The 1,057,701-nt window shown below is 37.3% G+C and overlaps 30 protein-coding genes, 5 long non-coding RNA genes and 2 other non-coding genes across 70 annotated transcripts; 25 read left to right on the top strand and 12 right to left on the bottom strand.

Moving 5' to 3' along the window:
• Window positions 1-31,040: 31,040 nt before the first annotated feature.
• Window positions 31,041-37,420, bottom strand: gtf3c4 (general transcription factor IIIC, polypeptide 4). The gene is made up of 5 exons (XM_052588641.1): window positions 37,053-37,420; window positions 34,204-35,937; window positions 32,840-32,970; window positions 32,100-32,188; window positions 31,041-31,365 (listed from the first exon to the last, which is right to left on the bottom strand). The coding sequence occupies exons 1-5, from the start codon at window positions 37,356-37,358 to the stop codon at window positions 31,301-31,303; spliced, it is 2,325 nt and encodes a 774-aa protein (XP_052444601.1). The 5' UTR covers window positions 37,359-37,420; the 3' UTR covers window positions 31,041-31,300.
• On the top strand, window positions 37,184-40,936 carry LOC127986401 (uncharacterized). Its single transcript, XR_008160848.1, has 2 exons — window positions 37,184-37,332; window positions 39,274-40,936. It is a non-coding gene; the product is annotated as an uncharacterized LOC127986401 (long non-coding RNA).
• A 33,958-nt stretch (window positions 40,937-74,894) lies between these two features.
• LOC127985517 (barH-like 1 homeobox protein) lies at window positions 74,895-80,485 on the bottom strand. The gene is made up of 3 exons (XM_052587538.1): window positions 79,212-80,485; window positions 77,434-77,656; window positions 74,895-76,337 (listed from the first exon to the last, which is right to left on the bottom strand). The coding sequence occupies exons 1-3, from the start codon at window positions 79,675-79,677 to the stop codon at window positions 76,043-76,045; spliced, it is 984 nt and encodes a 327-aa protein (XP_052443498.1). The 5' UTR covers window positions 79,678-80,485; the 3' UTR covers window positions 74,895-76,042.
• Window positions 80,486-110,867: 30,382 nt separating this feature from the next.
• On the top strand, window positions 110,868-121,181 carry LOC127985773 (stomatin-like). 3 transcript variants are annotated; one of them, XM_052587920.1, is made up of 8 exons: window positions 110,869-111,079; window positions 112,114-112,172; window positions 112,468-112,577; window positions 114,101-114,173; window positions 116,917-116,999; window positions 117,154-117,357; window positions 117,717-117,851; window positions 119,381-121,181. In XM_052587920.1, exons 1-8 carry the CDS (start codon window positions 111,015-111,017, stop codon window positions 119,567-119,569), a joined length of 918 nt encoding a protein of 305 aa, XP_052443880.1. In that variant the 5' UTR covers window positions 110,869-111,014; the 3' UTR covers window positions 119,570-121,181. The 3 variants fall into 3 exon arrangements, with proteins under 3 accessions (XP_052443879.1, XP_052443880.1, XP_052443878.1); XM_052587919.1 differs by lacking the exon at window positions 112,114-112,172 and having other exon boundaries at window positions 110,868-111,075; XM_052587918.1 differs by lacking the exon at window positions 110,869-111,079 and having other exon boundaries at window positions 111,965-112,172.
• A 99-nt stretch (window positions 121,182-121,280) lies between these two features.
• Window positions 121,281-136,267, bottom strand: LOC127985772 (gelsolin). Of its 2 annotated transcripts, XM_052587916.1 has the most exons (17): window positions 136,108-136,229; window positions 131,785-131,939; window positions 130,201-130,398; window positions 129,897-130,051; window positions 129,209-129,370; window positions 128,974-129,123; window positions 128,809-128,898; window positions 128,586-128,718; window positions 127,924-128,228; window positions 127,670-127,803; window positions 127,460-127,550; window positions 125,123-125,293; window positions 124,861-125,035; window positions 124,457-124,578; window positions 124,278-124,355; window positions 123,818-123,878; window positions 121,281-123,254 (listed from the first exon to the last, which is right to left on the bottom strand). In XM_052587916.1, exons 3-17 carry the CDS (start codon window positions 130,391-130,393, stop codon window positions 123,085-123,087), a joined length of 2,190 nt encoding a protein of 729 aa, XP_052443876.1. In that variant the 5' UTR covers window positions 130,394-130,398; window positions 131,785-131,939; window positions 136,108-136,229; the 3' UTR covers window positions 121,281-123,084. The 2 variants fall into 2 exon arrangements, with proteins under 2 accessions (XP_052443876.1, XP_052443877.1); XM_052587917.1 differs by lacking the exon at window positions 131,785-131,939 and having other exon boundaries at window positions 136,108-136,267.
• Window positions 136,268-168,889: 32,622 nt separating this feature from the next.
• LOC127985863 (retinoic acid receptor RXR-alpha-A) lies at window positions 168,890-312,320 on the top strand. 9 transcript variants are annotated; one of them, XM_052588056.1, is made up of 12 exons: window positions 168,926-169,102; window positions 239,710-239,820; window positions 263,447-263,515; window positions 278,446-278,684; window positions 293,426-293,576; window positions 294,420-294,599; window positions 297,933-298,117; window positions 304,428-304,557; window positions 307,001-307,133; window positions 308,834-308,925; window positions 309,083-309,188; window positions 309,335-312,320. In XM_052588056.1, exons 1-12 carry the CDS (start codon window positions 169,072-169,074, stop codon window positions 309,480-309,482), a joined length of 1,575 nt encoding a protein of 524 aa, XP_052444016.1. In that variant the 5' UTR covers window positions 168,926-169,071; the 3' UTR covers window positions 309,483-312,320. The 9 variants fall into 9 exon arrangements, with proteins under 9 accessions (XP_052444020.1, XP_052444022.1, XP_052444016.1 ...); XM_052588058.1 differs by having other exon boundaries at window positions 168,938-169,102; window positions 297,948-298,117; XM_052588057.1 differs by lacking the exon at window positions 168,926-169,102 and adding an exon at window positions 214,996-215,248.
• Window positions 312,321-329,655: 17,335 nt separating this feature from the next.
• Window positions 329,656-330,995, top strand: LOC127986550 (uncharacterized). The gene is made up of 4 exons (XR_008160893.1): window positions 329,656-329,735; window positions 329,824-329,889; window positions 330,563-330,699; window positions 330,796-330,995. It is a non-coding gene; the product is annotated as an uncharacterized LOC127986550 (long non-coding RNA).
• Window positions 330,996-354,453: 23,458 nt separating this feature from the next.
• dnai1.2 (dynein, axonemal, intermediate chain 1, paralog 2) lies at window positions 354,454-584,859 on the bottom strand. 2 transcript variants are annotated; one of them, XM_052588382.1, is made up of 18 exons: window positions 584,693-584,859; window positions 584,307-584,375; window positions 584,117-584,212; window positions 583,928-584,008; window positions 583,582-583,830; window positions 583,318-583,377; window positions 583,075-583,203; window positions 582,863-582,947; window positions 582,637-582,754; window positions 582,497-582,540; window positions 582,169-582,416; window positions 581,774-581,863; window positions 581,608-581,689; window positions 581,037-581,113; window positions 578,892-579,040; window positions 577,785-577,884; window positions 572,903-573,085; window positions 354,454-354,759 (listed from the first exon to the last, which is right to left on the bottom strand). In XM_052588382.1, exons 1-18 carry the CDS (start codon window positions 584,732-584,734, stop codon window positions 354,679-354,681), a joined length of 1,983 nt encoding a protein of 660 aa, XP_052444342.1. In that variant the 5' UTR covers window positions 584,735-584,859; the 3' UTR covers window positions 354,454-354,678. The 2 variants fall into 2 exon arrangements, with proteins under 2 accessions (XP_052444342.1, XP_052444341.1); XM_052588381.1 differs by lacking the exon at window positions 354,454-354,759 and adding an exon at window positions 565,004-566,064.
• On the top strand, window positions 366,124-367,863 carry LOC127985544 (serine/threonine-protein kinase pim-2-like). Its single transcript, XM_052587598.1, has 5 exons — window positions 366,124-366,259; window positions 366,551-366,645; window positions 366,832-366,882; window positions 367,105-367,486; window positions 367,673-367,863. Exons 1-5 carry the CDS (start codon window positions 366,124-366,126, stop codon window positions 367,861-367,863), a joined length of 855 nt encoding a protein of 284 aa, XP_052443558.1.
• wdr5 (WD repeat domain 5) lies at window positions 370,078-376,844 on the bottom strand. 2 transcript variants are annotated; one of them, XM_052588385.1, is made up of 14 exons: window positions 376,613-376,844; window positions 375,259-375,437; window positions 374,956-375,064; window positions 373,797-373,870; window positions 373,630-373,719; window positions 373,431-373,520; window positions 373,264-373,347; window positions 373,090-373,145; window positions 372,961-373,007; window positions 372,673-372,748; window positions 372,502-372,535; window positions 372,328-372,402; window positions 372,090-372,177; window positions 370,078-370,941 (listed from the first exon to the last, which is right to left on the bottom strand). In XM_052588385.1, the coding sequence occupies exons 2-14, from the start codon at window positions 375,337-375,339 to the stop codon at window positions 370,841-370,843; spliced, it is 1,005 nt and encodes a 334-aa protein (XP_052444345.1). In that variant the 5' UTR covers window positions 375,340-375,437; window positions 376,613-376,844; the 3' UTR covers window positions 370,078-370,840. The 2 variants fall into 2 exon arrangements, with proteins under 2 accessions (XP_052444345.1, XP_052444344.1); XM_052588384.1 differs by having other exon boundaries at window positions 375,259-375,411; window positions 376,613-376,841.
• Window positions 377,507-386,349, top strand: brd3a (bromodomain containing 3a). Of its 6 annotated transcripts, XM_052588376.1 has the most exons (13): window positions 377,583-377,653; window positions 379,419-379,496; window positions 379,623-379,997; window positions 380,220-380,357; window positions 380,440-380,575; window positions 380,675-380,865; window positions 380,972-381,343; window positions 381,465-381,593; window positions 381,699-381,905; window positions 382,292-382,360; window positions 383,445-383,662; window positions 383,783-384,066; window positions 384,245-386,349. In XM_052588376.1, exons 3-13 carry the CDS (start codon window positions 379,797-379,799, stop codon window positions 384,349-384,351), a joined length of 2,052 nt encoding a protein of 683 aa, XP_052444336.1. In that variant the 5' UTR covers window positions 377,583-377,653; window positions 379,419-379,496; window positions 379,623-379,796; the 3' UTR covers window positions 384,352-386,349. The 6 variants fall into 6 exon arrangements, with proteins under 6 accessions (XP_052444337.1, XP_052444338.1, XP_052444335.1 ...); XM_052588377.1 differs by lacking the exon at window positions 379,419-379,496 and having other exon boundaries at window positions 377,507-377,653; window positions 380,975-381,343; XM_052588378.1 differs by lacking the exon at window positions 379,419-379,496 and having other exon boundaries at window positions 377,507-377,653; window positions 381,699-381,890.
• On the top strand, window positions 387,514-565,605 carry vav2 (vav 2 guanine nucleotide exchange factor). Of its 5 annotated transcripts, XM_052588370.1 has the most exons (31): window positions 387,514-387,957; window positions 388,078-388,688; window positions 450,227-450,343; window positions 501,732-501,790; window positions 513,749-513,817; window positions 527,764-527,869; window positions 531,987-532,085; window positions 533,559-533,627; window positions 533,912-534,012; window positions 540,375-540,474; window positions 542,659-542,754; window positions 543,459-543,527; window positions 543,712-543,798; window positions 545,107-545,192; window positions 545,272-545,404; window positions 545,817-545,831; window positions 547,209-547,318; window positions 547,409-547,510; window positions 548,805-548,893; window positions 549,045-549,058; window positions 549,286-549,307; window positions 549,600-549,727; window positions 550,056-550,124; window positions 550,305-550,366; window positions 550,698-550,814; window positions 550,918-551,005; window positions 551,933-552,056; window positions 553,671-553,757; window positions 554,027-554,181; window positions 554,273-557,842; window positions 562,770-565,605. In XM_052588370.1, the coding sequence occupies exons 2-30, from the start codon at window positions 388,485-388,487 to the stop codon at window positions 554,318-554,320; spliced, it is 2,625 nt and encodes an 874-aa protein (XP_052444330.1). In that variant the 5' UTR covers window positions 387,514-387,957; window positions 388,078-388,484; the 3' UTR covers window positions 554,321-557,842; window positions 562,770-565,605. The 5 variants fall into 5 exon arrangements, with proteins under 5 accessions (XP_052444330.1, XP_052444332.1, XP_052444331.1 ...); XM_052588371.1 differs by having other exon boundaries at window positions 387,515-388,688; window positions 553,674-553,757; XM_052588372.1 differs by lacking the exon at window positions 545,817-545,831 and having other exon boundaries at window positions 387,514-388,688.
• LOC127986145 (E3 SUMO-protein ligase ZBED1-like) lies at window positions 421,675-427,933 on the top strand. Its single transcript, XM_052588383.1, has 2 exons — window positions 421,675-426,721; window positions 426,931-427,933. Exons 1-2 carry the CDS (start codon window positions 425,747-425,749, stop codon window positions 427,828-427,830), a joined length of 1,875 nt encoding a protein of 624 aa, XP_052444343.1. The 5' UTR covers window positions 421,675-425,746; the 3' UTR covers window positions 427,831-427,933.
• Window positions 584,860-585,743: 884 nt separating the features above from the next.
• Window positions 585,744-589,140, top strand: stx2a (syntaxin 2a). The gene is made up of 9 exons (XM_052588324.1): window positions 585,744-585,845; window positions 586,122-586,187; window positions 586,316-586,415; window positions 586,586-586,660; window positions 587,057-587,130; window positions 587,225-587,333; window positions 587,565-587,638; window positions 587,727-587,864; window positions 588,083-589,140. Exons 1-9 carry the CDS (start codon window positions 585,816-585,818, stop codon window positions 588,245-588,247), a joined length of 831 nt encoding a protein of 276 aa, XP_052444284.1. The 5' UTR covers window positions 585,744-585,815; the 3' UTR covers window positions 588,248-589,140.
• A 597-nt stretch (window positions 589,141-589,737) lies between these two features.
• Window positions 589,738-639,659, top strand: LOC127986489 (RIMS-binding protein 2). 3 transcript variants are annotated; one of them, XM_052588757.1, is made up of 24 exons: window positions 589,738-590,035; window positions 592,303-592,439; window positions 597,213-597,356; window positions 608,790-608,873; window positions 614,708-614,797; window positions 616,179-616,301; window positions 618,072-618,176; window positions 620,083-620,133; window positions 621,872-622,049; window positions 622,919-623,046; window positions 623,867-623,946; window positions 624,537-624,646; window positions 624,931-625,731; window positions 627,590-627,741; window positions 628,140-628,982; window positions 630,230-630,358; window positions 630,486-630,632; window positions 630,722-630,830; window positions 633,038-633,207; window positions 633,288-633,456; window positions 634,141-634,238; window positions 634,339-634,410; window positions 634,494-634,643; window positions 636,918-639,659. In XM_052588757.1, exons 2-24 carry the CDS (start codon window positions 592,314-592,316, stop codon window positions 637,104-637,106), a joined length of 4,248 nt encoding a protein of 1,415 aa, XP_052444717.1. In that variant the 5' UTR covers window positions 589,738-590,035; window positions 592,303-592,313; the 3' UTR covers window positions 637,107-639,659. The 3 variants fall into 3 exon arrangements, with proteins under 3 accessions (XP_052444717.1, XP_052444718.1, XP_052444719.1); XM_052588758.1 differs by lacking the exon at window positions 630,230-630,358; XM_052588759.1 differs by lacking the exons at window positions 589,738-590,035; window positions 592,303-592,439; window positions 597,213-597,356; ... (1 more) ...; window positions 614,708-614,797; window positions 616,179-616,301 and adding an exon at window positions 620,624-620,642 and having other exon boundaries at window positions 618,083-618,176.
• A 4,975-nt stretch (window positions 639,660-644,634) lies between these two features.
• Window positions 644,635-665,362, top strand: LOC127985537 (transmembrane protein 132D-like). Its single transcript, XM_052587574.1, has 9 exons — window positions 644,635-644,779; window positions 647,406-648,279; window positions 652,964-653,110; window positions 655,669-655,843; window positions 657,903-658,046; window positions 659,339-659,544; window positions 661,671-661,941; window positions 662,145-662,336; window positions 663,554-665,362. The coding sequence occupies exons 1-9, from the start codon at window positions 644,737-644,739 to the stop codon at window positions 664,976-664,978; spliced, it is 3,477 nt and encodes a 1,158-aa protein (XP_052443534.1). The 5' UTR covers window positions 644,635-644,736; the 3' UTR covers window positions 664,979-665,362.
• A 13,761-nt stretch (window positions 665,363-679,123) lies between these two features.
• LOC127986179 (60S ribosomal protein L17) lies at window positions 679,124-911,492 on the top strand. Of its 2 annotated transcripts, none has more exons than XM_052588432.1 (7): window positions 679,124-679,133; window positions 909,098-909,147; window positions 909,237-909,277; window positions 910,396-910,530; window positions 910,794-910,892; window positions 911,037-911,228; window positions 911,412-911,492. In XM_052588432.1, the coding sequence occupies exons 2-7, from the start codon at window positions 909,108-909,110 to the stop codon at window positions 911,457-911,459; spliced, it is 555 nt and encodes a 184-aa protein (XP_052444392.1). In that variant the 5' UTR covers window positions 679,124-679,133; window positions 909,098-909,107; the 3' UTR covers window positions 911,460-911,492. The 2 variants fall into 2 exon arrangements, with proteins under 2 accessions (XP_052444392.1, XP_052444391.1); XM_052588431.1 differs by lacking the exon at window positions 679,124-679,133 and adding an exon at window positions 908,590-908,649.
• On the bottom strand, window positions 688,238-809,828 carry LOC127986168 (transmembrane protein 132C-like). Its single transcript, XM_052588415.1, has 9 exons — window positions 808,935-809,828; window positions 775,982-776,888; window positions 739,792-739,935; window positions 715,276-715,462; window positions 702,062-702,205; window positions 697,221-697,429; window positions 693,746-694,013; window positions 691,912-692,103; window positions 688,238-691,199 (listed from the first exon to the last, which is right to left on the bottom strand). Exons 1-9 carry the CDS (start codon window positions 808,981-808,983, stop codon window positions 690,081-690,083), a joined length of 3,219 nt encoding a protein of 1,072 aa, XP_052444375.1. The 5' UTR covers window positions 808,984-809,828; the 3' UTR covers window positions 688,238-690,080.
• Window positions 826,899-836,699, top strand: LOC127986170 (sphingomyelin phosphodiesterase 4). Of its 3 annotated transcripts, none has more exons than XM_052588417.1 (20): window positions 826,899-827,047; window positions 827,397-827,465; window positions 827,540-827,626; window positions 828,109-828,245; window positions 828,785-828,860; window positions 828,955-829,051; window positions 829,189-829,241; window positions 829,381-829,532; window positions 829,614-829,746; window positions 829,837-829,908; window positions 832,061-832,150; window positions 832,803-832,951; window positions 833,141-833,231; window positions 833,371-833,471; window positions 833,657-833,820; window positions 833,886-834,091; window positions 834,215-834,445; window positions 835,588-835,719; window positions 835,810-835,938; window positions 836,058-836,699. In XM_052588417.1, exons 2-20 carry the CDS (start codon window positions 827,427-827,429, stop codon window positions 836,379-836,381), a joined length of 2,463 nt encoding a protein of 820 aa, XP_052444377.1. In that variant the 5' UTR covers window positions 826,899-827,047; window positions 827,397-827,426; the 3' UTR covers window positions 836,382-836,699. The 3 variants fall into 3 exon arrangements, with proteins under 3 accessions (XP_052444377.1, XP_052444379.1, XP_052444378.1); XM_052588418.1 differs by lacking the exon at window positions 826,899-827,047 and adding an exon at window positions 827,084-827,204; XM_052588419.1 differs by lacking the exon at window positions 832,061-832,150 and having other exon boundaries at window positions 826,900-827,047.
• On the top strand, window positions 836,830-840,796 carry LOC127986176 (coiled-coil domain-containing protein 74B-like). The gene is made up of 7 exons (XM_052588429.1): window positions 836,830-837,167; window positions 839,462-839,509; window positions 839,611-839,725; window positions 839,850-840,057; window positions 840,127-840,242; window positions 840,504-840,560; window positions 840,648-840,796. The coding sequence occupies exons 1-7, from the start codon at window positions 837,023-837,025 to the stop codon at window positions 840,778-840,780; spliced, it is 822 nt and encodes a 273-aa protein (XP_052444389.1). The 5' UTR covers window positions 836,830-837,022; the 3' UTR covers window positions 840,781-840,796.
• On the bottom strand, window positions 840,835-852,183 carry LOC127986171 (mediator of RNA polymerase II transcription subunit 15). Of its 6 annotated transcripts, none has more exons than XM_052588420.1 (18): window positions 852,018-852,183; window positions 850,122-850,209; window positions 849,968-850,019; window positions 849,856-849,870; window positions 849,600-849,749; window positions 849,293-849,504; window positions 847,991-848,491; window positions 847,651-847,818; window positions 844,762-844,869; window positions 844,198-844,316; window positions 843,988-844,121; window positions 843,411-843,545; window positions 843,263-843,326; window positions 843,109-843,175; window positions 842,860-843,020; window positions 841,498-841,664; window positions 841,310-841,408; window positions 840,835-841,152 (listed from the first exon to the last, which is right to left on the bottom strand). In XM_052588420.1, the coding sequence occupies exons 1-18, from the start codon at window positions 852,083-852,085 to the stop codon at window positions 841,016-841,018; spliced, it is 2,445 nt and encodes an 814-aa protein (XP_052444380.1). In that variant the 5' UTR covers window positions 852,086-852,183; the 3' UTR covers window positions 840,835-841,015. The 6 variants fall into 6 exon arrangements, with proteins under 6 accessions (XP_052444380.1, XP_052444381.1, XP_052444383.1 ...); XM_052588421.1 differs by having other exon boundaries at window positions 847,651-847,815; XM_052588423.1 differs by having other exon boundaries at window positions 848,000-848,491.
• LOC127986175 (crk-like protein) lies at window positions 854,821-867,059 on the top strand. Its single transcript, XM_052588428.1, has 3 exons — window positions 854,821-855,942; window positions 862,960-863,422; window positions 865,320-867,059. Exons 1-3 carry the CDS (start codon window positions 855,632-855,634, stop codon window positions 865,452-865,454), a joined length of 909 nt encoding a protein of 302 aa, XP_052444388.1. The 5' UTR covers window positions 854,821-855,631; the 3' UTR covers window positions 865,455-867,059.
• On the bottom strand, window positions 875,135-877,346 carry LOC127986178 (phosphoglycerate mutase 2-like). Its single transcript, XM_052588430.1, has 3 exons — window positions 876,791-877,346; window positions 875,902-876,082; window positions 875,135-875,541 (listed from the first exon to the last, which is right to left on the bottom strand). Exons 1-3 carry the CDS (start codon window positions 877,205-877,207, stop codon window positions 875,372-875,374), a joined length of 768 nt encoding a protein of 255 aa, XP_052444390.1. The 5' UTR covers window positions 877,208-877,346; the 3' UTR covers window positions 875,135-875,371.
• Window positions 878,549-881,241, top strand: LOC127986173 (neurofilament light polypeptide-like). Its single transcript, XM_052588426.1, has 4 exons — window positions 878,549-879,650; window positions 879,726-879,850; window positions 879,933-880,249; window positions 880,325-881,241. The coding sequence occupies exons 1-4, from the start codon at window positions 878,607-878,609 to the stop codon at window positions 880,978-880,980; spliced, it is 2,142 nt and encodes a 713-aa protein (XP_052444386.1). The 5' UTR covers window positions 878,549-878,606; the 3' UTR covers window positions 880,981-881,241.
• On the bottom strand, window positions 887,106-891,649 carry LOC127986169 (neurofilament medium polypeptide-like). The gene is made up of 3 exons (XM_052588416.1): window positions 890,542-891,649; window positions 889,627-889,751; window positions 887,106-889,272 (listed from the first exon to the last, which is right to left on the bottom strand). Exons 1-3 carry the CDS (start codon window positions 891,568-891,570, stop codon window positions 887,919-887,921), a joined length of 2,508 nt encoding a protein of 835 aa, XP_052444376.1. The 5' UTR covers window positions 891,571-891,649; the 3' UTR covers window positions 887,106-887,918.
• LOC127986756 (small nucleolar RNA SNORD58) lies at window positions 910,582-910,648 on the top strand. Its single transcript, XR_008160959.1, has one exon. It is a non-coding gene; the product is annotated as a small nucleolar RNA SNORD58 (small nucleolar RNA).
• Window positions 911,283-911,346, top strand: LOC127986755 (small nucleolar RNA SNORD58). The gene has a single exon (XR_008160958.1). It is a non-coding gene; the product is annotated as a small nucleolar RNA SNORD58 (small nucleolar RNA).
• A 1,788-nt stretch (window positions 911,493-913,280) lies between the features above and the next one.
• Window positions 913,281-916,524, top strand: LOC127986174 (homeobox protein Nkx-6.1-like). The gene is made up of 3 exons (XM_052588427.1): window positions 913,281-914,587; window positions 914,711-914,883; window positions 915,525-916,524. Exons 1-3 carry the CDS (start codon window positions 914,041-914,043, stop codon window positions 915,768-915,770), a joined length of 966 nt encoding a protein of 321 aa, XP_052444387.1. The 5' UTR covers window positions 913,281-914,040; the 3' UTR covers window positions 915,771-916,524.
• A 22,470-nt stretch (window positions 916,525-938,994) lies between these two features.
• LOC127986699 (uncharacterized) lies at window positions 938,995-941,794 on the bottom strand. The gene is made up of 3 exons (XR_008160914.1): window positions 941,646-941,794; window positions 939,373-939,470; window positions 938,995-939,295 (listed from the first exon to the last, which is right to left on the bottom strand). It is a non-coding gene; the product is annotated as an uncharacterized LOC127986699 (long non-coding RNA).
• Window positions 941,699-959,244, top strand: LOC127986700 (uncharacterized). Its single transcript, XR_008160915.1, has 3 exons — window positions 941,699-941,828; window positions 957,853-957,912; window positions 958,933-959,244. It is a non-coding gene; the product is annotated as an uncharacterized LOC127986700 (long non-coding RNA).
• Window positions 959,245-1,020,087: 60,843 nt separating this feature from the next.
• Window positions 1,020,088-1,026,731, bottom strand: gpat3 (glycerol-3-phosphate acyltransferase 3). The gene is made up of 13 exons (XM_052588995.1): window positions 1,026,519-1,026,731; window positions 1,024,882-1,025,079; window positions 1,024,485-1,024,551; window positions 1,023,619-1,023,913; window positions 1,023,043-1,023,117; window positions 1,022,763-1,022,852; window positions 1,022,419-1,022,512; window positions 1,022,216-1,022,331; window positions 1,022,075-1,022,130; window positions 1,021,579-1,021,664; window positions 1,021,360-1,021,488; window positions 1,020,983-1,021,062; window positions 1,020,088-1,020,670 (listed from the first exon to the last, which is right to left on the bottom strand). The coding sequence occupies exons 2-13, from the start codon at window positions 1,025,023-1,025,025 to the stop codon at window positions 1,020,553-1,020,555; spliced, it is 1,350 nt and encodes a 449-aa protein (XP_052444955.1). The 5' UTR covers window positions 1,025,026-1,025,079; window positions 1,026,519-1,026,731; the 3' UTR covers window positions 1,020,088-1,020,552.
• Window positions 1,026,732-1,026,932: 201 nt separating this feature from the next.
• On the top strand, window positions 1,026,933-1,029,773 carry LOC127986671 (BRCA1-A complex subunit Abraxas 1). Its single transcript, XM_052589000.1, has 9 exons — window positions 1,026,933-1,027,312; window positions 1,027,432-1,027,522; window positions 1,027,615-1,027,651; window positions 1,027,980-1,028,046; window positions 1,028,145-1,028,341; window positions 1,028,424-1,028,543; window positions 1,028,754-1,028,838; window positions 1,028,939-1,029,053; window positions 1,029,206-1,029,773. The coding sequence occupies exons 1-9, from the start codon at window positions 1,027,226-1,027,228 to the stop codon at window positions 1,029,580-1,029,582; spliced, it is 1,176 nt and encodes a 391-aa protein (XP_052444960.1). The 5' UTR covers window positions 1,026,933-1,027,225; the 3' UTR covers window positions 1,029,583-1,029,773.
• On the bottom strand, window positions 1,029,768-1,030,993 carry LOC127986691 (28S ribosomal protein S18c, mitochondrial). Its single transcript, XM_052589024.1, has 6 exons — window positions 1,030,825-1,030,993; window positions 1,030,541-1,030,599; window positions 1,030,351-1,030,434; window positions 1,030,223-1,030,280; window positions 1,030,078-1,030,137; window positions 1,029,768-1,029,987 (listed from the first exon to the last, which is right to left on the bottom strand). Exons 1-6 carry the CDS (start codon window positions 1,030,895-1,030,897, stop codon window positions 1,029,911-1,029,913), a joined length of 411 nt encoding a protein of 136 aa, XP_052444984.1. The 5' UTR covers window positions 1,030,898-1,030,993; the 3' UTR covers window positions 1,029,768-1,029,910.
• A 913-nt stretch (window positions 1,030,994-1,031,906) lies between these two features.
• helq (helicase, POLQ like) lies at window positions 1,031,907-1,039,098 on the top strand. The gene is made up of 19 exons (XM_052588970.1): window positions 1,031,907-1,031,964; window positions 1,032,089-1,032,405; window positions 1,032,485-1,033,064; window positions 1,033,185-1,033,363; window positions 1,033,837-1,034,037; window positions 1,034,525-1,034,597; window positions 1,034,690-1,034,787; window positions 1,034,869-1,034,967; window positions 1,035,077-1,035,222; window positions 1,035,456-1,035,695; window positions 1,036,085-1,036,226; window positions 1,036,300-1,036,404; window positions 1,036,492-1,036,702; window positions 1,036,882-1,037,039; window positions 1,037,262-1,037,360; window positions 1,037,688-1,037,861; window positions 1,037,967-1,038,080; window positions 1,038,187-1,038,321; window positions 1,038,894-1,039,098. The coding sequence occupies exons 2-19, from the start codon at window positions 1,032,211-1,032,213 to the stop codon at window positions 1,038,975-1,038,977; spliced, it is 3,033 nt and encodes a 1,010-aa protein (XP_052444930.1). The 5' UTR covers window positions 1,031,907-1,031,964; window positions 1,032,089-1,032,210; the 3' UTR covers window positions 1,038,978-1,039,098.
• Window positions 1,039,099-1,039,311: 213 nt separating this feature from the next.
• Window positions 1,039,312-1,043,845, top strand: LOC127986662 (heparanase). The gene is made up of 12 exons (XM_052588992.1): window positions 1,039,312-1,039,677; window positions 1,039,755-1,039,894; window positions 1,040,455-1,040,583; window positions 1,040,885-1,041,058; window positions 1,041,199-1,041,370; window positions 1,041,500-1,041,547; window positions 1,041,649-1,041,742; window positions 1,041,869-1,041,975; window positions 1,042,642-1,042,756; window positions 1,042,861-1,042,985; window positions 1,043,086-1,043,238; window positions 1,043,437-1,043,845. The coding sequence occupies exons 1-12, from the start codon at window positions 1,039,460-1,039,462 to the stop codon at window positions 1,043,594-1,043,596; spliced, it is 1,635 nt and encodes a 544-aa protein (XP_052444952.1). The 5' UTR covers window positions 1,039,312-1,039,459; the 3' UTR covers window positions 1,043,597-1,043,845.
• A 2,473-nt stretch (window positions 1,043,846-1,046,318) lies between these two features.
• Window positions 1,046,319-1,051,124, top strand: LOC127986688 (probetacellulin). The gene is made up of 6 exons (XM_052589021.1): window positions 1,046,319-1,046,560; window positions 1,046,978-1,047,073; window positions 1,048,348-1,048,465; window positions 1,048,543-1,048,689; window positions 1,048,807-1,048,940; window positions 1,049,927-1,051,124. Exons 1-5 carry the CDS (start codon window positions 1,046,524-1,046,526, stop codon window positions 1,048,937-1,048,939), a joined length of 531 nt encoding a protein of 176 aa, XP_052444981.1. The 5' UTR covers window positions 1,046,319-1,046,523; the 3' UTR covers window position 1,048,940; window positions 1,049,927-1,051,124.
• A 556-nt stretch (window positions 1,051,125-1,051,680) lies between these two features.
• LOC127986696 (uncharacterized) lies at window positions 1,051,681-1,056,040 on the top strand. 2 transcript variants are annotated; one of them, XR_008160910.1, is made up of 6 exons: window positions 1,051,681-1,051,999; window positions 1,052,776-1,052,824; window positions 1,053,301-1,053,448; window positions 1,053,537-1,053,672; window positions 1,053,965-1,054,092; window positions 1,054,901-1,056,040. It is a non-coding gene; the product is annotated as an uncharacterized LOC127986696 (long non-coding RNA). The 2 variants fall into 2 exon arrangements; XR_008160911.1 differs by lacking the exon at window positions 1,053,537-1,053,672 and having other exon boundaries at window positions 1,051,683-1,051,999.
• Window positions 1,056,041-1,057,701: the final 1,661 nt, after the last annotated feature.

The following is a 1,057,701-nucleotide window of genomic DNA, read 5'->3' as shown; positions in this document are numbered from 1 at the left end:
ATCTGAAAAAAAATGAAAGATATTTTTGATGGAATTTGAGAGCTCTCTGACCCTCCCATAGACAGGAAGGGTACTACTATACAATGATCAAGGTCCAGAAAGATAGCAAGGACATCCTTAAAGTAATCCATGTGACATCAGTGGTTCAACCTTAATTTTACGAAGCTACGAGCATCATTTTGGAGAATATCCACTGAACACAAACAGCGTATGCTGTTCTGTGTCAGCTGCATCACACAGATACGTTGTTTGCACTTTCATCTGAACTATAACAACGTATCCACCAATGCCATGAGAATAGACTTTATGCCATTTAGTCAAATGTCTAGCCATACAAGGACAATGACAACTTTTATATTATATACTTACTTTTTGCATGAATATAGCATCCTAGATTTTGTCTGCTTTTTTAGTAGACAAAGAGATCCCATCTTTGTGGAGATGGCTAGGGTGTGAGGTGGGTTGATTGATTCATGGCCTGCCGTTGATCAGAGGGAAGCCATAGATTTATTAGTAGGCTTGACGACAAAGGGAGGAAGAGAGTCTGCATATGTTAATCCGCTGGCTGAACGATGATCAAAGCTGAAACATGCTGGGCCCCACTGAACGCCCCAGGGCAAACCATGCTCTCCAGCAGTCTACTCAAAAGTGCAGGAGAGGAGTAAACAGATTAGAAAAATCAATACACCTTGTTTGGTGCTTGGCTAGATGTATGGCTCCAAGGGAGCTGGCCTTTAAATGCATAGTATAAAATTATATCAGGAAAGTCAAGTTCAAGCTCTAACCAGTCTAAGACTGTTATGTCTGTTACAAATAGATAAACTGTAAAAAATAACAACTTGATACAACTTAAAATAATTTGTAACCCGGCTGCCTTAAAATGTTGTTAAATAAGCTAAAACTTTTGTCTAAACATATGTTTGAGTTCCTTAAACCTATAATTTATAGTTGGGTTAACAAAGGTGAAGCTGAATCAACTTAATACTTTGTCTAAGCTTTTAGTTATCACAACAAGACAAAGTTGTGCTAACCTAAATCCAAGCTGAAACATAACATACCCCCCCCCCCAGAAAAAAAATGCTTATCTGTCCAAATTAAGCATTTTGTTGAACTAATTGACTATATATTATTTATTTATTTATTTACTATATATACAACCACAGATAACCAAAATTTCTTATTCTGTTACCAGGACCACATCACTGCAGATTGATGGTGCTCATTTTGGTCACCCACAACTGTAATGCCAACAGACATGTCCTTGATGAAATCCTCTTGAGAACCTGTGTGCTTTATTAAAAACAAAGGGAAGCATTAAAATATGCCTTGCAATATTAACAGTTACAGAATCCAATAAATATGTGCATTTATAAAGTAAATATATTTCTCTAAAATTTTATGCGAACAGCACTCTCTGCATTTAAATCACAGACTAGCCCCTCCGGCACTGCAGGGTTGTTTTATTGAAAACACCTGCTCAAAGAGTCCCCCGATAACTATGTCATCACACACTTTTGTTCACACAGGGCACCTTCCAGGACTGAACCTGGCAATGCTACTAGGGCTACATCCACACCAAAACCAGAGCTTTCTCTATCCAATCTTTCTTTTTTCCTCGTCTCAAGAAATTTCCGCGCTCACATGAAACCACAAACTATGTAGTATACATGCCAGACCAGCATGTGGTGCTGTAATTCTGCCACAGAGATACACTAAAAATGGAGAAGACATTGACTATGTGCATAAACCTTGCGCAAATTAACATGGAACAATACATTTATTAATCTGTGTTAATGTTAGTTAATAAAAAGACAATCGTTTAGTGTGTGTTCGTGTTTTTGTTGCTGTTATATGATGTAGAGGTGTTGGACTAGGGGCGAGATGTGGGCTGATGATGTCATTGTTTCAGAAAATATACAGATTTCCTGTCCACACGAAAACGCAAAGGCGCGGTTTTCAAATGTATCCACTCTGGGACCCGACTTTAAAAAAATATCGTTTTCACTCTCCCAAAACGTTGGATCCATGTGGACAAAATGCCTGCATACGATACAAAATTTATGCATATACAGCAAAACGTGTCTCCGTGTGGATGGGGCCTAGGTCCCCAACCAGGGATCGATCCCAGAATCAATCCCAAAAATGTAAAATAATACGTTGGATGAACAAATTCATGCAAGTTGAGTCAACTTTTTGCTTTTTTTGCAAAAATAATTAATGCTTTTAGTTAGCAAGAACACCTCAAACTGATGAAAAGTGACAGTAAAGACAATAATGTTACAACATATTTTTGTTTTAAACCAATGCTGATCTTTTGAACATTTTATTCATTAAAAAACAACTGTTTTTAAAATTGATAATATGGTAGTGTGTGTCATATGTTTGACTCACATGATGCTGCTGATGTATGTAGGTTGGACACCGTTGTTGAGTGTCAAAAGCTCATCTCGTAGTTGCTGTACTCATGACTGTGCAGTAAAATCTTTAGCTTTCTCAGGTTTCATTCTCTGAATGTGAAGCATTTCTTTGATAGCAACTGGTCTGGATTTCAAAACACAAGTGAATGATGTGTCTACTCGCACTGTCAGACCCTGAATCCATGATATGTTCTTCACCACCAGTTCTTCAACCAGTTGTGTGCGCACACCTGTATTCTCTATGGCCCTTACTCTCTGGAGTTATGGCTCCCAGAGGATCAGCTGTCACTTTCAGCTTCTACCTGCTCGCCACACTTAAACTTCCTCTTTGTCATGCTTGCTAGGTCTCCTTAACAGCTCTGTTGTCTGAGACTATTCTTTCCATAAATATGTAATTAATTACTCTCAATTAAGGATGTTCTGCAGATTATCAAGGGTGGTTAACGTCTCTCTTAAGTGTTTTTTTATTATGTAAAAAAAAAAGCTGCAGCTAAATAATGAAAATGTTGATTTTCTTTTCTCTTTTATGAAAAATTCTGTTAATTGTTTTGAAAGATATTTGAAATGACTTATCCCCCTTAGCTTGATGTCTTTTAACTTCCTACTTTTTAAGATGAGTGAATTGCGGTTATTATTTTTGTTTAATCTGCTAATAGATGTTTATCCCCTCAGGCTAATGTCTGAAAGTAGCTATCGGTTTTACTTATTTATTATGCACTTAATCTACATAAACGGCATGGAACTCCAGCAGGACGTTCATTTGTGCTCTTTCTGTTCCTTTTCCAGCTGTGGGTTTGAAGCAAAGCAGGTCCATATTTTAAGAAAGAGGTTTTGCAGGCACCTGTCATGAACTCAGAATTGCGTGATTGGCAGCTAACAGGATGTGATGCGTTCCTGGAGGATGATTGGCAGATCACTTCAGAGCTACTGAGTGGAGACGATGTTTAATTAGAGGGCTTTTAGTATGCTGTTGAATCACAGTGTGCAAGATCTTTCTGATCACCCCCTCCACATCTTCGTGAAAATACAGGTTTGTTCTGCTTTATCTGTGATCATCTTTTGCTTAAAGGGATAGTTAAACAAAAAAAATAAAAAATTCTGTCATCACTTACTCGCCCTCATGTTTTTCTAAACCGGTATGATTTTCTTTCTTCTGCAGATCAGAAGAAAGATTTTTTATTTTTCATTTTGTCTATACAATGAAAGTCAGTGGGGTCCAGTGTTGTTTTGAATCCCACTGACTTTCACTGCATGGACAAAAATTGTTGAAACTTTCTTTAAAATATCATCTTTCGTGTTCTTCATAAGAAAGAAAAAAAGTAATGCAAGTTTGGAAATACACAAGGGTGAGAAAATGATGACAAGAGTTTTAATTTTGTAGGAACTATCCTGTTTAATGACACAACTCAAGTTGTAAAAAATAATTTAACAAAAAACAAAGATTTTTATTACAAATACTTTATTAAGAAGTGTTATGTCACAAAGCCCAAAGAAATAAGGTGCATACAAGTTGCTGGAAAAATATTCTCAAACAGAATTGAAGCACAGTTAATCATAAGAGTTATCCATCTTTTTCTTATATTAAATAACCAAGAAGTTTCACTTGCATTACTGAGTGTTAAAAGGGTAGAAATTGATGAGAAATATCAACAGAAATGAGTAATTGCAGTTGATAAATAATGTATGGGGTTGCTGGGATTGCCATTACTAGGGTGAAGTTATCCCTCATTACTGGCCTGTGATAAAAGTGCTATTGCATTTGTACACCCGTACCACTGGTACCCACAATGCTTTGATGTAGTGAAGGCCTGTTACCCCTCAGTGATACTCCTGACTCCATTTATTTATTAATATGTTTCTGGAAAAGAAGTGTAGAGACATTTCAGCTGCCAAGCTCAACTTCAGCTTCAAGCAGTAAGTTGGATGGGGCCATCACAGCTGAAAATAGCTAAAACCATGCTTATGCTCAGCGTTAGTATTCAAATCTCTTCTAAACATCCTGACTGAATAGTCAACAGCGTAATATGTTATCTGTTGCATGGCTATTGAGGTTATAATAAGAATATTTTACCTGCTAAAAAGACTCCGTGGTATCCTTTCTCCTTTTCCCGATGTTGCCTGTTCAGAGCTTGCCTTTTCTACCCCATCTATCTCTCTCCCTCTTTCCCCCTTCATGTCAGAACAAATGCTTATTTATACTGCCAGGGAAAACAGCTGTTTGGAGGCACTAGTCGACTGGGTGACAAAAACAGTCTGAATGTGTAATGAGAAGAACACGGCAGCTTGTCTCCACGCTCTGCGGGACGCTTCACTCTGCAAAACAAATAAAGGCAACAAAACGAACGGAAACGATGTTGGAAAGTGCTGTGGCAAATTTTAATGTGCTCTCTAATTACATTTAGCCACAGTAGCAGATAGAGTACATGGACGCAGAGCGAAAGGGTTGGGGGTGAATCAGCGGTTGTTCGGCTGCTGCCACATTCGGCGGTGAAGGTCAGTGAAAGGTATTTGTTTCCAATTGAGGCCCATTGCAGCAGAAGATATCCGACAACAGCATAGGGAATCAGTTTAGTCGAGCGTATGCCTAGCTTGATTGTTCTACGCAGGCTTTGCCGTATTTGCTGGTAATTGGGAATGCAACCGGTCCGCTGCTGTAATTAGTGTGAGTGCTGCCTGATTACACTGTGATCACATTTGGACCACTCTGGTTTCAGAGGATCTGTCAGTTATTTTCCTCTTTCTAATGTCATCCTTGTTTAATTTGTAACATGAACACAAGTGGATCTTAGAGGGAAACGTTTCTGTCCTCATGTGAAACTGTAGAAATGAGCCTACTTCATCTGTCTTCATGCGGAACTCCCAATTACAAATATTCCTATGAAATGATTGGATTTCACCCATTAAATTTTGCCGTGCAACTGTAAATATGACTGTACCTTTAGGCATAGAGTTAATTGTTTTTGCAATGTAATATTTATTTGCTCCTGACAAAATGGTGCTAATGTAAGTGATGCTACAGACAGTTTGATTTTCCCCTCAAGAGATTTTATTAAAGTGATCTTTTGTGGCTGGTCCATGACGCATGGCTTTCTGTGCCAGAGGGCCTGTTGAAACAAAGGCCTGGAGCATGTCTTCTCCCAGCCGGACCCACCCCGGTGTCTTCAGCATCTCCTGCTTAGCACAAGAAGCCCTCGGGGAGCACCCTGTGATGACATGACTTCAATAATGAAAAAAAGCACACAGACCATGAATAGCTTATTTGGGAGAGGGTAACTAATTACCTAATTTTATTGTCAAAGGGGGCAGAAGTGGGCAACATCAGAGAAAGGTCTGAATCATATGGTCCCTGTGCAGGAACAGGAACAGTGGGATGCCACAATGCTGGAACGGTCTCTCTCTCTCAACCTGTTGCAGTGTGCCTCACGGCATCCCTCCTCATCCTGCTGTTCGGGTTCATGTGACATCTGCTCCGAGAAACTGCATGTCCCCCCGTGAGACACGCCTCCCCTCCGCCCACCTCATGCAGATGTTGCGGTCCCTTGGTCTGGTGTAGGCCTGTGGAGTGTGTCAGGCCCGTTTGAAGTGTGATGAAACGGAATGGAGCGAGCCGCTCAGGGACCTTGGGAGCTGGATGAGGTGTGTGTGTGTGTGTGTGTGTGTTTTGGGGGGGGGGGGGGTGGTTGTTGAAGGGCCAGTGAAACTGGCTCATTACAATATCACTCAGAACTGGAGCCGAGGTTTGAGTTGTTCCCCTTCTGCTGGTGCACGTCCCTATGGGATGGGATAGAGAGTTGTCTGGTGCCCACTACTAGTGTTGCTCTCTCTGCCTGTCTCCCCCAATTTTGTGTTCATTGTCTGTCTTGTCTCTTGCCCCATTTTCTTCAGATTTATTTTGCTGTGTTTTTCTGTCTAGACTGTCAGTAACACTGTCCAGGCCTGCACCGAGCACCCTACAATGCTGAGTAAGAGTTTGAACCAGTTTTAGTGAAATAAGCTCTGATGTAGCTGTTAAAACTAAATCATAAAAAATGAAGAAAGATGAAATTGCAAATTTAAATAAAAGGGCACCTTTTATGCAAAGTCCATTTCTACATGGTGTTTGGACATAAATGTGCCTTGGCAGTGTGTGAAAACAACCAACCAATGATAAAAATCCACCCACTCCATATTTTTGAATCCCCATTAAACCAAAGCACTCTTATAGGCATGCCATTTTGATTCTCTAAGCAATGCGACATCACATTGCCTAGGCACCACCCATGGGGGCTGATTGACAGTCCTGAACAGCCATAGTTTCCGCTTTCAGCACTTGTACACTGTCTTCCATTTTCTACGTGGTTGAGTCGCTGTAATTTCAACAATGTCTCGTAAACAACCATATATTTTTTCATGTTATCGAAGTACTTTAATTGATCAGCACCAAACTTGCGAGATTAGATTGTGCTACCCTGTTAGTTTGTTGGTGGTAGCATAAACGTACTCTCCACACTGATGAGTCGTCGCATGGCTCAGTCCATTGAGCCGCCCCAATGACTGGTCACTGTGACATGCGCTCTGTAACACTGCTGTTTCGCCCCACTTTCAGTGTGTTTGGCTTCCTATATGTATTTTGAGCTGAAACTTCACAGACACATTCTGGGGACAGCCAAAACCAATATTACATCTTGTTAAAAGGGACATAATAGGTGCCCTTTAATATAATATAATGTAAAATTTGATTCGTGCTTCCCTCTGCAAAATTGGCCATCTTAAAGTTCACCTGAAATGAAAATTTACTCACTCTCAGTTGATTCAAAATGTATATAAGTTTGTTTCTTCGTCGTAACGGATTTAGAGAAATCTAGCATTACATCACTTGTTCACCAATGGTTTTCTGGGTGGTTGTTAGTTGGAGGTCAGAAGAGGCAAATTTATATGATCTTATATGATATGACAGTGATAATTAACTCAAAACACCTGCAAAGGCCTTTAAATGGTCTCTCAGTATAGTTCTGTAGGCTACACAATCATGGGGAAGACTGCTGAATTGACAGTTGTCCAAAAGACAACCATTGATACCTTGCACAAGGAGGGCAAGACACAAAAAGTCATTGCAAAAGAGGCTGGCTGTTCACAGAGCTCTGTGCTCAAAGTACATTTTGCATTTCCTTTGGAAATTAGGGTCCCAGAGTCTGGTGGAAGAGAAGAGAGGCACACAATCCATATTGTTTGAAGTCTAGTGTAAAGTTTCCACAGTCAGTGATGGTTTGGAGTGCCATGTCATCTGCTGGTGTTGGTCCACTGTGTTTTCTGAGGTCCAAGGTCAACGCAGCCATATAACAGGAAGTTTTAGAGCACGTCATGCTTCCTGCTGCTGACCAACTTCATGGAGATGCAGATTAATTTTCCAACAGGACATGGCACCTGCACACAGTGCCAAAGCTACCAGTACCTGGTTTAAGGACCATGTTATCCCTGTTCTTAATTGTCCAGCAAACTCGCCTGACCTTAACCCCATAGAAATCTATGGGGTATTGTGAAGGGGAAGATGCGATATGCCAGACCCAAGAATACAGAAGAGCTGAAGGCCACTATCAGAGCAACCTGGGCTCTCATAACACCTGAGCAGTGCCACAGATTGATCAACTCCATACCACGCCGCATTGCTGCAGTAATTTAGGCAAAAGGAGCCCCAACCAAATATTGAGTGCTGTACATGCTCATACTTTTCTTGTTCATGCTTTTCAGTTGGCCAAGATTTCTAAAAATCCTTTTGTAATGCAATTACAAACTTCATAATCATCAGGAAGAAGGAGGCGGGAACTGGTGGAAAATCAAACAATACTTTAATAATAAAATAAACACAAATCAGCATGCAGCCCCTCACAGACGACTGCCGTGCACAAACAAAATCAAAACACAAAATAAAGTCCAGACCTGGTCCTCTCTCGTCCTTCACTGTCGTCGATTCTGTTTTATATCCTTCCATCTCCTCCATGGGACTCGAGACCGGTGGGTTGAGCAGATGTCGCTTGTTTCCAATCACTTCACCGGCCTCGCACCATTCCCACGGCTCTCGGCCCCGCCCCCACTCGTCACACCTTTCTTTGTATTGGTCTTAAGTAATAGTCTAATTTTCTGAGGTAATTTGGGAATTTCCTTAGTTGTCAGTTATAATCATGAAAATTAAAATAAATAAACATTTGAAATCAGTCTGTGTGTAACGAATGAGTATAATATACTTTAAATTGTGCCTCAGCTCAGGCAGCACGTGAACCAATCTTCGCTTCCACTATATTAGTTCTAGCATGCAATAAATATGAATTTACATCAGAAGTTATCTTGTTTTAAATGCCAAAAGATGTCCATATACACAATTTTTCTAGCTCAATCCCACTGACATTAATCTGTCTCTGTCGTTATGATTGGTCAAATCACCTGTCAATCAAACTCCCTGCGAAGGGTTAATTGAAGGGTATCATTTGATTTTGTAGCACAAACTATGCAAAAAATTACAGCGGTTCAATGTTTTTTTGTTTCAAATTTGCTATTTATTTCATTTATTTATTTATTTGTATGTATGTATGTATGTATGTATGTGTATGGTGCTCTGTTATGCTGGAAAATGTACGGACCATCATCAAATTGCTCATCGATCAATCAGTCACTCTTGCAGGACATTTTGATACCGTTCTTCATTCATGGCAGTGTTTTGGGCAGAATTATTGCAGAATTTCAGTCTATCCTTGACTTTTCTTGGAGAGAAGTGGCTTCTTAGGTGCCCTTCTTGATATCATGCTGTTGTCCAAAAGTCTTGGCCTCATTGAGCGTGCAGGTGCTCTCACACCAACATGCTGCTCTTCGTGAGCAAGCTCTCTGCCCTGGTGGTGACACGATTGTAGCTGCACTTGCTGGACACTCTGGGACGTCCTGAAAACTTCTTCATTGCAGTGGTTCTTTCAGGTAGAATATTCTTTGTAGCAGTTTCCTTGCATGTGAGGCCTTTTAGATGCAAAGCAGTGATTGCTGAATTGGTTTCTTTGGAGGAAAAGAAATTGCTAACAAAACACAATGATAAAAAGTGCTTCTTCCCTCCTTTTATAGCAGTAAGTCTGCTCTTACAATCCAATTAGTATGACAATAATTTTACCTGATTAGTACTCATTCAAACTTTCACATGTGCTCCTGATATGACAGTGAAATTTTTGTTTTTTTTGTGAAAAGTTAATTTTTTTTGGCCAACAAAGCTTTTAGCTATTATTTAAAATACATCGGATCACTCTAACCCAATAATATAGAAACAATTTGAATGAATGCCACAAAAGCTTAAGCAGTAAACTTTGCAAAGCACAAAATTGCTGCCAAAACACACACAGATTAGCATATATATATATATATAGATAGATATTTTATTAATGTCATTATTATATAAGTTATGTCATGCATTAGTGTCTGACCTGCTAAGGTTTGCATTACAGATGCCGCATTAGTGGGAAGGTAGGTGAAGTGCTGGAGGAGAGGTAAACTGTTAAAGATCAAAGTGAAAAACAAAAGCAAATTTCAAACGAGCCTCTGGAGCTTGGCAACAAACTTTTCGGTCCTCTGATAATACTTAGATCTATAAATGTTTCCTTTATTTATTGACTTATTTATTTTTAAAATTATTCATTGCAATAATAATTTGGTCCTAACAAGCACTTGTGGGAGACGGCTTTCTTTTGCATCTTTCTTTCGCTGTACTATAGTGCGGGGAGCTATGGGATTTAGGGAACTATTAGAGAGAGTTTTTTTTTTTTGTAGCTAATGAATGCTATGCCTGCTATTTTTGCTCTTTTTGAATACTTGTCTGTGGTAACTGGAGATGGAATGTAGTGTCAGAGAATTACAAGCTATATTTTTTTATTAAAGGTTCTTTTGATTTAACCCCTTCTCTGTCCTTTTTCTAACACACTATATCTCAATGCTTTTGATGTGTATCTGTCATTTGATTAGTGTGTGTGTGTGTGTGTGTGTGTGTGTGTGTGTGTGTGTGTGTGTGTCTATATATATATATATATATATATATATATATATATATATATATATATATATATATATATATATATATATATATATATATATATATATAATTTTTTTAATTAAAAAATTTAAGGTACAATTTGTAAGATATGCAGTAAAATATCCAAAAACCACTAGGCTAGTGACTATATAATGTCCAGCTGATTGCTAACAATATCTCTGTTTTCAAATGCGGAAGTAGTGTCTAGCGTCCAGCAAACCACTAGCTTTCTTCAAGTAATTCTTTATTTACTTCTACTTGCACATTATATGGTGGATTGCGTTACTTATTTATGGAACATAATTACCGTTTACCATCTGCCGCTGGTTCTGTTGACAAGGACAGCTCCTATAAACGTAAGCGTATGGGTCAACCAAACAACCCAAGAAGAGTTTGGGACGAGAGGAGAGAAACAGCGAGGATCAATATCGGTGTTGCCTTTTCTAGATGGAGAGATATTCGCCACCAAACTAGAAAGAGATGCCGATTTCGCTTGTGTTTTACTCGTTAGGTGAGTTGTTTTCGTATCTTTACAGAAAATGTATGCTATTATAATGATAAACAAGATTAGTATTATGGGGAATACACGCCATACGTGGGGCATCACATCTCTAGACCCGCGTGAGGATGCATCTGATCCATAGTCCGATCCCGTCTTTGACTTTGTATGTAATCTACTCGTGCAAGTAGTTGAACTCGTGTTTGCTATGTGTGCCCAATTATTGTGTTTGAATGTACATGAGTATATATATTTGTTGAACAAGTGGTAATCGTTTTCATATCATCTGGTTGATGGCCATCATCAGTTGGGTAGAAGACAACAAATCCCATCATTCCACGCTCCTCCTTAGCATCATCCAACCACGCGATTGTTATTGTTTTGGTAGTGTGCCCTCTAGTGGCAGGTCCTACAACCTGTACCTTTAATGTCTCTATTTCTTTTTTTCATTTTTTTATGACTTCCTTTGGGAATTTCATGCCCCTGCATTATTCACACTCTGGTTTCAAAACACATCAAACTAATAACTTATATGGAAGTTCACGCAGTTTCTAGTTTGTGAGTGTTGAATAGAGATTCCACTTGTAGCATTTTACCTCATGTCATCTGAATAGTTGAGCACTGCCCCAGTCATTTGTGCTTTTTGAGAAGTTTGGCAGTGACTGGAGTCCACCCACAACAATATGGTCAGACTGATGTTTCAGCTGTAACTTTCAGGCAGTAAAAAGACTCGCGCATGAACACAACTCTGTGAACGTGGGCTGATAATGACCTCCCTGCTGAATCCGGAGCAGCGTTCCCCAGATGTCCCACTGAGCAGTGCTCAGAGACTTTGATGTGTGCAACGATGCATCTCTCTTTGTAAATATGTACGCTATTGACAGAAGGAATGCTGTTGTTATCCATTCCTACTGTATACAGGCCTAAGCATGCTGAATGTTTGAATATTAGCTAGTGAACAGATGGTATGGTTTTCCCATTTTTAGACATGCCAGAGGCTTCGATCTCCAGTCTGGTCAAGTATAGGAAGTCTCATCTCATCTACTATGATTGCCCTTGGCTGGTAAGAGGAGAAGTGAAAACAAAGATGTCACATTGAATCTACAGTGACAGCCCAGCTGTCATCAAAAGCATCAATTTCTGTATGCAAACAGTTTGGTAACCATTTCAAAATGCTACTAGTTGTCAACCCAATGCATTTCCTCATGTTTTCAGATAAAAATACCCATAGTATTTGATTTTTATAGAGTAAATTACTCCAGTCTAATGACTTTTAAAAGTTATTGCATTGTGTTCAAGGTTCCTGTGTTTGTTATCACAAATGATTGTTTACCAGGTCCAGGTTGCTTCTTTTCAGGAGTTGCTGTGTGAAGGTTAAGGCTTTTGGGAGCCCCTCCTCTCAACCCCAAGTGTTTGACAGCCCACTTGAGCACTGTGCATGGCCTGCCCAAGGCAAGACCACAGGCGACGTATCTCTCCTGTGGGCCTCCTTCAGGATCCTCCATACCTCACATAGCCCATTATAGCACCCCTGCACCCCTTTCTCCTCCCCAACGTCTGCTTGTAGAATGGATGGAGAAGATTTATTTGGGGGTGTCCTCAGGCATCCAGGTTTTCAGATGCCACCCCGTGCCATCAACACAATGGTAAATGACTATTTTTGGAGTGCAAATCTCAACTATGTGACTTTCCGCTCACTGCACTAATGCACCATGACTGCTGGGCTTTCTAAGGGAGGTATGAGGGAGGAAGACGGGGAGGGAGGGTGTATCTTTGGTTAACTGCAAGACACGTATACCAGACTGCCGCTTTACCACCATCCACCCCACTACATTTCTTGCTGTGTTTTTTCCCTCTGTCTTTGTGTCTGAGTCTTGGCTATCAACATTAATGAGACATTCTTCAGCTGGCCGGATTCACAAAGGAAAGGTGAGGAGGAAACGATATGGTATTCTGGAAGCTCTCTGACTTTCTGCCTATTTGAGTCTTTTTGATATAAATGAAACCCGGAGAGCGGGACGGACGCTGCATATGAAACAGGCCCCTACATCGTTTGCCCAGTAGAAATATCAGGAGAGAGCAAAACTGTGTATGAATCGTGTTGTGCATGCACTTTGCTAATGCAAGGTTCCAGAGTTGGCGGAACTGCGGTAATAGTTTCATTCATAATTAATCATGTCTGATTTGCCTGATTGCCTTTTAGCAGTAAGGGATTAACTATATCTGCGAAGATATTTAAAAAAGACTGTTAAGTATTTATGATCCTTGATAGAACTATAAATGGCAAAAAAGCCATCTCCTTGAATATTGATTATTGCTAATTAAAAATTAATCTTGATGAGGAAGTAGTCAGTCTCTCAATATTTTTGCCTACTTAAAGTTGTGTCTTCGCTTGCGGTTCAGGCTAGCAATTGCCAGCAGAGAGCTTAACAAGGCACTCATTAGTTGCCCTTGTTAAAGAAGGGCAGCTTTTTCAATTCTTCAAAGAATTATGATGCAAACAAAAGTGTAAGATGGAGAAAAAGGTAACATTATAAGTATCATTGTTTCTCTCAGATTGTTCTAGGTAACATTTAACTTAAAATCTATGGACAGGATCTGTGCTGTTGATAACCTCTGAAAATTTTGACTTGTCCTTCAGTTAAAAAAAAAAAAAACACAAATGAAAAACATGTTTACAGTAATACTTAATATGGATGCCTAGCGGGCAAGTGTGCAGCAGTGCGAATAAATAAAATATGCAACTATAACACTGTTTTGAAAGAGTAACCAAAGCACTTTAGCACATTACACATGTTAGCATTAGACTGGTGTGAAAGAACGGCATACCGACCTTGCCTGTGCGAAGCTATATAAAATATTTACGCTCAGAAAAAGTAAACCCGGTTGTTTTCATTTGGTATCATGGAAGTGACGAAACTATCCATAAAGCACTGTTTACATGGAGCATCTAAATTCATGCAAATAGAAAAGTAGGCCCACTTAAAAATAAAGATTTAGACAACTTTATGACTCAAATAACAAACATTTTAGCTGCAGAATTCATGTAAGTGCCTTTTTAAAATTGGAGTTACACATTTTTGAGGTTAAATCCCACAAAACACTGGTCTGCTAGAATGGAGGATTTTTTTTAATTGTATTTAATCCTGAAATATTCCTTTAGATTAATTCCTGTGATCGATCATAGAGATTAAGTGATGATAACTGCTAATGATCAATCTTCCATATTTAAAAGCTATTATATCAACATTTTCTCACTACTTGCACCCATAGATAAAGACGTTTTCTAATGTAATCCTTAAAGTGATAGTAAAAGAAAATTCTATCATCATTTACTCACTGTGTCATTCCAAACCCATTTGACTGACTTTTCCTTTGTGCATAAAAGAAGAAATCCATACAATGAATCCAAGTCAATGGGGTCCAAACAACACTTTTATTGTATAGACCAAAAAAAAAAAAAAAAAGAGAAAAATATTTTGCAAAATATTAACAGGATAAAGTGTATGCTAGGATGTTGGAACTGTGGCATAGTCAGTGGTGTAGTCACTATCAATAAAAGTTGCAAAAGACCCCCCCCCCCCCCCAAACACACACAAAAAAAACAAAAACTATAAAATTAAAAATAAATAAAAAACATAGAAAAATTGCTGCTGTGTAAAGTCGAAAGTGGTAAACTGGAACATAGGGAACTTTTCCTCAGAGCTTTGCCCTTTAGAAGACAGAGATTAGTCACCACACTCTTCACGACTCTGGATAAGTCAGCAAGCTTTATCGTAGACTGTGAATTTATCCAGCAGTGCTTAAAGTCAAGTTGTTTACATGCAGTTTATATTATAGATTTACTATACCTGTCATAAAACCAGTGTAAGCTGGACCATTACAGAAGTTTCTGTTAGATATACCTCTCTGAATAAAAAGTGATTTTTCTTTTCACGATGATGGTGAAGACTGCACTACATTATCAAATACAATCAAGAGAATTTTTTTTATCCATAATATGGTTGACCTAGTGTTATTTCATTGTGGGCAGGGCTACCCACCGAGTCATGTGAAGCATCGAAGTGATTGGGTAAAATAAAACAAATTATTTTTTTATTGTCTTAACTCAGTAATCATTTGTTCAGATATATTATGGCATGGAACCTAAGTTTCTTCCTAATATAGCACAGCATCATGGGACTTTCTGCCTTCTTGTCACCTTAGATTACTCAATCTGTCCCAGTGATTTGGAAATGTTTTGTTCTGCCGTTTTAACTGAGCTGAAAACTTCTGCTCACATATGGGCAGCACCTTTTCAACCCTTCAAAATCATGTAACACAAAAAATAGTAATGGCTACTGAAAATTCTGATTTGCCATCACATGAATAAATAACACTTGGTACATTACAAAATGGTAACTGTTTTAGTAGCTACAAATTAGACGAAATAATAAATGTAATATATGTATATATATATATATAATACATTTTACATTTATGCTTTCTCTATTTTGAAAATAGCATCCCCATTGATCACATATAGCATTGGCAACACAGTAATTCGTAGCCTGTGAAAAAGTGTGTTTGGAAGAGTATAGTCAATCTGGATGCATGTATTCACTTTTATCAGAGCCTCTTTGTTTGGCTCATTGCTCTCGCTTTCTGTATTAATGAGTGTATTTTGCACTGTGCATTTGCTGCTGTTTGGATTTGTTTGTCTCAGTTTGTTAGGGGTTTAAAAGGCTCAAAATAGCTACCCCATCACCCCCCACCCAACCAAATATGGCCAAACATGCTGCCAACCAGGATATTGTTTTTCCTCATGACTGTTCTAGTTTATGAGAACTTGTTCCCACACCTCAAAGCATTTGCTAAGGCCGGCTAATTGACTGTAATGCCTGATGTTGTCTTGAGAGCCAGCAAGTGTCAACTTGGACAGTGTACATGCAATTATAGTGGCTAACACTGGTCACAACTGGTGTCTTAGCATTTAATTAGTTCTCTCTTTGCAAAATTGTGGCCCGCTTAGTGTCTTCAACCAAGAGTAAAAACAGTTAAGAGGTCCTAAAGGAGGCCAGAGACTTTATGCTTCCACAGGGATGCAGGAATAACGTACCGCAAAAACCCAAGAGGGCTGCTGATGAAATAATAATGTGTCGGGTATGAACATGCAGCTGAAATTTGCACATGAAAATCTTTGTGTCTTATACAACGCCTATGACGATTCTTTGTGAAAAGTTAACATGCAAATACACCCCCCTTGTCTTCTCTCCTTTGAGAGCAGTAGGCCCATTGTCTGGATTATGTTATAGTTTATTTTGTTTGCTTCTAAAACAATTAAAGCAGTTGATTTTGCATTTCATAATTTGTCTTTCAGGAGAATTACTCTAATGTAGTCTGTTTGAAAATGCTCCAAAGATGCGATCCCAAGTGAAAGAAAGGTACACACTTTGTGCACCAAAAGGATAGTAGTAAAAAACCATAGTGTGACTAATTGCAATTCTAATCAGGAATTCTGTGCATGTCAGTGTTTATGTTTTATTAAAATCATTTAATGCTGTTTTTCTTGCAGGATTTTAAGGACAAATGCAAGAAAACGTACTGTATATGGCCCTATTCTGACCTCAACCCAATGTTTTGGACTTACATATACTAAAACTATGCCAAAAATTGAACGTTTTATTATTAATATTATTATTATATTTACTCACCCTCAAGTTGTTGCAAATCAGACTTTCTTTCTTCTTTGGAACACAAAAATGCAATGTTTAAAATCACTTTCATACAAAGAAATCCAGCAGGGTCTTGTTGTTGTTGTTCCACAAAAGAAAAAAACATCTCATAGATTTGGAGTGATATGAGGATAAGTAAACAGTGACACTTTACATTTTTACCTGAACTATCATTTAATTAGGCTTTCAATTGTTTTGACTCTTTATGACTAAAATCCTAGCAAATTCAAAGGGTTTACATACTTTTCACCCCAACCGTATATGGGCCCCGCATTGCAGTTATTTCTAACGAGACATAATTCAGGTTATAGAGTTTTGTTCTACACTGACTTGAGGTGGAAATAATGTTCTATTGAAACGAGAAACCCAGTTCCTGTGGTTGGCTGTTTTTGACCAATCAGCATCTTCTATTCACACTCAAAGTTCCTGTTCACCCTTTTGCTTTTTTTTTTAGCGCTCTCTCACCCAACACAGGCCACTCTCTGTTCTTTTTCTTTCCCTTGAATGTCACTGCGCCTTCCCAGTGCATTCTGAGGCCTTTCACAATGAAAGCGGTATGAGAACGAAAGCGCAAGAGAGAGAGATATGTCAGCTTGCGCCCTTAGTCACGGCCGGTTAGTTAAAGCAAATGCCGTTGGCCTCCTGAGAGAGCGCGGGCTGGCCGAGGGTGCCAATCACAGCTATACCCGGGGCTTTCCTGTGTTCCGTTTGCCGCAAGCTACTTTTTATTAATTTAATAAACATCCCGCAGAGAGCGGTGAGCTTCAGCCACCGACGGCAGTGCTGCTCAAGTCCTAATGAGAGGAGCTTACTTTAACCTGACACATATAAAGGAGACGAAGGCAACAAACATACCCACACAACCTTTGACAGACACAAACAGACTCTTTAACATCTCGTATAGCTGAAAGATGTGGGCCGGGACACACTCAGTCTTATTTATTTATCTAATACCTCACTCATTAGTATTCTGAGATTGGCAGGCACTTTGCAGAGGCCAACGGAGAACACCTTGCAGTCGAAAAATAATGATGAGCTTACTTTAAAAGCAGCTTCTTCCGGCCCAGCGTGGACTGTAGCGGCAACAGGAGTCATTAAACGTGCCTTCTTCCTCTCAGCTCATGAGTATACACACAGCAACATGGTTAAAAACACTCGAACCATTACCATAATGCCTGGATAACGGGGACAAGAGAGTCTAGATGTCAAACATTGGAAAGTGTAAATTCCCCGTAATAGAAATTTCAGTTCGTTTGCCTTCATTTCGTTCCCTCCTGTTCCCTACCCTCTTTATTCTGTACCGCTACATATATTCATGAATTCATGTTTGTGATGAAAACTTATGCGGATTGAGGGGAAAAAAACAAACATAAAGTGTATTTTGACGAGGATCTGCCTCGTTTCAGTGCCAGAGTGCTTCACCAGCTTCAGTCCTGGGGGACGCGCCAGGACGGTAGACCCTCATTCCGTATTTCTCTTTCTCCTTTCTCCTACCCCCTCCATACTGTGCGCTCTCTCTCTTTCTCCATCCTCTACCTTGGCCCTCCCTCGTTTTTTTCCCCCTCTGTCAAAGTCAGTTACAGACGGAAGATCTCTCCTTCTTAAATAATTCACAGGTTGATTAATAGACTCACAAGGGTATAATTAGACAGGGGAGAGACAGTGGCTAGTGTAACCAGTACAGTGCTTAGGGGAATTAGAGAGTGGGATTAATAAGGAAACTGAGAATACTGCGAGTGTTCAGAAAATGTGTTGGTGGTTCAGGTTGGAAAGCGGAGCGTGTTGGAGATGGGGGGAATGGGGGGGAGGGATGTGTGCTGCATGAAGCACTTTCTCCAGGAGCAGAGAGCCAACGTTTGTTTGATGTGGAAATTGGACAGTTTGAATCCGTCTCTTTTAATTTTTCACAAGTTACAGGGACCCCCTTGGAATATCACACTTTTCTAAAGGAAATAAAATTAATTTGGTTTCCTTTTTACAGTCTTACTTTTTTGTGGCCCCTTTCTGAAATGTCTTATCCAGCTTTTTCCCCCCTTCTCTTTTCCTTTTTATTTGCACTCGTAGATCTATAGGAGGAAGCTGAGCTGCTATCATCAGCATGTAACTAAAATGGGATTGGGCTACTTTTGCATTCTGAAAGGGATGAGTTTTGTTGTGCGAGATTGGCGTTCGTTGCGAAAATCCGCCAGACAGATCTCTGCTTCAAATGTAAACAGCTGCTTATCCCTTCGCCTGCACAAACCAAATCATAAAATGAAACAAAATGCATCAACGCAGAATCCAAAAACACATTTGAGAGATGTTTCTGTTCAACCTTCAGTGAATAGATGAGGAGACTTGTGGGACTTAACTTATGATGCTGCAGATTATTTAGTCGTCTTACTTCTTGTCTTTTGTTTTTCATTTGAAATATGCGTTTGTGAAATATTCTCTGTCCTTTCCCATGTGTGCGTTTTGAATGGAAGACAGCAGAATCCTTAGCGTGGTCTGAATGGGTCCGCCAAACAGAGCTGGTTGTATTTATCTTCTTTTTTTTTCTCTCGTTTCTTCCATCTGTCTCCTCCAGATGTTTTCTTCCGTTCTCACAGTGCATCTGATCTGTCGGTGAAGAAAAGGCAACATGACAGTGCTGTTTGCACAAGTTCATCCTGTGCCATTTCATTTCATCCTGCGCTGCAAGACATGCATGCAATGAGCATCCAGTTGATTCGAGTGGGAGATTCGTTTAATTCAGTGCAACTCTTAACAATAGAATAGCTTTTGGATTTGGATTTTGTTTTTTTCTGTTCTTCTCTTTGAAGCATAGTTATATAAAAACAAAGGACGCCGTGTTAGGAAAGTGTGTCTTGCTTTACAAGCTTCTCAAAAATTTAAGTAGTAAAAAATGTAAGTAGCTTTACCTTGACTGGAAAAAGTAGTTTGCTACACTACAAGCTACAAAAAAAACTACTTTGAAATTTTTTATATTTTTAAAATACATTTAAAATTGATGATATCATTTATTAAGAGAGATTTTCTGGCATATGAATGGACAGGGTGACAGAATATGCGTATAAATGGACCCTAAATGAAACTAAAAGGCAACAATACCCCTTATTTATAAAACTATGAAAACATAGAGATTAATAGCAAAATTTTGTTCTATTGCAGTCAAGTTGAATAATTTTTTGATTAGTTTATTTACATATAACATCAGAACAAACCGATTATCTAAAATGATTCAGAATTTAACTGATAGAAAAAGAGTCCTTAAGGACGAAACCGATTCACTAAAATGAATCGAACGAATCCCATGCTGTGTTTCAAAGTGAGGACTGTGTAGTAAGAACTGATTCAATAGAATTAATTATTATTTTCCTATGCTACATTCATTTGATTAGGCCTATAATGTCAGTTAGCACCAATAAAGGCATGTCAAATGTAAAACAGTGATGTAGTGTTTGGTGGCACTAAATGTTGAAAAATGGTACAATATATACTGATATAGTTAGTTGATTCTTTTAGTAGCCTAAAGGGGGCACCAGTGTTCCCAGCAGTGTTGGTTTATTTATCTAGGATGGCATTAAAGCACTGTACACCTGATAAAGGGGGTGTCAAGAGGCCTCTGACAGCCTCAGAGGCTGCAGAGTTTTTGCAATTTGGTTTCTACGCCGCCAGAACAAGGAGAGCCTGTGGCAACTTTGAAGTTTTGACAGACGAAGGTCTCTGAACATCCCTTAATCTTGCCTTTCCTCAGACAGTACACATGGCAAGTTCACGCTGTTTGCTTTCTGCTTCTTAATGACACAAACCATTCACCCACCACACATCATAACATTTCATCTACCTTAATGCAAGCTGGCTGATTTTTTTCAGACGCAAAAGCCCCTTAACTCTCTCAGAAACTAGCCGTCTCCAAAGAGCGTACGAGCGGGCGTGTGGGAAGACGCTTTCTGCTGTGTGGCGATGAGCTCTTGCGTGTCGTGTGGGGCTTTTTGATCGTACCTGAGTGTTTTTGTTAGCATGCTGCAGGAAACTGCCTGGTGTGATGTGTTGAAAATCAGATCAATAGCTAGCAACTGTAAACGGATGGCTCTGTCAGAACATATTGTCCTGAAGCAGACATTGACGAGAGACAGGCTGTGCGCTTAACATGCCTTCATCAAACTTCATTTGCCTTACAAAACTCAAGTAGAATGAAAAGAGAAATAAACAACATTTAATTTTACTTTGCTTATTATTTATCATATTTAGGGTTAGGAATTTGAACAAACTCTAACTTAATAAGTATTAAACTTTGCTCTGTAGTTAACACAACCATCTTAATAATCTAAGTAAGTCTAAAGAAAGGAAGTTATGCAAGTTTGGAGCGATATAAAGGTGTTTATGTCCTTGGATGATGGATAATTTCTGGTAATTATACAAAATATTTAGTATTTTTGTCTGATAATCTGATATACACTACCATTCAAAAGTGTGGGGTTAGTGATTTAAAAAGTAATCATGAAATCAATAAATGAATGCTTTTATTTAGCGAGGACACATTAAACTGATCAAATTGATTTGACTCATTGCAACAACAACAAACAAAAAAAATCTTCATTTGTGTTCCACAGAAACGAGCCACACAGGTTTGGGGATTAATGACAACATTTTCATTTTTGGGTGAATTTTCACTTTCATATCATAGGTTTTATACTTATGGACCCAGTAGCTTTGCCAACTTGCCAACTGTTTGAGCGGTTTCCTCACTTATTGAGTAACTTCCAGACGATCACGTTGTGTTGTCTTGTTCTAGTCATATTTTCTTGCCCTCTCATCTTTTGTTCTCCATCTCCCTCTCCCCCTTTTTTTGTTTGTGGCAATTGGAGGGCCAAATGGAAAGGATGGATTGCCTGCCGTAGTAAGTAAAGTGGAGTGTAGTGGCACAGTGCAGGTGGGCAGGAGAGGGCGCAGAGGTTAATTACTCTATTACTGGGTGGCTCAGGCAGGAGCTGTTTAAACAGGACCCAGTCAGCGGGGGATTAGGCCTCATTACTCCAGCTAAAGCTATGCCGTGGACCCTTCCCCCGGCCCTGCACCGCCTCTGGTTTAGACGTGCCAGAGAATATTCATACTTACCCCAGGGGAGAGAGTTAGGGAGGCTTGAAAGGGCTGACACAAACATGGAGAGTGGATGAAAGTCAGAAGGAAAGAGAGGTTGAAAGCAGGAAGTGGAGAGAATCAAAGGAAGAGTGAGCAACAGAGAGAGAGAGAGAGTGAAGGCAGAGCATCATGATTGTAAATCTTAGCTTGACTTCTCCAGATCTGTGGCATCAACCACCTGAGCTGAGCAATGCAACAATTATCCTTCCAGTACCCACACGGGCAGATTAACATCTCCACTCCGATTACACCCTGACCTGCTCCCTCTCCTCTCGGCTCACGGGTGTCTGATGGCACGGGCTGATAGTTGTGCTCCTCTACCTGAAGAACGTAGTGCGAACTGAAATGGGGTCGAGATTGTGTGCGTGAACTGGACTTGTTGGTCAGTGCGTCAGTGAACCGGGTTTGTGAGACATTGGATCAAGCTGGATTGCTAAGTGGGCTGGTTTGTCTGATAGCAAGAGGTCTTGGTGTGCCAGTTTGCTCCAGATGAGACCAATAATTGTTTTTGGTCACTTTTGAAAAGTTTTGTCCTTTGTGGCATTCATGAAATAGGAATAAACTTTCCACTGCATCTGCATTTGTATCACAAACCATCAGCTAAATGTGAACTTTAGATTCTCTTCAGCACTGTATCGACTCGCCTTACATGTGCCTTATAGCTCACGTGCATTTGTACGTACACATCGGCCCATATACAGTTGCCACACTTAATGTGACTAGAATGACTCTATACCCTCCTTTTATGTGCCTGCACTGTACAGGAAGACACGGTATACAGAATTAACAGTATGCATAATGAGTGGCTGGTGTACGTCCAGATGGCACATAAGAACTGTACTGTATTCAGGTGTAAGTTGGCTTGTATCATCTCCTACATATTTCACATCTCTCTGTCCAACAACTTCTTTGCTTTATTTGCTTTACTATTTATTGATAACATCCCTAGTAAAAAATACAATAAATACATTTACATATTTTATGTTTAAAACAGTCTTTTTATTTGTGGTGGTGGTGGTGGTGTTTTTTTATATATGACAAAAAAAAATCAAATACAACGTTTAACAAATAAATAAATAAATAAATACACAGTTATACAGTAATAATGTCATAAATCAATTAACATGCTTTTGATAGAAAATGGTAGTTTTTTTTTCATATTCTTACTGATGTCTTTGTTTTACCAGTTTTTAAATACCTTGTTGTCTCAGATACATGAGCAGCATAATACATTTTTGTCTGAAATTTCAGATGGTGAGGGCTTGACTAGAGCAAGCTCACTCATTTGTATTTTATGAAGTTTTAGGGACATGCAGTTATGCACATACACACTCCCATAGTATTATGGAGAAATTGTCAAACATTGCCAATAAAATACTATTTGATATGAGGAAAAAAAATGCTTCATTTTGAGAGACGCCAGCCCTTCAATATGTGTGATTTAGCTCAAATCCTGGACAGAGCCACCATTATATAATTGAGGAAAAAATCAATGTAAGCAGCTAGACGTGGCCGCTGTGAGCAGGGTTGCATCCATATTGAAAGTGTTGGGGATCGATCAGTGTCTGGGATCGGCTTAGCTTCACTACCCTAATCACACACCGTGCTGGTCGATGCCGGAGCCTGAGCTATTGCCACTCACAGCATATGTTAACATTAGTTTTTCTCTGCCTGTTTAAAAGCCACACCTGAGATCTTGGCCTTTTACTGAAAAAAAAAAAAAAAGGATTATATTAAAGATTGCCTGAGGTGTGAGTGAGATTCTCTGCCCCGCTGGTTAAGGACGTTTGGGTGGGCATTGAGGAGAGAAAAGAAACACACAGGATATTTATTTTATCGACGTTCTGCTGTAAAAACAGGAAGATTTAGCGGGGCTCGACTGTTAAAATTCCCACAGAGCTTTTCGCTTGCACATACACACATAAACACAGCCGGTTTCTCTAAGAAGGATGAAAAAGCAGTCAGTCAATACGTGGGCTGATTTGCACTGGAATAAAACTTAAATAGGAAGTCAGATAAATCTGTAGGCTTAATCTAAATACATTCAGAGTTCATGTACAATAAGATTCTGATGTCCTGAGGTGTTTATTACAGTTCAGATTACTAATGTACCATCTCATATCTTAAATATTAAGGAATTTCAGGCACGCTATGAAATTATTCATTTAGTCAACAGAAAATCGTTTTTGCAACCCATTTTGCTTCTGGATGTGACATATTTGAGGATATTCAGTGAGAACAAAATATAGGAGTTGATTTTATGCTTTATGAATAGATTATATTGTGAAAAGTTGCTCTGATTGATTTTCTCTTTGGATGAATCAAATGCAAAAAAAAGTAATGCTTGTTAGGAAAGTAAATAGGGATGACTTTATATTTAGTCTTAAACGCAGCATCATTAAATCTGAATAGCCTTAATTAATTCAGTATCATTTAATTAAATACTACTCTTACATTTCATGCAGAGACACACTGGATTTGTAGAAAATGTGGTTGCATTTTGTGTTCTTTAACTTACTCGTTATTCTTGATTAGTCAAGGCCAGTGGGAAACCATGCATCTAGAGCCACAACTTCCTGCAGATCCTCATATCTGCAGTTGTGCATATTTGGAGTATTTTAAGCTTCCGATGGTGAAGAGATCATAGCGTTTCTTCCATATTAATTGCCCTTTAGAATGGCCCAATTATGCTATTAATGGGCCCTGGTGTGAGAACTAATGGCTGGAGACCTTTTTTGCATAGCATTAGCTTAATTGAGCTGCAGATAGAGGCCTAGTGTGACTAGCAGGTCAAGCTAATGTTACCACTAGTCCAGCAGAAGACCTTTTACTGACAGCTATATTAATTAACAGCTATCCAGTTACACAGGCTTTAACAGAGATGAATTAGTAACATGTTTGGTGAAGCAGCAGAAAAATAAGGTTTAGGTTTTTTAACATTGGACGGAAAGTCTTTCTATACTGTAAAGCTGCTGAAATATGTGGGGGGGAAATGTGCAAAATATAGTTTTGGTGGGTTCTTACAGTACTGTGTGTGGTTGGTGATGGATTTTATGTGTTTAAATTGCACAAAACAGGAATAGTTTATATAAACTGTGGACGTCAGTACAGCTATCAGGCCTGAATCGAAAAATAAACAAGTTCCTGTTTTTAGAATAAGTCAGCATTTTACAGTAGAAAAGTCTTCCTACTTATGGAAAGTCCAGCTGCATCAGAAAGTAGGCTGAACGAAGCAGGTCAGGCAGGAAGCTCTTTTGTTATGTAAAGAGCTGCTATTTGATCCTCACGCAGGAAAAAAAGGAAAAGAAAAGGGAGCCGTTCAGATAAACTTGCCTCATCAGATAATTGAAGATGCCTTCGCTCCAGTTTCTCTCTTTTGCATAAATGTCTGATCAGTTTTCAGAGGCTGATAACGGCACGCCTGTCCCTCCGCTCACTCCTCTGGAGCTCTGCAGGATCTCTGAAGAGCTCCGGCATGGTGGCTGGGCTAAGAAAACATTTGCAGGATGATCTTTCTGATCTAGATCATGTATAGATAACACATTCCTTTGTGTGTTTTGTGTTCTGTCATTGGAAGTCTCCAGTCTTGCTTAGCGCTCATGATTCTTAAGCTTTTGATGCATGTGTGGAAAATGTATTTTAAAAGTGTAACAGCTAAGGATTGTTTAGAAGTAATTCTTTCCTTTAAGTTCCATGAATGTGTCTTGTTCTCTTATGCTTATTTAATCAACAGTGGGGACTCAGTTGACTGTAAGCAATGAAAAAAAAATGAAGAAAAAATAATCTGTCTTATTACATTTGTTTATTCAAGTTTTAAGTAAGCAATATAAATTTCATTCATTATTAAGACAGATATGTTAAAGTTGAGTTCAGTTAAAGTTCTGGAGGAAAAAAAAATAGTTTGCTAATAAAGCATAAAAGTAAACTTTGAAAAAAGGTCATCTAACACAATTTTCCTTCTCAATAAATGTATCTTGTTGCAATATTTTTTACTGGAAAACAAGACAAAACCACTGATTAAAATGTGTATTTTTTTTCTTTCTCTGTCAGACTTTTCAAACAAAAGTGCATTTTGGCTACAAAGCAAACGACTGTTCCTAAGTTTGCTGTAATTATACTACACCAGACGCTTCTTCTGTTTGCATTAATCTTTCTGGTGGTGCTCTGCTCCGTTCGCTCTCCAGTAATATTCATCTGTCAGTTTTAGTCTCAACTCTTCCCTTCGCTTCCCTCCTCCCTCTTCCACCTCTTCCTGGTGCCAGTCTTTAACTACTCTCCACGTTGGCCACTGCTCTGCTTGTTACAGGCCCAACACGAGTGCAAACAATCAAAGTCTTTGGGAACACTGAAATATGCATGGCTATCCGTGACAGACAGATAAAGCAGGGCAATTAGCCACGTAATCCTAGAGTGGCGCAAGGACTCGTCAGCCTCAGCTGTCCTCCCTCCCTCTCCCCAGATCTCTTTCCGCACCCTACTCTCTTGCTCTCTATTAGTTAAATGTACTTTGTGTGTCGGCTCCCCATCAAATCAAGTAACACTTCCTCTAATTGGCTTATGAATTATACAGCTGAGGCGGCATTATAATTTCATCAGTGGTAAACATTGCAGGGGCAGTTGGTAAAGAATCTATCCCTCATTAATTTCTTAATTTGGGTAGATGGAACCAAGAGGAAGAGAGAGAGAGAGGTTGGGGATGATGAGTGAGAGAACCAGAGCGACGGAAAGGGGAGGATCGGATGAACGAAAGAAACTCGCATCACCTCGGTGATGAAGGGACGCATGGTTAAAAAACCAGGAGGATGTTGCTGGCGCTTTTGTTAATAAATGTCAGATATACGATCCGCAGGTTTTGTCGGCCGCTCTTCCTGTGAATTCCAGGCAGTTGCTCCCTTCTCGTGACTTTTCTCACTCACACACGGTTTCCCCCCGTTTTCTCTCTTTGTGTTCTTTTTTTACTCCGACTTTATGAATATTTCATAGCAAAGGTCATAAATATTCATTCCGATAGCTTTGCATAGTAGTTATTACCGGTATTTCTTTTTAAAAAACAAAAATACTCATTATAAATTCTTCATACTCCTTCCCCTGAAATAATTACAAGTGCAGATATACCGAAACACACACGCTCCCTCGCAGCGAGTGCTTTATTCCGTGGCTTTATGAAGTGGAGACAAATGAATTTACAGTTCAGTCGTAAGTTACTGACTTCTTCGAGCCGCTGTGCCTCTTTAGAGATATTCTCAAGAAAAGTGATTAACTTTTAGCATATTATCATATTTAAGGCCTTTTCAGGTGCATACAATGCTGCATTCACATCTAAAGGGCTGTGTGAATTTACTATCTGCAGGTCGCCAAAAATTCAGGTAATTTATGCGGAAACTGTCCTGATGACATATGCTTTGAGTTGGAGTTGAATGCATCCGCGTGAGTTGTATCCTGACTGGGTCCCATCTGTCTCCGCTCCTCTCATGCTGTAGTTTTGGACTGGCTGCTTCCACCTCCTGTCAGATTAAACACGGAAACATATGAATGACTGACCGCGAAACGCTTCCATTGTCATGTCACGTTAAGTCTCAAGTCCCCGTCATTCTGATTGCTCATTTCGACCATTTCTGGGCTTTCTGTGCGGGGCAGGTTAATCTTGACATTGTCTGATCTTTGGGAGGCATATTTTTAAGCAATCTTCAAAATGAGGGCTTCCTTGTGTCTCTGTGGTGAAAGCCAACATGAAAGGATTGGGAAAGAGTGGGAGAATCTTCAGAGGGGAAGTGCGCCGGCGAAATGGTGTGAAATGCAAACGCCCAATGGCTTTTTCTTTCATGGCTTTTATTCAATAAAACAGAGCTCTTTTTATGTAAGCCTTCCGAGTCTGACTTATAACACCCACACTCAGACAGGATCAGAAATGGTTTTGCCATTGGATGATGATTATTATTAGACATTTCTAATTGGATTTGACACAATCATCGGTGTAGATTTAAACTATTATATTAGTTTCAGTGTAGATCTGTGCAGGTGCATGATGCAAGTGCCATGTGCTTAAACATTGTCTGCTTTGCTGGAATCTGGCATGAGATGATTATATTTCTTTAAAGTTGTTTGAGGTTAAATTCAGTGGAATTATGGGTTTTGTATGCATATTTGAAAATCTGTTTACCAATATGGTAACTTTTATCCTTTTATATATATATATATATATATATATATATATATATATATATATATATATCATTTATTTATTTATTTATTTTATTATTATTATTATTACATTACAGGAACATATATATGTAGTCCCAGACATACACTCTTCTGGCGCTTCCTCTTGTCCATGGTTGTGTGTTCAGTGTGTAGTGAACAACTTTAATTAATGTTGCAGTAAAGCAGAGCTCTGGTCACGGCCTTCCTGAGGTTCTGCATTAGTTCCACCTGAGCTGCTCTTCACCGCAGAACAAGCAGAAAGACTGACTATTGACATCTCACACTCCCTCATACGCTCATATCAGCCAGTCACGGGTCACTGACTCCATCTCAGCGGGTCCATGTACCCGTTAAAGGGCCATGTTAACAGCCTGATTCAGAGTCGGCAGGAAAAATCTGGGTCCCTAGACAGCCCCCAGACAGACTTAATTACTGATGAATTACTGAAGTCTGAGGGAACACTTCTACAAAGCATACTCGAGCCCAAATGTATTCAGCAGGGAAAATGGATGTATATACACTACGGAGTGAAACCACATCAGAAAATCAAGAGCTTTAGAAGCTGTTTTCTCTTTTTTCCCAGTATGACTCGTAATCACATACATATACACGTATATGCATATTTTCATGCAGATTATACTGTGAGAGTTATTTTTGGTGTCAGAAAACTAATGAAAGCAATTTATATAAAATTTCTAAGAGGACAGAACTGAACAGACTTATAAATAATTATAAGGCCTCTTTAGACCTAAATAGGCCATTATACTATACATACATTATTTTAAATCTATTTAACCCTGTGTGGTACATATTATGTTCTAGTTTGTTTTTTGTTTGACTTTATATATATATAAAAAAGGGGAACCATCATGATCCACTTGCTAGTTTTTCTTGAAAATGAATATTAATATTTAAAGTGATAACTAATGTCTTACACTTTGAATGAATTATTATAAGGGGTTATTCATTATTGTTACTAAAAGGATAAAATGAAGAAATGAGAAATAAAACAAATACGGATAATAACTTTTATGTTTGTACAGTATAAATGCAAATACAGTAATTTCTAAATAATTAATAAATTTATACTAATATTTATAAAAGTTTCTAATGAGAAAATGCAATTCTGCGGTACTGTGTTTTCATATGGCAGCTTGCATATTGTCTGTAAATATTTATTAGTTAAATCAGATAAAAACATTAACATTATTGAACATTTATTCTGAAACAAATTTAGAAAAACATACAAATCTGAAAAGTTTATTTATAAATATGTACATAGGAAACAGAAACAAGGATTTGTACTGTAAACAAAACTAATGTATGTTCATGAACATATAAATGAACTCTGAAATACTGTACATTAGTCACAAGTTAAATCAACATTATACAGACTTTTTATGATTGTAAAATCCAGGATATCTTTCATGAGCACAAAACATCCAACAAATAAAACTGAGAAATTGTAGCACAAAAATAAAAACTTGACTAAATATGTTGTTAAGAGAGAATGAGGTACGATTATGATATTGTTTGGGCTCAACAAATTAGGTGCTTAACGGAAGGTGATGTATATCACAATATGTTAACTAACAAAAGAATATAAGATTAAAGAATCTAAAAAATCTGTCTGTTATCTGTTTAAAGCACAAAGCCACGAACACAGAAGTTATGAATATTTCATACAGAGAAAAGAACGAAACCTCCTTTTGAAGTCTTGAAAGAGCACACACAAAGAGGAAAGAGGAGGGGGCCGTAATTATTGTCGAAATGTTTTTTGACAGATTGTTTTATTAAAGAAGTAGGAGGTACCGCCAAACAGAGCTAACCTCTTCAACAGGAGAAGTCTCCACCTATCAACAAAGCTAGCACTCAAACCAAAAGGCCAAGATCCATTTGACAATCTAATATCTAGGAGAGGAAATACGAGGCAGGCGGAAAAAAAAGTTGGAATTTCAGTCACGTTTGCAGTTATAATCTAATCTGTGACATTTAACACCTGCGACTATTAATATGCACTCTGTATTATGTCCACAAATGAAATCCAAATAGCTTTTCATTTTCTCTTAATGCGTCATCCTATTACATCGTTTAAAAACAGCTTTCAAATTCATGTTATTAGATGCTTATCGCAATATGTCAGTGAACAAATTTGCTGTGACATGCAGCAGACGGCATTTGAGGTTCTGAGCACTGCCTTTGTGTTCTAGTCGCTCTTTGATTAATACATAATGCACATTATTACCTCATAATCAAACACCCCTTCCATGTTGCATTACCAATTGTAATGATATGGCAACATTTCAGAACGCATTGTAATGAAGGCCCTCTCTATGAATAATAAACCCAAGAAAAGCTACATAAACAAGCTCTTTGATGGTATGGAATGCTTTCTTTGATGCCGAACGAGAGATGGGAGCAGAATCGTGTGTCATTTAGGGGCCATTTTTATCTCGGGATACCATCCGAAACCTAAGACAGGGCTGCCGACTAGCCCTGAGGCGAGCTATCATCTTCAGTGACACTAGAGAGAGCACAGGGCAAGGCGACAAGATGTACCGGAGATAAGAACGGATATGGAGGAGAGCATTCTGGGGGTCCAACCAGCCTGCATGCATCTTCCCTGCAACCCACAAAAAAAGGGCTAACTATATTTAACAATATGCACCCAAGCTCACTATCTTAATTAAAATGGGTATTACATATGCGACTGGGATCCATTCCTCATTACTGTTGTATCTCATTAGAGTTCGGCCCTTTGGAGGGGCTGGACCAGTTTTAAAACAGTTTTCTCTTGGTCTCGCTGTTTTTCATTTCCTTGTACAGTCATCTTCTTTTGCTTTAGGGCCAAGGAAAAGTCATTATTTGGAGATGGGGGAGTTGGTGTTTGCAGATCCATAGAAATGTTCCCAAAGCCAATTAGGAAATGGATTTATTTAAAGCAATTAAAATCAGCCACGGGAAGAGCGTGCGTTTTTTATGCAAAAGTAGGATGTTGTGGCAGCATGGTATTAACAAATCAAAAATATACAGCATGAACAGAAAAATTTGTTTTTGAATAGAATAATTTATTAACAGATACAGTCATAGTTATGATATAAAAAGTTATACATCACTTTTTAGCTCAAGCTTGGCTTTAAAATAAAGATCTGTTGAGAAGAACATTTCCCACGTCTTATATTACAAAACAATTAGTGAATACTTTATAGACTTTCAAAGGCTTCTCTTTCAAGCAATAAAAGGCATTTATGTGGCATGTAATTCAGTAGTCAGCCGTGGAGATTTTGTCATCTTTCACCCCACTGCTTTAGAAGAGAGGGGAGTCACAAAAGATGCAGGGACCTTGGAGTATTTTCTTGATCCAGTCTGAATCTGAAAAGGAGATAAGTATGTTGTTATTATGCATAATCATTTACATGTACTGAAGATGAAATCAAGGTTGTTGGTCTAAATTTGTCCATAATGACTTGACTGTCTTTCCCCATTTTCTGCAACATGATGCATTTGGTAAATGTTTTCTTGCCTGTACTTGATGCAAATAATGGGGGGAAAACAAAACAAAAAAAATGTGCATGCAAGAGTTATTTATAAAAAAATTATACAAATTTATATAATAATAATAATAATAATAATATTATATACATTTTATTTTTTTATGAATGCATAAATACATTTTTTGAAATCAAAGATTTTTTAAAATAATACAGTTGCTTTATTTACACTATTAGGCCAAAGGCATAAATCTATTACTCAGACATATTTGTCAACCCCGTTTAAATTCACTTGTTTACAATAATGAACTGCCAAGACGGGTGTTTTGACTGAAAAGTGCACATAAATGTTGAACCCGTCTGCCTGCTAGTTATAATTTAGTTGGTACAACACCCACCCACCCACACACACACAAAAAAAAACATAATTTAATTTTCATATTGTCTTGGCACTGGAGTATCAGCATATTTGACATCCTAAGCTTGCACTGCTGTGGGGCAGCAGAGTTTTTGTTTTGCGTGTGTGTGTGCAATGTTCCTGTTGCATTACAGAAAGTGTAAGTGTGTGGTGCAATGTGGTTCTGAATGGAGATATGATACAGCATTATGGCTCACCCTCGGGCTCTGCTACTGAGGCAATACTGTCCTGCAATAGACAGCGGCGGTATGTCACACCCTGACAGGCCTGATATGACAGCGCACACCTTAGGGAGGGAGAAGGAAAGAGACGGCAAGACACATGAACAGAAACGACAGGGGAAGGTTTAGATCAGTACTTGGCAGAGATCAGAATGACAGCAATGAAGCAACTATTTCCCTGATACACCATTAGGGGCAGTAATCACCTTTCAGTCAGGCGGATGGATAAAATGTCAAGCCAGGGGTTTGAAAGTGGGTCAAATCTACTCAAAATCTAGTCAACACCTACATATATTCCAGTGGAATAAAAGCGATTTTATAGGTTAAAATTTCCACTTTTCATGTTTGATAATTATGAAGACATAATACTGGCACATAAATTCAAAGAGCCTAGCAAACTACATTCTAGTATTCATAAGGATTAAGTACAGAAACACTGCAAAACATAGCCAAAATTAAATCACATTTGTATGTAAAATAACCACAAAGTATTCCAGATTACTATGCAAGTTAATGTTTTTATGACAGAGTTGGAACATGATCTTTACTTAATAACCTAATGATTTTTGGCATAAATAAGTAAAATCAATTATTTTGACCCATATAATGTATTTTTGGCTATTGCTACAAATATACCCATGCTACTTATGACTAGTTCTGTGGTCCAGGGTCACATATTTGGATTTTATAATGACATATATCATATTTTGTCCTACCTGAGCCATCTGTGCCCATTCTTGCACTCTGCTCGTTTGCAGTCTGTGAACGGCAGAACTTCTTTACAGAGGCTGCAATACTCCGGAAATGTCTGTTTGTTCATCTTATTCATGATATGACCTATCAGCACCTGTGAAGGTCAAACATAAAAAAATTGACATGCAGGGTAATGTACACTTCTTTCACATTTCTAAAAATGTGAGTTAATAATTCGCTGCATGAATCATTTTATTTGCCAGTTAAAACAAGCATAAAACACCTACATGTTATGCCTCTATCATCCAGTTTCGACCTTACAATCTTAAAATGCTTATAAGCGGGGCCATAGCTGGGGTTAGCGGGGCCCCGGTGCAGGTTGTACCAGTGGGCCCTGTTGGAAATGGTTTAATTTGTATGTTCATTCTATTATTTATGTTTACGTTTTTTCAAGTTTGTAGGTGTCCAGGTAACAGAAACCGAATAATTAAATGTAAAATAGCACTGAACAGTCTTCACTGTAAAAATTAAATATACAGGCAAACCAAAATTTATATAGATATAGTGCCATTTTCTATAGTTTAGAAAATGGTAATAAAATATGACAAGAACTAAGTTATACTGTCAGAACAAATTTATATTGATAATGTCAGATAACTTTGACAGAAAGATACGTAATGAGTTACAATCAACCAAAACTTCAGACAGCCGTTATTATGACACCATTTACACAACTATCAATACTTTGTTGACCAATTACCAACCAATGCTTAATTTTATTCAGTCAGTGGTGTGAAAAAGTGGCATTAGTAATTCAGTAAAAATATGGAAACAAAACATGGTGAGGTCAAAGTGTCTGAATAATTTTTGGTCCCAATTTTATTTTATTTTTTTCCGGAGCAGGTGTATTGACAAGAATGTCTCCGACACAATTGATGTGTTTTGTTGTTGGATGTAATAATAAACAGCAGTCGTCATTTACTCCCGACATCTGAGGTGAGGTGACATCTAAGATGCAGTGGATTAGTGGTTTTTTTGTTACGGGAATGTGTCCTTTTCTAATAATGTGCTAGTTAGCAAGTTTCACAATGAATGCGGCTAAAATTTACAGTATCTCAGAGAACTGCGCATCACCCCACTGAAGAGAGGGGTGGGGTAGCAGAGCTCATTAGCATTTAAAGGGAAATGTGTTATGTTTTTTGTTAATGTAGTGTTTTACACTACCATTGAGAAATTTTAAACAAACTTTGCTATAGACTTTTCATTAAGAACCTAAAGAATCATCAAACTCTAGAAAATGGGCATCCAGAGACCCCTTTAAAATTTGCAAAGCAATTGAAAAGCAAAACTAAATTTGTTTTCAGGAGACTGTGAGAAGGAGGCTCACCTTTGCTGCCCTGTCTTCATTAGCAGGGTCATTTGTGAGGAAGTCACACACACCTTTGGTAGGAACACATGTGTTTTGAGTGACGCAGGTGTGCAGGTACACCTCACCCAACACCTTCTTCATGTTCTCGCGGATCAATTGGGACTCCACCTCTTCAATCCTACTGCTGATCTCCCTCATTTGTTCCTCACTGGACTGCTTTTCGGCATCGCCTTGCCTGAACTCTTCTTGAGTGGAGATCTCTGCCATCTCATCTTCACCTCCACCCGCCTCCTCATCCACAACTTTATCTTCCCTGTGAGTCGGCTGCCAAAGGTGCTCTGAAGGGCTTTTCTGCATGGACTTGTAGAGCGTCCGGAGGAGGAAAAGCTTGAGACGCCATAAGTAGGTGGATCCTGAGGTTTGGAGCTTCTCATCTAGATTGTTCTGCAGAACCGAAGGGATGCTTTTGTCCTTCAGTATCCGCCAACGTTGCAAGTCCAGCAAGTCGGTCTTTCTGAAGAGATTGTGCATTTGAGACTCAAGCAGCTCAGCAGCCGTTTCATCTGTAGTCTTAAGGGTGATAAACTGCACCTGGTAAGTGCGATTGACTGGATGGAGCCCATTGATCATGCCCTCATTGGAGATAAGGGCCAAGTAGGCACCATTTGGACTGACAGATATGCCATGTATTCGTCGTCCCGCAACTCCCTCTGGCAGAGCAATCTCCTCCTGTTTAAACTCAACAGCAATATCTGTAAAAACCGGCGTGAGCCTTTTCACCTTTCCATCTAGTGAGCAGGTGAAAATAGTCCCACTGTTATGACAGACTGTCATTGATATGATAGGGGTGGAATGAAGGCCTGTGACGTGGGAGTTGTGGACATTGAGACCAGCTTTGGAGATCAGCAACAAGCACCAGAACACATAAGGACCACGTGCAGCAACCACTAAGCTGCAGTTGCATTTCTGGTGCGGATGGAAGAGCGTAATGCATCTGATGTTGTGGACTGGTATCTGGTCCTTATCCTGCCACAAAACCACAGGCTGCCTGAGGGTGAAGTAACCCTTCACTGCCTTGAGGTTGACTGGAAGGATCTTTACAGGTCCATCTGAGCTGCCCACAATCAGTCCACTCATTTTCCGTCCACCGTGCTCATACTCCCACCAGGTGAGCATACTTGGCGATGACACGCCAGATTTTATGGTGTTGCAAGACATTACTGAATCCTTTCCTTGTGGGGGCAAGCTGAACTGCCACACCACTACGTCTCCATTCTCCATAAGTACAGCCAGAAGTACAGTGTTAACGTCTTTACATGCATTATTGGTCTGAACTTGCTGCATGCTGCACAGACCAGACCACTCCATGCACACTGGCATCTGCATACGATACCGCCGTTGCAGTTCATCCAAGTCTTTAATAGAGTTCGGCGGTGTGCCGTCATTCTGAGCAGAATAGTTCCTGGATTTTAACATTTCTCCATAAAGTTCTGTAAGGTCCAGGAGTGTTGTCCACTGCAATTGCAAATGACTGCTGTGGATTGTGAGACGATTGTCCAGTGTTAAGAAAGCAAGAAGACAGCGGCCATATTTGTCGCAGCCTAATGGTGACCAGCTGGTGTACTTCACGCCATGGAGACATCCACTTTGAGGATGGATGGCTCTGTCCAGCAATATCATTTGGCTTACTACAGGATCTTTACTCTTTGCAAAGCTTTCTTTAACAGTCTGCACTTCCTTTTCAGGGCCCACCTGTAACAATTTGTAAAAACACATTAATGAACTTCAGAAAAATATTTCATGCTTCATGAGACCTAATAAGTTTAAAATTATAATTAATAAGACTTAATTAAATTTAATTTTGCACAAAGACGCAGCTTGCAAATTGCATCAACTGTTTACTTTTATTTTTTAAACAATTTATTTTATAACTTAACCCAAATCATAATTATTGATTCCCAACTTATTCCTCACTTTTTTTAATTTATATAATTTATTCAACCAGATAAAAAAAAAAAAAGTGATGCTCAAAAAACTAACCCACCACTAACATCTAATAACAAAATACAAATCATTTCAACAGAACCAAAATCAAACCTCACTAGAAAACCTACTATATTTTTCCCATGTCTTGTATAAATAGTAACATGACTAGAGCTATTTAATTCTAATTTGCCATCTGAAAGATGATGTCTGTGTCAAAGTTCCATAAAAAATAAGCATTTCAAATATATAATAATGCAGATTCAACTACCACACATGGTACATATATTTAAAACGTCTATTATTAATTAAGATCGCTCTGTCTCATAAATCATGATCACAGGAAACATAAATATGTCAGTGGTCACAACTGTGACCAGTGGGAAAACACAGTGCCCCATTTAAAAAAAATAAAATAAAATAACTGTTTTCCTCACATTGTAAAACATCAGATTTCCAGTATTGTTATACTGAATTAAAAAGTAGATGTAAAAAGAAATGTGAATTTATTCTTGGATTATCACTCCCCACAACTGACTGGGGGGGGGGGGATGCTACTATTAATGCTCATGTTAATATTTGCTTATTTTTATTGCGTCTAACTGTTCAACGAGCGATTTTTTATTAGTTTCCCACAGATTAGCAATAAAATACATAGCTAAACAAAAATGTGCCATATTAAAAGGAATTCAGTTTGCGCTTGAAAAAAAATGATGGATTAAATAGGATAATTCCTCGAAGATACTTCACACTTATTTTGAACATCTTGAGAAAGACAAACGTCATGTCGTGTCACGTCAAAACATGGCTTAAGCTTGGCAACATAGCTGCAACAGAGCACGTGAGTTGGTACCATAAAGCAGCGAGCAGGAGCGCAGATTTACCTTGAGATGAAAAGGGCTGTCCGGAACGGGGATGTGACTGCGATGCAGCACCAGATTTTGACTGAGACTGTGTATGTCACACACCAGCTCCATGATGGACACGCTGTTAGCGCTGGAGGCCGCCAGTCTGTGATCCTCTGCCCACGACAGAGGCTCAACCCCGCTAACAGGACTCAGCAATTTAATCGCTGGATCCCGCAGAACCACTGGACCCTGTACCGCCCAAAAATCATTATCCGGTCCCGACTGGGCTTCAGACGCGTTCCCTGATTTTTCCGAGGTACTATTTGAGCCTAATGCCGCCATTGTTTCTGTATAAAAATAAAGCCCGCGTCTACAGGAAGTTACGGTGCCGGAGGAGGAGGGATTTCACGAGCGCGGCAGGAGCTGGGTTGCCAGATTGACAATAGTCATGCTGAAAACAATAGTGGTTCGTTGTTTGCCTAATTAATAATTATAATAAATGAGTATATACATAATACTATCATAATGCACTATATTATTATTATGTACAATTTAATTGTTCTTAACTAAATTTAGAAGGCTATTTTGTATATTGATCGGCCCAGTAAGTGTAAATATATGTATCAGTGTTCACTCAATTCTAGTTCATAATTTGATTTGAGGTTTTGTATCTGAATCATGCTTTGTTGTTTAATTTGATATAACCGCATGCTTTTATCTTCATGTTTAAAAATAATAAATAAATAAAAACACCATTGCTAACCAGAGAAGGTACATCTGTGCATCCAATTTTAGTTGCTTTCTAATGAAAGTATTTTGTATTACAGTTTTGCCACAATATGTGCTATATGTTTATCATTTCGAAATTAAAATGAAGAGAGGGAAGGCAGTGGTGATGCGTGCAAATTATAAAATGCAGTTAAATATTTCTATCTGATAAATATTAAACAAACATTTGAGGTGAAAATCATGAAAATTACTAGAGGTTGCCTATAGGAGTTATAACACCATCAGTATATCCTACTGCATAGTATGGGCTGATATATTTTGGGTATCTCTATATAATCACAATATATCATCATCCTATTTTTGTATTTTTTTCAATTTAACGTTCATAATATTGGGCAGAGAGCCAGTCTTTGCTGTGCTAAGTGCTTAAATTACAGATGTCATTCTAAACTGTAAAGCATTTGTCATTTGATAAACTGACATAATCCATCAGCTAAAAACTCAAACACTATTCATCTGATGTCAGGGGAACAGGAGAAAGATCATTAATTGGTGGCAGCATATGAGAACGGTCAGGAGCCCTAACTGTGTGACCAAGTTGCAGGATATGTGTAATTAACAACCACATGCTTTGATCTGTCTAGTATTCCCACCAAAAGGTTGAAAAGAAGCAGTGTGTCCTGTTTCCTTTCTGAATGCAGTCTTTGGCAGACTCCACTCACAAGATGAGTTGTCAAAAGCATTTAGCAATATGGAGGTTTCCTCTCTAAAAAAACAAATCGGTACAAATCTATGAAACAAACATGTAATTGTGGCACTAATATTATACTCTTCCCTCCCTCCATCTATCTGTCATTTGTTTCAATAATAATTTGAATGTGGAGCCTTTTTGTATTTCAGTCTTAATGAAGCATGTATAGTATGAATATTTCAGTGACCTTCTGTGCACAATTTTCTAGGTTTTGACACGGCGGTTTCAACATCAGTTTGTGGGATTGTTGGATTAAACATTCATTCATACTTGTCTCTTAGAGTCACTTCACGCATTTAACCAGGTCTTGTTCTACAGGGTTGCTTGGCATATCAAAACGCAATGTGCCTCATCTTGTTTGTGCTTGTCTGATTGGGTGTGCTGTGCTGTTTTGTTATTGAAAATAGTGTTTTTAGATTTGCTTTCTCCAAAAACAAACTTGGTAAATTGCTGTAATATGATTACAATTTACAAATATGAGTTGCATTATATTTATAACAAACAGTATATATAATTTTTTTTAGAGTGTACATAAAGTACCTGATTATTAATGTTATGTCATTATCATCTAATAATCAAAATAAAAATTTTCAGAGTGTAATTCTCTTAATTTATTTTCTAAAATGAAAAAAATGACCAATGCATTATCACTCAGTGCTGCTAAAATATATTGCAACGCTCTGCTTTCATCATCATTTTGTTTAACTGCTTGTCCTGAATTATTTGCAATCAGAGCTGCATTAGTAAATACTAACCTGAGCGTTTTTATAGTTTCAGTTGCAGACCTCTCCTCAGCTGAGCCATTTGCACATATCCTGCCCGAACTCTTATGGGAAACTGTGACGGATGGTTCATCATACTTGTTTTAATTATTCAGCTGTGCAGACAGCACCCTGGGGAGACGTGCTGCAGCGCATTACAAAAAACACACATTCAGTGATATAATCATAATGATGATAATGAAATGTATTTAGAGCACATCAGTGCCTCCCTCTCTCTCTTTGCCTCTGCCTCTCGCAGCTCTGGTGTGAGGATGTGAGTGCTGTCTGATGCAGAAGAGGCAAGTTTGCTGCGCTCTGGCCCCCGGTGGCTCCTTGTGGAGGCCTGTGGTGCCCCGCACGATGGCTCACCGGAGATTAGCCGTCAGAGCGGAGGGCTTTGCATACCTCATGTGCCGTCAACTGCGAAGGCTTACCTGACAGGTGTTGCTCTCGTTCAGATCTGTTGTGTCCTCCTGAGCTGAAGCTTCGGTGGGGCGCCTGTAGGTAGGAGAAACCTTCCTTCCTACTGTCACTCATCACGGGCCACGCAGCCAGACCAAAGCCAAATCTCTCCTCAATGAGAGCCCAATGATGTCTGATCAGTGTGGCACAAAAACACTCCGGGCGCTGCTTGAATAGTCCTTGCTTAAATATGTCATTGAGCATTGCAAACTTTTTGTGGAAAAAATATTTGGGAGTGCTGCGCATGGTTGCTTATCATTTCAAATCTAAGTATTGTGCAACTGTAAATGTTTTTTCAAATGTGATATTTGGGTTTATTGGGAGTCTCCGAGAGATGTATTCAAACTCTCCTGGCTTCCCATACTTCCAACAATGCTGTTCACTCCTTAGTGCATCTACAGTATGAGTTGACCTGTTTGTTATGTTTGTATACACTCTCACTGGAGAATTTGTGAAATAAAAAACATCTAAGTAGTTTTGTATCCTGTCCTGTATTAAAGTTTGCTGTCAGGTTAATCTACCCTTAGTTCTCCCCAGAATTGCGGCATAAAAACAGAAACCGGGACTTAAGGGTGCTAAAAACAGCAGAAGAGACAAATGAATGATCACATGTATGCGCAGTGATAATAGATTAATAATTCATAGTGCTTTATGATTAATTAAAACAGGCCTCGGGTCCTGTGGCAGGTACAGGCTGAAACACAGTCTGACATTCCCATGCGATCCTCTGAACATCTGAACATCTGAACTCTCTCCTTTCTTCTGTCCCCAGTCCAGGTGGAAGACCTGTTCAAATATCTCCAGTGGCATCCAATTCATGCTTTGGGGACCATAAGTGCTTGTTTTTTTCTTTCCTAGGCTTGCTGGTGTGGGGAAGTGCTGTATATAGTACAATCAAGAGCCTATTTATAGAGAACAGGACACATTGACTTATGAACAAATTGTGTAATTTATTGACCTCACCTTCGCTCTTTTGTATAGTAGCATTCCTGGCTGCTATGCACAAATAATGTTATTTACGGCTGCTGCTCTATAATGCAATTTTTACTGTTTTATATTGTATATTGTTTTACTTCAATGTGAAACACTGTTTTAGCAGTTTTTGAACTTTGTAAATCAGCACTTCTCTCATCGTTTTTTCAGGATGAATCGCTTATGCTTATAAGTTGCTTTAGATGAAAGTGTGAGCAAAGGAATAAATGTCTGTAACCTCTAAATCATCATCTATAACACTGTTTTCTCTGTCCTCACAAAATGGCTAAAAAAAAGAGCAAAGTTGTAAAGTGTTACTGACTGTTCGACTGTCGGGACAGTGAACTGTGGTTGTCCCTTTGCCTGGTCCTGGCAGCTGGTGGTGGGCAGGGCATGCCCTGTGGCAGTGCTAGGGGAGGGCCGGCAGGACCAGGGCCTCGGCCTGCTCTCACCCTTGTCTCGCCCGTGCTAATGGAAGAAAGCCGGGCCGCCCATATGGCACTTGTGGGAACAGTGGGACTCTGGAGGCTGGCACAGGGAGCCTCCACTCTGCTGTTAGATATTAAAAAGGACAGGTCCTCACCGGGCTCTGCCCACAGCCGGACAGTGTAATGGATGGCTTTGGTGATTGGACAGCACTTGGAGCGGCCTGTGTGAACCCGCCAATGAGCATAGCCAAATAGTTGCAGCTGTGAAAATTCAGGCCTGGAGAGTGTCCTTGACAAGTTTTATTGACACCTTTTGCATTGGCTACATGTGCTAAAACATTTAAGTCTAATTAGAATAGATTTTCAGAACTAGATCTAACATCCCAAAGAATTGGTGGTGCCCAACATGTCTTTGTGCACCACTTTTCGAAGGTGTAGTCTAATCAACAAGTGACTCTAAAGTTCAATAAACCACCTTCTTCATTCTGAATCAAGGTGGTGATGATGTATAGGCTGTTGTGGTTTGAAGGTGGTAGTACATGCCCAGCAGGACAACAGAATGTCCTTCAAGGGGAGCTCAAGGAAAAGTTCCCTGCCAGAATCCATCAATGTGGCTAATGGAGAGAATGTGGATCAGGGCCGGAAAAGAGAGTGGACTGCAGTAGGGCGAATCAGTACACTTGGCACAAATTGTGGCTTGCTGTACGATTTTCTTCGTTTTAATGGATAAAACTTGGCTGGGTGGAGCATTGTGAGATTGGGCTTCAGCAAGTTCACATAACCAGAGCAAATGCTCAAGCTCACTTCTTTTATATATTATACCACACACGCTGTGCACAAATGGAACTTGTAGCAATTTGTAACAGCCCCTAAAAAAAGAAAGTAGATCATTATGAGAAAGTCAGCAAAAATTTGCTTTTGACATAATGGTGCCTCGTTTTCCTGTATGAATATTCCCGTGCATGCTCATGCCAGACTGCTAAACAGGTCACTCTCCTTCCTCTCCTGCCACCCACCTCCCTGGATCTGGAACAAAAGCCAACCTCCCCCATCTCTCCCCCTCTTCTCTCCCGTCTCTCTGTTTTATTGGTGACAGCTGCCGCGAAACAAACTCGCGGAGTGAGAGAAATGATGTGTCAGTGGAAGGTCCTTTAGCCTGTGCCGCTAATCTGTCACACGCAGTTTGTTGTTTACCGTTCCTCCGGCTCGCTGACCGGCCGTCGTCGAGCGTAGTGCCGTAATGGCGACAGATGCTGACCCGCAGAAGTGTGAATCTTGCCGATTTCCCCCTGCTGCCAACCTGTAAATTACAGCTATCGGGAGTAATTAGACCCGATAAAACCCTTCCAAGCTTCACCCCCCGTGTACCACCCTGACTCACTCGCTCTTTCTCTCACTCGTACTCTCTCTCTCTTGGCCTGCCAGTGACACGAGATAGGGGGATTTGAGAGGCACAAGGTTGCTGGCATTGACCGATCCCACCGTTAACCTGTCTCTGACACCTTCTCCCCTTATTACTCTGGCATTGCCATCCTCAACAGGCTGTAAGGGGCAGACAGTAGACCAGACACAAGAAAAATACAGTTACACATCCAAGAAACCTGCACCTGCAACTCTTTGCAGATACATTTAATACAGCAAAGGAAGTACAATTTTGCAATCTTTTATCAAAATGTTTGTGCACAGTTTTTTTTTAAGAGCACTTGAAGTGATGCCATTTGGCAAGTCAAGCTGTGTCGTTTTTGGCAAACTGACTGAGCGGAATACGGTGAATGTCACATTGCACTCGTACTGTCTGTGCTAATAAAATATTGTCCCCCAAAGTGTTCAACTCACTTACAACCTGTTCCAAATACCAGCCTAAGCCTTTTCAGTTCTTTTCTGAGTCTACAATTTAAATGTGCACTTGACAACCATCTCAACTCCTCAAATGCACATTAAGTATGCCATCTCCGACTGAATTTCAGAGACTGGTACCACTTATTACTGGTAAGAGCCTTATAATACTTTGAGGAAGTATTGCTGACAAGCTCAGATAACCAGTAGTTTTTGCATGCAGAAAAACTGAAGAAAAGAAAAACAATAATGTGATGCCCTGAGAAAATTCCTAGCTGTGGGTTGGCAGCCAGCTTTTGCCCTCTCCATGTCCTCCTCATAAGTCCTGATGCACGTCACTGCCTTCTGCTGCCAGGCCCAGCCATAAAGAAAACAGAGTTCATGGCCCTTTAAGTAACTCACCTAGTGCTAAAGGTCACACAGCCAGGTCTTGTCATCCCCACCCTCTCTGTCTCCCTGCTCCCTCTTCCTCCTCCTGCTCTGCCATCCCTCAGTGCCCACTTCCTGACCATCAGAGCCAATCGCCAACCGCCCTTGCCTCCTCCGCCACCAATGCGGAGCAGCAATCTGTCACCCAAGCACTGGAGGACGCCACCCTGCTGGCCCCCTTCCGTACACTGCTGTAATGGGTTCTGGCATCCCACAAAAGAAAAGTAATGGACAAAAAAGAAGAGAGAGTTGTGGGGATCGAAATAGATCGAGAAGTCTAAAGGGGCAGTTAGTTTAGAATAACTCTTCACATTCGAGCTGCCCCTGGCCGCACTCCCATGCACCTCCTCTCCATAAAGCTCTTGCTCATCCACTCCACGCCACCCTGCTTTGGCCCCGTCACTTTGCACGATACTTCAGTGAATAAATGAGTCGTTTTAATCCGACTGACAAGCTGGCATTACCCAACCCTGCCCTCCATCTGTACTGGCCGCCAGCTCAGCGGCAGGCCCTGGGCAGCTCCATGTGCCAATCCAACACACACACAGCTTATCCTGGCGGCCGCTTCAGGGACAGAAGGGATAGAGCTCCATGCAGCTACTACCCATCCATACCAAAGAGCTATTTATATAAGAAAAGGATTAACTGTCACAGTCTTTGATGGACAGCAACATGGATTGAAAAGGGGCTTGTTAATTATTCATTGATTTCTGGTGGTTCGGCATGTGGAATCTTTCTTGCTTCCTGCGTAGTCATATTGTGTTGAGTTTAAGCAGACACATTTCAGGGAACTTGTTTAAGGAAGGGGCATCCTATGGCGTTCATAGGGTTAAAATATGGGTATGTGTTTACTTTGTTTGACTCATTAGACAAGGTTTAACAGGCTTTTACCATGGCATTCTTGTTGCTCAGTTGTTGGAGAACATTGCTAGCAACAGTAAGATTGTAGGTTTGATTCTTAAGGAACACACAAAGTAATTAATTTTGTTTCTCAAATGGTACAGTAAACCTGTAATGTACAGCTATTAGGGTATACTAAATGTAGCACGTTACTCAGGATAGTGAATTACTAAGTACTTTAATCAGTAGTAAAACTACAAACTTTGATGTTATTAATGGGATAGTTCTGTCAATAATTACTCACTCTCATGTTGTTCTAAACCTGTATGACCTTCGTTCATCTTCGGAACACAAATTAAGATATTTTTGATGAAATCCGAAAGCTATCTGACCCTGCCTAAACAGCAACACAACTGACAGGTTCGAGGCCCAGAAAGGTAGTAGGGACATCGTTAAAATAGTCCATGTGACGTTAGTCGATTAACCATAATTTTATGAAGCTACGTAAATACTTTTTTTGTGCAAAGAAAACAAATAACTTCTTTCAACAATTTTTTCTTGTCTGTATCAGTCTTTGCTGTGCATTCAGAAGACCATAATGCATGCTTGTGATGCTGCTGACGCAGAAGCTGCCATGAAAACACACAAAATAATGTTTGTCTGTCAATTAGAATCGAGTTTTTAACAGTGCGCACATACTTCTCTCGCAGGTCTAACATACTTGAGGTAAGTAAGTTACCATGCTTTTTTAAGTCTTGATACCAGAAGCTTTGAAATGAGAATTAAGCATTCAAGGTCCTGTTTCAGATATTATACAGTATAGACCACCATCCTTATATTACATAGTATTTAGCAGTCCAAGCTTGATCCAAGTGAAAAAGAGTGTAACCCAGATTTTAGAGAATCACACATTCTCTTGCCTCCACTCAGGGGTTAATTCTACTCTGTTGTCCTTGGCACACTGCGGGCATACTGCAGCATGGCATAGTTCTCTCGCTCGCTCTCTGCCTCCATCCTCTCTATCCTCTCCCAGCAGTGGGGGGTGGACAGAAACACTGGCAAATGAAGGCACTGAAACCCTCTGCTCCATTTCCTCTCTGCTCTCCACTTGTCTCTCTGTTTGCTCCCTCTTCTCTCTTGGCCAGGTGGCACCTCTTAAACATTGCCCAGGAACGTTTGAGTGGCCGATTAAGCATGGGGCTTTTCTCCCATGTAGCTGTAATGAGTCAGGTGAGAAAGGGTGTAATTAGTGTCAACCATCACATCATCAAATTACTGTTTTTACACAGATCTAAGACCAGTGTCAGAGATGAAAGAGAAACCTCTGTGGTCATTTACTCACTCTCATGTTGGTTCCCAACCTACGACTTACTTTCTTCCATTTGAATATGAAAAGTTTAACTGTATCTTAAAGTGCTTTTTTCCATACAACAAAATATAGTGCAAAATATATTAGTACAATATTCTCTTCCACCTTTCAAATCTCATTTATTTTCTGGTTACACAAATATGATATGTCACACTTACAATGGAAAGAACCTGGAACAACAAACAACGTCTTAAATTTAGTTTTCTTCCTTAATCCTTACCCAAAATTGTACAGGCACACGAAAATGAGATTGTAAATGATGACAGAATCTTCTTTTTTTTCTGAAAACTATTTCCTCAATGAGGGAGCACAAAACTGTGGATCAGTGCCATTTCCAGCATTACCACTTCAATGTGAGACTTCCTGCCAAGCCAATGATGGCTTAGCGTCACAACAGGAGATCATGACTGTTTGAGTAGCCAGTGCTAAACCGCAGCTGGTGACTTTCTGCCTTTTGATGATGGGAGTTCACATCACAAGAGCTTGTAAACAGAAGGGAGTATTTAACAGCCTTTTGTTGAAAAGCTGATCTATCCTTATTTGCATGGCTGTAACAGTACTGTGCTGCAAACTGTTGTTTGTTCTTCTGCGAGGCGCTCATAATAAATCTCAGTAGGGGTTGACAACACTCATATTTAACAGCTATGGTGTGGGGAAGCTTCTGGGGCTTGAAGTTTTTTTTTTTTTTTTGAAGTTCTGCTATAGAAGCTGTTTTCCTTTATAGTGGCATCCAATCAACTCCCAGAGACCAAAAAACGCATCAATTGATTATTTAGGTTATGGCCTGACCATGACAGCTGTGCAGCAACGGAGCCCAAATAGAACTAAATCATTGACTTTTTTTCCCCAATTAAGTAGGTTAATAACTGAAAATGGCATGTAATGTTTTATTTAACTTTGGGGCAGGGACAGTGAAAAGGGCCAGCACATGTTGTGGAGGGCTGAGGGAGGCGCAGCGAGCTTCATTCGCTCTGGGGTGCGAGCGGAGATAAGGACTCTGAGAATGATACCCGCCCCTTAGGCCATTCCATATTAAACAAGTGCTTTGTAAGTGTGCCGTCATTACTATTCATCACAAATAAATACTTAAGCACAGAGAGCTTAGTGCCCCGCTGTTATACAGTTCTCCATTATTACTGCGGCCTGGCCGTCTGGCTGCCTGCTCGGCTGCACTGTGCCCAGACTCTTCCTGTGTCCTTCAGCCTTCTGGAGCGAGAGAGAGACAGCACAAGCAAGAGAGAGGGTGACATATATGCCTGTCCAGCCTGCCTGCCAGTGCCCTTTAAGCAGGTAAGCTGCCAAGTTATGTGTCTCATGGGCTTTGCTGTCCACAAACTGCTCTCTCATACTCCCTTCTCTCTTTTTCTTTCACTCGCTCTCTGTCTTTCCTGCTTGCTTTCTCTCATGCAAACACATCTGAAATCTCCTTTTCCTTCCTCTTTTTTCATCTCCCTGTCATAGTCGGGCAAATACAAACTCTGTAGAAGAAAATGCACAAGCACCGTTGGGGGTGGGGGTGGGGGGAATGTCACCTGCAACATTGAGATTATTGGACAATTACTGAATTTTCTATGGATAGTGGGTTTAGTGTTCTAAAGCCCACTTAAACGTTAAATTCATCCAAAAATGATATTGTATTTTACTCAGCCCAGAGGCATCGTAGGTGTATATGACTTTCTTCTTTCAGATGAATCCAGTCAGAGTTATAATAAAAATTTACTTTGATCATTTCAAGCTGTTTAATGCCACTCAGCGGGTGTTGCATGCATCAGTCCAAAAGAAGTTAAATAAAAAAGCACCCATCCATAAAAAAAAAAGTGTGTCACATGGATCCGGGGGGTGAATAAAGGCCTCCTGTGGCAAATCGGTGTATTTTTGTAAGAAAAATATCCATATTCAAAATGTAATATTCACTTTAATATTGCCTGCGCCAACAGTTGTACTCGGAAGCAGCTTGGGGAGGATGACGTATGAGGTCGGCGTTGCGCATGTTGCACATGATGTTTATTTTCTGTGTCCAAAACTTAAGACATCTGCCTTGCTCCCTATTCAGGTAAAGTTGTAATTAAACAGAAGTATGACGGACATACAAGTGAAATGGATTAGCAAAAAATGGCCTTCTTCTAAACATGGGTTGTTGATTGGATGGAGACAAATCTGAATGCAGACTTGCAGTAAATTCTAAGAAAGGGCCAGGATTAAAAGGACTAAATGATTGAGGAAATCCAGCATACGTACATAACCAGAGAGAAGTTGTTTAACTCTATCAAGTTTTTAATGAGCGATTAAACATTAGGTCATGAATGTTGTTTTTTTTTCCTAAATTAAGTATGCATAGATAAATTGTTCACAATAAGATCAACAACATGAATTTAGAAAATATAATTTTTATTTCATGTCTACTATAATAATTGTTTGTATGAAATGTTTTTATATGAAGAAACTTAAAAACAGGCTTTCAAGGCACCATAATTGCTAATGATATTAAAACAAATTCTAATGATCTTTAAAGATATCCAAGCAAAGAGTGATTTCAGTGCTTATTTCCCAGTAGAAAATGAGCTGCAAGTTGAAAAAAGGACATTTATCAATGAATAGATGCAAGCACCATTTTCATTTTCATTTTCAACTGCTGAGCTGCATAGGATCATGGATAGTGAAGAATGTTCTCTTCAAAATCCAACCAGATGAAGACATCTTAGTAGACAAGATGTTAAGCAAACATTGCATTGGGACATGACTTGGTGCCTTCCTACCTCTATAAACTGCCTCCAAATGCAGCATGTTTTAGCTTTTGGACACATTCATATATTTAGCAGTCAATATTATCCAGTTATAGTCAGTTTACAATTACTTTGAAAGCAGCTCATTCAATAACAATGCATCCATTTTATAATAATCATAACTTTTACATTCTGTCCCCACCAAATCTTGAACATTTGGTTACATCTTTGACAAGCATGCACACAAAGACTAGGCACTGTGCCGGAGTAGGACAAACTCCAATCCCTCTTTGCTATGGGTTTTTTGGAAGGTGATTTAGCTCATTCTCTTTGCATCCGTCCCAGGCAGCAGTACGCTGGGTTGGGTTGGCCGTGCTGCCGGCTGGCTGGCAGAGTTTGGCACGCGGACTGCACTCTGGATGTGTGCTGATGAATTGCAGGCACGATACGGGCCGGCAGCCGGCGAGGAGAACCACCAAGCGGCCGTCAGGCCCCATCAGCGTCTACCTCTGTGATGAGGAAATTGTGGAGACAGCGCTGACAACTTAATTTAACACCGAGCTAGAGTGAGAGTGCACACTGGATAATTGATAATGCTGACACACACACACAAATAGACGCAAACACTGCAAAGCATCCTGTCAGAGTGACAGTGAAGAGAACCAATCCTTTGCTAAAACCAACCAGTGATTTGTAATCTGTATTTCGGCCATCCAAATAATTGAATAGATCATTTAACAGGCAAAACAGAAATTATAACAGAAAATCTAGTTACTTTGCTACTTAATGTTTCAGATAAAATACTATTAAGCTTTCAGATCTTTATTATTTCATCCTCAAACTTGCATTTATCAGCAGACTACTTTGTAAACATGACTTTGACTCATGGCACAGTGATAAAAAAAACATGCATGCCCTTCTCCCAGAAGTTCATAAGGTCAGCCAATCTGATTGGAACTGCTGATTTTGACCATCTCTTGCCATTTTTGTGTCCAGTTTGCATCAGATGGTCATCGAACAGACTGCGTGAGGTTCATAGCTGGGAAACAGAAACAGTTTATATTTTATTTGTTTAACAGTCGATTTGATCTAAAGTTACAGCACATTCAAGGTAGGCTGTGTGTCTTATCAAAAGAGTAAAAAAAAAACATGCTTCAGTTTAATTCTTCAGCGGTAGTGCTTTAAACACACATCATGTTTACGTCTGTATTCGTCAATGAAATCAAAATTCAGAAGCCTGTATTCATATACGTATGTTTTTTAAAACAGCAATTTCTTTTCTCTTGTGTGTGATGGATTCGATAAATTCGCAGGTGGAGATGGAGTGCAAGCATTTCCCGTGGGCCTAACACATATATACCGTTCTGAAATATTACATCAGTTTTTGTAGATAAGCAGAGCGGAGTGTGAAGGCTTTGAACAGACCTACTCTGGTCCCTCCTCACACTTCAGGCAGCGCACAGCACCGAGAACTAAATAAAACCCGGGCCTAGTGAATCCCTTCAGTGAGTCAGGCAGCCATAATCCCCTTTTAATTTCCTTTTGGAGCCTTCGCCAGGGCTCCGTCTAAAGCTGGCTGTCCGTGATGACACAGTGGCCCTGGTGACAGTGCAGGGCTATGGGGGTCTTTACAGGGATCCGGGCGAGGAATATACAATAACCAAGCGAGGTCTTTTCAGCCTTTATACGGCCTGCTTTCTGTTTGCCCAGCACTCCGAGGGGGATTTTCTATGTCATACACACATACAAATGCTCTCTCTCTTCTACCCCTCTTACACACACACACAAACGCACACTGTTGTCTGTGCACAAGGCCTTGCACACACACTCCTTCGGAAAAAAGACCCAATGTAAAGTTTCTCTGTATAAACCTACTGTATTTATATCTTAATTTATACAGGTTGGCTGTGATATATGGGTTGCACGGCCCGCTCCGCTCAATCCCTCTCAATCCCACAATGCCCAGTGTAATATTTCCTCTTGAACAGCAATTTATTTTTCTCCTGTAGAGGAGTTATTTAAAAGAAAAGGTCTCATCATTAAAATGTATGCTTTTGCACCACGGCTGAGCTAAAGGGCAGCCAGTGAATGCGACACACTCCCTCTTCGTCAACTGAAACGAGACGGGAAGAGTCCGCGTAGACTAACACACTCAGAAAAAAGAACGAGAGAAGAGAGGGAGAACACATCTTTGTAACATATTTGCCCAAAAGGTGGGTTCAGACCAACAAAATGGAGAGGGTTACCATTATCCCGGGAGATGAATGGATTTCTTCTGACATTTACCATTGTATGGGGTACCGTATATCTCCCACATGTAATATTACTGAATGTGAAGTTATGTGGTATAGTCAGATATACCATCTTTTTTTAAGTGTATAGTTGCAGTGCTTTATAATAAAGAGAGTACTTTCCATAAAATGTCATTGGAGGCTCTGTGTCGTATGTAACCCTCTCATCACCTGAAGACGTTCTCCTGCTTGAGTCTGGCATTTTTATCCCATCCACCAGCTGAAGTAATTAAAGGGTTATTAGTAAACAGATACTCGTGCTCTCTTACCACTGCCAACTGTCTCATACCATCTGCTGCTGGTGTGTGTGTGTGTGTGTGTGTGTGCACTTGACTTTAAGAAGAGCTGAGGAGCAGGCATCTGTGTTCACTGTGTAGGTATCACACCGTACTAATACACTAATATCTATCTAACTCTTGTTCTATCATTCTATCTTCTGTCATTCATGTATTATCTGTTGTTCATTAATTTGTTAGTTCCATCCATCTATCCATCCGTTATATATTTACTCTGTCAGATCCATCGATTCATTTATCTGTTGTTCATTCGTTAGCTTCATCCATCCATCCACCCACCTATCCATTCATTCTTTTTTTATCTGTCTCCACCACCATCTATCTATCTATCTATCTATCTGTCTGTCTGTCTGTCTGTCTATCTAATATATCTATCCATCTATCTATCTATCTATCTATCTATCTATCTATCTATCTATCTATCTATCTATCTATCTATCTATCATTTCTGCCATTCTATCATTGTTCTTTCATTCCATCTATTTCTCAAAATTGTGTATCTATCATTCTATCTTCTGTCATTCATGTATTTTCTATTTACTATCTGTTGTTCATTCATTTGTTAGTTCCTTCCATCCATCATCCTATCTTTCTGTAATTCTATCATTCTATCACTGTCGTTCTATCTTCTTTCATTCATGTTTTATCTGTTTACTATCTTGTTCATTAGTTGTTAATTCCATCCATCCATCTGTCGTTCTATCATTCTGTCATTCTTTCATTCTATCTCATTCTATCATTCATTCTATCCATCATTCTCTCTATCGTTCTATCTTCTATCATTAATTCATGTATTATCTTTCTATTTATGTCAGACCCATCCATCTATGTTTATATGTATGTGTGTGTTTGTGTTTATATATGTGTGTGTGTGTGTGTGTTTACTTATGCTTTGGTTCTGGCACTGTGTTGATTCCAAGGCAACCATTACTTTTTTATTGCATTTTCAGGCAACCGCATTTTTTCTTGCTTTGCCTGTATCCTCCACCTTGCTTCTCCAACCCCCTCCCCTCTCCCCTCTCCATCCTCGCTGTTTTTTTTTTCTGTAATATTGAAGGGATTAACCCTGCTGGCCCCTTGGTGGTTACTGTTTCATTTTATTCTTATTAAAATCTTAAGAGCCTTCTTTAATATTCCTGTATGCTACTACCTCAATAATCTAGCTCTCTTCCTCTTTCCCTTTGTGTGTTTTTGTGCGTGTGTGTACTGGTGAGTGTGTGTGTGTTTCTTTTTCTCCCTGATATATATGTTCACAAGTGCACAGCTGTCGATAACCAGTGAGCAGCATATAATAGATATGATGATTATGAAGATGTGCTTGAATTTGTCCACATTTATATGCATGACAGTGATTGTATTTCATAGTAATCATAATTAACTTAATTCACAATCCTTCCCATTCTCTGTGCCTGACACATGTAATGAGTGGTTTGAAGAATGTTTTTTTTTTTTTTTTTGCAGGCCTTTAGCTCACGCGTAATACTTTAATACTCCTGCTGAGCAGCAAACAGCTAGCTACAGAAAGCTGCATTGATTTTGTGACTCCTCAGGTTTGAGTATTGTAGCGGACATGAATACTGTTGTCACAGCAAAGCTTGCTGGATCCTTCTCTCATTTCTGCATCAGTTTCCATGACCTGAGGCAGTTTATGTAGCAATGTGTGTTCTTCTAGCACAAATCATAGAGAGTCTGAAGGTGCGCTGAGAGATTTTGTCATCTGTCAGTTACTGATAAATTTTTCCTCTATTTAAAAAAAAATGGCTGAAGTTTAAAATTACATGGAATTTATCACATGTCCAATTTTAGATTATTTTACATAAGTAAAATTGTATCTTATTTATTTATTATTTTATTATTATTATTATATTGCTTTCTCAGACATGGAGACTATTCCTTAGAAAATAAAGTTAGTTTAATTTTGGTTTTCTTTCAAGTGTTTATTTTTTATTTTTTTGTAACCTTTTCTTGCATTTATCATACACTTGTAACGATAAATGCGAAAAAAACTAGTTTTTTTATGTGCTAATTTTTATTCCAGGTTAGTTTACATGACTTCTGAGTGTTGTATTTAAAAATTAGAGAAACTCCTTTTATTTAAATTAGTTCAACAGCTCAAAAAGAACAAGGTAATGTACAGTTCTCCCACCCTCACATATTTTAGGGCTTGTAAAAGACAATAATATTTCTCCTCTCTATTCACTGGCAAACAGAAACCAATTCCTCCACCCCCTCTGCATCCTCCGCACAGAGGTCGAATTGTCAAAATGACTCTTTTTATTACAGTTCATAAACACAGATTCCCCCAGTGGCCTTGGGAAATTTCACATAAACTTTGATCAAACAGACGTCAGCTTTCTTGGTTTTAAGCACCTGTCATAACGTGCGAAAATAGGCCCGCTCAATCACAAGCAAAGAAAACAGTGGGAAAATAGAGCAAATGCCACAGCGTCACCGTTATATCAAGTCATTATTGTCCAGAATACCCAGGGAATGGATCTCATATGATACAATAAGTTTCTCTTTCATTGATTTTTTTTCTTTCTGAATCTCTTGTATGAATTCTTCCTCCCTGGTAAACTTTGTGGCTTAAAGTTAATGAGTCAGAATTCACTGGTGCATTTATGAGCCTTGAAAATTGCCTGAAAATAGACAGTGGAGAGGCGTGTGAGTAAAAAGGTCTCATGTATGTCCCTTAAATCCCTGTGGCTGTATCTCTCATATTTAATGTTTCAACCCTTCAATTTAAATACTGTAAGGAGCCATTATTGGTCATAGGTCAATGCAGAATCTGCAAAATTTTTCTGTGCTTTTTAGTGCTTTTGTTATGGGAAATGGTTTTTAATATTTTATAATGTAAATAATAATTAGTATCTGAATTAGTTTACCAGAAAGTTTGCCAAAAAATGTTGGAGGTCATGAGAGCTCAACAGAGAGTCATTAGTCAGAGTCGTGCGCCTTTTAGAATTGAGTCTTTTAAAATCCAATCTGCTTCCCGAATTAAAATTTTGAAATTGAGGTAGAAAAGAGAATGCAGAATTGAAAAATTCTAATTTGAATGTAATGAAATAGAAAGAAAGTGACATACAGCCAAGTATGGTGACCCATACTCAGAATTCATGCATTTAACCCATCCAAAGTGCACACACACAGCAGTGAACACACGCCTGGAATAGTGGGCAGCCATTTTTGCTGCAGCACCCAGGGAGCAGTTGGGGTTTGGTGCTTTGCTCAAAGGCACCTGAGTCATGGTACTGCCAGCCCGAGACTCAAACCCACAACCCTAGGGTTAGGAGTCAAACTCTTTAACCACTAGGCCACAACTTCCCCAAGTCTTGAAGTGAATTACATTTTTTTTGACAAGACTAAAAAAAAAACTTTTTAAAATGTATTTCTCCAATTGTGAATTGTGATTCATTTAACTCCCTCTCCTGGCTTTCCTTTCCAACTTCCTGTGGGGTGTGGTCAGTTTCCTTCAAATTCCAACTCAAATTTCCAAATTATTCAGTTGTAAGTTTTTAACATTTTTGAATTGCAAATGGTCCAATACATGAATTCAACTTTCTTTTGAAAATGAATCAGTTTCACAAAATTGAATGATTGCTTCATGAATCAGGATCTGGTTCATGATCCTGTTACTGCAGTTGACTGGAGAGGAAACTTATCACTGATGACCCTGTTGAAAAAAACAGCAAACGCAGTTTAGATATGTTTTGAAGCATGGCTGCTGGTTTGAGCTGGTGTAAGCTGGTCCTTTGCTGGTTTAAGCTGGTTCTTAGGTGGTCCTAAGATGGTCCTAAGCAACTAGCTCCTGTCCAGGACTAGCTTAGGACCAGCACATGGCAATCTTAAACCAGCCCAAACCAGCAGCCATGCTTCAAAACATACAGCATATGCTGTTTTTTTCAACAGGGAAAAATTCAAACATTCAAACATTTCTGGTTTGGTGTTTTGGGTCAAGTTTCTCTATAATTAGAGATGTTTGGGTGAGAAAGAATATCAGAATGAATAACATTGGATACAAATTATTCGCACTTCTAATAGTCTTGAAAAGCATTACTTTAGGACTGTCCTAGTCTGCATTATACAGACAATGCCGAAACTGACACACTGATAACTGCAAACAATGAGTGTATGTGTGGGTAACCTTAGAGTCATAGAGATAGTGATGTGGCTGGCAGCTGTAGGTAGGGATATCAGAGAGCACCCTGCTCTCCTTTCGGCCTTTTTGTCTGAAAGTCGGGTCTATTCTCTCACTCAGAGGCCTCATGGGCGTCCTCAGTGGCTCCTTAAGATAGCAGTAATTACGGAGGACCCACAGCAGTGCTTTTGCTGTGTATTGTTCAAGTGTTGGTTTGCCTCTTCATATAAGTAAAGGAACAGGCGTGGGGTTTTTCCTAACCTATCATACTGCTCAGTCTTGTCTCATTAGATCTTCTATCTTGTGGTCTATCTTACCCCTACTCTCCTTTGCGTGCTCCTTACTTTTGTGTCTCGAGTCTTTCTTTCACTGCTCTTCTATTGTTTTCACTATCTGTTGCCATTCTATTCTTTCTGGCCCTCATCACTGGCTTTCTTTCATTCATGTCTCTGCTTGTCTCTTAATCCGGTGCTTTTTCTAGATTGTCATCGCTAACATGACGAGATGTGGGAATACTGGATGTGAGCAGGGATCTGGCGATATCATATTATTTTCATGTCAGGGTTAAATTATGACAGTATTGTGGTTTTGTTTAGTTTGTAGTTAAAGTAAACTGATATATTCTGATCTTATATTTACATATTGCAAATTTTCTCTTGTGCTCACTAAGGATTACAAATACAGTAAAACTACATAAATTACCATATATCAATTTCTATTTTATTATATATTGAAAGGTAATTTGTTTCTGAGACTGAGATTTTTGGCATCATTACTCAAGTCTTTAGTGTCATGATCCTTCAGAAAATATTCTTCTATGCTCATTTACTGCTCAAGAAACATTTCTTATTATTATCAATGTTGAAAACATTTAAGAAGTGTAATATTTTAAAAGAAACTATGATAATTTTTTCCCCCAGAATTCAAAAGAATAGCATTTTTTTTAAATAGAAATATTTTGTAACAATGTAAACATTTTTGCTCACTATTGATCAATTTAATGGCTCTCTTTTGAAAAAAAAAAAAATAATAATATATATATATATATATATATATATATTATATACAAATCTTTCTAATCCCAGACTTTCAAAAAATGTGAAAATGTATATATTCTTAGCTTGATAATACTGATTTTAAAATATTGTTCTTTTTTCATGACCCTTAGTATCTACACTGGAAGAACTTGAGATTGAAAGTTGATGCTCTGAAATACACATCACCTCAGAATGATTGCTAAACACAGACCAGCTCAAGACTGATCTTCAGAAACGGTAAAACTGATGAATGCATTTGTATTCATACTTTGTTATGAATGCAAATCCATGCAAATGAATGCAACATATTTAGAAAATATAATAGTAAATATTGATATATGTTAACTGCTTAAAAACTGCTTGAAAATGCATAAGGAAATCAAAAGATGATTTAAATAAGAAGGCCAGATATTGTACCAGATATCGAGAGAATAAAATACAAATCCATCAAGATATAAATATGGATATTTGTAAATAAAATCATTTTATTTCAGACAGATGGGGACAATAAAGTGGGTGAAATAGCTGTGCAGTGCGTCAAAAATAGAAACTGGGCGTCCGTCAACTGTCGCAATGCACTGCAACGTCCGCATCCAGTGTAGACAGCTTCGAGAGCTGATCTAGTTGTGTATACACAGTGTAGACATTGTGTCAGCCAATTAACTATTTATTCTTGTGTATATTTTATAAAGCTTTCACAGGATTTAAATTCAAGAATGAATGACAGTCGTATAAGTGACAGGTTTTTGTGTTGTGTTTATGTGTGCATTCTAATATGTTTGTATTGTGGGTGTTAAAGTGTGTGTGTGTCGGCATGAATAGGTGTGTTGGTGTGAATTATAAAGGATGCTCAGCACACCCTCAGTGTTGTGGGAGGTTGAACACTCAGTCTTGGCACGCTCAGGTCAGTGGAGATCTGCCTCTGTGCTGGATCAAAGAGAGCTGAGCCTGTGTCACACTCTCCAGCCATGATACTAATGCCACAGTCCTGGCAAACACAATGCTCCTCTCCCATCTCATACTGTTTCTCTGTTTATTCTCTCTATCTCTCTCTCTCTCTCTCTCTCTCTCTCTCTCTCTGCCTCTCTCTGCCTCAGCACCTGACATATAATAAATAGACCAGAGTTCTCCATTGTTACTAGAAGGAAATAATACTAAGAAAATTTGTTATTCACTGAATTTGCATAATGCACTCATTGATTTTTGTCTAAATATCTAGTTGGCCTTTTCATGACTAATACAGATTCAGCTTTTTATTGTTTTTGTCATATTGTCTTTTATTATTATATACTTTACAAACATAGTATATATTATTATTTATCTTTTTTTTTTCAATAATGATACAAATAAAATAATATATAAAATATATTAGATTTTAAACAATATAATTTTGTCGTTATATATATGATGAAACACAAATAGTAAAATATATGTGTGTGTGTATTGTAACAAATATTACAAATAGATTTTGTTTGTTTGATGTATCTTGTCAATGTATTTAATATAGTGCATATATATATATATATATATATATATATATATATATATATATATTTAATGAATATAATATAAGAAAGTATATATATATATATATACTGTTATTATATACAGTTATATATTATATACAGTTATTTTTACTGTTTGATGCACTATACAGTTCTCTTTTGACAATGGATATTTATCATCTTAAATAATTGTCTGAATTATTATCTGAATTATTACATACCTGATTAATTTGAAAGTCTGAATGGACTATAGCTTAAAGGAGTGGTTCACTGTTTTTGTTTTTTTCAAGGCTTGATTGTGTTTATGGGGTGCAGTCTAACGTGTTAATGCTTTGTTTTTTTAAAGAAAAAAAACGTCTCAGGTTACAAATGTAACCTTGGTTCCCTGAGAACAGGGAACGAGACAATACGTCAACGACGCTATGGGGAACGCCTCAGGTGTGACAGGTGTCTGAAATCAAATATCAACTCACAGCAATCATGCTGACCGGCGACAGCCGTGAATCATCAGCTTGAATGATGAGCGTGCGACCTGGATATAAAAAGGGCGCCTTGAAACCATGACAATATCCTTTCGTCTGAAGGGACTGTTTGGCAGGCAGACCCTGAGGCATGGCTGGGAGACGTATTGTCTCGTTCCCTGTTCTCAGGGAACCAAGGTTACATTTGTAACCTGAGACGTTCCCTTTCGAAGGGAACTTCGACAATACGTCAACGACGCTATGGGGAACGAAATACCCACGCCGCCATGCTAAAGGGAGTGCATGCCCAATGGCAGTGACAACTGTCAGAACCAGCAATTCAATGAACGCTAGAACCACTCACCCTCAGGTCACACAGGGCTGTCAGTGACAGCACTCCCTACGGTCATAGCCCAAGCTATATGATACCACAGAAAACCTCCATAAACATAGTTTAGTGAAAGGTCTACCTGGGCCTGCTCAAGGGCCTAGGACCACAACTTCAACTTCTTAGAAGGGGTCCCTTCTAGGGAATGTGGCTAGGGAACCCGAGGGAACCCCAGCCAGTCACTATTCAGGGGAATGTACCACCTGAAATGCCACCAGGCAGGCCTGACCTGGTGTCACTACATAAGACACTACAGACTGGCCACTTCCTGTCTGTCCGAAGACAGAGCCTCTGGACACTTGCCTTTAGGAAGGCATCCAGCCCGAGGAACTGCGGAGCAGGCAGTGAACCACTCGGCCCGGATCTCAGAGACGGGATATCCTGGAGAGTATGACTCAGCATAGTGCTTTACAACCCTTGCCAGCGAGGGGAGTTTCTCTACTCGATCCACTGATCTACCCAGTGTTTGTGTTTCAAAAAACACTGAGGAGGCCTGTGAGGGCCTAAGGACTGATCTAACTGGGAGGCCTCATGAGAGGCCTACGACCGACTGACCAGACTCAGGAGACCACATACTCACATTGACCCTCAGTGAGGGGAGCATAAGATCTACCTGGTAGGCAACCAGGCTGTAGCAGGATAAAAAGGTTCCAGGAGGGAACCCGTAGCAGAGAATAAAAACTTGAGCCGAGCCAGGGCGCAAACTCACCTCCGGTAGCTGCCTGATAAGGACTGCTAAACTGAAAGTAAGTGGCCACTAGCTTACAAAACCCAGCATCACCGTGAAACTACTCCCAGGGAGACCTGGAGAGGCCTACTACCTGACCACCACAGTATGTGGGAGCTCACCTTCGGAGAGGCCTGGTGAAGCCTACTACCTAATAACCACAATATGTGGGAGTTCACCTACAGAGAGGCCTAGAGAGGCCTACTACCTGTTACCAGATAACCACCTTAAGTGGAAACTGAAAGTCATTTGGAACTCAACTCCAGGGAGGCCTGGTGAGGCCTACTACCTGACAACCACAGTATGTGGGAGCTCACCTTCAGAGAGGCCTGGTGAAGCCTACTATCTGATAACCACAATATGTGGGAGTTCACCTACAGAGAGGCCTAGAGAGGCCTACTACCTGTTACCAGATAACCACCTTAAGTGGAAACTGAAAGTCATTTGGAACTCAACTCCAGGGAGGCCTGGTGAGGCCTACTACCTGACAACCACAGTATGTGGGAGCTCAACTTCAGGGAGGCCTAGTGAGGCCTACTACCTGATAAACACAGTGCAGGAAAGCTTACTTTCAGGGAGGCCTGGAGAGGCCTACTACCTGAAAACCATAGCTGATAGTGAGCCAGACTGGCAGTCCAGTTGACTGTCTTTGGGGCTTTGCCTTCAGGGAGGCCTTATGAGGCCTACTACCTGACAGTTCAAAGAAGCGGGAATTCAACTCCAGGGAGGCCTGTGGGGCCTGCCACCTAGTAACCACAGTATGTGGGATTAACCCCTCAGGGAGGCCTAGTAAAGCCTACAACCTGACCACCACAAAATGTGGGAGCCCACCTTCAGGGAGGCCTGAAGAGGCCTACTACCTGAAACAGTCTAATCAGCTGGATGTAACTGCTGCTGGGGACTCGCCTAACAGGGAGGCCTGGTCGAGCCTGCTAGCTGATAGCGAGTCTATTCTGCTACTTTAACGAACACTGCTGGAACCATACTATTAAAAACTTTCCCTATAGTTTTGTCCAAGTGTATGTTCCACAATGTTGCGACCCACCTCAGAGGAGGCCTGTTAAGGCCTACTAATCAGCAGTGAGCCTTCTGCCCGAACTACCAGGTCCAACCACCGAAGGTGAGCTGGCCTAGGAGCCCTATTGGGGGCTATTCCGTCAAGGAGGCCTGCTGGGGCCTACTACCCAACTGTGCAGCCTTCGCGGCAGAAATCTGTTTGCTACAGCATCCTGGTACCTAATCACATTGCCAGAGGCAGTGTACTCAGCAAATAGCAATACCCTTATAACAGGGGAGTACAACATACGCCACTCTGCCTAGTGGAGGCCCCATTAGGGGCCTACCTACTAAATGCATAGGCGTCAGCCCATGGCAATGCTCTGGCTTCAAAGGGAGCGGAGTTCAAAAACCGGAATGAAATGTAGTTTAGAACTCCCTGCTCAACCGGAGCCATCGTGGTGTGAGGTAGATACATACAGAGCTGAGAATGGACTACTCAAAACTACCCTGAGTTAGCGGGGGAGTAACAACCATATGCCCCTGCAATGTTAGACAGGGAGCAGGCCTGCAAGTGGCTCCAAAGGGTGACAGGGATTTGTCCTGCGCCCAGCCTAGGGGAGCGGGGGGGCTAAATTGCAAGCCAACCCACTTCAACCCATCGGTCGAGCGATTAGCTCAACGGGCTGAGTGGAGCCAGCTCTAGAGGCCCAAAAACATCTCTGTTCGGCAGGGTCTGACAAACTCTCACTTCGCAGAGCGAAAGCTGGCCTAACCCTGCCAGACTGATCCTACCTCAGCTACCACCCTGCATTACTCTATCACCCCTGAATGCAGAGAAAGGGGCGGGCCTTGGCCAACAACTCCCATTTAAGGGAGGAGGCTGAAATCAAGGGGAGGAAGCCTAACACATAATGAATGTGGCAGCTATACTTAGCAACACGCCTCCAACATCCCTAGCATAGCCTAGGCCAGCTACAGAGGCGGCCCGGATGAGGGCCGACCTAAAAGCATAGATCTACCTGAGGGCTCGGAGGAGCCACAGCCTACTTGATTGAGAGGCCGTGAAAACACTCAACCTACTGAAACCCAACAGAGCTCAGGGGAGCGAGTACTCAGGATACCAATGTCACAAACCGATAGGCAGGACATCTATCTGAAGATCTATCTGAAGCGCCAGCGTCAGTCTAAACCTAAAGCAAAAAAGTTTTTTTTTTTTTTTCTAGGAAGACCAACTACTCTACCCTCTGGGTGGCTAATAGCCCTGAGGCTAACAGAAATGAGCGGTGGCCCACCACGCATATAAAATGTTATGACAGGAAGGCCATCACATACTCAGCACAGAAGCCAAATCATCTTTGAGCTTCTTCCTAATTCGTTCTAGCCACCAACTGGGGGAGGCTTCAGGGCCCTAAAGTCCACACTTTAATTGCTCCTCTAAGAATGACCCCCTAGGTCTATACAGGGAACAGGGTCTGTAGAGAAATACAATCAGTGTTAGTTATACACACAGAATTTTACAAACCAAAAGTTCACCTGCGGCGTGCGGAGTGAAGACTCGCCAGAGAGTTCTCAATGAATCTGGGGTCCACCACTTTTACATGCCTAAAAGAGGCGCTCACATCAACCAGTTGCTACGGCGGCCCACCAGAACATAGTTCTCATCATAAGGCCCATCCCCAGGGCTGGTGTAACGTAAACGCCTGGGGAGTCAAGAAGAGGGAGGGGGCTGGTAGAAAAAGCCCTCCAGGGAGATCAGACCCTACTTCCGCTGAGCGTTGCAGCGCTTGTGCTGAATGACCTCCCTTAAGTCCCTCTTTTTGCGGGAGGCTCGCCTCCTCTGTGTCCTACTCCTCCATGGAGGGGGGGCACGAGAGGCGACACTAGACCTCTGGTCCTGTCTACGGTCCTCAGACCAAGACGGACCAGGTCCTCCCGCCTGCCTGGGCTGGGGCCCGGATCTCAGCGGTATACAGGTCTTAAATGCAGCCGAGCGCGCCTTCGCCTCCCTAAACTTCCCAACCACCGCCTCAACGGAGGTGCCAAAAAGTTTAGCAGGCGAAACTGGTGAATCAAGGAGAAGGGACTTTTCTTTCTCCCCGATATCAGCCAAGTTGAGCCACAGATGCCTCTCTGTGGCCACCATCGCCGCCATCGATCGGCCGATCGCGGCAGCAGTCTGTTTAGTGGCCCGGAGGGACAAATCTGTGGTCCGGCGCAACTCAGCGACCGCCTCAGGGGACAGCCCTGCCCCCTGGTCGAGATCCTGCAGCAGGTCAGCTTGGTAGGCTTGGAGCACTGCCATGGTATGAAGGGCAGCACCAGCCTGACCTGCTGCCGTGTACGCTCTGCCATTCAAGCGAGCCGTGGTTTTAAGGGGCTTGGATGGCAGAGTCGGAGCTTTTAGTGTCGACACCCGCCCAGAAACGAGATAGTTCGCAAACGTCTCGTCAACGGGCGGCATCGACACATAACCGTACTCACCGATCCCCTCAACATCAGCGAAGTTACCCCGCTGATGTTGATGAATACGGGCAGAGTACGGTTTCTTCCATGCCCTCTCGATCTCTGAATGGAGATCAGGAAGGAATGGAAGGCTCTGCTGAGCTGGTGGTCTATGTTCAGGGAGAAACCGATCATCCAAACGACCGCGAACGATCTCTCCCTGAGCGCGCCGCCATGGCAACTGAAGTTTGTCAGTGGCGCGCTCCACAACTTCCACCAACTCTGCGTACACGGGGCAGGATGGCTGACGAGGTTGAGGATCTAAATCATCCTCCTCAGCCATCTCTTGCCCGGCCTGAAGAGCACTCGCTGCAGTATTAGTAGGAGAAAAGTCTCCGTCATCCCCCTGCAGCTCACTCTCGTCAGCCGATGACGCGTCCGAGAGGTTAACGCCCCCCTCGAGACTGTCAGCGAGCTCCACCTGGGAGCCCCATGAAGCGCGTCGCCGCTCTGCCTCGGCACGAGCGGGACCCGATCCGCGAGGACCAGACGCTGAACTCTCTTCCCTCGAGAAGAGAGCCAGACGAGAGCGGAGCGTTCTCATGGGAAAACGCTCACAATTTGCACAGGACGCTCCCTCAAGAGCATCCCGTGCGTGCTCTTCACCCAAACAGTACACACACATCTCGTGAGTGTCACCCGGCGACAAATATCTTGGGCACGGGTCAGCACATTTCACGAAATTTTTAGGACTTGCCTTAGATGTGCGTTTCATTTTCGCTGTAAGCAGACGTTTAAATCAGACAAAACAGTCCCTGAAGACGAAAAGGATATTGTCATGGTTTCAAGGCGCCCTTTTTATATCCAGGTCGCACGCTCATCATTCAAGCTGATGATTCACGGCTGTCGCCGGTCAGCATGATTGCTGTGAGTTGATATTTGATTTCAGACACCTGTCACACCTGAGGCGTTCCCCATAGCGTCGTTGACGTATTGTCGAAGTTCCCTTCGAAAGGGAACCCCACATAATTTACCTTTATGGCTCTGATTGGTTAGTTAGCCCAGTGTGTTGTGATTGGATAAACTGCTTCTTGTGAGCGTCTAAATGTCCGGCCCCTCACCTCAGCAGCATGTGCTCCGGTTGTATTGTAAACAATGCCGTCGTTAATATTACTCATCAGTTTGAGCCCAACTGAGAAGCAGAGGATATTATTGAAGCGGATCGTGCAGAAACTGTACAAGCACAGCTCTTAATGGTATGTTTTTTGTTTGTTGTTGTCTCATACTTTCAGATTCGCTGTTATTTGTAAATCCTACTGCTTATGTTAGCTTTTAATATACGTTTTTCTGCTGATTAAAGCTTTAATACAGTACGGCAACTGCACACGCGTCTGAATCCTTCCTATTGTGAAAATAAGTATATAATTGGAACTGTTCATTGTTGGAGCTGAGCTGAATGAGAGAGAGAGAGATAGAGAGAGAGAGAGAGAGAGAGAGAGAGAGAGAGTTTGCAGAGCAGGGGGGGGTGCAAGGAACAGGAACCACTGCTTTAGAACATTGATTTTGAACCTTTTGAATCTATTAGAATTGTAGAAGACAGAATCAGAATTTCATAAATGAATAGATTTTTGCGTGCACCTCTAGTTTTCTCATCCTGTTCTCTAAAGCAGAGCCCTTCCCCTGAGGGTGGGGTTTTTCTGGGTTTCTTACGTCACAAACCCGGGAAGTAACTTGTTGTAGTCCCTACGAGCCGTATGTTTTAGGCATTAAACTACCAGAATTTTAAAAGTCCATATCTCCATTTGCATTGAACTTTCAGCTTCGTAACTTTGCAGATATTGTTTATGTTCAAACAGCAACATTACACACTAACTAACATTCAATCAACCACCCCTTTATCTCTATTCTTATTAAAAAAAAGAAAAAGATCTCAGTTGTTTTGAATTGCATAGATGCAAGTTTCTGAAATGTACAACTGTGATGACAAGTTTCTCTATATGATATCTCTTTGTACCCATAATCGATGAGGAATGTGAAACACATTGGATGCATCGGCTGTTGTTCTGTGTTCTCGATACAGAATAAATCAATAACAAGGCTATAGTCAGAGAGTCAGTCTCTGCCCCTTTCAAGTGTCTGTTTTTCTTCTGCTGGGGTGTGAGAGGCTCTTGTTTTATGTCATGTCTTGTGCAGAAGTCTGTGGGACTCCAAAGGGACTTTCACCTGTGTGAGGAGAAGCTGTGAACCCATCAAATCGACAGGGAGCTTTGTGAAGACAGGCATGAAGCAGACTGCACCCACAGCACACGTCACAGCCCGTTAGGAGAAGTCGAATGCACTAAAGAGGTTAAACTGCTGCGCCTGGCAGAGGCAATTTTATTGATAACCATTTGAAGCCTTTTTTCCTGCCCGTCTCCGAGCCTTTCTTGCCATCACGCTTTTGCGTCTTTATTCCGTTTGCCACTCTCAACTGACTTCAAATGTGGGAAGCCTCTCCATCCAAAAGAAAAGAATCTGCAGTTGCCTCTTTCCCGCTGTCTCAGCCGTTAAGATCTGCATTCTGATCTAGCAGACAATCGTCTGCAAATTCCCACATCTCTCTGATGTATGTAAATATTTATAATATCAGGTTCTCTGATGATCAAATGCACGTTGGTTAATAGTGAACTCACGCTAGTGGCTTCCCCCAATTGTCAGACAGAATGTTACTACTGTTTTTTTGTAACCGTTTTTTACTTGTTGGAAAGAGGGAGTCATTGTCAGTGTTTGCTGGGTTAATCTGCTTTCTTTTCCATCTTTTATTCTTCCAGCTGCTGGGGCGCTCCATCATTTCCTTGTCAGGGCCTGGTCCCTGCCCTGGCCAGAAGTCATCGCTCAGTTAGGCAGCTGGCAGTCCGGCCCTGAGGGTCCCCAGTGGTGAGGGAGAAGTCAAGGGTTGGTCACTGGATGTACTGTCCATTCCTTTTACTCTTCTGTCCAATTAGGAGCTATTTGAAACAAATAAATAACAATCAGTGTTTCCTTCTTGTGCACCACTGCTCTTCCTCTTATTAAAAGTCTTTGTGTTGTCATCAAAGTAATTTGCTATGAAATACATGCAATTATTTTATTATTAGCATTATTGTTTTTGTAAGAAGAAGTAAATGAATGGTAATTTACTGGAAGAGCAGATGCAGTGCCGGTGAGAATCTTCCCTGTGGGCTTTCCAGCAGACTGCCAGTGGTAGCTCTGCTAAAGTCCCTGAACAGGTATTATACAACCCCTGACACAACATCTTCATCACACCTTTCACTGCATTTCTGCATTCCTATTCTTTCATTTTAAACAGATGAATATATTATATAATTTATTATTAATTATCTAATTTAATACTTGATATACTGTAAATATATATATATATATATATATATATATATATATATATATATATATATATATATATATAGACAAAAAAATAGAAACTGTACAAATTGTGAGTAAAAAAGGAATGGAATAATTTACAAATCTCATAAACTTATATTTTATTCACAATAGATATAGATGAATATTGGCTCATTTTGGATTTCATGAAAGCTACACATTCCAAAAAAGTTGGGACAGGTAGCGATAAGAGGCCAGAAAAGTTAAACATACATATAAGGAACAGCTGGAGGACCAATTTGCAACTTATTTGGTCAATTGGCAACATGATTGGGTATTAAAAGAGCCTCTCAGAGTGGCAGTGTCTCTCAGATAGGCAGAGGATCACCAATTCCCCCAATGCTACTGCGAAAAATAATGAAGCAATATAAGAAAGGAGTTTCTCAGAGAAAAATTGAAAAGAGTTTGAAGTTATCATCATATACAGTGCAAAATATCACCCAAAGACTCAGAGAATCTGGAACAATCTCTGTGTGTAAGGGTCAAGGCTGAAAAACCATACTGGATGCTCGTGATCTTTGGGCCCTTAGAAGGCACTGCATCACATACAGGAATGCCACTGTAATGGAAATCAAAACATGGGCTCAGGAATACTTCCAGAAAACATTGTCGGTAGGGGTGTCCCTAAATAAGGATTTTCCTAGTAGAATCTGAATTTTCGAATCTTGCCGATATTCGACTGATATTCGATCATATGTTTGTGGGCACATGATGTTAACACACAGGGAAAATGTGTAATGAACACCTTGAAGATATAAACGGGATAAATAATGTTTTATTTATGTTTTGATTAAAAGATAGCTAACACTTAACGTCAGCAAAACCATAACAATTAACTATTTTATATATATATATTATATTTATTTTATATATAATTTTTTTTACAATAGTGCTCTGATTGTAACGCTAGCCTAACGTTAAACGTTAGCAGTTAATGTTCTGCATTTCTACTTTGAGCTGTTCACGCTGAAGATGGCCAGTAGGGTGATGCCTTTGATAGCAAGTTTTTAATCAATGGGATTCAACTCATAATTTCATATAGAATACGCTTTGCTTTTTATACAACATAACGTTAAAATTAAGACTTATAAGCTATTTGCAAAAAGGACCCGAATGCACATGAACATATCTGCGGGGCTCTGAATGCAAACTCTTTTTGTGGACACGTTATTCACGAAACAATGTGTAGAAACACGGCAGCTAAACTCAAAAAATTCATAGCATTTTAGTATAATGGTATTCTCATCATAATAGTCTATATAACAGTCCCAGTCATAGTTATAAATATTCTGCATTGTAGTATGACCACACGATACATACACGGCAGAAAAGTTTTGAAATCACTTGTACCCTACCTGTTTGAAAAAATCCAGTCTCTGCCTGTGCCAGTTTGAGTCTTGGTAAAGTTTTAAATACCTGCTGCCAAGATGCTCCTCTGTCAGTCACGGATTATGGAAAGTGAAACATAAATCGTAGGGCTGGTTGGATTTATTCACTCACTTTAAAATATTAATTTGAGGCTTCTTTCTTTTCATATTCTTACAGCTTTATCATAGTAGGCTGTATATTAACTTATTGGGAGAAAACCGGTAGTTCTATGTGAAATCAGACATTTGAGCTCCCCCATAGAGTCAAAATGGCATAATCAATAACACCCGCGAATACTCGACTGTTAGATTTGTAGTCGAATCAGGCACCTCAAATCAAAGCATTGATTCGTCGACTATTCGGGGTGACCCCTAATTGTCAGTGAACATAATCCACCATGCCATTCGCTGTTGCCGGCTAAAACTCTATAGAAGCCATATCTAAACATGATCCAGAAGCGCAGGCGTTTTCTCTGGGTCAAGGCTCATTTAAAATGAACTGTGGAAAAGTGGAAAACTTTTCTGTGGTCAGACAAATCAAAATTTGAAATTCTTTTTGGAAACCTGGGACGCCATGTCATCTAAAGAGAACAAGGACAACCCAAGTTGTTATCAGCGCTTAGTTCAAAAGCCTGCATCTCTGATGGTATGGGGTTGCATGAGTGCGTGTGGCATGGGCAGCTTACATATCTGGAAAGGCACCATCAATACTGAAAGGTATATCCAAGTTCTAGAACAACATATGCTCCCATCCAGACGTCGTCTCTTTCAGGGAAGACCTTGCACTTTCCAACATGGCAATGCCAGACCACATGCTACATCAATTACAACATCATGGCTGAGTAGAAGAAGGATCCGGGTACTGAAATGCACTCCAGATCTTTCACCCATAGAAAACATTTGACGCATCATAAAGAGGAAGATGCAACAGAGAAGACCTAAGACAGTTGAGCAACAAGAAGCATGTATTAGACAAGAATGGGCAACCTTCCCATTTCTAAACTTGAGCAACTTCTCTTCTCAGTCTGTTATAAAAAGAAGAGGGGATGCCACACAGTGGTAAACATGACCTTGTCCCAACTTTTTTGAGATGTGTTAATGCCATGAAATTTTAAATTAACTTATTTTCCCCTTAAAATTATACATTTTGTCAATTTAAACATTTGATATGTCATCTATGAAATTTGAATCTTCCACATCATTGCATTCTGTTTTTATTCACAATCTGTACAGTGTCCCCACTTTTTTGTAATTGGGTTTGTATACATACATATAGACAGTTCTTGTTATTAGCTCACATCACCAGCTACGACGTGCTCTGTGCTTTCTATGATGCAAGCATGAACTCTGAGTGCAGAGCGTTGTCGTCCGAAGATGGTCCTCAGGAGAAATTCGCCGCCTTTGTGGAGTGGACTCTGGCAAGAAACGTGTCCCCTCTTACCATCTGCCCCGTGGAGGATCTTGCCGAATCCACTCCCGACCCAGAGCCCAGCCCACCATCTCCCCACGGAACGGAGCATAAGCCTGAGCCCACCAATGACGGAGAGCCAGAGCCCAATCTGTCAGACCAGGTGCGAGAGCCGGCTACAGTTCCCACCTCCAGGGAGAGAGCCGCAGACGGTGTGAGAGTGGAATGGACCTCCGCCCCCTGCATTGCGGCTGAGCTGAATATGGAACTACAAAATGGCCAAAATGCAGAGGATCTTATAGATCCCACCCGCTCCAGCTTTCTCCACCACTGTCATCTGGAAGCCCCTCTGCTTGCCCTCAGCCCACCATCTATGCGCTATGAGCCCCACGGGACTGCCATGCTCCAGCTTTGCTGAGATCGGAGTCTCCCTCACCTCCGCCTCCAGCGTTAGAGGCCCTGACTCTGCCTTGGCCCATAGTCCCAGCGGCTCCATCTCAGCTTCTAGCTCCCTCGCCTCCACCATCAACCATCGATCCATCAGCTCAACCGGGCTCCCTCATCCCTCCGGCTCCACCTTGGTCGGGCGTTGACCCGCAATCGACCTCTGCACTCTTCTCCACTGGCTGCGCCTAGTCACTCCATCCCACCAGCTCCATTGGGCCCCTTCATCCCGCCAACTCCACCTTGGTTGCTCTGGCTACGATGTGGATCTCTGGATCTCCGCCTCGGTCACCGGAGCCCTCGGCTCCACTCTGGCCCCCTGGATCCATGGCATCCCCCTGGCTCGGTGGCTCTCTGTTTCCGCCTCGGGCTCCTCCTCCACCTACTCCGGCGCCGTTGGTCAGCCCTCTGGAATCGGTACTCATTCCTCCTCCATGGCTCCTCACACTTTCAGCTCCACCTTGGGCAGTCATTATGGCTGTGGCCTGGGTCCAGCTGGACTCCTTCTGCTCCAAGGTCTTCTTGTGCCCTCCTTGGCTCCTCCCTCCATCGTCTCCTTCCTGACTCCTCCCTCCTAGGTCTCTGTCTGCCGGTGGGCAAAATGTCATGATTATGGCCCAGTCTGTGAGATTTCGCCCCTGTGACCCAATTTCTGTCTCCCGGTGTGTCTATAGTTTCTTTCCCATGTGTTCAATGTCCCCGTTAATTTAGCCATTCCATACACCTGTGTTTCCCCATTATCCTGCCTTTAAAAACCTTGTCCTTTCAGTTCAGTTTTGTCGGGTCTACCAGTAACATACCTGTGTCTTCCTCCTATTTCCCATGTTGGTTTTCCCCCTGTGTAGGATTAATAAAGACTTTTCTGATTATCCTCAGCTCCATGTTCCCTTCGGCAGTATTGTGTGACAATATCAGTCAAGATTAATATATTCAATTATTTATCATTAATGATCTAATTTCATAATATTTATTTAAACAATATGAATAATTATATATAATATTTGTTAATTACTCCTGTATATAATGTTACGTGTATGATATAATATATAACATTATCTATTTAAATTACATATTAATGTATCTTATTATTAATATATATTATTAAATTAATTGTAATTTTCTATAAAATTTAAATAGCATGTTTCACATATTTAAAACAAAGACAACCATTCAAATTTCAGCTTCATCACCCCAGGAAGTGATTATCTCAGTCATTACAGCCATATTCTACACAATAACACAAAAGACAAAAAAAAAAAACACATTGCCCACCCCTCCCTTTGCCCGCTTTCCCCCTCACAAACCCAAAATGCATTCTCCTGCTAGTCTTCACATGGAAGTGTGTTAAAAATACATGTATACCCTTCCTCATCCTTTATTCATGCCTATTCCTTCCTTTATTTTTATGAGACTCAGGGGCTCGCGGGGTCCAGCGTTCTGACCCAGGGGTGCGCAGAGGTTCTCCATAAAGTTCCTCTTTCTCAAACCTAATCCACTTTAAATGAGCCCAAACACTGAAGAACTACTTCATATTTACATACTGTAGGTTATGATTGTTAGTGACCGCATTGCAGCAGTCGAAAGTCCACAAGGATTCATTAGTAAAGAAAACAACAATATTCATTACTATTATAATTAATATTCTTGTCCATAACATATTTTTTGACAAATGCAAACAAAATGACTGAAATATGGAAAAAAAAAGTTCTGCTTGTGCAGTTTATATAAGTCCAGAGGGTTGTTTTTCTCCCAGCCATTGGGTGTCAGTATAGATAGGGATGTTATTAGTGCCCCTCTGTGAGGCTTGGGGTGGAAGGGGTGGATGTTGTTAGTGCTGTCTACATCCTCAGGGGTAGCAATGCTCCCATGGGACAGATCTCTGCTTGTTCACTCAACTGTGTGATGGAACAGTGTGAGCAGGGGGTTACCGACGGCTCTATGTCAGTTCGCCCTTATTGATTAGATAATCAGCCTGTCACCTAATACCAGTGTTCTTTACATTGTCCCCTGCTGGGACTAACATGACTGTTATTGCTGACTGGAGGGGATTCCTGCAACACGCACCTTTTATGTCCACTATTCTTTTCCACATGTACTGTTCGCTATTTTTCCCACTTCTTCCTCTGCTGGACTGTGAGAAGAGTGTTTTTATCATTTGTCAAGATTGGTATGTCAATCCTTTTGCCCCCGACCCAAGTTTAGAAATGCTTTGGGTTTTATTGGAGGAATGATTACGGCGTTATCTCGCTACCTCACTCTGAGGCCTTTATACCTCCACCCTTTGTATACCTTCAGGCAAGGATTGGATTTGATACCCAGGACAGTATCTTGGGATCCACTTGCTGTCTACTTTCTGTCTCTTTCTATTGTTTCGCTGTACCCCGCATTTCCTAAATGTGTCTGTGTGTGTTGCTGATTCAGATCTTTTTTACACTTTGTTTTTTTTTTTTATTCCAACAGTGTTTTCCAGCATTTCCCCTTGTCTCTCTGGCCAACCAAGTTTATGCAGAGGACAAATGTGAGTAGGGTAACAAAGCAACAGCGTCCCAACCACCTTCCCCTGGGGGTCGCAGGTGTAGTGACCCTGCAGCAGGTGCCACTGATCTTGTTGACCAATCACTGTCCCAGTTCCCCAGATTTCTATCCACATCTGCGCTAGGATGAAGATTTCCCATTTAGTGTGATTTTTAGGAAACTGATTATTTTGATTAATAGTACAAGTGATTTAGAATTTTAAAATGTAAATGAATGAAAATAAAATGTATTTGCTTTATATAGGTAGGTTACAATTGTAACACCATACACCTTAATATTATTAACTTCGTAATAATGCTAATACCTTTTCCACATTTCTGTATCTTACTATTTAATATTAATAGTCTAATTTAAAGCTTTAAATCTATAAATATCCAAATATTTATCTGCTCAAATAATATATATTTATGTTTTATATCTGTTTTGGTAAATAATTATTTAACCCACACCAAAGCGTATGTTGTTTTATTAATATTATTATTATTATTATTATTATTATTATTATTATTATATATATATATATATATATATATATATATATATATATACATTTAAATACATTTAAATGAATTGTGAAGCAGGTTTCGAAACAGAGAAAGGACAAAATGAACGTGCAGATGTTTCTGTTCCTTGCGCTGAATTTCATTGAAAGCAAGGTGACAAAAAATGGCAATCGTCAGAAAAACATGGAAAAAGCCAGTCGTCCAAATCACGATGCAAATTGCACTTTGATTGACTCTTAATTTCATCTGAGGGCTGTTTTGTTTGGTTTTTTATTCTGAGTCCATGAGCTTAATCAGAGTCACTGATCCTGCGGCTCTAAGCTCTCCGTGTTGTGTTTTTGTTTGTCGGGAGATCAGCGAGACTCTATCCGCACTTCATTAACCCTGAGCCGGGGACAATCCTCGGTAAGAGCCTAGGGATTTACCACTATCCTTTCACATGCAAAAATCACCGCGTCTATTAACAAGACCGAGGAGCTTTTCTTGCAGTCAGCTGCGCACTTCGCAAGAATAACCCTTTTCATAAATATTGAGGGGGGTCATCAGCCTCCTTTGGATAATGTGCAGATCTATGTGATAACTTAAATGTTTGATCTGAATTGATATGTCATTTTTATTTTATTTTATTTTTTTACGTGCGCATCTGTTTCTTAAATTGCTCTCAATGTCTTGTTTAACATTTTATGTATTTTATTATGCAATTGTTATTTGATATGCATTATTGCCAAACGTATTACTAGCTTATATATATATATATATATATTATTTTATTATACATATTCCCACATCAATAACAAGTCAAAAATGTAGCCTATGAAACGTTCTTAAAATGTTTTCTCGCTAGTTATTCATGGATTCATGGACAGGAGCCCAAGGATGAGACGCAGGATGACATGTGCTATGCGAAAGTTTGCAGCAGGAGCCCGACTGATCACACGTTATCGACGTTCAATTAAAAGCTATTAAGGTCTTTTGTCTGCTCGTTAATATCCCATTCAGTCGCCCTGTCAGAGCAGTCCCTAAACCCTGAGCTTCACGGACCGGTCTCATGGTTGGGTTAAAGTCAGTCTTAGGCTCACGGAGGGGGGATGAAGGGGGGTCCCATCATGCCGCTGACCAGATGTCCCCTTGTTGATCCGAGCCGCAGTCAGTACTGCCCGGTGACCAGCTGTTGGGGCCGTTTGGCAAAGAGCAGCAAACCAACACTCTCAAGAAAGGGCATGGAAACAATCCATTTCCAAATGGGATCATTTAGGGCACTTAAACAATTACACACTTAGGTGACCATTAATATTTCATCCATATATTGTTTATGAAAACTAAATGAAATGACTCCGCTTGCGTAGTGATGCATGATGCTGTTTTAAGGGTGTAAAAAAGTCTGTCACTTTACTCTTAGACACGAGACAATGGAAGCTGACAAGTGTTGAGTGTGTGTGTGCGCGTGAGAGAGAACGGGATCACGTACCAACATCCAATCTCTCAGTATTTCCCTTTTGTCATGCTGCCAATAAAATGAACATAGTTATCATTTGTATTGAGACAGGCTCATATGATTCATGATCAAAATTATATTTAAAGTGTGACCTATTAATAAGAGGTGGTCGCGTTAAACTTTAAAATATGAAGGTAGAATTAAGTTCCCAAATCTCCAGGCGTTTCTGAAAGGTTAGGCAGGTGAATGTTCTCTTCATTGGGTGCGACATTCTTATTAACTTTTTTTTTCGTAGGTTCGACAAATTAAATCCACGATGCTAACCAAATAGTGTGGGGTTTGAGCAAAGTGTCTGACAGTCATGTTTAAAATTATTCAAACACATTTGGCAGTTATAGAGTTCTGTGAGCTCGATTTTTATGATATTGCTATCACAGCGTTTGTTTACGTTTATTTTCATAAGCAAACTTTTACTTTTCATTAAATTTCTGGATACATTTTAAAAGCAATGATTTGGCGGAACCAGTGTAGCCTGACTATTATGTGTATTTTATTGGTTTACTTTTTTTCCCACGTTGAAACTTAGTCCTTCGTAACTTTTAAGACAATTTAGACTGGGTTTCAATTATGGAGAATAGGGCTAAACCATTAAGCTCGTTTACTCGTTTTTTTTCCTCACACTGTGTTGACCTATTTATTTTACAAAATAAATAAAATATAACATTTATCTTTTCAATTATAAATCTTTTCAAGTATAAAATAATACTTTAGGGTTGACACACTTATCGCTTTACCAGAAATTCACAGTGTGGATTACTTTATCGTGAAATTACTGCTGAATTATAATTATCATCCAGGCAGTTATAGGAAATAAACATGTTTATAGTAGCTACATGTACATTTGTCAAAAGGTAAAATTGTCTCATTGGTCGCAGAAAGTAACACATCATGTATTGGTTGCATGAAGTTCTGGTTCTTGTAGAGGATTGGCAAGTTTTGCAATAGCAATTTTCTCAGTTCATACATTTATAATGTGTCAGTGTTCAGGTCTGGCACGCGCATTATGCACCTGCATACCTTTTATATTGGCTATTGGTTTAGTGTAATTGAATTGTCTATGAGAACACGAGTGTGTATTTACCCAGCATTTGTATAGGCTACCTCCACATTCTCAGTCAGTGGTAAATTAATGAAAGATCTTTATTAGCACATTTATAAAAGTAATTGTCCTTGCTTAAAGACCACCCTCCCCCGCACAACCAGCAGTTTTAAGAGTTTTCAAGAAGTTCACACCACACGGGGGCACGAACAAAAATCATTTGGAATTACGAGAATCATTACTTCACAAATCATTATTCTCAATATACAGCTTCACCAGAAAGAATGACAAGATATTTCAACGGCTTTATACAGAGTTATTGCACAATGCCTGGGCGAACACTTTACATGTCATCTCCTTTCAGACGTCTTATTGATCACAAGTGATCTGAAACGAGGACTTGGCCTTTTCCCGTCAACATCAAAGTGATGCTACTGGCAGTTGTGCAGGAATATAGAAACGAAAAAAGAAAAGCAGCACAAAAATAATCGATTGATAATCGATTAATAATCCATCTCGTCCAATCCACCTGCTCGTACTCCGTACCATTCAACTGTTTGTCAAACAGAAAAGTGACACTTCTTCATTTAAGCTGCTTTTTCATTTTGTAGAGACGTGTCGGGTTTTAATGTGCTGCTCACGTCAGTCTCACCTGTTAATAAGGCTTGGAAATATGATACAAAATATTCTTATTTACACCCCTTTCCCTTTACATTTTAGAGGGTCACTACAAAGCCCACGATTTATGACCTGGATTTCATCTCAGGATAATTAAATATGAATCTACCATTTAAATATTCTTTGCGTCAGGGATGCACCAACAATTCACATTTGTTATATGGACTAGTTATAATAATAATAATAATAATAATAATAATAATAATAATAATGATAATGATAATAATACATTTGTGAAACGAAATGTCCCTGTAGTATCATGTCCCGTTATTATTGCGCTCAGTAGCCTATATAACGGTCTGTATTTGTTTTCTCCAGATTTAACATTTAGGGTAAACAAAAAATATATATATATATATATAACCACAAGTTAAAAAACATAAGTCAAATAAATAATTAAATAAAGTTTAAAAATGTCTCTAACCACTTTTTGTGTGTCAGTTTGTTTTTGTGGCTTCGTAAAATTTCTCGAATATTTTGTCACCAGTAAAATAGTTTTTTGATGGTTGAGATCAAAGCTGCCATGTATTGCAACGAGTTCGAGTCGTGCCGTTCATCGTGGTGGTGTCGGTCTGGGTAACACACCGGAGAGGGGGGGCAAAGGCGGCGGTGGCTCGTTGGCGCCCTGGAGCCCGTGCAGGAGAATCCGGGGAACGAGAGGACGCTGCAGCGCCGGCGGGGGCGCCGAAGGTCCCCTGTATAAGTAGAGCGCTGCTCCAGGGTCCAGATTCGACATCAGACTTTGAGGGTAGAAGTACGGCGAAGGGAACATCCTTTGCAGCGCGGAATAATTTCCAGCCTCCGCTAACAATTCCAGTCCGACCGCCGTTTGCCTCTTCCACTTTGTCCTTTTTTCAAGACAAAAAAGAATGATGTTAGTATATAAAAATAAAATTGAAATTATTTAACGACTGGTGATTTATCTTCTGATCGTAAAAGCGGTGACAAAAAGAAAACAGAAATTCGCAGAGTAGGCTACTTATATTGGCTTGCATGCTTATTCCCAAGCGAAACATAACACCCAAAGAGTTCAGAGAAATAAAAACGGAATCCTCTGTTTCTTTATCTTCTGTTTCTAAGTATCTGTATGAATATCTGTTTTCAACCACACAATTCAATAATAATATTATTTACGTTTAAATAGAACATCTTTAAACCTTCGTCACATAGCCTACATATAAAAACTTAATTCGCCTAAATGTAGGCTACTATTGCAATATGAGGGGAACGAGCGATGGAAAAGTATTTTGATATTTATTTCACATTAACTGCGTAAATAATATAAACAATATATAACGTAAAAAGCAGGCACCAATGTCACAAATATCTCAGTAATTCATTTTATTTAATCGAGGATCGACGCATGCAGCATTCGTGGATTTAATAGCTACTGTATATATTAATTTCAAATCTTTAACTTGGCACACAATTAGATGCTACGAATACAACTGGAAATATGCAAATAAAACACTTGTAGAAGTAGCCTAAAACAGGTTTTAATTTTTGCTAATTTTCTTAACATAGAGCATCTTCCTTTTTGTCTTATTTTTGTTCCATTTAATAGTTAAAAAAAATAAGAATCATGTGAATTTTTGATCCCCTTTAAAAATTAAAAGCTAAATAATTTATTTTTAAACTACATTTAACTAAACGATATGTATTCCTTAGCATTTCCTTCACTTTTAGTGCAATCATTAAATAACCTGGCAGGTATTATTGTCCTTGGCATGAGACTTATAAATCAAAGGAAAATAATATGACAGGCCTACAGACCCAAGTACGTTTACTTTTAAACAGTAAAAAGAAACGAACGAAAATGAACTTAAATAAAATGAAATTGATATATAAAATAATTAGCCTACAATTTAATTTCTGCAATCCCCCCCTTATTTAATGTTGCTGGGATGTAGTCAAGCATTTGTTTCCAGCTGACCACATGCTCACCTCCTGTTCTGGTACCAGGTTTTGACCTGCGTGTCGGTCAGGTTGAGAGAGGCTGCCAGCTCCATCCTGTCCTGCACGCTCAGATACTTCTGACGCTCAAAACTGCGCTCCAGCTGGGCGAGCTGATGGTCAGTGAAGGCGGTCCGCGCTTTCCGTGGCTTCTTCAGGCGAACATGCGGGCTATCTCTGCTGCTCGAGATCTCCCTGTCGCCCTCCTCTTTCACTGAAACATCACATTGAACGAAAGGGCACTGGTTAGCATGAGTTAGTTAGCCCAAGTGTTTCAGTAGACCCTGCTTTGGCAAGTTATCACATGTTCTGGTGTCAAAGGTTTCCACACATCCTCTGATGGTCCCGCGCGTGCTTGTAATTCTGTCATGCATTTTTCAGATTTTATTTTCAGAATGTGAATACACGAGGTTTGTGATATTTAATTCACCCCTCTCTCCCTATCTAAACCAAACTCTTTTCTCTCTGAAGACAGAAAGAGAGGGACACGACGCGAGAGACCTTGCCAGTCGAGTAGTTGAGTCGTCTCTCAAGGAGCACAATAATCCGGCTAATTGAGCCACAAGGGATGGAAACCTTTCAACCGAGACCGGAGAAACTTCACAGGGCCGGGGATAAGAGCGAAATAAAGAGCGGACCGACCCCGTGCGTTACAAATCTGATTAGCACTGGGACAAATTGCATCAAATCCCTGAATTATAAGGGGCTAGAAAGGCAAAAATCAAAGAGGCACACACACTCTTTACAAGCGCTCTGGAGATGGAATGGCTTTGATTTGGAGAGCATTAATTTTGATCACCGCGCCTATAGACTTGCCAAGCTAATAATGTCATGATGTGAGAGTAGAAACATATTTGGATTCATAGCTGAAGGTAGGCGAATTGTTGAGAGCAAGATTTTCGTGATAAGACTTTTACAAAACTATCAGAATCAGCAACGACGATAGCAGTCTTCAGTAGGCCCAACACATGGACACCATCAACCATAAACACGTGCATATAATACTACTATTTCTTAATTTGTAATAATAATAATAATAATAACAAAAAAGTTATAAAACTAGCATTAATTGACTTATTTAATAAGGGCATATTCCTATTTATCAATAGTCATTGACCTGAAATCAGCCTAAATGTTATGTCACAGGAAGCGATCTTTCACTCTTTTTCCTCCCTCAGATGTAATTTCACCCTGTCAAATCCTTAATGAATCTTGCTGATGATGTTTATCTGTTCAACTTCCTTTGCCCTGGACCTAACAGTAAGTTCTGAATTAATAAGCACTTTAAAATGTACGATAGTGAAACAAAACTAAGCAATATTTCTTGCACTGAAGTCACAAAGTGTTTCACGATTTTTGCACTAATGTCAAATGCCTTAATTGATTTATCATTTACATTTTAACATGTATTTAGCAAGAGTTGATTTTAAAATGTTTTGGATTATAAAATGATTATGCCATGTGCATTAGTCTATTTCTATCTATCTATCTATCTATCTATCTATCTATCTATCTATCTATCTATCTATCTTAGTCAAATTCATATAAGCTGTTGTGCTTTATATAAACAACGCCTATAAATTAACGAAATGAATGAACAATAAATAATTTTTAAGTTTCATTATAATTCTTGTTTAAGATTTTTGTTTTCTATCCCAAATGATAGGGTAGTCAAAGAGCAAACCTGCTTAAACTAGCTATATGCTATATAAATGTGTCAAGTTCTAGTTCATGTGCAATTATTTTAAAATATCAAGTGATATTTTTACCTTTGTATTCACTGTCTGACGATGAGTTACTGTGGATCTTTTCGATGAAGTCGTCTGCGATTTTAGACACCAGTCTCCCTGCCTCCTGAGTCGGCTGGCCGTTACTGGAGTAAGGAGCACACGCTGCTAAGGGTTTACAGTCAGCAAGAATATCTCTTATTAAGAAGGATGAAGTGACAGTCCGAGGTTGCGATCCAGCGGACATCGGCCCGTGTTGCAAATGGGACGGGAGCCCGAGCCCGAGCCCGAGTGGGTGACCCTGTCTCTGCGCCGCATCCTCAGCGCACTCCCTCCGCGGGGACGGAGGAGAAGAACAACCGCTCTCTAAGTCTGATCTGGGGCTGAACTCCAGCGGGGACCGGCATTCTCCAACCAAACTGTCCCCCTTCGCGATGACTGGGCTTCCGGGCCTGTGGGATAGCAGGGAGTCGATTCCAAAACTGGAGCCGTTGGTGGACGCTTCCATCTCCACACTGCTGCTTGCGTGAAGCCTCTGTTCAGATTATCATCTGTATTCAAGCAAGTTCTGCGTGAATGGCGCTCGATTTAATAGCGATCTATCCAGGAGGAAAATCCAAAGCAGAATCGGAAATGAGAAATATTCATCCCCTGTCTGGAAGAAGAAGAAAAAAACTTTCTTCTTCCTTGAGGACTTTTAGTGTGAGTTTAAAAAGGAAAAGGAGGTTTCTTGAGGATGTTCTGTATGAAGTAGCATACACACAGACCCAGCCTCCAAAAAAAAAGAGTTTTTTTCCCCCTGCTTTAGCTCCTCACTAAAAAAAAATCGATACAGCCTAAATATACTCTCGGCTGGCAAATTTAATTAATTTTTTCAATCCCGGTATTTCTCGGAGACGCGAGACGCATCGATAGTAGCTTTGAATTATTAATCAAATTATTTCAAAAAGCTGTTCTGAAGTAACGGTGTTAGTGTGAAACCACAAGGTAGCCTACTTAGAGGGCGCGCGCATTTCAGCACCACGGACAGAAGCAAAGCGGCGTCAACTCGAGCCTCGCGTCTGTTGAGCAGCTGAAATTTTCATCAGTTCAAAGGTTGTTCGCTGTGGCGAATAGAATCGAATCCGGATGGAAAAGGCAAGTGTATTCTTTGCCGGCGTAGGTGATGCAATGCGAAAGCGTTGGACGGTAGAGCGCTGAAAAAATGCTGTGAGAAGACAGAAGCGCATATGAGGTAATGCAGGTTAAATAGACACATTGGGTAACGGAAAGTCAGATAAAACCTAACAAATGAACTTGTGCTCAACTCAGTGTGGCTAGGTTTTTAAGGGCACCCCTTCCACGTGAGTCCCCAGCGACTCGCTTCCATTGGTTAAGAGGTGTTTTGGGGTGTTGACTGGCTAGCTAAGAGGAAATCGGACCCCCCCACGCCCAATAAACCCCTCCCCACAGGTCGCCCACTTTGATTAAAAGAGACACTGAATTCATTAGGAGACTCGGATCCAACTGTTTACAGGCAATTTTCACACTGTTTGCTTTCATTACATCATTGATGAGCCTTATAATAGGGTTATTATGAGGAGTGGGGAGGTCTTTTAGCTGCTCTCCTCCTAGCGCGCGCTCTGTTACGTCTTGACCACTTTCTCACAATTCGAGCATTTTTCTCAAATAATTCCCTTATAGTTTCTCCCGTTTAATTTAAGCATTGGTTTTGATAGATTTGATTTCAATTACAACATTTTTAAGGCGTGCAGTTAGCCACACTTCTAGTAGGCTATAAAGTTCTGTCATTTATATTATATAAAGGGTCAATGGGGCTATTTTTAATTATAATATATTAGTTATTTAATTCATACTCAAATTGACACACACTTTTGCTATAATTAACATTTTAAGTTTCTGCATTTAAGTCGTTTGTTTATTTATTTATTTACTTTTTGAGGGACTTTAAGTATCATATTTTATTAATGTACGCATATTTTATTAGTGTACACATTTAAGAATAAAAAATTAAAGTCTCATAAAAAAATGTTTACACGCAGTTTTGCATGGAAAAAAAACAGTGAAGCAATACATATATGTTGTAATATAATCATAATCAACATACAGGAAGCCATTTTGGTGTCATGTGACATGTGACCTTCATGGCAGTTTCATTAAATTTTTTTAAGTTTACAAATTTACTTTTATAATGAAAATAAACGTTTTTTTTCTGGATTTAAATCTTGAAATTTATAATTTAAAACTGCATAATATGGAAATGTTTTTTTAAACATGCGTATTAAAGGAATGATTACGTTGTTTACACTCAAGTATACTGAAGATGCAAGAAAAGTATTTTAGTATTTTTATAGTATACTCACATATATCCCCTCTTCTTTTTAAAAACTCTTATTATCATATCAACAATATACAAACCAAAGAAACAACGATAATTCTAGTAATGATAATGACTGGTAATGTAAAAAAAAAAAAAAAAAAAAGAAAAAGAAAAGAAAAGAAAAAAAGCTAATAAGACATTATTACTTCTATGATTAATCATCAAGATCAGAAAAGTTTTACTTGTGGTTATATATCTTAAATTACAAGGCAGTCTATTGCATTGATGCTTGATACTTCTTTTCTTTTTCCAAAGCATAAAACGCGATCATCGAACAACCATGTCGTTTAGTTCATAACAAGTATCTAATCGTAATGTATGCAATGTTAATGAGCAATAATGAGGGCGACTGCTCTTTCTGAAAGCCCAGCGTGACAGAAAACTCTAACATGCATGAAAAACTATTGTTCTGCCTTTCACGTCTTTCTCTCAAACAGTTAGCCCCTCGTGTTTTTTCGACAGGTCCCAATAATCGAGCCCCCCATCAGAACAGCAGATTGGAAGCGCTACTGGGCCGCAGACAACGGCAGGTTAGTGAATCCGCTCTCCGCTCCCAAGGGGTGTCAACGCGGCTGCAAGCTGTCACGATGAGGCGGGGTGCAAGCGCACTCACTTTAGTTTAGAGGCACATGAGGATGCCCACTGCGTGTGATGGGGATTTTTCTTTTCTTAGTCTCTGTGGCAGGCCGTGACAGGGGTTATCTATCTATGGCATGTTTTGAGCTGTATTTGTAAGATAAACAAAAATCAGAGCTCTTAGTATGGTGACAACAAGTGCACTAAAGCTTAATGATTTAAAAACAATCTGTAATGTTAACTCAAATTCATTTATTATCAAATAAACCATATAAATAACAATTGCTTAATGGCAGGTTTTTTTTAGGTTACTGCACTGCATTGGGTTTTCTTCAATTGTCCAAATAGTCAAAATCCTTAATGGCTCAATCCATCTTTTCATTTAAAGACAGAACATTGAACAGAACACAGAACAACTGTCCTCGGATTTACTTGCAAAGTCAAACTAATATAATTAATTTATTATATGTCATTAAATCAAAATGAGACTGAAATTACTTTTTATGGTCTGGCCATGTAAGCCTGTATAAGAAATGGGTATAATTATAAAGTAAATACATAAAATATAATAGTAATAACATAAATACACTCTTAAAAATAAAGGTGCTTCACGATGCCATAAAATAACCTTTCTTGTCTAAATGGTTCCATAAAGAACCTTTAACATCTGAAGAACCTTTTTGTTTCACAAAAGGTTCTTTGTGGTGAATATATATATATGTATATGTATATATATATATATATATATATATATATATATATATATATTTATATATATATATATATATATATATATATATATATATACATTTTTAAAAGCTTCACGATTGTGCAGAAAGTTGTACCGACACTTGCATTTATTTCTTTTATATTTTTATGACTTAAAACACTGATTAAGCTTTAGTGCTTGATACTGGCCACACAAAATTCTAGAATGCTTCAGCCACAGTAAATGTTACACAAGTTGGACAGTGCATAGAATGAACAATTAATGCAGAGGACAGAAAATCCGGATCTTGACAGACCAAATGGAGATGCACAGAAACACCCTCTAAAAATCTGTCTCTGAAACACTTGCATTTAACGTACATCCTCTGATTGTTTGAAGATTTGACGGAGAGGCAGAAGAGATGAGTGGCAAGAGGCTTCAAAGTCGTTTGATCTCGCCTCACCTCGGGTGAAAACAATGTTTTGAATTTCATTTATTTATTCTGTTCCATGTTTGTTAAATATATATTTGGATATGTTCAGGAAAGTGGTACGACGTTCCTGGATAAACTTTGGCGTCGCTGTCATTTCGAAACATTGAGTAAAACATGCCTTGCGATAAAAAAAAGAGACATGTAGAAGGAAAGAAATGTTGACTTAAGTCAACAAACAAACATTGTTGTGAAAAAAGCGGGCACACCCTGGACCAGTCAGCGATGCAAATGATGCACCTTAAAGCCATCAGGTGCGAGATTTGACAGAAAATAATGAGAACCGCTGAATCTTTTATAAGGTTAACACTCACATTTCCCAGTCAGCTGTCACACAAGAAAGACTTTAGCGCATTCACGCTGGAGAGATATACCTTTATTGGCTCATTAAAGCTGACAGGGGGCTCGGGACCGCCAGCACTCAGGCTCGGGACCGCCGGTGCGCCACCCCGTTTTGTGTCAGTAATTTGCAGAGGAGATATACCTACCTTGAAAAAAGCGAAGGGGAAGATTATGAAGGAAGCAAGAATGAGAGAGCGAAATGGCAGAAGCTGGTGGGGCGAGTGCCGAAAGATGGGGGTGCCAGAGGGTGGGGGGTTTAAGGAAGGGCCTTGGGGGAGGGTGGAAAGATTGCTAGCACGCTAGGAGTCTGATTCTCTCCTAATTGGAAGCATTGGGCATTGTCAACTGAGGATTTTCAGTCGCTCACTGACAGGTAGAGTCGTCAGGATGATAGCCCACTTGTCAGCGCAAAATACCAATAAAAACAAACCACTTTTGATTTAATTGGAGGCCTAGCCGTAGTGGGCTAGGACTGAACGGGATGGGGGTTGCGGATCGCTTCAGGGAAAAACCGGTGTGTGTGTGTGTGTATCGAAGGGATGTTTGACAAAGAAATCATCACTTTGTGTAAAACCACCCGGAGCAGTGGCTCACATCGTCGGACAGAGGAGAGCAGGTCGTCGTTATTCTGTGTGTGTGTGCTGTAGTGCGGGTGGTCACTTCCCATGGTGCTGAGGTTACAGGAAACACAGAGTTTGATTTGGTCTCTGGAGGCCTACAGGCTGTTCAGCACTCATCACTTCGAGTGTTTCTTCTCAAAAATGCACGCTCAGAGAGATATTGATATGGTGATTCCTCAGAGAACCAAGCAGAAGAAGAGCTGACCCTACCTGACTTCTGCTACAACCACCTCACCGAGTACAAAACAGCCCTTTCTGCCTCTCATCTCTGCTGGTGGAATCACATTCTACACCACCAGACCTGAAATCACTGTATTCAGCAATCTGATAGATTTTTAATGTGAAAATGTTGTATTTGTCTGCTATACAAACAATTGGATATTTTGAATGCTGTTTTCTTTTAATGGAGTGGATATTTTGCAGCTATTTAATTTATGCTGAAACAAACAGATGGGTGAATATGGAAAAGGCTAAACTTAGCTGACAGTAAAATATTAAAATATCACCATTAAAGTGTACAATATCTAAAAACTCAATTAGTTAAGACCAAAGAAAGAACTACTTACAAATTGACCCCTGACCTCTGACTCCTCTCACTCACTATTCTCCCTCCATGTCCAAGATTATCATCAGCCCAGCGACTTATGACTCCAGACAATGTTCAAGGAAAACATCTGCCAAAACAGAGAAAGTGAAATTGTGGTGAGCAAACAGATAGTCACGTATATGCATGAGCATTGTAATTCTCCTTTTTTACATGTCACAAATGATTATGCTTATGCATTGTTTTAAAAGACTTTCCAGAAAAAAGTTCTTTAAAGGAATAGTTTACCCAAAAATGAAAATTCTGTCATTAATTAATCACCCTCATTGGTTCCAACCTCGCAAGAACATAGGGAGAAGAAATGGTTGAATAAAGTCATTATTTGTTATCTTTGTGAAAAAAGTATTCTCGTAGCCAAATAAAATTAGGGTACCACTGATGTCACATGGACTATTTTAATGATGTCCTTACTACCTTTCTTCAGGGTTCAGAAAGCTCACGGATTTCATCAAAAATATCTTAATTTGTGTTCCAAATGTACAACATGAGGCTGAGTAATTAATGACAGAATTTTTGGGAGAACTATCTCTTTAAAGAACCACAAACTCTTTTTCAAGAAAATTTAAATGAATAAAAAATTGCATAAGCATAAGCTTTCTCAATGAGCCAGAACAAAACAAACAATGTTACAAAAGTTTGGAGTTAGTAAGATTTTTTTATGTTTTTGAAACACCAAGGCTGCATTTATTTGATAAAAAAAAAAAAACAGTTAAAACAGCAATATTATAAAATATGATTAAATTTTAAATCATTTTAATATATTTTGAAACAAAATGTATTCCTGCGATGGCAAAGCTGAATTTTCAGCAGCCATTGCTCTAGTTTTCTGGTTCACATGATCCTTTTCAAATTATTCTAATATATTAATTTGGTGCGCAAGAGAGATTTCTTATTATCCTATTACAGTTGTGCTGTTGTTTTTGGAAACAATGATACTTTTTTCTAGAATTTTTTATGAATAGAAAGTTTAAAAGAACAGCATTTATTTGAAACAGAATTCTTTGGTATCTTTTACTTCTACATTTGATAATTTTAAGGCACTCTTGCTAATTTTTATTTTTTAAACTTAGTGTAACAATCATATAAAGCATTAGAATAGTCCGCAAATGCTTAAGCTTAACTTTTTGCTTTTTCCTTGGGAAAATCATAATCATAATTACTCATAATCGCTATGCATATTTGCCATTGTGGCCAGTACGTTTTTAAAGGCCAAGTAAATGTAGAGTAGGGACAGAGTCAAGGTGGTTTTTCATTAAGGGTTCAGAGTTCAATGTTAGCCCATTGCAGAGCCATTACAGAATAATGGGGTGGGTGGGCATTTCTGTGGCTGGTGGTCCCATCCAGCTGCCACTGGGAGACACACACAAGCTGTTGGACAGAGGTAAAGATGCCCTATATCCCCCGGCCTCCAGGGGGTGTCAGAGTGCACTGCCCCTCATCCTTATCCCCTCTGTCAGGGCATTTGGGAGGGTTTTCACAAGACGATAAATCATTGTTAAATGTTATCATGAAACCATTGGGGAAACTGGAAGGAAACAGGAGTGACACAGGGAATGTAGGAGTTCATAAAGGTGGTCTGGTCAGCCTGCCAAAGACACGGGGAAGTGGTCGGAGTTAGTGCATACACATTTAACATTCATATGGAGCTCATTTCCAGTCAGCAGTGGGTTTGCGTGTAATTGTGACTTTGACAATCCCTCGGTCATTGAACATGACACATGTTCATGAAGATGACATGATGGTTATATGAATGGCCTGTCTTGTTATCATGATGTATTTCGGTACTAATGCACAGTGCATCATCCACACGCCAGAGTCCTCAACTCTGGTTTATATCTTATCTGATGTGCAGGTAATATGCGAGGTCAGAACATCATAATTATCACACCTGTCATTGTTAGGACTGGTTCCCAGAGCCCCCCTCGCCAGTACACCCACCACCAGCCGTGACTTTTATTGCTTCATTAGTGCACGCCACATGTTTTAGAGCACACTCGCCTTTCACTCACCAAGAAGAGATGATCACTGTGATCTAGAGAGTGGGAACAGAGACCATAAAGAAGCATCCAGAGTCACTCCTCAGCAGCATCCAAGAACGACTTCTTTACCTTGAAATAAAGAAAAGCACTTAATTAAAATGGCATTGCTAATTATGTGGATAATGTTAAAGGACTTCCATCTAATTACATGCAAATGTATGAAACAGGAAAATCACATATATAATGTGTGTGTCAACATAAAAAAGTGCAATTCTTTTGAACTTACTATTTATTTTCTATTCACCATTAATCCCTAAAAGATAATGTCATTGGCCACAAAAATATTAAGCAGCTGTTTTAGGCGTAACTGTTTTCAACTGTGATATTATTAATAATAATAATAATAATAATCAGCATATTATAATGATTTTTGAAGTGTCATAGGCCAAGTCTGGAGTAATGGATGCTGAAAATCAGCTTTGCCATCACAGGAATAAATCATATTTTAAAATGTTATAAAATAGAAAAAAAAGTATAATTTTAAATTCTAATAATATTTAGGAATGCTGTTTTTATTATATTTTTCTCTGCATAAATGCAACCTTGGTGTGCATAAGCAATGGCTTTTCAAAAAAAAGGAATGCATCAACAATTATAGCTGCTAAAATATTTATAATTTACACCATAACTGAGCTCAAAACTCATTCCACATACATATACAAAAAAAAAGCTCAGTACATATTCACCAAAATAATTTACAAAAACAGTACCAACTATTTATGTTTGCATTTGCTTATACAACAATTCAAAGCAACAGACCATCGACGGGGTAAAATGTGACTGTTTTTCTGAACTGTACAGGTATTTGTAGATTTTCACACACTCTATATGTGTGTGTGCATACATGTGAAAAAAAAGAGCACAAGACAGAGGTAGAGGGGTGTGGGGTGCTGAGAATAAGACCCCAGCAAATGCTCATTAGAGTTGACCTTGGCACCAGGAGCATGCGTTTGATGGATCGGGTACAGGGCCAAACAAGCCCCCGGGGAGCCATGATCTTATCTCTTATTGTACACACACCTCCCTCCTACTGACCCTATCCCTGAGCACTCGCACTGCTCTCCTCTCCACGCATCACAGGCAGAATAAATCTGTGCTTGACAGAGAGAGAGAAAGAGAGGAACAGTGTCAAGGCATGGAGGGGAAAAGAAGATGGAGGCGAGACAGAGAGAAAAACACACAGAGGCCCTGAAAAACCAATAGCTCGCTGAGGTGTCATTAACCACACAAGTCAGCTGTACTTCTTCAGTCGAGACATCGCTTCCCAGAGCCGAGGAGATGGTAGGCCGCGAGACAGAGATTGGGAAGAGGGTGGAGGAGAATTGGGGAACAGAACAAAATATGGAGAAAGAGCTGATGAGTCTTTAGTCCTGTGGGACATGAAGGGGAGTTTGTTCCCAGAGCTTCAGCCATCCCTCTGTTCTTCTTCTCCTGTCGCAGCGCTCAAAATCTTCCCCTGTAACTTGTAGGCAGGGGACAGGCATGAGGCAATCAATACCTGCAAGAAGGAAAAATCTAGCAAGCACTATTCACATGGGCTTCTCCCACAGCCCCTCACAGAGATCTTTTATTCCTTTTTACTGTACCTGAAAGAGATGGAGCTCCTATGGGTTTCTGATGGAACAGGAGAGGAAAACGACTCTTTTAAGCATTTCATCTCAGATGAGCCACAACCTGAGAGTGTGAGCTTAAAAAAGAAATCAGTAATGGTCCGTGGTGGACTGCGGAGACCAGAATGGAAGAGGAGGCTTATGATGGCTGTAAGCATTCATAACGTGATGCTTTCAGTGCTTCTTTGATGAAAGTGGATTCTTTTGAAAAAAAAAACAAAGTTTGATACTATTACCTTCAACAAACACTGTGATGATCACTGTGAAGCTCGCTATCGCTAAAAAGTTTTTGAAAAGAAAATGAATACTTTTTATTCACCAGAAATCAGCATATTAGAATGATTTCTGAAGCATCATGTGGCACTGAAGACTGGAGTAAAGATGAAACTCAGTTTTTCCATCACAGAAATAAATAAAATCTTAAAATATATCAAAATAGAAAACAGTTATATTTTACAATATCTCAGTTTTTACTTTGTTTAAAAAATAAATGCAAACCCCAAACTTTTAAATGATTGTGTACAGTCAAACATAAAAAAAAAAATTGCTTTGAGGATGATTCAATCCATTCTTGAATCCTTTATCAAATACATTATGAAATATTTTGCCACAATGCACTATAATTAAGTGAAATTTGGAGTGAGTACTTATTTTTAAACACATGCTAATAAAATACGGGTTTCCTGTAAAATATCTAGGAGGATCTACTTGAAAGAGAATATTTCCAGGGAATTTATCTTGAAAATATATATTTTATTGTTTTAGGCACAAACCTAATACATCTTTTTATGCTTAAAGTAAGTAAGTAAATAAATAAATATATTTATTATTAATCATGTAGCATAACTAATAAAACACTGAATAAGTATATGATTTATTGCTGTGTGTAACTGGATTGGAAATTTACACGATTTTACATCATGACCAGCTGCTCCACTGAGCATGTATGCACTGAACATAAATCGGAGATCTGGTCTGACAGATTTACTTTTTAAATAGCTATGCTGCAATACATTTATATCTCTTGACAAATGTTTATTATGAATACATGTCTGAGGTTATTATTTTAGAGTTATTTATCTAACATACAGAATGCTTTTTAGTTCAGGGCAGGTCGGATGGGTGAGCTGGACCAATAAAGCAGTTCTCTGAGCAGACGGAGAGAGACACACAGATGCCAAGCCCAGGTTATCACACTGATGGAGTGAGCCAGCTGCTGGCCTGAGGTCAGTGACTCCTCTGAGAGCTGTGTGAACGTCATTGAAAAATGTATTTTCTTTGTTTATGTGACACTGACCATTTTACAGATGGGCTATATCACCATTTAGTCTTAAACGCCTTTTCAAGTCGAGCAAATGACCAAAAATACGCAAATATTTTGACACATGCTGTGAAAAGGACAAAATTGGCTTCCCAGAGGGAAGATGAGTCCACCCCCCTGTCCTAAGTCGCTGTCTCTCAGTCTTCTCCTGTCTGCTTCTTAACAACTGGGTGGGCTTGATGTCTTATCTCTGATATTTCTCCACTCTGGGCTCATTTCTGACAGTTGGGGATGGATACACAGCAAGAATGTTGCTGTAATTGCATCTGGTTGCGTCATGAAAAAGTAATAATGCACTGTCAAGGACGTCAAGGTGTCAGCGTTCAGCGGAACTGATAAGTTGTCGACGGACGTGAAAGTAAAGCCCCTTTCCAGAGGCAAGCCACCAGTGGGCTGCGGCAAGTTACGAGGATGGAATTTAGCCTGAAGGACATTTGCCAATTACCCATCTCTTTGTTTAATTGGAGGAGAGGTGGCACCGATGCAGAAATGCTTGTTTAAAAAAAAGCATTGTGAATCATAATGCCAGAATTCCTGCAGGCTGCTACGAAACTGTATGGTTTCCTTCAGCGGGGCTACATTTAGTCAGATTCAAAAAGCAGAGAAGAAGTGAAATTACACATAAAAACCCACTGATCAATAAAAACAAGTTAGGCAGTAGTGTACCAGTCACAAAAACACCTATAAAGGTGAAGATATTTCTGATTGCAGTACTGATTTGTGTATAGACCCTAGTCAGGATGGAGCTATATTGAATTTTTTTAAGGAATGAAAATGAGGCTGTGAGGGATAGAAGTACAGTGCATTCAGTGGATTGTACTGTGGTTTAACAACATCCCAACTGTTCATCTGATGAAACATCTCTCCAAAAACTTTCAGTAGACAAAACCTCCATGAAAGAATTTTGAAAGTTGTGAGTTTTATAAAAATGGCATGTGGTCTAGAAGAGTACATACACAGTTCACGCAATACATGCAAAGTCTGTTAGTTGAACCCTCACAGACTCACTTTCATCTTTCCAAAATTCAATAAGGCGTCAATTTTTTGTGGTCAACACTGTGCATGTCAAAACACTGCAAGTACATTGTTCTTTATAAACAAGGTCAAATAGCATCATAGAAGAAAAAAAAACAAACAGAAGTGTATCTAGTTTACTACAAAATGAAAACTGTCAGATGTCAGTGCATCATTTTGGAGCTTGACATCTTCAGTCTTATTTACTTTCACAATACTGAAATAAGTAGTCAGTGTGTTCTTCACAAACTCATGGTCTGTGCCCTCTGTCAGTTTAAAAACAGACAAAAAATAAATGTAAAAAATTGGGCTGACTGTCCCTTTAATATGCTGGTAGCCTAGTTCCTGTGCCACTTCATTTGATAAATCTATTCTACTCCACAGAGCTGCATTTAGACTAGAGCAAAGCCATTTTGTGTATTTTAGGATTCTTCCTGTACTGCTAAAAAGACCAGCTCAGCCTTCCACCATGAAGTTCTAACCAGGTTTACACTGGTCTAAAGAAATGACCAGCATGTACACTGCTATTCAAAAATCTGGGGTCAGTACAATGTTTTGGTCCAGCTTCACCTCCAAAAGAAGTGAGTATTAAGGTTTTTTATGAATCTTTGCAAATCGCCTTTCTTAATAACGTGCTATTTAGCAAGTTTCACGATGAATGCAGCTAAAGTTTACCATCTCTCATAAAGCGGCTCAGAAGAGATTGGAAGGGTTAGCAGAGCTCATTTGCATTTAAAGCGGCATGCAAGAAAACAGCTTTCGCAATCCGTTCCCTCTGGTTTGTAAACTGTACTCACGGATTAATGCAGCAAGCTCCAGGTACTAGGCTCCAGGCCTACGTGTTAACGAACCATATTGAATATTGTTTTATTGCTTATTATTAATTGAAATCAGGGCCATCCTTGGGGGTGCAGCTGATGTGGTCGCACCAGGCTCCGCGACAAACAGACCAAGGAAAGCAATCACGAACAGACTGAAGTTGAATCTGCCAGTGGGGGCAGGGCCACACATCCTTAAGTTTACAAACCCAAGGGAACGGATTGAGAACGCATGCGCACAGATTGTGAATTTGTGGGTTCGAATTAAAAACTGAAGGTACGGTTTACAAAATCTGAGCGCACGGATTGGAAATTCATGGGTACGGTTTATTAATCCATGGGCACGAACAGTTTAAGAATTCGTTAGTACAGTTTGGGGGCAGAATGCAAAACCGTCAACACAGATTTTTTTATTTATTTTTTCTTCTACAGGTAACTTCCTGGGCTCCGTAGTTTTTGACAGGTTAAAAAGGGTGTTGTTTTACACCACTGAGAAATTCTAACCAAATTATGTCATAGACTTTTCATTAAGACCCTAAAGAATCATATCAACTTGTGAAAAATGGGCATCCGATGACCCCTTTAATCAGCAATGATGCATTAAAAGATTTCTGAAAAATGCTGTTCTTTTGACCTTTCTATTTATCACATTATATATAAAAATATCAAGCAGCATTGTAATAATATTTACAACATTACAGTTTTACTAAATTTTTGTAAAAAATAAATGCAGTCTCGGTGAGAATAAGACTTTTTAACAGCAATGGAGTTTTGTTGATTTAATAAAAGGAAAACTTTAGGCAGGATACCAGCACACTAGCATCCAAAACATGTGCGTTCCATCCCAAAGTTAAACAGATTCTGCAAAAAGAAGTAAAGAGATAAGGGCAAACAGACTGCAGGCTTTAAAAAAAGTGATTATTTGGGCCAAAAGCCCATAGATTGATCCTATTGTATTTTAATAATGTGTCTATGGACTCACTTAGACATGCAAAGAGAGAGAGGGAGTCACCAGGATTGACTCCTCAGAAGGAATCAGTGTTTGGAGAGTGAAAGCCAGGGGGCAAAGTTCCCTTTAGTTCCCAGCGTTGTAAAAGAAAGCGTTAATCAATTCTCACATCATTATCATGTCGACTGCTCATCTCTCTTCTCTCTTAACCCATCACACAATCTTCTCGCCACCTTCTTTCCTTTCTTCCGCTTGTGTGCATTTCGGATTGTTGGGGCGTTTGAGATTAGCTGACCTTATGGTCACTAGGGTGGTTTCAGATGCACACACTGGCAAACAAAAGCGTACACTTTTTCTCCCACTTTCTTTCTCCCTTTGGATGCTCCCAAGCAAACAGTAACGTGACCCTGATGGTTTTCACTTCAGGGCTTTCTGCTGCCCCTGTGTGGCAGAGTTCATCCCGGATTCTCGCAATAAACTCACAAAGGCCTCAGTGTCCCATGAAACACACTGCCACTCCCCCCCCGGTGGCTCGGTCCCCAGAAGGCCATGTGTAATTAAGTGCATATGCTTGTTAGCAACCCGTCCTTCTCTGTATTCCTTCAACTTTGCATATACCTCTCTCTATATATCCCCCATCCCTCCTCCTTTCCCTGTGGTTTGTCAGATGAAGTGATTGCTTCTCTCTCCCACCCCCTCAGTGGTATTTAGCTATTCTCATTTGCATGTACATGCCCTTGCTGTGCGGCCGGCGAGCCGCTGAGATTGATCAACAACACAGCGGCATGTTTTATTACATGTCAGTCGGAGGCAGGAACCAGACGCATTGGGCACATACACACGCACATACACACACTCATGCATGTGCATAACTAGGTACACCTGCAATGTAGACAGTCCATCTTCATGAACATGTACACACAGAGACACAAGTGCACATGTAAATCTGATGTGTGCATCCGTTTGAAGGGATATTATTGGAAAAATTTAATTCTGTATTCATTTACTCACCCTCATGCTGTTCCGAATATGTAGGCTTTTTTATACAAATTTTTGTTCTTTTGTAGAACACAAAAGAATCTCATAATGATGTTTTGGACGCCACTGACTTTCAATGAACAGACAAAACCTGTTTGATCAAATATCATGAAATATGTTCAACAGAATTTTTGAGTGAACTGTCAATTTAAAATGATTCAATTTTAGGCCTTTTGTTTATTTTGCCCATCTACACACTGAATATATCTATCAAAAATGCAGTCAAGGTCATAAAAACCTGTCTTTTAGGTTTGCATTGTCTGGATGTGAATGTACGCATCCTTCCACATCCACTCTAAGGATCCTCATCCAATTCAGTGTAGCTGACTCAATAATTTGCAATCTGCCCGGATAAACCATTGAATAAACCCACAAATGGTGCCCTGAGATTCTTATCGAGTTTCTTTTCCTGAAGAAACTGTTTTTTAAGACTTTGGCAGAGCCGACTCTGCCGTTTCCTCGGCTTGCATGCCTGATAGATATTAATATGCACAAATGGTGGATGCAGTACAAAACGCTGGTAATGAAGTGAAGAGCTCTGGGCTCTTGTGGAGCTTAAGAGCAGGCGTGGGGGAGCCAGCACATGCTTAGCCATATGCCTCTGAGCAGTTAGCAGCCTCCTCTGGGAGGCCTTGGGGAGCGCTTGCTTGCTTTCCTTTCCTCTTATATTTTTAGAGTCATGCTTTTGCTCTGATTCAGTCCCCTTAAATGTATGAGCTGCCCTTCAACCTGATTTTACACCATGGTTTGGATCTGATTAGTGAGTTCTGGAAAGCAGGTATATAAGTGGTTAAAGTAGCCTCCAGTAGTGAGGGGTTAGCAGCTCTGTCAGCTTTCTAGACTAGAAGTGGGATAAAATGGAGCAAGAGTTCATGATCAGGAGATGTTTTTTTGTTCTGCCTACAGCAGGTGCTCTTTATCACTCGGTGTGGTCTACAGAACTGGTTTTGTTTCGGGACACAGGTTTTACATTTGGCATTATTTAGAGACCCAACACAATATCACATTACTAATGTAAAAAATCAATATGATCTTTTCTTTAGGTTTCATTATTTTGTTAATGGAGAGCAGGTTACACAATCTGTCCTGCTCAGCCAAAAAAATGCAATCGTGCCCAAATAATGCAAAATGTGCCAAAATGTTCAGCATATACAGGTGCTGGTCATATAATCAGAATATCATCAAAAAGTTGATTTATTTCTCTAATTCCATTCAAAAGGTGAAACTTGTATATTATATTTATTCATTACACACAGACTGATATATTTCAAATGTTTATTTCTTTTCATTTTGATTTTTATAACTGATAACTAAGGAAAATCCCAAATTCAGTATCTCAGAAAATTTGAATATTATGAAAAGGTTCAATATTGAATACACATGGCGCCACACTCTAATAAGCTAATTAACTCAAAACACCTGCAAAGGAATTTAAATGGTCTCTCAGTCTAGTTCTGTAGGCACAATCATGAGGAAGACTGCTGACTTGACAGTTGTCCAAAAATACGACCATTGAAAACTTGCACAAGGAGGGCAAGACACAAAAGGTCATTGCAAAAGAGGCTGGCTGTTCACAGAGCTCTGTGTCCAAGCACACTAATAGAGAGGTGAAGGGAAGGAAAAGATGTGGTAGAAAAAAGTGTTCAAGCAATAGGGATAACCGTATCCTGGAGAGAATTGTGAAACAAAACCCATTCAAAAATGTGGTGGAGATTCACAAAGAGTGGACTGCAGCTGGTGTCAGTACTTCAAGATCCACCACATACAGATGTATGCAAGACATGGGTTTTAGCTGCCGCATTCCTTGTGTCAGGCTACTCTTGAACAACAGACAGCGTCAGAAGCGTCTCACTTCAAAAAGGACTGGACTGCTGCTGAGTGGTCCATAGTTATGTGCTCTGATAAAAGTAAATTTTGTGTGTGTGTGTGTGTGTGTGTGTGATCTTGTTTTTGTGACATATCAGGACACAACTCTGTATAATGACATGGGTATGACACAGGTATTACAAGGAGAGGGTGACTTATGAGGACATAACCCATGTCACCAATTTTCTAAACGCTTATAAATCATACAGAATGAGTTTTTTTGAGAAAGTAAAAATGCACAAAGTTTCCTGTGAGGGTTAGGTGTAGGGTTGGTGTAGGGCCATAGAATATACAGTTTGTACAGTATTAAAACCATTATGCCTATGGGATGTCCCCACTTTTCACAAAAACAAACGTGTGTGTTTGTATATATATATATATATATATATATATATATATATATATATATATATATATATATATATATATATATATATATGATGCAAAAGATTAATTAGCCATTTAGTAATTTCCAATGCATTCTAACTGATGATGACAAAACAAACCACAACAATTTATACAATTACACAACAAAACAAATAAATCAAGGCATAAATGCACATGTATATCAACTGACCCAACTGATCAAGATCCACAAACTGGCCCAAAAGTGTCTCAGATTGGTTCCGGGTCACTGGGTCATCCTTACTGCGTAGCCCTGCCAGAATCAGACCTGTGACACATTTTTGGGTCACAACCCACCACTGCTTTATAAAGTACAGTACATGATTGACAGTGAAACAGAGAAAGCAACTGAGTCTCTCACTGAAGACTTGTCACTAAGACATCTAGATGGAGAGATCTGTTGTTCTTTAGAGAGAGAAAGAAAGGAAGGAGGAAGCGAGAGGGATTGTTCTCTTTTAGATCTCATTGTAGCCCACCAGACTGGCTGAATCTCTGCAGTCCCAGAGGATAGAGTGCGAGTAATCCGGGCTCTGCCTTCTCCTTACACAAACGCCAGGATCAGCGCTCCTCGCACAAGTAATTAGAAGATAATGGGCAGTAATGCGCCCGATCTGTCCCCATTATCTCCTGGCACTGCCAGCACAGCGCCATCTGGTGCCTGATCTAGACACAGCAGATCTTGAAAATAGAGCCGGCATTAACTTAATCCAACCACACCTTTCGTTTATTTATAACCCCCTTGAGGTCTGTGTGTGCGTGAGTAGACAAAACATAATTAAAGAATATGGTCCTGCTGGCTGCAAATGTGTATGTGTGTGTTTACCAGAGAACATTAATTAAAGGATATCCTTTTTAGATGCATTCTATGTGTGGGTGCCACTAAGTATGTTTTGCGTCATTGCGCCAAGCAAGGTTTAGGTTTCTTGAGATTGATTTAAAATAGTTGGCAGTATATGAGTGGCAATAATGTATCCCATGTCCCGATTAACAGTCTGGCCAGTGCCAAGCTCAATAATTCCCTGTATTTAATAAATCACTGTGTCGATTAATGTCAGACTGCCTTTGTTTTGGAAACATCCAATCCATGCTTAAAACCAACAATGAAGTCTCTTAAAGATTTACAAAATATCACATGAATAAGAATCCTCCTTTAATCAATTATACAAAATCTAAATATTCACTTCAACATTGTACAAATATATATTTCAATATACAAAAAAATGCTCTATGAGTTCATCTATGAAAATGGTGCTTATTCCAAATTATAAAGAAAATAAATGTGTTTAAGTGTTAATTAACTGAATATTGGTATGCTTTCAGCAAATGGTTAACGGTAACATGGTTAACAGGGCTAAAATTAATTATACAAAATGATTACAGGGCTGATATTTTAATATCATCCCTTACTGACAGATAATAATAATAATAAAAGAGATATATGATAGAAGAGAATAAATGATAATAATAAAAAGTAATCCTTAATTATCCCTGAAGAGTTTTTGTTTTTGATGATGCCAGGTATTATTATTTTTAATAATAAATACGTATAGTTATTTATTTTAAAAGGGGGAAAATATAATGATGCACATTTAAGGAAACAACTTCAACTAAACTCTAAAAGAAAAGCTAAAATTTTAACTTTAATTTCAAAACATTTTGTTTTTGTCACATATATTACATTCAAACACATTCTATACAGCATATACTATATATAGAGAGAAGATGACATTGGAAACAGAGTTGAGGACAGTTCAAAAAAGGCTTCATGTCAAAAGAGAAAAAAAACAACAACAAACAAATTATGCTATGTTGAAAAAATCTATATGACACATACTAAAAGCTGGCATCACCAATTACTTTCTAAGCTTTTACACACATATATAAAATAGACCAATAGCACCCATTTAGTAGAATGACCCAGCATTTGGCATTGTATATCCGAGTTTACTCTGAGATAAATATATCTGTGTGTGGTTCTCCAGTAGCTGTTCTGGGCACTGATGTTTAGCCCACACCTGAAGCACCCCTCTCCCCTTACTGCCAGGTCTGGTGTCCGTCTGCACCCAGAGTTGCTGAATGCCAACACGCGTGTCTACGCTTACACGAAAACTGGCAGCACATTTAAAACCGGATACACAGATCCTTATCCTTTAGCTGCTCCTTCCTAGACATGTTTATTCATTCATCATGTTTGGTCTTTCAGTGTTTTCTAGGTATTACAGGGCTAATGACATTGTTCATTTGTTTAGTATATCTCACGCGCATGAATGAAATACCACAGGCAGACTAAACTTCAACTTCACGGGGCACCCTCCCGTTACTGATCTATAATAAAACAGATGATATGCAAATATAAACATAAACACCACAAATCAACACACACTCGCACTGTTTTCCGCCGCATCTCCCTCCCACCCTCTGTCTCTCCATTCCACTAATTTGCTCTTGCAGCAAACCTGTCTCTTTATTGAGATGCTAACTCCCTTTATGAGCACCTAATCCTGTAGCACGGGGGATAATTTATAGGGCATTTACATGAGGAAGGCCAGCTAATTGGGAGCATGTGTCTGAGTAAGCCCGTACGACGCCCCTGCACTACAAATGAGCTTCTGCCTGCTCTGACATCATCTCTCTGCATCTTAATATCATTTACCTTCTTAAACTTCCCTCTGTGCTATCATATATTTCACCTGCCACCATAAACTGCATTGTTAGCGCTTTACATGCCATGGCAAGGTTGAAACCCGAGCGTATCTGCTGGAGTCGGTTAGTTTGGTCCTTCTAGACCGCACTGACGAAGCGGACAGGTTGCCAGCTGACCTAGTTGCGAAGTGCGCATTTGTTTATGCCGGCGTGCTTATTTTCTCTCTCTGACCCCAAAAGGTGGTCCGAAATGATTCACCGCTGGACAAAAGAAGAGGGCGAGGGGGCGAATGCTGCGTTCAAGATTGAATAATCTTCAGGTAGCAGCCGAAGTCATGATTAGCCGTGATATGTGGCCACTTTAACCGAATGGCGCGAGGCTCGGAAGCCCCCTCCCATTTGATTGAACACGTCCCCACTCCTCACGCAGCTGTCACCTTTGGCTAAGTGCCACACGCGAGGCTGGAAAAGTCCGTCTGAGAGATGCGCTGGTACACCTCTCAAGGGTTGACCCCTGACCTCTGCGACCGGCTGGGGAAGTGTCCGGGGTCGCCCTCCGCCAGCTAAGTGGCCCTTTATGTGCCGGCGATTTCACCTGACCTGTGACTCTCCTCTTCAGTCTCAACAGCGGCCTGCTCTGCTCTGAGAACCGGCCCAACCTCCTCCCTCATTTACATCAGCTCGTTTTTTATAGCTTCACGGTTATATATTGGGCTTTGTCTGGCTGTGCGTGTACCTGCACTGGTCCCAGCTGCTGCTCATTAATAACCTGGCCTGCCGCAGATGCGGAGAGAGAAATGGACGAGCTACTTACCATCCCGATAAAACACTCAGACACTGTAAGCACAACGGAGCAGATAGTCTGTAACACAAAGAGAAAGGAAGGTGGTTATTGTGATGTATGTATTAAACAGAAAGTCCTTCTCTGTGTTTTGACCTGTCTTATGGACAGTATAGGTGAAACCGAGTGTCCTAATGAGATGACTTCTATTATAGGACGAGGAGAACGGCAGAGGGCCTGAAATCTGTTACCCCGATCGCTGCTTAGAGAGCCAGAGGGGAATTAAAAGCATGGAAAAAGGATTTCTTTAGCACGCCTCATCAAAAGGGAATTAGCTCGCTCCAGGAGGGGTGGCAGGAGAAGGCGACACAATGAAGGGATAAAGGGGGAAACAGCAGGATGAGCTGGTGTTCCACCTCTCAAGATTAGGCCAGCTTAAAGATCGAAAACACTGAGCCTGAACACCTCTGACATTGTAGTTTCTGTAAACTTTGCACAGTTTTGGCTAGATTCAATTAGAGTATGGGCCACATATTTTGTTTTTTTAACTAGCAAAGGCCGGGCTATAAGTTATAAGACTTTTTGCCACACTGACTAAGGGCAGCTAAATTGAGAGAATTTATTTGGCATAAATATTTCATTCTTGCCATTAAACTTTTCTTTTGAGATATTCAAATTAAAATATTTAAGTAAAGTGAATCAATTAAATTTTTTCCTAATATTTCTGGCAGTCAGCGCAGATGATCACAGTGTCTTGCGTGACATAAATCAGTCTCACTTTCTCGGTAAAACCCCAGATTTTTTATTTCGATTTTGTACCTCATATTTTCATCTGAATGAGTCAATGGGAGCAATATTGGACATAGGGGTCAAGTACTACAAAAATGAAAGGTATTTTAGAACTTTACTTATCTGAAATCGTGGAGGCTTTAGTTATTTGCTTTAGTTTCTGTTTTTGACTTCTTGAACTTCTTGAAATTACCAACCAGGGAGTGTCACTTTTTACCAATTTGACGATTGGCCAGTATCTATTTTGGACCTTGTGCACAGGCATATGATTGTTTAAAAATTAAATATCCATTGCATCACATTCCATGATGTAATCTAACTTTTAGGCATGTTTACACCAGTGAAAGAATATTTCACTTTAAAACAGAATTGTATCATCATAAAAAAAAGCTTTGAGCTAATAATTTTTTCATAATCGTCACTCGTCAATTCGACTAAACATCAGCGACAATGCTTAAAATGTATGAAGTTGTCAAGCTAAGCGATCCCTTTGGCAGCAGGAGCCTAATTTCAGGGCTTAATTTCTCTCACAAATAAAGTTTTCTCTTTAAGTGCTGAGAGAGTTGAACCCTTCAGTGTAACGGGAGTGGGAATCGAAAACCAGAAGTTTAAAGCTGCTCCTGAGATCTGCCTCAGGCATCTCAATTCGACCTGAGGTGTTACATCACCAACAAAACCTTCGATTTCTCTCCCCACACACCTCTCCCTCTTTATTTTCTTCTCTTTTTGTAACTCAACGTGGCGCCTCTGTCTGATTTGATGAAGTGAGCTTTGAGGCATCCGGCGCAAGACGTGCAACAAGCAGCAAACAGCGTGTAAACTAATGTCAACAGAAGCCCTCGCCGCCACTCCTCACCTTCACACTGATGAAACACGCTGAAACTGCACCTAGACTAAACAGACAAGCTCTGCTATGTTTTGTGGTTCGTCTTCTTCTTCATGAGGTTACGGTCATGGTTTTGGTGGTGTTTTCAGGACTAAAGAGGAGTTATATTGAGACATTATTGCATTCGAAGCGTATGACTTGAGTTGTTTTTTTTTATTATTTGTTGTGTGTAGTGACACATCACAAAGGTCTTTGGTGTGTCAAAGAAATCCACTCAAGAGTCAGCTCAGTGTGCTATATTTTCGCTTGCTCATTCAGAGTTTCAGACTACAAGAAAGTGACTAGGGAGACAGTGGCTGCAAAAAAATTAACTTTTAGGAGCCAAATGACTTTACTTTACAGAATCACTCTGTGAAGATGGTTGTTCAGAAGTGCTTTAATTCAATGACTGCAATTCAAGACAACAGTCACTATTTTTATAAATCTATTTAGAATACATTTACTCTTGTGATCCTAATTTTTACATGTTGTCATGAACAGTCATTAAACAGATTTCTATTATGACAACTCTTAGAGGGATTGGCATGGTAATGTACATGACTGTGTTTATGTGTTTGGTCTTGGCGGAATAGATCTGCTATACTACTGCTGTACTGAGACTTGCTACTGCCAATACAGCCACAACATGCTGCTGTGAGCATGTAAGAAATACTGCTGCTGCACATATAACATATATGTAATAACCCCCAAACATCGTATACACGAATCACCCTGTAGCAGATCTATACAGGTGGAGCTGGGGGAGGTGGAGGGTTCCTGAAGCGCGCTGCAACTGCTACAGAGAGCACTAGTCAAGTATTTAAATGTTGAGCAGCAAGCTCATTGGATGGTGATACAAAAAATGTCAGATTGTGTCACCCTTTAGAGTTCCATGACAGATCATTGTCCCTGATCAGTGTTCCTGTAGCTCAATTGGTAGAGCACTGAGCTATCAAGCGCAAGGTTAGGGGTTCGATTACCTGGGAACACATGATATGCAAAAATTGATAGCCTGAATGCACTGTAAGTCGCTTTGGATAAAAGCATCTGCTAAATGCATAAATTTAATTTATTTAATCATTGGATTAAACAGATTTAATTCTATGCTAAAAATGCTTGTGAATCAGATCCTTGTTAATTTCAAATTAGACATTACCTACCCCTTTTAAACAAATCGCAGTTTAGTAACAGCTTTTTCACACTACACACAAGTTTGAGGCAGTTTCATGTATCTTTTAATTAAAAAAGAACCAGTTAATATGAATAATTTGTTCATGCATCAGACTACACTGCTCATTTTGTTCGTTATTGCATACGGGGGAACACTGGCGCGAACTTTAAGGATGCAAATAATTAGGTAATTTATTAAATAATAACCCACCAATATATCTGATGAAAATTGATTTGCTACATAAGGTTTTGCAGACTAATTACATCTTTAGAACACGTGCCAATGTTTCTGTGTGAACAATGAATACAGTGCAATGCCCGTTTTAAGAACAAACGACTCTTTAATGACTAGATTTATAATGATCATCACAAATGTTTTTTTGTTTTTTTTTTGTCGCATTTGCATTTGCTACCATTTATTCACAATCTGGAGCCCTGTTATCCGAACCGAAGCTTCTGCTCAGGCTAAAATGAGGCTAAAATCCTGCTATTGATGTAAATGTGTTTTTAATTGTTTGTACTTGCAGAATGTTACTTGCATGCTGCATTAGTTATTCCCACTGGATATATTTGCAGTTTATATTTTTTTCCCCTCTACCACCCTTTTCTGTACTCCAGTAGAGCAGTATATCTTCCTCTTGTCCCCTGCTTTGCCCGGACCAGAACATGAAGTATTGTGTCTTAATCAGTGTTAGGCTAATTCCGACCTAGCAAAGTCGCATTCCTCAACTTGTCCGGCTACGTGTCCCCATGCACCCTTTCCCAATCCATGTCCCCCAACTACACACACAAACTGTGAGCATCTTGTTGCTGTACTTAATACCCAGGGGCCTCCACCCCTGCCAAGATACCACAGTGTGAAACAACAAACCCCATCAGTAACCAGCAAACTCTACTGTACAGTCACCCTACCCTGCTCGTGTAGATTCATCTCATCTCCTCGCGCCCAGCACTGATCATCAGCGGTCTGCATTCCAGTGATTTATCGCTTCCCATGCTGTGGAACGGCAATAGATCATGCAAGCGGCGGGGGGCCTGGGGAGGTAGAGTGGGAACATGGGACGCAGGGGCCTACAGAAAAACCCACCTATGATGAAGTGCTCTGTAACAAACAGCAGCACCCGATAGTCACTCTATCAGAGCAGCCATTCCACGCACCCTTAATGCTGCTTCATTACGCACGCCTCCGTTTTGTATGCCACTATGTTTTGTTGACCCGTGGTTTCTCGCACACTGTAAAATTTTTATATGCATACAAAATAAAGTAATGCAAGACGATGTTTGTTTTCCAGTTTTTTTCAATTTTTTTCTGTTTATTCAGAATATATATATATATTTTTTTAATGCACATTATTGTGTTAATAGACTATAGGAAAACTAGTGTTGTCCATTTAGACTTTCTGTACTGCATTTATTGACGACTTGCGTTCAGTTACTCAGATATGAAAACTCTGTGGGACTCTTGTGCCATTGTTCTGATGTTTTCTTTGGCCTTTGGCATCTAAAGGCAAGTTTAAACAAAGCATGATGCAATTAAACCACATAAAAGTATGTGCTAACATTTTTTGGACACTAGTAGTCACACAGGGTACAAGGCTATGGAAGCTTTTTCTCTGCCTTAAGATGTGTTCACATTCGCGAGTTTTCTGAAGAAAATCATTATTTGAAAGTGTCTCGTGTGTGAGCTGTGCTTCATATTTCAGTATTGACAACAGACAATGGACCTTTCAATAAATTTTGCCTAATTTGGCCGTACCAAATTAAAAAAAGGTACTCTATAGATCATGTTGTGAGATCAGCAGGTGAGAATTGTGTGTTAATAGCAACCACTTGCATTATTCAGTAAAGAAGTTGTTCACCCGGAAATACTTATTCTGTAATTATTTACTGAACCACATCTTATTCCATATACCCTCGCTACGTGTACTGTGTTAGGCTAACTGAGACTTGTCATACCACTTGCATATCATTTCTCTTTTGTTTATTTTAATTGCTTCCATTGTCCTCATTTGTAAGTCGCCTTGGATAAAAGTGTCTGCTAAATGACTAAATGTAAATAAAGTCCAATAAAATTCCAATTGAGAATACTATATATAATATATATATATATATATATATATATATATATATATATATATATATATATATATATATATATATATATATATATATAATTTGTTTTTTTTTAAACTCACATTCTTGAGACAGAAATGGGCTTCTATACAAAGCTGATTCTTGTTAATCTCTGAAAAATGTCTGGCATCTGAACAAAAAATTCATAAATATTGGTACTCACTACTTCTCTAGTAAACACACTTTCTAGTAGGTCACTTTGTTAAAGCACCTGCAAAAACACAAATATAATAAAAAAAAAAAACATAAAATTCAAGACAAAAGTTGAATGTTTTTAAAATATAGTTTTAAGGAAGGAAAGTTCAACAAAACAATCATTAAAATCTTGGAAATTTAAAAGCATTACAAATACTTTATAAGAACAATAACAGGTTCAGATTTGTTAAATAATAAATCGTACCAATTTATAACAGGACGATGTTTTGTTTATTCAAGTGTTTGAATGCCGTAGGAGGATCCATAAAAAATGTTTTGGTTAAGAACAATATAACATTTAAATACAAAATCAGTTTGCAAAGCCAGCATTTATAAGAAAATATAAACTTGTATAGCTGCTGGTAGACAGAAACCTCAATGCCGCTCTCAGTAGACACCTGTTCTCTTACACTGAGATGGAGGAGTCTTCAGCCTTTTGACAAGCCGTAAACTCTGATTACAGATGGGATTAGGGTATTTAAAATGTAATATGCGTATCCCATCACCGTATGGCCTGGCGAGCAAATCATCCACCTTGTGCAGAGACTGTAAATCGAGAATAAAGAGGGGACCCCACATCTGTGTCTCACAGGGACGGGATAAAAAAAGATCACGAGAGGCGAAAGATGGTAGAGACCTGTATGTATGACATCGCCATTGTTAGTATGTGCAGATGAGGCGGCTTGGCTAAATTGCCAACAATGAGTGGAGCAGAAATCCCCCTCTTACTTGGGGCCAAAGGCACACAACACTATTATCATAGTTATTTAAATAAAGTAATCTCATTTTCTGCATCAGCTAGAGGGGGCGAGCAAATTCACCGATGTGAACGTGTGCGGTGGCAGATGAAGTGGTAACGGTGATAGGAAGGGAGGGTGGAGGTTTGGGGTTGAGGGTTATGTGGGATTAGTACTCGCAAACCATTCTGTAGACACTTCCATCTTGTGATACTGTTAAGGGGTGTTTCAATGTGTGTGTGTGTGTGTGTGTGTGTGTTTGTGTCTGTGAGTGAGTGGCGCTGGGGTGCGAAGGCACAGATCTGACAACAAAAGGATAGTGGAGGTGGAAAAAAAAAACCTAGACGCAAGCTGTTTCTATTCTTCTCGTCTTCCGGTCCAGTGGAAAAGTTGATGAAGTTTAAATGAAGCAGAATTAGGAGATCAAGCGGGCAGGCGCGTGCTGATACTATCCGTAAGCCCTCTCCCACAGGATTCCACGGAGCCAGGAATTGAGCGCAGGCCAGCTGACTTGGATGGAACGGAGAGAAAGAGTTGGGAAAGATGGCAACGGAGGCAGAGCGAGGGTGATGGAAGGATGAAGCATTCTCTAAATGTGATAATCTCCAATCACCTCTAACATCAGTTCTGTCAAGGCCTCGGTTAATGAGCTCACGGCTGCTCGAGCGTCACGCCGCCCTCCCTCGTCTCTCTGATTCCCCCACCCTTGCTATCATCACTGTTATTCTTTTCATTTAATCCTCTTCTCTTCAGCTGATTTGAGCAGGAGGGATGGGAGAAGCCTATTACGCAGGCCTTGCTGCACTCGTCTATCTAAATGCTAACGATGCAAGCACCTTACGGAGGGAGAGAAATGCGTTCGGAAGAACGGGGGCTAATCTGATGATGACTTGAGCACTCTTCCGTTGCGTTTTAGCAAATTATTTGCGGGCACGGAGGGAAGGCGGCATGTTTTCTGACACTTCCTCTCGGAGGTCACTGGCCCTCATCAACACGCTTGTTTCCACTCGAGATACTCCAACCCTTCTGCGACGGTCGAATCGAGCGGCTTCGTTTTTCAACCAGTTCTCACCCTCTCATGTTCGGCTCTCTTTTAATATCCACTGCTTAGATATTGATGGAAAAATCACGAGTGTCTTTTATGCCTCTCGTTGTTTCTGCATGGACTTAGATGGGTTGAACTGATTGGCTGTGGCTGGTGTAGTTTATTGGAAAGCTTGGGGTAAAAGCTCTAGGTCACCTTGCAACCAAAGCAGTATTTTTATTTTTATTTTTCATTCAGGAGCCATTATTTTGGGATACAGCATACATATGCTGTTATTAAGGTTTTAAAAACACTTCTTGACTCAACTTTTTATTGAATCATACACTTTGAAGGATTACGAGTGGGTAGATGACATGAGAACTGTATATCACGGAATAAAAAGTACACAAACAGCCTTCCATGTTACTTGAATACTTAAAACGCAAAAGAATCAAGGCCTCTGTCTGATCCTAAAAATGTAATCTTTTCAAGCCTGAGGGCAATAAATGCATCTAAAACCCATTGAAAATTAAGTCTCCTCCCTCATAGCCTCGTGGGATAGTAAAGTGTCCATTGGGTGCACACTTTAGTGTGTTGGCAGAAACCTTTTTTTTGCACAACTTTTGGCATTAATCTATCTAGTGAAGCAGGTACATATAACAAAAGTTATAGGGCTATATTACCATGGATTATGTAAAAAAAATAATAATAATAAACATACACACAAATGGTAGATTTGAAGTGTAAATTATATAGCCATAACCAGTGAATGCCATATTATTAATCTCTAAAGCAGTTAATATTCTAGAAACAAATACACAAAATAAAGCTGTCAGGAAACTGATTTTTGTAGCAAAAATATTGTCATTACAATTTTATTATATTAATGGAATTGTGATTTTTACAAACATCAATCTTGTTTTATTCATAATAAATAATTTACTAACCTCGCTGCATATAGACATTAAAGCATAAAAATATATATTTTCTGCTTTGATTACATTTTTTGCTTTTATTTGAGACCAGAATTGAATGAAAACGGGAGACTGTCAGTTATTTTCTGTCCTCTCATGGCATAGTGATTATGACTGTTATTTTGTCCATTTTTCCAGCACACCACAACAAAGGCCTGTAGAGGAAAACGCATGTCCTTTGCCATCCTTTATTGCTTTATTGCAAGTTCGGCTGTCCCCAGTGCACAATTCCTCCTCTCCACTGATTCTCCTGTATCAAGGCTGCGTTTGATTTCACTCAGGCCAATGAAACAGCAGTCGGTAAGATAGCGACTGAACTATCAATCTTTGCAATGCAATCGGTGGATGGTGCACCGTGTGTAAATGTTTGCACAGGCATTCATCCAGACCTGGCGTCAAACCCATTCCATTGAAAAGAGGATCTGTTCGGGGCAGCCAGGTCCCTCTCTCTCTTTCTCTATCATTTTCTCCTTCTCTCTCTATCTCTTTTTCACCAGCAGCATGGTATTGAGCCTGATGAGCGTATTGTCTTTTACAGCTCCGTGCATTTTTCATATAGGCTTTGCTTTTATGTTTCATCTACGCCAGCTCAAGGGAGAACAGCTGTGTGGGCCCTAGATCTTCTGCAACTGACAGAGAACTCATTTCACTGGAAGAGACGGGTCAGAATGTAGGGTGTTTTTTTTTTGTTTTTTTTATGTGCTACCTGCGGGATCTGATACAATCGGATCCTTCTGCCTTCGAAAAACCTCAACCACTATGCACACAGCCAGATAACTGGAATAATAAACAGAAAAGCTGATCTATGTCAACATAGACTATGGATTTGTGCAATATTTTACAGCGTGCTGGGCCCAGATTCAGAGAGCACACATTTTGAGCAGGGCAATTTAGAAGATATCTAGAAAAAAATGCATCTATCTAAAGTATGTACCAAGGCATGGAAAAAGAACAGTGAGCAAATAAAAAAAAAGAATAAACTTAACTGTTTAAACTACAATGATGAATGCTTTAAATGCCCTGTTTTCCTATTTTTACACGCCATTCTAATGTTAGTGACTATTATAATGCTACAGCAAAAATAAATCGAATACTAATATTCTTAAAATACAAAATAAATACATCTTAAATAATTGTAAATTTATACAATTGTAATATATATATATATATATATATATATATATATATATATATATATATATATATATATATATACACACACACACACACACACACACACACACACACATACACACACACACACAGACGCACACAATAGGCTAAGTGTACGTTCTTTTATGACACTTTCCTTTTACTTCAACTGCAATCAAACACACAGGAGCATTTACATATTTCAGTAAAGCTGCATATTTAAGTAATTATAAAACGGCAATAGTTGCAGATCAGCTTTACTATCTAGTGCTCTAGTGCCATCAATGGAAGTCACAAATGACCGAAAGATCAAACAAGTCTCATTGGTTTGAGGAGTAATACCTCCCTCTTGTGTGTTAACAGTGCAATTGCAGTTTGAATGGTGTAGGCCTATTTGTGATGCTTGCTCAATCATGTTAGTTTATCTGTCCATCCATTGGCGAATATTCGGTGTTGCAGAACACATGAAGAGTGTTGTTGCAACCAGGCTTTGTTTACATCAACATCATGGGCCTGAATAAATTTCATGCTTTATGGAAAAAAACCCCCAAAAAAACATGAAAAAAGTATTTAAGAAACAACACATTTTGTATGCTACAACATAGGAACAATGTGAATTGTGTAGTACATCTATAGAAAGCGTGATTCGGCATGGTGCTTCTGTTGTCTCCAGCGACCTGTGTTCAGAAACCTGTGAACAGCAGAGGATGATTTTTTATGCACCGGAATTGATTCGCACACTTTTATAGACCTCAGAACCTTGGAGGGATTCTGTCAGCAATCATTAAAGTGGTACAAGACAAAAACAGAGAAGATCGCATGAGAGACTGTGCGATTTACTGAATAAGAAAGAGAAAGAGAGAGCTCGAGTGAGAAACTGAGAGCAGTAATGCATCAGGCCTGTTTTGTAACTCATCCTCTGTGACTACACGGAGCTCAAGAAAAATCTTTAGCTCTGAAGGAAAAGGTCAAATCCGAGGTAGCCACTGGTGAGGGAAGAGCATTTTTTCACACATGAGAAGGCAGCGTTAGGCCCTAACAGGCTGCTAGCAGTCAGTGATGTGCACTTCTCCCAGCTTGGTGCTTTGTCAATGTGCTGTGACTAAGCCAGGGGGGTCCCATATCCTCTCTCCTTAGCCTAATTAAAAGAGGATTAGCCGCCATGGAGGCCCAGACCACTCCAGCAAGCAGCGCATCCGTTCCCCTTACTTTCTCAGGATAATCGCACCTCTAGGAATGACGGGTATGGTGAGAGGGGCTGTCTGGATTGATGCCCAGAAAACGAAGGGCGTGAGAGGAATGACTGTACGCTTCGGTCACTTTGACCATGAGAACAGGAGCTTTGATCAAATAAACGCAGTCCAGGTGAACATAACAGACTTTTTAATTTTTTTAATTATTTTTAAATTCTGTTAGGAAAAATTATAAATATTTAAGCAAATAGCAAAACACAGTATGAAAATGGAAAATTAATCATCTTAATATGCGATTATGAAGTGATGCATACTTGTATTTTGATTTATTCGCCTTTTCTATTATCAACTGCCCTAATATAGATTTTGCAGTTGATTTAATTATTTTTGTAACATTTACTTTGGAAAATTAAACCCCAATACCTCCTTTACCGTCTGATAAATATAAGGACAATGTGCAACACCACTCCATTGCACTAGAGGGCGACAATAATACTGTCTCAGTTTAAATCCGTTTGACAAGTATTTGTTTCCTACACAAAGTCCTTTCCACCATGGGGCGCAATGAGGCTCAGAATAAACCGCCTTTTGAGCTCTGACTGATCCACATAACAATCTCATTTGATTTCTTTGTGTTATTGAAATCATTTGTAAGTTACATGGAATCAATATACTGAGGATTGCAAATCATATCTGACTCAGGTATTCCTCGGCTGCTTTTATAATAATTGAATCTATCACAACACAAATCTATAGCATCATCCGAATTAAATTAAATGCAGGACTTGTTAAATTAATCCCAGTCAGCTTTGTCAAACACCCACCTACTTTTTTTTTTTTTTCTTATTTTGTTTTTAGGAATCTCCATTCTTATAGTACAATGTATTGGACAATAATCACTCCCTAATGTTGAGTGATCTGACGCTTCCTATTTAGCTCCAGGAACTGCTGTCAGATCTAAACAATAGGTTAATAAATCCCTTATATAGACTCTAGTTCCTTTACATCATTTATATTTACTAAACCTTTTTCCAACCCACTCCATTAATATCTGTACATAAACTTCCCCAAAGTGAATAAAGTGCATTAAAATCCCCACAACATATCAAATCCACAGCTTTAGCTTTTACTATATTCAATTTCTCCAGTGTTAACTGATGCACGGTTTATAAATGATAAATTATTGGAAAAATGGGCTTCCGCTTTCTTACCCACTTCCGTTTTATGGTCACAGACAGTAAAGCCCGCCCACCAACACTGCAAGCCAAACAGCGAGAGTGGGGTGAGCCTCACGCAGAATCTGAACCGTCCCGTGCAGAAAACACTAGAGGCGAGATATCCTGCTGGAATTGCTTATTAAAAGATCTGCTCCATATCAGCCCTGAATAATTCAAAGATATCGCCTACAATGGAAGATGGCAGGGAAACCGCTGCGATGAAAGAGCAAAAACGGAAGGATCGACAAATAGGTTGGCTACTACTGAATTATTATTATTTAATATCACGTGTTTGCACCGTTATATGCGTTGGATATACGCTGCATTCAGTTGCCGTGTAATACAAATAAGACATACTTAATGTCTCTGTATGTTGTCTTTAAAATGATTAAAAATGCATTAGAAAATATATAAACATTGGAAGCACGTCCATGCTCCCTTTTTTTCCTTCTTCTTCAGGGTCTGTTATTGAGAGTGCAGCCTGGGTGTGTCTTTATGGACACTGGGCAACAACAGATGTTCATACCCCAAAAATATTAAAATAGTCCTGTAACCTTAACATTATACAATCCAATCCAAGCGCTTGTGTTTTCATCAGAACATAACCTGTGTTTTGTATTTTTTTTTTAAGGCTCTGAATTGATCTCACAAAATTACATAAAAATTATGCACAAAAGGTATAATAATAAAAAAAATATATGATGTAGTATAGTATGGTGTGATATAGTATAGTGTGGTGCAGTAGCCTATAGTGTATTACTGCATGGTATAAAGTATTATTGGAGCCTACAGTATGGTGTGGTTTAGTAAAAGCAGTAAAAAAAAAAAAAAAAAAAAGAATTGCATGTCTACATTTATTCAGATTGTTTGCACTGAAAAACATTTGCAGTTTTTTTTTTGTCATCTTTACACAAAAACAAAGTCTTTATTAAGGAATAACCAACATGTACCGTGATTTATAGTGTATTAAGCAAAAAAATAACATTTGAATAGATCTACATTTAAAGCCTGTGTAAATGCATGGAGTTTTGTGGCTGGTGGTCAAAGATCTCGGCTGTAATGTAAAGGTTGCGAGGTCGTTACCCTCAGGCAGGGATGATTTAATCATTCTACAATTACTGTAATCATTGTCCTGCTCATTAATCATATCCAGCATTCAATTTTACTTTGCTCTGACTGTCGCAGTAGTTTATGTAATTTACTCTGGATGGATCTGCTTAAGGAAATGTCTTATCTATATTAGGGCTGATGGGCTTGTAGACTGATGGTTTTATTCCATGCATACAGTAGCCTCTTACAGTTACATTTCTCTATAGATCGGTGGTGTTACACAAATGATGATACTCAAGGTAGGTAAGGTTTGAAAGTAAAACAATGGCAGCTTTGTTTGTTCATTTTAGTTTTTACCTTTAGGGAAGTGTTCATTTGCTATGTGTTTGAATGGCTCTGGAATGTTGTTAATGTACTGATGATGTTCCTTGGTTCATAAGCAAACTAGTGCTACAGTGCATGTTCTTCAGTGTTTTTGCATCTTTGACCTCATTTAACCCATATTTTTTATGCGCTGTGTTACCGTAGGTTAATCTTTTTGTTATTAGTATATAATAAAAGTTTATGCATATGCACATTTGCTTTGCCATACAGCCTTGGAGAGTGGAGACAGTGACATTGGCGTGTGTGGTTGGATCCTGGTTCTTTTCTCCATCCTGCTCACATTGCTGACTCTGCCTCTCTCCATATGGATGTGCATTAAGGTAATTTGTGCTGGTCCTTTCATCAGTGTGATGTCATACATCTGCATACACCTTTTCCTTTAAATATTTGTATATCAGGGTTCCTATTGTCATGGGAAAACAGATTGTAAAATCAGAAGATTGGAGGGGGTGCACCTATCCTATAAAAAAAAAAAAAAAAAAAAAAATATATATATATATATATATATATATATATATATATATATATATATATATATATATATATATATATATATATATATATATATATATATATATATATATATATATATATATGTTTCAGCATTAAATGACCTATAATATAATATAATATAATATAATATAATACAGGTGCATCACAGTAAATTAGAATGTCATGGAAAAGTTCATTTAATTCAACTCAAATTGTGAAACTCATGTATTAAATAAATTTGATGCACACAGACTAAAGTAGTTTAAGTCTTCGGTTCTTTTAATTCTGATGATTTTGGCTCACATTTCACAAAAGCCCACCAATTCTCTATCTCAACAAATTAGAATATAGTGACATGCCAATCAGCAAATCAACTCAAAACTGGGCAAGTTTTCTGGACAACTGTCAGATCAGTAGTCTTCCCCATGATTGTGTAGTCTAGTGAACCAAACTGAGAGACCATTATGAACTTTCAGGAATCCTGTGAAGGTATTATAATTTGTTTAGATAGTGAGTTGGTAGGTTGTTGTTAAATGTGAGCCAAAATCATCACAAAAGACTTAATTAAACTACTTGAAGTCTGTGTGCATTGAATTTATTTTTCATAATTACATAATTTGTGTTGAATAACTGAGCTACTCTACTGAACAAATTAACTTTTCCATGAAGTTCTAATTTATTAAGATGCACCTGTATAATACAATATAAATAAAAAAAAATAACACTAATCAGACATTTTAAATGCCACAAGTGAATTTAGACATCACATCATTATAATATACTGTGTACCGGTATTAATTTTGAGATTTGCAAAAGATAACAAGATATTTGTTATAATTGCAGTGTAATTAAATTATTAGCATTATTAAAAAATAATATAAGTGAGCGTTTAATCACAGCAAAGGTAATCTAAATGTAGTTAAGCATGTCATTTCCAGTCCTGTACCTATAAATTGTGCATCCCTGAAGATTTTAGTTATGTTCAGCTCTAAAATGATTTATTAGCTTGAAATTGCATTATATGAGGGCAAACTCTATACAGTGATTTTACAATCCTTGTTGGAAATCATAAACAGTTGTGAAAATTCATAGCTCAAAAGGTGTGAGTATATTTCATGTTGATCATTCCCATATCCCATATCATACACCAGTGCCACATTTTTTCACACCAGATTGGAGTGGTTTTTTTTCATATGAAGTGAGAAGTCCTATAATCTTTATCATCTTTATCTTTATAAGAAAGATGATGAATTCATGATAAAGGTTACCAATCAACATCTAAATTACATAATTGGGGGGCGTTTTACCTTCTGCTGTAGTTTTGAGATAAAAATACTTCTTGTTCCTACAGATAGTGAAGGAATATGAAAGGGCTATTATCTTTCGTCTGGGACGCATTCTACGAGGAGGAGCCAAAGGACCAGGTAAAAGAAAAAAAAGAAATATGATTTGATCATTGTGATTTAATCACTACCAGTGGTTTAGGCATCTCACTTGATAATGCTCCTGCTCCTGCAGTCTGTAATGTGATCACACTTGTGTTGTTTTCATTGTGTGTGTGGTTTAATGTGACACTTTTTGCTGTCTACATGTTTGCATTTGTGCTGTGGCTGTCCACCACAATCATGGTTTGTTACAAGGGGAGAAAGATAAAACCACTTGTGTTGCAGAGAAACAGAAGTGATCTGTTTTGCATTACCGCTGGCCTGAATAAACCAATTTTTTTTTCAGGATCACTCTAGCACTCATTTGAGCATGCTGTAAAGGCACACCTTACTCAGTCATATGCAAATGTAATATAGAAATTGATTATATTCAGGAAATATTTTCCACTAAGCACATGTGATTTCCCGAGGCGTCTATAAAAGATCATATTACAGGCAAAGCATCACGTTTTATTTCAGTTGTTTATTTCAAGGGCACATTATGGTCTTGCATTACTTTTCATAGTCTTTAAAGTTATATTGTAACAGCTGTATAAAAAGGTATTAACGTCTGAGATTGTAATGTCAGGTTATGCGTGCTCTGTACTCTAGACTTCTAAGCCATAAAAGTCATTTGACCAGATTTCTAATTACCATCCTTTCTGTTTGTGGCCCTGTTGCCATGATGAGGTTGATCTTGGTGTCTGGTTATATTTCTGTTTCCATTTCTTTGTCTTCTCCTCCTTCTCTTTCTATTCATTCTATTCAGCAAATTTCATTTAGACCACTTAACAGATGGATTTAATATCAAAGTTTGAAGATGTCCTATCAGCTTGCAATGTTAAAACGTTTTGCATTCAATGAGTAACCAACAATGATTGACAGAAATATTTGCACACTGTGGTCGCAGTTCTTTTTCATGCTTTTCTTGCTTACTGAATTTTGACGGATCTTTAATGAAAAAGGTGGCACAATGCTGAATTTTGTGAATCCTTTGTAACAGAGAAAAAAAAAGACGAAGTGTATGATTCATTCCAAACCTAAGGTCACCTAAAACAAAAGAATTATTTTGCTGCTTTAGTGAACACAGACATTTTCTTTAGTAAATTCAAATCTATATAGCTGAAGTTATTGAGTTTGAGTTAATGACACTGCGCAGTGTTGGTGTCTCTGGTGTGTATTGGTTTGTGCTGTGTTTGGGAATATGAATCCGCAGGGCTTTTCCCTCCAGGAAGGAACTTATGAAGGTAGTGCCTATTTTTAGTGTTAGTCCACCGACTTAATCCCTCTTGCACAATGAAAGTCAACAGAGGCTTTTCACTGTGAGCTTTCTATATTAAACTCTTTTCTATAGTATGTTTGGGGCAATGCATCTGGCTAGATGCCATTTATACTATAGTTTCTGAAAAGAAAGCTTGATTTCTTGGTCCTCTTTGAGGCCACAGAGGTCTGCAAACAAACTGCTGTTGGCTCCTCCCCCACAGCTTTATTTAAGGGTGGAATGTGAGTGGAATTTTCCACAGGAGACAAACCTCTGAACAGACTAACAAATCCTGATGATCACTCTCTAGAAAACCTCCCAGTTCTGTTTAGAAACTGCAGGGATGACAAATTAAACACTAAACCACTAAAGCGCAAGCACACACACGCACACACAGACACACACCTACTTGTTTTCCTTGTCACATATTGCCAAACCGTTCTCATTGGCCTGTTTTTTCTTCAAGCCTTTTTTTTATTTTGTTTTATTATTGCCCAGGCCTGCCTTTTATATATACAGCAATAAATAAATGTATAAATATATAATATGAATTCTTTAAAAGATTTATTATATTAAATATTTGTTTATTAGCTATACTGTACATAGATATATAGAGGGTTTTTTTTTATTAAGAAATTAAAAAAGCAACCGTTTTTTCATTGATGCAAAAAAGGTTATCTCAGATAAATTTTGAGGTTTTGAACTTTCTATATAAAAATCAGCATATGGGACCCTGGAGCAAAAAAAAAAAAAAGTCGCTGGGATATATTTGTAGCAATTGCCAAAAATACATTGTGTAGCTCAAAGTTATAGATTTTTCTTTTATGCCAAAAATCATTAGGATATAAGGTAAAGATCATGTTCCATGAAGATATTTAGAAAATTTCCTACTGTAAATATATGCTTATAATAATATGCATTGCTAAGAACTTACAGGCGATTTTCTCAATATTTTAATTTATTTTGCACCTTCAAATTCAAGATTTTTAAATAGATGTTGTCAGATCCTAACAAACCATACATTAATGGAAAGTTTATTTATTCAGCTTTTAGATGATGTATACATCTTTTCGATAAAATTGACCCTTATGACTGGTTTTGTTGTCCACGGTCATGATTTCTGAAGGATCACTGAAGACTGCAGTAATGGTTGCTGAAAATTCAGCTTTGCCATCTGTAAATTACTAATAAATCCCTGTTAATAGATTACATTTTAAAATCATTCACAGAAAAACTAATCCTATAAACTGATGTACGGTAACTGCTGCACTGTGAAGCATCAAAGCAGTTGTCAGTGCGCTCATTCATTATACTCATGAATGCAGTCAGCTGAGTCTAGTTGGCGGTGAGAATGGAATTTGGTAGATTGCCAGTTGTGCACCCATTGAAGATCAGCCCTGTTTCTGAGGGTTACTGATTATGATGCTCTGAGCGTCTGCTGCTGTTAAATCTTTTATCACATGTGTGTGTTGTCTTACACAGGTCTTTTCTTCATCTTGCCGTGCACAGACAGCTTTATCAATGTGGATATGCGCACCATCACCTTTGATATCCCCCCTCAGGAGGTGAGATCACACACACAAACACTGATCCTCAACTTCAGCCTCTGTTTTAACACAGGAACAGCATCAATACAAAGGTGAAGCATGCCATCTTTACAACGTTAATATCACCCAGATGATGTTTTCCATTAAATAGTCTGTGTATTCGTCCTGATAGGTGCTGACAAAGGACTCTGTGACAGTGAGTGTAGATGGTGTAGTCTACTACCGTGTGCAAAACGCAACGCTGGCAGTCGCCAACATCACCAATGCTGATGCAGCCACTCGTCTGTTGGCACAGACCACCCTGAGGAACGTGCTGGGTACAAAGAACCTGGCAGAGATCCTGTCTGACCGGGAGGAAATCGCCCACAGTATGCAGGTAACACATGAAACCACACATACAGAACAAGAATTGTACTTTTAAAGGAATAGGTCACCCAAAAATAAAACTTGGTTTGGGCTTGACCTGATTCAAGCAGACATTGTATATCTTTAGGCAGTGCATTCACCGCAGCTCAGCCGAGACCCTGACTTATCCAGCTCGACTGCACTGCTAGCGCCTTGCTCAGTTCGCACGTGGCCTGCCATTCGCTCATTCCATCTGACATCCTTTAAAAAACTGGGGAACATTGTTCACGACAGGCACATTTGGCACAGTGCTTCAAACATGAGGAGCATGAGCCATGAGGAATCTCTGAGAAGAAGTGTTTAGACTTGACTCTTTGTTGTCTTCTTTAGTCCACACTAGATGATGCCACAGATGACTGGGGTATTAAAGTAGAACGTGTGGAGATTAAGGACGTCAAATTGCCCCTGCAGCTCCAGAGGGCCATGGCGGCAGAAGCTGAAGCAACCAGAGAGGCCAGAGCTAAGGTAACATGATTTTGGTATTTCGAAAGGGCTGCTGTTACTCATTTCACATTTTTTATTTGGAAAACACATATTAATCATCCTCTCATGTTAATGCATGTACATATTGTAGACCAAATTATTGTGTGTGTGTGGGAGCTGAATGCAATCGTTCATTGCTCTGAGGCAAGACACCGCAATACTCTCATAGGAAGATGGAAGTGACAACTCCTTTTCTGTTTCTGGGTGTATTTCCCACTAATTTGTCTATTGATTTATGTGAGAGCCTGTATTTTGACATTTCCTGCTGTTTGCCTGGTTGATTTGCCCTCCTTAGAAATGTTCTCAGAAGAACATGGGAAAGGAAGTTTAATGAGATTATTTTTGGTGCACAATTATTCTTGCATGCTTAGCTCAGATACAACAAGTATGTTTTCTTCAAGTCTATGCCCCAGCCTACATCAGCCACACAGTGAGAAGTGGGAAACCACTGTCCTGGTTAGTATAAGTGGAAACAGTACCCCTCTGCATCAATTAATAAGTGGGTGTTTAGCAGACACTTTAAAAAAAAGTAATGTACAGCATTGGTTCTCAGCTGATGCCAAAGGCTGTTCGTTTAGTCAAACCCTTCGATATTTTGGCACAAATTCATCTGCCACTTGGTAAAAATATTCAGACAATTTAAATATGGTGTGTTCTGACTCTCAGGAATTAAGCAAAACCTTAAGTTGCTTAAAGGAATAGTAGTCCCAAAAATGTCAATTTGATGATAATGTACTCATCCTCAGGCCAACCAAGATGAAGATGAGTTTGTTTTGAGAAATGTAGACGTTATATCCCTAACTGACTGTTTGCAGTGAATGGGTACCGTCAGAATGAGAGTCCAAACAGCTGAAAAAAGCATCACAATAATCCATTAGCAATCCACACGACTTCAGTGCGTGTTTGTAAGAAACAAATCCATCATTAAGGCGTTTGAACTTTAAAATGTCGTTTCTGGCCAAACTACCAGTCCATAATCTTTAATAATGCTTATTTATCTATAATAAAAGTCAACTTCCTGTTTTTCTCTCACATCAAAATCCACCAACATATTTGTTTAGAACTGGTTTACTTGTAAACTGTGATTGATCTGAGCATATTTTACTCCTGATTCAGAAAAGATGACTGGAGAAAGCATTTTTATGGATAGAGAAATGAAATGATGGACTGGAGTTGTGTGGATTATTGTGAAGTTTTGATCAGCCTTTTAAACTCTCACTCTGACGGCACCCATTCATTCATTCATCTAGTGGTGAGCAAGTAATGCAAGGCAAAATTGTTCAAAATCTGTTCCAATGAAGAAACAAACACATCTACATCTTGGATGGCCTGAGGGTGATCATATTTAGGTGAACTATTGCTTCAAAGGAACAATGAGATCGGGTAAAGAGTGGGAGTCAAATTGAAACTGGGTTAAGGGGTGGAAGTTTTGTGTGGTTACAAGGTTTGCTAAATTTAAGACATGCATGCATGTTTTTTTTTTTTTTTTAAACCACCTCTGCTTTTTGTAGGTGATAGCTGCTGAGGGAGAAATGAATGCGTCACGGGCACTGAAGGAGGCATCTCTGGTGATCGCAGAGTCCCCCTCTGCTTTGCAGCTGCGCTACCTCCAGACCCTCAACACCATCGCAGCGGAGAAGAACTCCACCATCATTTTCCCTCTGCCCATTGACATGATGCAGTCCTTTATGAAGCACTGAACTAAGAGCCACATAAAGCTACCCACACACACACACACACACACCTACAGATGCATCCATGCAGAAATGAACAGACTGATGTTATATAACATGCGCTCATGTGAGTATGATGTACAGTCGGGTCCAGAAGTCTGAGACCATATTGAATTCTGGTATTCCGTTTTTGAAAACTTAAAACTAAGAAACATCATTACATGAATAAGAAATATATGAGGTTATATTTACAAGTCACTAATCAAATAAGTGTAAATTGTTCATCAATTTGGTAATCATGTGATTCTGAACATATAGTCAGATCTCGAATAATTCTGAAGTGTACTTTCATCAAGTTTTACACAAATTTGTCGAGGTCGTGCAGCTTGAGTGCTGCTGTTGTTGAAATGCATGTGCATTCTGAAGCCCATGCACATTTTTAAATTTGAACCACTCAAATTGTTATTCTGATAATGTACTATATTAGAAAAATGCAAAATGGATAGATTTTCACTAGTAGTCTCTTTTTTGGACCCTACTGTACATACATCACATAAGCACAGCCTGATGCGTGATCTGTAGATGTTCCTAGTAAAGACCTGTTCACTCTGTCTGAAGGAAATCTGATAACAGCCAAACAATATGAAAGTCATTCAATATTTGCTAAATATTTTCTTCTTCTTTTTTTTTTTTTAAATCACATCATTGCTTTGTTTTAAACCTTTTTTAATTAATATCTAGAATTTGGATTTGAATAGGTCTTACAAAATTAAATTGTGTAAAATATCTCACAGACCAGAGCTGGTTGATCTTTTAGTTACTGAATACTGTAATGTGATGTTTGGCTTTTTGGTTGATGGATTATGGAACATCTCCTGGTCACACGAGTGCATGTGTGTGTTTTAGGCATATGTAACCTAACCTCCTTGATTGCCAAACAGATAATAAACCGTCTCTAAGGAAAGTCTGGATAGTATCAGGTGTCAAACATGAAACTGACAGCAGTGCTTATTGTGCCTACCAGTTTTTCTCCCTTTCCTGAACCTTTATTAACGCTGACTGTCAATATAAAAGCCTTAAGCCATATCCATTTCAACTACTAAATATGTACAGGTTTACATGATGTTGGTTGATTTTAAAAACCACAATGCATTTATACATCCATTTCCAGTCATATTAATATTTTATCGCTTGGTTTATGAAATCTTTATCTTACTGTTTTATCTACCATACATTTACATACATGTAATATGATATTTTTTTACATCACACTGCAGCTGAAAACAAATTAAGCCTAGAGAGGTCAATGTTTGCTTTTAATGACTGTATTTGCTGCTTCAGATATCAGAGGATGGAATTACGAAGACTTGTCAAAGATGGGAAATTAGTGTCAGTGCTGCTTAGGACTGTTTAAGGTTTCGACAATATTTGGGAATATTTGTATCATCATGTATCAGTCTATCACAATTCTATATGTAATTGTTTATTCTGTCAGCTAACTGATGTATGCTGAATATCCCATCTGGTGTTTTGTCCATCTCACTTTCATGTACACTGTATAATATTGAATGTTTTTGTTTGCATATTTCTGATGTGTGATTTCCCCATTCCCCTCAGTAAATCATAATGTGTAATCTTTCTCATGACTTGTTAGTACATCAACTCTATACCTCGTTGTTTTCCCAGACTGCTATTAATATGATGCATATATCAGTATTTGAAGAACACTCTGGAAACATTTTGGGGTTGTGGTTCTTTATTGTATTTATTGAATTATCAACAGATTTTTGAAAGGATTTGCAAAAGCAGGAGTATCTGGAATAAGTTGCTATACGAGTCTATAGCAAATATCAAAGGCAGCCAATCTCTGCCCTATGAGGTTTACAATTTGATCTGGTCTTTAGGCAGATAACCTACCCATATGTTAACAAATCAGACCCTAGAAATGAGCGGCAGACCTTTATCCATTCATTCTCATGATCACATATCAGGAATAAGTTGGTTCTCTAGGCCTCTTACGAGACATGCTCTTTTAAAACTCTAGCATTATTGTCATGGATTTAACAGTCTTAAATTAAAAAGCACGCCAAGAAATTGCTATTTTAAAATCTAAAACCATGGGAATAGGCTTTTATAGACTTGAATAAAAAAGCAGTAATTAGGTTCTTTGAAAAGTTTGTCAGCGCCCTCTGCCTGTAGAGGGATGTCATTGCTCAGGTGGACCATGGCTGTGTTTGGAGTGAATACTAGCGTATTACTTACTGAATACTGCTCAGTATGTACTGCATACTGCCTACTTAAAAATAGCAAGTGAAAAAGGTTTTACTCCACAGTAAGCGTCTGAAACAATAATATGCTACTTTGTTGTCACATACACAGCAAATAATGGTCAATGAAAATGAAACATCTTAAATGTATTATGCTTTGCATTTTTTAGGCAGTTTTGTGTTAACTTTTGGCAGTTTGATGAAGCAGTCATTCATTTAAAAAATAAATTAATAACATAACTCAATAAACTCCGGAATGCTCAAGTATGTTAGTATTTTTTATATTCTACTATAGTTCTTTATTAATATCTTGAATTATCTTTTATATTTCCAGTTTTCATTTTATTTTTATTTTAATTGTAGTCATTTAGTAATTTTTCTTTTTTGATTGATAATTTTTATTTTTAGTTGTTTAGTAATTTTACCTATTGTTCTTTCTTTTGTTTTTTCTTTTTTTACATTTATTTCAAGTTTTTTGTCCAACATTCATTTTTATTTTATTTTATTTTTATTTTTAACTGTATCATTTACAGTAATTTAGTCAGTGGGATACAATGTTTAACACAGCATGCTTTGTCTTACTTACCAAATGTAGTAAGTTAACAAGGGGATTTCATACATATAAAATATGCATACTGTACACACACTTACAGAACAGTATGAGTAGTATGCTAGTATGCTATTCTGAACACAGCCAAGCAATGAACTCCTGAGTGTCAGATGGAAGAGAGACAAGGTGGAAACGCCTCTTATCTAGACTACAATTAGGTCAGCATTTTGGTGGCATCATAAACACTGTTTATCTTTAAAAAATATAAATTCAGGACACACGTACTTTTACAAATCTCTGGGCACAAAAAAAAGGTTTTATGGAAAAGGAATGCCAAAAGATGTCTGACAGATTTTGACGATGATATATTCCTGTATATTTTCTTATATAAGCTCATGCACTTCAGCATCATAAGGTGTGCAGACCAAACATAATCTAAAAGCTTTAAAAGTCTTCAAAACATTTTTGAGAACAGGAAGAAAACACTTAAACACAGAAGCAACGAGGTGAAGGCCTAATGGAATTGCCTTATGTTTGGTGACTGAAGCTCAGAGCAGTAAAGTGCTCTTATTAATAATTGCCTTTTGATACCAACTCATGAAAAGCTTTTGTTTTTGAATCCATGATTAAACCCTGATAAGCATCAAATTGGCATCTTATATTTATCTAAGGGCAATTTGCAGTAAGGCAGTGGGGTTTAAAGGTCAGGGGTGACAGCTCAAAGTTCAGATCTCCAGCTCCGCCATGGCCCGCTCCAGGGGGTCAGTGCTCCAGTAGTCATGGTCCCAGCCCAGGAACCAGCCTGTGAAAGTGGGCGGCTCAAAGCCCTGTTTAATCTTCACGATAGGTGTGCGCGGGTCACGGTTGGCTGGGTCCGTCTCGATGTATCGGGCAGCTGGAGAAAGAGAAAAAGTTTCATATGGGATTCATAAAAGGACACGTTATAAAGTGTTTTTGGATTTCAAAATAAGCTGATGTTTCTATCTTCCTTTCTAGCGTGTACACATTATATATATATATATTTATATTTCAAATAAATGCTGTTCTTTTTAATTTTCTATACAACAAAGAATTATGAAGTGCATTTTAAACTGTTTTCAGCTGATAGTATTAAAAGTTCCTTGAGCACCAAAACAGCATATTAGAATAATATTGAATGAATGAATTCATAATTCATAAATATTGCTGTTTTATCCAAAATAAATATTGTCAGTTTTTATCAAAATTAAATATAAAAAATCACTTGGATAAACAAGAGTTGCATTGTGGGATACAGTATTCCCTACGATTTTCTGTTTTCTACGTCACATGAGGAATGTAGTATGTCATTTGAGTATTCTACATAAATATGTGCATACTGAGCACACTATACATACTAGTGTAGCAGAAGTAGTATGGTAAAATGCTATTTATTTTTTATACTTTATGCAGTGAAATTATGATTATAAGGAGTCTTACCTGAAGCCATCGCCTCAGTCTTCTCCTCGTCATGAGCTTCATTACCAATCCAAACAAACACCTGCAAAACACATCCAGATTCATTTAATATGTTATTAATTTATTAAACGCCAGTTGCATGTCATTGCATTAATAAGAAAGTTGTTCTTCAATAAAAGACAAGCATGATACAAAATTCAGCTGAACTGCCGGACATCTAATGATTAGCCATCTATTTGGAAATTGTATTGAATCCAGAGGGGTTCTAGGTTTGGCCGATTAGACTCTGTCGGTCAATGCCATAACTACACACATGGCCATTCAAAACTATGTATTTCTGATATAATAACATTTGCAAGCAATATAAAACTGTTCCCTGGCCACATGCTTCTATTGATATAATTGAGAATATGTAGCACTCCCTTTATCCCTTCTGAGATCTCTTTGGTTTCAACACAAGTAACTAAAGTAGCCAGTTTACCTGATCCCAGGTGTCCAGGATCATGACATCATCTGTAGCCAGGTCCTCTTGAGTCATCTCTCCAGGAACCTCTTCAATCTGCATGGATATCAATGCATCCATAAGGAATGGCTCTTTATTTTACTTCACTGACAACATACTTAAATCAGGGCGGGAAAAAATCTGGGCGTGTTGCTCACAATGAAGTTCCCAGTTTTGTTTGAGCAGGCGAACAGTCGAGGCGGGTGGGCATTCATCTTGTCCTTTAGCCTGGAGGACGTGCGGTAATCTGCCTTTCCTCCCAGAGCATCCCAGAAACTACCTGCATTGTGATGCATGCATGTAGATTTACATTTATGACAATCATCAAGAAAAAGGAAAAACATTCCTAGCAAAATAATTTATGGTAATAATAGTAATAAAAATAGTAATTAATTTCTTTAGTTTAATTCATGCATCTTAAAAGCAGTAGTTCACTAAAAAATTACAATTCTGTCACATAAGCCATAGGGAACACTATTATGATGCTTCTGTTTTTTTGTTTTTTTTTACTTTGAAAGCTGAAGTTTTCATTTCTGGGTGACAGTTTCAGATGAGTTCTCACCATCCTCTCCTCCTTCACCCAGCTCGGAGGCCGACACTCCAAGGATATCACAGAGCTGCTGTGCCCCACGTTTCTCCGTATCACTGGCTCCTCGTCCCACCCATATGAACGACGCAGCTGGGGTCACCAGGACGAAGGCATCATTGGAATTCAGATTGGAGGACAAAGCATCAACCTGGATAAAACAACGGTTAAGATCAGAAATTATCGTGGAAGGATACTTAAAAGCTCCCAGCAATACAAGTAAACATTAGATGCTGACCTCCACCGCTCGTGTGCACCCTGCCGAGTTTGAGCGCACTTGGAAAAGCCGAGTCTCGGCAGGCGCAGTCTGACCGCCTTCCCTGGAGGTGCCACCCTTGTGCACCACCATGGGCTGCCCTCCGAAAAGACTCATGAGGTGAGCAGGTTCCTTACCCTGAACCACCCGCACCTGGAAAATACACAGCAAGTATGCATTAAACAGAGACAACAGGAAGTCCTGCTTTCGTGAAACTATTAAAATCCAGGAATTCTGCTATTTAGTATCTCAAACACAATACAACATGTCATCTGCTTTTCAAAAGACTTTGGTTGAGGATGCATTTAATTCCACAGGGTGGCAGTATGGAGCTCACTGTGTGGAATGTGGAGATAAAGAAAACATTCCCAGCATCCTTTGTGGTCGGAATGATGACAGTGGGCTGTTCAGGAAGCAGATTTATCAGTGGTCACAGCTAAAGTGGTTCTTTTTCTCCTCTTGCCCCAAAAACATTCATTTAGTCTTCCTCCCATGCTGCTCTCTCTTGAATTATACATTGTAATTACTGCAATGTTACATTTTTTTTTTTCTTTATGCTTTCATTAACCCTTTGCTTTTTCCCTACAGTACACATAAGTCAAAAAGATATACATTAAAAAATGTAAAAATAGAAATATTATGACAAATTACATTGTACTAATATGCTAATTTGTAGGTGTGCCGTTTAACATTTATATATTTTTTCTTTGATGAATAGAAAATTCAAAAGAACAGCATTTATTAGATTTTTTTTATATATATAAATGTCTTTACTGTCTTTTGATCAATTTAATGAATTCTTACTTAATAAAAGTATGTAAAAAATATCTTAATGACCCCAAACAATAGTGCACAATGGACCAAAACAGAGTGATTCTCTGGATGTTGTTTACTGCATTGTACTCATTGCCTACTTTAACATGCTGAATGTGTTTTTGAGTCCCAGTTTAATGTGCATGACTGCATGCATAAAACCAGACTGCAAATCAATTAAAAAAATAACTCTGAATGCATGATGGAGCATTTCTGTTAATGTTCATTCACATGCTCATTCACAAAGGTGATCTGTAAATGTAGAAGACAGTTATTTATTGTGCACAAAATGAAGACACATGGATGGACACAAGGATACTATGAGGGGTATACAGCGATAATACATATCAGTGTACAGAGCCTTTAGAAAAAGCTTAATAATCTTTGTACTTATTGATCATGCATACTGATTATGTAGACACCAATGAAATCATGATTTTAAAAACCCTCTGCTGAAGTCTTGTTTTTATTGTATATTTTTTTTGTGGTACAGATTCAGTTAGATAATGGCCATTATGCTGCTACACTGTGGAAAATAAGAAAGCATTAGGGGAACATTAGTAGGAATTTCCAAAAAGCAGAGTAATTTCCTTTCAGAGATGTATCCGTTGTTAATCTAATGTTGTGTAAGATCATTTTTAATTTTTTATAAATGTGGTGGGAGAAACGTTCAGGCTCTGTACAGCGATGTGCAATCCTGAGAAATGGATACCTGAGTGGTGAGGCGAGCACCAGCCATCTACAGCAGGATGTAAAATATGAATAAAGGACAGGAAGGAAAGACACAGAGGTGGAAGCTGGTTTAACAGATGGAAAAATAAAATTCCAGGAAGGCCAACGCGACCAGCAATGATGACATAATGTAGCTAAGACATGACAGGATACAGTAGGAACCAGAGGCACCAGGAAGCTTGAACTTACTCAACATGAAATCACAATCAGCCCTAATTACTTTATTTACCATGAGTCATGATTACACCCAATTCAACAACAACAACAAATCTTTTGTAATCTTACATCTAAATTGTGTGGGCAAATTAATTTATAGTTCTGGCCGATGTTAATAATTTGATTACTATAATAATCTGATACACTTTTTTTTATTATGGCTAATAACTGATAAATTGACAATATAAAAATTTTATACTATTTTGTTTAAATAAATTTAATATATATATATATATATATATATATATATATATATATATATATATATATATATATATATATATATATATATATATATACACACATTTACACAATAAATGAATTGAATATAAAATTGTACAAGCTAATTTAATCAACAATAGATTTTTACAGCGTTATTAAATTATTAGTGTTTTTAAAAATGAAATTTAGTGAGCATTAGGTGACAGCACAATTAAATGAAGAGAAACACAACTGCACTTTTAATGGAGGGGCCCAAATGATGAATTCAGTATTATACAGTACGTATGGATATTATTGTGATCAAGTGATACACTGAGATTTATTGATTGGCATTACCTGCACAGGTCCACCTCCAAGCTCGTCGTCCAGCTGGGCAGCCAAGATGGCAGATGCCCCAATCTCATCTTGTGAGGAGTCCTTACCCTGCCTGTAACAAACATCATAAGCAAGTCAGAATACTGAATTGTTAGAAGAAAACACATACCATGTCCTCCTGGGATGATGTCAGATGACACTTTTGATACACTGTTCAAGATCAAGTCATACCAGATGTAGATGATGTGACCCTGTCTGCCTCCATGGCGGTAATTGTACAGGATAATGTAACTGTCTCCTCCATAGAACTGGCCATAAGTAGAGGGATCAACTGGAGCCTTGTCTGATCCTTCTATACGCCAGATCTAAAGTATCAGGTAACATGAAAATAAAAATATCAGTACAGTACCACCATTGTATTTGTATACACAACATATTGTGTGACCTCAGGTCAAGTTACATGTGGTGTGTGCTCACTCACTGACCTGTTTCTCTCCGTTTCCGTCATCAATCATTCCATGTTGGGCAGCCATGGCCGGTGAATCATGGAGAGTTGAAGCATCGAATGGCACCTTCTCGATCTTAGCAATGCTGTTTGAGACGTAAGCCACACCCAGACCCTCCGTCTGGTCCAAATCACGCCAGTTTTTGAAGAATTGTTTGAATAGAGGCGTCTCGCCCATGTCTGGGAGAATCTGAACCTGTGTGTGTTTTGGGTAACCCATTTTCTTAATGAACTCTTCTGCTGTCTTCATGGCAGCCTTTCTCTCTTCCACATTGGCTTCTTTACCTATAAAATAAACACTGATGTGTCAAAAAAAGAACTCTAAATAAAATAAAATAAAAAGCTTGGTAACACTTTAGTATAGGGTACAATTCTCACTAATAACTAGTTGCTTATTAGCATGCCTATTATTAACATATTGGCTGTTTATTAGTGCTTATAAAGTACATATAATGCATGACATCCAAAATCCTACCCAATACCCTAAACTTAACAACTACCTTATAAACTATTAATAAGTTGCAAATTAGGAGTTTATTAAGGCAATAAGTCATAGTTGATGATTAGTTAATAGTGAGAATTGGACCTTAAAATAAATTGTGACCAAAAGCTCTTTTGGTGTTGGCTGTCAATACCATTTACCTTTCCAGACAAAGATTTTGCCATCCGAGCCGTGATCCAAAATGAAACAGTCGCTTGATTCCAGTGCACTCTGAGAGAAAGGGTTCTCAGCGGCCACCAGAGCAATCGTCATGTCTCCACTGGCATCAGACACCTGAGGTACAGGAAAACATCAACAAATTTATTGTACTTATGGTCAACAAGGGCTATTTACATATTTGCATGGTTTAAATCCAGTGGCTACCTTATAGAGTTTGGCCATCTTCCTGTTGGAGGCATCAGCCTTGATATCATCAGACGCTCCTTCAGGCAGGTCTGGTTTTTCTCCAAGAACCTGCCAGAAGATAATTGGATCATGCATTTAGTGAATCTCTTGTCTGTTTTGAAGTTCGGTTTCGGTCTTTCTTACCTCCAACATCTTCTCACGTTCCACCCCTTCATTACACACATACACTCGAGCGCGTCCACTGCGCTCATTGTCACGAATGCCCTTTGCAAGCTGAGTAGCTTTTAGCTTTTCAAAGCGGTTACTCTTTGAGCCACACCACTGGTAGATCTCCTGTAAAAATACAGAGCAAACAGGGTTATTTGTAATTGGGTTTTTTTCAATATCAAACCCCTCACTCTCTTCGCATGATACTCACGTTGCCCAAGTCCAGGATGAAGCAGTCTCCCTGATTAAAGCTTTCCCAACTGACTGGCACTTCTGTTGCTCTGACAACACGACGACCTTTGACCTGTAGCACCCGTTGCACTGTAACTTCATTGGTTACCACATGCTTGAATCCAGATGCAACTCCACCTTTCTGGAAAACAAAACAAAACCAAAACAAAACAATCAAAGCAAAAGAAAACCAAAACAAAACAAAAAAAGCAAAAGAAATTAAAAAACAAAACAAGTCAAATCAAAATGAAATGAAATACACACAAAACAACAAAACAATAAAAGCAAACGAAACCAAAACAAAACAATCAAAGCAAAAGAAAACCAAAACAAAACAATAAAAGCAAAATAAATAAAAAAACAAAACAAGTCAAATCAAAGTCAAAATGAAATGAAATACACACAAAACAACAAAAAAACAAGAAAACCAAAAAAAAAAAAAAAAACAATTTCTGAAGTTTCATGTCTAGCAATATTACTATTCCATTTCAACATTTTTTAACATTAACATTTAGTGGAAAAACATCATGAAGTTTATTTAACATTATGAATGTAATTCACACAGTCAATGAAATATTTGTTTCATCTTGGACATCCTTATTTGGATTACAGGATTAGTCACTCTTTTGTCGCTTTCCATTTGTCCTGTACACAACTGGGCCACTCACCATGTACTGCAGACCTTTTTTAAAATATCCCAGGAATTCTTTGGACTCATGGCCTTGAACTTCACGGTACTGGATGGGCTTTCCACCCAAATAGTCATCCATCTGCACTGTGAAAATGGCAGCAGCCCCACTTTCATCTTGCGTGCAGTGGTCACCTGTCAGTTGAGGGAAGAGCATCTATAAGAAATGTAGCTGATGCATCTCATAACTGAACCATCTAGCTGGTCTTGAAAATTAGGCCAAACATATACTTCAGTACTAAAATAAATGTCAGAATCTCTTTAACACAGCATTGTCCTCTTACCTAGCCAGAAGTGGAGGTCATACTGTAGGTAGCCAGAGCGTTGCTTGATAGTATTGAGGACCACGTAAGCATCACCAGTGTAAAACCCTCCATAGAGGTTCTCAGGAATTGCCACCAAATCAAAATTCTCAATTCTCCACACTTGGAGCCCAGGTTCCTTGCCTGCTCGTTCAAACTCAGGGTGGTGCACCATGCTGTCTAGAGAAAAAAATACAACTAACCCATTGCTTATTCAAACTGATGCAAATGGTAAAAAGCATTTTACGAACTTTTGAAAGAGATTTATGAAATTGTTTACTGTGTGATTTTGCACACTAAAGATCTTAAATCCACAAAATAAACCCAGTGAACTGGACTATAAAAAATCCAGCGGCTGGGAGTTTCCTTCTGTGGTGAATTGACAATTGGGCTGGATGCAGGAAAATGGAAGCACTGTGACTAATGCTGTTGGAGTGACAGAGCCAACCATGGACACTCAGCCTGACCGTAAAATTCAGAACACCAGCCCTCGCATTGCTTACCAGCACTTAATGTGGCAAGGGCCTCTGAGTGGGTGACCATGTCAGCTGACCCAACCGCCCACTTTTTGGGTGGAGTTATGGTGAAGTTTGGGATGTTTTAGACATGAGTCATTCAGAAATGAGACGGTAGCTTTGTAATTCTTTGTACTGACCACAAGACATTCCTCAGAGAAAAAACAAGTATCCATCCAAGAAGGGTGCAGTGTTTACCAAGGATCAATATTTACCAAACACCCATCACAATTAACTCAGAAGTTGTGATATAGGATTTATTAACATTATGAAACACTAAACCACAAGGGGACAAACAATGTTTGGCATTGGAGCCAATGACTACCAAAAAAAGAGGGATGAGGAAGACATGCAATTCCAAATATGGTGTTTCATGTTCCTGATCCAGTTTAATGAACTGCCTTATAATGCATCAACAAAACTGTGACTGCTTCTTTGCGAAAGAAAAAAACATAATAACAAGTATTTTCTTCTTGAAAAATATTACTTTAATTATTACTTTTAAACAAATGTGACAGTAAGACATTTATAACATTACAAAAGTTTTAATTCAACAAAATTAGCCAAAAAATAAATACAAATAAAATAAATAAATAATTTTGGTTCATGGTAGTGTTGTCACGGTACCAAAATGTCAGTATTCGGTACCGATACCAGTGAAAATCCACGGTTCTCGGTACAAATTTCGGTACCCAAAAAAAAAAAAAAAGCCAGAATAAAATAAAACCAATGCCATTATTTATACTTATTTACAATTGTGTTTAAAGTTTTTCTACAAGTAATATAATTATGAAAAACTGTTAACAAGTTTCACCCGAATTCTATTTGTCTTTTAATGAATTTAAACACATTTTATTTTTTGGTAAATAAAGGGGATTTGCTATTAAAATTAAAACATGGAAGAAATATTGTGTGATTTATTTTTTATTTTTTAAATAAAGTTTTATTAATTTATCAGTATCACATACATTCTACTAAATAATAGTAATATTTCTAGCACAATGACTTTATGTGAAAATGAACTTTTATTTTGACGGGTTGACATAAATACCTTTGAATTGACACTGGTTTTACTCAAATGAAAGGGTCAAATGCTTGTGAAGTGACTCAGAACAGTTCTGGTGATGTTGTTTATGTATTTATGTCCTCATTGAGACGGCAGATGCTGAAATTACTGCAAGCGTCACGCCTCACGCGCTTCAGTCTCTGTAGTAAACAAACCATTCATTCATTCACACAGAACATGCAGGATTCATATTTCCACCAACATTTGCAGATACTGGTCCATATGGAGATTTGATTTGATTAATTTATGCTTACTTTTACAAATTCGGTGACTGTCCATATTAAAATGTAAGTTTCATTTTCATGACTGGATTTTGAGATTCGTCCGGGTTTTCTGCTTCGTGGAAATCATACCGCTGTATGCGCCGAGAACCGGGTTGACCGGGTACTCGGTACCACCGGTACTTAAAGAAACCTGGTACCGTCACATTTTCATTTTTTAGGACCAACTTGGTACCGAAGTACCGGGTCTTTTGACAACACTAGTTCAAGGTGCAAATATCCCCATGAATAAGCAGCACGACTGTTGTCAACACTTAAAATAAAAATAAATGCTTCTTGTGTACCATTTTCTGAAGGATCATTTGACACAGAAGACTAAAGTAATAGATACTAGAAAACATACCTTTGCCATTACATTTAAAATAAAATTTAAATAGAAAACAGTTATTTCAAATTGTTATAATTCTTCACATCAATTCTTCGCATTTTTCAGGCAAAAATTTTAAGTTGATAAAAGTATCAAAAAAGAAGTAAAAAAATTATCTGCAATATAGCCTACGAAATTATACCTACACGATAATTAAAAGTGAATAAATTAATAAAAAACAGCTGATAACCAATATGATACCAGTTTATTTACAATAATGATAGCCATTAAGCACATTGTCTCTCATCATCTCTTAGCACATTACATCAGAAATCAACCATATATTCTAATATCATGATGATAAGGTCTTTTTTGTTTCTCTACACTCATGAAAGACTGATAAAGTGCCAGGCGCAGCAATTAAGCACTGCAGTAGAACTGCATTCAATTTCACACCTCCTGTATTAAATCAAACCGCAATCAGGCAACACATGCTTCACAATCAAGCATCTATTTTTAGCCAGACATAGGCATGCTGCAAAGAAACTTCTTTATAATAAACTTCAATAGACCACCATTTGCTCAATTTCAGCTGTTGTCGTGTCAGCCAGTATACCAAAGTCTATGCCGTGTGATCTGGAACAGATCTCCACACTTTTTATGTGCCCAAGTACATAAAGGGACATTTTAACTTCTGAAAAGTCTTCTGAACACAAAACATCAGTGTGACAGAAAGCTTAATTAAACAAAACATTGTTTCATGAAAATGACTGATCTCAGTCTCTAATATACTGCTCCGGGTTACTCTTTTGAGACATGCATGAAATATTTAGCATACAACAGGCTATTCTGAATTAAACACATATTGTATGATATAGCTGATGAGGATGCTGCGAGTCTGCTAGTCCACAGAAGACTATAAACAGACAAGGTCATGTGACATTTGCTTACGGGTCTAAATGGGAGGGAGATGTTTCTGGGAAGTGCCTGTATACATTCTCAGTTGGCCTTAATAAAAAAGCAGGATGTCCGAATACCAAGAATACCATGAAATGAAAGTTCACCTTATGTATGCACCCTCTTAATACATGTTGTTGGATCTTATTGTGAATGATTCATCCATGCATGTTTAAATCTTATTTCCATGTCCGGAACTTCAGATCTGCCTCCATCTAATCTATAACTGATGGATAAAAACAAGTCCCCACCCAAAATTTCTTTTTCTCTTTTTTGATAACATGAGATTCTGTCAGAAAGACGAATTATGAGTGGGCTGGTACCAAAACAACTTGAAAAATGGTGTTTCTTGTGGATTACTTTTTATATTTCTTGGTGGATGTAGCATGTCTGGGAATATATTAATACTATACGCCTTAATACCTAAAGTACATCAATAGTTAAGCAATAAAATAGTCACTAAATTCAGAAATGTGCTAAACTAGACAAGCCCTCCCTTCCTCACAGTTCTAGTAAATTCAGAATGCAGTCTGAACAAGTTCAGACACTGTGGCCCTCTGAAGATTTTGACTTAAATCTGCAGTGGAAATGAATAGTGGTCCTAAACCTGTTAAACTACCAGGATATACTTCCAACTGGATCTTAAACTAACTTCTGTGTATTCTAAAGTAATTCAAGTATTTTTAAATAATCCTCAGTCTGGAAGAACTGACTAAATCATCTTCCTTTTTCCTGGAGAAATGCCTAAAAGAGAGGAACTCTTGGGATGACTCGAGTTTTCCATCTTGATATTTCTTCCTACACCTTTTACAAGCACCAAAGTTCCTTAGATAACATCTTAGCATGATTCAAGGTCCTGACTGCACCCTGTGTTTACCCCAAGAGAAAACAGCCTAACCAGTGACTGCACTGACTGTCTTTTATAGCCAGGCCCCATATTAAAGTATAAGACTCAGAATTGGAAGTTTGTATACAAATGAACATGCAAGCGTTCAAAGTCTGAGCTATAAAGGGTGTCAGAGTGTTTCTATCAGATTGGTGTGGCATACTTCTTTGTCCACTGATTTATTGTTAAACAGCTAACAGAACACCTTTCATTGGGGAAATCGAAGAAAGCAGACACATGCAATGCAGCACAAAGGCAATACTGTGAATGTGTTATGAATCTGATGGGCATGACAATGTTAGTTTTGATATGCTATATTACATAGTAAAACATAATTTGATACAATCCATTATGTGTTACTGTTCATACAGTAAGTATATTCTTGAAGACATGCGTTTCTGAGTTGCAGGAGATGATGAGGTAAATCAAATATGTGGCATCAATTAGTTTAAAGAGACTATCCCTCTCGCCTTTCTGTGGAAGCACAGTATGATCTACTCTCAGTCCTCTCTTATTCTTGTAATAACTAGGTCTGTGTCAATATAGGTGTGTTTGGATTAGAACACCCATGTAGAAATGATTATATGTTATCAGTCTTTGTGCTAGTTATATAGGCTACCTGGCTACAGACTGCATGAAACAAAATGAACCGTTTTTATGTTTTTACTTCAAACTAGTGTTTTGGACAGGTTTCTGTGATGCTTATATTTAAGGATGGAGGCAGGGTTATGCAACAGAATATATAATTAATCTGATGCAAAAATAATTGAAATCTGTGAGATATTCACACTAATATAGTGAAACAAAAGTGTGTGTGTGTGTGTATTTTCCATGAAGAACATTTAACATCCATGGTAACTTTCCATTCTATAAAATGTTCTTTAAATCTTTAATATGCTCTCCACACTATGAAGAGCTCACTCAAAGGTTCTATGGGGAACCACAAAGGTTCTTATATTGCTGCAGAAAAATCCCTTTTTGTAACCTTTATTTGCAAGCGTGTAGAAATATTCGACAGATTTGTTAGGTAGCATCTGTTGCCCGGTAAACTGTAATAAACATGACTTCTGCTGGACGTGTGCAGCTGTTTTTGACAAACGTGTTTCCTGAGGTGATGTGGAGCTACTTCCTCTTTAGCTTCAGCATCTTTACCACATAGTTAATGTTTGTCTCAGTTGGGTGTGTTTCTATGGTAACAGATGATAAATGCACACAAGGGTTTGATGATGAGTAATCAAAAGTGGAAGTTGGAACTATTAGAGCGCATGACATGCAATTCAAATCTTTAAAATCCAATATTGGCCATAGCCCTTTTTTCACATAGCAACAAATTTACACTAAAACTAGTCCAATATGTTTGTTTTACATATTTAGTCAGGTTATTGCTGGTTTCAACCATTTTTCTACTGAGCCCAGGTTGAAGCAAATGATAAATCGACCCAAATATCAATAAAGTGAGCCTACTCTTCTTAATGGATATGTGGCAGCAGGTCAGAGCCGTTCTGCAGACTGCGCATTTCCAAAGACCGCATGATAAAAAAGCGCATCCCGGAATTCAGAAGTTCTCCATATATGGTGTTGTTTAACGAGCACTTTCAGCGTTCAATACGAAAACAGACGTTTTGTAAAGACAATGCGATATACAGTAGTGCACGGCCTACACGTGCAGAAACGATTTAAACAGCAATGTGTTGGAGTTCTTGGCATGTCCCGTAAGAAAGTGTCACTCCGGTGGAAACATTACGCACACAGAGACGTCTGTGTGGAAAGTAACAGTTCAGCGTTGTTTGCAGTGAATTAAATCGTCACATTTCAGATGACGTCAATACTTTGTGGCTGAGGAGGTTGGATAAAGGTAAAATAGATGTAAGGCTTACCTGTAGTTGAGAGACAGGAGTCTGTCTATCGCGGAGATAAAGTAAATGATATTGCAGAATATTGTGTCTGGGCAGGGCAACACCCCTCTGATTCAGACAGACTGCTTAAATAATCCCCATCGGGGGGTGATCCTGGCATTTAAACCACACCCCTCTGTCTACGGGACAAGGGAAATCACTGCCATCTACTGCGCCACGTGGTTATTACGCTCAGTATTTTATACACAGTTTATCACTGTAACCCTAGTTACCTCCAAAATACCACAGTTACTAATGTCTTATTGCTCACTTGTCTCTGTGTGTTACTTTCCGGTCTTTTTTTAAAATAGCATTTTTAGTGACTGAATGCTATAGTGCGTTAATGGTTAAATAACATGTTACTATTATACTCTTCAAATGCTAAACATTGTCTTCATTTTGTAAACTACAAATTAAATAAATTAATACAACAGCCTACAAAATAGAACAGATGTTCAGTGCATACAGTAATTACTAAGTTTATTTGTGTGTCTAAAAGGTTAAAGACAAAAAAAATGTTAATATATATAAATATATAATAATAATTCAATACATTTAATATTAACATTTAATAGTCTGTAAATATAGCAACATGCCAGGCTTTTTTTTTTTAAGAGCATGTAAGGATGGAACTATTTCAGTCATTTAAAATATGAATGTAGTCTCCCTTTGGGGATGGTTGGGGGGAGTAAATACAGCAAATATTCAAGTATATTTTTGAGGTTGTAGCAATATTATAGAACACATTTTTAATCAATTGTGTGAGAATGACATATGTAATACTACTAGCCTCTAATCCAAGAGTGTTGATTGGGCCGTTAAACACGTCTTGTTGTTTTGTTTCCAGCCGCTAGATGGAGACATTCTCCAACATGTAGGATTTTTCTGTGAAAACTGAATTTGCCTGAACTTTTGATCCCCGACCTCGACAATGACCCCGACTAGCATAAATGCCTCTCTTTCTTGTTTAATGATGAATGGGGCATCAAAACTACATCGAAATAAACCAGCTGTCTCAACAACAGTCTCTATTAGTCGTTACAACCCAGAAGAAAAAGTACAAGTCACAGTGAATCACATGGGTAAGTCGGATCCTGCGATGAACAGCCTCATGATTCATTGAACCGAGAACTGACTCTTTTGAACATGCTAGATTCGTAATGAGGAGAACCGTCGAGTGAGCGATGGCAGCTGAAGAGAATGTGGTTACTAAAATAGCCAACTAACAGAAATATTAACAAATAAATGGAAACCTACATATTCCTTGAATTTATTCAATTACATTTATATATATATATATATATATATATATATATATATATATATATATATATATATATATATATATATATATATATATATATATTTATAAGCCTAAATTTGGTGATTAAATGCAATAGTAATTTATTTCGTATTGTTGAATGTAAATGTGAAATATATTTAGGTTCTAACAATTGCATTTTTTAAGCTGAATCATGTCCACAACAAATAAGCAGTGACATTAAATTACAATAAATACAATATATCAATTAAAATAAATCTTACTGATGAAACTTAATTGGAATGCATAATTGCACAAATGCATGATTACATGCAGAATTAACAGTTTGAGAACATTTCAGTGGAGATGAGGCCATGATCAGGGCCGGTCCAGGCTCTGTTGGTGCCCTTGTTGAGATTTTTAGATTCCGACCCAAGATAGCCACCCCCCAAATAACACCCCCCCTCCCACTCCACATACTAAAAAAGTCTGACAATGCTGATTTTTCAAATCTCTACTATAATATAACATAACATAAATACTGATAAGTATTAAAATAAATTAGCAAATAAATTGTAATAATAAATAAATGGAGATGTTGAAGCGCCTTGTAGGTATTTTTTGAGTGAATCTGTTAAAATGGCCCATCAAAGAGACCAGATACGAACTATTCTCACAACTATTTGTAACAGGTGTTCCGAATGGATCTTGAACCCAGGTCTCCGGTGTGGGAGGCAGATGCACGAACAAGGAGGCTGAAGTCACTTGTCTTTCTTTTTGGATTGTTATATACGTACATTGACAAGTAGCCTACTTATTACAACAAAATAAAGGCTACATTTTGTAATGTATTTGTAGATGTTAGCCTTTCATTTCATTTTTGTGCATACATTGGAAAATAACATTATTATACATTAATTTGTTTCATTTTATGAATGCTAGATTATAGAAATTTTGACATTTTTGGTGAATTAAAAGCAAGCAGTAATGTAACTGGAATTAAAACAACATTACAGAAGCTTAAATATATTGCACATTTTTTTTATTTGAAAATAAGCAGTTAACTCAAGCAAAAACATTGCACGGTGTCAGGGTTGCCAGATATGATCTTAAAAGGATATTTCAAAATACTACATAAACATCACGGCCTAATACACAGTCCTTAAATTGTGATTTTTACCTCTACATTTATATATTTATTTCCTACCTTGTGCCCCTGATAACTTTCTTTTTTCACAATTTTTAAAAAAAATGTATACTTATGAGAACATAAATGGCAAAACTATTTTAACTGGGTGTGCCATGCATAATTAATGCATTATGATGATGTATTATAGGTCATGATGAAGAAAGTGTTTAAACTGACTTGATGTCAGTTTTATTTTTTTTCTAAAATTATTTTAATCAGTCCGATGATCGATCAATACTAAAATTATGTTAACTGTCAGAAATTATTTTGCTTAATATATGGGTATACTGTAGCAACATATATTAACGCACGATGGTCACAAGACTTCTGTGCCTGGCCCTTATCTGAGGTTCTCTCCAGAGATGTCTTGACACATTTCCGCAATTAAGGATGATTGCTGCGTATGGGTGTTTCCTTTTGCCTGAACATCTTTAAGTGAGTGGCTGGACAAACCGAATGTTGATGCCGAAAGTCCAGCACTCTTCACTGCTGATACTGCAACTATTGTTGTTTATATGTGTTTCTTTGCTAGCATTTTCCACATTTAGTTTTTCTCCCTTCATAACAAATTTGTCCATTCTGATGCTCAACTTTACTGAACTAGTAAAAAAAAAAAAAAAAAAAAAAAGCTAGCTCATTGTTAGGAAAGGCGATTTGCGAAGATTTGTGCCCACACTGCTAAAAATTATTTTGTGGTGAAGTAAATAATGCAGTAAAAAAAAAATTTCTACATTAAGTAATATAGTTCAAGAAATAATAATAAAAAAAGAGTAAATTTAATATTAGTACTCAAACTTAAAGTCTGAACTTATAAATATATTTCACTTGGAATTGTTTGTTATTTTTACAAAGATTGTTTAAGTAAATATCAAAGTCAGGATTCCGTTGTTCCCATCATGCACTTGGGCATTAATAAGTAATAAGGTATGAATTTTTTTTGCGGTTTTCCAGATGTATTTACACTATTTTATGTTTGCTGTTTTTTCAGGTTTAGAAACTTGCTTTTTTGTGACATATAGAGTTCATTTCTTCTGATTGTTAATGTTATTGTGTAGCCTATCATGTGCCAAGTATTGAGCTTCAGTTGGTTAATAACTACATTGAGTCAACATACTATCTCAAAAAGAATAAGGAGCTGTCTACTTATTTATGCACATGTTTGTAAGTGAACCACATGCTTTAATGGTATTAGTGCTATGTTGATTGAGTAAATTATATAAAACTTAGTTAAGTAGATTTAACTTAATTCCATATGTTAATTTTACCTTAAAAATATGCGTGCAAAAACGCAAAACAAAAATTAAGTAAATTTGCTTGTTTTTTTCAGTGCGCGGGTCGCGAGTTAAGAACCACTGCTTTAATGGATAGCGGCCAGCCCAACTTGAGCCAGCAAAGTAAAACCTAAGGACATGTGGGTAAACTATTTATGGAAGTAACTATAAAAGATTATAGACGCGCATTATCGTAAACTTCTAAGTCCTGGTAAATTCATTATGTCCTTTAGTACGGTATAATTATTTAGACGTTCTGCTCTTTCCTTGCGTTAGTGGGAACGGAGCTCTGGCTCCAGTAACCGGGCTGCGGCGCCAAAGTCATGACAGACAGCATCAAAACTGCTGTTGAAAACCGCGGGAAAATGAAGGGGATCTGAAAGAGGCTCTTTGTGAAATCCTCCACTGCTGTCGCCTTATTGTCTGTCAGATTTGCCGATCTAGCGACGATGTCTGAAACGTTTCATTCTTGGGAGCAGGGAAATATGATGTGATTTAATCTTTGAGCCTCCTCCCACTGTTTTCAGTACTCAAAGGAGCAGTAACGCTTCACTGAGGTCTCTTAATATACAGTATGTGGCGAGAAGACCAAACCAGACTTACCAGAAGAGCATTATAGATTTGTACGCTTTAGAAAAGTGACTAGAGAGTCTTCCAAAATACTGTTTTTAAAATGTTTCATGTTCTTGTACAGTAGTCTCTTTCATTGCATAAGTATGGTGTTCTTTCACTAAAAACCCTTTTAATGGAGTTTCTCAGTCAGCTAGATCAGACTGCTTTATATCATCATGCTCTGTCTTTTTCAACACAGCACAGACCAGTCTTATCTTGTGTATAAGGATATCTTACATAAGACAGGAAATCAGAGGACAGGTATGGCTTCCACACCAAAATATTGCTTTTGGCACTAGAGGTTACACAGAAAGCTCTTTGTTGCGCTCCAAGAAATGCCTCACAGAGGCAGGCTGTGTTTATGTAGAGGAACAGATAACTTCAGGTTTGTGTTATTCAAAAACAATTGCTTCAAGTGTGGTCTGTCAGCTGAAATTATAAGTGTTTGGAGCCTTATGTGGTTTGCTTAAGAACATCATATATTAGTTTTACACATGATTCTTAATGCTGATTGGACTGTGAATGTGCCCACTTGTTTTCTGTCGCTCTGGCACACTTTACAGAACATCATAAGAATGCATTATTTTTGTGAACAGTGTGAGTTTTAATAAAATGTTCACAAAGTTATCAAACTGTGGATCATTCATTGATGCATATTTTTTTTTCCTTTAAATGAATTCAATGTGCAAATCCTAACTGAGACATGCTTATCATTGTCAATAGAAAATATAGTCCTGTTTACTTGTACTTACAAACCAATACAGCCATTGTAATTTTAGTAATTCTTTTTTCATTGAGATACTATTAGTTTTTATGAATGTATATTATGAATATTTTTTTTATTTTTTTATTTTTCTGTTTTCATCTTAGTTTTAGGTAAAGTTGTAGTAATTTTGTATTTGTTTATTTTATTTGATAGCTTTGTACTTTTTTTTTTTTTTAAAACATATTTATTTCAGTTTTAGTTTTAGTTATTTTTAGTACATCAAGTTAAAATAAATGAAAATTAGATATAAAACAGAGCTGAAATATAATTCGATTGCATTTTTCCATTATTGTTTATTTCAAAAAACAAAAAAAATTTTCATTCAGCTACGCATAGTTCTACGCGTTTACCTTTTCCCCCTGCAGTTTCAAAGCAAAACTTTGCTGAATGTGAGGTAATTTATTTTATGGCTTATACAAAACCTTTGAGATAATATTTTCATCACTTGTTACTTTTCCAACATTTCCTCAGACATCTTACTGCTAAATTAAGACAGATGACTCGAAAAACGGAGGCTTATCTCTGCTGGCCAGATCAGTTATTGGCAGAACAGTCTACTTTAACCTTTACAGCACATGTCCACATGACCATAATGAAATATCGTCTGGATGTCGCAGGAGCATTTAATCAATTAAACATGTTTATGAAATTAGGAAAACCAACTGCGTAGAAAGGAACTCATTATCTCCTGTCCTGTGGGATGGAGAGTATCCTTTCCATCCCTCTGATTCCTTGCCCAGCTCTCTCTCCCTTTGTCTTGAACTCGGCCACTGTCTCTGGTACAGTTGAGAAAGGCAGTTCATGACTGAAACGTTTCTGTTTATTATTACTGTTGAGACAGTTCCTTCAAGTCACACATACTTTAAAACAAAAGCCAGCTTTATTCTTGATGTATCGTTTTTCCCTGTAATCACAAACGTCGGTGATGTATGGGTTCTTATGGCAGTGCATGCAGAGAGATGTGCAGAAAACTCTCGGTTTTTCCAGAAAGGATTGTGTGTGTGTGTGTGTGTGTGTGTGTGTGTGTGTGTGTGTTTAAAGTTCTCTTTCAACAAGCTCATCTCTGTTTGGATCTCCAGCGTGTTAGAACAAATGTCCACACTGACACGTATTTAGCGTTTCAACACAGATCAAAAGAAAACGCTTTCACTCCACTTCAAAGCCTTTTCTTTCAGTCAGAAATCTCTCAATAGCTGGTTTGACTTTGACTTTTTAGGGAGGGCAAAGAAGAAAGTTGGCGAACTGCGAAACTCTCAATGCCGCTCCTCCAGTTTTTCAATAGGTTAGCTGTGCTGAAGCAAAGCCAACACAAACTGTTGCAGAGCTGCATAAAAACTTGTTCACATCTTTAATAAATGAAAAGACATAGCTGTGACTGAAACTGCATATGTGGGAGTGTAATGTGTGTTGATGAAGTGTGCAGACACTTCCTTGACTTTCTTGCAACTAAACAGACTCAGCAGTTTAGAAGTCATAGTCTGAATGAACATGTGTACTTTGTGATTTGGCTTCTGGTGTTGAAGGACCCTGGATCAGGTCTGAGCAACAAGCTTAAATGTTTAGGTTATGGAGAGTGGTCGGCAAGTGGTGTGTTAGTGACATTTGTATGAGGCAACTTGGAAAGTGTGTGCAATTGTGTCCATTTCATTTATGAAGCACATTTATGAAAATGTCTTTGTACAGTACATGTATATACAACCATCCATCCATAGGGGATAGGGTCGTTTGGATGCTGGAGCCTATCCCAGTGCCTTCTGTGTGTAGAGTAGAGTATACACACTGCTGTTCAGACATTTGTGGTTTGTAATATTTTTTTTTAATGTTTTTGTAAGAAGTCTCCATGCTCACTAAAGCTTTTGCATTTATTTGATCAAGAATACAGTAAAAAAAAAAAATCAAATATTGTCACAACTTTAAATAACTGTCAATGTAATTTATTACTCTGAAAGCAAAGCTGATCTATTCCAGTCCTCAGTGTCACATGATCCATCAGAAACCATTCTAAAATGCTGATTTGGTGCGGAAGAAACATGATCACAATGGAAAATAGACTACTTAATAACCTTGTGGAAAATATGTTTCTTTTTGTCTGTTTAGCAAGTCTTTACAGTCACTTTTGATAAACTGAATGCATCCTGGCTGCATAAAATCCTAATAACCTCAAACTTTTAAATGTGGATTGCCATTAGATTTACACACTATTTTTTTAAATTGTTATTATTTTAATAATTTTGGTCAATGTCACCATAAATAAGGAAGCCTCCTTATAGTATAGAGAACATGTATTAAAATGATTAATTGCTTGCCCTTGAGTTTTTCTTCATTCCATTGTCTTGACAAACTGGTCCGCAATGATTTAACAACATATGTGAGGATTAAGCAATTCATCTGTGCAAGTTTTTCAAGCATCAGGGCAATCTGAGTTCACCATGACAGAAAACAGACTCAAAGAAGCAGTTACATTTCCTTTATAATGCATCTTTTGTGGCCAATTCTTCCAAACCACTTTACTGTATGCGCTCAAAAACAATAGGATCTTTTGAAATCTACCTAAATGTGCTTGTCCTCCCTCCATCTCTCTTTGTCTAACAGTCTTGATGCCAACCCTAGGGTTTGCTGCTAGACTTGGCTCCCATTTTGAAGTGGTTTTGTGGTTGAGTTTGAAGTTCTTTGAGTTTCATGATGTTTTTGCCGTAATGCCATTTCCGGATGGGCTCAGAAGTGAAGCACAGATTAACTCGAAATTCAACAGTCTTTTTCCTAATCTCGATCAGGACTCCCAAGGGATCAAGTCATCAATATAAATAAGGTTATTATAAAGTTATTTGTTCATTCACAATGTGTAAACGAAAAAAAATAAAAAATAAATTGCCTAACTGGTTTCTCAACTTGGCTCCAATTTGATGAGGGACATGCTTGCTTCAGAGTCTCAGAAGTTTCCCAATGTTTGTTTCATGAATGTTCAGTTTATGGTTTCATAAATGGGCAGGGTTGTGTGGAGTCATTGTGTAGGCCGGTCGCATTTCTTCACTTGGCATCATAAAGAATATATTATGGTAGACTGCATCTCCACCGAGGGCTCTGTTCCCCCTCAAAGTGCAGTAAGACATATTATTTGCGTCCCACATAACTGGTTGTGTTGATGCATTCAGACGGTGCAATTTTCATGCAGCTAATTTGTTCTCTGTAATGAATGCTCAAGCAGTACACAACATTCAAACCTGTTTATACAAATTTCGGTTGCCAGTGCCTTTTCTAGACACCACTGTGGGTTTTTTCCGCCAAAGATTAAGCTTGATCATAGTCATTTTGTGGCCATACTGTAGTAACTGTTCAATCTGCTTGTATGTTGGCTTTTTAAACAAATGAAGACGTCTGCAAAGCATGTTAGGCAAATACTAAAGCAAATTAAAAATGCATGTTGAATGTATTTCCAAACCACAAAATATAATGGACAAGCTCAGCTGGGCTAAAAATGGACAGGCTAATCATAGAGAGACAACATGGCTCTGATTGTTTTTTCAGTAGATGCTGAATGTTTACTATGTTGGAAAACCTCTGCTTGTTCATGCCTCTTTAAGTCTTACAGGGTCTGATTTAATCACATCCCCATGGCATGGAGCTTCGCACACAGAATGACCACTAATGATGGGACCTGCTCCACTTCATCAAAGAAACTGTTTCTTTCTCTCTTTCTTTCTCCCTGTCTGTCTCGCTCCACTCTCAGAGGAGTAAAGATTCAATCCATTAAATATAGACAAGAGCAGTCACACAATGGAGAACCTTTTCTGACACTCGCCATTCGACGTTGGATTATAAAATCAGTCTGAAATCTACATCTGGCAACTCAGTGTTCAGATCATTGATGGGAAAAGACCATCTGCTCACACGGGCCGCAACTATAAAGCAAATTTCATTGGGTTTTCTGGCCCTATTACCACTCAGATCCTTCTGAATCTGTTATCCACCAGAGGAGGTGGGGAGGATCAGATCAAAGCCCCCGTGGAAGGAGAGAACCTTCTTTGTGAAAATCTGTCTCAGCATTGCAAAGCCAAAGAGATGAAAGGAAGATTAATAGAGGTTGACGATAGCCACTGACACATTCAGAGATGACGCAATCAAATAAACAACGGCTTAACATTCAATACAACCAGCTTAGAGAAGATCTGTGCCGTATAGTCCTGAAGAATAAACAGACGAGTCCAAACACAAGCTAAGTGTGAGGCATAAACATGCATCACTGTTCACAATGAATTAATAATCACTTCCCACTGGATCTCCTTCCTTCCATATCTTCATCCCTTCCTCCCTCCTTCTTTTCCGCAGCCATAATCGTGTCAGCATAACGAAAGGCCCTGTGGATGGCGTTTCAGTTTAGCGGTGTCAGACAATCCCAGCACTTAGCACTGCGGAATGACAGCTTGTTCTGTTTCATCACAGCGCCTTCATTGAGAATTCAAGGCCGCCTTGTTATAGGCATTTGCTGTGAGTCAGCACATACATGACTGCTTCTGAGAACTCAGAACTAGTCCACTAGCTTAGGCTGGGACATTAGCATAAATCAGTTAAAGTGCCCTTATTATGCAATTTTTAAGATTCCTACTAATGTTTTGGGAGTCTCCTACAAAATGTTTACATGCATACAAGATCAAACAATGGTTTTCCTTTCTCAAAATATGTGTTTATGTCAGTGGTGATATTCTTGTGCAGTGCACCTATATTAAGTGCTTTAGTGCTATGGGTGTCCCGAGTTTGAATCCCAACTCAAGGACCTCTCTCCCACTACTGCATACAGTGCATGTCGTAAACGATATGGCCATTGCTGTAGTTCTGTATTTTGAACACTCGATAGAAAATAAAAACATTGTTTATCATACTTTCAGTTTGAGATTCATTGGTTCCAGTTGATCTAAATAAACTGGGCACTGAGCCATCTTTCAAGAGCAAGTGTTTGGTGAATCCCTTGAAGAACGCCCTGAGATTAGAGAAGTAGTCGTCAGTAAATTGATGTGAGGATGGGTCAAGTTGTTCGTGGCCAGTCAATGTTGAACAAAGGAGCGCATTATGCAAATGTGTTACCCCATGACATGTAGCCATCATGGAAGTTGGATTGCTACATTTATGCTGTTTGGAGTCTATTCTTTTTATTTTTTTTTATTTTTTTTGGAGACAATAACTTTGCAGACTGTTTGCATTAACATACAGCTACATTAAACATACCGTATGGGATTTTTAGCCACCAGGGGTCACTCAATCAAAATAATAACATAAGTCATACTTTGATGACGTCAGGAAAGAGCGTAAGGCTCATGGGAATTGTTGTTCATTGGAACACGCGCTCGGTCGCTCCCTATCATTCCTCACTCATTCTAACTTAGTATTTTGACAATCACGTCTTTTTGAACGGAGAGATATATTAATTATGAGACCCCTATCAAATCAATATTTCATCTAGCTAGTAGTAATATATGTTAAAAAACATGATCGCCTTTTGTTAATAATTATAATTACGTTATATAATGATATCGAACAAGTTAGTGAACTGCATTTGAAGCTACTTTATCCAGCTAGATATAGAACAAATGTAGATTTACATGAGAGCTAGTCCGTCTGCGTTTTACACAAGACATCATTGTTTCACAAAATATACGGATAGATAAAGTTAGCTGAATGGATGCATACCTGTTTATCAGAATGCAAGCGAGTTCGGCATCTCTCTGTAATTTCAGCTTGTCACGAAGCTCTCTCTATCTTGGAAATGCAACTCCAATATTTACCCGTGTCTTGTTGCTTCTCTTGTCCCAAAACCATCTCGGGTCATTTATTTCACCCGTACGTTTGCGCTTCGCAGAACGTGCAGGCAAAGCATAATCATGATCCATAACTAAGTTATTGATTGAGGTTTAAATAAGATATAAACAATATAAATATAAAATATAATAGTATCGATCAAGGCTACTACTTTTTCTTCTTCGTCTCGTCTTCGCTTCTGTTCACCTTTGTATTTGGCAGTTCCGCAGGAAGTTAGATAAACTAGAGGGGTCAAAGTTTATATGACGCCATAGACGGGCGACAAAACGGAAATAAAGAAACATGCCGTGTCTTCTAATTAAACTATAATTTTCTCCGGATTTGAAAGTTCGTGGAAACTGTCGGGATGATGTAAGAACACAACTAAAAAAATATATTTAACATAGATATAGTGTTTTCTGCTATTTTTAAAGCAGAAAAATTACATATTGCGCCTTTAAAGGGATTTACTTGGCAGTCTATGGGACAGTCACAAGCCTCCTGGTTTTCATCCAAAATAACTTAAATTGTGTTCCAAAGATGAACAAAGCTTTTACGAGTTTGGAGCGACATGGGGGTAAGTGATTAATGACAAAAAAAATTATTTTGAGGTGGAGTATCCCTTTAAACACTGCATGAAGCAATATTCGAAATGGCATATTAGGGGCACTTTAATGCTGCAATGTAATGGATGTAGCAAAAGATCTATTTTTTATATTGTCACATACATCCATGTAAAGTAAAGTAAAGTAGGGCGGGACTTGGTAGTCCATTGTTTTACCGAAAGATCAAGTTGACATTTTTTATTTTACTTTTTAAATGAATCATACAGTATGAATGATCTTTTCACAGTAAGATGAATTTCCATTTCATGCCAACTTCAAGACCAGCAAACGAGTTGAGTTGTTGAGGGTTTTTAGATCCTTTTTTTTTTAACTCCCGCAATTGTAGATTCTTGAAGATTTTATACCAATAATGCATATAAAAGGAGATTAATGGCCTTTCATTTCATTACTAGAAATGCATTCTGATGTCTATCTGTAAATGTTTATTCAATGATGTAAAAATTGAGTTGCTTTGAGAATAGGAGATTATTGTTCTCCTGAACAGTTCCATATGTCTGAGAGGGAACCAAGAGTAGACTTTTGTCTTCCTTTTGTTAGGATCCAAATGCTTGGGCAAATCTTAAACACATTTGCTTGAATTAGAAGACTTGAATTGCAGAGATAGCATTTATTTGACATCAGTTCAATTAACACACAAATGAGCCTTTTCTTGCAAACTGCAAGGTTTTACTTGAGTCGTTTTCCTGCTTTTGAGTGCTCGAGTTCAGGGATTTGTCAACCTGATCTCAAAAGAAAACGAATCACAGTTTCTCGATGCTTGTATTTTAGAAGGGGCTGACTAAATAGATAAGGCTATCTGATTTTTTGTTACCATGGTTGTTATAGCTATACAAGAGCAACCTTCTAAATGTGGGTGGCATTTTGTCTTGGCCCGGGCTCTTTGGTAATGCTGTTTTGAAAGCCCTCACTAAATGTTGTGTTTCTTGTCAGTACACACAAACATTGCCCCAGTCCGAAACCACAGAGTATAATAAATCACTGTGTTCTTTCCAGACTGAGAGCATGTGGATGGCCGCTCTAGTGTTTTTCTACTTGGCTAATAGCACACAGGATAAGTGTTTTTATTTTATGGATCTACATCAATTAACTAAGAGATGCTATATGGACATGGGTCCTTAAAGCCCATCATGTTCCCTCAGAGCCTTCAGACCTATTTCTTTTATATTAATTGTCCATACTTATCTAGGCAGTTATTTTCCCCATAATAGGTCTAGTAAACACTAGTGCACAACATTCAGTGAAGATGACCATTCTGAGAAATGGAGTAATGGAAGTCCAGCAGAAGACGTAGATGCAAGAGAGAGTTCAATAAAAGGTACTTGGAAGTTGGTTGTGAGTACACTGAGGCTATTTCAAAACCTAGTGAGCTGCCTAGTACTCTAATCCAGTATCCTAGCTGAAATTTAAGTTAATAAATTACATTTATTCTTTAGCATATGGCTAACAGTGTAGTTCTCTGATTAAAGCATAAATATACATATCATTTTTAACATTTTAAGAAATATATATGCGCTTGAATGTTGGTCTGAGGAGGGTTAATGGTGCAGAACTTGTAGTCTTGTCACAGCTGGACTTGGTTTAGAGCTTTTTCTCCCTCTCCGAGGCAAACTTCAGGGTGAAACAGAGGTGGCTGTATGCCAAGTGACATTTGGTGGAGGTCAAGTTTAGGCTTTGTGACCCCAGAATGATAAGGTGAGGGTTTATGGAGAAGTCAGGGAGTCATTGTTTTCAAAAAGTCCTGTTATTTGGTTATTCAATCCAGCCATGAGTGCAGTGCAAGCTCCCCTGTAGCTGCACAGAGAGGCCAATCCAGAATCAGATTCAGTGGGCTCCACTAGTGAAAAATGTTCCATTATTACTACAAAATGTGTTGCAGGCATAGAAATTTTAATGAAAAGTTTATTTTATGTTGAAATTTAAGTTCAGAATGTCTTAGTTTTGATTGTGTCTTAGTCTTGAAGTGTTTAACCGATATGGAAAAAAGAAAACTGTTATTTTAAATTAATATTCCACTATATCATTTTTTTATATATATATATAAAATTTTACCTAGCTCAAATTTTAAATCAGAAAATTAATGCTCATAATTTTTCTTTGTTTTTGAATCCCAGATTTTCAGTATTGTCTCAGTCCTTTATACCCCTTTTGTACTACATCTGTGCTGCCCAACACTAATCTACTTTTGAGAGAGACCGAATGTATAAGTTTTACTCTGCATTTGTAGCTGTAATTTATAGTTCTGAAAGTTCTCTTGGCAAGAACCACAAGCCATCTATCAGTCAGGCACATCAGAGAGAGCTGACGTCATGCTTTTTTGTGTATTGTACATGCAAGTGAGAGCAGATCCTGCAACATTATGTAAATTCTGATTTTTTCTTGCACTAATAACATAAATAGTGCATGCAGCTTCTCTGCAAAGACTTTAACGTTTAAACAACACAAATTTAGAGGCACTAAAAACTTTTACCAGCATTGGCTGAGGCTGAACACATTCTTAATGAGCCTTTGTAGTATGTAACCTCTCTTGCCTTTTTTCTCATATTCTCTCTCCATCTCTCTCGTTCTCTTTAAGTAACAGCAGAGTGCTGGATCACAAATTATTAATACTAGCAAGCCTTCATACTCGGCAATTATAAGCTGCATGACTGTGTGAAACACAAACTTCTGTACAGAAAAAAATTCTTAGTATCTTAGTACAGCTGATCTGGATTCAAGCCACAAAACTCTAACCGAGTATTAGCAAGCATTCTTGGAAAAATGTCAAGGTAGTATACAGACTCATACACATATTGGCATGTCCCAGCAGCCCCCTCCAGAGTAGAGCAGTGTCTGTACATCATCTGAACTGATCACCCTGCGGGCAGATGGGAGGGTCGTCTGGGTGCAGGTTTGAGTAGATGAGGATGGGGATGATTAGCGTAAGGGGCTCTGCTGAATATGTAGCATCACATTATAGATGCTGATGTGCTTCGATTGCATGGTGTTTTCTGTGTCAACAAGGTCTCTCTCCTTCCCCTCTTTATGTCTTTCTCTTTCAGCAGGTTGGTGACAGCACCATAAGGAGTCTGTGTTCTTGCACAAAGATTAAGTGTGTGACAGTGTCTGTCGAGTTCATATTTCAAACCGTGATACATCCTCAGTTACTGAGAATAAACTCAGTAGATTGTTTCATCTAGAGTTAGGTAAAGTGTGTACTTTCTGTGCTATTAGCAGGACCAAATGGAACAGCTAAAATAAGGTTGTGTATTGCATCAGCTTTACCAAATTTGCTATCATTACAGTTTAATTTTGCTTTTTTTTAAACTGGTCAGAAGTCATTTAGATTGAGATTAATTACAAATCAGGATTTTTTTTTTCACATTAAAAATTGGTCTTTATTTATGAAGAATGTGTAATGTATACTTGTGTGGTGTTGTGAGTAAACAGGTTTTCTCAACATTCCCCCGTCTTCCATTGTTTGGACAAACAGATGTCTGGCTCATGCAATGCTTAAGCCAGAAAACGCCACAGTATTAACACTTCCCATGGAAATCAGCCTACGAAAAACGGTTTTATTTTACACACGCATCAGCTGTAATAAAATCATGTTGCTAATGCGCTGGTAATTATGGGAAGAAATGAATAGTCTGATTGAAATAGCTTTAAAATAGTGTTTAAGCCACAATATATTTAGGCTGTCAGTTGAAAAAAAGCAGATGCATTCAAAATAGCCAATTACTCTTTTGGAGCTCTTTGAAACTGGCAGAGAAGTTTCTTCCACAAACCTTTTTTGGACTGTTTCTATGGAGGAGCAGTGCCACTTGAAAATTAAATGAAGGAATCAATTATCACTTTCATAATTCAACAATAAAATTGTGAATAAATCACTAAAGCTTTTTGTTGTAGTTATGTGTAGCAATAAATCTTTTGTTTTAGTTAAGTGTAAAATACATTTGTAAAAATATATTAAATGTTTAAAAAATGACAAAAATACATGAATAATTATTTTAAATGGCATTTTATCTAAAAAGGATATTTTTTAGAATATTTTGGTCAGTTGCTTTTTAAGGCAATTTTACAGTTGCATTTAACAATAACACATCAAATATCTATTTTTGTATTTTAGCAATATATAAAGTCAATGTAATTAGGTTTTTCTTTTTTTTTTTTTTTTTGTAAATGTATTTTTGTATTTTTATTTATTATTTAATTGTTTTCAATATGTTGATGATGTGCAGATAGGTTTTAATTAGAACTTAAAGTTCATTCCAAATTATAAATTTTATTCAAAAAGAGAAAAAAAAGCTTGATGGGTAGATTTGACCTCTTCCAGCAAGGAGATTTATTGTTCAGATATGATATTCTGCAGAGATTTGTTGTTTCTCCGTCTGTCCTGTATTAGGGAGTCACGAGCCGAGCACATTTATCAAAGGACCAAAGGAGGTGAATGTGACACCTGCAGTTAAATGAATAAAAATCAAACATTTCGAGTGTGGTGGGGATGGGGATGGCGAAGCAGCATGCTGTTGTGGTGCAGGCTGCTGGATGTCGGAGAACTGAATGACAAAGTAACTTCTTCAAAGCCTGCTGGGTGGATGGAGCAATGAGAGCGAGAGATGCTGATTTAGAAGGCAGACGTGTTGTTCGTGTGCCACACCATGCTGCGGTAAAGGCCTGAGGGATTTGCTCTGTCTCTCCGTCTCCTTGACATCTCTCTTTCTTTTTCTCTCTCTCTATCAGCTCTTTTGATCTGCTCTGTGCGGATGTTTCACACCAGCTGTTTGCTTCCCTTTGAGAATAACTCACAGCATGCTTTCTAAATTAGGAAATGAGGAGAGATAAGCTTAACAAAACTGACGTTATATTGCTTAGTGTTTGTTCTGCTTTTTAATCAATGAGCAAATAAAAAAAAAAATTAAAAAAAAAAAATTATAAAGAGGTAGAAATGCAGTAGTCTGTTGCCTCTGACAAGTCATCAGCCACACTTTACATCATACACTACACTTCACCAAGGCTGCGTTTATTTGATGTCATATAATCAATATAATTTAAAAAGACATTTTGTAATTTTCAGCAACCATTACTCAAGTCTTCAGTGTAAACTGATCTTTCAGAAATTGGGTACTCAAGAAATATTTCTTATTGTTATCAAAGTTAAAACAATTGTGCTGCTTAAAGGGATTGTTTACCCCCAAATTTTTATTTTGTCATTCATTACTCACCCTCCTCTGCGAAACACAAATTAAGATAAAAATAATGACATTGTTAAAATAGTTCACATGACACCAGTGGTTCAACTTGAATTTTATTTCGCTACAAGAAAACTTTTTGTGTGCAAAGAAAACAAAAACAAGTTTATTCAGCAATTTCTTCTCTTCAGCTTCAGTCTCTGCTGTGTGTAGAATCCGGATGCGATGCGCCTTGTGTACAAGCAGATGAAGATCTTCGTAAACATTGATGAACTTGCATGCATGTCTTACTTATTGAGGCCCTGCTTTACTTATTTTAATCAAAATATACAGGCGAAAAACTAGAAGAGATGGATGTTCTACATCAGAACACTTACTGACCCTGAACCATCGAATGGTATTTTGGTATTTTATATGGTTTTCACAATATAGCAGTTTGTCATAGCTTATTATGCATTATGCTTTCATTATAGATCTTTTTGGATTCTGGGAACTGTTCCTTTTCCTCTAGGGATGTCTTTGCAGTCATCACTCATAGCATGAGGAAAGATATAACAGTCATTGGTGTGGAATCTCATTGATTAAATGTATATTCTTTACAAATTCACAGTAAAACCATGTTACTGTAAGGAATCAATATGCAAATTGTCCACTATACAGTAAATACCCTGAAACAAAGGCATTTTAAGCTGCCTTTACGTTGCCTAACCTGATTTTACCAAGTGAGACATGTTCCTGGGACAACATCGTTGTTGACCCTGGAACAACATTGTGATTAACCAATCAGATTTGAAGAACCAGTTTATAGATTTTGTGAAGTTTATGCTTAAAATCAGTGTTTGGTGCTTGCACATCAGTGTCATTCATCTATCATTTCCTCTGATTTTAGGGATTACTCATGGTTAAGGTTAGGTTTAGGTGTAGGGATATGGTTAAGAATATATTTTTGGAGTAAAATGTTGTTCCAGGGTCAACAAAATATGTTGACATAGGAACACATCGGACTTGGCAAAATCAGGACGTGCCTTTACGTTATCGCCAATAAACCACAGAACGGAAGTCATTCATTTCCAATAAAGAGCTCAGTGAAGTGTACATTTAACAGGCGCGTTTATCCTAAGCAACTTCAACACATACATTTTTTATTAAGTGTTCCCTGGGAATTGAACCCATAACCTTTTGTGCTGCTAATGCAATGCTCTACCACTAAGCCACGGGAACTAATATACTGGTGAGCCACGGTAACACATGGTCCAGTGTCTGGACCATGTGTGACATTTCTGTAAAATGGGCTATTATGAATAATTATGTCTGAAATAATTATTTTGTAATTGTTAAATAATAATTTACATTGATTAGCACTAATTTCTTAGATGTATTGGTGATCATTTATTGGTGAATAAGCAGAAGATAACAAGTGCTTCACGACCAGGTTAAAAGTTCCGTCACTAGGGGTGAAATGCAAAGTCTTTGAGCCTGACAACCCTTTTCATTTTCAAACAGAAAAAAAATGGCCATTTCATTTATCGATATTTCATCTTTTGTGTCCACTGAGGAAAGTAAATAACACATTTTGGAATGACTTGAGTTTGAGTAAATAACGATTTATTTTAAAGTCATATCTGTCAGTGATTCTCACTTCTAAACTGAACTTTAACAAGCTTCATATGTTTTTAATACTCACCTGGCGTGTTTTTTCTATACATGCAAGTGGGACGATATGAAATTATTAGTGCTTGTACAGACAGATTCTCTCTCTTTTTTTCAGTTTTTGGTCTGATGACACTGCAGAGTGTGGAAAGATGGAAATGGGTGGGTGAATCAATAGGGGATAGAGAAGAAAATAAGAAAGAGAGGGAGCGCTGGCACCCATGTGATTTCTTTTTAAGCCCCTAAGGCGTTTCTCTCGCTCTTTCCCTACTCTCTTTCGCTCCCTGTGCCTCTCTTGAATGGCTTCATGACAGCAAAGAAGGTTATTCTTGGCAAGTTCTGTCCTCCCTTTCAGCAAAAACAGCCTTTCCTGCTCTGGCTTGCTCCAGCCTGCCTGGGGCCCCTCTCCCTCCATTTCTCTCCCCTTCTACAGTTTTTTTTTTTTTTAGCATTCTCTCATTCTTATTGTGTACCCACTCACAATTTCTAATTTTTAACATCTCTTTTTGCAATTTATATTTAATTCTTCCCACAATTTTCCCCATATTTCATTATTCTAAAGTTCGCTTTTCTCATTTCCCTTTTCTCACCAGTGAAAGCCTTTCCCTTTCCACACAAAATAAAATGAAGAAGTAGTTAGGTTTTTCAGTCCGCTGTTGTCCTCATCTTCAGACTAATTTGGATTCCTGACGTGCTCAGTTTGCTCAGTGTGCGTTCTGCTCACTTCAGAAGGACTGTACATTTCTGGGCAATAATTTAATGCAATGGAAACATACCAGTGATAGATGTGTTTTCATCAATATAATTCAAAAACAGATGAGCAAAATGAGGAAAACTTCAGACCTTTGCTTAAGGGAGACCCTTTAAATTCAGACCCATACTCAGACCCTGCTGTTTTCCATCAGGGAGAATGGCTCAATCATTCAAGGCAAAAGGTGGGAATTTGACAGTATGAGTCATGTTACTTTCCATCATTTTGTGAAAGTTGGTTGATTTACAACCACATTATAAATAGCAGAGAATTATGTCATATTACATTAGGAGATCTCTACATTCATAAAATTGTGATGAAATGCCTTAAGAAATAAGTACCATGTGCATGTTTAATATTAATAATTAATAAAACTAATACTAAATAAAAATACTGGTCTTATATTTACATTGAATTTTTATCCAAAGCAACATACAAATGAGAACAATAGAAGCAATCAGACCAACGAGAGAACAACAACAATATACAAATGCCATGACAAGTCTCAGTTAGTCTAGCACAGGACACATAGCTATGTGTTTTTTTTGTTGTTGTTTGTGTGTGTGTGTTTTTTTTTAATTTTTTTAATAGAATATAATAAACAAGAAAAGGTAAGTGCTAGTATTAATTGGTCAAGTTCTGGTGAAAAAGATGAGTCTTTAGATGTTTTTTGAAAATGAGTAAAAACTCAGCTGTTCGAATTGAGATTGGGAGGTCATTCCACCAGCTGGACATAGTCCAGGAAAAGGTTTGTGAGAGTGATTTTGAACCTCTTTGGGATGGCACCACAAGGCGTCATTCACTTGCAGAATGCAAGCTTCTGGAGGGCGCATAAGTTTGAACTAGTGAGTTTAGGTATATTGGTGCTGTGTCAGTGGTCATCCTGTAGGCAAACATCAGTGCCTTGAATATGATGCGAGCGGCTACTTGTAGCCAGAGTAACCTGATGAGGAGAGGAGTAACATGAGCTTTTTCTTGAGACTTGCATGCCCCCAGAATGTGTCTGTGACGTTTCAGCTCAAAATACCCCACAGATCATTTATTATAACAGCTGGAAAATGTCATTTTTGATCTAAAAAAAAGAGCTGTTTTTGGTATGTATCACTTTAAATGCAAATGAGCTACATATTCCCGTCCCATCTCCATAAGAGGGCGTGCATATACATCTCTCTGCATTGCATACCTACTGGAATAAACAGCCGGTAGAAGCAATATGACTGAGAGCGATGGGAAGACCAATGCACTGAAAGTGAGACGAAACAGCGCGATGTTACAGAGCTTGCACCACACTATCAAACGAACAGCACCCGCAAACTAATCTCATAAGCGCAGCCCTGATCAATTAAAATACTTCGATAAGGAATGCAAACAAATCCGGTTGAAACGCTAAGCACTATATAATGACATGATATTCACAAAGGAGTCTGGAGTGAAATGATATGCACAGACATAGATGTACTTTTCATAGATGATTTTGAGGCGCATTACCTTGAAAAATTGAAGTAATCTACTGCGTCCTCAGCAGCTCAAATGTTGAGAGAAAATGAAGACTCCTATGTCCAGTCTGACATCTAAACAGAAAACGAATTGCTTATGAGACATTGTTGATGTTACAGCTACTTGAGTTCAAAGAAAAAATGGAGCACAACAACCACAGAAGTGGAAACTATAGCAAATGCAGTGCTGTCAATAAACCCCCGTGGCCAGACCGTATGCAGTGTGATGTCACATTGCATATAAAGAATCAAAACTGCTTGCCTAGTGAGACTGATTTGTTTTAAAGAGAATTAAAAAATGAAGAGTGGGTGGATTTTTATCATTGTAGAGTGGTTGTGTTCACACACTGCCAACACACATTTATGTCCACCATGTAAAAGTGGATTTTGCCCTTTAAAACCATATGGAGAACTGATGAAGAATTTTGCATCTATCTATCTCTCTGTCTATCGTTCTATGTCTGTCTAATATACAGATAGAATTTACAGTATATTGTTTGTCTATATACCCATGCTTAAGTCTTAGACCATTAAATAAAACCGAGGAAGGAGAGTTTGTATCTCATTATATCTTTTCTAAAGCAGATGTACGATAGGATGTTGGTAATGTCCCTCTAAGAGAAATGAAAGATTAACTACACTTTGTCAGCTGTTACAGTTTTACAACAACAACAAAAAAAAGAGGCTCTAGACATCCATTAACCATGGCATCAGAGAGAGAGAGAGAGAGTAAAGTCTGCTTTACAGCTACTGCACTGAGGTTAGATCAGGACCCAAGCAAATGGACTATATGGCCTCAAAAGTCCTGAGTGTTTATTAATATATGTAGCAGATAGTTAGAAAATGTGCTCTTTGCACTGTATGCAGTAATATTTCACTTAGTCAGTATTCGGTTGTCTCACATTTATTAATCTTTGGTTCTATTTTGTTTTGTTTTTTAAGATGTGCACCTTCATTTAGTAACTCCCCCCAAAGAGAAAAAAGTGAGTGAAGGAAAGAAAAAACATGATATATATATGTGTGTGTGTGTATATATAAAGAAAACTCTTTGAATGAGAAGGTGTGTCCAAACTTTTGGTCTGTACTGTGTGTGTGTATATATAATATATATATATATATATATATATATATATATATATACTGTATAGTAAAACTAAATTTCATTTCTACAGTTAAATTAAATATTCAGAAAAGTAGAAGTCATAAATATTTAAATATTGTTATTGCTCTTTCAGGCAGTACTTTTTTTTAAAAGAGTACTTTCATTTCTTGCGCTTAATAAACTGTGACTAAGCAGCAAATAGCCCATTACTCTAATAGAAGCCATGATGTAGAGAAAAGACATGTCAGATTTTGGCAGACTAGAATCCAAGATGGTAAGATAAGCAAGAGAATGCTATTGAGGAGTAGAACTGATAAGAAACCATCCTAATAAAACCACCCTCTTCCAAACAGATCTTCTGATTCTTTCTTTTCTTTTTTGTTTTCTTGCTTGCCTGCTTACTATTTTCTTTCTTTCAGGAGTCACCCGTAATAATTCCTTTTTATTATGAATGCCATGCTGTTTAATCTTTTTTTTTATAGAAAGTATTGTATTTTCATGATTCCTTGATGAATAGAAAGTTCAAAAGAACAAAATTTACTTGACAGAAATCTACAAGGTAATATAATTATTAAAGCATGCTATAAGGCAGCTGTTACAGGCATTATACGGCAAAGCAGTTTGAGGCTTTGAAACAGAGCTGCAGGACACTAAACTCTTTATTGAAAATACTTTCAATAGTACATTTAAATCTTGATAGTTATTGAATGCATTTTAAATAACTACCAGAATGTGCTGGAGATTTTGTGTCTTTAAAAGAATAAATACACCTTCTCTGTTTGTTGTAGGTAATCAAAGACTTGAAGGCACCTTCCAGTGTGAAGAAGAGTGAAAAACATATGGCTTTTACCGTCAAATATCAGGCATGATGAATGGCCCACTCAAGGTTCGTTACTGTACACAGCAGCCTTTAAGTGCTGTCCACTGTCCACATCACTCAAACTGTGAATTTGATGTGTCAGAGTGGGACAGAAGAGGTGGTGGTTGGGTTTTCATTGTTATTAGAAGTCCGTCCTTGGGTCTGAGACATCCGTCACTACGTTGCTCGGCCAGCAGGAGACAGTTTTGAGGTATCATGGCAGTGCAAGGTAGCGCAATTAGTCTCAAGCAAAATGATTTTCATATGGTGTGTAGATGGTATTGATAAAGGAATGCATAATGTTGTTCCAAACCTGTAAGGTCTTTGTTCATCTTCAGTACACAAATTAAGATATTTTTGATGAAATCCGAGAACTTTCTGCTCCTCAATAGACAGCAATGCAACTGACATGTTCAAGGGCCAGAAAGGTAGTAAGGACATGGTTAAATGTGACATCAGTGGTTCAACCTTAATTTTATTAAGCTACGAGAATACTTTTTTTGCACAAAGCAAACAAAAATAATACCTCTCTTTAACAGTCACCACGGACCATATGTGAGAAAAAAAAGGTCAGATTTGCAATAAACAAATTTATTTTAAAGTATAAAAAAAAAAAAAAACACAAAGTATTTAAATAATATTTTTCTAAATAAAAAAGAATGCAGTTTTCTGGCAGATAAGAAATAATGGTAAAACTTCACATGAAGGTTCCGTTTGTTAACATTAGTTAAGTTATTTAACATTTATTAAAGTTATGTTTTTTTACATTTTCTAATACATTATTAAAATAAAAATTGCATATGTTAATATTATCTAATAGACCTAAGCTAACATGAAATAACAATGAATATTTGTTTTATTTATTAACAGATTAATACATATTGTATAGCTCATTGTGCATTATAATGTTAGTTATTATGCTAATGTTCCTTTAGCTCAAGTGGTAGAGCATTGTTCTTTGAAGCGCAAGGTTAGGGGTTCGATTCCCCGGGAACACATGATAGGTAAAAATTGATAGCCTGAATGCACTGTAAGTTGCTTTGGATAAAAGCGTCTGCTAAATGCATAGTTTAAATTTAGTTATTTCATTAACAAATATAAGTAATGAGACCTTATCATAAAATGTAAACCGAAATATTTATAGCCAGCACTTTTTCACTCGCCATTGACTTTGGCCCATTGGACCCACACTGTGAATCCCACTCTCTGTGTATGTTTCTAATAAAAAAATATGACATACCAATTGTGAAAAGTGATTTGTACAAGGCAATGACTAGTAACAAATTATCATCACCTGCAATTGGGAGCGACAGTAAATATGGAAATTCTTCACTGGACGTTTTCGCTTCGAGTTTGCAGTTGCTGGTGTGATTAAAGTGAAAAATGAAAATGATAATGGCTCAGACTGGTTCAGCTGTCTCATAGATTTGCTGTAAAATTGAAAACAGAACAGATGAGCAAATTCCTAATCAATTGCAAGAAATGATGTGTGAAAGAATGTGTTTGCAGTCTTCTCTCACAGACACTCGTCCCATTTCAATTTCCACCTCATTCCCTCTGTTTGGTCTTCACCTCTTTTCTCCTATGTGGGAGGAGAGCGAGGGAACAGGGCCTTGTGGAAAATATGAATCCTATTTTACTGAGATGCCTTACAGTAAAGTGGATTTCAGTTCCACAGCCAGGGTGCCTTTGATCTGTTCTGTCCATTCGTCTCATTGGCTTTTCTGCCGGCGGAGCTGAGCGGTGCTAAACTAGCCATGCTACAGTGACAGGATGCTCTCAGCAGGGGCTAAAGTGTCCTCATGCTCCCCGTACACACGTTCTTTCATTCACATGCCAGATACTTAGCAAATGAGAAAAACATGCACCTATTTGTTAGGCTTAATCTGGCACTGACTTTCATTCGCCTTCATGGGCACAAACTGAGTTGAAGGTGGATGGTAAGGCTATGGTTTGATTAGCTCTGTTCAGAAACCTAGTGAGATCCCTTTATAGGCAGCATTTTAAGACAACACCAATAGGGAAAACATGCCAAATTCTAATGCGGCACTTATGTATCCCATACTGAGAGCAAAATCCCATAATGGATTGTAGAAGTTTATTAAAAAATCAATCTGAGAAAAATTGTAAACAGTTTCTGCACAAAACCCAAATACTGTATCTGTTTGGAAGCATTTTATTTGAGATATTTGTTTTTATATTTTGAATAGCACATGCATGAATGTAAGAACTTCATTTTGATAATATTTTAAAAAGATACAATATATTTAATTTTAAGTATTGATTTATACATACACACACACAAAGGCATAGTTTCTGTCTCTATTTAAACATATTTTCTAAATAAATGTATTGCTAAAAATCAACATAAATCTGTTGATTGTGAAAACCGTTACATTTAATAAGACAAAAAATCATAATAATATGGCTTGCAGGGGAACGATTATGATTCAGTTAGTTTCTGTATGAAATCAAAAATAATTAAATGTATTGATGAAATTCATTTATTTTGTATTTAAGTAAATTCAGTTTATTAGTACAGAAATTTTACTATTCATCTAGCATACTTATGTATGACTGTCAAACAGGCATCTCTAAGTGTATTAGTTTCTTTGTGCAAAATGACTCATTTTTGACTAATGACTAGTTTATTTGATATATATAGCATATTTAAAATAGTATTAAATTGTATTGTAAAATATTCTGTAATATAGTAATTTATACAATAATATTGAAATAATTTTAAAAGTATTTTGTAATATTGAAATTTCATTTGTAAGAGTCTATAAATGATATTAATTGTAATAATCAATCAAAGATAAATCCATTTTGACTGAAGTTGAGTATTCCATCTCATTTATCACCCAACAGGTGCTGTTTTCAGGAAACAGACCAATCTTCATGGTCAGCTCTGGATCTCTGTCATCACCACGAAGGCCACTGGGCCCAGACACGTGCACCGGCTGACAAGTGTTCCACCTCTACATAAGGACAGCCAGCTCTCATTCCTTTTGGAACACGAGCCCAGGGCTGACTTAATTGAAGTGGGCAGTGTTAGGACTGAATTCAACACACACTCACATTCATGAAGGTCCATGGAATCAGCCGACTAAGGGAAGACCAGCTGGCTAGATTCTTCATAAAAAAAGAGGTAAATAATTCAGCTTTAAAGAGAGAGTGTTCCTCAAATAATTTAAAAGGCTGTGGCTCAGCAGACTTCCAGTAGTATTTACTTTATTTGATTCCACATTACAAGTCACAATTCATTAGGAATCAACTGTTTTGAATGATCCAACAGAATAAAGCAAATCGACACACTCTCTCACATACACACACACACTCACACGCACCTAAGTTTACACAGGGGTGGATTTAGTGATTTGGGGGCCCCAAGCAAAATACAGGAATGGGGCCCTAGACAATTTCACACAATTACAACCTTGAGGTTCCTTTTGATTAAAACATTTTTAATTCCATGGTTTAATCATAAACATATCTAATTAATTGAATTCATAAAAACAACTTCATTTATTCATTTGTTTACAATAAAACAATACATTTTTGTACATTCAAAGTGCTACACAAAAGAAGTTTACTGTGTAATGAGTAATGTCACAGGATTTGTCAAATATTGAATGAATAAATCAAATGCAATACAGTACACTTCAATCAAACCGTGATATGGACTAGTGTAAATATTAAATGCAAGAATACCATTTAAGCTACTACAGACAACAACCCAAAGTGTTACGTGTGCTTCAATAGCAAATGAAAATCGCGTCTGCTCATTGTAATTCCATCGCTTTCCATGTTACACAATAAATTCCATTTTTATGAATCGATTCCCAGGATTCTGTCGCCATTTTCTAAATCGCGGTAATCATACGGCCCTACTTTTGCTAAGAACCACGTAGTAAACGCAGATGCACAGATGGTTGTCGTAGTAATGAACTACACAGCTACCACTTGTTCATCCGCACAGAAAACACATCACGCATCATGCATATGAAATGCACTTTTGCCCAATGCGGTTTGCTTACCTTTGCCCAATAGTTAAGTCCACCTCTGAGTTTACATACCCATCGCAGAATGTGCAAAATGTTAATGTTTGAAACAAAATAAGAGATATCCTTTAAAAATGGATGTTATTTTTTTATTTAGTACTGTAATAAGCTATTTCACATGACAGATGTTTACATATACTCCACAAGAAATAATAATACCAAATCGTAATATTCGGTGTCATTTACTGAATGATCCATGACTGTTTTTATATTTTGTGATGTTCATGAATCCCTTGTTGGTCTTGAGCAGTTCAACTGCCTGTTGTTCTTCGGAAAAATCCTCCAGTTCCTGTACATTCTTTGGTGTTCCAGCATCTTCTGCATATTTGGACCCTTACCAAAAGTGATTGTATGAATTTGAGATCCATATTTCTACACTGAGGACAACTGAGGCACTCATACACAGCTATTCCAAAAAGTGGAAACATTAACTGATGCTCAAGAAGGTAACACAATGCATTAAGAGCTGGGGGATATAAACTTTTGAACAGGATGATGATGTGGCAATTGTTCTCATTTTGTTTAACGATCATATTTTTTCATTTAGTACTGGACTTCAGAAGCTACTTAAATATTTAATACTTGTACAAAATGAACACAATTTAACCTGATCATCCGATTTAAAAAGTTTACTCCCACTGTTTCTTAATGCACTGTGTGGAAATCCAGGAATTATCCAGGAAATTATGCAAAGTATTAAGATTCAAGGGTATGTAAACTTTTTAATGGGGTCATTTTTATAAATTCAGTTATTATTTTGTTTTGTGGGATATATGTAAACATCTGTTATGTGAAATAGCTTATTCAGGACAGTACTAAATAAAAAATAACATGCAATTTCCATGATCTCTCTTATTTCGTTTCAATTATTAAAATATTTAATTATTTCAATATTTGCACAACTCTCTCTCTCTCTCTACACACACACACACACACACACACACACACACACACATATGTATATATATATATATATATATATATATATATATATATATACATATATATATATATATAGAGTATATAAATCCAGATTTATCAGTTTTGGACCAGATTTTCCATTTTATCGCCAGGATTTTCCTGTTCTAGAAAGTGATCCAGTTGCTAAATCCAGAGTGAAAAATTAAATCCTCATCTTCTCATCCATCAAGCTGGGCTTCATTCATATTAATGTGTCCCACAGGGAGATCTACTCAACAGCCTCCTTCAGTTTGGGCATCTTGGCTGATTGGGATTCCATGTCCATATGCATTACATCCAATCTGTGTTGAAACTCAAGCATAGAACGTCTAAATTTGCTGGTCTGAGCCATCCCTCCACAGGCTTTAGAAAGCTGCTTGCACTGTTGATGCTGATTGTTTTGAGTGAAAACAGATGTGGTTTCTTCATTTCTCTCTTTCTTTTTCTCTCTCTGATGAGGCAGGCTTCGATCACAGGGCTCACAATATTGTCTTTCTCAAACATCCGGCTCTCCAGGAGGCCACATCTAACCAGGCCTCCTCTTCTGTCACCGCTCTATGTTGTAGAAAACATATGAAGTATAAACATAAAATAATGTTTTTGTTTTTCTCTCCAGTCCAATGAAGCAAGATTTCCAGAGTGACAAGGTTGACATGTTTGCCCCGTTGCAAAAACTAAATGCAACACCAAAGCAACCCCCCCGAACCCCCTCCTCAATTACTGGCCAAGATTTTCACGTCTGATTATCTTCAGTTAGATCTGTTCAAATATGCTTGACGGATATCCAAACATTTATCACAAAGTCAAAAACTTACTTTGAACGCTGGACCACCATGCACCAGCTTAGGCTTTGGCAATCAGTTACATTTTCCCATTTAGTTGGATGAAAAATCCAAAAGCATTGTTAAAAAACAAGCTTTACTGGTCATTTATTTCCCCATAGCAGTGTCAAAGGTTCTAAATGGGAAAAATGTTTGTACAGCAGGTAAGAACAAAGTTATATGTAAAGTTATGCTTTTTTAAAAGTTCAAAAGTTTAAAAGTTTCAGTGTTTTTTTTTTAAACAAAAAGCATTAGATTTTTTTTCAAAAAACATTAAAGTCTTTGCAGTTACTTTTAATTTAATGTATGCTTTTATAAATTGAGTGCAACCTTTTAGTGGGGAGCGGCAGTGGCTCAGTGGTTCATGTAGGTTGTCTACAAACCGGAAGGTTGGTGGTTTGATCCCCGGCTCCACCTGACCAAGTGTCGAGGTGTCCTTGAGCAAGACACCTAACCCCAGCTGCTCCCGACGAGCTGCATGGCGCCTTGTATGGCAGACACCGCAGTAGGTGTGTGAATGTGAGGCAAGTTGTAAATTGCTTTGGATGGCCATGTGGTCTGTTGAAAGTGCTATATAAATGCAGTCCATTTACCATTTTATTCAAACAGGCAGGGTACAACACCAGCAAACAGTAATTTCCAGGGCAAAGCAGAAGAGTAATCCAAAATGAGCAATGGTCAGGTCAGGCAGCAAGGAATCACAATAGACAGAGAAACAGTCCAAGGTCAAAAACAAGTTAAGGCAATGGCAATGGCAATGGCAATAGAAACAAATGTTTAGTAGTGTCCGCTACCAGTTAAACAAGACTTCACAATGTATGAGTGTTTGTGTGCATCTTTTAAAGGGGTCATATGATGCCATTTAAAGTTTTCCTTTCTCTTTGAAGTGCTACAAGATGTTTGTGCATAGATAAGATCCCTGAAGCTGCAAAGACTAAAGTCTCCTAAATGCCTCCTAAAATGGCTCGTTTAAACATGCCCCCATATGTCAACGACACTGCGTGGGAAGATTTGCATAACACCGCCCAAATGTCTACACAAAAAATGAAGGCATAACTTTTATTCTCACTGTAGTATTGTAGTTGCTGCAATGTTGTAGAGACTGTTTTGTTGTGAAAGTGAAACTACTTTGTTTAGCCTTCCAAAAGAGAACGACATCTGCTTTGTCATGCCTCATCACATGTGGTTGCCACAAGCCTGCCAGCCACGCCATTCTCAAGTACGCCGTCCGTTCTTCATTCAAGCCCGTCGTGTGACACTTTGTTTGGCCTTCCAAAAGAGGACACAACTAGAAATCAATGGTTAAGTTATATTTAGACGCACTGTTCCAGAACAGTTCAACCCAAATATTCATATGTGTGCTGCGCATTTTATGGAGGACTGTTTCCTGATCCTGGGAGAGTAGACTACAATGCTGTATACACACAAAGCCTGTTTCTATAAAGTGGGGCAGTTACAACTTTGCAAGGACAGTCTGGCACTTCTGACTCACAACCTGTAAGTATGTTTTTTATATTTAAAGAATTTGCCACTGACAATTCAGACGGGAGTTTTGAGCAGTGTAGAGTATTGCTTGTTGTTTGACATTTCTCAGATCACAAATACAGACATGGATTTATGTCTACTTGGCACGATATGAAACACAACACATTAAAATACAGTATAAGTCATTATAATCGGTAATTATGTCCCCACTGGATGCAACAAATACCTCATTTATAATGGGTTTTATTGGTTTTGTCTCATTGTGCCAGAACCGGCCGAGACACGGCATCACAGTATGGTAAGGGGAGGTATTCGGCCAATCACAACACACTGGATAGCTGGCCAATAAGTGTACACCTCGCTTTTCAGAACGATGAGATTTGAAAAAATCTGTATGTTTCAAAAAGTCGGGGCATAGAGGAGCAACAATAATATACATGATTTGGTAAATAATGTGTTTTTTTTTTTTTTTTTTTTTTTACCTTAAACCGCATGAACACATTATTACAATTATTACAATGTTCTTTTTAGCAACATCATATGACCATTTAAAGTCCTCCTGAATGCACTCAGCTGTGAGTGCAATCAGTTCCTAGGTGTGGTAAAACTATTTTTAATTGTAAAGGTACTGTATGGGGTGCCCTCTAGAAGAGCTCATTGGCACTCCAGCTGGACATTGTGACAGTATTACTTAAAAAAAAAAACACTGGTACAGTATAGCTTTAAACAAAAACAACAATTACAATTGAGCTGTCTTTTTTTTAAATGCCTTGTACATGTTTTAGTCTGGCCTGGCTAAAATTTTAATTTTTGTGAAGTTGGACTTGGATCTAAATAATGTGATTGTAGTTCGACTGTATTTGAACGTGTCAACTAGACTACAACTGGTCAAAACACCCTGACAATAAGAAATACAAAATGTAGGCCTTGCACTGGCACACAACCCTTACTTTAGCTTACTTTAGTTCTGCTCAAACATCATCATTTTCATTCTGTGTGGCTGCACTCAGAGAATCTTGTGTAATTTTGTCCATTTTCAACCCTCTTAAAATTCTTAAGATGAAAAATAATGTAATTTCAGGGGGTATCGAGAGTGATGACAAATAGCGGTCAACAATGCAACTTGGGTTGTTTTTCCTTTACTTTAGGGTACAAACTGTACAGAAAATGCCGGAGCATTGACTCTTTAATTAAATCCTTACATGATGTGGGTCATTCATGAAAGGTCAAAACGGCTAATGATGTCAACAAACCTCTTTAGATACTGAAATATCTCTAATGGACATTTCTGAAGAAAGACTGGAACGTGACAAGCCAAGAAATAAATATAATAATGCCAAAGTAAAAGAAGTTTGAAATCATACAGTATACATGAAGCAACAGAATGGTCATTTGTGATTGTTTACTGACCCTCTTTCTTTTGTCATGTTATGCAAACAGCAGATGGCACTGATGGATACTGTACCTACACAACCTTCAGGTGACATACGAGCACCCCTGCAGCCCTTGCTCATGGACATCTAAGAAACACCCATCTGGACACACAGGAAGTGAATTATTGACACAGTTTTTCTCTTTCAAAATCAGAGCAGAAAATGCCCAAAAATCCTTCTGGACCTAAAGATAAGCTGCAAGGTCAATCATGCACAATAACAAATGTGCTGAATGCTGAGTCATGTGATAACTAACACAAAACCTAATTCCCTCCTCCATTTTCCTCTGCTGATGATGGATTGTTGAATGTGTCTTTTTACTCTCTAACTGTCACGTTAAGCCTTTTTCCTGAATCATTTCTGGTTATTAAAGTGGCCCATTTGTCCTCTCCATTGGTGAGTGCGGTTACACGGCCAGTGACTGAAGTGCTCTTATGAACGGAGCGATGACTGGTCTGGGGTCAAGCCGGCCGTAAGCATCTCTGCTGGGCCGCTCCTCCCACTTGCCTTATTACGTTGTCAAGACAAGGCGATTTAGTTAATTGCCTCATTTGGAGGTTGAAATATTATGCAGCAAATGTACTCTGTTATGGCCATTTTTGAGTGCTTTTCCGGATTCATGGTTTCATGCGCAGGATTGATTTTCTTCTCTTTCATCTAACTTTTGCATAGGCCAGCTTGATTTTTGATGCACGTGTCTATTTAGATATTAGGTTTTTTTTTTTCATTCTTTTATTAAGAGTACTTCATAGCAGAGTATTTATATCCTGTTTTTGTGTTAAAGAAGAAATGCATTATGTTGTCTTTGTCCAAAATGACAAAAAAACATACTATGTCTATAAATCTGGTTCATTCTTGTATATTCTAAGTCATATGTCTTAATATGTCTTTGCTTAAGGTACAGACCAAACTTCAGTATTATGAGTAATATATGGAAACTTCACCCAGTATGTACATTTATATAATAATACTTGCTGCCTGTTTTGGTGCATGTTAGACCCAGTTCCCATTCATGTTATTGACAAGGTAAATATACATTTACTTCCACAGGCTTCACATCACTGTAGTTTATCATATATATATATATATATATATATATATATATATATATATATATATATATATATATATATATATATTTCTTCTTAGTAATTAAAAAGCAGCTTGAATGGCACAAGCATGTCTGATTTAATCATATCTTGAAATCTTCGGTTGCAAGGTGTAGACATGCAATTGCATTGCATGGACCTAAAACAAACAGAGAAACAGACATTACTGGAATTCAATTGTACACAAAGGTGCCACTTGGCATGAGAAAGTCTTGTTTTGGAAATCCATCCTGCAGTGCTCACTCTCGATAGCGTTCCAGTGGAAGAAAGCCAGGATTTCCTAATTCAAAGAGAATGGAGAGTTCTTAACAGATTGATCGGCAGCAGGGGACAGTCTATTCTTTAAATGACTGCTCGGAAGGGGGGGAAAGGTACTTCATGGATGTGTGTTTCTGAGAGGAGCCTCAAAGAAACCTTTTGTTTTGTCCTAGGTACATGTCAGGAGGAGAGAAGCTCTCTAAAGAGATCACGGCAGGCTGGCACAGCTCCCGTCATCATTCAGACAAACCATCTATCAGCTGTAGCTGTTCCTCATGGATCCCTTCTGCCTTGATATGCACATGGGTGAGTCTGAAAGGCTGCAATGTGTTAGACTGTTTTCCGATGGGCTTTTTATTGCACTTAATTATCCTGCCTACAGCATTCAGGGCTTTAAGGAATTTTCTCGGTTCGGTAGTTAAGCTCAATTGACAGCATTTTGTGGTGTGATGTTGGTTACCACAGAAATTAATTGTGACTTATTTGAAAAAAAAAGCAGAAATTTGGGTTACAGTGAGGCACTTATAATGAAAGTAATTGGGCCAAATCAGTAAACAATAAAAAGACTATGTGTTCACATGATTTCAGTGTGGGGGAAAAAGCACAAAATTGTACAACTATATTGCTATGACAATGGATTGCTGCAAACCCTAAAACTACTATGTCTGCAACTTAACAAAGAAATTATAATTTTAGATTTCTGATCCTATTCACTTCCATTGTATGTTCCTTGCTGTAAACTTGGTTTTTGATATATTTTTTTATACATTTTTTATTAATAAGGAAAATAAGGTAGCTGAAATTACCAACTTTATGCCACAAATGCTTATGTTTGAACTTAATGTGTATGTAACGCAGAATATTTCCTTATTAGTAAGTTGCTTTATGCAACACTTATATTTATCCATTATAATCATAACATCTGCATTTAATTAAGTACTTTGTTGCACTCTAAATGTTTGGATGTTTGTGATAATTGCAGCTGGATTAAAGTGCTTCTTGGAAACCTTTTAAACCATTTGATAAACTGTACAGTACTCAAGCATTCAAGCGTAAAGCTGTGTCACAAGGCGATGATGTATTTTCCAGCAAGTGATTGTTGGCATATAAAGTTGGTTTATGCCACTGGATGGTGACTGAGCTGGTTTTTACTTGGACTTTAAAAAGGTCATTCTTCTGGCATACTAAATATTTCTGTGCAGGTTTCACTCCTGGCAGGAGCCCTGAATGCAATATCTTGGACTCGGCTGAGTAGCAAATATTAGTTGGCGAACCGCTGCTGCTCTTTTGAGCAATAAATGTATACTCTTATACATTTATGTGCCCTGGTTTGTCCTAATATAGCGTGTTTTGTGTGTAGCCACCTAAATAACCACAGGTTTAACATTTCAAGCATGGACAGGCTGATCCTCACTGTTTTTTGTAATGGCTGGACCGCAGGCCAGGCTGTTTGGCTCTGCTACCACTCTAAGGCCACGGATTTCATCCATTAGCACAAACAGAAAGAGAAAATAGAGAGAAAGGAAAATGCTGAATTCTATCTTAACACAAAAATATGAGTCTGACAGAGGTTTGGCAGGCTGTGGCTCTCATACTACTGGGAAGAGCCAGAGTGTTTGTTAAGAGAGGCTGTTGAGTATTGATTTTGCAACAGGCCTGGCACAGCGCTTTGGAATGTAGGCCACTGCTGTTGCTAAAGCCAGAGATTGTTTTCTGTGAGGCGATAGTAGCTTCACACTTCACACTGAACTGCTGTATGTCGGATGGACATAGCATTTGGACCTTTAAGAGGGAATGGTATGAATTGTGCATTGCAACGTAGAGATTCAAAACACAAGACAAGACAAAATGGTAATCTATTTCTATATTCCTGCTTACTTTCAAACTCACCCTGTTCTTTTCACACCCTCCAAATGCATCTTACTCATTCTAGCACCATTAGTGGTGTCACAAGGCACCCTTTGAGAGAGGAATGCTTCCTAACCTACCACTTTTTTCTGTTTTAACCATTACATTCAATTATCAATCAACATTTAGTTGAGTAGTATTTTTAGCATGGAGGGGAAATTGTTGGAGGGGCTAAATTGTATAGTGAGATGTGGACTGAAGTCTGTGTCAGATTACTGAAGCAGATAGATTTGGGTCGTCTTGCAACATTTCAGGTGCAAAAAACAACCACAAGTCCTTAGCTGAATAATTGACCAGACATGCATGTTGTGGGTGCAGTGATCCAATAAGAAAAACTATTATTTGTGGCCTATAGATACACATGTCAGTATATGCCAAAGTTCAGATGGATAGTGTGGGTGTGTGGGGGTTTGTTTATCTATATTTTGGTGACAAAATCATTCTGACATAAAAATAAACACAATACAGATACTATAATATTTAAAGAAGAAGCTAATTGCTGTACACTATCATACGAAAGACACAAGATTTAAGAAAAAAAGTTAAATAATTGTAAGTATTTAATAATATTATATATATTGCAAGAGTGCATTACATTGATCAAGTGATTACTGATCAGATAATTAAATGTATCATGGTTTCCATTGGTGCTTATAGTTTTCAAAACTGATGATAAGAAGATCCATTACAAATAATTTAACACCAATAGTAAATACTAATATTTATAATAATACAATAATAATATTTACAGTGCATGATTTCTAAAGGACCATTTGACACTGGACATTTTTGAAAATTCAGTTTTGACTTCACAGGAATAAATCACACTTCATTAATAAATAAAACTGGACATTATAATATACACACTATATTACTGGTTTTATACTGTACATGTATTATAAAGCATATAAAATATTGTAAAGGTAAAATCAATTTTCCTTTGGTTCAGTCTATTATTGACAACAGAACTCCGTGGCATACCCTCGTTTAGACAGCAGGGCAATATAATTCATTCATATAATTATCAGCTCTTTTCATCATCCTCATTGGCTATCACATGTCGTGTGCTAAAGAATTAGCTGGCTATAATTTCACAAAGATTTCTTGATTGCAGTCTAGACCGGGCTTGACTTCGGTGTGCTTTGTCAGCTCATTTTCCTGTTTAGCAGCTCTCTAAATCTCTCCATCTGCCTCATAGCCACACAAATCCTGCTGTCTCATAAGTGACACAGTCGTCTGCCAACAGTATCAGATTGGCAACTACACAAAACCCCAGATGAAGGCCTGTGGAAGCTTTGCCACACCCTTGGACCTTTTCATGGCTTAGAAAGCAAGAAAGGTTGTCTCTCTGCCAGAGCTTGCAGAAAAGAATAGCTTCAAAAGCTTACCGTTTTTGTCGTAAATGCAGAGCAGATTTCGGCCTTATGTTTATGCCGTCGGGTGTAATCTAGGCCCTTTCTTTAAAAAAAAATCATTTAGGGGCTCCCTTGCCAGATCCAACATTAACCAGTTGATTTGTCTGCAGCATATTAGAACGATGTTCTTAATGGTTCCTTATAACGTCTCTATGAAATTCAGACAGTGTGCATTTCTATAGACTCAGAGATTGGATGTCTTGAAATGCATGCTGCAAAAGATGCATGAACAAATTATCACTACATCCTCTACCCTTGATCTCTCTGCCCCATGTGTCCCTTTTCAGTGCCATTCTCTTCCTCTCTCACCATCCTTCCTTCTCCCTGCATGTCTCAGGACGAGGCTCTATTGATCGTGGAAGTGTGTGACTGTAATAAACTTTGACAGCTCACCATGCAGGCTTTCACTGAGTGGGAGGAGAGAGTCATGCGGCCAATCCATGGGGCAGAAGATCACGCCAGCAAAGTCCAAACCATCCTTCATGCATGGGTGCTCAACCTCCACGCAGTCTAACTATACTGCAGAATGCATACTCTGATATCACCCAAACTTGGGCTATGAGTAGGTGACTATTACATAGTAAAGATCTTACAAGTTTGATATATGTTAATTTGATTTGTTGGATATTCAGAGATAGACGCTTTAGAATGTTATCTGCAAAGCTGCATTAGTTTTCTTAGCTATTCGCTTTGAGAACTTGAAGTATTTCTGTATGCCATGTGTAGATATTTAGAAATATTTAAAATGTATTGTATCAGTTGAAATTAGATAGTTATGTGTACAATTTAGATTACTGGTGTCATCTAACATTTAACACACTAAACTGACTCTACTGTTAAATTGTAGTTCACCCAAAAGTGAAATAAATTTCATCATTTACTTACCCTCACATCATTCCAAACCTGTATGAGTTTCTTTCTCATGTTGAACATACAAGAAGATACTTTGACTAATGCTGGTTATCAAACAGTTGATGGTCCCCATTGACTTCCATAGTATTTCTTTCCTTACTATTGAAGTCAGTGGGGACCAACAAATGTTTGGTTCTTAAAAATTCTCTCTTCAAAAGAGAGGTTTGGTATGACATGAGGGTCAGTAAATGATGACAACATTTTCATTTTTGCTTGAACTATTCAACTGTTTGTTCTTCATACTGTACATTAACATTTTCCAATTCCTCGAATGACACTACTGTTTAAAAGTTTGGGAAAGAAGGGGTTTTAAGTCATTATTAATTTTATTTAGCAATTATATATTCATTTAAAGTGACAGTAATATATTTATATATATATATATATTTTAAATAGCCAAACTGTAATAAAATGTAACAATATTGCTGTTTTTGCTAAAAAAAATGCAGCCGAGAAAGAAGAAAATTAGACTTCTTTCAAAAACATTAAAATATCTTACTGACCCCAAACTTTTAAACAGTAGAGTATTTTAATCAATGTAATAAATTTTGGACATTTTTTGTCTTTATTTTGATAAGGCATTTGGTTGACAGGAAGTGAAGGGGGGCAGGATAGGTTCACAAGCTTAGCCTTTGGCTAGCTTAATGCTTAGGCTGGTTGCTTAGCACAGAGCTAACTGCTGTTTTGATTAGAAAGTAAGAAAAGTGCTGTTCGTTCATCATGCACGACCCTAACAACTTCCAGCACCTGAACTAACCAACCAAACCTTGATCCCATAGTTCAAAAACACGTTTTCGTTGTACAAGCTTTATTCCCACTTCAGATGTGGCTTTTGTCCCCCTCAAGCTGTAAGTAAAACTCCTCCTGTGTGTGTACACTGCGGTTGTCTTTACTATCATCAGAACATGCTTTAAATTCAGTGAGGTGGTGTTTAGCACTCTGTAGATTGCTCTTTTAAGGTTGTGTAAACTCTCTGGTTTGGCTTGGTACACCACACTCAGTGAGCACTTTTGCACCATGATTGCACGAGTGTGCTTGCTGCTTTCAGCCAAGACTAATGAACTGACTTCTTTGAGTATGTTCATCAGCCTCCCTATAAACCCCCTAAACCCTGTTTCCCATCCATTAGCTCCATTCAGCAACTAAATCATAATGATTTCCAAATGTGCTTTGTTTGAACGCATTCACTGGGTCTTCCAGAGTGGAATAGAAACTGTGGTATACCGCACAAAAATGTCCTATTTAAAGACAAGACGTAATATTATTCAAGGAGAATTGAAGACTGGCTTTTAACCACAGTGGTTGAAAATTTACTAATTTGAAACCAAACCAATCGACTGAAAATGTATATTTTTTTGTTTTTAATTCAGAGCGTACGCTGTTTAATCAAATAAATCACAGTTATTCTTTGAATAATTAGACTGTGCGGCTAGCAGGGAAGGGAAACAGGAAGGGAAGGAGCAGTGCTTTCACCACATCAAAGTCGTCTGAGAGTGATTACTGTCTATGAAACAATAAATAATGAAACAGGATCTATCTACAGTTTACTTTAATGTTCCTGCATGATGTAATTTGAAATGAAGACAGTAAAATTATTATATTTTCTTTTTCTTTTTTTTTTTTTTGGTAGTGCAGACATCTTTGTATTGATCACAGTGAACTAATGCAGCAGTGCTGCCAAATTTGAAAGGAAATTAAATTAGAGGCCAGTGCTTAATTCCAAATATATTATGTGGCCTGGTTTGAAATACATGCAGACTGAAGAAGAGGCCATTAAATTTGAATTCAGTAATATATTTAAGAATAATCTTTTCAAGGGTTACTTGCTGAACTATGTAGCTTATTTTATTCAAATTACTTGAAACACAAACATTAAACAAATATTTTGCATTCAATATAACTTAAAGGAAAACGCCATAGTTTTTCCATATTCCACTATGTTCTTCCCTCAACTTAGATGAGTTGATCCCGTCTCAGTGCGTGCTTTTAATCGCTGTTGCGCGTGACGCTACTATGCTAGCATTTAGCACCATTAATTCCTTAGGATCCAAACAGGGATGAATTTTATAAGTTAGCAAACACTTCAGTGCTTTCCCTATTTAAAGACAGTAACACAGTTACATGAGTAAGTATGGTGACACAAACTATACAGTGGTGATTTCCTAAGCGGAAAAAAATGGTGACTATGATGTATGGCGGAAGAGCACTTCGCAGCACTTCAACCTCGACGCAGTAATCATCACTGCTGGTGGTCGAAGGGCTGTCAAACAAATATATACTGTTTATATATTACACATCCATGTAAATATTTAATATATGCAATATATATTTTATTGCTGACAAATGATTAATCGCATTAAATAAATGTGTTTACATAATATATGTGTGTATGCTGTGTATACTTATTATGTATATATAAATAGAAACAATTGCATGCATATATATATATATAACGCATTTTAAAATGTTATGTTTATATATTAAATATATTTATATATAATATAAGAATATGAATATATTCGATTAATCGTTTGACTGCACCTGTGTGTGTGTGTGTGTGCTGTCATCAACACAATATATGGCTTTTGTTTTGGCTGGTTTTTTGCATCAAAACATTATGAATATATAGAAACAACAGGAAGCGACTCATTGATGTACAAATTGACATTTGTGTTTATGCTTGTGTCCAATTGTATTCTGTAGTCTGGCTCTTCTCTCTTGAGGATTAAGACTCTGGGAGGCAGTGACCCTGTCATGTCTAATTCACACTCAGCTCTTGCCAAGTGCCATGACAGCAAGGACTGCTGGTCTCTGGGAAGGTTAGCTGGCTCAGTATTGCTGAGAATGGATATGGGAAGGAGGGAAACCACTGTAAGGGAAGAATGTAATGGCACATTCAGTGTTCTACAGTCAGAAAAGGGCATTTCAGACACTCGGCTCGTCCTGTCCAGTGGATGCAGTGGCTGCCCTTGAAATAGCATACTACTAAACAATACACATACAAATTTTGCAAGTATGTATATTAAACTTAAAGAAAAAAAGCAGATGTCTTAAGGTAATTTGTTAGTCTTAGCTGGTTAAAAAAAGAAATCTTAACCAATCTTAAGATGGCTTGCTAGTCATAGACAATCTCCCAAACTGACCAAGCTGATCTTTAATTAGACAAAGCTGGACTATCTGGAAGCTAGCTGGGTTAAAACTAGCTTACAATTTTAGGCGTCATGTTGCATAGTCTTCAGTGCCTCCAGTAGTTTTCAGCTGCTTGTTTGTCCACAAGTATACAGCTTTTACATTTGCTGATATATCGATCTGTAATTTTCCCTTGTAAATGTCTGAATGTGTGTCGGTTCTCCTCTACCATAAAGCAATGCCAGTCCAAAAGTGGTTCAAATTACATTCGGACTCTTTGTTGACTTTACTTAAAGCACAGTGGAAAATAGTGAGTTTTAGGTTATGCTGGTGTCTTTATTTTCATTTAGGGGTGTTTATTTCCAAAGCAAAGTTCTAGACAGCCAAGTCTTACACTGTTTCAGTAGCCTTTTGGTCTGACGGCTTTGAAATTCATAATGACGTGCATTTCTACTTTGTGACCTCTCATTTGTATTGTGCTTAAATTTGTTGAAAGATTTTATCTACTGTGAAGAAATGTGTGTAGCTAAAATGGGCTGGTAAGCCTTGCCTCGTTAATGTTAAATCCAGTGTCTGTTAGCCCTGCAGGCACCCAGTGAAGACCACAGAGTGATTCTTCCCAAACTTGAATAAGCACATAGAGAGATATTGCCAAACAGAGCTCATGTGGTAAATTTGTGGCTCACTTATCACTTCATTACTTAGTGAGATTCAGGCATAAAGTTCTATATTAATCCCACTTTGTGAACAGAATCTTAACACTGAGTCTGGAGACTGTGCATGGCATCATGGGAAACTACAAGCTCTGACAAGATCAGTGGCAGCTACTGCCTTTCAAGAGTGGACAGATGTCAGTTATCAATGACAATGTATGTATGAAGATTAATTCAGTTTCTCGAGGAAAATAATCAACCAAGCTCAGAACTTTACTATGCAATATACTGTATACAAATGGTAATTTGCATGAAACAAGATTATGAACGTCAAACTAAATCAACATTGTCAGTGAGTTTGTTACTGGCTGTTTGTGGCAAAGCCATTTATAAGCATGTCCAATCATTGTATAAAGAATATACAAAAATGCATTCATTGAAAGAGACTGCTTATAGACTTCCAGAGAAGCATAATGTATTTATGTATGTATATGTATTTGTACATTAGTTTTTTTTTATTTTATATGCATTTCTGTAGAATTAATATATGAAAAAAAATGTATATATATACAGGCATCCAGGCCCCTTGACCCACAAAAATGACAGAAGATGACGGGTTAGAGAAAATCGATCATAACTACCTCAGATCAATATTAATAATGGCGATGCTGTTGTCTGGCCCTGACCTAACAGAGACAAATGAGTAAAGACAAGGAATGGAAACAGAAGGAGGTTTGTTTTGAAGGGCCATCTCTTCACTTCCAGCCCTGCTGAATCGAAACTGAACAGATCAGAGCATCATGAAATGTGTATACACAACAAATATTTAGCCAAAAAGTCAGCTTCAAGTTTCTTGTATATTTTATTTAAATCTTTTAGAATTGTTATAGACTATGGCCTGCTAAGATAAGCCATGTAATGCCTTTTTTCTCCACTGGAGGTGAGCTTTGACCACTGGGACTTATTCACAGAGAGATTGATCTGTTTTAAGGGCACTGTGTGCACAAAAATATAAGTATGAGAGAAAGCGTGTATTTTATGAGCTGTCTAGTCCTCATTTCACCATCTGCTTTCACTAAAGCAAGCACTTTTAACAAAAGTGAAATTGATCTTATTGTCTTCACTTTAGGTTTACATGTGACATGAAATCAGTATCAACACTTTTCTTTTTCTTGTTAATTTCTGATCTTTTTGTGCAATGCTTGTTGTTACAATATAAAACAATACATTGACTTGATTTTTATTAAAAGCAGTAACTTGATGCTTCTCTATAACTATTAACATTTTCATCTTTTTTACATCCCCTCCCTTTGACAACATTCAGTTCCTGATGAATAAAATCAAATCCGGTACTATTTTTAACAGCACTACAACAGAATGTGGAAGTCAAATGGGTTTATATACACATATACAGTATGTGTGTCTGTTTATACTGTTCATGTCTATTTATGACTACTTTAGTCATATATGCAAACTTGTAGCTTTTTGTAGATTTCTGCCTTGCAACTTTATTATCATTCTAAAAAAGATCAAACAAGAATAATTTAAAAGTGAAAAGAATGTGCTAGCTTGGAATTGTTGAGTGGAGAGACTTTGTGCTTCCAAATGAAGTTTCCCACTCAAAGCTGAACAGGAATGATTAGTCACCAAAAGGTAATTAATCCCAAGACTCCCTTGTGTATGGGCCCAGACGGATCCCAGCCTCTCATTGTTTGTTTTGATATTATGCTTCAAGAAGTAGTGTGATCTCCTCCCTATGCAAGGCATATGTTATTGGTTTTTGTGAATCATTGGACTTATATTTGTCATCTACTTCATATGCAAAGAGAACCTGAGTTAGTTTCACGGCATTTAATGAATGAAACTATATCACTATGCTGCCTGACTGCTGAGAGGATTTACTACGTTTGATTGGGTATCACCATGATCACTCTCCGCATGCCCTCAAAGCCTTGCCCGAGTGGCAGTGGAAAAGGCTGGACATCCGAGAAGACCTGATAGGGTTCCGCATTAGCTCTCTAAGGTGAGCTGCCCATTGGATCTGTTTACTGCCTGGGCAGCGACCACAGGGAAGTGATCCCCAGCTTTAAAGTTTGGCCCCGTATGAGGCTATGATTACTCGAAAAAGTGTGTGTGTGTGTGTTTGAGTGTGTATGTCTTGGAGGGAAGCATTGTTCAACCCCCAGCTGGGGGTTCAAACAGAGGTCCCACAGCTGTGCATCTCTGGGGAGGTAAGGAGGGGCTTATGGGAAACCAGAGAGGATGCGGACATATGGCACACCAGCATTCTTAGTCTAAGCAATTCAACAAGCTCAGTTTTCTCTCCACCTTCTGTTTTTTGTGCTGCAACAACTTTTTCCAGTTGCAAATATCAGATCATATCTTAATTCAGAGCTCGTGTGTTTGACCCCAGAGATCTGCAGAAGTGTTTTAGTTTTTTTCTGGTGTTTTGATGTGATCCTGTGTGGAATGAACATTCGAGATGACATCATCACATCATCTCAAGCGTTCTGTTGCACTGAGGAAAGAGTAAAAGGAGGGAACATGAGTAGAGAGGAGGAAACCAAATCACAGCCTGGGATCATAACCTCAAGATGGTTTTGAGTAGCAAAAGAGTTTAGATTTTTCCTCAGAAAGTGTGATTAGGGCTATGAAAGTTGAGGGTGACCTTGCGTTTTGCACTATGTAGTCTCTTTCTGACTGCTAAGTGTTTGGAAAAATCTCTCTGGACTGTGTATGCAATATATTGCTCAAGTCTGAAGAACATGCCATGCATTCAGCATCTTTAATGTTCATCCTCAAGCTTGTGATGTCCGATTCACATATGAATGACTCTTGAGTTAGTTATTTTTAATGAATCGGAAAGACAAACAGCATTGATGGATGTGATTCCTGATTGAATGATTGTTTGAGTCTGTTCATTTAATGACCGATAAACACAACATGACTGATGTAGTCTGATTCCTGAATGAATGACTCTTCTGAGCCATTTCTTTTTAATGAATCAAGAACGTATAGCATGATCAGTAAGAAGCTTATATGTTAACATTCTTATGGGATATTTAATGCAAGTTAAGGCTAATTATTGGGTCATATTTATGTCACCAAATGTATTAAAGGTCCCCTTCTTTGTGATCCCATGTTTTAAACATTAGTTAGTGTATAATGTTGTTGTTAGAGTAGAAATAATATCTGTAAAATTCTAAAGCTCAAAGTTCAATGCCAAGCGAGATATTTTATTTAACAGAATTCGCCTACAAAAAACGACCCGTTTGGACTACACCCCTCTAGTTCCTGCAGTAATGACGTCACTAAAACAGTTTTTTGACCAACCTCCGCCCACATTAATTCACAAAAAGGGGGCGTGGTCTTGTTGCGCTCAGACAGAGAAGAGGAAGAGCTGCCTTTGTGTTCGACATGTCGTTGAAACGCTGTTATTTTCATCTCGGAGTCCAATCATCTTTGTTTGGGCTTCCCAGGGACACTGTACTTGGAGATTAATGGTTACAATTTATGTTTAATTCAGTTCCCGAACATTATAATGCACATGTAAAACTATGTGCAGCACATTTTGCTGAGGACACCTTGCTGAGGACAACTTTCTCAATCTCAATCAGTTTAATGCCGGATTTGCACAAAGATTATTCTTGAAAGATGGAGCAGTTCCCTCTTTGTCTGGAGAAGGCATTGTTTATGGACCACAACCGGTAAGTGTATTTTATTATTTAAGTTGGTGCGTTTAACAGTTTCTGTAACTTACTACACAAAGGGCAACGCTGTTTAGCTTTGTTAACTAAATGTTAGGGCTGTGCAAAAAAACAAATGCTATTTTCATGCGCATCTTGTTAGTAAAAACACTCCTGTGACTATAAGTACATCTCCAGCACATGCTCCTGCCCACTTGCTTCTCAAAACTAGCCCAATCACGTTTCCAGGAGGGCAGCGCGCGCTAAGCTGGTGTCGAATCACAACATAGGAACCGCTGGCCCAATCAGAACTCGTTACGTATTTCTGAAGGAGGGACTTTAAAAAACAAGGAAGTCATCAGCCTGTTTTTGTGACAGTGAAAACAGCAATATACAGATAGGTGAATTGTGTGAAAAATACTGTGTTTTTTTACATGCATAACATGAACACATGTTATATTGCACACTGTAGACACAATCAAAGCTTCAAAAAAGCACGAAAAACAGGACCTTTAAAATCTATTTATTTAAATCTCATGATTAGGCTATTCAACTGTATTTCTATTTTTTTTTTTCTTTTTACATTTCTTGTAATTAATGGAACTGCTAAATAATAAAAATCTGAACCATTAACTATTCTCATTCCTAATCTTCAAGCTGATTCTTACAATCGTATCATTACTGTTTTGCTTTGAGATCTTTAGATTAGATAATAATGTTGGACATGTGTATTTGACTTCTCAATCACCCTGACTATTCTTGTGTTCTCTCGTTAGGATGTTCCAGGTAACCCGACACTGCATAAATATTTGTCCAACATAACCGTGTCCCTTCAGAACATAATAGCGCTGAAACCCGACGACTCTCCCCACCAGCGAAGTAATTTTACCCAAGCTTGCATGGCCATTATTGATGGCCAAGTAAGTGTTACTGTTACAAACCAATTACTCAGTCATTCAACTTTGATGAGGGACTCTACAAATAAGCCTAGATGCTTATAGCTTTCCAACTCTCACTTTCACCGACACCGGCCCTTCCTGAGGCTCACTTTTTCTCTCTTTCCTATTAAGTAGAGAAAATGACAGCTGGCAGTCACGACTTGTATCAAGGGAAAATTCCTGCCAGTTCAAGAGGTAAAGAAGTCAAGAGGTGAGCAATGTGTCCCCACAATGACACAAAGAAAGCCGGTGACACGGTAAAGTGATACATCGCCACGGAGGTAGACGAAGGCGTTCACCACCTCTTCATGTGGCTAAACTGGTAAAAGATGGGAAGGTGTGTGTCAGCGTTGCAGTGAAGGACGGGGGACTTCCTTTCCAGTGTTTGCACATATGAGTACGAGGTGTGCATTCATGAGGCAACAGTGGCAGACACCCTCAAGCTACACAAAACTTAAGTCTCACATGTCATATGTCTGGAATTTGTGACAGGTTGAGGATGGCATTCTATTTAATGAATATAATGACCTTTAACCTCCATTTGTCATTGTGATTTGCATTTCAGATGTATCTAGAACTTGGTAATCACTTGAAGGTGCCCGCAAACAAGTTGTTTGTCCAGAAATGTTCTTTTAGTTCTTGTCAAGCTGACAGAGGCATTTGTGTTATTTAACATCTGATAAAAAAGGAAACAGGCGTTTCCTCAATAGGAAGGATGTGCCTGGTGAACGTTCCCTGTGATGTGTGAGAAAGGGGAACCAGGCCCACAGCCAAACGACGCCGGTAGCAGTTTAGCTAAAGAGGTCGTGAGATTCATTCATGGAAGTGGTGGTCATAACGAAAGATGTGGCCACAGGCGATGCACGCTTGCTGCTCGATCCGACATGGTCAGGCTGAAGAAACCTGTTTGAATGGAGAGTCCGATGCCACAATCGCTGTTTGGTCAAGGACTAATCCTATTCCATCTCAGTGCTAACACACTAGAGAGATCAGCTTTGGTTCTTCAGGCACAGTAACTCTTTTTGTAAACCATGAGGAAGTTTCTCCTCTCTTTGAGGTTTCTTAATCTGTTCTCTCCAGGAGTTTTAACCCCAATCCGACTCTTTCTAGCAGGATTTGTGATAAAAGGCAAGTTTTCCTTGTAGTGCTGCATGTTCCCTAGAGAGCAGAGCAGGGAAGCCGTTGTGCATTAACTCAGTACTGAGGCAGAGCATCTGGGTGATGTTTATGGAGATTTATTGGTCTCCCCCAGGCCCTAATTGCCTCCTCCCCAGTGGGTAGTCCTGTTAAGGCAGATGATATCGTCAGCCCTCTTTGGGCCTGTTAATGGCTAGAGCAGGTGGACCAACGTATTGTTTACGTCTGTAGGTTATGGAGACAAATGGTGCCCCCGGACTCCTTTTGGCCTGGAGGACACACGCATATCAGAGGGAAACTTCCCCTCTTGGGTCATAAACCGAGCTGTTGCACCTCAACTTGGCCTTCATATTTGAGAGGCAGGAGCCACATCGCTGCTCCCAAGTTGAAGAATATAATCGAGTTTAATGTGAACAAGATGTCATTATCTGTCCAGTTCACAAGACAGTGGTGAGCTCTGTTGAGGAATACATGTACCACTGTTTCATCTTTTCTTGGACGTTGTTACAGACTTTTTCGCTTTGAGCGATGCACTTTGTAACTCATTTGGTTACTGGAATGAAAAGGCCCGAAAAAGTTTTTCACTTCACAGTTTTCTGTGAAGACCACAGAAGGTGGAGTCACAAAATGATCAGAAAAAACTGCTTCAGGCTGGGAAAATTTCAGGGTAGAGAGAGAAAGAGAAAGAGAAAGAGAAAGAGAAAGAGAAAGAAATTGAGCGTCCCAACCCGCCTATCTTTCAAGGTTATTACAAATCATCTATCCAGGTTGGAAAAACCTTACTTTTTAGAAACTGAATTTGATTTATGTAACACATTTTAAAGATGATGTGTGTTATTTATGTGTTTGATATTTATTTTGATATGATGAAATGTTCTCCTTTTCAAGAAGATTATGCAGAAAAAACTTGATTTAGGTTGTTTGAGTGTTAAAATTGCTTTGTTAAATATAGTATCCTGAGGAGCAGAGCAACAATGGCTCAACCAATGGCATGAGTTTGGGGCGGGGCTGTCTACTTGGCTGACCAATGATAGGCAGGAAGAATGTCTGGGAAACGTGTTTGAAAACAGTTATTAGTGAGGCTAGTGACGCACAAATTAGATGCTTCACATTAATTCTACATTTCTAGTTAATTTGTGATCTTGTTTTTTCAGTCTTTTAAAATTATTTTAATTTTATGTATTCTGTGTTGTTCAAAACATTAAATAAGACATTGGAAAGAAGTGTTTTGGTTGTCCAGTAAATAAAAAGCTATCACAATAAGACTAACATTTGATTTTTTTTTTTCTTTCTGGTTTATTCCGTTATTCTTAATTGATTAAGATTTCTGGCCATATTAATTGTTATCTAACATATACAAGCTAAAAGAGTCTTGGGAGAGTTATTAAACTGTATTCCTGTGATCTTTACTATACAACTGTAAACTTGTATGTAACTGATGGAATGAGATGGTTTTAGAAGATATTTTGTGCATAATTAATTATATCTTCCAATGAGTGAGTTTTTTTTTAATGATTTACATTTCCTTTTTACAGTTATGGCACTTTAGGTGGGCTGCACACTACAAAAAAAAAAGGAAATATCCTTGAAACAAGATCAAATTACTCGACAAACACTTTTGCCACTGGGGGAGTTTTTTTCCATCTGTTTATTCTTAAAATAAGTGGAAAAAGTCTGCCATTGACAGTTACTTAGCCTTAATATCTTAAGTTGTTTTGTTTTATTCCCAGTGAACAAATCAAAAAACAAGACAAAAAAAGAACATAAAGTGACTGCATCTGCATTATTGAGTAATGATTTATGCACTTTAAACACTATATTGATATGTATACAATGAAACCCAGTTTAGACTCCAGTATTATATCCGTATAAAGTAAAAACACTTGCTTAGCTTAGAGACCAAACCTAATATTTTATTCAATCATTTATTTATTCATGATAGAATAATATCATCTGTCTGTTAACATCATGTTTACCTTGGTGGACTTTCATATTTCGAATATGGTTACAGTCATAACCAATAGAGACAGAGCGAGAGAGAGAAAGAGAAAGAGAAGAAAATGCAGAAGAAATGGAGACATTTCTATGTGTAAGAGGCAGGCGGCTGGTGACAGGCTCATGATTTTTGCAGAGGAACATGACTTCAGAAGGCCTGTCTGATGAGTCTGAGACAGGCCTGTCAGAGAGAGTGTAAGTGTACTAATGACTGCGAGCAGCCTCTCCACTCAGGGCATGAATATTGGATATATGTGTAAGTGCATATTTTCTCTTCTCCCATCTGATGCTTAGTCCCAGATCCACATGTACCGAGAGGACCGTCACAGAAAATCAGTGGCCAAAGTCTGCGAGGCACAGGCCTGACGAATATCTCAAGGACCTTAATTCAAATTCTAAATTTACCAGACACTCGGGATCTCATGTTTTTGTGAAGGGGATAGATTTAGATCCAGTCATTGAAATTCCTGCTACAGAAATAAATGATTAAAGACACTGTGCTTGAGACTGACTTTTTTTGTTGTTGACATTTTCATTTGTGTGAAATCAAATTAATTGGTGCATGTTATCCAAATAAATAAATAAATAAATATTTTTAAAAGATCATATATTTTTTGCCATGTTTTATAAAAATTTAATAACCACCTGCCCATAGGGCAAAAATTATGAAACTATATTATAATTTATAAAATATTTTTTATTTAAGATTTTAACAAATATTTAAATAAACAAACAAAACAAAAAACTGAAAATATTTTTCAAATATATATTTTAAAATGTAGTTGCAATAAATGATCTATAGATTAAAATCTGTTTTGTGATGACTTTAAATTTATAACAGTGAGTCAAAAGCATAAGGCCACGTGCAGGAGTCTGTAGGTGGACCAGACATGTGGGTGGCAGATGTTTAGGGGCTAGTCTGAGGGTTATATCTGGTTGAACCAGGTATGACTCACACAGACACACAGTCATTTCACACCAGCAACAGGTACGAGCAAAACACATACTTTGCATTATTGTAGGACTTTTCTGTGCTTCCAGAACCAGGGCACAAGCAGAGTGTGGAAAGAGTTTGCAATGCATTTGTCTTTGTGCAAAACTGATGCACATCTATTTTAGTTACAGCTCCCTGTTTTGCCCCTTGTAACTTGTTTTGAATCTGCTAGACGGACCAAATCGAATACTGAAATGAGTTCAAAGCCCCATCTGCCCAGCTTGTGCTTCTGCATGTGATCTGAGGCAGATAAGAGCGTCTGTTCCTGTTTCCTATTGAATACACAAACCCCAAGACCAATTTACTAAATGCCAATTTTCCATTGTAGGCCTTGCTGACGAGTGATTTTTTTTAAAGCCATACTGATTAAAAATAAGCACTATACAGTCTTTCTTTCTTTCGAAGGGATTTATAGCAAGTGGATTTCTTTCTTTTTTCTTTCTGCTTTGCATTATTCTAATTTTATGTTATTAGGAACTATAAAATCAACATAATTATAGTGAAAAGTTGAATTGAAAGTCCAAAACATTTGAAAGCAAATCACTAAACTAATGCTACAAGTGAATTTAAGCATCAAGTATAAACCAGAATGAATCACTAAAAGCTAAAGCCTGAGACCAATATAATTAACAAATTATACCTAAAATTATTATACTATTTATGCTTCACATAGTTTTAGCGTACATTATGAAATAATTATAATCATTTTGAGATTTTACCGTGTTTTTTACAGGATTATTAAATTATTGTTTTTTTTTAAAGAATAAATCATCTTGAGTGTTAGATGATGGCAAGGGTAGTTTTCCTATTCAGCCTTTTGTTTAAAATCTTAAAACTTTATTTTCATCTCCAGGCTTCAATGAAAAAAATTTATGGATTTTCAATGCGTTTCAGTCTTTGTTCTCCACTATGAATATATATATATATATATATATATATATATATATATATATATATATATATATATATATATATGTATGTTTCTGTGGCCTTTCTACTTTGTATGCTTTGTAAATCCACACTGTATTGAACAGCAGGGAGCTGTTATTCAGTTACAGAAAAGATCCTTAGTCATGAATGCATCGAGTTAGTGTCTGGGAGCTGAGTGGGGACTGACTTTCTACAATAATCTGGCTGTCATGTTGTCACCAGGCTGTGACATCCTTATTGACTGTGATGGCGCTGAGCTCTGCTTCTAGTTCATTCTCTTTAGCACCTGTCACTTTCCATGCACTCCATCACATCTGCTATGATAAATTCATTCCTTTTTTTTGTGTGTCCCAAAGGCAGTTGCTCTAATATATTTTCTATCTTGGTCTCCTGTATGGGTTTTGGTGTGCTCAGATGCATATGGCTTTATATTTTATGAAGATACGTTTGTAACACATTGGTAGCAGCAGGAGTGTGGTTGGTAAACCACTCATAGCGAACCCTGTTAAAAAAAAAAAGCGAACAAAAGAGCATCTATTATTGCTGTAGATGTTTGCGCTTGCCATCTATTTCTGTTGCTATAATTACTTCTTATCAGGATGTGGCATAACTTCTTGTAAAGTTCAATGGAAAAACCAGCATTCGTATACTGTACCACAACAGAGCTGACAACTAAAGTGAAAGGTCTGAACTTATTCTGTGGTATTTTGAACATTTGCAAAATAGTATAAAAGATGGTCTCAGAAATTTAGTATGGATGTACAGTGGCATCCAAATAATATTTAAAAAGTGTAACCACACTTTATTAAAGTTTCTCTGGATACCTCTAATATATATATATATATATATATTAGAGGTGGGCATAGATTAATTTTTTTTAATCTAGATTAATCTCACTGTGATCTTGAAATTAATCTAGATTAATCTTGATTAAAATGGCTAATTCGAATTGTGCTGATGGTATTCAGAATATGTGTGTTACCCAAATAAAATTGACAAACAGTAAGTCTTTGAGAAGGGGTTTATCAAGCTAGATGGTGCATTAGAAATGCACATCTCCTGTTTCCAAAATGCATCACAAACTGCTTGAAAAAGCTGTAAACCAATTCCACACTGCACAAGCGGGGACCCGGTGAAGGTTGTACCAGTGGGCCCTGTTTGAAATTGTCTAATTTGTATGTTCGTTTATTTTTATTTATTTGTGCTATTTACACAATATTTAATGTTTTTTCAAGTTTGTAGGTGTCAAGGTACAGAAACCAAATAATTAAATGTAAAAAAGCACTGGATAGTCTTCAATGTAAAAATGAAATATACAATGAAACCTACATTTATTCAGACACCTTCAACATTTCTCACATTGTTACAGTTTTGCTATATGTATCAAAAAATATATCTGGTGTCTGAATAATTTTTGGTTTGACTGTTAAAACTACAAAGTAATTCAGTCAAGAGCAGTGAGTGATTTTCATTTTCATTTTCTTGGATTACTGCAGCCAGTAGCTAAATTAGACGCGGTCACTTTAAGAGATGATGAACGCATCCAATATAATACACATCCCATTTTTTTCCTCTACTGATTACTTTCACTTAAGAAATAACTGACAGTTTTTTCGACCATAATTTCCAAGGTGGATATTTTGACATATTTCGTATGTATTCGTCGGCACTAGAGCAAAAATAATCAAATTCGATGTTCAAGTGTTTTGATCAAAACACTTGAAAACGCTTATTTTTAGCGTCTCGAGACGCCTTTCTCTGCGTGAGCCCTGAACACCAGAACACCGCGAGTAATGAATCGGGCTCTTTCACATCTTTTTGTTTGTTTCAAACTGCGATTTGTATTTGTTCGTTCCGGTGCAGGAGGGACTTTGAGGAGAACTTCAGAAGAGAGCTCGGTTCAGTGTCGCTGTCTGTTAGGCTGGCCTCAACCAGTCGGTTATATAAAATATCAAGCTGAAAGTCATCATAGCTTGCTTAGAATAGACCCAGCTCCCAACCCAACTTTGAGAATAGATTAATGGCGATATTTTTTTATCGCCCGATAAGAGTCTCGCGTTAACGCAGCACGTTAACGGCCCACCACTAATATATATATATATATATATATATATATATATATATATATATATATATATATATATATATATATATATATATATATATATATATATATATATATATAATTAAAACTGAAGCATTTTTCATTTATTTCTAAAACAGCATTCAAGCATTTATTTCACATACTGTAAATTAGTTTGTTAGATTTCGAAGTGTGGCTTAAAGGAATAGTTTAACCAAAAATGTAAATATTTACTTGCCCTCATGCCAAACAAAATGTAAAAGAGCTTGTTTCTTTATTGGAATAGATAACTCCTTGTGAAGTGAAAAGCAGCATGTTTGTAAAAATGTTTGTGTGCTTTTGGCCAAAATACATAATCCATAATTCATTGTAATGCTTCCTTCATTGAAAAAGTCCATTCCCTGTTGTCCTCTCACATCAAAATCCACCAACATATTTGTTTAGAAGTGTTTTTGACTGTTTTGGCTTGTAAATGCGTATCTCTCTTCTGATTCAGACAAGATAACTTTAATTTTTTTATTTATTTTTTTTACTGGAGAAAGCAATATTATGGATAGAGGACTACTTTATTTTAGCCTGAAACAGCAGTTAAATGTCATAATGATGGATCTGTTTATTGCAGACAAACAGCTTTTTTGTTTCACCAGACATTAAATGATTGGCTGGAGTCATGTGGATTACTTGTGGATTATTGTTGTGTTTTTATCATCGTTCTGACACTGCAGAGGATCAATTGGTGAGCAATTCTCAAAATATGTTCTGATGAAAAAACTAATTCATTTTGGGGCCACTGTGTTTTGGTTGTTTACATGGATAATGTGAAATGGAAATGTATGTCTATGAATTTACAAAAACTGTAGCTAATTTTCCTTCTGGTGTAGATTTTAAGCATAAATCATGGTTTTTCATGTTTACACAGGATACTGGTAAATTATTTACGTTTCTTTGTCAGGAAATGTTTGATAGCTTGTCATTCAATATCATAAATATTCCAGCATGTTGCATAGATATAGTATTGAGGTAGAAAGTTCGAGAAAACTATACATAGATACAGCTGTAGGTTCTGTGGCAGTCTGAAGGGTGTGTAGACAAGGAAATACATTAAATAGAAAGTGAGCGAGGCTGCCGAGAATTGTCACTGGCACAACCGAATGTGACTGTGCATAGAAAGAAGAATTTTTCATGTCTCTGCTCCTTTGATTCACATGCAGCAGGCTAAGACTCTCGCTGTCTCTGTCCAACCGAATCTTGTATCTGGCTCAGAGGGTGGTAAATAAAAAAGCAGAGTGTATTGATTGAAGAGAGAGTGTGAATAGATGGTATATGAGGGGGAAAAAGATTCGTTTTACCACAGGTTGCCCCATGTTTGTGCAAACCACCTGCTTGCTTTTAAACTTTCTTGATGTTGCTTGTTGCATTGTTGTGTGCCTGTGCCAAAGCCCCTTCTGTTCACCTTTGCTTCTACTAAGCTTTCAAGTAAGTCGTAAAAAAAAATCACCTACCTGCCTGTGATACCCAGCCCTTGAAGTGCCTCACCGCAGAGCACAGGAAGTTGGCCAGCCGACTGGGTAGGGTGTTGTTTCTGTTACTGTCTACTTCATGCAAAAATAAGGGCATGGAAAAACAGCCAATACATACAGATTATGAATGGGTAAAGGCATCATTTTTATCTCACTTTTTACATTTTGATACAACTGACATCATTTTGAGATTCAGGGCTATCGATAAATCGATTAATCGTGATAAAATCATATCCAAAATAATATAAGTGTGTGTGTACAGAATATATTTATATGGATATATAAATAAACATACATACATGTATATATTTACATATATTCATATTTATGTATGGTTTTTATGATATATAAATATGCTGTGTTTGTATTTATATATACGTAATAAATGTACACTGTATGCACACATATAGTATGTAAACAAAACTTATACTTTGGAGGCAATTTATCATGATAAAAATTTTTACAGCTCTAATATATATACATATTTTCACATATATTTCATTGACAATAGTTGCTTATATATATTTTTAATATTTCAACTGTGAAAATAAGTAATTTTTCTTGAGCGTTAATTCAGCATGTTAAAATGATTTTTGACACTAAAGACAGGAGTAATGACAGCTTAAAATTGAACTTCGCTAGCACAGAATTAAATAACACTTTTATATTTCACTATAATTTTTGTTTTTTTAATTTTCAAATTGTTACGTTTTAGTGTGTTTTTGATCAAATAAATGCAGCTATTGTGAGTATGTATGTATATATATATTTATTATTATTATTATTATTATTATTATTATTATTATTGTTGTTGTTTAACAAAAATCTTACTGACCCCAAACCTTTGAACAAACATCTTTTGTCAGATTGGTTAAATTAACATGTTAAATTAATTCTCAAAACTTAGTCTCGGAAGACTTCAAATTGAGCTTAGAGTGAGCAAAAGTGGATCTGATATCTTTTTTTTTTTTTGCCACTCATAATGCAGTCATGTGAGAAACCCCATTTAAAGTGATGATAATGCAGATTACAGATAATTTGAGTACATTTTGGAGAATCATCACCGTGTAAATCTTTGAATTAGCAGTAGTATGAGTCAACCTCTCTCTGTTTCTTCTCACTGTAGGGTTGAAGTGAAACCACCAACATCAGCGGTTTGACCACTCTTTTGCAATAATACCGTTCATTTTCTCTTCACTTCATTTCACTGCCGACCTATAAAAACTCTCGGCACATCCAGCCCGCCCAGCTGACTCCACACTTGTTGAAAGCGCGGATCGTTTCGGAAGAGTACAGCATAATTAAGAAAGGAAGAAAAAGTTAGCGACTCTCGAGGAAAGAGAAAATAAATATTGCTGCTTCAAGCAAGATTTTATCTGCTGAGATTGTTGATACAGTTGTCATGAACTTATGAAAGAAAAAGGGCTGATTTTGTAAGATGCAGAGGAACATTTGGGGCCATGGTTCTGCTGAGGGCATGTCATCTGTGCTTCCAAGAAAGGAAAAGATAAAGAGCATCTGTCAACAAACTCCCATTTAACACTAAACACTCTTGAGACTCACTCGTCTCAATTCGGTGACATTAAATCCTTTTAATAAAAATAGCTGGGGACAATAAAACTAGAACAGCTGTAAAGTTTGGATTCCGAACAATAAGAAAATAAATAAAATGGGACGCTGGCCTAAGACAACAGTCGCTGCTGAAACCGTCAAGCTGCAAGATCAACAATTGTCAGTTGCGCTTCCTCTGGAAATACATGACCCTGAGATTTTATCAGGGGATCATTCCCGATCCAGTGTTTGTTTCATAGATGGCTGTTTATTTTCTTGCGCTTTTGATTAGTGGAGCCCTCTTCATTGAAGCCTGGTTGTTTCTGGACCGTATCCCAACACAATAGGGAATATTCAGCTCTTGATTTACTACATCACGCTGTGACCGAACAATATAGAGTGTCAGCGTTTGTTTGAAGCTCCTTTGGGTATACTGTTGCTTTACATAGCAAAAGTCAATATGCCAAGTTAAAACCTCGGCCGTGCTGTGATGTTTATTTCTTGTTGTTTTATGCTAAGTCACTTTTACTGTTCCCACACCCACTGCGGTGGTGTAATGTCACTGGCTGAGGTGAGCGGGCCTGGAAACAAATGTCTACAGAATCTGGGCATTCTTTCAAGACGAGAACTCTTTGTGTTCCCTGAATTGCACTCATAAAGACACACCAGGGTTATAAACCTGTTTCCGCTTCACATTGCATGCATTGCATTTGGTTTCACACTCACAAGCGTTGGAAAAGCTGTTTTGAAACTGCTGTCCACCAAACTAAATGCTACTTTTAGGTTAGTTTGGTTTAAGCTAGTTCAAAATAGTTCAGATTCAGTTTTGTATAAGAATAAATAGTTAAAATGAATTTTTATTTTTTTTACATTTTTAATGCCAACAACTGCTTCCTAAAATGGAACTGCTATATATATATATATATATATATATATATATATATATATATATATATATATATATATATATATATATATATATATATATATATATATATATATGCACAAAATTAAATCATTTTATATACTGGTTTTATATACATTTTATAAACATTTTATTTAAATAACTGTATAGTATTAGTTTATGTTTATGTATTTTATATATTTGTGTTTTCTAATATGTTGTTATTGTTCAGATATTACCCTGTTAAATATTTACCAGGGAAAATATAGATTTTATATATATATATATATATATATATATATATAGGTTTTTTTTTTTTTACTTTAATATATTTTTATATACATTGCCTTTATACAATTACACACATATATATATATTTGTATTTTATATTATCACACCCCAAATTATTTGCCTTTACATATATATATATATATATATATATATATATATATATATATATGTGTGTGTGTGTGTGTGTGTGTGTGTGTGTGTGTATATATATATCTATATATATCTATATATATATATATATATATATATATATATATATATATATATATATATATATATATATATATATATATGTTGTCTTTATAATATCACAATTAATATTAATATGCAGATAGTTTAGAATATTTCTGGAGAATAGTCTCAGTGTATTAACAATTTGAGATTTTATTTTATTTTATTTTCCAAACAAAAGCAACTGAAAACCGTTAAATACTTTGTATCACAAATGTATAATACTACAATCTACAATGTGTTTAAAAATATATGGCCTCCTTAAATACATAAGTAGCTTCAGTGTAGTTTCCTTCTTTTGCCAGTAACTTGTTTTTGCATATATATTAATATTGTTCTCTTGACTGGAAAGGCTGCACTATTTTAGCTAAGCTACTGTCACATTACTACTTTTAGTCAGTCCAAACACTGGCAGGAGTCATGGTCATGATGTCCTTGGTGAGACAAGAGACTTGAATATGGAATAGAGATGTTTTTGCAGTGCTTTGTGTGGTGAAGTCCACCATTGACCCCATTCAGGGCTTTTTCACAAGGTGTGGTTGTGTATTTTCTGAACTGCAGGAATATCCGGAGGAAAGGTGAAGGAGGAAAGGCTCCTGCTTTTATGAATGAGGCGGTGAAAAGCTATTTATCCTTGCTGTAAAAGGCTGTACGAGGTTGTTTTTGTATGTGGTAGATGTGTAAGAGAATGAGGTGAGTGCAGGGGTCAAAGGTTAAACAGAAGTGAGGCAGGAATACTTAGCAGTGCTGGCTTCTTTCAGGAACTTATCCTCCTTTATGTGGTTGAAAACCTCCTCAGTGATTATAGAGTGCTTAAGAGCTAAATATAGACCGGCTGGAAGTTCTCTATACAAAATAAGTGAATTGTCACCATGCGGTTTTTCCGTCTCCTCTAACCCAGCGGCATTTCTAAACCCTCATTTTCTCTCCCTGTGTGTCAGAAGAAAAAGAGAAAATTCTATTTTTCAATAAATATTGTTCGCTCTCTTGAACCGCTACTCCTTTTTTCTACTGCTATGGCTTTTGGGGAGGTAAAAAATAATATGCGTAATTTATATTTCATAAACAGTGCGTGCAAAAAAACAGCACTTTTGAATATTTCCCTAGAGGGCTTGTGTTCGAATCAAAACAATGAAAACACAGTCACAACACTGTTGTGTTGTTGAAGAGGTTATAATGGAGAGCCGTTCCAGTGCAGCTCTGGCCGCTGTCCAGTGATTGTCAGATGTGATCAGAGGGAGGTCTTCACTCTTGATATGATCAGCCTGGAGGAGTCAGAGGAGACGGTGAAAAAAATACACGAGGCTTCTCACGTCGCTCGCTCTGTTTGTCAGCTTGAACTCTCAGGCTATTCAAAACTGGCATGGTACCATGAGCAAGCAAATGATCATATGAGCACTGTAATGCTCAGAGACAAGGGGCTCTTAGACACGTTCACATGCACTCAGCTGCTAAATACAGTTGTCACTTCACTTCTGAGTGCTTAGTCCTATTCACACAGAATTCAGTTATGCAAAGGAGTGACAATGCTCCTGGAAAATGCAGGTACTGTAGTTGCAAATGAGTTTTTATTAGCTATATATAGTGTGAACAGAACCAGACTTTGTTGACTATCCATTTCTGGTTCAAATATCGCACTGAACTATTTGTTCATGATTCAGTGATCCAGACAAGATCCAGGTTAACAGTTAATTGATAATAAAAAATTATGTTAAATAAAAGTAACCGATACAATGTTGACAAGTCTGCTGTTTTCCTGCGGGTTTAAGCAACCCAAATAATGTGATATTTACCCCCTCAAAAGCTAATTTTACCAGGGGAATCCCACCAGAAATATGTATTTAATTTTAGCCCACCAGAATGCGATTTTTACTGGGAGATGCCCCTCAAAATGTGATTGGGTTAGTTTTGAGTAACAATTGGGACAGATAACCTGAACAGATAACCAGTAAACACAAAGTAATATGTTATCTAGTTTGATTTTTATTTGTTTATTGATTGCATGTCCATGTTCAATAGACATAACATGAGTTTACCTGCATGCATTGTGTCCATTAACCAACGTCAGAGAACTGTGGACATACAAATGTGATATTTAATTATTAAAATATTTATTTTAAAAAATCAGGGGTACTTCAAGTAAATATATCAGGCGAAATATGTTCAGATAACAAAAATAAAAGTTTGGAAATGCCTGCAATTACATGTAAATAAGAAATAATGTGAAACTGCATTAAAAAAAATCTGTAATTAAGTAATCACAATATGTAGTCATGTTATCATAGAAAAAAGGACTTTAGTCTGAGTATTTTAAATTGTAATTTAAATTAATTGCAAGTACTTCATTTTTGGAATCTGATTACGTAATCCAGATTACATGTAATCGGTTACTACCCAGCTCTGTACACTGATCATTATCTCTCATTAACTAATAAAAGATGCATAGAAAAGTTGCAACAAATTTTGTGTACATGGTTAGAGAATTAAAAAAATTTTTTAAATCCCATTTATCATCTTGGAAAGGATTTTTATGTGAAGTGTCTGAATTCATTTCTGTGTAGTCCTATAGATCAGCCTGGATAATGACTTCAGGATCTCCTGCTCTTCAAAGCAAATATAATGTTTAATCCAAAACAAAACCTACGACACCATAAGCTGCTGTTTCAGTGTCTCCGTCTTGGCTTGAAACCTTGAACAATGGCCGCTTTGTGTTTCATGTTTGGGGATCAGATCTGGTAGATATAATTAGATGTTATTTTATTAAGGTAGATCCCCACAAGAAGCCAATAAAAGTGGTTTCCGCTTGGAAATCCATACAGCAGACAGGGCTAAAATTACAGCCACAGATAAGGTTAAACAAACAGCTCCCATCTGTCCCGCAGTAGCCGCGGGGCTGTGGATCGACCCGGCTACGGTTTTCATCCAGACGTGTGCTGCCATGCCTACCCAATCCAACCCAACCCATCATTTTTACAGCATTTTTCAAACATTTGCATACACGTGTGAATAAACAAACATTGATTGGGCGTGCAGTAAGCCCACCCCCATCCCTATATACCAGTGCATTTTTTTTTTCCTCCATTTCAGAGAATTTAGAGGGCATGAGCGGTAATGTATAGATGCACACACACATATGCGGTTGCCAGCTCTTCACACGTTGCATACCTCCCATCAGGCAGAAATAAGGGGGTGGTGGGCGAGCGAGGCTTCCTCCCAGAGCCTGAAGCTGAGAAAAAGAGAAGCGTTACGCTTGCTTTCATTGCCAAGGGCCCAGCGAGGGTTTTATCTCAGTCCTCTGGGACTGCGCAAGGGTGATTTCTTAAGAAATGAAGCGGAGTAAGATTGGAGGAGATGAGATGGGAGGGAAGAAGGAATAGGGCTTTAGGGAAGGGAGGGTGGTTTTCTGTACCTTCAGATCTACAGAACATCCACAGGAAAGAGCATTGTACCGACAACATAATAACAACAACACCCCTTCCCATGTCTACGCCTTCTGAACATAATCTCCAGTCATAATCTCAGGACACCAGCAAAATAAGAATTAAAATAAGAGGCAGATTTTTCGTAAAAAGTAGATTGACTGGTTCATGAAAGAATTGTTCTTTTCTAAGGACCATTTGATTAAGTTCATAAAACTGGTCTGGCATGCATTTCTGAAAAAGCATTGTAAGCCAAAGTAGATTGTAGAAACAATGACACCAGTGGTTTCTACAATCTATTAAGGCAAACTGAGCTTTTGGAAAACACAGCCCTGAATGATTCTTTCATGAATAAAGCTGTTTTGGTACTTGTGAAATTCAATTCACTCAATGACCATATTCGCATTCCAGCTGTTTCTGGCATGTAAGACCAACTCCTACTACTTACCTGAATGGGGGAAATTCTTAAAACTGAATGTCAAATTTGCATTTCAACTGCATTCTGTAACTATTTTGGTTAAAATAATCCAAGAACAATCATTTAGCAAATACATAACCAATTTGAGAGGTTCATTTGGTGGATCATTTTCTTACAGCAGCTGGAATAATTCATCTTGTCATTTTAGAATGAGTTCTAAGGAACATTTAATAGCTTTTTGAGGTTAAAATAACTATTTCTTTCAGTGACATTCAAATGGTATGACAATTCGAGAATAAGACTGTACAGAAACTGAAATCTACAGGTAACGCTAAATACACGTACAGTAGTCACGCAATGTTGAACTTGTTGACATGAACAATTTGAGAACAAAGTATAACAATAATTATAATTTTGAAGATTTGACGTGATCTGAGCTAACTTCGCGATCTTAAGATTTAATTACCATTGATAGCGCAATAAATAGTAAAAAAAACTAAAATTCAGTTGATCAGAACAAAAGTGGCAGGCATGATACTTACTTGTTCAGATAACATTTTCCAGTGAAACATTTTTACTTTGGACAATTCCAATACGTAGTGTCTTTATTTATGATGAACAGTGAATATCCACACTGATGCGTTGACTGACAGCCCACACATACACCTCAAAACATTTGATTCATCCACACTGAGGAGCAGTGGGGATTTACAACCCGTGTAAATTCCACAAATAACTATAATTGCAGGTTTCATAAAGAGATGGCAACAAAGAGTCCAAACTTGTTTCTTATGCCTAAATAGCTTTATAAGACCATATTTCAAGTTGGTGCAGCCAATGTGCATGTGCACTCCCAAGTGCTTTAAGTATTTTAGGACTCTCTCTATTTGTGATGACTTTACAAATTGGTGATATTAAGAAGGCAGTGGATATTCTGTCATATTGTGCATTTCGGTTTCTCTCATTCATAGTAATATGAGTGAACCATCTTGTTTTTTACAGTTTTTGGTTCAGCTTTCTCAGTGATTGGGTCCCTAACAATTAATGAGACGATTAACACAGTATAACACCGTAAATTGTTGTGTATTAGTCACACAAACCAATTTTATGACTTCAAATAACTAGGAAAATAGTTCAAGTTGTATCGACCATGCTTTTGTGTTCTTTTTTGAAGCTTGAAGGTATTTCATTGAATGTAATTACATGGAAAATAGTGACCAGTACATTATGCAAAACTTTTCTTTTTGTGTTCCACAGAAGATGACATATGAGTTTGGGATGACAGAGCTGAGGCAGAGCTTATGGTTAGGAGTGATATTGAAAAAAAAATCTAGCACGGTTATAGGAAAGGGGCATTGGGAATAGTTATCGATCAGTTAGTGTGAAGTTCTTAACTCATTAAATGAACAGAAGAGCCATTCGGACAGCTGTCTCTTGTTTTGTGCTTTTAATAATATCTGACAAGCTCTGCAATTTGCAGATGTCTCTAATCCCTTAGTGATAAAGGAAATAGGTTCTTCCTAATTGCAGGACTGGTAGACGTGTCCTGAAGCTTTCTGGGAGTGCCAGGACTAGCCTGTATCGTGCATCGGAGGGTGACTTTGAGCAAGAGATTTACAGCCCCTGTCCTTAGGCATACCGGTGATGACAGGGTGCCATCGCAACCGTCGTTCATCACCAAGAAAAATTGATCTGGGCATTACGGTGTAGACGTGAGTAAACCATTAATCTTGGAGGTAATTATGCACAGAACCACTGACAAACCAAGTTGCTGTCATTCTTCCTGCTGAGCAAGGTTGGAGGGGCCAGAGTCTGGTGAATTATGGACGCCTCACATCTCCTCTTCCACAACAAGTTGTGCTTGTGTAATTCACAGTGGAGGATGGTAAATGGACATGGTCATTAAGGAGCACTCTGCAGTACTAAAACTGACGACACTGACTCTTTTTCAGGCTGTGGGATGGGTGAGAGAAGGAAACTATGAATGATCTATTGCTTGTGATATTGCCAGGTCTGTAAACCAACTGATGTGATGTAATTCAGTAAATGCAGTGTTAGAAAATCAACAGAGCAGGACTTATAGCTCCACAAAATGTTTTTACCAGCATTTACCTGTCAGTGGCTGTGGGGTGAGTTTTATGTATTCAGAAATAGGACATTCTACACCAAAAATAATACAATTATTACAAAAGCATTCGAAATATTGAGTTTGGTGAGATTTTTTTGCCCAAATGTTTTTGAAAGGCTCCTCTTATATAGGCTCCATTTGTATTTGTTTAAAAATACAATAGAAACAATAATATTGTGAAATATTACAACAGTTGAATTTCTATTTTAATATATTTTTAATTGTAATTTACTCCTATGATGGCAAATCCAAATGTTCAGCAGCCATTACTCCAGTCCTCAGTGTCAACCGGACCTTTAGAAATCAATCTAATTTGCTGAGAAATGTTGAAAAAAGTTGTTTTGCTTAAAAAAAATGTATGGAAGCCATTTATTGATTTGTTTATACATCATAACACGTGTTTTAATATGTCACACCAGTTTTGATGCCATTGACAGATTTGAGTGAGACAGAAACGGGAAAACTCAGCAAGTAACTATTAATAAAATGTTACCCTTTTCCGCTACAGTGGATTTTGTATATGGACTACATTTATGGTACTTTTTTGTTGCTTATTATTGTCAGTTTTGGAGCTCAATTGCCATCAGCCATAAAAGCCCACCATGGAACAATCTCATCCCTCAGACCCACACATACAGGGGTTGTAATAACTGAAAAATTTAGTAAGTGGTGATTTTTTTTTTCATAAATTACTCATATGGCTGTGTAGATGGCCAGTATTTTGGCTTAGATTTGCTTTACCACACCTATGTATGTCTTGCTTTTTTAGTGTAAATTTTCTCACACTTAAGTGATGTGGCTGTAAGCCGTCTGAGTCTGGCTGATCTGTTTCTCCCACTGTGATGAGCCCACTGTACATGCAGAACTCCTTCATATGATCCAGACTTTCTGTGGACTTTGTAACACCAGGATGGAATATTCTGTGTGTACGTGTGATTTTGCACTGTGGCAACTGATCCCTGAGGATATACTGTATGTCTTAAACAGAAAAAAACATCTCCTCTACTCCAAAAATCACATGGAATTATTTCTCCTCCATGCTTGATAATTTGTCTGCCCGCAACTCGGCCAGAAACAATAGACCGATTGAAAACAAAAAACCCAAGTGACAGTGAGAGTGAATGTAAATGGAACAGCTCTATATGGTTTGCCCTTCAAACAGCCCCACGTTCAATTGAGTCCTGGACAAAGCGAGAGGGATACTGGATAGAAATTCCTCCAGTCTGCTGTTCAGCCCAACTGTGGTAAATGTGATTACTTTTGTCCTAAAATCCCACAGCATACATTATCGTCCCTTTGTATAATGGCTAAGCCTCTGCATGTATCACGTTTCCATTTCGTCCTATTTATTTATTTGCTTTGAGGGTGAATGAACAGAAAATCGTGTTACAAAGATTCTTTATGATATTATACGGTATATTAAACAAAGAAGTGGTAGAGCTGCATTCAACAATTAAGAAGGCTATAGTTTGAAACTGTGTTAAATGATCAAGAGGAACCAGGAGAAAAATTTTCATTTTTACATAAAGTGAAATTTTGTGTAATTTTTATGCTAGAGTCTGATGGGAATGCACAGCATTTTTTATTTAGCCTAATCATCATTTCAACCCATAAAACTTCAGATATTGTGAAATACTAGAACTTTGATTTTGCATTATTGTTGTGCATTACTTATTGTTAAATAAAAACATCCCTGATGACTGTTATCTATCTATTATTAGTATTATTTCAGAGAGTTTTATGATTTGAGAAAAGGTTAGTGTGTAAATTTAATAGGTATACTTAGCTTTATACAAAACAAAAGAACAAGTTAATGTCTGTGTCTGTGAAAAAAAGTAAATATTTTGAAGCCCCTGGTATACTGGCCAATTTGAACATTAATCCTAAAATCCATTGGTTTCAAAACACCTTCAGTGTTCACCTAAACTGTTCCTGAAAATAATACTCCTACATTCTGCGTTTTATCATTATGCATCTATTAGCCTGGTTCTGCTACTTTGATTTCCATTGCTGCAGGGCAAATCCTATTTGTTTGATGACTGGAGTCCAATTTTTTCTCATGAGTGGTAAAACATAGTTATTCAGGATAAATTATACCCATTTCTCACCTGTAATATCTTAGATTTAGGTCTCTGTGCACAAGTTTTAACAAGTTTAGATGAAAGCGTAGCTTCGTTTTAATGAGTTTCAGTCTATTTGATTCTCAATTCCATATATTTCAGCCTGTACATTTCTTTTCCAGTTAGACATGTAACAATTTTCCCCTTATTTCTCCCCTGACTTTTCCTGTAAATAGATGCCCACATCCACAAGTCATCTGCTGCCTGCTTACTCTATATAGCCATTCATTGAATGAACAGCGAGTGGCCCTGCTGCCTCTTTTAGTCGCGTAGTGTGGGAATGTCTTTGGTGTCAGAGCTCAGTAGTTATTGAAATCCCTGTAGGCTTGTCTTAAAGATTAATTGATGGTTGGATCGATCCTGATCACTGTGCCTTTGAGAGAACAAAATCCCCCCTCAGCAGGACCGCCAGTCTTGTTAATGTTTTATCAGGGGAAGTTCTGCCCATTCACCATGTGTCTTTTTGTTCATACATCCAGCCACGGTGAGTAATGGGAATCTTTGCTGGGCATGGCGGGAGTTGAGGTATTTCAAAAGACGAGCAAGCGCTTCACTAAAACGACCTGCCCCTTTTTATCAGTGAGTGTTTATGCTAATGCCCTAGTGATTTTTCTTACATCTTGGGTCAGAATTGTTTCACCTGAAGCCTTGACGGAGGCAGCTCACTCTCCTGAAATGACATTACGGAACTGGAGAGCGAGTCAGAGCGAGTCTTATTAGATCAGCTGTGGAATCCGGCCTTGGGGGCGCCCATCAGTTCTTGTCAGTAAGGTCGGCCTATTAGTCACTCGGCCCATGACAAGACTCCTTGTAAAGGATAGCTGACCCCCTGCAGTGGGCCAAGTGTCTCCCCCAATAGAGACATGACCCCCAGCACCGAGAGGGCAGAAAGGCCAGCTCTTTGTGAAGGGATGGCAGCACAGAAGTGGCTTTGGGTGTAGGGGGGGGGGGACTGAAGGGGTTCTCCTGCCCCTAGAAGATCATCATGGGGGTTTCTACAGGCTGACCTACCCCTGACCTGCTATGTTAAGAGGTTAGCCTGCCAATGACTCCCTCTACAAGGCTGACAAAATGGCAGGATACCAGAAAAAGAGAAGAAGAGAGTGAATGAGTGAGAGAGAGGGAGGAAAAAAGCACAGGGGCCCCTCCAAAGGAAAATCAGATAGCCAACGATGCCACCGATTCAAAATCTGTTAAGTAGGCAGGAGTTTGAGGGGACAGATAGACAGACAAGGATCAAAAGAATCATTGGCAGCTTTTTTGAAGTCTTTTGTCTTTTGAATTTCAGCTGTGTGCTGTTATGTAAGACAGCCACTGTCCATGAGTGCAGGTATGTGTCGACACCAGGAAGGCTGACGGATGAGCTCTCTTTGAAGCCGTGGCTCTTCCTCTCCCTCTGGAGCTAAAGAGAGTCATACTATACCAGGCTTCTTTAAAAAATAATAAATGTTATGAGTTCAAAGACATTGTTAACTCATCACATGAATTTGGCTGCACTGAAATGTTTATTTTTCTTGTTAAACTATTTGATCACTATTAGTGCTATGAGGTCTGTTAAACATTTTTGCTATCTATTTTTATTTTGTAGTCTAAATATTTAGGGTTTTAATGATTTGTTTTGCCATCTACCAAATGGTTTATGTTTTTGATGACGATTCACATTCTCCTGTCTGTTTTGCTGTTTTTAAAACATTTAGTGTTTTATGTCTACCAAGCGAGGTTGTTTTTGCTTGCGTTTTGTGTTTTGTCTGGGATTTATTTTTTTCATATCAGTCAAGCTTTGCAATTTATTTATTTATTTTTTGCCCATTTTTGTTTGCAGTCTGTAAAACATGTAATGTTTTGCAGGCAATTTGTGTTTTGCCATTTCAAAGACATTTTTTGTTTTAGTGATAAGCTATCTTGAAAAAAAAAATTGGCATCAGTTTTCATGGTGCCATATCTATACTGTGTGTTTTTTCTGCCTATTTGTGTTGCCTGAAATTTCCTTTGCTATCCGTCAAAAATTTATCGTTTTTGCAAGCAGTTGGTGTTATAATGTTTTTGAAACATTTTGTGTTTTTGCAGGGGCTTTCATTTTGCAGTTTTTAAAACATTTTGTGATTTAGACATCTGCTGTCTGTTAAATATTTTGTGGTTTATCAGTGTTTCCATTTTGACATTTTGTGAACATTTTATTATGCATCTACCAAACTGTATGTCTTTTTCATCTTCTGATCTAAAATCTTTCTCTTTTTTTCTTTTTTTTTTTCAGGCAGTTTGTGTTTCTCAAAGTATATTTATGTTTTTGCAGTTTGCTGTCTGTTAAATATTTAGTGTTTTTGTCAGTGATTTTCATTTCACCATCTGTTAAACATTTTGTGTTAGCACATTTTTTGTTTGCCGTTTTTAAAACATTTCATGTTTTGCGTCTGTCAAACATTTTCCAAACAGGTTTGAGTTTCTTTAGTTTCATTTTACATTTCGTGTATTTTATATCTCTTGTTTTGCCATCTGTTAAACATTTTATTTAACACTGTTTTTTTGTTCTAATTCAAATAAAGTATTGATATGGAGTAGACATTGTATTCGTTAATGCGATAAAGGCATTAGCAATTAATCGCAACATGAAAATTTGATACCGGCATATCCCTGATATGGAGTAGATTTCCTGGAGGAATGTGTTTGTATTTATATTCATGCATTTCACCATCCTCAAATCTTGTGTAGGCAGTTGGAGCTCAGGGAGATGCTAATGTTGAGCAGATGCAGTGCTCTGCAGTGACAGGTGGAGTGGCTGTGTCACTCTTATCTATTCCACTCATCAATCTTCACCATCTAACCATCAGAGATACACTCTTGTAATACACCTGCTTTAAAATGCACACAGTCGGCTGCATCTGTTGACATGGGCTCCACAGATTGGCACAACTCATTGAGACAACACCCCTGTCGGCAAACAAATTACACATACATGGGAATTCAAGTAAACACACAGTGTTAAAGAGATAGTTCACCCAAAACCTGTATGACTTTTCCTTCTGTGGAACAACAAATAAGAAGATATTTTGAAGATCTTTTTTTTTTTTTTTGGACCCCATTGACTTTCAGTGCATAGACAAAAACTGTTTTTAAAAGTTATAAAGAATGACAATTTTCATTTTGCAGTGAACTTTTCTTTGCCATGGCTCCTCATTCCTCAACTGTGGTCATCGTTTTGGCAGCTCGATGAATAGCCAAACTAGCTCGTGATCGGCGTGAGGGGAACTCTACATTGCCTTAGCATTTTCACTCTTGCTTTTGTGTTTGCTGGCAAGCCAGAGCCGAATCACATTAACACAACAGAGGGAATCAGTCATATTAAGCCATCTCGCTGTCACTTGCTTTAGAAGCTCCGCTCCTCTCTGCTAAGCAAGCGTGTCAAAACATAAGATCCATGTAAAATATGATTTGAATGAGGAGCTTTGTTTTGTCTTTTTTTCCCTGCTTGTCATTTTTTTTTCTGTGGGCTTGTTTATCTTACTCTTTTTCTGGGTTGTGGTCCCACAGGGCTCAGGCTGAGATATTAAACCGCATTTTCAGGTGCCACCACCAGTTATGTTTTGATTTCAAGTCTGTTTGTGTGACGTAATGACCGCAGGCACCTCTGAACGCAGATTTGGGTGAGAGGAATGCTGGGTGCCGAAAGGGAAATGATGAAGTCAGGCGAGTTTTTCCCAAACAGTGAGAAAAAACATGACATCATTGTTTTAGTTTGAGCAAACGCAAGTGACAGAGACAACTTCACAGGCAATGCTTAATGTCACCTGATTGAATTCTCAGACGAGATGACAGTGTAACTGCTGCCAAGACCTTAACTATGTCGATTTTCAGCTATTCGGCGGGCGTTATTTGCTTCAGGATCCAAAACCACTGAGTAGAAGCTAAAAAGCATCTGTCAGAGCATGTCTTGAGGGAGAATATTTATGTAGTACAATTTATCATATATTAAAACTGGCAGCCACAGTATACGAGCTCAGATGGGCATATTTTAGGTGATATGCTTCTCTCATTATAGATGGAGACATTTCAGTATGCAATAACTATTTATTCCTTTTGGTGACTTACTATTTTCTATCCATTGGCTTTATTCTCCACTGAGATGTTTACCTCAGAAAACCCTTTCCGGCTGCATGAATTCTTAAATGGCCCAAATGAGATCAAGAACACGCATATGCTCTTAAACCGAGAGGTTGAAGGCTGGGTTTTCTGAGGAGCTGTGCTCAAGTTCATGGCAGGACTGGGGAGTGATTGACAGCCTCTCTTTTCTTTCATCTCAGATTTCATAGATGCATTTGGCCGTTTCAATGACAACACATCTTTATTCCGAGCCTCTCAGGCACACACCTCCTCCCCATCTAAATATGCTCCTCAAGCTGCAAATTGGCATTCTGGGACAGTTATTTCACTCAGCCAGGAGTGTGCATGGAAAGCCTTTGAAAAGTTTTCCCTCTGCCATTGTAAAGAAAGACACGTTTGTTTCAGAAGAAACACGCAATTTCGGGCCAATGCCTTATGGAGTTGCTGTGTAATGTCACCCATTTTGATTCGGCCAACAGAAGTCTTTAGAGATGTTCTTTTGATAATATTACAAAGGAGGTTTTGTGACACTTCTAACTGCGATTATGATTCAATCACTACTTACATTCATTTAGAAATTTTGTGTAATCATTGTATAAATATAAATCAATATAGCAGTATACTGTTTCCAAACAGGCATCGTGAAAACCTCCGTCTACCATTAGTTGAACAAACAGAAAGTTCAGTTGTTCATTTTCTCTTTCTCTAGGTTACATCATTACACCATTTGGTGGCAACAGTGAGTGTCATTTGGAATGAATCATTTATTCAACTATTTTATCCCAAAACACTGTTTCATTACTGAATGTAATGCCACAGTAGTTACAGTTTATGTGAAAATCGTGAATCTATGAATAACTAATCTTTGCTCTTTAAACAGGGATAGGGGAACATATGTAACACAAGTTCGCCCGCCCATCCAGTCCTGATGGTTAATGGTAAACAAACTTGGCTTGCTGTCTTTAATGGAGACTCGAACCCGTGGCTCAGTTTGAGCACCGAGTTCAACCTCCGATTCCATTACTACCTAGAGGGAGAAAAACAGAAACAGAAACTAACTTACTTTAGTTTCCATGTACTGTAGGTGATGAAGGGGTGTGTAAGTTCACATTCTTAAAGAATTATGTCATTTGTGGTATTTAGGAAACAGAATATGGGGAATTATCAGGAGGCCTGCTGCTCTTGGATATGAAGTTTTTTTTTTACTATGGAAAGAACCGGTGGGAGGGGTTCAAGAAAACTTCTGTTTCTTTTTTCCTCACTCTTATACTGTCTTTCCAGCCCTCCCCTTCATTTGAGTTCTTCAGCAGCGTGTTTTTCAAGTGGTGGATAGGGCATTGGCTTGCGGATGGAGAGGAAAAGGGTTAATGATGTTTGCAACAGTTCAGGCTTCCCCTTGAAGTGGGAGACAGTGAAAGGAAGTGTTCAGATTTATGGTTGCAAGATTTGGCCAAGGCAGCTGCTTTCACCGTGGCAGTTGACCAGAAGCAGAGAACGGAAGCAAGAGAGACTGTGGCTGAGGCTGTGAAGAGTTATAAATCACAATAGGAAAGTGGCATGAGACGTACAGATATATACACATATACAGTAAATGACAACTGTTTTATTGCATAGACTGGTTAAAGTATACACAATTGCTCACTATTAGTTCATGATGTTAGGATTAATCTGGAATTGGGCACTGACATGTACTTAGATGAACAGATTTGTTTTAATTATTATGAGGTAATAATATGTCCTTTGGCAAGAGCTGCTTAATACCAAAAGTGGACTGTGATAGTCTGGTCTTACGAGAGAATAATTATGTCTGCTTAACCCTGCACAATTGTATTTTTATGTACATCAAATGTTTCTTTTTTCATATGATTAGTTGCATCACATTTTCTAAAGGGATTTTTTAAATAGTATTTAGAGTGCAAAGTATCTCAGACTTGGACTTTTTAGCATTGTAATGACAAATAAGAATCTGGGGTAAACAAATCAAGGATCTTGATTATTTGTAATGAAACACTTCTTGAGCATTCAGAGGGTTGGTTGAGAATCCTTTAATTACATCATCACTCTCCAGATCTGTCGCCCAGGGAAGCCCATTAGCAGCGAGCCCCATAGTGATTCAATGATGTGACCGTTGTGTACTCAAGAGCGCCTCTCTCTGTGGTTTGTGTTTTTCCAGCTGAAGTCCAGCAGTGCTCAGCTCTCCCCCAGCTGAGATGAAAATAAATCATTCAGGGAAAACGTATGTGTTGCCTGCATCCCCTCGAAAGGGTCTTATAGAGTCCCAAAGTATATTTATGCACAGTTCTATGATATTTTTTTAGTCTGTCATACACAAAATGCAGTGAAATGTGTGCTATAATTACCCAAATGATGCAGTTGTAAAAGTTTGCAAAGTTTGAGACACTTTGTACTTTGTTATAGCCATAACTTTCACTTTTGAGGGCGATTATTAGGCTGTGATACAAAAACTAAAATAGAGGACATCACATGGAAATTACCTTCTCTTCTTTGGAGGAAACGGAAATATAAAAATGTGAGTTGAATGCACCTCCATCACCCTACATTGTGTTTGAATATTTATTTACTGTATATTAGTATATATAGTGTGTAAAAAGCCAATTTGGAGCACATATGTTGACTTAGACTAAGGTTAGCTAACATGCTAATGCTAGTAGTGCCACCAAATGAGAGCATTTTAAACATTACTCCTCAATGGAAAATTTTTACTGTTGCTAGTCTTTGAGATTTCATTCACCTGACTACTAAATGCAACCAAGAAAATCATAAATTTGTCTTAAACTGGAGCATTCCCAGCTAACAGGACAAGTTAACAAGTTTCCTTCTTTCTGAGTGAAAACAGCATCTATTCAGGTTGGAGAGTATCTGACTCTGAGGAGAAAATGATTCCCATTTCTTTTGCCTTGGCAATAAACCGAGATGTCAGATATTTATCACGTTGCCAATTTAAATGTAGCCAATATCTGTGTAATGGGATTTAAACCTTGATGTATGCCAGAGTTGTGGTGGATCCCTGCAGTGGAGTCCTCACTTGCTCCAGCAGAGCGATTGTGATGTAATGCTTCAATATTGATAACTGCCCTCAGAGCAGTGGACTCTAATTGCCTATGAAAATATTGAGCTGTAGGGCCGTCATTTAATCTCTTCTCCTCTCAATTCAGCTGCTCTCCATCGTCTTGTCATCTCCGCTGCACGATCACGAGATAAATCCACCGTTTCAAACGGATTCCAGTTTGAATGAAAGCCCCCATCGCAGTGATGCTGTCTAAACAGTCTCTTCGCATTCAGTGGTATTAGAGCGATCTGGGTATTTTTTCGGCATGCAAAATCTTCTAATCTGCTTATTGTTTTTCTGACCACACATTAAAAGCTGCATGTGGTTGTCAGTCATTCTGATCTACTTTAATGTGTGATTTAGGCTAATATAAAAATGTGAAATTTGAGATTATCCTCCAGTTTTAAATCTACTACAGTTTATGCCAGACTTCTGTTGCACATTTTTGTTTACTTCATTAGTAACTTTGTACAGAAAAGTATTTTTGTGCTGTACATGTGTACATTGACCACAACAGATTAGTATATTTATATAATTCATACTTAAAAAATGTATGAATTACACTGTGTCAGATAAAACATGTTGAGTCAAAGTGCCATCTGCAAACAAACCTAGAGCTAATTTTATATTTTATATATATATATATATATATATATATATATATATATATATATATATATATATATATATATATATATATATATATATGTGTGTGTGTATATATATATATATATATATATATATATATGTGTGTGTGTGTGTGTGTGTGTATATATATATATATATATATAAAATCCCACTTTTTTAATATTTCATACTCTTAAACAGCAAACGACAAACAAAGAAAGGGACAAAAATATGATCTTTTGAGCTTTCAGTTCATTAAAGAGTTTTGGAAAATTGCATCACCTTTCTAGCAGAACATCAGCATATAAGAATGATTTCTGAGAAATCATGTGACACTGGAGTAATGATGATGAAAATTCAGCTTTGCCATCACAGAAAAAAATATATATTATAAAATATATTATGTTAGAATCCAGTTACTTTAAATTGCAATAAAACTTCACAATATTACGGTTTTAACTGTTTTATTGATAAAATAAATGCAACTTTTCTTAGCATAAGAGATCTTTCAAAAACATTAAAAAATTCAAAAACTTTTATATGTATGTATGTATGTATGCACTGTATGTAGATTCTGATATCTAATGCAATAACATTCACACATTATTTTTTTTATTTTTTATCTTCTATTGTCCAGATACTTCTTATGCATGTCAAGTTCCCTGTTCCTTGGCATAAGCCAATTTGAAAAGGAAGTCAGTGTCTTCAGAAAGCACTCTGACCCCTGTATGTGAGGAATTTGACCCATTCTGCTTCGCTGCTGACCACAGAGCATCCCTCAGGCCGAAAAAGAGGAGAAGTTATTCACCCTTCTTCTTTCTTATCAAGGCCTCTAGGCTCTTCCTCGACCCATTCTTTGCTAAGGTTTTGTGTATGTCTGCGCACATTGGTTAGCCTCGCCGGTATGTGTGTGTGATCAACCTTGGATTGAATTTCTCGATATCTGGAATCCGTGCAAATCAGTTTCGTTCCAGATAGAAAAAAGGATTTAGAGTTATAATCCAACATCTCCAGGCTTCATCTTGTCCCTTTTACGTAGGTTGGAAAAAGATTTATATTTCCTTATGAATCTCATGCTGTGAAGAACCAGGTCCCCATAGTAACGGCAGAATGGCATCAGTGCAAACAGCCATTATGGATGAGCGTGTTGTAAACGCTGGAGCACAATGACGACCGAAAGGGCCGTGTTCCATTTATCACCATGTTTGAGACCTGAAAGAGAAACTGTCACTATTACCTCGGCGGAGGTCGTCACGGCGATGTCCCCCCAGGGCCTGGACGCATTATTCAAATGTGAAGAATCTAATAGAGATGCCCCTCTATAAACACTTGCATGTGAAGATGGTGAGAGAGAATCGGTCTTGAAGTGAGAAGCACTGAGAGACCCAAAACACCCTTCGGAGATTTATATGCGGGAAGGTCAGGGGTCAATCAGCCATTAATCAAGGCCAAAGAAAAGGATTAAATAGCCAGGTCTCGCGGGCAGATGAGAGAGCGGCTGATTGAGGCGTTTAAAAGAGTGTGTTGTGTCTGTCTTAGATTACAGAGTGCGAGCCGTAGGCTAAACATCCATCTGAACCACGGCAGAGTGCTTACACTATAATCAGCAGGCCAGAGGACCTCTACAGTGGTCAGTCATACATCAAACAAAGCCAACATTGAGCGCACAGGGAAAGTTGGTGGTATTGCAATTTAGGAAATCTCTTTAATAATGGATTATTATTACTATTTTTGTTGTAGGCTATATTAAACTACATCGGCCTAACAAAACATTTTTGCACACTTAATCCATACTTCAAAAGTAGCATCTACAGACAAATTATCTTTTCTTTTGTGGTCTATATATACATACATGCATACAGGTGCATCTAAAAAATTGTGAATATCATTAAAAAGGAAAACAACTTATTTCAAAAAGTGAAACTTTCATGTATTCTTGATTCATTACATATGAAGTAAAACATTTAAAAAACAACAACAATTAGCTTTAAATTGGATGATGATTAGTTTATAGCTCATGAAAGTCAAAAAATCCAGTTTCTCAAAATATTAGAATATTTACATTTGAGATTCATCAAATAATCCCATATAAAGTATAAATTCTGGTTATCTATTGTTCTTTGAAACCACAATAAGGATAATCTAAGGGGAAGACTGCTGACTTGGCAGTGGTCCAGAAGACGATCACTGACACCCTCCACAAAGAGAGTAAGTCACAGAAGGTCATTACCGAAAGGGGTGGCTGTTCAAAGAGTGCTTTATCAAAGCATATTAAATGCAAAGTTGATTTAAAGTTGATTTAAAGTTGAAGGAAGAAATTGGGAAGGACTAGGTACACAAGCAACAGGGATGACAACAAGCTTGAGAATACTGTCAAACAAAGCCATTTTAAACATTTGGGAGAACTTCACGAGGAGTGGACTGAAGCTGGAGTCAGTGCATCAAGAGTCACCATGCTTAGACTTCAGAAAAAGGGCTACCAAGCCTCTTCTGAAACAGAAACAACATCAGAAGCATTTTACCTGCTTGAAGTCCAGTGTGAAGTTTCTGAAGTCAGAGATGATTTGGGGTGCTGTGATGTCTGCTGTTGCTGGTCCTTGTATTTTATTAAGTCCTAAGTCAATGCTGCTCTCTACCAGGAGATCTTGAAGCACTTTATGCTTACATCTGCTAACAAGCTTTATGGAAATGCTGATTTCATTTTCCAGCAGGACTTTGGCACCTGCCAACAGTGCCAAAATCACTTCCAAAAGGTTTGCTGACCATGATATTACTGTGCTTGACTGGCCATCCAACATGCCTGACCTGAACCCCATATGGAATCTATGGGAAATTTTCAAGAGAAAGATGAGAAACAGTCAATTCAACAAAACAAACGAGCCGAAGGCAGCTATTAAAGAAACCTGTGCTTCAATAGTGCTTCAGCAGTGCCACAGGATGATCGCTTCCATGCCACACCTTAAGCTGAGTTCAGACTGCACGATTTTAGCCCAGTTTTTGGCTTGCCGACAGGTTTTGAGAAATCGCTGACAAATGGCCGAAATCACAGGCAAATCTGTGCTCGTTCACGTGAGTGACAATCAAGAAGTGTGAATGAGCAAATACACTATCTGAGAGAATCGCTGATGAGAATCGCCAGTGAGAATCGCTGATTCAAAATCATGCTGTCTGAAAAGTGTTCTGACTGAAAACTACATCGGCGATGACCGACAGCCAATGAGAGAGCAAGATACAGAGCAGCGGGGAGTTCGGGGAGGAGTTATAGACCACAATATCAGCAAGCATGGCTTCATTTCAGAAAAAGGCTTTCTTCTCTGTCTATTTGGACCCATGAAATGGAAGATAAATTTGTATAAATTTAGCACGAGAACCCGTGTTTATTTGACGTTTCATCTGAGCTATCGCAGTCTCACGTGAAAACTTCGGTTTCACGTGCGATATCGTGTTGTTTCCTTGTCACATCTCGCGGGTGTTTGGTTGTGAAACGTAGTTTGCTTAACAGAGTTTTCGCCGATTCTTCCTATTGTAAAGTCATGCAGTGTGAAACCTTCTGTCGCCGATCCATCGTGCAGTGTGAACACAGCAGTGACTGAATGCTGGCTAAGATAGTCATGCAGTGTGAAAAGAACAGTGACCCGACTACTTTGAAAAACGTGAAGTCTGAACTCGGCTTTACTGATGCTGGAATTTTTGCTTAAGGAGCCCAGACCAAGTATTCAGTGCATAAATGAACACACTTTAATGAACTTTAGCTTTCTGTTTGGCAAATCCTTCTTTTTTTTTCTTTTCTTTTTTTTTTTTTGATTGATGTTAGGAAATATTCTAATATTTTGAAATACTGGATTTTTGACTTCCATGAGCTAAACTCTAATCATCAAAATTAATATAAACAAAAAAACTTATGAAATGTTATACTTTACATGTAACGAATCTAGAGTATAAGAAAGTGTTTGATATTATATATATATATATATATATATATATATATATATATATATATATATATATATATATATATATGAAAACAGTAGATTCATGAATGAGGAATTACACAAAAAATGTCACATTTCTTAGACTTATTCATTTTTATTGACAAGTCAATTATTTATTAGTGGCAATGTGTGTGTGTACATTTAAAAAATAAATATATATTTAAATTTAACATTTCCCTCAGTCAGCTGTGCATGTGTATGTGCTCTTTCTTTTAAAATAAATGTCACTTGTTTTGACATTTTGTTATCCATCACAGTGACATTCATACATTTTTAAGCAAAGCTTAAGTGTGCAAACATTTTTTGTGGCTACTGTATGTGTCATCACCAGAGCTGTGTGATGCACGGAGGTGCAGTGTCGTCATTGATTTATAGGTTCAGCTGGTGTCCAGAAGCGTCCATGGCCCTCGTGTCATAACATACATCAACAGACACTAACATGCCTCATTTATACAGTACACAGAGTGACCATAACTACAACCACATTGCGCTTTCCTATTATAGATCGAGCTGTGCAGACCGTAAACACTTGTCACAATCTGAGAATCTTGATTGTGTCATTTTGAAGTCCATGGTGAATGTGAAAGTCTGCTCTAAACAAAATTGACTGATCTTGCTATTACTGATCAGACTGCTCAGTGGTGAGACTGTTAGTCTGTGTGACACCCGGAGGGTGTGAAGGGAGAAAACACACACCAGTGTCCCTCATATCCACGCACACTCATCTGAGCCCAGTCACGGCTGCTTTAGGTTTATTGCACAGCATAGACAAACGGCTTTGATCTCTAATGCGCAGTGCGCTGCATTAATTATGAATCATTCCCCCAGCTGAACTGCAGCGAACACCTTCAAACGCTCAGTGAGTGATGCAGTGTTTTCGTAGGCCCCCAGGATGGCTCCGGGACTGCATGTATATATACATTTATCTGCATGAGCAAAATAAGAGAGCTTTGCAAAAAAACTTCTGCCATGCCTCCGAAGTATTCTGCTTCTGGATGACCTCCAACATTTCTTCTAAGCCCACGGTTACTCGCACTGCTAGAAATTCTCATATACATCACCAAAAGCCTCTACCATGTGTGCACTATTCCCAACTCAGTGGACACATCCCTGGCAAGCTAAGACAGCCGTGTGAGGTAATGATAAAGCTGCGCGACGGTATCCAGTTGACCAGGGTGTAATATTGGAGAAATGACCTAGTTCTATTTGGGCTCATATGGATCCTGTAGTGGCGCATGCTGTTGTAGAAAACTGGCTGCAAGGCCTGTTCCCCAGCAGCAGTCTGATTCGTTTGGAACAGACACATTGATTAGTTTTTTTAGTTATTGGTATAACATATTGCATGGATTTGAATGACATGGTGATGTTGTGCACGAAGTGTACTTGAAATGCATGGAAACAGAGCAAAATTTGTACAGCATTATTTTATCAGTTCATTCATCCTCAAGAAAACAAAGGCAGCACAACATGTTTTGAAGGTAAAACAAAAAACAAAAAAACATTTTGTATGATATCCATAACCTATTTACATATTATAACAGAGCTTCTAATGTGTCTCCTAGTGTGAACAGCTAAAATAATCGAAGATTACAGATTAAAGAGCAAAGATTTAAATAATAGCCATGGGATAAATGTAAATAATGCATCTGAAGGATTATCCCTGATAGAAAACATTTGTTGTCATAAATTATCAACATAGCCTACATTAAGTCATAAATGTGAAATAAAATCAACTAAAAAGTAAAAAAAAAACAAGTTGTTGATAATAGGTTTTGTATTTTTTATCTATCTATCTATCTATCTATCTATCTTCGTATTTCTTTAATTTCTTAGTCACTATTAATAATGACATATTGTTAATTAATTAATCGCAGCATGGTCTCACTTTAGAGGATCTTTGTTAAACCACATGGGCAGGCAATGCTCTTTATTCAAGGAAACGCTGTTACTTTTTCTTCCGAACTCTCATGTCCGTGGGCAGAGCGGCGCAGGAGGGGTTAATGTTCCCCTCACGCGTCGCTGCTAAATGTGCCCGCGTGAGCGTCAGTGGGAGTCCCCTTCACTGGGTCCCTTTGCAGTAGTGTGGACTGGAGAGTTGTAGAGAGAGCCGAGCAGAAGCGTGAACAAACAGAAGTAGTGCCATAAAGTGAACATTTGACACTAGCGCAAAGGTTTTTACTTTTACCGCGTGGATCCGTCTTGTACTGCCATCAGAGAGGGACGCCGACAGCTTACAACGCGCGCGCGTCAGCTGGCATGAGCTAACCCACCAGACATGGAAACCAAACCTTTCTTGTCATTGGGTAAGTTTACCCTCAGACTACTAAAAGATGTTTATTTTTCCACTCGAGTTTCTTTGGTATGCAAGATAGAGTTTTATAGTTCACTTTTTAGTCCAGCACGACGAGAAAAAAAGAAGAAGAATTTAAAAAAACCCCACGAAGGCTAAAAAGAGACAAAACTGCTTTAGATCGCTCATTATCGACTCTGGCTAACGTTATATTTGAGGATACGTTCGTGGCGAATGGAACCTAATGCAATCGAAATCAATGATGTACAGCAGTCAAGTGCACGGCGTGGAGCAGGACATTTGTTTTTAAATCAAACTCAAGGTAAACAAAAGTTGGGCGTGCAGAAGCGGTGGCACGCGCGCGGATAATGACACCTCATTCAGCCTCGCGCTTACTCATAAGATGTTTTATTATTGATATGCGGTATCATTTGACACGTTGATAGCGCTTTGACTGCTGTGTTGCAGAGTTGAAGCTCTTGCTGTATTATACGTGCAGGTATTGGATCCAGGCGCATCATTCCTGTCACTTTCCTGGCTGGAACGCAGAGAAATTCAGACGAGTGTGTGGATGTGTGATGATGATTTTTCGTATTTGTAAACGCATAGCAACATCGCGCAACGGCCTGAAATTCAGCGCAAAATGAAATGCGTCGGATGTCAGTCTGTAAACCGCTTAATCATGTCTTTGGGGGGAATAAACGTTATTAACTACAGCTAATATTTTTTTTCTCGTCTGTAATTTAATCTTTACATACAGAAATTACTCATTTTATCATTTTCCCTTGTACGTTGGTGTCAAATGATGCCGCGAGCACCGTTTGTGTACGAGATAACAGTTCAGTTGAGAAGTGAACTTGGACAAACTTTGGCGTTTACTGTGAAGCGGAGTTCACTGTTGAAAGCGACGCAAACCATTGCAGAGCATTAAGGTTCAATTTGAAATCTATTTACAGCGTCTAGATTTAATAATAAAGTAACTTTGTGTTCGAGGAACGGACGCTGCGCGTGTTTCAAAAATGTCCTTTTTAATCGACGGCTGGCTGAGGCGAAATGTAGGTGTGGTTTCCATATGATGTTATTCCATCATATTAAAGGAGTAGTTCACCAAAAATGAAACGTTTTTATTTACTCATCCAAGCCTGTATGACTTTATGTCGATCTAACACGAAAGCTAAATTTGTGTAGAATATTCTGGCTGTTCTTTTCAATATAAGTGAATGGCATCTGAGACTGACAGGATTAATCAAGGATAGAAAAGCACCATAAACCAAAGTTTAAATGAATCATATGCTGTTTAAGGCGGCATTTATATGATTCTAATGACTTTTTGTTGTTGTTGTTGTTTTTGGAAAAAAATAGACTAATAGGCAGGAGATTTAGATATATAACTTCACAAAATAATTAATAACCTGGATGTGTCTTATATGTCACAAACATGGCTATTACTCATGCAAGAATGTGGTTGGGTAAATCAACATGTTCGTCAATAAATGATGCACATTACTCTCTTATGCATATGAGCTTACTTGCCATGCATGGAGATAAGTTGAGCAGTCACACATGATTTAGTTCACACACAGAGCCCCGCATACTGTAAGAATAACCAGCATGCTCTGCGCTTTCACTCAGTAATATAGGCAGGACTGGTATTGTGTCTTTAGCTCTTTCATGCGGGAGTCGTGTTACACCTTGACATACATCATCACCGCACCGGTTCACTGAGATGAGAGACAGCAGGAATGCCGGGTTTCCCGAAACCCCCCGATGTTCCCAGAACAGTACTAGAAAAACCACAGAGCTAAGCGACATAATAGACTATTTGTGAAGGTGTGTTTGGGCTTTGCATGTGGCTTTTTATGTTGGGACATCCAAGACAGATTTAATATGTGGATTTGTGATTATTATATTGGTAAAACACTTTATTTTATGGTGTCCTTGTTACATGTTCTTACTATTAGAATAACAATAAATTATGGGTAGCACTTTATTTTACAGTCCTGTTCCTCGTGTACATACTATGTACTTATTATAGTAATTACAATTACTTTGTAATAACTAGGTACTAATCTTGAACCTACCCCTAAACCTAACCCTAGCCCATGTAGTTACCTTGTATAACCAGAACTTTCTTAGATTAATACACTGTAAGTACATGTAAGTACACATACTGTAAATTAAAGTGCAACCAAATTATGCATAATTAAATGTGAGAAACCCTTAGCCAAACCCTAATTTTAACCCTAACCATATCGTAAGTACATGTAGTTAGTTAATATTACTCCGTACTTACATGTATAACTACACTGTAACAAGGACACCTTAAAATAAAGTGTAACCATTATATTTTTTATAGGAATGTATTTTAATAGTAACAGATGAAGGTTTATTTGTATATAGTTCTTATTGGCGCAGTATGCTTTACCCTACATATAATCTGCACTTTAGGATAACATGGTAATTGTTGTAAGTCCTTGTCTTTAAAAAGATTTGGTGAATTTTTTTCATTTGATTAACCATAATAAAACATATGAACCTTTTTTTAATAATAAAGAATATTTAAGAAACCCTGAATAATTATTAAATAAAATAATTACATATTTAAAAAAATATATCTCTTTAAATATAATTATGAAAACATTTAGCCATTTTGAATATGAATGTAGTATTGTTTAATAACATTTAACCCTGAATGATAATAATAAAAAAATCATCTAAATATTTAAATATATATATATATATATATATATATATATATATATATATATATATATATATATATATATATATATATATGTATTTTATAAGGAAAAAATTTAAATAACATTTAACCCTGAATTTTTTTTATGTATTTATTTTGTATATCGTTTTCTATTTTAATAAGCAAATTTTGTCATAACTTATCTTATAAGAAAAAAAAATATTTAACTCAAGATTTCCAACACATAAAGCATGTTGCTGCTTGCAAGCGGGGTGCTATTTCCTGAGGTTTGCTGTATGTGTTGAGTGTCATGGAGCAGACCCACTGCTCCGGCCTGTTAAATTCAGACACGCAATCATTTAAACAGGAATGACATTACATTTACAAATGCTTTTGTGTAGGTAATTTAGCAGAGTTTCAAATTGCAGTGCTAGATATACTCGTGATGTTTTTGGTCTTTGCACAGCATGCAGAACAGGTTGGGTTTATTAACTTTTTTTCCAGCCCTAGGCACAGGTGCTAAATACCTCATATTTGTCTGTTTTTTTTTTTTATGGAAATCACAGAAGAACATACTAGGGACTAAAAGCTTGTGTATCATCATAATAACACAAGTTATGGAATTATTCTGAAATCACTCTGTTTATCGGTAGATCATTAAGTGAGCAGATCCACAGCATGGAGATGGTTTTGTCCTTGATTTTTAAGGACAGTTTGTTCTAGAAAATTAAACCAAATTTTATTTACCCAAATGTCTTTTTTTATTTTTTATTTTTTTTGGGTCGGGAGGAGGTGCTTTTGAGTGATGGGGGGTGTTTTTTTTTCTCCGCCCATTTAAGTGAAGTTCATGGTCTTGATGAGCAAGTGGCATTCATAGTTAAGGGGGTGTATTCCTCTGTCAGCCGTAATTCAGTAACAAAGGTGGTCCTGGGACGTTTAGACAGCTTTGATTGGGGGGCTGGGTGGGTTTTGTTTACTACTTAAACCCATAAACTTTTTTTTTTTATTTTTGTTTTATTGCAGGGCAGTTTTAGGTTTCTCACCGGATGCTTTCTGCCCCCTTTTGTGAGCAGGCTGCAGCTGTCATTTTTACTAGAGAAGTTTTATAGAGAATGTTAATGGCTTAAAGGGATAGTGCTCTCCCAAGGCCATTTACCAGCAGATCTTTTGTTGATGTCCTCCAACTTCATAGGGAAGAGCAAATCCACAGTCATTTCGAATTATTATCCTAGAAGTTCATGATTTCGAAACATGTCAGTGAGCTGTTTTGGGGTACTTGGGTAATGTTACGGCTCTATACCATGTCCACGAATGAGATTTAATTCAACAATAATACAGAGTTTCACAATCAGGTTACTGCTGTGTGCAGAAACGGAGCTTTAAAACGGTTGTTTATGATAGCCATGCATCAAACCCTTGTTAATAATTTGTGAGTTTTCAATCCCCGACCGTGGCGAGTGTTTTATCTTTAAGGGGAGCGGTGGACTATGAACCGCAGACCTTGACCTTCGCTCTGCATATGTTTTATCAGCCGGAGGATTTGCTTTGGACTTCTAGAATTGAGTTTTCACAACGTTACGACAGATGATAAACGACAGCGGACGCTATACTGTGAACCTTGCTTTTACGTTTAGCACAGTCTGATAGAACTGATATTGTGCGCTTCAGGGATTATGTAAAAGTAGCTGATGAAAGAGATAAGCATTTTTTAAGTTTTGTCGAATCAGCTCTGGGTAAGTGAAGTTCATTCAGATTTCTCTAAGAAGCTCCATATGACTGGTTTGATTGAAGCTTATTATTTAAAGCTTTTAAAATGTAACTTTTGCTGCTTATTAAAATGGATTATGAGAAAGAAATCAAACTTGCATCCTTCGCATAAGCATACAGTTTAATTAATCACTTGTGCATTACACTTCCATTCAAAAGTTTGGGGTTTAATTAATTAATACTTTAATTGTGCAAGAAAGCTAAAATTAATCAAAAGTGACTGTAAAGGCATTTATGAAATTGCTAAATATTTCTGTTTTAAATAAATGCGATTATTTTAAACTCTGTTCATCAAAAATGATCATGGCTCCAAAAAAGTACAATAACTGTAATCCGCTTTGATAATAATAAGCAATGTTTCTTGAGCTTCAAATCAAATCAAATTCAAATGATTTCTGAAGGATCATGTGACACTGAATAAATTTCCATCACAGAAATAAACTGCATTTGAAAAGATGCTCAAATAAAAATCTAGTTGTTTGTAATATTTTACACTATTACTATTTTTACTGTATTTTGATCAAATAAATGAACAAAAAATAAATAAATCGTACAGACTCATGTTTTGAACGGTTGTGCATGTAGCAAAAAAAAAAAAAAACACAGGCTTGCTGATCTTTTGGAATAAAAATCTGCATTTACCTGTCAAATTCCTGAAAATTAGCATGCAAATAAGCGTCAGATCCAGTGCTTCTTGATGTGCGGTTTTGTTTGAGGTGGTCCAAAAGCAGAGTTTTTATCAGACATGAGCTTTAAAGTAGAGTGCTGTTTGACACCTCTCTAGGTGCTAGCCATTAATGGCCAGTGCCAAATAAGTGCTGCGGCTACACAGGAAGTCTTTTTTTATATTTATTCACTGCAAACTTGTGTGAGGTTTTGCATGCACACGCTGTAGGCAAGGTTTCAGCGAATGAATCAATATTGCATCTGGCAACCCTCTGTTCCCTTATTCAGTTTCTTGCTATTTACCAGACACTTTTTAATCCTAAACAGGCACGACTTGATACGTTTCAAGCAACAAACTAATCTCTGTCCACACTGTGAGTGTAAACGCTGTGTGAGGAAGCACAGTCAGACCCAGTCTGAATGTATAGGTCGCTATGTGAAGTGGGATTTTAGATCCTTGGTGTCAGAACTGCAAGCCATTAACCATCAGCAACTCTACAGTGTAGAATTCATATTCCAGAACAGTGACATTAGCCTTTAACACACAGGCGTTAATTAAAATTCACTGACGGAAATGTGAAGTAGTCTTCTATCTCTTTCTGCAGGTGGAGCAAGTAGCGACACATGGTTTAAATCGCTTTAAATCACAGTAATGACTTTATAGGTTTCCTTGTGTGAACCGAGGCGTCTGTGACTGTTCTCGGGACGTGGCATGGTGCCTTCTGAGCACTATATGGGTTTATTTTCATCATAAGTGCAGAATGGTCTGTTTTTCATTGTTTAATGTCTGTATGAAATCCAAATCCTCCCTTTCTGTCTTCTAAATACATGTTATCAATGATTTATCCATGCATTTTTAATCAAAGTAGCAGTGGGATGGATCTGTGTGTATGTATGTGTGTATATGTGTGTGTGTATGTATGTATGTATATGTACAGTTATTATTAAGTGGCTATAATACACACAGTAGTGCATGCAAGTGTTAAAAAAAAGTCCCCACCCTTTCTCAATAATTTGTTACACTTGAATTTACATCACAATATGAAGAAACGGTCTACTGCTACTTTTCATTGACAGCAGATTATTTCTTTGCAGCAGATTTTACTTTCTGACAGGCTGCTTCTGATAACTTAGGCAGCTGACTTCAGCCTCGCTGCCTTATCAGGCATTGACTTTGCAGACCGCGTTTGTGCATGAAGGTACCTCACAAGACTGATTTTGGACAGACTTCTTAGGCAGCATAATGGTTTTATGCTCTTCAGCCAAACATAGAGAGCTTTGGTGATAACTAAATTAAAAAAAAAATTTCACTAGAAATGACATCGAATATGGACAAAGCTGGTCAGAAACGTACATTTGAATACACAAATTGACTACCAACTGCAACTTTAAGACAGCATTTTTATTTTTTAACTTCATCATGAAATTGAATGCACAGATTTGTGGCATGTCAAGGGTAGCGAAGGATCTATGCTGCCTTCAAAAATCCATCAGATGAATGCATCTCAGGAGAGAGAAGGTGACGCTAACATTGGATTTGGATGTTGATTTCTTCCTACCTTGAAATGCATTCTCCAAAGGCAGCATTATTCAGCTTTTGGAATATAGCCACAATGTCTAAAAATTGCATTGGTTGGTCCTTCAGTTTTCTTTTCTTTTTCTTTCACAATTAAATAACCTAAGTTTTGCCATTATCATACATGTCTGACGGATTCCAGACTATTTCATTTTCATGTTCCATGCAAAACATTGTCAACATTATCCCATTGGCTTGCTTAGATGAGTTTTGCATGTTAATGAGCGTGATTGATTGCCCAGTTGAACTCTGTAAATTGTGTCCAAAGTCCTAAAATGAACATCCTACGGTCTGCTTTAGTTCACGCAAGATTCCTGGGCTCATATCATGCTTTGTGACAAGTATCAGTAGTAACGGGTGATAAAAATCACTGGGCTTTAGTGTTCTGGACTGTGTGTTAAAGCGTGTGTGAGGGGCTCTGTCCACTAATGCCACAGTTTACACTGGAGAGCTTAAATCAACCCAGCAGATCAAAAACCATGATTGCAATTATGATAATCCACATCTGTAACCCTAATCAAAATATGACGACCACGATAAGATGAAAGGATTTGAATGCAAGTAAAAGGCAGCTCTTTTTTTCCATTTCAGCCTTTTTTTTTTGCTTATCCAGGTGTGCTATTACCCTGGATAGTCCACGGTTTGCCCAAACAAGGCCTCTGTTTTTTTTTTGTTAACCAGTGGGTCTGCAGAGTGATTTACAGTTTGTTCACGTCAACTTCAGACTTTCATCTGGGCTTCAAATGTACTTGGAGGCACGTCAGAGATCTCCCTTCCCTCCCTGCTACGGCTGAGTACGTCTCCATGAGGTATACGATGATGGCAGAGAGAGTGTGGGTGCATTTCTAACTGTTTACATAAGTCATGGGACGTGTCAGAGATGGTGTCTTTTCCAGATCCGGCCGTTTCTTGCGAGAAAGGTGTTCTGGTGCCTTCTGACCTCGCTGCCTTCCTCTCGCTCGAGCGGCAGAAGAGCGTGCCTCTTAGTACCCATTTGCTGCGAGCACCACTGCTATTTGTCAAGTGGCTGTTGAGCTGCTGCTCACTCCAGCTGAGAGCTCTTTTAATCATGGAGGTGTGTGAGCCAGTTACTTCCTATCACTTCAGGGAGTGTGTGTGTAAGTGATTCTAGTACTGGGACAAAGCTAAGCTACTGAGGAATTATTTTGGTTCGTTCTATCCAACATGGTTAGGTTTCATCTATTTTTGGCAAATTGTGTGGACTTGTTGGACTACTTTTTTTAGGATGAAGAATGACTTTGAATTTGCTTGACGTTTTTAAATCATATCTGACTGCGTCACTGCTATGGCAGCTTGTTAAAAAGAGGTGAACTTATTATCATTATTTATTATAAATAAGTAAAAAATATTATAATATGTTATTTTGTAACTGTTTTGTAATATTTGTTTTCTTTTGCCATGTAACTATTTTGTAATTGTATTTTGTAATTATTAATGTAACAAAATGTTAACATGAGGTATTGAGTTATGCTTTTATATAAATAGTAAAAGAACACTGTAAAAAATATTTTTTGGAGTTGTAAATAAAACAAAAAGAAAGGTTTTCAGAGTATGTTTTCAAGAACATGTTATTTCTTTTTTCTGCTTCAAAATTTCAGATTTAATTCAGTGTGTTATTTGCCATTTCTTTGTAATAGTTTTTTTTTCAAATTCTGAGTGAAAATTTAGACAATTTTTTTTTTCCAAGATGAAAATCAAATTAAATAGTCTGTGTTAAGCAATCCACTATAATTACTATCAAAGTGGAATTGCTGCTATTTTTAAAACTGATGTGAGATAGAATTCATAAGAATCATGTGTGATGTTCTGTTTTATACTGGAGTATTTTAGCCCTCGCTGCGTTGTGGGAGGTAATTGTGGTTTGGCAGTCATCCCTGTTTAGTTGTTTGCATTGGAAATGCAAGTTCAACTTCCAAGCAGTGTTTGTAAGGCAGCGGTTTGGGCTGGGAAACGTGTTTACGGTGGAGTTTGAGAACGCCTGTGGCAAAATCTTCTGCGGGGAGTTAGGCAATACAGACAGGAAGACAGCCGGACAGATAGGCAGACGGGCAGGCGCTGGCAGATACTTTCACGTCAATTTGTTGCATACCAGAAGGCTTACATTCCAGCGCCTGCAGAAACGGCACCCGGCAAGTTCAAGTGTCACATTTAGGATGGTTTCTTCTGTTTCAGACTGGAACAAGTAACACGAGACCGCTTCACATTATAAAAACCAGATCAGAGCCTGAGCACCGCTGGAGGCTCGGTTAGTCCTACTCAGGTGTGAGCGTGTGACGTTCTGGCACCGTTTGAATGAGACGGCTCATTTTAAAAGCAGAACAACTAAGCACAGAGTTTGTGTGAGGCAAAGACACAAGGTCATGGGTCACAGCCAGGTCGTAGCCTGTGGGGAGTGCGCAGCGCTGGCACAAGGAGCATGTATCGAACATTACACTATCAGAAAAATGTTTTGAGACTCAAAGCAACATCACATATTTTTCGGTTCCAGTGTTTTTTTCTCATCTATTATGTAGTGTTGTTGTTCAGAGCTTGCTGTGAGCTTCTTTGCAGTTAAAAAAGCCACAAAAGAAAGTGAAAACGTGGTTCGCTAAGGGGAACTGATAGGTGGCACATCTGGAATGCTTCAGCAAATATTTTTCAAAACATCTGGAGGAATCTCATGGAATTTAAGGGTCCCTCCTTTGATTTTAGCCTTTACCCCCCTTCGCTCGGTTTTCGGCATCTTCAAAGTCCCAGGAAAGTCTCTGGCACGTAAATGAAGGGGGTTGGGACTCCTATTACAGTGCGGGTCGAGTCATTCCAGACTTTATTGTGGTCTAAATTGGGCTCCTGTGCCTGGTTTCCCTTTGTGCAGGCGGGCTAATTAAATGACACTGAGGTGAGAGACGGAGAGGGAGCACCAGTGAAACTCAACTCCCCATAAACCTCCAGCGAGACGGCCGTCTGTAACAGTATCAACCACAACAACAGCCGCTAAACCTCGCTGGAAAAGCCAAACCTCATTGGGGTTTTTAATGTTGTGGGACATGTCACATGTCTAGAACTTTTTTGACTTATTTCAAAATAAATAAATAAATTACGTAATATATAAATATAACTTGATTGTGTTACCAGATTCCAAAAATGAAGTACTTGTAATTAGATGAAAGTACATTTTAAGATGCTTGTAATCAGACTACAGTTACTTTTTTTATGGATTGCATTACATTTTCCTTTGTGTGTGTGTGTGTGTGTATATGTATATGTAGCAAGAGAAATAGATAAAATGGATAAAGAAATCACTCTTGGGAAATTCTGCAGGGTGGATTCGAACACATATGAGCACCATAACTCATAACACATGCACAAACCACAAGGCCATGATTCTAGGAAATAACACTGTTTTCCCACCGAGTTGCAAGATGTAAAATTTGTCTTCAACTTCTTTTAACAATAGTAGTCTGTCCTACATGAGGTACTTGCGACATGACATAACCCCTGTCTCGCAGAACCATGTGGCATTGCGTCTTAACTCCCACAATTAGTAGAGTTCCTTTTGAAAGATGAATGTAAACCTGAGTGTAAATCAAATCCCGAACATAAACCCAAGCCTTAATTGTCAGCTTTTTATGTTGAAAGCAGCTTTGATGTGTGATGGTAACCTTGCCTGAGCTGAACCTCTCTTGGGTCGGGGAATTAAAATTCTGTTTTAAAAGAGTTCAGTGGATTGAGTGTGCGTTCAGATCCACATGAAGCAGCGGATTACACTTTAGTTTTGACATCTCAGCAGAGACTTCCATCCCAGACTGACAGACATCAGGTTATTTCATCTTTCTATACATAGAATGACATTGAATGGTATTATATTCCCTTGTATAGTACATGTTATCGGTGAGGATTTATACTCTTTAAGAAAGATTTTTATGAATTGCGGTATTTGATCACCATCTTGAATGGGTGATAAAAGGATTAACACAATCAGATGGTCTTTATTACAACATAAACAGGGTTTATTTTGGGATTATTCTGTCTGGCAAACAGCTTTTTATAACGAACAAACATAAATTATTGATTTGAGGCAGATTATTTCATTATATGAAGGGGAAAAGGGTAGCAGAGTGAACTGATAGACAAGCATATAGCTACTAGTAAACCAGTGTCCCGGGACAATGATCGATCAGGTTATAGGTCATCATTATTATTGATCACTACATTCAAATTAAAGTATTCCAGATAGACTGCAATAATTGCTGCTAATGAAATAAAGTTTATTAAATTGTTCCTTGTTAATTTCTGTGCTGTGATTTTTGAACAGTATAAACCTTTGCAATGTTAATTTTTTTCTAATATCTTAGCTTTTTTTAATATAATATATTGTAAACATTGCAGTAATATGTATTATTATTATATTTTTTTATTTAATGCCATAAACGTTATTTAATTTTGTCCCTCCGCAAATGTTTTATTTATTTATATATATATATATATATATATATATATTTCTTTAAATTAATTTAAAGAACCAGGATTCCCATTGCAATGAATATCTGGATATATGTCAAATCCTAATTGGATATCTAGACCTAGAAAATTAATCAAAATGAATAAAGTCTTATTTTAATAATTATTCTATATATTTTTTTTCCTAGTTAAAATATTTTGTGATTTAATTTATCTGGTAGAAATTTTGAGTAAAGTTTTTTTTTTTTTTTATCTTTATCCAATAAATTAGAAAGAATATGTGGGGTCTTCACAAATTGATAAGGGATAAAAATAATAAAAATGAATTCTAGTGGACAAAAAGGTTGGAACCAGTTCTGCAGGTCTAGTTATGAATACTATCGCACATAAGGGGCTTTAAAGCGATATATTTTCCTTTACCTTTCCGACTCGGGACTGTCATACCTCATTAGGTGGGAACTTTTCCTCTGCCATTCCGATTCCTTGCACTGTCACTCTCTCCATTGCCTGCTTATGACGGACGTCTAAAGAGGTGTGTTTATATTTCTAAAAGCCCGTTTCAATTTTAGCGCTCTCTGTCTCTCACTCCGAGAGATAGGCAAAATGCAGCCAGTTGGTTAATCGTGTCCCCCTCTGTCTGCGCGCAGAGCTATTTTCTCTGTGTTGCTGTGCAGATGGCCTAGATCTTTCTGCCTGACTGCATCGGGAACAGCAGGGAGAGGCTGATGCACATCATCATCGAGTGTGCGAAAATGTGTGTGTCTGTGTGTGTGTGTTGCCTCTCTACATTATTTAATTCCCAGTCCTCGCTGCACACACCCCACCACGTCCTCCAACGCAGCACAAATCAGGATTTTTTATTTATTTTTTTACAGCGTTCCTAGAACACGATGGGCATGGTGTGTATCAACAATCACTGCCCTGAACTGAACCAAACACACACTTCCCCACCCGCCAACACAACGCTTTTGGGTGAAGTGGGTTGTTCTCAAACAGAGTTTTCATACATTATCAATGGATAAGGAAGGGGCCAAATGTGTTGTATTCATTCAGATTTGAATACGCCCCTTTGTTCCTAAACCCAAATGACATTCTGTCACTCTTGTTTAGTATCTTATATTGGGGTTTTTGTGTTCTTCAAGGCTATTTGTATACAGTATATTTTCTTTGGCACTTCATACTTGCTTGAATGCTGGCTTGGCTTTACCAATCTTGCAAAAAAGATTTTCATTGTGTCATGTGATTGACAGATCTGAGAGTAAACATTGACCCTGACTTTGTTTGACTTCATACATTGGCCTTTAAGTACCCTGAGGTTTTAGTAGAAATCACCAGTCGCATTTGTGACTCTGATTGGGTGATTGGTGCCCTGTAGGCGGAGTTTCTAGGGTGTAGCCAAACGTATGATTGGATCAATCTGTAGTGTGTGTTTGATTGACAGTCTCGCACATTTTTTTCTTCGTGTTGTCAGCTTAGACCCATGACATTTGCTTCTCGTAAGATGTCACCCTGCATTAGCTACACTAGACACAGCTACAGTTTTTTCAGGTTTTTTGCAACACATTCTGTCACCTCGTCTCGATTTATGGCTAAAGCATGAACGACACATATATTTTACATTTATTTTGTGGATCATCTTAGGTCAGTAATTCTATTCATTTTCTACTAATTTGTAATAAAAAATATTATTATGCATTTTTAAGTCATGTTAAATGACGTCATTAATGTAGTGTCTGAATATGTTCATTTTTTACATGTATCTTTAAATTATTATTAGATACTTTTATTAATTCCGTCGCAGGATATTAAATTATTACAGCAGCAACCACAATTCAATCCTTGCACACAGACGACACCTAAAAGGGAATCTTACACACACACAAAAATAGTAATAATAATTTATTCTCCATTATCTCCTCTACAGCAAGAGTGATCAAAGAGTGATTTAAAATTAAAAAAGTACCAAAGCTTTACATTTTAAATTTACATATATTTCAGATTAATCCAATCATAAGCCAGTTACTGTCTAGAAACTCCGCCTACAGAGATCCTGTCGAGAAATCAGAGTGACAATTGACTGATCTCTTTAGTAGCCAAAGTTCATTCTGACAGTTTTTCTGACTGTTAATCCACAGTGAAAATGGCAGGTGATGTATATTTGGAAAAGTTTAAAGCAGAATTGTGCCGTTCTGTTTTGACAGCATCTTCCTGTCCACTCAGACAACAGTCTCTCTCTTCTGTCTGAGAGGATGCTGCCGTTTCTGGCCCGGTTTGTTTAACTTGCTGTACACACAGTACACACGTCTCTCGCACCTCGCCGATCTGGAGCCGCCCCCTTCCCCTCATTCCCAGGCTCAGTCCTTCACAAAACGCAGATAAAGCTGCAGTCAACATTTGTTTTGTAAAGTGCACATGCTGTAGAAATGTAATCCTGCCTACAGTTGATCGCTCAGTCATGTGACTTGACCTAGTTTTCCTTCTCTCCCTCTCTCAGAATTCAATCCTCCTTCTATTCTCCCTTCAAACCACTCTTTCCTTTTGCATTTCATTTAACCTCCAAGAAACCATACATATTCTATGTATCTGCTAGAGTAAAAGCTCTTTGATTTTACCCATCATGAAATGTTTCTTGTGTGACGAGTTGGTCATGAGACACCCTTTATGGGCCATCAGTTAGGACTGAACCAACTAATATTAATTTTCACTAACAAGGGGGAGGATTGCTTTATAATTACTGATAGATTTCAGCTGGTGTCTTGGCTTTCCTTGCCTTTCTGTACCTCCCTTTCTTCATGTGTTCAATATTTTTCCCCTGGGTCATTCCATTTCATTACACAGAACTCAGTTTTTGAACTTATTTGTATTAGTTTCTTTATATGTGTGGATTACTTCGGTTGTTACTGACATCAGGTGAAAATTTAATTTCAACAGCACCTTTAGAGATATATTTACTGAGAAAAATGATGTGATGTGTTTAATACTTATTTTACCTGATATATATATACCGTATTTTCCGGACTATAAGTCGCAATTTTTTTCATAGTTTGGTTGGTCCTGCGACTTATAGTCAGGTGCGACTTATTTATCAAAATTAATTTGACATGAACCGAGAGTAATGAACCAAGGGAAAACATTACCGTCTACAGCCACGAGAGGGCGCTCTATGCTGCTCAGTGCTCCTGTAGTATACACTGAAAACATAGAGCGGTACTGTATGTAGACTGAAAACTATAGAGGGTAATGTTTTCTCTTGGTTCTTGGTTCTAAATAAATGCGACTTATAGTCCAGTGCGACTTATATATGTTTTTTTCCTCATCATGACGTATTTTTGGACTGATGCGACTTATACTCAGGTGCGACTTATAGTAAATAATAACGAAAAAATACGGTATATATAACTGTAATTGTTTTTAAAATAGTGATATTTTTATAGTGTATACTATAATTATACAAAAAAAAAATGAACTTATTAACCTTTTTTTTATATTTTAATGTTAACTATATTATAAACAAAACCTGTTGTTTTCAGAATTATGTAACTGACTTTTATCTGATTATTTTATCTTTGTTTTATTTATTTAGTTTTTACGTAGTTTCTCTCTGAAAATTAAACATTTTTCCTAGACTGCCGTTTGAAAATCTCTCTATTTACATCTTGACCCAGCCATAGCATCTGCGTGTTTTCTGTCTCCAGTTCTTATTGTGTGTCCATTCAGTCATTGTTTTGTTGTGCTTCAGGTTACAAGGAGCTATGATAACTTTATTTTACAAGAAAATGGATTTGATGTCATTACCACATACATTAACACAGCATGCGCTTCATTTATCATCGATATGCATTGAATTCAATAACAGGCAGCCACTCTAGTAGTGGCAACCTGCATGGTTTTGCAATCACAACTCTATTTACATTGCCAGCTAATGTTCCTGTTTTCAGATGCCTGCGAGATGCAGATGGAGAAAAACAATAAAGACTGCAGACTTGTGTCAGCTTTTTCACACAGACTTGCACATCTGGTTGGTATCTAAACTAAAAAACATGCTATTTTAATATAACTCTAATAGACCTTGAAAGCCCTCACTGATTCCAAAGCACGTTTTATTCCATTTTACAGTTAAGATGTTCACATTCAAGTTCACTGTTTGATTAGCCACTGCAGGAAGTGATTCACATGAACATCATCACTTATGAGGTCCTCTCTTCATCTGTCATTTCAAAGCACATGCTCGTAGGCTGGAGTGTTTGCTCAGCAAACTGTTTGCAGTCCTTGTCTGGATTGTAATCTTGCCTCGTGCCGCCCCACAAACCTGCCGGGTTAGTTTCGCTCTCATTGTGAGTGCAGTGACTCAATGCAGGCAATGCACATGCAGTGCAAATGCTCAGATTTCTTTATCTTTGCATAATTGTGTGTTTGCCATCATATGAGAGATGTGGACACAGGTGCCCTGTTGATATACTGAGATTTAAGCATTGAGTATTTTGAATGTGTTTTATTTATTTATTTTTTTTTTTTTAAGATCTAGTTGGTGCACCAAAGCATAGGCCTACTTATCAGACTTGAACATTTTTAGAAAAATACCACATCTTTATCAGTCCATATAAGGCAAGGGAACACACACCAAAATGTTGAAGTTCTAAAAAGCACATAAAGGCATACAAAAGTACTTATAACTTGAAGTTTGAAGTTTAAAATGATTCATTAAAAGAACCCACTCATAAGAGTAATTCCTTTGTGAATCAGACTATACTGGTCGCACTCTGTTTATGCATGCAGCCCTCAACTATTATTGAATTATTTATATTGAATAGATTTTTTTTTCAGTATGCATCTTCCTGGTGAAACATAGATTATGAGTTAGTGTTAATCATATGCTATATTCTCAGTAAATTTATGCATTTAGCAGACGCTTTTATACAAAGCGACTTACAGTGCATTCAGGCTATCAGTTTTTACCTATCATATGTTCCCTTGCGCTTGACACAATGCAATGCTCTACCACTTGAGCTACAGGAACACAAAAATTAGAAAAAAAAAATCAGAACAATGTGTTTTTTTATTTCATTTTAATTTTGCAGACTTAAGGCAACAAGCCCAAGTTTAGTGTTTTTTGATTACTCTGTGGAGAACCTACTGACATTTCCTGTTTCATACCATAGTTTTTATCAGTTTGAGACATTTTTAAAGACTCGTTGGAATAACAGAAAAGTATCACTTAATTCAAAAGTTTGGGTTGGTAAATTTTAATATATTTGCTAGAAGTCTCTTATGTTCACCAAGGCTGCATTTATTTGAACAAAAGTAAAACAGCAGTAGTGATATATTATCAAGGTTTAAAATAATTGTTTAATAATATCAAATAGTAAAATGCAATTGAAGCTGGATTTTCGGCATGCTTTACGTCAGTGTCGCATGATCCTTCAGAAATCATATGTTGATTTGGTGCTCGAAGCATTTCTTCTCATCAATTTTCTAAACATTTAACAGACATTTTGTGAAAAGTGAGATACAAAAGAACAGTGTTTATTTGAAACGGAAGTCTTTGATCAATTAATGCATTCTTGCTTAAAAAACAAACAAACAAAAAAAAAAACACACTTACTGACCCCAAACTTTTATCAGTTGTTGTATAAGTTGCACAAAGTGAATGTTTCCTATGTTACTTTTTTAACCAAGCAAAATACCGGATGGGTAGTGATAGCATGGGGTTAATATTCTGTCCAATGATGCTGCTTGCATTTAGACGTAGAACAGGATGTACTTGTGGAGCACAGGTCATCTTCTGTAACCTCAGCCCACTCCTCTTAAAACTAGCTGTTTTCCATCGTTGTTCATTTGGAATCAATTTATGGTCAGTTTCGACTTGATGTAAATATCAAAATAAATGCATTTTTCTGGATTTAGTGTCTCTCACTCTCTTTTCTCCAGATCTGACTCTATCATGTGTTCAGTAACGGTACAGATGTGAGCCGGCCGGCAGGATTTTAAACGCTTCCTTGTCTCAGCTCTCATCAAAGAAAGCTCTCTGTTCACTGAGTCCAATCACACAAATTTGATTATGCTGTTTGCCCAAGGAACTTTTCAAGCGTTGGGCAGAAAGTAAAGCCCTTGTTTCCAGCATGTGCCCTGAGCAGGCCTGGCCCTGACAAACAGAAGCCATCTTTAACATTTCCCCCTTAACCTCATTACCACTGCCTACTTCTTCCTTCCTGGCCCCTCCTCTCTCTTTCCGCTTTTTTTTTTTTTTTGCTTTCTGTCTTTCTTTCTCAAATTCTGTCCCTCCACCCTACTATAATGACATAATTTGACTTCTATTTAAAATATTATTATTAGTCGTGCCAGTGCCATGATCACGTTATAATACAGTGATCGGCTCGCTAATTAATGTATCACTGCAAAAATGTAAACAATTGTGAAACATGTATAACAATGCAAATATACAGATACCAAATAAACAGCGAGACACTGCACCATGACAAACAGTAGTCAGACGCAGCATGTGTGTCTTTGGTCTTGAGGGTGTCTTGCTGAGTCTGTGCCATGTTCAGAATGAACATTCATTGTGAGACAGAGAGTAACATCTGTGGTTAAAACTGTTAGTGGCACAACCCTTTCACACCTACACAGAACCACACTCAAACACACACTTTGTCATCTAGAGAAAACGCATCATTTCAGCCAACTGAAGACATCCTCTAGTGTTAAGCCCTTTTTTTGAAGCCCTGTGTTGCTAGGTTGTGGACACAAAGCTAGAAAGGGTTAAATAGTGATGCAAAACTAGGAATTTTTAAAATCACTTAGCTGGTGGGTTTCCTGAATAACCAGTTGTAGTGTTAAGCAGGTTTTGAGTTCACCTGATATTCAATATTATTTGCAAAATGCATTTAAGAGTGTTGAGGTGAGATATGTATTAAAAACAGAATGGCACAGATCACAGTCCATGTTTACTAAAAGTAAGACCATTTATCACGTCACCTGTCTTAGTGCTCAATAATGTCTGTCTTATGTATTGCTGTGGTACTTTGAAGGGGTACAATGACAGCAAATATTGTTGATCTAACCGTTTTATCTTTTATCATTAAAAACAATATATTGTTGTATATATTGGACTTTGTGATCATATTGTGATTGATTTTGATTACCAGTGCCATGCACTTTTAGCATTAGAAAATAAATTATTGTTATATAAATCATTATAATAATAATTAATATATACAAAATAATAATAATAATAATAATAATAATAATAATAATAATAATAATAATTATTATTATTATTATATTGTATAATATTATAATAATAGTAGTACTACTACTACTACTACTACTAATAATAATAATTAATATTATTTTTATTATTATTATTTTATTGTATATAATATAAACCTTATATAACTTATTTATCTGTCGACAAAATTGAGTAGCATTTTAGTATTAGCCATTTATGAGCTGTGAAATACATTTTCATTAATTAGACTAATTCTCATAGCTAGTTTATTCAGTCCTGTGTCAAATGTCTGTTCTGCTTAATATATTTGATTGTGATACTCAGCTGTTCTGTAGAGGGATGTGGCTTAGTAAGCAGTCTAAAAAGGCTGGCACAGGAAGGTCGGTGGTTATGGGTTCATGGGCAGTTAGTGTGGCAGGGGGTGACTGTGGTATTTAGTTTAAAACTGCAAGCACCTGATGATATCAGCTTAGTGTGGTCTGAAAATGGCCTTTGACTTGACACCTAAAACCACTGCGCTCAGTGTGGGGCCGGCAGGCAAACCTGGTGTCAGGCCATGTGACCTGTCCCGTCTTTTTTTTATTATTTTTTTTATTCTTTGATTGTTCAAGCCAGAACACCTGTGGTCTCTGCAGTGGCCTTGTTAAGGCTGGAATTTCAGAGCGAGGTAGGGTTACGCCTCCTGTGGGGACCTTCACTGGGAGAAAAAGCCTGAATGTGTTACAGCTTCACGTAAAATGTAAAGCTATTCAAGTCCTCCTTGTGTTTTATGTCTTTCGCTTTTATCTTGACCTCTGGACACTGTCCCCTTTTTTCAATCCCCTTGGAAACAAAGTTTCGCTGACTAAACATGAAGTCAAAATTCGTTACGGTCTGCAACGTCACATTGGGTTATTTTCGAGGAGAGAACAAAGGCTTGACAGAAAGGTACAGGGAGAAGGTTTCCAGTCGAAACAGACAGTTTGCTGAGCAAAAGTTCCTTCATGCTGATCAGCTTCCAATGCATGCGTTCTCCAGTGAAAGAGCAAAGTGTATATGCGTCATTGATTTCCAGATACATCGGAGTTAGTAGCTTTTGGGGTTTAACCAGGAGACCCAACAAAGTCAGGCTGTCATCCTTGATGGGCTTTGATTAAAGCACTGTGGAGGTTATGTCCGTCAGATGGTAGCGTAACTGTCAGTGTGGTAATTGAATCTAATGAGAGGCTTCTCTGCCTGATTATTTCTGTAAGTGGAAAGCAAACATCTGAAGTTCATTTTTGGACACCACAGTGGAATACACTCATAGGCCAAGAGAGAACAAGGAAACATGGTTAAGACAACCGCATTTGGCATGTGTGTCCACAGCGAGAGTGTTTAAATATAATAACTCTTGAAACACAACAACTGGAATTCAGGTTGTTTTAAGCAGTTCCCATCTCTGGGTGTGTGTTCACGGTGTATGCGTGTTCACTACTCAGTGCTGTGTGTGTGCACTTTGATGGGTTAAATGCAGAGCACAGATTTTAAGTATGGGACACCATACTTGGCCACATGTCATGTCCTTTCCTTTCCTTTATCATTATTTGATTCTGATTGACCAGATGTTTTTGTAGCCATCCCAGACTGGTTATAACTGTGCTAGTCTCTTGTATGGCTCCTCTATCTCTTTCTTTTCACTCAATAAAACAACGTCAGCTCCTCCTCATTGTGCTGGATTTCATATTACAAGCCGGCATTTATTTTGTTATAATGACAGCCTGACTGTACATTATCATGCACTTAAATGACAGCGTGCCTAAGCATTATATTTCATAATGTGAAAAATTATAGGGTCTATTTTTATAAGCACAATATTCTTTGTCTTAATGAGCCAGTCTACTGTATATTTACTCAGTGCAGATTGGCTACTGATTCAGGATGCTGAATCAAGAGAGCTACATTAAACTTGACTAATCAGGGGTTTTTGCGCCTAGACATAAAGGTTGAGTCCAGAGGAACTGTTAAAAGAAAGATTACTTGATCTTAATATTCATCAAGACTGTTTAAGATACAATCACACGTTCACACCGTGGGTTGTTTACTCACGTCTCTGATTAAAACCCATGAATAAAAGGTAGAATAGCTTGTCTGTCACTGGCATCTAATTCAGAAATTAAACTGTGAGTGCTGTAATATTACAGGAAATATGATTTTAATTGAATCCATTATGAAGTCGAGCATATTTGGCAAAATTCAAGCTTGTCTGTAGCATTTCCTTTTTTCTTCGGGATTGTGATTGAGAACTTCCTTTTCCCCCTCTCCTTTTCCTTTTTTTTTGGTGGTTCCTGTCCTTCCGCATTACCCGTGTTTTTGGAAAAGCTGAGGTCGACTGGGAGTCTTAGCTCATGTGTTAACGCAGTAATTTTCAGTGACATCGCTCAGAGCGAGCGGGGATGTGTCATTGTCTGCCCTTCACTGGTTACACAATATGGAATCTGTTGTGCTGAAATGAAGGTGATTCACTCCGTCTGGGATTTAGGCAAGAGCTAATGGGCCCTGCTGACCAGTCGAGCCAGGGAACAAGGGATACGCCACAGGGAAACGTGTCCCCAATGGCCTAAATTCATTTTGATGACCGTCGTTGATTACAGCCTATTTATTTCAGCCATGTTCAAGCCTTGTATTACATGCTTAATTTGGTTTACGCTTGCTGGATTTAACACGATAGATGAAGTGTGTCCTAGAAAGCAGAAGTGTGAAAACATAATATCTTTTATGTGCTGTTCTTTTTACTGCATCTACCAGACTCCTGCTGCATTTATGAATAGGCTTACACTTTAATCTGTGCAAATTCTCCAATAAGCAATGACTAATCACCTGATATATAATCAGACTTATGTTCATATGTTTAACAGTTTCCTTTAATCTCTTGTGGTTTTCACATGATGCTGATTGTTCATTGATGCATACTTCAGCTATTTTTTTTTTTCAAACCACACTGAACAAAAATGAACAAAAACTAGTCAGATCTAAGACTTAAATGCTTTTTTTTTAATTTGATTTGTTTGAGGAGATCTGAGTTGCTGATACTCTTCCCCTCCAGTAAACTGTTAACATGGAAATCGCATCAGATCAGCTAGCTCAATAATGATCCATTCATGACATTGAACAGATTCAGATCATAAGTTCAACTCACTGACTCGATGAACCAGTTGCAATGATTTTCAAGTTAACAGCTCATTGAAGGGGGAAGTTATCTGCTGAAGGGGGAAGTTATCTGGGAAGTTTATCTTGCCTCGATGCATCTTCTTCGTTTACTTACTTCCTCTTCATCGATAGACATCAATGTGTTCTCGGTAAGACCGTTTTGGGCTAGGCCAGTTTTTAAAACGGCGCATCAAACCAAAAATAAATGAGACTGAGGCATTTTTTTAATTACGCTTTTACGCCTGTCATTTTGCGCGTCGGTGTGCCAACTAATATTGGTGCCCTTTGTTTAGCCATTAAATGTCAGTAATAATTGCACTTGATCATTATCCCGGTGTGAACAATCCTTTAGAAATATGGAACACAAGTCTACTATTTATTTAGTTATTTATGTATTTGTTTGTTTGTAAATTGTAGTTTACTAGCTATGAGTTTTGGGGGGGGGGGGGGGTGTTATTTTTGGGCTAAGTAAAAGTTTGGTTGTTGCTGTTCATGACTTTCTTCATCTGTTTTCAGAGATCTTTTCTCTCACATTGTATGTATTAACTTGCCTTGGTATAATTTTTTAAGGTTTATCGCCTCTCTCTGACATTTCCACGTTTTTGTCATTTTAATCAAACAGCTGCAGCAGGCACCTAACAGGCAGTCCGTCCGTCCGTTTCCTGTCCCTTCCCCCCCTTTTAGACCAGAGCATCAGCATCCCAGCCAGCTTATCATGGGGAACTAATTCAATATCCCTGTGCCTGTTTTAAATGTCATTGGCTGAGCTCATCTGGAATGACATGTTTTTCATGGTGGAAGTAAAGGCGCTTTATTGAGCAGGGACCAGAGTGGGGGGATGCGGCTGCCCTTCGCTCTTCACGTTCACTTCGATTCGAAAGGTCTACAAGCTTTTTAAGATCATTCGGTGCACATTCAGCGCAAGATCGCTCATCCTGTCTCTTATTGGCTCTGTGAGTCATCAAGCATCCTCAGTTGACTTGTGAAAGTAGACTATAGCAGAAGTTAGATCTTCAAATGTCAGTCTATCTGCTAGCATGGAGTGGTCTTATTTTGCTCTCTTAGTTTTATGATTGGTTTAAACATTATTTAAAAAATTATGTTGACTTTTTATGGTTTGTTCACATTTTTTAAAAAGGTTTTAAAGTATTTAAAGTAACTCCAAGCCATTTCTGAAACCGCAGAATTGAGTCAGTGGCTACGTTTACATGCACCGAAATAATCCGTTTGTAATCGGATTGACAGCTCAATCGGATTGAAAAACATTCATATAAACACTTTAATTGATCTGATTGAGCTCGATCCGAATGAAATTTTGATCGGATTGAAGGGGGTGGTTTATTCCTCTTCTAATACATGTAATGTAAACACTCGATCGTATTGAACCATGAACCTGAAAGGACCACGAATGTGCACTGACGCAGAAATAACGCAATGACATATTATGCAGAAATAACATAATGACGTCTGACGCACGGAACGAGCGGCTCTTCCGTTTGAATAAAGTGTTGTGTAAATGCGTGTCTTCTCATTATAAATTTTACTCGGCAACTGTGAAGTGAGCAGGACAACCTTGTTTTTTATCACGTGATAAATATGAGTAGCACAGCACAGCGGGATGTTTATTCATCCATAATATCATAAATATCTATATAATAATTCTGCTGTTAAAAACAAATAAAGAAACCATGTAGGAGAGTGGTTATTATGTGGTTATAAACACGTGCATGTATATATGAAAAAAAAATTGTGTGTGTATGTGTGTATATATATATATATATATATATATATATATATATATATATATATATATATATATATATAATTTTTTTTTTACGAATATGAATATATGTGTACTGTATATACATGTAAATATGATCAAAGTATATACTGCATGTGTGTGTGTGTGTGTAAACAGTACACATACATATATAAACAAAAACTTTTATTTTGGATGCAATTTAATTAAATATAGGAAATCTGGAATATTTCTCAAATTTAACTTTTGTGTTTTACAGAAGAAGGTAAGTCAACAAAATGAGAGTGAGTAATATTTAGTTGTGGGTAAACCTGTCCGTTCAAGATTGTCTTCAATATTGATTGAAAGCAAAGCCCTTGCGGATACCATCCTATGATCTCTCGCCCACATGGGTGATGATATCTGTTAACCCATTGTACCAGAGAAAAGGTCCTAGTGTGAGGAATGGCCTAAAGCCGCTGAGATGCACAGCATGGCTTCTTACCCTGTATCATCTGGCCTTTTGCTAATACTGAGTCATCCGCCTCTGATCTCACCCCTTTACCACCCCCCCCCCAGCATTTTTTGTAGCCCCGACTCGCATGTCCGGCTGCCACTAGGGTTGTGGGTTAGAGAATAGGGCCAGCCTGGAAATGTGAGGGGTCGGCCAGGGCTAGCTGTGGCAGATAGAGGGTCAATACACGACGCAGGACGAGTCAAATAATGTTGGTGCTTTAAAAGATCCATTTCAAATATAAAGGGCAAACAAGCATCTGCTCTGACAGGTCTGCCAGTCTGGTATTGAAGTGGCCAATCAGAAGTGCATCTTTTACATTAGAGTAAAATGTACATTATTTATTTATTTATTTGCAAAAAAAGAAAAATGTGTGTGTGTTTTGTTCATATATACAGTATACACACACTAATATATATATATATAATTTTTTTTTTTTTTTTTTTTTTTTAATTTTATATAATATTGTGAATTTGTTATGCTCTAGTTATTTCATGTTGCATTGGTTTGGTGCAGATTAAAGTTATTTATTAATATTAACATTACATTAATTACAACATTACAGTTATGTTGATGAATTAATGAATTAACTTTGTCATTATGAATCATCATGATGCATGTAGTAAAAGTCCATTCTCATTTGTTTTTCCCATAGGGTTCCTGAAACCCCAGTGCTCGATACCACCGCCACCTCAGAGAGGACGAGCAGAAGCATGCACGTGTTTCAGCGGAATGTGTGCCCTTCATCAACGCAGGCTTTCTACAGGTAACATATGCATACTGAGAACTGCACAATCGCTTATGCTCTCCACAGCGCATAAACTTTCAGCAATAACTCGTCTTTTGGCAGGCTGTGTATCCCCACAATAAAATAATCCTGCTTTTTTTGTGTGCGTCAACCGTTCCCATGAAACCTCATGGTTCTTACTTTGAAGAACACTAAAGATACATGCATATATCAATGCATTGAAGTCATATTTAGAGCTCTTAATGGATTTCCACTGTACTCGGCTGTAACTCATGCCAAATATGTCTGGTCTTGTAATATGTCTGCGTTTGCAAGAAACAAGACGTATCTTGTGTGCACATTCAAACTACCCTCTAATCTGAATTAGTGTCTGGTCCCCTTCATATGTTTTGGTCTTACAGTGTTTGATTTACAGTTTGTTATTTTAGTTTAAAGAGCTGATGGACATGTTAGCAACTTGCCTCCTCTGAGGGATCCTTATGGGGCACATTCCAGCTGTGACTCTGTGGTATGTGGGGAATGGATTGCTGTTGGCTTGGGTGTAAACATGTTTTGTTACATGTCTTTTTATTGCCTTGGCTTTGCAAACATATAGCGCAGCATGTTTAGTTGGTGATCAAATGATTCTTATGAACTGGATCTTTTTAAAGAATCAATCCAAGAGGTTCAACAAAAATCAATTCAGTGCTGAAGTTTACAAGTAGGACAGCGGTTCTCATCTGGTTTGTTTTCTTCCAAAAATTATTAATCGTACAAATGCAAATGTCCTCACATTAAAACACTGAAATGAATTAATTTGACCGTTTTGGATAAAGACATGACAAGCAACCTGTATATGATCATGATGTATGCTCAGTTAACTGACAAATCAATTTGTAGCTAAATAATTTAGTTTGATTGGACAGATGACCTTTAACATCATCAACATGTAAAATGTTTACTTTTAAAAACTGATAAGCCAATTTGTTTTTCTATTCTATATATGCACAATTATATGGCTGGCTGCTTGCATTTAATTAGTTGCATTTAGCATAACTTTTTCCCCATCAGAGCATATATGCAACCTTTTTACAACACCAAATAAGAGCCATTTCTGTATATTTATAAAAGTGGCCCCACATATGTGCCAGGTGCTTTTTGGGAGACCTCATTCATATGCCATTAAAGGTAAATACCATTTCGATTCATCTATTTGTTTTTGTTTTTAAAGAAGGATTGGTTTTACCATTCACATCTTGGCGTATTTTAATAAATCCATTTTTACAAAAGTCCCATAGGGTTAAATGTTAGCTTAGAAGCTCAAGTTTAAGACTCTTTTATCCCTCACGTACCCATGTGTTTGAATGCATGTTTTATACTCTCTCAACCCTGAAAGGCATGGCAAGAATCTTTTTAATAGCTACTACAGACAGTCTGCACACATAACTCACAACAAAGGGCTACTTTTATAGATCGTATACAGAGAGGATTCTTCAGCGTAGTTGCTTTACTCCGAGCCATTCGCTCGGAAGTTGTTCTGTTTGTAAAAACTGTTAAATATTTCCGCAAGCTGGCGTGGTGGTCTTAAGACGCTCCAGAGAGCTTTGGCAACACAAATGGGTTTGCCTATAAAAATGATTTCTGTCTACATATTGTCTTTTCCAAAGCCCATAATAGAGCTTGTGGAGAACCAGTCTTTAAAACCCTGCGTGGTGCTCAGCAGTCTGTTCACAGTTACTGTGGAAACCCTGCGGTCTGGTGTGGTGGCTAGCTTAACTGGAGTTGCTCATTTATAGAAGTAATAATAGCTGTGTTTCTGATTAGGAAATGCGTCTCTTCAGAACGCGAGCATGTGTTCCAGTCTTAGCATGTTGCTTGTACCGTGGTGACCAAAATCACACATTGGAGCAAGGAAGATGACATGGGTTCATTGGCAAACGAAACAGGAGAACGAACGTCACCCAGGGAGATTTGAATCCCTGATGTGGCATTATTACTTTGGCTTCTAGTGGTTTTTACATTGTTTTAGTTTTTTTTTTTACAAAACATAGTCTTACTGGAAAGGGGCTGTGAGAAACACGGCGTCGTCTTTCAATTCCAACTTCATTTCAAATGCGCTAAATGTTTTATTAATATTATTTTTTAAAGAAAAGCGCTCAAATGAAGTGTGCAAGAGGGAGCACTTAAAAAATGGCTGTGCAGGGGCCTCACAATGCCGTCCTTGTACTGCGATCTGGGCTCTTCTTGCTGCAGCGAGGTGAGGAATGGAAAAGATTATCCACAGGAATGTCTGGGGTGCCCTCAAACGCAGCACTCCGCGTGGCCGGCCAATGGGAGAGCTCGACCGAGTGGCGGGCTAATTTTTTCCTGATGAACTCAACCGCCTGCTTCATAATGGAGTCTGATTGCCAGCACTGGAATCACATATGGTCCATGTTTGGAGAGCCCCAATGACAGGACCACTTCATTGGCGAACAGAGGGAGACGATCGCTGGCTCTGTCTTTTGTTGTTTCATTAGGTTTGAGGGTTTAGTCAGGCTCATTTCAGGTGTGTGTTTTGTTTTCTTTAACTATTCACTTTTTATTGACATCACTTTACTAGAGCTCCAGTTACGCCTCAAAACCGAGCTTTATTACTTCTGGCCACGCTTAATTATATCGGTTGGGTCGTGGTGCATCCCATGGCTTCATAAATTCTCCCAATTAATTGGGAGGCTATTTATTGTCCAGAGTTCTTGGAAACAACTTTTGCGGCCCCATTACGGCAAGTGGCGGTCAAATTAACCCAATAAATTACCGAAATGTTTTACTTGTGGTGGGTGTGTTTTAGCTTGGTGGAACATTGCCATCGGCCTACAGAGAGACAAAAAGGGAATATGGTCAGGTTTCCGAAACCAAAGCATGTGTTTGTAGACCTTGTGGTCACACGGGAAGGGGAAGGGGTACTGTGGGGTCAAAAGGTGAGCGAGGTCAAGGAAAGGAGCTCGTTAACTACAACTACTGCTCAGCACTCCCTGTTTTTTAATTGGCTTTGGTTGCTGTCCACGCACATCCTCGCCACTTCCTGTTGGCCTGGGGCCGCCAGAGAGGGGCCTGGAAACTCCAGCTTGTTGATTATAGAGTTGGGTGCTTTATTCACTCTCAAATTCATCACTACCTGGCTATTTTAATGGTCTTATTTATTTAAACTGGGCTTCAAAGGTAACCCAGTGGAGAAATAACAATTCGGAGGCTATTTTTTATGTGTCTATGTCATGCGTACTCATGTTGGTTTATATTCTCACGGTGGGCCTGCAGTCTGTCATTATTTGGGTCGTGGCTGCCAAAAGTGTTTGAGCTAATTGGATTTCGGAGTTCATTTTCATCAGCTATTTGATAAAGACCTGGCAGCAGTCCTAAAAACTCCAGCCACCCTCGGTATCCGCACCATTGAGTGCATTCCATACATTGGGACTGTAATAAGGAGAAGTGGAAATAAGTTTGATCGGAGTGATCTCATCCAGGGGAGACGTTTTACTTTATCCCCTCATCAGCCCTGTGTAAACACTGGAAGCAAAGTGGGAGTTATGCGGCTCGATGTGATGGATTTTTCCCTGTGACACCGTCAAGTAAATTTTGTGCTAATCTGCCAGCTAATTGAGAGTAGCTGGCTTTCATGTCCAGTGTTACAATACCCATGCCTCTTGAAATGAAAATGATGAAGGATGTGTCTGTGATATTGGCTTTAAATAGATACTTTTGGATCAGGGACGTCAGGCGCTGTGATCTATTAGCACAGAGTGTAGTGTGTCTGTCATAGGATAATTCAGCCCATTGAACATGCATTTGTGGCGCTATTATCATTGATATGGTGAAGTAATCTTTAGCTGAGAGAAGAACACTGAACATTAGAATTTTTTTGTGTTCTAAACTATTAAAAATCAGTCTTAAATACTGAAGTGTGAAGTAGAGATCAGTTTGACCTATATATATATATATATATATATATATATATATATATATATTTTGTTGCTCTATTTATTATTAGTAGTAGTAGTAATAGTAGTATATACTAGGGCTGTGCTATATGAAAAAAAAAAAAAACCTATCGCGATTTCTTTGATCAATTTTGCGATTGCGATTTTAATCATGATTTTGACACACACCGACATAAATGCATTCAGTATGAATTTGAAACGTATTCCCAAAAGAAAATCAATTAGAGTTTTATCAAAAAGTTGCAACATGTCTCTGGAACAGACCTAGCTCAAAATAATCACTAAGTAAAGGTGTGACAAAATGTCTAGACATATGGCAATAATAATAATAATAAATAAATCCTGTGTCAAGGGATTTTTTTTTTTATTTTTTTTTTTTGGAATGCCTTGTTCGTAGAAAACAGACGTGCGTGCTCAGATATACGCTGCACTCGCCCGGAAAGAGTATGCGCACTTAAAACGTCTCCTCTCGCTCAAACTGCGTCCTTTGCACTCACAACAATCTCTATTCTCATGCGCTAGATATTTATTATTTTTGCACCTTTCTATTTCTAACCTTTCCTGTTCACATTTTTCACATCTTTCACATCTGCAGTGTGGACGCTCTGATCCGTTAACATGGGCTCGGAAAAAATGCGCATCGCAGACAGTGTGTGTGAACCTGGAGTTACATAGGCATATGCCCAGTCTGTTCTGTTCTCGCGCTCCATTTAGCTGTGCTGCATTCTGATTGGTTAGGATAGCATACTGCGGGAGGTCGGGCTGCAGAAAATCATGCTATAAAGCGATTTAGAAATCATGCACGCTCAAATTGTGATTTTATGACGATTTCAATTGATCGCACAGCCCTAGTATATATATATAATATGCAACTGGATGTGTAATAATTTATTAGTAGTATTAATAATAGTAGTAATCATTTAAATAACAGTAACTTCATTATTATTATTACTATAGATAGATATATAGATGTTCTATAATAAATTTAATTTATTTTTTAATAATTATTAAACACAAAACACACAGCCACACTTTTCCCTCAGCTAACTGCAGGACAACACACACAACGTGGCCTAAAAAGCTTAGAGCTTAGAATATTTGGATTGGTCAGGTTTTTTTTGTTTAGTTTTTTTTTTTTTGGAGTGTGTCTGATTTATACAGGGATCTGTGATGTGTGAGGGCATTATCATTTAGTTGATTCGCCATCCCCATCTGAAGGTGAGCCTAGCTGACATTCAATGATGTGTGCTGATCAGAGCCAGATAGACAGTAAGAGTCTGGATAGTGTGAAACAAAAGTGTGTGAGACAGAAGTTTTTTGTGAGATAGCTCCAAAACTGGAGGAGGACACAAAAGAAACCAAAAAAAAGGGAAAGAGTTAGAAACGGAGGAAGTAGTGCTCACATTGGCACAGTGTGATAGAAGCCGCTCGTTGCGTCTGGGTCAGGGAAAAAATCGGAGCGACTAAGCTTTTGATAAATCTTTGAGCTCTTAATCTCTCTGTGCCACCATCACAGTGAAATCCTATCTCATTGTCAAAAGCTGACCGAGGGGGGAGGGTGGGCGACAACGGCGTGTTTCGCCCTGCATCTCACTGCCCTCTGGGATGCACAGACTTTGCCTGGCTCTCTCAGACTGTTTCTTCATTAACCGTTAATTTATGCTGATCACAGCTTGAGGTCACTTTTGAAGTCAACATGAAATCATAATTTACCCTGCCTGCTTACTTATTGGACTTATTTGTTTAAATGCATTTTACTGGTTTTATTGTGAAAGATTAAGTGACACATGCAATAAAAAATTTTTTAATAGATTTATTGATTCCTCTCATTTAACTAGCTTTAATATAGAAAACTTCAAAATCCAATCACTGCCTAATAGACAAACCTTCTTCTAAACTACAGTGTTTTATTCAAAGAATATCCTGTTTCTCTCTAAAACTGTACAGATGATAAAGTTATCAAAAAACACCAACAAAGAAAACAAAAATAATGACAAAGAAAACCGAAATAACGGCTTTGTTCAACAAGTTATTATTTTCATTTTCTTTGTGCGCAAAAAAAGTATTCTCGTAGTTTCATAAAATTACGGTTGAACCACTGTTGTCAAATGGACTATTTTAATGATGTCCTTACTACCTTTTTTGGCCCTTGAATATGTCAGTTGCTTTGCTGTCTATGGAGGTTCAGAAAGCTTTCGGATTTCACCAAAAATAACTTAATTTCTGTTCTGTTTATGGGTTTGGAACGACATGAGGGTCAGTAATTAATGACAGAATTTATATTTTTGGGTGAACTATCCCTTTAATCGGCACAGAAATTGCAAGGTTTTTCCTCTAAACGTGAGTAATTCATACACCAAAAGACATTTCCATCTCTTTTGTTGTGTTTTTCCGCTAGATGCCAGAATGTGAACTTAAATGAAAACAAAAGGCTGGCGTTCTTGGAAAAACTGTATATGAAGTTTTGTATAAACCTCTCTAAGTTTAGATGTGTTTATAGTTCAGTTGACCGCTGGAAATTGAGTGAGATTATATGGTCTTTCCAACTGCAGTAAAATATTACACATAAATAGACTGTATTATTTGTTTGCACCAAGCATTGTTTTAGGATCACACTTTGGGTGACACATAAAAACAATTGAAAATTTGATATATTGCGACATCAGAACCTTTCTTTTTTTCTGTTTGCGCCATGATATATTGTTGCATATTTGGAGTCTTACAACAGCAAGATATTCACTGAGCCCTTCCAAAGGAACAGGATAATCTGGGTGATTTATTTGTTGATCCCGGTTTTCTTCCGGACGATTGCGTGCGGCTGTCCACACATAAATTACAGTAGTTATGCCCAGAGCTTCTCACTTATCTGTGACTGAAAGATCCAGACCCTTCAGAGTGCAGTACACTGGCTGTTTGTGTGTGATTTGCTTGTTTATATGTGCGTATGTTTATGGAAGATGAGCTCCAAGTGTTGTTTGGATGGATGCCTCCACTGAAGTCATCTGATTCCAATATGTATGAGCCCCATCCTGCCAGGGACAACAGGATGCTCTGGATCAGACACACATAGGTTCACTGTGCATGCTGATTCTACAAAAATAAAGTAATGATGTTCTTAAGTGCTGATATTTCATGCTCCTTTGGGATGTATGGGGAAAATGTCAAAGGTCTTTGGGAATCCTATGCATAAATTGGCTTGGGCAAATTATGCACTTCCATCATTTTGAGCGATTTTGACCCAGAAATACTGCATTTTTTTCAGCAGCCAATACGCCAGTGTCACATGATCCTTCAGAAATCTTTCTAATATGCTGATTTGCTGCTCAGGAAATATTTCTTACTATTATTATCTATTATTATTGTTGAAAACAGTTGTGTTGCATAACAGTTTTGTGTAAACTGTAATACTTTCTAGGATTCTTTAATAAATAGATAAATAGAATAATGTGACCCCAAACATTTGATATATGAATATATAATGATATATAAACTAAAATCATATAAATTGTTACTGTAATTTAGTGTACCTTGACGTACTAAAATAACTAAAACTAAATCTGAAATAATTATAAAAACCCTAGACATAATAGACATTGACAAAAAAAAATACATTAATAAATGACACAAACACAATTACTAAAGCTTATGAAAAAAAACTACAATTTTAAACATTCAAAATAATGTTAAATCTGTAATGGCGTTCTAAAGTAACACAGGTTTAAACAGCTAAATCCTTTTGCTTATGACGTTTCCCCATATGTCTGCGGAGCGTCTGTTTGTTAACTGGACCGTGCTGTAGTTTTAGCAGTTGTCGTAAAGCTCAGGTGTCCTTTGGAAAGAGCATTGGTCAGTTAGCTTCATCCACAAGGGCACAAGGAAGCCGATTTCCCTTAGGGTGGCCGCTAAGAGCTTGAGAGGGCAGCGGGGCTCGTAGGGGAGGTCGTGGATGGGGTTCTGTCAGTAATTTGATGATAAAGTGTTTAGACACACTTGGCATTATACCCGGTGCTACGGCGGAGGGGGCTGCAGGCAACTGGAGCAATTGTTTGATCCGAATGGCACAGAAGCTGATCTCATGAAGGGCAAGGTCAACGTTCAAACACCTGCCATCCTTGCCAACTTTTGAGGGCAAAGAGGGCAAGAGATCACTGAAAGAAAGCTTGCGAGCTTACAATGTCATACAGTTAGAAGCAGGACCTGGCAAGTGTGCTAATTTGTTGCAAAGCATGCTGGGATACAGTCGGAATGGGATGAAGGTGTTACTTGTTGGGGATGTTTGTACTGAAAGTGAATGTTTGGTACTTCTACAGCTAATGGAAATGTCTTGTTTTGGAGCGCTGCTGTTCAGGGACACACATCTGTGACTTAAAAAAAAAAAAGACTTGTTATTTTCTGAAAGACTTTTTAAATGAGATTCTCAGTTTTTGGCACTGATAGATACTTCCTAGAGTTGTAAAAAATGTACTCTCCTTTTTTTTTTTTTTTTTTTTACTAATTTTATTTCATATCAACCATTCGTTCTGTGGATTTGGCTACACTTGGGGCTGTTCTGGAGGAATTCTTGCAGAAAGCTGACCTTTTACCGTACACAAACACACACACACACACACGTACGCTCCTGGTTTAGTCAAGACTGCTGTGCGTATGGGAGGTAGAGATCAGAGCATGTGTGACCGAGCGTAACAAACGCCACAGGGGCATCATGTCCAAAAGTCCATTATAGCCTTTGACATTGAGCTAATTGACTGATGTGGCCATGTAATAACAAATATGAAACAAAAAATCAAACGAGATGCCATCAGGAATGACAGAAGCATTTTACAGCTGTTGTGAGGGGAAGGGGAAACACAACACTCTAGAATTTTACATATTTTCGATGCTATCGCTGTGGTTGAGTGGTTTACTAAATGTATTTCAGTTTAAATTAATCACACTTTCATCTTTAACCCTCTGGAGTCGACAAATGCAAATACCCGTTTGGGGGATCTTCTCCTGGTAACACCGAAAAAAACCTAAATTACAATTTAATTACAAATTACAGTTTTGATCGTACAGATAAGAGCAATACATCAATCAAATCTGTAAAGGGTCTAATATTATTTGTATAAACGCATAATAACAACAAAACTTTTGCATTCAAAATAAAGAAAACAAACAAGGTGTGCTGTCTGCTGCCTTGGTCTGCTGTGATCTTAATTTAGACACGCTTCATTAAAATTAACTGTAACTCAGCAAATACTCTAAAAAGAGACATGAGAAATATATCCATAGAAAGCTTGACATATCTACTTTTAAACAAAGGAAGTCTTACAATCTCTCAAATATTCTGTGATAAAGTAATCCATATGAAAACAACACAATGTCAGTTTTTCACGTCTCCCTTCATTATATCTAATGTGACCAAGCACCGCGCTGAACGCGCTTTTGAGATTAGGTTTTTTTCCAAACTAAACTGTAATTCCTGATTAAATGTATAATCAAGTGAAACATTATGAAGTTTCATTCACATCATCTAAATGTTCTACTTTACTACTAGTATCATTGACCATCACAATAATGTTAAGAATGTAGTTTGTCATTTAGTTTATTTGAGAGCACATAAACAATATACACTTTGGAAATGCTAGTAATGTGAAATTCATTTATATATTTCTACATGACACAATAGCAGTCAATACCAGTTTGCTAAAGCAGTAATATTGTGAAATATTTGGACTCTGTTCTAAATATATTCTATTTGAATATATTTTACAATTTAATTTATTCCTGTGATCAAAGCAAAATTTTCAGCATCATAACTCGTTTTGCTCCAAGTGTAACACTATACCAGTAAAAATAGAAATTAAGGAGCCAGTAAGATGAAAATTCTAAGCTTCCTATCACTGTTTATAAGTCCTGTACATTAGGTTTAAATCCATCCAAGGTTAAAAAACATTGTCATTTTGTCAAAATATCATTTTAAACTTACCTCAGTTCTCAGAGATCCCCTAACGGTTCACGCGAAGCTGTACAAAAGATTCAGTTTCCTTAAACCCCACCTTTCGGTAGCATACTGTGTTCTGATTGGTCAACTAACATAGTCAGGTTTGATTGGTTGTTCCGCACACACCTCCACGGTAAACTATGCGTTAGCATCTGTTTGGGTTGAATTATGTCTTATTCCTCTCACCGCGAAGCAAACAGTAAAATAAAAAAACTTGAACAGTCTCGCTGCTTTTTCTTCTGTGTGGGTGTATTCAAGCTGCGCGCTTCAGTTTGAATCTGTTCAGCGCGGGTGCGTGGTCACATTACATATAACGAAGGGAGACATGAAAAACAGACATCGCGTTGTTTTCATATGGATTACTTTATCACAGAATATCTGTTTTCGGCAGCATTTGTTTAGTTTTAAAGTAGACATGTCAAGCTTTCTATAGCATTCTAAAGCATCTCTCTCATGTCTCTTCGTTGAGTATTCACGGAGTTACACTTCATTTTAATGACGTGTTTGTACATGACGATCAGCGCAGACAGGCTGCAGACAGCACACATACTGATAAGACGCTCGGGAGAAAACAGACACATAACTTCATAATCATACTTCGCGTTGTGATTCGGAGATGCTCGTTGTTCTAAATAAAGTTGGTAATGAACCTTCTTTTATGGCCAAACGCTTTGAAAATCCCGCTCTACTTAGAAAAGCAGTCATCAGTGAAATGTTGTGAACACAACAAAAGGGATTTGTTGTACTGCTCTGGTATTGTGGTGAAAATGAATTTTAGCCATTGGTTCTTCTGATCTTCATTCTTTGGCAGTGAACGTTCTCCTCGACATGATGCTCTCACACCAAACACAGCGTCTGTGTGGGGGTGGGGGGGGGCAGGTCAGAGTTCCGTTTCTCCCAACACGGTAGGTGAAGATTATTATGCAAAGTGCTCCTAGTGACGTACATAGAGATGGGCAAAAGATTTGAAATCTATAACGACTCGTTTCAGCGATTCAGAGTCAACTCCTAACTTTAGAAGCCAATAACTTTATAAATCTTGTACTTTTTGGTTTAATTACTTTGCACTTTGTTTACACTGATGGACAGCTACATCATACACTGTAATACAGGTAATTTTTGATTTCCCATATGTGTGGCTCTTTAAAAAATTTAGCACACACTTGATGATAAATACAATAATCATGTTACAAATTATGCAGTTTTTTTCAATTCATCAAAAAAATAAAATTCTCAGCACCTTTCAACATTAATAATAATAATAAAACAATAAATGTTTTTTTTTTTTTTTTTTTTTTTTTTAGAAAATCAGAATATTAGAAGGATTTCTGAAGGATCATGTGACTGAACTAATGATGCTAAAAATTCAGCTTTGAAAGTCAGCTTTGATTGTTCCTAATAAACTGTTTAACTGCACTCAAAAGTGAATCTCAAGTTATTTTGTGGGATAATTCAATAAATTCTAAATAAACTACAAACATAAAAATATAATCATTTATTTTGCCCTCACATTCTTTCTTGTAACTCTTCCCTCTCAGTCACAAACCTGACTGAACGGCTCATTATGCAGCTCATTATGCAGGTCTTTGTCTGGTGTAAATCACAGTGATGTTCATGGTCAGTTACACCTACTCGCATATGACCTTTCGAAACAAAACGTATCTTAGAAAATTTGAATCAATCTATTGTTTTCTGAGAGTGAGTAAACAAGATGATTTTCACACCATTTGGAAGCAAAAATTCTAGGCTACAAGCTAGTCATTTACTTACTGATTTGCTATTTACTTACATGCTATTTACATATTATTGGACCCCAATTTGTACTGAATACAGTGTTTTCAGACTTTAGCCATGTATATGTTTATAAGCAACTGAAAAAATCACAAAAGTAAGGGCATGTCAAAACTTCTCCAGGCCCCCAAAACCCCCTAGAACTCAGAGGGTTAAAACCGATGCAAGTAAGTGATGGGGAAGTCTGATGATCATTTTCGTTTTGAGCAGTTAGTTTCACAGAATATTTCAAAAGAATTCCAAAAATTTCATGCGTTTTAGATAAATTTGTTGAAGTAATGATTAAGCTCGGAAGTCATTTGGAACCAAAATATAATTTACGTTTTCATTTAAATGATACTAAAATTAATTTACATTGCTTTTCATTTGCATCTATATGCTGGAAAATGGGTGAATCATGCCTAGTTTCTAGTTTCTAGGTAAGTGTTGAGTGCCAAAATTAACTTCCAAATTAAAAGAAATAAATCATATTTTTAGTTTTTAAATCCTTTAAGATATTTTTGCATTTCAAATGTTTTTCCTTAAAATCAAATGGAAAAAAAAGAAGCACAATAAATGTTTAATATTTATATTCTTATTTTTCCTGTTGGTCTTAGGAAAAGAGTCACCAAAAAATCTTAAAGGATGCTCTTTTAGGATGCCATTTCTTAACATGGTGAACCTGTTTAGGTTACTGAAATCCTGCTTACCCTTGAAGAATGACTTTTCCTTTTCTTTAATGACCAACAGGGAGGAATTGTGGGTAACTGTTGTTCATATCTCATTCTAAGAAAGGTGCCTTCCTGTTGTCTCATCTGGGTGGATGGTTCAAATTTTCAGCTACTCATCTAACTCTCATTTACTCCTCTTCATTTCTTTCCCTACCACTCTTCAGGAGAAGACCCCGATCCCAGGAAAGGGTTAACCATGAGTACGTGACTGTAGCGAGTGCTGTTTTAGTGCTTATGAAAGCTGCCTGAGCGTCTCAGAACACTGTGTCCCTGTCTGCTTTAAGCAAACACGTCTGAATGCAGAGGAAACAATCAGGATTTAAAGCAGAGATTCATGTAAATAGACACCTATAAAACGTTTTCCATTTACACTTCTTCATGTATATTTGTGTGTACATGCAGCCTTGATTGCGTCTTTAATCTCCATCTGAGAGTGGACAACTGTTACTCCAGCTGTGCAGACAATGTTTCTGCAGTTTTACTGAGCGTCGACCCGCATCTGATTACAGTATTGCCCTCTGGGCCATTGTGGCCTCGACAGGGAGCCATGTGGCTCGCACACATCATGGGTATTCAATCTCTCCGCCATGTAGATTATCAGTGCTCACACAGCTCCTGCTCTTCCAATAATACCCGATCAGAAGTGGCAAATAAGGCAGCTGTTTGTAACCCAAGCCGCTAATGTGCGCCCGCCGCTGTTTATTAACACCTCTCTCGCCATCTGGCCTATTATATTGCTATGTGCAGCGGACACGTGTGTGGAAGATCAGCATGATTACACAATAGCAAAAAGCCATGTGGCTGGCTATATATAGCACTGAGATTCACCCAACGCTCTCGCTTGCTCACAGCTCAATTATTCAAAACCCTTGCGCTCATATGATCTGGTAAGGGATGCCAACCATCCGGGTTTAACCACTTTCCAATTCAGAGCAGATTGATAACAGGTCCAACATCTGGATTGGACGCCTGGCTTGTCATCAACAGCTATGAAACGTAAAATGTGCTCTAGGTTTGCACTCCACACTATCACAGGTAAATCTTTGCCCAGTAGCAGCAGGGCTGGCTTTTCCCATCCATCTGCGGTGATTGAAGGTCTGTCGGGTTTCAAGTACTCTCGGTGTGTTTATGCCGAGAGGAATAACTGAGTTATGGGACTTTTTTGCGAGTCAATTTCTCTTTCATTCCTGTCAGTGTTGCTTATCTGTGCCGGACAGGTTTCAAACGTCATAAGTGGAAGAATTTTCAATCTTTAACAGGTGATCAAATAAGGCAGAATTCACAAAAGAATGACGGTATCCTGAAGGTTGCGATGATTGAGGACTTGCAGCCGGTGTCCTTTTGTTTCTTCTGCTTGTAATCCGTCATAGTCATTCTTAGTTCCTCCTCGCATTGATTCAAATGAAGATTACAACTCTAAAGTAAAAATCCTAAACCTCAGGTCTTCTCTTTTTTTTTTAATATCAGATCCTGTTTGTCTTTCAGCTTGTATTAAAAGCTTGTTTTAAATAATGTCACCTGTCGGAGGTAAAGCAGTGCATCAAAGCGAAATAAACCCTGTGTAATCTGTGACTTATCGCCTAACACGCATGTAACCAGATTACATGCTTTTTAGCTAATTGTGGGTCAGAGTTGGAAACAACATTGTCGTCTCCTGATTGAACTGATAAGGCTAAACTCGTAAATTATAGATCACGGAACGTTTTCACCCAACATTGCACCTTTTTTCCCCGCCAGTTACGGAACTGTGTCCTGTTGGAACATCCATTATGAACTGGTAACTGTGTATTGGAGCGGAGATTGTTATCTCTGATTAAATCATCTTAAACTAGCAGCAGACTCTTCACCAGCAGCACATAGGGTGGCTTGTTTTTTGACTGTGGTGGTTGGATGATTATTAGTTTTTTTTAGCTGGTTCAAGGTGATCATTAATTGATCCAGAATGTTTTTTATCTGGTTCAAGCTAGTCATTTACTGGTGCAAGCTGGTCTAAGATGGTTATTAGCAAGCTGGTTGACCGTCTTAGACTAAACAAACCAGCAATAATCTGTACTAGTGGTCAAGCTGGTTTTTATAATGGGTTGTAGACCAGCTTGGACCATCTGATAACTGGAGTGAAAGAGCAAATGGCGTGCTTGGGCTAGCTAGAAACCAGCCCCCATGTTAAACTGGATTTTCTAGCAGGGTATTGAGTAAAGATGCTGTTTTAGGGGTGTTAGTTAAAGTTGGCATGTAAACATGGCCAGGATTTGTACCTAGAGTGACAAACACCTCAGAGCAAAAGTGAATTTTGAACATTTCACTTCTCTGCTCAGTGTTGTGTTTAGAATTTAATCTCACTAGACAACAACGACAGCTGCAGTTTGCAGTTTTAATGCTATTTGAAATCTGTGTTTTATGTGCAGAGAATTGAAAGTGGTCACAAATGTGTTTTACAACTCCCCTCAGACAGAACTGTATTTGTAAAAACTCCATTTTGAGCACGTGTTTTGTCTCTGTGCAGGAATACACCGGAACATTTTCATTTTCATTAGCTCCGTTGCCTTTTTGAGCACAGTGGTCTTCTTTTATTCATTTTCTTGCTGTGGACATCCGGTCTCTCTATTAAACTTAACAAGGCGTTTGAACAAGAGTTTATATAAACTGTTTATGCATGTGTGTGTGTGCGCACATGATCTGTCAAGATCTGTGCATGAACGAGTGTTCTCATAATACCTGCATCTACAAGTGTGTGTGTGTGTGTGTGTGTGTGCATATCCCACTGCGCTTCTCTCCAGGAAGAGAGCCTAGAGACTTCCTGTTTGTGCTAAGAGCAAAAGGAAGAGCCCGAGAAGTTAAAGCAGACACAAATGTGATAAAAACACACCCACATGCATACACAACTTCATAATGTGCAATACTAACACACAAAAAGAGTTTACTGGTATTCAGCTTATGTCTCACTTATCTACATAATTTTATTATATTCTTGAATATTATTTACTTCTTTAAATGTAGCATACAGTTTTTTTACAGATTTTTTTTTTAGAAATGTTCAGAGGGTATTCATTTTATCAACAATAATGGGAATAATTTTTTTTTTTTTGTAATTTAAATATTTTTATAATTAATGTTGGTGGAATGTGTGTGTTTGTGTAAATGCTAATTTCCCTCCGAACAGAGCTCAAATAGTTTATTTGAAATAAAAGTTTATCTTTGTGATGATTTTTTTCTTCTTTAGAGATTCTTCTTAACAATAATAAAAATAGCAAAAAATTAAATAAAAGTCATTGTGATAATTAGTTTTTATCTGTAATTTAAACAAACATTTTTGTTGGTATGCATCACATGCCCCTAAAACAAACACACCATTTATTTCAAGTAAAGTGTAGTTGTCTTTGTAATGCATATTCTTCTTTTGCAGAGTTTTTATTTTTATTTTTGTCATCAGTAACAAAACGGAGAATAAAAAGAAGGTGTTGTCTGTGAATAATTTAAACATCTCGTATAGTTATTTTAGTAAAAAAAAAATAATCTTTGTGATGTCTTTTATCTTCAAAGGTAATTTTTTCAACGATAATGAAAGTGGCCACAGCATGATAATAATTAAATGTTTTTAAACAAACATTTTTATCAGTGATGTTGTTGACAAGATTAACACTGATTTTTGAGTCCTCTACATATACACACTTTCATACGTCACACGAACAAACCTATATTTTGCCAACAAATGCATAAAAATGCTTTCATTTCCCCAGATAATCGCTTCAGTCATTGGGCCTTTTTACAGTCAAACTAATATTCGTTCATAGCCATTTCCACATCTGTTTCCAAATACATGTGAATACAGCAAGCCATTAAACCTTCACTTTTCTTCTGTACCACAAAGGAGCTCTGCAGGCTGTCATTTATCAGGACTCTGGGCTCTTTGTTGTAATTGACATGTAATCCGTCGGGCCTTTTCAGCAGAACAGATGTCACAATTGTTGGTGCCGTTGCTCATTGCTTGAGCTCATTGCTTGGAGGGAGAGTTTGCAGAAAAAGCAAAAGTGGTTTAAAGCCTATCCCTTTGTACATTTCCAATCACAGGCAAACAGCAACAGAGGCTTTCGCAAGCTTCAGATAACGCACTTCATCGCAGACACCGAGTCGCTCTGGACCACTGAGTCAATAGAGATGCTGCGGGCTTTTTGATCTCCTCCTTTTGTTGATAGAATGAGTGCCGATCGGTTCGAAAGACATTAACCTTTGCCTTGTGGGTAATTCCCATTTATCTTGCCTCATTGTGCAGTTGATTGGCTGAACACAGTATTAATACGGACGCAGGAGAGGAGAGACTGACTCACGTCTCCAAGCAAGCAGCCGAACACCAGCTGATTCCTTCTGTTTTCAAGCCTTCATCGTTTCATTCCTCTTGGCTGATATCTTTCTATTTAAAGGGTGCAGTTGTGAGTCCCAAATTGTTTTAAGTACACTTCTAGGTGGTTTGGTTACTGGCCCAAATCGATTATATTTATTCACTTTGATTCTTCTTCCAGTGTAATTCCATGAGAATGTTTTATCGTCCATTAAACGAAAATGTGTTAGTCTGATCGCTTGTAGTTGACGTTCTTCATATTTCAACCTACGAATGGCTTACTTACAGTTCTCGCTGCACATTAAACTGAGAGAAAGTGTTTTAGCATTAAAATATGACACTTCATCTTTAAAGGCAGGTTTTTTGATCATTCGTTAATGGCTTTTTTTGTGACAGGTGGTTTAGTTCCCTCGCAACACTGAGAGATGTTTGTTTTGTGTTCTGTGAGGCACTTTTTTCCCTTCACCTGCTTTTAACGCTGTCAATTAAAAATGATTTGTGAGACTCAAGTCGCCATGACAGCGCTCTGGATCAACAAATTATTTTCACTTAGACAAGTAATCCGTCAAGTTAAATAGGACGCATTACCGATTTAAGATTCCACTGTCACTGCACGTATCCGTGTATTTGTGCACATGTACTTGAGCTCGTTTGTCAGAGCTGCCAATTGAATTCAGATGCCAGGGATAAATATTTAAAAGGCACAATGTCTTCTGCCTAACACTAGAACTATCTTATATATATTATCCAAAAATATAATATAATATAATATAATATAATATAATATAATATAATATAATATAATATAATATAATATAATAAATTCACTTATTAATATGTCTATTTACGAATTTGTGTAAAATTTAAAATTATGTCTTCTATATATATATATATATATATATATATATATATATATATATATATATATATATATATATATAATATTTTGTTACTTTGATACAATGATTTATTACATAAATTGGATTTAATCTATATTTAACTCAGGAGCTGCATACAGTGAAATTACTTAGTCACTAATGATGACATTTCCCACTCTGAGGTCTCGCTGCTTGGCCCCGTCAACACGGAGGTCTCCTGCTGCATGCCTGACTCAATGACTCAACGTTTAGCCCTCTCAACCCTCCTGAGACATCAGATGAGGGTCGCTGAGGGGCCGTGACCCTTAAACCTCAGTCGCTCTGTTAGCCTCTGTCAGTGTGAAGTCATACACTCCTCGCTGTTTGGAGAAGCTATGACCTGGGTCTCTCAGCTTAACGCCTTGGCTGTCTCATCTTCCTTTCTAAGGTGGAAAGAGCAGGAAAAGAAGGTAGAAGAGAGGTGAGGGGGGCTTGGGAGGAGACTCCGATAGTCTACCGAGGATTGTGGGAACTCGGCAATAAAGGCTGAAGCTTAATCCCGCGTAAAGCTGTGTGTGTGATTGCAGTGCTCACACAAACCTTTCGTGATCATTAGGAATGAGTTGCATGCCTGAGTTTGTTTCGTTAAAGGTTATTTCTGAATAGTTTTGCGTTTTAATTTTTTTTTTACATTTCTAAATCATAGTTATTTACTCTTATTTAGCATTCATTTGCGTTTGAACTGTGTGTGGTCTGATGTATTCTGAGCGTTGTTGTCACTAAACACTCCCAATGAAGGCCTGCATCTGTTTGTGTGTGTGTGTGTGTGTGTGTGTAAGCTTTTTTTTCTTTTGTGCCAAGCCTTTACTGGAATTTGGAGCAGGAGTTGATCTTGTTTTGCTGCTTTATGAGTCTGAGTGGATGTCTGTAATTGAGGTTATGGGTGATTAAACTCTCCGTGCCCCACACAAACCTCTAACCAGCCATCAGTCATTGTCACCCGTCGTGCTCTGCGCTCAGCCTGGGACTGACTGACTCACCGTGGACCCCCTTCCACATCGGATGCTTTGTAGAGTCAGATTGGCTTCAAATCGAAACAGTTTAGTCTAACATTACGACCTTATGTGTGTGTATATAGGGATTGTTTGTGGTGTTTGCCTTCTCTGTGCATTTGCATGTATTATTCCAGAGGGTTAAAAGAATAACAATATTAGGCTTTTAAACAGTGCACATTCGTATACATGCGAGTTGCATTTATGTGTTTATTTAAAATGTAATATAAATTTTCTGATAATCTTATTTTAAGTACTTTTCTTTTAAAGACTTTTTTGAAACTATTTTTTTTATGACATTATGTAGCACTTGAATTCAAATCAAGACTCAAAACAATAAAACTATATATATGTGTGTGTGTGTGTGTGTGTTTGTGAGATAGAGATGCATGTATAATAAGGGTGCATACTGTTTCTATATTGTGCATGAAATATGTTTTGTCTTCTGCAAGTTCTCTGGTGTTTTGTTTGTGTTTTTGCATGTGCATGCACGTGGTATTTTTGGTATTGCGATTGCCAGAGGCATGATGATGTTTGCTGGCCTAATTGGCATGTTAACGCAGACGCTGTGGGTGGGAAGGGATATGCTGGAAGCTAATGTGTCTTATCAGGACAGGCGGTGAGTGACCGCAGTGGGAGACCTGTCCTCCTCGGCTCCAGAACCTCAGCTGCGTCTGCAAGGCCTGGGATTTATACACACACACACACACACACACACGTGTCTGCGCATACATGCCTGTTTGTGTAGGGGCAGAGGGGGGTCTCTATGCTTTGATAAGAGTTTGTTTATGATGTGTCGGTTGGAGTGTAGCTGTCTTCATTAGCCTTGTGTGAAAAAGAGGGGTGAGTTCATTGAGTCTGGCAATATGGAGTCACTGCTTATAGTGTGTGTGTATAGTGTGTGTGTGTGTGTGTGTGTGTGTGTGGATTGTTGGGTTAAGATGTGTGTTGTTATTATATATTTGTTATTATAATCATGTTAATAATGTTATTAGTATTAATTGTTATATTTCTTTTATGTATATATATATATATATATATATGAGAATGAATAATATAAATATTTTTTATGTATTTTATTTGTAAAAATATAGTGGATTAAATCATACAAACTGAACAAACAATGCCATTAAAAACCACCAGTAAAATTATTTTATTATTATGAATTTTTTTTTTTTTTTTTTTTTAGATATTTATTGACTTGGACAAATAGTCATGAGGGTCTCCAGGGATGCATTATTTTATATTTATATTACATTAATAAATAAAAAAATTATATGTTTTTTAGTCACTTGTTTTTGTGAATCAAAACAGCCTTTAAAGTGTTCATCTGTAACCATGTGAGCTCTTCAAGTGAAGCTTTAGCACAGTGCCGCTGGATTTCCCATCTTTTCTTTTAATGGTATTTTTGGCTCTTGAATATTGGAGTTGATGTTCTGCCTTTCACATCACAGAAGCGTGTAATTTTCTATAATACAATGTCACGTCGCTCGTTTCAGCTACAAGAGAAGGCATGTAATGTGAAGTTCATCCTTTTCTTCTGAGTCATATGTCAGAATCGTTCTTTTAATCTGCCGTCTTACTGTAAGCCAGAGCGGTAAAAGCCCTTACAACTTGTGGAAAAACCCTGGCGAAAGCTACACTTTAATGTCCTTTTCAGCTGCTTTTTGTGTTTTTTGGCCTCTGTCCAAAAAAAATGGAGGGAGAAGGGAGGAACAAAGCCCAGGTTTGCCGAGTGCCGGTCGACGGCCCCTCGGTTTTGCTCAAGCCGAAGTGTTTGAGAAGCTTTAGGTGGTCTGATGTTGAGAGTTTGTGAAGGTGTGTGTTTTCAGACCACTCCATGCCTGGCATGAACGTCTCTCGCCCCACAGCCCAACTGTAGCCAATCAAGACTCAGAATTTATGGGCATATTCCAGCGAGCCAATGAAAAACACATGCCTGCTCAAGCATTTCCCCAGGTGCCAATCACAACACCTCGTACTGTTGGTTTACATGAGTTAGCCAGTTATAAATTGGGCACAGTGGGCCCTGAGGAAGCATGAAATATGAATTAAATAAAATAAAAAAAACGGTTCAGAAAAACGAACAGCTCCGCGTTACATCATGAAACGCTAATGTTCCTGTTTGGAAAAACAGCCGTCAATAACACTGAGAAGTCATTGTTCTGTAGAGAGAAATGAAAATGTGACTCATTGAATTCAAAAGCATTTACAGTGTTAAAAAAAAAAATATTTTAAGGACGGCTGGTTTTAAAGTGTGTCCCTGAGAGAAAAAGTGACACAATCTTCTAGTTGAAATAAAAACAGTTATTTTAGCCCTGCCGTGGGCCAAAAACACGCCAACAGTAAGCCAAAATGTGCTTCTGTATGCAGCTGACTCTTGTTGTCTCTCGTATCTCCTGTCCTTTAGGAATAAAGAGGACATCTGACATCCCTCTTGGGCAGATGACGAGTGTAATTCACTTGGACAGGTTGAGCTTTTAGGCACATGTACTTCTTTTGACATGGCGCGGACCGAGCTATCCGTTTTCCTGCCTCCACTTGATCAAAAGTGCATTTGGTTTCATACGTCCCTGTGCTACAAAAGCTGGCATTTATTGCTCTCATGGTCTATGTCCAGTTGAACCAACAGAGCCCTCTTTTAAGTCGCCCTGAGGATGATTAGCCATAAGAGGGGCGAATCGTTTGAAGTGGTGATTTTTTTGGTGCAGTCTGACTGGAGTTATGAAAACAGTGGTTTGTTTGCGTCCACGGCACGGCTGTGAAAGGTGTCAAGAGACAAAGATAATTGGACATGAAGTGTTTTACAATGAAAAATGCATAGGAACCAGAGTCAGCATTCACCTCACATCGCTCGGAATAAAAGACTCTTTCTGAACCCAGTTTATCCCGGGCCCCAGGGGACTCCCTCAGATGAGAACTAGAGAGAGACAGAGAGCGAATCCCTGATAGTGAAGTCAAAACTCTCATTTATTTTGAGAAGAATGGGCCCCACAAAAATGGCTATGATGGTGCCAATTTCTGTGATTTGGTTACTTTTAGAAAAAAAATTCCACAGTGGGTGTTTTTCTACATTTTTGATGTTTTTAGGTATTTGACAACCTTTTCTGAAATAAAAAATAACCTAGTCACAAGGTCTTAAATATATAACATGTAACATTGTTTTAGTACATTTGCCATTTATAGCAGTCATTTGTTTATTTTTTTTAAATTCCATTATCAGAAATGTATATAATAACTTATACATAATTCGATTTATTTATCATATTATATTAGATAGATAGATAGATAGATAGATAGATAGATAGATAAATATAAGAAATAGATGTATAAAATTTGAACAACAAAAGAAATATATCAGCATCTCTGAAATTTCATCAGTTTTTTTTATTTTTATGAGGTGTACAGCATGTGCATGTGTTTGTTTGCTTGTTTTGGAGAGGATGTGTTTTTGGGAAGGAATCTCATTATTCATAAAGAACATACTTTCCTCGCTAATGTCGGTCGTTTGTCTTGGAAGTGCAGCCCGCTGGGTTCCATGTTGTTGTTTGTTTGTTTGTTGCAGGCAGACGGGAGGATGGTGGGAGAGGATTGCAACCGCACTTTCCCCATGAGACATATAGCACACTTCCATATACACACACAAACACGCTTGCACGCATACACGCTCTGCCCCCTCCGGTGCGGCGCACGCATTCCCCTCGGCCTGCAAAGCTTCTTCCTGTCTCACGTAGACGCATAGTTTCCCAGAGCAGACCCTCCTCCCTGCTCTCACCCCAGGGGTCCGCACAACTGTTCTCCACTTTTCCGGGGGGAGGAAAAGGATGACTGGTGTGGCCCACCCCCGCGGTCTCCGCAGTTCTTTTAGCAGCTCGCCAAAACCCAATCACTCCCCATTTGGGTTTCATTAACGGGACCCGAGCAGAACAGAGGACAAAAGAAAAAAATAATCATAAAATGGAAAGAGAAAAAGATTTCAAAGGCTTGTTACGCGGTCAATAAATTCAGGCCTTTCCAAAAAAGTGCGTCCTTTGTGTTTTTCCAGAGCGAAAACCAAAAACGAACCACGTTTAAACATGTCTGGCTGTGTGCGATAAAAAGAACTTGCGCTTTTATATAGAGCATGATATTATCTTCCCAAAGCAACCTTATATGTGGATGGACATTTGTCAAGGACATGCATTACAAACAAACACTGCAAATGTTTTTACTCGCACATTCATGCCACTGAAATGGGCCTCGGTGCCAACTGTAACACTCTTGCACATAACTCCCGCGCTGGCGGCACTCGGAAAGATTTACATGAATTAGCAAGACCTGTTCTCCCGATACACTGCAGAACAGAAAGTGAATATGGTTTCTGTCTTGAAATAGCTGTCCACGCACATAGAGAGAGAGAGAGGAAGTGACAAATTCCACAGTGTACTGCCATCAGCTCAGCAGCCTCACTTCATGTAATAACCATCAAATTGAATCACAGCCATCTGATTGGTTGACACCCCCCTCAAATCCAGACTTTAGAAGCAGTAAGTTGCATATTACGCTTTATTGTTCCTTCCGCCGTTGTCTGGTTTTGTTTCCCTTTTTTAATTGCCACGAGTTTATGTATCAACACGTGTGCTGAAAAGAGCTGGTGTTGTAGCAGCGAGGGCTTCTGGGATGTGTAAAATTCAAGCGCCAGACCACCAGACTCCCCTCAAGCCCCATAAAGACGACCCACTGCTCCCAGCTAAGGAAACGCTGGAAAACCAAGCCGCACAGCCATGGCTGCAGTCCATCTCAGTTAGTTTTTATGGAGTCCTTTTACCTTTAGTATGATACTGTCATACTTTAGAAGACATTTAATGTTATTGTATTGAGCATGTTCACAGAAACCAGAGAAGTGCATGATGGATGTTGTGTATGAAGTAGGGCTTCCATGATTACTCATTTTTGCTCAACTTTTACTCAACTTTTCAGACTTGTTAATACCAAGGACCCCCCAATGTGATGATCCCTTTAGACGGACTCCCTTCCTAAAATATAAAGGTAAGTATGAAGTGAAATAGTAAGTGTAATTTATTATAAAGACAGCATTTTGTAAAAATAAATGTATTTACTGCCATGTTATATTGTACAAAAGCCACAATAAGATCTGCAAAATTGTATTATTTTTATTAAATTATTCATTAAAATGTATTTGTTGCACCATTCACAGTATATAAAGATCTTCTTTTTATTTGTAAGTTTTTATAAATTTTTAACAGTTTTTGTCATATTTTACACTGAAATGTTTTATTGACATGAATAAAAAAAGAATAAACAAACTGATTAATTAATAAATATTCTGCCTTCTTAATGCAGAATTAATATTTTCATCTTCATCTTAACATCTTAAGTTTTACAGTCTGAAAATGTTCCCTTATTTAAATAAAATATTAATAAAAATATTTAATATAATATAAACATTACCTGTAAAAAAGAAAATGAATACATTTGATAAAATAAAACATTTCTCATTTTCATTGTTTTAAATTGATGTACTAAAATAACTAAATCAACTACAATGAAAAATATATGCTTAATATAGTCAAATAGAAAACACTTATTAAAAAATAAATATTAAAATTAAAATAGAAAGTCAGAATATAGTTAAAAATATTTACAAAAATATAATAGTATACAAGTATCTCTTAAATAACACTGACCTTAATACAAAGTAAATATTTTTCAGATATCTTATTAATAATTTACTAGGGATGCACAATATTGATATTATTGTACAATATTTTTAAAGTAATTTTGGCCGAAAGCCAATATAGGCATTTCATGGGTTTCTTCGGGACATATTTGTTTCAGCGCAAGAGCGCCCTCTGGTCTTTGGATGGAGATTTACTGCTGATCACAGAACCGTGCTTCACTGAAACAAACGCATGACAATTGCAGCTTCTGTCGAATCGCGATGACCTTTAAATCAAAACATACTAATTATTTTATTACCTCAATTACTGCTTTATTTAATCAGAAACAGTCTAAATGTTATTTGAGTAAGCTATTTTACTTTTAATGTAGTAAGAAGTTGGCCAACAGCGCCACCTACAGATTAAAACTCTTTACCAACTGGGCATTAGGACCCAGGGGAGGCTGACATTCCAGCTGCTGTTGCTGTACCTGCACCTGCACCTGCTTACTCTTTACTCTATCATACACGAACACGTAATTCTGTACATGCTTTCACAGATTAAATGCAGCTATCCAAAATAGTGAATCTAATCGTCATTCAAACAAAACTTTGCTTCAAGAATGAGCCACACTGGAGAGGTGATCTAATCATTAGCACACCCCGAGTACATGAGTTAAACGGATACTCCACCAAAAATATACATACATAATACAATTTTGTCATTAATCACTTACCCCCGTGTCATTCCAAACCCGCAAAAGCTTTGTTCATCCTCGGAACACAATTTAAGATATTTTGGATGAAAACCGGGAGGCTTGTGGCTGTCCCATAGGCTGCCAAGTAAAATACTCTGTCAGGGTTCAGAAAAGTATGAAAAGCATTATCAGAATAGTCCATCTGCCATCAATGATTCAATCGCAAGGTTACGAAGTGACGACAATACTTTTTGTAAGCAAATAGATAAAAAATAACGACTTTATTCAACAATTTGTCTCCCCTGTGTCTCTCCACATCACCGTGGCGCCATTTTGGAAAATATGAGCTGAACGCATGCAGCTTACGCTCTTCTGTGTCAGCCGCGCTACAAGGATACGTTTTCTACTTCTATTTACGCTTTGATTTGAAAGAAAACAACATATCCTTGTGGTGCTAAGCTGATGTGGAGAGACAAAAAGGAGACAAATTGTTGAATAAAGCCTTTTTTTTTTTTCGTACAAAAAGTATTCTTGTCAGCATTTTTCTCATTGCGTCGTTGCCAATATTTACACTTAAAGCCATTATCTGCTGATTCCGATGTCAGTCCAATAATATTGTGCATCCCTATAATTTACGTTAGGACATAATGTCAATGTGAAGCAATTTATATAATTTAGTAAACAATATGTTGTCTTTATAATATCATGATAGTGTTTTCTCACATAAAAAATGAGTCTTTAAATTTATAGCTGCTTTTATATATTCGCAAAGAGGAAGCTAATCATTGTATTTGGTTGTCCTTGATATTAAAGTCTGAAAACCGCTTAACTTTTCGGTGTAACCCCAAGCGTAAAGTTCCTCTCTGTATGTGGTTTTGCCAGATAATATCATCCGAGCGCATGCCTGCTTTGATTCAATCTCCTCAATTTGCACAATCCCATGAGAAAGTGGAAAAACTGAGTTAAACCTACACTTCCTGTTTGTCTGTGGTGACGAGGAGTCAGATCTTCCCCTAGAGAACTCTGACCAGGAAAGCCAAAGCAGCGCAGTTCTCTAATAAATCTCTAATGCCCTCCATTTGAATAAAACCCTTCATTTACCTCAGCGGGCCATTCTGTTAGCATTAAAGCCAGCACCACGGGACCCATTCATATTCGCGCATTATTGCGAATTCATTTGTGTATTTCAAATGAATGCTTTTTGTTAGCGTCTCATGCTGGGACCCCAGCTGCCTGTCTTTTTTGTGTGACATGAGTGTTTTGTGTAGATTTTGCTGTCAGAGAGCAGAGGGATCGCAGAACCCCTCTGAGGAGTGATGGGAGTCTCGCTCCGGCTCTCCGGGGAGGGATGCCACAGGAGGCAGCGCGTAATTATCCTCCCTGTCATGTCCCGCTCCCACTCTAATCATGTCCTCGACTGTCAGAGCGCTCTCCTGAGGAGATCCCACTCTTGCTGCGCAGGCCACCACTGGCACCACTTCGCTGGGTCTTAAATAAGCCCGCACCCTCCTGCTAAACTCATTTGATTACTTTCAGCATTATGCAAGGACTTGAAATATGCCAGAGCTGCGCCACAAAGGCTACAAAGGGAAGCAGATCTCTGGGGGATGAATGGAGTTGTAATGATGGAGGTTTTCTGAGAAAGTCTTAGACAGTTTGAATCAGATCGAGGACCTGTGTGTGTGTGTGTGTGTGTGTGTGTGTGTGTGTGTTAATGTAGTTATTAGTGGTGCTTGCTATTCCTAATGCCAAGTATTAAACTTTTGTATAACTTGTCTCGTACATGTGCTACACAGATGAGTGATGGCATCTAATCATACACCTTGTTGAGAAGGGGACTATTATAAGTGTTGAGTGATTGGACTACTTTTGTTTCATTGACAGGCAGAAATTTTATATATTTTTATATGTACTATTGTTCAAAAGTTTGGATCGGTGAGATTTAAGCACAGAAGAAAATAGTATTATGACATTTTCTCTCTTATGATGGTTTCAAATGCAAATTATTCCAATCGTCAGTGTCACATGATCCTTCAAAAATAATTTTAATATGCTAATTTGGTGCTTAAACTTTTTTTAAACAGCGGTTTAATATAATATATATATATATATATATATATATATATATATTTTTTTTTTTTGGTGATTGTGATTGATAAAGTTTCCTGACCCCAAAAGTCTATTTTAATACCTAATTTTACTGTTATCATATTTTTAAGTCATATAATATAATATGGAAAATAAATACATAAGTTATCCTTAGTTTTATATAATAATGGATCTTTCATTTTTATTTTTTATTTTACAGTAAAAAAAAAAAAAAAAAAATATATATATATATATATATATATATATATATATATATATATATATATATATGTATGACACAGACGAATGAATGAGTCATTAAAAAAAACATATTCTGAGTCATTTGCTTGTGAATCAGACTATATAAATCATGCTATATGGATGGCATATTTGAACTATGTTTTCATGAAGTGGTCAGGTCTTAGATGGTATCTGTGAAATCAGAATAGCATAAACTGTAAGTCATCCAGAGGTACACTGTGTAGGGGAATGACGAGACACTTATCCCATGAAATGAGACACTTATTCCACGAGATGAAATGATAAACATTATTCAGTAATAAACCTCATGTAAACACTGCAGAAGGTTTTTCCACAAACTCAACTGACAAGTTATTGCACAAAAATTTTAAATAGTATAAATAAAAATAAACAACACATATCTCTTTAATGTGGAAGTGCAGCAGTCAGTGAAATTTATCATTTAGTAAACTGATTTCCACTTGAGTAAAAAAGTATATATAATAAACACAATTAATGTATTAATTTAAAAGAATAAAGCAGTGGTTCCCAAACTGGGAGGTGCAGCCAGGCTGAGGGATAGTTAGGGCCTGATGAAATCCCATTTTATTTTTTCATAAAGTCTGTTTATTTATATTTTTAATTTTTTTTAATTGTTGTGTATTGCTTTTTTTTCAGTTAAAATTTTTCGCAACTCCTTTTTAATATTTCAATAACATTTTATCAATTATACAATTGATAAAAGCATGTCTAATTAATCAAAATAATCAAAATTTTCACAATTTTACATCAGTGTATTAAAATCTTAACACAAATGACAAGTTTAGGGACCTGTGAATTTTTAAACTTTTTCTCACTATATTATTTATATTTTTTATTGTTACCTAATTCTGTTTTAGCATGTCTAATTATTTGAATGTATTAACAACTTCATTTATTAATATTTATTTTTCTTAAAGTAGCCTTATTAATTTTTTTCCCCTCAAAATGTTGTGTATTTACATTTTTATGGTTATCACAATGCAGGCATAAAAAGATTATTTCATTTATCATTTATCTTTTAATTACTGAAAATTAAGAAAACTTATATAAACTTATTTTTTGGCAAACAAAGGGGATTTACTATTAATATTAACACATGGAAGAAATGTTGTCTGATTAATCCTTAAAAAATAATGTTTGTTTAATTTTTGTAGTAGTAGAAGTAGTAGTAGGCTGTGTACATTCTACTGAAAAATAGCACCAGACTTTTATTTTGACGGGTTGAAATGAATAGCTTTACAGTTAGTGATATGACGCTAGTTTTACTCAAATCAAATGATAAAGTGCTCATGAAGTGACTCTCAGAGCAGTTCTCGAGATGATGTTGTTCATGTGTTTCCGTCCTCATTTAGTGAGATGGCAGACGCTGAAATCACAGCGAGCGTACTAAATTTTTTGTGTAGTAAATGAAACAACTTCTGCGCCATTCATTAACGGAGACACATGCAGGATTCATATTTAAATCGACTTTTGCGGCTTTATATTTACAGATACATATCGGCATTTGATTTAAGTCTAAGGACCTACTTTTGATTAATTTATTCAACGTTTGACAAATTCTGTGAAATTCCACGTAAAACCTTGAATTCTGTTTTTATGACTGGATAAAGACTTAACTGCGTAATTTTCCCACTTATCATGCGTCCACTTGTCTGATGTCAACATAAAATATCTTATTTACCACCTCTGGTGAAAGGACCAGTGTAATGCAAATATATTTGAAAGGTCTGGGCGAGGATATCGCCACGTTCTCGTGATACCAGTTAGATGCCACGAGATCTCGTCACACCCCTAACTCTGTGTTTGAGGTGCATTTTATGTGTTTTTTTAAACATTGTGGCTGCATTGTTTTGCAAATGAATTGTACATTCCCCACCCTCCCAAAATTATTACTTCTAAAGGAAGCAGGGACAGAGCTACATCAAAGTTTCTGATGTTTTGTGTGTGTGTGTGTGTGTGTTTGAACCCCCCCCCCCCCCCCCTTGCACAGTTGGCTTCCTTCCACAGTGGACCATTAAATCAAAGCAGCTTTAGTGAAAAGTAAAAATAACATTCTATGAGAATTGGCTTTGTGTTCATAAAGACAAGGCCATAAGCAGAATGTTTAGTTGTTTAGACAAAGTGTGTGCGCACAGGGTTGCATGTTCTGGATTAAGTTAAAGAGAACAATTAGGCCGTATCAGAGCGGCGTGATGTTTGCAGCGGGGCGAGAGGAGCGATAGCAACTGCAATCTCCTCTTATCTGCCCTCATACTCAGCCAAGTGCGTCTCCTCCACTTTCTCTCCTCTCCTTTAGGTAAACAACATCCCTCGCTTGTACTGTACACCACAAAAAAACTGACAGCTGAGTTGAGCTCTTAATGATGGCAGTTCTAGAAGCAGACTCGTGAAAATAAGACGTTAGATCCATCAAACTGTGGGTGGCAATTTACCACACTCAGCGAAATCCTCGTGGGCAGTCTAGGGCTTTTTCCCGTGAATACTCATCCAACATTCATTATTTTGTTTTTCTTTTCACTTGTGTGCTGTTGTTCTGTGTGTCTTAATGCGTGTTGATTTAGAGGCCCTGGCAAATTCATCATTTGGAGTAGAAACAGAGGAATCGCTGTTTAAACTGCTCTTGGGTCCCGGTACGCTTGCGGTTCCGCTGTCAACTTGCATCTTGTCCGGTAAAGATGCTTACGACGAAACTTAAAGGCTCTCTGTCTGTGGTTGTTTCTTCAACTATGGCCACTTTTAGTTCTGTAGACTCTTGAAAAATAAACTTTTAAAACTCACTTTTTCCCCTTTCGCTTGTTTAATTTATCCAATACAAATGTAAATGATAGGGCAAAAGGAAAAAATGTTTATATATATATATATATATACATATACAATTTTATTATTTTTTACAGCAATAAAATAGCTGAATCTGCGGTCTTGCTAAGGCAATCTTTATATCTACAATTATATATTAGCTTGATTAATCTACATATATTACTTTATATATCCTAAGCACACATTTAAATATTTTTTTATAATATTTCACACTTATCTGCATAATTTCCCCAATTATAGCTTATTACAGTTTTATTAGAAATATATGTATATTTTACAAGAAAAAACATGCATACACACACGTACACAATATATGTTATATAGATTAAAGTATTATAGAGAAAAAAATGGATATTTCTCCAAGACAAATGCTAATTTTGTCTATTATTTTTACTAAAATGACAAGTTGATATATTGTCATTTACACAATAAAATGTATAATTTACAGTAAATAATATCATATTTTATCTCATGCTTAGTGTTATTTCCTTGGTAAGCAAGTATAAAATTTACAAATAATTGTATTTATTATTTATTTATTTGGACAGGTTTCTGGGAAAGGGATAATTGTTTTGGAAAAAAAAAATGTAAATATATTTTTTCACATAATGAAAATATGAAGTCATATTAATAATACAATCGATTTTGATTTCTTCACTTTTTTATCATAATTGTATTTTTTTATAGGTAAAGATTGAAAGCTGAAATATATGTGTCTGGCACCATGTTAAAAATTTTTTTTATAAAAAAGTACCCAGAGTTGTAGCAAAGAAAACCACCCTCTACACAATATTCTTTTCATTTATGTCCTGCAGAATCATTGCTTTGTGCCCCATTTGAGATTGTCTCCTTCTGGGTGGAAAACATTTAAAAGGTCACCCAGCATGCCTTTTTGATTAGACACTCTTGTGGTGGCTTCACATTGTCCTTCGTCACAGTATGCTGACAGGGGAGCATATCTCCAGGGTGGGGTGTGAAGGAGCCCCCCACTACAGGAACAGGGGCCTCCTTCACCGGTTGCTTTGTGTTCTTCTTGGCTCCGGTCTGCACCCACTCCCAGAGTCCGAGTAAACACATCAGCCGGCTCTACTTACTTCCAGTGCTTACACAGCGCGCAGCAGATTAACCTGTTTATACAAACATGTACAGAAAAAAAATAGTTGATTAATGCCCGTGCCAGGCCTTGTGTCTTTACGTTCACACGCTGAAATCTTCCACACACCAAACATGGTCTATTTTGCATCCACAACAATAAACAACAGCTGCAGTTTAAGCGGCAATAATAAGAATAACACTAATGATGACTGTCAGAGAGGCGCAATATACAGTAAATACTGTATGTTGCTTGTTAGTCAGCGAGTCTTTTCTTCCCTCACAGAGGCGAGGCAACATCACTCCTCTGCTGTTTTTCACTAGCGAAAGTCAAACTATCCAGAATAGAATCTCAATTTTCTCCGGTTGCCAGTTCTTGTTTTAGTCCTTGCATTAATTCAAGCGCCGGCTTATAAGTTCCTCAGGAAGTTGCTGTGTTTCCCCCGCCTCTCCCTCGTCCTTACCTACGAATAGACCTGAGCATTTTCAGAGAGATGCAAATGATATCTGTTTCATCTTGCCGTCAGAGCGCCCACAATCTGTGGGCTTCAAAAAAGCACGACAGCCAGTGCCAAACATCTTTATGAATAATAGATTGTGTGTGTCACTTCAGTTTTTTTTTTTTTTCTCTTCTCAAAGGCACTAAAACTTCAACATATTTCAGTGTATTAGTTGAAAGTGTCTGTTCGGCAGACGTCTTGCGAGGGGCTTATTTTGCGCCTTTTGTCGTTGTTGTCAAGGGAGACGTGCACTGACCGGGATTTTCCTGGAAAAGTGCTGGAGATTGGCTGCGGAGAGCTCCCTGAAGTATAGTATGGAAAAGCTAAGATGGGATCAGTGCTGTGCCTGTTGGGTTTATAAATCTATTGGGCATTGTTTTAACGTCAGCCTAGGATTGTAGGACCCTACGATGAACTAATAAAATTTGAGGATATTATAACGTTGGGGGGAAAAATTGATCTAAGTTGGAGGTTTAAGCCACGATTTAATATTTAATTTAATTGTTTCATACAATGAAAATCAATGAGACATAGTGTTTTTTTGTTTTGTTTTGTATTTGCTGTTCAAAACATCTTTGTGTTCCGCAGAAGAAAGAAAGTCATACATGTAACCCTAACCCTAACCCTAACTTTGTTGACTAGTTTCTGCAAGTGAACGTCACATTATTGTGCCATCACAAGGACGCACAAAATCACTTTCACGGACTTTAAATTTAAATGTTCCCTCCTGGTGGAAAGATCTGCCTGACTCAATCTGAGCAGTTGAATCCTTAGCCATCTTCAAGAATCGGCTAAAAACACTCTCTTCCATCTTTATTTGACTCTCCAGCTCCAGCACTCATGTGTGTACAAAACCACAAGTTTTGGGTTCTTTATCTGCTGTTCACTATCGCCTAATAAAATAGTCTGCTCATGAGTGCCACCAATCTAATCTAAATTATTGTTGTTAATTCAAATTCACATTTTTTGCACCAGATATTCATCCTGGTCTGAACATCCTGGCGTAATTGTTTTTGGAGAATCCCAATGAACATTGAGATTTTAAGATGTTCAAATCAAAAATAATCTAAATAAGTGTGTTAAACCCCTTTATTAGCTGATAGCCACCTGTGGAGAATGATCAGACCTGGCGTTTTTCCTCTCAGGATCTCCATCCTCCTCTCTGGCAATAGAAGATGAATTATAGAGATGAACAGCTGTTGCATACTCTCAGCCCTGTGCAGCTCTGCTCCTGTTTTTCATTCATAATGCAGACGCTGCTGTTGCAGATGCCCACTAGCTCTTAGCACCAACAGGACATGCCAGGACCAGTTGGATTCAGAAAGTGAGGAAAGGAGAGGATTGTTTTGTCCATGCACACATTAAAGGGATAGTTCACCCCAAAATCTCATAATTTACTCATGACTCATGACTGACTTTCTTCTGCGGAATGTAAAAGACAATTTGAAGATATTTTTTTTTGTTCATTTAATGAAAGGGAGAAGGAGATGTTTTTCAAAATATATTATTTTCTTCGTCAAAACACATTTTTACATGTGTATCTCCTGAGGCATCCACCTGTTAAGGGTCTTTTCCCACCCGTATGTTTTCCAGACAAATTACGGCTAGCCGTGGCAGTCATATATGGACTACGTTTATCTTGCTGCAGGAATGCACGCTCACTTTGTTCTTCAGCAGTGATGTAACCGGCCCAGAGCAATAAGTGGAATGAATATGAAACTGTGGTTAAAGCGCCTGTCACAGCAAACCTGTGAAGCGGAGATCAGAAGAATACAAGAGAGGCTCTCCCAACCAATCACACCCATTCAGCTCCTTTCAAGTGCAAACATTAGTCATGCAGTCATCACACCAGCGGGCCCAACATGATAGTGAGCAGGCGTGTGTTTGTGTGTCTGCGTTTGTGTGTGGTCTTTGGGTATCATGTGACAGAGAACAGGAGATCACTTTCTTTCCTTTCACCTTTACTCTGTCCTTTCGTTTCTTTGTAATGGCGTGTAGAGTGCCACCATGGAGCTATAGGGTGCCAGTTATTGGTGTTGTAACGTGAGGTCTCACAAGAATTCACTTTTTTTTACTTGTTCATAAATATGTAAGTAAATAGCTAAAAACCTATAAATTCAAATAACATAGTGAATAGTGGATCTTAACACCACACATCTTGGTTTGCTGTGTTGCAAGGTCCAACGGTGATTATTCCTGCAAAATGTGGAATATTATTATTTTTTTCTTCAGGCCTTAAAAAGCCATAGACATTAGAAAACCTTTGGAAAAGTCTGATTAAAACCATGGAATTGTATCTAGTCAAAGAATTATTTTAATTATGTTTAGATCTAAAGTGTTTCTATGGATACATTAAAATCTTTATTATTATTATTATTATTCTTATGTAATCATCAAGAATGGCCGATTATTGTAAAATAATGGAAACTGGATGTTGAAAATTATGGAAATAACATGTCAAATCAACTGTGAATTTTGGTGTGACATTATTTAGCATTTATTTACATACATTTTGTACATTTCTATGAATTTGTACATTTGTTTGAGAAATTTCTTATATGCCATTTAAGTCTGTTTCAAACCCATGTAGCCTAGTTGAATTTCCATTAATTAATTTATTTGTATTTATTTATTTATTACTTGCTTTTTATGCAAATTAATGGAAAAAATAGATTGCAAACCCTTGTCTGACCTCCCTCAACCTCTTCTAAAAGGCTGGGAATCCTTTTGTGCATTAAGCAGGGCATCTTTCTCCAATATGTCCTGAAGCTGATGTAGCAAGATAATGATCCTGATTCCTGCTGATTTATTTGCTGGTTTGTACCTGTCAGATGCCTTTGAGGTGATCAGCAGCAGATGACAGCTGTGTTTTGGCATAAGGTGAAGCTTGGAGGGCTGCCACTCTTCTTTAGACGATGCCAGCGCTGTGTTTTCTGTCTTTCCTGCTTTTATCTAATCTAGCTAGCATATTTATCCGGTGAGCTTCAGGTAGCACGGCACCCTGATGGTTTTACAGACGCTTTCTCAGAATGCTTGTAAAACATGTTTCTCTTCCCAACCAAACGGGTTAAGACACAAAATGACATCGGGAAAATAAAAAGATGTACGAGAGATGGGAAAAACATATTCCCTTTATGCATTTAACATTACATTTCCTCAGAATCCAAGAAATCAGAAAGCTGAAATTTGGGCGAGTCATGACACTCTTTGTTAGCTACATTATTTTCAGTGTTTTTGCTTTAATTCCCATGCATACTACTATTTTCTAATGCCAGACTGAGTCTTTTATAAGTGTTCCCAAAGAAACGTATCTAGTTGAGTCAGCCGAACCTGAAACCAGCCTAATAATACAGTGCTAGTCATTCAGGCAATCCTGACTAATCTTTTCACATCCCTAAATCTAAATCAACAAGTCTTCTTTTGAACTAAAGTTTTTGAATGAAACAAATCTCACAGCAATATCAACGTGAAAGTCTTTTCTTCTCTTTTCTCTGTCCTTTTTTTCCCTTTTCTCTCTCTCTCTCTATTCTGTTTTCCACCAGCTGTGCCCCTCTCTAGGGCGGATTAACTAAGAGCCGTCTGTAATCCTGATCTGGCAACCCTAGCCCTCACAGAGTAACACACCACCAACTGGCAGCACAGTATACGTATAATGTGCGCACACACATGAATAGTACTGAACATATGCTGTATATTATAAAACATAGGATGAGCACACAACATAGGCCTAATGCTTTATAGATTTTAATAAAAAAAAATATATAAAAATTTGGTCATTGTAGTGTTTAAAAAAGCAGCTTGATGTTTGATGTATCACACCTGGTTAGAATATGGCATCACACTTGCGAACTGACCCTGGATCAGCTGTGTCCCCAGTGTGTTGCAGCTGTCCACTGACAGATTGGCATCAAAGTGTTTCTGAAGCAGACCACCATCTCAGGGGGTCTTATCACCGCAAAATAAGACCCTCATTAGACTGTATAATGATTGCGTTACACTTCCATGTGCCAGGAAACCATGTTTTCCTGTTTATGTGACACCGTGACATTAGAGAATTAATTAATCGCTCTTTTTTGGCTATCAGCGGGTGTGAATGTGTATATGAATGCACCGACAGAAGCGTCTCTCTTCGCTGCAGCTGATTTCGGGGTGTTTGCAGGAAGTGCTCCGGAGGAGGCCAGGATGTAGGGGAAGTGTTTGGCGTGGCGGATCTGGCAGGCAGGCAGCCACTAGCATACCCACTGACAAGCTCCCTCTCTTATATACTTCATCCGCCCTCTCGAGTGCCTTTTGGCCTGGAATCCATCACAAGACACTGTGAAGTGACATCAGGCAAGTGGAGACCGAGAGCTCCTGGAAAACACAGACTGGACATGCTGTTTTTCTCAACTGTCACCTAATTGAGTAATACATCATCCATATTTTGTGCAGCCCCCTTATGAAACTAGCCTGTTGTTAGTCTGCGCTTGCATAATGGAATTAAGTCACAGAACTCATGAAACATTTGTATGCATTTTGGTGTTTCGATGTCCTGTGCCTAGTTTTAATTACAATTTTTTATTTAGAAAAATATTTGGTAGCGCCTCAAGATTTACTGCAATGAAATATAGAAGATTCGTGGAAGCCTGCGGGTTTGAAATGAAAGAGAGAGATAAAGGGAGGAAGAAAGGAGGTGTATAAAGGAAGTGTGAGCTAGATGAAAGTGAGCCAAGAACAAGGCAAGGTTAGAGAGAGGGAAATTTACAGTCATGGACTCAGGAAATATGGCCTTGTCACCCAGGCAAGACTGACAGATGTTCCTCCCTCGTGTCTTGATGACAGCTGACAGCATGACGAACAGGTTCAAGGAGATCGGAGGAGTGGAGAATGGGGTGAGAAGGGAAGCAGAAAATGAGTCTGCGTCTAATCAGATGGCATCCTTAGGGCCTTGACCTTGTATCTCGCTCGCAGTCTCTTTCTTGCTCTCTGATTTCGGAAGTGTTCCCAAAGCCCATAAACACGTACTAGATTAGGTGTGTATAGTTAAACTTCCAAGAAGTCCAGTCTCTGCATTTCCTTCCTTGCAATGTTCTGAACAATCAAAGGTGCCAAAATAATCTCTGTTCCAGAAATTGGTGAAATGTCTATGAAGGCATTGTTTCGAAGCATCAATTTTGTGCTCCCAGTGTAAAGACTGTACCAAAATTTTAATTCACTAGTTAATTAAAATGCTGTTTCTTTGTGTTTAGGTCTGTTTAGGCTTATTAGAGTATTGTTCTGTTAGTTACTCTCCATTTCACTTCTTATGATTTGGTCACTAATAGATTTCTATGATTGTTATTATGCTGCCGTACAAGGTGCAATAGTGGCACAATACACAATAGATAGTTAGTGTATTTAAGAGTCAGCTCACTAGATTTGTGAACAAATTTTGTATAGCCCTGAAACTTCAGGAAAATTTAGTGTAAATATTTACCATGACAGCCAAAACACCATATAGGAGGAATATGAAATCCTAAATAGTGACGATAGCCTCTCTCTGTGCTGATTTAGCCAGTATAAAAATGCTTAAAAATGAATTGCACTTTTACAGTAGTTTTCACATTATAAATAGCTCCAAATCATCTTTGCAGTGAATATAATGTTTTATAAGACCACAAGTGTGCAAGCAAATATAAAACAATTAGTGTAAAAGTATAATATAAATAGATCAATCAAGCAACTAGTGTAAAATAAATAAGTGTAATGTTGCTGTTTGAGCATAAACAATATCTGGAGTTACGAAGCTGAAAGTTCAATGCAAACAGAGATATCATATTTTCAAATTCTGTCAGTTTAATTGTATAGCGCTTTTTATAATACAAATCGTTACAAAGCAACAAACCCTGATAAACCACGCCCCCGGGAACATGCAACAAAGAGATGTACGTTAGCTAACCAATCAGAGCTCATCACATATTTCTGAGGGAGGGGCTTCATAAAAGCAGGAAATGATCAGTGTATTAACACGAGAAGGGACAGAGTGGTGTGGAATTATGTAAAAATAAAAAAAATAAAAAATTGTATTTTTTTTTTTTTAAACAATTATTCATTAAAACATGTTAGACTGCATCCCATAAACACAATAAAGCCTAGAAAAAAAGTCCACCACCCCTTTAAAGTTTATTTTCAAAATTGTGTAAATTATATTCAATTGCTGAAAAAAAAAATATATAAAAAAAATTCTGTAAATGTATTCAAAATTGTTCATTTATTTTTAGCAATTTTATACATTGATTTTTCCCCCTTATAGACATGGCTCTGAATCAGCTTTGCAGTTGATATAAAGGTTTTACAAACTGCCAATGAGCAAATAAAAACAACAAAAACAGTCTTTTTTTTTTTTTAAGGGAAAAAGTATTAGATTATAATAACTAGCATCTCCTTTCACTTGAAACCTGCCTGATATGCTCTCTTCAGAAGCTCAGTTTTGCCATGTGGAGGAAAAATTGCTTCTAATTATATCAATTTATGGTAAATGATTCACAATCTACTAATTGGTGACCTCCGCGCTAGATGATAAAGAAGTGCAGTGCATCCATGTGACTGTCTGTCTTTTGTTACTTTCTCAGAATAATCATGCAATGTAAGGTTCAGCAAGCATGTGAAAAGGTCCCAACAGGGCTTTCTCTCTCTCTCTCTCTGTCTGTCTGTCTCTCTGGCATGTAGGCTTGTAGCTGCCTGTCTCACGTCTTTATACTTACCAAGAGGAAATAGTCTTCTTTCTGATGTTTTTTAGCGAATAGCTGCAGACTAAAGCTTTGGTAAATGTTCTAATCACTTCCTTCCACTTTCCTCCCACAGACTCCTCGGGACAGGTGACAGCCTCTCCTCTTAGCTCACCCACGTCCCACCGGGGGATGCATCCGTCACTGCTGAGCCCGACTTCATTGGGCCCCTCGGGGTCTCTGCACTCCCCCATCAGCTCTCTGAACTCACCCATGAACGGCCTTGGCTCTCCCTTTTCTGTCATCAGCTCGCCCATGGGGCCACATTCCATGGCGTCACCCGGGATGGGCTACGGCCCCAGCATCAGCCCACAGGTAGACCCTCCATTAGAGCTGTATTTAAAGAAGCGCTCGAATCCAGATATCGTATTTTTGCTTCATAATTAAACATTGTTACGAATCGTTCTGTTTAACTCGTCCATTCTGTCTCGCTCATCTCTCTTTCCAGTACTCTCGCTCAGTCTGTCTATTGTTCCATAAATAGGCCTGCACATCTCTTTGTCATTTAAAAAAAGGCTCACAATTAAGACATCAAAGCTGGCAGCGTCCTAGTTTTCTTTGAAAGCCTGATCCACAAGAGTGAAATGGTTTTTAAATTCACGTGCATGTGGGGGGAAAAGTGGGAGTGTTTTTTTCTCATTGATAACTGTACTGGGCTTTTTCGCCAGGCTTTTCACTCATTGTAAATTATAACATTGTCCTTTTCTAGGAAGTTATAGGGGATACAAACTGAAAAAATAAAAAACATTTTGAGCTATGTATGAGGTTTATTCATCACATAATCCAGTTTAAGACCCTTGAAGTACATGTTTGATAGCTTTGAGGTCTATAGTGTGTTTCTGCAAAATACTGTAAAATTCATTCAAAGGTTCTTTTCTCTAATATGAGGTAAGTTAAGGTTAAAATAGCAATGAAAGATACCTCTTGTTAATGTTAATTTCTACTTTAATACAGTCGTATAGTATTAAATATTTGTGTTGTGGGGGTTTACCGGTAAATATAAATTAAAATTAGTTGAACTTTTATGAATAAACATGAATTAACAATATACTATACTATACTATAAAAATGACATTTTTAACAGATATTTCACACAAAAATGTTTTAGTTTAATTTGAATTGACCCAGGACAAAAAACATTGATAAACAATTTCTTTGAACTTGCTGTTATTTGGTAGGTAACAGTTGTCAGAGTCCAGCCAGCCATCCAAATAACAAATCTATCGGTTCAATACATTAGTTTCCATCCTAGACAGTTTTCAGTGAGCCATTCATGATCAATCACATCAGTATGTGAAGCTTCAATGGTCTGTACTGTACAAATGCTGACATTTTGAGTGCAGATTTGGTTATTGCATTGACTTACAGTAATGAGAGGTGTCTAGAGAAACCAGTTTCCTCTTTACACATCAGTGTTCATCTCTCTCTCTCTCTCTCTCTCTCTGGGTGGGAGGTAGTCATGGGGCCTGATTGAAGGTGATTTGAGTCAGACGGCATTTGTCACTTGTGTTTAGCACTTGGCTGACTGGCTGTTTTCAGGCCCAGCCGGGTGGAACGAGGTTGCGACTCGGTCCCTCTGTATTTAACCTCAGAGGATCTGGAACAGGCACCCCACTGACACCAACCACCCGGCAACACGCTATGCAGTTCCACAACATTCAACATACACATGGCAAGAGTCAAGATCACTCATCGTTTTGGTCCCTAAATATGGGTTCCAGATTTTTAACACCAGCAAATTTAACCACTTCCAAATTTCATTTTTACGTTGGAGTCCTTAAAGTTTGCCAACAATGGGCGAGAAAGTTTAATTCACTTATTTAATTTTCACTTTCATAAAGACCACATTTCCATAAATAACCATAAAGGACAATTTTTACAAAATTAAACCATTAATTATTTTATTTGTATTATAGCTGTCAAATCTATAAATTTTTATGAATCGTATCCAAAATAAACGTTTTACACAATATGTGTAATGTGTACTGTGTATATTTATATGTATATATAAATACACACATACATGCAAATATTGGAATACTTAAATGTTTGTATATTTTTTCATATTTAGATATGATTTATATTATATGTAAATATATTACATATATTTATTAAATATATATATATATATATATATATATATATATATATATATATATATATATGTATATATATATATGCATATAAATATACACAGTACACACACAAATAATGTATATTCATTGTTGTAGTTAGTACTTGTAGTTTTTTTTTTTATTATTAATATTATTCTTTTTTTTTTTTTCTGTGCCATATAAATGCTTAAATGCTCTCGTTAATTTCATTTATTTTTATTTTTATATATATATACATTTTGGAATATGCCAGCACCTCAGGGTTTTGTCTCAGATTTCAAGTGTTCTGCTGGCAGTGTCATGGTACCTACTGAGTGTAAAACAATAGGTTTTTGTTTTGTCTGGTTTGGTGTGTCTGTATTTAGTCTGTGTACAGTTTCACATCATAACAGCGTCCACCTCTCTAAAACAGCATTCAGCTGGAACGCATTTACAATGCACATTTGTTTGAGCTGGATTGTGGCTTTCAGGGATAACTCTTTTCTTTTGAAATGTTCGGATTGGCCACACTTGGGGAGGTTGGATTGACAGAGACGACCGACAGTGGTAGCTTCAGTGACTCAGTCTTGCACACACAATCACAAACGCTGTCAGCCGCCTGTAGACCTCAATCCCACCAGCCCTGGCACAGCACAGACTCTGCCGTCTCCCAGCAGCTGGCACACATTAGGTTAGAACGTGGTTCGGTTTACACTTCCAGTGACAGTCACAGCAGAGACACTGCTCTGTCTGCACAGAAGATTCCCAGAACCTTTGCTAGCTCTAAATTCAGCCTAAATGGCTTCTATTTGTTCAGTGTGTACTGTACGGGAAGTTGTTACTGGAAAGTATTTAAAGTGTATTCAGATTATACTTTTGGAAAAGTAGTTAGCTATACTACGATAATAACAAACGATAATTACAGTAAGCTACTTTAAGTGGGCAGTATTTTTATGTATTTTTGTATGTATATTTATACAAATCATTTAATAAGAATATTTTAAATCAGTCAGAGCAAATGTAAGATAGTAACGTCTCTGCTTTCAGTTATATATACATTGGGGTACTGTCCTAAAGGTGCATCAAAGACTGAAACATGAGAGAAGATAAAATCTTTTTTTTGTTTTTTTTCGGACAAAAAGTATTCTCCATTTCATAACATTACAGTTGAACCATTGATGTCAGATGGACTATTTCAAAGGGGTCCTATTATGCTTTTTAACTTTTAGAATTTTAGTCATTGTATGTTGGGGCATAAAAAAGATCTACAAAGTTACAAATCTTAAAGTCCACTCCAAAGGGAGATATTTTCGTTTAAAAAAAAAATCCCTTTTCAAGAACTACAACGAACAGCTCGTTTGGACTACAGCATTGTTTTCCGGGGTTTATTTGATTTCACAAAGTGGCCCATTAGAATATCATTCAAATAAATCCCACCTACAGAAATTTTAATGTTTGGTAGGGAGGGGCGAGGTAGTGGTTAGAACGCTTGGTTGATTGCATCAGACAAGACGACGATGACGACGAAGTGCTGCTGTAGCGTGAAGTTTTCACAAGTTATTACACATGCACCTGAATAATTATGTATATAAATATGTGTTACAATTATGAAAACGTTTATATAAATTGCTAACAGTACAATACTGGACAATGATGTAATCTGCAGAATTTAAACTTCTATGAAATTTATGGTATAAATAAATTAAATTGTATAACAGTTTCACTGCAATTCATGTTATAATGTTAGAATTAAACACTATAAACATGATACATATTACAATTGCACTTATCTGCACATAGTAAATGCAGTTACTTTTAAGTAGTTGTTGACATCCTATCTAAAAAGTGATTTAGAACAAAAAACAACAACATTACTACTCTTAATAGTCTTGCAATATCCATGCATGCAAAGGTTCTGCGCGATCCTCTTGTTCAATATTTTCGGGGTCTAAATCCGGCTCAAATTGATATGGCAGTATTGACGCCATCCTTAACTATACCAGAGCAGATGGAACTTGCTGCTTTGGCAAGGTGTGGGGCAGTGCTGAAACACCATCTGAGCTGTTCACCAATCACAATGCACTGGGAGAGCTAACCAATCACAACACGTTTCTTTTTTTCAGAAGGCAGGCCTTCATCAAACCCTGAACTAATCGATCCATTTGTGCCAGGCTGGGGTGAAAAGTATTGAAATAATGTAAACTATGCGAAAAATAATGCATTTTAAGAACCACCAAGCGTGAGAAAATGTTCTATCTAGTACACCCCCAAAACAAACAGAGCGTAATGGGACCCCTTTAACGATGTCCTTACTACCTTTCTGGGCCTTGAACGTGTCAGTTATGTTCCAGTCTATTCAGGGTCAAAAGTGTTCAGATTTCATAAAAAATATCTTCATTTGTGTTCCGAAGATAAACAAAGGTCTCATGGTTTTGGAATGACATGAGGGCGAGTGATTAATGACAGAATTGTCATTTTTGGATGAACTATCCCTTTAAGGCTCCTGCAGCTGCAGTCTGTGTTAGGTACACATATTTTTGGTTTTGGGATGCAGCCGTTGTGGTCCTGGACGCAGGTTTGGGGATCGTCTAGTTAGGAAGAGCTGTCGTCGTGTCTTCACTGTCATCCTGTGATTCATTAAATAGCAGCAAGTACTTGATCCCGTGGCCCCTGTGGTGCCACCCGTCAATCTGGGCTGGAGGTCGTGACCCATGACCCCATGGACAGACATCTACTGGTTTACAAGTTTGGGCTGCAATGAGTAAAAAAGGTGTTTTGAGAGTGGTGTGTGTGTGTGCTTTTTATGTTTACATTGTTTTATATAATTTTTCACAACAGTTCTTAAGTATTAGCCTGATAAGTATAGCTTAACTTCTATTTAACCTGAAATATTCCTTGAAATATTGGCGTGATGATGTGAATTTGATACAATACATATGCAGCCAATAGTTAACTTTGAGAACATATGGAAAAAAAAAAGAACTCATGAATTCAGCCAAAGCGAGCACCCCTTCAGGAAAGTATTTGCTCAGCTCTGTGAAGCCTGTGGGGGGAGTAGGATAGAATACAAACTCTGGCCTTGACTGCGATGCTTTCACAGGGCCTCTAATGAGGAAAATATGTCTCTTTTGTTATTTCGCATTCAGATGTGATCCCAAGGTTTGTGGGAAGAGGGTAAAGAGAGAACAAAAATATAAAAGCGACTGATCACGTTTCAAGTTTCAGCTTTATTCACTTTCAGACTTTGTCTGTTAACTCCTTCAGTGCCAGTGTGAAAATCTTAGCCAAAAATCACTGCTTTGATGCTCGGATGCATTAGCATTTGAATTTTAATTGGTTGCTAACATGTTTTAGGCCAAAGCCAATAGTCTCTGATATTCTCTTCTCTAGATATTATCACTGGTCTTGTCTTAAGCATTTTTCTTTTTTCAAAAGCATTAAATCTCTATGATAGTCTTACCTATTACCTATGCCTTTATTTTGTTATTTTCAAAGAAAGTTAGTCTGTTATTCTGATTTATAGATATTACTAGAATGTTAATTTTACTTTCAATTTTTATTGAACAATATATATATATATACAGAAAAAAAATTGAAAGTAAAATTAACATTCTAGTAATATCTATAAATCAAAACTGTCAAAAATGTCTAAAGATCATATATATATATATATATATATATATATATATATATATATATATATATAATGATCTTTAGACATTTTTTTTTTATTCTGATCTTTTTTTTTTTCTTTTTCTTGTTTTATTTTATTTATTTATTTATTTTTATTAATGTTTTAAATTGGTAAACAAGCATGAACTTTTATTTTTAACTGAATGTGGGACTTCTGTTCCAAAAGACAGCAGATTTAAGCATCGTGCTTCGTGCCGTCTCTGGTCTGAGCGAATGGTTGGTTTGGCACTTAAGTGCGTTTACAGTATAGCTCAGTCTCTAAAACAATTAGCCCCTATTAAAGAAAGTTCAAGCAAAGTTTAGATTCAAACTGATATATTTATGAAATATGAAGCACAAACATCACATTAGCAAAAGAAACTCTTATCTTGGCGACTGTTGTTAATAGGCTTTGTGCGCCAAACTGTATGCTTGCTAAGAAAGACAGAGAGCTCCCTTGAAACTTCTAACCCAAACCTGGATGCACAGTTACTCTGTTCTTTCTAACTTTTAGACTTCTATTGAGAAAAGCACAAGTGAACTGCTCTTAAGGGCAAAACACACTGAGAGTGTGTGATTGGAGGAGAGAGCACTTTTAATAACAGTTGTTTCAAATGTTCTCAAAGGGGCTCAGCTTGCAGGGGATTTTCTAAAGAGGCAGAAAAGGGGATTTTGATGTTGTGCACAAAAGAATTGTTTGCTGAGTGTGGAGAGATACACAATGCACATTTACTTTTTTACTTCACCAAAAAAAAAAAAAACTCACAGTCTCTTCTCGCTTTCTACCTCTATCTGTGTCCTCAGACGATGTGCAGAGTCCATGCGGTAGAAGCTGCAGATTTTACATGCTAATTGCTTCCTTGCAACCTTGATACTTGTACACAAAAGCCCTTGAACACAAAGCTGATGATATATTTTTTCAGCTTTTATGGTTTATTTCTCAAGTAAAACCTTGAAATTAGTGGAGGCATTATCTGGTGAGCTCAAGGACAGCTTCTTTGCTTTGCATTTTGTTTGCTCTGCGTGCTTGTGTTTTGTTCTTGTGAAAGTGCCTCATCCCAAGGTCCAGACTGATGATTTTTTTTAAATGCATTTTATTTTATTTTATTTACCTCTGTTAAAAGCGTCAGAGCATTCACTTATTTTTTTAATAATCAGCATTTACAAATCTCCATGTTTCGTTTTGGGTTTAACAATGCAGGCACATGGCAATTTTTGCAAACACTGCGCTCCAGTGTTGATTATCCACACTCAGAGATTAGCTCTGGATGCTGACAGCTGTTTCAGCTCTAGGCAATTATTCCACCATACAACATTTCTTCAGAGGAAACGGCTCTACAGTTATAATCTGTCTTGGCCCAGCACAGTCTACCAAAGCACAGACATCACGCACAGCAGGAGCCAGACAGAACGGAGCAGCGGGTAGCAGATCTGCCTCTCTTTCTCTGACTTCCCCCAGTGCTGGAGTTGCATGAGGCTGCAGGATAGTGGTTGGCCACTAGTGTTGTCTTGATTGCTGTGCAGATCATTTACATTTGGCCTTGGAGAGGATGATGCAGCTTGCTTGGCTTCAGCAGAAAGGAACAAACTCTGTTATCCAGATATGACATCAGTTTTATCCATGCATATGGAAAGTTTTCTGGAGTGTTCCTGTGTGTACATGCATGTGCGCCTGTGTGAACATAAAACACTTAGCTGTCAGCTATATAAAGGCAATATAATCTGGCTGAATGGGATTCATGCATGGGGTAAGAAGAAATAAAATATTTCGACTTAGTTTTAGATTGATAATAGCAAACCTACAATTAAATTATCATCTCGCAAACAAATGGAAATAGTCTATAAACTCACGATATATATATATATAAAATTTTGTAAGATAATTCAATTCAATTTCTATTGTTTATGATATATTATGCAATTCCTATTGTTATTATCTAATTGCTAATTGGTCGATAAACAGAATTTCAACAATATTCTGTTAAAAAATATTAAAAAATTATATATATTATGTATATGATATATGTGATGTATATTTACTTGTATCACTTTATTTTTTTTTTTTTTTTGAGAATTAAAAAAATGGTCTGCATTTTTTGCATCAATCATTTCTGTAGTGTTTGTATTATGATACGGTTCTAATGGCTGTCAGGCTTCCAAAACTGCCTTAAGATCCGCCTAAATGATGCATGCTTAGGAGCTGAACACCCTGTCGAGAAACATTTCACTGCAAGAACCCAAATGACACCGACACTCGCCTTTAGGGCTGATACAAAACAGGGCTAACTTACTGCCGCTGACAGCCGTATCCACAGGGACGGCTCCAAATGTGTCTCCCACATCGCTACTGACAGCAGCCTCTGTGAGGTCACACTCGGAGCGAGTAATGGGTGTGAAAGATCGGAGGTCAGATGTTGAGTGGGTTATCAGGCAGAGGGGATCGGCCCGGTGCCCTACAGTGGTTAGAGATCAGGATAAGGTCGCCGTTATCAGCAGAGCTTTTCCATGTGCTGATGTACACATCCCAGTCAAGCGTGGATTGGGGTTGGAGTTTGTTGTGATGACAGGATGACGTAAAATTCAGGCTCTGAATGTTAAATAAATGTGTCATTTATAAAATCAGATGCTTAGATGTTTAATAATGCCTTAAAATAGCCATTATGAAACATCTGAGAGACAAGCATGCATAATTGCTTTTGTTGATTGGTTTTCTATTTTGTTTTTGTGGTTTGGTTATTTATTAGGTTTTTTTGTTTTGTTTTGTTTTTTTCCTGAAAAGAGAATATTTAAAATATTTAAATATTTAAATAATTATCATTTAGGTAAAAGTTTTCAAAATCTTCAAAGAAATCAGATTTACATAATTTACCTTGAGGAATAAATAACTTGATGTTTAAATTTTAAGTGACTTGAACAAAACAATAAATGAAATCATTTATCACAATTATTCATATTATAGTCTGTTTATATTAATGAGAGCTGTGCAGCTTTATTTTATTCTCACCAGCTAAAAAATGGTTTTAAGTCAGTTATTTCTATCTTTTGATGTAGTGTGTGTCAGTAGGAAAAATGTAGAAACTGAGACAGACTAAATCCAGGTTAATATTATGAATGTATGTAATTATTAATTTAACATAAGTGGATTTTACTCCATTTTACTTTGGTAAAATCACTGCATTTTATAGCTTTGAGACCTTGATTTATACATACAAGGCAAATAGACTTTTGCCACTGTTAAGTAGGCATCAGATGTTCAATATTGCTTTTATTTGAAGTTCACTCCTCTCGAATGCTCTCCAGGTTGCCTCAGTGTGAAGCTTCTTTCTGGTTTTGAGAGGTGAGCATGTGTTAAAGGTTGCTGCTGCAGGATTTGGTTTGCCCTTTGGAGGGAAGTCTGTTTTTCGGCTTGGTAAGATCAGCTAATCTACTCTAAGGTCTCGTATAAAATGTATCCGTTCGTGGGAGCATATATGACTCCTTAAGCACCGTTCAAGTCTGAATCTTGAAACAAGAGCAGATTGATGTGATGAGAGTTTTGAACCAAGGCTAAAGTTGCAGATTGAACTTGATGTCCATGGAGGCGAAACTTGAGCTTTCCACTAAGAAAGAAATGGTCAAACATTCAGCTGAACCATTATGTTGAATGGAAATGTATGAAAAATAGAAGGTCGTTCTCTTGCCATACTTGCATACTTTTATGTTGTTATGCACTATGCTTTTATGCATTAGACAGATGTTTTTGACTGGTTTTGATTGTTTCAATGCAAGTGGCCGTCTTGCACAGTAAGTGTAGCGTTTTTGAAATGCAGTGTCAAGTTAAAAACACTTATACGCTTTAAATACCTGCATTCCATTTTGTTACTTAAATGTAAGAACATCCTGCATGAACGGCTCTGAGTTTATATCTTTGTGAGTGACAGATTACTGGTAAAATAGAGACAAAATTTGTGACAGCACAGCTCTTTTCTGTCTCTAGCTTATGCTTGACAACCAAGTGTCAACATCTGTAGCGTACTTGCACAAATGATGGATGGATACATGGTCTTGTTGATTTGACTGGTATCTAACACTTAGATCTGCCATGACTTCCCTTTGTTAGTGAGTTTTTAAGGTCAAGGCTACTGTTCTTTCTCCCGAGTCAACACTCTCTGACTCTGTCATGTGTTTCACCACAGATATACAGATCTAGAGGTGCTGACAACTTGTCTCTCTCTTCTGCTCAGCAGCTTTGACACATAGGATAAAATAAACCATGACATACCTGTAAAAAAAAATTAAAAGCATAGTTTGCTTAAAATTCACTAGAAGAAATATTTCCTAACGCGGTTACTCCAAACCTATGCGACTTCCTTTTCTATATTTCAAAGTTTAGATTTTTTTTATCCAATTCACAAATCAGACTTAAATTGTATTTATTAATTCTTTTTTTTTTTTTTTTTACTGATTCTTTGTTGTTGTTGTTGTTGTTGTTGTTGTTGTTGTTGTTGTTGTTATTATTATTATTATTATTATTATTATAGTTAAACTTACTGACTCTGTTTACAGTGGTTAATAGCTTTTTTAAAACAATTTGATCTTAAATCTTAAATACTTAGAAAAATATTTTTTCTAATATAATTTATTTTTACTGTATTTTTTCTCATTTAATTAATATTTTTCCCAATTTATTAATTTAGTTGTGTTTTTTTTTTTTTTTTAGTTTAACTGACTCAGTGATCCATTTACAATGGTTAATAGTTTTTAAGAAACCTTTGATACAATACACAAATCAGAATCATTTTGTTTTGTTTCTTTTTTTCCTAAAATATTTCACAAATGATCTGTTTTTGATTTATTTAGTTAACAGCAAATTAGACGAGATTATTGTAAGTGCTTTGGACCAAGATTTGGAATATAGAATATAAAAGTCATGTGTCCTTTGAACATGTGACCCCTTTGTGTCCCCTAGGTTAAAACAACAGGTTTGGAGTGACATGAGAGTAAATAATTACAGTATTGATTTTTGAATTATTCAAATGACTTTTCAAATATTCAAGTGAACATCCCATTCTAAATTAGACCTGTAGAACGATCTCTTGACTCCTATGTATTTGTCTGTCTTTGTGAATGTTGTGTCTAAACTTTTGGGATGCCCCCTCCTCTCCGTACAGCTTAAGTATCACAGCACGGCTGGCTGATCATGCTGTTCTTACTCGGGGCACTTGACTGACACCCTACCCCTCAAAGAAGAGTGCGTGATCATGTATGGGAGGGAGGATTATTCTATTTACAGTCACAGAACTGAGACCCTTTAATCCTTCTGTAACACACACACACACACAAATACAGCATTGAGAGGGAGTTTGGGCAGATTGAGTTGCATGTTGAAAATAGCCATACTCTGATAGTGAGTCCTCTGATAGTGCAGCTCTACATCTCATATAGACAAACTACAGAGGTCCAGCAAAATAGACAAATAAAGGTATGACGTGAAGAGATGGGCTAATTTTAACGACTGCTTTTGCATGTGAAACTAACACAGCGTGTGCAAATGTGTGCATGAGCTGAGTGTGAGAAAAATTACAGATGAATTCGTACAGTTGCATGCAGTATTTCACATTAAAACCTGCATCTAACTGGCAGCCTGCAGTTCATTGTCATGGTCATTATATTCAGCTCTTCTCGCATCCCTTCTTGATTTCTGCAAAACTCTAAATGCTACACTATATTTATACACCATTAACATTTATGCATTTTGCAGACACTTTTATATAAAGCGACGAGCGTTGCATATAGGCTGTGCATTTTATCAGTTCATGCATTCCATGAGAATCGAACCCATGTCTTTGACGTAGCTAATGCCACACCCTTTCATTTTAATTTTATTATTTATTTTTCTCTTTTATTGGATTATTTTATTTGATCATTTAGATTATTTTAAGAGACATTTGTTTTATTTCCTCTTGAAAGATAGAGTGATACTATATTATCCGATTAAAGTACACCAGATTGCAATAGTCTGCTGCTTATTTCACAACCTAAACCAAAAAATGAAGAAGCGTGCTGTGCAGAAATTTTGCGGCCACATTTGCACCGTTACCTGATTTGCATAATTCCTTTAGTGAATCGGACCCTTAATGCAGACAGCGGGTGCAAATAAATGGCTCCATCAGCGGGGAATTCATTCTTGGTGAATTCTCCCCTTGAGTATTTGTAGGTGCGTAACATGAGAGTGTTTAAGGTTCTCATTGGAGTCAGAAATTCATAACAAAAGGCACTTTATTTCTCTGAAACTGACAGCCTCAGAATAAAGTATGGCATGTGTAATTCACTGCCGCCCATCCTTTCTCTTTGCTCACTCATCATTAACACCTCTCTCCATCAGAACGGGCCGCACTGTTACGGCCCCTGCAGCCTTGACTGCCTTCAGCGTTTTTCAAGGACAATGACCATTTCTGACATCATAAATCAAGCAGAGTGGAAGTACAGGGGCTTTTGTTCGCAGCGTTTTCCTTGTTAGTTTTTTGACGGATGGAATTAATCATCATACTGAGTGAAAGAGGAGCAGTTTTCAAAAGTGTTAATCATGTTCTTGACAAAGATTCATAAGCTGCGAGTGTTTTTTGTTTGCTTGGGCTGTCATTTCTGAGCATTTGATCTGTTTGCTTCAGCATTCTGTCTCTGTATTCAGGGCATGTTGTGGTCATGAGTGTAATATCATGGGCCGTGTCATTACTGTGTGTGTCCATGCATTGAGTTTAAGTGTGTGTGCAGGCACGGGTGAACACACGCACGTGTTCTTAGGATGATGCAATCATGTACATGGATAAAGGTGGTTAACGTAAGTCTTTCCACATGTGGGCGTTTCTTAAATCTGGACATTTCTATTACTACAAAGATAAATCTGAGCACTTTTTATTACTAAAACTGAAAGAAAAAAGTATATTTTTGTATATAACTAACTTCGTACCTTACATCATCAACAAAAGACAAAATGAATGGGATTAGTGTACAAACTACAAGCTGAATGAAATAAACCCTAATGTGGCTAAAAGTTGCGTCTTTATTGTCAATAATCAGTGGGATCAAATCATATACTGAAAAGGACATACCAGAATCACACACAGATTCGTAATACCAGAGTCTAGTATCCTTTAAACATACATGGCTCTGTGGATTCTGATTGGTCAGTCACAACATTCAGAAGTATATTATTCCTCAATAACAACCGGTAAAGGCTGATAACACAGGGTCATCCCTGCATCCCTTAAATGTCCATCTAGTTTGAACTTGCCATTTTCTATCAGCTGCTTTCTTCACAGAAGCGTTACGTTGAAGTATTTCAACTCTAATCAATATTTCATACCTGATTATTATTATTCACGTCAGGGTCCTAATCACCCTGTCGGGTTATTTTGCGATAACAACCCACTGGATGTACATTATCCTTAACCTTATTAAATGGTGCTTACGTTATCTTAGGAAATTATATTACTTTGCAAACGCTTGAAGAAACTTTTAACAGTCAAACTTGAATTAGTTATAAATTGCTTGTTCATAGTTCTTCAACTTGGAAGCTGTAAAACTTGCCAACCCAACTGACCAACTTTTTATTACATTTTTTTTTCTTTAATGTAGATTTTAAAATATTTTGAATATAAAACATGAAAATCAGTCTTTTTTAAAATGCTAACCTAAACAAAAGTGAAATCACAAACTATTTCTGTATTTATTTTATGATTTGTTTTATTTTATTTTTTTTACACAAACTATGATTACCCCTCAGCATGCATAAATGCATAAGTTCATAAATGTATCCATAAATGCATAAAGCTTACTGTAAGAAATTTCATAATTGTACCTAGGAGAAAGCTTAAGATGAAATATGAAACGTGTGTGATTGAAAAAAAAAAATCAAGGCAAATATCATTTGGGCAGTATTTTTTGTTGTTGTTGTTGTCATTTGTATAAAATAATTGTGAGTATTAAAGTTAAGCAAAATACTAACTGAGAAATTAGCTTTAGCGAAACAAAGGAGGTTTCCATGCTATTTGAGAGATGTTGAAATGTAATTTTCATTGCAGAATGCTCTTAAACACAATATATTTTGTACCTTGTGGTAGGGCTACAGTAGTCTGTCTGTGTCCAGTGTCCTCTGGTTACATGGCACTCCACAGGTCTAGCAAGTCTGCATGTCTCTTGCAGTCACGTCAACACATAGCTGTGGTGTGAAGTGGGAAGTGACGATGCTCCTTTTGGTCTAAATGGGGTCTTTATCAAGCCCCTCTGCGAACTGTGTTCTGGCTAAAGCATGAGAACAAGACTTTGGAGGCTCTCACATGAGTGTTTCTGTCTCGTGGCCAAGAACATGCACAGTCCCAAGGCCTTTACCAAGTCTGTGTCACGCTTTTAAAAGCCTTCCAACAAATATGCTGTTGGTAAAACATCTACTATAATATAAATTAAAGAGAAGAAAAGTCAAATGCGTCCAAACATCACTGTTACCAATGCAGAGTGACCACGCTCTTTATCACAAGACTTTTCACTCCCTAAAGGCAAGATAGCATGGGCATTTTTTTTTTTTTTAATTTAGAACAGGCTTCTGGACCCTTAGGCACAGTGTCTACCCTTCTGCAACTTTCATTTAAACAAAACTCTTGTGTCTCTGATCAAATTAAATTGTGTAACTGAATATGAACTCGTGTTGGGTGAAAAAGTGTTACGGTTACTATGATTGCTTCTTGTTGCGTCATCACCTTGGAATGGTAGAAATGTGCAATAACATTGGCTCACATTGATTAATAAACATTTGAGATCAATTTAGATTGTTTTAGCTGTCATTTCCACTAAAATTTAACTTTAATGTGCTTCTCATTCAAAATACACATGTGTGAGCGAAAGAATGTCTGGACGATGGCCGGCAGATTCATTTTAGCTTGGAGAGAAAGAGTGAGAAACAGAACCACGTCTTTATTCCACTGTCCCACTAAATATTTTATTGCCGCCATTCTAGCATAGAACATGTTGCACTGCTGGTGCTGGATATGAAAAAATTAGGCTAGGGACACACTCAGCATCCATTTCTTGTACTTGCATTCAGAGGAAGTAGGAGAGAGCGTGTAATCAGATGAGAGAAACCTCGTTCTTACGGCACAAAATCAATCTGAAATCTCAACGCTGGCCCCGTATTGAAGAAATTGACAGAAAAGTCAGGGCCTTCTGCAACTCAGGCTTTCTTTCAGTCAGGTCCGTAGAGCTGAAACATTGACATGTGTCTAAATGATATGTTGTTTGTTTACTTATGTTTTGCAGTTGAATTCGCCCATGAACTCTGTCAGCAGCTCAGAAGATATCAAGCCGCCCCTGGGCATCAACGGTGTGATGAAGGTGCCAGCCCAGCCCTCGGGCACCCCTCTTTCCCTCACCAAACACATCTGTGCCATCTGTGGCGACCGCTCCTCAGGTACCAAAACACACTATACATGTAAACCAATATCCCAGCTCCAAACAACATTTTGCTACTGGTGCTTGTTCTAGGCTGGTTGGGGTGGAAAAAAAACTGGGTTTCTGGTCTTGGACAGTCTTTTAGCCTAGTCTAGACCTTTTAGAGGGGTTTTGGGGTCTTCTCAGCTGGTCGCCCAGCTAAACATGCCTAATCAGGCTTGGAGACCAGCTTAAGTTGGTTTAGTTCAGCTTCAAACGGACACTGTTAGGCCAGTGTTGATGTACAGGGCTGGTTGGAATGAAAAATCAGCTTAAACACCAGTCTATGCTGGTTTTCTGGACTTTAGCCTGGACAAGATCATCTTTTGGGTGGTTTTATAAGGGTTTCGGGCACTCTTTAACTGGTTAGTTAGCTAAATAAGCTAATTCAGCCTGTCCTGCTTAGGCTAGTGTTTACATGCAAACAAAAAATCTAGCCCCAAATGCAAACTGTTGTTCTAGTGTTGCAATGCAGGGCTGGTTGGGATGGGCAAAAGAGCTTAAAACAGTCTGGAAGATGGTTTTCTGATCTTAGCTAGTTTTCCACTCCATTTAAGATCCTCGTTTGGGTGGTGTTAGATGGATTTTGGGAACTGGTTTGCTAGTTAAGCGAACTCAGTCAGACTGGGAAATTGAAAGAAAGTGTTTACACTGTAAGAAGACACTTATAGTTGTCTTGGAAAATTAAGCTGGGATAGAAGACGGTATTGTAATACACTTCATTTGAAAAGTTGTAGGTTCAAATCCCACGATCCATGAATTATTACCAGTGTAGACCTGAACATAACTCCTTAGGCTTCTATGTTTGCATCTTTTTCAACAGGTAAACACTACGGTGTGTACAGCTGCGAGGGGTGCAAGGGTTTCTTCAAGAGGACTGTGCGTAAGGACCTGACCTACACTTGTCGAGACAGCAAGGACTGTATTATCGACAAACGCCAGCGCAACCGCTGCCAGTACTGCCGCTATCAGAAGTGTTTGGCCATGGGCATGAAGAGAGAAGGTACAGCACATAAAGTTGAGGATAAAAGATTTAGCTTTTTCCCTCTGAAATGTTAGAGCAGTGTTCACTCCACCGGCTCTCATTAAAATAAATGACTTCCAGTGCTATGTAAATGCCCCTTTAGCATCCATTTGTGTTAGCTGAAGAACTTAAGGACTTGGTTGAAGGAGTCCATCGTTCTTTGCACTGAATGACCTGAGCTTTCCATCGTGAGACGAGATGTTTTTTGTACTCGCTATTAGACACAATCTCACCTCTGTGTGACTCTAGAAGAAACATTCATATTACTCCAATCAGCCATTAAATAGTCAGACTGCAGGCCAGTGCTTAATTAGCGCTCGCTAGACGTTTAGTCTGCCGATCAGCTCATGGTGAGACAATGGTCAGCGAGTTTATTCTGCACATTATGAGCAATGTCTGTACTTAAGATTCCAGGTAGTGTACTCGCAAATTACTGAGAGAAAACAGAGAATGGCTCGTTGATGCAAGGTGGTGTGTGTGTGTGTTTTTTTTTTCTTAGATAGGCTTTTTGTTGCTAAATATAGAAGACCATAGTTTTTCCCAAATCATCACCTGAGGCAGAGAGAAATGAAAGAGAGGAAGAGGTGAGGTATGGGTTGTCACACTGCTAAAAATGGGGCATTAGCACTTTTTGCACACTTGTCCCCAAGAAAAAGAGACGTGAAAGTGCTTAAGCATGCTAATAGAAGATTTTAGCACACAGCTGGTGCAATATTGATCTGAGAGACTATATTTTGCCCCTCAGTCAAAGAGAATCATTTTGGATTTATGAGATATCAGAGTTTTTCAATGTTGTTTTTAGAATCATTTTGTCTGCAGAGACTGTTTTCAACTTTGAACCGATGAATGCCTTTTACAGCGTGCGTTGCATGCCTGATTATAGACATATAGACATGTTTACATGCATTATTGTTGCTAATGTGTGCTTTTTTTTTGTCTTATCTTAGTGTGTCTAAAACCACTAAACCCTCTGCTACAATTCCACATTCAGACAAACATAAAGACATTAAATTAAATTAAATTAAATTAAATTAAATTAAATTAAATTAAATTAAATTAAATTAAATTAAATTAAATTAAATTAAATTCATTTCATTTCATTTCATTTCATTTCATTTCATTTATGAATTTAGCAAACGCTTTTATCCAAAGCAACTTACAGTACATTTAGGCTATACATTTTTATCTATCATGTGTTCCCTGGGAATCGAACCCCCAACCTTGCGCTTGTCAACGCAATGCTCTACCACTTGAGCTACAGAATATATTATACTTTTCCATATACAGTTACATAAAAATAATTTGAAATAGATTCTTCTAATTTTACTAAGCTAACTATTATTTACATTATTCATTCATGACATACCTGGGAACAAATGAATTATATATGTTATCTAGACCTATCTATCAATATCTGTTGTGTTAGTGTGTGTATGTGGTTATAGATTTTTTATTTATTTTCTATCAGTTTTCTTTACATATGTATCAACTTGATGATAAATTTCAATTTCTTTTGATATATATTACAGTTCATTCATCATCCGTCTCAAAGCTTAAACAGTTAAACAAAGTTTAAAACAATACTAAGCTGAACTCAGGTCAGCGTCTTTGCAAGCAGTCAGACAAGTTTGGCTTCATAAATTATTTATTATGACTATAGATTTTATAGCCAACATCCAGTCCCTTTCCCAGATCTCTAGCTCTTGTTTCATGTGAGAGTAAATTCTTTCCCTGTAGACGAAGAGTGAGCATTGCGATCATACATACATGACGTTTCGCTCTCACACCCACTGTCTATGACCTTAGAGCAACCTTTCGTCCCCCTTATTTATATCATCGCGGCTTCTTTCAAGGATATGATCATTTGCTTGCGTTCGCCTGTTTCTGTATCCCATAAGCTCACGCCGTACCCTGAGGCACAGGAGAGCTGGGCCACGCTCATCCCAAAAAGAGCTGAGCGAATCTGCAGAAAAACAGGATTAAATGAATTTATGCTCTCCTTCTCTCCAGGGGAAATAAAGCTAACGTGATTTCAGCCACTCTCACCTCTCTCTGACTCCTGGAGAAGTATTTTACCCTTGGGCTGACCTCCAGACAGCTCTTTCCGTAAAGCAGAAATCCCCCCCTTTTCGGAACCCCTCCACCACCGCGATGCCTATTTTATTCACTGTTGAGGAAAAAAGTTGAAGGGTTAGGGAAAAGAGAACATTTAGTGTTTGTGTGTTTGAATGTGCTGTGAATAGGGACTGGGTTTGGAGTCTTTTGGATGAACTGTGCCCGGCATATACGCACTCTTAACCACAGGGGCTTGGATTGTGGTTAATACAGCTCTGGCCACAGTCAGACTGAGTGACTGTTCAGCACTAACCACTTCCTGTTTCTCTGAGCTGATCAAATTTCTGATCTGTTAAAGCCTGTTGGAGAAAACCACAGAGACCAGAAACATATTACAAAACATCTAATTTTGTCTAGCAACCAAGTTGTATATAAAATCATTAGCAGTAATTGGTGGTATAAATATACTTATAGGGACAGTTCACCCAAAAATGAAAATTATGTCAGTAATTACTCACCCTCATGTCGTTCCAAACCTGTAAGACCTTACGGAACACAAATTAAGATATCTCTGAGCCTCCCATAGACAGCAAGAAATGTAGCAAGGAGACCGTTAAAATAATCCATGTGACATCAGTAGCTCAATCGTTATATTACAAGGCTACAAGAATACTTCTTGTGCACAAAGAAAACAAAAATAACAACTTTATTCCACAATTTATCTCCTCTGCATCACACAATTGCGCCATTTTGGTGAGTATCACATATGTACGTAAACAACGTATGAAACGTATGTACATGGATACCTAGTTTACGTTCAGATCAAAGCGTAAAAACAACTTAACAGTGTCTCTGCATACGGTGCTGCTGACACGGAACAGCATACGTTGTTTACAGAAGTGATACTCTCCAAAATAGTGCTCTAGGTTGACGCAGAACAGGCAAATTGTTGAATAAAGTTATTTTGTTTTCTTTGTGCACAAAAAGTTTTGTTCGTAGCTTCGTAAAATTATGGTTGAACCACTGATGTCTCATGGATTATTTTAACGATCGCCTTGCTACGTTTCTGGACCTTGATTGTGAAGGATACTTGCTGTCTGTTGGAGAGTCAGAGAACTCTCGGAATGCATCAAAATATCTTAATTTGTGTTTCGAAGATGAACAACGGTCTTACAGGTTTGGAACAACATGAGGGTGAGTAATGAGTGTTTATGTGTGTTGACTTCTTGATTGACCAACTGTAGTGACCGTGACTAGTATTATTACATACAGCCGTCCAGGAGGAGCGCCAGCGAGCCAAGGAACGCAACGAGAACGAGGTGGAGTCGACCAGCAGTGCGAACGAAGACATGCCTGTGGAGAAGATCCTGGAGGCGGAGCTTGCTGTGGAGCCCAAAACGGAGACTTACATTGAAACCAATGTACCGATGCCCTCAAATTCAGTAAGTAACATCCCTTCCTCTTAGTGCTCTGAAAAGCCTGGGAAACCAACCCCAGGTTTACTGTACAAGCCAAAACCCCCCTTGTAAATAGGCGTGAGATAAATTGAAGAACCGTTTTGTGTGTTGGAGATTTGAAATAGTGTTTGGCTCTTGCTGCTTATGCAAGAAACTCTCTCTGTCCCCAAATAGTTGTCTTTTCTCTTTTGTTCTGTCAATAAAGAGTAGCAAAACATTTAATAATCAAACAATCAAGAAGTGAGGGATATGAAGAACATCGAATGCTGAGCTTCTATCTTAATCTGCAGGGTTACAAAAACAACTTAGGACATTTAAGAAAAAAAAAACTTTGTATAGATAGGTTGTACTTTTATTATGCACAAAAATAGTTTTGTTTTCAGACTGTTAAATGTAACTTTTTAAAAAAGTCCAGTACAAAAATTACTGCCGCTTGTCAGTAGCTGCCTTTGAACTGGGACAAAGCTACTGTAGTTGTTTGGCTACTTCTGTCGTGTCATGTCAGAGAGTGGATGCTCCACCCACAACTCCAATAAATTTAGCTCATCACTTGGGAGTGTTTTTGTATTCCGAAAAAAAAAAAAAAACAAGGTTGGATATTAGACACCCCAGCCTGCGGGAGGTTCCCAACAATCAGTATGTGGTTTTTTTTTGTACACTTTTGTAACGTCATGATTACAAACTATTTCCCCCTTCAGTAAGGTGAATTTGACAATCACCTTGATATTGCAAAATTGTATTTCTTATATTTTTTGATTTACCATAATTATAAACACTATGGTGTATAGCGCAAATAGTTTCACCATTTACTGCATGTTGTTCTTTTTTATTTTTCTATAGTAACTAATGAATCAGAAGTTTCACACTTTCTCATTCTGCACTGGAAAATAATGTGGATGTCATTATTGTTATTAATAATTCTTCTTACCACATTAATGTGTAGTGATAATCTAATATCATGAGATATCATCACTAAACATCGCCGAGTCCACCTCCTTAAAGTTCTGTATATTGGTGCATGTGTCTATCATTTAGTCTTGAACTGTTTAAATGTGTGCTAACCGCTAGGCTATAATTCCAACTTTGAGGCTCAGTGTGTCAGAGCACGTATGTTAACCACTAGGCTACGCATCCAACTTCTTAATCTGTTTTAATGGAGTTTTGGTTGGTTATTCCCTGAGAGAAGCAGAGCAAGATAAAGTTGTTGAATTTACCTGTGTGCTGTGAAGTCTCCCTCCCTCGTCTAGTCACCATGACAAATCAGCACCACTAAAGTGATCATTGGCTCCACTTTCCAGCATTGTTTGAATAATGAAATACTCTTGACAGTCCCCGGGAGCTTTCAGCCTGCCGTCAGCCTCTGAGGAGAGTTTTCTCGTACAAGAAGAGTGGTAGAACTAGAGGAGGAAAGAGAAGGAGAGAGAGAGAGAGTTTGGGTGGTTGAGTGCGTCTTTTGGGACTGCTCTTTACCGAAGCGAAAATGTTCTGGAAGCTGTTATGTGAGTAAATGGGGGTTATTTCAGGAAGATGAAGATGTGTGGGAACAGAGGACCGACGTTTGGGGAAAGGTAGCGAGATGAGGGAGAACATACGGCCTGTCATGAGACAGAAGCTGCCAGGCTTTACATCGGAAAGCACTCAGTCTTTGATTGGCTATCTTGGTTGGGTTTCTCACTCTGTATCTCCAGTAGGGGGCTCGTTTTTGTGTGTCCAACTAAAACTTTGACCTTTTGCAACATTTTGATTTAAGTACCCTATTATTAAAATGATTCAGATATCACAAGCCCTTGCGATATGCATATAGCGATATTTACATTTGCAATATTTCTATAATTTTGATATATCGTGCAGCCCTACTGTGGTTATATATATATATATATATATATATATATATATATGCTGTCAAGCGATTAATCGCATCCAAAATAAATGTTTTTGTTTGCGTATTATATGCGTGTGTGTGTATATATATATATATATATATATATATATATATATATATATATATATATATATATAAAACCACAGTACTTCTTTACTCAAAGATCTTGGTTATTTTACATGTCAATCTACTAGCATACAAAAATTTTGACTTATGCATTAAATATGAAATAGTTCAATTATTCCATTTTATTTGGTTTTCTGTTTTCTTTATTTCACTTCATTTATGAAATCTTTTAAATTGGCTTTTTAAATGATTATCTATTTTACTTTTACTTTATTTTTCTTTGACACTTATTTTATTATATCCCTGAGGTTAATTGTTTGTCCCGTCTGAGTTTTATTTATGATTTTAAATTCAGCAAGGAGGAACTAGATTGCTGAATCCTCCTTGCTGAATTTCAAATGCACAAATTTGAGCGTGTCAAAATATATCATAAATATCACTTTAAGTATCATTGGTTTTACCCTTCACTCTAGCTCCCAGGCAGAAATGGTTTAAACACAACTTACATTTAAAAAATGTGTCCGATACTGATATACAAAAATGATTTTCATGTTAATAAATGTCATCAATATCACCACATTAAGTGTCATTAGTGTCATTCGCCATAGCTCCCAGGCAAAGTCAGTAACGTTGTGTCTTAAACATGCTAAAATTCTCAGCTTGTGCACTAACAGTTATTTTCACAGTTTTAACATTACAGTCTAACTCATCCTGCTGGCTGTAGATCATGGTTTAATACAGTATATTAAAGAAAATAATGATGCAGTCTAGAGTTGGACAGCAGGGAGATGCTTTCTTGGCCGGCAGTCAGAGGGATCGTCTCCCCCGCTCACCCGGCTCCCTCCCGCTGTCCCCGGAGCTCCCCTTCTGTCTGTGCTCTTTTGGAAGCCACTGCCCCGTGTGCTAATTAATCAGAGGACCTCGGCCCAGGAGTGCAGCTCATGAATGGGCCGCCACTGCTGCTTAATGGTTGGGGTTAGGCCAAGCTGAATGAAGTGTTTATCTCATGGTGACCTAGAACAGGAGTTAAACAGGCGTTAGTAACATGCCTCCAGTAAGGCAGGCAAGGGCTGCCTTTAAAGAAGGAGAATATGGTCCCGTTTTACCTCTGTGTATTTTTAATAGTCTACATAACATTGAGCGTGTTTACATTCACAGATTCTGCTAAATAACCTGACAACAAGGTCATGGGAATGCTTTATTGGCCATTAGCCAGTATTCTATTTCAAAAAGAATTTCTTGCATTTTTAAAACCTCTAATAGAGTTTTGTTGTACATGTAAACGCACTCATTGTGGCCGTTTAGGTACTTGGAAACTCTTTGTTTTGTGTTTGTTTTACTATTTCGATTCCTCTGGCACACAGGAAGTGTTTCTGCGACAGGGATATGTCGCGTGAGCTTGCAGACGTCTGTAAATCCAGCTGTAAATCCAGACTGCTCTTTCCCTCTCTGTCACGCAACAATAATATAGTTTAACCAGACAATTAAAAATTGAAACGTCTCTCATCTCTCCTCAAGTCATAAAAATTTCATAGTGCGATATGCAAGCGTTTCTGCAGGAACCCGGGACCAGGATCTGCTGTGAATAATGCAGACTGAATGCTTTCCATTCAGCGCGAACAAAAACAGCCGTTGTTTTGTGATGGTCATGAAGAGAATGTTATCAAAGCGTCTCCTCGATTCTGAAAAAGTCGTCATCACTCGTGCCCTGGGGCTAGCATTCGCCCCGCTCCGCCGAATCTCACAAGCAAATCATATGGCTGGCTGTATTCACACTAAAGAATCATTCATGCTGGTTTTTACCTCCTCTATCAACCACTTGTTTTCTGATACTTGGATACAGTATATTTTAATCTAGATCAGGGCTCTTCAACTTTAGATATGGATAGGATGGATGTACTGTATAACCCCAATTTACATATTAAGGAGGCATAAAAAGCAATTAAAAAAATCATTATTAACATTTATGTATTTATTCATGTATTTGTACATTTATAATACATTTAGCTGAGCTTTAAAGTTCATTTAAATATTGTATTTTAACACATTTTATATTTTTTTCCCACAAATATTTGTTAAAAATGAAACAATAATAGGCAGACCCCTGTTAAAGACTTCAATTACAAAAATGCTTCAATTTATGTTTATTGTGCTATATTTAGATTTGTGGATCTTTTTGTTTTTTAATCAAGTCGGATATTTTGTGGCCTCTGATTTTGGGTGAATTTTGGTTGTTTTGTTGAAGAAATGAGGTCAGTGTAAACAGCCAAGATAGCTATTCATCATTCATGAGTATTACAGTGTTTAACGAGAACTCAGGGAGTTGTATTCTTTTGAGGAGCGTCAGAGTCTCTTCACCACTTCGCTTTCCTTTATATTGTTGCTTTGTGAATTAATTATCTGTTTGTTTATATATTTGTTAAACTGTTGCACCGAGGAGGATCGTCTGCAGAAATATTCATAAGCTGCGTCTGTTTTCTGAGAGATGGCTTTGCGTCTGGCTAACAGTTTGCCATCTCCAACTTCTGCTTTGATCTGTTTCTGTTGTCAGTGTGAGTTTTAAACAGCCGCTTTAATACTATAGAGGGGAAACATTCAGCAATTTCACAGGATTCTCCTGGGAGTTCCCATGTTCTGATGCGGAATCACGGAAGAGCACATTGTTTATCTGTCATCAGTCATTTCACAAAAACTGGGGGGATGTTTCTTTCCTCTAATGGCCACAAAGTGGTCTCACCAAGTATTCTGACTCGTTATGTTATAATGTCTGAATGACACTGCATCACATACACATCTGCAAATCTAGTGATTTTACAGATGTTTTCAGAACTGAATTTATATTTCTAAATGCATTTTTAGAAAGTTCATTTCATTTTCTTTATTTTATTCAAAAATTTGACCTTTGTGGGTACAGTATATTGTCAATGGGGCAGAACCCTTAAAGGGACAAATTGGCATATTAGCATATTACCTACTCCTAAAAAGGTGCATATTAGTACCTTACAGTAGCAATATGTTCCCCTAATTTTTTTGTGTATGTGTCTTTTTTTTTTTTTTTTTTTTTCTTACTGAGCCATTTATTTTATTTTTTTTACGGGGCGTTAGATGAGGCTGTTAGTTTCAGTGACAGTGGCTGATATATTGACCCTTTCAGAAGCTCTTGACTCTTAATTGTGGTGTCACTGTGTAGAACCTATTTATAAACTTCCTGCCCTGCACCCGAGTGAATCTAGCAGGCTGCCAAAAGTGAGGTCAGGATTTTCCAGGAATTCTCCCTCCCACTAATAATTTGGATAAATACAAATATAATTTTTAATCCCCCTCTGTTTGTTTTCTTAAAAACTATTTGTCCTTTTGCCCGCCGCAATGTCCTGTTGATGTTTTCTAACGCCTTCCCTTCTGACACTTAAGTTGAAAAACGGCTCTCGACGTCTATTTGTTCTCGTCCTCTCAGAAAACCCTCTCCTGCTGCTTTCCTCTCTCCTGCGCTCGTTCGCTCTCTCCATTGACACACTCTTTCATCTTATAAAACAAAGCAGCGTATCTATCCCTCCCTTGGCTTCACGCAACGTGAAGCTGGAATCATATAGGCCATTTTTCATATCTCTCATTTGTCCTCTCTCTTTGATGGAGCCGGGGCGTTCCGCATCGAGACGTGCTAATAGACTCAAATCTGCAGGAGGCATTAAAGGCAACTTGCGTACTCATGTGACGTCCCCCACAAAGGCGTTTTCAGGAACAATGCAAGAATTTTACCACACATGTTGTTTGACAGTTCATTGCATGTCCTTTAAATGTTTAGTAGCATTCCGTAAATGTTTGGGAATGAGCAAATATGTCAAAGTGAATTTAATTTTAGGGACCTTCCTGCAGGAAAGGCTTGCTTAGAAAGGGAGGCATTTTTTAGCACCAGCTCTCGCAGGTATTTCCTGAGCAGGCCGGGGCGAAAGCACTGTTTGTTTTTCCTTCCTGTTCACTTCTGCTCCGAGACGATTAGTTCTCATGTGTGGGGTCGAGTAGAGCAGTAGCAATCTTCAGTAAAATTTACCCTCTAATGCCTGTGCCATTTAAACGGATGGGTTATTATTTCGATAGCTTGCTATAAACATATCAACAGTTTGAGTAACTTCAACTAACCTTGCCTCACTGTGAAAGCAGTTGAACTAAAAGAGAAAATTAACTGAAAATTAACTATAGCGCCCCTTGTGTCAACAGTGTTTACTTGGATTGTAGTTTAACATATTTCAAAACAAGCGAGTGTGTGAAACCAGACATATGTAGCTTGAAGTGTTCGGACATTTGGACAGACCAGTGTTTTGACACCTGTTTTCTTGTTTCTTCCACCAGCCCAATGATCCAGTCACGAACATCTGTCAGGCTGCAGACAAGCAGCTCTTCACTCTCGTGGAATGGGCCAAGAGGATCCCGCATTTTTCCGAGCTCCCGCTGGACGACCAGGTCATTCTTCTACGAGCAGGTGAGTTTGAGTGCAAGCAGACAGATGCACACTTAAAAGAAAGAAACAGGATGAAGTTAAGCTGCCTTTATGGTTGTGTTTCAAAATCTAGGTTGGTGCCTTCCTAGACTGCTTTGTAGCGTTCTTGCTTAGAGGACATGTTCGGTTTCAAAGGTGAACTAGAAAGTCTAAAAATGCCTGAAATTGCAAAAACCTCCCTGAATCAGGGCTTTTGTTGATCTATTATTCACTCTTTTTTTTAACTGTGTGCTGTTTACAGGTGCTGGTCATATAATTAGAATATCATCAAAAAGTTAATTTATTTCACTAATTCCATTCAAAAAGTTAAACTTTTATATTATATTCATTCATTACACACAGACTGATATATTTCAAATGTTTATTTCTTTTAATTTTGATTATTATAACTGACAACTAAGGCAAATCCCAAATTCAGTATCTAAGAAGATTAGGATATTGTGAAAAGGTTCAATATTGAATACACATGGTGCCACACTCCAATCAGCTAATTAACTCAAAACACCTGCAAAGCCTTTAAATGGTCTCTCAGTCTAGTTCTGTAGGCTACACAATCATGGGGAAGACTGCCGAATTGACAGTTGTTCAAAATACCACCATTGACACCTTGCCCAAGGAGGGTAAGACACAAAAGGTCATTGCAAAAGAGGCTGGCTGTTCACAGAGCTCTGTGTCCAAACACACTAATAGAGAGGCAAAAGGAACGAAAAGATGTGGTAGAAAAAAGTGTACAAGCAATAGGGATAACCGTATCCTGAAGATAATTGTGAAACAAAACCCATTAAAAAATGTGGGGGAGATTCACAAAGAGTGGACTGCAGCTGGAGTCAGTGATTCAAGAACCACTACGCACAGACGTATGCAAGAAATGGGTTTCAGCTGTCGCATTCCTTAGTTTCAAGCGTCAGAAGCGTCTCGCTTCAAAAAGGATTGGACTGCTGCTGAGTTGTCCAAGGTTACGTGCTCTGATGAAAGTAAATTTCCCATTTCCTTTGGAAATCAGGGTCCCAGAGTCTGGAGGAAGAGAGGAGAGGCACACAATCCATGTTGCTTGAGGTCCAGTGTAAAGTTTCCACAGTCAGTGATGGTTTGGGGTGGGTGCCATGTCATCTGCTGGTGTTGGTCCACTGTGTTTTCTGATGCCAGACCCAAGGATGCAGAAGAGCTGAAGGCCAAATCAACTTTTTGATGATATTCTAATTGTATGACCAGCACCTGTATATGGCTTTTTCAAACACTATGACTTGCCTTTTTTAGACAGAATTCTAGTGTTCTGCCTACACAGATGACGTGCTGGGTTCAAAATGTGCATGTTATCAAAAATGCTTACACTTCTCCTTGAAAATATCATTTTTTATTGCATTAGATACACACACATAATAAAAAGAGATGCTAATTTAATTTTTGTAAATATTTTTTTTTCATGCGCTTTTTCATTTTACTTAATTTTAAACGTTCAACATTTGACAGTTCAAAAGAAAAAAATTTTTTTTAAAATGAGTTTGTCATAGTTTTGAACAACTTATCCATGATTTAGTTTTTAAAAAATTCCAGTTATATTTGGAAAATGTATAGGCATTAGGAAAATTCTGTTTATGTGTTACTGCTGTTTCTACTATTGTATTTTAAAGCTAGACTCTAGGTACTAAATATACTTTTGATACAAAAACAAAATGCTGTCTGAGTTGGAAGTTAATATGGTTTTGAAAAAAGTAGGGAAACGTGACAGTTTCATTTACATTTAGTCATTTAGCAGACACATTTATCCAAAGCAATCAGACCAACGAGAGAGCATCAATATACAAGTGCGATGATATGTCAGTTATTCTAGCACAGTGCACATAGCCATGTGTTTTCAGAAAAGTGCTTTCATATAAAAATATATGTAAAATATTAAAAAGCGGGAAATGAAGTCTCCATGGCTAATATAGTGGTAACTTAAAGGGGCAGGTGTCCTCACTTAGTTAAAGGACAGCATTGATGTGTGAAAAGTCAGTTGTTCTGTCACAACAGTTTGTGTACAGCATCAGATTTATGAGTGAGTTTCTAAGAAGTTGACAAAGTAGACAACTAAATGCTCTGTAAACCACTATTCTACAAATAAACTGCTTCGCTTTTAATTTTCTTTATGGCCATTGTATCAGTGAGTCATGCTTATCTTCCCAGAACAAGCTGAAGAGCATGTTGAGAGGGTCTTCTCTCGTTCTCTCTCTGAGCTCTCAGGTTTTCTATAAATAACCCCTTTAGTTCTGCTGTCTCACAGATGAAAGCATCTCAGCTTTTCCCAAGCTCAACTCTGGGGAAATAAGGGGGAGTTGGGGAGTTGCTAGGCAGACTAGTTAAAGGAGCCCTGTCACTCAGACGCTTGCTTAATTCCCTCTAACTGTGTGGAATGTTTTCTCATGGTTTCGTCTGTCTCTCTCAGGATGGAATGAGCTCCTCATTGCGTCATTTTCACACCGTTCAATAGCAGTGAAAGATGGGATACTGTTGGCCACAGGACTGCACGTGCACCGGAACAGCGCCCACAGTGCCGGAGTAGGGGCCATATTTGACAGGTTAGAATGATACTTACAGTGTTGGTCCACTGAATGTTTGTGGGGGGAGTTAAGAATAAAAAAACAAAACATTTTTTAATTTCTGTAATATATACTAGTTTATGTGTTCATGTTTTTAATATTATTTTATTAAAAAAAATGTGTAAACCATATTGAGTGAATTCGTAATATGTGAGATTTTGGCTATATTGAATATATTCAAACGTGATGGCACAAGCAGATGATCACACTAGAAGTTTTCATGAGAAGGGCAGAAGAAGAACCTTGACATTTCTGCCAGAGGAACACTGAGACAGAAGGGCAGGGAGGAGCGAGCTCTCTATCGATTTACATCGATATTCATTAAATATGCATCCGCGCTGGCAACAGAGGTCATGCACAAATGGTTGAGTGCTCAGACAGAAAATGTTAAAGGAAATCCATTTGTGTGTCATTTATGATGAAATCAAAAAATATGGAGGGATACATACCCCGAGTCGCCAGGGGCTCTGCTCTGTATCTGTACCCACAAAAACCTGAACAGTGCTTTGTTATAAAGCTACCAGCTACATTTTTTTGTTGTTGCGCAGATCTCAAACTAAATATGGTTCGAAGAGAGTACAAAGCATCATTTGTTGACAGTGAAATGCATTGTTCAGCATCCCTATTAATAAAGAAAGTTTAAATAGAAATAAATGATATAAGAATAGCAATGATAAAAAGTAAACCTTAAGGGAAATGTATATTTTGTGCTAATTTTTATATAAATATATGTATATTTTGTGCATACAGTGTGATATATATATATATATATATATATATATATATATATATATATATATACACGCACCAATAAATATTAAGTTTACATTTGTATTATACAATTTTAATTTCAAAAATGTACTTTTTAAAAAGTTAATGAGAGTATTTGTAAATCCATAAACCTAGCCTATTTATGGTTAAAATCGTATGGAAAACATGTCTTATAAACACTTTATTTGGAGGATATAGTAGTTACTGAGAAACCAAACAGAAATGCTGATAAAGAAAGTCATGACTGTAAGAAAAAAGCTGTATTAGCAGTAATTGGACATGAGGATCTCCTGCAGCCGTGTCACCTGCCTCTGTCTTCAGCGCCCAGAGGCTGCTTTAGCGATTAGAATACCCCCGACTCCTCTGGAAGAATGGATCTCAGTGTTAATGCTGCTCGCATTAAGATGCGCAGCCCTGATAATGTTTCTTTATCAGGTCCCCTGCAAGTGACAGCCCTGGCACAAATGAAGTGGATGGTCGACTTAAACACTGGGCTGAAGTTCCCCACCCCTCCACTGATTGTTCCAGGAGGCCAATTCAATTAGAGTGTGTTAAGAGTGGGAACGAGGATGCCTCGCACCAGTGTGTGTGTGTGCCGTCACCCGGTCACACAAAGGCCAAGACTGTCAGAGGAGAGACGTCACCCTCTGGATCAGAGGAAGTGATGCCAATCTTGACATTTGATAAGAAATTTTCTGGGTTTAATTTTTTTGTTTAAACCTTAATAGGACGTGCAGAGTTGGCAAAGTATCTTATTTTATGATGTATTCTCAATTAGGACGATAAATGGGACCCCGTGTTCTCAGATACTGACCATGACTTCCTGAAACTCTAATTATAACAGGTCCATACTTGCCATTATTCAAACTGTTTTCAGTCATAACCTGTATGTTCTCCCCTATATTCAGGGTGCTGACGGAGTTGGTGTCAAAGATGAGAGACATGCAGATGGATAAAACAGAGCTAGGATGCCTTCGAGCCATCGTCCTCTTCAATCCAGGTACTACTCTATATGTGAAAATGAATATAATTTCCAAAATGTGTTTCTAATGATACAAATCTTAGCGGCTGCATTGTTCTTCTGGGAGGATGCGCTGGAGCACTACAGTACAGTTCCTACTGGGAAACCTTACATTGTTATGCATCTCCTATTTCAGACTCCAAAGGCCTGTCAAACCCAGGTGAGGTGGAGGCGCTGAGAGAGAAGGTCTATGCCTCTCTGGAAGCCTACTGCAAACAGAAATACCCTGAACAACCTGGAAGGTACAAGAACCACTTACCTCCAGGACCTGGATGATATATACTGAGAAAAGATAATTTTTGAAGAACAGCTTCATACTTCTCAGCTCTTGTCAAATTGTCAGAGTCTTGTTCTTTCATCGTTTGATTGTGTGTGTGTGTGTGTGCAGGTTTGCTAAGCTGTTGCTGCGGCTCCCTGCCCTGCGTTCAATTGGACTGAAGTGTTTGGAGCATCTGTTCTTCTTCAAGCTCATAGGGGACACTCCCATCGATACCTTCCTCATGGAGATGCTAGAGGCGCCCCACCAAATGACATAATGACATAACGCCCTCCTGTCGCCGGGGGACACACACAAAAGGGTCTGCCACCCCAAAGGCCCCTTAGAAACTGAACACGTGACACCATTTGCCAGAGCAAAGGAACTTTTAGAACCATTACACAGTCATGACGTCCGTGGGTCTGTTTTATACTTTGTATAAAGATATAAATATATATACAACACATAAGAAAAAAAATGACAATGGACTTCAAGCCCACAGACAACAGTGGACACGGGTTTACCAAACTATTCTTCAATGTGTACATAAGAAAAAAAAAAAAAAAAGGATAGATTTAGTGGAGGTGTAGTAATTGCAGGAATGTCTTACGCAGGGTCATGTACGTTGGGATACAATGGGTTTTATAGGAAGGGATCAAGGGGGCGTAACCAGCCTCATTCAGGATTGGATAGGGCCATCCTGGCCTGGCATGTCAGAGCACATGAAGACTTATGGGAGATGATGATGATGATGATGATGGTAATGCGGGTTATAATCCAGGTTTCTAACACAAACATTGTGTTTTCAGCTCCTGATGGGAGTTTTTGCGATTACAATCCTGCTCAAATTGCCGTTTTCCCCTCAAGCGGGCTGTCCCTGATAGAACGTTCTTGTAATTACTGTCATTTAAGAAGCGAGTTTGCTCTGAACCAAGTGAGCGATCACAGTTCACCCGAGCATCATCAGTGGTGTGTGGGAGACGCAATAAGGACGTGACTTCAGGATCAGACAGGAAGGGACGCCTGAGGTCGCCCTAATGAGCCACCCTGAGTTTTGGATTATGATCATTCACACTTATGCATTTGAAACATGAGTTTTTAAAAATCCAATCTGCCTGTTCTCACAGAGACCATGATGCTGAACGGCGTAAACTAAGGACGCTTATAGTGGACATCCTGCCAACTGTAATCCGCCCACATGTCCCACTGTGTCTCGTCTGCATAACAATTCACCTCAAGCGGTTTTCCAAACGAGCTCGACACTTGTACAGTTTATTACAGCCAATTCAGTATTGGTATCCTGTATTTTTTTGGATGCTTTTTCAAAATGTGTGCCGTTACCTCTCTTTCAGTCACTTTTACTCTGGTATATCGAGTCTTTTCTTGTGTCCCGTGTCCACTCCTGCGTCAGCCGTTCGCACGAGCTGCCTCATGCATTCAGGTCTTGCAAATCTGTGTTATCATTAGGATGTTTCTAAGCACTTAACCTCATGTTCAGTCTCATTGTTGTGTTTTCGGAGCTGCCTTTTTTATGAGGTATCATCTGTTTCCTGGGTCTGTAATTTGCCATCTTCAGCATTTTCTTTATTTCTGTATGCTGCTGCTACTGCTGCTGCTGAACTATGCATTTAGCTTCTTTTTTTCCCCCCCAAGATTGTCCGTAGTGAGGTTGATTTTCAAACTCTGGCAACGAAAGACCACATGTGAACAAGGTTACACCGCTAGGACCAAGATCCGGGTCTCCAGCAGTTTCGGAGTGGAGCAGTAGAGAATAATACTGAGGCAATGGGAGAGCTGAGACTTCCACCTAGTGGTGGAGATGCAGCACTGCAACATTACTTGAATTTTTTACAAGTATTTAATTGGATAAAAAAAAATGGCACTTTTATGTGATATTATCCGTGTTTGTTTTTGTTTGAGTGCAGTCTCACAAGGGTCTTCAGCAATAGTTTGATTTAGATCACTCGAAATGGTTTATCCAGAGTGAAGCCCAACCAACTCCAGTCGATGCTGTTTATTAGGATGCGGCTCTATAATTACATTTCTAAAAATCAGCTTTTCGTCCCCTTAACTCTTTTCCTTTGCGTGGCAGGTGATTTTGAATGGCTTCACTAGAATTTGTAATGAATTAATATTTTGGATCACCGGTATCTTGAAGCCATATTCAGGTTTGAGATTTAAAAAAAAAAAAAAAAAAAAAAAAAAACGTTCTCCTGTTGGAAATGGAGTAATGCAGAAATGATAACCTAGATAGAATTAATACATACGCAAATGCTTTATAACATAAAGCTCTATTTTGTCTATATGTAAATGTGTGTATATTTCTAAATATGAAAGTATATAAATCCATTCTTTAAATGTTTCCAAACAATGTTATTAAGGGAGCCAAGCGTTTTTCTTAAATTGACTAAAACCAGGCCTAATTGCACTGTTGTATTCTTAGATACTAGAAATGTTTTTAATTGCTGAAGCTTTTGTGTTCAGCCTTGAATCACACACACACACACACACACACACAAAGTCAAATTTGAAACTAATACCAGCAGTTCAGAGCCCTAAGAAAAGATCATACACCAGCTCCTTGACTTATGAATCATTTTCTGTTCACAAAACCTCAGACAAATGTCTTGTTTGTGAAAAAATCTGTTGCTTAGCCACTTTTTCGCCATTTAAACTAGCGAGGATAAACTTTGACCCTGACACAGTCACAGCTTCAGTCGTCACCGAGACACAACCTTTTAAAAACATTGAGAAAACTATAGGAAAAAAAATCTATTTTTGTACAAATGTAATTTTAACCCTTGCTTCTATCCTCCCTTCCTTCCTCTTTCTGTGGGCTGTTGTATACATTGTGTAAATGTTGATTTGAAGTGGGAAAATTCAAATCTGAGCATTGAGAGTGGAATTTTGTGGGGGATGATGTCAATTCCGACACCTTCCCTCTTTTCATCTCCACTTTGCCTTTTGGTTTCCTTCTTTCACCGTCTCAGAGAGAAGGATTGTCCTCTCATCATATTTTGTCTTATTTTTAAGGAATTTAAAAAGTCATCTGTTCTACTTTGTGGGTTGTTCTTTGATGTTTTGTCTTTCAATCAAATTAAACGTCTAATTAAAAATATTAGGTGTTATGTCTTCATTAACTTGTTGGACCTACACATTTTCTATCAATTCCAATATAGTAAGGAGATCCTTGCCTCGTTGGATACAAATAATGCAGAAATGTTTTTAGATTATGTTTTTAATGCAAATCATTTATGAGTGCTTCTTATTCTTACCCAAAAATACAAAATGGAAGAAAGTAAAAAAACGTTAGTACAATAAATGTCATGACTTTCACTTAAATATCGCATACTTTAAGACTTTTACTCAAGTAATATTCTAAACGGCAACTTCAACTTCTGCCAAAGTCATATTCTGTTAGATATTTGTGCTTTTACTTGAGTATGAGAATTCACAATCACAAATGCAAGCTTCATTACACTGGTTATCACTGGAGTCTTCTGCATCACCTTAAAGCCGTCTTTAGGTCATTCTTGTGGCTGAAAGGTTTTGGTTCCTATTCGCTTGAATTGTATGAGGGTCAAAGACTATTAGTGAATGTGTCATTTAAAATGCAGTCATGGAAAAACAGACAGTATAACACCTATTATAAATATAGCATTTTAATCTTCTTAACCTCCTATCACCTGAATGCGACAGTAAGGCATAAAGGTATAAATCTTCTCTAAACATTAACATCATGATTTCCTGTAAAGCTGCTCAGAAATGTTGCTGATTTCAGCCGACCTTTATGGCTATGTCAGATTACAAAATTGTGACAGTGTTAATAATATTTACATTTACATATATTTTTATATTTACGTTTTTACGTTTAAAACAATATATATTGTGTATTATATATATAAATGTATATAAAAGACAGTAAAAGAAGAATTAAAAGTACTCAAATTAAAATAAAGTAACTGCAGAGGAATAAAATACATATTACATGCAAATATGTCTAGCAAAAAAAAAATCTAAATAAACTTTAAAACATAGAATAAACAACATTGAAATGTTTATTTAAAGGGAATCCCACAGCTGTCAATTCCGAAATGGAAAAACTGGGCTTGTTTTAATTCCTTATTGAGTTGGCTTCGGGCTGGAATTATTTCTGAGACCTGACAACCCAAAGCCATTCTTCCAAAATGACAGCATGAATGTCTGTGTGTATTAATTTATTATTTATTTTAGTAGGGGGGAAAAAGGAAGCAAAACAGAGTACTTTGTAGTTGGTACATTAAGCCTTACATTTGCTTGTAGTTTCTGGCAAAAAAATAATAGAATTACTCATATTGTGAAATATGATACCTTCAACCTGCATTTAATATGTTTGTTAGTTTGGAGTCGTGAGTTTGTTGTTGGTTCTTTCTCCGGGACTAGCCTTGACTTCTGAAATATGTTGGTAATTTCTAACTCTTCTGTTTCTCTATGTATAAGGAAAAATGCAGCAGAAAAAAAGCATCAGTGTATTCTTCAAGAGAACGTTGCAGACTGTAAAACATGCAACAATACAAAACAAAAAGCTCAACAAAGTGGGCTTTGTTTCTTCACCACAGCCTGGCACAGATTCAACTGATCCTCAACCAGATCCATCTGTTCTGCAGGACCCAGCTGATCCTCAACCGGATTCCTTCATGTTTAAATCAACAGCACAGGATCCAGCTGATCCTGAACCGGGTCCATCTGTCCTCGAGACAGCAGCTCTGCAGGATCCTCACCTGTGCTTAGTTAAGTCTGTGTTTTTATACATGCATATGTGACCTCATACCTTATTTCAGATCTAAATGGTTAATTTATCAATTGAAGTAGCATTCATTTTATATATATATATATATATATATATATATATATATATATATATATATATATATATATATAGGTCTGGCCATTCACACCCAGTACTTGTATTGCCAGAAGGTGCGATCACTCTTGCTATATTCTCCATACATAATGTATAGACCAGTGCTTTATTTAACACGTTTGGGAAAAAAAGGTGTCAATAAGAATATGCAGCCTTTAATATTTGATAATTAAAATGATTAATCGACCCATGCTTTTTAACATCTCTTTATTTGATTTGATTCCTTTTGCAGGTTGCCATCAAATTTATCCTGAAGAGGTCAGTGGACTTCCTTTTGGAAATTAAGTTGTAAATATATCTAATTGAATCAAATTTATGTACAATTAAATGTAGAATTTATGAGAAAAAAATCAAACATACCTATAATGAACCTTTTATTGAATTGTATTGTAGTCTGGATGTTTAGAGGCAGTATATTCTGAACAGCTTCTGCTAGTCTCTAGTGTATATGCTGGAATGGTTTGAAGAGGTGAAGATGATTATGTCCTCATTCTGGAGTATCCATTTCCCTGCAAGCGTCCTCAATGACAACAGGCCACGACTAAATGAATCACTGGCTCGTGGACTTGATGTTCCAAGCGGTCCTCAGAGCAAAGCACGGTCTTGACCGAGAGGTCATCGGCAAGGAACACAGTTCCCATTTGTCCACAACAATGATTAGATACCTGACAACTGTCAGGGGGTGTGCTATTGGGATAATGGGGCCTAAAGTGTCCCAAGGAAACATTGGCACAGTTTAACACTGCCGCCAGCGCAGTACACCCAGGTGCCAAAAATAATAATACACATTAAGCATACGTAAGATTTAGCGTATGCATGTGTTGCGTTGGTCTTCACATGTGTCATGCGGATGTCATGAACGAATTAGTCATTAACCTTGCAGTGTCCAACTTTTGCATTGAGATCACCCATCACCACGAGGAAGGTGGAGCGCATGTTCATTGCTTCCTCAAGGTCTTCATGAAATAGCTCTACCTCTTCATTTTCTGCTGCTGTGGTAGAGCGTGAACTTGTTCTGTTTGGGAACAGTAAGGCTGAGGATGCCAAATATATATATATATATATATATATATATATATATATATATATATATATATATATATATATATATATATATATACACACACATCTTCATCCACCAATCCAGTTATAATAAACCAACACAATTGATCATGTGAGGCAACTGCAGGTGATGCATGCAGACAGAGGGTGTGGTTGCACTGCAGTGTCCTATCAAGATCATCTTGATCAAGGTCCAGGCCCTTAAGAATAGACATGCCATCTTATGCCATTTATACTTTGTATGAGTGGCTCTACACTTCACTGCTCTCCGTGTGTGCAAGTGTAGGGATACAGAGAGAAACTGTACTGTATGAAAGCAAGAGAGAGTATGTCAAGGAACATGCGCAATTCTCTATTATTGTGTGTGTGTGTGTGTGACAGAGAGAGAAAGAGAGCAAGAAAGGGAACGTATTGTTCTGTTGCACCACTCCTAAAGAGCCTGGAGACGCTCTCACACTGTCTGACTCCTGTTCCAGCTCAGGCTTCTGCAGGGACATATGGGAGGCCCTTTCAGCATAAAAACGTCCCAGCGTTACTCGTCGTAATTATATTTTTACTAGTAACAATTCAATTAAAGAGCTCTATAATTTAATTTTTACTAGTAACAATTACAATTATAGAGCTCTATAATTCAATTGTAGAGCTCTCTAATTGAATTATAGAGCTCTGCAATTGTATTCTTACTAGTAACAACTGAATTAAAGAGCTCTATAATTCAATTTTTACTAGTAACAATTCCAATTAGAGAGCTCTACAATTCATTTATTACTTGTAAGAATATGGGAGGCCCTTTCAGCATAAAAACGTCCCAGCGTTACTCGTCGTAATTATATTTTTACTAGTAACAATTCAATTAAAGAGCTCTATAATTTAATTTCTACTAGTAACAATTACAATTATAGAGCTCTATAATTAAATTTTTACTAGTAACAATTATGATTGTAGAGCTCTCTAATTGAATTATAGAGCTCTGCAATTGTATTCTTACTAGTAACAACTGAATTAAAGAGCTCTATAATTCAATTTTTACTAGTAACAATTCCAATTAGAGAGCTCTACAATTCATTTATTACTAGTAAGAATACAATTGCAGAGCTCTGTAATTCAGTTGTTACTAGTAATAATCCAATTGCAGAGCTCTACAATTCCACTAGAGAGCTCTCTAATTCAATTGTTACTAGTAAAAACTGAATTATAGAGCTCTCTAATTGTAATTGTTACTAGTAAAAACTGAATTAGAGAGCTCTTTAATTCAATTCTTACTAGTAACAATTCCAATTACAGAGCTCTATAATTGTATTATTACTAGTAGAAACTCCTATTCATGAGATGCAAAACAGATTGCAGATATCCCGCCTACAACAGTGCGTTTCAAAATAAAAGCCCTGTAGCGTGGTTCTAAAGTATCCTGAAATATTTTACAGACTTAGGTAACATTAATCATGTTCACATTAAAGCAAAATTAAGATGATGCCTGAGATGAATATTTACAGTGTTTAGAATTGATATGCAATAATAGAATGATTGTGTTTGTTGTTTAGTAAAATAGAAAACATTAGGCCAAATAGTCTTAAACTTTTTTATAAATTGTGACTCGAGGTTAAATCTAGCCTAAAGTTTTTTTTCAAGTTTTTTTTTTTTTTTTTCTTCTTTTTTTCTCCAGGTTGCAATATTGTTTTATATTTTGCCTTCAAATAAGCTTATGCCTGTTGTGGTTGCATGTGTTTGTTGTTAAGTAAAATGAACAAGAGAATACTGAGGAATTCTGACTGTGCATTTAACTCTTTTGTATATATAAAAATATATATTATTGTTAGTCTCCTATCATAATTGAGAAAAGTTATATTTCAATGTTTTTGGTAAACAAGAAACATTTTTTTTTTAGAAATCACATTGTTATTTTTTATTGATATTATAACAGTACATTCAACCAGATGTGTGAACAAGTATGCAAAAAGAAAAAGATCCATCATTAAATTGCCTAACCATAAAAGTGACTTAGGCAGAATATGCCATGACTTTCTCTTACATATAAAATGCAAACATAACAAAAGTTGTTTTACTCTCCTAATTGTAACCAAGATGTGTAACTTGTGAACCCTAACCAAGTTGTTTCTTATTAATGTCTAACCTTAACCACTGTTTTCCTTTTCTACCCTTAATCGAAGTTCCACTTAGGTGCTGTGCAAACATAACCAAAGTTTTTTTATTCTCCTAAATATTACCAAGATGTGTAATTTGTCCTGACGGCAGTAATGGAATGGGACTGTAGGCAGTCCAGAGAGCCATTCTTTCAGGAAGGTCTGGTCAACATCTGATATGGGCACACATGGGCCAGTCTTGTTGATCTCGGGTTTACACGGATCAGTTTTGGATTTTAACCATGATCCGATGGTTCTGGGGGCGATGCAAAGTGTTGAACAGAAAAGATTCTTACACACAGGTAGTTTACGTCTATCTGCCAGTTGCAGGTGGTATAATAGGGACTTTGTTCTCCTAGATGCAACACCACCTTTCTTCTGTTTTATGGGCACATTTTGGACTAGAGTCTGGATATACAGCTTGCGTGTCTCTCAGAAAGGCATGGACCAGAAATTGTTGAAGATATCTGTTCCATGCTATTCAGTCAGTTTCTCTGACTTTAAGCAGTGATGTGATGTGTAGGGTGGGCCCATGGTCTTTGGTGGTCTCTCCTGTCCCATTGGATTCTTCTAATTCTCCCCCTTAAGACGCTTCTCCTTTATCAGCTCTCTCGTCCACATATCTGGCCTTGGGCGCCTATGACGTTGAACAGCAGAAGTTTCAAGTACATCTCCTGCATCTCCTTCACTGACAGCTCCTTGAGCTGTGTCTGTATCACTACCATTATCTGGGCTGTCATCTTTCTCAGGTGTATAGTCCTCATCCAAGACAGTGTCATCGATTTCACTATTTGACGATAAATCAGGATCTGATTCTGCTCTGGAGGCTTTACTGGCCGTTTCCTCTTCTATTTGTTGCCCCATGTCTACGCCATTACCTTCTTTCTCAGATCTGCTCTCATCTAAATCCTCCAACTCCACTACATGGGTATCAACTTTATTTCCTGACATTAAAACAGAAAATGGAGTGCTGTTGAGTATTTTAACTCATTAAATCATGTTAAATTCATAGGTCCACTGCAAAAAAAAAAAAAAAAAAAAAAAAAAAAAAAAAATCTAAATCTTACCAAATACTTCTTATGTCTAGTCAAAATGTCTAATTTATATAAAAAACTATTTTACTTTTTTATTTTACTATTTTTACTTTTATTTGCATTTAAAATAAAAAGTAAATGCTTGAAAAATTACTTCACTTTATTTTTTCCAGCATCTTTGCATATCTGAACCCTTTCCAGCAGTGACTGTATGATTTTGAGATACATCCTTTCACATTGAGGACATTTGAGGGACTCAAACACAACTATTTAAAAAGATTCAAACATTCACTGATGCTCCAGAAGGAAACAAGATGCATTAAGAATTTGAAGATCAAGGTAAATTGTACTTAATTTGTGTACCGGGAAACATACAAGTATCTTCTGTTGCTTACGAAGGGCAGAACTAAATGGAAAACAATTATATTTCAACAAAATAAGAAAAATTTGGCCATCTTCATTGTGTTCAAAAGTTTTCACCCCCCAGCTCTTAATGCATCTTGTTTCCTTCTGGAGCATCAGTGAATGTTTGAATCTTTTTAAATAGTTGTGTTTGAGTCCCTCAAATGTCCTCAGTCTGAAAAGATGCATCTCAAAATCATACAGTCACTGCTGGAAAGGGTTCAAATATGCAAAGATACTGGAAAACTGAAGAATCTGCAGGACCTTAAAGATTTTTCTGAAGAACGCTGCTCAGTTTAACTGTTCAGAACAAACAAGGGACTCATGCACAACCATCACAAAACAGAAAGACAGTCGTGGATCATCAGGTAACAGAACACAGTATTAAGAACCAAGGGTTCCCAAACTTTTGAGTGGGGTTATTTTAATAATTTCAGCAATTTTTTTGTCTCGTGGACTAAATGTTAATATCTTTTATGTACAATATCTTACTCAGGACAGTACTAAATAAAAAATAACATGCATTTAGTATGATCTCTCTTATTTTTTGAAAATTACTCATATTTTCACAGATTCTGCAAGGGGTGCCCAAACTTTCGATCCCCACTGTAAATGCATAAAAACTATCATATTGTATTATTTGTCTGATGATGTTCAATTATCAATCAATCCATCCATAACCAAGATAATTACTAGACGATTTTCATTATAGTTATTATTACTATCATCATTATCATAGATTTTGGCCTTTATCATAGACTTTGGCCTTTTCAGAACTTTTACTATTATGATCATTATTATTATCAATATCATTATTATTATTATCATTACTATTACTATCATCATTATCATAGATTTTGGACTTTTATCATAGACCTTTCAGTGTCTCACATTATCACTAAAGAATAATGAAATGTTGGGTTTAATTAAAAATATTATGTCAACAGGTTCCACACAATTTGTTTAACTAACCTCAACAAACAATAATTTAGTTCATTTTACAAAAGATGTTAAAGTAAATTAAATTAACAACCCTTAGTAGAATCAACAAACAACAATTCAGTTCATTGTACGTAAAAGTTATAATTAATGATTCCACTTCAGAAACACCGCCCTCTAAAATAAGGATTTAATAAGACTATAACACTGACTCCATTAATAATAGTGCAGTCGGTCAGTGCAATTAAACACCGCTTCTCAATTAAGGTTCATCAAAGAGACCACAAACACATGTTTGAAATGCAATATTACATTTCAAACAACTTATTTGTGTGATTTGTTCTAAATTACATTAGAACAAGTTCATTAACTCAAATGTCATCTGATATTACTCAAGTACCTATCTAATGGTGCTACACTTCTGCAAGAGGGTGACAAAACAACAATTACCCATAATACACTGCAAAATCCTCAGCCAATGAGATTCAAGTCTGTATTGGTTTTATTAATCTGTTACTTTTATGCAACAGTTATGTTGGCTGAACAAATCATTTTTAAGTAAAGCTGACAATACACACTTTTTTGTTGAATGAACTAGACTAAATTCAGTTCACATTGTTAAAGTAAATTGGCAAAAGTGAAAGTACATTTTTTTGAGTGTAGGAAGCACCAGATTGTTTTTAGACAACTTGCACTAAAAGCACTAATATGTCTATAATTTCTTTTATGAATGTGTTATCTGCATTTTCTCTTTTATTTTGTTAGGAGACGTCCTGGGGGTTTTAAAATGGTATTGTGTACAAATCGCAGATATTGCAGACTGCTCAGCCCTGCCTCTCCACCGTGTACTTCGTCCATGTCAGCTGGGGGCGCCAAAATTTCCCGCCTGCCTGTTTATATACCCCAGTTGAATATGCATAAGGCACGATTAGCATAATGATATGTCGCCGATTACAGAGCTCTGTAATGCAATTGTTACTAGTAAGAATTGCTATTGTAGAGCTCTGTAATTCAATTTGAACTAGTAAGATTGCAATTACAGAGCTCTCTAATTCTAATTGTTACTAGTAAGAACTGAATTATGGAGCTCTGTAACTTAATTCTTACTAGTAACAATTCAATTAGAGAGCTCTGTAATTTAATTATAGAGCTCTATAATCAAATTGTTACTAGTAAAAATTGAATTAGAGAGCTCTATAATTAAATTATTACTAGTAAGAATTGCAATTAGAGAGCTCTGCAATTGAATTCTTACTAGTAATAATTTGATTATAGAGCTCTATAAATGAATTACAGAGCTCTCTAATTGAATTGTTACTAGTAACAATTATGATTACAGAGCTCTGTAATTCAATTGTTACTAGTAACAATTACGATTAGAGAGCTCTCTAATTCAATTGTTACTAGTAACAATTCAATTAGAGAGCTCTGTAATTCAATTAGAGAGCTCTGCAATTACACATATCTTTAATGTGTATTTTTACTAGTAATAAATCAATTGAAGAGCTCTGTAATTCAATTGTTACTAGTAAGAATTCAATTAAAGAGCTCTATAATGGTAATTGTTACTAGTAATAATTCAATTAGAGAGCTCTATAATTGTAATTGTTACTAGTAAGAATTCAATTAGAGAGCTCTATAATTGTAATTGTTACTAGTAAGAATTCAATTAGAGAGCTCTATAATCATAATTGTTACTAGTAACAATTGAATTAGAGAGCTCTATAATTGTAATTGTTACTAGTAACAATTCAATTAGAGAGCTCTATAATCCGAATTGTTACTAGTAACAATTGAATTGCAGAGCTCTATAATTAAAAATGAATGGAAGTCAATGGAGACATATGACTAGTAATAAATGAATTGTAGAGCTCTCTAATTGGAATTGTTACTAGTAACAATTGAATTAGAGAGCTCTATAATCATAATTGTTACTAGTAATAATTCAATTAGAGAGCTCTATAATTGTAATTGTTACTAGTAAAAATTCAATTAGAGAGCTCTATAATTGTAATTGTTACTAGTAAGAATTCAATTAGAGAGCTCTATAATCATAATTGTTACTAGTAACAATTGAATTATAGAGCTCTATAATTGTAATTGTTACTAGTAGAAATTAAATTATAGAGCTCTTTAATTGAATTGTTACTAGTAAAAATATAATTACGACGAGTAACGCTGGAACGTTTTTTTGCTGAAACGGCCTCCCATAGTAACAATTCAATTAGAGAGCTCTGTAATTTAATTATAGAGCTCTATAATCAAATTGTTACTAGTAACAATTGAATTAGAGAGCTCTATAATTAAATTATTACTAGTAAGAATTGCAATTAGAGAGCTCTGCAATTGAATTCTTACTAGTAATAATTTGATTATAGAGCTCTATAAATGGATTACAGAGCTCTCTAATTGAATTGTTACTAGTAACAATTATGATTAGAGAGCTCTGTAATTCAATTGTTACTAGTAACAATTACGATTAGAGAGCTCTCTAATTCAATTGTTACTAGTAACAACTGAATTAGAGAGCTCTGTAATTCAATTAGAGAGCTCTGCAATTACACATATCTTTAATTTGTATTTTTACTAGTAATAAATCAATTGAAGAGCTCTGTAATTCAATTGTTACTAGTAAGAATTCAATTAGAGAGCTCTATAATGGTAATTGTTACTAGTAATAATTCAATTAGAGAGCTCTATAATTGTAATTGTTACTAGTAAGAATTCAATTAGAGAGCTCTATAATTGTAATTGTTACTAGTAAGAATTCAATTAGAGAGCTCTATAATCATAATTGTTACTAGTAACAATTCAATTAGAGAGCTCTATAATTGTAATTGTTACTAGTAACAATTGAATTAGAGAGCTCTATAATCCGAATTGTTACTAGTAACAATTGAATTGCAGAGCTCTATAATTAAAAATGAATGGAAGTCAATGGAGACATATGACTAGTAATAAATGAATTGTAGAGCTCTCTAATTGGAATTGTTACTAGTAACAATTGAATTAGAGAGCTCTATAATCATAATTGTTACTAGTAAAAATTCAATTAGAGAGCTCTATAATTGTAATTGTTACTAGTAAGAATTCAATTAGAGAGCTCTATAATTGTAATTGTTACTAGTAAGAATTCAATTAGAGAGCTCTATAATCATAATTGTTACTAGTAAAAATTGAATTATAGAGCTCTATAATTGTAATTGTTACTAGTAAAAATTAAATTATAGAGCTCTTTAATTGAATTGTTACTAGTAAAAATATAATTACGACGAGTAACGCTGGGACGTTTTTATGCTGAAACGGCCTCCCATAATCTTACTAGTTCAAATTGAATTACAGAGCTCTACAATAGCAATTCTTACTAGTAACAATTGCATTACAGAGCTCTGTAATCGGCGACATATCATTATGCTAATCGTGCCTTATGCATATTCAACTGGGGTATATAAACAGGCAGGCGGGAAATTTTGGCGCCCCCAGCTGACGAAGTACACGGTGGAGAGGCAGGGCTGAGCAGTCTGCAATATCTGCGATTTGTAGCCAAAACATTAAATTCAAACACAATACCATTTTAAAAACCCCAGGACATCTCCTAACAAAATAAAAAGAGAAAATGCAGATAACACATTCATAAAATAAATTATAGACATATTAGTCCTCTTAGTGCAAGTTGTCTAAAAACAATCTGGTGCTTCCTACACTCAAAAAAATGTACTTTCACTTTTGCCAATTTACTTTAACAATGTGAACTTACTTTAGTCTAGTTCATTCAACAAAAAAGTGTGTATTGTCAGCTTTACTTAAAAATGATTTGTTCAGCCAACATAACTGTTGCATAAAAGTAACAGATTAATAAAACCAATACAGACTTGAATCTCATTGGCTGAGGATTTTGCAGTGTATTATGGGTAATTGTTGTTCTGTCACCCTCTTGCAGAAGTGTAGCACCATTAGATAGGTACCTGAGTAATAACAGATCACAGTTGAGTAAATGAACTTGTTCTAATGTAAATTAGAACAAATCACACAAATAAGTTGTTGGAAATGTAATATTGCATTTCAAACGTTTGTTTGTGATATGTTTGAATAACTTTAATTGAGAAGCGGTGTTGAATTGTATTGAACGACTGCACTCTTATTTATGGATTTGGTGTTTAGTCTTATTAAGTCCTTATTGTAGAGGCCGGTGTTTCTGAAGTGGAATAATTAATTATAAGTTTCATGTACAATGAACTGAATTGTTGTTTGTTGATTCTACTAAGGCTTGTTAATTTAGTTTACTTTATCATCTTTTGTAAAATGAACTAAATTATTGTTTGTTGAGATTAGTTAAACAAATTGTGTAGAACCTGTTGACATAATATTTTTAATTAAACCCAACATTTCATTTTTCTTTAGTGATAATGTGGGACACTGAAAGGTCTATGATAAAAGTCCAAAATCTATGATAATGATGATAGTAATAGTAATGATAATAATAATAAAGATATTGATAATAATAATGATCATAATAGTAAAAGTTCTGAAAAGGCCAAAGTCTATGATAATGATGATAGTAATAATAACTATAATGAAAATCGTCTAGTAATATCTTGGTTATGGATGGATTGATTGATAATTGAACATCATCAGACAAATAATACAATATGATAGTTTTTATGCATTTACAGTGGGGATCGAAAGTTTGGGCACCCCTTGCAGAATCTGTGAAAATATGAGTAATTTTCAAAAAATAAGAGAGATCATACTAAATGCATGTTATTTTTTATTTAGTACTGTCCTGAGTAAGATATTGTACATAAAAGATATTAACATTTAGTCCACAAGACAAAAGAATTGCTGAAATTGTTAAAAAAACTTTTCCCACTCAAAAGTTTGGGAACCCTTGGTTCTTAGTACTGTGTTCTGTTACCTGATGATCCTCGGCTGTGTTTCTGTTTTGTGATGGTTGTGCATGAGTCCCTTGTTTGTTCTGAACAGTTAAACTGACCAGCGTTCTTCAGAAAAATCTTTAAAGTCCTGCAGATTCTTCAGTTTTCCAGTATCTTTACATATTTGAACCCTTTCCAGCAGTGACTGTATGATTTTGAGATGCACCTTATCACACTGAGGACATTTGAGGGACTCAAACAAAACTATTAAAAAAGATTCAAACATTCACTGATGCTCCAGAAGGAAACAAGATGCATTAAGAGCTGGGGGGTGAAAACTTTTGAACACAATGAAGATGGCCAAATTTTTCTTATTTTGTTGAAATATAATTGTTTTCCATTTAGTTCTGCCCTTCGTAAGCAACAGAAGATACTTGTATGTTTCCCGGTACACAAATTAAGTACAATTTACATTGATCTTCAAATTCCAAAAGTTTTCACCCCCCAGCTCTTAATGCATCTTGTTTCCTTCTGGAGCATCAGTGAATGTTTGAATCTTTTTAAATAGTTGTGTTTGAGTCCCTCAAATGTCCTCAATGTGAAAGGATGTATCTCAAAATCATACAGTCACTGCTGGAAAGGGTTCAGATATGCAAAGATGCTGGAAAAAATAAAGTGAAGTAATTTTTCAAGCATTTACTTTTTATTTTAAATGCAAATAAAAGTAAAAATAGTAAAATAAAAAAGTAAAATAGTTTTTTATATAAATTAGACATTTTGGCTAGACATAAGAAGTATTTGGTAAGATTTAGATTTTAGATTTTTTTTTTTTTTTTTGCAGTGGACCTATGAATTTAACATGATTTACTGAGTTAAAATACTCAACAGCACTCCATTTTCTGTTTTAATGTCAGGAAATAAAGTTGATACCCATGTAGTGGAGTTGGAGGATTTAGATGAGAGCAGATCTGAGAAAGAAGGTAATGGCGTAGACATGGGGCAACAGATAGAAGAGAAAACAGCCAGTAAAGCCTCCAGAGCAGAATCAGATCCTGATTTATCGTCAAATAGTGAAATCGATGACACTGTTTTGAATGAGGACGATACACCTGAGAAAGATGACAGCCCAGATAATGGTAGTGATACAGACACAGCTCAAGGAGCTGTCAGTGAAGGAGATGCAGGAGATGTACTTGAAACTTCTGCTGTTCAACGTCATAGGCGCCCAAGGCCAGATATGTGAAGCGAGAGCTGATAAAGGAGAAGCGTCTTAAGGGGGAGAATTAGAAGAATCCAATGGGACAGGAGAGACCACCAAAGACCATGGGCCCACCCTACACATCACATCACTGCTTAAAGTCAGAGAAACTGACTGAATAGCATGGAACAGATATCTTCAACAATTTCTGGTCCATGCCTTTCTGGGAGACACGCAAGCTGTATATCCAGACTGTAGTCCAAAATGTGCCCATAAAACAGAAGAAAGGTGGTGTTGCATCTTGGAGAACAACGTCCCTATTATACCACCTGCAACTGGCAGATAGACGTAAACTACCTGTGTGTAAGAATCTTTTCTGTTCAACACTTTGCATCGCCCCCAGAACCATCGGATCATGGTTAAAATCCAAAACTGATCCGTGTAAACCCGAGATCAACAAGACTGGCCCATGTGTGCCCATATCAGATGTTGACCAGACCTTCCTGAAAGAATGGCTCTCTGGACTGCCTACAGTCCCATCCCATTACTGCCGTCAGGACAAATTACACATCTTGGTTATATTTAGGAGAATAAAAAAAACTTTGGTTATGTTTGCACAGCACCTAAGTGGAACTTTGATTAAGGGTAGAAAAGGAAAACAGTGGTTAAGGTTAGACATTAATAAGAAACAACTTGGTTAGGGTTCACAAGTTACACATCTTGGTTACATTTAGGAGAGTAAAACAAGTTTTGTTATGTTTGCATTTTATATGTAAGAGAAAGTCATGGCATATTCTGCCTAAGTCACTTTTATTGGTTAGGCAATTGATGATGGATCTTTTTCTTTTTGCATACTTGTTCACACATCTGGTTGAATGTACTGTTATAATATCAATAAAAAATAACAATGTGATTTCTAAAAAATTTGTTTTTTCTTGTCTACCAAAAACATTGAAATATAACTTTTATCAATTATGATATGAGACTAACGATAATATATATATTTATATATACAAAAGAGTTAAATGCACAGTCAGAATTCCTCAGTGTTCTCTTGTTCATTTTACTTAACAACAAACACATGCAACCACAACAGGCATAAGCTTATTTGAAGGCAAAATATAAAACAATATTGCAACCTGGAGAAAAAAAGAAGAAAAAAAAAAAAAAAACTTGAAAAAAACTTTAGGCTAGATTTAACCCCGAGTCACAATTTATAAAAAAGTTTAAGACTATTTGGCCTAATGTTTTCTATTTTACTAAACAACAAACACAATCATTCTATTATTGCATATCAATTCTAAACACTGTAAATATTCATCTCAGGCATCATCTTATTTTTGCTTTAATGTGAACATGATTAATGTTACCTAAGTCTGTAAAATATTTCTGGATACTTTAGAACCACGCTACAGGGCTTTTATTTTGAAACGCACTGTTGTAGGCGGGATACCTGCAATCTGTTTTGCATCTCATGAATAGGAGTTTCTACTAGTAATAATACAATTATAGAGCTCTGTAATTGGAATTGTTACTAGTAAGAATTGAATTAAAGAGCTCTCTAATTCAGTTTTTACTAGTAACAATTACAATTAGAGAGCTCTATAATTCAGTTTTTACTAGTAACAATTGAATTAGAGAGCTCTCTAGTGGAATTGCAGAGCTCTGCAATTGGATTATTACTAGTAACAACTGAATTACAGAGCTCTGCAATTGTATTCTTACTAGTAATAAATGAATTGTAGAGCTCTCTAATTGGAATTGTTACTAGTAAAAATTGAATTATAGAGCTCTTTAATTCAGTTGTTACTAGTAAGAATACAATTGCAGAGCTCTATAATTCATAACTCATAACTATAACTCCCATAGGCCCTTTCAGCATAAAAACGTCCCAGCGTTACTCGTCGTAATTATATTTTTACTAGTAACAATTCAATTAAAGAGCTCTATAATTTAATGTCTACTAGTAACAATTACAATTATAGAGCTCTATAATTCAATTTTTACTAGTAACAATTATGATTGTAGTATGGGAGGCCCTTTCAGCATAAAAACGTCCCAGCCTTACTCGTCGTAATTATATTTTTACTAGTAACAATTCAATTAAAGAGCTCTATAATTTAATTTCTACTAGTAACAATTACAATTATAGAGCTCTATAATTCAATTTTTACTAGTAACAATTATGATTGTAGAGCTCTCTAATTGAATTCTTACTAGTAACAATTACAATTATAGAGCTCTCTAATTGAATTCTTACTAGTAACAATTACAATTATAGAGCTCTCTAATTGAATTTTTACTAGTAACAATTATGATTATAGAGCTCTCTAATTCAATTGTTACTAGTAACAATTCCAATTAGAGAGCTCTACAATTCATTTATTACTAGTCATATGTCTCCATTGACTTCCATTCATTTTTAATTATAGAGCTCTGCAATTCAATTGTTACTAGTAACAATTCGGATTATAGAGCTCTCTAATTGAATTGTTACTAGTAACAATTACAATTATAGAGCTCTCTAATTCAATTGTTACTAGTAACAATTACGATTATAGAGCTCTCTAATTGAATTCTTACTAGTAACAATTACAATTATAGAGCTCTCTAATTGAATTCTTACTAGTAACAATTACAATTATAGAGCTCTCTAATTGAATTATTACTAGTAACAATTACCATTATAGAGCTCTCTAATTGAATTCTTACTAGTAACAATTGAATTACAGAGCTCTTCAATTGATTTATTACTAGTAAAAATACACATTAAAGATATGTGTAATTGCAGAGCTCTCTAATTGAATTACAGAGCTCTCTAATTGAATTGTTACTAGTAACAATTGAATTAGAGAGCTCTCTAATCGTAATTGTTACTAGTAACAATTGAATTACAGAGCTCTCTAATCATAATTGTTACTAGTAACAATTCAATTAGAGAGCTCTGTAATTCATTTATAGAGCTCTATAATCAAATTATTACTAGTAAGAATTCAATTGCAGAGCTCTCTAATTGCAATTCTTACTAGTAATAATTTAATTATAGAGCTCTCTAATTCAATTTTTACTAGTAACAATTTGATTATAGAGCTCTGTAATTAAATTACAGAGCTCTCTAATTGAATTGTTACTAGTAAGAATTAAGTTACAGAGCTCCATAATTCAGTTCTTACTAGTAACAATTAGAATTAGAGAGCTCTGTAATTGCAATCTTACTAGTTCAAATTGAATTACAGAGCTCTACAATAGCAATTCTTACTAGTAACAATTGCATTACAGAGCTCTGTAATCGGCGACATATCATTATGCTAATCGTGCCTTATGCATATTCAACTGGGGTATATAAACAGGCAGGCGGGAAACTTTGGCGCCTCCAGCTGACATGGACGAAGTACACGGTGGAGAGGCAGGGCTGAGCAGTCGAGTAACCCCAGAGTGCAGTCTGGACGATGGGGCGGGGCGACACTTCGAGGCGGAGCGACACGTGTCGCCCCGCCCATATTTGTTTTCCCCGCCTTTGACATGTTCCTCCGAGCCAGCAGGGAGCAGTTTGCGTTGAAACAAACAGAACGGTGGCAACTACAGCAGCAGAGTAATAACGCTATTCCGTTGATTGCTTGAGGTGAGTAAAAGCATAGACATCATGTCTATGAGTAAAAGTGGTTGTGTAAACATCTTATAATATGAAACGTGATGTTCGATCATTTATTTATCCATGGTACGTTCAATTTGAATAGTTATTGTTAATAATTGTTATAAATTGCTCATTTTATTGTTCTTTGTGGATAGTAACAGTACACTCTGTACATGGCTTTAGTTCATAGGTTCGATTTTACAGAGGTATGGCATCACATTTGTCAAGTTATTTGAACAGACATGCATGATTTTTGTGTGTATACTATTATTCTTATTATTTTTCAGGATGACAGGATCAGGAGGTGGTGGTGTTCTGTTCTCCTGGACAGCTTTACTCTGCAAATGTATGTAGCTGTTTGAATGTTGCTACATGAAACATTACTCTGTACTATATCTAGCAATATACCTACCTCTTGACATTTGTTCTTTTAGAGCTCAACCTCTGAGGGGAGGAACTTCACCATTCACCATGTCTTCAGGCAGAGTCCAGCAAAGCAGGTTATTTGTGCACATACATTCATTAAGAACTAATAATTACAAATGTGTGTACATGCAGAGGTATTTTAGTTATTACAGCTACATAGTTGTTCAGATGTGAAATTGGTATTATGTACAAGTACTATATTGGTCAGCACTGTGGATTATTTCATATATAGCTATCAGTTAACATCAGCATCAAATTCATTTAAAAACATTTCAGCTTAATTCATTTTCAGCAAGTTTTTTAAATAACTTCTGTTTGCGATCTAATGTGGTTTTGTTCACCATATAAGACAGAAATATTTATATTCAATGTAAAAGATCTTCATGTGGATCATGCATACAAATATATCTCACTGGATTATTACAATTAATGGCAAAATGAATGTGTGGAAATGTAAACTAATATATCCTACTGACACACAACAGCAAAATATATAAATAATTGTCTTAAAACAGTTTTTTTTTCAATGTGAAAATACTAACATGCCTAATACTTCTGCACAGTACTGTATATATTAACATTTTATTAGTGTTATTATAAAAGAATGAGTATGCAGTTGTGACAACAATCTATAGAGTTTTTAATGAGAGTTTTAAAGCAAGGTTGTCTGTATTCAGTGTTTATATAATGTTTAATAACTTTTATATACATGTATAAATAAACCTATGTATGTTTTTGATTCAACAGCTTCCACTGGAAATCCTCAGGGAAGTTATTTTGTCGGCGGGTGACTCTGCATATTTGACACTTACTCTGGTTTGCAGATGGTTTAGGGATGTGCTCCGAAGTTTTTCGGAAAGCGGCACAGTTTGCCTGGCTAGACAGTAAGATTTCCCCGTTTAATTTTGTAGTAGAAGGCTGTTAAACTTTTTTTGTATTATTATTATTATCTTTCATGTATTTTGTCTTTACACTATAAGTTGTGGCCAACTGGAAGAATTGTCCTCCTGTCTCCTGACCGGAACGAGTTCAGACGGATGTACAGCATCAGGGAACGCTTGCAGTGCAGAGCGTTTTTCAAGTTTAACCCACCAGGGTACAGAGAAGAGGCCGGCTTGGTGATCTTCTGGGCTTTTGTTTACACAGGATTTTGTTCCAAGGACTGTTTTTTTTTTTTTTTTATTTTTTTTTTTTAGTTTTTTGTGGCATGAAACACATTTGTGTGTTAAGTTCATTGAAGGGAAATAGAGAATGGACTGAGATCAACTGGTTTTGATGTATTAATTGATGTCATTTAAAGTTAAACTTTGCAATGTATAATGTTTTAATAAAAAAGCTATGGAAAACACGTGCATGACAACAGATTTCAGTCATTTACATCAGTCTATCATTCTTTAAGGTTTCTCATATTTGATGATAACATCATTTGCTATGCATTGCTCATAATGGATTCTTAATTTAGTTGTGACAGGATTGTGAGGATTAATGAGGTTTTCAGTAGTGCAGTTCAGAAAACAAATAACAGAAAGTAACAAGTGTTTTTGGGCAAGTTCTTTAGAACCTGTATAGTTCCTATAGTTCCTAACCATGGATGTATTGTAGTAAAAATATTTGTTGGCATATTAATTACTGTGAGCTGTAATTATAAAAACACCATAGTTTTACTATAGTTACTGTAGCAGAACCATGGTAAATTTTCGTAGGGGCCAAGGGAATGTTCAGAATATTATTGGTGACGTTCAGAGACTGGTGACAATTTGTTACACACACACACACACACACACACACACACACACACACACACACACACACACATATATATATATATATATATATATATATATATATATATATATATATAGATATATATGTATGTATGTATATATAATTTGAATATATAAATCAAGGTACTCCATGACTATCTACATAATCATACTTCGCATAATATTGCCGTGTCATTTTCAAACCAGCGAGTAATGCCGAGGTAGCGTCTACACTACAGCCATTGAGGGAGTAGACCATTTATTTTTATTCTGTTCGTCGTAATCCAAAACACTTTGTATTTATAAGGGATGTTGTGGAAATGCAACAATAAATGCAAAAACACAACATTTATATTCACTTTTTAACTTATATTAAAAGTTTATTCATCTGAGTGTCTACTTCCGCATTCCAATCCTGCTAATAGCGTCATAATTCTCTATACCAATAAGCTGTAAAATCGTAACTCATCTGTACACCAATAAGCTCATCTTAATCATAAACCAATAACCGCTGAGGTGGGCGGGGTGACACGTGTCGCTCCGCCCCAACGTGTCGCCCCGCCCCATCGTCCAGACTGCACTCTGGGATACTTGGAGCAGTCTGCAATATCTGCGATTTGTAGCAAAAACATTAAATTCAAACACAATACCATTTAAAAACCCCCAGGACGTCTCCTAACAAAATAAAAATAGAAAATGCAGATAACACATTCATAAAAGAAATTATAGACATATTAGTGCTCTTAGTGCAAGTTGTCTAAAAACAATCTGGTGCTTCCTACACTCAAAAAATTTACTTTCACTTTTGCCAATTTACTTTAACAATGTGAACTTAATTTAGTCTAGTTCATTCAACAAAAAAGTGTGTATTGTCAGCTTAAAAATGATTTGTTCAGTCAACATAACTGTTGCATAAAAGTAACAGATTAATAAAACCAATACAGACTTGAATCTCATTGGCTGAGGATTTTGCAGTGTATTATGGGTAATTGTTGTTCTGTCACCCTCTTGCAGAAGTGTAGCACCATTAGATAGGTACCTGAGTAATAACAGATCACAGTTGAGTCAATGAATTTGTTCTAACATAATTTAGAACACATTACACAAATAAGTTGTTTGAAATGTAATATTGCATTTCAAACGTATGTTTATGGTCTGTTTGATGAACCTTAATTAAAAAGCAATGTTGGTGTTGAGTTGTATTGGGTGATTGCACTGTAGTTTACTGATTCAGTATTAAAGTCTTACAAAATCCTTATTGCAGGGGGCGGTGTTTCTGAAGTGGAATCAGTAATTTTTCTTTGTCATCATTAAGCACAATTTTCATGTACAATGAATTGAATTGTTGTTTGTTGATTCTACTAAGGTTTGTTAATTTAAGTTTACTTTAACATCTTTTGTAAAATTAACTAAATTATTGTTTGTTGAGATTAGTTAAACAAATTATGTTGAGCCTGGTGACATAATATTTTTAATTAAACCCAACATTTATTTTTTTTTGATGTGGGACACTGAAAGGTCTATGATAAAGGCCAAAATCTATGATAATGATGATAGTAATAATAATGATAATGAAAATCATCTAGTAATTCTCTTGGTTATGGATGAATTGATTGATAATTGAACATCATCAGACAAATAATACAATATGATAGTTTTTATGTTTTTACAGTGGGGATCGAAAGTTTGGGCACCCCTTGCAGAATCTGTGAAAATATGAGTAATTTTCAAAAAATAAGAGAGATCATACTAAATGCATGTTATTTTTTATTTAGTACTGTCCTGAGTAAGATATTGTGCATAAAAGATATTAACATTTAGTCCACAAGACAAAAGAATTCCTGAAATTATTAAAATAACCCCACTCAAAAGTTTGGGAACCCTTGGTTCTTAATACTGTGTTCTGTTACCTGATGATCCTCGACTGTCTTTCTGTTTTGTGATGGTTGTGCATGAGTCCCTTGTTTGTTCTGAACAGTTAAACTGAGCAGCGTTCTTCAGAAAAATCTTTAAGGTCCTGCAGATTCTTCAGTTTTCCAGCATCTTTGCATATTTGAACCCTTTCCAGCAGTGACTTTATGATTTTGAGATGCATCTTTTCAGACTGAGGACATTTGAGGGACTCAAACACAACTATTTAAAAAGATTCAAACATTCACTGATGCTCCAGAAGGAAACAAGATGCATTAAGAGCTGGGGGGTGAAAACTTTTGAACACAATGAAGATGGCCAAATTTTTCTTATTTTGTTGAAATATAATTGTTTTCCATTTAGTTCTGCCCTTCTTAAGCAACAGAAGATACTTGTATGTTTCCCGGTACACAAATTAAGTACAATTTACCTTGATCTTCAAATTCCAAAAGTTTTTACCCCCCAGCTCTTAATGCATCTTGTTTCCTTCTGAAGCATCAGTGAATGTTGGAATCTTTTTAAATATTTGGGTTTGAGTCCCTCAAATGTCCTCAATGTGAAAGGATGTATCTCAAAATCATACAGTCACTGCTGGAAAGGGTTCAGATATGCAAAGATGCTGTAAAAAATAAAGTGAAGTAATTTTTCAAGCATTTACTTTTTATTTGAAATGCAAATAAAAGTAAAAATAGTAAAATAAAAAAAGTAAAATAGTTTTTTATATAAATTAGACATTTTGACTAGACATAAGAAGTATTTGGTAAGATTTAGATTTTTTTTTTTTTTTTTTTTGCAGTGGACCTATGAATTTAACATGATTTACTGAGTTAAAATACTCAACAGCACTCCATTTTCTATTTTAATGTCAGGAAATAAAGTTGATACCACTGTAGTGGAGTTGGAGGATTTAGATGAGAGCAGACCTGAGAAAGAAGGTAATGGCGTAGACATGGGGCAACAAATAGAAGAGGAAACGGCCAGTAAAGCCTCCAGAGCAGAATCAGATCCTGATTTATCGTCAAATAGTGAAATCGATGACACTGTCTTGGATGAGGACTATACACCTGAGAAAGATGACAGCCCAGATAATGGTAGTGATACAGACACAGCTCAAGGAGCTGTCAGTGAAGGAGATGCAGGAGATGTACTTGAAACTTCTGCTGTTCAACGTCATAGGCGCCCAAGGCCAGATATGTGGACGAGAGAGCTGATAAAGGAGAAGCGTCTTAAGGGGGAGAATTAGAAGAATCCAATGGGACAGGAGAGACCACCAAAGACCATGGGCCCACCCTGCACATCACATCACTGCTTAAAGTCAGAGAAACTGACTGAATAGCATGGAACAGATATCTTCAACAATTTCTGGTCCATGCCTTTCTGGGAGACACGCAAGCTGTATATCCAGACTCTAGTCCAAAATGTGCCCATAAAACAGAAGAAAGGTGTTGTTGCATCTTGGAGAACAACGTCCCTATTATACTACCTGCAACTGGCAGATAGACGTAAACTACCTGTGTGTAAGAATCTTTTCTGTTCAACACTTTGCATCGCCCCCCAGAACCATCGGATCATGGTTAAAATCCAAAACTGATCCGTGTAAACCCGAGATCAACAAGACTGGCCCATGTGTGCCCATATCAGATGTTGACCAGACCTTCCTGAAAAAATGGCACTCTGGACTGCCTACAGTCCCATCCCATTACTGCCGTCAGGACAAATTACACATCTTGGTTATATTTAGGAGAATAAAAAAACTTTGGTTATGTTTGCACAGCACCTAAGTGGAACTTTGATTAAGGGTAGAAAAGGAAAACAGTGGTTAAGGTTAGACATTAATAAGAAACAACTTGGTTAGGGTTCACAAGTTACACATCTTGGTTACATTTAGGAGAGTAAAACAAGTTTTGTTATGTTTGCATTTTATATGTAAGAGAAAGTCATGGCATATTCTGCCTAAGTCACTTTTATTGGTTAGGCAATTGATGATGGATCTTTTTCTTTTTGCATACTTGTTCACACATCTGGTTGAATGTACTGTTATAATATCAATAAAAAATAACATTGTGATTTCTAAAAAAATTTTTTTTCTTGTTTACCAAAAACATTGAAATATAACTTTTATCAATTATGATATGAGACTAACGATAATATATATATTTATATATACAAAAGAGTTAAATGCACAGTCAGAATTCCTCAGTGTTCTCTTGTTCATTTTACTTAACAACAAACACATGCAACCACAACAGGCATAAGCTTATTTGAAGGCAAAATATAAAACAATATTGCAACCTGGAGAAAAAAGAAGAAGAAAAAAAAAAAAAACTTGAAAAAAACTTTAGGCTAGATTTAACCCCGAGTCACAATTTATAAAAAAGTTTAAGACTATTTGGCCTAATGTTTTCTATTTTACTAAACAACAAACACAATCATTCTATTATTGCATATCAATTCTAAACACTGTAAATATTAATCTCAGGCATCATCTTAATTTTGCTTTAATGTGAACATGATTAATGTTACCTAAGTCTGTAAAATATTTCAGGATACTTTAGAACCACGCTACAGGGCTTTTATTTTGAAATGCACTGTTGTAGGCGGGATATCTGCAATCTGTTTTGCATCTCATGAATAGGAGTTTCTACTAGTAATAATACAATTATAGAGCTCTGTAATTGGAATTGTTACTAGTAAGAATTGAATTAAAGAGCTCTCTAATTCAGTTTTTACTAGTAACAATTACAATTAGAGAGCTCTATAATTCAGTTTTTACTAGTAACAATTGAATTAGAGAGCTCTCTAGTGGAATTGTAGAGCTCTGCAATTGGATTATTACTAGTAACAACTGAATTACAGAGCTCTGCAATTGTATTCTTACTAGTAATAAATGAATTGTAGAGCTCTCTAATTGGAATTGTTACTAGTAAAAATTGAATTATAGAGCTCTTTAATTCAGTTGTTACTAGTAAGAATACAATTGCAGAGCTCTATAATTCAATTAGAGTATGGGAGGCCCTTTCAGCATAAAAACGTCCCAGCGTTACTCGTCGTAATTATATTTTTACTAGTAACAATTCAATTAAAGAGCTCTATAATTTAATTTCTACTAGTAACAATTACAATTATAGAGCTCTATAATTCAATTGTTACTAGTAACAATTATGATTATAGAGCTCTCTAATTGAATTCTTACTAGTCACAATTACAATTATAGAGCTCTCTAATTGAATTCTTACTAGTAACAATTACAATTATAGAGCTCTCTAATTGAATTTTTACTAGTAACAATTATGATTATAGAGCTCTCTAATTCAATTGTTACTAGTAACAATTCCAATTAGAGAGCTCTACAATTCATTTATTACTAGTCATATGTCTCCATTGACTTCCATTCATTTTTAATTATAGAGCTCTGCAATTCAATTGTTACTAGTAACAATTCGGATTATAGAGCTCTCTAATTGAATTGTTACTAGTAACAATTACAATTATAGAGCTCTCTAATTCAATTGTTACTAGTAACAATTACAATTATAGAGCTCTCTAATTGAATTGTTACTAGTAACAATTACAATTATAGAGCTCTCTAATTGAATTGTTACTAGTAACAATTACAATTATAGAGCTCTCTAATTGAATTATTACTAGTAACAATTACCATTATAGAGCTCTCTAATTGAATTCTTACTAGTAACAATTGAATTACAGAGCTCTTCAATTGATTTATTACTAGTAAAAATACACATTAAAGATATGTGTAATTGCAGAGCTCTCTAATTGAATTACAGAGCTCTCTAATTGAATTGTTACTAGTAACAATTGAATTAGAGAGCTCTCTAATCGTAATTGTTACTAGTAACAATTGAATTACAGAGCTCTCTAATCATAATTGTTACTAGTAACAATTCAATTAGAGAGCTCTGTAATTCATTTATAGAGCTCTATAATCAAATTATTACTAGTAAGAATTCAATTGCAGAGCTCTCTAATTGCAATTCTTACTAGTAGTAATTTAATTATAGAGCTCTCTAATTCAATTTTTACTAGTAACAATTTGATTACAGAGCTCTATAATTAAATTACAGAGCTCTCTAATTGAATTGTTACTAGTAAGAATTAAGTTACAGAGCTCCATAATTCAGTTCTTACTAGTAACAATTAGAATTAGAGAGCTCTGTAATTGCAATCTTACTAGTTCAAATTGAATTACAGAGCTCTACAATAGCAATTCTTACTAGTAACAATTGCATTACAGAGCTCTGTAATCGGTGACATATCATTATGCTAATCGTGCCTTATGCATATTCAACTGGGGTATATAAACAGGAAGGCGGGAAATTTTGGCGCCCCCAGCTGACATGGACGAAGTACACGGTGGAGAGGCAGGGCTGAGCAGTCTGCAATATCTGCGATTTGTAGGCAAAACATTAAATTCAAACACAATACCATTTTAAAAACCCCAGGACGTCTCCTAACAAAATAAAAATAGAAAATGCAGATAACACATTCATAAAAGAAATTATAGACATATTAGTGCTCTTAGTGCAAGTTGTCTAAAAACAATCTGGTGCTTCCTACACTCAAAAAAATGTACTTTCACTTTTGCCAATTTACTTTAACAATGTGAACTTAATTTAGTCTAGTTCATTCAACAAAAAAGTGTGTATTGTCAGCTTTACTTAAAAATGATTTGTTCAGCCAACATAACTGTTGCATAAAAGTAACAGATTAATAAAACCAATACAGACTTGAATCTCATTGGCTGAGGATTTTGCAGTGTATTATGGGTAATTGTTGTTCTGTCACCCTCTTGCAGAAGTGTAGCACCATTAGATAGGTACCTGAGTAATAACAGATCACAGTTGTGTTAATGAACTTGTTCTAATGTAATTTAGAACAAATCACACAAATAAGGTGTTGGAAATGTAACATTGCATTTCAAACCGTGTGTTTGTGGTCTGTTTGATGAACTTTAATTGAGAGGCGATGTTGAATTGTATTGAACTGTATTGAACGACAGCACTCTTATTTATGGATTCGGTGTTATAGTCTTATTAAATCGTTATTGTAGAGGGCGGTGTTTCTGAATTGGAATCATTAATTATAACTTTTATGGACATTGAACCGTAATGTTGATTCTACTAAGGCTTGTAAATTTAGTTTACTTTAACATCTTTTGTAAAATGAACTAAATTATTGTTTGTTGAGATTAGTTAAACAAATTGTGTGGAACCTGTTGACATAATATTTTTAATTAAACCCAACATTTCATTTTTCTTTAGTGATAATGTGGGACACTGAAAGGTCTATGATAAAAGTCCAAAATCTATGATAATGATGATAGTAATAGTAATGATAATAATAATAAAGATATTGATAATAATAATGATCATAATAGTAAAAGTTCTGAAAAGGCCAAAGTCTATGATAAAGGCCAAAATCTATGATAATGATGATAGTAATAATAACTATAATGAAAATCATCTAGTAATTATCTTGGTTATGGATGGATTGATTGATAATTGAACATCATCAGACAAATAATACAATATGATAGTTTTTATGCATTTACAGTGGGGATCGAAAGTTTGGGCACCCCTTGCAGAATCTGTGAAAATATGAGTAATTTTCAAAAAATAAGAGAGATCATACTAAATGCATGTTATTTTTTATTTAGTACTGTCCTGAGTAAGATATTGTGCATAAAAGATATTAACATTTAGTCCACAAGACAAAAGAATTGCTGAAATTATTAAAATAACCCCACTCAAAAGTTTGGGAACCCTTGGTTCTTAGTACTGTGTTCTGTTACCTGATGATCCTCGGCTGTGTTTCTGTTTTGTGATGGTTGTGCATGAGTCCCTTGTTTGTTCTGAACAGTTAAACTGAGCAGCGTTCTTCAGAAAAATCTTTAAAGTCCTGCAGATTCTTCAGTTTTCCAGTATCTTTGCATATTTGAACCCTTTCCAGCAGTGACTGTATGATTTTGAGATGCATCTTTTCAGACTAAGGACATTTGAGGGACTCAAACACAACTATTTAAAAAGATTCAAACATTCACTGATGCTCCAGAAGGAAACAAGATGCATTAAGAGCTGGGGGGTGAAAACTTTTGAACACAATGAAGATGGCCAAATTTTTCTTATTTTGTTGAAATATAATTGTTTTCCATTTAGTTCTGCCCTTCTTAAGCAACAGAAGATACTTGTATGTTTCCCGGTACACAAATTAAGTACAATTTACCTTGATCTTCAAATTCCAAAAGTTTTTACCCCCCAGCTCTTAATGCATCTTGTTTCCTTCTGAAGCATCAGTGAATGTTGGAATCTTTTTAAATATTTGGGTTTGAGTTCCTTCAAATGTCCTCAATGTGAAAGGATGTATCTCAAAATCATACAGTCACTGCTGGAAAGGGTTCAGATATGCAAAGATGCTGTAAAAAATAAAGTGAAGTAATTTTTCAAGCATTTACTTTTTATTTTAAATGCAAATAAAAGTAAAAATAGTAAAATAAAAAAAGTAAAATTGTTTTTTATATAAATTAGACATTTTGACTAGACATAAGAAGTATTTGGTAAGATTTAGATTTTTTTTTTTTTTTTTTTTTTTTCAGTGGACCTATGAATTTAACATGATTTACTGAGTTAAAATACTCAACAGCACTCCATTTTCTGTTTTAATGTCAGGAAATAAAGTTGATACCCATGTAGTGGAGTTGGAGGATTTAGATGAGAGCAGATCTGAGAAAGAAGGTAATGGCGTAGACATGTGGCAACAAATAGAAGAGGAAACGGCCAGTAAAGCCTCCAGAGCAGAATCAGATCCTGATTTATCGTCAAATAGTGAAATCGACGACACTGTCTTGAATGAGGACTATACACCTGAGAAAGATGACAGCCCAGATAATGGTAGTGATACAGACACAGCTCAAGGAGCTGTCAGTGAAGGAGATGCAGGAGATGTACTTGAAACTTCTGCTGTTCAACGTCATAGGCGCCCAAGGCCAGATATGTGGACGAGAGAGCTGATAAAGGAGAAGCGTCTTAAGGGGGAGAATTAGAAGAATCCAATGGGACAGGAGAGACCACCAAAGACCATGGGCCCACCCTACACATCACATCACTGCTTAAAGTCAGAGAAACTGACTGAAGAGCATGGAACAGATATCTTCAACAATTTCTGGTCCATGCCTTTCTGGGAGACACACAAGCTGTATATCCAGACTCTAGTCCAAAATGTGCCCATAAAACAGAAGAAAGGTGTTGTTGCATCTTGGAGAACAACGTCCCTATTATACTACCTGCAACTGGCAGATAGACGTAAACTACCTGTGTGTAAGAATCTTTTCTGTTCAACACTTTGCTTTGCCCCCAGAACCATCGGATCATGGTTAAAATCCAAAACTGATCCGTGTAAACCCGAGATCAACAAGACTGGCCCATGTGTGCCCATATCAGATGTTGACCAGACCTTCCTGAAAGAATGGCTCTCTGGACTGCCTACAGTCCCATCCCATTACTGCCGTCAGGACAAATTATACATCTTGGTTATATTTAGGAGAATAAAAAAACTTTGGTTATGTTTGCACAGCACCTAAGTGGAACTTTGATTAAGGGTAGAAAAGGAAAACAGTGGTTAAGGTTAGACATTAATAAGAAACAACTTGGTTAGGGTTCACAAGTTACACATCTTGGTTACATTTAGGAGAGTAAAACAAGTTTTGTTATGTTTGCATTTTATATGTAAGAGAAAGTCATGGCATATTCTGCCTAAGTCACTTTTATTGGTTAGGCAATTGATGATGGATCTTTTTCTTTTTGCATACTTGTTCACACATCTGGTTGAATGTACTGTTATAATATCAATAAAAAATAACAATGTGATTTCTAAAAAAAAATTTTTTCTTGTTTACCAAAAACATTGAAATATAACTTTTATCAATTATGATATGAGACTAACGATAATATATATATATTTATATATAGAAAAGAGTTAAATGCACAGTCAGAATTCCTCAGTGTTCTCTTGTTCATTTTACTTAACAACAAACACATGCAACCACAACAGGCATAAGCTTATTTGAAGGCAAAATATAAAACAATATTGCAACCTGGAGAAAAAAAGAAGAAGAAAAAAAAAAAAAACTTGAAAAAAACTTTAGGCTAGATTTAACCCTGAGTCACAATTTATAAAAAAGTTTAAGACTATTTGGCCTAATGTTTTCTATTTTACTAAACAACAAACACAATCATTCTATTATTGCATATCAATTCTAAACACTGTAAATATTCATCTCAGGCATCATCTTAATTTTGCTTTAATGTGAACATGATTAATGTTACCTAAGTCTTTAAAATATTTCAGGATACTTTAGAACCACGCTACAGGGCTTTTATTTTGAAATGCACTTTTGTAGGCGGGATATCTGCAATCTGTTTTGCATCTCATGAATAGGAGTTTCTACTAGTAATAATACAATTATAGAGCTCTGTAATTGGAATTGTTACTAGTAAGAATTGAATTAAAGAGCTCTCTAATTCAGTTTTTACTAGTAACAATTACAATTAGAGAGCTCTATAATTCAGTTTTTACTAGTAACAATTGAATTAGAGAGCTCTCTAGTGGAATTGCAGAGCTCTGCAATTGGATTATTACTAGTAACAACTGAATTACAGAGCTCTGCAATTGTATTCTTACTAGTAATAAATGAATTGTAGAGCTCTCTAATTGGAATTGTTACTAGTAAAAATTGAATTATAGAGCTCTTTAATTCAGTTGTTACTAGTAAGAATACAATTGCAGAGCTCTATAATTCAATTAGAGAGCTCTACAATCATAATTGTTACTAGTAAAAATTGAATTATAGAGCTCTATAATTGTAATTGTTACTAGTAAAAATTAAATTATAGAGCTCTTTAATTGAATTGTTACTAGTAAAAATATAATTACGACGAGTAACGCTGGGACGTTTTTATGCTGAAAGGGCCTCCCATATTAGAGAGCTCTACAATCATAATTGTTACTAGTAAAAATTTAATTATAGAGCTCTATAATTGTAATTGTTACTAGTAGAAATTAAATTATAGAGCTCTTTAATTGAATTGTTACTAGTAAAAATATAATTACGACGAGTAACGCTGGGACGTTTTTATGCTGAAAGGGCCTCCCATATTGTTACTAGTAAGAATTAAGTTACAGAGCTCCATAATTCAGTTCTTACTAGTTACAATTAGAATTAGAGAGCTCTGTAATTGCAATCTTACTAGTTCAAATTGAATTACAGAGCTCTACAATAGCAATTCTTACTAGTAACAATTGCATTACAGAGCTCTGTAATCGGTGACATATCATTATGCTAATCGTGCCTTATGCATATTCAACTGGGGTATATAAACAGGCAGGCGGGAAACTTTGGCGCCCCCAGCTGACATGGACGAAGTACACGGTGGAGAGGCAGGGCTGAGCAGTCTGCAATATCTGCGATTTGTAGCCAAAACATTAAATTCAAACACAATACCATTTTAAAAAACCCAGGACGTCTCCTAACAAAATAAAAAGAGAAAATGCAGGTAACACATTCATAAAAGAAATTATAGACATATTAGTGCTCTTAGTGCAACAATCTGGTGCTTCCTACACTCAAAAAAATTTACTTTCACTTTTGCCAATTTACTTTAACAATGTGAACTTAATTTAGTCTAGTTCATTCAACAAAAAAGTGTGTATTGTCAGCTTTACTTAAAAATGATTTGTTCAGCCAACATAACTGTTGCATAAAAGTAACAGATTAATAAAACCAATACAGACTTGAATCTCATTGGCTGAGGATTTTGCAGTGTATTATGGGTAATTGTTGTTCTGTCACCCTCTTGCAGAAGTGTAGCACCATTAGATAGGTACCTGAGTAATAACAGATCATGGCTGAGTTAATGAAATTGTTCTAATATTATTTAGAACAAATCACACAAATAAGTTGTGGGAAATGTAACATTGCATTTCAAACGTGTGTTTGTGGTCTGTTTGATGAATCTTAATTGAGAAGAGATATTGTATTGGATGACTGCTGCACTTTAATTTATGGATTCGGTGTTATAGTCTTATTAAATCCTTATTGAAGGGGGCAGTGATTCTGAAGTGGAATCATTAATTTTTCTTTGACATTATCAATTATAACTTTCATGTACAATGAACTGAATTATTGTTTGTTGATTCTACTAAGGGTTGTTAATTTAGTATACTTTAACATATTTTGTAAAATTAACTAAATTATTGTTTGTTGAGATTAGTTAAACAAATTGTGTGGAACCTGTTGACATAATATTTTTAATTAAACCCAACATTTCATTTTTCTTTAGTGATAATGTGGGACACTGAAAGGTCTATGATAAAATTCCAAAATCTATGATAATGATGATAGTAATAGTAATGATAATAATAATAATGATATTGATAATAATAATGATCATAATAGTACAAGATAGTTTTTATGCATTTACAGTGGGGATCGAAAGTTTGGGCACCCCTTGCAGAATCTGTGAAAATATGAGTAATTTTCAAAAAATAAGAGAGATCATAGTAAATGCATGTTATTTTTTATTTAGTACTGTCCTGAGTAAGATATTGTACATAAAAGATATTAACATTTGGTCCACAAGACAAAAAAATTGCTGAAATTATTAAAATAACCCCACTCAAAAGTTATATATACTGTGTTCTGTTACCTGATGATCCTCGACTGTCTTTCTGTTTTGTGATGGTTGTGCATGAGTCCCTTGTTTGTTCTGAACAGTTAAACTGAGCAGCGTTCTTCAGAAAAATCTTTAAGGTCCTGCAGATTCTTCAGTTTTCCAGCATCTTTGCATATTTGAACCCTTTCCAGCAGTGACTGTATGATTTTGAAATGCATCTTATCACACTGAGGACATTTGAGGCACTCAAACACAACTATTTAAAAAGATTCAAACATTCACTGATGCTCCAGAAGGAAACAAGATGCATTAAGAGCTGGGGGTCGAAAACTTTTGAACACAATGAAGATGGCCAAATTTTTCTTATTTTGTTGAAATATAATTGTTTTCCATTTAGTTCTGCCCTTCTTAAGCAACAGAAGATACTTGTATGTTTCCCGGTACACAAATTAAGTACAATTTACCTTGATCTTCAAATTCCAAAAGTTTTTACCCCCCAGCTCTTAATGCATCTTGTTTCCTTCTGGAGCATCAGTGAATGTTTGAATCTTTTTAAATAGTTGTGTTTGAGTCCCTCAAATGTCCTCAATGTGAAAGGATGTATCTCAAAATCATAAAGTCACTGCTGGAAAGGGTTCAGATATGCAAAGATGCTGGAAAAAATAAAGTGAAGTAATTTTTCAAGCATTTACTTTTTATTTTAAATGCAAATAAAAGTAAAAATAGTCAAATAAAAAAGTAAAATAGTTTTTTTATATAAATTAGACATTTTGACTAGACATAAGAAGTATTTGGTAAGATTTAGATTTTTTTTTTTTTTTTTTTTTTTTTTTTTTTTTGCAGTGGACCTATGAATTTAACATGATTTAATGAGTTAAAATACTCAACAGCACTCCATTTTCTGTTTTAATGTCAGGAAATAAAGTTGATACCCATGTAGTGGAGTTGGAGGATTTAGATGAGAGCAGATCTGAGAAAGAAGGTAATGGCGTAGACATGGGGCAACAAATAGAAGAGGAAACGGCCAGTAAAGCCTCCAGAGCAGAATCAGATCCTGATTTATCGTCAAATAGTGAAATCGATGACACTGTCTTGGATGAGGACTATACACCTGAGAAAGATGACAGCCCAGATAATGGTAGTGATACAGACACAGCTCAAGGAGCTGTCAGTGAAGGAGATGCAGGAGATGTACTTGAAACTTCTGCTGTTCAACGTCATAGGCGCCCAAGGCCAGATATGTGAAGCGAGAGCTGATAAAGGAGAAGCGTCTTAAGGGGGAGAATTAGAAGAATCCAATGGGACAGGAGAGACCACCAAAGACCATGGGCCCACCCTACACATCACATCACTGCTTAAAGTCAGAGAAACTGACTGAATAGCATGGAACAGATATCTTCAACAATTTCTGGTCCATGCCTTTCTGGGAGACACGCAAGCTGTATATCCAGACTCTAGTCCAAAATGTGCCCATAAAACAGAAGAAAGGTGTTGTTGCATCTTGGAGAACAACGTCCCTATTATACCACCTGCAACTGGCAGATAGACGTAAACTACCTGTGTGTAAGAATCTTTTCTGTTCAACACTTTGCATCGCCCCCAGAACCATCGGATCATGGTTAAAATCCAAAACTGATCCGTGTAAACCCGAGATCAACAAGACTGGCCCATGTGTGCCCATATTAAATGTTGACCAGACCTTCCTGAAAAAATGGCTCTCTGGACTGCCTACAGTCCCATCCCATTACTGCCGTCAGGACAAATTACACATCTTGGTTATATTTAGGAGAATAAAAAAACTTTGGTTATGTTTGCACAGCACCTAAGTGGAACTTTGATTAAGGGTAGAAAAGGAAAACAGTGGTTAAGGTTAGACATTAATAAGAAACAACTTGGTTAGGGTTCACAAGTTACACATCTTGGTTACATTTAGGAGAGTAAAACAACTTTTGTTATGTTTGCATTTTATATGTAAGAGAAAGTCATGGCATATTCTGCCTAAGTCACTTTTATTGGTTAGGCAATTTAATGATGGATCTTTTTCTTTTTGCATACTTGTTCACACATCTGGTTGAATGTACTGTTATAATATCAATAAAAAATAACATAATTTTTTTTCTTGTTTACCAAAAACATTGAAATATAACTTTTATCAATTATGATATGAGACTAACGATAATATATATTTTTATATATACAAAAGAGTTAAATGCACAGTCAGAATTCCTCAGTGTTCTCTTGTTCATTTTACTTAACAACAAACACATGCAACCACAACAGGCATAAGCTTATTTGAAGGCAAAATATAAAACAATATTGCAACCTGGAGAAAAAAAGAAGAAGAAGAAAAAAAAAACTTTGTAAAAACTTTAGGCTAGATTTAACCTCGAGTCACAATTTATAACAAAGTTTAAGACTATTTGGCCTAATGTTTTCTATTTTACTAAACAACAAACACAATCATTCTATTATTGCATATCAATTCTAAACACTGTAAATATTCATCTCAGGCATCATCTTAATTTCGCTTTAATGTGAACATGATTAATGTTACCCAAGTCTGTAAAATATTTCAGGATACTTTAGAACCACGCTACAGGGCTTTTATTTTGAAACGCACTGTTGTAGGCGGGATATCTGCAATCTGTTTTGCATCTCATGAATAGGAGTTTCTACTAGTAATAATACAATTATAGAGCTCTGTAATTGGAATTGTTACTAGTAAGAATTGAATTAAAGAGCTCTCTAATTCAGTTTTTACTAGTAACAATTACAATTAGAGAGCTCTATAATTCAGTTTTTACTAGTAACAATTGAATTAGAGAGCTCTCTAGTGGAATTGTAGAGCTCTGCAATTGGATTATTACTAGTAACAACTGAATTACAGAGCTCTGCAATTGTATTCTTACTAGTAATAAATGAATTGTAGAGCTCTCTAATTGGAATTGTTACTAGTAAAAATTGAATTATAGAGCTCTTTAATTCAGTTGTTACTAGTAAGAATACAATTGCAGAGCTCTATAATTCAATTAGAGAGCTCTACAATCATAATTGTTACTAGTAAAAATTTAATTATAGAGCTCTATAATTGTAATTGTTACTAGTAGAAATTAAATTATAGAGCTCTTTAATTGAATTGTTACTAGTAAAAATATAATTACGACGAGTAACGCTGGGACGTTTTTATGCTGAAAGGGCCTCCCATATTGTTACTAGTAAGAATTAAGTTACAGAGCTCCATAATTCAGTTCTTACTAGTTACAATTAGAATTAGAGAGCTCTGTAATTGCAATCTTACTAGTTCAAATTGAATTACAGAGCTCTACAATAGCAATTCTTACTAGTAACAATTGCATTACAGAGCTCTGTAATCGGTGACATATCATTATGCTAATCGTGCCTTATGCATATTCAACTGGGGTATATAAACAGGCAGGCGGGAAACTTTGGCGCCCCCAGCTGACATGGACGAAGTACACGGTGGAGAGGCAGGGCTGAGCAGTCTGCAATATCTGCGATTTGTAGCCAAAACATTAAATTCAAACACAATACCATTTTAAAAAACCCAGGACGTCTCCTAACAAAATAAAAAGAGAAAATGCAGGTAACACATTCATAAAAGAAATTATAGACATATTAGTGCTCTTAGTGCAACAATCTGGTGCTTCCTACACTCAAAAAAATTTACTTTCACTTTTGCCAATTTACTTTAACAATGTGAACTTAATTTAGTCTAGTTCATTCAACAAAAAAGTGTGTATTGTCAGCTTTACTTAAAAATGATTTGTTCAGCCAACATAACTGTTGCATAAAAGTAACAGATTAATAAAACCAATACAGACTTGAATCTCATTGGCTGAGGATTTTGCAGTGTATTATGGGTAATTGTTGTTCTGTCACCCTCTTGCAGAAGTGTAGCACCATTAGATAGGTACCTGAGTAATAACAGATCATGGCTGAGTTAATGAAATTGTTCTAATATTATTTAGAACAAATCACACAAATAAGTTGTGGGAAATGTAACATTGCATTTCAAACGTGTGTTTGTGGTCTGTTTGATGAATCTTAATTGAGAAGAGATATTGTATTGGATGACTGCTGCACTTTAATTTATGGATTCGGTGTTATAGTCTTATTAAATCCTTATTGAAGGGGGCAGTGATTCTGAAGTGGAATCATTAATTTTTCTTTGACATTATCAATTATAACTTTCATGTACAATGAACTGAATTATTGTTTGTTGATTCTACTAAGGGTTGTTAATTTAGTATACTTTAACATATTTTGTAAAATTAACTAAATTATTGTTTGTTGAGATTAGTTAAACAAATTGTGTGGAACCTGTTGACATAATATTTTTAATTAAACCCAACATTTCATTTTTCTTTAGTGATAATGTGGGACACTGAAAGGTCTATGATAAAATTCCAAAATCTATGATAATGATGATAGTAATAGTAATGATAATAATAATAATGATATTGATAATAATAATGATCATAATAGTACAAGATAGTTTTTATGCATTTACAGTGGGGATCGAAAGTTTGGGCACCCCTTGCAGAATCTGTGAAAATATGAGTAATTTTCAAAAAATAAGAGAGATCATAGTAAATGCATGTTATTTTTTATTTAGTACTGTCCTGAGTAAGATATTGTACATAAAAGATATTAACATTTGGTCCACAAGACAAAAAAATTGCTGAAATTATTAAAATAACCCCACTCAAAAGTTATATATACTGTGTTCTGTTACCTGATGATCCTCGACTGTCTTTCTGTTTTGTGATGGTTGTGCATGAGTCCCTTGTTTGTTCTGAACAGTTAAACTGAGCAGCGTTCTTCAGAAAAATCTTTAAGGTCCTGCAGATTCTTCAGTTTTCCAGCATCTTTGCATATTTGAACCCTTTCCAGCAGTGACTGTATGATTTTGAAATGCATCTTATCACACTGAGGACATTTGAGGCACTCAAACACAACTATTTAAAAAGATTCAAACATTCACTGATGCTCCAGAAGGAAACAAGATGCATTAAGAGCTGGGGGTCGAAAACTTTTGAACACAATGAAGATGGCCAAATTTTTCTTATTTTGTTGAAATATAATTGTTTTCCATTTAGTTCTGCCCTTCTTAAGCAACAGAAGATACTTGTATGTTTCCCGGTACACAAATTAAGTACAATTTACCTTGATCTTCAAATTCCAAAAGTTTTTACCCCCCAGCTCTTAATGCATCTTGTTTCCTTCTGGAGCATCAGTGAATGTTTGAATCTTTTTAAATAGTTGTGTTTGAGTCCCTCAAATGTCCTCAATGTGAAAGGATGTATCTCAAAATCATAAAGTCACTGCTGGAAAGGGTTCAGATATGCAAAGATGCTGGAAAAAATAAAGTGAAGTAATTTTTCAAGCATTTACTTTTTATTTTAAATGCAAATAAAAGTAAAAATAGTCAAATAAAAAAGTAAAATAGTTTTTTTATATAAATTAGACATTTTGACTAGACATAAGAAGTATTTGGTAAGATTTAGATTTTTTTTTTTTTTTTTTTTTTTTTTTTTTTTTGCAGTGGACCTATGAATTTAACATGATTTAATGAGTTAAAATACTCAACAGCACTCCATTTTCTGTTTTAATGTCAGGAAATAAAGTTGATACCCATGTAGTGGAGTTGGAGGATTTAGATGAGAGCAGATCTGAGAAAGAAGGTAATGGCGTAGACATGGGGCAACAAATAGAAGAGGAAACGGCCAGTAAAGCCTCCAGAGCAGAATCAGATCCTGATTTATCGTCAAATAGTGAAATCGATGACACTGTCTTGGATGAGGACTATACACCTGAGAAAGATGACAGCCCAGATAATGGTAGTGATACAGACACAGCTCAAGGAGCTGTCAGTGAAGGAGATGCAGGAGATGTACTTGAAACTTCTGCTGTTCAACGTCATAGGCGCCCAAGGCCAGATATGTGAAGCGAGAGCTGATAAAGGAGAAGCGTCTTAAGGGGGAGAATTAGAAGAATCCAATGGGACAGGAGAGACCACCAAAGACCATGGGCCCACCCTACACATCACATCACTGCTTAAAGTCAGAGAAACTGACTGAATAGCATGGAACAGATATCTTCAACAATTTCTGGTCCATGCCTTTCTGGGAGACACGCAAGCTGTATATCCAGACTCTAGTCCAAAATGTGCCCATAAAACAGAAGAAAGGTGTTGTTGCATCTTGGAGAACAACGTCCCTATTATACCACCTGCAACTGGCAGATAGACGTAAACTACCTGTGTGTAAGAATCTTTTCTGTTCAACACTTTGCATCGCCCCCAGAACCATCGGATCATGGTTAAAATCCAAAACTGATCCGTGTAAACCCGAGATCAACAAGACTGGCCCATGTGTGCCCATATTAAATGTTGACCAGACCTTCCTGAAAAAATGGCTCTCTGGACTGCCTACAGTCCCATCCCATTACTGCCGTCAGGACAAATTACACATCTTGGTTATATTTAGGAGAATAAAAAAACTTTGGTTATGTTTGCACAGCACCTAAGTGGAACTTTGATTAAGGGTAGAAAAGGAAAACAGTGGTTAAGGTTAGACATTAATAAGAAACAACTTGGTTAGGGTTCACAAGTTACACATCTTGGTTACATTTAGGAGAGTAAAACAACTTTTGTTATGTTTGCATTTTATATGTAAGAGAAAGTCATGGCATATTCTGCCTAAGTCACTTTTATTGGTTAGGCAATTTAATGATGGATCTTTTTCTTTTTGCATACTTGTTCACACATCTGGTTGAATGTACTGTTATAATATCAATAAAAAATAACATAATTTTTTTTCTTGTTTACCAAAAACATTGAAATATAACTTTTATCAATTATGATATGAGACTAACGATAATATATATTTTTATATATACAAAAGAGTTAAATGCACAGTCAGAATTCCTCAGTGTTCTCTTGTTCATTTTACTTAACAACAAACACATGCAACCACAACAGGCATAAGCTTATTTGAAGGCAAAATATAAAACAATATTGCAACCTGGAGAAAAAAAGAAGAAGAAGAAAAAAAAAACTTTGTAAAAACTTTAGGCTAGATTTAACCTCGAGTCACAATTTATAACAAAGTTTAAGACTATTTGGCCTAATGTTTTCTATTTTACTAAACAACAAACACAATCATTCTATTATTGCATATCAATTCTAAACACTGTAAATATTCATCTCAGGCATCATCTTAATTTCGCTTTAATGTGAACATGATTAATGTTACCCAAGTCTGTAAAATATTTCAGGATACTTTAGAACCACGCTACAGGGCTTTTATTTTGAAACGCACTGTTGTAGGCGGGATATCTGCAATCTGTTTTGCATCTCATGAATAGGAGTTTCTACTAGTAATAATACAATTATAGAGCTCTGTAATTGGAATTGTTACTAGTAAGAATTGAATTAAAGAGCTCTCTAATTCAGTTTTTACTAGTAACAATTACAATTAGAGAGCTCTATAATTCAGTTTTTACTAGTAACAATTGAATTAGAGAGCTCTCTAGTGGAATTGTAGAGCTCTGCAATTGGATTCTTACTAGTAACAACTGAATTACAGAGCTCTGCAATTGTATTCTTACAAGTAATAAATGAATTGTAGAGCTCTCTAATTGGAATTGTTACTAGTAAAAATTGAATTATAGAGCTCTTTAATTCAGTTGTTACTAGTAAGAATACAATTGCAGAGCTCTATAATTCAATTAGAGAGCTCTACAATCATAATTGTTACTAGTAAAAATTTAATTATAGAGCTCTATAATTGTAATTGTTACTAGTAGAAATTAAATTATAGAGCTCTTTAATTGAATTGTTACTAGTAAAAATATAATTACGACGAGTAACGCTGGGACGTTTTTTTGCTGAAACGGCCTCCCATAATTGTTACTAGTAGAAATTAAATTATAGAGCTCTTTAATTGAATTGTTACTAGTAAAAATATAATTACGACGAGTAACGCTGGGACGTTTTTTTGCTGAAACGGCCTCCCATAAATGGAGACATATGACTAGTAATAAATGAATTGTAGAGCTCTCTAATTGGAATTGTTACTAGTAACAATTGAATTAGAGAGCTCTATAATCATAATTGTTACTAGTAAAAATTCAATTAGAGAGCTCTATAATTGTAATTGTTACTAGTAAGAATTCAATTAGAGAGCTCTATAATTGTAATTGTTACTAGTAAGAATTGAATTAGAGAGCTCTATAATCATAATTGTTACTAGTAACAATTGAATTATAGAGCTCTATAATTGTAATTGTTACTAGTAGAAATTAAATTATAGAGCTCTTTAATTGAATTGTTACTAGTAAAAATATAATTACGACGAGTAACGCTGGGACGTTTTTATGCTGAAAGGGCCTCCCATAGGGACACACTCTTGCCAGACAAGAGAGCATCCTACAGGATATGGCATGATCCAGATGTGCAGGGAGACATTTGACTTCTGGAGTCATGTGGTGATTGTGAGGATGTCTTGTTGCTTAGTCTTCTGCAGAAAGTTCAGAGGATACAAACACACACACAAATAACATGAGGATTGGACTTGATCCGTGAGGAGTTTATGTGCTTATTTGTGGACATCTGATGCTTCAGCTGGTTAAGGTCATGGTTAGGTGTAAACCACTTTTTTTCACCCTAACGCAGTCGTCATGGTCCCCAGTCAGTCGACAGATTTTTATCCCACCTAATTGATTTTCAAAACAAATCCTGTCACTATTGTGCTCTATTTGTAAATGGATGTTTCTCTTTTTTTAGTTGGGTTGGTACTGATGTTGCAGTAGGTTGACTGGCTGTGACAGAGTCTGCTAAAGTAATGTAGCATGCAAACCAGCTGGAGACCTGGCACACACACCACAGTGTGATTGGTAGTATTACTATTCTAATACAGCAGACTGTTTACTGAGATTATGTAAGATCTCTCAGTTCAATCCACACAGACACACAAAACAGACGCGAGAGCTTTGAAACACACATAATGTGATTGGCAACTGTTGTGTTTCTGGCAACGATACTGCAGACCAAAAGGCTGCCAGTTGATTTGAGTTTATATTAAATTAATGATGCTATATTTGATCTACCAACTGTAACCAATACTGATGAACACACAAAAAGTTTAGTAATCCCTTTTATTTTGCATTATACTTTCTACTGCTTTCTGTCGATCAACACAGCAAATCTGCATGACCAACTTGAAGAAATCTGCATGGGGAAATCTTGAGCCCCTCATTTACAGGCCCAACAAATCTCTTGTATGATATTTTACCTGAGAAATCAAACATATTAGCAAAATCAAAAACCTGACAACATCAGTGTGCAACGTGCAATGCAGTTTCATCCTGCAGATGTTTTGGATTACAGTCTTATGATAAATGTCCTCGTTCTATCTGTCAAATAGGAAAGAGGGCCTAAGATGAATGACAGCGAAGGCATTCAAGACCTGCCTTCCACCTCCATCTATCTCTCAGAACAAAGTCAAACCAATGAAAATAGCACAAAAACACAAAGTGTCAAAAAAATCCTTAGGCTTTGCACTTGATCCATCATCAGACCAGTTTCAAAGTCTTCCTCCAACACCAGAACACAGTGTGTCCTTGATCTGTGAACATAAGAGATGTGAAAAGTAAGACGCACTTGTTCACACAGGATCAGACGATCAGGAGGACCCCTGGGTGACAAATAATGACAGCAGAGTGATGGTGTCTTCAGCAAGCCGGGCTTCACAGGTCACAGATCAGAGCGGTGTCTTCTGGGGCTGACAGCTGGTCTGAGGGAGGGAGGCCGTCTCTGTGTCAGCGATGCAGCTATGTGACCGTGAAGACTCCATCTCCACTACGGGACTGTCCACCGCCGCAGTGGTGGCCATAGCATGTAACATCTTAGTAGCTCTGCTCATACTGGTTCTGATATTTCTTTCCAATATGACTCTAGAGAACGCACATCAGAGGAACGAGCAGAGGTGCTTGCTGACGCCGTGAAAGAAAAAATTAGCGACGGAATGCTGTTTATATTTTGTACTGCCTGCAGCAATCAATTGCAGACTGGGTGACATGGTTTGTCATGAATTAATATTCTTTTAAGAGTCATTCAGTTGTTCCTGACCTATCAGCGCAACCCTGTACTTGCAACTAACCAGCTAGCAATCAGCACTACGCTAATTAGCAGGTGAAAACAAATAAAAGTTGACGTGCAAGAACAGAACTGTGTCTGAAAGAGGAATTTTAATGTTTTATTGTGTTTTTTTTTTGGGGGGGGGGCTAATAAACAATAGATAAATACAGTGAAATAGCCATACAAATCTAGAGTTATTTTAATATAAAAAAGTTATCTCAATCATTACAGGTGTGCTGTAAATTTATTTTTGGCTACTCTCGCATTTCTAGGCAATAGATAGTTCAGATGTTTATATTTCGTTTTTGCTGTGCCTCAGTTCTTCTGGTTGTTCCCAGGCTATCTCAGTAAACTCAACAGTTGCTCCAGCTTTGCTTTTTCCACCTCCGGACTCATCGGCAATTCCTGACCTTTCTTGTCCTGAGGAGCCAAAGAGAGAAATGAAGAGGACGAGATGAGTCAGCTGCTGGCAGTGAGAGGACTGACCCAGGGGTGCCACAAACACTTCTCAGTGTGAAGCTCCCATTTAAACGTGTTCATCTCGACCGGCGGAGGTAATGAGGGAGGTGTTAGTGCAATGTTATTTCCTCTGTGTGTGCTGTGGTGGAACAAAACCGTCAGAGATTCACTCTAATCTCACATGACATTTGTCTGATATGATTACAGTGACACATTGCTTCCTCACGGGAGAATAATCAAAGATCATGTGGTTACTGACCATGCCAGGGTCGCAATTAATTAAACCAGACCAGATGAACTTCTCGGCAGAGATGTTGCTTTAATGCTCTTGCTCTAATTAAACACTATCCTGTTCCTGTCAATCATTAGGCATCGTTTTACGGGATCATGAGTCTAGCAATCATTCTGAGAACATCTGACAAATGTGCTCAGCAGAATGCTAATGTTCAGATATTCATAAAGATGCGGTGGAAGAATCTTCATTGTGCTCTAATAAGCAGTCTAATAAGTTACAGCTATTAATATAATCAGCCAAATCCTAACCAGGGAGGGCCATTAAGTGATATAAATTAGCTAAAATTACTATGTTTGACTTTGAAGCTGGCACAAAGATGCAGATAGAGTAATTCAGCACAAGTAGCATAGCACTGATCGATTAAGAATGTGATTTGATTTTCATCTCCTACCTTAGGTTTCTTGCGGAGGTTGGGAGAGAGCTTGAGGCTGGTGACATGGCCGCGGTCATCGCCCACGATGATGATGGGATGGACAGGGTTGAATTCGATCTTGAAGAGCTTGGTCTTCTTGGACACCACTTTTTGCTGGCAGAGAGCCTCATATTTGTTGATGTTGAGGTCGAACACATGGACCTGAGAGAAATGGAGGAGGAGGAGCAGGCAGTTTTAGTCTTTGCATTAATATTTATGGTTTGATTATGGTTTGATATTTTCAGTGTTATTAGCACCTCTATAATGTATTCTCTTGCAATCATCAAGCATAAGATAATGGATTTTAAATTGAATAGTAAACCCATCATCCTCATTGTTATTCATGTATCATACTGCCCACCTAAGAATAGTCTCTGCTCTAGCAGAAGCCAGAGACGGGAGATGTGGGACACAGGATACAGGCTTAGATACTCATTAGTAAATTTTAGGAAATGGAATGTATGTATGATTCTTTCTGATTATTGATTATTTTTGTTGTTATTATTATCAAAACAGAATTTGTCTTAGCCTAAGAATGCAGAAATTGTGGATTTTACTATTATGTATGAGTCGGTTGTGCTGTTTACCTTTCCTTCAGTGGTGACAGCAGCAAAGACAGTGGAGGAGTATGGAGCCCAGGCCACATCTGTCACTGCAGCTCCAATTTCCAATTCAAAGGTGAACATGGGAGACCTGTGAAAGACATGTATTGTTACTTTTATAAACTACTATTCAGTTCATATTGAGCTCTTACAGAAACTACAGTGCTCCCGTTCTGAATTCATGTAATGTAGGCATTCAGATAGAGAGAGAGAGATCCAGAGCCTTTGTTCAAATGTGGCCTGTCGCAGTAACTTATGTTTAATTGTGTGATTGTGAAAAATAACAGAGGCATGTCTGGGCCAAGCTTTAAAAGCATCAACAAGACTGTCACAATCAGTAAGAATAAGAGAAAATCAGTAGTACCACATAATCCCAATTAAAGTGCAGTGCTTGACACTTTTGAGTTGACAGAGGAATTTATCCGCTGGCATTTGTATGTTCACCATTCTCTGTATATCACTGCCTGCATCTGTACATGAGCTGCCTGCCTCTCTCGATCCGTTTTCAACTTTAAAGCAACACACATTTTTAGTACGGGAAGATTAATATACACTGCTATATAAAAGTTTCTAACATTCACCGAGGCTGCATTTATTTGATGAAAAATACAGTAAAAGGTATAATATTGCAATTTAAAAATGACTCTTTTCTATTTTAATATATTTGAAAATGTAGTTTATTCCTAAGATGGCAAAGCTGAATTTTCAGCTGCCAATACTTTAGTTTTTAGGGTCACATTATGAATCATCAGCTTAGCCACACAGATTTTGATACTTGGACACCTTTATAAAACAGGCTGTGTGGAATAGTAGAGTAAAGATTAGTTGTTTGGTGCAAATATGAGCTACATTTCTATTCTTGAAATAAACACCTAATATTTATTTGGCACACGTAGTCAACATAACCAAAAGTTGTTAATATTTGTTAATTTTATTTGAGGTACTGTATGGTGGAGGAGCTTGTGCACTCTCTCACAGATTTAGAACTTAATTGGATCTGTCGGTTACACGCTTAAATGACAATTGATGCCATGGGCCTAATTTAAATAAAGAAAATTACAAAATGTCAGGGCCAAAAGGTCAGAGGCCGAAAAGGCAGGTGCCTGCCAGTTATACTCGCTACATGGAATGATCTATTGGTGCAAAGTTTCATATCAGAAAAAAAAAACTATATATCAACAACTACAAACTGTGTATAAGAACAATACTTAAACAGCCTTAAACAATGTACAGTGGCCTAATAAAGAGTTAAGAGGCAGAGTTTTTATCAAGGTATCAATATTACACAGGCAGTGCAGCGCTTGATTAGCCTTCCCAGAAAGACTGAGAAGATGTTTGACCTGTTGGTGAGACAGTTGGTGCTGTCAAATTTCACAATATCACAATATCAAAATGACTCAGCGCATAATTGCATCAATTGTAAAAACATAAATAGATTGACTGATTAAACATTTAAGTAAGATAATTGTAAATGTTAAAAAAATCATTTAAAATAATTATTTAAATTGAAAAAGGCTGCATGTAGACAGCGATGTAGGCAATGGTGCTCATACTTCATAGTTTGATCCCAAATTTTGACCATCCAGTCCCAGCCACAAGAGATGAAGACATCAGGATGGAAGGGATTCCACTTCACACAAGTGACAGTCATGAAGTGGGCATCATATGTCTCCGCAAACTTATTATAGAATTTGGAACCCTGTGAAACACAAACTCATTATTTGTTAAATGAATGTTACAAAACTACTGTTTTATACACAGCACTCTTGCTCCTGTTATACTGCTTAACTATCCACTGGTGGTTATGAATAGCATTTGCAGAAATAATAGTGACATTTAAAACATTCCTTGAAAAAGATCGACACCATTTTTTTTTTTGTTAATTAATTAATCCTGCAGCATCTGCTAAACTTTAAAGGATGTTCCCTTAACATGATGCATATATGCTTATTTCTAAAATACATGTGAGTGGCAAATACCTTTGTTTTGATATGTGGAATGAACAGCATCGTGAGTGTGTGTGTGATGAAGTGGAAAGATGTTGGAGTCAGTAGGAGTAAGTAGTTTTTGCATGTGATGTTTGTAATTTAGAAGAAAAAAAAGTCATACAGAGCAAATCAAAGCACACCGATGAGAAACAAAACTGTCTGGTTTGTCAAAATAAATAGTGTGAACGCTTGTCTACCCCTGAAATATATAAATATAGAAGGAGAGACAGAGACGGAATGTTATTAGCTGATGCTTCCCTGTGCTGCTGTAATAACAATACAGAGACATAATAACCACACAATCTCTATAAATCACACTTAAGAGAGTGTACAGTTATAATGTTTCCTCATTTACTCTCCCCAAACAGTGTGCTTTTGTTTTACTACTTCATTTAGCAGTGCAGAGACAGGCAGCTAATAAGAATACTTCCTTGTTTGATGACAGGGATATAATAAACAGAGACAACCACCACAAACACAACAAGCTCCTTCTCTCAGATTCTAACACAGAGCAATGAGATGACTCAAGACTGCAGGTCTTCAGAGAGAACGATTTTTACAGGGTATTTGTTAATGTAAAATATAAGGTTAGTGGATTAACTGTATGATTGGCCTTGGTGTAAATGATCATCTTGCCTGTGATGTTGTATGACTGACCTTGTGAATCTTTCCATACTCAGTGCCAACAAGAAAATTGTCCTTTTGTTTGTGGAAGTCCAGATTTGTTCCAACTAGTCCCATAGAGAAAATGACTTCAGTGAGTAATATAATAATGAATCCATGCAATTAATTATTATTTTTTTAATTTTTTTTTTATCATTAGCACATATATCATGACATTATCCTTCTGTTCTGTGATTTCTAAAAAATGTGACCATGGACCACAAAACCAGTCATAAGGATACATTTTTTAAATTGAGATTTATGTATGATCTGAAAGTCGAATAAATAAAATAAACTTTCCATTGATTGGTTTGTTAGGATAGGACAATATTTGGCTGAGATACAACTATTTAAAAAATCTGAGGGTGAAAAAAAAAATCTAAATATTGAGAAAATCTCCTTTAAAGCTGTCCAAATAAAGTCCTTAGGAATGCATATTACTAATCAAAAATTAAGTTTTGATATATTTATTGTAGGAAATTTACAAAATATCCTCATGGAACATGATCTTTTCTTTATATCCTAATGATTTTTGGCATAAAAGAAATATCAATAATTTTGACCCATACCATTTATTATTGGCTATTGCTACAAATATACCTGTGCTACTTGAGATGGGTGGTCCAGGGTTGAGGTTTTGTAGTTCAGGGTCACAAATAATCTGTGTTGCGTTTCCCAAAAGCATCAAAAGCCTAAGTTGAACGTAGCTCCATTGGTTTGGGAAACGCAGCCCTGAACATATTTGGAACTGATAAGAAGCTCCTTTGAGGTCAGTCATCTGAACTATCATCAAACCTTGGTATCACCCATGAATATAATACATTCATAAAAAGCTAAAAGCAAAAACCAGCTGCGGCAAGATCATATTTACATCTGTATTACATGCAGGAAGGATGGGTAAAGTTTTTATGATTGTGCATGTGATTACATTTCCTGTTCTAGATTGTGAATATACAGTAGTCACAGCTGAAGGGTCCCTGTCCTTATACTGAGAGAAACCCCCACTCACATCATCACTGCATGTTTTTATAAATATAATTTTGTTCATATCGGTTGTGCAATGAAAGCTGCTAATAATGGAGCATTATTAAATACTTGTATTACATACTTATAATTACTGACCAGTGTGGTAAGATGGTTTATACCTGTGGAAAAGACATCCTTAAGGTTTTCAGGAATTGTGTCTGGGACTGGCAGCTTGATCATGTCTGTGAAGACTAGTTCATGCTAAAATCCAAATGACTGGGATCAGACAACCTCATTCAATAATGACTTGCTTTAGAATCAAGCTTTAGATATTTCCTTCTGTACCTTCACCAGAGTCCAAGACACCAGTCGTCCATCAGCAGACACAGAGATGAAGTTGTGATTACTGTCCAAATCATCTTTCTGCCACTTCACCTGTAATGAAGCCAATGAAACATAAAACACAGTACAGCCAAGACTTTCTGATCAACCAAGCGTCACAGGAGTGTATATTTATGTAAGTATTTTAAAACTATAGTATATCATATAGCATAGTTGCACTGTATTGTGGGATCACAACACACTACAGAGCATGCTCTGGTTGTGTACTGCACATTTCGGTAAATATGTTGATATTAGACATAGTAAACAGTACTACAATTACTCCAAATTTCAGAACTAGTACAAGTAGAATGGTACTGTTCTGAACATTGTATTAAACATACAGGTCCACTGTCATATCATAGTAAAGGTTGTAGTAAAGGTTTACCAGAATTGTTTTAAATGACTTCATTGTCACATCCTCATCCATACCTGTGTCACAGCACCTTTATGTCTGCCAGGGTTGGCTCTGCTGTTCCAAAAGGGCTCATCACTCTTTTTCCTTAGGTTATATATCGCAACACAGCCATCATACAAACCTACAGCCACCAGGTGCGACAGATCCTCATGAACATCTACACACATTATGCCTGAGACAGTGTTAAAGATGAATTCTGGGTAATTGGGGTTCCTCAGTGTGTACAAGACAAGCATGCCATCCCCCTGCTGAGTAAATTCATCTGAAAGGGACAGATGAAAAACATTTCAGAGCTATTTAAATTAGAAATGATTCCTTGTATATGTCGGTAAATAGTAAACGTACGTGACCCAAGACCAACAGCAAACAAATCGTTGTGTTTTTGATCCCTAGAAATAAAAAAATCCAAATGCCACTCAAGGAAGTGATTTTTGTTTAACTTATGACTGCATTTTTTTAATACAGTGTGAAACTCACCAGCAGAGGGCAGTCACAGACAGACTTTTGGCTTTATCATACTCGAATTTCCACAAAGGGAGCAGAGTGCCCTTCTCTCCTCTGAATTCATCAGATGCATCCTCAAAATGCTTGAAATCTGGGGTTTGAATATAAAGACATTTTACATAAGAAAAAGACATGCTCTTTTTAATATCTGTCCATCTGTCTGTAATCTAAAATTATGGGTGTAGCAGTAAAAATAAATAATTTCTTATAATTACCGTATAAAATGTCTGCATATGCCCTGTGAAACACCTTACCCTCCATGTACCTGGCCAGCCCAGCCAGATGGGCTATATCATAGGTCTATAAGCACAAGAAGGGATTTGTTATAAAAGATAAGTCATTTTCTTGATGAAAGTGTATGCAGTTTGTTACCACATAACCTTAATTAGTGAATCTTCAAATTCTTCCTCCTTTATGGACTGAAGACTTGATTGGTCCCGCCTCTTAATTTCCTCTTGGTAAAAATCATAGATTTCCCACTGCAGAAAGAGCAGGACATATTAACATTGTATGTGTCCATACTCAAACGTAATAAATAGTTCTGTTTTGCTGCAGGTCTAACACAAAATTTTGATCAAAATAATACACCAGCAAATAAAAGGTTTTCTCACCTGGCTGGCTGTTGCACTGAAGTTGGCGAACTTGGTGGAATTTGGTGGACTGGTTTGAGTTGCTTTGTCCTGCAAAACATTGTTTTTTATAAAAGCAAATAGTGTTTAATGTAATAGTAATAACTAATAGTAATAGCAGTAATGTTACCCATAGGATCAAGACTCTTCCACTGCTATAGAATATCTGAAATCCCAACTTCCAGATTTAACTATCAGATATATAAGGGATAATCAATGGTTTGCCGTGCATTAAATGATTTTAAATGCACAATGTGGAGGCCTCCACGAAGAGTATTTAAAATCCTTTAATGCATGGCAAGTTGTTGATTATCCGGCTTATCCCATGGTCATTTGTCAAGTCATAGACAAGTTAAAACTAGTATTGCTCTTTGCAGAGCAATATTTGAACGGAAGGGTAAAAATCGTAAGTTATGGTTCGTTAGCTCTAGCATTCTGCCCACATCAGATCAGACACAGAGATGAAATCATGCGGTAAGATTACATTTATTTGAATTATAGCATTTATTTCAATTAATTGTCGATCAAGAGAGAGAAATAGAGAGCAAGAGAGAGAGAGAGATGACATTTGTGCTTTACCTGTGTCTCCGCATCTCTTTACAAAAAATGTATTAGTTCAAAAACAGAGATTTTACCACATCGCTGTTGAGGAATATAATGGAGCAATCTAGTTTCTAGGCTATTTTATTAAAGGTTAATATGATGTTGCTAAATTACTTGGTGATCATTATTTGGTATATTGAAATGTGTTTATGAAGTTTAATGTTCAAAAAAACACATTTTCCACATAATGTATATTACTGTTTCTCTTCTATGCCCCGTCTTTCTGAAACATGTTGATTTTTACAAAGCTCATTGGTCTGAAAAGTGAGGTGTGCCTTGATTGGCCAGTTATCCAGTGCATTGTGATTGGCTGAATACCTCAGTGAGATGGAAATGTTACTCCCCTTACCATACTGTGATGCGGTCTCCTGGCGCAACGAGACAAAAACATTAAAACCCATTATAAACGAGGCATTTGTTGCATCCAGTGGGGACAATATTACGGATTATAATGACTTATACTGTCGTGTTGCATCACGCTGCGTAAATGTAAAACGATATCTGCATTTGTGATCAGAGAAAGGACCAACAATAAGCGCTACTCGCTTTTGTATCATCCATGGCAAATTCATGGGGTATGTAAACGTACTTACAGACTGTGAGTCAGAATAGCCGGCATTGTAGTCTACTTTCCCAGGTTCAGGAAAGTCCTCCAGAAAATGTGCTGCACACATCTGAATATTTGGGTTGAACTGTTCTGATTTCTAGTCGTGTGATGATTTCAACGAAACACACAGCGTCTTCACAACATGTGTAACCCCTCTCCCCCAGATCTTCACTGCCACAACTCATCCTTGTTCCGAGTGGGTCTTGAACCCAGGTCTCAGGCATGGGAGGGGCGGACGCACTAACAAGGAGGCTAAATGACTGCTGCCACTAATGCGCCTCTTAAGATCAGGTGAGTGAGGATTAAGTGCACAGCACTTACTCGCTGGCCTCCATTACACTCAGCCCCCTAAACCTCACTCCCATCCGGGTCACGGCACCAATGTAACCCCTCTCCTCCAATTCCTCACCACCACACCTTTTAATTGTTCTGAGTGGGTCTCAAACCTTTTTTTGTGACTACACGTAACTTAGCACCATTAGAGATGCACAGGCTGTGTCGAACCTGTAAAATCCGTCAATAAAACAATATAAAGACAGTCGGATGTGCAATAATTTTGGGCAATTGTTAGTTCACGTTTGTTGCAGAGCGTACCATCAGTGTATGTTTTCGTTAGTATAAATACAAGTAGTCCACGTCATTCCATTCATTCAGTCAGTCAGTCCATTGCTCATGCGGAAAGTATAACACATGCTTTACAAGGAGGCTAAATGACTGCAGCCACCATTGTCAGTCGCTAGTGCACCTCTTGAGATAAGGGGAATGAGGTTTACCTGCACAGCACTTACTCGCTGGCCTCCGTTACAGTCACAGCAACAATATTACAGCAAGAATCAAAGTAATGCCTTGTTTCTTTGTGTGATCATTTGGGCAGCGTTATGAAAATCTTCCCACAGTGACTTAGACATGTGGGGGCGTGTTTAACTGGCCATTTTAGGAGGGTGTGAACTATTCTTAACTTTTATAAAGAATATCTCTTTGGGTTTGGGACTTTAGTCTTTGCAACTTTAGGGTTCTTATCTATTCACAAATAGATTGTAACACTCCAAAGATAAATGAAAACATGAAATCACATCATATGACTCCTGTAATAAAAATCGCGGGGAAACATTGACAACAAGTTTGTGTGTGTGTGTGTGTGTGCAGCGCAATCTGTGCTTTCTGAACTCTCTCTCCCTCTGTGAGTGTGTGTGTGTGTGTGTGTGCGCGCGTGAAATCTTGTTTAAAAGTTTTAGGCTATAACGCAGAAAGAGTCTCAGAATAATAATAAACAAGTTAATAGTCGATCAGAATGATGAACAAAGTTCAAGCCAAAAAAGTTATGGTGGCTTGAGAGAGAGTGACGATTTAGACTCCAACTGTCAAAAATTACAATCAAAACAGACACACTTCTATCTATTCTCAAGCCAACAAAAGGTCGGTTTATAAAATGTACTTCTCTAGTTTGTTTTTTCTATGAGCGTTATCATACCTCTTCAGATTTGACCGTCCCAACTTTGCTTTCATCTTTTGCAGACATTTTTGCTTTCAACCGCTCAATTCTTGGAAACTGCGTTGTCATGACAGCGGCATCTGGCTGACGTGACATTAATTAATGCGCATGCGCACAATGAGATCTCACTCAATCATTTTGTGTTGTGACAAAATCCCTTTACTGCCTATGCAAAATCCTCTGCTTAGGCTACTTTAAGTGCTGTTGTATTTATCTTGGTATACGGAATTAAAGGAGCTTTGTTGTGAATCAACTGTCTTTGATTTTTGGGAAGTCCGACTCATCTCTGAGAATCGGTTCTTTTGAATAGTTCGTATGAATGCACGTGTAGAGTCGGATGAGTTTCAGAATCAGCAATTCTTCGGAGTAGTACGAGAGATTTTCCATCTGAATGGGAGAACTGCAGCTGAGACATTTGAACTTCAATTCATGTCATGTTTATTTTAATTCATAGCGCTTTTCACTATACATTTAAAACATGGACCTTAAAAAAAGAGGTTTCAATGTAGCAAGAGATGAATGAATTCAGTGGCCAATTAGAGGCGTCCTGATTAGCCATCTCTGAAATGGCAGTTTTGTTGAGTGCCTCTGCAAATTCTCATCATAAACAATAAAGCGCAGAAATGTATACGATGTAAGAATGAAATTTATTTAACAGTTTAGCTTCATTATAAGGTGAGTTTTTGTGTGCTTAAATCATATAAATGTTATTTGCTTGCTTTCTGTATGTAATTTACTCGTGTCTGAATAACTGTGGTAATTTTAGCCTTTCCCTAGGGTTGGTTCACTGCGGTCAAGCCAGCCGCACTTCAGAAAAACACCGTCAAGCCAGCCGCGAGTGAAATTTATATGCGCGTGTATTACTATAATTACGGCAATAGCTGGAACAACAGAGAGGGAACGCGCTTTCAGAGCGCGTTTCATCTATACGTTCAGATTTGATCTATGACGACCTTTTTCGCCCATCTGCTCTAATATTCGTGTAACTTATTGTTTTCCTTGACTGCTCTGTATTACTATAATTTTCAGCCTTTCAAAGCATTACAATTATTAGTAGAAAACGAGATTGTGTGTTGTATCGACAAAAAATATTCTTCTTCGATGCTTTGTGTCCCTTTAACTTAAATAACTAAATATAAGCATAACATATTTATGCTTATAAATATAATGCATTGTTTAAAAGACGCTTTGTAAAAAAAAAGGAAGAAACATTCAATGACGTCACAGTGCCAGGAGTTCGTAGATTGATGGATCACCATTCGATTCAGTTGCATTCGGAGCAGAAGCGAAAAAGAAGCGAGAGCCCATTTAGCAGTAGTAACGTTATCTGTAACATTAACAGCCCAATTGTTTGCGTACATATACCATGAAAAGACTACATCGGCAAAGAAGAGTAGTGGGTGAAAACTGACCATCAAGAAGGTTTGTGTCCAAATGGCTGTGGTTTAAATCATGTTCTGGGGGAGCCCTCCTTTCTCCCTGCTTGCATGGGTGTTAGTTTTGGTGTTTAAAAATATATGTATATTTTCTTGAAATATAGCTTCAATATTTGACTTCTGAAATCTGTTGGTAATTTCTTGTGTTTCTCTGTTTTATTTTTTTCTTTAAAAAAGAAGGCAGAAGAAGAAAGGCATCATTGGGTTTATTTAAAAGAATGTGGCAGACTGTAAAACGTGAAACACAAAACAATGAAGTAGGGCCTCTTCTGCCACAGCCTAACACAAATTTAGTGGACCCTCTGCCAGATCCATCAGTTCTAGAGCCAATGGCTCTACAGGTTCCAACTGATGCTCAACCAGATCCATCTGTCCTTGAGACAGCAGTTCTGCAGGATCCAGATGATCCTCAGCCGGACCTATCTGTCCTCAGGCCCATGGCTCTGCAGAATCCAGTTGTTCCTCGTACATTGCCACCTTGGCCTGTCCAAAGTGTTTTCAGGAGAAGACGACGCATTGGAGATCCAGTTCCATACATTCCTCCAGTGACTCGTAAATGTTTTTCTGTTTGCCAGCCATTTCTTGTTTTTGCTCATATACGTTTTTTCACCTGTGTCTAGTAAAATGTTTTTTTTTTTTTATTTGTTGTATGTCAGATACCTCATACCTCATTCCAGTTTATTTTGTCTGCCAATTCACACCCACTTCTTCCACTGAAGTCCATGTAAATTAATATGCTCTTTTTTATTTTTGCAGTTCCATTTGGTGAACTTTATGAATGGGGAAGGTTAATTGGAAAAGGAGGCAATGGCTCTGTGTATGAGGGGATCCGGAAATCTGATGGCCAGAAGGTAGAATCACTTTTGCTCTATTCACGAAATATATCAGTTTGATCAGTGCTTTAATCAAAACATTTTAATTTATTTAAAAAAAAAATTGTTTTAATGAGAATATTCAGTCATTAATAGTAATTAATTAATTAATTAATATGATTGATTAAGGCATTTTTGTTTATCCTTTTTTATTTTATTTTGCAGGTCGCCATCAAATTTATTCCAAAGAGGACAAGCGACAATAATATAAAAATTGCAAGTTGGCAAAACTTTATAAATATATCTGAATTAATCAAATTTATCTAAATACAAGTTTGTGAGAATTTCAAAATCTGCTTTTCTACCACTGGACCGACTTCAAGTGGAAACATTACTGGAACTGTTCCTTACTGTTCTTAGAACTGTTCACTCCGCTGGTAGAAAAACAACTAAACATACCTATAGTGAACTACCTTTCTATGGATTTTGTTTTTGTAGCTTGGATGTTTTGAGCCAGTGTTTGAAGAAGTGGCTATAAATCTGGTGATGAAACAGCCCCCGCTAAGTCCATACATAGTGTATATGTTGGAATGGTTTGAAGAGGAAGATGATTACATCCTCATTCTGGAGTATCCATGTCCCTGCAAGAGTTTGCGCAGATTCCTCATTGACAAAAGGCCACGACTAAATGAATCACTGGCTCGTGGCTTGATGATCCAAGCGGTCCTCGGAGCAAAGCACTGTCTTGACCGGGAGGTCTTCCATTGCAGCATTAAAGAAGACAACATGCTGGTCAATACATCAACGATGGAACTCAAATTAATAGACTTTGGCGGCAGTTGCCTCGTCAATCCTTCTGGCTTTGAAAATGGACATTTAGGTGAGATGGCTTTTTGTCTTAATGCTTACAATAAGCTCTAGTAAGATTTCAGTCTCCTGTGTACTGATTCAATGATCATATGATATATTTACTAATTATAAGAGTAGATATGTAAAAAAATGTTAAAATTTTTTTTAGAAAAATTTAATGTTTGTTTGATGTAAAATCTCTTGCTTCCGTGAACAGGGGGTTGCCACCCACCAGAGTACCCTAGTGAATATCACGCAGGACCAACAACAGTCTGGAGTCTGGGCGCTGTGCTTTACTCAATGGTCACTGGAAATAAGCCTTTTAAGACTGCATTTGACAGAATGATAGCCAATGTGACGATCGACCACACATTATCCAGAGGTAACAGAACTGATAACTACCAATAACACAAAGATTATGTTAAACAAATTTTCAAACATCACTACTTTAGCGTCACACACATGACTAACCAGCTCTCTTGTGAAAACTTGCACAGAATGCCAGGATTTGATAAACCGGTGCCTGACTCGTGATCCTGCAGAGAGAGCAACTTTAGAGGAGATCTCACAGCATTTATGGTTTATACAGGGACAGATGTCAGGAGTAACTCAGGAGTCAGGTAGTGTAACCTAGGGAAGGCAGAAGAGAAATCAGAAAATCAAGCAGTGCTTCAGTTTTTCTTTACATTTATTAAATCAGAAGATGGTCCAAATCAGTCCCAGTGAGGAAAAACAGCACAAACCATTCAGCACAAAGTCTTCAGATGGTTGAGTTTAGTTAAACAATAAGCAAGCTTGGCGCACAAAAAATAAGAAAACTCTTTGTGGAAGTCTGAAATCTTAAATATAGTTCAACTATTTGGTGGGATTTCCTAAATAAATCATTCAAAAAAGATTTTGTGCTTGTTTCTCGATAAGAAGGGAAGAGACATGAGTGGTTTTACAATTAAGATCGACCAAAAGGTAATAGAAATAGTTAGTGATGTTATATTTTCAGGTATTATTTTGGATTCTTAATTAATATTCAGTGTACATGTAAAGAGGCTTTGTAAAACCATCCAAACAAACCTGAATTGTTTATTTTAAAAGCCTAACCAGGGCTGTTGCTGCACACTAGCTTTAAGCCTAGTAGAGCATCTGCAGTGTTATTCTGCATTGTCCCTGCTAAAATAAATAAATAAAATAAATCATTGAATAAAGTGTATAATTTGTGATAAAATAAGAACAATTTATAAAAGTAAGGTCTAACAAGAATATTCCGATATAGAAATGTAATAAAGTGTGGAGTAAGTTAACACTGCAAATTGTTTACTGTATAAATTAAATATACCGGTAGGTTTATCTTTGCTAAAGCTGTTTTGTTGTCAGATTTGTATAGGCTGCTGTTACTTTAAGACTTACTTTAAGCACAGATATAATAATATGCATTAGATTTCTTTTCTAATTACATTTTCTTCAAGACATTACCGATTGTGTTCATGAGAAAAATTGATTAGAATTTTGAGGTAATTTAGTACGTGTCCGTTCAAGCGCAAGGAGAAATTCTGTTCACATGCTTTCTGAAGCATGACTCTGTGTTCTCATCAATTAACATCTTACAGCTTAAATTCACTGATTTAAATCCCTAAGGAGATCTTGTGTAGCAGGATATGTATTTCATCAGTATGTTTAATTATATAAATTGGGGAAAAAATTAGATCCACCTTATTTCACCAGTTTCCTTACTTCCTGTGGAATGATGTACATTCAAGCAGTTGTTACTGCAAAATAAACCCTTTTTAAAAACCCAGATACCAATGTGTCAAAACAACGTTTCACACCTTAAGCACGGTACATTTTTAACTTTATCGATTGTATCAATTCATGAATGACATTGTGCTGGATACATGTATAAAAAAAAAAAAAATCTTTATTGACCAAATGCAATACAGATAGAATTCCTCATGCAGCCCATGTCATCACTGCAGTGCACTTGCAATCCGGTCAAGAACAAAGGAACATAGAGAATCCAGAGGCATAGGATGGGTTAATACCATCATCGAGCAGGAAAAATATATCTTTTTTTAAAATACTATCACCTACTTGGGACACCATTAATAAGACCACAAAACAGAGGTAAACGTATCAAACAGAGAAGCTGCAAGTATGTACAAAGTGTCCAAGGCTCTAAATACATCCAGACTGCTTTTGGTCACAAGATAAAAGGTTATGGCATATCCACTTCACAGCAACATTCCTCCTTGCATAAGTTGTGCAATAAAAACCACATCATAACTTGAAACTGAATGCGTTTTACCAGATTGTGCTGGTAAGAATAGTTTTTTGTTGCTTGTGTAATCCAAGTCTACTGGAAACTTTTTAAGTGATATTTCTCTGAAAGCTCTGACCAAGATGCTGTTCCATCCAGATATATTGTAGTTTTATCTTTCATAAGCACCAAAACTGATACGAACAGAAGTGTTACAGGTAGTTTCAGCTGTAGGAATAAAGTGAAGTTTTGGCATACTATATGTCTGCGACCGCTATAGGGTTATATAACAAAAGCTTTATTGTTAGCACTGCCTAGACAACACGGAGTCACTGAAAGTCACTGAAAACCATAAAAAAAGTCTGACAACTAGCTTAGCAACTAACACAATGAATTGTTTTAATTGCTGATACAACAGTTGCATTTTTTTTACTGTACAGAAATAAACATGAAGTGGATGTTCAAAACACCCTTCTGCCAGAAAACACATTTCATACACAGAGGTTTGATTTGACATTGGTAAGTCTTTGAGGCGTTTGTGAAACTCTGAGAAGTTTGTGAAACCTCTTTTCTGCCAAATAATGGAGTGAAGCTGCAAACTGCTCATATAAATGCCACAAACACAGGCAGAGAAATTGTAATACTCCAAACATTTGTTAAAATGGCCACTTAAAATGTGCCCAAGGCATTCTGCTGGCATCAGGAAGTGTGCAAACCACAGATAGACAGATAGATGTCATTCTACAAAACTTACAGGAAAAAAAAACTAAACAAAGACAGGAACACTCTCTTTGTCCTAATACGTCTGTGAAGTTCAAACAAAGCTGCCTAATTTACAGACTGGTTAAAAGTTTTGCAGGATGCTTAAACTGATGAATGAGAGCTGGCGGAAAGGCAGAGAGAAAGTGACGGCTTTAGTTCACATGAGCAGAGAGAGGGATGTGCTGTTATTAGAAGCTACTGTATGTTGGGCTAGTGCACTTTAGCCAGTCCCTTGCTGAGCCTTGATGTCAGTGTGAATGCTCAAGTGTGACCTTTCAAATGAAAGACAACCCCCCCCCCCAACAAAATGAAAAGTAGAAAATTAAAAAAAAAAAAAAAAATTCACAAAATAATTAAGTAAAATAAGCTTGAGGCTTAGCAGTCGCTCTTCCAAAGTTTGATGGTTTTGTCATTTTCTAGTGCTGCTGATGCGATGATGTTTTCTGTGGGGTGACATGCGGTTGAGATCACCACATCTACAAAAAAGAAAAAGAACAACAATTTTCACACAACATTAGAAGTGCGCACACACATAAACGTATGCAAGTGTGTATAAATTAAACTGCAACAATCACATCAACTATGATGGAAAATAGAATAAATTACCAAAAGTATGACCGAAATTTCGTACTGCTCAGCTAGGACGATTCGCAGGAAGTGTTCAAACTGTAGGGCTTAAAATAGTCTAACACTGCACGTCAGACCCGGCATATTGCCGGAACATTGCCGGGTCGCCTTCTGTGTGAAAGCAACCACGTCCCGGGATTGATTCCGGCATTGAACCCGGGTCGGGGACCTAGTAACATTGCCGGGTTCAACCCGGGACGAGCGCTGTGTGAACAAAAGCCAGATCTAATGCCGTGTCGAAGTGATGACGCACGTTATCGCGCGACTCTTTTACCAGCTGTTTTGAAGACAGCTCATCGTTCGCGACAAAAAAAATGTGCAAACTGTAATGAAGCAGAGATCAGTTAGTTCCTCACTTTCCGTGCTGATGCTGAGATCCTTTGCTTCCTTCAGTGAAATTATAACGTGCCTAACGTAACGTTTACATTACACGTTACACCCTAATGTCACGTGTCGTTACGGGATCTTTACTGGTTGTGTGTGAAAGCACACACATATCCCGGGTAATCACTGGCAGTGTGAAAGTACAAAATCTTGCGACCCGGGAACAATTTTTTTCTGAACACTTTACCCGTGTATTTCCCAGAATGGCAGTGTGAAAGGGGCTTAAGTGACATCAGTAGTTCAACCATAATTTTATGAGGCTGCATGAATACTTACGGGCAACGAATAATGGCAGCAGACTTTCCTAGGAGAGAGGACTAATTTTTTTATTCACACTAAAAGTAGCTTCACAAAATTATGGCTGGACCACTAATGTCATATGAGCTATAGGTTGTTTAATGATATACCTACTACAATTCTGTGCTTTGACCGTGGTAATACCCTTGCTGTCTATGGAGGGTCAGAGAGCTCACGGATTTCATCAAAATGATCTTAATTTGTGTTCCGAAGATCAACAAAGGTCTTATGGGTATGGACCGACATGAGGGTGATTTTTGGGTGAACTATCCCCCTTTAAGCTTCCAGAGTTAAAATTCCAACTTCTTGTTCCTACCTGTGTGCCCCTGTAGTTTCTGTACGATCTCCTTGGTCTGAAGGTTCCAAATATACACCATGTTGTCCTCTGAGCCGGAGACAATCCACTTAAGACAAAAGCAAAATCTTAAAAACCTTTACCACCAAAATGTGGAAATTTCAGTAAACAAAACAAAAACAGTAAATGAGTATGCACAATGGCAGTGTTTAGTGTGATGTGCTTAGCAGCTGATTAGTATAGTATAGTTCCAACGTACCTTTCCACCAGTAACAGAGAAATTAGCAAATATGCAGTACTTCTCATTTTTATGACCGGTATATGTTTTCAAACACTAAACAAGAAAAAATTATATTGGTACACACAGACAAAGTATAATTGTTTTTTTTATGAATTACAACAATGTCCCAACTAAACAGAAAAAAAACCTTACCTTTCCTTTGCTGTAGTCCCAAAGCTTCAAAGTGCTAAAACACAAAGAGAACGCAAATGTCTTTTCAAAGGCCATGGATAAATAGAAATTATTTCATTACTACGTTTTTTTCTTTATTTTTAAGAATGAGCAGCATATAAGGCTTAAGATAATAAGAAGGCTCTGACTCACTTATCCAGAGTCGCAGCCAGGATGTATTTGCCATTGGGGGAGAACTTCACAAATGAGACTGGTGGGTTGTCATCATCTAATACAAATTTGCACATGTATTAATTTTAATCCCCGTTTATTCTTTAAATCTCTTTTTTTTTATTTAAGATGTCATACGTTTCGTTGTTTCACTAGTTTTTTCTTGGATAAATGTTATGCATGCTTGATAAGAACAAGTTTCATAAACACTTAAGAGGTACAAACTGCTGCTTTTGAAACTGGTCTTGTGTACAACACTAGTCAACTTACCGATGAGTGTTTTAAGGCACTGCCCCGATGCTGTGTCCCATATACGGCTGTTTAAAAGTCACATATCAGTTGGTACGCTTGTTAGTTGACATTTATCCAAACAAATTCTCACAGCCAAAGTTCACTCACCAAAGTCCATCATAACTGCTGGAAACAATCAATGAGCCGTCTCTGTTGAAATGTACCTAAAACAAAGCAACAAATAAACATTAACAATTCGAAAAGGAAAAGATCATTTAAAATAGATCACCCATTATGAACGTGATTATTTGATCTTCACAGGTCCAGTATAAAAGCACTCACCGCAGAGACAGGGTCTGAGTGCGCTGGCAGTGTCTTCAGACATTTTCCCGTTTTAACATCCCAAATCCTCACGCTCTCGTCAAACTGCCACAGAGATAATAATTAGCACATTTGCTTGCCTGAGTTAACAAGACAGTGAAATTACAAATGATTGTCAATGGACTTACAGATCCAGATACGATGAGGTTGGACTGGGGGTTGAAGTTACAGCAAAATACATAGTTGCTGTGACCTTTCAGTGTCTTTAAACACTTCCCCTGGTGATATAAAGAAACAGAATGAGAAAAGGCCCTGAATATCATAAATTGTGCTTATATAAATTTAATATATAGAGAAGTTAAGCTTTGGCTTGTGCTGTTGACTTACAGAGCTCACATCCCAAATTTTCAGTGTCTTGTCATCGGAAGCTGAGACCAGGAGGTTTGAGTCAGAGGACCAGGCCACATCCGAGATGCCCTGCAGGCGAGGGAAAACCAGGTCCCATTAGACACCTCGTAAAGTCTAAGCAATGATGGATCTGTTCAGGTACTCACCAGTTTGTGTCCAGATATCGTCTTTTCAAACTTGCCATCATATGCACCCCATATTTTGATCAGCTTGTCAGCGGCTGGATGAAAGAAAACAAAAAGCAAAACGTACAGCTTTTCTTTCACAACAAAACCATTGATTTATATAGGTGTTTCTCAAAGGGGGGCTTCGTGAGTTCATTAAAAAACAATGAATCATAAAAATGTAAATAAAATAAACAGGGCTGCCATCAAAATAAAATTGAAATTGCCATATGGCAAGTGTGATTGTCAAATAGCAAAAGACTGGCGTTTTTGTGTCACAGTGCAGCAGTGTTCATTTATAATGCAGAGTGGTGGTTTGCAGTAAATGCTGCCCCATAAAAATCCCATTGCTGAATGTTAGTAACATCAATAACATGCATTTTGGACAACTTAATTTTCACATTTTCATAATTTCTGTGCACATATTACAATTATCAAATATAATTTTATAATCAAGTGCAATTGTGTTATTACTATACATAATACAAAAACATAAACACTGAAAGAGGTTTTAGTTTCCAAATGCATCAGAGTGGGGTCTCTTGTTATTTCTGCCCAAATTCTGCAGCCCTGTATATATAGAAGTCAATAGCTACTAGCAACTGTTTGGTTACAACAAAATATCTTCTGTGTTCAACAGAAGAAAAATTCATACATGTTTGGAACATCATGAGTTAGTAAATGATATTTAAAGTGATAGTTTTCCCAAATATGAAATGTTAATTTTCAAAACACAAATGATTATATTTTTTAATAAAGCCTGAGAGATTTCTGTCCCTCCACTGAAAGACCAATTAATCAATCCACGTCTTATGAAAAGATACAAATACTTTATGCAATGAACAGATTTAATTCAGGCTTTTAATTTACATCTAAACATAAAGCAAATGTGATGTGCTTCAGATGTAAATAAAAAACTCAAATAAATCAAGTCAGGTTTCCTTCCTGTCAGGATTCATTAAAATAATCTTTGTGTTTCGAAGAATAAAGTCTTATGGGTTTAGAACAACTTGCGGGTGAGTAAATACTTTCATTTTTTTTCCCTTTAAAATCTCAAAAGGTATTTTGTGTTTTGGAAACCCCTGTTCTATAACACATAACTTTATAAAGGTATTAGTGCTGTACTAGTACAAGTACTTACATGAGCTCGCGAGCCACTCCCCACTTGGACTGAACTTGACAGAAGAGACTGCTTTTGTATGGCCAGCCAATGTGAATTTTAAGGTATAGTTTGGCTTCACAGGTGCTGACTGAGTTAGAGCAGAACTCACATCATTAATGACACAGTCAAAAGAGAAATTATATTGTCATAGTATATATTAGGAACATTTCTTTAGTAAGGCTGCTATCCCACTTATAATACAAACATATCCACTGCACGATACAAAAATCATCCTAAACCAACCAAAAACAATTCCAAACGGTGTTGCAGATGACGTTTTACCTTGCTCTGGCTGGCGGAGGCAGATGATGCCGGCTGTGTTTTAGTAGCCTCTGTGTCTGGTTTCTTCTCCTCAGTTGCCATGACGACCAAGTTGAAGAAAATGGGTTTACAGAAGCAAGTTCGACGTCAACCCGACAGTCCAAAAGAGAAGCACTGATGAGTAGTTGTAAGATGTTAGTCTTCAGATGACATAGAAAGGATATGTAAAATTATTAAGCACATGTTGCCAGTCATCATCCTAATAGAGTTCTGCACTATGTATACATTTTTATTTACATTTTAAAATGTACTCATTTCCTCTCTCTCTCCATATATAACATTGTTTTTATATAATAATATATATAAATATTTAATAGCATTTTTTCCACTTGTACTTGTCTCAATAAAGCTATTTAATGTGGAGCATATGTAAAGGTCATACAAATAATAATTTTTAAAGGTTTATATATTTAATATTATCCTCTTTTGGCATCACTGACTGTTTTGTAGCCTTTTGTGTGATAGTGAGTCCCTGGTTTGTTAAGGACTGTTAATCTACCCTCGGATAAAAGCATCCAGGTGCTAGGTATTTTGTTTTCCCGTCATGCTCTGTACTTATAACTTCTTCCCGACTATATTATGTTAAGATCCCAGCTTTACCACTCAGGACTCATAGTCACTGATGCTGAAGGAAGCAACACACAATATAAAGCACCAAGGGTATGTAAAGAGATAAAGAAGGTAATAAGTGTAAAAACAAACAAACAAATAATTTGTTTAATTTCACAATCTTTCAAATTCTGGATAAACTGATAACCCACACCAGTAACTTACGTAAGAAAAAAAACATACTTTGAATACGCCACCTAAAGCATATGATACTAGACTAGTATAAACATAAAATAACAAAACAGTTATATAAAGAATAATCCAAGTCTGATAAAACAATGTTTCTTGTGCACGACATTTAATGATAAAACTAACTTAATGGCATTGGGAAACTGACAAATGTCTAAAACCACCTGGATAAATAGCAACGCTAAAATCTAGATATAATTTCCAGAGCTCGTGTCCGTGTCAGGAAGATCTGTATTAACACCATTACTGTTAGCAGCTATGCTATTCGAGAGACGCAGGGCCTCAGACAAAACGATAGATCATCTGTAACGCATTTAAGCAGTAATTTATGAGTAAAATATTAATTTACACATCTTCGTGTCTAAAGTCAATGTTTAACGCTATCGTTTCAGTCATCCGTCCCATCCACAATACATTAAAATACAGTGAAGATTGATGATCTTTTCTCTGCACACATGCCTCTCTCACTCTCTGCCCATACATTCAGAAAACAAAAGCAGCTAGTAAACTCACTCACCGGCGGCTGCTGAGGTGTTGATAAAAGCTGTTCTTGGCTTGTGAGGTGACTCCACTACTGGCTTTGGATAAAGATTTGTTCATGAATTGCACGACGGGCCGTTTTGATCATGCAATGAGTTAGTGATCGTTCTGAATACGACGCTGGACGAGCGCCTCTCCACCACAGGCTCAGGCGGTAATGTGGCAGTAACAGCTACTGCGCATGCGCAAATATCAACGGCGGCACAAGAGGGACATTTTTTCAAACGCCGAGATGATAAACTGACATAATACCGCTATTTATATGTGTACCGTGCACCATGTGGCAGTATCAGTTTTTATAACGAGCTAGAGGCTTTAATAAGCACTTTTATATTTTATTTACTTGTAAGCAGATCTACCAGATATTTTTGACAGTGTAATTATTTTCCTAAACACGTAGCTGTATCATCACACTATAAACAACAAAGAGGCATCAAAATATATAAATTTCCATTATAGTAAACAGAGAGTTGTATAAAGAAATTAATATATAATTCTGATATAATTTGTTCCAAGCAGGAAGTTGACAACAGGCCTGGCTCTGAGTCTGACTCCATGTCAAGATGTAAATCGTGACTTTTACAGAACCATGGTATAAAAATAAATAAAAAAGAACAAATAAACAACACCACTTATTATTATTATTTGTATTTATTTATTATTATTATTATTATTATTATTATTTTAGATATATGGATTTCAAACCGGGAGCCGCGATAACCTCCAAAGTGCCACAAGAGGGTGGTAGGAAAAAATAAATGAATGTAAAACTTTCAATGAAATAATGAATTGAAATGAAAGAAATAAAAAATAAATAAGTATAAAATTCTTAAGATTAATAAAATATAATAAGGTCGGACTAGTACTAAAAAAGAACAGAAGGTTTGACGTTGGACATAGCGCCAATGCGCATGCGCAGAGACTGCGCGTACCTCATCTCTGTGCTGCTGCCCAGCCTCCAAACAAGCGACGAGCCACTGGGATCTCCACACGCTAGCCCTTCTCTTGAAGCCACCGAGTAAGTAATGTGGTACATTTTTATTTAAACAACGCATTTTAGCATACTAATATGCATTTTATTTCAATATTTTAAGAGATTTCGCGTTCAATTAGTGAATCTCATAAGAAGCCGTTAGCTAGTGGCTAGTTGTTTTCAACAAAGCGACAGTACAACAAAGCCTCGCTGAAATAACATGGGCAAATTCACTTGTTTCCCCGCTAAGCCGTTGTATGCCTCTTTATTTATTTATAATCTCTATTTCTGTATATTACGCTTGGGTGTGAGTGAATTACAGGGCCTCTGGAATGTGTTGAGGCGGTCAGTGTGGATGCTAACTCGGTTAGCCAGCTACAGATGCGCGCCATCTTTGGCGAGTGACTGTCTGTGTGCTAAAGCTAATCAGCTGCTCACTTCAGCGCGCCCGCTCTATTTCCCTCCATCACATGCATAAATACAACAGGAGACATTTATTTCGTAAATATGCTATCTTATGGCTTTATTTGTGATCGGAGTCTAGAAGAATATGAGGACTGTGTTGGAAACAATTCAGTTTGATTAATTGCTCTCATAGTTGGGGTAACATATTTGTGCAGCAATTAGATGAGAATAAATCTAGTGTTCGCTATAGCCGTCTAAATTGGACTATTTTAGCTGTTATGTATTTTAGTTATTTTTAAAATATAAATATTTATAATAATATTTATAAAAGAGCTCATTTTATCTGGAAATAGTGAGTGGACCTAGTCCTGTGGGGAGGTATGAGTGTTTACGCGGTAATTCTGCGACTGCTGTAATGGTTTCAAACTAACCGTGCGTTTATTAAGATTAGCTGATGAAAATGTGTAGTCTAGATTTGTAGTTCCCACTATTGTCATCACTTATTCGTACCCAAGGTCTTCTAAACCCCTATGATTAAACTGTTCTTTTGTATTTTACAAATAAATGTAAGTTATGCAGGCTTGGAACAACAAAAAGACAGAATTACTTAAGTAAATGCTTTCAGGGAAGTATTTGAAAATAGGGTGTTATTTGACGTCAGCCGCAGAAGATATGGATATATGTTTACAGCTCAGAATGAATGGATATTATTACCTGTGAGAAAATTAATAGTGAAGTGATATACAGCCAAGTATGGTGACCCATACTCAGAATTTGTGCTCTGCATTTAACCCATCCAAAGTGTGTACACACACACCTGGAGCAGTGGGCAGGCATTTATGCTGCGGAGCCCAGGGTGCAGTTGGGGTTTCGGTTCCCCAATAGCTCCGTTTTACAAACATATGGGATTGTTTACAAATTGAGACCCTGTTGGTTGTTTTGGGAAAGAGTGCTCTGACATGAGAATACCAAATTTCTCTCTAAATAGTCTCATCCATGCATGTTTCTTTAAAAAAATATTTTTTTATTCAAAATGTCATAAGCTGATCTTCAGGTGTGAGGGCATACTTCACTGTGGTGATGTCTTGTTTTTCATTCTTTAATATTATAACATTGACAACAGTCTTGTACAATATGGAATCTCTGTTCCTCTTAAAACTTGTTTTGATATGTGTTTATTTTGATATGTGACAGCCAGTTATGTATTAGTATAATGTGTTTATTAGATTTGTACTTGTTTTGTTCAGATTTATTGATGGCATTGTACATTACTGGCTGCAAGCCAATTTTTGAAAAGCTCTGACAGTAAAATTTAAATTGAAAATGAGATGTCAGACTCTTCCAGTCATTTATTCTGCTTAAACCCCCATCCCTTTCATATAATCGGCTGCAAGCTCACATTTAGATATGTCTTCATCCAATCAACCTGTGGATTTTGCCTTTTCTGATAATGTAAATATTGAATGCACCTTCAACTCATGAGGTACACAAATATGTCAATGCTCTCAAGTGACTTCTAAAGTGATTTTTTTTAATGCAGTTGCAGCATTGTTTGTCATCAGTTTGAAAATCTTAATGCTTTTATGACTTGTCCTGTTTCTTGTTTTAGGTCAAAGGTCGGGTCCTGCAATGGGATGTGGTCCCTCTCAGATGACTGAAGAGCTTAAAGAGAGAGAAACCGAAAAACATAAAGAAAAAGCACATTGAGAATTAAAAAAAGTCTGCCTGTGCAGAGTAATAAAGATCCCTTCCCCATTAAGCTGTTTTCCCCCCTTTCACCAAAATGTCAACGGTCTCTTCAGCAAACCCAGAAGCTCCTGCTGTCACAAACCCTCCTCCCCCTGAGGTGACCAACCCTACCAAACCTGGTCGCAAGACTAACCAGCTGCAGTACATGCAAAATGTAGTTGTCAAGACACTGTGGAAGCACCAGTTTGCATGGCCTTTCTACCAGCCTGTTGATGCCATTAAACTTGGTCTTCCGGTGAGTGGATGTAATAGAGAAAATCAATGTGTATTAATACATGTAGTTATTTTGAATAAAATTATTAGTGATTTTGAAAATCTAGGTTCTGTTAATTGAGTTTTCTTTTGTGAACGAGAGCTTGTCACTTAGTTAATCCTGTTTGGTTTTATATTAGTATGTTACGATGAAGCTTTATTTTGAAGTTTGTTTTAAAGCTCTTTTTTTGTTTTTGGTGTGTAGGACTATCACACAATCATAAAGAATCCTATGGACATGGGCACCATCAAGAAAAGACTGGAGAATGTGTACTACTGGAGTGCAAGCGAGTGTATGCAGGATTTCAACACTATGTTCACAAACTGTTATATTTACAACAAGGTATGGATTGGCATAATCTTGTTTGGAGGAGAGGCTGCTTTGGCAAATGCAATCCATGTTTACTCCTTGTTTGTTTTCCCAGCCTACAGATGACATTGTGTTGATGGCACAAGCGTTAGAGAAGATCTTCCTTCAGAAGGTGGCCCTGATGCCTCAGGAGGAGGTTGAGCTTCTTCCTCCTGCCCCGAAGGGCAAAGGCCGCAAACCAGCAGGGCCTGGTAAAATATAAATAGTCTGCATGATGAATCGATCATAACATTCTACATTCAGGCATTAGCAGAAAACAAATCATTATTTTTCTAATGATATAAATGCAGGTCAGCAGGATGGGGCAGTCTCTTCTGGCTCACCCACTTCTGTTTTCCCTGGTGCCACCTCTCCGAGTTCACAGACAGCAGTCGTATCTCCAGCTCCAGTGCCCACCATCACTCCTAGCTTACCAGCTTTACAGAATACAACCACTGCCGCCGTGATACCTGGCATGCCTCCTTCTCAACCCACGATCAAAGTAAGTTGCAGGACCTCTCAGAATATCACTCAATATAAATACACTGACATTGCCTCACCTTTGGCTTTGTCTCCCCTGTGTTTTTTTCCTTCTTTTTTTTCCCTAGAAGAAGGGGGTAAAGAGGAAAGCAGACACAACCACCCCTACTACCTCTGCCATCACCGCCAGCAGGAGCCAGTCGCCCACCCCTCTTTTAGAGAGCAAACAGGGCAAGGTGGCATCCAGGCGAGAGAGCACCGGTCGCCCCATCAAACCCCCTAAAAAAGATTTTGAGGATGGAGAACTAGGCATACAAGGAAGCAAAAAGGGCAGGCTTTCAGAGCAGCTCAAGTACTGCGAGGTCATCCTTAAAGAAATGCTTTCAAAAAAGCATGCTGCATATGCCTGGCCTTTTTACAAGCCTGTTGATGCAGAGGCTCTCGAGCTACATGACTACCATGAAATAATCAAACACCCCATGGACTTGAGCACAGTGAAGGTACATCCAGTTTGCACACAAAGTTGTAATGCCCTGATTTTTACTTTTGTTAGGAAATAAAAGGAATTTTTAGTTCAGCTAGGTGTTGAATCTAATCTAATCTTTTTTTTTTTGCTTGCAGAAAAAAATAGACAGTCGAGAGTACCAAGATGCACAGTGTTTTGCTACAGATGTCAGATTAATGTTCTCAAATTGTTACAAGTATAACCCACCTGATCATGAGGTGGTTGCTATGGCCAGAAAGTTGCAGGTATGTGCCCGCCCCCCACCACCCCGCCCCATCTCATTTGGCAATATCTTTGTTTCTTTATTTAAAATTGAATTGTTTAATGAAATATTTTTTTTTGTCTTTCAGGATGTGTTTGAAATGCGTTTTGCAAAAATGCCTGATGAGCCGGTGGAGGTGGCCGGGGCGGGCGGTGTAGGCGGGGCCGGTGTGGTCAGTAAGAGTACTGTCAGCAGTGAGAGCAGTGGCGACTCCTCCACCTCTGACAGCTCCGACTCTGAGGAGGAGAGGGCCACCCGGCTCGCTGAGCTGCAGGAACAGGTGGGTGCGGAACAGGTGGGTTTCAAAACAAGGATCAAGTACCTTTAATCTCTCCAGGCTCAGAGATGTTCTCTCAGGCCTCCCGATATGTGTCAGCCCTTCTGATTATCCTTTTCACCCCATACCCACATATGACTGCTTCAATCACTGTTCGTGCTCTGAAGGACCTGGAGGGGCTCCCACTTAAATTAACCCCTCCTCTTCTTTCACAGCAAGCACCTTTCTGTTTACTCGTATGTAGAGCTGCATTTTAGCCCTCTACCGCAACCAGCTGCATAAACTGCTTTGCATTACATCCCAGAATGCCTAAACGTAGATCTAGTAGCATTTTGTTTGTGGCTTTGTTTGTCTTATTGGAGCTCTATTATCATATTTTCTTCCCTTGCCATTTTCTTTACCAGTGTATCTCTTTGGAGCACCCCATTGGTAGCAGACAGGGGATAAAAAACGGGTGCACCAAGAATAATCAGGTGATTTAACTTTTCATTTACCTGTCCTTCCTATGAATATTGTGTAATAGCTTTGCAGTTGCTTTCATTATTTGTATTAGATGAACAAGCGTATGATATGGATAGTGAGATCGGCGGTAGAGGGTTAAAAGCAGCAGAACAATATTGATTTTGTTGGGTAGTGTTGGGAATCCAGCAGTGTATGTGTAGGAAGGAAGTGCTGAAAGTTTTGGAAATGAATAGATAAGTGTGTGTGTTTGTGGACTGTGTATGTGAACTTCTTTGTTCATGTTGGCTTGCTTTGCGTTTAGAAAAACTCTTGCTAGTTCCAGAAAACAGTGCAACGCTATAAATGCCCTTTGTCTACATTTATTCCATTAATATGTATTTATAAGGACTGTTTTCATAGCATGAGTCCCTAGTCTGGTGGTATTCTTTGATTCTTACTATGGCTTTGTAGTTAATTGGGGTGTAACGGTCTGGTATTTTCACTGTTATGGTTTGTTCTGTAAATATCATTTATGCAGCTATGCATCAGAACAGATAAACTGATAATGCTGTTATGATATCCGTTTAATTGGTTGTGATTTGTTTTTCATTGAGCCATATTTAGTAAACAGCAGAGGCATTGCTAGGCACAAATGGTTTGTGTAGTTTATTTTAAATCTATAAATGTAACTGTTTTACTTAGTTGTAAAGGGCAGAATTGCTTCTAAAACTGATAATTGCTGTCCTATTCTTTATATTCTTTTCATTCTGTTCCATTCTGACATGCAGTCTATTCTTGGAATCACAGATAATAACAGGCATAAATGATTTTTAGTTTTTAGAATTTTGGAAGGAACTGTATTTAATTAATAATAATGATAAGAATAATAATATTACTGTTACTATTGTTTTAACTTAATTATTATTTTTACTGTATTTTAGTAAGGGCAGCTGTATTACTGTTTTGTTTTATAATTTAATACATTTGTTTCTTTGGTGTTGAAATACAGAAATGTATGAAGTCTTTAGTTCTCTTTGATAATCAAATGTAAATGTCATGTACAGTAAGTGATGACTTGGAGCAGATCACTAACTCCTCTTCCTTGGCTCTCCCCAGCTGAAAGCCGTCCATGAACAGTTAGCTGCTCTTTCTCAGGCCCCCGTAAGTAAACCAAAGAAAAAGAAAGAGAAGAAAGAAAAAGACAAGAAAAAGAATGAAAACAAACACAACCAATCCAAACCAGAGGAGAAAGGCAAGCCAGGACAGCCACCGAAACCAGCCCAGCAGAAAAAGGGTCCTGCCAGAAAGGTTAACAGCACTGTACCAAGCAACAGGTTAGGTTTTTTTTTATTTTTTTCTCCTCTGAAGATGTTCTGGATATTTTTTATGGATTCAATCTAAAATAATAAATTAAGGTCTAAAGAGTTTCTTCTCTATTGATGGAACCTTTACAGGCAACCAAAGAAGGGTGGCAGAGGGCCAGGCTACGAGTCTGATGAAGAGATGTCGCTCCCCATGACGTACGATGAAAAACGGCAACTGAGCCTCGACATCAACCGGCTGCCTGGAGAGAAGTTGGGCAGGGTGGTCCACATCATTCAGTCCAGAGAACCTTCGCTGCGGGATTCCAACCCTGACGAAATCGAAATAGATTTTGAGACGCTCAAACCTTCCACTTTGCGTGAGCTGGAGCGATATGTCAAGTCGTGTTTACAGAAGAAACAGAGGAAACCTCCACGTAAGTGCGCACTCTTGGCCTACACACGTAGCTAGATGCCAGATAGCATAAATAAATTAGCACAAGTAAATGTATTGCTAATCAGTGTGCATTTTCTTCATTTCGCAAATGTTTCCTGTTTTTGGTTTGGTATGTATTTGAAGACAATTCTGTAACCACTGTCTCTCTTTGGTCTCAGAGAAAGGAGGCTCAGGCCCGTCTCGACTCAGCGGCAGCAGCAGTTCCTCAGACTCGGGCAGCAGCACCTCCAGTGGTTCCACTTCAGACAGCAGTGACTCTGACTGAACACTTTTTATTTACTTTTTTATTTTTTTAAAAACATTGTATGCAGTCAAGGTCGTTTCCCCTCTGAGACTTTTTATAAGAAAGAGAAAGAAAAGAGACAATAAAAATGCATCATGTCAGAACATTTTTTTTTTTCTTTTGGAGCGCTAAAAAGCCTATTTCCACTGACTCTGAAAGGAATGTCCACACTTAAAACTGCAAGGAGAGGAAGTCTTTATGCATACTTTACAGTTCAAATTCTCTTCCTGGGTGTCCTGGTAATGTTGGACGTTACCATTGCAGACATATGCTATCCCTACTCAACAGAGAAAGCTGAAAGCTCACTCTTCTCTTCAGATTTGACTTCTGTACCAGTCTGTTGTATTTTAATTTTGTTTTTGCTGTAGCCTCATTTTCCCCATTGGGCACTGTGCCATTATTGATTTCTATTCTTTGTATTATTGTTCTCTCATAAACCGTGAGAGATTTTCATGCTTGTCTATGAAAACAATGCCTTTCCCAATAATGTCACAACACTTAGGTAGTCTGGGGAACAAATGGCTTTAATTAGGAATAAGCTCTCTAAATTTAATTTGGCCATTATTATAGCTGTAGGACAATATTAAAATGGAATCCTATACTCTTCAGCTAATGTATGGTTTAGGAAAATAGTTTGATGGGAATCAAGTAGATTTGCTGGTTTTGTACAGATGCTTTGCAATGACATGAACGTGAATCAGTAAGCTGGATCACATGCAGACTTCCTGTCTTATTAAATGCCTTGGTGAGCAATAAATGTACAGATTTTTAAATAGTCACATCAATGACTGACATTTGTACATCAGATATCTTTAGATAAGGCTAGAAGTGTTGGTGATGTGGATGCTGAGATATGGAAGCAGTAAATGTCAGTTGTATCTTGATCTATACTGCCATGTTTTAATAATGCTAATTATGATACATTTCTTAATTTTTTTATTTCAAGTGTTTGGACAATGGTAGTTAAATCACAGCGTCTTCCTCTTCTCACTTTTGCAAAATTGATTCATGAATGTAAGTCTCCAATAGATCTTATGAATAGTAAGCAGTTCCAGTTAGTTGGGTTTCATCTTTTCCTTTATGAAGTTTCCCAGCCATTCCTTCTGTGGATTGATTTACTATCCAATATCTCTTAGAATAACTATGCGTTTGATTATTTTCTTAAGTATTTGTAAGATATTGTAATGTCATTTTTAATTACTTTTTTTGAGTGAAAAACACAAAACCGTTGTAAGTAATGTAAAGGGAACTAAATTTTGTTTCATTTACTGATGCATTTGGTTTTGAAGACTTTTTGGATATAATTGCAGGAACACTTAATTTTGTAATAATTTAGAAAAAGCTAAAATTTATGAGGGACATGCATCTTTCAGACTAAATAAAACACTAATAGACATAGTCAAAACATAACTATTTTCAGGTTAATCATGTTAATGATTTTGTTGTCTGTCTTTGGGTGCACATAACTTTCAAAGCTTTCTTAAGTCATTTCTGAGTGTCTGATACAAATATTGATCAAGTTCGTTCTTTTTAAAGGTTTTTAAAATTGATTTCTTTTAGAGACGGACTGAAAAGAAGAAAAAGTATTTGACTATATAGATAAATTATATATATAGATATACAACTTAATTTCATTTTAGGCCCTGATTTGAAAAAGTTCCTTTTGTATTTAAGACAAAAAGTTAACTTTTTATTTTGACATGCATGCTGATTTATTGTATTTTTCTTAAAAAAAACAACAACAACAACAAAAAAAAAACATTTTGAGCTGTTTATAGTTATACTGTAAATGTCAGTCATGGAAACAACAAAATCAAGAATACAGTGTGAGTAGATTTAGGCTTGTTTATTGCGATACGGGCCAGAGGGTTGGGTCGGAGGCAATGGTAGAGGCGAACATTTGATGTATTTGCTTACCTGGAATGTCTTGTACACCGGGTACTTTTTTTTTTCATAAAATAAATGACAAATTGCCTTTTATTTTGTGTTTACTTTTCATCTTTTGCTCAATTGTTTAAGTGGACATACCTTTTCCTCATTGGAGTTCACTTCATGACCACCGAAATACCACCACTGACCACTAGATGGTAACGGTGTCCCATTTCTGCTAGAGTTCATTATGCCTGGTATGATTGCTAGTTTAAATGTTACCAAATTAGTCCAATAATCCTCCAAAAAGAAAAATAACTAGTGTTAGAGTCTTTTGTCCTTGGGTGTTATATAGCCTAACCCCAGAAGAATGTCACATACATCTCAGTTCCTGTAAGGGTATTTCACTACCTCAAAGTGCAGATAATAATTAATAGGGAATAGCAGAAGTGATACTGTCCCAATCATTTATTAAGTTACACATGTAAACTGTACATCCTTGAGGTTTATAATAACACTTTCTGATGGGAGGAACACGTGAGCTTCTTGTTGCGGTGGTCCCCACTAACACAATACTGCAGAGTCCAAGATGGATCAATGCTTTGAGTCTTGTGACAGCTACTCGCATCCGTCTCAAAAAGCCATCTTTCATCCTAAATGTGCTTTAACCAGTTTTCATATTGGTCCCAGGGCAAATAGTCACTCTAGAACAAATTTTCCATCAAGAAAAGCAAAACATGTTTGATCTGTGTAAATACTTTTACTGAGGTAAATTGAGTCCCCACAAACATGGAGTGAGATTTTTTACCGTTACTATGTCTTACGAATAAAAAGTGTATTTGGATTGCACATGTATAATATAAATTACTATATAAATTACATGGCACACATGATGATGAAGACTATATTACATGATTGAAGGCTCCCAAGAAATCTTATCAAACCTATTCATATAAAAAGCAGCCTGGATTACAAAGCAATAACAAAATAATATGTAAATCATTAGTTGTAACGATCATTTAAGTATAATTTAATATTCTAAACAGTTTAATCTAAAAGAAAGATGACAAAAATCACGAGTCCATGTATTTTTGAATGTTCAGTCAGAGAGTAATTTTTACCAGTCATGTAAAAACATTGGAAAAACATATGACATTTTCCTCACATATTCGTATTTACTGTGATGTCTCCAGAATTGACTAAAAACTACTAATATCAAAGGCATTCGGGTAGTTATTTTAGTGAGAACGACCCCTCTCCTCATCACACGTGGACGAGCGCGACCGGAACCCAGATGCTATTTCTCCGCCGCGCGCCCTTTCTCCCGCTCCGTGCGCGCTCACGCTTGCTCGCACTCACGGCTCACGAGAGCGGAGAAATCAAAACACTCAAACCATCTAACGTTACACGGAAACGAACTGAGAAAGAACCGAGAAACCATCGCGACTCAAGAAACGGCTGTCCAGAACTGAGACCTCGCGGCGTTTCTTTTTCTGTGGAAGCGAAAGGAGCGGGACGAACGACAGTTTTCGCGTTAAATACGCCAGAGTTTGTGCGTTTCACTGAAAGCTGCGATATTTCCCTCAATAAGTTTTTAAAACAAGTTTGGACCGGATTCTGTTTGGAGTTGGACATTTTATATCCCGCCTGGTGCGCTAGCGCTTGTGAGGAGCTTTCTACTGAAGACTACAAAACATGGATTTATTCTTTATTTTTAAGGTAAAACTTTAACAAACCGTCCGAAATTGCGTGTAACGGCTGCTTTGCAGTCCTTCCCAGCATTTATTGTTGAGGAACATATCTATTGTAGTCCTGAGAGACATTTTTTTGCTCTGACAGGACGCGTTTACAGAGCCAAATATGTCAGTCCATGATGATGAAGAGGACACTCATCTGATTCTCTAAGGGGAAACACATCTAAACCATATTTTTACATCATACTTTGCGATATTTCCTCGGCTTCTCCTTTAATTTAGCTCACTAATTGGATTATTTCGTTATACAAAGTCTTGTATAGGTCTGTAGTGGATAGCACTCAGCTGGATCTAACTTGTTAAAAAAGTTGTAAAGCCTCACGTTATATCCTTTTGAAGATCGTTCTCACGCAATTGACCTTAGGTACTTTAGTGCCCTTTGGACTAAAGAGGAACTGGGATCATTTCACATCAGCATTATCTTGGTACGTGCGCCTGGCTGCCAGACATATAGTTTTATTTTTGCCAGTTTTCTGCATCATTTCTGTCAATATGGAGGAGTGGAGACAGTGCGGTCGCTGGTTGATAGACTGTAAGGTTTTGCCTCCCAACCACCGGGTCGTTTGGCCCTCAGCGGTGGTGTTTGACCTGGCCCAGGCGCTCAGAGATGGGGTGCTCCTGTGCCAGATGCTGCACAATCTGTCTCCTGGATCCGTGGACCTAAAGCAGATCAACTTCCGGCCTCAGATGTCACAGGTAAGTTAATGTTCACTACTGTCCTTTTAATGGCTGTATTTGAATGCTTGGCACATATTCAGGAATGATTGATGATAGCATTGACAGCCGGAGAATGTGCAGTGTTGTTCTAATTAGGTTGCCACTCTAATTCATATCAACAGGGGTCGTTGTCGAGCATTAAAGGCTGAGCAAATAGAACTGTCATAATCGATTAATCGAAAATGTTATCTGATCTAAACCTTTAGATGTTTTATAGAGTAATTCTCATTGTTTAAGATGTTGAAATATTTATCTTAAAAGCTTAAGTAAAATTTTAGGGTTTCATGAACAGCAAGCAGTTGAATGCAAAGCACACAGGTGTCTTTTAAACTTTCCTTAGATAAAAGCATGCAAGTATACATCCTTTTGTATCATTGTGCATACTGCACAGAGTATAAGCCTGATCATCTGAAAGTAAGTATATGAGGCTGTGCAGGGTTTAAAGGTGAATGTTAAGAAAGGGCCAAGGCTCTTATCGCTGTAAACATAAACCAGGAAAAGCAGCAAGATCTTTGTGTGTTTCTGGAATGTGGTTTTCAGCCAGTGCTCTTTGTGAAGGAATGTGTGGCAAAGGCAGTTCCTACCCGTAAATATGATGTGGCTGAGAAGCATGATGTAGCCATTTGACTTGTGTTGACTGTTTTGAGAGGTTTTAAACACACGTGCCACTGTGTCTCACTCCCCTTCTGCATGTCTTGTATTGAATTGGGTTTCTGTCCAGAAATTAAACCCTTATGTTATGTAGTCTACATAACTATGCTGCGTAGATTGAAATTCGCATTGGTATCTTCTCTTAAAAACATGCAAATGCTAAGATAAACATTTATCCTTATTTTGTGCATCAGTTTTTACGTCCAAATCTTTAGCACCATGGTCCTTCAGCTTTTAAATTACTGCAGTGATTTGCTGATTTATGGGAAGTTGGCAAATACTTTTGAAAGTTTGATGTCATGCAGTATGACAGGAATTTTGACATGTAATGCAGTATGACAAGATATACTTGCTTTAAAAGAGTTTTAAACCTCATATTGCTAATTATTTTTTAATTAAGTCTGTGTGACAGTATAGTATTAATAATAATAATACATAATACATATGTTTTTATTAAATATTAAGATAATGATAATTTTATTTATAATTTCAATACTAATTAGATTTATGGGCTCTTATCATAAAAAAAGTTTGGGAAAATGGACGGCACATGTTATATTTAACTCAAACTCTGATGCAGAGATGAGTTTGCAGGGAGTAGCATTTGCATCATTCTGAGACACTGAAAAAAACAGGTCATGAGCTGATCGAGTGTAAATGAACAGTGCTGCACTTCACTCTGAAACTTGCAGCACTTATTTATTAAATTATAGCCTTTGTGATTTGATAATTACACTTAGGGATTATTCACACAGAACATGTTTTTGATTTGAAAAAAGACGTTCATGTGCGAGACACTGTAAAACACACAAGACTAGTGCAGTGGACAAATACATCCATCTAGCATGTATTTGCATAGAAAAACAATGTAAAAGTAGCACGGTGGAATGGAAAAATTTGTGCTTTTTGAAAAGTATATCACAATTTTTGAAGCCCTAGGAGTGTTTAATAAAATGATTTAAATGGTTACAGAACTCCTATACACTCATCACTTACAGATTATTGTAAATTTTGACCTAAAATCTTGTTGATTTTAAATGATAAATGTTGATTTAAAAAAAGTTGATGCACACAGCCCCTTTGCAGATAAAAACCTTTCTTTTAACAGCAAACTTGGACCAGATATATATGCTGAGTAAAAACATAAAGAGTTTTATGGCCTTCTTTTACTGTAACCATGGTGTGATTTATACCTGTATAGATTTTGTCATATGACTGAATAGCTGTTTCACCCAGGACTTATAGGTTTTTGTTTTAGCTGTTATTTCTAAGGCAGTCATAGCAACATTTGATCCTCCCACAACAGTAGCTTCCTCAGCATGGAAGGGTTTTGTGTGGTATTACGTTGTGACAAATTGGTTGAAAGGGAGATCTGGCAGCACAATGTAAGCTGTGATTTATACGCAGCAAAGGTCACTGTGTGCTTTGATACACAGTGGTTGTTAATTTACTACCTCCATTAAATCAGGATGAAGTGATTATGTGGGTTGTTTGTGGTGGATGTTCATCGATACTGAAGCTTCTGTTCTGTATGCTTCACATGTTCCTCGTTTTAGTCCAGTAGGCCTTTTTAATAATCACATTCTAGTGATCAAGCCTGCTGATTGGCTGTCACTTGTAACACCTAGACTATTACATTGGTAAAATCTGGAAGGGCAGCCTCAGGTGTTAGTATACTGACGAGTGTTTCCCAAAATAATTTTAGTGAGCAAACACTTACAACATGTAAAGAATGTTGTAATAACAAGCAAGTCAAAGCCCATGTGGCAGTACTGTTGGTATCAGTCACACCGAGAGATGCTTTTCCTCTCTCACAGAAAATAATTGATTACGTCACATGTCCATGAATGTTTTATTTGTCTTTGAAGTGCAAGGGATTTCACAAAAAGGAAATCAGTGCTTGTGTATTTCGAATAGATGAATTCTGTTGTCTGATCGAAAGCTTGTTTTAATAGATTAGCTCACCTAAAAATGAAAATGCTGTCATTATATATATATATTTTTTTTTTTTACCATTCATGTAGTTCCAAACATGTATGAGCTTTTTTTTTTTTTTTTTTTTTTTGCAGAAAACCAGGAAAATTGTTATAAAAATATTCCATATTATGCTAAATTTCATGCTGAAGCTATATGTGAGAACAAGCAATTGTGTGAGAGACAGACCTTAGTCACATCTAACTCAAGCTCCAACTTCCAAAATAGCATGTCACATTTAATTATTATTCACCCGTTACCCATCTAGCCTTCAATGACAGTGATTTCAATGACAGCGTATAATCACTACAAACAGTCGCTGTACGGAAATAGCTATTTAAAGATTCTTCAGGAGTTTCTTATTTTTGGAATCTGGTTTTGAATGACATGAAGATGAGTAAATAATGAAAACCTTTAAAAATGATTGTGCGGTATTTATATGGGCACATTACATACTGGTATTATATGGGTTGTTTATTTTACTCTGTGTATTTTGCTATTTAGGCTGTATTATTTGTTAATAATACTGTAGTGTTAAATAATTCTGCCTTGTGATAAAGTATAGGCATCAACACAATGCATTAAGGTAGATCTGAGGTCTCAAAAAGAGGGGCAGTTCATTTCCTCTGGCTCTGTCTGACAGACGTAGCTTGGTGGGTTTTGAATTTTTGAAGTCTGCATTGTTCTTATATTTTTCCCCACTTTTATTTACCTCTAACTAATTCCTTAGAGATAGTTCAGCCCCCAGTAGTGAGAATGCGTGTGTGTGTGTGTGTACTTGCATGCAATACCTGTGTGTTTAGTTTCCATCACCTCCGGCTCGGCCCGGGGACTGTCTTGGGACTTCAGTTTAAAGAGTGAGGTCTGGCCCCTCTCTCTTTAGGGCTTTGGGGAAATTGCAGTGTCTGTTGTTTCGTCTTAGAAAATGCAGCCTGTCTTACAGCACGTACGCAGGGCAGAGAGAAAGAGAGATGAGTCATTGCTCACTGTAGCACTTTTATGCATTTTATTGTACTCCCCATTTGCCTTTAACAGCCTATTCATTTTAGCTCTGTTTTTAGATACGTTCATTCTCATAACTCTTGTATTTCTGCAGCAAGGATAATGGGTTTCATCTTTGAGATTTCTCTCTGATTTATTACACAGAACCCCCCCCCCCGCCTCTCTCTCTCATACTTTTGTTTGCATTTTCAGCCACAATCTCATACAAGTTTTCAGACATTTACCACACTTCCTGGCCTCTGGCATCTGTTGGAGATCTCTTAATGCTGATTTTTTTTTTTTGTCGATTTGAGTGGTTATTTAAACAAGCTTAAAGAGCAGCATGAAGATTAAATACACTAGCAGAAACTAGGGGTGGTTAATCTGTCTGATTTCCCGATTCGATTCGATTACGATTATTGAAGTCCCGATTCGATTACAGTCGATTTTCGATTATTAACGATTCTCGATTAACGATTATTGATTTTCCATTTCACAACAGTAAGTAGTAAACAAACTGTGTAAATCATTACTAATAAATGGTAGAAACAAACCGAATGCATGTAGCGGTTGGGATTTTCAGTTTACTACATGCAGCAGGCACTCTGATTCCATGTATGGGGCACATATATATTATTCATATGACACACAAACACAAGTAGACAAGACCTTTTTAGTTCAAAATCTATGCCCCGTGTCACATCGCCTCTGCTTCTGCTATGAGCAGCGCGGCCAGATCTGCCTCGCGCACGCGCCGAGTGTGCACAGCTCGAACTACTGTCAGTGTCATTGCGACTCACCACCTTTCCTCCTAACTGTCCTATGAATACTTCGACCTCGTCTAACATACCCAGTGGCATTAGACAAAGTCTCCACTACAATACTGTCACCGCGATTGCGGAGAGGTGCGGTCAGAAGACAAATATACATGTCTAGCGCGGAAAAAATCTCCCGCTTCGTCCCCGCAACACTAACACGCCTGCTAATTTCGCAATGAACACTCCGACCCCTGCAAACATTGTTCACACCTCTGACATTTGGCAAAGGACCATTTACATTGGGCAAAGGATTCACCGTTTGTGCTTGGTGTACTTTCACTTTCAATATCACCGTCATCTTCTGGATACAGATATTCCCCTTCAGAATCAGTGTCCGCGAATAGAAGTCCCAACACTTCATTGCGGGTTTATTGAAGCTTTATTGATGCCATTAGATAATAATAAAAATAATAATGATAATAATAATAATCTAATGCCAATACTCGCTGACGTTGACAACATTGGTCAGAAAAAATGGCTCACTCTCACAGTAGCTCCGCTTTTTTTCGCACTGATTCAATGCGCTCTCGAATATTTTGTTAAGGAGCATTACGTTTTTTTGAGTCAGAGATTAAGTATTACATGTCTAATATCTGGTGCAGGGGAGGTCGCGTGAAATTTGACACCCTATTTGACAAAATCGGCCGTTTTATTCAGTGCCGCATCTTGTCGAGTAAACTCGACCATGGTGCCAAGAGGGTTAGAGCTCCTGCCATGAAAACCAAAATAAATCCACACGCTTGCTTTGAGCCCAGATGGAGCTGGGTGGTTCGGTTGGTTGCTCGCTCCTGGTTTTTCCATTTTACACACCTGTTCTGGCTGCTTGCTAACTGGAACTGGGCGCGTTCGTGACGTTCAACTCCCGGTATAATTTTTTTTTACAAAATAAAATAATGCAAAAAAAAAAAAAAAAAAAAAAAAAATCGATTTTTGAAAATTTAATAATCGATTCATACTCGTCCATAACATACTCGCGATTAATCAATAATCGATTTTTTTCACCACCCCTAGCAGAAACCATCATCACAATAATCATGCATTCTTAACAGAGAATATGGGCTTTGATGATTAAAAGTGAATTGAGTTGTGGCATATTGGTATGGTGAGTGACTAGAGTGTTTGGGAGGCAGGCGTCATTGCTGTTAGCTCTTTAAATGAAAGCCGAAAAGACCATCAGTCTGTCAGGATTAATTTGGAGGCATTTAATTGTGATACTCAATTCAAAAAACTGTATTACACTGATCAGAACCTAGCATTTCAGAAGGGAAGCTCCTTAATTCAGTATCAGTACCAGCCTTTCTAAAGCAGAGAGGTGGATGTGATGTGAGGTCAGCCTTTCTCTCTCACTAGGCTAGGTTAATTTAATCTATAAGCATGGCCTTTCTCTGAACTTTGACCCCTGGCAGCTGGGCGCAGGTAATTTCATCAATAGAGCTTGTTAAGGACACTTCCTGCTCCGTGCAGCTGTGACCAGCTGCATCAGAGAAAGTGAATAGGATTGTAAAAGGGACTGAAATATGAGACTCAATTAAATTACAATATACTCAAATCCACTTTATTTACACACAAAAAATGGGAGGTTAGACAAGTACAGTGCTGGTCTGTGGTTGCCAGGGCTTGATCTTTCATGTCTGTGTGCTTTTGTGATCTGTCGGGTCTGGTGGAATGTTTGCAATGCTTTGCTTACTGATTCCTGTTCGTTCTTTAGAGAGACCCATTATTAAGCAACCGAGAAAGCAGTAAGTTCACAAGGATGAAGCAAGACCTCACTCCATGACCAGACATGTTTAGGAGTCCAGGCTTCACTGTATGTTTCAGCTTGATAGATTGATCTCATGGCGACCGGGCTCATGAGAGGATATTATTGCTATTTGCGGTAGCTCTGCTAGGCCAAATCACTGTTGTTTAGAGGGCGGATTATGTTGAAAGTGCAAGACATATGAAACCTTTCTGAGGAATTCATATCCAGTAGCACAGTGGGAGGAAATCCAAGAGCATGGCATGCAATCAACAGGATGTCTGCAGAAGATTTATTTGTTTTGTGTTGGACCAGTTGTGATATTGCTGTAATAAAAATCCATAACAATGTTATATGTAAACAATGGGTTATCTTAAGAGTGATTCTTAATAGCTATTAAATTGGGACCCATAGAAGAGAAATGATGAATAATTGCATTATGTTTCAAATTGTTTCTCATTTTAATGCCCAGATCATTCGCTGGCATTCGGACTCAACACAGCCAGGAGATCTGCAGGGATTTGAGACTGCAACTCCATCACAAGTGACATTCCATTCCCAAAATGAGATATGAACTAAAGAAACCCACACAGGGAGCTTATGTTTGTAAATGAGACCCTGTCTGTGAAGAGTTTGTTGTGGAATATTAACACTGATGAGATGGGGAGTCAGACCTGACTTTCAGAGTGCATTGAACCGGGCATGAGTAGTGCCCAGAGGCTTAGAAGGGTGGTAAGGTTTTTTTCTTCTGACAGACAGCATCTTCATACATCATAGTCATCTGTATATACTTCTTGAAAACGTCTTTTCTCATTGTCTCATCTTCTGGTGAAGTCTCAAGCTCCTAAGAAATCTTGATTCCTGCCTCAGGATGTTTAAGACATAGAAACTGTAGCTGTCAATGCTCAAAAAACACTCCCACTCCCACATTTCTCTCTTATGTTCTGTTTATTTATTTAATTTTATTTGATCCAGCCTACTGTGGTATTTGCTGAGGATTTGATTTTAGCTTCTGACTGGGTTGGAGATGATAACCATCAGTATGGTGTGGAGAGGAGAAGAAAATAGTCTTCTCCTTCTTCTCCAAGCACACTTCCTCCGAGCACAGCCCCTCGGTGGTTATGACAATAAGCTTCTTAATATTTTCTACTATCTATACCAACAACGTCAGAGATACGATTGTCTTTAGAGACACGGTTACTTTGCAGTGCTTGTTTAGTAACATTTTAGGTTGCACTGATTTTTCCCCACCAACATAATGCAAACCAATATCCCATTACTTTCTAGATTTGATCATATCTCATAAATGGCTTTGGAACAGGAGGAGCCATACAGAGGTAGAAATTGCAACATTAGAGAGTTCTGTAAAAGGATGCTGTGCATTAGTGCTGCAACGACGCGTTGATGTCATCGATTACGTCGATTACGAAAATACCTCGACATGCTTGAAATGTCACACTGTTTACACACAGGTTCCAGTCCAACACAAAAAGCTAGACCATGATTATCAAAAGTATGGGAATACTTTAAACAGAGGCCAAATAAAATGGTCCTTTGTTCTAGGGGTGGGCGATATCTCGATATTTAAAATATATCGAGATATTTTTTAAACACGATATGGATTTTGACATATCGTATATATCGATATATTGTTTATATTCTGATTCCGCCACTTTGCTTGTTTGCCTTCCCTGTGCTGTGCTCGCCCCCCGCCTCCTTGCTTTTGTCCCCTCTCACCTCGCGTGTAGAGAACTAGTCAAAAAAAAAAAAAGACAACTGGCTCCATTATATGGAGATACTTCAGTTTTAAGGCGTAGGGCGAACGGCAGGCAGATGTCTACTGTAGGGCCCAATGAAACGCGGACGGAATCGCGGAATCCAGTCATAAAAATGGAATTTACAGTTTAACGCGGAATGTCACGGAATTGGGCAAATTTTAAATGAATTAATCAAAAGTCGGCCATGCACTTACATCAAATCGCGAAATGGACTAATATCTGCAAATATTAACCCGGAAAAGTCTATTTAAATATGAATCCTGCATGTTCTGCGTGTCTGTGTCAACGAATGGAGCAGAAGCGCGTCTTCATTCATTAAACACGGAAGCTCGGATAACGCTTGCGCTGATTTCATTGTCTTTCCTCTCTCTGAATAAAGACGTGAACACATGAGGAACATCTCCAGAACTGCACTGAGAGTCACTTCATGAGCATCTGACCGTTTGATTTGAGTAAGACTAGCTCATATCACATCACAGACTGTGTTTTTTTTTTTTTTTTTTTTTATTGTTTTTTTTCTTATCACAATAAACAATGCAAATATCTCACAAAAAATAAAGAATATTACAATCCTCAAAATGTACAATATAAATCTTATTGTATCATAAACTAAGAATCACACCTCCAGCAAATCATCTGAGAAAACATTTTCTGCTTTTCACATGACAAGGGAGAACAAACTATATTGAAAAACAAAAACAATAAAAAATAAGCTAAAATAAATAAAATAAGACAAACAATATAAAAAGGACTCAGCATATCTGAAGTGTTATTAAATGTTTATGCAATTTTTTAGCATGGGCATTCTCAACCTTTATGAGACAGTTTTGGAACAGCAAAAGTTCATTTTTAAGTGCAGACCATGTGGGGGAGGACTTAGCAAATCGACATTTATGTATATAATATTTTGTTGCTATAATTAGATTATTGACCAAAAATTCATACATCACAGACTGTGGTATCACATACACAGAACTGTAAAGGTAAACCCGTCAAAATAAAAGTATTTGACAGAAATCTATTACTATTGTACAGCAGAATATAGATAGCCCACTACTACTACTATTAAAATGAAACGAAAATAATTTTATAAGGAATAATCACACAACATTTCTCCCATGTTTTATTTTTAATAGTAAATCCCCTTTGTTTACCAAAAAATAAAGTTTGCTTAATTTTAAATAATTAAAAGATAAATTAAATGAATGTTTTATGCCTTCATTTGATAATCAGTAAAATGTAAATACACAGAATTTCTGAAGGGAAAAAAACATTTCACATAAGGCTATTTTAAGAATTGTTTTTAACTAATTAAGTTGTTTTTATGCATTTATGCACACAGAATTAGGTAACAATAAAACATATGGTGAAGAAAAAAATAAAATGTTTCATAGGCCCCTTAACATGTAATATTTGCCATATTTATTTTTGCAGTAGTTTTTGGGGGTTATTTTTCCTGTAAAGATATCGAGATATATATCGTATATCGAGATATAGCAAAGTATATCGAGATATATTTTTTGCTCCATATCGCCCAGCCCTACTTTGTTCCCTTTGCAAAACTGAAATGGCGTACTACAGCAGCACAACTGCGATGCACGAGCACCTCAGAAGAATACATCCTGACACTCTCTGACCTCAAAAAGACGAGTATTAGTATAAGTATAAGTATTTATTATTACAATTAGTTTTGGGAGCCATTGTTGCGTTCTTACCTGCTGTGTTTTGGTCAAGAATTAATTAATTGTATTTCGGAGAGTGTAGTGAATTTGCCATTTTATTATGAAATACAGAAAGCATTTTAAACTCTTTTTAACTAATGAGATGATTTGTTATTAATCATGTACATATGATTATGATTTATTTAACTGGCTTGTGCCAAAAGTAAACAAAAATGCACTAGTAGTCTATTTTTCTATATGTTCACATACACTACTAGATTACAGTGTACTGTTAATGTAAATCTAGTAGTTAATTTTAAGTCTACGTGTGCATAACAACCAGTAAGAAATGTGATTAAAAGTGAAAGATAATAAAATAAACCTGCGAAATTAGAGGGTTAGACTGAAGATTTAAGAAAAGAAACAGTGCCTAGTTGTTATTGAATTTGTGGAAATTCGTGACCAACCGGCAAACCAGAACAAGCCACATAAATGAAGGCTGTATCTCGAACAGCATCCAGAGGCATGATCACGATCTAACATTTTCCTTACCCTATAAGTGCACAAATCTTCTGTTTTTATTTTGTGTGCGCACAAATGAAAGTAAACACTTTCGTGAAAAAGTTTGTTTATTTTTTATTTCTCAGCTGTTTCGATCGCGCTGGAGCCTGGCGCACACTTAGGCTATATTCTAGCGATCGCAGCAAACTTCTAGCAAACTTACATCGCAGTCTGTTCATTATCAAAAAAAAAATAGTCAACTAAACATTTAAAGAATACACTGGTCAGTTTAAATAGACCAGCTATACTGGTCTACTCTGCTGTTATGCCAAGGACGTTTTTGCTCATATGAAGAGGATCATCTTTTCCGTCTTTGCGCAAATGTGTAAGTAGTTTACATTATAAATAATGGTTTAACATTCAAATACATTGCGAATATGGAAACATTTGGATTTGTGCCGAATGAGACATGAGCAATAACATCCAAATAAATTCAGCCAAAGCCGCACTCACTCATCCTCGTATGCAGGCACGCATGACACGATTTAATGCACTAGATGCTTGTTTTTTTTTAAAACAAATAGGCTAGGCCTACCGGAACACAAAAAATCTAAATCTGACATTTTCTAGAACAGAATCCAGCAGGATCAAATTAATGTGAGCAACAGTGTTTTGCTGCAGCAGTGCCGATGGATGCGGTTCACTTACTGCTTAGCGCAGTCACACGCGCCCCACAGTTACGTTTGGGATAAATTTATTTTATATGCCATAATGTCAGTTGAAAACATTGCAATTGTGTTTTAACTTGGTGTGATTGAACAGCGGAGGCATTAAAAAAATAAATAAATAAATATATATATATATATATATATATATATATATATATATATATATATATATATATATATATATCAAAATTAATTAGACATGAACCAAGAGAAATTAACTAAGAGAAATGAACCAAGAGAAAACATTACCGTCTACAGCCGCGAGAGGGCGCTCTATGCTGCTCAGTGCTCCTGTAGCCTACCACTGAGCAGCATAGAGCGCCCTCTCGCGGCTGTAGATGGTCATGTTTTCTCTTGGTTCTTGGTTCTAAATAAATGCTATTTATAGTCCAGTGCGACTTATATTTTTTCCTCATCATGGCGTATTTTTGGACTGATGCGACTTATACTCAGGTGCGACGTATAGTCCGTAAAATACGGTAATTTATCAATTCACAGTTTGACAAATTCCAAGACATTCCGCATTAAACTGAATTCTGTTTTTTTTGACTGGATAAAGCCTACACTGCATAATTTTTTTGCTTATCATGCGTCCACTTGCCTGATGTGAACATAAAATGTCTTACATACCACCACTGGTGAAAGGGCAAGTATAATGCAAATATATTTGAAAGTTCTGGGTGAGGATATCGTCACGTTCTCACGAGACAAGTCACATCTCACAAGATACATTGGATCTCGCGAGATCTCATGCCACGAGATCTCGTCACACCCTTACTCCTGTTATAAACAGTGAAGCTCAGAATAAATTGTGTATCAGTAATGTGTAACTCTGGAACTAAAATGACTTTGTAAATGGCAATTTTTGACGCTGTGGGAGTAAATAAAATTACGCCTTATTGTGGCTTACATAATCAGAATTATAATTTTTTGAATAACTGGGCAGCCCTCGTTTCACGGTTATGTCATGTATGATTGTAACAATGGGTGTTTTCTTTTCCAAACTAAGCATGAATGGAACCATTCTGGATCAGGAATGAAAAAGTTTGTTGCGTGTCACCATCTGTTTGATTATAAATATGGAAATACAGTATGATTTTCATCTCTGCTGTCAGTCTGGTGTGTGTCAGTAGGCAAATGTTCCCTGGTTTCTGTGCAAGGCCAGCTGGCAAAGGGAAAAGACCATAAGATGCAAACACTTCTGTCAATGAGGTTATTTATGTATATGAATAAGAATTTAGGATAATATGTTTATGAAAAAGTTTCCTAAACAGGTTTTTTTTTTTATATATTGTTGAATCACGGATTGCACATTAGGGATGAAGCGAATGTTCCGTAACTGAAAATATTTGGCCAAAAATAGCAAAAAAAAAGCTAAGTGAAAAGACCTAATAAACTTTATCGAACAATGATGTGATGCGATCCAATAGCAACCAGCATAGAGTGAGAGGCACAATGCAACAAACATGTCAGCAGTGTGGAAGCATTTGAAACTGTCAGAGAAAGACGCAGAAATCCTTACATGCATCGACAGCGAGAGACTGTTTAGTGCTGCATTAAGTCTTCGACGAGAAGAGGAAGGGGTGATTGTTGCTAGATACTGTATGATGATTGGAGTCGCGAAATGGCCTTAAACAGCTAGCAAATAAACTGCAGAATGTTATGTTTTTTAATACATGCACGAATTGCATGTATTCTGCCAATCTGCTTTGTTAACCAGTGAAAATGACATGAATATGACAGTGGGCAAATGCATAAAGCACAGCATAATTTTTAAGTTAAAATTTTGTAGATCGTGCATCTCCAGTGATGCTGAACTCTCTCCTCTTGTCCGCATTCAATTCACATGGAACGATCATCATGCAGAGAACATGCGATCATGCAGGATACAAATGAACACTTCACAAAATCTCAAATAGATTTGAAATTTGCAAGGTTTGTGAAATTAAATGTTCATTAATAGACATTCAGAGATTTGTTAAAATGATTTAAATGCATATTTACTGAATGCCGATGACAAACGAGACTGTATTTATAATGTACTAATATTTTTTTTTATAAATTTTTAATTCCTTTGTTTAACCGTTATATCTGATTATAAGACCGACTTCTATCTATATTAGATGGAGCTGTTAACAACGACAGTGAACAAGCGGGAGAGTGTGAGCACTGTGTGCACATCCGCTGCCGCTAAGTGACGTCAAAATAAAAGTCCTGCCTCGAACGCATTGGCCAAACAGGAAAACTTATCATAAAAATGCCAAATATCAGCCGATATATCGACCTTGGTGTCAAATTGGTCGACCACTAGTTTAAAGTCCTAAGCACGGGGAAAATCTGTGCTGAAACGGTGTTACTCTTCAGTTTCTTGGTCACATTTCTTGGTCACACAAAGGCACGTATTCATAATGAGACTCATAAATCTGCTTTTGTCAACAAAAAGAAGCACTGAGGTCTTCCTGCTCATTTCCACCTAGATAAACATTCAGCATTCATAAATGATAGTATTGTAATTTTAATGTTGTTCTTCTGTAAAATAAAATAAAAAGCATTGTTAATACATTTATTATAACATTCACACACAGTGTTCAAATTGGGATCTGTAATACTTTCTAATGTTTTAAAAGAAGACTCTTCTGCTCCGCAAGGCTGCTTTTATTTGTATAGTTCTAAGAAAGCATAACCTTCTTAGTTTTGATAGTTTCATTGATTTTAATTATCTCAAATTGGTTTTTAAATGTCTAATGAATCATGTTTCACCACTGTTTTCTGAATTGGTCAGTAGGCGTCAGAACTCTCATAGGGCAAACGCACTATTAGTGGTGACTGTCTTGTTCCAAAGTATAAGACCTCCTTTGGCCAATCTGCTTTCCCTGGAAAGGGGCCAAAACTTTGGAATGCCTTACCAACTAATTTAAAACTAGAGACCAATGGTGATGCTTTTAACAGAGGACTTAAACAATGGTTAAAAAACAAACAACAGTGCTCACATGAATAGTTATTTACATCATATTACTGTTGCGATATTGTCTGCTTATGTTGTCTTTGCTTTGTAGCTTCTGTATAAATGATTTTTTCCCCTCTTAATTAGTATCATTATTATTAGTTTTATTGTAACGTTATTGTTATTTATTATTATTAGCATTGTTTTGTTTTTGTTTTCTCAGAAAAATCTCCTGTGGACTTAAACAAGTGCATATAGTTTGTCCAATGTAACTGTGATGTCCATGTTAAATAATAATAATATATAATTATAATAATTAATAATAAAAAAAATAAAATAGTAAAAAAAATAATTGCCTGGTTTAAAGGCCGTGTTGCAAGGTTAATTTTTTAACGAATTTGTGCAGTTTGCTTGTTGGTAATACAAATTTAAACTGTTATCCATTGTATTTTATGTTGTTGGGTATCACAAAACGGAATATAATATGAAAAAGGAGGTACTATCTTGCAGCGGTCTCCTTTCCCCCACAATGCATTGCATCACGTCACGTTGGGGAGAGAATTTACCAAAGCCCGCCTTGAGAGCATTGAGAGCTAGAGAGAGGTGAGTAGTAGACGAGAGTATTCAGATAGCACAGATTGTAGATAAATAGATAAATACATAGATATTAGGGATGTCAACGATTAATCGATGATCGATTAATTGTCGATAAGAGATGCAATCGATTAAGGCTATCGATGGTCGGTTAACCGATTCAATGTTGGGCTGCGTGCGGCTCATGCGCACTCAACACGTGCGAGCGGCTGTGAGTGACGGTGACGATATATAAAAGCATCATCATTCATTCACAATGTACAAATTAAGCTTTTAATGTGATTTAAACTTTAAAGTACATTAAAATAGAAACAACATAAAAGTTATTCAACATTAAATGCAATAGAAATGTAGTTACTAATCATTTCATCAGATAACTGTTTTATATCGTGCGCTTTGCAGGGCTGCGGGACACAGTGACAGGACAGGTAGTCTATTCATTCCTACAACTTGTTAATTCATTCCTACGAATTATTAATGTGGCAATTGTCCATGTTTCATTAATTTTGTTCCCTAAATAACCCATGATTTAAGTGAAATAAGGGAACAAATTAATAAATCGAACGAATTCTTAATTCATGAAATCTTTAATTTCCCTTCCCATGTTTACCACAGTAAGAGATGCGAAAACAGTTATTAAAAGCGAAAGATAATAAAATAAACCTGGGAAATTGAGAGGGTTAGACTATGAAGATTTAGGAAAAGAAACGATGCCTAAATATACTGAATTTGTGGAAATTCGTGACCAACCGGCAAACCAGAACAAAGCCGCGTAAATGAAGACTATGGGGTCCAAAAGCATGGTCGCGAGCTAACATTTTCCAGTTAACCTATTATTCCTCTAATAAACAAAGCTTTTATACCACACTTGTCATAATCAGATCTTATCATTTCTAAATAAATAATTGCTGGATTCAAAACAGCGATTAATAGGCGCTGTGACCGACACATTCCTGGAGCTATCACTGCTGTCACTTAACGGTGACGCCGAGCATCGTTCACAAGTTTCTGCATGGACCTGACTAGGGCACAGGTTCTAAGCCCTGGGACAAAATGGGATGCTTTAAGGAAAATTTATAGCCTACTAAGTAATAGGCCCAACATAAAAATAACAATTTGTTTTCATGTTTTTTTTTTTTTTGTTTTTTTTTTTTAAATAGGCTATGCGAAATATATCCGACTTAAATAGGCTAATTAAGATAAACGGATTTAAAACAGAAGTGTGGGCGCTCCATAAGTTCACAAAAAAAAAAAAAAAAAAAAGGATGACAACGCATTCTGTTTGTTTGCTTTATTTTACAAGAGCACAAATCTTCTGTTTTTATTGTGAGTGTGCACAAATGAAAGTAAACACTTTTGCGGAAAATATATATATTTTTTAATGTCACAGCTGTTTCGATCGCCCCGGAGCCTGCTGCACACGTATATTCTAGCGATTCAAACTTACATCGCAGTCTGTTCATTATCAAAATAAAATGTCAACTAAACATTAAAAGGTTACACTGGTCAGTTTAAATAGACCGTAGTATACCGGTCCACTCTGCTGTTATGCCAAGGACGTTTTTGCTCATATGAAGAGGATCATCTTTTCCGTCTATATGCGAATGCGTGTTAAGTACAAGCCTAGTTTACATTATAAATAATAGTTTAACATTCAAATACATTGCGAATATGGAAACATTTCGATTTGTGCCGAATGAGACATGAGCAATAACCTCCAAATAAATCTAGCCAAAGCCGCGCTCGCTCATCCTCGTCTGCACGCATGCACTGTCACGATCTAATGCGCTGTATGCCGGATTTTTAAAAATCTGACATTTTCTAGGACGGAATCCAGCAGGATCAAATTAATGTGAGCAACTGTGTTTTGGTGCAGCAGCGCCGATGTAGTTTACTTAATGTGCAGAGCAGTCACACGCGCTCCACATTTCGGATAATTTTATACAATAATGTCAGTTGAAAACATTGCAATTGTGCTTTAAAATACAACAACGAGCACCACAAAACCATTTAAAGAGGCGCGTTCAGCGTTCTCCGTGCGGGATTGGAAACTGTCAACAAAGTAAAATGACCTCAAAAGTATGGCGCGCTCTCTTCATTTTATCAAATGATCATAATCGCATCTATTCATTTTATAATCCTGCTACTAGCATTTTATTCAGACTAAAACCTCTTTAATTCAAGTGAGAAAGCGTTTTGTGTGTGTGTGTGGCTTTTGCACATCCTGTCATACCGCTGACTGCGAGCCTACAATAGACGCATTTTGCAGTATTATGGTTAACGATTAATCGATTAATTGATCGTTAATTTAAACGACGATCGATCATGGAAATAATCGAAATTTGACATCCCTAATAGATATATATAGATAGATAGACTACATATATAGATAGATAGACAGACAGATAGATGGAGAGATATCGACCAACAGCGACCTAAACGCACTCACTTCCCTACAGCACAAGCTTTCCAACGCAGTTTACATGGGACGGCACCCACACAAGCTCCTGTCAAACACAGCGACACACACACGGCTACTTTTGCAACAACATTTTCACCGGAGGAAGAGATAAATGCTTAGAAATGTCCATATAGCTAGCATGATGCCTTCTATTTCTGACAAAGACAAGGTTTACCAGTACTACGACACTATGACAAAGCCGATCCTTATCTGAACTAACGTCATGATCACTGCCACTAGATATAAAGAAACATAGATTTTTTTTTCACTCGTTGCTACTCAATGACAGTAAAAAAAAAAATAATAAAAAAAAAAAAAAAAAAAAAAAATATATATATATATATATATATATATATATATATATATATATATATATATGTATATATATATATATATGTGTGTGTGTGTGTGTCGTTATTGTGCACTGTTGCTCGTAGACTAGCTCCAGTGCTCATTGCTGCGATGCTAAATGATAGCAACTCACCAGGGCACTTCACCAACTCTCCACTCATTCTCCTCGAACCATGCATTACAGGCTTTGACGGACATCAGTTCTTGGCAATTCCTCATTTGCCCTCTCACGGCTGGCTCGATCGAAATTACACGGCTGCGGGCCATCATACATGTTTGCTCTCGCCACCTCTTCCTCATCCCAGTCAGTCGCATTCTGATGCTGCGTTCCACTACTAATGATTTTGTACCGTTCCAGGCAAGTTACGCCAAACTTTCTGAGCGCAAGGAATTGTAACTAGATAATTTATTTTATTGCAATGTTGCATTGACCTAAAACCGTTTTTTCAATGTGTACCACTTGCATAAACACTGCATCCGTAGGCTGTATTATTTGTAGGGGCTGTCATCGTTGTTTCGCGTGCTGTGTGACCTCGGAACTCGGAGTACATCGATCTAGTACGAGACACGAGTTCACGGGTGGGAAGTCACGGGTTTGATTGCCGTTCCAGTGCACTTTTACAGGTTTAAGGTTGGAAAAACACAGGTTACGGGTTGCCTGGAACACGGCATCATACTAGGCTGAGGCTACCTTTCCTCGACCTCTCCCCAACATGACGTCATCACAGAGTTGCGTAAAAAAAAACGTTAATACCAAAAACGTAAAAAATAGGTCTTTAAGCCTATTTTTGAGAAATTTTAAAAATGATATACATATCTTGAGTGATTTATGTACCCATTAATCAAAAGTGGTGGTTAACCTGCAACATGGCCTTTAAGTGGGTCTGATGGGCAAATAAATATTATTTTACTTCATTATTAATTTTAAGTTAAATTGTGCTTTGTTGGTATAATGTCTGCTAGACTGTTAAAATATTTCAGTGTTAAATATTTTTTAATTGTTTTTATTGGATTTTTTTTTCTTTGAAAAGCAAGAAAAAACTGTAAAAAGCACATCGTGGCTATTTACTTTGTGCAATGGTGAAAAAAAAAAGCCAAATTACATGGGGGGGGGAAACGTGTTTGGTTCGGCCCAGTGTTTCATTTTGTTCGGCTTTGGCCAAGAATTTTTCATTTTGGTGCATCCCTATTGCACATAATAAAAAACATCTTTATTTTGTGCAAAGATGCACAGTGTCTGTAATAAACTACACTGTACTTTTCAACTGCTTGCATGTGATCACTGTACTTTCTGCTTACAGTTACCTCACTTGTGTTCCTCAGCATGCTCTGTTCAAAACAGTCATCATGGATGCTAGTGCCTAGATTCATTTTCTTTCCCAGAAAAGGCCACATAGCCCTGCACGAGATAATCACCTCTCTCCACAGTGCATGATGGGTTATCTGATCATGTAATCATGAACAGCATCCGGTTTGATAGGAACAGCGTTCATTTCACTCACAAATTGGATTCCCTGTAGACAAATGAAGGGAACGCCTCACTGCACAGAGCATGTTTAGTCACAATTGTTCAATACTGATGTCTATCATTTTATAGCATTTTGTGATGAATTAATAATGATTGAAAGAAGTTTTCCCAAGCATGCTTTTGTTGTTAAAGGGGACCATATGTCCAATCTTGATGGATCGCACCTGCAAAAGCAATTTCCTGGTTGCTGGAAGAAGACATTGTAACAGCAGGTATGATTATGGAGAGGCTGTTTCCATTAGGGAGGAGAAAATTTGAGAAATGTGGCAGCAATAAGGCAGGCTGGTAATGAAACCGATCGGCTGTGAAGGGATTAGAGCTGAAACAATTGAGAATCCTACTGGAAGCAACTTCGATGGAAAAAACAACAATAAAAAAAAAAAAAAAAGAGCTGGTGAAGATCTATTGTGATCTGAGGTGAAGCTGTCTCAGAGCATTCAGAATGAAACGGACCCTTCCTCCGCGATCAGTATTGTGGAGGGGGTTTTCCAGGGATGTCATTGGTTTAGTAAAAAACACAAATCAGTAGGACGACCTCTGCTGACTTCCTCTGGTCTTCCGGCTTTTCTCTGCACTCATGGAGAGGAGCTAGGGTTGTATAACCTCTCCTCCCTCCTCTCATCTAGACAACAAGAAACATCTGGAAGAAGAACAGAGAGTTCAGAACACACCCATCCCCAACCCTGAGGAGCTCCAAGATGAAGAATGCTCTGAAAATCTGGACACTATTGTGTCTGGAGGCTGCTCTCCCTTCTCTTTTTGGTTGAATCTATCATAATAACTTTTTGTAGCCAGGAGGATTTAATCTTCTTGTTCAAGCTTAGATCTTTCTACCACAGTCTCTTTCTCTCTCTTTCATATTCGTCTGATTTCCAGACAGAAGTTTCATGTCGGCAGTGCTTGGTGCAAGAACATATGTTTGAAAAGGACTTTTAAAGCATTCAGTGATTTTTGCTCCGTATTATGGTCTTTAAAGGAGATATATTATGCCCCTTTTCACAATATGTAATATAAAGCGGTCGCACACCAGACGAGAAGCGCCGCGTCGCGTCGCTCCACATGTAGGACAACTCGAGGTATTGCACACCGGACGCACACATTCTATAAGCTGGAACTCAATATCGAAACAAGTTCTGAGCAGCAAGATGAATGAGTTTTAATTAATTTATTATTATTATTTTAAATATATTATTTTAATTGATAATTCCTGCGTTTTGAACGTTAATGAAAATAATCTGTTATAATTTAGTCTAAATTATCACTAGAATTCTAGATTGCCATTCATCATTTTGTATTATTAAGAGCAATTTAAAAATTTCTAATTCTGTAGCTGCTAATATTGATTTGTTTGCTCAATAAAAACAAAAAAGCTAAAGCATTTATATATAGGTATGCTTATTTCTTAACGTTTCTAAGGACTGTCACTGAACATTTTACCTCCGATCGTAAATTGGACATTCCTACCTGAAAAACCGATGACAAACGCTATCTTTCTCCACGTTTATGACTTCCTCATGTTATCTTTGAATAATCTATGGTTGGTTGCATATAATTCTGGGTATTTCCCTAAGTCGTTGATTAGTTTTTCGTCTTTTGTGGCCCACTACTGGCTGCCGACGACATTGAATGTAATCACAACAAAATATTAAAAGGACTATGTTTATTATACATTTAATTATATATGTTTACATTTTATTCAAGCTGTACAACTAATGTAAGTAATATTTTGCAGCAGTGGTATCTTGGTGTAAAGTATGAACAACGGTTTGAAACAAATATGATGTTATTTAATATAAAACTATGCAGATGGCGCTCTGTGGCGTGGCAGGAATTTTAAAAGTGTTCTGAGTTATAGCTGGGCGCTATAGGCCATGTACACTCATAGAGAATAATGTGTTCAAAGTCTCTGGTGTCCCCAGAATGTGTCTGTGAATATCATGTTTATCGCACTGAAATCATGCGTTTTAAACCATATTAGTTTAAACTTCTGATATACAGTTTTCTGAGTGCTCACATGAGTAGTAAACTAAGTTCTCATTCACACACAAGTTTACGCTAAAAATGTATGAACAGTAGGTTATGTCTGTGAAAGTAGACAGCTGGGAAATACATTGTATGTTTATTTTAGATCTGTGTGGCAGCATCAATATACAGTAAATAAATCCAAACAGTTTTCTGTTCTCATCTGTGTAGCCAAAGACAGAACAGTTAGCATGTTTTCCTCAAACTTTTGCCATGGCATTAGAGCTGGTACACCGTTATCACTTACAAAATCAAATGACAGTGCCGTGGGTGGAAACTTATAGATTAAGGGGTGGTAAAATTATGAGAACCCTTTGCAATGTCACTAGGGGAGCAAAATCAGATGTGCTAGTTTTTTCAGATGCTTGCAGAAAAAGGCTTACCAAAACAAAGTTACTGGGTTAATCTTTTTTCATGTTTTCTTGTTTGGTAGATGCTCTGGGGACCCGATTATAGCACATAAAACCTGGAAAAGTCAGGTTTTCATTATATATATCACCTTTTAAATGTTAATGCATTGGTTCACAAACTCTACACATACCATATTTCCATTTCATAAAATCTGTGTACCATCTTTATCTTGTTTAAATGTTTACAAATTTTGCTGTGTAATTCAAACAGTCCTACATTTGAGCAATGTGAGATTCAGTTAATTTGCATAGCATTCATTTGCATTGTTTACATTTGTAGGGCACTATGAAATCTTTTTTTTTTTTTTTTCATATTTCGTTTTTTTTTTCCGTTTACATTTTTCTGGATTCCTTTCAAATGGTTAAATTAAATTGTATTAATCAAATAGCTTGTGTAATTAAACTTAAACAATTTAACATCAGTTTATTATAAGTAAAAAAAAAAAAAAAGACGTTTAGGGCCCTATGAAATATTTTATTTTTTCCCAACTAATGTTTTATTATTATTGTTAAAAAATAAGGTTTTAATATTTATGTTAGTAGTATCACATACATTCCACTGCACAATAGCACTGTATTTCTGCCACAATGTCCTCAAGTTATTTTGACGGGGTGCCTTGAATACTTGTTTCTGTGTGTATTTTATGACGCTAACTTTTCTCAAATGAAACAGAAAAATGCTCAAGAAGTATTCTTAAGAAGTATTCTCAATTTTTGAGATGGTTATGTATTTATGTCCTCATTTAGTGAGATGGTAGATGCTGAAATCACCAGGAGCATCACGTGTGCTTCAGTACGAGTAGTTAACAAAACTGCATGTCTGCGCCATTCATTATAGAGGCACACAGAACATGCAGGATTCATATTTGAACAGTCTTTTTGCTGCGTAATATTTACAAATACTAGTCAATATCATGATTTGATTGGAGTGTAATGACCTACTTTTGATCAATTCATGTAAACTTTGACAAATTCCGTGACATTTTGCATTAAACTCGCATTCCATCGCATAAATCATAGGGCCCTACATTTGCAACAAGCAAAATGATATATAACGATATATAAATGTAATGATAAAAACTTCCTAGTCATCGGGAAGAAGGAGGCGGGAACCGGCGCACAATCCAAATGAAACTTTAATAATCACAAAATAAACAAAACAGCGCATCAGCCCCTCACAGACGACTGATGCGTGGAAATAAAAACCAAAACACAACTAAACGCCCAGGCCTGGTCCTCTCTCGTCCTTCACGGTCGTCGCTCCAGTTTTATATCCTTCCATCTCCTACGTGGGACTCAAGACCGGTGGTGGGTCGCAGGTGTAGCTCATCTCCATTTACTACACCTGGCCTCACTCCTCGTTCCCACGTCTCTCGGCCCCGCCCCACTCGCCACAATAAATTAATGTGAAAAAAAAAAATCAAGCTCAATGTCATTGAGTGCATTGCATTATGGAATATTCTGTGCAATGTTTTGGCAAGTCTAGTATATACAGTATGTAAATCTAGATAACTGTACATACAGAAAATGGATGTACTGAGTGCAACATATTGAACACATCCACTATAAAATTCATATAAGAAACTTTCAAAACTTTAAATACTGTCTTTGGGTTTTCATGGCATTTTGGCATGGCAAGTTTTTTTGTTTATGCCAAGTACACATTTCTGCAGGTGCAACATCTTAAAATACTTTTCTGAGAGTAAGATGAGCACTTCTGCTTTTAGTCTGTAAGACTAATGTTTCCATCATCAGTCATGTTTTGCCTTCTTGTCCTTTTTCCTGAGGAGATTTCACTGCTGACTCTCTGGGTTAGACATTCATTATTCAGAAACTGCAGCACAGTGTAGTTCGGTGCCTTCATTTTATGACAAAATTATAAAGGTTTTGTTTTGGACAGAAAGCACTCATCAGGGAGACTGGAGATTTAAACTTAGTGTATTTCTCCAAGTGAGAACAAAAGCATTTTATTTGCCTCATTTTATTAGTGCTGGATAGCACCCAGTGGAGTATATTCCTGGTGAGTTTCTTCTGTACTATGTGTCGTCCTTGGCAATACAGACCAATCTTTTCCCCATAAAGATTTTCTGTGCCAAGGAAAATCTGTTTTCATTTCGTAGGATTAGGTTGTCTTTGTGGTTTGTCAGCCCCCTATTATGTTACACCAAGTCGTATTTTTATATGGATTATATTCAGCTCTTATTGTCCAAAGCAAGAGTTTGACACCCACATAAATAGTCAAAATAACAAGATAAGTCTCTTGTCTTCTTTCTGCAGCTAGACTGTAGACAGATTTTACTGAATTACAGTTATTTGATTTGTGTGCTTCTGTGTGTTCATACAATGGAGTTGTTCATTTAAACGGAAAGGAATTTTGATCAGTTGACTGGAATGCAAATTTTGGAAACGCTGAATGAAAACAGTGACTCCTGATTTGCTTGTAACAGCTCAATTTGTGTGTCCCACCTATGCATGTTGTTTTTAGGAAATACAGTAGGCTATTTTAAGCAAAATGAAGCATTCGAGTTTGCCCTTTGAGCATTTGTTTCTTTTATTTGCCCCATGGCAGCGGAACTTTCGTCATATATATATATATATATATATATATATATATATATATATATTAGGGATGTCAACGATTAATCGATGATCGATTAATTGTCGATAAGAGATGCAATCGATTAAGGCTGTCGATGGTCGGTTAACCGATTCAATGTTGGGCTGCGTGCGGCTCATGCGCACTCAACACGTGCGAGCGGCTGTGAGTGACGGTGACGATGTATAAAAGCATCATCATTCATTCACAATGTACAAATTAAGCTTTTAATGTGATTTAAACTTTTATTACATTAAAATAGAAACAACATAAAAGTTCTTCAACATTAAAAGCAATAGAAATGTAGTTACTAATCATTTCATCAGATAACTGTTTTATATCGTGCGCTTTGCAGGGCTGCGGGACACAGTGACAGGACAGGTAGTCTATTCATTCCTACAACTTGTTAATTCATTCCTACGAATTATTAATGTGGCAATTGTCCATGTTTCATTAATTTTGTTCCCTAAATAACCCATGATTTAAGTGAAATAAGGGAACAAATTAATAAATCGAACGAATTCTTAATTCATGAAATCTTTAATTTCCCTTCCCATGTTTACCACAGTAAGAGATGCGAAAACAGTTATTAAAAGCGAAAGATAATAAAATAAACCTGGGAAATTAGAGGGTTAGACTATGAAGATTTAGGAAAAGAAACAATGCCTAAATATACTGAATTTGTGGAAATTCGTGACCAACCGGCAAACCAGAACAAAGCCGCGTAAATGAAGACTATGGGGTCCAAAAGCATGGTCGCGATCTAACATTTTCCAGTTAACCTATTATTCCTCTAATAAACAAAGCTTTTATACCACACTCGTCGTAATCAGATCTTATAATTTCTAAATAAATAATTGCTGGATTCAAAACAGCGATTAATAGCCGCTGTGACCGATACATTCCTGGAGCATTCACTGCTGTCACTAAACGGTGACGCCGAGCATCGTTCACAAGTTTCTGCATGGAGCTGACTCGGGCACAGGTTCTAAGCCCTGGGACAAAATGGGATGCTTTAAGGAAAATGTATAGCCTACTAAGTAATAGGCCCAACATAAAAATAACAATTTGTTTTCATGTTTTTTTTTTTTTTTTTTTTTTATAAATAGGCTGCGAAATATATCCGACTTAAATAATTAAGATTAACGGATTTAAAACAGAAGTGTGGGCGCTCCATAAGTTCACAAAAAAAAAAAAAAGGATGACAACGCATTCTGTTTGTTTGCTTTATTTTACAAGAGCACAAATCTTCTGTTTTTATTGTGAGTGTGCACAAATGAAAGTAAACACTTTTGCGGAAAATATATATATATTTTTTTAATGTCTCAGCTGTTTCGATCGCGCCGGAGCCTGCTGCACACGTATATTCTAGCGATTCAAACTTACATCGCAGTCTGTTCATTATCAAAATAAAATAGTCAACTAAACATTAAAATGTTACACTGGTCAGTTTAAATAGACCGTAGTATACCGGTCCACTCTGCTGTTATGCCAAGGACGTTTTTGCTCATATGAAGAGGATCATCTTTTCCGTCTATATGCTAATGCGTGTTAAGTACAAGCCTAGTTTACATTATAAATAATAGTTTAACATTCAAATACATTGCGAATATGGAAACATTTCGATTTGTGCCGAATGAGACATGAGCAATAACCTCCAAATAAATCTAGCCAAAGCCGCGCTCGCTCATCCTCGTCTGCACGCATGCACTGTCACGATCTAATGCGCTGTATGCCGGATTTTTAAAAATCTGACATTTTCTAGGACAGAATCCAGCAGGATCAAATTAATGTGAGCAACAGTGTGTTTTGGTGCAGCAGCGCCGATGTAGTTCACTTAATGTGCAGCGCAGTCACACGCGCTCCAAATTTGGATAATTTTATTTTAAATACAATAATGTCAGTTGAAAACATTGCAATTGTGCTTTAAAATACAACAACGGGCACCACAAAACCATTTAAAGAGGCGCGTTCAGCGTTCTCCGTGCGGGATTGGAAACTGTCAACAAATTAAAATGACCTCAAAAGTATGGCGCGCTCTCTTCATTTTATCAAATGATCATAATCGCATCTATTCATTTTATAATCCTGCAACTAGCATCATTTTATTCAGACTAAAACCTCTTTAATTCAAGTGAGAAAGCGTTTTGTGTGTGTGTGGCTTTTGCACATCCTGTCATACCGCTGACTGCGAGCCTACAATAGACGCATTTTGCAGTATTATGGTTAACGATTAATCGATTAATTGATCGTTAATTTAAACGACGATCGATCATGGAAATAATCGAAATTTGACATCCCTAATATATATATAATTTTATTTATTTATTTATTAAGACAAACCAGTTTTTAGCTCTATAACTGGCCCATCATCATAATCTTAACATTTCTTTGTCAACCAAAAGCTGCTTTACTAAAGTAACTAAAATGATTCTAATCTTAATCCATTAGTTCTGTTGAGCAAATCTAAACATTTGTGTTTGTACATGATTGCCCTTGTCCCTCCGTCTGTTTTTATTTCACTTCTCTGGTCAGATTTCACACTATCATCTGTACTCTTATCTTCTGTGACCTTGACGGCGTTGCATTGCTGGAGTCTGGAATAGCGTTTAGCTCGACCAGTACTTCCAGATGGACTCCCGAGATGATGAACTGCAGAGCCTAGGCACATTAATCTTCCTCCCAATGCTTCATCTTTCTGGTAGACCTCACCCAGGCCTGCTGCCGCATGGCATTACAAACAGACACACTTGACTAAACCAACATACGTCACCCTTATCCTGTATAGCTCATCTCAGCCCAGCCAGATCACTTCTGTAGTGCTCTCTTGATTATTCACCACAGTGTGATTAGTCCCTTTCATACAGTGCCCTCTGGGGTTTCTAAAGAATGTGGAAGTATAGGCTAAATCAGTACATGTTCAATTATTTTTTTTATCACTACTTTAAAGGAGTATGATTTATTTATAATCAGCGTTTCTCTCATTGTGTCTGCCATCTTGGAATTAATTGTTTTCAGAGAAGTACAAAGGACAGGTATAATATTGTCTTAGAATTTGGCTTAAATGCGGTTTTATAAGGCAGAGTAATTACATTGTTCTGTATCCGGTGTTGACTTAAAATGCTGCTTTGTTGGGCTGGGTATCGCTTCAGATGTACCGATTTGATTCGATTTCAATTTTCAAGCTCTCGTTTTTAATTTTTTATTACATTGAGTGAATATAGTAAAACAAATGCTATTTGATATTTCTAAAAAATGAACAGTTAACATCAATTTACAAATGGTGAATTGATAAAAAGAAATTATGAACTAAAGGCCTGTGTTTTAAACCTATTATTTTTTTTTTTATATGGTCTTTTTTTTAACAAAAATATAGGGCCCAATAAAATTTTCTTATTTTTTCTGGTAATCAGAACAGATCAATCAAATGAAAATTAATCCCTTTTATTTTTTGGCAAACAAAATACTGCCCACAACAGAGGTTTACTGATAAAATTAAAAAAGAAAACAAATGTGATTATTCATTTAAAAATAAAGATTTATTAATATGTATTAGCAATAGTAGCATTAAATCTTAAGACTGCTGAATAGTAATATATTCTGATGTTTCTTAACAATTAAACTATACTTTTATTTTGACGGGTTGCCGTGAAGAACTTGCAGCTGCTGTGTATGTGATATCAGTGTTTCCCCACACCTGTATTCATGGTGGCACTTCCCCGCCCCCATACATATATGTGCAAATTCATTTTCTGCCAGCAGGAGGAAATTTAAAGCGATCCCTGAGTATTAAGACTTGTATAGCTTAATATAACAAATAATGTCCTTACTAAAAATATCTAGTGGGAAAACCCATTAAAGATTTGTTATTTAAAAAATCACATAGTTTTATACATATTTTGGGTGCCATTATTCTGATGTCGTAAAATGGTTTCACTTGGTGAGCAACTGCCGTTACCTGTTGCTGTTTTTACGACAAAACAAGTTGGAATAGACTCTGAAAATAAAATACTGATATGATGACTACAGCTACTGAAAGAGTTTACAGATTGTGATGGATGTAAGTATATGCTTAAACCAAATGCCGTACCATCGATTTTTCCATAAAAGGAGTCTAAACGCCCCGGATCTCAAGGGAAATCTGAGCTGAGAAACTCCTCCAGCGGCCGCAGCATCATGATTAACTTCGGCATGTTTACATTTTAATGGGATGGCATAGCCTTTCTTGTATCAGCCTTTTGTAAGCTGTTTCAGTAGCTGTAGTTAACTAAAAAACTCAAAGTCATCAGGGCTAAAGTTGAAAGAAAAAAGCAGGTCTTTAGGAAGTTTTATTCGTCCACATGCATCTTCCCATTCTTTACTCTTCTTCTTATAGCTAGGAAATCAGTGAAGTCTTATATTGCTTCTCTTGTTGCCCTTCGACAGAAAATTACAACCAAAAGCCACACAATGTGGCATTGTATCAGTGTTTTATTATTTTATAGTCACAGTGAAAAGTGCCAGTTGCTCACCGAGTGCAATCATTTGACGTCATCAATGCAGAATGTACTGTGCACATTAGTGTTGTCACGGTACCAAAATTTCAGTATTTGGTACCGTTACCAGTGAAAATCCATGGTTCTCGGTACCAGTTTCGGTACCAAAGCAAAACACAAAAATATGCTAATAAAAAAATAAAAAAATAAATAAAACCAATGCCATTCTTTATAATTATTTACAATTGTGTTTACAGTTTTTCTACAAGTTATATAATTATGAAAAACAGTAAACAAGTTTCACCCAAATTTAACTTTTGGTAAATAAAGGGGATTTGCTATTAAAATTAAAACATGGAAGAAATTGGCGCCTTATGCGTGATGTCAAATGCTTCTGAAGATTTATAGTATTCCTATAGCATTTCACCTGAGCATTGCGAAAAATACAGTACTTAAGGCTTTGTTCTTGGTTTTCATTAATAGTATCTCCACCATGATAAGTGCTGAATGAATGACAGGCTTTCCATTGTAGCATTGCACAAGGTAAATAAGGGTGACATCTAATGGAGAAGTGTAATAAGATGTACATTAATCAGATCTTGTTTTAAATGTGTGCTGAAATAAATACCGTAAAAGATTGATTTGTGGCTTTTGAGAATCCGTATCGAATCGACGTCATAAAAAAAAATGGTGTTTTAAAAAACGGTGCAATTGTGGCTGCCTACAGGGCCGTTCACATATCCCATTTTTTGTGCGCTCAAGTTAGTTATTGCCAATGTAGGCGCACGGTATGCACGCTCATTATGGAAGTGACGTGGTCGCGACACGCACCGCATCGAGTTAAAAACATCTAAACTTTTCAGAATGCTCCAAGCGCACCGCAGGTCAGGTGACAACAACCAACCAATCAGCTTCATCCTTTCCGATAACAACCCTGAAAGCTCAGCCAAGATGAAGGAACAGCTGACCAAAGCTATATATGGATTACCATTTTGAAATAAATTTAGTAGCAGAGCTACTGCAAGCGATTTTTAGTGCTGCAAATCCATTTATTCTTTGCTGAAATTTCTGCGTCTTCATGGAGAGAGCATGTCATGGTTGCTTAGCACCTGCAGACGCCTCAGGAGCGCAACTGCTCGAGCGCTTTGGAAAGGAGGAGAAAGCGGAGTGCCTAGGGTCTTCGCGTGTTTTTAGGCGCGATATGTGAACGGCCCCTAACAGTACATAAAATTCATATCCATCACAGCTCAGGGAGTCATCAGCAGTGGCGTAATGTGATGGTTTCCCTTTGTTCAAATACCTTTCCTGCATTTGTATGCATGTTATTGCACACATGGAAATGAGGATTTGACATTCTCCAACACTAATGCCACATTGTGCCATTGCTTCACAGGGACGTTTGCCAAATCTTACCGATGTTTGATATGTTTGTTTAAATGTCAAGCACAAATGCCATGATGAGGTGACTATTGACTGTTTCACATTACATGCAAAGGCCAAATTTAGGCCCCAAATTAAACCCGAACTTCCTGTTTGAGCCTGAAACAGAGCACGTTGATTAACTTTTGCTGCTTAAATTAGTCTGTAATCAACAAAACCTTCACAGGTCATTTAGCATCACCTGTGCTTAACTCCAGAGAAAAAAGGAAAAGCGTCCATATTCAAATCCCTCCTCACCTGGTTTAATGAAATTCATTTGGCCTGTAATGCATATCTCTCTAGTGAGGCCTCCTATTAAGAGTTCATTTCCCTACTGTGTGCATGCCCTTATTAATGGCTAGAATGAATCTAGTCCCTAGGCTAGAATTAGTCTTGTCGGTTCATTAAATCAGTGTGTTCTTTGTTAGCACGCCATTTTGGCTGATTATGGATTTGTGTTTTATTTTATGTAGGCAGACATGCCTGATACCGTGCAGGTGGTTTTGTCTGCAGGGTGGTGGGATTTTTGGGGCTCTGGTTGTCGCCAAGTGTCTTGGCAAGTTAATGTAATGGAGTGGGCACATTGTCTGACAGACACAGAGCCTCCATGCAAGCTGACATCCAGATGTTAGAATTGCCTGACCCCCAAACCTTTGCCGACACCTGTCTCTTTCACTTGCACTATCGGTAATTAGACAGGCCAGACTGAACCTGCAAGGTTTCCACAGATTTGGGAGAAAATGTTCAGAAGTCCTGGGTTGATTTGTTGTAATGTGTTAAACAAACCCGAGAGTTTTAGACTAATTGATAGCTGAAAGCATAAACTTGCAAGAACTTTTGAGAATGAGAGGCATTCTAATTCTGCAGAGCTTTCTGGGCATCACATTATTTGACATTAGTGACAAAGTCTTTATTAGTGTGAGCTGGGAGAGTGGGAACATCATCAGTTCTTTAGCAGATCTGCCTGCTGATAAGGGCTGGGCAATCAGAGCTTTGCTGTTACATAAATACATTTTATCCCTGATGTTTTGCTTATTTTAAGCAAATCTGGCAACCATGCTCACGAAAACGCTCATTCCTCATTATGGAAACGCAGATGATCTGAAAAACAAACAAGCTGGAGTTTAGCAATCTAAATGAAAGCATCATTCTGCTGGTCTGTGTTCTGTCATGAGATCTCGACTGTATTGTTTGTGATTGTGGTCGCTGTATGACTCAATCGCTGAGAAACATAGCTATGGCAATGTGGAATAACTAATAGGAATTTATTTGACCAGTTTTCATAATATAGACAGAAAGAGTGTATCATTCTTTGGTGTGTATATATATATATATATATATATATATATATATATATATATATAGTAAAGTTAATTTGTTACACTTCATTGGAAATTAACAAAATCCAGAATCTTCTTAGAATAAAAAAGACAAACAATGGTGGGAAAAAATATATCTTTCAGTACCGTTTTAACCTTAAAAATCAGTCTCAGAGAACCTGCAGTATATGATCACAGTGAAGCAAATTTCCTAAAGGCAACTCTGTTTTAGACACACCTAGTTTATTAATCATAGAAATGTATTGGTTTGACTAAGAGTCCAGAAGTTTTTCTCCCAGTTAAAGCAAGTAAGTGAGTGAGTGAATTAGAAAGACAGCCAGTGGAAGAACAAACAAGTTTACATGACTTTGCTCTTCACTTCATGGCACAAGCTTATGAATATTTTAATGAGCCAAATCATGGCAGCACATGCGTCTGTCCCTAATATTGAGCATATATGCCTTATTTCTTGCCAGACAAACATCCCTTAGGTTTAACCTAAGTCTTATTATTGAGGTGTTGGGGAAAACCCAGAAGTGAGAGTATAATTACAACTTCCCATGTTAATATGTGCCTTGCTCTTCATACGGGTAGAGAAGTGAGACTTTTTATCTAAAAAAAAAGGGGGGATAGCTGAAATAAAAGAAGTGACATGAGAAAGTTTGGTTTGATCAATATGAGTCAGGTTAAATTATGCTCACAAGCTCTGATTATTATTTTAACATGTATTTAGATTCAAGTAAACTAAATCATTATTACTCATCTTGCATTTATAGCAACTCTGATTAGCTAGAGTTTTGACCACTCTCACACATACACACACACAAAGGTCTGTTTGCACTTGCACAAGGGATTGGGGTTTTCATTTGGTGAGAATTAAACCCATCTGTTAGTCTATGTATCCCTCAGGAAGCATCAGTGCTTTGTCTTGTTCATTGTGTTGTTTGTTTTCCAGTCATTAAAAACCATGTTAAGCAGCAAAGAGCCTTATTAGATTAATGCTGGAGGCACACATGAAAACACGCATTAAAACAGCCTCCGTACATACAGTGAAGCCAGAGTAGGTGGACTCTATTACTCTTCATCATCACCATCCTCATCTAATTTAAAACCATGCTACATGTACATAAGTCCTTGGAGATTTACAAGTCATATTATTAAAGTGCAAGGTGAAGTCACGTTCTTGTAAGACTATTTACTCCTTAAGAATCTTTCACACAAGTGCTTCAGTGCACATCGGTGTCGAAAAAAAAACATTGCAGATAGCATCACGGAAGAGTTCTTCCACAAGCTTGCTTGGTGGAAATAAAGTGGTATTTTATGTATACAACATGATATCCTTCTGTATTATGCATATGTGTCTTTCTCTTTCACTGTTACTCTCTTTATCAATTAGTCTTGTTTAAGTCACCTTTATTTATATAGCGCTTTAAACAAAATACATTGCGTCAAAGCAACTGAACAACATTCATTAGGAAAACAGTGTGTCAATAATGTAAAATGATAGTTAAAGGCAGTTCATCATTGAATTCAGTTAAATAGTGTCTGTGCATATATATGCAATCAAGTCAACGATATCGCTGTAGATGAAGTGACCCCAACTAAGCAAGCCAGAGGCGACAGCGGCAAGGAACCGAAACTCCATCGGTGACAGAATGGAGAAAAAACCTTGGGAGAAACCAGACTCAGTTGGTGGGGCCAGTTCTCCTCTGACCAGACGAAACCAGTAGTTAAATTCCAGGCTGCAGCAAAGTCAGATTGTGCAGAAGAATCATCTGTTTCCTGTGGTCTTGTCCTGGTGGTCCGCTGAGACAAGGTCTTTACAGGGGATCTGAATCTGGGGCTCTAGTTGTCCTGGTCTCCGCTCTCTTTCAGGGCTGTAGAGGTCCTTTCTAGGTGCCGATCCACCATCTGGTCTGGATACGTACTGGATCCGGGCGACTGCAGTGACCCTCTGATCTGGATACAGACTGGATCTGGTGGCAATGGTGACCTCGGAACAAGAGAGAAACAGACAAATATTAGCGTAGATGCCATTCTTCTAATGATGTAACAAGTACATAGGGTGTTATGGGAAGTGTTCCCGGTTCCGGTTTACCTAATTAATGCAGCCTAAAAATCCTTTAACTGATTTGGATATTAAAAGCATATTAGTATGTTACGTGTAAGCCAGGTTAAAGAGATGGGTCTTTAATCTAGATTTAAACTGCAAGGATTATAATGTAAAAGGAGCTCATTCAAATACTGAGGTGCAAAACCATTCAGGGCTTTATAAGTAATAAGCAATATTTTAAAATCTATACAATGTTTGATAGGGAGCCAGTGCAGCGATGACAGGACCGGGCTAATATGGTCATACTTCCAGGTTCTAGTAAGAACTCTTGCTGCTGCTTTTTGGACTAACTGTAGTTTGTTTACTAAGCGTGCAGAACAACCACCCAATAAACATTACAATAATTTAACCTTGAGGTCATAAATGCATGGATTAACATTTCTGCATTTGACATTGAGAGCATAGGCCGTAATTTAGATATATTTTTGAGATGGAAAAATGCAGTTTTACAAATGCTAGAAACGTGGATTTCTAAGGAAAGATTGCTATCAAATATCACACCTAGGTTCCTAACTGATGACGAAGAATTGACAGAGCAACCATCAAGTCTTAGACAGTGTACACAAGCTGTAATACTGTGGCTTGAAATGTCTATAGACTTCAGTGCATTGAGGAATGTTCACATGAATCATGTGAAAATACCTTACATAAGTTGATCTTTTTGGTATTGAAAGATTTTCAAGACTGTACACCGTATAGAGTAATCATTTACATGAAAATAAGTAATATCACAAACTTTCAGCTTTCCATGCTGTAAACATTTTGGTTGGTTGTCTAGTAATGACTGATGGCTTCTATACAGTGGATTGTGATTGGTTGCTGCTACAGGGAAGGAATGTTAGGAGGCTGATAATACAGTAATTATGGTGAGGGATTGATCGGGAATTGTCAGTTTGGCAGATGGGTTGTTGAATATAAGACCCTAAAAATATATAATACATTATTTATGAGTAGGTGATGATTCAGCACAAAGCACTGCTTCCAGCTTGAATGATTTGCTTTCAAAAAATGAGAAATTATGTAAAATTGACTCCTCCTTTAGATCGAACTGTCTATGTCTATATGTTGTGTAACTTAATACTTTTCTTAGAAATCAGACAATAATTTGCAAATACTTTTGTTCAGATAGAGCTCACAGTGGTTTGATTGAACTGGTATGCTTAGGCTGTGACATTTTGTGGCATGATTTCATTGCATCCTTTTAAAGACAACAGCTTATGCAAAGTCTGTTGTTTTTTTTTTAACTGTCCCTTCCCTACAAAAATCAGAAGTCTCCACATTCCTTAAATCTTGCTTAACAAGCTAGGCCCTCATTCCTGACTCACAATGACTGAGCTTTAAAACACATTTAGAAAGCCTAACTGTTCCTCTCAGACTTATAAATGCTCTGAAGCCATGGAATTGAGGACGAGGGGCAAATAATGAGAGTAAAGGTGGCTATTCTCCTACCCCTCTCAATAGTTTCTCCCTCATTATAAGACAAATCATTTGCCACAGACTACAATGCTGGCCTAGGTCTCTAACTTTTATATTAGCTTATTCTTACATATTCTATTAAGCACAATAAATTATGGATCCCCACAATTCCTGTTTTTTGCGGAACTGACTGTTAGCACTTTCCCCTCTCTCTCTACTGCCGGTTCAAGCATTAATGGATGCGGCAAGGCTTGCACCAGGTCCTGTTAATGGTCCAGCACTCCTAATTTAAGGCTAAAAATACTCCGAGATATAAAGAGAAAGAAATTGGTGGGGGAAGGCAGGGTGGAGAGCAGTGGACAGCAGGACTCTGGTTCAGGGCAGTTGTTGCAAAGAACTAACAGCTGAGCCCAATAGAAGACTTGAGTCCACTGGGAAGGAAGGAAGTGCACTGATTGGGATGATTGCCAAAAATTCTTGTGTCTACATTCTTTATGAAATGCAGGATGTTGAAAAGGTTTATTCTATTTAATACAGGGGAAGTTTTTTATCTTCTTTTTTTTATCTGTGCCCTAGATTGGAGGATGCAGTCCTTATAGACAATCCAAATCTGTCCCTGTATCTTTGAATAAAGTGTATAGTCTTTAAGCATTCATTACATCATCTTTTGAAGGGCTTAACAATAAGGATGACTCACTGGGCAGTGCTCAAATTCTTGAACATGTGTTTTTATGTCTTGTTACAAATTGAGTATTGTTGCAAGTTTTGCTGATTTAAATGAAGCGTAAGATAACATTCTATAGCTGGCTAACAGATAACGATTTGTTGCAAATGACAAAACTATCTTGGGTTCACATGTTAATTCTTTTCTTTTGTGCTATATGGTATTGTTTTTCAGCAAGTGATTTTATAAATTTAGCAGATACGCTTAGCTTATGAGATGAGACTACATCATAATGGGTTCATGAGAACCAGATGAGATGATATTTTAAGACTGTATTCTATTAATTGTCCTTTCAAACCACCTGTTACCTGGTAACACGTGTTCTCATTTAAAATCTTAATATTTAATATCTTTTGCTGGCTTTTAAGGGACACACATACATTCTGAATGTTGCCACGTCCATCTTTACGCAATCAAATAAACTGGACATGGTGTCGTAAACGTTGGCAGATTAAAAACAGCAAATGCTGCGAAAGAGGTTCATACAGTCAGCCAGTGATGGAAAAGCTCATTGTTTGTTTGTGCACTAAGATGGAAGCCAGATCAGTAAGCATCATTCAGAATCCATTACTGCTACCATTTCCTCCCTATTAAGGCCTATTTTCTCTGGATTATATGGCATTTGCATGCAATTTTAGAGTAACATGGCTTATTCTGCAGTGGTTTGAAGAATAGTTCTTGGCAGGTTGTACCTGCGTTTGCTGGGGAAGTGCTTAGGTGAGCAGTCATTGGTCATATCCTAGTCTACATTTACTATTAACATGATGTAAGCATGGTGCAGTTAAAGTTCCTTAGTTACAAAGCCTGTCAAAAAGGACTCTTGGGATGGGGGAAATCTGTTGGCAGTTTAGGATTAAAACAGAAAACCCCTCCCCCTGCCAGTTTTAATCCCATCAATGCCTTGTATTGATGTAGGTCTCTCAGGGAAGAACCAGACTGCAATGCCTCATGTGGTATAAAGCAACAGATGTAAAGGACATTGCTGCTTGTTATTTTGAGACCATAATAGTGTTTAAGATTTGGATTTACGTCAGAGATCAGTTTAGAATAAAGTTTTCAGTCAAGCTCGGCTGCCACATGGAGAAACTATTATTTAAAAACCTATAGAACCGCTTCTGACTTACCCCACCAGGTTCAGACTTAAGAACTTATGGCCTGTTTCCACTGAACAGTACAGTTCGTTACAGTACAGTACGGTACGCAATTATTTCTGTTTCCTCTGTCAGAAGTTGTGAATGGAACCAAAATAGCGAACCGTACCGTACCACTTTTTTGGTGCACTTCCATTAAGGGAACCTAGCACAGCAAAGGGTACTAAAAGGGCGTAGCTAAACTCACCGCAGAAGGTTGATTGGTTGATTATAATCGCTACTTTTCCCTGATTCAAGGGGATAAAGCTTCACTTTCACTCATTCTGCTCTACTGTGAGTGTTGTTGTTTTTTTTACATCAGAGTCCGCAAACACAAAAAAAATTATTTCATATTTTCACACAGACAATAGCCGTTCCTCAGTATGCATCAATAAACCTGCATCATTTTCAAAATATTTCTGTTATTGTGTCATGAAATGAAGTTTTAAGAGTTTTTCAGGAGATAATGTAATTGTTTAAAATGCAAATCTGCGGTTTATTTATAAAGATTTCGGAGCTCCAGACGATCACAGGGCGCTAAGTGCTCCTATATCTGCCTAAAGCAGCTTTAGCTCGGCTACTCCTTCTGACATTTGCCGCTGGCTAATGTCTCTGTAGTGATTAAACATGAGATACAATTTGTTTTGGGTTGGTTATATTTAACAGGCATTCGAGTAGCGTCCTTCCACTTAAAGAGTTGATACAATGGCGTTGGTATTGGTTGCTAAAAAAGGTACTACTTCGCCTATATGGCATTTTTTTGGATTTAGACCTGATGAGAGAGGGCAGCCAAGGGACCTGACTGAAGCTGTGTGCAAGATCTGCTCATGTGTCATCCGCGCAAAAGATGGGCAGACGACCAATCTTCATGACCACTTGCGTGTTCGCCATCCAGCAGAATATGCCACTTTGCCTGCACGTGCTGGACCTAGCAAAAAAGCTAGCCAGGGTCAGCAGACGATAACTGGGGCTTTTGCAAAAGGCACTAAATATAAAACCGACAGTGACAGATGGAGGCAGTTGACAGATGCGGTAACTCGCTTCCTGGCCAAAGAAATGGTTTCGTTCAATACAGTAGAGAAGCCGTCCTTCAAGGCCATGCTGCATACCTTTGATAAACAGTATGAGCTGCCAGGTCGGAAATATTTCTCAAAGACGGCTATCCCAAACCTTTTCAACGAGGTTAGAAGTAACATCATGAAAGAGCTGGGTGATGTAGAATATTTGGCCCTGACAACGGACATGTGGTCCAGCTGTAATATGATGCCCTACATGTCAGTGACAGCGCATTATATAAATAAAGAGTGGACACTGCAGTCCAAATGCTTACAAACTTGTTTCATGCCCGAGAGCCATACAGCAGATAATTTGGAAGAAGCACTGCGCGAGGCAATAAATGACTGGAAACTACAAGAGAAACAAATTGCCTGTATAACTACCGACAATGGGGCGAATATTGTTGCAGCCATCCGGCAGTTGAAATGGCCATGGTTAAGTTGCTTTGGGCACAACTTGAACCTGGCCATAAACAACTCGCTTGCGCAACAGAGGGCCAGCACAGACCGAGCTTTCGGGGTTTGCCGGGCAGTCAACACTGCGTTTTCGCACAGCTGGCTAAGGCGACGTGAACTGCAGAAAGCACAAGTGGAAATGAAACTCCCTGAGCACTCACTGATCACGGTAATTTTTTTAAAACCGTTATCTAACAACGAACAAATTATTTAAAAACTATTTAAAAAATGTAAAAAACAATATATATATATATATATATATATATATATATATATATATATATATATATATATATATATATATATAAAACAAAAAAAAACATGATCGTTTAAATTATTTATTATTTATTTTATTATTTACTGCGTCTTTACTGAGAGGACTGTGCAACACGATGGGGCTCAAAACAGCAAATGGTGGAGAGAATTCTGGAGCAGGAGCAAGCCATCAAACGTGTGTTTGCCCAAGACAAAAGCCGCCGCCCACTCCCCCAGCTGACATGGCAAGACATGACTGTTCTGGAATCTGTGAACAACGCGCTGAAGCCAGTAGCGGACTTCACGGACATTCTCTCTGGAGAAAATTACGTAACGGTGTCCTCACTGCTGCCCATGTTGGCCCATTTAGAAGGTGTGCTGGAGGAGTCAGTTGATGATTCCAGCCAACTGACAGCCGACCTGAAGCGTGTCATCCTGGAGCAGATGGAAGGCAGATATGGTGATGACACCATCCAGAGGATGATGCGTAAAGCAACGCTGCTTGACCCAAGGTACCGAGGGGACCATATGAAACCTCCAGAACTTCATTCTACAAAATCTGAAATAATGGAAGAGACTGTGAGAGAGATTGATCTGTCGCTGCCAAGGCCAACACCAGGTCCCTCACATGCTGGAGAAGATGTAGAGGAACCAGATGCCGGCGTCGCCACCGTGCCTAAGAAAAAAAAGTGGTCTTTAGGCAGCCTTCTTGCGAAGAGAGCAGCCACAGCAGCTGCAGCCAAGCTCACTGATGAGCAAAAGGTCGAGTCAGAAATGACCATTTACCTGCAGGAAATGGCCATCGATGGGGAAGAGGACCCACTGACTTGGTGGAAAACGAACGAAAAAAGGTTTCCGTTCATGGCCAGATTAGCACGGAAATATCTGTGCATATGTGCTACCAGTACTCCTTCAGAGCGGGTCTTCAGCACAGCGGGGAGTGTAGTTACTCCAATTCGCAGCTTATTGAAACCAGACAAAGTGAACATGTTGGTATTTCTGGCCAGAAACATCGAAATTTAAACATGGTATATGTATGTAAATCCCGCGTTTCGGTCTGATTGTCGTTCCCGTTTTCTTGTTCTTTGTTGTTCTTCTGTGTTTTAATAAATTTGTGTTATCTGAATTACCTTCATTCTTTCGTTTGATTTGACATCATGGCCAAGGAAAATTGTCTTTAAAGGTATTTATTAACCAGACAAAAGTTAATTGACGTTCGCTGAATTCTGTGTTTAAACTGCCGCTTCAGTGCAGTAAAGCCACACATCTATGTAACAATGAGCACGATCTCCCGAGAACACTACAATAGGATACTTATAATTCATTAATAAGGCCTGTTTTCTTGTACAAAATACAAATTTAAAATAAATGTACGGTGTTTAACATGCAAAAAAAGACAAGATTCTAACAATGTCAAGATCAAATGCCTCACATTTTCACATACTAACACACGTCACGTCTATGGCATAGACTACAGTGAGTATTTAAAATAGCATATATGCATTAGTAATATTCTCAATTTAATTTACAGAGCAATTCCTGCAAAGATTTTAGATTAACTATAGTCTATAGATGAAACTAGGATTAGTGTGTGTATTTTTTACAGTCTATGGTGTCGACTCGCAGCGGGGCGGGGGTGGGGGCGTGGCATCACGATGGTGTCTCTCCATCGTGATGTCAGTCAGCCATCACGATGGACGATGATATCGTCCATCGGCACAACCCTACTGTCAAGCAATGGATCCGAGGTTTGATTATTATCGTTTCATATCAAGGAAAAGTTCCATGTTTCCCACAGCACAGCTCGCCTGGAGCATTTATGTCAGTTCTATATGCTGTAAAACTTCAATTAATATAAATAATATTTGTTTCAGTCACTGAATGAAGCCTGCTATATTTGGGACAACAGTCGCGACCTTAAATTGCTTGCAAAAAAAATGTGTTTGTTCCTTTAACTGTTCATTAACTGTTGCATGTAGCTCACATATGCAAGAGACATGCTTGTGTAACATTGAATTCCATAAAAACAGTTGAACACATTTTAGTAACAACATGGCATTGATAATGGGAGTATGTGGAGCCAGGTGACATTAAAATTGTGCAAGTATGGCCACTAGGCAATAGGGTTTGGTATGGATTGGGTTTTTTACGATACCGGTGCCATTTGAATACTTTTAAAATGGTACCAGTGCCTAAATGGTGCCTGAATCGATACTTAAAAAAAAGAGCCACAAAAAACTATGGATAACATTTAAAGAACATAAAAAATATTTAAAATAAATCCATAGCTTTCACACGCTCCTTGGATGCTCTTATTTCACAAGTTGTGCTTCTCTTACGCTAAGGCTTATAAATATATTTCATGATCAGGGTCATTGTTTAATACAAAACCACACATAATGTGTCTACTGTATCTCTGTCAATCACTCTGATATTTAGTTCAAATAAGTGCTGTCTGTCACTGTCTTTAAACAGTTCTGTGAATGACTATATGGTCATTCTTTATAAAGCAGCAACAATGTCATTTGTAAAGTACAGTACTGTGAGGTGAACTCAGGGCGTGTCCGAATCCACTTTTGCTAGTTTAATGATGGGAAAAAGGTCACGCACCTCTTTTTGGACCAGCACGCCCATGGGAGCACAAATGGGTGCAAATGCATTTGCCATGTAAACTACATGGTACAGGATGGGAAGTACTTCAAGCACTTCATTATGTGCACGGGATGCGCATAAGCGCTTTGGCACCCTTTATTGGAGCCATAAGCTTTTGTATTATACTTTTGTGCAGTCTTGTTCTGCCCTATTTATCATATGTTGCTGCCTTAATTACTGTGCTATACATTTAAAGATGTCTTTTAGTTTATAGTATATACTTATATAGAAATATATTTACTTGTTTTTCATGAATTATTTTACAATAATACAAAGAGCAATGTGTAACATTCTACCAGATTTAGTCCTACACTTGTTAACTTTTATTTATTCACCACTAAATATAGTTTTTTCCCTTCATGTTTAAATTTTATAAAATTATTATGTGAACCTGTGATTCTTCTAGACTAGAGAATCTTTTGCTGTTGAAATATCTACTTACCTAGTTTATAATAGTATTTTTTGTCATGGATTATGATAAAATAATACATTTTTTATTTGTTATTTTTCATTAAAATTATGTTGTCTATGTTTAGTATATTGTGTTTAACAGAAAAAAAGAGTGATGATCAGGGCAACACACAGAGGTATAGAAATTTTTCATTGATTTAAAGAAAACTGCTTGTATCGAATCGGATCGGTTCTAAAAAAATGTGGTATAGTTGCATCCCTAGATTTTAGAGCAAACTTGACTTAACCTCCCTCAGCTGGCTGGCCTTCAGAAGAGTCTCCTGCACTCTTTGTATCCTGCTGGTGTGCTGTAGTATTCTCCCAGACATCAGTATTGGATGAGAAGCAAGTGTAATGTGTGTTTAATGACTGGGGTAAGGAAAAAATTAGGTTGAGTATGCAAAAAAAACAAGTTTAGGCCTGAAACAACTCCAAATACTTCTAGAGTCAATCAATGGACTATTGATCATGGAGGGACTGGCTCTATTCCTAGAGTCTTTGGGTGAGTTATTGATATCAGATTCTAAGCAGAACATTCCAGCTGTGTTTAAAACGATCCTTTAATTGTTGGTTGAATACTTAAGTGGACTGGTGGTTAGCCTGTCCTCTGTTACTTTTGCATTTAATCCCTTATGTGTTTAAGACTCCCCGTTGATTGTGAAAGCATTTTGCTAGCATGTTTAATGCTGACTCCAGCCTTAAAGGGTTAGTTCACCCAAAAATTAAATTAGGCTGCTTTTTACTCACCCCCAAGGAATCCTAGGTGTATATGACTGACTTCTTTCAGATGAATCCTTTCGGAGTTATATTAAAAATGGACTTTGACCAAGCCTTATAAATATCAGTAGTATGTAAATATTTATTCTATATAGAGAACAGGTGAGAATAAATCTGTTCTCAAATACCAACGATAGCAAGAACTCAGCATCCCCGCTCTTCTCTTATCCAGGCTACTCTTCTTCTGTGTTTGTTTACACTGGTTTTTGAAACAGCGCCACCACTCTTGCCTTTTTGTGCCAGTCATGTGATCCTATTTCAAATCTTATTAGACAGATAACTGCATAATTGAAAAGATTATTTGGACTGGTTCGAAAAAAAAAAAAATAATAATAATAATTCTGATTTTTGGTGTGCAAATGTTTGCGGTCTGTGTGAAAATATCCATAGAAATCTATTGTTTTATTCCAGTGCTTTTTTGTACTCACGGTGGAAAGGCCTTTAAGAGTGGGTGCAGTTGAGTCCTCTCTCTCCCTCCGGGATGTTCTAAGAGCATAGTAATGTAGTCTGTAATATTTCTGTCAAGATATTTAAGCTACTAATAGACATTAAGATGTGTCTGGACAAAACAAGTTAATTTAACGCCAGAACTCAGGTCATTTTTTTTTATTAGTGCTCAGACACATAGACATGGGGCAGGGGCTGTGGTGGGGCTGATGGGGCTCTTTGTGCGACCACAATGACTCATTTCCTCCAATGCTGAGCACATATACATACCTGCATTAGAAACCAGACTATCTGAAAGAGAGAGAGATGGGGAGAGGAAAGAAGGAGAGAGAGGTTGGTAAAAATTGTGAGTGTCACGGCCATGCACACTGCAATTTAAATTTTAATTGCCTAGATTTATCTTCCCCGCGCAGTGTGACGGACTGATAACTGAAGCTGATAAGTCTCAAACTGTTTGTAAAGCGCTGCCACCAATCAGATATATGAGCTCCGAGAAGGAGGAAAGCACATATTGTTACTGTGCTCTGCTGGCAGCCCACAGCTGCAGTACGCAACTCCCAAACCTGCTATCTGCATTGTAAAGCTTATAACTATACACAACTGAACTTGACAAATATAAATATCTTGGGTAGCTGTTCAAGAAAACTTTGCATTTTATATGTTTCCACATGCTAAGTGAACTTACTCATGTTTCGGTGGTACGGCTTTGTTTTTTGGCCACGATTTGCAACGGATCAACAATAAGGATTTTTTTCTACTGGCCCAGTCAGGCCAGTGGTTTAAAATTTTTACTTGACCTGGCAACATTTTCACTGGCCCTGCAAAAAAAAAAAAAAAAAAAAAAAAAGAGAGAGAGAAAGATAGACGCTGTGACTTGATGTCATCCCTGAATCTCGTTCAAACAAAAAACAGGGAAAATCGAAATGTTCTGAAGTGTGGCTACATTTCTAGGCCCATATAGTTTCTGCAAAAATGTGGATGGGGTCACGGAGTCCATTTATATAAACTTAATTTACTCTATATTGCGAAATCAACACAATTTGTAAATGTTTGGACGAATAAATCAAAAGTAGGTCTGCCACAATTCGAATTGCAATATGAACTATTGTCTTTGAATATTAAAATCAAAAAGTCGCTATGTCACATTCAGTATAGACAGACTTGTGCGGTGCAGGGTGGCACGACACAACAGACGTTGCATCCGGTGACATGGTGTCTGTGTGTGCAAAGAAAACGGTCAGTTTAACGGTCTGTATACTAAACATTGCACATCCTGGATCGATACCGATGCTTAAACTACATATCATGTAGCCCTAGGCCCTGTTGTGTATATATATATATATATATATATTTTTTTTTTATGTTTTTTTAATTACACAGAGAGTAAAGTACAGAAAGGTTAGCAAATCTCAGGTACAGGTTAAAAAGTGAACAGTACCCAACCCTATTATCTATTTATCTGTCTATCTATCTATCTTTCAATATATATCTATCTTGGAGAGTGTTTTTCTGTCAAACTGTCATATTAATGGCAAAAATTATGAGATCTCATTTGTGACCTACTTAAACCTCACACTGCAGATTTTCACTTATTAAAGATTAAAATGGGCAAGTTTTAAAGTGTTGCGAATGTCTCCTGTCTTAAATGACTGTGCCTTTCAACTTCATGGTTGCCAAGCTAATATTTTAGTAATTATGCTGTCCGCTTGTTTCCCGTGAACACATTGACTGCTCTGGACTGCTATCAGTTTAACACTGTGATAAGCTGAAATGAACACTAAGTGTGACAAAGCCCTAGCCAGTGCATTCACTCTCCTCTCCTTGTTCATCTTGTGATAGCTGTCACTAGATCACTTTCTTTCACTCACTCCCTCACCCTTCACCTGCCAGTCAATACAATAGTACAGGATCCAGAATAGATTTTTCTCTTTCAAAGTCTGGGCTGTGTTCCCACACTTCCTTTTTAATTCACATAACTTCACACACCACGCATTGAACCTCACAGGCCTCTAATGAGAAAACCACAACGCAGCTTCCCAAACTTGCTTCTAAAGTGCTAATTGAACGGTACACTTTTGGGATGCAACCTGGAATGTCAGCACTGGAATAGACAGAATTTCCCATTTCCTTTCCCCGTAGTGTTGCACATCAGCCATTGTCTCCCTCAGATACCAGCATGTTCCCTCCCTGCCTCATTAGTGCAATATACACCGGCATGAGTGTTGATGATGAATAGTTACAGTGAGATTCAGTGGTCACCCCCCGCCCCCCATCTAATTTTTTGGCTTGCCACACGAATAGCAATTAATCTAGAAAAATGTACTTAATTAACCAGTACAATAAGAGCTTAACTATCTGTTATTGGACAGTAAATGAAGCATGCTCAGATGCCAAAACCCAACAAAAACTGACTACTGCATCAATTATCTTCACCCTCTGCTCATGAGAAGCATAGATATGGGTGGGAAATTATATTTAATGATAGAAGCCTTCCCATTCTGCTCCTAATTTCTGCTTTTTTCTTTTTTTGATGGTTAATGATATATATAACAGTATGGTGCCTTTGTGTGATTATTCAGATCACTGTGAGTAATAAATGGATTGAGAGTAATGTTTTCCACTTGTCAGACTCTAATTAGATAGTTATGTAATGTATTTTTATAAGTTATAGTTATGTCTTTATCTTTTTACATGCATTTTTACTAATCAGATTTTTTCTGACCCCAGCTGAATGCACAGACCTTGAGACAAATGTTTTTGCATTTCATTTAGTCTTGCTTTGCAAAACATGTTGTTTGTATTTCTTCTGCATCATAAAAATTACTAATGTTCGCATAGACAATAATTATAATTCAAGCCCTTGCAAGTCTATGACATCAGTGCTACTGCAGGTTTTTCTCTAATGAAAGGAAATATGATGTTTTAGTTGCTTGGAAGTGCTTCTATATGTATGCTCACGTCCGACACCACTATGAATTAATTGATTGTACAGACAGACGGATGGATTGATGGGCATTCTGCTCGTAGCCGTTACCCTCCATCTGAGTCCACATAATTATCTCTATATTAATGGCCATATAATACAGCCTCTGCTGCCGTTTCTGTCTCTTTGAAATGCAGACCAGCAAAAAGTCACTTGGATAGCCTTTGAAATGGTATACAGCTTTACTGAAAGTCACTCACTGTATTATTCATGTCCTGTAAATGTCAGGACACTTCAGAGGGGTTGTCTATGCTCTTGTCACCTAGCAATGCCATGGACCCATTTCAAGTGTGTATAGTGCTGAGATTTGAGTAAGCAGTGCAAGGTGTGGGTTGGTTGTTGTATTAAGAGTTTGGCAGGGGCTGGTGGAATAGTTAGTGGGATAGTTGGGATGCACGGAATGTTCAGCAACCAAAATTATTTGGCCAAAAATAGCAACAAAAGCCCTATCAGATAGTGATCCATTTGATGGACTCTTAGTGCTAATATGACTGCAAGTCAGCAAGGTGCCAGTTTTGGACTATTTGTCTTCAACTTGATCTTTTCTCCAGCGTGGAGCAAAGGAAAGTATGAAAACGCTGCACATTTTGTTCAAAGTAGGAAGTGCAGCTATTTTTATTGTCAGTGTATAGATAAATGATATAGAAAAAAAAATCCCTTCATGCCTGAAGATAAGATTTGTTTTGTGCCATGTAGGCTGGGATGATGTCATTAGATGGGGACAGCCATAAAAAATCACAGCCCTTTGTTTGGTTAAGACTTAGAAGTGTCTTATTACCATGGTGACACGTGGTAAATCATCAGATGTTTTGTGAGTCATGCAAAATGCAGATAAATATCACATAGTATTTATATTTCAACTCAGAGGAAAGACCGCAAACCAGTGGAGGTGAGTTTTCCAGCTCAGCCCAGAGTATTTATAGGCTCTCCCGGGGCATTCCCACATACACTGCAATAAAACAGGTCAATTATATGATGAGCGATTCCAGTTCCTTTCACTTGCTAGATGGCAGGGAGAGAAACCTTTTTTTTTTTTGTTTGATAATTTAAAGGGAAACAAAACTGTATTTGCTGTCAGCTATATTGTTTGGTCTTAAATGGATGGGGTTTCCTTGCAATAGAAATACCTCAGGGTGTGAATCCTTCATAGTTTACTGTCAGTTCTGAAGGGCGAGGAATGGATATAGTGGTATACAAGATTAGATCATCCAAGAGTCTGGATAATGCTGCACCATGCAGTGATTTTATTGGTGGAAGCATGTGTTTGCTTTGTTTGAAGATTCTCCACAAGTTCAGGCTGAAAAAATATAGGAAGAGGTCTGTGGATTGTTGAGATTTTCAGCTAATAAATTCTTTCTTCAATTTTGGTCAGCTCCTTTCTTTATTGTTTAGCTTCAGAAGACTTTAGATATAACACCCTTTTCCCTTTTTTGTCATTTTTGAAAGTGACGTCACGTGACATACAGCTAAGTATGGTGACACATACTCTGCATTTAACCCATCCGAAGTGCGCGCACAGACACAGCAGTTAACACACACATTGTGAACACTCACCCGGAGCAATGGGCAGCCATTTACGCTGCGGCGCCCAGGAAGCAGTTGGGGGTTCAGTGCTTTGCTCAAGGGCACCTCAATCATGGTATTGCCAGCCTGAGACTCGAACCCACAACCCTAGGGTTAGGAGTCAATCTCTCTAACCACTAGGCTTAAAAACTTTCTGAACATTCTGCCAAATGCCTTCCTTTGTCTTCCACAGAAGAAAGTAAGTCACTCAGTTTTGGATGCACGTAAGGTTAAATGATGACAGATTTTTCGTTTTTGGATGAATTAACCCTTTAAGTACCCCACAGTGTAAGAAACAGACTTGAAAATATTAACTGTTCCCTTCAATTTGCCTAAAACTTGAAAGGCTTGTTTGCTATTTTGTTCAGCATTTTGTCTCATTAGGGTCATTTCCAGCAATCCCTGAGAGGCAGCCTGAAATGCACAAGTTGTGGCATAAAGTGAGCTGCATTTAGGCAATGACAAAACACATAAAGTGGAAACGCTCAGCAGATGTTAAAAACCTTTCTGCTGTTACGAGTTAAAGGATATGTAGATGGTATAAGATTTCCTTCATCTCGAATGTCATAGTACCAGGGGAGCTCACTTGGCATGTTTGGACTGGTTGAAGTGTGCCAGTATTCTTCTGTTTTCCCCTCTCATCCTCTTGCTCTTCCCTTTCTTTGCCTTTCTGGCCTGTGAGGTTCCTTCCAGGAACCTCCATTCCCTGTAATCAGACCTATTAGTAAGGTGTAAAAATACATAACAAATTTAATTAATTCATGCATTTACTTGATTTAATTCCAAACTGGTAACATGTAATCTCTACTGATCAGTAACAATGTAACCTTGGTTGTGGTCATCATAAAATGATTTAGCTTTAAATTGTATCTGTAGAACTAAAATCCATTCAGCACTGATCACATTTTTTTCTCTCTTTTCATCTATAAAGCTTGCGCTTGTGCTTGCTTGTTTGGCGCTTCAGCTCTGGCTTACTCTGGCTTAGGCAAAGCTTTTTTTTTCCTCCTCTCTGCTTTTTTTTACCATCTGCTTTGAAATTAATGGGCATGTTGGAAACTAGGCTAAATCTAGAGTGACATCTTTCACAACCCCCCCCCCCCCTCCCATGCCCTTCCTCTTTCTTTTTTAAAGGCACCCAAATGTGCTGCTGGCTCTTTCTGTCTAGTGACTGTGTGACTGCTCATTGCAGATAAATTCACACGCACCATCTCAAAGCACAATCCCTTGGACTTAGACTTACCCGGCACGCATGTGCCCTCAGAGTCATCGTAAGATCAACACCGATCTGCTTTACCAAGGCTAGCATATTCTTCTCATCTCATTTTGAGTTTATGTGTTTTGATACCATGTTGCAAGTTTTTTGCAGGGTGGATGCCAATTTTAGGTGTGGCACTTTGATTGGATTCAACATGTGCTGCGCTGTCTGTCGTCTCTGTTGTAGGATCACAACTTCAGGATTTGCACTTCAGTTTAACATTAGTTCTCCTAAGGGCTTCGAATCATTAGCATTTCCAACCCTACCATCACAGCCTTTCACATTAAAACATTCTCTTTTAGTCTGGCTGCTTGTCCTAATTGAGCTTCAGTGTTAGAAGAGCAAAACACTCTTCTCTCGGGATCCAGGCTCTCTGTCTGGGTCTGTATGTGTGGCTGCAGCTCTGATCCTCCTCACCAGCCCCTGGCTGGATCTGCTGCCATCTGATGAAAGCACGAACGCATCCGGTGAGCAGAAGCCAAAGCGAGACTGTGATCCCTACTCTCTCCCCCATCTCCTGTCTTTCTCAAGTGAGATCAGTGATAAGGAGCACCTTTTTGATCCTGCTAGCTCATGCTCCTCTCTTCCATATCCCCCTGACAAAGCTTTCTCTCTCTTCTACACTCATTTTCTTTCCAGCATCAAGCACTTTCAGCTGCAGCATGTGGCTTTGGTCCAGACTCGTCGGATTTGCTTGTTCTTACTGAAGAATGTCAAAGATTTATCGGGAGTTAATTAAATTACACTGTGCTGTAATGAAAATGAGTGGAGGAGAGACAATAGGTTTTGTTTTTGGCAGCTTTTTAGGAGAGATTGTTTGTTGTTGTCACATAGAGAAAAGATAAACCTGCACTGCTGAGAGGTGTCGCAGGGCCGCACAGCCTATTGTGAAGTCTTTCCCTCTGCTGCTGTTATCTCCTACTGTTAATTCCAGAGGCTGCTGCCAAAAATCTCTCAAACCAAATTCCACTGCATGTGTAAACAGGAAGTGTGTCTTAAACAGGAAAGTAGGACCCTGTATTTTGAGTGAGGATAATGAATAACAATGATAATAAAATTCTGTATTATATAATCTTTAATTATAATAAATATTATAGTGTAATATTAAAAATATATTTATTATTTTGTGTGATTACTTATTGGCTTATAGATGAAATGTAAATGGGTCACACATGCACTTTTAAAATGGTGTCCACTGAATGAGCCAAGATGACTCAGTACTGAAAAGAACGTCCAAGAACTTGTTCTACAAGTGCTTCAAAGTTCAGCTGCCCACACATGTGCCTGAATTCATGCTTAAAAGAGTGTTTTTAGGATATAAATAGACTGTTCTAGATTTGAGAGTTTGCATTGAAATATTCATTAGGATCATATGAAGATACATAATAAGGATAAGGATTATCTTTCCTCTAGGAACCTTTGCTTCACAATTGGGAATATATTTTTGCAGTGTTTTAAATGAAGTGTTTTAGGCTTTCATGCCTAAAACACAATCCGAGATTCATTTTCAAAAGAGTTAAAGGAAATAGGTCGCTCAGTTTTTTTTTTTCCATTTACTCAAGCCAAACCTATACAGCTTTTCTGTGAAACACAAAAGATGATATTTAGAAGACGTCAGAATTATTATTAGTATTTTTTTAATAAAAATAAATTGATACTGGGTGATATTGCCAAAAAAATAATAATAATGAATGCCCCGATATACTATACTTTACCTGTTAACCTGACCCCCCATTATGGTACTCACAGCTTAAAGTGCTCTACCTAACTTAAAATTAGAGCAGTTTCCTACTTCAGTGTGTTACAAACATAATTTTGGTGTCTTTTGGAAAGAAGACCCTTTGGGCTTTACTTTTATCAACCAGATTTGATAATGCTCAAAAATATTAAAAGTTATAGACACTGAAGTTCCTTGAATTTTTTTTTTTTTACCACACTTAAATATTTTTTTTATTTTATATAAAAATACAGGAAATCAGTATTGGAACAATCTAGAAAAGTAATGGGTTGAAAGTAGGGATGTCAACGATTAATCGATGATCGATTAATTGTCGATAAGAGATGCAATCGATTAAGGCTATCGATGGTCGGTTAACCGATTCAATGTTGGGCTGCGTGCGGCTCATGCGCACTCAACACGTGCGAGCAGCTGTGAGTGACGGTGACGATATATAAAAGCATCATCATTCATTCACAATGTACAAATTAAGCTTTTAATGTGATTTAAACTTTAAAGTACATTAAAATAGAAACAACATAAAAGTTCTTCAACATTAAATGCAATAGAAATGTAGTTACTAATCATTTCATCAGATAACTGTTTTATATCGTGCGCTTTGCAGGGCTGCGGGACACAGTGACAGGACAGGTAGTCTATTCATTCCTACAACTTGTTAATTCATTCCTACGAATTATTAATGTGGCAATTGTCCATGTTTCATTAATTTTGTTCCCTAAATAACCCATGATTTAAGTGAAATAAGGGAACAAATTAATAAATCGAACGAATTCTTAATTCATGAAATCTTTAATTTCCCTTTCGCATCCAGTAAGAGATGCGAAAACAGTTATTAAAAGCGAAAGATAATAAAATAAACCTGGGAAATAAGAGGGTTAGACTATGAAGATTTAGGAAAAGAAACAATGCCTAAATATACTGAATTTGTGGAAATTCGTGACCAACCGGCAAACCAGAACAAAGCCGCGTAAATGAAGACTATGGGGTCCAAAAGCATGGTCGCGATCTAGCATTTTCCAGTTAACCTATTATTCCTCTAATAAACAAAGCTTTTATACCACACTTGTCATAATCAGATCTTATCATTTCTAAATAAATAATTGCTGGATTCAAAACAGCGATTAATAGGCGCTGTGACCGACACATTCCTGGAGCATTCACTGCTGTCACTAAACGGTGACGCCGAGCATCGTTTACAAGTTTCTGCATTAACCTGACTAGGGCACAGGTTCTAAGCCCTGGGACAAAATGGGATGCTTTAAGGAAAATGTATAGCCTACTAAGCAATAGGCCCAACATAAAAATAACAATTTGTTTTCATGTTTTTTTTTTTGTTTTTTTTTTAAATAGGCTATGCGAAACATATCCGACTTAAATAGGCTAAGATAAACGGATTTAAAACAGAAGTGTGGGCGCTCCATAAGTTCACAAAAAAAAAAAAAAAGGATGACAACGCATTCTGTTTGTTTGCTTTATTTTACAAGAGCACAAATCTTCTGTTTGTATTGTGAGTGTGCACAAATGAAAGTAAACACTTTTGCGGAAAACATATATTTTTTTAATGTCTCAGCTGTTTCGATCGCACGGAGCCTGCTGCACACGTATATTCTAGCGATTCAAACTTACATCGCAGTCTGTTCATTATCAAAATAAAATGTCAACTAAACATTAAAAGGTTACACTGGTCAGTTTAAATAGACCGTAGTATACCGGTCCTCTCTGCTGTTATGCCAAGGACGTTTTTGCTCATGTGAAGAGGATCATATTTTCCGTCTATATGCGAATGCGTGTTAAGTACAAGCCTAGTTTACATTATAAATAATAGTTTAACATTCAAATACATTGCGAATATGGAAACATTTCGATTTGTGCCAAATGAGACATGAGCAATAACCTCCAAATAAATCTAGCCAAAGCCGCGCTCGCTCATCCTCCTCTGCACGCATGCACTGTCACGATCTAATGCGCTGTATGCCGGATTTTTAAAATCTGACATTTTCTAGGACAGAATCCAGCAGGATCAAATTAATGTGAGCAACTGTGTTTTGGTGCAGCAGCGCCGATGTAGTTCACTTAATGTGCAGCGCAGTCACACGCGCTCCACATTTCGGATAATTTTATACAATAATGTCAGTTGAAAACATTGCAATTGTGCTTTAAAATACAACAACGAGCACCACAAAACCATTTAAAGAGGCGCGTTCAGCGTTCTCCGTGCGGGATTGGAAACTGTCAACAAAGTAAAATGACCTCAAAAGTATGGCGCGCTCTCTTCATTTTATCAAATGATCATAATCGCATCTATTCATTTTATAATCCTGCTACTAGCATTTTATTCAGACTAAAACCTCTTTAATTCAAGTGAGAAAGCGTTTTGTGTGTGTGTGTGGCTTTTGCACATCCTGTCATACCGCTGACTGCGTGCCTGCAATAGACGCATTTTGCAGTATTATGGTTAACGATTAATCGATTAATTGATCGTTAATTTAAACAACGATCGATCATGGAAATAATCGAAATTTGACATCCCTAGTTGAAAGCCACGTCTCATAATTTTTTATTTCAAATCTGAATAAGATGTCATGAAAAATGAGACTCCTGCAAATATTTTTATGAGACTGTCTACACCCCCCACCCCCCAAATATACAAACATATTTTCCCAATAGTATTGAAGGCTTCTACAAACTGTTTAGTCATTAAACATACCACTGCATAGTTTTTTTTTCAATTATAATACACTACACAGAAACTTAGACATCATATAAGTGATTTATTTGTGCACTAGAAAAATACAATAAGAATAATTTAAGTAAGAAAAATAAGAATAGTAAGAAAAATAAAAAAAGATTTAACTTTGTATGCCAATACAAAATCCTGAGATTGCTAGAAATGCAGCATTTACAATGAATTACGATGCAAATAAGTGCTGATGGCCACTTATACAGATGGTATAACACAAATGCGCCATACAGTAAATAATCCACTCTCTCTATTCATATAGACACGTTCACTTTGATAGCGGTGATCATGCAGTAATAACGAGTTGATTTGGGCTGATTTGCACTCAAACAGATGGTAATCATGCAGATACATTCACATTCAACATAAAACACTCACTCACATATATAAAAACTGTTGAAAAATAAAACAAACAAAGAAAAAGGCCATCTCTATAAGTTCCGCCTCCATCAGCTGACAGGTGTGTCAGAGCGTGTCACGAGGGAGCGCCAAAATTCAAATAAACTATCTTTCGCTTATCTTTCATTCATTCTTTTCTTCCGGTGGATCATCTCATTCTGTTTGTGACACTGTACGCTGCAAAACCATGTCGTTTTCTTACTACCAAGACGGAGTTTCTTAGCGTGAGTTATTCCATAACGGTCACAAACAGTTCTGTTGCTGAAGAACTGATATGTAAACAAAGGAATTATGATCCATATTACAACGTTATTGCTTCGTAGGACTAACTTTCAAACTTTCACTGAGTTTCAATAATGGATTTATTGTGTTTGAGGAATAATTGCGCTTTTCCTACCTGTGACAATACAATGGGGAAAATTTTACATGAATTGGAATTGTTGGAATTTATATTAATAGTTTCTAAAGTTTTTACCAGTTTTCATGTTGGAAATGGCACGGCAATGTTAGATTTCAGTGTGCATTAATGATCTTTGAGCAAATTTATTGTGCGATCTGAGTGGCTTTTTCCCATTTGCAAACAAATTGTCACTTAGAAAATGTAATGTGAATACAGATGACAAAACACTAAAACCCAAACCATGAGTTTTGTATTATCGTAATTGGTTAAATTAAGTCAGTGTATAGTCAGTGGAGGTTGTTTAAAGGACACATGAAATGTGAAAAAAAAACAAACAAACAAAAAACCTTAAACCCAGCCTGACTGATTTTAGTTGGTCATTGGCTGAATCTTTGCTGGCCAAAACTGGTCAGAAGGCTGATTTAAGAGGGTTTTTGACCACTTCTTTAGCTGGTCAAGCTGGGTGACCAGCTGGAACAAGCAGCTAAAACCAGCTTGACCAAGCTGAGAGACCAGCTTAAACCAGCTAAATTTAGGCTGGTTTTAGCAGTTTTTTCCCCAGCAGGACAGAATAATCGTTATTAATAATCATGATTATAATTTTAATCAAAATAATTGTGATTATCTGTTTAACCATTATCGTGCAGCCCTACTAAAACTTTTAATATTTTTGAACATTATCAAATCTGGTTGATAAAAAGTAAAGCACAAAAGGTCTACTTTCCAAAGACACCAAAATTATGTGTGTAACTGTTTAGTCATTAAACATACCACTCATTTAAATAATAATCTTTAAATGAGTGGTAAAAAACATACCACTCATTTAAACTGGTGGGAAAATTTCCTCAGCATCACAGCCCTAGTACTGACTTCAGTACCAGTCGGTACTGCAATTTTAAAAATGTCCATTTCCCGCTAACATTTAAGCGCTGTTGAGCGGATTATTGAACACACTCAACGGATATGACTGTGATTGGCTTCAACGATCATTGCTTCATGCTCTTTACCGAGCACTCCCAAATATATTTGCACATAGACGGTTGATAGATGCTGCTTTCAAATGCTCCTATGTGCCTCTGTGTGAGCGCTCAGTAAAGAGTGTGAAGCGATGATTATTGAAGCCAATCACGTATATGTTGAGCGCGTAAACACTATGGCTAATCAGCGGTGTTTAAGAATCCGCTCAACAGCACTCAATTGTTAGTGGGAAATGGACATTTTTAAAATGGCAGTATAGACTGTTTTGACAACAATAGTCGAAAATAATGTTGTATAAATGCACAAAAGCTATAGCTTTATCACACACACAAAAAAAAAATACTGTGAATTATATTCCATTACTTTTTTAAATACATTTAATACATGTCTACACTAATAATATAGTAAAATTAAAACATTTTAAAACATTTCCACATTTCTACCAAAATACCATGGTATAATCTACAAATGGCGATTTGTATATTGAAAAGCCTTCTAACTGTATTGTACTGTTTCTTCTGGCTAGTTTAAATCACCAAGTAATTTGTGTTCTTCGCTGAATTCATGTGCTTCACACTGGATATCACAGCGTTGTTTAGTGATCACGTGACTGAGTCTTATCAGCGAGTAAACGCATCTGCTCTACTGAGCTCACACTGCACTGCCGTTTGAACTTTGAGCTGAATAAATGGTCCGAGCGGCACAGTTCAAATGAGTAGAGTGGTTTTGTTCCACTTTTGGCATGTAAATGCTATATCGAGCATCAATCAAACTCATGTTATCATTTTATCAAGGAAAATGATATTGTGATAATTTCTGTTATAGTTTTATTGCTCAGCCCTGCGACTGAAGGTTAACAACAACAAAAATATAGGTAAAATTTGCTACAATGCATCTTTATGGATCACATTAGAATAAAGATAAAAAGTTGCTTTGGAACAACATAGTTTTAATTTTTGGGTGAACAATTTCTGTAAGATTACAATAAAAAAATGACTCTGTCCAAAATTAATCAGTATGTTCTTCACTTTGTTTGTCTGGGTAAATGTTCACATCTATGGCTCTCGTTTTGCTTTTGTCTGATCTATAAACAGGCAGTTTGTCAGGTTGTATTGATGTTGTCTCTGGTGTTAGAGTGATGGCTTAGCCTGGGTGTGAAGATTATTATTTAAATGATGACATGCACAGAAGCCATGGAATCAACTGAGTGATTAAGAGGCCATTTTCTATGTTAATGATATTAGCTAGCTCTGAGATAATGGCAGCTAAGTGCTGAGAGCCAGCAGCTGCTCTCAGAACCAGACATGAGCGGTGTCAAGCACTCCTCATATTGCTCTGCTGAACTACTGCTTTTATTCGTGTTACAAAAATCTAGTTGCAGTTATACTTGCAGTACATTTCTTGTTAGAAATGCAATAAAAATGTTGCAATTGTGTGTGGCGTTTAAGGTCCAAGTACTACCTTATGAGTTAGTCTCAGCCTCAAACTTCATGCCCAATGACCGCTGGCTGAATGTCTGATGCATATGGCACTCTTAACTGGAAACACTTCAGTAGATTTTAAGTCGTACTCTGACTGATTGAATTCCACAGGATGGTCTGCCAAGAAACAACACCAAGCTATCTGATTGAAGAAGAAAGCTGTCGTGTTTACACCATTTGTTCAGCATTGAGCATTCATCAAGATTGACTAAAAACTGGATTCTTAAAAGTATATGAGGTTGATGGCATAAACTCTTTATAAGACATTCGAAAATTGTGAAACATTCATGAATGAATGATTTACTGGTTGCACTGGTCTGTTATTGTGGGGACATTTCCACAGCCCTAAACATTATGCATTAACTCTTATTATAACTATTCATGAGATGATAGAACATATTATACGATTTTTATAATCCATTATGCATTCATTATAATGCCTTAAGCATACCCTTATAATGTATTATAAATACAGGCTTCAAAGAAATTGTTAGCGCAACTTGCTAGATTTTAGACCATAGCATTATATTTGTAAATCTAGAATAAGGACCGATTGTTGTTTGTTACTGTCAATACAGATAATCTATATTTTTAGCTTACATCATCCTTGACACGCCCAATCAAACCATTTCATGGATGTAGAGTGATTTTGCAGCTGTAATTGGATTGGCTGTTTCTACAGAGGCTTCTGTCGCTGATGGCACAGATGCGGTGGAGTGATGCATTCTCTTTATGCGTGCCCTTCGGTTATGCATTTTTAAGGCGTGTAATAGGCAGCGGGCTGCACAGCAAGGGAGGTACAAGATGATGTTTACAGAACACTTGCTCCGTTAAAAACATTTGGCCGTGCTACTTTGTATGATTATCTCAAATAAGCGTGTCCACTGCTAATGTCACTTTGCATTTGTATAAACAGAAGCATCCATCCCCAAAGTAGAAAACACAAGAAATAGAGCCTAGCTTCTTAGCATGTGTTCAAGATTTCTTCTGGAAGAAGAATGAGAACCTACAGCAGGGTCTAAATCACAGATATGAGGAACCACTGCCCAAAGAGAGAAATGGACTGCGGAAAATGGATGTGGCTCCCAGCTCCCCGCCCTAGCATCATAAATAACCTCACCATTGATCGGCTGTAGTCTGTGATTCTCCGCAGCCCTTCTCTCCACATTCATCTGCCTTGTGTCTGATGTGTTTGCCGGCTACTTAATCCTCCGATTACTCAGTTGGCCTTTGCCCAGTGTCTACAGCTATACCTCTCTGTGATTTGCTGGGTACCCATAATAGAGCATGTTATGTTGCTGATCTGTAATTAATCTAAAGTTGTTCTAAAGTGGACAGCCCTGAAGTCATTCAGGGTTTATGCAGCACTGTCTACTTCCTAATATTCCTCCCTTCTCCAATTCAGGGATCAAATTAAAGTTCTGAAAGATGCTCATGCTTCAAAAGAACAAAAGTGCTGAAAAAAAAAAAAAAAAAAAAGAGTTGAGATCCTCTGGCGAGACGGATTCATCCTAGTCATCCTGAGTGTAATTGTTGTATTTCTACATTGTGAGAATTGAACTGATTTAAACAGACTTCTCAGGCAGTAAAACTAGTAAAACGCTCTCTCTGGTGCTTAAACATGCATTTTTTTTATTTTTTATAAATGCTTGAGAGACTTTAAAATAAAATGGATTTATGATTCTGAAATTTCGGGTCAAGGTTTAACAGAAATGGGAAATCAGGTCAGATTGTAATAAGAAAAGATTTTGACTTCCTTTGTTTTTGTGTCCCTGTCTTCCACCAGATCAGACTGTCGGGCATACATTCATTCTCTTGACTCAGTTGAAGGGAATCTGGACGGATGAGTCCAGATAGTGCTCTGGGGCACTAAAGAGCTCCCATTGTCTTCACACAGTGATGTACCAGAGCTCTGACAGTCGACATGTTGATACACAGTTCCCTTTATTTTGCCAGGTCGGGCCATTTATTTTGGGAATGCTTCTGAATGTAAAGGGCTTGCCATTTTCCTGTGAGAAGCGTTATCTCTTGTTCCTCTGTGGAGGATTCCTCTGGTTCAGCTGGAAAAGGATCTTTTCAGAAAGCCTGCCATGGTGAGGGACATGCCCCTCAGTAGGAGTTTTGTGAATTGTTCTGGTTCCTGGCTATTTTCAGTGGACCGATTAAAAAGGCGTATTTGTTTTAAAATAGATTTTCACCTTTATCACAAATTTAAATGTATATTCGTATAAGAGTAATCCATGCAGAACATTTTTGAAAGTAGTAGTCTTGTGTTTTGAAGACAACTCAGCAGTTTTCTGCAATCTTGTTTGCTTTTTGTTTATACAGCAGATGGGATTCCTGTGAGGTACACTGTATTTGATTTGATCTCGATTTAGAGCGGTTTCTGTGATAAATTGGGCCTTTTGGATAATCCTATAAGATTATTATCATTTGCATATCAGCATACATTATTAATTTAGGGTCTGTCTCTCCAATTAGTCAAAGTCAGGTTTTTCTCTGGAGAGGTTTTAACATCTGTGTGACCCTGGAAATCCTGCAGGAGATTTAAGCTTATCAGCCACAGCCTAATCAGCTCTTCAGAGGTGTGTTTGCCGGTGTGTTTAGTCTCTTTGCTTTTCATTCCCTCGCTCTTTCTTGCTCTGTCTTGACCTGTCTTGGGCACCATGCTCCAGTGGGAGTTTCCTTTCTGTGAGCGAGACAAAGGATCAGAGTGCTTGACAAAATGCCACTGCTATGCCTGTCAATGAGGCCAGCGCCCCCTCATATCCCCACTCAGCTCGGGATTGACCCTTTGCCAGTTTCCTTTTAAAAACATTTTTGCTACCCTTGCACCTTGATTCCACTCCCTTAACATCTAAGCCGGTGCTCAATGTCATCTATTGAAAACCATCCGGCTATTTATGTGGTTTGATGTTTTGACTGTTTGCTCCTATCTTTTATGTTTTTTTTCTCCACGGCTCTCTGAAGACTTGTGCCGATTCATACCATAGATACAGAAGATTCTCTAACGGCTGTCTGACTATGTCTTGCCACAGTCTAGACTCCAGTGCTTCACCCGCTGACTCGCTGTCTGCTTCTGTGCCTGTCTTCTTCCTGACTGACTGTCTTTTTGAGTCACTGCTTTAAGGCTTAAAGCACTTGACTGCTTGACACATTGTTTGGCTATTTGACTTTTTCACTCATGTTTTTGAAGCGAATCATTGGCTGGATTGATCTGTGCTCCTCATGCCCCTATGGGGAGTGATATTCCCTTGCCCTGGTCTCACTTTCTTTTTCTGCTTCTCAGACACAACAATCTACCCCTAGGACTTCATTGTTGCATTTAAACTTGTCTTGCTTTTATCTGATTTATTTTCTGCGCATCCTTCTCTTCTCTTCATGAAAGGCTTAATTTTTGTTGATTTAGTTTAATAGTGGATGCTCTTGCAGAAAGGAAGACACATCCTGTGCAATTGGTGCACCCGAGGCGGTGAGGGCAATTCCTTATTCCCTGAGTGTGTACCCATTCCTGAGAGATGAGTGTTAGAGAATGACAGCTCTTTGTAACCTGGTTTCTTCCTCTAGCTGTTTATCCAGGAGCTGTCTTTCCTGTTTTTTATTGAGGAAAAAAAAGCAGAATTTGAATTCTTGTGCTGGATGAAACGGTTGGTACTCTGATCTTTCCATGTACTAGTGCTCACTATAATCTTAATGCAAAGAGAGCAACAGCCACATAAACATAGCCTGGGGTTGAGCCAAAGCACAGCCAAAAGTGATACCTTGGCACAAAGAAACAGTAGCCTTTTCTTTTGAGCTGGATGCAGTCAAACAGGGTGGAAAATTCATACTTTAAAAGCCAGAGTGTGTTTTTAATGGTTAGTGGGTTCAGAACAGACTGAACTTATGGTCTCAGAGAAAGAAAAAATAGTGGAGAGAAATAAATTACTGAAGCATCCCTTTTAAGAGACCACTGTCTGCTCCAAAAGCAAATTACTGCACACCTAAATGTGTAATATTGTGTCTTATAGGGGGACGTTTTCCATATCACCTGGGAGTACAAAATGAGAACAATAAACTTCCCAAATTTTTGGGGGGTATGCTATTTTAGTGGTGCTTGCTAGGCACTTTTACCCAGTGGTAATTTTTTTTTGTAAGACGTGGGTTTCCAGTGTTTTGGCATTTGTATATATTATATATTAATGCATTTTGGTTAATTTTACTTAAACTAAAGTGACATCTGGTTTTAAGCAACAAATATGTAATTTTAGTGAACTAAAGTGCAAATGTATATTTTATATAATGCTAAATTAGATTTTATGTAGTTATTGTGGTATTTTTTTTTCTTGTGATTCTTTGTCCCCTTATCTTGACGTCACATTCTCAGTCATCCTTAGCTATCTTTATCTGTTCTGATAAAATGAACTGGTTTTCTCTTGTGCATCACGTACAATGCATAGTTACCCTCTTGTGTTTCCAGCATAATGCTGATCCTGACACGCTTGGGGTTGTCTTACAGCCCTCATTAAGGGCTAGTTTTACAAGTGGCATCATGGCTGTGAGAATTTAATCCGGCTGGTGTTCTAAGGGTGGTTATCTCCATTGTACTGGCTTTAATGTGACAAATAGGCCTCCTCTGTCCTGCTTTGCATGAGAAACAGAGCTGTTAGTGGTGTGTTCACAATAGGGGTTGTGATTCCTGCTGAATAATGGTGGCATGCTTGTAATATCTCTAGTTTACTGCCCCCTTCGCTCCTGAATCATTACTAGTATGGAATGCACTATTCGCCTTAAGTGTACTGTTGCGAACACAGTTACCAGTATTTGTGGAGTTTGTTTCCACCTCTGTCTCCATAGAAATGCGAACCCATGCACATAATTGAATTATATTCAATTATAATATATGAATTTAACATGAGACATGATTCATTGACATTTGGTGGGTGGAAATAAACAATGACAACGTTGTTATTGTTTTGTCCCTGTTTGTGTGGTTGTATTGGTTTCACTCAGCTCAAGTCAATTATATTAGACAAATTCTCATTACAAGAAACGTTTATGCATGAGTTCTCTGAAACAAATAAGGAGCAGGAGCCAGCGTTGTGTCATACTGGCATCAGTGTTACAAACAGTAATGACTGCAGTGAAAGAATGATCAGGTAAGAAGGTGTGCTTTAGAGACCCTAATGACAGAAGGAGTGGTAGGTTTGTAGGTTGGTAAGTGAACCGTGCCTGGGATATCATGCCAGAGGCGATCCGTCAGACACTCGCCTGGGCTTGGGGATCCAAATCATAGTGTGTGATAACTGCTTAATCACTGATACAGAAAGAAGGAAATGAGCTGACTGTCAATAGACTCCAGGAAATTAAATATGCTCCACACGCTGCAGAAATGAGATGGTGTCAGAGTTCTCCATGCCTGTGAAGTGACAGTGATTTAACACTGTAGAATATGGAAATATTTCCATAGGTTTGCAGTTATTTTCCAAAAAACGATTTTCCATTTGTGTTTTTTCTAAACATTCAGGTTAAAATCAAAATTTTCTGACATTCTTTATTTGTCTCCTTCTTTTCCAGTTTCTGTGTCTGAAGAACATCCGAACATTCCTGAAAGTGTGCCATGATAAGTTTGGCCTGAGGAACAGCGAGCTGTTTGACCCCTTCGATCTCTTTGACGTGAGGGACTTTGGGAAGGTGAGAAACAGCGGTTTTGCTGAGCACTGGGTTTATCTTAACACTATTAATCATTTTGCACCATCATGTTTAAGTCTCTGCAGCTGAATGACATTAATGTTCTGTGCACTTTTATGGGAGATTAACCCATAATTGAGGCTATTGTGCATAAGCTTTGCTCAAACACAATCCTTTAATGCTGGGTATAATATAAAAGTGTGGCGCTATGTTTAATCGGCCCTGTGTGGATTTTTTTCTTGTCTTCTTCACTGCACGTTTGAATATTCACATGCACATTTGATCACACACCTCGGGGTCACAAGCATACCTGTGTGTGCCAGTGCACATCTGTGTCAGTATACATATGGTTTTTGTGTGTGTTTATGTATGTTTCCAAAGGATTCCAACAGTACTTGTTTTAGGTGACTGATGATCCGCTCTTAGTGTGATTTAGGGGCGAGTTGTGTGGATAAGATCTCGTAACTATTCACAGTACCATTTAGCCCAGGGTTTTCAAACTTTGGTGTCTGGGATCCTGAATATGCTCCCCTTACAGATGAGAATTTTTTTTTTTAAATTTCTGCTCGGTCAGATTGTCCCAGCTTTTTCCACACCATTAAAAGGCACATTTCTATCTGTTGAATGTCAGTTTTCTCTAGTGTGTAAGCACCATTATGCTGACTTTGCTCTGACAATTGTCCAAGTATTGGAGAAAACCTGATGTCTTTAAGTACAACTGAACCCTGATCCTTATGTAACTAAAGCCCCTTTCACACTGCGATTCGGCAAATACACGGGTAATGTGTCCCATCAATTGTTCCCGGGTCACTAGATTTTGCACTTTCACACTGCCAGTGATTACCCGGAATATGTGCATGCTTTCACACACAACCCGTAAAGGTAATGACATGTGACATCAGGGCCTCAAAACACCTCATAAAAGAGTCACGCGATAACGTGCGTCATCACTTTGACACTGCATTAGATCTGGCTTTTGTTCACACAGCGCTTGTCCCGGGACTGAGCCCATCAATGTTATTAGGTCCCCGACATGGGATCAGTCCAGGAATCATTCCCGGGACGTGTTTGCTATCACACAGAAGCCGAACCGGCAATGCTCCGGCAATTTGCCAGGTCCGACGTGCAGTGTGAAAGGGGCTTATGACAGTTTAGTCAATGCACTGACCTCCATGATAGAAGCTCATTGTTAATTCTGTTTCTTAGTGCTAATTCAGCTTGATGTCTAACGTTTATATTGGATAAGGGTTCTTCATCATTATCTGTATAGTTTTAATAGTTATTAGTGGGGGAAAAGTGCTGTAAAGATTAGTAGAATTAAAGAGAAAACAACTTCCTTGGTATTGATTGTTCTGGTTGCTTGAATTGATTGGACTTCATGAAGTATTTACAGGTGCAAAGCACTTGTTCGACCATTGAAACGTTTCCAATCCAATAGTTACGGTTAACTACAGCTCAGCAAGCATGTCTGGACATTTCCAATGCCTCGGTCAGGAAAGAAAGGAGCGGCAAGATGATGAGAACATTTTAAAGTCACAAAGGGAGGAGCGTAGACCGTGAGATTAAGCCTTTGCCAGACGGTGAGATTTAAAGGATAATGTGGAGGACGGTGAGTGAGAGTCAATGAGCACACGGAAAACAATATTAAAACCCTCAAGCAGTCAGAATCAGTCACACACACCCTCCACATGTCAATGTGTAAATTGCGTTTGCGTTGACTTGAAGGTGACGGGCTTGTCCCTTCATCGATTCTCCATTAAGGGCAAGCAGCGCATTATAATATATTGAAGTAGGCAGTTCGATATCAGTACGCCATACATGCAAATCGTCCACCTCCTTTTAAATGAAGAGAGATGGATGCTTCTGAAGCTTTAGAGCTGAAGGATACAGAAAGCATTTTTAATCTTTCAATAGCACATACATCGTTGAACTTTAACCTCGGGCAGTAATATATCTCTCTCTCGCCTGTCAAGCTCAGGGTGCCTTTAATTGGAATGGACAGTCTTAGTCCTTTGTGTCCTTGCAGTTGGTCTGATGGTTGATGTGTCTTTGGCCATTTTAGGGATGGTGTCTGTTTTAAGTGTTGTCACTCTCATGTTTGAGCCCACCTAACCCTAACAGTGACATAAATTGCTTGTTTCCTGCTTTGTTTGAGAAGAGAGCACAAATCTGTCCGTTTAGTGTGAATATTTAGTCTCTGCATGCTCTCCATTCATCAGCACTTCATTACTCTTTGCTTGGTGGAGCATCTACGAGGCACCTGTCCCTCCTGATGCTTCAGGTAATTGGCTCTCATTCCTTTCTCCATCTCGCTGCTTTTAGGTCTTTTAAACAGATGGCTCACCCCCACATCTTTCACTAAATTCGCCAGAGTCAGTGCTCTGATGTTTCATGCCCTCCTCTATCCCATCAGCCTGCGGGACACATCCTCACGACAATCACAGATGGACCCAGATTCTCCTTACTGTTCCATTTTCATCATTACTCATAAACACACAGCTCTCTGGGGTTCGATCTTGGTTTAACGTGGCATTCAATCTGAACTGCTCCTGTTTTTTCCCTCTCTAATTGGATCTGGATATGCAGTTGTTATCATTTAAATGAACATCACAATCACTTTGGTTCACGTCTTTGTGACAGTTAGCAAGATGACACTCCACCTGTTCACAGACTGTATATAGGTTTGTGATTAGCAATGTGTGAATCAGAATGGTAGAAGATGATTTTGATTATCACGGGGTATATCGCACTCAATTGACATCTGCAGGCCAGTATTTGACATGGCTGTTCTATAAAATCTTATTGACCTGGTCTCTTTTGTTTATTGTTGTCATAATTATTCTTCGTCTTTATTCAGAGTAAGAGCAACATCTCAGTGGACTCATTTGGGCATGCTCTAAATTAACAGTCAGTTCATCTGGGGGCATGATCAGTAAAATAGCTTCTTGACTGACACCACTGAGGCCTTTTGTAGACCACTGGGAGTCAAATGATATTTTCATAAGATTAAATAAGAACAAAAAGTGAGAATTGTATGCACACATGCACAGATTCAGTTGTTTTTATAGCAAAGTAATTTGTTTGGCCTGAAATTGAAAAATCTGATTTCCTGTTAATATTTACATAACTTGTCAGATCAGAAATAATTACATATACAAAATCTTGTATTGATTTAAAAATTTAATATATATAATTGTATATATTTTATTATTTATATATAATATTTTTTGTTATGTTAATATAACAAGACCCATAGTAGCATATAAGGCTAAAAATAGAAAGTTACACTTTCCCTTTTTTATGCACAAAAGTTATTTGGAGTTATTTGTCAACTGCCCCTCCCTTGCAGGCTTCCTCTTTAGTTTCTCAGTATTGTGCTAAAACTGCTGCAGCAGGAGTGCTATTCTTTTGAATTCACAATTACAGTTCAGTCACATATTGTGTTTGCACTCACCACGTGCATACATTTCTCTGCTCAAGTATACTTAAGCCTCACACCTCTCCTCTTTAAACGTTGTCTCAAAATAGCTGGTTGCCAGGCGCTCTTTACTTCAGCAGAGGACTGCTCAAATACCTGTAAAACACTGCTTTGAGAAAGTTGCTAAGGAACAATGGTGACATTAAAGAATAGATTCTCTGTAAAGGTTATTGCGGTGGTTTTAACAGCGTGGAGCTAAGCTGAGCCAGTACTGATGCATTCAAGAGTTGGCTGAGGTTTTATATCAGACTGGTCTGCTTTTATTTTTGTCAGTGGTGAGGTCAGATTGATCAAACAAAACATCTACTGTATCTCCTGATGGTAAATGGTTAGAGAATTGTAAGGAGGTGCTTTTTGGTTCCTAGCTTAAAAAATGATTCCTTTGCATCCATACAGAAAGGATCATTTAGAAGATTTAAACAGTGAGAAGATTTTGTCTCTTCAGACAAACTGCTTCAGCTTAGTTTGGGATTAACCCTAGGCCATAAAGTACTTTCAGTAGCAAATTGCTTTTTTGAAATCAATCTTGTTTTGTAAGTTTCTCCTCCATCTCTGAAGGCATCCTGTTGTGAATTAAACGATACTGAGACAATAAAATTTATAGGCTATATTTGTTGTGGAAAGCCTTTTTGCCCTGCTTGGCTCATTAAAGCTAATGTTCTTGAATGCAAGGAGCTGTCCTCCTCCTCAAAGCAAGTGACATGTGCCTCTGTATCCCCGTCACATGCCATTCCCCAGTGACTCCTGTCCATCAGAAACAAGGCTGCATGTTTTAACATAAAGCTGCCAACACAATCAATTATTCATTCAAAACGCCTCACTCTTGATGATAATTCTCCTGCTATGAATAATTGAAGGGAAGTACCTGCTTCACTTTGGACCTTCCCCTTGCCAATCTCTCACTTAAAATGCCTCATTAGCTCTTACCTCATTATTGAGGTACCTGCCAAAACAGGTGGCTGTCAGGCGTCATCTGTGAACTGAGACAGCCATAATAATCAACTGTGGCATTCATTCTCTTGTTCGGTCTCATAACAATTTACATTCCTGTCATCTGTTTAGCTTAAGTTTAACAACTTAGTTTAATTATTTATTTATTTTTAAGATTTAAGTAAGGAAAGTATAGAAGTCTTTCTTTTTACGAATGGCTTTGTATTTATAATTGAATTATATTATTTATAATAATTTTTGCAGTTAATTTAAATAATATTTCAAATTTATTTATATATTTTTATTAATATTTTTTATATTATTGTTAATTTGCTAATCTGTCTGTCAGATTTGCAGTGTCTTTGAGCTTGTGTTCTCTTGTTCACATGCTCTTTTTCTTTTTCTCTACAGTACGATAAAAACCTAAACCCCCGACCCCCACAACTACATTTGTGTTGTACAGCTAGCTATTAGGTCAACAATAAGTACAACATCAAATTTTAGTCAGCACCTGAGCTGCACACATGTAATAAGTTCTGCTGTGTTTCCAGCACAAAAGCAAAACGGGAGCAATATTTCATAAATCTGCCGAGACTGTTTTTCCAGAATCAGCTCTTTGTTTTTCTGGCGATTCTCTTCTCTGACAGGAGGTGATGACAGGCAGCAGCATTTAATTCTGCAGGAAGGAAAGTGATGAACTGCTGAACACATTACACGCAGAACACATTACACGCAGAGACCGAAAGCGCCCTGCACAATAAAATCTACATTGTGGAAATAATTGCTGCTCTTTTGTCTTCCCTTTGAGAGCGTAACACTGTGGCAGAACTACACGATTGCATCTGCCGGGTTTCTGTTTGAACATTCTCTGCACATTGTCTTGCCGCAGAGTCCAAAACACACTCAGTTGTAGTGTAAAGAGTGACAGAAAAAAAAGAAAGTGAGGGAGTTTTTAATGTGCTTGCTTGTCTGTGGCATGCAGTTTGTTCTGTCTCCGGCGTGCCATGGCAGTAAAGAGGAGTGATTCAGGAAGAGCAGCTCTCTTCCAGGAAGTACTTCCACATTCAGCTCCAGCCGTGAGCAGCATGCAGAACACTCTCATTATTTTTCTTTCTCTTTCTGCCCTGCTCGGTTTCTCTTGCCCTTTAGTTTGCTGCAAACCTAAAGGAATTCCTCTGATAGACAGTACATTTTTTGGAGTTCATGAGCATGAATAAGTAAACCTTGAAAGTGCATATAGCGCTTTTGTCCTTCTCCATAAGCCTGAGCTGAGATTCTGTAGCCTATAGGTGTATGTGCATGCTAAGTTTTGCTTTTGGTGACCTTTCTGCCCTAAAGCTCAACAAAGGTGTAAACAGGAACACTGCAATCCATGTTAATCCTTTAAAAAGGACTCTGGAAGTGTATAGCCTGGCAATGACCCTATCTCATAGGGATTTCAGAGAAGAGGATGCTCCATATTAAATTCTCAGAGGTCAGGGGCAACATTCAAGGTGAAATCTACTTTAGCCTTATCCAAACTTGCTGCTAAATCATCAAAAAGTGCACCATGATTCAAGCTGTGATTGGCGGAGCAACCTCAAGGTCATGAAAAGTGTCTGATCATACGGTGCATCATCTAATTCTGTTAATCCAACCAAAGCCAAGGCCAGATTTGAAGAGAAAATAACAAATACAGAGCACTGAATCTGACTATTAAGTAGTTGACTTTCAATACTTTCTTTGGAGAAACTCTGTAAAGCAACCCAAGGAGTTGTGCTTGAAAAATAATCAACTTGTGTAAATGTCAGTGGGTGTACATTAATTCCTCTGGTCCCCATTAAAAGCCACTATCTGCTCCTCACTCTCTCTTTCTCTCTTGCAGTCGGACAAATCAGAAACTCTGCTGTATAAAACCTGCAATGCCACTCTGGGTTTCAGGCTACTAAAAGCCATAAAAGTTGACCACAAGTGGATCTAATCTGCTTACATATTTCCTATCAAGGACTTGTGTTATGTAAATTGGAACCAATGCATTACGTGTATATCTATTACGCCTTTGCATGTTTATTACAGGACGAAGACCGAAGCCTGGGCTTCTTTTTGCAGGAGTCATAGTGCCTCTTAATGTAGAGAATTCATTAATCTGACATTATGCTGAAGTGTGTCAGCAAGGGCTTCTAACCATGAACTTTTCTTAGTTTATTACAGCGTAAGAGATCAACAGTGAACACACACTCCCATAAAGGATTTCATAAAGTTCCACACTCTCAAACCACATGTAGTGCATTAGTGTTCTTCCGTTTTTTCAATGGCTTTAGTTTCTGGAAGTCTTTTCTTCATTCAGGGATTTTAAAAAAAGGAATAAACCAAATCAACCAACTATAAGGTAAATCACACCTTTTTGCTTCAAAGCTAAGATTTGAAAGTTAATTTAAAATCGGAAAAAAGTCAAATGGTTTCAGTGATCCCATGAAGATTTGCAAATATACGACTATATATTATATTTTATACTTGATCAGTTTTATAATGTAGCATAAATTCTCATTCGATTATAGCATTCTCAGTTCTTAATGGGATAGGTCATTGTTGTGCTGTATTCCGGGGAATTTCTTTGATTTTTCTCAAGCTTTTCTCTACATGGCAAGTTAATTTGATATGGATGATAAATGTTAGTCCACTCCTTTTCTGTCTCTTTCTCTGCCTCTTTCTCTTTGACTTATTGAATCTTGAAGATGCCCTGCCAGGTGGTGTGAGATCTCATGCTGTGGGTGCTAAACTGTGTCCCACCCTCCTCTATCGCTGTTCATTTCTCACCCGTAGGTTTGCTGCTGCTAGGTAGCAATAATAACCACCAACTGTTATGCTGTGTTAGCAAAAGATGGCACAAAGCACCGTATAAGCACCTGTGTCCCACAGTGCTCCTCTCTAACTCTTTCAACTGCAGCCTTGAGCCCTGTTGGTTGACAGCAACGATTCACAAGCTCACAGAAAAGTGGTGATGTTTGTTTTTAATGAAATTAACTTAATCAGTTGAGTTTTGGATTATTAATATAGATTCACAGATACCAATAAGATGATAATGTTCAAGTTATTTGTTTATAATAATTCCAATAAATGCCCAATATTCTACACTATATTTTCTAAATTAATAAATTCGGTTTAAATTATACAGATGATTTAGGAGTTATAAAATAACAAATGATTACATCATATAATGATCAGTATTAAAAATGGGTATTTATTTAGAGATTTGATTATATTTCACAGTGTTATAATTTTTTTGTGTTTTTACATTTTAGATATATCCAGTATGGACATATTGATAAAAGAAATATATAATCATAAAATCTAATACTGGCATATAACCAATGTGATATGAAAACATTGTGTATCCCTAATTACAATAATTATCTATTAAGGTTTTAATAGATTATCACAGGCGGATAATAAATATTGGCACAAACTAAAAAAGGTATCTCCTGTGCTATTATCAGAATCCATGGGCAGTGTGTTGACAGGAAGTTGATCACTTTATGACTGGAAAGGCAAAATTATAGTTTGTTCTGTTCATTTCTTTCTGCTTTCAGTCTATCAGAGATCCAGGATAATTGGTTGTTAGCAGGCTAAATCTTGATCACTGCTGTTATGTTGTCGCACTGATTTCTTTTAGTTTTGTTCCTTGGTTGTAGATTGCAGGAAATGGAGAGAGCTGTGATACCAGAGGAGAAAATAATAATACTCGAAGAAAGATTAGAAGGACTTTCACAGCTTCAGTTTTGGACATGTTATGACTCCCTACTCTTTCATCAAAGAGAGTGGTCTTGGCCAAGGATGTATGTGTGCGTTGATGCCAGTGTATTGAGTAGTGAGGGCCTGATGGTTTGTCTCTGAACTCTCAATTACCTCAGCATGAGAATGAATGGACTGCCTCTTTTTTTACAGTGTGTGAGCAACATCAAAGACCATTGGAGAGTGGCGGGTGGCCATTGTGCCGCGTGAGAGGTTTGTTGTCTGTCAGAATGCTGGTGTAGCCACAGGCACTGCAGAGTTTCTTTTCGATGCTGGATGATTCTTTTCTATTTTTGTGGATGTTAACCCTTCACAGGGCCCCTGAGACCAGTCGCCGCTTTGTGATACCATGCCTAGTCAAGCATACAGACGCCAACACCCTGTCCAGATGGTCAGGCCAGACTGTTTGCTTTTAAATGATTTGAATCTTGCACAGTCATAGCTGAATCCCGTAATTAAATAATTATTTTTGGAAGGTTCCAATTTTGTATAAATGAAATGAGACCATTATCCTAAAAAAAAAAAACCTTTATTGCAAATTAGTTCACTCAACTGCTGTCTTGGCAATGCCTCTGGACAGCTGATGTCCTTGAGAGCAAGTGCAGCCGTCCTCTGATTGAATAGAGAGAGGCTGAAAATTCAGATGTTTCTGCCAAGTGTTCGATTTAAATATCAGATCTTAGGGCTGGGTAAAAATATATTGATCTCTTAATTAATTTTTAGTGAATCATACAGTACAACCAACATAGTCCTTTAATGATTTATTTAAAAAGACTTAACTGAGTGATTGAATTTTAATAAATTACAGGATGAATGAGTAGTATATTTTATATACACAGTGTAATGTTTTAATAAGAACATTCTCCATCTTGAGCTCTCCTCAACAGCAGTTTTTTGCAGCTCAGGTGGATTCGGTACCTCTGAAATGTCATTCATGTACACATTGTGGTGGTATGGTTTATTGTTCTGCTTTCAGCCTCCAGCCATGTGTTCTTGTATTTCTGCAGTGATGTAGAATAATATGTATTTGCTTTCTGACAGACCTCACTTGTGTATCTGTTTTCTTTTTGCACTTTCTTACCTTTCTTTTTCTTTACAATGTCTTTAGTAATTATTTTTTTATTTGCCCTAATTAAGTTAGTATCCCTCAGCCAAACATTTTCTGGTTGGTGAGCACATCCCTAAGATCAGCTTTCTTGTGTGGGTGGATTGGAATTAGATATGTGGTGTGGGATTTAATAACCCATTTCTGGATTGCATTATTAGTATTTAGTCTAGTCCAAATTCTGCTGTGGAGGCATTATTTCCTGTGTTTACGCTGCATGCTATGCTCTGTCCCACAGATGTATGTATTCACACCATCTTGTTCATGTCTGCTCAAGGGATGCATTCTCCTTTCTCAGATTTCCCCACTTCTTTGACCTTCCTGGGCAGACGAGGCCTCGAATGCAAGTGGTGTTATGCAAACTCTGTGGCGGTCTTTGCTCAAACTTTGTCCCTGTTTGACTCTCCAGAGCCGCGGGAAGAGAGAAAGTTCAGCTAGTTTGAGAAACATCCAAAAAGTCTTCCAGAAAGAAGATTAAAATGCTCTCTGCAAATGTATTATTATTTTTTTTTATTTTGGAGTGGGAAACTAACATGTATAAAAGGTAGGATAAATCGACCATCAGAAATGCAGATGGTAAACTCCTCCTTTCACCAAAAGAACCACACTGAGATCTTGGGGTTCTTTAAGTTACCGCTAAAGACTATCAGAGATGGTGAGCTGGAAACAAAATCAAGGCAAGCTCTTATTCAAAGCTTGCTGGTGTTCAGCGGGCTGTTTATACCAAAGCACAGTAATAACAGCCTCACTTCACTAGCATTACTCAGCTCTCTGATCTGAGAGCCATCTTGTTTTTGTTTTGGCTCTTGCCAGAGAGACACTGGGGAGGGAAAGTAAAGAGATTTCTACAGCCAGAGGCAACAGAAAGCTTTTAGGTACAGTACATCTAAAAGTTAATGTCTTGTTTAAAACGGATACCCGTCCTGTCAAAATATTCCCTTTTTTCTCTCTCTTAGATTTCTTTCGAAGGTGAAAATTAATCATTAATTAAATTAATCAAGTCTATTCATAATAGATTTATTAAAACCTTTTTTGAGTCCCATCATTCAGCTACCTCACATTCACTGGCATCTCCCGCAAAAAAAGTCAGTTTTATTTATTTTTCCTCATGTGGCACAGTTGGAAATTGTGCATTGTTTGACCCAGACGCCAGCCCTTGTGTGTTTGTTCAGCCGTCAGCTCACAAACTGGTATCTCGCTGCCATTAATGCTGGCATCAGAACGATTCATTATGCAGTTTGATTGCAGCTGCCAGACCTCAGCCACTAATGCTACATAATCTGCAGTCTCCTCCCAAGAATCAGCCCCTGCGCACCTGCTGAAGGTCAACTCTGGATGGGGTCTGGAAAGTGTGGATGTGAGCACCTGGCTGAGGCCCTCACCTGTGGTGATGCAAACAGCTCTGGTGGCTGCTTGCTTCTGTCACTCAACATTAATGTCACCCGAGGAGGGTCTCTTCACAGAAAGTTTTCCAAACCATACATTTTTACATGCATGTAATTCTTGTAAAACAGCTTTACACTGACTTGTGCACAGGACCACTCTAAACGCTCTGATGCTCTCAGGTGGACGCTGAGCACATTTATTTAGATCCCAAGAGTGTAAGTGTGTGTGTATAGATTAATAGAAGTAATAATAATACAATAATGTTATAATATACTATTACTTAGAATTATTTATTATTTGTAGTTATTTATTCTATGCAGTTCTTTAAAGGAGTTTCCCATTATGGCAGAGGCTTTTCCAGCACCTTAGCATCAGGGACCCAATCTCTTGCCTCTCTCTACTCTATATGCATTTGTGAATCGTTGCTTTGCAGACATGCATTTCCTCCCTTTATCTTTACTCAGCTCACTGGAAGTGAATTAACGGTTAATCTCTCCAAATGTGACTTATTGCAGACATACTATTATTTGAAATGGAAATTCAGTCACAGTCTGGGTGTTCCTCTTTGTGTGTTTGGGGGTGTAAAGAATTGTTACTTATCTTCTACACCCCCCCCCCCAACACACACACACACACACACACACAAAGCTCTTAAAACCCACTAGAGCTCTCCCAATTTCAGATAGAGCCTCTCTGGTTTTGTAAGTGACACAAATATATGCAAAGTCAACTACTAATACTGAAAGGGTGTTTTCTAGTAACGATGCTGCTCTTGACATGTGTATTTTAGCATGGTTTAAGTTTTGTTTTACAGTTTTTTCTACTCGTTGACAGTTCCGTCTGCAGAATTCTCATTATGTTTGTGTAGAACGATAGATATAATGTAGACAATTTGTTTTGTTTACCCTTTTAGTTGAATCTGTGGGTCATCTCTCCAAAATCCTGTCTGTAAGCCACTAAAAAAAACAGTCCACAATGATGTTTGTGGTTTTGCCAAATCAGTGGGACACATCTGAAAAACCCTCCACTCAGAGGCAGGCACGACCGACTCTCAGCTAATAGACATCACAAATTTTATGTTTACGGCCCTCCAATCATCTTACACATGATTTACCCAATTGGCCCTAATCTGCTGTGAATGGAGCCTTTCCTCTTGGGAGCTGAAGCAGGCAGACTGTGATGCCTGGTTGTAAATTGCAATGCTAATAAAAGGACTCTAAGCGGCCTGTGTCCCCGATAGAGGCCCGTAATGGAGATATTCGGGGGATGAGCATTTATCAGACTTTGACAGACAGACGGCTCTGCTCCAGATGAAAGAGGGGTGAGGACCCACCCCCACCAGCTCAGAGGAAGTGAGGCGTGTCTACAGGATCTGTTCAGAGCAGACCTAAACAATCACATGCAATATGCTACAGAATTGGCCATAGAAGGATGAGTATGGCAACGTTTCCTCAAGATAACTGAATTCATTTGCATGTGCTGCCAGCCATGGCAACTCCACCTTTACATCTGTTAGCATTCATCTCTCACTTCTCCTTTATGTCTGAGATTCACTGTAGGATGTCAGTTTGTATATCAGAAAGCAAAGCTTAAATAGAGGGAGGTTTTGTTGACACGTCGTCTTTATGCTCAAAACAAATGTCTATTTTGTCCTCCTTGTTGTACTTTGACCCAGCTCGATCCAAAAGAGAATGTTTGCCTCCTCTCGTCCGTCTTTCATTTTACAGCCGTCCCTCGAGGCTCCATATTCACATCCGTCTTTCCTCTCCCCCTCTTTCTCTCTTCCAGGAACTGCTGATTTAATGAAGGCCCCTGTGGTCAACATTACAGTCATTGGTAATAGGAGCCCCTGGCTCCATTCAGAGCCTGTTTGTGTGTTCTCATCTAAAAAACACATAATTATGATCCATGTTTTCTTTGCATCTGTGTTCATGTTATGTACAAGTGTGCTGATTTATTCCAGTCTGTTGTCTTTTTGACCACAATTTTATTACAAAACTTCTCGACATGATTGCTTAAGTCTGAGCTTCCTCTCACCGGACAAATACTAAGAAACAGAAGCTGTGGGAGCATTTTTATAGGCCTGAGCTGAGCTGCCTGTGGTGCATCTCATTAAAAAAGAAAACTGCTCTTTTTCTGTCGGATCAATCTATATCTGTACTATTCTTTGTCTCTATGGGATAAAAAGAAACAAAGCATATCATATTTCCTCATAACTGTTGATGTTTTTGCTTTTAAAATAATTTCAGGAAATCCGACAATTGATTTATAATCAGTGACTTTCTTCAAAGACTAAGGGTTTTCTCAGCGGAGCAGATGTTGTCACTACAGATCTGGGTTGTCATGGCACCAGTGGCCAATTTTGGTCTCTGAACATTACCCACAGAAACATCTCTGCTCTATTGTTTTATTGTAATAATGTCCTGCTTTGATTTTCTCTAGCTGGTTCAGTCCTGCTGTTTGGATAATGCTGTAATTATTGGAGCAATGCAACAGGGTAATGAGGTTCTCAGTGTTCAGAGAGGCAGGGCAGAGCAGATGCATTTACCTTTGTGCCCATTTGACTCCGCATATTAATTACCACACACTGGTGCATCAGACGCTCCTTGTTATGGCTGGTTGCAGAGGCCCTGCCCTGCAGAGGAGCATATGAAGGGGTTTTGCAACTGGATCTCATTAGCATTAGCTTTCTGATATTGACCTTTCATCAAAGCTGTTATGTAAACAGGAGTTGTTTTGACAGATTGCTTTTGTATCACATTGAACTTCTTTTATAGAACTTGGGATGCACAATGTGGTTGATAAATGGAACTATCGTGTATGTGTGTGTGTGTTTTCAGTATTGATCCAATAATTAAAATAGGCTGATAAATTAGGGCCAAAAGATCATGGAATGTATGTTTAAACAGAAAGAAAATAACTTTTTTTCAATCGCACAAGGGCATTCTGTTTCTTCAGGTGTTATGTGAAGCACGCAGATCTGTGTAATTGTTTTGATTCTGCTTAAAAATATACATAATTACTGTATTAACCTAAATTTCTCACTATTTTTTGAGCTTGACATTCGGTTGTTACCACCTGTGTACCATTGATTATTTTTGATTTGTCAACATGTTACCCCTGTCCACCCATTAAATCTGAAATGTCATGTCCTACAGTCTATAAGTGTTAAGATATGCTGACACCTGTCCCAGCATGCACATCATAGGCTATATGTCCTTTGACCTGTCATATTTGGCCCATTCTTGTGGAAAGCAACATTTTCTGTGAGAAATCAGCAATGCTTGGTCATCATCATGAAGGCTTCAGGTTCTTCCCAGCAGGCTCACACCACTTTTTATGTCATCCTAACCCTCTGGCAATCCCCGTTTTAAAACATCCCAGGTTTGCCTGTTCTTCTCATTGGCCTGTCTGATTGACAACACCCTTTAGAAGGTTTAAAGCCTGTGCCCATTATTTTGCCCCATCAGTGTCTAGTGCCTTGACTTCTTTGCAGACAGACTGGGTGACGAGGCAGTCTCGTCAGCCAGAAATCATTGCTAATGCCCACAGGCAGAGACCGCAGCCATTGGCCCCTGTGCTCCAGTCGCAGCTTTCAGACAGGAAGTGTCTTTCCAGCCAAAATCGTAGGTCAGCACTCTAGCCAGATGTATACAGCTGTGAATGTCACCAATCCGGTATACTATCCATCCCGCATACAATCTCCCACGTACACAAAATCACGCCTATAAGAGTTTAGATTTTGTGACCATGTGATAATATAACCATAACAGCATGTCTCAAGAACATGTTTTCATGCTTCCTGAACATGCTTACAGCATGTCACATGGTCAAAGTCATGAATTTTCTAATTAAATGAGATTCTTTTTTTTAAGAAGTGAGTCCATGTTGTGGCATTAGTGCCGTGTGATGTATGTGCGCCCATGTCGGGTCAGATCACGTCAAGCATATTGACTCTTGTGTTTCTGTATTCCCAGCCTCTCACAAGCAGGATTCTAACATAACCTTGTATGTGTAACTGCACACTGCGCATTAAATCCATAATTTAAATGCTGATTAGATTAGACACCCAGAATTGCACCGACTGAGGCACTGCGGTAGGAATTGATGGGGAGAAGGGAAAAAATTGGTTAAAAGAATGAGATACTAATACCCGTCAGCTGCGTTTTTCCTCACACTGAACAGAAGGCCAGATTGTTACACCTCAAAAAAGGAAGCAATTGTTTCCACAGTGACTATTGAGCGGAAATCAATATCAGCTTCTAATTTGTTGCGTTTAGCAAAGATACGCATGAAATTGATTTCTCCTGTCGTCAAGAGCTGTGGTTAAACCAGTGGCCAATTGTGTGTGACCAGGCATAGCAGTCTGCCACTTTCACAGGCTCAGCTGAGACCAATAAAACATTATGCACACATCCCATTTCAGCACTGCATTGTCGTAGGTATTGTTAAAATTACTAGTTGGGTCTCAAACCCACGTCCCGGATGTTTCCATGCTCATCCAGATGATGCTTTCAGTGTGATTCTTATTTTTCTTTGGGTTGTTGTGTGGCTCAGGTGGGTCTGTTGAACAGCTGGTGTTTGGTGAACCAGAAGCCTCCTGGCATCTTTAGGACAGGTCTGTGGACAGGGAGCTCTCTAACTCAAACTGTTTTAAAGCTTTTACTGTCTTTCTCCTACTGAGAAAGGATCAGGCCATGGCTCTCATATGTCATACCACAATCCCAGTACAGTGATACAAACGCATGCACAATGAGGCTTTTTGAGTCCTGAGGCTTTATAAATGTTTTCTCTTTTCATAGTCTAAACAAATGGTTTTATTGGCTTACATAAACCTTTAATTCAACATTGAGGTCTGGGCTGCATCAGCTAGTCTCATAGAATCACAGTAGAGTTTACTGTTGTCTTGGAATGCTCACTTTGTAAGGTCTCGTGTTGCCATTAGTTCAAGACTGATGGATGCTTTTCCCAACTAAGATCAGTAAAGTACGTCTATCAATCAATCTGCTAATCACCTTTATGCATGAATCGAAAATGATCAGTGGGAAGAGTGTGTTTAGACCAATTAAAGGGTGGTTCAGAGTGCGGCAACATTGCAACCACGGCAAGAACTTAAGTTTGATTTATAATTAGGCTATTTATCTCAGCTGATAATCAGTATTTAATTGTACATGTTTATTTCTGTCTATTTTACATTTAAATTATTCAAATTACAATTAGATTCTTCAAATTACAATAATCAGTTTCAAATATCATTATTCAACGTTTTATGTTTAATAGGACTATATCAAAACCAGGGCTTGAAAACGAAAAAATTCAGTCGGTTCACTCCAAGCAGAATGAATTACTCCGGGATATTGGTTTATTTTAACTCAGTAGTGTCAGCCACGTTAAAAAAGTTAACTGCTTAAGTCATTTGTGGACTAATGCTTATTGGAGACACGAACCGTTTTAAACGGTTCAGTTCGATTTGGTGAACTGGTTCAAGAAGATCCGGTTACATCGAATGATTCATTCACGAACCGGATATCACTAAACTGCAGTATTTTGAAATCTCAACAGACCCGGAAGAGAAGACAATTCTGAATAAAGTTGTAGTTTTTGCTATTTTTTGGACCAAAATGTATTTTCGATGCTTAAAAAAATTCTAACTGACCCTCTGATGTCACATGGACTTCTTTGATGATGTTTTTCTTACCTTTCTGGACATGGACAGTATACCGTACACACAGCTTCAATGGAGGGACTGAGAGCTCTCGGACTAAATCTAAAATATCTTAAACTGTGTTCCGAAGATGAACGGAGGTTTTACTGGTTTGGAATGACATGAGGGTGAGTTATTAATGACATACCGTAATTCCTCAAATAATAACCAGTAGTCAAATAAACGCAGGGCCTCTTATAGTGGCCGGGGGCATAGTCAACACGGACAAATAAAGGCCAGTCTTCAATAAAGGCCGGGGGGAAATTTGTGCAGCAGAGCCAGATAACGAACACACACGCCCACTGCCGGAGTGTTTCCCGTTCTCTAATCAAGAACTGGTTGCATCGTTTTTCGGATCACCAGTACACTGAACCGAGAACCGTTTCTGTCGGACGCGTCCGATTCGAGAACAGAGGAGCTGATGATACTGCGCATGTGTGATTCAGTGTGAAGCTGACTGACACAGAGCGCGTCTGAACCGAACTGATTCTTTTGGTGATTGATTCTGAACTGATTCTGTGCTAATGTTATGATCTCTGTCCACTGGAACGCTATAGATTTTAATTTAAAACGGGATATTTAAAACAATTACTTATCAAACAGATCGAATTAGAAATAAAGGCCTGGAGAAGAATATCAAAAACTTTAGGAGTCAGCTGTCCATGGCAGTCCTTAAGATACCAGCAAAGTAACACATAGCAAAATATAATCTAATAATCATTATAGATAAAGTCCAATGAAATATTGAGAGAGCTTTTTTTTTGTCGCTAACGGACACCCCTACTCTCAACCTGAAATCAGAGACATTGACATGTCCCGACACAAATATCCCTTTAATTTCTTGTCAGTATGACACAGTCAATGAGTCTCTCCATACTGCTACATTAATAGATCTTCTGAATGTGACAACATGCTCACATTTAATGAGGGAGTAAGAGAGAGATGGGGGGTGGCCATCTATAGTTGGGCAGATGGTTTGGTAAGAGGGAAAATACAAGGGGGTCTGGCACTTCAAAGCTATTAAGTCTAAGGCTGCAACCATTGGCTGTTCTTGGATTAAATTATGTGATTATTATGAGTAAAAAAGACAAAGTATTTTTATTTTTTGTAGATTGCTGTGTGGCCAGCACCATTTTCATTTTCATTTTTTTTTTTATATAAATCTGTAGAATTAAAATTTACTTTTACATGTTGTATGAACATAAATGTGTTTGGCAGTGTTTGTACACATACACCCTTTAACGATAATAATAAAAAAAAAAATCCCTATAAATAATATCCCCTTTTTTTTAAATCAAGCCATTCTCAGCTTCTTGGCTGTGACATCACACAAACCCAGGCCCCTCCCATGACTATTGATTGACACTGGTGACCTTAGACATGCCGTGAGAGAGCTGTAACAGTCTGCCATTGTTTTGACGCTGCAGCAGAAATGTCACAGGATTGAGGTGTTTTATTGTTGGATGTAATAATGAACATAGCAGTTGTCATTTACTCCTGACATCTGAGTTGCTAAAGATGCATTCCCATTGGTTTCTGAAGGGAATGTGCCAATCCTTAGTCTACCTAAATGCGTCTATGTTCGTGTGAATCATTCGTGATCCAACTTCACTTCCAGTGGAAGTGAGTATAAGGTTATTTTATGAATCTTTGCAAATCACCTTTAATGATTTGGTAGTTAGCAAGTTCTGCGGCTAAAGCAAAGTCTCATGAGAACAGATCGTCACCCCATGAAAGAGAGGGGCAGCTGAGCAGAGCTCATTAGCATTTAAAGCGACTTGCAACAAAATGGGTTCCTGTGTGCAGAGCTGCTTTTGACAGGGTGAAAAGGGTGTTGTTTTATACTACCATTGAGAAAATGTTAACCAAAGTATGTTATAGACTTTTCATCAAGATCCTACAGAATTATTTTAACTTGTGAAAAATGGGCATCTGACCCCTTTAAGTTAAGTTTTCATTCATAGTTGCACACATAAGCGTTTGTTTAATCTGTCTTTATATTTTTTTATAGAAATTTTGTCAACCATTTTATTAATTTTCACATTACTTTTTAGTTTTCTGCCTCCCTGTCTCTCTCTCTCTCTCAAGTGAGGTTTATTGTAGATCAAGTACTCTCAAGTATAATATCTCTTTCTTGCCCTCTATGTGTAATTAGCTGTGAGGTTAATTGGACAAATTGTACTTTCTTTTGTTCTGGATCAACGACTCCGCTGGAGACGAGTGCATTCGCTGGTGTTGGCACTAGAACACTAGTGTGTGGGCAGACATCCTCCTGTGTTTGCCTTCAAGCGGAAAGCTGAAGTTCTTTGTGGCATTTTACTATGTTTTAGGGTGTATGTGCTAGTGTTTGTGCACAAAAATATAATTATTTCTATGTTTATGTGAAATCTAGCATCAGGCTTCATTATAGTAATCTGCAGGATCACTCAAACTTCACGTTGCCCTCAGCAGCTCCAGCATCAGCAAGTCTTCTGGACACCTGTGATGACCCTCCCATGAAAGTAGATGAGTTTACTGTGCCTTCTGGAACCAATACATTACTGCACATAAATGAGCTGTTATAATCAAGAGTGTGTGTCTGCTTTAGTCTGTTATCGAATGCACTTGCTTTCTTTCCGTTTGCTGTGTGCTTAGACCAGTTTTCTGTAGGCAGCCAGGGTGAGCTCATTCATCTTTACCTCCCTCTCAGGTGAGAGAAAAGATAACAGAATGAGGCAGAGGGTTGTAGAGACAGCTGGGATGTGTAGAGTGAGAATAAGGTTAGCAGAAGAAGGAATGAAGGAGAACTTTGAGGTGAGATTGAGAGAACTTGAGCTGCACCACACGCCGCTGCTCGCACATGCTGGGGGTTTGTCCTCTGCTGCCTCCACCTGTGACGACCTTCAATTCTTCATTCCAGCTAACAGCTAAAGTGCCAGTATTTGAAAAAAAAATGCAGAATTTAAAAGGATAGGCCTAGTTCACCAAAAATAATAATAATAATAATTTGCTGTTATCTTATACAGAAAAATGTGGATATTTATCTTTTTAATTTAGAAAGATGTGTTTAGTTTAGTTTTTAGTTCATGCTTTATTTCTCTTTTAAACAAGCTCGCTTTATTAATTAGGTTTAAGTAGTCATGCTATATTTTGAATACACTACAGTTCACAAGTTTAGAAGACACTGATGTTACAAAAAAAACTGCTACAAATAAATGCTTATCTTTTCTGTTCCTCAAAAAATCCTGAAAAACATGTATCAAAATACTAACCAGCACAACTGTTTTCATCAATAGTAATAAGGAATGTTTCTTGAACACAATATTAGCATATTAAAATAATTTCTTAAGGATCATGTGACACTGAAGTCTGAAGTAATGATGTTCATTGATATTTCATGTTAGCTGTTGCACTAACAGATGTTAATATATAGAACCTTAATAAATAATGTTTAAGTATATAAGATGAAAATGTAAAACTGAGCTCTCTGTATTCTTTTCCTCCCACTATCTTTTTATTTTTTGCCTCTTTATCTCTTTGTCTCTCGCCTTGTTCTCTAACACCTACTGTAGATGCATCGATCCATGTGAATGTGTGAGGTGCAGTGAGTGCAGTCCTGTCAGTCTATGTTTGAGAGATGAATGTAAACCAATATAATCTGTGGTCAGGGGACACGTTAGAACCCGCTGTGTCATCCACATTTATTAGCCATGCAGGATCGCACTCCTTCTCCGACAGTCCGTGAAACCCTCTGCTCTCCACACTGAGCAGTGACCAACGATTTGTCACTGTGGCTCTGGTGGTTTGAGCTAATAGGATCGGATTAGCAATGCTGGATTTTATTTCGATACAGTTCTATCAATTTGATCAAGGCTTCAGATCTTGATTTCCCATGACTAACTGGATTTCTGACAAGGCTAGGTCTGATTAAAAGTAAAAAAAGCAACAACTTGGATAGTGCAGCCCCCAGGTGTCTCAACAGTGTAGCCCACCTGGAGGACCACTGTTGATGTCAAGGATGCCAAATTCAGTTTTACTCACTGCACATTTCCATCTGATTCACTTATGGTTTGCCAAAGCAATGTTCCACACCAGAGAAAGTTAAATTATTTGGCATGATCTGTGTGGACAGTGCGAAAATGACCAAAAGGCTTTCCCAAGATATTCTTTTGAAAGATTCCAGCTCGTCAGCTTCCACTGTTTCAGTATTTAATCTTAAGAACAGTTGATTTAAATTTAGGAGTGATCTGATTTCAATGGAGAGATGAAATGGAGAGACACGTGAAAGTCATTACACAAATTGAACCAAGCTCCTCGCTTCACAGCCAGTGCCTCACTCATATTTTTCTTATTAAAGCAATTAATGGGAAATGAAGGGCATTTAATGAAATCATTTCAACGGATGATTTAACATCTGAAAAATTGGGGCTTGTGAAATCTTACATCATCCCTCACTCCTGTCTTTGTCATCAAGGCTTGAAATGTGTGCTCTTCACCTTAACTCCCATTTTAATATTGGCGAAGCTCTTTACAATGTCATTAGAAGATTAGTTTGGCATCTCATACAACATTTGTAGCAGAAATCTGTCTTTCAGTCCTGGTTTAATGTCTCATGCGTTTAATTCAAAGTTTTTTTTTGTTATTTTAAAAATCAATTTATCATTCTGTCTGCCGTTGTAACATTCATCTGTTGTGCTGTCCGTCAGTCATTCAGTCTATCATTATGGCCTTCTGTCTGACATCCAAAAATTCTATCATTTTTCTTCTGCAAGTCTGCCATTCTGTTTTTTTGTTCTGTCACACTATCTGTCATTTTCTGTCTATCTTTCAATGATTCTAGCTTTAAATTCAAATTCAGCTATTGATTGGAATTTTAAAAGGCATTTTCAATTATAAATGGCACATAACCTTTTTTCTGTTTAATTTTTGTGATCACTTTCTTTCATCTATTATATTCTGTACTGCTTTTCAACATCTTTATTAACTTCACTTTGTTGTAGTCCACATAAGTCACGTAAATACATTTTCATTTGATTTCATTATTTGAACTGTTGTGTGCTTTCTGATTTCCTACAAAGAAACCTTTTGAATCTGTGACGTACACAATTCTTTTCACATGCAGGTCAAAATGGCATGTGATGCTATTTTTGGAAAGTGCATTCACTGAGCTGTGCCACTGTCAATGACATCAGGGAGGTTATGTTATAGATGGTCAGTCTGTACAATCTGTACTATTCTTTCTCTCTTTCCCCCACCCCCATTGTTTATCTGATTATACAAAGGTCATGTCCCACTTTTCAGCTGGGATAGAGTGGCGGGACAGACATGAGAGGCTTGTGGGTAAGTGGCTGCTACACAGGGCTGCTATGCCAAACAGAATCATCTGGGAACTGGTTAGGATTATTTTTTTGTTTCAGATGGCTGTAATATCACATCAGATGACTGGATTGGCATCCCAGTGGTTGCTTGAAGAATGGGCATTTACAGAAAAAGGGAGAAAGTTGCAGATGGCTGACTGAGATAACATGTAATTTCGCGTACCCAGGCACCTGTCTCTGTCAGGCACCATGATTGTCCTTGAATGTTTTCCAGGTTTGTCTTGAAAAAAAGTTGTCTTTTAAGGTCCATTTTGTGGAATTTCTCTGACTTTTGCAAAATTACAGTTATCCAGTGTGACTCATAAGAGAAAAATATTATTTTGATCAATAATATACCATATATCCAACAGATTTCCCTCTGAATTTCCTTTCCCAAAACTCCTAGAACATTGGTACTATATATATATATATATATATATCTGAGAGTGCACTCTTACATAATTCAGTCAAGCATCATGTAAGGAATAATTGATGATGGGCCATTGAATTATTAGAAAAATAATGCATACCCGAGGTGGTGATGCGGCCATGGTGGGTGTGCATTATTTTTCGAATAATTCAACTTCCCGGAGTCAATTATTTCTGTTATACTTTGGTTACCACACCTCAAGACATCGATCAGATGATATATTTAAAGGGATTTGTCTGTTTTTTTTTTTTTTTTTTACTTAAATCGCTATTGTGAGTAGGATTATTTCTTTCACATCTTATCCAATGCCTCTTTTGCTGGTTCCAAAATGTCAATTTAAAGTTTGTAATGGAGGCATGAGCCATTGATAGCATTCTAATGCAGTTATTAATGAAGTTATTAGAAAGAGAGCGAAAGAAACGGAGACACAGAGAGAGAGAGAGAGAAAGTGAAACTCTAAAACACTCAGTCAGAGAGTGTTCGCTAGTGAAAATATATCTGAAAATAAAACTTATACTTAGCCTCCGACTAACACACTGGTGAGTAAAATCTTAGAATTTTATTTGTCATTGGCTAATATTAGACCTCATTTAGCCACCAGAATGAAGATTTAGTCGCATATGTGAGTGATTTCCTCACAGCGGAGAGGGTTATGCCCTTTTTACTGGAATGTATTTACTAAATTACAATTTAGTAGATACCTCTTCCTGTCATTTCAATTCAAATTATAATTCAGCTTCCTGTAAATTGTTGCATGATCGCTCATGTGTCTGTCATCTGTTTGGATTAGGAAGGGCTCCAAAGGCTCTCACAGTGAAGATGCACAGATGTTAACACACCAGCATCACAAATCTAGCTCATTTACCATCTTCACCACATCTACACCATTTGAATCACATGGGTGTTGTGGCATGGGGGGGTATGTGGCTCTTATGGGTTGGAGTCATATGTTTTGCTAGTAAAAAGGCTTTCTGCTTCTCTAGTGAAGAGGTTAATGTGATGGAGCCATGAGAGAAGCTGCTTCTGGCTTTTCCTCTTGGTTTCTTTGATTGGAATATGAAGAACAACTTTAACATGTTCATTTCCCTTGTTAACTTTTTGATTTGATTCCGTTTGATTGGTTTATATTTCAGTTATACTGCTCCCGTATGTAATAAATTCTCTGTTTGCTGATGCTATAAATTATACAGAGTATCAGACTGATTTTTTGCCATTCAGTGATTGTTAATGCCTTTTACTGCCACTCAATAAAAAATGAACTTGTTGATTAAACAAACTAAGAGCCATTTGGTGGTGAATTCAGTCATTTTTTGTGACTAGAACTATACAATTGGGTAAGTTCAGCAGAGTGACATGTGCCACTGAAAACAGGAAGACAGTAAATGATCCACCTTGATTGTTCAAATGGAGATCAATCAAAAAAATCTGTATTTTTATCCAGCCTAAGAGGAAATGTCTGAAGTGAGATATTCTTTTAGGACTAGGATACATACAGTTCCTCAGAGATACAGGCTGTGCAGACTACTACGCTAAGTACCTAACTGATCCTTGAAGTAGCTTCAAATCTTCAGGAGGACTGACATAAAGGCACAAGTGAGTTCTTCATAATCAGAGAAGATGTTTTTTTTTTCCTCAGGTAGCGAATGTAGTATATCTGTTCTATGCCATCCTTTTGGGATTTTATGTTCCACAGGAAATTAAAAAGGTGCTATGTCTATGTTCTTTGTAATTATACAAAGCACACAAACCCTTCTGCCGCTGCTGTGATGACAGTTTGAGAGATGGGAGCGGCTAAACTTGTAGAGGGACTGCATTAGCATTCACCACAGGTTTGGAGAAAGCTCTCGCCCCAGGGCTACACTTTTTCTGCCATGTGGAGCAGAGGCAGAGAGAGGGAGATGAAGAGAGATATGCTCGGCAGGGTGGAGTCCTCGAAAAGAGCCTCTAATCATTGCTCTGAACCCGCTTAGGGCCTGCCGGTTCTCTCCGAGCAGATCTGTGGAGAGAGTTCAAGGGTTGAAAGCCTTTGGGCAAATGACAGTTCCAAATGGAGATCTGTAGATTCAGCTTAGGCTTAAAGGCCTCTGGCCTCTTTAACTGTGTTCTGTCCCCTACAGACTGCTTGCTTGGTTACTATATGTATACAGTTTAAATTTACACACATACACGTTTAGGATCACAGTCTGTCTGCTGTTTCTCTCTCCATTTGTCTCACTACCTTTGTTTTATTAATGTTTGCTAAGGTTGCTAAGGATTAAAGGTTAATCCTTTACCCTTTATTCTCTAGTTATGAATGATACCTAATGCATTTCTAGCCTAGCAAACGAGATGTTTTTTCACCTGGCAAGACATTTTATTTTATTTGATTTGATTTTATATAAGTAGGATGTATTATATTAGTATTAAATATTTTTTCATGAATGCCAATTTCTGCCTGGTTTTCTTTTAGTTTTTGCCATCATCTACTGCTTACTCAAAAACTTTTTTAAAGGGCTCTATTTCTTAAAAGAGTGTTTCTTTATAATACAGGTCCCAGCTTTATTATAGGGAGATCTCAAGTTTTCAACTTTCTCATCAAAATTAATTGCTACCCATGACTCATACTGAGGGATATATTGTTTTTGTGCCACTCTAGCATCACAGCATGAAATTGACATTGACAAAAAATATATAAGTTTTAGTTTTAAATGTTTTTTTTGTGTAAGGAAGGATTAGTGTTCTTTAAATGTTCTTTAGAAGTATTTGTTATTTCCGAAATGTGTATATATAGATATAATGTGTGTGTGTATATATATATATATATATATATATATATATATATATATATATATATATATATATATATATATATATATATATATATATATATATATATTAGGGGTGTAACGGTTCACAAAATTCACGGTTCGGTTCGATACGATACACTGATGTCACGGTTCGGTTCGGTTCGATACGTTTTAGATACAGCAAAATGTAAAAACATCTCAACTTTTCAGAATGCCGCAAGCGCACCGCGGGTCATGTGACAAGAACCAACCAATCAGCTTCATCCTTTCCCGTAACAACGTTGAGAGCTCAGCCAAGATGAAGGAACAGCTGATCATAGTTGTATATGGATTGCAATTTTGAAATAAATTTAGTAGCAGAGCTACTGCAAGCGATTTTTAGAGCTGCAAATCCATTTATCCTTCGCTGAAATTTCCGCGTCTCATGGAGAGAGCACGTCATTGTTGCTTAGCAAAGACAGACGCCTCATGAGCGCTTCTGCCCGAGCGCTTTGGAAAGGAGGAGAAAGACGCGCTTAGCGTTTTCCATGCGTTTTTAGGCACGATATGTGAACAGCCCCTAAGGCGCTCGCTCACTCAGCACGCGCTGAAGGCTCGTTGCAAAATGTCGAATGCATTTAACAGACCAGAAATATAAGATCCTAAAATAACCAACAGGTCTGGTGTTTGGGTTGGATTCCCTGTAAGCTATAGTGTCTAAATGCTGCAGGGATAGTTTGCTGCGTGCATGTTTCTCCTTTTTTTTCGTCTTTTCCCAGATAGTACTGACGCATATATCCCAGATATTCCCGCTGGTGTTTTTTTTTTTTTTTTGTATTCCCGCTGGTGTACCCTGTCATGTTGCAGATGCGACATACCGTTGTTTTTTTATCCACCACTCTCTTGCCATCACCATTATAGCTTAAAGGGAATCCAAAGTGCACCCAAACGCCAGACCTGTTGGTTATTGGAGGATCTTCTCATTTCTAGTCTGTTAAACGCATTGGCTATTTTGCAACGAGCCTTCAGCGCGTACTGAGTGAGCGAGCGCCTGCTGAGTAGCCTAACATAAACATATAAGATGGTGTTTTTTTCTTCTTCGGGAGTGTCAGGGGCGTTGCCTGTTACGTTGTTTGGGTTATTGGGCTACCTTGTTGAACGCATATCATTATATTTCTCTCTCTCTTTTTTTTTTTTTTTTTCAAATATAATTAAATACTCCAACGAACCGTTCGGTATACATAATGCGTACCGCGTACCGAACCGAAAGCGTCGTACCGAACGGTTCAATACGAATACACGTATCGTTACACCCCTAATATATATATAATCTAATGTGGGTTAGGATTAATATTTATTTTAATTTTGTTTATTTATTAATGTGTTGATGGCTAGAAGAGTAGAGATTAGGACGTGTTCAAATCATACAAGACATTGAAGCTATTGGCATTTATTGGTGGATGGAGACAGTAGCGCGGTACACCAATCAATCAGCTCTCCAGTTGAAAGCCCAGCGGTTCCAAGACACATTGTTGGCTCAAACCGAGATCATAATACATTGCCATGGGATCATATTTAATCAAATTGACCCCTTCAGATTAAATTGCTTTTTCCTGTGCATGCCATAGAGTTTGGGTCAATCGATGAGATTATGGATGAATTGACTGATGTCTTTATGCGTTAAATCTGTAATTTCTGTGAATACTGTGCCCTTGAGCAAAGGCAGTGCTGTGGTTCATGGCTATGTGCCATGCTGCTGTAAACACATCCGTAATGAAATGCTGACCTTCTCTCACAGAGGGTGAGTTAGAAGACCTCTCAATCTTCTAAGTACTGTTGTGATATTAAGTATTTAAATTGTTGTATATATACTTTTTTTTTTCTTTTTAATGAGCTTTTTTTGCTTTCATTTTCCAACCTTTTCATCACCTTAGAATTGAATGGCTGTGCCTTTAAGACCTGTTGTAAGACCATTTGATGTCATTTTTATATGTGAAATTATTTAGTGTAGGGATGTGGGTTTGTTTTTTGAGTTCATCTAATATGGACTTTCTTTTCACACATTTTATGGATTTTTTTTTTTTTTTTATGTTAAATGAATATTTTTTTGTAATTAAGAGTGATAGTATGTATTCTTGTTCCTTAATATTACATAATCAGTCTGGATTGGCAGAATTTATGGACAACAGTGTTGCTGATGTACGTTATCTGTCAAAGGTTTGGGCTTAGTAAGATGAGTTAGTGAGCATATGAGTAAGTTAGTTAGTGAGCATAAGAGACTTCTTTCAGAAAGATTTGAATGGTATTACGTGGAAATCCATCCCATCCCAGGATGACGTACAGAATTTATTTTTTCTCAACCAAAACACATCAAGCCAGGTGAAATTTACATCACAACATTTCAAAGGGTATTCTATTCCTGCCTAATGTTGTGTTCTTTTTCTCTGTCTACCACAATACATCACAATATCTTTCTCTTTCTTTTCCACTCAACCCTCTTTGATTGTAGTATCTTTGTATATATGACCTGTAAAGTCACCTAAACTCACCCAAAAAATGACGGCCTTACATTGTTCTTCTTGTTGTTCTGGAAACTGCCTCATTGATCCATTCACTTCCTTCCAAGTCCCAACCCAGTGCCTCCCCTTCATAATGAAATACCCAGTCTTTGTTATCAGAGACGGAGCAGATCCACAGAATCAATGAGCTCCAGTCCTCCACACTGGCTAATCACTGTTCCGCACAACGGAAGGAGCCCGGCTGTACGTTCAACCACAATCGATCAGGGCCTGATCTGAGCCCACCAGCACTCCGAGCCCATCGCCACAGATACTGCCCTCCCACGGGCTGTCCCTCTCCAACTCCTCATCGCCTAATGAGGAAGCTCATTTAAATCAGTGAAGCTGTGAATACATAATGAGGTGCTTTCAGCTGACTGTAGCACTGATACCAGAGTGGCATATTGATCTGTTTACTCTGTTCTCTGCATCCCGTCTTTAAATATCAGCGTTCAGGAGGAGGGCTGAGCTCTGAAGTAAACACCTGCAACAGGGAGTCGAGTCTATTGGATCACTGCAGTAATTGAGTGCCTCAACCAATGTTGCTCCAGAACTATGTTCTCCGATTTGAGAATGCCATCCAACCAGTGTTTTAGCCATCATCTAAAGGGTTTTAAACAAAACGGTCAACTTTGTTTAGTTTTTCTTTCGTTTTGCGGTTATTAGTCCATGTTGCTTCTCTTTTAAAACCCCCAAAAGATGTAATGATTCCTCAGACAAACACTTTCATATTATCTTCCTGTTACAATAAAAAATAATGTCAAAAAGTGCTTGGCAAACATTTCTCCATAAAAGTAAACTAGATTAGGAGACGGTATAAAAAAGAAAAAAGAAAAAAAAGATTTAAAAATCAGAATGTGATTGTGCATTATTTTATAAGATTTAAATATCTGCCATTTACAGATTACATAGTTAATCTCCCTGAATCCTTTTCATTCATCATTTTAATGTTATGTAATGCAATTGATGTTTCTGTCTGTGTCAGCTTTAGTGATCTCAAAAGGCTGAGCTTTTGAATGTTTACAGTGTCACAGCTGTGTGGGTTTGAGCGCTAGAGGAGCAGCCTTGCTAATGAAGTTTGTTGCGTTAATGTAATTAATTAGAGTAGTTAACTTGCCAAACAAAAGCTCGCCTAATGGATCGAAATTCAAATGCTACATCCTCGTCCCTTGTGGGGGCACACTAAATCAGTCGTCACTTACATGCATGGAAATACACAGCTTCAAGATTTAAACCTTGCCTGCATTCTTTTAGCTACAGTTAGATATCGCATGTATTGTTTGTTTGCCTTAAATTTTAATAAATACTTTAACTGTCATCTGATGTTTGATCGCCTCAGCACATCTAGTTTGTTTTATAATATTTGCGGTAAACGTATGCTGCATGTGGTGACAGATGGTTTTTTGAAAGGCTTATTGAAATGCTCACTCTGGCCAGCACTGTGCAGTCCATCTAGACTGCAGATGAGCTTCTGTCACACCTAGCCATCCCATAATTCCTCTCTCTGCCCTAGAGTGTAGAAAGGGAAGCGTCTTTATCTTCCCCACAGCCTACGCTCACTGTATTTCTTCACTAAATTACTTTTTCTGTGTCTGTGATGGAAGAGGGAAAAAAAATGATTCCAACGAGTGAAATGTAGAAATGATAGGTCCACAGGAAGTCTTTTCTCAAAGGAGACTTCAGAGAAAAAGAGGCGGCCCTATAGAAAGTCTGAGTGTTATGAGATTGATTGGACTGGATAAAGATTTTATTTAGTCTGTAATTCAGTCATTCATTTCTAAACCTGACCTTTTTCTCTGAAGCAACTTTTCGATCGATCCTGGTTTCATTCACACAAGCATGAGCAAATGTCACAGATTCACAATGGCTCGAAACTGGTTTAACTGATTTAATGTTACTTGGTTTTATTTATTTTAGACAGACAAGTTTCCATTAACTGCAGCTCTACTGCAACTTGGGATAGAATGGGCTCTTTTTGATTCATTACAGCGTTTATTTTGGGTAAAAATTCAAAATGGAAATGTGCAGAGGAGTTTATGCCAGATTAAATTCAATCATGGATGCTTGTTTGTGTTTTGTCCTGTTTATGATGTTGTTATCAGTAGAATATTGCTTTGGAGAGTGAATAGAGAGGCACATTAAGGTTCAAACTGAACAGAAATAGCATTATAAACATGATTGTTGTGTCTGCAGCTTGCCTTGCAATATTTGAGGAAGATGAATTAACCAAGCAGAAAGCACTTGGGATGCCAAAGGGTCCCAAAACTCTAACTTTGAGCACCCCTCATGTTAAATACTTACATTTTTTATTTTATTTTTTGCTGGGAAAAGTGACACTTCTTCTACACTCAAATGCAAAAACCAACATGCTTTGAACCCCTGAGGTGAAAGTGAAACGTAACAGCTGTCTTCCTACGTTCTCTTGAGCTCTGCTGTTGTCTGAGCCGGTTAGGGGGTGATTATGGCCTCCCACATTCAGGTGGGATGTGGGAGAAGAGAAGCTGGGTCTCAAATAAATGCCAGCAGATACATCTCGACAAGCTCACCTCTGCCATCTGGGCCAAAGCAGAATCAGATACCAGTCCTTGTGTATAGTCTATGCAAGATTTAGATTTTTTCTTTTTTTCTAAAAACATGTTATATTAAGATTAACATATTGTTTATTGGAATTCAAAAATTTGAAAATGTCATATATGTGACCCTGGACCACAAAAAATCTTGTTCCATTAAGATTTATATTTATTTATTTTTTTATTCCTACTGTAAATATATAAAAACTTAATTAGTAATATGCATTGCTAAAAACTTTATTTGGACAATTATCAGATTCCAGACTTTTAAATAGTCATATAACGGCCAAATATTGTCCTATCCTTACAAACCATACATCAATGGAAAGCTTATTTATCCAGAAAAATAAAATTTATTTTACCTTATGACTGGTTTTGTGGTCCAGGGTCATACGTTTTCATATATTCACATTTACATTATAAAACACTGACAATGAACAAGATGAATGAAGACTGAAGATTTAACCAACATTTCAATAATTCACGTTTTAACCATATGACAGATTTATCATAAAATCTACAGTGAAAGCCTGAGCTTATAGAGTTATATTTTTGATGACAGTTTTGTTAGTGATGGTCAGCATGTAAGCTGTCTGATTTCCTCATGGGCTGGCAAGCTGAATGCTGTATTCACAGAGAAGACGATGAACAAACAAATGGCAGATGTGTGATTTTGTTTAGTCCTGTTGTGAGTTTATTTTGTGGCCTTTATGACTGCTCTTTACAAGTCCCAGAGTCTCTTGGCAGTGTGCATGTGGAGCAAGTAAGCTCTTTCCCCTATACCATGAAGCCATTGTGTTCAAGCAGAGCTCAGGGCTGTTTTAGATTAACAGCTCCAACTCAGCCCCGGGCTAATTCTGCTCAGTTATCTGGCTTAATTGCATTTTGACCTGCAAAGAGAGATGATGTCCTTTTCGTGTTACACCAAGACACTTAGTGTGGCATATTTCATCCACATTGCTTCACAATCTGCTTCTCGGTTCCTATATGCGCATTTATTGTGATTTCAGAAGATTCAACTGCAAGAAGATGAAATAGAACTTGCTTCTTCACTCCCACGCTGTTTTCTGTGCTGCGCACACACAAACACTGGGCTGAGCTCTCTTTCTTGCACTCTTACACATTCTAATGGACAAATAAAACACAAAATCAAAACATCCCATAAATACAATCGGTTATGTTTTAAAGTAAAAGTGTTGAGAAAGAAAACAATAGCCACTGTTGCCAGTCAAAAAAAAAGAAAAGAAAAGAAAATCCCTCAATGATCTTAGCTGAAGTTTTTTTTTTTATTTTTTTTTTTTTTTTATTTTAAACTTAGTTTATATTTTATTTGCCTGTTGTTCGGCTCTGACTATTGTAATGGCAATGTGCTGTATGTGAGATTATTGTTTCATTATAATATAATTATCCTTATTTAGGGTATAGTCCTATTCTATTTTGACCTGCAGTTTAATAAAAGTTAAACAGAAGAAAGACAAAGTAGTTTCTGAATATTTATTTAAATATGTATAATGATGAAAAACCACGAACATGACCATTATAATTAAAATACACAAATATACCTTTCACAGCCTATTCACACATAGCACCCAGTTTTTTTTACTGCTTTTTTAAAACAATTTATACAGTATAAATGTTTTATTATGCTGAGATTTAGCACTATACATTCTTTCATTTGCAACAAAACTATAAAGTTAAACTTTACCATTCTGAAATGTGTCTACAGAGGCAATAATGCCAAAAAGAAAGCGAAACATTGTAAAATAGGCATATGTTATTCAAGACATTATTATGACATCAACATGCATTTATCATTCTTACAATCAATGCCAGAATGTCCAACTTCACCATGATTAACTTAAAATTGGGTTCTTTTTCCTCAAGTAAAACCAAACTTTAATGTAGCAATAATTAAGACCAAACTGAAAATGGTGTGTGTTTATGGTGCATGTTGTCAATGTTGTCTTGGCGTGGGTGGGGCATGATTGAGGTGGGGCTTGGGTAGACTATATTATTGGATATCTCAGTATTTCTGAGGCGATTATCGATATTTACTATAATACTATTCAAACCTTTGGGGGTCAGTAAAATATCTTTCTTGCTTGCTTGCTGAAATTTATTCAATTAAACAGTTCTTTTTAAACTGAAATAATATTTCACAATATTAATGTATTTTTTTTAAATAATACTTTAAAATAAATGCAACCTTGGTGAGCATAAGATAGAAGCAATCTTAGCCAATTTTAAACTGTGTATTTATTATTTAATCTTGTAATTGACTTTATAATTCATAATGCAACTTTATATTCATAATATGGCTGATAATTTGCCATGGTCTCACAATCTGACTTTATTTTGAAACTTTAAACTATAAACCGCACACCCTGTGACTTCCTGTTAGTGGAGGATAATCTTGAATTGAGAGATAATAGTTGTAAACATTTGTGCTACTGAATCCAATACAGATGAGAGGTCGTTCCAAGGTACATTTCAAACTTTTAGCAATGTTGTGGGTGCTATTTTTAGCAGCAGATAAACCCAAGGGCTGCTCTACTCTGCAGTCAAGCTGGCTTATTGTCATAATGTTGACACCCAGCCCCACTGTCCCTGTGTATAGAGAGGAAGATGAGACGTGTCAGTGGCCAAACTGAGGTCGGATCCATTACTGCTCATCAGTGCTCTAGAGATGTTTGATCAATTTGATTTGTTCAAACAGCATAACGATTTTTGTGTTTTCCGTGTCTCCCCTTTCGCCTCCTCTTAGAGCACTGTTCATTTATATTTAATGGAGCCCCACTGCGGTGATGGCCACAAAACACTTCTTGCTACAGTTATGCAGGCCAGAATATGAGGAAGAGGTTTAACATTGGCCTCTTTAGAGCTTATTAACCGGCCGGTTGAACCACGATAAGTGTGGTTACTGTCAAACCAAAGAGGCTCATGTCAGTGAACTAGACGGAAGGTCTGGAAAGAAACTGGACACACACTCCTCTGTCATCTGTTCCAGAGAACTGCTCTTGCCACTGCTGCCCACTCACTGTAGACAAAGCAGCTTCTGTGTTTGATTGAAAATGAAAGGGAGAAGGAGGGAGAACGTTACAGCTCTATTAAAGACTCAGAACGTCTGAGTCACTCAGTTCAGCACAACACAGCTCAACTTTATTCGCTCCAACTTTTAGGATGTGCCCATTGACACAAACATATAGTGAAAACTCCCTTCCTGCTTTAATATTTCTTTACTATGTTGGCACTCAGTAACTGGAGACCTGAGGTTCTGTGGGTTTGGTGCTCTGAACTCATCAGCAGAACTAAAAAAGCAGCCTGATTCAGGCAGAGCAAACCTGTTTGTTGGTGCAACACTGACTGACTTCCAGTTATACGTAGCCACTTGATCCTGTAGCACAAATCCTGTCTCATGTTTAATTTATTATAATGGCAAACACAACATAACTGGAGCACATGAAGTTGCATGGTTGCAAGTTTGCCTATTGTGTTTCTTTTTAAGTTTTTATAGAAACTCATAAAAAAGTGTGTGTGTGTGTGTATGTATATATATATATATATATATATATATATATATATATATATATATATATATATATATATTCGCGTGTGTGTGTTACTACTGTGCAAATAAATTGCACACTGCAGCTTTAATGATTCTTGTTATTGATTTAAAAAGGTCCACAGCTTAATAATCAAGCGTTATTTTCCAACGACATCAGATCTGAGCGAATGTCTGTAGAAGTTACATTTTATGACTTCTGATTATATAGCCATATTTAGCATTTCTCTTCCCCACAGCTTCTGTATAGAGATCTTTATTATCTGTGAACCTTTGCTTGCAATGTGTCAGTTAGACAACCTCAGATTCATCTCAGAGTAACTGCATTCGGCCAGTTTCAGAACTATGTAAACTCCAGTGACCTTTTAAGTAGGTAATCACAGTTTTAACATTTCATCAAAATTATTGAGTGTTCAAGCGCTATTGTTTGAGTCCATCATTTCTGAGCTGTTATGCTTCCAGTTCTAATAAATTTCTTAGAGCAGTTGAAAGAGAGGAAGGGAGGGGGAAATGGCCTCATAAATGAATAAACCGTCTGCAACAGATTAATGTGGTAATAAAATATGGGGTGTCTCATCTTTGCAGAGAAATCTGAACATTAGATTCAGTGCCATTGGTGTGCTCTTTCACAGAGATTAAACTTTCCCTCTTCTGTAATCCTCTGCAGATGGAGATGAGGTCCGTTTGACCTGGTCACTGTCAACACTCTAGTCTGGAGAGGCTGACGGTGATCAGAACATATTACATTCAGTCGTGTGTCCCAATCAAACCCTTTTTTAGAGGAATAAAATATTAATACATGCAACCTGTATACCTGTTGGCATTTGACTTGACTGTCAGGTTTGTAAAACAAACAGATTATTTTCATGAGTCATTTTCTAGTGAGAATTTATTTGGAAACATTTTTATCTCAAATACAAAAAGCTATGGACATCTCTGACATTCCAGAGCAAAAGGTGAGTAAGAGGAAACTTGCCCAACTCTGAACAGGCTGGCAGGCGCTAAAAGATCGTCACTAGGAAAGAAATGTCAGTATGAATAAAATGAGGAGACATAAAAGTAAAAGGCCAGAGGGTAAAGCTGAGCACTGATGGAGTGTGTCAAATGTTTTTTTTTTTTTTTTTTTGGACTCAAGGCTATTTTTTATAGACCGTGGCGAAACTCTGTCTCTCTGTAGTCATGGTTACAAAACAGTGGACAAATTTTGTTCCGGCAATTGGCACTGCAGTTTACATTCTTGTAATGTCATTTAAAGCAGCGATCTGATATTTTTGCCTCCAGCACTTATGCAGTAATCTAGTTGCTTAATGTAATAGTTATATGGTTGTTTTGGCAGTAGCCTTAATCTAGAGAGCTGAGAGTGCTATGCATGACTGTAACCCTCCCATGCAGATGTTGATGATCTCCAAACGTTTCAGAGCAACGTTTCAGTTTTCCACTGACAGTTCACACAGGCATATGTATTCATAACTAGTTTGTTTTCAAAACAGAGATCTTTTTAGTTTGGATGTTTAATTAGTTTTTATTTTTTTTATTTTTTTTCATTTGTCCTGTAAGTTTAATTTAGTTTTCATCAGTTTGCTAGGTTTGTTTTTTTAGCTTATATTTTAGTTGTATTGTTCGCATACTAACTGGAATCATTACAAAATGTTGAACAGCATTACATCTTGCAGCACAGAGCGTTCTAGTGGCATTTTCATGTTTAATTCATGTTTAACACTTTGTCTCGAACACTACTGTTATTTTTTGGTATGTTGTTTTATTTTAATTTTGAAGCCATGAAAATCCATTCATTTATTAATTTATTTTCTTTTTAATTCAGTTTTTGTTTTAGTTTCCATTAAAAAATAATAACACTGGTTCTGACCTCCAGTATGTTTGCTAGAACCTCCAGCATTATCTCGGTGAACTGAAGGAGGAGGATGTGGTTATATCCATGTAGTTAAATGCACAGCCTTGTGCCTAAACAATGTGTGCCTGTCATCCAGCCACACACTCCTCAAATACCTCCTTCACCCCAGCGTGTTTGTCAAATCCCATTTCCTCGAGTGGATTTAGGCTGATCTGGATGCAGGGGCTCAATTTCCAGAGATGTATGAAAAACAAGCACCAACCAACTTTATTTTCTTTTCCGGCAAAAAAAGGAAATGGAGAAAGAGAGGGGTGAAGGGGAAAAAAAGTAATTTAACCAGCAGGTAGGTTAGTGATCTAGAAACTGTAATATTGCTTTTATGTTCGGCCCCATCTGCCGTGTCTCCTATGGTGGTGTCTTCCTCCCATTCTCTCCCTCGCTACTTCTCTTCTCTTTCTCTCTCTCTGTTCCCATTCTCTCAATTGCATTTAGGCAAATGTAGCACTATATGGACCAGAAACCAAGCCCGTTTCAATGCAAGAATTTGTACTGCATGTTAGCCTCTGCTCTTCATTCAAAAGGCAGTTTGTGAGGGTTAAGTTACCTTTGTCGCATGAAACCTGAGATGGCAGTCTGTGTGTGTGTGTGTGTCACCAGTCTGAGATGAGATCTTCAGAGTGGAGAGAAGCAATGCCAGAGGCACACAGAAAGTCAGTTTCCCCACGTAGCCAAACACAGCACTGCAGGTCTGGTGGAACAAAAGAGTGAAGGGATGCATTATCTTAATGGCCTTTTCTGCTTCACAGTGAGGCATTAAACAAATTACTACTCCATCTCTCTAATGTGAAGTTGCAAACAACAGGTAGATGCTTTTGAAAAGGGCAAGTTCAGACATTTTTCCTCCAAAGGAAGCTCCAGATTTTTTTGGATCCACGCAGCAATGTTACTACTTAAACATTGCGCAAGCTTGATTACATTTACTCCGTTCCCATTTAATGATGTAATGTCTTGTTCGGAAAAGTGATTGATCAACTAGTTAAGTGTTGTGACAAGCACAGTGGAATGAGAGATGAGGTTGAGCCGAGAGCTTTTACTCCGTCGGAAGTGATGAGGCTCAAATCCTCTTTATGAATCAGATATGTTTGGATTAGTGAGCATCCAGAGATGCTGAGGTCAGCGAGGTGCTGACAGGGAGCAGGCACACAACTTCCATCCCAAACACCAGCTCTGTGGTGTGTCAGGATGCGCCTTTGCCTTAAGGATCTGTGTTTTGTTCCCGTCACTGTGGTGGTAGCAATAGAGGGGGACTTCTGGCAAGAATTTAGGGGTCTTGAACGTGATCATACAATAGAGAGGATAAAATGAGGAAAAACGCTGTACTGGTTTGTGGTATCTGTCTATCCGCTCTTATTTTAGCTGTGGCTTTGGAGACAGTCCGCCCATGTTCCTGTGTTCCCAGGCGGTTTTACGTCAAGCGAATGTTGGTTGTGGTTGACTAGCGCCAAAAATGCTCCTTCAATCAGCCTGATTCGGGCCCAGAGAGTTCTAGCACACAGCGTCACAGCTTGGCACGCAAAACTGCAGCACGTAAACATTAATGAGCTGGAACTTCCCTGCCGCATGCGGCATGCTTCCATTTTCACACTCCATGGTCAGAAAGTTCACATCTCACTTTCTTGGGTCTTTTTGATTAGCTTGTTCAGATTGTTACGCTTCAGGAATGGATTATTAAGAATCCTGTACATTGTGCATGATCAGGAAAGGAAGTTTTCTTCTAGTAGACAGATGGTAAATAGCAGCTATAAACCAGTGACTCTCTCCTCAGATGTCCAGCTGATGAGCTGAACTTGACCTCAGCTTGAAATGCCAGCCACTGTGTGCCGTCCCAGCTTGGCATCGATTCAGGCCTCCCAGCTGAGATTGGCATGGTCTCTTTCTTTGTGGAGGTTGAGCTGCATTTCCTCTGGGCTCGCAGAGGTTTGCGTGTCTGGCTTCTTTTCCGGCAAATGAACAGCAGGCTGAGCTAAAAGTGCTGCATTCAGAGATGTGAATGTATCACATCAGGCATGCAACATGCCGTCTCAGTTATCTGAACAAACAATCTCCTACAATGCCTCTCAGGTTTTCAATTAAAACATGGCATTTATGCACAGTAATAACCACCACAGTGCTTACTGGCTGATATTAGTGTTTTGTGTGGTTGATATTGGATATATATCGCTCTTTTCCCCTATTTTCACATGTAAACTACCATTCAAAATTTGTGGGATCTTTAAAAAACAAAACAATTAAGTAATCTTTAATGCTAACCAAGGCTGCATTTATTTGATCACAAATACAGTAAAACATAAGATTGTGAAATATATTTAGAAATTTAAATAACTTGTTTCTTTTTTAATTTATTTAAAAATGTATCTAATTCATGTGATGGCAAAGCTGAATTTTCAGCAGCTAATAATCCAGTCTTCAATGTTACATGGTCCTTCAAAAACATTCTAATATGCTGATATATATTTTAATATTTTGTTCTTATTATTGTCAATACTGAATATAGTTGTGGTGATATTTTTATTTTAATTTTTTTACGATTTATTCATAAATAGAAAGTAAAAAAAAAGAGTTCGAATTTAACTAAAATGTATTTAAAGTAGAAATATTTTGTAACAATAAATATCTTTACTTCACTTTTAGCATTTAAAAAGACAGATTTATAGCTTTTAGATTTTAGCTTTATTTTTTGTAAATACTATATATATAATTTTGTATTTATTTAAATAAAATATGGTAGAATTATTCAGTTATAAGCTATAACATGAACATGATAAACAATTAAAGTAAAGCAAATCTTTGTAATTGTCTTATTGCCATCAGCTAGAATTGTTTTGTTGGTGCATCAGTGCATGTCATGTTTATGTTATTTTGTGTACTTTTTAATGAGTTATTTGTATATGTTTTTTTTCCCACCTTGAAATGCATGCAGTTTGTTAAGGGCACTTAAAGTTGAAAGTTGCTGAAGAAGTGGTAATTTTAAATTGATATGACTTGCCCTCAGACTGTGGCCATTTTTTGTGTATATGTGTGTCTCTGTGGTGTGTCTCTTCTCTAGGTTGCTGTTAGTTCTGTTAGCATAGAGTGATCGAGGTCAATGTTGTCCTAGGAGGAAGAAGACATCACACTGATATTAAAAGCGCCCGTCAAATTGCATTGAATCAGAGGGAACAGAGTCTTGCTCTAGTGAGAGGACAAAGGCTTGCGTCTCCAACAGGACCACTGAGCTGGGTTTGCCTTTTTGGGGATGGATGTGATTGTTTTGAGTGTTTGACGGTCTCATTCTAAATTGGTCTTACTGTGGGTAGTTGTTTCACTAAAAATGTTTTCGATTCACTTAAAAAGAATCCCTTTGATTCCCTTAAGAGTCATTTGTTCAGGAGTTAAAGTATACAAGACATGCATGTTTTTGATTCACTAGAAAGTGCCACTCATAAGAATCATTTGTTAGCCTTGTCCCTTTTCTTTCTTCAGCTATTGACATCTTAATGGATTGGTTGTGGGTTGACTAAAAAGACCTAACGGTGCAGAGAGGAAAGAGGGAAAGAGAATTGGTGTCAGAGGCATAACATTTTTCCCCCATTGAATGATTTTTGCAGTGTCATGGTGTTTTATTCTCCTGTCTCTAATGGAAGCGCCGATGTTTCCATCTGCTGCCACATCAGGTCAATTCAGCCCGCAAGCCAATATCCCTAAAACACCACCAGTTTCCCATTAAACACTGCGACGATGAATCCACATGAATAGTTTGATAGCTGCTCTGACTAGAAATCTGGCTGGCTGGAATGTACATTCATAGCCACAAGTGCTGCATTAGTTTACGAAATCATTCAAGACTGACTAATATTGCAGCACTTTTATTAGTGTTAATACTTAAAATAAATATTGCATAATTATTATTTTTTCTTTTACTATCAAAACCGTTATATTATAATACCATTTGTAAGTAGTAGTTAGTATTACTGTGGCATCTGCTGTATGTTGCCACTGACTATTAAAGGAATATTTTATGTTTTCATGTCAATGTTAATAGTTGATCACAGTTCAGACAAGAGCAGTATTGAAGTTCTGAAGTCTGATAGGCTTGAACATGTCCATTGCTCTGGCTGTATGCTGTGCAGCACACTTTCATAAGCAAGGTTTGAGAGGTTTCCCTAAAGACTGCATAATCATTCCAGCCAGCTCATTAGGCCCCGGAGCAGTCCAGTGGCCCTGCTGGGTGTGTGCGTCGAACTGGCACTCAGCCCACGTATTCAAAGCCAATCAACCTTCTCCAGAAGGAAAGACGGGAGAGATAAGAAGATACAGAGAAGGAAGGATTGAGATCTACACAGAGGGGGGTCATTACGTTCATTCCCACCCCCTCGAGGTGCAGAGGAATTGAATAATCAAGCGCGATCGAGCTGGATTTCCGAGTACCTCTGATAGTGCGGCTGTGACGTCTTCATTCAGTGCAAACAGGATCTAGTCCTTGTCCAGAGAGGGGACATGCAAGAATAACTGAGATGAAGTCACTACTCCTATGTGATGTAGTCAGTTGCTGTTCACTACCACCAGACTAATTGTGGAGATCAATTCTAGCTCAGTGTGTGAGCATCAAGGCTTCTTTCTTTTTAATATTGTACATTTATTGGCTATTGCTGATAATTTTCAGCTTTCCATTATCATAGGGGATTTTATACTTTTGTCCCTAAAGGATTCAGATATGTAGACATAAGCCTGTTAAACTAATCTACTTGTTTTCGTTGATACAGATCAGGAGTGTCAAAGTGTGCTGAGATTTTGTGATTAATATGGCAGTATCTGCTTCCTGTCCCAGTCTTTTCCTCTTCCTGTTGATTCAACCACAGAGCTGTGCAAATGGAGTAGATCAAAACCACCATAGATGGATAGATGGATACATTCTAATCTTTTTTATTACATTTTTTATTTTGTTTGACCTTTTTTTGGTCTGATTTTTGTAATGTGACAAAAAAGCTGAAACTGAAAGTAATGTGTGTTGACGGCCAGAACTGTGGATGTCTCTGATAGTTATTCCCTTGCTGAAGAATGTGCAAGCCTCTCACAGGGCATTTGAGCTGGGACAGGTGAATCGTGATAGCCCAACAATAAAGACTGTGCATAGCAGAGCCCTGAATCACTACCGAGAAATGAGAGTGAATGATCTTCTTTGTTGTATGATCTCCATTACAAAAGAACTGGATGGATACAATACTGTATCCACAGACAGAATAGACTCCACATGCACAGGGTGCTTCCTTGGATGGGTCCGTCTGGACGTGTTCCTAGCCAGGGGCTCATTCATCAGAGTCTCCGGAGTGAATAAGCGACTGTGTGTGTGTGTGTGTGTGTGTGAGGCTCTAGCAGACTCTTGTGACAGGCTGAAGAGATGAGTACAGGAGATTTATGACCCTGATCTAAGATCCATGATGGACTGAATGTGGAGCTCAAACCCTTTTGATAAACTCTTTCTCCACCACTTCCTCATTCAGTGTTTGACTTCAGAGAAGCTGAGATTGATTTACAGACATGTTCTGTTTCATAGTCTTTTTCTCTTTTCTCTGGACTACAAAATATGTAAGCCCATTTTTGGTGAATTTTTTATTTTTATTTTGCAAATGTGATTTTGTTCTTTGTAACTTTATATCTCACAATGTGCCAAATAAGATTTGGTAAGATTTTATTTTATTTAATGTTTTTGAAAGAAGTCTAATGCTCAACCACAGCTGCATTTGTTCGATCGAAAATACAGTAAAAACTACTGTATTGTGGAATATTATTACAGAATTACATTTATTTAAAATAACATAATATTTTAAAATGTGATTTATTTCTGTGATGGTTAAGCTAAATTTTTAGCTTCCATTAGTTACAAATCTTTATAGCCATGTTTTATCAATTTAACAATTCCTAGCTAAATATAAGTGCTATTTTTATACTTACTGAATTTCAAAATTTTAATTTAATTTTAATTTTAAAGCTTTTTAAAAAAGAAACTGGCTTTCTCCAACATTATTCATGCTTTGTAACTGTTCTAAACCACTGAAATTCAGTGTACAAATTTCACATTTCACCACCCAGAAACAGATGTGCAGGCAAATCCATTAGACAGCTTGTACCTTCCACAGCAATGCTCATGACAGAGAATGTTATTTGTGTGGAATGGTTGATTGACACATCTAAGCAATGAGAAGCCTATTTGCACTTGTCATAAGAGAGAATTATTAACCATCTACGCCTCGGCCACCAAACTTTGATTCTCGCTCTCATTAGCATTATTCCGCAGTTGGTGTGTCGTTTTGAGGTAGTAAGCCTGCCTGCGGGAGAAACCATCATGGCATGCAAGCCTGAATTTGTACTTTCAAACAAACCAAAAAAAATGGGGAAATGCCATCTCGCCCCACATCAGGGTGTGTCTGTTGCCTGGGAAGCATGCTAACACCCTGTGATGTGTCTGGCTATCTCCAAAGGTTAACCGCTGAAGAAGTCACCAGCCCAATTTGACATGACATCTCCCCCCAAGAGTTTTTGGAGGGTGTCTGGTAATAAAGCACCCTCAGATTCCCTCAAACGGTTTTGTAATTTTGTAATGCCTACATTACTTGTAGCATTTAAAATGCAACATTTTTGTTGTTAGTGCTTTATTTATTTAGTGTTCATTTTTGTTATATTCATAGGCGCATTTTAGTCTAGTGTTCGCTTTCATTATTGAGTTGTTTGACATGTTTGCTGACTCCACAGACAGAAACCAGCGTATGTATTTGGTGAACTCTGCAGAAGAGGTCATGACCTGTTGAAAACTGTCACAGCGAAACATCTCTGTGAAGTCAGGCTCTTTTTAATGAAGACGTAAGCCTGTGCTTTTGATCTCATGCCTGAAAAGGTTGGCACCTCTTTCTTCAGTCACATCTGAGTGAGTTACGGGATGATGTCTCATTGGGGTGATTCCAAATCTTTTTAGATTTTTTTTTTTTTTATTGTTCTCCCCACAGGCTTCAAACTCACCTTGTTATTTTGAGTCCCCCCAGCTGCGAGAGAATAATGCAACCTGACAATCTTGTCACAATCCCTTCCACCACCTCCGTCACCCCCCCCCCCCCCCCACACACACACACACACACACACACTCACACACACACTCATTTTTATACGCCCCTTTCCCTTCGTACTGAAGATCAGAGACGAGAGTGAATTTATCAGTCAGTGAGTAACATGACTATCTTTCTGTCAGAATTGAGTGTCAGCTTTGATAAGAAACTACTAGTGTCGATTCTTTGTTTAATCACCATCATCATTAGAATGCTCAGTGGCATTATGTTTTGAACATCTTGACAGCGCTCATGGCAAATTTCTAAATTAGTAGTTTAAACGACAGAGAGCTGTAAAGGCATTCTCTAGAAAGCTGCTCTAAATTGGATTGGTACAGCACTATTCTGTGAATGTGAGCATTTTCAAATCTGTTAATTGTGTACAAATACCACATACATTTCTTTTATTAGCCCATTAGGAACCAAATTCAGCAACCAGTTGTTAAAGATCTGGTTTGGTAGCTGAGACCGGCTCCTTTACATCTTGTTTTTCAGTCCCACAGTTTTATCCTCCTCCTCTGTGGGTTTTTCTGTCAAAGAAACCTCTTTATTCTTGTCCACCGGGGCATTTCTCCACTTTTGTCACAGTGCATGCTCGGAAGTTGTTATGATTATACAGTTCTGTCTTCAATCCTCAAAGGCACAAATGTAATTTCATCCCTAAGCAAATTAACTTTATTTTAAGAAGAATCTATTTTTTTAGAGTCTTTATACTATTTTTAATGATTTGTGTCCTGTGAAATGGTATTTTATTTCATATACAGTGTGATTTTATATTAACACTGTTTCATTATGAGATGGTGTATAAAGTTGCAGTTGTTAGATATTAAGTTATAAATACAAGAACCAAAGTTACAAGTACCTTTTTTTTTATACTTTCCATAGATGCACCAGGTAAAGTAGCTGATGGTTATTTTATTATTTTATTTTGATTAGAGATGATGCGATCATCCATCGGCGATGTGTCAGCTGCGTGACTGAGAGGGAGGAGTTACAAGAAAGAATGTGAGGAAAAAATAAATGCTGATTTATTCATCAATGTGTAAAAATTAATTAATACATTTTTTTATTTTTTTTAATGAGCTCTAAAATATTTTTAGAATGTTCATTACTCTTGCTTAGACCATCTACAAATGTTAAATCTTAAAATAAACGTTAAATTTACTATTGCATTTTTTTTAATGCAGCGATTGATATAGTTTATTTATAGTAATTTTCAAAGCTTCAATGTACTGTCATTATAAAAGAAATTCATTATTGTTTAATTCTAGAAAATGAATTCTTGTTAAAAAATAATTTGCTTGTAATTTCCACATAGGAGAGACTTGGTGTTGTATCCAAACAAAAAGGAAATATATCAGCTATCGGCCAAAATGAATTGAAAAATATCGCCATATCAAATATCGTTATATGTTACAGGTAATGCCCAATGTTATGGGCGATAATACAATAAAGTAAACAATCTATATGCTGGAGCAGTAATTAAAAATACTATTATTACCAATATTGTTCAGTATTGTGCATCCTTGAATATAAACAGATTTTTGATTTCAGTGGTTTAAAAAAAAAAAAAAAAAAATCTCAATGTGTGTGTGTGGGGGGGGGGGGGGTAGCTTTGTGGCCTCTGCATCCAATGACCTTATTGACAGAATCTGCAGCAGCAGTATCATGTGACTCTGCCCTCAGGTGTCTATCATGGATGTCGCAGTAACACAGAGTGGTGTCGCCAATTAGGCCAGTGCTCCAAATGGAAGCCCTTTGTCCTGCTGTCACGTCAACTGCCACTGGAGAGACCTTCTGTGGGCCTTCATTTGACTCCCACAGACACTCCTGTACCGTAACAGAGAAAGCAGCAAGATCAGAATAAGATAATTCATTATGTTTATCCTCTTTTTCTTTTCTCACTGTTCTTCCCTTTAGCTTACAAGAGAGGGTCACTTCTCACAGCAAGAGCAGGTCAGCATGAACGTCTGAATTCTCTGTAAAGCAGTAGTTGCTCAGTTCTGCTTACCAAGGCTGCATTTATTTGGTCAAAATATAGTAAATGATAATATTGTGTAAAATTATTACATCTTAAAATAACTGTTATTTTAATACGTTTTAAAATGTACTTTATTCTTGTGATGGCAGGAGTGGTGGTGAAGTAAGATGATCCTTCGGTAATACGCTGTTTTGGTGTATTTAAATAATAAATAAGTAAATGTATTTTTTTTTTATATAAATGCCTTTTTGCATTGATGCCATAGACATCACAATGAAGTAGTTTTATTAGTATTCAGAACCACACTCATCATACTAACAGACATGATGATCTCTTGTGGTATAATTTTGATGAATACAAGGTAAATGCATAGAGCTGTGATTTATTTTAATGGATTTTCAGTGCCTGGACCCGTGGGTGCTTAGCTTAAGTAGGCACTCTGTACTTGACCACTGTGGGCCTTGTTTGAACGTGATAGAGAAGCTCTGCATGGCTGACCTGCCACATTAGAGCACTCTGACCCTGTGACTGTGAGATTGGATATGGATATGACAGAGAGAAAGTATCAGAACTCTCCCTCTGACTGAGATGGATGAAGCAACACCGCTTCTCTAAGGCTCTGGATTTGCTTTGGCTCACTATAAAGAGAGTCCTGGGTTCGATTCAGGGAAAAGGATCTGTGCATCCTCGCCAGACACAACAGTAGATGTCCTGGGACAGTCTGGAAGAAAGAGTCACAGGGTACATCCGGCCATTTATTCTTCCCAGTTTACCTTTATCTCCTCCAGCGCAGATCTCCAACCCTGGCCTTGCTCACCCACCCTTGGGCACTCAGATTAAACCCAAACTAATCCCATCCACTCAAGCACGCTCCGAGGCATGAGAGCCTGCCCAACAGCTGCCTCAATCTACCCAGCATCCCCTGATGTGTGTCCCTGTGGGTGCCCTGCTGATAAAACCGGTTGTGGAGGAATTTGTTTTTACTTCAAAAAACACGGGGCTCCCTGAAGACACGCCCTCCACCCTACAACCTAAACCTGCAGAGGAGGTAGAGAAAGAAGAATGCATGGATACAGTTTCTAGGGAGTGAAAGGACACTAAGCTCATATCATTGTCTCATAATCCCTTTGTGTTCCCGGATTCCTTGGATTCCAAGAGTGAAATCCCTCCTTCGGTCTGTCTTACACAATCCATTGTTGTCGTAACAGACACACTCACCGTGATCTTTTACAGCTGAATATTTCACTGACCTTGTGCTTTTCACTAAACCCATCATGACCTTAACCCATATTTTTTCATCAATATAACATTATTACAATGGTTCCAATGCAATATTGTGTTGAGTTCTTTCTTTTTGATTTTTAAGACACCCATCACTACTGATGTTGCCTTTGTGTGGGGTTAAGCATATTATACTGTATATTTAAACAATTAATATTAAAGCATTTGGTCAAACCCACTTAAGGTCACATCCACAACCTTTGTGTTGCTAGCAATGTGCATTACTAAAGAAAAGCCTTTTTTTTTGCGTTAAATGAATAATACACCCTAAAATAAAAATTCTGTCATCTGTCTGTCAATTCTGTCATAGTGTTTTATTTTCACATATCCGTTTTTGTGTCAACCGTTTTCTTTCAGAACCAACTGATTCTGTATGTCAAGCTTTTGTGTTTTGACAGTATTTGTGAAAAAGATAACTTAGTTCAGTAATCGGGTGCTGTTTGACAGGCTTTTTTAGTGTGCATGTTTCCGGTTGTACATGCTCTGAAAAAGTGCACGTAAGACAGGCGAGTGAATGAAACATTTAATCAGAAAGGCTTTAAAGCACATGCAAAGAATGTACTTCTGTGATTGCGAATAAGTACGGTGTCCTGTGAGAGCAACTTTACCGCCGAGTTAACACTGATGAGATGTGAATGCATGTGGCGTTGTACAGTGAGACGGAGGGGCCAGAACTGCAACTGATCGAATGTGTGCTGTAGCAGTTATTTCTTTAAAAGCAGATCTTATAAGCATTTTTATCATCCATGATCAAAAATCATCATGTTGCACACGCCTAAGTTCTACCTTATGCTGTATTTTCAGAACAGGACGAGCATTTCAGTCACATTTCACATTGGACCAATCAGCTTAAACCGCTCTAGCAATTTACCCACTTTATAAACAAGCATCACATGTGGTTTTGACTGTGGCGTCTGGCACTGAGAGCGAGAGATGATAGGGTATACTTGGCAGAACACACCTCTCATTTCCTTTGTTAACTTACGAAACAAACTGTAGGCCTTTTGTCTGTTTCTGGACTTACTCGGTACGAGTCAAATAGCGTAGAAAGTCTCAGTCTTCTCATTAAGATTAGGATTTAAAGCTGTGTGTGTGGCATGCACAGTTTTTCTACATTGTGCTTTCTGTGTGTTTTCCCTTCCTTTTAAGCAGAATGCATTACAGCATGTTTTGTCTGTAATCACAGATATTATGGCTCTGTTAAACTTTTCAGAGAGCAAGGCCTATGCAGAAACGGTTCACTTTGTGGTATTTTGGCAGTGTTTTCCCAGTGGAAAGGCAGGTACGAGACAGGTGGTGTTCACAAGTGACTGCAGTTTAAGTAAATAGCCTTTTGCTTGGCTAGCACCATTGCTTGGTGGATTTGTAAACACAGGGAGCCAAGCCAAGACCACAAGAGCCCTCCATCTGATAAGAGCCGTATAATGATTTTCAAATGGGAATTTATACTCCGAATTATTTGAGTGACCACTTTTGTCTGGTTATGCATCCATAATTCACCAATTACACAATGTTTAAAAAAGTTTATCTGATTATCTGACTTTATTAAATTAGTTGACTTAATTATTGAAATTAATAAAAAATAGTTAATCTGGACTCTGGAGTCTTGACATACAGTATATGTATTCATTTGTATTATTTATTATTATTGCAGTTCATTTAAAGAAGAAACAAGTTTTCTAAAGTTTTCATACTAGAATTTTTCAGTGAATTCTCCCTGCCCCACTCTTCACAGACATAAATGTCTCTTTTTTTTTTTTTTTTTGGCAGACACGGCATGAAAATAAATACTTAACCCGCTGATGTGTCAGTGTGGTTAGTTTGTAATATTATTAGATATTGTAGTAGATCTGTTTGTTGGCATTTCTCTTGAGTACAGGCACAAGTCTTTCAAATCTTCCTTTGTGTTCATACTGAAGTATGTCATCCTTTCATGCTCAGGAGCCGGAGTGGGTCTTTGGGGCAGCGCCATAGACATTTGGGTCACGGCCCAAGCCCCCCTCCCTCGTGCAGTAGGGTTGACTGTGGAAAATCCCTGCTAAACACGCAGCAGCTGGAGTCCTGAGAGAGGATTCAGCTCCGGCTCAAACTTTACTGCCAGCATGTTCGTCATGTCACCACGTCAGCTGATACCCCATGCCACGGCACATGCACATGGAGTGGTGACATCACTCCTCAGCTGATGTGAAACAGAAGGCTGTGTTGGTGATGGTGTTTGTTTGTCCTTTGTTTTGTTGGTTAAGCCTGTTTCTGACTTCTGGACAGACTAGACTGACAAACAAATCATGCCCAAATCAAAAAATACCCACCACCAAACAAAAATCAAATCTAGAGACATTTAGACATATTGTATTGTGACATCTAGGTGTGTCATATCATAAGGTTAGTCTTAGCCTAGTTAAACAGAGAGAACCAGGAGACTTTTAGTGGTGGGTCTGGTGTTTGTGTGTCTGTTGCCAAGTTTATTTTGAATAGTGTGAGTTTGTGCTGGTTGGTGTCCTGTGCTGCTGGGTCCATTTGAGACGAGTGCCAGGACTCAATCTTACTCAGTGCCATCTGTTCACACATCTCCTACCATTCTCAGTTCCCCGCTGAAACTCCAAGACTTGCTCAAACTTTCATTTAGAGTACATTACTTTTTAATAGTAAATCCCCTTTGTTTACCAAAAAATAAATTTTGCTTAATTTTCAATAATTAAAAGAAAAATTAAATTAATGTTTTATGCCTTCAACCAGAAAAACGTAAATACATAACAGAATTTCCAAGGGGGAAAAAACTTTTCATAAGGCTATTTTAAGATATATATATTTATTATATATATTATATTATATATATATATATATATATTATATATATATATATTATATATATATATATATATATATATATATATATATATATATATATATATATTTTTTTTTTTAACAAATTAAGTTGTTTTTATGTTTTCATGTTGTCATCTATCTTTGCATCATCTTCTTTTTTGTCTTCACTGTTCTCTCCTCTTGGGTATTCTTATACTTTGCTTCCCTTCTGTCTCTTCTCTTCTTGTCTCGTACTACTTCTGTACTTTTGTACTGATTATTCCTTCTACCACTTTCTGTCTTGTCTTGCCTCATCTCGTCTTGGCCCATCACTCACCTCGTCATGTCTATTCTTTTGTCTTCGTCTCTTGTCTCCTACTTCACCTCTTCTAGTTTTATCTCACTTCATCTTGCCTTTATTTTTTTACTTGTCTCTTCTCTCCTGTCCTCTCCTCTAAGTCATGCTTTGATATGTTGTTCTGTTGGACAGGTGGATTTGCCACATGTTTGTAAACCCTGCACATATAGACAATGCTGGCATGTCTTCACCTCTGATAAGCGACTGTATAACATTAGTGAACAATCTACGAATCTTTCTCTCTCTCACTGCTATTGTGGCTGATGGACAGTATTGTGCTGGTTTGGTGAGGTGATGCATGTTGTGTCCTGACTCTGATCTGACGCTTCTCATATACACCGAAGCACTGAGATGAGGGAAAAATCAATATTATGAGAAAACAGAGCGAGAGCTGTTGACCTGACCTGAGGGAGAGATGAATGATGAAAGTGACTGAGTACAAGAACGAAACGCCGCATTAGAAACACAATCCAGAGAAGAAAAAGCCACAGCTTTGATGGATGAGTCACATATCGTCCCTGCAGGTGATGTTGTGTTGAAGCTCCATGAATATTTAGACACATTAGCAGATGAACACAAGAGCAATACGCCTAACAGCCTAACACATAGACTCATTTAGCTGTATTGATCCCTCAATCATCTGTTCTCCTGCCTGGACGGAGTGTGCTTGATGCAAGTTGGAAAATAGGTGGTAGAATATCTGATCTAATGCATTATGGTCTGTCATTATGTCATTTATCCAGTCTTGTCAGCATTAAGAGAGATGTCCCTTTGAACAGATATACACAGGCCTACAGCCAATTCTGCTCTCATTTAGGGGAGAAATTCTGTGGATTAGATTTGAGAACAAGATGTAAGTAATACAAATTTTGTTAGTAGCTGAAAACATGATCAAATTAGCCATGATTTTTTTCATAAACAAACACTCAGGGGCTGGGCAAAAAGTATAATTTTGTGAATGACAGACATTGCAATTCTGCAGAAAAGAGTTGTTTGTGGAGCCACAGATTTTGTGTGGGTACATGTAATACATGTAAAGGATTTAAGCATTAAATGACAAAAGTGCTACTATAGACTGGCTGTTTGTTGTTAGAGAGCTTCTACATCCTTTACTAAAGCTGATTTATTGATTGTTTCCATGCTATATTTTCTCATATATATCGCCTATTACCTATAGTAAAAACCTTAAGCTCCACACACATCTGTACAAAGTGTTGTGCTCTGACTGAGGAGCAACTAGTGTCACCATGGCAGCAGGCAAGGCAAGCTGAAAACATGTCCATGAGTGTGTAATGAAGCGACACGGCACCATCTTCACTTCTGCACATGCACATGTGCTTTCCTGTTTGTGTGTGTGTGTGTGTGTGTGTGTGGCTTTTGCATTACACATTGGAGACCCTCTAGCACACCATCTGGAAGCCTCTAGAAGGGCCACCAATAAGCTTACTCGCATGTGACTCTCGACTGGCATTAAATCAGTGTAAATACCGCACACGTTTAACCCTGTTACCCGGCACTAATGCAGCTGGGGAGAGGAGGGGCCTTCACAGATCTGTGAAAGCAATTCACGTCTGTGATTTCAATGGAGCGTTTCATGCCAAATGTCCGTTAATATCGGTATTAATGGAGTAGCATGATCCGTGAGTGCACACAAGCTGTGCCACCACAGCCCATCATAACAACACAAGATTCTCTGTATTGTTTCAAATTATTGTTAGTGGCATCACTTGTTTTTTTGGTTTTTTTACAATTCTTAAGCATTACACTTATACTGTGTAGTTGTCTTACATAATGCATATTATAAACCAAAAAAAGCCCTGTTGTACAAATTTTTTTTGTGGATGTTTTTTTTTTTTTTTTTTTTGATTTCTTGCAATTCGATACAATACAATTGACATTACTTTTTATATTTCATTGTTGTAAATGCAAACAGTATTTTTTCTTTTTTTGTTCTACCACATGCTTACAGAATTAAAAATATCCAAAACTTCTCAATTAAAATAAATTGAACATTGAAAGTGATTTTTTTTTTTCATTATGTAAAATTTGTATATTATTTACAAATATTGGGGAGCTATGAAAAAATATGTTTAAATCAGGTTATTATTTTTTTTGGATAAAATAAATAACAAGTAATAATAAAATCTAGGAGCTGGACTTTTTTTTGTTAGTTTTTTTAGATAATTCTAGTGAATGTAGAACTATTAAAAACACCTGGCAGCTACAAAACACCTTTTTGTGAAACAGAAAATCTGAAAATGTTAAAATCGAATTGAAATTGATTTATGTTGATATTGACGTTAAAACCTAGTAGATTTTTCTGTAATTAGCTTTGAGTGACATTTCTCTGGCTAACCCAAACCTTCTCTTGTTCCCACAGGTGATCTCTGCGCTGTCCAGAATCTCCCACAACAGCATTGCACAGATCAAAGGCATCAGGTAACTGCCTTCCTCCACACAAGCTGATTGTGTTTCCTTTCAGTCGTGGTGTATCTCGAGTCTTTAGGGATCTTTCACAGTACTCTCTCGGGCTGCACCTTTTATGTGGCTCCATTCAAAGTGCCTGGAAGGGAGAAGCAGTTGGCACAGACTGCTGCATATGTGTGAAAGCTGTGGGCCAAAACCCGTGAAGTGTGTGGTTGTCGCTCCCCTCAGGTCTTTTCAGCGAGGAGGGAAACTGCCTCCCTGCTTTACAGGCGACTAGGATCACTTCCTGTCTCATTATTTGTGCAGTCCATTCGCCCCGCTCCACAAATAAAGCCTTTTATCCAGCGGGGTAATGAGCTGATGGAGCAAACCATTAGGCATTTTGCCAGAGCGGGGCGGAGGCAAGACAGGTCTGCCATTAGTCGGTGCAGCGTAACCGACTGAGGGGTGCCTAAATCACTTCCTGTCCTCACTGGGCACACTGCCGCAGAGAGATGGCCTGTTGATTTGTCAAAGTCAGAACTCAGTCATTGGAAGTGGAAGAATAAAATGATTTTCCATCGTAAATGTTGTTTGAAGTAATTAGAGGGAAGATCTGAAGATGGATCCTGGCGGCAGACACATCTGCTGTGAGTCAAATTTGCACCCCGAGCAAGTCTTCTGTACAAGCCATTTTAAGTGCACTGACTTGTGAGTTCGCATAATTTCTTGACTGTATACAGGAAGCAGTGAAAGGCGGCTTTGTTTTCATCGACACCGTGGCATGCGTCTCAGCTTTGATGGGGGAAACAGAATGCCTCTTTAGTGGTTATAACCCATATTTCTTTAAAAATTATTTTATTTCAGTCTGATGTTGGTGGTGTGTTTTATAGCATAGAATGAAGGATGCATAAAAAATGCTGTCTGTTTTATTTCCTCACAAAGCAAAAAAAAAAAATGTCTCAGTCTTGTTTGAGAACATTCCTCGCACACCCTTTTGGATTTGGTTTAAAGCTGCACGCGGATGTTTTTCTAGACAGATCTTAACATTCAGCCAAATTCCAGCACGCAAAATGCTAAATCAATGTTCACAAGACTGGATTTCAGAGTTAAAGTTTGGCTGCATTGTTTTATTAATGAAAAACTCTAAAGAGGGATGGCTCTCTAGCATCTGTTTACCTTTTGACCTCTCGGCTAGATTGGTTAATGGTTATTCTCAATGCCTGTTAATTAATTAGCCATCAAAAGACAGAGTGTCGTTTCACAGAAGGGAACTGTGACATTACACACAAAAAAAAATCTTGTTACTATTGCAGTTTTTTTTCTCTGTGCCGCTGCTTTTACATATGGAGGTCCTGCTACTATAATAAGTTCTTTCACTGAGTAGCAGGAACAAGGAAGGGTAAAGTGTAAGTCATTCATCATGTTTTCGCTCTGTAGTGCAGCACCTGTTGACGTGAGCTCTGGTTTCTCCTTTCTCAGCATAGTGTGTATCTAAACCACCGCTCTTTCTGATTCTGCATAGATTGTGTGGTTTGTTACATGGAAGTGAGCGTAGTTATGTTTCTCCACGATCTGTGAGTTCAAATAATCCTCCTTTTACTGTATTACTAAAAACATCAATGTTTACATTCAATTCATATTGTAGTTCTTTGTTCAGCACCAGGAACATAGTAGTTATACTGTCTGTTAACCCCCCAGCTTTCTCTAACTGAAATTAAACTTCATAAGTGACTTATTTTGGAACTCTGTGCATCATGCAAATAACACACAAGAGACTTGACTCTTCTCACAAGAAACTTGGATGCTTCAGTAAGCATATATAAATATATATAGTAAATACTAGTTTAAATTCTGCCTGCAGAATCAGCTTTCTAAGTTTTGGACCAGAGCTATTGTGTCCTCATTGCATAGGTCAGATTGTGGGTTGTATGTATGTATGTATTGTTTTGAATGAATGAGAGTTTGACCTACAGTATGTGTGAGATGTGAAACAGATGCCTATAGCCAACTTAACAGAGCAAATGTCATGATGCTCTTTTTTCTTGCTGTTTTATTGTGCGATGTTATGTTTTTTGATCGTGGACGATAAAAAAGTCTCCACTATCTACATTTGAAGAAGTATCGTATTATCTTCTATCAGCTGCAGTTCTGGCGCCACCGTCATATACTGTACAACCCCACATGCATTCACAGCAGTGTTAACTCCGCAGTAGAGTTACTCTCTCATTATTTGCATGTGCTTCTAATGTGCCCTAAAGCCTGTCAAACACTGCCTGATTACTGAACTAAGTTATCTTTTGTGCTAATACTGTCAAAACACACAAGGTTTACATGTAGACTCAGTTGGCTATGTCTAAAATGAAAGTAAACAGTTGAGATAAAAATGTATACGTGCCTGTATATTAGATGCGTGCAGGTCTTAAAGGGACAGTAGGCCTATTAAACATGCAGCCTACTGTCATTACTGTCAAGGAATAGATCACCCAAAAATTTAATTTCTGTCATTATTTACTCACTGTTACGTTGTCCCAAACCTGTATTAATTTATTTCTTGTGCTAAACACAAAAGAAGATATTTAGAAAATGTGGGTAACCATACAGTTGCTGGTCCACATTGAATTTGATAGTAGCAAAAAGTACTGTGGAAGTCACTGTGGACCAGCAACTGTTTGGTTTTCCACGTTCCTCAAAATAGCATTTATGTTCAGAAGAAGAAAGAAACTGATTCAGGTTTAAAACCACTTTTTAGTGAGTAAATGGTGGTATAAAAATAAAACACTATGACAGATTTGACAGACAGCTGACAGAATTTATTTTTGGGTAACTATTCCTTTAACGTTAATAAAACAACAAAACAGAAAGAGAAAAATTACTCCCTGCTCTTGACTGAAGAAATGTAATACAGTTGCTTTAGGAAACTAGTTTATATAATGTTTTATTCTATGTTTGTTCATTCAGTTTCTTGAATTCTCCTGCTAAATACACCTATTGTACCTGAAAGTAAAGCACTGTTTGTTTTATTTGTATATTATGTGTAGTTGTAATGTGTGTGTATGTATGTATATATACTTAGACGTGCACATCTACAGAATGTCACTCACTCACATGCATAATGCCAAACTGTACACTTTAAATATGCAGTAGCTACATCGACTTATGTACATAACAGCCAGTCATGCCCAATTCACCTTGACCTATTTACACATGTTAGATGATTGCTGTGCATTATGAATGCATAAATGCACACACTGTGCGAAAGATGATGTTGTCATGTCTTATACAAAGACAAGCAAAACAGAGGAATGACAGAACACAAATGGTTAAGCTCCTGGTGTTTGATAGAAGATAAAGATTTCAGTTTGAAGCTGCTGGAAAGCATCAGATAATCCTCTGCATCCACTCAGCGTTCTGCTTTATTGATTTCTCTGGTCATACACACTGCTCTTCTATGCATCGTGGAAGTGCTGTATCTCACTCAGTCTTTATCAAGTCCTGAGAGAAAACCAGAGTCTGCTGATGGAGTGATCAGATGGATGCTCTCTTCTGATCATCCCTCCAGTGATATTCCAGTATGAGCCGGACGGGATCAGGTGATCTGGGCTGCTTTGGATACAGAGGGATAAATGAGCTCCTGTGTTTTGTAGAATATCAGTATACTCAACTACTGCATGCAGTTTTTTTCAGGTGATGAAAAATCAAAGTTATTACTAATGAGAAAAAAATAGGAGATATTATGGAGGAATTAGAATTAAATTTAGCAGAATTTAAAATTTAGTATTAATTTTTTTTTTAATGAAATTAAAATTTAGCATATTTTAAATGCATATTTCTGGTCCTCCTGTTCATAAAAGTGCATGTTATTTAAAAAACGTTAACATCTATACATCATAATACAGCAAGACTAAAAATATAAACAAAGCATTTTTGAACAAATAGGTTATGATTCAGTGACTCCTTCATAAAAAAGTAATTTGTTGTCACTAGGCCTGGACCAGAATATTCAATTATTCAAATATCCATTCGGTGGGTTGGCTTTCACTTTTACATTTTGAGATTCAAATATTTTATTTTAGTTTATTTTTTTCTTGAACACTTGGCATCCCCCGCAAAATGATTTGTCATAAGCTCTTGAATATGAATCACCCATGAGTGAACGTCATGAACAAAAATGCAGAAGACCTCAGATGTGGGAGCACTTTAAATTGAGTGAGGACAAGAAAAAGGCAGTGTGCCAAATATGCGATTTGAAACTGGTCTACCACAACATCACATTGAGTTTAAAGTAGTTTTTAGTAGTTCGCCTATAGTACAGTATATGGTTGGTTTAAAAAAACAAGCTGCTTTTATCCATCATGTTTGTCAGTAATTTTACACAATGATAAAAATGTGCACTTAATTTGCTTGGAAAATACTTGGGAATACGGCAGTCATAAAAAATGTACAGTACTACTAATGATAATTTGTCTATATTAGAAGTATTGCTCTTAACAGACCTGTTTGTTTTGTATCACTAGTGCAGTGTCCGTTCTCGGAACATATAAGCGCTCCCTGCATGAGGTGCACTGCTTCTGGCTCGTGCTATTCTGTAGTTTATTCAAAGTTATTCATTCGAACGTGTCGCATGTACATATTGCACCAAAATGTGACACTGCACACCCTTGGGTCCGCAGAAACACACCTGCCAAGGGTGAAGACGATTGAATGAAAGGTTCTCGACATAATAATAATGCAAACAGACAGACACACACACACAGAGATTCCTGCTTTTATTACACCATGTCTCGGAATTTGTGTCAGTACATCATAAATAGAACACAGCAGCAGTTTACGGTCAGAAATTTGTCATGCCATGGCGTCCGGTGTAGACACGGTGTTGAGAGAAAAATATGTTCAACCCCCTCCCTCTGAAGCTTCGAATATTCAGTGTCGATTACTACTGAATCCTTGAAGCACAAAAACTGATATTCAGACCAGCCCTAGTTGCTACCCAAAGGAGTAACAATGTAACCTGCATTATTTTTTTTTAAAACTTATTTATTTATTTGTTAGACAGAAATCGTGTAAAATAAATAATTTAATTAATGAGATATAAATGTTTATTTCATGAAATATTAATCACTGAAAATCTAATTTAATTGAACACTAAGGCTTATTGTATAATGTTTAAAAAAAAACACTCAAATTATCTTAACAACACATTTTCATATAAACAGTAATGTTACACTCCATAAATGTGATGTATAGTTGTATAGACTCTTTCAGCATGAATGAGGAGCTTTAGCTGGTTTTGTAATCACACTGCAGTATGTTTTCTAATCTTGTGAAATCTAATAGAAAATGAATCAGTTTCACACCCCCCCGTGCATCTTTTGTTCACTTCATGGAACCAACTGCTGAATGCTTCAGATGTTTCAATATTCTTCAAGCTCTTCTGAGCCGCCACTCTCGGAATAGAGAGCAAATATCTGTTTCTGTGAGATAAAAACCCAGGGATACTGTTTGCTTGGACATAATCGAAATTGGAAAGAGACTGATGTGTCTGCCAAATCCAATTAAAGCGAGTATTGGCCTGATGTGTTTCAGGCTGTAATCATTGAGGGATGGTAGCAGCTTTCATATTATTCTGATTTCTAATGATCAAGTTTGTCAGAGCTCCTGACTTTGTGTGTGGGTGAGTTTTCCTGTGTCTGCGCATAATTGTTTGGGTTTTTTTTTTTGATTGTCAATGCACAGTGTCTATGTTTGTGCTGTTAATGATGCCTGCGGGTTTAGGAAGTGAATGGTTTTGGCTAAAAACAATGACAAAAAGCGAATGTTTAATGTCAACTAATTAAGCACACCACAGTAGGGTATTGTAACGTGATCTCTATTTAGCACAGCACCTGTGCCAAAAGTTGGATTATGATGGAAGGATGGATGGATAGAATGATTTTTGTCCTTCTCTCTTTTTGAAACTAAATATATTATATACTCACTGATCAGTATACAGCATATAGGTTCATATGATTTCCACGATGTGGAAAACACGGATGGAATCGTGAAATCCAGTCATAAAAACTAAATTTACTGTATAATGCAGAATGTCACAGAATTGACCAAATTTACCTTCACAGCAACACGTCAAAAGAAAAGTTTGGTTTAACTTGAAGGAATCGTGACAGAAATATTACTTAATGAAATGATAATAATACTACTATTCATAATAGTAGTAATACAGTTATTATTAAAACATTATTTTAAAGGAATACTTACCAGATTATTTGCAAAAAAATAAATAAAAATTATAATACCCAACACAGCATTTCTGTAAAAAAAAAAAAAAGAAAGAAAGAAAGAAAAGAATAATAAATTAGCATTTTTCCCTTAAAATCAATTAATTAGAGATGCTTTTGATTATTAATATTTAATGAAACTATTAAAATAGAATCTATTAAATACATGTAAAACAGAATTTGGTTAAAAAAAGTTACACTTGCTTTGTGATTAATAAATGTAGGACTGTCAGTTTACCGCTTTAATTAATTAGTTATGAAAAATAACGCAATTAAAATATTTTAAGCTAACGCACTGGCCCCGCCTCCAGACCTGTACATCATCCTACATTTCATATAGTTGACTGTTCAGAAAAATATGCAGTACCATAAATGCAGTTATGCAATAACATTTAATATATTGGTGCAAAAATGGCCATGTATGTGTTTTTGCCTCATATTTACATCATATGATAAGCGATATTAACGTTACAGGAGCAACAAGAGAAATAGGCCTGTCACATGAGTGCTTTTTGTAAAATATCACGAGTAAAACAGTTCAGTAAATAAGAAGTTGATATTGTGTTATATTTTAAGCATAATATTATGTTTTTGCTGAGAACACATTACCTTTAAAGCCAATTGGAGAGTTGTTGTGCATCTCAGAGCAACAGCAGTGTTTAGTTTCTGAATGAATCCAGGTTTTGAACTAATCGAGTGAATCAATGATTCACAGGCCCACAGAGAGAGCCATTTACATCATTCCTGAATGAATCAGCCATTTGAATGAACCATAAAGGCATTTACCGCCGCCTGCTGGCAGACTTAGTTTCTTATTTAGAGTATATCATAAAAAAACAATAAACATTAAAGGGGTTAGTTCACCCAAAAAAAAAAAAAAAACATTAACTAATTGTGACAGAAACAAAGGTGTTTAAGTTACCAGTGACTTTCATTGTATGAAAAAAAATACTGAGATGTTTTTTCAAATGATCTTCTTTTATGTTCCATAGTTTATGTTATAGCCAGAATAGTCTAGCAGTCTAACATTTTGTTATAGCCTAAATGCTTATGTGTAATTAATTTTATGTTGAATCAAATCAGATATTTATTTCTAAAGCTACAATTTGTAATGTTTTCTTGATTTCTCATTTATTACAAAAACAAATTCTGTAAATAATCTTTTATGGGTATTTTCACAGTCAGATTCATTTTGCGATTAATTAGAATAATTAATCAAGACATATTTTTAATCGACTGACAGCCCTAATAAAATGTAATTTATGCATTAAAGCAGAGCATAGAAAAAATGGAATCTAGAAAAATGTAAATGCGAAAAAAAGGAATTTGGGGAAAAATATAAAATGGATTACATAGGGCCCTAGACATTTAACAGTTTAGATGAGCAAACAGTGGTAATTAATTATATCTCAAAATGCTCATAAATGCTGGAAAATCCCACAGAGATATGGTAACTAAACTGTTGGTTTACAGTTGCTTTGACAGGAGATGTGGAAAACAGTGTTTAATTCACGATTAATTAGTGTGACATTTGTGAGCAGGTTTAACCTTCTTTTATTATAAATGCATCTGTAGCAGATGAGGAGGAAGTCGTTTTGAACCAAGATGTTTAATTAGCGATTCATTTGATGAAGCCTTGTAAGCAGGCTAATTATTTTGCTATCAGCAATTATTCCATCACGCGATACAAAATCTTTGTGTTATGAGTTCAGCATGGTGATAGTCGCTCATCAAAATACATCTGAGTGGAACATTTATTCTTTCACCTCAAAGACAAAATGCATCCATTTGGAGGTTGTTTTACTGCCAACAATGACTTGTGATGCATTGTAATAAGGAAATAAAAGATGTGGCCACTATCTACATTTGAGCTTGTAATGGTGATGTTTTGACATCTTTTTAACCTTGATTGCATGTCCTTAGTCGGTGCTTGAACTAGAGTTGTTCCGATTCCGATACTAGTATCGGAAATATCTCCGATACCACAACAAATTCTGGCATCGGCATCGGCGAGTACATGAACCCATATACCGATCCGATACCATTTTCTTAAAAAAGACCTAGTTATGACCGCAAGCTTTGCCTAACCGCTGCACGGTTCTTCTTCGCTGCTCAAAATGCATTGAAAACACAGGAAGTTGTGCTGTGTTGCCACAAGCAACCCCTGTTTAGAGCAGCGAAGAAGAAATGAAAACGCGTTAGCAGCCCTTATCTATATATGACTGGATCACTCATCACATTCTAAACTGCCAAAAGACAGTGAAACCGCTACTATATTATAGATCAGTGGTTAGCAGTATGTCTCTGTAGTACCGGTAGTTACAGACTCTCGAGTATATTCAGTACCGGCAACTGCGTTCAGTCGCTTCCGTGTAAGTCAAAACGCAGGGCTCCAGACAGTAGCCGAATATATACTAGTGTCTGTGAATATTAAACTGCAAAATACTATTTAAATATTACTCCCGCAAAATCTACATCTCTGTGGGTGACTGGCACAGATGCGCGAGAGCTCGCTGTTTTGTAGTCTCTGCTGTGTGTCATGAGGACACGAACGCATAAACCGTCACTTCATGAGAATTTACCGTTTCATTTGAGAATACTGTCATATCATAAACACAGACACTCAAAGATCTTCATGGCAGCCCATTAAAATAAATGTTTGGTTTACATGAGTAAATTGACAATATATAAAGCTACTGTTGTAGCCTACAGTAATAATAATACATCTCTATAATAATAATAATTATGCCTAGATGGTTGCTTGTTTTTTACTTGTTTTTTACTTTATCTGATTATCTGATTAATAGATCTTTTTTTATATTCCTAGACTTATTTGTTGCAGTTTTTTTATACAGTTATATTGTAAAACTTAAATACCTTTTTTAGTTTGCGGTGTTAGATTTTTGGCTGCATTTGAAGTTCTTTTTTGCATAAGAAAATAAATAATACTGTCAAATTCATGTTAGATAATAAAAATACTGTAATAAATACAGTAGTTCACCATGTATTTGTTCATGTTTTATTGAGGGATCTGTCTGAAGCACACCATAAAAAAATTCTAGCAATTTACACAGGGCTAGTAGTATATACAGCTGTATATACAGATATACACCCAGGTATCGGATCAGTACTCGGTATCGGCCGATACCCTGAGCCCAGGTATCGGAATCGGTATCGGGAAGAGAAAAAGGGTATCGGAACATCTCTAGCTTGAACGCAACCCACAGAGTAAAGCATACCACTCTATTCATATCTTCTTTTTATATTCACATGCATGTGAATTTATTTGACATATATACATCCAAATGGCGTGCATTTGTCTATAGGGCTGACTGGCAGCAGCTTTAATGTTAAATGTTATAGTGATGTGCTCTGTAATCTGTCAGAGAGCATCTCTCTCTCTCTCTTCTCTGTCCATCAGAAGGCAGCGCATCCTTGAGTGTCGTGTTGTCGGGAGGTGTGAGGTGAGGAGTTGGTCACATTGTCAGGGTGTATGTATGTTTATTAGTCTGCTGTTGTGTGGGTGGGGATGTCCGATGTCAGCATTGGTTAAGTAAGGGGGCTCTTTGTGTGCCTGACCTAAAAAAAATGTAAAATTATAAAAAGCACAAGTGACAGTTTGCTTAGATCATGTGTTAAAGCCTGCTAGTAATATGACTCAAGGTCACAGCCTTTCCTACCCTATAGCTCTATATTTCTCTCTCTCTCTCCTTTTCTCCCTCCATCACTGCTGTTTGACAGGTCTGTAGGGACTGAAACACAGTGTAGTTATGATTGAAGAGATGGCCTTCTGTCAACATGAGGTTGAACTTGATTTTTACAATTTCTGAAGAAAAATGTCAAAAGTCCATGCCTGTGCATAACTCACTGGGAGTGTCAGTGATCCTCCAGGGGGGCTCAAGATAACTTAAAATATAATAAATTAACAAATTATATGATTAATATGTGAAATCATTTAAATGTATATAAATAAACAGCCACTCTGTTGTAGGTCTATGTATTCTGTGATATTATGTGTTTCGGAGCAGCTCAAGCTGTTTTGCGCAGTGTAAAATAACCTAAAAAAACTAAATGGTGGCTCAAAAACTGTATGACGCACATTTACAAACTACAGCTCAAAGCCAGTGTTGCGCAATGGATGACGATTGTTATCAAGGTAAAGACGATTACAGAGACATACAGGAGCAACATTAAGTGAGCGTGTGTCTGTTATTATTGATGCTCAAATGAATGTGTGCTCTCGCCATACTGATCACTATAACATATTTCTGCTTGAACACAGTTCAGTATATTCACGGTTTGCCTCCATTAGTCACAACGAGAAAGCTGACGTTCCTTTTTATAGCTGTTTAATTTACTCATGGACAGGGACATCAACAACGACACCGTAGAACTAAATAAACAGGACGAATACATAACAAACATCAGTCACACATTCATTTACATGGAAAACATGCGTACGGCTTTAAACTCGTAAATGAACAAAAAATACATCCACATATCACTTTTGCCTACTTGTGAACTGAGAGAAAGGTTCACATTTTTCTTGAATGGTTTATATTCACAAAGAGAAATATCTTAATCCTTGTGATAATGCCATTGCATATTGGTGACAAAACAATGACATACAAAGCAAGATGAGAATAATTTAGTAAATTTTGTAAATCATCTGCCAGCATCTTGTCTTTCTCACCTCACTCTTCTTGTCAGTCAGCTCCACTCACTCTCCTCACGTGATAAATGAAATCCGATCTGTGATGGACTGTCGTTCGTAACGCTGCATTGATGGGTTGGTTGCTAGACTATTCTGGATAGTTGTTTGGAGGATGCTTGGGATTCTGGTTTATTTTAATCTCTAATAATCAGCCATAGTAGGAAATGCATTTTTATGGAAGTGAAGCCGCATAAAAGCCTGTGTCGTGCCATTTACGGCCTGACGAATGTAGCGTATTAAAAGCATATATAGCTCATTTCATTTCACACAACAGCAGCTAAGTTAAGAATTGGCTCTTTCCAGTCATGATGTGAATAGCTCCATAAAGCCGTGATGTTTTGTGTTGGGTGGAAACTCTGCATTATTCAAAGGTGTGAATCACGCCTATTAAATTGTAGTGACTTTGAGGCATACCTTATACACACTAAAGTGAAAGTGACAAGGCTTGCCTCAAAATCACTTTATTTTCCATGCCTCATGTTTTCTGCATGCCGCACAGCACCTTTTGCCCCTCATAATATGTGAGATTAAGTGATTTGATGAGATCTCTGGAGGAAGAGCCATGCCATTAATCGAATAATTGATCGGTCCTCCATTTGCAGCTTTCTAATTGGCCGGTGAATGTTCTTGAGCCCCTTTTTTAAAACCCCAGTGGGTCGGCTCTCTGAGGAGTCTAGAGTCTAACCCATAGTTATTAAGAAAAAGGCTGAAGTGTTTGCGTTTAGGTGTCTCTGTCAAACTGCAATAGCCTCTGTCATTCAGTCCTGCCACCGCCTTTTCACTGTGCCTGCTGTATTCTGTCAGAAATCAGATAAATGTCTTTGAAACATCTGTCATATTGTTACAAACGTCAATCACAGAGGAGGTGGAAGGCTCATGAATAAACCCACCTGTTGAATTATGGATGTTATAGCAGTCAATTGTGCTGTATTCTTTCCTTTCTCTGTGTGCGGTGGCTAATGCTCTCTTTCTCATCTCTTCTCTCTCTCTCTCTCTCCCCAGGCCCTTTCCATCAGAGGACACAGCGTTGAATGAAGATGATGTGTACCGGAGCTTGGAGGAGCTGGCAGAGTAAGTGTTTTAAATCATAGAAACAGAATATAATGGTAATGAATAAATAGTCTCTCATTTTTACTCTTCACTGTGTATTTTCAGTTCACTGGCTATTAAGGTTCCTGAAGGTGTGGTCACATTTCAATGAAATTTTGTGGACAAAAAAGATTAATTGTTTATTATCAGTAATCTAGAGAGGTAAGATGTCACTTTCAAACCAAGAAGCTTTCTGTTGGTCAGCACAGCAAATTTGTTGCCAATGTGAATGAGCAATATCTGCGTGGGGAATTTTTTTGCAAAACTGTACTCTTTAATTTCTATTGAAATTACTACAAAATTTCACCAAGAAACTATAAATGAGACCACACCTTTTTAAAATGTATTCTCCTAAGGTCACACATACCGTTTTTTCCGGACTATAAGTCACACTTTTTTTCATAGTTTGGCTGGTTCTGCGACTTCTAGTCAGGTGCGACTTACTTATCAAAATTAATTTGACATGAACCAAGAGAAATGAACCAAGAGAAAACTTTACCGTCTATCACTGCGAGAGGGCGCTCTATGCTGCTCAGTGCTCCTGTAGTCTACACTGAGCAGTTCAGTTCAGTTTATTTATATAGCACATTTAAAAACAACCATGGTTGACCAAAGTGCTTAACAATGTCTAGAAAAGAAAACTAGAGAGTCACATACAAATAAAACAAATACAGTAAAAACATACCAATGTCACAGCTCAGCTTGATATAAAAGCCAAGGATTACAAGTGTGTCTTAAGAAATGACTTAAAAATTCGAACAGAATGAGCAGTTCTTATTTGTACAGGTAAACTATTCCACAAATTAGGTGCCACCACTGAAAAAGCCCGGTCACCTTTATTTTTTAACTTAGTTCTTGGAACACTGAGGAGCACCTGACTGGATGACTTCAATGCTTTAAAGGGGGCATGGACATTTAAAAGCTCTGATAAATACGCAGGTGCCAACCCATTTAAAATCTTAAAAACAAACAATAAAATCTTGAAATCAATCCTGAAGCGGACAGGAAGCCAGTGTAGTGAAGCTAGGACAGGGCTAATGTGCTCATACTTTTTAGTCCCAGTCAAAAGCCGAGCTGCTGCATTTTGGACTAACTGTAAGCGTTGAAGAGATGACTTATCCAGACCAACATATAAGGAGTTAAAGTAGTCTAGTCTAGATGTTATAAAAGCATGAATTACACTTTCAAACTCCTTACGTGGCAGGTAGGGCTTGACTTTAGCTAACAGTCTTAGTTGAAAGAAACTGGCTTTTACAACAGAACTAATCTGTTTTTCAAATTTAAAAGCACTGTCAAAAATCACACCGAGATTCTTGGTAAATGGACGAACATATAACCCTAAATTACCAAGTGCATCTACACAAGCACTTAAATCCCCAGGACGACCAAACACAACAATCTCAGTATTATTTTCATTAAGACAAAGAAAGTTCTGATCCAACCATATTTTTAAATCTTTCAGGCAATTCAGTAATGAAAGAAATGAAGCTTTGTTATTAGTATTGACAGGCAAATAAATCTGTACATCATCTGCATAACAGTGAAAAGTGATATTGTGCTTTCTAAAAATATACCCCAAGGGCAGCATATACCAAGAAAACAACATAGGGCCCAATACTGACCCTTGAGGGACGCCACAAAAAAGAGGGTGGGCAGATGATGAAAATTCACCAAGGTGAACAGAAATACTTCTGTGAGAGCAGTATAGAGCGCCCTCTCGCGGCTGTAGACGGTAATGTTTTCTCTTGGTTCTTGGTTCTAAATAAATGCGACTTATATTCCAGTGCGACTTATAAATGTTTTTTTCCTCGTCATGACGTATTTTTTGACTGATGCGACTTATACTTAGGTGGGACTTATGGTCCGAAAAATACGGTATGTGCCATTGTCATATAGTATTTTATATTTTTGTCAGCTGTGATTGGCATGAACCAGCAGCATTAGTTTGTGATCTCTAGATATGCATTACGATTGTTTTTTGTGATTTCTGGGAAGTATTTCCATTGGTATATCAGTATAATCCTTGGAATTAATTAGATTTTAAGACTATACTTTATAATATGACAATGCCATGTCAGAAGTAGCTATACTCAAGTTCAAATTTCGCGCTTCCTACCTCTAAGCATTAGAGTCATGCCATCGTCAAATTATGAAGTCACTGAATTTGCCCAGAAGGCTGTTCCAGTGGTTATTTTAGGTGACTAGGATGTGGTAGAATTCCATGTTCAGTATTTATGGAGTGCAGCATTTATTAGTTAACTAACTGAATGCAACTGGAATGGAATTACATGATTTATTAGTCACATCTGCACCCCTCCCTCCCAGTTTCTGACTGGTCCAGTAACCCTGGTACAAATAGGCAGGCAGTAAAAGCTCTTCCAGTTACCAAGGCTATGGCATGCCATGCTTGGAGCGTGGCAGGATGACAGTGTGGGCGTTAAGAGGAGTGAGGGAGAATGAGGCTGGGGGTTGTGACAGTGGTGACAGGCCTGATTCCTCGCTGATTAATTGTGAATAATTAGGCAGCTGGGTGGATAGGTGTCATTTATCAGAGGAGGACGGCGTGACACAAGCGTGTTAGTGCAGACTGCAGACATTAAACCTCTCACAAGGCCTGTTACAAACTTCTGTGGAGCTGTAAATGGAGATGAGTTTATGTCAGACCTCAACAGTCTCCATTAAATAGCAGCCCAAAGAAACATAGCCCCTGTGCTTCTTGTTTTGAGCCATTATAAAGTGATGGAAGACAATTAGTGCAAATAAAAAGTGTGATCTGTCCTCGTGGTCAACACCTTATTGTCACAAACTTGTTTTGTTGAAAGATTTTTATTGGGCATTACAAAGAGACATGACATTGAGGGGGGGCAGGATCAGGCTGGATTTGAACCTAGGATCTGGACTAGAGGTTTTGCTTCAGTGTATCCTTCTGTAAACAGAAGGGATTAACAGAACAGCTTTATGCTACATGTGAGAGCAACAAAGAAACATGAAGTAATGCAAAAAGATAAGAAAACACTTTAAGGATAACAGTAATGTCTGCACCATGACCCTAGGCCAGGGCTTTAATACTGAAAAAAACAACAACAACAAGACTACATGTACATGACCACAGAAAAACATTGATTGATTTGTTTTTAATGACTGTCAAACATATATATGTTTATACATGTATATAGTTTTTTTTAGATTTATTCTACAATATTGCTGCAAACTGCAGCAAATCAGTATTATTTTGCATTTTATGCCATTTTCTTTTGTACAGTAGTTCTTTTTTATGATATATACATATATATATATATATATATATATATATATATATATATATATATATATATATAAATCTTTCGATCCGGTGCCAATTTCGATACCTCAGTTTCGATACTGGTTCCTAACGATACTTTTTTCGATACCATATGTTTTAAAATCCATTTCAACATCAACACAAATACATGAAACACAAAACTTTTATTTTTCACCTTAATTAAAACAATTTCTGGTAACACTTCACACTCAGGATAACATTATTAATACAACTGGTTGTGCTTTTTGGATAGGAGTGCGCCATTCAGGGGCAGACTGGGACCAAAAAGTGGCCCTGGACTTTATGGCCCACAGAAGCCCACCACATCATAACGCAAACGCTCCTGTTTTGATTTAATTTATTAATTTAATATTTAAGTAAACAGTTTGGGGATTTTAACCAATATGGCAACTGATCCTCCGTAAAAAAAAAAAAAAAAAAAGAACAACAGCTGTTCATTTAGCGACTCCTAGTGAGCTATACATGCTCATCAAGACACAAACATTATTCTAGAACTCACACTTTGCATTCAGTTATCAGGTCCATACAAATCATGCATGAAGTTTATAAACTCAAACGATAGCTTTATGTGCTTTACAGATGAACTTGAAGTCTTTATTCATTCGAGATGTTCAATAATAGATAATCTTTGGCAAGTTCATGATCCGTTAGTGAACCGATGATTCTTTTGAGTCAATCTTTTAAAAGAATTATTTATTTTGTTTAACGAAACCAGTGTGGAAACCAGTATTTCACAAACTGGATAGATCTGAGGTGCAGGGCTCGCAAAATCTCTAGCCCCACGTCCCGAGGCTGTTGTGTTTTCCAGTCTGATGGGCTATCGTGAATAGTGATGTAAAATTCCTAACTTGATTCCCGTTGTTCACTCGCTTGAAGGGGTGAAACGGATCGTAGCTGATCGTTTGCATTCGTTTCTAAATATTGCTGATTCAAGCGTTTTAAACAATTCGCGCGCGTTGAGCTTGCACTCACTCATTCAAAGCATTTCAGACAATGCGCGTACAGATAATGAATTCATCTTTCGCGTTTCGTAGCTTCTGAGTGAACACATACACACAATTATATCAAAATAATTGTCTCTGCAAGTATTCTCGTAAACACAGTCGGTTATGTTTTAAGTGAACGTATACAGTGGCCTGCTGCTTAGAGAAATTCGCTGTACCGGATAAATCTGTCTCTCTCTCTGTTTTTTAGACAACGTGATGGGGGCGTGTTTCAAGATACGTAATGGAGTAGACCAAACTAAACAGGGAGGGAGGGCAAGCCGGCTTTGGTTGCAATACTCTTATCGCATATGTTGCACTTTGCTAAGAGTGCATATGTTGCACTCTTATCGCATATGTTGCACTTTTATAAAGTGTAGCCACACTTTAGACCTTTTGATACTGTAAAACGGAAACGTTTTGAGAAAAAACAACTACACTTGTGTTGTGTGACTACGAGTATCTTCAAAAATCCTCCCCGTCAAGTCACGTGGTGGTCGACAGCCATTCACGGCGAATCTAGGTCCTTACATGCACGTATGCTACAAGCTCACACAGACACAGCCGCTTGGCAAAAAAAAAAAAAAAACACGGCCGCTTGGTTTTTGGAACCGAAATTTGGCACCGAAAGATAAATAATTTTTCAATACTCATAGTATCGAAGTTTTTCGTTCGATACCTTAAAGGTATCGAAGTTCGGTACCTAGCCCTAGATATATATATATATATATATATATATATATATATATATATATATATATATATATATATATATATATATATATATATATATATATATATATATATATATATGTAGTAGGGCTGGGATAAACGATTATTTTTTAAATGATTAATCTAGCGATTAATTTTTCAAACCGAATCGATTTTGATTATCTCCCCATTAATTGACTACTAACAATTTATACATGTTGATTTACATATCTGAATGAAAAAAACATGAATTCCTTAACATTGCAATATATGTTTATTGCTCTTAAAATTACAAAATAAAAGACTGACTAAGAATGCATTACTTTGCACTTGTATAGAGATAGCATTCAATAAAACCTTGAAGCCTTGAAAACACATAGCTTACCTAAACAAGCTTACTGAACACATAGGGCCTAGCTTAAAAAAGTTCTTCTTTCAGATGAAAATAACAACAACTTGATGTCTAGCATTCAATAAAAAAGGTCACCCAAAATACTTGTTTAGAGCAATTGAAAGAATACAGCAACCAATGTAAACTTGAGGGCTTTAAGCTAATACAGAGAGTGCTTTTCCAAAAAATAAATAAATAAAAATTAACAGTGGGAGCCAGCAGCCTGTCATGGAGAAAAAAAAATCTCTGAATGCTCCACGTGAAACTTTGGCGTTCTGCCCTTTTTCTATAGTGTCTAATGATTTTGGTTAATATGCACAAGAGAGAGAGAGAGAGCAAGACAGCGCTCGTGTAGTTTGAAGACTGTGAGTGCGCGAGTGTGCATGTAACTTTGGTGTTTCGCCCTTTTTCTATCGTGTTTAATGATTTTGATTAATATGCACAAGGGAGAGAGAGAGCAAGAAGCGCTCGTGTTGTTTGAAGACTGTGAGTGCGCGCGCAGCCGGGGCTCTCTCTCGTACGCGCCCTGTCAGGTGCAGCAGTCATTCTATTCTACATCACTCACCGATCAAATAAGACTTTGACAGCCGCCAAAAAAAGAATAGATCAATGCAGAATTACCCCTGGATTGGTTATATAACGTTGGACAGAATGTTGATCCGGCCATCGTGTATATTCAGCGCACATAAGGTAAACGTTTTGCAAACGCATATTTTGCGTCGACGTATTTTTTGCATCAACGTCATCGATGACCTCGACGCGTTGTCCCAGCCCTAATATATAGTTATCTTCTCTTTGCATAAAATGTACATTTAATACCTTTTAAGAAGTATTTTATTCAGCGGATCCCAAATAGTCAACATTTTTGTTATAAAAACTATTTATAATTTTTGTTCATTCATTTACCAATTAAAAGCACTGGAAATCTGTAAACAAATGTCTTTTATGTTTTCATTATTATTTTATTTTTTACTGGAGGAGCATAATCCCAGGTACACAACAGTATGAAATACTGTATTGACCAGACTCTTACTCCATCTCTTACTGCTACTTTTCTAATTGTGTCAAATGAATTATGAAAAAAAGGCCATTCCAACTAATTCTTCCAAGACAAGCTAGCTATATACCTTCACTTTATTGATATATTTACTGTTAACATACCAGAATTCATAAAACAGCAATTTTTTATTCATCACTAAAAGTTTTGGGTCAGTTAACAGAACAAATGTTACATTTGTTTATAATGTTTTTATGCTTTGCATCCTTGCAAAGCATAAAAACATTATAAACAAATGTAACATTTGTTCTGTTAACTGACCCAAAACGTTCTCCCTGGCCACAGAACTTAGAGCCACCTTTACTGTTGAGTCCTGGTATATGTGAGGCCATACTGTATGTGGACCTTTGCCATTTCCGCTGTCGACGGCCTCTTGCACTGATCCGTATCGACTTTAGACGCTGCCTGATATAGCCTGAAGTGATTGCTGACCTCTTTCGATGTTCTTGATATCTCTTTGTCATCTGACCCCTCTTTACATGCAGATTCATATTGAAACACATTTTAGTGCCTAATCTAATAGAGGTTAAACCCACACTCAACGCTCAAGCACTCACTGCACCTCAGATGATGGAACAGTGAATTTGAGCGAATTAATGAAACTACCCATTCATGTGGACCCATGACCTTTTAAAGCCGTAAATATGGTTCAATTCCACCACAATGTTGCCGTCTGATTAATGGAAAGGTCCCCAATATGATGCGCTAGGACACAGTTTAACAAGCACTTTCATCAGGCTGCTCGGAGCACTTTTAATTGGACTTGATATCATTGTCAGGTTTAATGGAAATGTGCATGAAAGGGTGTGCTGCAGTGCTACTGAACCTCAGTAGGTTTATTCACATAAGCCCCGTGTCTATTAGATTGGAGATGTTTTTCAACATTGTGCCGTAAATGGGGCTAAATGCAGTGCGAATGTGAAGACTGCTGATTGTACTCAATAATAGTGTTGTATCTTTCGGTTATTGGAGTAAAGAGCGTGGTTCACTTCAGGAGATAAAGGGTAGAAAGTGCTAATCAAGGCGCTTTTGTGAAAGGTTAATGGTGTTGAAGAAGCTCTTTGGTCGGGCTTACTTGGGGACACTCCTCTTCAAAAGAACATTAAAAGACAGACAGCATTCACTCATACTGCTTACAGCCTGCAGATTTAAACTTTATGAGATTTATGTGACTGTGAGGGATGAAAGTACTGACTGTCAGTGGTGAATAAATTACCTGAAAGGCATACTCAAGTAAAAGTACACATATCTTACCAGAAAATTACTCTGATAGAAGTTGAAGTCACCATTTAGAATATTACTTGATTAAAAGTCTTAAAGTATGTGATATTTATTGTACTTAAGTACAAAAAGTATTTTTTAAATCTTAAACACACTTAAATATTTAAAGTAAAAGTACAAGTAAATGCAAAATGGAAAAAAAAACAAATAAATGCATATAAAATTGTTATAAAAAAAGATGCATAAATTGTTTTGTTTTAACATAAAATGTTGAATACTGAAAAATAGAAATGTGAAATTAAAAGCGACAGTTGGTGGCAGCAAGTGATTTAATGAGTGAGTCATTGAGATTCAACCGATTTATTCAAATGGTTGATTCATTCAGGAAAAAAGCATTTGACTGTGCTAATGAATGAATCACTGCATCATTTTTTTCAACCGATTCGTTCAAAAAGCTGATTCGTTCAATAAGTTAACACAGTCTATAGCTCAGAGATGCAAAACAGTGTTATGTGGTCTTTGGAAATATTTTCGTTGGCAAAATTGAGCAAATATAAATAAGCAATATTATGTCTATAATGGAAGTCACCTTTGCTTGTAGTGTAGTGAACTTGAATAAAATGATTATTAAATGTGTTCATGCTATCTGTAGAAAAACGGTACTCTTTGCGTGATATAGATTAAATTAACTATAACTTAAATTACTTAAAGGGTTAGTTAACCCAAAAATGAAAATTATGTCATTAATAACACCCTCATGTCGTTCCAAACCCATAAGACCTCCGTTCATCTTCGGAACACAGTTTAAGATATTTTAAATTTGGCCTGAGAGCTTTAAATGAAATTTACCCTCTGATGTCACATGGACTACTTTGATGATGTTTTTCTTACCTTTCTGGACATGGAGAGTATACCGTACACACAGCTTCAATGGAGGGACTGAGAGCTCTCAGACTAAATCTAAAATATCTTAAACTGTGTTCCGAAGATGAACAGAGGTCTTACGTGTTTGGAACGACATGAGGGTGAGTTATTAATGACATAATTTATATTTTTGGGTGAACTAACCCTTTAAATATAAAAAGCATACAGAATCATTTTGGACATCTACAATTTAGAATGCCTGGAATTTTGAGTGTAATAGACTAATAAATAAACGCCTGTGTACTCTGTGTGTGATTTTGTGATATAAACTACTTGATAATGTCAGATCTCACATCATTAAAATTCACAACAGCACTTACTTATCATATTATCACAGACGGTGCTGTATCTGAAAAATGAATCATCCACGGTTGTGCGTGCACTTGTTTGCACGTGAACAAAGGTGTTTTTAGGAGTCTTACTTGCAAGTGCCAGACTACTGATTCATCAAACCTGCTTTCCTATAGTCTGTGTTCTTCTGACTATTTTGTAATAAGTAAAGAATATGCTTCAGGGAGATGTATTGGAGTAAAAGTTAACATTTTAATTAGGAAATGTAGTGGGGTTAAAGTAAAAGTTAGCTGAAATATAAAAACTCAAGTGAAGTCCAGATACTCCCAAAAGAATACTTAAGTACTGTAACGAAGTTTTATTATTTCGTTACATTACACCACTGCAGTCAGTTTAGTATGTCAGACTTTCCGAAGGTCCTTGGTCACATCTAATTTTTTCCAAACTGAAAGTTTCAGAAAGCTGTATTTTTAGTTTTTATTTATCCTTTATTTCTTCCCATTTAATGTAAGCATAAGGGATTGACAGACTCTGTATGATCATCTGAAACATTACATAGAAGTTTATGAATTAAATATATTTAATAACTTTTTAAAAATATAAATGCAAGTTTTTTTTTCTTTCTTGCTTTCTCTAGCCTGTAAATTTTCCAACATTGGCCAGTGTGTTCAAAAGGGGAGCTCCATCACAAACTATTGCATTTTTTTCCCCACACACCACTGTTTTTTTCATTTTGACATGTTAATAGGTGTTAAACCAGGGACTGTGGTCTTGAGTGCTGTGTATTCAGGTATGCACTCATCCGAACTGACTGCTGTTGGTAATTCAGTGGTATAAATATGGCAGAGTGGTTAATTCTGATTTATTATCTGTGAGTAATCTGCGAGTTCACATCCAATCCAGCGCTATTAGATTTCCCAGCATCATCGTCTCTTTGCACTATATTAAATGTGTTCATCCAAAAACTGACAAAGCATGAAATTGTTCCATTTTAGCAAGCAGACTGTGTCCCTTTCTCCATCAAATAGTAATCATATGTCCGGATGTACATCATGTCAGCAATGATTTAATTCATCCTAACTGGTTGCTGCTATGTTACATTCTCACCTGAGGCATTGTGGGTAATGGAGCCTAAGGCTAAAGCACTCTGAGCTTCCAGGAGGGACAAACGACTGCCATTGGCACCTGTCTCTCCTGGCACCTCAGACTGAACTGAACTCAACAACTATTCAGGCAAGATGATGGATGTGTTTGGAAATTTGACAAACATTCAGTAGAATCCTCAAATAATGTACAGAACATCTTAACCAAGTAGTTTTAGCCCACATGGCTTGATTTTTTTTTCACAGATATGTATATAATTTAAGTAGGAAAGCAGTTTAAGTATATATGTACATTCAAGAAATAATATACTTATCCCCCCCCCCCCCCCCCCAAAAAAAAAAAATGCAAACGCATTTAGTTTCTTTTTATTTTGTTTATCATCTTTGTATTTGATTCAAGTCCCAATTTAGACTAATGGGGTATTTTTTTGCCCAGAACTGCAGTTTGTTGTATTCAGAGAGAGGCTTTGAGACTCGAGGTCACATCTTTGAGAGATATGCAAAATGCTGCCTGTCTGATAACATATGTACAGATGTTTACACCATGTTGGCCTCTTCTAGTACACAGGGTCAGTGTGCCAGTCATGCAGAAACAGCATGTGGTCCTCTTTTCTTGCCATGCCCTGATTCCATATGTAGCGGGTTCTGCCAGTGTTGTGAACTGTTCCCCTTATCTTCCCTCTCATTACCTCATCCCGGGTAACTGGGATCAGTTCTAGTATGACAGTGTGCGGTGAAGTTAACTTTTATTGACATACTACAATGAGTTTTGGATGGATCCTTTGCTCTGCTCTAAACATGGTTTTCCCTTTCTGGGTTTGTGGTTGGCTAAGCGAAGGAAACAGTCAAGAATGCTGTTACACAAGTGAAATCAGCACTTGTGAGTGGTCTCGGAGCAACCTCTGTGGTCCTGATGGTTTAGACAGCATGAAACCACAAAATATTTGTAATTTCAATTAATTCTTGGTTGTGTCCCAAATGGAGCTGTCTGAGAAAGAATCTTTCCACACTTTCAATATACAGATTATGACTACTTGCACCATATTGAATCATAAACCAGTCAGGAGTTTTCCATTGGCACTCATAGATGTATATGTACTTTATAATGCCCACCCACCAGAACCACAAGTTGGATCAGCCTTAATAACATTCATTTGACAGCAGAGCTGATCTTTAGTTTTGTGAATTCTTATATAAAGAAGCATTTTGTGATCTTTCCATGTGCTCATGCTGATTATGGCCGAAAAAGTTAAAAATTTTTACATATTAATACCTAGTGGGGTCATGTCATTGCATGCAGAAATGGACAACCTATTTTTGCCACACATATTTAAACAATAATGAGGAAAAATAACCACTTTTTTTGACAGTCTGTCTTCTTTCATCCAACACGATACGCACAGAACCCCTGTTATCTCTGCGTCTATCTCTGCACATAATGCAGCTAATGCCTGTCCTCCGGGATTTGAGGTCACACGATAGAGCCTTCAGAATTCTTTTAGCCTCAGTTCCTTTGCAGTTTGGGACTAGTGTGATTCAGAGGGACATTGTGTTTTTTCCTTTAGTCCACTGTGCTGTGACAGAAAGCAGCTCTGCGAGTGGGGAAAATCAACTCAGCTAATGAGGGAGGACAGCAAGCCATCCGTCCTTCAGGGTGAACTGTACAACCTCAATTAATACTTCAAACAATCCCTTCTCCGTGTGGACACAGTGCTGAATGTTAGATTGAGGCCAACACCTTTCTTTTTATTAGCTTGTCCGTCTCTACCTACTGTTCAAACATGCATGTCATGTTTTGTCATTTTGAAAAAGGAACACCATTTAAATCATGTTCAAAAAGGTAATTATTTTGAATTCTGTAATTTCACAGTTCTCTCAAAAGATTTTTTTAAAGTGAAGGTAGTCATATCCATGTACCGGTCCCACTGTAAAACACAGTTTTAATGAAAAACAGTTCAATAAACATTGAGCTTTTCACCCTTTTTTGTAATGATTGACAGAACAGTTTTCCCCAGAAGCTTCTAGTGGCTTTACAGGAATTACAGTAGTTATATTATATTACTTTGCTTTTGTTACAAATGATTAATATTTAATTTATATAGAATAGCACATCAATTAATTTTACTCTTATTCTGAAAAGCAATTTAAGGTGTAAAGAAATACACAGCAGTCTTTGTACAGTATAAACAAACTCTCTAATAAGACCTTCTAACGATACATCAAATTACCCACAATGCCCCAGGAGATCTAATATCAAAGAATTCCTGAATCCACACATTGTTCACAGAAGGTAGCAGTGGATTTGCTCTTATTCAGCAGCCACAGGCACGAACCAAAGAATTTCAGTCACTCAAATAAATAAAACATTAAACAGTTATACTCTTGAGTATTATTTGTTCTGAACGCCAATGTGAGAGACTGAAGATGATGAAGTTCCATGTAAAATTGTGCAGCTGTTTTCACTAATTTATATTTCAGGCAGCTGTTCTAGATGTGCAGGTATAGAAGGTCACACAGATGGAATAACACCCAGCAGCTCTTGCCAGAACGACTATCCTCCAACTATTGGCGTCCCACTCTGGCTGGCTTCCATCCATCTATGCCACTCTCGTTTCAAATTCCATTGATTCAGTAAAACAGTTTTGGATATAACTGGATATAACATGGTGATGGCTTAGATATTTGTGTAGTCTACCAACTACACAATTGACCAATTGACCACATTGACCAACCTGGTGTGCTAGTTATAGCAGGTTTAAGCTGGTGGTTTTTATCTAGTTTTACCTGGTTTAAAAGATGCACGACCACCTGAAAAATTCCCTAAATCCCTCTAAAACCAACCAAAAGATCAGCAAACCAGGTTTGGCTTGGGTTTTTTTCCAGCAGGGAAATGTTGTGCTCTGTGAAACAAATTTACCACATTAACTTTCAGTTTGTTGGAAATAAATTGTTTGGCAAGGGATTGCTGCAGCAAATCAAATCACACAAACCCCATAAAGCCAGCAGGATGTGGACCAGTAATTTCTTATCTTTGTTGTTCCCTTAGCAAAATATTTCCTCAGTATTAATCTATATTTGCAATGAAATAAACGTGTTACATAATAGCAAATCCATGGTATATAAAAGCATAATGATCTTACTGGCTAATTAAAAAGCTTTAAAGTGGGAACATGGCTTTCCAGAGTATCCTAGCACACACACGCATGTTGTTAAATGCTAATTAGGATTTCTATGGCACACTTCTTTGTTATCTGCTAGATATATATGCAAATATACAGCAAATGTTAGTCTATCATCACTTGTTTAGGAAGGGAGGGCTGAAAGAAGGATGGAGGGATGCGTTTGTACAGTATGTCTGTTCTCCATGAGCCGATGAGGCAGAGAACTAATCTCCTGGCAGGCGTTTGATTCGAGCCGAATTAGCTTTCCACACGTGTTTTAGTCTGCAATTAGACACATCAGCAGAAGTGAGGAAGGAACTTGTTGCTGTCTGGTTGCAAGCTGTCTGGTGTGTGAGAGTGTGTGTGTTAGAGAGAATGAGGTCTTCTCTTAGGGAGGGATGGATGACTGATTTGTTTGTTGCTGTGAGACACAGCTGGGACCAGGACACCTTCTGTGATGGCAAACTGCTTTATTTCGGCAGTTCCTTTTCTCCCCTGAGAGAACAACGGCAGAGTGTGCAGTGATGAATGGCAGCGCTGTGGTTTCAGGGCTCTTTTAATGTGTGATAAACACATACACAAGCTAATCAGGGCCACACACTGTATATGATGATGCTGACTATGTTCCAGGTATTTCAGAATTCAGTGTTTTGCATCAAATTATGACATAAAGATGACTGCAGACCTGGTACTTTACTAATTTATTTGATCAAAATACAGTAAAAGTAGTAGTAACAGAAAATGTTTTTCTTTTACTTGCACAGTGAGCATGATGTGGGAGAGGATGACATATATGACTGCGTCCCCTGCGAGGATGACGGGGACGACATCTACGAGGACATCATCAAGGTGGAGGTTAGACAGCCTATGGTGAGTGAGACACCATACGGACAACGCTCACTGGTGCGTGTGTGAGAGAGGATATAGATGGATTGTTTTCCTGTCATTTTCCCTCGGCTGTGCGCAAGTTCACTTGCTCTGCTTACATTTACTGCTTTGCCTCCTTAATGCTGCAGATCAGATACATGCAGGTAAGTGTCACGGTGAACCGCACATGATTCTCTTATGCTCCTTTAGTGATCCTCTTTCCTTTCCTTTAAATGTATGTCGACACAAGCCCTAGAACCCTTTATTTATATATATATATATATATATATATATATATATATATATATATATATATATATATATATATATGAAGATGAACTTGATGAGCAGGTCTAGACTCTCACTCTCATTGACAATTCACTGAATTTCTACAGTTTTATTTATTAAAGGAATAGGTGACCCAAAAACAGATAAATATATAAATATTTTGTCAATGAATATTTAACCCTCAGATGTTTTAATTAATGTTTACACTGCTATTTTCCATGCAGTGAAAGCACATGATGTCCAGGGACCTAAAAGACCTTGACAACACCTAAAATCTTATTTGTGCACCAACTTGCGATTTGAAAATACTTCACGCCAGACCATTTTTTTGCCAGACAGTTTTGCATGCGTTTTGTAACTAATCAGGACAGACCAGTTTGCTTATGCAGAAACATAGGGCCCCATTCCTAAAATATGCATTTGATCGGATTTGATCCTGAATACCATAGATTCTATCCTACATGAAAAGTGAGGAACAAATTTGCATTTATGAAGGCAGAAGCTGACATGAAAATTGTCTAATGTGTACAGTACACCAACTGTAGAGCATGTGTACTAATGTTTCGACTCCCATATACCTTTAATTCAGTTAATTCAACATTTGTTTATGAAAATAAACTTGCAATTGCAATATGCATTAACTGTTTTTAATAATTACATTGACAAAATTAATTTGTATTAATGATTTATTGAAAATAATAATAATTTATGCCCACCTCACACAATGTACAGAAACTATAAACTATAGTTGACTTCAGAAGACTTGAGATTCAGAACCCCACTTGTTTGCACTACTTGCTATTATGGTATTTTTTTTTTTCGGAACTCCTCTGTGGGACTTGAGACCAGTGAGTGGCCCAGGTGTCGCTCATTATCACTTTCACTTCACTTGCCCCACTCGTCTCAATGAGAAAACGATGACTTTAATTTTTATATATATATATATATATATATATATAAATCCAATTCCAAAAAAGTTGGGACACTGTACAAATTGTGAATAAAAACAAAATGCAACAATGTGGAAGTTTCAAATTTCAATATTTTATTCAGAATACAACATAGATGAAATTTCAAATGTTTAAACTGAGAAAATGTATAATTTTCAGGGAAAAATAAGTTGATTTTAACCCTCTGGAGTCTAAGGGTATTTTTAATGGCTTCAACACATCTCAAAAAAGTTGGGACAAGGTCATGTTTACCACTGTGTGGCATCCCTTCTTCTTTTGATAACAGTCTGCAAACCTCTGGGGACTGAGAAGAGAAGTTGCTCAAGTTTAGAAATAGGAATGTTTTCCCATTCTTGTCTAATACATGCTTCTTGTTGCTCAACTGTCTTAGGTCTTCTTTGTCGCATCTTCCTCTTTATGATGCAATAAATGTTTTCTATGGGTAAAAGATCTGGACTGAATTTCAGTACCCGGATCCTTCTTCTGCGCAGTATGTGCCATGATGTTGTAATTGATGCAGTATGTCGTCTGGCATTGTCGTGTTGGAAAGTGCAAGGTCTTCCCTGAAAGAGACGACGTCTGGATGGGAGCATATGTTGTTCTAGAACTTGGATATACCTTTCAGTATTGATGGTGCCTTTCCAGATGTAAGCTGCCCATGCCACACGCACTCATGCAACCCCATACCATCAGAGATCCAGGCTTTTGAACTAAGCGCTGATAACAACTTGGGTTGTCATTGTTCTCTTTAGATGACATGGCGTCTCAGTTTTCCAAAAATAACTTCAAATTTTGATTCGTCTAACCACAGAACAGTTTTCCACTTTTCCACCGTTCATTTTAAATGAGCCTTGGCCCAGAGAAAACTCCTGCGCTTCTGGATCATGTTTAAGATATGGCTTCTTTTTTGACCTATAGAATTCTGGATTGTGTTCAACGAAAATGTTTTCTGGAAGTATTCCTGAGCCCATGTTGTGATTTCCATTACAGTAGCATTCCTGTATGTGATGCAGTGCCCTCTAAGGGCCCAAAGATCACGGGCATCTAGTATAGTTTTCCAGCCTTGACCCTTACGAACAGAGATTGTTCCAGATTCTCTGAGTATTTGGATGATATTATGCACTGTAGATGATGATAACTTCAAACTCATTGCATTTTTTCTCTGAGAAACTCCTTTCTGATATTGCTCCACTGATTTTCTCCACAGAATTGGGGGAATTGGTGATCCTCTGGCCACCTTGACTTCTGAGAGACACTGCCACTCTGAGAGGCTCTTTTAATACCCAATCATGTTCCCAATTGACCTAATAAGTTGTAAATTGTTCCTCCAGCTGTTCCTTAGATGTACATTTCTGGCCTCTTATTGCTACCTGTCCCAACTTTTTTGGAATGTGTAGATCTCATGAAATCTAAAATAAGCCAATGTTTGGCATGACATTTCAAAATGTCTCAGTTTCAACATTTGATATGTTATCTATATTCCATTTATTGTGAATAAAATATAAGTTTATGAGATTTGTATATTATTCCATTCCTTTTTTACTCACAATGTGTACAGTGTCACAACTATTCTGGAATCGGGTTTGTACATTTTATATACGTAAAAAAAACAATTATTTTTTATTTTGGGGTTATTTTATACTTCTTAATATTTGAGATGTACTGCATTTATTATCCTTTATATTTAATTCCACTGTGCAAAATAAATAAAAATGCTAGCAGTTATTTTATTGCAGGAGCTTCTTCCTTTTGCTAGAAATTAGAAAGGAGGGGAGGCTGATTCAGTGCTAATGTCTGCCTGAGTTTAAAGTGTGTGCAGTCACACCGAGTGAGCTAATGTTAAGTTATTTTTAACTCACAAGGGAGGAAATCCCTTCTGCAGACTGAGAAAACTGATGCTGCCTTTATAGAGATACACACACGCACAATCAGACAGATGCTACAACAAGGCCACATTAGATTCTCACTGGGACAAATACAGGAGAGAAATAAACATGTCAGAGACCAAGACAGAGGTGTTTCAAAAGTGTTGTTGTTTCGCATATTAAATCTTCTCGATCTTCTATATGTCAGACAATTTACCACATGAGATTTACCACAATAACCACTGGAGTTTCACATATGCCCCATTATTCAGTGAAAGTCACTGATGTATTTGCCGTTCCCTATTCTGGCTGCTTTCTGTGTTGCTAGGCGGACCTTTGGAAGGATCCCCCCAACTCCTTTTTTGTCCAGCTTGCTGTCTAACGAAACAATTGTTTGTGATCTTGAATTTCTTTGAATGTGGGCAGGTTTGCTTTGGCTTTGTGCAACGCCAGGGCCAGATGTTTAAATGTGTGTTGTGATGTTCATTCCAGCTCTGGCCTTCAGCTGGCGTGCACCTTCCCCCTGCTCCAGCATTATCGCCAGTTTCTTAAACAAGCTTGCAAACCCGCTCGCATTACACCAAGAGCCAGTGATTACTCTTAATCAAATGCATCATGTTCTATTAGATCATTTTCTGTTGTTATTGTTTTGTGAATTGACCTCATTTAGTTACTCAACCCTCATCAAAACCACATTTATGGCTTTCCTACAGTTGTTCTTTGTGCTTTAGACCTAGACATGTATGTTGTTTTCAATGAATGAAAGACTGAATTCTTGCTTGAACCTCAGTGTTTTAACCTATAGTCCTTGTCAACGTTTCCCTTGAGATTTTGTTGTGAAATATTCTCTGTCCACCTCTGTCTTTTACTGTAGTGTGCTTTGGCCATCCTTATTGTGACCTGAATTCCCTTAAATTACAGTTCGGTACCTTGTACAGGTGTTTAAAGGTGCTGAGCTGACGTTCTGCAGGATGATACCAACATGGTTTGTGTGTCTTTTTCTTCTTCCCATAACAGAAAATGGGCATGACGGAAGATGATAAGAGAAATTGCTGCTTGGTGGAGATTCAGGAGACAGAGGCAAAGTACTACAAGACACTGGAGGACATTGAGAAGGTGAGTGGAGAGCATAGAAAGATTTAGAGCTGAAGAGAGAGGAAACGAAGGCCTGGAATTGGGTCAAGGTCTTGATAGGGTTCTCTGCGGATAGTGCGGTAACTCAAAATAGATGGAGGGAGAGGACAAAAGTTGACAACTGAGCTCTAGGTAACAATTGTTCTTAAGTCAACTTGAAATTTAAACTGAACTTTACTTTTACTTTCATAATATAGTGTGTGAATAATTATTAGGCAAGTGGATATTCTGATATTTTTTGTCCAAGCACATTTTACCAATTCCAAACCACATCAATCTTAATAACTACTAGTAAAGTTTGAATTTATTAATTTATAATTTTGATATATAATTGTAAATGAAGGCTGGAAGTAAAATATTCAGGTGTGCATAATTATTAAGAAGGTTTTCTTTTACAGATAAAATGAGCCAAAAAAGAGATTTAACTCGAAAGTAAGAAATTATTAAATGCCCATGAGAGAGATGTAATACTAATGCAATACTAGAATTTGCACAGTTAACGCAAGACCATTGAACAACAAAATGCTTATTGGGTCAGAATGAAGATGCACATTAATTTTATAGGTTTTGTGACAGATAAGTTGAGAGTGACTCTTGAAGGATCATATCCTCTTGTTCCACTCTTTCAAGAATTTATCTTCCAGAATCTGTCAATTAAGTTTTGGAGGTTCATTTTTGGTCCATCTCCTATCATGAAAAGTCTGTCTTGCAGAGATGGACTAAAAATTAACTCCTTTGTCTACAGCAAAAAAGTACTTCCTTTGCCTACAGGGCAGAAATGCCATGCACTGTCCACAAAGTGAGAAATCATGTTTGTTTTGTAAATCAGTGCTGTTTGCATGACATTGAATCTCGCCCTGGAGCTATTGCATATTGCACTCATGCTTGCATGTACAAACTGTACAAACTTGAATGTGTGATGTTTTCTTTTGCACTGTTTCCAATTGTGCTGTCACACACTATAGTACACACAGAATGTGAAGTGTGACAAAATAAGCCATTGTACTGTAATTAGAGGTGATGAATCCCTGCCAAAACAGTGAGAGATCATGCAAGTTTCATATTCCATACAGAGGTTTTGTTTACTGATTATCGCTTGATTAATTTCTTCCTAATTAAGTCAAACGTGTCAGTGTTGCTCTGAAATCCTTTTCTGCTTTGCAACTGAAAAAAAATAGATGCATTTGCCAGGATTTCTTGGGGTTTATTATCTTTGAACAGCCTGCCCGCAGCCATGCTAGACAAATATTATTTGACTTTTGTTTGTCAGAGACAATTGCCAAACCACAAAAAGGTGTACACAGTCTTATTACCGGTGTTTGATTGTATGCTTTGACTTTTAGTACATTTAATAAATGAATTTAATTACATGTGCCATTTCTGGAATTCAGTTCAGATTTTTTTGCTAAATATTATAGGACATTTATGGGAATTTCTTGTCTTTTACCTTTTTAGAATTATATGAGCCCCCTAAAGCAAGTGTTAACACAGCAGGATATGGAGGCCATATTTGTGAATTTAGAGGTGAGTTATCATTTACTGTATACATTTACCTTATTTTTGTAGTAACTTAAATATTGACTTATGTAGGTTTTGCTTTAAAAAAAATTGGGTTTCATTTTTTTTTTTTTTATGATAAATGTTAAAATATACATATCTTAAAACAATTTAAAGGTTTACATTTTGGCAACGCAGACAGATGGTCAAAAGCTTGTGTCTGACAGCAAATGAATTATTCTGATAGGGCAAAAGTATGATACAACAAATAGATAAGGCTGGGCTGACAATTCTTGGCATCTCTTATACAGGACATCATCAAGGTCCATTTTGCTCTGTTGAGGGCCATTGACATGACCATGGTGAGCGGGGGTAATGGCTTGGGAAAGATCTTTCTGGACTTCAAGGAGAGGTCAGTACCTTATTGGAGTATTTTGGTTTATCACAGTCAGTACTGTTACAACATATCTCCCTTTTGTCAACACCTTAAGCCTCTGTTGAGCTGAAATGACCTCAAGTGAAGGAGGCAAATTCTTGCTGTTGTCACCCTAAGAAAATCCAAGACACCAGCAGCCCAGCTATTTTAAAATAAATCCTCATCAGCGCCCAGAACCCAGAGGGCTTAGAAAGAAAATAGACCTGGCTGCGAGAGTCTGCTGCTTTAGAGCTGAACGCTTCCTGTTTTGAGTGCTCTTTTTTGTCTCCTGTAGCTGCTGTATCAAAAATCAATAACCAGATAATAGAGAATGTTTTAGCTACTTTATCCACATTGGATGACAGATACCCAGGGGCTCTAGTAAAATCATAACACCATTTAATCTACCAAAGGATTTAGCCAGCTGCCATACAGTCTCTTTCTTTTTACAGGTCATTTTTTTACATTTGTCTTTCTAAAAACATCATAAAAGGGCATGACCTTAAAATAACATTTACCCCAAAATTTAAATTGTAATTTACACAACATTGAACCCCACTGACTTTTGCTGAAGAAAAAAAACATTGAGACACTTTTCAAAATATCTTCTTTTGTGTGTGCGCCTTTAAAACTGCACTCTTATTCACACAGCGGACAATATTAAGATGCAGAGGAATCAGTCATATTCTGTCTGATGTTTGAATGAGAGTGGCTATACCTGGTGTACTCCAGGTCACTGGTCTGGGACCGCTGCTGATTCAGCTCAGTAATGTGCAATTTCCCTGCATTTCCCTTTGGATTGAGAAACACTGGAGCCTGACTAAGTGACAGGCCCTGTAACAGTCAGCTTATTCTAGTAATGCTACACTGCATTAAACTCTGTCAGGCATTACTGAGACCCTCTGAATCCATATTTCTGTATAAGAGTTCTCCTCTTGCTGTGCTCAGCACAATTGCTGTTTTTTATCCCAAATGGGACCTACTTAATAAAACCAAGTAGGTGTAACACAAAATTATGACCGCACTGCAATTAGAGTTCATGCATCCTCAGAGATGAGAACTTTGGTCTAGTGTTCTGGTTTATTAAGCAGCCAGATGACCTTGCAGTAGAATCTTAGGAATTGCTGCAATTCTTGGATCATGATCTCCAGGGACGCAGTGTTTTCAGACACGAAGGTTATAAACATCATCTTTGTTATACTCGCAGATTTTGAGGAAGTAAGTGTTCTAGACTTGGAGCAACTTTACTTCAGAGGGCATTTTTGAGCTTTTTAATATCACAAAAATTATTTTAGACTTGCATCAGATGTAATTCAAGCCTGATATTAGTGTATATCTATGATCTGAAATGGACATTGGATAAAAGTAAATATAGTAAACTCAGCAAGCTTCCAAAATGTCCTTGTATTTGAACTATTGTTCACTTAAAAATGAAAATTCTGTCATTGTTTATTCATCATCTTGTGTGAGACACAATTCAAAATATATTAAGTAATGCAGACATGTTTGGAATGATATATAAGGGTAAGCTGAGTACTGTAAATGATGAAAACATTTGAATTTTTGGCTCAACTATTGCTTTAAGGCTACTAAGTGTGGTTTGTTTCTAGTTTTCAGTTTTTCTAATAGTCAAATCTGTCATTATTTGCTTTTATATCAATAACTTGCATTGTTATAATGTGCAAGATACTTAAGTGTTTATTTTGTGTTGACTTTAAAGTCCTCAATATGCCCTTTACAGCAGCCACTTGTTCTAATGCACATTAAAGACTCTGTTTCTCTTTTATCTTCCACTCTGCTTTATACATCTAATTTATCCTCCACTTGAGTGCTTCCATAGATATCTTATCTCTCTGGTGGGTAAATGACTTCTCCCAATGAGAATTACAGTATAGGCTCTTGCGAGAGGAACTGAGACTTTGTTCTGCATCAGATTTATTGAATACTGCAGCTGCAGAGAGCATTTACATTCTCACAGGGAGAGGCTGATCTCTACATTATCATTACCTACATCTCTGTGATGAAGGTAATGATAATCACAGGTTCGTTTTCAGTAATGACAGCCCGCTCTGACGAAAATCTCTCAAAATGTTCTGTAAGATCTAAATGTTTTCTTTAAACTCCTGTTAACTGAAGCAAACCCACTCAGAATGTTTAATGCTATTTACAGTTGTTTAAGTTGGTGACAGGGATAGATTGCTTCCAAAAAAAAGCACGGAAGAGAATAGAAATTGAGGAGACAGCCCTATTGTTTCCATTTGTCAGTTTGCATAGACAATTGGCCCATTACAAGGCTCTTCCTCGAGCCCAACGGGCAGCATCACGCAGAGTCGGCATGACAGGAACGCCTCTCTTGCCTGCACTCTTTTGTTTATGTAATTCTGAGCCTGTCATCTCATTGAGCCAGTCTTCCGTGGGTGCCCTCACTAACATGCACTTTGGCACGACATTACAGTGGTACGTCCCTGTTCTGACACGCATGGCCATTTCTCTGTCCTATCACTGAACATTTTTTCTTTCTCCTTGATTTTATTTCTTTCCTCACCTCTTTGCCTGTCTGTATTGTGCATCACCATCAATAATTTTATCTCATGCTCACTTACTCACTTACTGTTCTCTTTGAATTAGCTAATTCTCAGTCTCAAAATGTGGTTGACACTATGCAGGAAATAGCAGTCTAATAAGAAAAAACAATTGTGCAAGAGAATCCTGCATTGGTTTTTATAAATGTTTTCCTCAATGAAATCTGACAGGACATATTTACATTTGGTGACATTAAGCATTAAATAATGCTGAGTATTTTTGGCAAATTATTCATTTCATTAAAGCAGGGTTGCGTCATTCGCCTTTGCAATTATTCATCTGATTGGCATGTTTCTGTTTTTCATTATGGGATGCACGGTCCCTCTCTCTTTCCTTTCAACAAAGAGAGAAATGGCCAAGGGATTTGGCCGTTGTGCGGCTGCTATCTTCCACACCTCCGTCCATTGCTCCAAAAGCCCAGCTGCCTTTAATTAATTTTGTTATCTCCACTTGTAAGTCCCTGTGACCTTTTGCGGCGCTGCGTTCCATAGAATGAAATAATTGAGAAGCTTTTCATGAGCCGTTGACACTGTGAAGGGCATATTAAAGAGTGAAATTCCCAAAAAAATCATCAGGCTGTTTTCTAAGACGCCACCTCGAGTGCAAAGCAAATCACAGCTTTTAAACTGTGATAGAGGTCGTTAAAGTCTCAAATGGGAATTTTTTTGGAGTGTTATTTCCGAACTAATTTATGTTATATTGGCAGATTGAGCTCAGAGTTGCTAGGAACATTATGAGTTGGTTTGCGTTGAAATCGAGCCACTATTCACTTCGTGCGTGCTGTGTTAGAGTGAAGGTGAGGGGTCTTCAATGCCTCATGTCAGAGACTATTACATCTTTCACCAGCCTGTCACTTCCACTTTGCTTTGCATTTTCCTTTGCTGTCCTGGGTCTTTTCCAATGGACAGATAGAAGCTGGAAGGAGAGCGTCTATACCAAATTGTATTTTCTGTGAAATAACATGCATGACAGCTTTGCCATAATGAGAAAGCTGGTGCGGCGGGTGATAGCACCGGAAGAGAGTTGAATTCAAAGAGCACATGTTTACACGCCAATGGCACAGGCTTTCACCCTGGGGAATATTCACACTTAAGAAACCCAGGGCTCTCTCTCTCTCTCTCCTTTCCAATCACATCCCACCCTCATAGTCTGAAGTGCCAAAAGAGGAGGAAACCAGGATGAACTTTTAGAGAAGAGACTGAATAGCCTTGACTGTTTTGCCATTGCAGTTGTCAGTATGTTGCATGTCTAAGGTTGGCTGGCGTCATAAAGCTAAGAAGACAGTGGCAACACAAATTGCAACATTTCTTTTCATTTCCACACCTTCCTCTTACAACTCGTATGCCTTGGGGAGGTGGAGGCCAAGTGTTTAGCACTCCGAGCTGGATCAGTCAACAGAATTGTCTTCATGAAAAAGCGCATTCCTTGAGGCTGCACTGCTTAATGTGCGTTGCTTCTGGTTGTTAACATGTTTCACTTCTACTCTGATTGCATTTAAACACATAATTAATGGGTCATTAAAGAGCGATCTCCGTTGCACACTGATGTATGTCCTAAATATACAACCCAGAATGAAAGAGCATTTGCAGACTTCCTAATCAAATATGTTCGATGGATGTGTATGCCACACTTCACAACATTATTTCTAGTACTTGTAAGTTTTTTTCTTTGTTAATGGGATGTTAGCCAATTTAATACCATTAGATGCTTAGCACAGATGAACAATGCATGGTCTTGAGTGCATGCATGAAGGAACATCCATTTGAGCACCATGAATGGATAATGGAGATGGAAGGGAAAAATCATAGCTATCCATAAACCTTTCAAGTACAGGTAGGCACAAATGAAAGCCTGGTTTGTATCCGTGCTCTGTTTTCTTGTCACAATCTCAAAGCACACACAGAGGGCCTCATCTCATACAGCATACAAACACCCAGTTGAGTTCTCTTTCACATATTCTTGCACTTGAATGGACAGATGCACACAAAATTATATCAAAATATATGTTTCTCTATGAGTATCCTTGTGCGCATAATCTGTTATGTCTAAAGTGAACATGTACAACGGAGGAAAAGAATTATAGATGTGTGCCATGATATTCAGTTAGTGCATTCAGTCTAATAGTGACAGCAGCCTAATAACCTGCTGCTGTCGGTGTCATTAATGTTAAGATTCATATCAAGAAAGATTCATATTTAATTGATACAGTGAGGTCTATGCAGTGTAATTGTACATTACAGTTTCTGTATCTGAATACTTCTGTTAGAATGTTTTTTGGTCATCCAAAACATTTTTGTGATATGTTGCATCCCTAGTACAACAATTTACAATTTTCTGGTTTAAAATATTTTTGTTATGCAAAAGCTTTGTTAAAGTTTTTTTTTTAATTATTAAAATGTTAAAAAAAGTAAAACAATACGTTATTTTTAAACGATGTGATTTTAAAATGTAAACGTTTGATGCATATAATACCTTTTAAAGCCATATAAAGACACTTTATGTGAAGATTCTCATTCCATTATTCTTGCATTGTTTCAAGTGTCCTACAATAAAACACCCTCTCTCCCTCGCAGTCCATTTTACGAGGCACCTGAAACATTTAATCTGGAAATTGCCTTGTAAAGAAGACCTTCATGTTCAATTATGCCTGTGACATCTGTTATTACAGCTAATTCCCGGCACCTGCTCCCAGATTTTCAATATGCTGTTGAATGTGCGTTTTGGCTCATAATTGAGCAGGGCCACCATTAATCTCCATCAGTCTATTTCCATGAGGAACCAAGCTGCCTCTCTTGTTCCAGATTAGCCTTTAATCAGGCCTGCTTAGTCCAAGGGCACGGAGGCCCAGACATTGAGCAGAGCAGCAGGGGAACACCCTTTTCAGCTCAAGAGTTTCAGTTAGTTTCGCACTCATTACAGTAGCAGATCTTAACGGGTGGCTTGGATGTCAACATATAGAGGTGTGACACTTGGAGGCTGAATTGCAGACCAGATTGTAACACTTCAGAGACCACACTTAATGAGCTGGATTTGAGTTGATCTTCATCCTTTGATTCATTCAACCTCATCCAGATGTATTTTGCCTTAAAGGATAATCCAGTTCGGATTTAGATAAAATGTATCTTGCTTTGATCTGACCACTTTTCTTCTAGATTTCATCTTTTTTCTTTGGGGTTCTATAGGATTACAGGCAATTTCATTCTTCTGATCAAGGATAACTAAGTAATGAGTATTATAAAGTGAAATTGGTTTAACCAAGAACACAGTTAAGAGGCAGGCAAGCTGAGAGCATCCAAGGGATTGAGCTTGCCAACTGTGCCGGTGTCCTACTTAAATCAGAGGCAGAAATCTGTGCCACACGTGGGACCATCATCTAGACGAGATGACTTTGAGCTGCTTCCAGAATGTGCTGATCACTATCAGGAGTCCATTGTGAAATCTAATAAATGTGTCTTGATGTTCTCAGGGGCCCAAATTAACTTATAAAGAGAGCACAGCAGATATAGGTCTATAATGAAATTATGTAACACTAACTATCTGTTTATCACATGTAGCACAGATTTATTTTTAATTTTTTTTAATGGTTTCAAAGATTTAGGTAAAACTGAAAATAAACCTAAAAATTCTATAATTTTTGTCTTATTTACTGACCAAACCCAAATTACAGTACATCTGTTGTTTTCTATTTAATGAAATCTGTTACTTTTGTATGTTGAGTCTGAGTATTGAATGTCATTGCAAAGTCTTTGTATCGATCTGTGATCTTTCTTTTGTAGACTGCTGATCTACGGCCAGTACTGCAGTCATATGGAGAACGCTCAGAAGACACTGGATGAGCTGATTGCCACACGGGAAGATGTCAAATGTAAAGTGGAGGTATGCTCTTCACTTTTCTCTTGTACATTCTTAGTGTCTGTGGCATATTGATGTTTCAGGTATGCAGTGTTGTACATATACACAAGCATTAATTATTTGAAATATTATTTTGTTTAAAGAAGTTTCTTATGCTCACCAAGGCTGCATTTATTTAATGAAAACACATTAGAATAGTTATATTGTGAAATATTATTAAAATTTAATATAATTGTTTTCAATTTAATATATATTTGTTTTTCTGTCCATTCTATTTCTTTGTTGGCAAAGACAAATTTTCAGCAGCAGCAACTCTTTACAATTGTCAGTTTGTTAACTTTCTTTTAATAAAATAAAGTAATAATAACACACACACACACATGTATATATATTCAGTGTGCTTTTTACTGCTGGGACTGGATCACTGAGTCAGTGTGAACCGACGGCTGAAGGTCTTGAATCTATGGCAGCTTTCATTGGCCAAGGCCCGCCCATGAGGCCATTTGTCCGACATGTCAAACAAACAATCATAGTTTGTTTCGTTTAGCGTCATATTTCGGGGTGTGGAAATGTCACACAAAAACAGACCGGTGAGTAAAACTCTCGGACGTATTTTAAATATTCTGTGCAGCGAACTTTAAATATTTGACATTTTTGAAAATCCAGCGTTTAGGTGATCCTTATAAGCATTCGTCGTCACAGTTGTCAACTCGACGGCTTTGTTCTTTCATGAGGTGGTTTAGTGCCACAGCACTTTTGTTTCTAGGCAGAACGTTAAAGAACGTGACACAAACATCTCCCGGAAATCCTGTAGAATTCAACCAATCCGATGACGACTTTGACACTCCTGAAGCGTTTCCAATTTTGTGTCCCATATGCATCAGACGTTTAGCCACCGGTCCATGAGTGGGACGTCTGAGGCTGAGACTAGTGTGAACTGAATCAATCTAATTAAAAAATAATAATAATTATGATTCAAGCATGTTTTTGTGAACTGGATTAATTAAATGTCTTTAAAATTTGAAAGCTCCAGGACACATTTAATGTTTTTGCAGTAAAACAATGTGTGTTCCAAGGCAGTAGTGTGCATTTGAAACATGAGGTGATGTAATTTTTTATCCTTAAGTGAATTAATAATGCTCAAAATCTACTAAACAACATGCAGGTCTCTCTGACTAAAACTGTACTTCTCATCAGCGACACCGCCTCAAAGAGACTCTTTTAACAGCTCTTTCTCCCAGAGGCCGCTCCAGTGGTCAGCCCCGGCACTGCGTTCCCTCAACAGACTGCTGTTGACAGTTTTGGGACATGAACTAATTTTGCTCTCCTAATGCTGCTCAGGACTGCAAAGACTACAGTGCTGTTTTTGTGCCTGCCAGTCTGAGGCAGTGTGGCTTACTTGAATGACTCCAAAAATAAAGACTGGCAAAAGAAGCCATTATTACCACATGGGAGTGAAGGAGATTACAGATGAAATCACAGCAACCGAAATTCTAGGCATGCTTGTTGACAAATTCACCAAATTATCGTCCTTTTATCTCACACACAAGAAGGGCCCTGTAATTGGGTTCAGTCCATTCAGTGCGTGGTTATGAGACCTCTTGGAAAGAGACGAGTGGCTCTTGTAGTGGATTAGTCAGATATCCTTCATAAGGAGGGACGTGGAGTCACTGTTAGTCATAGAGATGATGAACCTCTCCCTCTGTCTACTCTGACTGTCAAGCGTGACCTTTGAGAAGTCTGTCCTCATTGCCTGCTTGTCATTTGAGAACAGGGAGGATAAAAATGAAGAGATTAACACATAAAGTGACGACCACTAATCATGCGGAGGAAAAGAAAACATTTGTTTATATACAGTTCTAAATAAATGTTCTATTTACCTAATAAATATTTCTGGTCTTATTGTGTGTGATTAGGAACAATCAAAGCCCGTTTCCATCTCAGAGTTAAAAAAAAAAAAAGATAATTGTAATAATTTGGAGAATAATATCACTAACCAATAATATCACAAATCCAGTCAAATCTTAATGGATAAAATCAAGTTCCCTTTTATTATTTAATTATTTTTAATCTTACAAAATATGTCACGTTCCAGAAAGCCTTGTCATCTTGAACAATTATGTCTTGTTAAATTCCACTTGGTTTTTATTTGTTCTGAGATTTTCCTTTTTAAAACTGCTGACCTGTTGAAATAATCTTCCCCTGCAGGAGTGTACCATGAAGGTCCAGGAGGGGAAGTTTAAACTTCAGGATCTCCTGGTGGTCCCTATGCAGAGGGTCCTCAAATACCACCTTCTGCTTAAGGTGAGAGCCACCATCAGCATTACTATAAGCTCATTAAGCAACCTGTTCAACTTCCATTTATTCCAATTTAAAGTTTGAAGACAGCAGTACCTTGCAAACCCCCAAACCCTATAAAACATTCAGATCATTTTACCTCATCCAACAAGACCCATGTGGCTCTCTACTCTGCCCAGCCACTGCTAATAGAGATCATGTATAAAACAGGACGCCCTGCATGATACAAACCATCATTAATTCACAACACGCATTAATTATGTATACGGAGAGAAAGACTGTGACGTGTGACAGACGGCCAGGATACATCGGTGAGGGAAGTGAGCATTGGGAGGTGGATACAGTGACACTGTTGAAATCAGCCATGCTTAAATCATATTATCCGCAGCCCATTTCATACACTCAAACCCTGGGTTGCTGTGTAGCCTGTGTGTGAGTTGTTCTTGAGATTGCTTGTGCTTGTTTATTCAAAAGTTTGCTAATTCTAACTAGACCTCCTTATTTTAGGGACATCCACATGTGATGTCCTCAGTTAAAAAAAATATATTTTAATATTTTTTAGAATTGTAACTACATGCATTCAATCAAGCATTTCACGTTCAAATATATGTAATTTCTTTACCCGTTATAATAATGTATTTTTAGAGTGAAATACCACCATAAACAGGCACAAGTCTTGCATGACTTATCATTATGTTATCTGTCCACAGGAGTTAGTAAGTCACTCTATGGACCGCCCAGAGAGACAGCAGCTTAAAGAGGCACTAGAAGCCATGCAGGTTTGAACTCTTTTATGACCATCATATACACATAATAGCCTAATAGAGTGTACGATGTCAATAAATGGGATGTAATATAATTATCTCGAGCATAATGTTTAATGTGCAATTATCTCTGGGACTTTTGGGGGATGAGTGGCTTGGATTTTTATTGTTGCCTTTGTCTGTCTGTCTGACTTTGAAGGACCTGGCAATGTACATCAATGAGGTGAAGAGAGACAATGAAACCCTGAAGAAAATAAGTGAATTTCAGAGCTCAATAGAAAATCTAGTAAGTGTTCATGAAGTTGTGCGATACACTGGCATGATGTGAAAAATGCAGAAAGAGGTCCTACATTAAAGGCCATTAATAATGATTATGTCGCTGTTTGTTAGATATTTGCCTGTACATGAAATGATATCCAAACATTTAATTCATATTCAGTGGCCTACCCCTTTCTGTTGAGGTATCCATATCATTTTCAATTCAGAGAACATGGACTCAATATTTAAGCATTTTTATATAGACTCTAATTCATGGTGGCTTCACAAAAAGCTTCTATGAGGTTTGCAAAAATATAGTTGGTCCCCTCGACTGTGTGAATTGAAAGACTTATGATGTCTGAGAATGTGCACATTTCAGCATTCTGGCCAATACCTCTTTATCCCCAAACATTTAGTTTTTTTACAAGCCTCCACCTGCCCCCCCGTCTGTCACTTCTGTTCCATAAATAAATCCTGAAAGCCTCCAGGCCACGAGCACTGGCAGGATGTATTTAGGATTGTGTTTAAAAAGGAATGAAATCAGTGTATCCTCTCCCGGTAGCTAATGTAGGAATAAGTGTATCAGCTCTGGTTTATTTATGTGAGGGTCTGTGGTGCAGATGACGCCCGCGGCTAAACATCAATGAGCCAATGAGGCATTGCACTTACGGACAAAAGACATACACTGTGGACTTTGCCTTTAATAGCTCCTAATATAGCAGCAACTGTAGCATAATAGCCTCTATATACAGTTGCTTGTATGTATGGTAGTATGTACCTTTTATTTGACAGTAGCATCAAAGAATATTGCGTAAAGACATATTCTGTTTCTACAATATGCTGTTTTTCTCCCATTTTAAAGCAACAGTTGATATATAAACTAATGTTAAATAAATATTACAGAAATGTTCTTACAATAACAAAAACAGTATGGAGCTGTATTGAAATATTTTGCAATAAAGAACTCTTTTGACATTTTTTTCATACAAACAAATGATCAGAAAACAACACTGACTCACAAGGCAAGAAAATCTAAACCAAAACCTTTAATGTGCTTGAAAAAAAGCTTTTGGACCAAACTTTGAGGAAAATAATCATTGGTTTTGCTTGCAGAATTTTTCTTGGGATGCAAACTAAAGATAAAAAATTATCCCTATAGCTATCCATATTTTTGCAATTCCATTTGATGCATTTAAATTGTACTTATATTTTCCTGTAATATATTCCATATTGCAAACAGGGACAAGTGACACTTAAATGTATGTCACGAAGTAATTTATATGTCAGTAGAAGTGCATTAACTGCGTGTGTGTGTGTGTGATTGCGTCATTCACAGCAGGTGAAGTTAGAGGAGTACGGCAGGCCGAAGATTGATGGAGAGATTAAAGTGTGCTCTATAGTTAACCGAACCAAACAAGACAGGTACGACTGCACATTTATTACGTTTTCATATGCAACAAAAACAAATTGTGTTATCTTTTTTTCTGTTTTCTGTACCTAGATACATCTTCCTGTTTGATAAAGTTGTTATTGTTTGCAAGAGGAAAGGATATAACTACGAGTTAAAAGAGATCATCGAACTTCACCTCTACAAGATGTCCGATGACCCTATGAATAACCGTGACATGAAGAAGGTGAGAGGCCTTTGATCCGCCAGCCATCAGGCCTGTTTCAGAATAAATATACCTGATTATATTGCTTCTTTCAAATTGATTCAGTCAATTACATTTATGTATTGTGTGTCAATGATGCAAAGGCAAATGGGACAATCTGATCGTTTGCTTGGTGAATAGCACAGATGGATTGCTTTCATTATACTTTTGTCCTTGAGTGGTAAAGCATGATGCTCATAATTTCAGCCAATCAGAGGTGATGCACTGCTCTCTTTGGTGCTCTAGCATGTGTATGTAAATGCAGAGAAGCCAATGCATTCTCCATAAATCTAACAATCAGGAATTTTTGCATGTATATGAGAATGCATGTGTAACTGGGTCTCTCTCTCTCTCTTTCTCTCCTTTTCTCTCAATCTCTATGCATGCCCACCAGTCGAGTGGAAAAATGGTAAGCTGAATGCTCATGTTCTCTAAGCATTGAGGTGCTGTGATTGTGCCGTACACTGATCTGTTTTCTATCATTTCAAGAGTTCCACAGCAGCTTTACACTGCCAGAATGTAATCATCATGTTTACAAATTGACGATTTAAGATTTTCCAAAGATGTCCTGTAGAATCCACTTCACATTTCAAGATGTTTTTTTTAGGGTTAGTTCCAAGACTCAGCCCCCTGCTTTCTCTCGTAAAACCAACGCAGAAGTGACTTAAACTGTAATTTGTCAACTGGCCGCTTGAGGCTGGCTGTAGAAGGGAGTCAATCCCATAGACTCCCCATGTTAAAATGGCAAACTTTACAGCAAGAAAAAACATGTTTACAGCCTTGTTCAAATAATGATATTGGTCATTATAGCTCATTTTGCCCTTGATGACAACTGTGAGGGGGTGAAGTTTTTTATAACACATCCGTTTAAATTACATTAAGCCTTAAAGTTCTGCATAATTGAGGGCTTGGCCACTCAAGTGACAGGTGGATTGCCGCTGCTCACACTGTCGTTGAGTTAGGTGAGCATGGCTTCACAACCAGCTCCTGCCTTTTGGCTCATTTTCGATTATCCAGGAGTGACACGCTGCCAAGATGGCGACAGCCCGCTCCGCCCTTCAGAAAACTGCGGGTGACATCACGGACACTACATTCATATTTTTATACAGTCTATGGTTACTTCAACCATAAATGAAAATTGTCTTCATTTACTCACCCTCACATTAATCCAAACCTTAAATGATTTTTTTTTTCTGTTGAACACAAAAGAAGATATTTTGAAGAATGTTGCTAGTAGACATTGACTTCCATATCATTTTTGTCCTACAATGGAAGTCAATGGCTGCATTCTTAAAAGTATCTGTTTTTGTGTTCGGCAGAAGAAAGAAACTCATACAGGTTTGGAACAACTTGAGGGTGAATAAATGAAAAGAGAATTTTCACTTTTGGGTGACCTATCCCTCTAAAGACCCCATGTCCAAGTCAAATTAGAGTTTTGTGACCTTTTAGTTCACATCCAAAGCTTTAAGGGTCTGTGTTAGTATAGCAATGACAAAATGAAATTCATATTTAGCAAATATACAATACCATGGAAAAGTTTGGAGTCAAAAGTTTGGAGTCAAAAAACAAATGCTTTTTAGAAATGAGAGTGATCCTCTGACTAATGCTGTAGATTAGGAGTTAGTAAATTGTTGTTAACAGTATGACGTAGCTAAAACCTTTTGGCTGTTTTCAAAAAGTGAGGACAATAAAAATGCCCCATCAAAACAACCTGTTTCAATAGCAAATTCTGTCTATTTCCGTCCACCTCCCCTTCCTTAATCAACCATCTTCTCTCCACCCACAGTGGTCCTATGGCTTTTACCTGATCCATCTGCAGGGGAAACAGGGCTTCCAGTTTTTCTGCAAGACAGAAGACACCAAGCGGAAGTGGATGGAGCAGTTTGAGATGGCCATGTATGTTAGAACCGCATCACTGTCAGAATTACACAGTGCTTTGATTTTTTGATTGCCATATAACACTGATTTGATTATTAATCCACACAGGTCAAACATCAAACCCGAAAGAGCTACCGCCAACCAGCATAACTTCCAAATGCACACGTTTGAAAAGAACACCAACTGCAGAGCCTGTAAAATGCTGCTGAGGTGAGGGCTCACACACACAAATGCCACTTCTCTCTGAAATTACAGAGGCAGCTCAAGAGACGGGCTTCAACCCATGTTACTAGGCTACTGGTCTGACCTCTATTACATGAACTGCTTCACTGATTGGTTGTATTGACTGTGAACTCGTAGTGCACTGACCTAAATTTTCCACTCTGCAACACAGGTCAGTGTGCACAATGGCTGCTAATTATAACAGCTCTGCATTTCAATCTGTGTGCAAACTGGCCTGGGATTAGTTTGGATGTTGAATGTTGCCGCTTAGTTGTGCTGACACACGGAGTCACATGGGGTGATTGTTGTGGTTGTGTTAATGCATGAAATGTTGGCTTCCAAAGCAAGCATCACTGTTACAGTAGCTGATGCCTAGCATCTGAACAAGCCTCTAAATAATAGGGACAACCTTAGTTCTGTGAACATTATTCATGCCTGAAATTGTGTCTTGTTGAATTGTAAGCAATAAAATGCATGATTTTGGATCCACCTATGGCAAAAAAAATAAATTTGAGGTCAGGACCAGAACATAATTGGTTTAAGATGTTGTGCACATTACAATTGGTTTTCAAATACAGTATTTTTAGAACTGACTGTCCATACTATCAAGTGATAAAATCAGTTTCAGGCAGTGTTATCAATATCTAATGTATCTGTTATAATAATGATGTTAAGTTTAAGTGCAAAGCCAACAGAAAACAGCTTGGAGTCATCATTGACCAAGAGGATATAAAACTGGAAATGTAGTTGTGTTCAAAATCTCTGATTTGTTCACTATACACTACATAGAGAGTCACAGTTCACTATAAGAAAGACTAAGTAAAAATGAGTAAATTAGTTAAAACAGGCATCTAAACATCAGCATTCAGTATGTTCTTGCTGTTCAGACTACCAAAAAAAAAAGGATTGCAAAAGAAATCTGTTTTTTTGTCCCATGTCTGAACATACAGTAGATATGCAGCAAAAAACAGAGACTTGTTGGAGGGCTCTTTAGATATGGACCAGCAAACAATAACCCAAAAACACCTTAGTAACTGCTTAGCAAATTCTTTGGCAACAGTTTACTGTACAACGCCCTAGCAACATAGTGCTGTTATGCATGGGCAAACATCATTCAAAGCCATAATAAAATCTAGTTGTTTGGATGAATTTGATCTTCAGTAGGACCTCAGGAAATGAAGACAATGACATTTTTCATTGGTCGTTCCCCTACAGTAGCTGCCTTAAGATTCAGACAATTTATCATCAGCATGCGTCTCTCACTCTATCATTTTTTCTCTAGGGGTATTTTCTACCAGGGATACTACTGTGCACACTGTGGGACTGGTGCCCATAAGGAGTGTCTGGAGGTCATTACCATCTGCAAAATAAGTGAGTCTTTAAATAGAAAGCTGCTTCTCTAAGAACTACATGTATATTACATCTGCCCTAATTAAAGAGGTCAGACCACTGACCATGCGCTCTCTTTCTCTCTCTCTCTCTCTCTCTCTCTCTCTCTCTCTCTCTTTCATTATTATTTCAGGTCCTCATGATTCGGTGAGTTTTTAGTACCCTGTACTAATAAACTTCCAGCTCTCAGATAAATGAATAATACTCTCTCATTGACTTGAACCAAACTTTACTTCTCGATTTAATCTTAAAGTTTGTCGTTAACTTTGAAAAACACTTTAGGGATGTCTTAAATGAAGCCTGATCTGCTTATATAACAACTATGTTACACTTTGAAGTGAATTAAATCATAAATTCCCCTCTGTCTTTGACAGGAGCCAGGGCTTGCACAATCAGGTAAAAATATGAGTAAAATGTGATTTTTCTTTGATGCTAATGTGGTTATGTCAATATGAAAAATTTTGATACTGTGCACAGCTTCAGGCTGTTAAACGGAAATGGACCTCATTCAGAGCATATGCGTTTAAGAAATTATACATCAGCTATCTGCTGCCATCTAGTGTATAGACTAGTTAACGCATGCAGAAAACGCAGACTGTGGGTGTGTTATAAGAATATGAATTATAAGCATCCATGTACTTTATTCTTTGTGCAGTTATAAGCTTTTTCCCCCTAATGCGTTCTAAAGGTCCAAAGATGGTGGCCATAAGAAATTACCATGGTACCCCTGCCCCACCAGGAAAGATGCCTCTCTGCTTTCAGACAGGCGAAGTCATTGAGCTCCTGAAGGGAGATCCAGACACATCATGGTGGGAGGTATGATATTATAAAATTAACATTTGCCATGTTTACATATATAACCTGTTGCAAATTTTACCCTTTCTATGTGCTATATTATAGTAAAAATAGCTGTAATCTTTAAATGAAGTGGAGTAATTAGTCAGTTTGGCCTGTCTTAGAAATGATAGCATGGTTTTAAATTGTTGAAATTGATGTTTGTTTTTTATTCACACGCCATTAACAGGTTGCCTTTGAACTCTGGTCATACTTAATGCAGTTTGTGAACCAGATGTCTTGGTTCTTTTGGGCTTGATTTTCTTACTTCATTAATCTTTACCTTTCAATCATTGCATTTTCGTCTCAGGGCAAACTCAAAACCCAAAAGACTGGCTTCTTCCCCAGTTCCAGTGTGAAACCATGTCTAGACCCAAAGGTACAGGTTCATAAAAGTAAATTCAAATCATTTTAACATACATTTTTCTTAAAATATTCCTAATATTTTCTTTCTCCCAAATATATACATACTTAAATATTAGGCTGTGTTCTTCACTATTAGATATTAAACCAGCCCTTGTTGTCTCAAATCTTTTTTTGATGGTTTTCTTCTCTACAGCCTTTCCAGACATTTTCTAGCCGTCAGTCCTCCAGAGAGACAGATTACTTCGTTTACCCCTGGTATTTCATCCATTGATTTTTCCATTCTTACCCTTTACATTACCAAGATACTATAAGATCTTCGTTGTTTATAATACACTGTTCAGTCTCATATTATATGTTAATAATACAATTAACTATACTACTGTCATTTTATCTAGTGAAATTTGCATTGAATTACATGTGTCATAAGTAGAATCGATGATGATTGATTAGCTTTTGTCTAATTGTGAGGCATGTTAAACCTTTATTGTCTTTTAATGAGGTAACGACCTCTGTGAGAGTTGCTATAATGATGTACAGGGTATTGAACGGTCTCATGAATGAGGTGTGTTTTCCCTCTGGGCTTCAGGTTTGCAGGAAACATGGAGCGACAGCAGGCCGACAACCTGCTTAAGTCTCACATCAGCGGCACCTATCTGATCCGAGAGAGGACGGCGGAGGCAGAGAAATTCGCAATCAGCATTAAGTGAGTATTACAGGGAAGGCATGTATTCACGTCAATAATAGAGCATTCTGTCTTTCGTCTTTTAGTATTTTGTCAATCACCATTGCTATGCATCTTTTAACAGATTTAACGATGAAGTGAAGCATATTAAAGTTATTGAGAAAGACAACTGGATTCACATCACAGAGGCAAAGAAGTTTGATAGCCTCCTGGTAAGAGAAATACTTGTTAATGTAAGTTAAAGGTATAGTGAGATTTGATTATGCTTGCAGGGTGAAGACTGCACAATTAACTCCCTTTATACATACATCTAAAGTACTGATTTCTTTGCAAGGTTTACGTTGTACATATTTTCTTATACGGAATAAAAATATCATTCTTATTTAATACGTATTGTATTAAATATACACACTACCATTCAAAAGCTTTAGGGTCTATAAGATATTTTTTTGTAAAGAACATTTATTCAGCAAGCACATATTCATTTGTTTAAAAAATGTGTTTTCGGTTTCGAATAAATGCTGTATTTTTTAACTTTCAATTCATCAAAGAATCCTGGAAATAATACCTTTATCCTTATTTCCACAAAACAGTTAAGCAGCACAACAGTTTTATAACGTTAATAACAGTTAGAAATGTTTCTTGAGCACTAAATCTGCATACAAAAAGGATTTCTGAAAGATCAAGTGGGACTGGCTGCTGGAAATGATTAATAAATGCAGCATTGGTGAGCATAAGTGACTGAAAAATTCTTTTTAAAAACCACACTGACCAAACTTTTGAACAGTAATGAATTTGTGTATGAATCTAAATCTAAAAAGAGTGTTAATGTCATTTGAATATGTGAATACTAAATTGTTAATGTGAAATTTTTTTTTTTTTTTTTTTTTTTGTCTGTCTATAGCCATATGCTGCACATCTGTGTCATGCTAATTTAGCTCTGATGTTGCATTTCACATACACGGAACCAAAGCCTAATCTAAAACTTCATAAAACTATAACTTTTTAGTTACACATTGTAGTTTACCAAACACTGGTATTTCTTCTAGAAATGCAGTTTCACAATATGTTTCTATGGATGAAAACACATTGAACATCAAAGTGCTGTAAGTAACTTTAGACATGTTACTGTGTTACAGGAGCTTGTGGAGTATTATCAGAGTCATTCACTGAAAGAGAGCTTTAAGCTGTTGGACACGACATTACGGTACCCTTACAAATCCAGGGAACGCTCAAGTTCTCGCACCAATACCCGTTCACCAGGTAAAGCAGCTTTTTATCTCTCTCTTTCTTCCGCTCCCTTTCCCTCTTCCTTTTTTTATTCTCACTCTTCTTGCTTGTTCTTGCACACATTTTTTTATTGAGCCCCTACCAGTCTGGCGAGCAGCCTTGCACAATCTTTGGACACGCTCTGGAAGCCTGAACAAACAAACGCTGCCAGCTGGTCCCGCCCTCACATTCTGTATGCCCCGCCTCCTGGTATTTCAAATGTCAGTCATCTTAGGCATGGTTGTCAAGGAGCCGCCCACTCTGGCTGAAGCTGGGGCCTGACTGAGACTTCTGGCTCCTGAGGCCAAATTTTCCTCAGCCAGTTGAATAGGTTCAAATAAACAGATGCTTCATTAGATGTATTATAAATGATGTGCCTTTGTTCATTTTCCAGTCAAGCTTAACTGGTGTTCAATGATATTTTTATGCAAGTGCGTAAAGACAATGTCTGTTTGTGAGGGGCTGAAAATATGCCTTGAAGATCTCCATATGCAACATGAGAGCTGCTTAAAGGAGCCATTCAGCCAAATTTTGTTATTCACTCGCGCTGATGTTGTTTTAAACCCATGTTACTTGCTTTTTCCATTGAACGGAAAAGGACACTGAATGTTCACTGTGTTCTTTTTCGTACATTGAAAGTAAATGATACACATACACTAGCGTTCAAAAGTTTGGGAACGGCAAGATTTATTTTTTCATGTTTTTTAAGACTCTTTTGCTCATCAAGGCTGCATTTTTTGCAAGTCTCTTTTTGCTCATCGGAGCAGCTGTGGCCTAATGGTTAGAGACTTGGACTAGTTACCCGAAGGTCGCCGGTTTGAGTCTTTGTGCTGGTAGGAGTTGTAGGTGGGAGGGAGTGAATGTACAGCATTCTCTTCCACCCTCAATACCCATGGCTGAAGTGCCCTTGAGCTAGGCACTGAACCCCCAGTTGCTCCCCGGGCGCTGGATCTATAGCTGCCCACTGCTCCGGGTGTGTGTTCACTTCTCACTGCTGTGTATGTGGTCACGACTTTCCTTTTTCACTTTCATTAATTTAATCACATTTTTACAATTTTAAATAACTATATTATTTTTTTTTTATATTATTTATTCTAATAAATACTCCAATCTTCAGAGTCACATGATCCTTTTAATATGCTGATCTACTAATAATATTTTCCTTGAACCAGTGATACAATTTACCATTGATTTTCCATTTAAAAAAACTGTTTTTGTTGTTGTTTAATTAAAAGTACAAAAGAACTAATTTGATTTGAAATATACAGGTCTTTACTGATACTGATGTCCTTGATAAATAAATGTATTAATCTCTTTAGAAAAGAAAATTACTAACGCCAACCTAGGTAGTATGTAGTTTACCTAAAGTATTTTTTTTCCTGTTGAAAAAAATGTGTGTGAATGTCAGAATTCTAGTATCTTTTCACAGAACACAACTACTCTCTCTCTCACACACACACACACTCATACAAACACCTTGCTGATTTTGAAACCATGTCCTTGAATTTTTTTTCTGTTGTGCCCTTCCTCTTTTGTTTGCGCTCTCTCTCACTTTCTGTATGTCTGTCTGTCTCTCTCTCTCTCTCTCTCCCGCACATACTGTCTCAGCAGCCACCTGTGCTTCCTACAACTTCTCCTTCCTCAGTCCTCAGGGCCTCAACTTCTCCTCTCAAAGCTCTGCTCCCTTCTGGTCAGGTATTGCGCTTCTTGCTTGTTTGTGTTCTTGCATCATCCTTGACGCCTTCCCCAATCCCTCTACACACTCATCCCTTCATCTTTCCATGTCTTCCTGTTTGTGTTTTTATCTTCATCTCATTAGTGCTCCAGACATTCATTAAGACTAGCATTAGTCACAGGCTTTCATTCTTTCACATCTCACTCACAGTGTCCTAAAGTGTAAATAAATCTGCTGCTCTTCATCATTTTACATGCACTAATCTTGGGATGTTGCTGGCTTTGTACAGTATTCACACCCAGGGTAGTCAGCACAGCTGTGGCGAGATACAACTTTGCTGCTCGGGACATGAGAGAGCTGTCCCTGCGAGAGGGGGACATCGTCAAGATCTACAGCAAGATTGGTGGAGACCAAGGCTGGTGGAAAGGAGAGGCCAACGGCAGGGTAATAAAGCAAGCAATTGATTCGAAATTAAGCTTTAAATATTACAATGTAAGCCATATAAATGACCATCATTTCCATGTTTTTCATTCAGATTGGATGGTTCCCCTCTACATATGTCGATGAGGAGGGGGTGCAGTGAAACTCTGGGGTCAAAGATCATCCAATAAAATCCACAGCCCTCTGAGGACTCTGATTCCATGGCAACATCTCATGGAAGTCTTTTTCGCTGGAAACATATTTTACAATGAATATTTGTACTTCTCTCTCCTTTCGTCATGTACGAATATGCTTTTTTCCCTTTCTCGGAATGTCTGTGTGATCTCTGTGAAGACATCTGCTACGAGTCTGTCGTTTCTCAGCGCTGAGGAGGAAACTGTGAACAGAGCAGAACTTTGCCTTGAAGTGGCCAAAGGACAAGCATGGCTTTAAGTTTGTAGAGAAATATCTGTAAGGTGCGCTGGGGTATAATGGGGGGTGGGGTTGTATAAAATTATATATAAACATAATTTATTAAAGAGAGATCTATGATTAAAATGCAGTTTTGAACATTTGTTCAACTGCAGCAGCGCAAAGAATATATGAGAGCGGAAAAGATGCACTTTGCATTTCTTTACAGATAGAATTTGCCTTAGTTAATGGTAATGCCTTTAGAGGTGGAGGTAAAGAGATGGATTCAGACTCATCTTGCACATACACACTCGTACATCTGCCCTGTCCAGAATTACGGTGCCTTTTCGTACATGTTCTTCACTTCCAACAGTCTCGTTTTTACAGCTGCAGCGTTAATGCCCTGTTCTGTAGCGGTGCACTCTCATGGCCCTATCCGCCCGTTCAGCTGGACGCTACTCATCCTGAAGACCACAAAAGAGACTGAACATTTCTTCAACTGGAATGAGCAGACGACCAGATCTGCTCATCATCTCACTGGAACGAAGAGGCAGCTAACCGAAAGCATTCGGTCATGACTGGAATGGCTTAGACAATGAAGGATACAAGCAGCATTATGTCTTCCTCTTCCTTCAAGAGGATGCAGTGCAATGGAGTGTCAGGAGGAGGTTCAGTTAACGCTGTTTCTGTGATTTCTTCGTTCTCAGTGGTCCAAATTTGGACTAAAAAGGGAATGCCGAATGCTGTTCTGTGCACTGATTTTCCTGAATACCCAGAGGTTTTTGTGAGATTTTCTTGTTGTCTTCTACAAGCACATTTTGCCATTCCACGTTTCTCGTCTGCAGCCTGCCACATTACTGGTGGACACAACTTGGTGCTACATATTAAAAATTGAAGTTTGAGCAGAATTTTCTTTTATGCTGTTGTGGACAAGGAAACCCACTGCTGAAGAACCTCAGCCATCAAGTGCACTTTATATGTTCAGAGACCTTTTAACACAGGACACCACACTGCACATCTGGACATTAACAATTTCATATTTAAAAACATTTTTTGAAATGTCCCTATTTTTACCTCTGGAACCAGAAAAAGTAAAATCCTTGACACTATGAGCAGCGGCCCTCAAAGTTGAACATTACCTGTAAACTCTGTAAGTGCATGGATGTGTCCCTCATACAGTCCTTGGAGAAAAACCTTTTGCTGTTGCCGGCCATCAGAAATTGAAGCTTTAAATCGAGGTTGGAGAGTGCTAGACTGTAATAATAAAGCATCGGACGTGTGTTACAGTAGCTGCGCTCCAGGCTTGAGGACAGCTGAACAGTGCAGCTCAGGTCAGGGCAGCGCTGGCTTTGGGGCTTAGTACCTGTTTGTGTAGTGGACAAAAAACCCAATGCATGTAGTCATAGATATTACAACTGCTGTCCGTGAATCCTGAAAAAAGATGTTTAAAAAAAATGAAAATAAATTGTCAATTTTTTTGAATGGTCAGTTATTTGGAAACTGAGGTCTATCATGACGGTGTCCTGTTATCATCATACTCTGACAGTACTTCACCGAAGGAAGTGTTTAAATTGCCACCAGGTGGAGCAAGTTACTTGCTTTTCTAAGACAGAAAGCGCCTGATTGATTTTGAGATTAATATTTTTCACTTATCCTCTGAAACAGTTCTACACTCATGTTACATATCATGGCTTGGATTTAAGTACGTGTGACCATCTGTGTGTGATGTCACATCAGTTCTGCTGCCCATCACCATCAATTCTACCATAATAAATCTGTTCTGAAGCTAATTCAGCACCTTGACAGAGGGAGGAAGAAGCATGGCATTTCTTTGTCATAGTTTTATTAGAATACGAAAGATCTTCAGCATGATGAGGATGAGAATTAGCATTGGCACATCCAGTTAAAAGAGATGTCATTGAGAACAGCTTGCGTCATGCCGAACTAGCTTGCTTTTTTCTAATTACCTCAGCTAGGCTGAGATTTATCAGATGATTTATCAGCTGGTTTGCAGACATGAGATTTCCTTGACTCTGATGTGTCTTTATTAAAATGTCCATGAAGAATATTATGTTGAAATTGCTAAAGATCTATCCATCTTTATAGGCTGAGGTTTAAAAAATATGAAAGAAAAAAGCCCAAAACTAATTTTACATATGAAATATGAGCCCATTTAAATATATATTCACTATACTTAATAGACTCATGTCAGTGGAGATACAGGGTTCTGTGAATTAAAGCTGTTCACTCACAAAACAGTACCTTTGTACTTAAATGTTCGTGCAAGCATTGTGTTTTGGACATGTTCTGTTGTATACCATGGCATATCCTGTATTATTTAGTACCATGGTATCTGTTAACAACACTGTACCATGTTTCCACAGTACTTTGTTGTTAATGCTAAAACAATGACATCAGATGTGCATGGCATATTTTCTTTCTTTCTCCTCATGCTCAGATAAAATGCATTCAAAATGTCTGCACTTTTGCCTTAAAGCCGTTGTTTTGTGTTAGATCTGGCATACTTAGTAATATCACAGGATCAAGGATCTTGTATTTAATCCTTTCTTCAATTTCATCTTGCAATTTAACCGCAGCATCAAGGGGTAGTTGTGTCAAACTGGTCCACAGTTTACAGTATACAGAAACCTTTACTAAATTATTTAAACATCAAACAGCTTCTCCTCCATTATATCCTTCATGCTATACTCAACTGGTAAGACATTCATAACTGCAAGAGAGTAGTTGCTACAATATATCTAGAACGACTTGTTTGTTGAGTGGACATTTTGTGATATGATCCATAATTTGCCCAGTAGTCAACAAAATATTTGTTACAGACTATATTGGCAAATGTTTTTCTCTAATTCATGGAAAATGTACATTTATTGCATCTAGACTTGCGTATGTGTGTGTAAGAACTTCTTTTCGGTCTAGATTTTGTACTTCAATTGCGGAATATTTGACCCTTCATTAAGGAGCACTACATTTAGGCGAGGGCGGTGCTTCGGTTGCGCACGGTTCGATGACACGAATGTCTCTCTTCACTTTGGTGTAGAGTTTTGTTAAATCTTTAAATAACTAATATCGATCTATTTTTATCAGTGTGCTCGGTCTCCTAAACGTGATCGCCGCATGTCCTCGTGCGTCCCGTGTTTCAGGGTTTGGCGCGGTGGAGCTCGGCTCGTCTCGTGCTGCTGCTGCTGCTCACACTCATGGATCATCACATCCGGACAGGTACCAACCGTGTCAGCATCGCGCTTGTGTTTGTCGGGTAAGTCTTTAAAGTGCTTATTTGTGCCACGATGAACGAACTGTTAATATGAACCGAAGAAAGTACCGGATGTTTCGTGTTTACATTTTAACCTGCTTTTTGGTTTAATGTGTTTTGTGTATTATTTTCTGATTATGTGTTTCCAAACATGAGTTACCGCTTTTAAAAGGTTTGCTATCGATATAAATGTGGGCGGGTTTTTTTCCGCACGATCTTCTACAGGTAATTGCGTTCAAACAATTTTTACAATAGAAATAAAAAGTCTAAGCTGATATAGTTTACGAAAAAGCTCAAACAAATAAATCAATCGGTTGCTGTGTTTCAAAACCTATAGAGTTGCATAGCCTACAGATCTTAAATGACATTCACAGAGGACACGTTCTGTCTGCGTTGTTATTTATTATTTTCCATATGCACGCGCGTCTGACCACAAGCGTAGCGTTTAAAGGAAGCTAGTTCAACTTTCAAAAACGAGTCTTTAGAGCATGTTTGGTTATTAGAGGCAATGCCTCAAAATGCTGTCTAGGCTATTCATCCTCATTTCGAAACACAAAAATATATTTTAAGTACATTTTATTTGTTTTGTCCATACAATGAACCATATATCACCTATATCGTCTATTGTGTTCCACGGATCGAAGTCACAGGTATTTTTACTCGTAGTCGTGTTATATAAATTAGCTTTAGTCATAGTGTGCAGAGGTTTGAGCGTGAGTAAATGATGACAGATTCATTCCTGAGTGAGTGAACTATCCACCTCCACTAAACTAAACGATTCTCAAAGTGCTGCTATAGGGACCTGACTTATTCAGTACCACCGCCAAAACAGAACGTGCTTGGAGTTTGTCTATTACCGTAGAAGAACAGAGATATGACGTGGTATTTTGATGCAGTCCATAACGCTATATTTAATGTCACGCTTTGCGGCTTTGACCTCTACTCACCTTGTTTGCCATTTGCTCTTTCTAAATGTCAGGGCTCTGTTACTGATTGCAGTAGTTTTCCTGATGATGGTGACAACAGGGCTGTATGTTAACTTTTCTGCACGTTGCTCTGGTGCTACAGACTAGAGGTTCAAAGGTTTGTGGCACAAGCCACACACTTGTAGCACAAGTGTAAAAAACTGTCACCATTTCTGTCAACAACCAGTAGTGCAGTTCATTCATTATGTAAATGTGACATTCTTGTTGAATACAGTTTGGAAAGTGAGAAAAGTATAACTTATTTTTATATACATGTATATACTGACAGCTTAGTAATCTGTGTAAATACATCTATACTGAAATAATGGTTGTAGAATGCTAGTAAATTTCACAAATAATTAACACTTAATTGACCCTTTGCAGGAAGTTTGACTGACAGGAGATCTGACCAATCATGTTCATTCATGTTAATTTCATGCTCTAACTAGTAAAGTGTAAGAGACGATCGGTTCATGTGCTGCTGCCACCTGGACTGAGGCGCTACAGCGATCTGTCAAGACACATTAAAGAACCACAAAACGGCATTTATTGTTTGAATTTCTTTTTTCAAATTGACAAAATTTGAAAGCTGACCCTTCTTCATACCAAAAGTAACCAATCCTGCCTTGTATGTTGGCGTGTTGTCAGTTTCCTCTGTTCCAAGATGTACAGTATTTTTCACTGTGTGAGAATGTGTGGTGTGAGAGCGGCATGGCCAATGGTTAAGTAGCCTATATATATATATGTGTGTGTGTGTGTGTGTGTGTGTGTGTGTGTGTGTGTCACACTGTATAGCCCTGGACAGAGCTTTCCTGCTCAGATGGTCGAGGTTGCTAATGTCGGTGAACTTCTCATAAGCCCTTGAATGACCTGCCAATTCCACGTCTGTTCAAATGTTTTGTGCTGTGAGAGAAGAAATCAGGGAGCAGGCCCAGCACAGGGTGACTGACTCATTGAAAATCATCTCAGATGGATGGCTACCCAGTCATGCATTGAGATCTGAATGAGCTCTGTGCCACTCTGGCTCTGCCTCATGGCTGGATTTGATGGCAGTGCTAAATCCCAGCAGTCAGGATGCTATGATAGAATAGACATACAGCAGGAATGGTGCTGGCGCAGGTGCTGCCAGATGTGCGGCAGTTAGTGAAGTTGTTTGTCAGTATATTTAATGAGTTGTGTTCATGAGTTCATGTTTTTCATAAATTCATCATGTTTCCTTCTTTGCTTGCCTGTCTAGCACCAGCTGTTAAAGTGCATCGTGTGACTTATGCATCTCCCTGACATGTTATTGAATGTGTGGATGAGTAGTCTGTTGCTAACTGCATTAAGCAGTACTCCATTCATTTTCACTGATGCAAAGGAGTTCTTTAAGTCACATTGCTCTCTAATGCTGAATTCATTACCCATTATTGAGCAAAATTGATCATATCTGGAGCTCTTTTTCACCCTTAATGGTTAAATTGAGGATTTTTGTTAATGGCAAGCCAAACACAAGCTTATATAACTAAACACTTATTAGACGCATGCAGTGTTAAAATGTCAGGATGACAGAAATAAGTTGTCTTCACCGTGACCTCTAATTTAAACAGTGCAGGGGAAATCATTAGAACAGCTCCCAGATTTACAATAGAAACCCCCCACCTCGCCTTTACTACAAGCTATAATAACAATCAAGGGGAAACACGCCTCGTGAGGTGTAAAAACACTGACGTTTTATATTATACACCGTGCCTGTGCTGTATGTCAAAGTAAAAACAGGGTCCAAATGAGTAGCTACATAGGAAGACATTGCATACTGAATGTGTTGCATGCAATGTAAGGCATTATTATGAAGCTCTATTTGATATCTCATGCACACCATCATGCCTATGGTTGTTTCCATCTGGCTTTGGAGAGCTGCCGTCCTGGGTAGCAATCTGTGTGATTTGTGCTCCCCCACAATGAAGGGGACATCTATTTCCTGTTCTGCAGCTTGACGCTAAATTGAGTTGGGATGTCATTCAGGGCTCTAGATTGCACCTACACTAGAATGCACCTAATTGCCATAAATGTGACAATAATTTAATCTAGTAGGGAAACTTTGTGTGCATCCATGAGCGGATTTGCCATTTATCTATATGCTAAAAAAAGGCACAAATATTCCTTTAAAATCAAGTGATATTTATATGGCACAACATAGTTTTTGTCTGGAGCCCTGGATGTGTCTCTCAATGTCTGCTGTGTGGATAATCAGACTAATGAAAAAATACATGTGTAAAGAAGGACAGTGTGTTTTATCCATTTGATTTCCCAGCACCCCACACAGTGTTGCCCTTTTTGCATAAGTACGTTTTGCATTTTAAAGTCACAACCCACTTACTTTGCTTGATTACAGCAAACAAACTATGATAAAGAAGGTTAGGAATAAAGTGCCCTTTCATATTTAGTGGCTCAGAGCAGTTTTAGGTATATTAATAAATGAGAGTCACCTCACCTAGGAGACCCTCAGGAGGTTTGCACAGTAATTGTGGAAGCCACCCACTGCTTGCAACGAAATGAGTTCAGGATAACACACTGGCAGCACACACACGTACACACTTCCGCTCAAATGACACCCAGAATAGTACTGCTATTCTCCCAAAGAATCTCGGTTTTAATGTGCCGGCTGGCAGTGTATGTGAACGAGGCATGTTGAGGGTGGGTTTATGGGTAGAAGTCATTGTGTATGGTTGACAAGCACTTTTGTAATAGACTCTTTATGTGGCCTGTGTAATTACACACTGTGTGTTACACTTGCCCCTGACAGCTTTTTAGCATGCCCCCCCCCCCCCCCCCCCCACTGCTCTTTGTCCTTGTCTGGAAATGAGACCTCCGGCATCCCACCATTATTTCCCTCCAGCGAGACAGCGAAGTCTCCTTCTAGCATCGTAAACGCACACAGCCCTCCCTTTACAGCTGGGAGGACAGGCAGGTGATTCATGGTCGTCTCAAAATTAAACTCTGATGATTAGAGGGACGGTAAAGCGCTGTTGTTGTGGATGAGGATAAATAAATAAAAAAAGCAATACATGTTGTTGGAAGCTTCTGAGATTTTATGACAGAAGCAGCAGATATTGGCGAGTCTTCACCCCTGCTGTCAGCACCTCGCTGTTATTCTCCTTCCTTATGTGACTGGACGAAGGTTGATTCGGGTTAGTTGGTAAAGGGCCTTGTGGAGGAGTGCTCTAATCTTAGCTAGATCTAGATCTTAGCTCTAATCGTAGCCCCTAGCAAAACATCTGCTTCTCCATCGAAAAGTGACAAATAAAATGACATTAGGCTGAGTAAACAATGACAGAATTGTCATGCCCATCATATTATTCTGATATAATTCTTAGTTTAAAGAAGGGAATGAATTATTCATGTAACTGTATGTGTGTAAGCATGCTTGTGGAGGAGGAGCCCCTCTTGTGCACAGTTCTGTGCCCCTCTCTACACGGCTGAACTGTGGAGGAGTGGGCCTGCTAGGACTTCCCACTACAGTCTATGAGCTACACAGAAGAGAAATCATTTACTGGCTCAACACATCCTCTCTTATCTCATTTGGTAGTTCACCAGGACTGATTTGAGAATGTTTTTTTTTTTTTTCAGCTGGATCACAAGCATATAGTCTTCTCTATGTATGTGTGTCTCTAAAAGCGATGCCAGATCCATTGTGCATTCAGACGGGAGTTTCAGAGACAGACAGTAACCAGGCAGAGGCTTGTGAAGGCTTCATTGGGCACACCAGGAAAAGAATGAGATTTTAAGGCAGTTCCTTTCTCACGCCACTGACTCATCTGTGAATAATGCCAATGAGCTTCTCGCACCTACAATAGAAAACTGGAACAAAATCTAAAAGCTGACGACATCATTGTGCGGCACACAGAGCAATTTCATTCTGCAGATATGATGAAATACAGTACTGTGATACATGTTTAAAAAGCTTTGTTCTCTCTTTCACATAGGATAGGAAGCCTGAGATGAATGGTGGCGACCGCATTCAAGACCTCATCCAAAAGAAAGCCACCCTGCTGTTTATTTCCATCTACCTCTGAATGTGAACGACGCTGAGTCAGCGAAAGAAGAATAAGTCCACCAGTGAAAGACAGCAATGTTGTGCAGTCATTAAAAGTAATTGCTCTTAAAAATCCTCAGGCTTTGCACTTGATCCATCATCAGACCAGTTTCAAAGTCTTCCTCCAACACCAGAACACAGTGTGTCCTTGATCTGTGAACATAAGAGATGTGAAAAGTAAGACGCACTTGTTCACACAGGATCAGACGATCAGGAGGACCCCTGGGTGACAAATAATGACAGCAGAGTGATGGTGTCTTCAGCAAGCCGGGCTTCACAGGTCACAGATCAGAGCGGTGTCTTCTGGGCCTGACAGCTGGTCTGAGGGAGGGAGGCCGTCTCTGTGTCAGCGATGCAGCTATGTGACCGTGAAGACTCCATCTCCACTACGGGACTGTCCACCGCCGCAGTGGTGGCCATAGCATGTAACATCTTAGTAGCTCTGCTCATACTGATTCTGATATTGATCCTCTGCAAAGCATGCAAGGTTCCCTCCAGTCAGGAGGGTGTCCCGGTGCTGACTCTAGAGAACACACGTCAGAGGAACGAGCAGAGGTGCTTGCTGACGGCATGACGGAAAAAATTAGCGACGGAATGCTGTTTATATTTTGTACTGCCTGCAGCAATCAATTGCAGACTGGGCGACATGGTTTGTCATGAATTAAAACATGATTTCATAGATGTTTTATGCTATTCATAGAGGCCTGCATAAGTGAGGCGTCATGTAAAACACTCGAGGATGAGGAGTGAGTTTGCTGAGCGTGGGCTGCTGGACTGTACCTGAGCTCTCTTATACTGTACCTCTCTGCCTGAGTGTTTTATGTAAAGGTAAAGAGACTCTCAGTCGAGTCATTCAGTAGTGCCTGACAATGTCAGTGAAACACCACACCTGCAGCTAACCAGCTAGCAATCAGTGTTATGCTAATTAACACACAAACAAATAAAAGCTCAAGTGCAAGAATTACATTTTAATAAGAGCTGAATTGTGCTGCTTTGTGTCTGAAATAGACGTTTTAATAAATGCATGTTTTATTGTGGTTGTTTGCTTGTGCAATGGGTCAGAGGAACCGATACACTAATAACATGATAGCATCTTTTCTTGAGAATATCAGAGAAACTTTAATGGTTTAATACATATGTTGCAATATCCATACAATTCTTGGTCTTTTTTCAACATCTTGTAAAGCTATGAGCTACCTTGTTATAGGCATGCAGTATGACTATTTCTGACTGTTCTCACATTTCTAGAGAACCAGACATGCAGCTTTATAAGATGTAAAAAAGAAATTCAAGTAAAATAATGGTAAATCTTCTCCCAACTTTATTGTAATATTGAAATGGACAAAATTCATGCAGCATAAAAACAAAAACATTTTTTTTTTAGACAACCTTTTCTAATAATGCATGTACTGTGTTTGAAATGAACGAATCACATTCAAACTTTTACTGAAAACAGCAGGTTTTGTAGGATGTTATCTTGATCTTATTACCGAAATCACAGCCTGCTTACAAAAAAATGTGCAGGACGCTTTGTGAAGAGGTACAAAAGTAATTCCATGAATTACTGTAGATGTGCCTTGGAATACTGTGAAGGCAACCATCAACAAGTGGGCGCCACAATGACATCGCAAAAAACAGGTTAACTGTACTGATCACTTGTTGCATGTGACAACAATTCTATTCTTCATAATAGCTCAAGCATCTGAGCCTACCGACATTTTTGCCACAACCAAAATGTTAAATGATCCTACAAAACCAAGTAGAACTTCTTGGCCGTGATTTTACAAAGCATCATCCAAACAACAACACACTCACAATAGAGTTGCTCGATTAATCGTTAGAAGACCGCAATTTCGATTCAAACTCCCACGCGTTCATATTTCTAAATGACAACGATTCGTCTGTGTCAATAACAAGATAATATTGGATATTCAAATCTGTGTTTGCACTGCTACTGACGGAGAGAACAGATATCATGTTTAGGTAGAAAACAGCTTTAAACAACCTAACAGTATTATGTCCGACTTACAATCATTCATATTATCACAGAAGTACTGAGATAAATATGTATAGTTCAGTTATTAACACTGATGCCTATGATAGCGATCAAAATGGAGCGAATCATCTTTTGAAAGTAATTTTAATTTCAAATAACATTTGTCGATTACATTGTTGAGACAAGTGACTTAAAAATGTTGTCACTGAATCATTCATTAAAAAACGCTGATCATTCAGTAATGAAAACAAGTGAAGTGAATGAGTCATTGTGTCATTTATTCAAACTTTTTTTTTTATAAATAATTCAAATTAATTAAAGATTTTTTAACAGAATTAGGTGATTGTATGTTATTTTACATGGTTCAGAATTGTTAGAGAATTGTGATCTCCATTTGAAAGAAGAAAACATGATTCTCAAATTATCCAGCTCTAACTTATAATAAAGCATGGTTGTGTACGTATCATTCTATAGGACTGCTTCTGTTCAGCTGAGACTGGGGCAATATCAAGATAAGGACAATCATGTGTAGTGTTAAATACCTTATACATTGGCACAAAACCTGCTGGCCTCCACTAAAATGAAGATGAAGTTGAAATTAATGTTTCATCACAAATTTAAAATCTCAAAAACCAAATCAAAGTCAACAAACATTTGGCTTGAGAAGAAGAACCATGTTTTGTAAAGGCCCAGTCAGAGCCTACACCTATCTAATTTATATATATATATATATATATATATAAAACTGAAATGACATGGGGCTCTTTTGCAAGACTGAAAAAAATGAACAAATCAAGATTTACAAAGGTGATAGATGACTATTCAAAAACACTGGCTGCTCTACTAAAAGGAAAAAGCTAATATTAGCTGAATACTTGTGCATCCAGGATATTTCAAGTCTTACTTTTCATTCTTCTTTCCTTAAAAGTTTCTGTTTGCTGTTACATGAATTGTGTTGGTTTCAGTATTACATTAAAGATGGAAAAATACTTTAACAGAGGTGTGCTGACTTTTATAGCCACTGTATATTTTAGTGTTTGTAATAAATGTGTAGTATTTGCAGTCGTCCTGGTCTTACTGTGCCTCAGTTCTTCTGGTTGTTCCCAGGCTACCTCAGTGAGCTCAACAGTTGCTCCATCTTTGTTATTTCCACCTCCGGCCCCTTCGGCAATTCCTGACCCTTCTTCTCCTGTGGACCAAAGAGAGAAATGAAGAGGACGAGATGAGTCAGCTGCTGGCAGTGAGAGGACTGACCCAGGGGTGCCACAAACACTTCTCAGTGTGAAGCTCCCATTTAAACGTGTTCATCTCGACCGGCGGAGGTAATGAGGGAGGTGTTAGTGCAATGTTATTTCCTCTGTGTGTGCTGTGGTGGAACAAAACCGTCAGAGATTCACTCTAATCTCACATGACATTTGTCTGATAAGTTTTCAGTGACACATTGCTTCCTCGGGGGAGAATAATCAAAGATCACTATGGTTACTGACCATTCTATGATTGTAATGACCTAAACCAGACCAGATGAACTTCTCGGAAGAAATATTCACTTCCACTAATTAAACACTATGTGGTTCCTGTCAATCAAAAGGGGAAATTTTAAGCAATTATGAGTCTGGTAATCACTCTGAGAACATCTGCTAAATGTGCTCAGCAGAATGCTAATGTTCAGATATTCACAGAACTGCAGTGGAGCGATGAATCTTCAATGAGCTTCAATAAGTAGCTCAAGGTTACAGCTATTCATAGAATCCATCAAATACTAACCAGGGAGGGCCATTAGGGAAATACATTTGGGAGATTGAAAAATGTCAGTCAAACAGACTTAAAAATTTCTGATCAACTGGATGATGGCTTCCCCTTGTAAAATCTTTTTTAATTCTGCCCTTCGGAAGCAACAGAAGATACTTGCATGTTTCCCGGAAAACAAATTAAATGCAGTTTACCTTGATCTTCAAATTTAAAAAGTTTCCACCCCTGGATTTTAATGCATTGTGTTTCCTTCTGGAGAATCAGTGAATGTTTGAACCTTTTTTAATAGTTGTGTTTGAGTCCCTCAATTGTCCTCAGTGTGAAAAGATGGATCTCAAAATCATACAGTCACTGCTGGAAAGATTTCAAATATGGCAAATATATTCTGAAGATATTCGGTTTAACTGTTCAGAACAAACAAGGGACTCATGAAAAACCATCACAAAACAAAAAAGTTGTGGATCATCAGGTAACCACACACAGTATGAAGAACCAAGGGTTCACAAACTCTTGAATGGGGTTATTTTAATAATTTCAGCTTTTTTTTTTGGGACTAAAGGTAAACATCTTTTATGTAAAATATCTAGCTAAGCAGAGCACTAAGTAAAAAATAACATGCATTTTGTATGTGCTCTCCTTTTTTTATTACATTTTCACAGATTTTGCAAGGGTTTCACAATCAAGCGGCACTGCATATATATATATATATATATATATATATATATATATATATATATATATATATATATATATATACGTATGTATATGTGTGTTTGTGTATATATATATATATATATATGTATATATATATATATATATATATATATATATATATATATAATATGTATGTATGTATGTATGTATGTATGTATGTATGTATGTATATATAAACCAGAATGAATTATGGTTTGTACGGCCCCTCATACACACACACACACACACACACATATATATATAAAAACACCAAAAACCTTTTTTGGTATCCATTACTTCCTGTTTAAGCAGGAAGTCATTCTCAGACCAGGAAATACATGTGCAAGACCTGCTCAGTTCTTCCTCACAATTTTAGAGTTATGCTATTCAAAGTCATCCTTTTTTCTTTTCAAATACATATTTTAAGTTTTGAACTTTGACATATAATTATGTAACCTACTGGTTCTACAGATCTGTGTACAAGTGTTACTGATTTTGATCGTATTAACAGGGCTTAACGCTAAAAATTTCTTTACTGGTCCAGTTTGGCCAGTGTTTTACATTTTTTACTTGCCCTGGCAAAATTTTTGCAGGACTTGCCACAATCAATCAATCAATAAGACTTATTGTTTTCATTGTTGACTGTAACATTGTATGGTAATAAATAATAACCATTTTGCACAAATAGTTACAATAGTTCAAAGATAAAACTGAAATAAACAATGCTTTTTCAGGTAGGCCTAACTATTCCAGTTAAGGATGCACTGATCAGGATTTTATTTATTTTACAATCAAATGAGCCAATTCCCATTCTAGTTGCCAATTTATTTAGTTCTTCTTCTTATTATTATTATTATTTTTTACATTTATTAAATGTTTATTTTGCTCTGTTACTGGCCAAACTAACCTTGAACAAACAAACAAACAAACAAAAAATATATTCAACATGAAGCAAGTGCACAAAACAAAAACATCAGATGGGCTAAATAAATATTTTATTATTACTATTTATTATTATTAGTTTTATTTCCTTAATTATATGTGTGTCTGCACTTTGTTTGTACTTTCTGTATTGGAAGCTCCTGTCGAAATTTCTTGTGTGTGTAAACACTTGTCAATAAAGCTCTTTCTGTTTCTAATAAAAATGCTAATTCAATCTCTGACAGCAGGTGGGGCTTATAGAACACCAGTCTAGCACTGAGTTATAAGTAAATAAAAAAAATTAAAATAAATAAACCGTAAAGTGTGACGTGACATTCAGCCAAGTATGGTGACCCATGCTCAGAATTTGTGCTCTGCATTTAACCCATCCAAAGTGCCCATCCACCTACAATTCCTGCCGGCCCGAGACTCGAACTCACAACCTTTTGATTACGAGTCTGACTCTCTGAACATTAGGCCACAATAACCCCTAAATGAGTCTTGAGTTATTTAAATAATATAAAGATATCGCTATCGCTCAATCGCAACTCGCTCAAAGGATGAGGCCATGTAACCTTTTCACGAATATTTTTTATTTTATTTTTAAACCCAAATAGCTTGCTGAAATACTTCTGTGGTTGCCTCATCTACCTCTGCCATGCTGATCAAGGCCTGTCACGGTGAGCCTGATCGTGCCTAACCTGCCTTCCGTTTCCACTATACTCCTTCCGTTTCAACTATACTCTCTCTCGCACATACTGTACATACATACATACTCTGTCTCGCACATACATACATTCTTCTCTTACATAAATACATTCTATATATGTATGTGTGTATATGTATGTGAAAGGAGAGTGTATGTGTATGAGAGTGGAAGTATATGTATGTGCAAGGAGAATGTTTTTGAGTGTGAAAGCAAAAAAATATGTTTGTAAGGAGAATGTATGTGTGCGAGAAACCAAAAATATATGCATATGAAAGGAGAATGTATGTATGTGTAGGTAAGAGTAGAAATGTATGCATGTGAAAGGAGAATGTAAGTGTGTGTGAAGGCAAGAATATATGTATGTGTCTGAAAGCAAGAATATATGTATGTGGATGGAGAATGTATGTGTGTGAGAGTGCCAGAATTAATTAAGTCTTGTACGACCCCTCACATATATATATATATACATATACATATATACATATACATATATATACACACACACACACACACACACACTCATACACAATAGAAATGAGTTCTGAAGTTATGCAGAGTCTCATTTTCTAATGACTGTGGCATCTGAAGCAGATGATTGGGAACCAGCAGAGAGTTCTTATGTACTGTAAGTGAAGAGGAAGATTGCTTTTAAGTGGCTCTCCTGCCAAGATGACTTCTAATGTTTCTTGTAATTATGGTCAGTGTTGTGTAAATAAAGTTTATTCAGTGACCCTGTTACTTCAAACCAGGAGAAGTTGCTGACTGTTGTGGAACAAAGTAAATTAGAAAATAAATCAGCAGCCGAGAGAACAAACTGAAGGCTCGGGAATGAACGTTGACCCAACTCTTCATGCAGTGAATATAAAACAGTCTGTAAAAAGAGATCTAGCCATAGGACTAATATGAATACTGTGATTGATGAGTCACAGGCACAGTGAGACGTGTGTGTGTGTGTGTGTGTGTGTGTGTGTAGGTGTAGTGTCCTAACCTGGAAAACAGCTGACCGTTTCTATTGAGTTTGGAACATGCTGTTTTTAGTCACCGTCTCAGACGCCACCCCATGGGTCCCACAGCCACTGATTTAACATGTAGCTTGTAGACAGGTATACATGTCTGGCTTCAGCCAGCATTGACCTATACTCACATTAGCACAACTGGAATCCTGCAAAGGTCAAGCGCTTTAACCAAATAATCAATGTCATCACAGTCCTTCATAAAGGTCTGTATTATAAAAGTTGTTTTTGTCTCCTTTATTTTGTGAATCTATTTTTAAGTATTTGATTTGTATAAAGGTGATATAAATCCCCCCATTTTGCTAACTGAAAAACATGTTATGAATAAATGAATTTAAATAATTTTATATATCATGATAATAAGTATTTTTAAAACAATTTCTCCTACCTTTTTTTTAATACCCAGAAACAACCATAAATAATCCATTAAAAGGTTGACTTCCCAAATAATATAAATGCTTGTGTTATTATATCAGTCCAGGTGGAGTTTCCCAAAAGCACTGTAAGCCCAGGATGTTCAAAGATACCGTTGGCATCAATGGTCTCTAACACAGAGACACGTTGTTGCCACACACATATTATTTTTTCCACTCAATTATGTTGTAATAACAAGATATGTCATTTTAACAACATCTTCTCTCGTAAAAAAAAAAAAAAAAAGTTTTCTCGTTAAAATTACATCTTTTCTTAAAATATAATATTATAATAAAATATAATAATGAGATGTTTTCTAGTCAAAAACGACATCTTTTCTCTTAAAAATGAGATGTCATTAAAACAACAATCTCATTAAAACTACATATTTTCTCGTAATAACGAGATGTTTTCTCATTAAAACTACATATTTTCTCGTAATAATGAGGTTTTCTCATTAAAACTACATATTTTTTGGAAAAACAAGATATGACGTAAAAACAATATAATTATCTTGTTTTTTTTTTCTTGTAATAAGGAAATATGTCATAAAAACGATATTTTCCCATTATTATAGATAAACTGTATGGTGCATTATTATGATCGAGCTAAGTGATTGTTCACACTGCTGTCGCCACCGTCAGTTAATGACATGACATATCTAATTTTTACAAGAAAAATGTTGTTAAAAATGACATAACATCTTGCTATTACAACATAATTGAGTGGAAAAAATATGTGTGTGGCAGCAATGCGTCACCGTACTCTACAGTTTACTCAGGCTTCCAGTGTTTATTGCAAACATAATATAGGTTGATTTGGCAGTTTTGACAATTTCTGTATCGGCCCATATCTGTGTTTGATCAACCCCTTCAGTCGTTTGTTTTTCCACTGACCAAAAAAAAGTAATTCATTTTTTGTACTTTTTTTTTTTAATCATTCAAATATAATATTATCTGTTCTAGGACTCATATTTTGATGACCATTTGGTTTTTATTGTTTCTGAGTTCATAGTTCCTATGTTTAGTTCCTGTTTATGAAGTTGTTCCTAAATTGTTTCTCGTGTGTTCTCGTTTGTTTCACTATTTTCTTATTTAGTTCACTTATGTCTTGTTTAGTTGCTCATTTATTCCCGTATATTTATATACAATTACAATAATATACACAGTGACTGTTAGGCATGTTTACATATCAGTAGACAGGTTATTAAAAACTTACATTGATATTTCACAAATTGGATAAATGGATGATCATTCGCAATACATTGAGGAATTTAGTTTTACTAATCGAAGTGGAAAAAAGTTTGGAAACAATTCTTTTAGCAGTTACGTTTTGTGCAGAAATGTACACTTCACCTTTAAATAAGGTAATGTAAGATGCAAATAATCTTCTTGAGGCAAAGCAGAACGTTTATTTATCTAAGATCAGCCACTGCATCTGAGGGGTAAGTGTGCACTTTCAGAGGCGATGACATTAGGCTGTGGGAAGCTGATCAATGACTCGAGGAGACACAGTGAATGTGTTGCACTGCTGACTCTCATCAGTCATATTAAAAGACATTGCAGACTCAGCAGGTTTCTCTCTGTTTAAGGTAAGTACAGCCATGGCAGCAATAATACAGCTTCTTGCTAATCAAAAGCATTCGTGAACTCAGCAGCTCAACCTGTGACACTGAGTGTCATAAGAATGAACCGTTTCAGCCAATCAAATATAATGACTGTCACCAACAAAACACATCAACACTGAGCGCTGACACTGACTGAGATCTCCAAACAACAAATTAGACATCTCACAAGTCGAGGTTTGACAGACAGCAGCTAGACTGTGAGGCAGAGAGATTTTAATTATGTGCTGCCATTGTTATCCAGCATCTGACCGTTAGCTGAGGGCTCGACACATAATCAGTCAGTGGGTTGTTTTCTCTAGATGCAAAACGGAAACAATGGCACATTCGCTCCCAAACCTTTCAAGAGTAGTGTACATTAAAGGTGAAGTATATCATTACATGGCTGCTGAAATTCTTTCTCTTATCCCAGACTGATGTGCAGAGACATTTGGAAGTGTACATTCACAACCTCAACCTGTTAAACTAAAAATTGTAAATATGAGATGTATCTATAATTACTCTGTAATCACAGCAAAACTTTTCTTCTTTTTCTGCATCATTTGGTTCTGAAAGCATGTGTCCCACAGTCCAGTCTGATTGATGTCTTGAATTACTGTTTTAATGCCTAGCAAACAAATGATACTTGAATTTGTGTTCAACAAGCTGCGTTAATGTGGTTCCAAAACATTCTCATACAATGTCAGTAAATTGAGACGTTCGATAATCGTTAGCGAATGATTTTTCTTTGAACTGCTGCGGATTCTGGGAATGCTGTAAATTTGTGTGTGAAGCCGTCACAAGAGCTGCAGATACAGCAGTTCAGCACATGAAGTATGCAGCACAGTAGTGATTGAAACAGCACTGATCGATTAAGCCTGTGGTTTCATTGGGGGCCTATGCATAATATGAGTGCATCTCCTACCTTAGGCTTCTTGCGGAGGTTGGGAGAGAGCTTGAGGCTGGTGACATGGCCGCGGTCATCGCCCACGATGATGATGGGATGGACAGGGTTGAATTCGATGTGCAAGAGCTTGGTCTTCTTGGACACCACTTTTTGCTGGCAGAGAGCCTCATATTTGTTGATGTTGAGGTCGAACACATGGACCTGAGAGAAATGGAGGAGGAGGAGCAGGCAGTTTTAGTCTTTGCATTAATCTGTGTTGTGTGAGTTTCTGTTTTGATGTTTTCAGTGTGAAGCAGACATTAGCACCCCTGAAATGTATTCTCTTGCTATGGCTCCGAGTGTCAGTAAGCCAAAGATGCATTTGAGTTGTTGTGCACTTGTATTTTAATATATTCATATGTATGAGCACAAGAATATGTGTGACTGTGGAGGTGTAAGAATGCAGACCATCTGCTGTAGAGGATCGTATTATTTTTGTGATAGTATATATAGAGAGGTAGCTAATTATTTTAATAGATTATTTAAAGAAATAATATTATTTAATATACCAAATTTCAATTATTAATAAACATTTTAATATTTAATTATATCATAAATATTTTTAATAATAAAAAAAAATGTTATCAGGACAATGCATATTAACAACAATGCCAGAGTTAGCCAATGGCTAATTTTCATCTGTTGTCCTGTTTGCCACATACATCTAAAATTGTGAAAATGTAAAAAATCTCACTACAATAAGTTCTAAAAAAAAAAAAACATAATTATACACACATGCATTAGCTTCATGCAGCATGCACTGTCAATGCAACAAGTTAAAAAGCATTTGTTAGATGAGTACAAAAATAAATCAATTTTTAAGTATATTTGCTGTTTGTGAAAAGTTTGAGATGTGTGTATGTGTGTGTCTCTCAGACATACAGATAAAGAATGAGTGTCTCAGAGGATGACAGAGTCCTGTGCGACAGATGCAATCTGTGGATGACAGAATCTCATCTTCTGCTACATTCAGTAAAAAAAAAAAAAAAAATCCAAATGAAACGGAGAGAGGAGTGAGTGAGGGAGGGATGGGTGATTAGAATTCCCATCATCCTCATTGTCATTGTCATTCATGTATTATGCTGCCCACCTAAGCATAGACAGATGAAAGACAGAGACGGGAGATGGGGACACAGAATACAGGTTGGATACTTATTAGTAAATATTTGTCAAGCAGCATGTCTCATAATTAGTCAGCGAGTGTGAATCTATCTTAACAGACTGATGATATTCTGGGCAGCTGAAGCAGTGATGCAGAGGACACGCACTACGTCAGTACTAATGATGCCATCTGCAAACGCAGGAGTAACACCAAATCTAACATGACATATTTGGCACTAAGAGCTTGAGGAAGGAAAGGAAGAAAGATTAGAAATCATGCAGTTTGGTCTGTGATTTGTTGTTTCATGGTATCTCAGCAAGATTTATTTTTGTAGGCTTGCCTGCAGTGAATTTCTTCATGGCATTTTGAAATAGCTGAGGCAGCCGACTGGCAGCAGAGATATGGACCCGGTCCAATACTAGTGTCATACTGGCAAACATTACACAGCGTGTCCAAACTACTGAGATAAAGAAGCAAGGGCTTACTCGACCCTTGTCTATTTGCTCTTTTACAAATGATTATGTGTGTATGTATTTACATATTTATTATTTTGTTTAATTATTTTATGTTTATTTTATTTTTTTACAAGAGACGCTCCATATTCTCCATGGTCTGGATCTCCGGGTCTGGTGGTAGCACTTTTAGCTTAGCTTAGCATAGATCATTGAATATGATTAGACCGTTAGCATATCTCTCAAAAATGACCAAAGAGTTTCTATATTTCTCCTATTTAAAACTTTTTAAGAGTTGTAATTTTCTAGGCCAATATGGTTAGGAACTATACTCTCATTCCGGCGCAATAATCAAGGAACTTTGCTGCCTTACCATGGGTGTAGCAGGCGCAGTGATATTACACAGCACCTGAAAATAGTCCCCGGCAACTCTGCTATTGCTGCAATTACACAAATTAGCTGGACTATTTTCTTTATCTTTATTTGACCCTCTAACTCTAGCACTCTCTATTCTAATTCCATTCGTAAAAAAAAAAAACTTGTCCCTTTTAGACCTGCACTCATTCATTACTAGCTTTCTAATATTTTTGTATACTGTTTTCTTTTCATTTATTATACAATTAACAAAAGCAAAAAATGACATCAAACACTAGCTTGCTCTATTCTTTTTCTATTCTATCTGTTTTCTTTTTATTTATTATATTATTTAAAAAGCCTTTGCTATGTGTACTGCGTTCAGCTGACTGAGACTTGTTGTAGCACTTGTGTATCATTGCTCTTTTGTTGATTTTGATTGCTTCCATTGTCCTCATTTGTAAGTCGCTTTGGATAAAAGCATCTGCTAAATAACTAAATGTAATGTAAATGTAACCAATTATAATTAATTATTAATTATTTAGCCAATTTACTACAACTGATTTATTAATTAATGTGTAATGTTATTTATATATATTTTTTAAACAAATTATGAGCTCTAAAAGATTTTCTGAATTTTTAGAACTCTTTTGCTTTAGACCAATTGCAAATGTTAAATAATAAAAATCTTAAAAAATGTCAAGGTTACCACTGCATATTTCTGATGAAATCATGCATCCCTAATTAAAGGGTTAATTTGCTCCAAAATGAAAATTAGCCCATAAATGACTCACCCTCAAGCCAGGTGTATATGACTTTTTTCACACTTTCAGATGAATCCAGTCAGAGTAATATAAAAATGTTCTTTGATCTTTCAAGCTTTTTCGACTGTTACTCAGCGAGTGTTCCAGTGCATCTTCTAAAAAATAAAAAGACTCCAGGGGTTTTGAAAGAAAATTATCCATATTCAAAATTAAATAATTACTTTAATGTAGCTTGTGCCAACAGTTGTACACAGAAGCAGCTCTGGGAGGATGATGTATGAGGTCAGCATAGCGCTACTCAGCGCTACAACAGTGAGCGCAAGGTAGATTAAATTGATTATTATGTTTTAAATATGGTTATTTTTCTTACAAAAACGCATCGATTTGCTACAGGAGGACTTTGTTCACCCCGGAGCTGTGTGAGACACTTTTTATTAAGGATGGGCGCCTTTTGTTTAACTTCTTTTGGACTGACGAATACAACTCTCGCTGAATGTCATTAAACAGCTTGATAGATCAAATACCATTTTTAATATAACTCTGACTGGATTCGTTTGAAAGAAGAAAGTCATATACACCTAGGATGACTTAATGGAGAGTAATTTATGGGCTTATTTTCTTTTTTGGGTGAACTAACCATTTCAATCATTATTTAAAACTACAAAAAGAAGACGACAACAGAACGGGAGAAGATGGGGTTCTTTCAGTCTCCACAAAGACTTGTACTACGACACATCAACACTGTTTGTCACGGACAACTACTGATATATAATGCTATGTAGTATAATAAATGATAAGACCCTTGTTCTTCTCTTTATTTTATTTTAAATAAGAAGGTGTAACATTAAAATATATGAAAGTGCTCATAAACACACACAAAACTCCTAGCAGACCAATCATAGCTCTTGCGGTCCTCATGGAGAGGTGCACATCAAGCTACGGCGTAGGCTATGCTGTAGGCTACTACAGCTACCCTACGGCGTAGGTTCGACGCAGAAGTATAAATTGGGCTTTACTTTAAGAGGAAACTACACTCACAGCAGTTGCTGACATTGGACCCTCGGCATCAAAGTAAAGAAGCATTCTGGTGGTTTGGTTTTGTTGGGGAACAGAGTGTGGTCTTTATTGGATCAAGCTGTAATGGGTTTCCTGTAGAGGGCAGGTGTAATTTAGCCCACCGGAGTTACAGTGTTAGCAAATAAAAGTGACATCCACCACAGCACGGCAGTTTAAACTGATCAGGACTGTGAGACTGACAGGTGATGCCTGAGGCCGCCTCAGACAAGAGCTCGAGACCAGCTGTGTGATTTGAGACTAATTGCTAACGAAGGGACACTGTGTGGTTTTTGTGTGTGTGCTGCACTGTACAGGTGCAGTTGAGCACTGTTGAAAAGACATCCCATTGTCTGGCTGCTACTGTTTCATTAGCAATTATTACATTTCTCATAGGGGGCTGTGTGTGAATATCCCTTGTGTCAGTTTCCAGACAATAAGTGCACTGTGTTATGCCAGTAAATGCAGCAACTATTCACTGTTTACTAACTGAAACGGAAACCTCTTGGTGAAATAGGTTGCTGCTGGGGAGGTGTTAGTAAGGCTAGTGAAAGGGCCTTCTAATAATTCCCATATATGAACGAACCATTATGTTTCCTGTGTGTGGGGAGCATTATATTGCTGCCATCCAGTGTTAGAGAGGCTACTCAAAAAAAAAAAAGACTGCTTAAATTATTATTTTTTTTTTTAAATAAGAGAAGACCTAAAATGCTGTACTGGGCCTTTCATACTAGGTCTTTGTTTTTTCTGAATCATTCAGTTACATAAACCTTACAAACAAAACTACTCACTGGAATGAATCAGGCTGTTCAGTACTACATATGAGAGGGAGAGAGAGGACTGGTTAGGAATGCAATGCATGTTAGCTTGATTACTGAAAAATGCAATGTTTTTTGAGTGGAAGTATCTGGAGACTGCTGTTATTACTATTATTATAACAGCAGTTATATTATTATTATTGGTTTGGAAAATGGATGGGTGGATTATGATTACCTTTTTGTTGTTATTATTATTAAAATAGAATTTGAAGCCACTTAAGAAGCCACCTTAATCTGGTAACACCAAAAAAAAATGGTAGAACGGAAAATTGTGGACTTTACTGTTGTGTTTGTTTTAGAGTTGGGTACGCTCTTTACCTTTCCATCAGTGGTGACAGCAGCAAAGACAGTAGAGGAGTATGGAGCCCAGGCTACATCTGTCACTGAAGTTTTCAGTTCAAAGGTGAAAACGGGAGACCTGTGAATGACATGTTAATTGTATTAGCTACAATTCAATCAATACAAAGCTTTCACAGAAACTTCAGTGCTCCCATTCTGAATTCATTTAATGTGGTCATCCAGAGAAAGAGAGAGCCAGAGCCTTTGTTCAAATGTGGGCAGTCAGAGTAACCGATGTCTACTGGTGTAAAATATAACAGAAAGGCTGCATTTATTTGATTGGATCCTTTGATTACTTCAGGAGGTAAAGATCCAACAAAACCAGACATCCAATAGGCAAAAAGATCCATTGCTGATCTACTGCAAAGCACAAGAGCTCTCTGTTGGTGGTTTAGGGATACTGCATCTACAAAATTCTACTCAATCCACTAACACATGAGCAAAATGTGTACTCAGGATGACAGCTTAATTCATTATTAATATAAGGATGTCTTTTTGACAACCTAATTGGTTTGTCTAATAAATGCATTGACACGCTAATAATGTTTTATTGGAAGAGCAATGCGTGCAGAATTAAATTAACAAAACCAAAGCCTGAAATTCACAAGATGTCAAGTATTGTGTACAATTTGACTAATCTCACAATGTTCTGCAATTACAATGCAGGAAATTCTCACAAACATTTATTCATAGTTTTATGTCTATTGCTATGAGAGGGTGAAGACTGAAACTAAAACTCTAGTCAAAGATCAAAAGGGCAGGTCTACAGATGCATGTTGTTTACACACACTAAAAGGGATGATCAGTTTATTAAAGTTCTATGGGAGCATGAAACAGCCCACCTGTAATAGTTATGTTGGGATGTATCTAAATTAAAATGTTCAGCCAATTATTGCACCAATTGTTAGAGAAACATAAATCCTGTAATAAAAAATTTGGGTGGGATAATTGTAATAATAATATTTTAGTCCTTTTTCTGAAATGAAAATCAGGCCGTGCCAACTGAAGGATAAGTAACAGGGTGCTATTTTTAGAGGCTGGAAAAGGCTGCTGTAGACATAGCGCTGTAGGGAATGGTTCTCATACTTCATAGTTTGATCCCAAATTTTGACCATCCAGTCCCAGCCACAAGAGATGAAGACATCAGGATGGAAGGGATTCCACCTCACACGAGTGACAGTCATGAAGTGGGCATCATATTTTTCCAGGAACTTGCTAGAATAGTATTTAGAGCCCTGTAAAACACAAACTCATTAACATGTACACAGAACTCTTGCTCCTGTTATACTGCATCTCTATCCACTGGTGGTTATGAATAACATTTGCAGAAGTATTTTTTGTAAAGAGAACAACACCATTTTTCTTGTTTAGTTTGCATTGTGTCGCTCAGGAGAAGTGCTTGATGGATCGAATTCATTGTTCCCCGGGAAGCGCATCACACAACAGAAGGGCTCTGAGTTTAATCTGAGAGATGAATCTAAAGAACACAGAGCTCTGCATCAGCTGTCAGTCTTTAGGGAGACAGGGGCCAGTTTTTGCCCAGCGGTATGTCTCTAGCATTCTAGCATTAAACCAACCTCCAACACAGCTGCCCAACATTTTGCCAATCTGCAGAGGATGCTAGGCACATCTCCTAAAACAACGAAGAATGTTTTGCTCCAAAGTCTGATCATTTCAGTGCATTTTGTGCAGAAGAAGCCTATTATAGCATAGAGAAAATTGTTTCTCCCATCAAAAATGTTGTTTTTATGAGTATTATAGCATCACTTGGAGATGTGTCCCTGAGCAAGACACTTAACCCCTAGTTGCTCCAGAGGTGTGCGACCTATACATATATATATATATATGTATATATTGAATGAATGCTAAATGAATAAATGTAAATGTAAATGTATTACAGAGAAAAAAAGCAAATAACACTGAAGATTAGAGATTAAAACTAGCTCACCTTCACACTGTCTGAAATGTGTTGAGTTTCCAGTTTACTTAACTTGCTTATGATAGTCCATCATATCCAATGATGAAAGTTTTATATGTATTCTTTAAAGGCTGTGCATGATGTATTGCATTGTGGTGCACATGTACTGTATTCTAACATTTTGCTAGCAAAAGATCTGAGCATGTTTTAACTTTTTTTTTGGTCCTCTATCCCCTTCAGTGAGATGTATACCATCACGACAGAGCTGTTGTGATCGACAGCCGTACTCTCCTTGTGTTTTGTTTTACCTTGCATTTCTTCAGCAATGTTTTCTGCTTTTTCTGACCATCCACCAAGCACCAACCATCACATAATTGGCCATATAGCATATATTTTGGTATATCGTGAGGCTTTTTCTAAGAATATGGCCAAACCAGAGCAGTTGTCGCTCTCTCACCACGGTTTCTACACTAGCAAAGCAGGTCTCAGTATCAGAATTAAAAACACAAAGCACCATCAAATAACGTTCTGAAAGATAGTGAGTCGCTTTAATTGACCTGCTTAAGATTTTTGCTAGAAAATGATTTTGTAAAGAAATGTCATTTTTATCTGAAGGTCAAGAATTTAAAAGTGGGTCCTGGTGCTGTGATCTCTAATTTCTCATTAAAGGTGGGCAATGTGAGAATTTGTGATAGGGCCATGTGCTTCCAGACAGAGCAAGTCTTGTAATGTCAGCGATAAGATACAGCATAAATCCTGCAGCATCTGTTTAGTTTTAAAATTCATGCAAATGGCGAATACCTGTTTTGTGGAAATTTTAAAGAAGAACATGCAATGTTTGTAATTTAGAGCAACAAAAGTCATATGGAGTACAGTGTGGCATACAAATGAGAAACAAAACTGTCTGGTCTGTCAGAATGAATAGTTTGAATGCTAGTCTACCCCTGGCTGACAAAGTGAAAAATATAAATAAAGAAGGAGAGACAGATACGGAATGTTATTAGCCGCTGCCGTGATAGCAGTGCAGAGACAGGCAGCTAATAAGAACACTTCCTCTCTGTTTGATGACAGGGATATTATATAAACAGTGACTGCTCAGCAGGAGACAACCACCACAAACACAACAAGCTCCTTCTCTCAGATTCTAACCCTGAAGAATAATGAGATGTCTCAGGACTGCAGATCTTCAGACGGCAGGATGTTCACAGGACATTTGTTAGTGCAAAATATATATTTAAAAAAGTTTGGTTGATTCATTGTATGATTGGTCTTAGTATAAATGATCATCTTGGCTGTAAGGGTATATGACTGACCTTGTGAATCTTTCCATGCTCAGTGCCAACAAGAAAGTTGTAGTCCTTTTGTTTGTGGAAGTCCAAAGATGTTCCAACTAGAGCGATGGAGAAAATTTATTTAGCGAATATGATCATACATTATGCATGCGATTTTCTTTTTACACCATTAGCACGTTTATTTAAATAGATGTTATAACTGGCTCTTTTTCTCAAACATTTAACAAAAGTCATTTGCATTCTTTAAATGGTGAAACTGAATTATCATTGAATCTCAATAGGTGAAATATCACACATGAATGAAACACTGTAACAGAAAGCTAAACACAAACACCAGCTAAGGATGAATCTGCATGTCAAAAACAAAAGTTGTTTTATTGAACTATTGCAGATTTCTGTGTCCTTGGTTACAATCTCTTTTCTATATTATGAATATAATCACAGCTGAAAGGCCCCTGTCCTTATACTAAAAAGGAAACCCCACTCAAATCATCACTCCATATTTTTACAAACACCATTTTCATATAATACTGTAGAATTAATGTATTAAATCTTTAAAAAAATCTGACTAGTGTGGTAAGGTGATACATACCTGTAGGAATGATATCCTTCAAGTCATCTGGAATTGTGTCAATGACTGGGAGCTTGATAATGTCTGTGAAGACTAGTTCATGCTAAAATCCAAATGACTGGCATCAATTAATCTTATACAATAACGACTTGCTTTAGAATCAAGCTTTAGATATTTCCTTCTGTACCTTCACCAGAGTCCAAGACACCAGCCGTCCATCAGCAGACACAGAGATGAAGTTGTGATTACTGTCCAAATCATCTTTCTGCCACTTCACCTGTAATGAAGCCAATGAAACATAAAACACAGACTTTCTGATCAACCAAAAGTCACAAAAACTAACCTACAAGCACTGTTTTTAACTCTGTTTTATTCCCAAGGAGCACATGTTATAGCCTGAATGCACTGTAAGTCGCTTTGGATAAAAGCGTCTGCTAAATGCATAATTAGTAAGAGTAGTATAGTATTCTTTTCTATACATTATATAAAACGTACAACTCCATTGTTATATTATTTTAGGTAATGAAAGTGTACAGTTACTAGTTTTGGTTGACTTTTTGATCACTTGCTCCTCATGCATACCTGCATCACAGCACTTGTGTGTTTGCCAGAGCTGGCTCTGCTGTCATAAATAGGCTGATCAGTCTTTTTCTTCAGGTTGTACACTGCGACACAGCCGTCATACAATCCCACAGCCACCAGGTAGGACAAATGTTCATGGATGTCTAAACACATTACTCCTGAGGCCGTGTTAAAGATGAATTCTGGGTAACTTGGGTTTTTCAGGGTGTAGAAGAGAAGCATGCCACCCCCCTGCTGAGTGAATTCATCTGAAGGGAAAAGATGAAACACGTTTTAGAGCCATTTAAATTACAAATGATTGCTTGTATTTGATAAATAGTAAACTTACGAGAACCAAGACCAACGGCAAACAAATCGTTGTATTTGTGATTCCTAGAAATAAACAAAAACAAATGTCACTCAAAGTAGTGATATATCTTGTGACTGGAAAAAATGACTGCATTTGTCTTAATACAGTGTGAAACTCACCAGCAGAGGGCAGTCACAGACAGACTTTTGGCTTTATCATACTGAAACGTCCATAGTGGGAGAAGAGTGCCCTTCTCTCCTCTAAATTCATCAGATGCATCCTCAAAGTACATGAAATCTGAGGTTTGGATATAAAGGAGATTACATCAGATATTTGCATGCTCTTTTTTTTGAGCACTTTATAATAAATGTCTAAAATAGAGGGTGTAGCATTGAAAATAATTACCTTGTGCAACGTCATCAAATATATTTTGATTCACCATACGCTCAATGATCTTGACCGCCTTAGCTAGTTGGGATATGTCATCATTCTATAAAGCATAAAGTTATAAAGATCCTTCAACTCAACTTTTAAAACAAATCAATCACATTCTTGCACTTTGCATTTTCTGGATTACACTGTAAAAGTCTGTCAGATCATATTTCTTATTTAGCCACCTGAGTCTCAGTTTGAATCATCTTCTTCTTGCTCTTGTCCTCCTCCTTATTTAGGAACTGGCTTTCGTGCTTCTCTTTACTTTTCTCCCGCCTTTGAAGTTCCTCTACGTAAAAGTCATAAATCTCCCACTGCAGAAAGAGCAAGGCATTCTAACATTGTACATGTCCATATTCACCATAGTACTGTTGTACCGCAAAAATGTTGCTAAATATAATTTACAAGCACAGGCAAAATGTTCCCACCTGATTGGCTGTTGCTGAGAAGTTTGCACGAGGAGGAGGCTCAGTTTGACAACTTATGTCCTGAAAAACATCATTAAAAAATACAGTGTGTTATGCATAAACTGAAAATACAGAAAATCTACAAAGTCTGTCTATAGTTATATAAGCTATGAGCTATCACCATTGTGTCCTTGTAAAAGAAAATCTGCAAATCACATCTGTTAAATCACTACTAAAACAAAAGGCAGATAAAACTTCAGAAATGTAACCCATAGGTCCTCTTACTCTTGGAGCATTGTTTAGTGTCTGAGAGGCTCTCTCGTTGAAGTTGAACTGGTTGGTGAGTTTCTGCTCTCTCTTGCCAGCTCTGATGGCCACATTGTCTGACCTCTCAGCTCCTCCACCATCATCCACTTCAGCTTGCTTAGCCATCAATCTCCGACCTTCATCAGTTTCCTTGTGCACAAGATTCCCTTCTAGTTCAAAGTGAATAGCCATCTGATCCACAAAGACGATTGGTTTATAGCAGCCCTCCTGAAAAGACAACAGCTTTTAGTGATTTGTGTGGCTGATTTTAAATGATCAAGCTTAAGGACCAACATTTTGATGAGTGTTTTTTTTTTTTTTTTACTTTGAAACTATATCTGACGATGTTTTGTGGAGCATTTGGATTGCTTGCTTTGAGTACTCTGGTAATCTCTTCATTCAGCTCCTTTTGAAGACAAAATACAGAAATGTGTAAAAAAATCATTCCAGCATCACTATAACATGACATGATGTAGACAGAGTCAGACCACAGGTCCTCTCCAGGTTTACGCACTGCCTCAGTTAAGTCCAGCTGGTCTGGAGGCTTCACCAGAGTCTTCCCCTGCATCCATTCCTCTCCTTCGGCTGTGTCTAAACCTTCCTCTTCCTCCTGCATAAAAAAAAGGCTTGAAATCCCAATATGTGATATGTGACAAATCATTCATTCCTGTCTCAAAGAAAAGTGATTTGAAAGCTAACGTTACCTTCTTCTTTCCAATGGCTTTGACACTCTTTGCCACAGCTGCCTTTTGGTGGGTGTTAACATTAGGTGCCTTCATTTTAAGAGAGAAAATATAAACCTTTGGGTCTTCCAATCAGTGCAGTGCAATTCATAAGTGAAATAGACGTCATTAACTAACGTTAGATGTTGACTTGAGAAAGCCTGGCCCGAAAGTTTAAAATAAAATTTTGAAAGATTTACAGACAGAGCTTGATGGATTCAGCTTGAGAGCTGAAAGAATGTAGAGTAAGTTTTTTTTTTTATTATTATTTAGAATAATAACATAACGTTAAATAAATTGTCATTATAAATAGTATAATAGCAACAATTATTTATTCATTTGCAATCGTGTTAATATCGTTAACATACCTGTCTAGATTTCACTGTCCCAACTTTGTGAGGAACAGACATTTTTTGCTTTCAAATAAGTGGTAAATAATTCCAATTTGTTAGTATGTAAACGTAAAAATAACTTTGTATTCAAAAAGATAAAACAACTGCTCTCTTCTCTCACAGTGCGACTGTGTTTGTGTGTACAGACGTTGTCATGGTAGCGGCATCTGGCTGACGTGTGCGCATGTGCGCAGTGAGATGTTCCTTACTTGTGACTTCCGAGTTTTTTGTGACAGCGCCCCCTAGTCAACTCTACTGCAAGACAGTAGATCAACCGCAATGAATTAAATTATTATTTTATATTTTTTATCTTTCCGCATTATGCAAGGCTTCCACGGGCGCTTGCAGTTATTTAAGCTGTGCAAATACATTTTATTATACTGGTTCCTATTGCAAACTGGTATTTGTTATACAAGAAAAATGCATTTAAAACCCGAATATAAGGGGCTCATGGTTATAGAGTTTAAGAGGGTTAACAAATCTATTTAAGGTAATGGTTAAATTTAAATAAAACAATAAACCATTCCTAATAATACAAACAAATAATTGCATTTTAAGTGCTATAAAATAATGGAAACTACATGGACATGCAAATAATAAAATAATAATAAAAAATAGAGTCCTATCTGAAACTTCTGCTCTTCACGAGAACTGTAAAGCAACGCTTTGGTTTTCTGAACAGTAACTTTTATTCACACAGTCTCACTGTTTTACTTTTGTTTACCTTAATAACAGAAGTGCTATGATATCTGATCTCTAATATGTACGCGTATATAATATGAAATGTGAACGACGATGTTTATCATCACACCTAGATGTACGGAAGTAAAATAAGGCGGGGCTATCTGTTTTTGTTAGGGTTTGTAAAGTCCGACTCGATTTTCTGCGAATCGGTTCTTTGGAATAGTTTGAATCAATTCTCGATACACTTCGAATGAATTGTTCAGACCATAGACAGTGGCCGATTTTGTGAATCATTTCAATTGGTTCACTGAAAAGATTCAATTCAAAAGAACCATTCGTTCACGTGAGTTTACCAACGAATCATTCTGTCATGCAATGCGTGCTGTAGCGGGTGAGAAATTAATCTGAAGCCAAAATGAAGGACCGTCTGGGAGATTTAACAGCCGTGAGACTTCAGATTATTTCCTACATTTATGTTATTTTGATGTAAAATACTATAATAAGTCACGTTTTTTATAGGTATACTTAGTTTCGCTATATACAGCTTGATAACATGAATTGATCCTTTATGATTAGACATTGTTGCCTTATATCATGCTTTCTGTTCAAACAAAGTTTGATACGCTGAAAATATTTAAAGCCAATGGTTTATACGACAAAAAGGTTCCAGCTGTCTTCGTGACTTTTTTATTTGTTTTGACTGTAACCCTTCCCCGATCAGCTCTGCCATGACATCATCATCGCTCCCGTAGAGTCTAGTGCTTTCCTTGAGGAATTGCTCCCTAAGGTCTGTTTGTGTGCAGTTGTGTTTGAACATCTACATGCCTTTTTTATGTGTTGAACTGTCACTTTGTCTTTGCATTATAATTGAAAACTCGAAGAATCGATTTTACTCCTGCATGTTAACGTGTACAGGTTAATGAGGTCCAGCAACTTATAGAGAGAATTTCCTTCTGTGTGGAAGAAGTGAAGCTGAGACACAGTACCATTTTGACAGAAATCAACCCACCGAATTGTGAGTACATTGAGTTTGTGTCTTTAGTTCTATATGCAATATAGGCACCTGTGAAATATTAGGAAATGCAAAACACTTTCCAGGTTCTATTAATAATTATTGTTCAAAAGGCTTGAGATCAGCTCACTTTTGCTCTGTGTTCAACATTTTTTGTCTATTCTTATTAACAGATGTGAGAGAGGAACTTGAGCAGTTCAACAGTAACATCAAGCACACAGCTGATGTAATCAAGGTTAAACTAAAAGGTAATTAAAATAAAAAAAAAGGAAGTGGATGGGGTTAGAAGATGTGATCATGTATACTGATCTGTGAAATGAAACACTTACAGGGGAAATCATTAAGATACGATTTGACTTGCAAATAGTGAAGCTCACTTCTGTTGTTTTATTGGACATTTTGGATGCATGTATTTCCTCTTTTTCTAACTGTGTAAGTTATATTTTATCGCCTACAATAAATATTCTGCTAAACGCAACTTTATATATTCTTGAAAGAAAGCAATCAACTCTATTGTCTTTGATTTCAACTTCAACTGTTGTACATTGTCTTGACCAGTACACTCAAGATTTTTTTATCACTCACTTTGTCACTGAATCTTTTGTTTCACATTTAAAAACTTGATTCTGTGATTGTTCATACAGATTTAGAAGGAAAATTCTCAGAGTATGAGAATGCTAACAGCAGCTCTGTGTACTGTCGCATCCAGAATACTCAGGTGAGATGTCACTCTATTATAAAATCAATATTGTTCTTCAGATATTTGTTTAATTCATTTTTCTCTATGTATGTTTATTTTGTTTAATCTATAGCACACAGTACTTTCAGTGAGGTTTGCAGAAATAATGAATATGTACAATGAAGAACTGCTATCTTTCCGTTCAAAGAGTAAAGATCAGATACAAAGACAGCTGGAAATCAGTGAGTAAACTAACACACTTACTAACACACCAGATCAAAATGTCTTTGGTCACCACTGCCCATTGTTATGTTATATTATATTATATTATATTATATTATATTATATTATATTATATTATATTATTTTAGCTACACTACCATTCATTAATTTGGGGTCGGTAAGATTTTTTTAAAGGAGTTAATAGTTTTATTCAGCAAGGATGCATTTTTTGCAAACTTGATTTTTTTAAGGTGGCCAGGTTGTCACTGAAGAGGAGACTGAGGTTTTGCTGCAAAGTAACAATCCTGCTGTCTTTGCCTCAAATGTAAGTTTCAAGATTAACAGACAGCCGAATACAATTTTCCACATACTGTAAGCTTCCTTTCAAATGTTAAATATATATTTGTGCGCAGATCAATTCTGGCTTCTGCATAACGGGGCAAGCACTGAATGAGATTGAGTTACGGCATAAGGACATTCTCTATCTGGAGGCCAGCATTCGAGAGCTGCATAGCATGTTTATGGATATAGCCACGTTAGTCAATAGTCAGGTACTGTAAGCTTGCTGGGGAGTTCAGTAAATGAACTAAAATTAAATGGTGCACCATAAAAAGTTAATAACAAACACTGCAGGGCTTTATCTAGAAATAATAGTTGATTTACACAGGTGCCTTATTGAAATCAATTTAATAATCAAATTATTGTGCATAAGTGCCATGGGATTATTACCTTGCCATATCATAATTGTATTTCCCCCCCTTTTTTATAGGGTGAAATGGCAAACAACATAGCAAAGACTGTGATGCAAGCTGGAAACTATGTAGATCAAGGGAAAGAGAACATAGAAAAAGCTACTGATTACAAGAAGTCCTGGCGGCTAAGACTGCCTATATTCAAGAAGAAAGCAAAACCAGCAACCAGCAAGGGCTCTTGAATGAATCTTGAACATTGGATTCTGTATGCTGCTTGCTTTTGAGTTTTATGAAAATGGGGGATTCATTCTCCTTGCCTTTCCTTAAAAAACCCCATCGTGTCACAGTACTTATTCTACGTCTTGTATATTGTTTCTGCTTAAATGGTAAATGATTAAGCTTGCTCTCAGATAGACAGCACTAGCAGGATTTTTCTGACGCAATATGACAACAATCAAGTGTCAAGAGGTGTGTTTAAATGGACTAATGTTCCTCATTAGAAACAATCATGCTATATACATGCAATACATTATTAATTTATTCATTTTCTTTGGATTATTTCAGGTCTACATCACCTCTTTTAATTCAATCAAACTTTTATTCAGATTTACTGAGGTATTTATTTTTCTGTTGGCTTTTCAGTCCACCTGCACCATCTTCTTTTTTTCAGTTTGATGGTGGTTGAGAAACAAACATTTTGTGCATTTCAGCCAAACTGAGCCATCTGATTATAAATGGTACATGTAAACATAGCGAATATAAAAGCCCAGTTAGACTCTCTTACATTTCATTTTTGTTGCTTGTAAATACTTTTATTAGTTATGTGTATTACTTGGCGATTTGCTTTTAGGTTACTCAAAGTTCATCCAAAAATGGAAATTCTGTTATAATTTATTCAAACTGGTTGTTCCAAACCTGTATGATTTCGTTTTTTTCTGTGGAGTGCACATAAAAAATGTCCTTGTATGTTTTTTTTCCATACAATGAAGAACTGTATGTTCTTCAACATATCTTCTTATGCAGAAGAAAGAAAGTCAAAAGCTATTTATGAAGGTGAGTAAACAGTGACTGAATTTTCATATTGGGTGAACTAACCCAACAATCATCTGTATTAAAAAAAGAATCTGCCAATACACCCTTTTCAGTGTCACATGGTCCTTTAAAAATCATTCTAATAGGCTTGGTGCTCAAGTAATATTTTATTCTAATTATCATTGTTGATGATAGATAGATAGATAGATAGATTCAAGAGCAAAAGAAAACCACTCACTTATCTTTGAATATATTTGCAGTCCAGGTTTACCTCACAGCATGTGTGTAACCTCAGGAGGAAATTATGCTTTTAAAACATAGCCTACACAAATTTAGTCTTGTCCCACATGCAGACATGAAGATATTAATAGTTCTTCATTCCTGACAAAGGAAGAATAGCTCAGCAGGGACAAGTCTGTTGTTTCTAAATATAGATTTATACTTGTCTCACGCTAGCCTCATTACACTATAGGTGTTTATTATAGTTCTCCATATTTAAGCATATCAGACCACATTACTTCTATCCATAGAAATACCTGCAGCATATGCTTTGTCTTCTGGTTCATTTCTTCATTGCTCATTTTGACTCATCTGTCCATCTTTACTTTGCCATATGGACACTCAGCAAGTAGCGACTGTTGTGGGAGCTGTAGGAGGGGAAGGAGATTTAGACGCACATACTCTGCGTCTTTGCTGTTTGTGTTGCAAAAAGCAGGTTATGCATCTTTCAGAAAAGATACACACCATGGAGAACAGGCAGTTTCTCTCTCCCTCTTTCTCTTTAATTTTGCACACTGTCTCACATTCACACTTTGTTCCACCTTGGAGAAAATGTCGAGGTCTCACTCGCACTCGATCTTTCTGTAGCCTACCGGTTAACTTGTCAAAATGTAACAGATGTAACAGAGCACACAGTTTTCCTTAACATTGAGTTGGGCTGCTGTCAACAGGCCCTCAGTACGAGAAGAAGAAAAGACCAGCAGACATCCAACAAAAAGGTAAGGAAAGACATAACGTCTTGTACTCCTACACAACATATTTAAAATCAAGAGAAAAGTTCTGCAGATTATAACTTATAATTCTGCCTTTAGAGGTTGTTCGGGAATGTATGCCATATCTATCTATAAAAGAAAAACATCACTGCTATTTTCAAATCTGCGTTCGTTTGCTGGCACAGAGACAGTTTTTAAAGCGCTGCGCATTATAACCAATCACATACAATTCTGTTGAGTTTATGAATGCAAGGACCAATCAGAGGCGTTCAGATGAGTTATCGCTGAAACACGCTGTTTCGTCACCGCAACGACGTGAAGATGTACGAATGCGAGATATTAATTTCACAGTGTAAACAGTTTAAGAGATTATTATGGGAGTTTGTGAGAGTGTTTGAACTCGCTGGACTGATGTGAAAATATTCTTTGATAATGTAAACGTTCTTTGTCGTATCTTTGTATAATGAAAGTGTTATAGGCCAGTTAGAAACTTACAATGTTTTTTATTTTATTTTATTTTTTTATTAAACCCACATTATATACAACGTCATTCTTATTTAAAATATTTTATGGTATTACACCCATATCTGGCAGGGCCTACTTAAGTAAAAAGACGGATTTTAATTTAAAGTTAACTTAATAGATTACACCATTAGGCTACTTTATTATAGAACTTAACATAAAAGTGCCAAATGCATTTACTTGCACATATTTACAATCGAGATATTTCATGATATATTTTGGGAATATTTGCAATAAAAAAATAAAAAAAAACAGTAGACACCATTAAAAAATTGTAACCTAATGGTTTTACTGGTTAAAATGGGACTTGTATTGTTTAAACTGCAAACTGTAATGGACCCTGTTGGCCTCTACTGGTAACTGGTTACCTTCTATAGGTGGCTTGTTACAACCAATAAATCCAAATGGAATATGCCCCACACTCTAAAGAAACTATTTGTAATGTTTTTAATGGTTAAAAGGTGATAGTTTGTAATATTTGTCATTTAATTTGTTGTGGAAGCCATTAAAATGTTCTAAAATTATGGTTTTATTTTATTTATTTTTTTCTTCAGTAGGGACATACCCTATATCAGTTTGTGGCTTCTGTGTGTCACATGACAAGCATTAGAGCCATCCCCTACCCACCCCTCTACACTCGTGCCCCTTCAAAAATGATGCCCACTGCCACAAAACTATTTATCAAATGAACGAAACATGATGAAACATTCATTTTAGTTGAAATTGTTATAGATTATGTCTAGAGATTGCAGCGACCAATGACTAGCATACACTTCTGCCATGTCAGCATACTGCAGAATAAATGGTAGCATTATATGCAGTCTAACAACAATTAGACTCTTCACATATACAATACCTATTATATTAAATGATATATAAAAATTATTTACATTTTTTATTTTTTTTAAACAACCCGCGTATACCTATATGCATATAGAATGGTGCATCAAACTATTTTTTTTAAAGTAAGTAATAAATAAACTCCGGATTTCATGTGATCAAGGGCTTTAGATGCCCTATTATGATGCCATGATGGACAGAAAATATACATAAATACCTTTTAAATAAAATTTTGCTAGGTCTGCCAGTAGGGGCCACTCATGCAACGTAATCAACGACTTACAGGCAAAGAGTCAAAGAGGAGACGGAGGGAAAGGCAGAAAAAACGAACTGGAACACAGCCCCAATAACAGAACAATAGTGAATCATTCACTTAACTTCTCCATTCAAACAAAGATTGATTCAGGAATGAAACACCACTACTGCGCCTGCGCTGTTCTGAAAAACAACAACTAAACCTGTTACCGTTAAGTGCGTTTTTCTCAGCACAGTTAAAGTTAAACATTACTAGGCTATAACAAACTAATAAAGCTTATATCAATGTACTACTGGTGTATGTAAGTAAATGTATGTTGTAACTTAAGGCTGAATGCGATATCACATTGTACATAACCAAATGGGATATCACAAACACTATTAAAGCAAACTATTTTCTTAAAGGGTTCAAATGCTTAACTTAACAGCAGCTAACTTTATACATACTATTGCAAGAATTGCTAAGAACACGCTTTAGTTCTGAGAAAATACCTACCATCATATTTACAGTTTATCTTTTGTTTCGCTAGTTATCTAATGCAATGAGTTTCATAGCTACTTTACATTTTGGCACGTGTGGCCTACACGTTCAGAAACTTCTAAGGACCACCATATTGTCTGTTCGTGCAAGATGAAGTAGAATGCATTGTGTTAAGTGTTGTAGGAGATGCGAGGTCAAAGGATTGACGTTGAGCAGCTTCTCAGGCAGTCACAGTCTGAACTGCTGTGGATCCAGCGACAGCTGTCAATCATAGCAACAGGAGATGCCAATCACGCCAGGGCCCGAAAGAAGGTGAGTAATCCTGTTAAATTTACACCTACACAATCCGATCCCTTATGGTTTCTCATACAAAATACTTCTAGTAGCAATGATGGTGATTTTACACAAGGTGGCACCATCCTGCCATGTATATACATTTACGCAGCCTAGCATCCTCATCTACCAATAAGAGTACAACGAGCCAGCACAGTCGCCCCACCAGCCAATGGAGGGTGTTTGTGTCATGTGAGGAAATGACAGGTGATGCACGTAGACAGAGGGTGTGGTTGCAATGCAGTGTCCTATCAGCATCATCTTTAAAGTGTAGGCCTGGTCCCCTCCCTAGAGAATAGACATGCCATCTTAAACTGATGCATTTGTAGAGGACTGCCCCAGTGCAATGTTGGGGGGGTTGTAGAGGGGGAGAGTGCAGGCAGCACTACAGGAGCAGCTGGGGTTGCTTGGCAACAGGGCAGAGGAGACTGTTACACATTCCGTATTGGGAATCTGTTTCCATTTTTTTTTTTTTTGCCTCCAACAAGACCTGTTTCTTCAGCGTAAAGAGTGGCTAATGGCCTGGATATGTCTACCATGCTGTCTAAGTAATCCCTCTTAGTGCCCCTGTGTGCATTAAAATCTGATGTAACTGCGTGATATTCCGAGACAGTGAACTTAATTTCCCCTTGTTTGGTGTCGCTGTGGGATGAATGGAGTTGAACGCCCCTGTTTTTCACCCTCTTTTTCTTGAGATAATGCAAACAAATCACAGTGGGGCAAGATAGCAATACCAACATTTCTAGGTGGCATATGGAGAACAAGATAACCCAAGATGCAGTATAACCCATATATGTGAGAAATAAAATATGGTGTCCATCTTGAGGTTCGTGAAGAAGACCAGGAGGAATGTCTTGCTACAATTAGTATGATTCTGTTTTTCTTATATGCTAAACCTTTATATTTTTAGTTCAAATGGGAAGAATGGCTAATGGAAATGGCACACATGGGAAAAATGTATCACCATTTAGTAACTATATAAATAAAAGGGTTTTTAAATTGTGGAATTTGAGTGCAAGGATTCTGAGAAAATAGTTTAAGATGTGGTCATTAAAAGTGGTAATTTAAAAAATGTTTAAATAGATAATATAATAAAACAATACAAATACAAATTTATTATTTTATTCTAATATATTAATAACAATACGCTTGATAGTTTGCAGAAAACAGTTTTCTACAGTGTGAGGTTTTTACTTAAATATATATTTTTTTCTAGATAATATTTACACAAATATTATCGGCATTATATTTAAGGAAGGGGTCGTTCACAAGGGGATCATATTATTTGGGCCTTCAAAACCCCAGATTATGGCACTAAAATAATACTAATAGCATTACTGAAAATGATTAGATGCATTGAATTGGCTTTTGCAGCTTTAGAAAGGCCATGCGTGAAAAGGCAAATGATTTACACATCAGTGATGGGAGTGGCTCTACACTTCACTGCTCTCCGTGTGTGCAAGTGTAGGGATACAGAGATAAAGCGTGTGTGCGCACTGTAGGAGAGCAAGAGAGAGTATATCGACGAGCATGCGCAATTCTCTATGACCGTGTGTGTGTGTGTGAGAGAGAGACAGAGAGAGAAAGAGAGCAAGAAAGGGAACGCACCATTCTGTTGCACCACTCCTAGAGAGCCTGGAGACGCTCTCACACTGTCTGACTCCTGTTCCTGCTCAGGCTTCTGCAGGGACACACATGCACGCATGAGCACTGAGCCGCACACAAACACACACCACAGACGTGTCGTCACTGCCACTCCTGGCAGCCGGTGATATAAGGGAGTAGGAGCGCTAAGGAGAAGAAGGAGAGGTGGAAGCGGCTAGCATTAAGGTACAGTACACACAGATCATGTTTGATAAGAATGAGATCAGTAGCAAAGAGAATGTGTGTGTAATGCCTTGCCGTTATGCCTACACGTCGCCCTTCCTTGGCTCAGTTCACAGCGTGCACTGGTTCATTCCAGCTCTGGAATACTGCAAAGAATGGCAAGAGAGCATCCTACAGGATATGGCATGATCCAGATGTGCAGGGAGACATTTGACCTGGCGGCATCTGGAGTCAGGTGGTGGATTGGGATGATGTCTTGTTGCTTAGTCTTCTACAGGAAGTTCAGAGGATGCAAACACATAGATAACCTGAGGATATGAGTTGATCCGTGTTAATATTTATTTTTGGGGGTCTCAGGCAACAGCTGGTCAAGGTCATGGTTAGGTGTAAAAATGCACATAGTTTTTTTTTCTTTTTTTCACTCCCACCGCAGTCGTCACAGTCCCCCAGGGCAGTCGACACACAGCTGGAGTGAAAAAGTGTTTCTTCAGTTCATTTTCCAGATCAATTTGCCATTATGGAGCTTCATTTGTTAATAGACATTACCCTTTTTTGGTTGGCTATCAGCTTGATTTGTTGGTCTAATGGCTCATTAGTTTCCTGGTAAATGCTTCCATCTCACTTGCAGGGATTCTCACTTGTTATACTGTACATGAGAAGTTGGATCCATTGAGCTGTGTGTTTGACCAGCCTGTGTTTCCGTAGCTCTGCTGGCTCTGGTTTGGTTGGTACTGATGTTGCAGTAGGTTGACTGGCTGTGACTGAGTCTGCTAAAGTAATGTAGCATGCAAACCAGCTGGAGACCTGGCACACACACCACAGTGTGATTGGTAGTATTACTATTCTAATACAGCAGACTGTTTACTGAGATTATGTAAGATCTCTCAGTTCAATCCACACAGACACACAAAACAGACGCGAGAGCTTTGAAACACACATAATGTGATTGGCAACTGTTGTGTTTCTGGCATAGATACTGCAGACCAAAAGGCTGCCAGTTGATTTGAGTGTTTAAAATGTGTTTAAGGCTTAATTGTATGTGTATCTCATTATTAATGATGCAATATTTGATCCACCATCTGTTGTCAATGTTGGCGAACAAACAAAAAGGCTAGTGATCCTTTTTTTGTTGCTGTTGCATTTTCTTTAAACTGAACTTCTTAATGTTTCTAGCTGATGCAAAATGTTAATTTTAAAGAGAAGGAAAAATATGAGATATGGGGATTGAGATGAAATATTATGTGCTACATTTTTTAGGTTACAGAATATAAGATTATAAAGAGAAATGGGGAGAGAGATATGATGACAAATGGACAGGAGCAGCTTTTCAGGTTGCATTTATGTGGGCCATGACCATTGCTTAGCTATATCTTGCTTTTAAAACATATAACTTTTCAGAGTTCAGTAAGAGCCAGATTGAATGTTTTTCACTATATGTGCTTGATATTCAGTACTTTTCCTAAACTGTTAGAGGCTCTAATGACTGCTCTGCTCTGATTTTTGTCAAAGCATGGTTTTATGGTTGTATGTTTCGAGTAAATATATAGTAGTAATATATTGAGAGTAGCTGTCTATTTCATAACACGGTTTCTGACACAGTAGTGCATTTTATTTAGCAGTAACAAATTAACTAATGGAATGCTGTTTAGTTTAAATTGTCCTATAGAGACTTTGGCACTGTGCAGCTCAGTAATGTTATGTTATGTTATGTTATGTAAATATAATTATTAATATATCCGGCTAAACAGATTTAGCACTGATAACATATGAATTATATACTTCAAAGGGGAATTTAGCAATCTCAGAAGGTGTAAAAGTAATAGAGAGTTTTTTTGGGAGAGTTTTTCTGGTATTTCTTGAGTGACCATGAGTAGGTTACATAGTCTGGTATGGGATCAGATCCCTTCTAATGCAGTGTTTCAGCTTCATTACAGTGCCAGTGTTCCTGTCAGCACTACAAAGTTGGCAAGTATCAGAAAAAAACAAGCAATTGCTCGAGTCGATAACCTGTGCGATGCATAAGTAACATCACAAAGATTGATTTTTTTTTAAACTAGAAGCCTTGTGGTTACACCCACAGCATAAAAAGTTTCATTCATCTCTTTTTAAAGTGATAACCCACACAGATATAACTAGTAATGACTGTTTTCGAACAGGTTTTCTGAATCATCTGATAGTCCCTCACCATTCTCACACCTGAGCCAAACTTGCATCAGACTGCTCAAAGTAGCCCAACAGCATACAAAAGTGCCACAGAGCCAAATTATTATTATTTTGCAGGGGAATACAGGCAAGTGGTTTACTTATTGTTGACATTTCTGAGATAAGAGGAACCATTTTAGAAACAAATAAAACTTAAAGAGCACCTATTATGCAAAAATCCCTTTTAAATGTTGTTTGAACATAAATGTGTGTTTGCAGTGTGTGTACACACCCACCATTCAAAATTGAAGTTTTTGTAACTTGTGTGTTTTTATTTTTACATAATCTTGTGTGTATTTAACATTTTTAAGTGCATCAAGACATGAAAGAGAGCTTAGTTTAGTACTCACATGCCATGTGACAGCTGCTTCTGTGCACGTGCTTCAGGTGTGTGTGTTCAGAAAACCATATATCAGAACTTTAAACTGAGCTGTAAAGTCACAGCCCTATTCTGGGAAAGGGGGCGGGGCAGCAGCAGCTCATTTGCATTTAAAGATACATGTTGTATGAAAACAGCGTGTTTCTGCTTCCATTCAAAATAGGCATTTTCAAAATGATATAATAAATGATCTGTGGGGTAGTTTGAGCTGAAATTTTACAGACACTTTCTGGGGACACCTTAGACTTATATTACATATTGGAACAGGCAGGATTGTGTCCACTGTGTTCATCTTGAAAGTTTGCTTGGTAAGTCACTGCCCTGTCTGCTTTCTTCCCCTGCAGCTGAAGCAGGAGGCCCAGCCGTTCCACCTGGCCTCTCACGCAACTCACCATGTGAATCGCTGTCGCCTCCTAGAGGATAAGAACAGAGCTCTTCAAATAGAGCTAGCCACTCTCAGACAGCAGAAACGGCAACACAGATCTCTGGTAAGTCAGTTTGTGGTGTGTTTTTGTTGCTTATTTGTTCAGTTGTTGGCAATAGTCACACTTCTGGATTTCAGCGTGTTGTCTAAAACTCCTCTTCCCTGGTGAGAAGCCTAATGAGTGATAGCAACAGTTGTTTTCTATAGGGTAAAATGCACAGGAAGTCCCTTAATCGTCTACTGTGTTCCAAGTGGTTTGATACTGAAGCTGTTGCCCTGGCAACAAGCCCACTGGTGAGGGAGGACAGTTTGGTAATGGAAAACTGACAGACCATAATAATGGCTTTTGTTATAAGCCTCTGTTGCAACAGATCAATTTTGTCCCGCTGAATGGAGATGGGAAGTGACATGCACAAATTCAACTGAGCTTGAACACTGCTGAGAAAGTTTGCTGTACTTTAGAGCAGGGGTTCTCAAACATCTTCATGAAGTACCTCCAGCACTGCATGTTTTGTATGTTTCCCTATGTCTTACTCACCCACTTCAGGTCTTGCAGTCTCCACTAATGAGTTGATCGGTTGAATCAGGTGTGATAACTAAGGGAGACATACAAAATGTGCAGGGCAGGAGGAAATCCATGACAGGTTTGAGAACCACTGCTTTAGAGCATACTTTAGAGATTTACCGAAAATTAAGGACGTTTTTTTAAGTGGATGGGGAAAGGAATCTTACTTGCAACTTTGAAGGAGACTGATAATCTTCCCCTCCAGGGGGCTGTTCACCGTTGCAACCAGAATGTTCAGTCTGGGAACTGAAACTCAGTGAATATCAGCCTGATTTGTTGAAATGTTTCAGTTTTGTGGACTTTATTAATGGATCCATTTAAAAGATTGTACTCTAAAAATTATTTGTTCATGAACCAGGCATCACAATATTTCTAATAAGAACTTTCAAGAAGAGTTTGAGTGGATGTTAATATTTTGTTAAAGTTTTATTCAACAAGGATTAATTAAATTAAATGATCAAAAGTGGCAGTAAAGACACCTCAAATTAATAATAAATGCTGTTCTTCTGCATTTCTATTAATCAAAGAATCCCGAAAAGTATCATGGTTTCAACAGAATTATTAAGCAGCACATCTGTTTTCAACATAAAAAAAAATCATTAAGCATCAAAAATTGAGCATCAAAACAGCATGATACCTGAAGGATGTGACACTAGAGACCTTGAGTAATGGCTGCTAAAAAATTCAGCTGTGCCAACAAAGGAACACATGAAATTCAAATTAAAAACAGCTATTTTGAATTGCAATCATTTATTATTTCTATAATTTATTATAAATTAAATTTCATAATACTGAGTCATAATATAAAGAGACTTCATTGAGACACATTACAAAATTTCCCCTTCTTTTGAACAGTGTAAAAGTGCTTTTCACATAGAATTATATCTTATGGCTTTAGCAAAATAAAAATATGGTGTATGTATACAAATTGAATGGTATTATGCTTTTATGTTCCTTAACATATAGTAGTGCTCTAAATGTACCAGCACTACAGTAGGTGATTCATACTATCAATAGTTTATTTAATAAATTGTACTATAAGTAGGTAGGGGCAACTATGTCTCTGTGAGTATTAAGAACACACTCATTGTGTGTTGCTTTGAAAATGTGTTAATTTAAACAAACTTTAGTAATAATCATAACACAATGTTAAAGTTTCTGTGGTTTTTCAATGGAAACCTGCTTGAATTCCTTTAACTGGAAGAGAGGCAAAGGAACGTCAAGTCTGCCAAGGCTGGCATTGGTTCAGATTCAAAATGATCACACCTTTTCATTTATTAGCTTCAGTTGTGATAGTGGTGAACCAGACGAATATGCCGTGGCAGTCGTTGCAGTGTGAGTCCTGTGGCTGGTTGCCAGGCGACTCTGACGGACAGCGCAGAGAGTGAACCTGTGGTGAGGAATGACCTTCTGTCTCTGGAGGAAGTGTCTCACGCCTGCTGCTGCTTAGGAACCGCCCACCTCTTCTCTATGGCACTGCCTTTCCTGTGGAGAAAGGAAGGCCGTGGAAAAGCCTGGCTGTAGTATAATTAGTTTCATGCATAACAGTCATGACTATAATGACAAAAGCAGATCATTAATACAGAGTAATTACAGTCCGGAGAGAGGCACATCTACTTAAGTAGCTGAGCCAAAGTATGTTTCAGTCAAGAATTTAGAGTGAAAGGAGTATACAGCGTTTTACCTTTAAGGATTTTGCCAGTCAAGAGAAGAAAGGGTTATATCAGAAGGGTTGGGCCCTGGCTTGGTTTGCCATGTCCTCTAATAGAATTAGACTGAGACAGTGATCTCTTAGCTGGGCCATGTTGCTTGCTTAACTGTATTTTCCTCTCCATTTCATCGACCGCTGGAGTCATTTGGAGCAGGAGGTCCATTCCATTCCAGATCCTTGTCTCAATGGTTAGACCAGGACAGGAAGCATCAGCTCCATCTGAATTTGTGACCACTGAGAGCTGAGAGCACTGTTTCGTTAATTTTGTTAATTGCAATCTTGTGTTGAAATGTGAATGTGATAACAAAGTGAACGTTTCAGAATGTAGGCTGACATTTGCTTGAATGTCATCTGAAATAAAAACAAATTTTTCATGAAACTCAAGATGCTGCAGTCTGATAGGTCTCAATCTTTTCTGATGATAATCTATCACATGGTGCAGCTGATTGGTTCTTTGTCAAGTCAAGTCACCTTTATTTATATAGCGCTTTAAACAAAATACATTGCGTCAAAGCAACTGAACAACATTATTTAGGAAAAGGTTGTCAATAATGCAAAATGACCTTTAAAGGCAGTTCATCATTGAATTCAGTGATGCCATCTCAGTTCAGTTTAAATAGTGTCTGTGCAATTAGGCTCAGTTGGTGGGGCCAGTTCTCCTCTGACCAGACGAAACCAGCAGTTCAATTCCAAGCTGCAGCAAAGTCAGATTGTGCAGAAGAATCATCTGTTTACTGTGATCTTGTCCCGGTGGTGGTCTGAGACAAGGTCTTTACAGGGGATCTGAATCTGGGGCTCTAGTTGTCCTGGTCTCCGCTCTCTTTCAGGGCTGTAGAGGTCCTTTCTTGGTGCCGATCCACCATCTGGTCTGGATACGTACTTGATCCGGGTGACTGCAGTGACCCTATGATCTGGATACAGACTGGATCTGGTGGCAAAGGTGACCTCGGAATAATAGAGAAACAGACTAATATTAGCGTAGATGCCATTCTTCTAATGATGTAGCAAGAACATCGGGTGTTATGGGAAGTGTTCCCGGTTCCGGTTTACCTAATTAATGCAGCCTAAAAATCCTTTAACTGATTTGGATATTAGAAGCGTATTAGTATGTTATGTGTAAGCCAGTTAAAGCGATAGGTCTTTAAGCTAGATTTATACTGAAAGAGTGTGTCTACCTCCTGAACAATGTTAGGAGGTAGACACACCCGCAGTTGATTTTGATATTCTAGGTATTATCAAATTGAGATAATTTTGAGAACGCAGCGGACGTGGAGGATTATGTAATGTAACAAGAGCTCATTCAAATACTGAGGTGCTAAACCATTCAGTGCTTTATAAGTAATAAGCAATATTTTAAAATCTATGCAATGTTTGATAGGGAGCCAGTGCAGTGTTGACAGGACCGGTGTTCTGTCGATTTGTCCTACGCTGTCAGATTTTCCTACCTCCCACCAAAACAGTGGGTAGTACAATTCCACAACGAAAATTCTACTGTAAAGTTATGGTTTATTAACGTCTACACCTACCACAACCCTAATCATACCCTTACAGTACTGCAAATACAGTAATTATGTGTAATATTCGCGGTTGTAGCTAAAAGGGATACAGTTACAGGAAACCAACAATAAATATTATTTTCTACCAATTGCGTTTTTATTCAAGTCTACACCTACCCCAGCCCTAAACCTACCCTTACAGTAATGCAGATACATTAAATATCGTTGTTTAGCATGAGACAAAGGACGCGATATTGATGTGCGCGTGTGCAGTAAACCCGCATAGGAAAATCTGACAGGGTAGGATAAAATGTCAGGACACCGGGCTAATATGGTCATAATTCCAGGTTCTAGTAAGAACTCTTGTTGCTGCATTTTGGACTAACTGTAGTTTGTTTACTAAGCGTGCAGAACAACCACCCAATAAACATTACAATAATTTAACCTTGAGGTCATAAATGCATGGATTAACATTTCTGCATTTGACATTGAGAGCATAGGCCGTAATTTAGATATATTTTTGAGATGGAAAAATGCAGTTTTACAAATGCTAGAAACGTGGATTTCTAAGGAAAGATTGCTATCAAATATCACACCTAGGTTCCTAACTGATGACGAAGAATTGACAGAGCAACCATCAAGTCTTAGACAGTGTTCTAGGTTATTATATGCAGAGTTTTTAGGTCCTATAATTAACACCTCTGTTTTTTCAGAATTAAGCAGTAAAAAATTACTCGTCATCTAGTTTTTTATATCGACTATGCATTCCATTAGTTTTTCAAATTGGTGTGTTTCACCGGGCCACTAAGAAATATAGAGCTGAGTATCATCAGCATAACAGTGAAAGCTAACACCATGTTTCCTGATGATATCTCCCAAGGGTAACATGTAAAGCGTGAAGAGTAACGGCCCTAGTACTGAGCCTTGAGGTACTCCATACTGCACTTGTGATCGATATGATACCTCTTCATTCACTGCTACGAATTGATGGCGGTCATATAAGTACGATTTAAACCATGCTAATGCACTTCCATTAATGCCAACAAAGTGTTCTAGTCTATGCAAAAGAATGTTGTTGTCAATAGTGTCAAACGCAGCACTAAGATCCAATAGCACTAATAGAGAGATACAACCACGATCAGATGATAAGAGCTGGTCACCACTGTATCAGCAGCCAATTAGCTTACTGATGGACATTCATATATTTGGCTAGTGCTTGGTTCAGAAACCCTCCACCTCCCCCAGCTCCACTTGTATAGATCTGCTATATGGGGTGATTCATGTATATTATATATGAGGGTTATTTTATGTTATATGTGCTGCAGCAGTATTTCTTACATTCTCATAGCAGCATGTTGTGGATGTATTGGCAGTAGCAAGTGTACCAAACATATTGACACATTGTCATGTACATTGCTATGCTAAACCCGCTGAGAGTTGTGATGATTGAACTGTAGAACACGATAGAACTGGTTACATTTTTTGACAATTTTTTTTTAATAATGCACTATTAAATATGCAATATAAACTGATACTGGTCAATTTAAAAATATATTTTATAACGTATATGGTACCAATATCTTACCTAGTTAATTTTTAAATATTTTGTGCATAAAAAAGAAACATTAAACTGAAGTTCCTTCTGTAAATTACAGTTTTGTTAATCTCTTGCCTAATTTCTTAAAACCCACTGCATTATGTGGAAGTCATATATTATGAGCATGATTGGCCATGGGGAATAATATTGTGACCTCAGTTCTCTGAAAGCAATTTTCACAATTGATTTCTGCATGCCATTTGCCAAAACAGAATGAATCACTGCCTTTAAACTAAAATCTGGGATTAATATTTATTCCTCTGCTGCTTGTGAATTCCCATTTTTAGAGTCGTGCCTCTGTGACTGTTTATTGAAGGGAGAGGAAAAAAAAAAAAAAAACACCTTCATGGAAGATATTCAGTTTAGTTTCTGGAGCAAATATCCCTTCTGCTGTTCCTCTAATTGAAGCATCCCAGAGAGATACAAGGGCTTAAAACTAACCAGGTCTCTGCTACATTCCTATTAACATCAGTTGCGAAAGGCTTTTTTTATATTCAGTTAGATATTTCAGTTTTATGTAAAGAAAACTAATTTCCAACATAAATTAAGTTCAGCAAAATAATAAATTTTGCAGTGTACTTGATGTATCTTACTAACGTCTGTGTTAAGTTATCCTCTGTAGAGAAGCTTCTATCAAGAACAAATTGTAGAAGTAAATGTAAATTTTAACTATCCTAACTCTCCCAGACCTCTCTGGAGAGTGACTCCTACACTGTTAACCTCTCCATATGAAATACGTGCTTTTATTTTATTTTTTAAAAGATGAAGACTGAAGATGATTTCTAGACACCATTAATCTTATATCCATTTATACCAACATTGACAGTTACCACTAAAGCTGTACAGTGACCCAGTGTAGTAAAGGAACTTTTGCTTCACCTTGATGGCAAGTGAATCGAGAATATTTCGTACCATCAATGAAACTGCATTTTTTTTTAATTCCTTTTCTGTTATATTTAGCAGTTTTTTTCTCTTGCCCATTAGTAACAGAGAGTAGAAGTCATTATTTTGTAACTACAGCTACCACAAAACCATGACACAGTGTTAAGTTTTAATATTTAGTGTGCTTGTCTTCACTGTTTCTGTAATGTATATGCACTCCCTTTAACTGGAAATCTATATAGGCCATCCCATACATATGGAATCCCACAATTTTATCGGCGCTTTAAAAGCTTTGTGGTATGATGTTTCATATCCATTAAACATGCAGCTCTATTTCGATGCAGTGTGTAGATCCCTCTCTTAGAGCAAGCCGAAAGCCACATCCTGAATCATTTTATACCTAGTCATGTTTTCAAGCAGAGATATCAGTCTGACTGCAGGGTTTCTCAGACGTGGGACTCCCTTAAAGCAGAGCTGATTGCAGCAGAAGGAAAGAGGGCGGTACCTCTAAAGCAGGTTAACGTCAAACTCTGTACATGATGTGACTTTGTGTGTCTGTGTGTATAAATATATATAAAACTTTGTGTATCCCATTTATATAAAAAGTATATTGTATTCTAAAAATTTATATAACTTTTCAATATAATAGTACTGTTAAAGGGATAGTTTACCCAAAAAAGAAAATTCTGTCATTAATTACTCACCCTCGTGTCGTTCCAAACATTCGTTTATCTGCAGAACTCAAATTATTTTGATAAAATCTGAAAGGTTTCTGACCTTGCATTGACAGCAATGGAACTAGAGACTTTATTGAATAAAGTCGCTATTTTTGTATTCTTTGCACACAAAGTCCTGGGCCTTGAATGTGTCAGTTGCGTTACTGTCTATGCAGGGTCAGAAAGCTCTCGGGATTTCATCAAAAATATCTTAATTTGTGTTCCGAAGATGGACGAAGGTCTTGTGGGTTTGGAATGACACGAGGAAGGGATTTAAATTATTGTAAATCTTTACAATAATCAATTTGTTAAATATTTATCAGCATTTATAAATAATGAATAATGTTAATTCAAGAATTAACTAATGTTAATTTATACAAAAGTTAAAAATGTATTAGTAGATAAATAAAATGCTGAAAAAGTATTGTTCATAATTTTTGTTTAATAATTAACAATAAGTAACTTCCAGAGAAACACATTTCAGTTGGGCGTCAGTCCCTGCTGAAGGGGTATATTTGCACCTTGAAGATTTTTTTCTCAGTAAGCTCCATCTACTCCTTGTGTATGCTTCACTTCTGCGGGGAGGTTTGGTACCGTCAGGGAGGGATCATGGTTTTAGGAGTTGCCGCCCACTCTGCTTCTGCAGCATGGAGTAGGCCTTGTAAAGAGAGAAGGAGAATGAGAAAGAGAGAGAGCTGCCGTTACCTCTGTCTGACATTTGCACGCCCAGAGGAAGCAAGACGGAGGAGGAGAGGAAGATTGCAAAAGGGAAAGGAATGAACATTTTCTGCAAGTTTAAGAGCCTTTGGAACTGGAAATTGAGACGGTAAATATTTCCTCTTCTCATTTATCCTTTTGCTGCAGTTCTCTGTTCCTCTCACTTTCCTTCCTCTGCCTGCAGCTTGGCTGTGGGGATTCCAGCATGTGTTTCTGCATGAGGAGATGTGCAGCACTGTAAATCCTCTCTCTCTCTCTCTCTCTGAGTATACGTTCTCATAGCTGGGTATTGCCCCAGTTCATACATCATGTATTTTCATGCTTTTGGATGCATGATGAAGGATGATGCAAGAGCTCAAGTGATTTTTCTCAAGAATGATAATAGATCAAGGGTTTCTCTTTAAACATGTATGCATGTATTATCAAAAATATGAACACATGTTCCACCTGTATTGTTACTTTTCTGCATTTCCATTAATTTTGGGCAGCAGGTTTTCTAAACTGTGATTTTAGGTTTGTTGTTTTATGGGTTGTCCTGGATCAGACTTTTAAAACTGGATAACCCGCTTCTTCACTGCATCTCACCGATTGTCATAGTTACAGCGAATCCCCCGCCTTAGCTGAGTGACACTTGCTGTTCAATAGTTATTGATTTATTTAAAAATACCCCATGCCCTGTGTTCTTCTTCTGGTCCTGTTACAATCCACTCATAAAGCAATATATATGAATGCATTATTTGCTGTTTGCAAGATTAAAATATGTCAGCACATTAGTATGCTCACTACCTTTTAAATCGGATGTTACTATGTGCATGACCCATAATCGTCTTAGTAAATGTACATCATTAGTATTGCATTGTAAATTCCCTTTGGTAATGTAAATCTTAATGTAAAGTTCTCTTTGTCTTAATTAAGTGGCCCTTTGCTTCAGGATATTTGCAAGAGTTATCATCAAAAGAAGAGCTTCCTAATACATTAAGCTAGTGTACATTGAAAGTCAGTCAGGATGTTCTCAATGCCAAACCGAGCCTTGAGTCTCAGCCAGATTCATCACCGTTTCTTTTTTAGGATAGTGGGGGAAACAGGCTTAAATGACGGTACTCTAATACCCAGCTAACAGGCCATCCTGAGCTGCCTCAAAATCCATGATGCTGTCAAAAGTGATTCAAAGTGGCCTATTTCTAGTGATAATGCACATAAATGTAGAAAGGAATAATAATTCTGAATAGAGTGCTGTAGGAATGAGTACTAAAGCCTTAAAAGGAACTGCTTTCATCGTCCCAAAGTCAAAAGGTTTCTAAGTTAAATGCCTAAAATAAGGTCTGTGGTTAACACAAGCTCAATATATTTTCATGCTTTATTCAACAACACTAAACATGTCATTACTACCCCGCTTTTTACCCCAATTTTTTATATACTTTTAAATGTATTTAAAAAGTGGGACTACAGAGGTCTTCAGGGTGATTCAACGTCATCACACAGAATAGGAAAAGGCTTTTACTCACTAGTTTGCTTTTACCATGTTTATAAACACACTCCTGCAGACTGTTAGTCAATTAATTAGATCATTAGAATTAGTCAATTTGTAGATTCTAAAGAGTTGTCAGAAGTATAATAGTGGTGATGTTGAAATCACCGGTTGTATTTAGCCTTCAGAATTCTTAAAAGTTGCATTCATTTGTGAAGATTAGCCTGACGAACTAAAAGGGTATGAACTGTAAACCTTTGTTGGTCACAGAGCTTATTTTTTCTAATAATCCAAAGCCATTGAAAAAAATTGTATTGGATTTTTTTTTGAGGGAACCAGGGTGATGTTAACTTCTGGGTTGGTCTGCAAAAATATGGCAGTGATTTATAGATGGATGCTGCGTGACTGCTGCTTTTGCAGAGCTGTGCATACAAAGAAAGTCAGTGAGGTCCAAAACAACCTTGAACCCAACAGAATTGGGTTCAAAATTGAAGGACAAAAAGTCATTCAGGTTTGTAACAACATTAGGTTGAGTATATGATCATTTAATTTTAATTTTGGGATGAACAAGTCCTTTAAAATGCTGTTAAAAACACAGAGATTCACTGATAATCACAATCTAACAGACTCTGAGGCTTCTTGGCACCAAGAGTCTCAGCCGGCAGGATGCTGAGCCAAGAATAAATCATTCACCATGTTGACATCCTGAGCACTGTAGCATCATTATCACACCCCATGCATATATCTCTGGAGTTCGCAGGAGGAAGCTTCCACCAATACATAATATATGTGAGTTTCATGAGAAAGACAAGGAGATTAGAATACAAAGATCAAGTCTCTCTATAGCGCTTGACATTGACATACAGATCTTGAGATTTCATTTCTTTGTCTTTTTTTACCTTTAACCTGTTGTCTGTCCCTTTCCTCATTTCATACTACTTACCCTCTCGTCTTCACTGTGATGAATGAGAACTAGTATCATTTATGATGCTATGAGTCAAAGAGGAGGCGAGCACACGACACATGTCTATTTTGAATTCCCAGGCAGTGTCCCTTTAGTCCCCCACTCCAGAGATTATCTCTCAAAACGTGTAGGAGAGAGTCCTGTATAATCATACGCTTCCCGAGAAACCCTTTCGCAAACACGGACCCCCTCCGAGGCATCTCTGCCCCCATTTCGCATAAGACAGACGTATAGAAATTAATAACATGGTTAATGGAGTCATAATGGTATCTTATAATTATAGGGCAGACGAAACCTGAGATTTCCTTCACGTAGAGATGTGCTTCCTCCCTGTTGAAATGTACCACGTCATGGTGATTCCTTTCAGGGTGTACAGTTACACATGAACCATCTTGTATTTTCACACTCTTGGACCGTTTTCCAAGTGGAGGGAGTTTGCCGTACCCTGCGAGTTTAGTTTAACAATGAATTTTGAATGAGTGCCAAACTGCCAAATAGGCTGCTCATTCTCATGGTTAACATACTACCTGGATGAGTAGGTTTCTATAGCAACCCCAAAGTCCCCTCCCCCACTGTAAAGCGAACATGAGCACGCAATGCATACCGCTTTGACTTGCCAGGAATGATACTGTCACTTTGCCAGTCAGGCAGTGCGAGTATTTACCGTACAGTGTTAATAGCTCAGAAAAATGATCTGCATTTTCCCGTTCTTCTCATTAAATTGGAGGTGCTGTCTTGGTGTGATGAGGCTGGTTTGGGTGAAAAAGCCCTCGGTTTAGGAAAGCTCAGCCGTGTAACATGTTGACACAGATGAACCGGTTGTTACTTCCACACCACTAGGTTTAAGCTCCCAGCTGTTTCTTCTCTGCCCCTGCCTGAAGAGCCCTAATGCTACGCATAAGTGCTTTAAAACACTGTACTGTACTGGGATTGGCCCAAGACGCTGTCAGTCCTGAACAGAATCTGCTGAGAATCAGGAAAGCTCGTCTATCTATTGCATTAAATGATTCAGACCATTCCTAGACGTTCAGGAACTCTGTAAATGTCCATTATAAAGAATGTAATGGACTGTTGACGTCACATATATAACTGAATTGTAATTTGTGCACCAATCGCATAATAATACTGTATATACTGTATATAGTGCATGCATCTATCCTTATCTTTTCATTTGTGTCAGGTTGTTGTTGCATTTGAGTAAATATGGGATTGTCCTTGGTTGAGGTCCTTTTATAGTATCTGGAATCTGCTTCAATGCAGTCCTTTTAGCTAAATGATAAAAATCACTATATCTTCCATGTATTCTGTTATAAGATGTGTATTTTAAATCTTATCAGTTAAATCATTCATGTTCTTTATTTTTTGTTTTTCATCACTGTAGGAGTCAGAGGTCAACGAGCGGAGGAAAAGGTGTCAGATCCTTGAGAGAGAAGTGAAGAATAAGGCATTAGAATGTAAGACTTTGGTGAGTACAAGTCATGGCTGATAATGTCAGAAAGTCATTTGTGATCTTCTGGTGCACTCCATAAAGTGTAAACCACAACTGATACACTGGTCTGTACACTTTAAAGATTGAAAGCTGTTCTCCTGGGTATTTTTTCAGAAATACATGTCCTTCCATTTGCAAAAGCTTTCAATGCTCTCAACAGCCAAACTTGTTGCTCAAGAGACCTTTGTCTTTGCTAGTCATTCTCTCTTCAAACTTGTTTCAGACAAGTTTCCTGAGCACTCCAGTCTTTTATTAACATGCCACTGGGGTGTCAAAGGGAACAATTTTGTTGTATTTTATTTTTCATTTTTATTTTGCTTTTATTTAAAAAGTACTACTGCTAAACATTCAAAATACAATTATTTTAGTTTTGTGTATTTTCTTTGCTTTTTTTTATTGTTTTAAAATAATTTAATAAATAATTATAAAAAAATACTGCTAAACAATCACAAAGTTTTTTTTTATTTTATTTAAATTTTATAATTTTTTATCCCTAACCCCAATATTCAGATTTAAAGCATAACCCTCAACTGTCAAAGTACTTCTGTAAATTGAAATTGACATGATGATGATGATGATTAGCCATTCAGTCATATCCGAATCTTGGCGATCCTTGGCGAATACTCGCCATGCTTTCCGATCTTCTACTTTCTTTTTCAGCTGTTCAATGCCTAACTCTGTGTCGCTTCTAATGATATCAAGCCATTGTGTTTTTGGCGGCCTCTTTTCCTTTTTCTGCAAACTATGCCAAGCATCATTACATGTTCTAGTGAAGCTGTTCTCATAACGTGGCTGAAAAAGGTAAGATGCAGTTTTGTAATTTTGCCTTCAAGTGACATCTCTGGTTGTATACATTTCAGGACATCTCTATTGGAAACTCTTGCTGTCCATGGTATCCTCAAGAGCCTTCTCCAGCACCATAACTCAAAGGCGTCTATCCTTCTTCGATTGTTTTTTTTTCACAGTTCAGCGCTCACATACGCACAGTATAATGATATAAAAAATGCAATTGCCTGGACTAGTCTACATTTGATTGTAAGATTGATGTGTTTACTCTTACAGATTAATTGCATGCTTAGCATTGCATTACGTCCTAATGATATTCAACGCTTAAAGGGTTAGTTCGCCCAAAAATGAAAATTATGTCATTAATAACTCACCCTTATGCTGTTCCAAACATGTAAGACCTCCTTTTATCTTCGAAACACAGTTTAAGATATTTTAGATTTAGTCCGAGAGCTCTCAGTCCCTCCATTGAAGCTGTGTGTACGGTATACTCTCCATGTCCAGAAAGATAAGAAAAACATCATCAAAGTAGTCCATGTGACATCAGAGGGTCCGTTGGAGTTTTTTGAAGCATCAAAAATACATTTTGGTCCAAAAATAGCAAAAACGACGACTTTATTCAGCATTGTCTTCTCTTCCATGTCTGTTGTGAGAGAGAGTTCAAATCAAAGCAGTTTGTGATATCCGGTTCGCGAACGATTCATTCAGTTCACCAAATCGAACTGAATCGTTTTAAATTATTCTGAAAGAGGAAAATGGTGAGTAGAAGATGGAGAATACACCCCTTTTAATTCTGAACCATTCTTTGTCATCATACTGCACTCGAACAACAGCTTCTTGATCTGTATAATCTTATCACCTGGGTCAGATGAGGTGATATTCCCAATTTTTTAAGTACCGTCCATAGCTTATCATGTTCAACACAATCAAAAGCCTTACTGGAGTCAGTAAGACATCCTTTTTGAAATTCATTGCATTTTTCAATGATCCATCGCAAATTAGCTATATGGTCACGCGTGCCACGACCTCAGCGGAAACCAGCCTGCAAATCAGTTGGCGTTGCAGAATGAGTTTTAGAAGGATTTGGCTTATGTGAAGGATCAAGGCATTGACATAAGTATTTAATTATTAATCATTTGAATAGATTTTTCTATCAAGGTTTGCATATTGATATATTTAAAGTGAAGGATTTGGACAATAATCTTCTGCAGATTTTAAAGCCTTTGGACTACACGAGAGCTACATTTTAAATATAGGGTCTCACATGCGTAAAGGTCACGTAAGATACCCAACATCTCCCTATTGTTTTTATGAATGAAGCTACCACACACCACCTCATTAGTGGAGATCCTGTGGGTGTTTAATGGGAAAGCACAGGAATAGCACGTCTGATCTGAAAGTACACGCTCCTTGGTGGCAAATGCTCAAATGTGCTTTCAAGATTCCCTGAGAACCATCTTTATCCTTTTATGTCAACGATGTTAATTTAAAAAAACCTTGTGTTCCAATTAAAGTAGCACCGCTGGCCCAACAGTTAATTTACTCTAATAATTTTTATGAGCTGGGGGGCGTTAATTAGCGTGTTTCATGAGAAACGTGCTTTGAATCTTGTAGAGATGCCATGTCAAGAGGTCACAGAGATGGTTGCTCTAAATAACAAACAGCTGTCTATTTGGATCAAATCTGTCTAATGAGCATTTTTTTCATCATTGCGTGACAAACAACTGAAGTGCCTTATTTGCTTATAGCGGTACATACATTAGTGCACTGACAGTATAAGGGAGGATGTGGCCTCCCTCCCGACCTCCTGTAGCTGTCATGGCAACCACCTGCTCTCAGCGGGAGAGGAGCCCTGAGCTTTCACAGCAGGATCAGAGGCAAAGATTTCTGTTTGTTACAGGTACAGACTGAAGATGTCACCTAAGATTGACAGATCTGCCACTGTAAGCTGCATGTTTAAGAACTGAATGTATTGTCTACACAAACGTGCACAGAGCAAACCTGTTTTAGTAAGATTGAGTGTAGTACTCAGTGCGCCAGTGCCATTACCTCGGTACAGCAATGGATGTATGGATAGTTGGATAGAACTTGGCATTCTGTGCTCTATCAAAAACTATTTTGGTTATTTATTCAGCACTTTTAGTCTCATGACATTGTCTAAAGCATTAGAGGCACAAAACCCAAAGTATTTTATGGGATCAATTTTCTGCCAAAAATATTGCAGTCAAGGATACAAAAATTAGCGTGAAAACTAAATGTAAAAATGCAAGTAAAATATATTGCACAGAATTTAAAAATAAAAGCAAAGTTTTCAGAATAGCAAACAATGGTCATGACTAGAAAAATAATAAGCTTAAATAAAAAAATTAGTAACGCATAAAAGTATGAATCAAACTTTAAACACATTTAAAATCACATTGCATAAAACTGAAATATTAATACAAAACTGTTCGACTTTCACACAAAATCATGTTTTCCCTGTTTATATTTCTCAGTTTTTGTGCTCTCAGATATTTTATTCTCATATTTTACATTTTTGTATGCTTATGCGGTTTTTCACTTTCCTCTCTTCCACGTCCTTCACTTGCTTTTCCAAATGTTGCAGTTTGAATTTGATGTAAATCAGTGAAATATGTTTGATAAAGAGTATCTAAAATAAAAATTAACCTAGCATGACAAGTAAACAATCTCATTTCATTTTCTCCATGTCTTATCTCTTATTTTCAGTTTATTAAACAAATGTATTTTTTGTTTCATTTATAGATAAATAATTATACATTATATCCATTATATTATATTTTTTAATGTTTATTGTTAGAAAATAAAAAAAATACTGCAAGGCTATTTACAAGCATTTAAAAGTCATGTATTTATTTAATTTAAAAACATAAATGTTATAATTATAAATTAGAATATTTGTTTTATTTATATATAATTATAGGTCTATGTTAATATAATATTTTACACTATATTTTAAATATTGACTTCTACATACAGTAACGTGTCTCTTTTTTTTGGCAAACGTGATCAAAACATTGTCTGGATTTAACAAAAAAAAATGTGCTCAGTTCATTTGGTTTAACATAAGTGAAATGTATTGAGAATCTCTTCACAATTCAACTTGACCAGCAGATTTACCGTATCCCAGAGCTCTGTTTCTCCTGTTATATGTCTGTGGTTGTATAACAACACCCACGCACCCTATATGCATCCACAATGCTGCAGTGGTTGGCCATGTAAAGAGCCTCATCTCAGTGAATGTTGTGGAAGGATGAGTAAAGCTTTTCTGAGCAGCTGCAGAACCAGGGGCCAAACTGGAGGGTGGGGATCAGGCAGTCGTGTCTGCTCGAATTAGTCCATTCTTGTGGCACGCTTTCACTCTCTCTCTTCCCAAGACCGCCTCCTTCTTTCGCCGTTTTGCTTCTTGATCCATCCATATGGAAATCCGAAGCAGGATTCCTGGGTATGATACGTGCCGCTGCTTTAACTTACATCCCTGTGAGAGTTTCAGTTGATAATCCCATGGTAGTCTAATATTTACCACATTAAAGCTGCGTTTAATCAGCCGTGACTGCGCAGCGAACTGCATATTTTTTACTCCTGGTTTCAATGCGCAGCCAGTTCAGTGGCCTCTTAAAGTTCCCTTGAGCAGAGGTTAAAGACTGTCCTTTCATATGAGGTAATAGAACATGATGGCTGAAATGTTCCCAAATGTACAGTATATGCGGATATGCTACACGTGATCCCGTGGGAGGTCTGCGGTGGTCACCGTTTGTAGGCAGCGGAGTGTGCGTGGCCCTCGTGTGCAGTAGCTGTCTTGTCCGGGGTTACGCTGTGGTTGACAGACAGGGCTTCTGACAAGAAAGTTCAAATGCTTCTCTAGTTGCTGTTGAGCAAACCTGCCACCTGATATACTGTGGCATGTGAGCCTGTCAGGATGGGACAGGATGCTGAGTCAGTGAGAAAGCTTCATGAGATAGACGGCTGTGTTGAACAATCAAATAAGGGGGTTTGAAATGACTTTCTGACCTTCCTCTCGTGCATTTATGGGTAGATATAGTGCAGTGAAATACAATTTGTCTGCTCAGAAGTGAGTTGATTTTCATTGCCTTTCTCATTGTCTGTTGCCATGTCTTTAAGTTTTTTCTACCACTGATGTCATATGGACTATTTTACTCCCTTTCTGGGACGTTTCAGTTGTATTGCTGTCTAGCTTTCGGATTTCATCATAAATATCTCAATTTATGTTCTGAAGATAAACAAAGGTCTTACGGGTTTAAAATGACATGAGGGTGAGTAATTAATTACAGAATTTTTAATATGAAGGGACATCTGCAAGTAAGTTATTTGTTGGTTGACTCCCACATAAACAAAAAATTCAGCTCCTCTGTAGCTTTCCAAACATTTAGATGTTTTTGGAACCAGCCAACATTGAAACATTGGCTTAATGGTGTGAGTGTGGGGCGGCGCTCTGTTTAAGTATCCGACCAATGGCAGAGAGGGGAGTGTTTGGGAAACCTGTTTGAAACATTCATTATTTTTGCAGTTTCATTTAGTGATGCTTGTGGCGAAAAGAATTATACACTTCAGAAAAGAAGCGTAAATGGCCTCAATCCAATTAAAAAGGTAATCTACCAACAAATTGAATCCTGGTCTGTGGTAATTGCTGCATAGTGCCATTCTCCATGAAGTATTGATTAATTTTTCATACATGCTGTGCTAGAGGTTTTGAGATTTGGGTGGCTCTTTAAACACAGCCAGTGATGAATGACTAAATGAGCAACCATTCTCTGTAGGCTAAAGATATTTGTGTTTTCATCGCCCATGGGTTTGTGAATTCTCTAATCAGTCACATATATGTACCCTGTTGTTCACAAGGAGATTCATATATTTATCGTTGGATGATACGGCTTGATGACTTGGTCTTAAATAGTATTTATCTGCAGTTGCACTTCTCATTGATACTGTCGATAGATAGATAGATGACATTGAGCTGACTCCTTTTTTCTTTTTCCTCTTGACAGAAGAATGAGCTTCAGGATGCTTTGCTGGAGAGAAAACGGCTCAATCGTGAGCTGCTTAGTCACACCCTGAAGGCCACACAGTATGAGAAGGTAAGAGAGATGGTCAGCATCACATGCCAACTGAGCCAGATCAGTGGCTGCTCATTACATGGCTCTTTTAGGATGTGCCCAAAGGGTTCTTCTCTGCTTCTCATCGGCAGTATTGATCTTATCGCATCCCTTTCTGGTCAATATATCCTCCTTGTTTGTTTTGACCAGATCTTGTTCAATGAAACTGTAAAGGGCTTTGCCTGTATGCATTTATTATGGTTTGAAATCAGCCTCTGTGATGTGACAAGCATGCCCAAATGCGCAATAGAGATGATCATAAAGTGAAAGTGACACCCAAATAGGGTGAGTAGTGAGTAAATGTGAGTAGAGAATCTGCAAAGAAGTGGATATTATTCTAACACAGGACAGCTGAGTGTGGCATTTCATGGCACATGGCACATTTCATGGAAAGGTTTGGCGGTCCCTTTCCGAATAATCTGCAGGCTGCTCTTCTCCGCTAACAGCAAAAAGGGCCATCTGTCACAACCCCAGACAAGTGTCTGAGATAAAATGTCTTCTGTTTAATCAGGTAGCGCTGCCCGCTCCCATTCCCATTCCCTCAATGATCAAAGGCTCATTTCCCAGCATTCAGCGGCGCTAACAAGCATGAGGAGAGTAGGTAAATAACCCCAAGTGGGACGGGTCAGTTTGTCACACGCTTTGGCACCAGACACAATCTCATATACCAATCCTAGATCGATATGAGATGCGAATCAACATCCCCGTTTCTCTCAGCCTGAGCGGATGAAATGTGTGCTAATAAATAAGAGTACGGGCGTGTGCCAGAATGATGCCGCCACAAGTGTGTGATATATTGAGTGGTAAATGTTGATTGGTGGATGGATTCATGTTTGACTGTGTCCTGAGTTTACCCTCTTCTTCTGCACTCATCAGAGTTCTCTGAGCTCTGCCAGCATCGTGAGTCAATGTAAAAGTAAAACATATTTTTGAACACTGAATCTTTATTTTTAGTGCTGTTGCCTTAGATACAAATCACCTGGATTTTATTATATAGCCTACTGTGCCGCAGAGTTATGTTTCAAGCCTTAGAGAGAATCACTGCACCTTTTATGAGAGTGAAAAATAACTACTGAAATAATCCATCAATATGACTAATTCTGTTTCAAAAAATATTCTGCTTAGACCCACACTCCGCTCTCAAGGTCCATTGTAAAACACATTTAAGCACTGTTGCAGAGTCAGCTATTTTCTTCCTTTTGTTGTAGTCATAATTAAATGTCCAACATCTGAAGTCTGGCCAAGGTTCCTCTATTAACTCTGCTTTTCATTGTTTGAGTGACAGTTGTATAAATTCAGCTGGATTTTTGTGAGTTAGGACAGTTTATGTACTCATTTTGTTTCCAACTCTTTTACTCTGTAGGTAAAGTCTGATTATGATCAGCTCAGGAAGGCTTTTGTTTGTGTGAGTCAAGAGAGAGACGCTGCCAGGCAGGAGAAGGCTCAGCTCCAAGACAAACTGGAGAACCTTGAACAGGTCCTTAAGGTAAGATCACCACTCAAATCCAACCAGCTTTCAATACATTTTGCATATACTGTATGCTTCTCAAACTTTAATCTTAAGAATGCCAATCATTTAGAAAGAGTTTTGAGGACAGAGACGTCCTTGAAAAATACTGACTGTTTATTATATCATTAGACTCCTTTTTACCTCTATGACAGCTTTTCTAGTATCTAATAAGCAATCTGTATTGTTTAGGATCATATTTCCTAATAGTAGGGTCTTGCTTTTAAAGGAAAAACTGATACCAGCTGAGATAATGATGTTTCATTTATCTGACTTGTTTCCGTCAGCGTCATGTTGCGGATTCATTGTTCAGTGAAAAGTGTTTCTGCACTTGTCTCTTTATTGACTGCTTGTGTCATGTGACTCGAGAGGAAGAAAGCTCTTATAACCAGAAATGAAATGAAATTGAAATGAAACATATGTATTTATTTATCCTACCTTTCTTAATGTTGACTGTGTGATAAATGATTACAGAAGAGATGAGATGGGAGAAAGAAGCTTAGGAGGAAACAAGGCTTTCTGTAAAATATCTGGATTCTTTTTGATGTTGTTTAAAGATGTATTTTTGCTCCTCAGAAATGCATAATCATTCCAGGTAGTGTTGCAGCAGCTGGACTGAAATAAATGATTTTTTAAAGGAAAAATAGAGCTTTTGAATTTCCGTCTGTACTGTTTGTTTGAACTTTCCATCTATTTAAATCTCAAAATTCTTAAAGGGATAGTTCACCAAAAATTAATTCTGTCATCTGTCATACTGACCCTCATGTCAATCCATGGCCTTTTTAATGGAACCAGAAAGAAGATAATGTTTTGATAAAATACCCCAGTGTTTTTTATTAGTATTTCCCCCCATGCAGTTAAAGAAAGTGGAGTCCAAAATAACGTGAGACAGCTGTCTGTAAAGAAACATTATTCAATTCAATTATATCTGTTATGTTTAAAGAAGAAAAACATGGTTTGAAATGACATACATTTAAATTGATGTAGCTATGTAGTGTATGATTTCTTTTGCTATTATGCTGCTAATTAATTTTATGTTAATTTGCATATTTCTTAAAAATATATTCATTAGTAAATACATAAATACAAAATACAAAATGAGTTGTTCCTGTCCTCTGAAGCTCTTCAACTGCTCTTATTTGAATGCATTTGCAAAGGATTGAGTGTATAGACATGTGAGTGTGTGAGGTGTCATCAAAGGAAAGAAAAGAGGCTTTAACTCCCTTGAAGAGGATGGAGATAAGAACATTGAGAGAAATGAGGGGGGAAAGATGGATCTAAGACCTTATAATCTTAAGCTTTTAAGCCTCACAACATCTGATATGCTTCAGTCCTACTCCTGTCCAGTTTAACTGCATCTTGAATAAAGGAGAAGGAAACCGAATCCAAACAGTCCATTAGCCATTGTTTATTGCTTTATATTCATCAGCTTTTATTGTAGCCTTCTCGGTTTTCTGTATTTTCACAGAACATGTTGTATTTACCAAGTGCTGCTCCATCAGTGGCTGTTGGTGTCATCTCTCACTGTCACTATTGCACTTAATGTGTCTGTTAAAGCCCCTGTGTGGTTATTCATGATGCTTTTTCCCAGATCTTGGTCCACAGCCTGAAAACAGCAGATTAGAACAGTGATCAATGGTTTGTTTTACAATGTACCTCTAAGGAAGCAGGAGTTTCTACAAATGTTTTTTCACATGTCCTAATTCTAATTGCCTTTTTTTTCTCTCTTTCTGTTTTTCTTTTCTTCAGCATATGCGAGAGGCTGCAGATCGGCGGCAGCAACTGGAGGCAGAGCATGAGAAGGCCTTGGCTTTCCTCAGCTCCAGACAGCAGGAGATCAATCTTCTACAGAAGGTAAGAACCTTAGTGAACCTCAAACTTGCCTGAACACACATATGAACTACAGTCACTGTATGTCCCATGGTTGATTTTTATTTATTTATTTAACAGATTGTATCTTTTGAAGGTTAAAACTAGCTTGCTATTTTTCAGATACCTTTTATGTATAGATGTTTAATACTTCAAATATTTTGTATATGTAATATCCTACCAAGCTGTCATTTATGTGGACAGGTGAATTATTTTTATTTTTTTACTGTTAGTAGGGCTGCAACAAATGATAATTTTGATAACTGATTCATCCAACTAGAACGATTAATTGACTAATAAATTATTTCACAGATAAATCAGTAGGTGTTGATCAATTATTCAGCTTTTGTAATTTATTATCATTGAGTTATACATATTTTCTACCTATTATTATATATTAAATATAGAGCTGCTTTATAGCAGAAGATCAGATTGTAATTCTAACGGAATGTGACACTGCAGATGTATTTTTCTCCTCAGAAATGCATGTTCCTGATGTAAAAGATTTTGTTTTAAAGAAAAAACTAAGTTTCTACAATGTTATATAAATAAACCTGACGTGACTTACAGGAGTGCCGATTGCAGACCAAGTGCAAATATCTGCAGTACTATAATCAGATGCTTTCTTAACTGCTATTTTCTCACAGCTGGCATCTTAGTAATAACATTATTTAGAGAAAAGCTTGCAGCACATATTTACATATTATTTTTAATGCTGCTCTCAGCACCGTCAGTATGTTCGCTAAACCACTGTTTGTGTATATCAAAGTAGTTTTTACCTCTAAACTACCTGCAAAACTACAAAACCACACTACTGATTTGGCTTCATTTGCACAATGCACAGCTCATAACCGCATCTTCTTCTATTAGACTGCAGTCTGGAGTGCTGAATTGCAACATTGCGCTGCAGCACCACACTGGTCAAACTGCATTATTGCAGGCCTTTTACACAATGCCATATGAGATCAAACGACTTTTCGTTTCGTTTCATTTTTTTTTTTTTTTTGTCAACAATTATTTCAGTCTTAATTTTTAGTTTATGATATAAAAAATCTTGAAACTTTAAAGATTTCAACTTCTAGCTATGAAATTGGATTTAGCAAGACAAAGGAGTTCGAAATGACTGCTTTTCAAAACACAGATCGCTACCATGAACCGGTTCAGTTCCTTGAGCCATCTTATTCATCTGTTATTTATTATTGTCATATCTAATGATCATGATACACCATCATTTTTTTTCAGTCCTACCACAGAAGTTGACATAAGGATAAGGAAATATTCTTCTGACATGGCAGCAAAATAGATATTCTGGCATGGTAGGGCTGGATAAAATCAGTGCAGTCACATAATAGGATCATGGCTGCAGAACTGTTTGCTTTTCTTTGTGTCTGCGGCCTTTCAGGAAGGAGCAGCGACAGGCAAACAAAGCAATTAGAGGCGACAGCAGACACCGCATCATTGCAGGTCCCTAGGGAGGGGTTTGAGAGAGCTTTTACCTCACTAACATACACAACACAGGCATATATGCACAAATGACTTGCTGATACAACTTACATGGCAATCAAAGCCTGTCTGTATCTTTCAGTTTCCAGTTTGCCTACAAACAAAGACTTTTCATTGTAATTTGACTCACTTATGAGTAACTGCTGTGAACTGTGACTCACAGATTTGCCCTTCAAATACTGAATTTTCCCTCTGGGATCAATAAATCTTTCTGAAATGAGACGAAGTAGCTTTGCCAACCAAATCTTGGCAAATATTTTAGAATCAATGTGAAATTATAATGTCCTGCTGACTTTGCAGTTACTTTCTGAGATTTGGGTTCAGTGGGTTTGAGTGAATGGAATCGCATTTGTACAGCTACGCTAAATATGCTATCTCTTATTTTCAGGTTCAGGTTGAAGCTGAAAAAGAGCACGAAGAAGTGGTGCATCTGCTAGAGGTAAAATATAATCTACTTTCTTTCCTTCTGTCCTATGGCATCCTACTATGAAAAGCCTAATTTACACTCCTGGCTTGGTCAGCAGAGTCTGCCGTTTGTGCAAAAGAAGCTGTCTACCCAAATGATCTGATAAACATAGAAGGGTCCGATGCAACCTGTCTGGATTCCTTACGTGTCTGATAAAAGACCTCCGTGTCTGACAGTCAGTCCAATCTGAGAAGCTTCTGCTTGTCACATACTATCAGCGTGAATTTCGAGGAGAACTTATGTCCCCTATGGGGTGTCCTTCAACAGTTTCCTTATTTTTATTACCTTCACAAATTTTGCCTTATCCCATCTTTAATATTCTTTTTATTATACCTCGCGATTTTGTCATTCAGTTTATCCTTTTATCCATAGTTGAATAATTTGTTTGTTTTGTGATATTTTTCATCTCTGACCCTTGCCATTCTGATTTATATATATTTTTTTCCCTTTTGTGTTTAAACAGCAATATGGACAAAATGCAGGTACACACACTCACTTATTCAGAGATTCTTTTGTAACCTTCCATTTCATTTTTTTTTCTCATGGGAAGCACACAAATAACATGCGCCTTGGCACTTTCAAATAATAATTCACCCAGAAATTAATGTCTTTTTGTCATAATTGACTAATTGATTCCAAACCCATCTGACTTTCTTCCAAAGGAATATTTTTGATGAATGTATTAATATATTCTTCCATATGAGTAAATTGAAGCTTTTTGGCTTTAAATAGGACACAAAAACATTATAAAAGCATCATAAAACTTGTCATTGTGATTTTTGCTATGCATTCAAATTTTTGAGACCATAGTTATGGCTTTGTGGGAAGAACACATTGAAATGTAAGTCATTATGAGGATAAGTAAATAATGATAGAATTTTCATTTTTGGGTGACCTGTCCCTTTAAAATCATTGCATTCATAGGTGTCCTTTGAGTATCTTTCCTGCTTCACTCAATCTTTGTGGCTGTGAATTGTTACTGCTAAAGAGTTAAGAGTTTGACAAATAAAATCAAGTTTCCATCAGGTCAGGTCTTCTTTGCATCAGGTCTTTTGTTGTTGGGGTGAAACTAGGACCTGATGAAATTATGTGACTGTATCAGTATTAAGGTCTGGTTAGATAATACACTTAATCGCGCGCACACAGAGGTTATTTAAACCACTAATGCCTTTGTCACTAAAAAGTGTTTTTCTACAGTGTCTCATGCATGACACAGTGTTCTAAAAACAAGGTTCTCAAGTTAAAACTAGGGATGTGTGCTACAATAATTATTGTTTAAAGATTTAATATTCTGTAGATTGCGTGTATGCCCCTTAGGATATCAGAATAAATAGGTTTATTTAAAGAGGAAAAAACAATTCCCATAACATGTTGTTATTGTTACAGGCTCTGCATCTGATCAAACTTTACAGCTACAAATTACAATATTGTGTTTGCTCAGTATTTTAGGTTGATAATCACTATGCTGCTATATATGCGTTTACAAGATTGTCAGTTTTTCTTTTCAGCCATATCATGTTAATAATTTCATATATTGTTGGGCATAATTTTGCATATTGGTGGTTCCTATGACAAAACCATTTGAGAACTGCTACAGTTCAGTGTATTTCATCAGTGTTTTTATTCCTGTGTATGATATAAATGATTTTATTTTATTTATATATCGTTTGTGTATTTCTTTCTTGTATATTCCTTATCCTGACTCCCAAAGGTCAAGGTTCATGACTTAGAGCAGAAATGCCGGACACAGAGTGAGCAGTGCAACATTTTGTCGAAAGAGCTGGAGAAATATCACCTGGGGTCAGACGCGGAGGATACACTCAACACTGACTCACAGGAGAAAAACTTGTGCAACAGTTACAACAGCCTGCAGCGCCAGGCAAAAAAAGGTGAGTAAAGCATTTTTCAAACAGATGGGGGTGTATTCTCTCCCACATGAACCACAGACATTTTAAGAGTATTGTGAGCAGTTTTTATAACACCTTTTAGAATTTCTGCCATTTCTTAAAGTGCCCCTAATTTAAATAAAAATGGCTTTTTTTTCCTTTTTCTTTTTTTTGGCTTATTAGCGTTTCATGCAACACATTGCATTTAAATCATACATTAATGTACCATAAAAGGGGAAACATTCACAATGCATAATAATTTTTAGTAAATAGAGTGCTGCAAAGATGATGTTATTACTTTTGTAGTCCAACTTTGATTTCCTCTACAAAAAAATAAATAAATATAAAAAATGCGTTGTGAGCAACAGAAGTTTATGATACTTACATGTTTTGTGCATCATGGATGGTAATCTTTACAAATTAACATCCAAAAAACCCTGCAACACTCTATTCTTAAATACTAAAAGAATACTACTACAACTAATAATCGTTATTATTATCATTATTATTAGAAAAACAGTTGGAAGGGAAATATTTATTATGGATTTTTTTAAATGATGAAATTGTCAAATGATGAATTGTTTTATACTGCCAGTGCCAAACATTAACCTCTAGTGATGTGTTTAGTAAATATTAAATAAATATTTAATTACAGATGTTATTACTTGCTGCATGCGTAATTAAGTAAATCATATATTTAAACACATCAGTTTAATTCCTTTCATTTTAAATAAATATATTTCATTTAATTGCCTTCTCGTTTGCCTAATGTTATTTTTTTCCCCACAGCCTTATTTCAATCCATTTCTTTAGATCCATCCTGTTGTTCAGTGATCAAAGTCATTGATTTCCATTATAACTCATGCTTGCAGGTGATGAGAGATCTGACAGATCTCCACTGGTCTCAGAACTGCTCATAGTACAGCAACACAAGAGAGACAAGCCCACCGTCCAAACCCAGAGTCGATCCAGCAGCCCCATGCAAGCATCCCTCTCAGAGGTTTGTCATGCGTCTCAGCTACACTGTGATTTAACCGGTTGCCGTGAGCAAATAACAGTGTCTGTTTATCTGTCTGTGTTTTACTCAAGAGAAAAAAATTGTGCTCATTTCATGCTTTTATAATTGGTCTCACTCTCTATAATTAGATCCATAAATGACCTCATATCGGATGTTGAAGATTGTCTGATGCTTTAGGAAAGAAAGTCAGTTGTTTATGTGAAAACTCAATCCAGTATTCCACTAAGAGTTTAGATGCCCAAAGTATGGAGTCAAACAATTCATTTAATAATTAGGTGAAGTGTGTAATTGTTTTGATGTTAAAATATTTCTCCTCTCTCAACTGTAAACCATTTGCATGTTGATTTTGCAAAAACATTGCATTGTGTAAACAAACATCATGACTCAACGCTGCTATCAACAATGATGTTTGAGCAGCTCAGCCAGTTTAACACAGTACAGTTGGCTCAACCATTGACAATGGCAAAGCCGAGTTGAAAACACTGTTTTTGCAGTTCAGTTTGGTTTGGCGATGCTGTTACCACCAAAGGAATTACACACTTCAGTCTTTTATTTTCCCTGTGTGAGAGATTGACATCAATGCAAATAGGTAATAATCATGTCCGCTCTGTGCACCTAATCATACATGAATCAAATCATCCATGAACACATGCATGCACTGTGCACACTGGGAGCAGGACGGGAAAAAATGGATGTTATGTAATGATCCTCACACAAACCCTGGCACTGTACGTTGACGTTAGGATGTTCAGTGTGGAAAAGATCAGGATCAAGTGTGTCAGCTGATTTCCTCTGTCCATAGATGGACAATGAGGTGAGCCCAGCTCCGAGGTCCAAGACAAGATACACAGGCCAGGTCCGTCTCTGCACTGCCCGATACAGGTATATTTCTTACCTCTTTTATCCAACTTGATATATATTATAAGGTTTTTTGTTTGTTCATTTGAAATATTTTGATTCTGCCAGGATTTATTTAAAAAATCAAAGTAACAGTAAAGATATTTATATGTTACAAAACATTTCTATTTCACATAAAAATGTCTATATATCATAGAATCCTGAAAAGAAAAAACAGTCCTGTTTTTCACCTGAATATATAGACGACACAACTGTGTATAAGAAATGTTACTTGAGCATTTATCAGCATATTAGAATGATTTCTGAAGGATCACATGACACTGAAGTAATGTGGTAATGGCTACTGAAAATTCAGCTTTGGCGTCACAGGAATAAATTACATTAATTATTGTATTGCATTAAAATAGAAAACGTTGTTTTAAATCTGCCTTGGTGAGCATAAGAGAATTTAATGTTTAATGTATAAAACATTAAAACAAATTTTTACTGCCTCCAACAATTTGAACAGTAGTGAACTCTTATATAATATATATACATATGTATGCATTAATGTGTGTATGTGTGATTATTTTGCTTGGTTCCTTGTTTTCTTTCCCTCTCACTCTTTTGGCCAGTTATAATCCCTACGATGGACCTAATGAGCATCCAGAAGCAGAGCTCCCTCTTGTGGCAGGGAAGTATTTGTACGTATATGGAAACATGGACGATGATGGATTTTATGAAGGTAATTGAGTTATGATACGATAGGTGTAATTATATTTGGAGAATGAATTAAGAAGCTACATAAACAACTCTCCAGTTGAATCTCCAATTGTCCAACATCTAAAAAATCCCAACAACATGTTTGCTAATGGACAAAAATAACTGACATAGATGACTAACAGTGAATTCAGTCATCACTTGGCAACATGTATTAAAATTACATGCTTACAAAATGGATCACAGTTACATTTTATGTAATGTGATCTGCTGCAGCTTATGAGATCTTTCTACTTCGGTTTGTTCCAGGAGAGCTCTTGGATGGCCAGCGTGGCCTGGTTCCCTCTAATTTTGTGGAGTTTGTCCAGGACAAGGAAAAGCCATCTATCGAGGGTGGAGAGGAGCAGGGCAGGCTGGAGCAGAGCTGTCTGAGCCTGGCAACCATAGATGGAGGCGCTCCTCTGGACAGCCTAAGCAGCGACGCTCTCAGCCACTGCAGCAACGGGACAGGCGCTCTGGATGGAGAGGAGCTGAGTGATGACATCGTGCCTTACCCCAGGAAGATAAACCTGATCAAACAGCTGGCAAGAAGTGTGATAGTGGCCTGGGAAGCACCTCTAGTGCCCCTTGGCTGGGGCAACATCAACTGCTACAATATCTTAGTGGATGGAGAAGTACGTTCCTCGGTGCCATTTGGAGGCCGGACCAAACTGCTTCTCGAAAAGCTGGACCTGGCTGCCTGCACATACCGTGTGTCGGTACAGAGCGTGACGGACAGGGGGCTCTCTGATGAGTTGCGCTGCACCGTGCTGGTGGGCCGCAATGTTGTGGTGGCACCCACCCATCTGCGCATGGATGATATTTTACGTGACTCTGCTGAACTTTCGTGGCTGCCTAGTGATAGTAACTACAGCCATGTTGTGTACTTAGATGGTGTGGAGCATGCTGTGGTTAAGCCGTGCTCTTACAAACTGCGTTTTGTGAACCTGAAGGCCGCCACAGTGTACAAAGTAAAAGTGTTGGCCAAACCTCACCAGGTGCCCTGGCACATGCCTCTGGAACAGAGAGAGAAGAGAGAGGCTGGGGTGGAGTTCTGCACCCAAGCTGCAGGTGAGATTCAACCATAGAATTGTTAAGATATTGCCCCAATATTAATTAATGATGTTTTTAATTATTAATTTATTGAACCAGCTCAAACTACACTAATGCACGGTATTTGATTGATTAACTGAAAAGTACTTTTTTCTAACAGTCATTTGTTTAAGAGTCTGTCTACATTGTCACGCTATGTGTTTTTAATTCACGTAAAAGAAACGGTTCATAAGTAATTTGTTTGTGAATCAAATGACACTGTTTCTTTTTCGGATTCACTTAAAGGGATAGTTGACCCAGAAATGAAAATTCTGTCATTAATTCTCATGTCATTCCAAACCCGTAAGATCGCTCATCTTTGGAACACAAATTAAAGATGCAGTAGGACATATTGAAAAATGCCAACATTAGCCAGATAACACTGAAAGCATACAACCCACCCTCCGTGCAAATTGCCGTCCAAAGCTACGCCCCCTGAACGTATATGCACACAGATGAGACGTCCAGAGACAACATTACTACAATACATCATATGTCATTCGCCAGTGAGCAAAATGTATAGTACCATTTGTAATAGAACTACAATACCAGGAAGGAAAGTCAGGTTGTTGATGTTTGCCTGCCATTCTCGATCTGTCTGCATAGCGCATGTGAACGTGCTGATGATGTATCTTTCTGCATGAACCAAAGTGTTCCACACTAGTTCTCAAAAGTGAAGCCATTGCATTTTGTTCGCCCACAGGTGGCTGGTCCCAGTGTAGGTCATAACCGCATCTGTGTAAAATGAAATTTTTAAGTTTTCAAAGATGGTTTTTGTCGTTTGATGTAGATTTTGTAAGTTCAAGTGTTCGTTTTTTAAAACAAGTTTGGTTTTAGTTAGTAAAGTGATGCTATTTAAACGGTAGTGTGACATCATAATTGACAGCTGTGATTGACAGCTTCTCTGAGTCAACTAGTGCGCCAACCTACTTTTTTTGGGGATCTTCAGGAAGAGATTAAAGTTGTATTTACCTCATTTTAACACAATCCTCTTAAACGGCAATCAGTAGACAAAAATTGGAGCAGTCAGGCTAATTTAAAAAGTGTCAGGGACTTGTATTTGCGATCAGAGTGTGTGCGGGACACGGCTCCAATTCGCTCACTACTGCACAGACTCTGGTCCCAAATCAGCACAATATGGCCGCGCACTATTGGGACACTGCCAGCTTCACTTTTCTTCAATAGAAGTGAGTGAAGGTGTGCCATCCATCTTTTTTTACAGTCTATGGTGTGAACAGGGTGCTTTATTCGTATGTGTTGTGATGCGGAGGAGAAGAATGGTTGAATAAAGTCGTTCTTTGTGTTTTCTTTGCGAGCAGGGTCTTAAATGTACTGTTGAGTTAGTTCAGCAGAATGCAGTGATGGGAAATGCTGAATAATCAGATTTTCCCATAACCACTGAAAATGTATTTTTGGATTATAAGAAGAATCGATGTCAGAATTGTTCAAATCTTAATTAATCCGAAAATCTGTACTTATACCCACTAAGGCTGACACACATATTGAACCATAATATCACACACAATCTCTTTTCAGATGCAAAAAAGATAGAAAACAGCTATTTTTGATCTGATTAGCACAACACTTAAAATAGTCACAGGCAACAGAAATGGGTTTAGTGAGGCTAATTGGATTAATTAATTGGCTGAAATGCTCAGGAACTTGGAAGTAATGCTTGCCCTTATACCATTATTCAGCTGTGAAGCTGTTTAAATGTCCTTATTACTGTACACTTGAGATCAAGTGAATGAATGCAGTGAACACAATCCTTTATAAAACATCATGTCTATAGTGTCAGGTATGTTACTGTAACTGGTGGTTATCTGTCCCTCCTCAGGACCCCCTCTGCCTCCTCAAGAAGTCCAGGTCCAATGTGGACAAGCCCCCGGTGTCCTCCAAGTTCGTTGGAAGCCACCTCCAATGACACCCATGGGAACCTCCAATGGTGCAAATGTCATTGGCTACGCAGTGTGCACTAAGGGTCAGAGGGTAAGAATCTGCATGCATCAGCAGTCTTATCTGGTGATGTTTATGTGACAGAACAGTTCTGGACAGCATGAAGGCTAAACGAGTCATCAAGACCTCTTTTTATCAAAAGTGATACTGATGCCCTCTGTTGGTGGAATTGGGTGATTCTAAACACTTGAATTCATTGTTTATGGTGGTTTTAGGTGATGAAAGATTCTCACACTAACAGTCTTTTTGTAACGTTATTTGGATGATTAATAAGGAGAATGTTGATTATAAAGGTGTTACCACATGCAGTCACAAAAAAAGGTCCCTTATCTATTGTTTCCTATTCAAATGACCAAATTTCGTCTGCAAAAATTTTCCTTAATAACTGTAAATGTAATGTCATTATAATGTTTATACTAATCCTGTTTCAGATTGCTGAGGTGTTGTATCCACTGGCAGACTATGTGGCAATAGAACTGAACCGTCTCCAGTGCTTGGAGGCCCGTGAGGTTATTGTCAGGACTTTATCAGCACAAGGGGAATCTCAAGACTCCCATGTCGCCATCATTCCAAACCACCTGCTGGTGCCTCTTCCGAAAACCCTTCCTCCTTCTCACCACATACAGTCACCTCTCCCACCCCAGCAGTCCCAGCCAATTGCTCCTCATCCCCAAATCCGGGCCCTTCCCCCTCACCCTGGACTACAACCACCCACCCATCTCCAACCCCTTCCTGTTCACCCCAACCAGCCCCCATCTCATGTCCATCCTCACCGTATGCCCCACCCCACACAGCCCTCTCCACCACACCCCATCCCTCAACCCCAGCCCACCATCTCAATGCCCCAGCCTCAGACATCCATGCCTATGCCTCAGCCCCAACAGCCCATGGCCATGCCCCAACCCCAGCCGACCATCCCCATGCTTCAACCCCAGCCAGCTATCCCGATGCCCCAGCCTCACATTCCCCAACTGTCCCTTCCCCAATCCCAAAGACCACTAAGTGCCAGAGAGCTGGAAACCAAAGAGCCAGGGCCTGGAATGCTTCATCATGGAGGGGGCCCACCTCAGCCATGGGAGCCTGGCTGCTCCCCATCAGGCATGCCCACAGGCCTGCCACATGGACACACCCTGGATGCCCCGGCCTGCCCGAACCGCCGCTCCCCGTCACCTCAAAGGATCCTCCCCCAGCCCAGGGGTACACTCATTCCTGACACTGTGGCCAAGGCTATTGCCCGAGAGGCAGCCCAAAGAGTGGCTGCAGAGAGTGGACGGGTGAGTCAAGTCAGCAAAAAGCATGTTATGTAAAGTAGCTGCAAACCAACTTTAACCCTAGAATGCATGACTCAAGAAACTTACAGGAGTCAAATTGACCCATATCAAATATCAATCTTTTTTTTTATTATTAAATCAGAAATAATTTCTTCTTATTTTTATTCCTCTTTTTATTGTTTTCTATATTTTCTATAAAAATGATTTTTTATATAGATTACGCAAAATATATATTTAATATTACAATTAATTATATATATATATATATATATATATATATATATATATATATATATAATTTTTATTGTCTTCCTTAGAAAAGAAAATTCATCATATAAAGCAATCATATCTTTTTACAAGTTTAAATCACTTAATATACATGGATTCATTTTACAACAACTTCTAAGATCTTTTTAAGTATTTTAGGTTTTGGTTACCTGGACTTTGAATGGAGGTACAGAAACCTCTCAGGTTTCATTAAAAACTGGAAGATTAACCAAAGTCTAATGCATTTGAAACTCCTTGAGAATGATTAAATGATGACAGTATTTTATTTTCTTCTACTTTTTTTTTTTTGGGGGGGGGGGGGGGGGACTATCCTTTTAAATTATTTAAGATTATATACTTACAGAATTATTAATTTGATCATACATGTTTAAATGTTTCTGTAATGTTCAGTTGTTCTTGTTCATGTACTATTATATACTAAAACAAATTAAATTTAACATAATAACTACTAAACTAATGTGTTTAAGTGAGAGTTTGCTGACTTTTTATTTATACTTTATTTTACTTATAGATTATTTAGAACACCTATACATTAATTTATAAATATAATATTTTAATTAATTTGGTGAACAGAAACAAGGTTTTGATGAAGAATTCTTATGATTAATTATTATAATTATTATTGTGAGATAGAATTCCACAGGAAACATTTACAAGTCATTTTGACCCCCTTTCCTTTTTTAAACTATGAATAACAAATTTGCAAAATCTTGCTGAGGCTTACATACAACATTTATGAGAAATACAGTACAAATTTCTCAAATTATTTTATTAAACAAATATAACACCCTATAGTGTCAGTTTGGACCCTTTATGCATTCTAGGGTTAATATGTGCAAATGAGAACTCTTTTTAAAAAGTTAATTAACATACAAAAGATTAGCTATCTTGTCAGTATTTAACCTCAGCATAACTGTCAGATTTCTTTATTAAGACTTCTGAAAGTACTTTAATATATTTAGATGGAGATGAGAAGCCAGGGCTTTCACTCTCAAAATTCAGATGAGGAAGAGGATGAGGAAAGCTTTCAGGCCCGCAGAAGAGGAGCATCTGTGGATGACTTCCTCAGGGGCTCAGAGCTGGGCAGGCAGGTATGGCAGTTCAAGTGATTGCCTTACCATACAACAACAGGCATAAGAGGCAAATGTCAGCACTGAATGTTCAGGTGTGTTGTATAAGCTTATGTTGTACATTTTTCTCACAATCAGCATTTCACAGTCTCTTTACAGTCAAAGCGAAGAGTATCATACAGAGAGCAGTCGAGGCTCGGACCTCTCGGACATCATAGAAGAGGAAGAGGAGGAGTTGTACTCTGAAATGCAGCATGAAGAAGGCAGGCGACGAAACTCCCACAATGCACTCAAGGTATTCCAAACATGCAAGACATCTCACAATATCCCAATGATATCTAGGTTGGCGTGGCTTTAACTAATTTGGTTTCTTCCCTATTCAAGACCGGAGGCAGCACTCCATCTTCGAGTCATCTGGATCGGGAATCATACCGGAAGCCATCTCACCGAGATCCTCAACCTCAGCGCCGCCCCCTCACGGTCCCCTCCATTGGTCAGTGCTCTCCCAGTTCGAGACAGGAGCCTGAGACTTGCTTTCAGGGCCTGTCTGTCCTCCTGCTCCACATTTTCTCTGTTTGAACTGTTCATTAGCTTGTTAATGTGTGCCAGACCGCCACTGTGTGTTCCAACCATAACCATATCCTGTTGCTTTCAATCATTATAACGCTCTCTGAATCTTTAAATCGATCAAATGTCAGAGTAGTTAGGCGTCTCCGGCCTGGGCAGGTTGATGGAGAACAGCTTTTGCATGGTATAACGACTCTCTGATTGGTGTTTCCCTCAGAGATAACCACTGAGAGTAACAGTGAAGGGAACCTCTCTCCCGTCAAGGAGGATGTTTACTATGGCAGTGTAGAGCGACAAAGGACACAGTCCTCTCGAAGGCACGGGGGACGCAGGCCTCCTTATGGTACGTGCATTTAGAGTGAGGTCCTAGGAGAAAGAAAATGGCCAAACGCATGAAACTGCACTGGACTGCACCGAGATGGAAGCTTGTGTTGGAAGCGGTGCTGTAAGATAGCGCCAGTAGCGACATGTTTGCACAGAGAATGCTCCTCCCCCTTTGCATTGCCCCACCAATGGATGCCTGCCAAACCCCTCCTCTTTTTCAACCGGACCACAATCATACTTTTACTTTGGCCATGCATGACTGAATGGTGAAAGTTAAAGGGCGGCATCTCGCACCAAAAGAATGCCGCCGAATATGTAAGTAGGTGACGGTTGACCAGGAAAAAAAGAACGCGAACCGTTCCTTGGCATCGACTGCAAAGGCAACTGTGTGGAATGCACATTGGGCATGTTGGAGTCACAATCGAGCACAGCTTTATAGTTGCGGCAGGGACAAAAGAAAACAGGTGTAGTTTTATCCGGGGCTAATGTGCCCCATCTGATGGGTCTTTCTCAGATCCAGATCTCTGCATGGTTACAGTAGCTCAGACTGCGTGTGTTCCCCTCTTCTTCTCCCTCACTCTCTGTCTGTCTGTGTGTGCGCCTGTCAGAAGCTTCATGTTTGGCTTGCTGCTCATCTGTAATTGGCTGCCATATGGGTGTTTCACTCCCAATCACCATACACCCCCTCACACTGGCAAACACAAACAGTGAGACACATCATAACCATCACATTACTGTAAGAAATGTCTGTTTTCTTCAACCCACCCAAGATGTGTTGGGCAAATAAATGGATTGTGCAAGTATGGAGAGGAATTTCACTCCATTGGACTGAACTGCATGCTTATTCATATTGTCTGTTGTAACATTCAGAGATGAGAACATGTATGCTGTTAATTACTTGCTTTAGAAAATCCTTTGGATGTTTGTATGCCCATCTTTAAAACGTCTTGAATGCTTGAACTTTAAAGACATGCATATTGTTTTTTGTTTTGTTTTTTATTCCAGGACAAGTGGACTGCCATATTTGGGTAGCTGACAATATCTAAATAACATCAAATAACATAACATTTGTACAATATATATTAATATGTGATTTTTTTAATATGTGAAAGAATTAATTGTATACTTTGTTTAACAATGATGCATTCAATTGAACAAAAGTGACATTAAAGATATTTATTTTACTAAAGATTTCCATTTCAAATGAAAAATACATTTTATCACAGTTTAAAATGAAAAGTATGAAGCAGTAGAAGTATTTTCAACATTGGTAATAATAAGAAATGTTTCTTGAACAATCAGCATGATTTGCATGACATGTGCCATTGAAGACTAGATTAATGGCTGCTAATAATTCAGCTTTGCATCAGAGGAATAAATTACATTTTAAAAAATATAGGTATAACAGTTTTAACAATAATAATATGAAGCAATTTTACTGGTTTTGATCAAATAAATGCTGCGTAGGTGAGCATGGGTGACTTCTTTCAAAAATCTTGCTAACCTCAAACTTTTAAATAATATATATATATATATATATATATATATATATATATATATATATATATATATATATATATATATATATATATATATATATAAATTATTATTATTAATTTTTTTTTACATGTAATACCTCAATTAACAGAAGCAGCATTTATAGTAAATATACAATAGTTATAAAAATGGTTATGTTCTAATATTACACTGCAGGACTTGGCTGTCCAGCTATCCATGTAGTGGGTAACATGGTGCCAATTAATCCTGCCTATTAGACATCTTGGTTTTTACCCATATTTTTCATTTTAGATGGATACCGGGACCGAAGCCGCCGCTCTCCCCCGTACTATGATGAGTCTGAGCAGGAGGATCTGTTTCGAATCTTTGTGGCACTCTTTGACTATGACCCTCTCTCCATGTCCCCTAACCCTGATGCAGCTGATGAGGAGCTCCCTTTTAAAGAGGGACAGATAATCAAGGTACCACTCAGCTGGAGTAAATCATCTGTTGTTAAATGGCCCACCCATTGTTCCAGCATCCTTATGTCTGTGTGTTTAAGGTGTATGGGGATAAGGATAATGATGGCTTTTATCGTGGGGAGATCCGGGGCAGGTCTGGACTTATTCCCTGTAACATGGTGTCGGAAATCCGTGCAGAGGATGATGAAACTATGGAGCAGCTCATGAAACAGGGATTCCTCCCTCTCAACACTCCTGTAGACAGAATAGGTAGGAGTTTTCCATGTCTCGTCTCTAAACCTAATAGAATGAAACAAAAACAGAAAAATGGCAAACTTTGCCAATATTTTTATCTTTATGAGCTGAAAAAATATTGCTGTGAAAGTTGTAGTGGATGATACACCTGAAATATTATGTCGAGATATGAGTAATTTTATTCCACAGTAAAAACACACACACACACACACACACATATATATATATATCATGATATTGTTATAGTTATATTTTGCTTTAAATAAGGTCTTTATGACAGTGAACATTTTGATATTTCATAATTCTTGTCACCAGTATCAATATGACAAAAATACTAGCATAAATAATGCTAAAAACACCTGATTAAATAAGATAAAGAAACTAATAACAAGGAATAGGGCAAAAAAAAATGACAGTAGAAAAAATAAATAAGAAATGCTACATACATTTTATAAAGTAATGAAACATAAAAACCGGATAATCCTGCATTTTCTTCACTGTGTAAAAAATCTTACTGAGATACAATGCTAGTACATATGACATATTTCTGATTTATGTTTTTTACTTTGTTTGAATATATAGAATGCATGGCTACTTTTTTACCAACAGCAACTATCTAAACCATGCCAATCAATCAAATCTGGTTTTGAACATAGCCTGCCTCTCTCACAGAAGAACTGATCCTCTCTCCTTCAACAGAACAAAATAAAAGAGGTCGCCACCCAGTGGCCACAAGACGCATGGTGGCCCTGTATGACTATGACCCCAGAGAGAGCTCCCCAAACGTGGATGTAGAGGTGTTAAACGCACTCGCATATATTTATTTATACACTCAGGTTCTCAGTCTCCTGAATACGCGTGTGTGTGGAGTTGCTGATTATGTTCTTTCTGTGGCAGGCTGAACTGACATTCTGTGCTGGTGATATTATTGCTGTTTTTGGGGATATAGATGAAGACGGCTTCTATTATGTAAGTCTCATTGTTGTGCTGACTGCTCACGCTGCTTTATTCTGAGCCTGCAGCACTACTGTGTTTTGTTTTTTGTCTTTCAGGGTGAGCTTAATGGACATCGAGGCTTGGTTCCATCCAATTTTCTCGAAGAAGTGCCTGATGACGTGGAGGTCTATCTGACAGACACTCCATCCCACCACGGTCAGGACGAGCCCGATTCAGTCCCGGCACTGCGCCCAGAGACCAAACGGGTACACCATCGCCGTTCTCAGCGCTAGGCCCTGTGTCCATTCATCCTCCGTTTGAGTTTCGGTCCGCTCGTCATCTGTGTTTTCTTGTGCTTGTTTGTTTTTTCGTTATGTGACCGTGGTGGTGATTTCCAGTCCAACCTTTCTTGCTCTAGGAAAGGGAGAAGCAAAGCCCACTGCAAACAGAGCCTTTTTGAGAGCATAGAGAGACAGGTACGAACGTGACTCTATTGTCGCCAGAGGACTCTGGAAAAGGCCAAATTCCGTTCCTGCACCGGACTATGAATAAAGCATAAAAGCATTTTTGCACTGAAACACAAACCCTACTTAAGTGAAGCTGTTTGCATTAGTCAAAGTGCTTTGTGATGTCCATAGGGTCTGTGGCTCGTGATTTGTGACCCTGTTAAAAGACTAATTTGGAAACTAGTTTGTAGTTGACGCATGCCTGTTTTTTCCAGAACAGACCTGTAGCTTTTATATAAAAGTAAACTACATTACCCCAAATGTTGTATTTCTTTGAGGAGGCTTTGTTTCTTTTTGTATATTGCACATTGTCCAAAATCTCTATTTTTCAGATCATATGAACTAGCAGAACATATCTTACTCATTCCATCTCTTTCCGTGAGACTAAAATAATATAATTCATGATGTAATTACATTAAATCGAAATAAATGAAAAACTGATATAACAAATATGTATTTTTGCTAGTGGAAATTTAGTGAAAACATATGTTTGTTTTTGTGTATGTGGTGTTGTGGTTTTTTCTCCTCATAATTGATGTTTTTTTTTTTTTTTTTTATGATATTGCTGCATTCTAATTTCCTTTTTTCCCCCACCGGCTTTGACCAAAAAAGAAAAAAAAAGCTGAGGAATATTGTTCATTTCCTGTCCTAGCAGACTTTTGTCTTGCTAGGTAAGTTGAGCAACTGGCGATACCAGTGATCAGTCTCATGCATGGGATTTTATGCACAGCACATAATGATCTGTTTTATGCACATAAGAATGATCTGTTGTCGTCTAAAGATAGATTTTGTTTTAGATTTATCTGCTTAAAGGAATAGTTCACCTCCAAATGAAAATTTGATAAAAATGTATTAATGTATTTTGGCCATCCAAGATGTAGAAGAATTAGTTTCTTTATTGTAACGGATTTGAAGAAAATGCTCTAAAGTGAATGAATGCCATCATAATAAACAGCTGATAAAGAGCATAATAATACACTAGTAATCCACATTCTATGAACTAATGTCTTGTGAAGCAAAAAGTTGAGAATTAGTAATGAACAAATCCATCAAGACAGTTTTAATGTCAAACCATTTAATTCAGGTAAAATACGAGTCCTTATTCATAATATAGCTACCTCCAGTGAAAAAGTCATTTTGCCTGAATCAGGAGAGAAATATGCACAGGTCAAGCACCATTTACACACTTTTTTACTGGAGGAAACGTTACTGTGAACTATGGACTTTTTGTGCAGAAGTGTAAGTAAAAAAAAAAAAAAAAAAATGCCTTAATGATTGATTTGTTTCTTATAAATACATTACGTTTTTTAATTTATTGATGGACTGGAGTCATGTGGATTACTTGTGGATTATTGTGATGCTTTTATCAGCTGTTTAAACTCTCGTTATTTATTTCCAAATCTGATCTAGGAACAAACTCAACTATTGTACATCTAGAATGGCCTGATAGTGAGCTAATCTTCAGCAAATTTTCATTTTTGTTTAAACTTCCTTTAATATCCCTTTATTAATCAAATTATTATTTATTTGTTAACATTTATTTAGTTTTCTATCTAAAAAAACAACAGCACTTTTCTGCTTAATATGCCAGTGCATTAGACTTGTATGGTATCTGCAGTTGGTTCCCGTGCTGTGTGGAGTCCTCGTGCTGTTAGCTCTGTCTATTTTGATGCTGTTTTACAAGATAAAATCCCCTACCCTTTGAGTTTTCTAACAATTCAAACCCAAATGATATGAAGGAATGTTTTCACATTTCATATCTGTATTAGCAGGCAAGAAGAAATGTAATAAAACAGTCGAGTTAATTCAGGAACCAGCCATATCGTCTGCCTTTACTCTAAAGATCCAATCTGTGAGAAGTAATATCATTTTTTGTTCTTACTTTCTTGGCACCCTTTTAGTCTAAGATCATTTGTTTTAAACCTAAGAGCATAAACTGGACTGTTATGTATGAAGAAGGCAGATAATAAGGCAAAATATAGTCTTGCTGTATAATATCCCACACTTTTCCCTTCCCCGTGGATGTTTCATTAGGTGCCTGTGGAAAGTACAGTGTCGGCTCCGCCCCCTGGAAGACCCGCCTCTCCCACTGTGCGTCCTTTGCTTCCCGTTGGCCCAGTCAGGCCGCTGAGCCCCGCCAGGGGTCCACGAGACCTGGCATCTAAAAAGAAAAAAGGACTGCTCTCTAAGGGGAAGAATCTGCTCAAAAAGTTCTCAAAGTAAAAGTATGAGATTGATTTCAAATTCATATGGCTACAACAGCATACAGATTTCTCTCTCAAAAGGGAAACAACCAATCCCCAGTGTTTCGGAAAAGTCTACCGTGATTTTTTTTTCTCTCTCTCTCTCTCTCTCACACACACACACACACAAAATCTAATCTAAACGGCTTTCACATTAACATGCCACATACATATTCTGAAAAAGATCTAATATCCAGATGAAAAGGAATGGTGTATATAAAGATGTCACTCTTGTGTCAGTGAGCTTGCTAATTGGCTGTCAGAATGAAAGCATCGATTCATACTGTGATGTAGAGGACAAAGAGATATTATTAATATTTAAGGAATTCCTTCAATTATAATTTTCACATTTCAAATCAAAGTGCTGGATTTTGAATGAAATATTTAATCTCATCGATTTTAAAGTTTGGTATAGCACTTTAAATATGGTCTGACATTGTCAGTCAAATAGCGCTAAATGATAAAGAACCTCCAGACCATATTAAGTACATTAGCCGGAAACAAGCAGGACCACAATCAAAAGAAGTATGTCCATAGGAAGATGTGTAATTTGCAAAATGGCATAACTGACCGGAACAGTTTATGAGCAAATCCTTTTAAACATTGCTGTGGCCTTCATCTAAACTCAGTAAGTACAGTATATTACATCTGATGTTTCCATACATCAGTCTTTGCCAAGTATCCTCCCCTTCACTTGCTCTAAGATCTCCCCTTCCTGCGTTAATCAAGAGAATGACTCTGAAGTTATAAAAATACAATGAAAAGTTTCTGTGTTTGCCTTTCAATGCACAATTTGGTGTGTTTTGGTGAATGGCTTGTGTGTGTGTGTGTGTGTGTGTGTGTGTCTCCCCTCTGCATACATGTTCGTGCAACCCCGTACAACTGAAAAGGGACAAATGTTGTTATAAACTTTTGTGATAATGTGACGTGCTGCTAATTACAAGTTGTTTCCTGTTCCTTTCAGTAAGGGTGGTGTCGTCTTCAGAAGAAGAAATATTTCAGAAAAGATGGTGTCTATAGGTGTCTCCTCGAATTTCACTTTCTAAGGGCCAGTTTACACAGAATGCATTATTGTGATGTTTTTTTTAAAAAATATAGATATTTTCAATGTAAACATGCGAAAGACTGATGTTTGACACTCATTCTCGTTTTTTTTTTTTTTTTAAAGCAAACGCAGCTTGACTACATGCATAGAAACACTGTGTTCTTTGCCAATCCATTTTAAACACAAGAATGCTTTCTGTATAAACGGATTTTCAATGCGAAAATGACGTTTCTGTCATTATTTCTCATTCTTCCTCTGTGGAACATAAAAGAAAAATATTTAGAGAAATTTCTCTCACTCTCTCTTTAGTCCCCACAATGGAAAACTTCAGATGCCAACATTCTTCAAAATAGGCTTGTCTTCTTTTATATTTCACAGAAGAAAGAAGTCATACAGGTTAGAACGACACTTTCATTTTTGGGTAAACAACCCTTTAACAACCCTGGTTTACACAAATGGGTCATGGCTGTTTATGAGAACATCATCTATAGGCCTAAATGACATATCCTTGCCACTGTTATCATTGGCTGTTTTTCCTGAGGTCTTTGCTTGCTATGGTAGAATCAAACTCTTTATAATACATATTCTCAGCTACCAAAATACAGGTTAAGTAATACCCTCAGGCAAAACTACCTATGATGGCTCAGTTGTCTCAAGCTATAATCTAGTAGTTTACATTAGGGGTGAAATCAACACGAAACATCTTGCCCCTGCAACTGGAAATGCGAGGTAGAGCCAACATTTGGTGGCATCACACAATAATGTGGCCAGTTGGATTGCACTCTTGAATGGTTTGATCCAGGGTAAATACTGTGTGTGTTACAGTTTTTTTTTTAACTTTAAAAAAGATTATAATAAAAGTATACTATATTTAAGCATTTTAATTAAACATTAAGACATTAATTTGTGGTGAATGGTATTTATTTGTTGTAGACGAAAAACATGGAGGGTTCTAATAATAATAATAATAATAATAATAATAATAATAATAATAATAATAATAAATGGTTGGATAGCCAAAAAGAATGTATGAAATGTTCAGTTGCCTGTATAGCTCGCAACATCATTTTGCCATAAAAATAAATAAATAAAATAAAAGAGATTACATATATTTTAATTTAACAGAAATATCTCTAATATTATCATGAATCCCAAGTGTTTGTGACTGGATGTTATAAGTGTTCATTTCTCGGTTACGCTTTTGTACACCATTTGTAGATAATTTATAAATGTTTATACTTAATTTAAGGATTTTAAGACTTTTTTTTTAGTTCTTTAAGATTTAATATTCAACAGTGTAAGTGTTCTCCGTGGTGTCTTCAAGAAAAGATGCTCAAGACTGCAATTCCGTGCTTGCTCTGTGAATTAAAGAGAAAAAAAGAACGTGTTGGTCTATATTTACTGATATGGACTACTGTGTGGCTGTGCATGTGTAGAACTGTGTAAAATATACATTTTCTATGAAAATAAATGTGATATTTTTCATAATCAGACTTGAAATTGTCTTGGCAAAACACATACTGTAGCATGTGCGTCTCCAAACAGCAAACTCCTCAATAAATATAGAGACAAGCCAGTAGATGGCAGCAGTGACCTCAGTATCTTGGTACTTCTCACTTAAGGCATCATGGGGTAAGTTGAGTGAATTAATATTTCTGTGTTGAGGATGAAGGGTGCACTTTTCTCAACTCTGTCAACGTCTTCCAAAAGCCACATTTATCACATTTAATGATGGGTTCCAAGCGGAGAGCAGAGCTGGTGATTATTTGTAGATATTGTGACTGCTGTGTCTTATAATGATCTACTTTAAAAAATAATATATAGAGCAGAACAGTCTAAGAATATAATTGTCTAGTTTATCCACTTCTGAGGTGTCATATCCTGCTTTTTTTTGCATCAGGCTGGTGTTACTCACACTGTAATGTTAAAAAATTCAAAGCATTTAATAAACAATATGGTCAGTTAAAGAAATAGTTCACCCCAAAATCCATCAGTCAAAGCTACATGTTGTTATTTTTTCCATGGAACACTAAAAGTATGTACTTCTGAGAAAAAAAGAAAAAAAAACCTGTCTGTCAAACTCTATAAAACACTTTAAAAGTATAGTTCATATGACTTCTGTCTTCCAAAGTCATATATACAATAGCTCTGTGTAACCAAAACTGAAAAAAAAAACAATTCCGTGGAAAAAAAATAAGCCCTTCTAGGTCTAAAAAACATGAGGTTGAAAAATAATTCAGAACTCTCATTTTAGGGTAAAGTTTCTCTTTAAAAAGACTGCTGAGAGTAAAGGAAAGTGCTTGAGCCTGCTGCAGAGGTTTCAGCGGAATCGGTTGTACCAGAATGCAGGAGGATGAAGAGCGGGCCAGCCCTGCCTACAGAAAAAAAAGGAGGAGAGCGAGAAATGATTATGCTCGTATATCACTGTGCTAGGCTTCTCTTTCTTTTGGCTCGGCTCTCCTTCCATTCAGGAGTGAGCTGTAATGATCCCGGGGGGCCCTGGGCCAATGGATGTTTAAAATTCTTTCTGGCTTTGACCTCTCGATCAACGCCTTCTTTTAACAAGGGCCCTGAGTGGGGACACAGGCACCCATTCATCTTCCTGCTGCTTGTCGTGAATATTTCAGAGGCCATAAAGCAGCTCCTTTTCAGAGAGCAGTGTCTTGCTGGCCCCTGAATGACAGAGGTGTGTTCAATAGCAGGTAACTCATCGGATGGGTCAGGGTTGGACACAATGGCGCACATTTGTCATCGTCTTCATGAATATGTTTTGACTGAGATGGGAAAGTCTCATGTGAACCACAGTGTGCATGCTGAGACTCCTTATTAATACTGAATACTGGTACACTGAAGCCTTGCTTGAGGCTTCGACTGCAGTTAATGTCCAGCACTTACTTCTATCATAGGCTTTCAGCTCCAGTTTGAAGCAAGACGTCTGCCACCTAAGATCTGAGCAGGAATTTGCAAGGCTGACCTTTTACAAAACTAAAATAACTTTCAGCAAATTTATAGTAATTGAAGCGAACTGAGAGCACGACCCCTACGCCTCCCGAGGGAAGGTGTAGAACGACATTGCAGGTTAGCAGTAACTTATCTCTCCATCCTGTAGGGAGCAGAGTGATATACATCCACGACACGCACTGCAGAGCGCATTCATTCATCACCTGCATAGAAATTCAACTCACACTGAGCGAGAGCGCCTCTGCTCAACTTTATCCATAGATCAACGTCACAAAGGCTTTGACTGAGGCTCCCAAAGTCTCCCTTACTATTTTTCCAAAGGGTTCCCAGTGATCTGATTGACGGATGCCTATGCCTTTGTTTGTGAAAAGTGATACATTTGTTGTTTTGTGACTTCAGCTTTGACATTGCCCTCCGACTTGGGTAATTTTTCTTTAACAATTGTGACTTTTTTAGCATAGCATTGACAGCAAACAAAGTGACATACTTTTTTTCTAAAATGGTGGAATAGCAGTTTTACTAAATTCTGCCATCACCTGTATTTTTTTTTAAGTAAAAGATATAAATATATACACATGCAACACATCGGCAGTTACATTTCAGATTCTGGTTTATGTGTGGAAGGTGATTTAATCATTTAGCGGCATGGGGACAGTCATGTCGTTGGTGATATTGAGAGGTCATTGTGTATATTTAATTCTCTAAGTAAGTTTGCTGTTATTCTATGTTTCTGTGGCAATCATCACATGACGCTCATCAAGAAGAAAATTGTGCAGCTGTGTCCACGTGAAACAAAATGGAATAGGTTGTCAAAATGGGTCAAACTCACTGTCAGGAGAGTTTACTGACCACCATTTCATATTATTGCTACTAAGCTGGTGTTCACCTTTGAGTATTACAGTTCACGGCCGTGGTCTGTCACACTGCTAACATCTGGACATCTGAGCAGATGGGACTGAAATGATGATGGTATGTAAACTGGGCCATGGGGGAAAATTCATTTTCAAAAGCACTCCAGCAAAATCACTGGAACTGGAGGGATCTAATAGTAGCTGATTTGATTCAGAAAAAATGCATAGCTGCATCTCGAGATTCACAAGCTAAACGCATAATATCCATTGCATAAGTTTTTACCTTTGCACGAGGGCACCGACTTTTACAACCACAAGATTTATTCTTTGCATTAAAGTGTGCGTCCTTGCAGAGGAATTTGTGGCACTTATCAAAGAGCAGGACATAAAATACTGCTTCGTACTGGAGAAAGATGCCATCAAGCACTAAAGCAGCAAAGGTACAGGTGTTCTGACAGACAGGAGATTGATGACTCTCCCTTTAGTGAGATCTTCTTTAGTCAGAAATCACTGAGTGTTTAGTGATTCACACTGACTCTGAATATCAAGTAAAAAAGCTAAAGTATATCTCTTGGGGAATATATAACTTAACGTGTCATAATGATGCATTGACTTTGACTACCACAAATATTTCAATATGTGACTAAAGCTATATGAAAAATAGTTGTCACAGTGGTAAGTCATCTCAAGGGCTATATATCATTTACTATAAGGGTTTGAGTAAAACATCCAATTTCTCACAGCAGTGGTTTTGCATGTTAAATTCAAAAACATAGTTCAAAAGTCTTTACATATTAAAACCCCTAGTTTTTATATATATAACCTAGTTCTGTTCGTGGTTTTCTCTGTCATGTTATTTAAAGGGGTCATATGATGCGATTTCTATTTTTCCTTTCTCTTTGGAGTGTTACAAGCTCTTGGCGCATAAAGTAAATCTGTAAAGTTGCAAAGACTAAAGTCTCAAATCCAGAGATAAGAAATATTCTTTATAAAAGTTAAGACTCTTCCACACTCCCCTGAAATGGCTCATTCTAACACTCCCCACATCTCTATGTAACAATGTGGAAAGATTTGCATATCTCCGCCCAGATGTTTACACAAATTAAGAAGGCATACCTGTAATTCTCTTTGTAGTATTGTTAGTAGTATTGTTTTATGTTTATGTCCCATCGCTCCGGCTGGACAGGGCATCAAGATATGTTAAGGGGTGTAACATTTCCGTCACACACTTGAGATATTCAGCCAATCACAACCCACTGGATAGCTGGCCAATCAGAGCACACCTAGCTTTACAGACGATGAGCTTTGTAAAAATCGATGTGTTTGAGAAGAGGAGAGGAGAAACAATAATGTACAGTATGGGGAAAATAATGTGTTTTTTGAACCTGCATAAACATATTTCATTACACCAAATAATGTTCCTTTTAGCAGCATCATATGACCCCTTTAATAGGCAATACTTTTGTGGTCTACAGTCCAAGTCCCTTTACAGCGTGTATAGCATGGGTGTATGTATAGGGTATATATTTAAAATAACCAAAATAGTACCTTATAAAGCAGGAAGTCGCAGTAATAAAGAGAATGTCATGAGTCATCATGACTAACGAGACAAATTGGCAAGGCTGGGCTGTTTAATGCCAGCCAGGATTGCTCATGTAGTGTGTAAAATGCCCTGTCACTGCAAAAGCATGTTAACTGTATTTTTAACTCAAGGAGAAACAATGGAAATGTTTAAACTTAAGGTATGTGTCCACAACCTAGGCTATATAAATGTACTTTCACTGGAGTAAAAATTATGAGCCTCATCACCACATTTTGCAAAAGAGCACTTATCCTTTATTTTGATGAACAACTCAAAGAGAACTGTCAGTTTTTTTTATGTCACGCTGGCCTGTCTTTTTTGTAAAATGTCCATTTTTGTGTTATTTCCAGACAAATTCAAGTATAACAAATTTGCTTTTGCTGAGGACAGTTTGTCTGTCAACAGGGGACGCTTGCGCGCCTCACCGCAGCACTCTTAAGCCACTGAACTATTTGTAAGCTACATAATATACATTTAACTATAGCCTAGTTGAACACAAAGTAATAAAATACTATTTAAATATTTTGGTCTTATACCTCAGATTTTATACTTGGATCTTTTACATTTACACAACCATATTATTACCATGAATTTATTTTTATTTATTTATTTTTTTTACTTTTATTCCTGCACGTGTTTCATAAGTTCACAATGGCAGACTGTTAGTTGGTTGAAATCGTCTGACGCTCGTTCAAGGGTCATCTTTTAAGATGTACACATATCATTACCATCTTTTTTATCACTGGTATTGCTGGTTGTCTGTCCACATGACAGTGTGACAGGCAAGACTGAGGGGCTTCAGGACAACATAAAGCGCACATGTATTTCATTTGCTGAGGATTAGTTTACGCTTGTGACATCTAATCGTTCAGACTCAGATGAACGTGAGGTCCAGAAACAGCAGCACGTGAATCGTGTCAGCGCTTAGTTTGAACTTTTACATGTATGTATTATTTTATTTTATGTTTTTAGTTTGTGTATTTTGCTACTCATAAATGATCAAGTTTGAATCCGTTGTCTGCCATGACAACTGATTTTACTTTTAATGTCATGTGAGCGCACCATTTATTACTTTATTTTTGCCGTTTTTTATTTTTTTTATTTAAGGAATGCATTAGAGGAATTGAGTAATTTAGACTCCAGTTTGGGCTTGTCTGTACAAACGAGCACAATGTTGCTGACTGTTATAGCGTTGTGCCTATCCTGTACTGAAGGTAAGACGTTACTCTCATATCCGTCATTTCCTGCTGTTGGATATTTTTATATAATTTAATATCAATTCTTTATATTTTAATAATATATTGCATCAGAATATCTGGGTAGAGATGGACTTTATTGCACTTTATTGCACAAATAGTCATGTCTTCTCAATTATCATGAATGATTTCAGAATCTACTTTATGAGTGTATTAGCTGAAAAACCTATAAAAATGTTAGCATTAATATCAGTTATTTGCATATTTAAATTGTTACCTGAGTTGTGAACTTTATTGGAAGTGACTTTTGCATGTGATTGTGCACTTACGCAAACATCAATATAAATGTTTCTTTGGATTCATATGGCTATTAAGATTGCTTTGCATACAAAGTAACTATAGATTTAATTACAATTAGCTTATAAGTACTTGCAGAATGCAAATAGCTGCTTAGTTGTTACTTAAAGTTGATTATTTAAATGTGGAATTAAAACTTTATCACAGTTGTTTTGTGAAACTGAGAGGAATCGTCTTGATTCACATTGAATGAAACCATACTTGGAAAGCTCCCTAATTTGGAAATGGTTTGCGGTGGATTTTTTATTAATGCCAAAAGCAGCAATTAAAAAATGAGAGAGTCTGACAAATAGGCTTGTCATCAGTGCAGAGGCTCAGTCCTAGTTTGAGCTGTTTAAACTCAGTCACGTTTGGCCTAATATTCTTAGACACTGCACAGACAGTAGTCCATTTTTTACCCTTGGGCTCAGCCATTAACCTACTTTGAAACATCACTTTCACACATGACATTACTAGTCTGAGATGCAAATATATTCTTTATTAGACTCCAACTGTATGCTCAAACATAAAAAGTAACAGTTTAAAAATATTTATTTTGACTGGATTTTTCTGTGAATTAGTTTTACTAAGTATACATAAAACATAAATGAAGATCAATTTTAAAACGGACAGAAGTGAGGGTTGTCTATTAATCCATACAATGTTCTTTAGGACTATAATGATATTTTTTCCTCCCAATAATCTTCTTTAAGAACTATACAGGTTTATAATGCTTAAAATGTCTTGTTGTGGACTCACTGCCTTAACCTTATTTGCATGCACTTTTAAACGTTGTTGTCCAGGGAGTTGTGTATAATCTATACTATTTGTATAATCTGACAGATAGGTTTGACTCAGCTCATTTTAGATTAAAAGAAAATGTAGTGTGAAAAAAAGCATTCTTTGTTTGAACCTATGCGCTAGTATAGTGGGATACCCTATATAATGCAAACACAATATGTGCATTATTTAAGTAAAATGTATACTCAAATATAAACAAATATAATCAAGTTGCCTTACTTGAAGGATTTTTTTCTTTAGGAATAGCAATCACATTCACGTAACAGCATGACACATGGACTGGCATTTGACAAACTTCTCCAAAAACGCACAGCATGTCAAGATCAACCTTCAGCTTTTCAATGCTGCACTTTAGCAATCAGAAGGCAATGTAGCCCTTGCAGCCTGTCAGAAGGTAAAGGTTAAAGCATCTCTCCCAGATGAGTGATTTGACAAGCTGCTTGTCCGGACACACAGTACACCTGATCAGAGTGATGTTGACTATTTTTGCCTCCCCCTGCGTTGCTTTATTCCAAATCATCCAGCACCAAGAGGGGAAATGTTGTGTTTTGTGCTATTGAAGTAGAAAAAAGATTCTGTGTGCTTGACATCTATGGAAATGTTTTCTGAAAAGATTATAGACTAGCACATTGGGGAGGGTTTCAAACGGCAACAGAATGATGGGTTTTTGCTGACAGGTTTAGACCAATCTTTTTTCTTTTTTTTTTTACTCTGACTTTGAATGAGGAAGGAACGCCATCTAGCAAATGACTTCTCTGAAATACTCTGCAATGTAGAAATAGCAAGAGCACTGAGGTATAGCTGTCTAGAACATACAAAACAGTTTTGATAGCATATTTACCAAGCATAATGTTCTGTGAAAATAACCTTGCCTTTACAGTGTTTTTGAATGAAAGGTTTTATTAGTACAGATTCCTATAGAACAGTCATTCACAACTAGTGGGCTGTGATTCAAAAATGCATTGGAGTTGGAGACAGGAATAAAATGCAAATAATAAAATGCAGCTAACCATTTAATAATGTGTAATTAGGATAGTAAAATAGATGTGTTTTTAAATTAGTGGAGAAAATATCCTTATATGTATTTTGTCTCTAAAAGATGTATCCAATTAAAGTTTTTTTTTCCTTCACCTATTTCAAGCTCATTTAAATAGGTGCATGCCAACATAGGCAGGTTGTGTGATATGCTTTCAAACCCTCCAAACCCATTAAGAAAACTAGTCAAGTTATAAGAATATACAAACTTCTTTATACCCCAATGTTTTTGTGCAGCACATTTTTGGTTGCAAAGAGCATAAAATCATTGAAATTCCATTTAAATGGTGTGGGGTCACTACTTGATGTCCCTTATACAAAACCAGTTGAAAACCACTAATGTTAAAAATGCACAATAAGGGCCAGTAGGGTAATGTGACGTGTACAACCTTTACTGGAAATTGCATTAATACTATGCCTCATACTTATGCTCTATTATGCTTAATCTTATTTGATCTGTTTTATCCTCAAGGAATGAAGGTTGTGGAGTTGTCAGATGACCCAAGATCCCTGTCCCCTATCGCTGTTCTTCCAAGTGTGAACTATCAAATTATCAATGCAGACTACCTCCTCCTTAGAGACACCAGGCCGGACGTAATGGACAACTCCAGCCTGCGGGCACAAAGGCAGCCTTTCGTCCTCACTGGACTCACTGGGCAGCCAGCCATCAATGTCAGCTATGGTCCGATGTCTTTGGAGCAGTCTATACCACTGCATATGATCCACACTGGCCCCAGGATCCGATCGTTTATACTTGCACGTCAAGTACGTTCTTCTACACCTGCCCTCTATGTGTTGTTTTACGCAACCGGTAATAGGGATGATATGAGCGAGGGTCTAATGCAAAACATCCCAGGACAGAACGAAGGAGGGTACCTTTGTGTCACGGCATACGCGTTCTGGGAATCAATGGAGGTCAGGGACAGCTGCTTTATCTCGGCAGATGGTGGCTTCTGCTTGGTGCACCTGAAGCCTGAGCCAGCCTGGTTCAACCCTGCAGGTGGCAGGTCAAGCGGGGAGCAGAGAGGCGATCAAAGAGGAAATGTTGCTGAACTTTACTACCAGATCAGACCCAGTCCCAGTGGTCAGTGTGTCCCGCAAGAGAGCAAGATAAGAAGGGGTCCACAGCATGGCGACCTGGGACGGCAGATCTATGGAACCTCTATGAAGAGGATTGGTACTGTAAACCTCCTGCGATCCCCTCCTGGAAACCCCACGTTTATGCGATTGCGCCTCGGAGGAGCCGTCATCATCCAGATGTCTTCGAAACCACTGAAGACCACAGACACTGCCACTTTCTATGTGTTCCTATCAAGCACATCGCCAGTTGAACATTTTATACTCAGGTAGGTTGATTTCATGGTTTCTTATTTGCTTCAAGGGATAGTTACCTAAAAATAATTTAGTCACCTTCATGTTGTTCCAAACTTATTTGACTTCCTTTGTTTTGAACACGAAAGAATATAATTCTGAAAAACTGTGTTTGGCCCTACAGTAGAAGTCAGTGGGGTCCAAAACAACATTTTCACTTTTGGGAGAACTATCCCTTTAATGAGAGTGGATGCATTTTAAAGTAAATAAGATTGCTACAAAATAAGGCATAAACAAGCGTCTGGTAGATCTATCCTGGCTTTCGGAGCTATAATCATTTCACATGCTGCAATCTGGAAGTCTGCAAAAAATCTGTACACATAATAATGCAGTGCTGAGAAATTGGATTTACTCTGTTCAGGATTATATGGTTTTCTCAGAAGGCACAACAAATGTCAACTGTTTTCCTGGAAGAGACTTTTGGTCAGGCCAAAATAAGATGAAGAGGAGGTGCGTTGGGGATTGAGATAACAGCGTCCCATTTGGAATAGAAGTGTGGCATGGAGCCAACAGATGTGTCAAACGCTCAAGAAGCTTAGTGCAAATTTAACAAGTACCCGACACTACAGTCATGCCACTTCATAGCCGAGAGAATGTAACGGTCCCACTCACTATACAGATTACCGGAATGTAATAACGTTGTGCCGGCTCAATTCACTTTTCCAACTGGAGGAGTTTCAAAGGCACTCTTCCATAATTGGAAAAATAATGGGAAAATTATTTGGCAGCATTCATTTCTTAACATTGCATTGTTTGTGTGGCTTCTCTCCGCATAAATAATGCATCAACTTAATGGAGCAAGAAAACAAATACCTAATAACTACTTGAGTCCTTTGGGCAGAAGTGAACATATTACAGCAAGAGCTCCGTAGTAGAAAAACACACAGTGCAATCTGTTTTTTTAAAGTCTCAACCTACAGCAATGGAGAAGGAACACATAAATTACTGAAAGTGGATTTATAGGCATGTTCTTTTTCTTAGAAGTTTGTTTGGGGTTGTTTTGAAGGCAAAATTAAACTGGGGGGGGGGGGGGGGGTCCATAAGGACAGATGAGGTAAGTTTTTTTCTGACCCATATTTAAGCCAATAGTCAAAATCCTAAAGAAGTTTAATTTAGATGCTATTTAGAGTGGGGATAATTTATTTATTTGTTAACTTTTTTTGATTCTTGTCTGTTCCTTTCCTTTCTGTTCCTCACAATATGGATAGACTGAGTTGAGACTTTGACTTGTGCTGATTATTTTGGGAAGTTGAGGAACCCGGTTTATGATCTGAGATATACATTTGACCGGCAGCTGAGCCCCATATACCAGCCTTCAATATCCATGCTGCCCTTCACTTGGCTCTGATAGGGTTTACTTTACCCCCAGCCCCGGCTCAAATGGACAATCGCTTTCAGTGTTAGCAGTAAAGTGAGGTGAAGGCTGGTATCCCAAAGAGATTGATTTTATCCAGGGAAAAATCTCTGCCCCACTTCACTACTCTCTCCAAGATTGAGTCCAGACCCCTGAGGTTATGATAGATAATCCACACACTGATTGAAAATTAGTGAAGTCTTTAACCCTTCAGAGAACTGCTCTCTTTTCACCAGAAAGTTATTTCAGCTGAAGGCTGCCTGGACTATATAGACTAGTTCACACACCCACTAGACATGACAAATGTAAATAAATAATGTAAATCAAATATGAAAATAACTTGTTCACTATTATTATATACCACGCAGAATTCATATACATATGTAAGTGTGTGTGTGTGTGTTACTAGTATGTAAAGAATGTATTGAAGTGGTCCTTTTTAATGTTCTTCTTAACAGATTAATAAATCTATATAGCTAGAAATGTTTCTTTCATATATTGGAATAGAAAACTATCCAAGCATTAACTAATAATTATTATATAACATTAATTTATAATGCACGTTACCGGGAAATGGTTCTTTTGTTATTAGATAATTTTTTATTAAGATATTATAGATATATGACAATTATGATGTTGTTCTATTCTGCTCCTTCACAGATTTATAATGTACGTTTAATCATAATATTATGATTAAAACATTTTTTATTGATATATTTGGACAAACTATAATTTGTTAAGCATTATAAAATATTTGTATTATATATTTTTTGTAATTAATGAATAATATTAAATGGTTGTATTCTACTGGTGAACAGATCATTAATGTACATGTATGTAGATAGAAATGTTTTGTGTTATTCATATATTTGAATAGACACAAACTATTAATTTGCTAATATTAGAATTAATATTTCATATATTATACTACTTATTAATGTTATGAATTCTATTCTATTCTGTTCTATTTTCTTTACTTCATCCTGCAGACAGCACCACGCAGACCCACATCAATATTCGCCCGTCTTTGATTTTGCGGCAGAGATTTATTCCATCAAGATCCTCATTATAGATTTGACTGAATTCTTTTGCCACTCATGCATACAGTGTTTCTTCCCCTGGCAGACCAAAACAGAACACACTCACACGCTCCCTCTCTGTCTTTCTCTGTGTTGCAATTTCTTTTTTTCTGTCTCTTATTTTCCTCTCACGCTTTCATTGTTTCTCTTCATTTCACTGGAATTAAAAATGTTCGGATTATCAGACTGAGGGCGTCATCTGTCTCTGCTCTGAAGATGATGACGATACAAAATGGGTCAAGACAGACTCCGATCCCTCTCCCTCGAGTCCCAGGGGTTGATAGACAGACGCGATCCCTGAGATCTACATGTGACATAAACTGATACCATTTCTTTTCAATACCAGATATAAGCCCCTCACGTGTGTGTTTATCGCATCATACATTCTGGGAAATAATCATTAAAATGCACATCTGCATGTGTCATTTAATACACAGGCTCATTGTGCACACTGCATGAAAATCAGTTGTTTTTGAGGCAGAATTGCAGTCTGTGGCGTGGAACAGAGAAGAAAAAAAAGATGGATGAGCGGTTGCGGAAAGATAATGCAGTGTGTCACAATGCTGTCAGCCGCGCTCATTCTACTTCTTCCACCGTGACCTGTTTCCTCTCTGGCCATGTTTCCCAAGACGCCTGACTCCAGCACATGTCTGGGAGATTCTCACGTGGCAAGATTCCACGGTCTCTAAGTCCCATCAGTGGAGAGGAGGGACCGGCAAACTGTCTGGCTGCTGCTGGATAAAGCCGAGAGATACTGGAGGGAGAAAAAAAAAAAAGAGGAGAAAAGAAGCATTTGGCTCTGTCTTTAAACTGAATGGTGGACATGTGGTTATGTTGGCCTAAGCCGAAGGAGACCGAGAGATTAAATTCTCCAGTGCGGCATGCTCGCTCTACACCCTTGATAAATACAACAATATTAGATGTCCAATCGCTCTTTCTGCAATAGAGATTGAGCCAAGATTTAAAACTGGCCAGTGAAACAGGGAATTGAGAGCCATGCCGACTGACCTCAACCCATGGTTAGCAGGTCATACGAACAGGATTTAAAAGCTGTCAATTACATCTCCTCCTTCTGCCATTAGCGAGTTTGTTGTATTTATTTATTATTTTTTATAAATGTGGCCCACGAGTCAGGTTGAATGGAAAGGGATGTCAGCACAGATGGGCTTCAGATGGGTTTGTTGATTTGGAACGTTTTCCACCTCAACCTTTCGATGTGCAGGTCAGCGTCTTTAACACACATGTCCTCTAGCAAACATTCAGTTAGTACTGGACATGTTCATTGTATCATACATGGATTTTTACTGTGTTAGCATGTTCAGTATTGCCCAGAGGCAGGCACACAGTAAATACTTAGCTTAAAATTGTACATATCAATCAGCCTGTGATTAGTGTAATTTCCATCTGTTTCCTTTTGACTATGATCATTACAGTAAGTCTAGTCCAGTTTGTACAGTTATATATTCTGGTCCAAAAACACCCACTTAGAGCAAAGTTTTGTTTGTGATGTATGAGAAGCAACCAGTCAGAGTTTCAGGGCAGATAATAAACCAGTGTGGGCATAACTTTTGTTCATGTGCGACTGCGTAGACTTTGTAATCAGAATTTCAGTCCATCCAAAAGTATTAAGTTGCTTCATAATTATACTGTAATTCAAAAAGTGAAGCCAAATATACAGTTCTTCTTGTGGATGTTGATATTATGTGCTAATTTGGACATCAAATCTTTAAAATATTACAAACCAAATTGAGTTATTTTGTCCTTTAGTTCAATTAAGTTCAGCAATGATGCATTCAATTGATCAAAAGTGGTATTTATTGAAGACATTTAAAATGTTACAAGAGATTTGTCTTTCAAATGATTGCTGTTACTGTTCAAATGCTATCGTTAAAGAATTCAAAAAAAAAAAAAAAAAAAAAAAAGGTTTTGAACATTGATAATGATAAGAATGCATAAGAATATTTCTCGAACACCAAATCAGCATATTAGAATGATTTCTAAATGATCGTTTGATACTGAAGACTGCAGTAATGGCTGCTGAAAATTACATTAAAAAAAAATATTAACACAGAGAAGATAAGATCGCAGCTGTCCGTTTCAGCCAGGTGTTGTCATGTTTGTGTGCAGTATGCTTCAGGCGGTCAGTCAGCAGACTGTAGGCGTCCGCCTGAGGCTTAGACCTTTCCACTTGATGTCATCTGTCTGTTTGTTTGTTCCTTCTCACAGAGCCACATCAAGAAAAGGCATGTCATTCAGCACAGCCAGACCCAGTGACGCGAACCTATGGGACATCACTCTGGAACCTGGGAGAGGAAGTGATGCCCAAACCATCTCTGTGACCTGCCAGAAGAAAAGCACATTTACCAGCAAAAGGCAAGCTTTCGCTGCATCATCTCACTGTTCTTAGAGACCACTGAACCGCAGACTCTCCCTAGTTCACATTTCATTGCTAAAAAGCTTTTTCTGCCCTTGAACATCACCAGATGTGATCGGTTTCCTCTGAAACTATGAGAATTAAGTGACAGATTGCAAAATAATTTTTTGAAAGAGAAAAACAACCTCCCAATCCCCCCCCCACCCATTGTTCAGGTACTAACAGATGTTCAGACAACCTGTTCGCCTTTTGCAGGATGGTATTTTGAATGAAAATGAAAGACCATCTTTTACTGGTTAAAACGGTGCAGGTTAACCACATTTACCCTGTACAGACACTTACTTCAGAGAAAGCAACAGAAAGCAGCTTCAGAGAAAAACTCGCCACTTTGCGATTTCATGATTAATGGCACAAATCAATTCTATAATTTTAGGTGTTCATGTGGAAAGCAACTGAAAATAACCATAAAAATGTGATATCTTTCCATCACCTCGGCTGCGTGCATCCAGAGAAAACATAAAACTCCTCCGCTGTTATTAAGAAGAATGAGCTCTGAGTTTATATTACCTATGTGCATCTAAGCTGGGGAGCCATTGGCTTGGTTTTCATATAAAGAGTTTTGAGTGTTTTTGGATTCAATTCAAATGCGTCTCGAAAACTGTGAGCATCTTGTTAAAAAGAGCCTCCATCTGGGAGTCATATTTCTTTTGGTCTCATCGGCTCTTGATCAGTGTCCATGGCAATGGCTTCTCATTATTATTGCAGAGTATAGCATGTAACATGTACTGTACTATAATATAGAATGTACTGTATATTTTATAGTTCTAGCAGCTTGTAACATACTGTTTAGTATCGATGACTTTAGATTCACAGAGAGCAGAAATAATAATGATTAATTAATTAATTAGATTGTTACATTAAATTTTTCGTTTTGTGGCTTTTGTTCCATGTATTTTAACTCTGAAGTCATCTAGTGTACTTGTACACATTGGCAAATTAATTAAAAAAGCAGATACTGTATGCTTTTCAAAAGTTTGAGGCTGATCTTTTTTTTTATTTTTTTATAACACTTATTCATGCCATGGCAATTATTTGGTCAAAATACAGTGAAAACAGTAATATTGCAATTTAAAATAGCTGTAATTAAATTAAATTTTAGCAGCCATTACTTCAGTCTTCAGTGTCACTTGATCTTTCAGAATGCATTATAAAATGCTGGTTTTGTGAAACATTTCTTAATATTCTATTCTTATTATTAAGAAACATTTATTATTGTCAGTGTTAAAAATAGCATAGCATTTTTTGGAAACCACAATACTTTTTTTCAGGATTCTTTGACAAATAGAAATAATAAAAAAAAAAAAATAATTGTCTTTACTGTCTCTTTTAATGAAATTAATGTATCTGGGCTGAATGAATTTCTTTAAAAAAAATCTTACTGAGCCCACACTTTTAAGTAATGATGAAGTAAAATGATTGATGACCCGTATTGCACTTGCATATTTAAGAGTATTTGATCGCACCAAACTGTTAAATATGAGAAACCACATAATACTACCTGTCTCTGGCTAGCATTAGCAACTAGCATATCATAGCTGAGATGTAAACTAAAGGCCACTGGCTATTTTATAAAAGGACAAGCCCTTACTTCTTCACAACAGGAAATCAGTGCAGGATCGAGTTAATTCACTTGTTCACTGAATCATGTTAAGACATTGATTATACTGTCTTTTACGCTGAATTGAATTTTTCAACCTATAGTAGCTCAACAACAGGAGCTGTCAGTAGCACCAGTATCTTCCTCAGTACTTCTCTCCGCTCCCTTCTTTCCTTGTTTTACAGCGACGACCCACTTATCTTTAATCATCCTCAGTGCATCAGTGTGTTAGACCAGCTTAAAGACCAGCACGTTCCACAAGATTAGAGCAGAGATCTCCACATTAACCAGTGAAGAGCCGAATCGCGAGGTTAACGCTGTGCTGAGAAGCACTTAACACAATATAGTGATGATGGGTTATGACTCTAATGACCTTTAACCCCTTATCCTTTAACAGTGGTCTTGAAAGCAAAAATCAGATTGCATCATTTAAGACAATATAGTATAAAGATCTACAGAATTTTGGATCAAATCTCAAAGGATCTGTCCACTCCGGAAAAGCTTTTTCTAGATCACAGATACTAACTTTTCTGATGCTTTCAAAGCTTCCTTTTACGTGAGCGCTTCAGCATGCTGTATACAAACGCATGAACCGTAAGAAGCTGTATAAAAGTTTGATTTCTGTGAGTTATATAAAAGCACTTTATCAAAGCATGTTCCAGCTGAAAGGCCCGGTGTGAGCTGAATCATGTTCCTGCAATGAACCTGATATGCTCATTAGAATGCAGAGTGTTTTAATGCTACTGAAGTGGATGAGAAGCTCCATCTCTCCTGATGGCTGCTTCATTATTAGGATTCCACACTGTCCTCTTTGACTCTGTATGTCTCTTTTGACCCGGAAAATGAAGTCACTTGTTGCAGAGATTGGGATGCTACTGTGTCCTGATGTTGTATTTACAGAGGTCTGCTGGAGGTCTTGCAGATGGACTTTGAGACGGAGGAGCAGAGTGATCAGTTAGAGAGCCAGATGATCACGTGGCGACTAGAGCTGCCTGGAAACATGATCCGGGATGAAGGAACCATGAGGATTTACACCATTCAGAGAGACTATGTGGGAATAGCACCACTGATCACGGTGGGGGATGTTTGTTTTTACTTTCGAGCAATTTTCCTTTGTGTTATGATCACATGGAACTATTCTTTTTCAGTCTAAAGTTCAATTCAAAGAACGATCCCTTCAACTTTTGTACGTTTTTGTGAGGTCACATTTTATAAGGGCGTCTGTGAAGCATGGACATTTCAAAATGAAATCACATTGGTGTGACAAGTATTTGTCATGTGTAAAATCCTTTGACTATAAAGCATTGACAGCCCTTATACATGATTTATGTCTTTGTTCTGTCTGTGTGTTTTTGTGAGTGTGTATATGTGTGTTAATTGTCCCGAGGCGCAGTGCCACTTCTTTCGCCCTTTGATCTCTTCCTACCATCCTCTACTATTGGTCAAACCAATGAAGAATTGGCCCTGACATACATTTTATGAGGACTCCCACTTAATTCCCAAAGCCATCCACATGCATCCCTTTAGTACAAGTTCACCGGCAGCCATTAAAATATAATAATAGTGCTTTTTATCATGTAACTGTTTAAGACAAATGAAGCAAAAAGAGATTGTGACAATTCATTGATATCAAGCGTCCATTATAAGCTAGCTGCCAGCTTTGTTTACTGGAACAGTCTATTTCACAGCATGACCCTGTCCCTGAAATAACACCGGTATAAGAGTGTGGGATTTTGCCAGTAACTTTTCAAATCAGAGTCAGCATCTGTTGGATTGCATTTGGAGGATGCTCGTGGACATCTGTTGGATCTAGAAGTTAAATCTACGCTCAAACCTAATCATCCTAGTGTGTTCGTCATCACAGCGGCACACTGTAAGATAATCATTAGGGTATTAAACTCAGACAGAGAGAGGCTGATCCACTATTGTTGCCTTGACATTTTTGACCTGTTTAAGCTTTAACTCTCCACCAAACTGAGATCCTTCATAGCAGCTTGTTCTAAGTATTAGCCTGCTTTGTTTACAGTGCATGTTTCTTCCATATATACATACCTCTGTGCTAATTATGGATGGGACAGTGAGATGTATTGGTGTGGTAGAATTGTTTATTTCAGTTTTTAAAATTTTTCAATTGATATATTTAGTGTGGATACTTTAATTAGTGTGCAATTTGTTTGCACAGTAAAACGCTCAGAATTCACTTTAAATTCATCTCCTTTAAAGTTTTTGGCTGTTCTATTGAGAAATCAACAAGGATTGTTTTTGCTGTCTGGTTGGGCCAGTAGTTCCCACTGTTCTACCCTGCCAAAATATTTCTTGGCCCCAACAAAAAAGGATTCTATTTTGTGTTTGGCAAAATATTTAGCAAAGTATTTGCTAGAAATATTAAGGGTTTCAATACATGTTGTTTTCTTTACAAAATTTTGTTCATAAATTTGTCATAAACACTTTTGTTGGAAAACACTTGCATATGTGACCCTGGACCACAAAACCAATCATTAAGGTGAAATTTGTAAAAAAAAAAAAAAAAATGTATAAATAAAAAAAAAAAAAAAATTAATAAGCTTTCACCATGTATGATTTGTTAGGATAGGACCATATTCGGCAGTGATACAGCTATTTTGCAAATAAAATTAAATATTGAGAAAAACACCTTTACAGTTTTCCAAATGAAGTTTTTAGCAATGCATATTACTAATCTAAAATGGAAGTTTAATATATTTATTGTAGGAAAGTTAAAAATATCTTCATGATTTTTGGCATAATTATATATATATATATATATATAAATTTTGACCCATACAATGTATTGTTGGCTATTGCTACAAATATACTTTTGCCACCTATGACTGGTTCTGTGGTCCAGGATCACAAATTATTTTAAACATTACTGACTGATATGTATTTTTTTTATCAGATTCTTATAGATACGTTGAGTCATATTCTTAAACATCATATATGTTAGCCAGCTAGATCACACTATCTTGGTTAAATTCAGGGGAATATGCAAAAGAAGTGTAGAATACATTTAAATTTGAAACGTTTATCCTTTTGTCTGGGCATGTCAATTTTGAAAATGTAGTTTTGCACATGTTTAGTGCTAAATTAATGGTGTTTGTTGTGCTTTTTTCCAGGATACGGAGCTCCTCAACACAGCCGTGCTGACTGGTAAGAGGGTTTCTGTGCCTGTGAAAGTTTTGGGAGTTGAGGCTGATGGCTCCATCACAGACATCACTAACTCGTCTCGCTGCAAGTCTTCAGACCAGGATGTCCTGAAGGTAATGCATGTCAAGGTCAAAGCCACTTTTGACAGCTTCAGCTGTCTCACACATTGTGTGCTTCCTATTAGCAGCCTTCCTCTGCTTCTGAATGACTTGTCTATCAGAACTGGAAGAGCACAGGAGAGAGGGGTCAGGGAATTCGGTTTAGATGACCACCACTTCCTAACCCCTCACCTAAAAAGAGAAAAACAGAGGAGGGAGACTGACGTTGACTCACTAGCCCTCATTGAACTTGTGTGTTTTACCCAAAGCTCACCTGTCTTTTTTTTCTCCCTGTGTATTATGAAGAGCTTGAGCTCTTTGTTATTACTGGATTTTTCTCTGGGGCAGTGCTTCTGAACTGGATTTGCCTCAGGACCAAAATCTTATATCAGACACAGTAATAAAAAATGTGCTTATAATCAAATTAATTTATGCACATTACTATAAGCTGCATAGGCCCAACAATATGCAGAATTATCAACAATGACATTTTCTGAATAGGATATTTTAACTAAATTTCCTGCTCTCAGTAGGAAATAATTATATATAAATATAAAGTAAATTATACACAAAATATACACAGTATATAGTGCCCTCCTGAGCTTGTCTTTTCCAGGTTAAACCTTAAAACATAAACGGAGGGACTCACTAACTTATTCAGTGGTAAATACTACTGCACACAAACCTAGGTGCTGTCAGGTGTCTTTCTTACAAATGCACACCTTGACCCACCACATGAATAAATTACATTACATTGAAAATAAAGGAGGAAGTGCCCAAGTCTCTCTCTTTTTTGTCTTGAAAAGGTTTTTATGGCACATAGTGCAGAACATGTGCTCTGTGGTTTATAAATTAGTCTTCGAGGTACTGGGGGTGAATGAAACAGTGATGCAACAGTGCCCATAGACTTTCCTAATGAGATAGAACAATGTACAGTACACAGGGCTCATTACCTTACACCACGCTAACCCTCATGTCTGCATTACCATAAAAAATCTTATTAAAATATACATTTATTCTTTAGCAAGAATTTATATTCAAATCCATGAAAAATTTCACACCACAGTTCAATTATACATATATAGAGATTTAAGTGTTATGAGACATCAGTGAAAATGTAGAGACTAGATTTTTGGATTTTGAATTGGATTCCACCATTGAGAAACAGTGAATGTGGAGGATCTAGGAAGTGATTTTGTGCCTTGCTGTGGAACCATATTGCACGATTCACAAACAGCAACAGTTGGGATGGAACATTGCCCTGCAAAAATGAATGAACTAGACTACTATGCCCTTTTCACACACAGGTGTCTGAGAGGTGTGATTCTGTGTATGTTAATGGCAAGGAGACACGTGGAAGAGTGAGGATGATGGTGAACTTCACCTACAGCTACCTGAGCACACAGCTGGAGGTGAGCGTATGGATGCCTCGAGTGCCCTTGCATATGGAGATATCTGATTCAGAGCTCAGTCAGATCAAAGCCTGGAGAGTTCCTGTCACAGGGAACAAAAAGTAAGTGACAAGGGTATTTCCAATGACACACTAGCCCAACAAGCTTCATATGGTTTGAGATTTTGATGCTTTTTCTCAGCATTTAGACATTTGATATTAATATAGCACTTGTGGGTACATATCATTTTGGACTTTAAAATATATTTATGTGAACAGTGATAAATATTATATGAGCAATATTTAAAGGTACAGGTTGTAGGACCTGCCACTAGAGGGCGCACTATCAAAACAATAACAACCGCATGGTTTGAAGACGCTAAGAAGGAGCGTGAAATGATGGGATTTGTTGTCTTCTACCCAACTGCTGATGGCCATCAAATCAGATGGAAACATAAATCATGGATTTAACGCGAGTAGATTACATACAAAATCAATGCAAAGACGTGACCAGACTATGTATCAGACGCGTCCTCGCGCGGGTCTAGAGATGCAATCCCCCGCGTTTGGCGTGTATGCCCCATAACACTTATCTTGTTGATCTTTATAATAGCATACGTTTTCTGTAAAGATACAAATCAAAACAACTCACCTGTCGAGTAAAACAAAAGCGAGATCGGCATCTCTTTTTAGTTGAAGTTTGTCGCAAAGCTATTTCCGCAGTTGTCCACGACACTGTTGTCATTTGGTTTCTACGCCAGTAAAGGCAGTAACAAAGCAAGTATAGGTCTCTGCAGGAAAGTAATAGGAGTTACCAGATCAGGGTGTTTTTACACCATGATACCTGATTGGTTGACGTCATAGTGACGTCAGGTTTAGGGGTGGGGTTGGGTAAGGGGGATCATTTAGATTGCATGATTTAGAAACACCCAGCAGTTTGAAAACACCCAAATGGTGATAAACGCCCACTTTTGCTCTGCAGAGACCTAAGTCCCTAACAAAGGGTAACTAACGTCATTAGATTCATATCCATGCTACATACTCCGATGCAGTAGGTGGCAGTATGCACCTGATAAGCCATGGTTGCAATCTACCATAAAACTAAGAAGAAGAACTAACTTCATTGACAGAGTTTAGAATGGGAATTTTCTCATGATTTACAAGTAGTTGAAAACATTAGAGATATTGTTAGTAATCAGCTGGACAAAATATATAACATTAGCTTAGTGGTTTTTGGATATTTTACTGCAAATACCTTTAAACCTACTGCATATCAATAAATTTAATGAGTGTCAAAAAAAAATAAATTAGTTTTTAGATGTTAATAAATATTATTTATTAGTATTTCAATTGTCAGGAATTGTTTAGGAAGCAGATTTACTTTGATTTTCCCATAATAATATGAATATAGATATATGATGAGTATTGTTTTTACAAATTAATACATATTTATAAATAAATACATATGGTTTATTTTCTTAAATTTGACAAACGTAAAGATGTTTTTAATTATTAACATTTATTTAACTGTCTTCGGTTTGGTTATTAAATGTTTTTTGAAAAAGGACAATTAATGTTGTCGAATTTAGATTTTTTTTTTCTTCTAATTTTTCTTTCTTTATTTTAGCTCCTCAAACTAGTTCTGAACTTGTACAGTATGTTTGGTGTTCCACCTCATATGAACCATTTCCACTTTAAAAATGCTCCAAATCAGTATTTTATTACATTGCAGAGACTTTATCTTTAAGGTAGAGATGAGAGAGATTATGAATAAACAATGAATCTTATTCTAAAAAAATGATTGTGGTTTATTTTCTTAAATTGGACAAATATTAAAATATGTTTTAATTATTAACATTAACTTTCTGGCGGGTTCTTGATCATGTTTTAATGCATTATTTATATTGTGAATTGTTCTTAAATTTAGAATCTTGTATTACACTGTGAATATTATTTTTTCCCATTTTATTTATTTATTTTTGCTTGCTCTAACTAGCTCAGAACTTCTATATTTGATGTTTCACCTCATATAGACTTTTTCCACTTTAAAACCGCTCCAAAGCCTTCTTGTTAGAATAGAGAATGTGCTCCGCAGAGATATCCCAGCAGTTTTTTATGACATTGCAGAGACTTTCATTATAAGATGAGAGATTGCTGAGCATAGTCAAATAGCAGATAGCAGAAAAATATAAATTCAGAACATAGAATGAGGAAAAGAGTTGTTCATCTTCTCTCCACATATTTCTCAGAGTGAGCTGGGACACAGAGGAAGAGGATGAGAGGAAGGGCCGAGGCTGCATGCTGCAGTATCAGCACAGTTTGATTCGAGTGCTTACGGTCTTCACCGCAGAATCGCCAGATCCAAGCAGCCCGTCTCCTGCATACTTCCTTGGCTCTGATTGGCAGGTAGATGTGACGCGGCTGGTGCGCTACTTTCTGAGAGTTGGGGATACGAGCGTCGCTCGCCTGCAGGCAGGATCCGTGCTGACAGGCAAGGCTGTGGGAGTCACCACTGTGCAGGTAATGGTGATAATGACAAAGCCGCCCACAGCTGTCAGCTTTGCACGATTCTCATTTTTCATTAAGACAACAAAGTTTAGTGTAGGTTTAGTTAATATCAGTGACAATACAGACAGCACATAGATGGATTGCTTGTTTTTTTTTAATTGTATGACAAGTAAATTAGAACTGATGCCATGCTGGGCTTGGCTTCTGTTGTTCAGGTGATGTCTCCGTTGTCAAACTCGGTTCTGGCTGAGAGGATGATCCGGGTTCTGGATGATAAAGTCAGTATTACGGAGCTGGGCGTGCAGCTGGTCTCTGGCCTTTCCCTGAACTTGCAGCTCAGCCCAGGAAGTAACAGGGCCATCATTGCCAAGACAACCACACAGGAGATCATACACTACCCCAAGCAGGTAATTTATGTTGCTTCATGGGCTGTCAGTCTAATTAATCGAATTATGTGCTAATTAATCGAACCAAAAATAACTGCATATATAAGAGACAAGATAAAAGCCCCCCACAAATCCATGACATTAATTGTGGTTAAATTTAATAGAACAAGTTGCTTAAATTTCAATATAATGTTGTTTTTTTCCATATCACTGAACATCATTGAACTGGCATACAGTACTGTGCAAAGCAATTTATAGAATCATGCAGTATTGTGTTTTGAAATTAGAAACAGTTCAACAACACAAAACTGTGTCCTGCGTGAATGGCTCTTTCAGTCTTTAATAAATTAAATATTTTTAATCATTGTTTTGCATTTTTATTTTATTTTTTAATGATGAAAGGTACTAAATTAAAATTGCATTAACATTACACTGAGACCCATATTACCTACTAAAGAAATACATCATCCATTAAGTTGATTAAGTATCTTTAATTGAATACTTTTAAATATAATATTTGATTTAATACTTAAATCAAATAAAATAATCAAATAAAAAATGTAATGCTTTAAAAAGAAAAGTAAAATCTTTTAATAAATAAAGGTACTAAATTATTGTTGAATTAACATTAAATTGACATTCATGTTAAGTACTAAAGAAATGCATCATCCATCCAAGTTGTCTGAAAAATCTTTAGTTTCTGGTGCCGTTAATCATTATCTATGAGAAGCACTGACCATATAGCTTAAGAAACAAGAGTTGTACAACGAGTACAACTGTGCTCTAAATTTCTGTTCCAGCCTGTTCCAGTGCCAGGTCTGAGTGGCATAACATGATCCAATCAATATCAAGCTATTAGTACTCAGCGAGAGGCCTCATTGGTCTCTTGATGGGCTTTGCAAGCAGATCTCCTAAGGCAATGCATAATGTATTTCACCCCAGAATATAGGGCAGCCAGCTCTGGGTTATTGTGCCACAACTTGTTATGGTACAAACTCAACACTTTGCCGCCTGGTGGTTAAGCAAATGGAATTTTGAACACAAACATAAATATTGATCCGTTTGGATAAATGATGCTCCATGTATTTGGTTTTTAAAGCCTATCGCCAAGATGCAGTTCTAGCTGTCATGCTAACTGAAAATAATTTCCAAGTGACTAGCTTTGATGATTTAACTTGAATGAGCCTGTTATAGTTCTATGTAATGTCTGAGTAAATGTGTATAACTCTTTACAACAGGAAGCAGTGGTTGGCTGCTGGCTGAAGTTCAGCGATGGCTCCCAGAGTCCTCTTGATCTTTACGATCCCAATGGTTATTCCCTCACCATTTCTTCACTGGACCCAAGGGTAGCATCCGTGCGGAAGATCCCAGGGTCCGTCTTTGTTGTGGTCGCTGAAGCCGAGGGACAGGGCTTACTGCTCAGAGCAGAGCTAGCTATCTGTGAGGCCTGCCAGAAATCTAAACGCAAGAGCAAACTGGCTGTGGGTGGGGGCATGGTGAAGGTGAAATTCCCACCAGATGAACAGTTTGCAGGGACTGGCAAAAAAGAAATCGAACGGGCCAGCGAGAATGAGGAAGGAGACAATGTGTCCAAATCGATCCTTACATCCCCTTTGAACACACTTCAACGCACCGTTCTGCAAGAGAGCTTCACAAACACGATCAAAACGGCAACCAATTCCAATCTTCAAGAAGCAATAGGAGGTGGCGTATCTACAATTAAGTCAATAAACACTATGGATAAAACTCTCAAGCCTGTTGCAGACAGAGCGCTTGTTACTATAGGCCCTGGAAGTCCAATAAAGAATGGATATGGAAACTTGCTTGAGAAATCAAACTTCCCGTTTCCACCAGAAGAACCCAAGCGAGAACCACCCCTAGTGGAGAGCGATTTAATACAGATGTTTAGTGTGTTCACAGACATAGAGGTCTGCATCTATGCATTGGTTGGACTCTCTTGCTTGGTCATTATCGCCGTCTTGCTTCACTGTGCCACCAACAGTGCAAGATCACGCAGCAAGAAGTCTCCGGTTCAGTGCCAGGGTCAGCCTGAGCACAGGCACCACTGGGTACGACTAGGCACCGCTGCGGAGCAAAACAGAGCTGTGCCGATTGCGACTACCTCCAAGCAGGTGATGCAGGCAGCTGTGGAGATGCCAAGAGCCATTCAGATGCAAAGCACCAGAGGGCCAGAGACAATCCAGTCGAGGGAGATCCCAGCCATTGCAGGTGAGGAGAGAACTGCCACTCTGGGACGAAGAACCAACACGCTTCCTCCGAGGCGTGATCCGATGGCTCCATTGCCTCCAATGGCTGTCAGATCTGCCACACTGCTGGCAAGGCCCACTCGCAGCGAACCTCTTCATTCTCCCACAAGCAAAAGGAATCAAGTGCAGTTTACAACCTTCACTACTCTGGACATCAAACATCTGGCTGCTCTCAAGAAGAGCGGTCAGAACTTCACCTGGGCCAGTCAACCAGTTGGAGGTTGTCAAGCTGCCAGTATCAGCCTGGGTGGGTTAAATGGTAAAGCCGAAAGAGTCAACCGTGTACATTTCTGTAACCCAGTGGAAGTATTTGGTCAGACACCAGAATCCACAGAATCCAAAGGATTTCTTCCAGAAGGTCCATGGCCTGTGGCTACACCAATGTCAGAAGTGTGATGATGGAAAGTGTTTCTGTGTAAATTGGCCACAGATCTATTGTTATATAAATTGTTGCATTGAACTGAATTTCGCAGTCTATATAGGCAAGTTTTTATGGACAATTTAACACAATAATGTCTTTGTTTTCCATTTATGTGCATGCCTGAAAAGTTTGATGCAAATATTTCTTCAACTTGCAAGTTTGTACTTTTCCTGCTTTTGTATATTTGTAATATTACTACTAAAATCTGTAGAAATAGATCACAACAAATATATATATATATATATATATATAAAATCACTGATAATATATGAAAAAACTTGTATATAATGAACCTCTTGTGTTTTTAAACAGACAAATAAATGTTATTTATTTAAGATTCAAATTAAATGTATAAAATTAAAAGGTATAAAATATATCCATTAATACAAATATGAAGTTGTATAATATTAAGCTTGTTTAATATTAAAGTTAACATTAAATAATACATCGCATTTCTTCTTATGAACTGTAAGTACATTGCAAATCATAGCTTCAGTTTTCAGTGTTAATTATTGGTTTTCTGCTTTAATAAATGTATCAAATAAAGTGTCTGATTGTGTACATTCCTACTGTGAACACATTGTTTTGTGCCCATTGTATCTCATTCCATTTATGTTAACACTGATTCATAATGGCTCTGTTATTAGTAAGTGTATTCATCCATTTTATCACTGCAGCAGTTCAGCTTATTATAATGCTCCACATGCCTCCTGATTGTTTCCTGGTTCAGGAGCCTTTATCTAGTCTTTGACCCGTGCTCTGGTTCAGCTCATCAGTGACAGCTTCGAGTGAAAGGAAAATCTTTGCTGCAAACAAACCTCTCTGTTTTGTTGCGATACCACCAAACCTAGCTATGCAATGACTGCCATTGCCTTCTGCCTCAAAAAACATTGCTCTCTCTCTCTGAGTGAGCACTGCTTTAAATCTTCAAATTGCGTTCTCTTCGTTGCATGTGGAGAAGTAGGCTGGCCTAGCCCAGATAATCTGATGTGTTGCACCTCAGGACTGTTGTAGATTTGCAGGGAGGATTTCATCTCCAAAACAGCCCCAAGTTACTTCCACAGTAGTGAACGGTTTAAAATACACTATTACAGTATATATATATATATATATATATATATATATATATATATATATATATATATATATATATATATATATATATAGTATTGTTCAAAATAATAGCAGTACAATGTGACTAACCAGAATAATCAAGGTTTTTCGTATATTTTTTTATTGCTACGTGGCAAACAAGTTACCAGTAGGTTCAGTAGATTCTCAGAAAACAAATGAGACCCAGCATTCATGATATGCACGCTCTTAAGGCTGTGCAATTGGGCAATTAGTTGAATTAGTTGAAAGGGGTGTGTTCAAAAAAATAGCAGTGTGGCATTCAATCACTGAGGTCATCAATTTTGTGAAGAAACAGGTGTGAATCAGGTGGCCCCTATTTAATGATGAAGCCAACACTTGTTGAACATGCATTTGAAAGCTGAGGAAAATGGGTCGTTCAAGACATTGTTCAGAAGAACAGCGTACTTTGATTAAAAAGTTGATTAGAGAGGGGAAAACCTATAAAGAGGTGCAAAAAATGATAGGCTGTTCAGCTAAAATGATCTCCAATGCCTTAAAATGGAGAGCAAAACCAGAGAGACGTGGAAGAAAACGGAAGACAACCATCAAAATGGATAGAAGAATAACCAGAATGGCAAAGGCTCAGCCAATGATCACCTCCAGGATGATCAAAGACAGTCTGGAGTTACCTGTAAGTACTGTGACAGTTAGAAGACGTCTGTGTGAAGCTAATCTATTTTCAAGAATCCCCCGCAAAGTCCCTCTGTTAAAAAAAAGGCATGTGCAGAAGAGGTTACAATTTGCCAAAGAACACATCAACTGGCCTAAAGAGAAATGGAGGAACATTTTGTGGACTGATGAGAGTAAAATTGTTCTTTTTGGGTCCAAGGGCCACAGGCAGTTTGTGAGACGACCCCCAAACTCTGAATTCAAGCCACAGTACACAGTGAAGACAGTGAAGCATGGAGGTGCAAGCATCATGATATGGGCATGTTTCTCCTACTATGGTGTTGGGCCTATTTATCGCATACCAGGGATCATGGATCAGTTTGCATATGTTAAAATACTTGAAGAGGTCATGTTGCCCTATGCTGAATAGGACATGCCCTTGAAATTGTTGTTTCAACAAGACAATGACCCAAAACACACTAGTAAACGGGCAAAGTCTTGGTTCCAAACCAACAAAATTAATGTTATGGAGTGGCCAGCCCAATCTCCAGACCTTAATCCAATTGAGAACTTGTGGGGTGATATCAAAAATGCTGTTTCTGAAGCAAAACCAAGAAATGTGAATGAATTGTGGAATGTTGTTAAAGAATCATGGAGTGGAATAACAGCTGAGAGGTGCCACAAGTTGGTTGACTCCATGCCACACAGATGTCAAGCAGTTTTAAAAAAACTGTGGTCGTACAACTAAATATTAGTTTAGTGATTCACAGGATTGCTAAATCCCAGAAAAAAAAATGTTTGTACAAAATAGTTTTGAGTTTGTACAGTCAAAGGTAGACACTGCTATTTTTTTTGAACACACCCCTTTCAACTAATTGCCCAATTGCACAGCCTTAAGAGCGTGCATATCATGAATGCTGGGTCTTGTTTGTTTTCTGACAATCTACTGAACCTACTGGTAACTTGTTTGCCACGTAGCAATAAAAAATATACTAAAAACCTTGATTATTCTGGTTAGTCACATTGTACTGCTATTATTTTGAACAAAACTGTATATATAATTTATGTATAATCTGCTAACCATCTAGTTGATAACTATTTAATAATCTTAGAATGATCTGTAAAATTTTCCATGAATGGAATGGGCATTGCACAAAGAAATACATATTGGAGTATAGGCTGTTTTAAATAACAGCTACGTCTGTGCTATCATTACAACAGTCACCTAATCCGGAGCGTCGGATATTCTATTGACAGATTTACAGGATTGAGGTCATTGTGTTTCTGGATTAACATGCATTAGTTGATCTCTGCCCACATGTGGGCCAAACATGGTGAATCTGCTCTTAACTCCTTTCACTTCTGCCTTGTATTTAATACTGGACGAAGATAGTATCTTTAGCCAGTGTGTCTGCACTTTTTCAAGTACATTTCAACAGTTTATTTATTTGAGAGAATGTTAGGACAACTTTTTTTTTTCTTTAGGTAGTGGAATTTACTCATAGTTATAATATTTGATATAATGTTTTGAAATTCCAAAGACAGAAAAATATATAAATTGTATAAAGGATATAAATATAAGATATAAATATAAATAAATCAATGGTTGTAAACATGCCTGCCTCGCTGAACACCTCATGAGTGTGTGCTGGAACCATCACTGATGATCCAGTGAACGAGTGCAAAAGCACTGAAGTGGAGGACTTGGCATCCTCTTATAGAGGAGCTTTACATGATGAAAGCAGAAGCAATGGCCAGCTTCCATGAGTTGATGAGGGACTTTAGCAATAGTGAGGCAGCACTGAATCACGGTTGGTGGAATATTAATTATCGCAAAGAAAATGGGCTATCCATAGAAAACAAAGATTAGAATTTACTACTGTGCTACAAACATTTTCATTCTTTCATTTTACAAAGTTGATTAGTTTTGTAATGAAAAAAAAATTACTGGCTAATATTTTTTCAAGTTTTGGGAGCAGGACAAATAAAGGATCAAATGAAAAATAAAATAACTGAATAAAATAAACCCAGGTTGCTCTTTCTCACTTTTAAAAAATAAACATTCAGGGCTTTTTCAACCTGATGGCATAACAGAACATTTAAAGTTCCTGTGACGTCATAGCAAGATATTTTAAAGTTGAAAAACCCTTATAGATTGCAACAATCATGTCCCCGCAAGTAAAAATCCTATTCATTTTCCTATTCATATACTGTTAAAAACAGACTAACTGTGAGCTACGAGAGGGTGTTAATCAATGGTACATTTTGTTAAAGCAATCAGTTCACATCATTTCAACTTTTTTTATTTTATTTTTATAATCATGTTCAAAAGTGTAATTGCCAGTGAATAATTACATTACCGAGTATTCTGCATAGAAATCTCCCATTAAATCATGTCTTAAAATCAATGGTTTTATGTTTATCCATTTTTTTATAATAAATATAATTCCCAGTGCTTCATGGGATTCTAGTTCTTTCACTCACCAAAGCTGTTTACTCTACAGCAATGTACCTTTGTCTTTTTGTCTGATTTATTGCTTTAAAAAAAGTTTATAATGTTTTGACTCATCTTGTAGCTGGTGGGTTTATGGCCTATATCTCTTAAAAAAAAAATCAATCCCATTTGGAAAAATACTTCCAGAACCAATTCTCTTGAAAAAGTGTGTGGTCACTGTTGCATTCTATTAGACTCTGTAGAATACTTGATTCTGATAGGTTAATATTGTCATGTAAGATTGCAAACTTGCTGTCATTTCATACAAATGCAACTAGCACCATCTTGCATCTCAATATTCGATTGTAGTGAAAAATGACCTTGGAAGAGTTAAGTATTATTATTATTACTCTAACATTGTTTCAGAATTCATCTTAGGCTGATGATGGTTTTTGCACATTGTATTTATTTGCCTATAACAACTGAGGTCTAGTGCCAGCTGAGTTTAATCAAAAAAGCCTGTTGTTTTTTTTGGGGGGTTTTTTGGAAGCTTTACACTGAGAAAAAGATCTGGAAGTGGTCATATCTGTATTGGCATGTACGATTTATCAGATTTGTCTGAAGTATTCGAATATTTGAAGAGAAGTCTGCTCTCTGCCCCAGTTTAAGCTATTTAGAGGCTGTTGAACTGGCTAGGCTTGAAAGATTTTTACAGTGTATGAAATGTATTCCCCAGGGCTACTGACAAACTCTGAGAAGAGCATTTAAAGTTCAACAAATCTCACTTGAAAGTACCAGATGAAGCATTTCTGTGCTCTTTGAAAAGAATATGAAGTCAGCCTGTATTCACTTAGCCCCACACGTATTTAATCAAATTCTGTTTGCTGAGTCATCGGGTTGTGGTTTTTGAGATTGTACTTAGTGTTTTAGGATGCTGTTAGAAAGAGCTGCAAATTTAAGCAAAAGCCTTTTCAAAACAGAACTTGCAAATCTTTAAAAGATTAAAAGCAAAGGGCTGGATATCTACAGTAAAGCTTTTACAGTAACGCCACAGGAGGCCTGATGGTGCCCAATTCTCTGTAATTGCCAGAATGCGCTTTCAGCTCTTTGAGCAGCGCTGCAAAATTGTATCTAATTTGTCGAGGAACACATTACCGCTTTGCTTTAGTAGTCAAACATAATGCTGAAGTGAATCAATAAAAGGTAGAACTGTAGTAATATGTCAAAACCAGCATGAAAAGCTGCACTTTTAGATAGAACTGATGAATAAGGCTTGTCTAAAGTGTCAGTCATGCATTCATTAAAGCACTTCATTAATATTCTGACTTTAACTTCATTAATATTCTGGTTTAACTAATTTCTGCAATTGTCTGATTTGAGGCAATGTCGGAAACGTGGAATTAGCTTGTTTTAATTTGATTTGACATAAGCGAGGTGGGTGGGGGGTCTAAGGCTTAAGGCAGGGAGGTTCAGGGGTCTGTGAAAAGATGTAGAGCTTGAATGAATGAACAAGGTGAAAGACTATCAAAAAGCTAGAAATTGTTGCTTTTTGTTCAAGAGGGGAATATATTTGGACATATTTTCTGTAGCAGCTTGTGCAATTTGTTTGGAGCCTGTCTCTTGTTTTGCGTCTGGCAAGTGCTGCCGCTTATCGCTTTGATCTGTGACAGCCAGTTATTTCTCTTCTGTTCCTGAACGCTGTCATCCGGAGTCAACTGCGGACCTACTGTACACATTACTGTCTCAAACAAACATTAGGCCAGTTGTAAACACATGGCTCCCTCTCCTTGCCGCTCTCTTTTATGCTTTCTGACACATAACTTCATACTTTTGCATTACCTTTTTCTAAAAAGAGTTATATATATATTTTTAAATATGCTAATATAATAATTCTAATATGACAATTTGGTGGTGAATATACATTTTGGTAACACTTTTAATGCATTAATTATACCTTGTAATGCATCTATGCATTGTACAATCTAAAGAATAAATGTAACCAAAGTTAAAACATCATAACACTTATCAATTCCTTGTCACACTCTTCATTTTAAATTGGGTTATAATTATTTATGACAAGATATAATGCATTACAATGCACATTATGAATAATTATAATGCATAAAGTGATACTAACATTTGTTACTATTATCAAAGTTTTTTTGTTTTTTTTTTGGAATTGCGCCACAATCCTGAATAGTCCTAAAACGGTATAATTTTTCCACAAAAATATTAAGCAGCAGAAACTATTTTCAGCATTTATAATTGAAGACTGGAGTACAATTTTGCTGTCACAGGAATAAATTACATTTTAATATATATTATTATAGGCAAAAATTATATTAAACTGTAAGATTTCTTAATATTACAGTTTTACTGTATTTTCATCAAATAAAGTCGCGGAGAGCATAGGGGATTTCTTTCAAAATCATAAAAAAAATATTTTGACCTGTAAACTAACTTTTGACCAGTAGTGCATATTGATAAAAAGTCTATCCTGAATGACACAAAAAGAATGCAAATTGGTTAAAACAATGTCTGAATCGCAATTGACTGCTATTATTGAGTAGCCTGCATGGCCTAACTGACAGAAAGGAGACATCAGTTAAGAGAAAGAGCAAAGTACATTTTGATTAAAGATTATGAAGTCAACAGTTTTTTTTCTTTCAAAATAACATGCCCTGATGAATTGTTCACAAAAAGCTCAGGAACATGCATTAATAAAGTAAATAAGGTCATGTTGACTGAGAGGTTCAGAATTAATTTGTTATTTCACAATTTTACATTCAAGATGATAAAATGAAACGATTTCAAATTATAAATCGCAGGAAAATTCCATCTCTTCATCAGTCTTCATATACCTCGCTTTTGTTAATGATTATTAAATATACTGCATGTGTGTATAATTCATCTGGCTGCAGAAGTGAGTAGTTTGGAGTGTGCAGGGAGAAGAAATAATGATATGACTACACAGATCAAACCAGGTATTAAAGAGCTGTCACATGAAACGGGAGCACCTGCTGCGAGAGGATGTTTGCGACAACAGGAGGCCCGCAGAAAAGGGAAGGGTGGGGGGGTTTGGGTGTTGACAGAATCCAGTGTTGACACAAACACTTATAAAGAATTCAACTCTTTCAACTCGTGTTGTGCAATCATTCTGCGCCGGTTGCAAAACATCTCCTGTATCATGCTAAATGTGCCGTGGCGGCAAATCTATCACACAACCGGCAGTGATTTCACTTTCTATGGTGAATGGTTGTACCTTAGAATTGCAAATGAGGGGGGTTCTTGTGGGAGCCCCTTCTGTCTTTTTCTTGGAAAGTTCTTAATTTGAACAACTGCATTTAAAACAAAAAACGATTAAGGTTCCAAGAACATTATGATCTCATAATAGGCCTTCATTTTCTAAGAATTTTTTCAGTTTCAGTTTTCAGTTTTTTCATTTCAATCAGTTGTAACTTAAATTTACTATATTTCTGTCATGACAACTCTCTGAGACATGCCAATGTTAATGTGTTTGGTCTTGGCTACATCCACAGAACTGCTGCAGCTGCACATATAACACATATGAAATATCCCCCATATATAACATATAACCCACGGCAGATCTATACAAGGGCAGCAGGGAAAGGAAAAGGGTTTCTGAAGCGCACTGCAACTGCAACAGCAAGCACTAGCCAATTATTTGAATATTGAGCAGCAAGCTCACATATATATGTGACCCTGGACCACAGAACCAGTCTTAAGTTGCTGGGGTATATTTGTAGCAATAGCCAAAAAACATTGTATGGGTCAAAATGATAATTTTTTCTTTTTATGCCAAAATTATTAGGATATAAAAAAAAGAGCATACTCCATGGAGATATTTAGTAAATTTCCTACTGTAAATATATCAAAACTTAATTTCTGATTAGTAATATGCATTGCTAAGAATTCATTTGGACAATTTCAAAGGCTATAGAAAAACTATCCAACTATTGAAAAAATCTGTTTGTTGGCAATTACAAACTTGAGATGATATTTGGTGCTTGTTGCATTTTCAAAAGCATGATACAAGTGACTCAAACTCACAGTGCTTGCAGAGATGTGTGGAGAAGCATTTGCTATGAATCACTCCAAGACATTGAAAACGCTGTTATCATGAGTGGCTCATCACCACGCTTCTCTCTGAAACAGTAGTTAATCAAATCAGTGAAATCACCAAAATGAGGCTCCTGTTCTAAATCCAGTTTCTTAAGTATTGTACTTTTGGATCACCTAAGCTCATGGTTATTCCTTACAGTGCACAACAGAATTTAGGAAGTGTGAGTTATTGTTTTAGGGTGGCGAGTGCTGGTGATGATCTTTTAGTTTCTCAGTGTGGATAACGGATTTTCTCCTGCCCTAAACTTCTATATAGCATGACACAAGCGTTCTTTGTCAATGCTGTTCCTGCCCTGTACGGCCGAGGCCACTATCTGTCTGTGAAGCTGAGCAGATGATTTATGCCCCGTCTATTGCAATGCATCCGTTCACCGATTTTCCCATTAGACCTGTTTCCAGCACCACATGAAAAACGCATCTCCTCGTAGCTCTGTTTTTAGTGCTTAATGCTTAAGATTCCCTCATTTACACAAAATTAGAAATGGCCCAATCCCATAATGGCTAAATCGATGGCTGTCACTTCCTTTGTCTTTGAAATCCCATCATCATCTCTCCCCCATGTCAAAGGTTTGGTGGGTTGGCCTCGAGTCTGGTGCTTGATCACTGACTGTCTTTCAGTTATCATTCCTATCATCTACTCCACTGAGAGCACATTGGTTCTGCTGCACTGCAGATCTGGTGTCAGCCGCTGATCAATGAGCTGCCAGTTAAATGCTGGTGACACAGCTGGCACGACCCTGGATCTTTCCAATGATATTCATCCTCTGTGTTTTACTGTATTGTTATGGGAAGGGATGATGACTTACACATTCTGACTATTGAGTCATTCTGTGCAGATGCAAGTCGGAAAACACATATATGTCTGTCATATGTTCAGTATGTTATTGCATTTGGGTAAATGAATTAATTAACCTGTTAGTAAAGCTTCAGCTTTAGCTCGCTCAGCTCAAGTGGGTCATTCCTAGATATTATTCATGATTATCCTAGATATGATTATATTATTAGAAGCAATGATTTTCTTATTAAAAAAACATTGTAAGTGCATTGGTTATAGTTTGATGTGTTCTTATTTGTCGTAATAACTCGCCTCCTCTCTGTGAAGTCTGACCCAGAAACACATTTTCAGTATGCACTGAATGAAAAAAATATATAATTATTATTTTTACTCCAAACAGTTGTAAAGACAATGATTAAATTGTGGCTGTGAAATTTTATTTTATGTTATTATTATTATTATTATTATTATTATTTTTTAGAAAACAACCTCAAAAGATTCCAAATATTTTTTATGACAGAATTATTAGATGTATTCAAAGATTCAATTAATAATTTTAAATGTTATGTAAAAACATAATGCATTTGTAATATTTCATGTCTGGTTATGTTGTACACTAGCTGTTTAATTGACATGTTTATTGAAACCGATTTAATGAGAGAGATTTGGTAAGGTCTATTGTCTCTTTCAATATTGTTTTATAGTATGTTTTTGTGCTATAAGTAGTAATAAAGAAGTTGCTGTTTGAACAGGCAGCAACAGCATCAGAATACATTTAAGAGCATGAAAAGGGCATTTATTGTATGACTTTTGTAATTTTTTTTACATTGCATCAAGATACATTATCATGCCTTTATAAGTCCCATGTCTCTTTTTTAGGAACCTATACATCAAGTGTGCATGTGTTTGCTTCACATCCATTTTTGTACAGTGCCTTGAAGATCATTCATTTTAATCCCAGCTATTCTCTTGGTAGCAGTCCAAGTGTATAACTTTGGTGGTCTTCTTTGGCAGGCATATGTGAAATGTGTAAATGAGACAGCTTGATGGCAATCAGTCTGAAGTGTTTGCTAGAAAATAAGCTGGACAGAGGAGCTTGCAAGATGGATGTGGCATGTATAGGCATCGGTGGAAAGGCGATGAGAATCAGTGATGCACCAGGGCTGGAGTCTCACACACTTGTCTTTCATTACAGGCTGCAGTGCGGCAGAGCCAGGAGCCGTCAGGAATCATACTGGATTGTGCTGGCTGATCAAGGGGGCCGTGCGCTGGGTTGGCCGCAGCGGGGGGTCTGCTGACTTGAGGTGTATGATGTTATGACACCCGCTGGGGGCACACAGACAGCTATCTAACTGTCGCAGGAAGTTTGTGCGACAGCAGTGGAAGATGGGGATGTCTTTGCACCTGAGGAACCAGCGACGGTGTGTGAATAATAAAAGCGCTACATTGCCGTGGGTAAAATCTGTTTGTCTTAAAGACACTTCCAAGCCTTTTGAAGAAGTTTGAATGACATTATGTAATGAGCATTATTTAAATGTAAAAATTTCAAGGTGAATGCATCAGGCCGAATGGAGGCCTTTGCATCTTTATTAGGACTCATACACATCACTTACGTGATAAACGGTTATGCAGAAACCATTTTAAATGCACTGAATACGATAGCTGCAAGATGAAATGACTCAGCTCTGAATGTGGCACATGATGGTCAATCAAATGTCACAGCAACCCTAATGGAACCCAATTGTTCTTCATCTGAGAACTGGCTTATGGTTTTACTAATGACACAGGATGTACTTTTAACCTGCATTTGGCCCTGTACTCACTGGATTCTTCATGCAGATGGGCTAATTTATGAATTTCAAAAGCATTCTACCTTTTGAAAAGGAGTCTCATGCTGTCTTTTTCCATTTCTCTCTTCCTTTTTATCTTTTTAAGTCCTTTTCGCCATGTTGCGTGTCTCTGTGCCCCCCTCTCTCTTTATGGATGTCCAATCCTGATTTGTTCAGAAGTAGTTCAGACCATTAACTCATTTGAAATTCATCCTCTTTCCCTTTCACACTAACAAATTACCATGAATGCAAAATTATACACCCAAATGCAACAGGCAAAATAGCATGGCTACAACAATGAGCCTGCTGCTCAGTTATTTTGGTGGAGTCTGGGGAGTTTGTCTAGAGAGCGTCATGAAATATTGTGGAAAGGCATTTCAATGAATGCAGCCACAAACTGGATGGAGCAGTTGGAGTATTTCAAATATCTGTGATGCCACATTTCAGTTTCATAGTGGTCATATTTACAAGACAAAAGCCTGTTTTTGAATAATTACAGTTTTATGCTAGTAATAACAGAGAAGTTGAATAATTTTTAGCCTAAATAAACATGCACAACTGACAGCTTTAGCCATTATGACACATCTCAGACTCATTTAAACCTTAAGATGCCATGTCAAGTAAACGAGACAAAACTTTTGACAACTATTATTAATATTCGAGCTCTAATAATAACTGAGCAGCTAATCAACACATAAGAATGATTTCTGAAGGATTATGTGACACTAACAGTGCAAAAAAAATCAGCTTTTCCATCACAGGAAAAAAAAATACATTTTAGAAGATATTTAAATAGATTCTAAATAATAAATTAATAATAATTGTGTTGGTGCAATGGTGGTAAATATCCTAAGGGTTTAGCTACATGCTGCCAACCAATCCCGCTGCTGCTTTTGAGCACAGCATATAAAGGTCAGTTGCTTAAATTATCCCTGATGGTATTGCTGAACTGCTTTTATGCTCCAGTATTCATGTTTATAGTCACAAAGTTATTGTGATGTAATCTTTAATAAATTCATTACGCGCCAATGTTATATCATTCATTTGTAAGTTGCTTTGAATAAAACAATGCTAAATGAATAAATGCATATCTGAATGCCACGGGTATTTCTTTCACATTGCCAGGCAATAACAAAATAACACCTTCAGTTCTTTCATGAGCAATATGCCATTTGCTCCATTAAATGTTACAGCACACTCAAAGTTTATGGGGCGTGAGCTAGCCTATCCTGAAGCAAGCACAGACAGAAACTGATCTGTATGTCATTACTGTCGTCCCGCTCTGAGACCTTCCCTATTCAGTGTCTTAGACCAGTGTCTCCAAAGCCCTAAAGGTCTTATACCTGCAGGCAGGGCTTGCTGCTAATTAGCATAAGAACCCAAAGCCTCCTCCCTCTGCGTGCATCTGCCCTGGCTTCATTACCACCCACCTTTGTAGAAGGAACTTCCACCAGCTCTTGCATGCAGGCATCTCTCTGGGGAGCAGCAGCTTAAATGATCTGGATGCATGGTAATTAGGTTATTTTCTCCACTGTCAAACATGAGAGTGGCTGACAGGGAGCATAAAGGCAGGAAAACAAACAAGCACGCATGCACACACACACATAGGCTGTCAAACCTCAAAGGAATGCTTACAAATTAGTTGAATTTCAGAGGTAAATACTTTTGAGAACCTCACCGAGTGCACGAGAGAATTGAGTTGTGTCTGAGGAGTCTTTTTGCATAAGAGGAAGTTAGGCTTGCAAATTGAACTGGCTCCAAGACAAAAAAAAAATATTGAATATGAATATTTCCATATATTGTAAGACTACATTGAGTTAATGAGTGAGCTCTTTTGAACATATATTTGAATAAAAGTTTCAGATTGTAAAACTTTCTGATATATCTGACAGCATATTCTTCTTATGTTTAATAGAATTTTGTGTGTTCATTTAAATTCAGCAATTATGTATTTTATTGCCAGTGGTCCTAATATTGAAAATGTAGGGTTTTTCTTTTTGTTTTAACTGGACAATATACTGTGCAAATACACTTTCACCTCAGAGAGGAAAGTTGAAGTAAAAAATGTGAGATATTAAAACTCAATTATGATAAATACAAATAAATAAGAACTATTCAAGTTGAGTATTATATTAAGTATAATATAACTGATAATAACTGACACCAAATTAGCAAATTAGAATAGTTTCTAAAGACTCACGCTATGTAAAAAGATGTAAAGATTTAAAGTTTTACCATTAGGAATAAGTTAAAAATAAGCAATTAAAATCCCATTGTGAAATTTTAAAAGACTAATATAAGAAATAGGAAGTCACAATTGACATTTTTTTCTCTTGAGTCCGAAATTGGCTTCCTTAAATAAAACTTACGGTATAAAAAATAAAACTTAAATCACTGATCCAATGATCAAACTTTGGTTTGACACAAACTTGTGGAGTTCGTGTAGATCAAGTTCTGCTGTCATTAATGGGGTTCATACCAAATCCAGCAACTGGTAATTTTAAAACTTACGTTTTAATGAAAAAAAAAAAATTTAATTATAAAAATTTAAAATAGAACCCTTTCAAATGTTGTCACTCCACTATGTTCTCATCTGCTTCAGTCATTACAATAACCCATATCAGTGGACCACTAATTCAGATGCATTCTGTGCAACTGGATACAACCAGGCTTTTGTTAAGGATTTTTTTTTTTTGTCTCTCTTCCATTTAAGCAGCGCCTGGAACAGCAGCATTCAGCTTTCCAAAGGGGTCATTCAGACTACGAGGGTCTCCTACCGCAAAAGCCGGATTAGCTCCAACCTAATGAGTTGTGCTGGGCAGAGAGCTCCCGTCTGCTCCTCTAATCCACAGCCAAGGGAGCTCCAGTGCAACCGGCCCAGTAAGCACCACCCGACGGCAGCGTTACGCTCTCAAACACAGCTTGAATACCTGTACACCTCATTATATGCCCAGCCTAACGTCTTTGTTTATTTCTGCGAGGCTATTATGGAAAATGCCACTGAAAATGTGTGACATTTACGAAATTTGTTTTCTTCCGCGGTGATACTGTTCGAGCACAAAAGGCTAAAGACAAAGTTTTAAAATAATCCCTCGGAGGAATGTAGCATTAGAGGAGTAATACTTCTGATATCAGCATTTGCATGTCATATGATATGAATACCAAAGAACCTGTAACTGGAGTCAAGTTTGATGCACGATCTGAGCTCTTTTGACTAACAAACGTTTGAAAATGAAAGCAGCATTTGATGCCATCGAGAGCAAAGAGGGGCGTTTAGACCTCCTGTACCCTCCACATGCAACAATGCACCAACCCCCCCAAATACATTAATATTCTTCGTATGGAAACAAAGGCAACCTACAGTGAAGCCATCACACTGTTTTTAAAGAGCAGCGGTACTCTTTGTTTCCAATGCCGCGGCAGGATACGGGCTGAGGCCGGGTCACCCCCTGCCTCGCCCTCTGTCCGATACAGTCTGGAGCGCACTACCCATCAACTCTCTGCTTCATCGCACACACAAACATCCTCAAAAAATAACCATCTCCCCTCCTCCCTCATTCCACACATTTCAGTGCAGCATTTGCTTGGGACACGGAACAGAGACGTGACCGGGTTGTGAATGACGAAGACGTCCGGCGTCCTGAAACTGCCTGAGAAACAAATGAGCGGCTCGTTGGCCACAATATTGATCACGAGTGTCTGCTCGTCCCTCATTGTAATACAGAGACGGGTCAAATGGTTTATTTGTTAATTCGAGGTGACAAGAAGAATCATCCTCTGTTGATTTATGAGATAATAATCATTTAAAAAAATCACCCGGCGAGCTCATTGTTTCTGATCATTTTTCCTCATGCAGTAGGCTACTTTCGGACCGCTCACTCATTCTATTCTGCTTGAAGCCTGCAAATTGCATATCTAATTGAGTCCAACTCGGCTTTCCAGACAACAGAGGCTTTATGCAGACAGTCAGGAACCAGGGCTGCAATCACAAAGGCTCAAAATGGTGCGAAAATAAGAATAACTAATTTCACTCATCCAGCTTTAGTTAAAAATCCACTCACGCAACAGTGCTTGGTCTCACTTAAGGGACCATCTGCCATTTTTTACCTTGTCTGAGTCGATTGGTAATTGCATGCTGCTTACGTCTGTCCCTGCACTGCTGGTGACCCCAGCCCCCACTCTAAGAACAGCCTGGACGGTCCCGCGCTGCAATGACGATGATGGTGATGGTGATGATGATGATGGCCCACTCCCCTGTGATTAAACCGCGTGAACATCTGCACATGCTGGCAATGTTAACAGCTGTGCCCTGCTCTCCTCTCGTACCCGCTTCTCCTTCTCCACTCTACAGGGCTGATTGTGCCCAAGCAGTGTTAGTACTGTTAACAAAAAGATCAACTAAAATTAGTCTTCAATAGCTGAAATAGAGCTGAAACAAAATAAAACAAACGACAGATAATAATACAAATTAAAATAAATTGACAAAAAAAAAAAAGTATAATTTACACACAAAATAATGATCAAAAGTTAAACCAAAATTAATACTGTATAAATCTGAAATATATAACAATATAAAGGATAATTCAAAATATGAATACTAATATTTTTAGATAATTAAAACTAAAATAACAGCAACTTAGCTGTAGACCAGTGTTATTTTAGTATTTCTGCTATATTTGAGTAATATTTCGTTTTTATATTTATAATTTCATAAAGCAATTTTGAAATTTTTTATTTTTTAGCAGTTTAGTTTTTATATATACACATATGTATATGCATACATAAAGAACTGGCTAGATTACTGATTCCAAATTAATTGGCAAAAAATTGTAGTTACTGTAGTAATGTAATTCATTACATTACAGATTTTAGGTAATGTAATCAGACTACTTTTTGATTACTTTTAGATTACTATTGATGTAACTAGCTTATTACATTGATTTAAATAGGATAATCCTGTACCATATTGATATAAAAATGTAAAGAAAAAGAAAATATATTACATTTCTTGTTATTAACATAATAAAGTACACTAAACATTACATTACGTCAAGCTTTCCAGAACTAGGGCTTGTGAGTTTAAATCATAAAAACTCCAGTTAAAATAAATCATTTTAAAATAACAAAATAAAACACTTAATAAAAAATGTAATAAAAATATTTGTTATTTGTCAGAGAACCACAAACTTGCAAATATTTTACATAATTACTTAATAAATAAATAAAATATTTACTTAACTTTAATGAGGTATTTTATTGTATTTCAGTTTATCTCTGATAATGAAAATGCTGCATTTATTTTATTTTGATTTTTTTCAGTTTTAGTTTTAGCTGCAGACAGAGGATAAAACTCCATACACTCCTTCAGATGCACACAAAACTTTAGTTGTGTTAACCTGACTGATTGTCCTCCTGTACATCACTGCATACATACAGTATAAAAGGAGAGAGTAGAAAAATCCCAGGATATAGGGATTGACACACAAATCCTCTGCGAGATTTAAAAAGATAAAACTTCGTCGGGGGTTAAGCCGGGACTTCCTCGCTCTCGTGCGGATGCTGGATTCCCACTGTAGAGGATTAGGGGCAGAATGCGCGAGAATACGGCAAGAGACCTGCGGAAATGATAGAGGGACTTGTAGCAAGGCTGCTGTAGCTCAGAGTTAATGGTGGGAAGAGAGGAGGAGGAGGAGGAATAAGGCTCACACAGCTGTCACTGTGGCCTCTTTCGTCTCCAGGGCTGAATAGACTTTTCATGTGCTCCTGGCATCTTGATCTCTTTATGGATGTCATATTGCTCCTCACTGAGTATATGTGTTTGTAAGAGGGAGAGGGGATGGAGAAATGTGTGAGGGTGATGAATGTCAGAGAGCTGGTTGTAGGAGTTAACACTGCTGGTATTAGCAGAAAACCCATGTGTGTGTGTGTGTGTGTGTGTGGGTGAGTGACAGAACAATATAGGGACGTTGTTTCACACAGCAGTGCAAGCTTGTGAATATGTGTATGACAATTAAAGTGATGCATAGGGACGCTGAGAGACATGAGTCTCAATGCATGTAACAACACAAGAATATGAAAAGGGGAACAATAAAAATATTGAAACTCAACAGCAACAAAACAGCCTACACACACAGGTACTATTTCAGGGACAGGAACAAGAAAAATTCTGCATCCTAAATTGCCTACTTGTTCACTGTTCTCTATAATGAATGCCAAAGGGTGAATTTAATGACTGAAAATAGCTGCATCTAAATTCCTATCCTACAGTACACCTTTTTGCTCGACAGTGAGCTCCACTTGACAGTTGACTACAATACGGCCCCATGAAATGTTCCATTGGGAAGATGTGAAACAGAACGTCCAGATAACAGCATATGAAACACATACAAAACCATCCAAATCCATTATAGAAAGACATCATGACTAAAGTATGTATGTGTGTGTGTGTGTGAGAGAGAGAGACTACTGAACCTTTTATCTGTGAGAACATGCCACTTTAAATGTGATTTCTTTCTTTCTGAATAACAGCAATTATCTCATGCACAGCTTGACGGCCATCAGCGACAATAAAACCTTGGCTAATGTTTTGATATTCTTGGAGGATGTGAAGACTTTTCAACATCTCTCTTTTTCTCTGGGATCAAAACATTTTTGAAATCAGGCTTCTTCAAGAACTATAAAAAAAGCAGAGACAACAAACTAGACTCTTACAAGGAAATGTGAGCGATGACTGCCCATGCACAACTCGCCGCTATGTGCTCTGGGTGACTGCCAGGGGGTTGCTTTGCAGTTGCTAAAATGTTTTATGTGGCTGCTTTGTCGCTTATTTGATTAGGCCAGCAGTTTTACATCAGTTTGTGGAGTTCTGCTGCAGTATATATGCATCTTATGCTAATCTAACAACATGCTGTAGCACTATCAAGCTGAAAAACAACACAGAAATCTTTTGTGAGAAGTGAAGAGATAGTTTGCATGCTAGGTCTTACCCTTAGATTTGCCCTCAAGAGAACCTGATGGTTCAGTGGTTTAGGGAGCATTAATACCGAATTAAGATTCTCTTTATACTCCAGTTCTGGAGTTTCAGACACTCTGAATCAGACTTGTTTGGCTTTACAACAAAAAAGGGAAGAAAGAAAGAAAAACGTCTTCTGTCTGATTTAGAGTAGTACTGAAGGGTTGTTGAAGAAGAAGAAAAAAATATTTTGACTGAGGTATCTTGAAAACTGATTAATTCAGAGCTGCCAGTGCATATCTGAGTCATGGTCTCTCTCATTATCCGCATTCATAAAACAGTGTAACGCGTCATATTTTAAGGTGACACGGGGTGCATAGAATTATGCAGTTTTGATTGAGTGCATATGAAAGAATCTGTTACTTTTTTACGAAATCTTTAAACATTTTGAAAAAAATGAGATTGTCATTCACAAAGGCCTTCACTAGTAATTCATATCTGGGAAACTACTGGGGAATGTTGTCACAAAAGGTCAACATCTGTTCATTGAACCATATACTCAGCTTTTTTGTAACCGAGACTTCAAGGTGTGTGTCTATACATAAACTGACTTTGAAAAATAAACCCAATGTGAGAACAATTCACCGCAGTGACAGCGAGACCCCCCTGTATTTACAGACTTTGATGTAAACATATCCAAGCATTATTCCTGGTTACCGTTTCCGGCTTGTGATCTACACTTACACAAAGCAGCAGGGAGAGACAGCAGGGAAGCTGACCCTCGCTATTTACAGTGGTATCTGCTCCCAAGCTGACAAGCGGCGGCACTTTGAGGAGCACTGACATGGAAACAAATAAATGTTTTTATTCGAGAGTGCCTATCATGAGCATGACTTTGGCAGAGTAATGGACCTGCCAGCCTTTTACCCCGTGTTCCTGATGGCAACCTCTCAACCCTTACCTACAAACTCCATTTCCCGAAAAGCCGCTTTCATTTAGACCCCAGCGCTGACATGAGAGGGAGCCAGAAAGAAATAGAAGCGCGTTTTGAGTCGAGTGCTAATGGCTTCAGTTTTTACAGCTCCTCAAAGTGAGCTTCTTTGGATTGCCAGAAGACTGTAATGTGATTCATCGGCCAGCCCTGAGGTATGGTTATGGAGCAGAGTAACAGTGACACAGATAATCGGATTAGTTAGTGTGGTCCATTAAATACCGAGCCACCTTCTCCTGCCACAGGCCTCGGCGTATAGGTGTTTTATAGCAATTTATGTTGCTTCAAAATAATTGCTCTGCAGACAGTGTGTACTGGAGACTTATTTCTTACTCTGATAATTCGATTGCAGATGCACTGTGTGTTCAAACAATCCTCCCACACTCAATATAAATATATGTATGGTCTCTATGCATTAAATAGAGAAATCATTGATTTAATAGTTTCCCAGGGGCCATACCACCCTGGCAGGAGGACTTTTCTCGCATTCCCGACGTGATCTGCTGCAGATGTAAACTTTTCATTAATTTTGCCTGCATTTTGCTATTTATCGATAAATGGGAGGATGTCTTATTTTTATTTCTGTTGCGATCTGTTGAATTGCAGAGTAGCAAATTCAGAACAACAGCATGAAGACAAGTGTGCTGTTGCAGTAGAAACTCAGTAGTGAGGTTTCATTCCTAAACTAATCATTGTTTGAACAAGCCAGTTCAACGACTCATTGAGGTAGGGAGCGTAAGGTGCTTCTCAAATGGAAGGATGCATCCTTGTAAGGCCACCACATCATAAAGCTCAGTTAAAGGACGTCTCGATTTGAAGAATCCTTAGTTGTCTGCCTTTGCTTTGTTTCCTTCATTCGACCTGTATTGAAGGATGCATCAGGTGTATAGTTTGCGTTATTCAATTCTTTTGATTAGAATCTTTTCAGATTCCAGTTCCACCCAAAAAATGAACTGACACTGAGGTTGTTCAATTTTATCATGCCATTCTAGTCAACACTAGACTTCAGCCATTTATTTGAGAAGCACCCTTATTTAGTTTCTAAAGGAATCAGTTTTTTGAATGAATTGGTTGAACAAATGATTCAATTGACTCACTCATAAAGACTCACTTTACACCACCTGCTGGTTGTAACCTGCAGGAAAAAAAAAAAAAAAATAATTATGGACCACTACAATATATGGAAGCCCCCTCAGTCAAACATATTCAAGGACTGGAACTCAGAAAATTAAACTTTAAGGAGTTTATAAAAGCAAAATATTACATAAGACAGATTAATTTGCAAAAAAACAGAAAACAATTTGAAAACAATCTTCATGAACAGAAATCACGTTTCTTCATTGTGCATTGCAATTATCTCAATCAAATTACAATTGGGTTATTTCGATTAGGGAAAAAATAAAAATGCAGCTAACTAACACAAAACACTATAAAAACAAGATAACAATAAAAAACGTGATTTTTGAACATTAAAAAAAAAAAAAACGGAATTAGCCTATGTTTTTGCAAATAAACTCTTCATTTGCCGGTTGGGATTAAATTATAATCAGTATATTTAGACCAAATGAAGAGAATACTTGGACTTGTCTTAATGCACTTATGCAATAAAATTCTCTGCTTAAGTGTTCAACAATTCTCTGGGCCGCTGCTTGTTGGTGTCTAAGTAGATAATGGAACTTAATGACAGAAATCGTACTACTGCACGGCTCTGATTATCACATAATCCTTTTTCAGCATCCACAATTTCAAGCAAATGTCTTCGCTTAAAGAACAAGAGACATCCATATGAAGGAACTGCATTGTTAAACCTAACTCCCTGGAACAATTATCTTAAAAAAAAAAAAAAAAAAAAAAAACAATGATAAAAGCCATGTTCAATCCTCTCGTTGCTGCCAGAGATGGCTGCAGTATTGGTTCAGCTTTGACAGTGAAATGGAGCAACATTTGGTGTGGAGACTTTCTTCTCCTGTATACTTTGCTTCTATCAGCTGCTTTACTATGGTCTGTCACGCTGTTACTAGAAGTCGAACAGTGAGACGCTCCTCTTTGAACAGCAGATAAAAGCAGACCAGAAACGATGGAAAACCATCCAAAATATATGGAGCATGCGCTGCTGTGTACGTTCTCGTAAAAACCGATGTTAATGTCATAGACACTTATCTGGGCGAAAATGAAAGGCGCGACACCGGTCCCAAAATGATTGACAGTTCATAAACTGACATTGACGGACATTTATGAGTCTCGAACGGTTTATTGTAAAGTTATAGACCTGAGCCAACCAGTCAGTGGGAAATGAAGTCTATATCGTGTATTTTACATCACCATGCTCATATTTAGACAGCCTATACATTTGTTTGCACGTCGGAAGGTTTGGCCTACCGTCTTCATGTGTTGTGAGAGCAGTGCTGGTATTATACTGACAACTCTGTTGACATTTACAGCAACGCCAACGTTGTTAACTCGCAGAAGGCAAGATTACAGCAAGATGCTCTTCGTGAAAACTCAGCTAATGGGAGGTTGAAAGGTTTTGTTTTTTTCCCCTCAGCCTTTGTTTTATAACATCTAGAGAGCTCGAGTAAGGAAAGAAAGAAACTTTTCATGCAGATAATAACCAGCCTATGCCATTAGCCGTATTAATATAAACTCCTGACAGACACCAGCTAATGTCATGATTTAATTTCGAGTGTTCTCGCGTAATTCCTCCGAGACGCGAGAACAGAGACCCAAATACCAAAATATCAGCGGAGATAAAAGGAAAAAACAGACCCAATTCCAGAAGCATCCCTCTGAGGGTTAAGTGTGCAGCCTCTCAATTTGGATCTCAAAAAGATTTGTCCCGCCGGGAGCGATATTACGCGTGCGTGTATGATTTCCGCTAATGAACTTGTATTGTTTTCGGTCGCCACCATGGATAAAGTTGTGCGCCTTTGAAAATCATTCACGGCTCTTTGTTGTGTTGACATGTTCATCCTTTAATTTGTTTGCGTTCTAGTTGTCATAATGAAAGATAGATTAACAGGACTTGTCAAGAAATATCAATATGAAACATTCTATGGAAATAGACGTCAAAATAGTGTACACCCATATGGCAGGCCAAACGTTTGTGGAGATGGACGAGGCGGAGCCACGCTTCTTTGTCACGTGTGATGAAGGTGGTGTTAATTGTCAGTTAAATACAATCATTTAGCGCGAAGGGCTGCATGGTAATGTCAAATTAACATGGAGTAAAGCCTCACCGCGCGGATCATTAATTAGTCTGGCCTGTCTCAGAGGGGAGGGAGCAGCACCATCCAGCATTGGGATCCTGCCTGTATAGTTTAGCACTAATGAGCCTTTAATGTGCAGGACTGAAGAAATGGACTGCATCTCACATCCAAGCAGGGTTGCCAGGTCCCAGAAATATTTCCAGCCCAATGACAACTCAAAACCCGCCCAAATAGAATGAAAACTAGCCCAATTTTTCAGTGTCCAATCAGATTAGACAACGGCTGGATTCCCACAAAGGGCCTTAAAATAAATGTATATAAGTTTAAGTTTAAAGTATTCGCCTTTTGTCTTACCCAAATTCTTTGCACACACTGTTTTTTTAATACACAATACACTATTATATATATATATATATATATATATATATATATATATATATATATATATATATATATATAATACACTATTCTATCATCATTTGGAACACTTCGAATCCACTCCTTTAATCCTTTCTCTGTCTCCCATTCTTTGCGATACTTCTTTCCATACTTTCCCCATTTACCTGACATTTTAGAATGCTGCTTGTTCATCCACAGACAACCGAACCAACGCTTCTGACTACAACGCTCTCATGATGTGAGTGACGTGATGATGATGCTTGATTTGTGATGTCAAAGCACATGTGGCGCGCGCTCAAGTATTAATACTACTCGCAAGTATTAATTCCCGGGGGATCAACACCCACTAATAAAAGGTTCACTTTTATCTTTGTCCACAATTATTTTTTTATTTTTATTTTTTTTGCGGCCGCAGTACATCATAAATGTAGCCCAAAAAAACCGCAACCCGCAACTCCGTATTTTTTCCCGCAACTCCTTTTCTAAAATAGCCCAATTGTGCGGGAAAACCGCTACCCTGGCAACCATGCATCCAAGGCTATTGTGTCTGCAATAACCTTTGAATTACATGGTGCTCAGATGGCGCAACAACACACTTCTCGTTAAAGGCTGTTGTTTACTGCAGTGCAATGGGTTAAAATTACAGTCTGCTCTGAGAACATTTATTATATGCAGCGAGACTGAGTCACAACATTGTACTTGCGCATTTACAGTAAAGTTCAGCAGTTTTAAACACGTAACCTTTATTTGGAGACTTGGGTCATGTGCCTGTCAAGGAAAATGATCATCAAAATCGGAACATTCCCTTTGAGCCAACTGGGGTTAGAATTCAGTGCCATCAACTGGTAAAAAGTGGAAAAGCAGGATGTGATGCTTTATTTTATATGCAAATAGAAAACCCAGTGATGGAATGCATACATAAAAAATGGTTTTCAGGATGTTTATGGTAATAGGCAGAGTTTTTCAGCCTACAAAACACACTACAATTGAATAAAAAAATGGAACTGAGTTTTTAGACGTTTTGCATTATAAAAAAAAAAAAAACTACATAAACAATGATCGATCACATATAAGCAAAATATTTTTTGAGAGTATTGACTTGATAGTACCACTGACCGGCACTGTGTATTTCAAGTGAACACCAGACAGTATTGAACACTGGATGAACCTCCTCATGTACAATTATTCTTCTGTAGTCTTCAAAAATATGTTTCTGTTTCATAAAATACAAGACAAGCAGGGAAGAGTGGAGATAATTACTTAATTCAATTTATACTCTTAATTAGATTGTATGCTAATTAATACAGTTTTAAATAAGACATTTGGATGATCCAGTTTAATTTATGGACATCGGTGCCAACACACCTGGCTGAGGAATTAGTCGGCATGGTTTAGGAAATAAATTGTGTTAAGGGTAAATGAGTATTGATTCAATTCTGTATTATGGTTAGAAATAGTAAACTAATATAGATAGAGTGTTGGACTAATCAGTTTATTCAAATAAAAACTGTCCAGTGGTGTTCTTACCGAAGTATGCACCGCATCGATCACATTACCTGAGGACTGCACCCTCAAACTCATCCAATCCAATTCACTTTAACCTAACCATTACACAGTCATTTAGGTACAGTAGGTTAGATATCTCTTGTTCAAGACTGCAGTCACTGTAAGGGGAAAAAGTAAGCATAGTGAACAAAAAAAGCTAAGCAAATAAAAGAAACGAAAGAAGAAAACAAAACCCTATAGCACACATACATTTTCGAGTGAATACCATCTATCATTCTAATACTGTAAACAACATATATAATATTGATAACACTACCTACAACAATACAGTTTGCTCAACAGAAGAGACATGGAGAGTCATTTATCTGCCTGTTTTCCCAGATGTCTTCCACGTTATTTACATGTTCATTCAAACGGTTGGTGGAAAAAGTTCCAAAATAGACTTTTTTTTTTTTTTGTCCATACTTTGAATTCACATGCTTTTACATATGGGAGTCAGTCTTTGGAGAAATACAGTTAGACGCACTAACACGGACAGGAACAGAGATGTATAAAAATATTGAAAACCTTAGAAAATGTATTCTCACTCATCAGAGGCAGTCAATGTTTAATTTGTGGAAATGCTCGGGTTTCCAGCAAGCAACTGATATGTTTAAATGTCAGCTCTTTGAGATACTCGCTCACAAAAAGGTACCACCACCAACCAGTTTTCAGTGTGATAAAATAAGGAAGAAAAAACAAAACAAATATATATATATATTTTTAATATAGAAATGGAAAATCCTCTTCTCTGAAAAAAAGAAAATATAGACATCTCAATTGAAATATTTGTCATAATCCAATGTTCTCACATCCTCAGAGGTTTCACAACCATCTCTGTTTTTCTTCGTTCCTGATGATGAACCCTCATGACAGTTGCCATGGAAACAAGACCAGATGAATGGCTTGTCTTTTCATGGTGAGATGTGAGTTTGTCTGAGTGCAGAGGAGTCGGGCCAACCCATCCACCCCCCACTCCATCTCCACCACCTCCTTACCTAGAAGGCATATGGGTGAGCTACGCTTTTGTCTGAAAAATACATAAATAACTACAAGCCCACTATGCGATGTTCTTAGTAGCATTTTCGTTTAACCTTTCCATGTAATTTCGGAGCTCTTTGGAGTCCCCGAGCTCGATGTCTGGGCATACCCATTTGATGTCGCTCTGACCAATGAGAAGCGGGCTTATGGATGGGCAGCCATTGCTGGGCTTGCTATGGCTGAAAGTGGTGAACTTAACCCGTTTCCTTTTGGTAGTGGGTGAGTTTATGGACTCGGTCTTGTGATCTCTCCCAGCGCACCCTGAGTCAGAGGCCGACCTGTGGACCTGGCCTTGAATGCTCTTCTGAGACGAAAGGCCATTGAGGAGCTGGCTACCTTCCTCCAGGCCCAGCCCAGAGTCCATGGTGCCGCCCAGCTCCTCTTGATCCAGACACAAACCAGCCTGGCTTTCCAACAGCTCTGCGTCATGGCCTAACCAGACCCAGTCGTGGGAGTGAGCCATGGTCTCCGGGCCCTCCAATGGGAGCTGCTTGTTGTGATATTTAAGGGCGTAGGAGACACAGTTGATTAGGAATACCAGGATGGCCAGGCAGAAGACACCTAGCAAGGCGTACATGCCTATTTCCAGGTCTGTAAGCCCGTGGCGAGACTGCAGCAGGTCGTCCTCTGCGTTACGTCCAGGTGGAAGGTCTGCTTGAGCTGGGATTTCAGAGAAGTCCACTGGAATATCACCAGCCGAGTGCTTGTTGCCGCTTGCCTTTCCTGGAATGGAGGTTTTGATGGTGGTAGCGCCTCGGTTCATGATTCCAGCCTCCATGTCTGAGATAGAACCGCCGTAGTATGGGGCATTGGGCCTGTATCTCCTGTCGCTCGCGCTGTTCCCGGTTTCGTCATCACGGCCAAACTTCACATGGACGTTTGCATTGCCTGCGGCCAGAACTGTGCGCCGTTTGTTTTTTTGGCATGATTCGGGTCCGTACATCTCCAAACGGACCAACATGCCTTGACCTTCACCCTTAGCCACCACCACAGGCCACCTCCAGTTGGTGCTTTTCTTCACCGACACCACCTGGTCGTCCAGCGAGGTGGCCGTAAGGATGAAATGAGCAGGGTTATAGAGGTCAAGAGGGGTCATGGAGCCATCACTAAACTGAAGCCACGCACTGACAATGGACTCCTGGAAGAGAAACACAACAAGAAGAGATGCTCTCAGGTAATGCTAATTTTCTTGCATCAACTAGGAATGATTCTTAACCCCACTGTAGGGGCGTTCAAATGCCTTAAAGTCCCAAAACCACATTTCAAAGAGCAAAGACGCACCAATCAGCGGGATATTTAACCAATCTGCCCGTTCTATGCCTATCAACGTGGAGAAGAGAGGAAACCCCTGCCGATGCAAAGGATTAGTGAAATCAGACTAATCAGAAAGGGTTTTAAATGTGAGATGAATCAGAATAAGTGGGCAGCCCTGAGCAGCAGGATCCACTAACAAACTGCAGCTCCTCATCAACATGCGGCCCATGTCAAACGACTTAGTCCATAATGACAGTGATTATAGTGATTGCACCTGCTCGAGGATAAAACAACCCTACATTTTGGAGAAATGGACACGGAAGTACTGTATGCAAAACTGTGACCTGAGATCCAGAACACAATTCACAATTTAACAGCATGTGGCTGAAATTTGCAATGAGATTTCACAGTGGCTACCCTTTACGAACAACAACCAGAGATAAAAAAAAAATATGATTAATAATATTAATTAAACAACTATAGAATACAAAAGAAATTGATAATAATAATATTAATAAACAAGTAACAATGCACCACAACAAACATTATTAATATGGCATGTATTTTATTCACTGTAAAGTGTTTAATTAGACTACCTGATTTACATCGTGCATGGTCTCCTGTGTGGTAGCCGTGGCCACGATGGCCCTGTTACTTCCTGGGCTGAGTTGAAGGTTCAAGGAAAGGCCAGAAACCAGCTGCACGCCCAGCTCCGTAATACTGACTTTATCATCCAGAACTTGGATCATCCTCTCAGCCAGAGCCGAGTCTGACAATGGGGACATCACCTGGATAAAAACACAGATAGATATGCTTCTCTTACGTAACACTGTAAAACAACTGAAAATTCTCTCCTAGTTTCTCATACAAACTTAGTGACATGAAAAAAATGAGTAGGCTACATGCAGTTTCGAGAATCTAAATGACAGCTGTCCGCCCTCGGCCATATGGCGACATCTGACACACAGACAAGGAAATGACTTCGATTCGAAATGTGATGAGAAGACTTTCTATCTGGATCAATTAATATCCTCCGTATTTCCACATTCATTATGTTATAATGAAATGTCAGAAACCATTTACTTCCTATCTGTAAGTGGAACTTCTACTGTCACCAGCGAGCACGGCCCGCACTTGCTTCTAACCATCATTTGCACACTGTCTGGAAGTCCTCAGGCAACAGTTTTTCACTCTAAAATGCAGCCATGTTAAGGTAAAGAAACTATTTGTGTTCTGTTTTTATATTCCGCTCTTATTCCGAGCGCATTCTAATTTGCCATTTGAATTGAGAGATTTATTAATAAGACATAAAATAAGAATAAGCAAGGAGAGCCTCGGGCATTACCTAATATTGCGTAAGACTCTGCCCCAGTGCTCCACTTTTTATAAATAGATCTATAAAATAGAAGTTAGTGCTCGCTACACTACTTCAACAAATCTTTTCTTCCAAATAGTCTACTTTGAAACCAATTCTTGCTCTGATTCAGATTCTGAAACAACACATATTTTCCCTCTTCTAATTGCAAGTAATTAGTCATTCAATTTAGTTTTAATGAATTGCAAAAACTGTTGGGCCCCTTTTGAATTTTAAAAGCGAGTTTGGTCTAATAGCAAGGTGGGCGATTGGTAATTTGGCCGTGGTTAAGTGGTGGGTTTTTTGATTTCAGAGATCTCGATCTATAAAGCAGCACTGGTTTGCAGACTCCACGTATTCCATCCCACCATTACTGGGCTTTTTATCTGATTTTAATTTTCAGCAAATGGATCAAATCGAAGCGCTCTCCACCTGTGGCTCTGGCTTATACTTTTGCTTTCAGATAGCACTTTAATGGCACTTTAGCTTGTTGAGCAGGTGTATAATGTGTGAATGTATAGGTGACATCTATTAGAAAAAATGTGTGATTTTCACAGACTGACCCTTAATTAGTAGGTCTTAATAAAGGAGATTATCGTTTGTCATAAGAGCTGTGAGATGTGCAGACAGACAACACACAAGCTGTGACAGAGCGGAGTGAGAGATGGTGTGTTGTCTAGCTCTCGTCTGACAGTGTACACGTGTCGCATCACGACTCGGACTGATTCTCCTCTCATCCGCACAGAGAAATAGACAAACGACAACCAGGATTTTCCAAAGAAAACAAGGACGTCCTCACATTTTATTCATGCAGTTTAAACGCGAGGGAACTGCAGCTTAGTCAGCTGTAACTGTCAGTTTTGTTCCTGACAAAATGGGCAGCTCTGGTTGTGGTGTGTTGAGGAAATTTCATAATATGCCAGAACAAATGAATCATGGAAAAAGTTTTAATAATGCAGAAAATCCATAGATTTGGTAGATTATTGTAGTAATGTAGCCGTGGTCTTCATTTTCTGTGTACATCATGTCACTTTTAAACATAATCACACATACAGTACATTCTTCCTGTTTCTCACCTGAACCTTGGTGATGCCTTGGTTCAGACCGATGAGGACCTGTTCTTCTGACAGCTTGGCTACTCGTTCATCCACCACCCTTAAAGAGTCTCTCACCAACTCTGTCACGTCCACCTGCCAGTCACTGCCCAAGAGGAAGTCTGGCTGGTCCTGCAGTTCTTCTGGCTCTGCCTCAAAGTGGGTGAGAACACGGACGGTGGTGCTCTGGTACTGTGGACCACAGCTCCGATCCTTCTTGGCTCCTTCATCCCCATCATCCTCTCTAGACCTGCAGTAAAAACAGAAACCAATACCACATGTTACTTACCATCCTGCTGTGCCCAGTTAAGCATTGTTTTCCAATCAGGACTATTCTATTCTATTCTATTCTATTCTATTCTATTCTATTCTATTCTATTCTTTTTCTTTACCAAAATAAAAACATTTAACAGTTAAACAAAATAAACAACACAATTAGTGTGAAAATTTATATTTTTTGATAAAATCAATTTTTTTTTATCTTAATTATTTATATATATATATATATATATATATATCAGGGCTGTTAATGTTAATGCGTTAAAACTTGCAATCAATTTTACATCTGTAAAAATTATTTTACGCAATTCAAGCAAAATTGCGCAGTCTTTATACTAACCCTTTAACCCAATTTTGTTTCTGTGTTTGCAATCAGATGATTTTAAGCCACTAAACAAAAGTTTTTTGATGGATGAAGACTGCAATCAAGGTAAAGACCATTGCGGTGGCATACAGGAGACGTACAGAAAGCAGCGTTAGTCCATTATAATAATGCATGTATGAGCGCTCTTGAAGCATTAATCGCATAATGTTTTTATGCACAGACACAGGAATTTCCATAAATTCACATTGTTTTATCTATATATGTATATATGTATATGTATCTATCTATATATGTGTGTGTGTGTGTGTGCGTTATAACTATAAAAAAAAAGTTATTACAAAAAATTAATAGTTGAAAATAAAATTATATTCTGTTCTCAACCTTCTGTCTTCCACAATTGCTTCCTTAATTTATGTCATTTAAAAGTGTAAAAACCAAAACTTACATTTACTGTAAATTTACTTTCTAAGAAAAATCATGAATGGAAAAAAACAGAAATGACAAAAATATAGAGCAGTGGCAGTTTTCAGCCTCATATAATGGGTGAGTCGTTTCAACAGGCTGTAACCGTGAACCCTTTTCACATTAGAGTGATGCATTTCCTCTGCTCACAACAAACAGCCAAGCACCAGGTGAAAGGGGAAGGGGGGACAGCTCTGACGGTTCCATTATTTTTAATGAATCGAAGTCATCCAAAATAAAAAACAACAGCAGTGGCAGGTTAACCACGCTGACCATGCTGCTCTAGACTTTAACGCACCGACGCCTGACCGACGGTAGAAACAGCATGACATTTACATTACACAGGTGTATAAACAGGGCAGGCGGCACTCAGCTGAGGAATGTCAGGTCACAGGAGGTCTCAGGAATAATGAGACTCAGTCTTACAACACAACCGCATGTTTCCCACTCTCAAAACGCTACCCAAGACAGATACAACCTCAGGGCCAAGGGCACATATGATACAACAAGGGTGCAAACTTAAGACTCGTCAAGTGCCGAATGTGAGTAAACATGGCTTTTTGATGAACGTAACTCACCAGCTGGCCACTATCTTAAAGGAAAAGCTCACGCATAAATAACAATTCAGTCAAAACGTATATTCAAAACCTGTATGATGCAATTTCTTTTGTGGAAAACAGAAGATAATTTTAAGAAATTCAAAACAACACTGGGCTATGCTGACATTTTTCTAAATACCTTTTGATGAGCAGAAGAACATGTCTTTCTTAGCGTGAATAACCTTTTAATAGTCAAAACAATTTTTCCACTCAAAAATCCTTTTCTGCAATGGAAAGTTGGATGTTTGTCAAAAGTTTATTTCCTGCAGAACTCTAAGTGGCATCACATAATATAGAATATTAATCACCAGACATGATCAATGATTATATCAGGAACAAAATAATGACATAACAGATAATAGAGACTGAAACCAGATGCTATGAGCCACAAAATGACTTGTTTGTCACTAGAATCACGACAGTATAAAGAGACAGACCATGCTGAGAATCAGACTCATTCAAGTAAATAGGAGCTGTACTTGAATGTTTATTGCATGTAAACTTCCTGGCTTATATACCTGTTAAAATTATTTTGCTAATATGCAATATTTTTTGTAAATAATTAAATTGTCACAAGGACAATATATATAGTATATATTGTAGTATATATAGTATATATATAGTGCAAGAGAAGATCTGGTATTAGAATCTTCATATTGACATAATGGAGAAGCGATCATTGTGCAATCCACACATTTGCTTGCTGACAACCACACAACTTATAGTATAACCACAATTATTCCTCAGACTCATTAATGCCTTGCAATCTCTCCAGCGCTCATTCCATCTGTCATCCGTCATCCTGTTCTCACTTATCATGCATGAGTCAATCCGGCAGGACTGTTTTTGGTGGAAGAGTAATTAAAAATTATCTTGTGGATATCCTCGGCGTACGGCAGCATTAACCTGCATGTTGTCTGGTGCTGGCGCGTCAGAGGCATGTGTGCCTGAAGACGACCCAGCGGTAATTAAAAAGTCACCGTCCGCATCCTCCCCTCACCTCCATCATGCTTTCCGGAGAGAGCTCCGCTACACGTCTGCTGTTACCCAAGAACGACAGAGCATGAAAATGGCTGAGGAGAGACTGGATAAAGAGGGCAGACTGACTCCGGCGAGCTGGAGCGTCATTGGTGCTGTGAAGTACTGAGAGACTTATTATAGTAATGTATGTAATCTTTGCGCTTACAAATTACCAGCGGAACAATTATTGCAGAACGTGTGGGCTGTGCAGGATATTTTCAGCTCAGCTAAAGATTACAAAACTTGACAGATCACAGTTTCCAGGCTCTTTAATCTCAATTATAAGTTATAGGAGTTATATAATTGTAACTCTCAAAAATAAAGAATGTTTGTTGGCCTGTATGCTTCAGTGAGTAACCTTTAGCATCAATAAAACCCATCAAATGAGAAAAAGGTCCTTTGCAGTGGTAAAGATCTATTTTTTTTTTACTTTTCAATTAAACGGTCTTTAGGAACCAATAATGATTTTTCATTTGCAGCACCATAATTTAGTTATTTTTATTTTTAAAAATGTATCTTTTTAAATGTATTTTTTGGCCATTTATTATGGTATAGGACAGATCATACATGACAGGAAGCGAAGCGGGGGAAAGAGGGTTCAGGAAAGGTGGAAAATCGAACACGGGACGCCCAAAATGCTGCCCACAGGGCTATTCGCACCAACACAACTTCCATTTCTAATGTTTGCAAAGTTTTGAAAGTTAAAAAATACTTCAATGATCCAGTGAACCCAATGTCAAATGTGATTCCTTGAAACAAAAACATGGCTAACCTCTGGTTGGCAGCGTCTACAGGAACTCTCCAGCTCCTGATCTGGCTCAGCTCTGGATCGGACATCTCGATCTGCAGGGGGAGTCGTGGCATCCATACGCTCATCTCCAGCTGAGCGCTGAGGTAACTGTAGGTGAAGTTCACCATCATCCTCACCCTCCCACGCGTCTCCTTGCCATTGACGTACACATAATCGCACCTTTCGGACACCTGAGAGGCAGGAATACAAATCAGACAGCAGACAAAGCGTTCAAGCAACACTGTATTCAAAGCAGCACTAAATTAAAGAAAATTGCAGCCCTGGCCAAGGTATCAGCCTACTTTTCGCACCAATTTCCTGGCGACAATTTCAAATTTTGATAGCGCAAAAAAACGAGGCCTCTTTTTGTGCTAATCAGCGCAATATGTGAAAAACAGTCTGGCCTTTGTGGGGTTTTTTGTGCCGCTGTTATTCGCTTTTATTCTGAGCTTTAATGAGGAAGATGAGAAATTGGATGGGCTTTGACTGGCCTGTCCAAGTATTTATTTCTGACTACAGTCGGTGGGGGAGTAGTTGTTGTTGATAATGAGTGTGTTTGGATGTCTATATTTCCCAGGCTTTGGGGTTGAAAGAAGCTAAGCAGATGGAGGGATAGATGAAGACAGAAAAAAGCAAAGTGGTCAAGTTCTTCTGTTGCCACACACTCATTCATTTGCAGAGCATCTATACTGCTCTTAGCTAACTTGTAATACCTGGCGGAGAAAACCACATCTCATCCAATCAACTTGAGGGCTTCTTTAAAAAACAACAGATGTGGATATGGACCAATGGCATGGCTTGATTTTAAGCAGCTGCCCTTCAGCTTAAAATCTAAGATGACAAGAGTGCCGGTTGTTTGTGAGATTTCCCTAATGCTGTGCCATTTTCCAGAGCATCATACTTGTTACATCTCAATTCAAGATTGCTATTTAGTAGCTGCAGTCAGTAGCCAAGCTTTCATCAAGTTCTCATTTTCTGACTGCTCAGAGTATACCAACAATCAATTCCAGCCTTTTTTTCACATTAACTGTTTTAAAAGACAAACAGAAAACACTGAATTCCAAAGAAATGCCACTTCTTTTACAATGCTTTTCTATTTGTGACATTGAGGGGAATCAATGGTGCATTTATTGGAGCTGTGATTAACTTGAGTTTTTCGTATCCATTATACAGTGCACACTGAACCCTGTGAAATGAGCAATAAGTTGAATCGTGATAATGGCTACAACATAATTATATGTGTGAACTCAAAATCAAATAAATTACATTGCGACATACACTGAAACAGAAAACAGTTGTTTAAAGTTTTAATCATATTTGACAATGTTAATATTTTGGCTGAATAAAAAAATAATAATCACAGCCTTTTTTAAAGCATAAGAGACTTCTTTCAAAATCAAAAGTGGTAGGGTTTATTACAGATAATTAGGTTGTGCACACTGTTTAAAAAAAAAAAAAACTGTGTAATACATTGCATCTGCAGTAAAGAATTATGTTTAACATAAATGTACATAGTGATTTGAATGGGCAATTGTTCATGCTGAACAATGAAGTGCTCAAATGCATATTTAATTTGCAAACTTAATTCTTATATCGGCCACAAATGAGTTTTGGAGGTCAGTGGAAAAACATGGATCTGCAATTAAAAACCAATATATGACTTGTTGGTCCAGTTAACAACACCTATCATCTTCAAATATATATCCCTGCTGTGAGCTATATCATAAAAATGTGGGGACAAAATCGGCAATGGAAAAAGCGACTAAAAGTAAATGACGCCTAGGCTTGTAATAATGAACAACTGCAGAGAACTTAAATAGTACTATAATTCCCCACAGCAATTATATCTGTTAAACACCTGGTAAATCTGTTAAATTGTCTGGATCTGCCCATATAAATGACATAATAGACCAATTTGCAGTTTCATGTCGACAATTGTATTCTTTACTTGCTCATTTACAGATTGTAAATCTCCCACAAGAGCTAGAGATCCTCAGAGGTGCTCTGGCAATCCATGAAGGGTATTGGTTTGGTTGTACAGGCTGACAGTGTGTGGAGAACATTGGTCAATCTAACTTCACTGCAACATGCCCTTCCCATGAGCATCTATATACACCTTAACCAGCCTGGCAGAGCATTAATCAGGAACATTAAGACTGCTGAAGAGAGGGACACTTACAGACCCCCGCAGGGAACTGGGTTGGGTACTTAATGACCCATTCAACAGGCACACGGAGAGACTGTGATGCCTGACGCAAACGCTGTCCCTCTCTTCAGGTCCATCTCTGACTAAGATTTATTAGCATAGTGCATCTTGAGCATCACTAAACCCTCACCGCAAGGTGAAACCTGTGTTTGAAGTAACTTGCAAAAAGCAGAGATGCTACAAACTAAAAACTGCAGTTTATTGGCACAAAACAGTGTAGCTTTTCCAATTGCAAGAAAATGTTACATGGCTGTAGACTACTCACAGGATTGCTTTTCACAGTAATTTTAAAGCAAACTGTGATAATAATCAAATACATCCAAATAAAATGTTATATACAGTATATATAGCCAACAATGTAGCCAACAAAACATTGTATGGGTCAAATTATTGATTTTTTTCTTTATCCCAAAAATCATTAGGATATTTAGTAAAGATTATGTTCCATTAAGATATTTAATACATTTCCTACTGTAAATATATAAAAACCTTTTGATAAGTAATATGCATGGACAAGAACTTTATTTGAACATTTTTAAAGGTGATTTAAAAAACTAAATTCACCCTTAGATTTTCAAACAGTTGTATCTCATCTGTCATATCCTAAAACCATATGCAGTGGAAAGCTTATTTATTCAGCTCTTAGACAATGTATAAATCTCAAAAAATATATTTATATTTTTGATGTACGTATGTGTACCTATATTTTTAGCTTTAATGGCAAGCTAAGATAATTTAGTGCATTAAAATGAACTATTCAAATGCTACCATGTATCACCATCATCAACAAATAGTCAAACAGCTTCAGTGTAGTTTGCTAATTTTTCAAAAGGATTGCCAGACTTCTCTATGATGGCAAACATGCATTAACTTTAACAGCTGAAGGTTTTTTTAGTTGAATTTTATCTATATCAGCTATTTTAGTCCATATCAGTTTTCACACCTCATTTTCAGTGAATGTGAGCATTATTGAGCCAAACCCATCTCTTACAAGACAGAGATTCAATTTCAATTTTGACTAAAAGTTTAATAAGTGAAGTGTATTTTGTTTTTTGTAGAGCCGTTAAAATACCTTTTACATGAATTACTTGTAACTTAAGCTTCCTGGACACACACATTTGTGTGTATGACCACAATCCTCCTGCAGTGTGGTGATACGTGTGTCATCTATAAGAATCTGCTCCAGCTCTACAACTTACAGTATGTACCATTTTCATACCTCTCCTGACTGTCTCTATCCTTTCCTCTTTTTCCCTCTCTCATTATTCTTTCAGTCTGTCCATCTCCTGTATCTGCCTGTGCAGAAGATCTTCTCATTTGCCGGATTGTCTAGACAGCTTGAAATCCAAACCCAATCACAAGAAATACTACACATCAACCTAAATAACAGCTACGTGTCTTTCCACTGGGTTTTATAATCTCATCTGAAACAAATAATATCAACAGCTGCTAATTGAAATGTCCTTAAGAAAAAATAAAAACCTAAACATTACATTGGCCTGGGAACTGTAGCAGGAAAATAGTCAAAGATAAAGCTTTTCACACTTGAAATTGTTACCCAGATCCTAAACATAACTCTTGCATTTCTAGTTTTACATTGTTCATATTTAACACTATTTCACATTGTATACCTTTGGCACCATATAATTTGTGGTGTTTGGATCAGTGCTAAATGATCCAACCCTTGCTCTGGTGCAGGTTTTTCAAAGGCACCACTTTACCAAGGGTTAGACAATAACCCAGGCTTAACGGCAGTGTGTAGGGAATTACAGTAAGAAATATGACAGTGACATCAACTGGTACATGCACTGCCGCGGATTACTAATGTAGACAATACAAAGGGATGCTATGCAATGCACGGTATTTGAATGAAATATACAAAATCTGTAGTGCTCAAAAAGTCAGTGTAGACAAGAATAATTGCATAGTGTATTCAGATGCTCTGAATCCAGGTCACAGTGCTTGTGTGTGTGTGTCAGCTTTGGTGGGAAGGAAGTAGAGATTCCTCTCCAGAGGTCAGTGTTTCAGTGTGGGGTGTTCATCAGATAATTAAACCCGAAGGGAGTAAATACACACACATTGTCATTTTCTCCCTCATAAAATGCTCTCATATTTTGTTCCCAAACGGCAGATGGAAGTGGAAGGCACAAGCTTGTTCTGAAAAGACTGCATTTAACATCCCTTTGATTTTTCGCCTCTGGCTTGACAACTGAAAATAGACATTACATCAGAGAGGTTGAATGTATAGCACTTTAAATCAAATCTAATATAGCTACCTTAATATAGTGTGTGTTCCCCCAACAGTTCTTTTGTTATCTTGGTTACAAAATGATTCTGAGCTTATGTGTGTCTGCAGGTTCTTTTAGCTTTTGTTTTGCTTGCTTCGCTTTACAGTAAATCGGACATCACAATATATAACAAAGTACTAATACAATTATTATAATTTTTTTAAATCATTTAGAATAATTTGGTTGACATGCACATTTAGGGTACATAAAATATAAAAGAGCTCATTTTTATTATTTATTTTTTAAGTCTGTAAGATCAAAAGTAAGCAAATACGCATCCACAAATGTGTGGTTTGTTCATGTTAGTGACCCGTGTAAGATTTGCCCACCTTAACCACGTCCTCATCCGTTGTGCGACATTCCACCGACTCTGTCACATCGGTCACAGTACCTTCGGTTCCAACAGTGACCACCTTCACTGGCATGGCAACAGTTTTTCCAGTGAGCACTGCGGTGTTAAGGATCTCTGTCTCCTGCACACAGAGGGCAGATCAATCAGACTGCGTTAACTCAGTATAATTCACTCGCAATTATTCATGATAATTCGTCATTCTGTCAGCTCCAGCTCTTCAGCGCCAACATTGAGTCGCGCTATTAACCCAGTGAGTCATATCATTCAATTAGAGTCATCAGCTCTGGAGAGTCACAGAGTGAGATGGAGAGGTCTGTTTAGAGCCAAACAACACATTCTGTTTTTATGAAACTGATCCACTCTCTGATAATCTATATTGACAGGAAAAACACACACAGGAATAAGGTTCACTATCAAGTCACTACAAAAAGAAAAAAAAAAAGATTTTCACACATACTTGGAAGAAAATATGAACACTTGCCCATGCAGAACTCTTCAGCATGAGACTAGGGTACTGTGGGTAATTTCCCAAGCCAATGCTATGTGTTTGCTAACGTGTTCAGAACAGCTTTAACATGTTGCTTGTGGTTGATAGGATGTTTTGAGTGGTTCCTTACTGCCCCAGATCAAAAGAGCTCCAAGAGGAGTTATCAGATATAGAGCCTTCAGGACTCGTTTTGGCTGTTTTATCAAATTAATATTCTTTAATTCCATATTATATTTAGATATTAAATAAAATTAAAATAAATAGCTATTTTAAATTTAAATAGATATTTTAAACTCTAAAATAAAAAAGTTTATTAGAAAATTATATATATTATTTAGATAAATAACAGATAAAAATGTTACACCTAAATATTTTTTTTTTACAATTTAAATAATAATAATTATACACACACAAACACACACACATAATACTAATCCAGATCCCTAACCCTAAATGTGCGCAAGAAATAGTGATGCTTGACTGAGGAAGCACCAGTAATAAAGATAAAAATGATGTTTATAGCATACATCAATACCACTGTGGGAATTTCCAGAAATATGGTCTACATAGAGAACAATGTCAAGGAAAAACACTGTAGGCACATCTTATTTTCACAGAAATATCCCGTAATTATGGAGAAATGACAGCTACGGTAACCGTTTCTGTGAATCCATTCTCTCTTTGCGTATAAACTTATCTGAAACATGTCTGTGTGTTCAATTTACAGTTCAAACAAACCAAAGGCTGGATAATTAGATCGTTTAAGTCAGAAATGAGTTTTTCTTGCCGGCTGGGGCTATGGGTGAGGAGACGACACAAAACTGCCCTCATCATAAACCACGCAGCACTTTGAGATGGATAAACCTAAATAAAGAAGCCCTCTGCAAAGGTTTTGTTCTTCATCATTGGGTCTTTCTTCTCTTTATGTCACAGCTCTCGCCATTCTCCTTTAGAGAAAACAGATAACATTATTTAATCCTGAACTGTGGATAATGAAATTTCAAGCTTGTTAATAAGACTGAGGTCCTCTGTTCTTTTTTTTTTCTCCAGGCTGATCCCACTTCAGGCTTCACTTGGCAGCTGATTCTTATTTCAATCATTTTCACTTTAATGCACCACAATCGTAAGGATAAACGAGCCTCTTCCTTTCTTTCCCTTTATGCGTTTAAGCCGATCATTATTTTCTATCTAACACAGGCTGCGCGATGTCTACTTCTGAGGTAGAATTTGAATACGCCATTTCCCTTGATTTCAAAATTATGTAAATGTGCAAAAGGGACGTAGTCTGAGCAGCGAGAGCTTGGTATTCAAACGTTACGCTCAGACATTTTGACAGGGAGTTATCGCCTGTGTTTGATTTGCTGTCAAAACATTAATTTATCAAGACCAGCAAAATGACTCTGATAAATATTCCACAGGATGGGATGGGTGAAGTGTTTACAATTCGTTCCCCTCTTTTCACTCACTTCCCGCTCAGATGAATTCAAAGAACCCGGCGACACTGTTTGGCAGACAAGGTGCTTTCAAATGTCTTTCAATGTGTCCATTCACCAGCTGTTAAAACCGAACAATGTAATTTTCAGTCAAGCCTGAAGATTACGCAGTGAATTAAAAACAGAATTCGAGAGTAAAACAGGCAAAGTGGTGGAAAGCCTCTCATTGTGATGCCACAGACTCTAATGGGTGGCTTTACTTCACTGAAATAAATAAATAAAGCTGAGGTGAGTTCAGTTCAGCGAGGGAAGACAAATGCATTGACCCTTGAGAAAGGCATACGTGCCTCCACCCTCTTACTCATGGTAAAGGCACAAAAAAAACATAGTGGAACTTTTCTGCTCAGGATATATGAACAATTTTTTTTTATATTTGAAAATAATATCCGAAGATTCTAATGCTTTGGAAAAGGAGAAAAATAACAATTTATTCGCCTTAAAAATGACAGGTACTGTATGTGATCGTTTGCACAGTTATGAAAATATTCCAAAGTAATACAAGTAATCCAAATTAAGAAATACACAGAGTAAGAAGCCAATCTTCATCCAGTTCAGTCACATAAAATCCCATAAATCTGTGCCACATTTCTCTCAGTTTATGGGAGAAAATATAATGTGTTACAGGGATAATTCATCCAAAAATAAAAATTCTGAACTACATAAAATCACAATAATTACATAAAAGACACAAATAAAAATAAATAATAAATAGGTTGTATTAGCACATTAAAATATGTACTCTATGTGAGTATTTATTGAATTGAATACCTTTACTGTCATTGCATGTAGCTAAAAGACTAAAAGAAATCTAAAAATCAATAGTGACTTATAGTATAACACAGTCTATCCTTTCCAAATTTTAAGGGTAGTTATGATGGAGAGGCGGTATACACATATGTTATGAAAACAATTTTTTTTATTTTGGATGTGAATTATCAGGATTAATAGTTTGATATAGGCATTATTATAAAGTATTAATATAACATCCAAAAAAATAATTCTTTGGTGCAACTGTGCATTAGTGAGTTTTGAGACTGCAAGACTACATTAACATGCAGCACAATACAGAGTACAGTCTCTTCACGCATCTGGCTTGGCTTGGCTTGAAAATTAAGGAAGATTTACTCTGACAGCAGGACTGATGTGGGTGGCATGAGAACTAGCAGAACTAATACGCAACTAGTTTATGTCCACCTACACTCCCGGTCCTCTCCATCCCCCCACACTTCAATCATGATGCTCCGGTTGGTGAAACCCACCATCCTTCTCCTTCTCCTTCCCCCAACCCCATCTCTGAAGCTCCTGTGAGCCGTGGTTCCAGAGGGAGGGTGTTGAATCCGAGCACAATGTGTTATTCATGCAGCCTCGTCATCCGCTTCTGCCCGCTGGTCGGTAAACATCGTTCCCTGGACTGCTGACTGATTAGTGTTAGCTATGCGTGGATGCTGGGTTTGAAGAACAGGCTGTACAGCCTCCCAGAGACCATCTCTGCGGGAGGGCAGTGCTTCTACAACACGCACTTACCTTTAAATGGTTCCACACTATCTTGAGAAAGAGTGAGAGAAAAGAGAAGGAGGTAAATCGATAAAAGGCCATTACACTTTTGGCTTTGTTGGTGGGGATTAAAGGTGTATCGGAGGTCGGGGAATGTAGGGTTCATATCAGCACAGGTGATTGGTTCAGTTCGTGGTGAACCTACACCGGCTCACATGGGGTCTAATGCTCAAGGACAGGCAGCGCTGAATGCATTGGTACCCCATGTGGATCCTTGTGGCCGATGCCGTAGCCATGCTATTACAGAGCCATCGATCGCGGCTATATTTCTTTTCAAGACCGCAGGTCCTCCCATGTCTTCAGCAGTGATGGCTGAAGCCTTTTTGCCTCTCAGAGACTTGCTGACAGAGCCTCTGATAAAATAGCACAACAGTGCAGACAAACAGGGAGCAAAGAGGAAGATGGCTATTGATTTCAGTAATAGCGCAGAGAGATGAAGCGAATGCTTAGCTGTCGTTGAACATAATACAGCCAATGGGTCAGCCAAGCGCCTCTCAGTGGCCGCTAGAATGAGGATAATCACAGTTTTGTGTTACTGTTTCTGCATCATCCCATAATCCGAGGCCTCTCCACCTCACTGCTTGGCTAAATGAGCACTCTTTCCAGGAATTATGAGCCCTGTTATCAACAGTGGATGAACCGGAAATGAGCATAAACCTGGATTTCTCTGCTACTGTTCTATTCTATTAACTTTGTTGAATTATTCATGACATTGCATAGATATGCTCAATGCTCATTTAGACAGTGTTATTAAGCAAAGTGGATATTGTACCTAGATCAAGATCTTTTGTTAGTCCTGGAACAACATTCTAATCAAGCCATCACAGGCAAAACATAAGCTTAGTTACCACCCAAACCTAGTAGAAATGATTCATAAAAATGCTGTTCAGGTCCTAACCCCAGCCCTAAGATCAGGGTGACAGGAAGGTTGTTCGAGGAACATGTCCTCCTTGGATCACGCCAAGCACATAGGGAGCAGTGGTGAACGTACTGCAATTCAATTACACTACCTTTCCACTGAACCTACATCTCTACTGCTTGTATCTAGAGACCAACAGATGTTGTTTTTATGACCAGTAACTATTATTTTTGTGTGTATGTTTTAACATTTTCAGAACTGATTCTTAATATAGTTAAATTTTTGTTTCTAAGTTACATGGTATAATGTGTCTATAACAATAACCTGGAATGTTACTTTATAAATAATACTAATAACAATAATGATAAATAATAATTATTATTATTATAAATCACACACAAACTACTTTTTATTATTTATCATTAATATTATCATTATTATTAATATTATTTATGTTTAAATGTATGCAGAACTGATTCTTAATTATCGTTTTAATTGCATAATACAATAAAAAATGGTCTACAACAATAAACTAGAGGGTTATAAATAAATAACTTAATAAATAAATAATTATAATCTAATTTTAATAATTTATAATATAAGAATACATTTAACTAATTTTTTTATAATTCATACTACTATTTGTATTTATTATTAGTAATATTATATTAATTTAACAATTTTTAATTATAATAAAAGTGAATAATAATAACAATAATAATAGTATTATATTTTTATAATTCATAGTCCTACTACTAATTTATTACTATTAACGTAAATAATAATAATGGCATTAAATACATACAATTTATTTTGCAATCTAGTCGTGTCTAAGTGTAAAGGTTTAGTTATTTAGCAAAATAATACTAAATAATAAGTTGGTGACTTTATTATTGAAGGGAGGCCATTCAATATCATCAGACTCGACACAAAAGAACCAAAAAATGATTCTTTCAATCCAATTATCTGTCGATTGCAACCTGCAGCCCCTCAAGGGTTTTTGGGTTAATGGTCAAACAGCACAGCCATAGGAACTTAGATGAACTCTTTCACCACTCTTCCAAATGAACACTTGCTAGAAAACTCCACCACCTTTTAATAACTGTAAAACCACAACACGGCTTAGATGCAATCGCCATCTAACATCGCCTCCCTCATTTCCTCCATCTCTGGGGCAGTGAAATGTGGAAGTACAGATTCCATATGCCCTGTGTAGTGTGCAGGCCTCCAGGTGAGGGATAATGAATACATAGGCTGTTTCAGATGATTGTGATAAGGCGGCAGCAGTCGTGCACACAGCTGCGGTGGAGCGAGAGAGAGAGAGAGAGATGCTGGTAGTAATGAGGGAGCATGCGGTGAGGACCATCGATCCCCACAGCTCTGTGGCAGGGCGCAGGTTTACCGAGGCCAGCCGCTGCACACAATAACACGCTTCTGTCTGCATCTTAATCTCTCAGCAGTCACAAATCAGCTTGCATTTCTTTCAGACAACTGCACTCATTTTTCTCTCTCTCTCTCTCCTTTTCTCTTTCTATTCTTGCATGTGTGCCACAAGGTCTTGTGCTGCAGGGGGTTCTAAAGAAACATTTGCATCAAGAATTAATAAAGCAGTAATACAAAAACAGCTCAAGTACTGGAGTACAGTGAGCACTCTGTCAAACTGTGCAGCTTAAATGACTTCTCTCAAAGACATTCTCAAATTGTGTGGATCACAGTCTAAAAGTATAAATTCCTTGTTTTCTTCTCGAGATAAAAGGTTGTTGGTCTCAGAAATGTCAAAATACATTCTAAAGATCATGCAAACGCATACATAGACATCAAAGTGGGCTTGATCACCCGCCGTTTTTTTCTAGGGAGTTTTTTTATTGTATTTTATTTATTTATTTTTTAAATAAATGAATAAATGTATATATGTGTGCATGCGCATGTTTCTGTTTGCACACAGCTTTCCCTGTCAAACAAATAAAAAAATCAGGTCAGGTCAGGTCAGGAAATGTTGAGGGACTGTTGAGTTCCGATGCCTTTCTCACCTCTGCGTCTTTACAGAGGCACACAGCACAGCAGTGTAGCACGATCGATCAGCACATGCACATCACAGACAGGCACAGAGCCTCCCTCACTTTCCAGGTGTGTTTGTCTTGGTGTGGAGGTGAGTGGTGCTAAACAAAACTATACATTTTATTATATATGAAATTTTCTCATTATGGTATATTATAACCAAATTATTATTTTCTTTTTAATTATCAAATGTTTTGTATATCTTTTTGGAATTAACTGATTGTAGGCCTCATTGATCTCAGCTTGTGCACCTCAGTTTTTGAGTGAAATATGTCCAAAACTACCCACAAATAATGTTTTTGTAATGTGCATAAACTGACAAAAAGATGCAATACAAGATTTGCTAATAATGCAGCATAATGAGGGATTTACAAGTATTTTTTTTTTAATTAGCAAAGGGTTTTCAGGATAGCACAAAAGTTAAATTATTGGCGATTTAAAGATTAACTGTAAGTGAGCATTAGATGACAGCAAATGTACTGTAAAAATATTGTAGAGGAAATGAGCATGCACAATTAAATGTTTAATATGGTATTGATATATAGTGCATGCTAATTATTAGCAAAGAAAGAATCACTAGCAGCTAGTTCCCCAATGTAAATTTGACAAGCAGTTCAAAAAAGTTGCCCGATTTATGGCCTACGGCCTGTGGAAAACACAAAGGAAAAGGTATTACCTTGTCCTGTAGGCGGTTTAAAGAGGACACTGTTCAAACAGACTCAAAGGAAGACAAACAGCAGGCCAGCATCGCTCAGAGAACAGAGAAACCCATGAGCTCTGAAAAAAAGCCTGACACACACCAAAACTCAAGGCTAAGGCCAAGAGGCTACAGAGAACCAAACAAAACAAATCCTGGAAGAAGAAAAAAAATCAGAAGAGGCATTTAAAGGGAGATGCCTCTGACTTGGCAATTTGTTTGATTTTGCTTTTCTCTGAACAAACTCTCTGAGCGCCGCGAGAAGACAGGGCGGCAAACAAGAATGACAGCGCTCTCAATAGTCAACAGAAAACAAGCTCAGCGGGGACTGAAATTTGCCTTCGAAAGGGCTGAACGGCCAATTACAAGGAGCTTAAGTAAACTTGATTCAAAAGTTGTGAGGTATAGAAACAGAGCGAGGAAGAAAGACAAACACACACATTATAAAAAGAGAGAGTGAGAGAGAGAGAGAGAGAGAACGCACACGCTGGTGCATCCTAATGAGCCAGAACAGATTTCCTGCATTTCGAGGGGATCATGCACTGCCAAATCCTATTAGGGCATCTCCTCATTCAAAAAGTTGAAAGTGATGTGATTACACTGATCCCCTCCTGCTGTGTAACACAACAATCTGCTCTCCCAGCATTCCGAGAGTTCAAGACAAATGCGCTCCATCAGAGGCCCAGACAACACAAGTGATTGGTGGCTGTTGTCTCTCTGTCTGTGGCCGTGATTGTTGTGCGAAATGCACCGGGATGGCCAAATGGGCTCGAGCTGGGGGTGTCGAACTCAGGCTGTAAGGGCATCTGGGCTCCTTTTCACAATATTATTAAATCATTCTCCGCCCTCGTCGCTACTGTAAGACTGACTGTGTTTACAGTAATGGGCAGAGACAGCACAGCTCTCAAACGCGACGGCTGAAGGTCCTTGTTTGGCCACTGAGTGGGGAACGGGGCCGCGGTGGCTGTCCTCTCTAATGAGGCCAAAGACACAGTTGGCAGGCCGGAATTAGCCGGTGTCCGTGTGAGGGGAAAAAGCTCATTCTAATGGAGCAGAAGCCTCCGATGGGACAGATTGGAGTCTCTTGCCTTTGTTATCGTATGTCACACCAATCTGCGTAGTTCCTCTACATTAGACAGTTAGAGAGAAGGGGGAGCGGATGGCTGCGCTCGGGGTGATTAAAGCTGCCCGCTGACTCTGCTGCCGGCTTAACGAAGTCATGATTAAGTTTAACAAGGTGTGGTGATGGCAATGTCATCGTTATGGACAAAGGGAAAAGCCACCATAGGGTGTGTGAAAGAACGCTGCACTGTAAAACGCGATTAAGACAGGCTGCAAAAGAGAACCAAATCTTCTTTTTTTGCATGTGAAGGTTGTGAGAGGAAGGTGAAATGATTTAGCTAACGAGAGGGAGCATTCAGATTTCAGTGGTTTGAGTGCTTACAAAAAAAAAAATGCACAAACCTTTTCACATCAAAATGAAATCATCTTCATCCTACCGCCCTATTGAAAAGAAGCCAGTGAAAGGCAGACGTGTAGCCCACCTCTAATAAAACACCATTTTCTCCTTGCCTCAGCCTCCCATTTTATTTAAAAGATAAAACCTGCACTCAAAAAAATTTTTCTCTGGGATCACATGCCCCCCCCCCCCCCCAACCCTAACACTTGGCATTAACATGCGATCACCGTGATCTAATCAAGCAGATCGGATCATCAGTCAATCAGAACATGATGCGTTTACACTTGGCAAAATCAGCGGACTTACCTATCTGGATAACTGATCGGATCTCTATTTCACACGCAATATTTAAACAAATCTGTGGTGCAAAGTTGACCTGAAGTGATGGGTTTTCTTTTGAAAACTATTTTCAGTCATAGGACATTTTACAAAACAAAATAAATGTACGAGTCTCACTAGCGCTCTGTTCTTCTGACAGTTCGAGAGAGAGGGGGCGGTGTTTTGCATGTTGTCAACATATGAATGCAGACACCATTGCTGGATTGCATTTACATTAAAGCTGATTTATACTTCTGCAATTCTATGTGGACTGCAAGTGAGTTTTGTGTGTGTTTATGTGCACTTTAATATATTTTAATGTTCCACCTTCTTATATAAAATAAAACAAAGCAAAGAACAAGTTTGTTATTATTTATGATACTTTATATCATAATACAATAGTAGTCCACGACAAACAATGTTGATCTGCCATGGAAGTCCTTGTGGAAATGGAAAGAATGCCATCTTCTCCTGTTCTGTTGTTGTCTCCTTTTGTAGTTTTAAATAATGATTCAATGATTTGATATTTATTTGCAGTCATCACGGCTATAATGCTTCTCCGACGAGCCATTTCTTCTTCGGCTTTTGTCATGGTCTGTAGGTTACACCAGCAACATGCCCATGGACACTGCAGACTAGCGGTTTGCATGTGTACTGCACGTTGACATGGACAACAACACAGAAGTATAAATGAAAACTGACGCATAGTCTACGGCTTAAAGGCTACGATGTAGGTCCGACGCAGAAGTATAAATCAGCCTTTACACTGAGATCCGATGACAATGCATGCTCGACTACCTCTGGACCAAGACACGTTGATGGGATAACATTCTGATCAGAAGCACGTTTTTCATCCTCCTCCCGGCACTCTGTTCATTGTCCAAACTTCCACCTGTATGGTTTTCCCACCAGACCTTTGCCATCCCCTATTACCATCCCACATCCACTCCTTTGTCCTCCTCGTAAGCCCCCCTCGATCCCTCCCTTGTTCTCCATGGTGCTAGGTTGAGCCTTCCGGGAGGAGGTGTGTCACACCATAAAACTGTCTTGATGTGTTTTCATTCGCCATGTGCTCAGTGTGACCTTAATTTCTCTTTATGTCTGATTGTGTCATTCTGTTCTCCTGAGTTCTATTAATGATCCTTATTTGTGTTTGTACTTCAAATCAAGCCTGTTCAGTTCTGTTTTGTTGAGTATTGTGAATGTTATCTTGTGTGTGTCTGTGTTCCTGACCAATATAATTTAACAATATAATTAAGTTCAGAATATAATTTGTATAAAATTATAAAATGTTATCTGATTGAATAAAAAAAATATACAAGACAAATGTAAAAAAAGTGCAACTGGAATTTAAAACTGGTTAGTGTCGTCTGCTTTTTATCGAAGCATTAAAAAATGATCTGAACTGATTAATAACAGATTGGAGATTAAAATAATAGCATATTTGTCTCATTTTAAAAGAATAATAAAAACTGAGATGAAAAATTAACTTCAGCCAGAACTTGCAGAATTTTTATTTTACTATAGTAAATAAATGTTCAGCGATGTCTTCAAAAGATTTTAGAATTGCTGCACATTTTTTTCTATATAATGTTGATATGGTAACTAATAAATACTGTAAATTTTGTTATGCTAGCATGTGTGGAACTATTCAAACCACGTGTGTTATAACTAACGCCACTTTACTTTGTGCCCCGTGCTCCCCTACATAAAGGGACAGATTTAATAACAGTTAACTAAACCATCTTTTGGTGTTAAAATAGTACTGTCAGGATTTACTAAATACGTGCAATGAAGTATTAGTGCTAAAAAAAAAGGCGTGGACACAGTTATTTTTGAACCTAACCTTATTGATTATGCAAACTTAATTTATAAGAGGAGAGTATTAAAATGAATCACACAACTTGAACTCGTCAAATTACTAATATTTGTGCCATTATTTATGGAAAAAAGCATGTCTTAAAGTAGGCAGTAATTAGTAGTGAATCACTCGCAGAATTTTCCCCTCCAAATAATACTTTTATGGAATTGCGCTCAAATGCTAATTTGCCCTGTTTAGTAAATCTGTTCCAAGATCATAGGCGGAGCATGTGTAAGGTATGGGGACTTGGGGCACAAATGCCACTTAATTGGACAAAAAAATGCCCCTGCACAAACAAATAATCTATTACGTCTGTTGCTAACAAAGGGAATATGAATAGACAGTGTCGAATGCGGCATTAAATTAAGATCTTCTCATGTTTTTCATGTTTTATTTTAGGCATTTTTACAGTGTTGCGCATTTTAACTAATCACACACAATTCTGTTGAGTTTGGGAATGCAATGGCAAAACAGAAGCATTCAGATGAGTCCTCGCTGAAACTCATCAGTTTTGATGCGTGCGTGCACGTTCGATGACTGAATTCCAGACTCTTGCGAATTCCCTCATCATAAACAACAAAGCGCTGATGCATGTACAAAGTAAGAGATTCATTATACAGTTTATACAGCTTCAGTGATTATAACAATAGTTTTGTTTTTTGAGAAAATCAGCCGAAACAATAACTATAAGAATAACTTGAATCTTGAAAGTGCTTCAACTCGCGATAGATCCATGTTAGTGATAATGTCACTCTCTATATATAATTTATTCGCTGTTTGAATAATCGTGGAAAGGAATCATTATTTAATTATACATTTCTGACATTATTATTAAATTGTTATCTTGTTAAATACAAATTAAGTCCCATTAAAAGAAATTTATTTACCCTACATGACACCCATGTCTGGTTCTTGCCAAAAAAAAAAGACGTGTTTATGATGTTTAATACACAGTGGCAGAGCCAGGATGTTTTTCATGGCCAGGGAGGGGCCAGCAACAGTCTGGGTGGGCACAGAAATCTTCATTATTTCACTTTAAAAATATGTTTGATTATAATACCTAAAACACAACTGAGTACAATTACTTTCTACTTCTAGATATTTGTAAATCAAGTAATACTGGGTGAATATGACAATTTTTGTATTATTCCTCACCTCCAGGTATTTTAATAAAGGGGCTCAATATAGCTTTGTTTATTCAGCTTCTAGAAACTCCCAAATGCTTGCTCTCCAACACTGCATACTCCTGGATGAGACATGCGTAGTGATACAAATTTGAAAAAGGCCGAAGTCAACAGTCATAAATGAATATAAAATGAGTTATTTTCTAGTATAAGTGCACTGTGCTCACATTTATTTGTGCATTAAATTACAAATAAAAAATACATATCATCTTGTGCCTTATATGGTAATCTCGAACTGCAAGATATATTTTAGTCCATGCATTTGAGAGACGTTCTTGTGTGCTGCGTACATGTAGTTTGCAGTTTTAATTGCCTTTTTTGGTATTTCAGGACTTAGCTGATGACAGAACGAGGTATGTAGCCTATGCTCAAAGTTTCTTGTGTGGGTTATTTATGATGAAGTGATATAGAGCGTGCACCACATATCTGTGTACTGTTGAAGAGTGTGCACTGTGAGCACAGTAAAATGGCTGATGGGACAGGGAAGTGTGTTTTACTGACAAATAGTCTAACAATATCTCATCAGACTGCAGTTCACACTTGTTCTACTGAAGCTGATTTGGTGAAGCTCAAGTGCGCATCTGAAAATTGTCCCGTTTGATGCGGTCATAGCCTAAAGAGATGTGGCGGTTCCACATCTAAATAAATGCATTTCTCGTCAAGAAAAAAATTGACAAAAACTGCAGTTTTGAGTGGGGTGGCCAAAGGAGTGACCATGCTTTCCTTAGTGGTGGCCACCCTGTTAATACATTTGGCTGCTTTTAGCCTTACCCTGGAGTTGGTTCCCCCTCCGCCTATGCCCAAGATCTTGTATATATATATCTCTTGGTGCATACTTTGCCACTGTTAAATAGCATTGTGCTTCCCCACTCCGGAATAGCACCAGCTGATTAAAACAACCTTTATTATCTTCTGTTTACCTTATTTATTTGAGGCTCCTCGCAGTCTCCTCTCATTCTTAATTAATTACTTTTGGTCCTGACCCAGTTGCCGATTTTAAAGCAAACTGTACGCTTAATTAACCAAATTACACCTAATTAGCGTTAGTCATACTGTTGCTTCAAATGACACATCAACATTTCCTGTGTGATACATCTAATATTATGCCTGAAAGCAGCCATAATTTATATTATATGCAAACAGTAACAAATAAAGAGGACAATAGAACAGCATTGCATGTTTGGACTTGTTGAGAAAGAGTTGAGGAGGAACTAAACTCACCATAGCCAATGGGACGATTCCACCGAGGTCATGTGGTGCCAGACGGATGAGTGTCTGGATCTCATCCGAAAGGGTTCGGGAGATGGGGTACTCGATCTGCCATGTCGCTGAGCGACTTCCCAGAGGATCCAACAACCCGTTGACCTCCAGATCCACCTGAAGAACTTTCTGGAAACCGGCCTCCACCCTAACAGGAAGAAGAGAAAGTAAAAGTATTATTTAAAATGTTTGAATGCAAACTAAAAGCATATGCATGTAAAACTCATGGGTGTCTTGTGTTTCTTTGTGGTTATGTGGCTACTGGCCAGTGCGTGCTGCCAACAGATGAAGGGGCAGTAAAGCGGCCATTTATTGACCCTTTTGTTTTGTACACCTGGTGTGTGTACAATGTAGGCTGAGATGTATGTGGGTGTGAGTGTGTGGCGGTTTACTCTCATTATTTCAGTTCAACAAAAACACATCCCAGCAGCAACCAGAAAAAAAAAAGACAGCAAAAAAGCAATTTACTTTTGGTCCAGCGCCACAGAATTTTTAGAAAAGATTTCCAAAGCAGAGCATAACATTGTCTCCACTGATTGCGATGCATACAAAGCTGAAAAACAATGAATAAAACCAAAGCCATTTGATTTGCCCGGGCCTGGGTTTGATCAGCCTGGCTGCTCTGGCCTCACAGTACTTAGTTAAAACAAGACTGCATATGAAAAATTCTTAATATCAAAGTACAAATCTGGAATATGGAACTGCAATTGAATTTGCACCTGGAACACAAAAGAAAACTATGTTCTTTTCCCCCTCAGTATCAGAACAGTATGGTACAAGGTCCCTCTTAAAAGAACTCACACTTCCATGACAAAAGTAAGGTCACCGCATTATTCTAAATGCTGTCATTTCAACAGTTTGGAAAAAATAATTAGAATTTGTTCTTTGGTTGAAATCACACAAGTTCTAACAAACACTTTGCTCAGGGTTAACAAGGTTGCAGTTTTCCCCATGTGGAAATGTTTCCATGAGTTTTTTGTCCTGCGGTTTGAAGGTTAGAAATATCACACAAATTAGATTTGTGAAGTGAAAAAAATATGGTTTTCACTTTGCAATGGTTAATGGTGCTTCCATAGTAGGCCTAGAAATGACCTTAAATAACCTAAAAAAAGTATATATATATATATATATATAAAAAAATTGTAGGTTATTTAAGGTCATTTCTTATGGTTGGCATATTTTTGGATTGGTCTTTACAACTCCATCTGCAGAATCTAAGAGTATCTCAGGAGCAGAGAGATACTATCATCCATTTTCTGTTAACAAAATAATTCCAGAAATACATTCTCCTTCAAATTAATCTTCAAGAAAAAAACAAGACATATTCCACCTGTCTGTGTCCTCTAATCACCAGCAGTTCTAATAACTTTAATTCCAAAGAGCCCAGGATTCTCTGATTTCAATGTCATGGAAACAGAGATGGCAGGATATTTTTAATAAGCAAATCTGGGATGATCATATCAGTTTTCACACTTTCTAATCTGTGACTTTACATAATAAAAGCGACCACACACTGCCAGTCTCTGCCAGATTGCACATGCTGTAAATTCATTTGATTTGTAGATTCCTTAAAGAGACATTATCTGTAAGGAGCAGAAAAGTGAATTCAAGGCAAGGAAAAGCTTGTTTAAAAATCCTTAATGGAATCAATTTGCTCCAAACCTGTATGACTTTCTTCTTTCTGTAGACCACAAAAGATGCAGTTAGGCAAAAAAATTGTCACTATTGATATAATATGGAAAAGAGCAGCGTGAACATCCTGCTAAACTTCTGCTTTCGTGTTCCATGAAGTGAGGAAGAACAAATTACTCCTATTTTCATTTTTGGGGGGACTATTCCTTTAACAACTAGATATATCCTATGATGTATGGATCCATAGGTATGACTTACCCTAGGGAATGCCATTTCAGTAACTACTGCAAGAACAAAAGGTCTTGTAATGCCATGAATTTTCTTTACCAACAGACATTTCGCTAAGCACTTTTTACGATCACACAAAAAGGGCCGAAAAAGCCTATTTAAAGTAAGTGCCATTTTGCTGTGCTAATGTGGTGCTGGTGAATGGAGATGGGCAGCTAAAAGGCTCTGGTGTTAGAGAGGTATTCTGGGAGAAACAGCTGACAGCTTTGTTGCACTTAAAAATAAATGCATCCGCCTTGTAAACACTGGCTTTCCACAACCTCACTGAATGCTCTGAAGAGCCCTGTTAGCTCAAACACATTAATGGCTAATTGTCGGAATTCACATTCACAGCTAAGAAATCCAAACCAGCACAGAATTAAACACCCCGTTATGGCTCAACTGTAGGGTTAAGACGTGTCCAGTAGAGGGCGAAGTCCAGTATCTCTTCACCAAAGTTGAGCATTTCGGACTCAAAATCAAAAGCTAATACTGATTGATTAAAATCCCTTTACTGGCAGATGGAATTTGGGAATCTCTCTGCATTTTGCCTCTGATTTTGTTGGATTGTCTGCAGAATGGATTTAAAAATGGTTAAACGTGTTAAACCATGCATTCTGGGAGCAGATGTAGCCAAAATGTTCAAGAAACAAACATAAGGGAAGAGGAATTTAATGAATGACGGGCGTTCCAGTGGAAACTGATGAACTTTCAGTGGAATTCTGTGTACATTCTACCCGTTATATCCTATATTAAATTAGTCTTCTGCTCTTCACAGCCCACTTTCACAATCTTATGCTATGCAACAGAGGTTATAAGGGCAGTAAATATGAAAATCATTTCAGACACAGAGAGCGAAAAAAGTGAAGACTGTATATTCATTTTCAAACCACAAAAAGAGTACTTTGTGAAAACAGGAATGTGAAGTGGAACGTGTCAGCGAGAGTTTCTCTGTGAAGTCTTTGAGAGTCTCGACAGGTGCTCAAGTGCTCATCACTACAATGAATGGATTGTTATGTCAGAACGTAGAAAAATGCAGAGAAAGCCAGAGGAAAGCAATTTGATGAGATAGATAGATTATAAATATATCCTGGTTGACAGATCACACATAATCGTCAGAGGGAGTGAAATCCTGCCAAAATTTATAGGTCTGACGACAAAGGGCTTGACTGCAGGAGATGGAGAATTAATATTTAAAGTGGAGTAGGTGAAATTTCAATCTTTCAAAAAGGTTCTTCGACTGAATTTCCCAAAACAGAGGCTCTTCAAAGAGATGGCGCGCATCCCTCATTTTACACAACCGTGCAAAAATGGCGTGAGAGAAAAGGAAAAAAGGCCAGAAAATGGAAATGGCTTTCATTGTGGAGACTCTGGGGTGGATATATTCATGCACAGTGGTGATCTGCTTAGCAATGACAACAATGATACATCAAACGAATGGAATCAATTTGACTACAAAGCCGCTGTGGTTGGCAACTCACGGCTCCGGGAAATAAAAGTCAAAGCCGGGGAAGTAATGGCAGTTGGTGCGTCAGCTTTGAGTAAAGCTGTGGTGGAATTTCATTTCACAGGTTGCGGAAGATGCCGAGTGAAAAAGCCACGCTGACGGCGAGCCCTCGCCCTCCTACTGGAGGATTTGCCAGCCGCCTCTTCCACTCGTTTCCCTCTCAAAGGCAACACTGGGCACACAAGACCCCCAACAGGCTAAGCATGAAACTCAATCACAGTGCTGGCATGGGGGCCCTGACCTGCATCACGCTCACTAAAGAAGTTTATGGTCTAAATACGGAATTCAGATGGTCAGAATAAAGGAGGTGAGGATGAGAGAGAAAGGAGAGAATCAGCAATGAATACAGATGAAAGTTAATATGGAGACTGTATTTGCAGGCTGAGGGAAGCAATGGTGCTTTTATAAAAGTAACAGGCTACTACAATAAACCAAAGAAAAAAAAAAGCTGCCAAGGATTACAAGCTTAGTGATATTCAAGTCTTAAAGATATTCAAGAGTTTTATATAAAATTGCAAGTAATCCAAGGAACCACTGGCACCAATGGTCAATTTAGGATCGTGGTGCATCTTTGAAACAGCCCAAATCTTTAAGAGAAATCAAATAACTAATAAATCATCTTACAATCATCTTAGTCTCGTGATGCTTCTGGGAAGTGCATATCGGATTTTTTTTTTTTAAGTGAACAAATGTTTTGAAGTGAACAGGTCTTTTATGTGAACAAATCTCTTACGTGAAAGGATCTTTTAAGTGCACAACTATTTTAAGTAAAAAAGGCTGTTTTTCAAAAGATCATAAGCCTAAGGAGATCAGAAACCATTCACACCAATGGATTGTAAATGAATGACAGAATGTTTAGAGTGAACATTTTCTTTATTGTCCCTTGTGAAGAACATGACTGCTGCTTTGATTGCTTTTTCTTGAATCTAAATACTAATTATACCATAAGAAAACAGTATTTCAGCACTTTCTTGAAACCCATAGTTTATTTAGGTATTATATTAAATTATATTTCACCCCAGAAATTGGCAGTACTGCATGTGGTTGACTACCGGCTCACCACAGCCTGGATATTTCTAAAACTGCTCAGAGTAACAGCCTTCATCAATAGCACTTGGAAGAGAAAGAGAAAATGACCCATAGTTCAATGTTTTTGTATAGGTGCATTGATGTGAAGGAATGTGTGCACATGGGTTTGTAAATAATAGATGACAAGTAGCATAGCATTGTCTTTAGGACTTTTAAGATTTCATACTTATATACTTCTGCTGTAATCCATAAAAGCAATTCTCAACAAACATCAGAGCAATGGAAAATTCTGCCGAGCAGACAAGCACATAGTGCAGACAGTTCACAGACCTTTACTTTTTAGTGTTATTCTGTAGAAAAGTTATCAGGAGGATTCACATAAAAACTATTCTTTCACCTCAAAAAGGCTAAAAAAGTAGACGTGATGGGAACTTAAGTGTGTACATTTCTAGAGACAGAATTAAACATGAATATCGTTTTAGTAAGTTAAATGTGCATCGTCGACAAAACTTAAGGAAAATCTCAAGTCAGCAACCACTGAGGAGACTGATAAAATGTCTAATTGTGGTATGAACCTGAAAACGTACAAAAGATACAAAGCGACTAATGGAGTGCGCACCATTTGAGGATCCCTGTTCTAGATTACTCATGGGTTGTTTTTCGTGTCACTCTCCCGTTTTCTGATATAACTGGACTTGTCAAAATGGATGTCAATAAGCTCTTCACTGATTGGCTTGAATAACTAAATTCACTTTTGGTGCGTGAATTTAATTATTTGTGCAAGTCTGTAATTATTAGATTACAAGTCAATGCAAAAGACGCACACAGACATGAAATCGTACCAGGCGACGCATTGGCTGTGAATGTGTGATATTCAGCTCAAGTTAAACAATTTAAACTCAAGTAAAAGTTTGGCATGTTGTCGCTTATAAACACGTTCAATTTGACATGTCTGGTTATATCAGATTTTTTTAAATTATGTTTTTATATGTGCAGCTAATGATGAGTTAATTAAAAAGAAAAAAAAGTTAATTAAAAAAAAAAATAAAATAATCACAACAGTAAACAATGGATATTCAGGATTACGTAAACGTTTTTTTTTAATTACTAATGTTTTAAAGATGAACTTTAAGGGAACATTAGACAGCGAAGATAATCTTCAGTAAATGTAAAAAAAACAACAACACAGAAATAAGCATGCACAATTAAATACATATCAACCAATGAACTCTCCATAAACCATCAAAAACTTTTCTTGTGTAGTTGAAATTATGGACGACCAGCATCTAATGCAAAATACCACTGAAAAATGACACAAAAAACAGCCCACCTTGACTGTCTGTGACCCGCGATCTCATAAACCTTGAGGCAGTGATGTAATATTCATCGCACTCTGCAAGTTGATTTGCTTGCTGTTGCTTCCGCAGGAGCGCAAGAGGTTTAAGAAGAATGAAGCGGTCGGACCGGATGGAAGCTGAGGAAAATGGCTAGAGTTGGGTCCAAGTCCACCTTTGTCGAGTACGAGTCAAGACCAAGTCCACAAACATCGAGTCCAAGTCCGAGTCCGAGTCCAAAAGGGGCCGAGTTGGACTCAAGTCCGAGTTCTTAAAGGCCGAGTCCGAGTCGAGTCCGCCCGAGTCCAGAAAGTAATTAAATTAAAAAAGATTAGAAATTGGTATTGTACATTTTTACATTCTATTAATATTTTAACCTTTCAACCCATTAAACCAATGGCAATATAAAAATGTAATAAAAAAAAAATACCACTGTTACATCTAGTCATTGCCGTTGAACATTTTTATTTTATGTCAACAGAACTAGTTTCCTATCAAAAAAGTTTTCAAAGGTTTTATTGTATTACAAGTGCATGAAAATACAAATTAACCTATTTTATTATTGTATCACACTATATTGTCCTCCAGTTAAAGATGACATTTCAGTTATTTAATGCCTCTCCCCCACATTTGACAGAGGTAAAGTGCAGCCAATGAGGAGATCCTTAATGATGACATTATGAATTTCTTGTTGTCTTGGAGAACTTGCATCATAAAGTTGCATTGCTTGTTTGGTCAGGTCTGGTCTTGCAAATCCTGCAATGCTGAGCTTTGCAGCATCTGTTGGTTGCTGCTGATGTCTCTGGTAGTCGGTTGCATCGGTTTTTGGATCACCAGTACACTGAACCGAAAACCGTTTCTTTCGGAGGCGTCCGATTTGAGAACCGATGAACTGATGATACTGCGCATGCGTGTAAGTTTTCAAGTATTTTGTTAAACATCGGAAAGTGTGATAAAACTATATATATAAAAAAAATAATAATAATAATAAAAAAAAAAAAAAAAAAAAAAAAAATATATATATATATATATATATATATATATATATATATACGTTTTTTTTTTTTTTTAAGATAGGGGCTACATGTTTCTAATCTGTATATTGTAGATTATGTATGGGCCAAAGGGGTTTTCAGGGAAGTTAGACAATAATTAAGACTCTAAAGACATGTTTAATATGAATAAGGGATGGTTTATGAAATATCTGTACTGTATTTATAGTTAATGATGACAGATTCACAAACTGAGTTTGTAGTAAACAGAACATGGACACGAGTAGAGCAGCTGATGATACTGAACTGCAGCATGTGCCGGTGTCCTGACATTTTATCCTACCCTGTCAGATTTTCCTACCCGGGTTTTGATTGATTCTCGTTCTCGAGTCAAGAACCGGTTGTATCAGTTTTCAGATCATCAGTACACTGAACCGAAAACCGTTTCTTTCGGACGCGTCCGATTCGAGAACCGAGGAGCTGATGATACTGCGCATTCGTGATTCAGCATGAAGCCGACTGACTCACAGCGCGTCTGAACCGAACTGATTCTTTTGGTGATTGATTCTGAACTGATTTTGTGCTAATGTAATGAGTGCGGGTAAACCGAGGGCTTGAATGAAGGGCAATCTGACGAAACGTTAGTTCATTTAATAACAAATACATCGCAATGGATTATGTATCCGGTGAACTGTTTTTTTTTTTCAACCGGTTTATTGAATCAAACCGTCCGAAAGAACCGGTTCGCGGAAAAGAATCGAGCTTCCCATCACTAATCCACATTGATATCCAGTGAGTGGTGCGTGTGTTTCGTCTGCAAGCATGAGACTTCTGCCTGCCGGTGTGGTGCAGTAAAATGACAGAAGGGGAGACATTCATTAATTTATCACTTCAATTTTATGCTGGTTTTATTGTTACACGTGACGCGGACTCGACTGTACTCTGAATATTTTCCGAGTCCAAAATGTTCAAGTCCGTGTCAAGTCCGAGTACAAATTCACCCGAGTGCGTGACAAGTCCGAGTTCATTCAAAATTGGACTCGAGTCCGGACTCGAGTCCGAGTCCAAGTTCGAGTACCCCAACTCTAAAAATGGCTGCCCTTGGGTGAGACATCCAGCTGGGAACATCATTTAAATCCATTAGTTAGATATCATCAGACTCTCCCACTCACTTAGTAGCTATGTTATCACCGGTGTAGATGTGAAGCGGAATGGGGAGCGCAGAGTGAAATGGATCCCCAAGATGCCAGTTCTTCACACCAAATTACCTGAACTAAACCTAGGTCGATGGGTAGCTCACAAAGCCTTCCCTCCAAGCAGTATCCAATGTGTCCCAGGCTCAACTTTTAAGTTCAAATAATAGTATATTGGCAAATGCTGGGTAAGAGAGTTCTGCTTATAAATAAAAACCTCAGTAAAAAGGCAAGCAAGACAGTCAAAGGAACAATGTTGAAAATAACCAAGATTAATGAATGGTGGCTGAACTACCTTAAAAAAAACTTCTGGAGAACGGTGTCTGCTAGTGTTTAAGTGCAGGTACATTTCCTTCTCGAAAGCCTTATTGATGAATACAAAACCTGAAGCCATTCAGCACACATCTGCTGCCTCATGGGCATAGTAGCCTGTAGGACTGCAGAAAACACAATAACCGAAAACATGGCCATATGAGGAATCATTTTCATTATGCTACAGTAATGGATCAGAACAGTCATTATTGCCACTAATTCATGCTCTGCATAAACCAATATAATTAAGTATGCGAATATGCAATCGCATGGGATCCTTGTAAGGTCTAAGCACACATGCACTAGGCATGCTAATGTTGGCATACTCGTGAGAGTCACGCGCTGACACTTTCGTTTCTCTGCAGCACTTTGTTTGATTTAACTTGATTAACTTCCTTGCCATATGTTTCCTATTATTTTTTTTGCCATTAAGCTCCATCTCTCCTTCCAGTCATGAAACATGATATCATTCGCTTCCTTCAGAATGTGGGATGAATCCAAATGATTTAAGTTCTGTTTTCTGACTGATGAACTTCCCATCCCTCATATGCAGCGAGAACAAGACGTCAATCCATAATTGGAAGCTCTCAAGCATAACATACTCAGACTAATTAAAAGAACCAGAGCTAATGGCAAAACACGCCATATTGCACTCTCCCCAAACAGGTTGTCCCTGATACAAGTCATTACAAGGGCTACACACACATACAGACACCCAGACCCCAAGGATCCTTTGCTCCATATACAGACATTGATTGTATAACTTAAACTGGGTGTTTATGGACCTCTGGTCTGGTCACTGTTTGCAGTGTGCACACACACACATATATTATCTACGATATACACACAAACCTGTTTTCAACGATCACAATAAGAAATTGTTACCAATTAAAATTAGCATATTCAAATTATTTCTGAAGGATCATGTGACACTAAAGACTGGAGTAATGGACGCTGAGAATTTAGCTTAAATTACACGGTAATAAATTACCTTTTAAAATATATTCAAATTGTAATTATGTTACACTATTATTGTTTTAATTGTCTGTATTTTTGAAACATTTGAACAGTAATGTAAAATCACATATATAAAAATTAGCAGATGAAAAAAAACTCAATTTATTATAAATATTGTTTATGCAATACACTGAATATACAGTTGTTCAAACAGGACACGTTCTCACATTCTGTCTGTGTTATTTCAATGGTGTCTCTGCATCAGAAAAAATGTCTTTGGCTGTTCTGTCACGTCTTGCTGCGTTGTAGTGTCTCACGGTATGAGCGCCACATTTTGAAGAGGCTGTGTCAAGTTAAAACTTATTAAACACGAGACTCTTGCATTCTGTTGCGTTCAATTGCACTAAGTCCAGCTGTTTTTGAATGCAAGAACGTGTCCTGTTTGAATACCTTCCTTTGCTCTCTGTAAATGTGGTTGGCATGTTGCCTGTCAGAAGGTGGTACTTCATGCTTGAATTACTCAAATGGAAAATATCTCATTATAGATTTTACGTAAAGGTCAAGATGCATGTCTAATCGCATTAATCACACAAAAAAAGTAAATGCGCTATGCTAATGCGTTAAAATGTATAGTACTATATAGTTATATCTGCTGATTGGTTATGATTGTTACAGTACATAGAATATGAGAATATGCTAATTAAATTGCTTCATTTTCGTTTACATTTTTAATTTTGGAAAAAATGATAATAAATAAATAAATAAAATTTCCCTACATGCCAATTTGTCTTGCATTCTGAACACTTCCCAAACAGTGGGAAGATTCCAAATGCAATACGAAACCCTTCCACCATCACTTTGTCTCATGAGGTGTGACCTTCGCGGAATCATCAGCTGTTGGGGAAGAAAATGCAGACCCGTGCACAACCTCTCACATTCAGAGCAGGATTATTTTCCATTCTCTGATTAATGTGCTCATGCAAAGTCAAATGTAATTTGAGGATGTGTCTTTTTACATATGCAGATTTCTGCAGCACAGCCACACTGCAACACTGTATTCATAAGCTCATTAGGAATGTGAACGTAGAAGCAGCACGGCTTGTACTATTTAACCCAAATTGATGAATTGTTCTCCGGGTATGCTAATAGTGGCCAGAGGCATTGTTATGGAACACAACACCCGTGCTTATGGGGCTGGAGGGTGTGTTCCTTTTTCCTCCCTTGAGAGGACATAGACAGTCAACAGAGGATCCAGGGTGAGCAACAGCACCCCCAGCATAGAGAGAAAGACATTTTAATATATTACAGTGTGCATGTTTTATTACAGGAAATGAGCTCAGGCTGGCGATGAGGAGCACACAAGGCCATGTTTATTTTAAGAGCTGCGCAGAACGGAGCATCAAAAAACGTTCCCATATTTCAATGCAAACATCATTATTATAATAGCATACAACATCTTTTTCAGTCCACACTTAAATCAGAATATTACATGCGTGGAGATATTTGCATAAACGCACATGCCCACGACTTTGCCTTTGAGGCTTCGTGTCCTCCCTGTTTTAAGGGAAGAGTCCCGCTCTCATTTACACAAATCCACCAGCACTGACATTCAATCAATGACAGGGTTTATGGTACAAGGCCACAGGACAGTAAATTAGGCTTAAATCAAACAGCCCAAAGTGCAATTCGGCCAAGTCACAACTTCTTCATCCTGCAGATGAAGGAATTTTAATGACCAGCTGAAGGAAACGTCAGTAAACAAATTTAACTGTCAGAGCAATATACTTAGAAGACATGTTTGATTGGAAAGCAGCCATAATCTGAGCACCCCCCCCCCCTCCCCCAAAAAAGAAAATCACTCTCCATATGTGTGTGAGGTGGACAGTGACAACATGCAGCAGAAAAGTCACATGAGAAGAGGCATGGCTGTGATTGGTTGATGCCTGTATTGTAAATCAATCTATAAATCTGCATTAAACAAGAGGCTCTATAATATGGAATGAATAGTGAACTAATTCAGACTAATTACAGAGTTAACAACTATGTTAATTGAAAAAAGTATATATATATATATATTAAAAAACATATAATTGTTAAATTTCCTTTGTCCTACCTATAATTAATTTGGCTGAACAAGTAAAAAGCTTTCAAGTCATTTTCTCAGTTTCACACTCTAGTGAGTTAAGGTCTTTTGCCTTTGTAGGGCAGTGTGGCATGGAAGCGATCAGCCTGTGGCACTACTGAAGCACAGGTTTCTTTAAAACTGGCCTTCTGCTCGACGGTTTTGTTGAATTGACTGTTTCTCTCATCTTTCTCTTGAATATATTCCATAGATTCCATATTGGGTTCAGGTCAGGTGAGTTGGCTGGCCAGTCAAGCACAGTAATATCATGGTCAGCAAACCTTTTGGAAGTGGTTTTGGCACAGTGGGCAGGTGCTGCTGGAAAATGAAATCAGCATCTCCATAAAGCTTGTCAGCAGATGGAAGCATAAAATGCTCTGAAATCTTCTGTAGATGGCTGCATTGACATTGGACTTGATAAAAAACAATGGACCAACACCAGCAGACATCACGGCAGCCCAAATCATCACTGTGACTTCAGAAACTTCACACTGGACTTCAAGCAGCTTGGATTCTGTGACTCTCCAGTCTTCCACCAGACTCCAGGCCTTGATTTCCAATTAAAATGCAAAATGTAATTTTATCTGAAAAGAGGACTTTGGACCACTGAGCAACAGTCCAGTTCTTTTTCTCCTTAGCCCAGGTAAGATGCTTCTGACGTTGTTTCTGTTTCAGAAGTGGCTTGGTAGCCCTTTTTCTGAAGATGTCTAAGAGTGGTGATTATTGATGCACTGACTCCAGCTTCAGTCCACTCTCCCAAGTGTTTGAAATGGCTTTGTTTGACAGTATTCTCAAGCTTGTGGTCATCGCTGTTCTGTTACTTGTGCTCTGTGAACAGCCACCCCTTTCGGTAATGACCTTCTGTGACTTACCCTCTTTGTGGAGGGTGTCAATGATCGTCTTCAGGACCATTGCCAAGTCAGCATTCTTCCCCATTATTGTGGTTTCAAAGAACAAGAGACACCCGGAATTTCTACTGTAGGGATGGTCATTTAATAAAACTCAAATGTAAATATTTTTATATTTTGAGATACTGGATTTTTGACTGTAATGAGCTGTAAGCTCTAATCATCAAAATTAAAACAAACAAACAAATACAATTTTAAATGTTTTACTTTACATGTAATGAATCTAGAATATATGAAAGTTTTACTTTTTGAAATAAGTTACAAAAAAAAAGAACTTTTTCATGATATTAATTTTTTTTTAGATGCACCTGTATACACACACACACACGCACATATACATATTAAGTATAAAAGTATACTAATTAGAAAAGCCAAGATTGTCAAGGCAAATTATTCATGTTGGCTTAACAAAACCTTTTTAAAAAACGTGTGAAAGTTTAAATAAACATTTTATAAACAAAATATTACAGATATAAAACAGTAGATAGAACAATAGGTAGAATGACAGATAGAATGTCAGACAGACAATAGAACGATGATAGGACGATAAAACTATAGATAGATTTATAGCTAGAACATTTTGACATAACCAGGTTTTAATAAATTGCATGTATATAGAACTTCTAATATAAATATTGTAGTATTTGCTGCTTGTTTATAGTCCCAAGTGTGAGTTAATTCCATTTAATATGCCTTTAACTTTGACAAACTCTGTGAAAGTATGTAAACACCAAATTGGAAGAACCAGGGAGGGGAACACTGTCTAGACATTTCAGAAGTTCAACACACGTCATTGGCAAAGACAGCTCTTCTGAACATTCTTACATGCACACAACAAACTAATTACCAATATGTATTTACATATTAATTCTCTGTAATCTGGCTTCTGCCCTTGCCTTCTCCAACCATCCTTGCTTTATTTATATCCATACCTACACACACTAATGCTGAGATGACAAGCACTCATCCTCACTAAAAAAGGGGATTTGTAAAGCACGGCAACATGCACGCAATCATTGGATGGATTTAAAGCATCGATCACGCGTTATTTAATATGTGTGAGTGGCGTATGAATCTTAAATGCCTCGCGTGGCCTTGAGCAGTTATGTAATCATAAACGAGCCGTAACGGTTGCCGGGCATGCGGCTTTGGAATAAATTAAAAATGAGGGGAATGTATTTACAGGATCTGTCATCATTAATGAAAAACAGAAATAGCCCTCCCACTCCTTAACATAATGGAACGGTCTAAATCGCTTACTATGATTTATATTGGCTCCTCTACCCAGCCCCCACAAACCTTAATCGATACGGGGGATAACGGTAGATTTCTCTGCCGTTATCCTCTCCCTCTCTCCACAGGGATGTTGGCCACATCTCAAATCTCCTTCCCATCCATGTTTCTAAACCAGCTCTCTCACTCCAGATTGCCTGCCCCTCTCTAGCTTTATCGGGCAAAGAAACACCGGGGTTGGTTGCTGCTCTGCCAGCCGAGAGCCTGGAGACAGTAAAGAGGGTTGTCAGTGAGGCCGGGCTGGCCTCATGTGATAAGACCTAGTGTACAAATCCAGGGTGGCAATTTAATCCGAACCATCCTGCAGCACTTCATATCACTAACACCAACTACTGTAGAAGTGCCTCGGTCTCTGTATTCTCTCATAAACACAGATACACACAGAGGCCCCATTGGGAGAGAGAAATAAGACCCGTCTGTTCTTAAAGGGCATTCAACTTCAGACACGCTTGGGGGACTTCGGGATGCAGTCAATTCAATGTCAATGGTGATGATCCTTCTTCTAATAAAGAACTTTTATTTTAGAGTAAAACAAAAACAACACACACTGCCAATTTGGAAAATAAAGAAGGAACTTACCTGGAGTATGTGTGTTTACCAATATGCCATGGCTAAGAATAATTTCTGAGCACAAATCAACATGTTAGATTGATTTCTTCAGGATTATGTGACATTGAAGACTGGAGTAATAGTTGCTATATTTAGCTTTTCATCACAAGAATAAATTACATTTTAAAATATATTATTATATTGATTTATTTAAAATGTAAAATGTAACATTGTAATAATATAATATAATATAATATAATATAATATAATATAATATAATATAATATAATATAATATAATATAATATTGAAATGGTGCAGCTGGAAAAGGGAATTTTGAGTTTCCTAAAACTACAGTGTTTTCATAGTAGCTCCATGACCTATTTAACTCATAAATCAATAAAAATGTGATTCAACATGATATGACCTCTTTAAAATGCCTCATATATTAGGTAACACAGATCAAATCTGTACTGGGAAATGTTCAGGGCTGTCTCTAAGCGCTAGAAGTTTCCCTGAAGACTAAAACTGTCAAGAATCCAGAAAAACACATGTCTGTGTCACCAGGGATGTCAAACTGCACAACAGAGACATGCTGTAAACTAACAAAAAATGCACTAAACATTTTTTATACTGTATCAAAGATGAGCATGACATTGCATGGGTATCAGACCATAGTAATCAAATCATTTGATTGAGTCCACCGAGTACCTCAGTAACATTACATCTAAACTAAACAGTCTTCTGACTAAATCCTCCAAATAGTTTTGCTCAAATAGCTTTCTGCAGGTATAATAAACCTACTTGACTTCAAAAGTATGTGCACAAGAATGACATGCGGGCCTAAAAGATTAATTCTAAAGCACAGATTAGTTTCGGACCAAAACGCAGCTATATCAGAAACAATTTATACTTGTTCTTGTTGCCCTTTATGTGGCTGATTCGGTTTCTGACAATGCAATGAGAGGAGTTTGTTACAAGCAGATACTAACAGAGCTCAATAGTCCACTGACCTGTGGGGTGATGCTTCTGTCAAAGAGCCAGCAACATAAGAGACTGTGTGTGTGCACGCATGAGGAGAGAGGAACTTCACTTGTGTCCTTGGCACATTAATGAGGTAGAAAGACAGAGGGTGAGAGGCGAGGTCACATCAGGGTCAACTCTGGATCAGCGGCCCCATTAAGTGGTCCAGACATACCGCTTTAATGAAATCAGCCAGAGAAGAGGCAGAGGAGCTGCTTTGCGAAAATCACAGCACAGCCTTATATTTATTCAGAAAGTGTTTAGTGTGATTGGCTTTGTATGAAGAAGCCTGATTCTTTCATTAAAATACCCTTGCCTTTTGAATGGCTGATGGGTGCGTGTTTGTTCCTGCATACGTTTTTCTTTCACTGTCCCTCATCACGAATTCAGTGAGTTCGAGATTTCTTATCTAAACAGAGGCAGGCGTCTTGACAGATGGATGCTGACAAGCATGTTTCGAATTTAAATCCAACACCTCGGGGAAAGGGTGTAGTTTGCATTCAAGCCAAACTATGTCTGATGTTTTTAAGGTGTTGAACATCTTCCCTATGAGTGAAGTGCACAGGCAATCAATTGCATTTGGCTGCAGCATGGAGGGAAAGCAAGTTGTATAAACCCTAAAGAAGAAGAAAAAGGAGGACAACAACATAACAAAAACAAGGAGAAGATTACATGGGATCTTTTGAGCTCATTGAAGACCAGTCATACCGCTACATTCTAAATCATTTGGTTTGATTCTGCTTGATGGAAGTCCAGCCAGAAGAGCATTGCAGTAGTCCAGCCTAGAAATGACAAGGGACTGGACAAGAAGGGCCTGTTCTTTCTGATGTTGTGCAATGCAAACCTGCAAGATCGAGCAGTCTTTGCAATGTGGCCTTTGATGGTCAGCTGGTCATCAAAGATTACACCAAAAGATTTCTGACGAAGTTGATGGGGTAATTGTAGAAGAACCTAGCTGGATGGTGAAATCATGCTGTAGAGTTGGAGTGGCAGGGAAGACAAGAAGCTCAGTCTTTGCCAGGTTGAGCTGTAGGTGATGTTCTTTCATCCATGCCGAGATGTCCGCCAGGCAGCCTGAGATCTGTGCAGCTACCGTTGGTTCATCTGGTTGAAATGAGAGATAGAGCTGTGTCATCAGCATAGCGATGGCAGGAGAAGCCACGTGCCTATATGATGGGACCCAATGATGTAGTGTATATGGAGAAGAGGAGGAGTCCAAGAACTGATCCCTGAGGAACCCCAGTGACCAGATGATGTGCTTTGGATACCTTCCCTCCTCACGCCACCCTGAAAGACCTACCAGTGATATAGGATTCAAACCAGCGAAGTGGAATCCCTGTGATGCCCAGTGATGAAAGGATCTGTCAAAAGCAGCTGACAGACCCAGCAGAAGAAGTACTGATGATTTGGAATATTCAAACAGAGATGTTGTAAACTGTAATAACAATTCCAAATATTACTGTTTAATGTTTATTATCAAATAAATGTAGCTTTGGTGAGAATATGAGAGAAACATTTCATGAACATGAAAAAATCTTACCGACCCCAAACTTCTGAACATTAGCGCATATGAATAATCTCATATTTATCTCAGCAGCAGCCGAGCAACTGTCGCTGAGATTAATGGGACTGCTAACGTATAGCTTTCTTCCACAGCTTTTATAAAAAACAAAGGAGAAATCATTAAAAGTTGTGCAGGAACAGACATTAAAACAGGCCTGGACTGTCAACCATGTTTTGATGAGAGCGTAGTGCATCCGACAAGGAAAGAAAGAGAGAGTGAGAGCAGGGAGCATCTGTCTGTTCACCTGAGACTCCACCTCTTCATCGATCCAGAGGCAGGCTGAGAGAAGAAAGGACAAACTCAAAACAAAAGACAAGATGGCTCAATCTAATCCCCGCTGTGGTGCTCCAATGAAAAGAATAAATAAGTTGATGAAAGAGTATCGTGTTCGTTTTTATGCTGGGAATCATCCCTGGCTCTCCGCGCCACTGATGGTATGGGGGATTATAGCCTGCCCCATTGAGCAGAGTCCCAACCCCAGGATTAGACGGCTTGCTGTGCCGCTTCAAGCACCTCGATAAGTGGCGTTCCCACTGCTAAATCAATACCAGCACAAAACAGCGAGCAACGTGGCCAGACACGACACTCAAGGCCCAATTACAGCCTCTTTACCCATGGAAACATGATCCTGCGAACTGAAATTCTGCACCAGAAACAAAGTACTCTGGCTTACAAAATTTGACACATTCTTCACTGGCAAAGAAGGCCATTTATAAAGACATTTGGTTGAGTTTTGCCGTATCGTTCTTGTAGGGTGAGTACAGCTTTTTACTTTCTGAATAGGGCAGGGCTGCGGATTCTGCATGAGGAATTCATCGGAAGCACATCTGCTCCTTCCAGGAGTAACTGATCCTCTCATTTCACACACCGTTTGAGAGGAATATGAAAAAAAAATCCTCCTCAGTCAAGCTGAGTGGAGAGACAGAAGATGTGCAAGTAGAAAAAAATAATAATTAACTGGTTAAACAAACTGGTTTATTGGACCAAGATAGTTTAAGCCTGGTCAAGCTGTTGTAAAACTAGCCTAACCAAAATTCCTCTAAAACCTGCAAATCAGATCATACTAATCAGGTAGAGAGAGACCAGGAAACTGATTTAGGCCTATGCTTTTTATTATTTGTTTGTTGTTATAATAATTTCAGTAGGGGTTTCATATCTATCTTATCTATAGGCTGACTTTTAAAAATAACTGATACATGCTGGAGTCTCTGGGACCACAATCATAAAAAGCATGCAAATCATCAGCAGAACATGAAGGTTAAAGAAAGCAAGAATACAGCAAGTGCAGCCATAACGGCTCAGATCTGTAGCTTCTCTACTTTGATTTGACAATGTACACATTAAAACACTGCAGTGCTGCTTTGCCTGACAGAGACATCTTGAGGACTTGTAATATTCCCTGAAGAAACTGACATCATTTCTTTCTTCTGCTTTCTTCTTAATCATTTTCAGCTTCAGACGACTATCAACTTCACATCTTTATCTGAGACACGCTCCAGTATAATTGCTCTCAACTGAGTCATCAGAGGCTTTGGTAGTTTGTCATGCACCGGCACGGCAAGCCTTCAAATGCAAAATGGCTAATTCTACCATTTGTCCTGTAGTGCTTTAATTAAGCAGCCCAAAATAATGGTTTACTTCAATTATCACCTACACAGAAACTGACTGCAAATTCTTACAAATGGACTAAATCGTAACAAGAACTTTAAATTCGAATTAAATTGTAGAACAGTGAAGTCATTTTAAACTCCAGTTCTGAAAAACTTATTTGGAGTCAAACCAAAACCAATATCGATGTTTCTCATTTGTAAATCACTTCAAATAAAATCACTTGCTAAACAAATAAATATAAAACACTTTTAATACTGTATATTTAAAATTTGAATAAATTTACATACTTTCTTCCAAACTATAGCAGTGAGCTGCCAAGACAACATTTTGTAGTCCCTATAAAATGACAGTGTTCTATATAGAGCCAAAAGAGTCTCAATAAAGATAAATGCACACACTTCATTCACATATGCACACATAGGATTCATACATGCACACACATAATTCATAAATACACACAGAGGATACACAAATGCGCACAAAATTTACAAATGCACACACAAAATTTAAAAAGCACAGAAGATTCACAAATGCATACAAAATTCAGAAATGCACACAAAATTCAGAAATACACACACAATTCAGAAATGCAAACAACATTTACACATGCACTCAAGATTCACAAATGCACAGGACAAGATTCAGAAATGTATTTCTGATGCACACACACATATATCTTAATTTACAAACTGCTTGCGGTCTGTGAACTTGACTGCATTTGTGTGTGAATTTTGAGACTCCCCTGACTTGACTCAACACACAAATGCTTTTTTTAAAACAGGGAATTGTCAGCAACCAATCAGATATCTCCCTTCTTTTAGCCAATCACAAGAACGCACTCCACTTGGGGGATTGTTTACTTATGAGCCAATCACATGAATGCTTTCACACAGCATGATATGCCTGTGGTGCTGCATATTAAAGCCAATATGAAATTGTATGAAAATACAGATGTTTAGATTACAATTCAGGTTTACTTTTTTATAATTTTTATATAAATTTATAAATGTCTCAATACATATAGCCCAGAGACTGCAGAAAAAAAGTTAACCATGGATTCATAAATTTGCAATAGGAAATTATTTAATTTTATTTAAATATTTTAATGAAAGAAAAAAAAATACACCTTTTTGAATATTTAAATATATCTAAATATTCTTTTGGATGCAATATAGAAGTCACTTTAATTATAATAATTCGGTCCCTACATGAAGAGAGAGTCAGTGGTCCACTGCAAGAGGAAAGTGACTCTCCGGCTGCGCAAAGTGAGTCGCCGGCTGCATGAGGGAAGTGAATCGTTCGCTTAGGAAAGTGAGTCGTTCACTGCGTGACTCGTGAGGAAAGTGAATCGTTCGATGATGAAAGTGAGTCGTTCGCTAGGAAAGTGAGTCGTTAGCTGCGTGACTCGTGAGGAAAGTGAGTCGTTCCCTTATGAAAGTGAGTCGTTCGCTGCGTGACTCGTGAGGAAAGTGCATCGTTTAATGAGGAAAGTGAGTCGTTCACTGCGAGAGGAAAGTGACTCTCCGGCTGCGCAAAGTGAGTCGCCGGCTGCGTGAGGAAAGTGAATCGTTCGCTGAGGAAAATGAGTCGTTCGCTGCGAGAGGAAAGTGACTCTCGGAAGGTGAGTCTCCTGCTGCGCAAAGTGGGTCGCCGGCTGCGTGAGGAAAGTGAGTCATTCGCTGCGCGAGGAAAGTGAATCGTTCGCTGAGGAAAGTGAGTCGTTCGCTGCATGTGGAAAGGGAGTTGTTCGCTGAGGAAAGTGAGTCGTTCGCTGATTGGCTCATAAGTAAACAATCCCCCACGTGGGGTGCATTGCAATGCAACACATTGACCATGTTTTACTGAGTTCCGGGCTATGGAGAGCATTTTAAATTAGTCACATACATGTACAGTATAAGGTTAGATTTTATTTAAAAAGCTGACTTAAAAGGTATGCCTTTGTAGACATAGACAACAAGGCAGCTCACTTGGATTAAGAACGGAGCAACTCTCTAACTCTGTAGAGAAGACATTAGTTCAGGCACACATTATGCAGAAAAATTATAAAATCAACCTTTGTCAGTGTGAAAAATGTACAATGTGTAAGGACTCATTAGTAATGTAGTGGAGAGCATGAGAAATCAAAGAGGATGTATAATAACTAATTTCCAATCTTCTCCCTGTGGACTGGAGCTAGCACCATTCTCACCATCATCTCCTGACCTCTAAAGTAAAAGAACAGATGAGAAACGCAGGGAAAGACACCTTACCTCCCATATTCTCAGTAAACCAGTAAATTCTGGGGTTTGAAACCCAGGGAGAATATCTTTACCCAGAAACTCTTAAGTAAAGGTGCCGGTTTAAAGGAATATTTTGACAGTTTTTCTGCAGGGAAGTAAGTTTTATTTCAATTTTGGTGGATATATTTTCAGATTACCAACGGTCAAATGGATTTTGGTAAGTGCTTTTGAAGCAGTTTTAAACTACAGCTCCCTTGTGCACAAATCATAAAACTTTAAAAGCCCCTGTAAACCCAAAATGCAATTTTTTCAGTTGCCCGAGACAAAAATTACAATTAGGTAAAGCATGTCAGAGTAACAAGAATATCTTCTTCAAACACCCACACATTAGGTGGAATAGGAATTTCAATGAGCGAGCATAATCAAATAACTGTACGTTATTGGAATATGATTTATATAAAACTCTACAGGCGAGGAAAGAAAATTCTGTTAATGTTCATCATTTTTCTCTTTAGGCTGAAAATGAGTGCATGAAAGCTCAGAGCTCTGTCGATACCGCTTGCCACCCCACACTGTGTGGCCATTATATGAACTGACACATCTGAAAGTAATGTATTTGCAGTCTGATAGGAAAAAAGCAAAGCGAGATGATTCAGACTTAAATAACATAGATGTTTTATATCCCTGTCGCATTTGGGCACAGAAAACAGAGTTTCTTTTTTTAATCAGGGGTTGGAATGGGGCGGGTTTGTGAGATTCATTTACATATGCAAATTGCACCAAAGAGAGGTGCTGAAAAAGGTGAGGGACCTATAAGGGCTGAGAGCACAGCTGTCAGTCAATGCCTTCTAATCTCTCGGAGTGCAGAAATGCAGAGTGAGTATAATATAATAATTTTCAGACAGAAAATGTAATCTAACACCATTTTCGAAAGGAGAAAAAAAAACTGGTTGAAAATCTGAACCAAGAATATGAATATGCATAACAGAAAAAGCTAAAACCACCAAACAAACTAAATGATCCAGGTTCAATATTAGCACTGGGAAAGAATATATATAAAACTATTCCATTATATATTAATTTAGCTTTGCATCTCTATTTTCTGTCCAAGTTAAATTGACAGCAAGGGACTAAACCTAATGGGTCAGTTCACCCAAAATTCTTCATTTACAGCCGTTCATATATTTAAAGAAACCTGAGACATGTCTGTCCATCCATTGAAAGTCCATTACACTAAAACTTGCATAAAGTAAAACAAATCCATATGAATTGATGGGTTTAATTAAAATCTTCTGAAGAGATGTGATCACTTTATATGGTGAACATATTTAATTTAGGCTTTTATTCCCAACATCAATAAACACTGATCCACACGTGTGCATACAGTACATCAAATATGGTAAACAGAAGCGGAATTGTACTTGCTTAAGGCACAAAAAAATAACACTTCATCGGTTTTTGTGTGTCAAAGATGCACGTTTGAGCTTCAGTTTACCATATTTGATGTGCTCTGTGTGTGTGTTAAGCAATGTTCATCTGTTCCTCACGATGCGTTGCTCACAAAGATGAACAAAAATCCTGTGGGTCTGAAACAACATGAGGGTGAGTAATTGATGACATCATTTTCAGTTGTGGTTGAGCTTTCTCTTTAAGCAGATACATTTACACTAAATAAACTGATGAAACACCCTAAATTACATACAGTAGTACGAACACCACTTCAGTACCAATAAATGGCTCAAATTAATCCATTAAATCCCAATTTTTTCCCAGACATGAAAATATCTGAATGATGTGTCATTAGTAACCCTTTGAAATAATCAATAACTATTTTTTTTTAAGTTATTTTGGAAAAGTGTGTGAAAAAATGTGTTTTATGTGACCAGTGGGATAATGTGTGTACTGAAATAACAATTTTTTTGTAGTCATAAAAATGGTTTGATATCTAGATAGCTATTTTAAACTGTTTGGTCACATTTTAGGGTTACTATTACGCATAAAAAACGTGTGCAACATTGATAGGAACACTGAGATTTAAAAAAAAGAATTCTAAATGTTTACTCATTTTTGTAAAATATAACAATTCTTTTTATATTATTGCTTAGACTATTACAACATCATTATTGTAAATTTTTTGTAACATTATAATTTTTAATTTAGTGCAATATTTTGTCACTGAAACATTTTATTGTAATTTTCACTAGCAACTGCAATTAGATTTATATTGTATATCTAAGTTCACTGTTATCCCACTGATCACTATTGTTTACTCACATGTCACACATGTTTACTCATTCTATGACCACACTCAACAAAACGAAATATATGTGAATGCATATATTTATACTTGACACCCTAAAGATCAAGTGTACCAAACATCTTTGTCATATATTTATGTTAAGACACTTTACTAGCCTTTAGTTTTGGAGCTTTAATGCAGCCATCGTCTTCTCAAGGTGCAAACAGGAAGTAAACTGCTCTGGTCATGTGACAATTTGCACCAATCACGTGGAACTGCACATATTTAAATGAGACCCTTTATTTTTTCCATATTTGCAGGATGTACACTAACACATCAGTCAGTAAGGTTTTTAGAGCTTTATAAATGAAAACCTTTTTTACAGTCACTATAGTGACCGGTAGGATTAAACGGATTAATCACATGAATACAAATGACCAAAAAAACAACTAAAAAACACATGCAACAAGAAGTAACTACAAAGCTACATGTAGATTAAAGTAGCTATAAAGTTAAGCTTGTTACAGGAAAAGTTGCATGTTTGAAAGTACTGCTGTACTCTGAAAAAAACAAGCTGTCGGTGCCAGAGGGCCTGTATATGAAACAAGCAGAAGAGTTGAGAAGAATAGTCATTAGTCAGAGATGCTTATATTTAAGGGGCTAAAGGCCAAAGGGCTGTATGGTGCAGGTCACTGTATATGTGCATGCGTTTGTTGGCCAAAACTTTACAAAGAGAATTCAGTTGCAAGCAAGTGGTTTGGTTTGCAGTGTATTTTGCCTTAAGCTTCAATCATAAACTTTGAACTTCTTGGACATTCAAGTAACCAGCAGCCTTCTGATGATAATGCTTTTCATATCAATAGTCTCTAGATTTAGAATTCTCCTTTGTTAAAGGTGCCATAGAATGAAAACTGTATTTACCTGGGCATAGTTGAATAAAAACAGTTCTGTATATAGAAATGACATACTGTGTATAGAAATAACATACTGTGAGTATGTCCTCTTTCTTATGTAAATCTTGTGCATGCAAAAGACAGCTGAAAAACAGTCGAATCAGAACATACACAGACTGTGATGTTACAGTTGGGATCACTATTAGTTACGCCCACAACATTTGCATATACCCGCCTATGTCCTGTTACAGTACAGTACGTAAGATTTCACTTACCACATAAATCGAATAATGAGAGATAACTGAGGATGCTGGCAAATGATTTACAGATCCTGAGTACCACTGCATATGATCTTGTAAAATGTGTGGTAAGGACTGCCGCTGTAGTTTACACAGAGCATGTGCATTCAAAAGCATGTTTCAATGCCCCCACATATTAATAGTGGCTGCCTGATGTCCGCATTTTATATACAGTATAATTACCCAACTATATAAATGTGAGAGACGTTATTGAAATATACATTTCCCTGTGTTTCCTTCCTGCTGTGTGAGCTTCTGAAATGAGCTGCACTGTAAAACAGCCAGTCAGAGCAGAGCTCAACATTATTATTCATGACCCTTCCAAATAAGGTAAAACCAGACCATTTCATTCTAGGGACAAATCCTAGGGTTGAAAATGAACATGTCAAACTGTTTCTGGAGATTTTTTGCCCTTGGCTAAGCCACATACCTTCTATGTAGATATCAGAGAACAATTTAAAATATTACATCAATGCATTCCATGGCACGTTTAATAAAAGCGTTAATAGATTAGACAGATTGAATTGTTACTGACCTTTTTCCGAAGTTGGCTTCCTTCCTGCGACAGTGCAGCGTGACCACTCTGTGTCCCTCGCTCCTGACGTCTTGACTAACTGTCCACTGAACAGGGTTGCTGGCCCTCGCTCCCAAAAATGCCACACCATCCTTCAACTTGACCCTGTTGGAAACAAATTACCATTCATTATGTAGTGTTTTATTTTTTATTAAAAGAAAAATTAAAGATCATCATAATACTTTTATTTAAAAAATAAACAACAGCTGGCGTTTGCTTTTTCCAAGACACTCCTCATGGAAAATGAAAGATTAACAAAAAGTGTTTTGTGTTCGTGAACGGATTGCAGTTGTTTACCTCATGCATTAACGGACAACGAGAGACTAACCAACAGCTAATGCAATACAATTGAGGGTACAGATGTTCTTGTATAACCTCTAAATCAGTTAAAGGATTATCAGTCATTGTGTTCTGCTTTCTTCACGTATAATCATAACTGCAAGTTACAAAAGAACTCTGTTTATAATTTTTTTAAGTCTATTAAATTGATTAACACTGACACAATAACTAACACAATAACACACACATACACAAACATATTCACTCTAATGGACTACAAAAGGTGAAATTTTGAGTAATTTACTTGTCGACTACAATTTCAATGAATGGGGACTGCAGATATCAAAATTCTAAAAGGACACAAAAGTATCATACACAAGTATTATAATGACAGTCCATACAAATTGGGAGCTATATTGAAAATCTTCTGAAGTACTTTGATAGCTTTGTTTGGCTGCACTTTGTGACTTGGAGCACAGAAAAAATCATGAGCAAATCACTGTGGACCAAATCAACCGAATTACTGAAAAAGTCCAACACACATACACACACCTACATGGTGCTGGTTCAAGTTTATTTGACTAAGTATACTTCTAAGTAAAGTTCAAGTATATTTTTAAGTATACTTTATGTAGCAAGTATACAAATATCAGTGTTCTAATAGTATAGTTATAAGTGTACTGTTTCAATACTCCTTGGGACTAAATTGGCACAAATTCTAGTATATAAAAGTATACTTTTAAGTATAACAGTAGCAAACTTTGAGTACATTACTAGTTTATCTTTAGTTTGTAATTTGTACTGCAATTATACTAAAAGTGAACTTATAGGTACACTGGTAGTTTATTAATTGAACACTTTGAAGTATAGTCTCAGTAAACTACTAGTCTAGTAGATTTATACTGCAAGTATACTCATAAGTTTTCTTTGAGTGAACTTTCCATCATACTTTAAGTATATTACTATGTCCCTATTTAGGTTTTAATGTGTATATATTTTGCTGTATTGGATTCAGAATGATAATCAAAAAGTAGATGGAGTCGATCAACACCCCAAAGCTTGATTGTAATTATTACCCCTTCATCTGTCATTTTACAGTTTTGATGCTGTTTCATGTCAGATGATCATGTTACATGTGTTAGTATTTGGTGTTTATTTTTTCTTCTTCACTTGTGTTTTTTTGGAAATTCTGTACAGAAGATATGTTCTAACACCTTCTACTCTGTAATAATGAAAACACGGATTCTAGGAGTTCTGACGATTGTTTTGCTTTGAAGTTTTTTCCTCCACATTCGAATCTAGAATAAACTAACTAATGGCACATAAATCCAAGTGTAGCAATAATACACTAATCCAAACACAATTCAGGACAGCATACCATGTGCTATAAAAGCTCCACTGGTGGCAACAAAATTGCCTGCATAGAAAAATGCTTAGAATGCACTTGGAGGATAGTTTGAATAAACCACTGACTTTCTTGGTTATCTCATTCTTTTTAAAGCACACTTTTTTTTTTTTATAAACGTGACTCATGTTTACTACCAATCAAGGATATCACACATACTTTAAAATAATAATAAATAAATAAAAATACAACATTTTTACGCCTTTAGCTTGATATTTAAAGGTCACTCTGTGCCTCAATTGACAGTGACTACTTTTAGAAATACACCACTTCCGAAACATTTAGTTTGTAGTCTGCTTGTAGTGTTGAATACTGCACAGAATTGAATGCTACCTTGAATACATTATGCCAGAGTCTGAAGCACATGTACCTTCAATATTCTCAGTATCTTTTCACATATTGCAGCTACTAACATTATTTGTAACAGAACATTTATACATTTCCTGGTGACCCTGGTGACTTATACTGTGAAGCGGTTCTATCACTGTGGGTTTATTCTGAACATCATGCAGTGTTTAGGTCATAGCTACTTTTTTTAACTTGCTTAGAAACACACATATGCATCTATAAAAGCAATGTTATTAATGGCCTTTTTTTGTCATTTCTTTGGTCGAAGCATAAAAGGATGCTTCTATGAAAAGACTTGCTTCACTCTGGATAAATACATTCAAATTCACTATGAATTACACATTACTGTTCAGATTTTTCTACGCAATAGCCATTTAAATAGATGCGTCATCAGATTTTCTACTGCTGAATACACATTAACTGAACTAGCTTAAAAATACCTTTTTTACGCATGATTTGAGCAAAAGCAGCCTATTTTATGATGCCTCTGATGTGCGATTTTTTCAGTTTGAAATAAATGTTTTTCTTTTGACATTTCACATTCAGTCCCATAAAAAGTGTAATAGCTCAGCTGTTTTGAATATTCATAAGAAATGTATCTTTAGCATTAAATCAGCATTTTAAGACACAATTGTAATATTTTTTCACATACGTTTAATCAAATAAATACAGGGTTGTAAATACAGTTATGTTCAAGTAGCTGTTCTATCATAACCGGAAATGGTCTAAATTTGGCAAGTGGCCCTTTTAAAAATATCCCCTTCCCTTCAAAAGTGCAAAAATGCTAATTGGAATTCATCCAATGACTTAATTCATATATGTAAGCAGCACCAAAGCAGACTGTGTCTGGTTAAACTGGATTGCGGGTGGTTAATGATTAAGACGCAGGTGTTTGCTCAGAAATGTTATGCAGAAGAGGCTGTTTAGTCAATTTAGCCCTTTGTGTCCTATCTGATCTGTTCATGTTATACTTTGCATTTACATAATGAAGATGATTTTTATTCTCAGTTTAACTGTTTTCTGATTGATCAAACAAAAATCCAATATACTCTAAACAGGGAGACATATATCTAACAGTTCATCTAAAAATCTACAAAAAGTGCAGTTGCAAGCAGCATGAGAAAGCATTTAGGGTTAATTAGGGAATGGAAGATTTAAATGAGATTGGTTTGGCTAATATGATTTCTGAAGAGCAATAAAGGCTGCAAAGCAATTTAAAGAGAGATTTTCTTTTCCCTCACATCAGCACATGGGTGCCAACTCATTAATTCTAAAACAACCTGAGTATCAATTAAAGTAGTATTTACCAATGTGATAGGAGTGTCGGCACTGGCGAGATGGCTGGAGAGGCAGGAAGCGGAGGACGAAGGGAGATGGATTGTAATATCAGATAGAGTAGATCCGTCGAAATCCTGACAGTCTGTCAACCCTGTGGCAGTTCTCCAAAATAACATGAGTAAATTCCCCCGATTCTCTGACATTATAAAAGTGAGGGATGCACATGCTCGGATGATTCCGGCATTCGACACAAATCACATTCCGTGACAGTTGTTGGAGCGAGCACTGTGTGCTACTCCTGTGTACAGGCTGAAACAACTGGCCTGAACTTCCCCTGCAGATGTCCATGATCTATATTGACCCGGCTGAATTACATCAAAGAATTGTTAAAGTGTTATTGTTTTATCCTCCCTGTTGCCCACTAAGAATGGTGAAGGAATATCTGATAGTGGAGAGAGAGAGAGAGAGGGATCAGTACTATACAATCAGTGCATTAGTGCTTGCCGTTTTTCAGTTACTCTTTTTACAAGTTGCATTATTATGCCAGTAGGTGAGTTATGAGTGAGTCATTTAACTTTTTCACCCGATTCAAAATATTGTAATTGACCAAGTTTGAGTGAGTCATTGAAACCATTTAACTAATTTGTTTACAAATGCTGATGCATTCTGTAATTTATTACTGTAAGTGACCGACTTCATGTCGAGTTAGTCGAGTTAGTCTTGAATCGTTCATTCAACCAATATATGTAAAAAAACAAGTTCAAGTTCTGCATTTGTGAATAAGTCACTGAACAATCTGTTCAAAAACAATGAATCATTCAGTACATGAGTGTGGCTCAAAGATACACAACGGCCCTGATGTACAGTAACATAACATAAACATTTCCATTATTAGAGTAAAACCAGAGGAAGGAACAGTATTGTGTCTAAAATGCAAATTACTCAATATCACCTTTTTATTGAACTGTTGTGTAAATGCGATATAAAACGATCATACTGCCTCCTTACTTAGGTACAGTAGGCAAATAGGGCTGCTCCTTAATGTCGACTAACCATTGGTGGTTCTGTTGCGATAATTTGCGTTTAACATAAAATAATACATCTTTAAAATCTGTGAAAGGTTTACTTTTATTTGTGTACACTCACAATAACAACAAAACATTGTGCTTTTGTAAAATAATGAAAGCAAAGAGGTTGGGCTTTCTGCCATCTTGGTCCCTATGAATTTTGGCATGTAAAAAAATTATTAATTATTATAATGTTAAGGTAAACTTCTTGCAGTTTTTTTCCCCCTGAAACTTGCATTATCATTTCTTCAGCCAGTGCACAATTAAAGGCTCATTATTATGAATAATATGGTTTATTAACATGAACATGCGATTAGTCGACTAATCACTTCAAATTAACGACTGCTAAGTGACAAGAAAAAACTTTAATTGAGGCAGCCCTACTACAAAGTTAACACCAAAGTCTTTTGGAACACCTTTTTTTTTTCTTACTTACATACATATTTGTCAATTGAAGTGTTGGTATATATATGATTCTGATTGACCCATTATGGCATTATGTGGGCAGACATTAAAGAAATGCCATGAATGCCAAAGAATACCATGAATGACCAATCAGAAAGCAACCAGAAATGCAATGTAATATTATGCATCTCAGTATTCATTCTCAGTATATCAGGATTGATTTAATCCAGCAGTAGGGGTTTTGCTGGAGTCAATACTGAGCATTTTGGCAAAACGCTCATCCTTAAAGCTGCACTATGAAAACTACACATGTATTACAGTAGGAAGACGGATGAAGAGAGACGGCACTAAACATTGACTCAGATTCAACACCTGCATGAGTCTTTTCACCCCCTGAGCTGCACATAAACCCCCTGTGTGTGAGAGGAATCATTTATGATACATTATGCACACACAAACATACACACACACATTTGTTCCAGGCCAGCAAAGATAGCCTGGGGTGACAATTACTCCAACATCACCAAATCGACATTTAATTGCAATAAAAGGCCGTATTAGCAAACAGTGTGTTAAGTAGTTCACAAAAGACCTGGAGGAAGACGGGATAATTGATCAAATTAAATTTATAGAAATGCTTTAGTGTTATTTGGCAGAAAATTGTATATAATGGTGTACTGCTTTTTACTATTAAAAAGCAGGCAATTGACCATTCGCTAAAGCCCACCATCCTTAGTTACTGTTGTTGGGCCCGATCAGCCATGCCACTCTCATGGAAACTGACTGCGCTGACAGACTTTTTTTTTTAAGAAATTCTAACAATAAATACCATTTTGTGGGTCTTTAATGTGTCGTGACAGATCACTCTATTGCCTCAGTTCAAGCGGCACATGAATCAAAAAACCTCTTTAACATTTTTAAACTTTAAGCCCGCCAAAGTTAATCTGCTCTCCTGACTGATTTGTTAGTTGGGCCAAATTGTGGATTCAGCGAGATGATTGGTAAATTGTGGATTCAGCGATATGATTAGTCAGATTGTCTGTCAATCAAGCTCTTTGTGAACTGTCAACTGTGCTATCAAAATTAATTCTATGAATGGCAATTCAGTTGCTGATTTTAAAATGAAGGGAGAATGTACAATTCTAATTGTAATTTTATGAATTCTACTAATGTAAGAGTGCTGTTTTAAAAACATATGTAAAATTTTATTAAATAATAATAAACTGAGCAATGCCAAGATGGTCGTCGCACCACCGGTGCTCTGGCCCTAATGAAATATATACATGTTATTAAATTATTTAATAGAAATTGTCCAAATTTGCTGTGTTTTGACAAAATCTTAATTTAGAAAACTATACCTCATCAGTTGACAAAAATATTCAAACTGAAAAAAAGTGTGTGTAAATAAGCAAATAGACATAGTTGAGTAATTTTGTTGAATTTATTTGGATTTTAAGTTTGATACCATTTCAATTCAAATTCCAACATGAGAACTGAAAGCAAGCAAATTCTCAATTTTACCCAATCCTTGAGTAATTATCCGCTGGAAAGTTCATTTTTAATTGGCGTGTGTTGCTATAATGTTAATGACTGGATGCTGAGGACTGACACGACGCATGAGAACATTAACGTAGCCTGCAACAGGGAAGGAAATTAAAAAGAAGCCTACATAAAGATCTCCAGCCTGATGGCAGACAGGGGGTGAATGGTCTTACTGAACGGAAAGGAGGGGAACAAGGGCTCATCTTGAGCTCCTGTCTAAAACTGACAGACAGGCTCTTGAGTGCTTGCCAATACCAATGGGGACTGGCTGGTCCCCCAATGAGCCAGACCAGGCACAATGTACCAGTTTCTTCCCCGCAGCTGTATATGTGTCATCTGTTTGATTACAGAGATTCCTGCCATTCAAGCTTTGAGCTATTACCTGCCAGTGAGCCGGGCATACTTTACAAGAAAGGCCAATACTCATTCCCAACAGGTGCTGGAGCCTTAGATCTTCCCGAGCCATGATGAGACATCCAGGCACGTCAAAGGAAGAATGATATCAGAGGAGTAAATGTCAAGCCTTGCATTTGAAAGAGGTTCAGAGTGGGTTTTCCACTTAAACTGGCTTTTTCCCTACACGGTGTCTGCGGACATGGTTGATATCAGCGTTTACAATCCAATAAACAGACAACAAGCTGAAGACAGTAAGCTTGCCCTACAATGAGGCAGGAAATGTCAATATTTGGACAGGAAGTTACTAGTCATTCGCTGAAAGCACAAACGCAGATCAGTTTGTAACATTTTTTGTATCTTTTGATAGAAACACTTGGCTCACAATAACAAAGAGGGAGAAGATATGTCAAAGAAAATAATTTTGGTGTTATTCAAGCTTTTTTATTTATTTTACATATTGCTGCTCGGGAGTATTACCAGTTAAACAGACATAAAATTGCACAATTCATCCATTAGAAGCAACATCTTTTTATCAGTTTCTTTCTAAACAAAGACACAACCTTGGTGTTGCCAGCACAACAGAAACACTTTAGATTCATTAGCCTTTTATAAGACAACTAGATAAAATGGCACAACTAATTTACATTGACAAAACCATGATATATGCATGACAGTAACATGCACAGGCTGTGAATAATTGAAATAAAATTAATTGGAAGAGGGAAAATAAATATAAAGGTAAAAAAAAAAAAAAAAATTGGAATAAGCCATTTTTTTAAACCCTCACAGCTATCTGATTAAACGAGGGGCTCCTGGACAAAGCTGACCTTTAAAAGAAAAGAGGTATTTGAAAGAGACAGCATCTCACCAGCCTCTCTATGATGGAAGCAAGATGCTCACAGAGTACTGAACAATCCAGAAGACGAATCAAATTAGTGCACATAACATATCAATATAGATAGGGGTGCCTTAAGATACCCATGATTTATCACCATAAATTACACTAAATATTAATTATTCATCATAAGTAGATAGAAACAAAAGTTGGCATAAATGTGAGGTATTTGGTGATTGCTTACTGCGTTTTTATTTTAAAACATGCTATGCCCATGTTTAATTAAATCAAAGCTGTTTAAAGTACATTTAAGCAATAAGGTTACTGTTTTTCCATCCCCGGATTTAAAATTAAGACTTGAAGCAGCACTGCTGATGGAACATGGTGACTGAACCTAAAACCTTCAGCTGACAGATTATATCCACACATTTGTAAATTACTGAAGTCGCAAGAATTTTGCAGAAGTTTTTGTTTTTTAAAGTAATGACCAAGCATCCAGTGGCAGATAGTGAGCTGATCATATGTTTGATCAATTTAGCCTTCTTAAATCATCCCGGCTTGCCTAAAATAAAATTATCATATTTATTAACTATAGATATAAAACAGTTCGAGCATATAACAATGTTCAAACGTTAAACCTAGATAAATGTGCACTATATCCAATAGTTTGTGTGGAGAGTGCAAGCTAAAGTGTGCTTTGCAGGACATGGAAGCACCGGCGCAATCACTTGCATATTGTTTCAGTGGATACACATTATTTTTGCTCATAAAGGTAGGGTCTACTGTTATTTGTGTGCACTCACAATACCAACAAAACATGATGCACTTTTTGCCGTCTCATCTTGAACGCATGCCGAAACTCAGCAAATACAAGCCTCACAAACATGAAAAATATATCTATGGAAAACTTTAAATGTCCCGTTTTTCGCGCTTTTTTGAACGTTTGATTGTGTTTACAGTGTGCAATATAACGTGTTCATGTTTCGCGTGTAAAAAAAACAGTACACACTTGTTTTTCACACAATTCACCTATCTATATGTCTCTGTTTTCACTATCATAAAAACGGGCTGATGACTTCCTTGTTCTATGAAGCCCCTCCTTCAGAAATACGTAACGAGTTCTGATTGGGCCAGCGGTTCCTGTGTTGTGATTCGACAGCAGCTGAGCGCACGCTGCCCTCCTGGAAACGTGCGATTTGGGCTAGTTTTGAGAAGCAAATGGGCAGGAGCATGTGCTGGAGATGTACTTATAATCACAGGATCGTATTTACTGACGAGATGCGCATGAAAAATCGCATTTGTTTTTTTGCACAGCCCTAACATCTAGATAACAAAGCTAAACAGTGATGCCCTTTGTGTAATAAGTTACAGAAACTGTTAAACGCACCAACTTCAATGATAAAATACACTTACTGGTTGTGGTCCATAAACAACGCCTTCTCCAGACAAAGAGGGAACTGCTCCATCTTTCAGGAATAATCTTTGTGCGAATCCGGCATTAAACTGATTGAGATTGAGGAAGTTGTCCTCAGCAAGCTGTCCTCAGCAAAATGTGCTGCATATAGTTTTACATGTGGATTATAATTTTCAGGAACTGAATTAAACATAAATTGTAACCATTAATCTCCATGTACAGCGTCCCTGGGAAGGTCAAACAAAGGTGATTGGACTCCGAGATAAAAAAAACATCGTTTCTACTACATGGCGACAAACACAAACGCAGCTGTTCCTCCTCCGTCGGAGCGCAACAAGTCCACGCCCCCCTTTTTGTGAATTCATGTTTGACTGTTGGCATGATGTACATTTTATGAAACGCCGTGTTGGTTTTACTTCGGATGTTATGGGATAAGTACCTTCCAAAATGTTCAACTTTTGTCTCATCAGTCCATAGAATATTTCCCCAAAAGTATTGGGGATAAGCAAGATGTTTTTTGGCAAATGGTATATGTATTGGTATTGTGTTAATTTTGGTAAGCGATATGTTTTGCCCTGGAACTCTCTCTTTCTTATTGTTGATTTTCATGAAAACAAACTATAATTGAGGCAAATGAGGCCTGCAGTTGTTTAGATTAGGGCTGTCAAAATTGCTCAAAAATTATGTTCGAATATTCCCTCTAAAAAAAAAAACACAAATATTCGAACTATTCGAACATCTGGTTGCGCATGTTTTCAATGACGCGCATTATGTAAATAACAGGACAAAATGATCCAAAGATACATAACTACTTGTATAGGTAGTCTATTTAAATTTAAACATATTTGACAATGTATTACCTACACAAAACCAAGGAAATCAACTAATGTCCAAGACTGCAGCCCTTACGCTCTCTCACCCTCACATTCTCTGCGCATAACGGTTTAAATGAACTAACAAATTTTGAGTGCTGATCAAGAGTTTTTTGCAAGCAATTTAAGGTCGCGACTGTTGTCCCAAATATAGCATGCTTCATTCAGTGATTGAAACAAATATTATTAATATTAATTGAAGTTTTACAGCATATAGAACTGACACTGAATGCTCCGAGAAGGCTGTGCTGTGGTAAACATGGAATTTTTCCTTGACATGAAACGATAAATAATCAAACCTCGGTTCCACTGCTTGACAGAACTCCCCGAAGTGTGCCCCATCCACGATACTGATCGGTCTCATGTCCTTACAAATGAATGAAATTTATTTATCCATTATGGACTCTTGTCATGTTGCAGACAAAGAGCTTGTGGCGGGCGATGCAAAGTAGCGTTAAGTGGTCGAATGGTATGCTAACTGTATCTTAAATAGCTTGCATACAACTTTATCTCGCGGGTCAACAATTTTACCTCACTTTCTCTGCTGCGGTCGAGTTGGGCTCTGCACTTGCTGCCATCTTCCATGAAGACGCGTCAACTTTCAGCAGTGATGCTGTGCCAGACAGTGCGACTCCTGTGACCTGTCCCTAAACTCTCAGACGCGCTAACGCGGCCAATCGCAGACCAGACAGCCACGCCTCTACTACCGCGGGCGTTTTTTCCACATTTTTTTTTTTATTCGAATATTAATTTTCACCTTCGAAATTCGTTTTTTTTTTTAAAGAATATTCGTTGACAGCCCTAGTTGAGATGTTGTTCTGGGTTCTTTTATGACCCCATAAAAGATAAGTCGTTGTTGCACTTTTAAAGTAATTTTGGTTGGTTTGCTTCACTTTTGTCAGACAGGTTCTATTTAAGTGATTTCTTCAACAGGTCTGGCAGTAATCAGGCCTGATTGTGGCCAGTGAAATTTAACTTTTTAAAATAATGTGGTTAATCTTATTTCTTTCTGAGGAGAGGGCAAATTTATTTTTCACCTACTGTAGAGCCAGTTAAGTTTGGACAGCTTTTTTTTTATTATTAAATCATTATTTAAAAACTTCATTTTGTATTTACTTGTATTTACTTTGTGTAATATTAAAATATGTTTGATGATCTGAATCTTTTAAGTGTGACAAATATGCAAAAACATTTTTATAAAATAAAAAATAAAAAAATAAAACAGGAGGGTGGCAAAAACATTTTCATGGCACTGTATATAAATTACACAATATAATATATTTTATAATATAATATAACTATATAACTATATAACTATATATATATATATATATATATATATATATATATATATATATATATATATATTATATATTTATATATATATTATATATTTATTTATATATATAAATTATCTCGTTAAAATCCTTGCATTCATTCATCAACAAACAATATGAATATCAATAAAGTCTACAGGCATATAGGTATGAATATTACCAAAGGACACACTGCTCCTCCTGCACAGCTTTGCTACAACAGCAAGTACAAGATAGGCTAGAATATGTATTTTGCATTTTAAAACACTGTATAGGTTGAAAAAATACTTTAAAGGTTGCATTTAAACAGGTGAAAGGATTTGGGGGAATTACCAAACAAAACAAAAAAGCTTCAAAAGGGTAAAATTTGCATTCATTCGTTTCTAATTTTCCTCCAACTCAGGTGGTAAGGTCCATGCAAACTAAACATTCTGCTCCTGACTTAGTCCCACCTGCCTGCAGGTGAACATTTTCCAGGCTGTTCCAACCCTAAATTACCTCCCTAAAGAAAATGAGCAAGGCCAGGCAAATTGAAACAAAATGAACAATATCTGGCATTTGCTTGACTGAGATCCAAAAGTTGGAGGCAATCAGAGCTGTGATAAGTGGACTTGGAGAGATGCATGGATAAAGAAGCTAATTTAATTAATGAGTCTAGTTCCCCTCTTTTCATTACCACCCTCGTTAAATGTATTGGGGCATGACAACATGGCAAATGGGAAATGAAATTAACGTTGTCAGATTCGTAGTCCTCACCAGACTAAGCTAATCTCTATGTGGGCGTTTAGCGTTTCCTTGTCTTACACACGAACACAATCTTGAAGGAACACACACATGTAGTCACTCACCCTTTTTTCTTGCTCTGTGCTAAATAATGAGGCGGTGATTAGCTGGGGTCTCTGCTGGGATGGAGGTGAGGCTAATATCTGGACCTGGAGCTCTGCTCCAACATCTCTGTAAAGCTCTGATAGAGACACATGCTGGGCTCAAGCCAAGCACATCCACGTTATCAGCACACAGGCCTTCCCTGAAATACATCTAGAAATACTAATTGAAGCAGACTGACATTCCACATTAATAAAAGGGTCTAAAATAGAATAGAATGAAGAAACACAATGGGTCTCATTCACTAATAACTGCATACAAAAGCGCCTACATCCACTACATCAGAGAGTACTGAGAATATATTGATTTCAATAGAGGATGCTGTGTCATGAGAATGTAGACTTACTTCAGTCACACTTTTATTCAAAAGGTTTTTACGCAAATTTCTGCAGAGATTCAAAACAGGTATGTACAGACATAACTTAGATCTATAGCCATTGCTCTAATGTTGAATTCATATTATCTGGATTTGCGGAGCTCATAGCTGCAGATAGTAATTAGCCCAAATCAAGGTGGGAAATTAATTTTGGCCCACCAGCCACAGTGAATATGTTGTGCTTGGCTTCCTGTCCTACTTAATAAAAAAAATAATAATAATAAGGCTATTAATGAGCGATTGAGAACATAATACATGACATATTGTTATAGATAGACGATTCTACTTTTTTCTCATTTTATTTTTAAATGTATGAACATTTAAGTTGATTTATGGTTTGGCAGCAAACACATTTGCACACAGGTTTTAGACCCGAACGCACCCGTATGCATGGTTAGTGAATGAGACCGAACGTGAGCCTCAGCAGTAATCCTTAACAGTGAGGAACACGGTCCTGTTGAGTATTCAAAGGAGGCTCTTAATTACCGGGCTAAAGCATATCACTGGTATGGCGCCTTTGAAGCTATAAGACGGATGAGCCTACACCTGATCCTACTCGTGAAATTCAATCCTTATCAGGCATCATCCCCTGTTATTTGCCCTAATGCTGTAATGAATGCGGTGTGATACAGCACCCTAATCCACAGGAAATAAGATTTGACCTTATATTGAATCTGTTTTGGGTACCGGGCTACAAGAATAGCAGTTTGATAGCACACATCGCTGGGATTGCCATCCTTTATTACCCCGTTCACGTCGATACAGATCTCGGGAATTGTAGCAGTGGTTCATTTTTGCTGTATCCTCTGGTCATCATTTGCTGGAAAAGTGGAGATGTCTATAGAACAGAGTGATTGAGCGACTCCCTGGTGTGACTGCTATTAGCAACTTCCCTGAGAGAGAAGCGCTGTCACCCGCCTCACCAAGCGCATCTGTGTTTACCATCAGACCAACTCCATGCCTGGGGAGCCAAGCTAATGGAGCCCATTAATGAGCCTGATGCAGCAAAGCACAGCACTTCTTCTAATCAATGAGAGGAAAGTGCGCTAGTTTTTCTCAGATTTGTCACAGAGACAGGGAGGATGAGAGGCTCTCTGAGCACCGCTAAAGACAGATGGCAGAGTGGGAGTCTCACAAGTGGATGTACTAGACTGGCATGAGTCGAGGATAAAGGCGAGGATGCGTAAAGTGCAAGACGCCACCAAAAAAAAAAAACCACGGTAGTTTTTTCTGCACATGCTTACACTGGCAACAAGATAATTGTCATGTTGAGTGTTGGCTTCTGTAGAGATTTTTAAAGGGCAACTAATCATTACCATTCATACCGATAATGAATATTTATACTGATAATTATAATTCATTATTTATATTTATAATATAAAAATTTCTATGATTCTAAATTTTAATATTGAGATGAAATATTTGCTTTTAGTTTGAAAGGTTTTTATGATAAAAACCATATTTTAATATAATCATATATGCACACTTTAAAAAATGTAAATAGTATTTTTTTTATTAAACCTAAAAACAAACAAATAAATTCTTACTTTAATGAAATTACATTTTAAATAAAAAAAAAAAGGTAAAAACTATATACATATACATATACACAAACACATATATATTTTTTGGCTAGTTGTCAAGACCATTTCATTTAGTTTAAATTCATGTACTAAAATGGCTAATTGTAAAACTGAGAAAGTAATAAAAACATTATAGACTTTTCAATAAAATAAAAACAAATTAAAATAGCTAAATCATCAACAACAAATTACCAAAAAAATTAACTAAAATTAAAATGAAAACAGAAAATATAAAAATGTATTTCAAACTAGAATAGTACCTCAACAATAATAAAATAACGTTTTACAATAACAGTAATTGAATTCAAAGAATAATTGACAGACAGTCTAATTTAAGATACCTCCAAATGTTCTCGTTCTGAGAAGAAAAATTATATATATATACAGTATACATCATTGAAGGACAGGAAGCTGGAGCTTCCATCCACGCTAATTACAAAATTCAAACGGAATAATTGAATTTTCACTTTAACCTCATATGAATTATTTCACAACCACGTCTAATTTCCTCTTTAAGCGCTTATGTATTATTCCTCAGAATCGCCGCTCGGTGACTGTACGATTGCCTCACACAGCAAAGCGAACGTGGCTGCAAGGACATGAGCGTAACTTTGAACTTTGTGCTGATTAAAATCTTCTCTGACAATGACAGTTCAAGTGTGTTCGGCTCGGGCAGCTTAATGATACTTCTCTGATCATAACCTTACCCGCACAGCCCTTATGGAGCAGAATCAGATTAACATAACTATATATAAAACTCTACCAGTCACCACTACTGGCTCTCCACAGCCGATAATTAGATGCTATAAAATGCCCTGTAAATCCTGCGCCTTGCGTTAAAGCCAGTTACTTAGGAGCATCTAAGATCCATCTTTGCACGGATTGTGTGCCCTCTTGCTCATCAGAGATAGAATGAGTCAATTATATGAGCTATCTTTACATGTCTGGTACAAGCTGAATTGAATTTGACCATCACAAGTTAACAAGCTTTGCATTTATGTGACAAGACGGTCCTTTTCTTTTCTTTTACTCTTCCCTTTTGAAGAAAGGACATTAAGAAGGTTTAGCAAACTCTCTGAAAGTCTCAGCATTGACAAACAGAGCTCCGAGTTCAGGGGACAAGACAGAGACAGTAAAAAAAACCATCACAATGTTAAGTGAGCTAAAAACGCTGGAGATTTCAAATGAGACCCATCTACATACTGAGATCACTGTGCGCTTGAAACCAACTGGCACTGACTGCAAGACCAAAGAGAAGGAGAGGTGATGCAGGTGGCACGGCCTTCACAGCTGACTCATTTCCCTCATCTTCTCTTTACAGTTCATTCCAAACCCAGCCAGCGGTTTTACAGAGAGTGGCCTCGGAGATGAGTTTCGATTAACCTTTCAATACAAAAGTAATCTCAGCTACCTATTCAGCCTTTTCAATTGCAATTTTTCTGTCTGTAAAATAATCAACAGTTGAAAGGGGGGAGGGTGGCTGCAAGTACACAAAATCGTGCTTGGCAATGTGATGCTGTTGTAGAGATGCTCGGGCTGAATGTAGAGTGGATGGAGCAGGGAGCAGACCGCGCTAAAGATGAGAACTACAATACGCTGTGTTGTCTGTCACTAACGGGTGCGTAGAGTTGTAAAACAAGACAGGGCTTTCTGCTGATGGCATGAGGCATGATACACAACTAAAAGTAAGAATGTTTTCACTGTCTTTCAGAGGTACTTTCAAAGCAACTCCAAAAATGCATTAGGTGTGCTGTGCTCTTAACAAAGGGTGATCTGAAAGGGTGGCAAAACAAAATTAGACGTTTTAAAGCAGCAACACATTCTTCAAAGAAAAGGCAATTCCAAAATTTCATTGTAGATCAGCTAAGTGGGAAAAAAATGGTGGAAAATGTTAGCAGGGTACAACGGGGCTATAGGCTCCCCAGTGTAAAAGCGCATTTTAAATGATTTTCCTCTAAACCGCTAGATGTCACAAAAACGTGGAGTAGCACTTTCCAAAACATCTGCTTTTCAAGATGCATGTGTATAGTTGGCTGATCCTTGACAAAATTGTGGCCAGCAGCGCAAAGTTGATTCCGTGATTACTTAATCTACTATTTTATGTTTTTTAAATGTTGTAGATTTAAGTAGACTGAGAAAAACAATAAGTAGATTTACTTGCAAGTTTTTGCACACATACATTTTAAGTAAAATTTAAGTATTGAATTAAGTAAAATCTACTTAACTAAGTTAGGTGCATTTAGCAAAGGAATTTAGTAAATTTAACATGGACAGTTAGAGTTTCATTCATAATATCTATCTAGTTATTTTGTTAAATACGCAATCCTCAATTATATTACCCTCAGTTACAGTTTATTTAATTTACTCAAACAAGTTAGCAATGGAAAACAACCATGCTATTAAATAAGGATGCACGGATACCGGCCCGATACTGAGCTCTTGTACTTGTACTCGTACTCGTTAAAATGCCCCGATACCAAACGCCGATTCCACACAGCATGTAATAAGTGCCATATTCAGACAAAGAAACACCGACAACAGAACAACAGACAGCAGAATGGAGTTATTAGAGATTAAGGTTGTCTACGTAGGATATCTATGCAATTAATATAATGTTAAATATTCAGTATAAACGCCTTACGTGCGCAAACTGTTAAAGCACACTGAGAGGATTGAGCGCGCAGTGGCGGAGATGCGCGAGCTTGTCAAGTGAATATACAGTTCATCACTGATAAGTTTGTAGTTCGGTCGGATATGTCAAAAAGAAGTAAGTAAAACAATGCACAAGTTAATTAGTGGTAGGGAGGAAGAGAGAGAGAGAGTACGCTCGCGCACTTCTGTTGTGTGATCTCTGATGTTCACTCACTTAGCACAAGCATTTGGATTAAAACTAAATCGTAAAAAAAAAGAATAACAGAAGATTTAGAATGAGTGGTTCACTGCATTATTACACCAAAGTCTGTCATTACAGTACTAAGTCGCTGCAATGAAGCAGCTCTAATGCTATTAAATTAAAGATGATGAACCACAGAGCGAAATTTTTTTACAAAGAAAGTAACAAAAACTTTAAAATATATTTTAATGGGCATAATTAAGTCTGAAAATATCCGAAAAATATATCAGAGACCAGATATATATTTTTTTATATTTCTAGATTCTAGATTTCATTTATGTAAGAGAGGATGGCAACCAGACTTAAACAAGTCTGGGGAAAAACTGAAGTTCAGGTTTGCATGAATATGGATGACAGTATGCCCAGGAGACTACAGACAGTCATTAAGGCTAAGAGTTGCCCGACTGAGTATTGATAGTTGTGTAAATACTGTCAAACTAACAGCTGGATGTTTGATTGTAATCCATTGCATACCTTTCTATCAAAGCTATCAACATTATCAAGATGAATTTGTTCTGACAGTAATAATAAGTAATAAGAATAAACTGTGATAATGTAATATGTTGAAGGTGTCTGAATAAATTTTGGTTTGACTGTATCTATTTACTACATTGTTAACCAGCTAAAATTATACATACTCTTTTGGTTTCTGTACCCAATATTACATTTTTAAAAAAAATGCAATACAAATATCGGTATCGATACTCTGTATCGGCAAGTACCAAAAATAAAAGTATTGGTATCGGGCGAGTACTGTAAAAAGTGGTATCTGTGCATCCCTACTATTAAAGCATGTGGTTCATTTGCATACATGTAAATAAGCAAGTAGACAGCTTATTATCCTTTGAAGATTATGGGCCCTATTTAAACGATCTGAAACGCAAGTGTCAAAGCGCGAAGCGCAAGTAAGTTTGTGGGTGGGTCTCGGCGCTGTTGCTATTTTCCCGGCGGGATAAATGGCTCTTGCGCCCGGCGCAAATCTAAAGTGGGTTGGTCTGAAGTAGCTTCATTATTCATAGGTGTGGTTTGGGCGTAACGTGAAATAAACCAATCAGAGCGTCATCCAACATTCCCTTTCAAAGCAGGTGCGCAAGTTCCATTATGGATTGCTATTATTATGGCGTATTTACCAGGCGCACGCCAGGAGCGGTTCACAGCCGAGGAGACTGATGTTCTTGTAAGAGCAGTGAAAGACAGAGAAGTTGTGTTGTATGGGGATGGGAGAATAATTAGCCTGAATAATTTGTAAGCTAGATTTATGCCTATTTTTTCACATCTTCGTGGCACACCACAATGATTTCCGTCATCTCATGTGTTAATATTTTTTTAGTGTAACAATTTATGATTTGCAAAAATAACTGTTGCATCTGTGTAGATTACATGAGCAAAGTGTATGCGCGTTGTGCACGCTATACATTATGGCCAAGCATGCGCCCTTAAAATAGCATAATGAACAACGCGCAACGCGCCACTGACTTTAGACTAGGTTTTTTCTGGTCAGTGGCGCAATTGTTTAACGGAACAGCAAAATAGCACCAGGGATTGTTTGCGCCGGAACACACCTCTTTTTTTGCGCTGAACCACCCAGGGAGCGCAAGTTCATTCACTAGTTTAGCGACGTGCCTCTGTGGAGGGAAAAGCGCGCTTTGCGCGGGTGCAAAATAGGAATGACACATGCGTTGGTGTACAAAGTCAATTGCGCTGGGTGCAAGATAGGGCCCAATATATCCGCTCCACTAATTATTACCCAAATGAACACAGAGACCTCGATACTTGGTACACCATACACAATGACAACAACAATCAATGGATAGTGTTCAAGTATACATGGGTCATTTTGAGCAGAAAATTAACTCCAGATATCACAAAACAGTAAGTTACTAAACCTAACGACAAAATCAACCATAAAACAGTGTAAACACAATTCGAAAACCTTTTTAATTATTCATGCCCCAGTGTGTGATGGGAAAGACGGGATCATAACTTTGATATTTACTTAAAGAATCCTTCTAAACATAAACAATTCTAAGTAAAATATGCTTACAATTTCAAACTTAAATTTCTACAAGCTTAAATTGATTAGAAATATAGAATTTACTTTATTTTTAAAAATTTTCCCCACAAAATAATTTTTATCAGTGTAGCAAATGAGAATCGCTAAAATGAATGCATACAAAGGTCTTCTTAATGATTTTCAGCAGTTTCAACAGTTTTTAAATAACAAAAGAATATGTAAAGTATGGTATTTGGGGTAGAAAGCACCCCTGCTGTTGCGGCTAAATGCACAGTTATCAACATGATAATTTGTTGCCTATGTATGCAGTTAGCACAACTTCACTAGGTTTTGAAACGGAGCATGTACTATCACAAAAACATAAACCAAACAGCAGATACACAACGTAGGCGTCTGACATTTCAAAACTGTCTCTAAGTCTTGTATTGACCCGTCTCAAGCTATGCTGACAGATGCCAGCTGCTGTTCTGACATTGTGTGGATGAGGGATTGAAAAATGCATTCCTACCGGCAAACACATGCACTGATGGTTTTTATAGAGAAACTTTAGCTAAAATGATTGCCGATTCCTTGTTATTGGAACAGTCTAGTGGTCTTTTTAACGCTGCATTAGAGCAGCCAGTGGAAAGGCAGAACTATCATCGCAAAGACGTTGACTGGGCAATGCTTTCTAAAGAGGTCAGAGATATTGTCATGACAACGTCTGTTCAGTCCAGGTCACGCAACCTCCATTATAGTAACAGATGTGGACGGGCATCACATGCTGGCACAGATTTCTGTGTGAAAGTTGCAATTAAGTATGACAAAACAAAGATTTGGAAGAGATATAACCCTGAAGTCATCAGCACAATATAAGCCAAAAAGAGTGTGAACAAAGGCCAGGGCAGCATCTGCTCGGGTAAATATGAAATCATGCCATTACCGAAACGACATGGGATGCGTGGAAAGGTAATAAAATGTCACAGTGGAAGGGAAAAAATATGATAATTTCAGTCCTTTTTATTTTTTTAGCAATGGATTTTTTCCATTATCGTGCATAATGAATCACAGAATTTTGCTAAGATCTGCCTCATCTTTGTGTCATTTTTTTTTTACCTTTGTCCTCCTCTCCAATGAATGAAATCACAGGAAATGTAAACAGTTTTAAAATAGAAGGTTTTTTCATGGTCATACTGTAATTAAACTAGACCAGTGCAAAGAGAGTGTGAAGAGAGAAGAACGAGGCCAAATTTCGCAGAGATATAAGAAATAAATTAAGATAAAAATAACAATGAAGAAATAACAATTCAAAGCCTTTCATGACATAAACTACTGAACCAGAGCACAGAGGACTCAATGCCAATATAGTGTCAAAAGCCTGTCTAACCTACCTGTGAGACCCCAATGATGCAATAATTCAGATTCCCTGCAACTTACATACTGCAGAACATCAGATGGGAATAAAAACTCAAGGACAATAGAAAACACAAGCCTGTAGAGCAGCAGAAAGTCCTCTCTCAACCATGATTTTGTACAATATTAAGTATTACTGGATTCTACAATGATGGAGAAAGCACATACTCAGCTCTAAAATCTAAATGCCTCACAACAGGAACAATAAAAAATCCTGTTTATTATAAGTGCCCAATGGTGTTATATCGTGTGCTGCTTTAAATGCTCAAGCCCCTTAAAGTAAGAGAGATTCTGAATGACAATTCAATATTCTTCAATATTCAATATTCTTTATCATTCATCAGCTGGAAAAGATCATTGTTAAAGTAGTGTTTCCATTACCCTTCAAACTGTGTAGACTGAAATAGCTAATTGAAATAACTGCCTAATGGAAATGTAATTTATGCAAAATAATCCCATATATCGCAAAAAAGTTTTTGCTCTCTGATTTATTTTTCAGGCAATAATGAGATGGAAAATTTTTACATAACTGCAATGGAAATGGCTTTTTCGCATTTGCAGGTCACCTGGTGTGTGTAAAAGTCACATGGTCATTCTTTAATGTACTATAACACTTATATATGTATATATATTAGGGGTGTCCATGGTTAACCGGTTAACCGATTAACCGTTAAAAATTGTGTAACCGAGTGAAACATTTTGCTCGGTTAAGTGACGTCAATGGCGTGCATTGAATTTAGTTGTAATACATTTTTGCACCACCAGAGACCGCCAGAGCGCTCCCAGACATTTGTAATGTCCACAAGAAGAAGTCATTTTTCTAATATGAAGCGGGCTAATACGAGTGACGGGGCAAAATGCAAGTATTGCAATACAGTGCTTAGATATACTTCAAGTACAACCTCGTTGTTGTAATCTCAACAGCCAACACCCGGGCATCATTAGGCCGGTCAGGACACACTGGATGCGTGAAAGCATCTCAGCTGCGTGGCGTGTCTGTTTTTAATTCGGCTCCCATGTTAACAGGTTATAGCTTGCCGACTGCCTGCGTGAGACGCGCGGCTCAGGCGCGGCTCGACGCGTGCATGCTAGAAATAGAACCGACGCCTTGTTGGAAGCGTTTCCAGGCAAAGTATAATAGGAAAATATGTTTATATGTCATTTTGTACAAAAATACATATTAATTCATGACATTTTGATATTTGAAAGTCTATAGGTTGACATAAATTCAAATATAAATGTAATTTAAATAAATAAATAAATAATTATCGCTTTTCAAATATTGTAGGCTACGTGTCAAACATAGTCATAGCCTTAGCGAGGCGGCCGCGGAGTCTGCTTGTTACCTTTTTGCCTTATACATTTTAGGCTTATTCTCAAATTCAGATTGTGTTAATGGGCGGCATTATTAGGCAGTTTTAATAGGACAATTTGACCGGAGAGATTAAATTTTGTCGGACATTCCTTTTTTTTTTCGGCCAATGTCCGGAAATTACTATGGTTATGGTTACTATGGCACACTATGGTTAACCGAGTATTAACCGCTAAGGGCCTCGGTTAACGGTTAATGAAAAACTTGAGAACGTGCAGCCCTAATATATATAACACTTATATATATATAATATATATATAATCCTTGTATAAGGGGCTTTCATTGCCATTAAAGCTTGGATAACCCCTTATTTACACTGCACACGTCTGCGGCGCATTATGGCTCCAACGGCCACTCCCAGAAACAGCTCTCCACACTGTTTTGCTAAAGATACATGTCTACATCTTCTTTGATGAAAATGAATGGCTAGTGCGGTGGCTGCAATATAAGGAAATCTACCAACATCCATTGCCATGATTTATTGTGAGAGGAAATAATTATATTTTAGTCACATAACATTGGTTGATGGAAACACTGCCATTTCTCAACTATTTTTTATTGACATATATTTCAAAAGGTTTGCGCACATCTGTAATGGAAACCTAGCTAGTGATTCCAATCATATTGTTTCTTTGTGCAGTTAAGGTTGCACAAAGAAACAACATCCATCGCCATGACTTATTTAGAAAGAAAATAATTCCATTTTAGTCGCATAACATTAATTAATGAAAAGTTGGTCATTTCGCAACTGTTTTTTGTCGACATACTGCAAAAGGTTTGCGCAAATCTGTAATGGAAACCCAGCTGAGGATTCCAATGATATTGTTTCTTTGTGCAGTTAAGGTGGTGTAGGAATCTTCTATTCTTTTAAATGTACAACTATTTTTAAAACTATATCTTTATCATTATTGTTATCATTCTTTGTGCGTTGTTACATTTCTGATATATGTTGATGACCGAGGAAAACCATTTAAAATTTGCTAAACAGGCAAAAATACAAAGAAATGAAATGTGTATTAGCTGGTCTTCTTTGTAGGACAAGCAAACTAATGTTTCCCTGCCAGGAGAAGAGCAAACATATAGCTTTGTCAGTCTCTTACAGGAGTTTTGGGACGGATGCCCAGTAAATCATTTCAGAATTGAGGTCACAAGCAGGCAGGAAGTGGTGTGAGTTCTACTCTAATCAGTGCCACTACAGGCCAATCCTTCATATATCGGCCACCTTTGCGAAAATAAGTCTTTCCTGACCTGGGTTTGATGCCAAGCCGATCAAAAATTACAATTCATGTACGAGATTCTGGGTTAAGGTGGATCATCCTATAAAGATCCAATATTTAGATGGGTTTTGGGGAATTGAAAGGGATAATCACCAACAGCTATAGGACAGATTACAGCTTGACCAATGAGATGAACAAACCAGCTAAATAGCCTACAGAGGCTCTGTTTGCGTGCCAACTGAGCACTCATTTTATGAAGAAAAGGTTAGGACTCTTCCTAAGACATAACTTTGTGACATGGTTTAGTCGTTGAGCGTTTCAGTTTTTCAGAGAGCTAACAGCAATACATTGCAGGAGATTATGGCAAATCTGATTACCATTATTTTACTTGTTTCCCTCATGCAGAATTTCATTTGAAAAAAGGCTTTAACCTTGACTTTTCTCAGTACTTCAGGGAGGAAAGAAACGTAAAAGAAAAAAGAGAGCATTTCAAGCGGAGACCAATTTACCGAACATCAATGCTAAGAAGATGCAAATAACAAATCAGCAGACAGAGATATGCAAATGACGTTGATCTAAAGTCATTACCACCACAATTAGTCTCCGCAATCATCAAAATATTTCAATAAGGATGGTTACAACTCATTGACTATTCATTATGTTCTCTAATTAGATCATAAATTGTAAAGATATACGAGCACAAGCATTTGACAGCACGGCAGAACTCTTTTGAGCATGTATTAATACAACTTTGGAAATAAACGTTGTTTGTTTGCATATGCGCTCAGAAACGTAATGCTCCTTAATCATTAATATATAGAAATCGCATACCACCAAAGTAAACTATGAACCCGGTGACCCATGCCACACAACACAAAGCTAACCACAAGTGTGCCTTGAGAGAAAATAAAGCAGCAATAACAACCAGAATTACACAGAATTCATACAATGATATGAAAAAGTGTTTTCAGTCGACCCAATTTAAGGCATTGCTGGTTTCTAATGATAAATTGCTTAGTACTCTAAGATCATTTGTACACCACCTACGCAATCTGTCACTGGGTGTAGAGAGACACTGACAGACAGTTGTTTCAGTTTTGGGTGATTTTTTCACATATCCTGATAATGGAGCGATGCCAATAACACTTAATATGCCCTCAAAATAAATGCCTTCTAAACTTAACTGAACTGCCTAGAGTGTATTTATTTTTTCTTATCTTTTCCTTATGCGCTTAAATTACTAGTTTAATTTCCTTCTGCTGACGGCTACAACTTTTTTCCTATCTTGGCATACCTGTGAAGCCTAATAAAACCCAAAGCACACTCCATCTTTTAAGGCATAATTTGCTAATAATGTTCCTCAAGCTGTATAAAATAAACATCATTTGTACTTGGAAAACAACAGCGAACAACTGGGTAAATGTTCATAAATGGTACGGGGCCAAAATGTCTCTTCCCCTCGATCTGATGAAATAAACATAGCTTTTTTTTTGTGCATCCTGCTTATGGCGATGGGGAATGATTTTTGGTAAATCCCCAGATACATATATTTGTTATATTCCATTTTATTATTTGTTAATGGCTCAGTGGTGCTGGGACTAAATCAATTTGAGCTGATCTTTAAAAGCCAGCGCATCAGTGAGCACATTAGCCTGATTTGCACTTCATTATGTGCACTGATGGGCAGTGCTGAACAATCACATCAGCAGGTGCAGAGTAGAGTGGAGGCAACCCAGGCAGGTAGAGCAGCAAGAGTGTGTGCCTGTGCGTGCTGCACCAGTAATTGCCTTTCTAGAAGAAGATGCAAAATGTCCGTAGAGAGCTATAGCGAATGGTCCAGTGTTCTTTTCAACAATAAAAGAGTAAACCAGGACTGCTTGAAAACAGAAAAACGCACTTTAAAAAATGTTTACTTTTCTGAAATGTGTCGTCCTCTCTGCGTGCTTGCAATTCTACAAGGATTCCTATGGGATTTGCTCTCTGGAGTTGTTGTACTGCTTTTAGTTTTCTTGATGATTTTCCAGGCAAACTTTTACACAAGATAAAATTGCTTCAAGTTTTATATTTTTTTACATCTCCATTGCTATAGAATTTCTTCATTCGTTTTCTGAATGTGTCGTTGCATGATTTTGTTTATTATGTGTACAGCGCCTTACAGGAATGAGATTATCATTGGAAATAAATTAACCTATGTTGGAAAAATATTCACATTTTGGTATTAGGTATTTGGTATTAAGTGAATATAATTTAATTCACTTCTGGATAAAATTAAAGCAATCAAATTTGTTCCCTGAACCACAAATTATGACAAGGCAGAGCGAAAAGATGAAATTGGGTTGGTTTATGATTCATTAGCAGCAGATATTTAGCATTGATAACTGGAAAGCATAGCTTTGAGCTAATAAATAATGATATGAGTGTTTATCCAATTTATGTTTTGCATTTGTTCAAATTCAAGTCATCTGACAAATTTTATAATTTGAATCTTGTGGGAAAGATTACATTAATGCCCATTAATAATGCATGCAAATTAAGCAGGTTATGTAAAATTTCTTAAATAATCTCTTAAATGAGCTGTTCACTTTGTAAAACCCTGAAAAGCATTAGCATTTTCATGCCATGGATTCCCTCTGGAATTTGCAATGGGTTTTAATACAAGTTTTCCATTTGTTAGTAGAAATGAAGAGTTGAAGAGCATTTCTATTTTCTTCCACAAACAAAAATAAATTACTTTCAATAAAAATACTTTGTTTTTAAGGTAGTACACAATGATTTTAAAACTCACGTTTGAGGGATAAATGCATGTGATTTTATATCGTAGAACAACATAAAAGTCTTTTTAAGTTATGTTAACCACAGACCTTATTTTACTCATAAATTGAAAATGGCTATTCTAAAAAAACAATTATAAATTTCCAATGGAGTCCAATGCAAGTCAGCCTTCCGGTTTGGCCTACAAACTGATGCCGTGACTGAACATCTCTACTGTAAACTGCTCTATTGTACAGAAATGGCTCCATCCATGTCAAACACACTAGTTACATTCAGATAACGAATTCACATTTAGAGGCCACAATGGGGGCAAGCATGAATATTAGAACTGCTGCTATCTAAACAACCTCATTCCTCAGTCCTATTATCGCATTAGACAAGTGCGAATGGGATGAGTCTGGGAGCAACTTTGCGGATGGTGTCTGTGTGGATCTACTTATGAGTGCCTGAGGACACTATCACCTCTCTGTTGGGTCACAGTCGACTGATCTCTCTCCCCAGGGGCCGACCTCTCCAATGAGAAAGGCATTAGATGAAGGGCATTGGCAGCTGTGGGTTTTAACAAGGTAGCTGGCTGCATTTGAGCATGTGTTGCTTATTCACTGCTGAAATGCTCTCAGCGCAGCTTATGTTTGACATATTTCCCCCTCTACTGCATATTTACAGAGGCCATTGAAAACTCCTCTAGGGCATTACAGGCAATGTGGGTGAGCATATTTGTAGCCTTCAGCTTTTCTGTAATCCAGAGGTCTCTGCCCAACTTCTCGCCCTTGGTATAAAAAAGCACACATGGGTAATTTTGATATAATGGCTCCTCCAATACATCAAAAAATACTTGGGTATCACTTATAACACTCACACGGCATTAAAATTCTCCATGGATGTGAGGCTTCTTTTAATATTTCTTTGGACTCGCTCTGAAGTGCCTTAATATTAAAGTGCTTTTTCATGAAACATCAAACTGGAGCTCCTCTTAGTTTTTCATATGCTACTGATCGCTGTTGTCTGTGGGAATATTTCAGGGAAACCGCATCTGATGTTCCAAATCAGTTAGGAGTATGATGTATAGCTCATAGGTATGATGATGAAAAGTTGTGTTATATTGTGATCTGATCTCACTGCGAACAAATGCTACACAAACAAAGATGTTTAACAGGACCTGTGATTCAAACTTCAGAAGCAAATGGCATAAAAAGGCTGGAAAATATACATACATATACTGTGTGCGTGTCTGTGTCTGTGTGTGTGTGTGTGTGTCACCAGATCACCTTGACAAATTTCCAATATTTTGGAGGTTACGAAGGAAGCAAGCTTGAGTATACCCGCATATGGGTAAAAAAGCTCTTCAAATAAATCATGAACACTTCTGTATTACTATTAAAATTGCCCATGGATGTATTACAGCTTCTTTTAATATTTTCGGGACTCACTCTGAAGTGCCTTAATATTAAAGTGCTTTTTCATGAAACATCAAACCAGAGCTCCTCTTATTTCTTCATACACTACTGCTCGCTATTGTCTGTGGGACTTTTTTAGTGGAGTCCAATTGGACCACATCTAATGGTCCAAAACAGTTGGGTCTGATGTGTAGCCCGTAGGTAAAAAGGCATGATGAATCGCAGCACACACACAGGATTAATCTTTCTCATTAACACCGAGCTGTGAACTGGAGCTCCACATGACCGCACAGGAGGTGTAGAGGCTCTTTAAACATGGACGGCATTTGTTAAGGATTACATCGGGCCGCATCTCATTTTACGGCCAGGAAACCACCACCATAAATCTAACACTCTATGCCTAACATATTGAGGAAAATGGAGTGCGAGTCAGTTCAAGGCTATTGGGATATGAGTATTTTTTAGAGCTTATTAAGAGTCCTAATTGGAAAAAGTTTGGCAACGAGCATTTTTTTTGCACCAATGTTCTAGCTGATACAGTGTAAATATTTGAAATATTATGATAAAGAAAACACTTAATGTAAACAAAATCTACAAATAGAGCCATGCAAACGATTAACAAAGGGGTGAAATCACTAAACGGCTGCACCACTTTAATAATTTTAGATGCAAAAAAGAATCTTGAAAAAAAATGAACATAGTTTACACAAAAATATTACGCACCACAACATAATGATAAATGTTACTTGTGCAACAAATCAACATATTACAATGATTTCTGAAGGATCATGTGACAGGTAAATAAAAGAGAAAACTTATTTAAATGAGCAATATCACACAAGTAATCACAGCCATACTGATGTATAGCCATATCGCATGGCTGCGAGTGTGATATTCCGTTTATACAACAGTTCGATGGCTTTGACAATGGAGAAATAACAACGGAGAAAAAACAATACAGTGTATTTAATAACCCTCTTTTGTGCGGAATTTTGCTTCTGCCACGGAATTAAATCTTAAATTGACAGTTTAACAGCTGAGCCCAAACATCTGTTACTAATTCGATAACGTCACTTTAGAACTAGTAACGAAGGAACATTTAGTTGCTTCATTAAAAGCTTATTGTATTAAAAATGCTGACTGTAATATGCACAGTCAAGTAGTATGTGAGAAAGATAGACTGAGCCAGTGTGATTACCTGTGTTCAATCTTTAGCTCAATCCCATATTCACAACAAAACATTAGTTTGAATATTCGCTGAGGAAAGCGATCCTTACTTTCCACATTTTCGAAAACAGTTTTAAAACAGACATAATCTTTATTATCAAATCAAATAGTTGAAGTCTTACATTCTCACCTAAAAAACCTATTAAAACTACATTCCATGGCGCAAAAACAGTATAATTCATAAAGTTATAGTGGATTTGGGTGTCCGCTATGACATTGGCTGTGAGAAATACAGCAAGCGAAGTGATACAAACGGTAGAACAGTTGGAGATCTGTTAACACTGGAAAATCAAACGCCTCAAAAGGCTCTCAGCCAATCAGATTCGAGGACCAGAAAGAACTGTTATATAAAATAAAAAAAATTATCAAATTCTAAATTTGGTAAGAATAAGAAAAAAACTGAAAAAAAATTTTTTCATGCATTTTTTTATTCATGCATTTTAGAGTTCATTTAGATTTCTGGATTGCATTAGTAGAGCAATGCCATATAGTCTCAGTAAAACTTTGGAACCGTGTCATGCAAATCACATTCAATGCTAAGTTTCTGGCCATGTTTGTGCCGCTATCTGATTTGCATGATTCCTTGCAAACTGGGTGCTAAAACAATCCAAACAACATGTGCAAATAAACAATGCTATCAGTGAATTCCCTTAAGAGAGTCTGTCCCAGGTTTATCAATGATCATTTTTCACTCGTAATCTGAAAACCGTACAATCCTGACAGGTTCCTGTTAGTAGATAGAGCTGACAGGACAAGAATCCCAGGAGACATTCAGCAGAGAGGAAAAAAAAAAAAACAGGGACACAGTGAGAAGCAAAAATATATGTTTTTGTGCATGAAACACCAGCTTGTTTTGTTCTTGGCTGTTCTTCACAGAGAATTATAGTTCTGGTGGAGGTTGCAGAGACCAGCGGTCACAGACAAAGTTGGGTTTCTTAGTCTTTTACAAAAGTCTACAGATATATATATTTTTTTTTCAAAGTGAGTAGGGCGGACTGTATGCTGTTCTGGCTGTATTAATAGTCATTTTTAACACTTTTGAAACCACAGAGATAACACCATCATAAGATCATCAATGCATGTCCTGTTATCTGATGATTCTGGGATTACTGGACCTGACAAGAGATCCCCCACGAGCTGATCAAGGCTTAGCCACCCACTACACACTCTTCCAGAAGCTTCTGAGGGCTTTGCTCCAAATTACATGCTTAAAGCGAGAGATAAAGGCCAAACCTCCCAACCAGGCTCAGTGGTGTTGATGGCCAGAATGAGGTCATTCCCAAGCCTTGAAGCATACTTCACCAATCTCCATCTAGGGAAACATCTTTCACAATTAAAGACTTCCAATTGTTCTCCCCATCCACAAGTGGTCAAAAAGATAATTACAGGAGGCAGACAGGTGTTGTAACTCACTTTGCTTCAATGGCTGTAACTGAGTGGTTGCTCTTTTCACTTTGCACACAGATCTGAATCTTTGACATAATATTCCCAGATTTATCTGCTACCAATTAAAGTAGTTTAGAAATCTATAACTACACGCACACTCAAAAAAAGAAAAAAAAAATACAACTGTAAATCAAGGTGAAATGAGAATACAAAGTGTCAGAATGTGAAAAAACAGTTGAAGCAAACTAACAGCTATGCTATGTTTTTTTTTTTTTTTTTTCAAACAAAGATTATTGGAGTTTTACAAGAAAATACTACTTCAGCCTTTCCACTTCAAAATTTCCCATTTAATTAAATGTGTTACTTCACAGTTCTAATTAATTTCCACATAATTATTATGTGAAACTGACAAGCAATTTCTGAGTGAAAACTGTTTTATCTAATTATTTTTAGTCTAGTAGAAATGTAAAAATGCATAAGTAATTTATGGAACTGACTGAAAGGTGTTTAATTTAACCAATATCCAATATCAACCAATAAATATTCAATATCAAACCATTCTAACTATTTGTATATATGCATCAGTTATATATATATATATATATATATATATATATATATATATATATATATATATATATATATATATATATATATAAAAAACTACATATATACTGTATACACACACTACGTTTATTCAGCAAAGACACTTTCAATTAAAAAATAAAGTCAGAAAAGTCAGAATTTCTAAGAACATTTCACAACATTACTGCTTTCACTGTGTCTTGATAAGCAAAATACTTTTTTTTCAATTACATAAAAAAATCAAATAAATAAATAAATATTACCTACCCCAAACGTTTAAACAGTGGTGTTAAAATGCATTCAAAACATGCATTCTGTTACAACAAAGTTCAAGTTTAAGCTAGCAAACTTCATATAAACTCTATCATGGACAACAGTTTCTCTCTGGGAATAAGTCTGGTTCTTAAAGTCAGAAAACAATCGGTTTTACTTGACAGTGGCGGCCTGCTGTGAACTGCGGGGAAGAAAAGTGAGAAACGTCTGAGCGCAGCGCTGACCATCCACAACACTCAATGTTACTCTGATCATGGTTCAGCCAAACAAACTACCACACTTCAGAGAAAGGCGAAAGTACCCGTTTCTCCCAGGACCCCCCGGGTCTGTGCAAAACAGGCAAAGTGAATAATATTTAAGGAAAAAGAATCATCCGGTGCCTTCAGTCAAATAATGACAGCCACCGTGCTGAAAGGTTGAGAAATTCATGGGTGGGGATGCATTAAAAATCATTACCAAGAAAAGTGCACACTAAGATTATTCGCTGCGGGCAGCCGCTGATTGCTTTGTGGAAGGAGTCTGTGCGGCAAGCAAATCAAACTAGAGCTTGAGAGCGAATAAGTTTCCCCTGTGCACAAATCACTAATTACTTATTAATGGCCAGATGAAGAGAGTCTGTGCCTTCAAAGTATACACGTGCCAGCGACCCTGGAGGGGCAAAAGGAAATTGGGAGTAATCGCTCTGTAAACTGTGATGGCAACTAATCAAGTTCTGTGGCTCTTGCAGCCTCCAATCCATCGGTGAAAAGGCCAATTTACAGCCCTTGCTCTAAGGGGACACTGAAAATAAATGCACAGGACCATCTGTGAGACAGATAGAGGCAAACAGTGGATGAGAGAAACACCATTTCAGGAACATCAGGAACAAACACGTAATTCGTCTGTACAGTGAAGGCGATGGAGGGCCTGGGAGATCCGCAGCCACCACTGACGTTCATCGTACAGAAAAGAGCAGGTTATAATAGGGATGCACAATAGATCGGGAACATATCCGTTAATGCATTGTTCAATATTAGACTTTTTTACAGTTAAATATCTAACACCCTTAGAGATAAATGCCTTTAAAAACAATGTTAAATGTAATATTTGAAAAGGATTTCTCAAAATAAAAATAAAATTTTCACTGCTCTGCACATTACTCACAGATTTTAGTTTTTAGCATCTCATTTTTAATTTACATAGACAAAATAGTGCATAATTTGGCTATCAGTCATAACAAAAATAATTATCTTTATCAGCCAGAATATTAGTATGGGTGTAGTCCTAGCTAGTAGTTGACCAAAATATCGCCGAGGCAGATATATCGGTCATTTTTCAAATATTGGCATTGGCTGATAAGTTTTCCTGTTTGGCTCATGCGCTCAAGGCGGGATTTTTATTTTGATGGCACTGCCACAGTGTGCTCACATTCTCCCTCTTTTTCGCTGCTGCCGTTAAAGTTCCCCTGTAGTCAAAAATGTACTCTTAAAAACTCATCTTCAATCATCAAAATTACATATTTAAAAAAATTTTTTCTTGTGAACATAATTTTCTCAGGCCATAAGATAGCTTGAATATTACTCTTACTCTTGAATATTAAACTATTGAATATTACTACACCCTTGCCTCATTTACTATATGCGGATCTATGAATACGCAAATCAGCCCCACCTCCACTCAGTCACACCAGCCAGGGCCTCCTGATCCACAGATAATGAAACTATGTTTTTACTAGCAGACAACTTCACTGGATACTGTAACAGTTGTTAAAGTTACTTGACGATATTGTGTCGAATGCAGACAAGTTTGTTATTCTTAATTTGCCCTGCAGGCAATGCAACACTGTTGCCATGGGTTATTATTTAAGTTAGCGGTGCTAAATTCACGTTAAACAGCTTCATTCTTTTTTTGCTCTGTTTTATTTTTGGTTTCATGCTGGTAATTGGTACGTATATTTTGTATGTAATCTCTATGCTATGATCTCTGTGCACACCGCATTTGTATAAATAGAGAGAGTGATATGCTAATGACAGGAATATATCCCTTTATGTGATTGGTTATTTAATTTTGTGACGTAGCAAACTGAGCTCTGTTTCAAACCACGTTTCTGGGACTGTCATTGGGAAACTACAGTTTTAAGGAGAAAATACTCAGCAATGGTGTTGAATAATGTATTAGTGCATGGTTTGTCTAAAAGCAAATTACCACATAGACAAATAAACAACATAAAAGAACCTTGATTTTTTTAGAACGGATATATTATATCAGAACATAATTATTATATGCATAAATGTGTTCACCACCCACAGTATGCCATATCAAAGTGACTGAATTATTAACCAAAGGACAATGGGTCTACAAAATTGCTGTACTTGAGTAGAAGTGTGAAAAATGTATTATGGGTGGCCTTTAAATCAGCCTGTTTAAACATAAATCGTTTGCTTATTCAAAAGGGAAGTCAATAAATAATGTGACCACAAGGCTATTAAAGTAAAATGCAATAATTATATTCACCGTCATTGATTTATTTGACACACCTTCAAATTCAAGACAAGCAGATTCATGTTTATGGACCAGTCAAATGACAGAGCCAATCAGCTTTTGGTCATTTGTACTCATCAGAATGGTGTATATGCAACTGGACTAAAATTGGACAAGGAAAAATATATTGGCTATAGCAAAATAAGAAATGGTCCATAAGGAATAATTATTCATTTGCATGCATTAGCATATATTCCACTGGGACATGCAGAAACTTGTAAGATTGTTTAGTCAAAATTACAATACAGCAGGGGCTATTTATCTTTTGAGAGGTTGTTAATTTGTTTGTGAGGGAAGCGCGTTTCCATTTGCATTATGAATCAGGTATAAATCCCATCTCTACATGTTACTGATCTCCAAACCACTAATGAGGTAAAAAGCAAGGAAGTGCAAGCTCCAAACACACGACACTGGCCTGAGAATTAAAATGAGAAATTTAAGAGCGTGTTCATCACCAATAAACATTATAATCTTACATTCATGAGTTCTATTCTCAGAGAAAGATGAAAAATATTGGCCGGTGGGAATGGTAAAGAACGGCTGTAAAATTTAATCTATAAATCTAGTTTAAAAATAGCTGCTTCTTTGTTTCAGAGCGTCTTCGTGATTTCTCTCACAAGAGGCCAGAAAGTGGAAAATAGAAAACACAAATGAAAAGCTTCACATGCATGGGTGAACTTCTTTAAAATATTTAATTTCTATTATAATAAATACAATTGAAATGTTATTTTAAAAATGTTAAACTTTATTTGAGTAATACTTTTACTCAATTATCATACGTATTATTTAATCTATTTAAAAAAAAGAAAATGTATATATTTATCTAAATGTATCTATTTCAGCATATTCATTTATTTGTAGATTTTCATGCAAAAAAAACGTCAAATCTCAGTCCTACAGTGTAGGGTGATTTCATTGAACACTGTGCTGGAGGAAGTCTGACAGTCAGATGCGATTCTCACGAGCTGTTCTGTTTTACCCTGATTGTGTTAGGCAGGGAAAAGCTGATCACAGAGCATTTTTATCCCTAGGCTGATGATAAGATGAGGAGATCTGGCTCCAAGAACGCCAGCGACACAACTGGTCTGAACCATGTGCCGCCGCCCAATGTAACCTCCTCCCCTCCCCCTCGAGCACCTACACAACACATCAACAGCCAGGGACCCTAGAGAAACAGCCCTATCAGCAGCGCTCAGCTGGTCACTATTTAAAAAAACTGTTTGGTTGGAACCCAGAGCGCAGCCCAAGCTGAGAATAGAGCTGTGCCTATCTCCAGGGGTTGAGGGGACTTGGAGCCATCACAAAGACTTTAAGGCATCAAGTAGAGAAAGGCAAAAAGAAAAAGAAAAAAACCTTTTATAGGATCTTATCACCAGTCTTTATGAACACAGGAGGAACTACAGAGAAATCAACATCACTGAACAGTTTCCCAAAGCACTACGTCACCCAAGACATCACAGATTTACTTGCTATTGAGGACTAAACTTTTTCTTTCCGCATTAATTAAAACTGGCCTGATAACTCTATTAGAAACTGCTGTTTCTAATGTTAGAGCACCCTTGGAGAACATTTCCGAAAACAACGCATCTGCCAGGAGCTTCTTCATTTCTGTCTACATCAAAGGCAATTAATTTCTGAGCTTTTTATTTCTGCATGCTAAGCTTCATTCGTTGTTCTAGTAGACACCCACTTTTCGCAAACAAATTAGAGAGGAGCAAAACTGGATCGTATCGAGACCGGAACACTTAAAGTCCGTTAATCACGCATGAGATAGTGGCCAAGGCTGTTAGTGTATAACTCAAACCAAGAGTTTAGATATCAGGCGTGAGAGAATACAAACAGGAATGAACATTAATTTCTCTCACGGTCATTTACTCACTTGCACAGAATGTCTTTAGTCGCTTCATCAAATCCGCTTGTTCTAATTAGAGCTCAACACTCAATGAATCAATAAAGAATTTTCTCACTTTTGCACACTGGGTTGTTAGGAAATTTCTTTCAAACAGTTCATCTTGTGCAGTCTGCACATCTCTTAATAATTAATTTGTATTTAGTTGCATTATACTAATTAAGAGTTAAATCTACTAATTGAGAGTTAATTAATTATTGTTTTGAAAGGGTAGTCTCACAAATTGCCTTTGGGCTATGTAGACTTCACATAATGAATGTCAAGGTAAACTTTTAAATGTGTTTTGGGTGAACTATCCCTTTAAGATTATGAATGTACCTGATGATGTCAAAGACTGTGTGATTGTGGCATTTTGATGTAAACAACATGGTAGAAGCCAGTCAACATGGACAGGTTGAATGACATGTCCTCATCTTTGAAAACCATGAACAAAGCTTCACAAGGTATAAGGAAACACAATCCAGGCTACATTTTGGGAACATTTTTGAAAAATTTATTTCTAGGCTTTTCCAATCATTTGTAGAGAATAACTGGTGAAGTAAAGGCTTTTAAAGTCTTCTAAAGAACACAGCTACTATACAGAGAGTATTTTGTAGTCAAATGAATGACTAGAATAAATGAAAGTAGTATAGAAATTCCTTGTATTTTCCATGACCTTTTCAGATTCTATTAATTTGTGAAACTTTCTGAGGCCTGGATATAACACTTTTGAAATTACCAGAAACCTCAGGACTGTGGGAATCGCACAGTAAAACTTGCACTGATGGTAAACGTGCTATGTGCTGACAACGGTGAATTTGGAGAGCATGAAATCATCCAAATTCAAGGGCCATGCAGAAAATTGTCAATTTATCTATTCAGCCTACCTTAGAAACAGCATGCCTACTCAAACTGAGTGGGCATGTTCTTGAGCCAAGTGAATTTTGAATACACCTTTCAAAAACTAAAAAAAAATAAAAAGTTTTATTCTTGATTATTTCATTTTCATGGAATTTGCTGGTAAAGTATTAGCAATGCTGCAAATAATTTTGGGCACTGGGTGAACAGTTGGGGGCAAAAAAATAGGTCATCACAATGTCAACAAAAAACTATTTTTTCAAATTTACTTTTGTTTAATTATCAAAATGTCAGATCTGCTCTTTTCCGTTAAATAAAGTATCACTATGAAAGTACTATAAGAGTTGGTCACTCACCTTAAAGTGAAGATCTCTACTGATGAAAGGGTAGAGACTGCTAGGAAGGCTGATACGGTCTCCCTCTGCCTGATGGGTCTGGAGGGAACCATCACCACAAAGTTACTGTCCAAACGCAGTTCAGAGAGCGGTTGGAATAGGCGTACGCTGCCAATCCTGCGCATAGGTGTGGGCCCTGAGAAGTACCCGGCAGGGCCCAGCTGTCCAGTGCGGATGGAATTAGTCTTGCGGGAGTCTTCCGAGCTGCATTCCCCAGTGTCGGTGGACTGTAGCATGTAATACAGCTCCACGGGAGTGCCTTCAACCAGCTCGGGAGATCTCTGTCGACCTGGTATGACACTAGGGGGACTGAACCAGCTAGGCAGGGGCTCCAGTTCAGCCACGCACAGTCCGAGTTCCCCTTTTAGACGACAGGTGCCCCGTACCTCTTGGGTTTCGTGGAAGGCAAACATCCTGACACACGGCAACTTGTCCACAGCACTGTAGTCATCCCAGTCCCGGCCCACAACATAGAAGAGAACCTGAACCTTTGGCCAGCTTGGATGGATTCGCTCACTAATAATAAAAGTCTGCACTTTCCAGTTAAAACTAAAGAGAGGAGAGGAAGTGGAGGATGGTGACGTGGATGAGGGGTTGTTGAAAAGTCCCGGGCCCAGAAGCTCCGCAGGCACAGGTTGTTCTACATACAGTGGCCCGTAACTGGCATTGACCGACGGCGTCTTTCTGGCTTGTTGGATGAAGAAAAGTTCTGTACGAACCTGCAGGCTGGAGTTCCTCATGATGTCCTGGTTGGCCTCCTTCAGGAAGAAGGCAGACTCTGCGTTCAGCACCTGGTATCGGACTGGAAGATAAGTTGGGATGGCACCAAATCTCTGCAGTCCTTCCATCAGCATCCGACTGTCGATGACTGACAAATAACAGAGAAGACAAAAAAGACATTATTCATCCATCTATCAGACCTCTAAGCCCGACCTAGCTACTTGCATGCTCTTACATGCTATGCTCTTAAGTAAGAGTCATTTGTCTCCCGCCCCATTCTGAAATCCCATCTCCAGGCAACTGGACTCTTTTATTGAATGCCTTCAACCAGCAGTTCACTACAGATATTTGGGGTGATGGAAGGACCCAAGAGGCTCCATTGATTTTGCGTCACAACACTGGTCTGAGAGAAACAGATGCTGGAGATTTGTGACAGCTGGTGGCAGACAAATGCTATTGGTGCTTAAGGCAGACACTACAGCACAGCAGGAGGATGCTTATATACCATTGTGTAACATGAAGTATTTTAGGGTTTGTTTAAAGGTTTTGCCTGTGCAATATAGATTGAGTCTGGGGATATGTTCTACTGCATTTTTACACATTGAATTAATTTTGTTTTATTATTATTTTAATGTAAATCACCCATAATAAATCAAATCATCTCATGAATATTGATTTAATATAGTGGAATCAGTTTGTTTTGTTTCATGGGAGCCAGATATTGAGAAGAGTAATGCAAAGTGTCAGTGAAGAATGGTGGGAGAAAAAGTTTACTCAAAGACTATTTTCCTGTGGGACTAAAACATTATTCTTTTTGGCAGCAATAAAAAAGGAGAGAGAAAGATAAAGACTTGAAAGAAAAAAGTAATCAGAGAAATAAAGCACAAAGGGCGCACTGAATGCGGTGCTACACCAAACTGATTAACTTAAGTTACATTTTCATTTCTTAAAAAAAAGAAAAAATTCACTGAATCGCAGACACTGTGTCTTTCATTTGGAAACAAGAAGAATATAACAAGTCTAGTCATTTGGAAGAATCAGATGGGCATTTTTACAGGAATATGGCAGTAAACCAGCAATTTTTTCTCTCTAAAACAAAATGTTTAGCCAAAATATTATGTGGACCATGTGTACTGAAAATTACAGTGAAACTTCTAGTGAACCTTTGTTCAAACTTAATGAAATCAAGAAAACAAGTTCGATTAAAAAAAGAAGAAATAAAGGACACACAACAATGCTAAAGCTGAGGCCAACTATGATTAGCAAATTATGGCAGATAATAGATAAATTATATTATATACAGATACATTTGACAAATGTACATGATAATTAAATATTTTGGCAACAGATAAAAACAAATCATGATCAATTGGATACAGGCTAATAAAAATAGTATGATATTCTGGCATGAAATTCAAGCATTCAAGCACAGGTGTACCTTAGGCTAGCCACAATAAAAGGCCACTCTAAAATGTGCAGTTTTAGCACATAACACAATGTCACAGATGTCGCAAGTTTTGAGGGAGCGGGCATGCTTACTGGAGGAATTTACACCAGAGCTGTTGCCCGTGAATTGAATGTTCATTTCTCTACCATAAGCCGTCTCCAAAGGCATTTCAGAAAATTTGGTAGTACATCCAAGCGGCCTCACAACCGCAGACAACGTGTAACCACACCAGCCCAGGACCTCCATATCTGTAAATAAGATCATCTGAGACTAGCCACCTGGATAGCTGCTGCAACAATCGGTTTGCATAACCAAAGAATTTCTGCACAAACCGTCAGAAACCGTCTCATGGAAGCTTGTCTGCATGCTTGTCATCCTCATCGGGGTCTCGACTTGACTGCAGTTCATGGAGAGGTGTTCTCTAATCGATGAATCCCGGTTTTTACTGTACAGGGCAGATGGCAGACAGTTTGTATGGCATTGTGTGGGTGAGCAGTTTGATGATGTCAACGTTGTGTATCGAGTGGCCCATGGTGGAGGTGTGGTTTTGGTTTGGGCACAAAAGTGTTGTATTTATAATTTTGCTCAGTGTGTGTGTGTGTGTGTGTGTGTGTGTGTGTGTATGTATATATATATATATATATATATATATATATATATATATATATAGCGAGAGAGAGAGAGAGAGAGAGAGAGAAACTGTGGCTGTATATAGCAGAAGGAAGGGAGCAAACAAAAAAGAGACACTTTGACTTCATAAGCAGTCAGTAGCAGAACATACATGCTACCCTTGTCCTCAGAGAAAATTGAGAAAATTACAAGTGAGATGGCAAGCTTGTAGTGACTTATCTAATCACTTCACAGCGATGTTGCTCAAACCCACATCAGTATACTATAGAAGAGCCAACCACACACATTATGCAAGAACAGATTTTGAAATCAAAATCTCGGTGCTCTAAGCATGCAGAAAAAAAAAACTAAAATAACTTGAAAATCCATTCATAACTGAGTGATAAAAGAGGAAACGTGTTACACTGTTTCATCTCTGCTGGATCAGTTGAAGCTCTCCTCTTTTTCTCTAAAATTAGCATATGTTCATCTTAAACTGTATTCAAGGCTTAATTAGCAGGTGAGCCAAGATAATTTGCTGGTGTTAAAATGATAGTGTATGAGTACAATTTTGATACAGCTCGGAGTATTTTAAGACTGTTGTCTCAGTGAAAAACATGTAACAGCCCTTATAACAATTGGCTGAGCAATCAGGTTTACAATTGTACCAGACTGTGATAGTTTGGCAATTTGAAGTGAATTCATGCATTTAAAAAAAGTGACATTCAAGCTTCTGTCATCATTCTTTAGAGAACAGACAGCCTTACAAATGCTTAATTCTTACTCAAAGAACATTCTGAGTTATTGCATGACAGCTAGTTTTACTCCATAATTAAAAAAAACATTTAAAAAAAAGGTGGTGTTTCGTTTAGTAATTAATTAGGATACAGACCAGACAATAATATTCTAGCATGAAAAAGGTTTATAACTTCCTCTCTTTTTAATGATTAATGTGTGGGAAGAGATCATTCTTCATTTGAGTTGGTATCTAATTTTCTAAAAGGCCTAGGGTTTTCTTTTATGGTTACATTATTCTTCATAAGCAGACTCTGGTTAGAAGAAGATAAAAGAATTAAAGACTGAACTCTTTCGAATACCCAATGAATTTTTTTTAGTGAATCTACACCACTACCTTGATTTGTCTGCATCAATATAGTAAGAGTTTGATGGCTTAGACGAGACTCTGCGTAACTGAAATATATGCTGACAATGGCACATAAGCGCATGGTACAGTAAGTGGTGATTTGGGAGCTGTTAACTAATTTAAGTTATGCTCTACCATGGAAACTGTCCCAACTTCAGATTCTGGCCTTCAGGGAAAGTCAACATAGTAAGGTTTTTGGGCATCATAATTGGATTGCCCTTGGGCCATTTTCTTAACTGCCATTATTAAAACGTGTATAATCTTATTATAAGTGAAGTGGGAGCTGCATGGGATAGTGGCCAACTGCTGAGCTGATAGATAACATTAATAATGGTAATAGTTCAGAGTGCCCACACTGCATACATTAAATGAGTAGGTATCATTCCCTTCCTGGGGTTAACACCAGCGCTTGAAAGCAAGTAGGACACATCTTTCAATGGTAGCCACTTAATAGAAAGATAATCAATAAGACAAAACATATCTTAGTTCACTTGAAAAAATGAGAGAAAATGAGGTGTTTAGACTGCGCAGACATGGATGTCCCAGACACAGTACAGTGAAAAAATAATACTTAATGTAATGAACTTTCAAGTTTTTAACAGATAAAGGCCTAGAGTCAAAAGGTTTTGGAAGCAAAGAATGGTCTCATTCCTCATTTATGCAGAAACAACTTACAAACTTACAAAAAACAGGGGAATATTGTGATAAAAAAAATTGTCATATTTTATTAAAATGAATACAAAATTAAACCAAAAACACTCAAATCAGCTGAAAATGAAAGTAAATAGTATATCGTATTGCCAGATTATTGCCAATACACAGCCGTAATCGTTATCCAGAACTAGCAGGGTTCTTGACTCATTCTTCCCACTGGTCGATCTTTTGCGCCTAACTTTCTCAGTTGCATGCACACGAGCACATAATTTGGTCTCATTTTTTTTTTTTCTTCAACATCAGATTTATCAATGAATGCTGATTAACTTTTATCATAGTTTATAGTTATTAGGTAACAAAAGTGTTCAACATTCTTTTTCATCAGTATTATTTGCGCTAACATTTTAAACAGGAGTTTTTTCTGTGTTATAAGCCGAGTTTTGAGCACTTTTAATTTCAATTTCAAATTCGTCATCTTTGTGTTTGACAATATATCGACACCTTTCACTTTTTAAGACTAAAACAAAAGATGGATTCGTTGTTATTCTTAATTAAAAAGCACAACAACAATAAAACAGTAGGCTATGATGACAAATTAGATTACGTAACATTTATTAACAATATCAAATAAGATGAGGCATGGCATACACCACATGCTATTACATATTATCTACCAGCTTTTAACAAAAGAATGTTCAGCAAACACTAAGGAATCAAATAAATGTAAAAAATAGATTCTTATTATATGATCAACCCTTACCCATTGTAAAACCACTGTAATGCATTGCCACCCATGGATTATAGTCATAATCTAAAGATTTAACTTGGTTTAGATTGTGTTGCTGATTACAATTTTAGCCATGCAATTTGTAGTCCGTACTGGATTACATTTCAGAAGTAACTCCACACTACACATAATCACATGCTAAGTTAGAACAAGACAGAGACAGAGAGGAAGACAGAAAAGGCACCAGCTATCTGGGCATCGAGCACACGCATTGATTGCATCAGTATTTTGGAGTAGGAATCTCAGCATGTAAACCTCGTCTGAGAGAAGTCTGTTGAGCAAAGGGAGAAAATTCAGCTGATTTCAAATGTTGGGAGTTATGAAGCAAGCAGAGGGAAAAATGAAAGATTCTGAGTCTATGGAGAGGATGCCACTGACAGACATATTGAAAAAAAAATAGCTTCTGTCACATATTTGAATAGGTAGTCTTTCCTCGCCATCATTAAGGTAAAAAAAAAAAGACATGTTGTTGATTTTAGAACTAGGTAAAATTGCTCCATCCACTTCAGAGCTACTTGACATGGCTTGTATATACAGAGTAAATTAACCTCAATTGCTCTGTGGACATCAGCACGATTGCTAGTTGTGATCAGGCTATGATCAGCCTCGATTGAGCTCCAAAAATAATAGCTGTTTAGTCATGATGTCGGTTTGTAGGCCAACCCAGAGGGCTGATTCACCGTGGGTCCCATCGGGAATTTCAATTAGGTTTTTAGAATAGCAGATTTCAATTTATGAGTAAAATAAGGTCTATAATTTAAAGATCTCAAACTACTGAATGGTAGCATAAGTGGTAAAAGAAAATGTTTAAACCTCCTAAAGATCTTATTTTACTTAAAATCAGTCGAGACTCTAAAAATATATTCAGAAAGTTTCCGATCTAAAAACTGAACAGCCTTATTGCTTTCTGGGAAATTCTATAAATCCATCTTTCCTCTTTTCCCCATTCAAAAATTAGGCATGACACATTACCATTTTCCATAATGATAATGAAGAAATTTTCAGAGACCCACTAATGGCAGGAAACTCTTGATCTGCATTTGTCATGCCTGGCCACAGAAATATCTTCTCAAATCTGCCCAACGTCACTTCAATAAAACATAAGCAATTGTGCACTAAGGCTTACAGGAAACCTGTGCCCCTTACGAAACATCTAAACAAACCGAAGAGGTCAAAAACATAAGCAACGATGCGTTTGAGTCCAGAGTGGGCTTTTTATGATAACATGATTGCTATCTATTGCTTATTGAGCTTGAGTGTACTGCTGTGAGGGCTGAAAAAGACGTTGGAATTGGCTCTGGAAGACTGATGGCTCACTAGATTTGCCAGGGCATGAGGGAAGGAGGAAAATCCACTGGTTCGAGCACCTCAGAGTACCTGTTATACTAACCACATCTCCTGCTGTTGCACTTTGGGAGAGCTGGACTTTTTTATTTCAGGGTAACAGGCTTTGAGGATTGGTTTGTCTGGTGAGATTTTTAGCCATTCCAACTCTCTCCCAATCACCAGCATTTGCAATCTCAGCTCGATTCTGTAGCCCTTGACTAACAGATTCAGTCTGATACAGAGCCCAGAATCGATGAATTATAGGAGAGCGTGCTTAAAAGGGAAGCAGGCACCCTGTCAAACAGGACGACTTGGAGAATGATGTAATGATATGCAGGTACGTTCTCATTTAGAGTCATACCTCCGGGGATCACATCTCCTCGACAAATGAAAAATAAGTGAGAACAGAGGCTGGTGGGAGGAAGTCAAATGAAAATATGAGTGATGGCTCGGATTATTAGAATCCAAAGCCTTCAACAATGAAAAAATGACAACCACAAACCAGCATGAAAATATATGAGCTTCTTTCAAATTTGCATATTTTGTTATCTTTCCCCCTATGGTGCTTTTGTTTTTGCTTTTTAGGCAAATAGTTGTCAGGGAAACAATCCATTGACTATGACCAATTTAGCCAATGGCAGCTGATGGTGTTTCAGGGCTTTATTCTGTTTGGCTATTGGCAGTGAGTCTAGGCAGGCTGGAGTTAACAGCAAACATGATAAACACAGGCGAGAGCTCCTAAATATGATTATTTATTTGACTTAAATAGAATGGATAAACAGACTGTGGATGTGCTAAACATAACTCCATAAAATATATAAATATAGCTCCCAACAACATTCAATTTAGCCTTAGTTTTAAAGCAACATCTTTACTAGAGAAAATATTAATATTTGTGCCAACTGGGAACAGCTTGGCAGAACCTTGAAATGGTTTGACGACTGCGTTTTTATTTCCTGGAATATTTCTTATTGAAACAGAGGCCGGGATGTATTGAATAGGCTGTTCTTTCTGTAAATATTCAATGGATTTGATCATATTTGAAATATGGTCATATTATCCCAATTTTACAGTCTTGGCACTAGCTACCTATTAAGTTCTGTATCAATTACAAAATATTAGTACTTACCTATAAGGCCCTTAATGGTTTAGCTCCTGCGTACCTAACTAGTCTTCTACCACACTACCACGCAATACAAATAAACCTGAATTGAACTGAATTGAATTGAATTTAGTTTACAGCTGAGTAAAACTGTGATTTGCAGCTTGCAATTGCTATACACTATAGCATGTAGCAAGGAGATCTAAAATACCTGGAGAAAGCGCTCTTTTAGTATTCCCATTCATCTCAAAGACAGCTGTCACACAGGATTCAGTCCCCCGCAGATATCTGTCACCTTTGGACTCTAAATAAGTCTTATATTTAAGAACAATTAAAAAAAGTAAAACAGTCAGTTTCCTGAATTGAAAATCACATTCATTTCTGAATGATAATTTATGGGGAGTTACAAAGCTGTTAATCCATGATATATGTTTTTGTTGTAGCTGTCAATCTGCGTGATTTCTTTTTATATATATATATAAAAGTAAAAAAAAAAAAACTTTTGTAAAGACAATTATATATATATATATATATATATATATACATATTAAGAAAGAACTTTAAAAAGGTACTTTATTCAGTGCCTTATAAGAAATCTGACAAAACCACTTTATGTTTCCTTAACTTTGTAAATATGCCAATTAAAGTATTTTAAATTGTCAAATATATTATAACGAAATAAATTAATGATGCTGAAATTATGCTACCTTTGCAAAATCCCCCAGTGTGTGCAAAATATCCAGTGTAGTTCAGTCTAAAACTCATAACACTGTTTTTGTAAACTAAAATAAATCTGAAATAAAACTTAAAAAATTAGGTACTAAAAGTAGTGAAATTAAAATTTTAAAAAGGAGTAACTATAATAAAATATTAAAACAATAATAAATAATTAAATAACAGCCTACTAAAATAATGGTATTAATACTGCTAACTGATTACACAAAAATATTACTACTGCTACAAAAAAAAAAAAAAAAGATATCTGGAAAAGCTCCCAGCAGGCACACATTGTCATAAGCTTTTTGGTTACATTTCAGTTGCGTCTTCGGGTGACCAAAATTCAATGTCAGTTGAATTTCCTAATGTCAATGTTAATTAAATGTCCAATACAGACTTCAGTTGACATTGATATTTGTTGTTTTCAGGTTTTATAACCAAAATCCAACATCAATCAATCTTCATTCTCAACCAAAATGCAACATCTGTCCGACATCATGTACTCCAAGGAGTAAGAAAGATCATTTTATTTGACAAAAAAAAAAAAAATCTATATGTTAATGCGTACATATAGATGTCCTCAAAGCTAACACATATGGACTAATAGCTACAGAACCCCAATTTAGAATTCATAAGGTTCTAAAGTTAAAAGCCATTACACAAAACTATGGCTACTAATTAATCAGACATGGTGTTCCATTCAAAATATATAAATAAATAAAAACACTTGTATAATGAAAGCTCACCGCCGTGTTGGCCAGACTCCAGTTCGTGGGCATGAGCATGTGGCAGAGAGACTGTATCTCTTAAACGACACTGTTGACAGGTCTTTGAATGCATTCAGAATGCACTGTGGATATTTAGTGCCAATAAAACCCCAACTCAGATTTATGCATGGCAAGATGGCATTTAATTGCACTGAACATTTTTTGATCTCGATGAAGAAACCACATGGGTTTTAGAGTGTTCAATTGAAAACGCTTTAATCACGATCAGCATGAGAGCCAAGTTCAATCCAAATTCAATCCATACGAATTTAATCCGGCGCTGGCAGTAACTAGTACACGTTCCAATGACACAAACTATACTACACTTTTCAGTAGCCTGTCAGAAGCACAGCTGGTTTCATAATAGTGCTGCTTTAATATCCCACATGTAACAGTATAATGTGACAAAACACTAGACAATCATCAAATGTACTGTTCTAAATTGTTGTAGAACTGAGTTCCAGGCTTTAGGGCTTCTGGGTTGTAAAAGTGTTTGCCACAGCTCAAAGTTCACAAACCCGTGTCACCCAAGAAGCAACCAAACAATACTGCACACTTTTTGTATACAAAAGCATGACGCATCTTTTTTTGGCTTGAAGCAAACATGTTAAACCAGATGTCAAATATATAGAGTAAAAAAGGACGCAGAGGAACTTGTTCGCTAAGGAGGGGTTGGATTGCAGTGAATTGCATGGCCGTTCAATTGGAAATGTGTATAAATACTGTATGCAGTGCTGTAGTTGGATACTTCTCCAGCTCTAATGCCCACAAGTGGAGCACTGCAGTGTTTAGTCAGACAAATAACAGACAAAGACTGTGAAAAATGAGTTTGACTAGAGCAAACAGAGTTTATTGATGACTCTGAGAGTCTCAGGGCAATAACCACCACAAATACTCATAACAGTAGTCAGTAATTATGGGTTTTTAATTATGATTCTTTAAAATTCACATTTAGACCCATGTAAGAGGGTATGTTTGTACTGAAAAGAATGACAATGACTTTGTTTGAATATGGTTATTATAGCAAAGTGGCTGGTTAAAGTGAATTATGTGACATGCCAGAACTATACTATACTATAACTTTTTATATGTAGAACAAATTAATAAAATTACGCAACAAATTATTTTTCATGGCCACAATAAATACATTTTTGTCCACATATGATGTGAGAGGCTCTGTGGATTACATGAATAATGCGAAATTTTAAAAGACAGTACACCTAAAAAGTGTGTTATAATTTACTCTGAACACCTTCTGTTGATCACAAAAGATATTTTGATCAATGTTTCAACTAGTCTTGTCCATATCATGAAGGTACTGTAAGTGGGGTCAAAATTACACTGGACCCCACTGACTTTCATTGTATGGACAAAAGAAAACCTTTAAAATCTTACAGTTACTGCAGACTGCTTGATGCAATTTCCATTTTTTTATAAAATCTAAAAAGTACAAATGATTTGAAATAATAAAAAATGATATACAAATTATAAAAAAAAAAAAAAATTATGTATATATGTACTGCTGCATAATATATTGTAATTTAATCACGGCCATGATTCCTGCTCCTCTCAATTTAAGTATAATCATCTGCACTAATTATATAGTTATTTATCCTGATATTGTTACATTTTAATTTGCCATTCCACAAATGTTCATAGTTGCGGTTGCCAGATGACAAGAAGAGGTTAAATTGCCCAATCAGTACTTTTCCCTTTAATCAATACATTTTCTGCCCAAATGTTTATTTAATCTTATCTTCCTTCCTGTGCAAACACGCTTTCTACATTATGGAAAAAAAACGCTGATGATCTAAAAACACCAGAAAGCATATGTTATTTGGAGTTTAGTGACCTCTATTGAGATATTCTGCTCAAGAGTTTGTGCTGTTTGCTGCACCTTAATCTGAGAGCAAGTTGACAATCTCTTTATTTGTGCTTTTGTAAAATAATTCATTAATTCTGACATGTAAGAAATTCAAATGACAGTGATTGTGATTATTAGCCATATTTTTTTAGCAAAAGAAATTGTGATTGCCCATCCAGTTTAAACATTATCATGCAGCCCTACATATATGCAAGTTTCAAAATAGAAAGCAGTATAATCCAAAGGCTAAGTGCATCTGCTCAAATATTGTCAAAAACATCTGAAAACACCACCACCAACAACCACAAAAACAACAAAAGAACAGCATTCCTCTTTAACAGGCTTGAGATCAAATGCCTCCCATGCTAAATCACATCAAGAGCGCTGTGACTACTGTGATTTACAACTTCTCCCCAACATTAAAGAGCAGATCATCAGAAACACATATATAAGATGTATGCATCTGACTCAGAGGAGACAAACAGCTCGGAACAATCAGCCACAGCACCAGTACATTCTCAGGAGCACAGCAAACACTCAAAGAAAAAAAAAGGACAGGGAGAGAGGAGAACACGTGGCTGAAATGAGATGAACTCCACATCTCCTGTGTGCATTGCTCCAAGTTCAGACACATGCTATCTTTTCAGACACTGCCACAGTGAAATGAGGCTCCCTTTGTTCCAGAGTAAAATGTCCCCCACCATTTTGACTCAACACAGAGTATAGCGATATCTATCAGCTCTCCCGGCCCCCTAAGACATTGTAAGTAACAGCAAAAAAGTTCAGCCAGATAATTACCTCCCTCTGCCTCCGGTTTTTACTGAGAAAAAGCTTTCCGTTGAGTTTCTCTTTTCTTTATTGCCAGTCATAAAATACGGGGCCGTCTCATAAAATGTCTCTATATCACTGTGGCATTCTTCAAAAACCTGTTTTTTCATGGGACATCAGTCCTTGAAATACCGGGGTACTGAACTGAAGGTCAACGGGCTGATCAGTGGCTGATAAATTTGCCCTAGAGATTAACCAAGATGGCTTCCCTCCAGGTATGTGTCATTCCTGAATGGCTCATGGAATTGAGGGGGAAAACATGTTTTAACTGACCAAAACCAGCCTATAGTGGGGTCCAAATGGGTGAGGAGTGTTTGTGGTCACTGGTGTATAGAATTGTCAGAATGTGTTGATGCGCACTGCAATTGCAACGGATTATGGGAGGATTTATCTGTTTGGTACACGGAAGTTTACCTCAGGGAAAGATTAGAAAAACATCATGGCGCACTAACAGTGAGTTTTATTTGTCATACCCAGAGCCTGATGGGGCTATTGGAACCTACGAGAATTCGACTTAAAATGCTTTTTCTATTTTAATAAGATGCTTTCATGAAACATATAAAGTCAAATAAATATCTGTTTAATGAAAGTGGAGGCTTATGAAAGCATCAAATCCAGCCCTTAAAATCCACACAAAAAAAGCTTAGGGGTAAAATTTGTTTATTTGACTTACACCCTTATATGTTCATTTAAAAAAAAAAAAAGGAAAAATCTTTTGGCAAATACTGTTGTTTTTCATTAACTCAAAGAGATCCAACAAAGAAGAGTCATATGTCAGCAACCCTGCAGGATATTTCGGCAAAAAATAAAAAACACTTGCTCTACCGTTGTTTTATGCATAAGAAATCGCATTTCACCAAAGCTTTAGCTGCAGGAGTTGCCAACACCCCACACACTCAAATAAAAGTCAGCCAGAAACCTGGAGGGATGTGTTTGAAGACAACTTCATTGTCCACATCTCTACGATACCCAGTCATGCAGAGTTGTGTTTAACAACCTCTTTGAATGGACTGCCCAGTTTTTGTCATCTTTAGACCGGGCTTCTGCGATGCTCATTGTGCCAGCCATACAACTTGCACCTTGCTTCACTCTGTACCTGGATCTGTCTTAGACTAGAGATCCCAAATAAGTATTTTACTTAAATGGAAAAAAAACAACAACATGCTTTTGGAGGCTCTGTGAATTCAGTGTACGCAACCTTAAGACACTGAATGGAATTAGACCATGTGCATATTAAATAGAAAAGAATAATAATTATTAGTGTAATACTTTTTTTTTTTAATTAACAAAAAAATCTTGAAATTTGTAGTTATATAACTTACTTATATAATACAATTTAAATGCCTTAACTAAAAATAGTGGATAGTCTTCTATTCTTGCTTTAGGACTACACTTTTTATCTTGAAATACATTACTGCAGTATTATTATTGATGTTGTTGGCTTCTGTATGATAAATAGTTTTCGCTTGTCCTTGTTTGTTAGTCGCTTTGGACAGTCCGATGATTAAATGTAAAAGTTCATGTGCTTGTCCAGTCAACATTTTCAATCTCTAAACCTAATTTCTTAGTTCAGAATAGGTTTAAAAAACAAACAAAAAAACAAGATAATAGCGATTCTTCAGAGTCAGCTTTTCAGCTCTAATCGACGGTGATGGAGTACTTTTCTTAATTAGTTATATAAGAAGTTATCTTCTAGCAGGAGAGCAGGAAAGGATAGCATTCGACAGGGAAACCTAGGGTGGGCTGAGTGGGAACGCAAGTGGTACTACAATGGCACTACAAAGAACGGCAAATGACTTCAAAATGGTTTTAAAATGACAGCCTGTTATCAGGTAATAGCTCAACCCACTATAGGCTGCCTTTATTCCATTTCTGTCAGGAGCAGAGAGAAGGAAGACTACATAAGAACTAAAACCCTCCACCTCCTACACAGAACTCAAGAGGAGAGCCGTGAAAATAAATATATGAGGAGAAGGGCACAGTTAAGACAACCAGTCAAAAGTCAAACACACAACTGTCAATTATGGTCAAATGGGCTACATGTTACAAAGTGTTCTACCTTGCCTGTGTTTTTCCTGGAAAATATTATCTTGCCAATGTGACTCAAACTACACAGCAGTCGGCCTTGGGTTTGTTATTGGATCATAATATGAGGTTAAATGGGTCAATGACGTGGTGCTTTAACTATGAATTTATTCAAAAAGACATAGAAAAATGCAATTCTTAATCAATGTTTAAATACACCTCTTCTATGATGAGTATGCTTTTAATTTCTGAAAAGAAATTTCTTTTAGGAGGCATTCAGGTAAATAATTAATGATATTTGATGAAATATACTATCTTTATGTTGTTTTTAGATTAATTTGAATATTGAATGTGAGTTATTGTGATATAAAACTATATTAAAAAACTTTAAATGTTAGGTAGGATTAATCGCGAATAATTTTGAAAAAATGTGCGGTTAATTTGTTCATTTTTTAAAACGATTGACAGCATATTTCGGTAAATACACAAGCCATAAAAACATGAAAGCAACATACAGAGAGTATGTTTTAAAAAAACATTTTTGAAAGATTTTTCTTTATTATAGGTTTTACAGCTCATGCTTGCAGACCAGCAAGGAAGAAACTGCCATAATATAGGAAAGCAATAAATAAAACATGAAGATGGCTGGAGTAGGGGGTCAAAAAATATGGGAATATGTTCTAGAGCATGAAGTAGTGACTACAATGTGATCATTGAAAATAATCTGGGACAACTCCTAGTCTTTTTACACAGAGGAAGGTGAGGACTGTTTGACCTTCAAACGAAATGGAGAGATATTAACTGTGGAGGTCCTGGAAAGGGGAAAGGAGCAATTCAGTCTTGTCGAGGTTGAGGTGATGAGTAGCTATCAAGTTGAAATGTCAAGTGACAAGTTGAGATCATTTCAATGAGAACAGAGCAGGAGACAAAAAGTGGATACGAGATATAGACCGGAATGATGGCATGGCAGTGATGAGATTGGCATGGAAAGTTGCAGAAAACATTTTAATTTGCCTCCAAAAGATTTTAAGACTAAAACAAAAACCTTGATCCACGAACAGTCAATGTGGTGGTGTAACCAAGTGGTTAAAAATAATAATAAATCATAAAATTTTGGCCTAATAGAGCAGGCCTAGAGCAAACCTTGAACTAATCGAATATTTTTAACAGAAAATAGTATTTAGATTTTCTTTCCTCAAATTGTGCAGCCCTACGATTAAGCCTCTACAAACAGTCCAGAATACAACAGCTTGCTGGTCTTCAACCAACTAAAGAGTCTCTAAGTCACACAACTATTGGTCTCAGTAGCTGCAGCTGACCACATCTGGCCCTAATAATGTCAAATGATGTTTCAGTATAGAGAGCAAATAAAAACAGGCAGAGCAAAAACATCAGACGTGTCAAAAATCTAATCTAATCATAATAATTGTTATATATATTGTATATTAATCAAATAATATTAAAATATTTTATTAATTAAAATATTTTTAATGAATAATAGGGCTGTCACTAACAATTACTTTAGTAATCAAGTAATAGGATGATTATTCTGAGGATTAATAAAGCAGTCAGATTAGTAAAAAGAAAAATTTGTAGTAATAAAAATAGACCTAAGCATGATGCGTTCCCAGATAAACGTTATAATAAACCTGCAGAGATAGGGTTTGAGACATTCCACACATGTAAATGACAATGTTTACTGTGAACACAGCCGCTCTGACACACACATACATAACCTACACGCATGAAAATAATTAAGTGCATATACTAAGCCCACATCACACCTTGGAGAACGGTCTAATAATGTGTTTCATTAATTCTTCCTGTGGAATGCACCACTTCCGGTATTTTCCTGGTTACCCGACACAGGCAAAATGCAATCGAGGATTTTTTCAAATTGAGCATTAGAAGTGAATCGAGGAATCGTGACAGCCGTAATTTAATAATATTAATAACATTTAAGGATGTCAATGATTAATTAATGATCAATTAATTTTCAATAAGAGATTAAATTGATTACAGCTATCGATGGTCGATTAAGCGGTTTAATTTTGGGGTGCAAACACCTTTGCCTGCTAACCCATTATTTCTCTTATAAACAAAGCTTTGTACCTCACTTGTGTCATAATACTCAAATAAAAATGTTTCATGTTAGCAGCAGTGTGTTTGCGGCATACAAACGTGTGCTGTAGTTACGTTTGGGATCATTTTATTTTAAATGACAATAATGTAAATTGCAAACATTGCAACTGTGTTTTAAAATACAACAACGAGCACCATGAAAGCATTTAAAGAGGTGCATTCAGCGGTCTCCATGATGGATATGAAACAGTCAACAAAGTAAAATGATCCGAAACGTAACTGTGGTGCGCTCTCTTCATTTTATCAAATGGTCATAATCATATCCATTCATTTTACAGTCTTGCTACTAGCCTTTTATTTAGACTAAATTCCCCTTAATTCATGTGAGGAAGCATGTCATGCCGGTGTATATATGCCACTACAATAGACTCATTTTGCATTATTAAGGTTAATGATTAATCGATTAATTGTGCGTTAATTTAAATGACGATCGATCATGGAAATAATTGACAATTGAAACCCCTACATTAGAAACAAAATATTAAATATAAAGAAAACTCTCCCTTGTTTATTTATCTATTTATTTGTTCATGTTATTATTAAATTAATCTGGGTAGGACTATAAGACTGCAGTTTAGACTCAGCAAAGGAGGATCCACTGAACACTAAGCTGGCTACAGCATAGGTTTATATAAGTGCAAGTTGCTTTGGATAAAACTGTATGTTGAATGACAGCAGTGCTAAGTGACTAAACAGCAAAAACAATAAAGTATCGGGCCATTTTGATTTGTTGTCTCTCTCTTTTCAGTGGCTATCAGCAGACAGTTTGCGCTCCCCCCTGGCTCCAAATCGTTGGACTTGAGCTCAACTCATCCTTTAGAGGTCTGAAGAATTGGATCAATACCCAAGCCTCTTATCATCTCAAACCAAACACAACACGCAATTAATCTCTCTACTCAGATGTAATGAGCAGTTCTAAATAACACCTTGCAAAAAGCTCTTTGTGTTTATGCTAACATCGATTTGACAAAAAGAGGTTTTGCGTCAACAAATCCATTTGAAAGTGTCAAGTACTTTATATAATAATTTTTATAGCTTCCTGAACTCAAGAGACATCGTTTTTGTTTTTTAAAAGGGTAGAGTTAACAAACTTTGACATTTAGCTCATTTTGCTTTGTCAATACATTATCTACATGCCAAAACTTTCTGGTACTTCCATGGAGGTTACATCCCAAACTCAGCAAGACTCCACCAACGTCCGTAACACTACCTTGCATACAAACAGCCGACTTCTAGTTTAGCTTTCTCCTTTGTTCTCTGCTCGCATATAGGCTCCATCAACACATCTCGGCCAACTGCTGGGTCTTCTCTTTCCATCCTCCAACCACCGGCTCTGCTCTTTTCAGCCACCCAGCAGCTCCAGGAGGAATGTAATGGGTTTGAAGGAGAGTGCTGCAGTAGGGGTTTGTTGTCACAAATGCAGTGTGAACAGCATGCAAATCTATGTGTGAATCCTCCTCTACTAGTGTGAGCTGCAGGGCCTGTACAACAGAGGATTCGGAGGCGATGCCTCTGCATCAGCTTCCCCGGCACAATGATGACAACTCTGACTGATCCCAGGACAAATGCTAAGGACATGTTGGGGGTGCTCTCCCTCCATATAACACAAACACAGACCCAGTGTATGCAGTCAGCAACAGTGTTGGTATTGGAAAGTTACTAGCAATGCAACTAACATTTTTCAAAGAACAAAATAGTGCGTTGTTGTATTATATCATATTTTGTGGCAAATGCAGCTTTGAGCGAAGGAGAAAGCCAAGGTAATCTGTAGTGTTAGGAAGCCTAATTCTTTAATGGATTACAAAAATGATTCATCTTCATTTTTTAAAGCTAAATTTGTAGTTAAATGCTGCTTTTCATTACTGCTTTTTAAACTAAATTATATAGAAATTATTGATTTTAGGCTTTTTTTAAGTTTAGAACATGTAATTGATTGTTTAATTTGAAGGGATAGCTCACCCAAAAATGAAAATTACCCTATGACTTTCTTCTTTCAGACGAATGTATCAGTGTGTCCACAAACATTTCGAACAGCACAAGTGTTTTCAGCATATAATTATAATAGAATGATTTCTAAAGGATTATGTGACTCTGCAGACTGAAGCAATGGCTGCTCATCTTTGCCATCACAGGAATAAATTACATTTGGAAATGCATTAAAATAGAAAGCAACAATATTACTGTTTTACTGTATTTTGGAATAAGTAAATGCAGCCTTGGTGAACATAAAGATAATTTTTTTTTTTTTTTTTTTTTTTTTTTACAAAACATGTAACCGACCCCAAACATTTGAACAGTCATGCACACATATGCAAGCATACATATGCTCGCATGCGGTCACTTACACAAATAATTTCTGTTTCAACAGATGGGGTGACATAAACATACAAATATGACCTCCCACTCTGTATCTGTGTGGGTAGCTGCATGTTATATGCTTCTTTCTTTAAATAAGTACAGAAAGGCAGTGAAGACTACAGCACCACTGCAGTGATCCAAAGCTCCATCAAACTGTGTGCTTCTGCAGCAGAGCTCCACTGCCACACAACCAACACACATCAACCACAAACAGCATATATAACTGCCTCCTTATGGAAACACTTCCATAATCTCACTATGTGCTACATATATACAAACAGAAAAAACAAATGTAAGCTAAGTAATAATATTAAACGGAGCTCAAATTAAGGTTTCAGCCTCTCAGATATCAGAGATTTCACTTTTTGATTCTAAACAATACTAACAAAGTCTCAGTTTTTTGTTTTTTATGTCAGTTAGTCATATTTATGCTTCGAACAGAACAGTTCAACCCTCAAAAGCATGCATGAACCTATCCAGCTAAATCCACAGCCATCGTCACAGTTCCCCAATCACCTCCGGTCATTATTTACGGGATGCCAGCGGAGTGAGCCAGAAGCCAAAGTCAACTATTTGCAAGTACCGTCTGCTTGGCTAATTAAGTACATCGTCTTTCATTTAGGGGTGATTGAAGCACAGGAATGGATCCAGCCGACCCGTTGGAGCTTCACCACTGAAGTTACTCTGCCAGCATGGAGAGGCTCACAAGCCTCCAGAGCCAGCATCTTTTGATATGTAAGATGTTCTGAAGTTCTCTTTCCTCGTGTGCTAGTTGGCTGATCTGAGACCATTAAAAATGAAAGGAGCCTGTTGCTGTACCGTGAGGCTCTGAGATTTTGGCCTGCACTGAGGAGTAGTTGAACTAAATGATTCCTGTGTAAAAGAAAACCTCAAAAGTATCATTCACAGATGCACTCCTAACTCAGACGCTGACTATCTCACAGGTTCAGGCAAGAGGACGTTGCTGAGTGGTCGGATGGAGGCTCTTCACTCTTCTAAAAGTATTTACACTGCCTCTCAGATTATGGGTAGAATGCAGACAAACACAACACTGAAGAAAAAAAACCTGACACACAATGCACACTTGTTGAATTGTTTTGTATGTCAGTGTCAAAGTAATGTGGCAGATGTTGACTTGTCATATGGTCACTTATCTGCATTCACAAACGAATTACGGCATAATTAACTAATGCATCAAACAGATTGAGTAAAAACAACATGAGCAACTGTAGCATACGAATGATCCCGCTAGTTCCATTCTAACAGTACAGATCTAACATTGATTAAAAAGTAATTATAAGGATAGCATGTATACGCAACTATAGAGAACACAATCATTATAGAAACATGATTATTATAATTGACCTTCATTATCAAGAAAATAATCCTGGGCACTTGGGAGTAAACAGGCAGAGGGAAATCTAATTCCAAAGGTAATAAAATTAAATTATTCTTACACTGTATTGTTCCTCATGCTTAATTTTGTCTTACTGGTTAGCCTGGTTAGTTAAGAAAATAGTTCACAAACTTACTTTCAAATGCATTTGCCAATACTTAATAATAATAATAATAATAATAATAAGTAATTGCACAACAAAAAGCAAAAAAAAGAGAATAATTTTTTACCAAAACAGTGATAATTAGCACTTTTCCAATAACACAATTAGACTGTGTCAGTGAGCTAAAGGTAAATATTTGAGCCGTGTGGACACCCTTCACTGTGACCAAAAAATTAATAAATTATATGTTATACTAACAATATGTAAGATACAATATGTTCTTCTGAAATGTGAAAAGTGAGAGGTGGCTTGATGCCAAAAACTTTACTACGACTATTTGAATATATCACCTCACTGTTCAAAACGGTTAAAAAATGCATTTTGTCAATTCAACAAAGTATACAAAAAGATTCTGAGTTCTACAATGTGGGATGAGAAAATAAATATTTGGGTTCTAAATCTATCTATTCAAATCTTTCTGACTTCTGCAGTGGCTCATTCTGTGAACTTGAAAAAGAAGTATTCTAAGTTTGAAAAACAATCTCATGTTCAACTGTGCAGGTTGGATTTGCCCGTATCTCGATGCATTCTGGCTGAAAGGAATTTTGCTGTACAGCCTTCCTGAAAGGTACACGATGCAGTAAAGGAAAACATCCCTGTGGTTTCCATCCCTTCGGCTGACAGGAGAAGATAATGTATTTCAGATAGAGCTTATACACTGGACCGTGCTGCTGTCCATCAGTCGATCACTGCCTCGAGTCGATATCCCAGAGAGCCTGAGACATGTTTATTAAAGAGGTGGTGGGGGGAGTAGAATTTGCTGTATGCAGGGGGGTGAAATTGGCACGCTTGGAGACCTGGATGGATTCTACACAGTTAATTAAGATAAAACGGTTCAATTCAGCAAAGATTGAGTTGCGAATGAGCCCAAGCTGCTCATGGTGGTTGCTCTGATTAGGAGCCAGAAAATGCATTTGCTGAGATTTTGATGCGAGACAATATTCCCGTTTTCAATTACACAGACGAACAACCCCCTAACTACCAAAACTGACTCATTTGCATGATTGAAATATAATTACAGCATGATGAAAAAATGCCTGTGTTTTGTTTGGTGCTACAATTGTGTTTAATTGTTTCTGCTGTTTGTTTTTGTTTTGTCTGCTTGCATGTTTTTTCATCCAAATATGAGCAAACGCACTCGTACCAATCGATCTCGAGGTCAACGAATAAGGACAAGCAAATTTTTCACATGTGCGATGTAAAATCTGTTTTAAGATGTTCTCATTGTAGTGACACAAAAAAGGACTTTGAACTATCACCCATTAACTATCATATACTATGCAGCTGACAAGGCTGTTCACAGCATACAGAATACGTTTTATCATTCCTGCAGAGGAAAAAATTGTAAGCCTGACGCAGGATCCTCCGTGGGAAAAATCGATGGCACGAATAACACACACAAGCTGCGCAACAATAAGGAAACTAGATGTTCTCTGTCACCATGTCAGAAACCTCTAATGGCGTCTCACAGCTGTTCTTTCTCTTGTGTTGACAGCCGCTGCTCGGCACCATTAACAACTCTCTGACGGGCCTCGCTACTCGCCAACCCGGTGATGATTTCACAAAAGCGTGAAAACTGTAATCAATGATCATAATGCTCAATCATTTGCTACAGCCTTATTAACACCAGTCCCACACTATGTGACTATAATATTGAACTGCGTTTAGATTTATGCTCCATGCATCTGTAATTCACTGGCGGTTTCTTGACAGCGCTCACTCATAATGCATTCACTCCCACTTTGATTCAGTTTGATGAGCAGCGTCCTTCCTGTCTTTCTCTCATCGTAGGGGCCACTGCATCGGGCCCCTGTCCCTCAGGGACTACCTTTCAGCTTCTCTTCCCTCCTCATCCTCCTATCTCGGGCTGTCTGATCCATTTCAGTGACTTCGGTGGCCTTTTCACTGCTTACAGAGTCAGCAGTGTAGATGTCTTCCCAAAACAAAACAGACACACGTTCAATGGCTGCGCTGATTCCAAATGTCAAAGGCATGTCAGCTTTCACCGTTTATCATCTAGAGGACGTTGCATGGTTTACTCAATGTTTAGCTTCTATCCACAGTTGTCAATTTTTCTGTAGTGTATAAGACAATCAACAACTGAAGATTACCTATTGTCAATCTAAATATTTTCTCTGTAAAATCCACAGCAGTATTATAAATGCATGACAGGCATGCTCTATTTAATATAGTATAAGAAAACTGCAAGTGTGGGTACATGAACATGAATGCTGGGAAGGCATGCAAAGTGCATGCTATGGTAGGCTATTCATACAAATAGGCATAGCAATAAAAAGCAATAAACTTGACCAAAATTAGGTACTGCTTACCATATGTAAAGTCTGCACAAAAAAAAGTACAAAAACATTAAAAAAACAATAAATAAATAAAACCACACAAAAAAAACTATGTACATTGTATAGGGGTTTCGTTACGCATATCAGAGGTCATCAAAAACCAAAATACAAATAAGTTCAAAGAACAAAAATACATTATTAATAAAATACATAAAAGAGAACTAAAGTTTACATCGGAAGGTTTCTTTACCTGACAATAGCTTTTGCAGGTTATTCCAAATTATTTTATTCCATTTTATGTTCAACCAGGTTGAATTTATTTAAAAAAAATAAAGTTATATTGAGATGTATTAAAATTGTTGTAATGTAATTTAAAATATAATTTATTCCAGTGATGGCAAAATTGAATTCTATAGCAGCAATTACTCCAGTTTCCAGTGTCACATGATGCTGATTTGGTGCTCAAGTAATATTACTTATCATCATCATCAAATTTGAAAACAACTGCTTAATTTTTGTGGAAACCATAATAAATTCTTTCTTTTTTTTTTACGTTTTTGGCAGCCCAGAAAGCCAAATACATTGATCTACAAATCAAATCTCATAACAGAGATTAAGCTTTGCTAGATTTTAAGGTCTAGTTGCTAAGATTTTTACCCCTAGGAATGGAATTTAGTCCCATAAATTTGTAATGATTCTAAAATATCCTTATCCCTTAACTGCAAACAGTCTGGAAGGATAGTTATTTACAACTGAACAATGACACAAATTTAATAGCCACTGAATTGAAAACACCCAATTATGGGTTGAAGAATGTTTTATTTAGAATTATCATACCTTTATAATCCTTGAGGACCAATTATGTTTTTGTGTGCAGTTTTTTCTCCTTGCATGCCGTGAACTTTGTTATGCTAATTTTATGCTGGGCTTTTTAACTTAAAAGCTCCCTCTATATCATTAAATTGTTTCTTTATTATGTAAATTTTTGTTGTTATAGTGTGTAATTATACTTGTTTTGATATAAATAGTAGTTTAACACCTCGAGCACACTGTACACTTTTTAGTAGTAGAACGGTGAGACTCGCTGCCATCTGGTCATGTGATCGTATAATGGCGCACTTATGAGCAGAAGATACCGCTTTTTTCTAACCCACTCCTATGCCTGGAATCTAGATTTCAGTGAGTGTTCATCATTTTAAATATATTTGTCAGAAATATTATTTCTTTTGTTGTGTGTAAAACATTTTTAATAAGGGGAAAATTGCTTAACAGAACCTGAGGTTAGCTTTATATCACTGCAGAAAATTATAGCTGGTAGTCAAATATCTAATCTATTTTTCCACCTTGAAATTACAGAAACAAATGCCAGTAAAGAATACCAAGAAGTAAAAGATAACTGCAATTAATTAGCTTGATTAACTTGAAAACCAAAACCATAATTTATAAGCTTATTAGATGTTGCCATCACATTCATCTCTGTACATTAAGAGGCTCATAACATGGATGGTCAGTCTGCACTAGATGAAAATTTCATTTGGCAAATTTAAATCGAAGCATATTAATCGGATGAGAATGTAAAAGTTGTTGAGAAATCAATGATAATAGAACGTGAAAAAAGAGTTGTTATTCTTAGACGTGCTTAATTTCTCAATTCAATTCAACCTCCTGTAAAAAAAAAAAATGGTTCATTTAGCTTTCCATTTATCTGTTTCTCACTTGCAAAGGTAGTAAGGTCGTTGGAACCTTAGATACAGTTGAGCCTTTTTTCTATGGCATGCTGAATGCTCTTCTTGTCAATGCTGAAACGTGTTTGCCTGTTGTTTTGAAAAGGACAGCTGTTTTGAGACCCTTAAACAGAATATATCTCAACATTCTTTCAATTGTGATTTTCAATAAGGTACAAGTCACAGCAGATGAGTGAAAGGAATTGCACAGGCGTCTGAGTAGTCAAGGAATGCTGTAGTTTCTCTGTTTCATTCAGGACTAAAGCAGTTGACTTCCATGCAGGAAGAAACAAGCTAACTGTATAGCAATTAAGCCAAAAAGCCACTTCATACCACACAATCAAGGACAAGAGGCAATCACGCAAGGCAGGCTGTCCTCCACATCATTTAGCATGCAGAGAGACACGGCACCTTCTCTCCTTCAGCAACAACGAAACGTCCCGCCTTCCTCCTGAGGAGCCAAAACACTGTGTTTATGGAGATTACATACAGTGGCAGAGAGAGCCCAATTACCTACAGCAAATGTACTGTGTGGAGCCAAAACCCACGGTAGCCCACAGCGAAACAAAGTGATTTTACAGCTCAATTTTAATCTACAGGATTTGGCCTGCTCTCTGGTTCCCCATGTGGGCCTTTTAAAATCTGATTTATCTTTACGCTTTAAAGCAGACCAGTGGCGGCACCAGCCCCAATGCTTAGTGATGCTTCTGAGGGTTCTCCAGTGATAGTGTAGGGTTTAATGAGGTGGTCTGAATACAGAGACGCTGCGCAATGGAAATACAGTTCCATGGTGGAAATTTTCACAGGGTGGATGAAAAGTTTGATGGACCAAACTTTAAAAGGCTCACGTGAGCCAGACTTGAAACCATCCCCTAATGGTGATGCGAGAACTGGGGAAATATTGAATAAATCAGTGTTTGTGAGTAGCTAACTAAAGGGAGCAAGGCTACTAAACTTGCTTACTCACTTAGTGTGACAGTAACTTAGCTTAATTAGATTGTGTTCTCCTAAAACTCTCACTTTGCTTTATTTGTTCCAGTAATTTTTTTTTTTTTTAATTAAAGTAAATGAGCAGGTTCAAAAAGAAGTGTATGTGTGTGTGTGCTTTACATCGCCATATAAAGAACTTTTAGGGCCCTATCTTGCACCCAGCGCAATTGACTTTGTACACCGACGCATGTGTCATTCCTATTTTGCACCCGCGCAAAGCGCGCTTTTCCCTCCACAGAAGCACGTCGCTAAACTGGTGAATGAACTTGCGGTCCCTGGGCGGTTCAGCGCAAAAAAGGAGGCGTGTTCCGACGCAAACAATCCCTGGTGCTATTTTGCTGTTCCATTAAACAATTGCGCCACTGACCAGAAAAAACATAGTCTAAAGTCAGTGGCGCGTTGCGCGTTGTTCATTATGCTATTTTAAGGGCGCATGCTTGACCATAATGTAATGCTCATGTAACCTACACAGATGCAACAGTTATTTTTGCAAATCATAAATTGTTACACTAAAAAATATTAACACATGAGATGACGGAAATCATTGTGGTGTGCCACGAAGATGTGAAAAAAATAGGCATAAATATAGCTTACAAATTATTCAGGCTAATTATTCTCCCATCCCCATACAACACAACTTCTCTGTCTTTCACTGCTCTTACAAGAACATCAGTCTCCTCCGCTGTGAACCGCTCCTGGCGTGCGCCTAGTAAATACGCCATAATAATAGCAATCCATAATGGAACTTGCGCACCTGCTTTTAAAGGGAATGTTGGATGACGCTCTGATTGGTTTATTTCACGTTACGCCCAAACCACACCTATGAATAATGAAGCTACTTCAGACCAACCCATTTTAGATTTGCGCCGGGCGCAAGAGCCATTTATCCCGCCGGGAAAATAGCAATAGCGCCGAGACCCGCCCACAAAGTTACTTGCGCTTCGCGCTTTGACACTTGCGTTTCAGATCGTTAAAATAGGGCCCTTACTGTTAAATTGCTGCTAAACGTTACAAAACAAATAATTAAGAAAAAAAATTGCACGTAGATGAATTAGGTTTTAAAATTTCAAGTAGAAATCTGAAATAGTATTTTCTCGTAAAAAGTACTATGATCATATTATTTCTTGGTTACTATTTTGAATATATATACAAACTCATGTATATGACCCTTGACCACAAAACCAGTCATTATTAGCATGAGTATATTTGTAGCAATAGCCAACAACACAAAATGATACATTTTTATTTTATGCCAAAAATCATTAGGATATTTAGTAAAAAAAAACATGATCCATGAAGATATTGTAAATACCCTACTGTAAATACATCAAAACTTAATTTTTTATTAGTAATATGCATTGTTAAGAATTTCATTTGGACAATTTTAAATCAGATTTTGTCCATATATTGATTTTTTTTTTTGTGGATGTATAAATCTTAATTTAAAAATGAATAGACCCTTATGACTGGTTTTGTGGTCCAAGGTCAAAATATTTGTTTACAAATCAAAGTTTAATTTAAAACAGAAAAATACATGTTTTAAGAAAAAGAAACACTGCTCTGATTAAAATGATAGATTACAGTACATCATCTCATAGGTTTACATTTTAAATAACTTTAGCAATTTTTGGTTTGGATTCCTTTACTTTGTGTAGCATGCCTATAGTTTAACTATGAGAAGCTAGACAAACTCAAGTTTCAACTTAGATTTCCCAACACTGAAACAAATTCCTGGTCATATTGGAGTCTGAGGGCTATTTCGAAGTAAGGATTGACTTTGAAAAAGGAACCATGGTACACTAACCAGGAGGAACCAGAGGGGAGCAGCTGGGAAAGGTAATTGCCTAGTTGGTGCCATGTGAGATGAGTATGGAGGGTGTTGCTTCATCTGTGGGCTGTAATATAAGAGGTGAAGGTGGAGGAAGCACAAAAGTAGAGAAGCAATCCACTTCCATTTAAATTTAGGCTGCCTGAACCCAAGTGAACCTTGCTTACTGCTGTTAATTAAATCTGAGAGAGAGGTGAAGGGCAAAGAGGAGGGTCAGAGCAAGACGGTAGATGAGAGGAGGGGAAACTAGTATGATCTTATTGAGGAGCATAGACAATTCTTTGGCAACGAATAATCAGCAAGAGGTCAGCAAGTTTTACCAACGAGTGCAGCCCTCCTGCTGGCATGAGAGTTAACTTTACTATGGAAGCAGCGGGAGAGAGATGATAATGGTTAAAGATAATTGCTGGACTGTACTTATCCATGTCAAATCATAAATTCAGAGCTCGAGCTGCAGTTTCAAGACAAATGAGACTTTAAAAATGCAGAGTTTGTTAAACACACACACACACACACACACACACAAACTTTGAATAAACTTCATTATAATGATGAGCGAAATGTATTTATTCCATATGGTGATACTAATTAAAGTACATCTGAATAATATAACAAGCAAAATAAAATGTAAGAATGCCTGAAGTGGAATTGCCTCATGCAGAGCTTTGGTTTTATGTTGATTAACTTTGATCATGTGGGATTCAATGTGATATATAATTATTTGTTATTATATTTCGCAGGTGTTGAAAAGAGTACTAAGATGATACATGATCTCAAATTAAAGGTGGGCTGTATAAAAAAAAAAAATACAATAAAAAACTGAATCAAATAGCTCTGTACATTGAGAGTTTTATGAAATTTGAATGGATAGTAATTGCATGAGAATTCAGCTGAAAGTGTCCAATATGCTTTGAAAAACTCCTGTTGCTATTACCATATGAAATGGACTGCAAAATAATCACCGTCAACAGCAACTGATGTCTCTAAAACATTTTGTTCCTGAATTCAGTTTGCAGAAGATTATACATTTTGAGGGTGAATGACTTCTAAAATACATCTGTGAGATTGTAGAGAGGTAAATCTCAATTCTACAGCTGAAATTGGAGAAGCTTTAGGCACAATTCATTTCCCCAAGGCAACGTTGCTGAAAATTGGCAAATGGCTTGACAGAACTTAGATGGTTAGAATTTTTAAGATTTTTTAAACATGTTAGTTTTACTATTATCTTTGCACTAGTCAGATTCAATATTTTGACATCTGAGGCCAGGCATATAATTGCTGCAGAAGTTTAAAAGCAGTATCTTCTTTTGAAATGTATCGTCTGATTGGAGAGATTTTTTGATAAGCCTCTTACTGAGGATGAGAACTGCCTTTAAAAATATCTTTGCTTAATTCCCAAAAGAAAGCTAAATGTGTTTGATTCTTCTCTAGCAAAACATTTCAAGCTATAATCCATTACAGGTGGATATGTATGTTGATTTCTCACACTGCTCTTCTCTGAGTTCTTTATCTGTCTGTCTATCTATCCATCATCTATCTCGATGCACAACCTTCAAACTTTACGGCTTTTGTATATTCTGCATAGTGATTATAATAAGTATTTGTTAACATACAAATAAATGATATGCAATATCCAGTCGAATGTTTTTTTACATGCTGTGTCTATAGATATTTAAGTGATATATTCTATTTGTTAATTTCAAAATCAACAGTTTTTTGCATTGATGAACTGTTATTAAAAGTTCTGCATTGCCTGCGTGACTCCTAAAGCGAACTCTAAAGTGCTCACTGATTGATTTACTCTCATGCTAAATTCTTTTCGATCATTATTATTTTTTAAGATGCATAATTTGGGGGCACAATTCATTCCCTTAATGCCTTTGCTTGGGGATGTCTGTCTGAGAAATTATGCACCCTTTGATTAAGGCTGCTGAGATGTTTGTCATCTTATCACAGCATGACGATCGCCAGGACCCTCACAGTGAAAGCAGCAAGATACTTGGAAAAAGAAGCGAGAATCATACGAGTAGAAAAAAATTATGGAGCTGTCAGGGGGAGAAAGAGGTGTGATCTGATCCCTCACTTCTTCTGGCTGAATTTGGAAAGAAAGCGAGATGAGGGGCGAGTTGTTTGACTAATGCTCTGTTAGCCAATGTGTCCAGACCACCTACTGAGCAACACCCTTCTGTCTGGCTCTGATGTTGTCTCGTAGTAGTGATGTGTGCTCAGTTGCATGAGCCCAACACCCTCAGCCCCCGTTCTGGGGAGGCGCGTACGATACTCCCACTGCTAACAGCAAGCTGGTGGGAGTCTGCTCAGGCTTTCATGATAATGTATGCATTTTCTTGCTGCTTTACATAGCCAGATGCATGCCATTGTTTGGTTTTTTCGTTCGCGTGAGAGTTTGGGTTTAAAGCAGATATTGTTTGCAAGGTTGCCACAAACGTTCTGCACAAATTGGAAGTTAGGACCACAGATAAGCTCTGATGTAATATGATGCAAACTGTAAATTGTGTTCACAAATGGCTGTTGTTGTATCTCCAGAGCAACCAGCAACATGAAAGTGAAATGGTTCAAAATCAAACATTAAAGACATAGTTCACCCAAAAATGAAAAATATTATGTTTATCTGCTTACCCCCAAGGCATCCAAGACATTGACACTCTATCTACATTCTCAATTAGGAGTGTCAATGGTCCACTTGAGAGATAGGGGGCGGTAATGCACTTATAAGTCTGCAATCCACCATAAAGCAAGAAGAAGAAAATGCCTCACAGGCCTGCTGCTGAGAATGTGCACAACAGGATGCGCTCAGGCCTCAGGAGAGTTCTAACAGTTTTGACACTGTGAATCAGAGGTAAGAAATTATATAAATATGGTTACGTTTCTTGCACAGACCAATCGTTTTGTGTCTTTACACATCAATGTTTCGTCACGAGCTGCAGGGTTTAATTTGTTAGTTTTTTTGTATGTTTTAGCCGTGATTGCCATCCACTTACATTATAAGACTGATCGACTGCAACAGTTTGAGCTAAAAATCTTGGTTTGTGTTCTACTGAAGAAACAAAGTCTCCTACATCTTAGGTGCCCTGGGGTTAAGCAGAAAAACATCAAATTTTCATTTTTGGGTGAACTAACCCTTGAACATGCTCAGTTCTTTCTGCAACCCCTGATGTAACCTTGCTGCGTACTACCTAGGTGGCTTCCTTCTAATGCAGCATTCTAACTAAAATAGAACCTGATAAAATCCCTACAAATAGCTCTCCTACTTTGAAATTTCATCAAAATGTCAAAGACAAAGAAAAGGTCTACTGTCAATATAGCGATGCATGCAACACTGCTCACTCAGAAGCCACTTTCTAAGCAAGCAGCTTTCTGTTGACCAACTTGAACACAAGCTAAATCTGTGTGGGAATTTTTTTCACCCATACATTAACTACCTATGCAGATTCCTATTGACATAATTGGATTTCGCCAAGCAACAATAAATGTGACAGCACCTTTATATACCTTTATACATAATCAATTATTCTTTCTTTTTTTATTATTTCCCATGACTTACTATTACTAAGTCATCACTTCTCTTATTTTCTTCAACTCATCATCGTGAGCATGATTTATTAATTTGAAACCTCATTTTAAGTAAATTGTGAGCACAATTGGAGTTTATGAAATTGCGGACAGGAGTTCGCAGCAGTAAAACTTAATCATGATTTCTCAAAAATTCTATAACAAATTTGTAAATCTTGCTGACATATTAGTAAGTCGTGAAAACAAATAGTTAATTTGTGGCCACGATAAAAATATTTTTCCCGAATTCCATGTCTGGGGCTCAGTACACTTCCATAATGCATTATGACAAGTTTAGACAAAAAATTCATTCAAGATGAAGGACAAAGCGAGAGAAATGTCTATTATTGTAAATATATTTCATTATAGTACAGTATACGAGTAATATGGTGTTCAGGATGCATGATACCTTAAACTGCTCACCAGTTACCATCTTACTTTGCTTGCAACACACACATACAGAAGAACGAAATGAGAGGTTGTCAAGACTGTCAAGATTCTTCTCCAACAGTATATCAACACAGACGTTCATGGCAATGATTATAATACTGAAGTTCGGCTAAACATTTTTGAGGACTAAATCGCCATCCTTGAGACGAGGTTGTCAGATTGACACTTATTTATTTGGACCGTGTTCAACAAAACACCGTCCCTGCGTTTATTTTTATTGTAGTCGAGCAGGAAACGGCATAAGGTTGCTGGCAGCCACCCTGAATTATGAGGGAGGTGATTACAGCCCCTCTCTCGCTCCCTTCATAGCCAAAGATCAGTGAGACAGAGAAAGACAGCTCTTGTAATCACTCTTAATAGTCTTGTTGTTTGTGTGAGTGAGCGTGGTAATGATGCTGGCACTTCAGCATGGGCTCACAGGGGACCCACTATTGTTTCATCGTCTCACTGCCTTTCAAATGGCACAACAACAGGTGCCTCTGTGAGGTTCCTAGTCATTTAATGCGTTAAATTAAGACTATGGTCTTTTTTTTAGCTTTTCTGTATCATTGCTTAATCACACTGATGGATCTAATGACCGTGAATTGATCTAAAGTGGACCAATCACTGTAATGTACTATAGCTTTCTCGGGATTCCATGTTTACGGCCTTGTTTCCATGTTATGATTCTCATAAAGTTTCTCATGAAGGCTCAAAGTGCTGTTTGCTAAATTAATGATGTGAACCCTATTGTTCTTTCTGGATCAATGTCTTACTGTTTTATATACTTCTTCATTTCATTGTGTGACCTGAACAAGACTGAGTGTCTAACCTAAAGCGCATTTGAGTGATGTTAGCATAGCGCTGCGTTGATGTTAAGCCAGTTCAGCGTGCCAAACAAATCAAATCTAAAACGCAGAGGGTATATGACACGTGAAATTCATACTCCATAGAATTAGAGCGACTCATTCTCCTAGAAAAATGATTCACCCTTTTATTTTTGGAACGAAGCAATGGTGATGTCCAAGAAAATTCATGTTTCCTATCACTGAATGCAATAAACTATTTTTATGGGTGATTATATGTGACATTTTTCCTACCCTTTTGACCTCAGTCATCTCTTCTGGAAGAGTAATGGAGTTCTAAAAGGTTCAGGAGGCGCGGGTTCATCTAATTCTGTCAATCATGATGCAAGCTGCTTACCTCAATAGCATGGTGATTCGTCTTGCATCTCAACTACACTGGTTTCCATTTATTCATAACTATCTGCATTAATAAGTAGTCCAGGAGAAAAAGCCAAGTCTGTCTACCTACATTATGTCCAAAGATTATACGAACAGGTTAACATGAAACAGTTTGAGGAGGAATCACTGGTTGACAGAACTTGTTTAAAGAGATAGTTAACACAACAATTAAAATTGCTATCATTTTCCGCGCACTGAAGTCATTTCAAACCTGCATGAGATTCTTTCCTTTGTAGAACTCAGAAGATATTTTGAAAAATACAAACTTTCATTGTATGGAAAAAAAAATCTGAATACCGTCTGTGTTCTATTTAAGAAATAAAAATCATACAGGTTTGGGAACACCATGAGGTGCTTAACTGCTTAAATCGAAAGAATAATTAATGACAAACTGTAATGTAAAACAAATGGATAGGTGCCAGATTACACAGCATCTGTGAAGTGTTTTAGTGCCGCATATTCTTCATTTCTAAACAGTATCATTAGTTTCCATCACTCTTCTAGTTTAAAATCCATATTTTAATTGTATATTCAGCACTTTTAACCATGGTCATCAGAACCCACCTTCAATTTCTTTACAACTGGTCATCAATTACATGTAAAGAGCACCTCTGGCAATCTGTAATCATATTGATTCACACACCATGAAGTAGCACCTTAATAACCACTATGTGACGAAGAACCGAGCATGTATTACCATATATATAAGAATTTAGCAAGGACTTCTTAAAAAATGTAGCATGCAGGTCTTCACCTGTTACTGATCCGCACTGACAGACTCACCTCTGCAGAGCATGAACAACATGAGCCCAGCTGGGCTGAGACGCAGCATCTTCAGTTCCTCTGAAGTTGGTCGGGGATGGAGAAGGGAACGGGTCGGTGTTTTTCCACCGACAAATCTTCCTTACGGTCTACAGGACGATAAACGCAGCATTCATCTCTTCAAAAACAAGAAACAGGGTAACGTTAGCGGTTAGATGTTTCCCCCTCCAAGCATCTCAAAACGAGTCTCTCCCTCGGTGCAGTTACTAAACGTTGTCATCTTGACAGTCACGGTATGTTTCGTGGGTTTTATACGCCTTCTGAAGTGTCTGACAAGCGCCTCGAACGTTAAAAATTATCGAAGTGCCATCCCATAAAAACTCACAGATTTGTAGTTCCGCGCCACAAGTGTTTGTTGTTAAAAGCAGTCTGGTGGTCGTGGATGTGTGTTCCGTCTAAATAAGCCTCAGTTCGCACAGCTGTGTGTAGAATCTCAGAGGAAAGTTGAACATCGCTTGTGAGGCTCGGCAACGCTTCAAAATGATGTCAAATCCACTGTAATTCCAGAAGGCGCGAGAGGTCACAAATAAAAGTGACTTTTAATACACAATATCTGTGATTAAGAAACAATTAGGGGCGTTTATGTAAATAAGAACTCACTTAAAAACAAAAATACGATTAAAACGGCAATATATAGCCTGCCCCGGGCTCCCACAGTTATTAATAGGCTACACTTTAAGAAATGTAACGTTAGTCCAGCCGTCGGTGTGTATCACGCGTCACAGTTCTGATGCCGAGAAACAAGCCATAAACTTCAACATTGTGAGGAAAGAATTAGCAAAAATCAATTGTGCCATGAAAATGCTCCTTTCTCTCATCCATGAAGTCCACAGTGAATATCCCTCTTGCTTTCGTCTGCACTTTGGGTTCCGCAGCGACAAGCACAGTGAGTCATGATACTCTCTCTCTCTCTCTCTCTCTCTCTCCACCAAATGCTGCTAAACTGGGAGGGCGGTGTAAGAATTTCAGTTTCAACTTCAAAGTACTTTATTTGCTTGATTGTTTTACACGCAATATTGCTAACGCATCAATGTACACAAGTGGTAGAAAAGTCTAAAAATTAGTCAAAAGTTATAGCAACGATATGGCCTACAATAAAATAAGATGCAAGAACCTACTCCATTAGAATTTCTATGAATATTTTGTTACCTATGTGTACTTGTTAAATGCATGCACCACAAACAAGGATGTGTGCTTGTTAAACGCGTTCACCTGTTGTGAATGTGTTTATTGGACATCAGCGGTAGATGAATCAAACAATATGTCTAAAACTCTCGGAACGAAGGTGCACTGATGATGCTAAAGATGGAAGGTATTATAAGTATATGTTATAAATGGTTCAATTCCATTGTAGTGAGTTATTATGGTTATATTATAATAAGAGTGATGATGCAGGTTTTGATGTAGTTATTGAGTGATTGGACCATGTACTGCATTTACCTCAACAAGCGCGATAGTGCCCTCTAGTGGTATAAATCAAGTCCTTGAGATTTTCCCATACCATCGATGGCATGCTGATATCAAGAGTGCTGCTTACGGTATAAGATTTAGCATAGTGTAGAGTACGTGGTAGTAAGGTTGTAAATGGCGTATTTGCAGGGTCGGTGAACACTGGAAAATCATCAACTGCATAGCCTATAGATACACAACATACAGATTCACACCTACATTACATATAGCCTACTTGTTGTTTAGGTGTCAATAGTTGCACCATTGAAAACGCCGCATAGATTCGCTGTGGTTTTGCATAGGCTATAACAAAATTAATAGTGTCTTCGTCACCTAACTCGTTTCTTATCACTGTTCGAGATTTTGAAGAGCATAATGTTTCCACCAGGGAAATGCTTAGAGGATAGAAACAATACAGCTCGCAGATGTCTGTGTCTGTACAAAGCTCACGATTATTTAATGAGGTAGCCTAAACATTGGGCATATTGTGATTGGTTGGTTGTCCTTTGCTAAAGAAGTCACTTTGCCGTTTGCATACTACAAAATGCATTAAAGATGGCACTCAATACCGTTCTAAAACAATTGCTTGTAAGGATCTAGATAGGCTGGCTATTCCAATGTAAAACTTTAAGAATTGACTTTCTTATACATTTCTGGAACCTGTTTCAATTCTAGAATTCAATGTTTTGATAAAATACAAATCGATTAGAGGATAGAAACCAAACAGTATAAAAGTTTCTCCATTTGAACAAAGCTCATGAATGTTAAATGAGGTAAACATTGAAGCAGTTTGTGATTAGTGACTAGTTATGTTTTGATAAAGAACTGGCGGTAACATCCCCTGGCACTAAACATGTTAAAATGTCATTAAACTTTTTTATATACATATATATTTGTTTGCAAAGAAGGTATCCAAATATTACATACATAAAATGGCCATGGATTTTCTTAAACATTTTTGGCACCCTGCAGCAGCTCCTATCCTAAAACTCAATATTGATGAAAATTCGAACCAGTTACAGATAAAATGTGTTTAAATCATTCTCATTTTGGAACCGAGCAGTCCATCAAACACAGTTTTCTTCCTACAGGTTGGAGGTTTAATGCAGCCCACTGTGGGGGTCTGGCTTTAACCTTGTACTTACTCCATGCTGAATAGAGATATTGACAGCGAGAGCAGCTGATGACTTCCATACTGCTCAAGTCAGCAATTACTGTCAGTTCACAGAGGCAAGATGAGTGTTGATTTGGGAAGAAAGAGGCATTTAAGAAGACCCACATGCACAGGCATCCAATTAGCAAACACATTAATTGCTTTGCCAAATTCTGGGCAGGGTATTGAAAGTCTTCCAGCCACGCTCACAAATAGGCTTTTGTAATTAGCTGCAGAAAGACACCTGTAATAAACAGTGAAGTAGAGAACAAACCAAACTGCTACCACTAACAGAACGTTTTGATAGAGTACTATTGCAAAGAAATGAAGTGAATATTGACCCCACTCACACTCTCTCCATTTGGACTCGGTGCCCTATCTTCCCTGTCATTTCAGTGTATTCACCAGGTTGATTGCCGTGACCTGTCTCTTGCTGCTAATGTCAGGTGATTAACATTTATCAGTCTCTGGGCAAGACCTTTCTCCTGAGGAGACGTTTCAACAGCCTGCTCTTTTCTAGCATCTTCTGACAACGTTCCTCTCATTACCAGTTTCAGCATATGGGCAAAGTACATGTCAGTGATGGTTTCGCCTGTGATGCCTGCTGTAATTTATTATTCAAATAGACAGCTCAGTGTTTCCTTTCTGCTCTAATAAGAGCTTCTCATAGCTCATGCAGTTTTATGGGAGCAGTTTCTGAGATGCTACTTTATGTAAACACTTTTGGTGCTGTTTACGCAATTACGTTTTAAGTTTTTTGCGAGTGATATTTATGTACATGGTATTTAAAAGTCAGTTCTTAATGTATAAATTCAAGTCACATCCTACTTTTTTCTTTACTCTTTTTTCGAGTTGAATATTGTTACATTTTAAAGTTAAAGTTCTATTTACATCTGCTCTCATCTTCTTCCCCTTAATTCCCGTAAAAAGCTACCCTTCTTATTGAGCTTAGGTAGTAGCCTCCTACGCTTGCAATTGCGATCTCTTATGGACCTATGATGTTTTGGCTAGTTTATATGTCTCATGGAATGCTGGTACTGACCCCAGTGTTCTTCAGACTTCACCTATAGCCTATATCCATGAGCCATGCACGGGAGCCATTGTTGGTGAGTACGATCCATTTCATCTACTACTTTCTGTACTCTGACCTGTTCTGTTTTCGGACTTCTTTTGGTTTGAAATACCCCCCCCCCCCCCCCCCCCGTTCCCCACAGCGACCTCTAGAGGATGCAGTTCAAAGTTCCCTCGGAAGGGAACGTCTCAGATTACGTATGTAACCATGGTTCCATGAGAAGAGAATGAGACACTGCATTCTTTAGTTCCCTTAGGTGTAAGCTTCAGATGAAAAAATAGGATGACGTGTTCTCCCAGTGCCCTTTTATGCTGTGGTCACGCCAGGTAATGACGTCACATGCTGTCGCCAGCCAATGTTATTGTCCTGTTTAGTTGTATTCTTCTGACACTGGCCTCTAGAGAACGCAGTGTCTTGTTTGTTCCCATGTTTACATGTATAACCTGAGACTTTTCTTATTTTCACCATGGTTACTTTTATTAGGTAAAAAATACAGTTAAACCAGAAATATTGTGGAAATATTATTGCAATTTAAAATAATTATTTGTATTTTAATATATTTCAATAATCATTTATTCCTGTGAAGGAATTTCGAGCATCCATTACTCAAGGCTTAGTGTCAGACGATCCTTCACAATTCATTCTAATATTGTGGAAACCTGATAAAAAATTTGTAAGGATTCTTAGATATAATTATTGATGTATATTATTCTTTGAAATGAATAAACAGCATTTTATGAAACATAGATTTGATCAATTGAATGCTGATTAAATATTATTATTTTCTTGAAAAAATAAATAAATAAATACAAATCTTGAACAAACCTTTCACACTAACATGCTTTGATTCATACAATAATAATGTTCTATTTTTACTTATTTTATTTGTTATTTTGATAAACTTTTTGAATACCTGTGAGGGGAAAGAAAAATTGACTAATTTCTAACAAAATGCTTTACTGGATTCATGTAGTGCAACACTATTTTAGTGTATTGTCTGAATTTGCTTCTACTTTTCATATGAATATTGTATTTTAATAATTTTTATAAACATGTATATCTGTTTTTTCAACATGACATAGACTATTTATGTTGTGTAAACAATATCTACTGTGAACCAGACAAGGTTTTAATATTGAATGCAGTGACCATTAATCCTGCGATGATTGAAATCACCACCCATATGATATCATAATTATAACATTTGTTTTTGTCATCAGTTTTTAGCAGCTACAATCATCGGTCAAATTTCCCTTGGGTGTCTGTTAATTTTGATGGAACGAAGCTTGAAGATTTAATTGAGATTTCTGTGTTGGCTAGGATTTAAATCTGTTTATTTTATTAGTGTCATGTAAAAATAGATAACCTTGATGACAGAAGCTAATTAGTCTGGTCATTTATTCAAGGTTTAATACACAGATGATCACCTAAAGACCCGTTTTTGTCTCAAAAGCTGTACAAGCCAATTAACGTGATGCCTCTGGGAACAGTATAAGACTCGAATTACAACACATAATAATTAATAGTTCAGGCCAGTTTATTTTCTCTGTTTATTACTTTGTATGTCAACAACACTGACATCTACACTGTGAAAACATGCGCATTACTTGAAATATTTTTAAAAAATACAAATAAACAAAAATGGGGCAAATGTTTTTGACCACAAAAAAACATCTCAATTATATTGTTTGCCTCCACTACACTCTTAAAAAATAAAGGTTTTCAAAACATATATCATAGAATGCCATAATAACAGCATATAGAATGACACAGAAGAACCATTTAGGGTTCCCCATAGAACCATTCAGTGAACTGTTCTGAAAAGAATCTGTTTTTACTTACTGTGGAGAACATTCTAATAATCTAAAGAACCTCTTTTTTTTCATTATAAAGAGCCTTTTGTGCCATGGAAAGGTTCCATGGATGTTGAAGGTTCTTAATTGAACAATAGATGCCAAAAAAAAAGAATCTTTATTTTTAAGACTGTATGAATTCTGAACACTGACCATTTTTTTATTTTATAACCTAGATGTAAAGTTAGTGATTACATGATATTTTAATTGAGCCATTTGCCTAATCACACTCCGAGGAAAGTTTGCATTGCATTTGACAGAATGAATATGGTCTCCCTTTCTCTTCAGCTAGAGTTAGCACCAGTGCTTACTCTTTTATTGCGGTGTTAAAAGGTACAGGAGTGGATTATGGCTCTCCCATCTGAACTACTTGCACTGGGAGCCACAAAAGCTTTTCACCCGCGAAGTATACAGTCCTTCTCAAAAGTAACCAAGATGGACACAAATAGATTGCATTGTGCCCTGTGTAGACCTGGCCCACATTTTAAATCTCTCCTCTCTAACCTAATCAGTGACACTTTTAGGGTAGACAGCCGACATCGGCGAAACTATATCAGTTCGTGTCAGTCAGGTGTTTAAGAGGGTGGAATTGGAAAACCAAATGAAAAAAAGGAGCCTGTTGCATGATCTGAGGACATTTTTTGTGTAATTTTGCCAACAGGAAGCACTTAAAGGGATAGTTTACCCCAAAAGTAATATTCTGTCATGTTTTCTTCATCTTCATTTTGTTGTGAACTAACATGAATGTGGAACACCAAAGATGACATAAAAAATGTTTTTGTTTCTTTTTGTCAAAACAATGAAATTCAATTATGTATAGTTTTGTTTAAAGGGACACTAAGCAGGAATTACTCCCATCTAGTGGTGAAATTGTACTTTGCATTCAAACTAATTTTGCTCGCCAGCGCCTCGCTTTTTCAAATGCGCGTTGCATCTACGGTAGGCGATATGTACCAAAAAGCTTTGACAGGATGTCTTCTAATAGCACTTTGTCGAGTTTTCCTTCAGGTGAACAGGTGTGTTATTTCAAACAAACTGCAACATGACAACTAACAAACGAATGTTACAGTATGAATTACTGACTGTGGAAAACATGAAATATTGTAATTAGTAGTTATGTCTAATTTATTCGTTATATTTTCTGAAGTATATGCATTGTTAGATATAAACAAAATATTATAATATAGACTGTAACACTGACTTACCTGTCGAGAAGAAAACTGGCCACTTCAGCGTCTCTTTTGAAATCTTTATCAAGCATTAGCTCTTTCCACCTAGAAAAAGCTTCCCCGACATTAACTCTTGTTTTCTGTAATCTACGGTCACGTTTCCTTTTACGTTCTATTTTTGACTGTTTTGGCGACGATGTTTTCTTCTCCTGTGGCGCGGCATATGTATGGTCCATAATAAGAATGCAATCCAGACTTTTAAACTTGCCGGTGCAGTTTCAAGCGCCTCTCACTGCTCTGCACCTGCGTTTCTGGCTCTGACCGAAAACGCGTTGTGGAAACGCGTTGGCTTAGTACTTTTTGTCCCTCTCTGCTATTATAGTTTTGCAAGATGGCGGAACTACATGGAAGCCTCTGTCGACCTACCCGTCCCATGTATATAAAGATAATAAATTCTTCATTTACAAGGATTAGTTTAAACATTGGCATAGGTATTTGTACACCATTGAGGGCATATTTATGAATAAAAATATTGATTTTAGATAATAAAATACCTAAAAAGTTACTTATTGTCCCTTTAAGACAGTATTGGCATTGTATAGGAAAACATGTAAAACAATATGAAGGTGAGTAAATGATGACAGAATTTTAATTTTTGGGTGAACTAAAGAAGAGCCAAAGCTAATAAACCAAATAACAAATATACTGTATGCAGCTGACTTTATTTCACTTATGTAATTGTTTCAGCAATTTATTATGTGGTTTTTCCATTAAGATTTTAATTTAGATTTGTTTTTTTCAAAGCTTGATATCTCACTAACTTCAAGGTTAGCATACTCTTTTGTTGTCTCCTTTCTAAATATGAATGCAACTTGAAAAAAAAGGACAAAATTTATCAGAACTATGTATCCTATATAGGTAGCTTAGTGTAGATGAAGTGTTTACCCATTGGTCCTGGCCTTTGTCAATGTGAAATATGAAAGTGCTTAACCCCTGTGTGCTCAGGGAACTGCAGGGAACCCAACGGGTGTTGAATTGCAGGATTTGCATGTTTATAATGAGCAGAGAAAACTGCTGTGGAGCATAAAGAAGGAAGTCTATTGTGCATTAAGCGGCTGAATGTTTTACAGAGGGTAATAAACTCCTGCCTGGCTAATCAAATTCACAGAGAAAATACCATCCTTCAAGTTTTCAAGAGACCAAGTTTTTAACTCTTTTTCTTCAGCAGCGTTTATTGAGAGTCATTGCAGCAACACAATTTACCTGATTACAGAATGCATCTTCTTGCTCATTTTCAAAACAATTTAGCAAAGTTTAATAGATTACTCAAATTGCCCTGGTGTGCTTTTCTGCCGAATTAGTTTATATGGGGATCCAGAAGCTTTATGCCCACATGCCCCCTCAGATATTTTAGCTAAATGGATTTTAAATGAAGAAAAAAAATATGAAAAGATATAATTTTATATTTTATGTATATAAAATATTATTCTGTCATTATTTACTCATCTTCATGTCATTCTTAACTCATAACTCATCTGAATGCTCATTTTTATCAAATGAAAGTGAATGGTGACTGGGGCTGTCAAGCTCTAAAAACACAACAAAAAGCACCAAAAAACTTTTTTTTGAAATACAAAAGTATCATTTGTCTTCATGAAACATGGGATAAAAGATATATCATATTGACAATTTCTGTGATACTTTAATGATGCTTGTCTCATGTTCCTATACACATTCATTCTTTAATTTATAGTAAAAATATTTTTTTGTTTGTTTTATTTTGTATTTCTTTCTGCTTATGGCTGTTTGAACATACTCTTTTATACAATCAGTTCAGATTGATCATGTCACAATAGATGAGAGCACCAGCAATCATATCTGGCATCATGTTTACATGCACTAATAATGGCCTTATTGCTATAAAAATGGTGAGGTAATCACTCCCATTGTTCAAATGTCCACTCAATGCATGATTTAGTGTATCTTATGATTAATTTGCTTCATAAGCTTGCATGTAATTAAGGTTCTAATTCATTTCAGGATACATCCCTTCCTCTGAAAGATAAGTGAAAGCTTTAGAGAAAATGATAATGCATACTTCAGAATGGAGATTGCATGCAAATAAAATCTGTTTCAATAATGCTTCCATTTTATACCAGCCTGCTCTTTCAAGCATTTTTATTTTTCTCAGAAGTCTGCAGTCTGCATTAGTGCCAGACCAAGTTCACCTGACCTATGCTGAAGTACACAGTTAGGGCCATTCACACAGAACACATTTTTGAAATCCACATTGCTGTGTTTCAGTGGATTTTCGAAGTAATCATGCACTAGACCTGATTAAACATTGTGCTTGTGTCTCGCTTTTTGCAGCACATGACATGGCTTCTAAAAACATGTTGCTTAAGTTTAAATATTAAAAAGTATCTCTAGACATCACATTCTTTTCATTCTACTGCCCTGCATCTCCTGTTTTTGAATGCAAAAACATGTTCTCTTTATTCAACTGCACTGCGTTTCAATGAACACTTATCACATTTCCAGTGATCGTAATTTAGAATACATTTATAATGGTAACTGGAAACTACAACAAATATATTTTTAGCATTCTTATTTTTCATATTTTCATATTTATTTGCCATCACCCTTAGCATTTGTATTAGAAACACAAGAAATGTTTTTATGTTGAAAAATGTGAGAATAGTAGAGAGTAGTAGAATGAAAAAAAAGGAAGGCCACGAGACATGTTCTTTTTTAAAAAGCTGAAATAATTTGTTTTTACAATGTTTCATAGGCAAGACAGGTGCTGCAAAAAAGGTGCAAAGGTCAAAGGCATCTGTTTACTGCGTGTTAGAAACACATTTGTCTATATAAACATGTTAGAACAACACTTGCATTCCACATCCTTTGCAGCTTCTCAGGCATCTGGTTCATGACTTCAGACAGATGTTGCATCTTGGTTGAGAATGAAAATCAAGTTGATGTCAGTACTTAAAGCCAGTCTGACATTGACTTAACGTTGGATTTTGGTTACACAACCTAAAGCCAACAACTATCAATGTCAGCTGACGCCACTATTGGACATCAAATTAACATTGACATTAGACAGCATTGAATTGACATTGAATTTTGGTCACCTGATGTCACAACCAAAATTTAACCGAATATCAACATCTTAAGATGTTGTGTGCCTGTTGGGATGAGTTCTACCAAACTGGTACTCAAGTTAAAAGAAGTGCATTTTTAAATGAAATAGCATTCTCTTTATACCATGTGTTTATTTTTTATTTCCAATCCCCTACATCTTGCATTTTTAAATGCAAAACATTTATCAGTGTAAATCACCCCTAAAAATGCTTTAAATCACCGAGAAAAATTGCTATAGAAGAGGAAGATTACTAACCAGCTTAGCAAGGATGCGAAGCAAAGCTTTGCCTCAGGCTACATGAATCACAAGGCCCGGTCAATTAGAAAATAGTTTTTTAATGAATTTGTGGAATGTACAATTAATGCAAACAATCAAATGATACATATGGGATTTAAACTCAACTGTTCACTAGCAGTATCCTCATATAATCATCTCTTGTAAAATCCTGTTAGGCCCATATCCAGACCTATCAAACCACTGAGTTAATATGAATTAATCCATGCCTATGGCTCCGCTGCGAATTGGCAGTTTCAGCTCATAATTGTTAAACAGCCAGGCACCTTCTTTATATATCCTCTTCATCTCACACTTGATTAAGACAAACGAGTTAAGAAGTCAGTTAAGATGTAATCAGGATAAGAGAAATGCTTTGATTTCAGAAATATAAATGTAACCATCATTAACATGTTCTGAAGTAAAACCATTTGCCTCTGGAAAAATTGTATGCTCAATATTCCACTAGCTGAGCTGACATTTTCAGATAACTTCTTGATTTTTATGTACAATTCTGACTACAATGCAGAAATTCATATCTTTATTACTTTAGCACTGAGTGTCAATGTCTTTGTTTTACTGTTCTCAGTGAAAGGCCAATTCATGGACCTGAACTACACTGAATTTGCTATTTTTCCTCAATATGTTTTCATGATCATGACGAACTGACGAATTGAAGAATGAATTAATCTGAAATATTAAAACACAAAAGGAAGTTGGAAAAGGGGAAATGCAGCATTTTCTTCAAGCTCATGCCCAGTTATTTTAGGTATGATGTATTAAGATATTAAGCTAGCATCAGACTTCACTGCTGTTTTCATTAAGATGTACATTTGTCTTCCACTGTCTCATAAATCATGTCAGTGTGCTTTGCTCAGTCTGATCATCTGGCAGGAACTTAAGATGACATTTAGAGAGAGAGTGAGCAAGCCAGTTATTTTAGAGGCAGCTCACCACAATGAATTGCTGACACAAGATAATTTAGCAGCATCGCATCATGCCATAATTCTGCCTGTGCCTTTTATAATTGCAGTAGAACCTTCTCCTAAAAACACAGTGAGAAGAAATTGGAGCCTTTTGAGTTTAGAAAAATCTCATGCAGTTTTAAACCATTTTTTAGCATCATAGCCTCTAATTGCAGTTTTCTATTGCTGTTGGAAAATAAATACTGTGGGTGTTCAGGGTGTTTATCTTCTTTTGTGTTCTGCAAAAGAAAGAAACTCATACTGGTTTGGAACAACAAGAAGGATGTAGAATTTAGACTTTTGGGTGAACTATGCCTTTATGTGGTATCTCATTAAGAGGAGGGGAAGAAGAATAGAGATGGAAAAAGATAAAGGGAATACATATATTTATAGTGTTTTGTGTGTGCTGTGTAAAACAGAAAAGTGACAGATTGAAAATTAAAATGAGCTTAGAGTGCTGCAAATTCAGTTTGCAACAGTAACCCATCCTCTCTGTGGTCTCTTGTGCCTGTGTTTTTTCCTCTTTCTTTGCTCGGCGCCGGCAGTGAGAGTGGGCTGGAGCCATGAAATCCATCATTCCACTTCATCTGCAGCACTCTCCCTTTCTGATCAATGATAGCGCTAATAATAACTGCCACATAGTCACCTCCAGCTCGCTCTCGGTCCGCCACAGCTCCGGGTCTCCCTCTCCAGATTGCCCGGTCCGATTAAGAGCCCATTACAGCGGCTGTTTACTCATAATGTCCCTGAGGCCTGGCCCTGCTTTGTTTGCATGTCCAGAGATCCAAAGGTGATGAGATGACCTTCTGTAACTGCAAAAGTTAATTCCCTCTCAGTCACTTTCAACTGTTTTATGACTTGTGGGGGATTCTATCAAATGTAAATATATATTCTAAATATATGTTTGAATTAATAGAAAAATTTCAGAAAATACTCTAAATGATTATCAAAAAGGCTTCCCTATACTAAAAAAATATATATGGTTCTTCAAAGGTTATTTAGATGAAGTGGTTTTCATTGCATCCAGAAGAAGACCCTTTCATTTTATGCTGAAATAGTTCTTTGTGTTAGAATTTAGGGTCCTTTATTCCCGCCTTTTTGATTTTCAAATCTGTAACTGTCAAAGCATCTAAATTTTTTCTTCTTTTCTTTTAACATTTACTCGCCCTGAGGCCTTTCAAGATGTAAATGAGTTTGTGTTGATCATGTTTGTAAAAAACATTAAGACTTTTAACTTCAGACTGTTGTTAGAATATGAGTCCACAATCCGTAATATTGCTTTCTACATTGAAAGTTTGTCTCATCTGAATCAGGAGAGAACTATGCATAGGTCAAGCACTGTTTAAAAGCAAACAACAGTTCTAACCATATAAATCTAATTAGAGGATTTTGATGTGAGAGGACAACAAGGAATGCACTTTTCACTGAATGCAGCGTTATTATGAATTAGGGATTGTTGCTTTAATAATGCATTTGTTTCTTAAAAACATGCAACTTTTTACTTCACAAGACATTAATAAATGGACAAGTGGATTATAATTTGTGGATCATTGTGATGTTTTTATCAGATGTTTGAACTCTCCTTCTGATGGCATCCATGCACTGCAGAGTATCCATAGATAAGCATGTAATATAACACTAAATTTCTCTAAATCTCTTCCAGTGAAGAAACAAACTCATGGTTGATATCTTGGATGGACTCTAGGTTTATATCTTGGATTGCCTTATGGGTAAATAAATTTTAAGCAAACTTTAATTTTGGGACGAATTTTTCCTTCAAATACATAGTTCTGTCTTGAAACTCTAAATGTAGATTGTACAGTCCAATAGGTTCTAACTCAATCTGATATAATCACATCATTATTCAAATGTCGCATCTGATTGTTTTCTTTTCACATCAGCAGCCAATTAACTTGCTGTAACAGTTGCAGTGCATTTCAGAAACCCTCCACCTTCCCCAGCACCACCTGGATAGATCTGCTATAGGGTCATTTTATGTATATTATATTTGGCGGTTTTGTTATATGTTATATGTACAGCAGCAGTATTTCTTACATGCTCATGACAGCATGTTTGTGGATGAATTAGCAAGTCATACTTTCTCTGCCACAGCAGCAATGTAGAAGATCGAATCTGCCGAGACCAAAACACATTAGTACTATCATGTATGCTAAACTCTCAGAGAGTTGTCATGACAGAAATCATTTTATTTGCATATTAAGACATAAAATGTAATAATAATAAAGAAATAATAATTAATTTCACCTTAGGTGGTGATGTCCAGCGGTCATCCTTTCACCACAATTATTTGTGGACATTCAGCTAAAGTTGGTTTTCACTGAACAGTCCTGCCATCAACCAGCCAAGGGCCAGCAACTCTAAATCAGACACACTGCGACATCCGACCCCATTACCGCATTCAGCTAAAGTAATCATTAGAAAGAGAAGATGGACTGCCTGCTCTGTCCCAGACCTCTTTTGTCCCATTAGATCCACATTACCAGTCTCCCACCTCTTCAAATGTGATCCTCATTTCTCTATTAATGTTAACTGATACATTAATTTAGCTATGGATCTATGTATTATTACACTTTGGAAATGAAATATATGCTGTGCATTTATTTCATTTTACTTGATTTGATTTGTTTGTTGGTGGTGTAAAAACCTTTCCCAACCTTCTCATAAATATTTGAATATTGTACGCCAACAGTTATCTCAGCTAGACGTTGTAAAACATGCATTTCATTGACTCACTGTCATGGCTGTTGAGAACAGATTGTTGTGTCATCACATTTTGATGCGATTATTGCAGTGAACCATGATTGGGTAGATAAATACGGCTGACTGCTCTTTCATCAAATTAAGCATTTCATGCATTATTGATATTTTCAGATGTGCAAGAGAATTCAAGAGGCTAGGCAAGATAAATAAAGTTTAAAGGTATGAATACACTGAACAAATCCCAACTACACTGAAAGAAAAAATAAACTGTTAAAAAACAGAAAAGGTATATGTTCTGCCGGGATATTTTCCACTAAGTATACTGGCATTAATCTTAAACACAACACATCGCGTAATTGAAAATACAGGAAAATGTGTGAAAAATCAATATTGAAAAATTCATATTAACACTGTGCATTGGACTCTTTTTTCCTGTAAGGCATCATGTATGGTTTATTTTGTGATAAGTTTTGAAATATTTGAAATACGGCTTGAAATATTGATTTGATTGACTATAAACTTGCCTGTATTTCATCATTGTTAAAAGAAAAAAAAAAGTTAATTGTGCAAAACAATCCATCTACAGCAAAATATAAATTTAATATGAAATCTGATTGTATTTTTCACTGTATTTTTCACCACAATCAATAACGAGATCACAAGAAACACCCAGTTTTTTGTTGTTGTTGTTGTTCAAAACAAGAGAGAATATGTGAAGTGATTCGTGAAAATTAGTGAATAGCATTGGTTTCAGGACAATAATCTGAGTTTTAATCCACAACTGACCAATCAGAAACATGTTTTTCTGAGAGCAGTGTAAGAAACCTATTTAGCTACACATGAGATTAAAACTTTTGCAGTTGTTGACAGGAACACAAAATCATTGCTTCGCTTTTTGCCTTTTTGTCATTTTTTCCAATACAATGGGAGAACCCAGGGCCATTTTTCAAGCTCTCTCCAGATTATTTCAACAGCAGCCCACAAGCTCTGATAAGAGAATAAGAAAATTTTATATATTTCGGTCCACGCTCTAATTTAAGAGCAATCTTTTTGAGTCACACTCTTAACTCTCTGCGGGCATTTACTGCCAGTCAAAATCTGGTTCATACATTTTTTGCCAGATGCAATTGGACTGAACAGAGAAAAGGTCTTCTTCCTTTCCTGAGGGACTGATAATGCCACACACTGAGTGGAGGAAATGCCTACAGCTCCACAGAATTGCCTTTTCATATTTATTTTGTGATTTTGGAGCTTTCTTTCCTCCATGCCATAAACAGGCCACCACTTTATTTGCAACTTACAATATTAATGTGTGTTGCTGTACAGACATCCAGTTTTGTGTTATAATACAATTTATTTTCACCAAACTGAGATAATTACTGAGTAGTAAATAAGCTGAGTTGTACCACTTTTGCAAGCCACTTGTTTTTTGTTTGGCTTAATTTTTTTTTTTTTTCAAGTAGGCCTCAAGTATGAGGCCTGACTAGCTGTTATTTTATGCAGACTGAATTTTCTGATTATAGTAGAGTAGAGTACCTACTTGTTGAGCTCTTGGAAAAAATATTGAGAAAGAATTCATACATAGAGAAAATGGTTATTTTCTCCCCATGCAAATACTGACCTTGGATGTTCATTTTGATGAATGTGTTTTCAACACCATGATTTCAGGGTGTTATTTATCATGAAATGATCAATGGCATTTCATCAATCCTGATCAAAAATCAATTTTTATGGTGAAAATAATTTCCCTGTTGCGTAATTTGTATACCTTTATATATGATGGTGTCAAATATCCATCAGAAGAGAAAATTGAGTGTATAAAATCAACAATTAAACTAAGAACCAGTTTGATTAAAACAGTAGCCTTCACTTTCCCAGCCTGATCTGAACAGGCTATTTCCTGCTCTCCATCCTGAATGACTTTCTTTATCTATTTGCATTGAACTGCAAAAGATGAAGTTGAAAGAGATGGAGAATGACCCTGATTACCAGACCCTGATGTGACTCCACGCCAGGTGAACTGGTCATCCAAGGGTCAAGGGGGGTCATATCCATCAGCCAAGCAACGAAAAAGGTCCTCGTGCCAGGGTTCTTCCACTTTTTCCAGCTGGAGAGTGATGACGGCCTTGTTCCAGATAAGGGACTGATCCACTGGCCTGATTTGTGGCCAGCAGAGCAATTTCAATACCCGTCTTTGCACTGATAGATGAGGCCTGCCTTTGATAAAGGGCCAATTTACCTTAGGGGCAATGGGGATGAAACTGCGGCAGTTGCCTTTATCTGTCTCCACCACGATTCAAAGTGAAGAAAAAAATGGTAAAAGATAAGAAAAATAATGCAAAATAGTCAAAATGAAGAAAATTTGCGCTGTTTTGACTGGTATCTGACAAAGTGTCTTACTGTCCAGCAGTGGTTAACACATAATGCAATGATTGGAAGGAATACACGGTGTAAGGGGTCATTTTCAGAGGGACACATTCTTCTTTTCAAAAATGGAATGAAACAGTGGTGAACTAAAAAAAAAAGAACATTTTTTTTTTTTTTTAAAAAGGGCTTATTTTATTTTATTTTACTTTATACACAGATTTCCGTGTATTTTTACGTTTAATATATTTTTTATTACAGTTTAATTGAATGTAATTTAATATTTTATTTTAGTTCATTTATTTTATTTTATTCTTTTTTTATTATTCAAAGATATCCACCTTGCATATGTTTGCAATAAAACAATGTCATAGGTTCAAAACAAATATTCTAAAAGTGAATATGCTTTTTATTAAAATTTGGTTTAATGTAAGTTACAATAAGTATATTTTATTTTATTTTTATTTTTATTTCATGTTTAATTACCTTTTATTCTATGCAATGTGATGATTCTGAATGATGCCTGCAGAAAGTATCATTTTTGGAGTGAAGAATCAAAGACTAAAGTCATTTCTCTTTAATGGACCCTTAAGGACTCATCATTACATTCAGAGTTTTGGTGGAATTTCTCAAATGAAGATGCAAAAGACACCTGAGACTTTTCCATGTTGCACTTGATATTTCCTCTGTAATGTTAGATGATTGAGCATGATGAAAAATTATGAGACTTACTTCTTATAAGAATGGTGTAATAGAGAAGAAAAATCAGTAACTGTCTCTGTCTTATGTGTCTCTTATTTTTTAATACACATTTTGAATACTTTTGCAACTCAGAAAGCAATCTCTCCTGAAATGCAAGTTCTCTTGAAATTATTAAAAAATGTATCTCAAGACTCAAACAATAATAAATGAAAACCGAATTAGATACTCCTCACACTTTCTCCACGTTAGTACCATAGTTTCAATACAGACCTCATAATTTTGCTGTATTTCAAATACAAGATGATCCTAATATAAAAGCAATTACTAAACACATTCACTTGGCACAGACATGGCTGATTTCTGAATTAGAGATGAGAAGTTCACGGCTCTTTGTTATTTCTGAGTTTTGCTGATGCGAGATTAACCATTATTTCAAAAACTGAGCAAATTTGAGAGCTCATGTGAAGCAATTTTTACAGATAAAAAAAAACGTTTATTATTTTCCTATATTACTGTTACTTATCCAGACTGTAACTTTGTGCTAAGAGGCAAAATTCTTCTCCAAACTGAATAAATACATATGATAGACTGAGAGGTGCAGAAATATAAACAACCCTTAAGGCTGTTGGACTTGACACACTCTTATTACATTAGGCTGCTGTTTTGTTTGTGCTACATTGCCTCGGGTTCTTTTTGAAGTCAATCCAGTTTGACAAATGTTTTCCATATACTTGCCTTTATTACTCTCTGAATTTCATATCATCACATAGATTAGATATTAATTTGCATCCGAATTTAGGGGTTTTATGACTAATATAGTCTAATGTTCCACTGAATCCACTCACAATGGGGCCTGTGGTTCATCCAGCACATTTTACTCAGATAAACCTAATAAAAGATTTAGGATTTTACAAATTCATAGTTTGTGCGAGATGCATAATTCACATATGAAACTTTGGGATTTGAAGAACGGTATTTTCAAGATCTATCTTCACTAGAATATTTACAACACTGGGTCAAAGATGACGTGTTATAATCAGGGGTTAAATTGGGCTGGAACTATCTGACGTCATTCTCCGCCCCTCGCTGTTACGGCGCTAAGCGGACATGACATCATAACCAACGCATTTTTACGCACTGTTCTTGGATCTAAGCGCGGTCTATTGGAGTTTACTAGAATTATTGTTTTTCTCTTTCATGCGTGTGAGGTAATATGCTCCAAAGTTAATTTGACATGTTTAACGTTAATATCTGTTTTAATTGAACATGAATCCGACAGAACGTTTAGTCCTTTTACAGAGGAAAAGATAAGGATCTGGCTACACAGTTAGCTGATAGTGGAGCTAGCCGGCTAACCTCTAATCGGTAATATTACAAAAAAATAAGGATAGACAGTGAAAGTGGTTAGTTAAGAAAGCGTGAAATAAGCTGTTTTTTCACTGATAACGTTTACTGGCACTGGAGTGCGAGAAGTACCTCACTAGAGATGCTGAATGTTTTGAAATGTGACTGAATCATTGTAATGCTGACATTGTTTTTTTTTCTTCTTTTTTTCAGGTTTGGTGTTGATCAGTGGTCTGAGTTTTCATGGCTGCACCTGCCCTGCAACAGCCCAGTTTTCTTCTGGTTAGTACTAGATTCAGCTGTTTATATATTATATTATGTTTCTCTGTGTAACCTTTGTGTCTTGCTGCCTGCAGGCCAATTTAAAGGCAGACTGGACCATTAAACCTCTTCATCAGAGATGTCACGAGTTGAGCAAAATTATAGACGATTACCCTGCAAAGGTACAGTTCTCTGATTTATTAAATGCACGCACGCATTTACAGTGTTGTAATACATTTTAAATTTAAAACCATTGCGAGGCCGCCTTTTTTTTTTAGATCATCAGTTTTTTTGTTAGATCATCAGAACAATCTGTTGAGACAAATGTGCCATTGTCCATGTGTTAGAGCTTAAACGCTGTGTGGTCTTCTTGGCACATGGCACTGGACCAGCTGCTGTCCTGCTGGCGCTGCTTCCCCTCACCCTGACTCGACTCAGTGCTGTCTGAATGAATGATTTTTGTTTAGTGTTGAACTTTGTGACTTTCTCAGATTAATTTGACAGTTTTTTAAAGCCACACATGTCTGTTTCTTGCTTCATTTGTTGCCTAAGTCATTGTGAGGCCTTTGATTGCTTCGAGGATGGCATGCATGCACCTCTGCTCTTTGTATTAAGTAAGTCATAAAAAGTCTTAATTGCGTATATATGACACACATTTGATTAGGAGCTGCATGCAATCTTTCCCTGGTTGGTGGAGAGTGTGTTCGGGAGCTTGGATGGAATCCTCAGTGGCTGGAACCTGCGGTTTCTGCAGGCTCGCTCGGCAGAGTACAACATCGCCATGAACTTCCTGGACCCAAGGTTCTGTTTATCTTGTTTGTTTTGTATTATTCTGTGTTCTTCAGTATTGTGATTAGTATAACCAGTTTTTCAGAGTACAAATCATAATTGTATTTATTTTTTTGTGAAGAAATAAATGCTTTTATTAAGTTGACCAAATAGATGTTAAAGACATTTGTAATGTTATTACATTTCTATTTCAAATAAATGCTGTTCTTTTGAACTTTCTGTTCATCTAACAATCCTGGGGGTGAAAAAAATTGTGGCATTGAAGACTATATTAATGTCAGCTTTGCCATCATGGGGATGAATTGAATATTTGAAATATAAATATTTGTATAATATTAAAATAGATATTGCCTTTCTAATAATAATATTTCGCAATAAGGTTATTTCAGTTTCAAAAAGGTTATTTCAGTTTCTGCTGTTAAAATAGATGCAGCCTTAGTGAGCATAAGAGCACAAGTGCTTTTTGAAAATATTAAAAACTCTTATCGATGGAAGTGTAGATATTGAACTGTTGCTCTGTTGTAATCCAATTTTAAATATTTATTCGACAGTGGTGCTATGATGAAATTGGTGTACAAACTGCAAGCTGAGGAATACAAGTATGAGTTTCCAGTCAGTTATCTGCCAGTAAGTATATTAATTTAGGTTTTTTTTTTTTTTTTGTGCATCATCCCTGCCGTTATTATCCGTGTCTGCATTAATTTGTATTTTGCTTGCACAGGGTCCTATAAAGTCATCCATTCATGCTGGGGTTCTGCCAGACTGCCCTCTGTTTCACAATAAAATCCAGTTCCCCATGTCAGGCCTTCTATTGCTCAGTACGTCTTGGCTTTTTTACAACCTAACTTTTGTATTATGCTATAAATTGTATTATATAACTTTATTATAACTGTTACAAAGCGGTTTCATCACTGTCTTTCTCTCACATAACATATCTGGTTTTAATCTTTCGCAGATCCTTTTGAATATTATATGTTCAGCGTTGCCTCCAGTCTCATTGCACCAAAGGTAAAAGCTCTTCCGCTGACATTTTGCAAGAACAAATGTACTGTTTACTTGATTTTCACACCCTGATGGTTATTTAACTGGATTACAGGATTTTATTGGCTCATAAGTTAATTTAAATGTTGTTTAATAACCTTTTCAGAACTACCCTCCAGGGCAGCATGGGAGTTGCTCAGATAGCGCATACTTTGTGCTAGTCGACACCTACCTGAAGTACTTTCTCCCTACAGAGGGCAATGTGCCTCCATCACCTTTCTCGGACACCAGGCGAACTGTGGCCTCTCCTGCTCCAAGGTATCACGGTGTCATTTAAAAGATCCTTTTCTCAGCAAATGAGCTCCAGTTTTATACGGTTTTGTATTCTTCCTGTCCCAGGTCTCCCAGTGTGCCTTATGTTGGATACGGTGGTCACAGCACCAGTTTGTTGAAGCGTCATATTACCCATCAGCCCTCAGTCAACGCTGACCCCGCTGCTCAAGAGATCTGGAGATCAGAGACATTATTGCAGGTAGGAGTTAGCACGTGTTAACTTATGTCATTTGCGATGAGTGTTCTTCACGTTTTGGCTTGAACTTCAAGGTTGTGTGTGTTTCTAAAGGTTTTTGTGGAAATGTGGCTCCATCACTATTCTCTGGAGATGTACCAGAAGCTGCAGTCTCCTCAGGTGAAGGTAAGAATGTTTTACAGGCCCTCAGACCTACACACTCCCTTCCTCTGCGCACGGCTGGCTGGCTCCAACCCTTCACCCTGCACTGCATAGGAACTGCTGCACTTCATCTCCCCCTGGGAATGACACACATGTACTCGGTTTACAATTATACCCCCTTGTCTTTCTTAACTACAGTGTCAATATTTGCATTTTTTGGAAGCTTTGGGTAACTGAAACCATTGCAGCTGACCCAGCATTTTTAGCAAAATTTACTTTTGCAAATTTATAGATGTGTATATACTACATCATATGCTACAAACTGATTCTGTTATCAGCTTCATTTCAGATTGCACGAGCTCTGGATTTTAAATGAACATTAATGTCTTTTGTAGCTGGTTGTGGGCACTTCATCCTCTCAATCAAATGCATTTGAATCCTATTGCTGATGTTTTTCATCTGATTTTTGGTCATCTTGAAGCTTACTGAGGCCCCCTAGTGGTTTCTGACCCTTCAGTTGAGAACTGTTTGTGTACAACACAAATTTCTCATAAAATTCTGTTTCCTCTGTGCTCAAGGACTTACAGTTAAAATCAACCCAACGTTATATGGCTGCTAAACATAGAATGGGATAAAAGAGAAATGCAGCTTTTTAATTCATGTTTACTTTGTTCTCGGTTGTTTGATGATTTGGGAAAAACAAGCATAGTACACACTGCGCATGCGATTGAAGTGGTCGAGTTATTGCTTCATGTTTGAGTCTGCATGATGCCGTCCGCTGGCTTCTTGATATGTCTTCTGTCTTTGTTCTTTGGCTGTGAGGTGTATGCAAGCTTTTGGTGTCTCTGGCTTCCGAGTCTATTTCCCTCTCCGTGTGTTATTTACAGTCAGTATATTAGGGCAAGTCTCCCTCCAGTCAGCCCAGAGCGTATTAATTCTGCCATCATTTATTTAACATCTTTGTGGTGAAGATTATGAACTGGAAGTCACAAGTTTACTAAAAATTAGAGAAAAAGCTCACCCAAAACACAAACATTCAGTCATTATTTAATCACCCTCGTGTTGTTCCGAACCTTTATACTGTTATTTTTCCTATGCAAAATATATATTTAATTTTATTTATTTATTTTATTTATTTCACATACCACTGTTTAGAAGTGCAGGGTTGTTAAGATTACCATATTAATATTCTCACCAAGGCTGTATATATTTGATAAAAGATACAGTAAAACAGTAATGTTGTTAAATTACCATGAATTTATATTTTATATGAACTATATTTATGTAAAATTTCCATACTATGAAGACTGTATGCTAGTTTAATGATTTGGAATCAAATGAGGATGAGTAAATAACAACATTGTTTTTGGGGGGTGAATTGTTTAACTCCGAGAATGAAAATTCACATTATAAATGTGTAATTCCATTTGCATGGACTGACTTTAGCACAAATCAGTAATTTGTCTGAAATACAGTAAATCAGTGTTTCATGGTGAAAACTTTAAAGATGCAGTGTCTCCTTTTCTGCTTTTATGAGCTCCATTTGGTTTTATTTAAAAAATGATAGCAATTTGACAAAACTGCAAAGCCAAAGGTAATATAACATACTTCATCAAACAGACACTTTACTTGAGAATCAAGGCACAGATCAGAAAAAATGTTCCTTGGTTGCCTTGACTACATTTTCCAGGCTTCCTGAGGCCAAAAAATCTGACAGTTTTAGTCTAGTTAGCATCATTCCCAAATGTGTTGTGCTTTAAAAAATGTCAGTACCAGAAAAGCAGTAAGACGCCATTTTCTCTGTCATTTTCATTCAAATAAATCCTTTGGCATATTTTAATCATACATATTTAGAAAATCAAAGCATGCCGCTTAACATTACAATAGTGGTACACAAGTGAAGCGAAAAGGACAACTGCATCATCTTCATGTTCATTGCATTTCTCTTTTGTGGTCAATATCGATTTGTCTCTTTCTTTCCTTTTGTACACCCCATTTCGGTCCTGACTATGTCCAACTATTTCTTCTTGGATTGCACTCTGTCCTTTTTTTTCCTTTCTATTCTCATGTTCACTGCCCTGCTCCTCTCCTCTTTTCTTCCTTTCCTCCCCCCACTGTGTTCCTCTCTTCCGTCCCCCCTCCCCTCACCTCCACCCGTTTGTGATGGGTCCTTCAGCTGGCGTTGTTGCAGTACCGCCTCAGTATGTCCAGCATGCTGTGCCATCCCCCCGCCCCACCAGGCTCTGGGACCCTCCACACATACCAAGTACTTTTACCTATTCATTCAGTTCCACGGGCTTCCTGGAGGTAACCTAAGATTAGATAGGAGTTAGACTAGGGCTTGGTTTTAACACTGAAGATTTAGGTTGTCTTAAGTTGGGAGATTTGGTCTGATTATAATGTGTGATTGAATTCATGTGACTAATTAGTCTTGTGATTTACTAAATTATTAGGATATTGTGATGTCGAGAGCTTGTAAATGTGAGAAAGGTCTTTTTTTTTTTTTAAGCATGTAGATTTTAACCCGTCTTATGTGAGTTACTCTTTTTATTTATCTTGATCTTTTTGTGGTGTTTGTTCTTGTGCCTCCAACTATGCAAACACTACTGCACTGCACTACACAGAATATGCAGACCAAATTGCCCAGACATCGTTTTGTTCGATTGTTTTTGAAAATACCTTGTTTGTATACATGAAGCCTCAAGTATGATAAAATATTACACTGTGGATATCATGTAAGGGGTTCTTGTCAATCAGGCTAGCCTGTTTACACCTGGCATTGACATCCATCTCAGATGATCTGATCAAAAGTGGATAGACGAGACATGACATTTACACTTGGTAGTAACAAACATCACTGGGATGGATGGCCTCATAATGCTCTTAAAAGTCTGACTTGTGTTTGGACAATTTCTTAGGAGCCCTTCACGCCTTCGGAGGAGCACGTCCTTGTTGTGCGTCTCCTGGTCAAGCATCTGCACGCCTTCTCCAACAGCCTGAAGCAGGAGTCGATCTCCTCCTCACCCTCTGCCCACTCCCACAGCAGTCCACTGGAAGAGCTCAAGCGGTGGGTTTTTATAGCCTGCAAGCCTCTGTCACCTCACCTAAAGAATCAGACTCTAGAACTAAAACATCTGTAAATCTAAGCTGGCATGTCGTAAAGAGGAGCTATTCACCCGATCAGGCGCCGTGGACTTGATTGAGCTGTCTTCTGTTTTACTGCTCTGTCAATAAGCCTCCACTCTGTCTCCCTTAGTGTGGTGGTACAGAGGTTTGTCCAGCAAAAGCTGTATGTCTTCCTACAACACTGCTTTGGTCACTGGCCTTTGGACGCCTCATTCAGAGCGGTAAATGTCCTTGAGTGCACCCTGATGTTTGGAGCCTACTTTTTTACATTGGCAATAAACATTATGCACTGTTCAAAACATAGTGGACTAAATGGGTGTATTAAATTTAAATTTAATGCGATGTGTTTTTGTTATTTAGGTACTAGAGACATGGCTTAGTTACATTCAACCCTGGAGATACACTGGAGAAAAAAACAACATGCAAGCAGACGTCCAAAACCGAACCGTTCCCGACAAATGGTATTTTATATATTAGGTGCTTGATAAAAGATTACATGCACTACTGTTCAATAGTTATTACTTTCTAAATGAGTGCACCAAATTGATCAAAAGTGACAGTAAAAACAATAATATAAATGAAACCTTGGTTAACATTCAACTTGATTCAGATCAGTGCTTACCAACCGGGTCTTTGTCATCCACAGGGCTTCATTTGTGCAGGAGAATCTGCTTATGTACACTAAGCTTTTCCAGGGCTTCTTGAATCGAGCCATGCGCACAGACTTGGTCAATGCCAAAAACGCCCTGATGGTCTTTAGGGTGGCCAAAGTCTTTGTCCAACCAAACCTGTCAGAGATGATCCAGAAGGGTAAGTGAGAAAGATTTTATTATGATATGGTAATAATGCTTTATTATGAGAGTTTGAATCTCCAGCTGAGCAGCTGTTCTTGGAGCCAGAGCATGCCATCCTGCAACGACAGAACCGTGTCTTCCTGACACCTTCACATGGTGGCAGCTTCCTCTCTTCTCGTCAGCCAGTGGGGACAGACAGCGTCTTCAAAGTCAAAAGTCATGTTTACAGCCTGGAAGGGCAAGACTGCCAGTACAACCTGATGTTTGGTCCTGATCTACGGAACAATGTAAGCTGACAGTTAATTCAAATCTAATTAGTGCTAAAATCAGGGTTGAGCAGTCATGTTATCATGAAAGGTGTTATAACAGAAAAGGATGTTATAGACCATGATTTCTTCTGTCGATTCCAGGTGCTAAAACTCATCCAGATTATCGCTCAAGCACGACAGACAGCTAAACGGATATCAGATCATTCCACTGAAATGGCTGCAAACAACTCTTTTCTCTCATGGTTTGGTGTTGGCTCTTCAGATCATAACAACATCTTTAGCAGAGGAGAGATGGACGATATGGGAGAGGGTGTGAAGAAAACTCACGAGTTCCTGGACAAAGCCCTGGACTACCTGTGTCAGATATTCCGGGTTAGTCTATAACTGCTTTAATTTAGGATGTATGTCTATGTGGGTTTACGCTGGGTGCTCCGGTTTCCTCCCACAACCCAAAGACATGCAGATTAGGTTAAGTGAATATTCTAAAATTGTCCCCGGACATGTGTAAAGACAAGATGGTATGGATCGCCATGAATATAGTCGCAGATTCTGGATTGGCATTAAGAAAGAAATAAACAAACAAACATTTAGGATGACACAAGTCACCGTTCAAATGTTTGGGATTGGTTGACATTTTTTAAATGTATTTGAAAGTCTCACCAAAGCTTCAATTATTTGATCAAAAATACAATAAAAACAGTAATAATGTAATTTATTCTTGTGAAGGCAAAGCTGACACATGATCCTTCAGAACTGTTCTAATGCCTGTTGTTATAGAAGAAAAAGGGTATTCTTTGATTAATCGAATGAACAGCATTAATTTTCAAATATAAACATTATAAATGCTACCATCACTTTTGATCAATTTAATGTTTGTTAAATTTTAGGGTAAGCGCATCCGAAAATAAAAAAACGCTTTAATTACTCTCCCTCATGTCGATCCTAACCCGTTATTCTTTCTTTCAGTGGTACACAAATTAAGATATATTTGATGAAATCCAAGAGCTTTCTGACCCTGCATTCACAGCAATGTAACTGCCACGTTCAAGGCCAAGAAACGTAGCTACTAAGGACATAAATAAAATAGTCCGTGTGGTTCAACTAATTTTATGAAGCTACGAGAATACTTTATGTGCTTAAAGAAAACAAAAATAACAATTATATTCAATTTCTTCTGTTCCGTGTCAGTCTTCACTGTGCAACAGTACCACGACTGATGTCATATGTTCTATTTTAACAATGTGTTTACTACATTTCTGGGCCTTGAATGTGTCAATTGTGTTGCTGTCTATGCAGGGTCAGAAAGCTCTCGGATTTCAGCAGAAATAGCTTAATTTGTGTTCTGAAGATGAACGAAGGTCTTAAAGCTTTGAAACGACATGAAAATTAGTAATTTATGACAGAATTATTTTTTTTTATCATTTTAAGTATTAATTAAAAATAAAAAAATCTTTCTTTCAGACCTCAGTCTTTTGAACAGTAATGCATATTTGAACTCTTTCCTTTACATACAGTTGAATGCAGGGCAGCTGTCTCAGTTGATGGTCAATGTGGCATCTGTAGATGATGTAGGGGCATCTAAACAACTGCCAGACTGCATCCCAAGTGAAAATGGCCTTGTTTTAACAGACCTGGGCAGGTTGCAGGTAAGTTTTAGTGTGCCAATCTTCTTCAACATACTTATTTTGCCAGTCATTACCGTGATCTTCTACAAATTCTATTTAATATTTTTTCAGATCATCAATGGTCATCGCAGATTTGAAATTGATTATCATGGAGATCCAGAGCTGCAGCCTATCAGGAGCTATGAAAATGCTTTTTTGGTTCGACTGATGTTCCAAATTTCATCCTTTATTAATGCAAGAGTAAGAATATTACTTGGCCTACAGTTTCATCCAAAAATGAAATTCATTATGGTCATTAATGCATTCTTTTCATGCGTTTCACTTTAATCAAATGTGACCGTATTGGTTGTGTCCTATAGTTTGGAGACCACATGGAGGCACTGTGTTCTCGACAGGACCTCCTGGGCTGTATAGGACGACACTACCTGAGCAGTTCCTCAAAAGAGGTGGTGCAACGGCAGAAGAGTCCGGTTACTCGGCGGATAAGGGATCGTCCTCTGCGAGCCCGTCTCAGCCTGCGGTTCCTGGCCAGCTATCGCACCCTCCTCATCCTCCTCCTGCTCTACATGCTGTTTGCACTACTATCATTCGGTGCTCTCTCCAGCACTGGACTCGTTCTCATCGTCAGCTTTCTATATGAGCTCCTGTTGAATTTCTTTCATAAAAAACTAAAGATTCAGTAAAGGAAGATTCATGATGCCTTTTTTTATTTTTGTAATGTCAATACTAAACTTCTAGCGACCTGTTCTCATGAAGGTTTTAATATACAGTATTTGCACTGCAAGTATTTTGGTACATTCAATGACAAAAATTTAAGGGTGAATGTTGTTTCTAATGCACAGTGTTTTTTTTTTTTTTTATCAATAAGAGGTGGTTAATCCAGCTTTTCATTCATTATGTTCATTTATAATGGTGTGTTTTTGCCAATGTGACTGTCGGAACAAGCCAAAGTTTGCACTTAACTGACTGCATTTCATTAAAAGGACATAATGAATGTCTAATATGTGTACTAGATTTTCATTGCTATAGAAGCTTGGATGTGTAGCACATCTCCAGGGGATTTTACATTATGGAATGAAGTACTGAATTAACTTTGTTAAATCTGTTATATCCCAGCAGTATTAGAGGAAGTAGTACTGTTACTATAGCAGCCACTACAATATTAAAAGTTCCAGTGGGAGAGAAAAGAGTGTACAATTTAAAGCTCTTTCTATGACAACGCGTAAAGGCACGTCTAGGATTTTGGGTAGAACACGAGTTGTGACGCAACGCAGTGATACGTCATCCTCCTGAGTAGACGTACGGTATGTGACGTAGTGCAGCAATGAATCGAGGGAACTTGTTTCACAGCGAAATGGAAACACGCCGAGCTTCGCTGCAGAGGGATATTGACTTCTTACAAAAGCAGCACAAAGAAACTCTGGAGAAATTACACAGCGAAATAGATTTGTTAAAACGGGAAAATAAAGGTAAATGTATGTTGCATCTCCTTACATGTTACAGAAATAATGTTTGGGCCTTTTAATGAACGATACGTTCATGAGACTAAGTGTGCCTCTATTATATGTAAACTAGTGTGCAACAATTATATTATATATATATATCTTATGCTTCATATATAGTATCTGTCCGTGTACTTTCAACAAACGTTATTGTCATTACTTGACGTAATTCACTACAAATGTGACAAGATTATTTGATAATGTTGCCTGTTTTGCCGTTATGAAAGCATAGTTTATCCAATTCTGCCATTTTCTCACACTCATTTTGCTAAGAGCTGCAGAAATTCATTTTGAAATACAATTTAAATGTTAGGCGGAATAAAAGGGTCAGTCTCCAGTCACTTTTACTGTAAGTAAAGTTGCAGTGAACGTGAATGGAGACTCGGGCTGTAATCTCTTTTTCAGTGAATGAAAGACATGCAGGTTTGACAGAATTTGGATATGAGGTTTAATGATATGTATCAGAGCTGATACTCGGTTGCCTGGTGACGTCGAGTTGCTGAATGAGGAAAATGAAATAATGTCGTTTGTAAACTCTGTGGGTGGCGAAGTATCAGTTTACTCAGACAAACGTTTTGGTGTTTTGTTTCTGACTGTCAAAATGAGTTTTGTTTAATCAAATGTAAAGGTGTTGTGCTAACAACGTGAAATAAATAATAGTTATGAATTTAACTACTGTTAATATTTCCTGAAAAGCCATTAAATAAGGCATTATATGTCATGATATGCTTTTTAAAATGTCATAAGTTTACAATATAAATCAGTACCTTTAAACGTATTCCCACTGTAACAACCTATCCCATATAATGGACATTGTCACAAAAAGTGATCGTCCTGTGCCTAAGTGGAAATAGTTCATTAGGTTTCTGGCTGTCAGTGCTTCAACATATGACAGTAATGACTTAATAAATAAATAAAACTATTCTAAAAAATAAGAAACAAAGTAAAAGGCGTGCCGTCTAGACCTAGTATTTCAATGTGATATACATTCAGTTTGAGATATGATGCAGTGAGATTCCGGCAGGTAAAATCTTTCAGTAAAGCTGTGGTTTATTTGAATATAAAATCATAAATGATGACAAATAACAAAATAAATTGAGTTTAATCTGTAAAATCAAGACATTCCTAAATATCTAGGAGATCACTAAGTTGTCTAAATAATTTGAGGATCTAAGCAAAAGACAAAGGCCTTTGCAGCATGAGATCAAAAGAAGACAGAAGCTATAAGTAAGGACTAGGTCACACTGACATGACCCATGAAAAGCAACAGGTACAAAAATAGAGATATGAATTAACACTTCAAGCAGAAACAGAGGTTAGCAATCTTCAAACATCACGTTGCAAATACCAGCTCTTGGAAAGAACATCTAGTACCAAAAAAAAAGCCAAATTCAGAGAACATCCTTTACATATAAAATATTTTGGGTAAAAAATGGTTTGTGTCATCTTACCGAAGCATCCAAAATGTACCTTTTATTTGTCCGACCAAAGAAAAATATACTACATCTACAGAATAAAATTTTTAAAGAAATACACACACAAACAAAAAAAAGTTAATACCGAATATACACTACCAATAAAAATTATTTTTAATATTTGTAAATATTTTTAAAGAAATCTCTTCTGCTCACCAAGCCTGCATTTATTAGATCCAAAGTACAGCAAAAAAATAAAAAATACAATTTTGAAATATTTTTTCTTTTATATATTAAAAAAAGAAAAAAATATACGATTATGGTTGTTTTCCATTTTAATATTAAAATGTATACCTGTGATTTCAAAGCTGAATTTTTAGCATCATTACTCAAGTCACACATTGCAGCTCAAAAGACGGTATTTCAGGTTTCTTTAAAGAATAGAAAGTTTAGAAGAACAACATTTATCTGAAATACAAATCTTTTGTAACATTATAAATCTTTATCATCTCGTTTGATCTATTTAAAGCTTCCTTGCAAAATAAAAGTATTGATTTCTATAATTTATACTGACTTCAAGCTTTTGAATGGTAGTGTATAATGTTACAAAAGCATTTTATTTCTAATAAATGCTGATCTTTGGATCTTTCTATTCATCAGAGAATCCTGAAAAAATTACAATAATAATACTCAACTTAAATATTGATGATAATAATAATAATAATAATAAATGTTTCTTAAACATAAACAAAGTTAAAAATATAACAATATTGAAAATTTGCATACACCATCATAAACTAAACATCATTGTCAATTGTGTATTTTTATGGAATTATGTGGTTACAGAGCTGCAGTATAAGCTGATAATGGAGCTCCCAAAGTCGAGCAGTATAGGTTGAGTGACACTTATGTTCTCTCTCACATCTTCTCAAACAAAACCATTAGACAGGTGTGTGATTGGTACACGTTTAACTTGAACCAAAATGCCACGACAGGATCCAGCCGGAGAATCTGTAAGCATACAGACAACGACGAGTTCCAGAGACACGGAAAGAACTATCTGGAACAGACTTTGGAGGAAACCTGCTCACCACAAGCCACAGAGATCAGGTGCTTACAAAACTGCATATCAAATTGTATTATTCATTAATTTAATTTAACCTGATATATTTTTTTAAATATAATTATTCAGTTACATTATTATTATACATAACAATTCTTCTTATACCTACAGTCATTTACAATATAGAGAAACCAGATCAAGTTCCCTCACAGGGGACAGAACCAATGATCGTTCAGAAGTCAAAGCAGGGTTCATCACTTCTCTACAGCCTCTGATGATCCAGTGTAGTCCATCTCAGACCCCTCGACATCCCACCCTACAGGAAAGTGAGCTAATCATACGCCAGCTGAACAACGCTAACAGCCTGCAGTCCCAGGAGGTGAGATCATAGATTTCTTAATGCCTTTCAACATATTACATAAGCTTTTTTAAATTTGTTTTCGCTCAGATCCAACGTGTGAAAGGCGTTCTCAAAGACATTGGATTCAACAAGAAAATAACTGCAGAGAATTTACAAGTTTACAAAAATATTTTGACCAAGACTTATCTTGCTGATGGTAAAAGGTAATTTAATTTTTTACTTTGCATCTTACCCCAAAATAAAAGGAAAATAATAATAATGTATATTCTTGCACAATTATTTACTTTAAATTACAAAAAAAAAAAAAAAAAGATATACATTAAAATGTATCTCTTACATTATGGTAAAAAAGATGAGTGACTTCACAAATTCTGAGCAAATATGATATCATTTTCCAGTATATATTAAGATGCCCTTTTACCCTTTACCTTCATTTTTTTTTTTTTTTTTTTTTTTTTTGGCAGAGCTGATGAATCAGACACGTTTCCCCCGCTTTCTCACCAAACACTGCCTAAAGGACTGTAAGTCATTGCTTGTAAATATCTTTATATATAGTTTCAACCTGAGTTTTGGAGATATGAACCCTTACTCTGTTACTATTTGAACAGACCTGTGTCTCAGGCTAGTAAAGCAGAGAAAGTGATGCTCCCTGCCCTCAAACAGCCCCTCAATAACATAGCAGACAGACACAGGAGGACTCAGGCTGTGCAGAGACGTCGTCTACAGAGGAATATGCGCTGAAGGACCAATCATGCGGTTACGTGACTTCTGTGCCACACATTTCAGACTGAAACAGCAGTTTAAATGTCTTTATTAATGAAGCAATGCACAAACAGTTAAGGCCTTTGTGTACGAGACTAAACAAAATGGATTATAATTCAGGTAAATAAAATAAAAAAAGACGGAGAAAGTAGTAATATATTGCCATCATTCCATAGAGATTATACTGGGCTGATAGTGCCGATGGGAATACATACTAAGCAGCTGAAAGGCAAGCCTGCCTCACGCTTTGAGCCCAGGTGTTCAGCAGCGCCGTCACTGAGTGCTTGTCAGGAAGCTGAAGGAGTTTAGAGGTCATGTTCTTATGCACACTCTGCAAGAAGGGGTTGGCCTCTGAGGAACAGAGAGAGGAAGGTAAGGAAGTGATGAGTTAATGCGTTTCACAGCCATGGATTTTCATTTAAATTGGGAGCTTAAGAGTGTTGGCATTTTAAATGGCAGCCTAAGATTGCATGCTGACATTTAATGCACAAATCAGGCTTAGACTCACCATACTGCTGACCGTCATCTTCCCAATGAGGGCTCTGATCGGGGTAGTCCGCTGGAATGCTCAGCTGAAGAGGGGGAACACTGGGAAGATTTTTATCATCTAGACAAAGACAATGACAAGAGTGAATAGACCCATTTTTTAAAAAAATTATAAAAGGCACATATAGTGGGCACGGGGCCTGCACTGACCTAGTTTACATACGAGATGCACCGTTCCATTGTTGCTGCAAAAGGACGGGTCCAGATTGACCAGGAATTTGGAATGAAGACAAGCCACCTCCCCTTGAAGTATGTTAGGGATGGTCTGGCGCTCATCATCCTCCAGCTTCCGTTTACGGGAAGGAATTGAGGGACCCCTGGAATTAAAGATTATGCAGTTCAAGAGTTAAGCCTGGGGGGTATATATATACACACCATACATTGCTTTTCATTTTTAAATTCAAAACTAGAGTTGGTATTCAGAACTGTTTTTTTTTTTTTTATAACCAGAACAGTGAGCGATTTCTTAGTTAAGGTTGTGGGTTCGAGTCTCGGGCCAGCAATATCACAACTGAGGTGCCCTTGAGCAAGCCCCCAACTGCTCCCTGGGCCCTGCAGCATAAATAGCTGGCCACTGCTCCGGGTGCATGTACACAGTGTGTGTGTGTGTGTGTGTGTGTGTGTGTGTGTGTCTACTGCTGTGTGTGTGCACTTTGGATGGGTTAAATGCAGAGCAATTTAGAGTAGGACTGTGCGATATGGACCTATCATGATTTTTTGATCAATTTTGCGATTTCCATTTTAATCATGACTTTGACACACACAGGTATGCTTTACAGTCCTAAATGCATTCAGTATAAATTTGAAACATATTTCCAAAAGAAAACCAATGAGAGCTTTATTAAAAAGTTGTAACATGTCTCTAGAACAGACTTAAGTCCAAATAATCACTTAGTAAAGGCGCACATCACACTTTGTATGTCACTTCACTTCACTTTTCCTTCAATGAAGGTAAAATGTAGAAAAAACATAATAGTTCATTTAAATGGAACCAGAATTGGAACCTGAAAATTTCGAACTATATACACACAACCCTAATTATGAAGATCCGTATACTGTAATATATGTTGAATTTTGATATTGCCAACCTTGACAGTAAGTAATAAACAGTATTGAGTATTGTGCATTTTTCCTTACAACTATTTTTTTTTTTATAGCGGTTTAATGATTTTAATGGAACCGGAAAATATCGAACTATTCCCAACCCTACTCAAAACGATATATTGTGAAAAGTTTAATGAGTTTATTAAAAAAAGCATTTAATACATATGTATAACATGGCTATGTAATCTCCATTATAAAATTAATACTATTGTGATATAACATTTATGATAGATATCATCATTCCAAAGTTAGTCATTAATTATTTTTTTTTAAGTGACCGTAAAGACATTTACAATGTTACAAAAGATTTCTATTTCAACTAAATGCTGTTCTTTCAAAGTTTTTATTCTTCAAAGAATCCTTCTAAAACTGTATCACTGTTTCTGTTTCTTCAGCTGTTGATCTTACGTGATTGGGGGTCCATGAATTGCTGTCATAGCAGGATCAAATGTGCGGTAAAGTGAATGGTTGAAAACCGGGGAGCGGATGTTGGCCAAGACAGCATCCAGAAGCGGTTGACACAGGTACTGCTTTTTGGTAGAGGGCACTGGAGGAGGAGGAGGAGTTGGCTGCAAACCAAATCAGACATCATTGTAGAAATTGGTTAGACAATACAACTTAACTTTGACTCCCTATCTTGAAACTAATGTTACTTACCACTGCCATGTCATTCTTTAGTTTCTCCAGAGCTATTTCACACTTCTGTAGTGTTTTAAGTGGACATCTAGTGGAGGACAGCAATAACACAACCTTAAATATCAAAACAAAGATCCGACACTGGAGACAATATTCAGCATGTCTGGTTTATTACCTTGTATTGGGGTCAGTCAAAATGTTGAGCAAACTTTTCATTTTGCTCAAATCCTTCTTCCTATCTGTAAAGACCAAACATAAACCATGATCTTTAAGATCCAAGTGGGGGAAAAAATCAGCATCAAAAGAGAAGAAATCTCCAGTACCTTCATTTTTGTCTATTTTGTTAATCATTCTGCGCAGCGGCTCGATATATTTTGACAGCTGCTTCAGTTTGTCCATGTAAAGCTGGTCCTCAGATTGTGAGGCTCCTCCTGGGCTCATTACAGAGCTTGGATTGCCTGTAATCCAAAAAATAAATCAAATGAATTGATCAGTTTTTAAAGTTTAAAGGTAGAAATAGATGAAGAAAATATAAAGTCTAAAGGTCTTTGCAGGGTCTAAAAGGTCTTTGGGTCCCAAAATCTCTTCCAAAATTTTCACTTGTTAAAAAATTCATCCGACCTCACATTGTGTCAATCACGTTTCGTCAGTATAAAAAAAAAAAAAAAAAAAAAGGACCAGGTTTGATTTTCTGCATTTTTTCATCCGTAGCAAACATTTTGATAAGAAAGGATGACGAATATGAAAGAAAATAAAAAAAAGACAAAAAAAAAAAGCATTCAAAAAATGTCAGACACAGTGAGCAAAGACCTTCATTGTAAAAAACAGAGAATGTAAAAATATATATATATATGGCTTAAAAAACTATTCTAGGAGTATAATAAGAGAGCAGTTCTGTACCTGGTGTATTGAGAGGTCCTGGTGAAGGTACCTGGAGGGGGTAACTCTGGGGGGTGCGTGAAGATGCAGGACTCTGGGATGGCTGAGGCGAGGGGCTGGGTTGGAAACCTCCAGGAGAAGGGGTTGGACCAGAGCTAGAGCGAAAAAGGTTTAATTAACCTTTTGTAGTTATGTCAATACATAGTAGAAAAACTAAACTATTCACTATACCTGACAGAGTTGGGCTGAGAGGAAGGAGGCTGGGGGGATGGCTGCGGGTGGTGGGGAGGTGGCATCGGTTGGGGCGTCTGCACCTGAACTGAGGAAGGTGATGACATCATTTGTTGACCCTTGAAAGAAATTAGGAGAGAGAAAAGAATGAAAATGCTTTCAAAGTAACCACATGACTGGAGGAAAGCTGGCACTGCACTGGTGAAGGCCATTTACCTAGAGATACAGATATACGGCCAAGATCAGCTTGCTCTGACTGTACAGCACCAGTAGATGGCGCTATATAACCAGTAGATGGTAGCTTCCTAGCACTTCAAGAGAAAAACAAAATCCAGTCCACTTACCTGTGCCACACACTTTTCATTTCCATTTTAAGCTAAATGCTTCTGGGTCATTTCTGACTCAATGTTTCTGATTGTGAAACTAGTTGGGGTGGGAGTGGGGGAGTTGAGAGAGGCAGATGAGTGTGGGTTATGGACAGCTTCGTTCTAGTTTAGAGCCACAGACATATGCACCCATTGGGTTGCAGCGCTGAGACCCGGCACTCAGCCCTGCGATAAATACCTGTGGCATTTGCTGTCCTCCAATGGCAACGGGGTTTTGAGGATTGGCAGAGTTCGGGGTGGCGCGGGGCAACCGGGGTGGAATTTGCATCCCAAGACGGGGCATCATCTTTGAGGAGGACAGAGGGGACAACAGACATGTCACAAGCAAAATAATAAATGCAGTGCATCAGCGGACATGAGGAAACACATGCAAGACTGCAAACAGAAATAGATTCAACAGGTCTGCAAGCACAGATGCACATACAGTCACATTCAATCACGCAACACGGCTCTCCAAAAATAAAAAGATTTGGCAGTATAATGAGCTTCCTCTCATTCCTCTAGAGCACAAAAGAATACCCTGGGTTTAATACAACTTCAGCTCAACTGACAGCACTTGTGACATATAGATACTACTTACAAATATACATTTTTGACTTTTCTAGAGTGCATTTACAACAGAAGTGAATCGGGCTAATCCATTTCAATACTAAAGCCAGATGCAAAATATAAAATATTTCACACGTGTAAAAAAAAGAAAAAAAAAAAAACCTTTCCTGAGTTAAATTACACCTAAAATGACAGGAATAACATTACAGCTCAAATAACAGACTGGATAATTTAAAAAAAAAAAAAAAAACTTTAAATCCTCCAGAAAATGGCCTCATTTACATTTGCAGTATAAGGCTCACCGTGACTGGCTGTGGTAACCAAAAATGATGCCAGTTGAGTTTAAATTGTATTGAACCTAAAATATTTCTTTAACAACATTGGTTGTCACGACAAGGTAAGCCACAGGCCAATGGAGTTCATGCTGTCTTTTCATGTACCACAACTATGCAATGCAAGGCAAGAAAAGATGCAACGGGAGCTTCCGCATCTCCAACAAGCCTTTAACTGTAAATTAAAGCTGTGGTTGACCTTGCCATCTACTAATAGCTTTCAGAGGGGTAAAGCAATGTGTGGATGTTATGCAACCATCAATATCTTCTTTAAATACATTCAAGGAATCATTTACATATTACAATATTAGAGTATGTTAGCAATCATTCCAAACTGTTATTTACACTGCATTTTTTTAAAGGAATGCATTTCTTATCAGGTGCATGCAGAGAGTGTTTGTGGGTTCAAAATAGCAGGCATGCAATCAGGCTGTTAGCTGCACATACATGCATAATGCAAATGAGATTAAAAACTAACGCTACTCAAACTAAAACTGACTGCTCTGCCGGATTTCACAGCTCTGTTATAGAATAGAGATTTCCCTCTCTAGATTCAGTATGAACTATGGCCACACATATGGGACAAGGTAAATGAAAGCAACATGAAGCAAAATGTCATCTTCCGGTGAATGTTCACAGATGGGAGGATCACTGTTGCTAGTTTAGCTTATATATGGTTAAAAACTGGATGTACTTTATATAATTGCTAACAAATACAGCAGAAATGGCCTCCAGAATGCATTTGTAGCGAGAAGTTTTGGGCATTTATTCAATTAGATTACCTGTAAAACAAACTACGCTTTCAGCAAAGAGATTTCAGTATTGTATCGGAATCAGTATCAGCCTGCATGCTTTTTATTCACTGATCTTTTTAAACCTCCATTTGGCATAACAACAGGTCTGAGTTTTATCCTATAATGCCTGATGAGGTTAGAGAGCACCTGACAAGAGATCAGAGACAATTCCTTCATCCAGAATCTCTCCAAATCCTTCAGATTCACAGCTCCATGTTGATGCTTCTCCTCTTCAGATAACCCCACTCCTTTTTTTGTTTGTTTTAGGATTAATGTCCAGTTGGAACATCCAAACATGGCCCATTATAAGATTTCTAAGTCAGTCAATTTTAGACTTTATCTTTTGGTATAAGGTAGAATCAAAGATGCCATGTATCTAAAACTGGCCACTAAACTTTCCTCCTCACCATGCTTTAGGACAATATAGAAACAAATGTCCTCTTCCAGGCATTTTCACAACATTTAATGTTGTTAGGAAATTCTTAATTATTGCCCTGATGGTGGAAATTGGAATTTTCACTGCTCTAGCTCTTTTCTTAAAGTCGCTTTCTAATTTGTGAAGTTCAATTATCTTTTGCCGCACATCAAAAATTTATTATTATTATATATTACAGAAAAACATTTATGTCACAATGATATTTCCCCCCATTTTAAATTCTTATTCCCCAACGAAAGGTAAGATTTGTGATTTTTTTAATTTATTATTATTTCAAATGAATAAAACCTTGATAAAAAAAAACCTAAGGTTAAACCTAGTGGTTTGAAGGGTAGTGGCAAAAATTTGGTAAAGATTTAAAATTACAATTCATTAGCTTTTTAGGGCTGCACAGTAACCCTTAAATAAATTAATTTTCCAAATATTTTTTGGAATATTAACTATTGTTACATTGTAGTGAATGTCTTATATACATCGTAGTGAAAATGTTTTGCTCAGAAAAAAAATTAATACAATTGAACACTAGACTTTCAAATGTACAGAGAAAGAAATAATAATTTAAAGTGTAGTTCAACGTATAGTTTTGATGCCTGGCCTATATTTTATGTATACTGACCAGAGAACCAGTTTTGCCCATGTGACAAAGTTTTGTGATTGTGAGTGAACCTGCTGTAACGCAAGACACATTTCAGTACTTGCTTGACAATAAAGTTGTATCATCATCTGAACGCGGCTCACTTCTGTGGCCAACAACTGAACCTCTGTTGACAAAAATAATGTCGATGTATAATACTTGTGTTGTTATTAGGATATGTGCAGTACACTACAGCCCACCACCAGGCAAATAATAGAGATTTGACATTCAAAGGAAATTCAAGTGTTGATTTTGGTAGCATGCAATTATTCCACGCTTAGTCTCTCATCTCAGTCCTCACCACAGCTTGCACTGGGCTTACCTGGCCAGGGACTGTGGAGTGCTGGCCGGCTTGCTGGAGCTGCTGAGCCTGCTGTTGTTGTTGCTGCTGCTGTAGTTGTTGTTGTTGTTGTTGTTGCTGCTGTTGTTGTTTTTGTTGTTGTTGTTGTTGTTGTTGCTGCTGCTGCTGCTGCTGCAATACTCTCGCCTGCTTGTATAAACACGCAGGCACAAACAGGAAGGTTTATAAGACACTGAAACTGTCAGTTGCAATATGCGTTTCATCTGACTATTTACGATCACATCAACCAAGACACATGTCAATAATAGGTGTAATGTGTGTTATGATGGATTTTGCATTATTTGCATTTTTTTAGCTTTACCTGCATTACCTGATGGAGCTTCAGATGTTGCTGCTGTTGTTGGCTGAGTGAGCTGATGGGTTGATGTTGTCCAGGAGCCATTTGTGCTATTGACTGGGGCACCATGACTTGTTGCTGCTGAGAATGAGAGGGCATCTGACCTGCAACTCCTTGAGCCTGCACCTGGGCTTGACCCTGAGCTTGGACCTGAGCCTGGACCTGGGCTTGGACCTGAGCCTGGACCTGAGCTTGAAGCTGCTGCTGCTGTTGTTGCTGCTGCATTTGGGCCTGGGCTTGAGCCTGAGCCTGAGCTTGGGCCTGAGCTTGAGCTTGAACCTGTTGTTGATGCAGTTGTTGCTGCTGCTGATGCTGTTGCAGTTGCTGCTGTTGCTGCTGATGTTGCAGTTGCTGTTGCTGTTGATGCTGCAGTTGCTGCTGATGTTGCAGTTGCTGCTGCTGCTGCTGCTGTTGCAGTTGCTGCATTTGTGCTAACTGCTGCTGCTGCATTCTTGTTTGGTGCAACTGGAGGCAAAGCCATTAAAACAATACATTCTTAATGAGAAATGAAACATCACCAAAGGAACTCATATAGGTCGGGGTATTGGCACAGATAATATTAATCTATTAGATTCCAATTCACAAACTCTTGATTTGATTCTGATCTCTCTGCTAATATTCTAGACTATACAGGGAATCATGTCCGTTTGTACATTACTAGTTTTAAAGGTTACAATCTAAAATCAATGGGGAATATGCTGAACATCTTGTATTACAGAATAGGGCAGTTTGTTGCACATAATTCTTATCTCTATTTATATTTAGATAAAATCAATACTCAAAAACATGTAAATTGCACATAAGGCAATATATCAACATGTTTATGTTAAAATTATTTCAACTGCAGTTTGTTGTTGAAATATAAACATTTAAAAAGTGGTTAACATTATTCCATATAAAACAGTGCATATATTCAGCAAAATGCTCCTCTCTAGAGTTTTTTCTAGTTGACTATATCGAGTCTATGGACACTGAATGGCTTTCTTGGGGCATTGTGATATTGCTTATAAGCGGTTTCATTTACATCTTTCTATGGTTAAAACGAGGATTGAGTGATTACATGAGACATTTCAGTAAGTTGTACGGTTTCTTTCAACATCTTCTGAGGTTTATTTATGTTGATTTTCTATCATAAATTGTAGTAAATAGGAAAGGATAAGCAGGTGAACTGAGGCAGTTACAGTGATCCGTCACGCCACGTTAAAACAAGTTTTCATATTCTTTATATGAAGTGGAACAAACATGAATATTTCCATTCTCCATTACCTGGTTCTGTTGTTGCTGCTGATTCTGGGCCTGCTGCTGCTGCTGCTGTTGATTCTGCTGCTGCTGCTGCCTTATCTGTTGGAACTGCATGGCATTCGGCTGCATAGGTGCTGGCTGCTGAGGCTGCATGGCTGCCTGTTGCTGTGCCTGAAACTGCTGAAATTGAATAGACTGCTGCTGTTGCATCATCGGCATCTGCCCGGCAGCACCTGCTAAGATTAATATTGCATCACAGGCAATGTATGGGAATTAAAAATAAGATATTAAACCAAAGTTTCTCTAATCAGCTGACAGCTATAGTACTTACCACCCTGCTGACCTCCCTGCATGGCATGTTGACCCATTTGAATTTGCCCCATCCCACCCATTTGTACACCAGGGGGCCGTGGTCCAATGCCAATAACTCCAGGACCACCTCCACCCACTCCTGGTATACTTTGCAGGGCATTCATAGGATCTAAAAATAAACAGCAATACCTTAAAATCTGGCAGAAATTAACACTTACAGTTTAATAGTGTACATAAGAAGATCTAGAATAGCTCTTTAAATTCACCAGGCCCACCTTGTGACTTTTTATCTGCAATGAAAAACAAACGGATCAATACACAGTACACATACAAAAATGTTATGAAAAAAAATGTTAACAATGAAAACATAGTATACTGGCTACTTACGAATGTCTCTAAAATGAATTATCAGTCTTGCAACTAAAGACAAATACTCCTCCTGTTGAAAAAAAGATAGTCAACTTTTTGCACTTTTAACAATCACATATTAACAAATCTTTTCTGTTGGAGTGTAGCATGCACATTTAAAAGAAATACTTACTCTGGTCTTTGCCTTGATAAAAACATGGTTCTCCATGTCAGTGCTGGACTTTGTGTGAGCAGTTCCTGCTTTTCTCATGGCTTCTTCTCTGCAATTTAATAAAGCAGAAGTCTGAATGTTTCATCACAATTGACGCATGACAAACTAGAACTGTTACCTATTGCTAACTGACTATCCATCATTTAAGAAATATCAAGAACATGAGCACTAATAGAAGAGCTGTTTTTTTTATGCATTTACTGCAACAGTAAAATGTACCAATTAAAAAAGATTAAATATTCTAAGAGCGATTTCAATACATGAATTTCTGAAATTAAGTGTATTGTTATCATAGAAGCATTACTCCACATAATAGTATATTTCAAGCTTTGACGTTATTCAAATTATTCAAATATATATATTTTGTTGTTTTAATGAATGTAAATTGTTGCAGAAAATAAATATAACCTTATAGGTAGCCTATAGCTCGGCCAAAAATGAAAAATCTGTCATCATTTACTTACCCTCAGGTTAGAGCTGCACAGTTATGACAAAAATCATAATTGATGATTATTCCCTTAAAATTGTAATTGCGGTTATTAATTACGATTATCACAATTTACATTGAATGATGTTTATACCATTGTTTGATGCAACTGCATGCCATATTTTTATATGAAAATAGACAAGCTGAAAACACTCTAAATGAAAAACCTTCAGTGCTTTTCTATAGTATTAAGCCTCAAATGTGAACTATACATCGGATTGGTTTCTTATGAATGGTATTATAACGTTATACTAAAACTAAAACAATGTAAAAACACTTAAGAAAACACGTAGAAAGAAAAAAAAACACATATTAATCACTCAAAAATAACATTAAGTGGACTTTGAACAATTAATTGCCACTTTGAGCGATTACATAATTGTGGCATCCATTATTGTAATCGCGATTAGAAATTCAATTAATTGTGCAGCCCTACCTCATGTTGTTGTAAACCTGTATGAATTTCTTTCAGCTGCTGATAACAAAAGAAGATATTTTGAAGAATGTTGGTGAACTAACATTTAACAGTGGCCACTAGCCATTGACTTCCATAGTGTGAAATAAATGAATTTTATAAATGTCATACTATGGAAGTCAATGGCGCCGTCAACTGTTCGGCTACCAACATTCTTCAAAATATCTTCTTTAGTGTTTGGCAGAAGAAAGAAACATCATACAGCTTTGAATTAGATGGAGGGTTGTAAATGAAAACAGAACTTTTGGTACCGTGTATATATATATTTTTTTTTTTTTTTTATAATTTTGGTATTTAGTATTTTTGCATGAACTATCCCTTTAATATGAGAAGTCTCTGCTTTCAAAGTCACCAAAAACACAATTTTGGTGCAATCTTAAATTATTTTTAAAAAATATGAGAAAAGGCCATTCCAAGCACTTTGCAATAAACACAACTCCAAAATAAGTGCTATTTTTTTCTTCTTCAAAGTAATGACAAAAGGAGCATTTGAGTGACGGTTAGAAGAGTGTATGAGCCTTAAGTAATAAATCACAAGACAAATTCATTATCTTAAAGGTTGTTTTCTTTTGCCCATGACATGTTAAATAGTATTTATATCTGCAGTTTCGCTTGTACACATTTGGACTAATATTTAATGAGGCTAACTTTGTATTAGCTAGCTCAAAACAACATCAAAAAATGTATAATTGAATGAGCAAAATACCGTGATTAGATTGATACCATATATAAATACACATACAATCACTGAAGATTTGTGCTTAACAGATGAGTTGATAACGCGTCTGCGTCCGAACATCCGCTAGTTAGCAGCTAACTAGCTAACGTTAGCTGCCCTCTGTTTTTTGCAAAATGCTCTAATATAAAACATATTTTAAAAAAACTGTATACTCACATTTGGGCCACTACTTTTTGTCGAAAGGCTGTACTCCTCCAATCACTATCAGAACCCGTCACATCCATAACTAATAACGCTGAATAACGTTGAACAAGCTGTTTCCAGATTAGCGTCTAGCGATGTCCGAATCGTGTATCACTTTACTGAGTCGAATCTTTTCAATGAATCAATTGATGCCGCTCACAAAACGACTCATCTGAACGATTCGCTCGAGAATCGCACTTTAACTGGACGATCGTTTCTCGAGTTAATTCGGAGAAATATTAAAAATATAATTAATTAATTGTTGATCAGTTTTATTAAACACACAGCAGAGCCCGCTGTAAAAACTGTATTTTATTAAACGCTATACTTAGCGATAGCGATAGGCTACAAATTATTTAACCTTAGTTTTTGTTATGTAAATGCAAATTCTGTGGGTAAATATTGATCTGAGCTGGCTGCAACAATGTGAACTAGTAGCCTACACAATAAATGTCAATAAACATTCTTTAAACAGCAATATTTGCGTAATGGTTTTTATACGGAGACCATATTTTCTATCGATCTACACCAACCCTACATCTAAACCTACCCCTCACTGGAAACTTTCTGCATTTTTAGATTTTCAGGAAACTTCATTCTGTGTAATTTATTAGCTTGTTTACCCGTGGGGACCTCCATTTAGGTCCCCACCGTGACACGAGTCCCCATGAGTCTATTCAGGTTTAAATCCCCAACAGAATAGAAAAACAAGTACACACACACACACACACACAAACATTTTTTAAGGTAATGTTTGTATTGGTGCAAAGTAAAGTCTTTTGATGACAATAATTAGATTCCCTTTACGGCACAGTTGTGACTAATAAAACTTTACATAGATGATTTATATTACATTATTTGTAATGTATTTGTAATTGTAACTTGTTCTAACCATAACCAGTGGCATGTGTCAGATTATATATCCCTATTTTAAGTCATGGTTGAAGATTATTTTGATTTCTTCATTAATGAATCTGTGTTGATTTAGTATCACTGAGATTATAGTTTTATTAGTATTTTGATTTAGTTTTCTTCTTTGTATATTCTGTTTTCATTTTAATTTTAGTAACAATTTGACAAGAAAAAAAATTATATATTTTTTTTATGTAGTTTTTATTATTTTTCATTATATTTTATATTCAAGTAACAAATATTTGGTACAATTGCACAGTTTGGAAATATTTGGTTACAAAATAGTTCATCACTGAATTACTGACTTTTATTTTTGTTTTCAGATAAGATCAGCACTGGGGTGTGGTTATTAGGCTGACAAGCCATGGGTGACATGTCAAATGAAAAAAACAACTTCCTTCCGCATTTTTCACACATTGGTTGAAAGTTGGCTTCTTGCCCAAAGCTATTGTATTTTTACTTACTGTTGTATTATTCTTTTGTCAAATGGTGGCCATGATCAGTAATACTGAAAGTTAATAGCAGGCAATTGCCCATTCAAAACCTTGATGACAAAATTTGAGTAGCATGTCAGTTGTCTACCCCTTATTGCATTGGGGCCCTGTTACATTTGTTGACCATGTTTACTTAAGACACAAAAACAAGTTGTGTGACACTACATTTTGGCCAATATTGACATTGTTTTTGCGTTGTTCAATGAGCACAATCTTTGTAAAGGATGTGATGTAATAAAACAGTATAATAGTGTCAGAGTGTGACTACTGATGATTCAGTATCCTCTGGTTTTGAAAGGAATTTAGATACACTAAGATTCAGTGTGTGTGTGCAATATTCAGAAATTTGTTTATTAATTCATGCAAAAGCTAGTCTATGTTTTTTCTAAAAAAAAAATCTAATTATAGTTCACTTGTTTTAAGACATTTTGAGTTTGTTTATCATAGACACTTCTGGCAAGAAACAGTTCATGAAAGCTTTGTGCCTTCTGACCTACTTTTTGTGCACTTGGTGTGTGTGTGTGTGCTTGAACAAAATACTGTGTCCACAGATTAATTTCCACCTTGCAGAAGTGTTAGAGGTTTTCTCTTTTGATAATGTCAAACCAATTTGTTGCACCACTGATCCAAGGAAATATTTTGAGACCTGGAAATGCAAGACATTATGAAATAGATCTGAATCTATTTACATTCGAGACTTGAGATGACATTGGTGGCAGGCATTGCGCAAATTGGAGTTTCATCCGGCACTGCAACTAAAAGAGCTCTTCTTTATTAAAGGAAGAAAAGGAAATAATCCTTGAATTTGGCAATCTTGCAAAAATATTCTGAATAATTGCTGTTTCTTTTTTGTATTTAAGTTCTGGATTAAAAAGTGTCTGAATTCCTCATTTATGCTGACTTTGATGTTCTACCTACTCATGCTCACTGGGATAAAAAATGTAGGAAATACAACATAATATTTTTTTTCGTATGTAAAGTAGGCTAGAAAGGAAAGGACTTGACATGTGTCCCATACTTGGACACCAAACTAAATAACATTTTCTTCATTTGAAAGGTTCTTCATAAAACCACTGATTACAATAAAGAACCTTTATTTTTTTGAGTGATGGGAAAATATATTTTTACAACCCAACTGCCATGTCAACAACAGGTCTCCACATGAGATGTGGGCCATCCTAAATTTGACCACAACTATAGCACAAATTTTCCATTATTATTATTCACACTAGGGCTATACAATCTCCTAGTCAATGACTTATGTGCCTTATTATCTGCGGTCCAGAGCAATTGAAATGTAGCGCCTCTGCACGCCACGCATTTTATTCTTCCTTTTTAAAAGCCGCCCCAGGCGTTCGTGACGGGTGATCAGACAGAACGGGAGCGCGCGCAGATCCGCCCTCCAGACGCCATTTCTCGGACGGTGTGGGGAGCTGAAGCAGCTTTTACACCAATCCAGGGAAGGAACAGAAAACGCAACAAACAGACACTATAAAAAGTCCTCTAGGTCGTCTAGTGTCGTGGCAGCGTCGTGCCTCATATAGGGGAGCGCCGCGCAAGGAGGGAAACTTTCTGTTGCGAGAATATTCAGTTGTGTGTGAAGACGTGTTGCGGGCCGCCATTTTTGTTACAGCCTTCGAAGTCTGTTGGGAGTCTAAATAAGAGACAGAACTCTTCCGTAATTTCTGTTAATACACGAAGAAGGATTAGTTTTTGGACGCGACCGACAAACGTCGCCGTGTATCGTCATGCAGAGCGATTTATTAACATATTATGGCGTTGTTTGTCTCATCTTGAGCGGACGATAATTGAGGACCGCTAACGTTAGCTGGCTAACGCTTTATATTGTCTCATAAGCTGCAGCTACTTTCACGGAAGAGAGAGCGGAAAGGGGAACTTTAATTCTAAACACGCGTTTTTGGGTTCGTTGCGAACTTTTGGCATTGTTTAAACCTGTTTTATGCCCGTCGTGATTCTTGTGTTGGTGGAAATTTAGCGATGCATCAAAGTTGGTTGACGCCAGTCGCAGCCTGTCTGGTCAAACGTCAGGTTGCGGTTCAGTAAGACTGTCAAATCAAAAAGTGTTCGGTCTCTTGTAAGAATAAGCGTTTGTTGTTTTAATTAATAGCTTTTTTACTGTTTTCTTTTAATTCATTGGCCACAGTTGTATTTTGAGCAAACATGTCGTCTGCACGGTTCGACTCCTCGGACCGAGCCAGCTGGTATTTCGGGGCGGTTTCGAGACAGGAGGCGCAAAATAGGCTACAGGGACAGAGACACGGGATGTTTTTGGTGCGAGATTCCTCCACCTGTCCTGGTGATTATGTACTGTCAGTGTCCGAAAACTCCAAAGTTTCTCACTATATCATCAACTCTTTGCCAAACAAGAGATTCAAGATAGGCGATCAAGAGTTTGATAATCTACATGGACTTTTGGAGTTCTATAAAATACATTATCTGGATACGACCACCCTGATAGAGCCAGCGCCAAGGTAAGAGCTTAATTTCGTTTTGACATCGTCACATCATACACCCCTCTTCTCACTCATTTCCCTCCCCTTATTATGGCAAGCCGTATAAACATTAATTCATCGAAACTAACTAGGATCTGTTTTATGCTGCCAGTTCTGTTGTTTTTATTTCTTGTAAATTTTTTCCAGTGCCGAATAATAATAATAAAAAATATATATTTGTACAGATGTATAATATTTGCAACTAGTTACAAAGACAGCAGTAGTGACAAGTCATCTTTTAGTGCTTTTCCACTGCGTGGTACTACTGGGGACGGCTCGGTTTGTGTTTCCCCACAGCCCCTTTTACACTGCAATTCCGGAAAATACACGGATAATGTGTCCCGGCAATTAGTGATGCACAGATCTTGATAATTCATGGCTGATTCCGATACAGGTTGCGTATTTAAAGCAAAAAAAAAATTTATTTATGGCTGGTCAACCGGTGCATCCCTACCGGCAATTGTTCCTGGGTCACGTGACATTAAAGACACATGTACGAGTCGAAAATGCTAGGCAATGAACCTGTCAATGTTACTAGGTCCCTGACCCAGGATCAATTCCGGAATCAATTCTGAGACTTGTTTACGTTCACACAGAAGGTGACCCGGCATGGTTCTGGCAATTTTCCAGGTCCAACGTGCAGTGTGAAAAGGGGCTCACTGCAGTTTAATATCGCTTTAGAGTGGGCAGGATTATTCACATGTTATAGTTGCACCATTTTCCACTGAATGGTACGGTTAACTTTTGGGGGGTTTTCCACTGGGTACAGTACCTGATGCCTGGTACTTTTTTTTTTTTTTTTTTTAAAGTTCCAAGTGAACCGTACCATTACCAAAACATGACATGTAAACTCTACTGATTACTGATTGGCCGGAGAGAATCTTCACTCTACCTGCGTCATTGAACTAGTGACACAAACACAGATAGATTTAAACTGTTTTGAGCGAGCGCACCTTTTTTAACAAACCAAAAATGGCTGTTTTATTGTCTGTTGAGAAAGTTCAGATTTTCCTCTCACTGATTGCAGAGGAGTGAATCCAGCGAAAGCTTGATGGGCGACGTGGAATGAAAAGTTTTTCATGAGTCCCAGCAGTAGAGGCCGCGCAACAATAACGACATGTGAACCATCCAGCCCACTCTAAAGCGGTATTAAACTGCAGTGGAAACAAACTGAGTTGAGTCGTACCGTACTGAGCCGAGTTGTAGCACACAGTGGAAAAGTGCCAAAATGAGAGGAACATCTGTACTTCCTCAGACTAAAAAACACAACTTTTTGGTTGTAAAAAAAAAATGGTGTGATCACTCAAAACAGTTGCGTTCGATCCTTGTGCTGATTTAAATCTAGCATTTCTGTTGTGTATGTGTCGCAAGTTCAATGACGCAGGTAGTGACGATTTTCTCTGGCAGAGTTTATATTACACGTTTTGGTATGGGTCACTTAGAACCTCAACCGTGGTGGTACAAAAAAAAATACCATATAAGTGAGCCGTACCATGCAGTGTAAAAGTGCCAGAGAGAGCAGTGTATTCAGATAAGCCCATTCTTTGATTAGTAGTAAATCTCCATCACATTCATTCAGACAAAGCTGCATCTAATTCGCAGAGCCATAGTTCGCCAACAAGCTATGCAGTATCAAGCTCATAATAGAATGTGATTCGTCTGAGATTTATCAGTGTGATATTGCGTAGCAAACGCAATTAGGCTATTTTAGCGAAAGCCTACTACCTCTCTCATTCTGTACAAATCCAAATGTTTCCATATTCACAATGTATCTGAAATATTTATTATGTAAACTAGAGGCTTTGTTCACTCGCTTTTTCGACATAAAACATCCTTAGGCTATAACATCACAGTGAGGCTGTGGTTATGCTGAATGGCACAGACTGTACTACGGACTATTTAAATTGAGCGGTGTAATTGTTTAAGCATCTTTAACTGTATTTTATTTTGATAATGAACAGGTGCGATGTCAAGTTAGCAAAAATCTTATGTGCGTGTGAGTCAAAACTGTAAAGCTTTTGCGAAATAAAGAAAACTGCTTTCTTTTCAATGAATTTCAGAGCCCGTTACAATGATCCAAACACGCATCACACTTTTTTTGTTATGTTTTGTTACTCTATTAATGATTTAAGTGAAATATATAACTTGTGTGAATCCGTGTTCTACATGATCCTGACATTTTTGCTGGTTTCAGACACACAAAAAGCTGCATATTACCTGCCATTAATTTTCACATAAATGTAGTCCTAATGCTTAATTGGCAGTTTCTCCAAACTGGCCAAATACAAATGAGACAGCGATAAATAAAAGATGGGAACAAGAAATATGGCAACGATTCCTATTTCAAAGAGAGCGCGTGCAGATGAGGAGTTACTGAGCTTGACGGAAAAGTAAACCGGACGCAACACAACCGTGTTGCGACAGGTTTAGTCTGTGTCTATACAGGACATTTGAACTAGTGTCTATACAGGACATTTGAACTCTGTGTCAGTACCTCACAGACCGGGTCGTGTTGTGCTGCATCCAGTGTAGCATCTCTGATTATCATGAGTATTTAGTCCATGAGACAGGGTGTATTTAACTTTCTTATTTAGGCTATTTTCTTGTTCAACTGCATTATTTCTTTGATATTTATTTTAGTGGTTTGCAGGTGGCGTTCACTGACAGAAGTGTTCAAATAAACACGAACTGACGAGTTAAATAGGATGTGTTAAATGAGTGAGACAGTGCTGGGCTGATTACATATACACATGCGCGTACATATAAATGCATGGGCAGTTTAAGTCAGCTTTAATCACCTTTTTGGTAATTCCATGAATTAACTCACCACGACACTGCTTTCTTGAAATTCACTTCTTGTCATGAGAAAAAGTGACAGAAGCAGTAGTTGTGAGTGGGTGGCCATCCTAACCCCTACGTTAAATATTTTGAATACGTTGAATAAACAGAAAAAAAATTATCGCCTTCGTTAACGAGCAAATTTTGACACTTAATTTTATTTTAGTTTACTCGCGAGTCAGTCAAGCTTTATAATAAGATCATACTATTTATTTGAGTAATTAGAAGTATACCTTGATAACCATGTTTGAATGACTATTAGTCATTTTAACTAAACATTTTAACTGGACTGGTGGTGGTGCTTTTTTGGTCATTCAGTGTTTCTGTAAAAAAAAAGAAAGAAAAAAACTAATAAGATAATAATAATAATAATAATAATAATAATAATAATAATAATAATACGATTCCTACTAATAAAAACTATAAAACAAACCAAGGATTAGAGCTGAAACTAACGATTATTTTTTTTGTTGACTAATCTAACGATTATTTTTTCAATCAGTCGACTACTCTAACGATTATTTTTATTACAATAAATCTAATGTTCTTTTTTTTAATTAGCTAATGAATCCTTCGGATAACTTTACAAAAAAAGTACAACTTATAATATTTCAACCTTTATTCATTTTCAACCAATGTGGTTGAATTTTTTACAGTATACAAAAATAAAGAGGCAAATAAAATTATTTTACTATGGTAAATATGAGTTCATGATAGCGATTTAAACCACAGTAGCCACAAATTTACAGTTGTCTGAGACGTCATGAAATGTTCTTTAGCATCACAAACCATAAAATGTAGTCAGGGTTCTGCTATGGTTTAGCATGGTTTCCAGAGATCTGGGACCGTATTCATGAAGAATCTTAATGCAAAAAGTAGCTCCTAGTGACAAAATTCTTAGAAATGTGGGCGTTTACTCTTAAAATTAAAGAAAAAATCCTAGTAAAGAAAAAAGTAATTCAGAAAGTATCTTAACCCTTAAAAGAGGTCTTAAGGTCAAACTTGTTAGGAGCACAGACGAGGACTTTTAAGAGACTTAAGAGTTTCTTTAGCAGAGGAGAAAATGGCAGAAAGACGAAGAGGCAGAAGAAATGTGTTGCAGACAATGGATGACAGTGAGTTAATAAGACTCTATAGATTAGATCATGCAAGGATCATATTTTTGAATGATCTTATTAGAGACGTGCTAACATCTCCGACACAGCGCAGAAATGCCATAGCACCAGAAATTAAAGTAATCACTACATTACGATATTTGGCAACTGGGAAAATGCAACAATGCAATAGTGATGACCGCCACTTAAATAGGACAGCTATCACTGTAATTGGAAAGAGTGGAACAATTTTTATCATTCTAAGCCAGTCAAATACCTTATAGGAAATTAAAAGCATGGTAAATAAAAAAAGGACATATGTGTGTGTGTGAGAGAGAGAGAGAGACAGAGAGAGAACGGTCAAATAGGAAAAATTACACATGTAAATTCAAAGTGAGAATTAGAATAGACCCTATACTTAAAATCACACTTTTTTTTTTCTTCTTGGACAACCAACCAATCACAGTCTTCAAAAGATTGTGTCATACATAGCAACGGGGTCAACCCCACCTCCTCATTAAGATCTAAGATGAAAGTTTTTGTCTTTCCCTTACTCAGAGTTGCTCTCAGATCGGTCCCGAATCGCTCTTAAGCTAAGACTCCTACGTAAAAGTTTTTTTAAGCTAAATTAAGAGTTTTCTGAGAGGATTCTTAGAATCTTTATGAATACGGGCCCTGGAGCTGATTTTTGGTAGCTCGGTGGCCTGTGACTGTTGTCTTTTAAGGGGCCGTTCACATATCGTGTCTTTTGCGTGCTCTAGTTCGTTTTTTCCAATGTAGGCGCACGGTATACGCGTTCAAAACAGGCGCGTCCGCACCGCATCGAGTTAAAAACATCTAAACTTTTCAGAATGCTGCAAGTGCACCGTGGGTCATGTGACAAGAACTAACTAGGGCTGGGATAAACGATTATTTTTTAAACGATTAATCTAGCGATTATTTTTTCGATGCATCGATTAATCTAACGATTACTTTTTCCAGACCGATTCGATTTTGATTATCTCCCCATTAATTGACTACTAACAATTTATACATGTTGATTTACATATCTGAATGAAAAAAAAACATGAATTCCTTAACATTACAATATATGTTTATTGCTCTTAAAATTACAAAATAAAAGACTAAGAATGCATTACTTTGCACTTGTATAGAGATAGCATTCAATAAAACCTTGAAGCCTTAAACACATAGCTTACTGAAACAAGCTTACTGAACACATAGGGCCTAGCTTACTGAAAAAAGTTATTTCAGATGAAACTAAAAACTTGATGTCTAGCAATAAAAAAGGTCACCCAAAATACTTGTTTAGAGCAATTGAAAGAATACAGTAACCAATGTAAACTTGAAGGCTTTAAGCTTTATGCTTTTCCAAAAAAAGAAAAAAATAATTAACAGTGGGAGCCAGCAGCCTGTCGTGGAGAAAAAAAAATCTCAGAATGCTCCACGTGAAACTTTCGTGTTCCGCCCTTTTTCTATCGTGTCTAATGATTTTGGTTAATATTATGCACGAGGGAGAGAGAGAGAGCAAGACAGCGCCCGTGTAGTTTGAAGACTGTGAGTGCGCGAGCGCGCATGAAACTTTGGTGTTTCGCCCTTTTTCTATCGTGTTTAATGATTTCAAGTAATATGCACAAGGGAGAGAGAGAGCAAGAAGCGCTCGTGTTGTTTGAAGACTGTGAGTGCGCGCGCAGCCGGGGCTCTCCACCTCATACACGCCCACTCAGGCGTCACTCACCGATCAGATAAGGCTTTGAACAGGCGCCAAAAAAAAAGATCAATGCAGAAAAACTCCTGGATTGGTTATATAACGTTGGACAGAATGTTGATCCGGCCATTGCGTATATTCACCGCACATAAGGTAAACATTTTGCAAACGTTTTTTAGAGAAATAAAAACAGGTCGACGAATCGATGTGCATATTTTGCGTCTCCGTATTTTTTGCGTCGACGTCATCGATTAACTCGACGCGTTGTCCCAGCCCTAGAACTAACCAATCAGTTTCATCCTTTCCCATAACAACGTTGAAAGCTCAGCTAAGATGAAGGAACTGCTGATCATAGCTGTATATGGATTGTCATTTTTAAATAAATTTAGTAGCAGAGCTACTGCAAGCGATTTTTAGTGCTGCAAATCCATTTATCCTTTGCTGAAATTTCTGCGTCTTCATGGAGAGAGCATGTCATGTTTGCTTAGCAACGGCAGACATCCCAGGGGCGCAACTGCCCGAGCGCTTTGGAAAGGAGAAAGCGGCGCGACTGGTGTTTTTCACGCGTTTTTAGGCACGATATATGAACAGCCCAGAACACGTGTTTGAAACCCGCACCAACACAGACTTAATTTATTTTTTTATGTTATCCTTACTTCAGCCGCTACAGGACGTGTCCCATATATATGGCCCCCATTTGGCCACCCTAAATTAAGAAAATGTCCATAGTGGCAATAATATATATTTATGTTGATACAAGTCACATGGTTGGTTAAAGTCATGCATTTGGTTAAACAAAATCGATTTTATTGATTAAAGTATGAGGATAATATTTGACAGTTTTGCATTACCGTCCAAAATTGGTATCATCAGAAATCTTGGCCATCTGATATGCTGATAGTAAATTGAGAAAAGGACTGATCACTATTGGCTTGCATATGAGTGATTATAAAATATTAGTTCAATAAAATAGGTGTTACTGGTTTTAATGAATAACTGTTCAGACGGCTTGCCATATCTTTGCTGGTTTTTCTTCACAATTATTCTTATCCTCAGATTATTATTGTCAAGATGATCAATTGAACATATCTGTAATTCCCCTGAATTTCCTTCCTGTATGTTTTAAAATGGTCTCATTGAGCTATGCAATAAAAATAAATTCACTCATTCCTGATTAAGATACCAGGAAGTTAACTACATGTGAAAGTGCACATTCAGTAGTGGACTGGATATTACAAAAGACGAACCACTTGGCAAGAAGTAGATTTAAGCATTTCCCCTTTGATGTTCTGTTTAAAATCCCCCTTTTCTTGTTGATTATTCAATCCTAAAAAATATTTCATCATTGTAATACAGGTACCCCAGTACCTCTCTGCCCAGTGGTCCTATTCAGCCATCCGGGGGACTTGGAGATGATAACCAGGAGTATGTGCGGACTCTTTATGACTTCACTGGTAGCGATGCTGAAGACCTTCCTTTCAAGAAGGGTGAAATCCTAATTATTCTAGAAAAGCCTGAGGAGCAGTGGTGGAGTGCCAAGAACAAAGAAGGCCGAGTAGGCATGATTCCTGTTCCCTATGTAGAAAAGTTGGTGAAGCCTTCGCCTCAGCCCGGCCATGGTTCCCGTAATTCCAATAGCTATGGCATCCCTGAGCCAGCACACGCCTATGCTCAGCCTCAGACTCCATCGCCCATTCCTCCCATCACACCCGGCGCTGTCATCAACCCACTGCCTTCCATGCAGAACGGGCCAGTAATAGCGAAGGCAATCCAGAAACGAGTGCCATGTGCATATGACAAAACTGCCCTAGCACTGGAGGTAGGTAGCTAAATTATGGGTTTCTGTTAACCAAAATTTGCGTTTGGCACCAGCTGAGGTGAATCTGCAAGTTTCCATTGTTTTATTGATGAGGGATAATAACGAGCAGCCACCAAAACCAATACATTTATTTCTTTCAGTTTACTAATTAACAAATGTTATTCAGTAAGCATATATTTTTGCTGGCTAATCTATTGGTTGATTTATAGTAATACAAGATGCAGTACTGGCTGCCATAGACACCTAATGAAGCTATTTCTCTATCATTCATAAGATTTAACTGGTGCAGTGATCACACATTTGAAGGGACTATTTACCCTTCATTACTTTAGGTCAGAGGGTGCTGATAGCATGGAAATGTGAAATGACCAACATTTTCTTTAGATGACACTTGACAGCTCAGCTCTGTTTTTGAGGGACTTTCCTTAAGACAGACCTATAAACTTGTGAAAAATGCTTTAGGAGAAAATAAAGCTTGTGTTTGTAGGTGTTTGTTCCTGTGCTCACTGACTTACAATAGATGTTTAGCATGTTAGACTATTTTCGTTTACTTCTACTTTCCATAGTTTGCCATTTGCACGAACCACACGTGTCTAAGAACTGTTGCACAAAGACTCCAGTTACTGATCATTTTTGAGTGGGGAGGCTCTATTTTCTGTTTAATTCAGTATCATTTATTGTCATTGCACCTAGCAAGTTCCAGTACTCCTCAGTCCGTTTCTACATGCAAGGCCTTGTCCATTTGTAGGAAGTATTACATAAGCTATGTCTTAGTCAGCCTGAGAATGTGTCAGTTGATTCTGGCAGGTGCAGGGAAAAGGTGGGGAAGTAGGGCTGCACGATATTGGGAAAAAATTACATTGCGACATTTAATTTTCCTGCGATATGAATTATATATGATATATATTGCGATATGAAATCTATTTTTTTCATACACAAATGGGGTGAGCACACTTACATTCTCATTTTAAATGATTTAAACATCGACACAATCATGTCAATTGATAAATATATGTCCGAGGGAGAGAGAGCAAGACAGCGCTCGTGTTTTTTGAAGACGGTGAGTGTGCGGCCGGGGCTCGCTCTCTTCTCTCTTTCTCTCTCTCTGTTTCTCTCTCTCTCTCTCTCTCTCTCTCTCTCTCTGGCACTCTCTCTCTCTGCCCTGTTAAACTGACGGGACTTAAAAACACTAAACTTTCACTCTATGATGGTTAAGCTGTGCAATTAATCTGCGAATCACATTCGTCAAGGGACGGGGAGCAGCCGGCCCGTACAGTTAATGAATAACGGATCAATTACGACAGCCTACATCGCACATTCTGCAATGTTACTATCGTGGATTCGGACATCGCGATATCGATGCTTAAACGACACATTGTGCAGCCCTATGGGGAAGAATGTCTTTTTAAAAATAATTTATCTGTCTGCTGTATTTTTACATGTGAGTGCAGCTTATATATGGAAGTAAAGATTTTGACCATTTGTTATGGCCTTAAGCAAAATGGTCTGATTTTGAACAGTTATTTCAAGCAATTTGGGAAAATGAAGCATGTGGTTATTATGCAGAGTCCAAAATAAATTATCATTTTATAATGCTTAACATGCTTCAATAGTGATTTTAGATAGGAGTGGTATTTTCATCAGTGTTTTAATGGATGTAGACCAGTAACTGTACTGCTTTATGACTTCCATATCTTTGAAAAATGTTGTTCCTTCTGTTGGGCAGGACATAATCTTTTCCACAGGCTTTTCCTTTGTTTTGTATATTAGGGTTTGCTAACGTCAGAGCTTTCACAGCGCAGTATAAAAAGCTAGTAATATTTTTCTTCTAAATGCTTTAAAAGACCTGTACGTTATATATTTTTTCCGTTCATCTTGTTGTTGTTTTTTCTTATAGGTGGGCGACATTGTGAAAGTGACTAGAATGAACATCAGCGGTCAGTGGGAAGGGGAGGTAAATGGCCGGAGAGGTTTATTCCCTTTCACCCATGTGAAAATATTGGACCCCCAAAATCCAGATGAGTGCGAATGATCTGGGCCATGCACTGTCAGCACCCCGCCAGCTCGCCGGCTGCCCCATCGAGTCACCACCGGTATTACGCTTGCCTGCCTTGGGGCTCAGCCGTGGCGCATTTTTCAAGCAAACCATTTGTGTGGCTTCTGACTGTTTACAGCTCCGAAATCAATCGGTTCTTAATCCCCCTCACTTGGTTACAGGTGAATCAGTATTTTTTTGTTGTGTTGTCTGCCCTTAATATTCAGTTGTTTCCTCGCATTGCCCATCTGTACCTGTGACAAGGTGAAATGAGGCCTCCAACATGACCTGAGCCTTCTTGCCACTCTCCTGCAGTTTTCTGTCTTCAGCTTTAACTTTTTCCAGCTAAACTATGTTGTGTTAAGAAAGGGAAATGAGGATGATTTATACCCTCTGGTTTGATTGCCAAATGTTGACGCAAATTTGTTCTTTTTTGTCTTTTGTTAGATTTAAACAATTCTAGTGATACTGATCTGACCTTAGGTAACAGCCACGACTTGAAGATAAAGGCAGGGTATTACAGTGGCAGGTTCTTAGCGTAGCAACAACTGCATCACTCCTTCTGATTGACCTTAGAAACAGACTCACCAGTTAAAGTCTTTTTATTTTTTCCCCTCAGCTAGTATGTGGGACTAGTCTACTGTAGCCTTTTTATTTGTGCCATAATAACTTGTCTGCAAATTGCATTCGTAGTGTAGCTAGATGGTTGTGGCTAGACTCTGTTTTTTTCTTTTTTCTTTTTTAATGGTGAAGGGCTTGCCTGTGGAGCTTTTTGCATCCAATTGTGATGCCTTAGATGCGAGATTGGGTCTGGTCAGAGTAAAAATGCACCTCATCTATTCCATTGGACAAGCTGGAAATGTCACCTGTGCAATCATGAGCTCATCTCTTGAGGACTGGATTCAGTGTCTGATTCTCCTACTCTGTGAAGGTGGCAGTTATGTTTGGATCTTGCTCCATTTCATGACCGTTACTGCACATCACAGGGTCTCTGCTATAACTTTGATGATTTCTGCCCAACTTTGATTCAGTAACCTGTCATAAACATGACTTTTAGGTTTTGTCCATCTGTAATCGGTTTCTTTTATTAGCCAGGTGTTACTGTGTGTTGAAATAAACTGGCGTTTTCTTAAAAGGGATTTAAAAAGCCTGCTGGTGGCCTCTGTGCATGACCTTCTGGCCTAGAGGGATTTCCCTCTTAGGTTAAATGCTGCTTCATGTCATGTCTTCTGTGTCTGTCTGTTGATTTTTCTTCATTTTTCCTTTTTGAAATTAATGAATCTTTGTCTGGTTTACATCCCTAGCATCAATTAAGGCTAAACATTCATAGTAAGCAATAGACCAACCCGTATCTTCCACAAGTGCTCAAATAATTTAAGGTTTCATATACATTAAGTTTTGTTTTTTTTCCCTAAGGCTTTAACAGTATTACTGTTTGTTTCACATTACAAAATATCCATGTGGTATCATTTGTTGAAAATTAAAATGTGTGCCTTTTATTTTCTTACATCATTTACATGTTAATATTTCCTATGGTTAACACCCGTGCTGGTATTACCCATTATGTACAGAACGAGTAAATAAATTTTATGTCTACTTCTCTGTGAGTGTTTGACCAACTTTCTGTGAATATGGAGTTGCCATGGTTATGAATAACCTGAAAATATTAGGAAATACCATAGAATTTAATATAATTCTAAAATGCTGTGGACATTGTGTTATTTACATGCTAATGCAAATGAAAATCCATCCCAGCAGTCTCTGCTACATGGAATCCTAAAAATAAAACTTGTAATCACAAATGGATGCTTATATAAAAAAATCGTCTTGAATTAAAGGTATAATCTCATCGTCTCATCAAGTCAGTCATCATTAACTCATCCTCAAGTTGTTTCAAATCTATGAATTTCTTTCAGATGTTGAAACTGATTAATAAATTAATAAATGTTGGTAACCAGTTGATGGTAGCCATTGACTTTATAGCAGGGAGAAAAAATGCGATGGAAATCAATGGGTTCCGTCACCTATTTTGCCAACATATTTGAAAATATTTTTGAGGGTGGGTAAATGATGACAGGATTTGCATTCTTGGGTGAATGATCTCTTTAAATAGAATGGGATCCCTGTAAACAGAATTACAGGTGTCATTCTGGAGACTTCTGAGTCCTAAAGTGGGTCATGTCAAAGCTTTTGTTCAACCAAACGGTGACGTAACAGCCTGTTTAGAGACAGTGTTCAGTATCTGGAACAAGAGGTTGGTTCTCACTTGAATTTTTTATTAGCACCAGTTGTGATTGTGACTGTGCCCTGGAGACAAGACATAATTAAAGAATTTTAATGAAGTGTCCAAAAAAAGAAACCCTGTGCTATGATGACCTAGAGAAAGTTATGAAGGTCAAGCTTTGCTTTTCCCCCCAGTAAATCAGGAGCCCTTCTTAAAAAATGTGTATCTGTGACCTTGATGTAATGTATGCATCAACATAATTATCACAAGAGTTCAAACATGATTGGTGCAAATTGGGTTCCTTGTGGTTCAGGTTCTTTATAAGTATTTGATTGTGTTTTCTTGTCTGTTGGCATGGATTCATCAGAGCACTGTGTAGCAACTGGTAACAAAGGAATATTCAGGGGAAGTTTGTACACAACAACCTGGAGGCTATTTAAAGGTAAAGTGTGTAATTTCTTCGCCACTATATAACAGCAACAAATGATAATCCGGTCTGTTTGAGCAGCTCTATTATATTCATAAGGTGATGATGAGTCGCAATTACAGCTACATGGATTGCAAATCTTGTATTTCTCATACAAAATGGGTGGTTCCTAGCCAGAATAAGCTGCAAACTGGACCAGACTGGTTTAAGTTAATAGTCAAAAGTGTGACTAAGCGGACGTAACAACCTTTGTTGAGTCAATTTAAATGATGAAGGATGGGAGGAATGAAATTAAATTATGATGGTGTAGAAATTACTCCACCTTCAAAGTGGTCTCCATGTTTCAACTATGTAATAAGTTCCCAAAAAAAGAATTTCAAATGATGTAACCTACTTCTAGAAAACTTTACGAATTCAAATATATCAAACGCTAGGTTTTGTTATTGAGAAACATGCACTCACTCTTTAAAGTCAGCTAAATGTTATTTGCAAGGCATTTGCTCATGGCTTTTAGATGATAGTGTTGGTTTAAAGATTCTTTCAAACAGGTGCAGATAAGTTTGACAGCATCAAACCATTACCCAGGACTGTGTATCCTATTTGGAAGCCTGGCAGACACTGCAATGGAGGAGCTAAAAATAAAGCAAATTGCGCAATTGTTGCTGGGCTTTGATATTTATTGACTGATATTTATTTTAGGAAGCTTTCAGAGGGAGAAGTGGACTTTATGTCAGTTGAATCAGAGGCACAAAAGTAAAAGTAATTTGATTTATTTCAACATTAAATTAGCATTGCATACATTTCAGTGATGACACCTTTTTTGCTGTTTTTATATGAGAAAACTCCAGATTTACATATAAATTGCTTTTTTTAAATCTTATAAAAGTTAACCAGAGGAAAATTAACCCTCTGGCCATCCAAGATATAGATAAGTTGAATTAGAACAGATTTGGAGAAATTTAGCATTACATCACTTGCTCACCAACAGATCCTCTGCAGTGAATGGGTGCCATCAGAATAAGAGTTCAAACAGATGATAAAAACATCACAATGATGCACAAGTAATCCAAAGGATGCCAGTGAAGTGAAAAGCTGCATGAAATAATTCTGTTTTTAACCTCAGGAAACTGTTTCTTACAGCTAAAATATGAGTCCTCTATTCGTAAAGTTGTCTAGTCTGAATATGGAGAGAAATCTGCACAGATCAAGCACAGTTAAACAGTCCAGAACTGTTCTAAAGAAATATGTTGGTGGATGTAAGAGGACTGGAAGAAATATTATTATGGATTATGCACTTATAGTTTTGCCAGAATTATGACTTTAAAGGCCAATTTATGATTGATTATGTTTGGAAAATTCTGGTTGTGGATTTGACACTATTCATGTAATGCATGACATGGAATGGAAACATCAAATGAATTAAATCAACAGTACAACATATGTCCCGTAAAAACGGCAAGTCTGTCTGAATTTAAATCTATTTCACCTGAGCATGAGATGTTGTTGACTTGCTGCACAGTGTTATTTTATTTTATTTTTTTATTGAAAACTTGCATGGTTATTTTAACTAAAAATAAGAACCCTCTCATTTTTGCTGTTTAGAAAGCATATTTTGAAAGCATAATACAAGGGCATAACACTGAGGATAACTGCGAGTCCTCTTCTCTTCATCGATACAATTTGATAAAATTTGATATCGATAATTTAAATGTGATATCACCCATCAGGATTGATGAGGTTGATGAAGGCCCATTTCAGTCCATCACCAGCCATAATGAGTGTCTTGCTGCAAGGTAAACCTCATCTCACAGAAAATCTGTGCAAAACCAGTCTGTGTGTACAGATTGACAGAAGTGCTGATGTCCTATATTTAGTCTTTGATTAGTCTCAGTCAGCTGAACTTTCAGCACATCTGTGCAAGGTAATTATGATGATTTTTTTTATTGGAACAACGAAGAAAGTACATGTTTCCTAGTATCATCTTATTTTAACTATTGAAATGACAGTAAAATTGTGTAAAATCTGCATATTCTTTGTTATTTTAATCAATTTGGTTATCATTTTGCGATGTTAAAATTATTTTAAAATATAAAATTAATGGTAAATTTGCAATTCTGTTGATGCTAAACCAGCATAATCAGCTTTTTTAGCTACTCGGACACACAAGAAACATTAGAACAGCAGGCTGTATTATTTAATCAATACCCCTGTTTCTGTTGCAGAGTAAATGTTAGCAGAATGTTGTCTTTATGTTGTCTAAATCAATCTTGATCCCTTCCAGAATCTCCACGGCACATTTGGGAGTGCTGATGATTAAACATTTACAGGACATACGCCGCTGCCTTCTGCTGTGGAAATGAGGCCATGTTAAGTTATCGTGCATCCCCACTGGCTCTCTGTGGGATCTGGGTCAGATACAGAGTCAGCACCGGGGATCACTTCAAGCCCCAGAGATCTAACTCATCTCTGCTTCTCTTCCTATACCCTGAGCCCTCACCTAAGAAACTAAAATGAGGATAATGTTTTACAATCAGCAGGTTTAAAACTCTATTATAATAGTCAATATGCAGCCTGGTATTACAATTCAGTGCATTTTATAGCCAGTAACCTCAGTGAACACTGAGCAATCAATGTTATACAATGTAGGCTATCCAATGTGAGAAATAACATGACTAAAAAGTCAATAAGTATAAACTGACGTCATAAGCTGTGGTACAATAACTGACATTCCTAGACTTATAGATAACTCGATATCCTAGAACATGTCTTAATGTAACCATAGCATTGGGCCTGGGGTAATAAATATCACAAAAGATGGAGGTAAAAATAACTTTAATGTATGCGTCTTTTTCCATGGATCAAGGACGTTTTACAATTGAGATACAGCGATCCTGAAGAAATATCAACTCACTGAAGTCTTATTTTTTTTTTACTTAAGTATTTAAATCAAAAGTTTCTCAGAACTAGTTTTGAAACTTGTTTTTATAGAGATACTGAGGTTTCAAGCAGAATATTTTTCAGAACTGTGATTTAATAGAAAACATTGGCTTTTTCCAGCTCACGAGTAAAATAGACAAGTGCCTAATCTGCAAGCGAAAAGTCTCGTTTCGTGATTCTCGCGAGATTGCTACCACATGACTAATCTTTTAGAAATATCGCCATCTACTGGCTAAAGAAAATGTTCCAGGCAGGACCATAGAGGGCACGACCGTCTGTTTTTAGCTGCCAATAGAATTTCTCTTTAAATGAGTAAGGTCTCTGAAACTGAATATAAATGTTGGGCTACACCCATTTAGCAACGATTATAATACGAGCTATCAAGATTAGAGATTTGTTCATTTACTGTGTTTTCATATCTTGCAGACCTCTTAATTCTACTCGTCCCAGTTATCAGATAAGCAATACTAGTTATTTATTTTCACCAAAAGATTTGTCTCCCCAGCATTATGCTTAACCTTTGAATTATCAAATGTTTGCAAGAATATTCTCTCTCTCTCTCTCTCTCTCTCTCTGCTACTTTAATTTATATGATTGAATTATAAGCTCTCCAGCAGTAGCCTACATTAATAGAACAGGATACAGTGTATCTGTTTTTCAAATAGTGGTCTTGTTTTAATAATTTGTTAGATTTTATATAGGCCTAAACTTACCTGTCTTTCCCATAGAACTGAAATCTGATGAATCTGAGGAAAGGGAGAGACATCACAGCAAGTGATTTCCAAGAATCAACTCACCAAAGCGACATGTAGAAACATCTCACCCCTCCTGAAGTAAACCTATCCCAGTGAGCTGGAATTCACTCTGTGCCTGAGGCAGTGACGAAGCCAGGATGTTATAGGGGTGGCCTGGGAAGGGCCAGCAACCAGTCTTCATTATTTTAATATAAAAATGTGTTTGACTATAATGTACTGGACTGTTTTAGTGCCTAAAACACAATTGAGTAGAATTAATTTCTACTTAGCTGTAACTGAGATATTTCTGAATTACATAAAGTAATAACTGCAAAGGGTTACACGGACCCTGAGTGAATATGACAATTTTTGTATTATTTCTCACCTCCAGGTATATTCCAATATTGCAAATGAACTTAAACACCAATTCTGCCTCTTCTTGCTATTGTACCAACAAAAATACCCATCTTGGAAAGTTTATTTCTTAAGTGAAAGTAAACAGTTGAGAAAGAAATCGGATGTGTAACATTATAATGGATGCATTGTCTCATAAAGTGACCGTGCCTACAATTTGTCTTTAATGTTAATCCAAGAAAATAAAATAAATAAAATCACTCACAGCTCTTGACTGATTTACTTTGTAGTTTTAACAAGAATTTATCCACAGTCAAACAAAAAAATATTCAGACACCAGACTTAATTGTTTATATTGTTCGTGGGTGCAGGATACTATAATTCATGTAAGTGAGTATAGCAAAATAAAGTGAACTGTGACATATTATACCCCAAAATTCTTCATACTGTAGACTACCAGTGAAATTGATTAAAAAAAAAAAATCTAATTTGGGACCAAAAATTATTCAGAGACTTTGACCTGACCGTGTTTTTTTCTTTAATTGCAACCTTTTCACGCCACAGACTGAACTAAATTAAGCATTGCTTGGTAATTGTTCAACAAAGTATTGATAGTTGTGTAAATATCGTCATACTATCAGTTGTCTGAAGTTCTGGTTGATTGTAATTCATTACGTATCTTTCAGTCAAAATTAACTGACATTGTCTGGATGAATTTGTAAATCAAGATACCATTTTCTAAACTATAGCAAATAAACTGTGATAATGTGAGAAAAAGGTGTCTGATTAAGTTTTTTTATTTTGACTGTACATTTTATTTTGCAGGGCTATTTTACATTTAATTATTCGGTTTCTGTACTTGGACACCTAAAAACGAGAAAAAACGTAAACATTGCATAAATAGCACAAATAAAAAATAGGGCGAACATACAAAATAAACATTTTCAAACAGGGCCCACTGGTACATCCTGCACCGGGGCCCTGTTAACCCCAGGTACAGCCCTGGCCTTGGTCACAGTAAAACGGCTGATGGGACAGGAAAGTGTGTTTTACTGACTAATAACATCTCATCAGACCACACATCACAGTTGTTCTACTGAAGCTGATTTGGCTGCTGTAGCTTTTCCGCTCGTATGACTCGCGACTGAAGCTGAGGTGAAGCTCAAGTGTGCATCTAAAAATTCTCCCATTTGATGTGGTCATAAATAGATATGTCAGTTCCACATTTTAATAAATGCATTTGTTGTAAAAACAAAAAAACAAAAACAACAACTGTAAAACATGTTGGCCAGAACTGACTATGGAAGTAAGAATTTAAGAGGAAGTAAGAACTGTTGTGGTTTTCTATGTGAACTATTACCTATGAAAACATCCCCACTGTGCTGGACTCACATGCTGTACTGTATGCATTTACAGTGGCTAATTAGCTGAATTTACAAACCGAAAACATTTTTTTGCCAAACAAATCTAGTTTTATAAGCCTCTATTCTATAAACAGGGATAAGAAGTGTATTTTTAAAGATGGTCAAATAGACATTTATTATAATTGGGTAGATGCCACTTCTTGTTGCTTGCCAGTTAACTGTCATTTGTCAGTTTTTGTTTTGGATGTCTAGTTCACGAGTGCCTACTCCATAAACCAAGACTGAACAAATAGATTTGGAATACACCTTAAGTACACCAGTAGAATTAACTCACTCCCAGTACTCTGTATTTTTCCCGTGGCCGACCAGAATGTTATGTAATACTTTTTGTTAAACATTAGATGGCAGTATTGAGTTGATTTACTAAAGCGGTTTGGAAACACACCCAGACTTGCAGGCAAATTGTGCCATTGCACCATATCAATGTTTAACAGTATATTGCCATGATTTACTCTTCATACTTGGCCCTTTGTAGAACTGCATTTAAAAGTGCTGCATTTGCATTTCAAATGTGATCGCTCACTTATAGTTTATTCGTGTTTTATCTTATATCCTAAATTGTGTTTAGGACTCTGATATGTTGGAAGGCATTCCAGCACTAAACCAGCATAAACCACACACACACACACACACATGCTATTAATCCTTTGCTTCAAATATCACTTTTGTGTAGTTTTTATTTTTTTATTTTTAGTAATATAATTACTATTACAGAAATGTAGCTAATATAATTAGTAATATAAGAATTTATTTTTGGAGTGATGCTTTAACATCTATGTAAAGCATCAAACCAGAATAAACAGTTTCAAAGGCAGATAAAATAAACACAAATTAATATTTAATCATTCATTCTAATTCTAATATATATATATATATATATATATATATATATACAAATTATATATTTTAAAATTTTAATTATAAATACTTAATTTTTGCAATCTGATTACGTAATTCTGTTTACATGTAATCAGTGTACTTTATATTTGAATTTTTATACATATAATATAATTTGTTAAATTGTGAATATATAAGGGCTACTTATCCTACTAATCCTGCAGTGTAGTTATGTAAATAAATAAATCGCAGTGACACATTAGTTTTGGATCAATGCTTTAATAATAGATTAAACTACATGTTACTCTATGCTGTCAATACTGAAGGCCCAACCTAATATTAGTCTTCCTACATAATGAATTAGTCCCTGAGCAATTTTGGGGGTACTGTGACTGTCTAGTTCCGACTTTGTCCTTTTCCAATCACAGACCGTCACACATGCACATCCACACACACCCCTGTCCTTTTGTCACCATAAAACCTGATCTGCTGCTAATTGTGGTGCTGGCAGGATGCCGTAGCCATTATGGGCCGTCTGTGCAGCGGGCTCTTGAGAGAGCTATGGCTAGATGAGCCGCCACTGCACCACATTGTGGGACGGCTGCCAAAATGAACTCCGAGACCTCTTTGGTGTGCCCTTTGGGTCAGCTTACACAGCAGCACACCATTCTGCTGAAATCCCTGAATTAATGCAGAGAGAGACGAAGGGAGTGGGGGGATGACTCAAGCGAAAAAGGAGGTACACAAAGTGGTTCTCACTTTTATTTGTGGTGTCAGTGTGGGGTAGTCCAACACAAGGGGGTTTACAAATGGGGATGAAATGTGAGAATGTTTGGGGGGGAGGGGTGACGGTCGCATCCATGTCATGTGTTCACTTTCATTCATTTGATGGTCTTTAAACTGACTTGGATCCAATAGTGCGGCCTATTTTCTTTTAGGGTTGTGGGTATTTCAGTCTCTGGGTTTGTGTCAGCTCTTCACTTTTTGACCTTGCCCTGGGCGGCCACAGCCTCCATGGCTTTGCGCACCGTTTCCTCGTCTCCCAGGAACTGCATGGGTTTGATGGGCTTCAGGTCCTTGTCCAGCTCATAGACGATGGGAATGCCTGTGGGCAGGTTCAGCTCCATGATGGCTGCGTCTGACATACCTGTGGGCACAGGTGAACATCATGTCACATACATTGAGTTTTCACAGCCTCGACCTTTCCTTGACCCCTGAAACCTTTACTTCGTACAGTGCATTGCCTTCGAGGGAGAGTGCTGAACCTTTCTGCTGAAAGGTTGTGCTTGTAAGAGGAACCTCCTCATCTCTTCTATGTATGAATGTGGGTCCCTGTGTCGTCTGGTATCATTTAGGCCAGGCAGTCGAACACATTCTGTGTTTTTGAATGCTGTATGTACTTGTTCCTTGACATGCTGAGCTAACTTGAAGTTCTGTTATATAATCCATCGCCCGATTGATTCCCTGAATAGTCTTTTAACTAAATGCTTGGTTGGATGATACTCACTTTCTAAGTGCTTGACGATGCCACGGAGGCTGTTGCCATGAGCTGCGATTATAACATTTTTGCCGGCCTTGATCTCAGGTACAATAACCTCATTCCAGAAAGGCAGTGCACGAGCGATGGTGTCCTTCAAACTCTCGCAGATGGGAAGCTCGCCCTCTTTCAGACCTTTGTATCGTCTTGACTGGTGAGAGATAGGAATGGAACATGATCAGACGTGGAGCCAAGCCATCATCAGTGTTTACATTAGTGACGTAAAAGCGAAGTGTCACATGCTAGACACGTGCATCAATGAATAATGCCAGAATTAAATGTATGAATAATGTTATAATGAATAGTTAAAGATTTATATATATATATATATATATATATATATATATATATATATATATATATATATATATATATATATATATATATATACATACATACATATATATACAGTATATATATTAACTATTTGTTTAAACATTTATATGTATAAATTATAAAGTATATTGTTACATTGAAACATCTATTTACACACACACACACACACACACACACACATATATATCTATATATATATATATATATATATGAAACATACAATTTATATTATATTAATTATAAAATATATTGTTATTATGTAATATTTATTAGCAAATATTTATTTAATATTTATCATTATATATAAATAAATAAAAAAATAAATAAAAAATACATATATATATACACACACACACACACACACACACACACACACATATATATATATATATATATATATATATATATATATATAATGATTATATATTGTCATATTATATATAATTTAAATCATTTATATTAAAAAAATATTTATATTAATATTTAAAATTTTTATCTTTAAAATCTGATCTCTTTCTCTTACCTCACTGATGATCTTGTGATATGAATGGTCCTTATCCATAGGAGGAGGGGGAATATCAAATGATCGGCGCCAGATCTTGACCTGCTCCTCTCCGTGCTTGGCTGCCGTCTCTGCCTTGTTCAGACCAGTCAGACCACCGTAGTGCCGTTCATTCAGACGCCAGGTGCGCACTACAGGCAGCCACATCTGGTCTGTGACCTCCATGATGGTCCACAGAGTCTTGATAGCGCGCTTCAAAACGGAAGTGTAGCACACATCAAACTTCATGCCTGCATCTTTGATGGCTTGAGCACCTCGCTTTGCTTCCTCCAGACCCTTTTCACTGAGATCTGCATCAAACCAGCCACAGAAACGGTTCTCTTGGTTCCAGGAGCTCTCGCCGTGGCGTACAATCACTAAACGATGAGCAGCAGCCATTTTGAACAAATTTGGGTTTTACTACAGAATTTTCCAGACTAAACCCACCAAACACAGCCCTTTTTCCTGTTGTTCACACAGTCTGTGAAAGACAGAGAGCCCTGCTTGCCTGTGCTATGCTCTTTTTATAGCATTCTGGTATGTGGCCCATCATATATGTCAAATATATTCTGCTTTGAACCAATCAGAATGTTTCACTCTCAGAATGACAGCTGAACTTACCAGTTGACTCTGATGTGTAAGGGGGGCGGACCGGATATCAATCTACTGCTCGAAGGGCAGAGGTCGTGGACAGATTCAAAATAGCAACATGACTTTTAAACTGAGAAGTGTGGAATAAGAGTGCAAAGATCAGAGTAAGCCTTAGATCTCAGAGGCCATCAGCAAACACTGGAGCTCAAATGTAGCTTGAATGTAGAGGCCTCATAATGTACAGTACAGCAAGAGTTTCCAGGCTTTTTTGGCCACTGAGGATTTAAGTATCCTGTTAATCTTTTAATAGCTAGATATAATGAACTTCTTAATGTCATAAAGTATAATTTATATAACAATTTAATTAAAGAAATTAATGTATATTTATGCCACATGTATATCTGAGTTTGTCAGCTTACAATAAAAAATATAGCATGGTCTCATTAAAAAACACATTTTAGTTGATTATAAAGTTCATTATTGCTAGTTATTAACTATTTAAACATTATTTAGGTAAAAAAAGAAAAAGAAAAAAAAAACAATTCAGTCTGATTAAGGTGAAACGTTAACTTTTTTGTTCATGTGTATCATTTTATATGTACTACCTTTCATATCCAACAGAGGCGATGGTGTGTTTCCACAGGTAAAGCATTTTAAAATAGAGCCATAACCATTCCTCACTTGGTTTCCACCCCCCTCCTCTCTCCCTCTCTCCCTCTCTTCCTCTCGTCCTCCAGCTTTCATCTCTGTATCTGCAGTGGAAACTGTGTGGTATGGATATATTTGAACCATTAACATACCATAATCAGGTTAATAATTAAAATACATATTAAATCGAGGTACAGTGCAAAGCATAATTTGCTTAATTTTAGCTTCTTATGCAAATTATGACCTTGGTGGCATTCACAGTGCGTATACTTAAACATGTATAAATTATGATACTTTCAGAGATACGTTCAAATATGTCATAATTTCTTATCAGAAGTGTATTATACTCCTTGCTTTGCACATACAACTGCATGTAGCTCTCTCTCTCTCTCTCTCTCTCTCTGCTATTGATACTGCATTGTCAGAGTTTAGAAAATCACTTGCGTCAGAGCTCCTTTCTGGCTATATAAGCTGCACTGACTGCGGTAGGAGCAGCAGATCAGTGTTTCAGGGCTGATCGAGCTGACTGTGAGGCACAGAGCAGCTTGTCCTTGGAGCCATGAGTGCCGTTGGGTTTGACCCCTACTTCTCGCCCTCGTACAAGCGCTGGTATGTGGAGAGCAGCCCCCGGGTTTCTCAGCGTGGTCGGTCTCGCACCACTTTCTCCGCCCATACCCCTTCTCTCTCCTCGAGCCGCCTCCACTATGCCTCCCCCGGAAGGGCCTCCGCCGGACTGCTGCTGAGCGGCCCTGGCCGCTCCATGGACATGGACATCAGCCATGCCACCCAGATAAGCTCCGAATTCCGGACAGTGCGAACTCAAGAGAAGGATCAGCTGCAAGAGCTCAACGACCGCTTCGCTGGTTACATCGAGCGCGTCCATGAACTAGAGCAGCAGAACCGTGCTCTGGAGGCTCAGCTGCTCCTGCTGAGGCAGAGTCATGTGGAGCCTTCCCGCCTGAGGGGCCTGTACGAACAAGAGGTCCGCACACTGAGAGCCGCCGTCGAGGAGGCCCGCATGGAGATGCAGGCTGCGCTGAGCCACCGGGAGAGTATGGAAAATGCCTTCCGGAGTCTGCAGGCCAGGTATGAGGAAGAGGTGGTTGCCCGTGAGGACACCGAAGCCAGGCTTCTGGAGGCCCGCAAGGAGGCAGACGACGGCACTCTGGCTCAGGTGGAGCTGGGGAAGAAGGTTGATACATTGCTAAATGAGATGGCGTTCCTGAAGAAGGTACATGAGGGTGAGATCTCAGAGCTGCAGGCCAGTATTCAATATGGAGCCCAGTTCGCCATTGAGGCGGAGACCACGAAGCCCGATCTGTCCAGTGCCCTGCGCGACATCAGAGCACAGTACGAGAAGCTGGCAGCCAAGAACATACAGTCAGCTGAAGAATGGTTCCGTGGGAAGATGGGCCACCTGACAGAGAGCGTGGTGCACCACACTGATGCAGTGAGGAACTCCAAGGATGAAGTAGGAGAGTATCGCCGCCAACTTCAGTCATGTGTCCTTGAGATCGATGCCTGTAAAGGTCTGAATGAGTCTCTGGAGAAGCAGCTCAGGGAGGTGGAGGACAAGCAGAGTGCAGAGATTGCAGCCATGCAGGTTAGTTCTAGTAAGCACTATTTTGAGTCATTTAAGTTCTCAAACCATTATTTTGACGCCTATCCTTTCCTGCAGGATACAATCAGTGACCTTGAGGATGAGCTTCGAGCTACTAAAGGCGAAATGGCGAGATACCTTAGAGAATACCAGGATCTTCTCAATGTCAAGATGGCACTTGATATTGAGATAGCTGCTTACAGGTTGAACCACTAATATAAAGTCAGATTTTTAGATTAATGTGAATACTTCCAATTCGTCACATGATCATTTCTGTTTTTGCAGGAAGTTGCTTGAGGGGGAGGAGTCTCGCTTCAATGTGGGTGTGGGAGGATTGGTCGGTGCTTATTCTTCCGGTCCCGTTTACTCCCGACCCATGTTCTCACTGTCCACCTTGAGCTCTGGCGCCCCCTACCTGCTTGGATCTCGCCTTGTTAGTGCATCCCTCTCAGCCGATGAGGCCATCACATCCAGTCAAGCTCAAAAAGCTGCTGCCAGTCCTACCAAGGATGAAGAAGAGGAGAAAGAGGAAGAAGCGGAAGTAAAGGAAGAGGAGGCGGAAGAGAAGGAGGAAGAAGAAGAAACAAAGGAGGAAGCGGAAGGTAAGATTCAGATGCTGTTGTAGTAATTAAGAATAAAATACAAGATATTCATTACTAAATTACTGTTTTAAACAGGTGCTGAACAAGAAGAGGAAGCTGGAGCAGAGGAAGCTGTAGTAGAGGAAGAGGAAGATGGAGCTGAGAAAGAGGAAGCTGCAGCAGAGGAAGAGGAAGTTGCAGCGGAGGAAGAGGAAGCTGCAGCAGAGGAAGAGACTGAAGAAAAGAAAGATGTTAAAGGGGAAGAAGAGAAAGGAGATGAAAAAGAGGGAGGTGGGGAAGAGGGAAAGGAGGAAGAGGGAGAGAAAGGTGATGAGGAGGAAGTGGCTGCAGAGGAGGATACTGAAACAGAGAAAAGTGAGGAGAAAGCTGACACAAGTGTTGATAAGGCCAAGGAAGATACAGAGGCAGACAAGGAAGACACTAAAGTAGAAAAAGACAAGGTAGAGAAGGAAACTGAGAAGGAAAAAGTTGAGCCTAAGGCTGAAAAAGCCAAAGAGGAAGTCGAACCTGAACCAGTCAAAGAAAAAGCCAAGGAGAAAATTGAACCTGTACCTGAAGAGTCAAAGGATAAAGGCAAGGAAGAACCAGAGAAACCCAAAGCTAAGGAAAAGGCAGAGCCAGAAAAGCCTAAGGGAAAAGACGAAAGTGAGAAAGACAAGAGTGAGAAAAAGGAAAGTGTGAAGCAAGAAAAGGGAAAGGAGGAGACTGAGAAACCCAAGGGGAAGAAGTAATGAGTCAGATCTAAAACAGCACAAATAGTAGCCTGACCTGCTTCTCTACTTCACGCTGTAACTATCAATATGCCTTGACCAATGGAGCTCAGAGCATTGAAATCACATTCATCTGATGTCACTGAGATGATACATATCTGAGTGAATGTATGCTTGTGAAGTAGATTATATTTTGGAGTGAGGCATAATTCTTGCAATAGATTGTAATAAGTGAATCTTTGCTGCCAATGCAATAAAAACATGCTTCCTGATGATCAAAAAGATTTGCTGACTTTTTTCTTGACATAATTTGTGGTTGTAATCATTTTTAATAGTTTCCTTACTCATGTAGAAGTTCTCAAATATCTGCTTAGTTTAATGGATGCCTTTATATATTTAAAGCAAATCTGAAACTTTTAATATAAAAGGTATGAATCTGCAGCACTTTTAAGAGTTATAAAAAAGGTTGTGGATTTAATAAGAAAACAAATTATGCAGAATGCCTAAAGTGGAAAAAACTTCATGAATAGAACATTCCAGTGAGACATTTATTAAGAGATTTACTCATCATGAGTTCTTTAATAAAATAAAGTTCTTTGAAACGTTTTCAAAGGTACCTCTAAAAAAGTAAAACTTACTTTATATACAACCATTTCAAAGAGTGCTTTACAGAAAGCACATGTAAACATGCACATACATCAGGAGATAAAACTGACAGTATAAGAATAAAATAAGAGTACATAAAATTGTCAGATGGAAATCTGGGCCATGTTCCTAAAGACACCAAGTTCAATGTAAAATGTTGTTAATGTTACTGTTAGGGTATATCCTTTGAAAAGACTTTCCAGAATTGTATTTCTTAGTATACTAATAATGTATCTGTAACATAAGGTTGTGAATACACTGACATCACACAATTTTATCACAGTATTTAAAATCTTAAAAAAATGTCATACAGTCTACTAATTCATTTTCATATCAAAATAAAGAGATGTACGAACAACAGATAAACAAAATCATATTTTTATATTAAAAATTTCCCAAATTATATTTGATATTTATTAATGCACAATACTTTAGAATGGCTATATAAAAAGTGTTACATGTGATGTGGTAATGTACATGACCTTGATTTATAGTGTTACAAAGAGTCACAGAATCATATTTCTCGCCATATTTCTCGCTGAGCTCCTCCAGAAAATAATAAAGTAATCAACAAATCAACAAATATACCAATAATTCTCTCTCACTGTGTGAAAAAGTTAATCAAATAATTTAGTTAGCTGGCATGAGATCCATTGTGGCAGTCTTAACTTTTAATGGCACTTAGATTTCCTGACGTCCACACATATTGTAGTGAAAACTTTTGCATATGTTATAAAACATTTTCATGTATTTTTAGAATTTAACCAAATTAAGGGTTTTAACATTGTGAAGGGCTGCTGATGAATATCCCAAACCCAGAGGTGAAAACCATGTTCAAAAGTAGAATATTTCAATGCATCAAATAAGGAAAATGCTGCCAAACCTGTCCTTTACAGTTTTACATTTGCAACTCTTTATTAGTAAACCATTTAATATTTCAATTCAAGTTTATTTGTATAGCGCTTTTTACAAAACAAATCGTTACAAAGCAACTTTACAGAAAATTATGTTTCTACAATATTTAGTAGTAGCTAGTAGTTTGTGCACATTTGACAGGATTTTAGAAAAAATAAAAATAAAAATAAAAATAAATAAATAAAATAAAAAGAAAAAGAAAAATAGTACAAGACGTAGTCAGCTAGACGATGAACTATCAATATTATTAATTAAGTTATTATATGATTCAGTCACACATTTAGCAATAATTGTTAGTTCTGTTTGTTGATTCAGGGTTAGCATCATCTGAGGTCCTCTGAGGGTCAGGATCATCTTTTCTCAGGTGTTCTGGATCCAGACTGGAGCTTGTGTAAATCCTAGTTACCCGTGGCGAAACATAGAAACAAAATACAGACATCATTAGCATAGCTGCTGATCCAACAAAGTAAAATTAGTTTAACCCAAGCTAATGAATAAAAATGCACCTTTGAACAGATGCAACTACACTCACAATTAAAAAGATACATTATTCGAATGCTTGGCGAAAGAGATGTGTTTTTAATCTAGATTTAAACAGAGAGAGTGTGTCTGAACCCCGAACATTATCAGGAAGGCTATTCCAGAGTTTGGGAGCCAAATGTGAGAAAGCTCTACCTCCTTTAGAGGACTTCGCTATCCTAGGAACGACCAAAAGTCCAGCGTTTTGTGACCTTAGGGTGCGTGATGGGTTGTAACGTGGTAGAAGGCTAGTTAGGTACGCTGGAGCTAAACCATTTAGGGCCTTATAGGTAAGTAATGATAATTTGTAACTGATACGGAACTTAATAGGTAGCCAGTGCAGAGACTGTAAAATTGGGGTAATATGATCATATTTTCTTGACCTCGTAAGGACTCTAGCTGCTGCATTTTGGACTACCTGTAGCTTGTTTATTGACGAAGCAGGACAACCACCTAGAAATGCATTACAATAGTCCAGTCTAGAGGTCATAAATGCATGAACTAGCTTTTCTGCATCAGAAACAGATAACATGTTTCGTAGCTTGGCAATGTTTCTAAGATGGAAGAATGCAGTTTTTGTAACATTGGAAATAGTACATCCGTCTAGTTGCAGATTGTAATCTACAAGATTCTGTGTAGTGTTTTTTGGTCCAATAATTAGTATCTCTGTCTTATCCGAATTTAATTGGAGAAAATTATTTGTCATCCAATCTTTTACATTTTTAACACACTCTGTTAGCTTAGACAATTGGGAAGTTTCATCTGGTCTCGTTGAGATATATAGCTGAGTATCATCAGCATAACAGTGGAAGCTAATTCCGTATTTTCTAATAATATTACCAAGGGGCAACATGTATATTGAAAATAGAAGGGGACCTAGGACGGATCCTTGTGGCACTCCATATTTTACTGATGATAAATGAGATGACTCCCCATTTAAGTAAACAAAATGGTAGCGATCGGACAGGTAGGATCTAAACCATCTTAGAGCCTGCCCTTGAATACCTGTATAGTTTTGTAATCGATTTATGAGTATGTCATGATCTATGGTGTCGAATGCAGCACTAAGATCAAGTAAGACTAGAAATGAGATGCAGCCTTGGTCTGACGCAAGGAGCAGGTCATTTGTAATTTTAACAAGTGCAGTTTCTGTGCTATGGTGGGGCCTAAAACCTGACTGAAATTCTTCATACAGATCATTTTTATGTAGGAAGGTGCTCAATTGAGCAGACACAACTTTTTCTAAAATTTTAGACATAAATGGAAGATTTGAAATAGGCCTATAATTTGCCAGTACACTAGGATCTAGTTTTGGTTTCTTAATAAGAGGCTTGATAACCGCCAGCTTGAATGGTTTTGGGACGTGTCCTAAAGATAACGACGAGTTTATGATATTGAGAAGCGGTTCTTCGGCTACAGGTAACAGCTCTTTCAGTAATTTAGTGGGTACAGGATCTAATAAACATGTTGTTGGTTTAGATACAGTGATAAGTTTATTTAGCTCTTCCTGTCCTATGGTTGTAAAGCACTGCAGTTTATCTTTGGGTGCGATGGATGAAACTGAAGTGTTAGATGCTGTAGAATCTACATTCGCTATTGTATTTCTAATGTTATCTATTTTATCAGTGAAGAAATCCATAAAGTCATTACTATTTAACGTTGGTGGAATATTTGAATCAGGTGGCGTCTGGTAATTTGTTAACTTAGCCACTGTGCTAAATAAAAACCTTGGATTGTTTTGGTTATTTTCAATGAGTTTGTGGATATGCTCTGCCCTAGCAGTTTTTAGAGCCTGTCTATAGCTGGACATACTGTTTTTCCATGCAATCCTAAAAACTTCTAAGTTAGTTTTTCTCCATTTGCGTTCAAGACTACGAGTTACTTTCTTGAGAGAGTGAGTATTACTGTTATACCATGGTACAGTACGTTTTTCTCTAACTTTTTTCAATTTGATTGGGGCAACAGCTTCTAATGTATCAGAGAAAATAGTGCCCATGTTGTCAGTAATTTCGTCTAATTCATGTGTATTTTTGGGTACAAATAGCAGTTGAGATAGATCAGGCAGGTTATTTGCGAATCTTTCTTTGGTGGCTGGAACAATAGTTCTGCCCAGACGGTATCGCTGCGACATATAGTTAATATCAGTTATACGCAGCATGCACGATACAAGGAAATGGTCTGTAATATCATCACTTTGAGGTACAATATCTATAGCAGTAAGATCGATTCCATGCGATATAATTAAATCTAGTGTATGATTAAAACGATGAGTGGGCCCGGTGACATTTTGCTTGACTCCAAAGGAGTTTATTAGGTCAGTAAACGCAAGTCCTAATGTATCATTTGCATTATCAACGTGAATATTAAAATCTCCCATGATTAGCACCTTATCAACTGTAACTAGAAGGTCTGAGAGGAAATCTGCAAATTCTTTTAGGAATTCTGTATACGGCCCTGGTGGTCTATACACAGTAGCCAGAGCAAGAGATACATTTGATTTCTTTTGCATGTCTGACAGAGTAACATTTAGCAGAAGTATTTCAAAAGAGTTAAACCTGTATCCTGTTTTCTGGGTAACACGGAGAATATCACTATATATTGTTGCAACACCCCCGCCACGACCAGTCTGAAGGGGCTCATGTTTATAACAGTAGTTTGGTGGAGTAGACTCATTTAGACCAAAATAATCATTTGGTTTTAGCCAGGTTTCAGTCAAGCAGAGTAAATCAAAACTATTATCTGTGATCATTTCATTTACAATAACTGCTTTTGGTGTGAGTGATCTAATATTTATGAGCCCAAACTTTACAAATTGTTTTTGTTCATTTACTTTACATTTTTCTGGTTTAATTACGATAAGATTTTTTCTAGATCCTACATTATATTTATATTTTGACCTCACTATTCGGGGAACAGACACAGTCTTAATAGGTTTTACAGCGCAAGTACTTTTAGCATTTAAGCGGGTGGAACAAAACTCATCATAGTAGTTATTTGAGAATTGTCTTACTAGTCACATGGAGCGAAGTGTCCTGGAGATGTTGTCAGAGAGAAGCTCCGCTCCAATTCTGCTGGGGTGTAATACAAACCACAGCAGTACTGACAACTGCACCTAAATTACTAGTGAATCTGTATGTATTGCTGTGGTGCAACTTGCGCTGCACAAATAGTTCACAAAACATGAGATGCAGATTTGGAGTCATTTGTAGCAGTATCAGTGAATTATGCCATAGGCTGAATATATAAATAATTCTAAAAATGTTTATGAATAGACAGAAAAGGCAAAAATATCTGATTAATTCAGTTTTCTCACTTTTGTTTTTTTAAATTATGTATCATATTTAATGTAATGTTGTGCAAATAACAACACTGATCCCTTTAACAGTCCATTATGAAAGTTGCAGTGTTGTATATTTCTGATGGTGCACTCTCGGCCTGCAGCGCAGCAACATATTCATTTAATAGTATGGGCAATTTCTGTCATGTTGGCAGATGTTACAAAGCTGATTGAACACAACATTCAGTAAATATAATGTGCATATCGATGTAAATCATTTTAGGCAGATCTTTTTAAGTTTCTGACCTTGTAAAGAACTTAAATGTGATGAATCTCAATAACGAGATTTTTTTTAAATATATGTTTAAAACAAAATATATTACCTGTTTCATGAAGAGTCAGCAATACTGTCACATTTTAGTCACCTGACCAGTGCAACAGTTAAAGGAATTGTCTTGTGAGATGGCTGTTTTGTCTTCTACCAAGAGGAGTGATATCACTTTAAAATGTATTTTAGAAAAAAATAATTTCCGGAAACTAAAAAATAGGCATATAAATGACACTTTCGTCCATTGTTTTACATTATTCACATTTATATATATATATATATTGTTATATATATATATATATATATATATATATATATATATATATATTGTTTTCCATATAGGAAACCTCTCGAATTCCTAAGTATGCAAACATATAAACCACACCCACAAATAACATACATAAAAATCCATGCATAGCAATAAACACCAAACACCTGAGGAAAGAGACAAGACAAAGTAGATAGTGTGTTTTAATATGGTGTTTATTGAGCAAATGCTGCTGAGAAATTCATTCAGATGACCAAAGACATGGGACTGCAAACGGTAGCACCTCATTAACGGTAAGTAGTTGAATTCAAGTCAATCCTATGCATACTAGAATGTATGTGCGCATTGATGGGTTTATTTTCAAATGCACTCATCAGGTAAACATAACTGACAACCGTAAAAAGCATGTTTAAGGCTAAGAGTTTCTTAGTTGCTTTATGTACTGTGTGTATATGACCATGGGATATTTTCACCATCGTCTTCATCCTTTATTTTTTTATTACACTTTTGGCTCAGTTAGTATCCTCGCGATAATATTTATAAGGCTACTTTTGTCAGAACACGACTCTACATCCCTCGTTGCTCTAATTTAAAGTAAATGTCATTCCCCACCGCTCTGTGTGTATTTTATAATACGGTCATACATAGGGTGGTTATTTTTCTATCTCATAGAACAAGGAGTGCACTCCCCCTTTGAGCTGGCATGCAGATGCCACATTCAAGTGACCGCCCCCCTCCCCCAGGTATTGCATTTTGAACATAAGTGAAAGTGAGTCCCCGGCGTCCCGGACCACATATGCAGCAGAACCCATTTAAAGCTGTCGCTCAACATGCATTTTTTAGCTTGCCGCATCTTATGGCTTCTCTCTATGCTTGTTTTTGATTCAGTGTGGTTAATGTAATACATCTGTTGAGCTTTATGATTTATTCATTATGTTAGTTCTGTGTTGATTGCTTGATATGCTTCCTCCCGGTTCCTCTTCATTCAGTTATAGCTGGACTAGGTTCTAATCTGCTTCGGTGGCTTTCACTTCCTGCTTCTCCACGGTTTTGGAGACCACCTTCTCCTGGATGGTTTCCTCCACCTCCTCTCCTTTCTCAGTGACGGTAACCGTTTTTGTGACTTGCTTGACTCCACCTTCCCCTGTGGTGATGGTCTCCACTGTCTTGGTGATCACAACCCTCTGGCTGGATTCATCTTTGGTTGGGCTCTCGTCCACTCCGTTAGAGATCGCCTCCTTCTTATCAGACTCTTTCTTCTCGTCTTTCTTGCCCATGTCTCCGTTCACGGTGGCCTCCTTCTTTTTGTCTTCAGGCTCTTTTTCTGGTTCACTCTTTTTAGTGGCTTTCTCATCTGCTGGTTTTGGGGAATCTTCTTTAGTTTCTGTTTTCGGTGGCTCTGACTTCGGGGCCTCTTTCTTGGGTGGTTCTGCCTTAGGTTCTTCTTTCGTAGGACTCTCAGTCTTGGGGGCTTCCTTTTTTGGAGCCTCTGTCTTCGGTGGCTCCTTCGGGCTTTCGCTCTTTGGAGATTCTGGTTTAGCTGTCTCTGGCTTGGTTTCTGTCACAGCTACCTTCTCCTTTTCAGGTTTGGGCTCCTCCTTCTCCTCTTTTCCTTTCTTGTCTTCCTTTGTCGCTTCTGCTTCTACTTTCTTAGGCTGCTCCTTTGCTTCTGGTTCTTTTTCACCAGGGGATCCTTTGTCGCTACCTGCATCTGCCTCATCTTTCTCATCACCCTCTTCTTCTGCTTCTTCTTCTCCTCCGCTGGTCTGTTTCTCCTCTGCTTTCTCAGTCTCGGGAGAGGCCTTTGCCTCGGGTGCTTTAGTTTCCTCTGCTTCCTCCTCTGCATCATCCTCTTTCTTTTCCTCCTCACCCTCACCCTCACCCTCCTCTTCCTCTTCACCCTTCTCTTCCTCTTCATCACCCTTTCCTGCTTCTTCTTCTTCTGCTTCTTCACCTCCCTCTTTCTCTCCCTCCTCTTCATCCTCAGCAGGGGCTCCGGAGGCTACTTTGGCTTGGCTAGAGGCAACCACCTCCTCCTCCGCTTCTCCTTCCTCCTCTCCTTCACCTTCCTCTCCTTTCTCACCTTCCTCCTCACCACCTTCTTCATCCTTACCCTCCTCCTCTCCCTCCTCCTCTCCTTCTTCTTCTCCCTTGGCAGCGGACAACTCTTCTGCCATCTCAGCCAAAACCTCATCCATCTCAGACTTCTCATCCTCCACCCTGGTCTCCTCAATGATTTCCTCTACAAACTTGTGTTGCACTTTAAGCTTTGGAGGCTCTCTTTTGACCTTGGGGCCTTTGGTGACGGACTGGCGATATGGGAAAGTGCTAAAGTGGCTCTCCTCTCCTTCAAGAAGTTTTCTAAATAAAGAGAAAGGGCATCAAATTGCAATTTAGGTGATCATAAAGTGTATGTAAAGATCACATGTAGACTTTTCTCTGAAATATGTATGGCAACACAATTTGCATTTTGTTTTGCAATTTCATTTTTTTGCAGAAAATAATATGTATTCTCATATTTACATGAATAAATATTTAAACAATAATGTTTAAATGATTATTATTATTATAAATATGAAATATTTAAATACTAAGCAAAGTATAAAATCTCATAACAATACATTTGCTTATTTTTAATAGTAAATGATTTTATAACTAACTAAAAATAAAAGGTATTTACACCATACTTATATTCAAAATATTTCCCAATCTTACCTGTATGCAGCAATCTCTATATCTAGTGCCATTTTGACATTCAGGAGGTCCTGGTATTCACGAAGATGCCGTGCCATCTCCCATTTCGTACTCTTGAGTTCATTCTCCAGCTGGTGGATAGTTTCCTAGTGCACCAGACACAATATTGTGTTTAGTTTAAAGTTAAGTTTGGTTTAGTCAAATAAATCTGTTGCTAAAGACAGAAAGAAACTGTCTAATTCTCAAGATAATAATTTGTGTGTGTGTGTGTGTGTGTGTGTGTGTGTTCCTGGAATGCTTCAAGGAACTTTCTGTGTATATGATCCTACTTAATTTCTAATTCACAGTATTACTATATGGCTTCAAGGGCAACCACTAGGTGCATTCAGTCTTAGTGTATGAGGTGATTCCAGGACACAGCCAATGAGCGAACCCTGCCTCTGCTTTGACTCAGCAAAGAGCGGGGAGAGACTGCATTGTGGGTGTCCACCTCTCCTTAACCCTTTCAGACTACATTCCACTGCACCTATGATGTAATGAAGCATCATATGCAAATCCTCTTGTGGATGACCAGTCGGTTTAGTGAGCTCAGAAGAGAAAGCATTACACAGGCATGCAGACTTCACTGTGCCTTGATTTCATTATTGATGATAGCAGCAGCACATTTTAAAAGCAAATTGATTTATGATGCACCACAGTACAACTGCAGCAAGGCTTCAACTATTGTTCACCATTATATTCAGAGTAGTGGTCTAACAATATGAGTTTCCAGTGGCAACTGAGGAACATTATTTTATTAAAACTATACAAAACTTCACACATATTTTTGTTTTTCAACTTTAAAGCACTTTTTAAAATGCATGATCAGTCTTGGGAAAATTCCTTGTTGTTTAAATTTGACCCTATACTTATTGTTTAGAGCATGCGATTATGTACCTGAAGGCTGGATAGGTCATTGTTGTGTCGGTCCTCTATGTCGTTCAGCTGCCTCTCCAGAGACTCTTTGGTTCCTCGGACAGACTCCAACTCGATGGTTTTGGACTGTAACTGACGGCGATAGTCTGCGATCTCGTCCCGTGCAGATTTGACGGCACTTTTATTTTGCTCGGCGGCCTCCGTGAGTTTGGAGTAGCGGCACATGAACCAGTCTTCCACCTGCTGGAGGTTTTGCGTCGAGTGGCCCTCCAGCTGCGAGCGAATCTCCCTCAGCGCTTCGGTGATATCCGCCTTCTGGTAGTCCCTCTTCTCCACGGTGATCTGCGACGCTTGCACCTGAGCCAACAGATCGCTGATCTCCTCTTGGTGGTTGTTGCGGATAAACGCGATCTCGTCCTGCAGGGACTGCACTTTCTTCTCCAGCTCGGCTTTGGCGAGTGCTGAGTCACCCATGTCCTTCTTCAGGGCACGGACTATCGCCTCAGTCTCTTCCCTGATGCGCGCTTCCTCGTCGAAGCGGTCCCTGAGGCGCTGGATGTCTTCGTCGATGTGCTCGGTGTCCAGTTGGATCTGCGCCTTCTCGTGGTGGATCTGCTCCAGCGTAGAGCGCAACTCCTGCAGCTCTTGGTCGTAAAGTTCGCCCAGCTGAGACTGCGACACCTGCTTCTGCCGCAGTGCCTGGATCTCCGCCTCGATCTGCTTGTTCTGCTGCTCCAGAAAGTGCACCTTGTCGATGTAGCCGGCAAAGCGGTCGTTGAGTCCCTGGAGTTGCTCCTTCTCGTTGGAGCGCTTGTAGTCTCCATTGAGGATGGAGGTCTGGGTGTAATCGAGGTTGTCGGTGGAGCTCAGAACTGTTGAGCCGTAAGCTCGCGCCACCGGGACGTTGAAGGTCCTCTTGTAGGAAGAAGAGCTGGGGCTTGCCCGCGACCAGGTCTGGGAGCGAAACCCGCTGGAGGGGCTCGAGTAGCTGGTTCTGGTGTCCATCACCCTCCGGTAAGGGCTTCCTATAGTGTCTAACGGATAACTCATCCGGACGGACAGTGTGTGAACGTGCAGGTGAACAGAAGAGTGAGGTAAAGTAGTGTATGGGAGCAGGGTGTGTGGCTCTCTCGGCGCTGGATAGACGCTCTACCTCACTTTATATACTCGACGCGCTGTTGCGAAAAAGCTCAGGCTTGTTTTGACTGGACCATTGATCCGACGATGTGGGAGGGTCCTGTTTGCTACACTTATCTTCATCCAGTGTTTCACCTTCCTGGTCATACATATAGGGCTTGGGAGGCTATCTAGTGTGCTGGACACCAAAAAGTTTGTGTTGTATTTTTGGTGTTTAATCTAAGTGATACATAATAAGTAGGCCTACTTATGTTTGATCAGTTATCAAATGTTTATGGTTATGTGCATTGGTACTCTGGACAGAGTCTTAGCGTGCAGCCCAATCACTGTCTGAGCGACTACAGTCAGCACCAAGGACAGCGGCCCGTATCAGATACATTCAAGGGCGTTTAGCTGGACTGTAGTGTGCTAATTATTCTACGCAATGACGCTATTTGCTTTTTAAAAAAGTGTCATTTCTAAATATGTTAAATTAAATGATACTTAAAGTTAGAAATAATTGAGCAGGCGTTTGTTTTTCAATGTGCCTTGCAATATAAAAATTTAGGTGTCTGTAGACATATTTAATTAAATGTTTGCTAAGATGCCATGCTATTCTTGAAAGTTGTGTTAAAAATTAGTAAATTAGTAAGTTATATAGTAAGTTAACAGACTACAAAATCAAAAAAGCAAAAATAAATATATTATATTATATTAATTTATTTATTTGTTCATAGCATATTTCTTACAGTGATATATTTTCAAATGGACAATGTCATGCATTTATAATTATGTATTGCCAACATTATGTCTTAAAACTTAAGATCATTCAAATAATTCAGCAATATTTTTTTTTTGTAATCATACATAATTGTATTATCTTTATTGAATGAGTTTTAAAGTATAGGAATTCCAAGTACATTCTGTAGCACTGCTCTGGTCTGCTGCACAACATTATTTGCTCTTAAATTCTAACTTTGGCTTTTTTTGCTGAATGATGAATTAACTTTTCTATTAACCACAATCCTGCCTTTTCAGAATAGACAAAATGTTAATGTCATGTTGGACTGTCAGATAGTGCTGACTGCCTCTAAAAGAACACCTGCTATGCATAGAAAGCACTCTACTTCTTACCTTTATTTGCTTGACATGGCCAGGTTTTGAATATATACAGTATATGATAATCTAAAGGACATATGACAAATCTTCTTATATGATCTCCCTATTTATGAAACCTGAACAAATAGAGAAGGATTGCTGTAAACGGGCTCAAAATATTCAAAACAAATATCAAGAATGCACAATCCTTTTCAAAAATATTTTAAAGTTTTAGTATTATTGTTTTTTATCTGAGTTTTTATTTTTAAGATGCTCATAAGTAAAAGTGTTGAGATGGCAATTGATTGATCCAGAACTGCAACTGCTGTAGATTATTCAACCATTTGGATCTGTGCAGTGAAAGTCATTCTGACCTTAAACAGACATCTAGCATTAGCAACTGTTAATTTCCAGCATTTCCCATCGCTCAGCACAGAGTTTAATCATATCACCAAGAATTCAAAATGATTCATCGCAATGTTCCAAGCCAATCTTATTGAACAATAAATTTTTCCCTCTGAGTGGACTGAAATGAGATATTTTCATTTAATTATAGGACTTTTTCTATTTGCTTTGTCATTGCATTATAGCTGAGCATTAATGTGATGCCAGATTTAGCCTGCGTGCAATCATTAAAAGCAGCAGCAGAAGAACTCAGTGAACTTATGTCTCTATCATCCAGTCCCATGTAAAGACCATCCCTTAAAAATGTGCAAATCATCCTTGAGGAGCCGGGTTTCTGTCACTCAAGGTGCTTTTGTGGCCATGCAGAGGAGTGCAGTTTAAAATTCAATGCAGGCCACCAGTAATGCTGCAGAGCACGCCCTTACAGTACCAGCCTACTGTGATGCATTATTGGAGATCCAGCTATAATGTGACTACATTACGGGCAGTGAACTCCGAATCAGTATGACAGCAATGAGGCACGTACACAGGGACAAAAGCCTGTGATTTATTAATAAACAATGCTTGAGGGAGGTATGCGGTGCATTAGTGGAGTGAGATGAACAGAAATGTTAACGTAAGGGATCAAATGGGACCTTTTTGTGTGAATATGTTTGGGTTGCAAGATAAGCTTTGGTGCAAATGCAGAGTAGCGGTGCATGAAATAGAGTGGATGCTGATTTAAATCTCTTGAGGATACTGTTGTTAAATCAGCCCTGAAGGGACTCTTTTGCTCGGTTCCTTCCCCCTGACGAGACCGGATGACTCAGCAGTAATCTGTAGACAATGTGACAAGTGCTTTATATCTGAAAGCATTTGGAAATACACTGATTTGCGTAATTCACGACTCATTCAAGGTCCCACCTAAAATCAGATTAACATTTTCCATTCCTTGCCCTTTCAATGTGTTTTTCTGCCTGCCATATTTAATTCATGAAAGTTAGAGAAAGGGTTAATGTGTGTGTGTGTTGGCACTGAAAGTATGTGTAAGCAATAGAGAGACCCCTGCTGGTGTCTTTTTATCTGTGATTTATGGCCGTATTCTCAACAGCCCCCTGAGGTGGTTAGGAGAACGAAGACGTTGGGAGTCAGCATATCGATGTGGAAGCAGAAAGCTGCATCATATGAGCAGAGAGCGTTAACGATCTGTGTCATGGACAAAATACAATCCTCATTAGACACACCTTTAACATCATGTGTATATACTCATGCAGTCGATGCACATGGAAGTTGGTGAAACAAAAATGTGCTTCAGCATCATACAGGGTCATGTCTCATAGGCCAAGATGTGTATTTATTAAGAGTATAGGACTGATGCTATAAATTTAAAGAAACAGTTCACCAGTAGGCAAATTTTTTCTGTAAAAAACATTGCAAAGATCATTTTAAAACACCCATTCTATTTAACAACAGCTGTCAAGCCTTATAAAAGCAACACACACACACACACACACATATTTTTAATACTTTTTCTATAAACATTTCCATACATTCATCCGTCCCCTGATGAATTATGAATCATATTTATCTTATGAAGCCATATGACAGCTTTGTGTGATGTCACAAAAGTTTCTCTGCCCTGGTCTCCCTGATCAAACCTGATTTAAAGGGATAGCTCTCCCAAAAGTGAAAATTCTGTCATTAATCACTCACCTTCATGTCATTCCAACCCCATAAAAAAAAATTCATCTTCGGAACATAAATCAAGATATTTTAGATAAAATCCGAGAGCTCTCTGAGCCTGCATGGACAGCAACGGACCTACCACATTCAAGGCCCAGTAAGGACATTGTTAAAACAGTCCATGTGTCATCAGTGGTTCAACCTTAAGTACATGAAGCCACAACAATACTTCTTGTGCACAATGAAAACAAAAAGAATGACTTTATTCAACAATTATTCTCTTTCAGGTCAGTCTCTGCCACCATTCACAAGAGATGCAGAGAATGATACAGAAGATAAGAATAGCTGAATAAAGTTTTCTTTGCACACAAAAGTATTATCTTTGCTCCAAAACTTTAGGGCTGAATCACTGATGTCACGTATGTGACCCTGGACCACCAAACCAGACATAGGGGCCATCTGAATAAGCGGAATAAACAAGCTTTCCATTGATGTATGGTTTGTTAGGATAGGGCAATATTTGGCTGAGATACAACTATTTGAATATCTTTAATCTGAGAGTGCAAAAAAATCTAAATATTTATTCACCTTTAAAGCTATCCAAATTAAGTAGTAGTTGTATTGCTGTCTACGAAGGGTCAGAAAACACTCAGATTTTATCAACATTTCTTAATCTGTGCTCCAAAGATGAACAAAATTCTTATGTATGAGGGTGCGTAATTAATGACAGAATTGTCATTTTTTGGTGAACTATCCCTTTAACTCATCAGCTAAGCAGCAGAAACTCCTTTGTGAGATAAAGAAGACATCCAAATATTTTTGGATAAGTTACATTTCAGTCTGTTCCTTACGTAAAACTATCATATAGCTTAAGATGACTTTTTTTTTGTTGTGTGCGGTCAGTGTCATTATATTGATTATATATTTATTCTCCTTTTGCGTTCCACTTTGTGGAAACAGTGCATTTTTTCAGGGTTCTAGAAACTAAAAAAGTAGCATACAGGTTTGAAATAACATAAGGGTGAGCAAATGAAGAAAGACTTCATTGATAGGTGAACTATGCCTTTAAACAGAGCAGACAAAGGTGGCAAGATTCTGACAGCCATTATTATCACCCCATCCTGGAACATCAGCTCAATTTTCTCTCTCTCTTCCACTCACTCGCTTTATCTTGCACTTGGGTGTCACAAAGCCAAACAGATTTGTTAGATCTGAATGCTTGCTCAAACTTCCCAGGAGAGGGCTTTTTATTGGACTAAAATGATGACAGGAGATACTGTGTGTTCATTTCGCTCACCCCAGGAGCTTGAAGGACTAGTTGCAGTTTTCTTCAGAGCTATTGAATGCACTCCCTGACCCCATGCCTGTAATGGATGAGTAGCACAAATTACATTTGAAACCAAATACCAAAGCAGAGGAGTAGAGGTTAGGTTGTGGTTTTATATTAGGGTTGCCAGATCTCACATAGTCTGTAGGCTAGAGTCACATCTCCCTCACGGGCATCATCAGGTTAGAGGATGTGATGTGATGATGTCATATAGAGAGAGGGAGGGTGTGTGTGTGTGTTCGGGGGTGGGGTGTGTGTGTGGGTGCATATGGATAGAAAAGGGAGGGGTTGCCCAGTTTACGCAGTTTATCTGCAATGCATCAGCAGCTTCCTCTTGCCTTTTCCTTCTTCCCTTCCTTTCTTTCTGATTATCACACTTTAGGTATTGCTGATGCAATATATGCCAGTCTCACGATTAATCTTTTCCTAGAAATTAGGCATATTTCTGTTACATTTGCAGATCAGAAGGAGTTGGGCAGTTTATTTGTGTCCCAAAGTAAGCTTGCTCTGTGGGTGGACCCCTCCGTCATGTGACCTAACTAACAATCCAAACTTGAGTCCTTCATCAGGTGAGAGCGTTCGAGGAGTGTCATCGCATCACTGATGTCTGTGTCGACAAATTGTCCCTCTCAGGGGACAGGAAAGGAGACCGTTTACCCTTCATAGATTAGATTAGCAAACAAAAGATGACTTTCAGCAGAAAAGGACCGGGATGCATGTATGTGTGCACACAAATGCACTTGTATGGACTCTCGCTGTCTTATCCCTGATATATGCAACTCTCTAAATGATGCTGTAACTAAACTGTCTTTGATTGCACCTCTCTAAATAGTTGTCTCCACATGACTGCAGTTTCAGTGGCTAAACACGTGCACTGATCAGTCATCATGTCATAAGACTGTGAAAGGCTTGCTTTACTTTTTGATGAAATGACTTTATCCAGCAGACTAAAACAAATGATAGCAATAAAGCATTGATAAATGGGAGAGAGAAAGTCTGTGACATAAAAAATTCTCTGTGCACTGAGATGTCTTGCCTTATAATCATATTCTGTCACACATGCTGGATTTGGGCCCATTGTGTGTGTTGTGTAGTTATTCCTACTTGGATTCCTACTGTGAGCCATTTCTTTTGGGTATTTTATTATGCAGTCTTTAGTTCTCTGTACTATAAATATAGATCTGAAAGATGGATTTGTTTCATCATTTGCTTTGTAGTTTTGCTGGAAAGTCTCTGCTTTCTGTCTTGCAAATTCATTTAAATATTATTTCTATTTTCAAATCAACATTTAATTTATTTATTAATTTATTTGGAAATATGTCTCTTCAAGGTTTCATTTATTTGATCAAAAATAGAAAAATAGTAATATTGTGAAATATTTAACAATACTACTCTTATTAGTATTGTTATTAAATTCTAAACATGTTTTTTTATTGTTTTAATGTTTTATACTGAAATTTGTTCATATCGCAAAGCTGAATTTGCAGCAGTCAGTACTACAGTCTTCTGTGTCAAATGATCCTTCAGAAACTATTCTAATATGCTGATTTGCTTTTTGATGATTAAAAAGTAAAAAAAAAAAAAAAAAAAACAGCATTTATTTAAAAAAAAAAAAAAAAAAAAAATATATATATATATATATATATATATATATATATATATATATATATATATATATATATATATATATGCCATGTCTTTATTTATTTTGCATCAAATAACCCATGCAACTAGAGAAGGTCCACTGATAGCAGGTGCTTCACCTGTTTGTCAGAGATGCAGACCCTGCCAGGATCAAGTTCAATACACTTGTTAACAAAAAAACACTGTCCTAGAAATGCCTAAAAACTCAACTCGCCCACACCCACAGTCACCTCTTACATACCAAATTGCCTGTACAGCTAATAAGATTAATAATTAATTACACTAAGAAAATGGATCTACGATTTATTATATAATATAATTAATTTAATGTTAATCTCTTTAAGAAACCACAAAGGAAGGCATAATAAAATAAGAAGTCTCTCTTGTTTTAAACAGCTGGAGGTCCAGTGACTCCACGGACAGTAAGCAGATTTAAATATATGTATGTGAGTCTAAAGCAGACGATCATCTATGCAATAAAACATTAGATAATCAATTCCTTATAGCAAATGCATATAAATTATTCCTAATACCACAATCATTTACGATGTTAGTAGTTATGGTGGGTGCTCCATACTTAATATATTGATAAAAGACTCCATATACTTCTCCTGTGCATTCTTGGACTTTGGCCTAAAATAATTGTTCTCGAATTCAATTATAAAATAATTAGTGCTGTCAAATGATTAATCGCAATTAATCGCATCCAAAAACAATTTTTTGTTTAGATAATATGTGTGTGTGTGTGTGTATTTATTATGAATATATAAAGACACACACATACAGCATATGTTTAGAAAATATTTACACATATTTACATATATTTATTATATACATTTATAAACGAACTTGGTGCAGAAAGCCTAGTTTTGCAATATATATATATATAAAAATATAAAAAGATTGCTCAAAATTATGGAGAAAAAAAACAAAACAAGTTTGCTAGGATTTAACTTAAGAAATAAAATAGTTCAAATATGGCTGTGAATCTAATTTTCTTGATAATTCTACAGTAGAGATTGTTTCAAAGTAGCTTCACAATAATAAACAGGAAAATAACAGTGTTAATATTGCCAAATTAATCAATTAGTATATAAAGCAGCTCTACAGAAAGCAGTATTGTCAGTTTAGTTCATTCAGTTCATTTCAGATTGAAACAGTGTGAGACTGTGAACAAATATCGACTCTTTTGGTGAATAGAGTCAAAAGATGTGAGCCACTACTAGGCCGAATCAGAATGTGTAGTAGTTTGGAAACCAAGCTGTCCTGTGGAGTTGTTTTTAGTCCTTTGTTGTTGATTCTCACTTAGCAGCATCTCTGAAGCACACTCTCAGAAAAATAGTACAAAAGCATTGTGGAATGTGGAAGAAATGTATGCGCAAGCAATCAAATTTGTATAAGCTGGGTTATATCATATTAAGGCATAATATTTAGTTATCTAATTTAGTGGCATTCATATAATGTCTAACATGTCCAAAAACTTTTTATGACCACTGTATGCTAGTTTATTGCATCATATTTATTGTTCACCCCATATACTATGCAGTTTTATGATGTCCTAGATTGTATTGAGCTGTGTTGCACTTTCTGTATGTATTATATTTTGCTGTGCTGTACCATCCTGTGCTTAACTCTGCTGTGCTGACCCGTCTTGTAATTGTTATAAATGTGGCATCATTGTCTCATACAAAAGAAATACAAAATCTGTCACTGAGACAGCACCCTTTCAAAAGGCACAGATTTGTGCCTTATTTATTCTTAAAAGATGCATATTAGCTTAAAGGCATCCAAAGCATACATATTAGTAACTAAATGGTACAAATGAGTACCTTTTACATCTCCTGTAGGTCTGTATATTTTTAGGCTCTTGTACAGGCCTGCCAGCAGCTTCTAACAGCACGTAACAGAACAGACAGTTCCACCACTTTCATCTCAGTAATTTGTTTTTGTCTTAGCCAGAGCAAATTAGATAATGAGTGTTTACACAGACTAGTTCAACATGCCAGGAGTTTCTTAAATGCACTTGGACTGTATTCCTCCTCTGCCTCTGTAGGAATTCAACTTTATTGTCTGACTCTATGACTTAAAAATGATGTCAGAATTCAAAACCTGCTCATATCCGTGCACAAAATATCATTTTGCAGTATTTCCTGAGGAGTAGGAGGGGTACACGTGTGAATTAGATCACTGCAGATACAGCTGAGGGTGGAGACATTGAATTTTCCATAGGGTGATGCCACTGGACAGGTACTGTATATTTACTTTCTCTGTCTCCTTTCTGCAGGCGCAGTATCTGATATTTAATCAAAAGCTGTAATGCAATGCTGTCTCACTTGCGGGGTGAGGGAGATATATGGATGTGATTAGTTTTATGGTAGCGAGTCACTGCAGCCCCAGAAACCTGGCCCTTAGTACCATGCAGCTTGAAGAACAAACAGAATCAGAGAAACATAATATGATTTAACACTGCAACAATGAACTGCAGATCAGCTTGAAAATAACTATTGATATAGATATACATTTAGGGGGTTCAAATATGGAAAATTAAATATTTTGAAAATTGTGGCTCTGACATTTTATTCTTTTAATCCGTTGTTTTTCACAAAATGTAGAGTAGCCTTTTATATATAGGGAATATACACTGATATATGATATATTATAGATCAGTGGAAATATTATATAATATGCTTCATATTGTATGAATATTTTTTATGGTATAATATTTGGTTAGCGTTACTCAAAAGATAAGACAAGTTAATTAAATACTGGCACGCTGTGAAGCAGCTCTGTGAACACAGTCACTCGACACATGTACATGCAAAGAAAAACCGCTTCAGACAAAAATGCACAAAATAATATAAAAATGCTCAATTTTTGGCATGTGATCTTATAAACACAGTCGTAAATAAGTCCTAAACAACTGTGAAGGGTTGGAAGAAAATCGGATGTGTGTCATGTGCATCAGATTTAAAGAGACAGCTCTGCTTTTAAAGGGGGGGTGAAATGCTCGTTTTCACTCAATATCCTGTTAATCTTGAGTACCTATAGAGTAGTACTGCATCCTTCATAACTCCAAAAAGTCTTTAGTTTTATTATATTCACAAGAGAAAGATAGTCTGAACCGATTTTTCCCGGAAAAAACCCGGAGTGGCTGGAGGCGTGACGTGTGGGCGGAGCTAAAGAATTACGAGCGCCAGTAGGCTTTTGCTTTGAGAGCATGTGGAAGCTGTGACATTACCGTGAGGAAAAAAAACTATCCAAAACAAACCATGGCTAACAGTCAGATTCAGCCGTTTATTTATGATCCAGAATCAGATCCCGAGGCTGAAACTGAACGAAAGCAGCAGCAGCAACGACTCGCTCCGAGCGGGGCTCGAACCCGGGTCTCCGGGAGGGGAGGGGGACGCACTAACAAGGAGGCAGAGATATTTGAAGCAGTTTTACTCACCGCCTGCGGTTCCAACACACGATCGTGACCCTTTTTCGTTGGGATTGCATCATCCTTAAGAAATAAACTAAGCAAATCCGGCGTCAAACTGGGCCTTGTTTGTAAAACAAGCATCTTCGAAATGCAGGGAACAAACAAAAACACTTGCACAACTCCGTTGATGCTCTGTAAAAAATAAACTCCATCCACTGGTCCTTTAATGCTGTTTTTTTTTTTTGGTAATCTGTGCAGGGTTGTCTTGCCCTGGCAACCAAAAACACACTCCTTTTGTGACATTTCGCGACGCTCTCGCTCTGATCAGTGAACATCTGTTGTGCTCTCAATGCTGTGCTCTACGGGAGCGTGCGCTCTTCCGGGAGAAGTGCCCTTTGGACCCATATAAGGAAATTCCGCTCCATCTAACGTCACACAGAGCCATACTCAAAAAAAACTTTCCGAAACTTGTGACAAACCGGAAGGAGTATTTTTGGAACAAAAATACTCCTTCAAACTTACAACTTAATTTTTGAAACTTTGTCCATGTTTAGCATGGGAATCCAACTCTTTAACAGTGTAAAAAAAACTCAGTATGCATGAAATAGCATTTCACCCCCCCTTTAAAGTGAAACCTGCTGCAGTCTGTGTCAATGAATGGCTTTCAATTATACTGTAATGTTGAATGGCTAGAATTGGGGGCAATATGCACATACACATCAGTAGAAGTGTTCTATTCTTTAATAAAGGAATGCACATATTTAATATATACCATCTTTGTCTTGTTTCTACATTCATTTGGAGAGTCAATGTAAATGTATTACAATATAAGTACATATGCGATTAATCACGATTAATTACAGCACTAATATGTACAAAATGTGATTATTGTTAAGTTTTTTATTGGTTTCCCAAATTAACATATTTATATAAGTGTATTGAATCCCCTGCATAGGGACCCTAAATCAGAGCCCAGCTAGCCAGGGTTTCTGTTGCTGTTGGCTCCGGACTGGGCCAGTCTGGGCCGGGGCAAATGTGCAGCATCTGCAGGCCTGCTAGCTGATATCCGATGTGAGATGAAGGTGTAATTGATAATGGTGCACTGCAGAGCAGCCTTACTTCCTGTGTGTACATCTGAGGTTGTTTTGTGTGTGTGTGTGTGTTTTTTTTTTTTTTGTGCTCTGTTACATTTAGCTACAGATAATGCTGCCCTCTGTTGGGCAGCGAGAACACAGGGGCACTAATAGTGCTGACTTGCAGACTTGAAAAATTCTGCTGAGACAGCTGCATAAGTAGAGAGCATCCTGGCTTCATCTCCGAAATTGTTTCTCAATACATAGCTGCATATTTCTCATAAGAGCCACAGCTATAGAGCTGTCCTTGGGCTATGAGATTATTGAGGTGACTTTGGGAAAATGCATGCTGTGTAAGAATGGACAGAGGGAGGAATGTTGCTTAGTGGAAAACATGTGAGAAACTGAGAGGACATGGGGGAGAGGGAGAAAAAGTAAAAGAAAGAATTAAAAAAGCATTGTTGTGTCGTTCCATCGGCTCTCTTTGATACTCAATATGGAGGTACAGCCTTTCTTCTTCTTTTTTTCTTTTTTCATTTTTTTTTAAATGATCCCAGTATAAATTCCTCATTCAGTAACATCAACAACACCAACATGTTATAACTGTAATAATTTCGTTTTTTTTTCAGTTATAGTAATAATAATAATAGCAATAATAACAAATTACCTTTTTTATTTCTTTTAACTGCATAAAAATTATTTGTATTTAAATATATTTATATCATTTAGTTATCCTCCATTGACTTGCTAATTGTTTTTTATTTCTGCAGCCCTCAATAATAGATAAAATTAAAACATGTAAAATATTTTCTGACCTTATGGTGTTAACTGGGATACATAATAAAAATAATAATATTTATAACGTTATATTTGTAATTATTTAGGTTTTTCAATAATAATAATAATAATAATAATAATAAAAATAATAATGACATTTAATAAGTGTAATAGTTTAGGTTTTTCAATAATAATTAATTACCTTATTTTCTATTTCTGATTGTGTATAAAAATATTTTATTTAAATATATTTATATTATTTTGTTATCCTTCAATGCTATGCTAATTGTTTTATTTATGCAGTTCTTAATAAATAAATAAATAAATAAATAAATAAATAAATAAATAAATAAATAAATATACATTTTCTGACATCATAGTGTTCATCTGAGACCTAATAATAATAATAATAATAATAATAATGTTATTCAATCATTTAGGTTTTTCCTTCCAAACTGTACTGTCATCATGACAAAAATATGTTATGAAGGCACAGAGTGAGTCAGAATGATCAGAAGATCATCTTGAGTTTCAATGGAAAAATATCTTACATTTACTTAGTTTAGTGATCTACCTGCACAATATTTAATATTCCTTATGTCTTTTACATAGTAATGTTCAATTGTTTAAAATCAATGTGCTCTCAGACTTCTGGAGCCCCGCAGTCTGACTGCTTTGACCAGCCTTGCATCACCAAAGAAATGTGTTAAGAGCTCTGAAACATAACGATATAAATAGGAGGAGCTTTTTCAAATGTGAAAACTTTTTTGCTTTCATCCCACATAGTTTGCCTGCTGTTTAATTCACCCTGCATTGCTTTGAGATCAAAGTCATGGCAGTATCACAGGCCATAGAGCACTTCTCTCTCCACTCTGGGGAGCTGAGCTTTGTGCTCCTCCTCTGAATGCTGTGGTATGAAGAGCTGTGTGTGCCTCTGTTAGTCATTGTGCATTTGGGTGAACCTCATGAGATCAGCCCAAGTCCTTGATGAAAAGCCCTTTGCGAATGTCCCCAAGCAGCTCCTTGGGTATGATGAATGCAGGCATCTAGTCTGGTCTCTGCAGATTCCTCTCATTAAATATTTAAAACTCTAAACGCAGCTATTAGTAATCAAGATACACAAAGCTTCCTGTTTCCTTATCAAATCCCTGTGCTGATAAAATCCCAGCAGTGTTGCAGAAACTTTCAGAATTTCATGCCACATAGAAACAGCAATTCAGTTTGAACCCAGTTAAATAAAAAAACACCAACAACACATTTCCATTGGGAGTTATGTTTGAATCGTGTTTAATCGTGCTGGGTGAAACTGCTCCTTGAGATTTGACTCCGCCTACATTCTTTGATGATGCAATATCTTCTTGTTGAGTGGTAAGACAATATAACCTTTCTTATTATTTTCTTTATATGAAATAATCTTTAATCTCTTTAGCATATTGTTAATATTTTATATATCTTACATGCAAAATCACAGTTTGTCTTTTTTGTTTCATCCACATTTCTTGTAAAATTTAACTCTCTAATTTAAACCCTCATACCTATAAACAGCAAAAAGTACATTTGCAATGCTTCATGAAATCTTAAATATAAAATATGTAATATTGAATATATAATTTAACCTTAATATAGTGTTTTTGCATACAGTGTATGTAAGTCCATATGTCTATTGTTGTTATTATTGTAAATGTTTCTTTTTAGAGATACGACTATGAATTCTCTGATCATGTATGTATTTATGCTCTGCAAAATAAAACAAAACAGAACAAAACAGAACAAAACAAAAATCAGAATACTCTTTTTTTCTAGGTAATATATCTAATAATAATAATAACAATAATTTAGCCTGAGACCTAATTTTTCTTTATTTAAATATATTTATATTATTTGTTAATATATTATCCTCCAGTGCCATGCTACTTGTTTTTTATTTATGCAATGTTCAATAAATAATCAATCAAACAATAATTTTCAATAACTAAAAAACAAACATTTTCTGTCATCATAATATTAATCTGAGACAGTTCCTCATTGTAATGAATGTTTCATAAAAGCTTTATACAAGCCTTTTTCTATATAATTTTGTAAATGATTCTTCAATGCCATGTTAATTTTTGTTTATGCAATATGCAATAATAAATATGTTTCTCTCTGTAACAATCATATTGTTCTTCCAAGACAGTTCCCTATTATACACTTTTTCCAGATTAATTATAAACTACTTTTATTCACTTTTCTCAATAATATTTGTCATGTTTTTTACTCATTTTCTAATTAATCATCAATGCAATCATTTTGCTATTGCTTTACTTTTTAAAATGTTTCACTATTATTTCATTTATTACATGCATCTGTCCAGTATTGGACTGTATGTAAATGGTTAATTGATACCACAAAGGTGAGAGAGGTCACTAAAAAAAATCATCAATAAGCAATTAAATGCTCATTAACTGTTGACTTAAAGATGTCAGTTGCAGTCTTTTCACAGCAGTACTGAAGTGTTAATACAACCTCTTCTCTCTCTCTCTCTCTCTCTCTCTCTCTCTCTCTCTCTCTCTCTCTCTCTCTTTCTCTCTTTCTCTCTCTCACTCCCCCTAGCATTTAATCCTTCACGTTTTATCTCCTCTTTTACATTCAGTCGTTCCACTGGGCCTCATTTGTTCACCATCTAGCGTTACTCCCTCTCCTCAAATTCCCAGCCAACGCCCAGCTTCTGCAGCACTGCAGTCTCTCCTATTCCAAAAGTCTCACCCCTCCTCTTGATCACTCTCTAGTTATCTGCAGTGAGGAGGAGGGAGAGGAGGAGAGATGCCGTGAGGAAGAGCACACCTCACGACTCACGCTGCTGCTGCAACACACCCAAGGATCACACCCACAGTCTGGCAGTTCATCACTATTCATTCCACCCATATTTACTTGTAGATTTACTCATAACTCATGCTCTCTCTCTCTCGATGCATGACTGTCCTCCCTCAGGCCTCTCATTAATCAGAGCTCTCTAACCCACTGCACTCTCACAGGAGAAACAGCATCAAGACCTTGGTTCTTCAAGCTATGGGAGATATATATATATATGTAATATATAATAATCATAATAATAATACATGTATAATCTAATCTAAATTAACCTTTCTAATCTTAATCTTGTTTCTAGAAAACAACATATGATCAGTCCAACCTGGGATGCCCTGAACTGGAGAGTAACAGAGGACCTCTTTCAGATTGGGCCTAAATTCAATCAGCACAATAAAAAGCTATCAATGCAATAGAAAATCGCTGGATATATTTCTGGAGATGTGATTAGAATTGATTGTGCAATTCTTAGAAACTCCTATACCTGACAAAGACAAATGTATAAGATTAAGTTTTTTTCTTTTGAAATATACAGAGGTTTCCTATTTAAGAACAGGAACATGTCTGAAAAATGCTTAAGCGACTAGGCCAAGGTACCATGAGGATATGGCCAGGCATAAACTAATGCAGTGTCAAAAATATTCAAATGTCCAATTAGATTCGAAATGCTATATTTTCCATAGTAGAGAAAAATCAGATATCCGATGAGCTCAGCACATGAAAGGCTTAATGACAGGGGTCTACAGGTTTATTCGATCAATCAATTGTTGTCGCACTGAACAAGGCTGTGCAAGGCTAACAAATCTGCTGTAATGTAATGCTGGGCACACGTCGACCAGTCGCAGCACTAACATCATCCTGAATTTATTCTCAAGGGATGCATGTGAGCTTCAGCAGATTTCCGAGCAGGATACAAGAGAATCGGTTCGATACTGCGGAGTGGGAGGCTCCAAACCTCTCTGGATATGTTACCTCTGTGCAGGTAAGAGTCAGCAAAAACACAAGCATCTTAATGGGAACAACATGAAATTCTAGAATGTGTACCTGTGCCAGTTCACATCCACCGTCTCTCACTCCAAGAACTAAAGCACTGCATTAGGGAAGAAACAAAGGAAGTAAAGATTGATGTCTGACTGATGTAGCAGCAGTTTTCATTTCAGCAGCTTTTTACACACTGAGGGAAAAAGTGAGCTGGCATTATTCCTCTTGACAGGAAATATGGTTGCAATATTGAGTTTTTGACTCTGGCTACAAGTCTTATAAAGGTTTTCTGAGTTCTTGCCCAGTGTTTTGTGCCAAATGAATGCTTTGACTCATGCCATGGGGTTACTGCTGCATACTCTCATTGTCCAAGCTATAACTCAGATATGAAAATAGGCAATTTCATCATGATATAAATCTTAACACATTTCTGTCCTTGTCTGTAAACTTATAGACAGCAGCTGCAGGCCTGTATCTTACTTAAAAGTGTTTTATTTCTTTATTGCTGAATTAATTGTCAATACAATACATATCAGCTATCATGCTCTAATGTGCTATAGATTTACAAAACTGTTACTATTAAAAATATTATAACTAATTACAGACGTTATATCATTGATTTTTTTTATAGAATACAATAAAACACAATACCATACAATACAATACAACGTTATTGTCAATCAGCCATAGTTGAAATTAGTTTTTAACCACACCAGCAAATCCAGGCACAAGCACTGTACAACAGAAAAGTAAAATTCACCATAACACAATCAAAATCTGGAGTATCAGAAAATCTCTGTGTCATCTTAAAACAATTATAAACTGAGATTGAGTTTTACAGTCCATTCGGGTTCCAATATTCATAATTTTATCCTGTGCTGCCCTCTAGCGCTGAAAAAAATATTTTACCATGAAAGATTATCCAGTTGAGTAAATAATAGATTAATTTAATCAGTAATTTAAATAATAATTTATGTTTCATAGGTTTTCATAGTATCCTAATTACACACACACACACACACACACACGCACACACATATATATATATATATATATATATATATATATATATATATATATATATATATATATATATATATATATATATATATATATATATATATTCATTTATAAAGACCAATTTTATACCATACAAAAAATATTATAAATATTCATACAAATAATAATATGACTAGTAATGCATTGTTGGATGTATTATTTAATTTGTTTTATTTTGTTTATTTTACTATGAATTATATAGGAAAGGAACTTGTGCATTGCATTTCAACCACCCAAGTGCACACACACAGCAGTAAGCACACACCTTGAACACACCTGGATCAGTTGGATACCTGTATTTATTTATTTAATTTATTAAAATAGTTATGTGAATTATTATTTATTTATTAACCATATTTATATTATTTATAAATTTTTCCCATGGATCCCCTTATTGTAATCATTACTTAAACTTTTTTATACATATCATAAATATATTATAGTACTCGATAGTTTAACACATTTATTTTATTAATTAAAGTTTAAATGTTTTCTTTTCATTTAAATTGTATTAACTGAAGAGCTCTATTACTGTAATTTTTATAATGTCTGTGGTTTTTTCAAGCAATCTCTTTCAATTGCCTTCAAATAACCTATCACTGATCCACTGGGAGGCGCTAACAAATTATCAAAGCAGATCACATTCAGCGAAGAAGCGGGAACGGATTTGATCTCCCAGAATGCCTTTCACTTCCTCTTCTCTTCCGCGGCCTGAGAGCGTAAGTGCCGTTAATAATACCACCGCAGTGGTGCTCAAAATAATCCCTTTTGTATCACCATCATCACAAGGTTTTATGTCCAAATAATACATCGACATGTTTGCTTTGTATATATTTAACGGTTTTAGAAAATATGAGTCGTAAAAGTAACAATCCTAATGTTATGTTACTAGATAGATGTTCGCCTGTGATCTGCCATTTTCTAGAGTCGACTCGTCTTCAGATGAATGTTGCTCCATGTGCGTCAGATTACTAATAAAAACATAAAACCAGTCTCTGAAGACTTTAGAAACTGTCTGGTTACAATGTATGTTTTATGCGGTACGCGTGGTATTTGTGCTAGTGTCAGAATGGTTTATTTATTATTATTTTTCAATAATGATATTATTTATTTTGGTTTGGTATCCTACGCCTTTTCTAAGAATCCGATGTCATTCATTCTTTCTAGATCTCTGAAAATGGTCCGCTACTCACTCGACCCAGAGAACCCGACTAAATGTGAGTTAGCAGCTACTTGATCTAACTTTATATGGCTGCTGGTGTTGAACCTGTGTAAGTTAGTAACGTAAATGTTTTGTTTTCTGCAGCATGCAAGTCGAGGGGCTCCAACCTTCGTGTTCACTTCAAGGTAGGAACGAAGTCTGAGTGCTTGTCAAGACGCTGACGGTCACTCATGCGTCTAGAGTGTAACTTTTTTTTTATTAATGAATCAATTTTTTCCATAGGGGTTTAAAAAGCTCTCGTAATTTGTAACCCAACTAACTCTTAATCACATTAGAAGCTTTTTTAAGCATTAATGTTTTATTTTTGGGTGTTGAGAAATCCATGCACCAAAAACGTTAATTCATGGATATTTGTTTACCAAAATAAGCATTTAAATGTATAACGAAAAAGTAAAGTATGTAAATGTTATATTTAGCTCGACTTGATTGACATTTTTTGACATGATGCTGTTTATTGGTTAATTCCAGAAGATGCTTTTATTTTTGGAAGTGTAATTCTCTTGTAATTTATGTTTGGTAATCATTAAACCTCAGGGCCTGTATTCACGAAACATCTTAAGGCTAAAAGTAGCTCATAACTTGCTGATTTAGGAGAAAGTCTTAAAAATAATGGGCGTGTCAGAACTACATTTTTTGTTCTAAGGTTGATGAAACAGGGCAACTTTTGCCAGTTTTGACGTCAACAGGCAACATGTGAGACACGGTGCCCATGATGGATCTAAAGTATACAGTTAGAAATTTAGCCATTCTCAATGGAAAAATGCCTAAGCAGCATTGCTCAAAGTTGCCCTGTGTATTATCAGCCTTAGAGTATTTTACATCCCGCTGATATCATTCATAGCAGCGAGGTCAACCCCACATTTACTGTTAGCTCAAGACTTCTCTCTATTCCTTACTAAAAGTTAGTCTCAGCAGCTTTGTGAATTGGTTTTAAGAGCGAACTCTTAGCTGAAAACTTTTACTGCTATTTAGGAGAACCCTTATTGGTAAGAAAATGTTTTGTGAATACAGGGCCAAAGCTCATGGAGGAAATAAATGTTAGTTTTTCTTGATAGTTACCCACTATATCTGAATATTAGTTATAGGTTGAGCAGATGATTTACAAATGTACAGTGTGGCTGCAATCTTGATTAACTTCAGACACTTTGAAGTATTCATGAAGACAATGAAGTGTTAGTTGAGTAGGCACGTTTCTAGTTTGTAAAGTGACTTAGGCTGGTTTGTCTCAATGTTTGGTCCTCAGAACACCCGTGAGACCGCCCAGGCCATCAAAGGCATGCACATCCGCAAGGCTAACAAGTACCTGAAGGATGTTATGGTGAAGCACCAGTGTGTTCCCTTCCGTCGTTACAATGGTGGTGTTGGCCGCTGTGCTCAGGTGAGGGTTTGTCCTGTTTTAAAGCTGCCTTTCAAAACCATTCTGTCCATGTTGCTGTGATGACCATCTTAGGACACCTTTGGAATTGACCATGAAAACACCTTTTAGTCTGAGCAACATGCACACGTTGAACTACAATTTCAAAGTTTCGGTTTAGTTCAAAGTCTCATGCTTATTGACCCCAAATTAGAAAGATAGTAAAGCTCAATGTGTTGCTCAAATTAAGATCATTTGAACTTTCTTGTGATGTTTTCCATTTGTAGGCCAAGCAGCATGACTGGACTCAGGGACGTTGGCCTAAGAAAAGTGCAGAGTTCCTGCTCCACATGCTGAAGAACGCAGAAAGCAACGCTGAGCTCAAGGTAAGACCATATGAACCATTACACTGTGAACAAGTCTTTTTAGACTTGGACTGTATATTTGGTTCAATGTATTCAAATCTAGCTGGCATGAATACAGCTTTCACTGCTATATGGGTTTTGTCAACCTACTTTGTGATCTTGTAGGGTTTGGATGTGGACTCCCTGGTGATCGAGCACATTCAGGTGAACAAGGCCCCAAAAATGCGCAGGCGTACTTACCGTGCACACGGACGCATCAACCCCTACATGAGCTCCCCATGCCACATCGAAATGATCCTCACGGAGAAGGAGCAGATCGTTCCTAAACCAGAGGAGGAGGTTTCTCAGAAGAAAAAGGTATGTTCATTAATGTTTTTCTGAATTATATATAAAAAAATACTGTATAGTTTGCTGTAGTGATGACCACTTAGGACACCTTTGGATTTATGATGAAAGGAATTCTATTCTGAGCAGCCATTGTGCATGAAATGTGGAGGACTGGGTATTAACCAACACTCAACCAGTTATTTTTTTTCACAGGTTTCTCAGAAGAAACTGAAGAAGCAGAAACTTATGGCTCGGGAGTAAATGTAAATAAAGTCCGACATTCGTACTACAAAATGACTCCTGTTCCTTTTTTTTGTGATTTTTATTTATTGATTTGGACATTTAAGAAAAAAAAGGCTTAAAGATGACACAAGTAAGCTTGTGATTTGATTTACTGTTGATTTAATGAATAACTTGGAATCTGATCCATTTACTATTGGTGTAAAGAGCAGTAGAGTACTTTGAAAGCTTGTGGCTGCTTTATTTGGTCAAAAACAGACTCTTACACTGTTTGAGCCTCTGTCATTGAAGTCTTGAGCGTGCTCTGGTTAATCCTGTGGTGTTTGGCTTGGTGGTTTAAGATAAGAGTTTACAATGTTAAAATCTGAGTTTAGATGAAAGGGTCTTAAAGGGAGTCTAATTTATGAAGGAATTAGCTTTTACTTCATTTAGTCGATCCTTGTCCTATTAAATATGCTGACACAAACCATGATAACAGCAAAGTCAACCAGATATATACATTGTGTTAAAATAAAGATTCACTATTTATTTCTAAATGTGTGTGTATATATATATATATATATATATACACACACACATCTACAAACTATGTTTAAGAGATGTATGTGTACACACTTTTTTTAGGAGCTTGGGTGAAATTAAACTTTGGCTCACTGATTTGGTCTTATTTGCACCTCCAAGCATTTTAGTTCCAGAGAATAAAAGTTTATAATATGCTTATATAATTTGTTTATATAATATGCGTAAAACAGCCACAAGGCTGACCAAAGTGCTGTACAGCTATTTAATAACAGTAAAAGAACATATACATAAGTACAAATAAAACAATTAAAACGGTCTTGTCCAATAATAAGTAAATATGTTGACTCAAGAGAAACAAAGTATAAACCCTTTGAAGACTAGGCAAAGACCATAGTAGAAAATTGTTTATAAGCCAAATAAAACATGTTTAGGAGAGATTTAAAAGTGGACAGAGCAGGTGCAAGTCTAATCTCTTAAGAACTAAAAAGAATTTGATCACAGGATAAAGTGCTGTATTCACCAGTAGATGGCAATATAGCATTGTTAATCTGCTCCTCTTGTATATTTTTGCAGTTTCTTGGTTTATTTATAATCATTCATAGGAATTTATTAATCCAATTTCTAATATTAATATATAGTCTAAATGTTTTCAACTAATAATGTTTGTAGCTATTAAGCACATTTGTATTTATAAAACATGTATGTTACACACACACACCCACACACACATATATATATATATATATATATATATATATATATATATATATATATATATATATAAATAAAATTAGGCTATAATTATTATTTTTTTATTCATAACTGTTAACATGAATTAGGGAATTTTCAATGCAACAGGAGGCATAGGTGCCACATCCTATTATATGCTATTTCACTTTTTGACCACTAGGTACTGCAACACGTTGCACTTTGCATTTGTTTTTTTGCCATTATTTGATTTATTATAGAAAATAAAAGAGAGTTCGCATTTGATTGTAATGCAAAATATTATAAAAATTCCAAATCAGCCTTTTTTTTTTAATGGACTAAAGTGATGATTGTGTTTTGTAAATAAGGTAGCCTAGTCCATATTTCTTGATACACTATATAGGAAAAAGCTTTCTGTTGCTGACATATATACAGAGAAAGACAGAAGCTTTAATACTGCAGCTATGAGTTTCTAATGTTTCACATGTATTCAACTGGCATTTAGTTTATTCAGATGAAACCAAATAGCCACATTCAAAAACCATTACATTTGAGAAAAGTGGCAGAAAAGTTTTTTTTTTTATTATTATGAGGAGGTAGGAAACACATTTACCTTAAAGCTCAAGAGTTGAAGTAAATAAAAAAAGTGTTTATTTAAGCTTCATCATTCTGTGATTGTATTGCGATTCATCTGTGGAGTGTTTAAGCCCTGTCCACAGAGACTTTTAAGCTCATAAGAGATATCCCACTGCCTCACATGACCGGCACGCATGCAGATGTCCCTAAATAGATCTCAAATTGACTAGATTGATTTTGTCCCCTTTTTGTATTTAATAGCGGGTCGGATGCCAGCTCTTTTAATGTGCAAATGAGAACCAATGAGGACAGACTCCTAAACTCAGTTCAGACACTCAGCTGACACGGGCCACGTCACTGCCGGCCTTAGCCAATCACTTCCCACCGAGCCCCTCTACTTTCCCAGGCACGCTCTCAAAGTTTTGACTTTTTGCAGCAAAAGACAGCAGGTTGATGAAAATGTTTTATTATCTTCCAGATCTTCACATGAACTACCCAGAGAGACTCTCTTTTTATTTATAGATTTCAAAAACACTCTCATTGAAAGGACGCAGCTCTGTTGTATCATGCAATATTTGCAAGAACTTAAAGAAGGGAATGGATTTTGCCAGAGGACATGGGTGTGAACTGATTGGGATTTTTTAGAGAAAATATTCTTTATTTTTCTGAAGGCTTAAGTATTTTTTTTCTTTCTTTCTCTCTCATTTACTATTTTACGTTTGTTTTACGTGTTGCGCGGGGTCTCCATCGTCTTGCTTTTTGCGCAATATTTAGTTAAAGTTGTAGTTTCTTGGTAATGTTAGCGGTGGGGCAAATGGACGGGTCTCGCCAGAGCGCTTTCCTCTTCAATACCCCACCTTTGGCTGCTTTACACAGCATGACCGAGATGAAGACACCACTTTACCCAGCCTACCCGTTATCTTCCACTGGACCAGCATCCTCCACTTCACCGACAGCTACCTCTCCGAATCCAGGCGGTATCCCGGTCTCGTCCCCGGGGATCAAAACATCCACCGGTCTTTCGACTCTCGGATCACTCCAGCAGTGCTCGGTCGCCACACCTCACGGAATAAACGACATCCTCAGTCGACCCGCGGTGGTCACCGCAGCGGCGGCGGCGGCAGCAGCATCTTCTCCCGCTGGAATCTTGTCTGGACTGCCCCGCTTCAGCAGCCTGAGTCCTCCTCCGCCTCCAGGGCTCTATTTCAGCCCCAGCGCAGCGGCCGTGGCGGTGGCTCGGTATCCGAAACCTCTGACAGACCTTCCAGGCAGAACCCCCATATTCTGGCCTGGAGTTATGCAAAGCCCGCACTGGAGAGACGCCAGATTTGCATGTTCCCCACGTAAGTGCACGATTCACTTTCTTGAAGGCTGTCGGCGATCCGAAATATAGCAAGCAGCACAGATTAAACTAACATGGATGCAATAATAACATTAGGTGAATTTTTCTTTCTCGTCCCTGACAGATCAAAACTCAGTGCTCCTGGACAAAGATGGGAAAAGGAAACACACGCGACCAACGTTTTCCGGGCAGCAAATTTTTGCCCTGGAAAAAACATTTGAGCAAACGAAATATTTAGCTGGACCTGAAAGAGCGCGGTTGGCCTACTCTTTAGGAATGACAGAGAGCCAAGTCAAGGTAAGACAAGTTTTAATAGTTTATGTTTGCCAAGAAAAACCTTGAGTGACTCGATTGTTTATTATCAACAATCCATGGAAATTAAGAATTAGTCTGGGATCGGCCTACAGCTAGACCTTACTATATATATCTCTTTAGCCTACAAAATGTATATATATATATATAGTCTATTTATTTCTCTAAAGCAAATTATTTACATTTAATGCAACGACTAGTGGAGTACAATAGGCTACAAAATAATTTTCATTCATATCAAATTTATTTACGCATTAAAATAATAATAAAAAAATTGCAGTATGTACCACTACATTTGTTTATTGTAATTATTGCAAGAAGATGGAATTGCATTTTAAAAAGCCACTGAAACTTTATTTTTTTTTTATTTTAAACGTTTAAGTATTTGAATTATTCTCACAGACTAAAGGTGTTTAGGCCATATTAGAGATATTTGAAAAGCTATCTATTCGAGTTATTGTTTTAATATCAGTTCTTTCAAGTTATACAGAAAACATCTGTTTAATTTGCTTTACAATGTTAAATGTTTTATTATAATTCCCATTTGTTAAGCCTATTTTTCGATGGAGATTAATCACTATTTCTGTTGGTATTAAAATACGTTTTATCTCATTTTTATTGTAAAGGTGTGGTTTCAAAACCGAAGAACAAAGTGGAGAAAACGGCACGCGGCTGAAATGGCCTCGGCGAAGAAAAAACAAGATTCAGAGACCGAGAGGCTGAAGGGAGCTTCGGAAAATGAAGACGACGACGACGAATACAACAAACCTTTAGACCCAAACTCGGACGATGAAAAAATAACGCAGTTACTGAAAAAACACAAACCAAACTCGGCTCTAATCATTCACACGTCGGAAAACGAGAGCTCGTAAAATGGAAACGGGAAATTGGTTGTCAAATTCTTCAAGAAGTGTCAAAATATAATGTAGGCTACTGTTTTTTCACCAAGTTTGAGCTCTGGTTTGAGAGGAAGGATGCAAATCAGAGGAATATGCACTATTGGTGGAGCTGAACGTGCATCAGTGTCTGCAATAGACACGTTTCAACGTAAAGACAACGGTACTTGTTTTGTAAATTAACGGCGTGAGTTGTATCGCATAGGAATTATATTACTGTGAATATTTATGTGTAAAATATTTTGAATAGTAAACATGGCAGAATTCGTTAATTTCGCTTCAGTTTAATTCTTGGTTTAAGCTTTCTGATATGTATTTTCACATCATTAATTTAGGCCTAGGTGCTGATCACCCTGAGTTTTTTTTCTTTTCTTGTTTCTGGGTGTAAGTTGCCTCAGACCTTTGATTTTTTTTCAAAATATAAAACATTGGAAATAGAGAATAATTTTCTGAATTACCAATAATGGTAAAAGACATCTGAGCGACAGCCTAAATTGAGGCTCAGTCAAATAACTGATCTGGCCATAACACGTGTAAATAAACAAACACCTAGCCATATATTTGTAATATAATGCATAGTGTTCGTCTCCCGATGTTAGGATGTTTCTTTAATTTTTTTTTTCATGATTAATTTATGATATTTTAAGTTTGTAACAGTGTTTGAATCCTGCAAAATGCGACTTGCAGGTTCGTGTGTATTGCACTTTTATTTAATAAAATGTTAAACATTTGGGATATTTATCTTTTGTTATTATTACATCGAATATTCATATTTTGTGAATACATTGCAACAACGTTTTCAAGCATTAATAATGAAAGATTGCTGATGATTGATCAGTTTCGCTCCGGTAAGAAGTTGTCTCATTAAAGAGTTATCAAAATGGCAACGCTTTTTCAAATACATTTTAATATTTTGTATTATCATTATTATTATTATTATTATTATTATTATTATTATTATTATTATTATTATTATTATTATTATTATTATTATTATTATTATTCGTTTTTAACAGCCCTAACACATTTATATTTTTTTTCATTTAATTAAATGAATAATTATGCTCTCCCTTATTACTCTGTGTGAACACATTTTACCTAGGCCTAGTTGTTTTATTATAAAGAAGCCATTACTCTGTGTAAAAAAAAAATTCGCTACAATTTTGATCACTGAGAAATGTCCACGAAAAAGCCAATACTGACATATTTACTGGCGGGATATTGGTTTTTGGTGGTCTTCAGCTGATCGCGTCACAGCTTCTAAATGTAAGCTGATTGGTGCGTTTAGATCACCATGTTCTTGGGAAATTGGAAATCACTCAACCGATTTGTTCTCAACAAACCAACAAAAAAATGTAATCTATAAGGTGAAATGATGCACCATGCAGAGTTGTACTATCAGAAAATATTTTGAGCTGGTATTTTTGAAGGACAACAGGTCCAGTGCTTCTCCACAGGTTACTCAACCAAAATGAATATCTTTTTGGAAGCGATTAGACTATCTATAGGGTACATTTATCATTGTAGACAGACCCCCATGTTAACCGTAAAAAAAATTAAAATAGTAATTTTAAAACATTCTATAATTTGCACGCACTTAAACTTTTTACAAATGTATATATTTAGATTTTGATGCACAACTTAGATTACATCATTAAGGGTCCTTACTTACTTTAAACCTGCACTTTGATGTCTGCTAAGTGTAAATCGTGTTTGAAATACAATATTTTGGACTGAATTAATAACTGGAAAATTAATGTTACTAAAAATACGCAATTTAAAGCATCTCAAGAAGATGATGATTTAGCTAGTGCACCACAAAATGAAAACTGTCACATCATGTGATTTAATTAAAAAAGGCATTTAACAGTTTTTCGAATTCGATTTTTTTTTTGTTGCACAAATTAAACGGTAATAGAAAATCATAATTTCCATTCCTTAAATATTTTTGTTATTTACACGCATAACGTGTAAATTATCACACCTGAGAACAAACTTGCTTTTACTGTTATCTTCAAGTCAGTTTTTCTGATCAAAAGGCCAAAACATTTTAAGCATGCAAGCGTTTGACCAATTTATAACTATTGAACGTTTGATTTGCTGTATCAATAAAATAGAACAGTCTTTGGCCGTTTTTCCCCCCAAATGTCCGAGCTATTTCCTACAATACAATTTCTCTTTTATTCATTGATGGCGTCTATTAAATGGCGTTTACCCACTTTGACTTTCACAATTATAAACAGAAATTTGAGAACGTTCTCAACTTTTTCACTTCACTATATATATTTTTCTATTTTCTATATCCGTTAAACAATTCGTTTATTTTTACAAAACGATCAATATTGTTTTCATTGTATTACATATTATCTTAGGCTCCAGGAATGAAGATTCAACTATATGTCAAACTCTGATGAATCTATCTTTATTTGGCTACGTGTAGGCCAAAGACCTGATGTCAATAAGATATCAAATTACTGTTGAGCAAGAGCTTAATGAACTCTCATCTGCAATAATTAATCTCTGATTGCTTCACATTAAAATACATTCATGAATATACTCATTAACTTTGTCACTGTAAAGCCATTTCCAATGAGGACATCATGAAGCTAATATAAAAGAACTAACAATGCTGAATGGCGACTGAAAATTAGTGAAGATTTTGAACAATATTTATTTACAACACTAAATACAATATAAAAATAATAAAACAAATAATTAAGGTTTTGTATATTTTAATAGTTGACCTGTTAAACCAATTCCTAATTAAACAATAACCATTCCATTTTTACTCCATTGTAGATTTTATTATAGACAAATTTTCAACTCAAACACTTGCATATAACACTCTTAAATCCAAAAACAGTGTATCTGAGCAAGATGAGGAGGCATAGGAGGTGGACCAGCCATAGGCAGGACAGACCTGGTTCTGCTGGCTTGCTTGTTCTTCTGATCTGGGTAGAATTATGATCCATCAGCATGGTCCAGCTGTGGTGAACATGGCGTGCGTTCCTCAGGGGAGATATCTTAGCATCTGCTGAGTGCCTGCTGATAGTGCTGTGACTGCACCGCTCCAGGAACAGTGCTGGGGCTGCAGCTGGCCACATGATCCCGGTCACTGCTGCTCTCCCATCAGACACTTGTTGGAAGTGAGGTTAATTAGTTGAGAAATAGCAGTTGCTTTCCACAGCCTATACCTGAGAAGACATGCATATCTGGATTGGGCAGTTTATCACCAGTTTTTAGTGCAAAAATCAGAAGTGCCTTTTGAATTTCTGAATTTAAATTGAGCTGCAGACAGGATACAGAAATTTTAATAGAAGTGCACATTTTATTGTGCTGCAAACAGGACGCTTTATTTAAATGTAAGGAAAAAAATATATTTTGAAATACAAATAAATTCACAAACCTGCAAATTTTATTGAACTGCAAACAGGGCGCAGAATTGTTATTTGAATGTAAGGATATATAATTAAATTAAATTACAATTCAAATAAATTCATGTAACAGGAAATGAGCTGCAAAAAAGAGGCAGAATCTTCATTTGATTTTGAATGCAAGGTAGCAGAATTAAATGAATTGAAATGAAAATAAATTCATATAATTCACTGCAAACAGGATGAGGGACTGTAGTTTGAATTTGAATTGTAGGAAGCAAAATGAAAATGAATTGAAATTAAAAGAAATTCAAATCACTGTAAATTTTATTGAGGTGCAGGGTGCAGATTTGTATCTGAATGTAAGGAATAAGAAATTAATTGAATTACAATAACTGCAAATTTTTCATTTTAAGTAAAATTGACTTGATTGAAAGTTCTGAAAATTAAACAAAGTAAAAAAGGATACTTAAAAACTTAACAAAAAATATAACTAAAATTGCACCTAGATATTTGTGTTCAGTTTATATCATATATAATGGATCAACTTTTGTGGGTGGAACTTCATTTACCAGAATGCATTACCTTTGCTGAAATTCCTCTAAACTTCCTGTGGAGTGTGGCCTTTTAAATTAAATACAAATTCTGGCTCACTCTCTGAAAGTAAGTCAATTTATATTTTCCAGTTCTGAATGTTGCACAACATTTTTTTTATTTTTTATTCCTGCAAACATCTCATGAAAAGAGACATTTGGTCTCATCCGTTCTGCAGTTTCCATGCGTTTTTCTCTGCACGTCTTCATCTGTGGCTCTGTGGTAAGATGTCTTTTGACATTTAGTGATGGGACTAATTTACTGATAACTGTGTGTTTTGGATAAAGAACCCCATTGATGTTCTCTCAGTTGAACGTGTACTACAAGAGATTACATACAAGACTGTGTCACAAGAGGCTGCAGGCGTAGAGACTGAACGCTGGCTTACATGCGCCTCAGGCCTTATCTCTTTCCCAACCATTTGGAGAGTCCTGATAAAGAGCACCTTGGGATCCCCTATTATAAAAACCCCTGGTGCTTGTCAACGGACAATAAGCTTCCTGTGATATTTTCAATGCACGAAAGGTTTTCTCCTACTTTTCCTTTTAATTCGACTTTTATGATTACACAGTGTCCATAATAATATAGTTTAGTTTTTACAGGGTAGATACTAGTTCGATCGTGGGGGTTTGGGTTTGAGGTTGGTGTGTGGTCTCTTGTGTATATTTGTATTGTTCTCCAGGAGCTGGGGTTTCGGAGGGCATCCTGGGTGGTACACTCTAGTGCTTATAATCTCCTGTAATCTTGTCTAATGATGTTCTCATAATCTGTCAAAACCTCTAGTTGCAGTGGCTTACAAACAAATCTGGATTCACAATCAGATGGTGGTAAACAACCTAAGATAAGCACATTTGAACTAATCTGACGGAAGACTCCTACATTGTGGAATAAAGTGTGGGTTTTGTTTCATGCAACTTCATTTCTATGTACGTTATTCTACAGCTCATATATAAATGTGTTTGGGGTTATTAAGATTTGTAATGTTTTTGAGTCTCACGAGACTGATCAAAAAGTCAAAACAGTTATATTATTACAATTTAAACTAGCTGTTTTCTATTTTAATGTATTTTACAAATTTATTTTATTCCAGCGATCCAGAACTGAATTTTCCGCAGTCATACCTCTTGCCTTCAGTGTCACACGATCCTTCAGAAATCATGTATCAGAAATCAATATATTATTATTTAAAACAGTTGTGCTGGTTAATATTTCTGAGGAAACCATGATATACATATTATCTTATTCAAAATCATAAAGCAAGTTGTTGGCATTTTCTTTAATGCTTCTAGTGATGTGGGTCTAGGATGGGATGGGGGGGGGGGGGGGGGGGGGGTTGGGGTTGGGGTTGGGGTTAATGGCAAAATGAGCACCTTCAATAGACGGTTCAGGCCATGAATAAACTGCCCTCATCGGCCAAGTCCTGCATTTTATTAGCACTAGCCATGCTAAAATAACCTGCTAACACGTAGCATAGTGCAGCAATAATAACCTCCTCAATCATATTTTAAAAGTCACGTCAAGCCAGGCCTGTATAATTCATCTCTATGCAAATACATCAATGTCAGCCCATTAGTGTATTGCTAAAGAGGTTTTTTATTAAAATGCATTCTTGCCTTGTCCTTTTTTTTTGTCTTCTTTTTTTTTTTTTTTTTTTACTCACTCCCAATAAAACATGAGCCCTATTGGCCAAGAATTATAGCAACTATTAGAGTAACATATGGACAGCATGCACTCTGAAAATAAAAACCAACAGATAAAGTAGCAGGGTCATGGTAGGGTACAAACACTTAGGAAAATGGCAGTGGAGTAATAGATGTCTCCCTGGCTGGCTGAGGAGACCCAGCATGCCACTGAAATCAAAGCCTTATTATACATGCATTTAGGGCTGTATTGTGTGGCAAGATGCGTATCCCTCGCTGGCCGGGAGAAAAGTTATAGCAGACACAAAGAGGACCAGTGCGATGAATTAAAAAGACAATAAAAAGGTGATAAAGTGCACCCTGAATGTATTATATCTTTTAATGAAATTAAAGTAGTGGAGAAGCTCTGTCACGTCTCGTATCATTCAGCAATAGTGACATTGAACAAGAGAGAGAGAGGGGATTATGGGTAGAGCAGGAATCAGCTGATAGTGTACTTCCTGCTATTGGAGGACACAGAGATGAAGCCAAGCAAGTGTCATCCAGCTCCAAATGTTTGATCAAGTGAGTATAGAAAGAAAAAGTATGTTTGTATATAGATAACTAGATAGAATATATAATTTACATTACATGTGTGTGTGTGTTTGTTTTAAATAAAATTGATCAGTACATACTTGTTTAATACATAACATTTTTGATAACTTAAAATTATTTTAAATTGATTTAATTTTAATGTAGTGTATATTATTATATATGGATATGTAATTAGTACTAGATAGATAGATAGATAGATAGATAGACAGAGTACAGTTGCTGTATTTTTTGTTGATCTATTATAGGTAAATGTATATATATATATATATATGGATTGGATAATTTATAAATACATGATAGATACAGAGATACAACACATCTATTTATCATATACACAATTTGATGTACATTTAAAGTATATATATATATATATATATATATATATATATATATATATATATATATATATATATATATATATATATAAATATATAATTTTAGATATAAATTCTAAATAAGCTATAATAAAAACATTAACCACACGTGCTAAACTTATAACTACTAAACAATTTTCTACATATTTTACTGTATTTGGATACACAAACAGATAGATAGATAGATTGATCCTACATTAGTATATATTGTATTTTATTTAAAATCAATCAATATTATTTGACTTTGTCTATTTTATATATAAGATTAATTATAAGTTTTAAAAAAGTTAATTTCTTAATATGGATTTCTTAATATCGCAATCTATTAGTAATGAATTTGTGTATAAAGTATAAATTATTATTATTATTATTTTTAAGCCTCAGGGGAAACCTAGACAAAACTCGATGAGGTTAGCAGCTAGAAAAATGTATTATGAACCGCACATATATAGTGAGTACGGTACATTCCCCACGCCGTTTGCCGTGTTGTGTTTGGCTGGATGTTGTGTTTCCAGGGCCTGATTACCCCCTTATAAGTTTAATGCTTTAGCAGAGCCAGTGGATCCTGTCATGGCTGCGTGAACAGTGGATTTTTCTCCTTTATGGTGTCATTAATTTAACGTGGATCATTAGCTCTCATACAAACCCATGTTTTGACAAATGTAAGCAGTGAATTATGTACATAATGTACCGCGCCCGTCCGTGAATGAATCACATGATAAACAGGAACTGCCCTGGGATATTACCCAAATGTGTTTCAGGGGGTGTCTCTCCCCAGACTCGTCACTCCATTACAGAGACAGCTCACTCAATAGCGGCTGTGTGTCTGACACATGCGGCCATTGACAAGCTTTTCATTGTGACCGCCGGTGCGTTCTGGCTAACAGCATTAAATATTGGGTCTGATGAAAAATGATGAAAAAGTGAACATGGAAATGATATTATCCCGCAGCTCTGGGGTGGTATTCTTCTGCACCGTGTGCTCGGTTCTTAAAATATGGAATTTTAAACCAACTCGCAGCATGAATTTCATTGATGAGCTCAGGTGTATCTTTTGTCATCATTGTATCATTTGTCTCAAAATGTGTTTCATATTTTTTATCTAGTGGTTTAAAATAAGTATACTATATTGGGTCATGATGCTGCGATGTGTTATCGTTGCAGAAACACTGATGTGGGCAACTTAAACATAAACTAGTGGTCGACAGTAAATATTGGACTGAAACAATAATGTTAATATTATTTTATTTAAAACAGGTTAAAATTTAAAGTTAATAACGAAAACAAAATCAGGCACAATTTAAACAATGAAGGATGGACCCATTTACAATTGAAAACTATTAAAAAATGTAAGACAAAATCTGTAAACTTCCATAAGCCAAACCAATAAGAACCATAACAACAAATAAATGCTAAAAAAGAAAGCAAATCTAGGCCCAGCAAAACATTAACAAAGTAAATGGGAAAAAACTAAACAAACAAATGAAAATATTTTAACTCTAAAACTCAGTTGTTTAATCAAAAACACCAACATCAAAGCAAAGATAAAAAAAATCTAAGCCCCCCCTCCCAAAACAAACAAAAACATGAAAATAGTTTAACTCAAAATGTCAGGTGTTAACAGAAGTTTTCAACAAAGCAAAGAATAAAAATCTGAGCCCAAAATATAAAACAAAACAAAAACTCAAACAAACAAGTGATAATATTTTAACTCAAAAGTTAACTCAAAAAGTCAGTTATAAAAAACATAAACAAAGCAAAGAAAGAAATACATTATCATAATACAAACAAATATATTATCATAATAAAATATTAATATTATAACTTAAAAAACACATCAACAAAGCAAAGGAAAAAAGAAGGCCAAAAACAAACAAACAACTAAAAAGAGTTTAACTCAGAATCTCAGTTGTTTAACTGTCTATCATCTGTCGGAGGAGACTATTATCTAGCCTTTTCTTTCTCCTTCTGCCTATTGAATTTAGATGATTCATGTATATGTTTCTCAGTTTTATTGCTAGGGTGAGAGCTTAAGTGAGAGACCAGAGCATGAACTCTGCGCAGCCTCTTGCTGACCGACGCTAATATCTAAAATGCTTCTTATGACCTACTTATGAAGTCAATCTTTGAGAATCTATTGATCTGAATGCCAAATCTAAGGCTGTAGCCTCATGCAAACGGATGAAGGACCATGGGCAGGGAAAAACTTAAGTGCATTGCTCTGACCTCTTCCCTCTGATCCACCACATGACCAGAGCCCCAGACGATCCTCTCTGTCAAAAGTCGGAGGTCAAATGTTCCACACAAGGTCATTCGCCATCAGTATGGCCCAAGCTTAATTTAATATTTGGACAATGGAGTAAATACATAAAAGAATGAAATGCTTTTAAAGAGGAAGAATTTAAGACAGGGGGCCACTAATTGAATGGACTCATGATTTTACTGCCAAAGATGTTTTGGTGTGTATTTAATCAATGGTTAAGGCTCATAAAATCCCTAGGTCATCGTCAGGCATATTTCCATAATCAATAATGACAGGACCTCAAGTTCAGCAGGCTATGATCCTATTCGTGCCTCTTTATTTTTCATAGAGATATGTCACTGAATATTGGAAGCAGTATATAAATGCTCCTCTTGAAAACTAAAAATTCATGTTCTGTGCACTTAAATCCTATCCAGATTAGTGTGGTCAATAACCTTTTCAGACAAATGCTTATCCACTGGCTCCCAGGCTAACAAGGAACATTCACAGAACCATGGCTAACGTTCTGAATAAACGTTCTTCCATTAACATTAATAGAACATTCGTTCAGTGTTATCAGATCTTTTGTAATCTTCTCAAAACATTAGCAAAAAAAAAAAAAAAAAAAAAAAATTATATATATATATATATATATATATATATATATATATATATATATATATATATATATATATATATATATATATATATATATATTAGGGGTGTAACGATACGCGTATTCGTATTGAACCGTTCGGTACGAGGCTTTCGGTTCGGTACGCGGTACGCATTATGTACCGAACGGTTCGTTGGACTAATTAATTAAATTTGGAAAATAAAAAAGGTGTGTGAAATATAATGTTATGCGTTCAACAAGGTAGCCCAATAACCCAAACGACGTAACAGGCAATGCCCCTGACACCCCCGAAGAAAAAAAAAACACCAACTTATATGTTTATGTTAGGCTACTCAGTCAGGCGCTCGCTCACTCAGTACACGCTGAAGGCTCGGTACGGAGCCCCGCACGTCACCTGTAGGAGAGAAAAAACATCAATCCGTGGCGACGGTTTTGCAATCCGTCCCCTCAGTTTATAAACCGTGCTCATGAATTAATAAACTGTTCACTCGGTTTAACAAATCGTACCCAGGATTAACAAACCGTGCCCACGAATTCCCAGTCCGTGCGTTTAGATTGTGTAAACCGTACCCTCGGTTTTTGAATCCGTACCCACGAATTCATAATCCGTGCGCACGCTTTCGCAATCCGTTCCCTCGGATTTGAAAACTGACACGCATTTTACACTTAACAGTGAAACATGCATCTAACTCCGGCAGGTGGGGTGAGGTGGGTGGAGCTTAGTATAATAAAATCACAAAAATAAGTCTTCATGTTAAGAAACAATTGTACACAAGCATTTCCAAAACTGTCCAAAGGTTATTTAAAAATAAAGCAATTCACAAATTATTTTATGACAAATATTTTTACTGTCTTGTACTCATTTATTTAGCCTACAAATTAAAATTATAAAAAATAACTTTATTTTTATTTGTATCATTATTATATATTATTAAACAGGTTATGCATAAGAATCTTTTATCCAAAATAACTTACAAAAGAGGAAAAAATTACTCCAGAGTCAGTCACAATGCCAGGTTTATTGCACAATAATAATCAAGTGCTATTATAGAATATCAGCAATTGAACAAGATTTTAATGCGCATCTTTCTTATTAAATCTTTGTATTCCACCTCGTACTACACTTGATAGAGAATCACTTAAGACACTTTGCTGTAAACCTATTCCACATAATAATATTCAATAAAACTGTATGTTAACACGTAGGAGTTTGCTGCATGAATCCGTGAGTACGGTTTACAAATCCGAGGGAACGGATTGCGAAAGCGTGCGCACGGATTATGAATTCGTGGGTACGGATTCAAAAACCGAGGGTACGGTTTACAAAATCTAAGTGCACGGATTGGAAATTCGTGGGCACGGTTTGTTAATCCGTGGGCACGATTTGTTAAATCGAGTGAACAGTTTATGAATTCGTGAGTACGGTTTATAAACTGAGGGGACGGATTGCAAAACCGTCGCCACGGATTGCTTTTTTTTCTCCTACAGGTGACGTCCCGGGCTCCGTATACGGACATCACCGCAGCGAATGGTGCATTTACGTTATAGCCGCGGATATGAGACCTTACTCTGTAGTGGAAAACGCAGGTTTTAAGAACATGCTTAATGTAATTGAGCCCCATTACAATATTCCTTCACGAGCCCATTTCAGACAGACCGTAATTCCTGCTTTGTTCCAAAAAACATAAGCCCAAATAGAGAACCAATTGAGTAAAAACACACTAAATATAAAGAGTTATAGAGTTCCATATAAAAAGAGTTACATCTTTGTATTTGTTCATAACCACTACAACAATATTACATTTAATTTGTAAAAAAAAATTTATAAGGAGCTATTTTTGTTTTATACAGTATGCTGCTAAGAAAACACCATAGAAGATGGGTAAAGAATAGCTCCATCATTGTTCAATGTAAAAAAAACACATACTTTGTTAGTTTTAATAAATAAAACATTTTTAAAAAAATCAAGGAAATTTATCTGCCAATTTTTTCTTTTTGCTGTATCTAAAACGTACCGAACCGTACCGAACCGAACCGTGACATCAGTGTATTGAACCGAACCGAACCGTGAATTTTGTGAACCGTTACACCCCTAATATATATATATATATATATATATATATATATATATATATATTTACCTCTTGTCCATGGAATGTTTTTTCTTAAATGTTTTAACTGGATGTTCATCTAATGATTTTTTGTTTTTTTTTATGGTCAACTTTCAAAAGTAAAGTTTCTATAATATTTTCAATAAAAAAAGTTTTAGAATATTTAAAAAAACTGGACATTTTGAAGAGAACATTCAGAAATAATGTGTACTGAATGGGAACGAATAAAGTGTTGTGTACATCAAGAAAATATTGAAACCCTCTGTAAACCATTGATATCTACATGAGACAAATGATGCTTGAGCATGTTAAAGTGATAAAACTAAACCGGCCATTGCTACCATTTAATCACCCGAGGTTAATGGTTCTAATTTTTTTACTTCCCATTAAGTTTGAGGTGTTTCTCATCTCATTTAATTTTACTTCATTTTGTTTGATTTTATAGGCATCTCTTTAGCTCACATTGATGCCCTGAGCTGTTAAACTCTAAAGAGCTTCAATAAAACACCTCTGTCAGTGGCCTGCCAATAAAAAATGAAAACCCGTTTAACTCCAAGGAGGTACAACTCTGGTCTGTGGCCAGTCAATAAAACAAACACAAACCGTGGGTTCTTGTCGAAATAGACATTGCTGGTTTGCAATGGAGATTGCAAGGTCAAACAGACAAATCTAACAAGGCCAAAACAAAGACATTTCAGGGAAAACCATTATTTAGTTTCAAGAGGTTCATGCATATGTGTTGCTCTTCGCTTATAAAATCAAAATAGACAAATACACAGCTACGTGGTTTTTGTCTTTTGAATGACTTGAAGTTAAATAAACAATCTGGGAAACATGCTAAGAAATTATAAATGCTTTATCAAGACAATGTGTTTAGATATCCATCATCATGTCAATTAGTTCTTTAATGCACCATTGACAAAATATTGGCTGAATGACTTCTATATTAAAGACAATAGTAAGAAGTTCTCCAAATGGAAGAGGGCAAAATGTCAAGTCCCTCTGGCTCTGGACATGATCGTCACACTAGCTTCAGTAATGAGGCCAGGATCTCCTTCCTCTAAGTGTGTGAGGAGAATCTGGATGAGGCATCAGAATCATTGTTTACACTTGGAGTGATTCCATCTGAAATGAGCCCCATTACGTTCTCCTCAAACACCATCAGCTGTACCACAGTGGCCAGGGGTCAAAAGTTTAGATTCGAAAGGCTGTGTCAAGCTTCTGAGCCAACAAAAGGCATAGATTATATATGAACATTCCTGTTCCTGTCACACCATAATTTAGAGCTCAAAGGTAGACATCCACAGTGACTGAACTCAGTGGTTCATTTTGAACTTGGTTTATAAAATATGCTATTTCTATGGCTCTCTGGTATAGTTTTTTTTTTTGATCATCAGTAGTGGTATATAACAATTCTTAATATTCATCACCATCCATGGCAACACTGCAATTTCACACCAACACACTCTTGTAATGGTAATTATGACTATTTTTAGAAAACTGGTGGCCAACTTGTAATTTATTCAAACATTTTTAAGATGTTTAGGTTTGTGGTGGACATTGTGGTTACATTTGTTTTCCCTAAAAATTTTATATTTCCCTACAAATCAAAATCTTGACTTCCTAAATATTTTCTGCTGAGATTGTTGATCAGAAACTTGCATTCGATTATAAATTGCATTCTAAAAAATACACATGAAAACTTTCATTGTTTAAAAAAAAAATTATATATATTTTATTTTATTCATTTTACTTAAAAATGTCATGCCTAATTCAATGTGTTACTTGACATATCTTTGTAATTGTGAAATTACCTAATTTCTGATTGAAAATTGTTTCTATGCCAAACTTTTTTCAGTTAATTTTCATATAAATGTATATAAACTGTTACACCTGATTGATGATGTGCAGTCAGTCTGTCTTTATTGCAAAAGCAATAATAATATGCTGTGTGACCTGATGTGCCGGCCACTCACAAGGCATAGAGAACAGCTGCCACACAGAATATGTCAGATTCTTCCCCGTCACAGTGTAAAGAGCATTAGATTCCTGCGCTGTCACTCTCTGACCTCACAGTAACACTGTCTTAATTTCCTCTCTCTGAAACAGTTAAGGATTGAGAGAGGAAACACTGAGGCGTCTCTCCTGCTCCTCAACAGACAGGGGTGACATAACTAAAGAGGCATTAACACCCAATTGCGACATTGCTAAACAAACGACAGGGCCTTGGCGAGCATGGGAAAATAGCATTATAGCCCGGGAGCAAATTGACAAGGAGAAAAAAAGAACAATTTGAGCCTTGTTTTGCTCACCCTATCTGCGTGGAACTGACAACTTTCTATCGTGTATACCAACTTTCCCAGGCAGGATTAGGTACATAAAAGACTGTTTTCTGGGGAGCACGGCCATAAATCAAGCTCTCCTGGGTCTTGCCTCTCTCTCACCTCTCACTTGTAGACAACACAAGTTGCGTCTGTTCTCAAGCAAGGCCAGGTCTTGAAGGCCTGTGGGACAACTGTGAGAGTAAATATTAACCTTCTCTAGGCCAGAGCACAAACATATTTGAAAAATCAGACCGGAGCTGGTTCATAAATCAGGATTTCGGTTGCATGGTAAGTTGTTGGTTTAGTTACTGTTTTAGAACTGGGGCTTAGCTGAGAAACCACATGAAAGTGCAACTGAAAGATTTTTAAACACTAAACTCTTTAAAAACAATTATACACATGTATATAAATATATATATATATATATATATATATATATATATATATATATATATATATATATATATATATATATATATATATATATATATATATATATATATACATATATATATATATATATATATATACATATATAAATTTTTATTGATTACATTTTAGATCTTTAATTATTTTTACTTGGTGACATTTAAAAAAAAAAAGGTTGTTGATAAAACTTTGTTGCACTAAGCTGCACCTTCCTCCGTAAAGAGGATCGGTATCTTAAGAGTTTTCTTGAGATCTTGTGCTGAAAAGACTCTGGCTGTCACTCAGATAATTCCCTCAGCTTCATTGTTCATTAAGCTTTGCTCTGGTTTCCTGCTGCTCTAGTGTGTGTGCTGTGGAGAGCGGCTCAGTGGGGCCTCTTTGTAATCCTCTAAAATGGAAAATTCACAATTTGTAGCAATTTGTCTCACAGCAGCCCAGGCAGTTAAAAGAACCATGATCCACTCCCCACCCACATAGCCTAGACTTTACATGCCTATTGGGAGTTAATAATATAATATAATATAATATAATATAATATAATATAATATAATATAATATAATATAATATAATATAATATAATATAATATAATATAATATAATATAATATAATATAATATAATATAATATAATATAATATAATATAATAATTGCGTGTGGTCTTTTGCACATCCCAAAATGAAAATAAAATGCTTTAAAAAAATCAGCAGATCAGTCTTATGAAGCATGTACTGAAATGTGCCTTTTCTTTATTTTCTTGGCAAATCAGCTTTTATTTGTTTTACCTCTTTTATAGCAGTGGAGTTTATGGCTCTCAACCCAATTCCAGAGGCTTATATAAGGAAAGAGTGAGGAGAGCAGTGCTGATAAACTGGGTAGATTTGGAAAATCGATGATCGGTATTGAGGTTTCCAGTATAAAGAATTTTTAATTCTAAAAATGGGGGCAAATGAACTACTTAAATCCTGATTTTACAGATTATTTTGTAAAATCTTATTAAGTAGCCTATATGTGCATTCAAGATATCAGGATGCTTGTATACACATCTGATTTTATGTTTAAAACTAGCATACAGATCTCTTTATTTTCATGTAACACTCAACAGTTCACTAAAACTGTGGATTATTTGATATATTGCAATATTTAACAGGCAGCAGGTTCATGCACAATTGCTGAATCAGAAGGAGAAACCCCTTCCTATTGGTTTTTACATTACAGAATCCTTTCAGCAAACACCAAGAGACAGGGAATACACTTAAGAACATGCAGAAATGGAAAACCACTGTAAAGAAGACAATCAATCTCACCTTGGCAGGCTCAATATTTTTGACCCTGAAAGCGATGTGTTTTAATAATAATTCAGTTTTCCTGAATTATCTGGCAAAGGTGTTTGTGCTGTGCAGTTCCTCACCCTCAACAATGCTACAGGAGAGATGTCTTGTAATATATATGTTTCTCGAAGAGGTCACTCCCTGGCACATTATAATAGCTCAGTAAAGTCGGGTGACCTCAAAGTCTCAACTATTTACAGCCAATGAGTTAAAGTGTGGCCAATCTAATTCTTAGGTATTTATGGAGTGGAAAGTGCAGCCCTGCTCTCAAAGTGAATTGAAGTCTTTCTTCTCCGTATGCTGCTCACCTGAATAAAATGATACTGAGTTTCAGATTGATGACAGATAGATACAGGAAGGTAATATTATTAATATAATACTAATAATATAAAATATTAATGTTAGATTAATCAATCCAATAATTAAAACAAATACAATTAAACATTGTGAATTTCATTATTCACATTATATTTTTTATGATAAAAATTATAAACAATGTGTTTATCCATTTGTAGAAGTGAACCACAAAATGAAATCTCAAATGTGAGACTGGGAAACTCACACCTAAGTCATGAAAAGCAACAATCCAGCTGTAAAAATTAAAAAAAAAAAACTCTATATGAAATGTAAACATTGCTGGTCAGCGTGGGTTTAATAAATAACATGATGCAATTGCATGAGGAGGTCTTTTTTGTTGACCTAAATTTACACTTCACCTCATTAGCAACTGGGCTGAATGATGTGAGCAGGCCATTTCAGTAATGAAGCATTAAAACAAGACCTTCAATGATTTTTGGTCAAGCTGGCCAGCTAAAGGTACTGCTAAAGTATGCTATAGTCCTCACCAATGAAACCATCATGAAAAATCAATACGGACGATGGCTAAGGAAGATCTTTCTGACATAAGCGTCAGATATTTCTCAGATCTGTTCTAATAGCGCTTTTCGATAAACATAAATCATTTAAACTGAATTGTAGTTGGTTTTAAGTTTAATTTTGCAGACTGCATTCAACATTTTAACTTTAATAAGCCGTTCATCTGTGGCTTTTATTGCATATTATTCCCCATCTAATACATCTGTTAAGGTGTCTTATGTAATTGGATGCATTTTCAAGTGAAACCCCCAGTGCCACGTCAAGCCATTGGCAGACATTCACACAAAATAATTTGTTTCACCACCACTAATTTTGTTTTGATTATTTTCTAGTTGGCTGTGATGATGTTTGGCATTTTGATATTTAAATGCGTATGTAATTGTTCCAGCCGTCGCATTTTGGGTCCGCCCTACCATCAAATCTCGCTTTTCTCGTTAGTTTTTTTTTCTTTGTAAACCGGGCGAGCAAACAATTCAATCTCTTAACCGCACGAGAACCTTTTCCACGGTTTGATTGCAGCCACTCACACACAGAGAAGAAAGAAACACTTCCATCTCAATTTATTTATTTATTCCCTCCTAAAGTGAGCCGTGTTGTTAAAAAAAGGTTTTATATTAATTTCATGGATTATTTGCTCATTAGGCATTAATCATAGTGCCCCATCTGGATGGGACTGCCGTGACTACAGGAGAAACAGCTATTCTGATCTCAATTAGATTATGCCTCTCTTCTTAGGCTGCCCATAAATCATTCCCCCAAAGTGAAATTAACAGTTACTCGAGCGCATTAATAATCTGCGTCAGGCATAGGAGAAATTCAGCAACTGGAACCACCCGTCCCGGGCAATGGTGAAAACATCATTTTGTTTATGAAATATAAACATTCCACGGTGGGGTTCCTCCGCAAATTCCTCCCCCTCCGTCCGTGACAGGGAAAAATGATGGTGTGCCGTGTGCCAGATGAGCAGTCACCCGGACACAGTGTGTATAGCCACACAGCTTGATCGTGCTCCAGATGGGCTTGTGGTGGCTTTCTACGCTGGCTTTACTGCAAACATATACTCTGCATATAATCTTAGATTGCTTTTTGATAGGATAGGAGGAAATGCATGAAGATGCATGTTGAGGTTTAACAGGGTTGATTAATTTGAGACCTTTGTTTTGTTGTTTATGAACACATTCTGGGCTTTTTCCTTTTGGATATAAGCACAGGGCGTTTACAACGTGAGTTTGTACTGCCAAAGTTTTTATGATTATTGCAGTCAGAATGCCATTATCATTAAGGTCAGTGAATAACATCTTAGCTGAATATGGATCCATTAAAGGAATCCCAAATGAGCAGAATATTGACACAGATAAATGGATGGGGTTCACTTATTTCGGTCCCCGTGTGACATGAAACACGCGTTGCGGGGGGACTGGATGATGTCCTACAGATTTCAGTCTCCTCTGAGGCTGTAAGCCATGGCCGGGCAGGACTCTTATTTCAGATATTGAGATATGGAGAGCAATCGTGATGATTACCTGAGTGGAAGCACTGGGAACGAGTGATATATGAAGACCACTTAAAGCCTTTGTGTCTTGTACATTGCATCTTTGAGAGATTAGAAGTGTGACATTAAAATGGAAATCACTTCACTCGGGCATGACAAGGGACACTACGTGACCCCCGGCGTCCCAGTGAGACTGGCGGCTGACCGAATGATCCTTCTGGGAGGGAGGCAGTCATGAAGCGCTCCTCAGGGAGAGGGGGAATAGGGCGGTGCGGAGGAGAAAGATGTTCCTCAGGGGGAGTAAACAAATCGGTCATCCTTCTGGGCCATTCTATGAATCGGGGGCCTTTTCTGTTTTGAGTTATTTTGAATTTATTGTAATAAAGTAGCCTAATATAGCTATGAAGTTATGCTTCAGAAAGGTTACAAGGTCAAAGAGTTATAGCTAAATTTTACATTTACATTCAATTTAATGTTTAAACGTATAAATATGTACAGTATAATATATATATATATATATATATATATATATAGTGATACATTACAGTTATTCCAATTACTGTATTTTTGTTGACGTTATATAAATAGAATATAGAAAAATATAGATAATAGAATAACATATAGGGATGGATGAATAATAATGTATAAATATATTAATATATATGATAGATAAATATACAACACATCTGTTTATCATTATATATACAATTTGATGTATATTTAAAGTAGTTTTTATATTTATATTTAAATTGTATATATACATTATAAATATTAAATATCACAAAAACATTGACTACACTTACTAAACTTACTGTTCAACTAATAAACAATAGTATATATTTTAATCTATATAGATAGACATTAAGCAGACCCTATAGTGAAAAATAAATATACTAAAATGTTTTTTAAATACATTTATTTCATGCTAAGTATACTACAAATTAATTTACATATTTATGTGCTTAATAAAAATACCCTGCAATCGTCCTTTTGGTATACTAAACTGGTATACTTAAAGTCTGCTAAATTGGAACAACTAATTTTGTACTTCATGCACTTTAATTGTGTGAAAGCAGATTTTATTTTGAACTACACTTAGTATGAAATAAATGTACTTTAAATATATGAAGCCTTCGAGAACATCTACCTTTCAGATAAAGGAAAAAAAAGCTCTCTGAACAGCCTGCTCTACTCATGCTCATCTAGCTTCATTTGAAAAACATTAATTTTTATAGCTGCAAATGAGAACACGTCCCTTTTGACACTCAGCCTGTTTCTAAATCCCACAGCCTCGTCTTGTTACACCGTTCAGGGAGCTAAACTGTGCCCTATACTAATCTCAGTTTGAAGAATGAATGAGGAGCGAGTGTATTGTCAGAAGTATATCAGTTGTAATGGCAGCCGTGAAAAGAGAGAGAGAGATGTAGAGCCTATATACAGGGTGGAGGTATGACAAATAAAGAAATAGATCTGGGGGCCGAGGAATTCCCCGAACTGCTCCGAAAACCTCCTCTCACATCTGTCAGAGCGAGCGGCACAAAGCGGCACGCCTGGTTCCTCTCACAAATGACCCGACACCACTATCTATAATTAATTACATCATTTACATTAGACTATTGACTAAATAAATACATAAATCACAGGGCCTCGAGTCAATAGATGCAGACATATTTAATCATGTTCTAAATAATGATCACTGTTCCCATAATGCAATAATTATTTTCAGCAGCTGACTGGAATTAATCTTGTGTCACGATGCCATCGGAGACATCGAGAGAAAGAGAGAGCGAGAGAAGATGATAAATACAACCTCATTTGGAAGGCTGCTGTGTGAATGACAGCAATAGAGAAAGTGGCATGCGAGAATCCTAGCTTGTGTCTTTATGTGGAGTGACAGGTGAAAAGTGGCTGTCTAGAAATGCACTGGATATTCGCTGTTTTGTTTATCAGCTGCCGGGCGGCGAATGAAAGAGGAGTAACATGTATTGCCTGTCCCTCCACCTTTTCATCTGCTGTTTAAATAGGCCAGGGGATTGGAGAGTGAAGTTTATTCCACCCATTCTCCCCCCGACAGTGGAACCATTTATAGTGGAGCATGAAGGAGACAGCGCTCTGTCACTGGAGACGCTCCTTCAAATCAGGTCTGGAGATGGCTGCCCGTTTAGGTCACATTTAGCAATCTTGCTAGTCTTCACAGGGATCCACTAGTCTGTTGCCTCTTTATTTGAAAAGATTTTGTATTGGCAAGCTTCATGGTTAAAGTGTAGTGGTTCTCAACTGGTTTTGCTTCAGGACACATATTTAATTTAGTACTGCTCTGATACAGTACCAAAATGGCAATTGCACAGCTAAAAATTCTTTAAATGTGAATTAAAAAAAAAAAACTTTTAGCAATGTTAAAATGGACTGCATAAGCCAAACTATATGCAAAAGTATTAACATAAAATTGGACATTACAGAATAATATGTTTTCTTTCCCCATGAATAAGAAATGAGTACACTGCTGTTTAAAATTGTTGTTAAAAAAAAAGAAGTTCACTAAGGCTTTATTAAAATAAGAGTAAAAACAGTTTGATTGTAATATATTATTACAATATAAACAACTGGGTAACAATTTACAATAAGGTCACATTAGGTAATGTCCTAAATAACATCAACTCTCAATGAGCAACATATTACAGTATTTGTTCATCTTTTTAAACGTTCATTAACTGTTCACTTTTAATGTTAACTCACTTCCATTAAAAACTATTTTAGCAGACAAAACTTTTGACTTTAACAATCTCTAAGTAAAAAAAACAAACAAACAAAAAACAGGGTGGAGGTATGACTGTCATATGATCCTTCAGAAATCATTCTAATATGCTGATTGAATGCTCCAAAAAAAAAAAATGTTTTTATTTTTTTATATCCATGCTGAAATCAGTTTTGCTGCTTAATATTTTCTTGAAACCGTGATACCTCCCCCACCCCACCCCCTTTTTTAAAATACATTTTGAAATGTCAAATTATAAATGTTTTATATGTCTATCCTTGCAGACTATATACATAAAATGTCATATAATATTACTTTTATAATATACCATTATATTAATCAATAAGGGGTAAAGTCAAATAAATAAGAAAACATTTTACTTGACTGTACCGAAGCTTCTGGAAATCCCTTTTCCAAACAGTCAGGTGGTGTTCCCCTGGCCTAAAATTCATAAAGGTCAAAGGTTAATGACTTTGTGTTTACCATCTAACCTGTTCTTTGATAAAGTGATCACAGGGTTTTTCCACCTTTATAAAGACATCCAGTGTAGCAACAGGATGCTTGGAATGTGGTGTTGCACAAGGCTTTGTCAGACAGCAAGCACCCAAGTTGGATGGTGAGAACAACCAATATTTATTCATGATAAAGAGACAGCGCTGGTGTGTTGGCACAGGCTACTTCATTTACATGCTGTTATAGACTGTTTGCCCCTTCCTGGGCACTCTGTCCATCACCAAATAGATGAACTTGTCTCTTTTGTTCCATTCTTCTGTCATCCTGCTTTTGTACAATGACGAAGCTTTAAAAATTATGTGGTACCTTTATTTAATTGCTATTATTTATTAAAGAAACTAATGTCTTTGACTTTACTTACAACGTTCATAGTGATTGTTTCAAGACCAGATGTTCCCCTTTTCACGTTCCTAGCTCCTCATGAGTTATGTGGGAACTGGCTATCACTCTCAACCTGGGTAATATATGTGTGACGTGTGTTTGTCTGTGTGTGTGTGAGAGTGTGATGTGTGTGTATATGTGGTGGCCTAAAGGGTCTAATATTCAGCACTCAATCACCGGTGTTAAGAGGGAGGAGGGCAGAAGATAAGGCCGGCAGAGACTCATACCTCTGAACTCCCAAACGTATCGACCAGGAGATTCTTAAACGACAGCAAATGCAGTGCTTCTCACAGAAAGATGCTCGGTATCAGCTCCTTATCCACAAAGCACAGCGCATGAAAAATCATCCATTAGCAAACACTGCGTTAACGCTAAACTAAAGCTGACTGAACGCATTCAGACATCTTATTTCTTCCTCATTCTTTAGTTATCTCATTAGGCCCTTTCAGTATTCATTAGTGCGATTTCCTTCTAATTGTTAAAAACGACCTGTAAATTTACTGAATTTATATATATATATATATATATATATATATATATATATATATATATATATATATATATATATATATATATAAAATATCATATTGTAACATTGTAATTTCCTGCTTTTATTTTGTGTTAAATATTTTATGTAGCATGAGCGAATTAACCTGACTACATTTGATTATTTAGGTTAGGTGCAAAAGACAACTGTACGGTTTTCAATTTTATAATGTTTTTCACTTAACACTGAATAAATATGAATAGAGGTTAAACATAAGCCTACCCAATTTTGCAATTTGGCAATACTTTAATATGCGCATGGTTGATGAAGTGCATTTTACTTACACATCAAACACGTGGTTTGTGCTTTCTGCTTTCTGCTTAAATTTATTGCCATTTAAACATGACAAAAAGGCCGTGGAGGTGGTCATTACAATAATCCATCATGTCTGCAACTGCTACTATCCAGCCTCGTGCTAAATTCAATCTAGGCAGGGTCAACACATCTTTTTTTTTTTCACATGGCCGAGCACTGGCTTTTCTAAACCGTCATCAGTTTACCTTTGTCAACAAAAGGGCATCGAAGGCAAATTAATACCAGAGAGTCAAGCCAACAACTTGGATTAAACATTAGCTGCTCTGAATAGATTTCAGACTTATTTACTATTTCAGTGACTTCCAAAAATGTAAGATCACTCAAAAAATCTGACATTCACAATCTGATTTAAAGCTGGAAATAAGAAGTTTTATCTATATCATATATATCACCTACTGGATGTTCCATCTTAATTCTGCTTAATTTACAAACAGAACAAGCTGTATTGCTTCAGCTCACATGGTGATTTATGCACATGCACCAGTCGAATCACATCCAAATCTTTCCAGAGCTGATGTTGATGTGGATTACACATTCTGCTGTAATGATTTCTGCTTGTTTCAAACGTCCCTAAAGCCTAATCAACCCACAGAAGGAGTAAATCAGTAGATCTCAACCCTTTGCCTCATTGATTACCCTCCTCGTGAAGCCCACCCAGTCCCCAGTCCTGCTGTCAATGTAGATCCTCAAGGCAAGAGAAAAGCTGGCCCATGAACAGGCTTTTATTTTGTATGTTTGTACTGAACAAGTATTGATCTTTGTGCAGTGGCTTGACACAAGCAGGCTGTGCTTCAGAGTCGATTTCAAGCATAACCATGCTATATCAAATCCTGCTGTAGCCCCTCTGTATACAGACCCTCTCCCTCTTTCTCTCAAAATGACATGATTTTTCTTTGTTACCTCAGGTTTCATTCAGGCTGAATTGACTTTTTACTTTGTTCTGGTTTTGTCATGGTCGACTTGCCTGTGGAAATCTGTTTTGTGGGTAAAACAGACAAATGACTTTTCAGCTTCTATGACTTTAACTGAGCTCAATGCTGAACTACATTACCTGAAATTATCCTCAGATGGTGTGGTGGTTTTATGGCAGTGGATCTCAGTTGGTTTTGTGTCATGATCTGGATTTTACATTGGACATCAAGTGGCAATCTAAGATAGTCAGCAAAAAAGTAAAAATAAATAAAAACCACAAATAGACCCCAAAAAATTCATAATTTTTCTGTGGTAAGTTGCATTTTATCATGTGCATTCAGCATTATTTTTCTTGTCTATGACTGTTTAATTCAGTTTTGGGTCAGAACCATGTTTTTATAGAACTAATCTTTAAAAAAAAAAACTTATTTTATTGCTCTAGTTCTAGTCCCTTTATTTGCATGTATAAAAATACATGTTATGTATTATGTCTATTGTCTGTGTACTTCTCCACATGACACATCTTGTTTTGATACATCGAATTCTTGAAATTATATATTAAGATGTGTCAAAAGAAAATGTTCAAACAAGACAGTACTTGTTCTGTTTGGCTCAGACAAAGATGTGTGGTTTGGAGGCTGTGGCCAAACAGTGTAGAGGACAGACGCCATACCAGAGAGAAGACACTGTTGACTCACAGCTGTTTAAATATGCCCGCTTCTCTTCTAGGGGTGTTACATTATGCCTAAACTTCAGCCCAATACAGTGCTGTTAAATGAACAATGAAATAATAACTCAATTAATGTCACCACAAAAATTTCTTACCAAAATCATTTTTACAATCACTGCTCAGATCTGCATACTTACTAGTTCACTCTTATCATATTCATGTCCAAGTATGACAAAAATTAATCTTATTCTATAACATTTTAGTGTTATTTTGATATATTATATCTTATAATGTATTAACATTACTTGGACTTTTTATAAAAACAAATTCTGTCAATACTTTTTGTGCGTTGATGCTTAGAATCAAACTGTATTCATACAAAAACAGTTAAAAAAAGATTAAAATTGTTATTTGTTGTACTCTGATTTCTTACTTTTTTTAAACCGAAACAGATGTCAAAATATGCTGTTTTGGTACAAGTGGCTTGTATTGTGATATACCCCCATTGTATGGGCAGCAGTGGGATCATCCATGTTGTCCTCTGGATGTCAGATGCTCTCCAACTAGATGCAAAGGTGCTGTGAGTAAACTCAATTTAATGTGCACTCTACTATTTGAAATACATAAATATGTCAAGTAAAGGGCCCTTAATAGACCTGTTTGGTCCAGTGATTGCAGCAGTATTGTTTCCTACTGATTAGGACAAAAACATACCCCAAGGACCTCCCATCCCACTGCCATTTAATCAGCATTAGCTTCCTTTTACTTGCTGTTTAATCTGCTTTCAGTCCAGGTACTTTGAATAAATCAATAGAATACATGATTGTCTAATGATTTTCGGAGGCCATCCCTTCGACCACTGCTGCATGATTTAGAATGACTAATTCCACTTTTTAACATTGATCCCAGCCCATTGAGGACATGCGTCCTTGTTGAAGAGAGTCCTAGAGGGGGATGGGTCGAGGATGGCCAAGACGTATTAAAGGAATAATTGTATGGGTAATCAAAAGCTTGAAAACCAAAGTTTTTTTTTTTCAAATATATTCATTTTTATTTATCATTATTCTATATCATTTGAATACAGTTACGATCGCAAAGACATAACTATACCTGCAGTGATTCAATGCTTTCCGCATTGGAAACATCAACCGAAGACTTGACTTACGTGTGTCTAATTCCAAGCCTCTGCCTGTTGAAGCAAACAGCAGTGTCTCTTGTTGATGGACACCATAATCAGAGGGGAAGCTGATTAATTACAGAGCCGGCCACAGGGGCTTCACTTCCTATAGGGGGCTCATTAGCTTTCTGCTGCCCTTTTAGACCAGACAGGCTATAAAATCATTTCACTTAATGAAAGTGATAAGATCTGCTCATTGCATCTTCAGAATAAATATGTTTATTGTCTTGACAATGCTGATAATATGATTCTAGAGAACCTACATAGAAACTGTAAATATAAATCAATCTACTTTCTTACTGTTTTTTTTTTATTATATAAAAAATAGGCTTCAGCTGTTTGATTATATAGCCTATTTTATCACTTAATGATATTTATGTATTTAATCAGAACTGAAAAACTGCATTATGTAAGTTAACTATATCGATACTAAAGGTAGGACGTATCATTGGTGAATAACTTTTTGAATCAGTTCCTTTAAATGAACAGTCTGAACGAACCGATTCACTATATGATTCATTTAGAGAGTGGACTGTTCAAGAAGTCGTATTTGATCATTACTTACCTCTGTAGTAGCACACTGTTAGGCACTTGGAAATTGTGAGCTTTGTGGTAAAGTATAAGCCTATTTAATTTCCCTCACGAGTTCGTTTGTTTATATAATCATTGAAAACAGTGCAGGTGAAGAGATCGGTATTTTGGCGCGAATGACAGGACACCGGAAGAACTACCAAGATAGTGAGTTGAGGTGAGCGTCTGTTATACTCTTGCGTGGTGATTTCCAAGATTAGATTAACTGGCTCATCCCGAGATTCATGTTTGAGATACATGAATTGCATTTATGAGGTCTGTTTGGTATTTCAGCGCTGTCACCAGGTGGTGGTTTGACACTTGTGTTTATCCTATAGCGTGCGGATGTATCTAGTGTACTGACCTGCTGCCCGATAAATGAGCTTGTTTTGTTCATGGAGACCTCCCTCTGTGGGGTTACACTGGGAATAATAATGGGGATTCTCTGGGCATTTGTTGCTGTCTGAACGATTCAGTTGGTTGTGGATTTGCCCTAAGAATAATATAAATTTTTATAAGGCCAGCATTAGATCTAATCTAGCCTACACCTGTGCCTACTAACTAATATATATATATATATATATATATATATATATATATATATATATATATATATATATATATATATATATATATATATATATATAGCCTACATATGTATTTGTATAATATAGGCCTACTAAACTAATATAACCTACCTAACTACACATGGATGTGTACTGTTGAAAATTAAATAGCCTATTTTTTTCTGTTTGTGTGTAGCCTATATATATATTAGGGATGGTAAGCTATTACATTTTTTTATTTAATTAATTACATGATCACATGATTACATAATCGCACATCAAATTTGGAGAAATTACTCCCAAAAGATAAAGTCATTGTTGAGTAAATCATCAAACAGATTACAAAAGTAGGATCAGCAAGAAATATTTTGGACCATGTGAGTAAATGATGACAGAATTGTAATTTTTGGTTATAACTTTAATAATTTATTTTCTTAATTGTATTATTATAATATGAAAATAAGGAATTATTGATACTCTAAATAATAAACTAAAACTGCCAGAAGGTGGTGGTAAATGTCTTAATGATTAAGTCATCGAGTCATTTATTCATTCGTTTGATTCGTTCAAATAATCTTTATGAATGGTGAACTATTCTTTATAAATGGTTCATTGAATCATTAGGCTTGTTTGACTTGAAGCGGGTCATCACCATCAGACCGATCGCTGTGTGACATCAAAGTACCGCAAGAGCTTAGAGAGCATATGGCTACTTGTGCTTTTGAATCGCTCTCGCGATACTTTGATATCATAGACCGATCGGTCTGTGCAGCGCCAGCTGTGGGTTGCTCGGAGATGAACAGTTCTGCTTTGTCTTTAACACACATATTAACTTATGTACACATATAACACAATATTAACTTCTTAATGACCTGGTGTATAAGATGATTATCAATCATTAATTTGCACTAGTGTGATATTGCACTTAGCCTAGTGTGTTAAATGCGTAAATAATGCGTTATTTTTCTCCATAATTAATCTAATTAACGCGTTAAATTACCATCCCTAATATAATATGTGTGTATATAATATGTGTATATGTTTTTATATTTATTTATTTATAAATTAATATAATTAGCAAATATTACTAATAAAAAATATATATCTATTTTAATTAGCATGAATTGGATTTCTTTCATTCACTTTTCTATCACCACTGCTATTACTTCAATTTATTTTTCAATGCTAAAATATATAGTTTTCTCTGAATGTTCGAGACTTTTGATTCATTAGCTGATAAAGGTGAATATTAACTAGCAGAATAACAAAGTGCAGTAAATTTCAAAATCATTTGCGCTACAAACAAGTGTTTACTACAATTGCAACAACGCATTAAAATAATATAAGAAATAACGGTTTGCAATATATAGGAGCATGACAAGCTGTTAGCAAAAATTTTTTATTTAGTCATTTATCAGACGCTTTTATCCAAAGCGACTTACAGTTGAGGACAACAGAAGCAATCAATTGTAGTTTTAAAATAATTAAAAACAGATCGAAAACTAAAATCTAAAACTTAGAAAGTTACCTATACACATTTTCAAAATCAAGAAATTATATAAAAATATATTGCAGTATAGGCAAAATGCAACTTCCACTGCCTAACAATGCAGCAGATCTCAGTGTAATCCCTCTCTTTGCATTTCCTAAGTGGCAAAAGACCAAACTAGTTAAAAGTCACTTCCTCTGACCCAGCCCCCTCAACTCAAGCACGACTTCTCTCTTTTCAACAGCACACCACAGCACTGCTGGTGTTTACCAAGAGAGTAAACAAAGCAAGCCACTGATGTCAGATTATGGAAAAGAATTGGGGTCGAATTAAAAGCAGCAGTCCTTATGCACAAAGCAGCCCAATGTGGCTAGTTTCCAGAGTTTTTTTTTTCTCCTCATTGACTCCGTAATAGTTTGTTTTCAGACGTGTTAGTGGGTTCGTGCCCCTGTTTATATGTCTAAACCATGAACTTCAGGTTGGACGTAATGCTTTTGACAGGGATAGGCTGAGATATCCCAAACAGCTATGAATCTTAAGTTAGAAGAAAACATCCTTAGCTCTTTTCAGCCATTGGTTTTTAATCAAAATTACATTGTAATTGGTGTGTTTGATGAGATTAGTTTGAATAAAATCAACCCCCATTCCCATCCTTAACAGGATTAAGTAGAATGAAAAGCAGCTTGGGAAAAGGGTTCATTCTAAAGTCCAGGCATGAGATATAGATGAAAATGCTATAAAAAAAAAAGTAAATTAACAAAAAAAAAAAAGTAGACTTGTTGGGAATGCAAATCTCCCTCAATCCTATCTTATGCTAATAAAAGCATAGCAAAACATTTCAATGTATTCCTGTCTTGTTATAGGCAGGCTAAGAGCTTCTAAATCCCTACCATTTACCAAATTAAACTAATTTAAAGTGCTTCCAAAAGGCACATCTGTAGGCTGACGTGGGTCCAAGGCTTTGAGAGTGGGCTTTCGCTAGGCATTCTACGTCCCATTGATCCTTGAATAGTCATGCCTGTCAGGCAGCCATATCAACCATTATCATTCTAATTTTACTGCCTTTCTTGGTCCCTAATCTAATTTGCAACGATGCCTGAGCATTTCGCGAGGCCACAGCACTTTCTTCAGAATTTCAACAAGGGCATTAAAGCCCCTCAATTTACATTAATGAAGTGCACATTTAATTAAGGGGGAAAAGAGGGGGAATGGAGGGTTCTTGAAGATCAGCAGTGACTTGAGGATGATCGGGTGTACAGGATGAAATATTCTCTCACAACCAGGGGGTGTTCTGCTTTTGGGTCGGCTTGCTGTCCACCATTTGAGTTTTTAGGGAATAACGATCATTGTCAAATAATCTGTGTTGCATTCTGAGAAATTCAGATGATTATTGTTTAATACTGTTGATAAGTGTTGGCTATTTGTGGGGTTCCATATAACATTGATTCTATTACTTATAGCATTGTTAACCCTTTAACTGCCTGCTCAACCAAATGGTTGATTTGTCACTTTATGGTAAACGTAGAAAAGCTAAGCTAATGTTTTCAGATAATCCTTTCTGCTGTCAGAATGTACTATTTGCTGAAATATAACTTTCTGATCATTCATTATAGTTCATATTTTCTGATTTCCATAGTATGTGTATGAATTCCGGTACTTTTGCCATAAAGTGACATATCAACCATTTGGTAGAGGCCGATATTTTAAAAATTATGGGACGTGTTGAAAAAAAATACATTGAGTGTGGTAACTAATGACATAAGGAGATAAGAAATGCAAACAAAAAAATTTCAAATGCTTTTTTCTTGGTGGGGCAGTTAAAGGGTAAATTATATTACTTTATGAATGTAACCTGCCACTTTTGGAGGTTGCATCAATGCTTAACAATATGGCTGTTTCTGCAGAGAAAGAGAAAAAAATTATATACCCTAAGGGTCAAAAGTTTGGGGTCAATAATGGGGTTGATTTTTTTTTTTTATGTTTCTTTAAATAAATATTTTATACATTTATATCAAGGCTGCATTTATTTGATTAAATATGCAGTAAAATAATTTTAAATGTTTTTATTTGAATATATTTTATAATGAATTTTTCAGTCACATGATGTTTTTGTGATCAAGAAACATTCTTATTATCAACATTTAAAACCGTTGTCCTGCTTAATATTTTCATTGAAACCATGATTTATTTATTTTTTTCTCCAGGATTAGAAAGTTCAAAAGAACAGCACTTATTTGAAAAATCTTCTGTGTCCTTTTACGTCAGTTTAGGGTGTCTTTGGAAAAAAAGTATTAAGTACAAAAAAAACAAAATGTTATACTATGCCAAAAAAATATATCATTCACTACAAATCTTTTATTATTTAATTAATAGTATTTTATTAGTGTTTTAATTATAGCAACAACAACACAAATAATAAATTACATTACATTTTCAAAAGAATTCATAGCAGCTTTCATAAAAACCTCACACATATTTAAATGTCCATAACATTAAAATGCATTCACATGTAAATGTAGTTATATTTCAGTCATATGGCTTAAAATTATCTCACGTTGACCACAGATGACCATACTTATTTCTGTGCCCTGTACATCACAATAGTTACGTTTTCAAAGAATTTTTCTATTTATGTAATTGATTTACTTGGATTTTTGATTGACACACTATTTCTTCTTCGTAGTCATATAGGTCTACACCAGGGATCTTCAAATCTTTCCTGCAGAGTTTAGCTACACATCTGAGCATGGTCATCAATATTTTCAGGATCATTAGAAAATCATAGGTAGGTGACTTTGATCAGGGTTGGAGCTAAACTCTGCAGTGCATTGGCCCTCCAGGGCAAGATTTGAGGAACCCTGGTCTATACCTTACACATTTAATACACAGAGTGACATAACAAAACAAGATTGCTTCCATTATAATCTAAAACTGTCTTTATTGCATGTGGTGTCAGAGTGACATTTATGGGACTAGTTGTTGCATACAAACGTGTCTGCAACAAAATTTGCCATTTTGAAGCGAATCATTTAGGGAATTGCTAAGGTAAGCATTCATCAACATTTCTATTTTGCTTATGTATAATGTCTTGCAAAAGATACATCATAATGCAATAACTGCTTTTTATTTATTATCAATGCACTAAGAAAAGCATAAATTCAAAGTTTAATCTTTCATTAAGAAAAGTCATTTCTCTGTCTCCTCAGTTGTTCTCATTCTTCAGCACAGATATGCCTGAACCGGGTCTCTTCTCTTTTCATCGGCTCTGTGTTAGGATGTTTTGCAGGAATAGGGGAGGTTGGCCAACAGTGGTGACCCAGGCCCCTCAGAAAGGGGAAGGCCAGACTCCGTTTGGGTGGTACAGACAAAACATGTTTTCAGAGAGAGTCTCGGTCTCTGTGGAGGGACAGCGAGAGGGGGCGGAGTGGGTCCCAGTGAAACAATCTCGCTACTTTAATGTGAAAAGGCAAAGTTATAAATTCATCTATTTGCTCTCTCCTGACCCTGCCTTTCACTCAATCCCCTGCTGGGATGGCTGAGTCAGACACAATGCATTAGCCTGTCACAATATTGAGAAAAATTGAAACCAGGAAGAAAGACCACCAGATGCTTTATTGTCTTTGCAGTTTCCACATAATTAGCTGGGAAGAAAAGTCACTGGTCTGGTTGCAGTGCTCTGAATGAACTTGAGGACTGCTACACAACCCCCGGCCTCAGCGACAGAGCGGCTTTCCCTTCCCTTCTTTCCCTTCCTCTCCTCCTCCCGTTTCTTCAGGGCTCTCCCTCCCCTAAACACGGCAGCTCAAAGTTTAACTGTGCGTGACAGATGCCCGTGAAATTGGTTAACACACAGCACACCAGGCTGTCTTAAGACAATTCAGCTGCCCCACACTGACGAGCGGTGTAGCTGAACAGATTAGGAGAATCAATCCGTTAACACCTCATGGCATTAAGTTGGGCTCCCTGCTCTAAAAACGCTCCTCAGGCAGTTTGTAAAAGTGCGTCATTTGTCATTATTTAAAATTCAATGTGTGCTACAATCAAAGAGGCATTAGACTGGCTTGATGATGCATAAGTGCCTTTTGATATGCCATAGATAAGTCACTTCATTTTCGGTGCATGCAGAATATAGTGAAAATGGAACAGGTTAATAGTTAATTATGCATCATTGAGTTAAATGATCAGTTATGGGTGACGTAGCTTAATGTAAAAAAATCAGAGGTTGTCGATTTAAATCTTGCATTTCTATGTGTTTTAGACCAAAATAATTCATTCATGCATTATTCGGCTTTTGCAACTAGTTAAAATAGTGAGTTATACATATTCTAACAAGTAAATTAATGTAATCACTTCAGCTTTTTAAAGTCATATTATGCAATTACACTTATATTTAATATATTGTCAGAGAAACTCACTTCTTCACCATTTAATTATTTAATTACCTAAAAGATATTTTTGTAAGTCATATAGATAATCAACAAAATAAAGGCTAAGTGATACGACATTTTATTTTTTGGATAAGCTGTTTTTCCCCACTGAAATTTTTTTTTTTTATCATTTGCTAGATCCACACTTGAGAGCAGCTTTATAACAGAAAATCAAGTTGTGAAAGCGACACTAACTGGTATAGTTACTAACTGGTATGGTTTTTCATGTTTAATAATAGTGTAAAGCTGCTTGATTTAAGGCCTATCTATTGCATTAAAAGTACTAAAAAGTAAAGCGTGCAGTATATATTTACATATTCATCCTAATGCCGCTCAGCAGCCTCAGGTTCGGCTGCCTTTGCTCTGAAGCGCTGACACTGTCTTTTTCTCTTGATTTGCATCAGAAGAGCTGGATCTCACGGCAATTCGCTCATTTTTCACAAGGTGGCTTATTCGTACAAATTCGTACGACCACACTCCTACAAATTCATACGAGTTGCACAATTCGTATGAATTTGTACGAATGACCTACACCTAACCCCGCCCCTAAACCTAACCGTCACTGGGGTTTAGACAAATTGTATAAAATTGTATGAGTGAGGTCGTACAAATTCTTACGAATAAGCCACCTCGTAAAATAAGTATGAATTGGCCGTGAGATAGGGTTGGAATTACAGTCTTGTGCTACAGTGCCACACTGGTGAAATCGCGTTATTCCAGGCGCTTACATTAGGTCATATGACAAGAAATGACAACGGTACTCGAAACCAAAAATATTTGTCAACAGTTTTTTATTGTCGATAATGTCTACTAATCGTTTAAGATCTACTTATGGCAACACACAATATTTATCGGCTTATTTGTATTGAATTTTACTATTGTTGCATCTCAAATTATTTGCTTCAGCTTGAAACAATCGCCCCCCCCCCCCCCCCCCCCCCGCAAAAACTCAAACGGATTTGCTCACTACTTTTTGATTTACATTTTCATAGTGTTATTCCACTGGTCAACTGTCATTTGTATACAAATATAAAATACTTTTTCTACAAATTTTTGCTCATTCATGATTTTTTTTTATTTATTTTTTTACATTTTTCAAATACAAAGGAGGAATACAAAATGATATTTGCTCACTCGGTCTTTGATTCAACGTGTGCTTTCTCTGTTGGTCGCTTGCAATTCGTTTGAAATTACACTCTTGTTTTGCTTATAAGCTTCACCATCCCTTAGTCCTTCACAAAGGCATAGAGCTGGGAGGCGAAGGAAGTGAAGAGAAAAAGGCCACCTTCAGTCTATGTGTGCATGAATTGTAGAGATCCATTAAATCTTTTTCACCAGCTTTCCTTAGTACTCCATGCATAAGCACCCAGCCTAAATTCCCCCCATAGTGACTCAGTGAAAAGGAGCAGGGATGAATAGCACACTTTATTGGAGCATGCCATGAGTGGTCAAACAGCAGTGGCGGGCCCATTCTTCGCCCCTTCAGCCCATTATTAAAAAAGGCTTTAAGGAGGCTTGTAAAAGTGTTCTCTCCTCAGGGGGCCTGCATAATAAAAATCGAAGTCAAATTAAAGCCCCGCGGAGCAAAGAACTCTGGGTGGGCTTCCTTCAGGAAGCTGTGGTGATGTCCCATTCCCACCACTTGTGGCACGACCCCAGTCAGGCCACTTTTGTGTGGCTGACAGCTTCATGAAGGACAAGAACACAGACTCGTACATGGCATGAAATCGGCCACAAAAGCCGAGTGAACTGATAAACAATTCCCAAGCAGGATGTGATCACAGAGAAACGGTAGCGAAAAAAACTGTCATCTCTACCTGGAAGGGACACATTTAGGACTCTCTTACGAGGCGGTGTGAAAGAGAGAGAGGCAGAAGGAGAATAGTGAATGAGTTGGTGGCCAGAGGTGGAGCCAATCTGTCCGAGGGGTGGGGGGGGGGGGAGTTTTTAAACAGGGTGCAAATGCCTGGTTTTGAGGCAAAGTCAATGAATAAATCAGGGCTTGGTAACAGTACTGGCATAATGGGTTGTGGAGGTTTTGAATATGTTAAAAAGCCTTTTCACAGGGGAATGTAGGACTGGTCCTTTGCAGCTGTAACACTTTACGCACAATGACCACTCAACAGATGGGAGTCATGGGGAAAAAAAGAGCTCAGTGTTCCTTAGCTAAGGAGAATTCCGCCCCCAAATCCCTTCAACCATCCCACCGATTTGGCTGTCTGCTCCTGCAGGTGTCCCGTGGCACAATAAAAATTTAGTAAAATTAGCCAGTTGGTTTAGTCAAGTTGGTTTTGTTGCTAGCAAAGGCATTTTTTGAATTATAAAAATAAAATTGGGCTGCATGATGTGTCTGTATACCATTTTTTAAAGTTATCGGTAAAGGTTCATATTGAACTTTTAATTGTGCATGGCTATGTTTTTTTTTATTTTTATTTTTTTAATATAATTAATTCAGTTAAATTCAATACACTTGATTGTCCCCAATGGGGAAATTTGTCTTGGACCCTTGAGCCCGCATACACATACACTGATCAAGCATTACATTACATAATAAGAAAACCCACACAGACATAGACAAACCAACATTCTAAACCACAATAACAACCATATCAACAAATGGCTACATGTAAAATGACATGTTTAAAAATCTAATTGACGTCTGTACAGAAGATTTCTTAGAACGATTGTATCGGCACATGGGCAGCCTGTCTCATCTACCAGAAGGCAGCAACTCATACTCAGAGTATAAGCTATTTGAGGGGTCAGATAATATCTTAGTAACTGACTTTTGATTCTACCTTTCCCTATAATTCCCATTGCCATCTTTACCAGATGTGCAAGTTTATTTTTTTATTTTTTTTTTAGTTTTTTATTTATTATACAGACAAAATACAAATAATAAAAAAACTCTCTTAAAAGAGAAAACATTGTCTGCACTTTTTCCCAGATGTGCAAGTTTGGCTTTAGATTGGACTGCGTCGTTAGCAAAAAGTAATCAAGCTATAGTTTTATTGTATTATCATAAAATATATTGTTATTTTTTTAAACATAACTTACATCATTTAGAATTTTGATATCATATATATTCATAAAAAAAATTATGCTAATTTAAGGGGAGGGGAATTTTTATGATCAAGTAATTGAATTATTTAGCTTTATTATTAAAATAATTAGTTTGTTTGTTAAAACTGCTGTAAATTGTGTTATTTCTTTATTTCTTTAGAACTGAACATGTTCACTTCCAGCCTATTGAGATTCCTCAAGTGCTTTTCTGACTTGTAGGACTTTGTGCAGACCACTCATTCAGAAATGACTTTTTCATCTGTGTAATCTCTCACCAAGGAATTATCCTTCAGATATGCATAAGACGTATGAAATCGGTGGTGTTGATGCAGCGTAAAGGCTGATCTCAGGTGTTGAGACTTAGAGAGGCTTAGATTGCAGTAATTTAGTTATTGCTCTTTCTGGGCTAGATTTAATTTCTCACAAGTGTTCCCTTGCCCTCCTGAATCCATATTTGCTTTTAAATGCTATTTGCCTCCAGAATATTAATGTGAACTGGAATATTAATGTTTATTTTTCAAAAAGCCTTATGTTTTTTTACTTTTATAACTGATGACCTTATAATTTGCAGTCTAATATTCATAACTAATGGATTAAGAACTTGGTCCATCATGTGCAATTTATGAATCCATCTTGAGCACATTCCTGCTCTCTTTCTAAATTGATGAACCCAATCTATCAAGCCGCCATTCCTCTGTAATTATAGACGCAGATCTAGATCTATAGATCTGTAATTTCTTCATAAAAATGGTAAATAACATTTACTGCCACTTAAACCTAGTCTGTCTCCCTCCGTTATGAAATGTGAGACCTTAAAAGCTGTCGTTAAACAATATTCATCTTTTCCGTGCTCATCAAGGGCAGGAGAAATTTTGTCTCTGTCTCACAGCTTAAATAAATGGAAATTTAACAGAGAAAAAGCTTTCGGGTAAACAAGTTAGCATAAGTCAAATAGGTCGAATGCAAATAGCGTAGGTCAAATATGTTTTTCATGCATGTCAATGTTTATTTTAGGAAGGTTACCATATTTTTTAGACATTGTACATCTATGTTTTTCCTGGGAAGTAACAGTCGAAATGTACAATTTATTTATTTATTTTTAGCACATACTTAAAGAGTATACTGTGTGTAATTCTAGCACACTGTATGTGACTTTAGATCTTCTGTCTCCTGATATCTGTCAAATTTGCATTTAGAAGGCTGTGGAGGACGTTCAAGTTAATCACTTTGCATTTGGCCAGGTGGCTTTATGCCTTAATCACACTGAAATAGGTAATGATATTTTCCTCCCCACTCAAATAAGGGAGACGCTGTAAAAGGTTGAAATTAGGGTCCTTGTTCTTAGAGGACAAATCTAGTTCACTCTTTCTAGTGTGTGTGATTTGTCTTTGGTCTGAATTATTTTTAACCAAATTAGTATGCATGCATCCTTGAATGATCAAGTTTTTTTTTTTTGAATCCTATTAAAAGCAACTTCATTACAGCAAAACTCTCTGTAATGATATGCAAAATGGTTGACACTGTTACAGGTTTGGTTATTATATGCATTAAATGTGGATTTTTGATTGCAGGGGTGAATTGGATTAAGGGATCTGGGGTCCTAAACAATGCATGAGAGTAAATGGCTTAAGCACATGCAACTCTAGCACATGGTTTACAATCTTTTGGGCAAGGAGAATTGAAAGACAATTAAAACCCTATTATGTGAGGAGAAGACTTTAAGTGGAGCACATATTCTAATATTACAGATGGCATGATGTCATATTTAAAGCATATTGAGGTTCATGTTGCATGTACCACAAAGGTAACTTTATTTTGTTTTGACTAGGGTTTGTAATATTAAATGGCTAGCAGTGTTGTCATGCACCTAAGGGGGCACCAGTCACATTTCCACAGAAAAACATAACTTTAAATGAACAAAGTTTTATTTTATATTTCTTCATGTATTTTTTTTTAAAGATATGCTATAACCTAAAAAGAGTTTTTTGAAAGGAGACTATAAAATCCTGAACTAACACAGACATGCACATTTATTTTTATTATAAAAATAAATTGTAAATGAACTTGACAGACCAGCATGTTTTATTGCATTTTATATGACTAAATTATAGGCAGACACTTTCGTTTTCAAAAGTTTTTAGAGAAGCATTTAGAGGTCATATATAGTTTTCTGTATATAGTTATTTTTTATGAATTGTGAAATTAGTCATATTTGAACTAGAAACAATAAAAAATAAACTAAATTAAATTATTTCAACATTATTTTTTGTATATAATTATATGCATTTACAAAAAGTTGTATTATTTATTATAATTTTTAACATATACTTTTTTGGGGAAAGTAAAAGTTTTATTTTTCTTCCATCACGCTGTCTCAAAATCCATTTTTCATTGCATGTTTATTTCCTTTATTGATGAAAAGGCAATGGTACAGTATTTAAAGTCTCCCTAAGCCTCACCTTCCAAACCTGAGCTATTAAAAACAGCTCTTCTTTTAAATCCTTAGCCCTTGCCCTCCTCCTATTTGGCTGAGATATAGTTATTATCCAATCTCCACACACTTGATTAAAGAGCAGGCCTGCATGACTGTCACCCTACCTGACGTGACATCTCCCTTCCGGGCCACCGTCTGACTCGCGGCCCCTCTCCTGCCCGTGCGCCATTGCGATCATGTGACGGGGATTATTAATGGCCGCCGTCTCTCTGCCACTTGACACAGTGCTCCAGCTGTCAGTGGGCTCGTGGGCCGTATGATTCTGGCGCTGGTGCGGTGCCAGTCCTGGGTCTGACCCATCCGTCACTGTCAGCGGCAGTTGGGTGATGAATGGACCGGGGAGGCACAGCAAGAGAATCCATACTCACCCACGTCTCGCTTGCTCCTCTCTAAGACGTCCTCATGCCAGCTGAGGCCTGCTCAGCCTGGCTCTTCCTAACCCAACCCTGATTACTTAAACCAGCTGGTTGTCTTTCACGGGTCGGGTTTATCCTCACTGCACATTAATTGTCACTTCTTTGCCATGAGGTTTTTTTTTTTTACCCTTGAAATAATGTCATTTCTTTGATGGGATGTCTTTATTCTGTTAATAATGTGCTTTTCCAGTGAGAAAACTGATACCAGAGGCTCCAAAAGTGCCCTGAATTTAACCACTTAACTTCCCCTAACTGTCAGTGATCCATATTTACTTTCCTTTCACGAAGGACCCCTGCGATTGTAATTGTATTAGTAATTATTTATTTAACTCCGTTATAAGGAGCTAACTGCTCCCTCTGTGACAGCTTTTGTTGCTAAAAGGCAATTCATTTCTGAGATGAAATCTAATTAGAGGCATATGCTTAGAAGAGAAATCCTTTCTGGCGATAATCTTATTTGCCAGCATTAACATCCCAGCTGTGACTGATGTTTGCCCATTATGACAAAATGTTTGTACTCGCATTTGTAGTAATAGGAAGTGCACACACACTTCTCTCAAGCATTTGATTGCATCACCTGCTAGTCATTCACCCTTAAACATCTGTTCATCCTTTGTGTTTTCAGACTTGGGACAGGTTTGGAAACTAGAGTATCTTATTCTTATTAAGAACCAGTTTCATTTATGGAATTCTGTTCACTTCTGTTAATGGCTCTCGTACAGTACTAATGGAAAATGGTACTCTTTGCTATTATACTTATTCAGTAGCACTGCAAAGTCATGACTGAATCTAGAGCTCGATACAGACATTGCAGTCCGTGCAGCTGGTTCTTATTTGTGAATAAAAAACATACAGCTTTGTCCGATTCTAGAATGAATAGACTCCAAAGGTAGTTTTTTGTAGTGAATCAAAAGTATAAAGTACATCATAACCAGTTTTGTCAGATCCGTGAATGATTGACTGCAGAGATTTTGCTGAAGTTGGGATTTTCTGAAGAATGATTTTTGAGTTCAGTTGCTGATTAAATTTCAGCAGGGCAGACTTTCACAGGGCAGTCGTGGCCTAATGGTTAGCATGTCAGACTTGTCCAAGGGTTGTGGGTGCGAGTCTCAGGTCCGGCAGGAATTGTAGGAATTTTACACCTTACATAGTTTTCACTTGCAAAATCTCATGAACACAATTTACATACTTCACGTATAAATCTCAGTCTTGGAAAAGCGTCTGTGGCACATGTGTACAGTATCCATGTGATTAGCTCAGTGACACAGATACGCTCTTCACACACTAGTAACAGCTTTTAAATGGAAGTCATTCATAAGAAACCAGGGGCCACTGAGGAGGGCCAGCAGAGGGCTCTGATTAATTCAAATGTGTCCGGTGTGGCGGCGCAGATTGGAAAGTTCCCCAGCGTGCCGGAGTGGGCCGGGCCAATGTGGTCATCCGGAACGTCCGGCACAGCCTTCCCAGGACCCCCGTTTCCTCTCCATCACTGTCAATAATGCAAACTGTGGCCCCTTACATCATTTAATTTACTATTTCAATGATTACATACCTCATTGCCTTGCCGTTGTTTCACTGATTGATTTAATTAAGTTTGGATTAATCACGGCAGGTGATGTTTAATGTTTCGGAAGAGTGTGGAGAGTGAGAGGCCCGAGATGGAGAAAATCACTCTATGACACTTCACTGAACAGGAGGTCACAAGAAGATTAATACGCTGTATGGACAGGGGTTAAAAAATAAATTTCACTCATGTTCTGGCTCTTTGGTTTTCTCTGCTCTCTTCATTTTTCCCCATCTTGCGCCACTGGCCTCCCCACCCCATTCTTTACCTTTTGTTGATTAGTTCTCGCAGGATGTGAAGCGACGGCACGTGGAGGTCAGATGAATTATGACGGCAGCCTTTCAAAGGTGACCCAAAGCACTGATCTTGTGATCTACATGTGAAGCGCTTTTCTCTCCGATCAGCCTCCTGATGTTTGTCTGCTCTCTGCTGCTTCTGTCTTGATGCCTGTATGATGAATGTCTGGATCACACAGGACGGGTCACATAATGTGAAAATGTAAAAATGATTCCTGCATTTGGCATGTGACAGTATAGAATGTATGTTGAGATGACCGTGGAAGGGCAACTCTTTAGAATAGGACAAAATGGCATCAAATCCACATGATGAGTAAAGAACTGAACATCTAGATATTAAAGGAAAACACCACCATTTTTCCATATTCCACTATGTTCTTCCCTCAGCTTAGACAAGTTGATACGTATTTCTCCAATCTCAGTATGTGCACTCAATCGCTGTCGCGCTGCACAACTATGCTTAGCTTAGCACCATTCATTCCTTAGGATCCAAACAGGGATGAATTTAGAAGCTACCAAACACCTCCATGTTTTCCCTATTTAAAGACGGTTACATGAGTAGTTACACGAGTAAGTATGGTGACACAAAATAAACAGTGACTATAATGTATGGTGGAAGAGCACTTCGCAGCACTTCGACCTCGGCGCAGTAATATCATCATAAATAATTTTTTTTAATGTTCAGATATGACTTCTATGTGATTTACACTGTCTGAAAAAATCCGAAAATTTTACCTTTCCCTCATCAGTGGAGCAGTACCCTCAACGTTAAGACCAAAGCACTAGCGTCGCCAGGATTTTTATTGTAGGTGGACCTCCAGAAAACTGGATGGGCCAGTTAAAATAAGCCCCCCCCATAAAAAAAAGAGTTTCCCTTCATCTTCGTTCTATCGCTTTTCTCCATCACTGAGGACACCACCTCTATCGCTGTCCTCAACTCAGTGCTGAAGCGGACAATTTGCTGAATTTAAAATAAAATAAGCTGTTTTTTTTTTTTTGTTTTACGTTTCTTATTAGCAAAACTGTCTGTGTCTGTCTTGAATGAATGATTTTCCACCAACGTCATTCATTTCATTGGATCACATGCTGGTGACAATGGAGAGTCCACACGTGTGGTAGAAGCCGCTGATTGGCTGAGAAGCTTTCACTCAAAGCTGTCCTCGGGCTGCTTATTGGATGAAGCGCTAGAATGAAAATCACTCACTACTCGTAGGCCTGGGCCAAAAATGGGTGGGCCCGGACCTAAAATGGGCCCAATGGTAGTGCCGCGGCTGGCCCAAAGTATGCTTTTTTTTTTTGCGTGTATGCTATGCATGCAGTTGGACACGTAGTTCACTGACAAGCTCTGTGTATTAAATGCCACTCCATCTGAAAGCATGTGCTGGAAATCTACTAGTATCACAGAACCAGCTTTACTGACAAGATACACATGATAAATGCATGCAATTTAATGTGCAGCCCTAGTAAATGCACATGTGCGACAATCTTGGTTACAAAAATTGGGGGTGCACGTGTACTGTATACTTTGGTTTTTATGTATGCACAAGGGTCCATGTACAGTGTGAGTGAAGCAGATTTAGTCATCAGAATAGTGCGTGTTAAAACAGCCCAGACATGCGTTTTAGTCTGGGACTCTAGCCTTAATCCTTGTCTCTGATGTTACCTGAAAACTGTGAATATTCGGCACAATATCTTACCAATGTCTGATTTTTGTTTTCTGCACCTGCTAAATGCACAAAAATAAAAATATCTAAAACACATTTTGCTTTGATATCCAATTTGATATGCCTCTTCCATTGGCATTAAATAACATTGATGATTACAAAAATCCAGTTCAGATGCCTGTGCAATGCCACGCTGATGTTAACACTGCACCTGTTACCACAGATTGAGGGCAAGCCTTTCCAGCGCAGGACAATGGGAGGAGTAGGACAATCAGGGCCAGAGGTAAATTAAAAGGTTTGCTATGATCCTTTGATGAGACCACATGGCACAGCTAAATGGAGCAGTCTCTCCCTTATCAGGGCCTAAATCAGCCTCTTCATGAGGCACAGCGGCCCTGAGCGCACGCCAGACGTCTGACAATGGCTCTTGAGGTGTTGCTGAGGGAATCCCCCGACTCGTGCCACATATGTCCCCAGCTGCGTTGCCCTCTCATCAAGAAAGTCATCTTTGGCGTGCCGCTCATTGTCGCTTTACAAGGGAAAGCTTTGAATGTAATCATTTGTCCAGGGTTCTGATATCATTAACATTGTAATAGGGCATCTGTCAGTGTTATACCCTGATGCTCTAGTTAAACTTGAGCCTTGTGCTTTTCTATCTACGTAAGATTCAGTCCATTAATTAACCTGCGGTCTCGGTTGACCCCAAATTCCCTTTACGCGTCACAACACACGGCACGTGTGACACACATGCCACTCATTAACTCCTAATTTAACTGTTATAATTTTCATCCTCCCTTGTTTACCACAAACATGATCCAGTGAAAGCAATATTGTGCTAGTATTTATCAAAAGAGTCGAATAAGCCATGCAAATTATGTGTGTAATTTACATTACAGCAGCTACCTGTCATTTTTATGAGGATTTTGATGTGAAATGTTTGTATAGCGATACCATTTCCTGTTATGGATGTACTAGTAGAACAGCTGCATTTGTAAATATGAGAATGGGAGCATGATATACAAACAAACAGTCTCAGTGGGAATATACGATTGGTCGGGATTGTTGTTGACAGGGTTTCATGACTGACGAGGGCTGCAATTTGACGTTTGTTGTTCAGTGATGAAATATTGTTTTTCAGTTGATTATATGTCCATATAAATAATAGGTGAGGCCAGAATGATCATTAAATCATTACTAGGGTCCAAAATGTTCATTAAATCATTCCTAGGGTCTTTGTTTGTGTCCAGATGAACACACTTCTATGGGCCATCTGTTACTTGCGTCCTATCTATTTTCTCCTCAGACTGCTGAAACTGCTGAACCATGCACGGCTTGGCCCCGTCTCCTCATCACCATAGAGTCATTACAGATTTAATGTTCTCCAGACCATTCTGCACTGTTAATAGTTTACTAAACGTACAGTTGTGATTGCTGCAAGATGTGCTGTATTGTCTTTGGGGTAAATAGAGTCAAAGAAACAGTTCAGTACTAACTGTAATGGAAATGATCATTATAAAACTTATTTTTAATGTGCATTAATATTTCATTTTAAATGTTCTACTAGACAAAAATGTGTTTTTAGTGTTTATAAATTGCTTTGATATTAAAAATAGCATTAATACGTTTGAATGTTTTTTCATTTTCTACCATGTTGATGATTTGAGGTATTGGAATCCTTGTGCTTGGGTTTTGCAACTACAAGCTCTGAGAATCTCATACTGATATTTTATTTATTATTTTTGTTTATTTATTTTACAGATAACTGCTTTTTGTCATGTCATGTCACAATGTCATGAGGTAATTCATTAAAAATAAAAATTGTCAAGAGATGAGGTTAATTAAATTTTTACATTAATCATCCCTTTAAATTGCTACTTTACTGACAAACAATAATAATAATAATAATAATAATAATAATAATTTGTGGTAATAAGTGGTAAAGAATTAGATTGCATGTAAAATGACACACACACAAAAAAAGTGGCGTCACGAAAAGAAATTTGTATCAAGCATGATAAATTTTTTATTTAGACTGTAAGTCTATGGTAGCCTAATTTACAAATGACATCAAACGCCATGTACAGTATTTCCTTTAGATTGACAGGTTTGAGCGCAGGAAAATACTGTTTATCTGCATTCAGCAAATTATTTTTGTGTTGGGCGATAGATGGACCTTGTAGGTCTAGCCACGTTTGTACTAAAAGTGATCGCAAACGCCCGGCTGGTCAGGTTTGATGAGGCTTTCTCCAAACTGGCCGAATACAAACGAGGCAGCGATAAATGTAATATGTTAACAAGAAATGTCAACGATTTCGATTTCAAAGAGAGGCGTGCAGACGAGGAGTTAATACGCCCGCTTGCTTGGTGGTTGAGTCTGTCTATACAGGACATTTGCTCTCGGTTTCAGGACCTCACAAACAGGACAAGACCGTTTACTCGAGTTGTCGTGTCGTGTTGCGCGGCGCCGCATCCAGTGTAGCATCACTTATAATCAGTTCCATCTATAGCCTAGTATTTGATCGTGTCGCACCTCTGGCATCCAGTAGACAGGGTGAGGAACTTTCTTATTTAGGCTACTTTCTTGTTTAACTGTATTATTTCTTTGATGTTTTGCAGGCTGCGTGTTCACTGACGGAAGTGCTAAAATAAACACGCATGTTTGTTAATAGATGATTGAGCCTTATTTATTATTTGTGTTTTAAAATTATAGGCATATAGGCTAATATTAATTATATGTAGCCTATCAACACTGATCCACCGGCGGCTGTTGGTCCATTAATTAAAATTTAAAAAAAATCTGCCACCATCACAGCCCTATTATTATTATTGTTGCCTTAATGACATAATCCTGGCAAGAAGTGTCACATTTTTGCAGTACTTTATCTGCTTTTTCTTCTTCATTTTATTGTTATTATTATAAGAGATTTGAACATAATGACATAATACATCTATAATAACTTGTAAATTAGGTTAGCATCAGGCATTGAAGTTTCAGAGATATGTGAATTTGAGGGACACAAGAGGCACTCCTGTTGTAGAATTGTTTGCCCCTCCATTTTTGAGTGTTATGTGGGGTCTGCCAATTGTTTTCTTTCCCAGGAAAACATTTGTAGTTGTATTTAACACAAAGTTTCTGGTGTCAGTGGGATTACAACCAGATAAAGGCTGAGGAGAGATGTCAGTGAGACTTAACTGAAAAATGTGCCTACAGGCAAGCTAAAGGTCACAAGAAAAAAGTTCTCCATTTTTTTTCCTTTGCACCCCAAACAGGAAGACTGGAAACAAATCCCTTCCTGAGTTTAATCTCAAAGTAATGATTATGCACCTGTGTGTGAATAACTTTGAATGTGGAATAGAGGAGGAGGATACATTTCTGGATTCATTTAGGCCAGGGGCAGGCGGCGGCACTCCAAGACAGCAGAAAACAGAGCATTTACGCAACACAGCTTGAGAGATTAGAATATATGTGTGCATTTATATTGCCTCCTTTGGCTAGTCCTAAATTATTCATATCATCCAGATCAATTCAGTCAAAATGTGTTCTGTGACGGAGGTCGTGCATCTAACAGGGGTTTTTCCTCTGCCTTCATTTCACTGTAATACAGATCTCTCCGATCAGCGGCAAACGACGCCAGAGCTGTTTCTAAATGACCTGCAGGTGTGTTGACATCGAGATGTGGATCTACTGCATGTCTTTGTTTTGCAAACACAATAGGTGACGGTTTTTTGAGTAGAGAAGGACCTTAAGAGGTTTGATAATGTTTGATAGACATGAATGAGAGCAGTCAGGCAGAGGACTCGTTGATGTCTAATGGGGTGAATCATTTAAATAGGGTGTAATGTGTGGTGAAGGCAATTTTAACCTGCGAGTTAGATAAGTTTAACATTTCATTTAATATTGGGTGATATACTCCAGTCATACAATCCTATCGTTAGCCTGTGAGATCACCAATACACAATATTATCATGATATATTTAATTATTTACTTACTTAGATTCATAGTTGGAGAGTGAAGCAACTCTAGGGTATGACTAAAAGCAGCCTAATGTTAGCCTACATAGATATTAAGTACACACAACATCTTTGTGGCAGGGGGGGCGTGGTTTAGCGAAGTCTGCAGCGGGAGAGAGGATCAGGAGACGAGCGGTAAGTGAGTGGTTTGGGCAGAAATTATTATCACCTGTTTCTTGTTCTAGTAATTGGCGTGGAGAGGGTATAAAACGCCAGGAGAGAGAGTGGTACTGCTGGCGGAAGCCGAGACCAGAAACCGGAAGCCGGAAAGCGAAAGCACCGAGTGAACGCAGCAAAATAGAAGTCACCATATGGTGTTGTTCGGGCGATCGGCCGACCCGCTGGAGGATGGCCCTCTTCAGGTCGTCGAAGACCAGGAGGTTCGCCACTGGAAGTTGTTGTGCGGCCACCTGGGCCTCGCCGGAGAGCAGGGGAATGAGGCGCACCGGCCACTGCTCACGGGGCCACCCGCAGGCCTCGGCCGCCTTCTCAAAAAGTTCCAGGAAGGCCTCCGGATCATCCTGGGCCCCCATCTTGTGCAGTGGCAGGTGCATGGCGGGCGGCCCGGCGGCCTCAGCGCGAACCTCCAGATCGAACCAGCCCCAGAACCTCTCGCGGTCCTCCTGCTGGGCCTGGACGATGGCCTGGAACCGTCGCTCCTGATCGGTCCTCAGATCCAGCAGCGCCTGGTGTTGCTCGCGGTGGAGGACCGCGAGGGAAGAGATGATGTCCGCAAGCGGCGTGGAGGACAGGCTTTGCATGGCGGCGGCGTCGGTCCGTCTTCCTTCCCGGGTTTCGGCACCAGTGTTGTGAGTTCGTGTGGGTAAGGAAGAGGACAAGGGGTCGGCTGGACTGCTGACGTAAATTTATTAACATAAATAAAACAAACGTTTTCTAACACCATATGGTGACTTCTATTTTGCTGCGTTCACTCGGTGCTTTCGCTTTCCGGCTTCCGGTTTCCGGTCTCGGCTTCCGCCAGCAGTCCCACTCTCTCTCCTGGCGTTTTATACCCTCTCCACGCCAATTACTAGAACAAGAAACAGGTGATAATAATTTCTGCCCAAACCACTCACTTACCGCTCGTCTCCTGATCCTCTCTCCCGCTGCAGACTTCGCTAAACCACGCCCCCCCTGCCACAATCTTTTTTTAGTCAAGTACTGAAGCATATGGATAATCTAAAATATTTTTTTATGACTGAATTTGTATTAAGCATAATTTAAAAGAAACACTAAGTTACTAATTTTAACAGTAGCTAAAGAAAAGGAGGAAAGAATAATTACGTTATCAAAGAACATCACTTCAGACTAGCGCGAGTTTACGCACTTTATGATACACTATATGATGAATTAATCTCTTATACTTACATCGCACCTAGTTTACGATGAGGGAATTCGTGAGAGAGCAGAATTCAGTCAGCGAACAACAAACCTAGTGTTTCAGCGATGACTCATCTGAACGCTTCTGATTGGTCAATGCATTCATAAACTCAACAGAATCGTTTGTGATTGGTTATAACACACACCACTAAAAGCGTGAAAAAATAAACAAATATAATATTAATTAGATAATAATAGTATTAATACTATGTATCGATGTCAGAGGCCTTTGACAATGTCTCTGTCTGACATCGATACGCGATACTATCGTCTATTGGCACAACCATTATGTCATTTTAATAGACATGGAAGTATAAAAATAAAGTAAATGTTTGTTTTACTTTGAAACGATTAGATTGTGTTGGTAATTCATTGTGTCTGACTGAACATTCTCTCTCTCTATGTAGTGGAATTGACTTTAAAGCCAAAGATAGCGCACATAAATCCCAGGCAGTCTGCCATCATGCCTTATCTTCATTACCGCATAAATATAGCTGTTGACATTCGCCGGTAGATCAAGATGTTTCTGTAGGGGAATAAACTCTGCTATTGACACCTTGTTTTTTAACATGTGAGCAAATAACCGGGAACTATGAATTTCTGAAGAGGAAATAGATTAGATCATTATGCAGTTAATGGGTGGGAGGCAAATGTGTTTTTGCCAGTTCGGCTTCTTGTGCACGTCATTCACGTCATCCAGCCCTGTGCCCCGGAGCTTAATAGATCTCTGTGAATCTACTGCTGGTGTCAGAGTGGGCTTCTGTCATCTGTTTTTGTCCTCTTCGTCCCGGCTGAATTTATCTCCCTATGGACTGAGCCACCCCCCTGGACAAGTCTCCTGCAGATCTCCAGCAACGTCTGTAGTCTTCATTACTCCTGACCCCAGTTTGGTCATCAGTCACTTAGTAAAACAAGCCCAGAATTGGTCCTGACTGTGCTCCTTGGGCTCTGTGTGTGATGTGTTTCAGATCCAATTATCTGGCCTGTGAGCATGACAGACACCTGAAGGGAGAAACTCAGCGTGTCAGTGTCACCTGTCCACTGTCTGAGTCGCCTGTCTCTGTTTCTTTCTTTCACTCCTGTGGGACCAAAAGCCTTTTCCCACACAATTACAGGTGTCATTTCGTCCTTAAAAGTAGCTTGAAATGGATTCAATTGTAGTCAGTAGTAACACTGACATTCAAAGACTAAAAGTGAGAAATTACTTTAAAATCCCCCCCCCCCCTCACAGGTTAAAAAGACCTACTTAGGACAAGGACTGTCCTCTATAAATAATAATAATAATAATAAAAATCAATTTCAACTGTTTGCAGTTTTTAAGTTATGTGCTTTTAATTATAATTCAGTATGTTTGCATTTAATCATAATAATCATTTTTAACATGTAGATCCAATTTGTTTATTTTAAAATGTCATTATATACATTTACTCAACTTCAGGGTAAATTATTTAAAATAAAACTTTTAACAGATTTTATGTTATTACTTGTTACATACTTTTAATTAACAATTCAGAATTTTTAAGATTAATAGCAATTATAATTTTTTACATTTAGATCAAATTATCCAATTTAATTAATTTACTCAACAGCTAATTTAAATGCTTTCAAATTATTGCTTTTGATCATATCATATCATAATAATAGTTTTTAACATTGATTCGATTTATTTTAATTATTTATTGTATTTACTCCGCTTTAGGTTAAATTGTATCAACATTTAACAGATTTTAAGTTATGCACTTTTGATGAATAATTCAATATTTTTTAAGCTCAATAGCAATAAAGAATTTTAAATGTAGATCCAATTATTCAAATTTTATTTTCATGTATTATTCAATTTAATTATTAATCTACTCGACAGTTAATTTAACAGCTTTCAAATTATTGCATGCTTTCAATTACAATTCAGCATCAATTCAATAATAATAATCGTACTGTGTATCCAAACATTATTTTAATTATTTATGGTATTTAATTACTCAAATTTTTGAATAAATTGTTGAATCAACTTTTAATAGCTTTTAAGATATTCTGTACATTGAACAAACATAATTTAATATGCATAAACTTTTACATTTTTCCAAGTTCAATAAATATACATTTCGAAGTTTAATTAACTGTAAATATTGTTATGTGTAAAAAAAAAAACAAATAAAAAAAAACAGACTTTTACTGGTTGAGCAAACGTGGTCAACACTAAGTTTGATGGATGGTCACCACTGTCTTTTAAATTCTCAAGATAATAGTTAAGATAAACATGTTCACACCAGCTCTATCCTCTGCTTCCTCACATATTATTACAATATCCTTCAAATGTTTGATTCTCAGTTCATTAAGGCATTTAGTCAACCTGAGACAATTGCCCTTTAAGATCTTTTGTGTCCTGTCCTGAGAAAGGATTTTATCTCTCTCGATCCAGACGATAAGACCTCTCAGTGATGAATTCACAATTATCGATGGTTTCATATAAGCAGTGAACTTCTCCAATCGCCCTACATGGTAATTGTAACAGAAGTCATATGCATAAAATTAATTATACCGAACCATAAGGGCCATAAATCAGTTCACTATCAATTCTGGGAAAAATGTTTCAAGTACACATTATTTTACATAGTTCAAGGTAAAAGAGGGAGGATTTAACCCTCTATCAGATGATCTGTAACAGTGTCCATTTAATCTGTCTGTCCACCCTTTAAAGCTGATTTACTTTTTTTTCAGCGTTAAAATACTTTATTAGCCATTTTGTCAGTTGACTATCAAATAACATCTAAGCTGTTTTCTGAAACTATCCAATCAGTAATCGAGCAAAAATAGACAGCATACAGTTATAATCAGTGTATTGTCAGTGTAAACATGCATTTGAAAAAGAAACTATGTTTTTTATACTCTGTGAATCTATTGGGCCTCTGGGTTCTGAGGGGGATTTGGGAAATCATCCAAGTCTTTTAAAGAAGAGTGGACGACAAAGAAAGAGACAGTTGCAAATAAAAGAGAGCAACAACCTCACAATAACTATTGCACACTTCCAGCTCATTCATTTGCCATTTAATTTTTATTTGATGTATTTATTTTAATGAGACTCTGCAATACAGTTCATTTCAGGTGCTAGCCGTCTGCAAGTCCAATTACTGGAAAGTCATTTATTCTGTCAGACTAAAAGGAATCTAATTGCCTAAACTGAATGCCTAATGAGCACTTAGGCAATTAATTCCCCAGCTGCTGAAATCTGTATATTGTAACCTAATTGAGTCATTTCACTTTAGCACTTCCTTTTACAAATGATATCAAAGAGTGTAATTTCACATCGAAGGGCAGTAGATCATATTTAGTCTGGTTTTATGAGACTCCTGCAGTTTTTCTCTTATGCTAAAAATGCATGAGTAAACGTGCGCATTAAATCAAAATCTTTCTTTTGTACAGTCACAAAATATTATTTAAAATAAATATTTAGTGATATTTATCAGTGTCATTAATGCATGCCATCTTCACAATAGACACATTATAATGTTGCTTTACCACAAATGCATACTCTTTCCATCTTATCCACGAACACGTCGTATTACAATAATATTAGTTCAAGTAGTAAGAGGGGGTATTCCTTATCAACTAACACAAACTGAAGAGTTTATAATTGTGAGTGTTTGGTATTTTAACGAGGTGTCAGATTGTTGATACATTCCTAGTATTTCATTGGCTCCTTCACTCTCTGTTTTGAAACGATGATAGAGGAACTCCAAGACTGTGGGAGTTTCCATTGAGACAAGAAAATGAGTTTGAACTTTGAGGTTATAAATGTGCAAAAATAAGAAATATGCAAAAGTGTTGTTGTTTTTCTTTTTCCTTTTCAGTTGGTTGTGTTTTTTAATGTATAGCTAAAACATACAGAAAATTATACACTATGATTTAAAATGTTGGGGTCAGGGAGTTAAAAACAAAAAATTGCATATAAAATACAGTAAACATATTACAAAATAAATGTTTTCCAAAATATTGTAAATTGTAATTTATTCCTGTGATGCAAAAGCTAATTTTTAGCAGCCATTATTCCATTACTCTAGATCGTTTAGAATTCAGTATGCTGATTTGCTGCTCTAGAACCATTTCAACACTGAAAACAAATGTGCTGCTTATTATTTTTTGGAAACCCTGATATATGTAAATTAAGTATTCTTTGATGAATAGAAAATTAAAATGAACTGCATTTATTTAAAATAAGTATTGCATCAGAAACGAGTGATAGAAATTCCTAATTTAGAGAAAAAACAATCAATTAATTTGCAAAAAATTAAATAAAAATAACTTTCTTGAAGTAGTTTTTGACTTGTGCAGCATCCAAACTTGTATTCAATGGCTTCTGCTGCTTTTTTTCAAAGGGATATTTAGTGGCAGTTTTTCAGCAAGTGATTGATTTTGTTCTCTTTGACTCATTGGATGAAAACGGTGCTTATTCCCTAAAGTTTTATGCGACATTTTAAGTTAAATTCGCAACTTTGGTGGAAACTCGGCTAATGTAATTCTTTACTGTAATTTTTATTCAGCAAGGGTGTATTAAATTGATCAGAGTATTAATGTATTAAAAGAAGAAAAAAATGACTCCAAACCTTTGATGCGTGCTACATTTATTTATTTGAAGAAAAAAAAAACTATATAAATACCTCAAGAAAGTTTATTGTTAGCAGCACTGAGCCTCCATGCCCAAATGCACAACAATGGAAATGTTTTTCTTCCCTGCGTTGGAGATTTTGTCTTGGTTCTTTTTACATGGTAATTTTTATAGGGCCACTTTAGCAAAATGGCCTGCCAGCTTCCCTCTGCAAACAGCAAAGCCCTCTCAAGACATTTAAAGCTGGATAAACTCCTCTAAAGGCTTTAATTATCTTAATGCAGCAATTTCACAGATTATTTAAAATGCTGTCATTTACTTTAGCTTTTCACGAGGAGGTGGGGTCCGGGGGTCAATAAAACAGCGACCGACAGAGGCTCATATCGGGGATACGTGATGACACAACTCTTGTGTTAAACTCTATGGATCAGCTGTATCGCTCTGTGGGCATCTAAGGGACCTCTTCCCGGTGAGGAAAGTAATTGATTTCAATTCAAATGGGTTTCCTATGAGGATTTATACGCTGGATGGTTTTATGAGGGTTGCAAAGGAAAAGTGAATAATGGGCTCTTTTATTGTTGCATTTAACATGTATGTTAAAGCCACGATTAATCAGATGTGACAGCCATATAATTTATGATTTCATTTTGTCACATGCTGTGCAGGTTGTGTCAGTGTGAGGCCAGAGTCAACTGTTTGTTGGGTCCATAAGAAGGACAAAAAAGCAACAGAATGAGCAACGATAGAACATGGTTTAACTTGGCTGCCCACTTTGAAATTCAGCCGAAAATATACAAAATTATATTTTTCTTCTATGCTTGCTATAATAATCCTCATAATGTTTTACATGACCCCTCATCTAATACATAAATATAAACAAGGCTAAGACATATTTGATATGGTCCAGTCCACACCTTGATGGTATGAATTTTCATGGGCATTGATGGCAGTAATTCAGTCACTCGGTTCTGTCATGCATGTACGGATGAAATTTACATGCACAGATTTGCACATAATTGTATGTATTCAGCTTATCCATGTTAAGACATTTGCTGCTTATAATAACACCTGTGTCATGTTTGCTGAATGAAATACAATACTTGCTTCTTACTAATACTGGGGTGTTTATTCTGAAAAATAGTGCCTGTTGTGCTCTAGCATGTCACATTTTCACACAAAGTATGATGTGCATTTCTTGTCTTATTTTTTATTTTCTTTTGAAGTCCATTTCTAAGGTGATGAAGTCATGTATTTTCCTTTAACAACCAGAAAACGGCCACAAAGTCATTATTCTTTTCTTTTTAGGAGTCAGCTTACAACTATTTATTCAGTTTTAGCTGATTTTCACATGCATGAATAATTCAGAAGAGATTCTTTTACGCCTGATTTGAAGGTTAGAAGTGACAGAAGAAATGCAAACATAACCCAGATGTCCCAGATGATTTTGTGAAAAAAATCTTATTTATAAAATTGTCTCTATGTTATTTTATATTAAATGGGAGTATCTGAACATTATTTTATGCAGATTGTAAGTAAAATTATATATTTTTCAATACGTTTGTCATTACAATTAAAATTAAACATTTGACATTTGACTGTTTTTGGTATTTTGAGAAGTACAATAAAGCTGATACATATATATGATTTAAAAACTTTAACAATATTTATTTTTACAAATCAGTACAATTTCTGGTAACACTTTATAGGGACCAATTCTTAGTTTTGCATGCCTATTTTTTATATATTGGCTGTTTATTAGTACTTATAAAGCACATATTCTGCATCCCTAGTCCCAATACCTAAACTTAACAACTACCTTACTAATTATTAATAAGCAGCAAATTATGAGTTTATGGAGGCAAAGTCATAGTTCATAGATTGTTAATTGTGAGAACTGGACCTTAAAATAAAGTGTGACCGATTTTTTATTATTATTATTATTATATATATTTTTTAAATGCAGGGCTGTGTAATGCTCTGAAAAAGCAAAAATGACTTTTTTAAAGAAATTATTAACATCGTAAGCCATTAATTAGATGATGTAAGATCAAATAAACCACCTTTTCCACCAAAATGACAAAATGAATCTCAAACGTTTGACCATCATGCATAAGTTGGCGGTGTGAGCTCTAAAAGAGTATGATATCCTGCAATCTGAAAGCCAAGCACAGGGCATTATACCGCACAATTGAATCCATTATAGCACTCCGAGTTACAAATTATCATTGCTCTCTTCTCAGCTGAAATCATTTACAAGCCAATGGCTAGGCAGCACACTCAATCCACAGCGCAGCATTCCTGAGTGTGAACGCTCAGGGACGTCACCCGGGAGAATTAAGAGAGCGAGAGGGAACACTGACCACTGAGTGAGCCGAATGACCAAAGGCTTACAGGAAATTATATGACTGCAATGAGAAGACGCAACAATTCATCCCCATTTTGTGTGGAAGAGAGAGAGAGAGAGAAAAGAGATGGTGGATCTCTTCAAATGTCTGCACTGTAAAGCTAATTTACTTAATGAATGCTTCCCTCTCTTTTGTCTCTGAGACAACCCCCTATGTGCCCTCCCTGCACATAGAGGACCACCCAAGAGAGACTCGGAGGCAGGTACTGTGGCATTGTCTGGGGTTCAGAAGTTCACACTATCTGTGAGCTGCTTGACTGGACTCTAGGACCATCATTGTTGTCTAGCTTAGAATAATAAGAGAGGCACTTGTGACCCACTATCAGAAGTATTAACATATTCCATTAAGTCAGCTCATCCTTCCTCTAGTTGAATAAAAATTGACTTCTGAACCTTTGCCAGAGTTTGGCGAGAGGTGTTTTATTTGGACAACCCTTACGGTTAAAAGCCATAGTGTGAGGTTTTTAGGACAGGGCTTTCAGGACTCTTTTTACAGAACTCAGCCCATTTTCAGTCTGAAGGGAGACTGAGTATATTGAGGCTTCATTTCATTTAGTTTAATTTATTCCCTTCTGTGCAGTGCTAACAATGAAATATGTGCATTTGAAATGGCAAATAAGTAGATTTCAGAATGTATATACAATTGAATTATTCAATGTCTATTTTTTCCACATGACACAAAATAAAACCTACCTGAAACATATATATATATATATATATATATATATATATATATATATATATAATATGTATATGTGGGCATGTTTTTGTGACATATCAGGACATAACTCTGTATAATGACATGGGTATGACACAGGTATTACAAGGAGAGGGTGACTTATGAGGACATAACCCATGTCACCATTTTTCAAAACGCTTATAATTCATACAGAATGAGTTTTTTTTGAGAAAGTAAAAATGCACAAAGTTTCCTGTGAGGGTTAGGGTTAGGTGTAGGGTTGGTGAAGGGCGATAGAATATACAGTTTGTACAGTATAAAAACCATTACACCTATGGGATGTCCCCACTTTTCACAAAAACAAACGTGTGTGTGTATGTGTGTGTGTGTGTGTGTGTGCGCATGTTATTTTTCACATTAAAATCCTGAAATATCTGACTTAAATTATTATTTTATTTATTGTCATTATTGTATTTATTTATTGATTTATTTTACCATTTTTTATATTATTGTAATTTTTTTTTTGCATTCTTATTTTTTTCACATGACCAAAAAAATAAATAATAATTATAATCTGAAACTTACTTTTTTATTTGATCATTTTATTTTATCATCATTTTTGTATGTATTTTTTAATTTTTAATTTTTTTTTATTGAGAAGTACAAACGAGAGATGAGAAATTCATAAAATAGAAAATAAAATCAGACTGATGGCTGATGTTTTTTTTAAATAAGAAAATAAAAAATAATGTTTCTTCTTTGCATTCAAAAGCCCGTAGGGAAAGGAGAGCTGGCACATGCATATACATCTTATTCATAATACTGATCCACCGAGCTATTAAAAAATTATTTTGGTCAAATTATGGTTTGCGTGAGTGGACCTCCATATCATCCTGCTCTGGCTCTTGTTTAAGCCACTGTTTGGATACTATAATTTCATGACTGGTTAACATTCATTACCGCAGGATTTCTTTTTCATTGATGGGCGAAGGGGAAGGGGGAGGGCAGAGGGGCGGAGAGAATAAAGGCCAGTTTAATGTGTCCCATTCATTACACTGTCTTAATTCAGCCAAAGAAATAACATACAATTTTTGTGGCCACCAGACAACCCAGACTTAATTTCAAGGCTATATCGATAGACCTGCTTCTCTCCGGTTTCTCCATAAACCTTAGTGAATTGTACATAGATTGCTCTATGTGTATTTATGCCTGTGCGTACATGTACTCTTTAATTTTATTATAAAATCAGAGCTGTCTGTGCGAGTGGGTGTGGAGGGGGCTCGGGGACATCTGCTCTTCCTTTGGCGTGGCAGCGAACACAAAGGCCATCAAAGTGACAGAGGTTAAGTCAACCCATGGCATGGCAGCTGCTCACCCTCCCCATACATATCACCCTCTTGCCCATTCATACCTCCCCTCCCTTAGAAACTCCCTCCACGTCCGTCCCCCTGATGGATTGTCCCTAATATCATTAGCCTAAACATTCAACTAATTATACCAAGTCTCATTTTGGTCAGACACTTAAAATCTTATAAGTCACCTTGCGCTTTAATTATTTTATTACATTTTCTGCAACAGGATTTACATACAGTGCCGGGCGGCTGATGAGTGTAAGGCAGAAGAGGAAAATCAATTAAGACTTAAACTGTTTGCCATTTATTTAACCGGGGGGACAAGCACTGCATGCATGCGAGTTAAATCAATTGCATGAGGCTTTTCAAAGGGGAGGGTAAAAAGAATTTAAATGGAGGTTAATAGGCCTCGACAAAATGTGTGTGCAGCACAACTGTCTGCAAATGCAGGTTGTTTAACCAAGAGCACCAAATGTGGCTTGTAGGCTTTTAAGAGTAAAATATGCAGTGCAATATGTATTCCAAAACACACATTTGGTACCGATTTAAAATAATAGACTAGCAGGGTGTCTTTAGACCGATTGTGTTACCATCTCTTACATAAGCATGGTCATGGTCAACTATATTGTAATTTAAAAAAGCATGCAAAAACTGATCAGTAACCTTTGTTACAGCATGTATTATTGTTATCATTATTATAGGTCAGAATTAATTGTTAAATGTAGAATTTTTATGATAATGTCTTAGAAATAATAATGAAGTACATTTTAAACTATAAATAATGTCAAAAACGAAGTGCATGGTATAATATTTAAATGCTAAAATGTATAGTTTTAAAGTATTTTAGTAATAGATTTTTTTTAAATGCTTTCTTATGTGTTTAAAATCTTATGTTGATTTTGGGTTTGAGCACTTATATTTTCACTGGACTCGTGTCATTATAAGCCAACATGTTTATTTTTGGTCAGTCAGTAAATATAATTTGAGATAATTTGCTATAGTGGTTTTGTAATGGCGCTCTGAATCTCACATCTGAGAGCTGTGCATTTATCTTGACACTGTGCCAAATTACAGAATATGGACACCATACAAGTCTCAGCTTGTGGGGATATTAAGACTTTCAGCTCCTTACACTGCCATCTATAGTTTACAGAGGGAACTACTAGTTCATTTTTTTTACCTGACATCATGGTTTTACACTTTGTCTGTTTTCCACAGTGTGTACAGGGTGAATGCATTTTGATCATATTTGTTAGTCAGAAATGGACAGTTACAATAAAGTCACTTTAATTTATTTACATCCTAAAATGTATTTGCAACTGCTTTATTTATAATGAAATAAAATAAAATGGCTTAAAATATTTAGTTTAATACATTATTATACAGATATGATCTATAATACATAATACTGTATTATTATTATTATTATTATTATTATTATTATATAGGAACTTGATTGAAAAGCCCTTTATAGCATCCTGGATAACCTTTGTCCAAATATGTCTTCAACATTTGTGGATTCTTAAAGAGGAAACTAAATTAGTTTGTTCTTCTTGAGTGGTAAATCTGTGAATGGCAGATGTCGTCACTGAACCTCTTCAGTTGTGTGCTTTTCATTTTAAAATGTCATAAGCTTATGCCATGTGACAGACTAAATTGCATGATTTAAGGTTTGATCTGTGCAAATCAATTGAACCCGCGAGGGCAGGTCAGGCGATTAGCCAGTGTTGTCTTTGAAAGTAAATTCCTTACAGAGCAGTTCAGACTGTTTCTTTGGAGAGCTGAGTCACTCAAAGAATTAACATATTGACTGCTGCATGACATTTTCATGTTGTGCATGCAATCGCGAGAAACAAAGCCTAATACAGAACTCTAGTTAGGGATCTACAGTGTTGGTTCTGTAGGAATAATTATTTTTGTACGTTTTATTATGTTTGGATAGATGGTTACTTCTGGTACTGATACAAGATTTAATGATTGATTTATATTCTGAAAAATACAAATGTTATTTTTATATTATATATAGTATTGTTATTATTATTATTATTATTATTACGATTTTTATATTAACAACATAAAAACATTTTAATAACAACAACAACCATAATTATTTTATTTTAATTATTTATTTTTGTCAAATTGTCTTAATTGTCTGTGGTAATTAAATTTTTTATTGAGAACTCCTACCTCGTTATAAGATCTGCACTCGCACCAGACATTACATAACAAGTGAGGCAATTTCCTCCTCTTCAGGCCGGGCGTTTAAAGAAAAATGTGCTGCTCTCAAGCACACCTTTACCTCCGCAGCCGACAAGAGAAATAACACAAATACAGATCAGTCGCGGAATCTTAGCCAGCAGTCCTATCACACACACCACAGAGAAAATTGTAAATTTGTTCTGTCTGTCTGCTTTCAGTCACATATGTGGAGCAGAACTTGGTAATAAAAAGTGAGGAAGGCTCAATTAGGGCTTCAGGCAATAAACACAGACGCCCCCCGTGAGGGTCAGTTCTGAGAGAGAAGGGATTGTCATACTGGGTATTCAAATAGACTTCCCAAGCCCCTCCATTTGAAAACTGACTTTGATGTAAATTTGTGGACAGATGTTCATCACTTGAGCGTCGTCTAAAGCAAACAACAGAAGACATTTTCATCTCTGAGCAAACATCGCAGAGCCTTTTATGTCCTCAAAGAGGGCAGTTAATTTATTAGCGAATGTCAAAAGCGGGTCATTTCTAAATCCCAAGACGCACGTGACAAAAAATGAATTGAAAATACACAAGCATAACATTGTAAGCAAGATATTTACATGCCCCAGAGAGAACTGCGTAGCTGTCCAAAAATAGCACGGGACAATAACCGTCCAATGGCAGTATTGTGTTCATTTTGTGCATTTGTTTATTATGTATTCGGGACGTAATGTGCCATGTCGATTATTGTGGAAGTGTGACGAGCGTCTACGAGTGTATTTACTCAGCGTGGCCATTGAAGATCGTGGACTTTGATGAGGATGATAATTTCTCAGGGGGGGTGTACTTCTCCGGGAATCATAAAAACACTCAATGGGAACACTTTCAAACGGAGGTCAGGCCTGCAATAATATTTTCCCTGTGCGATGATGGTTCTTTCCTGCATGGATCAGCCATCTGCGAGATGTGAATCCAAAGCTGAGTAAACTTTTTCATGGAGGAGGTTGGAAAAAACAAAAGACTTAACAAAAGGGCACGATCTCCGTCAGAGTGTGTGTTTGAATGTGTGTGTGTGTTATGAGAGAGCTTTGGCTACGGTGCTGCAGCAGTGACATGGCATTGCTTATCTGTAGAGGCTCATCCAGGGGCTTAGATCACAGTTAGGCCCGGGCATTTGTTCTGCTGCCACCTCTTTCTCTCCCCCATGTCCTTTCTCATTATTTGTGCTCCTTGACTTTCTAGCCTTCGGTGGGATGAATCCGTATGTGGAGCTTAGCGTATCCCAGGAGGTGAACTGCTCCATGAGGGGACATGTGAGACACGCATCACCATGACAAGACGAACACGCTCTCCTAACCGTCCCCATGAGACGGAGCACCTCTGTCATCAGCAGGGACAGCTGTGAGTTAAATGCAATTAGGTATGCAATTGGTAGCATGATCATTATGCCATACAACACCTTGGAGGAATGTCACACAATCATTTTTGGTTGTGTGGAATCTCTTCAGTTCACATATACTGGACTCTGGTGGGTCTAATTTAGACTTAAAAGTGAAGTGTGTGATTTTGAAAGAATGCCGTTTGTTGGTTGATTTAACAGGAATGACGGTGTGGTGATATCAAAAATATTGCTTATTTGTTTAGAGTGTTCTGACAAGCCTCAAATAGCAACACTGGATCAACCAATGGCACAACTTTGGGGCAGAGCTGTCTGTTGGTGTGTCCAATGGTGGATGGGTTGGTGTGTTAGTGAAACTAGTTGGAAACAGTTATATTTGTAATCCCATTTAGGGATGCATGATATCCACCTTATTCTTCACGTAAAATTGGGCATGACCATTTGTAAATTTCATGGGTATTGATTGCTTAAAGTCTCATTTGCTGGTTTTGCTGCTTTATACTGCAGATTGGTGTGTCTTACCATATTATTTGTAGTGTATTATCTTAATTCTGAACACACTGGTTTGTAATGCAAACAGTTTTACCGTTTAATGTACATTGTTATTCTTCTTGTTATTTCCCTATAGCGGTTAATGAGCCAGAAGTTTCTCCCATAGGCTTATTAATTGTGCTTGTTTGCTTCCTCTATTGTACATTTATTGTACTAAAATCTGAAAAGTTTTCCTTCATTTAAAAAAAAAGAAAATTGTGTACCAGTGACAATTCTGTCAAAACAATCCCTGTTCACATGGATCTGCGAAAAATACTAAAAACGCTGTATTATGCATGCCAGGCCAGTAACTGGTGATGTCACTTTCTAATGAAATTCACACATTCCTATGACATGATTTGTCATAATTTGCATTTTTGTAGTTTACACTGGGAAGATAATGGTATTGCTTTCAAAAACTTGAAAAACATTGAAACTTTCAAAGGTTTGCATTTTCAGTTCTGCAAAACGCTGTTGGGATGTAAATGAACAGCCCAGCTGCATAAAAAGTTTTCCATTTGATCTTTAAAAGCAATAACAATTTATAAACATCGGTAAATGTATTTTTTGCTCATAATGAATATCCATTTTTATTCATATTGTACTTTTTGTTTATTTTTTCATAATGTTGTCATGTTCAAACTTACTTGTAATATTTAAATTTACACAATAGTTTTATATATATATATATATATATATATATATATATATATATATATATATATATATATATATATTTATTTGTCTATCACCAATTACACTGGTCACACTTATAGCGCAAAATATGCACAATTCAAGTTTAAATGGTGCAGGTTTTTTCTGTAAGAATCTGCAAATTCAGTTTTAATAATGGAATACACATGTAGGGATAAAACACATCTTTTTAACAACTTAATCAAGTTTCTAGCCAGCAATATAGACCATCTTTATCACTTCAATTTAAAACCTAGCATCAAAATATCCATGCAATTTCAATTTAAACTCCATGAAACTCAACTTATCTGCTGTTTTATTTTTACATGCATGATACAGTAACTACGAAAGTGTGTGGTGTGCAAATCCAACCATGAACCTCCATTGGTATGAATCTCCCATAACAGAGGCCTGAATGGCTTGAGGAAGGGAGGGAATTTCTCCAGAGAAATGTGATTTTTCCAGAGCAGTCCACTGAGATGGAAGATGTGGGTGGATGGCTGGCCAGCAGTATGACTGTTTGATGTGGGAGGTCTTAACTTCACCCCGCTGGGTCGGACCCCGAGACTTCTCATTAACCGTGTCATCAAAGGCCCCCGGCCCAAGTAATCATAACATTAGCGTTGACATTACCACACAGCTACAAGCTTCTTTTGAGCGCTCCACAAACATGCCTGCGCCGGCTGAGTCATTCCTCCGCAGCGAGGGAGCTAAAGCTGAAGTAAACTACGCTAGCCTGTACTCTGCACGCTTCATCGAGAATACAAACGCTTACATGACTGCAGACAAGCACATAGTACTGTTTTCTGCAAGCGCTTCAAGGTAGAAGAGTAGCTCTCTTTGCACTGCCCTTAATTAAAGCAACAGTCATTGCGAAAAGGCCCTCGGAGGAATCAGCTGTCAGGACGGTTCGGACAGCTCTGCGCTCCTCACCTACAGCGTTCCCCTTCCATTACTCGTTTCTCCCCTCCACCTTCTCACAGTCCCATCACATATGCTCCCATCTCCCGTCCAGAGGTCGATGGGGTTCTTGTGTTCGTACCTTGCTTTTAAGCCATCAGACACCCCCATGGGGCGCATGAGGAAGATATATCTCTGTCACCGTCCCTGGAAGAACGTGAGCGCACCCATCAGTTCGGCACAAACCATGTCCCTCCATCTCTTTTGGGGAACTATCGAGGTAGAGAAACCAATTAGAGAGTGTATTTGCCATTAAAGGACACATCTGTGACAAACCCGGCCATGGGGTCTCAGGTTTATTATGTCATCACCCTGTGCGGCGGCCATTATTATAAATAAGTGTCAGTGTCTGGAGGTCACGGATGGAAATGGGATCTAGTTTTTGTCCGATTATGCCAATGGCCCTCTAAGTGCTTCGTTACGATCGTTCCTCTCAGATTCATATTTAATTCCAACCTGGAGTTTATCCGTTTAATGGAAAGCATTAAATGTGACCTGCAAAGATCACCGTGAGAGGGAGAGAACATGAAAAGGTTACGGCCAACCCGACTCACGCTGCTCGGAAAGTCTTTACACATGTTTTCCTCTGTCCCGGAAGACGTCGACTGGAGTTTGATCTGACAGACAAACCCTTGCTCTCAACAGGCTCGTCATTGTTCCCTTTGAAAAAGCGGCTCCCCGCATGCAACTGTCAAACGACTTTTTAAAAGGTAATTAAACAGCAGGTCTCCTCCACCGAGGGGCCGATGAGTTTCACTTCATTAGCATCACTGTGTAAATTAACTCTTTGTGCTGCACAATTATGGAATTATGGACTGCCATATATGAAGGTCTCTAGCTGCTCTGTGGAGGAAATGAAGATTTTAGGGGGGAAATGGTCATCTGCGAATAACCTCGATTATTTGTTATTCATAGCTTGATTAATTTTTTTTTTTTTTGATACAACAATAATGACCTTGAGCCACTGAAAATAAATACATGTGTTTGATATGAAAATAACACCTTTGGAGCAGTACAGAGAAATTATTGTGAAAACAATTTTCAAATGATGCATGCCAGTCGTTGCAGTCGTGGGTGGTTTAATCTGAAAGGGTATACAGTGAACCCTAAAAAGTATTTTGGACACTAAAGCCACAGGTAAATATTTATACACGAGGGTTTAAAAGTTTGGGGTTGGTAAGTTTGTTTGTTTTTATTTTTTAAGAAGCTTCTTATTCTGACCAAGGCTGCATTTATTTGAGCAAAATACCTGAGAAAAATATTGTTAAGTTTTTTATTATTTAAATTTTTTTTAATTTAAAATAACTTTTTTTAATGTGTTTTAAATTGTAATTTATGCCTGTGATGGCAAGGTTAAATTTTCAGCAGCAATTACTCCAGTCTTTAGTGTCTCATGACCCTTCAGAAATCACATGTGATTATTATTTTTTTTTTACAAACATAATTTCTTATTGTTATCTATGCTGAAACCAATTGTGCTGCTGACTATTTTTCTTTTCGAGATTCTTAAATTAAAAGAAATATAAAAACATAGCATTTATTATTAAGAATATTATTAAATATTTGCTACTTTTGATAAATTGGCAACACGCAAGTATAGGGTAACTATTTATTATAGTATATGGACCAATTCATACTATTAACTAGTTGCTTATTAGCATGCCTATTATTAACATATTAGCTGTTTATTAGCACTTTTAAAGCACATTTTCCTTGACCATATTCTACATCCATAATCCTACCCAGTACCTAAACTTAACAACCAACTTACTATACTAACTTGCTAACTAATAAGCAGCAAATTAGGAGTTTATTGAGGCAAAAGTTAGTTAAGAGTTTGTAGTTGTAGTCCAATAGTAATTGGTCCTTTAAAATAAAGTGTGACTGATTAATTTAATGGGTCCTTGCTGACTAAATGTTCTGCAAAACTGAACTGTAGTGTCTGTTTATACATGTGTATTTGTCTTTAAATAATTGACAAATTAAAAACTATGTTAGAACATCTCAAGTTATGGCATTGTCCCTTAACAAATAGACATTATAGCAATTTAAAGTACATCCAAAGCATATTTGAATGCTGATTTCTGTGCATGTCTTATATGTGTTTTATGCCGTGCCCTGTATTAGTATGTACCATGTGTCCAGGAGAGTGTATAGGCTGGCTGACCCCAGTGCCGATCTACATACAGCTTAGAAAGCAAAGCAGCTCCCTCCATCAGCATGCAGTGACAGCCTCCTCTGTTTAATGCACTCCCTCAGTTTATAAATGCCCAAAGTGTGATAAACATTTCTGCCGGGCTGATGCACAGGTCAGGTGCTCAAACGTATAGGTGGTGTAGCCTCCAGATATCCATTGGAAAGAAATGTGCAGCCATCTGGCTTTAGATAATTGTACAGTTGAACCACTTCAAGGAAGTACACTTTGCATTTTGCACATAATGCATTGACATCCTATAGCTATTGTGCAACCGTTTCCCAGTGTTCCAGACCTACTGAAAAGAGAATATGCAGAAAAAGGCGAAATGACTTGAGGAAATTGTAAGAAGAGTGATGCATTATGGGACATCTACATTGTAAAGGTCTTGACAGTTGACAGATGAGCTTTCATTTAAGAAGAACCAACCACGGAGGCCAAGACGTCAGCTCCCTGGAAACTAAAGGATCGTCTACAGACGTCATCATAGCAACTATGATGGTTCACTTGTTGACTACTTTCAAATACAGCTTGATTGATGTTTCTAATGAATCTTTATGGATTAAATATGTCCATCTAGATGACTTAATTAATTTCATTTTCTTTTATGCCAGTTTAAAAAGATAAAACAAAGATAAATGGATGCCAGTGATATTATACAACCTTGTTGAGCATGAAGCGACTTCATTATTTCCCCATTGGAAGTTTTGCTTTATTCATCACACAGCTGAAGAATTAACTGGTCTTATTCGGACTTTGGTTTAATAATATGGTGAGATATAGACAGTTTTAATGTTCTGATTATTTACTTTTAATATAAAGTTGTTTTTTTATGACTGTATTTGCTGTAAGATTAATAGAGTTGTGGATGTCTGGCTTTCAAAGCCTGTAGTACTGAGGAGGGATCCTGGATCAGCCAAAGCAAAGAGACAATCTCATTAATATATGATTAATAGTAGCTGGCAAGGTGATTAATTAGTGTTTGTGACAGTAAACGTTTACCAGGCCTCTATGTTTTCCCCCAGAATGTCAATTTGTCTCTTCTTAACGTGTTTCCCCTCCCAGCAACTCTTGTGAAAGAGCACACAACTTTGCATATTCTAGTCTTGTTCCATTTCATTCTTCCCCTGCCCAGAACAGCAGCCCGGGAATTAAACACCTCAAACATGATTGATTACTTTTCTTTTTTATTCGCAAGCTGAAAATCCAAAGTAGTTGTTTTGTTTCTTTTTCTTCAGTCCACCTCTTGTTTTTCTCTCCCTCTCGTTGGTTGCACTTGTTTGTCCTGGTCTTTTTGGGGTCCCATGCAGGCTCATTGATACAGGAATACCGGCTCTTGCTTTTCTGCGGTAGGATTGATTTGAGCCACTGCAGGAAGAAGTTTGTGTGTTTTTCCCACAGGGGCCCTTGCCCTGACTTTGCCTTAGACTCACAAATACACGTGTTTCTGTGTGTGAGGGTTTACTTAGCAAAACTTTGTAGCCGAAAGTGAGTAAAAAAAGGACAAAACCTTGCTTTGGGGACATGCGGGGGCATCCTTGATTGGAACAGTTAGTCTGTTCATATCAAGAGAAAAACTGATAAGAAAAATGAAACACATTTGACCCCATAAACATCTGAATGGTAGAAAACAGTGAAGGCCTTTAATAATGCCACTGATGGTGTTTGAGTCATTTAACATTTTACAAGAATTTAACATAAATTGTTGAATGCTATTATAATGCATCTATAATTTCACTCTATTGTATAGGCATAGAAAAACAACTACTAAAATGTTCTAATGTAAGTCACAAATCTAAAATATAGATTTATTTTAATTTTGAATTGCATGCAGTTTATGTGCTATGTACCACGATGATATCTGACGAAAATGAATATGGATGCACACAAAGGAATAATTCGGAATGGCATACATACAACTGCTGCACAGTTTTATTTATGTATTTATTTCTTTTGACCATTCTGTTCCAATCTGGAGCACTAAGGTATTATAATTAGCTCATGAAATATAAATATATAAAACAGTTGTGGCTGTAAACAGAAATTCCTTCACGAGTACAAAGTTTATTTCTGGACAAATGCTTAAAAATATTGCTTTTAAAAGGCATGACAAAGTAAGAAGTTATTTTAAACCATTTAGGTTATCACTCATTTTATTATATGGCATCCCTCCACATGAATTGTAGAAAGAACCATCACAGCAATGAGCAGGGGACCTACTAAACATTTCATTGGCCTAAAGAGGCCTCAAATCATTATAAAACACACATTTGATACCAACACAGTAAACCATTTAATACATTCACTTCAGTGAGCCATTTACCAATGCCATTAAACAGCTCTGTCACTCTGAGATGGCATTCTCTGTTTGGACATATGGCCATGAATAGTTACGGTTTTGCATTGTGACCAGGCACACAGATGGGCTTTGTGGTTTCACGATCCTCGCCACTTTCTCTGATCCAGCATTCTTCATAAAATGACTCTGAACTGCAGTTTTCTGTTGAACAATAAAGACAACAGCATACATTTGTTTGTTTATTGCTGTACATTGCAAATTAAGGCTCGCCATTAATTGAGAAAGTGGCATCTGTTCGCTTTATTCTGACAAAGCTAGCAGGTTCCTAAATCTTATTTTGTATAGTGTTTCATCTTTTACTCTGCTCCAAAACTGACACTGATTTGAAGCATGGCTGTGCATGACTGTCATTTTGCAGGCCACTTCTCACTCTTTTTGATATTGTACCATCTTTTTATGTCTTGATGCACTCAGAGCCTTTATTCCAGCGTCGCAAGCTCACGTCAACTATAAGAAAAAGACAAATTCATCAGAATATATGGCTTTTAATGTAAAAGCCAATCATCCTTCCTATCGTTTTTATTGAGTTTGCAGATCGGATTGACGCGGGCCGGGATCAGGGGGCTAAGAGGATGGCCACCAGAACAGGACGTTTGGCTCCTGCCCACTTATACAATAAAAAGCCTTTTCTGGGAAATTGTTCAAAAAAACAGCAAGACTTTTCATCGTGGCTGCAGCACGGAGTAACTTTTCCTAGATTATTTTCATTGTTGATAATCTCTTTAACTATAGGGGTGAGTCGCTACACCTGAACCTCTTTATCCGGGGCTGCGGCAATGGCGTGGATGTTAATCCCATAATTCTTTGGGAGGGCAGTGCTACTTTCCCCCTTCGCATGCCTATGTATGTGTCTGCAAATAGAAAGCATGAGAAAAGTAGATTGAGAGTGGCTCCATTTCATTTCAGTAACCTGCATCTCACCCTCTCTGCAGGATACAATTTTACTTACAATTTTATAAGAACATTTTACTACAGAAAAATGAAAAAGTACAGTTTGCAGACGTTTCCATTTAATCCTAAAACCCAATTGAATCTGTAAATGGGAAATTAAAAAAAAAATAATAATTCAACTCCATGTAGTAACATATTCTAAATATAATTCATATTTTGGCCGAGGGAACAGCTAAATCGTATTGTTAAATAGTCTCATAGTTAACAGTCAGCAAATTGGTGCTTTGGTTTATTATGTTAGGCAACAATTAAATTAAAGAGAATTAAATGAGTAGTTTTAAAATAACATAACTAATAAATAAACAGTATAAATGTTATGACAGGTCAAAGAAACACTTAATAGTTCACTTAGAAATTAAAATTTGCTGAAAATTCACTCACCCTCAGGCCATCCAAGATGTAGATAAGTTTTTTTTTTCCATTGGAACAGATTTGGAGAAATCAATGGAAACCAATGGTTCTACTGCAGTGAATGGGTGCCGTTAGAATGTGAGTCCAAACAACTGATCAAAACATCACAACAATCCAAGTAGCATCACCAGAGTAAAACACATGACCATCAGTCACTTAACATCTTGTAAAGTAAAAAGCTGCATGTTTGGAAGTGATAAAAATCCATCAATGGATTTTAATTTTAAACCATTGCTTCTGGACAATATATGAGTCCATAATCCATAGTAACACTACCTCCAGTAAAAAAGTCCATCCCTCTCATATCAAAATCAATTAACATATTTGATTAGAACCGTTTTTGCTGATCTGTGATCTGTGCATATTTTTCTCCTGATTCAGATGAAATGACTTTTTTGTTATAGATTATGGATAAAGGACTTGTATTTTAGCTGAAAGCAACAGTTAAAAATGTTTGATTTTTGTTATTTTTATAAATTATTATTAATTATTATAAAAATGCGTCTTTAAAAATTTTCAATTACTTGTGGATTGTTGTGATGTTTTTATCAGCAGTTTAGACTCTTGTCCCATTCACCGCAGAGGGTCGATTGGTGAGGAAATGATATAATGCAAAATTTCTCAAAATCTGTTCCGATGAAGAAACAGACTCATTTACATCTTGGAAAATCAAATTTTTTTTTTTTGGGTGAGCTGTTCTTTTAAGAAAGGTAACTTTTTTCACACTAAAACACACACACACAAAATTTGTTTGTGATAGATTTCTTTTAAAAATGAAAAGAGAAAAAAAGTTGTGTTTTTAATAACGTACTTGACATCAGAGCAACATAATTCCAGTGAAAATTAAAGCTCTTCTGCCACTTGCTCACTTTTATTGGGAATCCTAAGATTGCTTTGTTCTTTGGCTGACATCATATTTGAGGCTTGGTTTATTTTTGTGTGGAATAGGGTTGTTCGTAAGAGTCCATGCAAATCAAAGCCTTGATTTATGCACCTTTCTAGTGGCGGCTGCACATTAAATTTAATTTTGCTGTTGCAGCCGGGTTCCACCTTGCGCAGGCTTTGACACGGTGAACTGGGCCCGCCGGAGCACAGGAATTCATTACTTCTTTCACAATATGCGAAAGCCACATTTGAATGAAACATTTGTCTCTTGTCAGAACAGTGTAAGATCTACTCTCTCTATACAGATATATTAAAAATAGGAGGGGAGGAAGGCCTCGCACTTGACTGTAACAAAGCTAGAAGTCTCATAGCCTTGGCACATTAGAATAAGGCTTGTTGGATGTGGGCTGGGAAACAATCTGTTTCTTGTCGTGATATTCTATTACTGTTTTGGAAAAATAGCACCAAGCAAAGTAATGAGATTTGTTTTCCTCTCCTTGTATAGTTTTGCATTTCAGAGCCCTGAAGGCAGACTGAAATATACAAATATCATTAAATAAATGCAAGACATTAAGATTCAGTAGCTCAGTGTCTTTTATTTAAAGATATTTGTATTTTACTTAACCAAATTACATCAACTTGGCAAAGAAATAATAATAATAATAGTTATAATTTTTTTGTTAAAACTGTTTGTTTATACAAAATAATGCAATGTTACCAAATGTTAAAATAATGTCAGTAATTAAAGAAATTATAAATGCACTTTTACAATAATTGTTTGTGACATTTTCAGTCGTTTTTGTAGCAGCATAAATGCAGTCCAATATATTTCAATAGATATATGTTAAATAACAATGTAAAAATAATTTATAAATAAAATATGTTTAATAGGTTTAAAATTTGTATCTTTATTTATCTTTCAAAAGTTTCTGTATAAGTTGTATGTTTTTGATTCACTAGAATGAGATTCAAAGAACTGACTCATAAGAATCAATCATTCAGGAGTTGAACTACACTGGTTGTGCTGTTAACTTCTGATTTGCTAAAAAGAACTGATACATAAATCATCTGTTCATCAAACAGAATACACTTATTTTGTTTTATGTATATGATTTATAAAAAGAACCTTCTCATAAGAGTCATTTGTTCAGGAATTGGATTACAATGGAGTCATTGGTTTAGAGAATCAAAATGCACACATTGTCTGTTTCGCACTGTATATTCATTAGCAGTGTTGCAGCAGCGCTGTTGAATAGTAATCCAGAAAACTCTGTCAGAGGATATTAGTGTTCTGTCCATTTCGGTGGAAAAAAGCACATGTGAGAACCGTTAACAGAACCGAATGCTGTTCTGCAGGGCTCTAGATTACATCTGTATGCTGTTGACTGGAAAGCAGCAAGGTTGATTACATGACCAGTGTAGTATGGCAAGGTGCCACCCTTTGATAAAGTGAATCCTTCATGCATGCACAGTGATGGCTGTTGACTTCAAGGGCATGCTGAATATTCCAATTGACTACCCACCCTCCACTAACCCTGACGATTGTTCCATATGACCCCGAATGGGAACGAACACCCTAAAAGCCCAGGTAATTCAGATTTAGGCCAAACATATGACTGATGGTGTTCTTAAACAATTGAAGTATGCTGTTGTGGCCACGGTAGGATACTTAAACCCACTTTAAGAGAGAGTTTATACACTCTCTGGATGAATTAAATATTAATTTACAATAAGAAAATCTGTTGTAGAAAAGCTGTTGTAGTGAACATGGAAATGTAGCATAAGTGTCTTTTGAATGGTTTGCAGAGATCAGCATTGAAACTTCCAAAAGAGCAATATCATCTGCTTTTTTAAATGGATAATCCTGTTCTTTTTAGAGTCATTGGGAATCATTGCGGCTGGTCTATCTCCTCCACCTCACCTGCTGTGGCTTTCCGATGACTCTGGATCCCCTGGGCCCTTTCAGAGCCAAAGTGTGCAGCCGATGTAAGGATGCAAATGACTTTCCAAGGTCCTTGTGATTGCTCATTAACTTTCAGCAGGCATAAGTCCTTACTTTATTATTGACTGCACAGAATACACAATACACTGACCTCTGCCACGCGCAACTAAATCTCTTCCTGCCAATCCATTGCACTGATTTCTGCAACCGACCAGAAAACTGCAGCCAGCAGTTTATTCACCTTTAGTGTTAACGTGGCTACCTCCCAGACCCAGGCCCTTCTACACAATCTCGGCACACTTCTACTTTCTAATCAATTTTATTCAAATTGAAGGTTTTGCAAGACATAAATTACTTAGAAAAAGTAGATCTTTCTGCCAGATGAATGGAAATGTTCATGGAAAGATTTTTCCAGATATCATAATGAATGAAAATGAACAAATAAACCACATTTCTCCACTAATCCTCAATGTTCTTCCACTAGGCCAAGAGAAAAAATGCTTTAAATTCTTCTGCTGCTTGGCCAACTCTACCTACTACCTCAAATATTTACCCGAAAGCTAGGGGAATTTCAGCAAAGCATATAAATCTCCCGGCTCGGCCGTGTTCTGGGTCCCCAGCCGCAAGCACTGCGCTGATGCAGATGAGAGGCGGTGAATCAACATATTAAAAGCACCTGACATTTGTCCTGATATATTGAATCGTTAGCGCGACAGAATCACTTAAGCTGGATCTACTAACATCAAGTTTCCTCTGGTTATTGACCTCTGCACAGCAGCCCTGACAAGTGGAGCTGCAGCAAAGTTCATTAATAATGTGAAATAAATCAATTGTGCAGGATATAGAGGAATCCCTATAGCGGGGTCATTTTGTCCCATCTTTCGACCATGTGTATTGGTGCGCTATGACATCTACCGCTTGCGTTAAATATTTCGATATGCAAAGTATTCATAAAGACATTTATGGGACATGAGTGTGCAGATTACGTTCAGGTCCCTTTCACTTCTGAACCATGTGCATGTCAGGTAAAATTCTCCCAGAGTGTCACAAAAGTAATATATTTCTCGGAATATGAATAAAAAGTGTGGGTTATTAACTCAAAAGCATTGCGGGGCTTAAAACAAGTTTGTCCAATCCATCACACAGGTCATTCCTGGGTTTTTAAACCTAATTCTGAAATGGCTTAAAGTGAGTAAGTTTCGCAGAGGTACATCAAGAACGTCTGTGAAATAGATAGATGCTGAGGGTAATGTTCTGCATTCGCTTCGAGTTACTGGCATTCAACCGCAGAACTGGTTTTCTCAGGGACAGAATATGAACAAAAACTCCCGCAAGATGAAGATGAATATAGGTGCCCTGGTGAGAGGACAGAAAACCAACCAAAACCTCTGTTCATTCATCAGTCATTTTGCAACTGCATCACAGGATAATTGCAGTAATGATTGTCAGCATGGACTTTTAGAATGAACGGTCATGTTATATGAATTGTAGCACCACTCAAATAATCCAGAAATCCAAACAGTGCAGTAAACATTAAAATGCCATATTTACTGCGCTAGTTGAGATGGATATGATCCTATTATCCTCCATTACGCTAATGCAATATCTAATGACTAATGCCTGGATTGTGATGCTTGACAAAGTCTGTTGTGTTTGTGCTTATACACAGTGGACAGAATTAGACCGTTTATCATGAGGAAAACTAAATTTTGAGTTCAAACGATTGTGCCAAAGCAGTCATATTAAAAAATTAGTGTCCCTTTCCATATATATTTATTATTTTCTACATTTAGAAGAAAAATATTACATTTGTTCTCTAAATCCTAAATGCATTTTTGACATTTATTCAGAATTTCAGTTCACTGCACAGTTGAATTTCTCTTGTATGTCCTTATATTCGTTTGGATATTTTTATAGCGACTCTAGAAAGCTCATTTTGAAATGTATGACCATCTTCCTTTCTGCCTAATTAGTAGGTTTTGTCACGGCAAAAGTGTCACACTCATTTTTGCAGCTTGTCTGTCTCCCACTTTCATTTCTTCATCATTCTTCACTCCATCGATTCCTTTTCTTCATCAAGTGCGTGCAAGGCAGTGTGAGCTCTCTTGGCAGCAGGCAGCCCAGGAGCAGATGGAACTGCAGTGTCAGCTAGTCGAGGCGTCCTTCAGCACTCCCTGTCACCGGAGGAATGAAGGACGAAGCCGCTGACAGAAAAAGTACATGGTGTGGGGGAAAGGAAAGGGAAAGGGAAAGGATCACTTAATTTGTCATTCCCACTTAAAAAAAAAAAAAAACGGAGGGAAAACATTAGCTAATACCTCTATGATCAGTGACTGAGATTAAGATTAGGATTCAATTGTTTTTTTTACAGTTAAGGTTTTTTTTTTTTTTTTTTTTTTTTTTTTTTTTTATCAACATCAACAGAAACTGAGACATTGTGTTTTAACATGATGAATGATTTTGGGGCATCTTAGGGCGAGCTATAGAATTGTTGGAACTGAATATATATTGGTTCTGGTCAAACAGAAATATTAATTTTCATGAAAGGCATTTGAATATGAGAAACTGGAAAACTGAAAATGAATAAAAAATGAATAAAGACTAGACAGACAAATTAACAACAACCACAACAACAAACAAAAAATAATAAAAAACATTTTTTATATTAAATGAAAATGAAAACAGAATATCTAAAAAACAAAACTAATTTCAATATGAATAAAAAACAATAATAGTATCTTAATACTAAAATATCAATCACATAAAATTAAAAATCATAAAAAATGTAAATACAGAATTTAAGATTTGTAGCTATATACAGTATATATATATATATATATATATATATATATATATATATATATATATATATATATATATATATATATATATATATATATATATATATATATAATGTATGTGTGTGTGTGTGTGTGTATTTTATGAAAATTATTTATTATATAATAGTAAAATATTATTTGCTATGCTAGGGTATTCTAGGATATTGTAAGATAATAATAATTGTATTTATTTACATATTTATTTATGTATTTTCTTAATGCTTAATGCCTTACATGTTTTTTTTCAAGGCATTTTTACAATGATTTTTGTGATGATGATTATTAGTGATTTCATTGTTCCAGAGGAGGAGGGCATGGATAATGGCTATATATCTTTGTGAACTGCTGACTCAGCCTTTTCTCGATTCTCGGTCCATTTTGTTTTGATTGACCATGGCTAAGCAACATATTTTGCTCCATTTAGATGATTTATTTAATGGCAGAAAACTTACTAACATTGTTTTCATGAGTTTGACCCCCCATTTTCTGTGCTGCAATTTTAAAAGTGCAATCCATTGTAGTACAATGGAAAATAATGGACTGTAATATATATATATATATATATATATATATATATATATATATATATATATATATATATATATATATATAAAAGATACAACAGAGACAGTAGCTGGCTTTATACTGCTACTTCCAGATCGCTGACTATAACCTTTTACCTAGAAACTCAACTAACATATCAGCACTCATTTGCTGTTATCCAGTAAACCTGAAATATCCAGTGTCAGTTGTTTAAGAAGAAGAACAGTAACAAACAACCAGAACAGTGCTGAATTAAAGCCGCCAGGCTGAATAGTTGATTTTAGGGCTAAGATGGCAGTTTCAATCCGGCAGCGCTGCCAGGTAGGCATCAGTGCAGTGTCCTAACAATTCAGAGAGACAAACACCATGATAGCTTTGAAAGAGAGGCTCGCCCTGTTCCCTCCAGAGAGATTCCACACCATCTCACCTGACTGTCCTCGGATGGCGCGTGAGAGCTTGACTTGATTAGGAAAAAGGGATCTTAATCCCCAAAAAATAGTGGAGCCACAAGCATTCTTGGTGCCTATGTACTCAAAACAGATTGTGAGAGGAGCACTAAAGGGAAAAGACATTCAGACAGATCCCAATATTCTAGCATGCTTTGAGCAGCGAGCTGAATTCAAAGACAAAGAGCTGAGGAAAATATGTTGATTATATGTTCAGACAACTAAATTCATTAGAGTGGAAATCCAGAGAAGTCTTTGTAATTAATACTTCACAGTTTTCTGTTGCTGTAGATGTTTACCCACTACATCTGTGCACAATACAGAAGCATTAATTAATCCTGATTATTGCTGCAGGGGTGGTCATTGTGTCTGATTGAATAGTAGCATTTACGGTCAATTTAGCAGCATCCTTATCAGTGGGTATTGGCCTCATTTGTAAAGGCCTAATTAGCTGTGAAATACATGACAAGTCAATTGTGGTAAAGAAAGACACAGAATAAAGCAGTGATCAGGCAGATGTCTGCATGCAGGAGATACACTTTTGTTGCCAGATGTACCATCAAAAACAACACTAATGTTGAGAGATAAAGTCATGTTTTGCTTACCTCACCTATATATGTTATACAGTGACCCCAAAAAATTTATTTGGATGACATTTGTTAAGAAATAAATCTAACATTATTCGCAAATGTCGTTTTTAGTATCGAAATACTTTTTTGCAGTGCAAAAGCTTTTTATTTGACAGTAAAATGAGTTAAAAACCTACAAATAAAATAATTTTGTCTTTTAGTTTTGAGCAATATTTTTTTTTTCGTAATTTTGCTTAAAACATGTTTCTTTTAAGTAAAGTACACTGTTCTGCTATTTAATCCACTATAACATTTAAATGTTTTTTACACAAATAAATACAGTATATATATATATATATATATATATATATATATATATATATATATATATATATATATATATATATATATATATATATATATATATATATATATATATATATATATATATATATCAATATAATTTTATGAAATCCTTTTAACAACTGACCAACTAACACTACCGGTCAAAAATTTTAAATTATTAAGATCATTATAACTGTTTTCTATTTGAATATATTTTAAAATATAATTTATTCCTGTGATGGCAAAGCTGAGTTTCCAGCAGTTATTATTTCTGTCAATTGACTGAAAATAGAAATCATTCTAATATGCTGATTTGATACTCAATTATTATTGGTGCTTAATTAAAACAGTTTTTGCTACTAATGTTTTTGTGGAAACCCCAATACATTTTTTATCAAGAGTCTTTGATAAATTGAAATGTCAAAAGAACAGCCTTTAAAAAAAAACACTTTTAAAAGACAATAGAATCAATCAAAATCAACCAAAGAGCGATGATAGGCAATGAATAAAAAAGAAAACAGAACAGAAAAAAATAGAACATGCTTGTGTTAGAGGCATGTTTTGTTTTTGTTAATTGTATAATAGATCAAAAGAAAATAAATAGATAGAATACTAAATGAATAGAGAAGTTAGTGTAGAATAGAGAGTGCTGGAGTTAGAGGGTCAAATAAAAATAGAAGAAATGTGTTTTTAGCTGATTCTTGAAGAAGGCTAAGGACTCAGTACTCAGATTTAGTAGGGCAGGTCATTCAACCTGGAGGGAACATTTAATTAAAAAAAGTGTGTGAAACTGATTTTGTGCCCTTTTTGGATGGCACAATAAATATGACGTTCACTTGCAGAACGCAATATTTTAGAGGGCACATAAGTCTGAAGTAATGAATTTAGGTGAAGGGGTGCAGAGCCAGTGGTGGTTTTGTAGACAAACATCAATCTCTTGAATCTTATGCGATCAGCTATTGGTAGCCAGTACAAATTGATAAACAGAGGTGAGACATGCATTCTTTTCGCCTCATTAAAAAATAACCTTGCTGTCACCTTCTGGATTAATTGCAAAGGTTTGATAGAACTGGTTGGAAGACCTGCCAAGAGGGCATTGCAATAGTCCAGTCTGGACAAAACAAGAGCTTGAACAAGGAGATGTGAAGCATGTTCTGAAAGAAAGGGTCTGATCTTCTTGATGTTGAATAAAGCAAATCTGCAGGACCAGGCAGCTTTAGCAATGTGGTCTGAGAAAGTCAGCTGATCATCAATCACAACTCTAAGGTTTCTGGCTGTATTTGAATGAGGAATTGTTGATGTGCCTAATTGGATTGTGAAATTGTGATGTAACAATGGGTTTGCTGGAACCACAGGCAGTCCTGTCTTAGCAAGATTGAGTTGAAGGTGATCCCTTCATCCAGCAAGAAATGTCTGTTAGACAAGCTGAGATGTGAGCAGATGGAATGAGAGTTAGAGCTGAGTGTCATCAGCATAGCAGTGATATGAAAAGCCATGTTTCTGAATGACAGAGTCTAGTGATGCCGACAGAGAAGAGAAGTGGTCCAAGAACTGAGCCCTGAGTCACCCCAGTAGTTAGATGTTGCGACTTGGACACCTCACCTCTCACAGATACCTTGAAGGACCTATTTGAGAGGTAAGACTCAAATTACTGGAGTGCATATATTCACATAATAAATATTTTCACATGATAAAAGTCTTTACTATCATTTTTTAATCACTTTTTTCACTTTATTGCATCTATGTTGAATAAAAGTATTCAACTTTTTTAAAAACATTTAAAAAAAATCAGTATTATTCCAAACTTTTGACCGGTCTGTCACTGCTTGGATGCAGTGAGGTGTCTATGGAATGAAAACAGGCGAGCCCTAGGCTTCAGCTGGCCTCTGTTTACTCAAGCAGGTGCTACGAAATGCTCTGTGCTCAGCCTGACATCTGTTTGCCATATAAAACTCCAGGACTCAATCAACCATTTATGTACATAAATGACATCGAAATACAAACATTCAAATTTCACCTTGAACTGCAGCTATTTTAAGCATTACGACTTAATTGCTGTTTATAGCAGCTAGGGAAAAGAATGTGGTTTTGGGAGCTGTAGAATAGAGTGGAAATATGGGAATCCAGGGAAAACAATATTTAGTGAACATAAAAAGCAGTGTTATGCTGAAGGATCCACTGTCATAAACAGTTTTATTTTAGGTATAGAAAATGGCACTCATGGAAAAGATAGGGTATGATTGGTTACCCTCACTATGCTGAATCGAGCATAATTTGGATAGACGGTTTAAACTGTTGCATTTGGCAGGCCCACCCTGTGCCCCTGGCAATAAAGCATGGATAGCTGTAATTCTCCTCAGTTTTGGTGGTAAACAGAAATTTATGAGGCATCTGATCCATCTTCCTGACTCACCCATCTGCCCAGTACAATCTATTGGCAACTATTCCAGAATGGCACAGCTTGCAAATATGCCATAGAACAAGACATTTTAACAAGTGTTCAGCATTTTTTTTTCAGCAGCAGAATGGAGTGTTCCATGAAATCAAGTTTGATTTGTTTTTGACATAGGCCTACATCTTGTATTGAAAATAACATGATCATATTATTAAGACTGGAAATGGGCGTAATTTGTTTTCTACTTTTTTTTTATTATACAAAAAATAATGCACCAATATTAAAATTCTGGATAGTAAACAATAATTTTTTTTCACATTTTGGCTTATATGAATTTTATGTAATATATATATATCAAATAAATATTTTCCCCACGTATATATACTTATATATATATATATATGGGTAGATCTGCACGAAGCTTGAATGGGCTTCAAGACAATCAGCAAGAAGCTTGGTGAAAAGGAGACAAAACAACCAGGAGACCAAAAAAAAAAAAAAAACAGCCATCAATTGGCCTTGGTCTAGAGCTCTCTGCAGGATCTTGCCTCATGGGGAAAGATGACCATGAGAAATTTGAGGGATCAGCCCAGAACTACATGGGTTGTTAATGATCTTAAGGCAGTTGGGACCACAGTCACCAAACAAACCATTGGTAACACACTACGCCATACGACGCAATAGACTGAAATCCTGCAGCGCCCACAAGGTGCCCCTGCTCAAGAAGGCACATCTACAGGCTCGATTAAAGTCTGCTATTGAACATTTAAATGATTCACATAAGGCTTGTAAGAAAGTGCTATGGTCAGATGAGACCAAAATTGAGCTCTTTGGCATTAACTCAACTCGCCGTTTTTGGAGGGAGAGAAATGCTGACTATGACCACAAGAACACCATCCCTACAATCAAGCACAGCGGTGGAAACGTTATGCTTTGGGACTGTTTTTCTGCAAAGTGTACAGGATGACTTCATAATATTGAGGGGCAAATGGGCGGGGCCATGTACTGTAAAATCTTGGATAATAACCTAATTTCCTTCAGCCAGAATACTGAAGATGGGTCGTGGATGGGTCTTCCAACATGTTAGTGACCCAAAACACAGGCAATAGATTCAAAACATAGACATTCACAAACCAGTGTTCACTGTTATTTTTAACAGAAAAGAAGGCAACATTCTCGTAATCACGACTTCACAGTGCAGTGCATCGTTTGTTAACTTTGTGGTTTATTATTTTGAGTCATTTGGGACACAGTAACACATGGCCCTCTCTCACAATATATTGCTTTACAGATCTATCACTCTTGCTGCAGAAATATTCACGCAATCATGCTGCACATATCATAAATTATGTGCTCCGGCGCAGTAAGCTCATATTCACTGATCCATATGTAACTGAACGGTGCTCTGGCCTACCTCTTCCAGCCGAGCCAGGGTTCTGACACAGTCTGTAAGTATGTTTTCATATTTAAAAATTTGCCACTGATGATTTTTGAGCAGTGTACAGTAGTAGTTGTTTATCATTTATCTAAACACAAATACAGACATGGTTTTATTTTTACACTGCATGATTTAATGCGTAACATGTCCGTCTCACGCTTGAGGTATTCGGCAAATCACAACTCACTGGACCAGAACGATGAGATTTGTAAAAATGTATGCGTTTCAGAAAGGCAGGGGAATAGAGGAGAAACAAAAATGTATAGTATGTGGAAAATAATGTGTTTTTTTAACCTTCAACCGCACAAACACATTTCACTGCACCACATACACAAAATAATGTCATACCACCCCTTTAATGTTATAAGAAATATTTTAACTGCTACTATGTAAAAGGAATACTATTGTAAGTGTTTGCAAAACAAATGCACTTTTGTTCATATAGAAGTACTTTTAAATGTATTATTGAATTGTGTGCATAATGCAATTAATCACAATTAATCAAATATAATCATGCAATTAATTGTGATTAAAAATTGTAATCATTGCCCAGCACTAATTAATATATATATATATATATATATATATATATATATATATATATATATATATATATATATATATATATATATATATATACATACATATATATATATATATATATATATATATATATATATATATATATATATATATGTATATATATATATATATATATACATACATATATATATATATATATATATATATATATATATATATATATATATATATATATATATACACACACACACACAGACATACAATTATATACAATATGTGTCTGTGTGTGTGTAGTCAGAATGTGTGTGTAGTAAAAATAAAATGAATGCTGAAATATTTTTATAATTTTATTTTACATTTATTTAGACACCAAATCATTAGAATGTACAGTGTGAACATTTGATATTCATTTAAAGATTTACAAAAGATTACAATTTAACAGATTAACTATACAGTAGTTTTAGATGATAGCAAAAATGTTATAAAAGGGAAAAAGTGTACACTGTACATGTAAAAAAAATTTTTTTATATAAACCAATGACTGATATGGTACCATATATTTGACATATTATAGACACATTCTGCATAACTACTCTTTAAAGGTTATGTTGAATGAATGCTCAGTCTTTGACTATAATACTACATTCTTTAGGACTGAAAAACATTGTTGATTTGCTGCTTTTTGACAGAATCAAAATGTCGGAGAGCAAATTATATTTACTCTCATCAAAGAGCAGCAAGGCAAACATGACTAATGCTTTGGACACTCTGAAGGAAAGAGAAACAGGGAGCGGGTTTGAATATCTGGCTGGCTTGGCCCTGCGTTGGACGTCCTGCTGGGTACCCTGTTTTCTTTCTATACAAATGGCACTGCAGTGCATCCCTCAGCAGAGGCGGCCTGACCCCGGCTCACTATGCTGGGTTTATTTGAGCTGCGTCGTGTGCGGCATGCAGGAATCTAACATGGCCACCCCTGCCCCTGCCCCTGCTCACGGTCGGCCCCCGAGATCCTCTGTTTAAGCTCTGCCATGGGATCTTTGAGTTCTGAGCATGCCTACTGAGTGTTTGTTTGACGTTTGTCATGTGTTTGTGCATTTATGTACATGAGGACGTAAGGGGATTGGATTACGCTGGCCCTGAAAAGATTGTGTGTGATAAGGATAACACACCAGAAATTAACATTACAAGTAAAATACACTATACTGTTCAAAAGTTGGGATTTTTTTTTTTTTATAAATTAATTTTATTCAGCAAGGATACAATAAATTGAAAAAAAAAAAAAAAACAGTAAATTGCAACAAAAAAAGGTTCAACTTTGAAGTTTTTTTTTTCATGCTGTTGTTTTGAACCTTTTGAGAATCTTGCAAAAATGTATCATGGTTTTCACAAAAATATTAACTGTTTTCAACATTGATAATATACTTTTTAATGTAATAACGATAAATAATACTTAATTGCATGCAAGTAACCCGAAGCCAAACCCTAATCCTAACCCTAACCATATAGTAAGTACATGTAGTTAATTAATATTGCTCAGTACTTAAATGTATAATTACGCTGTAGACACCTTAAAATAAATTGTAACCCAAATATTTCTTGAGCACTAAATCAAGATATTAGAATGATTTCTGCAGGATCATGTGACACTGAAGACTGACGTAATGGCTGCTACAAAATTCAGCTTTGCCATCACAGGAATAAATTACATTTTAAAATATTTTAAAATAGAACTCAGTTTATTACATTTGTAATAATATTTCACAATATTTACTGCATTTTTAAAAAGTAAATGAAGCTGTAAAATCTGCATAAGAGACTTCAAGCATCATTCTGTCTGCAAAAAAAAAAAAAAAAGAAAATAATGTTTAGCAGAAAAGCTGTGGGATGTTGTTGTTTATCTGTCCAGGATGCATACAATTTCTGCTGCAATAACTGTAAAAACCAAAGCATTTGAGTTTTATGTTATCTTGAAGTATCATACAGTAAATCCCATGCAAGTACGTAGCTACTTTGCCAGAGTTTGGAGTTCAGAGATCATAGGGCCATTATCATGGTCTACTTTGTTTAATTAAGCAAAAATGAAAAGTAAGGCCCGTGGCAGCATCCTGAATCATCTCAGCCAACTGCCCTGGCAACTGTTCAAAGTTCTGCTATGGAAATGCTCAATATTTAATACATCGATTAGCATTAACAGCTCGAGCAGAACTGTCTCAATAGTTCCATTATTATTTGATATCTCTCCGCAGAGCAATGAGAAGTGGCATAATGAAAGGTGGATCTCTATTTCAACCTTGAAGGGGTTGGGCGCCCTGCCAGTAATGAAGACGTATTAAACCTTAATGTAACTTAATGTAGCAGGTGTCTTATTTATAATGTACAGTAGCTCTTTCTAAAGCATTATATTCGTCCCTACTACCTTAAAAGCCACTAAATCTTGTGGGCTAAGTTCGTCTGGCTATGATTTCCCTTCATTAATCGATAGAAAAATTGTTAACACACCTTAACTGGGATCCATTAGTCGGTCCCCAGACAATAAATGTGCCAATGTAGCCCAGCGGGGAGTGCAAACTGCCTGGTGCACTCAGGTTAATGGCGAAAGTTGACCACTTAATCTGCAAGGACGTCATATTCAGCAGCCGTTCTGCTCTCTGTGGGATGTCCAGGATTGAGAAGCGTCAAGAGAGGACGCGGATACTGTCATACTTGCACTTCCGGGCCTCACCAGGGTCTAAAACAAGCATCAGCTTATTTTCAAGAAATATATAATGTAAATTATCTTAATAAATATATTGATGTGTGGCTTGTGTCCAAATAGCCTGCACATATGTAAATGAAATAATGAATGAAATAAAATGAAACCGAATACATGTTTTCTATAACCCCTTCACATCAAATTGAGAATATCTTAAATTTATGATCTGTTCTGTATTTTTTTTTCTCCAAATGCAAAAAAGAATCCCGCTGACCTGAATACTGCCACAAGCCTTTCTTTTCTGTTGACTTACATCAGACGTTAAGTAACAGTTTTATCTTGCTGAAATGTTTAACATTTAATGCTGAGTGTGAATGTACACAGCACTCTTCAGCGTCTGGGGCCTGACAGAGGTGAGCTGCTATGATGCATGGTTTCAATACTCTTTCTCATCTAAAGGTGACCACTGGAGGACAAATGACACCTGTTTGTGACAACATCTGTCTCCCATTTACACAATTTTGAGTTTGTTCTCGCAGATATATTATTTATGCAGTCTTTATCTCTGAAATATCTTAAATGCTTATCTTTCGCTGTAAAAAAAGACAAAAATGCAAATATGTAAATATAGAAAATATTATACACCGCCATTGAAAAATCTGTGCTCAGTGAGATTTAATATGTGTATATATATATATATATATATATATATATATATATATATATATATATATATATATATATATATATATATATATATATAAATTAGTACTTTTATTCAGCAAGGATGCATTATATTGATTAAAAGTGACAGTAAAGACTTTATAAACAATATCTTATAGATTATTTTGAAAAAAGTTTCCCCTAGATTCTCTTGAATGTCTATTTATATACTTAAAGAATCTTGAAAAAAACATTGAGAATAATAATAATAAATAATAATAATAAAAAAACTTCTTTGAGCTGCAAATCAGACTATTATAATTATTTCTAAAGGATCATGTGAGAATGAAGACTGGAATAATGATGCTGATAATTCAGCTTTCACATTTGAACTTCACCGTATCTCTTTCAGCTATGTCTCCTCTATCTGTAACTTTCGAAGTGTTGTGATGGTGTGTCTGTAACACCGAGGGAACACAGAACAGCTGCTGTGTGTCTGATCAGCCCGGCCTGTGTCAGTGAGAGTATCCACATAATTGAATTTGGTCAACCAGTTTAGCTCCCCCTCTCTCACTGCTGAAGCCACTTAGCGGGCTAATTATTATTGGGATGAGTCAGCTCCAATATATCGCATCCCCCAAAAAATCCATGGAGAATATCAGTGGATATCCAGAGCAGCGGCTGTGTGTGAAAATTAGATCAATGAGAGAATATATGTGACAAAGGGGTAATTAAGTGGTGTCATGCTGCCAAACCTGACGGGGACGAGAGAAATGTGTGAGGTAATTCCATTTACTTCGTCTTGGATTGTGCCCCATCATAACTGCTAATTCAATTGTACATTCATTCTGCCAACTCCTCGCCATTAAGCGTGCATTTAATTGCTTCCATAAAGCTTTTAATATGCAGTGCACAAAACAGAGACATGACATCCGCGCTGCAGAGCACAGCTGCCCTGCCATCATTACGATAACATTGGATAGATGCGAGAGGAGGGGTCTGGAGTCAAATATATCTATGTTACACAAACATCTGAGGCCATTTCAGGTCCATAATTCATCTTGGGCATGTATATATATTGTCCGCGCACAGAAACAGTTGTAACGGCCCATGCTTTTGTTGTCTTCTGCCAGCAAAAAGTGCCTTATCTTGCTGCTAGACAAGAGCTTAGGCCCGCCACAGCGCACCGGTCTTCTGATAAGGGGAAGAGAGGAAGCATCAGACGCAGAGGGAGGAGGAGAAGAGATAAAAATCCATGTTCAGGCATCGCTCTCCGCCTGACAAACAGGCCACACATTAAAGCCGAACAAAGGCGACAGACCATCAATTCAACGATATGTACACAATCATTACAGCGAGGAAACAAAGGCTGGTGTCAATTGCGCTGGCGTTATGCGCAGTCTCTCAAATTAAAACCTTGTAGCGAAGCGCATCTGATGGCAGGAGCTATTTAGCGGCAATATTTTACGGGGCAGCCAATGAAAAGCAATAACTGTTTTATTTAATGTATCTGCTCCTGGCAGCTGCTCAGGGAAGGACGCTTAATAGAAGCTGTCGATCAATGTCAGTGCCAGGGCAATAAGAGCCCCTCACTGCAATAAACATAAAGAGAAGATAACGCTGGTCCTAGCTGATCAGTGCCTTGTTAACTTCCAGTCTAGCAGGCCCCGTTTGTCATTTTATTTTGTAACACTCATAACTGGTCATGCTAGATGGCTATCGAAGAGCTCACACTTTTTTTTTGTTTTTGCGCTCTTCTAATTTGCCCCCTGAAGAGAGGAGAGGTGAAAAAGAGCCACTTGTAAATAATGTACATCATCCTGACATCTATGGCCGGATCAATGTGTGTATACTGTGAGGGGATTTGCGTATGAGCGATCGGAGGATGCCTGGGACAGATAGAGACATCTGTTGATTCTGGAGATACAGGATGTTTACACCTAGGACAGAGAAATCGCTGGTTTCTTCAGTTAATATTGGGAAGAACATATTGGCCATTGCTCAAAACAGATAAGTGAGTGTTTGTCCTGACATGGGGTCACTTTGGTCTTCAAACTTTACTTTGTGTCGGTGTGTTTTGATTGGTTTTCTTTCTTTGGTTACAGAAAAAAAAAGATAGGTTGGAGTTATGGCCAGGTGATGACAAAATAAAAGTCATCCGTAAGTAACTTCAATATGGACATTTGTAAGATTTATCATGAATATCATGAATGTCTTAATCAACGTCTTAAATAAACACTTTTATATATTCATATTTATTTGTACAGTTTACATTTTTATGTAAAATTATTACTTTATTTTTGTAGATTTTACTGAATGTTTTTTAAAATTATTGTTTTTCCATAACATTTTATACAATATTTTTTAAATATGTATCTTTCTCAATATTTCAACTTTCTGTTTCAGTTTTTTTATTATTTTAAATGTTGTTTTTTTACTTGCTGTGATAAAAATTATTACATTTATATACATTTTTATAAAATTATTATTTGTTAAATATTTATTAAAATGTAAATCAACATCTTATGGTTACCATGAAAGATAGAAAGATGGTTAGTAGATTTTTCTTTTTTCAGATATTGTCAGGAGCTCTTAATAATTTGGCACACTTTCTATATTATTTTTGTATTATTAATGCTTTTGCTATTATTTATTATTTGAATAATATGTAATATTTTAAATAATATTAAAACATCATTATTTAAATAATATTTTGTTCTATACATTTTTAACATAATGTAAATATATGAATGATTAATAATAATAAAAATTTAGAGTTATAACAATTTAAAATGATTTATTTTAACATTTTACATTACTGTTTTATACAATATTATATAATATATCTATATATTATATAATATAAAGGTATATTACATTATATGATCTATCTCAAGAACATCCTGGTTCTTTTTTTGGATTTAGTCATAGTATGTCTTAACATATTTACACACTTCTGTCATGTTCGCAGCACATCCAGTGTGGTGTTTACACAGGTAGCCTAAACTAAAGTAACCATAGACTAGGAGACACTGCTTTAATCTTTATAAAAACCTTCACCCAAAGTCCTCTATCCCAACGGAACGGAGATTAAATGCTTCTTCACATTAGTAATGTCAGCACAAAATGATTATCTTCTCTGAATAATTTATCCCCTTGCACAGAGTAATTTCCTTATCTTTCCTTTTTTTGCCTCTTTTACTGCAGAGGAAACAGTAAATGGCTGTTAGTCTTCAGAAAACCAATAGATCGTCTTTTCCATCAATCAATTAAAAAACACTTACCTCACACTCAACATGATTTATATCTTGTTAATAGAATTTTCTCACCATATCCCTGTATTATTATACCTCTAAATTCCATTAGCTATTTGCTTAATGCTCAATTTAAGGCTGACCTCTAAGGGGAGAGAGATAGCCACATTAGTCTAATAATAGTCATTGTACACTGAACCTCTTTCTGGGAATGCTGTAGGTCAGGGCAGTGAGAGGTCTCTGGATTCGCTGAATAAAGCGCCCATCGCAGTGACCTCTCTATCAGAGTACACAAACTCCCTGTGCTTTAAAAGAGCATCAGTGCACCGCCATCACACCGAGAGATTGATTTCTCACCTTATGGAATCGGAATTGGAATGCAGCACAGCAAACACGGAGGCACAGTCGAGCATGATGCGATATTCTTGACATCCCTCGTTGGGAAATTATTTGTTTAATTTCTGAGACTTATCATTTATTTTCTCTCACTAAAGAAACATGGATATATTCCGTTTTTGTGAAGATGCATGTGAATTGCCATAACATTGTAGATCTAAATACAACACAGTGTATCTATTCTTATAATTTTGAATTAGATTTGCTTGTTATTTAGCATGCAAACAAAGGCTTTCTCACAGATTGACTCAAACAGAGAGTGATTATGCTGTATTCACCTCTAATGGTTCCATGAGTGGTTCTAAACTGTATTCCACTGAGTGCCCTTGACACAGTTGCATGTAAGATAGATTTTAATAATTAATTAAAGCAGGCCCTAAAGACCCATCTTCATCCTGTTACCCCAGGGACGAGGCAGCACTGCTGCACAGGGAGAAGTTAAAAAACTACCGGAGAGCCTCATCTAATAAACAATCATGGAACTAGTCCATGATTGCAACATTTTTTTTTATTTTATGTTTTTATACATTACATATTATTTATATACATTAAGCCAGAATTAACCACGGATAAGACATCAAAGCATCTTGCTTCATAAAGGTTTGAATCTCAACTGAAAACATCATTCATTCGTTCATTTATTCATAATTTAAGGTAAATTATTTTTTTCAAAAACTTTTTTTTTTTGGTTTGTTGACTTCTTAAAAGCTCTTATTTGCACATACATTTAGTTATAAAATATTTTGTAATATTATGGAAGTCTGTTTCCGCCACATATATGGTAAAAAAAAAAAAAAAAGGTAATTGCAACATTTTATCTCACAATTCTTATTTTTATTCTCTGGTGGGGGGGGGAAACTGAATTGTCATTGTAAACTCGGAAATGTGAGAAAAAAAAAAAAGTCTGAATTTTAAGTTTTTGTCATACTTGTAAGAAAACAATTCCGAAGCATTGTAAATATCTTTTTTATTTAATTTGTATTTCTTGGTGAAAACAGGCTTCCTTATTTTTTATCCAGAACTGAAGCTTTCATTTATACCTAGTTTGGGTTCTTAAAACTCAATGAATATTGTGCCAGTCAGATCCACTATATACTAGAGTTCAGAGCATGCAGAATTCATTTATAGATTTAGGTGGGTATTATTTGTGAATGATTACAAAAATTATTATTCCCATTCTAGTAATTATATAACATTTTATCCTTGAATGTGCATATATAAAGGGAAAGACTTGGCACCAAAAGATTCTTTTGGTGCTGCACACCTACTGAATAACAATTTCCTTTATTTTTGCTCACATTTTGTCTTGAATCTCCGCCAAGAGAAACGCTCTAATGTATATTTCTATAGGGAAAGCACTGTCAGAATCTCACCGAGCCTTCTTTTGCATTCCATCTGCCCCCAAACAAGGTATTTGTTTAATTTCTGAGACTTATCATTTATTTTCTCTCACTAAAGAAACACGCATATACTCAAGTAAGGTAAACTACAAAAATATGTATGACGCACACACACACACACTCTTCCAGCCCCATTCAGTGGATCCTGCTTTTCCCAGCACTGCCTAATGGAACATACTGATAGCAAATAAATATTCCACTGAGGCCGTTTCATGTAGAGAGGGGTTTTGAATATCAAATCTGGGTTTTGATCTAGTCAGATGATCCGTACAGTAATAACAGGGCAGAGACAACAGCTCCCCATGGATGAAACACAGAGCTTGTAGACTTTAGCCAAACGCTGACCACAGTTATTAGATTAGTGTAAATCTTCATGGCATGATCAATAGCAACGTGTTTATTTTTATGCACCAAGTTATTTATTAGAAATTCAAACAGCCTTAAAGAGGCTCATTAGGATCTGATTTGCTGGGGCTCACAGAGACTTATTGGCCCATTGTGGAGAAGGAGAAAAGGCCACCGGAGACAGCGAGGGGTAGATCCTCACAATGGACAATTTGTTCACATGGCTCAGCTATAAAAATAGGAGGAATGAAACTTAAGATGGTGTCTGTGTGTGCGCAAACAAATATAGTATGGTATGTAATTTCCTGTGACGTAATCCTCAGGTCTTTTATTTTTTATTAATTTTTTAGGGGTGGGAATAGTAAAGAATTCCTAATGAATTCCAGATCCCTAATGGATCCATTAAGGATTCGTTTAGTACTTCTGAGGAATATCTGCAATTTTATGACATCACTTCAAATTATAAGTATTTTAAAACATCATTTTAGTTGTAAATTTAGCTGTAAGCTGTATGTATTTGATTTAAAGTCATCCGTGAGGGAATCAGACTGGTTGTGCTGTTTATTTGATTCATTAAAAACAACTTTTCTGTACCTATTCCGTATTCCGAATCCTAATATCCAGTACCACCCTGTATTTTTTATTCATGCAACCAGCTCTGAACGATTAAACCTAATTATCAGAGAGAATAACATCATATTTATGAGATTTAATTAAAAAACAACAGGACTTTAGCAATGCATGCTTTTGTAATTACTGATAAATGCGGCTCGTTTTGAAAGGCAGGTCTTAAAAGCTATTTTGTCATTATCACATTATTGCATTACCATTACTCTGTGTACAGTAGCCAGTTCAGATAATTCAATTGAATTGCATTAGGGAGCTCAGATCCCATTTGACTGGGGAAATGGAACATTAATTGGCATTTGTTCAAGCCAAACAAAGGACACCAAGGGAATATTACCAAATTAAAAGACTTTCAAACGGAGAGAATAAATCTTCAAGGACCAGCACAGCCTCGAAAAATGACCAAACACACTAGAAAATGTTTTTAAAATAAGTGGTTCATGAAAGTGCACGCAGCGAGGATTACATTTCATATTTACAGGGCCCGACCCTCACTAAACTCATGCGCAACAGCATTTAATGGTGTGTTTTTGCTCAAAAACTGACAATTAAACAACAGTTAGTGGTTTTTCTTCATGTTTTCCGAACACTGTCTTTAATAGCAGACTGTGCAACTTGTGGGAGGGGAAGGGGGATTTTTTCCCCACCCCTTTTTTCCCTTTCCATCTCGGTCCTCCTCAGTGAATTGATGGAATGACCTGGACTTGATCTTTGAGGTCAACATGCCTGATGGTTCCTGCAGATTGATAAATTGATTCAAAACTATTACCATGGTAAAAAAGCAATAAGGTCATAAAACTTGCATTGGTCCAGCTGAGTAAATCCGGGACATTTTGCCGAAGGAGTGGCGCAGGAGGATGGGAGCATGCGTTGGAATGAGCAAGCGAGAAATGACTTTGAAGAGCTCATCATCTCCAATCTATTTTCCCGCCCGTGCTTCATGCCGCCGCATAGAGGCACTTCATTACAGGGGAATAACTGTACACAGCCCGGGCCGCCCGCCTGCCTCCTGCTCCTCGCGGCTCCCCGGAGGGGCTTCAGGTGCTTAATACCTCATCACTGGCTTCATTGAACGCTTTAATCTGCACTCCTGTGATCAATAGAATCCCGCTGTAAATTAAAAGGGCCATTCCGTGTAATCAAACCTGTTAATGCTCATTCTGAAAACCATTATTTGTGGAAGGCATTTAGGGGGAATTGCCACACTGACAAGCCCCCTTGCTCACAGAGATTATCGGAGGACAAGGATTTGGACAAAGACAGAGAGAAGGATGAGAGAAGGGGGATCCAGTCTGTCCCTCGCAGGCATAACGTGCCCTGCAGACAGAGAGAGGGATTGAGGGAGGGCGAACGCGAGAAAAACACAGGCGGTGCAACTCAGTCTAGCGCAGAAAATAATGGGAGGATGGGCGAGAGGGGAGATAAGTTTAGATAGAGGGGCCGCCTGTCTGCTCGGGCCTCTCCGACACTCATACGCGCAGAAAATGAAATTTTCGGGCCTGCCATTTCTGCAGCAAATTCAATTACGCCAGCTGCTTGTACAAAGAGCTGTAGCTTCCTTGGGCCTGAAATTGAAAAAAGACGAGTGCTGATGAGATGGTGAATAACTGGCTTGGCTTTGATAGCAGACAGGTGAGAGAGTCTCCGACGAGTCCCAAAACTTAAAGTATCGTACTGAATATCGCTGCAGTGAGGTCTTTGGAAATACTAAATGTTGACAAACCCACTCACTTATACGAACACGATACAGTATGTGCCGCAAAAATATCATTGTGAGGTAAATAATGTGCTGTCGTAGCATCTCCTTTTTGATTTTCCACATGAGCACGTCTCTTACACCGCTCTACCATACCAGATCTGCGCGGCAAGCCAGCGTAAAATTAGAGGCCTTTTTTGTAATCCTAATTGCCTTCCGTGTTTGTACGATTCGTTGTTTTTCTCACGGTGCACTGACATTCAAAGGCTGAAAATAAAGCATTTCTGATTCTAATTTGAGAGAAAATCCTGCAGGGACTTCATAAGAAAACTGCCATTTAAGGCCGACAAGGCGAGAGGAGAGGAAAGCTATTACGGCTGTATCTTAAAAGGTCAATTACATTCTGTATAATGACTTTGACTGTTTAATCCAAATGTATGGGTCTCTTGCTAAGCCTTCTTCTGACATTGATAGACTTGAATGGCAGAGAAGGATCTTCTTCTGTCAAGGCGTCAGCGACTTGGAGATAATGAGAAATGGCACTTGAAAATTTTCCTTGCTTGACGGTAAATTCTGTTCTCTTTCTTTCCTGAACAGCTTAAATGTTTGCCTTGGTGTGATCAAGTGCCGGTTTTGTTTGCTGCAGGGCTAAAATGGTCTGCGGCGTGACCCCAACAACACTTCTGCCAGATATCATCTCTCCCCATCCTGTATTTTTAATACGATGTTTGCTCTTGCAACGACCCACCGATTGAAGCTCCACCATCTCATCTGCAATGTAAGACAATTTCCGCACCTAAAAAGAAACTGTCTCAAGTCAATAGACAATAAATTGCTCTTGGAAATTGTGTGATCTTAAATAAAGGCTATTTGTTCAAAGGTCTGACGCGAACCCCCGCCTTTTTTAATCATTTTTATGTTTAGCTGTTTGGTCAATTTACTTTGCCTCTGTGATGTTTCATGGTTAAAGGCCATCAATCACATTCATGGTGAGAAAAATCTCCCGCCACAATATTACAGGTTATTAAAAGGATGATGAGAATGCAGCCACATGTGCAGGCAAATGCCCTTTTTCTCATCTTCTGAGAGCGTGGCCCTGAGATAATCTAGTGATTCATCTTCGCCCTGCCTATCAACAAGTGGCAGTGGGCTCAAGTCCCCAATAATGAGCTACTCTGTCCATTTCACCTTCTAAACACAAACATTAACCACATCACATTCTCAGTCTACTTATACACAGGGATGCTGTAACCGCTCCAGCAACTGCTTACGCATTTAAATTGAGCCGCTTCATGAAGGTTATAACTAGACGTGATGAAATTCAATCTGTGACAAGCTATATAGCAAATATTCTCTCTGCACACAAATAATAAGACTTTTGAAAGCACGCTCTGTCTTGTAAGGTCCCTCCTCTTGTCAGATGGTTCTTGTCTCAAGATGATTTAGACCTTGGCTTGATCAAAGCTTTGATCTGAGTGTCAGTTTACTAGCTGTCCTTTTCTGCTAAAGTGACTCTTAGCAGGACATATCCAGATGAGAAGGATTTTTACAAGGCATTGCACAAGAAATGAGGAGAAAAAGTGAGATTTCACGAGTGACTGTTAAACACTGGGAGGAGACACAAAACATGTATTTAACTGAACTGAATCTCAACTTTGATATGCCACAATGTAATTAAATCTTCCTGGTTGGTGATGAATAATTACCATCTAAAATATGGGTCATAATTCAAAAGGGAATGAATGTAGATTTTAAGTTTCCTCATAAAGATCTTTTTCTTCTTTTTTTTTTTTTAGAAGATTGATGACATTTTTCCTAGTTTTGATTAAGGTTTTGTAAAATTGCTGTGATTATTTAATACTTAGAAAAGTCTAGAAAATTAATCATTTTATGAAGTGATATCATTTGATATTTAAATAAGACAAATGATAGAAGTCATCTCACTGTCTTTAAATAGGACTTACAAGCTAATATTTCTTTTATCACTATACAGGATATTAATAGAATTATGAATTCTCATACAGTCAATCATTTGAAAGCTGAATACATGCAAAGCAGTCAAGCACATTTGATGAGCTGAATGTATAGTGACAATATCATATAATTGTGGTTCATTCTGTTCACTTTACTAATTTTACTTCTATTTATTTACTCGGTGTGGCTTACTCTGTGTAATGACATAATGTCTTATGGAAAATCAGCCAGTAATTATACTGAAACGAACTCGGTTCCCTTTCAGTCGGTCAATCACAATGTAATTTTGTTGACTGATGATTTGGGAATCTCACCAGAGAGACAAATCCACTTCGAGTGTAACTAAATGAGCCAATGGACATTGGCATGCAGAATTTGCATCTGGCTGCCACACCCTGCAGTAGGCAGAGGCAGCAGGTTCAACACATTCATTGATCTTTTCGCTTCGAGGCCGAGCGGTGGTGCACCACTACTGCTCTTCTCTTCGAGTGATTGCAGAAAGTGAGCAGTGGTGGTCATGGTCTCACTGGAATCATCCAGCATGCAGACAGCCACACCGGGAGTGTGAGGTGGCCAGCTCCCCTAGATGCTTCAGCACTAAAGAGCAATCCCTATAAGAGCAACACGGGTGATCGCGTCTTTATAAAGATGTCTTATCACCCGTGTGGTTCTGGATGTGGTCGTTACCTGGCGCCTTAGGATGGTCATGATCATTGCCTCACATGTCTGGGCATTAAACATGCTGAGGCAGCGTTCGCTGATAGTGCATGTTCTCTTTGTGGGGACATGACCATCTCGAAGTTGCATAAAAAAACTCTGCTACATCAAATGAGATGGAGTCTGTGTCGTGCCGTCCGTCGAGGGCCGTCCAGTGCCACCGCCAGGCACCGCGGAGGAGATCACCCAGCTGGTGGAGGGCCGACAGCAGTGTGTCTGGGAACCGGAATATTTTTTTTTTCTCTCTCCCCTCTCCCGTCCTTGTCGCTCCTCCTTCCATCTCCTTTTCTCTCGCCTCGTCTGTCCTACCCCCAGGTTCCCGCAGGTCCCCGTGAGCGGTGGGGGAGTAGAGCGCAGTCTCGGGACTACCCCCCGGCCTGCGAGGGGCGATGGGGGTATGTGGCGAGTGGGGCGGGGCCGAGAGGCGTGGGAACGAGGAGTGAGGCCAGGTGTAGTGATTGAAGATGAGCTGCACCTGCGCCCCACCACCAGTATCGAGTCCCACGTAGGAGATGGAAGGATATAAAACTGGAGCGACGACCGTGAAGGACGAGAGAGGACCAGGCCTGGGACGTTATATTATGTGTTTGCTTTTTATTTATGCGCACCAGTCGTCCGTGAGGGGCTGGTGCGCCATTTTGTATTTATTTTTGAATTATTAAAGTGTTTTGATTGTGCGCCGGTTCCCGCCTCCTTCTTCCCGATGAGTATGGAGATTTTATCGTTACAGAGTCCCTCTGCCACTTCCACGATCCAGCGTTAGATCCGGCAACCGAGGTGTTGCTGCTTCCGGTGGAGTTAGAGGTGATTTGAGGATTATGTGAAGACTTCTCCCAAGGAAGTTCCTCACCCCTCAAGCGCTCTGCAGCCGGTGGTGCTGCCAGAGGTGAACACTGGGCCCTCTACTAGACCAAGTGTCCTGCCCGTATCCTTTGGTATCTTTGGTATCATTTTATCCCCCTAACGACCAGATGTCGATCGCTGCATCAGAGTGCAAGCTCTCTCTCCCGGACCGCAAGGAATGTCAGGCTCATTTCCCGGTCCTTCGAGGCTGAATGAGTGGTTTGTTGGTGTGGGTCGTGCTGGTTTTCAGCGCTCACTTCCGGTACCATTCTTCCCGGAAGTGCATGAGGAGCTCACGAGATCATGGAAGGCAACTTTTACTGCCAGAAACAAATCATGCAGCTTCTCCTCCCTCAAAATTCAGAAAAAGAGAAGTTTCCTCAGTCTCTGGGTCCAAAGAGGAGGAGAGTGGTGGACTGTGCATCACAGGATAACTTCCAGTGGTCAGCAGTGGGTTGCCCAAGAGCACTCTGTCTGCCCATTCGTGGAACCAGGTAGGTGCTGTGACACTCAAGACCACACTTCATGCCGTCACATGCCAGACTTTTACAAGCCTCAAGCTTGTTACACTTCACACCCAGACCCCACCCTCTGCCTTCAAAGACGTGGCCATCACAGGCCCCGGGCCAGGTCCCTGTGCTCCACCGCACTGCCCCACCATGGGTAAGTCGGTGGCTCTGTTGGTTCCACTGACACAGTCTCAGAGCCTGGTTAGCACTCCCCAGTCCATCTCGGTGGCTGCAGACAGTCAGACTTGGCTACGCAATTAAATTCACCCGACGTCCCCCAAGTTCAGGGACATCCAGTTCATTTCAGTACAGGCTGTCGAGGCCACTGTCTTGCATGTGGAAATCACAGCCCTGTTGGCGAGGGACGCAATAAAGCTAGTCACTCTTGCTGATATGAGTATAGGGGTTTTACAGGCATTACTTCATTATGCCATAGAAGAGTGGTGGGTTATGACCAATCCCGGACCTGCTAGTTTCGAATTGCACACTTCACAGCCTGCTGTTCAAAATGTTGATGCAGAAATGCATTTTTGAGTGCATCGGTCCCCAAGACTGGTTTGCAGCGATCGACCTGAAGGACGCGAACTTTCATGTCTCGATCCTCCCCCGACACAGGCCGTTCCTTTGTTTTGCCTTCGAGGGTCGGGCATATCAGTACAAGATCCTGCCCTTCGGGCTGTCCCTTTTGCCCCGTGTCTTCACCAAAGTCGTGGAGGCAGCCCTGGTTCCCTTGAAAGAACAGGGTGTTCACATCCTCAATAACTCGATGTCTAGCTATCAGTTGTGCGCACATGGAGTTGGCACCTCAGCGAAAAACATGAATGCGGTCCACCTGCTGCCTCTTATGCAAGATGCAAATTCCACATGGCAATGTCCATTGACTCGTTTAGTTACTCTCAAAGTAGATTGATCTCTCTGATTCATAATTCGTCGGTCACCAACGTGACGTCTCCATTTACTCCGTCAGGGAACGAGGGTTACACATGAAACCAAGATGTTCATTTTGCTATGGACATCACTGAAAATAATGACATCTTGCAGTTAAGTAAGTGAACCAGATGTTGATTCAGTGACCGCATTGATGGATTCAGTTTAGTGAGGGATTCGTAAAATCAAAAAGCATATATATATATATATATATATATATATATATATATATATATATATATATGTATGTATATGTATATATACATGCACATTGCGAAGACAGCTCAATAAATAATATTTTTTTACCATTATTTAGTGATGCACAGCCTTTTTATCGCATTGCATTCAATTCATTCTGCAAACTCACAATCACAGCAAGGTAAAATCTGATTTTGTTTACTGTGGCACTGAAGATTCAGCAGCAGGGGATCGTATGCAGGAAAATATACAGTCATAGCCTTCCACTGTCAAACAGATGACACACTCTCATATATAAATACGTATTAGATTTTTTAAAGCTTTTCCTTTTAATAGCACGTTACAGTAAATGACTCATTCCTTTTAAATTCCTATATTGAGCAGGTCTATTCTATCTGTACACGAAAGGAGTAGAAATAGATAATCTAATTTTCTGCTGAGCGATTTGTCTCCAGAAGGAATGTTTGTAACACAATTTGTTATAAAAATCCTTGGGCTTTGATAAATTTATAACAAAAGAGCAAAAACGGAGGGTGCCACTATCGCTCCCCTGACCCCATAAATCACATCTTTAGTGACCACATATTAAGTGCTTTTCTCATTCCCCGCCCATTAAAAGTAAATAATCTGCAGAGAATTCAGGCATTTGCTAAGGAGTCATCCTATTTTTCAGTTATCTGAGTGAAGGTGTGCAGGTGGGACAGGAGGTGGAGCGGAATGATGATGTCAGATTAGGGACGGCAGACGCAGCCCACGTGGATTTATTGAGGAAGGAGAATTTATTGGTGGCTGGTTGCTGGTGATACAGTCTGGGAGATTTTGGATCATCATTTAACACTGATGATGCGTAGAATGGTTCGGTGTTCCCCTCTACAGATGTACATCGCAAATATCTTGCTAAATGTGTTCTGGCTTCCTGTTCATACATCTTGGGTCCCCATAAAATTGTAGTAAGTCACGTACATCTGGATTTAATAATTCCATATATTTATAAAATGAAGTTTCGCCCCAGCAAGTGAAATGAGATGCAAACTGCATTGGTGGAGGCGAGTAATTAAGTTCATTAAGTTAATAATTTTTTCCTCCTGAGCAAAAAGGAGAAGGAAATAGCAACCAATCACTAATTAAGTCAACCCCCCCCCACCCCATCATATTGGGAAAAAAATTAACATTATGCGGCTACATCGGTTTCATGTTGTTGCATATTCATAGCATTAAATTAATTTAATACCTCTCATATAAATCATGCAAATTTATGAAGTGAAGGTTTCATTTTATTGCACCATATTAAGTCATGTTCGATGCACAAGGTGGCTGTGAAGTGAGACATTACTCAAGGTTAGTCCGTGTTATTTATGACATATCTGTCAGTTAATACTCAACTGGCTTTTATTGCACTTTAATGTGCAAGGAAGTAATATGAGGCACAGTTATAAGAGTGATGATGGCACAGATGTGGTGGACAGCAGGGCAGGGCCAATGATATCTGAGAGCGATCAGTGTTAGTGATGTGCATTACACATAAGACACACTTTTTTTTAACCTTCATGGTTTGTTGGGAGTCTCAAAGAATTCAATCATTTTCTACAGTTCTCAGATTTTTGTGGGATTTATTGTATTTTTTATTATTACTATAATGATAGAGAGTGATCATTTTATTTGATTTTAACAGTATTATTTTAAATGGGATGATACCACTGCAGTCGAATTTAGCACTGAGCAGTACTGTTGTTTTAATGTCATTGAGATAATAATATAGTTTTTATTAATATTTTAAGAAACTTTTAGTTTTAGTTTTTAGTTTTCTATAATAATAACTCTGCTGTGTGTATCATGTGCAATACATAATGTCCTGTCACACTGTCATAAATATATTTCCCATTAAATGAATAATTTCACCCTTATTTGAATTTTTTTTGTGGCAGTCTTATATAGAGTCGAGTTTCACTTTCTAGTGGTTTGTTTTGGCTTGCATTTTGTTTGAAGACAGACATAAAATGTCATCATTATGAAATATTTGAGTTAGTTTTTCCAGCCTTTATTATGCAAGGTGAAATAAAATCCCTGCAATCCTCAGGGGATCTGCCATCTTTCCAGGTTAAACATTTGCCAGGTCACATCCTCTCACCGCTGTTCTTTTGACTCAGGAACCTCAAAAGCCTCGTTTGAATAACTGGCTCCATAAGTGGAACATTTGGCACCTGACCAGGCCGAGCGCGCCGATTGTCCTTACTTGGAAAAATGAAAAGCTACTTCATAAGACCCCTGGTTTGGGTCATAACACCATGATTGTTCCTAACTAGTGCGAGTGAGAGAATCCAGCTGGGTCATATCTCCCTCATTAATGAGTCATTGGGGGACCCTGTACCATTACTATGATCCGGATTGTGCACTTGCTGCAATTTGCCACGATTAATGGAGGAGGGTCAACCTGGGTCACTTTCAATTTCCACCCAGAGGGGCGAGAAATGGAAACAACTCATTTGCACAGATTTGAATAATTTGCCCCCTCAAAAAAAAAGGAAATATGGGGCGAGGAGAAAGAAAGAGGTGATAAAGGAATCGGGTAGAGGGCTCGAGCGCTGTTGCACTTTGCACAATAATAAGCTGTGCTGCCGTCGGCGGCTGGCACAAAGGCAATAATGAATTTGATGGAGGATATGAATCCAGATGTGGGAATAAAGCTCGCTTTTCTCGTGCAGTCTCACTTGGGAGCGCCTGCTGCGTCTAGTGAGCTTTTAAACTTATCATAAATGTATTAAGATTGCACCGGGCCATGAAACAGCTGTACACAATTAATCTTCTGCAAATCTTATCTGAAGAATTGCTTTCAGCAAAGTAACATCTGCTGTGAGAGGCGCTTATTCATGGGCGACGCGCGCCTGCCACACTTTTATGCGTGGGGTACGATCATTGCCAATGAAGTAAAAATTCATCGTTTTCCCTGTTCGGTAAAAATAACATTCAGCAGCATTAAAACATCATCCATCAACATTGTCTTGGGGGCTCCAAACCCGTCGCAGCCCGACAAATTAAAGAGAATATTCATTTCTGTGTGAACTTGCAGTGTGCGGCTTCACTGAGCTGATATTTTCTGCCTCTGTTTTCAATTTTTTTTTCTCTCTTTGGAGAAGATGAAATTGAAGCAGTGCATTTCAATATCAGCAGCGCTGGCAGTTGGGCCTGGTGCAGGAAGTATATAGTGTGACTGCCATCATTGTCTCTCTGTGACCCTACAAGAGCCTTTGGGTTTGGCTGTGATGTGGGGAAAAAACACATTATTGCAGTGTTAATACATTTCAAAATTAAATGTTTATCCTAGTTACCTCTTAATAGAAATACAATTGTTTTTAATAAGATTCTGGGTTCAGAAGTGTGGGGTCAGTAAGATTTTTCTTTATTTCTTTGTTTAGTAAGAAATTTTTATTTAAAATCTATTCAGCAGAGACACATTAAACTGATGAAAAGTCCCAGTAAAGACATTTACAATGTTACAAAAGATTTCTATTTCCAAAAATGCAGTTCTTTTGAAATTTCTGTTGATTAAAGAATCCTGAAAAAAATTAATTATGGTTTCCATTTCAACATCGATAATACGAAGTCATAAGTACCACGTGTTTATTTGTAGCAATAGCCAACAGTATGGGTCAAAATTATTGATTTTTCTTTTATGCCAAAAATCATTAGGATATTAAGTAAAGATCATGTTCCATGAAGATATTTAGTAAATTTCCTACCATAAATGTATCAAAACGTAATTTTTGATAAGTAATATACATTGCTAAGAATTAATTTGGACAACTTTAAAGGCGATTTTCTCCATATTTAGATTTTTTTGCACCCTCAGATTCCAGATATTCACATCTCAGCCAAATATTGTCCTATCATAACAAACCATACACCAACGGAAAGCTTTAAGACTGATGAGTTTGCACGTTTTAATGCCAAGTATATATTTCCATATTGAAGAGTTGTTTAAAGTTTGAGAATCTCTCTTGATTGGTCACATGGCGGGTGGGTAATCAACCAGACAAGAAGAGGAACTTTTACGCACGCTTTACATCTTTTATCTTCTCAACATTAATTACAATCATGTAATTTCTTAATCCCCAACTGTCGGCACCTCACAGCTGGCAATATTATTTACAATACACAATGTTGCTTGGAGCCCAGCCAGATGCTGTCTTAATATGGATTTGATCATCTGTAACTTTGGCAGTTTGTCAATTAGTCCATTTTTTTTGCAATGTGAAGAAGAAAAAAAAATCCCCAGTCTGTTCGTTTTCTATTTTCTTTTGCCTGTCCCAACTTCCTTTGTATGCTGATACAAAGAGTCAGATTTAGGGAATGGGACAAAGGGTAATCAAAACATAATCTAAAAAGTTTGAAATAGAGGTTATTCAGATCATAACGGTCAGAATCAAAAAGTTATAGTTGAAGAAAACAGACAGTTTTACACTTACACTGTAATCTTATCACGAAACTAATTATGGCCATTTCAGTTGATCATAAACCACCCACAACTTCTTCCAGAAATCGCTTTCCATTGACATTTAGATTTTTTTATACAGAGTAAATTATATTTTCTACCCCCAACCGTAAATGTAGCCTTTAAATACCACTTTTGCATTGTTAGATAAGTTATTATTATTATCAATAAGTTATTATTTATGATTATTAAGTTGTTTTCTTTGTGTGGACTGATGGCTGCTCACATTGTAGGTGATTTAAGGATTTGTATTTGGCCCCCACAGTATTTTCAGAAAGATAATCACTTGATAATCTGTAGAAGTTATATATGTAAATTAATATATCATTCATATTAAAATGCTCAACATCAGTCTTACCCTGTTGACTTCAAATTGGAAATTAAAGAGAATAACATCAATAAGCAGAAATGCTCTCTAGTAGAACTGTGATTCAGGATCCGTATACCTGCTGCGGCCGTGTCTGCTTTCAAACCGGGTTTATGTTTAAAGCTCAATGTGTATTGTTCAATGTGACATGGTCAATTCATCATTAGTTTTGAGCGGAGAACGGATGAGTACACTTTCAATTTAGTTCACAGCCTTTCTTCATTCATCATGCCTCCTCATCATCCATCATTTCCTCTCTTTGATTTGTACAAAAAAACAGACTTTCATAAGTTTAATGCAATTAATCATGAGGCAGGATAATTTTCTATTAATGGACCACAACCATTATTTCATTATTCATTTGATGAACTTGCACAGTGTGTTTCACGGAGGTGTGATTATAAGCACTGCTCACCAAGCATGAATGTGTGCCATTCCACATCTTTGTTGCTGTTTCTTAAATGCCTGCGCTGCCGCCTGACTGTAGCTTTTGTCTTCATATAACAAGTCCTGATAAATTGGAAAAGTTGCAGGCATAGATGAGAGCTGACCCGAAAAACAAAAGCAATCACAGTAAAGGGTAAAACGCCTGGAACGGTGAACCGCGACAGCTCTCGCATTCAAGGTGAAATTCTGCCTCTCTCTCCATAAAAAGAGAAGCATGCATACGCACAGAAAGCAACAATTTATGATCTTGTTACTTGAGCTGAATCATTTCAAACCGTCTGGATCCTTTGAAAGCCATAAAAGTTATTTTGCAACACTGACGCAGACTGTAAATCTAAAAAAATGAAACAAAAATAAAAATATAGCTAATTTGACCCCTTCCTTTATGTGCAATTAATTTACATCAAAATCTAAAATCATGCTATTTAGTCTTTTTGCATGTTTCGGCATGCATCTAGTTTTTACTCATTTAAGCCTGGTTTAATCAGTTTAAATTTAAGTAGCATTTAAGTACTATTATATTTTTTTACTGATATTTTGAATCTGATTTTATATTTGCCATTTTAATCTGATTTCAGATTTTTCATTTCAGTATTTTATTTGATTGAAAGCAACTTTTTTATGCCTTTTGTTTTAGTTGAAGTATTAGTTAACTATAATAACCCCCATTTCTATGCCTTAGTTAGCAAACGTATACACCTGAATTAAAAGATTCATCTCAAGCAATGATGCTGTATCAAAATTCCAGCTGATTATAAGAACATAATTATTTTTCAAACTGAATAGTCTCGAATCTCGCCACAGATCAATCAGCCCTCAGACTCAAAGAAGTTCAGACTCTATTTTAGCTCAATCAAAAAGGGGGAAAAAAAATCTATGTGGTCCAATTATAGCCTGTTTCATTAAGGTATGTTAATCAGAATTGCAAATGAGTTGGTCTTATAATTTCTCTTCTTGTATCCTGCCGATATACAGTACAGTGTTGATGAAACATTACGAACATATTGACATCTGGTCTGATCAACAGCATAATTAACTCACCAGAAGAAAGTGTTACCTTGATTTTAAAGTTAATGAAATCCATAAATTAGTATATTCTTTCCTTATATTTATTGCATGAAATGTGTATATTAGATGCTGCTCTTTGCTGCATTTAAACACTTCTGTTCAGTTTGAGTATAAGACATGGCTGGATTCACAGTGTAATTTGTTAAAGCATCACACACATCCTTTGGTTCCAGCTATGGTCCAGGAGAGGACATGTGTAAGGCCACGACAAAAGCCGAGCACACTTCTTTCATTGTATTATTTTTTCTCTCCTCAGACACCCTGCCAGCTCTTTGATTTAGACCGTAGGGTATATGTTTTCAGTAATCCAATTTTTTTTCTTCAGTCAGGTCTTGCTGGAAACATGCAAAGAAGCATCAATTTTGCAATGCAAAGCTCACATAAAATATGACATGTAAAACAACATCATTGAACCCACAATTTAAGGTAATTAGATTGTCTGAGGTAAATGGTTTAATTCAAATGCAAAGAATGAGCAGATGCTTTCCAATCATGTGTAATGCTTTATCCAGGTTGTATTTGAGCATATTCTAAAACACTGAACTCCTCTGTGAGGTGCCGGGCTTCTCGAGAGTCTGCAGAACACTTCTTCCAGTATTCCTCTATTGATTTTCCCCTCAGAGACGTATTGTACCTCAAGATCTCATGCATTAGTGCAGGAGGGCCACTCGAGTCCCAGAAAAGATGGTAGAACAATGTATTTAAAAAACATTCGGCTCTAACTAATGGCAGGTCCCCTGGAGAAGCGAGGTCATTTACCCTTCTGATTAGGTAAACCAGTCAGTTCCAGGCAAACTGTGATTTAAAATGATGTCCAGCTTGAACTACATTCTCCAGGAAAATGATCTAATTTAGTGATTTATTCATATTTACTGAGTGTACTGGCATTACATTTGTATAGATCACATCTGGGTAAAAACAGAAATCGGGAAAATCGAATCAAAATACCGAGACGTGGTCGCCTGTCGCTCGGAGTCTACATCCAAGGCTCTGCCGGGGTCACTTCCATGCTTTTTATGATGTCGCTTTGAAATCTATCCGAATCACATTAAATTGGATATAAAGATGTGCAGACACATACATCACAGTAAATGGTGTGCCAGAGCACTGCTCGTGGAGAATCCCACCTCAACAATCGGGTTATAAAATCGGCTTCAGATCCGATTAATAATTTACAATCCTGTTAGGGGAGAACAAACATTTCTGTTCAAGCAATTTAAGTTGCAGGACTGTTATTAAAGCCCGCTGTTGCCTTTCACGCGGGCTGGAGGATCGTCTGGGGATGAGACGGAGAGAAAGAGAGGAAGCTAAGCCTGCTCCAGCCCTCTGTGCCAGAGAATAACTATGTTCTATTTCACACTCTATGCTTTCTTTATTAAACTTCCATCGCAGCAAGCACATACTGCTCACCGTCTCCTCTTTGAATTTACCGTGACTTCACCCTCACCTTTTCTCCGTGCTGGGAAACTTTCTGTCCACTTCCCGAAGCGAAATCTTTGCGCCTAATAGCCTAACTATAGCTGACGTTTCAGTGGAACTCTAAAGTAAAATGCTGTTGCAATCAAGAGCTCAATGGTGCTTTGTGCATCACCCATCACTAATTGACACCAGGGAGACAGATTTGACTTTTCGCGGAGGGCTGAAAAGATTTAATGTAATTGTTGTGTATTTACATTATACGCTGCTTTTGCCCACGTTGTGTACTTTGAGAACAGGTGCCTTTCTATTATAGGATTGATAAATATCATGTGAAATTAAACGATTGATGCTTGGAGAGATGAATACTTAATTTCAATATTTTATTAGGAAAGGCAATCGCGCTAGTGAGCTGTCTGGTGTGTCTTTCGTTAGGTAACAGTGACCTCTAGTGTCCACACAGGAACAGCCCACTGGACCTGAGAAATAATACAACATGAACATGCACAGAGTGGATATTTTAACATGCAGCTCTATACAGTGTATTGTGAAGGAATCTAGTGTGAACGACTGAGGACAAAGTGAAAGTCTGAGTGTTTCAGCATGTCTTGTATTTGTATATCATCACAATTGTAAGATTTCTGTACATATTTGAAAACTTGAAAACAATATTTTGAAAAGTTCAGAAAAAAAAAACATTTTCCAGTTTAAAAAAAATATGGCTGAATCGTAAGGAGCATCACCGATGGATGCTGAATGACTGTGTCCAGTCGCTGAGCTAGAAGTGTTTCACACTTTAAGATCAAGTTCATAAATAGTGTGAGATTAAATTTATGCGGGACCAACGGAGGCTTCAAAAAAGTCCGAGCCTACGATCATACTGCTGTACATCTTCTGCTGCTCCTCCTTTAATGACTCTTTTACCTTTTCCCTCTTCAGTCCTCCATCCCTGCCAAACAATGATACTTTATTAATATTATAAAAAACATTTATATACTCATATTAGCCAGGCCAATATTTGGTCATGTCGAGATTATATTGGCCATCATACTTGCCATCCACTAGTAAATAGACATTCTATAGGCATTCTACAGACATAAAAAAATAAAATAATAATAATAATAATATGTCTGCATTCTACATTTACAGAGTTGAATATATATATATATATATATATATATATATATATATATATATATATATATATATATATATATATATCGTAATATGTTGTGCAGGGTTGTTTGTATTCTGTTCTTACCAGGACAAATCCACCAGTCCTCCCTGATGTGCTATGGCTGATTTCACTCTGTTAGCAAACTGAACCGCATCCTCTCCATCCTAAAACACGTTCAGATACACAGATGCAATAAAAAGATAGGAAGCATGGCTCTCCCAGTCAAAAGTTTAGACATGTAAAGTCCTCAACAAAACTAAGTTATAATGATGACAGAAATGGAAGTGGGCTCTGCAAGCTCTGGTGCATTCTGGGATGATTTTAAACAGGTTTGATTATGGTACCCATGTTTAAATAAACGAATAAGTTTATGTTCATGTTCCTGCTTAGGCTCCAGCCTCCCTATGACCTTACAAAGGACAAGCAGTTTGGAGAAAGGACAGAGGGATGTTTCTGCTTACCTGTCGAGTCATAGGTGGGAGGTACCACACGTTGCACACGATGGCCCAGCTTGTCATCATCCTGAGGAGGTAGCTCACCATGTTGTACTTGGCACTGTTCCAGAAGGCATCTCCAAACTGAGGGTCATACTGAAAGAGAAAAGTACATTAGGTGCGTCCCTTTTAAAAGGTACCCATAATACTGCTGTAGGAAAACATTGGGTCATTGGTACTCGATACCTTGATTGCTACTGGGTATATAGTTCCACCGATTTCAAAGCTTCCCTTCTTGAACATCATGACCGATGTATTATTAATGCAAGTTCCTACAACAGACACAAAGACGGACCATAGGAAACAGGATAACAAATGACAATGAATATATTTCATATATATAGAAAATAAATATGTATATTATCATTTATATGATTTTTACTATATGGAAGCTTGTTTCCGCAGAAAAAAAAATACATATATATATTTTTCTCAAATTATAAGTTTAAAGCTTGCAATTCTGACTTCTTTTAAAACTTATGATTTTAAATCTTGCATCATTAAATCTTTTTTTTTCTAAATAAAATAAAAAAAGTAATTACGACTTTTCTCATAACTGTAAGTTTAAATTGTAAATTTTTAAAAATTCTATAGTAGAAACAGGCTTCCATATTTATACTTTTTTGTAGGAGACTGATACTGTATATGCACAATTATTGCTTCTTATAACTATAACTTTTACCCTCTGGGAAGATCAGGATTGGCAGCTTATTTTTATCAGCAATATGGTCTTTTAACCTGCGGAAACAGCAAAATTGAGTTTTTATGTCCAAAGCGAGGGCATGTTTTACTCCACAGAACTGATAAACACACACTTTGTCACCTTTTGGCAACCGCATGGCGATCTTTCATCTCGGACCTCTCAAACCACACATGGGGACAGGACCGCACTATTGACCTCTGGATGACCCCCATGAGACCTCCATGAACTTGACCTACCTGAAGACAATGAAATTGCGTTTAAGACACCTGAGACCCTCTAAAGACACACAATGTCACACCGCTGATGTAATCAGCGCGACTCACCATAGCATAACATCCATCATTCGCCAGAATGACGATGTCAATTGGGGAAGTGTGGTTGGCAACACAGATACCTCCTTTTTTAGGCCGATTCTCTCTGTTATGCAGACATATGAGACATATAAGAAACAATGGTCATTTGGCTATATAAGGGAGTGTTAAAAAGAAAGAGGTATGCGTGCATTGGCTGAGAATGACAATGAAACATGATTATTCTCCTTTCCTCATCTCAGTTTTACTAGATATATACAGTATATATACACCCCGTTGCAGAAAACACAGAGAAGCAGAGGAAACCGTAAGATCAAAGTGGGAAGACTGGGATCAAAAAAGAAGCAGTGACTCACTTATTATGATAGTGGATGGTAGCAGACAGGCCTCTGGCACATATTCTGTAGCATGTAATATGAACCAAATCACTGAGCCAGTTCTTCACACTGAAAGAGACACAGACCCTTCCCATTAGGAAACGCTTCTTCAAACTTTAATATGAAATTAAATATCAGCATTCCATCCATATATAACAAACTCTGTTGATTTGGTTTAAAATATTTCTTATTCAATCAGTCCTTAAATGAAATTCAAGAGGGGATGATATAATTAATCATGTTGTGCAATATTAATTACTTGCTGCTAGGAAGCAATCCAACAAGAGTAGTTCCTATCACCAACCAACTCAATCCGATAACAGCCAGCGTGATCCTATGACAGAGCGAAAACTTGATTAAATATATGGGTGAATCACAAAAAAGACATCCAGGTCACAATTATGAGAAATGGGATGGGGAAATGTGCTTTGATGTAATAAAAAAAATAATCTAAATGCTGAAATACTGTTATAATTTATAATAAAGTTTTCTATCTTAATATATTTCAAAATGTAATTTATTCCTGTAATGACAAAGTTGATTTGCAGCATCATTACTCCAGTCTTCAGTGTCACATGACCCTTTAGAAGTTTTAGAAATTATAATATGCTGCTTTAGTGTTCAATCATTTTTTATTATTATTATGCTGAAAATAGTTTCTCTGCTTAATATTTTGTGGAAACTGTGATGCATTATTTTCCGTTTTCGTTTTCTATTCGTTTAAACGAATAACATTTGTAAAAAAAGCAATGTAAAAAATGTCACTGTTGATCAATTTAATGCATCCTGGATAAATGAATGTCATTTGATGAATGAAATATCACTCCCGTCTCACCTCAGAGGCAACAAGATACAGTAACGTATAAAAACTCCCAGGCCCCATATGATGGTGAGCCGCAGACTGATGTAACAAAAGTTGTTGTTGGTTCGCGTGAGGAGGTTCCAAGAAGCCAGCTCCTCTGACGTGAAGCGCTGAGTCACCTGATCCTCAACAATGTTCTCAATGCCTTTCTTACAGAAATAGAAGGCATCACACAGTGTAAAGTCTCCCCCCGCCAGATTTTTAGGATGGGATCGTCGCAGCTCTCCGATCTCCTCCTCCATAGATCCGTCATCTTTCTCAATGATCCCTGAAAGCACATTATGAATTTGAAATGAGACCAGACAGAGAAGAAGAAAACTGCACAATGTCTTTCCATTTTTATTAATTAAATTATTTATTTATGTCTGGATATAATAATGTAAGCATGATTTCATGTGTGTCCTGAGCTCCGGATCCAAGCTAAAAAAATACCTTGTCTGAAGCCGGGTAAAGTTCATAAATAAGATCAACTGAAATGATGAAATCTGCAACTTGCTGCAATACCAGTTACAGTAGACTGACCATGACTGACAGGCATCAGGCCAATAATAAAAACATTTCAAACATTATTTTCTTACTGTATATAAAGAGTTGTGTCAACTAAAACAAAAAGCTTGTGATATCGGTTATCATATAAACTGACTGCATAAATGCTAGAAAGGAATACATTAATAAAACAACAAAGGCAGCAAACTAAAGCAGACCTTTTAATTATTGTCTAATAAGCTGCGTCAATAATTCCAAAGAGGAAACCGTGGCTTCACATGACATTATCTTGAGATCGAACACTTGTGTTTCATGCACATGATGTTTTGCACAGACATCCTCGTTTCACTCACCGTTGGCTGACTGCGATGGCAGCGTTGGCTGTTCCTTCTGTCCTCTTTGGATCCTGAGAGTCGCCCACTGCCACAGATCACAAGTTTATTTTCAGGTAACCTTTAACACAGTGCTTCCTATATTCAGGGATCGCTTAAACTGTAACGGTCTGTGCAAATCAAAGCTCAGTATGTCCTGTTCTAAGAACAAAACTCTTGATGACGAAATGTATTTTAGTTTTATGCCTTTTGACCCTCTTTTGCAAGTTTGTCTTGGCTTTTTCAACTTCTGTCAGGTCTAGGCACAGGAAAAAAAAATTCTACGTTTGCATCGACAATTCATTTATATGTGATCAGATATGGAAAGCAGTTAATAGTCATACATCTTTTAAAATGAGATATGATTTAGTGCCTTTACCTCCAGTATCTTAACCAGGACCTTGATGTAGATATCTGTGAAGCCCAGGGACACACCAAACATGGCAGGTAACATGATAAGCCCCACTATTACGGACAGCCACACCTGGAAGAACACGAATGCAATTTCCCAAGCACCTTCCATCTCTCTGCTCCCCTTCCTGTCAGTCTATGGGACGGGGCTCTGGGCTCGGGCCATCTGCTCAAGCGGGTGAAGGTAAAAGCCAAAACAGAGGTGGTGTGTGTTTAAAATGTCGTAATCAGTGTGTAAGTACTGCCTCTGGGGAAATTTATTTATGTGGTTGGTGGCCTGTTTCTGTATTACTGTACAGCATCTGACCTGTTTATTGCTGAGTTCACCTAAAACAAATAAGGCTGTAATCAATTTTATAACACTAAAATAAAAAATCTCAGGTGAATTGTTGGCTTTATGAATATCTTTGTCATTTGTGACTTTATACCACAAACCACAAGGGTCCATTTTTTTATTGATACTTATACATCATCTGAAAGCTGACTAATTAAGATTTCCATTGGTGTGTGGGAAAGGACAATATTTGGTTGAGATCCAGTTATTTGAAAATCTGGAATCTGATTTTATAATTTCAATATTATATTGAGAAAATTGCCTTTAAAGTTGTCCAAATGAAGTTCTTAGCAATGTTTATTACTAAATATTGTAGAAACATAATTTTCTGTAAAGTTGCTTTGTAACGATTTGTTTAGTGAAAAGCGCTATACAAATAAACTTGAATTGAATTGAATTATTACTAATCAGAAATTAAGTTGTGATATATTTATGGTAGGAACTCTACAAGATATTGAAATGGAACATGATGTTTATTTCATATCCTAATGATTTTTGGCATTAAAGAAAAATCAATAATTTTGACTCACACTGTATATTGTTGGCTATTGCTCCTAATACACCTGTGCTACTAATGACTGGTTTTGTGGTCCATTGTGAGTCATATTTTATTTCATATAATTTTTTTTTATAGTGAGAGCTAATAGATATATAAGTTTATTATTCTGTTGATAGCTGTAACTTAGTTATGCTAACTTTTTCTTTTCTTTTTTTTAACGACGTTTGTACATAGTTGAAGTAAGTTAACTAATTTATAGCAAGCCTATTTTAGTTATTTGTGTCTAATATTTGTAGGAACTATGGCCTTTTTTATTATATTTGTGGCAAGTAGAAGCATAGACTTTGGGTTTTATATTTTATTTATTTTGTATAACATTTGTGGATAGCTGAAGAAATTATTATGGTATGGTTGGATATTATATGATATGATATTTGTGGCTAATAGCTGTAAAGTTAGTAAGTTAACGTTGGTTTATCTCGGCGGAAACTGTAAGGGTCTCCGTAATGCATTAACCTTAACCTCCCTAACTGGAAGACACGTCCTAAAAGCTTATCAGAAATGCATATTATCTAAATACAAGTCTACTAAAAGGTATTAAGAAAACTATAATGGCACCTATAAAATAATTCTCGCAAACTTTTCTTTGTCTCGAGTTGTCCGTCTGCTTTCCGTTATCAGAAACCGCTGTGCCATAAGAGCTTAACACCAGGATCACATGAGCGGGAAAACAACAGCGAGACAGAACAAGGAATACAATTCAATACAACACCTTCACAACTCCTCGATTACATTCATTTCTTCATTCCAGATGTCTGAAGACGATGCTATTATACTGTATTTCCCAAATCCCGAAAAATGTCCGAAGTTTTCGTGCGACTGGTTACAAAGTTCGGAAACATATGGTTAGAAATGATGCACTAGCGCCACCTTGCGTCACGTTAGGAAATGTGTTAACATACTCGTGTTTGTTTACAACCCTAAAACACACGTTACATCTGATATATATATATATATATATATATATATATATATATATATATATATATATATATATATATATATATATATATATATATATATATATATATATATATATATATATATATTATTTTTTTGTTTTGTTTTGTTTTTTATATTAATTACAATTAGAATTGGCCCGGTGTTTATCCAAATCATGCTTCTTGCTTACTGGGATGCAGCCTATGACAGTGAAAAAAAAATTCAAGCATAAAATCCCAGACAAAATCCCCCTCAAAACAAAAATATATGCTTTAAAACCCCAAGTAGTTTCACGAAAACTTGAAACTTACTCCGCTCCACACGGTGGCAGAATAAGACAGTGTTTAGCTGCAAACTGCTGTATCTTATGCAGAGAATAACTAAACGAAACCTACGAGCGCAGAAAGTTTATACATGTATCGTGGTAACGTATAACTATGAGATTGCGGTAGTCAACACACGATTTAGTCTGAAAGCATGGAGGAATTCAACACAACTGTTCGTATATCGGGTTTCGTGTTGAGTTCACTGATGTTTCATCATTTGAACAATGATGCGGATGTGGTAAGATCTACAGTGTGATCCATGGTTCTGAATTAAATTGCAAAGTAAGGAGTCAAAGATGTCTGCTAAGCATTTTTTCAGACCCTTAACTTCTGTTTATGTTTGTACTATGATTAAAGGAAGGTCTTATTCTTGGAGAGAGTGTGGGAGAGGAGAACTGCAGGATCACCGACTCTCAAATTGATCACATACAGTTTGAGCACACTCTAAGTAAATCGACTCGAATTATTTAATTTTGGCATAGAATAGTTACAACACGAAACCCAAAAACACTAGTGTCATGATGTTTTCTCTTTTTGCAGATGTTCAGAAACACATCCCGTGTCATAAACTCCACAGGTAAGTCAATTGTATTTTTCTCCATGAACCTTATTATATGAAGCAGTGGTTCTCAACTGGTTTTGCTTTATGGCCTGGATTTTATATTTGGAAATCAAGTGGTGACCCAATATGGTACAAAATTGTTTATCGTACAAAAATGATCAAATGTGCACTGAAAATCCAAAATTGCACGCAAAAACAAACAAATTATACAGTGTTGTACTATTCACATTTAGGACTTTTTATGTATTCTTTTTTTAGCCACAACTCACCAATTGAAAACCACTGATATAGAGCTTTTAAAAACATTGACATTTAATTTACATTGCCTTAATTCTCTTGAAAGCTTCTACAGTAATGTTGGGGATGTCAGTGAAGAGAAAATAAGACACATTTTGTCTGATTACCAAGAGGTATTTTCTAAATGATAAAACATCTGCTCATTTTCTACCAAAATGTGATTTGCATTGCAAAATCGTGTTGTTGTTATTCCACATTTACTTGTGTCAAGGAGAATGTGATTGGTTGGTACAGACAACGAAGAAACACCAGGCAGCAAATGACTTTCATGGAACAAGTAGTTCATCAGAATATGAGAAAGATTTTGTCCGATCAGGAACTTGTTTTCATGCTGCTCACACCGTCTCAGGGAACAGCATCCGGCTCCACTCATCGACTTGAGTTCTCAGCTTTCATATGGCACAGCAGGTGAGATCTGACACTCATCTCTGGCACACAAACATTCAGTAGACTTCTGGAGCTTAGAGAACTATTTATTTCCTCCGTGCAGCCAGTACATCAACATCCCCATCTTTGTGAGCAACCTGGGAAACCTTGAACAACAGGACTACTGGAGAGTGTCAGGCACATGTCCGTCTTTAGGACGGAGTGAAGCTGTTAATCAACACAGGTACTGTACATTCAGAAGGTTTCCCGTTAAAAGAATAGTTCAATCAAAAATGAATATTTGCTGGAAATGTAAATGCATTCGCAACTTTCCTCTAAACCACATAGTAGTGCAGTAAAAACACATTTAGGGAAACAACTGCATATTATTTCCCCCTCCACCAAATATACAAATCCAGACTTTTCTTTAGAAGTGATCATTTTTCTCTCTCAGGACAAAATTCTTCTGCTCAGGGGATGATTTAAAAGAGGTCAGAAATATCAGCAGCATGAATGATGGCTTATTAGGAGAAATGCAGGTTAGTGACTACATTTATTATTAGTTGCAAACATGTATTGAGTGTGATTTGTGTATATTTTAATCATATGAACAATTCATATGCATCTTTTGTTACACAGAAAGTGTGTAAGGAAGTGGAGAAGAGTGAAAGAGCTGTAGAGAAGCTTCAAGAAGACATCAAACAGCTCAAGGAGGCAATCAAGGAACAGAAGAAACACTCGGAGGAAAAGGAAAGTAAGATCTCTATTGCACTTTATATGGGTCGATTACAAACTACAAACATTTTCATTACTGTTCATTCATTACTATTCATTTTTTAGTGTGCTTCCTTACATAACTTGTTGTAATGTGGCGATCTAAACTCTCCAAATAACTTTCTATTTCAGCCCAAAAACATGCGTCTCCAGATGGACTCAAAGAGAATGTACTTCTGTGCTCCGCTCTCAGAACGCTGTTCCCCGATGCGCCTTCATTACGGACACAAACCCTCACTGTTCAGGGTCTCCCTGTATTAGAACTGTGCTGTAATACTGACCATAACATTGATATTCCCACCAAGCTGCCTCTGATTCTGGAGAATCAACGCCCCAGAAAGGAGGACACGGCCCCCCGACTCAGGAAAAAATGCCTTGCCTCTGGCTATCCTCAAAGACTTAAAAGGAAGAGGAAAACTAAAAACACCAGCGAGTCTGCATCTGACAGCGGGTCAGATACAGAGATCGAGATGAACGGACAGAGCAAAAGTATCTCTCCTACCTTTTAAAGAAGGAAACCGAGCCTGGTTTTATTGGTACTACAATCTAGCCACGACTGGAAAGCATTACACATTTTAAACCTAGAGGTTGCCTTTAATCGTAATATGCGTTGTATTTTGTTAATTGTTTAGTATCATTTTCTTTTTTAAATTGAATTGTAAATGTTTATGAATTCCTTAAATTAAACACTGAATTCACACATTTGGTGTTTTTATTTAAATCTGGTTATTGTAATTATGTCCCATTGTTTATTTTTCACCATTTTAGATATTTTACACAAGTCACAGATTTACAGAAACAAAAGGGTGGTATGCATTGTCTGTCTTTATACAGAACCTATTCAAAATGTTTGATACCACAAATATCAGGGTCTTTAATAAACTGTGGATCCTTCAGAGTGACTGACATGAAACCTGTGGACAGTACAAAGACCTTTGTTAGTCGAATATTTCATTCATAAAAAATAATATCAACAAATTAAAGCCATAACATAAATTCTTTACCCATTGAACGAGCTTTCTTTATTGCCTTCGATACCTCTTTCTGCTTCCGACCACACAAGCCTGTGAGCAAGAGTTATGGTGTCTCAAATTACTAAATCACATTTATAAAAATATGAATGTGAACATCTGAACACAGTCCTCTCACCTGTTATGTGTCTGCCGTATATTCTGCCTGTGTGTGGGGAAATAAACTGGGACAACAGCTAGAGGAAAAAGAGCTTTTTGAATATTCTGCCATTACAAATACTTATAACTGATATACATTTTACCAACCTGGACGTTTTTGAAGTCTACAGTTATATTGCACAGGATGCAAGTTTTCGGAGGCGACTTGAACGGGTTTTCCATTTTTGTAGGCTGGATAAGACACAATGTTTTAATATTAGTGCAAATAAGTATTCAAACTGTTTTCAGAGAACTTCAACAATTAAAGTGTCAAGCAGAAACGTAGAAAAAAGCTTACCATATCATCTTTCTTTAGAGATTCTTCCTGAGATGTTGTCAGACTTCTGATGCATTGTGCTAGAAGAGATTAAATATTCTTAAAACATTTCATATGTAACAAGCGATCAAACAATTACGTAAAACATATTATATATATTACATTTCTATTACTGATAAAGAAGCTGTGTGCGTCTCATAAGACTGCTTACGAAAATGTACTGGTTACTGGGTAAGAGAATAACTAAACGTCCTGAAAAACAATTTGCATACTAAAAGATCGGGAAAATACTGTGGCAGAGATACCTGTAGCCCTAGGTGTGACCGGTTTCTTGGGAAGAGCCTGTAATAACAGGCGACTAAGAGAAAGGGCAAACATTCCTCGATGTGTTCAGGAGGCCACCATGACCGTCTCTCTGCCTGCTTCTTCTGCAGAGTCGTTCAGCGCGTTTGTTGCAGTCTACCGCCACCTGCAAGATCGGAGCAAGCGAACGTGAGTTCAAAATGTATTTAAAGGTAAATTAAATTAAATTAAATTAAATTAAATTAAATTAAATTAAATTAAATTAAATTAAATTGAATTAAATTAAAATAGAACGTTAGTGTAAAAGGCTATAAAGTTATTTTTTTTTTTTGTTATTGATATATTTAAAGTTTTAGCTATTGGTATATAATAATTGACAATTGTTATAATATTTCACAGTTGAAGAATCATTAATAAAATAGAATAATAAAACAGTGTAAAATTTGTATTTAAAGCTTTCGTGATTTTGTAGATTTTTGTGTATGGATCATTTTGGATTCTTGAAAGACTTGTAATCAGTTTTCTCACTCTTTTTTGGAAGGAGAATGTGTAAATACACTCGGAAAAACTATGAAAGTTTTAGACTTTTAGCTTCTGACATTATATTGGCCTAATTAACAAAAAAATTCACAGATGAAGAATCAATGGTATATAATTAAAATAATAATAATAATAATAAAACTGACCATATGTATGTGCATATTGCACACTTTCACCTGTTGAAGTCTGTTGGTTATATGTTAACTGTTCTGCAATTTCTGGAGCAAGCTCCCAATAATTTCACTCACGGTGATGTGACAGTAAAAGTGACTTGACTTGACTTGACTTAATAAAATAATAGAACAATTGTATAAAAAGCTTTTGTAGCTTTATAGTTTTGCAAGTGTATGGACCATTTTGCATGTCTTTTGAAAGTCGTTTCAATAATAAAAATAAGATAAATGATAAATAAAATAAAATATGACATATTAAAGGATTTTGAAGTTGTATGTTTTTTGTTTTGTTTTGTTTTTTGCATTTTCTGAAGGATTGAATGGACTTTTGTTCTGCCTTTTCGCGTCTTTAACAGTCACGTGGTCCAAATGCGAACTCCCATTGGTTAACTCCATCACTCATCTTTTCGAAAGTAATCCTGGGTTTTGGTAAATATTGGCTGTTGTGTCGCCGCTCACTATTTAAGTGTTATTCTGTGAAATAATAAATAATTGGTTGTTTTGTTATGGTTTTGATGTAGTGACTAATGTCAGTTACTTGACTTTCATTCAGACTTGGATGAATAAATAGCTTCGGCTCTTTGTTGTGGTTGTTGTCAGTTACTGAGCCTACAGAACGGCAGTGTAATCAAGCAATGCGTAATATCAGTTTCCAGTAGCTTTACACTAGCAGTAATGAATACTGACAACCACATGCACGAGATTGTGGTAAAGCGCAACACTTCGTCTTCAAGAAAGAGATCAAGGGATGGCATGAGAAGTCACATCACTCCAGCCAAGAAGCGGTCAAGTTTCACATCAGAAACATGCTCTACTGTTGAAGGACACACTCATACTCCAGACATGAGTGAGAACAAAGGCACAGAGCTGGTAAGCAGACCCTTCTTGCTTTCATTGAAAGATGTACGTTGATTTCAAGCATACCAATAGTGTTTATTTTCTTATCCAGTGCTGCAGTGATAATGAGGACTTATTTGAGGGTTATGACAGCATTGTGGGTGACAGCTCATTTCTGGCTAAGCTTGAAGATGTGGAGCTCCAGATGAGGCAGTGTCAAGACCAGCAGACTCCAAATGCCTGTGAAGATGATCTTTCAGACTCAATCTTAGCAGAGGATTTCAGAGATTCACCACCTAGAGCTTTGCCGAGCTCTCAGCTTGAATTTCAAAAAGCTGTCACGAGTCCACACAAAAGCCCTTCCAGGGGTGCACATAACACCTCTACCCCTGATCTGATGAATCCCAGGCCAGTTGTCAATCATGCAGATCTCACTGCCAACAAGCCACCCCCAAAGGCCAGAAGAAGCATGAAAGATCATCTTAAGAAAATACTGATAGACAATGCAGCAACATCCTGTACTGTCTCCAAGACGGTACAACAAAAGGAAGCAGTGATGACTGAAGAAATGAGTTTTGCCATGCAGGCCATGGGGTCCATATCAGCTGAGCAGGACCTGGGGCCTTTTTTTGGTCTCCCATCCAAAGTTAAAGACCTTATTTTGAAATTAAAGAGAATCCAGGACTTGTATGGTAAGTATTTCACATCCTACCCAATCCAGTTTTGTCCTTATTGGCATCTGGTAAATCAGTGTTTTAATCCTTTTGTTTTTTTTTTGTTGTTGTTGTTTTTCTATTCTCTTTTAATTTCAGAGTGGCAGAAGACGTGCTTGAGCCTGGATTCAGTGCAACAAAGGAAAAATCTAATTTATTCTTTACCAACAAGTGGAGGAAAGACTCTAGTGGCAGAGATTCTCATATTTAAAGAGCTCTTGTGTAGAAAGAAAGATGCACTGCTTATTTTGCCGTACATATCCTTGGTTCAAGAAAAGGTATAAATGTGCAAATTTTGGCATGATTTATGTATCATCTAAACAGTGGGGCAATTGTTAATCAAGCCGATTTAGATTATTACTGCGTTGTTGATACACTTATATGCATTGATTTGACTTTAAGGGGATGTCGTGGCCTAATGTTCAGAGAGTCAGACTCGTAATCCAAAGGTTGCGAGTTTGAGTCTCGTCCGGAAGGAATTGTAGGTGGGGGGAGTGAATGTACAGCGCTCTCTCCACCCTCAATACCACGACTGAGGTGCCATTGAGCAAGGCACCGAACCCCCAACTGCTCCCCGGGCGCCACAGCATTGGCTGCCCACTGCTCCGGGTGTGTGTTCAAAAATGGCCTTGGTGTGTGTGTGTTTGTTCACTGCTGTGTGTGCACTTTGGATGGGTTAAATGCAGAGCACAAATTCCGAGTTTGGGTCACCATACTTGGCTGTATATAACGTCACTTTCTTTTCCTTTAGGTTCGAGGGTTATCTAGCTTTGGAATTGAGTTGGACTTCATGGTCGAGGAGTATGCTGGCAGTAAAGGGAGGTTTCCCCCAGTCAAGAGAAGAAATAAAAACTCTCTGTACGTCACAACTATTGAGAAGGGTCACAGTCTTGTCAATTCACTGATTGAAAATGACCGCCTAGACAATATTGGTCTGGTTGTTGTGGATGAGGTATGCAACACAAACTACTACTATTATTAAAGTATATTTTTTTTGTTGTGTTTTTGTTTTGATACACTACATGAGAAGTCTGGGGTCAGTAAGATTTATTTGCATTTATTTACATACAGTAAAAACTAATTTAGTAAAATATTGTTTCAAATTAAAATAATTGTTTTAATACATTTTAAATAAAAAAATTAAAAGATTCTGTGATAGTAAAGCAGAATTTTCAGCAGCCATTACTCCAGTCTTCAGTGTCACATGATCCTTCAGAAAATAGTATAATATGCTGATTGGTGCTCAAAAAACAGCAACTTTTTTTCAGGATTCAGCACCATTAAAAATACATTTTTTTGTAACAATGTAAAAGTCTTTACTACCCTTTGTGATCAATTAAATGCACCCTTGCTGAATCAAAACATTAATTTCATAAAAAAAGACCACCAAACTTTTGAACAGTAGTATGTATAAGCTTTCCACATAATTTTTTTTTCAGCTTCATATGCTTGGTGATGGAAGCAGGGGGGCAATTCTTGAAATGACTTTGTCAAAGATTCTGTACATGAGCAGTGAGTATCATGAAACTCACACACGCTGTCCTCTATCTGTGTGATGGTCAATCATTACAGATTCTGATAACTCCATTGTCTTTTCTCCCCAGAATCCACCCAAATTATTGGTATGAGTGCTACGCTAGGCAACGTTGGAGATCTTCAGACTTTCCTGAATGCTGAAAACTACACCAACGACTTCAGACCTGTGAGACTGTTACTTATTGTGATTTATTAAGGCTTTAAATTTGATCACCTCAATTCAAATAAATAACTGCCGATTCTGTAGGTTGAGCTGAAAGAGTATGTAAAAATAAAGGACAGCATATATGAAGTCAACCCAAGGGAAGAGACCTGCTTCAGTTTCTCACGACTCCTGGATTTTAAGGTATTGATGATCATCTGTGGCCAAAGCTCCGCACATTTAAGCTTTTTTTAACTCAATAAGATATTGATCTAGTAAACCCATTGAAACATTGTGCAATGGACTTTCTCAGTATTCCAGTGGAATGCAGAAAATGGACCCTGACCACATCATAGCTCTGGCTACTGAAGTCATCCCTCAGCAGTCCTGCCTCATTTTCTGTGCCACCAAGAAGAACTGCGAGAACCTAGCTGGAATGATCTGCAAGTATTTAAATAAGTGCGTAGACCTTTAGAGTCCTTAAAAGGATAATCCACCCAAAAGTGAAAACTCTCCCTAGTCTCATTCCAAACCTGTGTGCATTTCTTTCTTCTGTAGAACACAAAAGAAGAAATTTTCAAGAATGTTGGTAACCAAACAATTGTGGGTCCCATTGATTTTATGGCATGTTTGGTTGCCAACATTACATTTTTGGTGGACTTTCCGTTTAAAAGTCACTGCCATTTTTACAGGGAGTTTTTGAAACACAAGAAGGCAGAGAAAGCCACTCTTCTTGGTGAACTGAAGAGCAGTGGGAATGGATCCTTGTGTCCTGTGCTGCAGAAGACTGTGCCCTTTGGCCTGGCCTACCACCACAGCGGCCTGACCAGTGATGAGAGGAAACTGGTGGAAGAGGCCTATTCCTCAGGGGTGCTTTGCCTTCTCACCTGCACCTCTACTCTCGCTGCTGGCATCAACCTTCCTGCACGCAGGTTTGTGTAGACCTATGCATCAGAAAGCCTCAGATCTGTATTGAGGATATGCACTGACATCATTTTCCCGCCAGAGTGCCAAAAGAGCCTGCTGTGTGACTTGATTTAATAGGGAAGCTGTGAAAACGGTTTCTTTAAATTGCAGGGAACAGTGTTTCTCTGTAATGTAGCTTTTGGAAGTCTGTAAAAATATTGCTTGGATATCTTGTCAAATCTCTTTGTACAGTCAAAAGATCTTTCCTGTTTTAGATGTGTTTTGTGTTTTGTGCATTCATGCTGGAAACCGATGCTACCATTCAGTCTTTTTGTCTCTCCAGCTGACGGTGATGCCACGTGCATGCTCTCTGTTGATGTGCGTTTCTTAATCATATGCATCTGCTACTTCTCAGGGTCATTCTGCGCTCCCCATATGTAGCTACAGAGTTTTTAAAGAGAAATCAGTACAAACAGATGGTAGGCAGAGCAGGAAGAGCAGGAATTGATGCCATGGGTGAGAGTATCCTGATCCTGCAGCACAAAGATATAGACATGGTAAAGAATCAGTTTTTTTTTTTAATGCATGTTTTATTATATTATATTAATTGCATGGATATGTTTACTTCAGGCCAAAAAACTGCTTTCTACACCAATGGAGAAGTGTTACAGTAACCTTCTACATGATGGAGGGAGGGGCCTCCTCAGTCTCGTCCTGTCACTCATTGGGCTGAAGGTTTGTGGAATGTTTTGATGTAGTGATAATTGAGAAATTATGTCTAGATAAGAAGTGCTAACACTAATGTGTTTCGTTTAATTTCAGATAACTACAACTGTAGAACAAGTGAGGGATTTCATGAAGGGCACACTGCTTAGTGTGCAGGAGGCTCAGGTCAGTCCAGAGAGGAGTTTGTGGGACCTTACAGTGGAGTCTATAGATACTCTGAAGCAGAAGAGCCTCATCGAAGTCTCTGCTGATGTAAATAATCAAACCATTCTCCAGATCACCAGGCTCGGGAGAGCAACATTCAAAGGTAAAACTAAACATGGTATGAGGATTGGTATAATTTCATGTTTTAATGAGTATTATGAGAATTATTCTAGATATTTAAATATTTACCACATGATGGCGATACGATCCAGTTTAAAAATTATACATTAGCAGAGCCTCCTTTTTTGTGTTTTCCATTTAAAACTTTACTTGTTGTTTCAGGTTCAATAGACCTAAGCTACTGTGATCTGCTCTACCAAGACTTATCGAAAGGGCTGGAGGGTTTACTCCTCAATAGTTTTCTTCACTTAGTGTATCTGGTTACTCCATATGACATGGTAAATCAATGCAAACCAGATTGGATGATCTACTTCAGGCAGGTGGGATGATTTTGTGATTTTTATTTTTTTGTCACACTACAAGTTTTTTTATGTTTTTGAAAGAATCCTTTTTTCATCAAGGCTGCATTTAAAAAAAAAAAAGAAAAAAAAAAAAAAGTAAAACAACCCCAAACCTGGGACAGTACAGAATATCACCACCTTCATCTTTGTATTATTGTCATTAATGTACTCTTCTTTAATACAAATGTTTCATTGTACCAGTTTACTAATTTGTCAGCTGCTGAGCAGAAGATGGCCACTGCGGTCGGAGTGCCTGAAAGTTTTGTGGCTAGAAAGGCAGCGGGACAGAGCGTGAGGAAGGTTGGTAAAACAGCATTCTTCTCATACTTGAGAATACCATACTAGCGAAACACAACCGTTTTTGTTGTGGGTCAAACAGCCTAGGTATAATAACCCTGCTGTAAACAGATATCATTAGCTGACGATGTTTTAAAAAATTAAACATGTCTTACTTCAATCCTAATCCTCTTAAAGGATTTACAGAGTGTTAATGCTAAATCTACATTTAAACCTTCTTAAGTTTCTGAGGTGGAAAGTAATGATTTACTGTGACTTAATGTGAAACATCATCAGACCTGGATTTCACAATGAATGTTTTTGTTCCTGTTTCTCGTACCTGCATCTCAGTCTGTGGATGTTGTGGTAGTGAATAGGTTGTATCTGGCTTTGGTGCTCTACTCCCTTCTGAAGGAGACAAACCTTTGGGATGTGTCTGATCGATTTCAGCTGACCAGAGGCTTTGTACAGACTCTTCTCAGCTCAGCTTCCGCATTTGGCTCTTCCGTGCTGCACTTCACTGAGGTTAAGGGCACATCCTGGCATCGTTTAATACATATCAGCTGAGTTGACAAATCTACATCTGTTCCTATCTTTAATGGATTAAAGTACTATGTCTGTCCATTTCAGGAGCTGGAGGAGTTTTGGGCCTACAAGGCTCTACTCTCAGAGCTGACCCGTAGATTGACTTACTGTGTGCAGGCCGAGCTCATTCCACTCATGGAAGTGGCTGGAGTCATGGAGGTGTGTGTTGCTGCTGCTCATTTTGTCTCTCTAATATAACTTACAAGAACATTTGCTTGAGAGCTGTGATATTATTTTTTTCTTCTTTCATTCTCTTTTTCTTCAGCATCGTGCTAAGCAGCTGTATAATGCTGGTTACAAGACACTGGCACATCTTGCCAATGCAGATCCACAAATTTTGGTCCAAACTATTGAGAACCTCTTCAAAAGACAAGCCAATCAAATTATTGCATCAGCCAAAGTAAGTACTATAGAGCAACATTATATATTCAGCTTAGTCTTTTTATTTAGTTTATCCAAAATAAAAATTCTCATCATTTATTCACCCTCAAGTCAAACCTGCATGACTTCCTTACTTCAGAAATTATGTCAAATGTTGACATTTGGCCTCAAATCATTATAAAAGCATCATAAAGTTATTTTCTCAAATGATGATGGCTCACGAAGGCTTCTTTTATTATAGAAAGGAATCCAGTGCTCCTCTTTCATCCAAAAAACTTTAAAAGCCTTTATTTGCATTATGGCCATTACAATATAAACATTTAAAATGACCAAAACACTGCACACGGATGCGCCCCTCAGCCTTCCTCAGAGTGTGTCAAGGCTACTTTTATGATGATTTTGGTGATTCTGTATACTTTTTGTTACCATATATTGTCAATGCATGCAAAAAGACTGACCAGGACAATCAGGAAATCCTTCATTCCTCATCAGAAAGAAAGTCATACATGAGGGTGTGAAATAATTTTTGTTTATGGATGAACTATACTTTTACGATGTACATAAGAACATTTTTTACATTTTCATTTTCAGATGTTAATAAAAGAGAAAGCAGAAGCCTTGCAGGAGGAGGTGGATGACCTGCTTATGCTGCCATCTGATATCCCATTGTTGTAAATTTGTGTTTATTTTTTTATTTATATTATGTAAATAGCATTTATATTATTTAATCTACCTGGCATTATGTAAACTATTTTGTAACTACATGTCTGGCTGAAATAAAAATGGAAGTAACCTCGTTTTTAGTAGCATCTCTGTTACTCATTTCCATGGTCAAGTGTTATTTTGTGTCATAAAGACTTTATGACGTCTGCCACAAAGGGGAAACAACCACAAACAGCGTGATAAAGTTCCAGCGCTGCTCTTGTTGTGAGTGCCAGCCAATCAAATAAGGCATGCAAATAAATGAATTAGCCTGAAGCCACGCCCAGAAGTCACCAGCGTAAGAGATCTTTTTTTTTTTAATTGTCATGAACTGGTCTAACAAGAAAGAAGGAAGTAGCTTTGACGGTGCCAATAAATAAATAAATAGAATAATAATATTTCGCCTCTGTATTTTGGATGATGCCCGTGAAGAGCGACATCGGTGGACTGAACAGATGAAGTCCGCGGACACAGCAGTTTCCACGATTGTAGCCCTTGCTTTGTTTGGCTCGTTGTGTGTCGGAGCCAAAACGGTGATATCTGTTGATGATGTTCAGTCAATACACGTCGACCTGGATCTGTCCCGTGTGGTCCGACGGGTGGACGAAAGGTTTCTCTCCGTGGCCATAGATGCGAGTTTAATCGCCCAGGAGAAGTTCATGAACCTACTGAAGTAAGTAACTTCTCTTAAACCTCAAATGAATACAGTTGGGATGTAACTTTAAAAGAAGTGATATGGTGTTTATGTAGTTCTCCGAAGTTAAGAACCCTCGCCAAAGCCTTGATCCCAGCGTTTCTGCGATTTGGAGGTACCAAACAAGATTTCATGAAATTCAACCCACGCGGAAGATATTTTCAAGGGAGAGACAACAGCAGCAGCGCTGTTCGAGGTAACCTCTTCCACTTAGCATGACTTAAAACTTGTTAAGTAAACCACATCCTCTACAGTAGCTGAGAAAGCTGACTGTGGTGTGTTATCATCTGACTTTAACAGCATTACTTTTAATGAACAGTGAACCGATTCACACGAACAGGCTGAACATACAATGCACCTACACAGCTTGTTGTATCTTAAGATTGTAGTTGCCCCCAAAATTATTTTGACACTAGTTTATTTTTATTTTTTGCGATGACATTTAACCACCTGGGTTCAAGGTTTCTTACTGGAAGCTATATTAGATCACATAACAATGTTCCACATTTTACAAAACTGAAACTGATACAAATACTTTGAATTTGGTCTCACTCCCTCTCAAACACACAATGTATATATGTGTGTATATTAAATTAAATTAAATTTATGCATTTAGCAGACGCTTTTATCCACAGCGACTTACAGTGCACTTACAGTGCATCAATATATATATATAGAGAGAGAGATGAGATCAGTTTTTTTATATTGTTATTATTAGATTTATTTAATCGGCCTTATCTGTTGTTATTCCTACAGGAAAATTATGTGAGAGACTTGAATTGCCTCCATTTCTGGAAAACCGGTTAAAGCAAGAATGGGTCCTACAGTCAAAGACTTTACTTCAGGAGGAACTAGAGGGAAAATACAAAAAGACAAAATTCTCTGGTAAGTTTAATTTCACTTCTTATAAATATTTAATTACCTAATGGAGTCAGTTCCACAAAACGTTGTTCTCTAGCAACAAGGTAAATTCCACTGTCCCACACTTCTAAGTGTCAGAAAATGTAAAGTTTAATTTTGAATGAAAAGTCTTCTTTACAAAAAGACTGCATGACAGCCAAAAACTATAGCAATTATATGGTAGCTATATGTATATAAGCTCTGGGCAATCATTATTACTGAACCCAGTAATGTATTCAGATTTTCACAGATCATAAAACGTAAAAGTCACGTGTCTGTGTTTCAGAATATGCTGTCGATCTACTATACGCCTTTGCGAACTGCTCTGGTTTGGACCTCATCTTCGGTTTGAATGCTTTGCTCAGAACCAGCGAAAACACATGGAACAGCACTAATGCAGTACTGCTGTTGAAGTACTGTGAGTCCAGGCAGTATGTGATGTCCTGGGAGCTGGGGAATGGTAAGATTTGGGATCTTTGCTTATGCGCATGCACATGTTCCTGTCTTGAATTACCTGATCATTTTTATATGATTATCTGTTGTTGTTGTTATTATCTCAGTTGATGCCTTTTTTAAATCTCATTAAATCTCTAATTTTAGAACCCAACAGCTATGAGAAAAAAGCAGGGCTCAGAGTGGATGGTCACCAGCTCGGTCAGGATTTTGTCCATTTGCATCAAATCCTTCAGGAATCTGCGGTCTACCACTCAACAGGACTATATGGACCAGATGTTAGTCAGCCACGAGATCACCGCAAAGATTTGTTAACTGGGTAAGCGTTCAGAGGAAATAGTTCTTAATTGAATGGATTTTCAGCTATGCATATTGTCTGCACCATCAGTAATACTAATCCATTTGAGTATCTAAGAAGCATGACATGGTTGAACATTGACTTTTATAGGTTTTTGGAGACTGGAGCAAAGGCCATTACTGCATGCACCTGGCATCAGTAATTTATGATTTCCTTCCTTTCACTAAAATCAGCAATGAATTAATTTGCTTGTTATTAGTCTTTGTATTGAACTTGTTCTCCTTTTTTCTTCTTAACAGCTATTATGTGAATGGCCGAGACACGTCTTTAGAGGATTTCCTTGACCCTGAAGTGCTTGACACTCTCGCAACAAAAATTAACGAGGTCCTCGAGGTACCAGAGTAATCCTGCACAATATATTAAAACAAGATGTTTTTAGTATTATTCAGATTTCTCACATTCAGAAGTGAGCAATGTCAGATAATGACTCAAATGAACTGATAAACATACTGCTTTCAGATTGTTGAATCTGTTTCTCCGGGGAAGAAGGTTTGGCTAGGAGAGACGAGCTCAGCATATGGTGGAGGTGCTGTTGGACTCTCTGACACGTTTGTTGCTGGTTTTATGTAAGTCAAAGAGATTACAGAAGAAAGATTGGAAGTCAATTGAAACTTACTGTGCTTAATGTGCAATCAAATACAAATAGCAACATAAATGAAAGAAATGGCAGTTACTGATACACAAGTTTCCATAATTATTCTAATTATTCTAATTAAAAAATTAAATGGTTTTAACCTTATATATATATATATATATATATTTTTTTTTAAAGTTAGTATTTTTTTTAAAAATCTATTTGAAAGAAGTATCTTAGCTATTTATTTATTTAATATAATTAAATAAGTAATATTGAAATATTTTTACAATTTTATATGACTGTTATCCATGTTAATAAATTATTTTTTTAATCATAATTTATTCTTGTGATGGAAAAGCTGAATTTTCAGCAGCCTGCATTATCACATGATCCTCCGGAAATCTTTCTAATAACACAGTTGTGCTGCTTTATATTTTTGTAGAAAATCTGATCCGGATTCTTTGAATTTATATGAACTATAAATCTTTTATAAAGATATAAATGTCTTGACATTCACCTTCGATCAAACTAATGCATCCTTTCTGAATAAAAGTATGAATTTCTTGTCAAATGTAATGTATTATATGTAATATATTATAAATAAAAAGATATACATTGTTTATTATAGATATTCTATCTGTCTTGTTTATTGAAGGTGGCTGGATAAACTGGGGCTTGCTGCCAAGCTTGGTTTAGATGTCGTCATCAGACAAGTGTTAATTGGTTCTGGCACGTACCACTTAGTGGATGATAACCTAGATCCTCTTCCAGTAAGTGTTTTTTATGTGTTTGATCTTTGCTGCATAACTTCTGTATCGGACCAGTTTATTATCCTAGTTTATCTTTCTTTAAAATATTTTTTGTATTATGGCAGGATTACTGGCTATCATTGCTATACAAAAGGCTTGTTGGTCCAGAGGTCTTAAAAGCACAAGTTCTTATGAATTCAGGACCAAAGAAACCAATCCGGCTTTACCTTCACTGCACAAACAGAAAAAGGTACTCATATTCTCATTCACAGTGATTTATTTTTGAAGGAAGTTAACTTACCTTTTGAAAGGTTATGATTTTTTACATATGATGTCTTTTTCTTTTTCAGCACACATTATAGACCAGGTGCTGTGACCTTATTTGCCTTGAACCTAAACAAAAATGAAGTCATGATCAGTCTGCCTGCACACACAGCCAACAGCACCATTGTAGCATTTGTGCTACAGTCAGCTGAGACTGGCCAACAGAGTCTTTATTCCAGGTAATGTCTCATGACATGTACAATGCAGTCATGTTACACTACACTTTACTTTATATTTATTACCTCATATTAGAAAGACTACACAGAATAGTCAGCTTTTTATACATTTTAACCTAAAATTGAAGCCATTCGACTAATTATGCATCAACTATTGTAGTAACAAGACTGTTAAATCCAACTTTTTTGTCCATTTTGTAGGTCAGTCAAATTGAATGGACAAGTGCTGAGGATGGTGGATGACCGAACACTTCCTCCACTGAAGGGAAGTGAGCTGCCGCCTGGAGAACGCATCAAGCTGCCTGGGTTCTCATTTGCATTCTATGTTCTGATTGAAGCAGAAGCTCCGGTATGCAAATGAGCTCTCATAAAGAATCAGGGACACAAAATGTGTGATGACAAGAGACACTATTTTATGTGAGGGAACTTTACACTTGAAAGAAATTAATCAGTGTCGTATTATATTATCACTGTTTTATTATTTATGAAAATTCATATTTATTGCAAATATCAAGCTGTAGCCAAAAAGAACTTGTTTTATACTTCATGAACAACATGCACTGGGTTTAATCTGTTTTACATCTGTTGAAATAAACCGATTTTAATCAAAGTGCACATTTGTCAAGACATTTAGTTTGACAAGTTGAAGTGATCCATTATTTTCCAGCACTCTGTGCTTATAGCAGTCAAACCTTTTGATTCTTAGTCATTTTCTGTCTTTGTGATTCAGATCTGTGTGTGTGTGGTCAGCTAAATTTAAAGATGTATTATAAAATGATTGAGACATTTAAGAATCCTCTCAAAGAGTAGACAAAAGAGGTCTCATTGCACTTCTCTCTCAGCGTGTGATGATTGTAGCAGAAAGTCTGTATTAGACGACAAATGAAACATCTGTGATATCTTAAGTGAGAACACAGCTGGTAGAAATACAGATCAATATTCCTTGACTAGCTGCTTGTGTAATCTGTGAAAAAAATTGATTTATTTTCATGTAGAGGAGGATTGAAATTTTATATAATCATTTAACTACCATTTCAACTGATTGAAAAAGCATGGAAAAGTCATCAAAACCTCATCTAAAATAAACCACCAGCATATAGATTGTACTCAAAAGGAAAGCTGTTTTTGTAAAGTAATGACAGCAGTTTTGTTTAACCAGCCACCTGTTAATAGCACATTATTGAACATTTGATTTGCTCAATGCCTACTTGGGGTCTTTAGTGGACAAAACCCTGCAGTGGGGTATTTTTTCCACCTGGTGGCGATGTTTACTGCTGTTGAGAGGCTGAATCGGAATATAATCCACATTACATAACGTTATGAATGTAGACCACAAGCTTTATTCATTGTTGGTGATTTTCAGTATTGTGAGGTTCTAGTTTGGGATAAATACTTATTATTTATATATATATACACTGTAAATAAGGAAGCTTATGATTTTTTTTTGGTATATCCCAATTATTACATAAAATTTTGAAATTAAGAGATTGACAAATAGTAGAAGTCGTTCAATTTAATATAATTGTGTCTATTTATGTCATAATTATGACTGTCTCATAATATTTTACCTCTGAATTTTTGCTCATGTCATACTTATTCACTCCTAATTTTAGGTTATGTCATAACTATGACTTTCTATCTCAATTTTCACACAATTACTAATATCATTATTTGTTTTTTGATATTTTGTTTTTATTTCATAATTATGAAGGTTTATCTCCTAAGTTTGACTTTTTTATGTCATAATTACGACTTGGTGTCTAATAATGTCATAATTTTTGCAGTAGTTGATAATTATTTTCAATGCATAAAATTTAACTAACTGTATATAATTGGCTGGTGAAAATTAATAATGTGCCTATATTTGTTTCATAAGTACTTTTTCTATTACTGGTTCAATTCTTAAATAAATAATATGCAATCCATCTGTACCGCTTTCTAAGCTCATTTTACTGAAAATCCTGGTTTGCATGGTTCTCTCATGAACGAGCGCAGTAAGCCCTGCGGTGTCTGTGCTAAGTTGAGCATGGCAGATGCTGAAGGGGTCGTTGTTTGCAGTGGCCCCTTGATAATACGAGGCTTGTGTGCGACGAGGAGAGCAGACTCTGGCAACCTCTGCCAGTCAGACATCTTCTCCATCTCCCATGAGAAATCCCACGGCCAATGACCACAAGTCCTCACTCCAGCAGTGTGCTGTGTCCACAGAGCCCTCTCAGCTTCATTAAGAGGCGCCGTCTGGAAACATGAGGGGATTTAGGCAGCGTCAGAGATTTAGGCAACCCCTTTGGGCAACCCTGACTGAAGTATTTCTATACTAATGACCCCGTGAACCGGGGAGTTTCGTACTTTTTGATGCCAAGGGCACACATATAGCCTATGACGTTAATTTTCTCCTTAATATAATATGTGACACATTAATTTTGGCCGCTGTGAATTATTTTCTCTTAAAAAGGTTTTATTTTTTATAAAAAGGTGTCAAAGTTGGTGCTCCTCTACTTCAAGATATTATTGTGTGATGCTGGGTCATTGATTTTTTCAGCACTCAATAAAAATCTTTATTTTACTGAACACGTTTAAGCCTCTCTCTAAAACCTGCTAGCCATTCTTTGCCTACGGCTATACGTTTTGGAGTCCAGGAGTTTTCAGTAGGTGGTCTAAATAAGGATTTCCAGTTGTGTGTGTGTGTGTGTGTGTGTGTGTGTGTCTATATATATATATATTTATTTATATTTGTATGTGTGTGTGTGTGTTTAACAAAAATGTAATATAATGTTTATAATTTAATTAATTTAATTTAACGTTTCACTGAGGTAAAGATAAAATGTAATGTACAAATTAATCTGTATATCTGTGATTGAAAAAAAAAATGGTTTTGCAATGTAAGCCTAAGCATCATAAAATATTTAAATACTGTTGGCTATGTATTAATATATCAACATTCACATGCCATTATATAGGCTCTATACAATATGAATCCTTTACCTGCTAAAAGTTAAACATCTTTGCTGGTCTAAATTAAAGCAAAAGCCCTTGGTAAATGTTCATACACACATTAAGGCGGAGAAAACTCGCTAGCTCCTCCCACACACGGCTCAATAATCACCAGCCGAGCTGTCACTCCCCTCTTAACTTGAGAAAACCCCAAGGTAAACTTTAGGAAGAGGGCTGAAAGTTTTTAGCAACTGAATGTAGTCGTTTAATAAAATAATCGCTGCAAAATGAACGACATGACATCTGAAGCAACACGAGGAATGAAGTCTTCGCTTTGACGCGCAACGCAACGTAAAAATGGACGGGACGCGCAGGTTCATTTTGGGAATACTAGGTACTACTATCCACCATTGTTGGTTTATTCAACGCCTTTCTCCTTTCGTTTGCTACAGCTATAGCACATTTTACGACACTGCAGATTGTAGTAGTACCCGTTTGCCAACTTTTCCTTCTTTGAATAGTCCTTTATTCACTTGTATTTATGAATGTGCTCGTGACATCAGCAGCGGGTGCGTCTTTGCTTTAGTTTAGTGTCTGTCTTCTTTTATAGTACTCTGAAAGTTTCTATTTTTAGCACTGGAAGTTAGTTTAGCGCATTAGAAGACATTCCTATTGGTTCAAAGTGTAACCACAATCAAAAGGCCTGTCTAATCCAGTATAACATTTGCCTGGAATGCTGCAAAGCACTTTAATGCCAGAGTTTTGGGACATGCTTGGTTCCACCTGTGATTTGTTTGTTGTGTGCCCTCAGCTGTTGTCCTATGCAAATACTCCCAAGCTGAATGGAATACCACAAATACACCAGCGAATAGGACTGTGTCCTGTGATCTACATGACAACTGCACAGGTAAAAACCATTGGCACCCCTTATAAAAAAATACACGAACCAAGCCTTCAATATTTTCCATATGATTCGCCCACACTTCATGCAGAAAGCATATTTTGCTGCTTTGCTAAGGTTCGACTACCACTAACTTTGTAGACATGAGATGTAACACTGTGTTTGCCCCTGTTGTGTTATAAAAAACAGGCTTCCCCTGGGCATGACATGAAAGTCTTGATAGCCTGACCACCTGCTGAAGAGATCAATAGGATATTAAATGAAATATATTTTTCATGGCATGAAAAAGTTTCACTGGTGTTACTTGAGCACCGCAAAATTCTGCCAAATGCATTTGCTTAACATGAGGCATATTCTAATCTGTTCACTGGGGAAAATTGGCCTGTTATGAAAATAACCCTGCTTCTTAGTCCCTTTTAAGCCTTGTAATTGTATTAAAGAAGCGATCACGCTCCCAAGCTCAAGTTTAGCATCTCTGTATAGCAGGTAATGCTCTCTGACTGAACTCTGATCATGTTACATGTGGCCAGAGGTTGTAATAAGATCCTTTTCCATTCAACTTTTAGTTCATTCTGAAGTCAAAGCTCAAATTTCAGTGTTTGTAGACCGGTCTCTTTTCTTCCTCAATCCTTTGAACTGAGTTTGGCATTTACACTTGGCTCGTAATGACATGGGTACTAGTGTCAATGAGTAAATGGACCACCATGGCTATGTTATGTATTTTATGGATATTATGTTAATTATTTTAGTTATATTAGTGTGTGTGTGTGTGTGTGTGTGTGTATATATATATATATATATATATATATATATATATATATATGTGTGTTTTTTAAGTATTATATTGATAGACATTGGATATTTATTGTGCATGCTAATTTTAACCATATTCTTTTACATTTATTTTTTTTATGACTAAATGCACAAATTTTCAACATTAAGTTGATTCAAAGTGACAGTTAATGTCTTTCTGTTCATCAAAAAGGTCTACAGAAACTTTAATATATTAGAATTATTTCTGAAGGATCATGTAAATTCAGCTTTGCCATCAGAATAAGTGACATTTGAAAATATATGAAAATACAGTAGAAAAACAGTTATTTTTAATTGTAATAATATTTCACACTGTTACTGTTTGTACCATTTTTGATTAAATAAATGCCGCCTTGATGAGCATAGGAGACTTTCAGAATCATTAAAATATCTTATGGACCCTAAACTTGTGTATTGTACTGTTTGTGTTTAATGTTGATATGTAGCCCTGCTTTAAATCTTTGCAGGTTCAGATGATGACCACACATGGAGTGGACACTTCTCTAAATGTCCAAAAGAATACAAGCATTACTGTGTCCATGGTGTTTGCCGTTTTGTAAAGGCGCAAAACACCCCTTCATGCAGGTGAGACTTTGACCTGTCCATCCCTCAACCAATCAGGGCTCAAGAAAATGTTGAATAACTTGTTTGTTTTCATACAGATGTGAAACGGGATACATTGGCAGTCGGTGTGAATATCGTGATCTTGATCTCCGTGTTGAAGAACGAATGAAAATAGTCATCGCATGTGTGGTGGCAGGATTGGTCTTTCTCATTCTGCTTTTTGTGTTCATATGCGTCTGTACACAGTGAGTAATGTGATACAGTATTTCATATTTTCATAGTCAAGGTTAGAAGAGTAAGTCTTGAGTGTTTTTTAACCTTCAGTGTCTGTCTTTTGCCCGTCTTCCTATCTTGTTTCACAGCAAACGATATAAACCATGTAGAAAAAAGAAGAGAAAAAAGGAAACAAGTGATGAAGATGAGAAGCTCAGTTCACTGAACATACATGAAGCTTTAACTGCTCCAGTCAACACATCCGACACAAATGATGTATGAAGTAAGTGTGTTTATTTCTTCTCTTGCATTATTCAGTTAAATTAACCATGTGGTTTGAACCAACAGCTCTCAAATGGTTCACTTGGATATTATTTTACATTGGATATCAAAAACAAATTCACAACATATTGTTTATCATAATATATATATATATATATATTTATTGATTATGAATGAAAATGTCTAGTTCTATAATTTCATGCAATCTGCAAATAATAATTTACTGCATTAAATGCACTGTGGTCCGTACAGACCATGTTTATGATTGTAACAAGTGAACTCGTATTGAATTAGGTATGAGTCATACTTTCTGTTATCTTGCCTTGTTTTGTGCATGGTTTTTGAAAATGTTTACGAATATTGGCATCTGACCAAATTGGCCAGCTTCTATTAAAGGGATAGTACATCAAAGAATAAAAATACTGCTGTCCCTCAGGTTGTTCCAGATCTTTCTTCCTCTGGAACACAAAAGATGATAGTCTGAGAAATGTTTTTCTTCTTTTTTTGGTCTATATAAGTCAATGGTCACCACAATGGTTGAGTTTCCAGGCTTTTTAGTGACTGCTCAAAATATCATAAAATTTGATTGGGTGTGTAAAATCAGAACAAGGGATTTTTTCCCTTTTTTTTTATAACTTATTTTAATTTTTTTACTGCTGACCCATCGCCACATCCTTTTTACATATCCAACAACATATCCATCTTAAATATTATCAAATTAAATGTATTTCCAATCCAATTAGAAAGTGATCTCAAGCTCTATAAAACTGAACGGCAGTCTTTCCACAACATACAAGGACATTGACCTGTCAGCATTTTTGAAGTACACAGACAGCAGACTCTATAAGGGAAAGTATGGAAACAATAAGCAAACTGTCTGTTTGATATGTGTGACTATTGTGACGCTGTTCAGACTTTGGTTGCCAGGCAGTCAGATCAACTTTTAATCTGCTCAAATAGATGGGTCTAATGATCTTTTTCTTTCAGTGAAACAGTGAAGTGATCCTGCCAGGGTTGGTAATGGCGTGATTGTGGTGTGGGAATGAGGACTCGTCCTGCCGTGTGATGAAAGCTGTGCTTTACAGTAATCCTGAGTGGACTTTAAATGAACTTTGAAGATATGGTGTGAAAGGCAACCTTTGCCATTTTCTGTGCTACAGTTTACCTCATTCTTCATGCCACAACTCCTTTTCACACTTTTCAGTAGAAAAGTCAGAGATGAACTGAACGTATATGCCTTCAGAATGGCTGTAATGAGAATGTGTGTCATAATTCAAATAACTGAATAGGTGGCGTGCAATATGCTGAATGCAAACAAAGCCGATTTATATTAGTTTAATTATAAGTCTGTTTATATTGCATATGATGCACAGACTATTAAAAAAGGTTACCATATTTTAGGTTTGATAGATGCTAAGGTTTTAAGTTAAATTGTTATATTGACAGTTTCGATGGTTTCTGGAAGCAGTTCTCCCGATATTAACGGACCTAAACTTTCTCTTATCTTTGATTTATTTATTAACGTGTATAGAAAATGCTTTAGTTTGTTTGGTGTTAAAAGAGTATATTTAAAATTATGAAATTACCATTAATGTGTATTTTTGTCTTTTATTTAGTTTTTTAGTTTTTGTTTTTTTTTTTGAGAGAGAGAGAGAGAGAGAGAGCTAAGTATTAGCCATAAAAAATAAAATGTTTGTAAATCATGTTTGGTTAAAAAAAATATTTGTAAATGAACAACAATTGTTTTTGTTTGTTTATTTTTAGATGAAAAAGATAAAACGTTGATGTATTTTTGTGAAGTACAGTTTGGAGATACTTGATAAGGACAAACTTTATTGATAAAGTTAGAAGTATGTTGCACATATTTTTCAGACCCCCCCCCCCCCCCCGGATGGTAAGCACTAAAATACTTGAGATTTTCTTTAAATGCAAAGCTGTATTTACTTCTTACCATAAAATGCCTTTTTGAACTCGCTCATGTCAGTATTTTTATTACTGCAATGATACACAAGAAAATGTAATTTCAGTGGGTCTACCAGTGGTTTTAAAAATTGATTTTTGTGGGACTGTAAATGCGTGCATTGTGTTCTGTAAACAAGTTGAATGTGGCACATGATCATTTCTTCACACCAAAGTGTAAAATGTGCAAAGGTGCTTAGCTAGAATAAACTGTCTACCAATCCTGTTCCTGCTTTACAGTTTGTTTTTTGCCCTAGTTACAGCTGCCCTCAAAAATCCAGTCTGCGGGATTATTTAACCTTTATCATTATAGATAAAGCTTTGAAGAGCCGTCTTGTCTTAAGAATTTTTATTACTCATAAATGTTTGAATCCTCCGTGTGGGCTGAAGCCAGTAGAAACTGGCTGGTGTGACCATCACGAACGGACCTCGTGTTTCAAGAACGGCCATAAATAGCTTGCCTTTGCCTGATGTCATGGGTTGGAGAACGACAGGAATCCAGCACCTCTGTTGGTGGGTTCTCGTGAGGCAGATGTTTTTCCATGATGTTTATCAAAGCTGCGTCAAATGTTGCATCAGAATATCACTTAACCCGACGACTGAACACAAGCCTGCTTTTAAACCTACAGAGATTTTAAAATTGTTTTAGTTGCAAGATGTAAAGGCTGTGGTAGATTATATGAAGATCTGAGAGCCTTTTGAGCATCTGTTCCACCTAGTATAGCAAAGACTTGGGACAAATGTGTCCTTCAGCTGAATTTTCCTTGAACTAAAGCAGCAGGAAACGAAAGCGTATACACACTAAAAAATCCTGGGTTATTTTTTCTACCCAAGTGCTGGGTTGAGCCATTTGGGTAAATTTTTTGGGTTATTTTCTCAGTCTTGGGTAGTTTTTGGGTAGTTCTATGTAACCCAACCGCTGGGTTATTTTCTGGGTCGTTTTCACTGAGAGCTGAATCAATGCACCCCTCCCCCATTCGGACGCAATAACCCAGCTCATTGGGTCAAATCAACTCCGCGCAGGATCAGCGCAGCGCGGGCTGACTGAATTCGAGGTGGAGGTGGATGCCACACACACGGTGTAATATTTGGAGAAATAAGGTTCGTATCAATATATTTATACATTTGACATGTATTTTTAAACATATTTACACACATACCATTATAATGAGCGAACGAGCGATAAAAAGGCAAAGAAATGTGCGACAACAGTCACGTTTACATGACATTAAATGCACCGCCAGATTCGCTCGTTTTGGTTTGCTGGTAATGCCTGCTGGATAGTAAATACGTTTTCTTCAGTTTTTATGTGTTAAACGACCCTTTTGTCAAAGTCTTACGTTTCTTCTTAACTGTTTAATGACATAATTTACTTCAAAGTCCATTAAGTCAATTAATTTCAATGCCACGAGATCAATGTGATGTAAACGTGCATTCCTTGCCTTGCCCATCCCCCATCTTACTGCATGCAGTGCTAAGTCAAAACAACCCAATTTTTGGGTCATCTGTCGCGGGCATATTTTGGATCGTTACAGGAGAAAATATTTTAAAAACAAACTGACTTCAGCCTTTTTTTCTGGTGAAATAAAGGTTTGTATTGGTCTTTTTATCATTGAATCGTTACCGATTGGCAAAAATGTCCCATTCTGATTTTAAAATATCACTTAACGTTATATGATAGATCATAAAGCATCCTGCATTTGCGAGCACCACAGATAACGTTACCTATTTTTTTTTCTGTCTGATGCGTTTCGGGGTTTTTTTCACAATAAAAATACATTTCTAATCATTTATTCATTTAATAAATGTATTATTATTTGAAATCCAGGTAAGTGTCAATTAATCTTGGACTAAAATATATTGTTTTTTCCCCTCAGACCTGCTCTTGACTGTCCGTGGTGGCAAATCCACAGCCTTTAGCTGGAGGTGACACTTTTATCTCATCTAATTTGAATGATTGCCATACATTGATCATAATACAATTACCATAAACCATAAAAAACAGCTGTTACTATTATTAAAAAGATCCGGTAACGTTATTGTGGTTATACCCGTTTAGTTAAAGGGTTAACGTTACTTCACCCAATAATCAAAATTATGTCATTAATAAGTCACCCTCATGTTGTTCCAAACCCGTGAGACCATGAAACTGTCTTCCGAAGATGAACGGAGGTCTTACTGGTTTGGAACGACTTGTGAGCAAATTATGAGCAAAGTGAAATGTTAAGCAGTATAATTCAGGAATCAGTTTTCATGGAGTTTAGAAACATACAGGATTTACTAGTTAAAGTGTTGAAAAGCTCTGAAGAGTATTTCTGTTTTTATGGAAACTAATCCTTTTACATGTAAAAAATGTTCATAAGCCTCTATTTGATTAACAGCATTGCTATTTCTTTGTCCAGTAGAATCAACCGTATCTGAAGAGAGAGCTGAGGAAATTAAACAATGGCTGAGAAACAACACACAGCCCATCAGCCAGGTGGAACAGTACATCTGAAAAATATGTTTGAGGTCCTCCATGAGTTTCCTCAGCTAACTACCTCAGGCATGGTATGTTAACATAATGTCTTTGTCATATGGTAACATGAGTTATATTAAGTCTTTTTTGAGAAGTTTTTATTTTTATTTTTGCTTTTAGATTGCACAGGACTTTCACATTTTACATTAAGATGAAGCCCCAAAACTGTTTGAAAAATGGCTGGTAGACTGACAGGATCTTGCTTTTTGTGAGCGAGAAGCAAAGCTTTCATGTACAGCTGAAGAAATGACAGAAGGTTAAAATGTTTCTACAATATTTTGATATTATGGGCCAGATTTACTAATAGCTTGCACCATAGTACTGTCAGGATTAATATAGAAATGCAGTGATGAAAAAAATCTGTGTTTTTTTTTTATTTGCATATTGTCAGTGGATCAACAGCACAACTTTACACTTCAGTCTACACTTTTATGGGATTTTGGACTCACGCTAATTTGACCTTTTTAGTAAATCTGGCCTTATATTCTCAATGACAACTCGCTACTGTTTTTACTAGTGTTGATGAATGTAATATTATTTTCCTACAGATGCAAAGGGAAATCTTGCACTAAAGCTATTACCTGTTTTGCTTCTACCTCCACCCTACAAATTTGGCAGAAAAACAGTCCGACCCAGCATTGATGAAAGCAAAAAAGCTTTCATTGACATTCAGCCTGTAAGTACAACTTTACAGAAATTTACTTCAATCATTTAATGACTTCACCAGGTTGAATACACTACCATTCAAAAGTTTGGGATCGTTATGATTTTATAAATGTTTTTAAATTAAGTCTCTTCTGCTTACAAAGGCATTTATTTGATCCAAATACAGCAAAAATAGTAATGTTGTGAAATATTGTTACAATAAATTAATATTTGCCATTTGAATATATTAAGAACATTTTTTTTTTGTGATCAAAGCTGAATGTCCAACATCGTTATTCCAGTCTTATATATAGTAACATGTTGACAAGATATGCTCCATAAGAACTTTGTAATTTAATTTATAATGTATCTTGGATAAATAAGTCTGAGCTCACAATTTTTTTTTCTGTAGATAATTTTCATTACTAAAACATCTTACTGGCAAATTTCTAGTGTCCTAGCTATAATTAATTTTACTAGACAGATAAAAAAAAAAGTCTTTTTTTTTTCAGTTTCACACTCTAGCAAGTTAAGGTCTTTTGCTTTTGTAGGGCAGAATATTAAATGTAGAAATTAAAGTATTTCAAGTGTTACCAAAACTCTTTTGACTTGCTTTGCATCCCTGTCAGTGGCTCTGTCAAAGTGGGCCAGATCAAGCTGTAATAATTTTCAGGTATTTTGCCTCATCCAAAGCTCTGGCTATACAAGACCTACTGTTTCTAAAGACTGCTTGATTGAATAAACAGTTTCGAATGAATCCCCAACCCACCACCCATACCCACACCCCTGACACTCCCATTCTGTTTCACCTTTATTCATTTGCATTATCTGTCCTTTAGGTTGGAACAAATATGGTGGAGTACCTCCAGCAGGCTGAAGCATCAAGACCTTACCCATATGTCCTGTAACTTGAAAATGGACACATTGCGTCGCGGGCATTTGTCATCCTCGCAGGAGAAGCTTTGGAACAAAGAACTATTGTTTAAGGGGAAGTCATGGCCTAATGGTTAGAGAGTTGGACTCGCAATTTAAGGGTTGTGTGTTCGAGTCTCGGGCCGACAGGGATTGTAGGTGAGAGGAGTGAATGTACAGTGCTCTCTCCACCCTCAATACCACGACTTAGGTGCCCTTGAGCAAGGCATCGAACCCCCAACTGCTCCCCGGGTGCCGCAGCATAAATGGCTGCCCACTGCTCCGGGTGTGTGTTCACAGTGTGTGTGTGTTCACTGCTTTGTGTGTGTGCACTTCGGATGGGTTAAATGCAGAGCGTGAATTCTGAGTATGGGTCACAATACTTGGCTGAATGTCACATCACTTTCACTTCACTTCATTGGGACAGTAAATGTATGTTTCAAATCGTTTTATGTTTTTGATGTAAACTAACCGAAACATTGTTTCTATATTAGGGAGTTTATTCATAATATTTTTGAGTTGGAGGGAAGTGAATCCCCAACAGTGAAATTTTTGCACTGGGCACTACATTCTTGCAAGTAGATGAACAGTGGTTCAAGAACACGAGGTAGCATTTTAGTTTAAGTTTTATTTGCACATGAGATTTATGTTCTGTTTTTTTTTTTGTATAAACAACTGTTTTATTGCTTGAGGAAGAGTATTACTTTATGCGTACTGATTATCAATTACATTTTTATGTAGAAATCTTTTACTGCCAATACGTTGTATTTCATAGATTTATTTTTGTGTTCATTTTGTAGACTTAAAACAACAGGTCCATAATGTAGACTTAAAACAAATGTGCTTTGTAACAAACAGTTCTTGAGGTAAAGTATTTTAGTTTTAATTTCATGTGCATATGGATTATTTAAAAATAAGTATTTGTATATTTAAAAAAACCTTGAGGTTTTTTGGAGTTCATGAATTTCATGAGCATATGGATTAAAAATAATATGAATAATTTTTTTAATGCATTACTAAACCTTGTGGTTCTTTGGAGTTTATGAATTCAAATGTTTTTTTCTAAACATTTACAGTTTAGAAAAGTTACAGAGGCAAACCATAAAAATGAAAGAAATTGTTTTTAATACTGTTTATAAATGGAATTTTATTTTTTTAGTTTTGTATGATCTCTTGAATTTTTGGTTGAGGTAAAGTGTAATTACAAAGTGTAATATGCTGAAAGAAAAATAAAGATAATACAATGTTGTTCTGTTTGTTTATTATGTGGTATATTTAATGTTAAAAGGAATAAAAATTCCTTTGAAAATATAACCCATTTATGAAATCAAATTAACCCATTATTTTTGTAAAAATAACCAATTTTTGGGTAGAAAAAACAACCCATTTGCTGGGTTAAAATTAATAACCCAACTTCTTGGGTTAGTTTAACCCCATATGGGTTCTGTCCTATATTTACCCAGCAGTTGTGTTAAAAACAACCCAATTTGGGTTGTTTTTAACCCAGTGTTTTTTAGAGTGTAGGTGTGTTTCAAAGAAAATGAAATGGGTAACCGATACAACACTCTTTCTGCAGCAGATAAGGGTGTCACTCTGATCTCACCATTTTCTCCAGGTCTTCTGAAGCCATATGATATCTTCATCAGTGACATGAACTCGAGAACTGGTCCTATTTGTGAGAAAACATTTAGTTTTTGTGAACCGTTTCATTGTCAAACAGACTCAAAAGTCTTATGAATAGCTTTAAGGAGGGCTAGGTTTACAGTGAATAATCACTTAAATTAAGTGGTTGATATACTTTGGAAGACTTAAAATTCTGCTCATGAGTCATATGGACCGCTTTTATTAAATTTTTATGGTGTTTTTTGTCATTGTGGAACTTGACAGCCCATATCCTGATCATAGAGTCATTTTGTAGGCCAAAACCTGCAAACAAGTCAGCATTTTAACACTTAGGGTTCAATTGTTCCAAAGTCAGTGGGATTTTGTGTAAGTGTCTAAAATGATGTCTGTATTTACACAAACTCATGTTTTATTCTATGACATAATAGTCCATGTGACTTAAGTGGATCAACCATAATTTTATGAAGCTGCAAGAATACTTTTTGTGCGCAAAGAAAGCTAAAATAATGACTTAACGCAACAGTTCCTTCTCTTCTGTGTCAGTTGACATGCATTCAGAGGGGTGCCACAATGCAAAACAAAAAGTAAAATTACAGTTGAACCACTGATATGGACTATTTTAATGATGTCCTTGCTACATTTCTGGGTCGTGAACTTTTCAGTTGTGTTGCTGTCTATGCAGGGTCAGAAAGCTCTCGAATTATCAAGAAATATCTTATTTTGTGTTCTGAAGATGAATGAAGGTCTTATGGGTTTGGGACAACATGAGGGTGAGTAATAAATGACAGAATTGTCATTTTTGGGTGAACTATCCCTTTAACCAACTGGGGTGTAGTTTATAGCTAAATTCTAACTTTTTAACTGCTTGCTGGTAGAAAAATCCAGTAACACTGTAGAATAGGGAACACTTATTCACTATTAACTATGACTTTTTCTTAATTTGCTGCTTATTAATAGGTAGTAAGGTGTTAATTGTTGTAGGATGAAGGATGTAGAATAAGGCAAAAATGTTCTTAATTAGTACTAATAAATGGCTTACATTCTAGTAATATGCATGCTAATAAGCAACTAGTAGTATCCAATAGGTTTTGTTGTTGTTGCAAAA

This window comes from Carassius gibelio, chromosome B21, assembly GCF_023724105.1.
Source record: "Carassius gibelio isolate Cgi1373 ecotype wild population from Czech Republic chromosome B21, carGib1.2-hapl.c, whole genome shotgun sequence".
In the NCBI taxonomy this organism is placed as follows: domain Eukaryota; kingdom Metazoa; phylum Chordata; class Actinopteri; order Cypriniformes; family Cyprinidae; genus Carassius; species Carassius gibelio.
This window is presented reverse-complemented; position numbering and strand designations above follow the sequence as displayed.

Bases quoted from the DNA above. Each gene is read 5' to 3' on its own strand.
- gtf3c4 (XM_052588641.1), bottom strand. From the start codon at position 37,358: ATGGCGGCATTAGGCTCAAATAGTACCTCGGAAAAATCAGGGAACGCG. The intron at 35,938-37,052 runs GTAAATCTGCGC...AAATTGTTACAG, and splicing joins ACAGCCCTTTTCATCTCAAG to GTGGGCCCTGAAAAGGAAGT. The intron at 31,366-32,099 runs GTGAGCCATAAT...TCTCCTTTTCAG, and splicing joins CTCAGTAGCAGAGCCCGAGG to ATTCAGACTGGATCAAGAAA.
- LOC127985517 (XM_052587538.1), bottom strand. From the start codon at position 79,677: ATGGAAGCGTCCACCAACGGCTCCAGTTTTGGAATCGACTCCCTGCTA. The intron at 77,657-79,211 runs GTAAAAATATCA...GTGATGTTTCAG, and splicing joins GTCAGACAGTGAATACAAAG to TGAAAGAGGAGGGCGACAGG. The intron at 76,338-77,433 runs GTGAGCATGTGG...TCTTGAAAAAAG, and splicing joins ACCTGGTACCAGAACAGGAG to GACAAAGTGGAAGAGGCAAA.
- LOC127985773 (XM_052587920.1), top strand. From the start codon at position 111,015: ATGGAAGATGGCAGGGAAACCGCTGCGATGAAAGAGCAAAAACGGAAG. The intron at 111,080-112,113 runs GCTACTACTGAA...TGCATACAGTAG, and splicing joins AAGGATCGACAAATAGGTTG to CCTCTTACAGTTACATTTCT. The intron at 114,174-116,916 runs GTAAAAGAAAAA...TGTCTTACACAG, and splicing joins AGGAGGAGCCAAAGGACCAG to GTCTTTTCTTCATCTTGCCG.
- LOC127985772 (XM_052587917.1), bottom strand. From the start codon at position 130,393: ATGGTGCACCACCCTGAGTTTGAACGAGCAGGCAAGGAACCTGGGCTC. The intron at 130,052-130,200 runs GTAAGAGGACAA...CTCAACTGACAG, and splicing joins TGACCTCCACTTCTGGCTAG to GTGACCACTGCACGCAAGAT. The intron at 129,124-129,208 runs GTGAGTATCATG...GTATTTTTACAG, and splicing joins TCATCCTGGACTTGGGCAAC to GAGATCTACCAGTGGTGTGG.
- LOC127985863 (XM_052588056.1), top strand. From the start codon at position 169,072: ATGGATCCCTTCTGCCTTGATATGCACATGG. The intron at 293,577-294,419 runs GTACCAAAACAC...CTTTTTCAACAG, and splicing joins CTGTGGCGACCGCTCCTCAG to GTAAACACTACGGTGTGTAC. The intron at 294,600-297,932 runs GTACAGCACATA...GACCGTGACTAG, and splicing joins CATGGGCATGAAGAGAGAAG to TATTATTACATACAGCCGTC.
- LOC127985544 (XM_052587598.1), top strand. From the start codon at position 366,124: ATGGCTCTACAGGTTCCAACTGATGCTCAACCAGATCCATCTGTCCTT. The intron at 366,883-367,104 runs GCAAGTTGGCAA...TTGTTTTTGTAG, and splicing joins GCGACAATAATATAAAAATT to CTTGGATGTTTTGAGCCAGT. The intron at 367,487-367,672 runs GTGAGATGGCTT...TTCCGTGAACAG, and splicing joins CTTTGAAAATGGACATTTAG to GGGGTTGCCACCCACCAGAG.
- wdr5 (XM_052588385.1), bottom strand. From the start codon at position 375,339: ATGGCAACTGAGGAGAAGAAACCAGACACAGAGGCTACTAAAACACAG. The intron at 373,720-373,796 runs GTGAGTACCTGA...CCTCGCCTGCAG, and splicing joins CGATATCTGGACACAAACTG to GGCATCTCGGATGTGGCCTG. The intron at 372,536-372,672 runs GTGAGTCAGAGC...TTTGTGTTTTAG, and splicing joins CTGGCTGCGACTCTGGATAA to CACTTTGAAGCTTTGGGACT.
- brd3a (XM_052588375.1), top strand. From the start codon at position 379,797: ATGTCAACGGTCTCTTCAGCAAACCCAGAAGCTCCTGCTGTCACAAAC. The intron at 380,866-380,971 runs GTAAGTTGCAGG...TTTTTTCCCTAG, and splicing joins CTTCTCAACCCACGATCAAA to AAGAAGGGGGTAAAGAGGAA. The intron at 381,594-381,698 runs GTATGTGCCCGC...TTTGTCTTTCAG, and splicing joins CTATGGCCAGAAAGTTGCAG to GATGTGTTTGAAATGCGTTT.
- vav2 (XM_052588370.1), top strand. From the start codon at position 388,485: ATGGAGGAGTGGAGACAGTGCGGTCGCTGGTTGATAGACTGTAAGGTT. The intron at 388,689-450,226 runs GTAAGTTAATGT...CTTCTTTTCCAG, and splicing joins TCCGGCCTCAGATGTCACAG to TTTCTGTGTCTGAAGAACAT. The intron at 533,628-533,911 runs GTGAGTTATCAT...TCTCTTATACAG, and splicing joins CCATATTTGTGAATTTAGAG to GACATCATCAAGGTCCATTT.
- LOC127986145 (XM_052588383.1), top strand. From the start codon at position 425,747: ATGGCGTTGGTATTGGTTGCTAAAAAAGGTACTACTTCGCCTATATGG. The intron at 426,722-426,930 runs GTAATTTTTTTA...CTTTACTGAGAG, and splicing joins CTGAGCACTCACTGATCACG to GACTGTGCAACACGATGGGG.
- dnai1.2 (XM_052588382.1), bottom strand. From the start codon at position 584,734: ATGTCTGTTCCTCACAAAGTTGGGACAGTGAAATCTAGACAG. The intron at 583,204-583,317 runs GTGGGAACATTT...CTCTTTCTGCAG, and splicing joins TCTCAGCAACAGCCAATCAG to TGGGAGATTTATGACTTTTA. The intron at 577,885-578,891 runs GTATGAGAACCA...TGTCATTCACAG, and splicing joins ATTTGGGATCAAACTATGAA to GTCTCCCGTTTTCACCTTTG.
- stx2a (XM_052588324.1), top strand. From the start codon at position 585,816: ATGAAGGACCGTCTGGGAGATTTAACAGCC. The intron at 586,188-586,315 runs GTCTGTTTGTGT...TAACGTGTACAG, and splicing joins TTGAGGAATTGCTCCCTAAG to GTTAATGAGGTCCAGCAACT. The intron at 587,865-588,082 runs GTACTGTAAGCT...CCTTTTTTATAG, and splicing joins CCACGTTAGTCAATAGTCAG to GGTGAAATGGCAAACAACAT.
- LOC127986489 (XM_052588757.1), top strand. From the start codon at position 592,314: ATGCGAGGTCAAAGGATTGACGTTGAGCAGCTTCTCAGGCAGTCACAG. The intron at 608,874-614,707 runs GTGAGTACAAGT...TCCTCTTGACAG, and splicing joins CATTAGAATGTAAGACTTTG to AAGAATGAGCTTCAGGATGC. The intron at 634,411-634,493 runs GTAAGTCTCATT...TTTGTCTTTCAG, and splicing joins ATGAAGACGGCTTCTATTAT to GGTGAGCTTAATGGACATCG.
- LOC127985537 (XM_052587574.1), top strand. From the start codon at position 644,737: ATGTTGCTGACTGTTATAGCGTTGTGCCTATCCTGTACTGAAG. The intron at 644,780-647,405 runs GTAAGACGTTAC...TTTATCCTCAAG, and splicing joins GTGCCTATCCTGTACTGAAG to GAATGAAGGTTGTGGAGTTG. The intron at 655,844-657,902 runs GTGGGGGATGTT...GCTTTTTTCCAG, and splicing joins GAATAGCACCACTGATCACG to GATACGGAGCTCCTCAACAC.
- LOC127986168 (XM_052588415.1), bottom strand. From the start codon at position 808,983: ATGCTGCGTCTCAGCCCAGCTGGGCTCATGTTGTTCATGCTCTGCAGA. The intron at 702,206-715,275 runs GTGAGTTTAGTT...CTCTGTGTGCAG, and splicing joins GAATCGTCCCATTGGCTATG to GAGACAGAGATCCTTAACAC. The intron at 694,014-697,220 runs GTTAGCCATGTT...TTTTTACTGCAG, and splicing joins GTAGACGCTGCCAACCAGAG to GTCTAGAGAGGATGATGGGG.
- LOC127986170 (XM_052588417.1), top strand. From the start codon at position 827,427: ATGGCTGCACCTGCCCTGCAACAGCCCAGTTTTCTTCTG. The intron at 828,246-828,784 runs GTTCTGTTTATC...TTTATTCGACAG, and splicing joins ATGAACTTCCTGGACCCAAG to TGGTGCTATGATGAAATTGG. The intron at 834,092-834,214 runs GTAAGCTGACAG...TGTCGATTCCAG, and splicing joins GTCCTGATCTACGGAACAAT to GTGCTAAAACTCATCCAGAT.
- LOC127986176 (XM_052588429.1), top strand. From the start codon at position 837,023: ATGAATCGAGGGAACTTGTTTCACAGCGAAATGGAAACACGCCGAGCT. The intron at 839,510-839,610 runs GTTGAGTGACAC...ATGCCACGACAG, and splicing joins CCCAAAGTCGAGCAGTATAG to GATCCAGCCGGAGAATCTGT. The intron at 840,561-840,647 runs GTAAGTCATTGC...CTATTTGAACAG, and splicing joins CAAACACTGCCTAAAGGACT to ACCTGTGTCTCAGGCTAGTA.
- LOC127986171 (XM_052588420.1), bottom strand. From the start codon at position 852,085: ATGGATGTGACGGGTTCTGATAGTGATTGGAGGAGTACAGCCTTTCGA. The intron at 843,021-843,108 runs GTAAGTAACATT...TTTGGTTTGCAG, and splicing joins TAAAGAATGACATGGCAGTG to CCAACTCCTCCTCCTCCTCC. The intron at 841,665-842,859 runs GTAAGATCAACA...CTTTAATTCCAG, and splicing joins ATTCATGGACCCCCAATCAC to GGGTCCCTCAATTCCTTCCC.
- LOC127986175 (XM_052588428.1), top strand. From the start codon at position 855,632: ATGTCGTCTGCACGGTTCGACTCCTCGGACCGAGCCAGCTGGTATTTC. The intron at 855,943-862,959 runs GTAAGAGCTTAA...ATTGTAATACAG, and splicing joins CTGATAGAGCCAGCGCCAAG to GTACCCCAGTACCTCTCTGC. The intron at 863,423-865,319 runs GTAGGTAGCTAA...TTTTTCTTATAG, and splicing joins AAACTGCCCTAGCACTGGAG to GTGGGCGACATTGTGAAAGT.
- LOC127986178 (XM_052588430.1), bottom strand. From the start codon at position 877,207: ATGGCTGCTGCTCATCGTTTAGTGATTGTACGCCACGGCGAGAGCTCC. The intron at 876,083-876,790 runs GTAAGAGAAAGA...ATCTCTCACCAG, and splicing joins ATCACAAGATCATCAGTGAG to TCAAGACGATACAAAGGTCT. The intron at 875,542-875,901 runs GTGAGTATCATC...CTGTGCCCACAG, and splicing joins CATCGTCAAGCACTTAGAAA to GTATGTCAGACGCAGCCATC.
- LOC127986173 (XM_052588426.1), top strand. From the start codon at position 878,607: ATGAGTGCCGTTGGGTTTGACCCCTACTTCTCGCCCTCGTACAAGCGC. The intron at 879,651-879,725 runs GTTAGTTCTAGT...CCTTTCCTGCAG, and splicing joins CAGAGATTGCAGCCATGCAG to GATACAATCAGTGACCTTGA. The intron at 880,250-880,324 runs GTAAGATTCAGA...TGTTTTAAACAG, and splicing joins AACAAAGGAGGAAGCGGAAG to GTGCTGAACAAGAAGAGGAA.
- LOC127986169 (XM_052588416.1), bottom strand. From the start codon at position 891,570: ATGAGTTATCCGTTAGACACTATAGGAAGCCCTTACCGGAGGGTGATG. The intron at 889,752-890,541 runs GTACATAATCGC...CTGGTGCACTAG, and splicing joins ATGACCTATCCAGCCTTCAG to GAAACTATCCACCAGCTGGA. The intron at 889,273-889,626 runs GTAAGATTGGGA...CTCTTTATTTAG, and splicing joins ATAGAGATTGCTGCATACAG to AAAACTTCTTGAAGGAGAGG.
- LOC127986179 (XM_052588432.1), top strand. From the start codon at position 909,108: ATGGTCCGCTACTCACTCGACCCAGAGAACCCGACTAAAT. The intron at 909,148-909,236 runs GTGAGTTAGCAG...TGTTTTCTGCAG, and splicing joins CCCAGAGAACCCGACTAAAT to CATGCAAGTCGAGGGGCTCC. The intron at 911,229-911,411 runs GTATGTTCATTA...TTTTTTTCACAG, and splicing joins AGGTTTCTCAGAAGAAAAAG to GTTTCTCAGAAGAAACTGAA.
- LOC127986174 (XM_052588427.1), top strand. From the start codon at position 914,041: ATGTTAGCGGTGGGGCAAATGGACGGGTCTCGCCAGAGCGCTTTCCTC. The intron at 914,588-914,710 runs GTAAGTGCACGA...CGTCCCTGACAG, and splicing joins CAGATTTGCATGTTCCCCAC to ATCAAAACTCAGTGCTCCTG. The intron at 914,884-915,524 runs GTAAGACAAGTT...TTTATTGTAAAG, and splicing joins TGACAGAGAGCCAAGTCAAG to GTGTGGTTTCAAAACCGAAG.
- gpat3 (XM_052588995.1), bottom strand. From the start codon at position 1,025,025: ATGGAAGGTGCTTGGGAAATTGCATTCGTGTTCTTCCAGGTGTGGCTG. The intron at 1,024,552-1,024,881 runs GTAAAGGCACTA...GATCTGTGGCAG, and splicing joins TCCTGGTTAAGATACTGGAG to TGGGCGACTCTCAGGATCCA. The intron at 1,021,489-1,021,578 runs GTATCGAGTACC...TTTCTCTTTCAG, and splicing joins TATACCCAGTAGCAATCAAG to TATGACCCTCAGTTTGGAGA.
- LOC127986671 (XM_052589000.1), top strand. From the start codon at position 1,027,226: ATGGAGGAATTCAACACAACTGTTCGTATATCGGGTTTCGTGTTGAGT. The intron at 1,027,313-1,027,431 runs GTAAGATCTACA...CTATGATTAAAG, and splicing joins TGAACAATGATGCGGATGTG to GAAGGTCTTATTCTTGGAGA. The intron at 1,028,839-1,028,938 runs GTTAGTGACTAC...TTTGTTACACAG, and splicing joins GCTTATTAGGAGAAATGCAG to AAAGTGTGTAAGGAAGTGGA.
- LOC127986691 (XM_052589024.1), bottom strand. From the start codon at position 1,030,897: ATGTTTGCCCTTTCTCTTAGTCGCCTGTTATTACAGGCTCTTCCCAAG. The intron at 1,030,281-1,030,350 runs GTTGGTAAAATG...TTTTTCCTCTAG, and splicing joins TAGACTTCAAAAACGTCCAG to CTGTTGTCCCAGTTTATTTC. The intron at 1,029,988-1,030,077 runs GTAAAGAATTTA...TACTGTCCACAG, and splicing joins AAAGAAAGCTCGTTCAATGG to GTTTCATGTCAGTCACTCTG.
- helq (XM_052588970.1), top strand. From the start codon at position 1,032,211: ATGAATACTGACAACCACATGCACGAGATTGTGGTAAAGCGCAACACT. The intron at 1,034,598-1,034,689 runs GTGAGTATCATG...TTTTCTCCCCAG, and splicing joins AAAGATTCTGTACATGAGCA to AATCCACCCAAATTATTGGT. The intron at 1,036,227-1,036,299 runs GTAAAGAATCAG...TGTTTACTTCAG, and splicing joins AGCACAAAGATATAGACATG to GCCAAAAAACTGCTTTCTAC.
- LOC127986662 (XM_052588992.1), top strand. From the start codon at position 1,039,460: ATGAAGTCCGCGGACACAGCAGTTTCCACGATTGTAGCCCTTGCTTTG. The intron at 1,039,678-1,039,754 runs GTAAGTAACTTC...GTGTTTATGTAG, and splicing joins AAGTTCATGAACCTACTGAA to TTCTCCGAAGTTAAGAACCC. The intron at 1,041,548-1,041,648 runs GTAATTTATGAT...TCTTCTTAACAG, and splicing joins ACTGCATGCACCTGGCATCA to CTATTATGTGAATGGCCGAG.
- LOC127986688 (XM_052589021.1), top strand. From the start codon at position 1,046,524: ATGGACGGGACGCGCAGGTTCATTTTGGGAATACTAG. The intron at 1,047,074-1,048,347 runs GTAAAAACCATT...AAATCTTTGCAG, and splicing joins TCTACATGACAACTGCACAG to GTTCAGATGATGACCACACA. The intron at 1,048,466-1,048,542 runs GTGAGACTTTGA...GTTTTCATACAG, and splicing joins CAAAACACCCCTTCATGCAG to ATGTGAAACGGGATACATTG.